Below are 1,148,487 nucleotides of genomic sequence, written 5' to 3' on the forward strand. Positions count from 1 at the left end.
CCAGCAGAGTGTAGGGATTTGTGCTAGGTTCCCAGCACAGCAGCACATAACCCAGAGTGTCGTGGAGTACATATCTGTCAATGTTCAGGGCTATAACAAGCCAGTGCTCCGTGAGCAGCATCAGGCAGGGTACTGGTGTACTGAATCTATTTAGCTTTTCTGGACAGAACGTAGCTTAGCAGTTTTCAAAATGAGGTTCCTTTATTGCAATCATATTTGAATATTGCAGTGACTTGTCAAATCTTATGAATCAAATTGACTAGAAGCCGACCTCTGATGAAATCAAGGTTCATCCACTAGGCACTTCTGAGTAAATATGTTTGCAAAGACGTCAGCCTTAATCATTAATGTTAAGCATCTGTAGTTCCTTGTGACTAGCCTTAATCATTGTCTAGGCTCTGACTAAATCAATACCTTAGTCAATATGCTTTTATTCTTTGGTGTAATGGTTTTAGGAGCAGTTACCAACACTGTCTGCACAAAATACTCCAAATTCATTGGAAGGAAAAGCAAATCTCAATGTCAGGGTTAATATAGGTTGTAAATAATAGTGGCCCCGGCAATGATTCTATGGCACCCCACAAGTCACCGAATGACACTCTGAAATAACCCATTCATCCTGATTCACTGTTCCTATTACCTTCCTATTCATGCAAATACATTATCCCCAATCATGTGCACCTTTAACCCATGCAGTTGCTGTCTCTGGAAATCTAAATATATTATTGCTTTCATTCATCCATCCTATTTATTACATCCTCAAAGGATTCTAGTGAGTTTTTCAAACACCATATTCATAACACCATATTCACATTACTTATATTATGATTTTTTAAATGTCCTGCAATTGGCTTCTCACCATTGGATTGTGGCATATTCAAAGTGCTTGATGTACAGAGAGATCTTGCGGTCCAAGTGATGTTCAGAGTAATTGTGGGGTCCAAGTCCATAGCTCCCTGAAAATGGCAACACAAGTAGATAGAGTAGTAAAGAAGGCATATGCTATGCATGCTTTCATAGATCTGGACATTTCTCCGGAGATTCTGCCTGACCTGTTGAGTTACTCCAGCACATTGTGTCAATTGAGTATAAAATTCAGGAAGTCAAGCTGCAGCTCTATAGAAGTTTGGTTAGGCCTCATTTGGAGTATTGTATGAAATTCTTTTTGCTCCATTACAGAAGAGGTTTACCAGAATGGGTAATGGATTAGGGGCTATTAGTTACAGGGTGTGGTTAGAGACTTGGATTGTTTCGTCTCGTATGCCAGAGGTTGTGGAGAGACCTGATGGAAGTATGTAAAATTTTGTAAGGCATAGAGATAGGATAGACAATCAGAACCTTGTTCCCAAGATTGAAAAATCAAATGACAGAGGTCATAACTTTAAGGTTAGGAGGGCAAAGTTTAAAGGAGATTTGTGGGGCGCATATTTTTACTCAGAGGGTGGTGAATGCCTGGAACAGGCTACTAGGAGTGGTGGGAGAGGCAAATACGATAGTGTCATTCAAGATACTTTTGGATAGGCACACGGATATTGCAGGGAATGGGGGGATATGGATTATGTGCAGGCAGATATGAGTTGGTCTTGGCATCATGTTCGGCACAGACATTGCAGGCCGAAGGGCCTGTTCTTGCACTGTACTGTTCTACTGTACTGTTCTCAGATGACTGTCAACATTTCTTTAATGAACAAATTTTGAAAGTCTATTTATAGTGTTTAGCATTTAGGGAAGATTCAACTTTTTCAGTCAGATTATATAGCAGAAAGAATTAAAATATTTGTTGTAGTTATGTATTGTGTTTTAAGTGATATCCTCTATGTCGAAAGATTCCCATTCTAAAGTTACATAACTGATGGGTAATATGTAAATAATACCATATATTCGTGTCTTGTATGTTGGATGGCTCTGATTTACAGCACCATTAAAGTATTTAGTGGAATCAAAGATTTCATAATGGAAAAAGATTGCAGATTGGTTCTAATGAAAGGTATGTTGTAATGACAGGTATGTTGTAATGACAGGTATCACACTAGCTGTTTATTATTTCCTGCTTTCTGTTTCCCTCTTGAATAGTTGCATTATATTTGCAGTTGTCCAGTGTGCTTTAATTTGCCAATTTGCCTATGATAAAAAAATGCTTGCATTGAAATATTTAAATGATCAATGAGAGAGAGATCAAGATATTTATAACTTTGGAATTCTCACAATACTGTGTTGCTGAATAAGGAAGTTTAAATAGTTTGGACGTTTTGTTACAGTTTTGACATTGAACTCCCTTGAAGGCTACATAACCCTTCATGTTTCACTTGTGGTTTGAAATTCATTAAAAGTAATAGATGGTTAATCAAAATTCAGTGATCTAACTGCCTTACTGGAGGCACTGATTCCCAGTTGAGTCCCAGATTCTTAGTACATAATTAAAATATCAAAGAAGAATCATGGAGAATATTATCCACAATGGAATGAATGTTTATCATCTAAAAATAATGGTATTTTGTCACATGGTATCAGAATTACGTTTTTTTCAGATTTTTTTAATGTAATAATCAGTCCACGAGAATGATTCTAAATATTACAATATGTTTACAGAGTGCGAGGAGATAAAGATCAGTGAATAATTGTATTTCATTGTACAGATTTTGTAATTCTTTAAAAAAAACTAGATATGCTTTGAAATCAAGAAAATATTAATGATTCCAAGATGATGATTGTTATTCACACTGGTTGCAGTGTGATTTATTAGCTGACATTTAAACAATTTATCACTGTTTGGTTTCTGGTTCCACCCATTCCCCAGAGGGAAACAATTTGAAGTATTGCAGTTAATAACTTCTAATTTTAGAGACAGCAGTTGAGGATAAGGTACTGGGGAACATTGTATTGGTTTTAAATTTCACTGTTGTGAATCATTTTATTAGCTGTGTAGGTCATGGAGAAGTGACGTTAAATAGTAACAAATATTGACAACAATTGAGAACAATAAAAATGAATTGTCTAACAAAAGTTTTTGTGCTGGTGATTACACTGTATGATGTTTCAGTTGATTCTTGTAACCCAAGTAGCGATAGTTTTTAAAAAAAAGAATTGTTTCCTTCTCCTTGATTAGTGAAATGTTATTCATTGAATTTATTTTATCTGAACAATCTCATCTATTTTACTTTGTACTAGAAACTGAGAACTTTCTAATACAAGAGGCTGGAACAGCATGTGTTTTTAAACATGCAGAAAAAAGAATGCAAAGATAATTAAAAAGTTAAATTTGATCAGAATGCATTTATATCTAACTTTGACCTCATTTTGTGTAATATAATACCAGTAATACACTTTTTCCCATTATTAATCCAACTTTAACTGTTCAGAGCAGTACAGTGGAGCTGCTGCCTCACAGCGCCAAAGACCCAGGTCCAACCATGACCTCGTATGCTGTCTGTGTGGAGTTTACACGTTTCCCCTATGACTGTGTGGGTTTCATAGAAACATAGAAACATAGAAAATAGGTGCAGGAGTAGGCCATTCGGCCCTTCGAGCCTGCACCGCCATTCAATATGATCATGGCTGATCATCCAACTCAGTATCCCGTACCTGCCTTCTCTCCATACCCCCTGATCCCTTTAGCCACAAGGGCCACATCTAAATCCCTCTTAAATATAGCCAATGAACTGGCCTCAACTACCTTCTGTGGCAGAGAATTCCACAGATTCACCACTCTCTGTGTGAAAAAAAACGTTCTCATCTCGGTCCTAAAAGACTTCCCTCTTATCCTTAAACTGTGACCCCTTCTTCTGGACTTCCCCAACATCGGGAACAATCTTCCTGCATCTAGCCTGTCCAATTCCTTAAGAATTTTGTAAGTTTCTATAAGATCCCCACTCAATCTTCTAAATTCCAGCGAGTACAAGCCGAGTCTATCCAGTCTTTCTTCATATGAAAGTCCTGCCATCCCAGGAATCAATCTGGTGAACCTTCTCTGTACTCCCTCTATGGCAAGAATGTCTTTCCTCAGATTAGGAGACCAAAACTGTATGCAATACTCCAGGCGTGGTCTCACCAATGCCCTGTACAACTGCAGCAGAACCTCCCTGCTCCTGTACTCAAATCCCCTCGGTATGAGTGCCAACATACCATTCGCTTTCTTCACTGCCTGCTGCACCTGCGTGCTTACTTTCAATGACTGGTGTACCACGACACCCAGGTCTCGTTGCATCTCCCCTTCTAATCGGCCACCATTCAGGTAATAGTCTGCTTTCCTGTTCTTGCCACCAAAGTGGATAACCTCACATTTATCCACATTATACTGCATCTGCCATGTATTTGCCCACTCACCTAACCTATCCAAGTCACGTTGCAGCCTCCTAGCATCCTCCTCACAGCTAACACTGCCCCCCAGCTTCGTGTCATCCGCAAACTTGGAGATGTTGCATTCAATTCCCTCGTCCAAATCATTAATATATATTGTAAATAGCTGGGGTCCCAGAACTGAGCCTTGCGGTACCCCACTAGTCACTGCCTGCCATTCTGAAAAGGACCCGTTTATTCCTACACTTTGCTTCCTGTCTGCCAGCCAGTTCTCTATCCACATCAATACTGAACCCACAATACCGTGTGCTTTAAGTTTGCATACTAATCTCTTATGTGGGACCTTGTCGAAAGCCTTCTGGAAGTCCAGATATAACACATCCACTGGTTCTCCCTTATCCACTCTACTAGTTACATCCTTGAAAAATTCTATAAGATTCGTCAGACATGATTTACCTTTCATAAATCCATGCTGACTTTGTCCAATGATTTCACCACTTTCCAAATGTGCTGCTATCCCATCTTGCACTCCTCAAAATCACCAACGACCTTCTCCTCTCCTCTGACGCTGGCAACCTCAACATTCTCATCCTACTCGACCTCAGCGCCGCCTTTGACACCATAAATCACTCCATCCTCCTTACCCGACTTGAAACCACCTTTAACATCACCGGCACAGCCCTATCCTGGATCAAATCATACCTCTCCGACAGGCACCAGTTCATCTCCATTAATAACTGCAAATCCCCCACCGCTCCCCTCCCCCAAGGTGTCCCCCAAGGTTCAGTTCTTGGCCCCCTCCTCTTCATCCTGTACCTGTTCCCCCTTGGTCAATTAATCCGCCGTCATGGTCTCAAGTTCCACTGCTATGCCGATGATATCCAGCTCCTCATCTCCACCAAGTCAATCTCCACCACTACGCACTCTACCCTGACAAACTGCATCACTGAAATAAAATCTTGGCTTCAATTCAATTTTCTCAAACTCAACTGCGACAAATCTGAAATCATCATCATTGGACCAAAAACCCTCACCAAATCCACCCACAACTTCACCCTCAATATTGATGGTTTCCCAGTATCCACCTCCCCTCACATCCGGAATCTTGGAATCATCCTTGATCAAACCCTCTCCTTCGACAAACACATCAAACACATCACCAAGACAGCCTTCTTCCACCTCAAAAACATCGCCCGTCTCCGTCCATCCCTCTCCTCCACAGCTGCTGAAACCCTCATCCACGCCTTCATCACCTCCCGTCTGGACTACTGCAACAGCCTCCTCTATGGTTCACCCTCAAAAATCATCAACAAACTCCAACACATCCAGAACTCCGCTGCCCGTCTACTCACCCACTCCCCGATCCGTGACCATATCACCCCCGTCCTTTACAAGCTCCACTGGCTCCCCATCCCCCAGATAATCCAGTACAAAATCCTCCTCATGACCTACAAAGCCCTCCATAACCTGGCCCCATCCTACCTGACTGACCTCCTCCACAGACACACTCCAACCCGTACCCTCCGCTCTGCTGCTGCTAACCTCCTGTCCCCCCCCATCCGGACCAAACTCAGATCCTGGGGGGACAGGGCTTTCTCCATCGCTGCTCCCACACTCTGGAACTCACTACCCCAAACCGTCAGAGACTCCTCCTCACTCACCACATTCAAAACATCACTGAAGTCTCACCTGTTCAGCACTGCCTTCAATCACTGACCGTTACCTCACCTTCTTTTTCCTTTTCTCTTCGTTTACTTATTTATCTATTTATTTTCTTTTATGTTTTAGTAAACCTTGTAAAGCGTCTTTGAGTGTTTAGAAAAGCGCTATATAAATGTAATGCATTATTATTATTATTATTATTATTATTATTATTATTAATAACTGACTCTAGCATTTTCCCCACTACCGATGTTAGACTAACTGGTCTGTAATTCCCCGTTTTCTCTCTCCCTCCCTTTTTGAAAAGTGGGGTTACATTAGCTACCCTCCAATCCTCAGGAACTACTCCAAAATCTAAAGAGTTTTGAAAAATTATCACTAATGCATCCACTATTTCTGGGGCTACCTCCTGGGATGCAGCCTATCTGGCCCTGGGGATTTATCGGCCTTTAATCCATTCAATTTACCTAACACCACTTCCCGACTAACCTGGATTTCACTCAGTTCCTCCATCTCATTTGACCCCCGGTCCCCTGCTATTTCCGGCAGATTATTTATGTCTTCCTTAGTGAAGACAGAACCAAAGTAGTTATTCAGTTTGTCTGCCATGTCCTTGTTCCCCATGATCAATTCACCTGTTTCTGACTGCAAGGGACCTACATTTGTTTTAACTAATCTTTTTCTCTTCACATATCTATAAAAGCTTTTGCAGTCAGTTTTTATGTTCCCTGCCAGTTTTCTTTCATAATCTATTTTCCCTTTCCTAATTAAGCCCTTTGTCCTCCTCTGCTGGACTCTGAATTTCTCCCAGTCCTCTGGTAGGCTGCTTTTTCTTGCTAATTTGTACGCTTCATCTTTTGTTTTGATACTATCCCTAATCTCCCTTGTTAGCCACGGATGCACTACCTTCCCTGATTTATTCTTTTGCCAAACTGGGATGAACAATTGTTGTAGTTCATCCATGCGGTCTTTAAATGCCTTCCATTGCATATCCACCGTCAACCCTTTAAGAATCAATTGCCAGTCTATCTTGGCCTCTGGGCCCTCCCACATCAGGAAGATATGCGGGTTTGTAAGTTAATTGGTCTCTGTAAACTGTTTCCATGCTATATCTCTAAAATTCTTTAAAACTAAAAACGAAGCTGTTATTAATTGTCGCAAGGCGAGATGCACACGATGGTAACTAGTTGCAACTCGAGAAATTACAATAGCTATACTATGTTAGCATCAGCTTTTCTTTTATAGTAACACTCTCTTCATCAAAATGGTGTGGACTTGCACTTCACACTGGAGCATTGTCACGTAATCTAGACTGACAGTACTGCGGGAATGCAGTACTGAGGGAATGTTGCATTCTCAGGCACACTTTCAGATGAGGCATCCCATCTGCTCTCACTGGATCCCATCAGGTTTCTAAAAGACCCGATGGCAGTTTAAAAATAGGTATAGAGGCGTTGCCTGGTATTTATCCCAAAACCAGGATCATCAGAGTAATTTAATTAATTAATATAGTGCATATCTGGTTTTAACGATACGTTTGTAGCAAGTTCATTCCTCTTTCACTCCTCTTTTTTCCTTGTCTCTCACTTTTTTTGTCTCCTTTACATCTTTTTATCTCCAGTCCTTTGTCCACCCATCTGCCAATTAAAACCCCCTTCACCTATCTACCCTCATCTACCTATCACTCGCCAGGGTTTGTCTCGCCCACACCTTTTTTTCTAGCTTTCTCCCCCCCCCCCTCCTGTCTACAATCAGTCTGAAGAAGGGACCCAACTTCAATCATCGCCTATCCGTGTCCTCCAGAGATGCGGATTAACCCGCTGAATCACTCCACCACTTTGTGTTCTATGCAAAATTCCGCCATTTGAATTCCTTATTTCTTCATTTTTACAATAGTTTATATTCTGGACCTGAACCATGTTCCCAGGATCTATTTTTGTCTCCCGTTACATTTTTCTTTGCTCAAGGATGAGGGATTAAGCAATGCTTCATTTTCCATCTTTAATTAATTCAGCTTGAAGCACACCATTTAAACCTGAGGTGAGAAAAAACCTTTTCACGCAGAGAGTTGTGAATTTGTGGAATTCTCTGCCACAGAGGGCAGTGGAAGCCAAATCACTGGATGGATTTAAGAGAGAGTTAGATAGAGCTCTAGGGGCTAGTGGAATCAAGGGATATGGGGAGAAGGCAGGCACGGGGTATTGATTGGGGACGATCAGCCATGATCACAATGAATGGCAGTGCTGGCTCGAAGGGCCGAATGGCATCCTCCTGCACCTATTTTCTATGTTTCTATGTAACAACAATGACAGCAATCTAACAATTTTTAGCAAGTACAATTCAAAGTTTTCTTTCCTTCATTATGTTGATTTTCGCCCTAATTCTGAAAAATTATTAGTGAATTATTTGTTTAATTAAATTTATCAATGAATCTCACCAGTCCGGTGGTAGCCTTATTTCTTTTCTTTGCAACTGTTCATGTTGTTTCTTTTCATCAGATGGTCTAAGTAAGAATCATGCACCAATTTGGTTTTGCCATCAAACAGATTTTTCTCTCAGCATCGGGTACTATAGGCCCTCTGGAAGTAAACAAGAATCTCATTCAGGTTTTATTTTAGTCTTTAAAACCAGTATTAATATTCCAAAGTTCTTCACTCTTCCAAACTTTCATCTTTATGCTGTCTTTTAAGTAAACATGGTGAGCTTTGAGATATTCATAACCTTAGGATTGGAAAGATTGAATCTAAGTCATATTGCTCCCAAATGACCAGTTCAATTCCTCCTCTTGCCTCAGTCTCAAAGTAAACCGGAATTTCAAGAGCATTGTCCTTTTTGATCCAAAACTGAGATTCTAACCCCAAATATTGTTCACAGCAAAGACTATCTACATCTATCCCTGGAACGTTACCTATCGATCTTCACACACCACGGTACTTTCAGCCACTTGGGCTTCAGAATTTCTTATAAACTACTTTGATTCTCCTTCTTCGCCTTTTCAGGGACTTCATGAAAACCCAACCTTTTGTCCAAGCTTTTGATAAACACTCAAATAATTATTTTAGTGTTTATTTTTGTCTGATTTTGCACCTGTGGAATTCTTTATGGCATATTCTGCATGGAAGCTGATATAGAAATGCAAATTATTCAAGCCACTTGCTGAAATACGATATAATTTGGGTCCCCAGATAAAAGTTTTTATTTGTGTCAGTGGAGAAGGTAAGCTATTTTTTGTGTTGGGAAGTATTTTATTCATTTTTTTTGGCCTCTCTTCATTCCTTGATTTTCATGTGATTCCGTCTCAGCCGCCATCTCCCTAAGAATGCTGACTCTCAGACACTTAGAGGGTGAATGTGCTCAGAGTTGCAATCTGAGCATCTCCAGAGTTCATTTACAGTAAAGCATTTTCGGGTGGAATAGGTCTGCAAAGTGAAAAGGCAACAGACTATTTACTCTCCGAGATGCATTAACATTTTGGCCCTGAAGGCTTTCTGGCTTCTGCCAGAGAAGGTCTGGGCCGCAGATGTGACTTGGTAATATTAATGCACTATAATGTTAATAACCTTGTCCAAGCGTGTATTTTGTGTGCTGTTTTGTAATTGCAGGGCATGAAAAAGGGAGTGATATTGAGACCATGATGCGATTTCTATATATGTTTTCATCTAAAATTCAAAACCCAGGCAATTTTTTCTTGGATTCTACCTCACTTTGCAACTGACAATGCAAGAAGTTGAAACTGATTGTTGTTGACGTTATTTAAATCACTTTAAGATTTTTTGTGCTTTCAGCTACAAAAGTCATTTTTGTTCAATGCATATCATGTTTAGTGTTTTTTGTCACTGCATAGTGCCATTGAAAAAAATGATTCACAAGAAAGCCAAACTAATATTTATGGAATTCATCTGTACTGAGTAACAGCATAAACCTGTTAAAAATAATCTACAGTATTACAAATGTGCTTGAATGTTTCTATATTTGTGTTTGAGTTGGTAAATGTCATTAAATGTCTTTCCAAATTAACCTATTTTGTAGCTGAAGCTATCATGGAATATTTACAGGTTTCTCTCCTTCCCCCTTCCTATTTACCCTCTCTAAGGGTATTTTTTGGAGAAAGGACCAAGCTGCTGTGGCTCTGGGTCCATTATCCAAAGCACTAGTGGGTCAACTTCTCAGATGACTGTCAACATTTCTTTAATGAGCGAATTTTGAAAGTCTATTTAAAGTGTTTAGCATTTAGGGAAGATTCAACTTTTTCAGACAGATTGTACAGCAGAAAGAATGAAAATATTTGTTGTAATTATGTATTGTGTTTTAAGTGATATCCTCTCTGTCAAAAGATTCCCATTCTAAAGTTACACAACTGTATGGTTACATGTAAATAGTACCATATATTCATGTCTTGTATGTTGGATGGCTGATTTACAGCACCATTAAAGTAGTGGATTCAAAGATTTCATAATGGAAAAAGATTGCAGATTGGTAATGGAAGAGGAAGCAGGATGACATATTCATGAAAAGAATGTGGTGTGTTTGGTTTGTTTCTTAAAACGATAGCATCCAATGTAATCTTTCCTTGAGAACCGGACTGCTTTTTGGTATGAGGCATGTTTTTAGGTACATATAAAAACACCGAGAAGCTGTCAGGTCAGGTATTCTATTCCTTTTACCGAGAAATTGGAGAGGGGCTTCAGGTAATAAGTTCCAACTGGAAAGCCTTTTCTTACTTTCTTCTTCAGAATTTACTTTAATTATTACTCCGATAGCATAATTGTAACATTTTCCATTTTATTAGTAGAGGCCCAAACTGGACTAACAGCTGCAAGAATGCAGCATGTTCACTGATTACTGTAGTTATGGTCAATAACTTGCTAAAAATTGGAAAAAAATCAAAGATTAAATAGCATGTTATCACATTTTAAATCAGCAGGGCATGGCAAAAGATTGAAGGAACTAAATATGTTCTTATTGAATTAAGCAGACTAACAGTTGGGCAGAGTTGAAAATGTGTTTTCAGATTTTGCAAGTGAACAAATATAATGGATGAGGAAAAACTATTGCTGTAAAATCACAAGAAAATTAAACAATGTCAAAATAATCACAAAAATTAAATAATTGAAAGCATAATTATTTTACCCAGGTTTGTTAGTGAATCAAATGGATACAGTAGCTACCTAATCACCACATTTAAAAAATATTGTTAAATAAACTGCTCAATCATTAGCTCCCATTAAACCACAGGATCAGCTTAATTTTGTTTTTCAAATTATCCATGACCCACCACTTTAAACAGTTGTATCCCTATAACCCTCCGAGGGTATTCCAGTACTCCAATTCTAGTCATGTGTTCATATCAGTTTCTGGTCACTGCCGTATATGTACCATGTATTCAGCTCCTGAAGTTCTATGCTTTGGAGATCCCTGTCAAAACATCTTAATCTCTCCACCACTTTCACTTTCCCCTGGGAACCTCTTTAAAATGTTCCCATTTTAACTATCCCCCTATGTGTCTCTGTGTCAATTTTGTGAAATAGTATTCCTGTGAAAGTGCTTTAAGATGTTTGTCTATGTCAAAAATACTTTAAAAGTACAAGTTGTTGTTGCTTTGTTTATAACAATGGCTATATTTTATTTTTATTGTGGTCAGATGTTTGAGATCCTTTGTAACAAGAATACCACTCATACTAAAACTTATTCATGTATTTTGATTTTGGATTTCTTTTAAACTGGATTTACAACCTCCTTACTAATTTTGAACTGGAAATGGTGCAGTTGTGGCCAAAATAATCTCCCATTGTTAATTTAGTGGATTCTTGCAAATGTAAATCAATAAAACAGTACATTTCTTCCCATTGTGGCTTTGGGAGATTCTGACCCATGTATGTGGAAAGTTAATTGGGCCATTCCCATCAAAGTTTTATGCTTCCCACACTTTTAGACACAAGGTCAACTGGGAAGAGAATAAATTGAGTTGCCAATTTGCTTGAGAAATTAAATTGTTCTGGATTCATTTTGCTGTTTCACCCTTTGTACTCACTTTCACTCTGTCCGAATCAGAACAAGCTTGAAGAATTTGGAAAAATAAAATAAAAATTGCAGATGCGAGAAATCATTTATAAAATTTGAATATACTAGAAATACTCAGCAGTCAGACATCCATGAAGAATTAAATAGAGTTTATTTTTTAGCTCAGTACCCCTCTGTCCAGCTGATTTTAAGTTTCCAGGGTTCTGCACTGCCAAATCGATGAATTCCTACTTTAAAGCTGAGGCCTCACACACCTAGCTGCAGCTCCTAATTGTGTTTTTGAACTAACGTCCTGTTTTATTTTTCAGTCTTTATTTTCTTTTTATTGTCATGCAGAATTTTTTACGTAATTTATGTACAAATTATATGTTTATGTGTTGTCTGAGTCTAAATGCCTATGACAGTACTGCAAGCAAGGTTTTCATTGTACCTGTATCACACTGTGCATATGACGATAGACTTGACTAAAATTATGACACATTAAACTAGCCAGCTTTACATTTTCTGACTTGATGCGTGATTATTTAATTGCAAAGTTGCTCATGTCCAATGCTGATGGGTTTGCCAAGACTTGTGAGGACCCAGGCTTCGTGTTTTAAGGTGGCAATTAATTACATGCTAATATGTTGTGAAGTAACTAATTCTGAATTACCTAGATATTTAACTTTATAATTTATGTCTTTTTATGTGTACTTGGAAGTGTAGCTGATAATTTAAAGATGCTTTTATAAATTATGTGGGTTGCATAGTCTGTAACTGAACAGAATTTGCATCTGTGATTTCTACCACCACCATCATCACTCACACACATGTTCACACATTTTCCAACACTCAGCAACAGCATTCAGATTCAAAAAAGTAACGCTGGCGGTTATATACTCTTTAATGAAAGAGTTCCCAAATAGCCTGTTCATTGAGTGGGAGTCTTTAACGTGAGTTATGTTGGATTTTATTCATTGTTACTGCCTATGCAATCAACTGGAGAACATGCTGTACACCAAATGAGGGTACAGGGGCAGGGGTGCAGTGCTGCCGGGGCTCACCGGAGTGCCGCTCCGGCACCTCTGTAAAAAAAAGCCAAACAGAGGGGAATTTTAACTACCGGGAAGTTAACAGCGGCCGCTCTGGCACCAGTGACAGCTCCGGCACCTAAACAATTAGCACTGCAACACTGTACTGGGGACAAGTACAGCTATTGATTCAATTCAATGATTCACTTATACTTTAATGTCACATTTACTAGGTACAGTGAAATGCTTTGTTTTGCATACAGCCTGGTAAAATCATACAGCAGACTTCACTTAAGCAGCACACAAGAGTTGCCACGTGTCTGGCGTCGACAAAGTTACAAAAGTTCACTGTACAGTCTTATCTGCTGCCTGCCGCCACACATGACAGCTGCCCCCTCCTCCAACACTCACCCTTTGTTCGTGCCCCCTCCCCGCCGGGTCCTCCCCATTGTTCTCGATGGTTCACCTCGCTCACGATGTCCCACTCACTCTCGACGGCCAACCTCGCTCACGGCGGCGCGGGTCCTGTCGACTCCAGTGGCTCGGTGTCAAGTTCGGAGTCCGTGGTGGGCGGACCTACCGGCGGGTTCTCCATCGTAACTCCACAAGCTGCTGACCACGGTAAGTGATTCCTTGGTCTACGGCAGGCGGATCCTCCATCATCGGTCTACAGGGAGCAGGCCCACCATCGTCGGTATGTGGCGTACGAGTCCCCGGTCCACAGCAGCGAGCCGGGCCTGATTGCTGGGACATACAATGGACATGGTGGGCCAAAGCACGGATTCTGTGCTGTGTAACTTCATCATGCCGTCACTCAATTTTGCTTTTTTTTGTAATGAATGTGTTAATTATGAGATCCTCCAGGAGATATGCTCATAATGTGACAGAATATTACATTCAATTCTAGTAGGGTGCACCCATATCTGAAACCAGCTACAAGTTGCTGAATTGCACTGTTTCTTTGTTAATACCAAAATAAGTAGTGCACAGCACACAAAAAAACCCAAACATAATTTATTAACTCAATAATAATGAAAACAGCAAAAGCTATTTTCTATGTTTGATGTTACTTTCCATGATTACAATTGACTATGCTGCTTTCTCATCTCAAACTTGGTCGTAGCTTGTTTCCAATACATTTTGCTGCTGTTCGCACAACAGGCTTGTATTTAATGTTTTCCTAATGCACTTTCCTGACATCCATATGCACGTCAGATACAATTATGATCCATCTGCATGGAATTTTCGCGACTGAAGGGTAAAAATTTGAAATAATAGAAACGTTTCCCTTCCAAATAGCTCAATAATTAGCTACTATGTAATTGGAGTATATAAACTGTATGGAATGCTATTTGTGAAATTATCTACAATCTAATAACAATTCATATTATTTACATCAATTTATCAACTTTAACATTCTTTATAATGTTAACCAGACAACTGTGAGCCTTTCATTGATTTTCACATGAAGGAACATTCCTGAACATGGCGACAAATATTGAAACTCCTTACTTTTGCAATGAGTTAAGTTATATGTTTTGCTGACCCTTTGGAAGAGGATTTCTAATGTAATTCGCCTTTCAGATCAGCGCCTTCTTCGGTTTTGTACCTGTGCGTAGTCGAGACAGTTTTTTATTATTTCAACCTTTGTCAACTGTTTTCCCCAAGTTGTCAAATTACCCATTCTGACAATCCATATCCAGGGCCAATGGATCTGCCTGCTGTGGCTGCTTGCAGACTGTCGGTCTTCTGGGATGACTATGGCAATAAGGACTCTTGCTCAATTCATCCAACACGTAAACACAAATCATGAACATGCATGATCAGACCTGATATCTGTTTCTCTGCCGTAATACAATATAATTCAGACAAACTGCTCTGAATGTCTCGTGAAATGCATTCGTATAGAAGACGTTTCATTGAAATTGGTGTTATATTTTTAAAGTTGTTCACATTCTACAGTTTAAAAAACTGCGCATGCACAGTGGAAGCCCCGTTGACCTGGTACTTACGTAAGATGGCCACCGCATCCGCACATACGCACATACGCAGAACAAACGCGTCCGTGCCTGAGCAGTTGGGCCCGTTGATCTCAGATAGGAGCAGGGCTCGGCCTGTCTCTTGGGGGAGGGGGAGGGGGATGGGAGAGGAAGGGGAGGGGAGGGGAGGGGGAGGTTGGTGAGGGAGTGGAGGGGGGAGAAGGGAGGGGGGAGTGGGGGAGGAGAGGTTGCTGCACCAATGCAGGATTGGGCCCAATGGGTCCACTTGGTCTAGTAAATTACTAAAACTCTCATATTGTATATATATATGTATATATATATAGATTTTGTACGTGCCCGAAATACAGCCAAAACGGTACACGATAGTGCAACAATTCTAGGCCCACCTTACTCACCATTGTCCTGGGGTGTGCAAATAGCAAGTTTCGTTCAAATTGGTGTTATATTTTTAAAGTTATTGACGATTTAAACTTTAAAAAAATCACTTTTCCACTCTCCTTGGCTGTCAGCCGCTTTCGACATCACAATGGGACCTGCCCGAGTGACGGAAGTGGCGACCAATGAGGGGGGGTGGGTGCCCAAGATGGCCGCCAGGGACGGGGCCCACCCGAGTGACGGGAGTGGCAGCCAAGGAAGGGTTCCGCGAGTGCACAGCTGGGGGAGGGTTGACATTCCTCCCGCGGTGTAGAGCGGACCTTCCTCCCATGGTGCAGCGCAGCGTCAGAGAAAAGGCGAAAGAAAATGGCTGCAGGCAGGCCGCTCTCCTGCTGGCCGCTGCCATAGCTGCCCGGGGCCGGGGTGAGTGGCTCTCTCTCCCCTTTCATCTCCCCTCACCCGCCCCCGGCCTTAGGGGAGACTCCGAGCAGAAGATGATCGTTGTCCCTGTCATCTCATCGTTCCCCTCTGTCTCCTCCAACACCCGCTTCAACCGGCGTCGTCGTTCCCCTCTGTCTCCTCCAGCACACGCTTGAACCAACGGCCTCCGTCTCCTCCAGCTCCTGCTTCAATCGGCGTCACCATTCCCCTCCGTCTCCTCCAGCACCCGCTTCAACCGACAGCGTTGTCGACGACTCCAACAACAATGGCAGCCACTCTCCTTCTTCTCCTCCTCCTCCCACATCTCAACCAGCGCTCACTTCAACTGACGGCGTCGTCGACGAATCCAACAACAATGGCGGCCACTTTCCTTCTCGTCCTCCTCCTGCTCTGCCATCTTGTGCGCGCCTCCCCCCGCCACGCTGTGCGCCGGGAGGTGTAGACCCCGCTCCCATCCGGACCATCACCGGACTACAACCCTACACACACATCTCCAGGGTAATAATAAAAATAATGATATTATTATAATAATAATAATAATAATAATAATAATGATAATAATAATAATAATAATAATAATAATAATAATAATAATAATAATAATAATAATAATAATAATAATAATAATAATAATAATAATTAATATATAAAATGTTATATTGTATATCTATTAATCTACCTAGATACTACTAAAAGTCATCTTGTATATGTTTCCTAAGAGTGGAGGGAGGAGGGGCGGATGGGGGATAGAGTGGGGAGAGTGCCAGAGAGCCCCTAAGAGTGGAGGGGAGGAGGGGGTGGGGGGGTTGAGGGGGGATGGAGCGAGTGAGGGGGGAGGGGGGCAAAGACGGGTTGAGGGGGGATGGAGTGCGTGAGTGCGGGGGAGGGGAAGGGGGAGAAGGGGAAGTGGAGGAGTGGAGGGTGCTACACCAATACAGGAGAGCTTTGGGCCCAACGGGTCCACCCAGTTCTAGTATATTACTAAAACTCTCATCTTGTATATTCGTTTGTTTGCAAATATATTTGGTTCCCGAAATACAGCCAAAACGGTACACGATAGCGCAACAATTTTAGGTTCACCTTATTCACCATTGGCCTGCGGTTTAAATGGTTGTTATATTTTTTAATTTATTCACTTTTTAAACATTAATATATCACTTTTTAAACTTTAATAAATCGCTCCCACTTGACTTGCCCGTCAGCCGCGCCTGCTCAGTAATACCTCCGTGTTCGACGTCACAATGGGAGCCCAGTGGGTCTGCGCCTGTGCAGTTGGGGCCCATTGATCTAATACTTAGGTGTTCATCTTGCGTCACAACGGTAAGATGGCCGCCGAATCAACGTATGCGCAGCTGGGTGGGGGGTTGCCATTTTGAGATCGCCATTTTGAGATCGCCATTTGATTGCCAGTTGCCGTCGTGCCGCCGCTGCCTCAAAGGGGGGTTGAGGGGCGATGGAGTGGGTGAGGGGGGGTGAGGAGAGTAGGGGGGGATAAGGGGGTGGAGTGGGTGAATGGGTGAGGGGGGTGAGGGGAGGAGGAGGGGGATAAGGGGGGGTGGAGTGGGTGAATGGGTGAGAGGGGTGAGGGGAGGGGGGTAAGGGAGGTTGAGGGGGGATTGAGTGGATGAGGGGAAGCACGGGGGGATAAGGGGGTTTGAGGGGGATGGAGTGGGTGAAGAGGATAAGTGAGTTGAGGGGGGATGGAGTGGCTGAGGGGGAGGGGAGGAAGGGGGATGGAGTGGATGGGGAGGAGGAGGGGGAGAAGGGGGGTTGAGGAGGGATGGAGTGGGTGAATGGGTGAGGGGGAGGAGGGGGGGATAAGGGGGGTGGAGTGAGGATGGAGTGGGTGAGGGGAAGGAGGGGGGGATTGAGGGGGATGGAGTGGGTGAAGGGGGATAAGGGGGTTGAGGGGGATGGAGTGGGTGAGGGGAGGTGGGGGGATAAGAGGGTTGGGGGGGAGGGGAGAAGGGGGAAAAGGGGGTTGAGAGGGGATGGAGTGGGTGAGTGGGGGGGAGGGGTAAAGTGGGGAGGGGTGGGTGCTACACCAATGCAGGAGTGGTTTGGACTCAACGGGTCCAAAGCAGCTAGTTATTATTAAAGGTTACATTTCAATCAACTGATTGGACATGAGAGCAATAATCAGTACCACAAAGTATTGACGTGTTTTTTTGACCATACACAACGTACAGCTTTTCATTTACAAAATTGCTGTTTTGGAGAATCTAATAGGCCACAAAATCTGTGGCTGATTGTGCCAAAGAGATAATACCATGGTGACCAGTGGCCCCTTCTACGGCTATTCACAGGCAATCATTTCCCTTCTCTCTTGGTCCTCTTTGCCTCTGGAGATGTTAAGTTCTTCCTTTGTTCTGCTCTTTTTGTTGTAGAAGTAAATGGTTTTGTGGGTTTTGCAAATGTTGCATTTTTGCCTGCCGTGTCTTTGTTCTCGTCGGCCGCCCGGTCCGTCATTGTTCTTGTACAGCTCCACGACTCCTCGCGTGAGCTTCCCTTCTGGATTAGAGGAGATTAAGGAAATTGGTTCTGTAAACTTAAATAAAACAGAAACTGCTGGAATAATCAATAGATCGGACAGTACAGGTGGGGAGAGAAACTGTTTATCCTTGGTCAGAACTGGGGAAAGTGCAGAAGCTAGCATGTTTTAATTTGCAGAGAGGGGACGAGAACAGAGAGAATGTCTGTGTCTGTGCGTGGACTATTAGTTGCCAATACACAGATGATACTGTTGCTGTCTAAAAATGGGATTAAGATTAAGAGAGGTGTTGCAGAGTTAAAGTTTCCCCTGGGCACTATCTGAAATGAAGCGATCAGCCATTCAGAGATGAGAAGCAATTTCTTCAACTGAAGGTGAATCTTTAGAATATTTTGCCCAAGAATGCCATGGAGGGTCAATATGTTTACAAATGGTTGCAGTCTGGATGGAGGTGATTCACGTGAGACAATTCTTAACCGATCACAAACTGTTTTACATATACTGTACTAGAACTGTCATCCTGTGAGGTTATCCACTTTGGTGGTAAGAATAGGAAGGCAGAGTATTATCTGAATGGTGTCAAGTTAGGAAAAGGGGACGTACAACGAGATCTGGGTGTCCTAGTGCATCAGTCACTGAAAGGAAGCATGCAGGTACAGCAGGCAGTGAAGAAAGCCAATGGAATGTTGGCCTTCATAACAAGAGGAGTTGAGTATAGGAGCAAAGAGGTCCTTCTGCAGTTGTACATGGCCCTAGTGAGACCGCATCTGGAGTACTGTGTGCAGTTTTGGTCTCCAAATTTGAGGAAGGATATTCTTGCTATTGAGGGCGTGCAGCGTAGGTTTACTGGGTTAATTCCTGGAATGGCGGGACTGTCATATGTTGAAAGACTGGAGCGACTAGGCTTGTATACACTGGAATTTTGAAGGATGAGAGGAGATCTTATTGAAACGTATAAGATTATTAAGGGGTTGGACACGTTGGAGGCAGGAAACATGTTCCCAATGTTGGGGGAGTCCAGAACAAGGGGCCACAGTTTAAGAATAAGGGGTAGGCCATTTAGAACTGAGATGAGGAAAAACTTTTTCAGTCAGAGAGTTGTGGATCTGTGGAATTCTCTGCCTCAGAAGGCAGTGGAGGCCAATTCTCTGAATGCATTCAAGAGAGAGCTAGATAGAGCTCTTAAGGATAGTGGAGTCAGGGGGTATGGGGAGAAGGCAGGAACGGGGTACTGATTGAGAATGATCAGCCATGATCACTGAATGGCGGTGCTGGCTCGAAGGGCCGAATGGCCTCCTCCTGCACCTATTGTCTATTGTCTATTGAGAGTTAACAAAAAAATCATGATCCCGTGAGACACCGTCACTAGTGAACTTCAGTGATATCCTGCAAGCCTCTTGAAATGCTTGAGTTTGCTTGATAGCAATCTGAGCTTGTGCAATAGTCTGAGCTTCCACTACATATATACTGTAAATAGACTTAATGTGGCATTTGCTATATTGCAATGAAAATTAAGATGTTGCTTTCCAGATACTACTTTCTTGTTGGGCCCACAAGTTTCCATCTTGGTACTGAATTCACTTATCTCCACACAGTCTAACAATGTCCCAAGTATTAAATTCTGCAATGAGCTCATTGGCACTGGAGGGGCCAAAACCACAGAAGATGATGTTATCCTCATACCTAATCCTCTTCCTCCTCCAAATCCTTCCCTCAAACTATTATTGGTACAGATAGCAACATGTTTTAAAATGTACTAAGCCCTGTTGACCTTAAAACACTAATAGCTTCAGATTTCCTTTAAAACATATTTGTCCAGGAATGTTTTGTCCAGAATTAAAATTTACAAATGTTACTAATTGAAGCTTCACTGTTTTTGGTACAGTCATAATTTAAATAATTTGAATTGCTAGTCATCTGCTGAACTTGTTTTTTGTACAATGCTTTATCCAAGTTATGTATTCGTTAAGCTACCTTTACAAGAATATTAAGTTTTATGGTTATGTTTTACAGCTGTCATTGATTTCCATGCCCAACGTCAAGGACATCCTGTTCCTCTGGCAAGTTTTGCCTGTATGAAATCTTTCATAGTAGGTCATGGCTTTTAAATATTCATGTAAGGTTACAGGCCATATGTATTTAATCAAACTTCAATGATTACAGTGTGCATGCTCAAAACTGATGATTCCAGGTTATAATGTATGACGAAACAGGTCATTCTAATTGGATCAGTATGGAAACATTATCAACCAAACTCATTATGATGAGTTGCTTCCTGCATTAAAGGTTCTATTGAACTTATAACATTGGCTCACAGCCTTCAATCAGGTGATATGATAGGATTCAGGGAATATTAGCACTGCTTTCCCTACTGGACCAAATGCAGCAAAGAAGGAGTGGTCCCATCTCCCCTCTTACTTTAGAAGCCAAATGGATCCAATGGCCTAAACAATAACTCTAGTGAAAGGGTAGCTTTTAAGTTTAAATGCACTGTAAATGAAAGCACTTTGGAAAGTTGCCTCCAACCTACTGATGTTTGCATTTAGCTTGAGCGTGTTAAGTTGCATGTGTACAATGTCCCCAAAAAATACATTTTGTCATTTTCAACATGTTAATAGTTTACTAAGAATAAGGCCAACAGGATTTTTTTATGTTCAGTCAGTGCACACATTCCTCAGTTTTCCTCAAACTTGTAAGTGAAGATCAGATAAAGTTGTACAAAGAGTTGAAGAATTCAAAGGCAAGCTTGTCAATAAGTATGGCAATATGACAACTAAAGTTTTGAGTAGCTCTGTAAACCAAAACCCTCTGGTCACTGAATTTATGATCAGATGTTCTCAGAAAACATTAGAGTAATTTTGGTTGGAACAATATTTATATTCTCGGCCATGTGGTCTCTAAACTCTGCAGGTAACTGCTCACAAATTGTACTTTGCAACTCTCATTTGTCAACAACAAATGCTGCCTACCCTGCAATACTCTCAGACTCAGGAAGGGTCAGGACAAGTGGATCAGGCTGCTCCAGTTGCATAGAAAGAAGGAGATAACAGAGTGCTAAAGTTGGTAAGATGGGGATATAAAGAAGTGCCAATATAAACTCTTGCAATATGAGTTGGTGCGAGGATTGATCCACTGGTATAGGCAGTGGGGGCAGATAGTAGGGGCTGGATTGAAGTGAATCAGAATTTAGGTGAATCTGCCGCTCTACTTATGATGGCAAGTCATGCCCATTTAATGTATTTTGTCAGGAAAACAGGACATAATTAGTTAATGCAGTCGGTGGGTTATTATGGTACCCAAGCTTCCAGGGATTTCACTTTGACTGTGGGATCTCATGCCATCTGCCAAGGCATTCAGATTCAGGTCCATATCCAATCCACTGAAGGGCAGCAAATCTTCTCACAAGACTGAATAATTATGCAGGTTTTGTAATGCAATCCTGACATGGTACTCTGAGATATAAAAGTCAGTTTGCTTCAATTTTATCCCAATAGGTAGTTATATATCTCAAAGTTGGAAAAACAATTATAATTTTGGCTGTAGAGCCCTATTTTGTTTTAAAATGACAGATCGGATAAAACGTAGGCAAATTAATATGCTAGCGTGACACCCATCTGAGACTTGGGGTTTACTTGTCAGAGGATACGCTATTAAATCTTGCTACCCTTGGCAAATAATTTACAGTGTATACATAACATGTCAACAGAAATCCAATTACAGCATGTAGCATGCATGTGACTTGTCGTTTTTAACCTGATTACAGCCTGCAGTTTCCATGTTTCTGATGATATCCCATCTGATTTTGATTTCCTTCATCATCACAATTTGTCTCAGAGTAGTGACAAAACAACAGCATATGGGAATTCCAACAACATTGGGTGCCACCAACAAGATAATGCTGCAGCAGTGAGAAGAATTTATGGAGCAGCTGTCAAATGCAGTTTTGTTCTGGTCACAAAGCAGCACTGAACTCTCCGTCACTCTTAAAGCTAATGGTAGCCACAAGTTGGAAAAAAAGTCCATTCCTGCATTACACTATAAAAGTGTACAACTGCAAACAGGACCGGCATACAGAAGACCACTTTGATGAAGGCTATACACTTGGTCTTGCAGAAAATGACTCCCAGGGCAGTGTTGACTTGATTCACAATTTGAACAAGCACGGTATATGAATCTGAAGATGGGTCCCAACAGGAAATGTTGTTTGCACATTCCCTCCGCAGATGCTGTCTGACATGCTGAGATCCCCCCTACACATCTTGCCTGCATGAGCTTTGGTAAATCTGTAGTAGTGGAGTTGAAATAGCCCAGCTATGTGCTTATCTGCCACCAGACCTGGATGTATCCAAGCCACACATGACGAGATACACACCGCACATAAATCTAAACGTAAAATGAAATTTTAAGGGGGTCTGATGTCGCCATGATGGATGATGGTATCACATCTTTTGTATAAGGAGACATCAGGCTACATCAACATCATGTGGGTCATTAAGATTCACTGCTAAATATGGTTTGATTAATAGAGGCTTTATTCTGTTGTTATAAGAAAGGAGAACTGTAACTGATTTCCGGATGTCCCAACTATTTCTATGGTCAATGAAGTATTTTTGACGTGCATTCTCTGTTGCAATGTAGGAAATGCAGCTGCCCATTTTCACACAGCAAACTACCACAAACAGTGATGTGACAGTTAATCAACACTGGTAACGTAAGTTGAGGGATAAACATTGATCATGATAATGAGCATAACTCCTCTGCTCTTGTTTTCACTACGACTGTGGAATCTTTTGCATCTGCCAGGGTTCACAATTCACCATCTCATGTGATTGTAAATGAAGACATGAAAGCCCCAATTGTAGATTTTAACATTGACCAAGGTAAACATGGGCAAATGTGTCAGAAACTGTGTTCCGTTGATAGATTCTTCTTCTTGCCAATGCAAATGAGGTGAAAGTGAAAATTACAGTAATGACAGTTTGCTGAATTGGTCATTCACTTAAGAATTGATAATGATGAACAAATATTAATTGATGAAGATAATATGCAAATGTGCTTAATGTATTACATAAAGTACAAAGAAATATTGAACAAGGAAGGATGACTACCAGACAACAATCAAAGTGAGTGACTTTTTAATTATAATCTTGCTGTGTCTGCTGTCGATTAGTATTTTATATTGCAAAATTTACAACTGGGACAGCAACTTGTTTACATGAACACATTCAAACCGAATCAAGAACAATTTTGGATTGCCAAAATATTAATGACATTTTAATATTTTTAGATTCATTACTTTAATAGTTTCCCCTGTTCTTTTTGTTCCAATGTACATACACTCATCTGTATACAAATTAGCAGTAAGTAATGACCAGCATCAGACAAAACTGGAGAAACGTTATAAGCATATAATTAGGCATCAATATCTTGGCTGTAATGTTCCCCATACATCTTAAGTCATAATTTTTTCCAGAAAAATGCATTTATTATTGTCTAGTTAGTATTTGCATTTTTCCACCAAATATACCCAAAGCATTGAACAGTGTCATAATTTGAGCTAAAATATATTACTGAAATTAGATTCTCTGCGCTTCGTGTAATGCATTGAGAGGTACATTTGCATTTGTCTTGATCAATTAGTATTTGTTGATCATTATCTAGTCCTACTTAGTAGGAAAGAAAACTGCAGATGCTGGTTTAAATCGACAGTAGACACAAAAAGCTGGAGTAACTCAGGGGGTCAGGCAGCATCTCTGGAGAGAAGGATTGGGTGACGTTTCGGGTCGAGACACTTCTTCAGACTGATGTCAGGGGAGGGGGCGGCACAAAGATAGGATGTAGTAGGAGACAGGAAGACTGGTGGGAGAACTGGGAAGGGGAGGGGAAAGAGAGGGTCAGAGGAACTATCTGAAGTTAGAGGTCAATGTTCATGCCGCTGGGGTGTAAACTGCCCAAGCAAAATATGAGATGCTGTTCCTCCAATTTGCGCTGGGCCTCACTATGACAATGGAGGAGGCTCAGGACAGAAAGGTCAGATTGGGAATGGGAGGGGAAGTTGAAGTGCTGAGCCACTAGGAGATCAGGTTGGTTAAGGCGGACTGAGCGGAGGTGTTGAGCGAAATGATCGCCGAGCCTGCGCTTGGTCTCGCCGATGTAGAGAAGTTGACATCTGGAACAGCGGATACAATAGATGAGGTTGGAGGAGGTGCAGATGAACCTCTGCCTCACCTGGAAAGACTGTTTGGGTCCTTGGATGGAGTCGAGATAAAGGGACAGGTGTTGCATCTCCTGCGGTTGCAGGGGATAGTCCCTGGGGAGGGGGTGGTTTTGGTGGGAAGGGATAAGTAGACCAGGGAGTTACGGTAGAAACTCCTGTAAAAACTCCCTATAAAAACTCTACCCCCTACTCCCAATTCCTCCGTCTACGCCGCATCTGCACCCTGGATGAGATGTTTCATACTAGGGCATCAGAGATATCCTCATTCTTTAGGAAACGGGGATCCCCTTTTCCATTATAGATGAGGCTCTCACTAGGGTCTCTTCTATATCCCGCAGCTCCACTCTTGCTCCCCCTCTCCCCATTCGTAACAAGAATAGAGTCCCCCTTGTCCTCACCTTCCACCCCATCAGCCAGCGTATACAACAAATTATCCTCCAACACCTCCAATGGGATCCCACTACTGGCCACATCTTCCCATCCCCTCCCCTTTCTGCTTTCCGCGGAGACCGTTCCCTCCTTAACTCCGAAATGTCACCCATTCCTTCTCTCCAGAGATGCCTGACTCACTGAGTTACTCCAGCTTTTTGTGTCTACCTTCTAGTCCTACTTAGGTGTATTACCAATACAACAAACTGTCATCATTGATTTTCTCGTTTTCACCTTGCAATGACAGCAGAATGAATTGCTGCATATATATACTCTAACCCGTTTGATGTTCCAGAATTTATTGGAAGAATACATATATTCTTGAGAAATGGATTTTCTAATTCATTACTATGACAAAGTATTTAGAGAAGCAGGCCATTTAGTTCCTCCAAGTCTCTACTTACACCGTTTTGTCTGACCTCACTGTATTCTATTCCTTTCTCATTTGCCTCTCTTAATGTCAATACATCAGGGTTTTTATTCAGTTACTGCATGGAGTTAAGCAGCACAGGATCCGGCCCTTCAGCCCAATTTGTCCACAGCAACCTGTGTGGTGTCCTCAGTTTGGCCCATTGCCTGTGTTTGGCCCATATTCCTCTGAAACATTCCTATCTATGTGTTTGTTCAAATGTCTTTTAAACATTGTAATTGTCCTCACATCCTCCCGCAGTTCATTCCAAATACACAGCATCTAAGTGGCTTATTTAATGCCCTGATCTTTGGTCTTTTGCAGATTTCTCCCAAATCCCCCACAAGCTTCATTTTTTACTTTCTTACATTCACGTTCTTTGATTCCGCTATTGCTTACAAGTAGAAAGAGCTTCTTGGCATTCACCATATAAAACTGAGTTATAATTTTGGAGAGTTCTGCTTGGTCACCCCTTTAGATCTCACAAGAGAAAAGAATCCCAGCCTTCCTTCCTTGTAATAGTCTTTCAGTTAAACAACTGTTCTTCTTGTGCTCTCTGAAGTGCCCTTAAATACTTTTCATAGTATGGTCATTCAAATTTTCATAATATACCCATGGTAAAATCCTTCTGGAAAATCCTTCGATTGCATTATTTTATAATTGAACCCCACTTATTTTCATTTATGACATTAAGCTGTGACCTGGTGACCTGTATCCTTAAATCTCTCTGTTACATAACCCCATTCATGTGTTTACTTTGCATGGAATCGGTGACTGCTTTTTTTCCTCATCATCATGTATTATCTAGCATTGATCCACATTGAAATTCAAGTTATAATTAAAATCTAGATTAGTACAGCACAGGAACAGGCCTTTTGGCCCACAATATCTATGCCAAACATATACATAGATACATAAACAATAGGTGCAGGAGTAGGCCATTCGGCTCTTCGAGCCAGAACCTCCATTCAATGTGATCATGGCTGATCATTCACAATCAGTACCCCGTTCCTGCCTTCTCCCCATACCCCTTGTTTCTGCTGGCCCTAAGAGCTCTATCTAACTCTCTTTTGAATGCACCCAGTGAATCGGCCTCCACTGTCTTCTGAGGCAGAGAATTCCACAAATTCACAACTCTCTGTGTGAAAATGTTTTTCCTCATCTCAGTTCTAAATGGCCTACCCTTATTCTTAAACTGTGGCCCCTGGTTCTGGACTCCTCCAACATCGGGAACATGTTTCCTGCATCTAGCGTGTCTAATCCCTTAATAATGATGCTTAATCATGATGCCAAGACTGTAGATCCATGTCTGGTTTCACTGTTGTGCACCCGGTCCATAATCCAGGCCGGGTTTTGTACTGGGTTACACAGGAATCAGGCGGGAGACTGGAGGTAATGGAAGCCAGCATCTGTACTGTAAGGCCCTGCTAATAAAGGACTTATATATATACCTGAGTGCTTCTCAATGAACACACTCACAAACATGGTGTCAGAGGTGGCCGTTATTTAGCTTTTGGGTCACCACAATTTGTTTCTCAAGACTTTTGACGTCTCTAACCATGGCTGATTCTTTTCGGAAGCCTGATCCACTTGTCTTCGACGGCAACATCGGTGAACGTTGGCGCACCTTCGAGGAAGATTACGATGTATTCATTGCTGCTGCACACCACGACAAGAATCTCCACGTACAAGCATCCATTCTCCTCAATCTTGCAGGTTTGGAAGCAATCCGTCGGGCGAAACTCTTTGTTTATGCTGAGGCTGTGCTGGATGCGGTTGATGCAGTCATCACACCTGCCGAGACGATTCACGAACCTGTGTGCCTTAAGAATAAATTTCGGCAGCTGTGTGCTCCGCAGACTAACCTTATCTTGGAACGGCACAAATTCTTTACATGTTCCCAGAAACCGGGTGAGCCGGTTGAAGCCTATATCAACTCTTTGAAATATGCCGCGTCAAGTTGCAGATTTGGTAACCTCTGTGATGAACTCACGAGAGACAGGCTGGTGTGTGGTATCACCAACGACAAATTGAGAAGGGGCCTTCTGCGCGATTGCGATCTTACCCTCGCTAAAGCGATTAGCGCCTGTCGGATTTATGAATTGACGGATGTCGACACAAGGACTTTGAGTGCCGTGCCTCAGCCTGTTTTCCGCGTTGACTCGACGGGACCATTTATCAGAAAGGAACGTCGACCGTTCAAAGTGACACAAGCCCAACCTGGCAGGGCTGGCATCAGCCTCGTTAGTGATTGCACTAATTGTGGTCACTCTCATATAGCCAAACGGGAGAACTGCCCGGCTTTTGGACAGATTTGTCATGGCTGCAAACGGAGAAATCATTTCTTGAAGTGCTGCAGAAGTTCCAAGGCGATTGGGACAACACAAGCTGTACATTTGATACACCCAGAGCCTTCACATGACTTATCAGATTGTGATACTGTAAACTTCAATACACCTTCAGTGGATGGAATTCGCCTCAATGCACACTCTGTCCGGGGCCAGTTAATTAAGCACAAAGATCCCATGGTCACATTAAAGATAAACAATGTACCTGTTGTTGTGAAAGTAGACACAGGTGCGGCGTGCAACGTCATATCTCTTGCCGAGTTTTCAAGGCTTCGTACAGCTGAGGAATTAAAAACATGTGACGCAACCCTCCAGCCATACGGGGGGAACGAAGTGCTTCCTCTTGGAGTGGTGGAGCTACGGTGCCACCTCGCAGCACAATCGTACAATTTACAATTTTACGTTGTTGATGGCACAGTCGTGCCTCTCCTTGGCGTTGAAGCATGTATCAACATGGGACTGATTTCATTCGGCAAGGCCGTGCATCAGCTTGCGCCAGTCCCAGACTCCACACAACAGATCCTCGCGAACTATAAGGATCTTTTCAGCGATGAACTGGGCAAGCTGCCTATCACTTACTCAATGACTATTGACCGGGATGTGAGACCCGTGGTCCGCCCTGCTCATCGCGTCCCAGTTGCCATGCGAGACCGGGCAAGGCAGAGCTTGACAGGATGGAAGCTATAGGAGTGATTACTCCTGTTACGGAGCCCACTGACTGGGTGTCCTCGATGGTGGCCGCGACCAAGAAGGACAAGCGGGAGATACGTATATGCATCAACCCGCAGGATTTAAACACTGCACTCAAGCGACCTCATCACCCGATGCGCACTGTGGAGGAGGTGGCCGCACACATGGGCAAGGCCACAGTGTTCTCCGTTCTCGATGCCAAGACCTCGTTCTGGCAAATTCCCCTGGACCACAAATCATCTCTGCTCACTACTTTCAGCACATCCTTCGGACGCTACAGATTCTTGCGGATGCCGTTCGGGATTAACGCGGCCAGTGAAGTGTTTCAACGCTCTATGGAGCAGCTCTTCGACAGATGCCCATGTGCGATTGTTGTCGATGACATTATCGTGGCGGGTAAGGACGTGCAGGAGCATGATGTTAACTTAACGAAGGTACTCCATCGTGCCAGGGAGATACACTTAAAACTCAACCCCAACAAGTGCAGGTTCCGTGTCAACAAGGTAAAATATGTAGGACATGTTTTCACCAGTGAGGGCCTCAAGGCTGATCCTGAGAAGACAGCAGCCATCAGTGAGATGGCAGTTCCGACTGACGTCACCAGCCTACAGAGGTTCCTGGGCATGGTGAACTATCTTGGCAAGTTTATTCCTCACTTTAGTGAACTCTCCGCTCCACTGCGACAGCTATCTCACAAAGACATTGCATGGACGTGGGATGAGCAACAACAGCGGGCTTTTGACGCTCTCAGACACCTGATGTCGTGTCCTCCCACCCTGGCATATTTCGACGTCAATTGACCAGTTACGCTGACCTGCGACGCATCCCAGTATGGACTCGGTGCTGCGTGCCTGCAGGATGGCCAGCCCATTGCTTATGCCTCAAGGACGGAGACACACTACGCACAAATCGAGAAAGAACTGTTGGCGGTTGTCTTTGCATGTGAAAAGTTCAACGATTACATTTTCGGCAAGGCTGCCATTGTGGAGACCGATCACCAACCACTGATTTCCATACTGAACAAACCACTCCATGCTGCCCCGGCGAGACTGCAGCATATGCTGCTGCGTCTCCAAAAGTACGACATTACACTAACCTACAAACCCGGCAAGGACATGCACCTAGCTGACACCCTGTCCCGTGCGCCCAGGAAGACCTCTAACGAGCATGCTGCCGAGAAGGAGTGTTTTGATGTCATGATGGTCGATCATCTCCCCTCATCTTGTTTGGAATTGTTGGTGGCACACACGGCAGAGGACGACACGTTGCAGTCGCTTGCGTCCATCATTCGACACGGTTGGCCGAGCAAATCGCATATGGTACCATTCTCTGTACAACCGTACTTCCCCGTTAGAGATGAGCTGGTTATCGAGAACGGGGTCATTATGAAAGGCCACAAGGCGGTGATCCCTGCCTCACTACGGCAGCAGTACTTTGACGCAATACATAGGGGCCACCCTGGCGCTGAGGCAACGGTTCAGCGAGCCAAAAGTATGTTTTTCTGGCCTGCTATATCCGACTACGTGCACCAGAGGGTGCAATCATGTGCAATATGTAACAGCTTGGCCCCACATCAGCAAAGGGAACCACTTTTGCTGCACCCGGTTCCTGATTTACCCTGGTCCTCTGTGGCCACTGACATTTGTGAGTGGCGTGGCAATCAATATCTGGTTCTGGTGGATTCCTATTCCGGATGGTTCGAGGTCGATTTGCTCCGCACAGTTTCCTCAGCGGCGATAATTCAAAAACTGGCGAGACATTTCTCGGTCCATGGGTCTCCTCACACCCTCATGTCGGATAATGCCGGTCAATTTACCAGTCAGTGTTTCACGGACTTTGCCATGCGCTGGGATTTTAAACACATCACCAGCAGCCCGGAGTATCCACAGTCAAACGGGCTAGCCGAGAGGGCTGTCCGTAGTGCCAAACAGGTCATGGAGAGATCCAGAAGAGCCGGGTCTGATGTATTCCTGGATCTCCTCAATCTCCGTAACGTTTCACGTGACCCGGTATTGGGTTCGCCGGCCCAACGATTGATGTCCAGACAAACTCGTACCACCCTTCCTGTTGCAAGACACCTGCTGCAGCCCCATGTTCACGAGCCCCAAGTTGTTCAGGCTCAGCTGCAACATAAACGGCAGATCCAGAAGGCGTATTACGACAGGTCTAGCCATCCTCTCCAGCCTCTGTCGGGGGGTCAGACGGTCCGTCTGCAGACCCAGAAGGGTCATGATCGTCTGGGTGTCGTTAGTGGGACCTGCCAGGAGCCGCGGTCCTATCTTGTCCAATCGGAAGGAGGAACCTACCGGCGGAACAGAAAACACCTTCTACCGGTGAATGAGCCGGTGCCAGCTCATCCGCGTTCACATGGCTACACGGAGGTCGCAGATGGCGGGTTACAGACCAATGGAGGCCAGGCGTCGGCAGACCACAAGCTGGTCTTAACACCAACAAAGGAGCCGGTGATGGAATCACCCATGACTTCACTGGTGCAGTCTCCTGTGCAGAAGGCCGTTGCGAGACCAGTGCCGTTTGAACCACCACCCATGGTGCTGACACCTACAATGGGTACGGCGGAGGGCTGGTATTGTACTCGTGCAGGACGGGTCTGTAAGCCCAATCCCAAGTACCAAGACTGTGGCTAGACACTTGCTATGGACTCTGGTTAATTACGGTCGTTACCGTTCCCCTTTTGTTTATCTTACTCGAGTTGTATCCTCCTCTGTTTAGCGTTGCTGTAGTTGTCTTTTCATCCCTTGTATTAGGATGGGGGTAAGTTGTAAGTTGTAGTTGTTTCATATTGTTATCTAGTTTGGGGGGGGCTTATGCTTAAGAAGGGGGATGTAGATCCATGTCTGGTTTTACTGTTGTGCACCCGGTCCATAATCCAGGCCGGGTTTTGTACTGGGTTACACAGGAATCAGGTGGGAGACTGGAGGTAATGGAAGCCAGCATCTGTACTGTAAGGCCCTGCTAATAAAGGACTTATATATATACCTGAGTGCTTCTCAATGAACACACTCACAAACAAAGACTAATTCTTATCTGCCTGCACATAATCCATATTGCTCCACCGGGCCCTGGTGAGACCGCACCTGGAGTACTGTGTGCAGTTTTGGTCTCCAAATTTGAGGAAGGATATTCTTGCTATGGAGGGCGTGCAGCGTAGGTTCACTAGATTAATTCCCGGAATGGCGGGACTGTCGTATGTTGAAAGGCTGGAGCGATTGGGCTTGTATACACTGGAATTTAGAAGGATGAGGGGGGATCTTATTGAAACATATAAGATAATTAGGGGATTGGACACATTAGAGGCAGATAACATGTTCCCAATGTTGGGGGAGTCCAGAACAAGGGGCCACAGTTTGAGAATAAGGGGTAGGCCATTTAGAACGGAGATGAGGAAGAACTTTTTCAGTCAGAGGGTGGTGAAGGTGTGGAATTCTCTGCCTCAGAAGGCAGTGGAGGCCAGTTCGTTGGATGCTTTCAAGAGAGAGCTGGATAGAGCTCTTAAGGATAGCGGAGTGAGGGGGTATGGGGAGAAGGCAGGAACGGGGTACTGATTGATAGTGATCAGCCATGATCGCATTGAATGGCGGTGCTGGCTCGAAGGGCTGAATGGCCTACTCCTGCACCTATTGTCTATTGTCTATTGTCTATTTCCTGCATATTCATGAGCCTATGCAAAGGTCTCTTAAATGCCACTATTGTATCTTTCTCCCTCGCAGTTAAATGGCCACAATGTTCCTCATTCCAGAATGCAAAATTGTATTCTTTACCACTTTTTACCAGAGCATTTTTCCACTTGCAATAAATGTTTTGTTTATTTGGAGTTGAAAAATCAAATGGAAATTAAAACACGCAGGGCTATATTCTGGATTGAACCCCCACGGTCCTCTTAGCTTGTGAATCGCATTCCATGAAAGCCGTGGCTGAAGAATTAATTTTCATCTCAGTCCTGAATAGGCTGAATTCTTGTGTTGAGACTTTAGCCCCTGGTACTAGACATCCCAGCCTGGGGAAAGATCATCACACCATGTTCCATGTGATGCCCCTGAAGAATGTTATATGTTTCTAGAAGATATCCTTCTTATCTTTAGAGAGTGTTTGCCTATTTAAAAATGTCTTCCTCAGCAAATATTGCTTCCTATTCTCAGAAATCATCTTGTAGATCTTTATTGCATTCCCTCCGTTGCAAGTATAGCATTCCTTGGGGAGTGAATGACTCAAAAATGAGCCATTAAGGAATTTCGCTGAGTGACCCAGCGGCAGGTGAGCTCGATGTGGGAAGCTGAGCTGGAACTGTAAATGACAGGATGTGACCATGTTCCTTGGGGATCTGTGTTGGTGTCTCACTGATTCATTATGATTATTAAGGTTTTAGACAACATATAACATGTAAAACTTCGCCAATGACACCAATGCTATGAGGAATACTACTAAAACTCAGATGTTGTGTATAAATATATATATATATATATAAATATATCCATATGTATCTATATATGTATTTCTGTGATTTTGCCAAAACGGTAAACCATAGCGCCACAATTTTTGCGCCACCTTCATCACCACTCTCGCGGCGACTGTTTATAACAAGTTTCATTTGTTATATGTTAGAGGGGGCTCCCCTCTCCTCTCTCCCCTCACTTCTCTCCTCTCTCCTCTCTCCCCTCATCCCTCTCCCCTCTCCCCTCTCCTCTTTCCTCTCTCCCCTCGCTTCTCTCTCCCCTCTTCCCTCTCTCCCTTCGTCGAGGTAAGAGATTGAAAAAAAGTTTCACCCAACTCCCCCCCCCACCCCTCATATAAAACAAACCAAGAAACACTAAAACATACTTTTAACAAATAGTTAAAATAACAAAAACAGAAGAAAGGACAGACAGACTGTTGGCGAGGCAGCCATTGCTGTTGGTGCCACCCGGAAGAAAATTATGGCGCTGAATGTAGAGCTGCAGTCAATAAATAGGAGTCTGATGTGGGTAGCCTTGTTATCAGATGTTCTAGGGATGTGTGTAGGACAGGGAGATGGTGTCTACAGTGAACCTGTTGTGACAGCAGGCGAACTGCTGTGGATCACATTTGTTTGAGAGGCTGGAGTTAATGTGCACTGTGACCAGCCGCCCGAAGCACTTCTTGATGGCGGATGTCAGAGCCACTGGATGGTGGTCAATAACGTACGGCACCAGAGTCCACGAATAGTCCGGCCAGTTGGTCAGTCCATCCAAGCCAGCTGGTTTCTGTGGGTCACTCAGGAAGGCTGATCAGACATCTGCAACAGTGACCATGGGGACAGGCACATCCAAGGCAGTCGGGATGAATGGTATTGTTCCACTGATCATCTGTTCAAAGCAGCCCGTGTCTCTTCTTACCAGAGACCTTGCATTTGAACAATTCCTGTGAATTTGCCCTGTGCTCTGTCTTCAAGTTTCATTTTAAAATTCAACTGATGCTCTGTTTCCTACTTATTCACAAAATGCTGGAGTAACTCAGCAGGTCAGGCAGCATCTCAGGAGAGAAGGAATGGGTGACGTTTCGGGTCGAGATCCTTCTTCAGACTGATGAATGGGTGATGTTTCGGGTCAAGACCCTTCTTCAGACTGACTCTGTTTCCTACTTGATTGATCCAAGATTGATCACCCTTCTTAAAGGTTGGTAGTGTGATGGATATTCTGGAAACAAGGTAAGGTCTAAAAAACAATAATCAATGTGTATGTTGTGGATAAAACCAAAACGTTGGCATCCACTGCATAATATATACTCAAACAATATGAAATGTTCCCTGTGAGTAATTATATGTAAATGTTTATCAATTAAAGTATTACAATCTCTTATTATTTTTCTCTTTATTAGTTATATTTTACAAACAATCAACATCTTGAAACATTTTAATTAATTTGTCATTTATGTAATTAGTTCATACAATTGTTACAGCATCGAAGGAAACCATTCAACCCATGATGAACATGAGAGTCAGAAGCATGATTAGATTGCTTGGCCCTGTGCCAATTCTGTCATTTGAAAAGATCATTGCTAATCTTTTACGGTAGTGGTATTTTTCTGCACTCAACCAAAGTCCTTGAATCTCTCAACATTCAAATGTTTGTCACTCTGTCTCAACAGAACCACTCAGTCCTGTGTTGGTAGAGAATTCCAAATCATATCATATCATATATATACAGCCGGAAACAGGCCTTTTCGGCCCTCCAAGTCCGTGCCGCCCAGCGATCCCCGTACATTAACACTATCTACACCCACTAGGGACAATTTTTTACATTTACCCAGCCAATTAACCTGTTTACTACCCTCTGCATACAATCTGTTTCCATCAACTCATTCCTGAATGGCCAACCCCATATTTCAACCCCATATTTGTGTCGATTCTCTGCAAGAACAATCTAGTCATTCCTATTTCCCATTACATACTCCAAAGTCCTGCAATGTTTTCCCTCAAGTCTCTATTAATTTCCCTACTGGGCATCAAATTCTTGCACAAATACCTTGTGCATGTTTTTCCTCTGTTGCCTTTGTTCTTCCAGTGGTCACTAGATATGTGTCTTTTGGTTCCTGATCTTTCTGCCAGTTCACTTTTTTTCTAGATTCATCATGATATTGGAGACCTCTGTCAAATCACCTCTCAATCATCTCTGCTTTAAGCGGCTTTATTGTCTAGCAAAGAGTTAGTTAAATGTTTAAAATCTAACTTAATATCTAACTTTAACATAAGTAAATCTTAACTAAGGATCATTCTACTAAATCCTTGTTGCACCCTCTCTAAGGCTATAAGATATTTTTCTACTGTTTAGTGATCAGACTTAGATTTAATACAACTGTCACCAAATAAGTATCACACAGAAGGTCAACATAACCTGCCTGGTTTAGTTTAGTTTAGAGATACATCCCATTTTCCTCAATTTGGCCCATCTACACACTAAAATGCTTGTTTGTTCCTGAACCACAGCCAAAACGGTACACGATAGCGCGACAATTTTAGGCCCACCTTACTCACCCTCGACCCTTTGGTGTGAATGGAAGACGTTTAATTGAAATTGGTGTTATATTTTTGAAGTTATTCACATTTTAAAGTTTAAATCTATCTCCGAGGGAGGGGAGGGAGGGAGGGGGGAGGCATGGAGGGTGGGGGGAGGGAGAGAGGGGTGAGAGGAGGGGGGAGAGGGGGGTTGAAGGGGATGGAGTGGGAGGGGGAGGGGAGGGGGAAGGATGGAGGGGGATGAGGGAGTGGGGAGGAGAGGGGAGGGGGGAGTGGGGGAGGAGAGGGTGCTGCACCAATGCAGGGGAGGTTTGGGCCCAACGGGTCCACTTGGTCTCGGAACCCTCTAAATCCTTCCTGTCTTTGTATCGGTCTTTGCCTGCTTTAATTTTCATCTGCCATGGTCTGCCTATTCCTGCAGCCTATCTACATTTTCATACAATTATCAATATCTTCCTTGCTGTTTATCACAGTTCTGAGTTTTCACAGTTCTGTCATTGGCAAATTTTGAAATGGTGTCCTCAGCATTGAAGTCCAATCCAATCACAATTTTACAAAAAACAATGACTGTCTCCAATTCCTTTGGGAATACCACTGCATATTTTCCTGTAATACAAAATGCAACATTTCACTTGTTTCCAGTACCTTTGTCACTCTCATATTTAAAGCTTTTATTTTATTCCATTGGGTTCAGTTTTGCTGACAAAGCCATTATAACCTATTTTATCAAACGTATTTTGAAAGTTCATGTGCACGGTATCAGCTGTTGCCTCATTAAAATTTTCAATCAAGCTGGTTAAGCATAATTTGCCAGTTAGTAAACATGTCTAGCTTTCCTTTACAAATTTATACTTGTCCTTATGACAGTTACTGTTATCCTGATTATTTTTTCTCAGTTTTCCACTACCTAGGTTAAATTGACTTACCTGTAGTTGCTGGATTTATTGTTACATAACCTTTTAAACAAGATGCAACATTTGTAAGCCTTCAGTCCCCAGCACCACCGCAGTATCTATGTTTGCTGGAAAGTTTATGGCTAAATCTCCACAAGTTGAGCACTGATAATCAAAATAAAAAATGAAAATGCTTGAAGTGCTCAGGCGGTTAGATAATGTTTGTGGAGAGAGAAACAATTAATGTTTCAGGTTGATGATCTTCCATGAGAACTGGGAAAAGTTAGAGCTGAAACAAATTTTAAGATGCAAAGAAAATTGGAGCTGGACTAGAGAACAAAAGGGAGGCCTGAGAGGAACAGTTTCTTCCCAGCTGTTATCAAGTAACTGAATCATTCTACCACAACTAGAGAGCAGTCTTGAACTACTATCTAGCTCATTGGTGACCCTCAGTCTATCTATCAGTCTGAAGAAGGGTCTCGACCCGAAACATCACCCATTCCATCTCTCCTGAGATGCTGCCTGACCTGCTGAGTTACTCCAGCATTTTGTGATACCTTCGATTTGTACCAGCAACTGCAGTTATTGTCATACTCAGTCTATCTATGATCAGACTTTCTGGCTTTATCTTACACTAAACGTTATCTCTTTATCATGTATCTGTACACTGTGAACGGCTCGATTGTAATCATGTATTGTCTTTCATCTGATTGCTTAGCGCACAACAAAAGCTTTTCACTGTACCGCGGTACACGTGACAATAAACTGAACTGAACGGAACCAAGGTTAGGGTACAGTACAGGTTAAGTGACAAGTTAGATGAAAGTTGTAATAGCACAAGTCATACGTTTCAGTCAGGAGCATATAGAACTATAGAATAATTATATTAAATGACCACGTGTAGGTAGAGCTAATGCGGAAATGTGAAGTAAAAATGCTGGAAGCGTTGATCTGCTGAAATGGTTGAGTTTGTGTTTGATCCTGGATGGCTGTAACATGCACAGTCAGAAAATGTGATGCTGCTCCTCAAACTCATGTGTCGGAGTATGGCAGGGCACCGACGACTGGTCAGATGTCTCTAATGCATCCCCTTACTCTGATTCATTTTTCCCTCTATTTATATTGTCATGCAGCAAATTCCAGCCTTAGTTCATATTCAAACTAAAAAAGATTTTTCTGCATTTGCAATTCCTACATAAAAATCATTTTAATTTTATATTTATGCCACTTAAAACTGAGAAAGTTTAACTGTGCTAATATATTCTCCATTATATATTTTATTAAAAAACCCTTCCATCCTTATGAAATGCCAGGAAACTTTTCCAATCATTGAGACTGGTGATATTGAAGTGGAACATGTCCCGGGGGCCTGGAAAATCTGATACTGCTCCGGAAAGGTAGGTCTGCACCGAGCATGATTTTTCCAACTGTTTTTGTTCTGACTTCTGTCATTCATTTTTATTGGCAATTTTGATGTATTGTTAGATTTTGGTTTTGCAGTGTTCTGTTCTTCCAACCTAACTCCTATTTGCCAAATATTAAACCATCAAAGGACACCTGTAATTGCTTAAAATTTGGAAATCCTTCAGAATAGGAAGAGTTGAACAACAAAAGGAAGCAAGATAAAGCATACACGAGGATGGGAAATAGCAAAGAGTCAAATTAATTCACACTTTAATTGACGTGAAGTAAAATTAACGGTGGCTTTATAACAGCACTGTTGGAATTTTGCGAATTTAAAAAAATGTGAGTGAATTTGCCACTTAACAGAGCATGTACCAATATGCTACTGTCCATATTTGTAGGTCTTGGCAAACTTGTGAATTAATGATCATGTTAAGCTAATTTTGCAAGTTTCAAATCAGTATGATGTCAATCAGATTTGTTTCAGAAGAGCTAAGGACATAGAGTTCTAACCCATTGCAATGACCCAGGACTATTATTGTATGTCAAAAACAACTCTTTCAATCCTTTTCGCTTCCACCTCTTCAGGCTAGCAATGGGATAATCTGCAGCATCAATCAATTGTTAATCACAAATAGATTAAATATTTGACTGATGCGTAGTGCAATATGATGGATATTTTCATTTCCATAAGCATTAAATAATAACAACTCTTGACATACATGCTCAGTGTCATTACATTAATATATTTGGCAAGGTAGTGGGTGACAGCAATTCTGTCGATTCTGTGTAACAGTAAGTGACTGTTTCATTTAGGTTAAGTTTATGTGCATATCATTAAACCTGTGTTAATGCCAGAAAAATCATTTTTGAATCTTAACTAGTGTGTGTCCTTCTGAAGTTTGGGATGAGCCAAAAATACAACTGTAATGTTGCGTGTATATACAATGAATGAACTGTGAAAGTAGGATGTCTTGAGAGGGAACCCTTTGTGGTGTGCATATTTGGGATATAAATACAGTGTCCCATGTTATTGATTGGCAGCGTTCTCATATTGTGCCACTTTTTTCATAATCATAATCATACTTTATTAGCCAAGTATGTTTTGCAACATACGAGGAATTTGTTTTGTCATACAGTCATACCAATAAAAAGCAGCAGAACACACAAAATACATTCTAACATCAACATCCACCACAGTGACTCCTCCACATTCCTCACTGTGATGGCAGACGAAACAAAAGTTCAAACCTCTTCCCTTCTTTGTTCTCCCGTGGTCGGGGGCCTCACGCCTTCCGTTGATGGAATGATCTTGGCTCCCGTAGCTGGCGGTTGGGCCCTCTGTGTCGGGGCAATCAAGCGCCTGCATCGGGGGGGGGGGTATTCTCAGCTCCCCCGCACCGGGCAATCTCACCCCGGGTCGGGGCTAGTCGAACCTTCTACGACTTTGGAGCTTCCCGATATCGGTCTCTACCCGAGACTGCGAGCTCCTCGATGTTGAAATCTGCAGGTCACGGTTGGAGCGTCAATCCCAGGCAAGGGATCACAGGCTCCGATGGTAAGTCCAGGGCCCCGCGGTGGGGTTCAGTCAGTCTCGAGCAAGGCCTCCAGCTCCATGATGTTAGGCCGCAGAGCGACCGGTGATACGATCCAGAAAACAACCGCATCTCCGGCAAGGTAAGAGATTGAAGAAATGTTTCCCTGACACCCCCCCCCACCCGCCCGCCCACCCCAACATAAAACAAACCAGAGAACATTAACACATACTTTTAAAACACACTAAAAATAACAAAAAAGACGAAAAGACAGACAGACCGTTGGCGAGGCTGCCGTCGCCACCCGGTGGATATATTCTTTTTCCATATTCTTTGACAATTATTCTACACAGCCTTGGCTCTGGTTGCCACTTGGTGTCCTGCTCAGACAAAATGGTCATCCCTCATCACACCCAATGTGCAGCAATCACTTTCCCAGTTACTTAGCTGGGCTACTGTGCTCCATCACCTACCCAGTGCAATTTTCCAACTGTTGTTGGTTATTTGCCAATTTCTGTTGCATATCATATTTGAAATGAATGGAATTATCATTTAACAAATATATTCCCTTTGAAAATGCTATATTTTTTGTCCCACGCAGTACTTTTAAATGTTTACATCTCTTCAAATTTTCTATAATGTTACATTTGTCAGCAATTTTGGTGTGCTTGCAATGGACCCAATTAAAAAGGATATTAACCCAGTGAAATGTTTAATATCTGGCATGGAAAATGTATCTTCTGAACTTCTAGTCAGCCAATCTTTTATCCATGCTCGTATTTTCCCTCTAATACCATGGGCTTCCATCTTGTTTAGCAGCCTTGCATGTGGCACCTTATCAAGGCCTTCTGAAAATGTGAACAATTACGTAGCAGATTCACTTTCCGGTTGTTTTGCTGCACCCAGATACATTTCCTAACAATGTACATGTTTGGAGAACATTTTTCTGTATGATACGTGGAAATTAATCTTATTTCCTTGTCCAGCAAAGCACAAATTATTATTTTTTGCTTGATATTGAAAATAAAAATGGTGCTGGAAATACTCAGCAGGATTGGTAGCATCCGTGGAGAGAAAAACAATCCGTATTTTAGATTGATAAACTATCATCAGGACTTAAACAATGTATAAATTAAACTTAATTTTCATTGACCTTTGAATAGTCACTCATATGGACTTATTTTTCTTCTGCCCACAATATTATATTTGGTAACCCTTCAAGCCATGCTGACAATCTCTAATCAGTCCTTGTGTTTCAAAATGCATGCAGTTTCTGTCTCTCAGCACCTCCTCCAATAATTTACCCATCACTGGTGTTAGACTCATTGGTTTGTAGTTCTCAAGCTTTTCCCTGCAGCCTTTCCTAAAGAGTGGCAGAACATTAACTACCCTCCAGTCTTCCAGGACCTCACTCAGGGTTATTGATTGTGTAAATATATCTGGCACAGTGACCAACAATTTCTTCCCTGCCTTCCCACAATGTCCTGGGATACACTAGGATCATGTCCTGGGGATTTATCTTCTTTAATGAGGTTGACTTTCAGCAGCATCTCTTCAGTAATGTGGACTCTCATCATTACATCGCTATCAATTTTCCTGAGTTCCATTTCTTTCTCAATTAAAAATGCAGATGAGAAATATTCATTTAACACCTTTGCCCATCTCCCATGCCTCCATACATAGACAACCTTGTTGACCTTTAAAGGGCCCTGTTCTCTCCCTAGTATTGCCTTTAAGATAACTGTAGAATCTCTTTGAACTCTCCTTTACCATATCTGCCAAAGCCATTACATGTCCCTTTTTGTCCCGTGTGTCCCCCCCCCCCTCCCTATATCCCGTATACTCATCAAGGGATTTGGTTGAACCCATCTTCCTATACCTGACATATATCTCCTTTTTCTTGACCAGAGCCTCTGTACCTATTGTCATCTATGTTTCTTTACTGCTGCCAGCCTTGCCTTACAGGAACATACTGGCCCTTCACTCTTGCTACCTCATATTTAGACGAGTCCCATTTACCAGAATTCCCTTTTCTTTCAACCAGCCTCCCCCAGTCAACTTATGACAGTTCCTGTCCAAAACAACCAAACTTGATCATGCCCCAATTTAGGACTTCAACATTACGACCAGTCTTATCATTTTCCATAACTATTTAAAAACTAATAGGTCCTGTTTTATGTATACAGTGTATGGGTACTCAGCTTCTGTATAGTTTTCAATCCTTGAAACTGGATCGGATGCTCATGGATGTGGAGAACTCAACATATGGCTGTCATGTGGAAAAATAAACTATGTATAACCTTGTACCATTTCAACAAGATTGTTTTTTTGTCAGCCAAAGGTAGCCTCTATCATCATCCATGCACTGCACAGATGATTGTTGACTGCTTCATCATTGGTGAAGGGATGCGTTCAGATTCAACCTTGGGAAAGAGTTTAATCAACCGTGGCAGTAATGAGTAGGCAGCATCATTAATCAGGAAACACACAAGTAAAAATATGGAAATAATGAAATCACTGATAATTTACTAAGTAGAGATAAATTATGCCACATGTCTCAGAACCTGTTATGTTTTTTGTTCATGTTGCATAGTTTGTGGTTCCAGGTAGATATTGGAAACTAGAAAACAGTCTTTTAAAGTGTCTACCTTAATCCTTGCACCTACGGAGGATGTGCAATTCTTACCTGCGGCAGGCTCACATTTAAGTTGGTGGTCAGTGGCAAGGCCAGCATTTCTTGTCAATACCAAATTGCTCTTGAAAAAGCAGAGGTGAGCTGTCCTCATGATCTGCTGCTTCCCTTCTGGACATGCTATTGTGTGTTGGTTAAGAAGTTCTATTATCCAGATCCAGGAAGATGAAGGTCCAGATCTTCCCATTATAGATAGCAATATATCACCAAGTGAAAATGGAGTGCACCTCAAAGGCAACCCTCTAATGGCGATGCCTCTGAACAATCGCTGCTCTTGTTTTGCTTGTTGGTGGAGGTCATTGTTTAGTTGATGCTATCAAAGCAGTTTTAGCAGGTAACTGCCATGTCTTTTGTAGCTGGTGTACATTGCAGCCAAGGTGCGCTGGTGATGGAAGGGGTGAATGTTTAGGTTGATGTATGGCGAACCAAATGAGTTGAGCTGTTGTTGGAGTGTATTCATCTGGACAAGTGGAAAATATAGTATTGTCTTCCTGATTTTGTACCTCATAGGTAATGAAAAGGTTTTGGGGTGTCAGGAGATGAGTCACTTGCCACTGACTTCCTGCGTTAACCATTTTTAAAATTACTGTCACTCCAGTTAATGATGACCACCGATCAGTTTATGATGTGTGACTCGGTAAAGGCTTTAAATGTCAAGGGTATTAATTATACTCTGTCTTGTTGGAGAGGGGGGATTGCCTGGCACTTTTGTGGTACCTATGTTACCATTTTCCGATCATTCATCCAGCATGATTGCAAACACCTCAAGCTTGCCTATTGTATAAACTCACTGGCCATAACTGCTGCAACTGAGGATGAAGATGTTTTTGGTCCCCTCACCCTTAACTTGTTTAGGTCTCCACCACTATTCATGATTGAAAGCCCCAGGCCTGCAGAGTATTGGTCTAAATCTGATAAAAGGTCATTGTCCTAAAATTGTAACTATTTCTTCTCCACAGATATTGCACAAACTTTTTAGTAGGTTGAATCATCATAATCATAATCATACTTTATTAGCCAAGTATGTTTTGCAACATACGAGGAATTTGATTTGCCATACAGTCATACCAATAAAAGACAACAAGACACATAAAATACATTTTAACATAAACATCCACCACAGTGACTCCTCCACATTCCTCACTGTGATGGAATGCAAAAAAAAAAGTTCACTCTCTTCCCTTCTTTATTCTCCCATGGTCAGGGGCCTCGAGCCTTCCATTGACGGGATGATCTTGGCTCCCATAGCCAGCGGTCGGGCCCTCCGCGTCTGGGGCGATCAAGCTCTCGCAATGGGTGGATATCAGCTCCCCTGCGCTGGGCGATCGGACCCCGGGTCGGGGCTAGTCGAACCGCCTGCGACTTTGGAGCTTCCCGACATCGGCCTTTACCTGAGACTGCGAGCTCCTCGTTGGTGAAATCCACAGGCTGCGGTTGGAGCGTCAATCCCAGGCAAGGGATCGCAGGTTCCGATGGTAAGTCCACGGCCCCGTGATGGGGCTCAAAGTCAGTCTCAAGCAAGGCTGCCAGCTCCATGATGTTAGGCCTCAGAGCGACCAGAGATACGATCCGGAAAACAATCGCATCTCCGGCAAGGTAAGTGATTGAAAAAAAGTTTCCCCCGACCATCACCTCCTACCCTCCACATAAAACAAACTAGAGAACATTAACACAAACTTTTTAAACACACTAAAAATAACAAAGAAGATGAAAAGACAGACAGATCGTTGGCGAGGCTGCCAACGCTGACGGCGCCACCCAGTGGACTATGGTCCATCTTTTTAATGTAATTCTTTCTGCATTTGATCTAGACTTAGCACTGCCTGTGACTTGCTGTTTTCACTGATTAGCATTTATCAATGTAGGTTTGCCTTGCTGATACCTTATTTTAGATGGATTGGAGTAGCTCTAAGCATATCTCTGTGTACTCTTTGATGAGCCAGGTTGTGTCTCTTGGCTTATTGAGAATAATAGAGTGAAAGTTATGCTGGCCCATGAGGTTGCAGTCTGAGATGTAAAATCATTCATGTGCTGCCAAAGTGCCTCACAGTTGTGTTGCTTGGTGGTAATTGATGAACTGATTTTCCAATATTTTTAATGGTTTTTACTTTGGATGATCAAGTCAAGTCAATTTTATTTGTATAGCACATTTAAAAACAACCCACGTTGACCAAAGTGCTGTACATCAGTTCAGGTACTAAGAAACGAACATACAATGGCACACAAACATAACAGCACATACATAAACAGTTCACAGCGCCCCCTCAGAGGGCCTCAAACGCTAGGGAGTAGAAATAGGTTTTGAGCCTGGACTTAAAGGAGTCGATGGAGGGGGCAGTTCTGATGGGGAGAGGGATGCTGTTCCACAGTCTAGGAGCTGCAACCGCAAAAGTGCGGTCACCCCTGAGCTTAAGCCTAGACCGCGGTCAACATCACTCAAGAATATAGACACAAAAAGCTGGAGTAACGCAGCGGGACAGGCAGCATCTCTGGAGAGATGGAATGGGTGACGTTTCGGGTTGAGACTATTTTCAGTCTGAAGAAGGGTCTCGACCTGAAACGTCACCCATTCCTTCTCTTCAGAGATGTTGCTTGTCCCGCTGAGTTACTCCAGCTTTTTGTGTCTACCTTCGGTTTAAACCAGCATCGGCAGTTCCTTCCAACTCATATATTTGTTCTCAGTTTGTCAATGGGTATTCTTGTATGGGACAACATGAAGTGTCTCCAACCAACCAAGATGCTCTGAAGTGTTCTATGTTCTATTTTCAGACTGTTAATGTGGTGGTAATTTTTTTTAAAGTTTCTTCATCTTAGTTTATTTCCATGTTGTAACAACAAATTTGGTTGGTGGTGAAGGAAGTTATTTTTAATATTCTCAAATATAACAAAAATCTTAGGATGTTTATTATAACCAGCCAAGTTCACCAAAAATTATAAGATAAAAGCAATCTGCATAAAACTACAAAGTGCATGGATAAAAAAAATACAGTACTATTGGCCTTATACGGTTAAGAGCAAGTCAAAATATTTTTTCGTTTATTCAGCCATATTTCATAAGACACTTGAGTCATTTATAATACATTTTCCCATGAATCCAGAGCAACTTGTCAAACATCTCCAGCGGCTGCTAAAAATGTGTTGCAAAAGAATTTTAGCATTTACAGGGTAGTGAAATGGTATCAATCACTGCTTTCAAAAGTACTGAATTGTTTCCAAAAGGCTCCCAGGGCACAGCTGGACTGCAAACTGGAATATATTCAGTTTTCTTCATTGATTTATGTAGAGTATTTTAGTATACCGATATATGTTAGTTACATCATGATGGTGTTTAGGCATTGAGGCATGTGATATTTAATTAATTATATACATTTTTCAGAGCAAGAACGTATTAGCCTAGATGCTCTTGAGAAATACAGCATTTCTCTTCATCACTGATTGGGGACAATATTGGAACCACAGACAGGGTATTGCTAATATTTGCCTAACAGCACCCCAAAATTGGAATCCAGCAGAAAAACACCAAAGTCTCATAATTCATCGTCAGTTGAAACAACAGAAAAAATATGCTTACTGAGCATTGCTGGACCATGTATGTTCAGTCACTCTAGTCATATCATTGAAGAGAACAGACCATGAAAGAGAGAATTTTCAGTTAATGTTGAATTTGAAAAAAACTGGTGTAGGTATCTGAATTTAATTGTTTTAAAGTTTTCAACTATTTAAATAAGGTCATAAGTGATAGGAGCAGAATTAGGCCATTCGGCTCATCAAGTCTACACTGATGTGGCTGATCTATCTCTCCATCATAACCCCATTCTCCTGCCTTCTCCCCATAATCCCTGACACTTGTACTAATCGAAAATCTATCTATCTCTGCTTTTAAAATATCCATTGATGGCCTCCACAGTCTTCTGTGCAAAAGGATTTCACAGATTCACCACCCTATACATGCCACAGAAGGAGGTGGAGGCCAAGTTAATGGCCAAGTATATATATATCGAAGTGAAGCCAAGTGTATATAAATATATATACTGTGATTAACTTTTAAATGGTGAAATGCTTTAACTGCTTGTTTGGCCTGGATTTCTGGTTTAATTGTCAATCAAAGCATTCCTGTGGGTGGAGTTAGCCTGAAGGTCCTGCACAAGGCCCCACACAGGGTCCCGCACAAGGTCCCGCACAAGCCCCTGCAAAAGGCCTAATGGTCTCATTCAAGTCTCCCAATGTTGGGGGAAGTCCAGAACAAGGGGCCACAGTTTAAGAATAAGGGGTAGGCCATTTAGAACGGAGATGAGGAAGAACTTTTTCAGTCAGAGAGTGGTGAAGGTGTGGAATTCTCTGCCTCAGAAGGCAGTGGAGGCCAGTTCATTGGATGCTTTCAAGAGAGAGCTGGATAGAGCTCTTAAGGATAGCGGAGTGAGGGGGTATGTGGAACAGGGTAGCAGGAACAGGGTACTGATTGAGAGTGATCAGCCATGATCGCATTGAATGGCGGTGCTGGCTCAAAGGGCTGAATGGCCTACTCCTGCACCTATTGTCTATTGTCTATTGTCTATAAGCCAGTTTTGTTCAAGTGGTTGTTTCTAGATTTATTTTACGTTTTTTAAAAATATTTATTCTTTTACAGGATATGGATATTTGCAGTATTTAATGGCCATCATTAAATTTCCCTGCAACAAAAGTCACACTGCATTTACTTTTCTTTGTCCAATGACGTACCATTTTTCCATGCTATGCTCACTGCTTCTTTCTATTATCGTTGACATCACATTACTGGTGAAGTCGTAACAGCAGCCCAAGTTTTAATTTCTCGGATTGTTGTAAAATTGATATCAAAGACAGAGATCTGCAGTGATAACATTTTAAGACTGTGAATTGAGTGTTTGATGATTTTCTCTTTCTTTACTGTTGCAAGGTATCATTTTGAAAAAAAAGATAGTTTTCAAAAGCTATCATTCATGTGATACTATTGTCCTTAACGGACCATATGAAATGTGCACCCTTCCTCTTTTAGCATTAATAAATTGAATGGCACAATTTGTTTATGTACTATACTATATGTACCGTATGTAGAAACAGACCCAGAGTCTGTTTAGTTAAAGATTGAATAGACTAAGAAACAATGGTGCCTTTCTGAAGAAGACAACTGTGCAGATTTTCAGGATTCAATCTGTAAAACAAAGCTATCTTTTATATATAAGAAACTACACCATAGACCTATAGAATAACATTTGCAAAGGAACTCCAACTTTTGTTTGTTTAGCTAGGATTGACAATTAACTAGATAATTTCTACAATGAATATTTTATATATGCATTTTGGAGATTTTTTGCATTACTTGTAGAACTTAAACAGCGAGTATTAGCTGGAGAAGGAATAAGCGTCTAATTTAAAACGCTCCATAATTAACAATTCAAGGGAAAAACTTAATTTCTGAGGATAAACTAAATCCTCCACAACAGTGGCTTTAATTTGGTCTCCAAGTCACCAAGACTTTGGGTGATGAAAATCTCCTATTTTTTTATATAGTAGTCCTAAAATTATATTTAGTTTCTCATTTATCACAGTAACAATTTTTACAATTAGTTATTGTTTGCCTGTCCTAGTATTTACTGTTGGACAAAACACGTCTGCTGTGAAAACACTGTCCAAGAGCAAATTTATTTAATCGAAAATGACAATATCAATGGCATCAGCAAGAATACATATATTTTCTATCCTAATCTGTTAATGGATTAGAATGGTAATAGATAGACCTTCCTTGACATTATTAATTTTAACTGCAGACAGTGAATCAAAGTAAAGCAATTTATGAAAGTGTGGGCAGCTTAGTTGCACAGCTGGTTGAGCCACTGCCTCTCAGACCTAAGTCAAGAGAGTCAAGTGTTTAGTTATATATACTGACAACGGAATAATGAAATTCTTACTTGCAGCAGCACAACAGGCCTGTAAACACGATACACATAGATGATAAATAATAAACAAAAATTCAATAAATTAATAGCTCCAATACCAGTGCAAAAAAGACCCGAGATCTTAGTGCAGCCAATGACAGTCCATCGTTCCATAGTTGAGGTAGTGTGTAGTATTACAGAGCCTGATGGTTGATGGGGAGAACCTATTCTTGAACTTGGTAGTCACGATTTTCAGACTCCCAGAGCTTCTTCCCAAAGGTAAGAGGGAATCAATCAGGCTTCCCAATCAGGCTGTGATGCAACCAGTTTATATGCTCTCTATCGTATGCCTGCAGAAATTCAAGAGTGTTTTCATTGACATACCAAATTGCCTTAAGTAGATTAAGGCAATGGAAGTAGAGGTGTGAAGGGCTTTCTTTATGATTACATCAGTGTGCTGGGCCCAGGACAGATCTTCAATGAAATGCATACCCAGGAATTTGAACTTGTTGACTCTCTCTACTGCCAACCTGTCATTGAAAACAAGTTTGGGGAGCTTCATCTTTCCTGTTCGAAAGTCAACAATCAGCTCCTTGAACTTAGGTTGTGTTGGACTGAGTTGTATGAATCTATACATAACATATTTGATTGCAGAAATTATTTTAAATTCTCTGTAGGACAAGCAGCATCTGGGAATGAAAATCATTGTTTCAAAGTGATGAACTTTTATCATCCTGCTGACTCCCACAGTTCTCTTGATGGATTTTTGTCCCACCATGCCTCCTGTAAGGACTCTACTTTATTCTCTCAGTTCCCCTCTATTTGGATTGTAAGCTCCGATGATGAGACATTGTATTCAGGTGCATCTGAAATGTCTTCTTTCTCTCTGAAATGTATCTTATCCTCTATCATAGTTAACAAACCCATTGACCACATCTCATTTCTTTCCCACCATCTCTCCTCTGGGACAGAACAAGGATTGTGGTCTGGTCCTCACCTTTTGCTACCTTTCACCTCTTCACTTCTCACATTTCAAACATTCCTTCCAGGTGAAGCCACGGTTCATGGCATGTCTCCCAGTACTGCATTTGATGTTCAGAACATAGTCTCCTCTAGTTTGGGTGATTCCATTCAGTCCACAAGGACAATCCAGAGCTTCCTGCTGGAGGTCAGTTTAATACCTCATCCCACTCCCAGTTTTACCTCTCATTCTGTGGCATCCTCTTGACGGATGGAATCTGTAACACCCAACATCAGACCAGTCATTCTTGTTCAAACCCACTCAAAGGATTATCAGGAGGACCGAGGAGATGCATCAAGTATGTTAGCCGAGCATCCGTGGAAATATATAATACTAGACCAAGTGAACTAGTTGGGCCCAAACCACTCCTGCATTGGTACAGCACCCTCTTCTCCCCCACTCCCCCTCCCTCCCCCCCCCCCCCCCCACACTCCCTCTTCTCCCTCCCTCCCTCCCTCCCTAAAAGATAGATTTAAACTTTAAAATGTGAATAACTTTTAAAATATTACACCGATTTCAATGAAACTTCATCCATTAGCACCAAAGGGACGACGGTGAGTAAGGTGGGCCTAAAATTGTCACACTATCATGTGCCGTTTTGGCTGTAGTTCAGGAACAAACAAGCAAACAAACGAGTTTTAGTATATAGGTTCTCACTGATAAGTGGGAATACATGGCCCAAAATTGCACAAAAAGATGGAGCTTCTGGGATGGTAATCGTAATCGTAATTGTAATTTATTAGCCAAGTATGTTTTGCAACATACGAGGAATTTGATTTGCCATACAGTCATGCCAAAAGAGCACCAAGACACACAACTACATAAATATTTAACATAAACATCCACCACAGCGGCTCCTCCACATTCCCCACTGTGATGGAAGGCAATAAAGTCTTATCTTCTTTCCTCCTATTCTCCTGCGGTCGGAGGAGTTGAACCATCCGCAATCGGGCCAATTGAATCTCTCGCAGCTGGCAATCGAAGCTCCCGCGACGGGGTGAATGAAACACCTGCAATCAGGGCGGTCGAAGCTCCTGCGGCTTGGAGATCCCGAAGTTGGTCTCTAACCAGGGACCGCAAGCTCCACGATGTTAAAGTCTGCAGGCTCCCGCGGTTGGAGCTACGAGGTCGATCCCTGGCAAAGGGATCGCAAGCTCCACGATGTTTTCCGCAGACCCCCGCTGTTGGAGCTCCCACGGTCCCAGCAAAAGGCGCCAGCTCCACAATGTTAGGCCGCAGTGCGGACAGAGATACGACACGGAAAATGTCACATCTCCTTCGAGGAAAGAGATTTAAAATGTTTCCCCCACCCCCCACATAATACAAAACTCAAGATAATACAAAAACATCCAAAATGGCGGCGCTGCCCTAGCAGCTGCGGCTTACCTGCGGTCCATTTGTCTTTGTGTTTTTGTTGTTTTTTTGTCTTAATTGTAGTTGTGATGTCGTGTTTTTGTGTTTGTGTACTATGTGTGTATGTGGGGGGGAGGGGGGGAACTGTAAAATTGTAAATATGTGTCCCTTCCGAACGGAGACCCGACCTTTGTTTTCTGGGTGTTGTCTCCGTTCCTGCTGCGGCCTACCATCGGCCCAACTCCTGGAGCTGGCGGCTTCCAGGGCTCCGGTTCGCTGAGGCCGCGGACCGGACTTACCATCAGCGGAGCCGGCCGTCTTCGGAGGCTGCGGGAGCGGCTGCGACTTGCCTTAGGCTCGGGCTGCGTGGATGACGACATCGGGAGCTCCGGCAGCGGCAGCGGGTTCGCCCGCCCCGGATCGCGGGGCTTGGGTCGCGGACATTTCACCGTCCGGCGCTGGAGAGGACTGGAGGAGACTCACTGTGATGGATGTTTCTTTGATGGATGTTTCTTTTTTTGTGTGTTTTTGGGGTTGTGTAATTTTAATGCCTATTTAATGTTTTTATTGTTGGACTGTGTTTTGGGGGTTTTTGGGGTTGTGTAATTTTAGTGCCTATTTAATGCTTTTATTGTTGGACTGTGGGTGACTGAATTTCGTCCAATATTGGATGACAAATAAAGCTATCTTGAATCTTGAATCTTGAATAAACTAAAACATACATTTTACAACAAACTAAAAGCACAAAGGAAAACGACGAGACAGACCATTGGAGAGGCAGCCATTGTATGGCGCCCCCTGGTGGTAATTGAGCACCTTGAGTGTTTTGTCAAGGACGCCCAGCATGCCACCTACCACATTGCCCACCTGAACTGTTGAGCAGATCTTCTTTCCCCATTAGCCGAGCCTGTCAATTTGCAATCAAAACCCTCTGATGCCTGTAAATGCGGTGATCAGGATAAATCGACTGAGCACGTCATTGCATCCTCTACTTGATACAAATTCATTGGTGATATCTTTGAATCCCCTACTCCAAAATGTTGCTTGATCTTAAATTTATAACTTTTGCTGCAAGCTTATGTAAGAATAATAATAAATGTTTCAGAAGGAATTTGTAAAATATGATCTATAAAATTATTCCCATTTTTCTCCTTAAAATCTGGTCTGATAAATATACTTTTCCTGGCTAAATTTGCCCTCATTTAATTTTTTTCAAAATATTTTTCCAAAACATTCGAACAATAGACAATAGACAATAGACAATAGACAATAGGTGCAGGAGTAGGCCATTCAGCCCTTCGAGCCAGCACCGCCATTCAATGCAATCATGGCTGATCACTCTCAATCAGTACCCCGTTCCTGCCTTCTCCCCATACCCCCTCACTCCGCTATCCTTAAGAGCTCTATCCAGCTCTCTCTTGAAAGCATCCAACGAACTGGCCTCCACTGCCTTCTGAGGCAGAGAATTCCACACCTTCACCACTCTCTGACTGAAAAAGTTCTTCCTCATCTCCGTTCTAAATGGCCTACCCCTTATTCTTAAACTGTGGCCCCTTGTTCTGGACTCCCCCAACATTGGGAACATGTTTCCTGCCTCTAATGTGTCCAATCCCCTAATTATCTTATATGTTTCAATAAGATCCCCCCTCATCCTTCTAAATTCCAGTGTATACAAGCCCAATCGCTCCAGCCTTTCAACATACGACAATCCCGACATTCCGGGAATTAACCTAGTGAACCTACGCTGCACGCCCTCCATAGCAAGAATATCTTTCCTCAAATTTGGAGACCAAAACTGCACACAGTACTCCAGGTGCGGTCATTTCTTATCATTGTATTTTTGATAATCCAACAACAAATACAAGATTTTGCATTTTGCATAGTATGCCAAAGTACATTACAGATAATAAAATAGTTTTTGAGATATAATCAATGTTTTAAGATGTTAATTTTCAAATAACATGGAACAAATGACATGATAATCTGTGTTACTGTTGTTTGAAAGATAATTGGCCAGACAATGCTTGCTTTTATTTGAAGCTAATGAATTCTTTACAAACTCTTGACAAGATAGTCATCTTAAATATTAAATATTGCCAACAATACATCACTGTCTGTGAACGATCAAATGTTGAAGCCATAATTCTTTGACAACTCCCTCAGTCTCTACTCTCGTAACATTGATTCAGTTTCCCTCCATGCTCAGATTCTCAGCTTGAACTAAACTGTTAATATATAAAATTGTTTTTGTTGGCCATTCTTAAAAGTGATTTGCAGGATATATATCCTCAACATCACAAAGATTACTCTCCACCATCATTGATCCTTCAACCTTATAACATTTCTTCAAACCCTCAATGCAAAAGAGATTCTAAATTTAATTTGCACTCTTAACCTGCAGTCTCCTGAAACCTACTGTACACTTTAATTATGTGCCCCCCATTCTGTGCACAACCCCCCCCCCCCTCACTATCCCCCCTCTCATTGCTGAAGAGTCTACAATGTTCAGAGTCCCAAATACTGGGTTTGCAATCCTTAAAACCTTTCCATTTCAATATCTGCCAATGGTCCTGAAGAAAGCTTGTCAAAACCAAACAATTTGAATATTGTTACTGGAGTTCCTCAGTGCTGTGTTCTTAGCCCATTCAATGTCAGCTACTTGATCAATTATCTTCCCTTTCATATAAGGTCAGATGTTGGCTATTCACCGCCAATTCTATGTATTCAATTCCACTCGCAACACCAATGATAATAACATTTAGCAAGTCCACCTGTGCCTTAACCGGGATAAAAAAACAGGATTGGGACATTAAGTTCCAGGAAAAAAAATTGTGCCACGCGTCAAGCAGTTATTGGTTTGAACTGCTGCTTATCAATGACTTGGCAGGGTGTCACCACTGATCTGATATGTAAAGGGACCAGTCATTTCAAACTATTACTCTCAGGCAATGCAGCAATGATGTATGTTGGAACAATGGAATCATTATCCACAGGTGTCACTGTTTGGTTTGGGTTCTGCCAACCCACTCAGCTCCACATCCTTATAGTGCCGATCCAAATATGGACACAACTGAATTTCAGAGATGAGGTGAGAGTGTCCTTGACATCAGAGCAACATGGCATCCTGAATGGCACCAGGAATCCCCAGTACAACTGGTTAATAGAAAGCAGGGGGAAATTGTGGGGTAATTGAAGTTATGCCTTGTACAAAGGGAAATGTTTGTTGTAGTTGGAGCCCAATCTTAGCTCTAGAAAGTCACCGTTGGAGTTATTTAGAACAGTGTCCTACGCATAACCACCTTCAGATGCATCATATGCGGCCTGCCTTTCAACAATAGGCCCAGGTACTCATGATCGTACCGTGCACAACTCATTGATTGGTTGGATAATGAAGGAGCATCAGTCGATGGATACTTACACTGTTCAATAGTGTAAGGGGTCATGGATGAGTGAGCCAAGCTGATCAGATGCATAAGTGTCGTAGCTATACAAATGAGCAAGTTTGTTTATTTTGCTGTCCATCACCCAGTACCTGGTTCCACAAAACCTCCCTATCACCGAAAAGAAATGAGCTGGCTGAGCATGTGATGCAATCTTCGCTCAGTTAAATCATTGATTGGCTAAAAGTTATAACTCTAATCTTCTATCAGTTTGCTGCTGTATTCAATATACTGATTAATTAGTTGGCATGGCATTCATATTTTAATTCCCTCATGCCTGAACTTTTAGCAATTTATGCATAATGAATTGTATTCTTTTCAATTTCTTATTCAAGGTCCTGATTAGCGAGATTCCAGTGTTTATCAGAAATCTTTTTTTTTGGTGTAAATGAGTGATGGTGCATTATTTATAAACTGTGCCCTATCTTTTTTTTGGATTGTGACAGGCAGAACCAATATGATTATTCTTCATTTAACTCCATTGATTTTTAATACTAAATTATAGACCCAGATTTTATGGACATATAGTTTTAAAAAGTTGGAAATAAAACTTTCCAAGAACTGATTGCTGCTGAGCCCCATTAAACAAAGCAATGGGAGACTTAATCACTTAGCAATCTTCTTCTTCCGAACAGTTTATAAAATATGGGGACATTTTGATCAATGTTATTATCATAAAAGATCAAATTTATTCTATTTTGTGTGCAAGATACATCTTATGGATGATTATATACTAGAAATTGATTAACATTTTAAAATATTTTGACAAATATAATTGTTAAAGTGTGTTCAGTGGTAGCCTTGTACCCAATAACTAATTTCCAGTGAAGTGTGTTTTGTGTCTTGTAGTATTTTACCTCAGTTTCCATGTATTTGGTGTGATTTTAGATTTAATTTTGTTCTGGTACAATCTTCTGCTTTTAATACTTGGGTACTGGAGCCAGTTTCCTGAAAAGTGCCAAATCAGGGTTGATTAAAAATACAAAAGCTTCTTCTAGTAATAAGTGAACACACCATACACCCAAATAATCATCAGTGTTAAATGATGAAAATAAAACAAGAAGTTTTGGCTGTAAGCAATTTTCTAATGGTGCCAAGTATTAAACGTTAGGCTAAATTGAACTTAATACTCTGCATGATTACAACTGAATAACAATAACTAGTTGTTTTTGTCACAGCAACTGTACAATTAATGTGGGATTTTAACTAAACAATATCATCTTGTATAAATCCAAAATGCTATATGTGAACTGGAGGTAGCATAAATTCATACGTTTTATGAATTAGGCCATGTGGCCCATCAAATCTACTCCGCCATACAATCATGGCTGATCTATCTTTGCCTCTCAACCCCATTCTTGTGCCTTCTCCTTGTAACCCTTGACACCCGTACTGATCAAGAATCTATCAATCTCCATCATACAAATATTCATTGACGGCCTCCACAGTCTTCTGTGGCAATGAATTCCACAGATTTACCGTCTCTGACTGAAGAGATCCCTACTCATCTCCATTCAAAAGGTACGTCCTTTTATTCTGAGGCTAAGGACTCACCCACTAGCGGAACCATCCTATCCACATTGCAGGCACTCTAGCAAAGTCAAAAAATCTTCTAGATTCTTATAGTTCCTGTCTAAAATTAATAGCATACAAAGATTTATCGACATTGTTTAAAATATTTGTTTCTCTTTTAGTCTGATCGTTGTTGTATCCTAATTCTGTTTAAAATAAATCTCTTACTCATTTGAACTGTAAACATCTGGTAAAAATTAAATTACAATAACTGAAATCTATATGCTCAAAGCCTATTGAAAGTTAATATTTTTGCTGGAGTTTACACAAATATCTTGCACAAGCTACTTACACAACACTTGCACAAGTAACTTAAGCATGTAACATTAAAAACATTTACTATATTGACATTGGCTTTTGTTACAGCGTCTGCTGTTAAGAGGTTTTTTTTAGTTGTTTAAATCTTTACTCATGCTTGGTACCCAATTTTATAACTGAGATTAAGTACCAAAAATATTTATAAGAGAGCAGACTATATGTTGGCTTTACACATCCCTTTCCCTTGAACATCTTTTAGAATACTTCTAATTTCTCAAATGGAAACAGCCTTCTAAATCTCATATCTATACTGAAAATGTTAACGCATTAACTTGGACCTTGGCATCCCAATTACACTAGATCACTGTTGTCTTTATATGCATGTTGTTAAAGGATATCTTTGATGATGTGGCAAAAGTCCTTTCTTTCCAGTTGCTCAGCTTTTGCAATGGGCATTCTTACATTTGTTGCAGTGATTTAGCTTTAACAGTTTAATTGTTATTTGTGTGGCTTAGTCACTTCTTGTGCATCCATAACAAAATGTCTTAGCAAAGTTTAATCACTCAGTGTTTTGATTTCAGTTTGCTATTTTATGGAGTCACTTTTTTTTGTCTACCCTTTATCATGACTTTGAATAATTTAAAATAGTTCTCAACACAAAATCAAAACTTGAAGAAAGGCATACAAACAGACAAATGACCAAAAAATGGGGATTCTGTCTTAGTCATCCGACTCATCCGTAAGCATTGAAACCTACCCGGAGATGTCTAATTTCCCTTGAGATGCTAAAATGCTGAAATGAATGTTGAACGTGGAAATTACCTCTCTTAAGACTATCAAAACTCGTCCAGGATATCACATTGTTCCTACTTACCTACCTCTAACAAGAGATGTAAATAACAAGCACAAATAAATCACTTCTGTTTTGAAGAGAAAGAGTAAATCAGTGCTGACATTTCTTAAATGGAGGCCAGCTATTATATGGAGGCCAGCTATTATATCTAGCATAGGTTCTCCTCTTTTAGAACTTATCAGCATGACCCTTATCTCCTCTAACTTATGCGGTTGAAATCACTTATTCGCGTCTTTATAACTAATTTAATTGTCATTTTGAAAACTTTGGTCAAATCTTTCCTGAGTCATTGCTACTCTCTAGTATTCAGACCCATTTCTTTAATCTGGATAACCAAAATGTTTTAAACTGAGAATTCATCCAGAGTATCTCCTCCTTATTTAGAAAGATATTGCAGAAGGGTTACATTGTGTTATGTGGTGAATAAGGCCTACAAGCGAGAACACAATAGGCAAATAGAGAGAATGTGTTGGAAATCTGTTTCTCCTCTGGCGGCGTTTACTTGTTTCACTTTTCCATGAACCTCTGCAAGAAAGGTGGAAGCATTTTAGTGACATTATTGGAGGATGTGGCTGCCATGATGAAATGTTTGAATATCTTGTGAAGGAAGTTAGGGTAGCAATAACTATGTTTGTAGGAAGTGCACAATCTGTGGGTTTGAGGAGTAGGTGGCAGAGGGGTTGCTTTGCTGTTGATAGCAGGAAATTGAAGGAAAGAGGGGTGAGTAGTGATGTACGGAGAATGGAGCTTTCCTAGGGGAATTTAAAAGCATTTTCTGTAAAGCCTGAATTATCCCACCTGGGTATGATTTTATTTATGTTCTTTAACTTAACCAGTATCGGGAGACTGTAGTAAGTCAATGTGGGTATTAATGACTGTCTGTTTCATCTGCAGAACTGTGGCGGACACGGACCCTCTGCACATGTGGTGTTAGTGGAAGGTTTCATTGAAATCGGTGTTATATTTTAAAAATTATTCACATTTTCAAGTTTAAATCTATCTCCTAGGGAGGGGGGGGGGAAGGAGGGAGGGGGGTGGAGGGAGGGGGAGGGGGAGGAGGGAGTATAAGGGGGGGTTGAGGGGGATGGAGTGGGGGGCAGGCGAAGGGGGACGGGAAGTGGGGAGGGGAGGGAGGGGGAGGGGGAGGGGAGGGGAGGAGGGAGGGGGAGGGGGGGTGGAGGAGGGAGGGGGGGAGGGGAAGGGGAGGAGAAGGGGCGGGGAGGAGGGAGGGAGGGGGAGGGGAGGGGAAGGGGGTGAAAGGAGGGGAGGGGGAAGGGGGGAGAGGGGAGGGAGGAGAGGGAGAGGGGAGGGGGAGGGCGGAGGGAGGGGGTGAGAGTGGAGGGGAAGGGGGGAGGAGAGGGTGCTGCACCTATGCAGGAGAGGTTTGGGCCCAACGAGTCCACTTGGTCTAGTATATAAATAAAACTTACCAATCACCAAGTGGTGCAGCAGCTCAGAGTAATAATGAAAGATACCAGTGGGCTGTGTTTCAGAATTAATTGTATTGTAAATATTAACTACACCTATAATTACAAGTTGTATTCAACAGTCAGAATGTAGGAACATAGTATATTTATTTAATTCTGTAATAAAACCTTAGTTGTTACTTACAGAATGATGGTCATAATTAACAATTAGATCAGAGCAAATGTGAATTATTGTTGTAGCTAAGCTATCAAAACCTATCACCGATAAAGGGGAATAAATTAGGGAATAGAGTAGTTATCTGTTGGAATGCTGAAAGTGTTACCACTGACCAGTCAAACTGGCAATAATTAGATCATATTACTGTACATTAACTCTGTGCATTACACGAATCTTTATATTTTACAAATTTCCCACATTACGATAGCCCTGAGCATGTAACTAGAATTTTTTTAATTAGCTGAAGAATTCTAATTTTACATAATAATCCAGGGCACTATGCCGCTGTGGCAGTTCCTGGTGGTTAGCCACACGTGGTGCGAACCCTCGGCTCGGGGGATGGGGTCACGGAACTTGGAATGGGGAGCAGTAGCAGTTGGTAGTGGAGTTCCAGGAGGAGTTGAACTGGTTGGGGGTTTGGGGAACTGTATGGTGCTTGAGGAATAAAGAAAACTTCGCTTGACACGTGTCCCGCTTCATTGGTGACCCCGACGGTCCGAAATAGGTATTTTGGATCGCAATAATGGACGCCGCCAATGCTTGGCCCACCGTTGCCGCTGACCAGGCCCAACAAAACGCGGTTGCACTTAAGCTGCCGGTCTGATGGACCTCGCAGCCCCAGGTGTGGTTCCAGCGGGCGAAAGCTCAATTCCACATCCGCAGGATTACAGCCAACGACCCCCACTCTCTCTATATTGTTGGCGCGCTCGACCAGGAGATGGCCGGTCGATTGGTGCCTTACCTGCATGAGCTGCCAGCGGCCAACAAATACGAAGGCCTCAAGGCGCTGCTCCTCCGCACTTTCAGGCGCAGCCACCTGGAGCTTGTGGCGCGGATCCTCCACGTGGGGGGGCTCGGCGACCATAAGCCATCGGCCCTCATGAGTGAAATGCTCACGCTCATGGACGGCCACCGGCCCTGCCTGCTTTTTGAGTACGCTCTCCTAGAGCCGTTGCCCGACGACATCCGCCTGCTCCTCTCAGGGGCGAGTTTCGATGACCCCCTGCAGCTAGCGGAATGCGCAGATGAGCTGTGGCTGGCCAGGCGGCAGGGCGGAGGTTCACTCGATCGTGTGTCGACAGCACCTTCGAGGGCACAGCGACCTGGGGCCGTGCCCACCGGGAGCTCAGCTGAGTCCCTTGCTCCAGGAGAAGCTGGTATGAACAAGAACAAGAAGAAGTGGTGCTTCTACCACCAACGCTGGGGTTCCGCGGCCTGCCAATGCCGCTCGCCCTGATCGTCCGGGAAATGCTGGGGCTGGCCGCCAGTAATCATCTCGGCGGTTGGCCAGATACATTGACCTTAGAAGACAGATTTTCAAGAAAACATTGGAAAAATTATAAACATGTTATGTCACCTGGGTTTTCATAGCTCTCTTTGCGCAGTTACAATAAACAAGTGCTAACCCCTTATGGAAATTAACTCCTTCAATCATTTTCAAAATGAATAGTGAATCAAAATATGTTTCAGAATGAGGCAGAGTCTGTCAAATTCCAAGAACCGATAAAAATTTATCCCAATCACGCCAACGTATAAATTAGTTAAGATTTCCAGCTTGGATTCGTAACTACCTGTTACTTTCATTAGGCAGTACAATAGACCAGAATGAGTTGGACATAATCTATTGTTGAAACTTGAAGATAAATCTGGTAGAATTTTCGACCGAGTTCAGACTGAATGGTGAATGCATGTGAATGGTATTTTGCAAACGACCAAGGCTGTATGAAGAGCATTTTAATTAAGAAACTCATTTTGGTTTTAACCCATTGATAAATATAAATATAAATATTATCAAATTAATTAATTATAATATTTCAAATTGCCAACTGGTTTTGCATTTGTATTTCAAATACAAAATGTATATCAATAAAAAAATGTTTAACTTCCAAATTTAATGAAGTGATCTCACTTACTTCATATAAAATGTCTGCACAAATCATCCCATTGAGAGAATATTACACAATTAGGGTTAAGATGACTAAAGTTAAATAAAAACAGAAAGTGCTGGAAATACTCGGCAGGTCAGGCTGTGCCTGTGGGAAGAAAACCAGAGTTACCATCAAAGATCCTTTGTCAGATTACTAATTTTAACTTCTCTTGCCAAAGGTACATAGTGAAAAGCATTAAATGAACTTTCAAACAAAAAGCTTTCTCATTCTAGCTTTGAAAAATTATACTTGGCATTGAAATCTGAGAGTATATTGGAAACTAGTCACAAGATAGAAATATTTTCTTCGTTATGGTATTTGAAAACCCATGATTAAACCGTAATTGAAAATTGTTAATGCTGCATGATATATATTTCAGTTAAATATTTTGCAATGTGCAAACATTTTACACACTATTTCCATTATTGTACCTTTAAAGAGGAACCTGCATTTAATAAACTTCACCGAGACGGGGAACCAATATATTTCAATTAGGTGCAAAGAAAGTCATTAATAACTGCATTTCATTTTAACATTTCGTGTAACTGATATAGAGTTTTGAATATGTGTTCAAGCAATATGGGGTACTTTTGCATTACTCCATTACACAGATATTGGCAGCTTCTATCCTTGATATAGAATCTCCATGTTACTGTAAATTATTTACACAAAGACTTGAAGCACTGCTAGCTGCCAAGCCAGATTGACTTTTTTACTGTAACTCAAGATCTTTTCTTCATTTTCTCTGGAGAGAATTGAAGTTCACTGGAGGTACACAAGGACTCCAACAAACAAGACTAAAAAAAATGAGCAGGATTTCTATTACAGGTTTTGTTTTTTTATATTATTTTGCAGTTAACCCTTTCCTGCCCATATTCACCTATAAAATGTTTGTAAGAATCAGCCTCCATATTATTTGAACTACTTATCTTAAGCAGGAGTTCTGAACTAAGTCACTGAAACGGCGATTTAGTCTTAACTGGACAATTATTTAAGCTCAGAATGGTTTTTATATGGATACAATTATTTAAAATTTAAAGCTCTGTATAACAGACAAAATGAAGAGATTGTATCTTTGGAGGATTTTAGTTAAAAAAATAGCATCTTAGATTTTTGATAACTGGAGATAGGAAGGGTTTGTATTGGAGGATCTTTCTTCAATAATTTGTCACCATCAGCTGTGGAGGACAGGAGTACTACTCAGTCTGGAACCTCCTCTTTATCTATCTCCTCCTTATCATCCTTTAGCTTTTTCCCTTTCCCCAGTGATTATTCATAAGTTGTACTTGGGCCCCTCATAATACCATAAATGTAGCATGCAACAAGTTACTGTTAATCTGTACACCTGCTCAGAACTATTCAGCATGATTTATGGACTGGTCCAACACCACACTTTGCTCTGGGATGACCATGGGTTTCTCAATTTGAACACTGACTGTCAATGTCTTGGTGCTTGTCATCTGTACCAAGGGCCTTGAGGAATCCTGAGACAGAAGGAATACTGATTGAGCCAACCTGATTTGTCTGTGAGATTGTGGATTGACCCAGCTTGAAGGCACCTTCGTTATTGGACGCAATTCTGCTTCAAATCTCCCTTTTATCAAAGACCACTTCAGTACACAATGGGGGCGATCTCCATCCTATTGTAAAACATAGCTGGTTTATGTTGAAGTTAATGTACGGAAGCATGCATTTTTCCAATGAGCATTGCACCTAGGAGGTACAGAGATACAGGTAAATCAATGTGCTTGATGCACAGTTTTCTTTCTAGATTGCTTTTCTGGCAAAGAGTGCAATTAGTATCTTCATGATATTGAAGATGTATTGAAAGCTATTGTGTGCTTTCCCTGATGTGTTACATTGATACAGAAAGCCACTGTAATCAGAACCTTCACATGTAGTGTGTGTCAGGGTGTTTCACCGTGAGGGGCTGGTGCTGATGTTTATCTTTGGAGATCCCACTGTTCTTTCATGCTGAAATATCGGCCTGGACAGCAGTGAGTAGATGCTGGCAGTTCTGTAGGAAACCACTGGCTAACAGCATGCAAGGGTCAGGCTGTTCCTGCTTTCTACAATTGTGCATTGCAGTGCAGATATCAGGTCTGCACTCGAGTTGGATCTGGGACATCTAAGCTCCTGGAGTCTGGTTGGGCTTAGCACAAAGTCTTGGGTCACAGACCCAGTTGTGCTAATTGGTACGATACATTTTTGCAACAAAGTCCATTCGAATAGGATTGCCAATCTTGATTGAAAAGTTACATGGTAATAAAAAATTTTTTTTTAATGTAACAATGGTTTTTGATTAATTTATTTTTCAGTTAAATGTGTCGTTATATAAACATACTTTATTTTATTTATCTTAATTCTTTCAAACTTTTTACATTTGACTATCAGATACATCAGTTCAATGGCCTTTTGGCAGCAACAAGCCATCAACAGGCCATCAGGTTTGTCTGGGATGGGGCCCACAACCTGAGACTTGTGAACTGTTTTGTGGATGATTGGGGCAGCAAGGTGGGGATCTCGATTAAAAACTGCGGGGCAGCAATAGATTATTGCAGCTATGGGGATAGGAGGGGCGAGGGGGGGTTAGTGAGGGAGTCTATGAATGTTAACCCCAGGTAGGGTTGCCAACTGTCTTGCTCCCAAATAAGAGAGAAAAGGTAACGTCACCGCCCCACGTGACCTCATCCCAGCCAGCGGCCACGTGCTCCCGCTCCACCAATAGTGGCCACCCAGGCCAGGAGGCGGGTTGCTATGCAACCTCCATTAGGCGGCGCCCGGGCCTCCGGCCCTACAGTGTCTGGGCCTACAGCGGCCCCCCAAGCCTACAGCATCTGGGCCTACAACGCCTTCCGTGCCTAATACAGGACAAGGGCGGTCCCGAACGGGACAAATCAATATACGGGATGTCTGGCTAATACGGGACAGTTTGCAACCCTAACCCCAGGACACCTCTTCATGTCAACCATTGTTAAGGGTCTCACCATTAACTGTATGCTTTCCCCTTACTTCACCTTACATTTGCCTGGATTAAACACCACCTACCATTTATTTGTCCACATCTATAAACAGTGCTTTGTTTGTGACAGTATATCATAGTGGCACCTCTAAAAATTTAAAAACAAGATTTTCACATTTCTAGGATTTTTACTATAACAACAAGTCTTTTTAAAATTTTAATTAAGCAGTAAGGCTCTTAAACAGCAGAGCTGAGCACCATTTGCCTAATAAATTCTGAAAGACCCACAAACTATGGGCCTTCGTTGGGTCTCTGTCTGCACTCCCTGCACGGCACACTTATCGCTTTCTCTAAGGTATGTGGTAAGGTAACAAAATATAAATTGTTGGCTTAGTATAAATGTATATTGTCCTTAGTGCGTGTAGGATAGTGTTAATGTGCGGGGATCGCCGGTCGGTGCGGACTCGGTAGGCCGATGGGCCTGTTTCAGCGCTGTATCTCTAAACTAAGATCAAAACTAGTAAGTTTGCAGATGACACAAAAATGAATGGAGTTGCAGTCAGTAAAGAAGGCTGACAATGGATAAAGAGGGACATGGATCAGTTATAGACAGAGCTTTTATTTTTGTAGATAAGCTGCCAGTCGCATATTGCTCCTTGCTGTTGGTGCAATGATATGGATCATCACCTTGTAAACTGTTTAATCTATTTAAGGGCCTGATAACCTTATTTAATTAATATTTTTTTCTAAACCTTAGTTTTCCTTTTGTAACATAAAAAAATTGAAAATCAATTTTTTAACTTCTTATAGGTGTTGGTATGCTGTTGGGAGTGCTGGTGCAGGATTCTCAAAAGGTTAATTTGTAGGTTGAGTCAGCGTGTAAGGAAGGCAAATGCAATGACTTCCTGACTCTTATACTCAATGCCTTGACCGTAAAAGGCAAATATGCCATAAGCCTTCATTTGAGGGCAATATTTGATATTGCAGAATATAAAAGCAAGGATGTAAAGCTGAGACTTTATAAGGCACTGGTGAGGCCTCATTTGGAACATTGTGAGCAGTTTTGGGCCCCATATCTGAAGAAGGATGTGCTGGCATTGGAGAGGGTCCAGAGGAGGTTTATGAGAATGATCCCAGGGATGATTGGGATAACGTATGAAGAGTGTTTGCTGGCTCTGGCCACTCGCTGGATCTTAGCAGAATGAGGGGGGATCTCATTGAAATTTACCGAATAATGAAAGGCCTAGATAGAGTGGGCTTGGAAAGGATGTTTCCAGTAATGGGAAAGTGTAAAACCATAGGCCACAGCCTCTGAATAAAAGGATGTACCTTTAGAATGGAGATGAGGAGTGATTTTGTTTAGCCAGAGGGTGGTGAATCTGTGGAATTCATTTGTCACGGTGGAGGCCAAGACATTTTGTATTTTTAGGAAATAGCGGAGATTGACAGGTTCTTGATTAGTAAGGACGTCAAAGATTATGGGGAGATGGCAGGAGAATGGGGTTGAGAGGGACAAATAGATCAACCATGATCGAATGGCAGAATAGACTCGATGAGTCGAATGGCCTAATTCTACACCTATGTTTTATGCTTTAGGGTCTTACAGAGTGGTAAAGAAGGCTTATGGTATATTTGTCTTTATCAGTCAAGACATTGGGTATAAGAGTAGGGAAGTCAAGATGCAGCATTATAAAACTTTGATTTGGCCGCATTTGGAGTATTGTGTGCAGTCACCTCATTACAGAAAGGGTGTGAAGGCTTCAGAGAGGTTGCAAAAGTGGTTCATGGAATGATGGATTCGAGGGTAGAAGCCACAAGGAGAGATTGGAGAGATTTCTCTGGAACGTCAGAGGCTGAAGGGAGACTTGATGAAGTATATAAAATTATGTGATGCATCAACAGGATAAAGCCAGAAACTTTATCCCAAGATGGAAATGGCAAAGAGTTAACGGCGTAGTTTAAGGTCAGAGAAAGAAAGTGCAGGGAAAGTGCTGGATGCCCGGAATGAGCTGCCAGAGAAAGTGGTGCAAGCAGATAAGATAGTGACTTTTAAGAAGCTTTTATATTGTGCATATGCAGGGAATAGAGGAATATAGATCATATGCAGGCAGAGAAGATTAGATTAACGTGGCATTGTGTTTGGTACAAATATTGTGGGCCGAATGGACTGGACTTTGTTCTCTTCAAGTCTAGATTCCTAATTCTTTCTTTAAATTAATAGTACCTTTATAAATTCTTCTACTATTTTATTTATAATCTGCGAATAATTCCTTTCCCAGGGACATATCAATTTACATCTCACACAACTGGTACAATTGTGAGCTGTACATCATTACATAACAAGTAATGAATAAATCGATTGTGAATAAATCGATTTGTACCAGCATCTGCAGTTATTTTCTTATATTACATAACAAGTGTCTGGTCTGCTCACTTCTACCCCACTCATTTTAGGTTTCCTCAAACGATGAGCATCATTTTCTATTTCACATCGACTTATTTCCTTCCTGCCTGTGTAGCACAATGTTGTCTCCTTTTTGACCTCTTCCACATTTTGCTGCCAAATCCTTGGCCAGATGGTAGTACTCACCCCCCTCTGAGACTTTCCATTTCACCAGTGTACGGAATCTTTAGAGTTCCAAGGGAATGTTTCACTTCCAAATTACTATTCAATCTAAACTACTTTAGGCTTTTATTGTTTCCAGTTGTTTTACAATCACATTTTAATTGGAGATAAAGCCATTTTCTGAAGGCTCCTTGACCACTACCCAATTTATTTTGTATTTTTCCATTTTAAAAAGAAGGAGAGACAGCGGCCAGACCTAGTATCAGTAGAATCAGCTGCTTCATAATTCCCTCAATACATTAGCACAAATGTTATATTTCCTTTTATTCATTTTTCTTTACATGGCCCTTTATGTTGGGTTTATATTATCATTTTATATTTCCCCCGGTGTGGGACGAATAAAGGAATATACATATTGCATTTTATTTCACATTCTCAACTACAATTTCAGATTGGTTTATCCTAGTTTATCAATAACCTCATGTCCAATTAATCTTCCCTGCCCCATTTCTGAAAAGATGTTTGAATGCGATATGGTTACATATTGAACAGATGATTTGTGTGTTTGCTCTTGGCAGTATTAAGGTAATATCCAGGGTTTCTACTGCCCTCAGCAGTGAACACGAGTATCTGCTGTGGATTTGAAGAAACCGGTGATCTATCTTCAGTGGGAATATCCTGATGGGTGGGAGTCCTGGATCACCAATTTGAAAAAGGTGAAGGTTATTGCCTTGAAAGCAGTACACTACTCACACCAGAATCTGGTGTGTCGTGATAGTATTGAGTACTAATCAGGGAGAGAGGTCGGATATTCATTTTCTCTGCTTGTGGGATCCAGGGATCCTTCTCTGCTTCTTATTTTACCTTCTCTTTTTCTGGTGACACTTGATTGTTACATTTACAGTTTACTAAACTGGTTTCCTTTATAGCTTTCTGTAGCCTCTCTTGCCTCCCTCCACCTTTGTTTTCCCAGGTAGGTCCTATAAATTTGAAAAGCTATATTAGTATAATTTAATTTATTCCATGTTTTAATCAGTGATCTGAGCAACAACTGAATAATTTTGAGAAACTGAGATGCCGGTTTACAAAAAAAGAGACAAAGTGCTGGAGTAACTCAGCAGTCAGGCAGCATCTCTGGCTGGCATGGCTAGGTAATATTTCGGGTCACGAACCTTCTTCAGACAGTACGATATCTGAAAAAGGGTCCTGATCCAAAATGTCATTAATCCATGCTCTCCAGAGATGCAGCCTGACCCACTGAGTTACCCCAGCATTTTGTGTCTTTTTATAACTGAATAATCTCTTCCTGCATCTGTGGTTCATAATTTTAGTGCATTGTTCAGGCTCGTTGTTTCACCCTTTTATATTGTATATTCTGTCCTTACAGCTTAGCATACTCTTCCTTCATTTGGTATTTGACCTCTTAAAATTTATTGAAATTTGTATTAATGTCATTACGCAGTAGGACTGCAAAAATCTCCTCATTATTATTCCATACTTCTTCCCACTGATTATTCTTTTTGTCCTTCTTGAATAGGCCATCCCAACAGTACATTTTGTTCTGTTGATTAAGCCACGTTGTCCAGACATCACCATTATCCTTCTTTACTTCTTTGTGTTGGTTGCCATCTTGGAATTCGCTTTCATGACGACGTTTGGTCTCCATTTTAATGAATTCTTCATGACAACTTCTGGCTTTTCTTGGTCCCAATGGTGATTGGGGTCCGCATAACTGACAGGGAGGTTTCAAAGCTGCTAACATGTCTGAATATGATCTAGTTCTCAAATCAAGATGTACTTCTATTATTCATGAATAACTTTATTTCACCCTATCATTGCTCGTCTGTACATGGTTTGGTTGGTGAGGTGGAAGAACTTTGAACTATAGTCAGGCTCTCTGATGCCCGTCTTACTGCAGTTCGGTCATGACCATTCCCAATCTTACATTTTGGGACACAACTGCTAAAGTGCAGCTAATGGCTGGCTCGTTACAGAAGCTAGAAGAGATTAAATATTTTGGATAAAGTTACAGACAGGGTCAATCTTTGGTTCCTTAGTTTGGTAAAATCAGTGTGAGACAGCCAAGAATGGGCATGTGTTCTTCTGAAAATGCCTCGCTTAAACTGAATCAAGCCATCTTACACACTGAAATCTACCACATTTCCTTTCACACTGAGTTTGGTGATAACTTTATGCATTAGCTTATTTGGAACAAATCATCCTCACTTCCATCCTGAGTGCCAGTCTCAGCTGATGATAGTGCAAAATACTTAAAGGGCCTGTTCCACTTAGGCGATTTTAAGGTGACTGCCAGCAACTAGGCTGTCGCTGAACGTTCGCCGGGGTGTTGCGGACATGATCGTGAGGAGTCTTCCAAAGATCGTAGTGGATTGTAGTGGATCTCGGTGGGTCGCCGAGAAATCAAATGGTTTGAAATCTCTCGGCGACAGCTGGCTTGTCGCCAGGCATCGTTGCTTATTGCGGGCGCTGTCACATGCTGTCCCCAGGTTTGATAGGTTCTCTTAGATACATTTAGAAGCACATAATATTAAAATAAGTAAAGTCATTTCAAAATACCATAAAATGCTTGTGTTTAACCAATTTATGTACCGTCAGGACATTTGACAGGTAGATTGGAGGCGATAGTTTGACGGTCAGGTAAGCGTGGGAATTTCCGCGGTGTTTCTGGCCTCAGCAATTACATTTAAAGTGGGCTCCAAACCCAGATATTCAACCCAGAAACCAGATATGCATCTCCCTTATATTTTCAAAGAATGCCCACACACTTTTCACTAAACTCCACTGAACCACTTTTTAATTTAAAAAAAAAAATACAGCTATTAGTAAACTGAGAGTAAATCCAGTTTATTATTTGTTGCAGTGAAGCTTGGTTTTTAAGTAACCCATACAAGGTGTTATAGTTCAGAACTCTCATGTACTTACCGACTTGTCAGTGATTTCAGCGGAAAATTAGGATGCCGGAGAAGCATTGACAGCGTGGAAATTTTTGTGATGTTTTTGGCCTCAGCCATTACATTTAAAGTGAGCTCCAAACCCAGATATGCAACCCAGAAACCAGATATACAACTCCCTTACATTTTCAAAGAATGCCCACACACTTTTCACAAAAAATCCACTGAACCACTTAAAAAAAAATTTTTTTTAATACAGCTATTAGTAAACTGGAAGTAAATCCAGTTTATTCCTTGTTACAGTGAAGCTTGGTTTTTAAGTAACCCATACACGATGTTATAGTTTAAAACTCTCAAGTACTTACCGACTTGTCAGTGATTTCAGCGAAAACCAGGACACCGGAGAAGCTTTGACAGTGTGGGAATTTTTGCGATTTCAGAAGACGCTATAATCTCGACCTGACTCGGCATTGTCGTGGTCATTGTCGTCGGGTAAATGAAAAGTTCGGCGATCTTCTACGACCTTGACAGTCGCCGGCAGTCGCCAAATAGATCGCCTAAGTGGGACAGGCCCTTAAACAGCACTTCCTTTACCCACAGCAGGTCGACAGGTAAGTATGCAAATACATTGCACAACTACAAAGCCAGTGTTCTGCTTGAGAGGTGGAATGGTGGAATTTAATGATGGAGTCATAAATTGGTTCCTGCTGCTTGAAAGGCTGGAATACAATTTGCTGGTAACCATGGGTCAGAGACTGAACCCTTCCTTTGGTCCCTCTGTCAACAAGAATAATCGAGGATGCTTGACAGGGGAGTGAAATTATATGTGTAAGAATATGTGTAAGATGCTGGTTTGAACCGAAGATCGACACAAAAAGCTGGAGTAACTCAGCGGGATAGACAGCATCTCTGGAGAGAAGGAATGGGTGACGTTTCAGGTCGAGACCCTTCTTCAGACTGGTTAGGGATAAGGGAAACGAGAGATATAGACAGTGATGTGGAGAAATAAAGTAACAATGAATGAAAGATATGCAAAAAAGTAACGATGATAAAGGAAACAGGCCATTGTTAGCTGTTTGTAGGATGAAAATGAGAAGCAAGTGTGACTTGGGTGGGGAAGGGATAGAAAGAGAGGGAATGCGGGGGCTACCTCGTGAGAGAAATCAATATTCATACCACTGCAATATTCATAAGCTGCACAAGCAAAATATGAGATGCGTTCCTCCAATTTGCATTTAGCCTCACTCTGACAATGGGGGAGATCGAGGACAGAAAGGTCTGTGTAGGAATGGGAAGGAGAATTAAAGTGTCCAGCAACCGGGAGATCAGGTTGGTTCGGGCGGGCTGAGCGAAGGTGTTCCGCGAAAGGATCGCCCAGTCTGCGTTTGGTCTCGCCGATGTATCAGAGTCCACATCTTGAACAACGGATACAGTAGATGAGGTTGGAGGAGGAGCAAGTGAGCCTCTGCTTACCTGAAAAGACTGTTGGGGTCCCTGGACAGAATCGAGGGAGGAGGTATAGTGACCGGTGTTGCATCTTCTGCGGTTGCAGGGGAAGGTACCTGGGGAGGGGGTGGTTTGGGTGGGAAGGGATGTTAACCAGGGAGTTGTGGAGGGAACAGTCTCTGCGGAAGGCGGAAAGGGGTGGAGATGGGGAAAATGTAGCCAGTGGTGGGATCCCATTGGAGGTGGCAAAAATTTTGGAGGATTATGTGTTGTATTTTGGAGGATTATGCGACGGCTGATGGGGTGAAAGGTAAGGACTAGGGGGACTGTCTCTGTTGCGACTTGTGGGAGCTAGGGCGGAGCTGTGGGGTACCGAAGTGACACGAGTGAGTGCCTCATTTATGATGGGAGAAGGGAACCCCATTCCTTACAGAATGAGGACATCTTGGATGTTCTAGTATGGAACACCTCATCTTGGGCGCAGATGCGGCACAGACGGAGGAATTGGGAGTAGGGGATAGCGTCTTTGCAGGAAGCAGGATGGGAAGAAGTGTAGTCGAGATAGCTGTGGGAGTCAGTGGGTTTGTAATAGCCGTCAGTCAATAGTCTATTTCTTGTGATGGGAGGAACCCCCGAGCCTTTTTCTATGGGAAGAAGTCCTCACCACCCAGTAATGACCCCTTCCCTCGTCTCCACCGGTCCCCCTCCTCTTGAACTCCCCAGAACTGCCTTCTACCCTCTCTTGACGTCTTTATTTCTAACTGCTGGCGTGACATCAACCGTCTCAACTTTTCCACTCCCCTTACTTACTCGAACCTCACCCCCTCTGAACGTACAGCCCTCCGCTCACTGCAGCAACCCTGACATTATAATCAAACCCGCCGACAAGGCAGGTGCCGTGCTAGTCTGGCGCACTGACCTCTACTGGACTGAGGCCAGGATACAACTCTCAGCCACCTCCTCCTACTTATCCTTGGACCATGATCCCACAGATGAGCACCAGGCCTTAATCTCAAACACCATTACTGATTTCATCACTTGCGGCTGTCTGCCTTCCACAGCCTCCAACCTTATCATTTACCAGCCCTGCACAGCCCATTTTTACCTTCTCACCAAATCCACAAACAGAACTGCCCTGGCAGACCCATTGTTTCTGCCTGCTCCAGTCCCATGGTAATGATTTCCACATACCTCGACTCCATCCTATCCCTCCTGGTCCAATCTCTCCCAATGTATGTCCAAGTTACCTCACATGCCATTCGTCTCTTTAATGACTTCTGCTTTTTGAGCCCCCACTCCCTCATCTTTACAATGAACGTTCAGTCACTCTACACCTCCATCCCCCACCAGAAAGGCCTTAAAGCCCTCAGTTCCTTCCTCGACCGCAGAACCATCCAATTTCCTTCTACAAACACCCTACTCTGCCTAGCGGAGCTGGTCCTCACCCTCAACAACCTGCTTTGACTCCTCCCACTTCCTCCAAGTCCAAGGTATAGCTATGGGCATCCGCATGGGGCCCAGCTATGCCTGCCTCTTTGTAGGGTACATTGAACAATCCCTGTTCCAGGCGTACAGTGGCCCTATCCCCAAACTCTCTCTCCGTTACATTGATGACTGCATCGGTGCTACCTCTTGCATCCGTGCAGAACTCATGGACTTCAATTGATGGTGAACATCAACTTCACCACCAATTTTCATCCTGCACTCAAATTTACTTGTACCATTCACAAAGTGCTGGAGTAACTCAGCAGGTCGGGCAGCATCTCGGGAGAGAAGGAATGGGTGACGTTTCGGGTCGAGACCCTTCTTCAGACTGCTAATGGTAGTAGCATAATGAATTCTGAAGTATATAGGCACATTCTATCTGCTCAAGTTCAAACAAATGCCTCAAAACTCATTGTCTGGCCATTCATTCTACAGCAAGATGATCCCAAACATACTGCTAAATCAACAAAGGAGTTTTTCAAAGCTAAAAAATGGTCAATTCTCGAGTAGTCGTCAATCACCAAATTGAGCATTCCTTTTATATGCTGAAGAGAAAACTGGAGGGGACTAGCCCCCAAAACAAGCATAAGGGGTGAGGGGAGGAGGGAGGGGGAGAGTGGGGGGAGGAGGGAGGAGGGAAGAGGGGGGAGGGAGGGAGGGGAGGAGGTAGGGGAGGACGGGGGAGGGGGGAGTGGGGGAGGAGAGGGTGCTGCACCAATGCGGGGGAGGTTTGGGCCCAATGGGTCCACTTGGTCTAATATATTTTAATGCTGTCCCATTCTATTTTTGGATAGTTGAAATACCCTGTTATTAATGTTGTCTGCCTTTTCCCAATATTCTTAAAATCATCCCCATTAGTAACAGCCTGTGGAACAGTCCCAGTTGTGAAATCATAAGTAAAGTCTTTGCAAATGTTGAAAACCTGGCTGCAGCATTGTTGAGCCTTTGAGCAAGTATTTTGCTTGGCTTTCAACAACTGCACTTCTTTTATTCTTGATCAGCAGTCCTTTTGAGGCTGCATATTTGCAATTCAACGAGCCTTCCTTCATTATTCATTATTGTAAGGTATTTAAATACCATTCGTGAGCTGGCCTTGTGAAATCCGCAGGGTCTTCTGATGGGGTCCTGTGGATGCTCTCCCTGAAGGACCTTCATCTCCCTGCCTCTGTTTGTTTCACTCCTTTTCAGTCATTTATCAAAACAGTAGTTTCATTCTATTGAGCAAAGGATACAACATAAGGCCTCCTTGTATAGATTCACAGCTCTGTTGCCTATCCATATACGAATGACTCAATACAGCTTCTGCAGCAACTGTTATCATGCTTGACTCTGAGAGAGTTGGAGACTGTAGAAACTTGCACAATGCAATCTTTCACAAGAACTTAATGAGCTAAACCTGATTGTAGCAGGAACTGCTGGTACTGTGTGTAAGAGGTGGAAATGCCAGTGAGTAATTTTCTGCAATACACATGTGGTGCATAAGTGCTACATTGGCTCAAACATGAAAAATTGCTCAGTGTTAACACTCAGTCCATGTGTCCTGTGGCTAACATGATGAGGAATTTTAAGCACTTACAAATCTGGCCTTCCAGCCACTTATAAGATTCAAGTGATTCATTATTAGCTTATTTGAGCATTTAACCATAATTATTGCAGCTGTGCAATGTCTGGTTCAAAGTGGAGTTTAAATGAGAGGAAATTCTGATATGTGCAATAGCCAGTCATTTGCATGAATGTGGAAGATTATCCAAAGTTTCTCTCTACCAGATGAAATATTAACAAAGATTCTATGTTTTATTTCAATTTAGTATGTTAAATCATTGTTAATTACTAAATTACCCTACCTCATAGCAAATTCCTGTGCTTTTGCTCGTTCTTGGCTTACATTTGACATCAGGGTATCTGCAAAGCGAGCTAGCAAAGCTTCATAGTCTACTTGAAGTGAACTGAGCTTTTAAAGGCGTAGGATCTTTGCCTTTGTAACTGCCTCGGCGTTGAATGTGGTGTTTCATGATTTTGGTCGAGACAGTGTTGAAATAGTGGGAGAAGGCAGTTCAGCAACGTATTGGGCATAGCAGCAATAGAGGGTGGTGAATATCTGGAATGAGCTGACACAGGAGGTGATGGAGGCAAGTACAACGATGATGTTTAAAAGATGTTTGGACAGGTACTTGGATAAGAAAGGCATTTAGGAATATGGACTGAATGCAGGCAAATGAAATTAGTATAGGTAGGTATCACAGTCAGCAATGAACAAAAGGTGGGCCAAAATAACCCATTACTGTGCTGGATGATTCCAGGAAGATGTAAAGACTGTGGTGACATTTTCTAACAAACATTTACCATTACAGAGGCAGGTCGTGGATCTCAAACAGTGATTCAGAGTCTTATGTTTAATTGGAAGCCAGTTACCATACCATTCTGATATGAAAATACAGCTATCTGTTAAGAGATCAATACTTCTGATGGTCACTGTGACTGCAGTCATTAACTTTAATAAAACAAAATTATTTAAATAACAATTTAATGGCTTCAGGAAATCAGCCAGTTTGTGCATTTTGAAAACCATGAAATATCTCTCCTCTGTTCCATGCAGAACAATCACAGCTTCTGATCTGATGGAGGTTTTCAAAATCATGAAGAGTCTGAAGAAGCGGCTCACCCTGGAACGTCACCTATTTCTTAGGCAAACCTATAGGTATAGGATAGCCAAGTGTGATTGGCTGGATGGTTTTACAATGACGTGATGTGGATCTGTCAGACTGAATGCACTCCTATGTTGCAGTCGTTCTGTTATGACTGACTTAATTTTCCATTGTGCAAGCCGAAAGAATGGCCATTCATCTTTCCAAAGCAATCTTTCTGGACGTGGCACACTGGATCCAAACCACTCACATTTTCCCTCAAACAGATGGTGCTGGTACTAATATGTAGGAAGGAACTGCATATGCTAGTTTAGAGCAAAGATATACACAAAAAGTTGGAGAACTCAGCGGGACAGGTAGCATCTCTGGAGAGAAGGAATGGGTGACATTTCGATTCGAGTCCCTTCTTCAGATGGTCTGAAGAAGGGTCTTGACCCAAAACGTCACCCATTCCTTCTCCCCAGAGATGCTGCCTGTCCAGCTGAGTTGCTCCAGCGTTTTGTGTTTATAGTATGTGCTGATACTAATTATGAATTTGCTGTCCAAGAACCAGCAGACAAGTCCTCCATGGGAGCAGAGGGCAATGAAGTTAATGCTGATGTAGAGATTAATTTTTGTTGTGTTGTGAGAGTTTGTTCTGCAGCCCAGAGGTTCTTTTGCCTTTCAAGTCAAAAGACTATTGTTCTCTTTGATACATTCCATGCAGTCCTCTCTGCTGTGCCACTGTAAACATCTATTCCTCCAATGAACCCAGGTATTGTTCCAACATTTGTCTCATTATCAGTTCATTTTGTTGTCATTGTTGTTTCCATTTTATTTAATGAATCCCCATTCCTTTGACACTAAGCAAATATCTCTCTAACAATCCTTTCCCACCAATCTCTTCCCACCCTTGTTTGAAATTTGGATTGAGCTTCAGCATCTTCCAGACTTGGTGAATAGCCATTGTTTGTAATATAAAGCCTAACTTGATGAGTATTTCCGCAATTTCTCCTTAATTTTCAGATGGTGTTCAGTGATATGTTTTCTGTTCTCTGTGTTTATCCAATAATACACCTGAAATGTTAGTGACCATATTTTCTGAATCTAATTTTGTAATTCTGAATTTCCTAAATTAGTGGTAAATGGAAATGCGATTAAAGAAACATATCTCATTTTGTCTTAATTAAGAAACTGAGGTGAAAAGCCACAGTGCAGAACATTACCAAGACTGATAATGAAAGGATTATAGCATCATAGATGAAGTAAATTTAAGGGAACATTAAGCCACCCACAACGTAGCTATAACATTCTCTGTCCAAAATTACTAATGAACTCCAGCAGGACTTGTCTGAGAAATTGCTGTATAATGAGAGACTGTTTGATCAGCTCATACTGAATAATTGCCAGTACAATTAAATTATATTTATTCACACTTAGAAAAACATATGAATTTCAATACAGGCATGAAACTGTTTCTAATGGATGGGATGAAATAATTTAATCATCAAGTAATCATACAAGAAAGTAAACCAATGACTATTCAATGAATAATTGCAATTTAATGATGTTTTCATATGAACAGTGATTATTTGAACCATATTGTAATAGTGATTTTTATACAAACCATTTTATTCCAAAATTTGAAAATGCAATATTTGGTATCATCAATGGTAGGAAATATCATAATTATATTAACTCCAAAGTACGTTGAATTAATTTATCATTTCTTCTTGAGCTTCGTCTAAACATTTCTCTTTTTCTTTAAATCTTCAGGATGCATCTTAATCTTCCAACAAGTTAGTGGTTGAATGTGAATACTGGCAATGGATCTACCCCAGAGTTCTCCAATTCCATTCGGATACCCACATTAACTTTATAGACTTAATACTACTAGATGGTGAGAAGAACTTTCCATATAACCTTTAAAAGGTTGCTGTCAGCTACAGCAAGAATCCTCAGAATTTAGGACAGCAAACAACTCTAGATAGACCATGTGATACTGCATACAAGAATCCAATCGAAACAAAATTCAAAGTGATCTTGATTGACTTTTTCTTATGGAAGTAGGCTGCAGGTGTTCAGCCAGATGTTTAAGGTATTTCCAACTATTTGTGAGGGAGACAAATAGTTTTCTAAAAAGTTGACAAGATAAATCCTTCCTGTTCTGAATAGCTTGGTGAGTGGGCATTGGCACATTTGTAAACACTGTCATAGAGCACCCAAGTTAGCCACTTCTGTGGTTAACTCATCTTTAGGTATTTTTAAATGTATGGCCTCCATGCAGAGCAGTATTTTAAAGCAATCCCCTGAATCTATCTGCAAATAACTAAAGAGACAAGCAACCTTTCTACAGGTTTTACGGATATCCATGTAATGGTGATAATTAATGAATATCCCAAATTCTTCTATTTTTATTATCATTGGATCGCAAAATGAGGTATTTTAGTTATTGAAAGAATGTGTTCTATCAGTAATGACAATAAACAATACAATACATTCAAAGTTGTCCTTTTATTGCTAAACACTTTTACTAAACACTTATATTCCCTTCCCATGCCCCTTCTGCCCTCTTCAAGTGTCCATGAAGAAATGTTTATGGACAGCATCCCTTGATCCATTATGCTGCAGGATTAGTATGCATAAAATGCCAACCTGGCTTTTCTCTTTACTGATTTTGACCTTTTTTTTTTTGTTGCTTTATTTCAGATGGGGTTTTTTCCCCAGTAGATTTTACCTGCATTTTAAAAGCTACTTTCAGAAAGCAACATGCATGATCAACCTGCTCATAATTTGATCAGTGTAATAAAAAACAATGTTTGGACGGAGGGTGTATTTCTTCGGTTTTAATTGGTGAAACCTAAAAGGTTTCAGCCTAATAAAATGGATCAGAATTTGGATGGGATTGTGGGAAGTGATTTGGATTGGTCTTCTTAACATCATCTTGCAGGTTTGTGCTTTTGATGGATTTTAAATAGGCCATGGCCCTTTATTAGAAGACTAATTCGTAGTAAATTTTATTTCAATTACTAAACAGCCAGAAATTCTTGTGGAAATTCTGAACTGAATGTCTAGAAGAACATCCAGCATTATTACTTAAATTCTTGTATTTTTTATCTGAATTTCCTCTGTGCTTATTAAAATATGTAACCATGAAACATTGTTGAAATGGACAATGGTTATGACATTTCAAATATCTATCTTTGTCCCTTATGTTGACGGTTATAATATTCATGGCTTTTCTCCAGCAATTCACCCTGAGCGATATTTTTCTGCTATTATTTCATAGTTGTAGTTTTTCAGCTTTCATTAAAATGTAGACTGCTTTAGCACACTTGCCTACTGAAGCAGATAAAGCATTAGCATTTAGTTGAATCAGAAAATCACTAAAGAACATGGTAAAGGATCCGATTTGTTAGCCCCAGTGGGAGAGGGCTTAGCAGCACACTCAAACAGTGGGGAAATGGTCTCCTCGTAATAATTCTGAGACTCAATTACATTTTATTTTTAAGAGTTTATCATCAAGATCTCTTTAACAAAATGTAAACAATTATGGTGCTTTGTTTCAAGCTTAATTTGTTTTATTTTGTGATTATTTCAGTTTGAACAGGAATTACTGACTATATTAATGAATACTGTTTGACTAAATATTATCCATATAAAGGTTGGATTTGAAGCTAGATTATCTCACATTGGACATTTAGGAAACTTCATCTTATTTTACCTGAAACATGCTAAAATGAAGCCATAAAAGCTGGTCTCTCGTGTGTTGATAGACTTTACTTCATTGGGAACCACTGCACTAAATCAGCAGTTTTATGCATTCCTAAAATGCTGAGTTAAGATACATTGTTCAACTGTATCCAATCTGTAGATTCTGCCCAGCAGAAAACTATCTATATTCCAAGCAGTTTCTATTTTGCTTCGATAGTTTCTCTCAGTATAATTGCTTGAAGAGTGGCAAGGGATTTTACATTTATTTTGAAATAAGCCACAAATTATAATACACATAAAAACAACACCTTTACCAAGGCCTCCATTTGGATTACAGGGTGATACATCACTGTGATGTGTTGAGACTCCAGCCAGTAAAATGTTACCTCTTTACCGAGGCCTTGCTCCAGCTAATTTGGAGCTGCTTTGGACAGTGCCGAGGGATTTGTAGTAAATCTTAAAAGTTGCATTGGAAATTCAGCACGCATTGTTAGGGAACACTAGTGGGCTGCTAAATGCACTAAATTGTGGTCCCAAAGCTAAGTTCATAAGTCTCCGTGAACTTACCTATGCATTGTAATCATGTCTTTTCATTAAATGCAACAAATAAACTTCTTAAATGCAGCATTTCTGAGATGCTGGGGACATCTATTGGTGGTGTTTACAATACAACTTTTCAAATTATCTCCACTTCATAGGCCATCTCAGGTAATATTAACATTTTTAATGGACACAAAGGTTCACAAATGGCTCATTAAGTGAAAAGAAAGTCTGCATTTCATCATTCTATGTATAGAGGTCCATTTAAACAAAATTGTGACTAAATTACCATCCATTAGTGCAGCAGCAATAATAGCATCAAATAAATTCATTTCACGGTTGCCAGTTCTAAAATAGTCTGACTGTTTCAGTAATATAAACCCCTTTTTATAACAAGTCACACTTGCCGTTATCCTTCCACAAATTCCTGCTCCATGTACTTCTGTGCGTAATTTATAAATTTATAAATTTAAAAAATAATTTAAATGATCAAACAGTGTTTTTCTGGTCTCAACACGGATATAAAGTGCTACTTACAATGCTTTGAAGACAAGTTGCCTCATATCAAACAGATGATACACACACATACTTCTGAATTTGAAATATACATTGAATCAGAGGGAAAGTTAGATTGTGATGCTATTAATTGAAAGAAAAATCATAAGTATCGAACAAAGGCTGCATTTTATACTTTGGGCTAAATTCTCTTATGACAAGTCCCGTATCCACTAAACACACTTTTACCTAGTAAGCCCTGCCCAGAAAAGTGCTTTTGACAGCCAGTTGAGCTGACCCCAGGTTTACTGTGTCAAGGATGTCAAAGATTGAATCTTTGTGAATGTCTCTGATAAAATAATTCAAAAACTATTAAAAATTAAGCATGAGATTAACATTTATGCAAATAGTTAATAGCTTTAAAAATAAGAAAAACTGAAATGCATAAAACAATTACATTTACATTATTTACTTTTAAGTCTAATTGAATTGACTAACCTTTTTTCTCAAAGAGTCTTTCTTCTGGGAAAAAAATTACAGTAAATAGTCCTGTTCTTGGGCTTGGATGAAACCAGCAAATGAACAGCAGACAGATTTCCCAGTATAATTAATGGACACCAGGCCGGACTCCATGAGACATCCAACGTCAGGGTAGAATCGAGAATCACCAGTGATCCAGTGTGCAAACATTGAGGACTTTTCAGTCTGTGCGGGAAATCCGAACTTTAGCACAGTTACAAGCCCAAACTCTTATTCTGATTAAAATTAAACAGTGGAACAAGTGACGATATATGTTCAATTGAGAAACTGAAATATAGAATGTTCCCAGATAAATACCATATGATGTGGACTTTCAAGTGATTCTAACTAGCATAAGATGAAAAGGTGGATATTAAAGGAACTCTTAAAGCAAGTTGTAGCGCATCCAAAGTTCACTAAGCTCAATGTCTGGGACTTTACTGAAAGGTATTTGACAGTTGAAAATGGCCCACTTACCTGAAACCGAACTTGGTTTGGTCAGGTGAAGTGAGGTGGGGAAGGGTGGGAAGGGTGGATCATGGCTGATCTCTGCCTCCTAATCCACAGGCGGCACGGTAGCGCAGCGGTAGAGTTGCTGCTTTACAGCGAATGCAGCGCCGGAGACTCAGGTTCGATCCTGACTACGGGTGCTGTACTGTAAGGAGTTTGTACGTTCTCCCCATGACCTGCGTGGGTTTTCTCCGAGATCTTCGGTTTCCTCCCACACTCCAAAGACGTACAGGTATGTAGGTTAATTGACTGGGTAAATGTAAAAATTGTCCCTAGTGTGTGTAGGATAGTGTTAATAGTGTTAGTGTGCGGGGATCGCTGGGCGGCACGGACTTGGTGGGCTGAAAAGGCCTGTTTCCGCGCTGTATCTTATAATAATATGAAATCCCATTTTCCTGCCTTCTCCCCATAACTCTTGACACCCGTTCTAGAATTTGTCTATCTCTGCCTTAAAAATATCCTCTGACTTTTCCTCCAGTCCTCTGTGGCAATGAGTTCCGCAGATTAACTACCCTCTGACTAAAGAAGTTCCTCCTCACCTCCTTTCTAAAAGAGTGTTCTTTAATTCTGAGGCACTGACCTCTGGTCCTAGACTCTCCCACCAGTGGAAACATCCTTTCCACATCCACTCTATCTATGCCTTTCATTATTCTTTGGGTTTCAATGAGATCCCCCCTCAACCGTCTAAACTCCAGCGAGTAGAGGCCCAGTGCTGTCAAACGCTCATCATATGCTAACCCACTCATTCCTGGAATCATTCTTGTAAACCTCCTCTGGAGCCAGCCTCTCCATAGCCAGCACATCCTTCCTCAGATATGGGGGCCACATTTGCTCACAGTACTCCAAATGCGGCCTGACTGGTGCCGGAAAGAGCCTCAGCATTACATCTCTGTCTGATGGAGGTAGCGGGTGTTTATAAGCAAAAGGTCACACCTGGCCAGAGGAAACTGCAATCAAAATCAGCACTAAAAGACAATGGACCACCGTCAATTCGTGGGCAGAGGTGAAGCACCTCATTGTGGACTTTGGATTTGGAGTGGATGTAGCATAGTGTTGGTTATGTGGTCAAAAGTATAACTGGAGACATGGTCAAAAGTATAACTAACAATAAATGGGTGTGGTTAATGGGGAGATGGGGGTGTCGTGTGGACTTGGCCACTTATGTCTTTTCAACTCATCTTGAACCACTTCTCATTAAATAAATATTTTGTGCTGTTTTGATATTATAGAAGAGGTGATTAAAATAAATGACCATTCTCAAAAAAAGTCAGTAAAGTGCTCTCTAATAACAATGCTGGGACTATTTCATCAATGCTGTAATCTTGTAAAAAAAAAGTATGTTTGTATAAGCAGAGGTAGATGAGTGAAATTCTATTTTGGACTGTTGGCTGATCAATGGCCTTCTATTGTAGAGGAGGATGGGGGTTTAAGAGTTAATGTGTACAGATTACATGGTGAGCGTGGTGAGCCTGCTTTACTTACTTAGAATTGCTAGCTAAAGTATAACAGGTTGTTTTGTATAACGGCAGAGGTATTGTGACTAAGGAGAAAGGCCCGCTACCAAATAGTACTGCAGAGAACACCAAGTTCTAGACAATAGGAACCGGAGCAGAAATGTGCTGACTGTGTGATCAGCTGGACCAATGACTAATGTATAAATATACTGCCGGTGCACAGAATGATTGAGTGGGACCGTGAGGAGCTGCAAGTATGTGACTCTCCCACTAGCGTAATAAAGTTGTGTCTTTACTATCAGTGTCTGGCAGTGTTTGTTATTTCAGAGCGCGGACAGGCTTTAATACAAGCTACCTGCCTTTCATATTTGGAGAGGAATTTCCATCACCATCTCACGACTTTTTTTTGTATGATGTTGTGTTCCACTGTAACTAAAAGGCACCATAATAACAAGTCATGAATACAGGGTACAGTAGCATTAGCATTTTATTTTCCTTTTTTTGTTGCATAGGAAATGCAGCACTTGCTTCCAGTAATCGTATTGTAATGTGAGAAGGTGGTAGCACTAATGGTTGAATACAAGAGTTAAACTATTCCACACCAGCTCAAAACTTGCAGAGATTTAGTTGAGTAAGAATTGATGCCCACAGTGTTTCTCAACCAATAACATACTTTCACATACACGTTTTTTTTAAAAATGACCACGAGAACAGAATCATTGCCAGTACTAGAGGCACAACATTTTTACTGAATTCATCGAAAGTAAATGTTCAACCGTGCATGAAACTAAACAGCCATTTCTTTAATTCTCGTTTTAAAAATACGTGCTCTGGTGTGAAGGTAGGGGTGGGCACAGGTACCCATTCTCCCATCTGTTAAAGTGCTACCTGCTCCCAAAAATGTGAAGTTCTTTTTAGTCCTTCTCTTGGGGAAGGAGCTTTGACCCGGACATAACAGCACTGCTGCACAGTAATGGGACGGTAAATGCACAGACGTCATTAAAAAAAATTTAACTGAATCGCGTGCGATGCCACTTATAGGTAACTGTCAGGTAAGTTTTATTGGCTACACAGTTTCTAAGTTTGGAACTGTGCCCACCCCCTAGGGTGAAGCGAAATAAACAACAAAAAAAAGTAATACTGAAAATGTTTAAAAAAAGTAAATGTATTACCTCAAAAAAAACTGAAAACACCCCCAAAAAATAGACAGATGGGTTCTCAGTGAAATATCTTTAAAACTATCTGACAAGAACCAAGTCAGGAAAAAAAATGACTAACATAAACTTGAGTAATATTTATACAGCTCAATAAGCATTATGGAATAGCATGCAGTAATATTGTATGGTTATTTTACATTTGCTTAATCATCAGGAGAAGGTTCTGACAGACAGCGAAGGCGACAGTTGTAGAAAATTGTAGTTCAGAAGATTCATATAATACAGATTTCACAGGCACCACTTTTTTTGTAATGTTTCAGGTAATATGCTGGTATTCTTATTTCTTTATTTTATCCAAAGCTGGCATTTATAATAATGACAAAAGGCAAGGATTGACGTAAACTCAATAGATACCAAGGTTAACCATAGAATCTGTGCATAGTTCTCATGCAGAAAACACTGCTATGCATTTTCACTGTAATAAAGCAAGTGAAGTGAGCCCAAGTTGTCACATTTCATTGCCAGCCTGTAATAGCACCATGTAATGGATTTGCATTTAACAGTAAATTTAATTATAAACTTGGTGACACAGTATTCATTACGATTAAGTGCTATGGAATAGCTTCAATGTTACCTGCTACACATCAAAGCAATTTTCAGTACTGTTTGCAGACTTTTTTTGAACTTTTTTTAATTAAAAAGGCTTTCTTAGTTCTGAGCTGTTGGACAGCCGGTTTGCAATTGCAAAGCTGGGTTTTACTGTCAAACGCTAATGCATGCATTACCCTCAAGACAAGACTTTTTATTTTAGTGCATCTGAATCCTGCCAGGTGCCATTAAAGCTCTCCTTATATTATCAAGCCAATCTCAAAGTCATGTTCTTATGGTATTTTGTTCCATGTAGGCCTTCTATCAAAGATATTTCCAGAGACACAATTCAAAGTGTAATATTGTTTGACATTCAAAAAAATCACTACAAGGAAAAATAAACTGTCTCAAGCTGTGTGTCTGGTTTTTTTTGTATATATTTTATCAACACTGCCACTACAATGCTGCAATATGCATGAAGAAAATAGGTGAGAGAACCTGTCATGGAACTTGCATATTACTGTGGGCTGACTGAATTCTGCAAACTATGCTTTCTAGAGGAATTTTCATTCGTGTGTGGTCTTTATCCCTTCTCCCATCCTTTCTGATGAAGAATAGCTGATCTAGAGCTTCAGGCAATTTCTAGTCTGTCTGTACTGTTATTTGACTAAGTTCAACTTTGACTCTGAAGTCAGTCAATCAGAACTACTAACTTATTGGCAGACAAAAACCCATGATTATTGTTTTGCAAAGTAACTAAAAACAGAAACATACATTTCTAACATGATACTGTAGACTCTAAGCTTGCATTTGTTGTACCTCAGCAACATTCTTAGGGTTACATTCTAAAGAGGGTGCAAAGATAATTCAATAATCAAAGGGTTACGTTAACATTACGTATCCAGCCTGATGGTTGGGTGGGGGAGTAAAGAAAACATAATCACATCTCCCTTCTATTAAAAGAATGACATGCTGTCCATACCTCCTAAATGAAACTGAATTCTCATTTTGTTGAGTTCTTGATACTGTGAAAGAGAGTTAGCTTAATAATACTTACGACCCCAGTCTGTTTCATCCATTACCCTTTTACCTACATACTATCTTTTTTCCATATCTTTAAAAAAAACTTTTCCTTTTTTTAAAACTTTAAATTTGTTCAGGTTCCCTTAGCATCTTTCAGACTTGAAACAACAAATACCTTCAAAAATACAGCATGTAATGTCCATTTATAATGGTTTCTCAGTAGCCTATACTTTATAAGTATAGGAATATGCCATACCAATCAAAGAAGAAAAATAAAGTACTTAAGTACATACAAAAAAGGAAACAGGAAAGTTTATAACTCAAATCCAGTTCCCAGAGGAATAGCAATACTACGAATGCTGCCTTATAACCAACAATCAGAAGATCCACTAAGCTAAGTTGACAGATTTTTTTCTCATTTTAACAATGTTACAAAAATTCCTGCATTACAAAATAGGGCAGATTAAATCAGTGTAATTAATACAACTATACAACATACAAATTACAATTCTGCTGAATGGGCAGCTCAACTTTTTTTTTCTTTCCTTGCTTTGCAGCCATGACTAATCACACTCACCAACAAAATAAAATTTAAAAAAATTAACTGCCCGAACTATTGCTTTTTAAAAAAAACTGTTTTAAAAACAGGGTGCATTTTTTAAACTTATTATTTTGTATGTACAACCAATTCTACTCATAAACCTTGGCATTTAACAAGGTCCCTACAAAAAAAGTTTGTCCGTGCTATTCCCTTCACTGTGAAGCACTGCAAGCTGCTCTTTATAGTGCACATATGTCAATGTAATGCCCAGCTACGTGCTAAAGGAAGGCTAAGGATGTGGATTACAAGAAATTACATCAAACAATTACAATCACACAATACGGTATTGTGGAACACTTACTCACCACTTAGTAGACACCTATCAAAATCCAGAAACTTGTTTTAATCATTTTAATATACATAATCAGTAAACAATTTGAAAACTTGGAAGTTTCAAATGTGCATATAAAATGGGCATTTTTTTGTTTTTCTTGAATGCAAATTCCTTGCAGTCTGCTATGCTGAGAAAAATATGGGTCTGGGATTTGAATGAAAGTTTAAGGCTCAAATGTGAACAAACTGTTCTGAAATTTGTTGGAGCAGGGTTCAGCTTAGTGCTTCACAGTTCTACTGCAACTCTAAGGAGAGCCCTTCCTGTCTGTGCATTCAGCGTTTACAATTTACAAGACAAACATCTAACAGACTGCATTAACAGCAGCACCAACTTTGGTCAAATAAAAAAAAATTAAAAGTAAAACTTGCTAAGCATTTCTACATGATAAATCAGGTATTGCATATTTTTTTCATATATCTGGGAAAACAAAGGAAGACGCCAAATAATATTAAAATGTAGCAACATCCAAAAAAATACTGATACACTAGCATCTACAAATTTCAAAAGTACTGACCATAAAGGACAATGAAATCTAATCCTATCTGCGGCAAAAACTGATTTGTTTTCTACATGTCGAAACTTTACAATGGCTGACATCAATGTCGCATTTAAAAAGTGTCTCTGATTGCTACACCAGGAAAAGACCCAAGAGGATTGTTACATTATAGGAACATGTGCAATGATTCCACGTATAATTGCTATCCAGGGCAAGGCACATTGATGCGGATTTTTTTAATATTAAATTCGTGCAAATCAAGAAACTTATTCCATTAGGGAAAAAGTGAGGAGCAAAAGTGTCTTCCCAAGACTTTCTGTTTACTGATTGTATAGGACAGTAGTAGAGGCCCTTTTCTTAGGCCCAACAAGTACAGTTCAAAAGGCAAGTGCCCGGAATAGGGATTATATTTATTGTGTCTTAATGCACTATACATTTCTCCTACATTGTCTATATAAAAATTAGTCACTAACACTAGATCATGCATTTTAAATGTCTGAGTGGCCGGCAAGCCAAGCAGAGAATATATACGGTTGGTATACCATGGGAAAATGGTTTGTTAAATATTTGCAAAGCATGCCTCATAGCATGGTTGAGGGTTTGCTTTGCTGTTTGGTCAAAAATCTATTTCAATGCAGTGTTTCTTTTTATTCTTCCATGTACAAGTTACTTAAATCGATACGGATAGATTCCTAGATACAACATGTGGATCTGAATTTGAATGTTCCAAGGTGGAACAATGAAAAACTCGTCAAGATTTTAATCTGCGTACTGTGTCTTTGAATTTAGAAACAACTTTACTTATAGTACGATGTGGCGATTTTCTATTATGTGCTTAGTTAAAACAATGAGTAGCTATAATTTTGAATGTAGTTTACATGATCTGGTAAAAGCACCATTAGCTTTTTTTTAATTTTTTTTTAAATCTTCCTTCAGTTTACTTGAGGGATGCAAGTTTATTTTAAAAAAAATAAAAAAAGCAAAAAATAGCTCCCCTTTTTTTCTTGCAAGGCTATGATTTTACCCCGATAGTTTAGAGTCCTGGGGTGGGAGGACTTGGAAAACAAAAATAGAATTTTCAACAATCTCTATCATACAAAGATATTTAACTATCCAATGAAATTGCACTTTACTCAATTAATCAAAAAAATTAAACCTTTTTGATTGATTCCTGTCAGTTTCAATCAAAGCAGACCATCCTCCCCAGTTTGCATGGATTTCTCATTTTTAACAATTTATCTTATTGTTGTCGGAGAAAAACAAAAAAACAAAAATGGTGTGAATGCAGCATTTCAACCTTGTTGGTGTGAGATGTTTTAATTTTATATACCTTTCAGGTTGCCTATCGGAGCTATGATAATTAATGTGCGTCGGTATATAGCTTGGTTTGTGTTTAATAAATTTTCTGGAAAAAAAGAAGAGCTGTATTTTATGATATGTTGCAGAGAAAGCTGCCTTAGCTATTTCCATGGTGTTGTAGTATTTTATATCTTGCAGGATTTAGCTATGGAACTTCAAAATACATGTGTTTCATTATCTTTCACTAATATTTTATCTGTTGAGGGTCTCCTGCTAGCTGGAGATTGCCTGAAATAGTTAGACTCTATGTAACTATGTGATAATCACACCGTTGGTAAGTGATAGCGGACTATTTCTATCTGGTATGAGAGACTACCTTGCTATGCCTATCTACATTAAAACACTTCAGAATTTTCTAACAGAGCCTAAGTATTTCAGTACCTCAGTAGCAGACCCTTAAATATCAATAGCACGGTAATGAAAATGACGAGAATGACCAGTTCTTATTAAGTAAATCCATTGCTATGGTCTTCATCATTCAGCTTTTAGGCGTGCTGTTTCATGTCATTTTTTTCTGTTGAAATTCTATTGATCTCCCCTCCCCCCATAGCTTGAAGTGAAGTTGTCTTGCTCCCATGTTACAGAGTTGGGAAGGGGTCAGGTGGTCTGTCTGCTGGGTGGCGGGAAGCTATGGCCTTTATCCCAGGTACCAGGACTGGAAGAGAAGAAACAAAGACACAGAGTTAAACTAAATGGATATCAATCAAATGCAATGCATCAAAGGTAGCTTTTTCTTAATATCACAGTCAATTTCTTCAGCAGCTGAATCAGAGGATGAAATATGAATAGAATATTGATTTTGTTCACAATTACGACTCTCTTTACTCTGCAGAAGCAAAAGCTTTGACATTGTACTTTAGTGTACTTTATCTAAGATCCTAAAAGAAAGACTCTAAGCGGACAAGAATATCCATTACCAGTTGCCCTTTCCAGTTCTTGTAGCAGGTCAGTGCCTAACTGCAAAGATATTGCTGATGGTTCAAACTTCAATTATTAACTTAGCTTTCTCTTTTAGATGCTAACTAAACGGGTACATAGTAGCCGTACTATTTAAGTTTTAAATTCCTTCAAAGCTATTTTCTTTTACAGACTCCCGTTCCAGAAAGAGCTACAATCAAGATTCGGTTTTCAGTGTTTCCATTCATGTTACAGTTTTACAACGTTAACCATATAATGCAAAGAAGAATTTGAAACCATCAAGGCAGCACTGGAATAGGAATAGGCAATTTACACAAATTACTCTGGTAAGACTGCTAAATTTGCTAACGACACAAAGATACTGTAGGTAGGAAGGTCAGTTGTGCAGAGTACCTGAGAAGGCCATGAAAGTTTTAAAGACAGATTATGAGAAGGCACAGGGAAAATGTGAGATCTCCAGTTTGTGAAAACGTAAAGTCTACCATCTAAATGGTGAGGGATTACGGAGCTTAGAGATGCAGAAGGATTTATTTTAAATGTAAATGCTAGATATCCTGAAATAAAAGTAAATGGTAGAAATGCTCAGCTGGTCGGGCATCCGTGGAAAGAGAAATGGAGATAATGTTTCAGGCTGAATAATTACAGGTCAACCTGAAATATTAAATCCATTTCTCTTTCTACAGCTGCAGCCCGACTAACTGAATGTTTCCATTTATTTCAAAGATACAGAGAGAATTGGGTGTCCAGTGCATGATTTGCAATAGGTTATTAAGCAGACGTAACAAACAAGTGTTCATGTGATAGTAGCAAAATTAGGCCATTTGGCCCATCAAATCTACTCCACCATTCAATCATGGTCTGATCTATCTTTACCGCCACCTGTCCCTTCCTTCTTTTGGTGTTTGTTTGTATGTGTTAAATGTATGTTTTAATGTTCTTTAGCTTGTTTTATGTGGGGGGTGGGGGGAGACTTTTTCTAATCTCTTACCTCGATGGAGATACGATTTTTTTCCATATCGTATCTCCGTCCGCAATGCGGCCTAACATCGAGGAGTTTTCGGCCTTTGCTGGAGACCAACTTCGGGAGCTCCACCGCAGGAGCCTGCAGAGTAACCATCATGGATCTCGCGATCCCTTTGCAAGGGATCGACCTTGGAACTCCAACCGTGGGAGCCTGCAGACTTAACATTGTGCAGCTCACGGTCTCTGGTCAGAGACTGACTTTGGGAGCTCCAAGCCGCAGGAGCTTCAAAGTGCCCCGACACGGGAGCTTTGACTGCCCTGACACGGGAGCTTTGATCACCCCGACGTGAAGGCTTTGATTACTGGCTGCGGGAGCTTTGATCACCCCAACTGCAGATGGTTCGACTGCCACGACCGTGGGTGAATAAAAGAGGAAGGGGATTAAACTTTATTGTCTTCCATCAATGAGGAACGTGGGGAATCCGCTGTGGTGGATGTTTATGTTAATTTTTATGTAGTTGTGTGTCTTGTTGCTTTTTTTTTAGTATGGCTGAATGGTAATTCAAATTTCACTGTACCTTAATTCGTACATGTGACAATAAACTGACCTTGAAACCTCTTAATCCCATTCTCCTGCCCCTTCTCCCCATAACCCCGACCCCCGATAATTAGGAAAACCAACAGAATATTATTGTTTATTGCTAGGAAAATAAATATAAAAGCAGTTATAGAGAGCATTAATAGTCTGATACTCCTTAACTGGTCTCCTTAGTTATGGAAATGTACTGTATAAGTAAGTTCATAGAGGGTTCCTAGACTGTAATGGGTGAGTTGGTTTATGCGGGAAGATTGGATGGGCTAGGCTTGCATCTACTGGAGTTTTTAAGAGTAGGACGGGACTTGATTGCAACACATAACATGCAAAGATTCTTGATGATGTGGATGTGAAAAGGAGATTTCATCTTATAAATAGAGGCTACTGTTTAAAAATAAGGTGACACCTATTTACGAAAGAGCAGGCTTGTTTTTTTCTCCCAAAGGGTCATGGTTCATTGGAACACTCCCTCAAAGGTCAGTGGAGGCAGACTCTGAATATTTCTGAGGCTGATGGAACTGGATAATTGATCATCAAGGAGGTGCAAGGTTACTGTAGTAATGTGTTGAGATTGCAATCAGATCAGCCATGATATTATTGAATGGAAGAAAAGGCTTAAAGGACCATACATATATTGATATTGTATGACCGTATATTTGTGCAACTCCATCAATGGATTCCACCATTACGATGCACAAATTCTTCATTTCATCATTTTATACATTCTATCCTGTTTAAGAGGCTAGAGTCAAGTTTAAGAGGCTAGAGTCAAGCACAGTTTTTGAGTGCATATTAAATTATTTTTAATTGTATCCCATTCAGGTTATTAAAGGAACTAATAGTTGAACATAGGTCATTGGAATGGAGTCAGTTTAGTTCCTGAAAGAAATTAAGGTATTTCTTTGCAGTGCATGATATGTTTGTTGCTCATAACATTCTTAGTGTGGATTTTATTTTTGTAGCAAACAGGCATTGACTCTAAAAGGAAATGACCTAGAAGTAACTTTTATAGAATTTTAAAGTATACTACAAAACAACATTTGGCTATATTAGCCTCTGTGTCACTATCATTGTGACACCAGAGCTTATTCTAATCAAGGCGAAGATTTGTAAATAGCAAGAAGAATAATCTGAATTTCAATTAAAGTACATGCATTTTTTAATGGACAAATCATCTGAAATCTAAATTGTATTAAATTCTGGACGAGGTCCTTGAATGTATGTTTTAGATGCCCAGTACTCAGTCTACTGCAGGGAATCAAGATCTGCTGGACCACGTCCAAAATCTGATGGAGAGGCATAAGAGTTTCTACAGTGATATAAAAAGAGGGAAGATAATGTGAATGTTAGTCACATCGACCCTAAGGCAGAGGATTAATAATGGGAAAGAGTGAAATTATAGAGATTCTGAACTTTTATTTTGCATCAATCTCCATGACACAAGACAGTAAAAAAAACTAATAAAAGATAGTCAAGAAACTTTCGGGAGAGAGAACCTTGAAACAATTGCTTTCACTGAAATGAAATGTCCGAGCTAAACTTATGGACCTAAAGAATAACAAGTCCCCCAGAATTGGTCTGCATTCCAGCCTCTTCTAAGAAATCTTTGCAAGGATGGTGTATGTGCTGAATTTCTTAGATTCAGGAGAGGTCCCAGAGTATTGGAAAACCGCAAAAATAGTGCCACTATTCAAGAAAGAAAGGAGATAGAAAGCAGAATACGACAGGGCACTGGGCTAACATTGCATTGGGAAAATTCGAGAACCCACTATTTGTGAGATTAGGGCAGTTTGAAAATTATACAAGTTAACCTGGTTTTATAAATGGAAAATAATGGTTGAGTTCTTTGAGGAGGTAACAGTGTAGATAAAGGGGAACAAGTAGATAAAGGGTATTTGATTTTCAGGAAGTCATTCATTAAAGGCTCATAAAAGGCTACTGCACAGAGGCTACACACAGCAATGGTGTAAGGGTGGTAGCTAACAGAGTCCGGATAAAAGGGGTATTTTCAGATTGGCAATAATAACAATGAGGTGCCACACAGGGTCTAAACTATTTACAAGTTGTATGGATAACAGATAAAAGGGATACAGAAATTTTAGCTGAATGACTTGATAATAAAAAGATTGTTGGGTTAGCAGGATGTGAGGAGGATACGAAGAACCTGCAGAGGGATATAAATATGTTAAGCAAATGAGCAAGAAGTAGGCAGTTGGGATAATGTGGGAAAACCCGAGACTGTCCGCTTTGAAGGGAAGAATGAGAGAGCAATTTTTATTTAAATAGAGCCCAGTATACCAGTGTTTTAATGCCCCAATCAAGCCCCCTACAATTCTAATTCCCCCTCCCAAATTAGGTTGAAGAAGGAACCAGACTGGAAACGGCGCTTATTCCTTCCCTCCACAGATACTCCTTGATCCGCCAGCACTTTGTCTTTTTCTCAAGATTTCAGCACCTACAATTCACTGTGTCTCTGCTCTCGCTTCCCTCCATTTCTCACACATTGACACATGCACTGAGCCTCTCCCTAATGCATCACTGCTCTCCCTTTCGAGCTACTGCATAGCCCACAACCCCAACAAAGTCCAAGCAACTTCCTTCACGGTTTTCTTACTTGGACGGTTATCTTATGTTTATTTCTCCTTGCTACAGCTTTATCAGTAAGCAGACTCAGTTTTTGTACATCCGACCTGTGAACCTCTTCAAAATTAACACCCTTCACCAGATCTCTTCCTTGTCTTCACTTTTCCTGAGGAAAAACCTCCAGCCTTCCCAATCACGCCACCAGAGACTGCATCTCGCTATTACTCCAGGATATACTTACCTGCCAACTGTTAACAACCTTACCTTTAGTCTTTGATTCCAAACTAATACAAACACTGATTTAACCTGCAAAAATGTGTAAAACAAAAGTAATTGACCTGCCTCCCCCCTCAACCCGCCTATTAAAGGCTCCCATTTCTTACCCATCTGCACTAACCCCGGGAATTTACTGGTGGAATGTACCTCTGAAGCATTCTAGTCTTTGCAGCAGTGAAAACCCAATGAAGAGCTTGGTTGGTTACTTCAGAGAACAGTTCAAATTCAACCACTTAGGTGTGGGGCTGGATTCACCCAAAGGCCAAGCTGTATAAGGATGACTGGCTACCTTAAATACAGGCTGTGTTCTACTGTCCAGACTTGGCCGACTTAATATCAGCTTTTCTTTTTAAAAAAAAGCAAAATTCTCCAGCAGGTACTTTGTAGGTCTACGTCTCAACCCCAGTAACATTGCCACTACATCACCATGTGCTGGAAAGGGTTAAGCTTGAAAGTATAAGGTTCTTTATTCAAAACCAGCACGAGTCCACAGACCTTAATGCAACTCAACATCAATTAGCTGATCAATGTGAAGGGAATACTGCTGCTTCAGCACAACCACAGATGGCTGGTATTTAGTATGTATGCTTGGAAAATTGGTATTCAATCCTGCTGTTTAAGCTGCTTTGCTAATTGATATAAAAGTACTGTTGTAGTGCAAAAAAAGATTAGTTCTGGATTGTCCTAATTTCATATTTCATTGTATGAAAAGTAATCTATATATTTTTTTAATAAGTTGATTTACAGCCAATAAACAATGAAGTACTTGCACATTTTATTGTCTCATGGTTAATGTACTTCAAATCTTTGGAGATATGAGTACTTATTTTAGTGCAGCTTTTAAAAAGTGTATATATTTGACACAACATATATTTCCCTAACATAATATGTGGCCAGCCAGACCTTTGAAAATGTGTCTGCAGAAGTGAACTCTCAAAAACTAAAGGAGAAACAAAGAACACAACGTTCGCTGAGGGCTTTCTTTTAAAATTGCATTTACGATTTAAATGGACAAGAACACAAAATAAAGTGTAAACTTTTTATTACTTCCAGTCTCTGACTTAATTAAAAGAGCGGAGATCCTTGCCAAATAATACCGGCTTTTGTCAATAGAGGGTGTAATTGTACACAGCACCTTTCTCCGCTGCACAACGCAAGTCTGCAGTGTTTCTGCCCTCCCTTTTAAATTAAAACAAGGTTTTTTTTCCCACTCCTTGCTATTCACTGCCTGGCAGGCAAGGTTACCCGAGAGCAGTCCTGTAATCCTTCACAGAAATCTACTTTATTGATTACTCTGGTCTATTGTTCCCTTTTTAAGTCCCCCAAGTTCAAGTTCATCCTGGTGTTACATCATGTCTGGTTTCTATTGGTTACCAGACAGACCCAGACGTGACTATCATTATCAAGAAACACTCTGCTCTCCACCCACCAGCCTTCAAGCGGTTCTGACGTAGCAGCACTTCGGTCAACACATTGAAGTATTTATTCTGTCTAATTTATGGCCCATGCTGTAAATGAGAATGCAGTCCAAAGAGCAACACTGTTGTATATTTAATTAATCAGCCCTTTTCAAACATATGGGTAAATTAGACAATGACTCAATTACTGCATTTTTCTCCAAACACACAAGTCCACTGCTAGCCCCCCCCCCCCCTCCCCCCAAAGAATAAGTACTTGCACAGGGAAATAACCTACAAACTCGAGGCTGGTTTGCTCAGATTTTAAACTGTTGATATTTGATGAAATACTTAAGCTGCGTTTGCATTTTTAAAAAATCAAAGTGAAGGTTGATTCATTTAGCAAATCAACTTGTGACTTTTCCTTTCATTAACAACCACGCTACATGCTCAAAGCCACTTTAAAGTTGGTTTTTTAATCAATAAAACTTGCTGACTCTGCTTTCTGCCACGCAGTACAGCTCCTTTGTGCTCGCCTCACTGTTACTTTAGGAAGCGTCTTACAGTATCAATAACAAGATGCCATTTGAAGTACTGCTGAGGTACATGGCACTGTGGAGTAAATTTTAGCAAGCAAATAACAAGAACTTTTCTTTCTAATACAGACGGGCACCACTCTCCACAGTATTACTCGACTTTCCAGTGTTGCTCCCTTCTGCATGGCCCCTCTTTCCTAACACACACTTCCATTTCAATCAATACAATTCAGCATTATGGTTTGAATGTCTTATTGTAATTAACACCCTTTTGTGCTCTTAATTGTGACAACGAGAAGCCCATTCACTAAGAAAGGCTCCTTCCAGAAAAGTGTGCAATAAAAATTAGATTGATCCGTTTTCCTCTCACTTTGGTTAAGAATGTAGAACCCGTTTTTCCGTTGGCATATTGGGCTATTTTAAATAAACACATTGGCATAAAGAGATAAAAAATAGGAACTAGAACAGGCCATCCGGCCCTTCTAAGCTGCTGCGCCATTCATCAAGATCATGACTGATTTCTATCAGCACCATTTTGCAGATCTATTCCCATATCGTTGATTCTTTCCATGTCCAGAAATCTGCCGCCCCCTGTTTTCACTGAACATAATCACTGTATGATAGATAATTCCTTAAGGGTCACCACCCTTCGAGTGAAGAAATTTCTCCTCCACTCAGTCCTTAGCAGCCTACCCCTTATTCTGATACTGTGTTCCCTGGTGTTAGACTTCTTAGCCAGGGGGACATCGTCCCTGAATCGAGCCTGTCAAGAACTTTATAAGTACTGTATGTTTCAATGTGATCTCCTCCCATTCTTCTAAACATGAAATAATACCTTCCCAATTTACTCAATCACTATTCATATGGCAGATCTACCTTCCCTGGAAACAGTCTATGAATCTTTGCTACTCTCTCTGCGTCAAATACATCCTCCCTTAGGTAAAGAGACCAAAACCCATTGCTCCAGGTGCAATTTCACCATGGTCTTATATAACTGCATGGTCAAAAAATTACATGCAAGACGAACTCAGCTAGTCAAGGAATGGCAGGTGACCTTTTGGGTTTGGACCTCCTTCCCCACCCTCCTATGCCTGTAACCAACCATTACTTGTCAGGCTTTGCCCACCTCCATCTCTCTACTCTAGAATCCCCCCCCCCCCCCCCGAAACATCATCTGTCCATTCCATCCACGGATGCCACTTGACCCATCGAGTTCTGCCAGTACTGTTTTTTTGCTCAAAAGTCTCCATAAATTCAATGAGAATTCCTTACTAATGTATTCAAATCCTCTCACAATAAGTAATACTATTTGCATTCTTATTCTACACCTGCTTATTAGCCTTCATTGACTTGTGTACAAGCACATCCAGGTTCCTGTGAACAGTCGTAGACTCCAATCTCCCACCATTTAACAAATACTCCGGTTTTCCATAACGTGCACCAAAGTGAATGACCCCACATTTTCTGCATTATATTCAATCTGCCATGTTCACACTCAGTTTCTCTGTGTGACAGAGGCCCCTTATTTCTCCGTCCATTCTTATAGTCCTGCCTAGTTTAGTGTTGTCAGCAAGCTTGGGAACGTGATATTTCATTCCCTCTGCCAAATATTTGATGCACATTGTGAAAAGCTGAGGCCAAAATACTGATCCCTGCAATAATGTGCTACAGACAGCCAATCTTAGAATAAACAAATTATTCGTGCAGACAAAAGAAATTGCAGATGCTGGAATCTTGATTAGAACTGGAGTAACTCAGCGGTCACGCAGCATCTGTGGAGGGAATGGATAGGCAATGTTTTGGGACAGAACACTTTTTCAGACTGATTGTTGTAAGGAGGAGAGAGCTGGAAAAGAGGTAGGGGTTGAACCAAGCCTGGCAAGTGATAGGTGGATACAGGTGAGTGGGGTTTGATTAGCAGATGGATGGACAAATGCCAGAGAGATGAAAAGGATACAATAGTGTGTCAGATAAGGAGAGAAGAGGGGTGAAATGTAAAGCCAGAGGGAGGGATTTAGGTGGAAGGGGCAGTGGGGAAAGAGGGGTGAAGTTGGGAGGGAAAGTGGGCCGGGATAATGGGAGAAAAATGGGTGCTCATCAGGGTGGGGGTGGGTTGCACAGAAATGAGAGGGAAGAAGGGGGGATGCTTCTTAAAATTGGAGAATTTAATGTTCATTCCACTGGTTTGTAAGCTACCCAAGCAGAATATGAGGTGCTGTTCTTCCAGTTTGCATGTGGCTCCACTCTAGCATTGGAGATGGCCCAGGACAGAAAGATCAGTATGGGAATGGGAAGAGGAGTTGCATGATTAGCAACCAGGAGATGCAGCAGCCCTTGGTGGACTGAGTGCAAGTGTTTGGTGAAACGGTCGCCTAATCTACATTTGGCCTCGGAGGCCACAACGGAGGCACCAAATTCAGCAGGTGAGGTTAGGGGAGGTGCAGATCAGGGGAACTCTATTCTTGTTATGTCAGAGGGGAGAGGAAATGAGAGCACAACTACCAATCACAGAGGAGACACAGGTCAGATAAGGGATCCATCTATGACAGCAAGGGGAAAACTACGTTTACAGAAGAAAGAAAACATTTCATATGTTCCCAAGCGGAAAGCCTCATCTTGGGAGCCATTGCAGAGGAGACAGAGAAAGTGAGAGTAAGGGGGAGTAAGAGGAAGAGTGGAAGGAGATGTAGTTTGAGGATGGGTCTCGACCCAAAACGTCACCTATTCCTTTTCTCCAGAGATGCTGCCTGATCCGCTTTCCTCCAGCTTTTTGTGTCTATCTTTCTTGAACCTTTGCCTCTCTCTGCTCAATCCATCTTTTCTTTACGAAGTGTTCTGATATTACATTCTTCATTATTGATTTTAACACTTTCCCTGCTATGGCCATTAGACTAACATGTCGGTTTGTTCCCTGTATCCTCTCTGCCTCTTTTGTTAAATGTTGGGGCCACATTAGCTACACTCCATTCCACAGGAACAATTCCAGAGTCGATGGACCTTTGGAAGATAACAAGAGTTCACTAGTTCTAAAGCCACCCTTTTCTGGAATGAATATCATCAGATTCTTTGGATTTGTCAGCTTTCAAATTCACCAACTTCTCTAGTACAATTTTTTTACTAATACTCGGTTCCTTCAGTTTCTTGTTTTCATTAGATCCTTGGTTCTGTGATATATACAGCAGATTTTAGGTGATTTCTTTGACAAAATTGTTCAAATCCTTTGCTATTTCCATTCAACAAATTTTCCTGTCTCTGTCTGTATGGGGCCCACATTAACCATTGCTAGTCTTTTCCATTTTTATGTGTATATAAAAGTTTTATATCTCTTTTCCCCTGGGTAGGCAAGGGATCTTTAACATGAAATGTTAACTTTGTTTCCTTTTCTATAGATGCTGCTTGACTTGAAAATTGTGTCTAACAATTTCAGGTTTTATTTATGCAACGGTAATTAGATCAACTATGTGCGCCATTAGTTAATTTGCCTTAGAAACTTAGAAACCTAGAAAATAGGTGCAGGAGGAGGTCATTTGGCCCTTCGAGCCAGCACCGCCATTCATTGTGATCATGGCTGATCATCCACAATCAGTAACCTGTGCTTGCCTTCTACCCATATCCCTTGATTCCACTAGCCCCTAGAGCTCTATCCAACTCACTTTAAAATTCATCCAGTGGATTGGCCTCCACTTCCTCCTGTGGCAGAGAATTCCATAAATTCACAACTCTTTGGGTGAAAAAGTCTTTTCTCACCTCAGTTTTAAATGGCCTCCCCTTTATTCTTAGACTGTGGCCCCTGGTTTTGGACTCCCCCAACATTGGGAACATTTTTCCTGCATCTAGCTTGTCTAGACCTTTCATAATTTATATGTCTCTATAAGATCCCCTCTCATCCTTCTAAACTCCAGTGAATACAAGCCCAGTCTTTCCAATCTTTCCTCGTATGACAGTCCCACCATCCCGGGGATTAACCTCGTGAACCTACGCTGCACTGCCTCAATAGCAAGGATGTCCTTCCTCAAATCAGGAGACCAAAACTGCACACAATACTCCAGATGTGGTCTCACCAGGGCCCTACACAACTGCGGAAGGACCTCTTTACTTCTATACTCAAATCATCTCATTATGAAGGCCAACATGCCATTAGCTTTCTTCACTGCCTGCTGTACCTGCACGCTTACTTTCAGTGACTGGTGTACAAGGACACCCAGGTCTCATTGCACTTCCCCTTTACCTAATCTGACACCATTGAATAATAATCTGCCTCCTTGTTTTTGCCGCCAAAGTGGATAACCTCACATTTATCTACATTATACTGCATCTGCCATGCATCTTCCCACTCACTCAACCTGTCTAAGTCACCCTGCAACCTACTAACGTCCTCGTCACAGTTCACACTGCCACCCAGCTGTGTGTCATCTGCAAACTTGCTAGTGTTACTTCTAATTCCATCATCCAAATCATTAATATATATTGTAAATAGTTGAGGCCCCAACACCGAGCCTTGAGGCACTCCACTCGCCACTGCCTGCCATTCTGAAAAGAAGTAGACACAAAATGCTGGAGTAACTCAGCGGGTCAGGCAGCATCTCAGGAGAGAAGGAATGTGTGATATTTCGGGTCGAGACCCTTCTTCAAACTGATGTCATGGGAGGGGGCAGGACAAAGATAGGATGTAGACGGAGACAGGAAGACTGGTAGGAGAACTGGGAAGGGGGAGGGGATAGAGAGGGGAAGCAGGGACTAACTGAAGTGGGAGAAGTCAATGTTCAAACCGCTAGGGTGTAAACTGCCCAAGCGAAATATGAGGTGCTGTTCCTCCAATTTGCGCTGGGCCTCACTCTGACAATGGAGGAGGCCCAGGACAGAAAGCTCAGATTGGGAACGGGAGGGGGAGTTGAAGTGCTGAGCCACCGGGAGATCAGGTTGGTTGAGACGGACTGAGCGGAGGTGTTCAGTGAAACGATCGCCGAGCCTGCGCTTGTTCTCGCCGATGTAGAGAAGTTGACATCTGGAACAGCGGATACAATAGATGAGGTTGGAGGGCATCCAGGTGAACCGCTGCCTCACCTGGAAAGACTGTTTGGGTCCTTGGATGGAGGGGGGAGGTAAAGGGACAGGTGTTGCATCTCCTGCGATTGTTGGGGAAAGTACCTGTGGAGGGGGCGGTTTGGGTGGGAAGGGACGAGTGGACCAGGGAGTTTCGGAGCGAACGGTCTCTGCGGAAAGCAGAAAGGGGTGGAGATGGGAAGATGTGGCCAGTGATGGGATCCCGTTGGAGGTGGCGGAAATGTTGGAGGATGATTTGTTGTATGCGACGGCTGATAGGGTGGAAGGCGAGGACAAGGGGGACTCTATCCTTGTTATGAATAGGGGGAGGGGGAGCAAGAGCGGAGCTGCGGGATATTGAGGAGACCCTCGTGAGAGTCTCATCTTTACTGGAAGAGGGAAACCCCCATTTCCTAAAGAATGAGGACGTCTCTGATGCCCTAGTATGGAACACCTCATCCTGGGCGCAGATGCGTCGTAGACAGAGGAATTGGGAATAATTCCCCGTTTTCTCTCTCGTTCCTTTCTTGAAAAGTAGGATAACATTAGCTACCCTCCAATCCACAGGAACTGATCCTGAATCTATAGAATATTGGAAAATGATCACCAATGCGTCCATGATTTCCAGAGTCACATCCATGAGTACCCCGGGATTCAGACCATCAGGCCCTGGGGATTTATCTGCCTTCAGTCCCAACAGTCTACCCAATACTATTTCCCGCCTAATGCAAATTTCTTTCAGTTCCTCTGTCTCCCTAGATCCTCCGTCCTCTAGTACACCTGGGAGATTGTTTGTGTCTTCCACAGTAACGACAGAACCGAAGTACCTGTTCAACCCTTGTTGTGAGTAACATGAGCATTCAGAAAGAGCACTCTTAATTTTGACAGTCTAACATTTTTCTGGTTGCTTGACATTGGCTTCTGCTGCGGCTTATTACTGTTCTAATTTACTTTCCATTTTGTTTTTCGTCTTCCTAAATTCTCATTTCAATTCCCAGCCTCCTCCTCAACTTGATGACACTCTCCCTATAGCTTGAGCAGCCCCCCACCCCTCCTCCGTGCAGGGATAGTGTCGCAGTCTGTTGGGGTAAAACCTGCTCAACAGCTAGTCCCACTAGACCAAGAAATGGCTCCAACCCCTCTGAATCCTAAAGCCATACCTCCTGCACTATTTCCAGGTAAAGGTAAAACTACTGCTAAAACCACAATTGATGGAGTGTGAAATGTGATTGGAATTGCCTTCTAAACTTAATTACAAATTAGTCCAAATCACAATTGCCAAAGTAATATGAAACCTAACTTTCTGAGTATAGACTTCCTTTGCACAATTCAGCTGAAATCACAGGAGTAACATGAGAAAATATCTGCTGGCCTGCCTGGGTACAATACCTGATTGATGATGTACAATTCTTTCCAACAACTAGCAAAATATAAACTGATTGTGTTACCTCCTAACAACTAGAGGTTCTCACTTGATGAAATAGCATTCATTATATTAACTAAGCAATGACAGGATCATCACACACTAATTACAGTGTGCGGTGACAGCATGGCCAAAATATTTACCCACTGCAGCATATTTACTATTCAAATAGTGTGATTTTGCATTAAAGATACAACAGCCAGAGACTAATGGGACACATTTATTTATTTTGGCACCTTGTGATATATCTGAAAGTGGAGGTGAGGCCCTTTTAAGGCAGAGAAAAAAATGTGCTTAGCAAAGACTGCTTGCAGCATGACCATATAGTGTTGTGGGTTGATCAATACAAATACAGGATAAAGGGCTGCAGGGGCAGTCCTCAAAATAGTGCAAGAGATGCAAAAAGACTCAAGACCTATGGTGGTAATCTTTTTCTTCTTAAGTTGATTTCCTCTTGAAGGAGTGCAGCAGTCCCCATGGGACACCACTAGGTAACTCTATCTGAGCACGCTGTCATGCTGAGCACAGTCAAGTCTGTGATATATGAGATCAGGCTAAACTGTGCATATGCAGGTCAACGTGGTCTATCCCAAGGTCGGCTCCAATAACACAGTAGGTGGACTAATATCAATGAGTTAAAAGGGGATCTTCCCAAGAAGGATTGAAACCAAAACAGAAAAGCAATACAGCAATTGATCAACAAGAACCCTTCAAAATGGCAAATTAGAGATTGCGAAAATTCAAGGGGGAAAGCAAATGCATTCAAAGCTCAAATTCTCTGGATGGCTAAAGATTTAAGAGATTAAAATAAAAAACAAGGAGAATCGCGGCAAAGAACAAAATGAATACAGATACCAGAAAGATGATCTTACATAAAGAATGGGTAAATACTTAAAAATATGAATATGGAAATACATTAGTAGCTAACATCAAAGAGAAAAAAACAACATAAATATATACAGAAAATGAGACAATAAAAAGGAAAAGTTCTGGAGACAGATTGTATGGTTGTTATACTAAATGAATACTTTGCACCGACCTGGCTTTGTTAGAGAAGAAGGTGATACCAATGTGGCTGTAAAGGACAAGGTTAATCTATAACAATATTGAATGGCTAAAAGTTGATAAGCTGAAGCTACTTGGCAATACTCAAAGATACATGGTCCAAATCATTGAGAAGAAGGAGCATGGGTGTGAGTGGTGACAGAGGACTGGAAGGATGCATATACACTGATGAGCCAAAACATTATGACCCGATGAGCCAAAACATTATGACCACCTGCCTAATATGCGGTTGGTTCTCCGTGTGCAGCCCCATATGCAGCAGGGTGCGATGCACTGTGTATTGTGACCAATTCCTCCCGTGACCACCATTAAAATTTTCTGTGACTTGTGCCACAGTAGAGTTCTGTCGGTTTGGACCAGACGGGATATCCTTCGTTGCCCTCGTGCGTCAATGAGCCTTGGGCGCCCAACACCCTGTCGCCGGATTGTGGTCTGTCCCTCCTCGGACCACTATTGTTAGATACTCACCACTGCTGACCGGGAGCACCCCACAAGCTTTGCCGTTTCAGAGATGTTCTGACCCAAAGTCGCTCATGTCTTTACTCCTGCCCATTTCTCCTGCATCGAACACATCAACTTCAAGAATTGACTCTTCACTTGCTGCCTAATATATCCCACCCCTTGACAGGTGCCATTGTAACAAGATAATCAATGTTATTCACTTCACCTGTCAGTGGTCACGATGTTTTGGCCCATCGGTGTATATATTATATATGAAAATAAAGGGATAAATCCAACAATGGCACAGACATTGTGGTTGGAGGTCCTGATCCTGTACTGTCCTGTTCTATAAAAGTGCAATCAAATAACGTCAGTGAAGGAAACAACAATTCAGAAAATTAATTGGCATGAATTTGAGTATATTGATAAAGTGACAGGAATGAAATGATCCAACTGTACCTGTAATCACCTTGGCACAGTTCTTCCTTTTTATATTAGAAGAATAGGCCGTTTGAGTATGTCCAACTGCATTGCTATAAATAACACATCACATAGACAAAAATGAATAATGAGATTCTAACTGTTACATTAACAGCACAGTGGCACAGCAGTAGAGTTGCTGCCTCACAGCACCAAAGATCTGGGTTTGGTCCTTTTCTGTCTGTGCGAATTTGTATATTCTCCCTGTGAAAGCGTGGGTTTTCCCTGGGTTCTCCAGTTTCCACCCACACGATGTGCCGGTTTATAGGTTAATTGGCTTCTGTAAATTGCCACTAGTGTAGGATACAAAAGTGGGATAACGTAGAACTGGTGTATGGGTGATTAATGGTCAACGTGGACTCAGTGGACTGAAGGGTTGTATCTAAACTAAGCTCATTTGGTCTCACCCTAGCACGGATGTTTCATTTGTCTTCCCCATCCTTGCAACTTCTCTGTTGCCGAAAAACATTTTTTTTCTCTCCTTCCTAGTTATAAACAAATAGATCTCAGACAATAGACAATAGGTGCAGGAGTAGGCCATTCGGCCCTTCGAGCCAGCACCGCCATTCAATGTGATCATGGCTGATCATTCTCAATCAGTACCCCGTTCCTGCTCTCTCCCATACCCCCTGACTCCGCTATCATTAAGAGCTGCGGACCATCCGGCGCGGCCTGCAACCACAACAGCCTGACTGCGGGAGAAGACGGCAGGAGAAGGGAAAGACATTGTGGCCTTCCATATCAGTGAGGAGAGGACTGGAGGAGACCTTCTTTTTTTGTGTGTATTTGGGGTTGTGTAATTTTAATGCCTATTTAGTGCTTTTGTTGTTGGACTGTGGGTGACTGAATTTCGTCCAATTTGGATGACAAATAAAGCTATCTTGAATCTTGAATCTAACTCGTTCTTGAAAGCATCCAGAGAATTGGCCTCCACTGCCTTCTGAGGCAGAGAATGCCACAGATTTACAACTCTCGGAGTTAAAAAGTTTTTCCTCATCTCCGTTCTAAATGGCCTACCCCTTATTCTTAAACTGATTCTGGACTCCCCCAACATTGGGAACATGTTTCCTGCTCCTAGTGTGTCCAATCCCTTAATAATCTTATATGCTTCAATAAGATCCCCTTTCATCCTTCTAAATTCCAGTGTATACAAGCCCAGTTGCTCCAGTCTTTCAACAAACGACAGTCCCGCCATTCCGGGAATTAACCTAGTGAACCTACGCTGCAATCCCTCAATAGCACGAATGTCCTTCCTCAAATTTGGAGACCAAAACTGCACACAGTACTCCAGGTGTGGTCTCACTAGGGCCCTGTACAACTGCAGAAGGACCTCTATGCTTCTATACTCAACTCCTCTTGTCATGAAGGCCAACATGCCATTAGCTTTCTTCACTGCCTGCTGTACCTGAAAAGTTAGCTTTTCTCTTTCCATGGACATTGCTGACCTGGTGTGCGGTTTCAACTTTTTCTGCACACATTCAAAGTGATAATTCAATGCAGTGGTGAGGGGTAATGACCTTCAAATGAGGGAATAAATCGAGACTCTTAAGACCCAATTTAAAGGAAATATACTACATTGATTGTTTTTAAAGTACATCTTTAAAGGACAACATCTGACCTGGTTTAAATTCCTAACATTAGTTGAAAATACTTGGGCAATATCGCACAGGATAAGACTGGAAGAGGAAAAAAAACAAGTTGGCATTAACAAAGTGCGTAGCCATAGCAGGTGACCAAAGAGGACGAAATGTACCACACACAAAGTTGATGAGCTTGTTGTGGATTATACAGATGCAACAGCTACCTGTAAAATTTAGATCGCATGGAATTGAAACAAGGGATTCATAAAATATAAAAATGATTACTTGGCTATTTAAAAAAATAATACAACTAAGTATATGGTGGGTATAAAGTCAACAGTGCAAGACATTTGTGGGACCTATTGAAGAATGGTATGTTGTAATTAGAGTGAGAATATATGTGAATATTATATGATTAATATATAATGGTAAGGGGATGGTTAAAGCATATTTGTGGTTTTGACTAAAAAATGAATGAAAATGGGGCTACTTTTATCTTGGTTCCAAATTGTCTCCATGTAAAACAATTATGTATGCACTTCAGAAAATTGTGCTTTTGGAAGCAATTTGCTAATAGCATCTTACAAATCAGGAATACTCCCTTAACAATCTTAGCTTCCTTTTCAAACTATACAATATTACAACATCGCATTACTGCAAAGGATCTTTCAGGAAACCCATCTTAAAAATCTTCTGGCTGTCCTTCCTCAGTATTCAAGGTGAAACGTGAGTGGAAATTTTGCAGTTTAAGATGCAGATTTAGTTCTTCTAGTGCTATTCAAAAAGCAATGTAATCTCATCCTCACCAAAAGTGCTGACTAAGCATTTAATAATGGCCTGCATGTGTGTGTCATTTCAAAGGTATTCAGCTCATGTAATGCAAAACAGTCATATATTGAATACGATGATAAAACACTGTTTTAATCTTGAATCCCGATCTTGCATTGCTATGATGAGTAAAACAACAGTTTATATTGTTCATCAGTCAATGTTCCAGAGATCTGTGTAATCTCTAATGGGTTTAGAGTGAAACAATCAAAATTGAAAGGACTGAATATTAATGGTTTCCAGAAGTTCTGTCACTCAATTACATTTACGATAGAAATGTCGAAGCACTGAAAATGTAATTGCGAGTGGCTATTGTGGCCGTGTTCTTAGGTCACACTCACAATCAGTTCAAGTCTCAAGAATTGTTCACTTCCCAACATGGTGGGCAGAATGTTTCCAGGAAAACTCGGGCACAGAATATTACCTGAGCAAGAGTGAGGCGGAGGAAACTGAAAGAAAGAATGAGACTGACATCAGGGAAAACGCTGATATTCATAAAAAAATATATAATATCAATAGGTTGAAAAGATAATAATATGACTGATGGAGCCCATTTGGATTTATGAAAGGCAAATCATGTTTGAGTAATCTTGAGAATAAATTTTGTAAAGTAGATGAGGGGAACCAGTGGATGTGACATATAGTGATTTTCAGTAGTCGCTGCAAGTCTAATCAAGATAAGTCTATTTGAGGCCAGATGCAGGTAGTTGTTGAACAAAATTAAAGAATGTTGAATTGATGGTAATATGCTAGTATGGATTGAGAGTTGGTCCACAGAAAGAAAACAATGAGTAGGGAAACCCGCCCTTCCAGGTTGCCGGGCTCTGAGAATTGGGGCACATTTACTAATTCCAGTGCTCTTTGCTAGTAATGAGCACTGGGATTGGTATATGTGCCCCAAATATTTATAATATGCATCAACAAATTGGCTGAGAAAGACAAATCTAACAATTTTGAGCAAAAAGAAAACTAACTGGAGAAATTTATCCGGTTGATCAGCCTCTGAGGAGGAAGGAATTGTTGATGTTTGGAATTGAGACAGCTTGAGGAGCCATAGTGGAGAGGGACAATAAATAGGCAGTATAAAGAGGAGAAGGAGTGGGGTCAGACCACAGTTAGTCGCTGTTAGGTGTAATGAGGAGATGTGAAGGGTACAGACAGGTTTGGGAAGGGAAGGGAGGGATGAAATTGGCAGACAGAGGCAGATTGGTCAGAGGTTATGGGGAGAAGGTAGAAGAATGGGGTTAGGAGAGTAGATCAGCCATGATTGAATGGCGGAGTAGACATGATGGGCCGAATGGCCTAATTCTACTATCACATGACCTTTTAACCTTATGAAGGGAAAAGAATAGAACCAGGTAGGGAAGAAGGGGAAGCTGAAGATGGAGACAATTTCTCGAAGGTGAACACAAGAAACACAGGTGGCAATGTTTTAAGTTTGCTGATAACATGACACTAAATAGGAATATGAGTTGTGATGAGGATGCAGAGGCCTCAGGTGGATTTAGGAAAGCTGGATGAGTGAGTAATAACATGGCAGATGGAGTACAATGTAAAAAAACTGTGAGGTGATCTACTTCAGTACAGATAAATTCAGAAACACGAGCATTTTTAAAATGGTAAAAGACTAGGAAATGTTGATGCTGACAGGAAGCAATTGGGAAGGCAAATGGCATGTTGGCCTTTGTTGCAAGATCATTTGAATACAAAAGCACTGATAGCTTATTTCAAGTATATAGGCCTAGGTGACACCACACAAAGTATTCTGCTTAATTTTGATGCTTTCAAAGTGTTTGTACTTGCGATAGTGACAATGCAGCAAAGGATTGAAATGAGAAAAAAAATCATCAAAATAATGATGAATCTTTAGAAGCGACCTGAAGCGACCTGTGAAAATTCAGTCATTGATTGGTTTCAAATCTGAGGTAGATAAAAATCTGAATATTATAAAAATCAAAGATAGGGACTTAGGGCAAGAAAATAGTGATGAAATAGAAGATCGGCCATGGAAGCACAGGATTGTGCAATAAATACAAGTGACAAGGCCATGCAGCTACCATTCAATGAGTTTATGGCTTATCCAATTTTCTTCACTTTCCTACCCCATCCCATAACTCTCGATTTCTTTACTTAATAAAAATCCATACCTCAGTTTATATAATATTAAAGGATTTAGCCTCTACAGCTCTCTGGAATAAGAAATTCCAAAGACACAAAGTACATTCTCCCCGTGACCCACATGGGTTTTCTCCGGGTGCTTTGGTTTCCTTCCACTTTCAAAGACGTACAGGTTTGTAGGTTAATTAGCTTGGTATAATTGTAAACCCTTGGGTGTGTAGGATAATGTTAGCATGCGGGGATCGCTGGCCGGCGCGGATTCGGTCGGCCGAAGGGCCGAGCTGTGTCTCTAAAGTGAAGAATGAGAAGATTGCCCGTTTCTAGGCTGTATCTCTAAACTAAACAGTCAGAAAAGAAATTCTGCCTTGCATCAGTCTTAAGTGGGCATCTTTTATTCTTGATGTCCTATATTCTAAGGAACCATTCTCTCAGTATTTACCCTGTAAATCTCCCAAGAAATGTTTCAATTAACTCATCTTTCATTCCTCCTCACTACATTAATTTCAGGCAGAATCTGCTCAACCTTTCCTCAGATGGCAATTTCTTCACACCAAGGATCATCCCAGAAATTCTTCTTTGAATTGCCTTGAATGATAATATATCTTTCCTAAGATAAAGGGATCAGAATCCAATACTGTGGACCTGCTCTCACTAGTGCTTCAAACAATTGTAGTAACACTTCCTTACTTTTGTACTCTAATCCCCTTGAAGTAAAATAATTTCATTACCTGCTGCAGCTCTTTGTATTTAATTTACCTAGGCCCCAAAAATGCCTTTATGCTTCAGCATTCACCATTCTTTCTCTATTTTGTCATTCTTCTTTTCAGTGAACAATTTCACGATTCTTCATCATACTCCATTTGCTAATCTTTTACCCAGTCACTTAATCTAACAATAACCATCACCTGCATGTACTTTTATGCATTCACATCCTTCCTCTCAATGGTCAATACATAACGTAGGCAGCTGCTGTCTTGATACTGATTCCGGGGGCAGCTCACTGTGCTCAGGTTGGCCCCTTATCTATGCCCACTGATTTCTGCTAGTTCAGCAATCCTCTATCCATGCCAAGATGTCACTTCTAATACCGCAAGTTCTGATCTTGCACAATAACTTTTTATGTGGCACTTTGCTGAATAGTTATTGAAAAGCCAAATATATTTCACATTCCCTCTATCCAATCTGGCTGATAATTCCTCAAACAACTCATACATAATTTCCCCTCCATGAAGTCATGCTACCTAGGCTTGATAAGACTATGATTATCTCAATATTCTGCTGTTACCTATTTAAAAACTGATTCTAACATGTCTTCATTCATAAGACAACACAGTTATCTGCTTTTTAAACATTTTTCAAACCTTTTAAATAAGGTTAACACATTGGCTGTTTTTATGTATGTCTCAGACATGAAAGGTTTTTGGAAAAATGTAATCATTGTATCCATCATTTCAATAGTAAATTGAGAAGCAGACATGAGGAGCTGAATGGCTTATACCTGGTTTCCATGTTCTGAAGACATTGGTGATATTGGCAGGGTTGAATGGTTTTCCTATTTCGAGTTGTTAATTGGTAGTGGCAATGGGCCTTCGAGAAAAGCTCCAATGCATATGATGTTGGCGCAACCATAATGTCACAAGGCAAGGAAGATGTCAATTAAAATAAATGCTGATTCAGTTCACCTCAAACCCTGGACACCTCTCAATATAAAACATTTTTGAGGGGTGAATTCCTCCACTGATTGCGAATGTCCTTTTTGGTTTGGAGATTTTAGCTCTTCCACTACTTAATTCTTCCAACATGACTATATTCTTCATATTTAGTTGTAGTTGACAAAAATATCATGTTATGGTTCAAGCCAAGTCCAGCCGTAAGACAACTATATCAAAAGCACTTACGGCACCACAAGGATAACATGATTTACTTCTCTACATTATGCTTTCAGAGGGCAGCCTCCCGTGGATGGACCTTCTCCAGTTAGGATAGATGTGGGCCATCCCGGGTCAATTATCCAAACTGAAGGTAAGGATTTGCATCAAAAATTGAACTAGAAATAAAGTTATGAAACAAAGGCGAACATATTCTAATGCTACATTCACTGATAAAATGACTAAATGAAGAGACTGACTGAAGTGTAACATGATTGCAGATTAATTGATAAATTATGAAAGGACTTTAACATAAGAATTACTTAGAAATATATCTGCAACGATGAAATTACAATGGCCCTTCTTCAGACCCGAAACATCACCCATTCCTTCTCTCCTGAGATGCTGCCTGACCTGCTGAGTTACTCCAGCATTTTGAGAAATAAATACCTTTGATTTGTACCAGCATCTGCAGTTATTTTCCTAAATTACAATGGCCAAGCTGAATTGATCTGTTAAATACGTGATTATTTGCAATTCTCGATTGCATTTGAAATCTTGCATTTACCTTGCATTGGACCTTTATTTACATCATGGACTTTACAATATTTTCACTACAGCAAGGCAGTGTTACCAGAGGGACATCTGCAGTTTAATCCAATGTGTGTGCATGTCTCCAAAGGATAAGACGCTACAAGGTTTTGATGTTATTTTCTCCGCATGATCTGAGTATGTTGTTATCTTATATCTTCCTCAGGTTAGATCCCTTGAGCAGGAAGTGCCATACTGACTAATCACTAATCACATCCACTAGAATGAGTTCCAGAATATAAATGTACTGCTGGAGATAAAAGGGGCTTTTCTGTTAAATAATCTGGGGCTTGCTGTAACTTGTTGGATGTGTAGCTGAAGGGCAATGATTCCAGCTCTGAAACAATAACAGAGGGAATAGGAACCAATAACATCTGCTACCTCAGAAGCAGGATTGCCAAAAAATATATTAGCATCGCTCCTAAGAATATTGACAATTCTCCCAGTAATCCTGAGGTGCCTCTGTCAGCATTTATAGGCTACGAATGATGACAAAGAAATATATCAAGGATGTGAGGCCCACTTAGATTGATGGAACTGATGCATTGATGTTCTGGGATTTGTAGCGCTTTCTTTATGGATCTCAGAGGCAGCAAGAATAGTGAGTGGGTTGTTGGTTGGGACGAAGTGGAGGCCCAAAGGCTAGACGTTATGGGACTTATCTTAGTGACGTTCCTGCCCAGACTAGTGAAATGGAGCCATGACTGTCCAGGGAGTGATTAATGTTGATCCCCAAAACAAGTCAATCTTCAAAAAGATAATCAGTCGAAGAACCATTCACACTTCAAGCCACCACTGGAAAACACACAGCCACACACATTCTATCTTAAAAGATAATGTACATATTAGCATGCACACTCTGGTGGTGCTCATTATCTTTTGAGAATATGCTCTTTCATAAAACAATAATATTATACCATGGATGTAAAATGGAGCAAATTTATAACTCTTTCCATCTGGGTGTCAAATCATGTAATCCAAGTGCCCAGTAAAAAATAATTCTGGAGAGAGCATCTAATGTTATATCTAGCCGAGTCTGCAGCTTCTCAGATCATGAATTATCATGCAAATTTCAATTTGTTTAAAGTCACTCTGACCTCTAATTGATCGGAACATTTGCTAAATCGGTTGATAATTAATTCCAAGAAATTGTGTGAGAATCTCAGTTAAAAAAATAATATGCTTGACATCCCTATCATTTAAAGTCAGAGATGCATAATGTTCCATGCGCATTTCTTTTTTGGATGCTTAGTGTTCACAGATTTGCTGAGTTTTTACAGCTCAGAAACAAGCCCCTCAGCCCAATTTACCCATGCTGACCAATATGCCCATTTAAGCTAATCCCATTTGCCTGTATTTGATCCATATCGCTCTAAAACTTTCCCCTCCGTGTGCCTGACCAAACATTTTTTATACATTTTAACTGTAAGTCTCTTCCACTTCCTCTGGTAGCTCTTTCCATGAACCTGCCAATTGTGTAGAAAATCCTGCTCCACGGATCTCCTTTAAATCTGTCCCTTCTCACCTGAAACCAATGCCGTTTAGTTTTAGACTCCTCTATCCTGGAGAAAAGACTGATCAATCATATACCCTTCCTATACCCCTCATAATTTTGGAAACTCGATGTTACCTCTCATCCTCCTTTGATCCAGGTTAAACAGTGCCAGCCTCCAATCTCCCATTACATCTCATGCTCTCCAGTCTGGGCAACATCCTTGTAAATATTTTCTGCTCCCTTTCTAGACAAATCACCTCCTTTCTATAATGTGGCTACCAGAGTTACGCACAACAGTCCAAGTACAGTCCAATCAATTCTTTGTACAACACAACATGGCATCCTAACTCTTGCACTCAATGCCATGGCTGATGAAGGTAAACATGCCATATGTTTTCTTCATCACCCTGTTTACCTGTGTTGCCACTTTGGGCCAAGTGCTTGTACTCCTATTTTCCTCTATTCAACAACACTCCCCAGAGCCCTGCCATTCACAGTGTTTGTCCTGCCCTGGTTTAACTTCCCAAAATGCATCGCCTCACACTTGTTCGAGTTCAAATTGAATACACAGAAATAAAAATCTACTCCAAGCTGAAATCTTAATGTTAGAATAGCAGTACAGTCTGCCCCTTTCACCTGTCATTTTATAGTATAATATATAATTGTTCACAATCTGCAATTGAGTCAATTAAACATTCCAAAGACATAGTTTAAGCACTTTTCCTGTAGTGTTATACATATTTGCGATGTCTGACACATCAAGGTGCGAAGGTGAAAACATCTAATGATGACAATGTAAGTGGTTAAGTGGACATTGATACAAAGTTGGTAAGAAGGAACTGCAGACGCCTGTTTAACCTGAAGATAGGCACAAAATACTGGAGTAACTCAGCAGGACAAGCAGCATCTCTGGAGAGAAAGAATGGGTGATGTTTCGGGTCGAGACCCGTTCTTCAGACCTTCTGAAGAAGGAGTCTCGACCCGAAACGTCACCCAGTCCTTCTCTCTAGAGATGCTGCCTGTCCACTAGTAGAGTGGATAGAGGATGTAACTAGTAGAGTGGATAAGGGAGAACCAGTCGATGTGTTGTATCTGGACTTTCAGAAGGCCTTCGACAAGGTCCCACATAGGAGATTGGTGTACAAACTTAAAGCACACGGTATTGAGGGTTCAGTGTTGAGGTGGATAGAAAATTGGTTGGCGGACAGGAAGCAAAGAGTAGGAATAAACGGGTCCTTTTCGGAATGGCAGGCAGTGACTAGTGGGGTACCGCAAGGCTCAGTGCTGGGACCCCAGTTATTTACAGTGTATATTAATGATTTGGACGAGGGAATTGAATGCAACATCTCTAAGTTTGTGGATGACACGAAGCTGGGTGGCAGTGTTAGCTGCGAGGAGGATGCTAGGAGGCTGCAGAGTGACTTGGATAGATTAGGCGAGTGGGCAAATGCATGGCAGATGCAATATAATGTGGATAAATGTGAGGTTATCCACTTTGGCGGCAAGAACAGGAAAGCAGAGTATTACCTGAATGGTGACCAATTAGGAGAAGGGGAGATGCAACGTGACCTGGGTGTCATGGTGCACCAGTCATTGAAAGCAAGCGTGCAGGTGCAGCAGGCAGTGAAGAAAGCGAATGGTATATTGGCATTCATAGCAAGAGGATTTGAGTTTAGGAGCAGGGAGGTTCTACTGCAGTTGTACAGGGCATTGGTGAGACCGCACCTGGAGTATAGTGTGCAGTTTTGGTCTCCTAATCTGAGGAAAGACGTTCTTGCCTTAGAGGGAGTACAGAGAAGGTTCACCAGATTGATCCCTGGGATGGCGGGACTTTCATATGAAGAAAGACTGGATATACTAGGCTTGTACTCGCTGGAATTTAGAAGACTGAGGGGGGATCTTATAGAAACATATAAAATTCTTAAGGGGTTGGGGAGGCTAGATGCGGGAAGATTGTTCCCGATGTTGGGGGGTCCAGAACCAGGGGTCACAGCTTAAGGATAAGGGGGAAGTCTTTTAGGACCGAGATGAGAAAACATTTCTTCACACAGAGAGTGGTGAGTCTGTGGAATTCTCTGCCACAGAAGATAGTTGAGGCCAGTTCATTGGCTATATTTAAGAGGGAGTTAGATGTGGCCTTGTGGCTAAAGGGATCAGGGGGTATGGAGAGAAGGCAGGTGCGGGTTACTGAGCTGGATGATCAGCCATGATCATATTGAATGGCGGTGCAGGCTCGAAGGGCCGAATGGCCTACTCCTGCACCTATTTTCTATGTTTCTATGTTTCTATGTCCCGCTGAATTATTCCAGCATTTTGTGTCTATTGATACAAAGTATCTTTATTAGATGTTTGGAAAGCCCACAGGTAAGTACAGAGCTCCTAGAATTCATTTGAATGTTTTAAGTAAATATCCTTTATTTGCAAGGAATTACTTTTGCTGCATCCAGCCAAGTCTTCAATATTTTGTACTAATACCCACAGGCATATTTTTGGGCAGTCTGATGTCGAATTAGCACTTTCCAGTGAGATGTGCTATAGAAAGTAATAAAAGTAAGTATTCAGGCCCCTGATGTGGTCCTACCAATCAACTAGATCATGGCTGATCAATATTTCAACTTCTGCCTACCTTGCTCAGTGGTCTAGTACACTTGCAGAGCAAAAATGAACCCCAGGTATGTGAATTTTGGTTGTCCTAGACTTCACAGTTATGCAAATGGATGAAGCATTTATCTGCTATTACTAAAAGTGTAAATGCTTTTTACAAAATCCAGTCAAAATGTGTAACTTGTTGCACTAGGAATAAAAATCTATGTGCACTGCTTGTAATCACACAAAATTATGACTTTTGACAATACTATCTTACCACTGAACTTAGTGTTTGCAGTTGGTGCTTTGTGATGACTGCCTGTGTGCTGGAGCTTTCTTGTACTTATAAATAGAATGTAGGCATTGTTGGCAAGACAAGCATTTTTCACCCATCCTAATATGTATTTTTTATTACCTTATTATTATTTAAAATCTATTTCCCTCGAGTGACTGATCTTTCTGATCACATTGGCCACATCAGTAAAAGAACAAAAGGCTGATGCCCTAATCAATGCACAGTAACAGAGTGACTGTTTAGACATAAACAAAAGCGAAATTTAACAAAAAAGCTGTCAATGTTAGAGAACACAGGCAAACCCCTAAACAGGGAAAATTCAATGCAATAGCTGTCAGTCAAACTGGGGATCTAATTTTTAGGATTTCATTTTTTAATTAAATTTAATAAAGCCTACTAATGAACACCTTTACAGTGACATACAAAATAGGAATAGGAGTAGACCATTCCGCCCTTTGAGCCTGCCGCGTCATGTAATGTGATCATGGCTATTCATCCAGAATGCGGTGAGCAGTTTCAAATACTTGGGAGTCCGCATCGCAGAGGATCTGACGTGGGCAACGCACATTGCCGCACTGGTGGGTAAGGCTAAGCAGCGCCTTTACCACCTTAGACAACTGAGGAAATTCAGAGTGTCGCTGAGGATCCTTCATTGCTTCTACTCTGGGGCTGTAGAGAGCATCCTGTCCGGCAACATTACAGTCTGGTTTGGGAACAGCTCTGCCCAGGACAGGATGGCCCTGCAGAGAGTAGTGCGTTCGGCAGAACGCACCATGGGAACTACACTCGTCCCCCTGCAGGACCTATACATCAGGAGGTGCAGATCCAGAGCAAGCAAGATCATGAGGGACCCCTGCCACCCCAGTAACGGACTGTTCCAGATGCTACGGTCAGGCAAACGCCTCCGCTGTCACACTGTGAAAACGGAGAGGATGAGACGGAGCTTCTTCCCACAGGCCATCAGGACTGTCAACTTTGATAACCCCAGAGACTAAATTTTTGTCGACACTTTTTGTGCTATGTTTAGTAACTTATTAACTTTATTTATATGCTGTAACTGTAATTATTTTTGTGCACAACCCGCAGGCATTGCCACTTTCATTTCACTGCACATCGAGTATGTGTATGTGACAAATAAATTTGACTTGACTTGACTTGACTTGACTTGACTTCTTCCCATATCCCTTTATCTTCATAGCCATTACAACCATATCTAACTCCTTCATTAAATATTTTTGAATTGGCCTTATCCACCATCTCTGGTTGAGGATTTCACAGGTACTTCACTCTTTGGATGGTGAAATCACTTCTCATCTCACTCTCAAATGGCTTATCTCATATCCTTAAGTTGTGAGCCATGCTTCTGGTCTTCCCCACTATTTGGAACAACATTCCTGCATTAGTCTGTTCAGTCTTCTCGGGATGTTAATTTTTTTAAATATAGTAACAGTTGCAGTAATTGCAATTGCACTCCTTGATTCTAATCCCCTCATCAAGAAGGCAAATACACCATTTGCTTTTTTTAATCTTCTGCTGTATCTCCATGCTTACTTTCATCGAGTGGTGCCCCTTTCTCAAAATTTACACTGCTCACATTTGTGTATTTAAATACCTTGAATGTTGCTCAGTTAAATGTCAATTAAAAAACATAGTGTCTTTCAATTGCTGTAGTTGTTTTACAATCAACAGAAACTAATAGGTTAAATCACAGATCACAGAAATTAAAACCTAGACAGGAGACTATTTGGGCCTTTTAAAAATCCATTCTGGAATTCATATAAATACAAGAACAATAATGTTGAATTAAAGCCAGGTAATTCATTCATGCCAAGAAACATCATCATTATCTGAAAAGAAACAGCTGCAATTAGCTTTGGAGAAAATAAAGCATCAGATAGGATAGCATCTGGGTATGTCTAAGAAAATGAAAACATTCCAATATGACACGTTCATAACTTATTTACGATACATAGATTCTTTGTTTAAATCATTCCCCTTCTTTACTCCTTGTACACCCACGACTATGCAGCCTTGTACAAATCTAATTCAATTTTCAAAATCGCAGATGACACCACCATTATGGGCCGGATATCAAATAATGGTGAGACGGAGTGCAGGAAGGAGATTGAGAACCTCGTGTCCTGGTGCCGAGACAGCAACCTTTCTCTCGATGTCAGCAAGACAAAGGAGATAGTGAGATAGTGATCGACTTCAGGAAGCGAACTTCCCCCAGTTTGCATTGACGGCATCGAAGTAGAGATGGTTGAAAACTTCAAATTACTAGGAGTCAATCACCAACAACTTCTCCTGGACCACCCATATTGAAGCAACGACCAAGAAAGCACACCTTAGAAGGCTTTGGAAATTTGGCATGACCCCAACAACTCTACAGCTGTGCCATAGAAAGCATTTTTTTTCCAGATGCACCAAGCTTGGTTTGGGAACAGCTCCATTCAAGGCCGCAAGAAATTGCAGCGAATTGTGGGCACAGCAAAGGGATGGTGATGGAGAGAGCCAACAGCTTCAAGCTCGTGGGTATGCACATTTCTGAAGATCTGTCCTCAACCCAGCCTACTAATGGAATCCCAGCAAATGCTCATCTACACCTCTGCTTCCTGAGAAGATTCAGGAGATTCAGCATGTCACCGAATACGCTTCTGGACTTCTACAGGTGTATGGTATTTTTAATGTTAGTCCATTATTGGTTTTGCATTTTAGGACTTATCAGAATTTGAGCCGATGTTACTGACAGCTACCTTGCAAGAATATTATCATTGGCATTCCATTGACAATGTTTGTTCTCACTTATCTCAATTGTACTCCAATCTCAAAATTGCCTTAAATTAGGTAATAAAAATTTCAGAAAATGAAACGCATGTAGTAATGTTCAAGGGTTTAGCTGCTCAACCAAGTTGCTTTACTTCTTGATCTAACAGAAAGCATTGTCATATTTTCTTTGTGATTGCATTGCTAAGAATGTTAAGATGACTAACGTCTCCCAAGAAAACCACAACAAAAATTAAAGCTAACATTTTTTTGCGACTAAATACCCAGCAGCCAAAGTTTGGGTGTTGGAAAAATTGCACTCGGAACATAGGTTCACCCCAGAGTCCCTCTAGATTTATATCAAAGGACATCCTTTCCCAGATAATCCCATATTCTGGGTGATTTATTAAAGTTTTGCAGGTAAGTTTACAATTGGATCCGTTCGGCAATTTAACTTGGCTCACAGTTGCTTTATGGTGGCAAGCAGTCGGATCCCTACTATTTTGCACAAGACATTTTTCTTCTTTTACAAACACTGTTGATTATTCCAATTGTCCATTGAATAATGAAGTTTAAAGACAACATTACACACAAATCAACCAGACTGTTTTTTCGTTTTTTTGCAACAAACACACAGGGGTGCATTCACCAATTCCCATATTATTGTTTTATTGGCGATTCAAACACAGTCACATGAACCTCTTCTTTCAGAGGCAGGTGCGGGAAGTTGCAGAACTGTTTTGCAGACAAAACATCTCCCATCATGGAACATGCACAGGGACAAAAAAATGAATGAGAAATAAAGGAAAGAAAAAGCTTCTTAGACAGTGTTAACTCTGCCATTTCGCTACCTCAAAGAGTATTTTATGCTTGAGCAATAGCTTCCTCTCATTATGCCGTTCCTTTGCTCATGAAAAAACCCATCAAAGAGCACCGCTAGCCTACCTGATCTACCAGAAGGGTTTTTGAGGATATTGTGGTGTGAATTCTAAAGAACCCAAGTGTCAGCAGCAGACAGGACAGACCCCTGCCGACAGGCCAGTTCAACACAAATATTTCAACAGTCATTACATTTCGGAAATCTCTTGACAAAAGACAGCTCATTTCCTGCTTTTCCCCCGCCTTTCTCTTTTATTTTTTGAAATAAAAGATTACGGTCTCGTTGGAAAATGATTACAACAACTGCATTCACAGCTTTAGGATTACAGGGAAAATGCCCGGTTCCGGTTGGTCACAAAGAGCAGGAAACATGTAACTGTGATTAACAGGCGCAGCAAATCATGAGCTTTAGTTTTTAGAAAATATGGTCAGCATTAGGTGAGCAATTAGATACAGGAAGGGCAGCTAACTCTTGTTAATTGCTTATTTCTTAGTCACAAAAAATAAGCAACATCAGCACCAGCACAGATTGACCACTCAATCATCATGTTCAGGTAAAAATATTGGCCATTGCCTAAATTAAAATATGATATTATCTTGGTTAAACCCAAAGCATTGGCATTTTTAGTTCCTAGTTTAGCCCCCAATTTATTTATTTAATTGCTAGTAGATATTTGTACTGTCTGAACCCAAGGTTTGAAACTTCTGAATGTGGTTATAGACTAAAAAGTAACTTCTTTTGTCCTAGTTCTAACATTGGCCCACAGCGATGCCATGTCTCTGGGGATTAGTCTGAGAGAACCTGATTGCACTTTGGTCCAAAATTCATTCTTATACTAAACACTGTCGCTTCTTTCTTCCTGCATCCCACAAACTCTTTTGCTGAGGCATGCAACTCTGCAACAAGTTCAAGTTCATGCCGTAGGAAGACACTATTGAGCTGCTTGCCAAGAGAACTCATTTGCATGTGATCCCACTGAACCTCTGCTGTGCCACAGCAAAGTTGTTTCCAGGGCCGTTGAAAGGAATTTTCTTGTGTTTTTTTAAAAAGAACTACCAGCACAAAACTAAGTACCATGGCCTCAGGAGGGAGATATTAACTCTGGTTACCACAGGTTGTGTGTCTGTGTTTTCCTTTGTAAGCACTGAATTTAAAGACACTTAGTTCTGGAATTATTACTTTAAACATGCCGTAGTTATCCACTGTGGAAAACATTTAGATATTTAATTCCCACAAGACATTTAAATGGACTTGTGCTGTGACAGTATTTACTCACGACAATTAAACATAATTTGAAAACTAGCAGTATTAACATTTGTGCACACCTCTCACCTTTTGGATCTAACTGTAGTGTTTACATTGTCATCCCAGTTGACAAGGCTGGAGTACAGAGAAATTTGAGGATGCGTTGGACTGACCTTTGGGATTTCTCAAAGTTGCTCTTGTTATCAATACACGATAAGCTTCTTTCCTGTATTAGGCTGGTATGAGGAGACTGCCAATTGAGTGACATGATGGACAATTGCAAGGTCTTCAGCTCTTCAAGAGATATTTTCATGTTCAAAGCAAGGCAGCCTTTTCATGGACGTTTGATTTACAGGGAGAAGTAAACCATTTCTGCCTTTCTAAAATGTTCTAATGTTTTTAAGTAGTTTATTTTAATGAATTGCAGAGAACCTAGCTTTTAGAGTGCTGTAATTTCCACCTACTATTCATGGGGAGAAAGTAAGAAGATAAACTATGCATGAAACTGGTTAAAGACTGCCTGATCCCTGGAAAAAAGACACGTGCTTCATGATTCAGTCCAAAGTGGGTAAAAAAAAGCAATACTATTTGTGGTTCCCAAATTTAAATGAAGGCTTATTCAATTATTATTTCTAATCAGTCCACTTTGGATGATCAGAAAGACCTTCTGTAAAATTAAACTTGGCAGGAAAGCATAATCCTCCATCGCTGCACAAAGTCTGCGAGAGTTATTATTGATTATGAAAGCACCACTGGGAAACCTCTAAAGATAATGCTGTTGCCTGAATCACTACAATTTTAGGGGCATTGGTGAGAGAATATTTTGTTACTATTCATAACATTAGATATTTTATATTGGGAATTTTGGATGTGAACTGCAATATGAAACATTGTGAACTGGAAATTCAATCATAAAGTGCTGCTCTTTCAGCATTATGCAATGAAAATCGATTTTTTTTTCTGCAGTGAAACACAATAATGGCAATTTCTGGGTTTCTCCTGAAATTTGACTGGGCATTTCCTGGACTGAATCACCCATGGGCCTCAGAAATGACTTCAAATGCTAGCATTATTTCTCATTCAACTGTCTTCTGGAGCGCTGAGGGGGAACCTGGACAAAGGTGTCCTCTCAGTGACCATTGTCAGTCATTTCTACAATTACTAGATTTTACTAATACAATGGCAGAATTAGAAACTAGTCTCTTTCTGGCCAGGTATCTCATTAACAACAGAAAATATGACATGAACCACATCTCCATCCATCACGAGTTCCTTATGGGTAGTTTCCAGTCATTCCTAACCTTGAAACCCCTCTAGTCCCCTCACCAATAATTAGTCCTGAAGAAGGGTCTCAACTCGAAACGTCACCCATTCCTTCTCTCCAGAGATGCTGCCTGTCCCACTGAGTTACTCCAGTTATTTGTGTCTCTTTTTGGTTTAAACCAGCATCTGCAGTTCCTTCCTACACACTAGTCCTGACCTCTAGATAACACATTTACATTGGAGAAAACATCACTGGAGTGCATTTACAATAACAGTCAAGCACATCTACTTGGATGCTCTGGAATTTCCAGGCCTGAGTTTTGCAGCACTTTATAGGAGTTGTTGGAATAGCCAAAGAAAGTTGATGCAATTTACTTTGTAGATGGTTCACACTGCAGACACTATGTGCCAATAGGAAGAGGGAATGAAGGGTTTGGATGATGAACAGGGTAGCAATCAAGTGGGCTGCTTTGTCCTGGATTGTGTTACATGTTAGTGGAGAAGGACTCACTAGGCAAGTCAGGAGCATTTGATCATGTTCTTGACTTGTGTCATGTGGATCGTGGAAATACTTTAGGCTACCAGGCGGGGAGTCATTCACTGCACAATACCCAGCTTCTGACTGCTCTCGTAGCCAGAGTATTTAAGTGGCAGGTCCAGTTGAATCTCTAGTCATTGGTGATCCCTCCAGGAGATGTTAATGGCAGGGGACTCAGGAATGGTAATACCATTGAACGTCAAGGGGGAGATGGTTAGATTCTCTCATGTTCTTGCGTGAAATGGTTATTGCTTGCCACTTATGCTACTTGCCACATGTCAGCCAATTATCCAAGTCTTCTTGCGAATTAGTATGGATTGCTTCAATTGTCAGGGAATTGTAAGTGGAATTGACCATTTTACCAATGGCCAATGGAAGTTCCTTGGCCATTCTAAACATGTAGCACAACAGCAGAACACACCCCAGCTCCTCCCATGAATATCAAGACAGGATTGGGATCAAGGAAAACATAGATCATTCATTATTTCTCGGGAGTCACTCCTGATCAAAGACATACATTAATGACAAAGTCTACCACCAGCTCCAGTGTGCCAGCACAGTTTCTAACAGATTATGGAAAAGAGGTTAGGAGTTGGAGTCAACATGGTCAACAAATCAGTTTCAATCCTGTTTTCACAGCCTATCGTAGTAGGCACTCCAACGCACTGAAATGATAGCACCAACAGATGATTGAGTGTTTAAAATCGATGAGCATCTGGGAAAGCTCATTCCCGGAATGGCGGGACTGTCGTATGTTGAAAGGCTGGAGCGATTGGGCTTGTATACACTGGAATTTAGAAGGATGAGGGGGGATCTTATTGAAACATATAAGATAATTAGGGGATTGGACACATTAGAGGCAGATAACATGTTCCCAATGTTGGGGGAGTCCAGAACAAGGGGCCACAGTTTGAGAATAAGGGGTAGGCCATTTAGAACGGAGATGAGGAAGAACTTTTTCAGTCAGAGGGTGGTGAAGGTGTGGAATTCTCTGCCTCAGAAGGCAGTGGAGGCCAGTTCGTTGGATGCTTTCAAGAGAGAGCTGGATAGAGCTCTTAAGGATAGCGGAGTGAGGGGGTATGGGGAGAAGGCAGGAACGGGGTACTGATTGATAGTGATCAGCCATGATCGCATTGAATGGCGGTGCTGGCTCGAAGGGCTGAATGGCCTACTCCTGCACCTATTGTCTATTGTCTATTGTCTATTGTCTATTGTCTAAAGCACTAAGCAGCTTGACTTTTCAATGACAAAAGCCAGTGGAAGCCCGAAAATATAAGCAAAATGTTTAACAACATCCAAAACTCCATTCTTCCACCCACCCCACTAAAGACCACCTGGCCCAAGCTGTACAAGGGCCTACAGGTTACACAATTGACCTCAATCCCCTCAGAACCCATAGACTGTCGTGCAAGCCATTTGTCTTTGATCCCAACAGAACGCCCATGAAGAAAAAGGTAGCCGTCGAGGCAACCAGGTGCAGACCTGAAGCAACACTGTGGGATATCATTTGGCCAAATGCAAAGATTTGAGGGCATCGTAGCAGAAACTGTGAAGGGACTGAGCTTTGTGAAAAGATGAGAACTGGTGGCGCAATTCAACCATGAAAGGAGAGACTGACAGATGATCATTTGGTTATAAACAGATAGCACATAAAGAAATTATTTTAAAATTGTACGAAGCTGTTTGCACTCAATCTGCCATGGTCAGCTCATTATCAAAACTTCAGGGATAGATTTGGATTTGTGTGAAGAATGAACTGATAGCAGGAATAGTAGACTGCAAGCGAGTGAAATTGAACTGGTTGCAAACAATTAAGGGCATTGACTTTTCGAATGACCTTCATGCAGAAAGCCATTGAGAGCATTAAAATGCATTACAAACAATCAGTATTCTCTGTTAAACAGGAAGAAGCAATGAAAGGACAGGAGAAGAACACAGGTATGTGTCAGTGTGTAGGTGGCAGAACCTACAGACAGGATAAATGATGCCATGAAGGTGGCAGATGGGCGGTGATCCACATTTTCAGCCGCTGCTGACAATTTCGACCACAGACTCTAGTAGCTTTATGTCTCTTCATAACTGGGTGGCACAGATGTGCTGCAGTACCAATGCTACCTCCAAGCTCCACTAGCCCAGTTCAATTCTCACCACGGGTGCTATCTATGCGGAGTACATATATTCTCCATGTAACTGCATGGATTTCCCCTCAGTGCTCCAATTTCTTCCATTATCCCAAAGATATACTGGTTGGTGAGTTAATTTGCTCATGGAAATTACCCCTCATGTACGTCGGTGGTGGGGGAGATTCAGGTGGGAATTACTGGACACATTCAAAAGAATAGGTAATGGGAAAATAAATCTGGAATGGAATTGATGGGGTTGCTCTGAGAGACTCAGTGGCTAAATGGCATTCTTCAATATTGTAAAGGAATATGAAAATATAAATATGAAATTAGTTCTCAGAGTTTTGCACTTCTCTTTACCCGGAAGCTAACATGAGTCAAAATGCTTGGCAGGTGGCAATACCAGAGCCTGCTGAAGTGATCAAAGATTCCGCAATGATTTTGTCGAATACGTATGGGAATGAGAGTAACAAATGTCATTAGATTCTAATTTTCCAAATTGCATGATCCACAACAGGCCATTTTAAGATATAAAGCTTAGCTTCATAAACCAATCACCAATAATTTGATGAAATTAAAAATGGTGAAAAAAATTAAACCTGGAATTATTATTTTTTTCAGTGGATTATATACAGAATTAATAATATTGAAAATCATTGAATATTCACCCTGAAATCTCTTGTATTATAATTTAATATGAAATAGAAGCAGCCCATCTAGACTTGCCTGTAGGTCATCAGATGTCATTAGGGATGAATTTCAATTCAAAACACCTGGGAAAGAAAATGTGCCAGTTTTGTTCCAGCCATACTGCTTAGTGCATGTACCATTAATCTATTTTATTGATAAGCTGAATGCTATAATGTCACTTGCACAAAAATGTGATCTGATTGCAGTCTGAAGAAAGCAGCAGAGGGAAAGGAAATGCTGAAAGTTGGTCAATGTCTCCATCACCTACAAGAAATCAAACAGCGCAGTTTTGCAACACCATGCAATTCTGCCGATCTCTGAGCTGGGGTTAATTAATAATGTACAACCACTGAATTACTGAAGTGCTCTTTCCTGTGTAAACAGTTAAGGATGCATAAGTTATAGAAAAAGTAGATGGCACATTTAATTTTTGATGCAGTGCAGTCTTGCCTATTCCTTTCCTTCAACTATTACTTACTATGATGACAAAGTCAATAAATTGATCTTCCTGATGTGCTGTACAGCAAGCTAATCCAATACTGTGTTGTCTGCAGTAAAAAATAATCAGAGAAGATGGATGGGAGAGACACAAGTAATATATGCACATCTCTTATCTCTTCTGGCACCAAGCTACAGAGTCAAATCTTAAAATTATATCAAATTCCTCAACAATGACCATCTAACCAGAGTTGCACAAGAAGAGTGTCCTAATGCAGTGTTACCAATGGATTTAATGGCTAATTCATAGATAATTAATGTTGGATTTGCTTCCAAAATAACAGAAAAAAAAATTGTCCAGTGACGCAGATTTCATTGTCCTCACAATGCAAAACCAATTGCAGCTATATTGATGGTTAGAAATGAACTGTGCGCCGAGAGCTATGGTTATATTTTAATGCTGCACACCTGGCTAAGTTGTGATATAAAGACTGACAATACAAGGACAGCTGTACAGAACGCTGCTGACAACATGGAAGCACACTGAGTCATAGGGTCATAGAGTGAAACAGTGTGGAAGCAGGCCCTTCGGCCCAACTTGCCCACACCGGCTAACAATGTCCCAGCTACACTAGTCCCACCTACCTGCGCTTGGTCCATATCCCTCCAAACCTGTCCTGTCCTATCACGTTGGGATAGTCCCAGCCTCAACTACCTCCTCTGGCAGCTTGTTCCATACACCACCACCCTTTGTGTGAAAAAGCTACTCTTCAGATTCCTATTAAATCTTTTCCCCTTACTTTGAACTTATGTCCTCTGGTCCTAGATTCCCCTAGTCTGGACAAGAGACTCTAAACAAAACGTGCTCTCAGTTCACCTTAAACAATCCTTAGATTCTTGATTATTCATGACAATTAGTTGTATTTTTTCAGCCTACAACCAGATGTAAAATCCTCAGGTATGGAATTTGGAAACCATAGATCCAAACTCATACAGAACTCATTGATTTTATTAAGTTAACCATTAACTTCCACCCTGTACTCAAATTCACTTGGATTATCCCTGACACCTCTCTCCCCTTTCTTGATCTCTCGGTCTCCATCACAGGAGACAGACTACCGACTGGAGTTTTCGACAAACCCACTGACTCTCAATTATCTGGTCTACACCTCCTCCCACCTTGCCTCTTGTAAAGACCTATCCCGTACTCCCAGTATCTCCTTTTCTGCCACATCTGCTCCACAGATGGGGCTTTTCATTCTAGGACATCTGAGATGTCCCTTTTGTAAATATGGTTCCCCTCTGCTGTCACACATGGATCCTTCACCCATGTCTCCTTTGTGACCCATAGTTCTGTTTTCTCTCCACCTTCCCCCAGAAGGAACAACAATAGAAATCTCCTGGTCCTCGCCTTTCATCCCACCGGATCTAACACATCATTTGCCAAATTTCCTCCACCTTCAAAGTGATCCCACCACCATTCATATCTTCCCAACTGAGACCTCCCACAGAGACCGCTTCCTCCTCTACTTCATGGTGCACTCATCGCTTCACATCCAAACCACCTGCAACCAACCCAAGAGATGCAACACCGTCTCTCTATGCCCTTCCTCACATCCATCCAGGGACCCCAGCAATCCTTGTAGATGAGACAGAGGTTCACATGCACCACCTTTAACCTCGTCTACTGCATTCGGTGTTCCCAATGTGGCCTCCTTTACATACTTCCCATAATTTCTCTGAACAGATAACTTAAAAACATCTTATTTAAGCTGTGCTTTTGTTAGCTAAACATCTTGACCATCAGTGCTTAACTAGACTTAGAGTTGGGCAGCAAATTGACCACCCCTCCCCTCTGCAGCTTGGGGCCTGCATTGTGAAGCACAATTATTTGATGAATATCCATTTAACATCCAAAGAAAGCCAAAGCTGCCATTAGACATCACTGAAGCCTTCAAAGATTTGTCTTTACTAGCCATCGAATGAAAAGGTGGATTGTAAGAAAATCTTTATCAATGGGTGGAACTGGGGAAGGAGGGTGAAAGTCAAGAAAAGATACAAGGTTTCACTTCTGCTCTTCCTATCCCACAAGGGGAATAAATTTTTCAAACATGCTTTTCTGAGCCTCCTACAGTTCCGGCTAGCTTGGTCCAAGAGGGCATTTTCAGGAAACATTTCATGTCCAGGCCTGCCAACAACATTGACACTGGAATTACATGTTTCCAGTGGAGCTCAGCAACATTCCACCCACTGAGCTATCGATTGTGTCCAAAGACATTTCACAAAGGTAGTAGAGCGGGAGACGGACACTGCTTTAATTTAACTGTAACTACTCACAGCCAACCATACCCACCTCTTCCACACAGACATGCACACATATACACCCAAAACTTGGATTTTGCCAAATGGACTTTTGTTAAGCAATCCACATTTGGAAAATTTCACCCAACACCAAATAAAATAAACCATTCCACAATGCAGGGCTTCTCCACGACATACACCCACATTGCCAATTAAACAAAATCTAAAACAAAAATAAAACAAAATCAAGCACAACAGCCAAGATAAAAGTTAGACAGTTTGAAAAGGCAGAGTGGGCAATGCTATGCTCTTCCAACTGGTAGGATTGTTGTCAGTTTCTGAATCAGATCTGGTGTGAAATCAGCCTCTGAGGTAGGCCTTGTTTATTAAGTAATTCCAGCACATAAATCAGCATTAATATACTGCATTCTAGAGGTCAGATCTTGGGTCCAATCTGACTTCTGAAATGCAGCATCGGATGGTCATAAAATACCACAAGTGTCTCTGGCATTTACATATAAAGTGGAACTGTTAATAAAATAGCAGGACCAGCTTCTTCCTTGCCCAATTAGTTGCAAACACATGTTACTTGTGCTCAGTTGCCTTAAAGTTTCAGTATCTCTACAATCTGTCAATTCAGGTCTCCTGTCATTGTCAAGGATAGTCACTCACTGGTCTCTTTGCAACTGCCCAGGATTTTCCAATAAATAGTTGACATTATTTGAAATAAACTTAAAAATGAGAAAGTAGATAGAGTTGACTTTTAAATATTTAATAAAAGCATGGAAACACACTTAAGTCAATAAAGGTCAAGATGAGGATTGTTTTTTTTTAAAAAAATGCTGTAACTGGCTAATAAAACCTGCCCTGCAGTGGAGTGCTGCTGGCATTTTACTTATTTATGTGGCAGGTTAACAGCTAAACAGACAGATCAATTCTCTGGTTAAGCTAGAATTTATTACATTTAAAAATTAAAAAAAAGACATGTAATAAACTCTAAACAAAGTTTTAGTGAGGTGATATATTACTCAACACATGTTGAAGGTTTTGATTTAACATAAAACCCCCTGAAAAGAATCCTGCAGCTTTAGGTGTTCTATCCTTCAGCCAACATTATTCTTTCTTTGACCCTTCCATTCCCACTCCAAAAGGTTTAAACGTCGCTTTATATCTACTAACTGACCTGCTGTAACCTGCTGTAATCTAGAATTGAATACAGTTATCAAATACAGAGTTATCAAATACAGAGATAGCAAGAAAATATGCTGTGTCACAGATAAGTCAACAAAACTGTAAATTCAGTGCAATATAGCAATGTATTTTGATTGTACTAGCTATCATTTTGTAATATGTTGTTTGAATTAATTGGACAATTCATTGGTCTAATTCCATAATTTATGATTTATGAGAAAGTATCAAATTATCCCCATCAACAGCACTTATAAACTTGTTCATGGTCAGGTTTTTAATGAAATATACTTCACAGTGAATGGCAGTAAATGGGGAGTATTGTTGAACAGAGACACTTTGGAGTAAAGGACATAGTTTCCAGCAGACAGGAACACAGATGGACAGAGCAGTGAGTATGGTGTATAGTATGCTTGCCTTCATTGGTCAAGGCATTAGGAATTGGAGAGTCATATTCCCATTGTACGAAACATTGGTTGAGCCACACTTGAAATATTGTGTGCAGTTCTAATCACCACACTGTAAGGAAGGATGTGATTAAGCCAGAGAGGATGCCAAAAAGGTTCATAAACTGTGGCCTGGATTAGAGGGCTTAAATTATCAGGATAAATCGTATAGGCTAGGTTTGTTTTCCCTGAAGGGAAGGAAGCTGAGACGTGACATGATTGCAGAATATACAATTATAAGTGACAAAGAAAGAGTAGATTGGAAATGTCATGTTGGGGTTTCCAAAATTGTAGTGCATAGGTAAAGAGTTTAAAGGGAATTTGAGGGGCATTTTCTTTCCCACATAAAGAGTGGTTGGTATCAGGAATGAGCCGCCAGAGAAGATGGTGGAAGCAGGGACAATAACAACATTTAAGCGGCATCTAGACGAGTGCTTGAATGAGCAATGCATCAGGGGAATTAGAATTAGTGCAGGTAGTTGGGGTTAGTGTAGTAGGCATAATGGTTGGCATAGACATGATGAGCTGGTAGGCCCATTTCTATGCTGTACAACTCATTGACTCTAATTTACATCAGGGATAGGGCAGTGCAATTATAAATTAACTTAATTCTGTAAAAAAAAAAGAAATTCGTTTTGACGATTCAGGTTAATTTCATTTTCCTTAAAACTCGATATTTTTTTACATATTCTCATCACCATCTCACATTTCATAGCCAAATAAGTTTACAAGACTAAACTCGAGTCATTTTTATAAGGTTTGAAGTGATCTTGGAAACAGTTAATGGGTTTCATTTCTTACTCTTTCAAGAATGCCAGAGATTTGCATCTTCTCCTCCCACCTGCAGACATCTGAGTTGACAATTGTATCATGCTGGGAGATACAGACTTAATCTGTCTCCTCCCACCACTCTGTTGCGTAGAAGTGAGGGGATCCACAGTTTCAGTGAGCTTCATCCTCACCAAATATACCCTACTATAGGGATTCCTTGATTTATAACATGTTTTCACTATAACACCAATGACCCTTCAGAATAAATGTCCTTTATGTAGAAAGCAATTTTTGCACTAACGAATAGCACATCACTCTCTGCAAAGCAACAAATGGACCCAAGTTTCCATAATGACAACTGCTTACCCTTTTGACTTTCACATTTTCATGTCACAAAGCACTTTTTAGGAAAGCTGCCCTTTTATAAATGAAAGAATCCCTGCACTGATCCAATGCCACTTTAATGATTAAGAAATGCTTGAATATATATTTTATTAAAAGGTTGGAGTGCAGGTAAAAAAAATGAAAACAATCTTTAAAGACAGAAACAATCGAGACTACCAGGATGAACCATCACTTTAAAGATTACAAGAAGGTTCAATTACCCATTTATAATGTAATTTGTAAGCCATAGCACTTCCACTTTCTAGGGCACTCTAGTCTGCAATTGATGGTATTAAAACTTCATGAACTATCTGGTCATCAATCACTGGTTATCTGTAGAATCAGCTCAGGTTGAACACAAGATGAAAGGAGAATCATCTTGACTTTCGAGCATTAGTAAGTAGTTTGATGTTCTCACTCAGTTGCCTCAGACACATGAATTCTTCAGATTAAGAAATTACATTTCAGCACAAACTAAATGCCTCATACTTCACTGTGATTTTCTGCAACACTTGCCTTTTTTTATTGAGCAGCCCCTATTGTGAGAGATTAGACTATCTGAATGGGAAAGAGAAACATTAGTGCTTCCTATGAAAGTAGCGAGATTAGATGCATATGATGATACAAGAAACTACAGATGCTGGAATCTTAAGCAAAACGCAAAGTGCTGAAGGAATACAGTGGGTCAGGCAGCATCTGTGGAAGGAATAGACAGACGATGCTTTGGGTCGGGACCCTTCTTCAATCTTAGATGATGGGTCATATGATGGGTCTCAACCCAAAACATTGTCTGTCCATTCCCTCGTCTCCCCACACATGCTGCCTGACCTGCTCTTTGTGCAGGTTTTGTACTGGATTCATATGCCAACATTTGCTATATTTTGGTATTTTAAGACACTTCCCTGCCCACTGTATTTGAAATAAAAAGTGCTAACTAAACTGATAAGCACCTCTTTAATTAAGATAGAGTTGAATGCAGAGAATTCAGAGGAATTTCGATAGGATGAATAATGGATGAGTAAACAGCAGAAAATAACATGGAAAAATGTAAATAGGAAGAGAGTATAAATTATTGGTACTTGGAAGAACATGAGTATCCTTGTACATAAATTAAAGTTAGCCTACAGGTACAACAGGTAAATAGGAAGATAAACAGAATGTTGCAAGATCATTTGAATATGAGAATAAGACACCTCAGTGAAATTATACAGCGAGTTGGTGAGAATGCACCTGGAATATTGTGGACAGGTCATGCCACCCTACCTAAGGAAGAGTCTACCTGTGATAGATGGTTTAATCAAGGTTCACCAGGTTGATGTGTAAGAAGGAACTGCAGATGCTGGTTTAAACTGAAGATAGACACAAAAAGCTGGAGTAACTCAGGCAGCATCTCTGGAGAGAAAGAATGGGTGATGTTTTGGGTCTGAAGAAGGGTCTCGACCTGAAAAGTCACCCATTCCTTCTCTCCAGAGATGCTGTCTGGCCCGCTGAGTTACTCCAGCTTCTTGTGTCTATCTTCATCAGACTGATTCCTGGCTTGGAAATGTAATTCTTTGAGAAGAGATTACACCACAGACTGTGCCCATACTCTCATGAGTTTAAACAAATTTGAGGTGATCTCATTGAAGCATAAAAAATTCTTACAGGGCTTGAAAGGGTAGTTGCATGGATCATGTTTCTCCTGGCTGAGCTATCTGGAATCAGTGGTTACACTCAAAACTAAGGGTCAGCAATTCAGTAGTGAAACTAGAAGAAAATTCCTCGACCAAAGCGTACTGGATCTTTGGAATTTTCTGCTCAAGAGCACTCGAAGATTGAATATGGTTAGAAATAGATAGATGGAATTTAGCAATTTAAGTGAATCAGGAGACATGGGGTTTAATTAGGAAACTGTGCTGAGGTAAAGGATCAGCCATAAGTTTATTGATTGGTGGAGCAGGCATAAGAATTGACATGCCTTCTCCCGATTCCCCTCCTTAGGTTCATGTGTGTGATGTGATCTGAACATGAATATTCTTAATGTTAAATTATTGATTCTATTCTCAGGCTCATACATTTGAAGCTCCATTATCAGCTTAGAAGTATTTTATAGAAATACAGATTCAAATAACTGACTAAACTAAAACAACTCTTCTAAATTATGCAGATTGAATTCCTGTAGGTCTTGGGACTACTTAGACAGAAATTGTAGCCATCACTTCATATTGTAAACTAGAATCTGCACACCACTTCTGCTGTTTTTCCTTCATTGGGACATGAAAGGTTAAAGAAGAAAGAAATACAAATTCAAAACTAGCCAACTGATGTACTTCCTATGAATTATGAAAGTAAAAACAAACTTGGCAACATTTTACTACTTTATAATTGCTTACAACACTATATTTTTGCTAAGCAACATTAGAGGATTTCATGTCCAGATGGCTTCGCAGCTCGAACATATAGTCAAAGAATCCCAATGTGCCGTACAATTGTAGCAAATGATTGCAGCTCACTGCACTAAGAGACAAGACCACAAAAAGCTACACTGGATACAAAAAGGTTCAAAGCTGCCCACCTGTGGCTGTTGAGGGATATTTACAAAGCTGGGATCCCGTGGTCCAACACTCACGAATCGGTTTGCAGGGGAGGTGCTGGGTGTCGAGTAGGCTGTGAAGGGAAGGGATACATGCGTTCAAGAAGCAGCAGTGGGTCGCACACAAACAACACACATCTTAAGCCTGATTGAAAGACAGCAGGGTCTGTAGAAGCACTCACCCACATTTATGTATGGTGCACCTTTTAACCCCCTGATTAAGAACTTGAAGCTTGAAGAACTTTGGCTTCCATTTGTTTTTAAAAACAGACATAGAAAGGCACAATCTTTTCTTTTTGTAGGGTGAAAATTGCAGCGCTACAATTTTCCATTGCAAAACAGTAAATTAATTTTATTTCTTACAAGATGTATAATTGGGGAAACAAATCTATCAAGGGTCACAGAAAATGCCGCTGGTTAATATCTGTTATTATCGGTGATGCAAGGATCTGAGAAATGATGAAACAATATGAGCGAATGAGTTAAAACAACAAAAACAATAGATTTCAAGTGTAATCATCACTCAAAGTGCACAATAAAGACAACATACCACTACAGAACATAGGCAGACATTTGCTAATGTTACTATTAACAATAATTTATTGCAATAGAGATAAACAACTTGACTAGGACTATAGAAAGTTGAAAACTGCTCGGGCTATATCTTTCATTGCTTCCTGTGAGCTAAATAATGGCAAGAAAGGGCTAAAATTGTGATTTTACAGGAGTTTAACCTTCATTCAATTTATTATTGGATAAAATCCCCTTGATATTTAATGAAGCTCAAATGAAAATTGTTGAAGAACGTATTACAATTGTTTGAGTAAAAATTGATCTAGTTATTATTTATGGCAATATTGTAAATAGTCCAGAATGTTCTACTTGGGTATTTTGTGTGTTATTAGAAATGCACCTGTGAAAAGTGTGAGGAATTATTCCCAATTTCCATCATGTTGCTGCACACAACTGCCAGAAGAATTCTCATCTCAATTGCTGCATGCAGTGAGCTGAGCTGGCTGCAACACCACTTTGCCACCCACCTGCAGCTAAAGGTACACTGGCAAGATGCATCCTATTATTTCTGCTATGCAAGCTCACCTACAAATACGAAGGAGAAACTTCTGGTGCAAGGACATCAGGCTTCAAATTGACAAAAAATATATTTTTAAACCTTAACAGGATGTAAAATATGGAAAGGTAATAATATCTTTTAAAATTTTGATTTATTCCCAAATGCAGTTGACCTTCCGTTTGATCCATGCTAATGAAGAAGCTGAAATGTAGTCAAATAATTTGCAAGAAATATGCAACCACATTTATTGCCTCATTTTCACTGGCAGAGAAACACACCTTTTAAGTATATTTTCAATTATGCTACGAGCAGCATTGCGAGAATTCTTCAGTAAACAATCATGATCATACTCAGCCTCAACTTACTTCAGAACATGTATATACAACCTTATATAGTAAATCTACTGTCATTCACAAGCAAATAGCAACTCCCAATCTGTCAACTCTTCATGCATGCAAGATTTACTTATTTTTATTTTCTATCACTAATAGCACCATCCCAAGAATAAGCCTCAAACAATCTGATCCATGCTTATGCCTTCTAATCTATCATTCTGATGATTGTATTAGCTGAAGAACCGAAAAGCATGCATCTCAGTTAGAAAACACAAGTGACTGAGTGTCAGTGATGCGTGGGGCTACAGGCTTCTTACACACTGTGGGATAATGTTTGTGGGGAGTTTACTGATAAATATCTGAGCAATTTGTACGCTAAATTGTTGACTGAATGACGAGCAGGAGTAAAAGATGCTTGACCCCTTCATGGGTCGTGGTGTGATTCTCAACTTGGACCCAAAATGGGCGTTAGCTTTGCAGTGTGTCACTCACTATACTTGACAATCAGGTAAGCCATTTTCAGGAATTGAGCCTCATTTGAATATTAGAGTTGTAGATTTCAGATGGCAAACCGCTGCTGAGTCCTGCATGGAATTGCCTTTCTACCAAGATCCTATGTTGGCCCTTGGGATGGAGAAATGAATAATAATAGTCTGAAAGTGGACATACTTTATTTTCCGGGTCAGGAAGGAGCACGAATGTGCTTGCTAGTCCTTAAAATGACTCTAAAACTTACCTCTCTCTTAAAGGTCTCCAAGTATCCCTGGGAAAAATTCATTGGGCATGCTCTGGGCATTTATATATCACAGTTATAACTGGGGTCATACATCAGATTGTGCATTTTCAGCAGTGAAGCCAATTACTATTTGGAGTAATGCCTGAAATTTGTATCAGGAGCACAGATGAAAGTCCAAGGTTGGCCACTATGTTTTCCTGTGCTGGTCTCCCATTTAACAAGCCTGATGCAGATGACTCATTCCAAATCATGGACAAAGGTACATTGCTAATTAATTCTCTACCACGGGACTATTTCTGAAAACAGATGCACAGAAAACCCTGAACAGTTTTCACATTTCATGTTTATTGTTTAAGGGAGAAAACACTATTGAGGAAAAGTCACTTAACAACTTAAATAAAAGCACCATTTATCTGGAAGCCAGCAAACAGATAATTGCAGGAGCAAAATCCTTATGCTCACTGGAAAATGATATTAGTAAAGTTATATGTCTTCTGTTCATAATCATGAAAATGATGCAAAATAACTATATAGATAAAGGATGAACTATATAGGTTTCCACATTAACATCTCTACATTTAGATATGTGACCTATTGCTTGGACCACCTTAAAAGGCCAGCACTATCTATGTTCATATAACATATATGGGGTTTGCTGAAGTACACTTACTGGGTGAAGTAGGTGATGCTGCTCCTCCATCTGTAGAAGTGGTAGTTGGTTTTGTGTCTGGCACTGGCAAAGGCACAGGCCTAGCCATAGGTGGAGGAGGTGGGGGTGGCAACATTGGGGTGGGAAGGAATGGATTATGGACTTTGCCTTGGCTGCTTCCATTTGGCTGTGGGACAGAGTAAAAATAATAATGAACAAGTCAAAACCACAGCTACAGAAAAGGATTTGTAAGCAACGATTATAGTTAATGGAGGCAGCATCGATGTGAATGAAATGTGATATTGCAGTAAGCTAAACTACAACATTTCTTTCCCAAAGAAGGCACAGTTTTATGGCATTCATAAAATTAAATAGTGACTTTTGAAAAAATATCAATATCTTCCATACAGCAGAACTGACAATAATGTATCATCTCTGACTGGATAAACTGAGGACACACACTATTTGATAGATTAATATTAATAACAAACTTTACACATTTAGGAACTACAATTGTTATAATATCTCTATTTTCACTAGACATATATGATGTCATATTCTGGACCAAATGCCAATGGGAAAAGCCACAAAGAACATGAATAAGTCTACAGCCAATTCCAACAGTTAAGTTAAGCTTCAAAAAATCATGTACGAAGAAAAGGAAAATTGCATCTTCTGACGATTTGAAACAAACACAGTTGCAATTGTATTCATTTATCCCAATATGCTGAATGGTGAAATTTGGTATCCTCAGTGGCAGGAAAAATCTCCAAACAACCACATAAAACTGAAACAATTACCTTTACATACCTTGTAAAGCAGTATAAAGTAATCTATTAAACGCCTTTTAGTGAGGAACATCACAGTGATTAAGTCATTTTTTATTCATATAAATTGCATATTCCAAAATTGTGAGCAAAAATCTCACATTATCTCTGTTATATTTGAAGGAATGTGCCGTATATACTCAAAGAGAAACGTCTGTGTTTCACACAAAGCAAGAAGACTGTATGAACCCGTGAAGCCTCTTCGGGCTGTTTAAGGTCAAACTCTCATTGATTCCTGCACAGCTTCAACTCTGAGACGACTTTACAGGTGCCCAGGTGTCCATTCTCCCACTCATCAGTGGGAATCATGACATGTTTTCTATCATGTAGTTAGGAGTGTAATCAACTACTATCCATTGAATGAGTGCAGATCCAACACTTAAACTCAACACTATTCAGGACAAAAAAAACAGACTAGATGACCACTTTGCAAAATACCTCCGTTCAATGCACAGGCATGATCCAGAGTTTCCAGTCAACAGTCAGTATAGTTCACTGAACTTTTTCCACTCTGCCCTCTCTGTCAACTCTATAAGTCCAAAGATGCCAACATAAGACTGAGATACAGTATCTCATCTTCCTTCTGGGCACATTGCAGGCCTCGGTACTGACTATCAAATTAAAGAATTCCAAGGAACCATGCTTTTATTTCCTTTCAGGAATACAGAGCTTTATTTGTCATTCGGTACCGAGGTACCGAACGAAATTACATTGCAGTCACACACAAAAAAAAGAACACAAGACACATGACCCCAACACAAACATCCATCACAGTGACTCCAAACACCCCCTCACTGTGATGGAGGCAACAAAACTTCCACTCTCTTCCCCACGCTCACAGATGTAGTTGAACTTTTCATTTTCAATTTGTTCCAGTTTTTTTGTATCTAACGGCCTTTATAAAAAAAAAGTGATTGTTACCTTGACAACTTTAGTTGGAACCTATTACGATCTTTCCAATAGTTTCCCTCAACCCTCCCTGTCTCTGTGAGCATGCGGAACAGCACCTCATATTCCGCTTGGGTAGCTTACAACCCAATGCTATGAACATTGAATTCTTCAATATTAGGTAACCTCCTACCAACCCACTTCCCCTTTTCCCCCACACCCCCTTTTTCTTCCCCCCCTCCCCCTCTCCTCCCTTGTGCCACAGCTAGACTCCCACACATTTCTCCCCTCCTGCTACTTTCCTCCCACTAGCTTCACAATTCACAACTCTTCAATCCTGCCCAATACTTTCTGCTTTTATCTCTGGCCTTTGTTCCAATCATCTGCCTCTCAAACATCCCCCTCGCCTGTGTCCAGCTGCCACTCTTTGTCCCTCCTCTCCCCTATTCTGGCTTTCTTCCCCCCCCCCCCTCCCCCCACCACAATCAGTCTGAATAAAGGTCTCAACCGAAACGTTCCCTATCCCCTATCCATATTCTCCAGAGATGCTGCCTGACCTGCTGAGTTACTCCAAAACTTTGTATCCTTCCAGTATGTCCTGTTCTGCCATCTAGAAAAGCAGACTGTTTGATCGACAAACGACCATAAAACATTCATCATGGGTGTGTTGAGTATGCAGCATATACTATCCACAAGGTGCGCAGCTCAAACTCATTGACAATTCTTCAGTAGCATCTCTTAAACCTGCAAAATTAACTACCCAGAAGAGTAGTGAGAGCATGGAATCACCACTAATATGACACTATCTTGGATTTAGTGTAATCCAAGCACGCTCATATGCTACATGTAATAGGGACCTGAAAATGTGTTGTTATTCTTTATTCATCACCAAGTCAAAATCCCGGAATTTCCCATCTTACACAGGAACCTGTGGCATTGCATGGACCGTGGTTGTTTAAGGCACCCCTCATACCATCTTCTCAAGGACAACGGAGTATGTTCAATAACTATTCTTGTCAATGGTGTTCTTATCCGTGGCTACATCAATAAAGCATGCCCTCCATTAGTGGCAGTCACTGGTGCGAACTATTTATCCTCAAACATGTGGCTCTGATGATAACAGTGACTCAAGCAATCCTCAAACAATGACTCTGCGGGGTTGCTGCAATTGATCATCCAGGGAAGACATGCAGGAAGGGATTGGATATATGAAGTAAGGCACTAAGGAATGTTGACAAATAAGGGATCAAGTGGTTCAAAGTTGATAGCACAAATTAATAGGATGGTGGAAAAGGTGCAGAAGGGCGGCAGAGTGGCACAGCAGCAGAGTTGCTGGCTGCTTTACAGCACCAGAAACCCAGGTTCGATCCTGTCTACGGGTGCTGTTTGTGCGGAGTTTATAGGTTCTCTCTGTTTCCACATGGGTTTTCTCCGGGTGCTCCGGTTTCCTCCCTTGCTCCAAAGACATACAGGTTTGTAGGTTAATTGGCTTCGGTAAAATTGTAAATTGGCCTTATTGCGTAGGAAATGTATTAGTATGGGGTGATCTGTACGGACTCAGTGGGCCGAAGGGCTTGTTTCCGTGCTGTATCTCTAAAGTAAAGTAAAGTAAACTAAAGCATATGACATGCTTGCCCTCATAGGTTTGGACACAGAATATAAAAGTTGGGAAGTTCTGTTGCAACTTTACAAGTCGGTTAGACTGCAGATAGACACAAAATGCTGCAGTAACTCAGCATTTTGTGTCTATCTTTGATTTAAACCAGCATCTGCCGTTCTTTCCAACACACATTGGTTAGACTGCACTTGCAGGACTGTGTGCAGTTCTAGTTGCTGCACTATGGGAAGGGTGTGGTTAGGTTGTGGAATAAAGAAAATTCCATATGATGTTGCCTTGATTATAAGACTTTAGTTATGGGGAGCAATTTGATAAGCTGGAGTTGATTTCTTTATGAGTGGAAGAGCCTGAGGGGTAACTGATAGAGGTATATTGTGAGATGTGCAGAGAAGATATAGTCAGACTAATTTTCCCATATTAAGGCTGTCATAAACAAGAGGGAGTACATTTAAAGGAAGAAATTTAAGGAAATTTGAGTGGAATGTTTTTTGTAAATTGCCTCTGGTGTGTAGAACGCGAAACTGGGAAAACATAGAACTAGTGCATAGGCGATGGTTGGTCAGCACAGACTCGGTGGGCTGAAGGATCTTGTTTCCATGCTGTCTCTATCTCTAAGCTAAAGCTATCTAAAGCTCACAGACAGTGGAGATGATAGTCATATATAATTGCAACATTCAAGAGACACTTAGAGAAGTACTTAAATGGACAAGGCACAGAAGGACACAGGACTAAAGCATACACAAGGTATTAGTATAGATTAGCAAAAAAAGGTCAGCTTGGACATGATAGCTGAAGGGCCTGTCTATATGCTGTGTAATTCTCTGATTCTTTGATAGTGATTTACAATATCTTTCAAAATCAAGGAAAATAATTTCACACAAAAAGACAAACATAGGAATAACACACAATGACAAGCCATAAGAAGAATAACCCAATTCTATTAGGTTAGTTTACATGCAAATAGGTCTTCCAGTCATTAGCTAATCACTGTTCAAAAGCAGTGTCCATCAACCAAATGAAAAACCCACTAAACATATGCAGTGATAACATTGAAATAAAAACAGTAAGTATTCCGCAGTCATATATCTGGCAAAAAGAATATATAAAAGTGCCTGTTTAATGCAGAGATCTCAGAATGAATGTAACAGTGAAACTCAAGCAACTCTCTCCTTTTCTGCGGTGAATGCACATTATTTTATTGATCTTTTTCTACATGCTTTTTATTCAGGTCCTTAACAATGGCATCATTATGTGACATTTTGTCAAAATGGTAATCGGAGGAGAAGGTGATGCAGCCATCCGCCGATAACTGTCATTGTTTGACAAATGTGTGTCAGAAGGGGAAACGTCAAGTAATTTAGGCTTCTCAAATATTTTCTCTATGAGTAACTGGGATTGTATTGATAATGGTAATCCTCCATTTACATGTTCCTGGGGTAATAATTCTGCAAAGGATGTCAAATATTGTTGGCAAACATGAAAAGATACCATCACTAATGCTCTGCAACTTGGGAGAATGAGTCATTGGGAAGATTGCACCTTCTCATGTGAGAAGTTGTAGTTCCTGCTGATAAGACTGTTGGTAGATCTATACAAAGCAGAGCATCCGTTAAACCAGTCAGGGGAGAGGGACACACAAAGTGCTGGAGTAACTCAGTGGGACAGGCAGCATCTTTAGAGAGAAGAAAGGAGTCAGCTTTCCCTCTTCCCTCAGTCTCAGACTCTAAATCTGAAGACGGGTCTTAACCAAAAACATCACCTTTTCTCCAGAGATGCTGCCTCGACCACCTAGTTACTCCAACATTTTGTGTCTATCTTCAGTGTAAACCAGCATCTGCAGTTCCTTTCTACACACCAGTAAAACCTTCTTTGCTGCAATGAAGAGGGATGCTATCCTGTGATGCTATCTGAAGTATAACATACATAGCAGTAGCAACTATGTTACCATAAGTACCCTAAAAATAAGAACTTCTCTCTTGAATGTCAACCTCATTGCGTACTGTTCCTTGTGGGTTACAAGTATTTACATCTTCTGCAGGAAAAGCTGGTGCTGTTGCTTGTATACAATACACAGGTCCTACATTCTTAATCTACTATGTTCTCCTACTCCACATTTGTCATGGGCTAACTGGCAATGGTTACCCCATTGTTATGGGTGATAGTTACATAACACAATTTATCTACCAATGAAATTTCCAATGAAATTCTGGCCTTTCATTTCAATTCATCAATGTAGCTGTAGTAAATTAAACACATTAAACACAATCCTTGTGTTATTCCATATTAAACAAAAGTATATAACTTTTACTTTCTTGAGAAATAAATCTGTAGTGAGCGTCAAAGTCTGCACTTTTGAGCAGAAAACTGTTTGGAGTTTTTTATTGACCCATTTTGCTACTTTTGCCATCTCATTTTGCTACTTTTTCCCTTTTGGATTTCAATTAGTTGAGGAAATACCTTCCACCTTGAGAACGGAGATGAATAAAGCAATACATAATGAAGTGAAAAGAAAGTGGAACACGCAGGAAATACTCGGCAGTTTAGGCAGCAACTGTGGAGAAGGAAACAGAACGAACGGTTCAGTTTGAAGATTTTCATATGGACTGCTTCTTTTCTTTTTTGACTACTGTTAAATCCATGTCACCAGAAATAAGATGACAATAAAATATCAACCTGAAATATATATTAACGTTGCTCTTCCTCCACATGTGCTGCCTGATCTGCTGAATATTTTAAAGGTATCACAAAATGCTGGAGTAACTTGGCAGGTCAGGCAGCATCTCAGGAGAGAAGGAATGGGTGCCGTTTTGGGTCGAGACCCTTCTTCAGACTGAATATTTCAAGCTTTTAAAAATTATTTCGGATTTACAATAGTTTTTGCAGTTTTTCCACTCTTGGCATTGATACTGTTACACTGCAGCCTAAGTCCCAGTCTGCATTATCCATTTCATCCATCAGGTTTATTATTTATGTAAAAGCTGTATTCTAACTAGGTGCTCACCTACCAATACGCTAAGGATATTATATTTCCTAACAACAGGAAAGGAGGCATTTTGCACACAGTCTATACTTACTCTCAGAACAATCCCATCAATTCTATGTACAAAGATTTTTTACCAATGGTAGCAGAATCAAGTATCAGTAGACATTAAGGAGGGAGGGGCAAGTTTGAATAGGAACCCGAGGGGCAACTTTATCACTCATGGTATATGGAATGTGCTGCCAGAAAAGGTAGATGAGGCAGGTATTATAATATTTAATAGACTCTTGGATGTGTACATGGATAGAAAACGTTGAGAGGGAAATAGGCAATAGGTGGGCAAGTGGGACTAGCTTACATGGGGTATCATCTGTATGGATGGGTTGGGCCAAAGGGCCTGTTTCCATGCTGTACGTCTCAATAGCTCTATTACTCCTTTCCTTGTAACCTAATTATTTTCAGTTGCTATAATCCAAACAAATTCTCCTGCCAGCCATTCATACTAGGAATCTAGCAACCAGCATGATTTTGGGATGTGTGAGGAAACTGGAGCACCCAGTAGTAGTTGTACAATCAGGAGAACATACAAATTCCCCACACAGCATTATAGGTCAGTACAGAACCCAAGTCACTCAAGCTGTGAGGCAGAAGCACTATCAAACTGATCATTGACTGTCATTTCCATTGCCTGTAAACATTCTTAATTTATACAAAAATGCTACTTAAATGAATTTTTACTTTCCATAATATTAAATTCTGGGCACCTCACTTGAAGATGATCTCTGGAGTTTGAACAAGAACGTTTCCACGAACAAGGGATTATAGTTAAGTGGATACAATGGAGAAGTAAGGATTATTTTTCTTACAGCAAGGGAGTGTAAGAGTAGGTTTATTTTAATTATGTTTAAAAAAAAACATAAAATATTCAGTTCAAGTAGGTAAAGAAAAAGTGTTTCTGAAGGATTGTAGGACAAAGATTCAAGATGATTGGTAAAATAAGTCTCACCAGAAAGATGAGCTCAACTTGTCTCTGCAAGATGTGGCTGGGATTGGGAATGTACTGCTGACTGATTGGGAGAGGCAGATCCAACTGCGTACTTCAAAACAAAACAGGATAAATGCTTGAAGGAGAAAAATTACAGGAATACAAAAGAACAAAGGCATAGACTAATATAATTGAAACAGAAAAGGCTGGAAATACTTAACGGGCCAGAGAGCAGGAGAAACAATGAATGTTTCAGGTCAATGTCCTATTATCTGATTTCAGCATTCACAATATTTCACTTTTGCAAGGGACTAATTGAATTGCTTTTCAAAAAAGTTGGCGCAGACTCATTGGGGCTGAACGGCCTTCTCGTTTATCTACAGCTTTAAATAAAATGTTTAACAAGACAATAATGACATTGTGAAGAAGAACCCATTGTTGAAGATTCTTGGCATTTAATTCAATCTAGCTTTTTTAACTGAGGTGTTCAAGAGCCTTTGCAACGTTTGAACTGGTGCTGTCTGGGAAATCAATTGAATCTTTGCTTTTGCTTAAAAGGACAAGAAACAAGCCAGAGAAGGCCATGAAGTAGCTCAGGTAACTGGCACACATCTGCTTGTACTTCAACATCAGAATATTCAGGTAGATGGCTGTATACCTGTACAAGAAGGAGGTCCAATTCATCAGAGTAGCAATTATGAGAAGCAACATTACACAGCAGAAAGGAGCTTGCAGCCAGGCACTAACACACTGATAACTGCATCGATTTAGATGCATCAAGATCACTTCAAACAGCCACTGGAAACATTGAAAATATCAGCCAACCAAGAGTGTAACAGATATGTGAAGCAGGTCTTTGCCATGGCTTGTTTGAGCATCAAATTTCATTCTCTTTCTATGGACAATCAACAGCACTTTAACAGAGATCTGCAACTACAGGGTGGCAGGATTCCGGAAAGTGAGCATGATTATTGATTCCAATCACATGACCCAAATATTCTATTATGGTGCACCACTATTTCCGCAAATCACAAAGGATTCCCTCAAAGCATCTGTAACCACTGGCAAAGAAGATGCATATTTTCTCAAGAGTATTCGCAATGTCTTCAATGTAATCAACTGGTGGTCTCTGGAAAATGTCACCTTCAGAACAAGATTTAGTGTAACTCCTGGAGGCTCAAACCAATCTATCGCAGCAGTGGTCTATGACTCTGCTTGGATTTACCATTACACAAACTGAACATAAATATGAGATATAGGGCATGGCCATAGTTATAAAGTACAATACTGACATTCTTAAGCAAAAGACAAACTTCTACAGCAAGTCAGTGGGTTAGGTCGTATCTGTGGAGGGAAATGTACAGATGACATTTCGGGTCACTTTTTCAAAACGTAACAAGCACATTCGGAGGAGCCTGTGACTGTGACTGGTCCTGATGATAGCCTGGTGAAAATGTATTGGATTCTTGTTATCTGCCACGTGGCAACACCAACAAATAAAATAACTAGCCATGCACTTTGTTTCTATTTGAGTGCACAAGTTGCTTGCTACCTAAACTGCTTCTCACGATAACTGTAATTCAAAAGGTCATGTAACAGTTACATTGTAATTGTTCATCTTCTGTTGCAATGAGTAGCCTTGTGTACAAAAAAATCAGAACAATTATTGTTATTTTCATCCACATTACAGGCTTAATTTATCGACATAATTATCATTAAAATGAAGTTCTATAAAATCCAACTTTTATAATCTAACCTATTGAGAACATGCTCATCAGTTGCCACAGATAACAAGTAATTCAATTGCATAGAAGGGATCTTGTGCCCTGGATTAATGTAAACATATAAGAGCAGGAATAACATCAGATGACCAAGATGTGGGATGGACATCCTGCTGCTTTGTTGGACAGTATTAGAATCAAATAAATGCAACTGTCAGGCAGCTTAGCATAATACATTAAAGGAAGGTGTGTTTTTTAACCCTTAACTGCTTTGACTCAGTTAAAGTAATTTAACTTTGGTCACCACTGTTCTATTTGGCTGAGTGGTAGAGTGAGCAATGGAAGAAGTGATGGCCTCATTGCCATTGCTAACTAGCAGTCAGCAGCTCTCCATGCCAGTGATGTTCCTTCCGTTCTTCCTTCCTTTCTTCTGTCCTTTCTTCTGTAATCTCCACAGTATATGGCTGTGCTCTCTGCTCAGTTGCTCTCTCTGAATATTTTATTCACCCTGAAAGTTACTTCACAATCAACAGTTGCTTTATTCACCCCAAAGAAATATGGCTGCAATTGGCCTCACACTCTACAATGTGATCCAAGAAATTCCCACATTTTGCTGGTGCAAAACTACATTCCTATCATCACATTTTGTCCATTTTTGTGCCAAACTGTTCCATCACAAAAATTCTCGTGACGCATACATAATGGAATCTGCCTTTGTAAACGCATTACAATTTCTCCGTTCAGCAATGAGCTCTTTTGTGCAGGCCTAAGATTTGCTATTTCAAATGCAAATGTCTGCTGCCTCTGAAGATCACACTTGGTATTGATTCCTGTGAGCATTGCAGTCACAGAATGGCTACTAATACTACAATGACCTGGAAATTGTGGCTGGATAAGTGCTGGGCATATTGCGATAAAAGCACTGGCTTGGGTTGGGGGATGGAACAAATGGCAAGTCAAAGAAGGCTAAAGTGAGAAATTCAAGTCTCTGACTGTATCTTCTTGGTCAAGGCCAAAGTTTAGGGGCTAATTGTCCTCTCCTGCCCCCCGCTGGACACTTGATCAGCAATGCATGCCTGCATGATCCTGACAGGACTCCGTGTTGGGGGAGCACCCATAGGTATGACTGGAGGGGAAGAAATGCTCATATTCTCATTTCCTTTAGTTATCCACTGATGTATCTTGAAATTGCTCAATACCCCAGGAAATCCTTGATGTTTCCAGGATCCAAAGAAAAATCCCGTGATTCAACCTCTTTGCAAAGTGCAACGTGAGGCTCGGAATGCCGAGTGGGTAAAGCCCCAGAAATTCTGGGTAGTGATGTGGGCACATTTTCTCTTTATTGTGCCTGGGAATTGAATGGTTTATAGCTTAAGTAAATAGATCTCAGTATTTCTGTTGGCCTTTTCATGTCACTTTGGAGTAACCAGGACACTCCATAGAAAGGCTTCTACCCTAATTCATATTAAATCACAGAGAGACACAAAAATCCTGTGATTCAACTGGAGTAACTCAGCGGGACAGGCAGCATCTCTGGAGAGAAGGAATGGGTGACATTTCAGGTCGAGATCCTTCTTCAGACTGGTTAGGGGTAAGGGGAATGAGAGATATAGACGGGTGATGTAGAGAGATAAAGAAGAATGAATGAAAGATATGCAATGACGATAAAGGAAACAGGCCATTGTTAGCTGTTTGTTGGGTGAAAACAAGAAACTAGTGCGACTTGGATGGGGAGAGATAGAGATAGAGGGAATGCTGGGGTTACTTTAAGTTAAAGAAATCAATATTCACTGGGCTGTAAGCTGCCCAAGCGAAATATGAGATGCTGTTCCTCCAATTTGCATTTAGCCTCACTCTTACAATGGAGAAGACCTAGGACAGAAAGATCTGTGTGGGAATGGGAAGGAGAATTAAAGTGTTTAGCAACCAGAAGATCAGGTACGTTCAGGCGGACTGAGCGAAGGCGTTCAGTGAAATGAACGCCCAGTCTACGTTTGGTCTTGCCAATGTATAAGAGTTCACATCTTGAACAACGGATACAGTAGATGAGGTTGGACGAGGTGCAAGTGAACCTCTGCCTAACCTGAAAGGACTGTCAGGGTCCCTGGACAACGTCGAGGGAGGAGGTATAGGGACAGGTGTTGCATCTTCTGCAGTTGCAGGGGAAGGTACCTGGGCGGGGTGGTTTGGGTGAGAAGGGATGAGTTAACCAGGGAGTTGCGGAGAGAACGGTCTCTGTGGAAGGTGGAAAGGAGTGGAGATGGGAAGATATGACTAGTGTTGGGATCCTGTTGGAGGTGGCGAAGATTTTGGAGGATAATGTGTTGTATGTGACGGTTGATGGGGTGAAAGGTAAGGACAAGGGGGACTCTGTCTCTATTGCGACTAGGGGGAGGGGGAGGAAGGGTGAAGCTGCAGGGTAATGAGGAGACATGAGTGAGAGCCTCATCTCTGATGGGAGAGGGGAACCCCCATTCCCTAAAGAATGAGGACATCTCGGATGTCCTGGTATGCAACACCTCATTGGGAGAGGGGAACCCCTGTGCATTAAAGAATTAGAACATCTCGGATGTCCTGGTATGGAATGCCTCATATTACTTAAATCACAACTGGTCTGCAAATCTACATCATGAACACTGTAATGAGGATTTTCTTTGCACATTATTGGGGAGCTCAGGCTAACCCACTGATTTTTACAATATTGAATCTGCACTTGTACTGTTAAATAATTCACGAGTTTTCAGATGATCTAAGCAAATGAATCCTCAAGTATAAATGCTGGTATATTGATTTGATGTCTGGACAACTAGGTATTTTCTAACTCACTGCAGACAATATCCACTACGTGTTGTCCGGAATGTCTGAAAGCATGATTACATAAAATAACGTTTCAATATATAATGTCTTTTGTATGCCTATTATAAATTGGATCTCAAGTTGTCTGTTAGTATCCTGTTAGATGTTTTGTTATGTTAGGTGTTCAAATGGTAAATAAGTGATCGATCATTTGAATGTTATACTTATGTATGAACATATACTATTTTGTACATCCCTCTACAAGTTGCTTCAGCAGTATGGATTGCAGATTTACTGCAAGGAACTAGTATCATTGTCAAAATAAATCTTATTCACTGACCTGAAAAAGTCACAAGATAAAATATCCCAATTGAAATTTGTCCTGAGAGCACTGAATGAGAAACAAAACTGTGACCAGAGACCAGGGGAACTGCCATCTTTTTCTTGGTCTCTAACGTAGAAAAATATACATTATGCAGAGGGAATAGTGAAAATTAATTTAAACTGATTTGGGAAGGTTACCCATAACAGTCACAATGTCCACTTAGTTTTTAAATGGGAAAGACTGAGCAGAAATCTGCTCAGTCCTTCCTATTTGAATATTAAGTAAATCATCAGTCACTCAGTTACAGTGCCAGACCAATGGCACCAGGAAACAGTTCTATTTTTATCCAAATTAGTCCAAACTAGGAGGTGTCCTTATTTGTAGATTCTCTTGGCAGATTGGTTCACAAGGACAAAACTACTAGTTGTACTGATAGATTAGCGCAAATCCTCTGTACGATATTGGGATGGATTATTGCGTCTTCCTGAAAAAGCTTAATCAAAAATGAAAGCAAATTTCAATAGCTTTATCAATAGATACACATCACTCCATTTAACCCTGTCTTTCAATTGATGGCATGGACAACCTCTTTGTTTTGTTTTATTCATCATTTGCGATATTGGTCCTCCACCGATTTTCCCGGCACCCTTGGTGCCAGAGCCTTGCTGGATTATCTGTTCTGCTGAACCAACAGAGTTCATGGCTTCTGAGAGGCCTCCAATGGTAGCAGAATGGTCAGCCTAGGCTGCCCAGGGGCCAAGATATCGACCTGCAAAGTTGGCCTTGGTCAGCTATGGGAATGGATTTGCGGCTCCGGTTGGGCCACATTTTCAGGGGGACGTCAGGCGGGGGGAGGAATTCTATTTTCCATCATTTCATGACATGTACTATCATTTAATATCTTTCACCTTCATGGTGTCTTCATTCCATGTTTGGAAAACCTCAGCAGATTAACTTCAGGTTTCATTGCTCTACCCTCTTACTTAGTAGTTAGTTGACACATGTGAATGTGTAATCCCTTCCCCTTGTAAACATCCTTTATTTTTGAATCATGTTACACGATTACAATCAATCGATTTACTCTTGCTCTTTGCAAGTAAACCCTTGCGCCAAACCGTTTTGAAATTACTTTTGGGACACTTCCACATCCAGGTTGTTCAAAGATTGCTCAACCATTCAACTAGTTTAGTAAGATAAGATGAAGATTAATTCCCTCTATTTCTCGTGGATGATTTCGAGAACAGTTAAAATGTCTGGCTGCAATTACCTATCTTTTCTCAAACTTGTGAAAAATGAAATCTCAAAATTAGCTGCATGACTTTGCTCAGTTTTCTTTTCCAAATTTTTGGCCATTATTTCATTATCTATGACTACCAAAATCCATAATTAAGTATTGGATTATATGCAGATATTAAGGCTGTAAGCAATACTTTCAGTCTGAAACGTAACCCAGCTCATATGAGATAACAACAGTTTTAATTCTAAATGTATGGATTGACAAAGAATACATTTCCCAACGTTTACATCGAATTACTCTCCTCCAATTTTTCATCAATATCAAAGTGATAGCTAAGTAAAAGTGGTTCCATTAGCATTTTCAATCAAACTATTTTTGAGTAAAGTTTCGTGCACAAATCTGATCTACCACATAACCAAAACTGTAAAATAACAGCCATAGTATTCAGAGACCTCCAATATCTTTGGGCCAGCGTGTTTCACAAATATTGCTGCTAAAGTGAAGAATTGGATGCAACTTCATCCCATGTAGATGCGTATAGTTTCATGAGTGTTTTACAAGGCCAAAAAATGAGAGCTGTGATGCAGGAGTAACCTAAACAACAGAAATAAAATGGACAGAGTGGCTTCATTTGATTCCATAAACTCGATGATTCAAGTTCCAGCTATTGACCGATGTAACATGTTCTTGATTCACCTCCCTTCCATCTGACAGAATGGACTTTTTGGCAACCTGTATTTGCTTCATACATTCACCAGACCTTTTGGGTTCAATGGAGGGCAGCCAAAGATCTGGACCATTAATCCAGACATAAGATCAATACCCACAATATCAGTTGGGAAATACAAACTTATCTAACTAAATACACCTAGTTTGTTAAAAAAAACTCATCTCAGCATTGGAAACGAAGAAGCCACTGGATTGTCATACAAAATAAATCTGGTACATAAATGTCCTTGAGGATTTCTTCATTGAAAGACATATGCCATCCTTACAATGATCAGTCCAATTTGTGAATCTATATCCTTTCTTGATTACCTTCACAGTACTGACGGAAATTAGGAATGGACAAACAAATACCAGCGTCACCAACAACATCGACATCCTATAAAGGAACAAAAAACAATCCAGTCCCTCAAATTAACAAATTTCCGAATTTACCATATTCTGAAAGTTTTAGTCGGACTCCAATACTCCCAGTATCTTTACTCTCTACTGGTAGTGAATTTTATCTTCATGTTTGTAAAAGGTCAGCGGATCAACTGATATGTCTCACTACTCCTTTGCTTGAGTTACTAGTTTCCATTCCAGCCACACTGTTCCACCCTTTCATCAATTGTAGAACATGAGGAAGTAGTCCCATTAAGAAATGATGGTAAACAAAGGATGGGAAACAGCAAATCACAGTGGAACAATTACAATATTTGATTGTTAAGAGCGACGTCATTAAAAAACACTCACCTGTTCAACTCCATCATTACTGCCATAAGCTCAAATTGCATTTCCTATCGGCTGTATTTCTAGTTTCAACCCACCACGAGTTGCCAGTTCCACTCTTCTGCCCCTCGCTCGCCATTGTGCTCTACTGGTGCTACTTCCTCCTCACTGCTAGCCGAAGCCTCACTTCATTTTCTTTGTTACAATGGTTCCTAATGACCAAATCACTCATATAACTATAACCCCCCCCCCCAACTGACTGGAAATGTGACCATTCGAAGGCCAAGTGTCACACAGTCCTACTAATCTAAACACTCTCCCATGTCACTGCTCCCTCCTCGTATCTGAATATTCAAGCTTACACAATCCAGCTGAAATCCATTGCTTTAAGTTGCTGCAAATGTTATTGAATCTGACATCTGATATTCCAGCTGGCTGTGCATGTCTGGGCTCAATAAAACAATCTGCGTGGCATAGTAGAACAATGCATTAACCACATCTAGCTTTTACCTCTTTCTGAAGAAGGGATGCACTTAAAAAATAACTGGCAAACAGAATATCTGCGTGGAAGGACAAGCGACCAGTTACAATGCAAATGCTTTATCTCCATGACACACGTGGCATTTTATTCCTTTGAGACCAGAGCTCAATGAAGTGTTAGCATTGCAAAGTTCTGATATATTAACATTGTTTTTTTCTTGAGAGTTTTCTGGCTCAGGGACTGATGTTCGGCTAATGCCACTTCAAACCTACGCCTGAAGGGATTTATCTCCGGTTCTCAGCTACACTGGTGTGAGAAGGTGCCAGCCTTGGAGGGGAGATTTACAGAGCTATTCCCTTTCCACTGTTAAGATACATCAGAATAGCAGCCATACAGCTTGAAAGGGGAATGGCCCCTCATTTGGTCAGTCTCGTGTGGTTTGCCAACACTGGCACAGTGAGAAATGAATTATACAGCTCAAAAATACAATTTCAGGAGATCAGATATGGTATATACCTACTTCAGTATTTCTCACTGGGGTCAGAAATGTCTATTATGCTCTTCAATTTTAAAAGCCACAGGCCGTCTCCGAGTTATGAATACCCGACTGATGAACTGCTGGACATATTATTATATGTAGCTCACATAATATTATTAAATTCAAAACTCTGACATACGTTCATTACTACAAATGGCAGAATTAGTTTCCACTCTCTTTTCACCTTTCATAATTGTTCTTTCCTAACAGCTTTATTTGCTTTTTATGCCATTCATTGCAATATTGTGGAGAAAGGATAACCATATTGGGTGATGTTTGTGTAGTTTCCAACCTACGGACAAAATCGACTTGAGGATGTCCATAAAAATGGAACCCATTCATTACCCTCGGACAGCCTGTACATGGCTATTTGTGATCTCTTTCTTCACCTGCATGATCTGATAGAATGAATGGTTTATTCTTGTCATTGATGAATCACTATGTAACAGTACAAAGTTTGAGACATTCCCACTGCCGCATCTGTATAATCCATGTTATTTTGGAATTTTAAATGCATTATGACAGGCCATTACCAGCGATGCTGAGTGGGAAAAAAACCCACCACTTCGAAGCACGTTAAACAAATACAAATTCACACAAAGTAACAAAATCATTAAACTTCAGTATCCTGGGAAGCCTAAATCTGAGGGGAAGGTTTAAACTTACATCTGCTGGTGTTTCATAGTTGACAGATTTGTAAATTACAGCCTCAATAACCATGATTAAAGGGAACACATGACATTAATGTGCAAGTTTCCAGTGAAATCTAGAAGCGCATCAAGCTAGAATGGTGTAACAAACTGTCTGTCTAGCAACATGAAAAATAAAATGTGGCCTTACATTTAGGAACCCCACCTGTCCTGACTGCTGGCTGGTGTCAGGGCAGACAAGTTGGACAAACTCCTTCAGGCTTTCCTGAGTAGGGTGTGGATGATAACGGATGGCCGTGTGTGAAAAATAAGGACCTGGCTGCTGGATGATGGGCGACGTTGGAAAATGTAGAGTTGAAGCTGTTGCATGAGGACTTGCTGTAAAAAAAAAGAGACATGGTAAACAAAATCAACTTATAATGTTACTGTATTAAAATATTGTTTTCAACATATAAACTATACAGATAAATGTCAATTTTAATTGCTGAATTTTAGACATAATTATAGGTTAAATGTTTTGCAAAAATCTATCATTTTGGAAGTTTCTTTATTCTGCATTAACTTATTTAGAGAATATGGACAGAAACAACTCAGAATGTTTTAACATAGAATACATGTTCTTCAAATGGACAGACACGTGTGCACACAACTATTTGTTATTTTACTGTAAATTTGAAACTAATTATGCTTCAACCTCAGTATAATGCGGGTGTTGGAGATATATTTAACACCTACGTTACAAGCTAACCATATTGTAAGTGAAACTATCATTTATCTAATCTTCATCTTGGGAAATACAATCATTCCCAATGTGTATCCAAAACCACAATATATGTTGAAGTTGCGCTGTAATAATAGTAATCGTTGCTCGGAAGTTTGTTTCTAATTATAATTTTTTCAAAGAATCCTTATTCTGACAATCACCACCTCTTGAAGAAAATTTAAAAAATAAACAGTTAAAGCCCAACGACGAATTCAAGGAATAAAGAGGCTGCAAATGTCACTTCCGAAGTGACATGACCTTCAATTAGTGATATTGAAGATTATTCCACATGACAGATAGGAGACAATATTTCATAACAAAAACGATAAATCCAATCACACCCAATTTCAAAAATGACATTTGATTGGCTAAATAGCATCTGCATTATCTGTTGGGGGGGAGCTGGAAAACACTCATTTTATTTTGCTATTGTTATAATGCCACCAATATAAAAAGAAACACAACAACCCATATGTGGCAACGTAAATTTATAGAAATCCTGAAAGAATATTGAATTACAGTTGTAAGGTTTGACTGAAGGAACTGCTGAGCCCATGTTATGATGATAAGTCATGGACTGAAAATATTAAACTCTGTTTCTCTCCCCACAAATGCCGCCAAGCTTCCAGTATATTTCCAGTATTTTCAGGGCTTTTTTTCCAGATTTTCAACAACCTGTATTTTGTTTGTTGAGCATGTGTTCAGGGATCTAAGGTTTTGTAAAACAATTTCTGAATTTTCAAAGAAAATGAACAAAATATTGGTTTAGGATTGCCAAAGCTTTGCCGGTTAGTGAGAAGCTCCTGCTGAATTGTGCAAGATGTGGGGCAGAGAAAGAAAATACAGATGAGGATTAGTTTGTCATAAACACTAGAATGCAATGAAATTCACATGAATCTGACAGAGTAAACAGCATAATGCAGTAATGATAAACACAATAAATACAATGACGAGTGCAAAACAGCAGAATGGTGCAAGATTGAAGCGTAATCCAAATTCGTGCAAAATTCATTACAGTATAATAGCTGAATAATTAAATGAAGTAGGGATAAGGGTAACGGTATGTGGCAGCATCTCTGGAGAAGGGGTATAATGGAGAAGATTGATTCAGGAGTCTGATAGTAATGGGGAAGAAGTTGTTCTTAAGTCCGGACATCCAGGCTTTCAAGCTCTTGCAGCTTCTCCATAAAGGTAGAAGCTAAAAAAAAGAAATGGCCAGGGAGGCAAGCATCTATGATGATACGTCCAGCCTTTCTGATGCACAACTGGATGGAAGGAGATGTTGAGCTTGTGATAGTCAGGGCTGTGTTGGCCAGTTGTCATACCAGGCTGGGAAGCTTATTTTCTATAGGACATTTATTGAAGCTTAAGAAAGTCTTTGTCAAATGCCAAATCTTCTCAAACGCATAAGAAAGTGAATACACTGATGCGTTTTCTTGATCATCGCATCAATGTGAAGGAACCAGTTATGTTGCTAGTGATATAGTTGTGTAGAAACTCAAAGCTGTCAACCTTCTCGGCAGAAGCTGCATTGATGAGGAGAGGATTGTATTCACCCCCTCGTTTCCTTTGGTCAACAACCAATTTTTTTCATCCTCTTGACATTAAGGGCTAGGTTGTTGCCATTACACTATGATACAAAGTTCTTAATCTCTTTCCTGTACCTTGTCTCAACATTGCTTATCTGGCCAACAACAGTGGTCTCATCAGAGAACGTAAAGATTCCTTGCTCGATGCCTTGTACACTATGCTTCAGGGTGGAGGAAATATTACGACCAATTCTAACCGACCGAGGTCTACCGGTGAACAGGTCTAGCAGCCAGTTGGAGATGGAGGCTGTTACCAATTCATTATTTCAAACCACTTCATTATGGTCGATGATAGAACTACTGGGTGGTGGTCATTGAGAGAGGTCACTTTATTTTTCTGAGGGACTAGACTGATGGAGGTTTCCTTGAAGCAGATGGGGACAGTAGACAGTTGTAGTGTGAAGTTGAAGGTGTCGGTGAAGACTGTGGACAGTTGGTTGGTGCAGGTTTCAGAATCCATCCGGGGACTCCATCTGGGCTGGCTGCTTTCCGAGAGTTTACCCTTGTAAAAGCAGAGCTGACTTCTGCCTTCGGAGTCTGAAGAAGGGTCCCGACCTGAAACGTCACCCATTCCTTCTATCCAGAGATGCTGCCTGTCCCGTTGAGTTACTCTAGCATTTTGTGTCTATGTTCTGCCATCGAGATGTATAACTCATCTCTGAATTCCAGATCAGACTTGTAGCGCAGGAGAATTTATAGAATAAGAAAAACTTTTCTTTAGTATTTTAAAATTCTTCAAGTACATATTGCTGCCCAAAAATACTATATACTAAGAATAATGTTATTGCTTCACGTATCATATAAATGAAAAAATGTTTACCGGTTATACTTATGATAAAATGCAGTAATATGATTCAGCAATCAATGATTCTGAACATCTGAAAACAATTATTTCTAATGGAATAAATTTTGAACACTGCCAAATATTTTAGAAGTTTTACAATTCAACATTTATGATATTAGTTTACACTTAAATATTTTCATGGAGCAAAAGCTGGAGATTAGTTAATGTGCTACAGGGACCCTGAAGGGATTTCAGAACGTTACAATCAGTACTCTTCCAATCACATTGTAAAATATTCCTTTTAATGTTTTTCTTTCCCTCATGGGTTGGTTTGCATCATGTCCTAACCAAGATGTTGTCTACATTTGATGCACTGCATGCTATTCAACGTTATAAGCAGTTTAAACAAGTCTACAAGATCCAGTTGGAAAGAAATTATTTGGTCATTCTCCTACCAAAAATAAGGAGTTGCACGACTGAAGAGACAAGAATTGATTTTATGCACATCACTTGTATTATGCGCTGCCCTCCACTCACTGTTTGTATCCAGGCACACTGCCGTAGCTTTCGCCAGGATTTTACAGCTGCTTGCCCCTTACATATGCCTTCTTTGGTTACATTATAAATTAGCCAAACAAGGCAAAATAAAATCCTTTAGTTACTCTACAAAAACATCTCAGATTGGTGTGAATCGAAGAGGACGCATCTCTCCACTCACTACTCAATTCAAATTTGTTATCAATTGTGGTGCCGTTGTGGTCTGGTGGACTGACCTCTACCTTATAGATGCTCCAACAGCAGCTCATAGGCACCTTCTCATACCTTCCTCTGGACTACGACTCCACTAACAATAACATGCCAAACCTTCTCACCTCCCACCTTGTCTCCTGTAAGGATATCATCTCCTTCTCTGTTTCTCTGTCTCCGCCACATCTGCTTTTCAGTTGAGGCTTACCACTCAAGGATACCTGAAATGTTGTAGTGATGGAGCCCCCACACACATTTCCTACGCTTGCTTTCACACCCTTCTCCCAGACAGAACAGAGATAGAGTTCCACTGTTCCTCAACTTTCACCCCACTAACTTCCACATCCAGCATACTATTCTTTGCCTGTTCCAACAGGATCCCACAACCGGTCCCATCTTCCCTTTTCCCACCCTTTTTACTTTCTGCAAGGACCACTCTCTCTGTGACTCCCTGGTTCCTCCTCACCCACCCCTCCCTGTCTCCTGGTATTTCCCCCAGCAACTGCAGGAGGTGCAAAACTTGTCCCTACACTTACTCTCTCACCTCCATCCAGGGACCAAAACAGCTCTTCCAAGTGAGGCAATAATTCACATACACCTCCCCCAACATTCAATGCTCACGATGTGGCCTTGAAGGGCTAGGCAACCATTTTGCAGATCTCCTGTGCTTTGTCCACATGGACCATCCTGAGCTTCTGTTTGCGCATCGTCTCAGCTCTCCTTCCCACCCCCACACCGACCCGTCTGTCTTGGCCTTCTCCACTCCCTGGCCAGGATGTGCCCCAATACAAACTGGAGAAAAACAGGATTTCATTCTGCACTTGGGTCGGCTACAGCCCAAAGGGATGTACACTGAAGCAAATGAATTGAGTTGCTAGTCTATGCTTTTTACACCTTTTTCTTCCCGTTCAATGAAGCAGAGACTACAAACGGAGGTTAGCATCATTAGTTCACATACTTCCAAACAGCAAAGCCATGAAGAAGAATAAGTTTCCTTGGAAATTACTTCTTGAGACATATCAGGGACTTGGAATTATTCATGCCTATCGATATCATGCAGTGACTCCAGCTTCAATGGTGATGCAGGAAGACTTTACCCCAACACTCTTTCAGACTGTTAGTTACTGCATGAGCTGAGCAGGTTTCAAATTGCTGTTACTCTCTCCCCTAAGGGAAATTATAATAGCCAGCAGCACATGTGGAAATGGGAAATGTGTAGCATCAAGGAAATAATGTCTTCACATTGCAATCCTAAACTGAATTTAAATGTACTGCTGTAAATTATTTATACTGCAGTAATATTTCCCATCTTGTTTCTTGACCAAGCAAGACATAAATCATTTTAAAAGTGCTGTTAGATATGAAAAAAATTATATCAATGCTGCATCCATTTGTTGGTAATGGCTGTACGGTATATTATAGAGCCGGTTAGGTCACACGTTTAAGTAGGAAACACTATTTTTGAATTAAAACTTCTGGGAATCTAGCAATTAAAAAAATCCTGCATACTAATCCAATACCAAAGTATTTAACAGAGTGAGACATAGATGTCTAGAATTTGGAGTAAAGTGTATTCATCCTGGGCAGCACAATCAACCCACTCCTATTTGCAGATTCAATCATGATCCTCCGTCAAATGTGCAGGCACATTCAAGTTGTGTGTTGTGGTGAAGATCCCCAGAATTACCACCACAATTTGCCACATCTGTTGGTACATTCCTGTGCTAATTGATGCCAGAGCTCCAGCATTCTCTACAGAACAACAGCACTGCCGTGTTAGTGGGGATAACTGATGGAGCACTGCAGGGGAAGAGCATCCTCCTTAGAGGACTTCAACATGGACATGGTTATGGCAGAGATCAAGCAACATATTCTCTACACCAGGTGTGCTAGAAGAACTAAGACTCAATATAAATAGGTGCGGTTTTGAGTTGCATACGAGGCAGCATCAGTGCTTGGGATGATTCAGTTTGTCCTCTATGTCCCACTCCTAAACTGGAACAATGGCTTGAAGAATCACATGCTCCTTCAGGATGTCAAAGTAAATGCTCTCATTTTATTCTGCCTTCAGTCTGAATTGGCTTCAACACTCCCCTACCCCTGCCCACCAACATCTTCCTCCATCCTAGACTTCCCCTCACAGATAAATAATGGCAACCATTACTACAGTTGCTCAAACTCCTCACTGCCTTCTCCTTTCTTAGCAGCTGTTTTTGTTCTCTCTCTCTCTCTCTCTCTCTCTCTCTCTCTCTCTCTCTCTCTCTCTCTCTCTCTCTCTCTCTCTCTCTCTCTCTCGTCTTTTCTTGCTCATGCATAGTCTTTTCTTTGACGGGATGGCACACAAACAAAAGCTTTTCACTGCACTTCAGTACATGTGGCAAAAATAAACAAAACCACATACGTACATACACACACACACAAACTGGACAGGACCATAGCACTGAAAATAAGTTCAATTTATGGTGTCCGCAACAAATGTGCGCAGCTAAAGAATGGTAAAATATTCTAATCACTGATGATTTGCAGGCTAGAGGAGAGGGAACCCTTTGTTTGGCATTAGCATGACTTAGGCCATGGATCATGATGCAGCTGATAGTCTGTATAGTAACTTAGATCTGTAGGTATCTCTGTATCTTTACAACACATCCTTCCCTCAAATCAATTAATTATCTCTAAATGTACTGACCACTCTGCCTAACTCCAACACGTCCTCACTCTTGCAATGCTCTGCTTTTTGTTATTATCATTCCCAAGCCTGGGGACCCCTCAACTTTTCCCACTCCCCCTTATCCCAAACAACCCTACCCCAAGAGAACCACTCAAAAGAGGAGAAATAGCTTATGTCTGTCACAGGCAAGCGGCAGCACAGGTACTGGCATCGTAAGGATTGAGTAACCTGGATAAGAGCCTCATGTTTCATCTGGATAGATATTGGACAGTCCTGGTTGCTGTCGGACTAGAGAGATAGTGAAGCACATCAGGTCACCTATCAGGAGTATGCATGGGGAAGCTGATATAAATACATTTGGAAATTCATGCTGCATTGTTTGGCTTGCATGAAAGTAGGAGATGTTAGGAAATATGGGGGAGTCTTGCAGGTCCTTCCAGAATGGAAGTGGTACATACTCTCCACAGGACAATGAGTGATGGAGCAAGTTTCAACTTTCGGGACTGTTGGGCTCAGAACACGCAGAGTCTAAGTGCCTCCTCTTAGTAGTCTGGGGGCAGGCTGCAGTTCTGCAAAAATGAGAACCGAGAGCAAGAACAAAGAACTGCCTTACAGGAATTTATTGTCTGCATTGGAATGGATCTGTTGACATATGCATGATCTGGTTATGGCAATTACAAAGGTCCAGTCCTCGGGCAGCTTCACCGCAATAGAGAACATGACATGGTGTCAGGATAGTCCTCCAGCAGATTAAAGGCAATGTACACATCTGTGTCACACACCTCCTTATTCTGACACTGTATTCACCAGGTTATCTTGTCAAAACTATCCATTGTACACACACGAAAGGTGGCACAGAAAGCGGTAAGATTTATGAACATGTGACAGCAGACAGGCAGCACAATGAGCTTGGAGACTTTCCCAAGAGGAATCACAAAATGGTTTCATTACTCTCAATGTAGAGTTAGCGACATGGAAAGTAATGCTTTTTTTGGTTCATTTTCAACACTTGGAAAACCTGTTTTCCTGCAAAGAGCCAGCAGCTTCTATGAAACAAAGCAATGTGGACCAATTTCACCAGACGATGCTCAAAATGAATGCTGTATGGCTTACTAATGTCACTGTATATATCCTGCAAATCTAATCTCTTGCATGTTATGTTATGCCAGGCATTATGACTGAAAATGCTGGGTCAAATCACCTGAACTATGCAGCATTCAAATGCATAAATTCCATCTAAAAACATTGATTTGTAGTCTCACAGTTCTCGAAACAAAACATTGTGATTAGCAATTTTTAGGTGTTTCTATTAAAAAATATCTCACTGCTGCTGTGGTGTTCTAAAACATAAGGCAGCGCAGCCAAAAATATTGATTTACATTGATTGGTGGTCTTTGCCTGACCCTCATGGAAGTTGAGACATGCTCCATCACTCATGGAGGTTTTGGAGAGGGTGCAGAAGAGGTTTATCAGGATAGAAGCAAATAAAATGACGAGAGGCATAGGCAGGACATTCTTACCCAGGGTGGAAATGTCAAAGTCTAGAGTGCATAACTTTAAGGTGAAAGGGGCAAAATGTAAAGGAGATGTGTGGGGCAAGGTTATTTTTTTACACAGAGTGGTAGTGTCTTGAATGCACTGTCAGTGGTAATAGTAGAGGCAGGTACCATAGTGGCATTGAAGAGGTTTTTAGATGGCCACATGGATATGCATGGAATGGTGGGATATGGATCACTGCATACAGAGGAGATTAGTTTAACCTGACATCATATTCAGCATGAATAATGTGGGCTGAAGGGTATGTTCCTGTGCTGTACTGTTCTACGGTCTATCACACATCTCTCAAGTTTACTCTGGAGACGGTGCCAAGTTCACTGATGGCAGTAGGAGTTATAATTGGGGTGAGAACCCCAAAATGAGAGCAAATAACAACCAGGATTTCCAGCCTAATGTATATACAGTGAACATTAAACAATTCTGGCTCTGACTCTGATGTCCACCTTGTGTGGCCTGCTAATACTCACAACTGGATAAATGGGTCTTTCGATGTTGTATCAGAGAGTGCCCACTGGCTGTTTAACACTACTCCAAATTATCTTCAAAAGGCAAAGGGGATTGGTGGAAGAATCAAAGGCTGGCAGGATAGTTAAATAGCAAAACTGAAGCCTTCCACTCCTATAGCTTGTCACCAAAGATATCACCGAGTGAATGCTCCGCTGCTTCCTAAAGATTCCTGAACTCCTTTTTCCTGGCCCTGAGAACTCTGACAGCTCAATCTACCTTGCACATAAACTTCCTCATTGGTTTGTCTTCATAATTTTGCGACTCCTTTATTTGTGTTTGCTGAAACTTAACAAAAATCAAATCTCATTTCTATTACATAAGAGAAAGTCCACACAGATTAGAATATAATATGTACACGAATTTGGATTCAATTGACTTCAAAATTCAAGGAACTTTTAGTCCTGTGTTAGTTGTTATACCTGCAAATTGCTGAAATGTGGTAATAATGTCAAACTCAATCCCTATAAACCAATGGATCCTTGAGTTTAATTTACTATTCTGACAATTTCAAATTTAAATCCATCCGGTTTCCTCTTCTCCCACACTATTGATATACCCCAAAGTCACAAATAGTATGGTTTGCTTTGTGGTGCACACCTCCTCATCTCCCTCCTCAAAGCTCCTCTTCTGCTCTACATCTAAATAGGACCATCTTCACTTCATCTTCTCTTGTTAGATAGAGCTCTAGGGCTAGTGGGGAGAAGGCAGGCACAGGTTACTAATTGTGGATGATCAGCCATGATCACAATGAATGGCAGTGTTGGCTCGAAGGGCCAAATGGCCTCATCCTGCACCTATTTTCTATGTTTCTATGTTTCATTCCACTCTTCTTATTCTAATCATAGCCATATCATCTCTAACACAGGCTGGTATTTCCACTTTAGATATTAAAAAAGCCTCCCAGGTATCTTTTCTTGGTCATCTCTTCTACCAAATCACCACGCTGCCTCTTTGTAACGTCATCTAAAGACAACAGAATCTACAGCCACACTCACCACTGAACTCTGCCCAACACTTTTATCAAATTAAAGATACAAGCAACTACAGATAAGACACAAAATGCTGGAGTAACTCAGCGGGACAGGCTGCATCTCTGGAGAGAAGGAATGGGTGATGTTTCGGGTCGAGACCCTTCTTCAGACTGATGTCAGGGAAGAAGGAGATACATAGATAAGGATGTGATCGGGTGTGAAAACAGGATAAGGGGAATTGAGATCGAGGAAAATGTAGAATAGATCAATGTTAGCTGGGAGAAGGTAACAAAAAAGCAAACGGAGATAAAGCAAAGCAAAAACAGATGCTGTTTTACAAAAAAGATACAAAGTACTTGAGTAACTCAGCAGGTTACGCAGCATCTCTGGAGAACATAGATAGGTGACATTTCTGGTCGGGATCCTTCTCTAGATCTTCTGACTTACTCCAGTAATTTGTGTCTTTTGGCTTACGATTATCAAGTTGCTTTTCCATCATCCAGCCTTTAATGAGTCACACTGAAGATTAAACCAATTGTTTTTGCACTCACTTTGACTAAATAAATAGTGCTTTTAATGTAGTAAAATATTCCAAGTCATCACAATTTATCTTTCTCTCCATTGTCTCAATTTGTACCACACTATTTATCATTTCACCATTCTGTTTGGCATGATGGTTTTATCCTTATTTCTCTTGCTTCATTCCAGTTTTGTACATTGGAAATTCATGGTGCTGTCTTGATTCTAATCTCAGTTTGCCTCCTTGTTCTGCATTCTGAACTATAGGAAATAATTATTTAATTCTAATCTCTTAAAACCTTTCCATTTTAAGAGGACAATTAAATCACCTCAACCATATGATTAAAGGGAAAACAAACCAGGTCAATGGTAAGTGAATACCTTCTATGTGGACAGAATAATAAATGGTTTCTTTGCAAAGTATGGGAGTGCAGATGGCACCTATGGAACTCCAGCAATAATACAAACATGACAAATACATATTTTTCAATTTAAAATAAAAAAATTAAATGGACAAGCAAAATATCTTCCGTTCTAAATGAAACTATTCCACAGATAAGATTACAACTAATTGATTTCTCTAACTTCAAGTAATCCTTGCATTCCCTCTCTCTCCATCCCTCCCCCACCCGAGTTCTCCAACTAGTTTCTCTGTCCTTCTGATTAATTTTAGTCGTTGTCACCCCCTTCAGCCAACAATGAACCAATCTCCATCTCCTTGAACTTCGTCTGCTTTGATGTGTCATTTTCACACCTTACATTCTCTTTGTACCCTTCCATATCTCCAGTTTCCCTCTCCCTTGACTCAGTCTGAAGAAGGGTTTCAACCCGAAACGTCACCCATTCCTTCCTCCCGCTGAGTTACTCCAGCATTTTATGTGTATATTTGGTGTAAACCAGCATCTGCAGTTCCTTCCTACACAAAGCTGTATCTAGGTTAACATGCCTGAACAAAGCTGATCCTATTATTTGTCTCAGTTCCAAATCTTATGGAAATCATGGAAACAGAAATTTACAATCAAATTTAGACTTGTAAGGGAAATGAACCTGATGTGCTTCTTCTTTCCAGAGAGTAGCTGGCCTGGACCAAGAGGCAAATGGACTACATGATAGCCAAATGATAGTGTGAGTAGATATCTCCAAGTCAACAAAAATCTTCCAGAATATAAACTAATGGAATGCTTCCATACAACACCTGACTATTACAAAAAATAAATAAAGTATTTTTATCATCTAAATTGAGACAAAATTTATACTTTATTTTGCACCAGTTTAGTTTGGAGTTATTAATTACTATACTTTTAACATTCAATGTGTGTCAGATGTTTGGATGTGAAAGGACAAAAATGTGGCCTGAGGTGCCACTTCCCCATCCCTTTAAGGTACTAGTGCCTTTTCAACCCACGAGAGACAAGGCTTTTTACAGCTGCAGCAGGAACACTTTAGAACTTGCCTAGCATAGAATTACTACATTAAAAAACCCATAAAACACACATCCATAAAACACACATCCATCAACACTTTCTTTCATCCATAATCCCGATGTTTGTCCCTTTTACATGGGGGTTAGGGCAAAGCCATACTGCCAATAAACATTGTCGATTTGAAAGGCAAGGCATAACTGGAGGCAATTGTGGAAGATTCAACGACATGATTCAACCATTATCAAGGAACTCAGCTCACTCTCGCCAAAATTTGGAGAAGCACGAATGATATATAGTAGGAAGTAAGGCTTCAAATGAATACTTATCAATCCCAAATCTTTCTTAACTATTTTCCATTTTATTTCATAATTTAACTGGCAACACTAGCAGAAAACCTGATGATGACAGCATAAAAAGAGATCTGCTGAACCCTTCTCCCACCTCCCCCTTTTTGGTGGTCCTATTTCAACAGCAGTTTGGACAGGTCAGATGTCTACCTTCCCACTGATGCCTCATTTCAACACAGAATATTGGGATAGTAGGAGCAGGTTGTGGAAAGGTTAGCAACATGAGTCCAATCTTAGGGTAGAGATGCACCACACCAGTCTCGGCTTGGTGGAGTCCCACCGCAGATGTAGATTTTTGGATTTTATGCGCTTTGGCCGTGAATAGAATACCACAGTTGGGGAATTCCCCTTAAACTGGGATCATGTAGGTCCATTACGCTTCATCTTTGTACCCAGGACCCAGGATTTGGTTTGGTGAAATGTTTTTTTTGGCAGAAAGGGACAAGGCGACCTCCAACCCTTTTCCTGCACATCTCTCAGAAGATGTATTGTAATAGTATATTGCATGACCCTCACCTCTAGAGCTACCTCCCGTCACCCAGTCTCATTTTTGACAAGCACACTGACTGAGAATAGAAACAAAATGCTGGAGTAACTCAGCGGGTCAGGTCAGGCAACATCTCTGGGGAAAAGGAATAGGTGATGTTTTGGGACGACACCCTTATTCAGGGGAGAGGGAAACTAGAGCTATGAAAAGGTACTAAAAACAAATGAATAAAAGGTATGAAAAGAACAAATCAAAGCTGACGCCGATGGCCAAGGAAGGGTGGAACCCACAATGGTCCAAATCATTGGTACTGGCTTCGATTTGTTCTTTTCAAACCTTTTATTCATTTGTTCTTTGTACCTTTTCATACCTCTAGTTTTCCTCACCCCTGACTCTCGATCTGAAGAAGGGTCTCGACTCGAAACGTCACCTATTTCTTTTCTCCAGAGATGCGGCCTGACCCGCTGAGATACTCCAGCATTTTGCGTCTATCTTCGGTGTAAACCAGCATCTGCAGTTCCTTCCTACACTCACTGATGGTGAAACTGCAGGAAGAGCGAGCTTGGCGAGACTGCTTCGATCCACAGTCTTTTTATCTGCAGACCATCCCCTTTGGAAGAAAGATGTCCTGTGTGGATGAGCACAGAGCGAGTTAATGCCAGTGCACATTATCGTTATTTTTCATGGCAATAATATACTTATTCCAAGTTCATTCCTAATAACGTCAATGGTGCCAGAAAATGTTCCAGCGGAACTAGCAAGTCTCAGTACAGTAAGCACTTAGGAATGTGCTCAGTGAATTCAAGACTGCCATCCAGAATCCCAAGGATCCTTCAATTGCTTCTATTCCACCAACTGTATGAAATGATAGCCAATCCTACAACCGATGGCAGAGCTGTGAAAGAGGGGCAACATTCAGGGACTTTTGTCAAACTAGAATTTTCTAGACTAAGAAAATTGCAGATACTTTCAAGTCAAGTTGAAGTGTAATATAACTAGATGCATGGTAAAGTTCCTTTGACTGTGTCTTAACTCACTCCAATTGTAACCTCACAATAATGTGCCTGTGACATCCCATATTAAAATTGAGCATCAATGCTAAATAGCAGGCAACTTGCACTGCTGACTTGTGCCATTGGTGGAAGGTGTTCAAACCTGCATTTCATGTAGGAAACTTCAATCCCTTCATTTCTGGGCTACATGTAAGCATATGTCCAACTTGTTAAACAGTAAAATACATTGTCTCAATTAGTTTAGAAACACTAGTTCAGACATTTTATGTTGGGGAAGAACGTATCTGCCTATCTATCTGTTTACAACATAAGTAAAACCTGTTCCTCGCTTAACTCAGACAATAATTTCTTTTTAAAGGCTTTCTACCTTGAACACACTTTTTGCGTAATTGTAATTAAATATGATTTACAGAGTTCAAGCAAAATGAGAAACAACATTTCAGATTTGTCTTTAGGCAACAGGTAAGAGTTAAAAAGCAGGGCTGAAGTCCCAAAGAAATAACTTAAGCTACACTTTCTTTTCATTGTACCAAATGCATTGTGGCAGCCACATTTGCTGCATCTGTGAGCTGTCTTGCCAGATGGCAGTAGCAGAGAGGACAGAGAATTGCTGATGCAGCACATCAAGTCCCCTCTTTTTCATGTTTAAAGCAGTAAGATGACACTACATAAACAACATAAAAGCTAGAATTTGGGGCTACAGTAATTCACTTAACATTTGGATGATTTATGGGGCTGTCACTGCAGTGTCTTGAAGTCTGTAACTCAAAAGGTTACAGAGTAGATGTTTCATTCAGTCAGTTGTTATTGGCTGTTGGAGTGATGTTTTCATATTACTTGGGGAAAGAGAAAGTGGGCCGAGTTGATGAATGCCAGAAAACCTACTGAACAGAATATGTGTCAGCAACAAAATATCCGCCTTTCCCATTTCAACAATTTTTATACACCTTTATTGCAAGGGGAATGGCATATTAAAGTAGGAAAGTCATGTTATAGCTGCTGTAGTCTTGTCATTTCAGAAGGGATACACATGCACTGCAGTTCGAAGAAGGTTCACCAGGTAAATTCATGGGATGAAAGAGTTGATTGAGAGTTTGAGCAAAATGGGCAACTGGATTCAATAAGATCGCATACGTTAAACATTGGGAGTGCCGCACATGATGAGTACGAGTACGCAATCTTCTTGAAACATAATCCAAACCGAGGGACTGAACACACTGAGAGGAAATTTCCTCTTGTGGGGAATCGAGAGCTGGGGACAATATTTGTGAATATTTGGAGATGAGGAGAAATGTCTTTCCTTAGAGAGCTGTGAATTTTTCGAATACTTTATCCCGGACAACTGTGGAGCCTGAGAAAGACAAATGCCTGGATGACAGAAGAAACAAAGAAAAGGGAAATAGATGGGAAAGTGGAATTGAACTATTTCTTGTGTATTTCTGGTGTAATTAAACTTCAGCCAAACTTTTAAATTTTCACATTTTTAAGCAATTTGAGCTGTAGGGAAAATAAACTACAGGAGAGGGATGTCTACCATAGGAAAGTGTTTTATTTTTACCTTTTGTCAGTTTCATATAAATGTAAACTTTACAAATGTAAATTCTGTATTCATGCTGTGATACATTAAACAAATTGCCCTTTTGATTGAATTTCTGAGAGTTACTGGGCAGGTCATGAAAATAATAGAAGCATTTTGTCCAAGATGTCATTATTCTGTGTTTTGCCGTGGGATTCTCTGGCAGAAATGCCCATTCATAATTATGTGGCCGTGGAATGATATTAGCACATGTAACAGGTTGTTCTATGTTTCTATGTTTCTATGTTATGGAGAAATAATCACAAATGAAAACAGAAATTGCTGAAAGAACTCACCAGGTCAGGCCACAACTGATTTTTATCATCAAGTCACACATCATTTTAAAAACAATCAACACTCAAGCTTAACTATGTCAAATGCCATTGCATGAAAAGATTTTTTTTCAAAAGGTTATCATTAAATTGATACCTCATAATCTTATGGTTACAAAGCTGGATCCACCCGTAGCCTGATCTGTGCAGCTGGAATCAGAGCAACAGTGGTGCTAATTTCAGAACAGGTCAGATAGATGGGATAGGAATACATTGCCCACACAAATTTTCTTCAAATCCAGGGAAATGGAACTTAAGTTTCGTCAAAATGATATGAACTGCAGGTGCTGGTTTACAAAAAAAGACACAAAGTGCTGGAGAAACTCTTAAGAAGAGCCCTGATCCGACACATCGCCTATCCATGTTCACCAGAGATGCTGCCTGACTCGCTGAGTTACTCAGCACTTTGTATCTTTTTTTCATCAATATGAAAACCTGTCTGAAAGGTTAAGTTATGACAGCAGTTTGAAAAGATTCATCCGGTTATGCATTTGAGCACAGAAGATTAATGGGTGATATAATTGAGGTGATTAAAAGGATTACAGGATTTTATTAGGTAGTCAGGCAAAAACCATTTCCTCCGGTGAGGGAATTGAGAGCAAGAGGGCGTAACCTCAAAATTAGAGCTGAACTATTTAGGTTTGTTGGCAGGAAGCATTTCATTACACAAAAGGTTGGTGAAGTTTGGGACTCTTCACCAAAAAAGGTGCAAAGCTGGTTTAATTGAACACTTACTAAACATGACAGATTTTAGTTGCTAAGGGTATGAAGGTTAAATACAAATCTAGGTGTTAGAGATTGAATGGTCATGATTTTATGTTTCACAACAGTTGTTGAATATGATTTTTAACATCCTGATACAACAATTCAACAATCGCCTCTCCTGTGTCAGGAATGGTGATATGGAAGAATCTGAATCCTTTACAGTTCACAGCAGCAGCGTGTAACCTCGTCATTTGAGGATATACTGCAATCAGTGCTCATTTATGAGACTATAATTCAGAAAAAAATTAGTTCAGGAGTTACAGTGTCAGCCCAATGAAAATCAGTTTTTCCATGGACCATATATTGAGAATGATGGTGGTGACAAAGTCTTTATTCAAAGTAATCTCTGAAGGGCAATGCAGATATATTTATTCATTTTGAGGTGAAACAGCAAAAATGAAAAAAATGAAAAGACAAAGGAAATAGTGGCCTGTCTGAGTGAAAGCGTGAAATCTGATTCGTTCTCTTGTGAAATAAACTATCGTGACAATGTTGTACTTAGTAAAAGGTTTGAATACATTTTATTTATTTAATCTGCCTGCATTGCTTTCTGTAAGAAGACAGGCCCCTGTCTCTTCAGCATCTTACAAGACACCAACGCATGTAAGTGCAACTAACAATCACAACCACCCCTCTTCAGAGGTTCGTTGCGGGCTAACAAATTTACCCAGCCTTGTTTATCATTCTCCAAGATTAGTGTAATAAAGTTTTTAATTATGAGTTTTACCTTGTAATTTTAACCTCTCGTTACAGTATAAAATAATTTCCAAAATAATTTCTCAGCAGGAGAACCTCCTGTTAATCTATGATTTTGCTCCTTCAAGAGGAGCAGTTAGAGACAAATATGAAAACATAAATGTATTGAATAGATTGGTCAGGTTAGTAATGACTATCTCGTAGATATATTATCTATCAACTATACACAGAAAGGACCAAGGTATTAAAATTAATTTATAGAATATGAGCAAGGTTCGCATTTATAACCTATCTCTTATTGTCCTTAAATAAAACTGGTGTAAACCACCTTCTTGAACCATCAGTTTGTTTTCCAGTCAAGTGGACTGCTTTGTCTGGGATTTACAGCATCTGTAGCTTTAAAAGCTTTTTGGTTAATTTTCCACAATGTTCTGTTTTCTTTTTCAATATTATTTCTCAAAAGTAAAATAATCTGTTAGATTTATTGGTGAAAATACAGACCACGAAGGGTAAACATCAAGGGATGATGTTACTACCTATTTGCTGAACTGATTAGATAAATTCTGCTTTGAGGAGATTGAGAATTTATGAACAATGGATATTTTTCTTATTGATTAAAAACAGAAATACAATTCAATAATGTATTACATTAGTGATTTTTGCAAAGTGGTCATGGAATTAAGATGGATTTGGGCACAACAGAGATGGAGATATGGTTGGAAGGCAGAAAGAAAATGATAGAAGTGAGAGGAAGTTACTTGGACTGGGATGCTATGATCTTCAGCAGCAGCTACTTTACAGCCGTCTTTAGTTGATAGTAAACATGATTTTAGGAAATGAAAGAACAAACTTGATATTTACCATTTATTGCAAATGAAGGAAAGTAAGAGGAGATGATTTGTCTAAGGTGGTCAGGATAGACAGTTAGGCATCAAATCCAATTCAATGTAGAATATTCCAAATAAATAATTATGCGAGGGGCAATAAGAAAAACAAATCCACATGTCATTTATTAAAGGGGCAGATGAGAAGTGACATTCAAATACTTGCCTGTGAAATACACCATCTATGAAAAAAAAGTTAATATTTGGTTTTGTAATTACAAGTGTAATATGGACGGTATTTATTCACAAAATGCTGGAGTAACTCAGCAGGTCAGGCAGCATCTCATGAGAGAAGGAATGGGTGACGTTTCGGGTCGAGACCCTTCTTCAGACTGATGTCAGGGGGGTGGGACAAAGGAAGGATATAAGTTGAGACAGGAAGATAGAGGGAGAGCTGGGAAGGAGGAGGGGAAGAGAGGGACAGAGGAACTACCTAAAGTTGGAGGTCGATGTTCATACTGGGCTGCAAGCTGCCCAGGCGAAATATGAGGTGCTGTTCCTCCAATTTCCGGTGGGCCTCACTATGGCACTGGAGGAGGCCCATGACAGAAAGGTCAGACTGTGAATGGGAGGGGGAGTTGAAGTGCTCGGCCACCGGGAGATCAGTTTGGTCAATGCGGACCGAGCGCAGGTGTTGAGCAAAGCGATCGCCGAGCCTGCGCTTGGTTTCGCCGATGTAAATAAGTGGACAACCCGCGGTAGACATAGTACATTTCTTCCATTTTTTGCTGGGCTTCTTTGGGCTCCTGATGTATGGACCCAAAATTCACAATGGTGTTTCAATGCTCCTACTCCATTTTAAGCAATCCAGGGGCAAAGATTCCCACGACCTGATGAGGAAGCTACCCCTTTTCAAGGAAATTCTGACAGTTATCCTTGAATTGCTTCCACTGTCCACCTAATGTCAGTTTCAGGATTCTGGTGCTGGGCACACGAATGATGTAGCCTTACAAATTGGAACTGGCTGAATATAGTTAGAATCTCAGCACTGGAGATGTTGATTTGGAGGATCTTACAGACTACTTTTGTGGTATTTCCCCAGTGCATGATGTGCCTGATATGATTAGACATTGTTTCAGAAGGTAAGGATCATTGCTGCCCAGCAGAACATGAGCTTTGTGCTGGGTTTAAGATCTTGAACTCCAAACATTCTTTTTGTCAGATGGCCAAGGGCTGCATTGCTGCACTGAATGGCGAATTTCATCATTGATGTCTGCCTTCATTGAGAATTGGCTCCTGAGATATGGGAAATAGAGCAGATTGCCAGGGATATTTATTATCAAAATGTGATGTCATTCAGTCCGTCAGGTTGGCAGTGGAGATATGTTTTGTGGAAATAAGCTATACGGCCCATCTTTAAATGTTTCAATGACCAAGTTATCAATAATGAGTAGGTCATTTCTGGACATGTAGCCGCCCAATCTTCATCTGTGTAGTGCGGCTTAATGACAGGAGTTGTAGTGACCTTGATTTTAGGGTTTGAGGCAAGGTAGAGTCATGGAGTCATTGAGTGATACAATATGGAAACAGACCCTTTGCCCCAACTTGCCCACAGCAGCCAACATGTCCCAGCTACACTTGTCCCACCTGCCCATCTTTGGTAGGTTGAATTGTTTCTAATGGTTCTTGGAGATTAGTTCCTCTCTAGTGGGAAGCAAGCTTGATGGAGATGTGATATAGCACTGCAACCAGCAAGATAGAGAGAAATGGTGGGGAAAACATACAGCCTTTCATGACATCAATATACACTGTTTCATTATTTATGCACAGTAGGAGAGAGGCTTCAGGGATAGCTTATTAAAAATTACAGAGATGATTTCAGCAAGGATGATGCTTCCCCTCTCTGCACTGTCTAGACCCAGGGCCACAGTCTCAAATATAGGAGGCCGCCATCCAGATTGAGTAATTATTTCAGCCAAAACATAGAAAATATTCAGAATTTTTCATCATGGGTAGCTGTGGAGGTTCAGCCACAAAGTATATTTAAGAACAAGATCGATAGATTTAGGAATATTAAAGAAATCACAGGATAAAGGGATGCCACAACAAAGTGTCGCTCAGGTAAAATATTCACTATGATCCTACTGAATTGTAGAACAGGTGTAAGTACAATGACGTGCGACTGCTTCTTTTTCTCATCTTATTGTTTAACATTGCTGGACACATGACATGCATGTAGTTGGCAATGTTGAATATGCTTTGACTTGCCCAATATCTAGTCAAATGATAAGAAAAGTCACAACATGGTATTACACCACCTAGCAATTGTCTGTTAAATTCAACATTTAAAAGAATGTTAGAAACTCCAATCTTACCAATGATGCTTAATAATCTACTCTTGTTTAAAACCCCCCCATGTATTTGTGAAGTGCTTTGATATGGGTTTCTATGCCATTGGAACCATGAATGCAATTTGGACTTTGGTCTTTTTGCTATGAACCAGTAGGTCAGTGTAATCCCTCTGTTAGGATCAGATGAAAGACTCGGAGGTGAATTTACCCAGATATGTCATCCCATTTCCTTTGAAGTCACTTTGTACGTCCTTTTGCAAGCTATTACAATTTCCTTAATTAAATGAAGTGATTAGCCATTCCCTGACAACTGCAAGGATACTTAGATAACAAGTCTTGCCCAACCAACCAAGAAATGTTCTATAAATAGGTTCAGCACAATTGATATTAGCATATTAAATCTACTTGCTTTTTTTTACGTCAGGATATGCGTACATCTGTTCCTATGTCACAAGTTACTGAAACAATTAACTTCATCTGTACTGTCCTTCGACATTAGGAATGAAGGAATCCAAATCAAATCACTATACCATTTTGATTCACATTGGGTTTAAATTAGGGCGTCACATGTGGGAAACTTGATCTATGCACACCATTTTATTTACCTTTTACAAATAAAACCAGTTGTTTTCTGCATGTTTGATTACTTTTCTGAGTCAATTAACAACGGTTAGAAAATGGATCCAACTTCTTGGATCTGAATTTGGCACATTTCAGTTCTGCAAGCCTGAGGAATGCCTTGCATAAAATACACACCTAATAATGTCATCCAGTGGGCAGCAGCAGTTTATCTATCTACTGAAATATATTGACTGTGAAAGGTGACCTACGATCTGCATATACAACTCATTGTAAAATAAGGAGCAAATTCCACAGCAAGTTGGCAAAGAGAGGTAAATTGAAAGATCCCCACTGGGATACTGCTCTTCCCACAGCTTCTATCAGGCTTATTCATCCGTGTACACTTTTATCCCTCAGCCTTACTGACAGTGATCACAGTATCTCCATAGCAAGTACCTTCAATGCACGATATGACAACCACTGGCCACTGGATGAACCTGTATTCAACAGTGGCTCAGGTCACTCATGGCAAGGAACTGGTTGGGCAGACCATTGCATGAAGAATACCAGATATAGAGAGGCATGGCTGCTTCTCTCCCCTCGTCTCCGTGTCAGCCTTTGTACGCTGTTTTACTGTGGCTGCCAGAGAGAGTGTTCTTTAAGATATAACTCACTTACAGGCAGTCAGTGTTGCAGCGGTATGTATGGCACATGCCCTTCTGAAGACAGCTGCCATTGGGAACTATGAGGATAAGCTATTACCTCATGATTCAGTGTATAAACTAGATTTGCATCAATTTATTAAGTATTATTTTTGGATGCCAACTGGTTGGGCACTAGCACTACAAACAGTCGTCCATTTCACTCACCTGTAATGGATGATTAATATCTGGACATTGGGCTTGTGCTTGATGGAACAAATGACCTATGACTGACCTATAATATTGGACAATTTTATAAAATGTCAAACTATCTACCCCTATCCCACTAACACTATTTTTCATATCGTTTAATGCATTAGAAATGAGGTTTCAATAAACAGACTGAGACTGATGTGATTCCAAGGCTGCTGGTGATATGATACAGTGCTAACCTTCTGCTGCAGTACAGCGTGGGAGGGAAAGAAGTTTGACATTTGTTCTGTTGCTTATTAACTGCACTGATTGAGGTAACACTGAAACATAAACAGAGATGACATCTCCATGTAACGGAGTGGAGTTGTGCCAAAGTAGACATTTGAAGATGAAAATGCCATTTGTCCTCTCATCAGCAAATAGATGGAGCAATTGAGTCATTTCTTTAAAGAAATTCTAAAAACCTGGCTGAATTTGATTTTTTTAAAAAATCAACGCATTAACAGTATTAACATGCCAATAAGTGAGTGCAAAATTAAAAATACCATTGTGACTTTTGAACTGAATATATATATATTGGACTGAGTAACTGAACATATATTAGATTAATCCCAATGCTTTAAGGTCGCCTCTATTAACTGGGCTTTAAAAAGTATAGATCACTCAACTGTAAACTAATTGGACATTGCAACTGACCTCCTGCTCCACTGCTGATGACACCATCAGCACAGCCATGTCATGTTGCAAAAATGGTCCAGATGTATTTGCATCCAGCCCCTTAAAGCCAAATTTGTATGCCATAAGAAACATGTCCTCATTCTTTGAAATGGTCTTGCTGACCCTTTTTTTATAATGCAAAACGTGCATATTAAATCATTCACTTATTTGATTTTATCAGAAGCTGCTCAGCAGCGAGTGGCAGATAGTTGTCATTTCTCCAATCGATCCGCTGGATAATAATAATAATTTGCAGAAGACATAATGCTGGGTGGCAGTGTGAGCTGCAAGGAGGATGCTATGAGGCTGCAGGGTGAGTGGGTAGATGCATGGCGGATGCAGTATAATGTGGATAAATGTGAGGTTATCCACTTTTGTGGCAAGAACAAGAAGGCAGATTATTATCTGAATGGTGTCAGATTAGGAAAAGGGGAGGTGCAACGAGACCTGGGTATCCTTGTACACCAGTCACTGAAGGTAAGCATGCAGGTACAGCAGGCAGTGAAGAAAACAAATGGCATGTTTGCATTCATAGCGAGAGGATTTGAGTATAGGAGCAAGGAGATCTTACTGCAGTTGTACAGGGCCCTGGTGATACCACACCTGGAGTATTGTGTGCAGTTTTGGTCTTCTAACTTGAGCAAGGATATTCTTACTATTGAGGGAGTGCAGCGTAGGTTCATGAGGTTAGTTCCCGGGATGGCGGGACTGACATATGATGAAAGAATGGATTGACTGTGCTTATATTCACTGGAATTTTGAGGATGAGAGGGGATCTTATTGAAACATATAAAATTCTTAAGGGATTGGACAGGCTAGATGCAGGAACAATGTTCCTTGTGTTGGGGGAGTCCAGAACCAGGGGTCACAGTTTAAGAATAAGGGGTAGGTCATTTAAGACTGAGATGAGGAAAAACATTTTCACCCAGAGAGTTGTGACTCTGTGGAATTCTCTGCCACAGAAGGCAGTGGAGGCCAATTCACTGGATGTTTTCAAGAGAGAGTTAGATAGAGCTCTTTGGGCTAACGGAATCAAGGGATATGGGAGGACAGCAGGAACGGGGTACTGATTTTGGATGATCAGCCATGATCATATTGAATGGCGGTGCTGGCTCGAAGGGCCAAATGGCCTACTCCTGCACCTATTCTTTTATGTTTCTATGTTTCTAAGTGAACATAATCTGGTCTGTTCGTCTGCATACTTCGTAGACCACATTACAGAGTGAAAGGAGGAGAGCTAAGGAGTAATGAACATTAGAATCTATCAGATGTATGTGTAGTCAGTCAGTCAATCCAATATTCATTAGGACCACAAGCAAAATAGCGGCATTTTAAATTCTTTGAAATTATTTGATGAGATCTAAATATCTTTAAAAAAGACCTCTAAAAGCTGCTCCAAAATGCCATCAGAGTATTTTAGGAGCAAGTCCTGAAGATCTTTACCCAAAATCTGCTTGAACAAGGAGCGTGGACCACCGCGTTGTGGTCCTCTATGTCTGGGTCTGGCTTGTCTGGGTGGGCAGCAGGGTGTTGATTTCAGATCGCAGCCTAGTTTGTCCCAGATCTGCCCCTGTGTAATGCTTTTAGCAATAATGCTGAGAAAGAGATTAAAGCTGCCTTGTTCCAGCTTCCATCCTGAGTACAAATTTTGGGGAAATATAATAAAATAAGCCAAACTACTCGAGTAATATTCTAAGCCAAGGGGTATAAAATTATGCAGTGTGACAAAAAAATCCAAAAGATGGGCTACACTCGGATTATTCACAAAATAGGGTCCCACTGCATGGTGTTGGAGTAACAGCGAGCCAGGAAGCATCTCTGGTGGACATGGAATAGGTGGCGTATTGGGTCGGGTCCCTTCTACTGCTCTCATAGCTCATACCTTTGCTAATGAATGAGAGTGCGATGACTTCTCATGTAATGCGCAGGGAAGTAACTGCAGATGCTGGTTCAAATCGAAGGGAGACACAAAATGCTGGAGTAACTCAGTGGGTCAGGCAGCATTTCAGGAGAGAAGGAATGGGTGACGTTTTGGGTCGAGACCCTTCTTCAGACTCATGTAATGCCGTAGTCTTATTTTTTTTACAGTAAAAAGTGTGGTGCTCAGCCAAGTCAAACTGCTTGAATTTCATCATCAGGATCATCAAAAGAGTGTGATCATTGACAAAATTGCTACCAAAGTTAAAAGATCAGTATTCCTTCTGCAGTACGATGTTGAAATGATGCAAAGTTATTCCCAGATTTTCATGAAACTATTTAAAATCTGGAAGATTTTATAATTGAAAACAAGTCCACAATTTTAGAGTAATTGTAACCAGTTCCAGTGAAATGTGTAAAATGTTATTGGGATTAAGAGAAACCTGTTCAATATCAGTCTGTGGAAAAATTGAGTTTCCCTTTCTGAAACTCCTACGCACCTTCATCTTGAAACAGTAACTGCTGCTACTTTTTAGTTACCGGGCGTTGAATTTTTGAGCAAGCCTGTTACTATGCAAAAATATATAAAGGCCAGATCGTGCTGGATGTGTCTTGCTGGCTGGACACTTGGATCTTGCCCAACTTTAAGGGATTCCTATCGGGTGCATATTGGCCATGGTGCAGCCCCTTTATACTTGCATTTTCCTGTTGTGAAGAGGCTAACAAACTGACCTTCTGCACCTAAAAGGAGTCCCTTAAATTTGGGCAAGCTCCAAGAGGCCAGTAGGCCTCAGCATACTTGTAAAACCATACACTTTTAAATATTTTGATGGATACTTCATAATCATAATCATACTTTATTAGCCAAGTATGTTTTGCAACATACGAGGAATTTGATTTAAATACAATTCAAAGAGATTTCAATTTTTCTTTTTAGATTAAAAGTGCAGTCAGTGTTCAGGAATGAGTCGGTTAACCTATGATGAGTGTTTCTCGGCACTGGGCCTGTACTCGCTGGAGTTTAGAGGAATGAGGGGGAACCTTATTGAAACATACAGAACAGTAAAAGGCTTGGATAGAGTGGATGTGGAGAGGATGTTTCCACTATTGGGGGAGTCTAGGACAAGAAGTCATAGCCTTAGAATTAAAGGTTGTTCTTTTAGGAAGATGAGGACATTTTTTTTTAGTCAAAGGGTGGTGAATCTGTGGAATTCTTTGCCACAGAAGGCTGTGGAGGCCAAGTCAGTGGATATTTTTAAGACAGAGAGAGATAGATTTGTGATTACTGCGAGTGTCAGAGGTTATGGGGAGAAGGCAGGAGAATGTTAGGAGGGAGAGATAAATCAGCCGTGATTGAATGGCGGGGTAGACTTGATGGGCCAAATGGCCTAATTCTACTCCTATTCCTTATGACCTTATGAAATGCCCAACAAAAATTAAACAAGTTTAAAAGAAATGAACTCGTTGCCTACACTTTCCTTTGCTGCCAACACAATGGTGCCGTTGTGTAAATGGGATTGCTCTATCCACACCCTTCAGCCTTGAAGGGCTGAATGCAATGAGCTACTGGGCTGTGTCTCGATCAGGTCAGTGCTCCACAATGGTGAATCAGGAGGAAAAATGCAGCAGTCTATTCCATATAACTGCTTTACTTTAAAAGAAAATAACTTTCCCACTGCACACACATTGCTCCTGTTAGAATGGTGAACTCAACTCCAATAGTTTTATTCAATATCAATTTAGATCCAGCTGTTTATGTGAATACTGATGTATTGAATGAGAAATAACATTTCCCCCTATCTCTACTAAATAATTTGACTCTATCGAAACAGCCATGGAAACAAATACTTCACTGTAAGAATTTAAAAATATGTTTCTCCAAACGCAGCTGAAAAATCAGGAAATTTGGGGGTTTCATCCCTGGATTGTCCCAAGTTTGTGAAATGCTGCAATGCGATCTGCTTTCAGCCAACTACTCACCAATATTAAAATCTACACTGCTTACCACTCTTTCCCATTCCTTTCTGAACTGAACAAGTACAGATGGAGAGATGGATTCAAAGCTAAATTACCATCGTATAAAATAAGTTTATCCTCTTCCCTAAAACTTTAAATTCTCTCTGATTCTCCCAGGTACAGTAAAACAGAATGAATGACTCGATTAGCACACTGTGCACATTGAGAAATCACAAGTCACCATTTGGTGGTAATTGTGTTCATTATATTTTTATCACAGGTTTTCTAGACTTGGTGAAATGTCAGCACTGGGATATGAGGTATTTTTGTATTTGTGCCACTATCTCCTGCAGAATGGTCAATGCATGGTAAAAGGGCTATTACTTTGCCACATTACTCTGATTAATCTTAACACCTGAAGGGATTCTTTATGGCAGTAATCTGATTTTTCATTTCCTTTTTCCACCTTTACAATGTTCTGTAACAGTACCCCTCTTTAATTAAGCCTTTGGTTATCTGTCCTGCTGTGTCCTTGTGACTCAGTGTCAAACTTTGTATGAAAACACTCTAAGTGTTGTACCACATTAATGGTACTGTATAAATACAAAGTTTTTTTGGTGTTCTTCATTTCTTACAGAACGCAGCTAAACCAATGATAATCTAAGACTTGCACTCAATAAGATCTTAATTGAGATCACCAATTACTTTGAGTAATGCTCCTACAGCCGGCATTCGCTCTAACATTATGTAAGATTAAAGAGCGGTTACTTTAATCCTTTGTGTCAAGCAGAATGCTTTTAAATATAAATATATGTGTAACCAATGTTATTTTTTTTAATTTGTCTCTGTGCTATTAGAGATGTGTTCCAGTAAAGGACATACAGTGCTCTCCATAATGTTTGGGACAAAGACCCATCACTTATTTATTTGCCTCTGTACTCCACAATTTGAGATTTGTAATTGAAAAAACATCACATGTGGTTAAAATGCACATTGTCAGATTTTATTGAAGGCCATTTTTATACATTTGGGTTTCACCATGTAGAAATTACAGCTGTGTTTATACATAGTCCCCCCGTTTCAGGGCACCATAATGTTTGGGACACATGGCTTCACAGGTGTTTGTAATTGCTCAGGTGTGTTTAATTGCCTCCTTAATGCAGGTATAAGAGAGCTCTCAGCACCTAGTCTTTCCTCCAGCCTTTCCATCACCTTTGGGAACTTTTATTGCTGTTTATCAACATGAGGACCAAAGTTGTGCCAATGAAAGTCAAAGAAGCCCTTATGAGACTGAGAAACAAGAATAAAACTGTGAGAGACATCAGCCAAACCTTAGGCTTAACAAAATCAATTGTTTGGAACATAATTTAGAAGAGCACTGGTGAGCCTACTAATCGCAAAGGGACTGGCAGGCCAAGGAAGACCTCCACAACTGATGACAGAATAATTCTCTCAAGAAATAACAAAAAATCCCCAAACACCTGTCCGACAGATCAGAAACACTCTTCAGGAGTCAGGTGTGGATTTATCAATGACCACTGTCTGCAGAAGACTTCATGAACAGAAATACAGAGGCTACACTGCAAGATGCAAACCGCTGGTTAGCCGCAAAAATAGGATGGCCAAGTTACAGTTTGCCAAGAAGAACTTAATAGACCAACCACAGTTCTGGAAAAAGGTCTTGTGGACAGATGAGACGAAGATTAACATAACCGAGTGATGGCAAGAGCAAAGTATGGAAGAGAGAAGGAACTGCCCAAGATCCAAAGCATACCACCTCATCTGTGAAACTCGATGGTGGGGGTGTTATGACCTGGGCATGTATGGCTGCTGAAGGTACTGGCTCACTTATCTTCATTGATGATACAACTGCTGATGGTAGTAGCATAATGAATTCTGAAGTGTATACACACATCCTATCAGCTCAAGTTCAAACAAATGCCTCAAAACACATTGGCCGGCGGTTCATTCTACAACAAGACAATGATCCCAAACAAACTGCTAAAGCAACAAATAAGTTTTTCAAAGCTAAAAAATGGTCAATTCTTGAGTGGCCAAGTCAATCACCCGATCTGAACCCAATTGAGCATGCCTTTTATATGCTGGAGAAAACTGAAGGGGACTAGCCCCCAAAACAAGCATAAGCTAAAGATGGCTGCAATACAGGCCTGGCAGAGCATCACCAGAGAAGACACCCAGCAACTAGTGATGTCCATGAATCGCAGACTTCAAGCAGTCATTGCATGCAAAGGATGTGCAACAAAATACTAAACATGACTACTTTCATTTACATGACATTGCTGTGTCCCAGGCATTATGGTGCCCTGAAATGGGGGGATTATGTATAAACACAGCTGTAATTTCTACACGGTGAAACCAAAATGTATAAAAATGGCCTTTATTAAAATCTGACAATGTGCTCTTTAACCACATGTGATTTTTTCCATTACAAATCTCAAATTGTGGAGCACAGAGGCAAATAATTAAATGATGGGTCTTTGTCCCAAACATTATGGAGGGCACTGTAACTTGACCACAGGGTGCAGAGACGGCAGAAATGCAGTGATCAGTTAGGTTGTTTTGTGGTAAGGGAAAGAAATGTAAGAGTGGACTTACAATTAATAATACTTCTTCGGGTAGGTCAATGGGCCAACATTTTCCTCCCTTGGGACCAGGTCCGTCCCATTTGCATTCAGTGATCCAAAACATAGCAATATCATTGTTTCTGGCAACTAGGAAGCTACTTTGTCAAGACAATTTCTTTCCTGTCAAATGCAGCTTGCCTCATCCCAGTGGCAAAGATTGTCCCATCGCACATCACCACCCAAAGTTGATCGATCCGCATCCTCCGCACCCCCACCCCCTCCCCCCCTGCCCCTCTCCCAGTGTCCCATCACCGTAATCATACCATCAAATGGTATGGTGTCTAGATTTGTAGCTATTCTGTTGCTGGGATTTTTTTGCAATCACGCGTCTGAAAGCAAAATGAAATCAATTTTGTGCTGTACTGTGTCCTGAACCATTGCAAACCTCAGTCAGCTGGAACTCTCAAAACGCTGTAGCAAAAAAAAACCCAAAGCATCAGCCTCCAAAGTCAAGAGCTAATAAAACTGTGTCACCAAAAACATTGGATTTGGATCAACATTGAGTTGGAATGTTGGTATTAAAAACAAGGCCAAGCTAACAAGTAGATTTTTAATTGTAAATCAAAGGAAATATAAATATTTTACAACTCAAGAATGTAGCAGAATCCAGAAAATTGGCAAGGGCTGGTTATAACCTATTCTGTGATTGAAATGCACAGCGAGTACTTAGGACCTGTCATTTATTACGACTGTTACAGAACTAATTGATTAGGAGGGTATGACTAATGATCCAAAGATTTGCTTTCAGGTCCAGATGAATAACTACGTTTATGTACCCTGACATTTAAACATATGCAAAATCTGTCAATACGTTTTCAGGCAGCATATATTGTTTTATAAGTTGTTTATACTAGATTTCTTTCAAATATCACATCCTATATCTGGTTGTACATTAGCCATGAAATAACTTTAGTTCGTTGGCAGAGTGGCTAAACCCTAAATGAATTTGATACTTGATTTAAACATCATTTTGAGACATAAATGTAGTAAATTAATTCACATTATGCACATTGTGAACTGCAGCAAACTAGATTGGAATGTTTTAACTTCAAGATCATTCATAAAAATTTCCAATTACCATAAAAATTATATATGGACACATTAGATTCCTCTTACCTCCAAACATAAATATAAAACTAGTGTTTCCACAGTGTCATATATATAAATTTATGTATATGTTAGTATATACCCACTATTGTTTCTCATATCATAGAAAGCATTATAAAACACTTCAGATTATTATAGTACTTTTGAAGTTTATTAATGGCAGTCCCATGCAGCAATACAACAGCTAACCTAAATGCAAAAGACCCCACAGGTAACAGTGATCAGATCATTGCATTTTGGCTGTCGGGCTTCAGGATAAGAGTTGGTTAAAATACTACAAGGATGCTCCCATTAGTCAACTATTGCAACGGTATGTTTTACTTAAATCCGGAAAAGAACCGGAGCTTTAGGTTAGCATCTCCTCTGAAAGGCATCAAGCAACTAAAGGAATGGAGTTCCCTCTCGTGACTGTAATGATGTGTCATATCATGTGCTCGTGCCCTGGAGTAAGACGAGCCCACAACCTTCTGGCTTAGAGACAAAAATGCTAAGTAATGGTCATATAAGATGCTAATCAACTTCATATTTCTTTTACTTCATTACAAAAAGTAGTAAACAGCTGGATTTTATTCAATCCCTTCTTTAGAATCATTAAAGGAAAGGCAGAAGCCTTCCAGCTCATGTATCAGAAGATAAGACACAAAATGCTGGAGTTACTCAGCGGGTCAGGCAGCATCTCTGAAGAAAAGGAATGGATGACGTTTCAGGTCGAGACCCTTCTTCAGACTGAGAATCTGGGGAGAGGGAAACGAGATATGGAAAGGTACAAAGAATATGTTAGATAGAGCTCTAGGGACCAGTGGAATCAAGGGATATGGGGAGAAGGCAGGCACAGGTTACTGATTGTGGATGATCAGCCATGATCACAATGAATGGCGATGCTGGCTCGAAGGGCCAAATGGTCTCCTCCTGCACCTATTTTCTATGTTTCAATGTAAGATGTGAAAAGCACAGATCATAGCAGATGATGATCAAGGAAATGTACAATGGTTCATTGTTGGATGAGGGGAAGGTGGCAACGAGGCAGACAAACAGTAAAATTAATCAGGGCATCAGCATTGGTTCTCTGCTGCAGAACAATAGAATTTGCAGTTTAAAATCTTATACACTGGTTTTGTAATAGCATGATATTTAAATGAAACTGATAATTTATGAATAGCTTTCAAAACTCCAGGCAGCATTTGAACAATGTCATACACCAATGTTCAATTTTGCGATGTTTTCAATTTCCGCCATCTCACTAAATGGAGGTGCTAAACACAAGTTTGCAAGGAGACATGGCAAATCAGGGAGATTTATCTACTCTTATTAGAGTACGAACAATACAAAGTGACACTTGGGAAGAGACCTCACACATGCAAAAGCCTTCCCCTCTCTTTCCCCTCCTCCATATTGTGGGAAAATCAGAAATGTGCAACAGGGAATTGCGCTGATTAATAAATGAGTAAATCTTTAAATCTGCTGTAGTGAGCATCACTGTTTTAACAGATGTTGAATTTTCAATGGAGAATACCACCTTTCTGTTTACACTCCCAAGGCCCTCCTCCATCCCCAAATTTGCTTTAGCTTAAAGTTTTTTTTGAAGTCAAGGAATGAAGTCTTTGCCAATGATAACTGAACCTTGCATAAATGAGCTTGACCTTGTCCTTCCAGGGGGAAATGGCTTTCTTCCACTTGTGACTCCCTTATTCACTTTTCCAACTATTTTGAAGTTCCTTTTCATCTTTAAACTAATGTAGCAAAGAGAATTGCATAAATATTTTACCCACTTGTCTCTTTATGGCATCCGATAAACGATAAACACAAAGGGGTGCAGTGGTCGAGTTGCTGCCTTACAGCGCCGGAGACCCGGGTTCAATCCCGACTGTAGGTGCTGTTTGTATGTTCTCCCCGTGGCCACGTGTGGTTTCAACCCACACTTCAAAGATGTACAGGTCTGTTGGTTATTTTGCTTGGTATAAATGTAAATTGTCCCTAGTGTGTGTAGGATAGTGTTAATGTGCAGGGATCGCTGTTCAGTGTGCCTATTTCCGCCGCATCTCTAAACTAAAATACCTCTTAATGGAATTGCCAAGAACGAGGTCCGACCATGTGAATAACAGTATTTTAAAAGCATGCATCCTAATACTTCCTTGGCACAGCTACATTCATACATTTATCATAACCAACCATAACAACTATATTGAAAGAATGAATCAGCAGGGCATCATGTGCCTATGGAGATACCTATTGACATCACCACTGGGCCTTGAATGTCATTGCTGGACGATAGTTCATTTGCACTCTTATCTCATCATTCCATTTTAGAGAGGTGTTTCACTCCATTACATTTTAAGGGCAAATACTGGTGTTTACTCAGTACCAATTTTCAAAGCTAAGTACGCTCCATTCAATTGTAAGAACTACAATTCTTTTTCCACATCATTTGAAACCAATTGGCAGGATTGGTTTCTATCCTTCTGCTGACCAAAATAACTATACACAATCATGTATATGAAAATATAAATTGGGTTTGCAGATTATACCTAAATAAAGCAAAAAACATGGGTTATGGTAATATGGCCATATCTCTTACCTCTGAGGAATATTTTCAAGCATTTAAAAAAAAATGAAGTTAATCAGTATTGAATTTTTAAAATTATTTTGTGGTTTTACATTTAAAATTCCAGAGAACAGGATCTAATCGTATTCCAAATTCTGAAAATGGTGGATTTATTCATCTTTAATTGCTAAAGTTGTACATGTACGATAATTGAATGCTCCAAAATGTCAAGACCTCAGTTATATCTAGCAGACAGTCACTTATCCTGAACATTTTTTTAATAATCTCTTAATTTTAGTAACAAGATGAAAGGAAATGTAGATGGAAAATGATCTAGCGGAGACACGTGTCATTCATTATTACAGCAACCAGCACAGCAAATTATAATAGGCACATATAATGAAGTCATTGAAAGAGGTTTTCAAATATTGCTTGGATAAAAATAGTTGATGAAAAAAAAATCACTGAATTGACAGAAAACATGGGAAGCAACCAACTGTTAATAAAAACAATGAATTTTTATTTTATTTAAAAATCTTTAAAAATCATCACTATGAATCTTTTCCCTCTTATTCTATAATCAAACTGGAAAAAAAGATCCACCACCTCACAGTTTTACAGCCCACGATACACACAAGGATTTTATTTCCTAGAGATTTTATTTTCTTGTCTAGTAGTAACTTTAGGCACCAAACTACAAGCTATTCGGCCAAGACCCTAGACTCTTTAGTAGGAGCTACAGGGAAGGGCTCTCAGCGGCCGTGCCTCACCTCTGGGTGCTGTAATCACAGGCCGATGATGATGTGTAAATGCCGTTCGAGGGGAGGTGGTCTGCGAAGGCGTGGGACTGCTGAAACCAGACTTCTCTGACTTCTTTAATGTAGTAGGCGATGGCATTCCTGGCAAGAATGATTGATAAGTGCAATTTTAATAATGCTCGGTCATGAAACGACAGCCTGTGCAATGTGGAGGGGGAGGGAAAGGGGTGCAAAAGCAGCATGAGTAGGGGAAAGAGAGAAGAGGAAGGAAAAGGGAAAGAGATTGCAGACAGAAAGAGTTAGGCAGCGCAAAAAGCATTCTGCATCATTCACGTTCTATGGTGCCTCAGCATGTTTACTTAGCAACTTCAAACAACATTCCTTGTCAGGTTAATAATAGAGAAAAGAGTATGCATGCAAGAAAATGTTTTCAAGGATGAGCTACATTCATAAACCATGCTCCTGTATCTAAACTAAACCTGTAAAATAATTCCATTGGATTTTGAGACTGAAAATGCCAGAAGTGTCACACTTTCACTTGCTTCAAAGGATTCATAGAACATTTACTTCACACCATATTCAAGAAAACTGAACAGCCATTTGGGAAACATCCAAAACACTCTACCGGGGAGGTGGCCTCATAAACCATAATTGGCAGGTTACAATTTGGTAAAAGAAGTCAAGCCAGGAGTGAAACCGTTTTTGTGCCCTGTGGATAATGCAAAATATTAATTAGCCCAGATAAGTATCAGGAAGTACTGTTACTCTGAATTTGCTTGATATTTTTTCTCTTAAAAATGTTTTTGGTTTGTGGGCACTTACTTTTGAGGAAGTGGAGTATTACCCAGATCCAACTGTGCTGGGCATTGTAATCACATACACAGCAATGTTATGGCACACTGTTAAGCTTCCAATATCCTCAAGACAGACATACTCTGCTGGTTTGATAGGTTGCTAAGATGCCAGGGTCCCTGAGTCACACCATTTCTATGGAGTGTTGTTATGCACTACATATCACCAGCCAGACACAATCTGTTGTTGTGATGTGTTACTAGGCTCCAAGTAGCCCCACGTGAGACACTACACTGTTGATGTGACATGTTGCTAGGATCCACATAATATCAAGTCAAACACATTGTACTGCTGCGCCCAAACACAAGAAGCCCAATGATCCCTCATCAGACACTCGCTGAAGCTGTGGCCAAGCTCCAGTTATTTGCTCCTGCATTTTCATTAGACATTATTTAACTGGTTCACTCGGATACCCTTGTGGCACAGAAACACTGATACATCAATAGGTACATATTAAAACTACATTAAACTCATCTTTGCTGTTTTCAATAATAGTCCAGCTTTCATCCTCTCAGATATGTTGCATACAGATATATTGCAGTTCACTTTCAAATCTCTCTTTGCTTCAGTGTAATTGATAAACAATTCAATATTTGTAAAAAAAAAATTTACTTGATTGCACATCTGTAGACTTCTGCTGTGTGACCTTTGAGTTTGTGAGATCACTAAAGAAATATGTTTCCGGATCTGAAAGAAACAAGCAGCACAGAGGAATGGAACAAATTTGTATCTACATATATATATATATATATATAAATCTATTGTTTAAGTAATTCAAATGCTGAAAAATGTACTTTAAATAACATCTTTAAGAGAAGTTTGACACTTTGGCATCTTGTACACTTATTAACTTTTCATCGAATTAAAAGGCAAGTCATGCAACGCGTCCATTGCTGACTGGCCTTTTCGATGTGTTAAGTGTCTGATAGCTTTGGAATCCAATTGTTCACCAATATTCACACAGCAGTGAGAGTAGTGGTAGAGTTAAGGATTTTTTTTGTACAATTGAACTTTACATACCTCAAATTCTATGGCATTAAAAATACTTTAGGCACAGACCAAATGGTCTGAAGGTTCTCTATCAGTCAGAATAATATCACACCACTTCCTGATAGTGTTGATACCAGATCAGTCCCGCAATAAAACATAAAACGTTGGAAGGTATTTACCTGTGATCATACGGAATCATCTGAAGTTTTTAACACTGCAGCAAATTACAATCCTTTGCAGACAGTAAAGTGCAGCTTGGTTGACCTAATTTATGATTCAGTCCTTTATCACTGAAGCTTGCAGAATTCCGTTAAACCCTTAATTATGCAAATAATAAGGAATTCATAATTTTCCAAAGTGTCTTGTTATTAAATAATGAAGACAGACATTTTGCCTCCAAAAATGAGCACTGTTATCTTAACTTCTGGACGCAAAATATTTATGCATAATAAAAATGCAAGTTTTGCAATTTATTACAGGATGTGAACCAGAATTTGAGGGAAAGCTTCGTCCCATAAATAAATATGCAAAAGGGAAATAGCAAGGATCAGAATCAATTTGTGTTGTGATTATCGCTCAATTTCAAGATTATTACATTCAACAGATAATTGACATTAAGGATTAGAAAATTCTGCTGCTATATACTGAGAAAGCCATTTCCCCAAAACAGATAAGCATAAATAGAACGATCAAAGGAAATTATACTCTTCTTCCTCAGGTACTAAGCATTTGTAGCCTTTTGAGATTCTGTTCACTTTATCTTTTATTCTAATAGTTGTTCCATCCAATATTGTCTGCAGATATTTGCCAAAACTCAACAAGTCCTCAGTGAAACAAATAAATTATTTTGAGGCTTTATTAATTAAAGTAAACCTACAGCCCTTTAAATAAATCTTTTTTCTTTGTCAAGAGCTTTGGATAACTGCACAAATATGTATATTAAGGACAACAACTAATTACATTTAACCAATCCATAGACAAATCTATCTATCTATTGGCATATCTGAAATTGCAACAGCTCATAATTTGCTAATAAAGGTTCAAGCGTAATTATTCAAACATCCAGCATATTATAACAACTTGAATTGATATAATGTCTTAGTCATAATCAATCGACCCAAGGCCATTCAAAAGAGCTTTAAATCAAAATTCTGATTTTGAGCTCAGCCATAAATGGAGCTATCAGGAGTGACAATAAAACACTTGGTTAAAGGAGAGAAGGCTTTAAGAAGCACCCAAATTAGGACCAAAGCAGCTGAAATTCAAGCTGCCAGGGGTAAATTTAGGGATGTGCAGAAGTATCACGGAAAACTCAATGGCTTGCTTTTTCCATCATATATATTTAATATCCAAGTTCAATCCTTTGACTTCTCCAATGTCATGCATTAGCAGTAATAAAAAATCATCTAAATCATAGGGAAGAACCGTGTTAATTTATCTCTCTTTAACAAAGAGCTTTCAAGCCAATGAATCGCTGTCTCACTTATGTCACATAACTCAGCATGGCCTGGGGTTTGAATTGTGGTCTGTCAGTCTCAGTTGCACAACTGATAAGAATATTATGCTAAGAAGAAGATAAGTGCTCATTTTTACTTTGGAAATCACAATATTATCATGCATGCTTCCTTTGGTCAACATTCTTACTATAACGACAGTGCGGGAAAAATGAAAGTCACGTAAATTAAACTTGGGAAAGGAGGCAAAAGAAAAACTAACAATTACCTCACAGGTTAACAATATATATTTACTGAGGACATTGGAAGTTTATGTAGAGTAGTAATCCAGTAATACATCTGGATTACTGCCTACATGTTCCCTGCAAATGTTATTGACTTAACTTTTCTGCTAAGTTAGTATCAGTTGATGTTTCTGGCAACCATTTATTTCAGATGCTGGTAAAGAAATGCAAAGGGGCCTAATCTGCCCTACTTCAGTGGACAACAGAACACCCAGCAGTTCAGCATTGCTCCAAGTGAATCAAGAAAAAAAAAGCTCTTGAGTCTATGTTGAAGGAGATAGTTTACTAGACAAAATACCTGGAATCGGCGGGTTGCCTTCTGACATATCTAGTTCTACCTTAAAATGATTGAAAGGTTTTGCTTCTGCCACCATGTGAGGAAGCGAGTTCCAAAGAATCATGGTCCTCTGAGTGAAACAAAAATCATTAAATTTCTGTCTTAAATGGGTGATCCTCTATTTTAATAACTGTAACCTCTAGTTGGAGAATGTCCAAAGGCTTCCTTACATCCACCCTGCTGAGACCATCGGGATCACATATATTTCAATAAAGTTCCCCATTACCCTTGTAAGCTTCAGTTGCTATGTGGCTAGATGACCCAGCTTTCCACATCAGCAAACCTAACCATCCCACATATAATAGTAATCCCTCTCCAAACTACTTTCAATGTATTAACATCTTTCCTTGTCATCCTGCACTGCATTCAAGATGTGGACCAACCAATGCCCAATTGGAACTAAAAAGAGAACCTCTGTACTTTTGTATTTAATTCCTTCACAATCAACAATAAAGTTAGCTTTCCTAATTATTTGCTAAACCTGCATAATAATCTTTTGCAAATCATTGGCGGCACAGAGGCACACCTGGCAGAGCTGCTGCCTGACAGCGTCAGTGACCAGGGTTCGATCCTGACCTTGGGTGCTGTCTGCACATTCACCCTGTGAAAAAATGGTTTTCCTCCGGGTGCTCTGGTTTCCCCCCTCAGCCTCTGTAAATGGCCCCTGATTGTAAGGAATGGGATAACATAGAACTAGTGTGAATGGATGATTGATGGTCAGTATGGACGGTGGGCCAAAGAGCCTGTTTCCATGCTGTATCTCTAAACTAAATTAAACATTCACCAAGATATTCATATGTTGCTGCATTTCCATGCTCTGCAATTTCTCATCATTCAGATACGCTGCTTCTTTTATTACAATTTCATATTCTCCTAATTAATACTCCTTTTTCCAGATATTTACCAACTCTTCTATCTGAATTCCATTGTAGCCTCCTCTTAGTCTCTTCACAACGAATGTCCTAACTATCCATCATCAGAAAATGTAGTGATTATATAGAACGAGTCCGCACCGCCATTCAATATGATCATGGGTGATCATCTAAAATCAGTACCCCGTTCCTGCTTTTCCCCCATATCCCTTGATTCCTTTAGCCCTAAGAGCTAAATCTAACTCTCTCTTGAAATATATTTGATCCCTTTATCCGTCATTTATATAAATAGTAAAAAGATGAAGTTTGATCCCCTTGGCACACCAATTCTTCCATCTTGCCTCCCAAAAAAAGACCCATTTTTCTCTACCTTCTATTTCTTGTTCACAAGGCAAACTTTACTCACAGCCATTCATCTCCTAACCATATATTTTATTCTCCACAATAACTTTTCATGTGGTACCTTATCAAATAACCCCTGGAGATTGAAGATAGTATACCTTCCAATTCATCCACAGCACGTTACTATTTTAAACACTGCAATGAATTGGACAAACACTATTTTCTTTAAACACTACAAAACCATGTTAACATTGTCTAAGTGTAACATTATAACATATTTGATAATAAGTTCTAATATTTTCCCTGAGATAGATATTATACAACATTATCCTGCTTAATGTTTTCTGCTTTTTGTTTCTCTCCATATTTGATTAAAACATTTTCTACTTTCTAATCTCATGGAATCTTCCTCAAATCTATGCAATTATGGAAAATTAAATCAATACATTAATTATCTTACTTGTCACTTATTTTAAGATTGTCGGATGAAGTTTGGAGATTTGTCAACAAAATATACAAGTGCATTTACAAGGACGTTGACAATGAAGTCAAGTCAAAGTCAAAGTCAATTTTATTGTCAATCCTCAGCCAGTTTACACAGACAGAAAATCGAAATACCGTTTCCCACAATCCCGAGGAACAAAGTGCATAAAACTAAGTTAAAATTAAAAAGGCACAGCAAACAACAATCAACATAAAATATAAAATATAGTCACTTCAAATGCGTTAAAAAAAATGTTTTTTAAAAAGTGTCTGGTGCTGGATGTGCGTGTGTGTGGGGTGTTAAAGTCCAGGTCCAATAGGGGCAGGGGAGAGAGGAGGAAGGGAGGGGAGAGAGTTCAGCATCCTGACAGCCTGGTGGAAAAAACTGTTCTTTAGTCGGGTGGTGCTTGACCTCAGGCTGCGAAACCTTCTCCCTGAAGGCAGGAGGGTGAAGAGGCTGTTGGAGGGGTGGGAGGGGTCACCCACAATGCTCAATGCTTTGCGGGTGAGGCGGGTGGTGTAAAGGACCAGGAGTGTTGGGAGTGAGGCGCCAGTGATCCTCTCAGCAGTGTTCACTATGCGCTGCAGGGTCTTGCGGCTGGAGGCTGTGCAGCTGCCGAACCACACAGTGATGCAGCTGCTGAGGATGCTCTCGATGGCGCCTTGGTAAAAAGTGTACATGATGGGTGTGGGGGCTCCCGCTCTCTTCAGTTTGCGGAGGAAGTAGAGGCGCTGCTGGGCTTTCTTGGCGATGGACGTGATGTTGTTGCTCCAGGAGAGATCCTCGGTGATGTTCACCCCCAGGAATTTGGTGCTGCTCACCTGCTCCACAGCAGCACCATTGATGGTCAGTGGGTGGGGGTGTTGGGTGTGCGTTCTCCTGAAGTCGACAACAATCTCCTTTGTTTTCTCCACATTCAGGAAGAGATTGTTGTCTGTGCACCACGCGGCCAGCTGGTCCACCTCCTTCCTGTAGTGGGTCTCGTCGTTGTTGCTGATGAGACCCACCACTGTTGTGTCATCCGCAAACTTGACGAAGTGGTTGGAGCTGTAGGTGGGTGTGCAGTCGTGGGTCAGCAAGGTGAAGAGCAGGGGGCTTAGCACACATCCTTGTGGGGCACCCGTACTCAGCGTGATGGTGTCCGATGTGTTGCTGCCGACCCGTACGGACTGGGGTCTGGCAGTGAGGAAGTCCAGCAGCCAGTTGCAGAGAAGGGGGCTGAGGCCCAGATTTGTTAGTTTACAAACCAGCTGCTGGGGGATGATGGTGTTGAATGCTGAGCTAAAGTCTATGAACAGCATCCTAACATATGAGTTTTTAGTGTCCAAGTGGGTGAGGGCTGGGTGTAGAGCAGAGGAGATGGCATCCTCAGTGGACCGCTTAGCTCGATATGCAAACTGAAACGGGTCCAGGGAGGGGGGGAGGTTGGATCTGATCTGCTTCATGACCAGCCTCTCGAAGCACTTCATGATGGTTGAAGTCAGCGCTACAGGGCGGTAGTCGTTGAAGCAGGATGGAGAAGACTTCTTGGGCACAGGTATGATGGTGGTTTCTTTGAAGCACAAGGGAACAACAGCCTGGCTCAGGGAGATGTTGAAGATGTCTGTGAGGACATCTGTGAGCTCAGCTGCGCAGTCTTTTAGCACACGACCAGGAATGTTGTCAGGTCCAGAAGCTTTCCGGGTGTTAATCCTTAACAGTGTGCTCCTCACACTGCCTGGAGACAGACAAATAGCCTGGTCGTTGGGGGGGGGGAGTTGTTTTCTGCGCAGGTGTGTTGCTCTGTGCTTCAAAGCGTGCGAAGAAGCCGTTGAGGTCGTTCAAGAGAGAGGTGTCACTGTCACAGGTCTGTGGTAAGGGTTTGTAGTCCGTGATAGTCCTAATACCCTTCCACAGGCTCCGTGTGTCTCTGCTGTCACTGAAGTGGGCTGTGATGCGCCGGGTGTAGTGTTGTTTGGCTTTCCTGATGCCACTGGAAAGGTTGGCCCTGGCTGCTCTGAGACCGGCTGGATTGCCCTCTCTGAAGGCAGCGTTGCGGACCCTCAGCAGCCCATGGACCTCCCCTGTCAGCCATGGCTTCTGGTTAGCCCGGATGGTGATGGCTCTGGTGTGGGTCACATCGTCAATGCATTTGGTGATGTAGCCTGTAACTGTCTCTGTGTATTCCTGAATGTTGGTTGTGTTGTTGTATGTTGCTGCCTGCTTGAACATGTCCCAGTCTGTAGTCTCAAAGCAGTTTTGGAGTGCAGCTGTGCTGTCCTCTGACCACACACGTACCTCTTTTGAAACCGGTTTGGTGACTTTCACCCGGGGTCTGTATGCCGGTTTCAGCAGAACGGTGAGGTGATCAGAGAGGCCGATGTGGGGGAGGGGGGAAGCCTTGTATGCTCCTTTGATGGTCGTGTAGACAAGGTCCAAGGTGTTGTTTTCTCGTGTTGGGAAATCAACATGCTGGTATACTTTGGGCATGACAGTTTTTAGGTTAGCATGGTTGAAGTCCCCAGCTACGATGAGAAAGCCATCTGGGTATGCTGTCTGCTGCTCAGAGATGGCCCGGTACAGTTCGCAGAGTGCCTCCTCTCTGTCCTTGTTGTTGGAACTGGGAGGGATGTAAACAGCGACTAACAGGATAGCTGTTAGCTCCCTCGGGAGGTAGAAAGGTCGGCACTTCACAACCATAAACTCCGCCAGCGGTGAACAGTGTTTGTAGACCAACACAGCGTCCCGACTCCAAGCATCACTGATGTAAACAATCACACCGCCGCCGCGAGTCTTCCCCCCGCTAACCGTAGCTCTGTCCGATCGGTAGCATGTTAGCCGGTCGAGCTGAACAGCGGAGTCCGGGATGTTGTCATTAAGCCATGTTTCTGTAAAAACGTAAACACAGCATTCCCTCACCTCACGCTGGGTCGACCGGAGAAGTCTTATAGTGTCCATTTTATTGTCCAGTGAGCGTACATTAGCCATTAGCATGCTCGGAATAGCCGGTCTGTGTGGGCTAGCCGCTAGCCTAGCCCGGATGCCTCCGCGCTTACCCCTCTTCTGCATCCTCTCACACCGCCTGCGGCGTCTCCTTTCCAGCCGGGGGGCAGCATTCGAGGCCGAGGTCGAGGCCAGGCAGAGTATTCTGAGGCCGCTAAGTTCCTCTGCAAGCGTAGCGTCCAGTGTTGATGATGTTGTTTTCTTGTCCAGCAAGAACTCACGACTATACTGTCTACTGCTGACTGTCCAGAGTTGTTGAAGTGACAAACATGACGAACTTGAAAAAACATTAAAAACACTCGAAAAATCGGGAGAGCGTGGGGCCGCTGCGTCTGCACGCGCTGCCATTTTAAGCGAAATCTTCACAATTAGCTAAAAAAGGAGATATTGATAAGATGACCAAATGTTTGGTAAAAGAAAAAGGTTTGAATAATTGCCTTAAAGGGAGAAACAGAGGCAGACACTTTGAAATGTTTTCGTGATGGAATTCTGGGGCTAGAGGTGTGGCAGCTGAGACATGGCCATTAATAATGGGGAATGTAAATTCAGAAAAGAACACGCAACTTGGAGCACGACACACAATGCAGGATGTATATTGGCTGCAGAACTAGTAACAATCATGTGAACGGCAAGAGTATGTTTCAGTAATTTGCAGATAAAGGGAAGAAGCCCATATTTCTGACCACCTTGGAAAGAATATGATGAAATGAAAATTCCATACTAAGGATGTATGGGAGATGAAACGAAGTCAAATATAAATTTGCAGTGCTGTAAGGAATTAGAAATATTTTTTGCAGAGATACAATAGATTATGGAATGATTAGTAAAACTGTCAAAAAGTCTTTTGACAGAGATTGGCTCCTCACCCAGACTGTCCATATAAGAAACAGAACCTGAAAGGTTGACAACATGCACAGAGGGGATGCTATACAAACACTGAAGCGGGTGTTCTTCAGATTATTTAACATCTGCACACTGACACCGATTATCACAGTACTGTTGAATATCAAGCAACAAAAAGGAAAAAAAAGTGCAGCTACTCCGCTGGTTAAACAGCTTGAAACTGCAGTCATGAAAAGCAATGACAACCTCATTGCTAAAGCTGAACAAGATAAAATTGAAAATAATACTGACAGGCCTTTTGTAGAAAAACTAGTGATAGCAAGAGTTTCTGCTTTCTCTGTATCCAGCAAAACTTGTATTTTTGTTTTTTTTAAACAAATAACTTACCTTACCAAAATGTTAAAAGGACAACTTTAAAACTGACCCACCTCAGCAATATGGTTTAACCCACTCAGATGTGATGCAAATTTCTCATTTCATTCTTCGTAAAAATACCAAATGGGCAGAGATGTAAATTTGTGGGACCATCCATCACTTTGCTAGGGCATAAAATTAAAATCCAACTTGAATCCAGCCTTGTCGGCCAGATTTCAAAGCAGGTCCAGGTACTTATAACTCTTTTGATACCTGAACGGGATTCAAACCCAGCATATATTGCTGGGTCCTTGTAGGTTTAGGACAGGTAGCCAGGCACTAATGAAAGTACTGAGCCTTAGTACATTTATTTATAAATAGCTGCCCTGCTCTTATCTGACCTAAACTGAGCCAGGATAAAGGACTTCAATTTTTTTGATACCTGACCCAACACATATAGTCAGGTAGACACAAAAAGCTGGAATAAATGAATGGGTCAGGCAGCATCTGCAGTTCTTTCCTACACATATTGTCAGGTACTACATGGTCTGGATTAGTTTACCGGGATCCAGCTCTGCTGGCATTCCTATTCAAATCTTAATAAGGCAAAGACAAAATATGGCAGTTACTGGAAATCTAAAATGCCCTGTAGGTCTGGCTGTATTCTCCCTATACTGATGTGGAGAGACCTGCCATATATTTGTTCAGTTTGTGGCAGGTGCAACTTGGTGCAGGATATAAGAGCAGATTCCCCAGTCTAAATGCTCAGGAATATCTAAAAAAAGTCTCTTCCACTGGACCCAATGGGACTCAACAAAGGACAGGAGATGTTTGGTGAAACCCTGCTGATAAATCTGGGATTTCCGATTATGCATGGTCATACATTCTACACTCATTTGCACTTACCAGCAATATCTGGGCCAACATCCAAAACGGGTAAACCAAACTCATAGTCAGTGATGGTTGCTCCCATAAAGTACCTGGGTGACTAAGCAATGGAAAGTTCCTAGCTTCAACTCTAACAAAATAAACAAATTTATAAATTTGAAAGCTGCAATTGTTTTGCCTCCAAATTGGCAGTTTCATGAAAATTTACGCTCTGTCACTGCACGTCTTGATCCTTGCAGTAAGAATTATAGCTGGCATTCAGCAATTTTCACACTGGGGATGAGGAACAACGTAAATGGAGAATGCAACAGACATCGAACTCAGTGAATAAGTACAACCAGATGTTATTTTTCCCAAATGAACATTCAACATCTACAATAACTTCATTTCTTTAACATTCACTCTCCAGTTTTAAAGAATTAAAATTGGAAAATGTCAGGAGTTTGTTAAGGTCTGAAGGAAACGTGCTAACTTAATTTCTGCACAATTTACTGATTCGCAGAGCTCAAATTGCTGAACAAATTATGGAACATGATCAACGCTGCTTAGTTCTCTAACCATTTGCTCATATTACATACTCCACAGCCATCACTGCTCAACTTATTGAATAGGAAAACTGAGGAATTCACAACTTATAATGCTTTAAATTTTGTCATTATTTTTATCAGTCATTTTCAAATTCAAAATAGTATTGATAGCAGAAAAGTCATATAGCTGGTGTCCTATTACAACTCTATTGAGGACAAAACTGTAACCGTGCAGAATTAAGCTAGGCTCTGTTGGCTTTTCCTTTGCAATATTATGATCATGACTGGTTCTTTGATTTATAGGGTTCTTGAGTTCCCTGATGCATTGAGTCTTGCTAAACTTCCTGGTTATTTATTTGCATGAAAAAGGGACTTGGAACAGAATAACTGCCAGTTGAAAGTGGTGGGGAGATTTTCAGCAGAAACATAGGTTCAGTAAAGTTAGACCCGAATATTTTACAATTACTTATTTACAGAGAGGAATCATCGTTTTTATAACTGTGGTGATTTTGATTGGAGTAGAATTTTTTTCACATCAAAATATAATTCATTGGCTCGTATTAAAATTAAAAACAAGCACCATCAAACTCACTCCATCATTCAAACCATCAATAACCTTTCTTGGTAACTTACATATTGTAGCAAGTGGTCGGTAACAAAAATTTAGGGAGTCTGTGCTAAAGGTGCAACAAGCCCATTGACAATAATACAATGCATCTAGAATCTCTAAGCAATTTCCAGCACACTACTTGTTTGGATTGTCACTGACGAGGCCTTATCAAATGAAAGCAAAAAACAAACTGGAACGTGGTTTCCTCCCTGCTGCCATAGATGGATCCTGCACGCATGTCTCTTCTGCATCCCCTAGTTCTGCTCTTGCTCCCTCTCCCCCCCAAACAGAACAAGGGTAGAGTTCCCCTGATCCTCACCTTTCACCCCACTAGTCTTGCATCCAACACATCATCCTCCGACACTTCCGTCTCCTCGATGGTGATCCCACCACGAGTCACATCTTCACACTCCCACCCCTTTCCGCCTTCCACAGAGACTGCTCCCTCTCAGAAAATAAATGAAACTTTCTAGTATCAGATTTCACTTCACTGTGTTCTACTGGAGCTTCCACCTTTGGATGGGAACATGGGCCACCATGGTACCGGAGATGGCGGGGCAAAGGCAGGGTGGAAAATAGGATATGTTTGGAGAACAAGAGGTTGTACAGCTGATGTAATTTAGGCATTTGAAATAAGGAAGTGAATGGAAGTAGTGCAATGGAGCACATCTCATCATCTATGTCATTTGTGTAAATCCTCCAAATTCACTGGCAAGATAAGGGGATCACTGTGAATTTTTTTTCCCCAGTCCATCATTTTATTTTAGTTTAGTTTAGTTTAAAGATACAACATGGAAACAGGCCCTTTGGCCCACCGAGTGCATGCCGACCAACAATCACTTCTGCACTCGTTCTATCCTATGCACTAGGAACAATTTACAGAAGCCAATTAAGCTACAAACTTGCTTGTCTTTGGCACGTGGGAGGAAACTGGAGCACTCGGGGAAAACCTACATGGTCACAGGGAGAATGTACAAACTTGGTACATTCAGCACATGGTTAGGATTGAGCCCGGGTCTCTAGTGCTGTAAGGCAGTACCTCTACCGCCGCGATACTGTGCCATGCTTTGAGGCCCTAAACTTAACAAATTCAATAGTCAGGCTATTGAATGACTTTGTATGACTTTTTTTGTTGAACTAATACTAACGCCCTAGGCGTGGGATTTTCTTCATGTCAGAGGTTAGTGATTAAACTTCTCGTATTGAAAACATTTATGGATTTATGCAGTGTGAATGTTATTTGGCACCTACCAGCCTAAAAATAAATGTTGTTTAAATGTATGTTGAATGCAAGTATGGATTATTTCATTTGCTGAGATGCTGTCAATTGACTTGAATGTTGCACAATCATCAGTGAGCAATCCCATTCTGAATTTTATGATGCTTATTAATTGAAAATGCTGAAGCTGAGTGAGTTTAGGTCCTTGAGTTGAAGAAATCTTGTAATGATATCCTGGTACTGGGATGGTTAACCTTCATAATGCACCAATATATCTTCCTTTGTGCAAGCTTTAACTCCATCGATTAGAGGGTCTGTCCTATGACTTATCAAGTTTTACAAAGACTCTTTAACGGTACACCGGGTCAAAATCCACCTTAATATCAAGGATAATCATTCTTACTTCACTCTGGAATGTAGTTCGATCAATGTCGAAAACAGAAAAAATGAATGGAGATCAGTTTTTGACATTCATAAAAGCCCCAATATCGTGGTAGGCTGGAGATAACTGTTGTGAGCCATGATATCTATTGAGATAAATGTTCAGACAATCTTGTTCTTGTCCATAGAATGTATCATAGTTTAAAAAAAACAAAGTTTGCTTGGGTGCTTTAGTTACATGCTGATAACTAGCCAATCAATAATGAACCCCATTAAGCGTTTCAGTGGATGGCAACTAAGTCCTAAGTGTTCTCCATCAGAAGATTAAATGAGTTAACTAGGCAAAGAATGAATTTTGAATGATTGCACAGATAACCTGTATAATCCCAGCCCATACTTCTGCTGAAAGAAGCACGTGACAGGAACATTCATCAAAATAGTCCCATAAACAAAACAAAAAGATTTATCTGAATATCAATTACTGAATAATTTTTATGTAGTGGTAAATTATTTGACAGAATTATTGTCTCCAGGAATCATTTTATTTACAATAATGTTTGGTGCACATGCAGGGGAAAACTCTGATATTTTGCATGGATCTAAAATTAAGTCTTAGCAGTTTTGTGCACATTCATCAGGTCTGCTGCTTATATTTAAAAAGGGGACAATTTTCATTTCAGTGGAAAGCTGCCTAATACCTAGAACAAAAAGTAATATCATTAATACTCCAACCTTCCAGAATGAGCTGAGCTGCAAACCTGAATGATGAACTCCTGCAGTGGTTTTGTCGGCTGAAATCAAATTGCAGCTGTGTCAGCATTTTCTCTCCAGACCTTATTACTGTACAGCAGTGGATTTTTTTTTCCCTCTACTAAGTCTTCTAACTCAACTGACAAATCAACTTGTCCTCAACCTGTCATTCACCCAGCTGAATTCTTAGTGGGGTTTTTTTCCATCGATGATTGGCAGTACTTTGTAAATTAAAATAAATTGTACCATGTATTCTCTGCTGCCCATAATCAGCCTTCATCGGGAACAACACAATACAATTAGTCAAAGAGCTTGATTAGGAAACCAGAATAGACCAGTGTGCTCATCACAATGCTCGCTCAGCAACCCTTGTTTGGTTGTGGTAGGTGATGGCCTATTTGAGATAACTAACTGTCATATTTATGACTGATATGTAACGAGTAACATTAATTTCTAACACAATTGTATGTTGGAGAGTAAGGGCATTTAGATCAGGAGGTCTATGCCCACATATCTATTCCATGTGCTCTTCCTTCCAACCCACTTCATCTAACCACATCAGCGAATTGATTTAGTCCCTCCTGCTTGCACTTATTTAATTTTCTCATGAATATATCTATGTTTTTGAGTCAACCACGTCTGCAAGCAGCAGCTCTTATGATGTGAGCAATTATTGTGGTAGGGATTTCTCTTGGTTTCCACATTAACCCATCTCCTACTCAGGACCTAGTTTTGGAAATATTACCAGTCAAAACATCTATTTTATCAAACTCCTTTTACAATATTACAATATCTACTAGGACTCTCCTCAGCCTTCTGTTGTTGGAGAAAAGAGCTCCTGAATGTTGAGTCCTGTGAGAGAGCTCTGCTCATATGGCATTATCCGTGGAAATCCATTATGAATCTATACCTATTCTGCAATACAGAGAATAGTGCAGTTCTATGTGTGGATTAACCAAGATTCCACAAGAGTTTAAAATAGCTTTTCTGCTGCTCATTTTCACTTCTTTAGAAAATAAATTCAAAGCTTTCAAATAATTTTATTGCTTGCATTGTTATTTTTTGTGATCACTTTATTCCATTAAGACTATTTGTCAGGAAGCACACAGCTTCGTGGCTCACCCTCATCTATATCTTCACGTTAATTTACTAGTTGACACATCCTTTTGGCATTTCTATTATTTTTGGGGGATTTAAATGCAGTTTTCCTTAGTAATGATTTTATCCCTAATTTGATACCAACTGTAAATTTTGAAATTGTACTGATTTTCAAGTCCAAATTGCTAATAAAAATGGTGAACAACACTACTGCCAATCTGCAGATTCAACCTCAACTTTATCCTCTGCTTTGTAGATAGTTTGCTTTTATTCTGATTCTATTCCGCATCCCATCCCTGATTCCACATATTCTAATCTTTGTCAGGAATTTAATTATTATTCTGATAATCCAAATAGATTACAATTATCATGTTATGCTTGTCTACACTTCTGAATACTTTGCCAAAAGACTTTAATTTAATTGGTGAAGCTCGACTATCCCTTTGGAAACTCAAGGGGCCAAGTTAGCTCACCTGATAATCAATTTATTTAAAAATAAAGTGATACTTATTTATAATTAGAAAAAAACCATCTACCTCACAAAGTTGTGCAACGGCTGTGCCTCAGCAATCATGATTTCTACAGAAATGTCTAAGTCACAAAAATAAATAACAAGACAAAAGATACCAACAGTCTAGTTCATATGCATTTCTTGACTACAGATTATTGAGCCATTCACCATTATCCTGACAAGATTCGGTCTTCTAATAGCAAATAGAAAAGGCTGGCTTCTGAAAAAAATTCCTTATATTATAGAGCATGCTAGAACAGCACCAACAGCCTCTACTAGTTGTTCTGTTGGATTCAGTTGTTCAGTGGAATTGATTGTAGACTTTAGGAGAGCTCTCCCTCCCCTCCCCCCATTCACCATTAATAACACCACATTCACATCTGTGGAGTCATTTAAGTTCCTTGGAACTATCATCTCCAGGGACCTTAAATGGGAGGCCACCATCGACTCCACAGTCGAAAAGGCCAACAAAGGATGTATTTCCTGCGGCAGCTGAGAAAACACAATCTGCCACAGGCAATGATGGTCCAGTTTTATACTGCCATCATTGAGTCTGTCCTCACCTTCTCCATCATGGTCTGGTTTGGCTCAGCCACCAAGCATGACATTCGGAGGCTGCAGCGCATCATTCGATCCTCTGAGAAGGTTGTTGGCTGCAACCTTCCCCCCATCGTCGAACTGTACATTGCAAGGGCCAGGAAGCGAGCTGGTAAGATCATCTCTGACCCCTCTCATCCTGGCCACAAACTCTTTGAAACACTTCCCTTTGGAAGGCAACTCCGCACTGTCAAAGCCGCCACAGCCAGACATAACAACAGCTTTTTTTCCACGAGCAGTAGCTCTACTCAACAGCCAAAATCTGTAGCCTCCTTTTGCTCTGGTATTTTATTTTATTCTTCACATGTTTAAATTATAATGTTTTATTTTTAATTGTCTACTATATATCGTGTTGTTATCCTTGCAAGCAAAGCACCAAGGCAAATTCCTTGTATGTAAACATACTTGGCTAATAAAATGTATTCAATTCAATTCAATTCAATTCAATCCAATACAATTGAACAGCTTGGATGGAGTGCAAATTCCTCGGGTACTGAATGATTGGAAATGGAAGCAGGAGGTACATAAGTAAATTCAGAGGTAAAATGCACAGTTAGCATTCTGTGATGAAACAGTGCTTGTTATTAGCAGATAGTTAATTTTACAATTACATTATTTTTTCTATCACCTTGGGTAACGCATCCTGCTCGATTCTAACGCTGTACCTGTGCACCACATCCAAAGAAAGCACCAATTATCTCATCTTGCCTGCATTCCAATTCTATTGACGGGCATTCTCTCGATCTCCTCCAACACCTATTCCTCTTCACTGATCCTCTCTCATCCTTCCAGTCAAACAATTCTTCGTCAACAGACACCCAGATTTCCAACCAGAACAAACACCATGGAATCTGTTCAAACAAAATGGCTGTAAAATACCATAGGAGACTCTCCTCTCGAATATATGGGCAACTTACTTTTCTGGGGTTTAGTTTTGGAAGCTCTGGTGCACTAATTATACTGAATTTGCCAATTTATATAAACTAAACTTTCTGCTCCATCTCCTCAGATCAGTTGACATGCTCACTGAACTAGATGAAATAAACTATTCCATTCACTGATAAAAGAACAGATCCACTGGGCTTTAGAAGGATGAGAGGGGATTGTATAAAAACATATACAATTCTTAACGGATTGGACAGGCTAAATAGAAACATAGAAAATAGGTGCAGGAGTAGGTCATTCGGCCCGCCGAGCCAGCACCGCCATTCAATATGATCATGGCTGATCATTCAAAAATCAGTACCCCCTTCCGGCTTATTCCCCATATCCCTTGAGTTCCTCAGCTCAAAGAGCTAAATCGAACTCTCTCTTGAAAACATCCAGTGAATTGACCTCCACTGCCTTCTGTGACAGATCTGCCACAGATTCACAACTCTCTGGCTGAAAAAAAAAATCCTCATCTCAGTCCTAAATGGCCTACCCCTTATTCTTAAACTGTGTCCCCTAGTTCTGGACTCCCCCAACATGGGGAATACATTTCCCTGCATCTAGCCTGTCCAATCTGTTAAGAATTTTATATGTTTCTAAAAGATCCTCTCTCATCCTTCCAGTCAAACAATTCTTTCATCATATGTCAGTCCCGCCATCCCGGGAATTAACCTGGTGAACCTACGCTGCACTCCCTCAATTACAATAATATCCTTACTCAAATTAGGAGACCAAATTTGCACACAATACTCGAGGTGTTGTCTCACCAGGGCCCTATACAACTGCAGTAGGACCTCCTTGCTACTAAACTCAAATCATAGAAACATAGAAAATAGGTGCAGGAGGAGGCCATTTGGCTCCTCGAGCCAGCACTGCCATTCAATGTGATCATGGATGATCATTCCAGGAGAGAAGGAGTGGGTGATGTTTCGGGTCGAGACCCTTCTTCAGACTGAAGAAGGGTCTCGACCCGAAACGTCGCCCATTCCTTCTCTCCTGAGATGCTGCCTGACCTGCTGAGTTACTCCAGCATTTTGTGAATAAATACCTTCGATTTGTACCAGCATCTGCAGTTATTTTCTTACATGGCTGATCATTCGCAATGCTCTCGCAATGAAGGCCAACTTGGAGATATTGCATTTATTAGCTTTCTTCACTGCCTGCTATATGTGCCTGCATGCTTACTTTCAGTGACTAATGTACAAGCACACCCAGGTCTTGTTGCACCCCCCCTTCTCCTAAACTGACACCATTCAGATAATAATCTGTCTTCTTGTTCTTACCACCTAAGTGGATAACCTCACATTTATCCACATTATATTGCATCTGCCCATTCAGCCAAACTATCTAAGTCATCCAAAAATCAGTACCCCGTCCGGCTTATTCCCCATATCCCTTGAGTTCCTCAGCTCAAAGAACTAAATCGAACTCTCTCTTGAAAACATCCAGTGAACGGCACGGTGGCGCAGCGGTAGAGTTGCTGCCTTACAGCGAATGCAGCGCCGGAGACTCAGGTTCGATCCTGACTACGGGCGCCGTCTGTACGGAGTTTGTGCGTTCTCCCCGTGACCTGCGTGGGATTTCTCCGAGATCTTCGGTTTCCTCCCACACTCCAAAGACGTACAGGTATGTAGGTTAATTGGCTGGGCAAATGTTTTTTAAAAATTGTCCCTAGTGTGTGTAGGATAGTCTAAATCTAAATTTAAATCATCCTGCAGCTTCATAGCATCCTCCTCTCAGCTCACCCGCAAACTTGGAGATGTTGCATTTAATTCCCTCGTCTAAATCATTCATATATATTACAAATAACTGGGGTCCCACCACTGAGCTTTGCGGAGCCCCACTAGTCTCTGCCTGCCATTCTGAAGAGAGCCCGTTAATTCCTACTCTTTGCTTCCTGTCTGCCAACCAGTTCTTTATCCATGACAATACCCCTACACTCAATACCACGTGCTCGCATGTTGCACACAAATCTCTTGTGTGGGACCTTTGCGGGAAAAATGTTCCTCAAGTTGGGGGAGTCCAGAACCAGGGGTCACAGTTTAAGAATAAGGGGTAGGTCATTTAGGATTGAGATGAGGAAAAACTTTTTCACCCAGAAAGTTGTGAATCTGTGGAATTCTTTGCCACAGAAAGCAGTGGAGGCCAATTCACTGGATGTATTCAAGAGAGAGTTAGATATAGCTCTTAGAGCTAACGGAATCAAGGGATATAGGGTGAAAGCAGGAACGGAGTACTAATTTTGGATGATCAACCATGATCATATTGAATGGCGGTGCTGGCTTGAAGGACTGAATGGCCTACTCCTGCACCTATTTTCTATGTTTCTCTGGTTCTAAACTACCCAGATTGCACAGATATAGGTTGAATGCAATAAAAATCGACCACCCCTCAATCTTTTCCATCCATTTCAAATGTGAAAGTATCTGGTCAATATTTTATCACCAGAATGCCACATGTTCAGTCTCCCCTCGGCTGAGCAAGAAAGCTTCTCCTTCCAAAAGATGACATGCCTTTTAAATCAGACACAATTGATAAATCCACAATCAAATGACTTTGACTACAGCACACCTATTCAACAGAATTCATTTTTAGAGAGAAGGGAGCAGGACTTTCAACTCTTCTGCATAATCTGCTATCTATCTATTCATCCTTGTAGAGGGGCAGCAGGGTATCAACATCATGAAGGTTTGCTCTTGCTGATGCCTGCTAACTGACCCAAATATCCACAAGAGACTCCAGTAAGAAACTCCAAATTGTGCTGCAATCCTTTTCACTCTGCCATCCTCAGGATTCCAATTCCTCCAACAGGTCCAATAGGAAATTCCCAGGAGGATCATCACAAAGGTTGGAGGCATATCACCTGTAAGATTGAGCCACAAGGAACTGCAGATGCTGGTTTACTGTAAAAGACACAAAGTGCTGGATTAACGCAGCGAGTCATGCAGCATCTCTGGAGAGCATGGATAGGTGAAGATTCGGGTCAGAACCCATCCCAACCCAAAAGGTCACCTATCCACGTTTTCCAGAGATGCTGCATGACCTGCTGAGTTACTCCAGCACTTTGTTTTTTTTTTCACCTGTAAGATCCCTGGGTAGGAAATATATCACCCTTCATCTTCTCTGAGATGGTATTTTAGAGCCCCCTGCCCATCAGCAAAGGAGAATCATTTTACAATGAGAACTGTTAGATTAAAAAATGCCCAGGGCATTTGGATGGGGAATGAAAGATTTGCATGGAATGCATATATGGACTTTAAAAAGCCAGAAGTCCGGAAATAGCCAGATTAATGTTATTAAGTTTGGAATTGACCAATACTTCTACAATTCTGAGTGTTTACTATTTGCAAATTCCTAAGTGGTTTGTTTGAAATGGAAGCAGAGGAGGGAATCCCATCTCTATCCCAAAGACCACACTCACTTCTGTGGCCAAAACTAGGGCAGGAAATGTAAGAGAAGCCTGAATACATGAACCAATGGCAATAGACATGGAGACCAGCCAAGAAAATCACTTCTCGAAAAATGCATCAAACCCAACTCAAAAGGATACTCTAAAAATGCTGGACCTCACACACTCCACAAATTATGTCCTTATGTACCCGATTACTGTAAGAATAACCACAGCAACCTCTTGTACATATTCTGGTCCCAATCCCACATTCCATCTTTTTTTTTGGTAGCCTGGGTGACCACAAGAACCATGACTGGCTTTGGAATTTAGGGAATTAAGATGATTCAGAATAACCAAAAACAAGCCACTGAGATAGAAAGGATTATCAGTAATACAACGCATCATTTTTAGAAGCAGCTTGTGCTGATGGCTTTTCAGCCATTTTTCCACATCATTGCTAAAAATTACTGAAGCCAATGCCAGCAGATGAACACTTAAGGGGGTTCATATTTTATCATCTGCTATTTTTGCAGATAAAGTATCCTGATTAAAACAGATGATTGCTACATGCAAATATCAAGTGGTCTCCAACTGATAACTACAGCAGCAATTTATCAGTTTTCATTGGTGTCTCTTGATTTTTTTTTCAGTTGCCTGCCATGACCAATCATCCATATATTCTTACTGAATTATTATTGTGCCACTCTCAATTAAGCAGCACGTTGTTCACATGTCCCAGCACTCAAGTATACAGAACCATAAAGATAAAGGATCATTTTGAAAATTGTAAACAATTGTCGAATATTTGGGGGGTGGTCCCAGAGTTTGTTAATTGCACTCTCAGAGAGGCAGGGAGGATGAAAATGTATTGGCCAAATGACATAATTCCTCATACTTCCCAGATCAACGGGCAGCCAAGTGTTACTGAATTTCATTTTGACAGAGTGAGGGAGTCACGTCAACTCTGTTCCCAGCCACAGAGGTCAAAGGAAGGCAGCAATGATTTATTTTGGATTATTCGGTAAATTTGCATATTAATTTCAATCAATTCCTTTCAAAAATATCAAGTGGGTGCAGCCCTGCCAGCGCATTCACATCTTGACCTTTGATATCAGCGTTTCTTCTAACTAAACCACAAAGAAATACGAACCTCCTTTTCTTCTGGTACACAGATATAATTTAACTCTCATAACTATAATCACTGTAGCGTTAAGCATTACCAGCATTCTACTTTCTTCAGAGAGGGAAGGGAGGATTGAAACAAGTATGCATCAACCTTCCTACTGTGAGTGACACCACTATTAGAAGAATCCATGGTAATAGATCTCTTTTAATAATTGATAGCATGTTGTGCTGGGGTTGCATGGACTGGCACAGTTATGATATAATATCCTGTGGTACCAGTTACAAAGTGATGCCTTTGAACAGCCCCTGGAGTAAGGATCAGTTTCTCCAGTTTCTGGCACCGTTTCAACAATATTACTGTAAATATTTATAAAGTAAGCAAGTAAAAGCAGCTAATTCAATGTTTTAGGTGCACCCTGAGAACTAATTTGCTCGGTAAATATTTAAGCATTGAGAAGCAGCATATCGTCCTGCCAATGAGAAACATTGTAAAGTTATAAAATGTCAAAAACCAATTCCAAAAAAAATGGACAGTGTTGTGATTATATGGTTTGGCATTATTTGTGGGGAAAATAATGAGCAATTACATTTCTCTATGTTTAATGTAATAATACTATTTTTTTAAAGTTGTTACACAATGTACACAGAGACTGCACATATCTTAATGTTGACAATGAAGGAGCTAAATAAACGCAAGAATGTGATCTCCTTGGTGGGTGGACTCATAGTTCTAAAGGTGACCCTGTGATCAGTCATAGACTGACAATCACAAACTCGGTCAACCCAAAAGAGCAGCTTTTGAAGAAGCTTGGTGGATGGAGCTGATCCAAAACGGATCCAAAGACTTAGACTTCAGAAGTTCATAAGTGATAGGAGCAGAATTAGGCCATTCAGCCCATCAAGACTACTCCACCATTCAATCATGGATGATCTATCTCCCCTCTTGACCCCATTCTCCTGTCTTCTCCCCATAACCCCCAAGAACCTGAAGGAAGTCAGAGTTCAACCAATCTGAGACCATTTAAAAGAGACCTAAAGCAGAATTTAAAAGTATCATGCAAATTAGCATGACCAGTCTCTGTAATAGAATAGGCCTGCACACATACATTCATCTATTTCTGTCACATCAGCAAACGTGCCTGCAATTTATGGGGTAATCTATCATTTGTAACTTGTAAACATGCACAATCAAAATAGAATAGAAATAAAAATATAAACTTTTGGAAAAAGCAATCAGCATCCTAAAAGAAAGCTGGGCTAATAGTTTGACAACAATCCTTCACTCTAAACTTCATCATGCTTTGTTTTTCAAATTTACTTTTGCAAGTTTGTACAGATTCTCTGCACTTCATATTTCTTTAGATTTCTTTCTCTATTTGTATTTCAGACTACTTGAAGTAGACTATTACATGCGATTCTTAAGTTTATATCCGCACATCATAAAGTGAATCTCCACAATTACCATCTTTCTTCCTGAAGTGATGCCATCCATTACCCTCAGGAGATACTGGGTTGTCTAGCACCAAGCCTCTCATTACTGCTTCCCAAAAGGAAGGATGTTCCCCAGTTTTCAGGTAATTGATTTTGTGGGTACTTCTTTGCTGAACGTTTAAAAAAAAGAAGTCATTCAAGGGATGTGGGCTTTGGAAGTTGGGTTAGCATTTAATTACCCGATCCTAATTGCCCTTGAAAAGGTGGCGGTGAGCTGTCTCTTGAACTGCTGCAGTTCTCGAGGTGGAGAGGTCTACTCACAATGCTTATTCCAGGCATATTCCAGGATTTTGACCCAACAACGGCAAAGGAGCAATGATACTTTCCAAGTCGGGACGGTGTGTGGCTTGGAGGGCTCTGGTGTTACCAGAGATTCTGCTACCCTCAAACTTCCAATGGTTTTAACTTTTTTTAGCATTGGAAAAGAAACCAAAATATAGGCACGAGAGCATAGGAAATTACAGTCTGGAAAGCAGTCATCCCAGAGAGAAAGCTAAAGCTAAGCTTGGCCACAGTTCGTTTGGAAACAATTTAGATTCAGCATCGCCTTGAGCTCCATTCTAAATGCATTGCACAGCCTAACTATTGTTCAGCTGCCTTATTTAGATCCAAGTGAAAAGACATAGTAAGGCTTCTGTGCAATTTGTTGTCTTCAGACCATTAGCTAGGGAGTGAACTATCTAAGCCCTATACGATGAACAAACACTTAAAAATAATCAGTCCTGAATTCAAAACATCCTAGGGCCATGGAATACAGAAGCAGGACCATCGACCCTACTCATCCACACTAATCTAGTCTCATTTGCCTGGATTTAGCCGGCATCCTTCTAAATCTTTCCTAACCATGTACCTGTCCAAATGTAGATGCTGGTTTTAAATAAAAAACACAAGTGCTGGAATAATTCAACAGATCAGGCAGCAGCTTTGGGGGACATGGGGACCTTGTGCTATTGTGGCTCAACACACTTTGGTTTCTGAGGGGCCCTGTTCTCTCCATTACACTTTTTCTCTCAACATACATATAACCTCTTTGGATTCTCCTTAATCTTTTCTGCCGGGACGATATCATGCCCCCTTTCTCACCTTTCCAATTTCCTTCTTCAGAATGCTCCATCTCCCCATTCACATTCAGAAAACTCTTCTTTTTCTCATACCCACAAAAACGCAGGATTAGTTTGGGAAGAATATTGGATAATGAGGCCTATGGATCACCTTTCAAGAAGTCCCTAAATTCAGCATAGAGAAAATGACTGGTTTTATGGACAGCTCTTAAATTTTATTCACATCTGAAATGTCATTGCTTGTTGTTCTATCAAGTTCCATTCTTCATTTTAGTTATTTTGTAGTTCCTGAACTATTTGTTTGGATTTCGATCACTCTTCCTGAATTGGAATCAACTGCACATTTGACAAGTTTGCAACAAGTCTTTAAAGTTTGAAGAGTAATGGATTTTAACATCAATCTCTGGGGCACCCAATTTAGCACTTCTTCCTATTTCAGCATAAGCTTGCCAACAAATGGCAACACTTGAACCAACTTAATTGATAATCTATACTTACCATGTCATGGTATCATGTAAATAGTGTGCAAACCAGATATTTCCAATCAATTGCCAACCATGTGTTCAACATTTTGAAACTTTTTGACACCATCCTGGCCACACACTCATTTCACTCCTGCCATCGGGAAGAAGATACAGGAGCCTGAAAACTCTAACATCCAGGTTCAGGATCAGCTTCTTCCCTGCAGCCATCAGGCTATTAAACACTACAACCTCAAATAAGCTCTGAACTTCAATGGACTATTATTATTATTATTATTATTATTGCAACAATATTGTTTGTTTTTTGAGTACGTTTGTGTATGTATATCTATTTATGTGTGTATATATTTGTTTGTATGTGGATATATATATATACAGTATATTTGTGTACTTGTGGTTATGTGGATATATACACACTCCTTTTTTTCCTCTCATTTATCATATTGTTTACAATGTACTATGTTTACATGTTCTGTTGTGCTGCAGCAATTAAGAATTTCATTGTTCTATCTGGGACACATGACAATAAAACACTCTCTCTTGATTAGAGGTGTTTAAAACAAAAGTCCATTGGCAGCCACAGAGCCTCACAGCTCCTGTGTACATTTTTCAATTTCAGTCACACCAACGGTATGAATTCATACCAGTGTCAGTATCTGTCTCCCTAGTATTTACAAAGAGGGCAGCACATATTTTTTTTAATTTGCCCTTGTAGGTGCAAGGATAAATGACAAAACCACCAACAATAGTATTTTATAAGCAAAGAAGGCTTTTAAGGATGTCTGCAGAAATCCATATTCCCCCCAAAAAGAAAATATAAAATTGAATTATTATTCAACCAGGTTTTACAGTTGCATTGAAATATGAAACAACAAATAATTCATGACTTGGTGGAACATCAATACAAATATGATCTCACTATTTTGTGAAAAAATAAGTTGTTCATGGTATTCCAACATGATTAAAACAGTTGTATGATTTTATACTACATTTTCCAGTTTAATTTGAATTGTTTTTTTCTAAAGCTTCTCAAAACATTTCTAAAATATATAATTCCCTCACTTTTGCAAAGGGTGTCTGCTTTTCTATTGGGAAAGCCTTAGTTTACTGTATACTTATAGCTTGTGCAAATCATATTAAATATAAAACTGCTATAATGTAAATTATTATTTACAGCTTTACTTTTAACAGATTATTATTAACATTGAAAAATGTATTTAGAATTTCTCTCTTTGAAGGTTTATAAAGAGGAGGAAGGTAAGGATTGTTTAGTGAAAGCTTGTTTCATTATGCTTTCTCCAGCATTGGGAATCCACAAGATTTGATGAAAACTGCAACTCAGCTGTAATGTGACCGAGACTGGGGATTGCTATGATTAAGCCCAAGCAGTCAATATGATCGAAGTCGGGGATATGAGATATGGGAAAAAACATAGCCTGTCCGTATCAGCTGCAGAAATCCTTTACCGCAGAACCATTTGCAACATTTCTACAGTGAAATATAATCAAGCCATTTTGGGTCATACTTGGGTCAGTGTTTAAACTGGTCCCTGTTGTGTAGAGGTGGCTAAACCAGTTGGCTATATTCTTCCCTGACATGAAAGACAACATCTGTTATTCCTGCAATCTGAATATAGGTCAGAAGTCTTCAGAATTCATAGCCTTATAAATCACATCTTCACTGCATTCCCTGTGTTGTGTCCAAATATGCACACGCAATTGCAAACATTTTCTTCAAAATGGTGAGACACAGTTGGGGTTTTTAATTTGCAAACTTCCCCAAGACAACATTCAGAAAGCAGGTCTTGAAAAGAATAGAGGCTTTAAGCCCATCATTTTCTATTCACAGGCATGTGTGACCCTGTTGGAAATTTGCATCTTTTGAGAATTTGTGACGAACAATAATTTAGTTGGTGAGGCTTCTTTTGATTTTGTCGGGACTTTATTGCTTATTTTGGCATCCTTTAGTGTGTCTGGACTGTATATCAACTTAGTTGTGCTGCCCGTTGAGAGATACTTGTTGAACTTGTTGTTATTAGCTGGCACTGGTCCAACTCAATGTCAACCTTACTGGCCATCAAGATTGGCCTGTGCCATTTTTGTCCTCAGTAATATATCAAAATCCAATTCCACAGGGAAGACACTTTGAAGCAACAGCAATTGAAAAGGCATTTACAATATCGACTAGAGCCACCCAGAATCTTTTCCATAATTTGGGCCAATGTTTAACATAAGTAGGTTGTTCATTTTAATTTTTAGTTTCTATTCCTCATCTCTTACTACAAAAACATTTTTTTTTGTAGTTCCTTCAGAGACCACACCACAATGGCAAACATACTCTAGCTCCTTCGGCGACCACAGAAGGAAGGCCCTGGCTGACTGAAGACCTCATGTGTCACTCTGTAAGTTGCTTTATGCTGTCCCGCATGTGATCCCTCACAATGAGCAGCACACCATGGGAGGTAGGGGAAAAGAAGAGAATAATAACAATGAAACAAGTAAATGAGAAAATAGGAGAACAAAAGAAATTGAAGTGGAGAAGGAAGGAAACAAAATTAAGAGAGGTGACTGAAAATCAGAAGTGGAGGTCAAGTGGGTCATTGCTGTCTTTTTAGGATTACCACAAAGCTTTAAATAGAAACTTATCAGAGGCTGAGTTTTTTTTAAAGAGATCTACTGAATTAGATGGCATTGTTTAAATTTATGTATATTCAGAATTACCTTTTCCAGAATTAAAGTGAGCACAAAAAAACAAAATATAATTTTGCTCCAGAGAGTCAGTCTTTCACTACAAAGGTATTGGTAACCCCACAGCTGCTCTCCCTCCCAAGCTGTGGGAAAGACCCACTGAAGCATCTTCAGTCAAGATTTCCATGGAGGTGATGGAACTTCAAATGGCTCCCATCTGTTTTTACAATTAGGGAAAGCTTGAGCAAGAGATACGAACTCAGGCGTAACACAATGCTACATATGCTGCATGTGATGTACATAGGTTTTGGCTAATGCTGCTTTAAGAAATTCACCGTAGTATAGGGAATGTTAGCAAAAGGTTAAAAAGCAGGACCTCCAAAGTACTGATCTCCGGATTACTCCCGGTACTACGTGCTGGCGAGGGTAGAAAGGGGAAGATGATAGATGAAAGCATGGCTGAGGAGTCGGTGCAAGGGTCAGGGATTCAGATTTTTGGATCCTTGGGATCTCTTCTGGGGCAGTGGTGACTTGTACAAGTGGGATGGGGTGCACCTGAATGGAAGGGCACTAAAATCCTGCCAGGCAGGTTTACACAGGTGGATATAAGGTAGATTGGCGTGGAGGAGAGGGGTAGGGGCGAGGCAGGTAAAAGGCTGGTAGTCAGTATGGAAGGTGGTGAACGAAAGTTCAGTAAACAGAATAGTTAGGGGTATGGCATGGAGTGAGGAAGGACTGTTGGATTAAAATGCATTTATTTTAATGCGAGAGGCCTGACAGATAAGGCAGATGAACTCAGGGCATGGATAGATAGGGATAAGTAGGATGTTGTAGCCATAACAGAAATCTGGCTAAGAGAGGGACAGGACTGACAGCATAATGTTGCTGCATACAGGTACTGTAGGAGATATAAGGGTGGAGGTAAAAGAGGAGGGGTGTTTGATTAATGAGAATGACAAGACATAGTCCAAGATGAGTGTCCCCTTTTTTCCCTTCCTGATTTCCTTCTTAAGTATACAGACAATATTATGGAAAATCCAAAGAGATTTTATAAGTACAATGGAAACGTGACAACTAGAGAGAGAATAGGGCCTCTCAAAAAACCAAAGCGGTCCTTTCTGTGTGTAGCTGCAGGAGATGGGCAAGGTCCTCAATGAGTTCTTCTTGCTTTTTTTTTACTGGGGGGAAAAAACATGAAGACTGCGGAGCTTGGCTCAGTTAATGGAAATGTCTTGAAGACAGTCTGTAGTACAGTCGAGAAAATGCTGATGGAGGCATATGAAGGTAGATAATTCTCCAGGGCCTGATTAGATATATACATGAATACTGTGGGAAGTAAGAGAAGAAATTGCAGGCACTCTGGCTGAGATACACGAATCATCATTAGACATGGGTGAGGTGCCAGAAGTCTGGAGGGTGAATAATGTTGTGCCTCTATTTAAGAAGGGCTGCAAGCACAAAGCCTGGGAACTATAGACCAAGTGAGCCTAACATCTGTGATATGCAAGTTATTGGAAACTATTCTGATGGACAAGATACATACGCATTAGGGATAGTCAGCATGATTATGTACGTGGGAGACCCTGTCTCACAAATCTGATTGAGTTTTTCGAAGAAGTAGCCAAACAGGTTGATAAGGGCAAAGCCATTGTCTATATGGATTTCAGCAAGGTATTTGATAAGATTACACATGGTAGGCTGCTCTGAAAGATTAGATCCCATGGGATCCAGCGGGAGCAACTAACTGGATAGAGAATTGGTTTCATGGCCTGTGACTATAAGTGTGCCTCAGGGCTCAGTGCTGGGCACATTGAGAGGAAAGGTTTAGAGGTATATCGGCCAAACACAGGCAGCTGGGACTAGTATAGATGGGGCATCTTGGTCGGCATGGGAACGTTGGGCTGAAGGGCCTGTTTCTGTGCCCTGTGACGATGACGTTATAGTGAGAAAGCCTGCAATGATGAAAAATAGAAGTAAAAATGGAAATCGGGCTGAACTGATTGTAAAAGTGATGTTTGAAGACAACTGAAACTCAATGGAAGCAACAATTCGGCAATAATGCGAGGACACTGCTTCATTTGAAATTTATCTGACTTTTATGTAAAAGGAAAATCAGAGTTTAAAGAAAAACTGTTGTTTCACTATTGCTTGTTTCTTTGCTTTTGGCAAAGACCAATTTTACTCGTTACTTTAGGATTTTACATAGTCCCCACTATTAACTAAGAACTCAACTGAACTTGTAACATAATACCATGGCTACAAATACTCAGGGTTGGTATGTAGCGGTAAGCTCACTTCCTGATATCCCAAAGGCTTCCCACCAGCCATAATTTACAAATGAGGAATGTGATGGAATACTCTCCACTTGTTGATCACTCATAAGTTCTAGGAGCAGAATTTCATCCATCAAGTCTACTCTGCCATTCAATCATGGCTAATCTATCTTTCCCTCTCAATCCCATTCTCCTGTCTTTACCCCAACACTTTTATTAATCACAAATCTGTCAATCTCTGCCTTAAAAATATCCATTGACATGGACTCCACAGCCATCTGTGGCCATGAATTCCACAGATTCTGACTAAAGAAACCAACCACTCTGACTAAAGAAATTCCTTCTCGTCTCCTTTCTAAATGTATGTCTTTTTATTCTGAGGCTACAGCCTCTGGTATTAGACTCTCCCACTAGTTGAAACATCCGCTCCACATTCACTTTATCCAGGCCTGCCACTATTCAATAAGTTTCAATGAGGTCCCCCCTCACCCCTCTAAACACCAGCGACTACAGGCCCAGTGCCTTCAAACACCCATCATATGTTAAGCATCTTATGTGTTGCTCCAACAAGATGTAACATTGCAAACTGCACCCTAGTTACTTGTACGAACTACAGCAACAACACCCTCCAAAGCCATGACTTCTCTTGATTAAAACATGGCAAGCAGGTACATGGGCATAACACCCTGACTTGCAAATATAACACTATTCATTTCTTTATTATCACCGAGTCTAAATTCTGGAAATTCCCATCCAAGAGCATTATGGGATATCTTCACCGGAAGGACTGTACTCTTTCATGAAAGTGGATCACCACCTCATTCTCAAGGGCAATTACGGAGGGCAATAAATCTTTCCCATCTCTGAGAAAATGAATTAAAAAATGCAGTGATGAAGAGATAACATATCTGCCTCTTTCAAGAGACGACTGACCTGTCATATCAGTTTTACTTTTAATAGCTTAATGTAATTGCTTGATAACTGTTCTTGTGTGATTGGCTCTGCTGAGTGCTGGATGATGCATATCATCACACTTGTAGACTGCTTAAAGCACACAATCAGCCAGCTAAAACTTCCCAGCCTTTTCTAAAAGCAATATGTGGAGGCCCCATACAACTCTTGTTCAAACATATAAGACTCTTATTCCAACAACACTTATTCAAACACATTGACACACCATTTTTGTTCAGCTTCGAGTTGTTAGAATAAATGTTCATATTTACCTTGTATTAGGGTTTAGAGCAAAAGTAATTCAAATAGGTAATCAAGGAATAAAGGGACAGAACAAATATATAGACTACAAAATGTAACCATAGCTATTTATAGATAACAAGGCTTAATATTTCAGGCTATTAATTAGCATAGCAAAGAGAAATAAAATCACTCACGTAAGTTCAAGGGAAATGAGGGAAGCACAATACAAAATGTAATAAACTGTTATGTGCGGAGGTGCAGCTTCCAAAACAGGATTTTCCTTATTTCTTCAGGGATCATACAGTATGTATTTCTGGGCTACACCATTTTGTTTGACAACTTATAATACAGTATCAACAACTTTCTGGGTTTCAGAGGCCCCCACCCTCAGGTTGCTTGACTAAAATTCATCCAAATGTCGAATTGTCCACAGGCAAATGTTATGGTAAGAGGTGTGCCTTTGATGGGGTGTTTCCGCAGGTCTGTGGCAATCTCAATGGAACAGTTGTGGGAATAACAGATAAATGCCATTTATGCCATTTTCCTGTGGTTTCTATGACCAGATTATGAGAAATGTGTGGGAAAAACCTCTTCAAAAATTCACCCTCTACACGCCTTATTTCTAAACCAAGAATTCAAGTTAAACAGCTTGACTGGAGTCCCATTTAAGAATACTAAATTCTTTCCATAAAATACGCAAATGTAAACATTCTCTGCCTTCTGACCCATGAAAAAGGCTCAGCTTGTTTTAGTTACAGTTTATCATTATTTTCTCAAAGGAACTACAGCTGCAAAATGGTCTTTCCACATGGCTGGTTAACTCTTTAACGACCAAGGCAAATCTGTTCTATTGCACTGAGCTTCATGCACTCCCCTGTTTTCAATTGCCTCTTGTAATGGTTATGCTCATGTAATGCTTGCACACAGAGCCTTTGGGACATTACCCAAATTGTCAAGGTAACTGCAGATGATCATGCGAAATCAGGACTCCTCAGTAACTTCTTCCTTTCTTTGACAAAGATCAATGAGGCTACTGTAGTTCTCCAAATCCCACTCTGGCTGTGGTCAAGAATGTTAGAATAAACCAGATATACATCTGACCTGTGAGCAATCCTTTTTATTTATGGGGAAATGGAAACAGAAAACAGAATCTCTGAAGTTTCAATCTCTAATTTTGTGGTTTAATATCCCCCGCAGCTCTTAACATTGCATGATTATGTTACGGAGGGATTGTAATAATACACTGAAGTATGGGGTTGGCTTGAAAATTGAAATATCATTTGTCTTATTCAGAACTGAGTAATTCCTGGACTTTATGATCATACAAAATTACTGCGTGGAGGACAGACAAGATTAGGAATATAAGTGTTGGTGTGACCTGTCTTGCAGATCCTCCTACAAATAAAACAGGGTAGCTCATTAGGCTCAGAAAGCTAAGGCATGAAATGTGGTAAAGGTATTGAAAGTTCAGGAAGTTTCTGATAACAAGAGGAAAAAATTGGGCAAAACAAAAAGTTACAAATGCTATCTAATAAATCAATTTTAGGGAAACGTTCTTGTCCCTCAACATGAAGCCTTGGGAGTTATCAGGTCATAAGGTCATTATTGATAGGAGCAGAGTTAGGCCATTTGCCCCCTCAATCTCCTCCACCATTCAATCATGGTAGATCTACTGTATCTCTCCCTCCTGACCCCATTCTCCTGCCTTCTCCCCATAACTTTTGACACCCGTACTAAGCAAGAATCTATCTATCCCTGCCTTAAAAATATTAATTGACAGCCTCCACAGCCTTTTGTAGTAAAGAATTCCACAGATAATTTCAGTTGCTGGTTGGAGAAACAAAACAACATTTAATTTTTCTCTGTCAAATTTCATTGGTATGAGATTTATGTATAAATTAGCAAAATAAAATTTAAAAAGTGGGCTATATATATATCTTCATCTTGCTCGATTATTCAGATCATGACTGATCCCATTATCAACCTGAATGCCACCTTCCTGCTCTGCTTCCCAAACCCCTAATTCCCCTATAGTCCAGAAATCTATCCATCTAAGCCTAATTCGCCTTATCTCTTCATTGAGTGCAATTTGACTTTGTCTCTATCACAGATCACAGTGTCACAAAAATGTTAATGTAACTACTGGAACCTTGTTGCCAACAAATGGGAAGAAAGACCTAGTATCATTCAGAAGCTGAGAAAGGCTGGACATCAATGCAATATCAAGGAGCAAGGCTTGATAAATCGTTGCAGAAAGCACATGGAAAATGAAGTAGTCCTTTGTTTCCCTCAGGTATTATTAGTTCAGATTTGGGAAAGCAGATTAGATTTCCCCGACACTGATTTATCTCCGATGCGGAGACCATGTGGGCATCAGTGGGCTTAAGGAATTGCTTACGCAAGTGCGGGTTTTCGTTAGTCACTTATTATGTACGTTGGGAAGTGCCTGTATGTCAAAAGTCAATTAAAGCTACCAATGTTCAATGGTTATACAGAGATGAAACAGTCCAGTACATGAAGAATAAAACCTGCTGAGCCACCAGTCAATATCAACCTAGGATTCAAAAATGGTATGAACACAGCGTACAAAGTCATCTCTTCAACCTTTCCATTCCTAACATGTGCAGAAGACAAAATTGAGAAAGGATGCCCCACAAGGTAAGAGTAGCCTGACATTACCTGAAAAATCTAATGCTGAACAATTATTTTGACTCATATCATGATCTCTGCACATGTACTGTCTCACAAGGAGAGTATCTCTGAGAGAAAAGGTGACATAGTAAGATACATTTGAAAGGGAATGGATCTGAAAGTCTTTACATTAACTGCGGCCTCCAAGAATTTAGTTGTTGCAGGTCACTCCTGCTTTTTAACTATACACGATTCTTCATTATCCGACAAATTCAGTACGCTGAGAAACATTTACAGAAACTACAGCGTCAAGTGTAGATGGAGTTGATGGTGTGGAATTTGGTCTGTGTGATAGACTGGGCTACAACTACAACTCTCTGCAATTTCTTGTGTGTTGGGCAGAGCTGTTCCCACACACAAGCTGTGATGCAACTTGAGAGTATGCTTTCAACGATGCATTTGTAGACGTTTGGGAGAGTCATTGGAGTCACGTCAAAATTGCTCTATCTTCTAAGGAAGTAGATGTGCCTTCTTAGCTGTCACAACAACATGGTTGGTCCGTGACAGATTGTTGGTAATATTAATGCCAAGGAACTTGAAGCTCCCAACCATTTCTACTTCAGCACAGATTGGTGCATGTACTTTCCCATGCTTCCTGAAGTTGAGAACCAGCTCCTTCGCCTTGCTGACACTGAGGGAAAGGTTATTGTCCTGACACCATGTTACTAAGTTGTCTATCTCCTTCTTGTACTCTGTTTCCTCATTGTTCATGATTCAGCCCACCACAGTGGTGTCATCTGCAAACTTGTAGACAGAGTTAGAGTCGAATTTGGCCATACAGTTGTGACTTTGTGGGGAGTACAGTAGAGGACTGAGAATGCATCCTTGTGGGGCACCAGTATTGAAAATTATTATGGAGAAGGTGTTGTCATCTATCTTCACATATTGTGCGATGTGGGTCGGAAAGTTGAGAATCAGTGGTGGGGGGGGGGGGATGATTCTTAGGTCGAGGAGTTTGGAGATAAAATTTGGATGAAATTATGGTGTTGAAGGTGGAGCTAAAGAGTCTGGTCGAAGTCCTTGTTGTCTAGGTGTTCCAGCAATGAGTTTACAGACAGGGAGATGGTGTCTGCTGTAGACCCGTTGCAATGGTAAACAAACTGCAGTGAATCAAGGTTGGCTGGGAGGCTGGAGTTAATGGTTGGAACAGCAGACTATCAAAGCATTTCATGCTGGTAGACGTCAGATCCACTGGATGGTAGTCATTGAGGCGTGCTACCTTACTTTTCTTTGGCATTGGGGTGATAATGGTCACCTTCGATAAGTGGGAGATCACAGAATGGAGGTTAAAGATGTCTGTGAGTACCTATGCCAGCTGATCTGCTCCAGTCCTGAGGAACAGGGACACGAGCCATCTGGCCAGTTGCTTTCTGTTGATTCACTCTCTGGAAGCCCCATCTTACATCTGCCACTGCAACCATTGGTACAGGCGCATTCAAGACTGGTGGAGAGGGTGATGTCCATCCACGGATCTTCTGTTCAAAGCAGATGTAGAATGCATTGAGTTCATCTGAGGGGAGTAGGACCTATTCTTGCCAGAGGTACTGTCCATCTTCGCTTTGTAACCCGTTATAGCATCCAAGCCCTGCCACAATCTACTGGTATTCATGTCATTGCCTCGGTACTCCAGCTTGGTCCTGAATTCTCTCATCATCCTTAATGGCTCTGCGAAGGTCCATTGGTTACCTGCTTCACGTGGGATCATTTGACTTGAATCCTGCAGACTTGGACTTCACCTGGGAGTGGACTTCACAGTCCATCCATGGTTTCTGGTTGAGGAACACACGCATTTGTCTTCTTTGGTGCACAGTCCTCTACACCCTTGCTGATGAAGTCCGTGACAGCAATGGCATATTCATCAAGATTGGCTGCATAGTCCTTGAATATGGACCAGTCCACCAACTAAAAGCAGTCACAAAGGATTTCATCTGTTTGACTGTGTGACCTTCGCCAATGGATCCTCAGCAATAAAAGCACTCAGCAGGCCTCAACATGTTTGAGACATATTTGAGACCTTGTAGAGGGGATCACATTTACAGTAGATGGGATCAATTAAAAAATATATCAGACAAACTTTTGCATGTGTCTTGTCTAGGATGTGATTCTGGGCCAAGATATTCACAATTTTTTCTGTATTAAAATAAGTGCCTTACTGTGATCTTTGTGCCTTCCAGGCTATCCATTGTTCCTCAACAACGAGGTAACTTATGGCACACATTTCCTACAAGCATTGTCTCAAACTGCTTGTTATGTAGGAGGGCTGCACAGCCCTTACCTGTAGATAATATTTGGTTTCACCACTTTCCCAACTGCTCAGGTGCCAAGCCAAGCAGGGAGTTGAAAATCAGAGCTGCTGCTGGGTGACTTTAAGAATATATTTAAAATATTGTCCATCACAAGAGCACAGTGATAGTTACCAGGGATTCTGACGTTGCATGCCAAACAAAAAAGCTTCACCTGACGAGACTGCACATTTGAAAACATTTACAGTTAAACATTCATTGGTTTACCCTTGTCAACAACTAAATGTTACAAACTTGTCCATCTAACTTTAGGAAGAGCTCCTTTCTCCTCCTTGGATGTTGAAACCATGACTGAAAATATTGGACTCATTAATATTTCATTTTACTTGTCCGAACGTTAAATAATAGAATTATGACTTCACTTGACCTGCACAGGTTTCCTTAAGCGAGTTTGTTTCACCCCACGCAGCTGTTCAGTTTGACACTTCCCTGCAGATTTCAACTGGTCTGAACAAGCAAGGACTCTCAGATGACTTGCCACATCTTTACATATGGTTCATTTTCAGATCATCAGTGTTGCTTGATAATCATGGGAGCATTTAGAGTCAATCGTAGAATTCATTGCAAAGTATTCTACACTTTAATAGCGACATTGCTTGCTTCATCTTGCAGTATAAAATGCACAATATTCATCGAAACAATTAGTTTCTCAAATAGTTTAGGGGGAACTACAGAATAGGTTTGAGTGATGTGAAGATTATTGCACTCTCCCATTAACGTACTCAATGAATTCTATTTTTAAAACTTGCTCAACATTGAGAGAACTTTTCATTTTAATTTCCTCTCTGAAAACCCTCAAGGTGGCTGAATATTTCATGTGAAAAATATCAGAGAAGGTGCACTTTGCCCACTTCAGCAAAAGCTTAACCAAGAAGCTGTGCACTCAATGGCAATCACACTAATTATTCCATGCTGATAAGTTGGGTCACTATCAGAGTGTGTGTGTCTATTAAAATCGACCAAGCCCGTCACCAAACGTCACTATTACTCATGTACATCAGATGTTACTTAAATGGAATCTATGTAACTACATTATATATTTATGCCCTCTTACTTAAAAAAATATATATACTACCCCCAAACCTCCCCGATGACTCAGGTTTTAAGCACATTGCCCAGTGTGGCATTGGACTACATAGAACAAGTAGATTCCAAGACTTAGTGTTTAGAAATTATGTTGCCAAAACTAAAGGGTGTGAGCTGTAGGGAGAGGTTGAGTAGGCTGGGTCTCTATTCCTTGGAGCGCAGGAGGATGAGGGGTGGTCTTCTAGAGGAGTATAAAATCATGAGAGGAACAGATCAGATAGATGGACAGTCTCTTGCCCATGGTAGGGGAATCGAGGACCAGAGACATAGGTTTGAGGTGAAGGGGAAAAGATTTAATAGGAATCTGAGGGGTAACTTTTTCACAAAGGGTGGTGGGTATATGGAACATGCTGCCAGAGGAGGTAGTTGAGGTTGAGAATATCCCAATGTTTAAGAAACAGTTAGACGGGTACATGGATAGGACAGGTTTGGAGGGATATATGGACCAAGCGCAGGCAGGTGAGACTAGTGCGGCTGGGACATGTTGTTGGTGTGTGCAAGTTGGGCCAAAGGGTCTGTTTCCACACTGTATCACTCTATGACTCTATGACTGACTTTGTTCGGATCAGATTACATGTTATCTGATGAGATAATGCATTAGGCCTTAATTTGGAGTGGAATTATAAAAACAAATCTGTTATGACCCTGCTTTTGAACAGCATCTGATGACATCTGTTCAGAGATGCATATTTAAAAGCCCATAAAGATACCATTGACCTGGATCTCTGCAGAGTTGTGTAGAAAGGAACTGCAGATGCTGGTTTACACCGAAGATCGACACAAAATGCTGGAGTCGCTCAGCGGGACAGGCAGCATCACTGGATCGAAGGAATGGGTGACGTTTCAGGACGAGACCCTTCTTCAGACTGAGTGTCAGGGGAGAGGGAGACACAGAGATAAGGATGGGCAAGGTGGGAAAACAAGACATCAAAAGAGATGTAGCTCAAGGAAAATGTAGAATAGATAAATGTTAGCTCAGAGAAGGTGACAACAAAGCAAACAGAGATAAAATGTAACTGGGAACAGTCAGACGGGTCAGAGAACTGGGAAGGCAAGGGATGGAGAGAGAGGGAAAGCAAGGGTTACTTGAATATAGTTTTGCAACATGTTGCCAGGGATTGTGCATGAAAACAGCTAGAATGGTCAAAGTAAAGAGATGTACAGTACCTACACAGCTCTTCTCTGCAGACAAGCAAAAGGTAGAAGTTATCTTTTTTTGAAGGCTTGCAGGCAAGTCATGTACCTTTACCCTGCTTACACAATGAATGCTTTTCTATGTCTTATCACACAGAAGAGCTTTTATATTCCCAGATAGAAAGTAAACACTGACATTTAATATCACAGGATAAAGCAAACCGCTACTAGTTGTGCAGCATATTGCCTACTCAGGTGTTGAGAGCAGACTGCTTGTATCACTAAGTGCACTTTACAGGCAGCCGACTCGAGCTAAAGTTACAGTGAAACAAATGTAGTCATCCCTCGTTAGCACTAACTCATCCAGATCAGCCACAGGGTTCTTAATATTGAGTTTTTATCAGATGTCAGGGCACTGTGTGGCTGGCACAGTGCATTTGATCTTCCTTGTGCATTTGTATTTCTGGGTTTGCTAGTAGCAGTCATGTCTTGGAATTGAATACATAATAAAAATATCTTTCAGGCATTTTGAAAAAGCCCCATCCATTTACAGCTATAGAATGTTGAGCCATTGAAATCCTCTATATTACTTAGAAGACACGACTCACCACTTATGTGTAAGAAGGAACTGCAGATGCTAGCTTAAATTGAAGATAGACACAAAAAGCTGGAGTAACTCAGAGGGACAGGCTGCATCTCCGTTACCCAGAGATGCTTCTCTCCAGAGATGCTGCCTGTCCCGTTGAGTTACTCCAGCTTTTTGCGTCTGTACTCACTACTTATGGTCTGACAGAGTCTCTCCAAAATGCATTTGAACCAGTCCTTTCACTAGAGCTTATTAGTTCTTATATAAATTTCAATACTGCGCCATGTAGTGGTAGCCAGTTCCACAACCTCGTCACTTTGAGAATAAAGAATACTCCTCAGGGTTTTTTTAAGAAAATCCATTTGTAACTCTCTTATATTAATGCCCTCTAGTTTTAGAATTAACTTGACCAAGTGGACCCGTTGGGCCCAAACCTCTCCTGCATTGGTGCAGCACCCTCTCCCCCCCCTCTCCCACCTCCCCCCTCCCCTCCCCCCCTAGGAGATAGATTTAAACTTTAAAATGTGAATAACTTTTAAAATATAACACCGATTTCAATGAAACTTCTTCCATTAGCACCAAAGGGACGACGGTGAGTAAGGTGGGCCTAAAATTGTTGTGCTATCGTGTACCGTTTTGGCTGTAGTTCAGGAACAAACAAACAAACAAATGAGTTTTAGTATATAGATGACACAAATCATAATTGCATATTGTCTGCATAAATGCTTTGTGTGATTTTTTATCTAACCATTGTACATGAACGGCCAACGTAAAGAGAAGATGCACAGTGCCTACAGAACTATTTTCCGCAGATGAGGAAAGGGAACTTTGAACTTTAAAGACTTTGAAAGTTAGAAACGAAACATCATGGGGAGCTATGAGTAGAGCCTAAAATAATGAAGTATCCCTTTCTAGAATTGAGAGGTATCATACATCAATATGAAGAGTTATTTGCCATGTCTGCAATGGCTTGGTCTTCGTAGGTATAAGGGTAGTGAATTGATCAATGTGAAGTGAAACTAATAGAAATTCTGGAATTATACATGGTCGATATATTGATGCTGTTGCTTGTGATTCTCTAGTCCTCCACAGAATGAAACAGTATGTGAAATTACTGAAGTAATGAGAACTCATTCGAGCACTCTTCTCCCTATACACAAACCCTTCCAAAAATTAGGCTTTTTTTCAAATAAGATCCAAATTAGATTGTAATAACATGTAAGCCATAACTACTGTTAATCACTGCAAAAATTAAATATTTATTTGGAACATGATAACCTCTTAAAATTAGATTGCATTTAACATCTGGGGCACCATAAATGGGCAAAAGAATGTCAAAGTTATGATGGGGTAATTATCATTTTGTGGGTTGTCAAACCATATCAAAATTTGGTTGCAACTGAGGTCCAAGCATTTGATCACAAAAGATCATTCAAGTGCCTGTGAAGTTGTTCACTGGCCCAATTCAAGGGTGGTGGTGGATTTTGCAGCAGGCATTACTGACACTGTGTGGGTTTATGTGTAAGGAAGGAAGGAGCAGGATTAATCCAACATCTGCGCATTAAGGGGTGGAGGGATGGTGGGAAAGAACTTTTCGGCTACTACAGTCATAGGTGGGGAGGGGCAAGGAGTTGGGGGTGGGGATTGAATGAAGCTTAATAATAATAATAATAATAATAATAATAATAAGCATTTATTTTATATAGCGCCTTATCGGGTGCTCAAAGCGCTTTACAAAAACAATCAACATAAAAACAAACAAACTATCCTAACGGAAAAGCGGCGAATAAACAACGGCAGCGTCCTCTCACGTCAGGGTCCGGCAGTAGACAACAAAAAGCACAGGACACACAGATACAATTTTTACACAAACAGCCATCACAGTGATTGCTCCAGGCATACCCTCACTGTGATGGAAGGCAAAGAAAAGTCTTATCTCCTCCTCATTTCTTCTCTCGTGGTGCCACGAGGTGATCGAGGCTCCCAACTTTTTGAAGCCCCCACCGGGCGATGGAAAGTCCCAGGGCCGAGCCGAGCCGAGCAGGCCGATGAAGGCCCTGAGCCCCCACCGGGCGATGGAGTCCCAGGGCCGAGCCGAGCAGGCCGATGAAAGTCCTGAGCCCCCACCGGGCGATGGAAAGTGCTGCGGCCAGACCACGCAGGGCGATGAAGGGCCTGCGAGCGGGTTGATCGTACCTCGCGCTTCGGGGCGGTCGAAGCTGCTATGGCTGGAGCTCCCAAAAACCGGTCGCCAGCCAGGGACCTGCGAACTCCCGATGTTGCGGTCTGCAGGGCCCACGGCCGAAGCCCCCGAGATGGTAAGTCCAGGCCCTGCGACCGGAGTCTTCAAGGTCGATCCCAGCTGGAGGCCGCCGACTCCACGATGTTAGGCCGTAGCGCGAACGGAGATACGACACGGTAAAGGTCGCATCTCCGTTGAGGAAGAGATTAGAAAAAAGGTTTCCCCCAACCCCCCCACCACCCCCCCACATACACAGAGTTAAAAATAGAACAAAACGTACATTAATCACTTCACTGGGCGAAAGGGAAAAGGAGATCATGGTTGTTGGAGTGGGTCATTTAATGCAAGGAAAGGTCCAAGATATACATATATTTTGTATTTGGTCATCTCCCAACATTATTTAAATAAGTTTAGTTTTAGTTTAGTTTGGAGATACAACATTGAAACATGCTCTTAGCCTCACCATAGATCACCTTTTCACACTAGTTCCATGTTATCCCACGTTTGCATCCACTACCTACACACTGAGGGCAATTTCACAGAGTCCAATTAACCTACAAACCCACACGTCTTTGGGATGTGGGAGGAAACTAGAGCACCTGGAGGAATCTCACGTGGGCACAGCGAGAATGTGCAAACTCCACACAGATGGCAATGGAGTTCAGGAGCGAGGTTGGCATTGCAAGGCCACAGCTCTACCAGCTGTGCCACTGTGAACCTAATAACAACTGCCAAATGGATTGCAAATGCTACTGCAATATTTGGAAAAGGACTTGCGCAGAGATTGATGTATGCCAAACAAGGATTTCAGTACAAGAGTAAAGAGGTCCTTCTGCAGTTGCACAGGACCCTGGTAAGATCACATCTGGAGTATTGTGTACAGTTTTGGTCTCCCAATTTGAGGAAGGACATCTTTGTAATTGAGGCAGTGCAGCGTAGGTTTACGAGATTGATCCCTGGGATGGCGAGACTGTCATATGAGAAAAGAATGAAAAGACTAGGCTTGTATTCACTGGAGTTTAGAAGGATGAGAGGGGATCTTATAGAGACATATAAAATTATAAAAGGACTGGACAAGCTGGATGCAGGAAAAATGTTCCCAATGTTGGGGGAGTCCAGAACCAGGGGCCACAGTCTTAGAATAAAGGGGAGGCCATTTAAAACTGAGGTGAGAAGGAACTTTTTCACCCGGAGTTGTGGGAATTTGTGGAATTCTGCCACATAGGGCAGTGGAGGCCAAATCACTAGATGAATTTAAGAGGGAGTTGGATAGAGCTCTGGGAGCTGGTGGAATCAAGGGATATGGGGAGATATTGGGCACAGGTTACTGATTGTGGATGATCAGCCATGACCACAATGAATGGTGTGCTGGCTCGAAGGGCCGAATGGCCTCCTCCTGCGCCTATTTTCTATGTTTCTATGTGGTTGGTTGAATTTTTGGTGCGACACAAAATGATCTACAAATGGTCATTATTGTGCTTCACACGAATAAATTAGTTTCAATTGCGCTATGCTAAAAAACTAGAGTCTACCTTTATTTTTATTTCTGCAAAATGAGAAAAAGTGATTGATTACATTTGCCTTTTACTTCTTGGTTTTTACCTGTGAAAATTCTTCCGTTTGATTGTTCAGCTTGTTTGCTAAACAGTAGAGCTGCCCGAAAGGTAACAGTGTAATGAAACTTAAGTCAGTAAAGGTGAAATCCAGACCCCAGAGATCACCTGGTCTTTGCATGAAGATTATTTCTATTTTAAAAGCAAGTGCTATCATTGTCCACCGATCATAAAATTCTTCATTATGTCTTCTGTTTCCATTCATATAATGAAGAACAATGTTATCTGTTTTGCTGGTCTGGCACTCCTATCTTTCACTGGATTACACAATCTCAAAAACATGATGTCATGAAAATTTAACAATCTGAGCTGATATTCACAATATTATAAAAACAAGGATAATATTTATATCAAGGCCTGAAATGTTCAGCTTTCTGTTAATTTGTGCAACAACTCCCTGCCTCCTCAATAACAGTCAGCCACATCTCTAGTTTCTGCCACCTTCTTTCAAAGTAATGGAGAGAATGCTAATTCAACAATCTATTTTCCCCACCTTCACCTGGGAAGCACATCCTTTTCTGTTCAACATCTTTCTGAAACAGCCTGGCTATGATCAAAATTTCATTGCCAAAGACTGATTTTCCATCATCACACATCCTCCATACTACAGAACATTAACGTAGCATTGCACTATTGTGCCTTTACAAAGCTTGACAGCTTTTGCAGTTATATTCACTGTTATGAAATCTCGAGGGGAAAAAAAAAACCCCACTCCCTCATCTACCATAAACTATAAATAATACACATTTTTGATTCTGGCCATGACAATCTATTCTTGGTCTTGTAAAAATCAATGGTTATCTATATTTCCTTGCAAGCATAATCAATTCCTGGATCCAAAACTTAAAGGGAAAATGTGACAAAAGACCAACTTCATTATCCATAATATATATTAGCTTTCGAAATTCCAAGTAGAAGCACCAAAACATAATTGTCTTGCACAGGCTGTACTTACATAATCTTAAAAGAAAAACCATAAATCATAAAGAATAATCATTGCAAGTCTGTTTTTTGGCTTGCAGACAGTTGAAAACACTGTCTCAGGTAAAAATGATAATCTGAATTGGATTAAATCACTTACGGTGACTTGCTTAATGGGTAATAATGCAAACTGGAAATCAAATAATTTTCCAAACCAAAAACAGAATTAAAGGTTGACTGTGGATTCTGAATTTGCTTATGATTTAATCAATAGTTCAGAAAGGTAGTTTCAAAGTAAGGGCCAAAAATTATTTATAACTCTTTTAAAAATGCACCTCTTAACATTTCAGTTAACTTCTCATTTTTAGCAATGGCAGCAGTGTATTAAAAAGGAACTGCACTTTGCCATCTCGATAAATTTTATATTACTGTCAAAATGGGTAAAATCAAAAATATCATTTTTCCTTGTCAAAAACAATCAGCTGTAACCAAAGAATCAATTGGACTGCTTACCTGGCTCCACCTCATGCCAACCACTTGACTGACTGCCACTTCCTGGAGATCGTCCTTGGTTGGTATAAAAGGGTTCTTCACCAGGGCTGTCCATTTCATCTTCCATAGATTTGTGGCGCTTTGCAGAACTGTAACAGGGAAACAACATGTCAGAACAGTATAATTAGACTTAACCCACCTTTTTAAAGATAAATTAAGCCCTCAGCATCATATTTAAACTGAGAATGTCAAAGCCTGTCACAACGTCCAAACTCATGTTCAATCTACATTCACTGGACTGCACACTCATATTCATTTTGCATATAGTGTAAGAAAATAATTGCAGATGCTGGTACAAATCAAAGGTATTTATTTCACAAAATGCTGGAGTAACTCAGCAGGTCAGGCAGCATCTCAGGAGAGAAGGAATGGGTGATGTTTCGTATCGAGACCCTTCTTCAGACTGATGTCAGGGGTGCGGGACAAAGGAAGGATATAGGTGGAGACAGGAAGATTGAGGGAGAACTGGGAAGGGGGAGTGGAAGAGAGGGACAGAGGAACTATCTAAAGTTGGAGAAGTCAATGTTCATACCGCTGGGCTGCAAGCTGCCCAAGCGAAATATGAGGTGCTGTTCCTCCAATTTCCGGTGGGCCTCACTATGGCACTGGAGGAGGCCCATGACAGAAAGGTCAGACTGGGTGGGGGAGTTGAAGTGCTCAGCCACTGGGAGATCAGGTTGGTTAAGGCGGACTGAGCGAAGGTGTTGAGCGAAACGATCGCCGAGCCTGTGTTTGGTTCCAGTAGATTAGTCAAGCATGATTTCCTCTTCGTAAATCCATGCTGACTCGGAACGATCCTGTTACAGCTATCCAAGTAGCACTGCTACCTATTTACCTCCACTGCTATCTATTTCACATGATAATAATAATCCAGTAATAGCAATAATTCCTGCATTCACATCCAAGTCATTTATATATAGTACAAACAACAAGAATCCCAGTACTGATCCCTATGGTAGACCATGGTCACAAACATCTAAGCAAAAATGCACCCTCTGCCTATCATCAAGCCAATTTTAGATCGTTGGATAGCTCATCCAAAATCCCACGTATCTCAATCTTTTGGATCAGCCTACTCTGCTGGACCTTGACAAATGCCTAACTAAATTCCACACAGAGAATATATGCCCTGGCTTCATCAAACCTCTTGGATCTCCTCCTCATAAGACAATCAAGTTAGTAAGACAGGATGTTCCCTGCATACAGTCATGCAGACTATCCTCACTAAGCCCCTTCCTCCTTTCCAAATGTAAATAAATCGCATTTTTTTAATCAATTTCTCTGGAAATTTTCCTCCAATTGACATATGCCCTGGGAATTTATGAACCTTTATGCATCCCATTATAGTTAACACTATCTCCTCGTTAATACCGACCTGCTCCAAATTATTCATATATTCTTTCTTGAACTCACTATCTTCTGTGCCTGAAACGTCACCTATTCCTTATCTCCAGAAATGCTGCCCGACCTACTCAGTTACTCCAGCATTTTGTATCTATCTTCACTATCTTCCATATCCTTCTTCATGGTGAATGCAGATGTAAAGTATTAATTTCGGACCCTGTCCACATTGCCTGAATCGACAGGTTAATAACCCGTTTGGTCCTTACGGAAATAAGCACCAAATGGGACCTTCCCTCTTGCTTCTGATAAACTAACGTCCGTTTGCTTTTTATAATTTCTTAGGGTGAACCTTGTGATTTCTTCTCCCTTGAACACAGGATGTCAATCAGAAGGTGATCGATATATTTGGTGATTGACCCATTTAGAACGGAGATGAGGAAGAACTTTTTCAGTTAGAGTGTGATGAAGGTGTGGAATTCTCTGCCTCAGAAGGCAGTGGAGGCCAGTTCGTTGGATGCTTTCAAGAGAGAGCTGGATAGAGCTCTTAAGGATAGCGGAGTGAGGGGGTATGGGGAGAAGGCAGGAACGGGGTACTGATTGAGAGTGATCAGCCATGATTGCATTGAATGGCGGTGCTGGCTCGAAGGGCTGAATGGCCTACTCCTGCACCTATTGTCTATTGTCTATTGATACTTTCCCAGGGGAACATGGTTGGAATGCTTTCATGACAATGCTGATGCAGAATGCACAAAGAGCTGGTTTGTGTGCTAGCAGGCCAGCCTCTCCAAGGACACAGAGGTGGAACAACAGCAAGTGCTACTATCTCCACTCAAGGGACGTAGATTCCAACACAGCTTCAGATACTCCCTGCAATGTTTTCATGTTCTCTCCATGACCACGTGGGTTTTCTTTTTGCATCCCAAAATGTGCTGGTTGATTAATTGGCTACTGCAAATTATAGGTAGGTGAATGGGAAAAAATAATTAAAAGCGAAGTTGATGGGCAGGTTGCAAGAGAGAATGACTTTCAAAACTACAGGAAAATAGGACTATCCCCTGACAGCCAGCATGGATCCAAAAGCTGAATGCCCATTGTTGTGATATTGAGAGCTGAAGGTGACAAGGAACATAGAAGCTTCCATCTCCAAGCTGTTGCAGGACATTATGTGTAGTTCGGACACCATAAGTTATATTCTGAATATCATCACATTTCTTCACAAAGACTCATCAACAAACCATCACATAATGCCTACTGATCCAATTGACAGCTGCTGCAGAGACACGGGGGAAGCCATACAACACCTTTCTGCCCCTATTGATTCTCACTATGATCCAACCTGAAGTTTGTTTTTTCTCACAGGATAGATCTCGAAGCTCTTGAGGGACAGCAAAGTGTTATCGGTGAACAACGTAATGTCTTTTGCGCAGAGCTGACCCTCATGTACACATTGCTCTCCTTCAGGGGATAGCACACATGAACTCATGTCTCTTCTGCGAGACATGCACCCCACACTTAAATACCTCCTCACTCGGAATGCAGTCCTGCGCAGATTGAATAGAGTGCTGATTCTGAGGAGAGGAGTGAAGACATAAGGTGGCAGGCACTGGTGATTCAGCGTCTGTCATCCACAACCACCTCAGGTCTGAAAGTTAAAATAATGGTAGTGTAGCTTAGGTGCCAGCTGATTTTTGATTTGTTATCCACTCCATCCGCGAGATCCCATGGTGTGCATGTTCTTGACACTTGTCTCTCCTTTCAAAAGTTAAGCCAGTAATGTGGTGCTCCTCAGAGAGGTCCAGGAAGGACATAGATTCTCTTGGCGTAGACTCCTCAATAGAGGGCTGCTTTTGCCTTCTCTCTGTCCGTCCATAACAGGCCTGACAGGCCTATTGCAAAGCTTTTAGTAATAAGAGTGTTGTCAGTGATGTCACCACTGAGGAAAAAGTAGATCATCCGCGGCTTAAAGAAAAATAGAAAATGTGCTCTCCTTTAGTTGTGACACTCTCTGGGGTCTCTGGAAGGTATTTGAGCAGCCGAATGCTTTTTCTGCCCAGTTAGATCACCTGATGATCACAAAGTGTCTCTTTAAATAACACGAAAATCAAGACATTGCTCCAAATTCCATTGATACTGTTCCATGAACATCACCTCTAATTCATAATGGCACGATTGGGATTGCATGTTTTGCAATCAGTGATCACCTGATTATGTGCTGGCCTGATGCTGGGGAAAAATGGGACAGGGTAACATTGATTGTAATAGCAGGTGCCTGGCTTTTTTTCACAATTGTTGCTATTTACCGGGACGTGATCACTTGATTAAAATTGATTTTATGTTGTGTAGCACGTATGGGGGAAAAAATAATTGTTCTATGATCCAGATATTTATTTGTAAGAGAAGTACAAAAGGCGCATGACAGAATGTTATTGTGGAAGAAAGCAATGCAGCAGAGATAAGGAGCAATATTATGTACTTCAGGTGAAGATCATTACCTTGGCTTTCCAAAATGTTATGGTCCCAGCAAGTGGGCCTTTTGATCTACCAAGTCACTTTTTTCTCCTGACCATTCTTTTTACATGTTATTATCAGAAATTGTATTTTTGAGGTAATGCTGATAAGTGAGATTTAATCAAACAAGTCAGTTAAACAACAGGTACCTCTGTTGGTGGGTAGTTCAAAAATGCACAGAAAGATCTATCATTCCAATTTCTCATAGAATATTCAGAAAAGTTACCTGTAAATTTGCAGTTGCAACATGGATTGATTCAGGATAATCACAATTATACATTCCTTTGAATTGGCTTTAATATTTGGGCAACTGGACAGAAACGTTTGGGTGTGGCTGCCTGCTTAAGTTCCAGAAAAAGGGGTTTCTTATAATTGTATTTATTGAACTAAAAATAAATAAATTGGGAAATACATATTAACATTTGAACACACCAATGAAACACCTATGCTTCGGAGCAGTAATGTATTGCCTGTCAAACAGTGCAGCCAAAGCGCAGAAGCTAACTTGCTGAACCAGAATATGCATTTAACTTTCATGCAAGACATCTGATAATCTTTAAGAAGCCATCTTGATATTGTCACAAAGGACTATGCAATAACAGAATGATACTGCCTCATATTTCGCTTGGGCAGTTTACACCCCAGCAGTATGAACAGTGACTTCTCCCACTTCAGGTAGTTCCTGCTTCCCCTCTCTATCCCCTCCCCCTTCCCAATTCTCCCACCATTCTTCCTGTCTCCGACTACATCCTATCTTTGTCCCGCCCCCTCCCCTGACATCAGTCCGAAGAAGGGTCTCGACCCGAAACGTCACCCATTCCTTCTCTCCCAAGATGCTGCCTGACCCGCTGAGTTACTCCAGCATTTTGTGTCATACTGCCTGCATATTTAGATTAGTTTATTATTTCGTATCGTTTATTATTGACGTGTGTACTGAGGTACAGTGAAAGACCTTTTGTTGCATGCTATCCAGTCAGTGAAAAGACAATACATGATTACAATCAAGCTTTCCATAGTGTACAGATACAGGATAAAGGGTACAACATTTAGTGCAAGATAAAGGCCAATAAAGTCCAATTAAAGATAGTTTGAAGATCTCCAATGAGGTAGATGGGAGGTCAGGGTCACTCTCTAGTTGCTGAGAAGTTGGTTCAGTTGCCTGATAACAGCTGGGAAGAAACTGTCCCTGAATCTGGACGTATGTGTTTTAAAACATATGTGCCTCTTGCCTGATGGGAGAGTGAAGAAGAGAGGGAGAGTGACTGAGGTGAGACTGGTCCTTGATTATTCTGGTGGCCTTGCAGCAGGAGCGTGAAGTGTAGAACGAGTCAATGGAAGGGAGTTTAGTTTTCGTGATGGTCTTGGCTGCGTCCACAACACTGCAATTTCTTGCGGTCTTGGATGGAGCTGTTCCCAAATCATGCTGTGATGCATCCTAATAAAATGCTTTCTACAGCACATCTGCAGAAGTTGGCGAAGGTTGTTGGGGACATGTCAAACTTCTTAAGTGCTCTAAGGAAGTAGGTGCGTGGTGTGCTTATGGTGTGCCATAATTTCTTTGCATTTAAAAAAAATATTACATGGATTTACAACAAATTTCAAAAAGGATGAAAAACTTTTGAGAATAGGCTCCTAACAAAGATGTTGAACAAAGCTTAAAAATAAGTGTGGTTTGAGATTGTACGTTACCCATGATAGAAGAAGCTCACAAACAGAAAAACAAATTCTTGCAGCTATACTGATCCTGAATATCAACGAGTGTGTTGGTTTCATTAAAGGCAGCAGTTTCTGTATATCTCTCATTTTATTGGCCATTTTTCTCTTTGTTCTGGTCAATGTCATCCCAATTCCCTTTAACTTTACACAATTCTGTGGAAAGGCTAAACCTTAATGAAAATTCTTTGATCTGACCACTGCTGACTGTTCAAGTAATAAACCACATTGTTAAAGCTCCCATTTTGTACTCTTGACTCTAGAAAAGCTGCAACCTCCATTTTTGCAATCTACAAGTGTGACTTCTCAATCCATGTGTAATTTCTCATCTTCATACAATTTAACCTCGTTGACACTGAACAATAAACTGTACTAATCTCACACATCTTTAACACATTAAAAAGAACTGAATATTTATTTTCCCAAATGATCAAATCAGCCAGAGGGTGTGGTTTGGAACTACTCTCGCACAATGTGGATCTGTTTCGGAGCAGCACAAATCAAGGGAGAACTACATCTGCGCTATGTTGCAAGATTTTATATACAACAGGTAAGCATGGAACAATGTAAAACACATTAAGTCGAGGTGCCTTGACGTTTTAATGTGGTTTTCATTCAAAGAGATGTTTACGTAAGTGGTATAGTGCTGAGTGGTTCATTGCCTTCATCCACTCTGTCTTGACCATGTGAAGGTGGTTAACAAAAGGTGGGTATTATTCATATAGGAAGGAAAGGATCTGAGAATGTTCACTGTGTCCAAGGTGTGCCGAGCCTGAATAGAGGCAACATCACAGGTGAAGACCACCCACTTGTTCAGATTTTACTTTACAGATACAGCGTGGAAACTGGCCCTTTGGCACACCGAGTCCACGCTGACCAGCGATCGATTACCCCATACACAAACACTATCCTACACACTGGGGATAATTTACAATTTTTACAAAAGCCAATTAACCTACAAACCTGTACATCATTGGAGTGGATGAGGAAACCAGAGCACCTGGGGAAAACCCATGAGGTCACAGGGAAAATATAAAAACTCAGTATAGACAGCACCCGTAGTCAGGATCAAACCTGGGTTTCTGGCACCGTAACACAGCAAGTGTACCGCTGTGCCACACTGTTTTTGTCAGATCATGTAGTCTAGGAAGCATTCTGCCCATCATACTTTGGCTGGCTCCCTCAATAGCCCCCTGCTTTTTCTACATTGGCATTTGTTTCCTTTAGTGAAATCCTCCAAACAATTCAGGAACTTTCCAAACCAAACTGTTTCAACTATCTTTGACAGATCATTACAAGTCACTGCTTAATAAAATATTTCTGCTCACTTCTACTTGTGTTACTTGGCCAATTTATGTTCTCTCGTTATCAACCATTCTGTCAGAGGATGACAACCAGGCCTCTCCTTAACTTTCTCTGTTCCAGAGCATTGAGATAAGGCCACAGAAGTAAAAATGAAGTGTTTTTCCTCTTGGTTCTAAGCATTTATTTTGATCGGACATAAGATGGCAATGCACAATCCCTTGATGATATGTAGTCCACGATGCAGTGTGCTGAGTCTTAGGTTCCCAAGGGCCCCTAATATGTACTATCCGTCTGTAGTTATATTATACAAACCCCATTCACATGATATCATTTAGCTCTTCATTACACAAGCTTAATAATAATTAATGGGAAATGCCAAATCAAAGCCTGCAGCACAGTTTCTTTAAATTAGTAATCACAAGAGTAATGTTGAGAAAATACAATGAGTGCAAACATGCTGTTTTAGTAGATTTTTTTAAATCGTCGTGATTTTCTAGTGGTTTTCTTTTTTTTAGATTTACAAGATAGACGATCCAGTACTTTTTTGCTTGCTTGCATTAGGGTTTGATACCTAGTAGCAATATAACATTAGAAGGCCATCAGTACGTTACCTATACCCTGGCACATTCATTGGCACATTTTTCTTCCATTTTGATTGTTTTGACTCAGCGGTCACTTAAAGGATTCTAATAATCTAGGAAAGCTACAATCCCCTATAATCTTCAAATCTCCTTGGTGGCTCAAGATAGCTCCAGAAACCTGTTTGTGCCAATTCTAGAGAACAGAAGCAATTATTAAGCCTTCAACTGACCCAATAAAATAATCAATGCACTATTCAGAAACCTTCCAGTCTCACCACTAGTTGACATCAATTTTACTACAATATTAAAATAAATTATTAGTCCTCATATTTCTAATTAAAATTATCCGTTTATCATGTAGCCATTGACTTTTCTTGAAATCTGAAACATTAGTATAATTTGCACTCAAGTTACTACCATCCTCTGTGATACCAAACTACATTCCAGCAACCTTAGAATGATCCCATGCCTAAACCTATTCTTCATCTGCTGTTCCAGAGTTCAAAATCGGTGCATTTCAGCTCTGAGGTATGGAATCCACTTGAGGTTAGAGGTTTGTACTCATGAGCAATTGCTTCAAGTCTGCAACCATCCTTAACCTACTGAGCAAACGGCTGGAGACACTTGGTATCTGCCCCACAGTTCTACAACAGCTGCAGCTAATGCATTCTCTTGATTAGGATTGCTTCATCATAAAGTAAATGAAGGTTACATTACTTGTTTATTTCAATCAGTAAAATTATTTTTATTTAATTTTACCATTTCTATCATTTTTAAATATCTCTATGTTATCTGGTCAATGCTGGTGTTGGAACCTTAATATGCAGCCTCTCAGTTCTGATCGCCACATAGCCGGCTCCACGCAAGGACTGCCACGGATTTAAGACCTCGAGACTAGAAGGAGCCATATAGCCACAGGGAGAGCACGAACAATGGATCAGATCGAGCTCTGCCGAATCTGTTTCATTAATCTGGCACTGTCAGGACTTTGGTTGTAGCTGATTATCAGATTTTCTGGATGTTTGACAAAGATAGTTGTGCTCCACACTTCTTGTGGAACCTATCTGGGACTTTCCATCGCCCGGTGGGGGCTTCAAAAAGTTGGGAGCCTCGATCACCTCGTGGCACCACGGGAGAAGAATGAGGAGGAGATAAGACTTTGCCTTCCATCACAGTGAGGGTATGCCTAGAGCAATCACTGTGATGGCTGTTTGTGTAAAAATTGTATCTGTGTGTCCTGTGCTTTTTTGTTGTCTACTGCCGGACCCTGACGTGAGAGGACGCTGGCGTTGTTTATTCGCCGCTTTTCCGTTAGGATAGTTTGTCTGTTTGTTTTTATGTTGATTGTTTTTGTAAAGCGCTTTGAGCACCCGATAAGGCGCTATATAAAATAAATGCTTATTATTATTATTATTATTATCTCACGTGTTTTAGCCCACACTCTAAGCGTTAACATCTGAAATACTACACACTATCACTGCCCTTCTGTGTAGACTCTCTGTGCCACAGTGCTTGCAAACAACCAGGAATATTAGAGCAAATAATCTGTTGATGCTAAAAAACCAAAACAAAAAAATAAAATGCTGCAAGCACACCAGGCAGCATCTATGGAGACAGAAACAGTCAATGTTTGAGGTCAATGACCCGTGAGAACTGGAAAAGTGAAAAAAAACAAGCATCTTTTGAATTGGAGAGAGGGTGAGGAAAGGACAGGGGAGAGAGAACAGCTTTGTTACAGTGCAAACCAAGAAAACCATTATTTTAAATTCTGGCAGATGAAGACAAAAAATATAAGAAACAAAAGAACAAATTAACATTGAAATATTCAGCAAAGCCCGTGGAGAGAAATGTTTGAATTCAATATTCAGTCCCAAGGCTGCCTCATGCCCAGACAAAATAAATGGATGCTGTTCTTTCAGCTCATGGTGGAAGACAAGGACTGAGAGGGGAGAGCGTGACAGTATATTAAAATGGTAGGTGATAGAAGTCCAGGTGACCATTGTCGGTTAAATAGAGATGTTGCGTAAAACAGTTATCTGATGTGCATTTGATTTTTCAATGCATGGAAGTTCACACTGTAGACACTGAATGAAATGCACTAAATTAGATGAAGTGCAAATACATCACTGCTTCACCAGGATGGACTGTTTGGTCTATGGATGGTGGACAAGTAAGAAGCAAAAGTGCTGGCGTATCATCTCACAAGTAGCATGAGGCCATGCAAAGGGAATGGGAGTGGTTGGCAGAGATGGAAACGTGAGATAGCACTCGTAGAGGAATTGATTCCTTCAGAGCGCTGAAAAGGGAAAGGAAGATGTGCCAGTGGTAGAATTCCATTGAAAATGATGAGATTTCCTGCTAGATGAAAGCTGGTGGGGTGAGAGATGAGGACCAGAATAATTCTATCCTCGATCTGAGAAGGAGGACTGTGGGTGAAAGAGGTGCCGGAAATAGATAAATTCCAGTTAAGATTCATGCCCACACTCTAGAGGGGAAGCCACAGTTAATAGAAATGAAAGACACGTCAATGACACTGGTGTAGATCAGAACAAAAAAGATAGAGGAGGAGAAACTGGAAGACAGAATAGAATCCCTATGCAAAAGTGATCTGGTATGGATGACCTGTCCCACTAATGTTGTGTTTGTGAATGATTTTGTAGATTTTACAGCATGATTTTATATCCACGAGTGAGCATCAGAAAGTATTGAGAGATTATCAAAGAACAAACTTTAACCGTTGCGTTACTTTTCTTTGACGAAGATGAGCCAATGTTTCCAGGCTTGATGATGCATCTTTTTGAATCTCAACAGAAACTTGCTTCTTTCCTCTTCCTGTTACTAAGTCTCCCAACAATCAAACTAACCTGTCAAGTCGCATTGTACTCTGTCTGAACGACGTTCACACTAACCTTTTGCAGCGGCAATGGCTTCTAGTATCCTTGAAGCTTTGGGTCTGCACCCATCCCACAATGAGCTCAAGTTGGGATTGATAACCAGGCCTCTAAACATCACAATCTGAGGCGCTACTGATATTAAAAGTCTTTGATAATCATAGACATATAAAATATTGACATTCATTAATGAATTAATTTATTAACTTATTGAAATTAAATTAATTGAAAATGATCCTATTTTAAAAATTAGATCATAAATTTATTTCAAAACATTGTCAACCGCTATAAATTGAAAAAGACAAAACTGTGACTTGAAGAAAAATAAACACATCATTTACCTTCATTTTCATTTGAAAAGAACAAATGAATCGTACTGCACCAGGTGCATCAGGAATGGCTGGTATATCCCGGAGATGCCATACATGAGAATTTGGCCACTTAGTTCAGCAAGATAGTCAATAGTGAAGCCAAATGTGGATGGACAGGTCAGCCACACCAACACGTGGCTGCCATTGCATTGCGTACAGTGCACAAAGAAGTTATCACAAAATGCTGGAGTAACTCAGCGGGTCAGGCAACATCTCAGGAGAGAAGGAATGGGCGACGTTTCGGGTCGAGACCCTTCTTCAGACTGATGGTCTGTCTATCAGTCTGAAGAAGGGTCTTGACCCGAAACGTCACCCATTCCTTCTCTCCTGAGATGCTGCCTGACCCGCTGAGTTACTCCAGCATTTTGCGATACCTTTGATTTGAACCAGCATCTGCAGTTATTTTCCTGTACATAGAAGTAGTGCTCAGGCCCAGAAAAGCAGGGTGCAATTGATGCCTTCCTCAATCTTTTCTGCATAAAAAAATTCTGACCCAATAACTCATTCTTGGATCCAAATTCCAACATTAACCTATAACCCCATGTGGAACAACCTGTTACAGTCTTGAAATAAATTGTGACTAGTTCCCCAAATAGAAGCAAATTTTACTAAAACTCTAAAGAGTTCTCAATATTTCACAAAAACAAACCTCAGTGCAATTTTAAAAAACAGAGCATAGTGTGTATTAAGGATGCATGAAACGCCAAACAAGGCAAGAGAAAGAATTGTTGAAAAGAAATTCAGAATTAATTTAACGTGTGGAGACAATTTTGAGAAAAGACGTGTGAACTGCATTACATTCTAAATCTTTATTGCAATGTAGATTCATTGCCAGACACTAGTCCGATAATGAGCAGCTTGAGTAAATTGTGAAAAATGTTTATATGCTCTATGACTTAGATGTATATTTTGGAACTATGGAGAAATTTGGGCATCAATAAAGTGGCGACCAATCTAAATTCTGGAGTCACATTCGGTCAAACAGTATTTTTATGTGATATTGTTCATTGACCATCGTGGTCTGTTGCCAGAAACACCGAGGTGCAGCATTCTTTTTCCCTCAGGCTATCAAAAAGGAAAGTCAAATTTCCAACTATCATTTCAGTTGATATTTGTGTAAGATTACCTTGCAACAATCCACCATACCATACCAATTTCAAGCAATCAGAGGCTCTAGCTTCGAGAATGCTTTATTTGCAACTTACAATAATTCCCTTTTAATAATCATAAGCCTAGAAATTATTTAACAATTCTATATAAACTTTTAAATTACCTGCTTGAGGACGTGCTGGGCAGAGACCTCCTCATAGCCCCAGGGCTCATGCTATAATACGAAGATCCCTCCAAATCTGAGAGGGAGAAATTCGGGCCTGATCCAACAGCTATTGGTACTGGAAAATGTAAAGAGAAAGAATGATTAAAATTGAATCAGAATATTAAAATTTACAATAGGTATGCATTAGATTGCCGTCAGCTTATTTCTGGTCATTTATCCTTTTAATGAAAAAATGCATAATGTGCTCTAAATGTGAGGCAATTGTAGGAAATGGCATGACTGATTAGTATAGAATTTGACCTGGGATCATACCTGTCACAATTTAGACAACTTTCAGTGGGAAAGCTAATGCAGTGTATGCAATAAGGCACAAAGAAAAATGGCCACATCTCAGCCCCACTGACTTCTAAGAAAATCAATCAAAGCTGCAATCTCAAATGCCTAATTTTAAGGTCCTATATCATTTGCTTCTTCGAGGTTGAATCCCAAGAACATTTGCTTTTAAAGACATTCAGCATTAAAAAAAAATACAATATTCTCTCTGTTGCTTAACAGAGTTTGGAATTAAAATATGTTAAAAATAACAGCTATATGATGACATTATTATTCAGAACAAACTTCACAATAAGGTTATAAACAAGGATATAGATAAACAATAATTGTGAATAGATTTTAAAATATTAAAAATATATACTCAATATAATTCCGTTTTCCTTTATTACAACATGAATCTGCTTATCTGAGGTGCACTATTAATAACATGACTGAACTGATGCTACTTTTAAACTGATAACAATCAAGAAATGAGACTTTCAAACACCAATTATGTGTGATTAAATTATAATTTTGTTAAGTTTAAAAACTTAGATTCAGAACTGCATTCCAAACAAGTTACCAACAAGATCCTGTTATTCCATCACCCAATTATAACTTTATAACACAAATTGTTTATTTTCAAATGAGAAAAATGTGCAATTTACTGACAGTTTATTAATTTCTAGCTGCACTGTGAACTTCACACAATATATAGTGGTCTATAACCCTTTATTTCCACCACTCTCTCCACTGTGCTCCTCCTGGATTCACATCTATTTCTTCCCTCCCCTCCCCTTCCACCTACATTCCTTCCTCGAGCTTTGCAATTTGCAAATCTTCAATCCTTTTGTTTCACACCTTCTGTCTTTTCACCTGTAGCCTTTTGTCCAACCATGCACTTTTCAAATACCCCCTTAATCTGTATCCCCATATTAGTTGCCAGGCTTTGTCCTGCCCTCTTCTCCACCAGCTCCCCCCACCGCAAAACAATCAGCCTGAAGAAGTCAAGTCAAGTCAAATTTATTTGTCACATACACATACTCGATGTGCAGTGAAATGAAAGTGGCAATGCCTGCGGGTTGTGCACAAAAATAATTACAGTTACAGCATATAAATAAAGTTAATAAGTTACTAAACATAGCACAAAAAGTGTCGACAAAAATTTAGTCTCTGGGGTTATCAAAGTTGACAGTCCTGATGGCCTGTGGGAAGAAGCTCCGTCTCATCCTCTCCGTTTTCACAGCGTGACAGCGGAGGCGTTTGCCTGACCGTAGCATCTGGAACAGTCCGTTACTGGGGTGGCAGGGGTCCCTCATGATCTTGCTTGCTCTGGATCTGCACCTCCTGATGTATAGGTCCTGCAGGGGGACGAGTGTAGTTCCCATGGTGCGTTCTGCCGAACGCACTACTCTCTGCAGGGCCATCCTGTCCTGGGCAGAGCTGTTCCCAAACCAGACTGTAATGTTGCCGGACAGGATGCTCTCTACAGCCCCAGAGTAGAAGCAATGAAGGATCCTCAGCGACACTCTGAATTTCCTCAGTTGTCTAAGGTGGTAAAGGCGCTGCTTAGCCTTACCCACCAGTGCGGCAATGTGCGTTGCCCACGTCAGATCCTCTGCGATGCGGACTCCCAAGTATTTGAAACTGCTCACCCTATCCACAATAGACCCATTTATCTCCAGTGGCGTGTACGTCCTTGGATGTTTAGCCCTTCTGAAGTCCACAATCAGCTCCTTTGTTTTAGTGACATTCAAGAGGAGGCTATTGTCCTGACACCAGAGTGCCAGATCAGCCACCTCCTCCCGGTAGGCCTTCTCATCGTTGTTGGAGATCCGGCCCACCACCACAGTGTCATCAGCAAACTTGATGATGGAGTTTGAGCTGAACCTGGCCCTACAGTCATGTGTGTACAGGGAGTACAGTAGGGGGCTAAGGACGCAGCCCTGGGGGGATCCTATGTTCAGGGTGAGGGAGCTAGATGTGTGTTCCCCCATCCTGACCACTTGGGGCCTAGCAGTGAGACAAAAAAATTTGACACAAAAATTCACCTATCCATGTTCTTCAGAGATGCTGCCTGACCTGTTGAGTTACTCCAGCATATTGTATCTTTCTTTGGAAACCAGCATCAACAGTTCCTTGTTTCTACTGTTTATACATAATGACAATATGTTCTCTTTGCAAATAATTTGTTGTTCATTATAACCAACAGGAAGAATAGAACGGGCTGGCAAATACAATAGCACAAACGTTGGTTGGTGTGCAGATGTTGTGTAATATATGCGCAAATGTGTCAACCTTTCTTGTCAGGGTTCAAAACTCAATTACTAATATACCAATATCAGAAAATGCTATTGAGGCCCAGGCCCCAATAGTTGACAGGAGTGTACAGAGGAATCTGATATATTTATTTTCCTGGAAAGAGGTTGACTTAACTTGTTCCCGGTAATCTACCATAAATGTGGCAAAGAAATTTTGCTTCAGATCAATAAAGGGAAAATTATTATAGAAAGGTTAAGGTACAAAACTGTTAAACCATTTCTCTATTTTTTTAAATAAAAAGCCTGGGATGTAGCTTTATGTTCAATTTTAACATAATTAGGCTTCCTTTGTGCATTTCTAGTTCAAAGTAATGCAAAATGTACAGCTTCCCACCCACCCCATCTCTGTGAAGATTTTTGATCTTCTCAATACACTCGAAAAATGGCAATGGTTTTACATCCAGGGGTTTCATATCTTGTCCTTAAGCTCATCAGTCAACGGAAAATGGGCTAAGCTACAGCATAATTCATTCCAAGACTTTTCCTCTTTTAATTTGTGCAAATTCTCACTTTCCTTTTACGACATATCAAAAATGAAACTATTTAACGTGAGGAATCTTTGGTAAAACTCAAAATTCTGTGCAGAAGCATAAAGATGGTATATAAAGAAACAAGAAAAAGCCTTAAGGGCCTGTCCCACTTAGGTGATTTTTTAGACGACTGCTGCCGACTATCATAGTCGTAGCAGGTCGCCGAAAAACCGGTGACTGGATCCCCCTACGACAATGTCTACGACAAGCTACAACAACATACCACCTAGTCGGCATCAAGCTATGGCAAGCTAACGACAACCGGCGACCCAATCGTCGCGACTTAGAACGGTCCATCTACGACTGCACCTATGACAACCTACGACGACACCTACGACAACCAAACTCAACCTATGTCCACCCGCGACAAGCTGCGACCATGTCAGCCACAACTGAAGACAATTCCATTCATTTTGGCCTCCAAAACAATGGAATTACCCAGTTTCCCTATAAACGGGGGTGTAGGGTAGGGATTCCAATCATTCTGTATCATGACTACCATGGAGCAACATCTGAAGGCATTGCTCTCACAAGAAGAAGAAGCACTGCTGCTTGCAGCGGCCCTCATGCTTAAAGATCAGCAAGACAGAAGGAGAAGAAGAATGGAGAAGAAGCCCAAGAAGAGGTCTGTGTGGTTGAAGCCCTTGTCCCTGAAGAGGCCCAGTTTGGGCCAGTATGGCAACCTGATGACTGAGCTCCAGTAAGAAGATGAGGCATCCTCTCCAGCAGATTCAGATGCTTGCTGACTATGATGGAGCAGGAGCCCAAGAATATGGAGACCATTGTCTATGCAGCATGTGTCATCCACAACCTGATCCGTACCAAAAGTGCAGCAACAGCAGCCATGGTGGAGGGTGACCGAGTGGACAACCTGACAGGCAACATCACACCAGGCTCATGGAGAACTGGAGGACAGGCCGCACCGATAGTGGGACAGAAGATATTGCCAGGAAACACCTCCAACAAGAGAGCCAAGGACCAGAGAGACCATCTCTGCACTTACTACAACTCCGAACTAGGCAGTGTACCATGGCAGAACGACATGATCTGAAGACCAACAACAAACAGCCCACTCCTCAAACAGAGGTCCACCACTCCAGGAAGAGAGCCCACAACAGACCACAAGAAAAGCCCCTTTTCAGGGCCACTCACATCCTCCCAAAAGAGTTTAATTTTCAATCCAGTACAATGCTTGTGCTAGTGTTTGTTTTTTTGATCAAAATATATGAAAAGAGTTTGCTTTTCAATGCAGTGCAATGCTTGTGCTTGTGTTTGTTTTATTGATCAAAACATATGAAATTAAAATATTTGAAAGTGACACCATGAGACACTACTCTGAAATACAATATCTTCATACATCAATGGAATTCACCAAAGTCAACATCGGCGACAACCTACGTCACCTGGCGACAACCTACGACAGCACCTACGTCAGGAGAGGTCAAGCTACGCTCATTGGCATCAAACTCACTCTCACCGAAATTTTTTCAACGTTCTGAAAATCCAGCGGCGACCAGAAAGACGCTACAACTCTTTGGGCGATTGAGGACACTACTCATGACCATACAGGCGACACCCCGGCGACACCCCGGCGACATCCTAGTCGCCTAAAAAATCGCCCAAGTGGGACAGGGGTTTGAGTATTTGGGCAAAAATGCTGAATAGTGCAGGGGTAGTTTTGTGTAACAGTTTCTCAATTAGGCATCAAAGGGTGACCAAACAAAAGAAAACCCTTCCCTGCAGCTGTTCATATAAAATTCTTTGCAAAGCAGGAAAAAGAAAGAAACACAATCTTTAGGAAGTAGACTGCTTCAGGATTGACCTTCTGTGGCTGCCATCATTTTCTCCTCAGGTGTTAAAGCCATAAAGTATTTGATAAATGGCCACTTTTCTACCATAAAATGAATGTATACTAATTAAAATTGACAGGATAGTTTGGTTTACCTATTTAACCTTTTCAGACCTGGATTAAATGTTGCAATTTCCTCTGCACAGGGACTTCAAATTAATGAATACAAGCTCTTTACTGAAATATTACAAGGATTAGTCAGTTTTGTCTTGTTTCACTATACTTTTATGTAGGCTTACAATCATCACAATTTTAGACACTTCTGTGAGTACATTTGAATGGGCAAAGAGATGGGAGATGCAATAGACTATTAAAGAATGTGATTTCAAATATTTCATTTTGAAGTATTTTTAAATGCCGCAAGTTTGAAGGGTGTTGATGTTCAGAGGGGTCTGATGTCCTTGCACATAAATCATTGAAATGTACCAGGCTGGCAGACCAAACAATTAAGCAGAAAAATGAAACATAGGCCATTCCTGTAAGAGGATTTGAGTATATGGCACAGACATCTTGCTCGGATTATAAAGATATGATGAGTGCTTATATAAAATATAATGCACAGGACTGGTTTCTCCATCTAAGGAAAGATATACATGATTGAGGGTGCACAGTCAAGGTCCACGAGATTAGTTTCTGGTACGGCAAGATTATCATAGTTGGTGAGTTGAAGCAAACTTGGCTATACACTCATTAGAGGAATGGGAGATTATTTTGTTGTGCACAAACTGTTACAAGCTATAACTGTATATTTTTCTTTGTAGGGTGTCCAGAACCCGAAACGCAGTCTCAAAATAATTGGTCAGCCATTCGGGAAGGAGATGAGAAGAAATTTCTCTATCCACAAGTTGATGGATCAACAGGGCTGTGAAGTCTCAGTTGCAGAATATATTTGTGGGAGAGATTGATAGATTTCTCAGCATTAAGGGAATAGAGGAGTACTAAGTTAGTGCAGGAAAATGGTTCTGATTCTACTGTTTGGTAGACCAGGCTCAATAGGCCAAATGGTTTTCTCATGCCTCAGTGTTCTCATAAGAGTTAGGACCAGGAGTAAGTTAACAACCTTTCAAATCTGTCTCACCATTTTTTCAACATAATAACCTACCTCTACCACAGCACCATTTCCCATCACTGCTCCTCATAAACATACAGGAGACACAAAAAAACTGCAGATGCTGGAATCTCGAGCAAAATGCAAAGCACTAGAGGAACTCAGCAGCATTTATGGTGGTAATGGACAGAAAACTTCAGCCTGATGTATCTCGAAGGGTATGGACTCAAAATAGCGTTTATCTATTTCCCTCCGCAAATGTTGCCTGACCCACTGAGTACCTCCAGCACTTTGTTTTATGCATAAACAGGACCCTAACAGAACTGAAATTAAGATTCATTAAACCTGCATCCTCATCTCACTTTATTCTTCTGTGCACTTGAACACGATGGAGGTGAATGTGTAATGCTACCATTTAGAAATAAAAATAGTAAATATTGAAAATACTCCGCAGGGGCGGCACAGTGGCACAGCAATAGAGTTGCTGCCTTGTAGAGCCGGAGACCCGGGCTCGACCCTGACTATGGGTGCTGCCCGTATCGAGTTTGTACCTTCTCCCCATGACCGCGTGGGTTTTTCCTGGGTGCTCTGGTTTCCCCTCATCTTCCAAAGGCATACAGGTTTGTAGGTTAATTGACTTCAGTTGTAAATTGTTCCTAGTGTGTAGGATAGTGCTAGTGTACGGGGATCACTAGTTGGCGTGGACTAGATAGTCCGAAGGACCTGTTTCCGTGCTGTATCTCTAAAAACTAAGAAAATTCTCAAATAAAGGTCAGTCTGCTTTTGAGGAAAGAGAGAAAGAGTTCATCTTTCTCGTCAAAGTCCCGGCTGTAAGAATTGGGAACATTATTTTGGATTTCCAGCTTATGCATTTTTTGATTTAGACCTTGTTTACCATAATTTAACAACTAGTTTTGCTTTCCCTGCAATGAATTTGAAACTTAGGAATGCCTTGTATTGTGATCTTTGGGCTTCTCTAAATAAAATAAATCTGTTTGGAGCCAATATGGAAACATTTGGATCTATGACTAGCACAAAGGTGGACACAAAATGCTGGAGTATCTCAGCGGGACAGGCAGCATCTCTGGAGAGAAGGAATGGGTTACGTTTCAGTTCGAGACCCTTCTTCAGACTCTCCAGAGATGCTGCCTGTCCCGCTGAGTTACTCCAGTATTTTGTGTCTCCCTTCGATTTAAACCAGCGTCTGCAGTTCTTTCTTACACATTTTATCCGTTCCACTGCAAAATCTCAAGGTATGAATAGCACATGTTGGTAGATCAATTATGTGAATGCTCTGCTAATTGAATACACGTGCTATACTCCGCAGGGGCGGCACAGTGGCACAGCAATAGAGTTGCTGGTGAGACCGCACCTGGAGTACTGTGTGCAGTTTTGGTCTCCAAATTTGAGGAAGGATATTCTTGCTATGGAGGGCGTGCAGCGTAGGTTCACTAGGTTAATTCCCGGAATGGCGGCACTGTCATATGTTGAAAGGCTGGAGCGATTGGGCTTGAATACACTGGAATTTAGAAGGATGAGGGGGGATCTTATTGAAACATATAAGATAATTAGGGGATTGGACACATTAGAGGCAGGAAACATGTTCCCAATGTTGGGGGAGTCCAGAACCAGGGGCCACAGTTTAAGAATAAGGGGTAGGCCATTTAGAACGGAGATGAGGAAGAACTTTTTCAGTCAGAGAGTGGTGAAGGTGTGGAATTCTCTGCCTCAGAAGGCAGTAGAGGCCAGTTCGTTGGATGCTTTCAAGAGAGAGCTGGATAGAGCTCTTAAGGATAGCGGAGTGAGGGGGTGTGGGGAGAAGGCAGGAACGGGGTACTGATTGAGAGTGATCAGCCATGATCGCATTGAATGGCGGTGCTGGCTCGAAGGGCTGAATGGCCTACTCCTGCGCCTATTGTCTATTGTCTATTGTCTATAACTAAAGACTAAAGAAGTTACTGTTGAGGGATAAATATATCTGACAAATAAATCTAAGATTCCTGATTTGTGCTGAATTAGGTGATCAAATTTGTTGTGTCTCACATCCCTGTGCTAAAGATATTATGGATCACTTTGTTAAGATTATACTCTATATTATTATGCACACATCCTCACATCAGAAGTCATGTCGATGGTAATATTCTTTGTCCCAATTTAGTTTTTTTACAATTGCTAATTGGGTTTAAACATGCAGCATGGTGAATTGAGCAATGCTGACAGTGCATGTGTGCTTACCCAAGAGTGAGAATCAATACTTTGAAAAGAGGGGTGATGAAAATGAATAAAATGATAGACTAGTATGCAATTTTATACATTTTATAATGTTATTACAGAAGGGCTAGCTGCTGCTATATTTATGAGCACCAAATCTCAGATGTGCTGATAAGAGGGAGCATATGTCCGAAAATCTGAACAAGTTTCGCCTCACTGCTTTCTTGATTTATTGTGAAATGCTGTCGTTTATCCATTCTGTTATGCCTGCACTGCAGTACGAGATCAATTTCTGGCCGGAATAAGATTGTGTGCAACTCATTTCTAAAATTACTGGTACCTATTGACCAGACAATTATCTTGAGTTCCATTTACAAACACAATAATCCACCAACTTCATGGAGATTTCTGTGCAAGTCTAATAGGTTATTGATTGAGCATGGTTTCAGTCGAAGGGGGATGCATTGCAAAATCAAAGCTTGATGCAAAGGCACTGAAAAGCACCCATGGTATACACTCAAATAGATAACCTCCTCATTGTTCAATAAAGTCATCCATTAATATAATTGGAAATGAGCTGCTCTCCCTTGATACTGCACACAAGAAATCAAGAGCAAATTAATATTTTAGGCTCAACATGGTTGGGACTGCTGGCAAAGCAGATGACATACAAAGGAGGAGGCAAGGAAAGCACTCAAAAGAAATAGCCAGTAACCCACCTTCGCATGCAGGTGGAAAGTGGTAGGGAGCAAACGCAGCAGGAAAAAGGCAACAAGGTCATCAGAGGAGACTCGAGAGAAGTTAGAAATAGTCTCAGAAGGTGGAAATACAAACAATGTTAGATAATAATCTGAAGGTCAGAATTTTTTTGTGGAGAGGGAAAATGTTCATGCTTCTGGGTGGTGACCCTTCATTTTTTTCTTTTGAACTGCAGTAAGATTATTTCAGAGAGAGGAATCTTCAGTTGAGGTCATAAGGAATAGGAGTAGAATTAGGCCATTCGGCCCATCAAGTCTACTCTGCCATGCAATCATGGCTGGTCTATCTCTCCCTCCTAACCCCATTCTCCTGCCATAACCTCAGACACCTGTACTAATCAAGAATTTATCTATCTCTGCCTTAAAAATATCCACTGACTTGGCCTCCACAGCCTTCTGTGGCTTTGGTTAAAGGGAGGGGGTGATGCAGAAAGTAGATTCAGGAAGCGGCGGTCCTCACTAATCTAAAGAGAGGGAGGAGGAGTACCTTTGTGGGGAGGGGGAAGGTGCATGGACCCCATATTTACAATCTGCAGGGACCGCAAGAATATGAGACAAACGTTTTTCGTGCAGACTATTGGATACACTGGATGGGTGTTGTAGCAGGGTGGGGAAGAGGGGAACAATGACAATTTTAATCATAGTATTCCTACTAGAAACTTCATGTGAGCCCAAAGGGATGACAGCAGTCAGTCCTGTGCCAGGTTTAAGGGACTTACGATGGCAAAAGTTGAAAGCGTGATTAGACGTAGCTGGGATTGGAGGGTGTGAAAGGAACTATAGTTCATAATGTGCTTATGTTTGATCCTGGAAGAAAAGGGTGGAAGAATTGAAGGGCATCGGAGTCAGTGTTGTGAATGGATGGGTTGAAGGGACTGAATACAAGAACATGAAATGGAAGCAAGAGTAAGTAATTCCACCATCAATACCTGCTCTGGCCCAAAATAAGATCAGCTCAACTTTCCTGCAGTATTCCTTGATTCTGTTCACATCCAAAAATCTATTGATGTCAGACTTGAATTATTCAGTGACTGAGCCCTCTTGGGTAGAGAATTACAAAGATTTCTTCTCATTTCAAGTCTATTGCCTAACTCCTTCTTTTGAGATTGTGAACCTCGATTATGGGCATGCAGCCAGAGGTGAGATAACCACAAAACATGGAACAGTGCAGCACTAGAACAGGCAATTCAACCCACAATGTCTACGCTGACTATGGTGCCACTTTAACCACCTCTACCTGCATGTAGGGAATATATCCCTCCATTCCCTACATATCCATGTGCCTATCTAAAAGCCTCCTAAATTCCACTATATTATCTGCTTCCACCACCACCCAAGAAAGATGAACAGGATTGGCTTGTATCTCTCACAGTTTAGAAGAGTAAATGAAGTCTTAATTGAAGCACATATGGTCCTGAGGTTGAGATAAGGGTCCTATTTGGTTGGCTGGTACAGAAAATCAGAGCCTGGGGCATCCAAAGCAAGTTGACAGATTAGTTTGATAATTGGAGGCAGAGTGTGGTGGTTGAGAATTGCTTTTCTGGTTAAAAGTATGTGACCAGTAGTGTACTGGTGAATCTGTGGAATTCTCTGCCACAGAAGGTAGTTGAGGCCAGTTCATTGGCTATATTTAAGAGGGAGTTAGATGTGGCCCTTGTGGCTAAAGGGATCAGGGGGTATGGAGAGAACCATACGGTACGGGATACTGAGTTGGATGATCAGCCATGATCATATTGAATGGCGGTGCAGGCTCGAAGGGCCGAATGGCCTACTCCTGCACCTATTTTCTATGTTTCTATGTACCACAAGCATTGGCCCTGGGACCCCTGACGTTTGTGATATACATTAACAGCTTTGATGTGAATACACAAGTTATGATAAGTATATGAAAATAATATGAAAATCGCTGTTGTAGATAATAATAATAATAATAATGCATTACATTTATATAGCGCTTTTCAAACACTCAAAGACGCTTTACAGGGATTACTAGAACATAGAGAAGAAAATAAATAGATAAATAAGTAAACGAACAGAAAAAGGAGACAGAAGGTGAGGTGACGGTCAGTGGTTGAAGGCAGTGCTGAACAGGTGAGACTTCAGTGATGTTTTGAATGTGGTGAGTGAGGAGGAGTCTCTGATGGTTTGGGGTAGTGAGTTCCAGAGGGTGGGAGCAGCGATGGAGAAAGCCCTGTCCCCCCAGGATCTGAGTTTGGTCCGGATGGGGGGGGGACAGGAGGTTGGCAGCAGCAGAGCGGAGGGTGCAGGTGGGAGTGTGCCTGTGGAGGAGGTCAGTCAGGTAGGATGGGGCCAGGTTATGGAGGGCTTTGTAGGTCATGAGGAGGATTTTGTACTGGATTCCCTGGGGGTTGGGGAGCCAGTGGAGCTTGTAAAGGACGGGGGTGATATGGTCACGGATCGGGGAGTGGGTGAGTAGACGGGCAGCGGAGTTTTGAATGTATTGAAGTTTACTGATGATTTTTGAGGGTGAGCCATAGAGGAGGCTGTTGCAGTAGTCCAGGAAGGACTGCAGATAGCAAGGAAGTCTGTGTAAAAGACACCCCGCACATCTCCTTTAAACATTTCCCCTTTCACCTTAAAACTGTGCAGTCTAGTCTTTGAAATTTACAACCTGGAAAAAGAATCTGACTGTCTACCCGATCTATGTCTCTCAGAACTTTATATAATTCTTTCAGATCTTTCCTCAATATCCGATGCTTAAGAGAAAAATGAATATTTTAGGCTCAACGTGGTCACATCTGCAAACTTGGATATAGTACATTTAATTTCTTGATCCAAAACATTAATATGACGTGATCAGTTGGGGCCTAGTACTAATCCCGATCCTCATCCATGCCAATATAGCCCCGTGTGCTCTAACTTTATTCAATAACCTCTTGCCTCGTATCTTTCCGAAGGCTTTCTAAGTCCAAATATATCATATCCTCCAACCCATCGATTTGGTAAAGTACAACCACAAAATACTTTATCATTTTATAAAACATCGTTTTTCTTTCATAAATTCCCATGCAGGATTTGCCCAATTCAATTATTATTTTGTAAGCTACTACTTCCTTAATAATACCTTCCAGCATTATCCCTGCCACTGTTGTTAGGCTAATTGGTCCACAGTTCTCCATGTTCTCTCTTTCCCTTCTTTAATAGCGGGGTTCCAGATATTATCTATGGTAATGTTTGAAAATCCATGGAACTTTGGAAGATGATAACCAATGCATTGACAATCTCAAACAGCTACCTCTCCAAAATCTTCAGTTGCATGTCATCAATTTCTGGGGATTTTTGTGTTTTAGTCTCACTGACTTCTCCAAGAGCTTTTTTTAAGCTAATCTTGAATTTATTTTCAGTTCTTCATTCACACTTGACCAGTTAATCTCCACTATTTCTGGAAGTTGTTCTCTCTTCCACCAGCAGAGGCACAAAATAGGGTTTAATTTCTTTGCCTTTTCTTTATTGCTTAAAATAATTTCTGTCATTTCTTAATTGTTTTATTGCTTCCCCTCTCTCATTGCGTAAAGGATCAACTTTAATTTTCCTCAAATGTTTTCTTTTTCACGTATATCTAGAAGATTTTAGACTTTTTAATGTTTCATGCTTGGCTACTCCTCTATACAAATTTCCCTGTATGTGTCAAAGTCTGGATCTTTCTTTGCCAACTTCTGAATTTTTTCTAATCCACAGGCGTACTGCTGCTTCAAGCAAATTTATAATCCTTTTCCTTTGATTTAATATGATCTTTAATTTGTCTTGTCAGCCACTGCTGAACCAGTTTTCTTCTGGGCTTTTGTCTCTTCAAGGGATAAATCTGTGTTGCAAACAATGTTTCTTAAATGTTTTTTGTTTGTTTATCATCTTAACTTTAAATATAGCTTTCCATCTACCTTTTAATATCCTTTGTTTAGATTTACTACACTGGCTTCAAAGTGTGTTAAATCATTTTTAATTGTTATTCAATCATATAATGATTATACTTCGCAAAAGGTCCCTTAACAAAGGCATCATTTCTCATTGCATAAAAACCTGTTGGCTGTTTGGTTCTTGGACCCATCGATCTATAAACCATAACATTCTCTTCATGAAGTTGTCTTCAACACTGTTGCTGTCAATTTTGGTTGTTTGGTCTGCATTCCCCTATAATCACTATATCATGCCCCAACGTGAAATAACCTTCCTTGCTATCTACAACAGCAATTTTCATATTATTTTCATATACTTATCATAACTTGTGTATTCACATCAAAGCTGTTAATGTATATCACAAACGTCAGGGGTCCCAGGGCCAATGCTTGTGGTACACTACTGGTCACATACTTTTAACCAAAAAAGCAATTCTCAATTCTCTACACTGCCTCCAATTATCAAACCAATCTGTCAACTTGCTCTGGATGCCCCAGGCTCTGACTTTCTGTACCAGCCAACCAAATAGGACCCTTATCTCGACCTCAGGACCGTATGTGCTTCAATTAAGACTTCATTTACTCTTCTAAACTGTGAAAGATACAAGCCAATCCTGTTCATCTTTCTTCATAAGGCAACCTGTTTATAGCAGGTATTTGTCTGATGAACCCCCTCTGAACTGCTTCCAATGCATTAACATTGTTCCTTGATTATTACTATGCACTCAATTCCAGAAATGTCCTGTTTAAACGAACCACAACTTTCCTACGTTTATCTCAATTCCTCTCAAGATTGAGATTTGAAAGGACAGAAAGGGAGGGGGTGGGGGAAGAGGAAGGCAGATTGCAGTGAAGGACGAGGGCTATGTTAGATGCTGATCTGTTCGAGGTCCCTGTCCAGCACTGCAGAGGGAAGACACAGTTGTCTAGGGAGTGCCCAATGATGATTGGTCCTTGGTCCTTGGCAGTATTGTCCAAGTTTCCCTGCAAAGCTCCAAAGAACCACTACAAAGATAATGATGTCATCCTGCGCAGACTAACACAAAATACCTCAGCGGCACAAGGGCCTGGTCATATTTCCAGAATGCTGAAAACCACATGGAAATGATCATTATCACATTTCATTCTAGAGCACATAGATTTTTAAATGTAAAATACTGAAACAAAATAGCTTTACGTGCTTGAATTCTAAGGCGATAGATTTTCTCCTTTGGATGCACACTGTTCTTAAAATCACACTAGTTTTGAGAAGTGTTTTTGAACCCCCATGTGCTCTATACAATTTTAAAACACTATTATAAAAAATGCTTTAAAATATATTCCTTAGTTTATCTACAAGTGGTATTTGCACAACTTGATATGTAAAAGTGGTAAGTACTTTAAATCACAGCACTTCAGAGAAATCCAATTTCAAATTATTGAATTATAAAACCATTTAATAGTTGTGTTGGAGTACAGTAATCAGTTTCTCCAAAAATTCAAAATGTTACATTCAAAAATGTTTGACAGGGACTTGGCAGTGTTACTTTGCCTAAAAAGATAGAGCTTAACTTTTAGACACAAAATGCTGGAGTACCTCAGCGGGGACAGGCAGCATCTCTGGATAGAAGGAATGGGTAACTTTTCAGATGAAACGTCACCCATTCCTTCTCTCCAGAGATGCTGCCCATCCCGCTGAATTACTCCAGCATTTTGTGTCTATCTTCGGTGTAAACCAGTGTAGGGAGGGGGAGGGGAGGAGGGGGGGGGGGGGGGGGGAGGGGGGGATGGGGGGAGAGGGGAGGGGGAGGGGGGAGGAGAGGGTGCTGCACCAATGCTGGAGAGGTTTGGGCCCAACGGGTCCACTTGGTCTATAGAATACTGTCAGTAGGGACAAGTGCAGGGATAATCAAACACCCATGTACAACAATGCTATTTTACCTCTTGTGTCTCCACCAGATATTTCCCCCAATTCTCCTCCATTCCTGACACCAGGGGCAATTTATAATAGTCATTGACGTTCCTAAACAGCTTGTCCTTGGCATGTGGAAAGAAATCAGAGCTTCCAGAGAAAACCCTTGCAGTCACAAGGAGAATGTGCAAGCTCTACACAGACAGCACGAGAAGTCAGGACTGAGAATGGGCTGTTGGACCTATATGTTAGTGGCATGCATTTGTTGCAGGTTTCCAATACTCAATGCTGATCTGGGTATAGTTTCTGCCTGCTTACGATCAGTTTGAAGAAGGGTCCTGACTCAAAATATCATCTGCCCATTCCCTCCAAAAATGCTGCCTGACTTGCTGAGTATTTTTCCTCAAGATTCCATGATCCCCAGTTTCTTATATCTCTATAGTTTCTGGTTGGTTGCACTAATTTTGTTAAAATCAACAGAAACAGTTCAAAAGTATGCACAATTAAAAGCACATTACTTTCAGCGCTAATCAAATTTTTACTTAATTACTGTCTCTTTTACAAAGTGCACGATCACCTGTCCTAATGATACCATCCTTGGCTCAATGACAATTTTTGACTGATTCCGCATATGAAGCACTCACAAAATGTTACTGTATTAAGGGTGTTTTAGAAATGAAAGTTGTTGAGATATTACTATCTTCAGGATTATTAACAAAGTTTTAATGGGCATCTTACACGTAGAGAGGCTGAGATATGAATTGTCTGGCAACCCTCAAAAGTTCTTCGACATATGGAACCCAGTGCTGCAGCATATTAAGGACAAGTAAAACTATCCCCTCAATGCCACACACTTTTGTACCTTCTTTGAATCCAGCAGTGAAAATACTGAAATATTTGACTTGTGAAAATTACCTTGATTCATGTTTTTGTGCTTTTGTCTTTTTTTGTGACATTGTAGTTATGGTTTTTAATTTTTTTTTTAAATTATTTATTTGTTCGTTTTTGTTTGTTTGTTTTCATGATTATGTAGGGAAGGGGAGGGATGGGGTTTACTGTTGTTGTTATATGCACTGTAATTAATTAAATTAAATTAAAAAAAATTAAAATAAACATTAAAAAAAAACAAAAAACAGTTTTCTTGCAGATTGGGCACTTTTTAAATAATTGTAAGCTACTTCAAAAAGCAGAATTATACAGAATTATAGAAAATGTCAGAGACTCATCAACCGCTGAAAAGATTTCTATGCACCATTGTTTTAAAAGACTAGCCCCATATCCTATAACAACACCCCCTCATTGGAGACTTTCCCCACTACGGAGAACATCTCAACCCGTCTTGCTCCCTCAGGCTCTTGTGTGTCTCTATATGGTCACCCTTAATTCTTCTACACTCCAAAATTTATCTTACACTGCATTTTGTGCAGCATTTTTTGCAGCAAAAACAATTTTATAATAGACATCGTAAGGACTATGTTGCAGTATGCTTGAAATTATCTCCGTGCTTCTCTCACACTGCCACCATATCACTATTTCAATTGCACTTCCAGCAAGATTATGCCTTGAGGAAACTTCTGCCTGTTGGCTTTACATGATAAACTAAAATGTTTATGCTTGAGCCCAGCACTGGTCTAGGTCCAAATAAATGGGCAAGCATCAGCTTGCTAGTCGAGGCAAGATTCATCAATTCAAACCAGAGCAAAACAACAGACCACTATGCCACAATTTCAATTTGCTGCAAAATCTAATAAATATCTATGAATACTCCTAATGACATATGACAAGTGCAATGCCAGCCATAGAAATGAAATACAAGGTCTTTGCATAAATTAACTTATCTTAGGATAGTGAAAGTGCATTAGTTACTCTCATCTGGGCATAAGGAGGTTGTGGAATAGGAAGTGCACTAAAGTATCCTTTCATAAAATCTACAAAATGACACAGCTCCCTGCATTTATATGATGCTTCTAATGAAGAAAAGGTACATGCTTCTGTTAGGTTTATTCAGGATATTTTTGTTGATGTGAAAAAAACCTTGGTAGGGAGGTGGGATTTAGGGAATATATAAAAAAAGAGGTAGGTACTGATTCATGATGAAATTCCAAAGTAGAGGTCTCAGGTATTAAAGATACAAATGCAGCACAGTGGCACAGTGGTAAAGTTGCTGCCTTACAGCGCCAGAGACCCTAGTTTGATCCTGAACATGGGTGCTGTCTGTATGGAGACTTTAGTGCCCCTCATAATGTTTGGGACAAAGACCCATCAATTATTTATTTGCCTCTGTACTCCACAATTTGAGATTTGTAATAGAAATAAATCACATGTGGTTGAAGTGCACATTGTCAGATTTTAATAAAGGCCATTTTTATACATTTTGGTTTCACCATGTAGAAATTACAGCAGTGTTTATGCATAGTCCCCCCATTTCAGGCACCATAATATTTGGGACACAGCAATGTCATGTAAATGAAAGTAGTCATGTTTAGTATGTTGTTGCATATCCTTTGCATGCAATGACTGCTTGAAGTCTGCGATTCATGGACATCACCAGTTGTTGGGTGTCTTCTTTGGTAATGCTCTGCCAGGCCTGTATTGCAGCCATCTTTAGCTTATGCTTGTTTTGGGGGCTAGTCCCCTTCAGTTTTCTCTTCAGCATATAAAGGGCATGCTCAATTGGGTTCAGATGGGTGATTGACTTGGCCACTCAAGATTTTACCATTTTTTTAGCTTTGAAAAAACTCCTTTGTGCTTTAGCAGTATGTTTGGGATCATTGGTTTGCTGTAGAATGAACCGCCGGCCAATGAGTTTTGAGGCATTTGTTTGAACTTGAGCAGATAGGATGTGTCTATACACTTCAGAATTCATTATGCTACTACCATCAGCAGTTGTATCATCAATGAAGAAAAGTGAGCCAGTGCCTTCAGCAGCCATACATGCCCAGGCTATAACACCCCCACCACCGTGTTTCATATATGAGGTCGTATGCTTTGGATCTTGCTTGGGCAGTTCCTTCTCTTCTCCATACTTTGCTCTTGCCATCACTCTGATATAAGTTAATCTTCATCTCATCTGTCCCAAAGATCTTTTTCCAGAACTGTGGTTGCTCTTTTAAGTACTTCTTGCCAAACTGTAACCTGGCCATCCTATTTTTGCAGCTAACCTGTGGTTTGCATCTTGCAGTGTAGCCTCTGTATTTCTGTTCATGAAGTCTTCTGCGGACAGTAGTCATTGACAAATCCACACCTGACTCCTGAAGAGTGTTTCTGGTCTGTGGCACAGGTGTTTGGGGATTTTTCTTTATTATAGAGAGAATTCTTTTGTCATCAGCTGTGGAGATCTTCCTTGGCCTGCCAGTCCCTTTGCAATTAGTAAGCTCACCAATGCTCTCTTTCTTCTTAATGATGTTCCAAACAGTTGATTTTGTTAAGCCTAAGGTTTGGCTGATGTCTCTAACAGTTTTCCATTCTTGTTTCTCAGTCTCATCATGGCTTCTTTGACTTTCATTGGCACAACTTTAGTCCTCGTGTTGATAAACAGCAATAAAAGTTTCCAAAGGTGATGGAAAGACTGGAGGAAAGACTTGGTGCTGAGAGCTCTCATACCTGCATTTAGGAGGCAATTAAACATGCCTGTGCAATTACAAACACCTGTGAAGCCATGTGTCCTAAACATTATGGTGCCCTGAAATTGGGGGGATTATGTATAAACACAGCTGTAATTTCTACATGGTGAAACCAAAATGTATATAAATGGCCTTTGTTAAAATCTGACAATGCGCACTTTAACCACGTGATTTTTTTCTATTACAAATCTCAAATTGTAGAGTACTGAGCCAAATAAATTAATGATGGGTCTTTGTCCCAAACATTATGGAGGGCACAATATCTTCTCTCTGTGACCGTGTGAGTTTTCTCTCATTGCTCAAGTTTCCTCCCACATTCCAAAGACATGCTTAATTCGCTTCTGTAAATTATCGCTGGTGTCGGATAGATTAGTGTGATTGCACTCAGTGGGCCAAAGGGCCCATTTATGCACTGCATCTCTAAATTAAACTAAATTAATATGTGTCCATTTGAATCTGGAAAGAGTCAAACAATGAATAGAATGTGGAGCTTCCCAACGATAGGGACCTGCATAGAAATTTGATATCTCACTTGTCAGAACTGAAATCCAAATAAACAGTTGATGATAATGTCAATGTGGAACAATTGGTTACGCAAAAGGAAATATAATGAGAGAAGTGTTTTGTTGACAAGTACCACGTGCATAAGAATCGTAATCATAGTACGTGAATGAAAAGCTGCTTGGTAATGAAAGGCAATCATCAATTGACCAACATCCTAGAATGCACTGCCACTGAAGGTAAAAAAATTGCTGAATAATCTGTAACCTATATGGGACTCAAGAAATGTGCATGTTAATGTGTAACTTGATCATGGGGTGGATATATTTCAAAAGCTGAGTGAAATAAGGATGCATATTTTAATGTTCTTTCAGTGTCTGCTCCAAAACAAATACATCTGACACACACAAAGATATAAAAGTTTAGAGCAACAAGCAATATACCAATAACATGACAATTGCAAAGTCTGTTGATAGATCACGATGAACAGTACAACTATTAAGTGGCAAGTATTTGGTGTACAAAGTGAAAATGAACACCAAAATCTCAAAGTGGTTGAATCTGTCAGAATAACCAATAACTGAGTTCAATACACAGGAGATATGTGACATTTGTTCAAGGGCTATGTCTTGATGTGAAAACAAATCCCTCCAAGCTGTAACCTTCCACAAATGACAGCGTTTCAAACGTGGTGTTGCATTATTCATCATACCGACAAGTTGCGTAATTTAGTGTGCCAAAAAAAAAGTGCTGAGGTAGCTCAAAGAAAGACTAGATTCACTGGAAATGGCATTTGTGAATTGCAATAACAGCTAATAGCTATATTAATCATGGTAAAAACAAAAAAAAAATTGTGATGGGCCCTCTGTATAAAGAACAGTCCAAAGTCAAGCTGAGGAACAAGATTCTGGAGCTGGCATGGAATCAAGGGAGATTCACCATTAAGACTTTCATCCTGTTACAGAGATTGCATCTGACGATTTACGAATATGAATCATGGAGCTTTAATCATGTGCTAATAAAGTGCATGAGAATTGGAATTTGCTCCGTTGGATTAAACCAGGCTTCTGAGAATATTTCAATTTCACAAACAACTCACTGGTTTCCCACTGAAAGTTTATTTTCTCGTGATTTAACTGAAATATAATGTTATAATGGGGAGGGAGGGGAGGGGAGCAGGGGGGGGGTGGGGGTGACTGAATCTTATTAATTCATCATTAACAAACAGATAGCCAACTTGGACCTGTAGATCTAAGCAACAAGTCGAAAATTGAAAGGCACCAATTAGATAATCATGATCTTATTGAATGCCAGATCTAGTGAAAGGGGTTGAATGGCCAGTTCTGCTGAAATTTCTAACATTTGTTCTGCTATGCCACTAAATTTCTGTTTTCATGCAGGTAACTGCTTGTTCTGACAATATGTTATACTGGAGGTTCTATCTGATATCACAATATTTAAAATTTTAATTTCATGCATCCCTTCTTTTCAATATTTTTCTACTCATTTTAAAACATCTTATTACAATTTGATGCTTCTCGATCTTTACCTAAATAATTTCTGCTTTGTTTAAAATCTGTTCCTGAACACAGAATGCACACAAAATAGATGGAAATCATTTTTGATTAATTGAATCATCTGAACAGGTGAATGTCGAGTGTCTTCTAGAGGTCTGACAGGTGATGGCAAATTTCATGAGAATCAACTGTTGAACACCACAAAGAGAAATCAGCACAGAGGTTCAGGACTCATTGAAAATAAACTCTACAGATTATTGACCGAGTTGACCAACTATGTTATTGCTGATGGAGGTGAAAGATCCAGAATGGCAAGAATTTATGCCTGTTACTTCAGCATCTGGATTGCCATGATCAAAAACAATCAACACATTTTATCTGATAAACAGTGCAATGATCGGTTATGATGAAAATCTATTACAATCTATTACAAGCATCTGCTGACCTCTTAGCCACGTTAAAGTGGTCTCTGTCCAACACAGACATGAACTTCAGCATTCTGTAAAAACTATTATATTCTGTGCAACATTATTTTTTATTTAAATGTTAGCTCTTCATAATAGAAACATAGAAAATAGGTGCAGGAATAGGCCATTCAGCCCTTCGAGCCAGCACCGCCATTCAATATGATCATGGCTGATCGTCCAAAATCAGTACCCAGTTCTTGCTATTTCCTTGATTCCGTTAGCCCTAAGAGCGAAATCTAACTCTCTCTTGAAAATAGAGTGCCAACACATGTTAATTCTTTCTAAAAGAATGGTAAATCAGTAGTTCATTTGGTAGAATATTGGCTCTTAATAATGCAGCTCAAACATATAAATGTCTAAAACGGAATTATCTTTAGAAAATAAAGAAATACTCCAGTGTTTCAAAACCACTTGGGCTATTCTCAAGATAATTCACTGGAATCAAAATCCAGAGTGTAGAGAGACTACAAAATTGACCACTTTTGTGATTCTGAGGAAATGGGAAGTAATTACCCTTTATTCTTTGCTGTGCCATGTGGTGTTACAGGGACAGTGAGTGTTAGATCCTGCCTGCTGCCCATCACCTCCTGTGCTCACTGTTTGCAGGTGTGGAGGGTGGATCGAGCTGGCCCTCTGCTCCCTCGTCAGCAAGGACACTGCCATAACTCAAATGACACACTATTGATGTTCCACAACCTGCACCCCACCTCTGCCATCGTCTCCTGCCCTGACTTTTAGATGTCAGGCAACCCCTGATTAGTGCTTGGTTTTATGTCAACCGTCAGCAATTTTTTAATGCTAAATTGGTGAAACAAATCTACAAATTAAAAATTCAAACAATTAAAAAATGTCAATTAAAAGCATAGTAAGATAATTAAAAATGTAACTTCACTTGCTGAATAACTCAGAGGCTAAGAATCCAATCCTGCAACAGGTCTGATCAGAAATAAAATGGGAGAAGGGACTTCCCCACAAATTATCAGGATCCACACTATACTGGACTTCATATGGATTCAGAGGTACATACACAGGAACAGATGAAAACACATCTATCATTCAGTCTGTCTTGGACTTGCAGACTAAATCCTGGACTTACTTCACTTCACATAGTCGAATGTTGGTGGTTCTGGAGAGGATTTGCCAATAGATGGACAGCAAATTCAAATATTCAAAGAAGAATCAGAAGTGGACCACAGTCACTCTTCCCTCAGCAGTCTTTTCAGACTCTCATGAGTAATAATCTTGAATCAGGTCATTCGCCCGTTCAGTTAAATGAAGAACGACTGCTCGTAAGGGAGATTGGGGCAACAAACAGAAAGTCTCTGGTGGATCCTTTTCTCATACGTTTTCAAATATATATTGGTGTTATGAATGATCTCATATCAAAAATGACCTATTGCATTTTTCCATCTAAACAAAAAAGATTTGCCAGTCCCAAAGATTGTGCTGCTTTTAAAAATCCACTTTATTCAGTTTACCATGTCAACATTGGTTTAATGAAGAGGCCAGTTGATCCCAAAGGTCTAGCAACAAATCTTTCGTGATGTGCGAATTAGTGTTATTGAATATCTGATAGAGAAAAAGTTATTGAGGCTCTAAGTCCGGTTAGATCTAATGTCTGTTATTTTAGTTGTTTTCATTACTGGTTTGACTATTTGCACGCTAGTTTATTCCAATAGCTTTCCTTTTACAAATGGAATACAAAGTCTTGCAGCTTTTGCTTGCAATTAATTCTTTGCAAAAGCTAAGCTCTCTCCCAATAGGATAACTTGTTTTACGTTGTATGTTCAGAAGCAGCACCTAATACACATAATGTTCCTTGCCCTAAGGACCCATCTTTATTTGACAGCCCAGAGAACGTGCAGCAATAAATTATTTTTCTGTGAAACGGGTCACACTGGAGTCTAATCCTATCCTCACCAGATGGCCACACACACACACACTTTTCAGAAGGGGTCATTGGATAGTTCCAGGAATTGTGGTATTTTACCTATCTCTTGTGCAATGTTAAAGGATACATTTAATGAACATGACAAGTAACTGTTGTATTGTAGGACTCGATTATGCTAAGAAAATGCACTACAGCAGGGTAGCTCGTGGTCATTATCTTTTATACTGTTCTTTCTCCATCAAAACCATGTTTTTGGATAACAAACACTGGTGGTCTGTTACCTCCCAGGAAGGGGGAAAGGAAGATTGCCAGAAAAGTTAGTGTCCAATCAACACATTATACAATATTGATAGGATCTGACTAACTCACAAACAGCAGAACTGAGCAATTTGTTGAAAACATTTTTAATTAGGATGAAGCACATCTGCAGACATAGCCTTGAGGCGATGAAAATGGATATCATAGCACAAAAAAGTTAACCGGCCAGCATTCAGAGGACTCAACCAACGATTTAGAAATTAGTTTTTGAATAAAAGCATGGATGCTGGGGAATTTAAATTATATTAAATCTGGAGTACAAAGCTTTAGAATGAAGATGCTGAAACTACTGAATTGTTTTAAAATCACCACCAGTTCATTCATATTGCTCAGGAAAAGAAATCTGCCATGTTTAACCAGTCTGACTTCAATGTAGTTCCAGATCCTCAAATGTGGTTGACTTAACTGTGTCTGAAATGTCTGACCAAGCTTTTCAGTTCAATTGGCAATTCAGGATGGACAAGAAATTCTGACTTTTCCAGCAACACCAATATCCCATAAATGAATAAATTAAAAATCTGCAATCAAGAAATGAGGAGTGACCTATGTTCTATGTTCTCCTGCCCAAGTGCATAGGCATATTTTTCAATGTAAGAACATTACATTACTGTGTGTTACTGCTGTTTCTGTTCATCTGTAGCAAAGAGTACACAGGATGTGACCGATATTTGGCATTTGAAGGTGGAGTTGGGTCAGTGCACAGCAAGGCACAAATGGAAAATGAACAATGGTTCGTAATATGTCGGCTACCATTTCGAACAGAGTGAAAAGTAGATCTTACGACGAATTATTGCTCTTATAAATGCTTGCAGTAGGTCAATTTCCACAAGGAGTCTGAACCTCATACTTTAACTATCTCTTGTCAAGCATCTTATGGTAGAGCTCCATAATGTTCCATAATGCCAATGTCTTCCGTTTCTTAGAGCAGGGGTCTGGGAACAGTTTACATGCTCATCTCAAGGCAACAGTTTGATTATGCCCCCCAAAGAATAGAAAATGAAGAGAAAATTATGTTTCTATTTCTCAAAAAAAAACTATCTGATAGTTGGAGAAGCCCTTTGGTGAAATCCAAATGCAATTGCTTACAACTTATGTCAATGCTGTGGCACCTTCCCACTGCGTCTCCATAAGCAGTGAGCATATTCAGGAGATTTTGGTTATCTCTGTGTGTTTTCAAAAGGTGGTTAGTGACTTGGGCTGAGGAACCAAAAGACTAAAAGGTCACTTTATGTCAATAGAATATGCTGTGGATAAAAACTTAAAATATTATTTACAGAGATGAAGGTGACTGGATATCAATTCTATTAATTCAGGTTAATTGCTAAGTGCAAAGTTAAAATAATTTCAATATAAGAGCTCTGTTCAGATGATGTCAAAAGGAAAAAAAACAATTTCTTAATGATTCTCTTGTGGCAGCTCCCAAGGGTCGGGCCATTCCACTATCGAACCCCTTGGCCCTAGTCCGGGGGCGGCCCCTAGCTACAAGGATAAATGGCAGGGGTTTAGGCGCGATCGTTCTCTTGCAGACCCGACTGGACAAGGGAACGACAGCAAACAAAATTCCTCCGGAAACACCTGGCTCCTCGCCTTCATTTTGGGCCGATCGCCGCGCCACATTGGTGATCCTGACGTTCCATTGGTGTCGTAATGGAGTCAAAAGACAGAGCCGCCGTGCCCTGTCTCTCGACGCGGTCTCCGTTAAGCTAACGACGTTCTGGACCGCCCGGCCTCACGTCTGGTTTCAGCATGCAGAGGCCCAATTTCAGCTGCGGGGCATTATGGCGGACGACACCCGCTACTTCTACCTGGTGGGGGCCCTCGACCAGGACACGGCTGGAGAAGACACTCAGTTCCTCGAAGACCTTAAGGAGCTTCTGCTCCAGATTTACGGGCTCAGCCGGATGGAACGAACTGCCAGGCTCCTTCATATGGAGGGCTGAGCAGATCGGCGACCATCAAGCCTCCTTAATGAGATGGTCGCACTGCTGGATGGGCACACGCCGTGCCTCATGTTTGAATACGTTTACCTGCATCTGGTGCCGGCCGACATCCGCCTGCAGCTCACCGACGCCTCGTTCGCCGCCACCCGGGCTCTCAGCAGGTGCGCTGATGCACTGTGGATGGTGCGCCGGGATGAAGTCAGTGCGCTGGCCGTCACTCCGGCAGCGCCTGATTTCCTCCGGTTGGGCGCAGGAGCTGTGGAGGGAGTGACAGCTGCGCCCCGGAGGCCTGGGCGATCGCCCCCCGCGGCCGTTGCGGGTCCCGCACCTGCAGTCCTGCACCAGCAAGCTCCAGGCGGCACCGGCAGGAGGCACTGGTGCTATTACCACCAGCGCTGGGGTGCTGCAGCCCGACAATGCCGCCAGCTGTGCACGTTCCCGGGAAACGCCGGGGCCGGCTGCCAATAGTCCCCACGGCAGCCGGCCAGATTCACCGCCTCTTCGTCTGGAATCGGCGCTCCGGTGACCGCTTCCTCAGAGCTGAGCGTCCTGCCCCCTTTACTGGCAGACATTCGTTCCGGTAAGCGGGGGCCCGTCCTCACCGTGGTAAATGGCAGCCCCATCCGTACATATGGGGTTCGCACGGTCCCGATCATTTTCGGCGCCTGTCATTTCTCGTGGTGGTTTACCATCGCCAATGTCTCCCAGCTGTTGCTCGGGGCCGACTTCCTCCGGGCTCACTCTCACCTGGTGGACGTCAGGCGGCAGCGCCTGGTCCACGCCGCCACGATAGAACCAATCGCGCTGCGCCTGCATGAACCGATTGCATGCCCCCTGTCGTCCGTGGATTCCTGTTTTGATCGGGTCTTGGCCGAGTTCCCGGAAATCCTGACCCCACAGTTCCGATGTATCATTTTCTGGCGGGTCGGCGTAAGGACGTCGAGTGGACCGACGAGGTGGTGGCGGCATTTGACGGCGCGAAGGAGGCCCTTGCTCGGGCTCTAAGCTGTGGTCGGCCATGACTCACCTGTTGGGCGTGCGGCTGCACCACACCACGGCCTATCACCCGCAGGCAAACGGCCTGGTGGAGAGATTCCACCGGCAACTCAAGGCAGTGCTGAAGGCACGACTCTCCGGCCCGGACTGGATGGACGCACTGCCGTGGGTCTTGCTGGGCATCCAAACGGCCCCTAAGGAGGACTTGGTCTCATCTTCTGCGGAGCTCGTTAATGGGTCGCCGCTCACGGTGTCCGGGGAGCTTGTGCCGTCGGCGCCGGGGCAGCAGGGACCACCCTCGTTCATCCTACAGCGCCTTCGCGAGCGAGTTGGCAGGCTCGCGCCCGTGCCGACGTCCCGCCATGGGACATTCCACCCGCACGTGCCATCGGCCCTCCGGGACTGCCCCTATGTTTTCCTGCACCGGGACGCTCATCGGACGCCGTTCCAGAGGCCGTATGAGGGCCCTTTCCGGGTGCTAGAGCACAGACAGACAACCTTTGTGTTGGATATGGGGGGTCTGCTGAAGGCCATGTCGATTGACCGGTTAAAGCCGGCACATTTGGACATTGACCAGCCGTTGCTGGTTGCCCAGCTTCGGCCGCAAGGTCGCCCTCCTTCGCGGCTCCCTCCACCTGTCCCTCCACCTGTGCCCCCGCCGGCCCCTCTGTCGGCCGACTTCTGTACGCGGTTCGGTCGGGTTGTGAGCCCGCCGGTCCGTTTCGTGCCTCCTGTTCTGGGAGGGGGTCCTGTGGCGGCTCCCAAGGGTCGGGCCATTCCATTATCGAACCGCTCAGCACGGGAATGGACTAGTCCGGGAGCGGCCCCTAGCTACAGGGATAAATGGCAGGGGTTTAGGCGTGATCGTTCTCTTGCAGACCCGACTGGACAAGAGAATGACACCAAATAAAATTCCTCCCGAAACACCTGGCTCCTCGCCTTCATTTCGGGTATATCGTCGCGCCACACTCTGGCATTAAAATAACAAGGATATTCCTGAAGCAATAACATCTTATACTTTGACTACATATTGGGCACTAGCAGCTAACCTCTTGATAAATTTATTCAAGGTATGCTATTTGTGTTACATGTTAGCTGAACATGCTCTGGTGGAGAATATTTAAACTCCACGTAGCTATACTTGACGTAGACACAAAGTGCTGGAGTAACTCAGCACGACAGGCAGCATCTCTGGAGAGAAGGAATGGGTGACATTTTGGGTCGAAACCCTGCTGTACCCGAGGACTGACTAGAAATGTATTTCCGCCATATTTTGGGTAGATAATCTGTAATAGTAACCCAAGCTCACTTGACATTCTAGACTACTGTTGCGCAGAAGAAAGAGTGCAATCTTTTCCAAGTTCTCCTCATCTGCAGCCAACTAGTGTGGTCCCTGTGTGACCTGGTTGACATCCTGCATGCTTGGGCACAAGTGGAGATTCACAGATGCTACTCGAAGCAGCAGGTGCAGCCTCTGATTGCTGGAAATTGACACTTGTCACATCTACCACTGAGTCGTATGAGGTGTAAAGCAAAGATCTGCCATCTCCTGTGGTGAAGAAGGTTTGTTTGGGTTTCTAAAGTCTACGAATTATGCATGAAGACACATCATATCTAGTTCTGTGGAACGTTCATAGGATATTGTGGTTATGTGACTATGGTTTGCAAAAACTGTTCTCAGCGCAATGTTCTTCCTGATATTTCCTTCAACTGTTTAGTTCCATTCACGTTATCTTCTGATCAAGCACATCCAGATATGATCCAGAAATGGCAGCATAATTGTGCCTGTTAAAAAAATATCCCAATTAAGAGAACCCTCAGTCAACTCAACATAGTCTTCAATATGACGTGATGATGATCTTTCTCAGAAGTGTACCTGCATTAGCCATGTCAATACAGCAGCTGCACAAGGTGGGAAGAGATCGAGTAGTTCCGCTGTAAAGTGGTTGATGGTACACAGTAATAAAACCACACTAGGTTGGAACTGGACAGACTAAATGATTCCTTCCTGCTCTTCCTCTTAATTATTTCTTTGACTTTTCTCATCGTGAAAGGCATGACATCAACTTCTGCAGACAGGGCTAATTCATGAATGGAAGACATTTAGAAATCCATCGCCAGGGAATGGCAATGTTCCAATTGTCCCTAGTGGGTGTAGGATAGTGTTAATGTACGGGGATCACTGGGCGGCACGGACTTGGAGGGCCGAAAAGGCCTGTTTCCGGCTGTATATATATGATATGATATGATATGATGAAGACGTGGCACAGAAACAGCTCCTGTGACTTGAAAACTGTATCGCCATCTAAAAATATGGGCACTTGTGTCAGTGCCAAGCCTTCATTCCATGTGTTGCAGTCTCTTCTACCTAAATATGCTGTGTTAACATGCTAGTTAACATGCTGTGAAGACAAAGGTCTTTCTTTTCTAAAGAATGTCAACTCTTTTGAAAGACATCTTTTGCAAAACTCAAGTAAACTATCGTGTTGGAATGGATACAAAGATAAAAAGGCAACGGAATAAGTAACCAGATTTAAAAACTGAAATAAACATTGCAGGCAGAAAGGATTAAAGTAAATTTGAATGTGTAGGAAAGAACTGCAGACGCTGTTTCAAACCGAAGATAGACACTGTAGATTGTGCATGCTAGTTCACCTTCATTATATATATATAGTGAATGTGAACTAGCATGCACAATCTACATCCTTTCTCTCAAGGAAAGAATATATAATAAAATAAAGATACAGTAGTCGCCGTGGATCTTATAATATATATCACCGCTCATGTGCGACTAACATAAGTACAGGTAAACTGATATCGACAAAGGCAGTCCAAACGTAGCTAGTTCACCTTCACTATATATATATAGCGTCACATTCACTATGCATGCTGCACATTCCACACACGATCCAGTCCGGATCTTCAATCCCACTTCTGACACCATGTTGTGTATTCATGCTAATACACAAGAGTTGCAACTCATAGTTTTATTTGTACTCAAGCGGAGGTAACAATAAGTGCTATCGTCTTCACAGTCTGGTCTCGGTCTGCCTGCAAGGCAGCGACCGGCAGCGTACAGACACTAAAAGCTGGAGTAACTCAGCGGGCAGGCAGCATCTCTGGAGAGAAGGAATGGATGACATTTTGGGTCGAGTCCCATTCCTTCTCTCCAGAGATGCTGCCTGTCCCGCTACGTTACTCCAGCTTTTTGTGTTTATCTTAGGTAAATCTGAAGGCATTTTATAAATATGTTAAAGACAAGAGAATAACCATGGAAAGAATAAGGACCATTAGGAACAACACAGGCCAGAGATATGGGTGAGGTCCTAAAGAAATACTTAACATTGGTGTCCACAAAGGAAACGGTCCTTACTGTTGGAGAATTCGGCAAAGCGTAAAGTGAAAGTGAAAGAAGAAGTGGCAGGAGGGAGGGTAAGGATTTAGAGGGGACATGAACAGTCCCAGTTTTGCACCCAGAAGGTGGCAAGTACCTGGAGGTTATTGCCAAAGGGAGTGGTTGGAACATGATTACGAGCAACATTGAAGAAATGTGTGGGTGAGAACTTGAATCACTGAAGGCCAAAAATCCAATGCTGAAAGATGGGATGAATAGGTTCCCACTGGTTGGCTTTTCCATGTTGTAGAGTTCTAGGACTCTATAATGGAATAGCAAGATAATAAAACAGAACAAAGCCGATGTTCATAAATTCACCATAAAAGAATGGAGAAAACAGATTTTTACCAAAGTATAATCCTAGAGGCTGATTACCTGATTTTGAAAGAAAACAGCAAAGGCATCACACCTTTGACATTGTACATCATTAAATGTGGGACAGGCATATGTATCAAACGTTTGGAATTAATACCAGTCAACCCACGGATCAGCGTGAGATTCACGCAGCAAACATGCAATCAGAAATCTGGGAGGTGTATTTAAAATGTGAACTGGATGCCAGGTTGCTGCTGGAGTTTTTCAAACTTGCACTACGTACATCAAAGTGGAAGAAGTCAAAGCAGCTAAAATCTCGTCTATATCACCATAGACAAATGTCCAGCACCTAAACTAGCTGGAGAAATTGAAATAGTTGCCAGCAGCAGTAGTGTATTATGTCTCTTCAAATAGTTCATGTTCATAAGTTATAGAAGCAGAATTAGACCATTTGGCCCATCAAGTCTACTCTGCCATTCAGTCATGGCTGGTCTATCTTTCCCTCTCAACTCTATTCTCCTGCCTTCTCCCCAAAACCCCTCACAAATCAAGAATCCATGTCAAAAAGTCATGGATACCTTTTGACCAAGTCAAAATGTATCCATTGATGGCCTCCACAGCCTTCTGCGGCAAGGAATTCCACAGATTCACCACCCTCTGACTAAAGAAATTCCTCCTCATCTCCTTTCTAGTGGTACATCCTTTTATTCTGAGACTATGGCCTCTGAAAACTCTTCCAACAGTGGAAACATCCTCTCCACATCCACTGGATCCAGGACTTTCACTGTTCAGTAAATTTCAATGAGGTCCCCCCTCATCCTACAAAACTCCAGCGAGTACCGGCCCAATGCCATCAAATGCTCATTGTATGTTAACCCAAGCTATCCGGGGATCATTCCTGTAAACCTCCCCTGGACTCTTTCCAATGCCAGCACATCCTTCCTCAAATATGGGGCCCAAAACTGCTCACAATATTCCAAAAGCGGTCTGACCAGTGCCTCATAAAGCCTCAGCATTACATCCCTGTTTTTATATTCTAGTCCTCTCAAAATAAATGCCAGTATTGCTTTTGCCTTCCTTATTACCAATCATTCCAACAATCGTGTTGAGTTATCTTACTTTATTACACAGAACCTTTTGGAAAAAGTCTGTTTATAAAAGGTTTCACTTACTTTGTGACACTCTCACCAGCTCAGCAACACTGAATACGCCTGATGTGACAAAGCTGTCTTGGAAGCCCAAATGCCCTACAAAACAAGGGAATAAAGAAAAGTAAGCTGCTGTTGAACAAGAAGGTATTGCTTGTTTCACCACAGAGAATAGCCACCTTTCATTTAAAGAACAAAATGTTAAACTTTATTAAAAATGACCCCACTTCAAAGAACCAAATAAAATAAATAATCTAGTTAAATGCATGCTTTAAATGAGAGAGACACAGCTTCAATAGAAAGCCATCCAGCAACTGAAAAAATAATCATAAAGGGGGTTGGTTACAACAGTCTAGTGAGATGAAAGGTAAAAACATATTCACCATAAACACTGGTTCAAAATTACAGTTCCATGTAGGGATTTTTTTAAGCCTTCCGACACCTTTTAAGAATTATTTTAAGAAAATGGTTAATTTAATAATATTTCTGCTAGTTTCCACCAACATGGTGTATACCTGGCCTCTGATCCCTGCATGTTTTGAGATAAGTTGGTTACTTGTTAGCTCTTCAATTCGCTGGGAAACAAATGCAGTTTTATGCCTCGTGGAAAATGACCAATTGCATTGCCGGCAATGGAATTCAATACCAAACACCTCACGTAATGGCCACCCAATGTGATTTCACTCATTTCACACCTCACCCATAAATTCATATCCAGTCAATGGGAGTGAATTATAGTGGAGAGGATTACGAATCTTCTGTTAGTTATCATCAATGCTAATTCATCCTGTTCCAATTCTTCTCTCTTTCAGGCTCTTTAACAAATACAATGCAGCAAGGTCAAACTTACTATCATAGCTCAACATCGCCTGACAATGCACTCGTTTTTAAACAAGAGATTACTTTTGGTTCCGTGGTTGCATTCTTGACTTGGTGTCTGTGGGATGGGGTTCAAATTCAACAGCAGCAAAAATCTCAGATGACTCTTGTGGAGCACTGAGAAAATACGACACTGTGGGCGATGCAATCAAATGGGGTGAAAAGGCAAAGGTTTGTCTATCCTCTCAGGTGGTTAAGAAGATCCTTTGTCATTAATCCAGGGAAAAACAGAGGACGTTTTTCTTCACTGATCACAATGCGGCTGCCATTCTGACTTTCCTGTCATAACTCTTTGTAACAGACTGTTGCCATGAAAGGTAATTTTTGAAATGGAAGTTATTTACTTCAGTGCATAATTGCAATATTATATTAATAATCCTCGTGTATTTCAGTAAGTTCATCTGAGCAGTCATTACTTACAGCATGATCCATTTAATACTTTCCAGTTAATAATAAATCTCATTCCATCAGTTCCAAGCATAAACACTGATACTTCCATTTAAAGGGGTTGGATCTTGGGACTATGTTTGGAGTAAACATAATGAGCAAATAATAGATGTGGCAGAAAAATAATCCCCCAATACGAGGCACAGCTTTCTTCACTGCTGACTTGTGGAATTTCATCCATAAGCACAGACAATGGCATTATTTTCAGTGTGTGCATGTATTTTACACTTGCACACTGAGTGGCAGGATGATTAATGTGTGGAGCTCTCAACTCTGGAATCCCTTCCTTCACCCTTTCCCTCGTGCAGCCCTTTGCAAGATGGTCCCTTTGACTTTTTGTCATCGTGGCTCATATCTTAGCATGAGTTTACATCCATTCCCTTTTCCGTTGATCACATTATGATACATACTTCAATGAGGTCAATAGACAATAGACAATAGGTGCAGGAGTAGGCCATTCGGCCTTTCGAGCCAGCACCGTCATTCAATGTGATCATGGCTGATCATTCTCAGTTCCCTTTCTCCTGTAGTCAATGATATATAAACCTTGTCAGGCCAGTCTAAGGAACCAAATTCAGAAGTAGAATCTGTTGATACAACTATTTTGTGTATTTTACTTTCATAGATCACCAATAAATTTTTAGGCTAATTTTCTTTGCAAGAACCTATCTAAACAACAATATTTTGTGTATCTACTATCGAAAGACCACAAAACCTCGACCAAGATAGTTTATAGGTCATACTACTTTGCCAAATCTAATACTCAGACTTTCTTGGGCTTTGATTCTATTTGTCTGTATTCTTTTACTATCAGTGCCAAAATCTCTGAGATAACATTTCTTTTTTAATGCAATTCATTCAGAATAGCCAGATTTTGTGAAAACATACATACATTGCCAAGGTATAAAAAGTATTATCTAACGCAAGTGAAAAGTTAATCATCGTAGAAGTTAATTGTGTGGCAGATTTAATGAACTTAAAATGATGGTAACAAAATATTAGATTTATCTAAAACATTCAAATTCCAGCAATGTTGAGTGTTTTGTGTGTTTCAATTCTGCTCGTGGCTTGCAAATGAGAGTGTTATAAGGAATCTGACTTTGGTCTGGCAAGAGGCCAACATTTTGCAAAAACATTCAGCAAATGATTTGTAACCGAGTCTAACTTAGCACATTTGAAGTGTCGGATTAATCTTGTAACTAAAACTATGTTGAAACAAATTGATCTGATGCCAGACCATAGTGAGATCTGTATGATGTTGCCTTTGACCTTAACTGTAAAGAATTAGCAAAGTTGTTTCAATATTAATTTGGATTTGGATGAATGGAATGTTGAAGAGCTCCAACTATTGGGTATTTTCATAATCTTTATATAATTGTGAAATACTAACGCCATTTTACCTTATATTTTGCTTAAAGTGTGCAACATACCAACACGACCCATCAATCTTTGGATTCTCAGTGACACCGAGTCTCCAGGAAGAAAGATTAGCATTAAATACTGCCTCACACATGTAGATGATATGTGTGTACTCCTTTAATTGATAGTGACGATGTCCATGTTAACCACTCCCTCACCGGTTAGTATAATTGTAGCTTCCCCACCCCTAGCTCCCTCTCTTGTGATCGTGACAGACCTTGTTTTGTAGAGGAAGGATGGCCCTGCTAAACCTCCGCAACATCCCCCGCGATCATGTCCTGGGATCCCCGGCTCAGCGTCTCATGTCCCGTGTCACGCGGCCCACGGTCCCGGTGTCCCAACAGTCCCTGTCTCCCTCTGCACTTAAACCTGCCTTAGTCCGGGAACGCATTGCCCACAGACAGGGCATTCAGAAGCGCTCCCACGACGAGTCCTGCCGTGTCCTCCGCCCTCTTCTTCCCGGACAGGTCGTCCGCATGAGGTCCATTTCTGGCCGCTCCAGACTGGCAGTGGTCATCGGTTCTGCTGGCTCCCCCCGTTCGTACCTGGTCAACCATGATGGCACGGTGTACCGCCGGTCCCGCCAGCATCTCCAGCTCGTGAACGAGCCCATCCCTCCCCCGGCGGATCCGTATGCCCCTCCCCTGCAACTTTCGCGGCCCAGTGCCTTGCCAGCTCCTCTGGGGGCCACCCCTTCCCCCCCCCCTGGTACTTCTCCTGTCCGTCTTCCGGCTGCAGTCCCGTTTTCCCCGGCTTCCCCGTACTCCTCCACTTCCTCGCAGCCACCACCGCTGCCTTCATCGCCCAGGGGTTCTCCCGTCCGTAGCCCACCCCGTGCCCCGGCGCCGTTCCCGCTTGTTCCCGTCGGGGAAGGAGGTGATGGCGAGGTTCGGACCCGGTCTGGTCGCCTGGTCAGGCCGCCTGTCCGTTACGGCGATTCCGTGTGATTCCGTATTCCTGTGCCTTACTGTCTGCATTTGCCCTAGCGCATGAGACATGGTCGCCCTGTCACTCACTGTTTGTTTTGTAGAGGAAGGATGTAGATGATATGTGTGTACTCCTTTAATTGATAGTGACGATGTCCATGTTAACCACTCCCTCACCGGTTAGTATAATTGTAGCTTCCCCACCCCTAGCTCCCTCTCTTGTGATCGTGACAGACCATGTACAGCCAGGGCAGTGTATGTGTTAATAAAAGCAGTTAAAGTTACATGGTGTCCGAGAACCATCTTTACAACACAGTCCTTTCGGGATGCCCTTTAGAGATTTATAGCTAATGAACTACTTCCAATGTGTAGTCAACATTTGAATAGACAACGTGGCAGTCAATTTGGATACAAAAAGCTACCGGAAACAGCAATGCAATGGGACCAAATCATTTGTTTTTGGTGAAACAGTGTGAGACTGGAACAACCCACTGCTTTCCTGCAAAAATATATTATGATGTATGTTCACATAATGGAGCAGACAATTTTAACATCTCATCTGAACTACACCAGTCTCACAAAGTTGCATTCTATTGTCGGTCCAGAATCTTTGCCCCAAAAAATTCTACCATCTGCTAATTGGCAAATTCTTGCAAAACTGTAATTATTTGACTGAAGTCGCAGTTGTCCATGACTAACTTTCATACACGGTGAGTGGCAGGGGCCGGGGAATGTTGTTGAACAGAAAGATTGAGTGGTACAAGTACATAGTTCCCAGAAAATGGCAAGACGGGTAGATAGGGTGGTGATGAAGGCATATTTGCATACTTGCCTTCAGCAGTCATGGCACGAAGTACAAGAGTTGGGCTGTCATGTTACTGTTTGAAAAGTGTTGGTTGGACTGCACTTGGAGTATTGTGTGCCATTCTGGTTGCCACACTGTAGGAAGGGTAGGATCATGCTTGAGAGGATGCGGAAAAGATTCACAAGGATGTTGCTTGGACTGAAGGGCTTGAGTTATGAGCGATTGGATAGGCTGGGACTGTTTTCCCTGGAGTGAAGGAGGTTGAGGAGAGATCTCATAGAGTTTATAAAATTATGAGAGCCATTGACAGAGTAGCTGGTCACAGTCTTTTTCCTGAGTAGTGGAGTAAAATTAGAGGGAATAGGTTTTAGATGAGAGGAAGGTTTACAAAGGGATCTGATGACCTGGGGAGAGGGGTAACCAACATAAGAGAAGTAATAGCAAAATAAGAAAGTAAGGAAGAAAGTAAGGAAGACGAAGATGAACAAATACTGGATCATACTTTAAGCTGAAGTATTATTTATACAGAAAAATTGCTAAAATGTGTTTGAAGCCCAGGTCTACAGTTTATTTTCTATGTATTTGCGTACTTGCAGTAGATTTGTCAATAGACTTCTGCCTTTGTTAGTGATGTAATGCAATGTAAAGGTTAATTTTTAACCCACTAATTGTAAATTAATGGGCATAACTACAGGCATAAGTGAACCACAGTGAGAAAAGCAAGTCCAATATCATGTCCATAGGAGCTTAACTGAATGAATTGTATTCTGTTTCTATATGGGCAAGGAATGGGTAACTGAACCACTGATTTTACATTATTTTAGCCCTATTTTCACCTTTTTTGTTTTCAATAGTCACATTATTACAGTCTATTAAATCAAAAATAGGAAGCAATTTTCTATCAGTACTCTGATCTGAGCAAGGATTCTGCTACCTTTTATTGCTTGGGCAGTGATAATTGTTCCCTATTCAAAAACAGTTCTGACTCATGTCATTGAAATCCCCGATAATCTCCCAGGGAGAAAGGACAGTCAACCATGGCTGTGGCAGTTTCACTTTCTACACCGAGTGACCAGTCCCTGCCTTGGCATTTCACAACCAGAAAAATACATCCACAAGTTGTTGTTGGTTTTGTATATCCACCAGACTCACTTTCAATAATGCCTGAAATAATAAAGCAATGTATGCAGTTCGGATTTCACTTGCTGGAGTTTAGAGTTGTAGACTTTAGAGTTAATTCTAAATGCTATTCTGGGGTTAATGGTGTATTCTAGGGTTAAGGTTATAGAGGTGATCAGCATTTTAGAGGATCATGTTGCCACTGATGCAGTATACTGATGGTAATGTAGCTCAGTTGTTTCAAACCGTCATGAGGAAAGATTGAAAAGACAAGGCTTGTATTCACTGGAGTTTAGAAGCATGAGAGGGGATCTTATAGAGACATGTAAAATTATATAAGGACTGGACAAGCTAGATGCAGGAAAAATGTTCCCAATGTTGGGGGAGTCCAGAACCAGGGGCCACAGTCTGAGAATAAAGGGGAGGTCATTTAAAACTGAGGTGAGAAGAAACTTTTTCACCCAGAGAGTTGTGAATTTGTGGAATTCTCTACCAGAGAGGACAGTGGAGGCCAAATCACTGGATGAATTTAAGAGAGAGCTGGATAGACCTCTTAAGGATAGCGGAGTCAGGGGGTATGGGGAGAAGGCAGGAACGGGGTACTGATTGAGAATGATCAGCCATGATCACATTGAATGGCGGTGCTGGCTTGAAGGGCCGAATGGCCTCCTCCTGCACCTTTGTCTATTGTCTATTGATCAAATCACCATTGCTGCATCACAATGAACGGGCACACAAAAATTTTGAAATTGCTCTGTATACTCCTTGTAGCACGTTGCTGAATTGATTCATGTGAAATTTCTGTACGCACTAATTTTTCAGTCATTAACTTTTTACGACAGTTAAATGGTGATGTTAGTGTCATTAAAGATAAGGTAGTGAAGCCTGCTTTTGACAACAATGAGTGAAGCAAGATTTCCCTAGCTTCATTAATGGCCTTAAAAGAGATCAAAATGTATTAATTGACCCATTAGATTGCAAGAAGTCTGGTAGTTGTAAACTGTGATCTGAACAAGTTGATGTGTAAAATGAAATCATCAGTAATGTAGTGAATAAAGTTAGATAGATAGTGAAATAGGTCCCTGAAATGGTTCCTGGAGCAAATGGAAAAAGGGTCAGTGGATGAACCAGCAACAAGATAGTGGTTTAAAAGATAATGAATAGCTATGAATACAGTTTGGTAGAGGTGGACATGATAACATTTACAAGCATACTTTTCTCCTCAGCCCCACAATATGTAGGACCACAAAAGGATTAATTCGAATCCTGAATACTCTCCTCCATGGAAAGGTTTTATTTATTTGATCTAAAGGGTGCCAACCTGTGTCAAATCTTTTGAAATGTCCAGGGCAAATAAGTGTTTCTGTGAGTTCAATTAAACTTCCGTGTGTGCAAAATTGCCAATTAAATGGTTGTGTAAAAACCATGTTTAAAATTATCGATTAGATTGAGGAAGACGTGCACTAATAAAAATGGCACAAAGTCAAAATAGGTCTAAGAGACATCAGTGATATATTTCTGATCTGTTATACATATATAACTGTCTAGTTAATGAATATTAGCTTTAAACACATAAGCAAGTAACAGTCTGTTCCTCGTGTATTTTGTAAAGTTAAAAAGTTAAAATAAAGTTACTGTGTAAAGCTAAAATGTCTGGTGGTGGCACATTGGTTAATTTACTGGTCTAGTAGTCCAGGGGTGTGGACAAAGCATCCAGAGACCCAAGTTCAAATCCCACAATGGCAGCTGAAAATTTTAAATTCAGTTAATAATCTGGAATTTGGGAAGAAAGAAACATACAGGTCGTCATCAAAGGGTGTTATGGGGCTTGAGGCAAAAATAAAATGTGGATTGGATTAAGTAATATTAATTTCAGTTATATCCCAGCAAAATAAATTCTAGATTATCTTTTCTCTTGCCTTTTCCTTGTTCTTTGCTGCAAGTGCAAGATTGGAACAAGTGTAAAATGATAATATAAGATCCATTCCATTCCCTAATTTCCTTGAAGCATGTGCTCAAATTAGGTTTGGTTTCTAAAGTTAAGTTTAACCTTGCATCTCCCAATTTCTAGAACAGTAGTGGTCTGAAGAAGGGTCTCATCCCCAAACGTCACCTATCCATGACCTGCTGAGTTACTCCAGCACATTGTATCTATTTGTGTATTAACTAGTAAGAGCAGTTCTTTGTTTCTGGGCTAGAACAGTAGTGCTTGCTTGACACCAATCACCGTACTAAAATAATTATTTTCTCCACCACCAGTGTCTGGTGGCTGCAGTAGCTTCTAAAAGAGGTGCTGCAACTACTTGCCTGGCTGGATACCTGGCACGTAATACTTTCAGTGCTTCTATCTAGTTTGTTCAAAAGGGCCAAGTACTGATTCATCAGTTAAAGGAGGACATTAGTTGATGATTAGTAGAAGAACTTCTTGCCTTTGGTTGTGAATTTATAGAGCTTGCAGTGTTGAGGATTTCAAAAGCGGCTTCTCCTGTTGGTATACCAAGGTGCCGCCATGTCTTCCTGGTCATTCCTGCCAGCAGGGCACGACAGACACAGGGATAGTGATGGAGGAGTTTGGCATGCTATCTGTAAGGTCTGATTCTGCGGGTACCATTATATCAGGCTCAATTTGTCTGGATGACTCTGGATGTTCCCTGGATGTTTGTGAGGAGGAGTTTGCAAGTTCAGATGAGCAGGGAGTGATTTTGTTATGTCCAAATGTTGTGCCTCTGTCAATGGCAGGTGGTCCATCTGGAATTATTCTTCCCTTGATTGAATGCAGTGGCAATGGTTCAACTAAGTGACTTGCTGGGCCTCTTCATACCGCATTTAATGGTCAGCAATATCAGGTAACTATGGTGTTACATTTAGACCAGACCAAGTGAGGGTGGCAGATTTCCACCCTAAGAAGGCATAAATGAACCTGGGTGCCCAAATATATCCTGTTCAGAAAAAGCATGACATATCCAATTTGGCTAATTACCACTTATTCTCAATCACCAGCAAAATGATAGAAACAGTTGGGTTTTGTCAAGGCCACTTAGCTGAAGATGCCATCACAGCCTTGGTCCAAACATGGGCCAAAGATCTTAATTCCATGAAGGTGATGAGACTGACTGCAATAGACATCAAAGGGAAAATACTCCAGTGGTTGAAGTCCTACCTACGCAAAGGAAGATGGCTGCATCATCTCAACGGCAAGATTATTTCATATCAATATCCTAGGCCCAACCATTTTCAAATCTTCATCAGTAATTTCCTTGCATTATTAAGTTGGAATAATTTAACAGATGAATGGGCAATGTTGAATTCCATTTACAACTCCCCAGTAAATGAGGTGGCCCATGATTGCAGACGGTCAGAGAAGGGATGTAAGCTAACAGGTGGCAGGCCATGGGCACCTCTAACAAAGTCCACAGCCACAGACCTTTGAAAGCCAATGGGATTTCCATTACCAAATCCCTCACCACCAATATCCTGACAGTCACCAATGGACAGAAACTTAACTTGACCCATGACATAAATGCCGTGACTGCAAGAGCAGGTCAGGAGCTGGCCATTCTGCAGTGAGTGACTGACTCCGCAGTTCCCCGAGGCCTGTCTAACATCGATCAGATACAAGTTGTGAATGTGGTGGAGTGATAATAGACAATAGACAATAGGTGCAAGAGTAGGCCATTCGGCCCTTCAAACCAGCCCACTAGTTTAACACCCGTCCACTGCTCTAAACATTAATTCTCTCCGTCACCGTTGGACAGTGGCTGTAGAGTGTACAGCACCACACATCCCAAACCTATGACAGATAAAGATAAGAGGTATATGGGAATACCATTACCTGTGGGTTCCCCATGAAGTTGAACACTGAAATTGAATGGCCTACTCCTGCACCTACATTCTCAATTGAAAATGTATCATTGTTCATTGACTGTTGCAAGGTCTAAGCTTTAGAACTCATTTCTAAATAGCATGTGGGGAAAGTAATTTCACCAAAAGCATTGCAGCAGATCAAGAGCACAGTTCACAATCTCCTCAAGGGCATTTAAGGCTTGGAAAAAAATGCTGAGCTTTCCACCATTGCTCAGATCCCTAAAATGAATTTTTAAACATCTCCAGGTCCATCAAAGTAGGGAAGGAAAACTGCTGTGGTAATCTCCTTATTCTGTAACTTATTTCTGATAAAATATCTTCGATCATTCTTCAGCTTTTTTTGTCACTGACGTATCTTCCTTTTCCCATCTTGTATTTTTCCATAAACTGCCTTCTGCCACTATAATGCCGAGAGACATGACATTGAAAACCATGCACTGGTGCAAGATGTTGGGAGAATTATCCACTAGCCAAACATTACATTTACGGCATCTTGAGCATTTCATTGTGCCTGAATAGTCTTTGGCATAAAACACTACTTCCACTAGTACAGAATCTTATTCTTTCAAAATTGGTGTTTTCATTCTCTTAATTTCATTTTTCTTTCCTCATTATTTTGCTTCCCGTACATGATTTTATAAATAATAAAATACCCTAAATTAAGCTTCTTGAATAGAATCTCTTGAAGAGACATATTGTTATACTTGCTCTTACATAATTTCATGGTAATCTCAATTTCATGTTCCTGTCTACCTGTGGTAATTTGCACTCCCTTGCTTATCAGGTGACTGTTTACTTCTGCATTAAAGATATTCAAAGACTGCATCATGAACCTTTGTGGGAGAGATTTGAAGAAAACAAAATCATCTCATCTTCATCTTACTGGGGTAAACTATTATTTTTAAACACTGGTCTCTTCTTCCCGATTCTTCCACAAGATGAAACATAGTCTCCACATTCAGTAAGTCAAACTCCCTCAAGATCCTATATGATTCAATCTAGTTATCTCTCAATCTTCTAAACTCCAGTGGATGTAAGCCCAGACTGCCTAGCATTCCCTGATAATAAAAACCTGTCTGCTCCAGGTATCAGTCTAGTAAGCTTTCTTTCAACTGGTTCCAAAGCATTAAAATTCTTCCGTGGGGAGATAAATATTCCAATGCTGACTCGTCAATAAAACCTATGTAACTGAGGCATACCTTCCCTATTTATCTATTCCCCTTGCAAAAGACAATAGACAATAGGTGCAGGAGGAGCCCATTCGGCCCTTCATGCCAGCACTGCCATTCACTGCGATCACGGCTGATCATCCACAATCAGTACCCCGTTTCTGCCTTCTCCCCATATCCCCTGACTCCGCTTTCTTTAAGAGCTCTATTTAACTCTCTCTTGAAAGCATCCAGAGAATCGGCCTGCACTGCCTTCTGAGGCAGAGAATTCCGCAGATTCACAACTCTCTGGGTGAAAACGCTTTTCCTCATCTCCGTTCCAAATGGCCTACCCCTTATTCTTAAACTGTGGCCCCCTGATTCTGGACTCTCCCAACATTGGGAACATGTTTCCTGCCTCTGGCGCGTCCAATCCCTTAGTAATCTTAAACATTACCATAGCCCCTGCCTCAACTAGCTCCTCCAGCAGTTCGCTCCATACACCCACCACCCTTTGTTTGAAAAAGTTGCCCCTCAGGCTCCTATTAGATCTTTCCTCCCCTCACCATAAACCCATGTCCTCTGGTTCTCCATACCCCGATTCTAAACCTAATATTATATTACTTTCCCAATTACTTTCTGTACTGCATACTATCCTTTTGCAAATTATGCACAAAGACACTGGGATCACAGTGAACATTTCTCTAAGATTAATTGAATCAAAGAAGATGGGGATGTTGCAGGAAAGTAAAGTCAATGGAGGAGATTAGTCACAAGTTACTGAAGTTACTGAATGGAAGAACAGCACCATATAGTCTACTCGTTTTACATGTTCTTTTGCAATTGTTGAAAAAATAAATTTTGATTGGAGTTTTGGCATTTTTAGTATTTTGAGAGCTGTGCAAGAACTGTGCAACTAAATACTGGACCCAAGTCTACTTCAAGTTCTGAAATTATAGAGAAATATTTGACATTTCTTAAATTGACCAATTCTTAAATAAATGCTTTAATGTCATTTTAAATAGAACCATATTTTAAAATGTCAAATATTTCTCTATAATTTCAGAACTTGAAGTATACTTGGGTCCAGTATTTAGTTGCACAGTTCAAAGTAGCATATTTGCAGACCGCGTTGAGTATAATCAATTAGCACCTTCCAATGGAAGGTCTTTGACCTGAATAGTTAACTTTGTTTATTCTCTCTAAGATGCTCCCTGATTGCTGCATTATTTCAGCATTGTTTTTTATATATATCGTGACAGCAATGGCCAGAAAACACAATCCTATTTTCAGGACTTGCAAAAAGGATATAACAAGGTTATTTCCATATTAGGTTATGATAAATAGGAGGATGTGTGAAGACCAGTTATAGACCAGTTAGCCTGACATCGGTGGTGGGGAAGATGCTGGAGTCAATTATAAAAGGTGAAATAGCAGCACATTTGGAGAGTAGTAACAGGATTGTTCCGAGACAGCATGGATTTATGAAGGGGAAATCATGCTTAACTAATCTTCTGGAATTTTTTGAGGATGTAACTAAGAAAATTAACAAGGGAGAGCCAATGGACGTAGTGTACCTGAACTTTCAGAAAGCCTTTGATAAGGTCCCACACGGGAGATTAGTGGGCAAAGTTAGAGCACATGGTATTGGGGGTAGGGTGGTGACATGGATAGAAAATTGGTTGGCAGACAGGAAACAAAGAGTAGGGATTAACGGGTCCCTTTCAGAATGGCAGCCAGTGACTAGTGGGGTACCGCAAGGCTCGGTGCTGGGACCGCAGCTATTTACAATATACATTGATAATTTAGATGAAGTGATTAAAAGTAACATTAGCAAATTTGCAGAAGACACAAAGCTGGGTGGCAGTGTGAACTTTGAGGAGGATGCTATGAGGATGCAGGGTGACTTGGACAGGTTGGGTGAGTGGGCAGATATATAGCAGATGCAGTTTAATGTGGATAAATGTGAGGTTATCCACTTTGGTGGCAAGAACAGAAAGGCAGATTATTAACTGAATGGTGTCAAGTTGGGAAAAGGGGAAGTATAATGAGATCTGGATGTCCTTGTACATCAGTCACTGAAAGTAAGCAAGCAGGTACAGCAGGCAGTGAAGAAAGCTAATGGCATGTTGGCCTTCACAACCAGAGGACTTGAGTATAGGAGCAAAGAGGTCCTTCTGCAGTTGTACAGAGCCCTGGTGAGACCACACCTGGAGTATTGTGTGCAGTTTTGGTCTCTAAATTTGAGGCAAGACATTCTTGCTATTGAGAGAGTGCAGCGTAGGTTCACGAGGTTAATTCCCGGAATGGCAGGACTGTCGTATGTTGAAAGAATGGAATGACTGGGCTTGTATACACTGGAATTTAGAAGGATGAGAGAAGATCTTATTGAAACATATAAGATTATTAAGGGATTGGACACGCTAGAGGCAGGAAACATGTTCCCGATGTTGGGGGAGTGCAGAACCAGAGGCCACTGTTTAAGAATAAGGGGTCAGCCATTTAATACGGAGATGAGGAAAAAAAATTCACCCAGAGAGTTGTGAATCTGTGGAATTCTCTGCCTCAGAAGGCAGTGGAGGTCGATTCTCTGGATGCTTCAAGAGAGAGTTAGATAGAGCTTAAAGATAGCGGAGTCAAGGGATATGGGGAGAAGGCAGGAACGAGGTACTGATTGTGGATGATCAGTCATGATCACAGTGAATGGCGTTGCTGGCTCGAAGGGCTGAATGGTCTACTCCTGCGCCTATTGTCTATTGTCCTGAAATTCTATTGCACAATGTGCTATGGACACAATACAACAGAATTTAATCTGAAAACTGATCTCAAACAGACTGAAAAATGTCTGCATTGCTTGGGTTGAACCTCTATGCTCTCCTCTGTGCAAACATGGGAGATGCCACATCTCTCACTTTATCTCCTCACTTGCTGTCTTCAAGGCCCTAAACAACTGCCACACAAAGTTGTGATTATACCCCTTCCAATGTATTATACAGCACTCACTCCTATTTTGGTGAAACCAGATGCAGATGGGGTGACTGCCTTGGAGATCATCTCCATTTAGTCCTCACGCATGTCTGTAGGCTTTTGGGTGCCCGGAGTTTCCTGGCTCTATCCTACTCCCACTCTGACACTTCGACTTCTGTCTCCTTCACTGTTCTAATGAAGTTCATTGCAAATTTAAGGAACAGCACCTCATATTCTCACCAGTTTAACAATTTCAAAGTGTCAACAATCCAACAATCCTTTATATCTCATATTTCCTGCATTTATAGATTTTTTTTCTTCTGTTGGTATTTTCAGAAAATGATTTGTCTTCTCCTAGTTCTATCGTCTCCACTGCTACATTTTGTTATTCACTAAAACTAATACTACCCTCTTTCATTCTGCATCATCGCACTACCATTTAATATCGCCTGCCTTCCTTTCTATGGCAGACCTTATTTCCTCTCTCCACCCATGTCTCCATTCTCTGCAACCTTAAATCTCTTTATCTCAAACTTCTTTCAGTTCCATGAAAGGTCGTTGACCAGAAACATTAACTGTTTCTCTCTTCCCTGTCTTACTTATTATTTCCATGATTTTCTGTTTTATTTCCGATTACCACCATCTGCACTATTTTACTTTTGATTAACATAATACCAGTCAGCAACCAATTTTGAGACCAATTTTTCATCTAAGGGAGCAACTAATATAAGAACATTTCCATTCGGATAATGTTCAATGGACAAACCAGAGAAACACCAATGATCTTTTGCTACATCTCCTTTGACGAGGTTTGGATGTTTTGCTAATTAAGAGGCTTTGCTTAACTATCAGTTTTTGTTGTTGATATCTAAAGAACTGCTTGAGGCATGAAAATAGGTGAGAAAGCGTCCAACAGGAAGAACACAAGGCCACAATCTACAAAATCCCATATAAAGTGATTTAGAAATCAGCCACTCCACTCCATATGGGCTGTGAATGTGTTCAATAATTGCCAGCCTAGTTTGCTAAAGAGGTTTGGAAAATATTAGACATTCCCATACTGACAATCAAAAGTTCCTTAGTTATATTCCTGAAAAATGGCTCTACTGCAATATGGCACAGTTTGTAACTCTTCTTTTACTTAATTATGATACTTAACTGGAGCAATACAAGGATAATATTAATAGTAGTTTACATAATCTGCGATAGTGTGAAGATATATACTTTGAGTCAAAGCTCAGCCTCATTCGGCAATATCAGATCTCTTGACTCTCAATTTTCCAGTCACTGGAATTTATCATTTGAAAATCCAGAGCGTTTTACACTGATCTACACTCCTGATTCTCCCTTTTGCTTTCATGTTGAGCGAGAATCTCCAGGCTAGGTGTACCAATTTGTTTACATGCATCTTGTACAATCTTGCATATAGTGCAGTTTTACTTGGTATCATGCTTAACTTTTAATCTATACCCAATAGTCAAACCTGAAAATTCATAATGCCGCAAATCCAACTGAATCAATTTGAAATGTACCAATTGGCATAAATGCATGAAAATGACTAAAGGAGAATTTAAAACATCTTTGTAAGAACTCTACAGTTATCCACAACTGCAACAACTACAGAACATCTACCTATTTGCCATTGTAAACGTCCTCAGCTGCTTTTCCTGTGACATTTGTTAAGTAAAGGGTCATGCATGTTCCAATTTATTCTCCCTCACAAGCCATCGGTTTCTTCAGATTGTTTTTAAAAGGAATCTGAGAGCACAGGATTCCCGGATTCAATACATAATGACAACCTCCAGAATATCAGACACCGACGTGCAGAACTTTTTGTATCTGGTCAGATAAAATCCACATTTTGTTATAATGTAAACTTTTCCATTCATAGTTTAAAGGTTTTTACGAGAGGAGCTCAAAATGCTCTGTGAGTGCCGTCAATAAAATCCTGCCTTTTCGGGAATCCAGCCATTTGCTACAATATTTTGGTTATATCAGAATGCCACCACATTATTAAATTGAATAAACTCCACTGAAAATGATCTTAGTGATTGAACGTACGAATGTTTGGACCGTGGCATGTGAATAGCACACAGCTGCCCTGGATCTGTTTGAAATTAATTCGCCGTATAAGGTATTGTGCTTTGGTAACTTTTGCAGCCAGTGATGATTTTGGTAATCATTCCTTGCGTAGATGGTGGCACATTGCCTTTATGGTGCACTGAGGCTTTCTCATGCAGTGCCTCTCACTTGGTCCTTGAGATCTTCATTTCCAGCAATAATTTCCTCATTGAATTCTCACCCTCCATTCTCTCCCCCCGTACGGTCCTTCCTCGTCTCTTAAAATAGCAACCGAGGAATGACCCTGGAGAATCTGATGATTGGACCTAAGAATCTCTGAATTCATAGGGGAGTAGAAAGATACTCCAGTGTTGTGAATTGACGGTCTGCCAGAGCTCAAACTGGGTGAAAATCCTCTAGCCTATTCACACAACAGGCATTCTAGCGATCACTTCCAACCAGAAATTACTTCCCACAGGACTTTCGGCCTTGGAGTAAAATACTCTGGGCAACAAGATATATCTCCTTAAACTCATTATTTATTACCTTGCACCCTGGGTTTGAAATTCATGTACTGTGGAAATTCCAAGGCCAGATAAGCATTTTAATCTCTCCCGGCAGCCTTGTGCAATGCACAGCAGGGAAATCTAACACAACTTTGGTCATCAAAAATCCCATTCCAGCCAAATAAAAAACATTAAGCTCAAATTATGTTCACAAATGACTTGAAACATTATGTGCATAGGAAGATATGATTTTTGACATGATTGACATAAGAAATACATTTATTTGTGCTTTCTGCTATTTTAAGCTCAGCTCAGCTGAGAGATATGGTGTGGAAACAGGCCCTTCGGCCCACCCAGTCCTCGCTGACCAGCGATCACCCCATACACTAACACTATCCTACACACTAGGGACAATTTTCAATCTTTACCGATGCCACATCTTTGGAGTGTGCCAGGAAACCGGAACATCCGGAGAAAACCCACGTGGTCACAGGGAGAATGTACAAACTCTGTACAGACATCAGCCGTGGTCAGGATCGAACCTGGGTCTCCGGCGCTGCAACCAACTCTACTGCTGCACCACTGTGCCGCCCGATTATTATTGCTATTATCAGAAACAAGGCAGGAACCCCATTATGAAAGAAAGTCTTCCATTTTTATACCCTTTTCTTGACTTCAGGGTACCCTAAATTTGGTTTGTATCCACTGCAGCACTTTTGAAGTGTTGTCATTGTTGTAATGTAAGAATGTTATTATGTGCTGAGCAGGTTTCCTGCCACACTTTTATCAAAGTATGTGGACTGGGTGGGAGCAGCTCTGAGGAAATTCTGGCCCGTAAAATGTTACACAAATTATAAAGAAAAGTGATTAAACTTGGTGATCTGGCAATGTTTTGTGTATAAAAGTGCTCAACATTTTCCATTAAATGCCTCTCTGATAAGCCTGAGTCGAGTTCATGGAGAGTTCAGGAGACTCTCATGAAGAAACAGATTGACTTACATATACTGTATAGCTGTAATATATTTGAGGAATAAGTTAATGTATTTCTTCTGTGTTTAAAGAAAGCACCAAGGGGGATAAATTTGATAGCCCTAAGAAGGCTCGAGGATCACAGTGAACAATTAATCTATGCCTGCTGACTGCAACGCTGGCAACACACCAATTTAATGCAACCTAAGTATTAGAATGACTTCAATGTCCAGCCTGTGCTAACTGTGCTCTTGAAAAGCCGAATGCATCCTCAGGGGGCCAATATTGTTTGTTCAGTCCCAATTAAATCTTGTTGAACCACTTGAAGGGAAGTGCACGATGGATGAAGCAGGTGTTGGCAGATGAAGTACAAGAGATTTGTATCTTGGAAAAAGTGAAGAAAAGTGCAGATGGGAAACCATGGACTACAATATGTCCTGATGCAGTGCTGTATGAGATGAAAAGTAAGAGATGTTATTTGTTTGTAATGTTGCAAAGTGGTCAGAAGTCAGGCACCAAGAATGCAGTACCACAGGCAGCTTGACACAAAAGGTCAGCAAGCCCTTGCTTACATCTTCAAATCCACATAAATGTGCCACTCGTCTCAGCCACCTCCCGTTGTACCATGACTTATCCACCGCAAAACCCCAACAATCAGGTCTTGTACTTTACACTTTGTATCACCCATTTAGCAATTCTGCAAACATCACACACACACCTCACAAGTTGCAACACCTTTCAGCCATGAAGATCACACCTGTCTAACACATCTGCTGACACTTTCAAGCACACTTCATTCTCCGTTCCTGTTTAAGATGCTTCATTAAGCCCCCCACCCCCCACCACCACCCTCCCAGAGAAAGATGGTAACTGGACAAGGATGTGTGGGCTGCATTTCCACTGTGTAGGGCAATTTTCTGACATCTGTTCCTTGAATCTATGACAAGTTGTAGAGGTGAACCTATCAAATAAGACGTATACTATTTTCCTCTCCACTCACACTCTCTTCTGAACCTCTTACTTTCTCCATCTCGCCTGCTCCACAATCTTACATTGGGATCTATTTCTTTGGACTGTAACCTGGTCAAGAAGCAGAGGAACAGAAGAAGACTGATGAGCCACATTGTAACACTGATTTCACCCTCACAGCCAGCAGCTTAGATACTGATACTGCTCACAACGTGAACTCCAGATTGTGAGTTGCTGTACATCCATGTCATGCAGCCAAAGCAGGACAAGAATAGTGCATGCTGTATGGTAAAGTTGCTTGTGAATTCTGCTGCAGCAGGCTCCACTTCAATGAGGCAGACAAAAGAAATAGGCTGTGAGATAGACACAAAGTGCTGGAGTAACTCAGCGGGCCAGGCAGCATTTCTGCAGAAAAAGGATGGGTGAGGTTTCGGGTTCAGAAGAAAGAGGCTTTCGGTTACAGACTTTGAACGGCTTGTGCAGGAGGCAGCCCAACAGAACCCTGTGTTCGGCATTGAGGAGCACTGAGATGTCTGGCACTGATTTGGTACATAGTTTTATACAGCGCTTACTGTGCATTGATTCCAACAGGGAATCTGTGGTTAACTCCATTTGTAACACAGGGTTTTGTGGCTGATGTTGCAGATTTATTGCAGCACGGGCATTTGACACCAATGTCTGAGTGCTGCAGTGGGAGTTCAGCATGTTGTCATGCAAAGTCAGCTTCCAATGGCTGTAGAATAGTGTTCAAAAGGGCTCGCTGGCTGTCCCCCTGGATTACTAGGACTGGAGAGCTGTCACCTTAGGGAAATGGCAATGGCTCCATCAAGGACAAGCCGCTGTCCTTCCTCAGAAAGTCAGCCTTTGTCTTCCTACCTTTGTCGTTCTGCTGCTATTCTTGCTGTTGCCTCCAACCCAGCCACCCCAGAATGCTGTACCATGCCACGATGATAACCAAAAGCAAACCAAATAGCTAAACTGTAAACTGTGTTTAAATCCCTTTAAATTATGCCAGTGGAGCTTCTCTGAGCTGCTGAACCTGTGTACAGCTGTTCAAAGATAGGGCATGGATGAGAGGGGGAGAGGAAGAGAGGAAGGGGGAGGGAGAGAGGGAGAGGGAGAGAGAGAGAGAGAGAGGATAGAGGGAAGGGGTGAAGGAGATAAGATGAGAGAGGCATGGAGGGGTGGAGAAAAGGGAAGGAAGAAATGTACGGTGGGATAGAAGGATGGTAGGAGAGAAGCAGGGGCGGGGGAGGGAGAGGGAGAGAGAGAGGGGGAGAGGGAGAGAGGGGGGGAGGGAGAGGGAGAGATGATGAAGAGATGGAGGGAGAAGCAGGGAAGGACGAGGAGAGAAAGGGAGAAATATACACATAAAGGCAGGCTTAGCCAATAACTTGCCAGTAAACAATGCGTTACTATATTAGGTCTGTAGAATATGGATGAAATGTACAATGGATGAAATGTACTGTAGAATATGGATGAAATGTACATGAAATGTACATGATAAAACAATTCTGAAACAAAGACAAATACAAGAAAAGACCCACCCAATCAATGGGGGTGGGGGGGGGGGGGGGGGGTGGGGTGGGGAGGGAGGAACCAAACATATATACCATTCCACCATGCTGAAAGAAATAGAGATTAGACAAGTCATGGCCAATTGATGAAAACTCTGAAAACTTCCATGGCCCATTGAACCATGCCCTCTGTTACTTCTAGCCTAAGGCTCCATTGATATTCAGGGAGCCGGAGAAGGATCAAGATCGAGAGTGGGCAGCTGTCAATCAGGATGGAACAAGAGCTGAATTAACACCATACTGCTTCACGCAAGGTTGTAAATGTATTTAAAATTAATCAAGTGTGATAATAGGTGATTTATTTATCCTGCACAAGTAAATCTTCTGCATGTTACTGATACTTCTGTTAATTTAATTACTTCTTTATTGAAGGGAGTCAAGTCCCACAGGAAAGTATGCAAAGGAGGTTCTGGGAAGCTCAAAAGGCCAACTCTACTGGATTGGACTGTAGTAACTGAACCTTAAAACAACATTTGTGCAAATCAGGATGTCAAAGAATCTTGCAAAGTTGAAACATTAAAAGCAGAAATGTGATTTTACTCCAAATGTTTTACTCTGATCTCCATACAATTAAAATAAAACATATTATGTACAATAGCTATGATTCTCCTCATCTGCTAAACAATTGAAGAATGCTATTCAGTTACAATTTGCTATTATGAAATGAGAAGTAAAGGAGAAAACGCCACTCGGTTATTTCAGTGAATATGCAATCAATTAAACAGATTTTGTTTTATTTTTCACTTAACACTAATATTGAGACACAATGAACTGCAGATGCTGGAATCTTACGTAAAACACAAAGTGCTGAAGAAACTCAATGGGTCAGGCAGCATCTCTAGAGGACATGGATAGGTGATGTTTTGGGTTTGGACTGCCTTCAGACTGGTCAGAGTGGGGGAAATAACTGGAAATGATGTGGGGGTGGGACAATGCCTGGCAAGTGATAGGTGGTACAGGGCGAGTGGAGTTTTGATTGTCATATGGTGCAAAGGCTCGAGATGAAAAGGAGTAAAAAAGGGTGACAAAAGTATGTCAAACATGGAGAGGAGTGAAAGAGGAGCAAAATGTAAAGCTTGAGGAAAAGTTATGGGTGGAAAGGGACTAGAGCAGGGGAATGTAGATGGGGGACAGGATAATGGGAGAAGAGGGTGAATACACTTGTGCTGTAAGCTACCCAAGCAGAATATGAGGTGCTGTTCCTCCAGTTTGTGTGTGGCCTTACTCTGGCAATAGAGGAGGCCCAGGACGGAAAGGTCAGTATGCGAATGGGAAGGTAGCAACCAGGAAATCAAGCAGGCCTTGGTGTTGGTGTTAATGCTTCGAGTGCTAGTGTTGAGCAAAACATCGTCCAAAGGATGCTACATCGGGAGCACCAAATACAGTAGATAGAGGAGATGCAGGTAACCTCTAGATCACCTGGTAGGTCAACAGGTAGTTGCAGGAGAATGTAGCTGGGGAGGGGGCTTATTGGGTGGGAACCAAGGAGTTGCGGAGGGCATGGTCTCTGCAGAGAGCAAAAATGGGTGGGGAAGAGAAAATGTGCCTATTTATGGGAACAGGTTGCAGATGGTGGATATGGTGGAGAATGATGTGTTGGATGCAGAGGCAACATCTATACGGACAGGTGCAACATAATGTGCATGAGTTGTTGAAGGTAAACATGGAGGCGCAGTAGATGATTTAAGATTAAAATTGTATGTTGGTCTTCAGTGAAAAGATTAGGACATAGGAGCTAGGGTGCCTTGCTGCAATAAGCGAGTTCGGTATTACAACTGCGCCTGCCCAGGTCATGAGTCATTCGAGATAACCATTCTCGCCAGCTGAGCTAGTGTGTGTGTACGGACCTGCGTATTCATTTCAATGAGATTTATAAGTAAATGTATCCATCAAATATGTCAGCAGTAGGCCACAGTGTGCTGCAGACTGCACAAATCCACAATTGCATCTATTTAAATTATTCACTCAATACAACACCAGCCTTGAAAACGCCAGAATGCCTGGAACGAACCCGTCAATTATCAAATCCCTGGCATTAGCCTGAGTCACAGCCATTCAAATTCGATATTGATTTACACGAATTACAAGTTGTGTGGTCAACCAATTCGAGACAGTCCTTACATTCCTTTCTAAACAACCTTCCTGGATTGAAGGAAACGCGGAGAATGTGCTGTGCGGGGGGGGGGGGGGGGGGGGGGTAGGTTGGAAAGTTCAGATTGGATTTGAACAGGCTGGTTAAACTTTCGAGGTGGGTTGGTTTAAATAAAGATGCTGTCGCTTTAACCTCTGCGGTTGGTTCCAGCCTGTCAGGGCACACAGATGGGAGCTGGGTTCAGGTGACCGGGTGGTGCTAATGATGAGAATTTGCAGCCATTTGAACTGCAGCCAAACTAGAGGCTTCACTCAGGAGTGGGTCGCAGCTCCGCAGTTGACGGGACCTATTCTCGCTCTCTGTGAAGGAGGCGCCGCCCCCCCCCCAGCGAGTGGGCAAACGCGGAGCCAACCCGTAATATGAGTGGGAGCATTTTCTCAGTCAGACCTTGTCGACAGTTGGGGTGGGGGATCTGGGAGAGAGAGAGCTGGCGATACCGCACAGACGGAACCGTTTAATAACGACCCATTAAAATCTGCCCTTCGGCCACTCAGCAACCTGGGCTGATCTGATAGCGCTAGCGCGCTGCTTGCCCGATCCTATCGCAGAACCTCCACAAACCCTTTGGGCTTCGGGTAACACCTGCACAAAGAGCCTCTGCTATAAGGGCTGGTGAACTGGGCCGGTCAACGTGCACTGGGCGAGATGGCGGGGGGAAACGCACCACAACCACTGCAAACTTGGAACAGCACAGACCCTCCACTCAATCTATCCAATACTAAAGGGCAGGCATTTCGCAGTTAAATGTCTTATATCGGATTGGCGGCTCCTTCACAGGGCCAACCCTGTACTCAGTTTTCCTCGGAGATGAATCTTTGCCTTAACGATACATTCACACCACCTGTAGGTAAAGCATCGGCCCACGTCACAATGATACAGTCGCTGCCTGCCTCAGATTAAATATATTTTTATACATAAATTATGAATAAAGATAAGAAAATGTTTCAAACACAAGTAATATTTTCTTATTCCAGTAGCAAACACACTAAGGATTAAATGAAAATAATAGATTCTTTAACTTTTGAATATCTCATAATTGCAGATTAATGACTGAACTAGAACTGGGACTGTATAAGTAGTGTGTGAACAGCAGAACAAGAAGCGAAGCTATTGAGTTGACAGAATTCTAGATTAATTCCTTGGTAGAATAGTTAACAATTTATACACACTTTATACAGCGCTGCGTTCGCTTTTTTTTGTCCCGAATGACCTTTGACAAATCCCATGATTCCTTGCATTTATTGAGATACCGAACTCGCTTATTGTACAGGCCCTTGGTGAGATGGCACCTTGAATATTATGTAAGAAAGATAACGTAGATTAGGCTTATATTCACTAGTTTAAAAGCATGAGATGGGATTTTATAGAAACGTACAAAATTCTAACAGGATTGGACAATTAGAGGTGTCCAAAATCAGCAGTTACAATCCAAGGATACGAGGAAAACCAATTAAGAATAAGATAGACACAAAATGCTGGAATAACTCAGCAGGTCAGGCAGCATCTCAGGAGGGAAGGAATGGGTTACGTTTCGGGTCGAGACCCTTCTTCAGAAATATATTCAAGAAGTTAGCTATTCTTTGGGTTTGCTGGATCAAAGGATATGCAGAGAAAGCTGGAACAAGGTACTAAGGATCAGTCTCCCCTCCCGTTTCAACTCCTATTTACCATCTGTCCATGCATATACAATGTACCATGTAACTAATTCAAAAGCTGGCTAACAATTTTGAATGAGAATCAAAGATGATAAGAAAAGTTACAAGAAAGGCATTTGGCTCAATCAGTGTGTCCCAGCGCCATGCAAGATCTTTTCAAGTCGATCTGCTGCCTCACCCTCTCCCAAAACCTTGTAATCCCTGCAGGTTCTTCCATTCAAATACTTACCTGGTTCTCTTTTGAATATCGCATTTCAATCCATCTCCATTCCACCGTGGCTGGACATTCCAGATTCTGACTACTTTATGTTCTTTTGCCACTCACGTTCATTCCATTCTTGACCTTTCTTCCCGCCTACTCTGTGTAGACCTTTCTTAATATTAAATACCTCATGAAGCTCCTACTAAACCTTTACTGTTCCAAAGAGAGTAACCTATTCAGGTCTCTTTATGTAAACAAGGACTCTCATCCCTAAAATCATCTAGTACATTTCTATTGCACCCTTAAGCTTTCAAAAAGATGGTGTCCACAACAGATCACAACATTCCAGACGTAGCTGAACCAGTGTTTTATAAACATTTATCACAACTTCCTAATGCCTCAATTTAGAAAGCCTAGGATCCCATTTTTAACCACTTTTCCAAATTGTCCTACCATTGTGCAATTCATGTACCAAATCTCCCTGTGCATTTATTCCTTTTAGGATTGTGCCTTCCGATTTATAATGCCTCTCCAATCCTTCTTTCTGAGACATAACCCACTGACTGAACTTTACCGCTTTAAATTTCATCAGCCGTTTATTTGACTGCATCCTCTTCACAGTTCATTATTTTCCCAAGTTTTATGTTATCTGCAAATTTGGATATCGAACCTTGTACATCAATGTCAAAGTTATAAATACAGGTTAAGGAAAACAATCGTCTTGGTGCAACTCCAGAGTATCACATTTTACACCTCCTTCTACTCACAAACGCAACTGTACTCTGTTTCCTGTCACTTAGCCAGTTTTCTGCCTACATTGCTACAGCCCCTTTTATTCAATAAGCTTCGGTTTTGATGGCAAGCCTGTTCTAGGAACTTTATCGTATACCTTTTCAAAGTCTATTTGCACATCCACTGTACTTCCCTCATCAACCCTACCTACTAGTTCATCAAAATTTTCTATCAAGTTAATTAAACACAACTTGCCTTAAACAACTTGCCTTCAATCCATATTTGTCCAAGGGATTGCTAATTCAAACCTTTAGTTTCTAAAAGTTTCCTATCCACTTGGGTTAACTAGTTTATTGATATTGAGTTTATATGCTCTCTTTTTTGAGCAAGGAATCTGCCATTCACTTTTCTGCTTGTTGCTAGCCTTTTCTCAAACTCTATCTCTGCCCCTCTTATTTGGAGGGATAATCTAACATTCTTTCTAACCTGGCTGTGATTCCCAAGCAATGTCGAACACAATATGTGGCCAGAATTTGCTGGAAAATGGCAATGATTCCAAAAAACTCTTAATATTTAACTACTTAAACTGTAGTAAATCCAGGATTACACATGGACATCCTGAATCTACTGACAGATTCCTAAGGGTGAATCCATGGCTGGACTTCACATTGTGTTCACTTAGATTGCAGCAGTGGAACGTCATCTTATTTGAGATTTTCCAGCATCAGGCCCTGATAACCTCTCATGTCCTCCATCGGAATCCAAGACAAATTGATTCAATGGATTTGTAAGGCTTGGATTAGAAAGCCGCGAACAAGCTAAGTTCCTTTGTAAAAAATACTTTGTTGGGTTAATGGTTTTTAACTATTTGTGTGGTTAGGTAGCTTGAGTCAGATTTTGTTCTATATATTAGTCACTTCTAAATTTCAAAGATTATTTATTTCTATCAGAAGAGTTTTTAAATATCTCTATCTGTTAAAAATCATCATAGATTTTGCAGCTGGCAAAGTAGGGGGCAGGGTTTTGTTGGCTTCAAAGCCTTCAGGGCAGGTTTTGGGGCAGGATTTCACTGCATCACCACAGGCTCCGTCCGGGCAGTGCACACCACTGCATTATCTGATGTCACTGCATAGTGAGTAGGAGCATGAGGAGTTCATGCGCAGCGATCTGGTAAGTGGTCTGAATCAGCAAAATCTGACTGTTGGTAGACCCACATTATTGAAGCCACTCATACCAAAACAGGACAGGTTTTTACTTATGTTACTCGTGGACAATTCATAAGCTCAATTTAAAGAAATGGATTTTGGTATGAAGTGCAGATAAGAAAGAAGAAGCACCAAGTTAACCTTCAGCATCCTGGCTGATAAAGTGGATGTGACACGATAATTATGAGCTTTACGTTTTCCTCACTGTTCCTGTCCTCTTAAAGAACATGATAAGAAACTATTCACCAATCCAGTTCAATAATTCCCTGAGTAAATATTGAACCTAAATTTTGGTCTCATATAAAAGACTTTACATTTGACAAATGCTCTTGGTATCAAATAGAAACCTGCAGACATTGCTGACCTGGTATCATTGGCAGGTTTGTCAGGAGGGCAGAGATGCTAACTTGCTTTATAGGCTCTCACTGTGAATCCATCACAATATAAATACTTAGAATGCCGAGTGGAATTCAAGGTTGAAACCTTCTGAGATGTCTACTATAATTCAGCTGGGGATAAAAAGCCATGCTTGCATAGAAAGTTGCAGGAACAATTCTAGCACAAGAGGGCTATGCTTACCTGTAATGTAATTAGATTGACAAATAAAGACAGTAACAGTACAGCACAGGAAAAGACCTTTCAGCCAACTATGTCTGTGTCAACCATGATGCCAAATTAAACTCATCCCATCTGCCTACCGATGTTGTTATCATATCTTTTACCATCTATCCTGGCAAAATATACCAGGCACCTGTCACTCTCTGTGTAAAATAAAACATGTCTCACAAATCATCTTTAAACTTTCCCTTTCTCACCTTAAACCCATACCTTTCAGTATTTAACATTTCCATTCTGGGGAAATAAATCTGACTATCTATGCCTTTCATTATGTTGTATACTTCTATCAGGTCACCCGTCAGCCTCCAATATTCCTGAAAAAACAATTCAAGTGTGTCCAACTTCTCCTTAGTGCTAATACTCTCAAATTCACAAAACATACTGGTGAACCTCTTCTAAATCCTCTCCAAAGTCTCTACATCCTTCCACCAGAACTCCACGCAGTAGTCCAAATAGAACTTACCAACGTTTTACACAGATACAATATAACTTCCTAATGCTTATGTTTAGTGCCCCAACCAATGAAAACAGGCAGGCGGTATGCCTTCTTTACTACCTTATCTATTTGTGTCGCCACTTTCAGGGAGCTATGGACTTGTATCCCAAGATCCATTTGTGCTTTGGATTGCCTCAAAGTCATTCACCATTTGCAGAAACTGGCATAGGCAACTTTGAAATACCATGTCCATCGCCAACTTGCTTGTTGGAGTACCATTGCAGATGCCTCAACCATTTACAGTCTGAAACATGCATGGTTTTTCATGGCATTACTGGACAATGGAGTCCTCAAGCATTTAATGTAATCTGATGATGTTGACAATACTAAGGTCTTAACTTTCTGAAATTGTCGTCAGTCTCGTTGCAGGCTACAGTTCACACTAATATCCTTGCTATTTCAACAACTTATATGCAAACTAAAGTGACAGTGGAGCGGAGATATTTTGAAGAATTTGCTTCTTCCAGCTTCGGGAATTATTATAATTGTATTAATGAATGAATTGCTGTTAATTCTAGTTTTGCTTTCTTTAGCATTACTCTCAACTGATGTTATTAGTGCCTCCAATTCATTTTCAGCTCCAGTCTTTAATTAATGTAATCAATAACACATGGATTGGTATAATTCCAACTCCAATGGATTGAGTTTTCGAAATATGTTCCATTCTCTTGCATGGTTTATTTTGCAATACAGGAGGGAGAGGACACACCAGGCAAGCATTAAAAGGGAGCTCCAATTCCTCCATTCCAAATAGTGCATTTTTGAGTTGCTATTCAGCCATTTAATGATTTTCACACATGTTACACATGCTCAAGATCCATCAAAGCTCCAATGCTGTGTGAGCCAGCCATACCATTTCACCAAAGGCCGTTTTAAACTTGATAAAATTGTTTTGTTTGGAGTTGTAGGTGTTTTCCAAAAATGGGGAAATCATGCTTGACTAATCTACTGGAATTATTTGAGGATATAACTAGGAAAATTGACAGGGGAGAGCCGGTGGATGTGGTGTACCTCGACTTTCAGAAAGCCTTCGACAAGGTCCCACACAGGAGATTAGTGGGCAAAATTAGAGCATATGGTATTGGGGGTAGGGTACTGACATGGATAGAAAATTGGTTGACAGACAGAAAGCAAAGAGTGAGGATAAATGGGTCCCTTTCAGAATGGCAGGCAGTGACTAGTGGGGTACCACGAGGCTCGGTGCTGGGACCGCAGCTATTTATAATATACATTAATGACTTAGATGAAGGGATTAAAAGTAACATTAGCAAATTTGCAGATGATACAAAGCTGGGTGGTAGTGTGAGCTGTGAGGAAGATGCTATGAGGTTGCAGGGTGACTTGGACAGGTTGTGTGAGTGGGCGGATGCATGGCAGATGCAGTTTAATGTGGATAAGTGTGAGGTTATCCACTTTGGTGGTAAGAATAAGAAGGCAGATTATTATCTGAATGGTGTCAAGTTAGGAAAAGGGGATGTACAACAAGATCTTGGTGTCCTAGTGCATCAGTCACTGAAAGGAAGCATGCAGGTACAGCAGGCAGTGAAGAAAGCCAATGGAATGTTGGCCTTCATAACAAGAGAAGTTGAGTATAGGAGCAAAGAGGTCCTTCTGCAGTGGTACAGGGCCCTAGTGAGACCGCACCTGGAGTACTGTGTGCAGTTTTGGTCTCCAAATTTGAGGAAGGATATTCTTGCTATTGAGGGCGTGCAGCGTAGGTTTACTAGGTTAATTCCCGGATTGGCAGGACTGTCGTATGTTGAAAGACTGGAGTGGCTAGGCTTGTATACACTGGAATTTAGAAGGATGAGAGTAGATCTTATCGAAACATATAAGATTATTAAGGGGTTGGACACGTTAGAGGCAGGAAACATGTTCCCAATATTGAGGGAGTACAGAACCAGGTGCCACAGTTTAAGAATAAGGGGTAGGCCATTTAGAACGGAGATGCGGAAAAACTTTTTCAGTCAGAGAGTTGTAAATCTGTGGAATTCACTGCCTCAGAAGGCAGTGGAGGCCAAGTCTCTGAATGCATTCAAGAGAGAACTAGATAGAGCTCTTAAGGATAGCGGAATCAGGGGGTATGGGGAGAAGGCAGGAATGGGGTACTGATTGAGAATGATCAGCCATGATCACATTGAATGGTGGTGCTGGCTCGAAAGGCCGAATGGCCTACTCCTGCACCTATTGTCTATTGCCTAGTAAACTTGATAAAATTGTTTTGTTTGGAGTTGTAGGTGTAGGTGTTTTCCAAAATTGATTTATAATTTAAATATATGTGGACCGCACTCTTTTTCATTCTATATTTTGCCAACACATTTGCCAGATCTACCTTATCCTTTAACTCTGTACTACTTGACTTGCAACAACATTTTACACAGTATCTTTGAAGCTGATGGGGGTGGAGGGAGTGGGTGGAGGGGAGGGGGGAGGAAGGAGGGGAGGGGAAGAGGGAGGGGGAGGAGGGAGGGAGGGGGATGGGGAAGGGGGGGAGGGGGGAGAGAGGAGGAGAGAGTGCTGCACCAATGCAGGAGAGGTTTGGGCCCAACGGGTCAACTTGGTCTAGTAGTCTTTTATAGCTAATTGTTTCACTTTAATGTTTTATTATTTTGTAAAGTCTGGGAAAATTGATGTTTATTCATATTTTTCTGTCTTGTCTGAGTCTATTCACCTAAGATGCTGCTGCAAGCAAGATTTTACTTGTACCTGTACCTCACTGTACTTGTGCACATGACAATAAACTCAACTGAACTTGCCACTGGGCAACCAGAGCACCCAGTCGTGTCTATTTATAAACAGGGGCAGCAAATGGTGAGTCCCTGTGCTGAGCTCCAGTCATTCATGGTGTTGTGGAGACTGAGCCAAAGTAATCTTGATGTTGGTTACGTGGGATGCAGAGGATCAGAAGTGCTGCTCCAGGTCCAGTCAAAGAAACCCAGACAAACATCATTCACAGCCCCTTCAGTTCCATGAACACTGATTTCCTGATTCAGCTCACCAGTCTAGATATGAAACAGAATGAAGCTTTAAAACTGCTGTGTTGAACGGCTGCTGTTTTTTGCCAAGTGGACATCAAAAAGAAAAAAAATGATTCAAATCTGCAGCAAATATCAATGGTGGTGTGGTGATCCGAGGCAATCCATCTGTCAAGGCAGAAGGAACAGGAAAAGCTCTCTCCTGCTTTGTTTGCATTTCTCAGTGCTCGGTCATTGGTCATACCCTAAGCATTGCAGATTATATTAGAAATCAAAATGAGCTTAAATTACAGGTAACTTGAGTCATGGTACCAGGAAATGCTCAAATAGATCAAAATGCCACAATGTGTAGGAAAGAACTGCAGATGCTGGTTGAAATCAAAGGCAGACACAAAATGCTGGAGTAACTCAGCGGGACAGGCAACATTTCTGGAGAGAAGGAATGGGTGACGGGTGACATTTCGGGTCGAGACTGAAGAAGGGTCTCGACCCGAAACATCACCCATTCCTTCTCTCCAGAGATGCTGCCTGTCCCGCTGATTTACTCCAGCATTTTGTGTCTAAAATGCCACAATACCTGGCATACTCGATGGGCCGAATGGCCTAATTCTGCTTCCATGAACTTTGTGAAAGATTATACCAACCCCTCCTTGTCCCAATAAGAACATTCATCGGCTGCATGTAGAAGTAAATATTTAATAGTAATACCTAACTTAGCAGATCATCAATGTTTTGAATGAATGGCTAAAACATTACGGGATATCGGGTTTGAAATTTCTAGAACAGAGATAAATAAAAACTCTAAGTTAGATTTTGGGAAAACTCTAACATAATTCTTAACCAGCTAGTGAAGCTTGCCTTTTATCTCATCCTTAAGCACATACAGCTGATTGTACAATGGATTAATAAATCAAAAATATCACCATCATCCTTTGGAAAACCCAAATATAACGGTGAAGGGTGAAGGGTTATACAGCCCTGCTAGTCACAGGAGGTGCAAATCAATTCAATAAACTCTGGCTGAGTAAGCCAGCAGGACTGTCTGGGCTCTTCTTAAAAATGTACAAAATAACCCATGGGCAGATCATTTGTTTCCACTGATTATTTGTGAGACTGTGTGCTTTGAAACAACTAGTGGCATTTTCAGCTCAACTATCTAAATCGAGAGAGTTTTCAAGAGAGAGTTAGATTTAGCCCTTTGGGCTAAGCGAATCAAGGGATATGGTTAAAAAGCCAGAACGGGGTACTGATTTTGGATGATCAACCATGATCATATTGAATGGTGATGTTGGCTCGAAGGGCCGAATGGCCTACTCCTGCACCTATTTTCTATGTTTCTATGATATTCTATTTGGTTGGGACGGATAGCTCATGCAGAAGTAATTGATTGCTGCAGACTCAGATGCTGAGTTCTAGTTTATCAACAGTCCTACTCTTCAGAGGTGCACACCAATCAAAAGACATTGGACTCCATCAGCCCATGTCCTCGGGATGATGGCAATTAATGGTCCCACTTAGTCTTCTGTGCAACTGTCCAAATTCCAGTCCTGATACTTCTACCACCACCCAAGATTGCTTTAGTTTAGTTTATTGTCACTTGTACCGAGGTACAATGAAAGGCATTTGGCATGTGCTAACCAGTCAGCGGAAAGACAATACATTATTACAATCAAGCCATTCACAGTGTACAGATACATGATAAGGGAATAACGTTTAGTGCAAGATGAAGCCAGTAAATTCCGATCCAAGATAGTCCGAGGGCCACCAATGAGGTAGATAGTAGTTCAGGACTGCTCTCAATTTGCAGCAGGATAGTTCAGTTGCCTGATAACAGCTGGGAAGAAACTCCCTGAATCTGGAGGTGTGCATTTTCCCCCAGAAATGTGGCTTTGTTGTACAAAAAGTGATTGTCCAGAAGCCAGAGCTATTTTTCCCCCTCATTTTATCCTCAGAATTCTGTGTTCTGCATATGCACATTGTTACATTAACTGGCTAAGAGCACACTCCTACAGGACATCAGAATATATTCTTCAATGATACGTGAACATTCAAACACAAATATCTTGAATGCCCCTTTAATTTTTACTTGACTGTAAAACCCAGACAGCTGCAATATCAGTCACAAAGAAAATAAAATGGAAAATGTAGCATTATGGTTTGCTAGGAGTCAGATGCATTTCATGATATTATTAAAAGAACACAAAAAACAATAAGTTGTCTTGGAAGTCATGAAACATCCAAATTCATAGCAGATGAGGAGGAGACTGCAAGAAGTTTAAAATAAGAAGAGAATTATTTTTTTTTTAAATCTAGCATTGAACAAATATCGCTCAGAACATATTTGAACTCATAGTCAAATATGCAAGTTGGCACATTGGCAAATCTGAAACACTCAGACAAATTTACAAAGGGGATTTGGACATTTAAAAATCCCATTTGTTAATTTCTTTCTCTAATTTTTATGAGAAAGAATCAAACCTGGTTATAAATGTTGTACAGACTACTCCCAGCTGAGAACTGATGCAAACCAGATGTTTTCTTGTCATAATAAATATTCTGTCTGTGTAATGTATCGTGTATAGGCACAATCTTTCGTGTTTCTCTGCCATAAATACTTCAGTGTATTACGATATTTGTCGGGAAATAAATCCCAGCTGAGAACACCTGTCTTATCTGGAAAATTCAATATGTAAAATCTGCAATGCAATGTACTCACACTTACCCATAGTCGCCATCAGTGATGCCACACTAATGAGGACAGAATCAATAAAATGGTTGTTTGAAAAGATAATTTAAACAAACACATTTAATAAGATCCTGGAAACAAACTTGTACTGTGACAAATGCATATCAACCTTGCTCTTGCATTTTATTAGATTTTAATCTTAGCCAAAAAGGTACAAATTGGAGACAAGATTGTTTCCTTGGGGAGCATTAAGAAAACAAATTAGACAGCAAATCAAACTGACCTACGTTAGATAGGGGCACAAACACAGGATTGTCATGGGAAAGGTGAAGGGAGACACTGGGGACTTTTCACCAAGAAGGTCGTCATTACAGGTAGCCGAGATCGAAACTATCACTTCATGTAAAATGGAACAAGGTAAGTGTTTCAAATGGAATAACATGAGGGGATACGAGAAAAATAAAATAAAACATATTTATTGTAAATATATAAAGCCAATCAAATGGGTAAAATATACATATGTTTTGCCCTGTGTTATAATTGTTTATACATCAAAGAAGCACTCAGATGTGGAAGTTGTGGGTAATTATATAATGGTAGCACAATTCAAAATTAATAACAGTGTATCTCACATAAATTAGCTAACAGGGGGAACTTGCGAGCCACTGATCACTGGGTTTCACATTGAATCCACCAAGTGTCCAAAAATATTAACTTTTGCCTTTTGTAGGCAGCTTTAAAAATGCTGCGAGAAGCAACAGGGCATATTCTGAGCATGTCTGCCCAAGAGCTTAACATTGGCCTGAATCTGGTGTTAAATATCATTAAATTGCCAGCTTTACTTAAGTTCATTGTCTACACACATGCAGTCTACTGCTCAACTGCTGCATGTTATGACAAATCAGCCACACTCTTTTTCAAACCTAGCATTCTGCACATTGTAATTCATTTGAAAGATTTATTCACTCACACTCCAATCTTTAGTGCTTTATGTCTATTGACATTTGCTCAGATATCTTAAATGACATACTGCAAGTCACCCTATGCTATTGAGAAGTGCATCAGACCAGAAAAGGCGAAAGGTGCTTTTTCACCAAAGGTTGTATTCTCCTCTTCACGCGAGGGAACATTTATAAGGAGCACACCTTCGCTTAGCTGCTGTGACAACACTATAACTATGATCCATGCATCCAAGGCAAGGCTGTACAACAAGTTACATGTTCACAGTGGGATTCAAGTGAGGCGACAATATGTACTGGAGACACAAGCGACTGCAGACACTGGAATCTTGAGAAAAACACAAAGTACTGGAGGAACAGTGGGCCAGGCAGCATCCATGGAGGGAATGGATAGGCAGCATTTCAATTTAGAACCCTTTGGCAGATTGGTTGTAGTGTGTGTGGGGGGAGGGGGGGGGGGGCGGGGGGGGGGGACGACGACGACGACGACTTCTCTTTTCCAGCTTTCTTCCCTCTATTTCAATCACTCTGAAGATTCCCAGCCCAAAACGTCTTCTGAACATTCCCTCCACAGACGCTGCCTGACACACTGAGTTCCTGCAGCACTACGTGTTTTGAAAAATATAAACTGGTTTCTTTCCCCAGTTCCTCATTTATTAGTATTCTCCCCCAAGTTACACATATACTGGTGGTCTCCCTTAATTCCACTGTTTACTACTATTGACCCTTTCCCAACTCATTCCCATGGTAATGAAGACTTGCAGAGATTGCCATTGTCCTGTTCATTTGTGACTTTAGGGGCTTACTGCTATTGCTTCATGGATAACTACCAGATTTCTAGATAAACCCTGGTTAGCAGAGGCAACACAGTAATAAAATTGAATTATTTGGTGAACCTCACCTCCACATTGGCATTGATGGGGAAGTGATAGCTGGCTACTGAGCTGGTAAGGAATCTGAAGCGTTGCAAATACAAACAAGCTGATATTGCCTTATTTTCTGCTATTCCCCTGTTCAATAATCTAACTGTGCATCTAAATCATACCGCTGACCCTTTAAGAACTGGCTGTCGAGACTGCAATTGTTAGACCAAATACCAATTGTTGCAACAACTTGCCATAGTTTAAACATGTCGCTCTGAAACTAACCCAGTTGCTTGTTAAAACTGAACATCGTGATATTTTTATAGACTTTTACAGATAGCATTTGAATAATGTACAGTTTTGTATTTATGCCATTAAAAAGGAGATAAAGCAATGTTAGGCCGACCACACTCTAAAGTGCAACTCCAATGAAATTGAGTCACTAAATTTGTTTGACCACAATAATCTGCCTCCATGCAGAATAATTGTATACAACCTTTCCAATTCCTAGAAGCTTTCAATCGTTACAACACGGGTCATTCCACATTGAGTCAATATCAGCTCTTTATAGAAAATGCAGACAGTTCCAAAACCACATTCTATCCCTATAGCTGTGTAAAGTGATCTAGGTATTTATCCAATTCTCTTTGAAATTCACAACTAAATATGCAGTTTGTAATTTCCACAACACTGTACAATCACTCAAGCTGGCAATGGCGGTGGTGCTTACCCAGAAGGCCATGTGCCACGGTGAGACAAAACTTGAGGCAGCAATGCTAACCCAGAAGGTTGCGCGCCACAGAAAGTGTCCCAAATGCAGCCAAACGCCACTGAGACAGATAATACTCTCAGTGATGTACACAAAGTACTGGAGTAACTCAGCAGGTCAGGAAGCATTCCTGGAGAACATAGATAGATGTCATTTTGGGTTGAGATCCTTCTTCAGACTCAGTAAGTTATTTCCAGCAGGAGATGGGGATGGTGATTCTGACTTACATAAAATTTGATTTATGTAAAGGCTCATGGAATGTAACCCTTACGTTAGTCGGGGAGTGCCTGTGTGTATATACATATATATATATATGCGCATACATACATACAATATGCATAACTTTGGTGATAATATTGGGGACTAATTTGTATGTTTGTTGGTAATACAAATATTGCTGGTGTATTTGGGAGCGACGGACGTTCTGAAAGGATACAGTGAGACAGATCAGAAAGTTGGGCAGAAAGATGGCAAATGGAATTTAATCCTGACAAGTGTGCAGTAAAGCGTTTTGGTAGGTCAAATACTAACGGCACAAATACAGTAAATTGCAGGAACCCCAGGAGTACTTAAGTACAGAGGGATCTCGGGATGCAAGTTGATTGCTCCCTGAAAACAGCAACATGGGTGGATAGGGTTGTGAAAGCATTTGGCATGTTTGTTCCAAAGGCCAGGGAATGAGCATAAGATTTGGGATAGACACAAAATGCTAGAGTAACTCAGCGGGACAGGCAGCATCTCTGGAGATTAAACCAGCATCTGCAGTTCTTTCCTACACATAAGAATTGGGATGTCAGGTTACAGCTGTACAAAACATTGGTAAGGCTACATCTAGAGTATTGTGTGCAGTTCTGGTTGCTGCACTACAGTGGACGTGGTAGCATTAGGAACAGTGTCGTGTGCAGAATGTTGCCTGGAATGGAAAGCAATTGTTATTAGGATCAAAAGAATTGTCTGGGTTTTTTTCCCCACGAGCATAGGGGATTGATGTTTTAGAGGTTTATTTTGAGGGGTATAGATAGGGTGGGGGAGTCTAAAACCAAAGTACAGAGGTTTAAAGTGAGATGGGGGAGATACTCTATGTAGAAGAGCTCAGAGCAATTTTTCACACAAAGTAGTAGTTATATGGAACAAGCTGCTGGAGGAGGTGATCGAGGCCTATGCAATTACAAATGTTTAATAGGCATTTGAGCAGGTCAGAGAGTCAGAGAATCATACAGCAGAGAAACAAACTCTTTGGCCAACTCATCCATGCCAACCAAGATGTCCGATCTATACCCACTTGCCCGCACCTGGCCCATATCGCTCTAAACCTGTCCTATCCATGTACCCATTTAAGTATCTTTTAAATGCTATGATAGTACCTGTCTTAACTATCTCCTCTAGCAACTCATTACATATGCAAACCATCCTCTGAGAGAAAAAGATGCCCCCAAAAAGTTGCCCCTCAGGTTTGAATTAAATCGTGCCCCTCTAAAACCAATGTCTTCTGGTTCTTGACTCCTCTGCCCTGGGTAAAAGAATCTTTGCATTCACTCTATCTATTCCCCTCATTTTACATACCTCCATAAGATCATCCCTCAGCCTCCTGCCCTTCAAGGAATGATGTCCTAGCCTGTCCAAACTTTCCTTCTAGCCTAGGCCCTGAAGCCCTGGCAACATCCTCGTAAATCTTCTGTGCCCTCTTTCCAACTTGGTGACATTGTTCTATAGCAGCGTGACCAAAACTGAACACAGTACTCCAAATGTGGACTCACCAACTTCTTGTACAAAGGGAACATAATGTCCTAACTTCTATGCTCAGTACCCTGACAGTTGAAGGCCAAATGTACCAAAAGCCTTTTTTACCACCCTGCCCACCTGTGATGCCACTTTCTTGGAAGTATGTACCTGTGCTCCTAGATCTCTCTGCACTACAACAATCTCCAGGACTCCAGTATTCATGCCTTGATTAATTAGTACTGAATTAGGAAAGGCATAGAGGGATACTGGCCTAAGGGAGGCAAATAGGATTAACACATAAATAGGCATCACAATTCCTAATATCTCCTTTGTGACAGCAGGCACAATGTGGTGCCTCACAAGTCTCTCTGGGAGAGTGCACTTTGTGAATGGGCATGTCTGAGCCTTCTGACCTGAGAAGTCCAATAACCCATTACTGTTGCCAGTCATAACAGTCCCTCCTGCAATGGAGTGCTGCTGCTGTTATCATCCTGAGGCACCCAAAGTGTAAATATCTCAGCAGTTAATGCTGAACAGAAAACACGTACTGTCAACCTGAACTCCATCTAATCAAGTTGGAAGGTGTTTGAGCATCCTAGGGTGAATTATGAAGCTCCCCATGAAGATCTCTCAATGGCAGTAGTATTTCTCTGTTCCTGTGCCCATTTTTGCAATTTTACTGTCTTGTCTATATTTTCCTTCCTCGTACTTCCTGTCAAAGTGCATCCCTGGACTCTTTTCTGGATTACATTTCATGCACATTAAGCCTGTTCATTCCACTAGGCTTGAAATCTACCATCATCCGCGATGACTGTCCCACTTGCAAGTTCTGCATCACTTGCAAATTGTGAACGTTTATCCAGCCATTAATATGTAACAAGTAAAATAATGGATGCACCAACAACAGAGAATAATGCTTACCTGAATGTCATATAACTAGCAGCTTTTATTCTGGTATGTATCAAAGACCTTCATGAAACTTCTTGGTTATTTCATATTTTTTTAAGTTTAGTTAAATATGATTTGTTTTCCAAACAAATCCATGTTGTCTCTTGCATTTTCTCCAAGTGATTTAATTTTTCTTTCTTATTATCTTTTTGAAAAGCTTCCTCACCAACAAATTTAAAGTTACAAACACTAGGTTTGAACTGTCCATTTGTTTCTAGAAAATTCAAAATATATTTCCCGTAAAGATCACTGGCTTACCAGTGGAAGAAAATAGAATCTTGTCAAATACAAAATTAGTATAAACTGAAATTACATTTAACAATCAGCAGCAATGATGACAATATAGAATTGTCTCAGTGCATAGAAACAGCTGTGATTAATTCAAACCACGAGATCATCATTTATTTTATCACGCCAATCAACTAGGGGAGTTAAGTATGGTACAGCTGCTAATAAGTCCCTGCACAAAAGCAGAAAATAACTTTTCTTTGATGCTCGAGAAAGCCTCTTGGAGCAAGGACACAATTTTGAACCTCAGATAAATCAATGGCAAATTCCCAAACAGAATATTTCTAACATTCTCATACTCCACCCTGCATCTGCTGAGAATGAGCAACCCATCATGTATTTTCCTGTTATCAAAAGGACTGTACTGTTTAGACTGGAAATACACTAGGGTTACTATCAGTTCTGGACCGTTACTACAAGAGGCTTAATTTGCAAATGACTCCAATGGGGTCAGTTTGCTTCCTGGGAGATGAAATGCCATGCTCGCCTGCTGTGCTCCACCTAGTGGCCCTATCGACTAAACTATCCTTTCTCATATATAGACACAAAAAGCTGGAGTAACTCAGCGGGACAGGCAGCATCTCTGGAGAGAAGGAATGGGCGACATTTCGGGTCAAGAGCCTTCTTCGGTTTAAACCAGCATCTGAAGTTCCTTCCTACATCCTTTCTCACAGTCAGATATGGGGGACATGCATGGCTAAAGATTTTGATTGAAGATCAAACATAAATGATTAATGCACAGTTATGTAATTTCCCTGTATGCTATATTTGCCTAGGTTTTCACCCTTTGAAATGAACTGATTAATAAATATAGAAATAGCACACAGAAATATTGGTCCTTCATATTAAGTGTTCTCATGCAATCTTCAGCAATATAAATTGCTACCCTATTGCCTATTGTACAAACCTTTCAGAGATCATTTACCCATGGCAAAAGTACCTCACTGTTTGAATTAGCAGATTGCTAGATCGTTCATTCTAAGGATTAGCAGCTCAACTTCATAATCAAGTACAAAATGAAAAAAATCTCACCAATTATCTTTAAAGCTACAACCTCGTGATTCGTGTCAAGAGATAATTCAAGTTCTTGATTTATTCTGCCTGAACTCTGTAACCTGGAGATTAGCAAAGCACCCTTTTTAGTATCTTTGCCTCAATGAAGGACAAATTCTGATATGAACAATGAGAAATGCTACCATTAGCAAGTTGACATGCACATAAATGAATGAGAATCTGAATTTAAACATATCTAAGCAATCCACAAACACATAAGATTGGATTAACCTTTTTATACGAAATGGAGGTAAAGGTATAAAACAGTTATCTATAATCTCAGAATTCAACTGACATTTATTATCCATCGTTCGCAAGATATCAGAAGCCTTTAGTCAATTGACAATTTTGTTACCTCTTTACTTGCCATTTTCTCTGCTCAGTTTATGAACAATTAATTTGTCATTTCACAGAAATATATATAACCAACAGCAAAAGGACACACGAAGTTAGTAGGCCTCTAAAAGTAAAATAGTTTCCAAAAACCCCAAGAAAGGGAACATGTAGGCTCAATAATTTATCAAAACACAGTGACAATAATTCCTTTAAAAGGAGGTTGTAAAAAGCACAACATTCCCATTTCTTCCAATTTGCATCTCACAAAATAGATGAAAATGACACCACTTCTCCACTTGGAGATTACATTTCTGTATGACTAAGAATTACTCTCTGCCGGAGGAGGAGCTGGGATAGTAGTTTAACACCGCAAATGGAATATCCAGTCAAAATACTATCCCATTCTATGGACAGAGAATTATGGTTTTGCAAAAAAGAACCATGCATGGAGCCGTTAAGCAAAAACATTAAGGTATTCTGTTAAATTTCTATTATTTGCTTATTTTGGCATTAACCACAATTGGGTTGTGAAGAGGAAGTATATTAGCCTGAACTGAGTTAGGCTGCAGAAAACTGTATCACTGGGAGCTACAAGCTATCAGCCTTTTAACTTCCAGGACACCGGGTACATTATTGCATGCAATTTGAAACGTGAAGCTGAACTGCCCTGAAGATCAGATGCCTGTGCAACTGACCTTCCAATCCACGGTTGAATTCACCACTGAAGGGAGAGACTGGATGCAGTTTGCATCTGGCCCCTCAGCATCAGATTAAAAAAATGAATGCGGTTACCAACCCTGTGGAAGAAGAAAGATGCAGGCAGTTGCTCCAGTTATTTTTGCATCATCTCCTTTCTAAATATTTGTTCGCCTATTTATGTGTTTTTAATTTAAATAGTTTTAATTTAATTTACTTTCTATTTTTAAATTAAAATATTTGAATCGTTTTTGAATGTCTTTAATCATCAGAATAACTTAGAAACTGTTCAAAAGCAGGGCAGCAGTCAGCTGTCAAAGGCTGTCAAGACTGTTGGAGATGGGACTCAGGTTCTGTTGCCTGAGGCTTTGTTGATATTCAGAGGATACGCCACCTTGTAGGAAAGCTTCTGGCTCACAACATCCAGAAAAATTAAGCCCAGGTGGCAGGGATTGCAGGCAGCAAGTCTTGGCAATGGCCTGAATCCAAAATGATCTGTCCTTTAGCTTTGTTTTATTTTCTTTTTAAATTGAGTCGATGCTCCAAATACTTGATACAGACAAAACATTTACTAAATGCTCTCTTTTCCTATGACTGCCTCTGTGCTCGTCTTATGTTTTTGATTTCCTTTGCTATTTCTCCTTGTTCATCTTTAACCATTGCTGACTCCACTTTTTATTGCTCTCCAACACAGCTTCACTGACTCCTCAGCTCGTTTTGTTCCCTGCTTCTGTAAATCTTCTACCACCATGTAACATAAGCAGACAACAATGTTCACAGTTTCATAATTGTGCCCAGTCCACTCTGCTGCATTGATGTTGAAGGGACAATAAGGATAAAAATTAAGTAAGACGAGGAAAGTGAATGAAGAAAATATATGAAGAAAGTGATTTGGTCATTAAGTCAAATTATAACTGGCCTGCATAACTGAAGGCGATGGCTCAATGCATTACTGTAGTTAACATCGATTTATTCACAAAATGCTGGAGTAACTCAGCCGGTCAGGCAGCATCTCGGGAGAGAAGGAATGGGTGACGTTTCGGGTCGAGACCCTTCTTCTCGACCCGAAACGTCACCCATTCCTTCTCTCCCGAGATGCTGCCTGACCTGCTGAGTTACTCCAGCATTTTGTGAATAAATCGATTTGTGCCAGCATCTGCAGTTATTTTCTTATACTGTAGTTAACATAATCTAAAATGATATTCCAACATGGGCTGTTTTCCTTTTATTTCTAAATTTACTGCTCATTACAGCATAACAATCACATCAAGTTAAATATACATATTAACGAGATTTATATACTTAAACATTGCAACTTCATTATTCCATCTATCCATTCATTCAGCTGGACAATCCACAGAAATACTGAGAGTGTAAGATCTGGTCAGAGACTGCATTTGTTGCTGTAAGTTACCTTCCCCCCTGATATGCCAAACTGTGAATATTTACCACCTGCCTGAATGGAGTTCCAACAACACTAAAGGTGCTTAAAACCATCCAGGACAAAGCTGGACCGATGTACCATACCATCCACCATCTCAAACATTCATTCCACCTGCCACCAGTGCACAATGGTAGCACCATGTACAATTTATAAAATGCACTAGTTACTTACCTAGGCTACTCTGACAGCACCTCCAAAATCTACAATCTCTAACACCAAGAATGACATGGGTAGCAGGCGTTTGGGAAGATTATTACCCTTAGTTTCCCCTCTAAGTTACACATCACCCTGGCTGGGAAACATAAGGCTGTCTGTTCATCATTGCTATGTCTATCTCTTGGGACTCCCTCCCCAATAGCATAGTGAGCTTTACACCAATTCCTGAAAGAATCTCATCGCCACCTTCTCAAGAACAAATAACGATGAACAATAAATGTCAGTCTTGCCAGTGACATTCAGATCTAATAAACATAATTGAAAATTCCTCAATCCTTTTACTTTCCCAGTTTTCCACTGTGTCCAACTAAAACATCAATTGGTCTAAACCTAACAGTGGCTTGTAGTAAAATGCAGGCTGTACAAACCACACCACAAACTGCATTTTACAGAGTCTTTCACATTGTGGCAATGATGCAGAGTTTCAACAGTTTTGCAAAATTACAATCTATGAGGTGACTAAATGTTCACTTAGTTAATTATTGAGCGATGAACCAAAATCATAACATAACCACTGCATTAAACACCAAATGTTAAGAGATTTCAGGATAGTTAACACCAAAAAAGTTCACACTTCTGGTGAACCTATTTACTTTTCCTTACTGTTTTTAATCTCAAGTAAATTTAGTAAAGCATGTCAACCATGAATACTACTACAGCTGGAAAATTCATTTGTGATTATGGATGGAAATTATTATTCTGAGATGCTCACTAAAAGAGGCTAATGTGCGCAACTGTTGAACTGTACACCCCTGAGAATCAAACATCCCTCAACCCACCCATTTCCTGTGGGGAACCTTTCAGACTGAACACCAAGAATCTTGATTTCTAAATATAGCTGCCCAAAGCACACATTGCTGTTCAAGCAACATTTATTTTAACTATACTGTGGAGAGGCCTGCCTGAATTATTGTATTGTTATCTGGAAGTGAAACTGCCTGCATAGAACTGTATCATAATCCATCCAAATCCTTCACTCACAGTTATAAAAAGTGTTACAAATAATCAGAATTGAGTGTACAATAAGATGTACACATTTTGGCTTGGAATTTCTTCCATGCTTTAAAATAATCCCCTCCTGCAAACCTGCACTAGTTTTGCACAGGGTTACAATAACTTCACCAGAAGTATATCTTTTCTTTCAGCATTCACTAATCTCTTAACATTTGGTGTTTAATGAAGGGAATAATGTTATAATTTTGGTTCATTGCTCAACAATTAACTAACGAATATTCATCATTCATATTCATCATTCATATTCTGCTCAAACTATACATCATTGCCACAATGTGAAAAATTCTGTAAATGTATTTTGTGTGAGTTTTATATGGCATTAATTTTACTACTAGCTACTGTTAAGCTTCGACCAATTGAGGATATGGAACTAAAAGAAAGTAAAGGGATTGATGAACTTTCTAATTAACTTTATGGAATCTGGATGTCACTGGCAAGACCAACAATTATTGCTCATCCTTATTTGTCCTTGAGATGGTGGTGGAGAGCCTCTTTCATGAATTGAGTTTATTGCCACGTGTACTGAGGTACAGTGAAAATATTTTGTTGCTTGCCTACCAGTCAGCGGCGAGACAACTCATGATTACAATCGAGCCATCCACAGTGGACAGATACATGATAAAGGGAAAAATGTGAATAATGTTTAGTGCAAGATAAATCCAGTTAATTCCAAATCAAAGATAGTCTGAGGGTCTCCAATGAAATAGATAGTAGTTCAGGGCAGCTCTCTACATGCGGTAGGATGGTCCAGTTGCCGTTGAATTGCTGCATTGCACACAATTAAGTACACAATGTGCAATTCATCGCAAGTGAAAGAATTATTAACATTAGAACTTGTCTGACTGCACATGGAAACATGCATTATTCCAAGGCTCGACAAAAGGTGTAAAATCAATCACGATCTGCCACCATGACAAGGGATCTTAAAGTCACAATTACCATAGGGTGGCAGTGAGGCATACTTGAGTAGGAGATGGATGCAAGTCATATGAATCATGAGAGCAAGGAGGGTAAGTATCTGAGGCAACGATCTTTGCAGCCACCTGCCTTGTTTCTGAGAAAATAATTTGCAATGGAATTAATCACCTGAGATTCTAGAGAATGCTTCCCTGGCAGTGATTCCAAGAATGGCTCACTTCAGGGCAAGACTCTCTTTTCATTTGTAGTGTTCAGTCAGTACATTCACAGTGTTTTAAGTTCAATGTATTAGTAGCATTAACATAGCTTGCGTACATAGTCCCACAGACACTCGTGGTCAGCTGGGATGATACAAACATCATGTATTTAAAAGGCTTCCACAGGGACTTTGCCCCCAATGTCTAGCAGCGGCAGCTCTCTAGACTGCAGTCCTGTCTCACAAAGCTTCAGTGTTGGCTACACCGAGCTTCAGTGTGTTCTTCAGCTCATACTCCTACAGCCTGGAATGTGTCCATCAGCTGGATTCCCTTTCTGACATCTTATTCTGCTGGAAGACCATTAGGTTTTGGACAGACTAAAGAGTGTCTTTCATCAAGTTGATGATCTTCCAGTAGCACTTGATGTCTGTCTGCATCGCAAGGAACAGCAAATCCTCTGTCATGCAGGTGCTCATGATGAGTGGCAATAATGCACCCTGCATCCTTCTCCAAATCTTCTTTGCAAATAGAAAATCTGCAAAAGCACGGGTAACTATCTCATCCTTGTCGCAGCCGTCCTGTGGGCAGTGTTTGTTGGGAGTTAGATTCTGACTGTACAGAAAGGATCTGACAGGAAGAGTCCCTCTCACCAACAGACAAGTGACGTCTTGGTGCTTATTGCTGAGTTCTGCCGATAAGGCATTCTGCAAGATACCTAGGTCAGTCTGTTCAGACAACCACCACACAGGATCGTGTCTTTGTCTCAATTCACTTGTGTCAGTGTTTGCAAGACGTTCCATACTAACCGTTGCCTGATGGATGTAGTCAAAGGTGTTTTGCTGAAGAAGCTTTTCCATAAACAATGAGCAGTGCGTCAATGACCTATTGAAAGGGATTTTGCACAGCAACAGCACCAGGCCTATCCTTTGCAAGACCAGCAACATGTAGATCCTCAGCATAGAGCGACACTTGGTGCCCACTTGGTGCCAGACAAAGGTGACCATCAGTATATGAGACTGGTTACACTTTCATCCCGTTATTGGGTGACTTGTTCATTGCAACCCTTTGGATCTATTCAATCTTGCATCCCCAGACACACAAGAAGGTGGCATGGGTAAGGGCATAGGATGCACTATCCCAAGTACAGCAGCACTCGTATTTAATAATCAGGTTCTTAGTAGTTATTAAGAGGGAGTGTTGCTCCCACAATCCCAGTTTTTGTTTAACCTTGCCTCTCCACGGCAGCCTATTTTTGTTACACACCTCAGCCCCTCCAAACCATATCCTGGCACTTTTAAAGAGTCAGACCTGACTGTGAAGGAATGGTAGACCAGCCAGGTCAGTTGCCAAGGACCATGACCTTGCTCTTTGTCGGTTAACTCTGGCTCCTAATGGCAACTTCTCGTGTGCTAGACTAATGTAGAAGTGCTAATTAGCAATCAATTTTCAGCAGAAATTATCAAGTGGTGAACAATAATGTGGTGCTGCAGATTGAATATCTAGATCATTGTATTATAATCAATTGAACCAAAATTAAAAACAAATAAAGCAAATTACATATCAGGAAAAATGAACACTACTTGCAATTTTAGTGTCAGACACAAATCAACAGAAACTGCATATAACCAGGGTCTTTTTTACAGCATTATGGGCCCCCGGGCAAAGCAGTGTACTGGGGCCCCTACCGTTACTCTCCCCCACCCCCCTTTCCCTACCAGCCCCCCCCTGTCGTGCCGGCGAAAAGCACTTACCGAAAAGCACTTAGCGATGGACTTAGGGTGCTACATTGTTTTGTGAAAAGCACTTACAGATCGCTGTGAGAAGCACTTAGGGACCGAAAATGTTGCGAAAAAAGCACTTATTGATCCTACATTTTTAAAGTAGTATTTATTTATTGCAAGTCACTTAACATACACAGATCAGCATGGGGCCCCTATGCTTGTGGGGCCCCGGGCAAGTGCCCATCAGGCCCATGCGTTAAGACGGCCCTGCATATAACTAATTATATTGCAAATCAGTTTCCAGTGCAGACACTGCCCCTTTCATACTGAGCTTGTCAGTGACTGCAGACAGAGAATCAAAAGCTTCACTGAAAAATCTCAACATGAAAAGGGTTAAAGTTTTTAAAGTGGAATGCTGTTATATACTGAAAATAGTCTGCTTTAGTTTAACAGCACCTATTTGCTTGCCTGCCTTTGCATTTGTACCCACTGTGTAAAATACATGTTTACCTAAACAGTGTCATGTTCACTGATGCCTTGTGTTCTGGACACCAATGCTTCATGGAAACAAAGCTGGGCATACTTTCCTCTTCCACGTACCCAAGATCTTTAATCCGCAATGGAAGGAGAAGCAACTCATATATATTTCTATAAATTAGAGTTACAAAATACAGGGTTTTTTTGTTTTTGAAGACTTTGAATATTGTGCCAAATCTAACCCAGGGCTGGCATTGCTGAAACTCTTCACTAAACGTTTACTGTAGTGTTTGGGTTTTTTCACAGACTTCATGTCAAAATTATATAAATAATCTTTACTGTACGAGTCTTTTCTTCGGAGTACCTAATGGCATTTAATTCTAATACCCAATTCCTCTCAAATTATTACATTATGCTTTGAAAACATAAGCTAGTTTTAAAAGGACAGCTATTCTGCAGAATCCAAGAAAAGTGAATCCTGCTGGATGTCAAATTAATACATACCATTTTCTGGCTGGTCCTTGATATCCTCACTTGCCTGGCTAGGACTTTCAGACTGACCTGAATCTGAAAGACAGAAAATAAGCCGACCTATTAGAATGGATCATGGAAACTTCACCACAGAAGAAGACCCTGTGTCACCACTAGTTTCACATCGGGGGTGGGGCATCTAATTAATCCTTTCTCTATCCCCACATTCTTTAAAGTTTTCCTTCTTCATATGCTTATCTTCTTTGTACTAAATGCCGCAACTAACTACATTTATTGGTTATTTGGGGTGATGTGATCTAAATATAATCTGAAGCATTTTTTCTCAGAAAAGGGTTATTCAGAACAATCTCGGGGATATAGAAGTTCAAATCAGAGCAACACAAAATGGCATCAATGAAGATAAACGTTTTTTTCCAAAAGTGCAATAAAAATATGAAAATGTTTATTGCTTTTGCTAATTGTAAACCATATCGATTGTACACCATGTTGAATAATGCACAGCAGTGCATTATGCTGTGTGACCTGTGGCTTGTTTTTCAGTGAGTTCTCAAGCTCAGATGAGCTGTTGACCTGGGGAGGGATAAGATGAGGCCTAGTTTCACACAACCGGTAAGCAATAACTCTATGATAATTTGGCCCAGAATTTCCTTGGTGCCTGCAGAGGCATATTAAAAGGCCAGTGCACCACATGGTGATAACCATTTTGGTCATTGGTTTGCCACTTAGAAACTCAATAGCAAGCCAGGTCCAAATATGAATGTTCCTGTCGTGCTTTTACATGAGTTAATATCTGACTCTCGGGTGCTGTGCCAGTACAGAGAATTCAGGCTGCTGAGAGCTGGTGTGTCAATGCCAAGGAAGATGGGGTGGGGAGGGTCAGAGTGTAGATCATCTGGAGGTGATTGTCTGTCGGAACCTGTAATTACTAATTGGGTTGACATTGGGAGTTGGGCAATTGGTGAGCAGGTGAGGGAATCATGTAGTGTGACTGGGTTGGAAGAAGATGTCTGGTAGGGTGATCAGTGTCAGGTTTGGCCTGATGGGTGGAAGAAAGGAAATGGGTAATCTGGTCAGGTGACTGATTAGTGGTTTCGGAGGCGAAGGCTGACAACAACATTTAAGCTCAGGACATTAGCTGTTGGTCAGTTGCATTGTGGGGGTTGGAATAGGTGATTCAAAGGAGAGCTCCTATTTAAAATTTACTTGAAGGGTACCATGTGGAAACAGATTCCCAACACTAGGCTGGGACCTGCTCCAAAACTTTCCTTTGAGACTCACAGAAACGGCCCTCACAGTTACTTGGCAGACACTTGGAGAAACCTGGAATAAAATTCATAGACTTTGCAAACCACAAAGGCAAGTCTCTGACTTTTACTCACAATTTACTTTTCATTGATGAGACTCGTATTTCTAGGCAATTATGCCATGGCTACTTATAGGGAAAAATTGTACTCTGCGAGCTGTAATTTTATTTCCTGTAAAGGCATACTTAAGGGCCTGTCCCACTTCGGCGATTTTTAAGGTGATTGCCGGCGACTAGGCTGTCGCCGCACGGTTGCCGGTTTGTCGCGGGCATGGTCGTGTGTCGCGGGCATGGTCGTGTGTCGCGGGCATGGTCGTGTGTCGCGGGCATGGTCGTGTGTCGTCTCCAATGAGTCATAGCTGTTCTCGGGTCGTGGCGTAAATTTATCTCTGCTCGAAAACTTTCAGCGACAACTGGCTTGAGGCCAATGATCGTTGCTTGTCGAATCCTGTCGTGGGCGCTGCCGTAGGTTGTCGCCAGGTTGTCGCCAGGTGACTTTGGTCGTCGCCGGTGCTGATCCACCTTTTATAAGAATTTTGTTTGTTTGAATAAAGTAAATTTTGGACATTTTGACCAAAGATTGATGTTTGAAGTTATTGTATTTCAGAGTGGTCTCTCATGGCATCTCTTTCAAATATTTTAATTTCATTTATTTTGACCAATAAAACAAACACAAACACAAGCATTGCACTGCATTGAAAAGCAAAGTCTTTTCATTTATTTTGACATTGCACTGCATTGGGTCTCTTCAGGGACAAGGGCTTCAACCACACAGACCTCTTCTTAGGCTTCTTCTTCCCCATTCTTCTTGTCCTTCTGTCTTGCAGAGTTTTCAGCATGAGGGCCGCTGCAAGCAGCAGGACTTGCATATGATGTAAGAGCAATGCCATCATATGTTGCTTCCTGGCAGTCATGATGATGAATGATCGGAGACCCAAACCCACTTTTGCGCCAAAATTACGTGAAATGGCTACCTCCATTGTCATCAGTTGTGACCTGGCAGGGTTGTAGCTTGTCGAGGGTGGAGGTAGGTTGACTTCGGTTGTTGTAGCTTGTCGTAGTCGCTGTCGTAGGTGGACGTCCCAGGTCGCGACGACTGGGTAGCCGGTTGTCGGCAGCTTGGCATCGCCTAGGTGGTAGGTTGTCGTAGCTTGTAGTAGGCATTGTCGTAGGGGGAGTCGTAGACATTGTCGTAGGGTTCAATTGAATTTTTTTGGCGGTCTGCTACGGCTTTGACAGTCGCCGGCAGTCGCCTTAAAAATCACAGAAGTGGGACAGGCCCTTAAGTTAGAAAAAAATATTAACTTATTTTTCTAACCCAAGTATTGTTCCATTCAGTCAAGGGCTCCAAAATACAATCCTATTGGGTGACAATGAATCTACTCCCATGTCATTAATGGATTTGTATCACTGCTGTAATCGGCCTATTTAAAATATTGCAAATCTCAGGGCTTTGAAAACTGTCAATATCTAAAATACAAGAATATTTGCTGCTTCCTCCCACTAGACTAAGTACACACTGGAAGAAGAGTCCATCCTTTGGGCATCAGTTTTCTCTTTCCGCATGTGGGTCTCAGGGAAAATGGCAATCTATAATCAATAACTACTAATCAATAATGATCAGCCATGATCACATTGAACGGCGGTACTGGCTCGAAGAGCCAAATGGCCTCCTCCTGCACCTATTGTCTATTGTTTAAGCCAATTAATTGCCACGGCTATTTCAACAGCACCTCCAAAACCCATTACTCCTGAACATGACCACAGCAGCAGGCACATGAGGATTTCACCACCTATAGATAGGATCGCATGAGCCACACAACATTCTGACTTGGTGAAACATTGCTGTCCTTCATTATCACAGATCTAAACGCTGGAACTTCCTACCCTCCGGCATTGTGAAACGGTCCAAACGTATATTTTTACCCAACAGTCTGCCTGTCAGAAAACCTCCTCACCTATGTTCATCTATTACCGGCCGTGCCCTGTCCTGCCGCTCCTCTTTTCCAGCTTTCTTTCTCACCCTTCTGAAGAAGGACCCCGACCCAAAACATCACCAGTCCAGAGATGCTGCCTGACCCGCTGAGTTACTCCAGCATTTTGTGTCTGTCATGATTTGCATCATGATGATATCGTAAATGGGAAGTCTCGTCTACACTGATAGCTTTGAAATATTGCCTTCCAAACAAGCAAAATGTTAAGCAATAAGACAACAGGACAGAGAGTCGGGCAACATTTAGATATTGATTATCACTAAATTCCTTGGTCCAAGGACAGCAAGAAGATTATAGAATAAAATTACAGATATACCTTCCAAATTAAAGGGTGAGCCTTGGGTCAGGGGCTCCCAATTTCAAAAGCCAATTCATGATAAAATGTGTGGTTCAGAAGCATTGACCTTGAGTGGTGACATCAGAAGTGTTCCTCACACAAGTCAACAAGGCTGAGAGGAATCCACTTCCATCCCCAATATACTTCAGGTCGTTTCTTACAATCTGAAAAATCCTCTGTGATTACACCAGCTCAAAAGATGATTGCAACATCAACATGAGGAAGAATAACGTCTGCAGATATTTGCAGCGTTTGACTTGTCATTTAACAGTGTCACAGTAGACATTCCAAGCATTTTTTTAAATTTGGACTTCAAGAACTGTTGTGGACAATTAAGCATGGGAAGACACTCACCAATAACACCTTTGTTCACTCCTTGCAAGCCCCAAGGACCACAAAGAGTGAACATCGGTGTTGTCAATCTCCTGTGAGAGGGACAATGAACTCATTCCATCAATTCCTTCACAATGGGTGGTTCAGGTGTACACTTGTAACATTTATTACAGTAAATGCCATGCATCCAAATGCCAGTTGCTTCATGACTATTGCCACACGGAGATAAAACTCATCTCACACTTCTAGGTTTCATCGGGAATGATCCCACATGCCACCACATTCAACATAATCTGAAACTTCATTGTACAAATGAAATCAACAGGAACTCAGCTTGTGTGAACTCTCCTTGTGTGCTTATTAACCTGCAACCAACCAACAACGGAAAAAAAAAAGACAGAGAAAACTAGGTGTGAATCACTTATGGCATCAAAAACTGCATTCTGACTTACCTGAAAGACCTTCCTTCTGTGACCTGTAAAGATTCTGTTGCGTTACAGATTAAAGCTGTAGTGCCCTTGGCAGCAATGTAAGGAGATTTTACAAACTGTGCTAGTTATAAATGGAATAGCTTCGCAATGACTTTTGGCACACAGTGGAAATCATTTCCTTCTATTGTGCCCAGGAAAGAGTGGTGCTGTTTGTAAACAAGAGCATTTCATCATCTATAATGCTGCCTAAGACGTTTTTCCAATCTGAAAATCAGTAAGCTGTGAGTTTGTGCAATTCCGTGTACGCAGGACAGATAGAAACAAGATCAGCACGAATAACAGAGGCACCCGAGGCATTATTTGACAGCTCATGTTTTTATATCTTGTGCTTGCTTATGTTAAGTGCGGAGGTTCTGGATGTAATAGGGTGCTGAGACTAAACAAAGTTCAAAGCTTCATTGTGAGAGTCAGAGGAACGCAACCCTGGTTTCTGCAGGAGAGTTAAAACCAGTCACTGCATCAGATCATCAATAGGAAATTGCTGAATAAGCACTATCAACGCTTAAATTGCAGCTGGAGTATAGTTCTCTCACCAACTCTAAAGGTATAGCTGTGTTGTCAGAGACAAAGCATCAAGGAATCAACAGGTACCTTGCTGAACTGTTTTTCAAGCAGGCTTCAGGAACTAGGCTGTTCATGTTTGTAAATACGACAGAAAATGAATTTCAAAAATAAAATAATTCATTTCCTGAAAATGCTTTGAAGCATCGGGTTTGTGAACTGCAACATCATTTGGAGCGTTATTAATATATTTCTATAAACATCCACAATCTCAGTATACTGCCATTGATTGCCATGTGCTAAGATCTGCATGTGCATATGATACACATATGTTTTAAAATAATAAAATAAATTATTTTTATGAATTATTAGGATTTGAAAATGTAATATTCGTCCTGGAGAGTGGTGTACAACAAACACCCTCGGTAACACATTCAGCCCAGTTTTGGTCTGCCCAATCTTCCTGCACATACAGGATCCACTTCCACTCCATCCAGCTGCTGGATGTACTGACCCAGGAGTAACAACGGTACAGTTCTGATAGGCACAGATCTATAACATTCAGGTACAGTACTGGTGAGCAAAGATATATCACATTACAATATTCTGTTCTGATGGGCAAAGATTTCTTACTTTGCCACACTGGATTTCAGTACCAGTGGGTACAAATCCATCATTGTAAAACACTGTGTGACAGTGCTAGTCAGCAAAGGTCTCTTATTTTATCATAATCAAGTACAGCTGGTAGGTATAGTTCTGTCATTGTTTCACACTGAGCTGCAATACTGGTTGGGAAGGGTCTCATTATAACCCTCAGATATAGTATTAGTGGGCATAACACCAGTGTTGATCAGCATAGATCTGTCACCACATTACATGAGATACAGTACTGGAGGACATGGGATTCTTTGTTTAACTGGACCACAATACACAGTTGGACACTGTTTGTTAGATGTAGGATACTGGTGGAGAGTATGGCTCTCGCACCAGCAAAATTGCAATTTCAAAGTGCTCCTTTAAAACGTTGGTACAGACACAATGGGTTGTAAAACTCTTTAAATGACTCCCTTGTCACAGTCTTCCTCCTAGACTTACTCCTTTTGGAGACCGGCACCTAAACATGAACTTGACAGACCTCCAAATAAAGCCAATCATATGAAACACAGTGGTTACAGAGGGTGAACAGGCAGGAAAGGCATCCGATTTCCTGACTTAAGGAAGTGAGAAATAGCTGCCCTGAGAGGAAGCTGTGAACCGCTAGCTTTAAAACAAAAGTTTAGGTCACCTCCAGGTTACCACAATGTTCCGTTCCCGAGAAACATTCGTATCCCAAACAGTCCCTGTCAGGAATGCTGCCACCCAGCAGTACATCTAATTAGAAACGTCAGCTAAAACCACGAGCACCGTATTGTTAAACCAGGCCACTTAACACAACCATTCAGATGTTGCTGCAAACCGAGTCCCCACTTGGCAGAAGATGCTGCACCACCACCACAGATGCCAAATCCATCCTACTGGTATCTCAAATGCTCACGTACACAAGTTGGGAATTCATAAACTGGGGTGGGCTTGTAATTCACTTTTCTGAATTGCTCAGAAGTTGCCTTTGGAGTTTATTTGTATGTAGAGTTTACTTTGGCTTCAGGGCCTCAGGAGTTCCAAATGACAATTTTCTTCTGACTGGACCATTCCAGTTAAAAATAAAACACCTTTCTTCTCAACAATCACAAAGAGGTGCAAATGCTTGCAAAAATAGCACGGCTAGTGTTGAAAGGCAAAATACTGCAGATGCTAGAAGTCGGAAGTAAGGTAGAAAGCAGGAGATACTCAGCAGTTCAGGCAGCACTTGTAGAGAGAGCACAGTTGACATTTTGGGTTGAAAAGCTTTCACTTCTGATGCAAGTTCAATGGCCTGAAATGTTAACTCTGCATCTTTGCCCACACATGCTGTCTGACCTGCTGTCTGACCTGCTGAACATTATCACCATTTAGGAGGCAGCAGCAAGGAAGGAGTGAGTGAAGCAGTGAGGAGAAATTGAGTGGAGTAACGAGGAGCGAGTGTAATAGCAGGGAGGGAATGGGTGGAGCAGCACCCTCTGTGTGCGGACGACCAATGAGGAGTGAATAGACGAACTAGGGGGGAGGGAACAAAAAGAGAGTGAATGGAGAATGAGGAGAGTAGCATGAGGTGAGTAGTGAGAAGTGCGTGAACAAGCGTGCGAGGTACTGGAGGAATGAATGGGCTACAAGGAGGGACTGAGTGGTGCAGTGAGGGGGAGAGTGAGGGGGAGAGTGAGGAGAGGGTGGCTGAGGAGGAAGAAAGGAGTGTGGCAGTGGGGGGAATGAGGAGCAAGTGTGGGGGATGTGAACGGAACAGTGGGGGAATGATAGGACAAATGAGGGATGAAATTAGTGGAGTAGCAAGGGTGGTGGGCGAGAAGCGCTGTCATATGTATCTTGAAACATAATTCAAAATATCAGTGTTGGGCTGTATGTGGTCAAAATTAAACATTAAAAAAAAAAACATTCAGTGTAGGTTGGATTGTAAATCTGGTCATTCTGCAAAGGAATAGTGCACCAGCGAGGGAGGTAGCCCTAGAAGTGACTTCACTCCAAACTGGGGTTTCTCTCATGCAAGCAACTCTTCAGAGACGGACAAGACTGAACTAGCTGTGCTGACTCCGCCTGGTTGGAGGTTAAATAAACAAAAAGAGTAGCACTCCGACAAACCAGCTTTGTAGAGCACGTCAAATTAAACAGGAAAAATGTTAAGTAATTTCCTGGCTGACATCTGCTCTATATGGAAAGACTCAGCAATCTTGTTAACCCAGTCTAGTTCTGTGTACTCCTCACCTGAATGCCCTTCCTCTTTCTATCATAACATTTTGTATAAATCCACATCTATGCGATTCCTTTCAGTCCAATTGTTTCAATAAGGTTATCTTTCTTCTTCTTTGGCCATCCGTCAAGGTTATGGGTGACATGGTCTCATGCCAGTTGTGTACGCTCTGATTTGACGACTCCAATGTGTATCTGCATACACTGCACAGGTGGGACAGGTGGTGTTAGCTGGGGCGTGCCGACACATTCTGCACTTAGTCTATTCCTTTACTGTGACTTCCACATGGTCTTGCCTGAGTTTTGGGGTGCTCCGCCTGATGCTAATTGGTCGTGGGTTGGATATTCTCGTGAATAGGTGGGGAAGTTACACTTTTCCAAAGACTTTGTGAATGACCTTGAAGCATTTCCTTTGATCGCCTGAAAGTCTTCAGAATTCAGATTAGACTGCTCATTCAGGAGTCTGGTGTCTGGCACGTGGATAATGTGGGATCCCTACTGGAACTAGTTTAGTGTAAGCAAAGGCATGACACTGGCAGAGAGCTCCAACGTTAGTTTGCCTAACCTGGTTTGGAGTACATACAGAGGCAATGTTAGTCGGACCTCTCCAGTATTTTGATGGGTCATCTCTCCAAACCTCAGAGGACAGAGCAGATTACTGCTGCTTGAAAGAACAAATGTATCATGTTTGAGGTCTTGAAAGTCCCAGATTTTTTTCCTGCAATGGCTACCCGGATGCACTGGGGACAATGGTAATTTTTTATATTGATGCCTGTTTTCACTCCCAAGATATAACCTATGTAACCCACTTTCCTAGGGTCTTGTGAATTTTGATTGTCACGAGTTGGTACTGTGCAATTTAGAATTATAGAGTCATAGAGTGTGGAAACAGGCCCTTCGGCCCAACTTGCCCACAGCCACCAACATGTTCCATCGACACTAGTCCCACCTACCCATGTTTGCCCATATCCCTCTAAACCTGTCCTGTCCATGCACCGATCTAAATGTTTCTTAAACGTTGTGATAGTACCTGCCTCAACTACCTCTTCTGGCAGCTCGTTCCATACACCCACCACTCTTTGTGTAAAAAAGTTTCCCTGCAAGTTCCTATAAAATCTTTCCTCTCTCACCTTAAACCTATTTCCTCTGATTCTCAATTCCCCTACTCTGGGCAAAATACTTTGTGTGTTTACCCAATCTATTCCTCTCGTGATTTTGTTCTCCTCTATAAGATCACCCCTCATTCTCCTGTGCTCCAAGAAATAGTGCTAGCCTGATCATACTCTCCCTATAGCTCAGGTCCTCGAGTTCTGGCAACATCAGAGAACTTGATAGTGAATGTCCTGAATGGCCAGTGTAAGGTCCAACCTTGTGTTTGTTTTAGTGATGGAATCACTAAGACTTGGGGTTCAACCTCACAGTATGTACATGTGCAAGTGTTGTTCGTGTGCTGTAGTTCAACAATTGAAGCTGAAGTAATCTTGGTTCTGGGGTGGAGGCACAAAAACTAATAGCTGTTCACTCTGATTAGCAACATTACTCCAATGGAGAATTTGTTGGTCGTGAGGTGCACTGCAAGTTCAATGATAGAGCCTCGCTTCACCTCAGCTTTAGACTCTGCCCAAAAAATCATAAAATGATGAAATATGATCTGGGATGAGATGCATGATCTGATGCACACTTTCTAATAACATTTATACTGTAAACTAGCACCTTGCAAAAACTGAATCATTTGTGGTAAGAAGTTCAACATCTGATCATATCAAAATTTGTAGTTGTAGCTGGGGGAAGCTTAACCATTGAAGGAGTTTGAAACCACTTGCAATTAGCTTTGTGGTTTTAAAAAAGTTGTGGAATGCCCAATGATGGATAAAGTGTGCTTAAATAGCAGCATTGTTAACATGATCCAAATATTTATTTCCAACCATCTGAAATCATATCCAGAACAATATCTTCTTCCTAGATTTTTTTCTCACTGTTTTAGCAGCTAATACACATGCAGTTTGCATTATTAACCCGAAGACTCGGGCTTAAATCTGAATATCTGCTGGCGTGCTTGGTTAACCCATTTTCGTGGTGGTTATGCTAGATTTGACTAGGATATCAAAAGACACAGAAAGTGTTTGGGGATCAATACTTTTAAAGAATGTTTGCCTGCAAGTTGACAGAAATAGATTAATGCAGCTGTCCATAAAAAAAAATGTTAAAACAGGTTTGATTAAAATTGTTCTGGTCTCATAAAAGAAACCCCCACTTTAGCTTGCATGAGATCCAACTCAACACCCAGTTGCATAAAATTTTCCATAAAAAGATTGTTAACATTTAAATTTTATTCCAGTCATACTATGCAAACATATCATTGTGAAAAAAATGCATGAATTGAAATGTTCCACCAGCTATCTTTGTCAGACGTTGTACAACCAGTAAAAGCACACAAGAAACTGCAAGAAACACGATGCAGCATTATTAATGAAATAGAATCTGTTTGCAAAACGAATATTTTGTGACCCTAACTACATCGTTGTTTTTGCATAACACAGAGATGATGCTGTTTGCCAACCTCGAGTACACACAATGCACTGCCGTGATCCTTTTCAAACTTCTGATTTTGTCAGTCAACAAAAACTATTTTCTAGTGCATTTGTCTTTCAGTTTCTCCAGACAAAAGTTATAGCCAGACCACCAGACAAGTGGAAGATATGGGAATCACAATGTTAATCTCGGGAGAAATCCATGGGATATTTAAGGGTTAAAATGTTAGAAATTAAAATTTGAAAACAGATAAATGATAGGCTACAGACTTATTTTGAGAATGCAATTTTGTGCAATAGTGAAAATACTTTCATTCAAATGAGAATCTCATCATTATTCGGCATCAGCCTCTCGTCCCTCGCCTCTCATCGTGTTGCCTCAGCCGTATTTCCAGACAAAAATAAACACTTTAAGACTTTACTTGTTTGTATTCCCCTCAGCAGTGTGCTACGCATCAGCAGCTAAAAACAAAGAAACTTTTAGCTACTCAGACACAGTACAGAAGCGCCTTGAACAATGAACCAGGGGAGAACATTCACAAAGCCTGACAGTCCGTTCAATGCGAACTTCAGGTCCATAATGCATTCCAAGTCCCTGCACTAATTAAATATGCATTTGCACAGCTCGATCGATGCAAGTCATGGATCGGGTGACACACCTGCGCATCTTGGGCCGAAGGCTCCCAGAGAAAACACAACTGCCTCCTTATCTTTTCTCATAGGCTCTCGATTTCTTCACCCAGATAACTAATTTAATTCTCTCACCCTTCAGCGAAACTGGATTAAGAAAGTCAATACTTTCTTTGTACTCTGATGGTGGATATTGTGCTTTTTATTCAGTTTTGACCTTTCGACAAAGACAAGACAATGGCATTGGTTCCTACAGTAAGCTGATGCTGCAGGACTCACAGGGAAGTAAAATACAACAGAAAACAGAAACCTTACAGGCCTCCCCGGATAATGAAGTCTTCTTTGGGGAAGGTTAATAAAAATAAAAGGGGTAAATTGTACAAACCTAAAAGCAATAAAATGAGTGTAAATATATCCAGCTTGAACTCTGATTTGTCAGCAAATATGGTTGGAATGATGTCATCATAAAATGGATACCACAAAACCACGCAGTGAAATGTTAACTATACTCGTATCTGCATTGCCAAATACTCATTTTGTGCAAAATTACCCTGCATTTTTAACGTAAGGGGGCTCGTTCATTTTGTTTTGCTCCTGATTACCTCCCCCCTCCCCCTTCCCCGATACTGTAAAAAGGAAATAGGGTCTCTGCAGAAGACAGACCATAAGAACTTTAAAATATTTAGAGATTTACTTGCTGCCGCAAGGGCAGAAAAGAAACAGAAACCTGGAATTCAGGCACAATGAAATGCACAAGCTAAAGCCTCAAAATACAGTTTGGAATTCTTAAACAAGCAACATAATGAATACAAGGTGGATTTTGGTTGTATAATTGACAGTTTCATCGCGCAATTTAAAATCAATAATATCTTCCTTGGATTAAAGTTTGGTATGTAATATTCAGAAATGTTTCATGTTTAGTTTATATAAAATTCATACGGCCAGGTGACTATGCTGGAAAAATGGGTTTTGTCTTCAATTTTTTTTTGTTACAATCTCTTAGATTTCAGTTCAGGGTACTGTTAGGTGTCAGTGCCCCTGGGCAAGGGCATACCAGCTCTTGAAATCTATCCTGTGACCCCTGTCGAAAATAATTTTAAAAACAAAACTCAGCTGTGATATCTCCCACTGTCAGACAGCTGGCCGATTCTTGCTGGGCCAGTTTGCACATGATGCTTGACCAATTGGTTAACTCAGTGGATTGCAATGAGACTACACTGCAGCAGAGGTTAGGATCTTTGGAGTGATGGGAGTAGAAATGGAAGGAAAATCCTCCAAAGTAAAGGTCTGGGTTGTATTGTCACAACATAGCAATTAGCTTGCATTGCTATTGGCAAATATTTTATCAAAATGGTGGAAGGATGAGCAAATCCAGAAGGGGAAGCAAACAGGCCTGCAAATAAAATCCTTTGTCGGCTGGTCACCTTAAAAATAATCAGCTCGTTCTGGTGTACCCCAAGAAGTAGACGTTGGCAAAACATAGGAGGGCTCAGTCAACTGTGCAGCCGAAAGGTCACTCAGAACTCAGGTAAGGATGACCCGAGTCATTTAATCTCACCACAATCAAAACAGAATTCTGCCTCTACTCATTCAAACAACTGAGAAGTCATCAAAAAAATCAACAAACTTCTCTGCATAAACGTGATCACCTTCATTAGCCTAATGTTTGCTCTAACATGATATTCTTTCTTAGGTGAAATACTTATTTGGACTTATTGTTAAGTCTTAATATACTTTATTTTAATCATGCTGAATGCAACTTTTACAGGAGTGGTTAGCTGCTCATCCTTCTAAATAATATAATATGATGTTTTTTCATTTATAACAATTTCAGTGGAAAAATATTTTTCTTAAAAAAGGGAAACACTATTTTAAAACGTTATTATCCTTACTGCAATAGCTGGGTGGATAAATAGATGGCATAGTATACTTAAATTGCTGACTCCTTATTGGAGACAAAAATATCTCCTAATTGTGTCTTGGTTAATCATTAGAAAATAGTTCAGTCTGGGCCAACTCCTGATGCTAAAATATCAGTCTGTGGACGTCCAGAAATAACTAGTGATGGCTCAAACCAAGTAGTTCGCCTTACACTCACCCTGATGAAGAATGGCCACTTGTGCAATATCAGGGAATGCCACATATTGGTGTAGCTTAATTGGCAATAACACTTCCGTTTAGAAGTGCTTTGCGAATATGAATTTTGCATAGTTCTATTTACCTTAATTAGGATGTGGGCAGCACTTCTGCAAAAGATTAAAAATGCATTACACTTTTACAGGTAATCGTGTAAGCAAAGAAATGTTTTCCTTCGGAATGCACATCTTATCCATAAATACATCAATAATCAAGAATGAAAATTGGTATGATGCTTGGTGGATGAACAGTCAATGTAGGCAGAACGACATTGGATTCGGGTTAGCATTATAGCCATATATATTTCAACATCATTGCCAAGTATGCCATCAATTTTCAAATTATTAACCTTGCCTACAAATTACTGCAGCATATTCAAAAATAAAACAGAAACATTACCATGGACTCAAGTGAAAATCAAAAAAATTAAATGCGTTAATTGCTTACCTTTTCTCTCTGGTAGTTGTAATACTGATGGGCTAAATGTTTTAATTGAGTTTGCAGTTCAATAACTAAGTTGCCGTGTGAACAAACTAATAAAAACAGTGTACAGGAATGCTCACCCTGTGCTTTAAATGGACTTTTAGATGGGCATTACTCTCTGTCAAATAACCTAAAGATGGAATGGTTACGGGACAAACTAGTTAAGTAGTACAAGGTAAAAAGAAATATGGGCATTCATAACTTGTCAGATTTTATTTTGAATAGTTCCTTATGATGATGTACATAAAAAGACACTAGTGACTATGCATAGATTATTCCTTTCTGAACAAATTGCATTTAACACATGTCCCACAGCTTAAAGCCTACAGAACTGCAGATGTGATTATTATTAATTATTATATGAAATAATCCCTGTTGTACATGATTTATTACAACACATTTTTGGCTGGCTGACATGATTATGGGATTTCTCTGTAAATCGCATCAAGACCAAACTTGTGAAATTTTTGCTTCAGAAAGTGATTTAAGAAAATAAATCATTCAAATTTACAGTCAATTGTTTGATTCGTCAACAGATTTCAGTGTCCCTTGCCATTCATCATTTTTTTCCATGTTACAAAGGTTTGGAAATTCACATATCTTGATACAAACTTTTCTCCAAATTTTGGTTTTAGATAGATTATTTTTCCTGAAAAGGCACACCATAGATTCTCCAATTAAGCTACCACATTTTGCTAAATAATGATGACGAGCGAAAAATATCTTCTGCAAAAAATTTACGAATGTTTTGCAATAACCTATCGGTTTCCTGGTCATAAACAATAATCTGAAGGATAATAGAGGCTTCAAGAGCATTGAAAAGAGAAATGATAGGTTAATATTTTCCATTTTAACCCATTTTTGATAAATCTGTGTATTTTCAACTTCTGTCCTTCCTCCTCTGCACGCAAAATTAACGTGCAGAATATGCAGAAGATACACAGAATATGATAAATGATAATGGAGACACCAAGAAGTGGTAGGTAAGAAGAGCTGGAAAACACGTCTGCTCAGAACATTCAGGGAGCAAAACTCCCAGCTGAATCAAAGCAAGTATTGCCTCATGTTGCAGATCTTATTTAAAGGCATGTTTTCTCAACTTGAGATCTGCTGCAGCCGTCAATGCATTTGAGAGCAGGGGAAGAATGTCGATGCCCACGGCAATCAGGATGCCTGTGGCAATGATCTTTATTATGCTTTTAAAGCTGGATCTGAAGCTATTCACTATATTTCACAGCTTTCTCTCCCAGTTAATGAATTGAGCTCATGTAGTTTCCCTGTTCAAAAGAAGCTAATGGCTAGAAGAGGGGTGAAGGACAGTGGTGGGGGAGGTGAGATGGAAGAGGTGCCGGCATGGTGGACTGTACGGTGGTGCAGCAGTAGTGTTGCTGCCCATGACACCAAGGTGGCATTTGACCAAGTAAGGCATCATCCCAGCACCAGAATATCAGTACAAGAGTTCCTCAGGGTAATGTCTTAGGTCCAACCATCTTCAGCTAGTTCATCAATGACTTTCCTTCTATTACGGTTAAATGTAGGGATGTTTGTTGATGATTGCACAACTTTCACAAATCCTCAGCAATCCATGCAGCAAGACCTAACCAACCTCCAGGCATGAGCAGATGTGGAAATAAACATATCCACCACAAAAGTGCTCAGTAAAGACCTTCTCCAATAAGGGTAAGTTTAATCAGCTATTTTGGACATTTCCAACATGGGGTGCCCCCATATCCTAGGATCACCACTGATCAGAAACTTAAGCAGGCGAGCCATAGAAATACAGTGTCTATAAAAGCAGGACATAGGCGATATAGCTGCCGGTGAACAACTCACCTCCTCACAGGCACAAGGGAGATCTGCGATAAATTGCTCTTCACTTGCCTGCTCAAACAACTGTTAAGTTGTGTGATATGACCTCAGAAAGTCCACTTGAATGACACTCCATCTACTATACTAAATATGTGTTCCCTCTGCCACTGGTGCACCATGTTTGCAGAGTATCCCATCTATTTGTGGCATCTAGGCTACTCCAAAACCACCACTCAAACATCCAGCCTTTACCATCCAAAACAGATAAGGGCAGTAGGCACATGGGAACACTACTACCTGCAAGTTTGCCTCCAAGTCATGTTGATTGTGAAGTACACTGTTGGTTTAAAAGTATCACTGGATCGAAATCCTGGCATTTTCCCCTCTATAACATTGTTGGGTACCTTCGCTGGAAGGACTACAATGGTTCAAGAAGTCAGTTTACCACATTTTCTCAAAGTTAATTAGGGATGAACAATTAACCCAGACCTTACCAGCAAAATGAATAAATTAGAGACAATTAATACCAGCAATATCTGTAAGGATGAAATAAGCCAGAGTGGTCTATCAGTCCACTTGGATTTCTCTGACAGAGGGCAAGAATGGCAGAAAACATACTTCATTTTTGTTTAAATTGAGGAATGTTGCATGGTCTTGGAGATATCTGGGGAATGAGAAAACAAAACAGATGAGGTAACTTTCAGGTGGTGAAAGAGACCTGCTAATTATTTCAAAGCAGCATCCTTCAGCTGCATGTAATTTTCTTTGCAGTACATTTGCGGTTGTCTTTCAGCAACGTTCAGCTCTTCAAGTCAACACTAAAATCACTTGCAGTATTAGCTTGACTAATTTACCAGAGACGGTGCTTGAAGAATGCATTTAATGTGCCACAGCCACACAATAGAAACTTTCATCCAGTTTTGGAATAAGAAGGTTGCTTCAAGATGGTATCTTTGTCTAGCAGATGATAATCTTTTGCATTATCCATACAAACGTCTGCAATAATTCACTGTCATTCAAATGGATATGCCAGGGAATAAATAATAAACACATGCCGAGGGGAAAAACCCATTCCACAATGGCCTTTTCCAGTCTCTGGATCCTGTGTAACAAGCACACATTCCATGTTCTCTTCAACTGATTACAGTGGTCATTTATGGACCATGTGGGAAATTAGGGAACATTGAGAGCCTCCCAGTGTCATTAAAAAAATTCATTATGCATGCAGGAACCATCTGTAGGGTGCAAAGGTCTGCACACACAGATGACATGAGATTGCCTCCAAGTCTAGATGTGTAATTCTGTTTAATATAGTTTAATTTTCAAAAGGCCTTTCCTTCCTTGCTTTTGGTAGGCCTAAAATGCATTTAGGTCAGCTTGACAGACAGTACAAATATAAAGAAAATTAAAATTGCCACAATTAACATTGTTTTAGTAAACAGGCACAATCTGCTTAATGGCAGAGTATGAGATCGACGCAACCACGCAAACATTTTTAAAAATTGAAATTAAGTTCTTTAGAAACTGTACATTTCAAATTCACAGCTGTCGCAATGATAGACTTTGCACATTCCTGATCCACTCATGGGTAAATATGAAACGGTGAACATTTGCGGCAGCATGAAGAAAAAATTGAATATTTTTGTTTACTGTCCAACCAGATGACAGCAAGTTCAACTGCCAAGGTGGCTTACTGATTAAAAATAGGCGAGTTTAGTCAGTTCTTTGTCAGCCCGCTGGATGGAGCAGTGCACCTCTGAGAGGTGGGGGCTGGGGGTGTTTGGATTTTATAATGTTCTTTTAATTACAGGTATAAAACAAAACTTATCCTATCTATGTGACTTCACAACAGTGAGTTAAACCTTGCATTATTAAATGTGGAGCATAAGGTACCAGCATAATTTTGCTGCAGGAGCCCAAAGTCATTTATTTAAAATATTATAAAGATCACAAGAACATCAAAGCAATTAAACTAAATGAAAATGGGAACGTTTTCAAGAAAACTGTGTTATTTGGAATGCACTTTGAAATTAATAAAGAATGTTGAAATCTTGGTGATTTTACAGTAAGCCATAAGGTTTTCAGTTGAAACCATTTTAGATTCAATGAAATAATCACTTAAATAGCTTTCTGAAATAGTTACTCATCATGTAATGGGACAGGTATGTGTTCCACAGCTGCTTTTCTCATTTCCAAAAGCACCAAAACCCTTGTGCCTAATTCCTGGAGTTGGGCTATACTGGTCTCAGACAGCATATCGTTGATTTGAAGAAAACACATGCATGAGATTCATCAGAACTATCTCAGATGAATCATAAAAAAGCACAAGAAAGGGAGTGTGACTGTCTAAGTAGAAATACAGGTGAGCGTCCAGAAATCTTCAATATGCAGGTTGCAACAAATTACTTTATGCCATCAGCCAAAAGAGTTGTGTCCAAAGGCAAAGGATTGTGTCCAAAAGTTTAAGGAAAGACAAAATTAAAGAAATACGGTGCATAACGGAATGCCAACTGCATTCATCTGCAGATCTGCTTCTTGCAAATATTCTCCTCTTCACATTTTAGTATGCCATGCCACATTGCTTCCAGTAACCACAAGGAAGGAAAAGGTTATACATGATTCTTCTATGCACCTCTGCCAAAACTAATTTGACTGGCAGCACAAATTCAGCATAATCAAGGTGTGCAGTTTTCTGAAACCATCATGTGTACATTTGCAAGAGGCACAAGGCCAGATCATACTACACTGTGGGTCACAAGTTCACAAGTTACAGGAGTAGAATTAGGTCATTCGGACCATCAAGTCTACTCCGCCATTCAATCATGGCTGATCTCTGCCTACTAGTCCCATTTTCCTGCCATCTCCCGAAAATCCTTGCCAATTGTTCTAATCAAGAATTTGTCTATCTCTGGCTTAAAAATATCCACTGACTTGGCCTCCACAGCACACTGTGGCAATTTGCACAGATTAATTACCCTCTGACTAAAGAAGTTCCTCCTCGCCTCCTTTCTAAAAGAGCGCCCTTTAATTCTATGACCTCTGGTCTCAGACTCTCCCACCAGTGAAAACATCCTTTCCACATCCACTCTATCTATGCCTTTCATTATTCTGTAAGTTTCAATGAGGTCCCCCCTCAATCTTCTGAACTCCAGCGAGTAGATGCCCAGTGCTGTCAAGCGCAAATCATATGCTAACACACCCATTCCTGGAATTATTCTTGTAAACTTGTAAATTATTCTTGTAGACTTTCGAAGAGATCCCCCTCATATCCCCCCACTCACCAACACCATAGTCACATCTGTGGAGTCATTTAAGTTCCTTGGAACCATCATCTCCAGGGACCTTAAATGGGGGGCCACCATCGACTCCACAGTCAAAAAGGCCCAACAGAGGATGTACTTCCTGCGGCAACTGAGGAAACACAATCTGCCACAGGCAATGAAGGACCAATTCTATACTGCTATCATTGAGTCCGTCCTCACCTTCTCCATCATGGTCTTGTTTGGCTCAGCCACCAAGCACGATATTCGGAGGCTGCAACGGATCGTTCGCACAGCTGAGAAAGTTGTTGGCTGCAACCTTCCTCCCATTGATGAACTGTACACTGCAAGGGCCAGGAAATGAGCGGGCAAGATCATCTCTGACCTCTCTCACCCTGGCCACAAACTCTTCAAAGCACTTCCCTCTGGAAGGCGACTCCGGACTGTCAAAGCATAGAAACATAGAAAATAGGTGCAGGAGTAGGCCATTCAGCCCTTCGAGCCTTTTTGGAACAATTTAAAAGGCACGGTAGCGCAGCGGTAGAGTTGCTGCTTTACAGCGAATGCAGCGCCGGAGACTTAGGTTTGATCCTGACTACGGGTGCTGCACTGTAAGGAGTTTGTACGTTCTCCCCGTGACCTGCGTGGGTTTTCTCCGAGATCTTCGGTTTCCTCCCACATTCCAAAGACGTACAGGTATGTAGGTTAATTGGCTGGGTAAATGTAAAAATTGTCCCTAGTGGGTGTAGGATAGTGTTAATGTGCGGGGATCGCTGGGCGGCGCGGACTTGGTGGGCCCGAAAAGGCCTGTTTCCGCGCTGTATATATATGATATGATATGATATGATATGATATGATATGATATACAGAGACGGCTGAGAATACATTTGTCAGCGCAAGCAGTCAAAAGGCCATTGGGGCAGCACTGGAGCAGTGGCTTCGGATCCACCACCCGAGTCCTCGGCACCATTCGCAGGGCGACTTCTGAAGGAACGTCCTGAGTGTGATTAGATCCCCCTACACAGAAAATGGTAACTGTAGCCTTGGAGATTACGTGCAGGTCTAAGCACTAAGCACATACCTTATGTGGCATTTTCCTCTTCTCATATCTTTCCTCAATAACCAAAAGTAAAATGCTGGAGTAACTCAGCGCTTCAGGCAGCATTTCTAGGGAACATAGGTAAGTGACGTTTGGGTTGGGACCCTTCTTTAGATGTTCCCGACCAGAAACGTCACCTATCCGCATTTTCCAGAGATGCCGCCTGACCCGTTGAGGTACTCCAGCACTTTGTGTCTGTTTTTGTAAATCTGAATCTGCATTTGCTTGTTTAACCAAAATTACAATGATTTCCACATTTATTTTAAACCTCTCCTTCTTCCATATGGAAATCTCTTAGTTTGAGGGAAAACAGTTGGCAAGTTCAAGAAAATGGCAAGGGGAGGCACTTGCTCATAACAAAATTGAAGAAACAGCGATTATTTTTCCCCAAAAAAGGAATATTTCAAGCTACTGAACCAAGATACTGAAATTTAGAATTTAAATTATAACATGTATGATCTCCCAAGTACTGAAATGGGGCTGTCGATGATGTTAGTTTAAATGTGGGGCTGCAAACACCCAGATGGTTTTTTTTAGGCTTTGGAGCAGAATTTGAACTTTGTGCACACTAAAATGAACACTTCAGTGCTGGGGAGCGGAATGGCTTCCTATATTGTTAGTTTAGTATCAGTATGCAGTAGTGTCAACAGATGAATTTCCGCGAATTAGTTTCAATAAGGGGCCTCAACTCAAACATCAAGAATTTCACACACTGCCCACCCTTCTGATCTTCTAAAAACATACTGCCTGTCTGATGTGAAATGAGTTATAGCTTTATAGAGTTGTTATGGTGCAATCGCGTCAATATCCAAAGTTATTGCACGTGAGGAGGGGTGGGAGAGGGAGAGGAAAATCATTAACATCTGTCAAAAACCAAACAAGATCTCACTAAATTCCACCAAGCAAATCCGTCCGTGGCTTTGAGAAAAAGGCAAATCGCTCTCCCATTCGGCTCTTACTCACTTCGTATTTCTCAAACCTAGTTATTCTAATAACACAAAATACTACTATTAAAAGTGCAACGTTTTGAGGATTGTCGTATGTCCAACTGTTGAGAGCATCTATGATTTTTGGACTAAAGTTAGATTGGCATTTCTTAAATGTTATAAAGAATCCAACATATTTCTTGAAGGTGATTGTAACAACATTTAATAAACTAGTGGATTTAGAACAGTAAATTTATTCTATTATCTATGGTGTTTGTGGTTACAGACAGGCTTTAGGAAATTTACCAATGAGAGAGTGAGTTCTACCAAACCAATAAAATAACCTCCTGCAATAAATAATGTTTCCACTATTCCAGACGTACTAAAAACTCGCTGAATTGAATCAGTACTTGAGCAATGCCATTGTGCATACTATGCTGTTGGATATCTTCATCACTTTTAATAAAGATTCATTCTTAACCCATCCCTCTTACTCAATAGTTATCAATAGTTATTGTGCTGCAGAAAAGATAAAGCCCAGTACTCAGCTCCAGTAGGACTGCAGAAATGGCCAAGAAAAGTTCCATACACCAACTGATGGGCAGAGCAAGGTAAAGCAGGAGCTGGTAAGGCATGAAGAAATTGATTGGGCAGGTGCAGAAGGGGAAGAGAATATTCTTCTTCATTGAGGAGGGAATAAATGAAAAGGAGGAGAAGGAGATTCCGAGTTTAGAGTGGAGGAAAAGGGGCAACAGCAGTTGATAGATAGATCATTATGGTCATGGTCAATTCATCTTCAGTGAAAATGAAAACACAAACTACACAGCCTTGGGAGTAGTTCCATCCATGTGGCTACTGACTACCTCAGTGGGATAATAAGATGTAGACTTTTGGGTTAGCATACAGGTGACTACTCAGAGCGAAGAGCTGAAAATTTCAAATATAAAGGGTGAGGAGTGGTGAGACTTAAAGTGAAGTGGGAGAGAGATATATTTGTCACAATCTTCACTTGTAAAAAGCAAAAAATGGGAATTAGTAGCAGCATTCTATGGTAGTGGATTTGTATGTGTGCTTTTTAGTTCCATAGTGTTGGCTTTATCCAAGGGAGGAAGTACTGTTTGTAGGTCTGACTCCATCCTCTGTACTCTGCATTTAACTTGCCATTGGTATGTAAGTGCAAGCTTCAGGGAACATTCAGCAGTTGTAGATGGTGCGGATGCTGAGTCAAGTTTCTTATTCTTTTGGCTATGAATTCCCTTCCTAAAAGAAAACAAGTTAAATTAAAGCTCCATTGATCGGAATTGTCATCATGGGCCATCAGAAGGCTTAGTCCCTTTGGGATGATGAGTAGACTCAGGTATTGGAGAGAAAGATGTAACTAAAAATGCTTCTGTTTATATTTAATTTAATTAAATAATGAAAAGTAAATTTGAAATACATTATGACTATGATATTTTTGTGGCTTTAAATTCTGGTCTAATCTCCCCTTCAGTAATTTAAAGCTGAAGAGCTTCTCAACTTTCCTTTCCCTTAAAGAGTAATTACCGTGACCATCAGGGTTTAGACTGTTGCAAAATGACCGTTGAACTAAACAAATGGATCCCTGCAATTATCAAATAGTTAATTCCAAATGCCATTAAAAAAGGATTTTAATTTTCCTTAATATCTACAAGTGATTAATATTATGAACAAGTGCAAACATTATTGCACTGTAACATTCTTAAAGACAGATAACAGTCAAATCTCCCCAAACAGAACCACATGAGAATTTTCTCCGTGAGGCGCATAATCTAGCCAAGTAAAACCGCAGTTCAACAGGTTGAGAGGACAATGCTCTCAAATCAGCAGTTTCACAAAACATTTTTCTGAAGTTAGTAAGTGCATCAAAGGTACTCTGAAATATTTGCTCTTTATTTCAACATTTCTGAAACTAAAACTATTTAAATATTGCAAGAACATGCAGAAAAACTTTGCATTTTCTTAGTGGCTAATGGTGGTTCTCTTGAGTTGATTTTTCAAAGCAAATTATTCTGCAAAATTAGACAGTCAGAAGGCTCCCAAGTGAGGCGCCACCAGCCATCTAATACTGTACTTACTTATGTCAACATCTACGTTCACATATTTCAAGCAACACCAACATATAAACATCTGATTGTAATAATTTACATCTGTATACATCAATGGAAGTCAATGTGCAGAATTAGGAAACGTTATAGAAGAAATCAAATATGCCTCAAGCAGAAAGAATAAACAACTTTAAAGAGGTTTTCTCACATGATTTCACTTTTTTTTTGCTAGCTGGTGCATACATTTGTATAATCAAAAATCACGTTTAAATAAACAACATGGAATATGCACCCGAGTCCTGAATGATGAAAAACTCAGTGTGTATGGTGATGCACTAAGGGTAAAGGAAACTTATATTTTTCTACGTAGTATCATCTGTCAGCTGTAGGTCAAAGTCATGACTGCAGACTGACTGCTCGGAGTCCCGTTGTGCTCCAAGCTGGGGGAGGAGACAAGGGAAGGGGTGAGGCAATGGTAACCTCTAATTAACCCCATGGTCTGTGGGACAAACAATCCTGCCATAAACCACTTTACTCTGCCTTTTCAGCCACAACATGTTGAAAGATTCATTCTTCATTATGACAAGTGCCACTGGTGTCTTTAACACATTGCAACTTAAACACATGTTCTAAAACAGCTGTGAAACTATCATTACTGCACTAAGGTTAACATTAATACAATGCTGCACTGTGCCCCTCCTGACTGCCAGTGGGATATTAGGAAACAAATAACACTATTTCAAGCAATGTCGATTAAAACAACAGATATAAATACTACAGTATATGAACCGAGAAAATAGATGGCACCCATTTTTTAAGTGCAAAGCAATCAATTTCAGCTTCATTTGAAGTGGACTGGGTGAAAGATCATTTCCAGGTGACATTGTGTTGATCAGTAAGTTGGACCAGGTGCTACTGTGCACTTTTCTGTATGTGCGTACCTGACATTTTTCTGGTGTAAGGCACCCGTCAAGTAATATCATTATTTGTGCAACACATATTTCTGCCTGCCCCCAAATAAACTGAAGGGAACGCCCTACACCACAACCTTATGGAACACTGTGCGTGGAACGAGCATCTCATCATGTCACTCTGTTGCTATTCTGTAATTTAAAATGAGATACTGCTGACATCCAGAGACCTGACTGAGCACATCCAGAACCGACTGAAAACTCAGCAAAAACCTTCCAAGTCCACAGAGTGATCATAAGATCATAAGGGATAGGAGCAGAATTAGGCCATTCGGCCCATCAAGTCCACTCCACCATTCAATCATGGCTGATCTATCCCTCCCTCCTAACCCCATTCTCTTTCCTTCTCCCCATAACCTCTGACACCCATACGAATCAAGAATCTATCTATCTCTGTCTTAAATATATCCACTGACTTAGCCTCCACAGCCTTCTGTGGCAAAGAATTCCACAGATTCCTACGACAGACAGTGCTACAACAGACAGTGTTTCTTTTCTTTCAGCATTTAACTGCCAAGAACCTAATTTAGTGAATGCACTAATGGTCACAACACTGCCAGGACTTGTTTGTTGATGACTGGCTTTGCAGGTTGAGGTGGCCACTTCAGGGCAAGGAGCAACGACATGCCATCAGTTAAGAACATACTGCCAGAGAGGCTTTACAGCGCTCACATTCTGTCTGGACCTCTCTAATAAGTAATGTATTTGCAGGCTCAGTTTCTCCAAAACCTCTCTCACTAAGATATGTTACATGCTGCAGGTAGACCTTTCCCCATCATGGATCACAAAAGAGAGAAGAGAGTCACAAGCAATTGCAGATGCTGGAATCTTGAGCAAACTACAAAGTGCTGGAGACACTCAGTGGGTCAGGCAGTAACTCTGGTGGGAATGGACAATCGCTGCAAGAACTTACTCAGGGTGAATGTCATCCAGAAAGTACCTCATCTTAGGAGAGTGCTGGACCTTTTCAGTACCACACAGAGGGAGGAACCCTGAGCGACGAGAGCTACCCCGCATTCCCTGGGGTTACAAACACCAGTGTGCTGCCCAACGGGCGGCACAGTGGCGCAGCGGTAGAGTTGCTGCCTTACAGCGAATACAGCGGCGGAGACTCAGGTTCGATCCTGACTACGGGCGCCGTCTGTACGGAGTTTGTACGTTCTCCCCGTGACCTGCGTGGGTTTTCTCCGAGATCTTCGGTTTCCTCCCACACTCCAAAGACGTACAGGTATGTAGGTTAATTGGCTGGGCAAATGTAAAGATTGTCCCTAGTGGGTGTAGGATAGTGTTAGTGTGCGGGGATCGCTGGGCGGCGCGGACCCGGTTGGCCGAAGGGCCGGTTTCTGCGCTGTATCTCTAAATCTAAAATCTTGAGCACAGATACACCAAATGGCCATGCAAGTCTTCATATCCAAGTGGAATACATCATACTTCTCCTGAAGGTGCAATTATTACAGGTTACAGGTGACCAGCAACGCTTGACCAAAACGACTTTGTCATCTGCTGCATACTGCATAAGTTTTCAAATTAAGACAATGGCCTGCAGTACAAGGAATCCCAACGCCTGAGGACCATGAAGTGGAATAGGAGATGGAGGAAGAGGAAGGCAGTTGAGGGTTGATATTGGTCATCACCCTCAGCCTTGTCTCCCAACTCAGCTGAGTTGAGAGACCACCTGGACAACTAAACTAAATTAAAATTTTAGATTTTGTATAAGAAGCCTATGAAATAAAATTCCTCAATGCAAATCAAGTGGCCATTTCCACATTTCAATTATTCTCACCAAGACAGTACAACCAAGGTGAGTTCGGATAATTTATGCAATCCCTTGAATCCTGACGTGGAGTACCATCAATGGTGAAAATAACATATTAGTGAATGAATCATTTAGTTATTTTGTTGGTTTGGTACAAAAGTTGCATATTTCATGAGGGGCATCTTGCCTAAAGAACTAAACACAAGACTTCGACACAAAATACATTTCCTGTGAAAATCTCCATTGTCCAAATGTAAAACGTGGTGCTTACATCCCCTTGACCTTTTATGCCTGGTGGATCTCTTTCCCACCCCCTACCCACCTCTCCCCAACTGGCATCGCTTCAAGGCATGAGGCTTGGGTGGCCAGAACTTGAATATCCCCTTGAGTGAATTCTCCTGTGGCAATGTCACAGGGAATGTGCCTTTAAGGGCTGATGATTTTCCCTGAACACTGAGCAGAAAAGCCATGCAGGCATGGAGTTGTACAGCACAGAAACAGGCCTTTTGGTGCAACTCTTCCATGCTGACCAAGGAGCCATCCGAAACTAATCCCATTTGCCTGCATTTGGCTACTATAGTTTCAGGAAGTGCAAAACATTGGGCAAGGTCCTGGCAGGAATCATGAAAGTCCTACTTCAGCACTCATTTCTAGATGTAAAGCACAATAATACAGTTTCAAACTTCATTTTTGCACAGCCAGGATTTTTGTACTGCAATGATAAGTGCAATCCCATTGCCGTGCTAAAGTACTGCAAACATTAGTTTACTCATGACACTGACAAACCTCTACACATGAACCACAGAAAGCATACTGTTGGGTTGCACACAGCTTGGCTTGGGAACAGCTCTGCCCAAAATCACAACAAATTGCAGAAGGATGTGGATGTCGTCAACACACAGACCAGATTCTCTATCATTGACTCATCTGCACTTCACGCTGCCTCAGGAAAGCAACCAACATTAGCAAAGACCGTTTACTCTCTGAACCCCTCAGGAAGAAGATACAAAAGCTTGAAATCCAGACTCATTAGAATAGACAACTAGTTATTTTCACAGGTATAACATTATCTTACGTGGACTTCAGATATACCATCATCTTAAGTGGCCTTACTGTACATTCTTGCCAATCTGTATACAAGCACAACTTCCTCAAACTCTTGTAATGTTGACCCAATATACAAAACTTCTGAAAAAGTGACTATTTTAGTGCATAAAAAACGCAGCTCGTCTACCAATGGAATATTTAATTGGTTGACAACAGGAAGCTCAGTGGTGCTTCTCCAGACTGGAAGCAGGGGATCTGCAAAGTAGTCTCCCCAAATCTGTGTGAGGCTTCTCCATTGACGGACATCAGATTGTGAACCTTGAATGCAATACTTTGGAATGATAAAACACCAAATGCACCACTCCTTCACCTGGAAAGACTTTGAGTTCCTTGAAGGGAAGAGTTGAAAGGATAGGTGTTACATCTCCCCATGATTGCTTACGAATGTGCCTTAAGAAGAGGAGGCGTCAATGAAGATGGGAGAGTGGAGCAGGAAGCTAAGAACGGAACAATGTCTTCAAAATACCAAAGGGGAAGGGAAGCGGTATATATTTATCTCGTGATGCTATCTAGTTGGAACTGACAAAAGATGTGAAAGATGAACCATTTAATGCAAAGGCTTGTGGGGTGAAAGGTGAGGGGCAGCAGATCTCTGTTTTTGTCTGAGACCTAAATGACTTTCAGATATATGCTGATATATGCTGAGAAGTGTCAAGTAATGCGTGCGCCACAAAAGTAACCATCTTCACCCAGAGAGAGTCAACTATTTAACCTCCATATTCAATTGTGTTATCATTGTCAAATACTCATCAATATCTTGCTAATCACCTTTGGCCTGGGGCTCAACATTATTAGCCACCTAATTGCCATGGCATGTCAGAGACTAGGAGTCCTGTGACAATTTACTCAGCCCTGACTTCTCCAACATGTACAAGGAACATATCAAGAGCAGGAAGGAATATTCTTCATATTCTTGGATGAAGATAGTACCGATAACTCTAGGAACATCAACACTCTGGTCAAACCAGCCAATCTGCTTGGAAGCCTGCCAATTGCCTAAACATTCATTCACTCCCTCCCACACCAGCACAGCACTACTGCATTGTGTATATCTACAAAATGCACTGCAGCTACTCACCCAGACCACTTCAATATCAATTCCCAAACCTACAAACTCTCCTACCAAGGAGGAAATGGACAGCAGTTGCACGCCAACATCTACAATTGGATTCTCCTGTCCAAGTCACACACCATTGTAACGGAAATATGGTCTCCGTTCTTCTTCATCACTGGATCTAAGTATTGGAATTCTCCCAAAGGCCAGAAGGATTGACAGAATTAAAAAATGCTGGGCTGACTGGTCTTTTATGTTTGTCCTGTTGGTGGACAAGATGAAAAGAAGGATTGTGATGGAGGATTTTACCATTGTCATAAGAATATTTCGAGAAATGCAATAAATAATGTCTTTGCTACTGATGTCCAGATTCTGAAAACATACATATACTAAGAAACTGGACCACATTCTTAATAAAAATATTCACTTTTAGTGCACAAAGTAATTTTTAGTTATATTAAATTAACTACGGCCACGGTGGTGCAGAGGTAGAGTTGCTGCCTACAGCACTTGCAGCGCCGGAGATCCAGGTTCAATCCCGACTACGGGTGCTGTCTGTACAGAGTTTGTATATTCTCCCTGTGACTGCGGGGGTTTTCTCCGAGACCTTTGGTTTCCTTCCACACTCCAAAGACATACAGGTATGTAGGAGGTTAATTGGCTTGGTGTATGCGTAAATTGTCCCTCGTGTGTGTAGAATAGTGTTAATGTGCGGGATCACTGGTCGGAGTAAACTCGGTGGGCCGAAGGGCCTGTTTCTGCGCTGTATCTCTAAACTAAACTAAAACTAAACTAAACTACACCAGCAATGCAAAGAATATCTTTTTTACTGGAAGGAAAACAAAATTATTGTATTCTGAAATGTTACCAATTATGTAGGCTCGGGATAGATTTCAATATTTGTGATCATATAAATGTGTTGGAGCACAAACTTAAATGCAATCTCACCCTGGGAAAAGAAAGTCTGATTTCCGCTCTGATTATCAACAGCGATCAAAGAAGAAGCATGATTACAGTTAAACATTCTCCTTTAAAAGCTGAAAATATTATCTTGTCAAATCTCTTGTTCCAGTGTTGGTGATTTTTATACTTGAGCAAGTCAGTCGTACTGGGAGAAATGCCCAAAGACATTTGGATAGTCTACTCGTTGCAAGGTGTGGAATGTGAAATCGGTCCAATTAGACTTTACTGCTCAACTTTTGAAGAAAACAATATTGGTTTTGAAGTGCGATGATTAAGAGTCAACTGGTGCAATTATCATCAACTACTCCAATGTCCCTTTCACAAGTTATAGTCTGGTGTATATTAAATATACCAGAATCATCTAGTGGTGGAAAATCAATATTAATCCGGAAACCCATATATTCAACCGATGAAACATCACTGTACTGGGCACTTGAAACATGTGGCTAAGCCTAAATCTATTCCAAACCACTTCACACTGTGTTTGTGGGATGGATTCCATTGCTTTATGGCCAGCAAGCCCCGGCCCTGTAGGATGTAATTCCTTCCAGAACATCTCCATGTTTTTGCAGCCAAACCCACAACTCATTCATTCCTTCAAGTAAGTTCATTTTGTGGAAGAGTGGAGGTTAATTTATTTTAAAAGAGGCAAAATATTCAGCATAAATCTCTTGACACATTAATAGCTGCTTACATTTTTGAGCAAAAAAGATTTACAATTTGTTTATTTGTTGTCACTAGACAAGAAGTACAAATCTAGTAAAATATCTCTGCTGCTTTTCACATCTTCAGTGTTAAACTTTGAAGACAGTGAAAGAAAACATTTGGTTTTGCTAAAGTTTCAACTGTTCTCTGTTAAACAATAGAGAACACTTGATCTTCTACGTACTGCTGCTGACACAGCAACATAACTGCCTTAAAGGATCTGTGGGAAATGTCAAATTTATAGCCCTTTGGGTGATTGGTGGAATATTTTTTTTAGGGCAAGCCTATTGTAGAGACTAGGCCTGGAGAACGTTCTTGGCTAAATCCCAGCTAAGCAGAAGGAAGCCGTGTCCCACACATCCCCTGGGATCTAATGAAATATATAGCTTGTGGGGCTCCATTCGATTTAGTTATGTGGAATATTTGAAAAGCCAGTTCTTTCCAGCACAAACATTCGGCCTGCTGTCAAAGTGCTCTACCATGTGAGGAGGAAAGCTTTTCTAACTGCCTCTTACCGGATAGCTCTGAATTGGTTGGTAATAGCAGCCCAGACACGAGTTCCTAAGCAATCTTTGCATGTTGGGGCTGTTTGAAAGCTGGCTTCCTGCTATTGTCAGAGCCCTGGGCAAAAACAGAAACTTGAAACACTGTAGTTTCAGGAAAAGAAACCACGTCCAAATTGAAAGTGCCACCTATTCAGTAACTACTCCTGCAATGCTCAAAATCATCTCAGCCTTACTAACCTCTGGCAAAATGTCTCAATTAAATATAATGTGGTTAAGATTAATGCACATGAATGTATCAGCTCAATTTAACATAATTGAACTCTCTTTTGGAGTACACATATTTAGTTTTAAAGTGGGAACTGGGCTAAAAGCTAGATAAAAACCATTGTAACAAATAGAAAATCTGAGTAAACACAGGATATATTTAGTTAGAGGTCCAGGATAACGATAATCATCAAATGTGCACTGGTCAAGGGCAAGTGGTCTAGCAGCAGCTCAGAAAAATGAAATAGTCGCTTCTAACAATTATTGGAGGGAATAGAGGAAAGAGTGAAGGAGACTGGGCATTCTTTGTTTGTTTTGGTAGTGGCAGGTATAGAATTTTAGGAGGGTCTTACATGGTTTTTTTCTAAAATCATTAAAAGGATGTGACAGCATCACGAGCAAAGCGAGCATTCATTCCCCCTGTTGCATTTGAGAAGTTGCAATGAGCTGCCATCTTGAACTTCAAGTCCTTGAAGTGCAAACATGAAGCGAGTTCTAGGATGTTGAGTCCAATGACATGAAGGTGCAGTGATATCTTTACCAGAAGGGATGATGTGTGACACAGAGGGGCAAATAATAATATTGGTGTTTCCATGTGCCTTCTGGCTTTGTTCATTTTCATAAGTTCATAAGTGATAGAAGCCAAATTAGGCCATTCAAGTCAACTCCACCATTCAATCAAGGCTGATTTATCTTTCCCTCTCCACCCCATTCTCCTGGCTTCTCCCCATAACACCTGACACCCAGTTGGTGGCAGAGTCTACACAATTTGGAAGTACTGCTGCTGGGGAATGAATTTGCTGTGCATTCGTAAGATAATAGATTGTCAATAGATTGTGTGCTCACAATGGGAATGAATATTTAGGGACGTGGATGGAGTGCCTGTCAAGCTATATTCTGGATGGTATGGAGCTTCTTGACAGTTATTGGTGTTGTATCCATCCTGGCAGGTGGTGTATTTCATCACCTTCCTGAATTGTGTCTTGCAAATGGAATTAAGGGTTATCTTATTAAAGGATTTAAGTTTCTTAGGGGAAAATGAACGGTCGATGCCGTGATATTTTCAATAATGGGCAGATCTTGAATGAGGGAACGCGGTTACAAGTTAGGGGCGATCATTTAAAACTGAAGTGTGTCAGAACTTCTTCCACCAGATGAATCTCCTGTATCAAAGGAGGTATATAAAGAGGGAGTAGAAGGGGACAGTGCAGTTCAATGGCAGTTTCTCGGAGCCCTTCGACATCCACAGTGGCGTCAAACAAGGCTGCATCCTCGCTCCCACACTCTTTGGGATTTTCTTCGCTCTGCTCCTGAAACATGCCTTCGGCACCGCAACAGCGGGGATCTACCTGCGTACTAGATCAGACGGCAGGCTCTTCAACCTCACCCGCCTCCGAGCCAAGACAAAAGTACATGAAGCTCTCATCAGAGACATGTTGTTCGCCGATGACGCAGCAGTTGTGTCCCACTCCCAGCAGAAACGACAGTCATTGATGGACCGCTTCTGTCGGGCTTGCAAGGACTTTGGGCTGACCATCACCCTGAAGAAGACGAACGTCCTCGGGCAGGGTACAGAGGCACCGCCTGTCATCACCATCGACGACTACGAACTTGATGCCGTCCATCAGTTCACCTACCTCGGCTCCACCATCACCGACAACCTCTCCTTGGACAGAGATTGACAAGAGGATCGGGAAGGCAGCTACAACTCTCGCTCATCTCACAACTCGAGTGTGGACCAATCCAAAGCTGACAGTGAAGCCAAAGATAGCAGTCTACAACGCCTGTGTCAACAGCACGCTGCTGTACAGCAGTGAGACATGGACTACATATGCCAGACTGGAGAGAAGACTCAACACCTTCCACCTTAGGAGCATCCGCCGTATCCTGGGTATATCCTGGCAAGACAGAGTGTCCAACGCCGAGATTCTGTCTCGCGCTGGCCTTCCGAGTATGTACACTCTACTCAGGCAGCGCAGGCTGTGGTGGCTGGGCCATGTCCACCGCATGGAGGATGGCCGTGTTCCAAAAGACATCCTCTATGGAGAGCTAACATCTGGGAGGAGAACCATCGGCCGCCCCCAGCTACGTTACAAGGATGTCTGCAAGAGAGATTTGAAGGTGCTCAACATCGATGTGGAGTCCTGGGAGAGCCTTGCAGCTGACCATACAAGGTGGAGAGGTACCCTGAACCAACATCTGAAAACGGGGGAAGAGAAACTGATGAACGCAGCGGCAGAAAAGCGAGCACACAGAAAGGAGCGCAGCAACTCCCTCCCTCCTCACCCTCAGATTTCAAACATCTTTTTGAAAATATTCTTCCACATCACTACCACATCTTCCAAGATTTCCCTAAACCTTTGCCCTTTGATTATAGATACATCCACTAGCACCTTTCAGAAAGGGATGTGAAAGAAATGATTAGTTCAGGAGTCTGATATTAGAGGAGAAGAGGCTGTTCTTAGGTCTGGACTTCTGAGCTTTCTAGCTGTGGTATCTCCTCGAAGAAGGTAGAAGACAGAAAAGGGAACAGCCAGGGTGGCAGTCATCTTTGACAATACTTCCAGCCTGGGTGGAGATAGTGACAAACGCTAGAGGTGAAAAGGAGACATGGATTACTGTACAAAATGGAAAAATATATATTCTTGCCACTCAAAAAATAATATTTGTTAATTTACAACTGTGGTGAGAATTTTGAATTCCGGTTTTGAAATCGAGGATTATTTGTTTCCACAGAGCAGTACCTTTTCAGTTAAAAATTGGATTGACTATTAAACAAAGGAAATTTGTAATAGCTTAGTGCTATGGAATTTATTCCAGGCAACAAAGAAGATGTATTTGAAGTTTTTTAGTAGAAACTGGAACTTATTTGTCGAAATTCACCGTTGCATCAAGAAGATACATTTCATTACCATCCAGGGTGCCCACTTCCCGGTAAATATCACGTGAAAGGACACCAAACAATACTAGAAACATGAGAAACGCCAAAATTAACCAGATATGGTACCAATGACCTTTGTACCAGAACAAACCACAATTAGTTCTGCTTTTAATCTTTCCAAAGCAATTTCTCATTTGATAAATGCTTTACAATGAATGTGGGCTGATTGTGGAAGGCCCATTTGTGAGAAATAGCACCGAGCATGAAATAAGCATTCAGCTGGCTAAAGAAAAACCACACTGTTGTGGGAAGGAAAGCCCACAAAGAATGAAAATAGAAAGGGTCCATGCCCTTGGCAGAGTGACATTATAAAAAAAACAAGCAAGCAATGACTCATTCTGGCAGTCTACCTCAAACCATAGTTTCTGGCAGAAAGCCTCAAAGGAGACCCATGGTTATTGCCAAGCCATGAAACATCACAAGTATTATCTGCGAAAGCATCGAGGGCCTTTTTTTAAAGCTGTTTTGTTGACATTTCTGTTGTCGCCAAAAAATATTGTTAAAGGGATACTCCCTCACGAATGGGAATTATATCTGCAGTAATTTAGAACATATTTTGGTTTTTTTAATATTATGATTTAAAGGATGATTTTTTGCTTTATGAGTTGACTATATTGCACCACTTCCTGAATCATCGGGATTAATTGAAAAATCAAGGTTTTACAATTAGTGTTATTTTGATAGCAAGGTTAATATTTTCATTAAAATTGTTAACACTACAGTTTTAATCTGGGAATTTATGCCTTGGTAAATAAATTGGACTTAATGTTCTTTTTAGTAGCAATTTTTGACACATCTGCAATCCTGAATATACCAGGATAAATGTTCAGTTTCTGATATCATATATGGAAGAGTTGTATATTAATGATGATCATATTCTGATCTTGCAGCTGAATGATTTTCATCAGGATGGACAATGAAACCAAACTATGAATAGAAATCATTGTGTGCACAAAATATTTTTTAGAAAGTATTTAAAATTAAATACGAAACATCTGTCGATGCAGATATCTGTGAGGAAACAAGTATTGATTCTAAAGCATAATTTAATGCCTCTCCTTTCCCCCGACATTCTAAAGTAAATTATTTTTAAGCACTAGGGAGCCTCACTGTTTTTACACTACCAGGCGAGTAGTAAAGAGGCTTGACACTGACAACCATGAGTCTGAGGCCAAGTTGTCCTTAAATGATAGTACAGATTGAAACATGCCACTTTTCTGCATCTCCTGATGGTTGGTTTTAAATCAGTTGATTTACTGGTGACCAAGAAGCAGCAATCCCACGGAGATGAAGGGAGACAACGAGAGCTTTATAGGGGCGTTATTTTCTTCTTCGTTTTGCTCTCCCAACGTTTCAGGCTGACAAAACCAGGCCACCTATTCACTACTCTTGCTTCATATCACTATTGAAACAAAGGATAAGCAGAAGAAAGCATTGTGTCAAACTAGAATTGAGTGTGACCAGTAGGGTAAACCATCAATTTTATTTCTTCCATAGAACTGGCAAACAACTAATGCATTGCCGAAAATTAAGAAGGATGGAAATTAGATTAGCTTCTCACAACAGTTCAAACCTGGCAACAGCAAGTGGCAATAACTCTTCACACCTGTTTGACTTTCTTTTTCAAGTTAAAATCAACATTTGTTTTAGAATTTCGGATAACACTGACCTAAATGTTCCTGTAAAATGAGGGCAAATAGTAAAATTTAAAACATATTGAAATAACTTGCAATATATGCTGTGTTTCATAATCTGTTCCAAATTGCTTTAGTACTTTTAGAAACACATACACTGTTGTAATGTAAGGAACAATTTGTACACAGCAAGTTTCACAAACCATATGATGATGCCCAGAAATTTTCTTTCCGTGATACTGGTCAGGGTTTAATGCTGGGCAATATACTGGGAAGATCATGATGGGTTTCCTGTGTACATGCCATGGGAATCTAATACCTACACATTGTGTACGTTCTCTTGAAACACCTGCAGGCTAAATCGAGCATGTTAGAGTTTAAGGAGAAAAGTTGTTCATTCTTCCTTCTCTGCTCCACTGCAGTGGGCTGCATGCTGCAGTGTCTAAACAGTAGAAACCAGTCTGCCAAGTTATCGAATCCTGAAATAATTTGCAGCACATGCAGGAGAAACTGAAGGTGACAGCGTAAGGAAATAGCCAAGAAAAAGTGGATAATTAATTTTCTGCATGCAAGTTTCTTTTTAATTGTCAGGTGAGAAAGTGGGAATGCATCCTTTTTTTAGCATCCTTTCTTGGATCGCAAAAATGCACTTTTGAGCTCCAAAGTGGTATCCATGACGTAGTCACACATGTGGGATAATTCATGCTGGATGTCATATTAGAGAGGATGTTAATTTATGCACAGCGTATGTCTGCCAGAAGTACAGAAGTACTGTGTGCAGAGCAGGCAGATCATGATGTCAATCAGTGTTCAATGCTGTTCTGACACCAGCACCACCATTCTGCTGCTCAATGTTCCAGCTCATGGCCACTGACAAAAACAAACTGAAAATGCAGGTGAGAAAGTACACAGCAGGTCAAGCAGCATCTGTGGAGCAAAACACACTGTTTAGATTTCAGGTTGAAGATGGGCACAAAAAGCTGGAGTAATTCAGCCGAACAGGCAGCATCTCTGGAGAGAAGGAATGGATGGTGTTTCAACTTGAAACATTACCCAATCCTTCTCTCCAGAGATGCTGCCGGTTCTGCTGAGTTACTCCAGCTTTTTGTGTATATCTTCGGTTTAAACCAGTATCTGCAGTTCCTTCCTACACATTGTATTTCAGGCTGATGACCGTTCATCAAACCTGGAACAGTTTGAAACTCCTCGTGTTTACAGTTGCAAAACAGGGGGCGGGATGTGAAACGCAAAGGCGATGTCCACAATTAGTTGGTGCTACCTGAGAGATAGTGGTGAAGATTTGTTAAACAAGACTGATCTGTCTGAAAGAGGTGTAAGTAAAGTGAAATGAAAGAGAACAGAGGGAGAGATGATTGGGATACAAAACACTGCAGTTGTTGGAAATTTGAAATAAAGGGGATGCTAGAATGACCTAGATGGTCAAGCGGCATCTGTAATGAGAAAACAAAACCAGAATTCATGTCACACGTTGATGACAATACATCAGAATTGATCAGCTGTGACACAATATGGGAAAACTGGTTATTAAAACCTGTTGAATTCAATATGTAATTTTGAGGGTTTGGTGTGCCCAGACAGAAATTTGGACGCTGCTCTTTGTGCTTATATTAAACTTTACAGGAATCGTGTGAGAGGCCAACGTCGGGGAATTCAGAATGGGAGTGGAATGGAGAATCAAAATGATAAGCAACTAAAAGCTATGGGTCAGTCGAATACAACAGAGATTAGCAATCGAACACAATACATTAAAGTGAAAGAATCGTTAGTGAATCTCGACCTCACGGCACCAGGCAGCTGATAGATCCCCGCAGCTGCATTGGAAGGTGCCATGAGATGGGAAAGATTCCAGCAAGGATTTATATCTTCAGATTTGTCTATCCTATTCGCAGACTGAAATCTCTGTCTTTGCCATCTTCACTGTTCCTACAAAGCTAAAAATAAGACTGAAGAATGTTATCTCATTTTCTGACGGCCTGTTTCAACCCTCAGGGCTCACAATTGAATTTATCAATTTCAGAAAACCAGCCTTTCCATTTGGAATCAAAACTAAGCAGATTCCAATGAATGATCTTCAACCAGTAAAATTGACTCTCCACCTTTGCTGTGGGATCTGTTGGGTATTTCTAGCATTTTCCTGTGCAGTATTTCAGGTTTCCAGCAATTGCCAACAATTTTTATTCTTCTCTGTCTTCTCGCTTTCTTCATTCCTAGAAATCTCCTCCAATTTACAAGCCTTCACCATTCAACTCAAATATTAACTCCCAACTCTTATGTATTTCAGGTTCCTTGGTCTCTACCTGATCATAAATAGTACAGCCCCTTTGCTCCATTTTCAACTTTTTTTTGCATCTGAAAGAATGATTGATTTCTATTTTTTCCTATTTCTAATGTCAGGACATTGCCCAAAACATTAACTCAGTTTCTCTCTGCTGAAGCTACATGACCTGTTGAGTCTTTTCACAGAGTTCGATTTTTACTTCAGATTTCTGGTAACTTTAACTTTTAACTTTACCTCTAACAAACAAATGTTAACCTGCAGGATGGGTCCCCAGCAGTAGTACTTAAAGGCATCACCAACTACTAACAGATTGTTCCCTGATGTTGCTTGAATTCTACAAGGGTTTCCATGTTTTTGATATGTTTTCAAGTTAAGTGTCTTCTGGGGAAAAATGCACAAGGCATCCTTGAAGACACAATTGACTGCAGATGCTGGAGTCAAGAGCAACAAGCAATCTGCTGGAAACATTCAGCAGGTTGAGGGGCATCTGTGGTGAGCATTCCCCATAGATGCTGCTCGATCCAGAGTTCCTCCTGCAAATTGTTTTGTCGCATGAGAAATACTTGCTTGAAAAAGGATAATTTCACTGAAATCTGTCATTGACATTTGCAGTCATAATGGCAAGTCCCATACTGCCAATGATCCTGGAAAATCGGCGGATCCCTCATTATCTCATACTGTGCCATTCTTCACTGTTTCATATATCAGACTGCATAACTAGTCCAACCACAATGTACCTCCCCTTTATGAGATGCAAACCAGTTTTTAGCAGTAGCATGCAAGCTTCCACTGATGTTAGCTACTTTGTCTTTGCTGATTCAGTCAACTAATCAATAGTGTGGTTAGCATTGGCTAGACAATAAAATATTTCTAATAGGTAGCAGCGCAAAATTGCCATGTTGCTTCATTTGCAACAAACAGACGTAGGTTATCTATACATCATCATCCTGCAATCATTTTCAGACATTGAACCATATCTTATACACCACCATACCTCAGAGCCCTCGGCTACTTGATTTAAAATATGAAAATGAATGTAAAACCGTGCAGCGTAGGTTTACTAGGTTAATTCCCGGAATGGCGGGACTTTCATATGTTGAAAGACTGGAGCGACTAGCCTTGTATACACTGGAATTTAGAAGGATGAGAGGAGATCTTATCGAAACGTATAAGATTATTAAGGGGTTGGACACGTTAGAGGCAGGAAACATGTTCCCAATGTTGGGGGAGTCCAGAACAAGGGGCCACAGTTTAAGAATAAAGGGTAGGCCATTTAGAACTGAGATGAGGAAAAACTTTTTCAGTCAGAGAGTTGTGAATCTGTGGAATTCTCTGCCTCAGAAGGCAGTGGAGGCCAATTCTCTGAATGCATTCAAGAGAGAGCTGGATAGAGCTCTTAAGGATAGCGGAGTCAGGGGGTATGGGGAGAAGGCAGGAACGGGGTACTGATTGAGAATGATCAGCCATGATCACATTGAATGGCGGTGCTGGCTTTAAGGACCGAATTGCCTCCTCCTGCACCTATTGTCTATTGTCTAAAACCAATGTAAACCCAATCTGGGAAAAATAAAGGAAAGTATTTCATGTTTCAACAAATCACAAATCTCCAAGCCAACAGGAAAAGTTAATGTCCTTGATCAAACAGCATCAAGAAATCTTTAAAGTTTGGCAAAACCAAGCATGCAGACAACTGTGACACTGTAACTGAAGTTAGGCATCTCACATTATGACAGCATTTCTTCAGTATTTCATCGACTGGGAAGTAAAAGACTTGAATATGGTCCAAAGTGAGCCAAGAGCCTCATTAGTAATAAATGGTCGAGCTGTTCATTTCTCTTGTGCCATTACAGGCAGCTGGCCCATTTGCAGGAAAATCCCAGGAAGCATGAGGAGAGGTTGAAGTCCCAGGGAGAGAGTGGCAACAGCTGATAACATGTAATATTGTGGAGTTAACAGAATACTCCTGACCTGCAAGGTAATTTTTTTCTTCTCGGACATAAATTTACCATTAAAAAATGTGCCAACTGCTGGTGGTTAGTCAGAAAATGTTTTGGATCCAGAGTGGAGTTTACCCAGCCTTTGCCCCATTCTGTAATCAGAGGTTGATGGGATGGGTAATGGAACTAAACAGGCATTAGATCACTGAGGCTGTCATAAAGTCATAGAGTGATACAGTGTGGAAACAGGCCTTTCGACCCAACTTTCCCACACCGGCCAACATGTCCAGCGACACTAGTCCCACCTGCCCGCGTTTGTTCCATATCCCTCCAAACCTGTCCTATCCATGTTTGGTCATGGACATTAGTTTAAAAAAAAGTGGGTCCAATGTAGCAGCTGATATCTCAGCTGCCCTGTGAACATCCAAAGAACGGGAGCATAAGGCCCAAGGTACATTTTCTTCTTTTTGTAATGTCAAAGTACATATGAGCTATTTAAGTTACCCCATTCCTTCTCTCCAGAGATGCTGCCTGTCCCACTGAGTTACTCCAGCATTTTGTGTCTACCTTCGATTTAAACCAGCATCTGCAGTTCTTTCCTACACATATGAACTAATTAAGTTGTTTTCCAAACTAAATTACTGAGACCGTAAACTACATTCTAAACGAAGGTATTTATTCACAAAATGCTGGAGTAACTCAGCAGGTCAGGTAGCATCTCAGGAGAGAAGGAATTGGCGACGTTTCGGGTCGAGACCCTTCTTCAGAAACGTCACCCATTCCTTCTCTCCTGAGATGCTGCCTGACTTGCTGAGTTACTCCAGCATTTTGTGAATAAATACCTTCAATTTGTACCAGCATCTGCAGTTATTTTCTTAAACTACATTCTTAAAAGTCTATAAGAAAGTACAAATGAATGCCGCTATCAAAAATATCTGATATAGTGAGAGCATTTCAAATCCTATAAATGCATTAGACAGCTTACTACTGATTTAATATTCTTCACTATGTATCTGTGACATAAATATATCTTTCTCTGTTTAATTAGATTTTTTGTTTATTTTTCCTGTCAAAATTTTACCACCAAGAATTAAATGGAACACTTTTGAGGCACTGAATAAATCGAGAGAACTCAGATTTGTTTTGAAATGAGCTGTAAAGATTCACACAAAGGATAGAAGGATAATGTATCTTCCCAGAGACACAATCCCTTTATAAGGCCTCAACCATCAGGATACTGTAAAGCCATGAAAATGTGGCTCCAAATTTTCTCACAACTATCCTGCCCTGCAAGTAAAAATAGGTTGTTGAAAGAAATTAAATTAAAAAAGTTAAAATTAAAAATACTTGTGTATTTTAACACCAGGATGAGAGGAGACAAAGAGGAGACTTGTCCAGTTAAATCCACTCACAGCATCTCAGAAATCTGCACTTCCTTCATCCAGCTTGGAAACAACCAGACATCACATAATTCTTTTCACTTCTGCAGCACAGTAAATCTCCAGTTCACTGTCACTCCCATCTACATGCAATGCTTCATCCTTTTTAGGCTTTGAATGGGATTATAAGTTTTACTTTTCAGTTTTAGAGAAACAGCGTGGAAACGGGCCCTTCAGCCCACCGAGTCTGCACCACCCAGCAATCCCTACACATTAACACTATCCTAAACACACTAGGGACAATTTACACGTATACCAAGCCAATTAACCTACAAACCTGTACATTGTTGGACTGTGGGAGGAAACTGAAGATCTTGGAGAAAACCCAGGTGGTCATGAGGAGACCGTACAAACTCCGTATAGACAGCACCCGTAGTCAGGATCGAACCTGGGTCTCCGGCGCTGCAAGCGCTGTAAAGCAGCAACTCTACCTTTGCACCAGCCCATAAGCTGCAAGTTTTTAAATAACATTCAATTCTCACATTGCAACTGTCATTGCCATTATTTATAATTATTAAATATTCAGGAAACCAAACATTTTGAATGCTGAAAACAAATTGCTCAACTTTTAAAATTCCAGAAAACACAATCTTGGTTTATACAATTTCTTGTAATAACTCTTAGCAGTCAAGATATCATGCTAATAAATATATACATGTCCACTCCCACAAAGGCCAATACACCCTTTCTTCTATGTTGCAGAGGTTGGAACCAGTCACACTATTCCATAGATACCAGGGCTTTGCAATGGTTTATGCATAATTTCACTTCAAGTATTCTCAGACATTGGTTGGGGAAGATACAGTCTGTTTACTTTTCCTGCTCATGGCATTTTAGCAACCGACACTGATGGACCATTGAGTTTCTTTGAACCTCCGTTGATATTAACTTTACTCTAAACAAAGTCCTCTGTTCAGTTTTACGTGGATGAATGGCCACATGTTTCCCCACAAGGGTGTTATTTGCCACAGTTCTGTTCAATCATCCAATCTAGAAATGACTATTTGTAATGTTATGCTTCATTAATATCGCCCATCTTTGTATCATTCTATATTTGTCATTCTACACTGCATTCAAAATTGCTAATAAATAATTGAGACCCCAGTATTTTGCACTAGTCACATTCTGCCATTATTTCGACACTTAAGTTTTCTGCTGCACATCTAATTTCCTGGGTATGTCAACAATTTGCATTTAACGTCCAATTCAGCTAATGGTTTCCTTTAAGATGTCAGAACATTCTGAAAGTCCAAGTCATTGCCCTATCCATTACTTTAACAATGCATTCCAAATATTCAAGCAGGCTTGTCAAGCAGGACCTTTTGCAAAAAGGTCCTTTTGCAGGACCTTCATTTTACATAGCCATCTGGTTCTTTATGATCACCCAAAACCTTGAAATAACTCTATGCTTAATAATCATAATTTATCAACTATAATCGTTAAGCTAACTGCTCCAAAATATGCAGTAGGTTAATTGGCCACTTTAAGTTGGCCCTAATATGTAGATGGGTGATAGAATCTAGTGGGGAGTTTATGGGAATATGAAGAAAATAAAATGGGTCAAATAAGATAGGATTAGTGTAAAAATGGGTGCTTGAAGGTCAACATGAACAGTGGGATAAAGGACCTCTCCATGATTTGCGAGCTTCCTGTGTCATCTTTCTTATTTTGTACAGTGATGTGCATAAGTTGAGATAACTGTGGAAGAGTGATTATCATCAGGGGATCTGCAAAATGCTCACCACTTATCCTTAAAACTCGCAAAAGGAAATTATGTGGCATAAAGAATTTGTTGCTTTGATGTTGTAATTTTCTTCATTATTTTACACGTTAATTTGGTGAAATTTCATCCATAATTCAAGTTCGCCGCATCCAGTTCATTATTGTTCATCCAGTTTAAATACCAACACAAATTAATTATTCAACATTTTACGTCATTATTTTTGCTTGTAATATTAAAATTATTATTTTCCAATGATTCCACATTGCTCTTGACCCCATTTTGATAAATATTTGCGCACCATTAGGTTGCTAACTAAATCTGACTCTTTCCTTTTCAAGTCTAATTCATCCCACCTCTTGGTTCCAGAACATATTGTTGTGGGAAAATATTCTGAGCAAATTCAAGCAAGAATATTCTGGGGGAGGGAAGGAGTGGGGCGTTACAATTATCCAATGAGGTCAAAAGAATAAGAGAGTGGTGACCAATCTCAGCCTCCCAAAAGTCAGCGGGAATGAGAGGAAATGAGAGTAAGTATCACAGAAAGATGATGGTGCAAGACCAAAAGGGTTTTTAGTGAGGACTTAAAATGTTCCCTTTATTGACAAGGATTGCCTTAGTGCCGAGATGGGGCAGAATTTGTTCAATATGTTCAAGGAAGTTAAATGAAACAATATGTAGTGTCCTACTGGAAACAGAGCAGTACTAGCCTTAGTAAATGACACCAAACAAGTGGTGAGAGTGTTGGTGAGGGAACACATCAGAAACAGTGAATATAGTTCTGTAAGGTTCAAGGTAGTTATAGAAAAGGAAAAGGATGGTCCTCAAGTTAAAATCTTGAACGGGGGAAAGGCTCATTCAAATAACACGAGAGGCCTGGTGAAAATAGATTGAGAGCAGATGTTTAATCAAAAATGACAGCTGCCAAGTGGGAGTCTTTTAAAAGAGAGTGAAAAAAGAATTCTGCACCAGCATGTTCCAGGATGGGTGAAACGAAAAGTTGGCAAGATTAGGAAACCTTGGATGATAAAGGCTATTGAAAGTTTAATCAGGAAAAAAATAGAAACATATGTTTCCCGTATAGACAACGGGAATGGAATATAGAGTGTGTAAGAGAGAAGTAAAGAAAGAAATTACGAGGGCAAGTAAGATTAAGGAAAATCCCAAGATATTCTACAAATATATTGGAATAAAAGGTAGCCAGGGAACAAGAGTGGGAACCAAAGGGATATCTATGTGTCGAGCCAGGAAATGTGGACTTATCATCTGCATTCACAAAGGAAAAGGACACGGCAGCAAGGGTTTTGAAGAAAATCTGGAACAGCTGAGAATTAAGGAGGAGGTGTTGGACAGAAGGAAATGCGTAAGAGTTGACAAATCGACAGGAATGGATGAGATTTATCCCAAGTTGCCATAGGAGACATGGGATAGGCCTCACAGAGATGTTTGCCCCTTTGTTTGCCACAAGTAATGTGCCAGAAGACTGCAGGAAAGTTAATATTGTCCTTTTATTTAAGAAAAACAGCAGAGATAAGATAGGTAGCTTCAGGCCAATGTGCCTTGCGTCAATGGTAGGAAAATTATTCAAGAAAATTCTAAGATATAAGATATATGTACAGTTGGAAAGGCAAGGGCAGTTCATGGATATTCAGCGTGACTTTCTGCATGGGGAGATAACGAGAAGATTATGAAGCCAGAGAGGGAGACATTCCCTGTATGCAATTTAGTAAGCATTTGAGTATTCTAGTATAGAAGGTTGATCCAGAATATTAAGGATCATTGGATCCAAGTTTGGCTTGGTGATAGAGGGTAACGGTGGAAGGAAGGAATCTTTTCTGATCTGAAGTCTATGACCAGAGGTTTAGTGCAAGGGATCGGTGCTGAGACCTTTATTGTTTTTGTTATACATCAATGACTTGGGGATGAATGCAGGAGAACAATTCATAAGTCTGTGGATGACATAGAAAGTTGGTGATATCGTAGATAGAAAGGAAGGTTGTTCAATGCTACAGCAAGATATAGATGAAAAATTGTGCTGAACGCTGGCAGATAAAATGTAATCCCAACAAGTGCAAGGTGATGCATTTTGGGAAGTCAAATAGGGATACTGTAAATGCTGGGACACCAAGGCATGTTGATGGACGGAGGGATCTTAGGATTCAAGTCCATGCTTCCCAAAACGTGGCAACACTGTTGGATAGATTAGTGAAGAAGGCAAATGAGTTGTTTGGCTTCACAGCTCAGAACATCGAGTATAAACGTTGGGACATATGTTGCATTTTTACAAAACATTAATTGGACTGAACTTGAAGCATTATGTACATATGTGGTTGCCAAACTGGAGGAAGGATGTGTAGGAAAATAATTGCAGATGCTGGTTCAAATCGAAGGTATCACAAAATGCTGGAGCAACTCAGCGGGTCAGGCAGCATCTCAGGAGAGAAGGAATGGGTGACGTTTCAGGTCAAGACCCTTCTTCAGACTGATGTGGACATATTGAAGAGAGGGCAAAGAACATTCACCAGGATGTTGCCTGGAATGGAGGACCTTAGCTATCGTGTAGGGATTGAATAAGCTGGGTTTGTTTTCCTGGAATTGCTCTTTAATGTTTTATGTAAAGCACTTTGAATTGCCTTGTTGCTGAAATGTGTTATATAAATAAACTTGCCTTGCCTTGCCTTGGAAGGAAGGAAGCCAAGAGATGACCTGATGGGGTTATTTTAAATTATAAGAGACATAGATAGTGTCGATAGTGAGAATCTTTGTTAATGTTAATGTCCCCCATTAAAACTATTCTGCATTTGGTACCTGCTTGTCTAATCTTTGCATTGATATATTCAACTATTTATTAGCTTCTACCAGGGGGGCTGTACACAATCCACAATGTAATCTTCAGTATTCTAATTCTTAATATACCCCAAGAAACTTAATTAAAAAGTGTTTACCACTTTCTAAATCATCTCTCATGTCATTCCACCTTAATTTACTATTACTCCTCCTCTACTATTTTTCTATCTTTCCAGTAGGTGTGATAACCCACTACATTGCACTCCTCTGCAGCGTCTCAATTGCAGTTACTCTATTAACCTTTTAATATCCCAACTCTTGTGCTATCATCCCTAGAAAAACAATATGTCATTTAAACACCACTCTTTCAGGCACATGTTTTCCATCACAATCTTGAAGAGGTAATAATCCAGAAATTAAAATCTTTGAGAATCAGTTATTCAATTCAGCTCCTTCCACCTGCCAAAACATTAAACCTCACCTACACTGTCCAAAATAAAATTCAGCAAGTTAATCCTTACCTCCAATATGATTTGGAATATGTTGGAATACCCCATCACCCGAGCATCGGGTTGGGAAAGTAGTTTATATGACTCTCAATTTTCCCAAATTCAAGTAATTAGGAGATCTGTCATCAGGCCACTGATAACTGAATCCCTATATTTGCTATAATATGTTTCCTCTTTTCTCTCTTCTGCTTCAACTGTTCCATTCTGGCCAGGTTTCCCATTTTTTTGTAGTTCCCACAAGTTGCAGATACATTAAACACATCAGAAAGGATCAATTGCTGCTGATCTTCAGTCTCTAAATCATTTGAATGTTTCCATAGATCGAGTACCAGGTACACCAAACTCATTCTGATATTGCCTCTCTCTATGCTTATGTTCTTAAACCGTACCATCAATCTCTCCATTATCCACTGAAATAAAATAAACTCATGCTTTAAAAGTAGTATGCCTTTGGATGCTGGTTTTGCCATGACTGTAATTTTAATGGTAAGCTCTTGTTCTTCTTTTCAAATCTTTTTATTAAATTTCAAAAAATGATAAGCATAACAGTGATATTGATACATAGGGATCAGGATTACATTAACAACAAATGTAGCCTTAATATAAATCCAGTTTCAAAATACATATAGGGTATAGACCTTTGTTCTTCTAAAACGATTATAGACAGAGTTATCTCAGAGAAATTGAAGAAGCTGACATCTGTGCACAGATATAGAAGAAGACATTACATCATTGGTGATAGATGTCAGGTGTTTATGTGGTAGTTTTGAAGAGCGTGTGCACAAAAATGCACATAGTCTGGCATAAAAACCACTCAAACGTGTTTATGTATCATAGTTAGGTTCCACATTTGAAGGGCCTTAACTATGCAAATTCACAACCTTAGATATGATTATCCTAAGTTAATTAAATCCAAATTTTATGAACAATCGTTTCGTCATTGTAATAGAAGACTTTTACACGTACTAGATTTTATGAACAGATTCATTTCTTTCTAGTGTTGATGAAAATATATGCCTTTAATTTGGGCCAATCTAATATTTTCTTAGAATTTTTCTTTCTACAGTTTCCCTGCTTTTTGTTCCTGTTACTGTACTTCTATGCTTTCATTATTTCTACTACAGCCAATTGGTGTTCAAACTTATGTCCAATGTATCAACTTTATGCCGAGAGCCTACCTTTGCTGTATAGCCATCTACATGCTTTTTTAAAACGCATTTCTCAGTAGTAATTTCAGAACATCTTAGGTCCACAGAATAATTCTCAGACTGCACCGCAGAGATTCTGAAATACAATAAGCAAGCCAAGAAACAGTGTCTCTTTTATTTATTATGACCCTGACTGATCAACTGATAAGATGAATATCCAGCGAGCTAACCTCTAATGAACTGCCCTATTTTTCATTTCTCTTCCAAGCTGTGCTCCATTTGGCAAGGTTCAATACAACACAAGCCATCCTCTGGCAAGCAGCTTCGTGTATACGCATCCAGTATCTTGAAAAGATCAACTCCTTGCCAAATGCCACTATAATCCTAAAAACCCATCTTCACGGCCAACTCCTCAGTCACGGAAATACTGTGTTTGCACTGCACAACCTGAACTTGATCCAGTTTTCATTCAAGATAAAAAAGCTGCTCCCTGCCCTCCCAATTTCTGTTTTACTGACATACAAACGCCTTATTCTATTCTGGGGCAGGTGCCAGACAGACCAGCAGAAGCTCTTCGCTGCACACATCCAAGATCTGAACACAGTGTCCAAGTTCAGGTTGCGTGCTACACAGACGGGGGATCCCCTCTATGCCTTCGCCAATTTACTGTGAAGTTGGACACTATCTCTGGCATTTACACTATGCTAAAATCCTAATCCAGTGTCAATGTGATTTAATTCAATCACATTTCATTCATTTCCTCTGACACAAAAATAGATGTTGGCTCAGATATCGCAGTTTGTCAATTTATTTTTCTGTTAATATTTACCAGTTGCTAATGATGTGCCAACAAACAAAAGAGCTAAAGTCAGAGTCTGTATTTCCACACCGTAGCAGTGAAATAAAACAGACTTTAAATTTAAAGTAAAGTACGGCTGCGCAAAACACTTTGCACTTCAATACATGCTATCCTGACGTAGCTTCATATCAGCCATTTTAGGTAGCAGCAGACGCCATCTTAAGTATTCATGAAGCCTGAATCAAAGTACAAGGCTTTACGTTTCTTTTTGTGTGTTTGGGCTTAAGAATTATGGATTTCAAAGCCAACTTTTACTCAACATCCTAATTTTTAAGTAAAATTAGAAATTTTATTCTTTAATGATTTATGCAGACAAAGACATTTATATGGCAGCCATGTTACAACTGTTTTGCCTCCCTCACTATTGTGCTCTGTACATAAGCCTGCCAAATACAGCAAGTGAATTGTGTATTTACTGCCTGAATTACTGGATGACATTATTGCTGTCTGTGCCAAGGAGCAGCTGCCAAATCCAGCCACATTCTGTTTTAAAAACTGAAGACGAAATCCTGAGAACACAGTTACAGTATTGAACCTGCGCCCGGCTTTGCCCTTGGCAGCCATTTTAGAGCTTGGCAACCATTTTGCGAATTTCTCTGGCACTGCCACAGTTCACGCTATCACACTTTAAGTGAACAGCAGGTAAGAAACCAACTTAGTCCAAATTAAACAAGTGCAGGTAATATAGGTAGGAACTGTTATTTTTTCCTGGCTGTACACAAATTCAAGTTTACTTGATCATGAAAGGCCAACCACGCACTATACCGCTCAAATCACAAGAGTGAACAGAATTCTTATTTCAGTAATCATTCATCGATATTTCCATTATATAATCTGCCAACAAAATAAGCATATAACCAACTCGGCAGCTAAAGGAGAGTTCTAATTCTAGTTGCCAAACAAAATAGTTAATATATTTTTCTTTTCCATGCCTTGCTACTTTTTTTGTTAAAACCTTAAACCATGAAATGCTGAACTAAGTGGACTGTAAACAGACCAAAGCATTGGTTAATATGCAATGGCACCACTACGAATAAATATTTGGTTCCATTCTCAGTAAAGACCACAATGGTAACAAAAATGTATCAAACCAGGAAACAGAAAATCTGTATTTGGCACATCAGCCTTTATGACGAGATAAGATGTCAGAAGAAATTTTATGGTTAACCAGCACATTGCAAAAAAAAGTTTACTGTATTGTTCAGTCACCAATTTTAGCTCTTTTAAGAGTAGAGTAATTCCTCAATCAAATTTCAATTATCAAAAAGGCATTTTGTGTGACCATACAAACATTCAGATCTATGCAGGCCATGTCATAAGATTATACCAGCATGCTGTGCTGTGGAGTAGTACAGGCAAACAGTGAACCTTTGATATATGAAAAGGAGAATTTCTTCAGAAAATCAATATGTATATATTTAGAGCTGTCCTCCTCCCTCTCTCATAAAGTGTTAACATACAAGATGGTTCTGCTGGAAGATGGTACAAACTCAACGCAACAAAAAGTCCTCGACAAAAGAAAATTATTTTCTAGCAAAATAATCAGATCATTCTTTGATATAATAACTTGTGTTACACACACACATTCTGTCATCCTGAAGGTCATATCGCACCAGAAATGCATACATAAAATATTTCAGTTGCAGAGAAACATATTTTTCTAGATCTCACATTTTAGAATAAGACGCAACAGGCAAACCAATTCAAATTTCTACACGTGGAAGTACATATCGTTATCTCCTGAGGGTTCTTCACATCAATTAAATGTATTGGCAGTAATTTCCAATTGCTTAAAGTTAAAAGTACAAAACCATAATATAAGCAACACGGAATGCAAAATACTAAAATTTATTTAAAAACTTACAAAATACATTATCACCATAAAACGTGGTGGCCAGTATTTTGAAACAAAATACATTTATTTCATATGCAATGAATATTATTTGTGAGCTTATATGACAAATAAAACACACTTTTAGTTTATTCAAAGTACAGTGTTTATTCTCTGTCATATTCTGGGTTGTTTTCTGCTGCATTTCATACAATTTTAAGAATATTGCAAATTAAATTTATTGTTATAGTGTATGTATATATATATATATACATATATTCTTTATAAAATTAGGATTTGATGCTCCACGCCAGAACAGAGGAAAGAGTGTTATTAAGAGAAAAGTCCCAGCAGTGAATAAAAATTTATGGCAAAAAGGTTAATCACCTAAAGGGAATCAACTGTACCTAAAATCTGTATCACGTTAGAATATTCAGTCAGGAAACTGATAAATTACTGTATCGATTCTGTTCTGCTTCACTTAACATAATTATAGCACAGTAATGGATAGCATGAGTGATGTGTTTTGCTTTGGATAAGTGCTGGTAGTTAGTGTGGTATTCTGGGATATTAGAATTAAAAATTCTATTCCGATCGAGTGTCAAACTTAATTGTATTTAACCCCTTTACTGACCCATTTTTAGTGAAAATGGTACAAAACTCAAACAGCATCAAGCATCCCATTCAATGTCAGTCACAATATATCGACTCTGATGGTATCCCTCCCACTGCACTCAATTCTTACTCCGAATCAGCCTGGACAAGAGCTGACACTGAAATCACCAGCCTATCACGTGAGGTCCACTCTCTTTCTCCCAGAGGAAGACGAGCAGGATATTCACATCAAGTATTTATGTCAACCTGGATCCTCCTGTTGTGTGCAGCTTTATATAAATTCCTTAGTGAGAGATGGGGGAGTCTAAATGCCATCGCAGTCAAAGTAGCACTGCATCTGTATGCATGCACTGGATAAACAAAACTAGAAAATTGATGCATTGAATACAGATGTATAGTGGGGTATGAACAGAGATGAAGCTGGGCTAAGGAGCAAACTGCATGTCAGATCCTCATCTTGTCCAAAAGAGAAAATAGTTGGAAGGTATTGCCTGTCATGGATATCTTCCACAAAGTACAGATCATAGCTGCATTTCGCAAATTGCAGACAAAGAAGCAATTTGCAAAAATAACGTGTTGAATATTTTGGGCAAATATTTTGAGACTACAAACATTACATCAAAGAAGACATTAATTAATGTCAGACAGCAATGCACGCAAAGTTATAGTTACTAGTGGGGTACCGCAAGGCTCAGTGCTGGGACACCAGTTATTTACAGTGTATATTAATGATTTGGACGAGGGAATTGAATGCAACATCTCTAAGTTTGCGGATGACACGAAGCTGGGTGGCAGTGTTAGCTGCCAGGAGGATGCTAGGAGGCTGCAGAGTGACTTGGATAGATTAGGCGAGTGGACAAATGCATGGCAGATGCAATATAATGTGGATAAATGTGAGGTTATCCAGTTTGGCGGCAAGAACAGGAAAGCAGAGTATTACCTGAATGGTGACCGATTGGGAGAAGGGGAGATGCAACATGACCTGGGTGTCATGGTGCACCAGTCATTGAAAGCAAGCATGCAGGTGCAGCAGGCAGTGAAGAAAGCGAATGGTATATTGGCATTCATAGCAAGAAGATTTGAGTTTAGGAGCAGGGAGGTTCTGCTGCAGTTGTACAGGGCCTTGGTGAGACCGCACCTGGAGTATTGTGTGCAGTTTTGGTCTCCTAACCTGAGGAAAGACGTTCTTGCCTTAGAGGGAGTACAGAGAAGGTTCACCAGATTAATCCCTGGGATGGCGGGACTTGCATATGAGGAAAGACTGGATAGACTGGGCTTGTACTCGCTGGAATTTAGAAGACTGAAGGGGGATCTTATAGAAACATATAAAATTCTTAAGGGGTTGGAGAGGCTAGATGCGGGAAGATTATTCCCGATGTTGGGGGAGTCCAGAACCAGGGGTCACAGCTTAAGGATAAGGGGGAAGTCTTTTAGGACCGAGATGAGAAAACATTTCTTCACACAGAGAGTGGTGAGTCTGTGGAATTCTCTGCCACAGAAGGTAGTTGAGGCCATTTCATTGGCTATATTTAAGAGGGAGTTAGATGTGGCCCTTTTTGCTAAAGGGATCAAGGGGTATGGAGAGAAGGCAGGTACAGGCTACTGAGCTGGATGATCAGCCATGATCATATTGAATGGCGGTGCAGGCTCGAAGGGCCGAATGGCCTACTCCTGCACCTATTTTTCTATGTTTCTATGCATAAAAAGACTGCAACAGGGGAAAAAAACATTGTAAATTCTATCATACACCGATGAGCCAAAACATTATGACCACTGACAGGTGAAGTGAATAACATTGATTATCTTGTTACAATGGCACCTGTCAAGGGGTGGGATATATTAGGCAGCAAGTCAACAGTCAATTCTTGAAGTTGATGCGTTGGATGCAGGAGAAATGGGCAGGAGTAAAGACCTGAGCGACTTTGACAAGGGCCAAATTGTTATGGCCAGATGACTGGGTCAGAGCATCTCTGAAACAGCAAGACTTGTGGGGTTCAGTGGTGAGTACCTACCGATAGTGGTCTGAGGAGGGATAAACCACCAACCGGCAACAGGGTGGGTGCCCAAGGCTCATCGATGCACAAGAGCAACGAAGGCTATCCCTTCTGGTCCAAACCGACAGAAGGTCTACTGTGGCACAAGTCACAATTTTTTTTAATGGTGGTCACAGGAGGAATGTGTCACAATACACAATGCATCACACCCTGCTGCAGGTGGGGCTGCAAGGCCGCAGACCAGTCAGAGTGCCCATGATGACCCCTGTCCACCGTCGAAAGCGCCTACATTGGGCACGCGAGTGTCGGAACTGGACCTTGCAGCAGTGGAAGAAGGTCGCCTGGTCCAATGAGTTCCGTTTTCTTTTAGATCACGTGAATGGCCGTGTACGCGTGCGTCGTTTACCTGGGGAAGTGATGGCACCAGAATGCACTGTGGAATGACGACAAGCCGGTGGAGGGAGTTTGTTGCACTGGGCAATGTTCTGCTGGGAAAACCCTGGGTCCGGCCATTCATGTGGACGTCAATTTGACACATGTCACCTACCTAAACATCGTTGCATACCAGGTACACCCCTTCAAGGCAATAGTATTCCCTGATGGCAGTGGCCTCTTTCAGCAGGATAATGCGCCCTGCCACATTGCACACATTGTTCAGGAATGATTTGAGGAAAATGATGAAGTGTTCACGGTGTTGCCCTGGCCTCCAAATTCACCAGATCTCAATACGATTGAGCATCTGTGGGATGTGCTGGATCGACAAGTCCGATTCACGGCGGCTCCACCTCACAACTTACAGGACTTGAAGGATCTGCTGCTAATGTTTTGGTGGAAGATACCACAAGACACTTTCAGAGGTCTTGTAGAGTCCATGCCTCGGCAGGTCGGCGCTGTTTTGGTGGCACATGGAGGACTAACAGCATATTAGGCAGATGGTCATAATGTTTTGGCTCATCATCAATGTATATTCAGATAGAGATATCTGGGAGAAATTATGTTTTCTGAGATGTATAATTGAGCATCATCTAATGCAGTTTTTCTCCTAAATTCTATTGAATCATCTTTCAACATTGTAGCACAGACTCTCATCAAAGGCTCTGCTTTTTGGCTATATTTATTCCATAAGCCCAGAGTTGAAGTTTCCCTTGCTTCACCAGTAACATACAACAAAAGTAAAATAAAATTGGGTTGGAAAACCTACTCTCGCATCCCACCTCTTAACACCACCAACCTGGTTTTCTTCTTCTATTCCATTACAAGAAAGTAGTTGGTTCTGTATAACATGCAAGTAATGGCAAGGAGATGTGCTCTACCAGCTGTGCCACATGGCCAACCTTCACTTTGACAATAGACAATAGGTGCAGGAGGAGGCCATTCGACCCTTTGAGCCAGCACCGCCATTCAATGTGATCATGGCTGATCATTCACAATCAGTACCCCATTCCTTCCTTCTCCCCATACCCCCTGATTCTGCTATCATTAAGAGCTCTATCTAGCTCTCTCTTGAAAGCATCCAGAATTGGCCTCCACTGCCTTCTGAGGCAGAGATTTCCACAGATTTACAACTCTCTGACTGAAATAGTTTTTCCTCCTCTCCGTTCTAAATGGTCTACCCCATATTCTTAAACCATGGCCCCCTGGTTCTGGACTCCCCCAACATTGGGAACATGTTTCCTGCCTCTAACGCATCCAATCCCTTAATAATCGTATACGTTTCAATACGATCCCCTCTCATCCTTCTAAATTCCAGTGTATACAAGCCTGGCCGCTCCAGTCTTTCAACATATGACAGTCCCGCCATTCCGGGAATTAACTTAGTGAACCTACGCTGCACTCCCTCAATAGCGTCCTTCCTCAAATTTGGAGACCAAAACTGCACACAGGTGCGGTCTCACTAGGGCCCTGTACAACTGCAGGACCTCTTTGCTCCTATACTCAACTCCTCTTGTCAAAAAGGCCAACATGCCATTAGCTTTCTTCACTGCCTGCTGTACCTACCTGCATGCTAACTTTAAGTGACTGATGAACAAGGACACCCAGATCTCTTTGTGCTTCCCCATTTCCTAACTTGACACCATTCAGATAATAATCTGCCCTCCTGTTCTTACCACCAAATTGGATAACCTCACATTTATCCACATTAAACTACATCTGCTATGCATCTGCCCACTCACACAACCTGTCCAAGTCACCCTGCATCCTCATAGCATCCTCCTCACAGTTCACACTGCCACTCAGCTTTGTGTCATCTGCAAATTTGCTAATGTTACTTTTAATCCCTTCATCTGTCATTAATGTATATTGTAAATAGCTGCGATCCCAGCACCGAGCCTTGCGGTACCCCACTAGTCACTGCTTGCCATTCTGAAAGGGACCCATTAATCCCTACTCTTTGTTTCCTGTCTGCCAACCAATTTTCTATCCATGTCAGCACCCTACCCCCAATACCATGTGCTCTAATCTTGCCCACTAATCTCCTATGTGGGACCTTATCAAAGACTTTCTGAAAGTCCAGGTACACTACATCCACTGGCTCTCCCTTGTCCATTTTCCTAGTTACATCCTCAAAAAATTCCAGAAGATTAGTCAAGGGTGATTTCCCCTTCATAAATCCATGTTGACTCTGAACGATCCTGTTACTGCTATCCAAATGTTCCGCAATTTCTTCTTTTATAATTGACTCCAGCATCTTCCCCACCACTAATGTCAGGCTAACTGGTCTATAATTTCCCGTTTTCTCTCTCCCTCCTTTCTTAAAAAGTGGGATAACATTAGCTACCCTCCAATCCACAGGAACTGATCCTGAATCTATAGAACATTGGAAAATGATCACCAATGCGTCCACGATTTCTAGAGCCACTTCATTAAGTACCATGGGATGCAGACCATCTGGCCCTGGGGATTTATCAGCCTTCAGTCCCATCAGTCTACCAACACCATTTCCTGCCTAATGCGAATTTCCTTCAGTTCCTCCGTTACCCTAGGACCTCTGTCCACTAGTACATGTGGGAGATTAGATCTGTCTTCACTAAGGAAGACACAAACAAAGTACCTGTTCAACTCATCTGCCATTTCCTTATTCCCCATAATAAATTCACCTGCTTCTGTCTTCAAGTGACCCACATTTGTCTAAACTAATTTTTTCCTCTTCACATACCTAAAGAAGCTTTTACTATCCTCCTTTATATTCTTGGCTAGCTTACCTTCGTACCTCATCTTTTCTCCCTGTATTGCCTTTTTAGTTATCTTCTGATGCTCTTTAAAAGAGTCCCAATCCTCTGGCTTCCCGCTCTTCTTTGCTATGTTATACTTCTCTTTTATTTTTATACTGTCCTTGACTTCCCTGTCACCTCTTACTCCCCTTAGAATCTTTCTTCCTCTTTGGAATGAACTGATCCTGCACCTTCTGTATTATTCCCAGAAATACCTGCCATTGTTGTTCCACCGTCTTCCCTGCTAGGGTCTCTTTCCAGTCAACTCTGGCCAACTCCTCTCTCATGCCTCCATAGTCCCCCTTGCACAACTGCAATACTGACACTTCCAATTTTCCCTTCTCCCTCCCAAATTCGACAAGCATACCCATCCACACATGCTGCCATTTGTCATACAGTTTGTAAAACAGAATTGAGCACAACCACAAACCGTGCCAAGTTTTGATAGTTTTCACTTGCAAGATAAGCAGCAGACTATGAGCTCTTGATGATCAACAAGTAGTATCCATAAAATGCTGTCATTCTTTCTGATTGAATTAACGACAAGCAGATTACTTTCTCTCTGACTGGTGTTATTACGCAATAGCCAAACAGATTATAAACCAGGTTATTAGTTTACAAGATGTTAGTCAAAAAAACAGAGAAGGCAGAGTTAATTTGGAACCTGTACACAAAAATATTGCTGTTTGTAGTGGAATTGCTTCTCTAGTTTTAAAACATAACTAATCTTTTAACAGCTAATCAATTAGCACGAGGTAACGGGATGCATAAAAATGTTTTAAATTTCCTTTTTTTTTTAAAGGCAAATTTTGGAGAAAAAAAATCTAATCTTGTTCTTTTAAGTCTTAGACACACAAAATGAACACAACTACCAACAGCTTCATGAAACACAAAAATTGTTAGTGAAAAGCATGATATCAGGCTAAACGGCCTCATTGATCAGATGGGAAGATGGGCAGATGGGATTTTTTAATCTTCGTAAGTGTGAGATGATACATTTTAGAAGAACTACTGCAAGGACATACACAATGAATGGCAGGGCATTAGTGTTGAAGAATAGAGGGATCTCGATGTAACAATCCTTGTAGGTGGATAAAGTGGTAAAGATGATATACACTAAACTTGCCATGGCACAGAACAAGAGCAGGTTATGGCACTACTTTATAAAATATAGACCAAGTGGACCCGTTGGGCCCAAACCACTCCTGCATTGGTACAGCACCCTCTCCTCCCCCCCTCCCCCCACTCCCACTCCCCCTCCCCCCCCCGCAGATGCTGGTTTAAATCGAAGGTAGATACAAAATGCTGGAGTAACTCAGCAGGTCAGGCAGCATCTCGGGAGAGAAGGAATGGGTGACGTTTCGAGTCGAGACCCTTCAGCATTTTGTGTCTACCTTAATTAGGCTACATCTGGATATTGTACGCAGTTCTAGTCACCATGCCACAGGAAGGGTAAAATTCACCAGGACATTGCCAGAGATGGAGTGTTGCAGTTCTGAGGAGAGAATAGATCAGCAAGGTTTGCTTTCTTTAGAATGGATGAGGCTGAGATGAAAGACATAAGTAGGATAGACTGCAGGAACTATTTCCCCCATTTCATAGGTATATAAATAAGCGATTTAGAGGACTGAGGAAGAAGTTCTTCACTCAGAGGGTGATTGGTCTGGAACAAACTGCCTGAGGTGGTGGTGGAGGCAGAGTCATGATTTTTAAGTATTTAGACAAACACATGAATTGCCAAGGCAGAGAAGGTTGTGGACCAAGTGTTATTACACGGGTTTAATATGTATGGGTGCTTGATGGTCACCATTTACGTGATGAGCTGAAATGTCTTTATGACTCAGTGACAAAGTGGCTGCCTTCAAGTCATAAAGTTTCTTACAAATGATTATTTGATTAACTCCCTGAAAGAACATCAATTTGTAATTGGGAAATCTTTAATAGAAGGACAGATATGCTCAACAAATAAAGCTAACTATTTCTCTGAACTTTCATTTCCTTCCTCTTCTCAAGGAAAGTAGTTAAGATTTATCCGTTCAGCAATTATCAACTGTCCTCTGATTGGACAACTTTGTGTGAAGTTGCATATTACACTATAAGCATGAGTGGGTTAAAATATTTGTTTAAATTGCTTCCCCATGAGGTCAATATACATCAAACCTCAGACCATCTCTGTTCGATGTTACTGAAGATAATCAAAATTATTGCAACAGAATTTACAAACTTTACATGCATTATCATTAAACTGGAACAACGCCCAAAAGGTTATTGAGTCACTGAAGGAAAGGTTAACCACCCTTCTGTTGTGTTAAATGGTATAGGTCTCTTTAGGACTATGGATTTATGTACATGTCCAATGCATGTCCAAGCACATCATGCCCATTAAGCTGGTCAGAGTACAAGATCAAACATACATATTTTTAATCCTTCCCTCGTGAGGGATAAGCACTTGAGGGGAAATAATTTGGCAGACCTCAGGGAAAAAGTATTTAAAAGGGGACTGATGAGATTGTTCTTTAAAAAACTGGGATGGATTTAATGGGCTGGGTGGCCTCTTTTTCATACAATTCTATGATTCCATCAAATTAAATAAGATTCGAAGCTCGTCAGCAATTGGTGCTTGATCGCAGGTGATATCAACATAACCTAGAACAAAGTGGAATGTCATAGATGAACAAAATGTTTCAGTGATGCTTTGCTCAGCAGTGTTGTAATTTTCTCATCGTAGATGATATTTCATTTAATATTTTTGTGGCTGAACGTTGACCACATTTACACAAAAAGCAATATGTCAGAGCGCCACTGTAGTCTTAATTCACTCCGGGTATATAACTTTCAACATTGTCTGCCACACTGTCCACTGTGAGTAAAAACATTCCACACTGGAGCTAAACTATTATTCCAGTGAAAATTATTACTCACATTTTTCATTTTTATTATTTAAAATAAAAACTGAAAATGCTGGAAAATTTAATCAAGTTAAGCAGATCTACGGCAAGAGCAACAATTAAGACGTCATTGAGCTCAAATATGTCTGAAGAAGGGTCCCACCCTGAAACGTCACCTATCCATATTCTCCAGAGATGCTGCCTAACCTGCCAAGTTTCTCCAGCACAAATTTTAACCTCAAACATAATCTGTTTCTCTATCCACAGATGCCGTCAGTCTACTGAGAATTTCCACCAGTTTATATTTTTTATTTGTCACTTACAATTTTTGATTAGCATTAATTTGATAAGCCCAGCACTGAAAGTGGTCCCATCAGAACAGGCAATAAGCTCTCTTCTGCACCCCATAAGAACAGACTTGCAATGGCAGCCCATGATACTAACCAATACATGTGTAATACATTTTGACAAGTTTGTCATGTCTTGAGGAACTGTTAATATGAAACACAAAACAAATATTTAATTGTAAATAAATACTACATTCCTCTCACTCTAAATATTTTAACCCCTCATGCTTATAGTGTAATATGCACACAAAGTTGAAATGCATTGAATTGGACACAGAAACAGAGGGGCATTCAACCCACAGATTTATACTGCTCTTATGCTCATCAGAAGCCTTCATCCACCTTACTTAATCTCACCCCATATGTATATCTTTTAATCCTTTTCTGTCTCATGTTTAACTAACTTTCTCTGAAATGCATCTATGCTATTGAGCGCCACTACTTCGGGTTAGCAAATTCTACACATTAATCACTTCTAGATAATCAAGTTTCGCCTGAATTCTTATTGGATTTATTAGTGACTAGCGTATATTTCTGTATTTTAATAATGAATGCTTCACTGTTACATTTCTTTTTCTCTGGCACGAAGAATAGCAGACCTATGGCTTACTATACCAGCTATTCTAAATTACTGTTCTATTACAGAAAACGGCATATATTCCTTGCGATAAACTATTGGATTAATTGGCCATTACTTACTTCTAACTGACTAGACACAGCTTGAATAGTTAATCATGGCAAGTCTAGCTTTACATAGAAATGGCAAGTGATCTTGTGTTATTGCAGAACAGAGTGGCCAGCTTAAAACTTAACCAAACTTTACTGAATCTTTACTGAATCTGGGTTTTTTTTTACTGCTGGTAAGAGTGGGAACCCTTTGAGCCAGGAATCTAACAAATGTGTATTTTCAATTTTATATTTTATATATGGAGGTGTGATTTCCCTTGAGCATTGCATCATTAACAACAAAGATTGCTTGAAATTGCAAATAGCTAAAAAATATTCCTTAAAAGCTCCAATTCATAAGCAGGGGTCCTAGATTACAATTCATAACTTCAAAATTCAATCCAGAGACTCAGTGAACGATTATATATGTTGCTCTAACACAACCATTTTTATCACAACCTTTGCAACTCATTAATGTTTAGAAAGCAGTATAATAAATCTGCATTCATGTATTTTATCCAAAACAACAATATTTGCTTCAACCAAGTAATGGTGTTGAGATTGATCAGTACTTGTTAATGTTGATTCCCTTCCCTACTCAAGTTACACAAGCTGTCACTGGGAATCAAATCGAGCCTCTGCCAGCTGCAGTAGAAATCAAACCCCTCTGACACACGATAAAAGCTTGTGCTGAGCCACAAGGTTTCCATTAAAAACAGTCTGCAGCAAGATGAACAACTCAAAACCAGCTATTGATCAGTCCATCGATCTACAATGGGAGAACCAAGATGGGAAAAGTACCAATCGAGATAGGATTTCTTTTTTCTCATCTCTGGCTTAGTGGTTGCCAAGCTCTGGGTCCTGCTAGGCTTAAGCCATCAGACATTTCTGACGGAACCAGCCAGGATGTCTGACTGAGATAATTCAAGCTGAAGGCAGACAATCTGCTGTGTGAACTGATTAGCCATTGACTTGCAACTTGACCTGTCTGATCTGTGACAGGAGCTTCTTAAAAGGAAGGCAGCCTGATAGAACAAATTCTACAAACCGTTAGGCCAATGATAACAGAAAAACGACTTCCAGTTTATACTTTAAATAATCTTTCCCCCCCTTCATTCTCAAATATTGACAGGAGGGAAACATTACAACATATCATCCCAAATGAAATCTGTTTCTAACCCTCGGAACTTTAACCAACTGAATTGTATCTCAATTGTTCTTCAGCTATTTTTTTATTAATTTACAAGGGAAAATTCTGCATATTTTCTATACTTTTCCTCAACATTATTTCTTAACCTAATCTCCTTGCATCGATAGATACACACAAAATGCTGGAGTTACTCAGCAGGACAGGCAGCATCTCCAGAGAGAAGGAATGGGTGATGGTTCGGGTCGAGACCCTTCTTCAGACTTCAGACCCTTACACTTCATTTACTTCTTATACTTCCCTTATCTGGTTGCAAACAGCCAACAAAATATCCTGGGCTCCGGTGACGCGGTTTGACAGGAATTCTGATACATCATGAGGAAGCCACATTCCTAAAGCACCCCCTGCGTGGTGAGACTGTGGGTAAAGCCCCAGCCACGGCCGATGTAAAGATTGGGAGGTTAATTAATTTGATTCTTTTGTTCTCTGAAATGTAAAAAAACATTTAATGTTTTGATTATAGGATTTGAGTATAGGAGTAAAGAGGTCCTTCTGCAGTTGTTTTGGGCCCTGGTGAGACCACATCTGGAGTATTGTGTGCAGTTTTGGTCTCCTAATTTGAGGAAGGACATCCTTGCTATTGAGGCAGTGCAGCTTAGGTTCACGAGGTTAATCCCCAGGATGGTGGGACTGTCATATGAGGAAAGACTGGAAAGACTTGACTTGTATTCACTGGAATTTAGAATGATGAGAGGGGATCTTATAGAAACGTATAAAATTATAAAAGGACTGGACAAGCTAGATGCAGGAAAAACGTTCCCAATTCTGTGGCAGTCCAGAACCAGGGGCCTCCACTGGGAGGAATGGCCTCCTCCACTGGGAGGAGCCAGCGCTGCCCTCGCAGCCTCGGCTTGCCTGCAGTCCGTCTATCTTTTGTGTTTTTTGCTGTTTTTGTATGAATTGTAGTTTTAATATGGTGTAGTGTTTGTATGTTATGTGGGGGGGGGGGTGGGAGGTGGGAGGGAACGGGAACTGTAAAATTCTCTCTCCCGAACGGAGACGCGACCTTTGTATCTGTGTCGTGTCTCCGTTCCCGCTGCGGCCTACCACCGGCCATGCACCTGGGACCACCTGGGGCTCTAGTTCGCAGAGCCCATGGCCCGGACTCACCATCTGCGGCGCTGGCCGCCTTCGGATGCTGCGGGAGCGGCTGCGACTCGTCTGCAGAGGCTCCGGCGCGGGCCGCCTGGACGTCGGAAGCTCGCAGGCCCCTGGGTGGGGGCCGACATCGGGAGCTCCGGCAGCGGCAGCGGTAGTGTCTTCACCCGCCCTGAATCGCGGGGCTTGGGTCGGCCCGCCGCGGACCTTTCACCGTCCGGCGTGGCCTGAAATAGGCCGCGGACCTTTCACCGCCCCACGGGGGCTTCAATGTCGGGAGCCCTGACCGTCCCGACGTGGCAACTCCAACAGCCTGACCGCGGGAGAAGACGGCAGGGAAGAGAAAAATACATTCTGGCCTTCCATCGCATTGAGGAGGGACTGGAGGAGACTCACTGTGATGGATGTTTCTTTTGTTTGGTGTTAGTTTATGATTGTATGTGTTATTGCATTTTTATTGATTATTCTTATTGGTCTTATTGTTGAACTGCGGGTAATGTTTCATTTCACTACACATTTATGTGTATGACAAATAAACGACTATTGACTATTGACAGTCTGAAAATAAAGGGGAGGCCATTTAAAACTTTTTCACCCAGAGAGTTGTGAATTTGTGGAATTCTCTGCCACAGAAGGCAGTGGAGGCCAATTCACTGGATGCATTTAAAAGAGAGTTAGACAGAGCTCTAGGGGCTAGCGGAATCAAGGGATATGGGGAGAAGGCAGGCACAGGTTACTGATTGTGGATGATCAGCCATGATCACAATGAATGGCGTTGCTGGCTCGAAGGGCCAAATGGCCTCTTCCTACACCTATTTTCTATGTTTCTATGAATATTTTAAGTTATTTTACACTTAAAATAAGTTAAAATACATAATTAAATAGAAACACCTAAAACATTAATGATTAAAACATTAGACTAAAGCAAAATAGTCCAATTTAAAGATCTGCTCTTTGCCTCCTAGTCCATGGGTTGATGATCTCCGTTGAAATCAGTGAGTTTGTGCTTCCACACCAGGTCCAGCGTGACAAAGGCCACGAGACGCGATTCCCCAATTTAAATTCAACAAGTCTGAGTTCTCTGTTGTATTCCATGAGGAGTCCAGCAATGGAATGAACTGACAGATTTGCCATTCCGAATTGGTCAGTATGTTTGGCCAAACCTCCTGCCGTTTAATATTCAGGACAGCCAACCCATGTAGTACCGTCACAATTTCATTCAGTCTTCTTTTTTTAAAGATGCGACTAGTGCTCAACACGAGACATGCATTTCTAATGGCAGTTTTGTTTCTCCCACAATCAGTGGGTGTCCCATGAGCATTATTAAATGCAGCTAAAACAGGGAAGGGTGCAGTGGCTATGGTTGTTTAATTACTCAGGTAGCATCTTGGGATTTGTAGTATTGATCCAGAGACATGTGATCATAAGGCAACTGCTGGGAATTTAAATTCAAGTAATTAAATAATCGTGGTATAATATAAACCATGAAACTTCTCGATTGGTTTAAAAACCCGAATATCCACTAACCCTCTTCAGTGAAGGAATTTCACCTTTACTCAGTGTGGCCTTTCAATATGTTTGGCTTTCACTATCCCTGAAATGCTTTACCAAAACATCCAATTCCTTTGAAAGCAACTCCAGCAACTTAACCACAATACCACTGCATGCTAGTTATTGTGCTGGCTTGCAAGCGACCTCCACATCCAATTAATGAAGGAAGAAAGCACTTTATTATCTATTACTGAGATTGTCTGGAATAATATTTGCAATTTCAGACTGATTTCAATTACAAAACGATCTAGCCTTGGTGGGGATTTCTGACTCCTCCATTAAAATGTGTGCAGAGTTTGCCTAAAGTTATGATTAGCACTTCCAGCAGACATGGAGACCTGCCAAAGTTGGAGAACTCATATAGTATCATTTCCAAGTCTGGGCCCAAACTGACTCCAGAATAAAAATGTGTGAGAATTTCTGATTGGCAAATTCCCACATCGATTAATTTTGAAATTTTATGGATTGTAAATTCTGTACAATCTCAAATTGGGTATACAAAGTGCTCAGCAAGCCCTTGGGAATTCCTTGAAAAGTTATTCCTTCTTGCAAGTAATTTAAAAACTGCCACAAGATGACAGATTTTTGGAACGCTCTTCGAAAAAGATCAATTATCAAATTTTCAGTAAAGTGTTAATTTTAATTCTAAGTTTTATAGACTTGAGTTAACAAAGGAATTAAGAGAAATGGAGCAAAGCTAGATATATGGTACGGTACGGTATGGGCGGCACGGTAGCGCAGCGGTAGAGTTGCTGCTTTACAGCGAATGCAGCGCCGGAGACTCAGGTTCGATCCTGACTACGGGTACTGCACTGTAAGGAGTTTGTACGTTCTCCCCGTGACCTGCGTGGGTTTTCTCCGAGATCTTTGGTTTCCTCCCACACTCCAAAGACGTACAGGTATGTAGGTTAATTGGCTGGGTAAATGTAAAAATTGTCCCTAGTGGGTGTAGGATAGTGTTAATGTACGGGGATCACTGGGCGGCACGGACTTGGTGGGCCGAAAAGGCCTGTTTCCGGCTGTATATATATGATATGATATGATATGATATGATATGGTAGAAATCAGCCTTAAAATAAATTAATGGAAAAACAAATTGAAGAGGCCAAATGGTCTACTCTTATTTCTATGTTTCCGTATGAATGTGCTAATTATCTACACGTAGGAAAGTAACTTGGATCAGGGCTTCCTAACGAGAGCTCTTCCCGTACAGAAAAAAATCCAATTTAGGGAACGAGGCTTCTCAAATATCGTCAGCATGTCTCCAGCGTCACATAGGATGTTAACACTAGACTTCCTGTTACGCATCAAGCACCCATGACTCGAGGTCAAAGGCTCAGAATTAAAGGACGTTCTTTTAGGAAGGAGCTGAGGAGAAATTTCTTTAGTCAGAGGGTGGTAAATCTGTGGAATTCTTTGCCACAGAAGGCTGTTGGGGCCAAGTCAGTGGATATTTTTAAGGCAGCGATAGATAGATTCTTGATCAGTACAGGTGTCAGAGGATATGGGGGGAAGGTAGGAGAATGGGGTTAGGAGGAAAGATAGATCATTCATGATTGAATGGCGGAGTAGACTTGATGGGCAGAATGGCCTAATTCTACTCCTATCACTTATGACCTTATGACCATCACTCCATCCCTCGTCCATATTTCAGCCGGTCTGATCATCAGACAGTGCTGCTCCTGTCGGCTGATGGACAGAGATTGAAGCGCAAGATACTGATGAAGCGAGTAATGTGTCAGTGTTCTAAGGAGGTGGAAAGTCTACTTCAAAATTACCGTGAGTCAGTGGATGGAACATGCTCAAGAACCCTTCACTCAGTCTGAATTAGTTTACCACTGTTGTCACCGGTTTCATTGAAAAATGTGACTGCATTCTGACAGACAATTAGCGTCAATCCTAACCAGAAACCTTGAATGAATAAGGATATTCACACTCTGCTAACATGTAGAGGTGAGACTTTCAAGATCGATGACCCCGTACAAGGCCAGGTATGATCTCCAGGATGCCATCAGGGAGCCAATGAGGGAATTCCAGAAAAAGTTAGAGGTTTCATTCAGTCAAGCGGAAACTAGGCAACTAAGGCAGGGCATAAATATAATCATGGGCCATAAACCAAAAACAGGGGTTATCTCTGTGTGTCCCCCCCCCAATCTCCCGCTCGCTCTGCCCCATATATCAGGTGGCAGACATCAGATCAGTTTTCATGAGGGTACAGGAGCTTGAAAGCTCTGATGTCCAGTCTTCAGAACAGCTTCTACTCTGCCGCTAGCAGACCCCTGAACCAATCACCTCTTTCACATCCCTTCCCAGAGATGCTGCCCCATATTCTTACTCTTAACTCTACCTCATTTCATTATTCCATTATTGCACTATAGTCTTTTTTGCACTATTACAATCTTTGCACCATTCTGCTGTTTCGCACTTGTATTTATTATAACCACATATTCTGATTCCATGAGCTTCATGTGAAGAAGGAATTTCATTTTGGTGTATATGACAATGAAGTCATCTACTGTCGACAAGCATTTCTTTTACCCTGATCATTATAACGTCAGAGTTAGTTTAATGTCATAGATTGATTGAATGATGGTCTCTGCCTGGCATCCAACATTTTTCTCTCAGAAATGCCAAGGATGCAAACATCACGGCTCTGCACAATGTTATAATTCCCTAAGACAGGAAAATGACAACTTAACCAAAAACATAACACAACGCAAAATTATGTCTTTGCTCAATGAAGTTAGGGCAGCTTGTGAAACCCCACCACCCATTCATTCTGAAACCTCCAACGCCGCCCATCAAAAAGCTATCCAGAAGAAGCAGGTGCTTGGCCCTTTATGTAAAGAATTCCCCTTTCAGGATTCGGGAATGAATTACCAATGAACTGAAACATCAAGGTTTTAAAGTATAACTGGTGAAAGGGGTACTCCCTTTATGAAAGTGTAGAGTCCGCTCTAGGTCAGTAGATAGGAATTTTAGACAGTATAAACATGCAGTCCTTGCCTTGATTGGGGGACTGCTTAAAAAGCTTTTCAGCAATTTAATACTGAAAAAGGGCAAAGTCCACCTTGTGCACCAGTTGGTCACACAGCCATCTTCCCCTTCCTTCCCACTTCTAACTTAATTCTGAAATGACAAAATTTACTATCCTGCGAGCAAATTAATCTGTAATTTGTTTTTCAGAACAAAAACGTGCAATAAGTTTGAAGGAAATGCCATTGCTGTTAACATAACAGTGTCACAGAATCATAGCAATCAATACATAATTATGATAACATTACCTCCAAACCGCATTAAGATTGTAAATTGTAATGAACAATCAGGTTGTCCTACAAGTAACATAACTAAAACCTACAAAGCAAATACATTTTGAGCTCACTTGAAGCGCAATTCCTTTTTCAAAAGAAAAATGCTTCTGCTCTGAAAGCTTATGGAAGTTAGAAAACAAATAAACTGCCGATGCGTCTATTTATAAGGACTATATTTCATTTTCTTTTCAGTCTGTAAAGAAACAAGATGTTGCAGGGTATTGAAGTCCGAAAGAGTTAACAAGTCAACTGGGATTCAAAGCAGCTGGCATTCAGCCTGTAATCATTTAATGTATTCTTTATCACAGCACATGGTACCGTCTTCTGCCTATCACTCTGTGCCAGTCTCATGGTCCAGGTGATAGCATAGTGACAATGCACCAATATTGAATTCTTCCACAGACAAAGAATGAGCTCACTCAGAGTGAGGCCAGCTTACTGTCTGCTGCTCATGACTACACAGTCTGTCTCCCAACAGACAAAGATGTCGGCAAGGGAGAGTTTGAACATAGTTTCTGGCTCCCTGCATTTCAAAAGAGCTTTAAGCCAGCGGCCCGAGGGGTGAAGCTGGCTAGTCACTGGCATACTTGGCTGTGTATTGAGCCAGGTGGCCTAAGCATACTGGCAAACGACTGGCAGAGAGCCCAATGCAGATGGCTTGCATCACTTTGGTCTTTCCCCACGAAGCCTTTTAGACTGTGAACACAAATTTATTTCAGGTCAGAGAGCAGCTTTCAGCACTAAATCAAAGTTCTAATAGATATCCCATTGTCTTATTCTTTGTTCATGCATAACAGGAAAAAAACTTCAAGCCGTATTCTATATCTTTTTACAACTGGCTCGCAGCATGTAGATCATACACCCTACCTGGCCCCTCTGCTTTTTTTTAAAACTGTGCCGTCAGGTTAAAATAATCTTACCCCCACATCCCCCAAACCCACCTCCCCACCCCCAGTTCTTCCACAGCCAGACTTTTATTAAAAGAGAAAATTCTTTCTCGCCTCCCACTGAATGGATTATAGATTTCATCAGTCTCTGTGTAGTTTCAGGTTTTGTATAAAACTGCAGATGAAAAGTATATTTATAAAAGAAATACCAGACCCCCGGTGTTATTTATACCGTTGCAGGAGGTCTGCAGTAAACTGCAGGAAAGCTTTTCAAATTTTGGATATAAATTTTGTTCGAAGCCTTCTTGTCCTTAATTTATTTCTAAATGTTACCTTACTTCATTTAACACCGTGTGTGCTTCTAGTGTTTAAAACTGCTCTCTGCTCAACATCCATTATTTTCCCGAATGGAGATTTCACGCCTAATGATTCAATGTATTAAAACAAAACTAATGTCTTTGAAAGCCATACAATAAGGACTGGGTGTGTTCTCTTGGTGACAGGGGATGGCTGGGGCAGAGGAGTGGGGGTTGGAGTTTGTTGGTCTTGCCTGTGCTTTATTAACGAGGGAGTCATGATGCTGTACATTAATCAAAAGGTTGGTGGCCAGATATGCTGTAACGGAGTAGGATGTCACATTTTGCATGGATCACTCCTACCAATCATTAATATTCAGATCCAACCCTCTGCATACAGTGAGCGGGACAAGTTTTTGTTAGTTTAAAGTTGGTATCTAGGATGAAGAAATAAAATACTGGCAGCCTTACTTTTCACTTCTTTGGACTATAAATCTTACTAGGCAACCCCCACATCTATTTTGCAAGCCAGACTGCCTGTTCACCTGTACTACGTGGCACATGTTCATAATTTAGTCTCAGAAGTCAGGTATCTGGAGGGATTTTGTCCATTGTCAATTTAAAGCCATCTGGAGTTTTGGAAGTGTTTTTCATTTTAAGACAAGTAAAATAGAAATTAATTGGCAAATTTCCAAAGAAGAATTAAATGTTTGTATCAAAGATTCTGCAGCACCTTTAGACCTCAGTTTCCAGAACAAGGGCTGCACGGTGGTGCAGCGGTAGAGTTGCTGCCTTTTAGGTTCGATCCTAACAATGGGTGCTGTCTGCACAGAGTTTGTACATTCCCCTCACAGTTGCATGGGGTTTCCCCAGGTGCTCTGGCTTCCTCCCACTCTCCAACGACGCAAAGGTTTTGCAGTTAATTGGCTTTGCTAAAATTTGTAAATTGTTCCGAGATGTAGGATAGAGATAGTGTACGGGGATCGCTGGTCAGCACGGTCTCGTGGGCTGAATGGCTTGTTTCCATGTTGTATCTCTAAACTAAACATGAGTAGAATTTTTTTATATGATCATCCAAGATGGAGATTTAATCATTACTTATTATTATTGAGACTGCAGCAAAAATATTTAACTTCCATAGCTAAATATGAACTTAGTCTGTGGTGAATCATATTAATTATGTATACTAATCCATTCAGGTTGAAGAAAATACAAATAATTTTAATTGGCGAAGGTACGCATATAAGAACCTAGTCTACATATCACTAATTCAAATTGCGTTTTGCAGATAGATTGCAGACAGCAACTCTTCATACTCAACCAACTGCAGTGCCGGGCCCTCCATTAGGGTCAAACATGTAATTGGCATCACAATTCTAGCGTGGTAATGATGTTGAGGACACTTAGAAGTAAGTGCCTACAAAATAGACTGCTTGGTGCCATGCTTTTTTATATCTGCTATACCACTAAATTTCTATATTAGATAAAACATGAAGGCAAACATGAGGATTTATGGATGGTTCACAAAGTCCTCAATTTATTGTTCTGGGTTCCTTCGACATGCAGAGTATCTTCCAACAACATAAAACAAATGTTTAGACATCACTGCTGCGCTTCTCATTCATCCGCATGATAGGCTACTCTGGAAGGTTACATCGCATGGGACCCATGGAGAGATATCGATCCGTGGATAGAAATTGGCTTCAGGGAAGAAAGCAGAGGGTGATGGTAGAAAGTTCTTTTCAGACTGGAGCCTGTGACAAATGGTGTACCTCAAGGTTCAGTGCTGGGCCCATTGCTGTTTGTCATCTATATCAATGATTTGGATGAGAATGTACAAAACATGATTGGCAAGTTTGCAAATGATATGAAAGGGGGTGGTATTGTAGATAGTGAAGATAGTTTATTCCTTGGAGCGCCTCGGAAGATGAGGGGTGATCTTGTAGAGGTGTACAAGATTGCGAGAGGAATAGATCAGGTAAATGCACAGTCTTTTGCCCAGAGTAGGAGAATCGAGAACCAGAGGACAGAGATTTAAATGAGGGGGGAAACATTTAATAGGAGCCAAAGGGGTATCTTTATTTTTTACACAAAAGGTGGCGGGTAAATGGAATGAGCTGCGGGAGGAGGTAGTTGAGATAGGTATTATCTTAACGTTGAAGAAACATTTAGATAGGTACATGGATAGAATAGGTTTAGAGGGTTATGGGCCAAGCACGGGCAGATGGGACTGGTGTAGATGGGGAATGTTGGTTGGCATGGGCAAGTTGGGCCGAAGGTTTGCTTCCGTGCTGTATGACTCTATGTTGCAGGAATTGATTAGTCTGCAAGTCATTCCTATGGTATCAAACTTTCACATTGCCTGTGTAGTCGCATCCAAATGAATCTTCTTGGGTGAGCCCCAGGCCAGCTGTTGGAACACAATGCAGGGAGGTCCCCTTTAAGATATTTATTTAATGAATTTCCTCTGGAGACCCATCTATACATGCTTCCATGTTAGTAATCCTAAGGTTGTGATATGTGATCAAAGTCAACCCTCACCAATTATCTGACCATGCTCAAACTCATCAATCACCCAACCAATCCTTCCATTATCACCTGCATCACTTTACCCTCCAACCAGAAGCGGAAGGCTAACCTAACCTGGGCAGCACAGTGGCGCTGCAGTAGAGTTGCTGCCTAACAGCTCCAGAGACCCGGGTTTGATCCTGACCATGGGTGTAGTTTGTACAGAGTTTGTACCTTCTCCTTGTGACCACCCTTTATCTGGGTGCTACGGTTTCCTCCCACACTCCAAAGACATACGTTTGTGGGTTAATTGGCTTTGGAAAAATTGTAAAACTGTCCCTCATATATAGGATAGTGTTAGTGTATGGGATGATTGCTGGTTGGTGTGCACTCAGTGGGCCAAAGGACCTGTTTTCATGCTGTATTTTTTAACTAAACTAAACTAAAATAAAATAAACTAAGCTGTGGGGCATTAAAAATAAATAAAAAATTGTGTATATTTCTCGAGACAGAGATGTTGACAGGCAAAGGGGTGATAGATTAGTGTATTGAGAAGAATAAGATAGAAACAACAGTTTCAGTGAACTAGAAACATAGAAACATAGACAATAGGTGCAGGAGGAGGCCATTCGGCCCTTCGAGCCAGCACCGCCATTCACTGCGATCATGGCTGATCATTCACAATCAGTACCCCGTTCCTGCCTTCTCCCCATATCCCCTGACTCCGCTATCCCCTAGAGCTATTGGGGGGGGGGGGGGGGGGGAGGGGAGAGAGAGAGGGAGAAAGAGAGGGAAGGAGAGGAGCGAGGGGGGGAGAGATTGGGGGGGCTAGGCAGGTGAATGCTGGAATGCGAGTCTGTTGGTGATCGTGACATCGCTTTGGTTTTCAGCAAAGGATGGCCACAGGTAGGGATGAAAGTAGGTGATATTTCAGAGGTTGAAATTGGCAACCTTTTGGAGATGATAAAGTTTAATCCTCAATTTGGGGCTACTAAAAATACATTTAGGTCACGTGATTCAGCCAGACCCTGTGTCCAAGCAAAAAGGATTACAGGAGGAACTCAGTGAGTTCGAAGGACAACGATCGCGTGTGCGAGGACAATGACAGTGAGTTAAAAGCAGGGCAAAACATAATGTTTGTGTCTTTTCCATCACTTACCTAAAGGATATTGGTGTTCATTTACAAATGAACAATAGGCAAGCAATCTAACAAGCAGCAGTGATGAATGGTTTGAAAGCCAAGAGTAAAGTTCAATCCCATTACTGCATATGCCAATGAAACTCCATATGAGAAATTAGGTTAAAGCTCCTTCTGACCTTTCAGGTGGACACATGAGATTCCAAGGCACAAGGCCAAAGAACAGCCAGATTACCCTCCATGTCCTAGCCAATATTTTTCCTTCAAGCAATGTTACAAAAATATAATCTGATCGCTATCGTATTACTGCTCTCAGGAGCTTGCTGCACACAAATTGGCTGTTGTGTTTCCTTCATTACAACAGTGACTCAATTTCAAGAGCACTTCAGGATGACCTGAGGCTGTGAAAATGCTAAGGAAATGGAATTTTTTCTTTCTTTGTTTATATGTGAAAGCTGATCCCATGTCAGCAGATGTGTCAGGAGTTTTCATTTTGAGGGGCAGGCCCACCAACATAGTCAATTGGCCAGAGGGTTTGAATGAGGATGGTTCAGTTGACCATGTCAGAACCTGTAGAAATGAGAAATGATTATGCACTGCAGCCAATGAACATGCACGTACTTATGTTTTGGTGTTGTTTTAACATGCAACCAATAAGTAAGAGATAAATATATGAACTCCATGATGAGCATTCATAAATCATTTTATTACTTTAAATTTATTTGATGTTCTAAAAATCATAACTTCACAATGAACAAAAGTTGGTTTTGTTCCCTATATACAATACTTCACTAAATGTTACCCTATGAGATAGATTATAGTTATTAAAACGCATGGCTTTGAAAATAGCCTAACGCTCATGCAGAGACATTTTCCTCGGCTTAAAGACCGTGGTGAGAAGTAATTCATTTTAGAATGACAGTAAATTGCAAACTGACATGTCACAAATGGGCAGAAACCTGTACAACTTGAGTTCTGACAATAATGCAAGCTTTCTAAACTTAACATACAAACAAACACCCACATTAATTTGCCATTTTTATTTTTTTTAATCTTCAAATAAAATGACTTCCAAATGGGGAAATAATGATGAAGAAAATATTTATTTCTTCTGAAATAAATGAGCTGCAGTTCACATTGCTTGCCTTTCTGAATCTTTTTTCCCCCCAAAATACACAGCACTGTGCAATTGCTCCCTCTGGTACCAAGCTGTGTTGGGGGGTTGGGAAAGGGGGTCAAGCTACAAGCTCATTTTTGGTAACATTCCCAGAACATATGGGAAGATATGGCTCCGCAAAGCTATGTGAAACAGATGTTTAAAGAACTAATGCTAACAGACCAAAAACGTGCAAACAGAATCGAAGGAACTGTACACAATAAATCCAGTCCCAGGGTCTTTCTTCAGTGCCATGAGAGTGCCTTAGAGACATGCAGCATAGTTTGGAAAAATAGCAACATCCGTTCATTTGCCCTGCTGTACTCAGTTGAAATATGCACAATGTCCCATTATTACTGAATCATTATCTGGCTGCAGCTCTGACAGAAGCATCATATGGGCTATGAAAGACTCCTTTCTTTTCATGATTAGCCTTTAAAACATTTCCTCATGTTACAGTCCTTCTCAGCCCAGAATGCATTGCCAAATTACAGTGCTGAAATTAACTGTATGCCGTTGTGATTTTATGATAAATAAAGGGGAATTAAGCTGCCTGATCCAAAATGCATTTAACCCTTCGACGAACGTTTCAAAGAATGTGAACAGAAAGGAGCAGGACACAAAAAAACTTGCAGAAATTAGTGCATTTAGTGAAAATAATTGCAGTATTTTGCTATAAAAATAATCAGCGCATGGGTAACAAAGATGATTAATTCCAAGTCCTGCAATACTGCCAACTATTCCTCTGCACACTCCCGCTGTTCAATGCCAAACTAATTTTAGTTTCCTTTATCAACCTGTAATACAAAGTGACTGAATCTGGCACAGCTGCAGAGAAAATTGTCCAAATCAAACCACAAATTCAAATTTCAATTCTTTAATTGTGCTTTTATATTGGAAGCAATTCCCAAAGAAAAATAACCTTTGATAGGTTGTAAAAGATTGCAGAATTTTACTTCGAGTCATGTGGGGGTTTTTTAAGAATGGTCGATCTAAAGGCTCAAGTGAAATAAAGAACTGAGCTTATGTTAAACAAAGAACCCATGAAAATTCCACTCATCTAGCAGAAGCACTCATTCTTTGCTCACTGCTGCCTTAATAACTGGATCATGCCCCTCCCTATCCCACCCCTCGATAATCTCTTTCTTGCTGATCGTCTTATGAATTTGCCTTCTTCAGAGTCAACTTCTTTCTCACATATTTATGTACTCAAAAATACATTTGAGAAGTCTATTTGTCTAGCTAATTTTTATTCCTTACAATGAATTTAGTTTTAATGCCTTTCAAAAAAGAGGATTAGACATTAAAGTTTTCAAAGCTAAGAAGATCAGTATTACCCAAATCCTTCCCCACACCTTGGCACAGCCATGCGCCGATGACCCAACTACTGCAAGCTAAGTACATGCCTTGATGTACGGAGAGCCATGAACTTGCATAGAAGGGCTCTGGATCAAGCGAAAATGTGGAATGATGTGAATCAGAAACAGTTTAATGGATTCCAAGTTCTGCATGTGCCAGCTAGCTGGTATACGATTCTCTTGGTCAGTTTTACCACAGATCTTTGCAAGTGCACTATCCTTTCCAGTCCGGTATAAAAATCAATGTTATGTTTGGTCAGCAAATCTTGCTAGGCACATTGCTCTGCTGGATTATGCAAAAATCCTCATTTTGGGAAGTAAATCATCACAGCATATTCCACTAGTTCAACTATTTCTAATAATTTAAAGATCATCCCCAACAAAAACCTTCTGAAAAACTTCAATCAGGGGTGGCAACCCTAAATGCAAGCTTCTGGGGAGGGATAATCTGGATTGATGAAGTGAGCTGACATCCTTGTACTTGCTTAAGTATCAAGAAGTAAGTGTGTGTTCCATTTTCTAGTCTCCTAAGATTGCCTTAACTTTATTAACTTTACTGCATAGGATTTTCATAATCTGAAATATACTGTCACATCATATACACCGATGAGCCGAAACATTATGACCACTGACAGGTGAAGTGAATAACATTGATTATCTTGTTACAATGGCACCTGTCAAGAGGTGGGATATATTAGGCAGCAAGTGAACAGTCAGTTCTTGAAGTTGATGTGATGGATGCAGGAGAAATGGGCAGCAGTAAAGACCTCAGCGACTTTGACAAGGGCCAAATTGTTATGGCCAGACGACTGGGTCAGAGCATCTCTGAAACGACAAGGCTTGTGGGGTGCTCCCGGTCAGCAATGGTGAGCACCTACCGATAGTGGTCCGAGGAGGGACAAACCACTAACAGTGTTGGGCGCCCAAAGCTCATCGATGCGCGATAGCAATGAAGGCTATCCTGTCTGGTCCGAACTGACAGAAGGTCTACTGTGGCACAAGTCACAGAAAATTGTAATGGTGGTCACGGGAGGAATGTGTCAATATTAGGGTTGCCAACTGTCTCGTATTAGCCGGGACATCTGTATCTTGGACTAATTTTGTTTGTTCCATAATGGACTGCACTTGTCCCGTATTAGGCCCAGGAGACACTTGTAGGCCCTGACGCTGTAGGCCCCAACTCTGTAGATCCCTACAGGTTATGTCCCAACACTCAATGTTTCTGACATTTCAGCTCCGGACAGTGGAGGCCCGAGCGCTGCCTAACGGAGGTTGCGTAGCAACCCGCCTCCCGCCTGTGTGGCCGCCATTGGTGGAGCGGGAGCATGTGGCCACTGGCTGGGTGAGGTCACGTGGGGCGCAGAGCGGTGACAATACCTTGTCCCGTATTTGCGATTGAGATAGTTGGCAACCCTAGTCACAATACACAGTGCATTGCACCCTGCTGCGTATGGGGCTGCGTAGCCGCAGAGTGCCCATGATAACCCCTGTCCACCGTCAAAAGCGCCTACATTGGGCACGCGAGAGTTGGAACTGGACCTTGGAGCAGTGGAAGAAGGTCGCCTGGTCCGATGTGTCCCGTTTTCTTTTACATCACATGGATGGCCGTGTACGCGTGCACCGTTTACCTGGGAAGTGATGGCACCAGAATGTACTGTGGGAAAACGACAAACCGGTGGAGTGAGTGTGATGCTCTGGGCAATGTTCTGCTGGGAAACCCTGGGTCCGGCCATTCATGTGGACGTCAATTTGACACTTGCCACCTACCTAAACATCGTTGCAGACCAGGTACACCCCTTCATGGCAATGGTATTCCCTGATGGCAGTGGCCTCTTTCAGCAGTATAATGCGCCCTGCCACACTGCACACATTGTTGGACAATGCACTGTCCATGGGTACCCTGGGGGATTTCCGGGACTGTTGGGCACCGGGGGGGATTGGATGCATCCTGGATAAGGATTGCAATATAGTTGTATAATAGTTTCATTTGGTATATTTGTTTGTATGTATTCTGGTGGTGGGTTCTGTTTTGTTTCATTGCATTGTAAATATTGTTTTTAAATAATTGAATTAATTTTTTGATTAAACAGAAAACACTGCACACATTGTTTGGGAATGGTTTGAGAAACATGATGAAGTGTTGACGTTGTTGTCCTGGCCTCGAAATTCTCCAGATCTCAATGTGATTGAGCATCTGTGGGATGTGCTGGATCGATAATTCGTACCCACGGCGGCTCCACCTCGCACCTTACAGGACTTGAAGGATCTGCTGCTGATGTTTTGGTGCCAGACACCACAGGCCACGTTGAGGGGTCATGTCGAGTCGATGCCTCGGAGGGTCGGCGCTGTTTTGGCAAGACACGTTGGACCAACAGCATATTACGCAGATGGTCATAATGTTTAGCCTCATCAGTGTATACTCGCAGCGTTATTTACTTCCATGGATGGTGACATATATTTAAAGTGGATGCATCAATTTAACACACACACACTTCACAGGGTCTATCCTTAAATTATTTTAAATAGCTGAACTAGTGGAATGTGGCAATACCCATCAGTCAGGGGAGTGATCTCAAAAAGTGAAGTGGTTCACTCCATACAAGATTAAAGCATAATATGTGGCCGCACTGAATTCTGTACGGATAGGAATCCTGGGATCACAAAACTGCCTGAATAAAGTAGCTAGAGTGCCCCAATAGTTCACTAGATAAGTTCATCAATAGACGTGATACTAAACAAAATGTTGCTAAACAAACAGGTTGCCAAGTTCAATCCCCAGTCACTGCTAACTTTCTGAACAAAGTTTGTAGTAATCAATCGCAGAATTTCAAGCTGATAGTGGAAAAGTGATAAGCAAAGGCCTCTGCCCTACCTATTCTTTCACAGGATACATTCCTGTTGGCAGGACACATTGAGAAATGGAGAAACAGTACTTAACAATATCCATATGCACTCAGCTAAACAATTTCTTGTAAAAATAGGACACAAAATAAGCGGCCTGCCCTCAGTGAGGGACTTCTCTGGTCTGTAGGGATGGAACTCTGGAAGCCATTCCATCAGTTAGATAAGACTCTGCCAAACTGTACATTAGAAATTGATTCTTTATAAACTAAAATCAAGTTTCCACCACAATATTTTTAATAACTTACTTAGAATCTTATAACTTTGGCTTTTCATTATCTTAGAGTGTTATTTTATCACAAAGCTAAATGTTCTAAAGGTCATGGTTTTGGAAGAGTGGGAATCTGGAAATTTGCGACAGGTGTAATCAGTGCAGAACCCTAAACTCCCAAGAGATAAGGATGTGGTGCTGCTATGTTGTATTTTCATGCTGAAAATGAACAAGGTCACTCAGATTCCAACTGCCCATCAATACAAAGGTCCCACACATTTGTACTGATCCATCAGTTTGCATTCTACATTGCTATTTTGGGGAGTGGAAGGAGAAGCAATACACAAGAACGGTTAAAGTTCTGCCCATGTATGTGACAGTGCCCCCACACAATATAGAGCAACTACATTGGTGCTCTTCCATGTTTAAAGGTTGATAAACTGATCCAACAGCACGTAATTTTATGTCAAGCTGCTGAATACAATATGTATTTTGGCACCATGGTACACAAAGAACTCTATTAAGATCGGCTTCCATGTACCTAGCAAAAATAAAGATCTTGCCCATATTAACTTAGCCTTTAGCCGAATAAACACACAATAATTTTATACACTGGGTGACTTCCAAAGGTCCTCGAGAATGCTACTCAATTAAAAATCTACTTTATTAATAAAATGCCTTGATTTTAAATATAGAACATTGCAAGGATGGTGCAGGAAGTGCCAAAATATCATAACCTTCTGAAGAAGCAACCCGAGTTCAATATTTATCCCCAGATCATCAATATAAAATGCAAAATCTAGTTACCGGTAAACTCCTTTAGTCCATGTTACAAACTGAAGACATCCAACAGCAGCTGGAAGGATAAGGAACCAGCTTGTGTGTATTTATCATGGTATGAATATCCTTGCTACACATTCTGAACCTGCTTTTCCATTAGTTACTTCTATTTATTCTATTCAAGTCGATGTCAACTAAGTCATGGGAGTGTTGCTTCTGTGTGAGAAGCCTGTCGATTTAAATCCAACAACAACACTTTCATACAAAATCCAGGCTGACATTTCACTTGATTATATTGTTAAAAGTGCAGCCTTTTATTCAAAATATTAAATTAACGTTTCTGCCCACTTGAACCAACATTCCAAGTTCTTTGTTAAGTGAAGAAGATGGAGCTCTTCTTGCCAACAAAAATCGTTTTGCCAACAGATGCAAAGTGATAATAGTTTGTCATCTCATTGTCATCTGTGGGACTTCACTGCGGGCAAACCGGTTGTCATGTTTATCCTTGCAACTACATCACAATTCAGGTAGTGAAGCATTTTGGGATTCCTTAAGACAAGAAAGACATATAAATGCCTGCTTTCTTACACCTCAGTCATTATGTGAACCTGGCCTTTCAACAAACCTGCTGCAAACATCCTTGCAAAATCATTTAAAATTAACAAAGGAAAGTCTGCAAGTTATGCCAATTTTCCGAAAAAAGTAACATGATTTAGTACTTGAAAAAGGGATGTAATATTAGCGTTAAACAATGGAACACATACATTGGCCTGCCTGACTATCAAGGATGAAGGTTTCTGATTCTAAACTTGTGAGGTCAATTACAAGACAATTCTGGGCTTAACTTTATTATTGTCACATGAACCAAGGTATAGTGAAAAGCTTTGTTCTGCATGCTAACCAATTAAATCAGATAATACTGTACATAAACATAATCAAGCCAAACTCAAGTACAATAGGTAGAGCAAAGGGAAAGATACAGAGTGCAGAATATAGGTCTCAGCATTGCAGTGCATCAGTTCCAGAAACAGAGTAGAGAAGAATTAGACTGTACCCTAACTTGTGGAAGGACCATTCAGAAGCCTGATAACAGAGGGGAATAGCTATTGAGTCTGGTGGTGCTGGCTTTCAAACTTCTGTATGTTTTGCCTGGTGAGAGTTGAGAGATGGAGAAATGGTTTTCTTCTCTTTATTATCTTAGAATTGGAGCTGGCTGTAATTTCTAAACACAGGCCAGAAATATCTAGGTTCTTTTTTTAAGTTAAAATCACATTGCAGCATATAAACCCAACATTAAAATTAACAAAAGATAAGATCTTCTCAAATTCAGCTAATTATTAATAACAAGCTGTGACATTCACCTGCTTTGTTTGTCCTTTTTGAATTATTGTCAAATTATTCTGCAGGCAAATTATTTAACTACATTCTAACGTAAATTTGAATATACCAGTAGAAAGATTAGTTTGTCAGTTATTTGAGCACACATGCCGGCTTTTCCCCTTGTCAAGAGACAAAGACACTGAGGTCAAAAACATCACCAAGAAATTATTTATTTGATTAGAAGTTTGAAGTCAGAATATGGCAGGTGTGCCTACTTGCAAAGCAGACTTATCTTGAGCATTTTAAAAGTCTAACATAAAACACATGCTTTCTTTAATAATCATACCACTTCCTGTCATATTGGTAGTTCAGATGTCACACTCTGATGTAACTTTAACTCACTGTAACCAATTTCATGGACCTGCAGCTAGAATTGCATCAAAAGATGATATTAAAGAGTCGTTCTCATGCTCTGCTGTCACCAATATCAGTAGAAATCCTTCTTAATGACACATAATTCACTTTAATGACTTTAAAGAAAAAAAGTCAAAAGCTAATAATATAGTTCAAAATCCAGATGATGCCTTGCACTATATCTTAACTGATCAAATCCATTTAAACTGTGAGTAGACACAAAATGCTGGAGTAACAGCGGGTCAGGCAGCATCATGGGAGAGAAGGAATGGGTGACATTACGGGTCAAGACTCTTCTTCAATCTGAAGAAGGGTCTCGACCCAAAAGGTCACCCATTCCTTCTCTCCCGAGATGCTGCCTGACCCGCTGAGTTACTCCACCTTTTGTGTCTACCTTCGATTTAAACCAGCATCTGCAATTTTTTTCCTCCACATTTTAACTGCGAAGTCTATTGCTGGAAATGAGTGTTGCCAATTAACTATATCTAAGAGCCTGCCAAAACTAAGAGATAAATTACCTATAGACCCAATTTGTTGGTTGTGGTCACCACAGTTCTTGTTTCATCGTGCACTAAAAATGGTGGATAAAGCCAAAGAATGCCGGAAATACTCAGCAGGCCATACAGCATCGGTGGAAAGAGGACCAATAACTCTGTTTTCCTTGCTACAGCTGCTGCCTGATCTGCTGAATGTTTTAATCTTTATTTTTAATCTGTATTTCAAATGTGCAGTGATTTGATTTTCAATTATTGGAAATGGGGACAATGAAAAACTTTATTTTCTTAGAAAAACAGAAATTATGATAGAATTCTTCATTCCTTGAAATAAAATTGAAGGCTAGAATTTTAAAGAAACTATCTAATCTTCATCAACTGTTCCAACAACTTTCTAATCTTCTCATAAATATAAATCTCAGACACAGAATTCTAGGTTCAAACCCAAGACATTGACATAATTATAAGTTGTTAGGTGCCTACAACAAGGTCCTCCATGTAACCTCAGCTTTAGGGCTGTGCTTAATTTCTGACATCAACTGCTACTTGTGGTTTTCCACAACCACAGAACTGAACTGACATGAAAGCATTGTGTTACTCCCCATAAAAAAAGAAAAAGTTAGCTGAAGTGCAGTGGTGGCACGCAGCCAGTGAAGAATGCTGCAAAGGGGTGTTCCCAGTTACAGTATCCACAACCAGATATTAGTAACTGTCAATTATATATTTTGCAAAAAACATTTTTTCTAAAACATAACTGAAAGAAAATTGCAGTATGCCAACATCCCATTCATGAATCTGGTCTACCAAAACAAGCCATACAGAAACCATATACAAACAAAAATAATAAGCATGTATCCAAAAGAAAACACTAATAAGCATGTATGTGGATAAGGAGAGGTGTGAGGTAAGTATTGCCGCAGCCAGACTAACAAAGCACATTGTATTCATTTAATGAAGTATGCGAATGCAGTTCAGATTGAGAGTCCTGCAACTTAAGTTTTCAATCGACTGAAAGAAAGCAAGTTCACCAAGGTTAACTTTTGCAGGCTATGAGGACTGCAGTTCATTTATGTTCTTCATTAAACCAGTTATTATTGTTCTAACCCTGGCAATCATATTGCTTCAATGTCATCTTTTGGTTCTTCCAATCCTCTTCGTATCTCCCATGTTTGGATTTGATTATTACTTACAAAAACAACTTTTGACAAGCTTGGTTGTGTTGTATCAATGAGCAGCATTTTTGTCAGATTGTAGCTTTGTGCTCAGACAGCAATGACTCCACAATGTCTCTTACTCTTTCAAAAGCGATTCCACAGATAGGCCCCCCGCTACAAGGTCCGCTTTCTGCTTACACACCTCTCATTTTCCATGAACATATCTGGACTCCCTGCATTTTAAAATACGGTTGATTGTAAAAAGCAATTAACTTGGTTATTTTTTCTCAGTACTGTGAAAATAAATCCTAATACTTTTTCTCTGAAACCCAGATTGCAAAGAATAAAATTACTTGTATTTGAGCAACATTTTTCATCAGCAGAAACTTAATACAATATTACAACATGTCAACAAATGAGCTTCAGAAACAAATGGTTTCATTTGCCACATAACTTGTGATTTTTGAAGGAAATTAGCCCGCAGATTTCTAATTTCAAAATTATCTCAGAGTTTTTAAAGAAACTTCTGTCTATTTTGAAATCCGCGAGATCAATCAACCATTCATCACAAATAAATATTCAGATAAAGATCATTCTATAATTCAAAATATTCCTAGATTGTGAAAGTGAATATTAAAAAGCCACATGCAGCACCAAACTTCCTATAAGTGTTGAGGCATTTCAGCTTTTGAAAGCCAAAGGAGTATTACTGCTGGTTTATGAGATTCTTGAATTTAATTTGCAGGATGCCATTAGATTTATATTAGAAGGATCATAAAGCCTAAAATACCTCTCTCAGGATGAGGTAACTGTTGCACTTAAACTTCCATTGGTGTTGCGATCTTGCATCACTGTCTGTTTTATTTATTTATTAAACCAAAGGTGCAAGCAACTTTCATGAGGAGAATAATTTTCACTTGTCTAATTTTGACATTTTATAAAAGAATTGATGGATAGTATAAACCTTCATGAGTTTCATTTAAGCAACTGTGTTACACTTGCCAAAATAAGTAAAAATAAATCCCTCCTAAAACACCATCTCAATTTTCTAATTTGGCCTGATAGTAGAAAACCTATCCACCATCCAGTCCATGGAAAATTTAAGGTTTGGATTATATATGGGTATGGAGGGATCAAAACAAATAATCTTTTGAAATCTCCTCTGAGGATTTTGTTACTGTGACCAATAGTTTCAAGAATTTTATGAAGTCATTTTTGTAACCCTGTAATTGTAGTAATTTATTTTTTTGTTCAATTAACTTGAGACGTTATGAATGATTTGGACGCAAAATATTTTAAAAACTACTCTGTCTTATCCAACCAACCTGTACACTGGTCGTCTCAATCTGACTAAATCCTCTCGAGATATGAACCTTGGTAAGACCTACATTTTAAGTGTTCTCATTATTCCAAGAAGCATATCCAAATCACATTATTAAAAGATTTGTATTATTATAAAACATTTATGGAACTATGCTTGTTTTATAGATCCATTCGGTAATTTATCTTGTATGGAGTGCATCACCAAATGCATCAAGGTGCAGAAATTCTGGTAGAGCAGTGTGGGAGGATGAGAATGACTGTTTTAATCATTGGAATTCCATGGAAAACTTGCATTTACGCCAAACCCAGCAACTGTTGGACATTTTCAGACCCAATTTCTTTTTTTCCTGAGGTCTTTTACCTGCCGATATGATCAGAATGGTGTTGGAGATGAAGGTGCAACAGAGCCAAGCTTTTGGAGCTGGGGCATCAGTCAGAGGAACCAAACAATGGTGCTTGAGAGAGGGGAGAACCAGAAATAAATTATGGTAGTTAGTGGTGGAAGGTGGGGAGGGGGTAAACATGAGGCAACAGCATGTGCTTGCCAGGGAATTAGGATTGTAAGGAGATCAGGGTGGGACATCTGCCTCTTGCTCTCTGGCCCGCTAAATTACTCCAGCAATTTGTGTCTATCTACTGGCTTTCTGTATTCTGCATACAGTTCAGAAATATCTTTCTGTACAGAATAATAAGGCCATGTCCTTTCCCTTCAACTTCCCCTTCAAATTCTCATACTGACCTTTCTGTCTTGGCCTTCTCCACTGTCAGAGTGAGGCCACACCCAAATTGGAGGAACAGCACCTTATATTTTGCTTGGGTAGCTTACAACCCAGTGGTGTGAATATTGATTTCCCTAATTTCAAGTAACCCTTGCATACCCTCTCACTCCTCCGCCCTTCCCCCACCCTAGTCGTCTTGCTAGTTTCACTGTTTGCATCCCTTCATTATTACCTCTTCCATAGACAACAATGGACCATTGTGGGCTCCATCTTTCTTGTGTCATTGGTGCAGGCTGTGATTTGTTCTGTACCTTTTCATACATTTAGTTTCCCTCTCTCCTGACTCTGAGTCTAAAGAAGAGTCTCGACCCGGTGTCACCTATTCCTTTTCTCCAGAGATGCTGCCTGACCCGCTGAGTAACTCCAGCATTTTGTGTTTATCTACTGGCTTTCTGTATTCAACTACACATTGTGTGTATTTTTGTGCATATGCATGCAGCTAAAGAAAAATCATGATTAAGCTAGACAAACCTTCTAGAAATCTTCAAGCTTCCTGTGTGTTCCTTTGTACACTTGTAAGTTACTTCAATAGAGACTGGGAACCATGGAGGAATGATTATTAGTGTGGTTGTCCTTTGCTTCTGCTTCAAATCTTTCCACATCCTTGCTGCATTCTGCTTCAATACTTCCTCCAGACAAACGCCAAGCTCTTCTCTGACTCTTCTTGAAATATGACTACTTCACTTTCTCCATTTCCACTTGCAGGTGACACTTTAATTATCCACTTCAATTGCTCCCGGATCTTGTCCCAAGAATCCCATTTCCACAACTTCTGGCACTCAAACCTGCATTGTGTCTATCCACAAAGTGCTGGAGTAACTCAGCAGGTCGGGCAGCATCTCGGGAGAGAAGGAATGGGTGACGTTTCGGGTCGAGACCCTTGTTCTATCCCTTCACTTGAAAAGAGTTCAGATATTGGTTGTAGCTGTTTGTGTGTGGTATTGCACTGTAAGAAAATCTGTACGCTTAAAATAAATAGCGAGAAGCTTCAATATACTTCAACATTCAAAAGAAGCTGTGGTTAATATACAAGTGAAATTTAACCACTGGAAATCAAGTAGTTTATTCGAACAAGTGGATAAAGATCAGTGGTAAACAAAATGATTTGATGATGGCCATTGTTATCCTTTATGTTCCTTTAAAAACATACAAAGGCAGCATTCATTGATAGCAGTTACTGCCTACCTCCTGACTAGTTTATGGTGAAAATGTAGATGGCGGGTGACCGAAAATTTAGGAAGTTACAACCCAAGACCTGTCAGAATCCAACAAATCTACCCAACACACTACAGACCATTGTCAAGAAAGGCTCAAAGCTTCCTTGAAGAAGTGCAACATCCCTTCTGACTCCTGATAATCTCTTGCCTGACTGCTCAAAGTGAAGGAGGAACATCCTGGATGATATTGAGAGCCTCAAGGTCATGCATCACGAGTACAGAGAAGACCTGCATAAGCAGAGGAAATAGTGCTCTGCCCTACAAACTGCCCACCAATTTACACCATCAGTCTCATCTGGAGAATTGAAGGGAGGTGTTGCCCTAGAAGGAAAAGGAGATAAAGATGCTGAGAAATAACATCAAGACCATTAGCATGTCCATGATAATGGAAAGAATCAAAGACCAACTTCTGAAGCAAGCACCACTACAGTCCACACCTGTGTAATCTGCAGATAACAGTGACCTGACAAATTACTTATTTTGTCATAAAAAGATCCTGAAAATGTTAGATTTGGAGAATAAGGTGCAAATGAGTTTTTTAAAATGGCAATCATTACTTAATGTTCCAAGAACTAAAATATTACATGGATTGCTATCACTTCAAAGGCATATTTCAAAATGTAGTGTGTTTTGAAACAAATAAAAACAGTTTTAAAATATTTTAACACTTTAATTTAGAAATCTATAGTGGGTTAAAAAAGTGTACTTAAAAATAGTTCTTATTTCTGCCTAGTTTATTTGCCATGGGCATACCTATATTTGGTCAGTTACTTAACCCACCTGGTGACATCCATGTTCCCAAACACCAGAGAAAGGGTGACCAACAATAATTGTTAATGAAAAGGTAAGATCCATACCAGTTTAAGGTTAGCTAGATCTTTGTGACAGTCTATCTTTAAGTTAAACAGAGAGCCATAAAGTCATACAACATGGAAACAGGCCCTTCAGCCCAACTTGCCCATGCCAACCAATATCGACGGCTTGATGGTAATCATGTATAAACTTTCCGCTGACTGATTAACACGCAGCAAGAAAGCTTTTCACTGTATCTTGGCACATGTGACAGAAAACTAAACTCAACTAAAGTAAACTAAACTACCTCCTCTGGCAGCTCGGTTCATATACTCACTACCCTTTATGAGAAAACGTTACCCCCTCAGGTTACTTGGATTGGACAGATTTGGAGGGATCTGCACCAAATGCTGGCAGGTGGGACAAGTGTTGCTGGGACATGTTGGCCGGTGTGGGTGTTGGGCCGAAGGGCTTGTTTCCACACTGTATCATTCTATGACTCTAGGTTCCTTTTAAATCTTTCCCCTCTCACAAACCTATGTTGTTTGATTCTAGACTCACCTACTCAGGGCAAAAAACTGCATTCAGCTTATCTATTCCCCTCAGATTCTTATAAGATCATCCTTCATCCTCCTGCGCTCCAAAGAATAATGTCTTAGCCTGCCCAACCTCTCCCTATAGCTGAGGCCATCATCCTGGCAACATCTTTGTAAATCATCTTTGTTTTAGTTTAGTTTAGATATACAGTGCGGAAACAGGCCCTTCGGCCCACCGCATCCACACCGTCCAGTAATCCCCACACACTAACACTATCCTACACACACTAGGGACAATTTACAATTAAACCAAGCCCAACAACCTACAAACGCACGTATTTGGAGTGTAGGAGGAAACTGGAGATCCCGGAGAAAACCAACAATAGTCACGGGGAGAATGTACAAACTCCATACAGACAGTACCCATAGTCAGAATCAAACCCGATCTCCTGCCCTGTAAGGCAGCAACTCTACCGCTGCGCCACCGTGCCATCCCTGCACTCTTTCCAGCTTAACAACATCCTTCCTATACCAACAGAGCATTGAAACAGAGATAACAAAATCTACCCCACTTAAATGGGGCTCAAACAATACTTTAGCTCGCCAGCTCAGTTTCCAGAAACTGATGTACACAATGTTCACCACAAAAGGATCAGCCCATTGGTGCAGGATATCAAGCAACCTAATCAGTGCTCCTCAATGTGATGTGTAGGAAAGAACTGCAGATGCTGGTTTAAATCGAAGATGGACACAAAATGCTTGAGTACTGTAGCTCAGCAGCGGGACTGAGTTGAGACTCAGTCTGGGCAACGGGTCTCGACCCCAAACGTCACCCATTCCTTCTCTCCAGAGATGCTGCCTGTCCTGCTGAGTTACTCCAGCATTTTGTGTTTATATCTCCTCAATGAGAAGACAGCTCTGCACACATTTCAGGTACGTTTTCAAATGATTTGTGTGAGGTCAGGAAAAGATGAATATTCTTTCCGGAATCTTAAAAATCTGGTCTCACTCCAGCCCTTCTGTACCACTTCCATCCCCTTTTCCTGGAATCACTTCCTTCCTCCCTTTAAACAAAGATCTCTGGCTTATCGGTTGGATTCCCCCTGCACCCGGATCGGCCAGCTGCCCGGCTGGATCCTCGAGTGCTGGCTGCTCGCCAGTCATATGTAAAGTTGACTAGGCTATGAAAATGGCTCGGTCATGATACGGGGCTGGCAGTGTATCCAATGTTGCTGTCGGCCTACCCGATCTGCATGAATATTAGCCCCATCTCCTTTGAGGACAAGGCAAGATGATACAAGTGAGTACAGATGAATATTAACTTTGTATCCTCTCCTAAAAACTTCTGGGTCAAATTGTGTAATAAGTAATAACAGCTGTGGAAGAGGAATAGGGTTCACGCGCACACTTTCGCGAAACATGGGCTCTCCTGGAGGGAACTAGCTACTTAAAAAGTGAAGGTGGACACAAAATGCTGGAGTAACTCTGGTTACTCCAGCATTTTGATTTAAACCAGCATCTGAAGTTTTTTTTCCAACATACTTAAAAAGTGATTTGCTGCCTTTACACACAGAAAAGTTCTTTCAGTGCTCAAAGAGTTAAGAAATTGCTAAAAAAGACTTGAAATAGATACAGCTCTATAAAAAGGGTTACAGTCTTAAAAGCTATATAACAGGAGAGGAAAGAATTACTACACTTTTACAGAAGCGAGACTTAAGCTCCCTAATTGCTTTTTTACATATAGTAGCCCAAGCATTTTATGTATTTCAGTATCCTCATCTTTCTTTCTGTTTCAGCACTTCACTTCTCTCCCGCCCCGAAAAACCTCTTAAAAGGGAACTGCAGATTAGTACTGGCTGGTCTAGACTGCAGCCAACACCACTGCAATCTGAAAAGCTCAGATATGACAATTTGTCTTTAACAAATCCAATATGAGCAGATCGTCACTGCAAAATGCTCACATCTCACTCCCAATCCAGCATCTAACTCGGGATCTATTAAGTCTAGCTAAGCTGCTCAGCAACTGTCAGGCTGCAGCAACAAAAACTATCATTCAGATCAACTTTTGATTACATAATAATTTGTTATTTTGTTAAATTCTGGCACTAATCTCCCTTTGTTTGGTTGGAAGCCAGAAATTAGTTTGCGTCATTCCACTAGTTTTCAACAGTAAAGCTCTCATCTCACCCAGCGAGCACTCTGCACTCTTGGACAGGGGCCAGCAAGGGAAATCCATTTTACATGAAGAATGCGCACAGCACAAGGACTCTTACGAGACAGTTATTTTGCCTTCTTAAAATAACCTGTGGACAACTGCCAATCTAGCTAGACGCATATAACTTGAGAAATTTGGCATCAAAAACACAGCAAAGTATCTGAGGGGAAGAGAGAAGAAAAATATGCTGGGGACTGGGTAACGAATGCAAGTGCGTTCGTGGCATATCACGTGACCTGACAAAGTCCACCCAATTGGTTAGGTTTTCAGCTAAGTACAGCCGCCATGTAAGGAGCTGCAAGCTGTATTCTGTACTGTGGACTTAAAATGGCGGCCTAGTCATTCGGGAAAATGGATAAAATGAGCCGAAAGACCCTTTTTGAACCTTGTTCCAAAAACAAAAAGCACTCAGGGAGGGGAGGAGAAAATATAGCAGACCTGAGTAAAACCAGATTTTCTCAGAACTCAAATTATAACACAGCACAGAGAAATGAGTGCTGACAAGGTTCCAAAATCTGCCTCAGTTGAAAGGAGTAGGTGAAAGACACAGAGCACACTGACCTCATTACAAAAAATTACTGTACTTCAACAAAAAAGCAGCAACAGTGAATTTGAATCACTTTGACTGTCTGCCATTTAAAGCCCAAGAGGCTTGAATGTTGTCGGTTATATGAAACCATCGGCACTCATGAGATTTTAAAAAAAATAAAAGGGCACATCTACCTTGGCTCAAACCCACAAACACCCAACACAGACCTGACCGGTCAAAAAATTTACATCTTTATGTGCAAATATTTTCCTCTAGCCGAGGTTCAAACAGCCAAAAGAACTGCCAGACACAACAGCGAAACAAGGAGCACGAGAAAGTAGCCCAGCCAGGGCAACTGGCAGATAAACGATCTGCATTGATTTGCGAGCCTCCAACAGGCTTTTGCTATTGAATGATTTAGCCACCAGTCACAAGGTGCTCCCACCCTATTATTAGTGGTTAATCTCTCTAACAAGAAGCCTTGTTACAGTTAATAGCTAACCAACAAACTTGTAGTCTATTTTTGCTGCAACGTTTTCTTGGCTTGCAAATGGTTATGTAGTCACAGCCGATGTGGGCAGTCGTTTGAGTATAAACAATTAACCCTTTAGGAATAAATACAATTCAAGATCAACTGAGTTGCTATGAACTCCAGGGGCAGATTCTCAGAATGCGATAGGTACAAGGTGCTGTCTTGACCGTCACACTTTGTTGACACTTGTATCAACAGTGAATGTGACAGGCTTACACTCGGCCGGCCGGCATAGTTAGATGAAAGCCAAGGCAGCAGATTTACATTATTCAAAAGTGTATATCCTGTTCACACAACATCCCTTATACAGGTCACGTTCAGTTCATGGGAGGGTGATCCCAAATCAACAGAGTTTGCTTTGGATTTTCAGGTTGTGTACACAGCATTGTCAATTACAGGTTGGACGGATGTATTGCCTTGTATTTCATGCTGCAAACAGGAAATTTGCCTCTAGCATTTACTCCCGCTAATAAGTGAGTTTGGTATCTCGACGGAGCATGACTTCGAGACCCTTCCTGTACGGTCTCGACCTGAAACGTCAGCCATTCCTTTTCTCCAGAGATGCTGCCTGTCCCGTTGAGTTACTCCAGCATTTTGTGTTTACCGGGTGATATTATAGGGAGGGTTTGATCAGATAAACCGCTCCGCTGGATGCTGACCCAGAGATGTCTAATCGCTGCACGAACAGCAGCTTCAAGTTTACAGTGGTCATCCATTGACATTCCAAACTGCAGCCACCCCCGCTCAAAGCAGCAATTCATTCACTCAAACGTTTGTTTTTCTTTTGCAATGCCGACAATCCGGAAAACCAAGAATAACTCATGGTTTGGGAAGTGCGACATATTGAGGAGCAGCTCCGGTACAAGTTACAATGCAAAAGAAAATCATAACGATCTCGCTTACTCACCGAAGCATCTATATCTATATACTACAACTCTCCAATGTTTGTTTTGTTTGTTCCTGAACTACAACCAAAACGGTACACGATAGTGCGACAATTTTAGGCCCACCTTACCCACTGTCGTCCCTTTGGTGGGGGAGGGGGAGGGAGGAGGGAGGGAAGAGGGGAGGGAGGAAGGGAGGGGGGTGAGGGGAGGGGGGAAGAGGGTGCTGCACCAATGCAGGAGAGGTTTGGGCCCAATGGGTCCACTTGGTCTAGTAAAGCAATAAAACCTACAAATTCATCGTAGTCATACAAATTAACCATAAATACACCTAATTAATATTTTTTAAAGCAGTATTTTCTTACCTCTACGAAGCAAGACTGGAAAATACGGATGAAACGCACATCTGTATACACGCAGCAGATCAGCCGGCGAGAACGTTTTTCCCCTGTGACCTATGACCTCAGTCGAGATACCGAACTCACTTATTGCAAATCTCGACACACTTCCAAACCAAAGCAACTGCAAGGTCATGTGCTGGTAGTCTCCACTCAATGTCGTAACAAATGACTCGGTGTTGGTTATTAGTGACAATTTAATGCTTATCAGCTGCAGACATAAAAACAAATGCAAATTTCTAACTCCCTCGCATACAAGGTTTTACATTGTGGCTGCATAATAAAACGTGAGAACATATCTGATGCACATGGCCTCCAATTGTTCCAAATCTAACGTTGATTTGAATTTTTCTTGCTTTGTTCAAACCACACCAATGGTATGAGGGTCAGATGGTTCCTACTGAGTAAGCTATCAATTCCGGGAGATTTTTGCCAAACAACAGACATAATTTTTTAAGAGAATGGTCCAGACAGTTTATTCATTATGCATTTCAATCGTTCCACTCAATTATAATAGAAATGCTCGTACACTTAAAAACAAGAATATAATTGACATAAATATTTACAATATCCCTCAAACACTATTGCACAACTTCATTTCTCGCAATTGAAGTTAAAATGTTAAAAGAAATTAAGCTAACCTTCCACCTATCGAGTAAACAGATCAAATGTTCTTACGAAAGCCAGAGAGAACATAAAGGAACCATGCAACAAACTCTCATAATTTCCAAGTCTTTATAGCACTACGGATTTCAGCAAACATTTATTTCTGCTCCACATGATCCCCCTCTTACCTTTTATCATCCAACTACCACTTCAGCCGAGGTTTGCTCCATTTTCTCTAGTTGCAAGTTATAGTTTGGGTGTCTAGTTTTAATTGAAAATGTTCCATTAGCTATATTGGAACCCTGTTACGCATGAAAATATGTTTTTATTATTGTTATTTACATGAATAGTCTTTTGACGGTTTATATTTAATACATTTGAACTTCCTGCAAATCTCGCCCTTTTTGACTTAATAATTTGTAAGTATTAAGAAAGTGGCCGAAAATAAATAATAGTGAGGGGGATTAGAAACAGGAATGTTTCTGGAAGTACTTACATTAGAGGTGGTAAGAATGGAGCAGCAACTCAATATGACACGTTGTATTACACAAAGGCATTACAAATTATTGGATTATAAAGAGGCGTAAGAAATCAAGGGCCAAGATAAAACAATTTATCACAACTATTTGCGTCGCCATCCTAAACTCCATCCACTTATTTAATCAACCATGGCAAAGTCCGCCACACCTTCTCCCTGGTCCCTGAACACAATCAACCTTGGAAGAAATATCCATCCTGTTCCTCAGCTATTCAATCTTGAATTTACTTATCCACTGACATGGAACTAATGGAGCGTGCTACCATCATCAGCTAAAGAATACTTGATGTTGTCAGTCTACTGCTATCCTTGCATATTACAAATTTATTTGTAATTAGTAATTAACTACCAACACTGAATGGATTGTTTTTTTCTGGAAACATGTTCTGCATTTTCACTTCTTTTTTTTAAGAAAATCACCTTTTTCAATCTCATGACTTAATTGAAACTTGTAATTTTTAATCTAATCTTTTGACTCTCAATCCAAGGTAAGCAATTGGTTCAGATCTACAATTTATGCTTTGCAATATGAAGAGAATAACATCAACATTACAGCATGGAAAGAGGTCATCCAATTCCTGTGTTTGTACCAGATCAATGCGAGAACAATTCTAATAGACCCACCACCCACCCTTTTTCCATTACCCGATATTTCACTTTTTCACTTTTCAAGTACATATCCAGTTCCCTTTCAAACATCACAATTTAAATTTAACTTCATAACTCTGCCTTGAAGTGCATTTCACATCTTAACTGCCTGTCGTATAAAAGGGTTTTTCACCATGTCACTCCCAGTTCTTATGACTTTCACCTTCATTCTATATATTTTGGTTCTAGATTCTTCTGCCAATAGGATCACTTGTCAATCTTGATTTTAAGTAACTGTCATGGAGACAATGTGCTGGAGTAATTCAGTAGGTCAGGCAGCAAATCTGGAGAAAAAGGATGGGTGACATTTCGGGTTGGAATCCCTCTTCAGACTGAAATTAAAGGGTTAAGTAACTGCCATATTGCATCTGATAGCACATAGAACAATACAGCAAAGGAACAGGCCCTTTGGCCCACAATGTTGGTGTCAATCATGATGCCGTTAAAGTAATATCTTTTGCCTGGTCCAAATTCATCCTTTTCCTGCAAATCCATGTAGCCATCTAAAAGCCTCTTGCATGGCACTATCTCCACCAGCACCCTGGAGGCATGTTCCAGACACTCAACAATCTATTTTTAAAAAACTGCTCTACATATCTCCTTTAAACTTTCCCCCTCTGACTTTAAATCAATGCTCTCTAGTTTTTGATGTTTCTACCCTGGGAAAAAGGTTCTGACTCTCTACCCTAACCGTGTCACTCATAATTTGTTGTACTTCTATCAGGTCTGCCCACAACCTCCGATGCTCCAGAGAAAATAATCCAAGTTTTCAAACTGATCTTTGTAGCTAAAAACCTAAACGCTCTAATCCATGGGAAAAAATGCAGCTTCTACAGCTTATCTACATAACTAATGACCAGAGAACATCATCTTGTACTTGCCTAAGACATTAATACCTTTCCTAAATTACAATGCCCAGGACAGAACACTAGCTCTGGTTGTGACAGAACCAGGCTTTTATAAAGATTAACACTTTGCCCTTGTACACCAGGATCCCAAATATTTTTAACCACTTTTGCAACTTGCCCTGTACTCTTTAAGGCTTATGTCGATATACTGCCAGATCACCCTGTTCCTGTAACTTTTCGAGAACTGCGTGCTCTAGTTTTAATGCCTCTTCTCTTTCTCGCTGCTAAAGCGCAATACTTTGCCTTGTTCTGCTCTAAATTTAATCTGCCACGTGAACACCTTTTCCACCAGCCCGCCTCCTGAAGTTTTGTTACTATCCCCCTCAGCGTTCACTATATTTTAAGTTTCATGTTTCCTGCAAAGTTGGAAGTTGTTCCTCAGTATTGGAAAAAATGTGGTTCTAATACTGATCCCACAGGAACTCCATTGTACTTTTCACTCCAGAATGAAAAAACAACCACTACTAATTTGTCTTTTCTGATAATCAGCCAGTATCTTGTTCATATTTCTACTGCTCCTATTAATTTGTGGACTGGAATCTTGATGATGTCTATTATGCTGCACTTTATCATTGGCCTTTTGAACGACAACCACAACTACTCTCCTCTCTCAGATCCTCTCCATTTACTTCATTGAAATGCTTTAAGTTGGTGGTGTGATTTGCCCAGAACAAATAGCTTTCCCTAATCAAGTCATACGTGACCAAGTGCCTCATGCTTTCCTGATTATTATTCTTTAAAGTTTCCCCCTACCTGCTGCCCAAACTGACTGCTCTGTAGTTGCCAGAGTTATCCTTGTAATTTTTTTTAAATGTGTAACATTTGCAGTTCTACACTCCTCAGGCTTCTTTGCATATATACAAATGCTTGGAAGGTTATGACCAATGCTTCATGATTTCTTCCCTTACTTCCTTTCAGCAACCTAGAGTGTATGATGTTGACAGCAGCTAATCTATCCACTATAGATGCCCTTGCTGCACCCCTCTATCAATTTTCTAGCTACATCTTTCTTTGCCAATATCAGTAGTTTCTTCCTTTGTAAAGACCAGTGGAAAGTACTCATTTAGTACCATCCCTTTGACCACTTATGTCATGAGTGGACTTCCTTCTTGGTCTTTGACCAGTTCCAGCTCTCTTCTTACCATCGATTACTAATTACAAGCATATACAGTTTTTAAGATCCGGGTGGCACCACCAGCAATGGCTGCCTCGCCAACTGTCTGTCTGTCTTTTCTTGTTTTGTTATTTTAAGTATGTGTTAAAAGTATGTTTTAGTGTTCCTTGTTTTATGTGGGGGGTGGGGGGGTAGTTGGGGGAAAACCTTTTTTCAATCTCTTACCTCGACGGAGATGCGATTTTTTCTCGTATCGTATCTCCGTCCTCACTGCGACCTAACATCGAGGAGTTGGTGGTCTTTCCTGGAGACCAGCCCGGCGCTTCATGCCGCGGGCGTGGCGCGGTCTTTAACATCGCGGAGCTGCGATCGTTTGCCGGGGATCGACTATGGAGAGCTCCAACCGCGGGGCCTGTGGACTTTAACATTGCGGTCTCTGGTAAGAAGAGGCCGACTAGGGAACCCCATGCCACGGAGAGTTTCAAACGGCGCGACGCGACGCGAGAGGTTCAATCATCCCTACACGAGGGCTTCGGACTGTTGGCTGCGGCGAATGCAGATGGTTCAACAGCTCCGACCGTGTGTGAAAGAGGAAGATGATTGAACTTTATTACCTTCCATCACAGTGAGGAATGTGGAATCCGCTGCGGTGGATGTTTATGTTAAATTTTATTTTATGTGGCTGTGTGTCCCGTTGCTTTTCACTTAGTATGGCTGTATGGTAACTCAAATTTCACTGTACCTTAGTTGGTACATGTGACAATAAATTGATCTGGAAATCTTGAAGATTCCCTTTTATGTTTTCTGCCAGACTATTTCCTGTAATCATTTTGATACTCATGTAGGCCTCTTTCTCTCTCCATCCCTCTCTCTCACACACACACACACACACACACACACAAATGTGTATTGATGGAGCTCTGGTTTTACTAATCCTACCTTTATCCCTTGTGGGAATATACATAGATTGAACTATCTCCACCTGAAGACTGCTCATTGTTCATGATATCCTCTCCCTCTGGCTTTACAAGATTCTTTATAATCAATACCACCAACACTTTTGCCAGATTCTTCCCTTTCCTATCATTGCTGAACACTTTGATTGAAGAATATTTAGTATCCAAAGCAGCCCTTTTTTCACCAGATTTCTATTTTGCTGCATCATATTTGTATGTGGTTAATTGCGCTTACAGTTCTTCCACTCTTTTAATCCACCTTGTGTGTTCACGTGCATGCACTGCATATGTTTTTTGTCCTTCCTTCTACTCTCTCGTAGTTTGGCCCTATTTAAAAACACTGCTATTGCTTGTCAAGTGTTTCTTCACTCCTAACCCTTTTGTTCTCCTTTAGAAGGCAACATTCTAGTACCTGCCTACCTTCCAACTTAACATTGGGATCATATCAAGCTCAATTTCCTTCACTTGAAACTAAACAAAGGGAATATGTAGGAAAACCTGAAAAATAAAGATTTCAGATTCAGTTGTTCAATGCTATTCAATGCACCTTCTTGGAACATTTTTGCAAATATGTTGAGTTTCCTTACAACTGAATGTCTACCAAGCACTCGTTCCAGGTAACATTTATTGTCCAAAGAGGGTTACGACATTCAACATTGCTAAACTCTTGAGCGCTGCTAATCTGAGAAATCCATTCCCATGTCTCCTTAAACTGATGCCGAACAGAGCCAACAGCACTAGGTTGGTACAGGAGATCATTGTACCCTGCATTAACTGGCATTGACTTTTGTAGATAGTTTTCAGCAACGACAGGATTAGAGAGCACTGTTTGGAGCCTCATGATCCTTAGATAATTTGCAGCATTCTGAAAAACCCTTAAATCTTGCTTTTGTAAAAAAAAAGTATCTATAGTGCCTCTCAAGATCTCCTAAAGTAATTAACTGACAATTAAACACATTTGAGGTGTAGTCACTGGTAATATAGGAAAAAATGTAGTCAATTTCCACACATGAATTCTCACAAATGGAAATGTGTTAATGAGCAGTTTTAATTATGTTAAGTAGAAAATAAACATGTAACATGGGGAAGCTAGGAGCTACCCTACTTTGAACTTAAAGCTTTTGTGTCCTTCAAAAGATGGTTTTTAATCTCCCACTAGACCGTGGGCCCAAACCTCTCTTGCATTGGTGCAGCATCTTCTCCCCCCCTCCCCCTCCCTTCTCCCGTTCCCCCTCCCCCACGCCTCTCCCTCCTCCCCCTCCCTCCTTACCCCCCTCCTTCCCTCTCTACCTCCCTCTGCCCCCAGCTCCCCTCTTTCTCTCCCCATTCCTCCCTTCCCCCCCTCCTCCCTCCTCCCCTCCCTCACCCCAGCTCCCTCCCTCACCCCCCTCCCTCCCCCCTCTCCCCCTTCCTTCTGCCCTCCATTTCATCCCCTTCAACACCCCTTATCCCCCCTCCTCCCCCCTCCCTCTCCCTCCCTAGGAGATAGATTTAAACTTTAAAATGTGAATAACTTTAAAAATATAACACCGATTACAAAGAAACATCTTCCATTAGCACCAAAGGGACGACGGTGAGTAAGGTGGGCCTAAAATTGTCGCGCAATCGTGTACTGGTTTGGCTGTAGTTCAGGAACAAACAAACAAACACACAAGAGTAAAAGCAGACATCTCCAACACTGCAACACTCTCTCGGTCCTGCAAGGAATATGAGCCAAGATAATAAGTTTTTCAAGTTCAATTTGAACGCACAACCTGCTGTCCAATTTACAGATGTTACCAATATCTCACAGCTGATACTAACAAATCTAGGGGAGCAATTGCATTCAAAGGCACAACAGTAAATTATTGGAAAAATCTAATAATATTATTGCAAAATATGTATTGGCTATTTTATCTTTGACATAAGTAGATTTCCACAGAAAATACTTTGAGTTACTTGACTGTTTCAGCAATTCTTGACAAGCATTTAACTATTTTTTTCAAAATTCAATACCTGCACACCAACAATGGGATTCAAGATAGCTTTATTTGTCATCCAATATTGGACAAAATTCAGTCACCCACGGTCCAACAATAAAAGCATTAAATAGGCATTAAAATTACACAACCCCAAAAACACACAAAAAAAGAAACATCCATCAAAGAAACATCCATCACAGTGAGTCTCCTCCAGTCCTCTCCTCTCTGTGATGGAAGGCCACAATGTCTTTCCCTTCTCCTGCCGTCTTCTCCCGCGGTCAGGTTGTTGTGGTTGCAGGCCGCGCCGGACGGTCCACAGCGGGCTGGCCCAAGGCAAGTCCCAGCCGCTCCCGCAGCCTCCGAAGACGGCCGGCTCCGCCGATGATAAGTCCGATCCGGGCGGGCGAACACGCTGCTGCTGTTGCTGCACGTCGGGGCGGTCGTGGCTCCCGACATTGAAGCCCCCGCCCAGCAGAGAAAAATCCCGCGGCATATTTTAGGCCGCGCCGGACGGTGAAATGTCCGCGACCCAAGCCCCGCGGCCCGGGGCGGGCGAACACGCTGCCGCTGCCGGAGCTCCCGATGTCGGCATCCACGCGGCCCGAGCCTAAGTCGCAGCCGCTCCCGCAGCCTCCGAGGACGGCCGGCTCCGGTGATGGCAAGTCCGGTCCGCGGGCTCAGCGTACCAGAGCCCTGGAGGCCGCCAGCTCTAGGAGTTGGGCCGATGGTAGGCCGCAGCAGGAACGGAGACCCGACCCAGAACACAAAGGTCGGGTCTCCGTTCGGAAGGGACACCTATTTACAATTTTACAGTTCCCCCCCTCCCCCCCACATACACACATAGTACACAAACACAAAAACACCACATCACAATTACAATTAAGACAAAAAAACAACAAAAACACAAAGACAAATGGACCGCAGGTAAGCCGCAGCTGCTCTGGCAGCGTCGCCATTTTTCACTGGTCACTTTAGTTGCGACTTCTCAGCCAATGGTTAACCTAATGCACATTAGCGTATTAAGCTCCCATTGTCTACTACCAATATAAGAGGATAGAAGTGTAGAGGCAGATTGTTTTCATGTAAACTGTATGCAAGTGGTAGTTTTATGGCTAGCCTACCTGCAAAATTCAAAGATGGAATGTGAAGATGGACTTTATCAACTTGCGGCAAGAAATGTTCACAAGCAAAAACATCTGATTGCAAAGTCAACAGTTTGAATAGATTGAATATTTCTATATTTCTAAAGTAAGGTGAATTTGCCAAACTTCACATTGTTAAAACAATGCTGTGCCAATACTAGAAGCATGACAGAATATCGATCTACTACTTCAGCAGTTCCTTGAAATTGTTTTGCGTAGGGTTTCTGTTAACTATATTTAATAAACACTAAAACATATTGCACCCGACAGCTGATTGAAATTCCTTTTGAGTGCAGTAGACGTTTTTGTAATTAGGTAAATGTAAGACGCACAAGTAAGATAAATCTAATCTAGCTAATTATTGTTAAGTCAAATGGTTTACTTTTAATGATCAGCAAACTGATGAAGTGTCATGAACATTATTATCAAGCAACACATCCTCACCACCAAAAATGCTGCTCCCCAATTTATGTTTCAGCCTTAATCACAATATTCATCTAGTTTAAATTCCGGAATGACAGTCTTTGCCATTGATTGTTGCATCAAGGCTGAAACTGAAACTGAAATCAATGGACATCAAAGAGTAAACATTTCAGTCATTGAGTCATGCCTTGCACAAAGGCAGATGATTGTTGGAGATTTCCAATCTGGGATGTTGCTGCAGGTGTTGGTCAGGACAATATCCTAGCCCTACCCATCTTCAGCTTCATCTTCAAAGATTTTCCTTCCATAAATTTGAAAATATTCACTAGTGATTGTATAATGAAGAAAATGAAGCCACCTACATCTGTATACAGCAAAAATCTCAACAACATTCAGGCACAGGGTGATAACTCGTCAGTAACATATGCATAAGAAAAGTGCCAGGCAATGACCAAGTCAAATAATAGTGAACAACATCATTAATAAATAATACCACTCAATCTCCAAATATCTATATCCTGAGAATTTCCACTAACCAAAAACTCAAATGAGACAGCCACATAAATACCATGGTCACAAGAGCACATCTGAGGTTGGCTATTCTGTAGTTTATGACTCACATCCTAACACCCCAAAGTCCTTCCACGATCTACAAACCACAAAAAAAAAGAACATGACAGAATATTCTCCCTTGCCTAGATGAATGCAGCTCCAACAACATCAAAATTGTATCTGTGGAGTTTGCAGGGTGGCACAGTGGTGAAGCTGGTAGAGCAGTAATCTCACAGTGCCGGAGACACATGTTCGATCCTGACCTTGGGTGCTGTCTGTGTGGAGTTAGCACAGTCTCCCTGTGACCGCATGGGGTTCTCCAGCTGCTCCGGTTTCCTTCCACATCCCAAAGACTTGCAGATTTGTACGTTTATTGGTCTCTGTAAATTGTCCTTGGTGTATAGAGTGTGGATGCAAAGGTGGATAACATAGAATTAATGTGAACGATGGTCGGCATGGACTTGGTGGACCAAATGGCCTGTTTCCATCCTGCGTCTTTCAATCAATGAATCACTCATCCTCAACAATGCAGCCAAATTGACTGGCCCTCCATCCAACACTCTGAAAAGACTGAGCACAACCACTTGCTGTGGGTGCAGTGTTTAACATTTGCAAAATGCACAGCAGTTATTTGCCCAGATTATTCTGAGACTATCTCCAAATCCCACAACCTCTACCACCATAAAGTAACAGGCATATGGGAAATAATACCAGATGTAGACTTCACTCCAAGTGGCAGTGAGGGAATGCTATTAATACCAGTCCAACTAGCAATTACCGCAGCCTAGAATCCTGTAAGCAATTACATTCAAGGAACTATCTCATTCCTAAATCTACATATGCTTGCTGTTGTGAGTTTCTAACTTTAATTATATTCAAAGATCGCAAGGAAATCACCTCATATTTGAGGCCACCATATACACTGGGAAAATAATTTTAGTTTATCATTCTAGATTTAATACATGAAGACATAGAATTGAACCTTTAGGTGGTAAGCTCGTGATTATATTGATGCATGGAGCATCAACATACAATGAAACACCATCACAATGGCCCTAAAAATATATAATTACTTTTGATGTAAGGATAAATGCAATGTAAAAGGGTTTCAAAACAATGTCAAGATGTCAGTGTGTTTTTAAATTCCAAATGTTCAGAATAATCGGAATAAAACAGTTGTTTTATTGCATTTGTGTAATAGTCTACAGAATTATTATTCTGTCCCCTAATATCAGGCACATTTGGTATCTTTGAACAACAATTACAGCTTATCTAATTTACAGTAGTTTAGGTCTCACTGATCATCGTGGAAACCTTTGTATCTATTCAATAATCTAAATTCTCTCTTTTGTAGTACAATATTTCAGGACCCTACTAACTAGACTGCCCTCATCTCCTGTAGTCTCACATTTAGCACAAATCACAATGAATAAAGCATCCGCAAAAACAACACCAGACAATTTGACATCACTGGAAAATGTCAGGCCAACACGCGGCATTAAAATCACAGGTGAAAAACTAATGCAAAATGTTGCTTCAATTCTGTTGTAAAAAATTATGATGAACTTCTTTTCCTTTAACTTCCAATTGTTCTGCATTTTATCACTCTTCACATAACCAATCCACAAAGTAGCTGACTAAAATAAATGTGTTCAAAGAAACCAGTATTAAAATGATTGTGCTCCAGAGACTGGAAGATAGAGATACAGTGGGGAAAAAAAAGTTTGAAGGTAACACTTTTTAGTAATGCAACCAGAAGATTACCTCTTGCACTCAGGCACTCAAAAATATCCAAGCAACAACATTTCGACAATGGAAATGAGGAAATGATTCAGTGAGAAAAAGAACATAACAAAATAAGACTCGGGAGAGCAAGCTATGCAGTTATACACAGGTAGAAAGATTGTTTCCAGCTTAATAATCATCTGCAGGATTTTGCCATAAACAGATTTGCTAAAAGACAACTGGACATGCACAAAGATGCTGCATTTGCTCTCCCAAGTTACATCACAGACACCTGCAAAAGCAGTGAACACCAACTGGTAATTGAAGATAGACACAAAAAGTTGGAGTAACTCAGCTGAAGTAACTAGTCTGAAGAAGGGTCGCGACCAAAAACGCCACCCATTCCTTCTCTCCAGAGATGCTGCCTGTCTCGTTGAGTTACTTCAACTTTTTGTGTCTATCTTCGGTTTAAACCTTCATCTGCAGTTCCTTCTGACACCAACAGGTAATTGGATTAGCTTAGTGCAAGGGAGCAAAGTGGCAGAAGCATCTGTAAATCTTCCCTGCATCACAAAAGATTCAGGTAAGTGGATGAGACCCAGGTGAGTCGATCTTCATTCATCCACAGTTTCAAAACTAATTGTAGATGAAATTTCCCAGATTTTATAAGTTCTGGTTCTTAATGTGAGAAGAATATTAACAGCACCTTTAATATATTGAACAACTGAAAATAATAATAATACAAAATAATTTTAAAAGTTCCTGAAACTATCTTAATTCAGAATTTGTAGCGATGTTTAGTTGAGTTTAGAGATACGGTGTGGAAACAGGCCTCCGGCCCACCAAGTCTGCGCCGACCAACGGTCACCTGTACACCAGTTCTATGTTAAACCAATTTTGCCTCCTACACCCTAGGGGCAATTTACAGAAGTCAAATCACCTGCAAACCTGTATGATCCTTGGAATGTGGGAGGAAACCAGAACACCCAGAGAAAACCTATGCAGTCACAGGGAGAATGTACAAACTCCGTACAGACAGCACTCGTAGTCAGGGTCAAACCTGGGTCTCTGGCGCTGGAAGGCAGCAACTCTACCACTGCATCACAATAGTTAAAATGCACAGAACCACTCTCAAAATCAAAATATTGTTGATGCTCTATATATATAGAAATAAAAATAAAAAATACCGGGGAGAAAAAAGAACTATTATGTCAGGCAGCACCTGAAGTGAGAGAAATGTAGAAATGCAGGTATGTAGGTTAATTGGCTGGGTAAATGTAAAAAATTGGCCCTAGTGGGTGTAGGATAGTGTTAATGTGCGGGGATCGCTGGGCGGCACGGACTTGGTGGGCCAAAAAGGCCTGTTTCCGGCTGTATATATATGATATGATATGATATGAAATAACATTTCCAGTTGATGATTTTTAGTCAGAAAGGTATACTACCCGAAATATTAACTGTTTTTCCGTCACATATGCTGCCTGAATTGCTGGGCTGTTTTATCATTTTCTGTTTTGATTGAGTACCATTAATAAGTTTACTGTCTGTCGAGAGATAACTTACCTGACAATGTGCAGAAACGTAATTAGTAGGAGATGTTTGTTATTTACACAAAGTTCTAAAAACTTTTTACAACTGCATGCAAATTAATCTGGTTACTTCATACCAAAGGAGTTAATAGAACCTCAAACACAATTCCCAAATAATGTAATCAGCAGTGCCCATTTGTTTATCTTTTGCAAAATCAATGTTTAGGAAAGTGTCACTAAAAATTAAAGAATTCTAAGTGCCATCTATCTATGCACTTAAATAAAATTTGTGCATTCTTAGTTTACACTTTATAATGACTTTACACAACCTCACTTATTTATACAACATTACGTCACATTCAACTGCGCATCCAATCAGTTTAAAGTGCTATCTGATGAAAATTGTGGCAGTCTTAAAATTTACAATTAATTTCTTTAATGGATGGCGTATATTTACAATTGTCAACAGGAAAATACAACAGTAATCAAATTAAATTATCCCAGAAAGTTTATGATTAAAGAAAATGCCTGACTATTTCCCCGAATTTCAAATATATGCCAACACAAAAGCTCAATAACCTATAATCAATTTCATTATTTTAAAATGCAACTGCCCCACAGGTTATTAACATAATTGCCATTTTGTTCTTTTGTTTGTAAAGAAACTGAGGGCCTATAGTTATCATTTCAATGACATGTCCATACTCCTGCATTCCTTGATCTATCACCATCCTCTAAATATTTCTGATGATCCAGATTCCTCCACCAACCAGGCAGAGAATTTCAGAGATTCTATAAAAATAAATAAATATGCGCCTCAAATTTAAATGACTGGCCCCTTATAATTATGTCATCTTATTTGAGATTCCCCTGTCAGTGACACATTTCAATGTTCAATGTCCACTCCTTTGAACCTTACCTATTTGAATGATGTCACCCCACATTCTTCCAAACTCTGAGGAATACAGGCCTAATCTATTTTATCTCTCTTGGTACGAGAATCGTCGTATCTCAGGAATCTCACCAAACTGAATCTCCACCTAACACATCATCTTTCAACATTTCATTCACCGCTAACGTGATCCCACCACCAGTCACATCTTCCCATCCCCGCCCCTTTCTGCCCTCCGCAGAGATCACTCCCTCCGCAAATCCTGGGTTCACTCATCCCATTCAAACCACCCCTTCCCAGTTACTTTCCCCATGCAACCGCAAGAGATGTAACTTCTGTCCCTACACCTCCTCCCTCACTTCCATCCAAGGACCCCAACAGTCCTTCCAAGTGAGACAGAAGTTCACGAGCACATCCTCTAACCTCATCTACTGCATTTGGTTTCCCCAATGTGGCATCCCGTACATCAGCGAGACCAAGTGTAGATATAGTGATTATTTCACCGAATACTTGCGCTTGGTCTGCCATGACCTACTTGATCTCCCATTTGCTAACTATTTTAACTCCCTCTTCCCATTCCCATATGGACTTTTCTATCCTGAGCCGCCTCCATAGGCAGAATGAGGCCTCTTGCAAACTGGAGGAACATCACCTCATATTTCGCTTGGGTAGCTTACAACCCAACTGCATGAACACTGAATTTTCCAAATTGAGGGAACTACAACTAACCCCCCCTTCCTTTATTTCTCCCCTTCTCTCCCCTGTGCCCCACGTGGACTCCATCTATTTTACCCCTCTCCTTCCACATATTTCTTCTTCTAGCTTCATAATTCACAACTCTTGAATACTTTTGCTCTTTCCTCTGATCCTTGATTCTCTTTCTACCAAAACACCCCCTCACCTGTATCCAGCTATTACCTGCTAGGTTTTGTTGTACCCCACCTCCCTCCCAGCTCTCCCATCCTCCCAGAATCACTTTTAAGAAGGATTCCAACCCAAAATGTCACCTATCCATGTTCTCCAAGGATTTGCCTGACCCACTGAGTTACTCCAGCACTCTTTTTGTAAAGCAGAATCTGCAGTTCCTTGTTTCGCCAAAATGTTGTTTGCTACTTGCCTGATTGTCTTTTGTGGTTCGTGCACTAGATCACCTAGATCTCTCTGTACTTCACTTATGATGTCTCACTACATTTAGGTATTAATCTGACCTTTGATTTCTCTAACTGAAGTGCATGATTCTGCACCATTAAACTCATACAGTCCATCAAGTCCTGGTGACTTGTTTGTATTTAGTCTCCTACTAACTATAATAAAACATAACATTGAATGCATCAATGAGCGCACAACCACCAGAATTAGAACAGTTAGAACAGTCCAGACAAAAAAAATCATGCAAGTCTGAATTAATTATGAATTCAACATAATATGGAACATCAGGAATAGTAGCAAAAATCTGATATTTTGGGTTAAAATGTTGACTGATATAAAAGACTTTAGGTCAGACATAGTACTTCATGAAACAGTACCAAAATTACAGAAAAGATCACTTAGAAGAAGAGCTAAACCTCGAAAAGAATCAAAGGCTGACAACCATCTCCGCCGTGCTTGATGGCTCTGAAAATATATGAATGTCTGGTACAGGGCAAAGGTTTTCCTTTTTTCACTTTCTGCAAGTTAGATGCTGTGACGCGAGGATGAAAGTTATCCAGCCTCTCAGAGTGGAGACAAAGATATGTCCAATACAGTTCAGTACCAATTCCAAAAAGCCATATACTCAATGCTATGTAAGATTAATGTGAAATTTATGTTTAGTTTAGTTTGGAGATAGAGTGTGAAAACAGGCCCACCGAGTCCGTGCTGACCAGCGATCCCTGTACACTAGCATTATCAAACACTTGCCAGGGACAATTTACAATTTTTATCAAAGCTAATTAACCTACAAACCTTTCTTTGGAGTGTGGGAGGAAACCGGAGCACCCAGAGAAAACCCATGCAGGTCATTGGGAGAATGTATAAACTCCATACAGACAGCACCCATGATCGCGATCAAACCCGGGTCTCTGGCGCTGTAAGGCAGCAACACAACCGCTGCGCCACCATGCGGCCCCTAAAAATCCTCCGATGTAAGGACGTTTTTATTACATATCCCAATGATTCTGTGACAACTGTCAATTATAATTATGAAGACACAAGAAATTGCAGATGCTGATTTACAAAAAAGGCCTGTAAGCAAGCCAGACATTTGTGGCTGGGGAGGACCCATTAAAAAAAACCCACAGTACTTTTGTCTCAGCAAGACGTTTTAGTTAAAAATTAAAAATTAAGCAACTGGATTGATTTTATCATGGTTTATGACAATGGACAACAATGCAACCATGGTAACCTTGTGCTTTCTCATAAAATTCCTGAAGAATTGTGGGTGATATAGTGGCAGAGCTGCTGCCTCACAGTGCCAGAGACCCGGGTTCAATCCTGGGTGCTGTTTGTTTGGAGTTTGAAACCGTGTGGGTGTATTCCGGGCACTTCAGTTTCCTCCCATATTACAAAGACGTGTAGGTTTGTAGGTTAATTGGCTTCCGTAAATTGTCCCTAGTGTGTGAAGGATGGGATGCCATAGATCTAATACACGGGTGATCAATGACCGACATGGGGTATAAGAAAATAACTGCAGATGCTGGTACAAATCGAAGGTATTTATTCACAAAATGCTGGAGTAACTCAGCAGGTCAGGCAGCATCTCGTGAGAGAAGGAATGGGTGACGTTTCGGGTCGAGACCCTTCTTCAGACTGAACTCGGTGGCCCAAAGGGCCTGTTTCCACACTATCTCTAAACTCATAAGCAAAGATGTGGCTATGCTGTGAGCAGAAAGGAAAAGCCTCAATCACTCTCTTCCCTCCCCATATACTGATCTAAAGATTTGGGGAATACATTTTGACCACTTTGTGGCAAATGCTACTCTTGCTGAGACCAGTCAACACATTACAAGGTGGAAATCAACTGTGATATTGATCTGTATGTTTTAGCTGTTCTGAACCTAGGTCCACCATCTGCAACTGGCTTCTGGATTTCCTGACCACCAGACGGACCTCAGTCAGTTAGATTTGGTCATAACCTTTCCTCCACCCTGACCCTCGGCACTGGAGCTCATGAGGGTTATGTGCTCAGCTTCTTCCACTACTCCCTGTTCACTCACGACTATGTGGACAAGCACACCGATAACTTTAAGTTCACCAATAACATAATTACTCTCAGCCACATCAACATAACAATGAGGCAGAGTACAAGAAAGAGGCAACAAATGTAATATCATTGTATCAGAAGAACAACCTTGCCCTTAACATCCGTAAAACAAAAGAGTTGGTTGTTGACCTAATGAAGCTGGGGGGGGGGGGAAGGTGAAGTGTGAACACAATCCTTTCCTCATCAGAACTGCTGCAGAGATGGCTGACTGTTGCAGGTTACTTGCCATCCATATCACCAGCATCAGTATTTTACCTCCTTAAGCATCTGAGAAGATTCAGCATGACCTCAAGAATTCTCGTGCAGTTCTGCAGATGTGCTGTTAAATGCATTTTCATGGGGTATATCTCAGCCTCCCTCATATGGCATCTATCACTTTCATGGTCATCTGAATCTGCAGAGAGTGGTGAACACGGACCTAGTCCATCACAGACTCGTCACTTCCACCATTGTCGGTCTTCATGGTGCATTGCATCAGGAAGGCTGGAAGTATCCTGTCCTTCTGGCTATTCCCCTTTCCCTCTTCTGCCTTCGCGGAGAAGAAACGGGAGCAAGAAAGCCTGGGCAACAAGGCCAAAGAACAGGTTCTCCCCGTGGCTCTCAGAACAATGAACCATTCACCACTTTTGCATCCCCTTGTGGAGGTGTTGCCATGTCCTCTTATTCTTAACTCTGTTATTCCGTTATGGACCTTTACTTTTTTCATTGTACTAGCTCAGATTGTGCCACAATTCTGCTGTTTTACATTTATCGTATTTATTGTTATACTTCTGAATTTATTGTTCACTCTGAGTTTCATGCAAACTAGGAATTTCATTGCACCCTAGTGTATATGACAATAAACTAAGCTGAATCTGAATCACGAGATGAAATTTGTTTCACTAGAATTTGTCTCACTACAAATTTTGTATGCTGACAGGATTTAAGTAAAGTTTTTGGAGCGGCTGTTTTTTTTTCAGGAATGAAACTAGTTGAATTTTCTGCCACACAATAACCTGAACCCTTCAAAAAAGTTAAAAATCATTAAGTTGGCATCATTAGAAATCCAAATTTAAACTTTTAGATTTTAATCAATTCATAAATTTACCCAACTTTAAACTATCTTAATAGCTTTCAGCTACTTTTCAACATACTAATGCCAAGAAGAGGCATACAAGCAATTTAACTTCATGTCAGTTAACTTGGAAATATTCAAATATAACACAATTTTGTTTCCCACGCTTTTGCCTTGGCACCATGATCCTCTGCAAATCACAAAATACGGGAACAACTCAGCAGTCAGACAGCATCTGGAGTGGGAATAGACAGGTGACGTTTTAGTCTGTACCCTCCCCAGATGCTGCCCGAACCACTGCGTTGCTGTGTTCCTCCAGCACTTCGAGTTTTGCTCAAGGTTCCAGCATCTGCAGACTCTTGTATCTATTATATTGTTTACATTTGGCTGTAATCTTAATCTAACCTGGGGGAAATAATGGCAAATTACACATTGGTATAAAATGTGGATCACTAAATAATAGTGAATTTTGGAAATTAAACAGAAATTGCCCTATTTATTTGCCTTCTTTTCATATAAATTGTCTGCACTAACAAATGTCATGATATTAATCACACCAGTGTGATTAAGCATGCAATAAAGCATTTAATATCATTTGCATGTCTTTCGACTACTCATTTTGCAAGGTCACAGAACAACACCTTACCCATTTTTCATTGTACTTGAAATATAATTAAGAACATATTTGAACTTTTTCTAAAGTGCTACATGCAGTATAAAGATAAATGGTTATACATAAAGAAATGTATTTATAAGTAACGGCAAATGAAAAGTGGGCTGACAAATGATTGAATGGTCTCTCAAATTATACCTTCGCAATGACTTGTTTTTCCCACTGCATACTTTGCTGTTTACTATTTCACACCTCCACTTGTAGAACATTTAGCAAAGAGTCAAGACGCCTCAGCTTTCCTTCAGTACTGCCAATTATATTCCCTTGCTACATTTCACAGTAAATTTCTATCTCAGGGCACTCTAATTCAGTGTGGCGCATTGGTAATGACCTGAACGGTAGCTGTTTCACACATACATATTTAATTACAGCAGCTGAACAAATTACATATTTATGCTTTATAAAGAAGATTGTCATTGTAATTCATTTGCTATGCATGCAGGTACAAGACTCCCATCTGTGACTGCATCTGCGCATCAAGAGGGTTCGATGGGATAACATGCTGTCAGCAAAAGCATTGAAACTTTTACTAAATGGTCATTCCCCAGTATGATGAAAAATCTTGTGATCACAGAATTGATTTGTCTTAATTCAGAATACTATCACAGTTTATTATAGATAAGGTGCTATCTAGCTAGACTATAGCCATGAACAGCATATAACTTAAACTTCATTATTATTTGCTGATAATGTGAAGAATTATTCAATATTAGTCATGTAAATAGTAATCCTTGTGACAATAACCTCATTACACACAATATACATCTAGAACATACATAAAGAGAATAAATTAATAAATGCACATTCATGTTGTAAACAATAAGTCATTTACGGTGTGTAAATTAATCTTGGATTCTCAGATAGTTACTATAAACTGCAAACTTGTCTCTAAAAACTTTGTATGAAATTACTGTGCTTTATTACTTATTTTTGTACTTTAACTTTTATCTTGTCTTCTCTCTCACCACACTGCACCCATTCCTGCATTTCTCCTTTTCTTCTCAAGATGAACACTTATATTGTACAGACTTTGGGGACATTGATTATAGTATCACTCCCAGGTGTCCTGTCTGTGAAATAATTCCCTGATGGCTATTATATTAATCTTTCCTGGCTTTCCATTATCCATTGAAGAAATAATACCAGTGGCTAATGATTATTGTGCATACCTCCACCCAATCATGTCATATATTTCAATGAACAACAACAAAAAATAAGAGCTATGACCAGGGATTTGACTGATGAAGAGTTCGGCTTACACATAGTTTATTTTGCATAGTCAAAGACAATGTCAACTCCGTGACATATCAGCAAGACCTCAGGTCATGATAATTAGCAGGACACTAAAGTCCAGTCAGTTTAAATAGGGACAAATGGTAATTATCACAATAAAGTGAAGCAGGAGTAGGCTATTCAGCCCCTGTGCCCGATCCACTATTCTATAGGATTGTGGCTGATTGTTTACCTCAGCGTCACTTTCTAATGCTAACCCCCATCTTCCTCTATTCCCTCAATATCCAAAATTATACTATTGACTTCTGCCTTGAATATGTTCAGCAACTGACCCTCCACTGTTGGCTTGGATGCAGAATTCCACAGACTGATTACCCTCTCGGTGAGGAAATTAAATGAATAGCAGTTTGTTGAGAAACGAACATTGACCCATCAATAAGGAGCATAATGCAGAAATCAAAATGCAGAGAAAGTTTTCAAATTTACATTACAAAGGTGATTATGTTATCTTCAGCTCATGTGTTTGTTGAAACAAATATATACAGAAGCTATCATTAGTTGTAGTTGTATTTAAATCACAACATAATAGATTTTCCAAGGTGGGATTGCATCATTATCTGAAAATGAATATTTGTTTAAGTGCTATGCACCTTTGATCTACAAGCAAATGTAAACTGTTATGAAAATACTTTCTCTTCTAGAACAAATACCAAATTATACTCCATTAGGCGTTTGCATATTCAGTTTTTATTTTTATCTTGTTATAAAATGTAAACAGAGAACAGTTGAACAGTCTCACATTGAGTTCACTCCACCCTTATGGTTACATTTGCAGATCTGCAAGGGAAGTACCAAGCCAAAAATAAAAAGTTCATTCAACTCTTATTGGATCTACAATTTAACTTTACTGCAAATTTAAGATTTGCTTGGTAAATTGGTTTATACAAAAAAGCCTTTAATCTCACTAAATGCCACCTATGCCAATAGCAAAAATATCCATTATCTTGCATCCCAAAGTTTACACAGTGAAACAAATAAATTAGTTCAGGCTATTGCAGTTGTAAGAATCAATGTAATTAGGCTGTAATTAGAGCTATCAGCAGCTCCCATAATCTGTTAGGCTACTGCTAAAACAGACAGACATGCAATACACGAGCCGATACGTAAATGATCGCAAGAACAGCTGGCCTTGCTTGTAAAGTACTTAAAAGCTATGGTTGTACATGTTTTTATGAGATAACAATCTTAACCGGTTAAATTTGGCTCATCTGATTAGAGTAAACTCATCGGTTTGGTATGGTAGCAGGCATTGAAGCTGCTGTTCCTACAAGAGCCATCAACAAATGACACTTCGGTTGACACTTTTGTTATATTTGTTGTTAATAGTGAGTTTTTCTGATATCAATTTATGTAGTTGTATCTTGCACCATAATTTAGATGTGGCTCAAACTGTTAAGGGTACCACCAAGTTTCTTGCAAATTGCCCTGGTACAATTATGGGTGTGTCCTTGGTCAATGGTACCATTAAAGAAACTTCATCTAAAAGCAACTGAAGTGCATCCTTACTTGAAAGGATTTGAATATATAATTTTCTGATTCATCAACAATCAAGATGCCTACTGAGCAATGGCAAAATAAAGCAATCAGACGTTCGAAAAGGATCTACAGTGGAACAATATGAACTGGAAATTGGTTCACTTTCCCCAAATTCTTCAATATGTGTTCTAAAATTGAATGAAGTCATATTTTTCCAGAAATATAGGATACATTTTGAAGGTATGCAGTCTTTAATTCCAGAGTGCGGTGGAATCAAAAAATGACCTTTCCCCTGCTTCGTCCCGAGCAATCTATCCCTTCCAAATGGATCTGCCAACATTGCACTACCAACAGAAAGACACAATTTTCAGAGAGCTCCTACATCACCAGAGACACATATCCTGTAATGCACACCCCCTGCACCATACACTGGGAATATCTAGCAGCTATCCACTATCATAAGGCAACTGAAAGCTTCATAACCACCATCCTCAACTCATCTCTCATTTCCAGATAATTATTAAGATCTGACTCATTCATCTCAGCTAGAATTTTAACCATCTTCCTTGCTCACGTCAATGCTGCCACATATCGTCTAACCCAGTATATAATAATGCATCAGCTCGGACTGAGCTTGAGATGTGCTCTGTGCAAGGTGTTTAAGCCCTGCCATCAGTAGCTTTTTATGGGCAGAGACAAAATCCCAGAAGAACCACTCTATTAGTCCTTTATTTTCTCCCATCCAATTTTGTTAGACTTTTTCGGAAATTCGCATATAAATTCGTAAATTATATAAAATATAATTTACGAAGGGTCAATACCAGTTCACTCGTTCCACACCTCAACAAAAGGGTAATTATTGTGTACAGGTGCTCCTCAACTTACGATGGGGTTACATTCCGAGAAACCCATCGGAAACCGAAAATATCGTAAGTCGAAATGCATTTAATACACCTGATCACGTGGCCGGAAGCGAGCTGCGGCTCGCTACGGGTCGCTGCTATTTGCACCATCACAAATTCGAAATATCATAAGTCGAAGCATCATTAGTCGGGGAGCCTCTGTACTGTTAAAGTAAAGAAAAACAAGACTAATAATATCTACATTTTCTAATTGGTATTGGTTTAGATGCTGCCAGTAAGGCATTTATTATGAATGAGTTACCACAACTGCTAAAATAATACTGCATTGTACTATTTTGCTCCAAGAGTCAGTTCAGGCTCAGTTAACAGCATTTTCAACTGCTTCAAAAGATTGGGCACCATTTCAGATTTGAAAGCTTAATTTGAATTGCAGTACCATGTAAACGTTGTGATCTACATGATCCAATAATATTGTTGAATACGAACCATTCATAGGAAAGTGGGGCTTTCTCCTAAATTCTTGGTCATCACCATCAAAAACAGATTAATTAAAGATCCACCTCATCAGTATTTGTGAGACACTATTGTACACAAAACAACTGCTGTGATTAATGATATAATAATAGGAAATGCATTTCAAAGCAACTAACTGCAGTGGAAACACATTAAGATATTGCTGGGAAATGCAATAAATACTATCTTTTCCTACCTTGTTGAACTGCTTAGTGTAATGCAATACCCTGGTCAATCAAAACCAGTAATGCCAACCACAGTGTTGAATGCACTGCTGAGCTAATCCGAGAATTACTGTTCAAATTAACCTGAAGCAGAATAATTAGGGATGAAGAAGTAGCATGAGTTGACTAAAGACACAAGAAACTGCAGATGCTGGAATCCTGAGCAAAATACAAAGCACTAGAGTAACTCAGTGGGTCAGACAGCTCTGTGGAGGGATGGAGAGGTTACATTTTGGTTTGGGACTCCTCTTCAGATTAGAATTTGGCTAAAAGCAGTTTCCAAAATACTCCTATTTCAGTTTTGCAGGAGAGCTCCCTGGGAGAAAATCTTGGTCAAATCATCTGTAGAATGTGGCTTACAAATAATGTCAGACTGCTGGAATAGAACAAAGCCCCCAGGTTTTAATGCACATTAATCGAGAACAATTTTCAAGAGTTTTGTGCACCAGCTGAGTGTTATAGATATTGATTGAAGTCAAGCCAACAGCTCTTTTAGGAAAGTTGATCGCTGACTGGAACCACAGGTCAATGTCTTTGCACAGCATGGAATCATACAACATGGAAAAGTCAATTTGGCCCCCTGAGCTCGAGTCCACTTTGACCATCTTAGGGCACATTCAGGATTACAATGCTGAGGCAGATGTGAGAGCAAGCATCCGATTTCAAACACAGCACTGGAAATCAAAGTTGATGACCAGGAGAGAGGCTGAGCATAATAAAAACAGGAAATGTTGGAAATACTCAGCAGGTCAAGCCACATCTATGGGAAGGGAAACATTTCAGGTCAATACTCCTTCATCAGAAGGGTTTAACATACTTAGAAGCCTGGAGAGATTTGGAAGCCAATGAAACCAACAGTAGGAGCAATGCCCAATGGACCTGATCCACTCGTGGATGATACTGAATGAACATGCATTAGTGAACACACAATAATAATAAGAAAAATTATAATATATTCCCTTATTCGTCCCACACCGGGGAAATTTACAGTGTTACAGCAGCAAAGTGGATAGCAAGAGATCATTCATTATAAATAAAAGTAGAGACAAGGATAAATTGTATTCCTTAACTGTTACTGTTGACTCGTCTGCTGGGAGCAATACTGCCAACTATGCATACAAGGAGAGGCTCTTAATCTCAAGTCAGGCAGCATCAGTGGAAAAAGAAAGAGTTACATTTCAGGTCGAAAATCTTTTGTTAGAACTAGATAAGCTAATCTTTTCATCCACAAGCCTTTCCCTAAAAATGTTTGTATAGAGTATTTCTGAGTAATAACACCAGTGCTATTTTAAGCATGCACCTATCACTCAATGTTACTTTTAGTGCAAAGCAGACAAAATTGTTGCAATGGTAACAGCATATATTTTTTAAATGTCCCAACCTCGTCAATTATCTATTGCAAAGATTTTACAGAGCTTTTATTGCAGATAAACAAAAGGTGTTGTGTGGTTAAAAAATAAAATGAAACTGCAACATATTTAAATTATTAATGGAATGTCTGTGGTACTTTTGGTTAAGACATAATTATAGTTGGCGAGTTCAACGTTGGTGTGGGTGTGAGGCTGGTGATGATCACATTCAGCATCTGTCACACCAAAGCCACAGAATTTTGACTTCCAATACAATTAAGTGGCCTCCAGCGTCAAACATTTATAGAGCCACCAATGATGGTCTGGATGGTGTTCTTCCTCAAACAGTAATTCCCCAGTAAACTGCTGTGGAGCAACTCAAAGCAGATTAGTATCATGGACTGCAGTAAGGAAGACAGTAACGGGTTGGAGATTAGATGCCACAACAGCTGACCTCTTGCTCCACCGGTGAGCTCCACAATGTCTAGGGAAGGAACCCAAATATTCTTAAATTGAGGAAGAATATCATTTACATTATGTCAGCAATTAGTATTGATCTCACTATTTGAATGGGGTTGTCGAATAGGATCAAAATGATAAGTGATTTTATTAGGATAGTTTTGTTCATGTTTTAATTATATCAGTTACTTTTTCAAAAACATAATTTTAAAACAATATTTAAATATTTTTTCAACTATTTGAAACATCTCTGATTACCAGAGTAACATAGAAACAGTTTAAAAAAAAACTCTTTTCCAGCACAAAGAATATCGGGCAAATCTGTTCATGGATTGCTCTACTTCCCAGGATGGCTGTGGCAGCACACTCTGGAGTACAATTTGTCCCATGGGCCACGGAAGTGTTAATATGCAGCAACAATTGCACAGGGGACAAATATAGGATGCGGGGCAGGTCGAACATGGTCCAGTCCAATGTAATAAATAGGTACGGTAATGCCCTGTAGAATTCTTCATCAGAATGCAATCTTAAAATCTTAATGAAATTCCCCCCCCCACCCCCCCCGCCACGCCCAATAGTCTTCAAAATTTCCTTTTGGTGATTTTGAGCAAAGTATCATGTTTCAAACAATCAAGCATTTAGTCTTCTTATAGGACAATTAGCTACTGCATGGCAGTAATTATAGTATCTTTGTCTGCTTGTAATGGGCAGCTCGACAATTTCTCCTTTTGGGAAAGCATGGATTCTAACATTAAAACTCAGTTATTAGGCATGAACTTAGGCATATTACAGAACTTTTCAGCAGCAGCGATCATTCATGTGGCGGGTGGAGAACGTAATAGAAATATGATTCATGTATTGAATTTTTTTGGTGAACATTTTCAAATAATTAATTGTAAACACAAACAAAGACTTGATATTACTCATCACCAAAGTGAGATTTAGTGCTTTAAAACTCTTTCAGGAGGTAGTCACCACTGCCCTGAAAGTAATGGAAGGAAAATGCCCTATCCACAGATATTAATTTCTCTTAGGGAATAGAAGGCACTAGAACTAGAGAAAAAAATATAAGGAAAGTTTTCTCTTTGTCGATCATTAATGCAGCCTCTCAATTATACACCAGCCCTTTGGTCTTCAAAGTCACTCAGAACATTTTACTGAAGTCATTTTTGTGTCAAATGTGACAGTACAAAAGATGAAAAGCATTATAGGTCGGGAAAAATATATACAAGGCAGCGATCAATGGATTTAATTATTTACAACGTAGTTTTTGAAAAATGAATAAGATGAAGAAATGCAAGTCGTCAGATTGAACTGTGAGAGATGTCAACAGTGATATGAGACACATGCTAATTACAAATTGCCTGTCTCTTTTTCTTTACGTTTCAACAAAGTCCGTCTAACAGCTGAGAGAACTCAGTTCACTAGTCTGCTGCTCTGGGGACGCTGCAATGCAGGCATTGATCTTTACTAATTCAGAATGTATTGTACTAAGCTTTCTCTCAAAAAGTACAATGAGAGCTTTCAATTTTTAACCTGGTGACGTCTTTCATAGACTAATGCAGACTGCAATTTTTTTCACTCTGCATATTAAGAAATCATATAATGACAGCTCATTCAGCCTGGCTGGAAGCCTTGTGTGATTTATGTTATCTCTTGGCACTTATTTCAATCACCTTGATTTTTAAGTATAAGTGAAAAGAGACTGTCAGTCACCTCTTATGAACAAAATACTTAATAATTCTCCAACATTAGCACTCATGACTGAAACATCTGGTCAAGCAAACCCACGAGTTATTTATTTCCTAAATGTATAACAAAAGCCGTCATTTAAACTGCACCCTCTCTTGGGCTTGGGTCAAACCCTTGTAGGGAACATATACTCATCCACAACTATAGGTTGATCTCAAATAATTATCCCATGATCTTTCTTGCTAAAATGCAACAAATATACTTTAACCTGGTATTTTACTACAAGATTGCCTTATACCCAAATAAGTTTTAGACCTAACAGTACGATTAAAAAAGATTTTTAACATTTTCTACCAAGGGGCCAAAACATATAATTTTAATTGGACAAAACGATATTTTGCTCTCCTCTCTTACACCCTCCTATAAAACATAACTAAATCACAATAAAAACATTGAGTTTTTTTGTTGCAGGCCTCAAAACTCTCTTGAATACTGAGGAAAGGTGAATCCAGAAATAAACCAATAACTGTACTAATCTATGAATGTTGAATAACCAAGCTTGTGACATTAGTTCAACTGCACACTCTACTCAATCCAGAGTACTGCTGTCATCCCACCTGTAATCTAGTCATAAATCATTGCCAAATGTCACAAATGAATTGCAGTTTGATTATTGGTTACTGTAAACCAACCCCCACATTGTCCTCCCCCTGCCCTTTTGATTTTCCCTTCAATTGTTTTTAAGGCAAAATTGCTTAAATGCATAGCTTACTTTCTGTACTCTGAAGTTATGACAAGGCTTCATATAAAGCAGAAAGTTAACACCCCAAGATTTTGAATAATCCTAATAAAACTGAGAGCATGCAAAAAGAGTTGATGTGATATATTCTGCTGCTGGTGGAATGGATTTGTACACATTTGTCTCCTGGCCATTATCAATACAAATATTCAAAGACATCATCAAATGGCATGAACAATTAGCAACAAGTGTTTTAACCACTAACATATGTGATGTTAAGGAAGAAACTAACAATTCTAACAATGTTTTTTCAGTTTGTCCCAAGGTGCTTTACAATGAATACAATAATTTTTAAAGTAATTACTGCTGTAACATAAGAAATATGGCAGCCAATTTGTACGCAGCAAGGTTCCACAAACTGCAGTGAAATAAATTACTAAATTATCTGCTTTTAGATGTGGACCAAAAAGATAAACGTTGGCCAGAATGCCAGGAAACCTCCATTATTCTTTGAATAATGCCAGAACTTGTTCAAGTCACCTGTTTAATATCTTATCAGAGGGATATCGGATAATGCGATCGACATTTGATGTTTTATCATTGAGCCAAGGCTGAGACCCACTGGTGTTGGAAAAGGAAGATATTATGGAGATTAAGAAATTGTAATGGACTTAATGCTCATCATGCTTAATCACTACTAAAGTAGAATCCACAAGGCACAGTGGTACAGCTGCTGCCTTACAGCGCCAGAGACCCGGGTTCGATCCTGACTACAGGTGCTGTCTATACAGAGTTTGTACGTTCTCCCTGTGACCTCGTGGGTTTTCTCTCGGTGCTCCGGTTTCCTCCCACACTCCAAAGGCGTACATTTTTGTAGGTTAATTGGCTTCGATAAAATTGTAAATTGTATTGATGTATTCAAGAGAGAGTTAGATATAGCTCTTTGGGCTAACAGAATCCAGGGTTGTGTGGAGAAAGCAGGAAAGAGGTACAAATTTTGGATGATCAGCCATGGTCATATTGAATGGCGATGCTGGCTCGAAGGGCCGGATGGCCTACTCCTGCACCTATTTTTCATCTTTCTATGTTTGTCCCCAGAGTGCAGGACAGGCCTAGTGTACAGGATGATCACTGGTCAGCATGGAACCGGTGGGCAGAAGGGCCTGGTTCGGCGCTGTATCCCTAAATTCTAAAATCTAATAGTCTAAAGGCAAAACAGAGCCACGTATTGTAAATCCAAAACAATGGAATGCAAACTGGAGAAAGCCACACTCAAACTAACCAGTGACTGTGAAAAATAACAGTGGAATCAGACACAAATTGAGCAGTTCCCTAAAAAAATTGCTTATGTAAGTACGTTTACGTATGTCACCTAGTATATAAGTCAGGGGAGTGCCTGTAAACATGATTTTGCTTTCTACACCAAAGGCTATATTAAATAATTAAACTTGACTAAACTATTACAAGCCTGTGATTTGTGGTAAAGACACATGCAGAGGAAGGTCCAGTTTGCTTGTGGGTATGCTGAGTTGTAGCAATGTTCCAAAGAATTAGTTGGTGCAAAAAACAAAGTTTCTCAAAGTGCTAAGTATTGTAATATCTGGGCTGAATTTCAATTACCACATTGAGTGGTTTGTGGTATCAATAGGAGTGCAGAATGGTCAGCTGGTAGCAGCATATGCTTCGTTAAGTAAGGGAAAATTGGTCGGATTTTCAAAAAAACGAAAGCGGTTTGTTTTTTATTTCAAAGAAACTGTGCCGAGACCACAGTTTGCAGTTGTCTTTCCCTATTGAGGCTTAGGAGTCATAATTCAAACCATACTGAGCTGTAAACTGCCACGTTTCCAAGCTCAGCATTCCTGTCTAATCTCCACACTGCCATATACTGTTCCATATGCAGTGTTCTTCATTTAAGGTCTTCATTTAGGGAAATCATTCCCTATGGGCAATGCTCAGATACAATGCAGAAAGCAGACTTTGTGGCAGCTGAGATGATTAGACCTGACCCTGCTTGAAAATACTCTGTACAGTACTTCCATCTCAAAGAAATTTGATCACTTACTGCACTATATACTGCTCAAGCCTGACTACTTGCAGCCACGCAACCACTTATACTCACGTCGCATGCAAAAGAAAATCCATATTCATTTAGAAATGCTGTGGGTTAATTGTCCATTTCTATATCTCTCTATTCACACTATTAATCCAAGCTCATCAGATTTCTCCAATACACATGGCAAATTGAATATTAACTCTTTAATTGGCATGAGCCCTGAAATCTTCAAGTACAGTAAATTTAGAATCATATTCAAGAAATCCTGTTCTTGTTAATAAAAAGTAAAAAATTAAGTTGTTTTGTTTGACCTTGCAATGTATTTTATTCAATATTATTACTAAGATAAATAATGCTTGAATTTACCATATTAAAGGAGCTACGTGCTTAGCAAATAGTTTTTATCTTTTGATGGCTTATAGTTCTATTTATTAACAGCTTTTTTGACCCTGGTTTGGGAGTCCCAGTTGTATTCTTCTTCTCTATGATGCTCCAAACATGGAACATGAACCTACTCATGGGTTTTGTATTCACTGCAGAGACACAAAGTGCAAATGTTCAAAATTAACTCCTCACGTTTAATACATTCAACAAACAATCTTTACTTGACAGCATACTTATAAACCCAATCCTTCATGGGCTTCAGATACAAGCAATCCTATAAATGTCATATCAGTTACATTTTGGAGTGCAGATGAATAAGGGAGAACTGTATTTCTGATGTTGTCTATATTCAGCAGTAACATTTAATAAACATAAGAAAATAATAAATGGGAGTGCGAGTACCAAGCACAACCAATGCAATCCCGGGCCAGATATCCTGTGACTGTACAACTTGAAGATATACAAATAAACTGTATTAGAGTCGTGCATATGCCATCACTGTTGGATATGCAGTGACCTTTGCTAATCAATTGACAATATGCTGCATGATTCAAAAACACTGCAAGTTCTCAGGGTGCAAAGTCAGAGATTCTTCTTGGCTTCCTCTAAATGATATTGTAAAGCAGTGTTATGGAGTCATGGAGCTCTTGAGCATGGAAATGGGCCCTGCACCCGACTCATCCATGCTGACTACGTTGCAAACTGGGAAAAAAGACTCTGCCTATCCAGCTGCTCCTTCTAACTCAAACCCTCCAGACTCAGTAACATCCTCATAAATCCGTTTTTTCACCATTTCCAGTATAATAACATCCTTTCTATAAAAGTGCATCCATAACAGTAACATTGTGGCTTTACCAATGTCTTGCACAGCAGTAACATGACATTCCAACTCCTGTACTCAATTACCCTGACCCTTGAAGGCAAGTGTGCCAAACGCCTTCTTCACTGCCCTCTGGGACTGTGTTGCCACCTTCATGGATCTATGTACCTACACCCTTAGCTCTCTCTGCTTGGCACTACTCTCCGCAGCCCTACCACTTATTGTGCAACACCTGCCCTGGTTTGCCCCACTAAAATGCAATACCTAACATTTATCTGAATTAAACTCCATCTGCTATTCCTCGGCCTATTGTACCAGTTTATCAAGATCCCACATTAACTGTAACCTCAGCTGTCTACTCTACCACAACCACAAACTTACTAAGCTTGCAGTAAACTTACAGTAAACTTACTTACATTAACATCCAAATCTTTGATATAAATAATGAATAGCAGTGGAGCCAGCACCCCTGGTACACTGCTTGTTACAGGCCTCCGGCCTGAGAAGCAATCCTCTACCACTACCTGCAAACCAATTTTGTATCCAATTGCCTAGTTTGCCTTGGGTCTCACGTAATGCAACTTTCCAGACCAGCCTGCAATGCAGTTCCTTGTCAAAGGCATTGCTAAAGTCCATATAGACAATGTCTACCACACTGCCACCATTAATCAAGGTTACTCCAAGCATGAAAATGGCAAGGGCCACTAACGGAACCAGTCCAATCCGCAGCAACATTTGTGTTGTGGTCTTGCTTCAATGCTCTGTAACAACAGAATTTGCTTGCAGAAGGCCATGTACAAGGAATGTATGCTTCTCAACAGCTACTTCATTCCCAAATATAAATTTCTCCACATTTAAAAACTTTTACTGATCTCAAGTAAGTAACTGAATAACTGCTATGTAGGGAATTAGAACTATGTACCTTATACAATCTGAAGTCACTCTGGGATTGTAATCAGCACCTCTGCGTGTTCAATTGTGCAATGATTCCTGATCACCTTCTTGGCTGTTCTCGAATCACCTACGCCAAATATTTCAACCATGTTTGTGTGGACATGGTACCGATGGTGGGTATTTAATATGTCGTTTGGCAAAACATTATGGCTGCCAAACAAACTTTACTTTAGGAGTCTTTGCTCCTTTCACTATAATCTAGGTGCATCAAACTTATTTTTAATCATGCAAATTGTGTTAACATTTAGTTAACATTAAATCAAGCTAAAACCTCAATGAAGGTTTATCTGCACAGCATGTGGAAGATTTTACAAGTTTGTAAAACTGATGGTGAATGAAAACTAATGATTGCAACGTTCTTTAATCCAATAATTCTCAGGACAAGAAGCCACAGCCCTTCAATTACATTCTGCCATAATTTCTGCACTGTCAACATCAACAAAAGCAAAGGATCAAATTCAACCAAAGCAAATGAATTACTGCAGATAGTTGCCAGGTGGAATAACAAGTGTTGAATATTTTGTACAAATAATTGTCTCTTTTTGCCACTATCCACAGTTCCAAACAGTTCAGTCTGAAGAAGGGTCTCGACCCGAAAAGTCACCCATTCCTTCTCTACAGAGATGCTGCCTGTCCCGCTGAGTTACTCCAGCATTTTGTGTCTACCTTCATTCCAAATAATATCCCAATCATTCTCCACAGATCACAAATCAGGCCTCCTCAATTCAATGTCCAAATCACTGGACGCAAGGACTCCTCACAGCTCCACATGCTTTCTATCATTCTTCATTGTCAAGTCACTCCCGCAGTCATCCCCTGAAGTTGCAAAAATGCTAATCAGTCGACAAAGCTCCATACTTTTCACACCTTCTCCATTGATCTGGGCACCGACCCATCACTCTGCCTCCACACTCCGCCCCCGTCACTATCCGCCCCCGTTAGTCCCTGCCCCGTCACTTTCTTATATAGGTTTTCATTGAAGGATCTTGAGCTTCGCAAACTGCGGCAGCATTTAATTGCCCATCCCTAATTTCATTTGATAAGGTGGTGGTGATCCACTGCAGACCCCGAAGTGTGTATGCGTGTGTGTATACCCACAATGCTGTTTGGGAGAGAGTTTCAGGATAGTGACCCAGCGAAGGTAATGGAACGGCAATATGTTTACGTCGGGAGAGGTGTGGCTTGAAGGGCAACGTCCGGGTGGTGATGTTCTCTTAATTTTGCTCCCCTTGTCCCTCCCGCTGCTAGAGGTCATGGGTTTGTAAGGAATCATGGTGAGTTGCTGCAGTGCATCCTGTAGATGGTACAAACTGCTGCTGCTCAGCGTTGGTGGGGGACTGAGTGAATGGGGTGCCTTTTAAGCGATTCTATAGCCTGTATTTGTCACATCAACAACCCCTTTCACAGAGAAGGACAAATCCTTTAGGCAATTCACTGCCTACATATTCCCCTCCAACTCCCAAATTATCTGATTTGGAAATATAAATCAAGTACTCCCAAAAACATTTTTCACCCGTTGGACTGCAGTGGTTCAAAGTGATTGCTCACGCCCACCTTCCTGAAGGTATTCAGTGATGGGCAATAAATGTTGACCTTACTAGCAATACCTATCTCTCCCAAAATGTACAATATGTAAGGGGGGTGATTGTTACTCTAGAGTATCACTAAAAGAAAGTCCTTCCATGAACCTGTGAATACTGAACCCTATGATTTTCTGGTACTTAAAACAAAAGGACAGTAGATTTTTTGTTTGGTGGTGGTGAATTATAGATTACACCATTCTTCTCTGGAATCAATTGGTGTCAGTGAGAGAAAGAGGAAGACAGTGAGAGAAAGTTTGCAAGCGATTTAAAAAGTTGAAAAACACCCATCAAAAATGGGGAATCAATGAAAATGAAGCTCGGAGATGCGCAAGTGTAAATTTGCATGCTGGTTATGGAAAGACAATATAAAAGTTCAAAAACCAGAATGTTAAGTATAAGATTACGATGGAAAGCTTCTCTGAAGAAGTTAATTGCTTGAGCCATCTGGAGTTGCAAGAACACAAACACGCAAGACAAGATGCCATTCAAGATAAACCACTATTTTCTCTTAATTCCTTCGCTTATCCAAATTACTGTGATTACTCAAACACTACCTTTTGCATGTGATATTACATTAAATTTATCATCAATTTATTCTGAGGTTCTGTCTGGTAAGAGATAGCCACAATGCAATGTTTAATGTTCAAACTTAATTCGATGTACAACATCTCAGTATCTTTCAAAGCTCACAGATATCTATGAAATCTGAATAGTTAGCTCACACCCACATGCAATATTTTTCCTGACATAACAATTTTCATGTACAAAGTTAGACAAAAATCTGTGGCAGCTACTGAGATACAACGAAGGTTTACTTTTCTACCTTAAAACGTGCAGTTGTCCGGGAGGAATCACCTCGTAGATGTTTATTGGGCTCCTTCCACTTCACAGGTTATTCCAAGGATTAAATTATTGTCCTCCTGAAATATCCATACTACTTCCTCACTTTTGCCTCTTGCGTTACAGTTTCTTGGAATTTAAAATGAATTAAAATCTGAGACTGGACCCTGCGAAGTTATACTGAGCAAATGTGATATACAGCATCTGTTGGAAATTGGAAATAAAACAGCAGGGCAGACAGCTTCTGTGGAGAGAGTAGAAAAGTTGATGTTTCAGGTCAATGGTCTTTCATCAAAATAGAACTTAAGTATCTGCAAATGGAAGTGGCAATGCTAAGGTGGCAGCATATTGCACTCTGCTTTCAAAAGTGATTCCACTGACTTCTATGGAGTAAATTTCATAAACAAAGTACAGTGCACCTCCAAGACAATCCAACATGTTTAGCTCCACCACCCAAGGATGAATCTTTGGGCAATAATATTTTGACGGTGCTGTAATATTTGAGCAGCGGTATTTAAATTCACTCTTCATTGCTTTCCAAGATCATTTGCCGGGATTTTATTTACTTGCAAAAGGAAGGAACATAAATAGTATACCATGAAATGTAGTCTCAACATTGCTCCAGCAGCCTAATTCATTTCTTCATGTACGGGTGCATAGATGAAAGTCCAGAAAACTCCAGATAACATTACCTGATGGAATCTGGCTTTGGCAAAGACACAAAAAAATATACTCCACATGTTTCCAGAACACAATGCATAATCTGAAGTGCTCAAAGCTTTGCACTCAATCGAAGAGGGGAAACTGATTGAAACCCTCACCAGTTTTTAAAGATTTTAATCGCTGGAATGATAGGTTTCGCATTGGAATTATCATGGACTACCATATATCGCCTGGTTTACCAACACCATTATTTCACAAAATGGACAACTTGCAATTCTCAGCAAACTAATTCCACTGTAGCTTTTAATACCTTTTTAATTACAAGATTTAGAAATTTGAAATTTTGCTTTTACACAAGCAAATGTCAGATTTATTTTGTCTATCAATATGACATAATTTTAGAGAAACAACTCCTCTGAACTACACTGCATATTAGTGCATGGAGCTATTTAAGACACAGGATATTTTTATCCAATCATCTACGTATGAAAGCATCAACTTTGCATCTCTATTCATCTGCACTTTGCTCAGTGATTGAACAGTGGATAAAGATGTTGTAAATCAGAGTGATAGTCTTTATGTTTTGTATCATTTCTAATGAAATTACTTTTATATTTATTGTCATCTTTATTCATTTGGGAGTCTGCCAATTTTAATGAAGCTATGGGTTCCTATTCCAAGATTCCAATGCATAATCGAGACTGTCACTACCACAGTAACAAGGAACCTTTGCAGTCTCAAATGGCAGTGGCCTTCACATTCATTAATCTGAATCAAATTTCCCTGGAAAGTGTCAGAGATTTAGTAAGACTAGGATTTTTCGTCCTGATTCTCTTTTCTTCTCAAATGTGAAAGGCGAGAAACAATTGGATGCAGGCAAAGGTGTTCAATGGCCTATCGTGCTTATCTGTTGTCACTCAGGTCATTTTCAACAATAAATGTAGAACTTGCTGATGTGAGACTCTCATCAATAAGCAAAATCTTTACCAGTAATGGGAGACCTGTTTTGGCTTAAGTTAAAAGGGACCTACCTGACTATGGGCAGACCATGGAGTTGGGAATCGGCTACAAGTAAAGCTACTTTAATTAAGTAACTTCTCAAAAGTTTTTCCTTGGGGATACTAAATCTGCAGATCCTCAACTACAATTTGATCATCCCCAAACTGAACATCACTCTAATTAGCCACCAAAGAATTCCAAGGCCAGTTCTTGAGTTCTACAGCCTTTAACCCGGAACTGTGTAACAGATTATGCAACGTCATCTAAAAACAAGGACCTCACCAAATGGTGGTGGTTGCCTCATACAACAACCTCACCAACAAGGTTACTTGGTTATTTAGTTAGGCTCAACATTTATCCATAGATTGGCCTATTACATTTTCCAAAAGCGGCTCAGAACTCTTCTAGTTAACGCCATGATTTGTGAAGGCACCTTCTTGCTATGGAATTGTAACATAGGCCCCACTTGAATTGAAGTGCTGGCGTTCTCAACGGGCCAGGCAGCATCTGTGGAAAGAATGAACAGGTCCATTTTAGGTCAGGACCCTTCGTCAGACCTGAAACATCACCTACCCATTCCTCCCACAGATGCTGCCTGAGTTACACCAGCACTTTTTGGTTTATACAAGATTCCAGTATCTGTAGTTTCTTGTTTATCTGTTTATCTCTTGAATCATCTTCTCATAACTTCTTCATGTGTCAACCCAGAAAATTAATATATATTGGCTGAATGAAGGTGAAAAGCACCCACAACTGAGCTCAAATAGACTTTATGTGGTAAGCACATTATACTTAGCTAAACGGATCATCATCGCACACCCTAATGCAGAATTACCGCCTTTGCCAGGCCAGTGAAATGATTACAAACTAAAATACTCTCCAGGCTGAATGAGCTCTTCCTTATCATCAAATCAGCTACTAAATAGATCACTGATACCTTGCAGAACAGTAATAGTGTTAAATTAATGGAGGTTGCTCTTTGTTGCTTGATTAACCAAAGGAAGTCGTTAGATATAATGGGAGCATTTTTAGTTAAGCACACTTAAACATAGGTCTTAAATTATAAGGCAGAATGGAATTTGTTGTGGTTCAGCAACACACAGTTTAATTTTCCTGCAAAGTCAGACAGAGAAAACTTAACTCATCTAACCACATTGACAAAAGAATTTGAGTGAGGAAGCCAAAAAGATGATTGGCAAGGAGCAATTTTGTATCCCACCAGATATTCTGATGTTCAGATACTAATTAGGTGATTTGGACTCGACAAAACTATGCAGACATCAACAGTATAAAGAAACTTGCAACTGTTGTGAAAATCAGTGAATAGCAGTATGAACTTTGCGAGATTCTTCCAACACATTCACTCAAGATTTGCCCATTTCAGGATTTCTGCATAAATCTTGATCTTGCAGATTGAACTCTGCCAGTGGATGCGATATACTATATCATATCATATCATATATATACAGCGCGGAAACAGGCCTTTTCGGCCCACCAAGTCCGCGCCACCCAGCGATCCCCGCACACTAACACTATTAACACTATCCTACACACTAGGGACAATTTTTTTACATTTACCCAGCCAATTTACCTACATACCTGTACGTCTTTGGAGTGTGGGAGGAAACCGAAGATCTCGGAGAAAACCCACGCAGGTCACGGGGAGAACGTACAAACTCCTTACAGTGCAGCACCCACTATGCTTCATATCCGGCTTTGTTGATGACAGATTGCTGGCTGGATGGAATGATGCAGAGGGGCTTCTAGGGGATATGAACAAGCTAAATGAATGAGGAGGGCATGGTAGATATAAAATAATGTAGAAAAATATGCAGTCATAGAAACACAATTTCTTTCATATCATGAAAAGCTGAAAGATGTTTGTCGCATTTCAGTATCCTTGTACACAAATCACTGAAAGTCTGTGCAGGTACAGAAAACAATCAGGAAGGCAAATTGAGTATTGACCTTTACTGCATGAAGAGAGTACATGAGTAAAGACATCTTAATAGTGCAACTGCATCTGATACAATGTACAGGTCAATTTTCCTACCAATGGAAGAATATACTGCAAGGGTATGCCATAAAGGTTCATCAAATTTATTCTTGGGATTGATTGGGAGGATGGGGTTGCTCTTTGAGGAGAGATTAAGCAGACTGGCCCTATTCTCTCTTAAGTATATAAGAATAAGAGGTGACAGCAATGAAGCAAGCATAAGACTTCTAGGATAGACACCAAATGCTGGAGTAACTCAGCGGGACAGGCAGCATCTCTTGAGAGAAGGAATGAGTGACGTTTTGAATCGAGACCCTTCATCAAACTGATGTCAGGGGAGAGGGATACACAGATAAGTAAGTGAGAGGTGTGAAAATAGGACAAGGGAAATGGAGATCAGAGAAAATGTAGAATAGATCATTGTTAGCTGGGAGAAGATAACAACAACAAAGCAAGCAGAGATAAAATGTAGTTTTCATTCTAGGACTTGGCAGGATAGATGTGGGGATAATGTATCCTCTGGATCATATCGGCCATTGAGGTCTGAAGTTGGAAGAAATTTGTTCACCCAGAGAGCAGTAGATCTTTGAGACTGTGCTACCCAAATGGCTGCAAAGGTGCAGTTGCTGAGTTTCTTCTTGATAATGATCAGTAGATTTTTGGATATTACGAGGCATTAATTGGGTTAGTAATGAAAAATGGTCCTGAGGTAAAAGATCAGCCATGATTTTGTTGACCGGTGTGGCAGAAGCTAAGAGGCCAAACAGACCACTGCCCAATCATTCTTATGCTGTTCCATATTTTGATGGTAAAAAATAAATTATCTTGCCAAATCCCAGCATCTGTACTGGTGCAATCAGGAAATAGACAATAGGTGCAGGAGTAGGCCATTCGGCCCTTCGAGCCAGCACCGCCATTCAATGTGATCATGGCTGATCATTCTCAATCAGTACCCCATTCCTGCCTTCTCCCTATACCCTCAGACTCCGCTATCCTTAAGAGCTCTATCTAGCTCTCTCTTGAATGCATTCAGAGAATTGGCCTCCACTGCCTTCTGAGGCAGAGAATTCCACTTTAGATTCACAACTCTCTGACTGAATTTTTTTTTCCTCATCTCCGTTCTAAATAGCCTACCCCTTATACTTAAAATGGACCAGAGCTGACAGACTTTAGTTATTGCACTTCAAAAGATATTTCAGTTGTCTGTGTAAACCAGTATAACCTTACGCTGCATACATGGGGCAAGGAATAATCACTGCAAGGGCCTACAATTCCATTGCTTCAATGCGACAAGATCTCAGTTATATGGGCAAATGTATTTTGGATTGAAGCCAGTGCTGCAGATCGGAATAGGTGAGTCATGCACTACCCAAGCACTGCACCACGATCATAAATAACATAGTAGCTTTGGATAATAAGCAGAAATATTCTGATGAACAATAGATCAGAAATGTTAACCTGTCTTTCCATTTCAGATGTGAATTGGTTTTCTGTGCATTTCCAATATTTATTTACTTTTACACTATGGATGCAATTTTATTTTCCAGTTCTAAAGTTTTCACACTCATTTATAAAATACTCAATTTACTATCACTAAAATATATTGAAAGAGGATTTGCTGCTTTGAGCTCAATGATTTAATCTTTGAAGGATGATAAAGTAAAAGGAAACAATGATTAGAAATTTTGAGATAGTGAAAATATCTCTGAACCAAATCAATTGAAGTTATTTAAGCTGATCGTGTAGTTATAAGTAAAGTGATACTGAACGATCTAAAACAGATTTAACAGGTTTAATACAGGTCAGCAAGTTTCAAGCAGCTTTATCTGAAGAATGATTGCTGTACAAAATGCATTTGGCTGATCCTCATATTATGCTCTACTGAAGGAACATAGGTACTTTACGGGCTCCTGCAAACTCTGGAAGACTTTTGTTTCATAATGGCCAATCTAGATGTTGGCAATCTAAAATTAAAACTGAATATGATTAAAATACACAACATGTCAGGCAGCTTCTACAGGGAGAGAAATAGAATTGACATTGCAGGTCAATAATATTTTAGTGGAACAAGGAAACGTGAGAAATTAAACATATTTGAAGTTGCATAAAGAATAAAGGGACAGAGTGGTGAAAACATTAATCATGGTTGATCAATCGGGGAGATGTATAAATATCGGGACAAAAATGACAGATGGAGAAAAACAAATGTTGGATCGGTGAGATGCTGAACACAGCCTTTGCGAGATATCTGAAACAAAATGGAATGCTTAAGTACTCGGCATGCCAGGTTGCCTCTCTTGCGAGAGAAAAACTAAAGTAATGTTACAGGTTGATGATCAACATCATAACTGGCAAGTTCTGATACAAACTGTAAAGGTTGGTTATCTAAAATCATTGGAGTCAATTTTGAATCCTGAGAACTGTAGGATGTCGAGAAGGAAGATGAAACAACATTCCTTGAATTTCTGTTGGGCTTTGTTGGAACTGTGTGGGAAGCCTAAGACCCAGAGTTCAAAGTGCAAGTGGGATGAAGAAATGAAGCTTACCAACTGAACAAAGCCATTCTGCCAAGCGCTCACACAATTTGTACTTGGTTCATCCAACATGGAAGAGACCACATCGTGAGCATTAAATTGGAAGAATTAAAAGTGAATATCTGGTTCATTTGGAAGAAGTGTTTGGGTCCCTGGATGGCGGGAAGGAAAGAGGTAAAAGGGCAAGGTGAAGTACCTTGTTGATGGACTCCAGTCTATCAATAACAATCCCTTTATTCTCTCTACCCCTCCCTCTTCTCTGTAACCAAAAATGTTTTTTTTACATTTATCCCTGTTCTGGTGAAAAGTCATTGACCTTTAATATTAACTCAGTTAATCTCTCGAAAGATTCAGCTTGACCTGTTGAGTATTTCCAATGCTTTCTGTTCTTGCTATTTCAGTACATCCAGTATCATCTTTACAACTATTGACCTTGGCAAGCCCTCATTTTGGCTTCAAATAACCTGCCATTGAAACTACCAATATTCAAAGGAAAAAAATAGTTTTCATAGTTACAGCACCCACTCCCAGCTGGTCTTCATTAAAAGATGAAAAACAGTCTCCCTGAAAGGGGAATGTTATCGAGTGGTCCTTTTTGCAGAATTACTCTGAAAATGCAAAATACAAAATCATTGGAAGCATCTTTGTGCCAGAGACCACCAACTGATGAGTTACAGTTTTATTGTACAGTTGTTGATCTTATATTAATTTATACAAATATGCTTACATTGTTCATTTGTATCAGTGCAACAGTTCACTTGCTAACATACTATATGCTATCAAATGACCTCAGATGCAAAGTACCGACACAAAAGTCCTTCATTAAATCCAAAATCAACGGAAAATGATCAATTTAAAGTGCAAAGTTTTATCTGGTTCTTGGTATTAAAATGGTTAATGCCCCACATTCAAAATGTTTTAATGTTCAAATCGCAAAATAAAATAGTGTGTGAAAATTTTAAATAAGATCATTCTGAGCAAAATTGATGCCAAAACAAAAAAATCAGTAATGATGCTCTTGAATTAATGAACACTTTTCCAACAGCTAATAAACCACTTAATCAGTATGAATGGCAGAAAGTCTTTGAATCAAGCTATGTAGGCCGCAATACTGTAAAAAAAGGGGTGGAATGGCAACTGAAAATTCCCGTGGCCGATGAACGCTGTCGTATAATGGAAAATTTTCAGAAAGTTTTGTGGGGCAGGCAGTGTCCAAACAAGACAACCAACCACGTGCAAACGTATATCAGAGAATAACTATTTGTGTTCACATTTTGAGTTAATGGAAACAACGTAAATCCTTGTTTTATGTAGGTTCAATTTATGAATTTTTGCAATAGTGCTATTGATTCGCTGGAATACGAGACTGTTTTTTTCTATAATAAATAGCGCACCACTCTCCATGCTTGGGAATACACTGCAGCATTGCATTTCATCCAATCTTTTTTGATTTACAAACTATCATTTAACAAAATGTTTTCCAGAGTTGCATCCTTTGTGTAAATTGATGAATGGCTATTCATATGAACTAATAATGTATTTATTATCCTTTCTTTTCACTTAAAAGCTGATGAATTTGCATGATATTAACCTAAAATAGGGAAGATATTGAAAATTGGATTACCATATGTATTATGTACCTCAGGAAGCATAAATTATATTATATTATATGACTAAGTTTCCTTTGGTCAAAATAAGTTATCTGTTAAACCATAGGTTTACATCCAAAAGCTCAGCAAAACTGATACCAATATAACATACCAATTCAAAAATGTAGGGACCTAATAAAGTACTCAGAAAGTGAGAGAAGGTTATAAGACAATCATTTAGCTTCTGAAAAATATTCAGGCTTTTGCTCGAATGAGACAGAGCTAATGGCTTCAAAAGTAGCCGAAACAAAGAAATTGTGGAGAGAAATTAGCCTTTGATCGCGAGCACTAAATGCTTAAGTATAGGCTATCAACAATGTTTACCTTTGCACATTTGGTTCAATTGATTGTTATAATATTGTCGATGCATGAAGGGGGATAGGGATGCCGGATAAACCAGCTGATGAACTTGTGAATCTTTCCTGCCTACCGTCCACTTTACCTGAAGAAACAGTGCTTTTGCATATTTAGTTAAAAGGGAAGAACACTGGAACACATGACACATTAAGAGCTGTTGTTTGTTTCCATCCACACATTTAAACTAGTTGAAGACTGCAGTCATAACTTTTCTTTATCCCTCAGAACAACACATGAAGTATTCCGGTACTTTCCACTGCCATACTTTAAGAACTATAGAGCCATTCAACTTAACCAAAATGGCTCTTCACCTATGACTCATTGTTTTAGAGAAACATTAAAACATTTCATGAATTATAACTTTAATGGAATCAAGTAAATTGCAATTAGCTCCCTAAATTTAGATCATAATTTATAGCCTGTTAAATTCTACAGCAATGTAAAAGTAGCTCAGTTAATCTTTTGCTCCATTGCATATGTAGAGGGTGGACATAAATATACAGGTAGACATTTATTGCTGTTCCTCACAAAATTAATAATTACATCACCTTTACTCATGCACTTTCGTCAATGCAAGTGATTTAAATAATTTCTATCTCACAGAATGTGTCACAGACTGTAAACTATGTAAATCAAACTAGTATTTTGACATCATGCATAGGATATTTTCATCATTTCAGCTCAGTAATAACAGCGTTAAAGTATAGTCGGTCACATTGCATCATTTGTCATCTACTACTGATTCTAGTTGAACAAGTTAGGATTAAAGATTTCATGTTTTATAGTTCCTCAAATTCTCCAAGATTACTGATAGTGCTTTCTTTCAGGAAAATGAAACTCCGAAACCAGGTTTGCACTGTTGAAAACTGCATTATTCAGCAATTTTGAACAGCAATTTCACAATGAAAGGAAACAATAAGACTGCTTTCCTTATGTGGATATTTTCTCGACGAAAAAATAGTTAGAGATTGGTTGGGAAGTTATCACTCACATGTAAAATATAAAACTAAATCTATGGAAAAGAAGAGTTCCACTGCTTGTCTTTTTCACTGCTGTTTTTTTTCCCACTGCTGGTTTATTATTTAATCACTAGTTCGGCATATAAATGCACTTAGAAAAAACTTTCAGTTTCCCTCACAAGCAAGTAGCCCATCTGCATGAATAATTTATCATTTGTCTCAATGATCTGATCATTCATTAGAGGAAATAAATTATCGTTGAGTCTTCATTCCATGTAGGAAGCCTTTCTTGAGCCATTAAAGAAATGAATAAAATAATTGTTGCACTTTGAGCTGATGTCTGGAACTATGACTGTGTAAAGGGTAATAAAGCAAAACTCCATGTAATGCTCTGCATCTGGAATCAACCTTAAAATAAGTACGAGTTCTGCAATAATTCAACCGCCCTTCAATCTGAGCAAGGCTTTGCAATAAGAACCTACAAAACCATGCGACAATATTTCAGAATGGAAAAGAATTGCCTCCAATTACTTTGATAACAACATCAGTTTCCTACCTGCTCTACCACTATGTTTGGTGGGGATTAAGTTTCTCATCAATTTTCCTTACCCCTCCCTCCACATGTACAAATTTCTAGGGTCTTTCAAAAGACTTATTATACTCAGTTAAAAAAATAACTGGGTCCAAGAAATACAACAATATTTATGAGTTTTGTTTCAATATTAAACTTCATTAACGTGGTTACGTGTGACAATTTGTAAATACATTTAACGATTTTTTAAATGTTTATGATGTTTACAACCAGCTGCAATCTGCGATTCATAAAGGAAGGAAGCTCCTGATTCACCAAAGCAAATTATTCTGACCTATACCACAATTCCAAAGAATCGCTCTTGAAAATGTAGTGTATGCAATAAATTTTGATGTTCATTTAGGCAACCTACTGCTTTTTGAAAAGCAAAAACCCTGCTGATATTGGAAACCTGAAAAAAAATAGACGATGCTGGGGATAGTCGGCTGCTTTTAGCTGTTGCTTGTTCCAGTTTCTGACTGCTTTCACTGGTTGACAGAGACTTCTGTTTAAATATAGGTACCTTGTTTCAAGAGGAGGATTATATCACAGCTCCTTTTGTGTAATGACTCCCGAAGCTTCAACTGATACCGGTACACGTGGGAATCAGCTCCACTCCCAGGTGGGTCTCATTTACTCTTCAGTAGTTTTGTGTTGTATAAACATACTAGTTCCAACTGGGACTCTGCATCAGTGATTAATACAAATTGCTTCAAGTGGCAGACCACCCACACCCACCCAATTTCCCCACCTCCAACCCACACAGTCTGGTTGGAACAACACTTTCTCTTACTTTGTGATTTGGAACAATAAGGTATGAAGGAAAGCATTTGCGCGACTTGGCGCCTCATCTTCTGCAATTGAAACACTCGACTTTGTATGAACCGAACCGGGGTGCAGTGCTGCTCGGAGCTCACCAGAGGTGCAGTGCTGCCATGCAGTGCTGCCGGAGCTCACTCAGGCACTTCTGTAAAAAAATAACCAAAATAAACAGTGGGGAATTTTAACTAGCAGGGAATTTAACAGCGGCCGGTCCGGCACCAGTGACAGCTCCAGCACCTAAAAAATTACCACTGCAACACTGGACCCTACTACCACTGACAAAGAAACTGTGCTCACAACTGATCATGGAAAAAGCTCCCCACAAAGATCCAGCAATTTCCTTGATGACAACTTCTCATCAACTGATACATGCTGCTACCTGGCATCAGTTCAAAAGGATTTGTGGTGTCCAGCAACTCTGATGTCATCAAGCAGCAAATCTTCTCTGAATTCTCAGAGCTAGCATACCATGAAGAAACAAAGTTGTAAATATCTTTGAAACGAATGCAGTGTTACATAAAGATCAGAACACATACATATAGTTAAGGCATTAAAAGAAATACAATAAACATTTTTTTAACCTATTTTTAAAATTTATAATTTTTAATGATCTGCCCTTCAAAATCTGGATTTTTGGAATATTTTACAGGGGGACTAGTTTGTAAATGTGATCAATACTAATAAATGTAAATGATCTCCATTCATTGCAATGGATAATGCTGAAAATATCACAGCATGAGGATATGGGATATATAATAAGATTAATTATGGATCTCCACTTTCCTACGAAAACAGTTCTTAAAAGGTCCTGTCATTTTTTGTGATGGGCACTCTACTGACCCATGCACAAGGCCCAATTAATTTGGGTGAATCCCAAATCCAATCATAGATGGAACATTGCTTAACACACAATGCCAGTGTTAACTCATTACTGTGAAATTACCAGTTGTGACACTCCAGAACTTCAAACACCAGAAATTGCCACATGCCTTAGTTAAACAGTAAGTGTACATGATAACTGTAAATGGTCTAACTCAGAATGTAAAAGTATGGGCAGAGATTGAGACTTTAAATATGTAAAAGAGATGATTCAGTGGAATTCCAGACCAAATGACAAAGGTGACCGAGAAACAGGGGGATAATGAATCAGGAAAACACATTATTCAGTCTACAGTTTAAAATCATACAAGCTGTTCTAATTTTAATACCCATCTGAATTCATTGTGTTAGTAGTTAAATAACAAAGATTAATATAATTTGAGAAGCAATCTGATTTAATTAAAGGGGCTCTGATGACCTGACACACAAATTCTCCCATACATTTTTAAAAGCAATTTTCCAGCAAGAATAAAATACCAATTTTGTCGTATCCATCAATGACCGGACACAGTATATATTCTATCTAGCAAGTATATGTAGAATATGATAAACAGATGTTTCTGACTTAAAGAGAAAACGGTTTACAGACAGTTCTCAGGAATGGAAATCTTATATAACCCAGGGGCAGCCTATAATTAAACTATATGGGTTATTCTGCAGTACCAACAGCAGTTAAAAGTTTTGTTTACAAACTTGAGGATAGGTACCCCCATACCAGACCAACTTACCCCCCCCCCCCATTTTCCCATGTCAAGCACTTATATGCCTCTCCTAGTCTGAGGGTCTCGACCCGAAACATCACCCATTCCTTCTCTCCAGAGATGCTGCCTGTCCCGCTGAGTTGCTCCAGCTTTTTGTGCCTATCTTCGGTTTAAACCAGCATCTGCAGTTCCTTCCTACACATTGCTTCTCCTGGTACTGTTTTTCGGACCATCATTTGGAAATAGAAGTCTCTCTGCTACAATGAACAGTGAGTGCCAATAGACAAGACTATACTCGCCGCTTAAAGACATGCTTAAAGACATGCTTAAAGACATGGAAATGCTATTATTTACTCAGCTGAGAAAGGAAATAATTTTGTGCCATCTTTAAAAAAATTTAGTTGAAATGTAAAGATGCTTTAAGTCTCATCTTGTTGGGGTGATTACAATATTGTAACAGTAATCATTTAATAAGCATCAGTGGATAGACTATTGAAATTGCACAACCTGATGGGAGGATGAGCAAGCATCTATTAAAATAGTTATTTCAATATGATATCCTTGGGTATGCAATTTGAATGGGAAAGGCAGCATCACATAGTCCTTAAGAGAACTAAGCACCACCCTGTTTAATTTACTTGGACTTATAAAAGTACGTACTTCAGTCTTATTAACGGATTCAGCATAAAAAATACACAATGTCAATAATTAAAAGCATTTATGTGCTTTTGAAGTTCTCAATTTAGATTCCACAAAGCTATCGTATTATTTAGGCCTTATCCCAGAGACTTGATTTTTAATGCCATATAGAAACTAAGTGATATTGTGTTAACTTTAGTTCAGTTCTTTATCTCCAACAGGAATGATAGCTAATGTTCATGCACAACCAAAGCACGGATCTTGGAAAAACCTTGCTCAATTTACTTAAACTAACAAAGACACTTACAATTCAATGGGGTTGTCATTGCTTCCTTGTAGATATTTGAATTTGCTTTCACTGCTGGATAATATTTTACAGTTCCTCAAGTAATCCGAACTAGATAAGCAGCTTTCCAAGTTCTGTCCAGGCCTTCTGCACTCAAGCCATCAAAATATATACCATCCTACTTTTTTTTAAAATAGTTTGTCTAAAATATTTCTAAGCATATTACAGCTGTTGAACCCTAGCCAACCAAGAGCCTCCAATGGGAACAGTCATCTTGGACAAATCAACTTACCAGGAAACAGTGTTGAGCTCCATCTTGAGGGATAGATTTGAAAATAACTGTGGGGGACAGAAACAGTCTGCTTCTCATATACCGATTAAGCTTGACATGCATTGAGAATGTTTTTAAACCCGTTACATATGTTATAGGTTGGCCTGTCTTATAAAAGTTGCACTCAACTGGCACCAATATGGCAGTGAGTTGTATAATCTCAATTAAAACACCACTGTTGCCAACCGGAGCCAAAATATAAACAATGTCTAATAAATATATTGAATAAGTAAAATGAAGTGCATAAAGAACTCATCAGTTAAATTAAGGCAATCTAAGATGTACAAATCAGAGAAATTTCCTCACGTTCTTAGAACTGTTGAGCATTGGTCCACGGAAAGCAGTAGTCAAATAGACATCAACCAACAAGTGAATAAGTTTGGGGAATTATTATTTTTAAAGGCAAGCTGACCGTCATTCTGCTGATTCAGCTCAGGCTCAGCTTTTTACTAGCCTTTCCCAAGCATAACATTAGCTTATTAAACAACTATAAAATATTTGTATGTAGAATACACTTCCATTTCACTCGTAGTTTACTGTATAACTTCTTAGAGCGTTTGCTGCTATTAAAGACATGAAACTATGGTCAGCATAGATATCTATTATTTATATAATTGGACAGGAATCATCTAATAAATCTGCAGGAAACCACAACCACAGAGTCAACCATTCATACATTGGCTGCACTAGGAAACAGTCCAACTTTGGGTAATAAAAACATAAATTCTGGTTTTGCTCTTTTATCCAAAGCTTATTTTTGGTGGTTTGGTTGCCATTCCTCCCACTTAACTAATCTGTGCAAATAATTTGTTCAAAATACTCGTTGGCAGTGTTTTTGAATTAAAGGCATCATTTTCATGTTCTTTGCTGATTCCTCAACATCACAACATGAAAATGCATTCTGTAACCTAGCGGAGTCATCTTGAAAGATTAAAAGAGCTCCAATATCCACAGTTTACTCTTCTGTTTGCAACAATGATTCTGATCTTCTTGCTATGAATCATGTCAAACTTTTTTTTTAATTGGCCCGTAGGAATACCGATGGAACATGTTTAGCTTCTAACAGTATACCATGTAGAAGTTCCCCAATTTTATTTTAAAGAGAAGTGATTGTTCACTAATTTGCATAATTTCCTAAACTGCATATTTAAAAAAAATGTTTGCCAGTTATTATTTCATTTTATTGTCAGCTGTAAGTGACAATGCAACATTAATCTGGGAATTCTGTGGACAATATGATCCAACCAACAACTTAGGTTGACACCAAAATGGGTGGTAAAATGGACTGTGAAAAAGGTTGATCTGGATCCTTTTGAAATCGTAGATAACCTTTTTCACAGTCCATTTTACCACCCATTTTGGTGTCATTTGCAAACTTACTAATGTCTTATTAACAGGATTATAATCCAAATCATTAATAACAATAAGGAATAACAATGGACCCAGCACTGATCCCTGCAGTACACTACTGTTCACAATCCTTCATTCTGAAAAAGAACCCTCCACTACCACACTCCATTGGAGTCCTACACTAAGCCAATATTGAATCCACTTAGCTACTGCATCCTAGATCCCATGTGACCAGCCTGCCATGCAAGATCCTGTCAAGGCCTTGCTAAAGTACATGTTTGCCAGTGTCCCCTCATCATTCTCTTTCAATACGCCTTCAAAAATCAATCAAATTCATATGACACGATTTCTCATGCAGAAAAACCATATTGACGATCCCCAATCAGTCCTTGCCTATCACAATATCCTTCTGATTCTTTAATAAAATCTAAATATTCCGGAAGATTTCATTTGCGACCTTAGTCATTTTACAACCATGTCTCTTTAGTAGCTATTAGATCACATGCATTATTTTTAACTGAGCCATGGGGGGTGGGGGTGGGTGTGGGTGGGTGGGTGGGTGTGGGGAACTTTTCTCTTCCTCACGGCGCGGGGTGCGGCTCGGCTGCGGGGCCTAACATCCCCCGGTGCAGCTCGGCCGCTGGACTTTACATCCCGGTGCGGCTGGCCGCTGGACTTACTTCGCCCGGTGCAGCTCGGCTGCGGGGCTTAACACCGCCCGGTGCAACTCGGCTGCGGGACTTAACACCGTCCGGTGCAACTCGGCTGCGGGGCTTAACACCGTCCGGTGCAACTCGGCTGCGGGGCTTAACACCGTCCGGTGCAACTCGGCTGCGGGATTTAACACCGTCCGGTGCAACTCGGCTGCGGGATTTAACACCGTCCGGTGCAACTCGGCTGCGGGATTTAACACCGTCCGGTGCAACTCGGCTGCGGGATTTAACACCGTCCGGTGCAACTCGGCTGCGGGATTTAACACCGTCCGGTGCGGCTCGGCTGCGGGACTTTTCACCGCTGGTGCGGCTCGGCTGCGGGACTTAGCTGCGCAAGGCTTGGTCGCGGGCCTTTCATCGCCCGGTTCGGCCGCGAGACGTTTCAGCGCCCGGTGCGGGGACTGTGCGGGTCGGTCGGGGACGAGCTGTCTGTCCGTGGGCGTGGGGAAGAGAGGGGAAGTTTTGTTGCCTCCATCACAGTGAGGGGGTGTTTGGAGTCACTGTGATGGACGTTTGTGTTGGGGTTATGTGTCTTGTGTTCTTTTTTTTTTTTCTATGACTGCTATGTAGTTTCGTTCGGTACTTCGGTACCGAACGACAAATAAAGCTCTGTTATACTGTTATACTGTTATTAATTATTCTCATTGTGAATTATGTATACATTCAGACAAATAATTGTTGATTTTGTCTATTTATCAATTTTCCCTCCCCTGATTCTAATTGGATAGACATATTTTTCAGTTTTTATCCCTTCCTGAGAGACTCCAGCATTACTCATTAACCTAAATTGCCACCTTATCCTTTCTTCTTAATTAGTTAAGTTTCCCTTTACCAGAACCCTCTTGCCCATTCATCTGCAGACCTAGGTAAAGTTTTGGTAAGATGCAAGTTTTGATTGAAGTATGCCTTAACAAAACAGCTCCCTCTTTCTCCAGAAATGAATTCAACATCTTTGATCCAAAATTCATCTCTTCCAATTTGCATTCAGGAAACATCTAAATTAGTGACCTTTGAAAGGGTTGATGAAGATTACAAGGCTACAGTTTAATTGATAAAAAAATATCTCATTTTTGTGCAGAGTCCACAGATACAGGTCTAAAATCCCAAAGCACTCCTTCTGATTACCTGACTCCTCAATTATCCGTTCCTTTCACAATGGTACCTAGTTCCCATGTTTCTTAGATTGTAATTCCAATGCAGAGACAAGTCCCTAAATCTAATCTTTTTCACATTACTTTTAATTTTATAAGATGTATTTTATAATAACCATATCTTATATAAAAGTTATCTGCCATCGACTTGTAACCCAAATTCGTGCCAATTACCTTATTATGCTTAGTATAAGGTTAAAAACTACCTGTAAATTGTTTAAATGACTTAATTGACATTGGCAAACAAACCACCTGTTATATGCCAGACACCGTTTCATTACTTATAACAATATAAAAGTTGATTTCTGAGAACAGGTGTGGAATATTGGCCTTGTTTCAATAATTCTAAGAGATGGTAGCCTCTGACACTTATTTATCTCATCTTGTATGTATGTATGTATGTATCTATGTATGTTCCCAAAATACAGCCGAAACGGTACACAACAGCGCAACAATTTTAGGGGCACCTTACTCACCAGTCGCCTGGGGTGTGCAGTATCAGGTTTCGTTAAATTTTTGCAGTCTCATGTACCGTTTTGGCTGTATTTTGGGCACATCCCCTATAAAATAAACATTGCTATTTTAATCTAATACATCCACGTTCATCTTGGATCATAACGGGAACCCGACGGGTATCCTGCGAAGGTGCAGTTGGCGGAGGGTTGCCTGCGCAGCAGTGCCGGCAGCACCGATGCCCGTCCCGGCATGCCCTGTGCCTGACCTTCCCCCCGTGGTGCAGCAAGGCGGCAGAGAGAAGGTCAAAGATGGCCGCCGGCAGTGCAAACATGGGGCAGCGCCTTGCGGCCACTCTCCTGCTGCTGGCTGCCACGATGGCCGCACGGGATGTATGGCTCCTTCCCCCCTTTCCTCTCCCTCCTCGCCCGCACCCGGCCCTGGGGCTGTCACAACGAGAACCCAGCGGGTCCACAGGTCGTGTTTCGTTCAAATTGTCGTGCTATCGTGTACTGTTTTGTCTGCTTTGTGCCCAACCAATTGTTCAAGCGCTTTTGATTGCTACATGCGCCTCAATTTAGTTCAACAAAGAAACTGACAAGTTACTAAAGAACCTTTAGTAACAACGGGAACCCACCGGGTCCACGGGCCGTCCAGTATTTCATTAAAATTCATTCCGTTCCCATATTGGTTGATTTAGAAAATTGCCAAAATAATTACTTTGTCAGAAAAAGTTGGATTGAGGTTAACCTGGGCAATCTTCATTGTTTGGGCAGCCTGACAAAATTAGAAGTGTGTTGACATTTCAGTCAGGAATGCCAATTTGAAGCAAGCACAAAGAAGCCAAGTAAGTTACTGGGAATCTACAGTATTTTTCACCTGTATATGTCAAACACTGAAGGTAGATTACTCTGGCAAGAAATAGACTAATACAGCAAAAGGAAACACCAGGATTGTCAAACAAAATGTGGATTCATTCATTATTTAGGAGATTCAGTAAGTTGAAGAATACTCTCTCAAACCTGTGGGAGTGTGGAAGAGAGCATAGTGACTGGTTGCATAACGGCCTGGTTCAGCAACTCGAATGCCCAGGAACACAGATTACAAAATGTGGTGAAAACTGCCTGGTCCATCATGGGTACTGATCTCCCCATCATCGAAGAGATCTATTGGAGGCGCCATCTCAAAAAGACAGACAGCATCATCCAAGGACCCACACCGCCTTGGCCATGTTCTCATTTCTGTCCTGCTATCAGGAAGCAGGTATAGGAGTCCAAAAATTGTAACATGCAGGTTCAAGAAGAGCATCTTCCCAACAACCACCAGGCTATTGAACACTACAAACTCCAACTAAACTCCGAACTGCCTTGGTTGCAAAAATGTAATTGCTCCGTTTGGGTACATATGACAATAAAACACTCTCGATTCTCTTGCCAATACACACGTTGGCAAAGCTGTCAGTTTTTAACTTGAATTCATAAAATGTTCATCATGTGTTTTCTCACATTCCATTGTTCTCATAATCAGCGTTTCTTTAAGTCAGTTCTTTCTGCAATTTTATGTCTCGAGATCAAAGTTTTCAATCCAACCCTTAACCATTTTCTCCAGCAAAACTAATGTGACCATTTACATTGATGATCGATATTTTGCTATAATTTATGGAAAACTAAACAAGCCATTTACTTGTTTAATAGTTTGAAATTCAAAACAAAGACAATATCTTCACTGTCTTCCCAATTATCTCAAAATGTTAATACTTTTTCAATACTTTCAAATTAAACAGTGGATCCTTGGTTAATTAAAAATTTATGCTTGCTTTCTAACGATTCTAAATACTGACAAATTTGGTCAACAACATCTCTATTGTCTTTAGCTGGACCATTTTAAAAGGTAATAAATGCTGGAAACAGTCAGCAAGTTGGGCAGCAACTGGGGATCAGGAAACAATTAATGTTTCAGCTCTAAGAGGATTCATCAGAACTGGAAAGCGAGAAAACCAAGTTAGTTCGAATAGAAAAGTAGGTAGGGGGATGAACATGAACATGAAAAGGAGATATCTGTGAATAGAGTGAGAACGAATCGATTAATGTGGAATGCAGTCAAAGTAGTATTTTGGAGTACTTGTTTCTGTGTAATGTGCAATGTCGTGGGACATGCCCAGTAGGCCAGACTATACTAATAGAAAAATCTAAATTGAGCCAAAATTATGACATGTAGAAATGAGTTCTAATGCAGAAGGAAGGATGAGTAACTTTAAGTTAGAAATTCAATATCAAGTTTTGAAGGCTGCAATGTGTAGAGACAGAAGATTAATGGTTCAATGGTGCTTTATTCTCGCATGTACTTTATTTTTGTGAAATTCCTTTTTTGCATGCAGTTCAGTAAAAATCTTGCTATGCAGTGGAACAAGCAGACTTAAGCACAAGAGTGTAAGAATTGTAGATTGCATTGATGCAATACACAAGAGTTGTCACGTTTCCAGCATCTGTTGTATCCTTCGAGTTCAAAGTTGTTAAAAATGTTAGAGTCTTATCTTGGCCGGAGAGACAGTGCTGTTTACAAAGTGTTGAGCCTTGTTGTTACAGTGCAGGAGGCTTCCAACAGCAAGATCAGATTGGACACGGTATAGTAAATTAAACCGACAGGAAGCCCTGGATCACTCCTATGGACTCATTTCCTTAAAGGGTAAGGTTAACAGGGACTAGATCAGGCCATTAATTTCATAGTAAGCTTAAACATAGGCAATCCTCTAAAAAAGCTACAAGTGGATTCTACCCATTTTACAATTTTATGGGTGCCAGGAAATTTTTACAGTTTGCAATAAACCCAATTAAACAAAAAAGTTTCAAACAAAGGCATTTTATGTATTTTAGGAGGAAACGCTGTGCTGGTGTATCCAGATTTGGATATAAGGATGCAATACAGCCTGGTTTGGGAACGGCTCCATTCAAGACTACAAGAAATTGCAAAGTTGCGGACATTGCCCAGATGGTCATGCAAACCAACCTCCCTTTCATTGACTCCATCTACACTCCACGCTGCCTTGGCAAGGTGACCAGCATCATCAAGGATAATATATTCCTTTATTCGCCCCCACCGGGGAAATTTACAGTGTTACAGCAGCAAAGTGGATAGCAAGAGAGCAAGAGATCATTCATTATAAATAAAAGATACATAAATTGTCATCAGTTTTCTGTGTGTTCTTAGCTGTTATTGTTGACTCGTCTGCTGGGAGCAGTGCTGGTTGTGCAGTCTCACAGCAGCGGGAAGGAAGGACCTCCTATATCTCTCCTTCACGCACGGGGTGAAGGAGCCTGTCACTGAAGGAGCTACTCAGTGCAGTGACAGTGTCCTGCATTGGGTCGGAGTCGTTGTCCAACAGCGATGTTAGTTTTGCTACCGTCCTCCTTTCTCCCACCACCTGCACTGAGTCGAGGGGGCAACCCAGAACAGAGCTGGCCTTCCTGACCAGCTTGTTGAGTCTCTTCCCTTCCACCGCTGAGATGCTGCTGCTCCAGCAGACCACTCCATAGAATATGGCCGATGCAACCACCGTGTTGTAGGTCCTTAGGAGTGCCCCTGCACTCCAAAGGACCTGAGTCTCCTTAGCAGATAAAGTCTGCTCTGGCACTTTCTGTATAGCGCATCGGGGTTTTCAGTCCAGTCCAGTTTATTGTTGAGGTAAACACTCAGGTACTTATAAGAATCCACCCTCTCGATGTCCATTCCCTGGATGTTCACCGGTGTCGGGGGGACCTGGCTGCGCCTGCGGAAATCTACCACCATCTCCCTGGTTTTCCCCGCGTTGATCCGGAGGCGGTTCCGCTGGCACCAGTCCACAAACTCCTTGATCACTTTTCTGTACGCCCTGTCCTCGTTGCCTGTGGTGAGGCCGACGATGGCAGAGTCGTCAGAGAACTTCTGTAGATAGGAGTCTGCGAAGCTGTGCCTGAAGTCCGCAGTGTACAGGGTGAACAAGAATGGCGCTAGCACTGTTCCCTGCGGAACCCCAGTGCTGCAGACCACCCTGTCCGAGACCAGATCCTTTGTCCTCACATACTGTGGTCGTTTGGTGAGATAGTCCAGAATCCAGGATGTGCGGTGGTGATCCACTCCTGTGCGCTCCAGCTTGCCCCCCAGAAGCCCCGGCTGGATGCTGTTGAATGCACTGGAGAAATCAAAGAACTTGATTCTCACAGTGCTATCCGGCCTCTCCAGGTATGAAAGAGCTCTGTTCTGCAGGTAGATGATGGCTTCCTCCACCCTGATGCGAGGTGGGATCAGTCACTCCTTCTTTTCCACTCTTCCATTCGGCAAGAGGTACAGAAATTTGAGAACACATACCATTCGATTCCGGGGCAGTTTCTTCCCAGCTGTTATCAAGGAACTGAATGGTCCTCTCATCAGCTAGAGTGGAGGCCTGACCTCCCACCTACCTCATTGGAGATCTTTGATCTATCTTTAATCAGACTTTCCCTTGCACTAAATGTTGTACCCTTTATCTGTGCACTGTGGATAGCTTGATTGTAATTACTGGGTAACACGCAAACAAAAGCTTTTCACTATACACGTGACAATAATAAACTAAACTAAACTAGATGAAAAATAAACTAAAAATCACTATTTTTAACATGCATCAACAACACTGAGAATATATATATTTTTAATTCCAGCTGTCCTTTGGAGAAAAGCGTTGGCTAAAATGCATAATTGTTAAATAAAGCACATCCTTCCAATCATGAAAAAAACATAAACGTATTGCAGTATTCCCAAGATAATACTGGAGAAAAATGAGGAAAGTAGTATTATCCTGATGCAGCCATAGTTTGTCAGTTAAATAACTGCTGTCAGAATGTAACAATTGTGCAGCAATATTCATGTCTTGAGACTAGGTAGGTACATTTTGCATTTATATTACCAAAGACATTAGAAATGCATTTTTGAAGGAAATATGAAAATGAACACCATCAAAGAGGATAAACTCACATCAATCTCAGATTGTTCCACTCCAACTCGCTATTATGATTAATATTAGCAGAAGTCTCTTTGTAATTGTAAAATAATCATAGCACAAGAAGTTCAATGTTTCTCCTGAATATTTCTGTTCCAGAATTTGGTATCTCACACATGAAACTGAAACTGTTGAATTGTTTCTAAACATAGTTCTGTGTTTATAGCACTTCTTTTTTTGTTTTCTCATGTTTAATAGATAGAGCCTTAAAAACTGGAAACAATCATCATTATCTACTACAAACAGTAATAATAAGGCAAAACAAAATTAATCGCTAGGTATACCATTATATAATGTAGGTATATGTCACTGCAAAATCTTCGGTTTAAAGCAGCATCTACAGTTCCTTCCAACACATTTTGTCTGCTCCACTGCAAAATCTCCTCTATCTTCTGTTTAAACCAGCATCTGCAGTTCCTTCCTACACATTATGTCTACTGGTTTCTATCCCGTTACATTTTCCATGATTAAGCTGGAACATTATTCTCCTCGATATCCCGCAGCTCCGCTCTTGCTCCCCTCCCCTCATTCATAACAAGGACAGAATCCCCCTTGTCCTCGCATCAGCCGTCGCACACAGAACATAATCCTCCAACATTTTCGCCACTTCCAACAGGATTCCACTACTAGCCACATCTTCCCATATCCACCCCTTTCTGCTTTCCGCAGAGACTGTTCCCTCTGCAACTCCCTGGTCAACTCATTCCTTCCCACTCAAACCACCCCTTCCCCAGGTACTTTGCCCTGTAACAACACCTATGCCTTTACCTCCCCCCTCGACTCCGTCCAAGGACCCCAACAGTCTTTTCAGGTGAGGCAGAGGTTCACTTGCATCTCTTCCAACCTCATCTACTGTTCCAGGTGTTGACTCCTGTATATCGGCGAGACCAAGCGCAGGCTCGGCAATCGTTTTGCTGAACACCTCTGCTCAGTCCGCCTAAACCTACCTGATGTCCTGGTTGCTCAGCACATTAACTCCCCCTCCCATTCCCAATCTGACCTTTCTATCCTGGGCCTCCTCCATTGTCAGAATGAGGCGCAGCACCTCATATTTTGCTTGGGTAGCTTACACCCCAGCAGTATGAACATTCACTTCTCTAACTTCAAGTAGCCCTTGCTTTCCGTCTCTCTCCATCCCCTCCCCTTCCCATTCATCACCCATTCCTTCTCTCCAGAGATGCTGCCTGTCCCGCTGCGTTACTCCAGCATTTTGTGTCTACGTTGTTCTAGTAATGTTCTAGTATGTAATTAGTCATGAATTAGAAACATGAGAAAGACATAGAGATTAACAATGGACATAATATTTGTCTAGAGTGATAGCTGGTTGGCTCTCCTTTCTGTGTGTCCTCAGGGCAGAATAAAAACAGCAGGAAATTAGTGGGTTCCATTCTCTTGTAATCTATATACTAAAACTCTCGTTTGTTTGTTCCTGAACTACAGCCAAAACGGTACACGATAGCGTGATAATTTTAGGCCCACCTTACTCACTGTTGTCCCTTTGGTGCTAATGGAAGAAGCTTCATTTAAATCAATTATATTTTTTAAGTTATTCACATTTTAAAGTTTAAATCTATCTCCTAGGGAGGGAGGGGGAGGGAGGAATGGAAGGAGGGGGAGGAGGATAAGGGGGGGATTGAGGGGGATGGAGTGGGGGGCAGGGGAAGGGGAAATGGGGGTAGGGGAAGGGGAGGGGGATTGGAGGGGGAGGGGGGCTGAAGGGTGGGAGGGGAGAGAGGGGGAGAAGGGGTGGAGTGGAGGGGGAGGGGGAAGGGGAGGGGGTGGGGGGGAGGAGAGAGTGCTGCACCAATGCAGGAGAGGTTTGGACCCAACGGGTACACTTGGTCTATATACATTAATATTGTTCAGTGTCATTCATGGGTTTATTAGACAAAGTGCAATTCCAGGTGTATAATCGCTGGAGAAAGATGTATGGTCTCAAAACCATCATCTAGTTGCTTCCCCAGTTTCCTAATAAACCCTCACCTTTCTAAGCTGATGGAGATTCTTCCACCATGCCATCTGATTCTGGCTGATCATCCACATCAATAATTCTTGGCTAAGCAGGTATTTTAGGTTAAAGATTCATTCTTTCATAAGTACCTCAGGCTAATTCACCTCTTTTAGTACTGTGATGCATCCTAAACATGACATACTGTGAGGCATTTGGCAAAATCACAGGATCAAAAATGTAGGTTGGTAAGCAATTAAACACTGTTAATTCCTACTTGTGCATGAGTAGAATCTGGGGGGATACTGCATAAGACGTTTATGGGAACATGTGGGAACATGGGATTAATGTAAATAGATGCTTGACGGTCTTTGTTGACTTCAGGGGATAGAGCCAGTTTATGTGTTGTATAATTCTGTTATTGAATTACATATTTTCTTCTTTGGTCAGATAACCATTTGTGAACTACAGGGAATTAAAGATTTATGGGGATCAAGCAGAAAATGGTTTTGAGACCAACAACCCCAACAACCATGTACTCACTGAATGGAGGAGCATGCTGACTCCTCGGGATTAGCCTTACAGGAACAACCTCATAGGAAATCTGGACAATTAGCATCTTGGTAGGAAGCAGAGGGGATTGGAGGAAGATTGTTTCTCCGACTGGAGGTCTGTGGCTAGTGGTGTGCTTCACGGTTCGGTGCTGAGCCCCTTACTGTTTGTCATGTATATCAATGATTTGGATGAGAGCATACATGGCAAGAATAGCAAATTTGCAGATGATACAAAAGTAGGCGGCTTTGCAGATAGTGAATATAGTTGTGAAAAATTGCAGGAGAATCTTGATCGATTGGCCAGGTGGGCTTAGGAATGGTTGATGGAATTTAATACGGAGAAATGTGAGGTGTTGCATTTTGGGAAGTCTAACATGGGCAGGACCTACAGAGTGAATGGTAGGGCTCTGGGGTATTTAGAGTATTGTGTTCAGTTCTGGGCACCGTGTTATTCTCAAGCTAGCAAGGGTACGGAAAAGATTTACAAGGATGTTGCCACAACTAGAGGGTCTGAGCTAAAGGGAGAAGTTGAGTAGCCTGGGACTATTCCTTGGAGCGCAGAAAGATGAAGGCTGATCAATCAGAGGTGTATAAAATCATGAGAGGAATAGATCGGATGGATGCACTGAGTCCCTTGCCCAGATTAGGTGAATCGAGGACCAGAAGACATAGGATTAAGGTGAAGGGGAAAATATTGGGCCAAAGGGCCTGTTTCCACACTATATCACTCTTTGGCTCATATTCCCTTTCTTACCTGTCAACAAAATTCTACAATTTCAAATGGACTTGGATGGGATAATAATCTCCATTCCATTATTATAGGCTTTGCAGACTTTGTGGCCTAACCTCAACAACACATGTTGTACTCCTTCCCCAGCTTACAATGCCTAAAACATTTGTGCTAAGTGCCAGTTTTGCACATATCTTGCTATAACAACACAATGCAGTTCTAGAATGTCATCACGTAATGTTGCTCCTTCCATTCAGAAGGTCAGGAGAGTTGCCATTATATTTTTATGTATATTTTTGGAGTGTGCATTATGTGGTCTGAGAAAGCTCTCATATACCACTTAGAGGTCGCATTAGCCTTTAAAAGCCTCTGTGTATTTTTTTTTTAAACGGGCCAAACTCAAAATCAGGTTTTCAACAAAACATCTGCATTTTTCCAAATGCAGACTGTTATTTCAAATGCATAAAATGAACAAGCTATAAACAGCTTTCCAACAATTAAACAAATAGCTGGGAAATCATAACAAACTCCCAGCTAAATTTTCTACCATGTTCTTGAAGATTAATCACCTCACCGGAGGAGAAAGGTACTATTCTCCAGACAATCATATCCTGCATTAATTCTGAATAAGTATGTATTTTTATTCCACATAGCCTCCAGAGCCCTATCCTGCCTCTGTCTCCTCCAAACAGGGCACTCCTCTGAGATGTGAGTCCCCACAACTGATATTGCAGCTGACAGAACAGCAATGTTCTTCCAGGCTCTGCACTTCTACCCTTGCTGCCTCCTTCAAGCAATCATTTGAGTGGGGAAATTGCAGGTAATGCCAGATTTTAGTGTTTGGGCAAAATTCTGCATTAGTAGCATGGTGTCTTCTGCACCTGGCAGACCAAGAAAATCTGTTTGTATCTTTTGGATCTCAAGGAGATAAACCTGTCTTCCCGACAATCACTTCTGTTTTAACAGAACCTAAAATGCAAGTGCAATGTGTGCCATAATTAGTTATTAGTTGAATCACTACATTTTATTGAAATTACCTGTGCAAGAATAACATAATCCCTATTGATATTTTTTTACAAGAGTAAGGCAAACAGTTTTTCTGTTGGAATATGAATTCTGGAAAATTTAACCTAAATAATGATTTTCATGTTTTTGGTGGAATTGGAGCCTTTGATTTCCAAGAAAAACTGCAACAATACATCTTGGGGCCCTAAATATAAAAATCTTGTAGTCCCTTGTAAGCTTCTTTTTAACAGCTCCTTTTAGGGTCTTTGACTTTTTAAGACCTTTGACTTATTTATCGTAGATGATTGTAATTCACTAAATTTAGCATTGGAATCTTATGATTCCAATTGTGCACAATTTACAATAACACAATATTTAGAATTCTAAAACTTTTCCAAAGTGTTTAAAATGAATGGCCATAAATGAATTTATTTCCCCAGAAATCATGACCTTAACAAGTTTAGTTGTTTCAATCTGCAAGCTAATGATATATGCTTACTTACTTCACCAAACTTATTTATTCATGAATATTTTGAACAATCGTAAGGGTCACTATGCAACAAACTAATTTGTGGTGTTTTATTTTGGTTGCTTCAACTGAGTATATCTCAGAAGTAAACTTTGCTTTTTGACTGCAAATACAGACTTGCCAGCAGAATTATCTTTAAACTGTTAATTAATCTGCTTAAGCAAGCTGTACAGTAATCAGGTCAGGCTTATTACTTGGACAGACTAACTAAAGTGAACAGTGACTATATCTGATTACAGGACAAATCACTTGTTGTTCAAATCCTTCACATCTATATCTGCGACATATGCTCATCTGAAAGCTACCAATTCCCTTTGCAAGGATTGAGTTTAAAAGCATGGCAAAATGTGTTTAGTTAAAAACTGCCCAAAAGCCAAATAACCATGGGAACATTTAACAGTAATAGAGCTCAAAGTTATAACTGCTTTGTTCAAAGGAGCAGAGCCACTTTCAACTGAAGGTTATCAAGATCCTTTTGGGCTCATTTAAAACAAAATAACTGATGACCACAACCCCTGATATATTTCAGTCTGTCTTTATGTAGCACACACAAGGATACTCAACAGTGGACCGAGTTTTCTTGTATTAGAATAACTGGGCATTTCACAACATTATCATTTTTCTTCACAACCGTTATGTTTTTGTTTAACTTTTACACAAATTGTAGGCTGCCAACAATAACTGTAACTTCATCACCTCACTATGAGAACAAGATGGATTGGCCAAAGAAGTTATTCATGGTGACCATCAATTGAGCTCCATACTTTTTTTGACTTGCATGACTAAAATGAAACTGGACAAGATCAGTTGTATGTTTGATTATAAGGTTGACATTGTATTGCAAAGGACTAAGTCAATTTGTACTGATCAAGATGTAGGATCTTTTGATTAGTTGGATAGGGGGTGGTGCTGAGGAGAGTAATGAAAATGGATTGCCAAGTGACACATTCCCATTTTAGTACATAAAAAAGGTTTTCCAACTAGTCACACAAATTGTAAACTCAATTATATTAGATTAAATGGTAAAATTGAAACTAGAAAAGTCAGAGCAGCCAAATATGTGAAGCTGGGAGGGATTACATCCGTTTTACCTTGGTTTGTGGTGTTGTATTACTTGAGACAAATGCACATACTTACTTTCTACCTCATGCCCTTTATTAGAACCTATTTTTATGACAGAATATTTAATAAGGATAAGAGTAACTTCCTGAAACACTGCTGCCTCTGTTTGAAAAAATGCAGTTATACAGAGGGCAGTGAACCAAGGAAGCATGGATTCAAAGTTAATTTTGGTAAGCATCAAAATTTTAAAATGACAATCATATTAAAGAAATGCAGGGTAGCCTGGCTTTGATGATGCGTTCATAAGTCTATGTTGGTTGCAGGAAGTTTTAAAGTTAAAAGGATGAATAACAACTTTATACTTTGAGTCTGACACCGAGTCTAACACTAAATCCTTTGATAGACTCGAGTAGAAACAACAGAGTTGCTGAATTAATGGTTGGTGGTTTAACAGTTGAATTTAGATTTAATTTTTAACCGTTTTCACTCAGAAAAAGTCATTTTTTTATCCCTAATCCTTTTCTTGGATGAATCTGCTCCCACACAGTCTTGGTCATACCCAAGGACACAATCTATTTTTAATAAATCAAAATGTGATACTATTAGATTGGCACGGTATTCTTTAATCCATTTTAGTTGATAATAAAATAAATGTAATAATTATACCACTAATGTGATGTTTAATGCCAGTTACTCCATAGGTTTCTTGTTGTATATTAGAGCTGCTATTTAACTAATTTTACACATTCTTCCATCCTGGTCTCATTTATTGATCTATTTATATAAGCTCTATACAAAAGCACCCAATCACAGAGTGGATTAAAAATAAAAGCATTCTTGCTTCACAGCAAGAGAATAAAACTTTTTAACTTTGAAAGAAGCAAACCACAAATAATCTATGTTGCTCTATCATAACAAACAGTTGGTGTACTTATGACCTTCCTTGCAAAAAAATATTTACATTGTTCTCTGTCAATTTTACCGAATTAGTAATACCACAAGGAAACTACCCTGAAAGTACATTGATTAAAATCATAACACTGATGGTAATGAAAATAGTTAAATTACAATTATACCACAATGATGCAAAAAAAAAATCTATTTTTAGCTTTTCTTATTTTGTTAGGTTTGGGCACAAACTTCACAATAATGTATCATATTCCCAGGTCTTATAATTGTTGATCAGATGGTAATCTGCAAAGAAACCTTAACAAATATTCTATTTATGTTGCAGGTCCTATCGTGAATCCTATGGCTGACAGAAGCAACACATCTTCAGGCAAAAACATAATGGAGAAGAATTAGATTTAAGGCCTGCTTGTTGTGGTTGGATCCAAAAGAAACAGTGAAAACACAGTTCATGGATGTTGGCTTTTCAGTTGATAAGCCAAGTAACAGACCCAATATACATAAATTGCGACGCATATTCTCCACTCTGGGTGGCTTTGACCACACTTGGTTTGCAAGCAACTGATTCCTGAGCAATTTGCCAAGTCAGTGACATCATTCATAAACAAGACTAGTTCAGTCTTTCTCCACAGCCACTAAATGGTGCAGATGCACGCTAATATCTGGTACAGTGTGAGAGCTGGGTGCAGAGCGACTTCTAACATTAATTGTGTGAAAGAGCAGAACCAGTGCCTTCAAAAGTGACCTAAACAGCCAACTTGAAAGAGTAAAATCTGTCGGGTTTACCATGCGCTGGCATACATTCAATGAGCTGAATGGCCTCCTTCTGTGCCTTAATCATTCTTTGAAATTATATTTGAACTTTTTGAGTCACGACAACTTGATTCTATGATGTAGTGACAAGTTGATGTAAAGAAATTCTTGAAGGAGAAATATATTTAACTCTAAATAAGAAACTTGTAGCCCGTTAAATAATTAACGGAAGTGCAACAAGTTTTCAACCTGGATTCCAGAATCATACAACTGTGACATCAGCTCCTCCACTGTATGTATTACAGATCAGTATCAATTTGTTTCTTTTTCCCCACCTTCCTTTTCCCAAGCTCAGCTTTCATCATTAGGGCTCAACCAGACAAATCTCATGTAACCTACTGTACGATTATCTGTAATAATCATTATTCGTCTTGTTGCCATTGAATTCTGCTGATAGGTGGTCCAAGAAAAAAAAATCCTGTTTGATAATTAAAAGAGAAAGGTTCTCTTATACAACCTGCAAGGCATAGACAAATTTAATAAAGTTAGGCACATCTTTCAATGTGAACAATGGAAAAGCGATGTTGGCATGACCAAAAACTTCAAATGTTCTTTCAAAGAATTGTTGCTACACAGAACAAAGCCATTCAATTAATTAAATCTACACCAGCTCATGGTAGACATTGCAAACTCTACTCTCTCAAGTGCCTCTTTTGAAGGCACTCTTTCACACGTATAATTCCAGATCCTAATAATGCTCAAACGAAGTGTATTATCACATTTTCTCATAGTTTAAGGCAAAATGTTAAATCTGTGTCCCATGGTATTTTATCCACTGAGCAACAGGGACAGGCTGCATCCTCAGAAGAACTTTTACAGACGAATATAAATCAGTCAATAGTTTTTTTTCCCACTGTCTTCAAAGAGCAATGATAAACTTGCTTCCTTCCAAACATTTAAGAGTGCAGTTTGTAGTATTGATGAATGTCTTACATAATGTGCTTCAATTAACAGATATTTAGTTTCAGGTAGCAGCAAACATGACCAAGGCTCCATACTTTAGAATCATCTGCTACAGGAAGTAAATTGGCCATTGCTGGACCATGTCATGTTGGACCAAATAGCCACATTCACAAAAAGAGTGGATGATAATCTAAATTGCAAAAGATAGGGAGGAAGTGACCTGAACAAATTGTTAGAAAAGCACAGGGTCAACCATAAGTTTGCACATTATTTTCTTCCTTCAATTTTGAATAGACCAAATGAGCCTTCATACCAGCTGCAAACTTTCCAAAGATTTAACTCAATATATTGGCAGATTATTCAAAAAGGAGGGTAATACAACGATCACCTGGTTTAGATGCCCATGAGGTCTTTAGTTGCAATCATGAATGCTCTGTCCCCTGCGTCACCTCGAACAGTCTAACTTCACAAAAACTCTCTCAAGAGGATCAGCAAAAGGAAAATGCCATTTGTCTGTTAATTAATTTTTAGGGGTCCATTCACATTAAGCTTAAAACAAATAGGATTAGACATACAAAAGAAAGACAACAACATCACACTACTCCACGTATAATTGAACACATATGCTTGAATAATCCTGATAAATCAGCTTGAGTGACATTATCTTCAAATCATGACAAGCCTTGAGTTTCAGCATTTAATATTATCCCATAGTTTTTCACAGACATGATATAGTCTTTGCAGGCAACATGTCTTCGTGTAAATTACTCTCTTCTTCTTTCAGATTTCCCTCCCCCTCCATCTGATGTTCTTTTAGGACCTTTTGAAGCCCTTTCATCTACTGAGTTTAAGCCATTCCCAGGGTAGCTACTGGGTTGCATATAATTTGTCTAATTAAATTTGAAGAAGGGCTATTTTTACAGGGCACTGTTTCATCATCCCCCCCCCTTGGACTTCATGCTGCGGCCTTTAATGAGGCTTCAAACATCACTTTACCTCAGCTTTGGTTTGGCTAAGATGGGCCAGCCTTGTTAAGACAGTCTTCATTTGTCAGAAAAATTGCTTTATTGGGGACATGGAATGCGTGCACTTTGATTAAAGTTAATCAAGAAAAAGAACCTGGACCCAAACCATGTGCAATTGACCTTCAGTAAAATCTATCATTAGAACCCTCCTGCAGAATCTCATAGTTAAACACAGTCATAAATAATATCAGGTTTCCTTACAGAGAATCACAATTTACTGCATTTATAAGCAGTCACCTTCAGCTGCACCCCTTTCCTGTGGAACTAATGGATACCGTAAAGCTTATTCTTAACATACACCGATGAGCCGAAACATTATGACCTGATGAGCCAAAACATTATGACCACCTGCTTAATATGCTGTTGGTCCTCTGTGTGCAGCCCCATATGCAGCAGGGTGCGATGCACTGTGTATTGTGAAACATTCCTCCCGTGACCACCATTAAAATTTTCTGTGACGTGCCACAGTAGACCTTCTGTCGGTTCGGACCAGATGGAATAGCCTTCGTTACCCTCACGCATCGATGAGCCTTGGGCGCCCAACACCCTGTCACTGGTTTGTGGTTTGTCCCTCCTCGGACCACTGTTGGTAGGTACTCACCACTGCTGACCGGGAACACCCCACAAGCCTTGCTATTTCAGAGATGCTCTGACCCAGTTGTCTGGCCATAACAATTTGGCCCTTGTCAAAGTCACTCAGGTCTTTACTCCTGCCCATTTCTCCTGCATCCAGCACATCAACTTCAAGAACTGACTGTTCACTTGCTGCCTAATACATCCCACCCCTTGACAGGTGCCATTGTCACAAGATAATCAATGTTATTCACGTCACCTGTCAGAGGTCATAATGTTTTGGCTCATCGGTGTATATTGGCTGCCTTTTTAATTTTAGATTCGAAAACAACCTGTTCAAGTCAGGTCCACCAGAAACTATGATTCCATTCCTGCCTTTGAGGGTATTTAAGGCAACCATGTCACCAAGAATGTCTCCTCTATGAACAAAGTTTAAATTTAAAATGCCAATAAGGGGCTTATTCAAATGTTGTTTGTAAGAGTTCAACATTTTTCATCCTCAAGCGTTGCTTCATTTTCCTGAAAGGGCAGGCTCTAATTTTTATAATATGAAAATTAGTTCTATACTCCCGTCCAGCAAAATAGTTTTTCTCAATCCATTCAGTTTCTCTTAATATCTAGATATTTTCAATCAAATCATGTCTAACCCTTCTAACTTTCTACAATTGCATTATAAATCTAGCACTACAGCAAGCCCACATTATAACTGACCATAGGGGGGGGTGGAGGGAATGTTGTTCAATACTGCCGATTGTCCATTATAACCGAGTACCGTGTTATCTTTGTATTTGAAACAAACAATTGCAGTTGCTGATTAATACACAAAAAGGAACAAAGTGCTGGAGTAACTCAGCAGGTCAGGCAACATCTCTGGAGAACATGGACAGGTGATGTTTCAGATAGAGACCCGTCTTCAGATTCTCAGTTGGAACTGGGCCTAGAATCTAGGTGAGTTGATGGCCCCAGTCTGCTGGTGGTCATGGGAGAGGCGTTGATCATCGGAACCACTGGAGCGGAGTGAGCCAGGGGAGGCGCAGGCAGCCATCCGTAGGTCCGTCCGCTACAACCAAAATCCGTTATAAAGAGGACTGTTAAAATGAGGGTTTACTGTATTTCAAATTATTTGTAATATTATTATTTTAAAACACTCTCCCTTCCACTTCCATTAACATGGAACCACCCTCCCTTCGTCTGCCAGCTACCACTTCTACACTCTATTACAGCCATTCTTGGGAGAAGGATAGCATGTGAATTTGAAACACACCATGTGGTTTGAAATAAGAAATAATTGGCAGGAACACCACAAGCAGGTGCAGTTTGCCTCCCGAAGTCCATCTGAATGTAAAATCAACACCATCTATTGCTAAATTATTCAATTTGCATTTCTTCTGTTTTGTACTTTCTGCATTCAACTTTCTCTTCACAATAATGCTGTGAAGGTATTTGGTTTGAAACCGAGATATTTGGATTATAATAAAATACCCAAAAAAGTAACATGACTTTATTCTTTCCAGGATCTGGGCATTGCTGACAAGCAGCATTTAATATCCTTCCTTAGTTGTTATTTGATGGGGATTTAACGCCAACTCAAATGAATGACAATGTATTTCAATGTATATACACCATTAAAATGGCTGCTAATCTTTGAAAGATTTTGCAAAACATATAATATTAAAAATTAATCATGATCAATTTAAAATCTCAAGTGCGTTTCATGGAAATAATAACATCTGATTATTGCAGTTATTTCTAAAAACACATAGTTACTGCCAGATGACAATTAACAACATAAATGTATCAAACAGACTAATGAATTGGATAATGTTCATTGATAAAATTACAGTGAAAGCATAATTCAGATTCCCCTGAAAACTTGCATGCAGCCACAATGCCCATTTTAGATTTAATTACAGCTATATGCCAAACCTTAAACGTTCTTATTTTGGTGTTGATAGCTCAAGACAAATTTTCAATGTTCCTCCAGCAACTTTGAAAATACACAGGGATAGCCTGCTCAGAGCTTTAGGACTAAAACAATTCTGTATTCAACAGGTAACTGACTTTGCAGAATAGTCCATGAGATATTAAATAGCAATAATGGAGTGGTGGTTGCCACGGGTGTCAGGAGTTATGGGGAGAAGGCAGGAGAATGGGGTTAGGAGAGAGAGATAGATTAGCCATGATTGAATGGCGAAGTACACTTGATGGACCGAATGGCCTAATTCTGCTCCTATCACATGACTTGATCGGCTGATATGAAGAGATCTTTAATGTATAACAAAACTTGAGAATATAAGACCACAAAATAATTATTTTTCATCGTCAAATGAGGAATACTGCATCATTTATGTGCAACTGTAAAGCACACTTGTTCATAAAAAGAAACTCAAAAGGGTTGAATTTCCACTGCGGGAGCACTTGCCCAGAAGTGAGTGCACAGAGGGCAAGAAAGGAGCCCTTGTCTTCTCCTCCCCAAGTTACACTTCATTCAAATTTCCTCCATGGATATCTTTACCTGTAAAGGGTACATTGTTGTGTTAAACACTGGTTGTCAAATCAAGAACCAACCCAAGACTAAACTATACATTTTTTAATGTAACTAGACTGCTCCAAAGTATCATATGTTCTCTTCGGGATCACTCTGTGCCCATGCCTCCTAATCCAGAACAATGGGTTCTGGCTTCCCTGGAATCACTGAGCCAAGGTAAAAGGAGGAAACAAATCTGTTATAAAAAAAAACGTATCTTCAATTTTATTTAAATCCAAGCGGCGGAATGCGTGTCTTCAGTTTTGCTTGGAGAAGACCAAAGAAAGTAGCTTGCTTACAGATTTTGTTTTTGATTAGTAAAGATTTTCATTATGAAAAATTACTAAATAATTCAGTGCAGTAGATAGAGCACAGATTTTGATGCACTGTTCAGTGCTAGAATATTTTGCTAATACCAACAGGCCAGAAAATGTTAATTTCTGAAAGGATTAGACAGTGAATTGATTTAAGACATGAATTATGATACCAGTTCTACACCAGAGGTCTGAGTGTAAATCCAGCCTGGGAATGAGGGATGGACATCCACTGTTCCTGACAGCTTTATAGCTATAGTGTTAATGCATTGTTGGCTGCCACAAAACTACTGCAATTTAGAAATATTTGCATTGAGCGTTCTAGAGTGACAAGAGAGAGAAAATTATCAGCCTCCGATAGATAAACCAAACAGTTCACCCTCCCTTTTCTTTAGAGTCAAGGTCAGTAGGTCATTTCTACTCATTAATCCTTCACACCGTAGCTCCATAATTAAAGCAATGTTTGGGAATATCACTGGGCAAACTTACCAAAATCATGTGACAAAAGGCATATTTCATTCTGAATGCGAACAACTGGCAACTGTTATGAATAGCTAATTATTTCCAGTGTGCATCTGGGGTCAAGCAATGATGAAATAAATACTTGCCTACTCTGTTCAACAACAGTTGATTGCACAGTCCTATTTGGAATTACAGTATATTTCTTGAGACTTTGGTCATGCTGCACCGTCTGATTTCCTGGGCTTTTGGATGTTCCTTCTTTTAATACCATAATACACTTTTAATACATTTTCCAGTGAACCTAGTGAGATTGAGAAGTGCAGGAAACATACAATCATTCCGAACACTGGTTCCAGCATACGGTCCATACGTCAGACCCCAATCATGGCTAAAGATGCACACCAGCTCACAGTCCAGCCCCAGTTATCCTCTGGACTGCTGGCGCTGCCTACATACCCCATCTGCACTCTCGTCCCCTGATCTCATTCTGCACGAATAAGGTTCCAAACCATCAAGAGTTCCAAACAACTGGATCCCACATTGTGGGAGTTTAATCGAACACTGTCTGGACTAAAAGATTCAGTTCTGGGACCATTGTTGCTAATTTCAATTGTACTGCAGCTTCCACTGAAATCATAAACATGCTGCTTGAAAACGAGCCCAGATTGTTGGGAGAGGTGAGGCGGTCACGTTGCTGGGATAGAAAATAGCTGGATAAAGGAGGAAGGGTCTGAAGGAGGGAAATGGTGCTCAGGGTGGGGGTGATTTGGAGGGAGCTGCAGATTACAAAAAAATCAGGGTTGTCCATGAGTTAGGATGCAGGCAGGTGAGGGGGAAAAAATTGCACACTTGGAGGTATGGGCCAATTGGATGGTCAGTGAATGACAGGGGTTTGTATTGGAGTTAGTGAGAAACTGGATGCAGGGAGAATATAGCCTCAGGGGGAATGCGTCCTTGGAGGATTGGGAATTCTGATACAAGTAGGACCTAGGAAGACTGCAATATCTGAGGAATCTCAAAACATCGGGACATCAAAGTTTAGAGTTATATACAGCCTGGGCCTTATGAGGTCAGGAGTGAAATCAATTAGTGGGGGTGGGGCTAAAATGCCTGAAGGATCAAAGAAAATATTATTAGCAGTCCTGGAACATGCATTGTTTGGCGTCTGAATTACTCTGTCTTTCTTTCAGTGACTTCAGCAATTTTTTTGGTCAGTAAGATTGTCAAGTTCCCTTAAAAAGTTGTGAATTTTAAAAATGAGTACATTTGTGTTAAACATTTTAGTCCACTTCATAATGACCACTCTGCTGGCTGACAGGATCCTTCAAAGCCCAGCATTCTGCTCTTAATTGTTCATAATTAAATTATCAATACTGCCAGTCTAGGAAAAAATGATACACTCTGCAATTTTAGCATTCCAGGAGAGGGTTAATTCAAAGTAGCTTCCAACATTTCGGGGTTGCCATTGAGGAAGATAGGACTCAAAATTGTAGCTTCCCTGCCACAGCAGAAAATAAATAATACACTTCAGGCATTTGAATAGGACTGAGTGAACAGAGGAGATGAAGGCCAGCTCACAGAAGTATTGGCTATGTCAAGTTTGCTGGGAAGGTTCCAGGACCCTACATCTGCTTGGCAACAACTCAGAAAGAGATAGAGTTACGCCTTCGCTGGTGCAGAGCTTTCCCAGGCTACAATATATGAAAAACAGCTTTCTGTGCATTAGGAAAGAGCTCAGCAGCACTGCATCATACATATTAATCTCCCCACTCTTAAACGGGGCTTACTGTCACATGGTCCACCAAGTTTACAAGCACATTCCACTGCTGCATTATGTACGTGCCCAAACCACATGAACTGTCTCTATTTTATAACATAAACACTTTACCCTCTCAGACTTAAATACTAAAAAACCTTTGCAGAAATTTGCTTAAGAACAAGTTGAAAAAGATCACTAATGCTGACAGTCATAACCTGACCCTGTTCAGCAATGTGAAAATATTGCTATCCCCCATGGCACATTATTACTTCAAAAAAGTTATGAAAAATGCATGAGAGCATAAGCGGTTACTTTACTGGACTAATAATCCAAGGACTTGAACTAATGATTCAGAGAAAGAGTTCAAATGTCACCATAGCAGCTGATGAAATAAATTCAATTAGTTGAATAAACCTAGAATAATAAGTTAGCAACAGCAATATGGGCCATTGGATTGTTACGAACAACACCTCTAAGTCACTTCTATACCCTGGAAAAGAAAACATATTGTTCTCATCTAGTCATAGAGTGAAACAGTGTGGAAACAGGCCCTTCGGCCCAACTTGCCCATACCGGCCATCAATGTCCCAGCTACACTAGTCCCACCTGCCTGCGCTTGGTCCATATCCCCCCCAAACCTGTCCTATCCATGTACCTGTCTAACTGTTTCTTAAACTATGGGATAGTCACAGCCTCAACTATCTCCTCTGTCAGCTTGTTCCATACACCCACCACCCTCTGTGTGAAAAAGTTACCCCTTGGATTCCATTTAAATCTTTTCCTCTTCACTTTGAGCCTATGTCCTCTGATCCTCGATTCCCCTACTCTGGGCAAGAGACTCTGCATCTACCCGATTTATTCCTCTCATGATTCTGTACAGTTAAATGAATATAAAAGGTTTAGAGGTTTAAAGGTTTAGGTTTAAAAGGTTTAAAAGTTTAGGTTTAAAATGTTATGGGCCAAATGCAAGCAAATGGGACTAGTTTAAATCTAGTCTGGCATATATCTAATGAAGTGTAGGAAAGAACTGCAGATGCTGGTTTAAATCAAAGATGGACACAAAATGCTGGTGTAACTCAGCGGGACAGGCAGCATCTCTGGAGAGAAGGAATGGGTGACGTTTCGGGTCTCGACCCGAAAGGTCACCCATTCCTTCTCTCCAGAGATGCTGTGTCCCACAGAATTACTCCAGCATTTTGTGTCCAAACTAATGATATTGTGGCAGGCCCATAAATGCCCACTCAAATAGCTCAACAATGCACGTACCATAACATTATGAAAAACCATAATAAAATAATCAACCTACGCATCGGATTTGAACATGACAGACCCACCAAACCCAATTAACCTCAGTGATTCCTGATCACTCACATCATTGCGAAATTGAGAGAGCTGTCCGATGGACATCTCAAACATTCGGCACCATCCCTGGGTGTGAACTATCCCACATGTAGGACGGATCCAGTTACAAGGATGAGCCTCAAATTTGTCAACATTGACTGCAGACCAGCGGCATGGTGGTGCAGCTGTCTGTTTGCTGCCTTGCTGTGCCAGAGACCCAGTTTCCATCCTGGCCACAGGTACAGTTTGTACGCAGTTTGTACGTTCTCCTCGTGACATGCGCGGTTTTTTTCTTTCTGGGTACAGTTTCCTCCCGCATTGCAAAGATGTATGGGTTTATAGGCTAATTGGCTTGGTAAAATTGTAAATTGTCCTTATTGTGTGTGGGCTAGTGTTAGTGCGCGGGGATCACCGCTCAGTGCAGTCTCGGTGTGCGGAAGGGCCCGTTTCCGCGATGTATCTCTCAACTAAAACTAAACATCGTGAAGGCATCAGATCAAACTCGGGCATGTAAACTCTCTAATGATGACTCGTTTAGGTGATGGATCTGTACTCTTCCATGTTGAAACTGATGTAGAAAAAACACCAAAGACTTCCTTCATGTTTCCTCCACACAAAAGCTACACCAAAAGAGTCTGCCAATTGCTGCAGGCCTCTGCTACCAAAGTGGGTGTGCAGCACAAGGTTAAAAATCATTACAAGCGAAAAGTCAACTTAAACCTGTCCTTGCCAATCTACCTTCCACTGATACATGTCTCTGATAACATTGATACCTTTTGGAGGCAAAGCCCCCATAACAGAAGGAACCCTCAATTGTACTGTGCAGTATTTTCATGTTGAGTGAGGAAGATTCAAATGTTGTAATCTAGGAGCAAGAATTCTTCAAAGGCAAAGTTCTTGGCCAAGTAACCATAAACCGCTTCACCACAAAATCTCTCTCCAATAGAGGCTTGGAAGTACTCATTTTGCTAGTCTTTGCAGTGTTTGGATCTATTGTGATTCCTCAGATAATGAAACATCCATACCCACTTGAAACAAGATCAGAACAATAATCAGAAGTGAGCTGAGAAAAATAAATACACTAATTCAAACAAATGCCAGGTAAAGATAATCATAAAAACACGAGTCCAATCAACACCCTTTAACACTCAACAGTATAACTGCTGTTGAGCCCCTTGCTGTCAACATCCTAGGATCTCATTATAAACCAAATGTTTTACTGGGGTAGCCAAGTGGATAATGTCACCATAAGTGTGAATTGGATGCTGAATATTCTGCTGCAACTGCCTCACCTTCTGTTTCACCAAAGCTTTTCCACCATCAACAAGCTACATGATAAAACATTTTTTTTACTTGCCTGGAAAAGTGGAGGGTTGCAGTTCCCCCCAAAAAAAATCTAGAAATGTGCACCATCAAGACAAAACAGGCATTTGATGGACACGCTTTCCACTACTCTCTGCCCCTGGTGAACTAAGGCTGCAGTATTTGCCAGTCACAGGATGCAATTCAATGAGTTTCTTTAATAGTACCTTCCCTCTGCATTTCTTGCTTGCATTTTTCTTGTTTACCTCCCATGTTTATTGTTTTCAGTATGGAACAGCGTGCGTAACTTTGGTTGTTTGAGCCCGAATTAAGTCGAGTGAAGGATAGAATGGAGTATATTGCAAGCTATCCAGAAAGAGGGCCTGCATAAATGCATCCGGTTCTGAAGAAGCTCGATTACAATAAGCAGTAAGGGCTTATTTATATTTTAGATGAACTACTTCAGTTATGTCAGTGCATGTTATTTTGTCCCTAATGCCACCAGAGCCGAACTGGATGATTTACCACAGAAGTGTTTAGCCTTGCTTAATATCTCATAGCTATCTACAAAATTAATGTTAAACTGATATGGGAACCTTAGCTCAAATTATTAACAACAGTAAAGCTTTATTTTGAGAAAAGGGATCAAATAGAAAAAAAATTACAATATTTTAAATTAATTCCAGTGGGGTATTTGAACTGTTTTAACCACAGTTTAACCACATACAAACAGTAAATTCACTGTAGCCATTGTTTAAATAGCTGGCAGCATGTTGCAATTACATAATTATGCCCATGTTGCACCTCATACATGGCTTAATATTTCCTTTTCACACCAAGATATAACATTTCTCGTTTACTACAAAAAAATGGGGGGGGGGGGGGGGGGGAAGAGGTTGTTCAAACAGTTCAAAACACCCAGACACTTTAAAATAAATGTAGGACTGCATTCACAAACTAACTGAAACATGGACAGTTTCAGGCCCGGATAGTAATAAACCACCAGTTCTCATTGGTTTTCAGCTAACTCAGACTACATTAAGAGCTGCTCCATTACCTGTCTTTGGCACAAGTGAAGTCTGAAACCAGATCCAGCTGGAGTAATCCAAGACCAGGCAGGATTTTAAATGAATATTCCTATTGGTTTATTACTATCATGTGCACCGATACAGGGAAAAACTTTGGGTTGGAGGAACTTTTAATGATAAGCATTGAGATTCTTTGTTTAAAGAAACTATTTATCTCTTTCGTAAACTCATGAAATGACAAGATCCATTTTAACTTAACCATCACTTTATCTTCACATGCAAAATGGTTACTCCTGCAGTCATTTACAACACAAAACCTGCTAATGCAGTTTCTCAACTCTAGATGATACTTTTCAAATAGCAGAAAGTTTTCATTGGAGGATGGAAATGAAAAGGTTGGAAAGTTTCAGCAACAAAGGTTTGAAATTGAAACAAAACTACCTTCATTCCAGTAGTAAATGCCACATAAGAGCTCAATTTATTAAACAGCGACAGAATGCTGTTCACATGAGGCTTTAAATGACACATCTTGATGGTCCGAAAACAGAACTATGGAAGCAGATAAAGGAAGATAATGCAGCCATATGATAATGCAGCCTTAAAATGCGCTCCGTTAAATTACAAATCAACAATTATTAGAGTGGGCCACAAAATTATTTTAAATGGCTTCTTGCTGCTTATTTTGAATTGTTTAGAAGCCAATCAAAATAATGACTCTACTATTCATCTCAGCTAGCCAATGTAAAATGATAATCCACGATAATATGGGTCATTGCAAGATCTCATATACTTTAATCACAACAACTTATATCAGTTAACAACACACTGTGTTGGGTATTGGTACTAACTATATTCATTTCAGAATATTTTCTAATTAACGTGCAAAACTTCAAACTTTTTTTTTCAAGGCAAGCAATCCATTTTTCTAAGTGCTTATAACATAAGTTTTTATCTACTAAGGTGATTATTAAATTGGATGGAGCTTGCATGGGATGAATTTTGCGGTAAATCACTAACACAGAGCCAAGGCAGGCACAAACCGCATTGCTTCATTTGTTTGAATGTAGTCACTGACCTTGAATCAGCATATGATTTATTTAACACTTTATCTCAATGTCTTCAATTAAAATCTCTCACAATTTAATTAGATTTAATGTTAAATTTTTGACAACTATTTCAGTCTCTTTGAATTCTGTTTAAACTTTCTGATCATTAGTGACATTTATTTATAGTTTAAAGGCCTTTGACAGCTGCAAGCGTCAAAAGGCCACTGATGCCGACTAGAGTTGAGGCACTCACAGCCCGTCCTGTTTCGTTGACAAATCCAGGGATAGAAGCTCAGTTCAGTCAACCTCTCATATGTGGATCGCATTAGTGTCGACGAATTGGAACCCAGAGGCGGCAAGTTTGGGCAGGGCCAAATGCAGGACAATCCAGCTCATTATATATAAGAAAAACAAAGGCTTAAATTGTTATTTTAGTAGGGTATATCAACTTTCAAGGTTAATCTTTTTTACATCAATATGTCAATACAGCACAATGGCTTTGTTTCTTCACTACTATTTAAAATGGTTTCCATTAGCATACTCTGCAATATTGTTAAAAATACACATGAACTTTCTGAGTTTTTTTCTATCCCCCAGTCTGGGAAACTGACAATATTCACTATAGTTTCAGAATAGAGTATGATTATCTGTACTAAAAGATTATATTTATAGTACCACAGTGAAATGAGAGAGCATTTTTGGAAAGAATAAAAGTCATACTTTAATGGATTGGGTTTCGGCTGAATTAGTGTTATACTAGTTTGAAACGGGTTTGGTTTAAAATAGTATTAAACAAAACCAAGAACCATGCACCCCATTCTCTTTGTGTATCTATCAGTTTGCAAAAAAACATACTTTTGAGAACCAGCAACAAAGCAATTACGTTATGTGATGTTTCCCAAAAATATTTTATAAACAGGGTAGGCATGCTAGAATATACCATGCTAGAATATACCATGCAAAACACAGGTCAGAAAAACTGTTTTAGAAATATCATGATATCACCAATCCCATTTTAATGGAATATTTTTCAGATGTTTCCCCTAGAAACTGGCCCTTTGCTCAAGAAAACAAAAGTGTTGTCATGACTCTTCTTAGCCATGATAATTGAATTGAGAACATAACGTTGCAAGGGGCAATATAGTAATTTTAATTTTAGGATTCACATATAGAAGGAAGAGGGGTGGGAGGAATTTCCTTTGACTACAAATACAGTCATAAAACTTTTTATTGGGCTTGATTACTCCATTCAAAATCAGACATACTTTATTTTTTAACTATTTCCAATTTTGCACCAAAGTAATACTTCACTTACACAAGGTATCACAAAATGCTGGAGTAACTCAGTGGGTCAGGCAGCATCTCAGGAGAGAAGGAATGGGTGACGTTTCGGGTCCTGAGATGCTGCCTGACCCATTGAGTTACTCCAGCATTTTGTGATACCTTCGATTTATACCAGCATATTTCCTTCACTCACACAAAGTGTCTTTATGAAATTCATCTGCATCCTCACAATAACTGCACTTTTCTTCCACAAAGACTACGCTTTTATAAAATAAAACCTATTGATACTTGGGAGAATTGTTCCTTTCTGGCTCGCTCGAAGCAAGGGGCATGGACTAAAAAAATTAAAGTAAATTCCAGCTTACTTTAACCAAGCATAGTGTATCCATCTGCAGTTGCTTGCATGACAACAGTAATTCCTCGGCAAATTAATTTGATTTATTCATAATCATTAAAATATCTTAGAATTGCAGCATACACTTCTATACATCATTCAAACGAAAGCTTTCCAGCTCTGGCACAGTGTGAACATGTTTATGTGGCCACAACGCTGAATAAGTCATAATTATGTACAATTAATCTGTTAATAATTGATACGCTTTGTGGTAATTAAAGATTTATTAATCATTTTAAAATCATGCTAGATTCCACTTCTGGCAAAGAAGATGAAATCTGTTCATACCCTTTGGGCAGCCCAGTAGCTTTGAGAGTTCAAATCTAGCTTTTTAACCAGATGGCCACAGGTTGGAGTCCCTAGGCCATTGATTTGTACTTATCACAGGACCAGCAGTGACTTAGGTTCATGAGATTGAAAATTCCTCTGGGCCTCCACCTTTTACAAACTGTATAAGGATTACATTAAATATTTATGCTCTTCTAATGGCTCAGCTGGCATCGGCAGTTGAGTAGTACAAGCAGGAAGGTCCTGGGTTCATTACCTGCTTAATGCTGAGTTAGCCTATCTCAGCCACGATAGTTACAGATTGATTTTCTATATATCTGGTGGAGGAATCAGAAATTAGATGCAGTTCCACTCCCAAAAGAAGTGCAACATTGGTGTGAATGGTCAGATTTGCCTACTGTCCATTCAATCTAAAGATGATATGCCAGAGTTTCAAACCTCAGTAGAAGACATCTGTTTGAAGTAAAGAATGGTCACCTGGGCAAGACATTAGAAATCAGATGTACTCATGAGAAGAATCCGTCTAGGAAAGAACTGCAGATGCTGCCTTAAATCGAAGGTAGACACAAAATGCTGGAGTAACTCAGCAGGACAGGCAGCATCTCTGGAAAGAAGGAATGGGTGATGTTTTGGACCCAAAACGTCACCATTCATTCTCTTCAGAGATGCTGCTCTTTGCATTTTGGGTCTACCTTAGAAGAATCCATGTCTTCGGGTTTAGGAAAAAACAAGGTAGCCTGTAATATTGAACTTTGCTAGTTTTATTGATGCTAATGTTAGTGCAAGATCAGTGGTACTCCTGGAGAGATGGGGCAAATGGTTGGTAGACAGAGAATCAATGCACAACTTAACATAAACTGAGATTAAATTTAAAAATCAAAAAATGGATTTAAAAAAATGCAGAAACAAAAATGGGAAATCACTGCACTTATTACATGCATTTGGACAAATTCACAACCAGGTACAAACATTGCAAAGTGTGAATATATTCTCCATCACACATCATGGAATTGATTTTAAAAATAACAAAAAGCTATAATTAGGCAGCCCAAGTAATCTTTTGAGCCCTAATATTCTAAACAGTACCACGTTTATTCCCCTTGGGGCAGAATTTTCTGCCTTTACTGATTTTAGCAAAGAAAGAGCAAGAACAGCATTTCAACTTTCCTTCAAAATCAGCATGGACGGGACTTTTGTGAAATAGATTGTTGCTCAATTATAATGACTATAGGGCCTTGCATTCAAAAACAATTGCAAGGAATTATTTTCTGATTTATCATTTCTTTCTCTATTTCATCACAGTTTTTTGAGCAAATAATAGTGTCATTGCACTTATTCCTTGAATAACTTCAAAGCAAGTAAAATAAACAAACACAAACTATGGCCAATTTAAAAAATTGTAAATAACAAGATTGGGTAAATGTAGTCATCTAAAAATACACATTCTACCTCAAAGATTTAGGGTTTAATGTATCCCAGACTGATAAGAAGAAAGGAAAGATCCACATTTTACAGCACTTTTTATGATCACGGGACTTCTCAGTTTTACAGACAATTAAATATTTTTTTAGCTGTAGTCATCATTACAATGTGTAAAAATAAAAACCATCCACTCTGATTTGTACAAGAATTTTTACATGAAATAAGTCCGAAGCCATTTATAATATACTTCCTCTGGAGTAATATACCCCAGAACTAACAGAGTTTAAAAAGCAGATTAGCTCATTCAAGCCACAATGATCACTAACATGTTAACTGGAAACAAAGTTAAAACATATAGGTGAGGCACCATAGAGGGGCAGAGCTGAGCAAAAAGGAAATCACAAATTGTTCCAGTCCCAATCCACAAAAAAAAAAATAGTACTCAATCACTATGGTATTTTTTTTTCTTTTCTATTAGTTCAGTAGATCCTGCTATTCTTAATGGATTGATAATTTTCCATTTTAATCCATTTCAAGGGATTATCAACCTGCGAGCAAACTTCAGTGCAATCCAAGCTGAAGGAACAGCTCCCTTAAACAGTGTTGCTGGTCAACAGGGTTAGTTCCTGCTACATTACAAGATCAGCAACAGCACTAGGCTTTGCAATGAGATCTCCCTTCCACAATTTTTAATTACATTTCAAAAATCTCAAGGAGCAGGCACCATGATGTCAATGCACACACCTCCATTTATAAATCTGCTAACATGTCTTGGAAGACGCATTAGTAAGTATCAATGGGTTCTTTGAAGACAAACAGCGGTTGGCTAGGTTCCCAGATCCACTGAAAGGGATGAGAGCTTTGGCGTAGTTGCTGGCCAAGACAGGATGAAAAGGGTTAAGAAACAATTCATCAGTCTCGATAATGAAATATAAACATACTATTCGGCACAGCTTGTTTATGAATAACAACTACGTGCAAAACTGGACCCGTTCACTTCCATTTCAAATAGGCCTTGCAGAAACTTAGGCTTACGATTTACAAGCATAGACTGGCTGCGCATTTGCAAAAAAAAACAAAAACGGGCAGAACTGGAACAGTTAATCCCATACTAAGATCAATCAAAGTAATTCTTATAATATATTTCAGTGTCAAAAGATTTTGCTTTTTAAAAAATTCAATGGAATTATTCTGCAATTCTCTCTTCACTGGGAATTATTGTTTTACTGTTAAACAAAATGGAAACATTTAGCCTATTTTAGCACAGTTGTCAAAAAAATTTACAACCTAACAAAAAAAAGCCTCAGTGCTTTTAAAATATCAGATATTGAATCAGATTCAACTGCAAAATTAAATAAATAGAAACAACAAAAATGTACTTTTTCAAACGGTTTCTCTGAAATGCGAGTCCCATAAGCCGCTGCCCATGTTGATGGCAGAACTGCGTATTTATCTGGAAATGTGATTCTCCTTGAGGTTAATTTTTCAGTTTTGCGGGCATGGTTTTCATTTCATATTCAAAACTATAAATCAGGCTTGATTGTGGATATTGACACACAATGTTCTGTTTAAACATTTGAATATGCACACTACCGTGCAGTTCATGCTCTTTATTCCACTACCGAAAACATTGGTGTTGTCAATAAAGGAAATAATGCTGCTTTTCCCAAAACATGACGAACAATGCTTATTTTTAATTTTAAAACACCAAATAAGTCTCCAATTTTTAATGAAGCAGAAGTTTGTAACATCAAATATCACATTGGCAGCCAGACTGTGACAGTACCGCAGGGTCTTCCGACAGCTGAGTGCTATCTGTCCTTCCACGCACACCCTCTTCATCTCTCTTTCTTCCTGGCCCACATTCACGCTATCCAGATGGACCATCAGTTTCAAACCCATGCCAACATCATCAAGAACAGCTTGCACGATGTTTGGGGAAAACAAAGATGATGGATTAAGCATCAGATGTGATGTGGGGGTGGCTGGTGGGGAGGGGGTGGGGATGGTATGGGTGTGCGTGTGACTATGACTTTGAGCTTAACTGCAACTTTGAAACATGGCTTTTGAAGCTTGTTTTACTGGAAAAATAAGTGCTTAAATTGGAGCAGGAAAACTGAAATGGAGGCCCAGTAATTTATTTGATTGGAGCCTTTAGTCCAACCCAATTTCTAATAAAGTTCAGTCAAACCTATTACAATGAATGCAGCTAAAACACTCGCAAAAAAACTACCTCGGAACATGGTAGCATGCCACTAAGGATGCTGCATCGATGAATTAATAAATCAAATTTGCTACATAATCTTGGATTACTAACAGAAACATAACGGGAATTTTTAATTTTATTTTACTATTGCTTTTTCCTTTATTCCCTCTCATTTTAAGTTGTATTGTGTTATACAGCTAACAGGCCTGACAACTCACAGCCGAGGCATGCTTTGACAGTTTATATAACACTCAGAAATCTCTGAATATTTTGCTGCCCATTGCATTCTAAAGGTTTTTCACATCAAGGATCAAATATATTTGTCCAGCATACTTTCTTTCCGTGATAAACAAAGCTGAATATTATGAGTCAAAGTCAACATGAATTCAGTTGTAAACTAAATGACTGAGAACTGGAAGAATGGCCATTTGCTGTAGGGGTTTAATTCTAATCTTATTGCGGGGTGAAAAGATTACAGGAAATTAACAACAGTGAGAAACAGCCTGGAATGTTAACTTTATTCAGAGAATATGAAGAGTTCTGGGTAACACACAAACTTCTTCCTGATATTTTGCAAGCTCTGAATTAAATTTTAGGTATTCAGGAAACAGTCATTGAACAATTGCAATTTGGGGAAATTAAAACGTTCCTGAATTAAAAGGTTTTACCACTTCTTCCCCCAGTTCAGAAAATTGTTGCAATGTTTTATATTGGCCACTGCAGATTAAAAGGCAAAGAAAAATCTTTGCCCGAGAAGTCTATATGCACTGTACACATCAATTGTTTATGCAAGATTTCTGACATTGGCTCAGTGTTAAGATCTAAACATTAGGTTCTTTGAAAATCTATTTTTTACTTTCTCCCCAGTTATAAATGTGCAATAGAAGAACGACTGTAGTCAAAACTGTAACATATATGTTTATTTCTATTTAACTACACTCAAAACACATTTGCTATTTATCTGAATTACAGCATATTCCAGACATTTCATATACGAGGCTGACACACAATAGCAAAGAATCTTATTACAAAATGTGTGTTATGTCTTGAACTCAAAACACACTAATGATGGATGATTTTTATAACAGCATTCCTGATAAAAATCTTAATTTGATGAAATGCAATGTACGAGTCTCACATTTTAAAAAGACATTAGAAAATATTTCCCCACTGCCTTGCATAGCACGTTCATTCCAGGGTTACACTCACACAGCTGGATTATGTCTGAGATCTGCTCTTTCTTCTACTAAAGCCACAGAATACAGTACAGGGAATCTGTATGGAATAAATATGCAATAGTGCGGCCCGTGCTGGAGAGTTTCTTTTAAAGAACTTAACTTCAAATAAAAGACCTGCAATCAGACTGAAAAGTAACTGAACCCAGAACATATTGAAAAGAAAGCAGGAGCAAACAAAATAGTGAGATAATGCAATGCAAACAAATTACCAAAAAGAAATAAGGTGACGCTATACTAGTTGACATTTATTTAATTGAGAATTTCATGTAAAAAAAACCCTCAATATTTTTCCATGAAATAATACCCTGTGTTCGTTCTATGGATTGAAAACCTAAAAACATCATAAATGCCCGCAGCATTATCCAAGATTTTACTTTGGATATAAAGAGCTAACAATGTGGTTCAATGCATTCACACTCAGCTTGAAGCATTGGGTGAACAATTAAACAGCACACATCAATTCAAATAAAGAAACTATTCAGATTTTTTTCGCTACTGCTTTTAAAATAAATGTAAGAAAGTAATTACATCAAGCTGTCTTAGCTCCAAGTCAACAAACAAGGAATCATTGTCAATAAACAAAAAATCAAATACAGTCGGTTGAATAACTTAAGTATTATGTAAAAAACAGTTAACATTATACATCTACATTAATGGAAATTGTGGCCCACAAACCAGCTTTTTCCAGTACATGGCTTGGAGAAATAAATAATCCAAATGTAAGTCACATTTACTCGTAAAATTAATACTTATATTCAGTTTAAATTGTCTTCCAGAACCCATTCAAACACCTGCGTTTCATTAAATGTGTTGTGGAATTATTCAATTTGTTCTTTTGTTCCGAAACTAATATCAGGTCACAAAAGTAAAGGCCACTTTGATGTAAAATATATTTTTTACAATTGGCCATTGTCAATTGTAATGTTTTCTTAACAAAATCAGTCATTGTTAACTACTCAATATTGAAATTAACTAATAATACTTGATATGTATGACTGTCATACATGTATGTATGTATGTAAAGGTTTTAATTGGAGAAACTATTAATGCCCTCTTAAAAAGTACTCAGTTTAACTTTTAAATAAAAGGCTTTAAAAGGCTTTGTAATTTGAGATACATTTCCTCAGCCTATCTTTTAAAATTTCTAGAAAGTATTTTGAATCTTTGATAAATTTGAGCATGGTTTGAACAGCAGATACCTACTGATTAGTTAGAGGGAAAAAAATCAGATTAGTCTTTCTTGGAAAGTGAACAATGCATTCAATGAAAAAGACAACTCATTGCTTCAATGAACCAAATTAATAACATTATTTTGTAGTCACAACTACCTCAGGCATATACTTGAATTATCACAAGTTGCGGTGAAAATTGGAATATCAATTTCCCCTCATGACAAATACGAGTTCTTTTTGATTTCAGCAATTATGGGTGCTCTGGTAAAGCTTGAGAAACAAATAATGTGTAAGCCTGTAATTAGCAAATAATGGTGAATTCTGTGGAAATGACCCATAAACTCAAAGGTTTGGTCAGTCTATGATACCTCTACTTCAAATCAAATGGATTATGTCCAATGTTGTGACACACAAGTAACATAAAAGATTCTGTTGACTAAACCCACATCCCTCAGACCATTTTTAAAAAATCGGTAAGAAAAACAAACATTTTTTGAGCCAAAAATATTACATTTAAAAAAGAAATAAAGTACAATTTACCTGAAATTTTTGAAAACCAACAAAAGAGTTTAGCCTAGTGATTCCAGGATATAATATTGTATGAAAACGAGCAGGCTGAAATAAATGTGTGTAAATGCCTGCGGCTGAAGAACAATAAAATGTTGTTTTATATTTTCTTTACTACATCAGAATTCAAATCCTGAATTAATCTTACTACACCATTACAGAAAGATTTTAAATAGTTAATTCCTCTCCTAAATAAATATGAATGGCTTTGTTGAGAAAACGTAAGACAAACTCTTTCCTCCATGGACGCACACCAAATGTAAAGGGTTAAATAAATAGTTTCAACCCTTGAAATGATCAGGATGCAAAGAGCATCAGGACTTTAGAATTATTTAGATATGAAACTGAAAGTTAGATGGGAGATGGAAGAGGCAAGGGGCAAATTATTTCAAACACCTTGGTAATGATGCAATTTTATCGTTTCCATCATGATTTTCATTTAATCTTCCTATTTGCAAAATGTTTCCTCCATTCATTCAATTTCACAATGATGAATCTCCCAAAGTGATTTTAAATTCACTTTGCACCCTGCAAGGAATACTTTCTTTCTTCCATATTTACAGGAAATATTATTTCAGGTTCAAATGTTTTCATTCTATCTCAATAAATAGAGTCCTGACCAAGGTTATATTCCTTTGTGTTCTGAGCCACAAACACTCATCCCATACCCAACCTACCAATCTACACATACTTCTACCATAAAAATGCTGTTCAAGAACTAAACACAAGTGTACTATCTTAATATGTTTTGTTCACAATTAATTTTGTGCTGCATTTGTGACTGAGATATAATAAATAGCAACAAGAAATACGAAAAAAATGCTGAATATGCATTTTCCCACAAGAGTTTCTCAATAGTTAAAGATTTTTATTTGTATTTAAATAAACACAAAAATAAAAATGTACAAGGAATTTGAAGATGTGCAGCTAAGCCATTAATGAAACATTATTAAAAACATATTTGTTATTAAATCTATCTTAAAAATTCAAAATTAACTTTACATAAACACAATAACTTTGACAGTAAACGACTTTTTTTTTCCTTTGCAAAGTTTAGTACCAATTAAGTATGTTTAAAAGTCTATATGAATACTGAGTAGAAGCCAAAGTTGATATCCACAATGTAGGAAATCTAACTGCTTTATAAGTTAATTGTGCATTTGTTTAACAAAAAAGTAAAAAATATAATTGCTCTTCGTCCTTCGTCAGTATTGATTAAATTAAAATGCAAATTTAGTGATATGCCCAGGACTGCACTATGCATTTTGGCAAACAAAGACAGGGGAACAAGGCTCACTGTTTTTATTTTCATTGCTGAATAACGCCAACTTTTAACAAAAAACTCTTTAGCCGTATTTAGACTGACTTCAGCGTACTTCATTGGATTCCAACATAACAACCATAATTTTGTGAGTTTTATTCAGTGGATTTACACCTGCTGCCAGCGCAGATCAAAAGCTAGACTGAAAATAGTATAGGCCGATGCTACCATCCTGGTGAAAAGACGTAGGGAAACTTGCATGATTTCTCTTGTAATGTCAAATCAAAGACAATATAGAGTTGGGGCAGAAAATCAAAATATTATTTTTGATTTCCAAAGTTGACATGAGAATCTATTGCGTTTCTACAGAGAATACATTATTAATTTTCCAACAATTTTTTTAAAAAAAGTATCTCATTCATTTTCCACTGTATTAAAAAATTGAATCTCACACTATCTCCTCATGTCATGGTGGTATGGCCCTTTATTGGAAACAGTTTAGTTGCAGTTTACTTTGTATCAGAAACTCAGCCATACTGAGTGCATCAAAAACTCTAAAGGATTTTTTTTTTAAATTTTAGTTAAAAATCATAGGTTAGGGAATCCACAAATATGCCAGAGGGCTTGGTAATTTGAATTGCTACATTTAGAATCTGCCTCCATGTTGAATATTTGTAAGATTCGATACTAAAGATGTCAAAAGCATCAGTATAGAAAAATTGCTACAGTTTCCATTAAGGCCTCTGTAAACGTCAATAAAAATATCTGCCTTAGTTTCTGAGTCCTTGCTGTCACCATTTAAGCAATACATTTATGTAATCTAATATAAATTAAAATGATATTCCAAAATATTTCCAAAATAACTGCAGATGCTGGTTCTCTTCTCTCCTCTCCTCTCTTCTCTCCTGAGATGCTGCCTGACCTGCTGAGTTACTCCAGCTTTTTGTGAAATAAATACCTTTGATTTGTACCAGCATCTGCAGTTATTTTCCTACACTTCCAAAATATTTAAACATTTACTGGAACATAATCAACAGTATTTAAAATAATAGTGGTCACAAAAGCCCTCACGGGACAGAATTGCTATAAATGGCACTCTCCTTTATTTGGATACCAAAAAATCTACAAATGCAAGATTCAAAATTAGCTTACCTTAGATACATTTAAAATATTAAATCCAACTCTTTCTTTAAATATTTGAATTTTGTGCTGGTCACTCTACCTTCATGGTTCTAACAATCAATGAAATACAGGCCGTTACTTTTAAATTTGCTAAAAGTCCACCAACCCATTTAAAAGAATACCAGTAGGGATATCCCTACAATTAAAGCAAAATAAATCTCATAATGTTCAGACTATTTAACATCTAGCACTGATTTAAGAAAAACTCTTTAAAACAGAGGGAAAGAATCTATAGCATAACTAAACCAACTTCTGAACCAACTAAAGCCCAAACCACATGACAAAAGCTTTGCATATCAGAATAAATCTTTATTGAAACAGTTTAAGAGTAATTATTTTCCCAGGTTGTGATTTTGCTGGAGACCTTGGAGTCACCACAATATTGTGGAAAACAAATCATCTAAGTTTTCTTCCGACTTTAATTTAGAAAGTACAGCAGCACCTACAAATTCAGAAATATACCAAACATTTTAACTAGCTGACTGTCAGGCTATTTTCAGATCTCATTACTGAGCAGTTTTGCTTTGTTGGTAATATTAGTAATTTATTATACTGTTACAATAATTGATTTTAGTAAAATATTCAAAGCCCAGTGGTTGAAATGAGTTGATGTTATATTTTATTAATCCATGCTGTGCACAACATGTGGACACGCGATAAGCAGTAATATGTTTGACCAATACAGTGTTGTGCGACTATTTAACATTACTGGCTTAGATTTCTTTTACTGAGGCTCTTTTTGTGACACTGAAGGGCACAAAGCAGTTTTGAAAAAGTCATATCATGAGCAGTAGAACAAGAAACACATTAAGAAGGTTAACAGGGATCAGCCATCATCCGATTATTTGTTTGTTTCCTCATCAACTACTCCCAAAGCGATCTCCTCGTTGTGTGTAGATTTATATGCAATATAAAAGATTGCTTCTTAAATTTAAAATGTACATCCATAAACCTTCTTTGTGTCTTGGGCACGAACACTGATATAATCTTGTACAAAGAGGAATCACAGCCATGATCTCCTGCACTATGAAGTCAACCTGACTTCAACGCCTCCTAGCCTGCGAATCCTTTATCCAGTCTTCTACAGCCAATTGTTTACAGTCAAAATGGAATTCTTTCATGTAAGCTTTACAAAATTGAATTATAATTTGATGAAATGTTTCACCTGTACCTTTTAAATTTCACTGCCTGAAGTGTTTTGATCTAACAGTGAAGAATGCTTTCAAGACATGACATCATAATATTAATGAGATTGTGTCTGGAAAGCATAATTAATTATAGGTCATGGGTACCTAATTAGATCTAATGGATTTAGGGTACTTAACTGCCCCTTCGAATGATTTATGTATGCTATATGAAAGTGCTGATACTTTATACAAGGCTATTATCAATAGTACTGCAATATCTTTCTCATGTGTAAAAAACACAGGCTCCATTTTGGGGGAACTATTTTCTTAATGTATCAGTTCATAAACTGAGTGTAAATTAGACAGTTAAAAATTGTTCATCCTACACTTCTGAACCATGGCAACTTGACTTAGGGAAGGGGAAAGGATTGGAGTGGGCACAGGAGAGGTGGAGTTGCTGCTAAACTAAGAGAGAAAGCCATGACATACCATCTCTTTTGTCATTTTGACTTCAGGGAAAATAGAGTATCTAAAAGATCAATTAACAAATATAAGATTATTTGCAATATTCTGAAAGTCATGGCATTGAAAATGAAAAGCAAAATGCAAAGTTCACACAGACTTGGTATGTGCTATGTCGAAGCCAGTCCATCTTTTATTTAAAACTCAACTGTATGACTTCCTGACTACGGGTGCTGCACTGTAAGGAATTTGTACGTTCTCCCCGTGACCTGCGTGGGTTTTCTCCGAGATCTTCGGTTTCCTCCCACACTCCAAAGACGTACAGGTATGTAGGTTAATTGGCTGGGTAAATGTAAAAATTGTCTCTAGTGGGTGTAGGATAGTGTTAATGTACGGGGATCGCTGGGCGGCACGGACTTGGAGGGCCGAAAAGGCCTGTTTCCGGCTGTATATATATGATATGATATGATATGATATGATAAGTAATTCCCATCTGCCATTAAAGTATACAATACAGTTGTACTTTTTTTTGCAGCAGAATAGATTAATCACGATTTACATAGTATCCTCTGGCCAGATTTACAAAAGCATTTTTCTGAGATTTTCATAGCATTTTACTTTCAATTTATAAATGGTAATATAGTATTGATATTTACATTCAAATTATGCTGAACATTGTACCTGGCTGACCATAAGAAGATTTCCTCATCTTATTACTGAGCAGTTTCATTTGGTGGAAATATTTCTACTCTGTTACAATGTTAAGAGAAATGGCTTTAGTAAAACATTTAACGCCTACTGTTAGTTGAAATGCCTTATCTCGTTCCTTCCTCGACTCCACCATTTATTGGCGTGCATCCGTTCACTGACGCTAAAGCATAAACCAATTCATTGGTTATTGACCAACTCAAAATAGGTAAGGTTAAACTGACCAGTTAAAATCTAAAATATTAACAGAATAATTCTTCATTGCACTGCAAAAGAATAAGACCAGTTTTCCGAAAACTTTGTTGGCAATGACATCAAGAGAATGCTGGCATGTGTCCAAACATATATGTACAAATCAGTGAGAGGAGAGGTTGGACAGTAATTGTGCCTTTATTATCAAAGTTATTCCAACTAAAACACAAGCGGCAACTTCCAATGAAAAGAAACAACAAATTAAAGATAATTATGCCTTTCCTTCATTAAAAAACAAAACAAAAATTACAGGCAATAACCCAAGGCTATTATCAAAGTGGAGTGAATAATTAATGTTTACATTTTCTTTTCCCTCAGTTTATATAAGAGGCCTTTTTTTTGCAAATATATATTTAAAAATCTGTGAACCAGTCTTGCTGGTACCTTAGCCATTAACATCCTTCAAATCTTTATTCTCAAGCAACTCTTCAATTTTCCAGAGAAGACTCCAACCTGTTTGCAGGGAGCCTTTTGTTCTGCAGACTTTAAATAAAAGTAATTGAAATTGCCAAGTGTATGGTAATCTCAAATCCAATTTGTACAGACATTTTAATGTTTTAAGTGCCTTAGGTTTGAAGGACAGAATTCCATACCTTAAATTTTCTATTCTAATTTCAATATTATAGGGCAACATTTTTTTTAAACCCTTGTATTTGGACGCTGCGGTAGTTTTTGCAATTCATCATAGAATGTAAGGGGAAAGAAATCATAAATTAACTTTTAAAATTATCCCTTGAAGTGTTGAAATCAATAGAATGGACAATGATCAGCAAGATGTGGTAAGTCTTTCCAATCATGTGGAGACTGGTCACAAGTCGTGAAATATTTGCCTCCTCACACCGGAGACCAATACGCATTAATTATGGAATCAGTGCACCAGTGAAGCCGTTACTTCTCTGACTATCTTTTCTAGTGACAGAAAATACCCCATTGTTTTAATAAAAGATCAATGTATTTTTTAATAAATGTATCCTAGCCAATACTCTTTCCTCCATATAAACATCAAATACAATTCAAAGAATTTATATTTACTGTTTGCGGGACCCAGCTATGCACAAAATGTTAATTGTACTTGCAAACATAACTATCGTTCAAGAAACACAAAATGTTGGAGTCTCTCAGTGGGTCAGGCAGCATCTCTGGAGGATGTGGATGAACAAGGAACCTGGAAGAAAACATCACCCATCCATGTCCTCCAGTGATACCACCTGACCCACTGAGTTACTCCAGCACTTTGTGTTTTTTCGTGTAAATGAGCATCTGCAGTTCCTTTTGGACTCCAAAAGTGGTTGCCTGGTTGTGATGCATCATGAAATAAAACACTACCAGTTAGTAAACTCTCACTTTTTTGCACTGTTCATAATTTTCCAAATCGTTAAGATGAGGTCAAAATTCAAGGTACCTTCCAAGATATTGTTTTGGTTTTTCATTCGCAAGATATGAGAATTACTGGCAATGCCAGACTTTAATATCCATTATTTGTTACCCTAAATGAGGACTCAGTTAAGAGCTGCTGATGTTTTGGGGTCTGAACTGCATTTAGGGCTGAGAGAGAGAGACAGAGATATAGCATGGAAACAGGGCCTTCAGCCCATCAGGTTAATGCAACTATTCAATATTGTGTTATTTTTAATTCTCCACATATTCTCATTCAGCTCCCCCTAGATCCTACCCCTCATCTGCAATTTATAGTGACCAATTAACCAATCAACCTGCACAATTTTGGAATAAGGGAGGAAACCAGAGCAACTGAGGGAAACCCACATGATCACAGGGAGAATGTGCAAGCTTCACACCGAGGACCCGAGCGAGGTCAGCATCGAACCCGGGTCTCTGGCGCTGTGAAGCATTGGTTTTATCCACCATGCCACCAATTGAGTGAGGATGACAAATTTTCTTTCCTGAAGAACATCTGTTAATCAGAGAGGTTTTTACAATGATTCAATCCAGGAGATTCTTAGTTATAGTTACTCAAACTGGTTTTGTCTTGCAATTTGAGATTTATATAACAATCCTTATTTGTATTTACTAGCTACCATGGCAGGATTTGTATATGTCTCTGGATCAATAATTCAGAATCTCAGCTGCTACCTTAAGAATTAGGTCCTGCAGCCCATAATTACCTGTATTAAATTCCATTTCCTACACCTAAAGGACTAGCTCATCTGACCATTTCTCTTTAGCAATACATTTAAGGCTGCTCCCGCTGACAGTGGCAAAAAAATTGTTTGGCTTTACATGCTGACACCATTATCAAACCTCTAATAATGACACTGCAATTGCCCTTCTCAGCATATGTATTGTCTGCCCATCTGAAGCCAGCAGGTTCCTTCAATTGTTCTGCAGTTCAAAACTGAAGAGATCAACAGACTTCCATAAGTGTTTTAACTGCTAGGCTGAGTGAGGAAGCTTTTGTGATTTTCCCCAAGTGAATAAAGTGGAAAGAGAATGGGAGTCCAGAAGAGATCCCAACAGTTCCTTTATGTAAAAGCTTTCCTTAAAATACTTTTTTTCTGGTGTCAGGAAATGCAGGAGTGCTCCTCTAGTTTTTCCAAAGAAAATGTATACCCCGGAATTTATCCCTGGTCGATAGCACTAAAGTAGTTTTGTATTATGCCTTCAAAATTCAGATCTATCGACTTCCATGGAATGTAATTCCATTGAATTCTTAATGCTGAATCAAATTTCTAGCCATAATCTCTCTTCATCCAGATAACTCTCTTTGTGACTGGGAGGCCCATCCAAAACCCCCTACCACTAACTTATTTGGCTGTGGCAGCAATTCCAAGGCCAAGCCAGTAGTTCTCTGCCAACAAGAGAGCTTTACTGCCCACTGTTTCAAGCTCAAACCAACAACAGAAGACATACGGATAAAATATAGATTAAATACTCTGCCCCTATTACTGACACTCAAACCATGTCAGCCTAATTCCTACTCCAGGTTAAACAGAAATCCTGGTTCCCACATGACTATTCTATACATTAAGATGCAGATGTCATTGACAAGTATTTATTGTGCATTTGTAATTGCCCTTGAGAAGACAATAATAGTAAACCAACTTCAGAATCCTTTGCAGCCCTTCTGGTGAAGGTTCCAGCAATATTTTTCCAATTCAAGATGGCTGCAACCTTTAGAGGAAATTGTAGGCAGTGGTGTTACCTCGTGCACTTAATGGAAGATGTTGCAGTTTGGATGTTGCTGTCAAAGTAGTCAAGACATGCATTTTATACATGATTCATACACCGCAACCACTGTACACTAGCAGAAAAGAAAATGAAAGCAGATTAAGTTCCACATTTTTGACACAACTAGTTATTTGGGTGGTATTGGAGCTTAACTCATCTAGACAAATGGAGAGTTCATCATGTGTCTTCTGGATGTTGATGGAGAGACTCACTGATGGTAACAGTAATTCTAGCAAAAATTAAAGGTATTCGGGTTTATTGAATCAGAGAATAACCAAGATAACAATTTGAAATACGCTCTAGAGGTTAAATAATGACCTACTCGGGTTATATTCTCCCAAGTTAGCCATTAGGAATCTAATTTGACATTAGCCATACCTCCCTTACTGTTCATATTGTCTCAGATTTGGGAATTTTTCACAATAATCTTGAAACATCAAGTGTGAGTTCTAAGATATACACTGCCAAACAGGTATACCAACTCTCAAAGTTATCAGGATATATTTACTGTAAACGTTTCTCAAAAAGGCTTTTATTCAATTTTACAAATAATTTTCTTTGATCTCTGTATTGTCCTGTGCAACATTGCACTTCAGACTTAACAGCATCACACATATAATCTGAACTGGTGACGATGTAGTCATCTGATTCCATGTGTTTAACAATTGCTAATGTAGCTGTCAATCTTTCCTCCTTCTTATAAACTGTTTGCACACATGAAGCAAGCCCGTAGATGGCTAAATACGATAGACCCAGGAAAACTTATAGGATTGGGTGGCCTCGAGGACGTTAGAGCCTCCTACAATTGATTTCGATTTCATAAACTATTTTTCCAGTTCCCCATGCAGTACTAACTAGTTTCTAGACCTGACAAACTGTTCCAGGCAACAGTAACAGCATTTCTATAAAGCTTGACTTTTGACCCAGATCCAGCACTGGTAATTGTACAAAATGCAGAAACATTTCTGAGCACACATTTGTTGTGAACACAATCTGCAACAATTAATGCTCGACTTTTGAGAATGGTAATATTCTGGCTTTAACATCAAATGTTTCATTAATTAGATGACTATATATTAATCGTGGCTTGATTTTATGTGGAGAGACAAAAAAGTGACTAGTTTGAAGTGAATTATTGAAGTTTCAAGAGCATTTTAAAGAAATGCGCAAAGGATTTAAATTCCTGAGCAAGACAACGTTGTATAGGGCATCACATATTATGCAAATGAAATGTTAATTTGGGGAACTGTGAATTAAATATGCTTGTGTAAACTGGTCTATTGGTAGTGAGCTGTGGGAATCTGGACAACTGTGTTTTTAAAAAAGGCAGCTGTACTAACTCCCACTGAATGCATGGCAGAGATCGCTTTCATGTCTTTACAATTTGTGTTTATGAGGTGATAACATTTTTACAAATGCCATCATTTTTGCTTTTTTATATTGCAAGTGACAGACCGACATTTTACAACAGGCTTACAGAAAACAAGAATTGAGCGTTCTGTCTGTAATGGACATTAACTGTTGAATAGAGATTCATATGCAAATGAAGAAACTTTCACTCAATGCTGCGTATCAAGACTGACCAGCGATGAATGCAAAGCTAAACGAGGACAAGGAATTTTTTTAAAGACCGATTTTGGGGTTAAGCCAATTTCAAGTATTTGCAAGATTGCTGGATTCTTAATTAACCTGCTCTTTTCATCAAGTTACCCTAAAACAAAGTTATATTTTTTAACCAATGTACCACAAGCATAGAGCCATAGAGCAAAATCTGTCATATTTTCCCATGACTGGAAACCACCTATATTTTTAATATCTCACATGGCGAATATTTTAATTACTTCATTTATGTACTGGGACCTACAAGGAAGTTTGGTAAGCACCGGTTTACAGGAACATTGCCACTCCATTTAAAGAAGACACCACAAGCATATGCATTATTCATATGCTAGATAGAGCTCTTAAGGATAGCAGAGTCAGGGGGTATGGGGAGAAGGCAGGAACGGGGTACTGATTGAGAATGATCAGCCATGATCACATTGAATGGCGGTGCTGGCTCGAAGGGCCGAATGGCCTACTCCTGCACCTATTGTCTATTGTCTATTATCTATTGTCTAAGCCATCAAACATGAGCCAGAAAATGTTCTTGGTATATCATATACAGGAGGGAAAAGGAATTTCCAGCATATAAAACCTACTTAGTCATACTTCCACTGGTTTCATAAACAGAAGTCATTAAATCCAAGCAATCATATCTCAAGATTTTGAAATTCCAGCAGCAGAGGCTGAAATTCATCTTTTTTATCTCATTTGATATGTGCACGAAATCCCAGTGCAGAGAAATGGTGAGGATGATGGGTGCACTATATTTTTTTGGAGCCCACTATATCCATATCACAACAGCTGTGAAACATGCTGAGGGTTTACCTATCTCTCGAGAAATTATTTTGGCTATGCTCAAGTTCAGAATCTACATCGTTAAAGGCATTACTGACAGGCACTGTTCTGGGCTCAGTGAAACACCCTGGTAACATAATTGATCACAGAGTAATCAATACTCACAATGCATTTCCCATCAATCAATTAAAATATGTGTCCCTCCTCAATCTTCACATTCACTCCACCTCTGGTTTCACCACTTACAGCAGATGGGGTCACTGTGAGCTCCCACTATTTCCATCAGGTACTTCTGCGATGTTTTGCTGGTTTTGGTATCTACTTAAATGATGCTCTCAATATTTTTGAAATGTTATCGTGTATCTTAGGCAACAGGCTGAAGAACAATTGGGGACAGAAAGAGCCCACAAAGCACAAGTGACCAGTTAGGCTGTTTTAGCAGGTTTAACTGGAGGCATGGGGAGCACAGCAATGTTAGGCAGGACATTCTTAATAGTCAACATAGTAAGCATTTATGGCGTGATTTATTATTTCATCAAATAAACAGCTCCTCAGACGCTACATTATTTTGTCAGTACCACATTGAAGTTTTAGCCTAGATTGTGTGCTCAGATTATTGAGTGGTGCTCAAACTCGCATCTTATTGAGACAAATAAGTTTTCTCGCCTATCTAAGCTCCAAGTCCCCAAAAGGAATGTAACCCCATGCCCCCCTCCCCTTCTTTATATCTTGGTGTGGAAGTATTAAAATTAATGTATTTTAAATGAATTATTATCTAAATAGAAAAGCCTCAAACTGCAATCCTACCCTCTGCCTTATCTTAGTCGGCTCCTATCCATTTTTTTTGGTTGAAAAGAATGTGGTCAATGCGCGAGATTGACCAGAGGGATTTATTTGGCTTTTTATTTGAAATAAGCTGAAGTTCTTTGTAAATTTAAGCCAAAAGCACTAAATTCTGATGGTTTATATAAACTATCATTCGGTTCTCAGTTATTTAATTAAGAAAATTTAAGCAGTTGTCAAAATAAATGGATTTTTTTTTTGATGCTGAAACTAAAGTTTCATGTCCGAGTAGAAGATGCATTCTTTGACAGATAATATTTAACCTGGAAGCTGAACATTGCCTCTTGGATGACAAAAATAAAACAATTCTATCACGAGCATTCCTCTTTTCTAAGTGATAGAAGTCAAGAAGTTAAATAACTGATCAGTTATAAACCACACCTTGTTTTCAGTACAAAAAGTATAACATTATCCATTTGCAGAACAGAATTTGGCTTCTCCTTCCTTCATTGTGCAACTTATTTAATACATGCTGTTGCTGCACGAGACAGGGATAAACAAGTTATATTCAACAAAGAAAAGAAAACAACAATAGTCAAAAAGCCCACAGAGCTGATTATTTTAACAAGCTATCAATTGCTGGCATCAGTATCCATGAATGACATGGCAATGCTAGGTATCCATAATCCCCAAGCTATAGTTAGTCAGTGATCCTTTGAGCTGTCATCAATCAGTCTCTATCACCCTTCTTTGGGGAGCACCATATTGTTTTCTGCAGTATCAACAGATTTATTATTCCTGTCCTGTCCTTTCAGCTGAAACTGATTGCATTCTCCTTCCAGTGTGGCACATTTCTTCTGCATGGAGCCACACTGCCTCATTTTCCACCCTTGGTCCAATTTGTACTTGGTGTACCTCCTGCAGTGTAACATAGTGCATCTACAACTGGATCAGTCAACCTGACCACACAAGTGGTTAAAATACCCCAAAAGAGAAAGTGTTTCAGTCAATTTCTCTGCATGCCTGCTGTTTTAATAAAACTGCGAAAATAGTGTTAAAAGAGTGAAACGCACAACTGCAAAATACTGCAAACACTCAACAAACCAAGCAGCATCTGTAGAGAAAGGAAGAGATACTGTTTCAGGGCTACGGTCCTTTCTCTGATCTGCTGAGAAGTTCAGCTTTCTGGTCTCTTTAGTGTTTTCCTTAAAGGTAACAAAAGAACAAGAAACAACATTTAAAAACTTCTGATAATGAGATCTAGATTATAATTTTTCATATGAAATTTTTTAGCTATGATAGTCTATGGTTTTACAGAACTCCAATGGTAAAACACTTGAAATGCACAAAATCAGTTTCATTCTGCTTGCCCACACGTCACAGAGGTGTATCAAAATGTATCAACTAATTTTGGAAAGCTGGTTGATATTATTTAATTAACAAAAAGAAACCAGCTAATTATACAGTGTCTACAAAATGAGGAAAACCTGCTAATGAATTAAATTAATGGGTTTATGCTTGTACACACATTATCATGGAAACCTTTTCAGCTTCAAATCCAACAGGTATCAGGAACACTTCAGAACAAGGCAAGCTTTCAAGGCCTGTCATAGTCGTAGAGCCAGAGTCATACAGTGCGCAAACAGGCCCAACTCGTTCATGCCGAGAAAGATGCCTCATCTAAGAGAGTCCTATTTGCATGTGTTTGCCCCAAATCCCTCCAGAGTTTTCCAATCCATGTACCTGCCTCTACTACTTCCTCTACCTACACATTCCTGTATGCACCATCCACAGCGTGAAAAAGAGTGCCTGAAATACATTATGATAAATCGCGAGAATGAATTTGAATATTTTGTGCATCTTCTCCCATCCTGCTTAATGCCCATTTAAAACTTCTTGACATAGAAATCATGGTCTTTGTGTTAATTACATCAGAGTGCAAGTTTTTTGTGAAGACTATTTTTTGCAATTTCCATGTGGATTTGATTTAATATTATTCTATATTATCATTTTTTTAGTTTGAAATTGCCTCCATTAAATTTTGTAATTCCATTGTTCAATGTAAAATCATTATAATGAAACAACTCCTCTGTGTGGTGTGATCATTCAAGTGCTTAGTACCAAACTTTCACAGTTATTTTAATACAATTATTTTAATCGATTAATAATAGAAGAGAAATTGTAACAAATATTTTGAACTTCTGTCATTAACATCAGCCAGTCATTTCCAGAATGTTGTATTTAATGCTCTTTTATATTGGAGTTTCCAGCTTGACTATTGTTGGCAATCTTTTTAGCATTAGTAGCTGACAGCAATGAATGACACTGGCAATACCGCAGACTTTTGTATCCAGGGTGTTTATCCGCCTCACTGCAGTGGAATACGAGAAGAAAGTTTTATATTGGTGGTGTGAAGGGCTACCCAGTTTTTAAACTCACATTCCAGTGCAGGCAATTTCAAAACTCCAGTCTCCAACTTTTATCTTCAGTACACAGTATATAAGAAGCAAAAGGAGCTTGAGTAATTTTCATGATTGGGCCTCATTTGAATCTTTGCAGCAAGCTGCCAGCACCATCTGACAGCTTGTTCGTTGGGGAGGGGGTGGGAAAGGAGCAGAGTTGGAAGTAGACTGTTAAGTAGTTGGTGGACAATAAGGATAGATTGGCACAGAAGAATTGGCAGAAACCGGTTCGGGAGGCAAAGAGAAATATTTATGCTCCTCTTGACTCCTCAAATAAAGTCTGTGGTTGCTTTTCAGAGCTACCTATGGTTCATTTATGTACGACTGACAGGGTTTCTCAAAAGGTCGCTTGCACTGGATCTCTTAAGTGGAACGTGGTCAAACAGACACTGCAGATAAGCTGCGGCTTATTTCAGCCAGACACGATGTTTGTTTGTTTCCTGGCTCACTTGAAAAATAACAGCAAGCAGATGTCAACAGGGCCAGGGCACAAGTAATATTCACATAGCAGGAAACATAAAAGACAGCACAGCTCACCATTGACAACACCATTTTCACCTTTCCACCCAGTCCCTTTTCCATCCTGACACGTGGTTGAGAAAAACCTCACTAAGATGGTGAGGCCAGATGCCACTGAGATACTACTCACAGAAACAGCCACTCTTGCTTATATTTTATGTGTTTACACGCTAGATCATTTCATACTAAAATGTTTCTGTATTATAACTTACAGCGTAAAAACTCAGGACATCAATGCAATAGGCCACATGTATGAAAATGCTGAAACATCCTCACAATGAGAAACCAGAGACCAAACTGAATAAGCAGAGTAAACAAGAGAGCACGAAAAGGCCATAAAACAAACTATGTAAAAGCACTCTACCAGTCCTTCCAGGTGAGAGAGAGGTTCACGTGCACTTTTTTCATCCTCCTCTATTAGTGGGTTAACATAGAACTAGCGTCGGTGTGCTCAGTGGGCCGAAGGGATTGTTTCCATGCTGTATCTCTAAACTAAACCAAATTGCTAGAGTAAAACCAACCCAGCGGTAAGGACATTAGGCATTACATTTCACTCCCTTCTTTCTTTATTTGACATCCTTTTGTCTCCTTTGTCACTATCTCTACGATCTGCCAATTAACTGCCCCCCCCCATCCCCCTGATTTGTATCCATTAGTCACTTCTCACACCCACCACTTTTTCAAGATTCTTCCTCCTACTCTATCAATTTAAAAAGGAGTCCCAGGCCAAAATGTCATCAGCCCATTCCCTCCACAGATGATGCCTGACCAGTTGAGCTCTTCCAGCACTTTGTTTTTTGTTCAAGATTCCAGCATCTGCAGTTTCTCATATCTTCATAAAAATATACTTCAGGTTTTCACTAACTGTCCTGCTTCTTGGTTCCTCTTATTCATCCAAATATTCCTGCTGAATTGTGAGACCCAGCTTTAATTATTAATAATGGTAATGCTTGTTTACTGTAATGTTTGTTAATTGTGAGGGGTTTAAGCAAACAAGCCAAAATCTATATTCTTGCTGTACACTGTTGACAACAAAATTAAAAGAAAACAATTTTCCCATCAACTTGAGGTTGTGGTGTGAATGCTGAATCAATGAACTTTTTCGACTCCATCGGTGCTGGTTCAATAAGTAACTATGCAATTTGGATTTTAAATAGTGAGAAACCGAGGATAAAAAAAATATATTAACTGTTTACAACAGCTCTATGTGACAGATGAACACAGTTAACACCAGGAGTGTTACGATAGCTCAGAGGGGTCGAATTTTTCTTTTATGCATACATCTATACTCATCATCTGTGTTGTAAACTATTTTTCCATCACAAACACAAGTTATCCACAGCAAGCTTCCAGAATTCAGCTTAAGAAACAATTAATAGGGTAGACCTTGATTGTCATACAATTGTTTCAAGCAGGCGATCCTATCTCAGTAATATTCCTTTCTTCTACAGCTTTGAGGGAAATTAAGTTTTAGAACTCTGGCTTCCAGCTCATCCCCATATTTGATCACCTCATGTCTCCTTGTTTGACTTAATATTCATTTTTGATTGTTAACACAAAGTGAAGCATCTTGAGATATTTTTGCAATAGTAGACTAATGGTTTTTATTGCAATCTGCCTTTAAACCAACCAAATTACCCATTGAACGATTGAAAACCATAAATATTTCAATATCATAAACTAAAATTCATCTGATTGATTATAGCACAGAAATAAGCCTTACGTACCAACTAGTCTATGATGCCCACCTATGCTAGTCCCATCTTCCATATTTGACTGTATCTCCATGAATCTTTCCGAAACATATACTACCCAAATGTTTTTTAAACGTTGTTATTGTACTTGCCTCATCTACATCTTCCGGCAGCTTGTTCCATGTACAAACAACCCTCTATTAAATTTTTCACCTCTCACTTTAAACCAATGCCCTCTAGTTCTTAATTCCCCAATCATGGGAAAAAAGACTGTGTGCATACATCCTTTCTATGCCCATCATGATTTTATGCACCTCTATAAGATCACTCGTAGTCTCCTCTGCTCCAAGGAACAAAGTTCCAGCCTGCTCAACCTCTCCCTATAACTCAGTCCCTCGGGTCCTGGCAACATCCTTGTAAATCTTTGCTCCACTTATTCCAGTTGAACAGCAACCTTCCTTTAGCATGGTGACCGAAACTAAACACAATACTCAAAGGGCGGCCTCACGAATGTTGTGTACAACTGCAAAATAACTTCCCAACCTCCATACTCAATGCCCTCACTGATGAACGCCAAAACACCAAAAGCCTTCCTCACTACCTCGTCAGCTTGTGGTATTCCGACCCTTAATTTTTATATTTCATTATGGCAAGTGCAAAAACTGCAAATAAAGCACTCCACTGGATGGCAAAAGGAAATCTGTTCACATATAACATTTAAAAGTATTCTTTATAGATTTTAATTTTCTTTTTTAATATAATGACATCTTCTTGATGTTCAGAGTAAAATAAATGCTGTAAGAAAATAATCCTGTAATAACCACTGAGACTGCTCCAGCATATAGAAGAAAAGGATACATTATCATTCCCAATGTCATGTGTAAGGGAAATCTAACAATAAATCAGTGGAACTGCAGATCTTAATTTGTGGAATGTGCAGTTTGTGGATTTGTGCTGGTGACTATTTGAATTTATCAAATGTAATTAACAGTCCGAACAGGAAAAGGCAACGTGGTTTCATGCAGGGATGATATGGTATCACAATTCTTTACATGTAAATGCAAGATCCTGGGAAATTCAAGCATTCTCCTCATCTTAGTCATAACACTGGCTGATATTGTACAGAGGCATATCCTTCCCCAAGGAACATGGAAGGAAACAATGGCATGGATGGTATGCAAATCCAGCAGGATCATTATATTTGGAATGTATTTTCCTCGTTAAGCTCATCATGAAAGATTCAAGTTTCACGGGTGAAGTGGAAGTTAGTTACATTGTTTCATGCGTTTGCTTTTACTCGCCCAGAAATATGTGTATTGGAATTCTGTTGCAACTTGCAAAAGATCAGAGCATTAGCAGAAATAACCTGAATGAATGCATAAATTATCCTCAAAGTGAACTTAACAGTGAAGACACATCATTGTTGAAGACAGGTAGTATAAGAAAATAACTGCAGATGCTGGTACAAATCGAAGGTATTTATTCACAAAATGCTGGAGTAACTCAGCAGGTCAGGCAGCATCTCAGGAGAGAAGGAATGGGTGACGTTTCGGGTCGAGACCCTTCTTCAGACTGAAGACAGAATAATTCCTTTAATACCAGTGCCTTTTACCTTGTGTTAGATCATTTGAAACCCTTATGAGTTAGCAATGCAGTGATGCTGTGCCTTTACTTAGATTATATGGCCATTCCCCCTTAAGTTATGCTGGCGATATCCACTGCGGCAATAGGTTGAAATTATTTTCAAATACCACGACCCAGTACCTAAGATTACAATTCTGAAGAAGTGTCTCGACCTGAAACGTCACCCATTCCTTCTCTCCAGAGATGCTGCCTGGCCTGCTGAGTTACTCCAGCATTTTGTGTCTACCTTCTATTACAATTTAATAGCTGGTGTACAGGTATTTGGATTTCTTCATAAACATCCTGGAAAATACAGAGGCACATAAAGAACTAAATAATTGTAAAGTTATTGATTCCAATAGCATGACAAGGATGAGGCCATTCAGCCCCTCAAATCTGCTCCACCATTCATCAAGATCATTGTTTATATTTTATTTCATCACCGTTTTCCTGCACTAACCTCATCTTCATTGTTTTTAATATCACAAAAAATCTCAGTCTTGATTCTACTCTTGCAAAGGGGTATTCCAAAGTCTCACTACCCTCTCAATTAGGATGTTTTGTATAATAACAACTTGCGTGACACTTTATTGGAAAACTTCTTAAAGTCCAGATACTCCATATTCATAATTTTGCAGATTACAACCTTAAAAATATATTTATAATTTGGTCAAACACAATTTTTCTTTCATAAGAACATAATAGGATTTGCACAATCCTATTATTGTCAGAGGCCAGGACTACTTCCTTGGGAATCGCCTTGTGTTTTCCTTCTATTGTTATCAGCCTTAGGAAAGGTGACAACCAATATTCACTGTCTCCAAAGCCTCTTCCTTCAAAAAAAATGCTATGCTAGTCATCAGGTTCTTGGGACTTTAAAAAAATCTTTCAATCTCATTAATACTCTTTGTTTCACAAGGAATAGTTTCTTTCAGCTTCGCATTTACATTGAATCTGTTGTCTTCCATCACTTCTGGAAGGTCTTCTGTTTCTTCCAACAGGACAGAAGCTAAATATGTTTGTTTAATTTATCTGCCATTCTTTATTCCAGAGTATGCTTTCTTACATCTCTCTGTAGGGGAGACACATTCACTTCTCATAATCTTCTCCAATTTACACATTTATAGCCTGTATGGTTGGACTTTATGTTTCTCATTTTGCTACTTGCTCTACTTTCTTTTCCTTACTAATTTCATGGTCCTATTTTTGATTACTCTTCCCCCAATGCCCCTTAACTAGCCATGATGAATTAATCCCGTCTGAATGCACAGAGATCAAGAAAGAAGATGTAACCAGTTGATTACATTAACGTTAACATACACACTGCCCTCAATTTCACTTGGACCCTCTCTGACACCTCTCTCCACTTTCTTGATCTTTCTGTCTACATCACAGGAGACAGACTATCGTCTGATGTCTACCACAAACTTCCCACCCTGCCTCTTGCAAAGGATGCAGGCAACCTGAGCAGGCAGCCTCATTGCAGTCATCGAAGTAGCAGAGAAAATGTTGGGGTAGGGTTCTAGTGTACATTTGGAACAAGAACTATTCAACGTAACCAACAAAAAGGTAGGCATAGCTGGGCCCCATGCGAGTGCCCATAGCTACATTTTTTAACTTGGAGAAAGTGAGAGCAGTCAAAGAAGAATTTGGTGTGTGAGAACAAGCTGTGCCAGGTGGAGGAGAATGTCAGTAGAGGGAAATTGTCCAACTCTGTTCTCTGAGCCCCCTCAGCTGTTTCTATTACCTGCCAGCCTTTATCCTGCCCCTCACCTCTTCCAACTTTCTCTGCTTCCACTCCCCCCCACACAACCAGTCTGAAGAATGGTCCCGACCCGAAACGTCGCCTATCCATGTTCTCCACAGATGCTGCCTGAGCCGCTGAGTTACTCCAGCACTTTGTCTTTTTTTAAAAACCTTCCCCGGTTCTATATTACCTACCTCTATAATTGATTGGCTTGCAATATTTATCTCTGAAGTTTTGGAATCATGTATATGTGATTGATAGGACATAGTACATATCAAAAAGTGGATAAATCCAAGGGAACCCTTTGTGCCATTTTTTCCATTGCCACATACCATGCCGATGACTTTACCTCTAATCACCATATCTTCCCCCAGAGTGGAAAGGGTGTACAGATGGGTTCAGCATCCTTATTTTACCAACCCCTGCCTGACGTTTTGAAAATATACCAGTCGAGTTCAAAACACACTGCATTATGAGGAAATGAGGGTCTCTATATACGAGACTGCAGTGCAGCAAACAGAAGCATTGTGAAGTGTTTTTGAATAATTCCCTTTTGGAGAAGCAAGGGACTTGTGTATTGCAAGGGGAAGCTGCAGATAATGCAGGTGTAAAGAGAAAAGTTGTTATTGGAGGCCAGATTCTTATCATGATTATTCTAGTGAGGTTGCTGAAAATTCCTGGCACTGCAGCCATCTCTTGAGATCCAAGTTCAAGTCATTAACCTTCCTCCTGGCCTCTTCCTTCTGGCATTAATGGTGTGCCTGGAGGTTATTCCGCTCTTGTGGAGACAAGACAGGTTCACTTGTTCACTTGAAATAGGTTTTGAATCCAAACTATCTTGTAATAGCAATAATTTTACTATATCACCCAGCTTTCAATATTTGGCAGACCAGGTCGCAACTGTGAAAAAAGAAAGGAGGTCAGTGTTTCAGGTTGATCACCTTTTATCAGAACTGCTTCCTGCTCTAATGAACATCCCATTGCCATAGGCAGGCAGTTTCTCACCATATCTTTGTCAAAATCAATCTTGAGTGGTTCTAATGGGCATTTCCAAGAGTTGCCATTATTTTCTGCTCTCATGTGGAAATGTGGTATTCATTTATATTTATATGGTCTTCATTTATATTTGTACCTTTGAACAGGAATGGGATGGAGAAGGTCGCCACATAGTGAACTCCAATGAGGTGAACAGCATCATAAAATCAACAAACTTTATTCTGAAAAAAACCGCATACAATAACCTGTGGGGAAAAATAGATTTAATAATGATGAGATATTTCATGCAGAGGGCATAAAATGGCTTAAGCATCAGAAATAATTACTAAATTATGCAATATAAAGAGTAAAAGGTATTGGGATTGCCACTATTTTTGTTTTAAAGCCTCGGGCAAGAGTACTGCATGACGATAGCTGTATCAAAATGAATTGGTAGCTGTACAGTGAAGCTTGTATCTGGTCACATGGACATGCACTGAGTCAGCTGCATTGTAGATTCTTCTCATTCCATCAGTCTAATGGATAGCAATTGAATTTAATTAGTAAAGCAGCTCAGAGTAACAGCACGCTGCGCAGAGTGAAATGAGAAGCTATCTACTGAAGACTTGCAAAGAATGTCTTTCATCTGCCATTCTGAATAGTGGTGGAAACCAAATGCTCTCCTCACAATTTTCAACAATAAATTATTACTGTAAAATGTAGAAGGGGGTCCCCCTTCTCACTTTCTCTTTAAAACGTGCAAGGAAAAACATACAAGCCCTCCTGTAGTTTTGTTGCTAACAAGAGACTCAATTTTGCCTGGCTGGTCACAGCAAGCAGGCAAGTTCCAATGATTGATTATTGTGGTATCTCTGTATCTTTGACTTTGAACCATGACCTCTTTGTGTACAAAGAGAGTTGGGACCTACCATTTGCCATCTGGAAAGAGGGACTGTGCACAGGGAACAAAGTCTAGTATTAATCATCCAATTAAGAGCACAAAAAAACAGACTATATAAGTTTAATGACATTTAATAATTTTCCGAATTAATTGCATTCCTATACAGACAACTATCCGCCACTAGCAGGGCTCATTTATACATTTCTTCTCAATCCCTGCAATGAAAAGTAGGCTCAAGTTCGTCTTTGCTCGACTAATCTGCAAGCACTTTAATTAGCCTGAAGAAAAGTGATTGTTCACTTAGAACCAAAAGAAGGACGGACTGAATTCTCACCTATTGTGGGATGTGGAGCATTTTACTAGACAAATTCACCAATTAGTCCAGTCACATACAGCAGTATTCTCTCCGTTTCTAGAGACCCAGCAATGCAAAGCCACCTCTTTGAAAATCCAGTGCAATTATGCTGAGGACTTGAATTTCTAACTAGGTTTTCATTGGTGGGGGTGAGAAAGAGAGGGGGGGGGGGTGTAGACAACTGGGAAAACCCATCTCCAGGGGCATTTTGACTCCCCATTGAGGACATTTTTTTTGCAGATAAAAAGAATGTTGTATTGATCTGATTACACTGCATTACCCACAATAGAACAGCATATTGATGCTGAGAAAACACTTGCATGATACACTACATCTGTTGTGACCTTACCAAGGGTAATTTAGGTAGCACCCCTCTGCTCAATCTACCTTGGATCTTTTCCTTATGTGCCAAAACATCTTGCTGTATAAACAGTGTAGATTTTTAAGTCTTTTAAATTACTTCTTCTAATTGTCATGGTACAGATTTCTGCTCAATAACTCCTTTTTCAAAACATAGAAGCCAACGTCTCGAAAATGAATATCATTTCAACTCAATTTATTACCTGGCTTGCAATATCTAGAAGAGACACTTAACAGCTCTATCCTAATCATTGTGAGACTCAAGAACAAACAGTATAATTTCAGGTCAGGTTCACACAGAATAATCCACAATGTTTTCTTGCACAAAGTGTAATGAACTCCTTTAAATCACAACTACCAGGAAGTATGAACAGAATAATAATTGTTAACGTATTCTACAGCACTGTAAAATAATCATAACAGAAACACCGTATCTTTTGACCACAATATTTGCTCTGTCATTGACTCTTCATTTTTTTTTCCCATTCAACTCGATCTGTTTCATCTGTTTTATTTTTGGGATTTCCCTGATTGTCCCAGTGTTCTTGGGAAGTTACTTCAATTACTGCAGAGATTGGGTGAGGGAAAAACCTTGCTAAGTCTAAACTTATTAATTCTTCCAGGATTTTCTTTTTTTTCTTTATTTCTGAAAGTATTTTCCTTCCTGGGGCAGAATTAATATTATGTTTTCAGATTCTTTCCCGACTGTCTGGTAAACATCAATTGATGTACTGGCAAGTAAAGTAGGCCTACCTTCACCTCACATTAGTCATTAAGACACTGATGCACCATCCGTTCTACTGAACCCTTCAGTTCTGGATCCATAACTCCTTCTGGCACTTGGCTCAACTAACGAATAACTGTGTCTCTGGTCGGCAATACTTAGTTCCAATTTCAAGCCAGAGCAAATGAGTTGGGTGGTTTCAGAACAGCAGGAGGAAAAAATATGCACACATATAAATGCAATTTTGGTTAATTCACAGACTAGAATGGGATACCACTTTGGCTGAAAGGGCTACAGTTGAAGAATCTGAGGGAAAAGAGGAAGCAAGAGCAAGCTTTAGATGTGTAGCCCTATTATTTAAAAAACAATGCAAAGTTTACAAGAAATTCCCTCCAGTCAGTCAGGAATTTAATGTGATTAGAAAGAAGGACATTTTTGGACGGTGTCCTAAACATCTTTCTGTAACTTAGATTCATGCATTTCCTGGAACACCCTCAAATAATACGAGTTACTTTCACCACTGGTGACTAAAGCATTTCTCCAAAAGAAATGCTATGTGCAGAGCAGTGGGAATCTGAACAGATACATACTTGAAATACAAATTGAAGGGTTTTAGAAAACTTAAAAATGTCTACATATGGTTCCTGTTTTAAATCAGGCTCCCAATATTTGATTGTTTTAAATGTATCTGAAGCCTTCTCTTATCATGTATAATGTGCACAGAACACTTAACTTCCTTTGTAAATGTTTAGCTCTTACAAAGGTGCCAGCAAAAAGTATTGGCTGATAAAGTACCAGCAGGTAAATGCATTTTATATATCGATGAAAAGATGGTGATGTGTGCCCTGATAAATGAACAGTTTATCTTTATCCATTTAACTTATTTTTTAAGTACGGTGGATCATAGAGTATTAACAGTACTTTTGAATTCCACTCACATGTAATTTTAGTCCCAAGACCTCCTGGTTCTCTGTTTCACTGTCCATATATTGAATGGTAAAATAATAGAATTAAGCCTCCCCCACATTGGAAATAACTGGTAAAAAAAGTTGCAAATTATTACATGGGTGGTTAGTATTCTATGGTACCTTTAGCTGAAATGGAGAACACATTAAAGATAATTGATTACTATTCCAAATAAATAAATTAGCACCTAAATCTGATTATTAAGAGGTCCGTCTGTAATTTAGTCCAATGAAAGAGGAAATAAGAGATGTGCTTTTCTGCAGGACTGTGTAACAGTACGGGACGTAAACTGTGCTATTACATAATCCACATAAAATAAAGCAAGTGCTGCATTGGAATCATCTCTACTTTTCTCCCTTTCTCTAACACATAAACATATGTAAAAACAATAATGTGAAAATTATTATTATAATCCTTATTAGGAAACTATTATCACGGTCTTTGGATTTTAATGAATAAATATTAACTAATGAATCTCCAGCATTCTTTTATAAAAATAAATCAACACGACTGTTGTCTTTTGCAATATTTGCCTTAATTTGGCCCAATGAGTATTGAAACTCTCCCCGGGGAACAAATTTCTTACGTCCGATCAACGAACCTCGCTCTCTTTTTTGTATTCAGCAGCCATAAGGCACTTTATTTTACCACTTTTTCTACCATCTGTACCAACTTTCCCCACAGACTGCTGCAGCTGTCCAGTGTAATGTGTTCAGTTCCTTTTATTTTCTGTCCAAATAGCTCGTCAACAATTCTGAAATATTTATAACTATTGTGTCCCTTTTGTTCTGGGCAGCTTAAGAAGGGACTGATCCTGTTCTCTTTTTATATTGAAATATCCCCATACATGATATATTACCGCAATATGTTAATAAAGGGGCAACAGAAAATTGTTTTCAAATATCTTGAAAAAAAATATGCAAAAATATAATTAATTATTAAACTCAAAAGCAAAATGGAAATGCACAAGAATGAAACTGCACAACAGAAGGCCACCATATGTCCTATTTGCTTCAAAACATAAAGGCATGAGATATGATGGCATGTCAACAATTTCACTCATCATTGTGAGCTGGAAGTTTTATTCTAAATCCAGCCAACATTTCCTATTTGAAATTATATTTGGCATCTATCCATCAGCTGCTCTTCTAGTATCTGTAAACATATTTTAAAAACAATCAGGTGCTATGCAAATGCTGCCTAGAGAACATGATTTGAAAAGAAGTTGCATCCCCATAGAAATAGAAACCTACAAATATATTGCAAGGTTATCTGCAACCAGAATATGACTACTCACGGAACAAAGACCTTAAAGACCAAGGGTTCACTTTTTTACTAAATAACAGCTCATTTGCCTGGGTTTTCTCATGGTAACATTCTCTCAACTAAAACAAAAAAGGTATTCTGGGTCTGAAGAAGGGTCCAGACCCGAAATGTCATCTATCCATTTTTTCCAGGGATGCTGCCTAACCTGCTGAGTTACTCCAGCATTTTGTGTCTTTCCTTGGTAAACCAACATTTGCAGTTCCTTGTTTCTACAAAGAGGGTATTCTACTGACTTTAGAAAAATCAAATTGTGAGTGGAATTCAATATGCAATTAACATGTGATCAACCTAATCAATATGTTTTGCAATCAATGACAAATGTCTAATGGTTAGGATCTACTCCTGAGGATTAAGCAGGCTTCAACTAATCACTGGTAGAGATCCCAGCTTTTGGATGAAATATTCAACCTGTCCGTTCTTACAGGTGGATCCCAAGGACCCCACGGCTTCATTCAAAAATGATTATTAAGACAAAGCTTTATTGAAGTCCTTGCATACCGTGCAAAGCCATTTTCACCTAGAGTACAGTTTTCCTAAATCAGTTACTGAAAGAACTAATCACATTTATAATAATAAACCGTTCAAAGGCATGAAAGTATTAACAGTACCAACTTAACAGTTCAAAAATTTGAAATGTAATAATTACAAAATCCAGTTTACAGTATTTCCAATACAAATAATACTGTTGTAATTTTGTACTCCAAAATGGAAGGCTCTGAATATTTTGTAAAACGAGGGAGGTTGAGCGGTACTCAGAGAGAAACAGGATTTTGGAGGCTTGGCCTCATTTGAAGAATCTTTTGGAATATTCTCCTTCTCTACTGCACTAATGGGCATCTTAATTTATGTTACAGTGCTACCTGCTCTTTCACATTTCCCTTTCCTATCACACTTGTAAATTCAATACCTGAGAATCTTGAGTTGTCTGTCCGAAAGAACTGTCAAACAAGTATACATTATAGCAAGAATATCATATTCCCATGTATAAATCAACGCCCTCCATTCATTTGCCTTACTTGTCAGATTTTCTTGCATTAAAATAGATGCAATCCAGCCTTGCATTCCTTCCATGTGCCTTATCAAGTGAATGTATGGTCTGACTTCTGGACTGAGTTAGTTTCCTATATTTAGCCATTCCTCGCTCACTACTGTGGTGCTATTCCATGTCCTGTTCTTCTGCCAAAAGAACCAGCAAATTCAACCCCACCCCCGTCCCACAAAGATGCTGTAGCTGTTCTGGTTGGGTGTGATCCATCGGGTTTGTGCAGGTTTCACTTTCTCCAGAAACAGTCCAAGGTGTGGTATCTGGGACTAAAGACAAATACCAGAAGAGGAAGTTTTGAGAGGGAATTAAATGCCAACAACTGTGGACTAACAGCCATGACTTGCCATCGGGTCTGTGTTAGGGAAGTCACACAATGGGTGGAACAGGCTTTTGGGAGGAGCGAGTAGATTCTGGGACTGAAGGGTAGAGTTTGGAATCTCCTTCACAGGCAATCAATTGAAAATGGGAGTTTTGGAGATTACAGATGGGGTTCAATCGTCCATTATTGGTTATGTGTGTATGTGATAGAGGTTGGTGGAGAAAGTGGATGAGGGCAAGAGTGTATGAATTATCAAAGGCAAGTGAGGGACATTTCAGTGCGGTCCCAATTTAGCTCTATGTTTGGAAGATACAATTGTCCTGGGAAAGTGCAGCAATGAGGAAAACTTCACCTATGTTAACCTACAATGCCCAATAAGTAGTTGGGCATTGTAAATGGAATTGTACCATGTACAACAGAAACAGAAATCGCATCAGTTGTGAAGGGGGCATCACAACTGGAAGTCCCCCACTGGATTCGTGAAGTGGTGCATTTCAACTCAGAATTGGTTGCATTTGATTTTCAGATACAGAGTGTTGAAAGAAAAATAAATAATTTAAGTTTTTTGGCCTATATATGGAAATTTGCCTCATGCTAAATAAGCACTGGCCATTTAAATCATGCTGGCCATTTAAATCATGCCCATTTATTGCTCTCCCCTCTCGACATTTGGTTTCATTGAAGTTGATTAAGTCAGAGTTTAAGATCATGCATTTGGTACAGTTAACATCGTAATTATTCAAAATTGAAGCCAAAAATTAATGAATAAATACAAGTACCTATTGGATGCAAATATTCTGTAACTAATGCTATTTTAATATAATATACGAGTATATGGTACTAGCTGTAATGGGGAGCGTAGGTTCTGCAAAGATCATCGGACCAGTGGACGGGGGGAGGAGGGGAGGTTATTTACAGAAAATGGGAGTGGATAGCGAAAAAGTATCAGACTTTATCCAGATATAACTGAGGAGCCAAGATGGTGAGCACAGGTTTGTTGAAAACGTTGAAAATGAATGAAAACATGCAGGTTAGGGTACAAACCGAAGAGATGTGAAAGAGTTTTGAAGCATGTAAGATGGAAAGCTTACTGGAAGTGGAATTGTAATATTTGTGTAATGATAACAAAGGCAGAAGGGACAGAAAAGAGGCAGAATAAGATGTTACTAAAGTAGAAAGTGGTGGTGATAGCAGAGACATGTTGTTAGAACGCGAGATTCAAGTAGAGCATCAAGATTGCAAGCAGGCGGCCTCAAACAACTGCCAAGAAGAGAGACAGATTCAGTGACCTGGCAATAGAAATTGTGCCAGGGACAAAAGGCAATGACTTCAGTTTTCACATTATTTATGTGGTAGACATTTCTGCTCATGTCCTGAATGTTTAAAAAGCAATCTCACAATTCTGAGACTGCGCGGGGGTTGACAGAGTTGGCATTGGGGGAAAGCTGGGTCCAGAAATTGCTACCAACATGTAATTAAGTCAAAAATTATAAACAGTGATTCCAAACTTATTTCATTTGAGAGGTGAAAATTATTTTAAATAAATACATTTTTGTACAATTACAAATTTTACACTTACCAGTGTTCTCCTAAACTATCTTCTCTCTATAGTTCATGGGATGACTTGACGATCATCTATTTACATCTAGCTATTGTTTTTCAACTATTTCAAGTCTTCCTTGTTCTTTTTTTTAGTCTACTTTCCACTCTTTTGCCACACATTTGTTATATATGTTTAATTGTTAATATATTCTGTTGCATCCCAATATATCTTACATAATGAAATATATCTTACAATATATCTTACATACTCATGTCATTTTTTATCACCAGCATTTAGACCTACACATGCTAGCTCCTCTCCATGGTGTCTTAGTGCTTTCATATAAATATTTAAGTTTAAGGGAATCACCTGATGATAACCATGTGTGTCTCTTCAATCATCCGTATCAAGATCAGAAGGAATATTGACTTATTATTTCTTTCAATCCATACCAAGTCAATAAACTAATATGCTTGAAGCATCCAATTCTCTCAAAGTTTTTCCATGCTATCCGTGTTCCCTCTTTCACAATCAAAAACAAATATCTCAGTTCCAGACCTTCAATCCACAATTATTTAACATGGGGTAAGTTTGGGCAAGGGGAAATAGAGAAATTTAACGAGAAAGAACAGTGCAAGTAGCAAATGAATAAACTGATTTTCTCAAGAAATGACAACGCATTCAAACATAAGAATATACCTCCGATTGGAGTCAAAACAGGGAATAAAATTATACAGAAAGCTCTTTAATTGAATTCATGCAGCATTCACATTAAGATAGGTGAATAAGTGTTACAAATGGAAATAAATCTATAAAATCTAATAGCCCATCACAGAAACTTGGTGATTAATTGTACAAGGTTGGGAAGTAAATATCTCGACACTTAACATTTAGAAAAGATAAATAAAAAAGAAAAAGGAGGAGTGGTAGCACTAATATTAAAGAATAAAATAGAAGCAACACAGCAAAAGGATCTTGGCTCAGAGTAAAATTAGTTTAGATGGAGCGAAGAAACAGCAAGGGATAGAAAATATTGGTGGGAGTTGTGTGTAGGTTTCAAAACATAGATGGTTAGTGATAATGGACATAGCATTAATCTAGGCTTTAAAAGTCTATGTGGTAAGGGTTAAAAAATTATCAAGGTGGATTTAACATACAAACCAAATCAGCAGTCATGGTGTGGAGGACATAATCAAATGGCATAAAAGATGGTACTCTTATAGTATTGAGAAATAATATGTTGAGGAACCAATGAAGTGTGTAGGATGGAACTGCAGATGCTGGTTTACACTGTAGACACAAAATGCTGGAGTAACTCAGCGGGACAGGCAACATCTCTGGATAGAATGAATGGGTGACGTTTTGGGTTAAGACCCTTCTTCAGACTGAGAGTCAGGGGAGAGTTACGGAGATAAGGAAGAATAAGAGATCAAAAGAGATGCAGATCAAGGAGAATGTAGTTAGCTAGGTGAAGGTGACAACAAAGCAAACGGAGATACAATGTAATCAAAGGGAAAGTCAGACTGGTCGGAGAACTGGGAAGGAGGGGGAGATGGAGAAAGAGGGAAAGCAAGGGTTACTTGAAGTTAGAGAAGTCAATATTCATACCACTGGGGTGTAAACTGCCCAAGTGAAATATGAGGTGCTGAAAGTGGTCATGTTGGATTTAATATTTTAATGAGAAAGGATTATTGATGATCTGATGGATAAGGAACATCATGGATAAGAATATGGATTAGGGAACATCGATAATGTTTAAAAATGTTATCGAAGACTGAAAGTGATACAGATCAAATTGAAAGCAGTGTCTTGAATCCAATAAAACACATCAGAAAGATAGGAGGCATAATTTGGCTATGATAGATTAGGAAACTATTAAAAGATATGACATTAAAGAAGTAATATCTAACATTTAAACAATTACTGCCTAGTTTGCAGGCAACATATCCCTTTCAATAAAAAATGGACCTTCAGGAAAAGAGGTGCAGCTGTGGCTATCAAGAGAAGTTAAAGGTGGTCATTGATAAAATGAAAATGCTTTTTAAATTGTCAACAGTAAGCAGTATTTTTGAGGATTGAGAAAATTTCGGAATTCAGCAAAGGGCCAGAGCTTTTAGAAGGAAAGGAAATGTGAACTACAAAACTAGCAAGAAACATAAAAAACAAACTGCAAAACTTTCTGAGAATATATGCAAAGAAAAATAGATTGGCTAATGTAGGTCCCTGACAAAAAGGAAATATTGTACTGTGAAATAAGGAGATGGCGGAGAAAAGAAGCAAAGATATGTTATGCCTGTCATACAGTATAGAAAGCAAGCCCTTCGGCCCAGCGGGCCCTTGCCAGGCAAGATGCCCCATCTACACTTGTCCCTCCTCCACAGTCAGACTGAGCCACACACAATTTCATTTCGCTTGGGCAGCTTACAACCGTGGTATGAACATGATTTCTCTAAATTCAAATAACCCTTGCACTTCCTCTCTCCCCCCATCCCCCATCCTAGTCATCCTACTAGTTCTACTGTTTGCATCCTTGTATCCTTTCATTATCACCTTTATGGATGGTTATGGATGGGCCATAATGGGCTCCATCGTTCCTTGGTCATCTGTTGTCAGCCCTGCTTTGTTCTGGCCTGTTCTTACCTCCAGTTCCCTCCCCTATACTTTCAGTCTAAAGAAGGATCCCAACCCAAAACGTTACACATCCTTTTTCTCCAGAGATGTTGCCTGCCACACTGAATTACACCAGCACTTTGTGCCTACCCATTAGCCATTACCCAGCCCACTTGCCCAACTGATCAAGATCTTGCTGTGATTTGTGATAACCATCTTCACTATCTACAATACCACCCACTTTAGTGTCATCTGCAAACTCACTAAACATGCCTTCTACATTCTCATCCAAATCATTGATACAAACCATAAACAGCATCAGGCCAAGCAAGCACCGATCCCTGAGGCACAAAACTAATCACAGGCCACCAGTCTGAAAAACAATCTTCCACCATTGCCCTTTGCTTCCTTCCATTAAGCCAATCCCCTATCCAGTCGGCTAGTTCTTCCTGGATCCCATGCGATCTAACCATCTAGACAGGTCCAATAGGGTTTTGAATTAGCGATCTACAGAGATAAATGGCTATTGACTCTTTGGATCTCTCTTTGCAAGATAATGTGGAGGCATAATCACTGTCATGTTCAAGACAAAGAATGATTGAATTGAAACAGGCCTTTTAGCCCACTAGGTCCACACTAGTTCTATGCTATCCCACCTTCCCATTCACTCCCTGTACACTAGTAGCAATTTCCAGAGACCAATTAACCTACAAACCCACACCTCTTTGGGATGTGGGAAGGGACCTGAGCACACGGAGGAAATCCACATAGTCATAGGGAGAATGTACAAACTTCATACAGACAGCACCCGAGGTCATGATCAATCCCAGGTCTTTAGTGGTATGAGGCAGCTGCACTACCCATTGCTCCACTGTGCCACTATCAATGCATATTGATTTATTTATTAATGGAATCAACTAATTTGAGGTTAGTGCGGGAAAATGGCATTGAGGTAAAAGATCAGACATGGTCTTAATAAATAAAGCAGCAGCCATGACAGGCCTAATTCCCTACTGACACTTATTTGTATTGTATTCTTAAATCAGAAAGTAGCACAAATGGAAGAGGATCAATGCCAAATCAGTCACTTCGTTTCTCCAAAATTATTTTTTTGCTCTCCAAACAACGAAACATTACATGTTTTCAGACATCCTTGGGTAAATTCAGAAACTCAATTCATGGGAAATCTTTAACAATATTGCAGAACATTCTAATGGGAATGTATGAAATTATTTCAGGTAACCTCAATTTCAAGAATAAATCCTAACCGGTTTAAAAGTAGGTGAGAAAGAGTTAATGCAAATAATGGACTCGGGTGTTGCTCATGCAGCCTTTTGCAAATCAGTAAAGCAATCCTTAATTTTGAAGTCTTTTGGATTACATGAAACACAATGTACCAATGCTCTCTTCCCAAATGCCACCAGCTGCGGGCACTGCATTGCATTGTGGGATGCCAAGGCATCTTTTCAGGTCCAAGTCTCCGCGTGTTGTGCATTACCGACCGAGTAGAGGCTCTTTTACACTTCTTCTGTTAATTGTGTTTTACAGTGTATTGATTGTTCTGACTGCAACCATCAAGCTGTACATGTAGAAGTATCTGCCCAACTCTAAATCAAAGAACAAGGCATTTAGCAGCTCCATCTGCCCAAGTGCTGCTTTTTAGGCACGTACAATGCTGAACAAATCAGGACTCGGACTGCATCATGATCCTGTTTTAGTTCACTGCAAGAAGTTAAAAAGCAACTCACAATCAATGTTGCTGCTGTCTAAACAGATGGAGCCGCTAAAAGCCTTAGCTTGATTCTTTGATTTAGACCTAGGTATGGCATTTAATCAGTTTCCTAATGCTTACAATTATGGATATCTCCCTCTGATGAAATTCAGGTCATTTGGGAAAATAAAATTTTATTTGATTTCTATAACGTGTGCTTTTAACATTAAAAGATAAATTAACTTTCAATGCAAGCTTCAAAAATATTTTAATTCTATATTATATATAAAAACACAATTCTTAATTTTTGTTTATGTAGATTTTTAAGCCTTTGGCATGATTGCTTCTTATATTTTGAATTGAACTTCATCAATGGAATGGCAGGTAAAATGTTAGTGTAATTTATTTAATGTAGAATACTCAGTCACATCTTAAACTGATAACATTATTACACAAAGAAAATCAAATCAAGCAAGTGGACAATTTATGCTCAAATTCAGAAACAGCAATAGAAAATGCATAGTCAGTCTGTCTGTGGTAGTGGTAGTCATACTGATGGAGGGATTCGTATTTGAAAATACAGTGCTAATTCAAGTTAAGTTTTCATATTTAAAACCAAATGCATTGTACTTTGCAGTTCCAAATTCATATGCTGCTGGTAGCTTACAAAAACAAAAGACTGACACTTTACCAACATCAAGAGGCATGATGAACAAGTTAAGGAAAACTGAATGACACATTGTAGCTGCAACCTTAATAAGTTGATCACCCATCTCCCCTGTTCATCTCATCTCCCCCACCATTCTGTGTTCGTCATGTCGCTGCCCCTGAGTCCTACACAAGAATCAGAAGGACCAGCACTTCCATTGCCGCTGACACTTCTTGGGATATCAACTGATGTCACATACATGAGCTGATATTTTGCCAAAATGTTAGGGTACAGGGAAGACAGAAAGATAAAAATAATATTTGAAGACACCCTGCAACCAGCCAAGCTCCAATATATACATGTTATCAATTTGCATTCATTAAAATAACTTAAAGAATTTCACAAAACGTGTTCTATATTTATTAATATTTTTATGTGATTGGGGTCGGGGGAGAGGTAGAGGAATCGCTCGAGGAATAAATGATGGGAGAATAGTTACCACGTACTGTATTCCACAATCCAGCTACACATCATTGTTCTTTGATGCAAGATTCTGATCAGAATGTAAGTCAATAAGTTCCCATAGTAATTCAGTCACATTGTTTGTCATACTATACGATAAACTTCAATTAAGTCTCCCTCCCCGTTATCATCTTTTTTCCAACTATTAACAATTACATGCACCCTCACCCCCACAACCTCCGCCCACCACCCCATCCCTGCAATTTCCCCGCCACCTCATCTTATCCAAAGAGGTAATTAGACAAACATAGCAATTTCTGGCTAGTTCTCAGCCTATGCAAAACTACAGATGAACTGCCTGACTACAATTCAAATGCAGCCCTCATCAAGTTCAAATACAATCAAAGTCTGCACAATAAAGGCTGTGCAGTGGCTCGCGTTCTCCTGGCAAAGGCTAAAGACAATGAGCGTCTTGTTAGAAGGCATCTGAATACAAAGAGTCTATTCTCAGATGTTAGCTGAAGCTGCTAAGAAATGGGGGAAAAAATCCCAACCCATTAAGGTTTGACTAGCTTCGGCTTGTATGAATGCCTCCCCCAGAAAAGTGCAAGAGAAATATAACCCTCGATACCGCAGAAGAAATAAAAATGAAGTTTGCCTAGGGAGTAGAAATGTCAATGACTGTTGAATCCAAATCCCACTTCTTTTCTTTCCAAAAAGCACTGCAAATTAAATTAGATGCGGTGGGGTTTAACTTTAAATGCATTTCATTTCAGATCTACTTTTAAAATTTAAATGTGCAATGTTTAGTAAGTATGGAGAAGAACATTTCCCAAAATCACAACCAAAATGTTTTAAATTTCATCCCAGATACACATGACACATTCAAATCTAGGATACAGATATGAATCATTATAGTTCATTATATGTTCTTTAAGTACCTGCAGTATGTGACATGCCCGTTGTGCAATCTTATGACAAAGCATTGAATTCATGGGAAAATAATTGGCTCGTCATCTGCAAATGCTCATTATGACAATGAAGAAGCATTAATAAAACAATATTACTGATTCTATTTGTGATATAAAGATGATTTTCTAAAATAATATATATATTCTAAACATTTAATGTAAATCAACATTATTTACAGGCAAGTTCACTGAAATTCAGAATTTATTTTCCTATTTTGTTGCCTGGAAGAAGCTAGAAGAAAGTGGTTGATATCTGCAAATTAATTATTCCCCATGCCTCAACCATCACAGAGACCATTCTGGCAATAGGTCACATTAAGGATGGATTAAGTATATATTAGAAAATCAAGGAGGTATATACCCAAGCCTAATTACATTTAAGAACACATTTTACAGATAATCAATTCTATCAAATCCAGATATTCTATTATACTCCATGGACAGATATGTGTATTTTGGAATCACCAATAGCATTTCAGTCAATCAGACACTGTGCATATTGAATTGGCCAGTGATTCCCATCGGATAAATAAAAATACATTTGAATGTGACAACATAGCCAATTCTGACTTCCAGCAGAAAAGCACAGCCGAACCCTGCAATGAAGAGGTGATGGCATAAATTGAATATCATGTTTGGTCCTCTTTCTGACATTAATTGAGGTACAGCATGTGAATTGAGTATATACAACTGTTGAATTTTTGTATCCATTATGTATTACATAATCAACAAGAACTGGGATAACTACAGAGCAGCTTCGTGCTCTTAACAACTCACTTTTAATATCTTATATTTACACCTAGGGTACAGACGTTTATCTTGTTGCCAAGATCTATCGCTGCTTGCATATTTCACACACCACCAATGAGGATCTTACAAAAAAATGTTCATTATACTTTACTGCAAATTTATCATTATTCTCAATAATTGCAAAAAGAATTAAATGGTTAATTTCATCAACTAATGAAAAATTATTTAATGCATTTTCCCCTCTCCAAGCATCTTTCTTTCAAAATAGTAAATGTGGAACAATTAGTTTCCATGTAACGAATAAATAACAAAACCCTCTGCTCTTTGCCTCCCCATGCCTCCCCACCACCACCCCATTTCCCTCAATTGATATCTGTTTTCTCTTTACCCTTCCTGACCCAAAGATCATGTTAATGCTTGGATAAGAGCAGTTACCATAGAAACAATCCAAAGCTGTTCTAAAGAGTCGCCTTGTGGGTAGATTTGAAGTCATTCAATCGATGCCAATCAATGGGAACATTCTTTCCAGTGCCAAGTAATTCCAACTGTATTTAAATCAGTACTGTACACATGGGTTTACTTAACCTTTCACTGGCTGATGATTTCTTTCTATACACAGTACAAATCTCTCTGCTGCTCACTAGGGGTTAATGAAGATAACCTATTAAATAGGGGCTTCATTCCCAATGTCTCAAAAAGTAAACTGTCAGCACTTTACTTCTTTGGAACCAACCTGTTGGGATTTCACTAACTGGCTGAAAATGTTGGTATTTCAATATAAATCTAGTTACAATAATGCTAAATAAAAGCTCATCTTTCGGGTTCTTCCCAGATAGTTCGACAAGTCAGATGAAAGCAAGCCTTCAGCTGATCACCAGGTGAGGGATCAATAACACATTTACTAAAGAAATGTCTGAAACGTTGTTCCAGTACAACACCAGTGTGGTGCTTGCAGACATGAACGGTGTAAATATACATGGGAAACAATCATTTTCTTATGTTGAACATTGACTGATTGACATTTTAAGCACCTTTTAATCTGAATCTTAATACAGTGATGTTTCTATACAACCAAATTTATGATGCTTGAATGTAATCGTTTACTTATTTTGGGGGCCTTCTCCAAGTGACGTATTCATTATAAAAATAAAATATTCTTCTGTATTAAAATTACGGAGATATCTGCTACTTCATACTTTAACAAACTTGCCAATGCACATGAACTTTATATCTTGTTGAAATATTCATTTGTTCTAAATATTTATTGTGCATTTGGACAAACTGCTATGATGATGCAAAAATAATGAATAACATCTAAACAGTTACTTGCTATCAATCACTGAGTCATGACATATGCATTTTCTCATCAAGCCAAAAACCAACAACTCCAAAAGTAATGGGTTTTAAGTCAGTTTAGCACCAGCAATCACAATTTTCTGCAATATGAAATTATAATGAATAATAGATACAACAGATCAATCTATTGTGCAAGATAAATCAGAAATCTTTCGGACAATGTTCTCATTATTGGTTTTAGTCAGTGTATGACAATCTTTCTTTTAAATGTGTTGTGAAGTTTAGGTGTTGGCACAGTGGTTATTATCAGGAATATTAGTCTATGTATGTCAAAGGATAAAAGCAGTATTAACGAGAGAGAGAAAAAATATTTTGGGTTTTTTGATCAGATGTCAGAGTTCATTCTCATATTTTGTCATATTTCCCTATGACTTACATGGAAGCAAATTCAGTCTATCGAGCCTATGCCTGATCACCGAGCAATTCCTTTCCCCTGATGTATTCTCCCTACACTACGATTAACCAAGGTCAGTGGTTCTCTCCCAAAATTAGTGCTTGGGCAGATGCTGTGGCTGATACATTTTATTGACTTAGACATGGATGTGCAGGGTAAAATTTCAAAACTTATGATTGGAAGTATGGCAAGCAATGAGGAGAATAATAGTAGATTTCACAAGGACACCAAGGCTAGTCCACATATGTATAAATCTTTGAAAGTGCCAGAACAGGCTTAGAAAGCAGTTAATGAAGCATCTGCTATCCTGGCATTTGTAAACACATGCATAAATTACAAAAACAACACGGTTTTGTTGAACCTTTATAAAAATCCTCATTAGGCCACAACCAGAGTATTGTGCCCAATTCTGGTCACCGCACTTTAGGAAGGTTCTGAAGGCCCTGGAGAGTACAGGCAAGATTTACTGGAATCTTTCCAGGAGAGAGGATTTTCAATTATGAGGACAGACTACAGAATTTAAGGTTGTTTTCTTGCAGGAAAAAAAGGATGCAGACGAAATTTGATAGAAATTTAGAAGATTGAATAGAGAGATTTTTTTCCCCAATAGCAGAGGCCTGATGACTGAATTAAAGTAATCAGCAAAAGTTTCAAGGCATCATGAAGAAAAATATTTTCTTAATTCAATAAATAATTATTTTCTGGAAAATGCATATTCCATGGTGCCTTTCTAAAGTAACTGGTACATTTTTGAATTGTTGGGCCAAATGCCCTCCTTCGTTGGTGATATGATTCTACAATTCATCTCATGCTGAACAGAAAATTAAATATGGAGTTCAATAACAGCAAAATATAAACATTTCTTTCCCGTCGGCATTTGGGAATCAGGGAATGTTCCTGTCTACTGAGGAATTAACAAAGTTTGTGAGAAGAATGTAAATGGTCATCCTGACTAATTGTGTTCTAAGCCATACCATAGCCGTGTTTACAATGATTTCTCACATCCTTCCCTTTTAACCGGCAAATCTAACAGTTCCATTCAACATTGCCCTCAATTTCTTCTGAAGTTATGGGTACTACGTTTACTTCAATTTCTTCTGAAGTTATGGGTACAATGCTTCGTTTTGGAGAATGTAGAAATTTAGGACATATTTCAATAATCTGATATTTAATATATGTAATACATTTCCAACTCGGCCAAATCTCCTACATCTCATAGAAATCTCTCACATATTTTCTTATATGATCTAATGGGAACAAATGTATTAATTTCCCATCTTTCATTAATCTTCTACATGAAAATCCTCGACACCTGACAGTTCTTTGACCTGTGCTCCATGCTTTTATTATTTTTTGTAACATTCTATGTTTTAAATAATGATACAGAGCAGAGCAACCCGGTCGGTGTTAATGAAATAAGGTTCATATGCTACAGGTGAAGGGAACAGAGGGTTCAATCGTCTTTAAAATAATTAAGTTTCCACACTTAGTCACCAACAAAATGAAACCATAAAAGGAGTCCTGGAACAATACTGCATAAATTTAATTGAGAATTTAAATGGACAGAAAAACAGCACATTATCCAGTTATTAAAACTACTAGCACCCAGCCATTATTGGAATGAAAATGCAAATCTAGTAGGCATGCAGGAGGAAATGATTGGTCCTTTCTGAAGGCATTCTCACTTGGGTCGCTATTCTTTGTCAATTTAAACAAGCTTTTACGTCATGGCTCTTTCAACTATAACTGGGAATATACCCACAGCTTTATATATATGATGCCCTTCTTTCTACAGCATATTTAAGATAATACTGTTTTTATATTTTTATTAAGAGAAATGAAGATTTATGCAGAGCAGTTTTTAATAGAGCAATATGTCTATATAATAATCTTCAAATAGTAACTTTAGTGGAGAAAACAGATGTGTCAGTTTGAAATAAACAAATAGACGTTTGTCAATGTATAATCAAGCTAAATGGTAAGAGCATTTATTTCCAATACATATGAACAAATTAAGTTTTAATATTTAGTATTGACGATGTATCTACGCATTATATTAAACATTGCAACTTTTTGAAATAAATCAAATTAGTCCTGATCTATAACTAAGATTCCATTATATACTAAACCAGACAAGGAATTGTGTCAAAATATATCCTTGCAGTATCTGGGAAAACATTAAATGGAATTATTTTCTAATGTTTTGGTCTGTAGTTTTACTACTAGTTTGCAGTGGGTGAAATTTAAAAAAAAAACATAAATCAAAGGAAAGAATAAAAATGTTTCAGTCAAAATTCCTGGTTTATTCTGTGGAACAACCAATTTATTATATTTCATAAGGAATTTCATTTCCATAGAGCCATCGAGAGATACAGCACGAAACTAAGCCCTTCAGCCCATTGTGTCCATGGCAGCCATCATCCATCCACTTACACTAATCCTACATTTGTCTAATTTTATTCTCCCTACATCTCCATTCCTCAATAACTGTGGATAATGGTCTAGTTTTATGGGTTTTTTAATGGTTTACCTTGTTTATGCTAAAGTATGACTCAAAAAATCAAATTAGTGACAAAATAATCCAATCTAGACAAAGATTATTTTCTAAATCGTTAAAAAATATAAGCAAACCCCCCTAACAAACTAATACTGTATGGGAAAACTTTCCTCATTTGTTCACCTATAAGCAACAAACAGCAAACATACCCTTTATGAGGGATTTTCTTTCATGAGAATTGTACAGATGTTCAAAATCTTTCTTGAAGTATTCAAAATGTAAGAGGCACTACTGTTATGGACAATTATAGCAGCCACACCAGACACATCCTGCAGTAACCTGTTCATACATTTTAACAGTGTTAAATTAGAAATAACCCAAATCTTCCAAAACAATCACTCCATGGCCTCAATTTGCACAAATGCGACAAATGTTTTGGAAGAGTATTGTCTTTGGAAACCTATGTTTTGTTAACGATAAAAGCTATTAGCAATTTTCCTGAATTAAATTATCAGTAATCAGTGATGTCAAACTGTTTATACATAACCCCAAAAGTTCAGACATCCATTTCCAAGGAAACATCTTGTAGTACTAGTCATAATTTAATCAAGACAATGTCCCTTAAAACAAAAATTAAGGAAAAATACTAAGATTCTGAAATAAGTGCATATAATGGTTAAGCTGGGTGTGGAATTATAATGACAGTCAACTTCATAACCCTTGGACCTTTTGTGAAAAACAATTTATTAAAAGACCGCAAAAAAATAGCCCACGGTTCTTCCTCAAATATTATGTTCAAGGTTTTTCTTTCAGCTTTCATGTTCTTTAGATAGGTAATGATAGTAGATGTGTAACCAGAGTCCTACTACTGCTTGTTGAGGTCATCAACATGAATTGCTAAAAAAAAGTCAAATTAACATATAATAGTCATTAGTTACTAGCCCTGAGCATTACCAATATTCAAAACTTACTGCTTTTACCCATTGGAGATTTCAAAACATTTGACTACAGCACTGAAATATTTACAGTGAGTTATTTGCTCTCTTGGTCTCCACTGGAATTATGCCATGTGGACATGATAAACATCAGCAAGGGCAGCAACTGTCTTAGCATTTTGAATAAATGGCACTACACATATTCAATATATCTGCATCCTTGGTAAAAAAAGAGGAGTTTGATTTCATATACCATGCGACATACCAATAAATAATTAGGTTATTTGTGGGACACATGCAGCTTTTAAGCTGACATCTTATTTGGAACCAAAAAAAAACATAGAAAATAACACAATAAATTTTATGGTTTGGTTTACTGCCATTTCTGAAAATGTCTGAGTTATTTTAATGGCCTACTCTCAAGCTAACCACTGTGAAACACCAAAACCCACGGAGTAGGCCTCTGTGGTACAAAAGCCTTATTTTAACCACAAGTGACAATAGCCAACTATGAATATGACTTTCATTCTCCCCATATCACTTCAATAATAATATTCTTCAGGTTTTTGCTATGAAATAATAAGCTCCTATTACAACACATAGTAGCAGAACACTAGAAACACCACCATTGTTGAGGGACATAAAAAAATAAACATGACAAAGCATGCAGGCGTTCAATAAAGATCTTGCAGTTAGTAGATTCATTATCTTCATATTTGTGCAAGGCTATTACATAACTTTTTTTTCCTGATATTGAGAATTTACAATTATTTTGAAGTGCTGGTGTTCAGCTAGGCAAAAATGAACCTTCATTTTTTGGGAAAGTCTATTTAATGCCATTACATATCATTTTTGTCCCGACTGTTACTTGTTCAAGAAACATTTAGGTTTTTGAAGGTAATTTTAAAATACTGATTAGTACGGGTGTCAGGGGACATTGGGAGAAGACAGGGATGAGGGGAGAGAGATAGATCAGCCATGTTTGAATGATGGAGTAGACTTGATGGGCCGAATGGCCTAATTCTGCTCCTATTCACTTATGACCTTATGAGTTTAAAATATAATATCCATTATTTTCTAACCTTGATGACTTTTTGTATCCTCAATATCATATATACAAGTAGCTGAAAGCAACAATAGGATTTTTTTTGTCTTGCAGGGATGGGTGGGAAGTGTGTCTAACTGATCTATTTTAATGTAATGACCCATATCAGACATTGGTGAAAGAACGTCCTTGAGCTCCAATGCCTGGGGTTTTGGGAGAATAAGGGTTGTTGAATTAGAACATAGAAATGCATTGCAGTAGCCCACCTTCCATATACTAAAATACACTCCTTCTTCTTGTCGTGGAGAATCACACAATACACCACCAACACTCTAGTTTAATCGATGAATCAGCAAAACCTGAGTCAGAAAGATTCAGAGAACATCACAAATACACAAATAAATGGATATAGCTTGCACTGGTTGTGCTTTCCAGCATCTGTCACAGTAATACCCATCCTTGTTGCCAACAACTCCCCTGGCTATAACCCATACTATTGAGTGATATCCCATTCTTGATATCACTCTTACTACAGGGCCTTCTAACTGCTAAACCATCACCTCAAAAGAACCTCAAAATATTATGGCTTCTTTGCACTATCAAACTAGTGGAATAGGCTTTAAGTAATGGACTCTTTAAAACAGCTGGCTTGACCTAAATATTTTAACATAAAAATGAAAAAAATGCATTGTATTTAATTCATAGCAATGGTGCGCTTTTTCTTCATAACCAAACAGTGAATGATGCAAGATTCTGCCGAATGTTGACAATTACCAAAACACTGGGAGAGTAAAAAAAAAGTCAGTTGGACAAAAGAGTAAAGTTAGGATTCATTTAAATCACTACCGTAAACCTCGTTAAACACTATTTATTGCTGGTTCTCAGTTAGACCACAAGATGGAGCAACTGATAGAAGCAGCCTCCTTTAAAATGGGAAGTTGGGGAGAGGGACTTTGTGGGAGAAGGGAGTTAGCAATGTGGGAGGGGGAAAAAGCAGAAGTCATTTCATGTCAATTAATTATAAGGGACCATTTATGGTGGAAAATCCATTGAAAATGTCATTGCCCACAAAGCTGTGTGCCAACATCTGGAGAAAGAATCGTGGTATAGGTTCACAGCCATCGGGTGTAATTGGATTGAAGGAAAATAGGCCGACAGACAAAGGGAAAGGGGCAGAGAACAGACATTGGGACAGAAGTGAAAATAAATCCCAGTTTAATTAAATATTTCACATGCCACTTACGCAGGCTCTGTGGTTTGAAGAATGAAACTCAAAAATTGATCAAAGATCCCTCCAACTAATTTTGCTGAACAGAGCGAGTTTGTTAAAATGTGATAACTGTGCAGAAATTCCCATTGATCCTTCACATTATTCTGCTCTTTAATTGCAATGCACGTGTTCCACTGAATATTTTTGAATGCCTATTACTGTTGCTTTTTTTTTCATCCAGGATTGTCAACATTTCGCAACACCAAAAGCGTTAAACCATATTGTTCTCACCAGCATTCATGGCATGACTACCCAGAACTTTCATTTGCCAAGAAGGGATAGAGGAAGCTTTAAAAAAAAATGTTGGCTGTGTAGTCGGTCGCACAAAAGAGTAAAATCAGGATGTGCCAATGCATGAACACATCAATGCAACCAACAAATGTAAAAAAAACGCATTGCAATACCACGTTACAATGATTTTCAGGAAAGAATTTATAAAATTGAAAAGTAAACATTCAGCACTTTGTACTAGATTTAAGTTCTTTAAGCAGCAGAGTTAGTCACATATTCTGCTTTTCTTAAATATTCGAATGGGCAACATGGAATGTCATTTGTCAGCTGTAACAGTCAAGCACTGTATCGTAACAGAATATCACCATAGTATGATACAATTCAATATAAAGTTGATTAATTATACATTCATTGTCAGAATAAAGAAAGATATTTAACGAATTGACAAGTCATTATCTATAAAAAGATCCGTCCAAAACAAAATTTTCTAATTTATTTATTTTTTCCGAAAAAGCAAAATTGCCAAATTCTAGAACACTGGATGTAAAGTGTTATTGAACATGAACGATGTCATGGATCCTTTCATGGGGAGAAAAAGTAGTCATCCGCTGCTTGGTGAATGGTGCTAAGACGGTCGGTAAGCAAGAACCCAGTCATATTAGTGTAACTCGCTCATCATCATTTTAACTATGCAGCCTTCCTCGCATTATACCTTGCAACAATTTATCAAAAAGACCTAATGCTTACTCAAACTTAACAGAATTAGATAGAAATAAGCATATGATTAAGAAATATGTTAAACATTAACCGCAATTATTTTTGGAAATATTGTTTTAAAGAACAGTAATAGTGCTAAGAAGGTCGGTAGGGTAAGATCCCTCTTTAAAATATTCCCTCTCATCTTGGAGGAAGGGGTTCAATCTCAGCACAGGATTTTGATCTTGATTCTTTTGAATTAAGAAAATTAAAGGTTTCCATGAAAAAAAGTGCTTGAGATCCATGAAAAGGCAGAAAAAGGAGATAAAAACGTTGATTATTGTACGCAACTCAACAAGAGATTTTATCTCTATAAAAAGAAACAGTATCCATTTTGTATTCTGACAAGGGATACATTTAATATCAGTCAGCCATCACATAGACACACTTTACAGGATTCTCAAGGTTTGTCCTAAAAGTCAATCAAATCCCCATAAAAATATACTTGAAAACATATTTAAAATTTTTTCTTAAATAAGCTTTTATTTTTTTTAATGTATCTTTTTCTTTATTGCCTTTTAATAATAATCGCATTTCCCCAGTAGATGGTCACTGACATATTTGCAAACTGGTTTCTCTTTTTCCTTGTTTGCACTCTTTTGTTCAGCAATTTCTTTAATCTTTCAAGAGGATTTCCAAATAACTGCCCTGTGTGGGTGTACACACATAATCTTCAGATTGGTCAGCCTTGAAGCAGCGAAAGGAGAGTCAGATGAGTAAAGTATCAACATGTCAGATGTAGCACTGCTTGGCACGCTTCATCTCTGGCCAGAATTTCACATTAAGGACTTTATGGAGACAGAATCGTCTGCCCCACTTGTTCGACTAACTCCTTTGTACCCATCACCCCAAACTCCAACATACATAAATGAAAACAAAGAAAATTAAAATAAATAATCTCTGGTGCATCTCTGGACAGAAGGAATGGGTGACGTTTCGGGTTGAGACCCTTCTTCAGACTGATCATATATCTTTATATACATATATATATTTATAAATGTATCCTTGTATCTTTAGAGAGGATTAGGCACGAAGAAATATATATATATATGTATATATTTGTATATGTATATTTATAAATATATATATACATATACAAATATATACATATACATATATATATTTCTTCGTGCCTAATCCTCTCTAAGGATACAAAAGAAATTCAGTTTTCACGTTATAAGATTTCAAGATTCCAAACTATATCCATTTACAAATTGTTTTGGAAATTTATTTTGTATCAAGTAAGATTTGAAAGTGAAGCAAGACTTATGAAAAGGCCAAAAATGATACAAAGAAGACTGCATTGTTGCAGTTGATTAAAAAGAAAACCACGGAAGTTTAAAGAATTATTGCCATGGTTTCAATAGAAAATATTAACATTAACAACTTCCAAAACCAAATTCCAACATTAATTCACTGACTGTGTCTGTAACATGCAGCAGAAGTGGATTAGAGCCTGTCAAAATCTGCACCAATCCATGTGCTGGGGTTTCCTAGCAGCGAAGCCAAAACTCTAACCGAGTGAAATGTTCAGCCCTGTTGTGTACTGCACTGACCACAACAAAGAGTGTGGTTTCTACCACATTCACCCTAAATAGCTGAAAATTATTGTTATTCATCATGCCATGGAAAGAAAGGGAAATGTAAAACTGCTGCCGTTCAAAAGTGGTGTAAATTGCCGTTTAGACATTCAAGGCTTTGTTAAGATAAAACATGTGGCTGCTGATGACTTATATACCAAGGACCTGTAGGGCCTCCCAACAGTTTGCACTTGTGGATTTAAAGATAATTGCATGCTCTTCCTTATCAAAATATTGTTTAGCTATATCAAAGTTTTGGGTGCAACTATTAATGACAAATTTTAAACTAGTACGGTTCGTATATGTAATGTTTAAAAAGTTTATTCTTGCAAATATTTGAGTTTTCCATTCTCATTCTGAATTACTGCAATTCTCTCAACACCACTTATTTCAAAATCTTTCATAGAAATACATTGCCATTAAATAAGCATGATATTTTCTTATAAATAATGCAAAAATATTATTACAATTTTAATTGTGGAATGATTTACAATCACACACAAGGGAAAACATGACATTACAAGATAGGTAAAGGTTCTCCAGTCTAATCTGTCCCAAAAATCAAAAACAATTCAATCATTCTTGCACCTTTTATCTCTTTATATATGCTATGCCTCCTTTCCGTGTGCTCTGCATAAAATAACAATCTAAACTGACGCTAATGTTAAGAATGTATTCTCCAGATCTACCATTAGTGACAACTTCAAGCATAGTTCCTTGAGAAATTCAAATTCTCAGTACATATTTCCACTGTTCAGTACAGATTTTACACTCTGAATTGCTGAGCTTGTTGATTTTAATTGTACTCACATTTCTGCTCACTTCTGAGCCCTCATTCCAATATCTTTAGTCCCGCAGTCCTTCATGGTGATTAATGTTAACATACTCTAGGATTGCTAATTGTGAATGTAGAAAGCTTGCATGGGTCCAGAAATAATTTCAAGTTTTATATCTACCTAGAACAGCTTAGTTTCTCGAATCAGATCTTTTAATTCCGATGGTAATGCATAAACATAAGCTTCTAAATTTCTCCCCTAATGTTTCTTCTTTGCAGATAACAAGGGGCATTAGGAAAGACATTCAGTTTATGTGAAGTAAATCTAGTGATAGAATGGTTACCAAGTAAATAAAAACTTCTGTAAAAAGTTAATTTTGATCCGCAATCTCCTCTTTTCAGCTTGATCCAATTTATGAATCTTGCATTCCACTGCATTATCAAAATATTATCAGATAAATTAGCCATTTGCATAAAAGTTACATTGAAATAAGTCATATGATAAGTAGCGTACATTAGATGTTTGCTTCCAAAAATTCCTTTGGTTACCTAAGGTCAATGTATGCTTTTTATTGGGTGCTTTAATTTCAATTAATAAAAAGGCATAAAATAGATGCTGCAATAAAAAACAAAAAACTTAGGGAAAAATTTAGGTTTAAAAATAAAATCAGCCAGTTTGACGTCTAAATATTAATTCCGCTTAAACTTGACTATGGAGGATTCTGTCAGCTCGGACTCTATTTCAACCTAGATTCCCTCTTCACAAACTGTTTGCATAGGCAGTGGGTCACAACAATACTGACGAGCTGAAGACAGCATTCGCATGAGTGCCCACTAATAAGCAAAGATCACCGTTTATCTAAGAGGTCAAATGCCTGTTGGCTTGGGTCATGACCTAAACAACTTATGTCATGACCCTTACACGTGCCTGGAATGATGCCATTCTGACCTGGGTCAGCTACTAATGGTGCAGGCCATAAATTAGATTGTGCCTTGCACTTTTTCAAAAGAAAGTTTGTTTTCCTCCATTGCAGTATCTTTTCAAGTTTAACTTGATACGTGTACAGGCCACTGGACCGACAAAGAACTTATCTGTTAACTACAAACTAAATTAAAGATAACTACATCACGTAAGACTGTTCAATCCTTTTTTTTTACTGCATTTAATTATCTTGTTGAATTACAATCACTATTGCGTGTTGTAAGAAGATAGCAAACACTACAACAAAACAGATAATTTCTGAGTATTTAAAATTTGAATTATTTTAATTATTGGTATTTATAAAAGCTGTAATCTTTTTCACTGAATGATTACGCTTATTTTTCATCTCTCAACTGAATTGTTAAAAATGCTGATAATTTTAAGTTATAAGGCAAGCAACCCCGTCAAATAGGACAACTCTGAAATCTTTAGTGTATGTTTAAATGTCATGTGTTTCCCCCTAGCAACTATGCAGTGGCCATTATTCCAATCCCACACTTCTTCCACAAAGGAGATGTCGCTTGGAATAGTTTTAGAAAGTTCTCTGACTGGCTTGTAACTAAATTACTATGCTAAACAATTAGTAATTCAGAACAATTGATTGAATACAAGACTCTGGTGCTTTCTCTATTCGGGATCTCCAGAACAATTCTGCACTAAATTAACTGGAATCAAACATTTCCTGAATTCAAGCCATAACAAGTTTTAAGGTAAGTAGTTATACGTACTGATTGCAGTTTCATATGTTAAAAATATTATATATGCTTGTATCTTAAGATATTCCAGCAATTGCTAATATTTAAAACTGCACTTTGTCCATGAAATTAATGATGACAGCAAAATATTTCCAAATGGCAACCTGTTTTTTGCTATCACTAATTCGTTGCCTTGGTTTCTACAGTTTTACATTAATTTCAGAAGGGCTTGTGTACTGCTGAATTGTTAAATTCATTTGGCAGAAAAGGTTTATAAATTTCTTAACAGCTTTGGTGAAAATTTCAGTTATCTGGAGTAAAAATCTGAAAACACTTCTTTTCAAATTTGGTAGAAAATTTCATTTGGTGTTTTTCAAAAACAAAACTAACAGCGATGTAACGACTCTTCCCCAAATCATGGCTTCAGAATCAGACTACAGGAAAGAGCCAAGCATCAGCGAAAAAAAGTGGCCACGTATTCCCATGTTGGCTTTGGCATGATGGACAAAGCATTTTTAGAGTTCATGCTTTCTGCCAGCACTGGCAGCTGCTCAGTCCATTGAAAACCCCTGAACCTTCCTAGCAGGCCAAATGTGGGTCCAATCGGTTTTGTGTGTGCAATCCTCAGTAAGCATCTAATTTTAAAATACATATTGTTAAGGAGCAGTGTGTGTTTGTGTGTGTGTGTGTTTTACTCCGCTTATTTAGTAAGCATAAAAGTAAAGATTTTAGGTTAATACTAACTTGTTTGTTTCTCGTCACTTCATATTTAAGATAAAAAGGTAGTGCAGTGAGTGGATGGAACAGAATATATTTTCCAATACATTTGGACTGCTTTAATGTGATCAACCTTCAGCAGTTATCTCCGTTATTTTCAGAGCCATTGATTACAAAGCTGACATGTTTCTAACCTGTCAAAGCACTCCATTGACAAACAAGGTGCCATGGACCATCCAAAATATTTCCTAAACTCAAAATGTTTCAGAAAATAACTGATTCAAAACTGCAAATGACTTTCACTTTGAAGATTAAAGTTTGAATAAGTGCCTTGCTATTCTGAAGACCAGTGATTTGCAGTGATATGATTAAAACGACTGGAAAAAGTCAAAAGACTTTAGAATTGCACTAGTTTATGGTAAACGTGACAAACATAAGCAACAAAACCTGTATCCAGAAAATATTTCCACAGTAACGTTATATTAACCACTTGAATTACCATATACACATATTATCCTGTTCTCATGGTGCACCTGTAAATAAGAATATCTGAAAAAGAATACATGGGAACTTTATCCAGGAAACTGGTAGAGAACAGCTACATACTGTTATTCTACCATTGTAAGCAGTATGTAGAATCCAAAGTTCGACACTTCACTTGGGCAGCAGACAATTAACAGCACAAGACTCCTTCCTTTTTAGCTGCTGATTACGACTGCTGATTCCAAGATGGAATACCCCTTGTGCCAGCATTCTGGAGCACTGGCTGCCCCAAATTCTGAAACTTTTGGTCATGCTTTTTGCAGTTGCTGATCTTCTGTAGGTTTTGGTTTGCACATATCATATTCACACTAAAATAACAGTAATTTTCTTTTGTAAACTAATTATAATTCTGATGGGAATTTTCACCTTCCATCTTGGGCTATGAAGGGTGGGAGATGGAGGAAAGAAAGAGAATGCTGGTTTGATCATGAAGGGCGTGAGAAACACAGCTGGAGAGTTTAACAGCAGTTTGTAGATCCGGCCTGTAATGAGCATTTATGACCATTACACAAAAGAAACAAAAAATGCTGATCAAAATCACAGATTGCTTAACAAGTTTAGGCTACACTTGCAACAGGATAGGATCTAGATTATCTTCAAGAGCATGCAGAAGAAAGTTAACTTTACAGAAAAGTACACACACAAGGCAACCATTATGTAAGTTTAAATTTAATGTGAGGATACATGCAGAATAACCATTTCTTAAAAACTAAAATCAAACTTTCATTACAAGGAATTCTGATGAAATGTATCCAGAAAATGTACTTACCTGGTGTCTGCACAAAGTACGCCAAGTATAAATCGAGTTCCTTAACAGAAACTCCTATATGATGTGGCTGCACGCACAGCACAGAGTTAGAGCACTGTGAGGCCTTTACGAGTCGTTCACCATCAGTACTTTCGAGTGGAATACCTTTGAATAAAATCACCATAACCAGGTCCAGCCTCCAGACCTTGTCTGCTTGCCGCAGACAGTCAATTCGCCGCATCTTGCCTTTCTGGTCTGGGTTTGAAAGCACACAGCAAGGAGGTTTCTTCCCAGTGACTGTGAGCACAAAATCCTCTCGATACTCAGGTCGGATGTCCTTGCGCAGCTTTGCTAGGAGCCTGGATGCCCATTTCTGCTTCACCTCTTGCTTTTCGCTCAACAGTTCATCCTTCACTGCTCTCTCTTCCTCCTTTGACATGCGTTTCTCATGCTTCTTGAAGTATTTTCGCTTTCGGGCTTGCAAGTTGAACCATGTGTAAGCAAAGGCTCGGACGTGGGGCAGAAGTGCTTCAATGAAGGGATGGAATTCATCCTAAAAAAGTTTTTAAAAAACAGACAAGACAGAATAAGCAAAAATGAAGTTCTGACAAAAGAAGCACTGTCACACTTGAAACATACATTAGAATTTTCTTGTTATAAAGTAAACAAATAAAAAAATTAATTGAGAAATCGAGAGACATTTCACTTAAATGAGAGAATTGATTCAATACCATTGTAAACTCGGACCAGCAGAGTATCTTGTTCAGAGCTGGACTTGGAAAGATTTATGCCATGTACAGTGAGAATTCTTTGTGTGGAACAGTCAGAAAGATGCCGACGGCATAACTGAAAGCACCCATGTAGGTATTGTCCAGAACACTTGCCAATATTCAAGACGTTCCCTGTGTGTGCTTGGTTTGTTTATGAAGAGCTTTCCCAAAACAGTAGAGAAAGATCCCTCGACTAAAGCATGGGTGCTTTCATTAACCTTCGCCAGCTTTAAAAAAAATGCAGATCTCTTCACTCTCCGTCCCCAACCCCTTTGCATGTGGTGTAGCCAGCATGATCCCGCCTATTTGGCAAATTCCACACACTAGAATGCCAATCAACAGCTCGTACGAGGGGGCTTTGTGCAAAGCAAGAGAGGACAAATCTCCCCCCCTCCACAAGATGGTTTCAAACACAGCAAGTCTGTACAGTCAGAAACAAATCTGCATATTCTTCATTGTGAATTCATGCTATTTTCACAAGAACTGTCACATTGAGCTGTGCCCTTGTGAACAAAAATAAAAAATAAAAACATGCTTACACATTATTTGATTCTATATCCAGATGATGCCACACGAGTATTAAATAGTTATTAATAAGTCGTTTATTTGCAATCGTTATTCAATAATAACGTAAAACAAATTTTCACCACCTCCTTACCCAACTAGTAAATACAATAAAAATCTGTAAATCCAGAGGGGAACCCTGTGATCATTATCAACCTTTGAAATCAACATTTCAATCAATAACATAAAAGTGACTGGTAAAAAACAGTTAACTACTCTCGGGGATACAGCATAAACAATAACAAGGTATTGATAAAAAATTATTTATATGTATATTATTTTCATTTAAACTAGTCAAAACCATATATTTTGATAAATAACTATAAATTTTACATCAAACACGTTAATATAAAAACACACAAAAGAAACTGAAAAAAAAATTCTGAGCAAAACTGCCATCTGTCTTATTCTTTTGTTTAAACCAAATGCTGCACAAAGTGTTTTTAAACAATAAAACAAAAGTAGCATCACTTTTACGATGAAGTAGATGCAAAATCTGTTGAAACAGCAGAAAATTTGAAAAATATTCTGTAATCGTGTGCATTTCACATTCCCTTTGCTGAATAAAGTTGGGGATTTTCATTGTATAAACTAGGCCACAGCAGTTCAGGCTGCAAGGGATTTTACTTAATGATATAAATTAATGAAAAAATGTTGCATTGGTGGGAACATTTGGAGGATTTTTAGATTAAACTGAATTTTCATTTACCAACCTTTTTCCAGCCACACGACATCTGGCCTGTAATTCTTCAAGCTTAACTGAATTCCTTTACTAAAATCATCTACACGTAGGTAACAATCTGTCCTGAAAAGGAGATTTTCAAACTGCCAAAACAAATAATGAAGCTCAAATTTATTAAATGACTACCTAAGCAGATATATGCCTCCTCCTATTGTGTCACAAAGATTGGGGAGAGAAAGTCAGAACAAACTATTTCTTCCTACACACAGTTTAACATCAATTGATTTGTTTTAACAAACTCGTTTCATAAAGTGTTAAAAGGGTTAACGTCCCCGTTACTTTTTTCACCTCGGTCTAAACTTTTTGTTCGAAAATCTCTTAACAAACTCTGAGTTCATATGATCAAATCATAAAGTACGGAGAACGAAATCTCTTAAATATTTCCGCCATTTTCCATGAATGGATTCAGAAATCAATTCTGCACCAAAGTGTTTATTGTGAATATGCCACAAATGCCAACTCTGGAACTCATTCCACGATAAAGAACTCAGTCCTGTCGAAAGTGAGTTTGTGGAGTTAATATAGATATGTTAGAGCCGTGAATGAAAACCTAGAGTCAGTATTTGACCTTGGTTGCGTGCATGCATGGAACAAGGGATGCCAGTGTGGTGATACTATGTCACCACATTGATGTCCTTTGCTGTGGCCTTCAGATGCCACTAGTTCAGATCTGTTCTCTGCTGCTTTGTGTTGCAACAGGACTGAGATCTATAACCAATTTACAGTTGAGTGGGGGGTGAGGCGGGAGAGGTAATTTTTTTAAAAATTGGCAATTTAGATAAATAGGGATTATTTCTCAAAAATGTAAAAACTAGTAGATTGACTTAAGAAAAATTACACTGTGAATTATTATATTTAAGCATTCTGAGCAAGGTGCATTATAGTTCTGTAATCCTTTGCACATGTATGGCTACATTTTAATTCAGTCCAAAGCCTATAAAGTTTTATATATTCTTGCATCGACTTTACGTTGGAAATTTTCCAAAGTAGTTTCCTTGCTCTACCACACTGCTAATTCAGAAAAGAAGCTTTAAATTACTTTAACCCATGTCACCGTCAATCCTACATCTTCCACGATGCCCGACATCTTTCATTCTCAATGTGGAATAATGTTTTTTCCTACAAAAAGAATATCAGTTCAAAAAAAACAAAAAATAAATTTTACAATAAAGTGAATTCTGCAGCAGGAAAGAAAAGTCCGCAGGCTGGGAGCTTTAGTCAACATTAGTGGATTTACGCGGCTGCAATTGGTTCATTATCTACAGATTCAACGTCCACTATATCATGAAAAGACTGGGGTCTTAAATATCTGTAGCAGCGCATTACATTTTGCAATTTGAAGTTAGTTCCCATTACAGACACGTAAAACACTGACGTTTTTGTTAAACCAAAAAGATGACATTTTCTCCCAATTAAAGCCTATTTTTCTCTATTCAATTTTTAAACAAAGGTTCCTATTTTGAGCTAATTTCTAAATATTTTACATTTTAGAAGGCCAAACCACTTAAATGACAATCAGTAAAGTTGTGGTTTTGTTGTGGGTCTATTTTGATATAAACCTCAGCACTGCACTTCAGTGCAGCAAGCACGTTCTTCTTTTGGCACTGCCACATCAATTAGTGTATGCAATCTAAAATGATGAAGCAAACAGACTAAGCACCAATGTTCTTTTAAGTGGTTATAAACTTACTTATATTTTAACTCCGATAATTAGAGTTCTTTATTGTTTACAAACAACTGACCGCTGGAAATCTAATTCTCCACTTGCCGCCATTCACTGTTCATGTTTATTACACATCTTTCTTTTCAAGATTAACTTATTTTTTAAACAATCCAATGCAATTTAGATCATTTGTTGCGTTTCTTATTATTTTGCGTACTTTTTAAATTAGCAAAGCAGCAAGCAGAATTCATTTTAGAAAGCACTGTTTAACGTCTTTTTTTTAGAAAAAAAGTGACTGTGATTAAAACCTACACATTAACAGGCATCTATGTTTTTTGGGGGGTTCTGCCTAAAAACAATAGATATTCAATAGACTTAGAACGCAAGGAAAATACTGCAGGTACAAGAAATTATTTTTATTCAAAAGATCAATACTTTTTGTGCGACATTGTAACCATGGTACCAACACACTCTTAACTGTAAAATACTACAATCTCATTTTTTCTACAGTAATTGTCCTTCTGGTATTTTTTTAAACTTATTTTTAAGTAGATTCCTCAAAGAATCTGGTATTAAATGTGTGGCTGGAGATTGTCTGAAGCTCAATGCCTCAGTAACTAAATTACCTACTATTAACAATATAATAGTAGAAAGTTTTCTGAGATGCTGTAACAATGTGAATATCACAAATGAACAACTTCTTGTGTATTTAATGGATACAGGAAAAGGGCAAAATGTTATGTTGCACACAGGTTACCGAAAATTATGTCGAGTTTAAATTAAACTTTTGCATCCATTTTTAAATGTGCCCCGACATTCTAGCAAGTAGCAAAACACGGAATAATTTGACGTGTTCATTGGGAAACGCCAACCTGAGAGATATAAAGACAGTTACTTCAAGATTGTCATATTGACGTTTACTTTATCTTGCTGTTGGTGCAAAATTAAAGTCATAATATGAACCTTTCTCACAGTCTGGTTAGTTGATTTTGAAAGCTTTTGTAAAGATCTTGATGCTTTCCCCCCCCATCCCAACCACACAGGGGAAAGTTCTGAATTTAGAAGATTTATAGAGACATTACAGAAAATGCCCACTGTTGATAGAGCCTTGGAAACTTCTAAATCACGTGTAACTTTTTAAAGAAACGACTGGCTGGTAAAGATACATAAACATGTTATTGATAATACTGGAAATAATGAAATTTTGAAATATATATATAGGTTTGTTTTATAAAATCGGGGATCCTGAATCCACTTTCTACGGTTCATGTTTTAAACAAAAGCTTTGGAATTACCGCGGGTTAAATTTCCTTCGGTGTATGGAAGTACAAAATAAAGCAGATTTCAAAGCAAAACCGCAATCTGGAAACTTGAGTGGAAAGAAACCCGGCCCGCCAGCAGCCAACGAGCGCTTCAACTGGGGAAACCTCGACCTTCCTCAAAACAAGCGGCAGTAAAACTCCGTCAAAGGGGGGAACCTTGAGGGTGTCTGACTGAATGGTCCCAACTTACAGGGAATCATGACATGGGCGGTGGGTTTTGGGGAAGTTGTTGAGACGAATCAAAATAACAGAAGGAACTCGAAAGGGAAGCCGCGTCGCCACGAAACCACAATGCCCGCAAACACCCATCAAATCGCAGTGTTTGCAGAAGTGCTCCAGAAAAGTTAGAGGTAGGTTGCTCAACCTCCCAGAGAAAGCAACTTGGCCTGACGGTACTCCACACCTGATGGGACCTCGGTGTCCCGCCAAGAAACTCTGGCCGTCAAGTCTACCTCGGGCTGGCTGGCTGGGTGAAGCAGCCTCGACAGTGTGTGGGCTCCCCGAGCGCAGTGCTGGCCGGAGCCGGAGCCGCTGCCTTACCCATGCCTCTGCGGCGGAGTGAGCGGCCACTGGCGGGGGTTGTTATCGAAGATATCATTTCAAAAAATCAAACTTCCGCGCACCGCTGTTGTGAGTAAACTCCGTACCTTACAGTCAAAACAAAAGCGTGCTTCCCCATCGCTCGCTTTCCACCCGCCCCCCTCCTTCAAAAAAATAACAGCAGCCATCGCTACACTTCGCTGGCCTGGGAAAGTCTTCAGAAATACACCGCAACCTCTGCAAATGCCGCTCTTGGAAAACGTAATTTGTAAAAAAAAAATACACATATATACTCTCAAATATTACAGTTCAAAAATAATAAATATTAATACGTATCCGCCATTAGCCATGTGCCTCAATGGGGCAGATCGCTGAGCCCACACTCTGATCTGAGAGGCAGCAGGAGGCAGGGGGGAAAAAAAAAAGAGGGAAAAAAGTTTAATAAAAATCCATGCTGGCCTCTAAAGGGATACAAATGTTGCAAAAATGTATCCTACCTGCGTGAGACAGAGCGGAGAGTACATTATTGTGGCGGTGCTGGTGGTGGTGAGAGGAAAAGCCGGCTTTCACATTTCAGTCTCGAGCTGAAGCCAGCTCGCTTCTCCATCCTGAACTTTAACCCCGCCTATAGTTACTATATAGTCCACATCGCAACTCTGCCTCTCTCAGTGTGACAGTCGGACGGATGGGCGGCCGCCCGCCAGCACACACCTTCCCTTCCCTTCCCTTCCCTTCCTTTCCTTTCCCTTCCCTTCCTTTCCCTCGGTCTCACACCTGCTTTGCGGGAAGATATCTTCCCCTGCCCGCTCTCGGGCTGCTTTCTGCAGCAGCGCTCTCGATCTTATGATGAGAGAATTAAACTGGGAAAAGTCAGGCTCGCAGCCTGTCTGTCAGTGAGGGAGCGCTAGCTTTCTCTCAGCCAGACTAGACCCCTCCCGATCGCTCCGCAGCTCCCGGCGCCACGCGAACATCGCTCTCCACCCCCCACCCCCACCCCTCTCCCTCTCTCTCTCTCTCTATCTATATATCTGTCTACGAGGAGATAAAATAAAAACAGACCGATTGGATTCTTGAACAAACCCCGATTCCCTTCCCAGCCCTGAGGCTCTGCGTCAACAGCCGAATGCAGCAGGACAGTGTGGCTGGATGCGGCGGCCAATGTGGCGAGCCGACAATGAACTTGGACTTGAGCTTGTGGCAGGCACACTGAGCGCGTTTCTTTCTCATGGCCCATTCATGAAAAGAAATTCCGCCACAAAATCCCAACACCGTGACATACACATATTAAGAAAGTTCCAAGTCTGCGTGCAACTTTCTTGTAAATAAATTATGGAGCGATTTGTTTGGCAGCGCTAAAGTTAGTTGCGAAATGATTTGGGGGTTTTTCTTCCCCCCCCCCTGCAAAGTCGTTGTTTTTAAATCAGAACCTCTGATTTGTGCAGTCAGGCTTTGGCGCCTTTTTCTAACAACAATAAATCACAATACATAACTAAGAATCATGCGCCTGTTTATTGTTTTTTTCCCCTCGCGTCACGCAGTCGAAAGACACGTCCAGCGCTCCTCCGCCCGGCTGCCGTTCATTGTTTGACATTTTCCTTGCCTGCGCAAATGACCCATATGTAACACCGAGTGATAAACCATTGGCCAGGCAACACGCATGCGCCGTCTCTGCAATGCACTTTGGGCCTCGTAGTCTTTGATCCTGTTCACTGCGCAACTCCACTTGAAGAATATGTAGGAAGGAACTGCAGATGTGGGGTTACAACGAAGACATGCACAAAATGCTGGAGTAACTCAGCGGGCCAGGCAGCATCTCCGGATAGAACGTCACCCATTCCCTCCATCCAGGGATGCTGCCTGTCCCGCTGAGTTACTCTAGCATTTTTGTGTCTGTCCACTTTAAAAATAATGTCCAAGGCTGTGTACCACATCTCCACAATTTCCGTTACCGTAGATTGTGAAAGATATATTGATTTCTGTTAATGAGCCCATATTTCTAAACAAATAGACGTGCTCTGAAGTGTGCAAGTCTCAGTATGCAATTGAGTTGAAGGTGCGTGTGTGCTTAACTGATGAAAAGTGAGTAGGGTAGCTCGCAGCTTGATGAAATTATCACGAGATTAGGTGCAGCTCTGAATTAAAAATTACAAATCGAAACCAGAACTAAAATGCAGCGGAGTGAAAACATATGGGTAGAAGGTTAGGGCTTCATCACAATGCAAAATATTCCAACATGTTGCTACCACAACCCTTGTTATCCATTAAACTTTTCAGTGTGTTAGCAACGTAGCAATAACTGGAAAACGTTGCATGAATTATTTTCCAGTAGCACGTGTTTGTTCAATTATTCTCAAATATAAACGTACGCATCTTTGTAATGGTGGGATTCAAGACGTGCGAACTGGTTAATTTGGATAGTTCTGTTGCAGTTTCTTTTTAATGGCAGGTTAAGCATTTTGGTTAATTTTGTTGATTTTCAAGAAATTTATCTTAAAGTAAATTTATCTTAAAATATTTAAGGTTCTATGTCACAAATGACATTTAGTGCACATAGGTTTCATTCCAACAACACTCAGAAATTCAATACTCGACGTTGGTGAAAAATAGTGTATTCTTAGAATGTTAAGGAGATGATGTAAAGCCTGGTTATGACTGTCAGTAGAATGGAATGTGCATGCTCCACGGCAATGCAGAAAACGCATGGACAAAGCCTTTCATTGTAGTGTCAAGAAGATGATGGGAATGCAAAGAGAAAATCATAACACCCGCCATTTCTGCACTTGGATTGGCTATCAGAGAAAACATATACAAGTCAATTCAAAATACACTGTGATTTAAAGGGAAACCACTCCCGGGACTATTCCCCGCCCATCATCCACATCCTTGAGTTCACTTGCTGCAGAAAGTCACCATGCACGAGGGCAACATAATATTCATGCAAATGATGTATAATTGCAAACGTTATGTACAATTAAAACACAGTGCAAGTTATTTATTTCGTGATTTGTTCTCATCTCATTTAAGGGAATTACAAGAGCGAAAAGCACTTTTGCTAAAATGATTCTTTTATGTAAAAATAAATATTGCATGTGTGTTTTGGGCTTCACGGTGCGAAACCTGGACACGTACTATATTATGTTTAATGAAAATGAAACATGGTCTATAACCTTACACAGCTCGCCCTTAGTAAATTCATTGATCCAGCTTTAGCACTGTGCACATTGAACTACAGTTCCCAACAAACCCTTCCAAAGTATCCTATTGCAAATAAACCAAACTTGATAGCGGAAACTGCAGCTAGAACGCACCGATTGGCGCAGCGCAGCGCGGAGGATGTTAATGCAAATTTCAATTGGTAGAATGACCTGCCTATCATGTCGGTTCAAGTTCACGTCTCGGGTGACCGTTTGAAGAAAAGGGTTTTTGAAACTAAATCACACGTCTCGACATAGCGAGCGCGCAACATTTTTTTTTGCCTGCTCCTGCACCAAGCAGGCGACGGGGGAAAATTGCCAAGCTCAGCGCTTTCTAACAGCCCCAGACTTGGCCCAATAATTGACATTTTCTACATGGACGCAAACTGGAATCGGACGCAAACTGGAATTTAAAAAAAAATAGACATCTGCTATTAAGTATCAGGCTGAAACATTATTAAATATACTTTAAAATATCCCTAAATATTTTGCATTCAAATTTAGAATATCGCTATTAAATTGAAATAAAGTTCATTATGTATCACGTACCATTGCCATGTAAAGAGTACGTGACAAACGTTAAATTGTTCAGACGTTTAGCTTCATTGTTGTCGCCTTTTTGCTGATTATATTTTGGTTTTAATGTATAAACTGGGAACCGTTGCAAACCGGAAGCGAAACCATGCAAAAGCCGCTGCGAAAAAAAAGTCGGCGAATTATGCCCGAGGGTCTTTTTTTTTTGTTTGTTTCCCAAGAAGAAGCCCTTTTGAAAGCGTTCCAAGATCGCTCACAGTTCTCTGGCTCTGTGTCTGTGCTGATGGCGAGAGAGCACTTTTGTGCAGCGCCCTGAGAAGTTGCAATCGATTTGCAGTCCTTCGTGTTTATTTCCGCATCGGTATTTGCATAGAAACCACGCACGGAGCAAACCAATCGGCGTCCAGTATCCCGGGAGACGTAAGTCGCGCGAGCGTCTGGCCTGGGATTCCATTCCCGGGCCGAGTTTCTATTCCATCACCGACCAGATCTGCACGGCGTGAAGCTCCTTTCATTTTATATACTGAAGCCAATTGTAATCTGCTGTGATTTTTTTTTATTTTTTTTGAATAGCAAAATTAGGTAAGGAAACATGATAGATTATTTTTTTCCCCCCCTTTTGTAACTTGTACGTTTCATCTACCCGTTTATTTGCGTGGACAGTTCAACAGATCTCGGCCTATTCCTACTTCACGTTTTATAACAGACATGGTCCATTGACCCGTTATCCATAAGCTTAAAGGAGTATTTCACAAATAAATATGCAATCTGCTTGCCAAGAAAAACAGAGATGTACCGAGGAATATTTACTGGGTTATTACTGACATTTGTAGGGTTTGTAAGTGAGCTTTTATGAAAAATGGGCATTTTTGTCAGAACTGGTGTACTCAAATGGAAACAGTTACTACAGAGGGAGAAATAATGGTGCCTCTTGTTGAAAAAAATGTCGACGCTGATAAGAGAATGAGAGTGTACTGCATTTGAAATTTATAAGGGAACGCAGTTGTATTGTAAGCATGATTATTAAACAATAATTTAACTTTAGAAACACGATGTACTCCATTAAACTATCCAATAAAGATTGTGCTTCACAGAATGCTATTTATTTTACTATTTCTATTAGGAATAAAACCCTCGCATTCCAATGCTGAGTTTATTATCCAAAACAGGTGTCGTGTTATTCACGCATGTATCAATGACAGTATTTTTAGATATTTATGAATATGCCTGATTTATTGAACTATTAATGAGACTATCACCGAAGGACAAAATACTTTGAAGTTATATTTTAAGTTGGATCATCTGCGTAAATCAAATAGGCGCGTTGACTCGGTGATTATTATATCTTCACGTATTGTAATAATGCACTTCCCACACGAACTGAATGATGTTGACAGTTGCGATCGTAACTTAAATCACCTGTTTAGGCCTCTGTCCTGCTTATTTCAACGCACACCATCGCGCAAGTGAAGGTTTTATAAATAGTATTCACAATTGTTACAAATATTCTGGTTTTGCAGCGGCTTAACCGTAAATTGATAAGAACAGGCATCAAAAGGATAATCATATGCAATAGTTCAAACTTAATCGGATATGCACCTATTGATTTTTGGCCGTCAGTTTATTGGAAACGTTTGATTCATTTGGATATGTGTGTACACGTCAAATGCCGTGTTTTCGACCAATATATTGTGTGCATTTACAGCGTGAAATGCGTGGAAATTGAATGCATCTTGCCGTTGAACAATTGAGAGTGTGACGCAAGTAATAAATATGGAAAACTTCGTTCCAAAGGACACCTTTCGATGTCTTGGGATTGAAAGCATTTTAATAATTAATGGACGTTATTTTTTATCATTTATGATTTATTGTAAATTGAAAGATTGAGCATACTTACATTATGAACATACACAATAATCGAACTGATATCGAACTAATATATTTCAATTCAGTTGCACATCTCTTGAGATAGACATCATGTGCAACTTCATTGCACCAATCATATTCCAAACTGTAACAAAGCTCAGCTTGTGCATTGAATTACATGCAGACAGGGACAATGTCTTGGATTTATGATTTGGACATAAATAGACTGTTGCAGCGTTATATTTGACACATAGCTGCACTTCCGAAGCAGTCGATGTTAAATGTCACAGATTTTCCCATAGGTTTTCATTTACATTTCACGAGTTTCACTAATACGAAAGGCATAATTTGCTTGGCGAGTACTAATTAACCCAATCACAACTGCGGTATTCGGGAATATATTTGATCCGTTGTCTTTAGTAAAGTTCCCAAATGCAGACTCTCTGCAGTCTCGACCAACAGCAGTAGCAACCACCCCGAGGAACTTAAAAAAAACACAGTGGATCGACAATCATTACCGTGTTGACAAAGTTCGCAAGCTTTCGCCGCTCCTATTTCAAAAGTGTCATATTGACATTATAATCAGATAACTTTTTTTAAATGTGAATTATCTTTAACACCGAAGTGGTCGCAACGTCTAAGAAAATGATCCGGCTTATTATAAATAAAGCAATGTTAAGTGAAAAAAATAAAGTCTCAACAAAACTAGACGCCGCGACAGCACGTACAGAGCGAGCTGACGTTTACTGAAAGTGATCACAATGCAAAATCTGCTGCATTTTTTGTTAATTACAACATTAATTCATTCTAATACAAAGAATCGGAGTATTTTCCCACTAATTATACGAATACATCTCAATCGCGGAGATGTCCATATTGATTTGGCGCTGGAGATATTGATCTGAAGGCATTCCAGAACAAGGAGTGCGGAAGAGAAAGTCTTTGTATATTATTCCGCCGCTTTTTGCAAAGCCGAACGTTAAGATCCCAAATCTCGTGTTAACACCGTGCAGTACCACAACTAGAGGGCTCTAATAGCAACAACAAAAGGAGATTTTTCTGATTTTGGAAAATGTTGAGAGAGAGTTGAATGCCCACCCCCACTTACAATGGTGCGCTCCACCGAGTTGAGATTTTTTTGCCCTTGACTGTTACAACATTTTGCTTTACTCTCGAAATATCAACTTTACAAGCAATGTTCGGAAGCAACGTGGAGGGGAAAAAAAGAGTAGGTTTAAAATAAAGTTTTTTTTAAAGATGTACTGGGGTTTTTTTCACTCTTTCAATACTTCTGCGAAGTGTGTATTCGATAGATTTCATGCAGAAATGGAGCAGAGTTTAAAGCATATTTACAAATCCCATTCAATCTCCCTCAAATTCTGAAATATATGATCACACTAAGGAGTGATGAAGTCATTTGCAATAATAGTCATTAACTGTCACGGATGAGGGGAATATATGTAAATTCACTAAGGAGAGGACTGTACCATTACTTTGAATGTTAACCAAGAAGTTCAACATTTTCATTCTGGTACGCACATTATAATTCGGCATCTTTGTCTACAAACCACGCGCATTATTAGACCGAATAAAACATATAAGATTTTTTAAAACAATATAAGATTTTCAAGAAAAGAGGAGAAAACTTTTTTTTTCAGGCTTTAAGTTGAGGTCGCAGTTTTAAAAGTTGCGTTCTGTATTCATGGTTCTTCTGATTTTCGATCGTGTACTTTTACGATTTAGAAGTCCGATACTTCGCTTATAATCAAATGTGGCGTTTTACAGGCTCGTGAGAACTTCGGTAGTTTTACTTTTTTTATTCCACGACTGTTACATATTTTTATGTTTTTCGTGAAGTAACGTAGGCATGTTCACCTTTACATTGTCCACTTCGTGTTAACTCTTCGGAAAAGATCAAAAGACGCAGCACAAAAAAAAAGTTTCATCATGGTTATGATGAAACTCAATTATATCCAGTCGCTATTTTCCCGCACGTTCAACATTAACCAAAAAGAATAGAACTCAAAAGAATACTTAGATATATTCCCCTTTGAGCCTTTACAGGTTTGTTTCATGAATTGGCTTGCGCACCTGCAAATAATAAACCTCAGATTTCTGTAAACGTTCCCGCTTAATATTTATTTTACTTAAAAAAAAATTAGACTCAGTTTCTTCCGAATACAATTTTAGGTCCTCTATTTTCCGACTAACTGGAAATTGGTGCTTAAGCAACTTTAATTATTTTAATCTTCAGCCAATTTGCGAGTTTATTTTTGAATACTTGAAAAGTTAACTATTTCTCTGTACGCACGTCTCCAAGAGAGGGTGCAATATATATTTTTAATATTCGCTATCGATCGGTGGTGGAAAACGGACACTACTTTGTTCTGAAATCCTGATCTAAACGTAAATAAAATATATATTGAACCATCCCTGGTAGCATTGTGAGTCTGTAGAATTTATTCTCGATTTGGTTTACGCAAGACTATGTCCATAAATAATAGAACACGATTGCTGTTAATTATATATCAAACACAAGCACTCAATCACCAACCAATTCTTAAACTGCATGCCAAATAATAATATTAAACCCACTAATGACTCACGACCAACCTTAGTATAAGTGATTTAGATATAAACAATTAATTCCGAAAGATAATGTATTTGTCAATTTAAGGCACATGCGAAATTAACTACTGGTTCACAAATCAATATGAACCTTTTCTCATGGTGTCAAATACAAATCAAATGTGATTTACGTTTCAAAGAGAAAATACCCGTGTTCAAATTGAGTCGTCGAGTCAACGGTTTCAACATATGATGGAATGGGAAATATTAAAAGTTATTTGTTCCTTCTTAATACTGATAATCCGTGAACAACTATTTTAGCAACATATGCGAACCTTAAGTAAAGTTAATATTTGCGACCTTTAAACAACCATATATGGTAAATAGCTGTCTGCAAAAAGAAGTTTGAAGTCTCGATATTTAGATCTGCATGAATTAAATGAAAGATTGCATTGGTAACTATATAATTTTGTTATTAATTCTGCTAGGTTTCCTTGTTCAGACATTTATTCGAAAGATTATTATTTAACACTTGCCAATATGGCTATGAATTATGCAGCCTCTGATCAGGTATTGTCGTTCTTCAGCAACAGTTGCAGATTTTCAATCTTCCATAATAAACGGAACTATAAGTAATAAATGATCTTCGATATTATACTCCTTTCATGTGACTTAAAACTAAAAGCATCCATTTAAAACTCTTGGCGGAATTTTGCATCTTGCTGCCTTTATTTTTGTCGGAATTAATTCGAATTTATTATTTTTTAGTTTTCAGTTCTGCCTTACATTTCAGAAAATAATTTTCAAAAGTGGGTAATAAAATAATGTTTGAAAATTAATCGCCAAATTCAAAGATGAGCAGATTAATTTATCTATTCTTTAAATAAGACGAACAGATGACCATAAGAGGGAGGGGTGTAACAATGACAATTAAGGTATTTATTCACCTACAGAATGTGAATCGATTTTAACCACAAGGTGCAAAGTAAAGGAACTAATTTTAATTCTGCAAACTTCAAAACCTAAACAATAAAAAATTACGACAAGTGATTGGCTGTTCCAAAATTGGAATAAACAATTAAATAATGATACACGAATACTTTGAGTCTTGATCTTTGATTCATCATGAAAAGCTCGGAGGTGTGAAAAAATTGGAAGTCCAATATTAAAAAAGTTAAATATGTAAAGGCCTTTAAGGTGTTAACAGTAAAACCCAACAGATCAAATTTCAGAAGTAGACAAAATATTTAAATATGTATTTATTGATTTTTTTCCGTTCATTCAAATACAATTTTTAAATTCATTTTTAGCAGCAGGAGTGAGGATACTTAACCAATTAAGTTTTAGGGGAATGGCCAGATTTAGCCTCTTGGATAAACCTCTGATTTCAATGTATACCCCTGCAAGTAGCACCAGCAAGTTAAATAAGTTGGTGCTCGAAGTTATTGCAACATTCAAATGTGCTTGCTTTCAAAAATACTGGAACTAATATACCGGGTAATCTAAATATCAATATGGCACTGCATTCCCGAGGACTAGTAATAATAATTAGGAACAAACTACGAAAGCAGCAACTACATTATAAATTTCGATATTTATTTTCGTCTTAATTTGTCGCAATATCAAACTACATCCACCGGGACATTACTTACAGTGATGCTAAGATTATACAAACAGCATTTTAAAATTTACACCCGTGGCATTATGCTGTTAATATTCTTCCAATACATGTACGTACTAATTGTGCAGTTTATCAATGCTACTCTAGCTAATTTCCGTTATTTTTCGTAGTGGTTAACCTGTAAAATCAAGAATAAAAAGCGAATTTAGTTATCTGATCGCAAGCTTAGACTAAAACTGGATAAGACACGAAATTGTTTCAATGATCCAATTAATGTCTTTTGTTATTCACTCTAATACTTTTCGCATTTAAATGTCGCTGCTGAGCGCTTGGAGATGAGAAGTTGCCGCACTAGATTACTCCATGATTACCACTTTGCTGCCAACATCGAAAAAGTGATGAGCATGCACCGCTATCTGCCTGTATCATAATCGGAGTTAAAGTAAATACACTGTCGGTGAAATTTGATTTAATTATTTCATTCTATTTCATTTATTGGCTTCGTTTAGTTAATTTTTTTCATGTCGATATTGAAGCAGTATGTTTAGAAATAGTTTAGCTGCTAAGGATGAGAGAAAACACATTCGAACTGAGAAGGGATTAAATGTACCTGGATACAGAATGAGACGACAGGTGAATATTTTAGGCATTTTTCCATAACTATTTTTTCCATTGGAAAATTAATCGTTATATTTAATAAAACACTATGTAAATCCGACATTGCATGATAAAAGGAAAACGATTTGTTAATATGACAGTAGTAGGAATAATTCCACTGACGTCTTGCTGAAATATTCCAATAAAGAACTACCAGGATCGATACAGTTAGACTCCCACTCAAATATCAGGAAATAATAATAGATTCAAACTAGCTACAGATGGGGGAGAAAAAACGATAGCGAATGATCATATCAAATCCTCAACACAAAATATCAAAATAAAAGACTAGAGCGCAGAATAATGCATAGGTAACAGCAAAAAAGTATTCAATTAAAACTGTGAAACACCAACATCCAATATTGTTGAGGAACTTTCAGGCCACGACGTCCAGCAATATATTTTATTTAAAAAAATATTTGTTGCTGAAATATTGCACAATGCAATTTATCAATTATTTTTCATAAAAATCTCGATTATTATAATTAACTGCAGTATATTGTAGATCATATTTAGCGGCCAGTTACTTGGGGAAAATATGGGAGCACCTGAAACAGTGTTCGGAGCAGGTGATCATTGCTCCAAGATAATGTGTAACAGCATTTCCTGCGGCAAATATAAAAATAAAGAACTTCGTCTCGTATTACTAATTATAAATAAGGTTATATGCGCTGGATACCAACCTGCAATACTTTATTTACAATCTGATCGATGTTTATTTGAACACATAATTTTAAAATGTTTAATTTTATACTAATGTTATATTTTATTTACATGATTACAATAGCTTTCGTGGAATAATCTGTAATACGTCTGGTTCAATCTCAGTACAATTATTCTTAACCATACTTAATTAAATTTAAAAAACAGAAAATAAAAATTCTGATACTATTCTGACCGTGGAAAATTTGAACGGTCTCCATTTTACGTTCTCTCCACTACCTTGATATCACAGGTGGGTCGTTTTTGTATGTTGTTTCTCAATACCTATTTTAGAAATATCTGATACAGTATGTTTCTTTGTCGAAAAAAATATTCTATTTTACTGGAATTAAAGTGTTCTCTAGTTTAGAGATGTTTCAGAACACAGGGCATATGATGCTTTTACCAGAATTTATTTTTTGTAAAATACAGTTGGTGCCATTTGTTACGTTGCTATTTTTGATCTGATTTCATCAGTTTTTGAATGCCATTTAAATGCCACTGTCCACAGTTTTGCCCGTAAAAATGTGCACATTAAAATCTAAATGGAAAGTTGTGCACGCTGTCCCGAATATATTCAAATACAAACCTACGTCATGTAATTTAAATTTGCGTAATAACGTCAGTGATGATATTTAATATATGCCCCCCCCCCCCTTTGCACAAATAGGTACACGTCAGCTATTCTCGAAAGTTTATCACATTGAAGATCCTATAACTTCTGATTTTTTTCCATACCTGAAATATTACATAATTTAATTCAGGCTGAATGGTATAATGTTGTTTCTGCAATCAATTTAAAAGCAAATTATTATAAACCAAAAGTAGATACATTTGTTAACACCACAGATGCAGTGAGGTCAAACAACTCTTGCAATACGACAATATGGCTTTTTAATTGTGTTGGGGTAAATTATGTAGCAAATTATCTTGAATAAAAGCATAAACAGGTATTAGGCTGAATTATCCGCATTTATTGCTGCATACAGTCTGCATATGAAAAATTATCCGAATTACCGAATGCATGTACTATTTTTAAAGAAAGAGTATGGGTAAGTTAAATAATAACATTATAAATGCTGGTATATACTAGACATCCAGAAATACCTAAAATTTAGAATTACATCTGGTATATATTTGATATATCCTGTTGATACATAAAACCGCCGACCACCGAGAGTATAGATGGCGGGTTTATTGTTAATCTTTGAAATGTTGATGTATTTTGATATTTTGTAACTTTTAGTTATCATTTTCATGCAATGGTGGAATTGGATAAGCCCTTTACATTTGACTAGAACAAAGAGCTGATTTCATATTTGGGTTACGCATTTTAGTAATTTGTCCAATTGTATTTTTTCTTTGCAAGTTATTGAGAGTAAAGTTGTGCATTTGAAATTGTGGGGACATTGATAAGAGAATTATTTTATGTTGGATAATTTGGTTATATAATAATAGATATTACTTTAACCTTTTTCAGTTGTGATTGCCCAATTTCTGACCTATGGTCAGTATGTACCTACTTACAGGTAGTGATACAAGTGTCCATGAGATTTTGCTCATTTAACTTATGATAGTGCGGTAATAAAAACGGTGAAGTGGTTCGGAATTATTTGTTAATTCGAGAGCCAGAGCGCCCCTAAGCGGCGGAGACAAATCCGCAGAACTGTACATTACAGGAATGATGCGGGACTAAGCCCGGCGTGGGAGGCTGGGGAGAGGAGTGGGCTTTTTTTGCTTGTGAACGTGCGTGTATTGTGTGCATGTGCGTGTTCACATGAACGTGAGAAGAATGTGTGCTGATGTGTGAGATAGTGTTTGTGTGGGTGTACGGGGCGATTGTATGCGCGAAAGAAGGGCATGTTTACGCTTGTGTGTTTGAGAGTGTACAAAAGAGGAAATGTGGTGTGTACGTGTGGGAACCACAGAAAGCTTGGACGTTTGCTTGGGTATGCAATGGGGGAGCGCCCGCGTGAATTTGCGTGGGCCTGTTCGCTGATGCGCGTCCTCATGTGTCGAAGTGGATGCGTGGATTTTTTAGAAAATGTACACGCCCGAATTTGTGAAAAAAATCTATGAAATTGAGAACGTCTGTAAATGGAAGTGGCTGTCAAAGCGTGTATCATTGATTGCCACTTGAGTGGATATATAGTAGGAAAGTGTATATTTGCAGTGTGAAAGTGTGGACATGAATATGAATGAGTGGATGCCACCCTTCATGAATGAATGTGTGTCTGAGTGAATGCGACAATTTGAGTCGGCGACTGATACCGTGATTGTCTCAGGCTGTGGCTGTTCTGAAACCGCTGGCCTCAGCAGTACCTGAGGGCGTTGTACTCTGTGCTCCAAAGCAAAGATCTATTTCACGCGGAAGATGGACACAAAAAGTTGGAATAACTCAGCGGGACAGGCAGCATCTCTGGAGAGAAAGAATGGGTGACGTTTCGGGTCGAGACCCTTCTCTTCGGCTTAAACCAGCATCTGCAGTTCCTTCTTACACATATCTGTCGCGCTATTCTTTTAATGAAAGGAGAGCAGGGACCCGTGTGTCAGTTGCTGGCATCAATCTATATATTAGCTCTAAACTTTTCCAGGTGATCTGTTAAGACGTGACAAGCGGTATATTGATCTGGATAGACACAGAATGCTGGAGTAACTCAGCGAGTCAGGCAGCATCTCTGGAGGAAAGGAATTCCATTCCTCCAGAGTTGCCGCCTGACCCGCTGAGTTACTCCGGCATTTTGTGTCTATCTTCGGTGTAAACCCCTATCTGCAGTTCCTTCTTACACATGTACTGACCTGGATACTGAGTTTTAATACTACTCTGCTACCACGCGTACTTTGACGGGAGAATACGGTGTGACAGTGTGTTTGAATGCCGGTTGACGATATACAACTAGCTATATGCCCGATTTCGTATTTACTCGTGGAACGATGCTTCACTTCTCAGTGTTTCATTTTGTATTATCTGTGGTTCAGCATCAGACCCAGCTCCAAATTCCAGTAAAATGAAGCTTCTCTACAAGAAGTCCGGCCTGGAATATGCTGTCAGGGGTCATGGTGGAGGGAGATACGAGAATGGTGTTTAAGAGGCGTTTGGACGCAGGGAATGAAGAGAGATGGATCATGTGTGTGTAGGCGGAGCAGATTAATTTATCTTGGCATCTTGTTCGACATAAACATCATGGCCGAAGGGCCTGTTCCTGTGCTGCACTGTGACATGTTCTATCGGTGAACTCACAATGAACGCAGTACACATTCAGTACAAACGCAAAGTTCCATGGTAAACATTGTATTCGTTGAAAAAAAAGTTCAACGGGTTGTTTTCTCTCTACAGTTCGGAAATGATATATATATATATATATATATATATATATATATATAGATATATATCTATATCTATATATATATATATAGGTTTATATACACAGTCTTGGCATTGTCTACTTAAATAAAACAGCGAAGTGCGCAGACTTCTTTTGTTGCCAGTGTGACTGAAATATGAGGACTTACTAGTAGTCAGGACAGATACGAGTTTGACACATGTTAACTGTAACTTAAAACATTTCCACGTGTGTGTGTGTGTGTGTGTGTGTGTGTGCGAGAGAGAGAGAGAGAGAGAGAGAGAGAGAGAGAGAGAGAGAGAGAGAGAGAGAGAGAGAGAGGGCGGGGGGGGGGAGAGAACGCATGGGAGGCAGAGAAGGGTAAGTGCTAAATGAAGGGTCAGTTTTTATGAACAAAGTTGGTTTGCCTTACGTGTAGGAAAAAAACTGCAGATGTTGGTTTAAATCGAAGGTAGACACAAAATGCTGGAGCAACTCAGCGGGTCAGGCAGCATCTCGGGAGAGAAGGAATGTGTGACGTTTCCGGTCGACACTCTTCTTCAGACTGATGAAGGGTCTCAACCCGAAACGTCACCCATTCCTTCTCTCCCGAGATGCTCCCTGACCCGCTGAGTTGCTCCAGCATTTTGTGTCTACCTTTGGTTTGCCTTACATTCACTTTATTACATAAGACTTGTTCATTGTAATGCTGATCAATTTAGATGACAATGACGGTAGGGGTCAATTTCCAAACACCAGTGAGGGGGGTGGGGGTGGTGGGGTTAAGATTGGTTTACCACGAGAAACACTGTATTCAGAAGCATTTCACTGGTTGTAAAGCGTGTTCAGGTTGCAGGCCACGAAGGGGGACACATAAATTCACGTTTAATTTAGTTAACGAGATGAACGCCAGTTTCGTTTACTGTTCTTTGGCACTGCTAAGAACAAAGTGCACAAGGAGTTTAGCCCCGGAATAATTAATTTGGCGTGTGGCATCTCTCTCCATAAAAACGACATTGTCCATCTGCATGAAGATAAGTTACTGGCATGGAGAGTCAACTGTTCTTTTGCAGTTTCCTTATATTCCATATTTGTTTGTAGAGTGACCCTTCTGATCCATTACAAATATGCTCCGTTACATTCAGTTACATTACATTACATATCGGCCTATTTCGATGGACCAGTTAGGTTGATTCCGTCATGTTCGTGTCTTCATCAACGACAATGGGCATATGTGGGGACTTCTGGATATTATGGTAAAGTCCCACGATCCAATGAAACTAAAAGATGGCAAAAAGAACCAAGTCTCACAAAACCGAAATATACCTCGTAATAGACATCGGAGGTGTAAGCATGCAGGACGAAATGTGTAGGAAGGAACTGCAGATGCTGGTTTAAACCGAAGATAGGCACAACTGCTGGAGTAACTTAGCGGGACAGGCAGCATCTCCGGAGAGAAGGAATGGGTGATGTTTCGGGTCGAGACCCTTCTTCAGACTAGGCAGGGGAAAGGGAAACGAGAGATATAGACGGTGATGTACAGAGATATAGAACAAATGAATGAAAGATATGCAAACAAGTAACGATGATAAAGGAAACAGCTCACCTCGCAAACAGCTAACAATGGCCTGTTTCCTTGATCATCGTTACTTTTATCATCGTTACTTTTTTGCATGTCTTTCATTAATTTGTTCTCCATCTCTCTACATCACCGTCTCTATCTCTCGTTCCCCATTTCCACTGACTCTAGTCTCTCTAGTTCGGGTTCGACCCGAAACGTCACCCATTCCTCTCCAGTGATGCTGCCTGTCCCGCTGAGTAACTCCAGCTTTTTGTGTCTTATCTTCTATAAGCATGCAGGAACCTCGTGGTCAAAAAGAGAAAGATGACGGCCTATTTTCCGATGTCCCCAACGGAGTAATTGACGAATTTCGCAAACTCCGAGGCGAATTGGCCTACGTCCAGCGATCGTTCTGCGATCAATACGGTTTATTGTTTTAGAAAATGATATGTTTGCATATTGCAGTTGAATTGGCGGAACCCGTTGACACTGGGCTAACAGAATGATGCAGAGCAATCAGGAACATTAAATAAAAAATCGTTGGAACAACGCTTGTGTAAATAAACAGAGAACCCATACCCAAATTTCACATAAATAAGCGCAGATTTTGGCCGAAAATTGAGCTTGAAAAATAAACAGCTTGTGTTTCAAATCGGGAAACTCACATTTAAGTAGTAGATATTGAAATATAATTACCCAGAAGAAACCTATTGCCGAAACAGATTCAGATTATTGTGGCTCCATTGTGTAATATTCTATCTCGACTTCTAATCATGTTTATTTAAAGCGTACCAAATCAAGTGTATATATTTTTTAGTAATTAAATGTATAGATCGTGATCGCTTACCGCGGGAAACAATAAGGGTCGCTGTGTTATCCTTTGTATCTGAGTTTTGGTCTATTCCCCTCCTTCCCCAACACGCTGATCACTCATTCTTTTCAAAACGACATCTACACTTCGGCGATGAAAGGAACGAACACCAGTAATTACACCAGCAGCTCATGCGCCCACTTGTTGTTCATTACAGCATCGAGAGCTTACGATGTGGTTTGAAGGCACCATGTTTAAGCCAGCAAACAGTTCAGGTGCAATTACTCAAAATACAAATTTTAAAAATGTTGTTTTAAGTCTAAGCACGTTTGACGAGGCAGCAATAACAGATGAAAGGCAAATATGTTAACGCTAATATGTTTGCGTTCATGCTCTTAAAATGCAGATTCGAGCGCGGTTCACGTTTATCCTAACATTATTCATAGGCTGCTTGCAGATGATGCTCAGATACAATAATTTTAACTTGCTGTCCTGTGAATTCAACTTTTCTTTTAAATTGTCCCTTCCACAGCATGGAATATTGATCCATGATTGAAAGACCCAAGCTTGGTGCGCCCTATGTTCGCGCATCAGTGAAAATATACGTGAGATTGTTGGATACAAAACTGAAGCTATCATTTTTTGATTATCTGCATCTATCCTTTCATGAACAATCTGAAACTTTTAATAACCCACTTGCCAAAGTTTTGCCAAACATTTGCAATTTCACTCCAACTGAAACGTTCATCATTGATCTGCGGTTAATGGTGTAATGCATATCACACTTAAACTAGGCATTCAGTGTTATTAGAGAGAGAGAAAAAATATAATTGAAAGAGTGATGGCATATTTCAAAGGTACGCTGACGGAACTTTACCTAAGTTGAAGACAGGGCAAGCATGTCGGTAAGGTTGACAGTAAGTGGCGCTCTTTTAACACTACAATGAATTACCTTTGCCAGAATACAAATCATGTGGAAAACAAATAGGCTCATGGGTCATTTGGTTATGGATAAATGCAGGCAGGAGAAAGGAAATACATGACAGATTCGAAAACTGATGTTTTGTTTAAGTTATTCATCACCAACTATTTATTTTAAGTTGGTTTGGGAAAAAATACGTATGGCAAAATGCACAGCTTTCTAGGTCCCATTCAGAATTGCCATCTAGCACTCAAATAGCACCTTTATCAAAATCTATTGAAAGGAAAACATTGTCCCATAGTGGAAACAAATGAAGTTATTTGTATCATAATTTTGTAATATGCGCAGAGGCATATATAGGGCAGGAATTATGCAGTTTTGGTCTTAAGTCTATGGCCAATGTTCTTCCATGCTGAAGGTAGACACAGTGCTGGAAAAACTCAGCGGGTCAGGCAGCAGGTCTGGAGAAAAAGGATGGGTGACATTTCGGGTCAGACTTTTCTTCAGACTGAAAGTAACCGGGAGGCAATTGGAGGTGGGAAAAGGACAGAACAAAGCAGGGTCAGTAACAGATGCCCAAGGAAGGGTAGAGCCCACAATGGCCTATTGTTGGCTGAGGAAAAGGTGATAATGAAGGGATACAAGGATGCAAACAGTGAAACTAGTAGGACGACTAGGGGAGGGCAGTGGGAATGCTGGGTTACTTGAAATGAGAGAAATCAACGTTCATACCGCTGAATTGTAAGCTGCCCAGGCGAAATTTGAGGTGCAGTTCCTCCAATTTGCGCATGGCCTCATTTTGACAGTGACGGAGGCCCAGGACAGTAAGGTCAGTATGGGATTGGGAGAGGAAGTTACATACAATTTTTGGAAACCAGGAGATTGCATTGGCCAAAGCGGACTGAGCCGATATAAAAGATCCCACACCGCGAACAAAGGATACAGTAGATGAGGTTGGAGGAGATGCAAGTGAACTTTGCAAATTTGCAGATGACACAAAGCTGGGTGGCAGTGTGAACTGTGAGGATGATGCTCTGAGGATGCAGGGTGACTTGGACAGGTTGTACGAGTAGGCAGATGCATGGCAGATGCAGTTTAATGTGAATAAATGTGAGGTGGTAAGAACAGGAAAGCAGATTATTATCTGAATGGTGTCAAGTTAGGAACTGGGGAAGTACAAAGAGATCTGGGTGTCCTTGTTCATCAGTCACTTAAAGTAAGCAGGCAGGTACAGCAGGCAGTGAAGAAAGCTAATGGCATGTTGGCCTTTATGACAAGAGGAGTTGAGTATAGGAGCAAAGAGGTCTTTCTGCAGTTGTACAGGGCACTAGTGAGACCGCACCTGGAGTACTGTGTGCAGTATTGGTCTCCAAATTTGAGGAAAGACATTCTTGCCATTGAGGGAGTGCAGCGTAGGTTCACTAGGTTAATTCCCGGAATGGCGGGACTGTCATATGTTGAAAGACTGGAGCGACTAGGCTTGTATACACTGGAATTTAGAAGGATGAGAGGAGATCTTATTGAAACATAAGATTATTAAGGGATTGGACATGCTAGAGGCAGGAAACATGTTCCCAATGTTGGGGGAGTCCAGAAACAAGGGCCACAGTTTAAGAATAAGGGGTAGGCCATTTAGAACGGAGATGAGGAAAAACTTTTTCAGTCAGAGAGTTGTAAATCTGTGGAATTCTCTGCCTCAGAAGGCAGTGGAGGCCAATTCTCTGGATGCTTTCAAGAGAGAGTTAGATAAAGCTCTTAATGATAGCGGAGTCAGGGGGTATGGGGAGAGGGCAGGAATGGGGTATTGATTGTGAATGATCAGCCATGATCACATTGAATGGCAGTACTGGCTCGAAGGGCCGTTTGGCCTACTCCTGCACCTATTGTCTATTGTCTATTATCTATTGAACCTCAGCCCCACCTCAGCCCAGTTCCCTCACCTCTACTTTCAATCTGAAGAAGGTTCTTGACTCGAAACATAACCCATCCTTTTTCTCCAGAGATGCTGCCCGACCCACTGAGTTACTCCAGACCTTTGTGTCTGTCTTCAGTATAAACCAGCATCTGCAATTCCTTTCTACACATTCTTCTACCCTGAGCCTTGAGTGCATGTCCTCTCATTTCCGTCTACTTTCTCCACAAGATTTACCTGTTGCTTTTTCAACTTTCTTCCTGCAAATCTGCTGACCACCTAACTTCTTGGGATCCAGGCTTGACAATATCATAAATGGGTTTTGTTCTCAAGGCCCTTTTAATCTCTCACTTTCTTCAATCATTTAACCCTTCTTTACTTGCATTCTCCCATTACACAACTAGTTCTGCTTGGCTTGTCAAGTTGCTAAATCTTATTCAAAAGACAAAGCGCTGGAGGAACTCAGTGGATTAGGCAGCATCTGAAGAGGCTAAGGCCAAGCAATGTTTCAGATCATATTTGTTTTGCTCAAGACTCCAGCATCTACAGTTTCTTGTGTCTCTACTTAATTTTATCGTTGCCTCAGAAATCAGTATTTACCTTGTTTGCTACTCCACCCTGCAGCTTCCCTGGTGCCATCGTAGACTAGAAACCTTGTTTACTATATTGAACTGTCTCCCCTGCTGATCTTTCTGTACTTTCAACATCATTGACTAAACCATTTGCTCAAACTCTCAACTTTGTCAATTTGATTGGACTGCCTGGTTTGATCCACTCTTCAGCTGTCCATTTAGTTCCATAGAATTTCTCATTACCAGTGCAAGTTTCACATTTTTTCTGCCTTCTTTCTGATCTTAATAATATTATTCTGAAGACATCTATCAACAAATTGAAATATTATCTCTGCTTCTGTAGTCACAGATGCTCTCTGAACTATAGAAAAATTCCAGCAACTCTTCACAGAGACTTCAGGCCACAATATTATCGCCGACCGTCCAGTCTCCATACTTGTTCTGGAGTCTACTCTGCAATGACAATTCAAGTGCTCCTCTAGACATTTCTTAAACGTTGTGGGACAATTTGCACTCCTCAGTCAGTGCTTTGCATATTTCAATCAGTCTCTAGTGTAATAACTAGAACTGTATGCTTCACCCAAGGCCTAACCAATGTTTTATAAATTTGCACCCTAAACTCCCTGCTTTTCTATTATATGCACTGGCTAATAAAGGCAAGGATCACATTTACAGTACATCATTTAAGTTAGTAAGCGTGGGCAAGTATATGTCAAGGCTGGCTGCGTTACACCCTCCCTTCATTAGTTAATCCACATTTTAAACATAAGGCTATTGTTATAGGCGATTTCAAAGTCATACATTTTGTCTTTAATTTTAAATATTATTGTCAATTTTGTAATGTGCGAGCTTGAAATAATATGGAAAGTGGAAATGTAAAGTTGAAGCTAAATTACAGCTTTGTTGTAACCTTGAGGTTGACAGACTAGATGTAGGAAAGATGTTTCCTCTGGCTGACGAGTCCAGGCTCAGGAGCAGTGTTTCGAAATAAGGAAGGGATGGGCAGGGGAGACTATTTAGGACGGAGATGGGGAGAAAATTCTTCACTCAGAAGATGCCGACTCTATGGAATAATTCTTTACTCCAGGGGCTGTGGAGGCTGAGTTGCTATGTTCATTCAAAACATAGATTGATAAGTTTCTGAACATTAAAAGAATCAAAGGTTGAGGATTCTGTTAGAATATGGTGCTCCATTGGAAGATCAGCCATGAACTTAACGAATGGTGACATGGACACAAAGGACTTGATGGCCTACACCTGCTTCTATTTCTTATATTCGTATGTTCTCTGCAGCCAGCAGCTGCTGGTAGTGCACTCTAATAAATCGGAATGTACACAATTAGTGGGAGAGCCTAATTACAGTCCAACCTTTTTGTGATTATTGGAATTATAAATGAGAAAAATATGAAAGATAACTTTATATTAAAATATTTATAGATATTCTGTGTAAGAAGGAACTACAGATGCTGATTTACACCAAAGACAGGCACAAAATGTTGGAGTAACTCAGCAGGTCAGGCAGCATTTCTGGAGGAAAGGAACTGGTGACATTTTGTGTCGAGACCTTTCTTCAGACAGATATTTTGTTGGCCAATCAATATGGTTGAGTTTTTACTTAACTTTGGTGTCTTTTCGCGCCTTTTTCCTTTTACCTGCTTTCTTCTATAATTTATTCATTGTTCTCTCTTCATTTTTTGTTTCTTTCAATAGGATTGGGTAATGAGGGGAAGTTTAAAGATGCACAGCAGAGAAAGATCCAACAACAGCTGTTGGATATTTTTAGATTGGGGGATTATAAGACAAATATAGCTGGCAGTGGCTATGTTCCCATTCTTTTGAGCAACAAATCACCCTTTATCCTCCATGAATCGCTTATTTAATCATCTTCTCATTAGACGTTTTCTTTTCAATTGCACCTCATTCCCATCACTATGACTGTTTCTATCATTTAAATAACCCACTAAGTCATTGGAGTCTCTACTGTCCATCTGTAACTCTCTTTCCCAGGCAGCCAGCCCTGTTGTTGTATATCATTACTCTCCAACTGGAGGTGCAGATATATCAATAGATTATTTTTCCTCCACCAGAAATACTCCTTGTTTCTTTTTATTCTGTTACCTTCACTTTTCTAAGAGGATTTGCTTACTTTCAGAATTCAGAACTTGGATTATTTTCTCTGGAATGTCAGAGGTTGATTGCAGACTTGATAGAAGTATATAAAACTACTAGACCAAGTGGACCTGTTGGGCTCAAACCTCTCCTGCAATGGTGCAGCACCCTCTCCCCCCCCCTCCCCCACCCCAAACCCCCACTCCCCTCCCCCTCTCCCCTCCCCTCTCCTCACCCCCCTCCCCTCTCCACTCACCCCCCCCTCCCCTTCACCCCAACTCCATTCCCCTCAAGCCCCCTTATCCTCCCTCCCCCCCTCCCTCCCTAGGAGATAGATTTAAACTTTAAAATGTGAATAACTAAAAATATAACATCAATTTCAATGAAACTTCTTCCATTAGCACCAAAGGGACGACGGTAATGTGGGCCTAAAATTGTCGCGCTATCGTGTACTGTTTTGGCTGTAGTTCAGGAACAAACAAACAAACAAACAAACGAGAGTTTTAGTATATAGATGAGAGGTGGACATATGGTAAATAGTCAAAATCCTTTTGCCCAGGGTGAAATGTCCAACACAAGAGGGCATATCTATCAGGTGAGGGGGGGGAAGGTTTTCTTGAGCAGAGAGTGGTGGGGGTTTGGAACGCATTGCCAGGGGTGGAGGTGGAGGCAGATATAATAGTCGCATTTAAGAGACTTTTAGATAGGTACATGAAAGTGCAAGGAATAGAGGGATATGGATTACGTACAGGGAGATGAGATTAGTTTAACTTGGAGTCATGTTTGGCGCAAACATTGTGGGCCAAAGGGGCCATTCCTGGGCCGTAGATCTGCATTCTATTTCAACTATTCTTACAAACATGAGTGATACAAGAAGCCGCTTGCCGACTGTGTTTTCTAATTTCACCCTTCTCTCTATCCCATTATCACATATATGTCGGACAACAGAATCTCTGCTATTGAAATGCCCTTAGTCGTCTAACCATGTCTTCCAGGGATGCTGCCAGACCTGCTAAGTTACTCCAGCACTATGTGTTTTACTCACAATTCCAGCATCAGCAGTTCCTAGTGTCTCAGGAGTACAAAGCTTATTGGTCACACTACCAGATCCTGTCTTCCTTTCCAAAGTATATGTGCAACAACATGTCCCAACACGTCTTTCAGGCAAAGAACATTTGAAGTGTCATCATTGTTGCCATTCAGGAATTAAATTCATGCACATATTAATGGCTTCAGCAGTTGCATCATCAAATCCCTGTTCTGCTCATTCACATGTACACAGATCCTTACTAAAAATAATAGTTTAACTTTCCAGCAAAATTCTTGAAATTTATTCTAGGAGGTGTTTTCAAATAATGCTGTAAAACCTTTGAACAGACGCTGTCTCGGAGTTAAGGAAATAATTTTCTTCAGAATGACTGACTGCATGGCACACTGCAGACATCATAGGCACTGCATCTACTCAGACAGCAGAATCCCAGCATAATCAACTGCAATCTCTGGGATTAGCTGAGATTTTCAAGCAGAAATTTTAATGAAGAATTAAAAGTATGCAAAAGAGAATACAGTGGATTAATCATACATTTTGTGAAATAAAAACAAAAGAAACAGGGACAAGTTTAGGCCATACACCTCCTGCAGCCTGCTTCACCAGTCAATACGGTCATGAAGGATGTGATCATGGTTTCAGCTTCACGTTCGTACCTTAGCCCATAATTCTTGACACCTTTTTAGTCCAAAATTTGTCTATCATTACCTTGAAACGAGGCAGAATAGTGGTCACAGCTAAGAGTGATGTGGCCTTTCAGCACCAGAGTCTTGGGTTCAATCCTGACCTCGGGTGCTGTCTGTGTAGAGTTTGCACAATCTCGCTATGACCACTTGTGCAACAAAATATTAACATGACTACTTTCATTTACATGACATTGCTGTGTCCTAAACATTATGGTGCCCTGAAATGGGGGGACTATGTATAAACACTGCTGTAATTTTTACATGGTGAAACCAAAATGTATAAAACTGGCCTTTATTAAAATCTGACAATGTGCACTTTAACCACAGGTGATTTTTTATATTACAAATCTCAAATTGTGGAGTACAGAGGCAAATAAATAAATGATGGGTCTTTGTCCCAAACGTTATGGAGGGCACTGTAGATACAAAAGTGGAATAACATAGAGCTAGTGTGAATGGGTGATCGCTGGCTAGCATGGACAGTGGGCCAAAGGTTTGTTTCCATGCTGTATCAGTCAGTTCAATCAATTAACAACATTTAGTGATTTACACAGGAAATATGGACATGTACAATATTTAGCTTAAATGACATACCAGAGTTAAAGATGAGGGAAAAATAATTGTGTCTAAAATATTTCACTGTACATAGCAGTTCATCTGTACTGCAAAATCACTTCAAAAGTGGCGTGGAAGAAGAGAATATCAAATGGGAGAAGGAAAGATAGTGAGAGACATAGGAAATGTTAAGGAACAGGATAAAAAGGACAAAAAACACTTCAAAAGTAAAAGAAATAGGAAAAGAGCACCTAAACAGATTATAAAGATCCACAGTATAAAGATTCATAGTCTACACAAGCAGTATTAGAATGGATTACAACTTATTCAAGAAATATATCTTCCGGAAGTCTGAGCTTGAAAAGAAAACAATCAAAGTGGTATGTACACAAGAAACTTGGCAATGACCTGGATGGCAAACCACATACTTTTGCATCATTTAGATGGTTATCACCTGTGGTGATATGGTTCTAAGACTTTAGCACCTGCTTTCAATCCACATCCAACTGAAGTGTGTTCAGCAAATCACTGCCTGTTACGACCTGGGAACAAGAGAGCCTTTTACTAATTTCAGCACAAATCCTGATAACATGATACAGGTTGGAAAATCCTACCCAAAGTAAGACTCAATAAAAAACAGGACTGAAACACACACCTGTTGCTCAGCCACGGACAATGCTCGAGTGTAATCTTCGACAATGATCTTAGAAAAGAGTTTTTCTATACTTTCAGGTAATTACAATATCACATTCTGTAACAGATTGTTTCTTGGCCAGAAATAGCAACCTCCAGAACTAATGAATAAACAACAAATGTTAGCTTATCCATTTTTGAAATGCTAGCATCCTTTCCAGTGACATGAAATATAGGCCTTGTCATAAGCACATGAAATAAGATGTGATTAGATTCATTCAATAATACTTCACTTGAATGACATCCAATTTCTCAAAAGTCTTAAATTAAATGGCACAAAGGCATTCTCCATGACTTTGTAGCATATTTGACTTTCTCGATTTGTGGCATCAGATTTGTTGAAATATATTTCTTTTAAACAAACCAAGAACGATTTTGTAATATCTGATGTTTCTGAATTTTAACTTGAAGTTGATGACTGCTCCAGTACATTTCCATAAAGAACTTTATTAATTACAACAGTTTAAAAAAAAATCACCTGCACATGAAAATTACTAAAACTGTTACATGTCTATTTGAAAGAAAAGCAAAAATCCAATTGTTCTTTGCAATGGTTACTGCATGCAAATTTTGCAACAGTTGACAATAAAGAGACTTCTCATCTTTGAGCTTAGTTGCTACAAGTAGCCAAGCAGTTGGTCATGATTCAATTCTACCCCATTTTACAATATGACTTTTCAACTGTACCATTGTAATCTCATAAGAAAAGCCCAAATTTTAAAATAGTCACCATTTGAAAACAGTGTAAACATTTGGGGCTCCAAGAAAAGTATAATTCCTGCCCTGGTTTGTTTTACTAAAATACAAAACTTTGCATTTATCTGAATTAAACTCCATCTGTCATTCCTCAATCCATTGGCTCAATCAATCAAGATCCTATTGTAATCTCTGATACTCTTCTTCACTGTCCCCTATACCACTAATTTTAGTGTTATTTACAAACTTACTAATATGCCACCTACATTCACATCCAAATCGTTAATATAAATAATGATCAACAGTGGGCCCAGCACTGATCCCTGTGGCACTGCTCATTACAGACCTCGTCTGAAAAACAACCCTCTACCATCACCTTCTGCCTCTTATCTTCAAGCCATTTCTGTATCCAATCGGCTAGCTGGATCCCATGTGATCTAATCTTCCAGACCAACCTACCATGCGGCAGACAATAGACAATAGACAATAGACAATAGGTGCAGGAGTAGGCCATTCAGCCCTTCGAGCCAGCACCGCCATTCAATGCGATCATGGCTGATCACTCAATCAGTACCCCGTTCCTGCCTTCTCCCCATACCCCCTCACTCCGCTATCCTCAAGAGCTCTATCCAGCTCTCTCTTGAAAGCATCCAACGAACTGGCCTCCACTGCCTTCTGAGGCAGAGAATTCCACACCTTCACCACCCTCTGACTGAAAAAGTTCTTCCTCATCTCCGTTCTAAATGGCCTACCCCTTATTCTCAAACTGTGGCCCCTTGTTCTGGACTCCCCTAACATTGGGAACATGTTATCTGCCTCTAATGTGTCCAATCCCCTAATTATCTTATATGTTTCAATAAGATCCCCCCTCATCCTTCTAAATTCCAGTGTATACAAGCCCAATCGCTCCAGCCTTTCAACATACGACAGTCCCGCCATTCCGGGAATTAACCTAGTGAACCTACGCTGCACGCCCTCCATAGCAAGAATATCCTTCCTCAAATTTGGAGACCAAAACTGCACACAGTACTCCAGGTGCGGTCTCACCAGGGCCCGGTACAACTGTAGAAGGACCTCTTTGCTCCTATACTCAACTCCTCTTGTTACGAAGGCCAACATTCCATTGGCTTTCTTCACTGCCTGCTGTACCTGCATGCTTCCTTTCATTGACTGATGCACTAGGACACCCAGATCTCGTTGAACTCCCCCTCCTCCTAACTTGACACCATTCAGATAATAATCTGCCTTTCTATTCTTACTTCCAAAGTGAATAACCTCACACTTATCTACATTAAACTGCATCTGCCATGTATCCGCCCACTCACACAACCTGTCCAAGTCACCCTGCAGCCTTATTGCATCTTCCTCACAATTCACACTACCCCCCAACTTAGTATCATCTGCAAATTTGCTAATGGTACTTTTAATCCCTTCGTCTAAGTCATTAATGTATATCGTAAATAGCTGGGGTCCCAGCACCGAACCTTGCGGTACCCCACTGGTCACTGCCTGCCATTCCGAAAGGGACCCATTTATCCCCACTCTTTGCTTTCTGTCTGTCAACCAATTTTCTATCCATGTCAGTACCCTACCCCCAACACCATGTGCCCTAATTTTGCCCACTAATCTCCTATGTGGGACCTTGTCGAAGGCTTTCTGAAAGTCGAGGTACACCACATCCACTGACTCTCCCTTGTCAATTTTCCTAGTTACATCCTCAAAAAATTCCAGTAGATTTGTCAAGCATGATTTCCCCTTCGTAAATCCATGCTGACTCGGAATGATCCCGTTACTGCTATCCAAATGCTCAGCAATTTCGTCTTTTATAATTGACTCCAGCATCTTCCCCACCACTGATGTCAGACTAACTGGTCTATAATTCCCCGTTTTCTCTCTCCCTCCTTTCTTAAAAAGTGGGATAACATTTGCAGTTAGTCAAAGGACTTGCTAAAGTTGATTTAGACCATGTCTACTACACTGCTTTCATCAATCTTCATGGTCACCTCTTCAAAATACTCAATCAAATTGGTGAGATACGATTTCCCACTCACAAAGCCACAATGACTATCCCGAGTGGTCCTTGCCTTTCCAAAAGCATGCAGATCCTGTCAATCAGACTCCCCTCCAATAACGTATTTAGCACTGACATTAGGCTCACTGGTCTGTAGTTCCCAGCTTTTTCCTTGAAACCTTTCTTAAATAAAGGCACAACAATTGTTACTCTCCAGTCTTTTGGCACTTCATCTGTGGCTATTGAGAATACAAATATCTCTGCCAAGGACCATTGCAATTCTTCTCTAATTTCCCATGACATCTAGCAGGCATAAATTATGGCAATTAACTTATCCCTTGCCCCCCACCCCCCTGCCCTTCCCCCCAATCCTGTCTCAATTCCATTTTATGTTAATTTTTTTTAAAGGTTTTAAAAGATTTTTTATCAACACTACATATAAAATTAATAAGGGATTGGACACGCTAGATGCAGGAAATATGTTCCCGATGTTGGGGGATTCCAGAACCAGGGGCCACAGTTTAAGAATAAGGGGTAGGCCATTTAGAACTGAGATAAGGAAAAACATTTACCCAGAGAGTTGTGAATCTGTGGAATTCTCTGCCTCAGAAGACAGTGGAGGCCGATTCAATGGATGCATTCAAAAGAGAGTTAGATAGAGCTCAGGGCTAGCGGAATCAAGGGATATGAGGAGAAGGCAGGAACGGGGTACTGATTGTGGATGATCAGCCATGATCACATTGAATGGCTGTGCTGACTCGAAGGGCCGAATGGCCTGCTCCTGCACCTATTTTCTATTTATCTATGTATCTACTATTCATAGATTGTTGAATAATTAGCAGAGAAAGTAAACCAAAATATGCAAATAGATCTTTGAACAAGCTGGAATATCTCCAGTGATATTTCTGCAAGATGCAGAGGTACAACGTAGAGGGTCACAAAAAATTGGAATTGTCTCCTTATAGTTTACTGAATCCAATTGCAAATCAACATTTCTCATTCTTAGTAACCTGCAATGTTGACCCTCTTTCCCTTTTATTCTTAATTGTTAACTGTATATTTGTGTTGTCATTTGTGAGCGGAGCACCAAGGCACATTCCTTGTATATGCACATACTTGGCCAATAAACTTATTCATTCATTCATTCATTCATTCATTCATTCATTCATTCATTTTCAAAGGTGCTGAATATTTCCAGAATCTTTTATTTTATTTTCAAAATCCCAGCACCTACATTATTTAGTCTTTGGATTTCTCATTTTTAGATGGCCAAGAATGTGTCCTCCAGTCATGAATTTAGTCTAATCTTAGTATCCAGAGCCAAGGGTAAGAAAACATATGCCGTGGGCGACATCCACTGATGAAAATGTATGCATGTGGGATTAATATTGCAGGCAAAATTGGGTCTGGCTGTGATAGATCCAAAACTGAACAATAACCAATAAAGTGCATCATAAGGGAAACATCCCATGTAGCCACAGCCTAAAGGATAACATCCTTGGGAGAGACCAGGTTAGAAGAAAAAATTTGGGGGAGGAATATAAACCTTGAAGCAAATTTATTTGCATTGAGCTGTGTTTTTCTACAATCACAAAACAGCAAAGCTAAAAAGATGTTTGCATTCCAAAGACTAATTCACATTTCTTTAAAATGGTGGTTAGCATCAGGCTAAAGAATATTTTTGCCACACTACACCCCAAGGACTTTGTGTTACCAACAACGCCAGCCTGAAAACAGTACAAAACAATTAAACTTGAGAAGGGTCTCGACCTGAAACGTCACCCATTCCTTCTCCCCAGAGATGCTGCCTGACCCGCTGAGTTACTCCAGCATTTTGTGCCTGTCTCTTATACTACCTATAAAATTATTAAGGGATTGGACACACTAGATGCAGGAAACATGTTCCCAATGTTAAACCAGCATGTGCAGTTCCTCCCTAAACATAAGGCTTTTCCTTTCAAAGGACAATCCACTATGATTTGACTTTATTCATGGAGTTTATTGCAGTTATTTGACACAGCTAAAAAAATGCTTTAATTATTTGCCCATTTGTTCACATTCAGATACATTATTGCTCCATTTAAACAATTGGCCATTATCAATGACATTACACCATAATGTATTGCTCACAATCAAGTATCTTGCTTAACGTTGATCTGATATAATACACGAATGAACAGTATCTGAAAGGAACAGCTGTACTGCCGACGTGCAGGGAATATCATATTGTAACCAAAGTTTAGCATGATTGCTGACTAATCGGAAGTTGAGGTGTGACAGGATAACATATCATTTATCTGAGATAACAGTAGAGACTTGTCAATGGAATGCAAATATGTTCTGTTTTGAAAGGCAGCTTTTTACTGCGAAGACATGGAAAATCTGCCAATTTAATCCCAAAAGCACTAAACTTCCAAAACAGCTTATCTAGTTAAACCTTATCTAAACAGTTAGTTGCCGTCATTTTTTATTCTATTATTCCACCCCAGGACCATTCCACCATTGCCTCCTCCATTGTCAGAGTGAGACTTAATGAAAATTGGAGGAACAGCAACTTATATTTCGCTTGGGCAGCTATAGCCCAGGGGATAGACACAAAAAGCTGGAGCCCCTCAGCAGGCCAGGCAGCAACTCCAGAGAGTAGGAATGGGTGACGTTTTGGTTCGAGACACTTCTTCAGAACACAGGGGTATGAGTATTGATTTCTCTAACTTCAAGTAACCCTTGCATTCCCTCTCTATCCATCCCTCCCCCACCCAAGTCACACCAGCTTTCCGTTCTCACCTCACTACAGCTGAAACTGACCTGTTTCCTTTAGCGTTATTTCTTTGCATATCTTTCATTCATTTGTTCTATATCTCTCTACATCATTGTCTATATCTCTTGTTTCCCTTTCCCATGACTTTTAGTCTGAAGAAGGGTCTCGACCCGAAACGTCACCCATTCCTCTCCAGAGATGCTGCCAGTCCCGCTGAGTTACTCCAGCTTTTTCTGTCTATTTTTAGTAATGCATAGAGGTGTTTATACAATTCCACAGATTTGAGACCAGTATTTTCAATAATGTTGACAATGAAATCTCATTGTCATTTGGGATTCTGCAGCTGTTTATTCAGGAGTAGGAACTGTAGCAGAGTATTAGTTCACTCCATGTTTTACATCTGATCTATAATGACAGGCTGAAAAATAACAGGAAGTGGAAAGTTTATGAAATGAAGTCAGAAATTTAACAGAACTGCAGAACTCAGTTACTTCAATTTCTGCTTGTGGAGACGATCAGAATTGCATACAGTGAAGATAGCCAATCTATTCTGAAATTAATATGCCAAAATTAATAGATCTAAGTGTTAGAACCTCTGATATTAAATTTGAGGGTCAAACAACACAAAAATACGCCCTTTGGCCCATTACATCTGATGTGACCATCGAGAACTCATCTTTCAGCACTTGGCCCGTAGTGTTTTGTGTCTTGGAAATTCAAGGGCTTGCCCGGATACTTTTCAAGTATCACGAGCGTCTCAGCGTCCAGATTCCAAGCACAATCTGAGCGAATTCACTCAGATAGAATCTGGAATTCACTCAGATCCTCGACAATCCTCCTACACTGACCTTAAACCTATTCCCTCTGGTTTTAAACAGCTCTAATTAGGGACAATGTTCTTACCATACACCCATTATGCCCTTAATTTTGTATAGCTCAATTCAGATCCTCCACAGCTCCTTCCAATTCAAGGGAAACAAACCATTCCTGCTGAGTTTATTTCCAGATTTAGAGTCTGCAGATTTTTTGATTTTCATCCATTCCTGTCTCTCATTATAACTGGAATGCTCCATCCCTGGCAATATCTAAGTGAATCTCCTCTGCACACTCTTCATTACAACAATATACTTCCCCGAGTACTGATTAGAATGGTGCACAATAATCCAGTGTGACCAATTCAACATTTTATAAAATTGAACCATGCCATCCCTGCTCTTAATATTCAACACCCTGATTAATGAAAGCAAGTATCCTGTTTTCTTCACTATCTAATTGACCTATGCTGCTACCTTCAGCAAGCCTTAGACTTATGTACAATGGTCCCTCTGTTCCTGAATACTATCCAGGGAACGATTGAACATACTCTCTGGTGGTGGATACAGTATGACATTTTGTAATCCCTAAATTTCAGCTGATCTGCAACAAAATATCACAATCAGAATATATTGCTCACGAAAAGCATTGTTTTGACTGTCTCCTGCAATGTTTTAATCTTTATAATGAATACCTATTCCTAACGATTTAACTACTCAAAGTGTCATCAAATTTGGAAGATTGTTAAATTTTGTATTGCCACCTATAATAACCCTCGTTATACAACCACAAAGTGCAATATGTGCATACAGCATGATTAGAATGAAATGGCATAATCTTCACTGTATCATTCTGTAATTACATCCTCAATTCGGACTGTATAATATTTTGGCTTCATCAGCTTAATAAAATGAGAGTGCTTTTGGATGGATCTGTAAAAAAATTATCAGTCTCATGAAGCCACTTGCCCCGAGCCTGAGCAGAATGATGCCAAATTTCCAGTTGTTTCATCAAAATCATGCCATATTGATATCTATGTTTTTAAGCTGTTTGGACATTCCAAGTCAATACTGTTTAATTTATTTAAGTTCTCCTTTCTAAGGGTTTTGAACTGGATAACATATTGAAGGTGGCCGAGATGTCTGATTGCCTTCGGTGGCAGCTGTTTTGAATTTGTAATTTAAGCAAAGTTACAGTATTTTGGATACAACTCAACCACTAATTATCTTTCCCTAGATTATCGCAGTGGTGGCTGAAAGGAACTGAGCAAGATAAATGGGTGGTAGACACAAAATGCTGGAGTAACTCAGCTGGTCAGGCAGCATCTCATGAGAGAAGGAATGGGTGACGTTTCGGGACCCGAAATGTCACCCATTCCTTCCCTCCTGAGATGCTGCCTGTCCCGCTGAGTTACTCCAGCATTTTGTGTCTACCTTCAATTTGAACCAGCATCTGCAGTTATTTTCCTAAGATAAATGGGTGCCTCACCATTCCTCAAGAATGATGTACTAAAATACTGTGTTAATGCATTATTATTTTCAGTACATTTTCCACTTTTAATTCATGCAACCAACTATCTTAAATCTTTAACTCTGTTCTCCGTCTTTAAGGACTCTCTTTTTTTTTTCATTGACCATACTTCTTTGAGCTTTGCACTTCTCTTCACCGAAGGAGATTTATTCATCAGCTTGAAAATTAGTTTTTTCCTTTAATTATTATTATGTCTGTCTTAATTTCCATTCCCTCTTTAACAGGCTCTATTTTCTTTAGTTTTGCTGTTTTTGGCCCGGACATTGCTCTGCACATTTTTGGCAATAAAACATGGCGAAACAGTGATTATGACAGTCGCAGGCAGAGTTAAAGCTTCAAACGTTAGCTCTCCCTGTATTATGCCATGCTGAAACTGACAGTGTTCCCTCTTGATGTGTTACAAGTTTTCACATGCCTCAGCATGCAGCACAGCAGGTGCAATCTTTGCAGCCAGCTCTTAAAGGGATATGCCATAAGCAGCACTCTTCTGGTTGCAGGAGAGTGTTGCCCCTGAAAGAACAGATGGATGCTCCATTGGAATGACTTGGGACAATCTCCTGTAGAGGTCAGAGGGTCCTTAACAGACTGATGATGAATAGCCCCAGCAAAAAGCATGCTCTTTGTGAAAAATGACTACGGAGAGCCTCCAGGACTACATCCGGACATTGTTGGCTGGATGTCACTAGGGAGGTATGAACAGGAAAGCACATTCTGAATACTTGCACACAATGAGGCACATGGTTAAGCACACTCTGCTTGCTCCTTTGTCCTGAATAGGGAGTTGTGTGAATTCCCTAATCTAGTGAGCCGCAAACAGTGAGATGTGGCAGAGTTCAAGTGTGGCAACCTTGAATGACCCCAATGCTATGAAGTTGACAGTGACCACAATACTGATGTCAGTGAGGAAAAGGCGCAGATGTGGAATCATACTTGATGTTGCAGAGGTAACAATTGCTACGAAGCCACAGTTTGAGTGTTTAAATGGCACAGTTTCAATGTAAGCTTCAGGAGTAGCATCTCATCTTCCAACTAGACACGTTACATCCCTCCGGACCCAAAATGAATTCAACAATTTGAGAAAACTAGCTTTTCCAGTTCAAGTCAGGACTGATGAAAGGCAAACTTTCCACAGTTGCTGCCTGATGTGATGAATATTTTCAGCGTTTTCTGTTTTATTGCAGGGAAAGCTTTGTTAGTAAATGGGAAATGTGTTTTTCAGACAAATGGGATTGAGATCTTGCTGCAGATGAATATTACTTGTTGTGCTATGCTGGTGTTATGTGGGGGAATTCTATACCTGAAAAGAAAAAGTTAATGAGAATGAAATTCCCACCTTAAAAGGAAACAAATTTCTGATACTTGTTAGGGTATCCAGAAATCTGTGCAAAATTGATCCACGATTGTTTTATCTGATATTCAACAGCATCTTTGTTGAAGTTCTGTGAATGAATTTCCAGATCTCTGCCTATCTCGATTATAAATCATGTGGATATCAAATAATTTGATTGTTGTCAAGGTTTCACGCACTACATAGCAGATAATTTACTTGCCAAATGATCTCTGTTATCAATCCTGTTCTATTCCAAATGTTGAATTATTTTTATGCAGAGACCTTCCTGAGATTAGTTTAAATTTAGAGCCTTGTAGTTTAAATCTGTCCTCTTACTTTATTCCCAAAGCCAAGATTAAAGTCATTTTATCTTTTACATGATATTCATCTTATATCTTTCCATAATCACCTCTCCCAAAACTTCCTTTCAAAGCCAAAGAGCCAAACATTCACTTGATGCCCTTCCACCCCAGCCCACAGGCACTGTGTGCCTGAGTTCAGTTTTATTGCACTTCTCTGAATTGCTCTTGGGTTGGAATATCTCCCTTCTGTTTATCTTGAAAGCCTGTTTTTCCAGTTGCTGGTAAACCTTTACTAATTGTGCTACAAACATGGTCTAAAGCATCTCATTCCAAGCATTTTAAAGGAAACCCAAAAGAATGCGAGTGCCAACCCACTTAGATGACTGCAAAAGATCGCAACAAGTCCGCTTCTCTTTAATTTAGGGAATGAAAAATGACAGAAATCCTGCAGTTATATAGTGTGCCTCCAGGACATCTCAAGGTTTTTCACAGCCAATAAATTGCTTCTTGATAGTAACTGCTGCTGTTATATAACAAGTATGGCAACCAGTTTATATATAGCAAGGTTCCAAGAACAGCATTAATGACTAGTTAATCTGTTTACAAAACACAAACTGCTGGAGGAATTCAGCAGGCCAGGCAGCATCTGTGGAGGAAAATGGACAGACAACATTTCAGGTTGAGTCCCTTCTTCAGTCTGAAGAAGGGTCCTGACCTAAAACGTAGTCTGCCTTTTTGCCTCCACAGATGCTGCCTGGCCTGCTGAGCACCTCCAGCAGTTTGTGTTTTGTAAACAGATTCTTGTATCTGTGTCTCCAGTTAATCTGTTTTGTTGTCACTCAAAAGGCACATTATGCCGAAATGTGAAGAAAACTCTCTTGTTCTTTCTTATTCAGTCCAATGGGATGTGCAATATTCGATCAGGTTACAGAAATCTGCAACAGTTTAAAAACCTATTGGAAAGATAATTCCTCTAACAAAGGTGCTCTACCTGACTACTACAGAATCTGATCAAAACAATGCACGGTTTTACCAGAGCCAAAATAGCAAGGATCCTTAGTAACTTAGACTTCAGACTATTTATCCTCCATCATCCTGCATCAAAGAAAATTCACCTACGACAATGAAAATCCAACTTAAATGACTTCAAATCATGTGTGATCATTCAGGCCTGGATTTTTCTGAAATAACTGAATAAATGGCTAACAGACTTACTATTCACCTGCTCATGAGAGCAATTGACCGAAGGTTCAAGGGCACCTGACTTCAGATCAAGATGGGAGAGGAGCTGGAATACTATTCATTAATGGATTACTCAATGAGCAGCTTCAGCGAGTCAAGTGCAGAGAAAAGGAAATGTTGGATTATCATCCAAGAGAGGAAAAGCTGTAGCAGAAGTTGGAGGATAAAGAATAGAAGACTTTTTGCAAAAGTCAAAGAGCAATAAATCTCAGAGCATGCAATGGAGGTAAAGATGACAAAGAAAATAACACCAACTGCTCACTTTCACCACCTATGTGCAGGAACAAGAAAACAGTGGGGAGTGGTGAGTGTGGCGGTCTGGACAAACTAAGGCAGAAATTCTGTGCCAGAAATGTTTTAATAAAGTAAGAGTTTGACCAGTGTAAGTACAGGTGCTTATGAGAATTTATAAAATTTCCAGGTACAGAATTCACCCCCATATCATTCAGGATCACATTTCAAAAGTTAATAAAATCAATGGGCCAAAGGTGGGCAGGCGGGACTAGTGTAAATGGAGCATCTTGGTCGGCAAAGGCAAGTTGGACTGAAGGGTCTGTTTGCATGCTGTTTAACTCTATGACTATGAATGAGTGAAAGAGACCATGATCAGATATGCAACCTACAGCACCTTCCTCGTTCAAGCTCCTTCCCTCCTATTATGTTCCACATTACCATTCTTGCAAACCTCATGGGAGGATGAGAGATTGCAGCTTTGTCTGTGCTTAAAATCATATTTGTAAGAAAGGTTTTACAGATACCCAGGTGACAGGAGGCTTTGATTTACACTGCATCATATATACACCTTTTTATCTTCTTGCGACAGGGAAATCTAGGATTTAATCGAGAAAATGGTAAGCATTAGGCATTTTTTTTGCCCACCCCTTGAACCAAATTGCTTACTTGGCAATTTCAGAAGGTATTCAAATGTCAACCATATCAATAGAAATCTTGAATCAGAGATCAGAACTGGAGCGACAGCTAGGAGCAGCATTGATTGGCTATAGCAGGGGAATCCCAGGTTACAGGTGCTTCAGGAGAGACAGAGTTGGAGGAAAAGAGGAGGGGGGGTTGCGTTATTGGTTAAGGAGGATGTCAAGGCCATAGTCTGAGGGGACATTATGGACGGTTCTTCTAGTAAGGCTATATTGGTGGAGCTGGGGAACAAGGAAGGGATGATTAGCCTGTTGACTGTAACATGAGCTGAAATTCTTCTGGATTAAAAAAAAGACTTTGTAAGGTGGTAATGTTTGACTATCCAGGCCAATTTCATGCATGGTCTCCCATCAGCCTAATTCTGTCAACTAAGAGGCCCAGACATCATACAGTATAAGATATAGCAGGCAGCATCTACAGATGGGGAAACAGAGTTAAAAATGTATTCTGTTTGTTTTTCATTCCAGAGATGCTGCTTGGCCTGCATTTTTCATATTTATTTCAGCGTGTCTGTCTAGGTTTATTTTTCTATTGTGAAGTTTCACAGGATCCTTTTTCTTGGGACTCTGCACCTTCAAAGGATTCAAAGCCATACATAGTACAGTTCAGAACTAACATTGTAATGAGAAAATTCAGCTCATTTGCATGTTCTTTTATAAGGTTCAATTTGACAAATTCAATTTAATAAGGAAATATTATACAGGGAGCTTGGCTCTTTGCCTTGCAGCATTTAATAAGCTAAGAATAGCTGAGGATTCCAGCAGAGTCCCGGGCAGCTGAAGACAAAGAACTAAATTGTTTGCCTGTCTGGGTTTCTTGCCGTAGAAGCCTGCCTACGTGCCACTTTTTAAACATGCCTTAAGTGGAGTAAATGGCAAAGGAAGACAATACAGAGGCAGAGGAGAAAGGCTGAAGGCTTCACTCGCAATGATTTAAAACAAATCTAGATGATATGCTCTTACTTTAGTTGTTGCTATATTTCTTAATAGTAATGACTTGCATGCAGAATTGGCAAAATTCCAAAAGAGTTATGACTACTTCCGACTGGGTCCAGAGCTGTAGGAATCTATACCCTTCTGTATCTTCCTCATACCCAGGTAAGTGATGCTCACCTGTTCTTCTAGCTTTCTTCCCTACAAAACTATTATAGCATCGAGGATATCACTTGCACAAGCAGGCAAGGGTATGTGGCAACAAATGCATGTATGATCTTGCAGTGCACATCCTTCACTTGTGGGAACATTAGGGATATTCTTGAAAGTAGAGGGGAAAGGAATATACAGTAAATCTATCTGCCACCCCTCATGTATGCATGTACAGCTACCCCGAGTGCAATGGGAAAAGAATAGGAAACACCTCACGATGTTGCTCATAAAATATTACCTGGAGATGAATGCAGGATTCATTGTAGAGCAAGGCAGATGTATTCACTTCTGGCAAGGACAGAAAAACTCTGGAAGTATTGTTGGAGATGTGCACATTATCTTTAATATTAATATGGATTCTCTCTTTGCAGGTTACCTGACCTGCTAAATGTTTACAGCACTCTCTGTTTGTATTTCAGCTTGCCAGTATCAGGAATACATTACTTTTTATAGTCAATGCTTTCTTTTTTGCACATTTCCAGACATTTCCCCAGAAATGCCTTTGTCTGGTCATTTTGGATTCAAGATTTGCGAGGCAGAGGAATCGACAAACTTGCAGGAGCCAATATACTGGTGCATAATGCAGAATCTGATATGACTAGTCAAGACAATTAAAGAATTCCTAACAGACCCTGCTGTCATCTTCTCGGAGCTCACCTTGTTATCACATTAATCATCAGTAGCTGTTCTTGGGGTATTTATATTCAAAACATGAGTAACATCTTACTGATCAAAATTCATTTGTTTCTTGAACTCAGTGAGGGATGAGTTCCAATGCAAAAATATAGCAAGGTAATTTCCTGCAGATCCCTTGTCACTTCAAACTGTTTCTAAGCAATCTGATTATTGTGCGAATTTTACCTCTGTTTGTACTTAAAGGGCTTGACTGTTAAGCACACAAATAAATGAAAATGTTACATAATAATTTTTTTTTAGAAAATCCCGCAACTCTGTAAAGTTAGATGAGCCTATCCTATTCATTCTTTCCTATGATGCCAAACTGGTTAAAGTCTCTATCCCTTTTAAAAATGGGATTTCTGAAAACCCGTGATGTTGCCACCTTGGCTGATGTCACTGTCTGTGATTAGTCAGTGGCACAAAACGTTTAGCACAGTCTTACCTCTCATTGCTGCAGGAGGTGATCTCTGGGGGGGGGAGAGATTGTGACTCCAGCTCCTGAATTTCATCTTTCATGAAGTACACTTTTCTAATGTGAAACCCCTCTCTAAGGTGTTCAACAGGATGTATGAGTCCAGTATATTTTTGGGGAAGAATTAATACTTTAATGGGTGTATCTTCCTCAAATATGATTTAAACCCTCTTTCATTTGTTCTATTCTGTTACCCAAGTAATGGCAATGCAATGAATACTCTTTCGGAATCTCATTAGAATCTTTCATTGGAGAGAGTCGGCTCACAGTCAGGCTTCAGCATGGTGGTGGGATGGGGGTTCAGGGGGTGGGTTGGAGGTAGGATTAAACAAAACTGTTTCTCCAAAAACCCTATCCCACTTGCAGACTAAACTCTGGTGTTCATTCAGCAAGGGGCCTGTTCCAATTCACCTGGAATGAGTTTGAACTCTTGGATCTCATTCGCATCATCCTGACTTGTTGCTGATTTAATGATATGAAGGCCTTTCTGCTGTGTAACAGCAGGGCAGGCACTAGGCACTCAGAAATCAACCCAGAGCACTGCAAGGGATGCCAAAATGCTTTACATTTACATTTTTTGTTTGTAATTCACAAGAAAACTCGATAGCAAATGAGAACTGAATAGCTTGTGAAGTGTTCGTTCTTAACTTTTTAACTTGAGACATAAGGAAAATAACACTATGTGATTTTTCACCATGTGATTTCACACTTTAGTTGCAGTCACATAAATCCACCCATTGAAATGGAGTGGAATATGAGTGCAAAGAAGATGAATCGCACATTGCCAACATTATAACCGTCTTTGTGAACCCATTCAGTTACATGTGGGGGGTGCAGAGAGAGAAAGATCTGGCCTAAATTTCCTGCACACTGAAGGCTCAAGAACCCATCATTTCCATTAACTTCAACTCATCTTGGCCAAAGGTTTGATACGGAAAAAAATGCATTGAATTCCTCTTGTGCATTGCAAATCTGACAGAACTGGCCTTCTTTGAAATAATGTTCTACAGGGAATTCAATGGGAAGATCACGGAAAAGGCCAAAGCACGATTGAATCTTAGGGGCACTGTATTGATCTTGCAGTGGATAACCAGCAGAAGTCAGAGCGGCGTTGATCTTATGCTCTAGAAATGGCAAGAAAAAGTGATATATTTCAGTTCCTGATTTTGATTTGGTTTGCTTATAGTTGGAGGTTGTCTCCATCTGCAGGAGGAGATTGCCACAGTAATCCAAGTACACAGCAGCTGAAGTTTCAATTCAGGCAATAAAATGAATTGCAGTTCTGAATTTGTAAGGCAGAATGTACAGGAGCAGCCCTGTAGGACAGGTATGATGCTGGGCTTACCTCCACAACCATATGTTCGCTGGTCTGAGCTAAAGGGCTGGCTGTCGCTCAAATGTGCTTGCAACTTCTCAGCGGCAAGTTCTCAGCCTGACAGCTAGATGGAGCACCATGCTATGCCACCCAGCTCCAGTTGGTGGTTAGCAAACTAATGAATGCAGTAAGCTCACCTTGTGATCCACCAGTGCCCTTGTCCTTGGCTACATATAGAGCATCAACGAGAGCTACGAGGAGCAATCAACACCCAGTATGTCCTTCCTTTATGTAACGTGCAGCTCCCACGGAGAGGGGGGGAACAGAAGAATTCTAAACAAAAACAGAAGTCTGACTGAGGAGTAAGGACCACTATCTCTAATTGTTTTGTTTAAAATATTGCAAAATCAGATTCCAAGTTAAATTTCGGATATGTGTATCAGTCCATAATCTGATATTGGCTAACACAAACAGATCTTTCCCAGGTTACTGCAGGGTTCCATTCCTGAGAACTGTTTGTAACCCAAACTGCCTGCAAATTGGAAATACAACCACACAGAAACATATTGAAATAAAAACATAGCCCTACAAAGGGTGTTTCACTCAACCATTCAGGACCGAGCACCTCCTTGCAGCGGATGCATGCGGCCCCATTCTGCCGGTCTTGCAAACTCTTGCTTTCATTTAGACACAATGCTGGAGTAACAGCGGGTCAGGCAACATTCCTGGAGAAAAGGAATATGTGATGTTTCGGGTCGGAACCCTTCTTCAGACTACTACAGTGTGAGGAAGGATTCTGACCCGAAATGTCACCTATTCCTTTTCTCCTGCGATGCTGCCTGACCCGTTGAGTTACTCCAGCATTTTACATATTTTTTCGGTATAAACCAGCATCTGCAATTACTTCCTACAATTTTGCACGCTTTTATTTACTGGTTGTACAGAAATCTGGCCTTTGTTGCCTGGGGACAATCTGCACCCTATTTTCAAGATTAAGATCTATATTAATGCTGGGAGATTTCTAGATTAGTACAGGTGTCAGAGGTTACGGGGAGAAGGCAGGAGAATGGGGTTAAGCGGGAAGGATAGATCAGCCATGATTGAATGGCAGAGTAGACTTGATGGGCCGAATGGCCTAATTCTACTCCTTATGACCTTCTGAGATGGAATTCAATTTTATTCAGAAATATGATCTGACTATGAATTGCCTTGGAAATTGGTCATTTTGTTGTAAACATGTTTAATTACAGGCTATTTATCTGACAATTCTGCTTTCCTATTTTCCATTGTAGAAGTCACAATTTAGTGACCAAGTTAGACTGCACAAACGTTGTATAACTCAGCTGAAAGTGCTTGGCCCACACCCTGCCAAAATGTTTCCAAAAACAGGTCATACAACGGGGATAAGAGTCTAATTTGCATATTTAAACAGCTTTATTTCAGGTATGTGGCAGATTGCTCAACCCTATACAGAGGGTTAGCAACCTACCATAAACCTATCAGATGGTCTATGAGAGGTCAGTGGGTGACCAGAGAATCTCCCACCTCTGAATTTCAGTGGCCGACACAAGATTCTCCAGCAAGGTACAGGCAGATGTAAGTTGAAATTCCTCCCATGGCATTCAAGCAAAAATGAATGTGCCAGAGATGGAGGAACTCATGGCCCTAAGAATGGAGACATTCTCTTCAGAAGTATATCATGAGTTCACAAGTGGTAGGAGCAGAATTAGGTCATTTGGCCCATCAAGTCTACTCCTCCATTCAATCATGGCTGATCTATCTTCTCCTTTTAACCCCCCATTCTCCTGCCTTCTCTCCACAACCCCCAATACCAGTAGTAATCAAGAATCTATCTATCTCTGCCTTAAAAATATCCATTGACTTGGCCTCCACAGCCTTCTTATAACTTTGCTATATGTAACAAAGTTTCAAGCATCTTGGCACCTGCCTTCTGCCCTTATCTGAAAATATTCTTCTTGAAACACGGCGGAAATGAAAGAAGCCGCAAGGGAATGAAAACTCATTCTGAGAAGCAGTTTCCTTTAAATAAGCCTGTAGACGATCTGCTGGGAAATTGCCCCCCAGATGTGACCGGCTTCCAGTGGGTCATTGAACTGGACTGAGAAAACCACTGGCGTGATAATAATGAGACCTGGGAATTGCAATAACCCAAGGCAGTCTTTGGGGGCAGTGAGCTAGTTTTAAACTGAAATTAAAATCCACCTGCCCTGAAAATCTGATCGAGTTCAATTGGATATTGTTTCCTTTACTGTCAAATGCATCACTACATTCATTTCTGCTCATTCCTGATTAAAATGACAATGTTAAGACTATATAAAATGTAAAATTCAAATACTATATATCTGACATCAGCCAATGAAGATTAAAGGCTTGTCAAGTCAGTGCAATGCTTTTTTTTATAGAAAGGGAAATCTGTAAGAAATATTACAATGCACCCATAGAAAATAGAAACATAAGTGGTGCAAATCTATTTCTTGCAGATATAGAAGGTATGTTTTATTATAATTAATAAATGTTCAGAACAGATGCTACTTATTATTATTTAAGATCATGATCTCCAGAATGAGTAGGGCTGTTAAAAATAAGAATCCAATAAAACAATTCAGTAGCTCAGAACATGAATAAAAATGAAAATACATATAATCAAACATTAAAGAATTTGCAATCATTCATCTCTGGCTATCAACATACCATTGATTACCCATGCAGAAAGAGCCAGAATGATGATGGCAGCTCTTTACATATAGCTTAAATCTATAGTACTAAATCTTGCCTCACTGCAAAAGCCCATTGAAAATTAATTTATGGAACTAAATTAGGTGGCTTTCTGCTGGTCCAGCTTCCAAACCACGGGGCACAATCATCCATAAATTAAAAATTGCAATAATACGATGAAGACTTATACAACATAGCTGATATTGAATTGGCCAAATCTGTGGCAGTCTATAGAGTCGCTGTAAGGCCAACAATCCAGCCACTGCACTTTTTTGGGTGGGAAAAGCACTACATGTTTCAGGCTCCTGTTAATGTCCAAACCTCAATCGTCATGTACGTAACGCCATATTTCTTACTGTAAATAGAAATGGATGGAGTACAAACTATAAACAATCAATTTCATAATTATAGAGCTGCAGACTCCCCACAAAAGCGATGTTTTAAATTTTATGGCATCCAAATGAACAGAGACTTTCCTACAGGCTTCATAAAAATAGCCTGGGCCCCTGTCAACCATAATATCAGAGACTAACTCATCCGCATAACCAAACAATCCTCAACCACCACCACCAACTCTCTGTGTAGGAAAGAACTGCAGATGCTGGTTTAAATCGAAGGTAGACACAAAATGCTGGAGTAACTCAGCAGGTTAGGCAGCGTCTCTGGAGAGAAGGAATGGGTGACTTTTCGGGTCGAGACCCTTCTTCAGACTGATGTCAGGGGAAGGGGCAGGACAAAGATAGAATGTAATCGGAGACAGTAAGACTAGTGAGAGAACTGGGAAGGGGGAGGGGATGGAGAGAGAAAGCAAGGGCTATCTGAAGTTAGAGAAGTCATTTTTCATACCCCTGGGGTGTAAACTACCCAAGTGAAATATTCCTCCAATTTGCGCTGGGCCAGACTCTCCATCTCCTCCCCCTTCCCAGTTCTCCCACTAGTCTTACTGTCTCCGACTACATTCTATCTTTATCCCACCCCCTCCCCTGACATCAATCTGAAGAAGGTCTTGACCCGAAACGTCACCCATTCCATCTCTCCAGATGCATCGTATGGGAGGCGCATTCCCAATCTCGTTATACCCCTGGGTACAATGACAATAAAGATATATTGTATTGTATTGTATTGTATGCTGCCTGACCCGCTGAGGTACTCCAGCATTTTGTGTCTACCACCAACGCTCTAGTCCTTACCTTCATGCCCAGTGGACTGGCTCCAAAACTGTGGAGTCTTCAATCTGGCAAGATGGATTAGGGCGGCTTAACATGAGTAAATTCCTCGCTGCTTCTATTTATACGAGGCGTGGGCCTCAACATTCTCCCGCGGTTCTCCACTTCCAATCAATGATTTCCATTCATTGAATTCAAATGCCATCACGTTTTAATTTAAAAAAAGTTAGTCACAAACTTTAAAAGGAGCTGCAGAGCGCAATCCAAACTTTATTTGATCACCATATCTGGAGTGAGTGAGTAAATTGTGTTGAAGCGCCATGTTTTTATTCAATTCTTCTTTCCTTAAGATTTCATAAATTGAACCAGGACATAGATCGTTTTTAAGAAAGAAAGAAAAATCCAGGTTAAAGGAAAACGTTGACAGTCAGAGATCCACACACCCAGGGAGATTTTAATTTGGTTCATCTGGCAGGGGCCGGGTGTGTGAGAAGTTAAAGATTAGCACTTGAGATCGCATTGTAACCTATACTTCTGAACGGACAGCAAGGACACTCACTGGGAACCAGTAGGAATCTTGTTTAACTGTGCAGATTGAGCTCCAGTGACAAGATTGGGCTTGATTGCTGTTTTAACTAGAACCATATGCTTGTGGTTTTCCTGTCAGGTCAGGCAAACAGAAAGTGGAGTCAGGGTCAGAAGAAGTCCAAAATATAATGTCATCTTACTTTTGTTAACATTCCTTATGCATAACATCAGTAACTGGCTCCCAGCTTTCCTCCTTCTTTGCCCTCCATGATTCAAACCATACACAATAAGAAATATTCTCCAGGAGAAAATGTTTCACCGGTTCTCATTGTAAAATCCGTAAGGATTGAATTTAGCGACTTTTGTTTGATTTGTTCACCATTACCACGGTACTTAGAAATGTCATCTTATGTAGTTAAAAAGTTACAAGCTACTTTGCTACCCATGCTTATCTTCCAAATTTTACTAATGAAGGAATAGTACAGAATCATATTTTGACTGGTCTGCCAACCCAAAATCACATAGTTTATTAACCTGAACAATAAAATATGGAAAATAGGATTATAAATTGTGAAATGTTTGACCTCGTGATTGCTCCAGCAATAGTCAGTGCAATTGTGTTTCACATGATTCATTTATAATTGTTGAAATCTTCATTTTTATTAGTTATCATCTCTCTTCTCTAGACCATCCTGCCAACACAGTAGCAGGAGAGATTCTGATTGTGCTTCTGTTAACATTGCTTGGCAGCCAGGAGTAATTAGCCCTCTTTTCTTACAGCTGCTCAATGGGTATGTAAACTAGCCAGTGTGCTGCTGAACCATACTGAACAGTCTTGAATTCAATCCCCAGTCTTCCAAATTAGCCGAATTAGCTGCCCTCAGCCAGGGCAGCAGAACAGGCAGTGCAAATGGCTTCCATGCTCCTGGGAGTGGAAACAAAACAAGATGAGTAGTGCTTCCATTTTTTACTGCTATCTGGTAATCCCTATTGGACTGTGCACATGTGGACATTGGGTAAGGGTGGATCCAGGCTCAGCTGCGATTTCTGCCTAATGTGATAACATTTGTGTCCAGGCTCATCCATGAATAATGTCCACTTGGGAGATTTTAGATGGTTCTTGGCACCTGTGGATCCGTTCTTCAGCTTAAATCATGCATTCAAGCAAGTAGGTGTGCAAAGAAAAAAATGTCCTTACTCCCTGTGTAGAAGGACAGAGACTGAGGACTTGGCAGACAGAGAATCCCTTATCTTTAACTTTACCAAGCTCTCCGAGCTATATAGAAAGGGTGGCGTGAGATTGAAGCATGGCAATTTCACTTGGTTAAAAGTATTATTATCACCATGTTTCTCAACGGCAGGAAGACCTGTAGCCAATAGCAGATTGCATCAAGCAGCAGAATTAGCACCTGACCACTCTCTAATTAGTAAAGTACCAGTCTGGACTGGGACTTTGCACTGGAACAGTGCAGCATTTACTCTGCAGCACAAGAGCTTCCTAAACCGCAGCTCAAAATCACACAACTGCCAAACATCAATAATTAATGAAGTGTGAAAGAACAAATTTTAAAACCAGCTTGATCTTTGCATGAATACATAACCAACAGCTGAACTGAAGTTATGCTGTGCAAAATAAATGTTGTTACATATCTATTAATAAATATACCTCTCATAGGGTTAAATCATAATGATCAGGTTGCCACTAAAGCATCTGGCTTGTTTTTACAATGACCACCAAGATTCAGTCTGACCTCTAAACTAGCGACGATTGATTCTCAAATTTTCTATAATTTTTAAAGTCTTCAAACATCTGTTGGAATTTTTTTCCCAACATTATCTTACACTTCCAACCTTTCCCATCTGTGCCTGGAAGTGATTTGTGCATCTTATGTATTTTGAAGGGAAAGGCACAGTGTGTTACGCAAAAAAAAATAATATTTGGATCGACCTTTATCAAATTTTAACTAAGTAAAAAAGTAGAATAAATTAAAATTCTATGTTTAACATTGTTATTAAAATCAATAACAAAAGGTATTATGAAGGCATTATCCAACAGTGACTTATTCACTGCAATTTACTTTATCATAAGTGAGTTGCTGAGGATTTGACTTCTTTACCGACATTATGCATAGACCTTTAAGTATCAAACTAATTCCAGTGCTAATAACTCATATTGCCACATTATACCAAATAGTCTGTTTGGACCATTGGATGATAATTAATTTGCAGGGAAAAAAACCTTAAGTCAATATCGCTGACAAGTAAATTGATTCATGTTTGGCAAGTGGCAGAACTATGTTGAAATGATGCAATCTGTTACATCTTATTTTGGAACGAGAAAGCTCAGTTTGTCACATAAACTGAGTACTAATTTGGAAGATTTTTGAAGTCCACAACTGTATGAGACACATGACTGGCTCGAAAAGCAATTGGTAAAGGGCAAACGTTGTCAAACAGCATCTTGTATACTGTAGGTTGAAACACTTCAAACAAAAACTTTTCACCCTGCTTTCAACCCCAAGAGAGCTTGCACTTCCGCAGAGACCGTTCCCTCCGTAACTCCCTGGTCCACTCGTCCCTTCCTACCCAAACCACCCCAATCCTGGGCACTTTCCCCTGCAACCGCACGAGATGCAACACCTGTCCCTTTACCTCCCCCCTCTAACTCCATCCAAGGACCCAAACAGTCTTTCCAGGTGAAACAAAGGTTCACCTGCACCTCCTCCAACCTCATCTATTGCATCCGCTGCTCTAGATGTCAACTTATTTACATCAGCAAAACCAAGCGCAGGCTCGGCGATCGCTTCGCTGAACACCTGCGCTCGGTCCGCATTAACCAAACTGATCTCCCGGTGGCCGAGCACTTCAACTCCCCCTCCCATTCCCAGTCTGACCTTTCTGTCATGGGCCTCCTCCAGTGCCATAGTGAGGCCCACCGGAAATTGGAGGAACAGCACCTCATATTTCGCCTGGGCAGTTTGCAGCCCAGTGGCATGAACATCGACTTCTCCAACTTTAGATAGTTCCTCTGTCCCTCCCTTCCCCTCCTCCTTCCCAGATCTCCCTCTATCTTCCTGTCTCCACCTATATCCTTCCTTTGTCCCACCCCCCTGACATCAGTCTGAAGAAGGGTCTCGACCCGAAACGTCACCATTCCTTCTCTCCCGAGATGCTGCCTGACCTGCTGAGTTACTCCAGCATTTTGTGAATAAATCGATTTGTACCAGCATCTGCAGTTATTTTCTTATACTATAGAGCTTGCACTTTGTTTTGTAGGGTTGTTTACAGAAGATTTCCACAGAATATAGATTGGGATGTTTATGTGTATGAAGAATATAGTTCTAACGATAATTTATATATTTTTTGTCTTTTTGATCTTTATTCATTAGTTTTGGAGTTTATTTTCTATTTGAACACAATAACAAATCATTAATCACTAAGAAATTTTGAACGAAATAAAAGGAAAAGAGCCTGCAAAAAGGCACTTGTCATTCATAGATTCACTGTATATCATTGGACAAAACAATAATAGATGACTATCTGCACTGCTCAACTAATCTGATTAATTTGCTGGCCAAGTACTTCAGCCACTTTGTTGTTGTCAACTTCTCACTGACGAATGTACACTTGGAGATGCATGTTGAGTTTAATTTGTTGTGCAAAGCTAGTGTGAAATATTTTGGTACATTTTGCGACCTAAAAACTGCTATAAGATATTATGGTCAGTCACTGTCCAAGTCATAGTCTTGGCTCCAACACCAATGGGTAAGCAGACAAAGAGCAGGGATGATTTGTTCATGGTCATAAGTTGGAGGAATAGAATTAGACTATTCGGCCCACCAAGTCTACTACACCGTCAATCATGGCTGATCTATCTTTCGCTCTCGACCCCATTATTCTGCCTTCTCCTCATAACCCCTGACACCCTGACACAGAGGTCCTTCTGCAGTTGTACAGGGCCCTAGTGAGACCACACCTGGAGTACTGTGTGCAGTTTTGGTCTCCAAATTTGGGGAAAGATATTCTTGCTATTGAGGGCGTGCAGCGTAGGTTTACTAGGTTAATTCCAGGAATGGCGGGACTGTCGTATGTTGAAAGACTGGAGCGACTTGGCTCGTATACACTGGAATTTAGAAGGATGAGAGGGGATCTTATCGAAACATATGATTATTAAGGGGTTGGACACGTTAGAGGCAGGAAACATGTTCCCAATGTTGGGGGAGTCCAGAACCAGGGGCCACAGTTTAAGAATAAGCGGTAGGACATTTAGAACGGAGATGAGGAAAAACGTTTTCAGTCAGAGAGTTGTAAATCTGTGGAATTCTCTGCCTCATAAGGCAGTGGAGGCCAGTTCTCTGAATGCTTTCAAGAGAGAGCTAGATAGAGCTCTTAAGGATAGCGGAGTCAGGGGGTATGGGGAAAAGGCAGGAACGGGGTACTGATTGAGAATGATCAGCCATGATCACATTGAATGGCGGTGCTGGCTCGAAGGGCCTACTCCTGTCTATTGTCACCCGTACTAATCAATCTCCACCTCAAAAGTATCCATTGATGGCCTCCACAGCCTTCTGTGGCAATGAATTCCACAGATTCACCACCCTATGACTAAAAAAAATTCCTCCTCATCTCCTTTCCAAAGGTACGATTTGTTATTCTGAGGGTATGGCTTCTGGTCCTAGAGTCTCCCACTAGTGGAAACATACTCTCCACATCCACTCTATCCAGGCCCTTCACTATTTGGAAAATTTCATCCTTCTAAACCCTAGCATGTACAATCCCAGTCACCCAAATGTTCATCATATGTTAACCCAATCATTCCTGGGATCATTCTCATCAACCTACTCTGGACCCTCTCCAGCACCAGCACATCCTTCCTCAGATAGGGGCCCAAATCTGTTCACAATACTCCAAATGCAATCTGACCAGTGTCTTATAGAGCCTCAGCAATACATCCCTGTTTATTTTGTATTCTAACCCTCTCGAAATAAATGCTGGCATTGCATTTGACGTCCTTACTAAACATTTGAAGTGACTATCCTTACTAAAGATTTCAAAATAAAAGAGATACAGTGGCCCTGCTGAATTTCATGAGAAAATCTCAGATGAATTTGATAACTGTCAGTTTGTATATTAGCAAGCCATGAAGTAGGAGAAACTTGGGGCAACTGAGCATGACCAAAAAGATTGGTGGTCAGAGTGGAATGGATGCAGACTGTGGGTGGAGTTGGGAGAGAGTGAGGGTGCAGAGGGAGTTTGTGGACTCGAACAGAATGAGGCAATTCTACTTCAGTGGTCAGAGAGGAGTTCATAAGGACATGGTAAATGGAAGCAGGAGTTGATCATATGGCCCTATGTGCCTGCTCCCTCACTTAATAAGATCATGGTTGATCTTTTACCGCAGTGCCATTATTCTGAAACTATCCTGTAATTCTCTTAATATCTGAAAATCTATTGCTTTTGGTCATGAGTATCTTTAAGAAACACTCCTTTTAGGCAGAGAATACCAGTGACTATCTCTGAGTGGAAGAAGATATTTCTTATCTCGATCCTGATTGACCAGCGACTCATTTTGAGGCTGTGAATTCTCGCCATGGGTATCAACGTGCCTGCATCCACTCTCTCAACCCTTAAGCGTGATAAACATTTCAATGAAATCACCTCTTATTCAATGGAACTCAGAACACAGGGCCATTATTTAACATCTTGTCATTCATAAAACCGGTCACCTTAGGATTTAAATTAGGATGCTAGTAAACCTGCTTGAATTAGGCTTGGCACACTGGCTTTGGTGCAACTTGGTAGTACAATTTTAAGCCTACCTTATTCACTGTTTTAGGTAGTGCAACAGTCTCACAGCTCTTGGGTGTCAGTTCAATCCCAGCCTCTACTGCAACATTTGTGGAATTTGCATGTTCTCCCTGTGATTGTATGGATTTTCCCTGGCTTCTCCAGTTTCCCCCACATCCCAAGGATGTGCTGGCTGGTCAGGTTAATTGGCTCCTGTAATTTAATAACCTAGGCGGGTGTGGGAGAATCTGAACATGGAAGCTACAGTTATCAAAATAGAATGAAAAGTTTTGTTATATTGCTGCAAACAAATAGGAATAGGAAGGAATACTTTATTGTTACATGTGACTAGGCACAGTGAAATTCTTTGCTTGCATACCCAATGTATACAAATAAATAGAGGCCATGATTGAAAAGACAAAAATTCTGAAATAAAATCAGCAAACAGTGGGGATACTCTGCAGGTCAGGCAGCATCTGAGGAGAAACAAGTAGAGTCAACGTTTCAGGGCCATAACCCTTCATCAAAACTGGTAAAGCAAGAAGACAAACATTTAAAGTTGCATAAAGGGAAACAGTTGAACAGAACAAAATCTTAATGAAGAATCACTGACCTGAAATGTTACATTTGTTCCTCCATCCACTTACTTGTTCACTATCCCCTTTATTTTCTGTTTTTATTGATGAATAGAGACCACAGTGACATTCAATGCAAGTGTGTTCCTGAAACTAGTTTGTTTTAAGTTTAAAATCTTGGAATTTTTCCTCATGTCTAAAGTGTTGCTTGCAGTGCAGGGTATAGGATGCTCTTGAATAATATTCCAAGAGCATTCAGATCAGTGTGAAGTTAACTTTTCAGTACAGACATTGATTACCTTGTAGTTAGATAAAACCATCTTCATCCTATGTTCTATATTTCAAAGGCAGAGATCCTTTGCTCTTCTGCCAGTGAATTGTCTTGAACTGCAGATGATATTGCATATTCAATATTTCTCAGCATGACACCAAAGAAAAGTGGTGTTTTGTACTTTCAAGTTGAAATCTCACTTTTTACTTCACGCACTCACTTTAAAGCTACCAAACTTCAGAAATATTAAAGGTAGAAATATAATATTTAAAGCAAAGTCAGAGCAAGAAATTAATTTGGTCAATACAAAAGAAAAGTGTTGCTCAGTTGAAAATCAAGTCGGCTTAGAGTTGAACAATTAGGCATGCACTTTTCCTGCTGAGATAATTGACTCCTGACTTGTTAGGGGGAACTTTGTTCACTCTAGTAAAATACCTTGAGGAGTGCAACAAACAAAAATCCATCTGCAGTGAGATTATCAACCTCATTATTCTGTAAAATAACTAGCTCCTATTAATCGTTCCTGCTGTTTCTGTGCTATTTAAAGGGCTAGCACTTAGACCTCATTCCCCATCTTCACAGTCATCTGTAACCTCATATCTATATATTATTATACTACTAAAACTCAGATCTTGTATATATATATATATATATATATATCCGTATGTATCTACATATGTATTTCTGTGATTTTGCCAGAACGGTAAACAATAGTGCCACAATTTTTGTGCCACCTTAATCACCACTCTCGCGGCGACTGTTTATAACAAGTTTTATTTAAATTGGTCTTATATTTTTTAAGGTAGAGACATTTTAAAGTTCAAAAATCTCATTTCTAAACATATTTTTCCAAGGGCTGCTGTGCTCCACATTCGCACAAACAAGATGGACGCCGTTAGCAGAGCCGCCCGCCCGCAATCAGGGGCTCCCCTCTCCTCTCTCTTCTCTCCCTTCGCTTCTCTCCCCTCTCCCCTCTCCTCTCTCCCCTCTCCCCCACAACCACCGTGAGTAATCCCAGCTCAGCTAGGCCACAGCCGCCGCCGCGCTGCCCATCTCCAGTAGTCTGGCGCTCCCTCTTCCTCCCTGCATGCTCGGTAAGTGGCTTTCGCCGCCAACGGCTCCACGGAGGGGAGTGGGTGTGGGGAGCGAGTGGGTGGAGGGGAGAATGGGGGTAGGAAGTGTAAGATTTGAGAAGTTTTCCCTCATTCTGAAAGCAACACCAAACCAAAGAGCTGCAGTTTGGGCATTTTAAACGGGAGACTGGGGCTGATAGCGGAGAAAGGCTGCGGTCAGTTTACCAAGGGATGTCACAATCTGTGGGTCCTAAAATGGCCGCAGGACCTCGTGACCAGCCACAAGAGCAAAAACCTTACAGCCCAGTCTCTAGGTTTCTGCAAAACCACGGCCAGAACAATGGATGGGTATTGGCCATGCAGAAACCTGCGAAACCAGGTCGAAGTCCAGACACTGGGGCGCTGACATCAGCATACTCACAATGCCCCAAGCCGACCTACACAGTTAATCTCGTTAAGGGGGCACAATAGCCCATAGCGAACTACCTGGTAGGTGATGGGAAACCAGTTAAACCCATCACCTCGCAACAAAATACCAATTAACACCGTCTGGCCATCCCCGGTACCCCCGGACATAAGCGCAGATCAAAGGGAAAACTCAATACATATCTTTTAAACAAAGAGATCCCGAGATCTGGCGGGAGATAGGACGGGTCAGAATAGTATAACTGGCCACGACTTTTGGGTTTTAAACTCAAGAAGAAATACTGCAAGAAAACCTGCAAGGAACGCAAGTCAGGAGGAAGAAAAGACAGGCAAGAAGAAGCGAAGTGCAAGAGAGAGGAACCGGCACGCAACTCAAGAAGAAATATTGCAAGAAACAAGTCAAACGGATGCAGGAGGAAGAAAAGACAGGCAAGAAGAAGCGAAGTACAAGAGAGAAGAACCGGCACGCAACTCGAGAAGAAATACTGCAAGAAAACCTGCAAGGAACGCAAGAAACGGAAGGAAGAAACTCAGGGGACAAGCACGACTCTCACGGAAAGCAGCGGAGAAGCAGCACGAACAGCCAATAACCCCAGTAATAGCCCCATGGTGAGCATGTACCCCGATCCTGCATATCCTGGACATAGTTTAGTGTAGAGGGGAGGGTGGTTTGAATAAACGTGGGTGTGTCAAGGAATATGTGTTGGTCAATTTTGCGATGTGTCGTACGTTCCCCATCTTACAGTCGTGTATATGTCTTGTAGAACTGTGCGTTTTAGAATTCATAGTCAAAAGTATTCATGTAATTCGGTATGTGTCTTATAGATATGTCTTATAGAACTGTATGTATTCATGGACAATAGTCCCAAGCGCTCAATAAAAGCCTTTTCCATTTAAACCCTGGTCTTCAAATCTGGTCTGGTTGAATTTTCTGCACTATAAACGCTCCTGCATCTAAGTCCAGTGTCTAGAACCGTAGGGGGTGAGTGTGTCGAACCACTCACGGGGAACCAGTGTGCGCGGCCTGGTCAAGGGATCAGAGCAAGGCACGGGGACCTTAGATCGGGCGAAAGCTCGGCGCAGAAACCCCTTACAGATAATGGCGACCACGAAGGGACACTGGCAGCAGGATGATAGTGTACCAGAAAAAGATTTTAAAACTAGGGATGTAATGGACGAGCGCATTGCGGAATATGTTTTTAGCAAGGTGAATATCACCAAACAATGGATGTGTGGTTTGTTAGAGGACAAGCGCCCACTGGAAGCAGCGATCCGGTGGACGGCCAGTAAAGCCCACAAGAAATCTGTAGAGAAGGCGGTCTGGCTGACCTGCTATAAAAAGCAGGTCCAGCTTTTGGACCTCGTGGTTGTGGCACAGGCAGCCCAGATCAGGGACCTTCAGGAGGAGGTAGAGGAGAAGGCTGCGGGTGGGAACCAATTGATCGAGGCTCTGGACTCTTTAAACAAGGACGCCGGGTCGTGACCAAACGCCACGAAGCCAGGGTAGAGCTGATGGAGTGTCAGATCACTGAGGCTATGCTCAGTGAGGGCAGGCTCCGGGAGCAGTGCGCTTCCCTGAGCCACCAGCTGGAGACCCAGGAAGAGAACCTTAAGGGAGTTAGGGCAGCATATAAGATGGTTTTGGAGGACAGGTCGGAAGGGGCCGACCACGGGGCCTGCCTGCAGGTGATAGAGGGTCTGCGGGGTGCTTTAAATAAAGCAAGCGGGCTGGTCTGTTTGATGAACCCCCCGCGGGCCAGTCACTAGCGGGTGCGAAGGACCCGGTTCCGGTCCCTAGAAAGACCATGGTGGCTTCAGCCCCCAGACTCCGCGATCCCCCTAGCTACGAGGCATCCTGGAAAAGGGGTAGTGTAGGGGAGAGAGAGAGAGAGGAGCTCCCGGTCGAGGACTCGGCACCGGCGCCCATGTGCCCGGTCCTGGAAACCAGACGGGGACCCACCGCGCTGAATGGGGACGCCGGACCCATTCAGAGCGAGATCGTGGTGCCCCACAGCTCCCAGCAGTTAAGAGCTATGATCGGGCATGTTGCAAAATTGTCCGAATCAGGGGACCCTTCATTGCATTTCAGGGAGATAGAGCAAACCGCCGCAATCAACGGTTGCGATGAGGGAGAACGGGCAAAATTGTTGCTGTTCTCCCTGGACAGCTCGATCCTCCAATGCCTCTCAGATGAAAGTAAAAGAGGGACCAGGACCTACGATCTCCTACGGGACGAGGTCCTGGAAGTCTTGGGGATGGGCGATGAGGGTCCATTTGCCCGATTAGGGAAGACCCTCCAGATGGAGGGAGAACCCCCAAGGGTTTTTGCGGCGCGACTGTGGACAGTGTATCAGAGCAGCTGCCCGCACGTCCCCGCGCGGGATGTCCTGGTCGGGAATGGGAGAGCCCAGTGGCTCCGATGTTTGGTATCAAACAGCCTGGCGGCCGTCAGGGAGCAGGCGAAAGCCTGGTTTGATCCCACAAATAATACAGAGGAGGCAGTTTTGGACCATCTCACGGTAGGGTATAGGAACACCCGGAGCACGTCTACCCGACTCGTAAAAGGGAAGGTGCACGTAGCGGAGGCTACTGCACCGGCCCAAAAGGGGTGGCGACAGGAGGGTAACCCTACCGCACAGTCCAAGTGTTTCAGGTGCGGTAAGGTGGGACACTGGCGGAAGGATTGCAGGGCCCACACCAAGGAAGATAGGGTTGGCACCACCCAGCGCACCGATGTCCCAGTTAAGCCCGAGATCATCGAAACGATGATCGAGGTGATGCGGTCCCTCATGGCCGCACAGGGGAAGGTGGCAGTCGCTACCGGCTCCCCGGGTGCGGGGGGGGTGGGGGGCACTGGACATTCCCCAATGACATCAGCCCGCGCAGCCCGCCTACCTGTGTCCTCTCCGCTACGATGCGTGGAAGAGGCCGCTTGTGGAGATGGTAGTGGAGAGGCAAAGGGGCAATTATCTGGTGGACACGGGGGCTTCATGCACCGTGGTCCTCACAGAGGAACACTTTGACTCTCCCCTGTCCACAGGGGTCCCTTTCGCACTGGCGGGGTTCACAGGGAAGGAACAGGCTGGTGCGCGTTCCATCCCGCTGTCCATTCACTTGGGAGCACTCCGCACCACATGGGAGTGTATCCTGATGAAATGGACAGCAGGGGGTGGGAAGGGGATTAGGGGAAAAGAGGGGAAAGGGACTCTGTGCACCATGAAGCCGCCCGAGGGTTACGACCTCGAGCGCATGGTGGCGGAGGTCCCGGCCGAACTGCAAGAGTGTTTGGGGAACAACCTGAACGCGTTTGCGACCCACAAACACGATTGTGGTAGGGTAGGTAGTTATAAGCCTGGAGCACAGGGGTCAAGCACAGGGGCCAGCCCTGTGAGTGGGGACTCACAGCCAAGGATGAGGCAGGTCACGCAGATAGGCAAGGTTGCCTGCGTGAGGGGGGAGGACATTCTCCAGGAATGGAGGGTCTTGCGTTTTGGGTGGGATTCAGATGAGGAAGAGCCTGATCAGCTCGACCAGGGGTTGGATCCCATTACGGAGTAGGAGGAGTCGGAGGGGGACGACAGTAACGTCCTCGACTCAAGCACCAGGAAGGCGGGGGTAGCGGGCGGAGGCTCACCACCTGTAGGTACAGGCAGGGTGAGGCCGGATGCCGCGGGTATACCCAGCACCAAGGGGGCAGAGCTGGATGAGGAGGGGCCAGGGTCAGCAGCTGCGGGGGGTACCCGAGCTGCGGCACGGCAGGAACCGGTCCTCAGCCAGGCTGTCCAGGGGGCAGTGCCTAAGGTGACCCTCCATAGGTCCGGCAGGGAACCCCAACGCAGAAAGTTTTGGCCAGAGGTCAATCACGCCCCGAGGTACGGGAGCCAAGTAAGGAGGAGGGAGCTAACGTTTCAGAGGAGGTTTAGCCCCCGACAGGCAGCGACAGGCTGCGGAGGATCAAAGGTGGGAGACAGTGTGGTGCAGCCGCAGGAGACGACCCGTTGCAGCCCTGACAGGGATTAGCTGAGCCGCCCTGGGAAGGCGGCGCTGTATTATATTTTAGATAGATAAGGATTACGTAATTAGATAAGGATAAGTAATTTAGATAAGTTTTGTGGGGATAGTTGTAAATAAAGTTGATGCGTCCAGGATGTGTGGGTGTGGGGTGCAGGCTGGGGGTCAAGAGACCTGCCCGCAGAGGCGTTAACAAAGCCAAGCGCTCCCCAAGAGGCTGGCTATACCATATTTCTTTATCTGTTTTTTCTGGAGTGGAAGGAGGCACTCGTATGGTGGATCGTTGCCACGGCGATCGGATGTGGGTGGGCCTATCGGGGCCGCACCAAGGACATCATCATTTACGGCTGCTCCGGGGACACGGCTCCCATCGCGACCGATGGGACTGGAAGGAGAGAAGCGGAGGAGACCGCAGTTCACTTCCATGAAGGCCGGTGGCCGGGGTGGCTGGGATCGAACTCTTCAGAGTATTCCAGCGCCTCAGGCTTTGCTTATCGGGACACTTCGTTATTGTGCCCGAGAGTCAAGATCATCGCCCAAAGGGTAAGCGCCACCGTTGTCAAAAGGGTCTGCCTGGTATGCACGGGGAAGGTCCCCACGAGCAGGCGGTGGTGGCTGAGGAAAACAAGCCGGACAATGGCCAACTCCACTGTTGAGTGGAAGAGACTTAACAACAACACTCACAGAACTATTTCTGGGACTAATGAACAGTTGAGTGTGTGTTGGGACAAATGGTGGGAACCGGATGAGGGGATTTATATGTGTATGTGGGGTTCGAGGTATCGCTGCCCCACGGGCAACAGCATATTTTTCCAGAGACAGTGGCAGGATGACGGTAAGGGGATGAGGTGGGATGTTAGCTCGCGGGCTTGTGGGGTCCCCCTTTCCCCGATCCTGGTAAACGTCACTGAACTCATCACACGACCACGCATAACACCTCCCACAGTTCCGCTGGCAGTAGCACAGGAGGGTGAGTGCCCAAAAACCACTAAGGGGCCCGGGAATGGTCTGGTACTGATACCGACTGACCAGGTATTGTACCAGGGGGTGCACTATGCGGTAGCCTCGGTGATCTTAAACCTCACCGAGGTACGGTTGCCGGGGTGGTGCCCCAGGGAAACTGAAAGACTGTACCAGGTGCTACTGACCAACATGTTAAAGGCAGTCGCCGTGTCACAAAGGCACTTTTACACCCTGGAGCAAAAGACAGTAGAGATAGGGTCCGAAACATTGGACATTGTGATTCCACCATGGTGGGACCTGTTCACCAATATCGAGGTCCCGTCTCGGGTTAGGATAGCGTCACACGCATTAGTTGTGGTACAAGCAGGGATAGTATTATATTTATTATGTGTAAAATGTAAAAGAGGGCAGCACCTCAATAACCGAGTATATCAAGGGGAATGGAGAGACCGTTACGTGCGGGTGGGCGAGCAGGACCCAGCCGCAAGCTGCTAGAAGGACGGGCCCCTCCGCACCGAGTGAACTGTGTTTTGCATTGTCCTTTTTCAAAATTATATAAAGAATGATTGTGTTGAAGGAATGTAAAAAAATGTATCGTTTTGCTGTTGTGTTGTTTTCATGTCCTACATTAAAGCTGACACCAGTAGGAGGATGGCGGAGGCATCGGCCTGGGACAAGGTGTAGGTGTATATATCTGACATGAAAATGTACATACTTGTAATATAGTTTTGCCCGGGACACGGGCAGTAAAGGTCAGCCTAAAAGATGGGGACTGTACGTTCGCAATGGAACACTAGTTTAGTTAAAACCTCAGGGGTCTGGATGTGGAGAATCGGGAAAACATTGCTCAACCACATTATTTAATTGATTCGATAAGCTGGGGTTATGCAAATCAACAGGAGGGACTGTAAGATTTGAGAAGTTTTCCCTCATTCTGAAAGCAACACCAAACCAAAGAGCTGCAGTTTGGACATTTTAAATGGGAGACTGGGGCTGATAGCGGAGAAAGGCTGCGGTCAGTTTACCAAGGGATGTCACAATCTGTGGGTCCTAAAATGGCCGCAGGACCTCGTGACCAGCCACAAAAGCAAAAACCTTACAGCCCAGTCTCTAGGTTTCTGCAAAACCACGGCCAGAACAATGGATGGGTATTGGCCATGCAGAAACCTGCTAAACCAGGTCGAAGTCCAGACACTGGGGCGCTGACATCAGCATACTCACAATGCCCCAAGCCGACCTACACAGTTAATCTCGTTAAGGGGGCACAATAGCCCATAGCAAACTACCTGGTAGGTGATGGGAAACCAGTTAAACCCATCACCTCACAACGAAATACCAATTAACACCGTCTGGCCATCCCCGGTACTCTCGGACATAAGCGCAGATCAAAGGGAAAACTCAATACACATCTTTTAAACAAAGAGATCCCGAGATCTGGCGGGAGATAGGACGGGTCAGAATAGTATAACTGGCCACGACTTTTGGGTTTTAAACTCAAGAAGAAATACTGCAAGAAAACCTGCAAGGAACGCAAGCCAGGAGGAAGAAAAGACAGGCAAGAAGAAGCGAAGTGCAAGAGAGAGGAACCGGCACGCAACTCAAGAAGAAATACTGCAAGAAAACCTGCAAGGAACGCAAGAAACGGAAGGAAGAAACTCAGGGGACAAGCACGACCCTCACAGAAAGCAGCGGAGAAGCAGCACGAACAGCCAGTAACCCCAGTAATAGCCCCATGGTGAGCATGTACCCCGACCCTGCATATCCTGGACATAGTTTAGTGTAGAGGGGAGGGTGGTTTGAATAAACGTGGGTGTGTAAAGGAATATGTGTTGGTCAATTTTGCGATGTGTCGTACGTTCCCCATCTTACAGCCGTGTATATGTCTTGTAGAACTGTGCGTTTTAGAATTCATAGTCAAAAGTATTCATGTAATTCGGTATGTGTCTTATAGATATGTCTTATAGAACTGTATAAGTTTTCATGGACAATAGTCCCAAGCGCTCAATAAAAGCCTTTTCCATTTAAACCCTGGTCTTCAAATCTGGTCTGGTTGAATTTTCTGCACTATAAACGCTCCTGCATCTAAGTCCAGTGTCTAGAACCGTAGGGGGTGAGTGGGTCGAACCACTCACGGGGAACCAGTGTGCGCGGCCTGGTCAAGGGATCAGAGCAAGGCACGGGGACCTTAGGTCGGGCGAAAGCTCGGCGCAGAAACCCCTTACAGAGGGGGGTCAGGGTGGGGGGAGGAGAGAGTGGGGGGAGGAGAGAGTGGGGGAGGTGTATCTCCCTTTGCCTGTGTTTTGGAGAATAAAATGAAGCAAACTTTATCACTAAGTCACAAAAGGAGGTAATCAGGAAAGGCAACCAAAAACTTGGTCAAATAGGTTCTTTCTAATGAGTGGAGAAAGGAAATTTGTGGTTTTCGATTATTCTGGATTTTCAGTATCTGTAATTTTTGTTTTACTTTTCAAATTATATCTTCTTTTGAAGAATTTGGGGATAAAATTGAATCTTGTTTCAGTATGGACGAGGTCATAAAACCTGATGCATCAACCTATCTGTCCTTTTCAAAAAAGTTTTTAAAAATTTGCATTGTTAATTTTTGAGTTACATTTTAAATTCTGGATGATTACAGTGTTACAACTCAGGTGAGAAGCCAATCAGTGAAAGATGCCCCAAAGCTGCTAATTACTATAATAGATTGCCTGAGGCTAACTCACAGAGGAGGTTTGTTGGTCACCATATTCATTAGGATTCTCTGATGTAAACAAGTTGCCTGCCGAAACAACTGAGAGACCACTTCCTTAGGAAATAATGGGTCCAATGCTTATTACTAAATGTTACCACTAATGATCATAATTTTTTGGGAGCCTTAATCAGCCAACCAATACCCCACCGAGGAGACAGAGCAGGCAACCATTAAAGGCTATTTACCTGACTGCAGAGCCTGTCTCCTGATCTCGCTCCACAATGAGTTAGCACAATCAATGTCATTCCTTTGCATTTGGACTGGCACAGTGCCATTTTTGGTAGGTGGGGGTTTGGAAGTGGGAATTAAAGGAAAGGATTGGGGGTAACTCATTCCGAGTCCTTATAATTGCTTCATAGTCAAATACAATTCTGCCCTCACGCCGCTACCTTCCAGGAGGGATCATTGTCTAACTATCAGGCAGCAGTATAGTTTTGTGCTTTGAGCCCAGAGGCATTGAGTTCACAGCACATTTATGGATGGAAAACCCCATTTGGACCATCTTGGTTAATTTAGCTTGAAAAATCCTGAAGCTACTTATTTTCATTATCCAATTGCTTTTTAAAAGATTCCAAGGGTTCTGTTCCCACTATTCCTCTGGGAGGTTTATTCCACATGTTGGTCTCTTTGTGGAAAACAGTATTTCCTGCGGACATCAACCCTAAATTATCTTTTTAATGATTTTAGATCTGTGCTCTTTTCCCTCCCTTCAGTATTGCAATGAAAGTAATATTCTGGCTTTACCATTTCCATTCTTTGAATTATTGCGCTTAACCCTTTTTTTTCTTATCACAGCAGTACCAGTGGTACTTCCAGTATTGGCGTATCTGTGTTCTGCTCAGTATCAATTCTTATGTTTCATTCCTTCCTTCAGCTTACTTAATATCCCAAAGCATAGCCTGCAATAGCCCGGGCTTTGCACATTTTTATGGTGCTGCTGGAGGAAGTCAAGTGATCTTTCCACTACGGTGGAAACGTTGAGTGAGAAAAGAGGAGTAGGCAGGGTATTGGGTGTATAGGGGGCACTTTATGATCATTGATAAAAGAAGGCCTCTCGTATATAGGACCTAACAAGTGAGGAGTCCCCAATGATATTGGCAGTAAGATGGGGATTAGTGTAAGTGAATTCCAAAGAAGTCATTTACTGACTCCCCCTCCCCCCCCACTCGCCCCTCCCCCCCCACTCGCCCCTCCCCCCTCACTCGCCCCTCCCCCCCCCACTCGCCCCTCCCCCCCCCCCACCACCAACAAGACATCAAATGCCTTGTACTCCTTACCAGTTAATCAGATGAAGTTAACTGCTTTAATGTGAGCAAAAGCAGATATTAAACTCTGCAGTTTAGTTTTTAGTTTAATTTAGAGATACAGCGTGGAAACAGGCCCTTCGGCCCACCGAGTCCGCACCGAGCAGTGATCCCTGACAATTAACACTATTCTACACACACCAGGGACAATTTTACACATACACCAAGCCAATTAACCTACATGCCTGTATGTCTTTAGAGTGTGGGAGGAAACCGAAGGAACCGGAGAAAACCCACGCAGGTCACGGGGAGAGCGTACAGACTGCACCTGTAGTCGGGATCGAACCCGGGTTTCCGGCGCTGCAAGCACTGTAAGGCAGCAACTCTACCGCTGCGCCACCGTGGCCGCCCATTAAGACCTACATTTATAGAATTGGCCAATAACCTCAAACGCAGAGAAAAAAACATGTCAAAATGCACCACTTGATATCATTGGATTTGTCCTGTGGACTTCACATTCAATACATCATGTGCACAGATGACGTGGGTTTAATTGAAGAATTATAAACCACTTGACACATGACAGATTAAATTCACCATATTGCACAAACATATTGCACTGTACGAGCGGATTTTTAGTCCATAAACTTTGGTTTGAAAATGTATCTAATACATATGGGAAGTCTGGTTAGATCACATAATTGTACTTATGGTCTACCACTTGAACTGCCACTTTGTCAATGAACTTGAGGAAGTGAATCAGGCAGGATCCTTCGATTTTGAATGTATGTTTACTACTGTTGACTAGGTTCTTATTATACAGTGAATTTTCAAATAGATTGATAATAATTTTATTATTTAACGTAACTGGAAATTAAACCATTGGGAATATATGTATTTAAATCCCTTTCATATCCCATCTATCCCATCTATAACTTGTATCTAATTTGTGTTGAATATCAGTAACCAGGGACCAAATATAAAACTGGTTTCTGTGGCCAATGGCACAATTCTGGTCCTCTGAGTCACCAAATCACTGGAGAGGCAGAAGTATAACACTTGTGAAAAATCCTGACCTAATTACCCTTTGGCCTACAAATTCATAGTCCATGATTTTTTTTTGTTGACGTTCAGAATAAAATCATTTTTACATAGTTTAACTATTAACTGTTGACATACTCAAAATTAAAATATGGTAATCTTAATGTGCAATTGGTGGAACATGATGTGCTCACAGACCTTTGGGTACACAGAAATCATTAAATGAATAAAATACATGTTGCATTTTGTTCATGGTCTCATGATCTGCTGATCATGGAGCCATTGATTCATTACAGCTATCAATTCCTGTGTTTACTTTACAGGAGATAAAAACACAAACATACTCAGCAGATCAAACAACATTTTTATTAAGATTGAAACAAAATTAACATTCCCAATCAATGAATTAAAAAAAAGTATTTTATCAGAGTTGAGTTCATTTGAAGGACCGTTGAGTTGAAATGTAAAGTTAATTTCTCTCCTGCCACAGATGCTGCCTAACATGCAGAGCATTTCCAGCTCATTCTGTTTGTATTTCAGATTTGCAGCTTCAGTTTCATTTGTTCTGCAGGAAATCCAAATATGACATGGGCAAAAGTCTAGTCAGTTAAAGTTTCATTTGGATCATTCTGTTAAAAAGAGTGGGATTTGTTTGGATGTGTGAGAATTATTACCTCAAACAGAAGACGGAAGGTATTTGCAATGCTTTGTCCCAATGGTCCCCATCTACATTTCATCACCGAAAGCTGTCAATGTAAGGCAGCAGAATTAAACTAAAGTCAAATCAATTTAAATAATTTAGAGGAAAATCTATTAAAATTCCTTGGCCCAGCTAAAACTTGATATTTAAAAAAATACTAGGCCTATCAACTCACTTTACTCAGTGGTAGAAATAAGTTTAAATTCACAGTGATTTATAATGTGCAGTTCAGATAATTGTAGGTAGTGTGATTTAAGTGAACGATTCCTATCAATATTGAAATTTAAAATATCTTGGGAGTGCATAGCAAAGGGTTAACTGAACTTTCCAGGGAAGTGCAGTCATTTGAAGGGCAGGAGGATTGGATTGCATTAAGTCTGTCATATAATGCTGCATTTATACCGTTATAAAGTGATCTGCCTGATATCCCTGCGACTATGGAAACCGCATAGTTTTATTCCAGGATCGTTTCCACCGCAGTAAGCAGTAACCGTGTGTGCTCTCTTTTATTTTTCTTCAGAAGTTGCAAATAGCAATTGTTTCACTTCTGACCATTACTTACTCAATCTATATTCTAAAACTCACGTTTGTTTGTTTGTTTGTTCCTGAACTACAGCCAAAACGGTACACAATAGTGCGACAATTTTAGGCCCAACTTACTCACCGTCGTCCCTTTGGCGCTAATGGAAGTAGTTTCATTGAAATTGGTGTTATATGGGGGGGGGGGGGGGAGGTGGGAGGACGGGGGAGGGGAGGGGGGGAGGGGAGTGGAGGGGGAGAGGGGGAGGGGGATAGGGGAGGGGAGGGGAGGGGGGAGGGAGGGAAGGGGAGGGGAGGGGAGGGGAGGGGAGGGGAGGGGAGGGGAGGGGAGGGGAGGGGAGGGGAGGGGAGGGGAGGGGAGGGAGGGGAGGGGAGGGAGGGGGGAGGGAGGGGGGAGGGAGGGAGGAGGGAGGGGGGAGGGAGGAGGGAGGGGGAGGGGGGAGGGGGGGGAGGGAGGGAGGGGAGAGGGAGGGGAGGGGGGGAGGAGGGGGGGAGGGGGGGAGGGGGGGAGGGGGAGGAGGGGGGAGGGGGAGGAGGGGGGAGGGGAGGAGGGGGGAGGGGGAGGGGGAGGAGGGGGGGTGGAGGGTGTGCTGCACCAATGTAGGCGAGGTTTAAGCCCAACGGGTCCACTTGGTCTAATGTTTTCTAATCTCCTCATGATGGCAATACCATTCAGCTGGCCTCCATGATTGGAAGTGTACTTTTCAACTTCTCAGCAACTTCCTCACACGCCTTCTCAAAGCACAAATGCCTCCAATATTTGATGAGACTGTGTTTATTCTGCAATCAGAAACCTTGGCTGATTCCACCTTTAATGATATACGCCATCCCCAGCAGCATTAGTGTTATGCTTTGTAGGATTGTGATTGATTTCACAGATAATGTTGGTAGCAAATCAAAATTTCCATGCTGCCACCTGTCTGTTTAACTGAGAAATAATTACTATTGTTGCCACGGATTAATATTAGGGATTATTGCTGCACAATAGTTTTTTTTTACACAGTGTTGAGATAATAAAATACACAAATGAAACGCAAAATATATATAGTTTCTACCTGCCATAAGAAGTGATATTATCAACCCAAAATAAATACATCAATGTATTTATCAGTGCATTTGAGTTGTAAAATTTATAAGCTCTTTTGAAATGCACATAATTTTACTGTAATAACATACAGAAGTTCTCTATAATTTTGAAGAAAAAGAAAAGTGCTAGAGGAGATCAGTGGGGTCAGGCAACATTTGTGAAGGGAAATGGACAGACAACATTTCAGGTCAAGACCCTTCTTCAGATTAATTTGATTGTAACTCATGGACTTGGTGTCGGAACCCTAGACAACTATGCAATAGATCAAGATTGGGGATTAGCATTTTGTTTAATTTTACTAATTTTGCTCAGTTTTTCATTTTTCTTAAACTGGGAGAAAAAGTAGAATTAATTTCAAAATACTCTTTGCATTACAATGTCAATCGATGAGCAACATTCCACTTCTTTTCTGCAACTTATAACATCTTCTGGAAAATATATGTGTACAGATATCTATAGGGTACACAATGTCATTCCTGACTTCGGAATGATACTCATAATACTTTACAACTAATTAATTATTTTTACAGTATAAGCAGCAATAAATTTAATCTCATAAATATCAGACAGAGAATAAGCATGCTTTTTTATCAAACAGTAACACAGTTACTTCCACCTGAGTAGGTAATAGCCAATTTATTGTCTCATCCCAGTAATGGTGCTTTTGGTGATTCAGTGCTCCATCAGCCCTGAACTGAGCATCATCCTGGGATGAAGGCTGTTGAGGCCATGTCAATGGTTATTTTTAAAGCTAGATAGATAGATACTTGATTAGTACAGGAGTCAGGGGTTATGGAGAGAAGGCAGGAGAATGGGGTTAAGCGGGAAAGATGGATCAGCCATGATTGAATGGCGGAGTAGACTTGATGGGCTGAATGGCCTAATTCTGCTCATTAGGGTGGGGAGGGTGGGGAGAGGGGTAGGAGGGGGGAGGGGGAAGGGGAGGGGGGGTGGAGGTAGGGGTGGAGGGAGGGGGGAGGGGAGGAGGAGAGGGGGGTGGAGAGGGTGCTACACCAATGTAGGAGAGGTTTGGGCCCAATGGCTCCACTTGGTTTAGTATATTACTAAAACTCTCATCTTGTTTGTTTGATCCTTCCTTATTTTTGTGCCCCGGCCATATGATAGCACGACAATTTTAGGACCACCTTACTCACCATTGTCCTGGTGTCACCTTAATGCAAGTTTCATTCAAATTGGTCTTATATTTTAAAAGTTAGAGACATTTTAAGACATTTCCAAGTCCCTGGCCGTCAAACGTGTTGGACGTCACAATGCGACCCGCCAGAGTGACGGGAGTGGGGGCCAATGAGGAGGGGGGGAGGGTCTCGGACCGATGGGCTGCTGCTAACTCACCCACTCCATCCCCCCTGAACCCCCCTCCTCCCCTCCCCTCTCCCCCACTCATCCACTCCGTCCCCCTCAACCCCCCTCCTCCCCTCCCCTCCTCACCCATTCATCCATTCCATCCCCACTAACCCCGCCCTTATCCTTCACCACCACCCCCCTCACCCACTCACCCGCTCGCCCCCCCACCCCCGCCTGGAGGACGAGCTGCGGTTTCAACATCAGGCTGCGCATGCACAGTTGGAGCAACCTACGATATTTCGACTTTGCGATGATGCAAACGGCAGTGACACGCAGTGAGCCGCAGCGAGCATCTGGCCACGTGAAGGAGGATGGAGTAGTTGAGTGGGTGAGGGGGGGGGAGGAGGGGGGGTTGAGGGGGGATGGAGTTGGGTGAGTGGGTGAGGGAGGGGGGGTGAGTAGGGGGGATAAAGGGGGTTGAGGGGGGATGGAGTTCGGTGAGTGGGTGAGTGGGGGGGAAGAAGGGGAAGGGGGGATGGGGGAGGGGAGGGTGCTAGACCAATGCAGGAGAGGTTTGGGGGTTGAGGTGGGATGGAGTGGGTGAGTGTGTGAGGGAGGGCGGGTGAGGGGAGGGGGTTTGAGGAGGGATGGAGTGGGTAAGTGCATGAGGGGAGGAGGGGGGTTGAGGGGGGATCGAGTGCGTGAGTGGGGGGGAGGGGAGGAGGGGGAATAAGGGGGGTTGAGGGGGGATGGAGTGGGTGAATGGGGGGGAGGGGGAGGGTGTGAGCTGGGGGAGGGGAGAGTGGGGGAGGAGAGGGTACTGGACCAATGCAGGAGAGGTTTGGAACCAATGAGGGGCTGCTGAACCCACGAGCTTCCGCTAACTTTAATAGATGCACTGCCCCCTCCCCCCCCCCCGCCAGGAGGACCGGCGTGCCCCGTGCTTGACCTTACTCCTGTGGTGCAGCGCGGCGGCAGAGGGTCCAACAAGATGGCTGTTGTCGCCGTTCGCCGTCCTGCGCCGCTGCTCGCCGACGATCACCGCCATGTTGCAGGAGAGGCTTCGGGTCCAGGGCTCACTTTGGCGGCAGGAGGCCGAGGAGAGTGGCTCCCTCTCCCCTTCCCTGTCCCCCCTCGCCCGCCCACGGCTCCAAGGGGCACTCCCCGCCCGGCAACGGGCTTCGTCAGTTGGAGAGGGTTGCAGGGCCCGCAGGATCGTTAGTTGGGGGAGGGTTGCCCCAGGAGAGGCCCGCAGGAGAGATTTGGACCCAATGGGTCCACCTCAGTCTAGTAACTTTCAAAAGCAAACTGGATTAACACTTGGAGAAGAAAAAAATATTGCAGACTTAATGAAAAAAATGTGGCATGGAGGTGTTAGACTAAACTGAATGCTCTTTAACTCATAGTTGTAGCGCAAAGAGTTAAATAGTTGCTTTAAGTATTACAGTGATATAGTAACTGAGCATACCCCTGGATGATGAATAAGTGGCAGACTGAGGGAGCGCTGAGTCTGCAAAAGAAACTTCTCCTGGATGAGACAATAAGTTGCTGTGGCCTACTCAGTACCTACGCTACTGTTTCAAGAAGAGAAAATAACTGAGAACAACATATATTTTCCCTCCTCTGGATGTGTGCAATGTGTGACCTAACTTGTTTGACCAAAAGGAAACAAATACACAGAGAGTTGCACTGGAGCTGACATCTAACAGTTTTCAACCAGCTACATGAGCTGAGAGAGGTCTCCAGAGTTCAACTTGACCTCTTGACCTGCAACCGCTTGTACCAACATTCATCTGATGAAATTAGTTCAATTTAGTTTAGAGATACAGAGCGGAGTCTGCGTCGGCCAACTGAGTCTGCGTCGGCCAACGATCCCAGTACACTAGCACTATCCTACACACGAGGGAAAATTTACATTTTTTACTGAAGCCAATTAATCTACAAACCTGTACATCTTTGGAGTGTGGAAAAACCCACGCGGTCACAGGGAGAACGTAAAACTCCATTCAGACAGCACCAGTGGTTAATATTGAAACCGGGTCTCTGGCACTGTGAGGCAGCAACTGTGTGCAGTTTTGGTCTCCTAACCTGAGGAAAGACGTTCTTGCCTTAGAGGGAGTACAGAGAAGGTTCACCAGATTAATCCCTGGGATGGCGGGACTTGCATATGAGGAAAGATTGGATAGACTGGGCTTGTACTCGCTGGAATTTAGAAGACTGAGGGGGGATCTTATAGAAACATATAAAATTCTTAAGGGGTTGGAGAGGCTAGATGCGGGAAGATTGTTCCCGATGTTGGGGGAGTCCAGAACCAGGGGTCACAGCTTAAGGATAAGGGGGAAGTCTTTTAGGACCGAGATGAGAAAACATTTCTTCACACAGAGAGTGGTGAGTCTGTGGAATTCTCTGCCACAGAAGGTAGTTGAGGCCAGTTCATTGGCTATATTTAAGAGGGAGTTAGATGTGGCCCTTTTTGCTAAAGGGATCTGGGGGTATGGAGAGAAGGCAGGTACAGGCTACTGAGCTGGATGATCAGCCATGATCATATTGAATGGCGGTGCAGGCTCGAAGGGCCGAATGGCCTACTCCTGCACCTATTTTCTATGTTTCTATGTTTCTACTGCAGTGCCACCGTGCCACCCAAAATGAAATACAAAATCGCAGAATGTTTACAACACGGAAGGTGAGCCATTTGACCCATCAAGTCTGCAACAGTTGTATTTAAGAGCAATTCAGTCAATCACACTCCTTCATCCTCTTCCCTTTGCTCTGCATATTTGTTTCCATTAGATACTTATCCAGCTCCACTTCAAACAAGTGTATCTCTGATGATGGCAGCACAACCCTGACACTAACCATGATGAGTAAAACAATGTTTTCACATTTCTTTAGTTTCGTTTATCAACTGCCTTTATTCCAGTTCTTGACTCTTCCACCAATGAACACAGTTTCTCTCTTCTTATTATCGTAGACTCTTATGCCTACTAAAGTCTCTTGGCCCACCTTGTTCATGCTAAATATCAAGCACCAATTGCAATTTGCAGCACATGGCCAATAGCCCACAATGCCTGAGGGAAACATTTCTAACTGTTTTTTGAAATTCAATGGCCATTGTGTTAGGGACTGAAGAGAAAGACTGTAACATGTAACTCAGCGGGACTGGCAGCATCTTTGGATAGAAGGAATGGGTGACGTTTCAGGTTGAGACCCTTCTCCAGACCCAAAATGTCACCCATTCCTTCTCTCCAGAAATGCTGCCTGTCCCGCTGAGTTACTCCAGCATTCTGTTTCTATCTTCGATTTAAACCAGCATCTGCAGTTCCTTCCTACACAAGACTATATCGTGTATGGCTTTGCATTCAGAACATGTTGCTAGTCCAGGCGAAGTCTGGGCACTTGTAACGTTCTTGAACTCAGGACATCCTAAAGCGATTCACAATCAGATAATTTGAAATAAGATGTAATGTAGTGATAGATGTAGATTGTGCAGGACAAATGTATATCCAGAAGCAGAAAAAATCAGAGCAGAGGTCAATGCAACACTGCTGCCAAAACTGCTCTTAACAACAGCTTCATATACTGTGTCGGCAGAGCCAGTAAGCATCTCGTACACATTCCCACCACCCCCACCCAGCCTCCTTAATCTGGGAGTTATGAAAGAGTCATAAAGATAGCAGGGAAAATGTATGCACATTTTTTCACGTTTTTATTTTTATTTGACTTGCTGGCTTTTTTTCACCAAATCAGCAGTTCTTTATTATTATTATCTTGTTCAGCTGAGATACGTTTCTCCTGTCTCTTTTTCTTATTTAACATCCTTCAAATTAAATGACCGTCAAGCCTCAATTGATAAAAAGTTATTGTTTTAAATTTGTGTGCACTTTTCACTGTCGTGGAGCTGTTTGGGAGGCCTCTTTGCAATATAAAACTGTGAACCTTTTACACGTGTGAGGGGAGACAAAAATTTGAGGAATGACCCCTTGGAAACTTTGCAGCCGCCACAGGAGCTCAAAGCATCAACGTTGTATTCTGCTAAATGTGTCAATATCTTGCCAAGAAAGTTTATGCCGGCAACAGGACTTTCACATAATGAAAATCAATGGAAAACCATTTTTTGAAGTATAATTTTATGCTTAAACGTGGCCAGGTCCAGCTTTGTTTCGACAAACTGTCTTCAGAACGATCTTCCCTCTGGAGTCTGGAACTGAACAGACTGTGAAGAGAAAGACCAATGCGATTTGTGCAGCTGGTGAATTAAACTTGTTACTATGTAAGGTGGGATTCATATCAGGAGTGGAGCTGACTTCAAGCTGTGCCCAGACTGGAAAGCCAGAACAGGAAGCACTTTTTTTCTCTCCCATCTTGTCTGTTGTTTTCTGCAGTTCTTTCAATCATCAGTCCTGCTGCATCCCCTGAAACAGGGGCGGCAGGCGGAGGTATCAATTCTCAGGGCTGAACCAGTGGAAAGGGAAACTGGCCAATAGACTGTGCAATAAGCTCCACACAGCTTAAGAGCCTGAAGGCTTCCCTGCCTTCCTTTCTCATCTGTCTGCTATTATGCTAGCATCTCATCTGAACTTTGTGGAGGCCACACTCCCAAGAACCAAGAGTGTTTTATTGCCCTATGTCCCAGATAGAACAATGAAATTCTTATTTGCAGCAGCATTTGTACTTATGTAAACATAGTACACTGTAAACAACACTCCTCAAAGTAATGACATTTTGATTGGGCCTCAAAATAGATAGCCAAAAACTGTTATTTCTGAAATGGAAAGGAAAGGACCAACATTCAAAAAGCATAAATTGGTGTTTCCATCTGGTACTTTTGATGTGGCTCACACCTGGACACACCGCATTTAGTCATTCACAAGACTTTAACAAGCTCCAGCAAGAGCATCTATTTTTAGAGTACGTTAAATTACTTAGGCAGATTGGAGAGTTAATTTCCAGGTGCAACATCTTCCAAGCAGGACCTTTACAAAGCAAATGCTGGAAATGCTGTGTTTCTTTTGCACCAGGAAGTTATGGTTTCAGCCATCCTCACAAAAGTTGCTAATCTCAGCATTCCTTAGTGAAAAAGAGAAACTTTGCAACCAAGAAATAATGGAGGAGAAATTCATCTTTGTTTGCAAATGTGAAGCATAAGAATGTCAGAATATCAGCCATTGAACATTGAACTGAACAATGTACTGAACATTGACATGAAACATACCCACACTATATATACTAAAAAAATAGTCTTGTCCTTTTGCCTTTTCACCTTTGCCTTAATATAACCAATGTCCATTATAAACAATAATAAACTTTGTGTCCAGCTGAGACGTAAAGGAACATTAAAAAAAGAATCATTGAACAAAAACATTTATAACGAGCACATTAGAGCTATTAGGGTAATAAAGCGTGGAATTCTAGAGTAACACAATAAACAATGTTAGAGTAATACAGCCGAGGCCCTTCGGCCCAACTCTTTCATGTGACAAAGATGCCCAAGCTAAGCTAGTCCCATTTGCTGATATTTGTCTCATATCCCCCTAAATCTTTCGTATCCATGTACCTGTCCAAATGTCTTTTAAATGTTGTTACTATACCCAACTGAATTACCTCCTCCATTAGTTCTTCCATAAACCCACCATTTACTGAATGAAATGACTAGCGAGCAACTTGGGACGGCCCTGTGGTGCAGCTAGCAGAGCCATCGTCTCAAGGATCCAGCAACCCTGATCTGCAGTGACGTCTGTGTAGAGTTTGCACATTCACCCTGCGGGTTTCCCCTGGATGCTCCGATGTCCTCCCACTTCCCAAAATTGTGTGGTTGGCAGATTACTTGGGAGATTACCGGCCACTCTAAATAACCCCTTGTGTGTACATGAGAGGTAGAATCTGGAGAAGAGTTGGTGAGGATGAAGGGAGAATAAATTGGATTAGCATACGATTGGTACCAAAATGGGCAGTTGGTGGTTGGAGCAGACTCAGTGGGCCAAGGGATCTGTTTCTGTACTATGTCTCTCTATGACTCTTTGAAAGATCTTCCTTCTCAGTGCAGGGCCAGTGCTGATCTCAATCTCCTGGGACTCTCTGGCTGTGGAAAAAAAAATGTAGCGAAGGACATTGAGAAGGATCCTGACCCAGAGTTCATCTGGAAGACTTGGATGACCTTTAGCTGATCACAGGAAGGTGACACAATCCTGCTGTCATTCATCCTCCCAACATGCTTCAGCAAAGAAAATTGACCACTTTGTAGGTAATGTTACTACAACAGTTTTGCCCCTGCATTAAGTCCACAGCTAATATAGCACACCAATGCCTCTACTTCCTCAAAAGGCTAAGGACGTTTGGCATATTTCCAAGAGACTTCTCCAGATACACCGTGGGAAACATCCCATTTGTGGGATGCAAGACTTCTTGGTTTGGCAATGGCTATTTCCCCAATACTGCAAGAAACTGCAGAGAGTCGTGGGTGTAGATCAGCCCATCACACAAGCTCGCCTCTCCCCCCCCCACCCCTCCCCCCAATCAACTGAGTCGACATTTCATTCTGCCTTGGGAAAACAGCAACATAATCAAGGATCTTTTTCACCCCGGTTATTCCATCTTCTCCCCTCTCCCATCAGAAGATACAGAAGACTGAAAACAAATACCAACAGATTCAGGTATAGCTCATTCTCTGCTGTTATCACACTACTGAATAGACCACCCATAAGTTAGTGTATAGGCCTTATCTTCCAACCTACCTCGTTGCAAACCTTGAATTTTTTTTCTTGTAACTGTAAGGTCATAATGCTGTAATCCTATATGCTGCACTCTGGTATTATTCGCTTTGTACTCCCTGTTGTACTTGGGTATGACCTGACTGTACTCATGTATGGTATGATTTGACTTGATAGTATGCAAAGTTTTTCACTGTATCTCGGTATACATGACAATGATAAACCAATACCAGTAATGATTGTTTTAGTGCTTAGCCCTGTATTTTGCCTATTGTTCTCTTTGTTTTTATAATTTCATTGGTTCCCTGCAACTCAGGTGTATTCTTGACAACACTTCTGCTCACTAACTCCTGTATCCCCAAATTGTTTCCTAAATGGGCCGCAAGATATTGAACACATCTAACCAACAATTCAACAAGATTCCCATGACAGCGTATCATCGCATAAATTAACTTTACCTTTGCATCCTTCATGGTAGGATATTGCACATGTTTTCGTGGTAAGTAGTTAGCATTTTCTTTGTTGTGAGTAAGAATGATGAATAGTGAACATTATAAGTAATAAATAAGAGTTTCCAGTTTATGATTGTTGCAGTCCACTTTAGTACAGACAGTTGAATGACTCTAGGTGTAAAACAACATCCACAGAGTAAGAGGAAACCGACATTGATCATCGATCATCAACACCAGATGTGTGCCATTTCACTGTAGGGACCCATTGTACAAGAGGAAAGCACATTTGCACAGGGAAAACCAAAGGACAAGTCATCCAAAACCACCCCAATGGGTCTCTCAGAAGACCATTACAGAATAGCATTGGCACAGACCTTTCCAAGCTATTGTTTGGCACACTACATAGTACAATGAGTCTGGACCTGAGAATGGGACAGCAAGAACACTGTCAAAAGAAAAGGAAGAAGCCATTTTTGTTTGGCACACTGACAATAGCCACAATAATTGGACTTATTTTTTCTTCCTTTCCCTCACAACGACTTTGCGGATCTGAAAATAGCGTGGGCATGTGCGTGGCATTTTGTTTTGTAAGACGTACATAAATAACTGTGGTATGTTTATCTTGTGAGAGTGCAATGGGTTTACATTTAAAAGCTGTGCACATATATGTTTAGATATGATTTGCCAGTACAAGCATGAGTAATTGCATGTACAAGCAAGTGAAAAGTGTGCATGCATTAGTTAAATTTGCATCAGTTAAATTTGAAGAATGTGTAACTGGTACAAGTCTGGTTGTTTCGTGAATTATGGATGCATCCTTGTATGTTGTGTCTGGTCATATGGTTCTCTTCCACGGATTTAGGCATGAATTTATATGTTTATTTGACACATCAGTAGGATTTGTGGATGTCTGAGCTTGCATTGAGTTGAATGAACTGTGTCTTCTCTTAGCTGCCCTTTAGTTGTACTTTATTCTGAAATAAATTAAAACTGCAGTCCTCCTCTCCCACTGAGAAAAATGCAGTTCAGTTTTCATTCCTGTTTTGATTTACTGCCCTTCCACTGTCAGTTCTCAGATTTATTTTCCAGGATTTGTTCTGACTCTGTATCTCACTGCAGCCCTCATGTGGAGATCGCTCCGAGCGTTTCTCACATTTCTGCATTTCCTTATTCTCTTCCATCTGTTCCACATAAACAGATTTCACACTACAACTGCTGTTCCTGTATTTATTTTTTGTCTCATTGCCATCTGAAAGCAGAACTCTGTGTGCAGAAAGTTTAACCAAATGACTCCATTATCCCTTATCCTTTGGCAAGTAGAAATGGTTGAGTTGGAGGATTAACGTCCCTTACTAAAAGTTCTCTAGGGGCTTGGAATGTCCTGCAGGATCTAATTACATACAACAGCACCGAGGAAAAAAATCCTGTCAAATCCCCAAACTTTTTTTCTGCAGCTCATATAGAAATATTAAACCTGAATATTAGACTTGCAGATTTCTGTAGATTTTTTAAAAAAGTTTCACAAATCTGATGTTTATGTTTTAAAAACTCTCCAAGGAGATTTATTTTGGATATAATGCAAAATCTTGATCAAATTTTACTAAAAACGGATACGTAACATTTCTGACCTCCATTTTATGATTTTGGACTAAGTATACGATCACATGTTTAATATTTTAATTTTATTTGGAAATGAAGTAGATTTAGCTTCTTATTTTAAGCTGCACTGTAATTTCCTCATGAGCCAGAGCAGGGAGATATTTTATAAAGAATAATATACACATTCACAGACAACATTAAAATAAATAGAATTTTAATTTAACAATTTCTCATTCATATGATGTTTTTCATAATCCAAATTTCACTTCTACCCTGAAGGCAGTGATTCATTCTTGGGTACAATTCCAAAAAAGCACTGGCAGCTCTCCATTATTTTGCCCAGGTGACCATTCTTCATTTGTGAGCCTAAACAGTCAATGCTGCCAATCTATTCAGCAGCAGATATCACAGCTGAGCCCAATCCTGTCTTTAGCCAATACTTAAAAGCATTCACTTCCTCGTGGAGGGTCACTAAACTAAACTATGAACAGAGCACAAACTGTGACATTGTGACTGATGCTCAGGATACAAACATTCAGCTTCGCGCAGAATAGGGACTGGTTCCAGGATCTTCCCACTTTTTGTGGTTCTGCACCCAGGCAGCAAAGTAAATTTACTGCTCAGCCATTGGGATATCCATTTTAAAGGGACTACTACATCATCAATGGCTGACCAGAGCTCTGTGCTTTTCACAGCTGGATAAATTTTGTTTGAGGGAAAACGAATGTTTCTCCGAGCAGCTGCTGGAATACTGCAATAAAGAAAAACAGTTTCTTGGAATCAGTAACAAAATGATTTATTTCTTCCCTGGATGGGATGAAATGTGAACTGAACCTTAATAACATGTGTCTCCTCGAAGCTGAGATCTCTGCAAATCCTTGATTGAAAGTTGCCTATCTTGTCCAAAACAACTTAGCATGTCAACATCTCAAAATAGTGGATTCAAAAATAGTAATTAAGAAGGTGGTGTATTAAGATAATAAAAAGGCTGGATGTACTACAGAGAGCAGTAGTTTAAAATTTATAGTCAACCACTGGAAGAAGACACCAGCTCACAGTACTATCAGTAACATTCAAATTGTCTTTAATTGTTTAGATCAGGACGGCCAGGTTCGATTTGCAGATGGAGATGAGTTAACTAGTCCCATTGGGGTGGAGTGAAGATGTGCAAAGCTGAATAAAAACAGCCAGAATTCCCATTTCAAACATTCCATATGTTTTCTTTCCACTCAACACCTGCTAAACCTGTTTTTTAAATTTGAGTTTCAACACTCTCTGGACACAAACTCTTTACATCTATGCTGTCCATTTCAGTAGCCCCTCGCGATGTCTTGCCATGTATTTCTGGTTCACAGTTATTGTGCAGAGGCAAACCGAGGGGTATTCAAATTCACAACATGATCCACCTTTGAGATGACTCGAGATTTCAAGGCTGGATTCCTAAATGAATTTGTTTATCTACTGTTCCTTTAACAAATAACAAACAGATTCAGTGAAGTTATGCCAGAAGTGGTAGATTATGTAAACCTCATTTAATAAGGGATCATTATTTAACTATCGCAATAAGCATTTTTACTTATGCTGAAACCTGATCAAATACATTGGGAGGCATATGTCTGGCACAGAATAACTTCATGGACACTTTCCATCTTACAAATGTGCATTTTTGCATCTGTAAATGTGATAAACACAGGTTGAAGACCAATTTTCTGGCAACTAATCGTCTGCCCCCGTATAATTCGGACAAAATAACGAGAGCTTAGTTGAAATTCCCTGAGTGGCCACAGGAGGCAGTGTGAGTGGTGATAGATCTTTTGGGTCCTGTTGCCTCCGTCACGAGAGAGTTATTTGTTTACATCTAAACATTGAATTGCCTCCTTGGCCTTGTCTAATTCTATCTCTGCTCTCACGCACCACCCGACAACCCCTCCTCCCACCATTCTATTCAATTTTCCTCACCGTCTGGAACTCTGAGCTTCCTGTCAAGCCTTCTCTAATTTATGGCACACCTGTAAAAAGCCGCTTCCCAAATTACTTTTCAACTATGCTCTTAATCTTCTCTCGTAATGCAAAGACAATACAGTAAACTCCCATTTTAATGGACCACTTTATGACGGATTTCAGATATAGTGGACGGACCTGCCGACCCATCCCCGGTTCCCACCATCTCCCCGGCTGTTTATCGCCCTGGCTTCCGACCCCACTCCTGACTCACAAGGTGCACTAGCCCTTCACCCACGGTCCAGTGACGCGGCTGTTGTTGCGGCTCACGTTGCGGCTCCTGACGACAGCGCTTTCTTTGGGCTGCTGCCACCGGCTAAAGCACTTGGTCACCAATGGGCTCTCTCCCTCTCACCTGCTGCTGTTTCTTGCTGTCAGTGGTGGCTTTGTCAACCTCTGCCGCCTGCTTCTTCCATCGCTCTGACCAGTCGGCCTAGTCCTCCCCCCCCCCCCTCCCGCTCCCTTCCTCCCTCCACCACTGCCGCTGCCTCCTCCTTCACTGGAGTTGCCAACAAACTCGGTCTTGGAAACGACAGCAGGTGAAAGGGAAGGGAGCCCCATGGTGACCAAGCATTAGTTGGTGGCGGAGGACTGAAGAAAGCAGTGTCGCCAGGGGCTACAATGTGAGCCACACCAACAACTGTGTCACCAGACCGTGCCATGGGTGAAGAAGGGCTCCCTGATGCACCATGCGAGTTGGGAGTGGGGCTAGAAGCTGGGGCTCTAAACGGCCGGAGGGACGGTGGGAGCCGGGGATAGGTTGGTGGGTCATTCTATTCACATTCAGTTTACATTTTATAGTTGTTTTATTTATGTTTCTGGCACTCCACAGTGCTTCAGAGGCACAGGAAGGGTGTCATTAGCGGGCCAGGGGCGTATTGTCATTTCATTATCCCTTGACCTCTGTTGGTCTGGAAAAATGGATAATCCAGAAAGGCTCTGGAACCAAGGGTGCCAGAAAATCAATGTTCAACCTGTACAAAAATTTCATAGCCATCTGTGGTATTGGTATTGGCTTATTATTGCCACGTGTACCGAAATACAACAATTAAAATTGTTGTGCGTACTAACCATGCAGACCATTACCAGATACAGCCGTGCAAATGAGGAAATAAACAGAGTTCAGAAGTCTTGAATCTAAAGTACCAAAATCTTTTTAAGAGATCAGTCTAAAGAAGGGTCTCGCCCCAAAACGTCACCCATTCCACCACTTCAGAGATGCTGCCTGTCCCACTGAGTTACTCCAGCATTTTGTGTCTAAAATCTTTTAAAATCTGTCTTCCTTATTAGTTGGAAATTTACATTGGGGAAAATTATTTTAAAGTGCTGTTTGAGATAAATATTGTTTACCTCACCCTTCACGAAGGATAAAATAAACCACACCTGATCTCACATTAACAAATTGTGTGGCTGAAGCAGCTTTCCAGGTGAGTCTTCTCCAAGGTATAATTTTGAAGTTATGACATGATAGCATGTTCCTGTACTTTAAGATTTCTTCCTCCAATTTCATTCTCAGTTACATTTTCATTAAGCAAACTGGTGTCTGGGTCTCAGTGTAACCAAGGCTGTTGAAAACAACAATACAGCCTCTGTCTCCATTCATCATTATGGTGAAGAGATTCAAAATAGAACAGAGGCAAATTAAGATGATCTTGAATGAACTAAATTACTTTTTAATTCCTCTTACCTCTTGCCAACATAGCTGGGAGAGAAAAATCCTAATTTTTCCATATTCCTTGGGTGACTGCCAGTTAAGTGTCAATGGATATTCTCAATGTTTTATGCCTGAATCTGTGGTCCCTGGAGACCTCGACTGTCTTTGCATTCTTCTCAAAGTATGTTTCTTTCACTTTCACAAAAGACATAGTTTGAAGTGTTTGGTTGGTAGACATTGAAAGAATGTGTTGAAGTTCTGCCTTGACATCTTCATCAACAGTTTTAACACAAAATAAGAAAGCTGAGAATGTAAGAAAAAAAACCTTTGCCTGGAGTTTGGCAGTCATTTCAGGGCACATTGACTTGGATTTGTTAAATCACCCATCATTTCTTCAGGCTACAACATTACTGAGTCCTTGCTACTGACACTGTGCCATTGCAGAAGTATGGCTGCTGAGAATACAAATAAATTATACTCGGTTCTCAGTTAAAAGACTATCACAGTTGAAAGCATAAAAGGAGCACAAGATTAGTAAAAATATCATTTTTTTCACAGAGATCATACAAGATTAAATCCTAGTCATTTTGTATTTATTACATATGTTTACATTGGTATATTTAAAATACATCATTCTCTTCAATTACTGAAAACATGATTTATTTGGTTCATAATTGGTTCACCATTTTTTACATTTATGATACTTGCCCAAATAAGGTCTGTTTAGGGGTGGGAGGGTTGCATGATGATCTGTAATTAATTCTTAGTACTTTGCTAAAGGGTGAGTTATATTGCAAAATTTCTGTACTCAAACCCGTCACAGCACCTCTATTGAATAAGGATGCTATTGTGTTCAAATATTAATGATCAATATCTCAGTGAGCAAATAACTGGAATCTGGCAAACTACAATTTAAAATAAAACTTAGATATGTTGTTGGTATTGCTTATTGTGTTCTCGAACCATATAAACAGGGGTGGAGTTTTTAACCTCTGTGAGGTTATAAAACTAATGAAATAAGCTGCCTGCAGCCCTTGAAGGTGTCCCAATTTCCTTTCCCCATTAAGACATTAGATTTTCCTTTTTCCATCTGATATAGAAAACTGATTTTTTTGGTGTCATCTTCATTTTTAACAGATAGGGCGGCACGGTAGCGCAGCGGTAGAGTTGCTGCTTTACAGCGAATGCAGCGCCGGAGACTCAGGTTCGATCCTGACTACGGGTGCTGCACTGTAAGGAGTTTGTACGTTCTCCCCGTGACCTGCGTGGGTTTTCTCCGAGATCTTCGGTTTCCTCCCACACTCCAAAGACGTACAGGTATGTAGGTTAATTGGCTGGGTAAATGTAAAAAATTGTCCCTAGTGGGTGTAGGATAGTGTTAATGTACGGGGATCACTGGGCGGCATGGACTTGGAGGGCCGAAAAGGCCTGTTTCCGGCTGTATATATATGATATGATATGATGAATTCTCCATAAAATAATCCAAATGAGTTGACACAGATAATGGATTCCATCCTGAGTTTTACAATACTACTAGACCAAGTGGACCCATTGGGCCCAAACCTCTCCTGCATTGGTGCAGCACCTTCTCCTCCCCCCCTTCCTCCCCCCATCTCCCCCCTCCCCCCTTCTCCCCTCCCTTCTCCCCTTCCCCCTCTCCCCTCTTCCCCCTCCCTCCTCCTCCCCTCCCTGCTTCTCTCCTCCCCCTCCCTCCCCCCTCCTCCCCCTCCCTCCCCCCTCCTCCCCTTCTTCCTCCCCTCCCCATCCCCCTCCCCACCTCCCTCCTCCCCCTCCCCACCTCCCTTCATCCCCTCCCCCTCCCTTCCCTCCTCCTCTCCTCCCCCTCCCTCCTCCCCTCCCCCTCCCCTCCCCCCTCCACCCCCTCCCCTCCCCTCCCCCTCCCCTCCCCCTCCCCTCCCCCTCCCCTCCCCCTCCCCTCCTCCCCTCCCCTCTCCCTCCCCCACTTTCCCTCCCCCTTCCCCTCCCCCCACTTCATCCCCCTCAACCCCCCTTATCCTCCCTCCTCCTCCCCCTCCCTCCCTAGGAGATAGATTGTGAATAAATTAAAAAATATAACACCGATTTCAATTAAACTTCTTCCATTAGCACCAAAGGGATGACGGTGAGTAAAGTGGGCCTAAAATTGTTGCGCTATCGTGTACCATTTTGGCAGTAGCTCAGGAACAAACAAACAAACAAGTGAGAGTTTTAATATATAGATGGTTTAAAAACTTTCATTGGCCGCTCTTACCCTTCAGCCAGCTTTTTACCATGCTGCAACATTTGCTATAATATCCTGGCATCCTTTGAACATGCACATCCAGAACACCTTCAACATTCCCTATTATTAATACAGTGTCATTCCTGTTATTGATGCAGTGTCTTTCTGTTGTCAGTGTTATATTTGCTGGACATGCCTTTCTCCTGGCTGTCCAATTGACATATTTTGCAGAGCACTAATATTGTTAAATGCTGTTCGAAGTTTACTATTTATAAAATACTGGACGGAGTCATTGAGACCCCTTGACCGAATGTGTCCTTTCACCCATTCTTGAACAGAGGCACAACCTTAACAACCCTGCCAGCTTCACACAAAATGTCCACATGTAGGAACTGTTGAAAGCTTAACTTATTTGAGGAACTGTACAGCAGCAGAACGGCCAAAGTAGAAATCACTGATTTTATAATGAAATTTCATAAATTATATTAATGTCATAGATGTGATAAAACTTACACTTTCCAGTCATAACACACAAAATCAGTTGTTATGTGTGAAATATCACACAAATATATGTTCTTTTCTACATTCTAGTGTCACGGAAAACAATTTTGAAAGAACAGGAGTAGCAACATGGTCTCTATCCCCATGAGAACTGTTTATGAAACATAAGTAAATAAGATGACAAAAAACATAAGTATTTTTTTCCCAAATAAAAAAACCCATTGTGGATGCCTCAAGTGATCCTCTCCTACTGCCAGTGATTTATGAGATGATAATCTGTTTGTAAAGTACCATTTGTATTTTACAGACCTTCACTGTGACCTTTCTGGAGATAAACAAAATGATCATGACTTTCAAAGATTAAAAGCATGATGCATTAGAGAAAACCAACTCATTAAACAGAGCTGACAGTGCCCGTATTCAACTAAATTGCAGATGTGTTATACTTTCCCTGAAACACCTTCATCATAAATTATTGCAGGATATCTCAGACAGTGGGCATGCTTTGAAAGATTGTTATACGATCTATGATGTGCTAAATAGGCAGAATATATTTTGATTTACTGGGTTAACTAACTGACTCATATAACATAGAGAAAACTTCAGAGTTTAACTCAAATTATTTCTCCAGTTATGCTATACGACTTTCTTTTCTTGACTCAGTAAAAAAGACACTCGTATTTAATACTGCACCACCATGAATTAATGAAGTTTATTCAATAGTTTCTCCAATATAAATATATATATTTTCTAATATTAAACAAGAGGTATTGTCTTTGAAATAGATTCTGCAAGAATTCAAGGGGTTAATGTACCAATGGTTAGCTTTCCAATTGATGTTTTCCATCGCAACTTCAAAGAATGGCTCTCCGCGTTTCGTCATTTTAGTTTAGTTTAATTTAGAGATACAGCGTGGAAACAGGTCCTTCGTCCCACCGAATCTGGACTGACCAGCGATCCCCACACATTAACAATACCCACACTAGGGACAACTTACACATATACCAAGCCAATTAACCTACAAACCTGTACGTCTTTGGAGTGTGGGAGGAAACCAAAGATCTTGTAGAAAACCCACATAGTCACAGGGAGAACATACAAACTCCGTACAGACATCACCCGTAGTCTGGATCGAACCCTGGTTTCCGGCGCTGCAAGCGCTGTGAGGCAGCAACTCTACTGCTATGCCACCGTGCCGGCCGCCTGTATTTTAAAAAAACTTTTCAAAGGCAGATTCACATATAGGTGATGGACAGATATGCTGCTAGGTTATTGCATCTAATCTCAATCCTGGCCACACACATATTCTTTCCAACCGAAAAATCACTGACTATCCCTTAGAACTAGGATCATCAGTTGTTCAGCACAGACTGACATTGGAATCTAGAGCATCTTGGTGCATGAGCCCAGCATCAGTTCAGGTTATATAAGAAAATGACTGCAGATGCTGGTACAAATATTTATTCACAAAATGCTGGAGTAACTCAGCAGGTCAGGCAGCATCTCGGGAGAGAAGGAATGGGTGACGTTTCGGGTCGAGACCCTTCTTCAGACTGATGTCGGGGGTGGGACAAAGGAATGATATAGGTGGAGACAGGAAGATAGAGGGAGATCTGGGATGGAGGAGGGGAAGGGAGGGACAGAGGAGCTATCTGAAGTTGGAGAAGTCAACGTTCATACCACCGGGCTGCAAACTACCCAGGCGGAATATGAGGTGCTGCTCCTCCAATTTCCGGCGGGCCTCACTATGGCACTGGAGGAGGCCCATGACAGAGAGGTCAGACTGGGAATGGGAGGGGCAGTTAAAGTGCTGGGCCACCGGGAGATCAGTTTTGTTAATGCGGACCGAACGCAGGTGTTCAGCGAAGCGATCGCCGAGCCTGCGCTTGGTTTCGCCGATATAAATAAGTTGACATCTAGAGCAGCGGATGCAATAGATGAGGTTGGAGGAGGTGCAGGTGAACCTCTGTCTCAGTTCAGGTTACCCTAGTACTTGGGAATTCAATCTTTACCCGATGATGTTAAATAGACTTTGAAACCACCCATTTGCTATCTGCGAACTAAAGTTATAAAATTATGGTTTAATTCATGTGTAAGATAATGCAGCCCTTCAAGTGAGTCTTTAAAATTTCAAATCTGCAACTATCCAAATTAATAAATTCATACCTCTAAAACACACCTAAGGGATTCATTCTGCCAGATGTATGTTCACAGCGGTGCTTAGATTGCTAATCATTATTTCTCTCCGTCAAATAGGTGTTCTGGTTGAGATACTGGTTTGCAAACACAAAAATCTTCCAAAATTAACTCTTTAGTTACATATTTCGAGTCCAAAGAATTAAGATTCAAATCGAGACATTTGATTCAATGCCAGAGAAAAAAAATTGTAAAACACAATCAGAAACAATACTTCAGATACATCCAAAATAAACAATCTATAATGTAACCACATGAAGCCAACTCACATCTGTTTCTCATCTTCGTAGGATGACCAGATTCAAGATCTCTCCCCCATCCCCCCACCACTGGCCTACAAATGTTTTACCATTTCTCTGTGCATGTATACACATTCAAATAATGTCCTGGTCTATTAAAGAGGCAGCACTCACCACTTCGATCTCTTACCTTTCCCTTTCTCTGGTAGTAAGCTTTCCTCATCTCTTTCCTTTTTCTTGCCCCAAACTTAGTGTACGATGATAGAGGTCCTTTCACCCTGACGGCATTATTATTGGCATCAGCTTCCAACTGCATCGACACCTTCTTTTATATCTGTGTTTCATGTTTTACATCAATCTGCAATTAATTTTGAGATCCCCCTTGAAGTGTTCTGTAAGATTGCACCAAATTTGTTCAGGTATATCAAACAAGAGAATTCCTAAGGTTTGTTCCACAGTGTGTGAACCTTATATCTAGCAATGGCAGGTGTTTGTGAAATCAAGACTAAGTTTATGGCACAGGCCTGATTATCAGTTAGGAGCAATAGTGAAAAGTATTTTGGGCAGATTCAGGAGGCTGGTGGATGTAGGTCATTGCTTCTCGTCATAACTTTTTAACACCTTAGATGAAGTGAACTGGCCCGCTTCAGTTCAAATTCAGAAATAGCATTTGTGAATCATCATTTCCAAAATGTACCAGCTTGATGAAAACTGGTACATTTTGGGAATGATAATTCAAGAGATGCTCTTCTTGAAATTGAGTTCAAGTGGTAACAGGGGAGAACCAGTTTTATTATTTATTCCCCAGGCAGTAATTTAAAGATTAATTCTGAATTTATTTTTCAACGGTCAATATCTCTCAATACACATTACATCAGATGTGCATCCATAATAAACAATTATGAAAATTTAAGAATAATAATAAGCTTAATGGGCAAGTCTGCTTCATATAAACACTCTACTCTATTCCCCAGTTTCTTTGGCTCTATTGTATTTATTCTGATGATGAAATGTCTACACCAGGGCTTATAGGAAGTTTTTCCCTTTTCCTTGCCTCTGGCTAGCTCTGTACCATAGCTGATAGGATTCACAACTGTGTCTGTTCCTTTCCCACAGTTCTGTTCTCGTCACTACTCCTCTCACCCACAGCAAAGATAAGATCTCCTTTGCCTCATCTCCCACTCCACCAGCTTCCATGTTCAAGGGATCATTCTCTGTTATTTTGCCAGATTCAATGAGATGCTACTCATTTCCACTTTCATCATCCTGAAAGGACCATTCCCTCTGCGACTCTTATTAATGGAGTCCTCTCTCTATTAATACTCAATCCCCTTCTCACAGCACTTTTACATGCAATCACAATGGATCCAACACCTGTCCTTTTACCACTTCCTCTTCCACTATCCAAGGACAGTGGTCTTTGCCCTTTTATCTTTGCAGATTTCACCAAAGGCACAGAGGTAATGCCACCTGCCTGACTGATGTACAGAAATTATATTTCCCCGGTGTGGGACGAATAAAGAAATATATTATTATTATTATTATTATTATATAATTTTTCATTCTCCCTGCTGATCCCCAACCCAACATATTATCCAACTTCCTTTCCCTGGCTAATATCCCTTGAATCTGGTACCTTCTGTTCTCTCTTAGCAAACTCTAGCAGGTCATAATGTGTGTCTTTCTTTAAGAATAAGGACCCGTAACCCCACTGTTAGTGTTGTTTTTGTGCTATACACTCAATGGCGAGAACATCACCAACCACCTATGTCCCGTACTGTTCCCCGCATGCCCCAGCATTTGCAGCTTTGCACCACACTTCCCTCCAAAGTATATGCTCACTCTAGTAGAAAGCCCTTGCAGAGCATAATGGTAGTGTAGATTTTGTAATTAGCATTAATACTGATTCTTATTTCATGAAATGTTGCTTCTGAGCAAAATCCCATGTCAAAACGGTACTGTTGTTGCTTTCCATCACCAGCTCTGTATAAATTGTGAGGACAATCAAATAAGTCATCAAAAAGCTACCCATTGGTCTCCTTACTCTTGCTCTATCCATTTAACCTTTCCTTAGAAACCTGATTTATTGCTCCTACACCTGTGCTTTGCTGAGATGATGCCTTAAATGGTAATGTCATTATGTCAGTGATTCTTCAACTTCACTCCGATTACCAATATTATTACAACTTCTAATCTTTCCTTCCTTGCCTTGCCTAACTTTGCTTGTCCCTGCTGTGGGTCTTGGATTTTTCTATGTCAAAAGGCATTGCATAAATACAAGTTGTAACAGTAAACCCGACCCACCCACCTGCTCACCATCCAGTAAACTCAGTAACCCCACTCTCCATAGATGGAAAGACAGATTGAAGGTGGGATTATAATACTGTAAAGCAGTATGAAGAAGGGTCCCGACCCGAAACATCACCTGCCCTATCCCTCCACGAATGCAAGTTGACCTGCTGAGTTCCTCCAGCACTTTGTTTTTTGCTTACAATATTGTAATGCCTATTTACTTACATGGGATCTATTACATTCATTTGAAAGGTCAGTTGAATTAACTTTTCACCTGAAAGATAATTCCTGAGGTTCTAAATTGGATTGCGAGCCTTAACCTTGAACTCAATTCTTTGGCAAGGATTTATAAGTGTTCTAATTCAGAGGCAAAAGTGTTACCATTGAGCCGTGGGAAAGAGTGAGCCTTATCAGATTCTCAATAACAATATTAAATTCTTGAGCTGCTTATATACATTTACCATCTAATACCTCGCATACCCTGTCCTTGATTTGGAAGCAGGTCCTATTCTACAATTCCTCTCCTTTCCTGGATACACACAAAACTGCAATGCGTCATTTTCTATCGGGGCAGGGGCAACGATGGACCCAATGTCAGCATACCCACATTTAAAAAATATGTAGCATTGATATTTAAATACTTTCCATTATCATTGCTGAGGATAATTAGTGATTGGGATATGAAAGGTAATATTAACCACAGATCACTGTCAAATCATTGTGAAAATCATCGGATAAAGTAAAGAGTCTGTTAAGTTTTTAATAAATAAGGCCTTTTATGTCATCCTTAATTAAAAAGGTCCATTAGGTTGATTAACCAGGTGGAGCTGTGCCAGCTGGGAAAAGTGAAGCTAGACCGACCTCTAAAGCATAACAAATACGGAGCACTGAGTGCAATATGAGATTTGACATTTAGTCAGCAGTTGTATCTTGTATGCATATGGAATGAATTGTACTTGAATAATCAATTTTGTCAGTAGTTATGCATGGTATGAAGAAAACAAGTCATGATATTTCTGGTAAAACCATGAAAAAATGTTGAGCTTCACACAGTACCATGCAGCTTTACATCGGGAAAGTGAAACACTAATAAACACATGGCAGCAATTAGCACTTAAACTCTCATTCACATGAGAAACAACGTGCAGACATTCTGACTTAAATGTATGTTTGTTTTTTTTACATTTTAACCTGACCTGCATGAACATAGTATTGCTCACCCTCATGATGAGCACAACATATGATTTAAAGTTATTGCTGGATGAGCTTACTTTTGCACAATATGCTGTTCAACAGGTATTTCTTCCTTATTAACTGTTTACAAGTGATAGATTATGGCTCTTGGGCTGTGCTGGGTCTATTGCAATGCTTCTGTTCGGGGACTGGCAATCTTCTCCAAAGTGTTGCTATTGTTACCACAATGCTATGCTTTCCTCTCTGTAGGATGGCTCCCTACAGGTTTGTTGCTATTGCAGAGAGCCAAGGGAGGTACTGGGTTTCTTTGTGGCTCCCTCTGACTGCTGCCTCAGCAGTTCTGCACAGGCTGCGTGCTGCACATCTCAACTGATAGGATTTCAGCCTGCAATGGCAGAGTCTCTAAGTGGCAGTAATTAATTGTTTGAATAGTGAGATATTAGGCAGAAAATGAAATGAGGTCCCAAAGAGAGATCTATTGAGAGTTCAGGCATGTGGACACTGGGTGAATATTATCTTTGAACAACTAACGAGCAAAGTTAGTCTCAAGACTTTCCAATTAGATGGTAAAGGTCATGAAAAACGTTGGGATGTCAAGTCATTGGGCAGGCAGCTGAGCTACAATTGTGTTTACATTTATTTTCAAGGACAAATTGCTCCTTTCAACAGCAGGATTACAATCTGCTTAAAGGTGTGAAGATGCCTGAGGCACTCAGGCATGCATGAGTGCATTTACATGCAAAGATATTTGCCTAAAATTTAATTTGATTCCTTAGCTGTTTTAGGACACACTTGAAACAGAATAAAATAGCACAGCTGAATCTGGTAGGTATTGGGTCTGGTAGGTATGGCCAATTGTCTTACCACATTATATCTGGTGTTCTAACCAGCCCAAGGTACTGAGAGAGCAAATTAAAGCGGGGTTACATTAGCTACCCTCCAGTCCACAGGAACTGAGCCAGAGTCTATAGAACATTGGGAAATGATCACCAATGCATTTAGTGATTCTTCAATCTTTAAGGCCATCAGTCTTTGCTGTACCCGGGTATTAGCTTCTAGGAGCAGACCTATCTTCGTTATCGGTCTTTCCAAGATGTTGCTCTTAGTCTTAAGTCGAACTGTGCGCACAAGGCATTGTGCATCTGGTAAGGTTTCCAATATTCTGCCCATTAGCCAAGAGCTTCGTGGGGCAGTGGAATCGGCCACCAGAACAATGTCGTCTGTAGCAAAGCATCTTTTCACCTTTGACTACCGTTGTCATTCTTGGATCAGAGGCAAATATTCTCGTATCCACCGTTTCCAAAAGAGATCTGCCATATATTGGCTTGCAGCCCAACGGTATGAACATTGACTTCTCCAACTTTAGATAGTTCCTCTGTCCCTCTCTTCCCCTCCCCCTTCCCAGTTCTCCTTCTATCTTCCTGTCTCCACCTATATCCTTCCTTTGTCCCGCCCCCCTGACATCCATCTGAAGAAGGGTCTCGATCCAAAACGTCACCCATTCCTTCTCTCCTGAGATGCTGCCTGACCTGCTGAGTTACTCCAGCATTTTGTGAATAAATGCCATATATTGTCGCTGTCTCCATCTGCGTCTGATGTATAAATCTTCCTTTACAAAGAACCCAGGTGGCAGTATTGGCTTGGCTTTCAACTGAAGAAGATGGTTTGGTGTGAGTGCTTCCAGGTCCATTGGATCATCAGAATACTTGATAATGGGTTGATCATTTGACTCCTCTGGGTTTGCAATGGATATTCGATTGACAGCAGCAGCAGGGCAGCCATTTACATCCCTGCTGTCGTTATCTCTTCTCAGGGGACCATAAATGACCCATCCCAGTAGGGTTTTCACAGCATATGGCCCATCCCGTTTTCACAGCATATGGCCCATCCCAAGGTTCCAATACCTTTGAAGCATTTGTCCCGATGAGTAGGTCAATGCCAGAGTCTATTTCAGGAATCTTGATATCCTTCAAGTAAGGCCATTGTGTCAGGTCTTCTTGTCTGGGAATGTTTAGCTGAGAAACAGGCATGGTCTTATGTGTGAACACATCCGATAGTTGACTAAAATCGTCTTTGTCCAGACTAGATATTTCCAAACCTGAGATAAGACGACTGGTCAAGGCTTCACTTGATTCATGGTACGCAGGAGAATCTTGGTCCTTGGTCCTGTAATGTTCAGCCTCTCATCAGGCTTTCTATGCAAAAGATGGATGAGGTTCCATGATCCAAAAAATGCGTATGTTTGCAACACTATGCTCCCCTTGTGGCTCTTTACTTGTACAGGTACAATGAAGATGCAGGTTTCATCACCGGCCCCAATATGCCCACACAACTGAGATGGGAGAACAGCATCGCAATTGGCTTTTCATTCTGTTCTGTATGTTCTGGTATATTTTCTTTGTCCTTTTGTTCAATGTAAAGTATTTCAGGATGATTTTCTTTGCACACATCACAAGCCAAAAGACTTTTGAAGTCTTTGATCATGTGACCTATTTTCAAACACCCAAAACAGATTCCTTTCTCCCTTAAGAAATCTATTCTTTCTTTATGCTCTTTCTTCTTGATCTGCCAACACTGCCCCAATGTGTGGCCACTTTTGTTACAGAACAAACAAGAACCTCATGGCTTAGCAGTAGGTACATCGGCTTTCATTCCCTTTGTGGCCAGATTCTTTTGCACCTGTGCTTCCACAGGTTTTGCAGTTGTAGCAAAGTTGCTTCCTCTTCATTTCCTGATCTTTTCATGGAACAATTCCATGACTTTCAATTGTTCATCTATTCTTCTCAGTTGTTCTTCTTTTATTTTCAACTATCTTCTCTTCTGTTCTTCTTCTTCCTTCAATCTCATGCTGGCTTTTCAGGGCGGCAACCCATTTCATGACAAAAGAGAACTTTGAAGTTCCACATGATAAAGAAAAACCATTTTCCTTTACGGAATCCTTTCTGATGTCACCACCTTGTGGCATAACATCAGATCTAACCACAGACATACTTGTACACTATTCCTTTAAGATGTGTAAAATCTTAGTCATATCTTCACAAGAATTCAAACAAACTGATATCTTGCGATGTTCAAGGTCACCTCTTTGTTCTTAGCATTCCTGGTTTTCAGCAGCCGTGTTTCAATACAACTGAAATGCAGCTTTTCCAATAAAGCTTAATGCAGTACTCACTTTACCCACACGTGGCTTTTGAAGTTTCCAATCTCCGTTAGTCAGATTAGCGCAGGTAGTGACCCCGTCCAGTCTAATTCGGCTTCAAGGTTTTTGAAATAAAACAATCCTTGTTCCGTCCAGTCAATTTACAAGCTCAAGTCTCACTCAGAGATCCAATTGTTACTTTAAATGGCTCTTTAGAGACAGTTCTTACTTTAATTCACTCATAGAGGGTAGTTCTTACTTTTGTTGTAATGGCAACTTCAGTCCTTTTACAATAAAGTCCTTTCCGATTGCCTTACTTCACAGGGAGTGGAGTGATCGATCTTGACACAGAGCCCCAACAGAGAGATCTACAAAACTTTCAGTTTAATTATAGGTTTATTGAACTAGTAATACAAACGGATCTGTATCTCTCCAAACCTTTCTCTCGTCGCAGGTCTGGTAAGAACTATATCGTGCCTTACTCCTTGTGTCTGCCCCTCCCATCTCAGCATCTCCAGATATAATACCTAGTTCCAGCTCCTCCCAGCACGTTATGCCCATATATGTATTCATCTCACGACAACCCCCAAGTGTCCAAAAATAATACAACAAGATACAAAATAATATAATATGCTAAACAGCTAGCACAAACACAAATGGCTGCTATAGTATTTCTGGGAGATTGTTTGTGATAGGACAAGTTTGGAGGTATCTGGACCAAGGGCAGGCAGGTGGGACCAGTGCAGCTGGGACAAGTTGGCTCGTGAGGGCAAGTTGGGCTGAAGGGCCTGTTTCCACACTGTATCACTCCATGACTCCATTGAACAGTGTTGCTACTCTCCCTGACTATTTATTTTAAGTCAATTGGAGATACATAATAGTTGGCTGCAGGCCTAAAGTCGTGATCGATAGGGAGAACTGGGATTGTCCGTGGCATCCACCATTGGCTATTTTTGCACACCAACAACTGCAGTTCCTACGTCTACACTTTCAGATTTGCTGGATTGGTGATCAGCACTATGCATCAAAGTTATGGTTTACAGTGAAGCATTCACAAATAGAAAGGAGAAAGGTACAGAGAGGCCCATGAGATTCCAAGAAGTATGAAAATGTGGACGCCAGATTTTGTTTGAGATATTGGCAAGATGAGGGCGGCACGGTGGCACAGCGGTAGAGTTGATGCCTTACAGCGCCAGAGACCCGGGTTCGATCCTGACTATGGGTGCTATCTGTATGGAGTTTGTATGTCCTCCCCGTAACCATGTGGGTTTCCCCTGGGTGCTCCGGTTTCCTTGCACAAAGACGTACAGGTTTGAAGATTAATTGGCTTCGGTAAAAATTGTAAATTGTTCCTAGTGTATAGGATAATGCTGGTGAATGGGGATTGCTGGTCGGCGCAGACTCGGTGGGCCGAAGGGCCTTTATCTGTGCTGTATGTCTAAACAAAACAAAACTGAATATAGATACATCTCGGATAGAGAATCAAGAATCATTAGAAATTGCTTCAAATTATGTAATGCACACTTATAGAAGCTGAAGATAGTAATAGTGTAGATGCTGAGGACAGATTTCCATATCCATAGGTAGAGAGAATGCATAGAAAGAAAAGCCATCACAAGGCAACAATATTGTAGATGGTGAAAATCGGAAACAAAAATAGACAATTCTGGAAATCATCAGGAGGGTAGACAGCACCAATGGATAAGAAACAGAATTAATACATTGGAGTCAATGACCTTACAATTGACCTGAAAGTTAACTTCATTTTTTTCTCTCTGAGATGCTACGTGACCTGCTATGTGTTTCTGGTATGTACTGTTTCTTACTTAAGGACAGCCAATACCCTGCAACCAAAGAATAAAAGGAGACAACTTTCAATAAATTAAAATTATTACACCAATTAAAGTCCCTCTGTATTTTGTCCTCTACTCGCTTACATCGCTAAATACCCTGGCATGATTAAGATTGGAATTGTAGAATTCACTGCAGCACTTAACTCCTCAAAATTGCAAGCGATTTAGAAATTAATTTGATGCTCATTTTGGTTAACTCATGCTTACCTTCCAGAACAGCAAGCGCCAAAGATGCCAATAAGTAAACATACTTTAATTGTTTTCTACTACCATCATTTCACATTAGAGCTTCTGGTGCACTTCTTCCTCGATTGATATTCTGTTCATTGTTTGGGGCTTTGGAAGATTCCCCAAGAATTAGTAAGTTTGCAGATGACACCAAAGTAGGTGGTAAGGTAGACAGGGAAGATTGTTATCAAAAATTACAGCAGGATCTCGATCATCTGGGCAAGTGGGCTGAAGGATGGATAATGGAGATTAATGCAGATAAATGTGAGGTGTTGTATTTCGGGAAGTCCAATCAGGGCAGATCTACACAGTGAATGATGGGGTCCTAGGGAGTGTTGCAGAGCAGAGTGATTGAGCAGTACTGGTATAAATTTCCTGAAAGTGGCGTCACAGGTAGAAAGGGTGGTCAAGAAAGCCTTTGGTATTTGGGCTTTCATCAGTCAGGGTATTGATTTTTGAAGTTGGGAAATTATGCTACTGTTGTACGAGACATTGGCGAGGCCACATTTCGAAGATTTATGAGGGTTTTGCCAGGATTCGAGGGCCTGAGCAATAGGGAGAAATTAGGCAAGCTAGGACTTTATTGCTTGGAGTGCTGAAAGTTGAGAGCTGATCTAATAGAGGTGTAAAAAATCAGGACAGGAATTGATAGGGTGAGTGCATAGAGTCTTTTACTCAGGATAGGGGAATCAAGAATCACAGGAGATGGGTTTTAGGTGAGGAATGAAAAGATTTAATAGGAACCTGAGGGGCAACTTTTTCCACACAGAGTATGGTGATACATGGAATGAGCTGCCAGAGGAGGTAGTTGAAGTAGGTACAATAACAACATTTAAAAGGCACTTAGACAGGTACATGGATAGGAAAGGTTTAGAGGGATATGGGCCAAATGCAGGCAGATAGGACTAGCTTAGATGGGCCAACTTGGTTAACATGAACGAGTTGTGTTGAAGGACCTGTTTCCATGCTGCATGACTTTATGACACTAATCTCAGAACAAAAATAAGCTTTGCTTCTGGAAATGAATAGTCTGAAAGGGATCAACTTTGGTAGATATTTTCATGCTTTTTAAGGTGATATTAAGTCTTACTCCTTTCAAATATTGGAGATGACAGTAAGGAACTGTAAGGATGGTCTTCCAGTGAACACTGTGAAAGTGCTCCATTCACGTTGAGTCCAAAAGTACTAATTGCAACAGTGTTGGACACCACAAATGCCTTTGATGCCCTGGTGCTCTGGAAATGTCCTGTGATACCGCTTCTCCCACATGATCATGATCATGAGAAGCTCCATGCAGATAAGGATAGTAGAAGACTTAGAAATTTAGCACCCCAGCTAAGGATGTTAGAAACTGACGCCACTGCAAATGCTACATGAGGCTAATACTTCAACATTATTGTTCTCCTGAAGGACTCAAAGAGCTCAAAGGTCCACAGAGCTTGGCAGAATCTTCACTTTCCACTCTTGACTTTCATGTTCATCGTGACAGTGACTAAACTTCAATAACATTTTATGAACTGTAAATCACTTTAGGACGAACTTGGGTTTTTCTTTTCCTTTTTCTTGATTATTATTTAGTGCTCTGCCCGGTGAAAATGCCTTTGACTCACTAATTACCTCTGGGAAGATGCTGGAAAAGATGAGGCAGCCCAATAGAAGGCTGAAATTGTGGATGTGGGAAGGCCCAGGTGGCTGGCCCATCAACGCACGTCATTCTCTTCATCCAGTAAACAGAAACAGTTGTTTAGCTCTGCTGCAAATGACATTTCCTTCGGGAAACTATTCACAAAGTTTAAAAGCACTGCATTACTTCGAGATGGAACATAAAAACAGATTATGTCCCATGATGAGCTTTGCTGAGCTGCTGAGCTGCTGTAAATCATTACTTGTCACTCTGCTTCCAATGTTGATCGCTCCCATACCATCTCCTATCTGACCGGCTTTCTTTTTATGGGGATTCAAGTTTATTCGTAAAAATATATTACATCTTTTTTACATTTTCTTTCCGCAAGATACATAATCATGGACAAACTATTGGTTTGGTGGTAGGAAGCAGAGGTAATAATGGAAGGTTGCTTCAGAGAATTCGCCTTGATATACTGTACTTAAGAGCCCTGCTTTCATAAAAGTTTGGTTAAATCCATCTGGAACCGGGTTTATAAAAAGAAAACAATTTTAATCCAACAGCTGTTTGCAACGTAATTTTAATTTACTGAAGATAGACACAAAATGCTGGAGTAACTCAGCAGGACAGGTCGCATCTCTGGAGAGAAGAAATGGGTGACATTTTGGGTTGAGACCTTTCTTCAGACTGAAAGTCAGGGGAGAGGGAATCTAGAGATATGGAGGGGTAAGGTGTGAAAACGACAGATCAAAGCAGACGTTGATAAGGAAATGTAGAATGGTTCATTGTTAGCTAAGGGAAAGGTGACAAGGAGGCAAACAATCAGTAAAATTAATCAGAAGGACAGTGAAACTAGTCAGAGAACTAGGGTGGGGAAAGGATGGAGAGAGAGGGAATACAAAGGTTACTTGAAGTTAGAGAAATCAATAGTGTGACGACTGGGCTGTAAGCTGCTCAAATAAGCGCTGTGAAATAAGCGCTGTTCCTCCAATTTGTATTGGGCCTCACTCTGACAGTGGAGGAGGCCCAGGACTGAAAGGTCAGTGTGGGAATGGAAGGGGGAGTTAAAGTGTTCAGCAACTGGAAGATCGTGTAGGCCTCAGCGGACTGAGCGGAGGTGTTCAGCGAAAGGATAGCCGAGCTTACGTTTGGTGTCGCAGATATACAGGAGTCCACACATGGGGCAGCGTATACAGTAGATGAGGTTGGGGGAGGTGCAGGCGCACCTCTGCCTAACCTGAAAGGACTGTCAGGGTTCTTGGACGGAGTCGAGGGAGGAGGTAAAGGGACAGATGTTGCAACTCCTGCGGTTGCAGGGGAAAGTACCTTGGGAGGGGGTTGTTTGGGTGGGAAGTAATTTACTGAAAATGGTTAAATATTATGAAAATCCATTTTATGTTTTATGTTCATTGGTATCACAGTGACGCTGCAGTAGCTATTTCCTCTGAAATATATTAAACAACGTACTTTTCACAACCTAGTCTCCAAACATTTTAGTGTTTGGAGACTCATTAAAGGTGTGCCTGAGGGGACAATTAACACAATTCACAGTGCTGATAATTTATCCTGAGGAAATTATTGATTTTTACCTTCATCAAAAAATTGGGGAATTTCGATTTGCACCAAATATTTGCGCTTAAAATTCTGCAATCTCCTGCATCGCTTAAACTGACGTTGGGAGAACTGAGCTGTAAAATCCAGTGCGACTGTGCAGAAATTCCATTTCATTTCTTGCATCGTGCCATTTTCAATCTGAAGTGATACTAACTTAATGTTTGAATGTTTCATTAAATCCATTCACATTGATCAAATGTTCACTGGCCTGAGTCGTTATTTTTGAAATCTGAAATACTTTTAAAATGCATCAGTTCCAAAAAAGGTGTGATATTTAAGGAACAAGTTCAAAATCTGCCAATGGGTCAGAAGTGTGAGCCAGTCTACATAACATATGGTGGCATTGCACATGTCCAGCCATGTGGAATGGTATTTTAAGGAATACAAGTTGTGCCACAGTCTTTTTAAGTTATGCTTATTCATTAGTGGTGATGGATTTGTGGTGAATGTCTGTCGAGATGTGAAAGGATATTGTTATTGCTCCTTCTTGTCTGGATTGAAACACTGGTATTCAACAGCTCACGGATATACTCTTAGACCACATAGACCGTAGCGATTCAAGAAGGCAGCTCACACCCGCCTTCTCAAGTTCAACTAGTGATGAATATTAGATGTTGATCTTGCTGGTGTTACTCTCATAACTGAATGAAAGAATGCTGGGCTACAGTTCCTGACCAGATAGTGTCATCCAGCATGGAGACAGGCACTACCTTCCACTGAGACCATGCTGACCATCACACACCCACTTACACAATTCCAATTTCATTTAATCTTCCCACATTCACATTGTCTCCTCCAAGATTCTACCACTCACATGCACACTAGGAGTGATTTACAGCAGCGGATTAACCTACCAATTTGAGTATCTTTTGGATTTGGAAGTAAAGCGGAGAAGCTGGAGGAAACACATGTGGTCACAGGGAGAACATCCAAGCTTCACACAGACAGCCAAAGGATTGAACTTGAGTTACTGGAGTGGTGAGGCAGCAGCCCTTCTTGCTGCACTACTGTGCTAATCATAATAAAAAAATATACAGTGATTCATGGCGGAAAATAAAGACTCGGAGCTAGAAAGGGGTAGAACTGTTGGTAATGCTGCCGTGACAAAACACATTGAGATTTTATACTCATACATATATCAGTCTCCAAATGCTTTAACCATTTCAACAGAATTAATAGAAATTCCTGTACTGATGAGCATGGAGAAGGAAAATCCTGACCTGACTGTGCGGACTCACTCAGTGTGAATGGCTTGGTCAGGTAGTGGGGACATTGGCAACAATATGAAGAAATATGCAGGAAACTGAACAAGAAAGAGAGATGATTGATCATATTTCGTAAAAAAGGTCAGTTGACTAAAGTCACGGATTATGTAGCGTCTTTTCTTTCGCAGATTCCGATCTGGTACTGTTTGCAAAGATCCTCAAAAGTTAAAAAAATATGAAGCAACCACACCACCTGCTGCAAGAATGAACAATCTACAGCTGCACAACATTCAAAGACAGAACAGATTATCTTGGTGCATGGATTCAAACCAAATCTCCAGAACAAAGTTGGGACTCAAGTCATGAAAGGGATCCAAGCCCTAGTTCAATATCTGGTGTGTCTCTTCTGACTACAGTGTGTAAGTAGACATCATGTTCGTGCCACAGAGCAGGGAAGGATCTAACTGGAATCACACTCCAGGGATGGATTTAAATTAAGCATCTGAGGTTAATCATCAGCAAAACGAGGCTTATTGAACTGTGAAAAAATCTGGAAGAGAGGCCACAAAGGTTACAATGCCTCCATTGTTCTACGAACTCACAGTCTAAAAGCTGTCTGAACAGGTAATGCTAGAAGCGCATCTCAAATTTGCGTATTTCTATAGTTTAACAAGTTCAGACAAGGGAAGTCCTCTCAGGAAATATTTAGAAAGAGCAATCATTCCAGATGCTCAGATTTTCTTTGCCCATTGTTTGGATGATTATCAATTGTATTAATTTGGCATATTTTGTCTGTAACTAAAAACATGATTGAGGCAAATGTGATTCAATGCTTTAAAGTTGTAACAGGATGTGCTTTTAACATTAAAATCTGAAGAAAATATATTGTTTAGAAGTTTCACAGAATGCTCTATTCAAGGGATATTTATTGAAAGAAAGAATTGCTTGCATTAACATAGCATCATCCACATCCCTTTGAGAATCACACAAAATGATTTACAATCAATGGTGCACATTTGTGAAGAACTGCTTTGTAAAGCAAGAAATGCATTAGTTAGTTCTCAGATCTTGCTGCTTTGTCCAGCCTACTGGAATTACCACTGCTTTCCTTCTATGCCTGGACTTATCTGATTCAGGTGTGGGGGCCTGCTTATCTCTCAGAGAGATGTGGACTCCAGCTGTATGCCCAGTGCAGTGGCAAGGCCACTAATGCTGCTGTGAGAAGCTCCTGCCTTAAATTAAGCTGAAAGTTTTGACAGCTGTAAAGTGTGTAGATCAGAAAAGCACGGTGGCGCAGCGGTAGAGTTACTGCCTTACAGAGAATGCAGTGCCAGAGATCCGGGTTCGATCCTGACTATGGGTGCTGCCTGTACGGAGTTTGTACGTTCTCCCTGTGGGTTTTCTCCGAGATCTTCAGTTTCCTCCCACACTCCAAAGAGGTACAGGTAAATGTAAATGGCTTGGTAAATGTAAAAATTGTCCCTAGTGGGTGTAGGATAGTGTTAAAGTGCGGGGATCGCTGGTCGGTGCGGACCCGGTGGGCCGATAGGGCCTGTTTCCGCGCTGTATCTCTAAACTAAACTGAAAACTAAATAAGTGATTGTAGAATTACCCCATTCGGCCCATTTAATCTACTGCGCCATTCAATCATGGCTGATCTACCTCTCCCTCCTAACCCCATTCTCCTGCCTTCTCCCCATAACCTCTGACACCCTTCCCCCCCCACCAGGTTTCCCTTCCCCCACCCTCAAGGTTTACCTTCCCCCCATCCACCAGGTTTACCTTCCCCCCCACCAGGTTTACCTCCCCCCCCCCCACCAGGTTTACCTTCCCCCCATCCACCAGGTTTACCTTCCCCCACTCATCAGGTTTACCTTCCCCAATACCCACCAGGTTTACCTTCCCCACCACCCACCAGGTTTACCTTCCCCACCCCCACCACCCACCAGGTTTACCTCCCCCCCACCAGGCTTACCTCCCCCCCCACCCACCAGGTTTACCTTCCCCCACCCCCTCCACCCACCAGGTTTACCTTCCCCCCCCACCATGTTTACCTTCCCCCACCCACCATTTGTAACTTGAAAAGCTGCAATTTAAAAAAAAAAGTTTTAAAATATCTTTGATATTCAGATTTTTCATAACTATTAAAATTCAAACAAATATTTTAAAATAATTACAATTATTAAATACTTTTATATGTAAATTTTAAAATAATTTAAAAATAAAGTTAAGTTCATAAGTTCTAGGAGCAGGATTAGGCCTTTTGGCCCATCAAGTCTACTCCGCCATTCAATCATGGCTGATCCATCTTTCCCTCTCAACCCCATTCCCCTGCCTTTGCGCCAATAATCCTTTAACTAAAACACTAAAGCAAATAATTAAAAACACTAAAGCACAAAGATAACAAATGTCTCCGAATCCACAGTCCAATAAAAACCCATAACATCAGTGGGATCTCTCAATGTAATGCTGAGGAATATCAACAAAATGCTGAACATGGAATGCGCCATTCAGCATTCCGTATCCATGAACAGGTCCTGGGTTTTCACTTTTGACAGCCCCTATACAGAGTTCCTGGATTTACTGCTATTAAACAGCACTATCCTTCAATATTCTTAGAAATGTCGTGTAAGGGATTAAGATTGAGGTTACTGCTACAGCCTTGCACTATCTCATTAGTTTTGGATGGATGGACTAAAGCACTCAGCATTTCTGAATCCCTGTCTGATTATCAATTCTCCTTTCGATTCCTTCATTTGCCACTCATTGCTAATTCTCAATACAATTAAGCACACAGACACTTAACCACAGAAGTTCTATATCAACTTGAAATGCCGACCCATTTTAAGAGCCGTACAGTGTAATTGATGCATTTGTGTGATTGAAGAGCACATCCATGTAAGGCAGGATACTAAGCTTATCTTAGGTATGGCGTTCTAACTCGTGCTTATGCCCCGGAGGCACAGGTGAATGAGGAGCAGATAAACTGGAATAGCAGAGGGAGCTGGTGACAGTTCAACACGACCAGCTGGCAGCCCTACCCATTGTAGTCCCAAGGTTGGACAAACTGGTGCAATTATGCAGTGATCACAACAAAAAGTTTGATAATGAACAATAGCCTTTGTCTACATCATAGGATTTATTTGCAAAATGAAAACCAAAATTTCGAGGCAGCTGGATCTATCTCGGGCCTATCCTATGCTCAGTATTATGATAAATCAGGCTAGCCATGCTAATGACATTCAAGACCCAAAAGGGATTCTATCTCTGCACATCTGGAGTCAAATCTACTCCTAGAATCTTCATAAGGTCATAGGTCATAAGTGATGGGAGCAGAATTAGGCCATTCGGCCCATCAGGTCTACGCCATTCAATCATGGCTGATCTATCTCTCCTAATCCCATTCTCCCGCCTTCTCCCTAAAACCCCTGACATCCGTACTAATCAAGAATCTACTTATATCTGCCTTAAAAAATATCTGTTGACTTGGCCTCCACAGCTTTCTGTGGCAAAGAATTTCACAGATTCATCACCCTCTGACTAAAGAAATTCCTCCTCATCTTCATAAAGGAAAGTCCTTTAATCCTGAGACAATGCCTTCTAGTCCTAGGCTCTCCCACTAGTGGAAACATCCTCTCCACATCCACTCTATCCAAGTCTTTCCCTTACTATTTTGTACGTTTCAATGAGGTTCTTTTTAAACTCCTTCTAAACTCCAACGAGTACAGGCCCCTTTGCCGTCAAACGCTGATCATAAGTTAACCCACTCATTCCTGGGATCTTTCAGGTTGTGACAGACAAATTGCTCCAGGCTGTTTCTCACTGCCAGTAGAATCAAAATGAATTTATCATCACCTGACAAAAAGTACCTGTAAAAAGAAAAGTTAAAGAAGCTCCTCTACCATAGCACGTTCCTGACGGACGCTGCAAAAGTTTTCATGTAACCTGAAGTAGTGGCCAATGTGACAGAGCTCCATTTGATCATTGGGAAGATACGTAGAGCCATGCAGTCAGGAATCACACTCTGAGTCTACATCAACCATCAAGTATCCATCTGAACTAATTCCGTTCTTTTCTAGTGATTCCCCTGAGATTCTATCACAACCACATGACTCTGCACAATTTACGATGGCCATTTAACTTTCCAACCAGCACACCTTTGGCATGTCAGAGGAATGCCATGTGTTCATGGGAAGAACTTACAAATTCCGTAAGGCAACATCAGTGGCCAGAATGAACTGTATCTCCGGAACTATGAGGCAACTGCTTTATCAGCTGCACCACTGTGCTTCAAATACAAACCTCATTTTCCATGATATATTGGTGCACTTTCTTCACAAGCTGTTATGGAAGGATGGACCTTTAAACATTTGTGGAGACAGCAACTAGCTCACATGTAACACATCTGAGTATGGAGTAGGTACAGTAAATATACACATACTAGACCAAGGCCTCAAATCCCTGTTATATATTATGCACTAATTGAGAAGGAAGCACTAAGTTATTATATTTTAAAGTTAATTGCTTTTGCAAACTTTTCCTGTACATCTCTTCGCTGTCATCACAGATCATACATCTGATGATCTTTGATTCAAAATTAACTATTCCAACCATGGTAGGAAGACAACTTCAGTATTGAGTTGCGATGTTCTTGCAGTTAAAATGCAATACAATATTGCACCTTTTGATCAGAATGCACGGCTTTTGATCAGAATGCCATGGCTTCCGTGCGGAATAGCAACTTGAGATTTTGAGCCTGAGTTTTTTACACCACAGTCTATGGCTGAGGATTTCCCGAAGGTGGTCAAAGAGGTTACCAGAACAAAGCAGAGAGTTATTGCATTAACTTAAACACAAAGTGCTGGAGTAAGTCAGCGTGTCAAGCAGCATCTGTGGAGGGAATGGATAGATGGCATTTTGGGTCAGGACCATTCTTGAAGAAGAGTCATGACCTGAAACGTTGTCTATCCATTTCCTCGACAAATGCTACCTGGCCCACCTAGTTACTTCAGCACTTTGTTCTTTACTTAAGATTGCAACATCTGCAGTTCCTTGTGTCTGCAGATATTGCATTGAGCCACTCTAATCAATGGTCAGATTTTGGACCTTTTTGTAGGCTCTCATTGTGAAGCAGGGATGGAAGAAGCAGAGTATGGGTAGTGAGCCTGACAGTTTACAAGGACATGTTCTTGGCGAGATCGGTACTTAATATTTGGGAATCAAACATGCAAAGGCAGTGACCCAAGGTTAGGGAATTAAGTACTGAAGTTGGGGCATTTTGTTACAGATGTACAAGATAGTGGTAGAGGTTGCATTTGTGTTCAGTTTTGGGAAAGGTGCCATTAAGATGGAACGAGTGCAGGGAGGTTTTACAGGGATGTTGCCAGGACTTGAAGGGCTGAGCTATAGGAAGAGATTGAATTTTATTCCTTGGAGTGCAGGAGGCTGAGGGGTGTCCTTATGGAGGTGTATAAAATTATGAGGGGAATAGTTAGCAAGATAGGGCGAATGCAGAGTCCTTTCCCAGGATAGGGGAATCAAGAACTAGAGGGCACAGGATTAAGATGAGAGGGGATTTAATTGGAACATTGGTTTTACATAGAAGCGGGTGGGTCTATTCATGAAAGGATGTATTTCAACTCTTCTTACAGCAAGACACAGTCATTAATAATTCAGTCTGTTGACGGACTGTTCCTTGTTCAATTTGTCATCCTGAGAATATATCCTTGTCTCGATTGTCACACGTCTCAGCAACTGAAGAATTTGCAAACTTTTCACTTGATTGTCCACGCTGTGATTCTTGAAGTAGTTGATTCTGCACTGGTATCTGGAATAGGTTCATCATGCTACACTGTCTATGAGGGATAGATTGGAAACGTTCCACTGGTAACAAAAATTGCAGATCCCACCAAGCCGCTCTCTGTTTCACCCAATTAACCATTCAATGTTCTAACACATTAACATGCACAATTAAACACTTTAAATGTTATGCAGCTAAAAGAAAAAGAAATTTGCTAACAAACTACTTCCAACAACTCCCTTGAAACTTACAAGTAGTAATTGGTTTTGAAATCACAATGTGAAGCTGTGCAAACAGTGACTTCTCTCTGTTAGAATGATGCATGATAAGGAGCCAATGGATGTAAATGGTATGGAAATTGCTTTAAACAGAAATTGACTGGTTCTTCAATGTGTACATGTATAAAGATATATTTCTTCAAAAAATGTTATGAGACGGGGCTGGACCCCACCTTGCAAGCATGCAACTCCGCAGATAGAAAATCAGCAAATAATAAGAATTACCTCAGTATCAATGCGTATGTCCCTCAAGATCACCAACTATATGGACACTTATGACATGATCTCTTTTTCCATAAGTTTTGGATTACTTCACCAAGCTCCTATTGTTTAAATCTTATGCGTGCTCATTGGTTTGATAACTCAAGTTCTCTCTCAATTGAAATTTCTTTACTTGACCCATCGCCTCTGCTTCCATTACAGCCTCTCGATCTTTCCCTTTAAGTGGTGCTGTATCAAATTCAATCATGTGCACGGACACTGATGGAATAATGATTCTGCCAGAGGAAAACCAGTGGCAGAGTGTTAAGCAAGGAATTAGCTAATCAATGATTCATCGTGAAGCTCGTGTGACCTTGGAAAACTTGCTTCTTCAAGACTTCTTTTAACATTTATAAATTAGTCTAGTGCTCCATTAGTAATAGGATGGTAGAAATTAGTCAACTGATGCTCAATGCCAGAAGTCTGCATACTGTTCAAACAAATGCATGCCAGTTATATTCTTGTAAAACTAATTCAGTTGGTATTTATATATAATCAAAGGTTTACCCCAACTCTTCAAGTGTCTACAACTCTGATTAATCCATTGTGTGTGCATCAATGAACACAAGAACATGATGATTACTCTTTTGTCAAAAAAATGATATGATATGTTGGTATGGGCAATGTGTCCATTTCCATGCCCATGGTGGTGTCTTAGGTGTTCTTGCTTTGCATTGCTGACAAATTGTGCACAAACACAACCTCATCATACAAATTATCACTGTTCAGCCAGTATTTGAAAATTCCTGGCAAGGGCCTTCGTGATAATATTCTGTTGCATTCATCATGCAGCTCACCTGCAATCTTTCTTTGCGTGAGAAGACCTAGAATGCGCACTTGGTATGTCCATTTTAAAAACATTTGGTTGCTTGATAATTCCAACATGCAGTTGCTAAAAAGGCTGTAAATATTTATTTAGACATTCGAGCAATGTTATTGGCTGTTATTGGGAAATACTGGTCTGCCAATCGCAGTGTGAAAACCAATCTTTCACTACTAGTATCGGTCAATTCACGTGGTAATAAAGATAAAGCATCAGCTATTGAATGTTGCTTTGGCCATTGCTGTTAAATTATGTTATGATATGTCTTCATCAGAACTGAGAAAGAGAGAAACAAATCAGTCGAGGTAGCAGAGAGGGTGCAGAGGACAATGTGTGGAAGAAAGGGAATTACTCTGATGGCATGAAATTATGTGACAGTAAGGGCAGAATATACAAAATTAAAGAATAGGAAGGGAGCAAGCTTCTCTTCACAAAACACAAAGTGGTGAAGAAGGTCCCGACCCACAATGTTGTCTATGTACTCCAGAGATGCTGCTTCACCCATTGAGTTATTCCAGCACTTTGTGTTTTATTTTCTTTTTATTCTGCTCTTTATCACATTCAGATGAAGGGTCCCAGACCTGATACATTAACTGTTTCTCTATCCATACCTGGTGCCTTCCCTGCTGAGTGTTTCTAGCATTTTCTGCTTTTATTTCAGATTTGTAGCATCTGCAATTTTTTTAATCTTCTGAGCCTCATTTCGGTCAATTTAAAATATGTTTGCATAGTCTACAAAGTAAGAATTCTGTCTTAAAGGTGCAAAACAGATTTTTTTCTGATTTCTAAACTTCTTTTTTATACTGGGGCCGAAACACCCAGTGACGTTGAGGTACACAACTGAAGATGTGTCTGAATGGTAGCAACATTACCTAGTGGTCATCCCCAAGAACAACACCAGTCAATTGTAGTGCAAACCTTAGGGATTGTAACATCTAGTCCTACTAATCAATTTGTTAGCAATTGTAATGTATCCTACGATAGACCTTGGATATTGTTATGGTTCCAGTAAGTCTAACTTACAATAGTGGTAATATGATACAAGGGCTTTGAACAAGGATGTCATAATTCAATATACATAGTGTTTATGTTTATGTTGAATGTTGAATGAACACACAACCGTATTTCAATACCATCTAAACCACATGACCTATTTACATCCTTACATGCAAATATAAATTGCATTAATCAATCTAATGCCACAAAACCACACCATTTCATGTTGTTTATGGGGCAATGTCTCAGTCTATCCTATGTCCTCCTCTGTACATTCTCAATTGATAAAATATTGACTTCAGTGCAACCAGTTTGAAGTAATGACAGAGGTGAAGAAGAACCTGAGATGATCACTCCATGAGGGAGGCTGGGACGTAGGTTCAAGATCAGTGATGAATTAAATATACTCAGACCTTTGCATCGATTGAGGCAGGAGTCTTGGGGCCAGAAATGATGTTGCACAAATCAACAGAAGATGCAGGAAGATTCATGTAAGCTTTCTGCTGTTCTCTTCTGTTGTCAGGAACCATTGGGCAGAGATCGCCAGTGCAGGATGATGGGAGTATGTCACAACCATGGGCAGAGGGAAATTAAGATACAATTGAATAGCAGAGTTAAAGATGAACCTGGTACCTTGGGGAAAACTGATTCTTCAGCATACCTATACTGGTGAGAAGCTCTGGAAGAGTGGGAAGACACCAAAACTGTTAATGTTAATTGTTTCTCTTTTCAACGAAGCTCTGAAGGTTGAACTCCTCACTGCAGGACTAGTAGGTCTGTTCATACGTGACACACAGGTCAGATCAATAGCAGAGCCCCAGAAAGTGCTTCTGCCCATGCGATATTATTAAAATCAATGTCTAACAACAATGTGTATATTCTAATCACACTTATGTATACAATACATAGAACTTGTTCACCTATTTTACAGTACTGGGTCTTTCATTGTTTGAAAAGAGGTAAGAGTATGGTGTATATCTATTATGATATTAGCTGCTACTCCCTTAAAAGACTGTCACTTTAAGGGAGTTATATCACAATACATGTATGTGGTTTGGTTAAGGTTAGACTGCCACAATGAGTACAATCTATGGCCTGAGCATGTATGTGGCAGCCCTCAGGAAATAATATTGAATTTAACACTTTCAAAGACCCATCATTTCTTCTCATTGTTTTATTTGGTTTCTTTTTATTCTGCTTCTGTCTCTAACTGCCTGAATATAAATAATGATTACCTTGACAACTTTGGTTTACAACACATCACAGGGATGCCTTTGATGTTTCCACCCTACCCTTCTCTGCAATTCCAGTCTTTTTTATTCACTTTTCTAGTTTTGATGGAAGGTATGGATCTGAGACATTGAATCTCTTTCTCTCTCTGCATACACTGAGAAGCGAAGGAAAAAAGTCATCCTTGGTCTATGGTGCTAAACCTCCACTGAGCAGTTGCTAACTGTTGTATTCTGTTTTTGAAATTCAATTCCTCTGATTTTAATAGAGCCAGATTTTTAAAGGAAGGTCCTGTGGGTAGCCATTACTGGCTTGTAGATTCAATGGTACTGATTGAGTGGGGCAGCAAAAGAGGGAATTTGTTGCTACACTGAATCCTATTGAAATGAAAGATTGAAAACAGGTGTTGGTGATGTGCTTATACAACTAGGCTATTTGGAAGTCTAGTTAAATAATAATGGTTCTAATTTCTAGTTAGTTTGATTTAAAGTTGCCTGAAGGTACTAAACAAGACAACAGCAGCAGTGTGGTATAGATGCAATATTCTTGGAGTAGTATCTGTAGGCTTTTTTCACTCTCTTCTACTGAAGGTTTGCAATGTTCTGAACACAGTGACTCATTACAGAATGGCTCATGGGTTGAACTACAGGTGCACAAGTTCTTGGTTGTGACTCCAGATGGCCAAGTGGAGAAGGTCATAGAGTCATAGAGAGCCATAGAGTCTATGTCCACACCCCTGTTTGACCTTAAACGCATGTCCTCTGGTTCTTGATTCTCCTACTCTGGGTAAAAGACTTTTCGCATTTACCCAAAAATAGACACAAAGAGCTGGAGCAACTCGGCAGGACAGGCAGCATATCTGGAGAGAAGGAATGGGTGACGTTTTGGGTCGAGACCCTTCTTCAGGCGTCTCGACCCGAAACATCACCCATTCTTTCTCTCAGTGCCGGATTAACCTAGTCGCAAAAGTAGCATATGCCACATTATCTGGGGCCCAGCACTAAATGCTTTTTCAGACTAAAGATTTTTGTTTAAACTAAAATACTTTATTTCTGAGTATTGTTTTGCACAAGCCAACCTTACCCTTCCCTCCCCACCCTCTCTCCAGCCCCACGACAGTCCCGACTGAGATTAAACGGCCCCTGTAACGCACGGCTCAGGTTGGGCACGGCGATCTGCGGGAGGGTCTTGATCCCACCGGTCGCTCCGCACTCCATCCCGGCTCCGTGACGCTTCCGATCCGGGCTCCGGCTTCTCCTGCGGCCACTCCGCATCTTGCTCCTCGGGGGCCTCCTGACGAAGTCCCAGTCCACGCTGATGGGCTGCCCGGCCAGCTCCGACCCGTTCAAACCCTCCACGGCCACCTGCGCCTCCTTGTAGCCTGGGTCTCGTACTCCACCAGAGCGCCGCCCTTCAGGTTGAGGTGCAGGTTCTTAATCTCACCCTACTCTGCAAACTTGTTGTGGATGTCCTCCTTGGTGGCTTCCTCGTGGACCCTGGTTACAAACAGGATCCACCCCTCCACCGAGCGTTGAGGGCCTGGCTCGTCGCCATCTTGCTCCATGGAGTCGTAGTCTTCTCGCAGCCTGGATCGAGCGCCTTCCTCGGAGCCAAATCCTCGCCCCTTGCTCTTCTTCGCCTTCTCCTTCAGTTTGTGGATACTTTCGTCGCCCTCGTCGTCCATGGCAAAGTCCTTGCCGCCCGCCTCATGGAGGTCCAGCAGAAGATGGGTGACGTTTCGGGTTGAGACCCTTCGGAAGGATCTCGACCCGAAACATCACCCATTCCTTCTCTCCCAAGATGCTGCCTGACCCGCTGAGTTACTCCAGCATTTTGTGTCTACCTCTGGACAGTGTAGGCCTGGGCACTGCCCAACGAAGGTTGCGTAGCAACCCGCCTCCCGGCCCAGGCGGCCGCCATTGGTGGAGCGGGAGCACGTGGCCGCTGGCTGGGTGAGGTCATGTGGGGTGCGGGGCGGTGATGTCACCTTGTCCTGTATTTGGGAGTGAAGAAGTTGGCACCCCTAGCTACAGGGCCGGGTTAACTTAGTAGCAAAAGTAGCATTTGCTATGGGCCCCGCACTAGCTAAATCTGGCCCAGCCTTCTCTCCAGAGATGCTGCCTGTCCCACTGAGTTACTCCAGCTTTTTGTGTCTATCTTCGGTTTAAGCTAGCATCTACAGTTCCTTCTTACACTTTGCATTTCCCCTATTTATTCCTCTCATGATCTTATACACCTCTATAAGAACACCTGTCGTCCTCCTGCGCTCCAAGGAAAATAGTCACAGCCTGCTCAACCTCACCCTATAGTAAATCTGCAATTTCCTCTCTTGCTTTCCAAAGTGTTCTTGGATATATCAGTGTAAAGATATGGGGAAGAGGGCTGGGCAAGAACTGACAACTGATATGTGAATACAGTTGAGGAAGGTTGTTTGGCAGATAGGAGTCAGATGGGGGGAAGAAGAGTGGAGATAGTGACAGAGGGTTGGAGGTGTTGTGAGGAAATTGAAAGGCTGCATATTCTGGAATCTGAAAGGAAAAAAAGGTTAAGAGGCGAACACTAATCTCTTGATGAGTGGTGACTAACATGTGCACACGCCCAAAACGAAAAAAGTCCAATGTCCTCACCATAATTTTCACCTCATTATTATTGTTGTGTCCAACATTAATATCTGTAAGGAGTAGCATTGACCTGAAGTTTCATTAATCCATCCATATCTATAATGAGGTCAAAAGAAGCACAGTAAAGTTTCCTTGGTCACTGGGCTGAATGTGTAGCAGTGTCCCCCATCAGTTACACGTCTCCATATATTCAGTTCCATTGGACTTAATAATGAATATCTCAACTCGTTACAATTAAAAGCCTCTTAGCTATCTGTGAGTTTAAATATGCAATTAAATAGTTATTTGGATGAAAGCCATCCCAATAACAATAACCTCAATGTCATCTGGATTTAATGTAGGAATAGTGTGAGGTCATGCTATTCAGTAATACAATTTAAAGGCAAACACTTACCTAAATGGAGAAAGATTATAGATGAGCTAAGTACAGAGGGATCTCAATGTTCTTATGTGCAAATCACAAAAAACTGGGAGGTACAGCAAGTGGTCAGAAATCAAATGGCACATTGGCCATTTTGCAAAAGGGTTGGAGTTAAGAGTCAGTGAAGAATTGTTGCAATTGGACAGGGTACTGGTAAGACCATAACTGGAGTACTGTACACAATATTGGTCCTTTTATTTAAGAAAGGATGCACTGGCATTGGAAGGAGTGCAAAGCAGATTTGCTGTACTAATTTCTGCAATGAGAGGTTTGTCCTAGGAATTAGATCAACTTCCTTTGGTACATAGAAAAATGAACTTATCAAAGCATATTGGATTCATCCTAGCTATAACAAGTTAGATGTTAAGATATTTATAGTTTGTTTGTAGATGTTTGTAGTATCACCAGTAGTTGGAAAGTAACATCTGTAGTTGGAAAGGTACTAGAAGGTATTCTGAGGGATAGGATATACAAGCATTTAGACAGACAAGGGCTGATTAGGGATAGTCGGCATGCTTTTGTACATGGGGAGTCGTGTCTCACAAATCTGATTGAATTTTTTGAAGACGTGTCTGAAAAGGTCGGTGAGGGCAGAGCTGTAGATGTATATATGGAGTAAAGCATTCAACAAGGTTCTTCATGGTAGGCTACTCTGGAAGGTTAGATCACGTGGGATCCAAGGAGAGATTGCTGAATGGATAGAAAATTGGCTTAATGGAAGGAAGCAAGAGGGTAATGGTGGAAGGTTGCTTCTCGGACTGGAGGACTGTGACTAGTGGTGCCTCAGGGTTCGGTGCTGAACCTGCTACTGTTTGTCATCTATATCAATGATTTGGATGAGAAAATTCACGGCAAGATTAGCAAGTTTGCAGATGATGCAAAAGTGGGTGGTTTCGCAGATAGTGAAGATGGTTGTGAAAAATTGCAGCAGGATCTTGATCAATTGGCCGAGTGGGCTGAGGAATGGTTATGGAATTTAATGCAGAAAAATGTGAGCAGTTGCATTTTGGGAAGTCTAACATGGGCAGGACCTACACAGTGAATGGCAGGGCTCTGGGTAGAGTTGTAGAGCAGAGGGATCTAGGAGTGCAGGTGTATTGCTCCCTGAAGGTGGAGTTGCAGGTAGGTCGGGTGGTCAAAAAGGCTTTTGACACATTGGCTTTCATCAGCCAGAGTATTGAGTAAAGAAGTTGGGAGGTCATGTTGCAGTTGTATAAGACGTTGGTGAGGTCACATTTAGAGTATTGTGTTCAGGTCTGGGCAACGTATTATAGGAAAGATGTTGTCAAGCTGGAAAGGATACAGAGAAGATTTATGAGGATGTTGCCAGGACTAGAGGTTCTGTGACAATATAGGCAGAGATTGAGATAGCTGAATGGATAGAAAATTAGGCTGAGACTCTATTCCTTGGAGCGCAGGAGGATGAGGGGTGATCTTATAGAAGTGTATAAGATCATAAGAGGAACAGATCGGGTAAATACACAGAATCTCTTGCCCAGAGTAGGTGAATCAAGGACCAGAGGACATAGGTTTAAGGTGAAGGGGAAAATATTTAATAGGAATCTGAGGGACAACGTTTTCACATGTGAGAAAGGGTGGTAGATGTATGGAACAAGCTGCCAGAGGAGGTAGTTGTGGCAGGGATTATCCCAACATTTAAGAAGCTGTTAGATAGTTACATGGATAGGACAGGTTTGGAGGGATATGGACCAAATGCTGGCAGGTGGGACTAGTGTAGCTGGGACATGTTGGCCAGTGTGGGTCAAACGGCCTGTTTCCACACTGTATCACTCTATGACTCTATGTTTCACCTGTAGGGGAATCTCAAATGAAGAGACATTGTTATAAGACCAAGGGGTGGTCATTTGAAACAGAGGACAATGAATCCTAGAATTCTCTCCCTCAGAGGATTCTGCAGGTCAGATCATTGAGGATATCTAAAGCAGAAGCAGATACATTTTTGATAGGCAAGATAATTGAGGGCTATGGGAAGTGACACAGAAAGGAAATGAGCCTGGGTCAGATTAGGCATAATCATCTTGAATGATAAGGCAGGCATAAGGGGCCAAGCAGATGGCTCCTGCCCCGATGTTCTTATGTTCCTGTGTCAGGTATTTTCCACTTTGATGGCTGTAATGATGGATTCAGTAGCATGTTGTAGTATTTGGGTTATGTAAGATCGTGTACCTTCTTCAGGATTGTAGCACATTGCTAAATGCTTTCAGTATATATTATAACAATTGTACTTAGTACAGAAAAGACCTGTTTGTCTCTGGGAGGGGGCATAGAGTAGAAATGTGGCCTCTTCCTGTAAGTTCCATTGTTTAATAAAGCGCCTTGGCTTATCTATTGTATATTAGATTGAGACATTGAATTTATTTCTCCACAACTGTCACGCTCTGGCTGTGTCATAGAGTCATTACGCTATACAGTATAGAATGTGTTATGCAGCCAGACACCCTGCTATAGGAAGGATGTTGTTAAACTGGAACGAATATGGAGAAAATTAATATGGATGTTACCAGGACCTGAGCCCTGAGCTGTAGGGAAAGATTGAGAAAACTAGGACTTTATTCCTTCGAGCGCAGGAGGCTGAGTGGTGATGTATGGTGAGGTTTGTAGGGTAATTGGCTTGCTATAAATGTAAATTGTCCCAAGTGTTGTAGGACAGTGTTAGTGTATGGGGATCGCTGGTCGGTGCGGATTTGGCAGTTTCTGCACTGTATCTTTAAACTAAACTAAAGCATATAAAACCATGGGAATAGATAGGGTGAATGCACAGAATATTTTGCCTAGAGTAGGGGAATGAAAAACCAAAGGACATAGGTCTAAGGTGAGAGGGGAAAGATATAACATGAACCTAAGGGGCAACTTCTTAACATAGTGGATGGTGGGTCAAAGGAGCTACCAGAGGAGGTGGTTGAGCCAGGTACAATAAATGCATTTAAAAGACGTTTGGATGGGGACATGGATAGGAAAGGTTTACATGGATATGGGCCATACACGTGCAGGTAAGGCTAGCGTAGATGGGACATCTTGGTCGGCATGGGCAAGTAGGGCCAAAGGGCCTGTTTCCATGCTAAAATGAGGCGATAAATGCCTCATTGGCAGTAATGTGTTTATCCTCCAACAATACACAGGCACAGTCCACCAAGGCCTACCGGATCTCATGGTTGCTAACCATTTAACTCCCCTTCAAATTCCCAAACTGACCTATCTGTTCTGGGCCTCCTACTGCCAGAAAGAGGCCGGACGCTAACTGGTGGAACAGCACATCATATTCCTCTCAAATTACAAGAAGATTGAATTCTCCAAATTAAGGTAACCTGTCACCAATCCCTCTCCCCTTTCTCCCCCAACCTCCCCCCCCAAAAAAAGTTATTTTAAACGAGGTTGAGAGGGAAAGATAGATCAGCCATGAATGAATGGCAGTGTGGACTCGATGGGCTGAATGATCTGCTTCTGCTCGTGACTTTTGGACATGACTTCTGAACTTATAAAACCTAGGGATTTCCTCAGGGATGCTGCCTGACTCGCTGAGTTACTCTAGCACTTTGTGTCCTTTTGTTCACAAAATATAATGATGGAGGTGAGATTGGCAAAAAAGGCAGCTTGTTCCGAATTCACCCTCTATGTGAAAAGGTGAAGCTCTGATATCTCGCAGTATCTCTCAGGAATTGATTTTTGAAAGTTGTCTCAATATTAAGACACTGCAGTGGTAGCAGGAGTCTCATCCTTTTGCACTGGCGCATGGGTGCCACTATCATTGATAGACAATAGACAACAGGTGCATGAGTAGGCCATTCGGCCCTTCGAGCCAGCACCGCCATTCAATGTAATCATGGCTGATCATTCACAATCAGTACCCCGTTCCTGCCCTCTCCCCATATCCCTTGACTCCGCTATCTTTAAGAGCTCTATCTAGCTCTCTCTTGAAAGCATCCAGAGAATTGGCCTCCACTGCCTTCTGAGGCAGAGAATTCCACAGATTTACAACTCTCTGATCTGACTTATGAGGACAATGTGGATCCACAGGCTCCTCCACAAGTGCGGCAGGAGTTCCCTGACAGGGAGGGTCGAGGGGGTTAGTTTATGATACCTGTGCTAGTCAGCCAGATGATCATAAGGTGTTTACAAATTGCACAGAGAGATTCCCTGACTTGCCAGACTAACTCATCTCTGATGGCAAACCTCGCTCTATAAGGCAGGGTTTCTCTTCTGGTTTATTCATCCGGAGCGCTAACATGTTGATGTTGAATTATAGAGCTGTATTTCACAGGGCTTAAGCCATCTTATGACATCACATAGGCAGCCTTGTTATCGGTTAATATTGACATGGATTTTGGTACCAGTTCCACTTGTTTATCGGTCTATGTAATTATTATAACACTGTTTGCAATATGACCCTTTCTGCCAATCTCCTCAATGGTAGATTACTCATACAGTGACAGAAATGGTACCAGATTGCAATGACTCTTTACGTGTTGGTCCCAGAAGAGGATCTACCATCAATCACTCCAGTCGTTTCACTCTTTTAAATCTCTATTCCAACTGTAAATTTATCAGGATTTCCCTGGAATAGCTTCTTCCTTGCTATTATCAGACTACTGAATGGACCTCTCATAAGCTGTGGTTGCAGTCCCATCTCCCGACCTACCTCATTGCAGCGCTTACACTTTTTCTTATCTACACTTTCTCTATAGCTGTAATGCTATAATGCTGTACCGCTATATTCTGCACTCTGGTATTTTTCTCTTTGCACTACATGTGGTACTTTTGTATGATATGATTGAACACTTGCATATTTGTATTTGACTGGATCGCACAAAACAAAATATTTCACTGTATCTCAGTATATGTGACTATGATAAACCAATACCAAAGAAGGGACACCGCCTAGAAGTAAGATGGAGCCACAAGAGTCTGCGGATACTGTAATCTAGAGCACAAAATAAATTGCTGTAGAAACTCAGCGAGTCGGGCAATAACTGTGGCGACAAAGTGATAGTTGATATTTTGAGTTGAAACCCTGCGTCAGTCTTAATGCAGGGTCCTGAAACAGGGTCCTGGCCCAAAATGTTGACTATCCCTTTGCATCCATAGTCATTGTTAACCCACTGAGTATCTCCAGCAGTTTATTTTTACTCAGTAGCCCACTCTGGGGATCATCGGCCCTTGGATACTTAATTAATAATACTTTTGATTAATATCCAAAAACAGTTAAAAGGCTATGTAAATTCATGTGAGGCTTATTTTATTGAGATTTCAAGATCAACTATTAATGTTTGAGTAACATTTCATCTGGAAAATCAAAACAAAGTCAAATCCCTGGTTTAGTTCAGAAAAAAAGGCAATCATTTAGAAAATGCCCAGCAGACCCATCTACTATAATACTTCCCATAAATTTACAGAAAATGGCTTTTACAGATGTTACATGAAAGAAACGAAAAGCATATTTTGAAAGCTAATGCTCAAGAAAAGGGAAACTTTAACATGAACAGCCGGCTATTATAGACCAGCTAATCAGAGAATTGTCCTTTTACCCAATTTTCTAGCTCACAGATTTATTAAGTTTAATGCATTCCATTAAACAGCCTGCTTGTTATTCCTGCTTCATCAGCTATTTTGGCAATATGCTATCATCAGAGCTTTGACACTATTTTTTAAAAACTGACTCTGTAATGTCATCAGCTACTAAACTGAGACGCATTATTGCACATGCAGCAAACATATTTCAGGCTCAGTGATAAGGTGGGTTGAGCCGTGTCACATCAATTATGTGGCGCTCCATTCTTCTCTTTTATTTTCTCAATTTTTCCTCTCGACAGTTAACCTTGTGTCCAACCTTCTGATATTGCAGAATGAAAGTTGCAAATAGAAGCAAACTTTTGATTAATTCATATCTAATCTCTCTCATGGGAACTTACAGTACAAAAGAAAAAAGGCAAAAATCGCAGAATTTTTATCAGACTCTAAATTCATCACGGGCAACATGTGACTGTCATAAATATCTGTGGCTAAACATTGACCTCGGCATATGATTAGAAATACAGGGATTTCATTCTGAAAGCCAATGTTTTTGTTCATCCTTCAAGCAGTTTTCAAAATTACATCAGAAATTCACAGTAAACATGTAGTGTTATTTTTTTGATACAATGCAGAAACAGGCCCTTCAGCCCCTCGGCTTCATGCTGACAATCGATCCCCGTATTATTCTACACACTGGGGGACAATTTACAATCTTTACCAAAGCCAATTAACTTACATACTGTACCTGTACGTCGTTTGGAGTGTGGGACGAAACGGAAGCACCTTGGGAAAACCCATGCGGAGACGGAGATAACATACAAACGCCATACAGACATCAGGATCAAACTCAGTTTTTGGTGCTGTAAGGCAGCAACTCTACCGCTACACCATCATGCCGCCCTAAAATGATTAACTCCTAAACATGTTCTCCATAGATGTTGCCTGACCCACTGAGTTACTCCAGCATTTTGTATCCTTTTGCACAAATTAAGTTGAAACTTTAGAGTTGCCGCGTGGAAGCAGGCTCTTCGGCCCACCAAGTCTGCGGCAACCAGCTATCACCCCATACACTAACATTATCCTACACACTAGGGAAAAATTACACTTTACAGAAGCCAATTAACCTACAAACCTGCACATCTTTGGAGTGTGGGAGGAAACCGGATCACCCGGAGAAAACTCACGTGGTCACAGGGAGAAAGTACAAACTCCACACAGACAGCACCTGTGGTCAGGATCGAATCTGGGCCTCTGGTGCCGTAAGGCAACAACTCTACCACTGTGCCGCTGCATCTTATTTGTGTGAAGTATTAAGTTATTATTTAAGTGTGATCAGAATGAGCTTTTTGCAATCCCAGCAATCTCACATCAGAAAGCTAAATCCCACCCAAACAGTCCCAGTTCAGAGCTGAGTTGTGATTTTTTAAAAGCACTTTGTATGGGTTGAAGGAGTGGAGTGTGGTTGAGCCCATGAAGCTTTTCCATGGTCCAGTACTAACCAACAATTATAGCAGTTAACACTTGGCCTCAAAGTTAGTTTAGACCATTTTGTTGCACTTACCAAGCTTGACACTATAATTCAATATTTCAGATTGTGTTTGGCCTTTCACAGATAATTAACAATTTGTCATACTAATTTGATTACTAGTTAAAAATAAAATGTCATATCAGGTTTTCACGTGTTTCTTGAAATTCTATGTTTTGTGAAAGAGGACTAATCAAGTCCCCAAGGACTAATAAAGGTGGCATGGTGGCATAGTGGTAGAGCTACTGCCTTGTAGCGCCAGAGACCCAGGTTCGATCATGACTAAGGGGGCTGTCTGTATGGAGTTTGTATGTTCTCCCCAAGAACTCCGTGGATTTTTTTTCGAGTTCTTCGGTTTCCTCCCACACCCTAAAGACGCACAGGTTTGTAGGTCAATTGGCCTGGCATAAATGTAAATGTAAAATGTAAATGTGTGTGTTGGATCATGTTTGTGTGCAGGGATTGCTGCTCGGTGCGGACTCGGTGGGCTGAAGGGCCTGTTTCCACACTGTATCTCTAAACTAAACTAATAACTAAAGTAAATTGAATAGTTTTACGATGTTTCAGAGAGAAGGGTCACTTCTTGAAATTTATGTGCCTGAGAGTAGTTATTAAATGTTTTGGCTAACTATGGCATTCATTTAAATTTAATGCATGCAAGTGGACTATATAATTAATTGCAAGAACAATGATTTCTTTTGATCAACTTAGCAAACACTTGCCAGAAGTCAGAAGAATGTAATTTACTTTATTTAGCATCTGAGTGGCTCTAATAATAAACTTTATGTGCCATATTGAACTTTGTAATTTAGCAAGATAAATTAATTGTGTTAGAAAGAAAAATGTGGTGCTGTCGGTTACTTAATTGCCATCCATTCTCATTTACAACCATGCAAGGCAGCTTAAGATTTGACTCTTTCCTCTGTTTTATACTGCGCAATTGCTCTTCATACACTGAAATATGGTACCTTATCAACAATGGCCCTCTGGTTTGCAGTTAAACTGTACTTTGACAATAACTATTTTCAGTGACATTTTCAAGCTGGAATTTTTACTTTGTTCATTGGAAGTTTCAATAGATGAGGAATTGTACTCACTGTGCAGAGTACATAGTGCCTCAGCTTCCCCCACTTGATTTATTATGGGGAAGTATTGATTCGCAGGAGTGGGGAGTTCAGCACAAAGTATTATTGCCATTGTGCGATGCAACATGACAAGTCTGGCTTTTTGAGTCAGGGCCAGGTTTTGCCTCACCTCTGCTTATCCTACCTTTCTATAGTGCTGCACGATTAGCCAGTGAATAGGAAAAAAAACTAAAGCAAGAAAAGGCGAAAGGAAAAGATGAAAGTAATCAAAAGTGATGAACAAAAGAATGTTATTCACAACTTCAGGATGTTCCAAACATTTTATTGCCAGTAAAGTATGTCTGAAATGCAGCCACATTTGTAACCCAGGAAACACCAGCAAATTCCTGTACTGAAAGCATCTGTGATTGGCAATATAAGATTGATCTTATAATCTGTTTTAATCAGTTTTGCTGGTTGAGCAAGCAATAAATATTGATTAGAACATCAATTGAATAAAGGCTTGTGCTTTGTTATGTTCCTCTGAGATTTCTCATTTAAGTAACAGCACCTTTGTCAGATGTGATTGAGTGCTGTATTTTTCGCATTGTGATTTGAATTCTCTTCCACCTACTAATGTTAGAATGCTTCTAAAGTAAATGCAAAAATTACATTGTACATAGTTGGAGAGCTGAAAGTACAATTAGCCATGGAATATTTTAACACCCTGACAACATTGGTGAATTTAGAAGTTTACCAGAATGAGACAATAGACAATAGATAATAGGCCATTCGGTCCTTTGAGCCAGCACCGCCATTCAATGTGATCATGACTGATTATTCACAATCAGTACCCCGTTCCTGCCTTCTCCCCATACCCCCTGACTTCATTATCTTTAAGAGCTCTATCTAGCTCTCTCTTGAAAGCATCCAGAGAATTGGCCTCCACTGCCTTCTGAGGCAGAGAATTCCACAGATTTACAACTCTTTGACTGAAAAGGTTTTTCCTCATCTCCGTTCTAAATGGCCTACCCCTTATTCTTAAACTGTAGCCCTTGGTTCTGGACTCCCCCAACATTGGGAACGTGTTTCCTGCCTCTAATGTGTCCAATCCCTTAATAATCTTATATGTTTCAATAAGATCCCCTCTCGTCCTTCTAAATTCCAGCGTATACAAGCCTAGTCGCTCCAGTCTTTCAACATACGACAGTCCCGCCTTTTCCGGGAATTAACCTAGTGAACCTACGCTACATGCCCTCAATAGCAAGAATATCCTTCCTTAAATTTGGAGACCAAAACTGCACACAGTACTCCAGGTGTGGTCTCACTAGGGCCCTGTACAACTGCAGAAGGACCTCTTTGCTCCTATACTCAACTCCTCTTGTCATAAAGGCCAACATGCCATTAGCTTTCTTCACTGCCTGCTGTACCTGCATGCTAACTTTAAGTGACTGATGAACAAGGAGGGGACCTCATTGAAACGTACCAAATAGTGAAATGCTTGGATAGAGTGGATGTGGAGAGAATGTTTTTACTAGTGGGATAGTCTAGGACTAGAGGTCATAGCCTCAGAATTAAAGGAGGTTCCTGAAGGAGATGAGAAAGAATTTCTTTAGTCAGAGGTGGTGAATCAGTGGAATTCCTTGTCACAAAAGGCTGTGAAGGCGAAGTAAATGGATATTTTAAAAGCAGAGATATATAGATAGATTCTTGATTAGTACAGCTGTCAGGGGTTATGGGAGAAGGCAGGAGAATGGGATTAGGAGGGAGAGGTAGATCAACCATGAATGAATGGCATAGATTTGATGGGCCGAATGGCCCAATTCTGATCCTATTACTTATGACATGAATAGAGAAAGGGAAGAACAAAAGAGATTCGGGAAAAAATAAAAATCAACGGTAGGTGACAACCTTGACTGAATGTTGTCACGGGAAAGATGTCTAAGAGCAGTCGAGTGATGTTAGACTTAAAAAACAACAGAGGTGCCTTGTTGCTATTGGAACTATGGCATTGGCAACCAGCCAGTGGGAAAGATATAGAAAGGAAATTTCAGGGAAATTACAGGGTAGTATAAAAGCTGTACAGCGGTGATAATAGGGGATTTTAATTGTCCTTAGACTGGGAATATAATAACATCAGGAGTAAAGATAGGGAGACATTTTGAAGTAGAATTTCTTGATCAGTATATTTCTGGCCCAATGGGAAAAGAGACAATGAAAGGGGCACAAGGATCGGGCCCTACTCAGGTGTCAAGGGTTATGGGGAGAAGGCAGGAAAATGGGATTAGGAGGCAGAGATCAGCCATGATTGAATGGCAGAGTAGACTCGATTGGCCCAATGGCCTCATTTTACTACAGTAACATGAACTATTACTGATTGATTGAGCTCTAACAATCAGAACCATTTCCTATGTGCAAGGTGTGATTCCAGCCACTGCAATATTTTCCTCGATGCTTATTGACTTCAGTTTTAACAGGGTTTCTTGTGATTTCATCAGTAAAAAGCTACCCAGATCACTCTAATATTATTTTCAGAATTTAGCTCGATGATCAATGTTTGGGCCGGGTCTTTGATGAGATCAATGGCCTAATTGTTGTGGTGAAACCCAGCACCACTTTGCTCCATTGCTAAGAAAGTTATTGGTACATGAATGTTGCTTGACAGCACTTTAACAACAGTTTACATCACTTTGAAGGTTGAGAATAGACTGGTTGGGTGATAATTGGCCAGATTGGATTTGCCCAGCTTTCTGTGATTGGGATACAGCTGGGCAAATGTTCACATTGTTGGGTAGGTGCCTTTATTGTACCTGCACAGGAACAGCTTGGCTATATGCATGACTTGTTCTGGAGTGCGTCTTCATTTCTACACCCATAATCTTTGTTGTATTAACACATTCAGTTGTTTTTTTTAATACTATTATATGCAATGCATTGAATTAGCTGAGTATAGGCTCAATAGGCCAGATGCTATTTTTCCATGCTATAGTCTTTTTGTGATTCTGTGATCCTGAATTTAAGCACAAATTCTCAGACATTAATAACAGGACTTTGCACAGATTTGTGTGCCTCCTTTGCAGAATCCACCGCTTTAAGTCCGTCTTTTCCTGCTGCGATATCTGGAATATTGTCCATCTACATTTTTTTGTAAAAATAAAGAAATGCAGATGCTAGTTTTAAAGGTAGACACAGAGTGCTGGAGCAACTCAATGGGTCAGGCAGCATCTCTGGAGAAGAGGATAAGTAACGTTTTGGGTCGGGACCCTTCTTCGGTCAGGACCCGAAACATCACCTATCCGTTTTCTCAGGAGATGCTGCCTGACCCGCTGAGTTACTCTAGCACTTTGTGTCTATCTTTGCTTTTTTTCTCTCTGCTTTCTTTGCATCAATTGCTTTAGAACTAAATTTGTGTTGACCATGAAGAAATTTTGATTTAGAGACAGGTCATCAGCTTAAAATGTTATTTATTTTCCTTCTCTACAGTTGTTACACACCCTGCTTAGTCTTTGAAAGATTTTCTGTTTTATTTTGAAAACCAGTAAATTTACAAACCGGGGCAGTTTTACTTCAATGGTGGGAAAGTTCTAGAAACAAGAATTAGGAAAGTAATTAGAAGTAATTGGAACAAGCGTGAATTAATCAGAGAAAGTCTGCATGGATTTGTTCACGGCAAATTGTGTTAAACTAATTTGACAACATTTCTTGGTGATGTAGCAGAGGTTGACGAGGGAAATACCTTTGTCATGATATATCTGTTGATAACGTGTCACAGAAATAAAGGGCCGGAATAGCCTGTCCTTCAGACGGGTCAGGGTTCTTCTTCTTCTTAAGCCCTTGGCTCCCCTAGGGACCATAGGCCATTGACAACTATCCTCCACCTCACTTGGTTGTTGGCGGTTCTTTCGAGATCTCCCCAGTTGAGCCCACTCCCAGACATTTTTGCCTGAACACCTCTTCTCCAGCCGTTCCTGGGGCAACCTCTTTTCCTTTTTCCTTGGGGGTTCCATTTCAGGGCTTGCCGGGTGATGTTTGTGGCAGGTTTTCTGAGGGTGTGTCCAATCCAACTCCATTGTCTCTTTCGAATTTGTAAGTCAATGGGATCCTGGCTTGTTCTTTTCCACAGGTCCACATTGCTTACTTTGTCTCTCCTTCAGATGTTTAGTATTCTCCTGAGGCAGGTGTTAACGAATGTTTGCAGCCTGTTTGTTGTGTGTTTTGTTATTTTCCATGTCTCTGATCCAAACAGCATTACCTGCTTCACATTTGAATTAAAGATGCGCATTTTGGTGTTGATTGGGATGTATTTTGAACTCCAGATGTTCCTGAGCATATTCCTAACCAGCACCCTAGCCTTATTGATTATTGACGAGTCAGGGTCTCGACCCGAAACATCACCCATTCCTTCTCTCCAGAGATGCTGCCCGTCCTGCTGAGTTACTCCAGCATTTTGTATCTATCTTCGGTTAAACCAACATCTGCAATTTCTTCCTACAGGTATCATCCCAGAGTCTCATTTACAGCTGCAGAAACGTCAGCTTGTCCCTCTGACAGTAGAATCCCTTATCCCTACCTACAGTCTTCCCACACTCATTCCTCCTATACTGTGCAGCTGACCGCCCCAACCCCCACCCCCTATCCCTGTGATGAATTCCTTTACTGTTGCCTTCTCCTGATAATGTGTCTTCCAACTCCAAATATCCATAGGAACCGAGGATGACCACAATGCACTCTACTTGTCTTCTTCCACTGCGTCTGCACTTCTTGCCTGTGCAACTTTAACTTCAGGTGTGACCACTTCTCTGAATCTGCTAGCCACATACAACTCAACGTCATATGGATACTTCACATTGACTCCATAATCCAGTCCCATTATGTGTTTTTTTCAGTGGCTGCAGCTGGATCCAGTGACACAGGATCACTGGGACTGTCCCTGATTTTCCACATATTGCAGGAAGACCATGCCAGAGGTTCACGTTCTATTGTCCTGACTTATTCATAAAAGATTTCAACGTACATTAAATTAGATTAATGTCTAAGGGCCGCACTTAATCTCCACACTCCCTTGCACAATCATGAATTCTCTGAGTCTCTGTCCCGGCTGTGTTTAAACACTCAGAGACTCTGTTATCGTTCCTTTCAAACTCTCTGGGCCTCTTTCCCTGCAGTTTGTGAACCTCCAGGCCTCTGTTCCTGCTGTTTTTAAACTCCTAGGGCCTTTTTTCCCAGTCTAGACTTTTTGTTCAGCTGTTTTTAAACTCCACTGACCAAATATGGGGTATCAGAAAATAGTAGGAGAGCCTTCTTTTTGAGGTGGAGGATAGAATACCGAAGCATCTCCAGAGGATGGTGCGAGGACCATGGCTTTAAGATATATCAATGATGTGGACTTAGGTGTACAGGTGACAGTTTCCACCTTTGCAGATAAGACAAAGTTTGGAGGCATAGTGATTAATGAATGAAACTGCAAGGAGATATTCTGCAGGAATGGGTAGATTTGTGATGGAGTGAATGATAAGGAGCAACATGGATTTTGAAGTTGTTGAATGCCACGTAAAATAAAACCATCAGGAAAAGCTGTATGCCCTTTCAGCACATTGTGTTTTTTTATGGAGCAAATAAGGGAGGAATACATCATCAGTATTCCAGTTTTATAAAGAGTACATGATAGTCCAAATTTAAAACCCAAGAGAAAATGTGTTTCATTTGCTTTCCGCTTGTCTGGTCTTTCTGAGATACATTTCCGGTGGTAAAAGTTCAGACCAAGCCATGTGTGGCCCACTCAAGTACTTGGAGCTTGCAGAAATCTGGGAGTTTGGCAGAGTTATGAGGGTACATTGTATATACGTGACGATTTAAGATCAGAATGAATTTGAGAGCTTATAGTGGCGTATAATAATGGGCCAGTTCATGCTAACCTTTGCCAATAGTTCTTATTAGAACCACTATCATTCCATTCTTGAAACCAAAGTAAGTTCTGGACATTTCGTGTGAAATGTACAAATCTGGGATATACTGATATATTCTGAGAACTGACACGGTCTTGTTGAAGTTCCTCAGTATTTGATTCAGTGCTTTAGTGGCAATTGTTCAATAACAAGAGGTTACCAACAACAAGACAGCAGGACTCCAGCTAAATATGTATCAAATATTTGGCCGGAAAAAGCCGGAAATCTCCAGGACCGGACAATGTTTCCCCCTCTACCCTCAAGCTCTGTGCCGAACAACTGGCACCGATCTACACAGACATTTTCAACCAGTCCCTGCAAACCTGCACTGTGCCTGCCTGCATCAAGGTCTCCATTATTGTCTCTGTACCCAAAAAGACAAGGATCACTGGTCTTAATGACTACAGGCCCATCGCACTTACCTCTGTAGTCATGAAGACCTTTGAAAGACTTGTGCTGGCCCAGCTGAAAAACATCACAAACCCCCTGCTGGACCGCCTGCAGTTTGCATATAGGGCCAATAGATCAGTGGACGATGCAGTCAATCTAGGCCTGCACTTCATCCACCAGCACCTAGACCACAAGGGGACCTATGCCAGGATTCTGTTTGTGGACTTTAGCTCTGCTTTTAACGCCATTGTGCCAGAACCAATACACTTCAAACTCTCCCAGCTGACTGTGCCTGAACCCCTCTGTCCGTGGATGATCAACTTCCTGATGGACAGGAAGCAGCATGTGAGGCTGGGGAAGCACATCTCAGACCCACAGACCCTCAGCATAGGAGCTCCGCAAGGCTGCGTACTCTCCCCTCTCCTTTACTCTCTCTACATCAACGACTGCACCTCCACAGACTCCTCTGTCAAGCTCCTCAAGTTTGCGGATGACACTACCCTGATTGGACTGATCCAGGATGGGGAGGAATCTGCCTCCAGGTGGGAAGTGACACAGCTGGCGTCCTGGTGCCATCGCAACAACCTGGAGCTCAATGGTCTCAAGACAGTGGAACTAATTGTAGACTTTCGAAGAGATCCCCCTCCCCTCCCCCCACTCACCATCAACAAAACCATAGTCACATCTGTGGAGTCATTTAAGTTCATTGGAACCATCATCTCCAGGGACCTTAAATGGGGGGCCACCATCGACTCCACAGTCAAAAAGGCCCAACAGAGGATGTACTTCCTGCAGCAACTGAAGAAACACAATCTGCCACAGGCAATGATGGCCCAATTCTATACTGCTATCATTGAGTCCGTCCTCACCTTCTCCATCATGGTCTGGTTTGGCTCAGCCACCAAGCACGACATCCGGAGGCTGCAACGGATCGTTTGCACAGCTGAGAAGGTTGTTGGCTGCAACCTTCCCCCCATTGATGAAGTTCACTGCAAGGGCCAGGAAGCGAGCGGGCAAGATCATCTCTGACCCCTCTCACCCTGGCCACAAACTCTTTGTAGCACTTCCCTCTGGAAGGTGACTCCGGACTGTCAAAGCAGCCACAGCCAGACATAAAAACAGCTTTTTTCCACGAGTGATAGTTCTACTCAATAACCAAAGTCTGTAGTCTCTTTTTTGCTCTGGTTTATTTTCACCCACATATTTAGACCGTAATTGTGTATCCTTATTGTTTTGATGTGGTTATGCTTTATTCTTAATTGTTAACTGTATGTTTGTGTTGTCATTTGTGAGTGGAGCACCAAGGCACGTACCTTGTATAGGCATACTTGGCCAATAAACCTATTTATTCATTCATTCATTCATTCATTCATTCATTCATTCAATACATGATAAGATGATTTAATCTACAACAAAACAACAGGCAATATTATCTTTCTCGATTTTAGAATAGGCTCCAATTCTGGATGGGATTATTTTATTTTGTAGTCCATTTATTTTGATGCAAGCTTTCTAAGCCCCCCATCAATGCAACTTGGGTAGAAAATCATCTGAATCAAATTTAGTCAAAGAGCATGACACCAATTTCAGGAAATTTGCTTGGAGATTAGTTTCCATCAGTTATTATTTTAATGATAGAGCATTGCAATTCAGAGCAAAAAACAAACTGCTGGAGGGGCACAACATGTCAGGCACTATTTGTGGAGGGAAATGTACAGATAACATTTTGGATCCAGACCCTTCTTCAAGAATTCAGATTTTTGCCAACGTTGAAATGTAAGTGGAACCATAAATCTAATTCACACAGCACATGCACATGCAACGACATGCAATGCATTAAATGCATTCTGTAACTTAGGTTTGTGCTCCCCAATCCTACAGGCCCTGACCCCAAGTTTCAGTGCAGAACAGTTGAATTTTTCAGCAGATTCCATTACTGATTCCATGAAAACGCACACCTTCAGATTCAGGTACAGTTTATTCCCAGCTGTTATCATCCTACCACATTCAGAGAGCAGTGTTGAACTACGATCGATCTCTTTGTTGACCCTCGGACTATCCTTGTCTGGACTTTGCTGGCTTTACCTTGCAGCATTCCCTTATCATGTATTTACGTTATTCCCTTATCATGTATTTATACACTGTAAATGGCTCGGTTGTAATCATGTATGGTCTTTCCGCCGACTGGATCTCACGCAACTAAAGCTTTTCACTGTATCTCGGAACACACAACAATAAACTAACATAATCTAGGTAATCTGCTGACATTTCTTAGTCATAGTAGATTAGTTAACTACTATGACTAAATGTCATCGGATTACCTACCCGAGTAGGTTACCCAATTATAAATGTCCAATAGATTCCTCCATGGAGCTTTTTAGTAATGTACTGCTGATGTTCATTGAAATACTCTGCATTCTCCAAGAGAGCTGGGATAATCTTATCAATATCAGGGGGATTTGATAATTAATAGCATATTTTTCCTTCCACAAGCTAATTCCAGGCAATTAGCAAAACCTCCATTCGGTCTAACCTGTGGCTATGTTGGAATTTCAAGTAAACAAAGGGCTTGAAAAGTTGCCATTGATATTAAAATACATTAATGAGCATGTTGACCTTGAATGCACAACTTTTAATTATTGCTTATTTGTTGCCACTTAGAACTTAATTTTTTTAAGTAATATTTAGGCTTTGAAATATGTTCAGTGTTCACAGCACACAGCAATGCTCTGCAAAGAGCAATGAAATAAATCTCCTCCTTTGATTGATATATCAGTCCAGACTTCGTGCTTGAGTAATAAAAATAGATATTATTGAAATATCGTTTCACAGAGAATGGCAAATCCCTGGAACGCTCTCCCTGAAGGATGTGGGAGCTGGATCATTGGGTATTTATAGAAAAAGCAGATACACATTGAATGAGCAAGGAATTGAGGATGGTGAGGAAACTGACACAGAAGTGAAGATGAGGCCTGGGGCAGATCAGTATTGATCATATTGAATAGAAGGCTGGCTTAAGGGGTTGAGTGGTTTATTCCTGCTCCCATTGTCTTATGTTATGTTTTTTGTTGAGAATATCTGTTTATGAAACAATGGCCAGTTATGAATTGATGCTATTTTAAGCAGATGACCAAATGCATTTGTAGCAAACGTCTTGCTTGTGACAAAGTGGATGTCCTCAAGTTACTGAGTCGTACTGTACAGAAGAAAGTCCTTTGGCCCACCATGTCCATGCTGATTATCAAGTAAACAATTGGATTAACCCCATTTATCAGTACTTGGTCCATTGTTCCCGATGCTTAAATGCCTCCAACATCCTCTTGCACTCCAGGTTCTGACCACCCTTCAATCCCATCTGAATCTCTTACCCCTTATGCCAAGTCCATGCCCATACCCTCCAGTTTTAGACATCACTGTTAGAGCAAAACTTATCTAAACAATCTGAGACGAATGAAATGAAGCTGAAAATGCTGAAAAAACATTTTCTAATGTCCTTATATTCCTATGTTCCTCTGTTAGACAAACTGACATGCCTTTGGAATGATGCTCAGTACACAATTTGAATCCTTTCTTTTCTCTTTTCCTAGTTTCTTCCCTTAGCTCTTATCCTCTGACATGGGTGAAACTATTACAGACTGCATCAACAATAGTTATTAAACACTTTCTCATGTCTTCATGCAACCTCTGAAACTTCAATGATTAAACATAACATTTGGAAAATTAGCATAAATTAGCTAATGGGGGGGGGGGGGGGGGCACAGACCATCAGGTATGTTTTTATGATTCAGGGCCACACCATTGAAGAAGTTTATTTTATCTTACACCCTTTTCCCAACGACTCCTTAATTTCTTATCAAACCTTGGTCTGCCTCTCTCATCATTGCTCAAATAGTTATGGAGTGCTTCCTTCCAGGTCGATGATAATGTTTTTCTTGTCATTGAGAGACTGCTAGCAAAAGCAAATTTAACATATAATTTCAAAGATTAAATTTGTCTTTCTTTGGGTCTTCAATACTAATTCCAGGTTAAGGGTTGGCTGACAACTTTGTTCCTTGAGCTATCTCCAAGCTATCTTATTTGATGTGGCCCAGGTGACTCACATGCTGCATTGGAAGTTGCTCTGACCAGTTTACAGTTTTCCTGCTATTATCACTATCTGACTGACGATTAAGTGCAATTGTTTGCCGAGATGAAGTAATATATCAGAATTAAAAGGGAATTTATTTCCCACCACCAAGGGGCATCAGGATGGAATGTGAATTGAAACAAGCGCTGTGCATTAATCATTGCTTTCGGTGCGGGTATTTTAAGATTGCTATTTACTTCCTCCACGAAAGATATTTGTGAAACTCAGGAAAAGGTGTCTTGAATATGTGGACATCAGGGTTTTAGCTTACAGATTGTATCCCAGTGAAATTTTAATTGCCAATTGAATGGACGAGGTTACAGTCTGGCCATCAAATTTATGTTTATGGGTCGAGAAAGATTATAAGTAACTGCTATCCTTGTTTTCTCTCATTCTATTTGAAAATCTCTCCTGAAACTCCTTCGCAGCCTGCTTTGGTATTGTCTGATCTTTGTAAGGCCAAGGCAATCAACTGAACCCAGACTTCTGGGCAGCTTGGATGTAACTGAAACCCACTCTTTAAAGGCATTGTAGCTGAAATGTTAGTGGCCAATGTATCTGATGAACTTACTGCCTGGTGGTAAAGATTGTCCTGAGCACCAAACCTAATGTTGTGTGATCATTAACTTTAAATGGCTGACAGTCAAAAAAACTTTCCTGGAGTTAATTACTGCAGGGATTATGCGCATCTTTTATATCTGTCTAGAAATATACTCTCTGTTGGTCATGCGGGAAACACATCAAACATTCATGACAAGCATTAATCTACATCAGATTACTTTATCCAGAAGCCACACCAGTTACCAAGCTGCATAAGAATAGTCTTCAAAAGGTGTCGGAGGTTATGGGGAGCAGGCAGGAAAATGGGGTTAGGAGGGAGATAGATTAGCCATGATTGAATGGCGTAGACTTGATGGGCTGTGGCCTAATTCTACTCCTATTCCTTATGTCCTTAAGTATATTTTAACCATCTGTGCCGTGATTCTACATTTGCTTTGGATTTGTTACTCCATATCTATAAGCAGCTCTGCCACCTGTTGATGAATCTGATGTTTCAGCGTTATCTTTCGCATCCACTGGGATTTGCCACACTGAGGATGGGGCTGCTCTTGGACCCTCCTCCTCTCCCCTTTAACTAACAACCAGCACTCGTGGACCAGATGTGGCAGAGCTTTGAGCTGATCCATTGCATGTGAAATTGCTTAGCTCTATCTATTGTGTGCTGCTTTTGCTGCAGCCTTAATAGGTTGGCACCTGGATTGTAAAACTGGTTGAAGTGCAGAGTGGAAAAAGGGAAGGAGTTTGGACAAGTGTGTGTGAAAGGAGTATATGAGAGAGGGAGTAGTTATTTCAGGGACGGTGAGAATTAGGAAATTACGGCATTGTTTTGGATACAATGTGTAAAGAGGAGGGAGGATTCAAGACTGATTAGGAGAGCTTTGGAATAGTTGAGACAGGAAACAAAGGAGTCAGGAAAAGCACAACAACTATAGGTAAACTAATGCAAGACTGGTAACAGATGATGACACAAGAGACTACAGATGCTGGAATCTTGAGCAAAAAACAAACCACAGGAACTCAGCGAATTAGGCAGATTCCAAGGAGGGAAATGGACAGATGATGTTTTGGGCCAGGATCCTTTTTCAAATGCTGCCTGATGACTATAGTTCCTCCAACAGTTTGCTTTTTGGTAACTGATGATATTTTGGAAAGTATGTAGTTGATCTCACTGGTGGAAAGGAAGTGAATTAGAAGCTCAACTTAGGGCTACCTATCAGCTTAGGCCTCATGCGTGAGTAATCTAGTTCAGCTTGATTCAGCAACTGAGACGGGACCAGCGATGATTCATTGCAGGTCCAAGAATGCTTTTCCCAAAAATAATCGATGGAATTTGTTGCTTCTCCGGCAATTGATATTGGAAAAACTGCAGCTCATGTCGAGTTAGTCAAGGGGCTGAAGGAGATGGTGGTGAGGTCCAACTGGAGGCAACAGTTTATCCTTGGAAGCTGAGAACATGGCTGCAAAGTCAATTATTTAATGCTCTTTCGAGTGTCAGTAGAGATGTCAGCTGGCTTCTAATTTCATTCGCGCTCACTAGCCCATAGGTTCAGCATAGATCTTACGATTCCATGTGTTGGAACATGGTAACAAATTTGGTTATTAACAACAAAGCTGAAAAGCTTCAGAGAGGAGGGAACCACGTACATAATAAACAAGAGTTTGTTGGCGTTTGTAGAGGTAAGCCTAAATCCTATGGTGACAGGCGAGCACGTGCATAACCATCTAACACCTTCCATTACACTGAGATGAAAGGGGGGAGTGAGGTGTTACAACCCAGCTTGCATTCTTCATCTCCCCCACACCCATCCAGCTCCATTAGCATTGTCACAATAGCACCGGGCCATTTAACAAGACGAATACCTGGAATGGTTATGAAATTCAACATTTTTCTGATATCTGATGGAAGGTCTCTCACCAGTCTCTCATACTCTGCCTCAGTCCCTTTCATATTGCCTGGTCTGCTGTGAGGTGAGTTAGTTAGAGATATGGCATGGAGGTTGGTTAGTTAGAGATTTGGCGCACTGAGTTCATGCTGACCATTGATCACCTAGTTCTACATTACCCACTTTTGCATCCGCTCCCTACACATTAGGGGCAATTTACAGAGAACCTACAAACTCACACTTCTGTGGGAAATGGGAGGAAACTGGAGGACCCAGAGGAAACCCACAAGGTCACAGGGAGAACGTGCAAATTCCACACTGAGGTCAGGATCGAACTTGGGTTTCTGGCGCTGTGAGGCAACAGTTCTACCAATTATGCCACTGTGAGTTTACATATTTTCTGTGTTTTAAAAACTATTTTTGCTGCTGCAGTTACCCTGTCAGTGAACACTGAGATGTGATAAGGAGTCACTCTTTCCAAACTTCTCTTTTAGTTTTATAGATATATAAAATGGGATTATTTTAAGTCCTGCAAGTAAAATGAACCTTAAGTAATGAGCAGGTTGAGTGACTCACTGAAAGAGGGTTCAGTGAGGTTTTTTTGCAGGACTAAATTTTTAAAAGTTGGTGTTTGCAACGTTTGAGGAAGATACATTACCTTAAGAAAGCAGCTTAATATTCAGGTGGGCAAGTGTTAATGATGAGACTTCAACTTTACAATATCGAGTCGGACTGCCTAACTTGTCTGTACGATTCATTAAAAATAAGGGAATGGAAATTTGTCCCAGGCCTAATACAACGCTTCAAATGTGCAAAGTGCATCACTCCCTGAGAGTCAAATGGCTCAAAAGGGAAAATATCTTTCTGCTGACAGCAGTAAATTATGCTGATGCTCCAGGACTCAATTGACCAGAGGGAGGCGACAAAGCCAACTCCACTGTGCTGACTCAAATGTACATGTTTGCATGCGATGAAGGACTGACTGTCTTTGTTAAAGCCAAGAGCTTTCTGGTCTTACCTGAACAAAATCGACGTACATCTAATGGAATCAAATTCAAATAGTTAACCTGTCACCTCAGCAAGTCTGCCATAAATGAATTAATCAATTTTGAATATTAAACATTTTGTGACACAGGTGCTGTTAAGATGATTCACCGAAACTATCAGATAATTATGTCGGTTTATGCATCATGCATACTTTTATATTAAAACATCGTTTATGGTGTTTCCATCAGAATGAGTAAATGTTAGCTGAAGCTTTAATTGTAAGTACTTAGACAGTTTGATATGAACACTTGCCAAGTCTTGTATTCAGTTCCAGGTATAATTTATTAAAATTCCATTAGTTTTTCAAAATTATATTCTTCTCAGGGCAGGCAATGCATTTCTGATTTAACATGTAATACACTAAAATTAAATTCAATAATCATCCTCATTTTTGTATACCGTTCAGTATTGGGAACAGCCAGTGGAAATAAGGACAAGCAGAATTAGTTCAGAAATATTTGTACTTCAGCTATTTGTAAATATGCAAAAAGTTGGATAGGTAATGTCATTCAAGTCCTTCCTGGTCATCACATTAAAGACACATATAACATTTTCTGTTTGCTTTTAGCAAGGCAGTCAGAGAAGAGAGAAACACAGGATAATTCAGGAATAATTGACTTGTCTCTCTTAGTACTTTAAGCAAAATAAATAAGACCTCATTGTGGAAAGGTTTGGTTTCTCACAACTGCAAGAATAACCAACCACAGTAATGCCAGCTGCATATATTAAGGACTGGGTGGTCCTCGAAGGAAAAGAAAACAAAAGATCTATTTTCACTGCAAAGTCTGATCTCACCTATAATTTAATTGAGCATCCAGGTCTTTTGGAGAAGCAACATTTCAGATTTGATTCATGGTCAAAAATTAGTTAATTGGCCCTAACCACTAGTAATGGCTGATAATTGGTTTTAATATCCTTGTGTAAGAGAGGTGAAGGTTAATTAGTGGTGTAGTTAGGGCTGGTGGTTCCACACAGAACTGACAGCATTTTTTCAATGAAAGTGGAGATGAATTTCAGGAACTGTGCATTAACATTAGCTCCAGACCTACTGGATGAGCACTATTGGTGATTTCCTGGTTCCACCTCATGTCTGCACTCCCTGTGGAATCCAATTGTGGAGTAGCTGCTTCACAGAGATTCTGTTGCATTTTTACGGGTGAATTTCAAAGGAGGAGGATCTAACTCTGGCTAATAGAAGTAGCTACGGATGGCAATAGGTTCAAAGAGTAGTTATATAAAAGAAAAGTAACAAACCTGACCCTCACCATCAATCACAATCACAATCATAATCATACTTTATTTGCCAAGTATGTTTTGCAACATACGAGGAATTTCATTTGCCATACAGTCATAACAATAAAAAGCAACAGCACACACAAAATACATTTTAACATTAACATCCACCACAATGACTCCTCCACATTCCTCACTGTAATGGAAGGCGAAAAAAAGTTCAATCTCTCCCTTCATTATCCTCCAGCGGTCGGGGGCCTCTAACCTTCATTTGATGAGATGATCTTGACTCCCGTAGCCGGCGGCGGGCCTTCATCGTCGGGGCGATCAAGCTCCTGCATCGGGTGGGGGGGGGGGGGGGGGAATCTCAGCTCCCCTATGCCAGGCGATCTACCCCGGGTCAGGCCTTGTCGAACGTCGTGCGGCTTGCAGATCCCGATCGGTCTCAACCCGAGACTGCGAGCTCCTTGATGTTAAAGTCCACAGGCCGCGGTTGGAGCGTCAATCGAGGCAAGGAATCGCACGCTCAGATGTTAAGTCCACGGGGACTCAAAGACAGACCCAGGCAAGGCCTCCAGCTCCACGATGTTAGGCTGCAGAGCGACCGGTGATACGATCCGGAAAACAATCGCATCTCCGGTAAGGTAAGAGAGTGAAAAAAGTTTCCCCCTCCTCCCCCACCCCCCACATAAAACAAACCAGAGAACATTTACACAAACTTTTAAAACTTAACAAAAAAAACAAAAAGAGTTTGAAAAGGACAGACAGACTGTAGGCGAGGCAGCCATCGTGCGGCGCCCCCTAGTGGTAGCTTGGGAGAAGTTTAAAGTTTAGCAAAAATGGAGCGAGAAATTGATTAACAGAGCAAAAGTACAAAAGTAAACTTGCAAGACAAAGTAAATTTGCAAGGAACATAAAAATGGACGGCAAAAGCTTCAGTGGGTAGAAAAAATGAAAAAGGTTGGTGAATAGTCAGAAATTGGAGATTTGCAGTCAGAAATAGGAGAATTAAAAGGGGGAACAAAGAAATGGCAGAATAATTGAGCAATTGGATTCATTCAGTCTTCGCAGAAGAGATCAGGAATATCTTCCCAAAAAACTAAAGAAAAGGAAAAATGAAATGAATTATTGGCACTGACAGCTGATAAATCCATATGCTGATAAAAACTGGGGCAATTGTGAATTGTGACTTTAAACCTATGTCTTCTGCTTCTTGATTCCCTTATTCTTGATAAAAGACACAGTGCATTCACCCAATCTATTCCCTTCATCTTATACACCTCTATAAGATCACCCCTCAGTCTTCTGTGCTCCAAGGAATAAAGTCCCAGCCTGCATAACCTTTCCCTATAACACAAGTTGTGGCAACATTCTTGTAAATTTTCTCTGCACTCTTTCCAGCTTACCAATGTCTTTCCTGTAGCAGGACGACCAAAACTGAATACAATCCTCCAAATGTGCAATGTCCAGTCTTGTACAATGTCGAGGACAGGGTCCAACACCATTCCCTGAGGCATCCCACTAGTTACAGGCCTCCAGTCTGAAAAACAACCTTCCACCATTCCCCTCTGCTTCCTTCCATGAAGCCAATTCTCTATCCAATTGATTAGCTCTCTGTGTATCCCATGTGATCTAACCTTCCAGAGCAACCTACCATGTGGAACCTTATTAAATGCCTTGCTGAAGTCCAGAAGTCAAAAAACTCAATCAGACATGGTATCCCACGTACAAAACCATGCTGACTATCTCTGATTAGTCCCTTTCTATCCAAACGAATATATATCTTATCCCTCGGAATCCTCTCCAGTAACTTGCCTGCCACAGATGTCTGGCTCATTGGTCTATAGTTCCCAGGTTTTCCTTTGTCTTCTATTATTCAGGCAAGTGTAGTGATGCATTATGGGAAGTAAAACAAGGGCAGGACATATATAGCAAAATGCAGGGCCCTAGGGAGTGCTGTGGATCAGTCAATCAGACCTAGGGGTAGAAATACTTAGTTCCTTGAAATTGACACCATATGTTGACAGAGTGGTGAAGAAAGTATCTGGCACACTTGCATTGAATAAAAGAATTGAGTTGTAATGTTACAGCTGTGAAAGATGTTGGTGAGAATTAGAATATTGTGTGTAGTTCTAGAAATTTAGAACTTTCCATACACATCTGGAAGGATGAGATTAAACTCGAAAGGCTACAGGAAAGATTCAAGAGAATGCTGCCAGGACTGGAAGGGTTGAGTTGTAAGAAAAAAAAATGATAAGCATCAACTGTTCTGGAGCAAATGCTGAGGGCTGGGGCGGGGGGTTGGGGGGGAGGGTGGGGCGGGGACAAAGGGATCTTATAGAGATTTATAAAATCATGAGGGGATTAGATAAAGTACATGGCCACAGTCTTTTTCCCCAGGGTAAGGAAATCTTAAAGTAGAGGGCATAGGTTTAACTTTAGAGGGGAAAGATTTAAAGGGGATAGGCTGAGATCTCATTGAAACAGACAAAGTTTGACAAGGCTCCTCAGAATGGATGGAAAGAAGATGTTTCTGCTCCCTGGGATATCTAGCCTAAAAGGTCACAGCCTCAGGACATGGGGTAAGATGTGTAAGAAGGAACTGCAGATGCTGGTTTAAACCGAAGATAGACACAAAATGCTGGAGTAACTCAGCGGGACAAGCAGCATCTCTGGAGAGAAGGAATGGGTAACGTTTCGGGTCGAGACCCTTCTGAAGAATGTATTAGCTATAAGGATAGGTTGGACAAACTGGGATTGTTTTCTTTGGAGTGTCAGAGTGTCTGAAGAAGGGTATTGACCCGAAACATCACCCATTCCTTCTCTCCAGAGATGCTGCCTTTCCTTCATGGGGTAAGATGTTTGATGAGACAAAATGTCTTCATTTACAGGATGAGTGTTTGGAATTCTCTACCACAAATTGCTAAATGTATTTAACAACATAGATTTCTAGACACAAAATGCATCAAGGAGTATAAATTAACTTTGTGATGAAATACAGTTGATTTTGCATTCATTGGTGCATGGAAAGACCATGCTACCAGATCTTGCACATGCCAATGACATCACTTCCTTCATTTCATAGGGGATTACCATATAATGGTAAAGAAGGACTCGACCCGAAACATCACCCATTCCTTCTCGACAGAGATGCTGCCTGGGTTAGTCCACCTTTTTGTGTCCATCTATAGTAAAGAAGGTGTATGGTGTGCTTGTTTTCATTGGTTGAGGCATTGAGTATTAGAACCAGGAAGTCATTTGCAGCTTTATAATACTTTGGTTAGGCTATATTTGGAGTACTGTGTCTAGTTCTTTTCACCCCTTTATTGGGATAATGTGGAGGCTTTCGAGAGGGTGCAGAAGAGGTTCTCCAGAATGCTATCTGAATTAAAATGTATTAGCTATAAAGAATAGATTGGACAAACTGGGATTGTTTTCTTTGGAGTGTCAGAGCTTCAGGAGAGACCTGATAGAATTAGATAAAATTAGGAGAATCATAGGTATGGTAGACATTCAGAAGCTTTTTGTTAAAGACATATCAAAGACTAGCACTGGACACTGGACATGTTGGCCAGTGTGGGCAAGTTGACTGAAGGGCTGTTTCCAGAAAGTCAGAAGGGGAACGTTTGAAGAAGATGTGCAGGCCAAATTTTTTTTTACATGGAGTGGTGGGTGCCTGGAATGCATTGCTGGATTGGCAATGGAAGCAGATGTAATAGTGGTATTTAAGAAGCTTTAAGATAGGCACATGGATATGCAGGGAATGGAGGGATGTGGATCACATGCAGTCAGAGGAGACTAACTTGGCATCATGTTTGGAACAGACATTGTGTGCTGAAGAGCCTGTTCCTGTGCTGTAGTTCTATATTTCTTGTTTCTTGATTAGAAAGGGCATCAAAGGTTATGGCGAGAAGGGAAGGCAATGGAGTTAGGAGGGAAATATAGATCAGCCGTGATTGAATGGCGGAATAGACTAAATCTGCACCTATGTTTTATGTTCTATGTCACTTCTCAACCAAGATGTTTCATTGGAGTGAGGAGGGAACTCATACCGCCCTCATATTCCAAATAAATGGAGAAAATTCACTAGGGTTTCCATGGCAATCATCTCGCGGAGACCACACACCAGTTTTCATTGGTGAGTCGGTGGTGGAGACAGTGAGCAGATTCAAATTACTGGGTGTTAATACCTTGGATGATCTGTCCCGGACACAGCTCATGGGTGTAATCATGAAGAAGGTGTATCAGCACCTCTACTTTTTTAGAAATTTATAGAGATTTGGTGCTTCACAGAATATTCCAACAAACTTTTACAGACATATTACAGAAAGTGTACTGATTTGTTGCCTCATGACTTGGTATGATGATTCCAATGCACAGGAACTCAAGATGCAGCAGAGAGTGGTGGATTCAGATTGGTCTACAGCCCTCCCTCCATCAAAAGCATCTACATGAGTTGCTGCCTCTTAAAGATGGCACCACCATCTGTGCCATGCCCTCTTTTCACTGCTGTCATGAGGCAGGAGGTACAGAAGACTGAAGTCGTACAATAGCCTGTTCAGAAATAGCAACCTTCCTATAACTATCAAATTATTGAACTGACCTGAACAATCCAACCTCGACAACAGAACATTGTGGACCAGGGCTTGTGCCACCACTTCTTTTTTTTCTAGTTGTGTTTGGCACTGATGCCTTGCATTTTTGTTTGCTGCCAACTTTTTCTTTTTACCGTGTGTAATTTATGTAAGGCCCCATAGCAGAAGCGTCCACGTCACGCGGCTGGAAACTGGAAGTGTCCTGAGCTAATTCTGCTACCACCATCGTCTACTGTACAAGTGAGGCTCCCACTGATTGTCCACGGAAGCTTGTGCCCTTTTCAGGACGGACGATGACAGTGATTTAATATTTGAATGATGGACAGGAAAGAAGAAGATTTATTATGATTTATATTTTTGTGTGTTTGAGTCTCTGTACCTATGATCCTGCTGCAAGCATGATTTTCATTATACCTGTACCTCACCGTACTTGTGCATAAGAAAACAAGTTTGACTTGACTTGATGCTTCTGCTTTTAGCATTTGGTGATGCTGAAACTCTTTCAATTTCTTGGAAAATAGAGGTGCTGGTTTACCTAAAATACATTTGTGTTTTTGACTGTTAATTTGGATAAACATTAATCCAATACATAGTCTAAGTCAGGGACCTTGTGAAAAGCTTTGCTCAGCCAAGGGCACTCACCATTCAGTCAAATGGTGCGTAAATGACTGAATGGTGCAAATTATCCACTGGGAGATTCCACCTTCCATTGACACTCCACAGATCAGCCACCTTCCAAATGGAACCAAAAGCAATTCCAGGCATTTACTCCAGTAACTATGGGTAGTGGGAAGGGTGATCTGACCTAATCAGATCTGCCTTGTTCAATTAAATAGTTCCCTTATGGAAACTTGCATCAAAAAGCTCTTTTCATGTTTAAAAAAAAAAAAGCTATTGTGGATCTGTCAGAGTGTGCATTTGAGCAGAACCTGTCACTTTCTGGTTGAAAGATAACAGTGTAAAATGCAAAATAAGATACAATAACACAATCTTTGCGAAATCCTGGAAAAAACCCTCCTGTTTTGCAATGACAAAACCGTTAAATAAATCTTAATATACTTGTAATTATTCAAAACGCGTTATTATAAAATTGCCAGTGATATCTATTGTCCCTTGATGCTCACTGTGGCTTAGATTGAGAAGATTTGTCTTCTATGATTATAGAGTTCCTCCTATAAATGAGAAAATAATTTCAATTACTTGATTTTGAAAGGAATACCAAAGAGCTTTGGTGCAAGTTTCTAGTCTGTGGAAATGAAAAGAAATCTAAAACCAGGAATGAAACACCCTAACATCTTTCAACCATGACCTCAGTTACGTAATACCGAGGCATGTCTGCGTTGTTATTTGACACCACCTTCATAGGACAGAGTCCTTCTTGTAAAATTTCAATTAAATACTACATCCTGCACTTTTCAAAAGAAAAAAGAAATCATTCACGTCCACAAAGAAAGTCACAGTAGAGCCACAGATGCTTCAGATATTTTCTGTTCTGAGCTTCGACTGTTAATACTCTTAGATTCAGTTACATTCTGATCCCCTTCTTTCATCTGTTGAAAAATGTACTGCTTCGCTATCTGGACTGTGATCTCTATGCACATAATGACCGAGATCCACTCATGGTGAAATGTTGCTTGATGGCTGAATATTATTTTAGTCCCAACAAGTCATATATTTTATTTTATTTTTCATATTTCAGATACAGCGCGGAAACAGGCCTTTTCGGCCCACCAAGTCCGCACCGCCCAGTGATCCCCGCACACTAACACTATCCTACACACACTAGGGACATTTTTTACATTTACCCAGTCAATTAACCTACATACCTGTACGTCTTTGGAGTGTGGGAGGAAACCGAAGATCTCGGAGAAAACCCACGCAGGTCACGGGGAGAACGTACAAACTCCTTACAGTACAGCACCCGCAGTCAGGATCGAACCTGAGTCTCCGGCGCTGCATTCGCTGTAAGGCAGCAACTCTACCGCTGCGCTACCGTGCAGTCAAGTTGAAAAACACAGTATATCAAAATTTCAACTTGTGTTTCTGGGTTGCATGGGCCCAAAATGTTCAAATGCCAGGATCTGTATTTATGGAGCTCCTTTGAACACTTGCAGTGGATTTAAACAGCTGTTGCTTTGAGACAATGGGAATTCTCAAAATCATGAATGTTCAGGTACAGCTACCAGAACGAACATCAGTTCAAGGAATAAATGTTGAAACAGTTGTGAAAATCATGTTAGGGTCTACTGGGGATAAAATAATAATTCTGTGTGCGAATCAATGAAATATAGACAAGGACTATGAGGTCTTGGGACGTAAAATGACATAAAGAACCTTTTAGGCAATAACACCTGGCAATTACAAGTGCTGTGTAAAGTACATGCTGGCAATCACAGTTGAATCAGAGTTAAAGGATAGGATGTAAGAAGGGGTTAGAATTCACTGGCACAGTAATGGAAGGAGCTGTTCTAATGACACAAATTTCACTTTAGAGGCAATGGAAGCACGCTCTACGTTATGCATGACCCATGCTAGTCATTCAAGTGTCCATCACCACCGTTCTCCAGCACACAGGCCATTGCTCTCGATACTATGATATTTCAAGTGCTCGTCTAGATACCTCTTAAAAATTGTTAAAGTACCTGCTTCCACCACCCCCTTGGGCAGTGCAATCCACGTTTCCACCACACTCTGTGCAAACAAGAGTTTCTTCAATTAAGCCAGTGAGGATGCAGAAAAGATTCACAAGGATATTAATGGGACTGGAGTTCCAAGGAGAGGGTGGAGAGTCTGGAGAGGAGGAGCTGAGGGTGTATTTTATGGAGGTATATAAAATTATGAGAGGTATAAATGTAAATGGTCCCATGGTTTGGGAGTCTAAAACTAGAGGTCATAGATTTCAGGGGCTAGATTTAAAAGGGGCATGAGAGGCACCTTTTCCCCACAGAGGGTGAAGGTTACCTAGACTGAGCTGCCAGAAGAGGTTAATTCATTGCCCATTTCTCCTCTCTCACCTTAAGCCTGTATCCTCTGTTTCTAGACTCCTCCTCTCTGATGAAAAGTCTATGACTATTTATCTCATCTATACACTTCGTAATCTTATAAATATCTTTAAGGTTACCCCTAAACCTTCGGCGTTCCAATGTAAACAAACCCAGCCGCTCCTTACAACTGCAGCATTCCATTCCATACAACATCCTGCTGAACCTCTTCTGCACTCCCTCTATTTCGATCGCAGCCTTCCTGTACTGTGGCAACCAGAGAAGTATCCAATTTTGTACAGCAGCAACATGACATCCCAACTCTTAACTCGATGCCTCAGAATGTGAAGGCAAATATACCAAGTACATTCTTTACTACCCTATTCTCCTGTGTCACCACTGTCAGTGAGCAATGGACTTGCACCCGAAGGTCCTTGTCATTTGCTCTAGATGTCCAATATGAACGTGATTTCCAAAAGTGCATGACCTCACACTGATCAGGATTAAGTTCCACCTTCCACCTAACATTTTCAGCTGATCTATGTCCTGCTATATCCTTAATCAGCCTTCAAACAGTGTCCTGGAGCATCAAATAACCAGGGCTGGGCTTTAAACTACACAATGGACAGGGTGGAATGAGAAACAAGTGAGGAAACTAATAGAAAGTTAAAGAGAGCATACAAGGTAGCTGTGTAGTGCAGTGATATGGATAAAGAGAGCGTGTGACAGAAAGGGGGAAACCTTATTGCTGAATCATGACAAAAAGGATGAAAGTGGGGTAAATAATAAAATGAAAGTAAAAACTGAAGAATTTGTCAAGCATTATTATCAAGATAGATGAATATTGAATGAGTGAGGGAACACCCAAACGGGAGGAGCAGCACCTCACATTCTGTTTGGGTAGCTTATAACCCCATGGTATGAACATTGAATTCTCCAATTTTAGCTGAACCCCTTCCCCCATTTTTCCCTCTTCTCTTCCCCGTGCCCCACTCAGATGCACACCCATGCCTCCCACTATCCTACCCCCCTTTCCCTCCCCCCCCCCCCATCCTTTTACATCTATATCCTACATTGCATTCCCCTTGTCTCCTTATCCTGCACCCTCTTGTCTCCTTTCCATCTCTGGCCTTTATCCACCCATCTGCCGATCAAACCCCCCGTCAGCAGTATCCACCTATCACTTGCCAGGCTTTGGCCCGCCCCAATCTTTTTTGTAGCTTTCTCCCCACTACTAGAATCAGTCTAAACAACCCTAACCCAAAACATTGGTGATCCATGCTGCCTGATCTGCTGAGTTACTCCAGCCCTTTTGTGTCTTCTTTGTAAACCAGCATCTGCAGTTCCTTTATATCTAGATGAATTAGTATTTAAAGATGCATGTAAAGATAAATGAATTTAAGAGCCGAAGATGGGAATTTACTATTCCAGGGGCATTTCCTCTTTTGGGAAGGCAGACAGAATGAAAAAGGAAAGGGAAATGGGGTATCTCTGATGATGAATGGGACACTAGAGCAGCTTTGATAAATGACATTGGCTCAGAAATCAGGGAGTAATATCTGTTTGTATGGAGATAAGAAATATTTCAAAGGCAGAAAACACTGGTGGGAGTGTTCTAGGCTCTGGTGGGAGAGCCCAACAGTAGCTCTACTGTTAGCTATGGCATCAATGAAGAAAAAATGGTATGCTGCAGCATAAGCAAATATCATGCACAATGTCATTCTTCATATAGAGTGAGAATATCAAATTGGCGAAGATGATGCTGAAGAATGCTTAAGACTGTTTCTGAAAACAATCCCTTTTGAGTTTATCCAAGGAATGGTTTATTTGGGTCTGCTCCTAAGTAAAAAGACAGGATTAATTCATAATTTATTGTAAAGTATCCTTTGCTGATGAGTGATCATAATGTGATTTCACTTTCAGTTTGAAAGTGACAGACCTAAGCCAAAATACAGAACCTTAAACTTAAGAAAGGTGCATTCTTATGATGAATGAGTTGGTAAAAATAGATTTGGAAGTTAGATTAAAAGGTTTGATAGTAAATAAGTAGTGGCAGACATAAAAAAAAATACTTCACAATTGTTTGCAAAAACACAATATATTAAGAGACTTTACAGGAAAAGTAATCCATCTGTGACTAACTAGAAAAGGTTAAGTATTAGTTGAAATAAAAGGCCTATAAAGTGTAATAGAATTGTGGTTGGCCTCAAGATGGGAAGAATTTTAGAAATATGCAAAGAATGACTTGTAAAGTAAAAATAAAAGAGAAAATAACAAGAAATATAAAAACTGATTGCTAAAGCTTCTACTCTACTTATGTAAAAAAGAGAGGAGATAAAGTAAAAAATCAACATGATATTTCTAATGGGGAAAAAATAAATGGCAGAGATAAATAAAAATCTGTTGAAGACATGAAAAGCATGGTAAAAATTGTAGGTAACAAATAGGCAAAACAGTGTGAGATCTTACACTATTGATATCACTAGATGAAAGATACTAGGCAAACTAATGGAACTAGGGTAGTGAAAAAAACTCTGGACTCATGAGGTGTATATTGGAGTTCTCATGGTGATGCCTGCAGATATCGCAAATGCACTGATTTAGTTAACCACATTTCCTGGTACTTTGGAAGGTCTGAGTGGATTAGAAAAAAACAGTAAATTCAATTGCACAATTCAAGAAACAAGGAAGTCAGAGAATAGCAACAGGAGGCCATTTAGCCTCACATCAGTTGTCAGAAAACCGCAGGAATCAATCATTAAGGAAGCAGCAACAAGTCACTTATAAACTCATAAATCTATTGGAAAGATAACATCATTTTACGAAAGGGAAATAGCATTTATATTTTTAAGGTCACAAATATAGGTCAGAGGTAAAGCCATTAAACTCCATTACAGAAAGTGATATATTTGGATGTCCAAAAAGTATTTAATCAGGTGGCTTTAAAGGTTACTGCGATCAGCTTGGATAGACAATAGACAATAGACAATAGGTGCAGGAGTAGGCCATTTAGCCCTTCGAGCCAGCACCGCCATTCAATGCGATCATGGCTGATCACTCTCAATCAGTACCCCGTTCCTGCCTTCTCCCCATACCCCCTCACTCCGCTATCCTTAAGAGCTCTATACAGCTCTCTCTTGAAAGCATCCAACGAACTGGCCTCCACTGCCTTCTGAGGCAGAGAATTCCACACCTTCACCACCCTCTGACTGAAAAAGTTCTTCCTCATCTCCGTTCTAAATGGCCTACCCCTTATTCTTAAACTGTGGCCCCTTGTTCTGGACTCCCCCAACATTGGGAACGTTATCTGCCTCTAATGTGTCCAATCCCCTAATTATCTTATATGTTTCAATAAGATCCCCCCTCATCCTTCTAAATTCCAGTGTATACAAGCCCAATCGCTCCAGCCTTTCAACATACGACAGTCCCGCCATTCCGGGAATTAACCTAGTGAACCTACGCTGCACGCCCTCCATAGCAAGAATATCCTTCCTCAAATTTGGAGACCAAAACTGCACACAGTACTCCAGGTGCGGTCTCACCAGGGCCCGGTACAACTGTAGAAGGACCTCTTTGCTCCTATACTCAACTCCTCTTGTTACGAAGGCCAACATTCCATTGGCTTTCTTCACTGCCTGCTGTACCTGCATGCTTCCTTTCATTGACTGATGCACTAAGACACCCAGATCTCGTTGAACTCCCCCTCCTCCTAACTTGACACCATTCAGATAATAATCTGCCTTTCTATTCTTACTTCCAAAGTGAATAACCTCACACTTATCTACATTAAACTGCATATGCCATGTATCCGCCCACTCACACAACCTGTCCAAGTCACCCTGCAGCCTTATTGCATCTTCCTCACAATTCACACTACCCCCCAACTTAGTATCATCTGCAAATTTGCTAATGGTACTTTTAATCCCTTCGTCTAAGTCATTAATGTATATCGTAAATAGCTGGGGTCCCAGCACCGAACCTTGTGGTACCCCACTGGTCACTGCCTGCCATTCCGAAAGGGACCCATTTATCCCCACTCTTTGCTTTCTGTCTGTCAACCAATTTTCTATCCATGTCAGTACCCTACCCCCAATACCATGTGCCCTAATTTTGCCCACTAATCTCCTATGTGGGACCTTGTCGAAGGCTTTCTGAAAGTCGAGGTACACCACATCCACTGACTCTCCCTTGTCAATTTTCCTAGTTACATCCTCAAAAAATTCCAGTAGATTTGTCAAGCATGATTTCCCCTTCGTAAATCCATGCTGACTCGGAATGATCCCGTTACTGTTATCCAAATGCTCAGCAATTTCGTCTTTTATAATTGACTCCAGCATCTTCCCCACCACTGATGTCAGACTAACTGGTCTACAATTACCCATTTTCTCTCTCCCTCCTTTCTTAAAAAGTGGGATAACATTTGCTATCCTCCAATCCACAGGAACTGATCCTGAATCTATAGAACATTGAAAAATGATCTCCAATGCTTCCACTATTTCTAGAGCCACCTCCTTAAGTACTCTGGGATGCAGACCATCAGGCCCTGGGGATTTATCAGCCTTCAGTCCCATCAGTCTACCCAAAACCATTTCCTGCCTAATGTGGATTTCCTTCAGTTCCTCCATCCGGCCCCTAGAACATTTGGGAGATTGTGTGTATCTTCCTCAGTGAAGACAGATCCAAAGTAACGGTTTAACTCGTCTGCCATTTCTTTGTTCCCCATAATAAATTCCCCTGCTTCTGTCTTCAAGGGACCCACATTTGCCTTGACTATTTTTTTCCTCTTCACGTACCTAAAAAAACTTTTGCTATCCTCCTTTATATTATTGGCTAGTTTACCCTCGTACCTCATCTTTTCTCCCCGTATTGCCTTTTTAGTTAACTTTTGTTACTCTTTAAAAGAGTCCCAATCCTCTGTCTTCCCACTCTTCTTTGCTATGTTATACTTCCTCTCCTTAATTTTTATGCTGTCCCTGACTTCCCTTGTCAGCCACAGGTGTCTCTTACTCCCCTTAGAGTCTTTCCACCTCTTTGGAATAAATTGATCCTGCAACCTCTGCATTATTCCCAGGAATACCTGCCATTGCTGTTCTACCGTCTTCCCTGCTAGGGCCTCCTTCCAGTCAATTTTGGCCAGCTCCTGCCTCATGCCTCTGTAATCCCCTTTGCTATACTGTAATACCGACACTTCCGATTTTCCCTTCTGCCTTTCCATTTGCAGAGTAAAACTTATCATGTTGTGATCACTGCCTCCTAATGGCTCTTTTACCTCTAGTCCCCTTATCAGATCAGGATCATTACACAACACTAAATCCAGAATTGCCTTCTCCCTGGTAGGCTCCAGATAGAGGCTAGATAGAGACTAGGTTTAACAAACAATATTTGTGGGATGCCAGAAGGATCATTGCTGATGCCTCAGCTATTTACAATCTATAATAGTAACGCAGATGAAGGGCTCAGGTGTAATGTATCCATGTTTGCTCAATAATTAAAGATGGGTGAGAAAATATGTGGTAAAAAAGAAAATAAAGAAATGAACTGTGAGGTTATCCATTGTGATTGGAAACATGGAAAAGTAGAATTTTATTCACTTGCGTGATAGTCTTAAACGTTGGTTTTCAGAGACATTTGGATATGTGTAGATCCATGTCTGGTTTTACTGTTGTGCACCCGGTCCAAAATCCAGGCCGGGTTTTGTACTGGGTTACACAGGAATCAGGCGGGAGACTGGAGGTAATGGAAGCCAGCATCTGTACTATAAGGCCCTGCTAATAAAGGACTTATATATATACCTGAGTGCTTCTCAATGAACACACTCACAAACATGGTGTCAGAGGTGGCCGTTATTTAGCTTTTGGGTCACCACAATTTGTTTCCTCAAGACTTTTGACGTCTCTAACCATGGCTGATTCTTTTCGGAAGCCTGATCCACTTGTCTTCGACGGCAACATCGGTGAATGTTGGTGCACCTTTGAGGAAGATTACGATGTATTCATTGCTGCTGCACACCACGACAAGAATCCCCACGTACAAGCATCCATTCTCCTCAATCTTGCAGGTTTGGAAGCAATCCGTCGGGCGAAACTCTTTGTTTATGCTGAGGCTGTGCTGGATGCGGCTGATGCAGTCATCACACCTGCCGAGACGATTCACGACCCTGTGTGCCTTAAGAATAAATTTCGGCAGCTGTGTGCTCTGCAGACTAACCTTATCTTGGAACGGCACAAATTCTTTACATGTTCCCAGAAACCGGGTGAGCCGGTTGAAGCCTATATCAACTCTTTGAAATATGCCGCGTCAAGTTGCAGATTTGGTAACCTCTGTGATGAACTCACGAGAGACAGGCTGGTGTGTGGTATCACCAACGACAAATTGAGAAGGGGCCTTCTGCGCGATTGCGATCTTACCCTCGCTAAAGCGATTAGCACCTGTCGGATTTATGAATTGACGGATGTCGACACAAGGACTTTGAGTGCCGTGCCTCAGCCTGTTTTCCGCGTTGACTCGACGGGACCATTTATCAGAAAGGGACGTCGACCGTTCAAAGTGACACAAGCCCAACCTGGCAGAGCTGGCATCAGCCTCGTTAGTGATTGCACTAATTGTGGTCACTCTCATATAGCCAGACGGGAGAACTGCCCGGCTTTTGGACAGATTTGTCATGGCTGCAAACGGAGAAATCATTTCTTGAAGTGCTGCAGAAGTTCCAAGACGATTGGGACAACACAAGCTGTACATTTGATACACCCAGAGCCTTCACATGACTTATCAGATTGTGATACTGTAAACTTCAATACACCTTCAGTGGATGGAATTCGCCTCAATGCACACTCTGTCCGGGGCCAGTTAATTAAGCACAAAGATCCCATGGTCACATTAAAGATAAACAATGTGCCTGTTGTTGTGAAAGTAGACACAGGTGCGGCGTGCAACGTCATATCTCTTGCCGAGTTTTCAAAGCTTCGTAGAGCTGAGGAATTAAAAACATGTGACGCAACCCTCCAGCCATACGGGGGGAACGAAGTGCTTCCTCTTGGAGTGGTGGAGCTACGGTGCCACCTTGCAGCACAATCGTACAATTTACAATTTTACGTTGTTGATGGCACAGTCGTGCCTCTCCTTGGCGTTGAAGCATGTATCAACATGGGACTGATTTCATTCGGCAAGGCCGTGCATCAGCTTGCGCCAGTCCCAGACTCCACACAACAGATCCTCACGAACTATAAGGATCTTTTCAGCGATGAACTGGGCAAGCTGCCTATCACTTACTCAATGACTATTGACCGGGATGTGAGACCCGTGGTCCGCCCTGCTCATCGCGTCCCAGTTGCCATGCGAGACCGTGTCAAGGCAGAGCTTGACAGGATGGAAGCTATAGGAGTTATTACTCCTGTTACGGAGCCCACTGACTGGGTGTCCTCGATGGTGGCCGCGACCAAGAAGGACAAGCGGGAGATACGTATATGCATCAACCCGCAGGATTTAAACACTGCACTCAAGCGACCTCATCACCCGATGCGCACTGTGGAGGAGGTGGCGCACACATGGGCAAGGCCACAGTGTTCTCCGTTCTCGATGCCAAGACCTCGTTCTGGCAAATTCCCCTGGACCACAAATCATCTCTGCTCACTACTTTCAGCACATCCTTCGGACGCTACAGATTCCTGCGGATGCCGTTCGGGATTAACGCGGCCAGTGAAGTGTTTCAACGCTCTATGGAGCAGCTCTTCGACAGATGCCCATGTGCGATTGTTGTCGATGACATTATCGTGGCGGGTAAGGACGTGCAGGAGCATGATGTTAACTTAACGAAGGTACTCAATCGTGCCAGGGAGATACACTTAAAACTCAACCCCAACAAGTGCAGGTTCCGTGTCAACAAGGTAAAATATGTAGGACATGTTTTCACCAGTGAGGGCCTCAAGGCTGATCCTGAGAAGACAGCAGCCATCAGTGAGATGGCAGTTCCGACTGACGTCACCAGCCTACAGAGGTTCCTGGGCATGGTGAACTATCTTGGCAAGTTTATTCCTCATTTTAGTGAACTCTCCGCTCCACTGCGACAACTATCTCACAAAGACATTGCATGGACGTGGCATGAGCAACAACAGCGGGCTTTTGACGCTCTCAGACACCTGATGTCGTGTCCTCCCACCCTGGCATATTTCGACGTCAATCGACCAGTTACGCTGACCTGCGACGCATCCCAGTATGGACTCGGTGCTGCGTGCCTGCAGGATGGCCAGCCCATTGCTTATGCCTCAAGGACCATGACGGACGCGGAGACACGCTACGCACAAATCGAGAAAGAACTGTTGGCGGTTGTCTTTGCATGTGAAAAGTTCAACGATTACATTTTCGGCAAGGCTGCCATTGTGGAGACCGATCACCAACCACTGATTTCCATACTGAACAAACCACTCCATGCTGCCCCGGCGAGACTGCAGCATATGCTGCTGCGTCTCCAAAAGTACGACATTACACTAACCTACAAACCCGGCAAGGACATGCACCTAGCTGACACCCTGTCCCGTGCGCCTAGGAAGACCTCTAACGAGCATGCTGCCGCGAAGGATTGTTTTGATGTCATGATGGTCGATCATCTCCCCTCGTCTTGTTTGGAATTGTTGGTGGCACACACGGCAGAGGACGACACGTTGCAGTCGCTTGCGTCCATCATTCGACACGGTTGGCCGAGCAAATCGCATATGGTACCATTCTCTGTACAACCGTACTTCCCCGTTAGAGATGAGCTAGTTATCGAGAACGGGGTCATTATGAAAGGCCACAAGGCGGTGATCCCTGCCTCACTACGGCAGCAGTACTTTGACGCAATACATAGGGGCCACCCTGGCGCTGAGGCAACGGTTCAGCGAGCCAAAAGTATGTTTTTCTGGCCTGCTATATCCGACTACGTGCACCAGAGGGTGCAATCATGTGCAGTATGTAACAGCTTGGCCCCACATCAGCAAAGGGAACCACTTTTGTTGCACCCGGTTCCTGATTTACCCTGGTCCTCTGTGGCTACTGACATTTGTGAGTGGCGTGGCAATCAATATCTGGTTCTGGTGGATTCCTATTCCGGATGGTTCGAGGTCGATTTGCTCCGCACAGTTTCCTCAGCGGCGATAATTCAAAAACTGGCGAGACATTTCTCGGTCCATGGGTCTCCTCACACCCTCATGTCGGATAATGCCGGCCAATTTACCAGTCAGTGTTTCAAGGACTTTGCCATGCGCTGGGATTTTAAACACATCACCAGCAGCCCGGAGTATCCACAGTCAAACGGGCTAGCCGAGAGGGCTGTCCGTAGTGCCAAACAGGTCATGGAGAGATCCAGAAGAGCCGGGTCTGATGTATTCCTGGATCTCCTCAATCTCCGTAACGTTTCACGTGACCCGGTATTGGGTTCGCCGGCCCAACGATTGATGTCCAGACAAACTCGTACCACCCTTCCTGTTGCAAGACACCTGCTGCAGCCCCATGTTCACGAGCCCCAAGTTGTTCAGGCTCAGCTGCAACATAAACGGCAGATCCAGAAGGCGTATTACGACAGGTCTAGCCATCCTCTCCAGCCTCTGTCGGGGGGTCAGACGGTCCGTCTGCAGACCCAGAAGGGTCATGATCGTCTGGGTGTCGTTAGTGGGACCTGCCAGGAGCCGCGGTCCTATCTTGTCCAATCGGAAGGAGGAACCTACCGGCGGAACAGAAAACACCTTCTACCGGTGAATGAGCCGGTGCCAGCTCATCCGCGTTCACATGGCTACACGGAGGTCGCAGATGGCGGGTTACAGACCAATGGAGGCCAGGCGTCGGCAGACCACAAGCTGGTCTTAACACCAACAAAAGAGCCGGTGATGGAATCACCCATGACTTCACTGGTGCAGTCTCCTGTGCAGAAGGCCGTTGCGAGACCAGTGCCGTTTGAACCACCACCCATGGTGCTGACACCTACAATGGGTACGGCGGAGGGCTGGTATTGTACTCGTGCAGGACGGGTCTGTAAGCCCAATCCCAAGTACCAAGACTGTGGCTAGACACTTGCTATGGACTCTGGTCAATTACGGTCGTTACCGTTCCCCTTTTGTTTATCTTACTCGAGTTGTATCCTCCTCTGTTTAGCGTTGCTGTAGTTGTCTTTTCATCCCTTGTATTAGGATGGGGGTAAGTTGTAAGTTGTAGTTGTTTCATTTTGTTATCTAGTTTGGGGGGGCTTATGCTTAAGAAGGGGGATGTAGATCCATGTCTGGTTTTACTGTTGTGCACCCGGTCCATAATCCAGGCCGGGTTTTGTACTGGGTTACACAGGAATCAGGTGGGAGACTGGAGGTAATGGAAGCCAGCATCTGTACTATAAGGCCCTGCTAATAAAGGACTTATAAATATACCTGAGTGCTTCTCAATGAACACACTCACAAACAATATGCTCATACAAGAAGCAGCAAGCAAGCATGCAGACAAAGGGAGTAAGTCAGAAAACAAATGGAATATTTATCCTCATTTAAAAAGCATGTGTAGCTAGGATAGGCAAGTTATGCTACAACTTTGTAGGGCTTTGCTGATGTATTGCATGTTGGTTGGGTTTGCTCTTTTTAGGAGGAATATACTCAACCTTGTGACTGGAAAGCACGCAACACAGATGCATTTTACTGTGGCTTTGTGCGCATGACAATAATAAACTAAACTAAACTAAACCTAGAGACATTTAGCAGAGGTTCAGTAGACTGCAGTAGTAGAAATAAGGTGGCCACAGTGGCGCAGTAGTAGAGTTGCTGCCTTACACCGCTTGCAGGGCCAGAGACCCGGGTTCTACTGGCCCAGATGGAGTCCTCATTCGTGTCCTCAGAACCTGATGGACCAGCTGGCAGGAGTATACATGGTCATCTTTAATCTCTCCCTACTCTATTTTGAGGTTCTGATCTGCTTAAGAATCCCACTACCACCAAGATAGCATGCCTTAATGACTTACCACCCAGTGGCTCTAACATCCACCCAGTGGCTCTAACATCATGAAGTGCTTCAAGAGGCTGGTCATGGCGCACATCAACACCAGGCTCCCAGACAAAGTTGATGCGCTACAAATCAACTATCACGACAACTGGTCCATGGTTATTCCCTGCCCCACTATTCATCTCCAGAACATCTGAACAACACGTACACATTTGTCATACACCTATTCAATAACTACATAGCTCTTTCAACACTATCATCCAACCAAACACATCTCCAAACTCCTAGACCTAGCTCCCTGCTCTGCAACTGCATCCACCCATTGGCCACAGTGAGTAAAGATAAGCAACAAGTCATCCTCCATGATAATTCTCAACACCGATGCCCCCCCAGGGCTGCAATCTTAGCCCTTCACTATAATTTCTATACACACGAATGGCTGGCCAAATTCTACGCTAACTCTATTTGTGACTTTGTAATAATTCCACTGTAATAGGCTGAATTTTGAATAATGACAAGACAGAGTACAGGAAGGAGATAGAGAGATTAGTAACAGGATTCAAAGGCAACAATCTCTCCCTGACAATGTTTGCAAAGCAAAGGAGTCATCAACTTCAAAAATTGGAGTGGAGTACATGCCCATGGCTACATAAATAATGCTGAAGTGGAGATGTTTGAGAGCTTCAACTTCCTGGACTTAAATATCACCAACAATTTGTCCTGGTTCAATCACCTTGCTGTAACAGGCAAGAAAGCAGACCAATGTCTCAAATGACTCTTACGAATTTTAGTGGATGCACCATAGAAAACATTCTATGGAGATGTATCACAGCCTGGTTTGGTAACAGTTCTGGTAACAGTTCTGCCCCACATTGCAAGTAAGTGAAAAAAGTTATGGATGCAGCCCAGTACATCATGTAAACTAATCTTCCCCCATTAATTCTATCCGCACTTTATACTGCCTCAGGAAAGCAGCCAACATAATTAAAGTCCATTCATAGCCTAGTCGTTCCCTCTTCTCCCCTTCCCTATTGGGCAGAAGATACAAATGCTTAAAAACACATACCATCAGACTGAAGAACAGTTTCTTCCCAACTGTTATCAGATGATTGAATGGTCTCCAGTTTAGGATTTCCAATCTCCCAATCTACCTTGTTGTAGCCTTTGCACTTTAAAATTAAATCCGTACTTTCTCTGTAGCGGTCACACCGTATTTTAAAATTCTGTTTCCCTTCTTTTTGCACTACCTGTTGTACTCATGCATGGTTTGATTGTAATCATGTATGGATGGTTCTCCTGCTTCCGTGTATAACATTTTTTTTTACAGCATTTCAGTACGTGTCGCAAAAATAAACTGATACCAATGTCTGTGTGTTTTGGGCACCTACCACTCTCTAGTTAATAAAAAACTTGCCCTGCATATCTCCTTTAATCTTTTCCCCTTTCATCTTAAAGCTATGCTCGCTAGTAATTGACATTTCTTCCCTGGGAAAAAAACCTCTATTTACCACTTTCATAATTTTATTAATTACTTTCAGGTCTTCCTTCAACTTCCGATGCTCCAGAGAAAATCTGCCAAATTAGTCCAACTCCTTGCTAATCCTCTGTAATCCAGGAAATATCCTGGTGAAACTCTTCCGCACTGTCCCTAAAGCTTCCATTTCCTTCCTGTAATGTGGCAAGCTGAACTGCACACAATACTCCAAATGTGGCAACATTTTAGTTTTATGCAGCTGCAACACTACTTCCTTTTACACTCAATGACTGATCGATGAAGGTAAGCATGCCATATGCCTTCTTGACCATCCCATTTACTTGTGTTGCTACTTTCAGGGAGCTATGGACATGACCTCCAAAACCCCTCCGTACATCAAAGCTCCTAATGATCCTATCATTTACTGTATACCTTTGTCTTACATTTGATGTCCCAAAATGCAACAACTCACATTTGTCCAGATTAAGCTTCGTATGCTCATATCACTGCCCAGGTATGTAGGTTAATTGGCTGGGTAAATGTAAAAAAAATAAAAAATTGTCCCTAGTGGGTGTAGGATAGTGTTAATGTACGGGGATCGCTGGGCGGCACGGAATTGGTGGGCCGAAAAGGCCTGTTTCCGGCTGTATATATATGATATGATATGATATGATATATCCTGTTGCATTTTTCATGACCTTCTTCTCTATGAAAGAATATCTTCACAGGAATTCTACACAATGATCAACTAGGCTTCCTCATGTGATTCTGCTGTCTGAAGTTGATACAGAAGTTTCATACAGTAACTACATATCTGAAACTACCTTAGTTTTCCCCAAAGTGAAATCATGGGACATTACAGCTTAAATCAGTGGTTTGTTATCCCACATATACCTGCTCTGTTTACATTTCTCACAGATCCAAGTGAGGTTATTGGGAAATCTGTAAGTTCCCCTAACATAGATGCATATTATTATTTTCCCAGCACTCCTTGGACGTCATGAGCAAAATAAGCACTTCATCTAAATCGCACAATTAAGACTGCAAATGTTCAAAATTTTGCCAGTTAACCATCTGTTAGTTGCTGAGTGGCGATAAAGAATTGTAATATCAGATGCTTTTACTGTTTTAGAATATTCCTGATGAAATTAAAGAAAATAAATTGTTTCCAAACCAGATTGCTTGAAGTGGGAGTAGGATTGTCAAGTGGGAGTAAAAATAGAATGCTTTTTGTTTTCAACAAAATTGTAAATGCCTTTATGTGTTCACAGTGTCCACACAGTTATTGGGTTCTAACTTCTGTTATTTAGTTTGTGGAATGCGTTGACAAAAAGCAGTAGCCAGAAGTGATTGTGAACACTGACTGCTGGCTAAAATTGCTCTTTCCAAATAAAGCTCAACATTTCTCATATAGGGTCCTCTGAATGTCTGACTTATGTACAGCTGGTTCTCCCAGTGACCACGTTCTCCCAGTGACCACGTGGGTTTTCTCTGAGACCTTTGGTTTCCTCCCATACTCCAAAGACGGATAGGTTTATAGGTTAATTGGCTTGATGTAAATGTAAATTGTCCCTAGTGTGTATTCGATACTGTTAATGTGTGGGGATCGTTGGTCGGTGCAAACTCGGTGGGCCGAAGGGCCTGTTTCCGCGCTGTATCTAAACGAAAAAAATTAAACAAGTGCTTGAGAGACTGAGATTGGCTGGCTATTGCGGGTCTGCTGGCATCTTCTGCTGTGTGGGAACACAGTTTGTGGCCGCAATTCCGAACTTGCAAACTGTTTGGGTTAAAAACAGTTCACAGGAACCGGAACAGTTCACAGGAACTGAACCTTGTCATAACTTGTAGACAACCGGTATAATCCTCAGCTTTTGATTTGCAGTCTAGCCATCAAACTAATCATTAGTTCCTGATTCACCCCCATCAGTCTCAGGAGAGACTGGGACCAGTGCATGCACCTGAAATACTCTGCATTTTGAGAAACAGATTTTTTTAAATCCTTCTCTTTTACTGGAAGAAAAATATTCTGTGATGATTAGTTCCTGTTAAGCTGTTTCATAGGCTCATTATTCTGTGCACACTTATATACAATGAAAGAAAATAATTTAGGAAACTAAGTCTTTTTGTTATGTTGGCTTTGATAAAACTGCAATTTCAGGCCAACTGCACTTTCAGTCCAACAAATCCTGAAGTGCTTGAATATATTTAAAATTATAACTGCTATTTCCTAAGATGTGTTACCTCACAGAAAGTCTATTTATATGTACTTTGGGGTCACATTAACTTTAATATGAGTCTGAATTATTCTAGGAAAGACAAGAATCAATTAAAAGAGATTTCACTGTGCTATTCAGTAAATGAACGTGCTATTTTTATCACAACCTATGCTTTGCATAATATGTTTACATTAACAAATTGTACAACTAGCAAGATTTGTGGTTGCTGTCTTCTGATCTTTCAGCAGTTTATATATTGGTATTTATCTATTTTGTGACTCTGTAATAGTGAAGTACAGCCCGATTATTAATGCCCACTTGTGGAGCTCCATTTAAAAATCCTCATGGGGAAAAAGAACAACTATACCTGGTGAAATGGAGCATGATGATAATCCTCACTCATGCCATACAACTAATTCATTTGTGTATCCACCTTTGCCCACAAGAATCATATTGCTTCATCCTCTTTCCATGTTTCACCAAGCTTATAATCTTTTCATGAATTTTTCTAAAAAATGTTTGCTAACATGAGCAAGATATGTTTATCAGACTGTCAGTTGTACAATATGATAAAAATGTATATTATATGCAGAAGCCCTCGGCGGTATTACCATGTGTTTCACATAAATATGAAGCTGTACCAGTCTCCTATCAACATAAACTCCATATTGTAATTGGGTGTGAAATGATTTCAGTGTTGGTGTGAGTCTCACAGCACCATTCTTCACACAGACTACAGCACTACTGCAACAAGTGGAAAACAAAGGTTCACATTTATCACAATATTCACCGAGATCTTTCGAAATAGACCTCCCATTGCCATTAGCTGGATTTAAAATGTGTTCATCTAAAATTTAACCAGTAGGGCTTGGTTTCGTAAAGGGTACAATATTTACCTTTAAAACCTTTTCTCTTCATTCTGTTCAAAAAAATATTTTTTTAAAAACACCGGTGTAACACAGTCATTATCTTTTGTATTCTTCCATATTTTAATTAAGGCAAGGTAAATGAAGAAGTTTAAGTTCTCTCTTTGTTGATCATAAGGAGAATGTCCATCCAGGAAGCATGCATTGCATGATGGCATCCCACATGGAGAAACAGATGGAATAAATTAATTAGTATATGCACGTTTAACTCAAAATGCATTTCATTGTCTGGGCAGCTAAAGGGAACATGTGACTGGGTAATTGAGCATTCCACACAGTATTTGTTTAAAAACCACAAAAACTGCTTTATTGTGTTCATGGGGCTATTAACGACAAAAATTGAAGTTACAACAACATGTTTGTGAAGGATGAATACTTTATTATGTTTTAGCAAAATGCTGTTTGAAGTTGAGACCTCTAGGAAACAATTAGATACCCTCTTCAGTATGAATGTTTCGGTATGTACTTAACCTCAGGCTAGACCATACTACATTTCATGTTCTTGGAGGATAAAAATTATTTTCATTAGGAAAAGGAAGAAACAGATCACCTAACCCATACTGCAGAGTGATCATGGCTAGTTTCTCCAATACCTTGTAATCTTTATTGTTGGTGAAAATTACTGACAGCAATTCGACACATCACAGTTCTATTTGTATTAACACAAACATGAAATGAAAACATTTTGAAAATCATCAGCAGCATTTAAGGGGAAGAAAATTTTAACCTCATCACATTTTACTTACTTTTGATATTTTTTAAATATGAATGCCTGAGCACAATAATACTTTAAATTACATGGAAATTTGATTTTTGTTTAACATTTCTAATAATTGAGTTTACATGGTACAAAATATTTTATACTGTGGTCCTATGTTGTAGTCCAGTAAAATGTAAATCAAGTTGTGAATGAAAGACCTGAGATAAAGTACCCAGTGCATAATTGAAACAGATCCTCCCCAAGTTTCCTTGGGTCTGGTTAGAGTGATAGCTCTTGTCAAAAGACCCTCCCCATGATCCATTGGTAAGAAGCTTATCACCTGCTAAGGTAGATTTACATCAGACCTGACTACATTTGACTTGGCTGGTGCTTTCCAATTATCCATAAACATCAGCCACAAGCAATTGTCACAGCTGTACGATTATTTTGCAAGCATTTTGGTGCAACAGAACTTGAGGTGTCACAGCTGTGGTTGTATGTGAGCAGAGCTGGCTGTTTACAGGTGGTAGATACGTAATTTTACTCTTAGACTGCCTGTGAATCTTTTAGACAGAAATATTGGCAAAAAAAGTCTTTTAACTAGAGACATTTGGAAAATAGAAATAGATTTAAATAATTAAAAAATAAGAATTGCAGAAGCAGATTGAAATATAATTAACAAAAAGACAGAAAGTGTTGGAGTAACTTCAAAACTTTCTGTCTTTTTGTTAATTATATTTCAATTTGTTTCTGCAATTCTTATTTTTTAATTATTTAAATCTATTTCTATTTTCCAAATGTCTCTAGTTAAAAGACTTTTTTTGACAATATTTGTCTAAAAGATTCACAGGCAGTCTAAGAGTAAAATTACGTATCTCCCATCTGTAAACAGCCAGCTCTGCTCACATACAACCACAGCTGTGACACCTCAAGTTCTTAGCTGAAGAAGGGTCCTGACCCAAAACGTCACATGTTTCTGAAGGGTCCTGATCCGATACATCACCCATCCATGTACTTCAGGGATACTGCTTGATCCACTGAGTTACTTCAGCACTTTGAGTCTATTTTTGTAAACCAGCATCTACAGTTCCGTGTTTCTATAATATGTAATAAGTTTGTTTAAAATGTTTAACTCTTGCAAACTAATTAAAAAGCATTAATATATATATATTTTTAAACACCAACCACTTGCCTTTACTTATCTTTTACCAGCTAAGTGAGTGCCATATTTAAAATTTTAAACTGCATCTTGGGTGGCAAAAAGCTGAGAGGACAGATAGGAACTGATTCTAGCCCCGTAGATTAGCACAATTGAACTCTGCTTCTGCTGTGTCCAAAGATAGGAAGGGGTGGGGTGAAGTACAATCCAAAATCAAATGTCTCAGTCTCTGACAAAGACATACTACTTAAGGTCAAAACTGGAGAAATGAAAGAAAATCAAGTCCATATAGCATCTGCAGGTTTCTCCTCTACATTGCTACTCAGTAACACAAGGAAATAGGAACAAAACATTGTTTATAATGACACCTATGTTTCTGAAAATCATACCAAGTTATCAAACAATATATACTCAGCCAAACTATGCCACTACTTTCTCATTGAAACTAACAAACTTACAACTATGGTTACTCATAGTAAATTTTTCCACCAATTAACTATTTAAATACAATGTAGAATTGGATTTAATAATTCATCAGAATGTTTCATGATACCAATAAATCCAATACAATTCCTTGAATCAAATCTTACATTTTGCAGAATAAAACTTCTTTAATGAAGCATCAAAAAAGCATTACATTGATATTGTAACTCCCTAAACTTAACATAGTCCAATATGCCATAGATGCAATTGTACATAATTTTCAGGATATTACCAATTATCACAAACCAAAATAATAACAACTTCACAATAAAAAATGTACTTAATATTTCAATCTTGAAACATTTCTTGTTTCACATACCTTGCAACTCTCACTGGGACTTTCAATGGGTACTGTGGGTCTTTTCTTTACTGGACTGATCCTTGCAAGTTAGGAAGTCATTACCTCTGGCCTTCCTCCCTTGGATGGGTTCCAATATTTACAGCTTAATGTTATGGTTCTGAGATTACTGACCTGACATCAATAAATACAAACCCAAGATAACAGTGTGCATGGTAACTTCAGACTCCTTGAATCCCCTTCTCGTAACAACAGTCCTCACTCAAGGTGTCCAACTCAGTCTGAACCTGGTCCAGGCCAGTGAACAGCTCTGTGTACATCTGAAGCTGAGTAAACAACAGGCCTTTTCCCAAGTGGGGTGACGATCTTCCACCACAACAGAACCGTCTAATTTGACTGAAACAGCCTTCCCTCAACACACTGTGTCCAGCTTCTCACATTCCAGTGATTTTGGAAATGGTACAGCCCTTGTCTAAACACTCCTGTGACTCAGAGCATTTTACCATCCAAGCAAATCGCAGAGTTGACTTCTGAATTGGTTGCTAGTAAAAATTGTGAATGCTGCCATTACTCAGCAAAACAAGATCACTGTCCTCTCCGCACACCATCTGATCTTTACTCCAACTGATCATCCACGGCTGCTCTTCGTTTCTGGCCATCTCACCCTGGTCCTCATTTCTAGTTCTCTTCGTATAGTGCCCCCTGTTTACTGCTTATAAATGGTCATTCAGACCGTTAACACTACAAATCCGTGCAATTTGAAAAACAATCTTGAAATGTTACATGGAGATATCATTCGTTAATATTTAAATCTCACAGCACAAGTACCTCTCCATCAATATCACCTTTCTATGTCTTGCTGTTCAATGTGGTGTCGTATTATTCCATTACAACCCCCAGACCTCACAATGTTAGATCTTCACGCAATGCTTGGAGCACACAGCATTTGCATGCATTGACTGAACCTTTAAGTTTCCTCCTTTGCAAAAAGTCTTGTTTGTTTCACTCATGTGATGACCTGCCATTTCAGACACCACATGCGCTGTCATCATTAAACTGTCATAACAGTTGCCTGTCCATGCCATGATCTCCTCCCCGGGTATAACTTTCTACTCTGACTGGCAAATGCATTGTCACTTTCATTAACATTTTATTTTCAAAATATGTGATGTTTTATCAGGTACAAGGCTGTTTTGATTATTATCGGCGTCTAAGTTATGATTGTTGATGCATCCTTGCTCAACAAAGGGCAAGTTTTCAAAGCTCCAATAAATTGTAACTTGTGTGAGTCATAGTTATAGTCATGGATCTATACAGCATGAAAACCACCCTTTCCATCCTCCTTGCCCATGCAAGGTGCCCTATTGATACAAGTCCCAGCTGCCCATGTTTGGCCTATATCCATCTAAACCTTTCCTATCCTTGTACCTGTCTAAATGTCTTTTAAATATGATTCCTTCTCTCCAGAGATGCTGCCTGTCCTGCTGAGTTACTCCAGCATTTTGTGATACCTTCGAAATGTAGTTATAGTACTTGCCTCAACCACCTCCTCTGGCAGCTTGTTCCATATATCCACCACCCTCTGTGTGAAAGAGTTGCCCCTCAGGTTCCTATTATATCTTTCCCGTCTCACCTTCAATTTATGTCCTTTGTTTCTTGATTCCCCAACTCTGGGTAAAGTACTGCATGTTCACCCTATCTTGGTCCCTCACAATCTTATACACCTCTATAAGATCACCTCTTTGCCTCCTGTGCTTCAAGGAATAAAGTCCTAGCCTGCCCAACTGCTCCCAATAACTCTGGCTCTCATGTCCTGTCAACATCCTTGTAAATCTTCTCTGCACTCTTTCCAGCTTAACAACATCATTTCTGTAGCAGGGTGACCAAAACTGAACCAAAACTCAGTATTCCAAATGTAGCCACACCAACGTCTTGTACAACTGTTACATAACATCCCAAATTCTGTACTCAGTACTGACAATGTACCAATAGCCTTCTTGACCATTTCATCCACCTGTGATGAAAGGAACAATTTTAATGCTTTCCTAGATCCTGCTGCTCTACAACACTCTCCAGTGCCCTGCCATTCGCTGTAAAGTTAGACTTCCCAAGTCCCTTTAGTCTTGGCTTTAGTCAGAGGGTAGTTAATCTGTGGAACTCATTGCCACAAAGGACTGTGGAAGCCAAGTCAGTGGATATTTTTAAGGCAGAGATGGACAAAAGCTTGATTTGAACAGGTGTCAAAGGTTATGGGGAGAAGGCAGGAAAATGGGATTATGAGGCAGCGATCAACCATGATTAAATGGCGGAGTAGACTTGCTGAGCCGAATAGCCTCATTCTACTCCTATAACTTGTGAACTTGTGAAGATGCAACACCTCGCAGTTATCTGTGTTAAACTCCATTAACCATTCCTCACCCCATCTGTCCAACTGATCAAGATCCGTCCACAATGTTTGATAATCTTCTTCGCTATAGATCATGCCACCCATGTTCGTGTGATCTGCAAACTTACAAATTATGCCTTATACATTCTCATCCAAATCCTTGACATAAACCACAAACAGCGATGTGCCGACCTCCAATCTCTGAAGCACACCATTACTCACAGGGTTCCAGACCGAAACACAATCTTCCACCATCACCCTCTGCCTCCCTCCATGAAGATCATTTTCTAACCTAGCTCTCCCTGGGTCCCATGCGATCAAACCTTCCAGAGAGATCTACCATTCAGAACCTTATCGGATGCCTTGCTAAAGTCCATATAGATGAAATCTACGGCTTTGCCCTCATCAGCCTTTTTGGTTACCTCTTTAAAAATCCCAATTGGAATCGTAAGACGCAAGCTCTCATGTACAAAATCATGCTGATTATCCCTAATCAGCCTCTGTCTATCCAAATACACTTATATCTTATCCGTCAGAGTCCTCTCCACCAACATGCCTACCACAGAGGTTAGACTCACTGGTCTATAGTTCTCAAGCTTTTCTTATAGCCATTTTTAAATAGAGGCATAATATTAGCCATCCTCCAGTCTTCTGGCATTTTACCCATGTGCAATGATGCTCTAATTCTCCCAGAAAAAGCTGAGATCATTCAGCCACAACTCCAGCTCCCTAACGCAGTCTGTGAGGAGCTGCACCTGGGCACAATTCCCTCAGCAGTCGCCATCAGGATCACCAACAGTTTCCCTAACTTCTGATATCCTGCCGGAGGAAAATTGCACCATTCTACCTACCATCTCTACTGCACTAACGCCGAGGAAAATAAACACAACAATCACACACAAGGAAGAGTAGATCTTTACCTCCTATCACCCTTGCTCAGCGTTTGCTCGACCTCCACGCTGAGTTCTCTTGAGCCAAAGCCTCATACTTACCCTCAACACAGCATTTAAACTCAGCGCAGCCTCCCTGCCATAATGACCGCTTCCTTGAGGCTGCTCAACTGCACATTGCCTTCTTTTTTATTAGCTGCTCCCATTCAGCATTTGCATGGGACTCCATCAGGATCGTTCTATATCTGATGGCTTGAAGGCAGATAGAGTGCTATCCTTACTAGTGGTACAATCTTGATGGATCTATGCACCATGCGATGTGCATATCTGGTGGAAAGTTTAGCATTGAACTTCTCTGGAGTCAACTGGCTGCTACAACAGCTAGATAAAGGCTTCCTGACTGCCACCCACTTGCAAACTTCCTTTTGACATTCAGATAATTCACAAATTTTCTGATGAAGCAACATGTCGCACCTGCTTGACTTGGCCTCATGGGATATGCCACCATAACCTACACTGTGGGCTTGGTCCTTTTGTGCAAATCATATCACGTGCCAAGAAAAACTGTTCATTCTGCATGGCCCCTTGATTGTCAGATTCATCATTAACAGCTTTGCTTGAATTCCATTATTTGACATCCATGTACCAAATGAACAGCATCTGATCTAACAACATCCAAAAGTTGCACGTTTTAAACAGTGCGGATTCTTCTGGTACCTGGTTGCTTGTACCAAACATGGAACCTAAAAATCATGACAATCTCTCGTGGCCCTAGATTAAATTTCCCATCGAAATTCTTACTAGTGTTTCAGAAGAGAACCTATTGTGGTACATTGTGCAAATAAATTTACTGGGCTAATGTACATCTCTGGTGCGACCAATAGCATTAATATTTCCTTTCTCTTTACGCAATTGGTTGCTTTGTGCTGTTTTTCTGCCCCATCATTGGACCGTGGCGATATCATTTACTTTCAGGAATATTTCTAATAAACATTTCTGCTAAAGAAGCCCTTTCTACAACATTCCAAAAAATGCTCTTTTTTTCCACACCTAGTTACTTCCCTGTGCTACTCCAAAGCCATTGTCACCATGATGGCTGCGGCTTCTTCTCTACCTTGCTATTTAGTAAGGCAAGGGAACGCATTGGAGTTGCCAGCCAGACATCATCCTCTGAAAGCTAAAAACACCAACTAACAACAATGCTGCTGCAACGTGTCCGAAGACATACCATGGAGGATGCATGATTCGCAAAGGTACGTCTGCGTTTTGGAGCTCCATACAACAATTCTACTCTTTCCTTTAGGAGTTTCTAAAGGTTCACGCAAATGACATAATTTTGCAAGATAAACTTTCCTTATCAAAATATCATGGGTAGTGGATGCTGTGAAGTTAATGTAGAAGCGTGGATTACAATAAAGTAACGGCTGAATAAAGATCAAATAAAATAAGCCATGGAATAAAACCAATGCTGAAATGCCAGCAGAAGATCATGATTTTTATCAGACTTACATGAAGGAATAAGCTGCTCTCCTGCCAAGAAATGTAGCAAGATCTCCCCATTCTTGTTTTCTATTTGAGTGTCTTTTCCAAGGAACGCCAGTGATTTGGAGCTAATCTCACATAGTGGTACACGTCGTTTCTACAGTAAGTCATACTGACAATACACTAATTACCTAAAAACCGTTCTTGTTCCTTGCAGAATATGTATTGTACTATGCAATCTCTAGCTGAATGTTACCATTCTGTAAATTGTTACAGATCAGGACAATGTTTTCATCATATATTATTCTTCCCCCAATTATGAGTAGTAAAAGCACAAGGTATAGGCTTACCACTCATTAACTTTGTGACTAGACAAAAATGAACATAATTCTAGCAAAAGGAGACAATGCATTTTAGTTTCATTTTTAAAGACCAACAAAATGAAAAGTGAAATGCCGTCTTAGATCCAGGCTATCTTCTCCCTGGTCAGGAGTCAAATGTTCAACTATTAGATTGCCCCAGAGCTATTTAATTATGAAGGAAATTCAAAGGAAATCGACTAGTGGAGTGTACCGGGTAAGTGGATACTGCCTTCTCCCAATAATCTACAGTGGCTTGTCAGCAGAGCAAGACTCATTTAGAAATAAGCTCAGCGGAACTGGGAAAGCTGTCTTCATCAAGCAGATATGTTGTTTTCAAAATGGTTGATTGCAACAGGATGGAGGCATTTAATGCACTCTTCCGCCTCTGTCTGATCACAACAGAGCTGAGGTCTGCATCTGTATTAACCGTACAAGTACCGAGCTGCCTAGAACGAGGCCTGGTACTTGAAGCTGACAAAGATGACTGGGTACTGTAATATGAAGGATGATATATTTTAATGAAAGAGAAGAATGAATATTTATTCATATTTAGGAACACAATCTGAATATATCTTACACTTACATTGCAAAATGTCAGAGAGATTCATTTATACCCGAGAGCAGTATCATATTCAGAGTTGGGAACAGAATGAAAGAAAAATTGGATGAACCTATCCCAACTAATAGTTTCTGATTAACGGCATTGTTTTCTTTTAAATGTGCATAAAGCATTATTAAATGATTTATTTTACTTTATTTTCACATTAACATCTGCTAGTGTCTCTCCATGTCTTCACCCACAGAATATACAGGAAAATTTCAAACTGTTCCTGCAGCAGATAATTTTCACATCTGTTGCAGGGGGCAGAATTTTACTCCTCCATCACAGAGCTAATGTCATTACTGTTACTTTTGGAAGCCACCCTGAAGAATAGGTCAAAGCTCAGCGCCTTCCAGATGCGTTCAAGTGAACACACTCATTGGGGATTTAGCCATAGAAATTTCATGCCTCATTGAAAAATGGGATGGTTTTTGAACACAGTATTTATAAGCAATGCAATAGCAATGAATTGGAGATGGGGTGGTGAGTATTACCGACAGAAAACAGTCTCGTTTTCAATATACCCAGAAAACAATATTTTCATAAAACAAAAGGAACACACATGACAGAACTTTCAAACAATAAGAACATGCAATTTTTCCACAGAAATGTTTGTGGAGGATATTTACATATAAATTATATTCTTAAATTCTTTATCACCCATTTATACAAGTGTTATCACCAAACTTAATTGACCAGGGAAATACTTAAATCTCTACTCAGACTGTCAAATGCATTGTCACAAATTGTAATTTTTGAAAGTAAATGTGATGTTTTCCAAGCAGGTTCGAAGCTGTTTTGGTTATGAGCAACATCCACGTTATGATGGTAGACACATCAGCTTTCCCCACTCAATAAAGGACACGTGTTTTATCACCCTGTGTGAGAAAAAGTTACCCCTCAGGTTCCTATTAAATCTTTCCCTCTCACCTTAAACCTATGTCCTCTGGTTCTTGATTCCCCTACTCTGGGTAAAAGACCGTGCGTTGACCCTATCTGTTTCCATCATGATCAAATACACCTCCATAAGATCACTCCTCATCCTCCTGCATTCTCTCTATAGCTCAAACCTTCAATCCTAGTAACAACCTCGTAAATTTTCTTTGCACTCTTTTGAGCTTAGCCACATCCTACCCACAGCAGGGTGTCCAAAACTGAGCACAATCCTCCAATGCAGCCTCACCAATGTATTGTGCAACTGTAACATAATATACCATCTTCTATACTCAATATTCTTACTGATTAAGGCTAAAGTACTGAAAGACTTCTTGACCACCCTATCTACCTGTGATGCCACTTTTAAGAACCTATGTACCTGCGCTGCTAGATTCCTTGGCTTTGCAACACTCCCCCATTTGCTGTGAAGATCCTGCCTTGGTTTGACTTTCCAAAATGCAACACCTTGCACTTATTTGCATTAAACTCCCTTAACCACTCCTCAGCTCATTTCCCAAATGATCAAGATCCTGTCGTAATTTTTTATAACTATCTTTGCTTCTGTGATACCACCCCCTTTATTGTATGGTATCCTTGATAGCATAGTTGAATCTCCATTGACACCAACCCTATAACAACACCTACAGTTCTAGTATTTTGGAATCGTCACACTTCAGTTGATCAATACTAAAAATACCTACAGGCACAGTCCCTTTGGAAATACAAGGAGCATATTGGAATGATTTTGGAAATCAATGAGTAAGAAGAGATCTACATTCTATGGGAGCCAGATCGAGAAAGTTTGCAGCTGGTGATCAAGATATGTTGCCATCTATTTTTCATGGGTGTAAACTATTATTTGGATGTATACTTTCCCAACGTGGAACAAAACAGAACTTTTTAATTTTAAAAGTTAAGATTTCAAGCAAAATAATGCAAATATTAAAAAATCTGAAATAAAAGCAGAAAACAGTGGGAATACTCAGTTGGAGTAACATCACCTCCAGAGAGAAAAACAACTAAATTATATTTAATTGGAATTGAAAAAGTTACAGAAAAACACCTTTTATGATGCAGATATAGTTGCAACGGGAGGAAAGAATTAAAGGGAAGTGCTATGCTAGAGCTACCTAAAGGGAAGATAGATCTGCCGCTAAACTTCAAGAGAGCAGCACTTATATGTAGTAATCTTTCCTCAAGGCATGCCTACTTTGAAAAAGTTCTCTTCCTCTCTCCGACCAGCATCGTTACTTTTTTGCAAATCTGTCATTCATTTGTTCTCTCTCTGTCTATATCGCCGCCTAGATCTCTTGTTTCCCTTTCCCCTGACTCTCAGTCTGAAGAAGGGTCTTGACCCAAAACATCACCTGTTCCTTTTCTCCAGAGATGCTGCCTGACCCGCTGAGTTACTCCAGCATGTTGTGTCTATTTATGGTAAATCTTGCTCTTTTCCAACGTTCTTTACTGTCAGACATCAATTCAACAGGATGCCAAGCATTCAGAAGGTGCGATGTTATAAGGCTGGCGGAGATGGCAGGATGGCAGGAAACCAGGAATGGAAGAGAAAAAATATGAAGAATGTTTTGAACATAAGTTAATATAAGAAATAGAAATAGGGTAGAAAAATAAAATATTGTAAATTTCTAGGAAGGAGTTTGCCAAGTTATGGTTTAGCATTCAGATAAAAACTTTTACCTCATGCAACAAGGCATCTCAAATTCAGGAATAGAGTGAGACTAGTTTGCAAATACTTTAGGTTCATGCCAATCTATTTCCTTTCACTGTTGTGGAGATGGCTGTAAAACTGTGCAGTCTGTGCAGGAGAATGATTCACAAACAGTATTTTTGGGATTTCCGTGTTAACTTACATATGCATTGGAATATCAAAGCTGCTGTCAGTTTCACAGGATAATGACAAAGGCACCAAATGCCAATAGCTTCGCCATCATTACTGTGGAAACGCCAAGTAATTGTTTTCATTTTCTGTATTTGGGAAACTAGTTTGCGAACAATGGATGCTGTTATTTTCCAATTTATCAGCAATTAATGAAGTTCAAAATGATTTAACTAGTCAAGAGTACCTTGGCTAAAATTATGATTGGGTGGTGTATTAATGCAAATAATTTTTCTGAGCAATGCCAAATAGGTTGAGTAAAAATAAAGTGAGAGTTTGAATTACAGACTCAGACAATGTATTCATACAGCTCCAGAATTCCCAGAGGAATGTTGCAGACTTCTTAGATTATACTCCATCACACTTTTCTCGAATATCTTGTTACCGTCCAAGATAAAAATGTTGTTAGCCGAAGCTCAAAAAGCTATACTACTAATATACAGCAACAACCTGTAATGAGATGTCAAATCCACAAGAACTTATCGGGGAGAAGGAAGAGAGAGGGAAACCAGGAAAGAGGGAGGAAGAGGCAGCAGGAAAAGAATAGAAAGTAGCTTCAAAATCAATCAAGAGTTGTGCAAAGGTCTAAAGTATCTGCCAGTATCTGTTCATTTACTTGGTGGTGCTCCCCAGACTTCTGTTTTAAATCGGAAGGAACAACATCTACTGCTGAGGACAAAATAATAGCAAATGAGGTATATGATGTCTCCAGCATCCTGTTTCCATTGAACCAACCAGAAAAAAAGAGGAACTTCCCTCAACAAACAAAAGTTTCCACAAAAATGGGACAGCTACAAAAGTGGGTGAAGTTCTGGCATTTTGTTTGAGGCTGGGTTTTTTTAATGTCATTGAGTAGAATGAATGTCTACACTTTTGTGAGATGACTATTCAATATGGAAGTATCATAGTGATACTTAGTGATCATGAGGCTAAATTCCAATACTGACCAGATAGTAACTAGGAGCAGTAAACCTGATTGATGTTGGAACCAATTGAAAAAGTTCTCCCGATGACCTGGATAAGAATGGTTAAATAATAATCAAATCGGATGCATTCCTGGACTTCAGAATTCTGTGCCAAAGTGATCGCACCTTTATTTATCGACTCATTGTTGCCTTTAACAGAGGCAGAGATTGAAATTAAATAAAAACTATGCATTCATATAATGTGCGCCAACGCTTTGAATTATTTCTCCTGCAGGTAAGAAATAGTGTGCTGGACAAGCTCAGCAGACTCCATACCCTAGAACACCAATCTTCCATTTTTTTTTCAGATGACTCATTTTAACCAAATGGTATACTCAAGTGACCCAATAATAATAACAACAGGTTTTCTCATCAGTGCTTATGTATCAGGAGCAGAATTAGCAACCCTTTTGTAATATCACGTAATCACCGCTGCTTTGGGACACCCATTTTTAAAAGAACATCAGTGGTATGGCCAAAGGTATTAACAAAGGTGATAGTAATGTTCTGATCACAAAGCCACTTGTATTTTTCCCCCCAGACAATTAGCATCATAACACAATAGAGAATTATTTATCATCTTAATATAAGCTATTGTCATGAAATGCATATTGTGTACAAGGTTAATAGCTATTAGATATTGAAATAGCACTTTTGATATTTGAGTTAATTATGAATCCATGGTGATTGGTAAAAATTAAAGTATTAAATTAGCAGAGGGTATAATGTTGCCAGTAAGAAGGGCTTGTTTTAATAGGGTTGAGAGAGTTTACGAGAAAGCAATGAATGACCAAAAAATATCAGGGAATAAACCTAAAAAGAAAGAGCTTTGAGAACTATGTAAAATAAAATTTGCTAGCAAAGGTATCAATATTTACCTTTGAGTTAATATTACTGTGGTTTTTCGCAAACAAATCTGGTCAGAATCCAAACAACAAATAGGATTTTTTCTCACCAAGATAATTTAATTAATAACCTGAAATATAGGGTATAAAGGTTCAGTTGTTCTTTTGCTTTGTTTTAAAATCAAGCCTTTATCTACTGATTAAAAAAAACCAAGAACACAAACTTGGAGCCTACTATGTAGTAAGCAGAACTAAGCAGAAAACGGTATGGTGGCGCAGCGGCAGAGTTACTGCCTTACAGCGCCAGAGACCCGGGTTCGATCCTGACCACGGGTGCTGTCTGTAGGGAGTTTGTACGTTCTCCCCGTAACATGTGTGGGTTTTACCCGGGTGTTCCAGTTTCCTCCCACACTCCACAAAAGTACAGGTTTGGAGGTTAATTGGCTTCGGTAAAATCGTAAATTATCCCTAATATATGTAGGATAGTATTAGTGTGCGGGGATCACTTTTTGACGTGGTCTTGGTGGGCCAAAGGGCCTGTTTCCTCGCTGTATATCTAAACTAAACTAACTAAACAAAGAACTTCAACCAGCTTGTCATTGAAACCAAAACTGATCAGGCAAATAGAGTTAATAATGAATAAAATTCTTGTCTGAATGAACTTTGCATTCTCCAAAGTTTACCCCCTGACTTTGAGCACAGAACTAATTACAATTCAGCTATACTTTACATTTCAGACAAGTCAAGCAGGAGGAGTTACAAGGATCAATTTACAGCAAGGAAAGATTGAACAAATCCACTTTGCAATAATTTCTCTTGCCCAGTAAGCTGCTGAGTAGAAACAAAGAAGAAAAGATTAAGAGCAAATTAAAAAAATTAATTTTCAACAATTGCGTTGGCACGAAACAGTGAGAACCTTTGCACTATTTTCCGATATATTAACCTTGACCACCCACCCAATTTACAAGAGGCACTCCTCTTGGAATTAGGTGCGGTGGTATCATGCTGGTTATCCACCTGTTTGAGTCAGATGTCTTGCCCTTGGATCTCATACATCATTGCTCAGGACTGCCGGTCCAATAGTTTGGCATGCCAGAGTGCATAGCAAAGGAGGGTTCCAGATTAATTTAAGATCAGTAAATACCAAATTACTTGGGTTGGAAACGCACTGTGGATACCAGCATGAGAATGTAACCTACTAAGAAGGTGTTGGCAGACTCAAGTAATACTGACTCTCTCTGACCTGGAAGCTGTTCAATTGCATCCAAACACTGGTTAAGTTAGTGCTGTAAGCAACGTTTTGCTCATATTAAAAGAATTAAAATTAAGATTGCCAGAAAACTACATGGTTATGTGTAAAGTTACATTCTAAAATTTGCCTCTTCTGAGGTTCATTTCAGCTGCCTTCAAATGGACTACACACTATGCAGTGACAATCAACGCGGAAGTTCATTCCACTGACCAGTTTAATTTCATATATGTTGGCCGATATGATAAAGCAAATTGTCTCAAGGAACTTCACAGTGACATGAGGAAGTGGAGGGAACTAGAGGAGATGGCCAAAATTACTATTCAAGAGGAAATTTGATGACATGAGGAAGTGGAGGGAACTAGAGGAGATGGCCAAAATTACTATTCAAGAGGAAATTTGGTGACATGAGGAAGTGGAGGGAACTAGAGGAGATGGCCAAAATTACTATTCAAGAGGAAATTTGGTGAAGGAGTTTGTGAGGGAAACTCTAAACTGTAGGTGAAGGATGGAAGAAGGTCCAAATATTAAATATTGAATAAAAATACAATATCTTAGAATTTGAATCTGAAATGAGGAAATATAGCCAAGTATGAAATCAAACCGACTTTTAACTTGACATTCTGTAGAGTGCTTTCCTCCAGTTCTTAACAATGGAGCATTCACTTGTGGAAGAGAAAATAATTAGTTTAATTACAATAATTCACTTGGTTCTCACTGCACTGATCTCCTCACATGCAAGAGGTATGAATGGTCCAGTTATGAGAAAGTATTTTTTTAAAGGCAAAAATGTTAAAAATGAATCTACCAGCAATTGAGAATTGGCTAATACTGAAACACATAGTGCTGGAAGCACACAGCAGGTCGAGCAGCAAGAGTAGGCAGAGAAATGTAATCAGAAATTATTAATTACAAAGTCCAACCAAGTAGCTTATCGGCAACAGTTACATCTTTATTAGCTGCAGAAATGCAATCCCCCCTTCAAATAAAGTGTGAAAAATAAAATAATCTTTAGCTTCACTGGAAAATAAATGTTATCTCTTGCACACATGTACTACCTTTCATGCATTCATGTACGTAATGTAAAATAATGTTGAATATCCCTACGGTTTGCTACATTGTGTTCCACTGCTCTTTAAGCCCAATTACCTCCATCATATCAAAGACTTTCACCTGGAGAGCTTTCAATATGACACTGTTTTTTAAATAACTTCTGCAAGCTTTCTTACTCATCAGGTTTGAGTTTTCATTCCTTTGTCTGTCAACCTTATGATTTGGTCCTGAGATCCAACTTGGTGATAATAAGGAACTCGATTTCAATGTTGAGAAGTGCAGCATTAACACAATGTTTCCTAAAATGAAGCAAAATAAAACTGTAGAAGCTGGAAATCTATAATAGAAACCGAACATGCTGGACACACGCAGCAGGTCAGGCAGCACTAGTGGGCAAAGAAACAGACACCATAACTGATAAATTGTCCCAAAGGTTTATTCTGTTTTTCATCCCTGTGATACTTAAAATGCTTTCTCTTATGAAAACTTGAATCTATGTTCTCATACGAATAACATTTCCTGCCCATTTTTTTCCATTGTTTCCCAGACTCCCGCTGGGAAATGATTTCATGGATGGATGCAGCCCACGAGTACCTCATCAAAGTGCCCAGCCTTGTGCGAGACGGCAGTAAGTCTCAACAGATTGTTTGACAGTGGACGTTATCCAAGTCTTTTCATCTGCTATTCACGTTTGTGTACCTTCCAGTATGGGTCACCAGACAACAATGAAAAATAGCAACTGATTCCTTCTCTTTTTCAGCCCGTGTGGTGGAGCCCCGTTGTATCATCCCAGGTTATAAACTGTCCTTCTGTAATATGTTCTACTTCTGGTGAAGGTTATATCTGAAAATTTTACAATTTCTCTCTCTCCATGGTTGCTGGCAGATCTATTGACCAGAAGACTTCTGTTTTTATTTTATGTCATGCCAAATATTGGCTTGGTTGTGATTGACAGACATCAAACCTGGCACCTTGAAATTAGCCCAAATGTTCATGTTTCATCTTGCAGTGCTTAACTTAATAAACCATTGGAGAACATACTAAGGTCATAAGGTCATAAGTGAAGAGGAGTAGAATTAGGCCATTCGGCCCATCAAGTCTACTCCGCCATTCAATCATGGCTGATCTATCTCTCCGTCCTAACCCCATTCTCCTGCCTTCTCCCCATATCCTCTGACACCTGTACTAATCAAAAATCAATCCATCTATGCCTTAAATATATCCACTGACTGCCTCCACAGCCTTCTGTGGCAAAGAATTCCACAGATTCACCACCCTCTGACTAAATAAATTTCTCCTCATCTCCTTCCTAAAAGAAAGCCCTTTAATTCTGAGGCTATGACGTCTAATCCTAGACTCTCCCACTAGTGCAATGGGTGCAAAGACAGATGAATCACAGGGAGGAGAGGTGGGCAAAGGGAGGAGGGAGGTTATCTGTTACCTAAAATTAGAGAATTTAATTTTTCATATCATTAAGTTGTAAGCTACTTTAGCAGATTGCGAGTTGCTGTTCCTCAAGTTTGCATGTGGCCTCTCTCTGGCAATGGAGGAAGTCCAAGACAGAAAGGACAGTCTGGGAATGGGAAGGAAACAGTATAGATGCTGGAAATCTGAAATAAAAAGAGAAAATATTGGAAGTACTTGGCACATTAGGCAGTATCTAGGGAGAGAAAAACGGTTTTAATGCTTTAGATTAAAGCTGTTAATTGGAACCTTGAACAAAATTGTCTCAAAATCTATATACTAAAACTCGTTTGTTTGTTTGTTTGTTCCTGAACTACAGCCAAAACGGTACATGATAGCGCAACAATTTTAGGCCCACCATACCGTCCCTTTGGTGCTAATGAAATCAGTGTTATATTTTTTAAGTTATTTACATTTTAAAGTTTAAATCTATCGCCTAGGGAGGGAGGGGGAGGGAGGTAGGGGGGTGGTGGGAGGGGGGAGGGAGGGAAGGGGGAGGAGGGAGGATAAGGGGGGGGTTGAGGGGGATGGAGTGGGGAATGAGGGAGGGGAAGGGGGAGGGGGGTGGAGGGAAGGGGATGGGGAGTGGAGGGGAGGAGGGAGGGGGAGGGAGGGGGAGGAGGGAGGGGGAGGGGAGGGAGAGGGGAGGAGGGGGGGAGGAGAGGGGGAGAGGGTGAGGAGAGGGGAGGAAGGGGGGAGAGGGGGAGGGGGTGAGGAGAGGGTGCTGCACCAATGCAGGAGAGGTTTGGGCCCAACGGGTCCACTTGGTCTAGTTTCCATTAAAGCTGCTGACAAAACTTGCAATGACATCAGTCATTCCCACAGGTATGCCAGAACCTAAACAAAATGAAGCACAGTTGTGCTGTGTGTTCCATCAAAGTCTACTTCTTCATTAAAAAGGGTCATATCTGATCCTTTATCTCAAGTTCAATTTCCATCTGATTCCCAAATCATCAATTCTGAGGTTCCAAATATATATCAATGACTGAGCACCCATAGCCACCTGGGGCCGGCCCAGTGCTTGTTTCCACACTGTATGTATTTATGACTGTATGAGCCTATACCAAAGATACATATTTCTCTGAGGGAAAAAAATGCACCTTCATCTTCATCCAAAAGGGATGAATTTTATTCTGATGATATGTCCCCTACCTAGGCTCTCCAACCAAATGAGACAACTTTCTATCATGTACTCTATTAAACCGATTTAGAATCCCATGCATTTCAATTAAGTAACCGTTCATTTCTGTAAAATCCAGTGAGTATGAATCACCACTCCTCATTTGGTAGAAACTAGAACAATGGTTAAGATAAAAGATGCTTGATATTTTAAGGAGAAAGAGTTGGGGTCCTGTCAACGGCTCAGGTACTATGGTATTTTGGAAGATGCTGGATAGATTGCATCCCCTCCATCAAGGCCTGCTCCAATGTTGGGGTTACATCGTGTTCATAAGCACTGTACACACAATAGAATTACATGCATTTCAACCACATGTTGTTTACAGACCAACATTGGTACTCATGTACAGTGGTTCCAAGCATATGCACAATCCATTCTCCAGAGGTGTGCTGTGTGCTCAGATCCTGACTAGCAAGAGAGTTTCTGTCAGAATTCAAAGATCAATAAACAGAAAATATTGAAATACTCAGCAGCACTGTTAACATTTCAGGTCAGAAATGGGAAAAGAGAGAATATATGTGTTAGTTTTAAGTGAAGAGCTGGTGGGAAAGTTTGGAGAGGACACGCAGGTTATCACTGGAGGGAGGTCAGGATTGCCATGTAAAACAAATCTTTCATATTTTCATTTAGCCTCGAAGGGGGTCATTTTGCCCATTGTTTCTATGCCGACTCCCAGAGTAATCCAATCAACGCCACTCCTAATTCCCTGTAACCTTCTCTCCCTCACATGCCCAATGACCACCAAGTCCCATGTCCAATTCTCATCACCATTAGGGGTAATTTACTGTAGCTAATTCACCTAAAACTGTATTTGGGATGTGGGAGGAAACTGGGGCAACTGAGAGACGCACACAGAGTAACGACAAGAACATAAAGAACTCCACACTGACAGCACCACAAGTCAGAAATAAAAATCAAATGATTAACGTTGCAGAAGCATCAATTTTGCATGGTTTCATTGACAGCTTATCCAATCAGCAACCGTGACTTTGCCCAATCAAAGATGTCCCCTTAGTTCTATCCAACCCTCCACTATTCAAAACTAGCTTATTTCATATATTTCCTGGTTCTGATGACGAGCCTGTGACCTGAAACATTAACTCTGCCTCTTTTTCCAGGTGCGCTGCCTGACTGCTGAGTGTTTTCAGCACTCCCTGTTTTTATGTTGATTGAATTTACTAGACTAGGTCATAAAAATATTGTACCTGCACAAGAGAATTACTTCAATCTCTTTCTAGTAAAGGCCAGAAAAATAGGCCAGCTTCTATTGCATCCAGCTCACTGCCCAGAGTCACTGAGTGGGACCCCAACTATGTGGACTCACCTGTATCAGGTGGGGTAGGCCAATCTCACTGGGCACCTGTACCCTATAGTCTGGTGCTAAGGTTTGGCAGGTAAGTTGACCTCAGGAGCTGTATTGCTCCTGGAGCATTTTAACAGACCCATATGGGGGCCAAAGCTGGGTGGAACATTTTCCCTTTTGTCAAAGCCTCTAAGTACATTTAAACTGTTTAAATGTCTCCCACATTCAGAGATATTTAAAAACTATTGAAATTGATCAACATATTTTAAAACAAATGGTAAAAGGTTGATTATTAATTGTTTAATCATTACATTAGCATAACTTTCACAGATCAAGAATATTAAGCAAAACTTAAAACTTTAGTATCATTTTGTATAATATAGTATATGTATTTAGTATAACAGTTTAGTATATGTATATGTATATGTATATGTATATGTATATGTATATGTATATGTATATGTATATGTATATGTATATGTATATGTATATATATATATATACACAACAGGTCTGTTGCTCACCTGTAGAGATTCAAGAGAGTATTCATTGACATACTGAGTCTTCCCAATCTTCTAAGGAACTAGAGGCATTAAGATCATAGGAACATTTATTATATTGCTCTGTAACATTTAAAAAATATATTAAATTATGCATGTGTAGAATTGACATACAATAGTTTGGAAAATCTGCCAATCCAGGATCACAAACTCATGCATGCCTGATTAATAGAGTTTTACAGTAAATTTAATTTGATTGAATATGTAGCACAAAAGGAAATCACTCGGTTCCTTACGTCTGTGCTGATTATTGGAAAGATCAAACTATTTAATCCCATGTGGATTAATCAACAGTATTAATATATGACCCATTCACGGTTTATGTTTCTTTAAAGCAGAGAATTTCAGATTTCCAAACCCTGACGTCGGTCCTCAAATGGTCTTTAAAGAACCCTTATTCTGGGATTAAATTGGGGGTTACTTTTAGATTCGCAGACTAGAGGAAACAGTATCTCAATTTCATACTGCCAGAAGTTTTGCATCTTAATTTTTTAATTTTAAAATTTTTTAAGTGGTAATTTTACATAAATATAGAGTTCAGCTAGCTCCATTTGTGATTCTTGGCTATTGCAATTATGTGGCATCATGTAATCTGAACAGTTTACCAACAAGCCCACCACCTAACTCACACTCTTCCTTGACTTAGACCTGTCATGCAAGTGCTTGAATATATTAGAAAGACTTCATTTCAATGCATTGATGATTACTATTATTTGTAAAGTCAGCAGCAAGCATAGTTTTGTAAATATTAAGCAGTTTGCCACTTTTTATTCTTGTATTTTGTTTGCTTTTTAAAAAAAATCAATGGTACAAACATTGTGAAAGCAAGATAAAATAATCTGTCATATAATATCTCAAACATATATCCATTTCCATGGGAATAGGCAGGAATTTAAAATCCAATATCCCAATATGTTTAATAGGATATTCTTTCATTTACAAAATGAAAATTCTGATCATCCAGCCATGTGAATGCAAACGTTATAAAATATCTTGTAAAACTTCAGATTGAAACATAGAAAAAAGGTGCAGGAGGAGCCCATTTGGCCCTTCGAGCCAGCACCACCATTCATTGTGATCATGGCTGATCATCCACAATCAGTAACCTGTGCCTGCCTTCTCCCCATATCCCTTGATTGCACTAGCCCCAAGAGCTCTATCTAACTCTCTTTTAAGTTCATCCAGTGAATTGGCAGAGAATTCCACAATTTCACAACTCTCTGGGTGAACAAGTTCTCACTTCAGTTTTAAATGGCCTCCCCTTTATTCTTAGACTGTGGTCCCTGGTTCTGGACTCCCCCAACATTGGGAACATTTTTCCTGCATCTGGCTTGTCCAGTCCTTTTATAATTTTATATGTCTCTATAAGATCCCCTCTCATCCTTCTAAACTCCAGTGAATACAAGTCCAGTCTTTCCAATCTTTCCTCATATGACAGTCCCGCCATCCCGGGGATTAACCTCGTGAACCTACGCTGCACTGCCTCAACAGCAAGGATGTCCTTCCTCAAATTAGACCAAAACTGCACACAATACTCCAGATGTGGTCTCACCAGCACTCTATACAACTGCAGAAGGACCTCATAACCAAATCCTTTCGTTATGAAGGCTAATATGCCATTAGCTTTCTTCACTGTCTGCTTACTTTCAGTAACTGGTGTACAAGGACACCTTCAAAGTATTTGTTATTGTAAGATCTGCAGTTCAGCCTCTGGGATTCTGTACTTTGATAAATGAGCATTTACTTAATTAAGTAATTAGGATGTTTGCATTTTAAGCTGCTGCTAAACTAGACGTATTAGTTTAATTTTGATGCCTCCTTTGAATGTTGTTTGAAGCATGGAGCATAATGGTGCTGTCATTGACTACACCTCCTTAATCTTTTGGTGTGGTCATGCTCTTTCTCTACCCCTCTTTCATTTTGTTTCTTTTTCTCTCAGATGTTTTCTCTGTTAATTTCTCCCTGTTTCTCTATTCCTCATTCTACCTTTCTCTCTTTAGTCTAAATTCTCCACTCTGCTCTCTCTGTGGGAATCCTGCTAGAGTACATGATAGATGGAGCTCACACTGTGGCCCCATCAATGATTCCTCTTTTATTAATTCTCAGTGATGTGAGGCTAGGCTAGTAGTTATTACCCCTTGTTCTCTGCCAGAGTGGTTCACTGCTTTAAGAAGAAGTGTGTATTTCTCTTCACTATTGCCTTTTAGTTTTTGCTGTTCACTTGTATCTCATAGCCTTCCTCAATGTCTATAGAATGATAAGCCAACGTTAATCAGTGCCATCAGGGATAGAGAGAAAATTAGAAAAGACACAGATTACAAGACACAAGACCTACACATTTTATTGGGTCATAGAATATGATACGTGCTGTAAATATATTTGAACAAAACCCTGAATGGAGCCTGCTCAACTATTGCAAAATAGTAATCCTGGATATCACAAGATAAAGCAGTTTATGTCACTGAGATACAAGTCTTGTGCTGTATAATAAATTGTTGTCGGCCAGCTCTACTGTGTGTGCCAGGACATAATGGTTTATGGATTGATATGCATAACAGTGTAACTGAGCTGTGCCATTTGTCTCACAAATAATTTATTTGCATAATTCACCATGTTACGGCAATTTTCACACCGTAATTCACATTCTAATGCCGTTGTTTAATTTGACGAATGCATCTCACCCAAGTAAACAATCTACTCCTTCCTGCTGTGTGCTCTGGATTTTAGCACAGTCAGGTTAAGCTTGTAAGTCAAAACCAGCTTTGCAGGATTTAAAATGAACTATCTGGTTTTGTTTGCGAGTTGATTTGGTCTGCAGCCTGGTACTTATGATGTGGTTCATTGGGCCTCTGTGAATGTTTGGTTCCCAGTGTTTGTTTCAATCAAGCAGCTGTGGAGAGCAAAGCCAGAGAGGCATGCCAGCAATACATGCTAATGAGGCAGATGGATGGAGGGAGAGAAAGAAAGAGAGAGAGAGAGAGAGAGAGAGATAGAGAGAGAGAGATAGATAGATAGATAGATAGAGAGAGAGAGAGAGAGAGAGAGAGAGAGAGAGAGAGAGAGAGAGAGAGAGAGAGAGAGAGAGAGAGAGAGAGAGAGAGGGAGACAGGGAATGAGAGAGAGAGACAGAGACAGAGACAGAGAGAGAGGGAATGAGAGAAGAGACAGGCAGACAGAGAATGAAAGAAGAAATAGACAGACAGAGAGAGAGAGAGAGAGAGAGAGAGAGAGAGAGAGAGAGAGAGAGAGAGAGAGAGAGAGAGAGAAAGAGAGATAATGGCAATTAGAGGTGGAGAGAGTGAAAATAGTGAGATCCTGGCAGGCCTTCAGTCTAAGTTTTTGAGGGCCAATTAAAAACACAGCAGGATGGGATTCTCTCATTGTGCCTTTAACCAGCAGTGCATTCTGAAAAGCTGAGTGAGGAGGGGAGGGGGCATAATTTAAAATGCAAAATGTTTTTACAGTGAAATCTTGCTGTACTCTGTTGGCATGCCAGGTGTCTGCTGGCGTACTTGTATGCCAGGGATAGGTGATTGTCGAGTGTTGCTTTGGGGTGGTGCTGGTTGGGAGAAGAAGAGAGTAATATTGTGGTTGCAGACCCGAACATCTGAGAAAGCTATAGTCTGCCAGAGCATGATATGTCAGGAAAAATTAAAAAAATGATGCTCAGTATTAGTTATATCTGCTGTGACCCAATCACCAACATTCATGGAATATTCAGCAACTGATGACTACAGCAGCAATAGAATGATATGAATCATGGTCGATCCCAGCTGACAGGATGGTTGAGAGCGCCAGTAAGCAGGAAGACGATAATGAGTAGCTTGCCAGCTCTCCTGAGGGGAGGGTCAGAAATGATTGCTCTTCTGCATCTAGCTTAGGAACCAAAGCACCTGGTTCTCGGAGGCTCACTCTCCAGAAGAGCAGCGTTTCAAAAAAACAAAGCTCTCTTGTGCATTTGGTGGAGAAAGCTCCTCGTGTGTTTTGGGACAGTGGATCAATTCAATGAGTCTTTCACGATGCAGAGCATGCCTGGCAGATTGGTCGTCAAGATGATGCTGTGGCAACAGGATATTAGGCATGGGTGTTGAGGGCCATGCTGCTTCCATGTATATTGTGGCAGAACACCCTCAGGGATGTGAAACCTCAGGATATTTGTAGTTTCATTAGGTCCATTCATCAGTTCTCTTTTAGATCATGAGTCTGTGCCCAGCACAAGAAGGCAAAATGAGCAATCACCAGGACTATTGCTTCTCAATTATGCAAAGATTTATATTTAATTGCTCTTGGAGATGCACAATACGTGTACATGCACACTGTCTACATGCATGTATGTGCACAACGTGTTTAATGTTCATTGCAAATTGTCCCCCTGCTTGTCAAACCAACCCCTCCATCCTTCCACACCTGCACATGACAATGGCAATTTATTTTTGTGAGGAGGATTAACATATTTGCAATGTTTAGTGCATGTTACACAAATTTAGTATTCTGAAAATGTGCTGCAGTCATTTTAAGGGTGTTGCATAACAAGCAATCCGGATAACAACTATGTGGAAGACAAAATCATGCCGAGAAAAATAAGCTACTGTTCTTCATCATATATATTACTAAAACTCATCTTGTTTGTTTGGCCCTTTGTTTGTGCCGTTTGTTTGTGTCCGTCTGTTTGTTCGTGCCATTTGTTTTTGTCCGTTGGTCCGGAAATACAACCAAAATGGTACATGATAGCATGGCAATTTTAGGCCCAACTTACTCACCATTGTCATGGGGTCTGCAGTGGCAAGTTTCGTTCAAATTGGTCTTATATTATTAAAGTTATCGACATTTTAAAATTAAAAAAGTCACTTTTCCATTTACTCTGGCCGTCAGCCGCGTTCAACGTCAGAATGGGACCCGCTCGAGTGACGGGAGTGGCGGCCAATGTGGGGGGGGGGCAAGGGACCACGATGGCTGCCAGGGCGGGACCCACCAGCGTGACGGGAGTGGAGACCAATGGGGGGGTGGGCAAGGGACCACGATGGCTGCCGGGGCAGGACCCACCAGAGTGACGGGAGTGGAGGCCAATGGGGGGGGGGGGGCATTTTGGCTTTCGAGCTGCCGCTGCTGCTGAGCCGTCGAGCTGAAACTTTAATAAATGCGCTCCCCCCCTCACTTGGTGGACCGCCTGACCTTCCTCCCGTGGTGCAGCACGGCGGCAGAGGTTCAAACAAGATGGCCGTCGCCACCGAGCTGCGTTTTCGACGTCACAATGGGAGAAGGTTGGGGCCCATTGATCCAATAGAGATGCTTCCTGATTTACGATGCTTCGACTTACAATATTTCGACTTACGATATTTTGCGATGGTGCAAACGGCAACGATCCATAGCGAGCCGCAGCTCACTTCTGGCCATGTGATCTAATACATATGCTCCCCGACCTATGATGCTTCAACTTACAATATTTCAACTTTGCGATGGTGCAAACGGTGTTGGGGGAGGGGGGGGAAGGGGTGGGGTGGGGGGAGAGGGGAGGAGAGGGGGATAAAGGGGGTTGAGGGGGGAATGGAGTGGATGAGTGGTTGAGTGGGGGGGGGGGTTGAGGGGGTGAGGGGGAGGGAGAGTTAAGGGGGATTGAGAGGGGATGGAGTGGTTGAGTGGGTGAATGAATGAGTGGGTGATGAGAAGTGAAGGGAGGAGGGGGGTAAAGGGGGGTTGAGGGGGGATAGAGTGGGTGAGTGGGTGAGAGGGGTTGGGGGGTTTGCACGGAGGGTTAGCCCGCAGGAGAGATTTGGACCTAACCGGTCCACGCCCGTCTAGTTGTTATTTAACTTGCTAACCAAATGGAGACTGCATATATGTAGAGGCAAACATAATTTCAGTTCATGTGAATCGAAGAACACTCCTAACATAATAGCACACTAATATTTATCAACACATTAACAAGACATTTCCAATAATGAAGGCTCTGGTATTTGTATTGATGGAAGCTTTAATATTTACACAAATTACTGACTAAAATTTGATAAAATCCCTATGCAGACAGGAAGGACTGCTTTTCTCTGCATACATTTGTAAATAGTGTCGGATGTGAATGTTTATTGTTTGCAACTATTATATTAAGTGGTTTAGGTACTAATTAATACATATGAAATGCCAATAAGACATTTTCTATGGACATATATTAGGAAATTGCATTTCAAAAATAACAATATTCTTGATTGTGAAAATGATGTTAAACTTTAAGAAGTCCAATTTATAATATGTGCAAAAATATTCTATTTTACCAAAAAATAACAAATAATTTAAGCTTCGACTTGCTCATACTTACTAATAATATAACCACTGGTATTAGAACAGATTTCTAGTTTTGTGGATTATGTGCAGAGTCTATCAACTGGTTGTGTAGAAAGGAAGTGCAGATGCTGGTTTAAACCAAAGATAGACACAAAAAGCTGTAGTAACTCAGCGAGACAGGCAGCATCTCCGGAGAGAAAGAATGGGTGACGTTTCGGGTCGAGACCCTTCTTCAGACTGGTTACCTGATTGCAGTGGGAAGCATTGAAATGAGCAGTTCAGCACATATGACTGGAATTCAGTTTAGTTTAGTTTAGTTTAGAAATACGGCTCGGACTCAGGGCCCTTTGGTTCACCGGGTCCGTGCAGACCAGCCATCCCCGCATATTAACACTATCCTACACCCACTAGGGATAATTTTTACTTTTACCAAGCCAATTAACCTATAAACCTGTACGTCTTTGGAGTGTGGGAGGAAACCGAAGATCTCAGAGAAAACCCACACATTTCACAGGGAGAACGTACAAACCCCATACAGAATTCTAAATACAAATGTTTTACTTCATTTGTCTTCATATTTTTCCAAATTTTTCTTTCCAGTAGTTCTATTTTAATGTTTGTTTCAATTGGTCATTATCTTAGTTCTTCTCCATTCATTAAGACTGGAAAATGGTATGGTGGAGAGAAATATCTCATTTTTTTGCCACACAGTTTCAATAAGAGCAAAAGGCTGTTATCCTAACCTCTGGAAGCCTGATTGCTCTCTCTAGGAATTGAGGAATGGATCACCCTTTAAAGTACTCGGCAAAATCCTGACCAGAATACTTTATTTGGACAGGACCACCACTTAGTGACAGATAATGCGTTTAACACAAGGGACACTATAGATTCATATTAGGATTTAAACACCGATATATATTGTGCCTCTGGTTATGATGTATCATCAAATTATAATTTTAACAATATACCAGCTTCCATTATGATAATGTACCACCACGTATTGTAATTATTATGTGTTTTATAATAACAGGTTTACAATGGTGAGACAAATTGTGTAACATTAATATAACATAAAACCATATAATAATGACGATATCAGAGAATATCATAATCATGATAGATGTTGCAATATCTATTACAATTATTATGCACCAGTCATTTCTCCCACTTGTTTGTATATCAGGAGCCTATGACAATTGCAGCCTCTAAGTGAGAGTCAAAAGGCAATGAATTAGTGTTCTTCAGAGCTATAGAGTCAGAGATACAATACAGAAACAAGACCTCTAATGCGATTTATCCATGGCAACTAAGCTGCCTTCCTATCTGATACCCATTTGTCGTGTTTGGTCTATATACCTCTCTGAATTTCATACATTTATATACCTGTCCAAGTGCTACTTAAAGGTTACAATTGCACCAAACTCTGCTCACTCCATATACCCATTACCTTATGTGAAAACCTGCCCCTCTGGTCCACTTTAAATATTTCCCTTCCTTCTTTGGGAAAAGACTGGTTCACCCCTCAGCTTCCTTTGCTCTTGGTAAAACAGCTCCAGCTAATCCCATTCCTTCTCTCCAGAGATGCTACCTGTCCCGTTGTTACTCCAGTTTTTGGTGTCTATCTTTGATTTAAACCAACATCAACCCGCACTGGTGGGTAAGGCAAAGCAACGCCTTTACCACCTTAGACAGCTGAGGAAATTCAGAGTGTCTCTGAGAATCCTTCATTGCTTCTACTCTGGGGCTGTAGAGAGCATCCTGTCCGGCAACATTACAGTCTGGTTTGGGAACAGCTCTGCCCAGGACAGGAAGGCCCTGCAGAGAGTAGTGCATTCAGCAGAACGCACCATGGGAACTACACTCGGCCCCTTGCAAGACCTATACATCAGGAGGTGTAGATCGAGAGCAAGCAAGATTATGAGGGACCCCTGCCACCCCAGCAATGGACTGTTCCAGATGCTACGGTCAGGCAAGTGCCTCCGCTGTCACGCTGTGAAAACGGAGAGGATGAGACGGAGTTTCTTCCCACAGGCCATCAGGACTGTTAACTTTTATAACTCCAGGGACTAAATTTTGTCTTCTCTGTATTAACTTTAATTTATATGCTGTAACTGTAATTCTTTTTTTTTTGCACAATCTGCAGGCATTGCCACTTTCATTTCACTGCACATCGTGTATGTGTATGTGACAAATAAACTTGACTTGACTTGACTTGGCTTGACTTTACTACCTTCCTACCCAGCTAATCCAGTCTCTCCTCATAATTTAGTCCCAGCAGCATCCTTGTGAATCTTTTCTGCACCCACACTAACTTATTGACATCCTTCCTTTAATAAGATGACCAGAACTCAACACAATACTCCAAGTGTGGTCTCATCAACATCTTTTATAGCTGGAACATAACATCCCAGCTCCTGTACTCAATGCCCCATGTGATGAAGGCAAGGTTAACACATACCTTTTTTATCACCCTGTCCACCTGTGTCGCCACCTTCAGGGAGCTATGTACCTGTACCCCCAGGTTTCTCTGCACTACCACACTCCCCAGGCCCTACCATTCTTTGTGAATGTCCTATCCTGGTTTAACTTCACAAAATGCATCACTTAGCACATGTCTGAGTTAAATTCTGTCTGCCATTCCTCAGCCCATTTTCCCAGTTGATCTGGATTATGTTGTAACCTCAGAAAACCTTCTTCACTGTCCCACCACCAATTTTGGTGCCATCCACAAACTTACTAATCACGCAACCTACATTCTCATCCAAACCGTACATATATATGACAGCGATAGGGGACTGAGCAAGAATCCCAAGCACAGGCTTGGATAGAGTGGATGTGGAAAGAATGTTTCCACAAGTGGGAGAGTCTAGGACTGGAGGTCATAGCCTCAGAATTAAAGAACGTTCATTTAGGAAGGAAATGAGGAGGAATTTCTTTGGTCAGAAGGTGGTGAATCTGTGGAATTCTTTGCCACAGAAGGCTGTGGAGGCCAAGTCAGTGGATCTATTTAAGGCAGAGATGGATAGATTCTAGATTAGTATGGGTGTCAGAGGTTATGGGGAGAAGGCAGGAGAATGGGCTAGGAGAGAGAGATAGATCAGCTATGATTGAATGGCGGAGTAGACTTGATGGGTCGAATGGCCTAATTTTACTCCTATCACTTATGATCTTATGACCTTTTGATCTTCTGATCCTTGTGGCACACTGGTCGTCACAGTCTTCCAATCTGAAGAACAACGCCCCATGACCTCCCTCCGATTCCTTCTACCAAGCCCATGTTTTTATATAATTGGCTAGGTCACCATGGATACCATGTGACCTAACCTTCTGGCCCAGCTGACCATGCAGGACCTTGTCAAATGCCTTGCTAACATCTACTGCCCTGCGCTCAATAATCCTTTTGGTCACCTCTTCAAAACACTCAATGAAATTCATGAGACACAGTCTCCCACGCACTAAGGACTCGGATAGAACAGATGCAATTTCAGCCTCATTTAATTCTATCCTTATTTAAAACGAATTCTTATTTTATATGATTTCTAGTCAGCTAGCAAACCTTATGCCATTTGACAAGGATAGAAATAAAGTCGAAGGATAGAATCTCTGCTGGGCAGGAGCTGGGCAAAGCAAATCTGAAAGATCAATGGCTCCACCACTGGTGGGAAGCTGTAATTTGTAAGAGAATCACAGATGTGATTCCATTATAAACATGTTCATGAGAATTTAAAACAAAAAACAGAGAACAAAAGTTGTGTTTTAGGTAGGAATGATATGCAGATATAGGATGTAGGATTTTTAATGAACCGTACAATGCTGGGGTAGAGTTTTACTTTGGGGGCCAGCAGCTGCCAAGTGCATTGACCAGCTGCCTGATGGTGTCAGCAGGGGCTCATCCCATTTAGAGAACCAGGCCTCATTAACATGTATTCATAGGACTGCGTGCAAGCAATGAGCATCACTGTACAGCTTCCCATCACTAGGCTGGTACAATAGCATGGGGCTTGGAGACTGACCAAGCCAGAAAATGTTGATCGGAGGGGGCTTGTGATCCTGCACCAATGACCAATTCCTGTTGGAATATGAAGAAACTATCCTACTCCTCCTGGGCTCCAGGAAAACTAATTAGAGCACATTCAGCTGCATCTTTCATTTTTCATGAGTGTTCTGTCCATGAAAGAAGTTCATTAAACTGGCATTGAAGTCTTACATACATCATAGGATCATGGTCTACACTTACTAATATGGCCGACTGCTGGGTTACCCAACAATGGAGTGAGAAAAGCAATGAAAAAGGATGTCTGCTACAACTACTCATAGCACCGTTCAGTTTTTTTACAGGGCAGAAAAATATGAACCCTCTCTGTCTAAAATGTATGTTTTTGTGTTCTGCAGCATGATTAAATGAGAACCTTTTACTGACCGAAAAGGTTCAATCAGATGGAATCCATAGAGATTTGTCCACGTACAGAGCTGCGGGCAATTTGGGATGACTTTATCCAATTAGTGAACACTCACTCATGAAACCAATAGGCTGCTCAGCATGGGCATGGTCACTACACTTGCGATGTGGGTGACTGGGAATCAGAAGGGTTATTATGGCAAAGTAACAGGAGATTTGCTTTGCATTTGTTGTGCATGTGAGATGAATGTATAAGAATATGAAATCTTAAAAATTACAAAATAAACCAGTGATTGGAACTCAGTAGTCAAGCAGTTAAGCGTTCTGCGTAGCTCCCATTAGCCAATGCCTCGAGCAGACATTGGCATCCCTTGGACTGGTAAATAGAGCATCCAGATTCTGTTACTACTGCATAATTTAGCAATAACATTGTACCCGCGCAACTCAAGAATACTTCTTATGATTAGAGATGGCATTATGTATAACCCATCTTTCTTTGTCACACAACAAAAGGCCCCACACAGAGACATTGGCCGCTGAGTGACACTTGTGGTCTGTACCAGACAGTTCCACAGTGCCAGATGCTTCAGCTGGTAGCTGAAGAAAAAGAGAATTGGTTGCCAAGCTATGCTCTACCAAGGCAACTGTGCCAAGAAAAAGTTTCCTTCATGTTCTCCAACCTCTGACCCATCCTCTTCACCACATGGAGGCCACATTCATAAACTGCAAACAATTGCATCATTCATTCCAACTAATGCAAACTGTCCAGAGTTTAACCATCAAAGGCCTGGATCTACTTTAGTGATTCAGCCTACAAATGGGAACACAGTTAAGCAAAGTCAAGACAAAAAAAAACTTGTTTCTTTGACTAGGTAGCGGGACATATTTGTGAATGCTACTACATGGGAATACATGAAAAACATATGTAGAATTTGCAGTGTATGAGGTGTGACAGTTAAATGAAAGTTCCCATCAATTAGTTTTAATAACTTTATATTAGCAAATAGTATTCCTCGTTTTGTTAATTATGGCCAATCTATTAATAAAATATAATCATTTTATGGTGACAACTCCAGCAATTTGACGCCATATTTTGGTTCTTTCCTGATACCAATTTTATTACCTTTCACCCACATTACATTGTCTCCTAATTCAATGTATACAAGGGTAATAAATGATCCTTTAAAAAAGATTTTGTGATAACCAATACCCTCTTAAACTAAGTATCTGAAAGATCCCAAACATTACTTCCATTTGGATGAATTACATCTTTGTGAGCAATTGCAAGTTACTGGTTATTTTATATTTAACAATAATGGCTTACGGTAATACCCTGGAAAATGTGGACCAATTCTTTAATCTCAGGAACTGCCGTCTGTAAAGGCTGACATCAACAATGAAATCCACTGTTACCTTGAACATGGCTTTTGATCGAATGAAATCATCGTTACTTGGAGATCAAGACATCAGACTGAGCACTAAGCTCATGGTCTACTGGGCAGCAATGATCCCTGTCCTTTACGGTCCTGAGATATGGATTACCTTTGGGAGGCACCTCAAGACACTAGAAAGATATCAGAAAGCTGTTTCTGTAATATCGCCTGAATTAGTTGAAAGAATAAGTGAATCAACATTTGCTCACTCTCGCAGGGAAACATCCCCAGCACTGAGGCTCTAGTTAGACTCATGTGTCTCCATTGGGCAGGTAATATTGTCTGCATGCCTAACATTAGTCTTCCCGAAACAGATTCCATTCCAAGTTCTGTCATAGGAAGAGATTACCAGGCAGGTAGAGGAGAATATTCAAGGGTGAGTACAAAGTCTTGTTGAAGAAATGCAATATTCCCACTAATGCAATATTCCTCCAAGTCTCAGGCCCATTTCCACTCAAAGTAGAAAAAGAGAATTCAGGATGTTGTAGAGAAATTTGGGGGGCATGCATCCAAAACACACAAAAATCCTGTGTAGGTTGTGGAAGGAGTGGATCACCTCACAAACTAATCACCTTCCCTCCAAGTACCTACTGTTCCATTTGTGGTTTCCCACATTGACCTCTCCAGCATTTCATAAAATCTCAAAACTAGAGTGGAATTAATTTGTCCTTGGTCCTAAAGGAAGATTCTACACGGCAAGGATTACTTTTCACAAAAAGCCTCCAGTAATTTTTCTGAGTAGACACAATAACTGCATACTTGTAAAAATGATTCACAAAGTGAATTGGCACACCCCACTAGATACAAGCTTCGTTATTTTACCAATCCCAAGAAAAATGAAATATTATTCATCTTTTGGCGGCAGGGAAACAAGTCAGAGAGACCACAAGATACACTCATCATATGGCATTCCAAAAATAAGCCATGATCCTATGTATTTCAGCACAACTGACCACCAGATTCAGGGCCACTCTGACTGACCAGTGAGAGGCCAGTGGAAAGAACACTGTGATAGCATGTACAATGACAACAGAGCTGGATTTTTGACCATAACAACATTCTGGATTATAGGATATTAGCTATAAGGAGAGGGTGGATAAACTTGAATTGTTTCCTCTGGAATGTCAAACCTGATAGGAGTTTATAAAATAATGAGAGGCCTATCGAGGTTTGACAGTTAAAACCTTTTTCTCAGGGTGGAAATGTCAAATACTAAAGTACATCGTTTTAATGTCATAGGTAAAAAGTTTAAAGAAGATTTGCAGGGCAATTTTCTTTACACAGAGAGTAATAGGTAACTGGAACGTGCTGCCAACATTGGTGGTGGAGGCAGATATCATATCATATCATATATATACAGCCGGAAACAGGCCTTTTCGGCCCTCCAAGTCTGTGCCGCCCAGCGATCCCCGTACATTAACACTATCCTACACCCACTAGGGACAATTTTTACATTTACCCAGCCAATTAACCTACATACCTGTACGTCTTTGGAGTGTGGGAGGAAACCGAAGATCTCGGAGAAAACCCACGCAGGTCACGGGGAGAATGTACAAACTCCTTACAGTGCAGCACCCGTAGTCAGGATCGAACCTGAGTCTCCGGCGCTGCATTCGCTGTAAAGCAGCAACTCTACCGCTGCGCTACCGTGCCGCCTTTCAAAGGCTTTTAAATAGGCATATGAATATGCAGTGAATGGAAGGATATGGATTATGCATAGTCAGAAGGGCTTGGTTTAATTTGGCACATGTTTGGCACTGACATCTTGGGCCAAAGGGCCTGCCTCTCTGCTGTTCTTTCTATGGCCTATTTACATTCCTGAGCCTGTACTCATTTCCTCTCCCTGGCAAAAGCCTAAAACTTAACCAGATTGTTTGCAATCTTGGCTCAATAAATGACCTCATGTTGAGTTTCAAACATCATCTTGTGATATTGTGTATTCTATCTCTTTAGCTGCCCAACTCTGGTTTTCCATCTCATTTGTTGCTGAAATCACCATTCATACATTTGTTATCCCTAGAATTCGTAGAATCGCAGAATCATGCATATGTAATTAATACCAACCATGATGTCTATCTATGCTAACCCCATTTCCCCACATAAGATCCATATCCTTAATTCCATTGGATCTAATATCAATTCTAAAGCAATTTTAGCCCCATTATCCCACATCCCATATCTTGAAATCATCCAAAACTGCTGACGAACACTGACATATGGTCACCAATAAATTGATTTTAAATTTATAGATCAGTCTGAAGCAGGGTCTCAGACTAAGGGGGGAGAGGGGGGAGAGGGGGGAGGGGGGAGAGGGGAGGGGGGGGAGGAGAGGGTGCTGCACCAATGCAGGAGAGGTTTGGGCTCAACGGGTCCATTTGGTCTAGTTGATTTTAAACCTCTTTGGTTTCAAATCCCTCTACGGTCTTGCCGGTTCCTATTCTTATAATATTCTCCAGGATATCCTCCGATTCTGGTTCTATGTTTTCTCAAAACATTTCTGCCTCTCAATTCCTCTTCTCCTTTTAAAATGCTGGTCAAACTTACTTCTTTTACCAAATTTTTAGTCATCTGGCCCATTATCCCCATCTCCTCAGTAAACATTTTGTTATTTGTGTACCCTTCAATTAAATTTTTCTTCTATGCAAAGAGTGCTGTAACAAATGGTTGCTACTTGGAAATTTTGAAAGTTCTTTGAAGCTTAATCATGAACAATAGTTATCATTTTATATCTTCCATTATTGAACCTAAGGCCAACCAACAAATTTCAAAATATCCAACATTAAATTGGAAATTGGTCAGTTTATAAATTTAGTCCACATCTTCGCACTGTTACAAATTGCATGAATAGATTAAGACTCTGTGGAATTCTTTTCACAGCTCTTGATTTAAACTATTGTATAAAAAGTACTTTTTATAAAAAATATTTCTTCTATAAAGCTATATTTCTAAATTACCTACATAATGAAAGAAGGTAGGGGATAAATAATATTTCAGAGATGTTGAAAGAAAATTATATTCAGATGAACAATTTGTTAATGTATCGTAACATAAAAATACAACTTACTTTCAGTGTGGTTTAATTGTGAGCTGGTTACAAACAACTTGCTGAATGACAAAGACAAGAGCAGCTTTTGTATTGAAGGATGGTGGGTGACCTCTGTGACTAACAATCAACTTGAAATGGGTAGAATCCTACAATTTTGCTCCAGCTGTGCATAGAGTCATAGAGTCATCGAGTGATACAGTGTGGAACCAGGCTCTTCGGCCCAACTTGCCCACACCGGCCAACATGTCCCAGCTACACTAGTTCCACCTGCCTGTGCTTGGTCCATATACCTCAAAATCTGTCCTATCCATGTACCTGTCTAACTGTTTCTTAGACGTTGGGATAATCCCAGCCTCAACTACCTCCTCTGGCAGCTTGTTCCATACACCCACCACCCTTTGTGTGAAAAAGTTACCCCCCCTCAGATTCCTATTAAATCTTTGCCCCTTCACCTTGAACTTATATCCTCTGGACATGTTAACTGTGGGAATGCTTTGCACAGATTATTACTGTAGTGCGATCAGTAAATAAAGGAGACATTTCAATATTTATTTGATGTGTTTATGCAAGAGAGAAAAATTAAGTTAAACATCAATAATATTTTTAGGAAATATATCAAAGAGACAATACATGTCAATAAAAATGAGGATCAAGGTAATCAAGCCAGCAATTATTACTGTTAAACCAAAGGAAAAAGAACTGGGATGAAGAATAGCACTGAGATTGGAAGGATTGAAACAGAAATATATATATAATGAGCCTTTTATATTTTAAATGGGATTTTATTTAGCAGGCTACTGTGGAATTTAATTTAGAATCTGACATCGTCTTCTCTTTCTTCCTATATTTTTAACAATAACTTTTCATTAACATGACCTGCAATGAAAGCAAATTTGTCAGGTTAGAATACAAAGGTATTAAGTTTCAATGAACATCTTGCTGCATACCTACACTAGCTGTATGGTGTGTACATTAATTTGGAGTTCTTGCTGCTTCCTTCAGGCAAATATTATGACAGCTCCGCCACTGTGGCAAGACATGGAATTTAACCCAGGTACTTACAATCGTTTAATGGTGCAAAACAACATGCTGAAAAGATCTTCATGGGAGGATGATAATCATTTCAATGCTATTAACAAAAAAAAGGAATTTCCCTCGCTCTATCTCGAAATAAATTTCCAGGAATAAGGCAAAGCCCAATTCCGAAGCATAATTCCCAATGGGATCTTTAAAGATAACAAACTGAATAGAAATATGTCAGAAACTCAAAGAAGGCAGAGACATCGGTGCGAACGCACGCGACTTAAAGTGCTTGTGTGTGGAAGTACATGTCATACCTAAGTTCTTTGAATGCAGCTTATCCTCCTGATCATGCTGGTCGATGCGTGCTCGAATGAATGCAACACACACCTGACGGACAGCTCTGTTCTCTTGCATCTGACTGCTGGCTCACATGTGGATCCGTCTGCCTGGTAGTTTTTTTTTTGCTCCGTAGGAAGCTAATGGAATTTGCAGTTGATTAACCTCAAATCTGGAGTAAGCTCTCGCCTGGCAAAGCAGCTGGCGATGTCATGACAACTTGTATTTCTTAAGTGGATAAGACAGCCACAAGCATTGTGATGGCACCACTCGCAGACAGGGAGGAGGGCAGCTAAAAAATTCCCGGTTTGAGAGGTAGAGAGGAACAAAAGGGAGAAGAGTGTTAATACTATGGTAAAGATAGCAGTGAATGATAATAACAAGGCACGTACAACAGAGGGAGTCGAAGGCAGTTTAACTAACTGCAAAATGAGTAGGAAGGAATAGATGTTTTACTTTGCGTGGACTCCAAAGTTGTGCTTAGCAGGTGAAAGGAGGCGAGGAGGTCTTCCTCATCACTCTCCAGAAGCAGCAGAAGATTGGTGGGGAAGACAGGGGAGATACTTTAAATGGTTTAAATGGAGCGCCCGCCGACGTTTCATTGAAGTCACGCTCCTCAATCAGGAGAATCCTTGAGGACATTCCCGGTAACAGTGTAAAATTAGACGCGAGAGGACGATCCCCCCGACCAAGTTCTCCACTGCACACAAACCTTCAGCTTCAGGCCGAAGGTAGATTTAGCCCAAAGCCGACAGCAGGGAGAGAAAGAAAGGGGAAGCGGGAACGCCACTGGGACACAGAAACACATTGGAAAATCTAGTCCGTGTGTTTAAAAAAAAAAAAGTTTTTAAAAAATGAGTCGAGGCAGATAGGAAAGGAAGGAGGAGAAGCGAGCTGGATTTCAGAAAGATGTCACTACAGACAGGAAGAGATGCCGCAACAAAGTCCAGCTGCTCCGCAGTCTCGCCAGAAACGGGGGTTTAAAATAGAACTTGCGAATGGATTAAGCTGAAAAGAAATATGTTTGCAATCCTTTTCACAGAGTTAGGAAAACCACAAGAGAGGTTAAACCAGTGCTAAAAGCCACACTTACACGCAGGAACTTTCTCCAGCAGAAATAAAGGCAACAACTGCCTGGAGATGAAAATGAACTTAGCCTCTCTAACACACACACACACACGCACACGCACACACGCACACACACACTATAGATCTCTTCATTCACATTTTGTTTTATTTTAAAGCAAAGTACCTCCAAAGATGGTGTAGAGGTTTACTTCAAGGCAGCTTAACATTGAAATAATAGCAATCTGCAGATCCAACCAAGCCACTGTTAAACTTGTCTTTACGTGGGGTGACAATGGTGATCATCGGGGCATTTTTCTTTCTCCGCTCTTCACGTTTCCTACAGCGTTTCCTACAGTGTATTAGCCTGCACTTCTGTGCCCATTGTAACTTCAGACTGTCCGCCACTGCACGCAGGGTGCCGTGCTAACAGTTTGGGTAGCTAAACTTTGTCTTCTTTATTAACCCGCAAAGTAAAAAAAAAAGTTTTGGGCAGGTGGGGGGGAGGGCGGAATTAGAATTGTATTTTAAAAAGAACTAGACTTCTAGGAACTGTCTATCTGTGCCAGTGTCGTAGTAGTTATTAACCTTGTAACTAGACCATCCTACTCGATGTATCAGAACGACTCGCTGCCTACTACGGTTATCAAATTGATACTTAGGCGCTGTGTGCCGCCGAATATTTACAAATACACCTCATACAATAGATTGGATATTCTCCACATATTTAAGGCAAAGGGACGATTGTAACCAGTTTATTGGTGGTAGCCCTCGAATTTTATTAGGAAACTGGTAGTCGGAATATATTCTAACTTAGGTCTGCGCTTTGAGTCTGGAGAGACCAGACCCGCGAGTTCAGGATCAGACAAAGACCCCTCTTTACTGTAGGCTCGGACGTTTTACTTTTAAAGCGTGCAAAGTGCGACCGCTTCAACACCGCTTGATTGATGCTAACGGGGAGGCTTGAAACTTTCATTGTTGCAAGGATAAGCAAAATTAATCCACAAAATGCTTCAAAAGCCGAATGTAATAATATCTCAAAAATGGGGGTGTGAACCCCGTTTCACTTATGCAATAGTTTGACAGGGGAACCAAATAATCCCAAATCAGAATGGACAAATGCCCTGTAATTCTCGTGCAGACTTCCACTTGACATTGCATGGAAAGACTTAAAAGAAAAATGACAAAAAAACTTGAATTACGAGATCAAAGTGCTCCGCTTTCGGATTACGTTTGCAGTATTCCCTGGTCTCATAATGTACATGGCTTGTACCCTTGGGTCAGTGCTTGCCAAGTTTCTATTGGGACAAGCATCGCAGGTAATAAAACGAGTGGAGCTTGCTCAGAAATTAATGAGTACGTTGCAACACCGAGCGGTTTGTTCACACAGAAAGAAAAGCGTACAGGCGAAAATGCTAATCATATTAAATGTCCTCAACGCAAAATAGAAGGGGACACATAAATTATTTGCAGAATATCAGATGGTGTGTGGTGTCCGACAAGGTACCACCGACTACCGAATGTCGACACCAAGTTCAAGTCTTAACTTCCACCGTCCAATTTTATTGGTGAAAAAGTACATGAATACACACAGCAAACGCCATTCAGGAAATTATTTTAAAAAGATGCTTTGCATCCACGTTAAATGACCTGACAATCTAACATTATTTGTGTGAGTGACATGTGCATTGAGCATCGGCGTAGATTCGGCGCTGTTTTATGGGAGAAATCTAAATAAATCATCCGTATCACAAAGTGAAGCACCTATCATATGAGAGAAGAGGATAACGAGGTGATCTGATGAAAATGCATAGCTTTAATAACAAAGAATAAAACCATTTAGTAAATCATATCTTATGCTAGAAGGTGGAAATACACAATTTGGGCCAGCAAGTAAGTTGGTGAATGCTTTTATTAGCAAACAATCAGTATTACCTGAACAGACTCAAATTCAAGCTGGAGGTATTATTGTATTTTTACACACAAAACTAGTATACCACGGTTCCAAATGTTTGTAGTTGCATTTTAATTTGTAACGCACAACACTGGCGACTATTACATACCAATTTTATCTTGTGTAACTGTGTGGAATACCAGTCGACCTTGATACATGTGTGTAGTATTATAAGCAGATAACATCCGTTTTTCTGAGTTACACTTACCTAGACCATTTTGTAACTAATGTGTACCATCCTGATAATTATTTAGAGCAATTCTACAAAGAGTTTGCTACCCAGCGTTGGGTAAGGCCTTTCCTTACAGTATTTCCTTAAGTTGGAATAAGTAATTTTAATTAAAGGTCAACTACACCTATTCCTCTCAATATTATTAAATTAAATTGTTATTAGCCATGCTATTAATAAATTCTGATTGCCCACGAATAAGTTGCGTCCATATTTTACAAGCATAACAATCATATAAATTGATCATATATATTTGCAGGGCGTGTGATAATGTCAACCCTTCTACATCTATCCGCATAAGAAAATGGTTAAGTTTTACATTTTTACAGAGGTAAAATATTCATCTGAATCTGTAGTGGCTCACTTTCCTGGTAGTTATTTCTGTGTCAATTTCAGGTCAAATCCATATGTTCAGAACTATCTAACCAATGATCTTTATTGACGGGAACTGATTTAGAAGGAGGACCATCAGCAAATAGAATGTCAGAATTAATGCAATTAAGGTTCGAGAACCTATTGAGAAGCATACAATTACTGATATTCTAATGGGTTAAAATTTATTACAACTTCTACAACATGTTTTTCAATAAAAATAGGAAAGAGCATTTGAAAAGAGGCAAACAATTAATACAAACCTACTAGTTTCAACAGAGCAAATAACTCACTTAGAGAATGATTTTTAAGAAAACTTTAAAGACTTTAATGAAAATTGTAAACAGAGAGTAACAGTCTTTCTCGCAGATTGAATGACTGGCATTTTAAAATTTGGTGCTTCCCAATTGTCAACAAAAGAAAAAACCCACATTTTTAAACACAGAATGTTAAAAGATTTAAAAAAGGTTTGTAAGAATAACACAGCTGTGCAGATATTTGCTGAGAGTACAGTTCATTTGAACAGTGTGTAGTGCTTATTAAATTTTGTCTCATTTTGCCTATGGCAACGAAAAAAAAATCAATATCAGAAAATGTTCCATGCAAAGAGGTTTGTTTTCACAGCATGTTTAGATTCTTTTCCATGCCATTTAAACTCGGAGAGACAGAAAATAGTCTGCATACCACACCTTATTGAGTCCTTTAAAAAAACAAAATTCATTACAGTATTCATTCCCAGCATTTAACATATGCAGGACATTAAACTAATCATGTAGTAATAAATATAGGCACTGCATAATATTCATTCCGTCCAAAGCTGCAGTCATCCAATAGAAATCAACATAATTATCAGTTTTATACCCCATTGAATTTAATGGCAAAATTAGAAGCAGGTTGTTAAAAGTGTTTCACAAAGTAATACTTCATGCACATCTTCCTTAAAACAGCTGTGCATTAACTTCACATGGTTCGCTCCTCTGTAAAGTTTTAGCACAAAGCAGCGTTGAAATATGATGATAAAAATGGTAAACACATGCAGAGGGAAAAGGAACGCCTCCTCTTCTATTTTGAAATGTTTACGATTCATTAAAAATAAAATTGTCTTGTCGCAGCAGCAGTCAGGGGAGGGAGCAAAACCTCCTACAGAAAATACATTCTGCTATAATTATAGTTATCACATTGTAATTTATCTAACAATGACATAACAGAACTTGCATTATTACCACTCGGCTTGATTATAGCAAGAAGATAGTAGCAGCCATGCTTCTCCTGCCTAACCTGGCAAAACCAAGGATGCAGCAGCAGTCTTAAAGCACAGGTTTGAAAGAACACAAATGGATAGGACTCCAGCCCTGAGAGGGGTCATGAATATCTCGACTCGAAACTCTTCACATTAATTCCCCCCATGAGACACGTTTCCAAAAGTGTATCAAAAACTTTTCCAGGAAATCAACAAAATTTCAGCCTGCCAGCAGAGAAAGCAAAGCAAGACCTGCTGTACAAATCCACTTGCCAGGCTCCATCCTGATATTGATGCAGAACAAGTAAGCTTACAGTCCAGTTGAGAAAGAATAATGCATTCATTGTCCCACCAACAAACTTATTTTCTCCTTTTCTCTTTCTTCCCTCACACCCCTCCCCTCTCCGCTTCGCATTGGCAGAAGTTGTGTGTGCCTCGAGAATAATAATGACCAAAACAAATAATCACTTCTAATGAATCGCAAACTAACGCACAGGCTGAAGCGTACAATTATGTTTTGCATCTCCTTCTCCCCACACAACAGAACTCATTTGTATCTCGTGCTACAATGGACTATTGTGCATCTTCCTGCACTCTGTACATCCTTTTAGATTCAGCAAGTCAAAGGTTGTGTAGCTCGACTGACTGTGAATTATTTGTTAACCTCTCCGCGTTACCCACCGGAGCCATTAAAACGACTCAAATCGCAGGTAAAGTTGCTAACAATCTACATAATGTAAAGGAGCTCAGCAACACATGACTTAACAGACAATAATACATTATCTCACTGTAATGAAAACAAACAGAATACAGTAGTAGATAGAAGTACTTCGGAACACTGATAGAAACAGTTGCAGCGTGATAAAGTTGATCAAAGTTAACTCTGAATGTTGAAAGAAAATATATTATTGTGTTTACAGCTCTTTTAAAGCAATAAAAACAATTTAAGTTTTACAGTCACTGAAAAAAAAACCTTAATCACTAGCATTCTGAAACATGCTGAAACTTGCAAGAGTCGACCTGATCAACAGACACTTTTAAAAGCACAGCTCTAATTTCATACTTTAAAAAAAACACAAAAAATAACACTTTGTCCTGTCAATCACTTTACTTTCTTGCACGATTCCAGGACAGGCAGGTTACTGTGCAGTGGTCATTGTTCAAAAGGCACAGAGGAGAAACTGAAAGTGTGAGATTACAGCTCTGAATAGTGTGAAAATCAAATGTTAATTTGATGAATGCAAGGTCTGGGACATTCAGTCAAAGAGGGAGGGAAAGTAAAAAAAAAACAGCTTTTGCTGCCAACTCACCATCCACCATGTCCTGGCTGAGATGTCATAGCACAGCTGCCATTTGATGGAGCTGTCGGAGGGTTTCCCGGCCATTATGCTGTCAGCAACCTTCATCTGATGCAGCTCACGGGAGATAAGACACCTAATTGAGAAAACATTTGCAATGGCATGTTGGGCAACATTGTAGCCCAATCCATACCATATGGAATCATGGGTAAAGTCTCCTTGACAATGAACCAATCTCACAGACCCAGTGGCAAGGTGAACAGGAACTGAAGAGTCATCTGTTCAGTACTGTCTTCGTTTAAAAAAAAAAAAGAGCCCACTGCACACAACATCAAAGTGAGGCAGCAAAAATAAGGGTTTCAACACTGAGATGATTCAAGCCTGCAAGCTTTTGGTGAACATGGGGAATTAATACGAGAAATACAGGTAGTGGACTATGGACTGAGAATGCCATAGGCTATTAGCTGAAAATTTCTGCATGACAGATGGAACTGCTTAGAGTATCATGCAATGTTTTGTTTTTACAGACTTCGAGGCTGATGCAGTATCTGTTTCTACAAAGCGTGCATAAAGAGCTAACTTTCTTCAACACAAAGAAAAATACGTTGCTTTTCCTCACCTTCTATTCCTCTTTCAGCTTTTTATTGTATCCAGTATTAATGAAAATATAATAATTGTACTGTCTTTAAAATAAAATAAAAATCCACGAGAGAATGGAAATGATCTGTCGTTTACATAGTAGAATTAAGAACAATGAAAAATGCATTAAGCAGTAAGGAATACAGTTTGGAACAAATTAATTCACAACTTTTAAGAACACAAAGCTGAATTGTCATATCGTCTTTACATATTTTTATGTAGTTTAATTCTGATCAACAATTAGAAACATAATTGGCATGTGATAAGCAGCATCCTTGTGTTAAGTCACCCGGAACACTTACAGGCTTATGTTACTTCGAGTTTTATTAAAATCAAACCCTCTTTTCCCCTAATTACAAATTCCTTGCCCTTAGAGAAATTTGAAGTTGTACCAAAAGATGGAATAATTTTAAGACTGCACAGAGACTCGGGAATTGAAAGCAGCATTTGTTCTTGGAGCAGAACTAAATATAAACAAAACACAAAACATCCCACAGTATTTCCCCCTTCTTTACTGGCAAAATATGTTGCAACAAAATTAATATCATCTTGGTGTCTTTGAAACAAGAGAATCAATCATATGCATCCATTTTAAGTTATCCAAAGTCTAATCAATTCCTTATGGTTATAATTGCTGATGTTTTTACTTCTTTTAAGAAACACACTCGGAATCAGAGAACATCATGTTTATTGAGAGAGAGAGAGAAGAGAGAGAGAGAGAGAGAGAGAGAGAGAGAGAGAGAGAGAGAGAGAGAGAGAGAGAGAGAGAGAGAGAGAGAGAGAGAGAGAGAGAGAGAGAGAGAGAGAGAGCGAGAGAGAGAGAGAGAGAGAGAGAGAGAGAGAGAGAGAGAGAGGGTGTGGAATTAAAATGTTTATTGAGGAAATCAGAAAGTTCACTATTTATGAGTACCGCAGCTGATAATTCAATATTTCGGCATGAATTGCACACTTAATTCCTCTGTATTTTTTCAGTTACGGATCAAGTAAAATTTGTAAAAAAAAAATTGCCTCACCTAGGTGGAAAGAAAGAAAGATCGCTCTGAATGTGTATGATTGATTCTAAAATGAAATACTGCCGGGGAAACAGTAGAAAATCTGAATCTTTATTTACAAAGCATAACACTGAAAATAATCCTCATTGCGGTGGTCAATTTCAAAAGTTCTCATAGTGTTAATGCGATTATTGTAAAATCTTTTTTTATGCATCACTATTGGTGCAAAGATCCTAATGATTAAAGTATAAATAATATAAATAATCAACTATAAATAAATATTTCCAACCCATTAATGACAAGCTGCAATGAACTAATTTATCTATTAATTGAAAATGATCACTGCATAGTTTATCCCCAGTATTATGACAAATATCAACGCTGCTATTGCCCTTCATAAAATTCTTTGGTAATTGTGAACAATCCTTCCTTTAAAAGTGTGAATTGAAAATATTCTTATACTTATTTTTCAGTTTTTCTGAAGGAAGATGGAAATGAAATTAAAGTGAAATAGCTGCCTCAATTCAGTCGTACCTTGGTCACAGTAAAAATGGGAATATCTCTGCCCAGAGAACTGTTCTGCAAGTGAGTTTGATCTCTGTCTCTTTAAACATTGCTTGTAATGTTGCAGGTGAAAAGAATGATTTTAACAACTTGTTGGGGAAAAAGAGCTGAAAGAAAGCAAAGGTTAATATAATCTAACTATGCATCAGGTATAGAATGTCAGATCTGTCAAATTTCATCACAGTGTGCTGGTCTGCTAAGAGATTTGATTTTTCACTTCTGTCCTACCATGTTCAAGTCACAAACTGCCAGCAGCAACCAGCAAACAACCATAGGCTTGCAGTAACAGGCCTGAGTGGGAAGCCAGCCGAAAGAACCATCTGCTTCCGATTTCTGACTGAGCCAAGATGTGCAGTGAAGTGTCCTCGCTGGCTCAGCCAGCCACCCCACTAAAGTTATTAGCGTTACAAGTGAAATTGTCTCTCCAAACAGTGGGGGTGCTGTAAGTCACCTCATGGGAAAGCTGAGCAGCATCATTTTCACTTCAGCACAAAGATGCCGTTCTTATAATTTCACTAAAGGCAGAAGCAACAGAGCACCCGCTATATACCGGGTCCTGCGTGTTCGGTTGCAGTCCACAGGAAGTTCAATGGTTTCTCTGTAGCTGGGTTTCATTGCAGAACAAAGATACGCTTCTGTTCATTTCATCCCCCCCCCCCCCCATCCATCTACATCACCCCCCACTCCAGCCCAACCCCCCCCCCCCCAACTCCATAATGTCACATTGTGCTTGGAAAAACATAACTTTTTCTTTATTTGTCTGAAGAAAAATAAGCTTCAGTGGTGAGCACGAAAACCTTAGATAAAATTATAGAATTTATAAAGCTGAGGGCAGCTATCAGATTAAGAATTTAAAAAATGCAAGCCGGTAACCAGGATTACAAGGTTTATTTTGAATTATAATGCTGGAGGTTTAGTAGATCATTTAATAGGAATGTGGTAATATAAAACTATATTTTGTTTGCTCAGTGCACAGGTGGGTTTTCACTGTTTTTCACATTCCAAATTAAAACTCAAGTAAGCTAAGGTGACAATTGGTGTAGATAACCAACTCTCCTGCACCCTACTAAATCATTCACAACAGGATCTAAGGTCTGATCCACATCGCAGTCAACATGGCACTACAATTGTTAAAACTGGCCCATCGGTTTAGAGGAGGAAAGGTTACAATTGCTGATATCCACCTTGTGCCTGCTATGCCTACTATCAGAATTATGTACACACAACCTTGGCTAAAGACAGGTTTGGGTTTCTCTGTGATGCCTTATTTGGTAGAATGGCAATCAATATGCTCCGCTTTCTGGGCTCTTGCATGGAGACTGACCTCTTAGTTTTAGTATTGTTTGGGCTGCTGGTGCCCATGGATTTATAGACCAGGGCAGCATGGTGGTGCAGCAGTAGAGTTGCTGCCTTACAGCGCCAGCAAGCTGGGTTCGATCCTGACTACAGTTGCTTGTCTGTACAGAGTTTACACATTCTCCTCGTGACCTGTGTGGGTTTTCACCGGGAGCTCAGGTATCCTCGGACATTCCAAAGATATACGGGTTTGTAGGTTAATTGGTTTGATGAAATTGTAAATTGTCCCTAGTTTATGTGTAGGATAATGTTAATGTGTGGGGATTGCTGGTCGGTGCGGACTCGGTGGGCTGAAGGACCTGTTTCCGTGCTGTATCTCTAAACTAAACTAAACTAAACTAAACTAAACTAAACTAAACTTAGGTTAATTGACTGGGTAAATGTAAAAAATTGTCCCTAGTGGGTGTAGGATAGTGTTAATGTGCAGGGATCGCTGGGCGGCGCGGACTTGGTGGGCCGAAAAGGCCTGTTTCCGCGCTGTTTCTACATCAATAAGTCAAGTCAATTTTATTTGTATAGCACATTTAAAAACAACCCACGTTGACCAAAGTGCTGTACATCTGATTAGGTTCCAATGGAAAAAAAAAGAAACATACAGTAGCACGCAAACAGTTCCCAGCGCCTCCTCAATGAGCCTCAAACGCTAGGGAGTAGAAATAGGTTTTGAGCCTGGACTTAAAGGAGTCGATGGAGGGGGCAGTTCTGATGGGGAGAGGGATGCTATTCCACAGTCTAGGAGCTGCAACCGCAAAAGCGCGGTCACCCCTGAGCTTAAGCCTAGACCGCGGGATAGTGAGTAGCCCCAAGTCGGCCGACCTGAGGGACCTGGAGTTAGAGAGGGGGTTAGAAGATTTTTGATGTAGGGGGGGGAGTGTCCATTTAGGGCTTTATACGTGAATAGGAGGAGCTTGAAGTTGATTCTGTACCGTACAGAGATATGATATGATAAACTAAACTAAACTAAACTAAACTAAACTAAACTAAACTAAACTAAACTAAACTAAACTAAACTAAACTAAACTAAACAGAGGGTAACTCAGAAGGCAGATTTTTAAAATATAAATCCTGGAACTCCACCCATTGCATTCTCAATACAAAATTAATGACCAATAAATCACATCTTCAACTCAAAAATTGACATGGATTGCTTTGCCTCAATTGAGAATAAGTCGTAACTTTGAAATTTTCAAATATCCAGTGAAGCATGAAAATGGCAGCCAAGATTTCCAAATTCCATTTTACTTGTATTATTGGATTGAGTACATAATATGCAGGTAAAGTACTTCCAGGAAGTAGTTTATTTCAAGCTTGCAAAGAAGCCATTGACAAGTACAAATATTATGGCCAGTTCAGTTCTAAAAAAACGGTTTTATCCTTTGGTGGGAATTTGGTAGGACCAATTAGCCCCTGGGTCATTTCTGCATGGTACTCTCACATTTACACATGAACAAGGCTTTTGTGCGATGCTCTGTGATAAAACCGGACATCTAGAATGCATTTTAATTGGCGTCACAATTAAAAGTTTAGCTCATCAACAATTCTTCAATTTTTCTGCCTATCTTTTCAGAAGACGGAAAGATGCTGTGCAAAATCTCATAGCAAAGAAATGCTCAAGTGACCACTCTTCAGAAGACCTCAGATAAGAATTGTCAGTAGAGTGTTTAGTTGTGATGAAGGCAGCTGACCTAATTTGGATTTCATCCACTAGCCACAATTTGTTTTCCCCTGGAATTGTTAACAGATTACAATTAGTATCAGGAGCTCCTTTTCCCTCCTAAACCCAGAAACTTTGGGACCAATCGAAAAGGTCCCATATCACCATTATCCACAGCAGGACCTGGGTTCAATGCTGCATCGATGTAGCCGCCAAGGATATCTTTCTAGAAATTCAGGCAAAACGCACAAGGAAAATGTAAAGAACCATGACATTGTCCCAGCAATTCAAATGCTTTCAATATAAAACAGGCACACAGTTTATTGAAATGTTCAGTTGCTGTAATTATCTTGTGCAGTGGTAACAATGTCCCATACTGTGCTATAAATTTAAATGGCTATACGAATGTAATAATGTCATTGTGCAGCCTGTATTGTATTTAATTTCCTATATTCATCAATATCTAGACGATGAAACTTTGTTTGAATCTACACTGAGTAGCATCAGGGCATAGACTAAATTCCAGAACATGGAATGACCGAATCAGTGTCAAGAATAAAGATGATTTCTGAAAAGGAAATGCTAGTAATCTCAGAAGTGGGCACCATCTTAGGGAGTGTAGTATATTTTTGACACGATATGAAGGAATCATCTGAAATTATCTGGTGTAATCTCTTACTTGGTCTAAGATGGAGTTTATACCTCACTGATTGTGGTCTTGGTCAGGAAGTTGAGGATCCAGTTGTAGAGTGCTGACTCCAGGCTCCACATGTTGGAGTTGAGCTGGGTTAGGATAATGGAATTGAAAGCAGAGCTGTAGTCTATGAATAGGAAACTATTGTCTTGTAGTTGACTTGTACGTAGCAGTCCTGGCCTTCACTGGGGAATGGACTTCAAGGTTCATCCATGGTTTCCGGTTGGGGAACACTCAGATTGTCTTCTTTGGCACGCATTCTCTACATACTTGCTGATGAACTCTGTCATGGCAGTGACGTACACATTCAGGTTGGTCACAGTTTCCCTGAACGTGGACCAGTCTACTGACTCAAAGCAGTCACATAGGATGTCACCTGTTTCCTCAGACCAGCACTGAACAACTTTCTGTACCGGATATTCCTGCTTCAGTTTGTGTTTGTAGGCAGGGAGTAAAAATGTCCCGAAATCAAGTCAAGTCAAGTCAAGTCAAGTCAAATTTATTTGTCACATACACATACACGATGTGCAGTGAAATGAAAGTGGCAATGCCTGCGGGTTGTGCACAAAAAGAATTACAGTTACAGCATATAAATAAAGTTAATAAGTTACTATTAGTGTCGACAAAAATTTAGTCTCTGGGGTTATAAAAGTTGACAGTTCTGATGGCCTGTGGGAAGAAGCTCCATCTCATCCTCTCCGTTTTCACAGCATGACAGCGGAGGCGTTTGCCTGATCGTAGCATCTGAAACAGTCCGTTACTGGGGTGGCAGGGGTCCCTCATGATCTTGCTTGGTCTGGATCTGCACCTCCTGATGTATAGGTCCTGCAGGGGGATGAGTGTAGTTCCCATGGTGCGTTCTGCCGAACGCACTACTCTCTGCAGGGCCATCCTGTCCTGGGCAGAGCTGTTCCCAAACCAGACTGTAATGTTGCCGGACAGGATGCTCTCTACAGCCCCAGAGTAGAAGCAATGAAGGATCCTCAGAGACACTCTGAATTTCCTCAGTTGTCTAAGGTGGTAAAGGCGCTGCTTAGCCTTACCCACCAGTGCGGCAATGTGCGTTGCCCACTTCAGATCCTCTGTGATGCGGACTCCCAAGAAATGTGGCCGGGAATGGAGCGGTAGGCATTTTTTATGGATGCATGCAGTGGTTGAAGGTGTTCTGGACCTTGGTGGGACAAGAGACATACTAATAGTATTTTAGTAGTACACTCTTGAGGTTGGATCCTCCAGTGACGTGTCCTACATCCACATCAATTACATACATTCTTGCTGACATACTTTCTCTTAGGTGGACACTTTTGGAGAACTCTGCAGGCACATTGCATTTGTTGTGCTTGTAGACTTGAGGACTTCTGTTTCTTTAGTACCCCAACACTTATTCACATTCTCAGGCTCAGCTGCTCTGTTTCACTGCTCTCTGAAGCTTTGCCTTGAAGACTTCATTTCTGGTTCCTTTGTAGAGACATTTTCTTTGGCTTCTAACTTTTCCCAATCACCTTGAAACCAATTCTATGGTTCCTCCCACCCCCATCCTCATCCCCATATACCTCATTATGAAATTATAGAAACCAATTAACCTTCAACCTGCACAATGTGTGAGTAAACCGGAGCACCCACTGAAAACCGACGTGGTCACAGGATAGGACAGGTTTGTCGGGATATGGTTCAAATGCAGGCAGGTGGGAGTAGAGTAGATGGGACATTGACTGGTGGGGGCAAGTTGGGCCTGTTTCCACACTGTAAACTCAGTGACTATGACACAGGGAGTATGGACAAACTCCATACAGACAACACCCATAGCCAGGATCGAACCTGGGTCTCTGGCGATATGAGGCAGCAATTCTACTGCTGCACCACTGTGCCGCCCCTTCTAAAGTCTAAAGTATCTTTAAACGTCCTGTGACCCTTCATTGCTCAACACTTCTTTTCAACCAATGTATCACCAATGCCCTTTTTGCTCTTATTCCAGAATGCAAAATATCTTTCCAATCTAAAGTTTACAATTCTCTTTCCAGTACTGCCTCGATTGATAAATCAGGGCAGATTTTAGATTAGTCTTGCACATGTCCAGTGGCTTGAGAGGTAAGAATTCTTACATCTATTACATTCATGAACATTTATTGAGGGCGGCAACAACATTTTCTGCAGAATATCATGAGTAATCACTGTTCTGTAGTTCTATCCTGGGTTGCTTTGTCATCTGCATGCCTTTGTCAGTGTTCTTCTAATTAGTAATGCAATCAGAATCATCTCCTTGAGTGGGGCCCCTTCTGCTTTGGCCGGAATTGCTGGGATTTCTTTTTAAGTTACTGCTTTGAAGCATTGCCTCACTCCTATGCCAATTCACACTGTTGGAAATCTTGTCTAAAATGCTATGTTGTTCTTTGGATTCAGCTGGTAATTGTTCTAATATTTCCTGAGGCTTAAACACTTTTTAAGCAAATCCCAACTTTCTTCTCTTTGTGTCTTGACAGACCCAGGTTTGGAGGTCTGTGGCAGTCTCCATTCATATGCGTTATGAATAATATCCAGCATATGTTCGTCTGGATCTTCCTTAACTTTGCCAACTTGAATGTGAGTCTCGATGAGTGTTTTGCAAACTTTTTTTGCCTTCGCTATCTCATAGGATAGTAATCCTCCTTACTTACAGAAATTTGCCAGGCCTCACTGTGATGGCAACTTTCCCACCTTTTGAATTCACATGTACTGCTCACATGTTCACATGTTTTATTCCCACTTCAATCATAACCACATCCCAACAACAGCAACACCATTGAATCATCTATGGGTTTGCACACTCCTTCCCGTTGGGAGAAAATGATTCCAGTTTTTCATTAACTCGATCGAAGGGGATAGTTGTTGCTCTGTGCGATGCTCTCAAACTAACATGCAAAATAAGCAGTCAACCTCAATGCTTCCAAACAAATGTTGTTCTTATGCTCCTACATTGCTGCAGTTTCTTACACAGCATTTCCAAATATTCTCCCCTTTTGTTCCTATGGCGCCATTGCTTAAAAATAAGTTTAATTTTATCTAGGTAAGAGGCTAGGAATCCAATGGATTCCTTGGTTTTGCCCATTTGATACGTTTCCTGAGAAATCTATTTTGCATGTGCTGATTTTAATATCTATTTTAAGGAATGCCTTCTGTTTTGCAATGCTTAAAGACTCAAAGAGCCTTACTCTTTTCGAGCCTGGGATTTCATATCACCTGCCTTCATTAACAGAGTAAATTATAGTTGATTCTCCTGAGTTCATCCAGAACTGAGTACTAATTTAACTCACTTAGATCAGTGCAGCAAGTAAAACACAACGGTAGATGTAAAACGCAACAGTAGATTTAACTGCAAGCATCATACTACATTGTTTCAATAGCTTCTCAATAGGTTATAGCAATCCACCAACTATGAGGTTGCACTTGGACCTAAATATCTTGTAGACAAACATGACATACTGTATGTTCTTTATTTCACACATAAAATAGATGGAAAAGCATTTTGCATCAGTTTTGGGATGGGCTTGACTCAAACATATCGGTGCAGCTGTTGATATTGCTAAGATATTTATTGGCTACATTCTTTTTGGCATGAAACCCTTTAAATGTATAAATTAAGGGCCCAAGATATCACTTTGGGAAAGGTGTGGCCAAATAAAAGTATTTTTTTCTCCAAGTCCACCTAACAATAGAGTCATAAGGTGCAGGAATATTAAAGGTGTGACTGGCCCTCAAATTATCTGCTGCAACATTTTCCCACAGCCCAGGACCTACCATTAGGAAGCCAGGCAACAAGAAATTGGTTACTTCAATGGACAACCTGCCAATGGCACCAGTAGCTCACCTCCATGATGCTTGAGTATTGAACTCTATTGGTCCCTGGCCTCTTGATTGATGCAGATAAGCCCCAGATGAAGCTTTACTTAAAAGAGCTGTAACTTCCACTGGGTGGCGCCAGCAAAGGCTGCCTCACCAACAGTCTGTCTGTCCTTTCCTTCTTTGTGTTTAAATAGTATGTGTTAAATGTATGTTTTTAGTGTTCTTTAGCTTGTTTTATGTGGGGTGGGGGTGGAGGTTAGGGGAAACTTTTTCCAATCTCTTACCTCAACAGAGATGCGATTTTTTTCCGTATCATATCTCCGTCCGTACTGCGGCCTGACATCGAGGAGTTGGCGGCCTTTGCTGGAGAGCAACTTTTGCGAGCTCCGCAGGAGTTTCGATCACCCTGATGAGGGAGCTTCGACCATCAGCTGCGGGAGCTTTGATCGGCCGACAGATTGTTCGACTGCCCCGACCACGGGAGAAATAAAGAGGAAGAGGTTTGGACTTTTTTGCCTTCCATCATATCATATCATATCATATATATACAGCCGGAAACAGGCCTTTTCGGCCCACCAAGTCCGTGCCGCCCAGCGATCCCCGTACATTAACACTATCCTACACCCACTAGGGACAATTTTTACATTTACCCAGCCAATTAACCTACAAACCTGTACGTCTTTGGAGTGTGGGAGGAAACCGAAGATCTCGGAGAAAACCCACGCAGGTCACGGGGAGAACGTACAAACTCCTTACAGTGCAGCACCCGTAGTCAGGATCGAACCTGAGTCTCCGGCGCTGCATTCGCTGTAAAGCAGCAACTCTACCGCTGCGCTACCGTGCCGCCCTCACAGTGAGGAATGTGGGGAATCCACTGCAGTGGATGTTTATGTTAACCTTTATGCATTTGTGTGGCTTGTTGCTTATTTTTTCATATGGTTGTATGGTAATTTGCATATCACAGTACCTTAATTGGTACATGTGACAATAAAAGACCTTTGACCTTTGAAACCTTTAAAACTTCCCTCAAAACGTTCCGATAGAACCAGTCTTCAAATTGATATGCATCACCAATTTATCGGAAAACTTATTCAATTATCCCTTAATTTCACTTGATCCACTTCCAGTTTCTTTTTTCTATTCTTCAGATGCTGATTGACATTACCAGGCATCACACAAGACACTAAGGCCTACAGGCACTTGACCCTATAGACCATCAAACAATCCCATCACATACCCTGCTACTTGGGAATGCAGAGAAACAGTGTGTAAATGCTTTTGACAAGATAGCGTTCAATTGTTTTTAGGCATGACTGATTTAAAACAATCTAGTGAGAGTGGAACCTGCCAATGAGGCTTAATGATGTGTAATGAGAATACTCACAAGAAATATTACCAACGTTAAAGAATGTTGCTTACTTCAGCCATACATGGCCCTGGCAGTCATGCCTGGATTAACACGTATAATTGTGATCTCCTTTCCCACAAAGGATATACTCCTAGTAGGAGGAGTGAAGCAAACACCCATCTGGGATGGTGGGATAGATTGAGTTGACTCAGCCTGTATTCTCTTGAGATGAGAAGAATCAGAAGTGACCCTACTGAACTATAAAAAAAATCATAAGAAGGCTCAACAACGATTCAGTGTATATATGTGGATACTTCTTTCCCTGGTGAAGGCGTCTGGAAATAAAAGTTAAAGTCCCAAAACCATAGGCCTCTTCGGACTGTGTTTACTTTACGTTAGAGATACAGTGTGAAAGTAGGCTCTACAGCCCACCAAGTCTGCACCGGCCTGCGATCACACTCTACACTGACATTATCCCTCACACTTGAGATCATTTTACAATTTTACCAAAGCCAATTAACCTACAAACCTATAGGTCTTTGGACTGTGGGGGGAAACTGGAGCACCCAGAAAAAACCCATGCAGTCACAGGGAGAAAGTACAAATTCCGTACAGAGAGCACCCGTAGTCAGGATCAAGCCCAGGTCCCTGACGCTGTAAGGCAGCAACTCTACCGCTGTGCTACTGTGCCGCCCAAAATGAGACTACTCACAAGAAATATTACCATTGTTAAAGAATTATGCTTACTTAAGCTTACATTGATGAAGAGGAATTTCTTCACACAGAGAGTAGTGAACCTTAGTAATTGTCTACTCTTGGAGGTTGTGAAGGTCAGGCATTGATTACTTTCAGAGCTGTGATTGATAGCTATCTGCATATTGCAGCAATCAAAGGAGAAGGGGTTAATGTAGGAAAACACATATTGCTGGAGTAACTCAATGGGTCAGGCAGCATCTCTGGAAAACATGGAAAACTCTGACGTGAAAACATTGCCATATGGACAGAGGAAAACATTCAAGGATGTCCTTAAAACACCGTTGAAGAATTTTGAGACCATGCATTTTGAGCTGTGGGAGGTATGTACCTCCCTAGAAACTAATTAGTCACCCATTCTTTCTGCCACCACCTTTTGCATCTGAGGCAGAAAGTTCAGTCTCAACATTGTCCTCAATAATTACTTCAAGACCCACAAACCCAAGAGAAAGTAAGTTATCCTCGATTCCAAAGGACTTCCTAAGAAGAAGTAGACTCTTTGGATTGAGAAGAGTTATAGGCTAGTGGATCTTAAGAATTCTCACCCCACAAGCCTGTGAAGGCTCTGATTGATTCCCTTCATATATTATGTGCAGCCACTCTGGGTGTACAGAAATGGGGTTTTTTCCGATACGAATTATTCGTCTTTCTTTCTTAACAATGTCTTTCAAAACAACTGGAGTAACTGACAGAACTGTAGGATGCAGTCTATCATCTAAAAAGTTCAGTTGCTCAAGGTGAGGGATACAATAAAAATTGTAACCTTAGTTCAAGCTATTGAAATGGCAATCAGGTTCTGTTCAAGTGGAATGTTTCACTCTCTTTGATTTCCCGCCAAATTTAAAGTAGTCCAGGCTGGACTCCATCCTCACTTGGAAATATATTGCCATTCCTTCACCACTACTGGGCGAATATCCTGGGAATGGGTGCTTGACAGCATTGTGTGTGTACACACACGTCAAGGACTGCAGCAGTTCAAGATGGCAGCGCCACCTTCTCAAGAGCATTTAGGGATGGGAAACTAAATGCTGGCAGCCTCCAAAGCCCACACTCTGGAGAAATAATTTGAAAAACTGGAATTGGAATTGGAGTTTATTCGAAAGACATGCTAAGAAATCACACATTTGGCATTATCATTATTAATCCCTTACAAGATAACAGGAGAAATCTATAAATATGAAAGGAAGTTAGGTGCACATACAATTAATCTGTTTACTTTTAGTTAGGACAAGGTATATAATGGAGAATTATCAACCCCATTAAGTGGGAGCATATTGGAGGACCTGCCTCCACAAGGTTTGCAGGCCAGGGAACGAATAACCAGTTAGTCTGCTTTTAAAGGTGCTGGTTATAGGATAAATATGGTCCAGGATAAAGAGAGTTCCTTGACTTTCTTCAAGGAGACTGTGGCATATTTTACACCCTGCTGAGGAGATGATTGGAATCATAGTTCAATATTTAATTCTAAACATATCACCTTTACCAATGCAGTGCTCTGTAACTATGATTCTAATAGGAAACCTCGTATGATTCATTACCATAAATCATCGTAGCCTCACCACTCCTGACAAACAGATTTATTTAATTGAACTCATAATGCACAAGCAGGTCTGCCACCAAACATCTATCATAAGGGATTTGCACCAAAAAAACAGAACCGGATAAACTGTATTCAAGCCAATGTTTGTGCTCATCTCATTTTTAATGCCATCAAATTGCACTGCTTTCAAATAGAGCATATCATCAGCAGGGGTTCTTTTGAAAGAATTACGTTCATATTTGACATTCCTGTCATTTAATTCTCATTTTTGGTTTATCAGTGATGGGCGATTGTATCATCAAGGGGAATGGTTTGGAGGAATCCCTGTTCCCAGTGGAATGAGGGGACCATATCTGTAAAAAACAGGCAGATTCTGAAGCATTACAGATAAAAAGTTGATGTGGCAGATATTGGAGGACTATGGGGTGGAAGCAAGCAGTGGGATTAGTGTTTGAATTGAATTTGCAAAGAACAGACTGCACAATGTAAAAAGGTGTGCTGCCAGTGCCAATGGTTTTAAGAGTTCTTTGTGATGATAATCAAAATCAAAAATTGCTCCAAAGCCAAGACCCTTGATGATATCAATGCAAGTCTATTGAAATAGTACAATTAATGTACCCACAAATAAATTAATTATTTGGAGTTATTCAGAATTATATTCAGCCTTTTAATTTTTGGAAGCGGGTTGGTCATGATTGAATCTTTCTGTTATTTTAAAATCATACTAATATCGTGCGCGCTTTGAAGACTCTGCAAAAATCGGAGAAGCATTAGGGCATAAACCCGTCTTGTTGCTAACCAATCCCACTTCCTGCCAAAATGTGCTGTGCAAAGGGACCCTTGATTTGTGAGGTATTGAGAGTAGAAGAGGTCAGAAATACTTGTGGCAATTGAGAATTTTGGAGTGGATAAGCAACGGCAGTGTGCAAAGGATTTTTGAAGGAATTTGGTGGTCTTCTCCTCCTTGCCTGGCAAGAAGGAGAAGGCAGCCTGAAGATCACAAAGGAGGAGGAGGGGTTTCTGTTTAGGAGGGTATATCCAAGCAGAATATTCAGGGAGTGCTGAACTTAAGGAATAAGGTCCTCTGGTGGAGCTGGGGCTCTGAGGCAGTTATGGAGATCCGTCATTTGCTGCAACTTCAAAAGCATGGCTGGACTGCTCTGCCTGTTGCAGAACAATTCATGGAGCCTCTCAACTCTCCCATATTACGCCCCATCTAGCTGGGTGTAAGAGACATCAGCCTCTAAGCTCCATTAATCCTGAAAGTTCATGAGAACTTTCTTATGAGAAGGCAAATGTGGGGAGAGCATTGGGGTAATGGGATGAGAGAAGGTGAGTTAGTCAGTTGGAGATCATCATCTTCAATGACACCAATGTAGCAATTGGTCTCAGACTCTGTGTGACAGTAGCTCAAATACTCTTCTGTGGGCTGCTGAGTGAAAGGACTCTTGTTTGTTCTCTGTTTGTCCATGTTGCTGCTGGCAGCAAGTAAATACTACATTCTCCTGCAGGGGAGAGGAAAGGATGTTATTCAGCACATTTCAATGTGTTTTAAAGAATTGTCCACCATAGTTATATAGCTGGGACACTGATACTGCCTTCCTCAGTGTTCCCTTGCACCAAGGTATCTCCTACATGGAGGTCCCATCCAAAAATATTTTTAATGCATATCCATACCTCGAGACCTAACTTCCCCATTCACTTTTAACTTTGTGACCATTCCCAGAACCTTCAAACATTAGTCCGTTTGCTTGAATGTCATCTGAGCTCCATGTTACAAGGACACAATTAGATTTTTAAATTCAAAATATTTTACCATTTTTACAATATTCTGCAATCAAACAGTTACCCAATGCAATGCCAAAATTTATGGCTATGATGAAATATTGCATGTTAAATTGGATAAACATTTTGAGCTAGGAATTTTCATGATGTGTTTATGGGATTAAAATAGGCATGTGGGTCAAACTATCACTGTTTGTGAAAATCGCACAAAGAGTAATAACTTCAAGAGTGAGGTTCGCAAAGCAGCGTCATAAAACTTTCCCTGTGTAATGCCACATGGTGAGTGCTGTTGGCACATTCAGTCCAACATTCCCCATTGAGATTTTTCAGATTTTCACAGCTTAACTTTGTAATAAACTAGAAATTAACTTTGCAGGTAGTGCTTAAAGGGGCATATCATCACACTCGCAATGCTCTTCCAGCTTCAAGGGAGAGTTACCAATGAATTCATGGATACTGCAACAATAAGAGAATGCTTGTGCTCCCACTGGGTCAGTGGGATCGGTCAGGCTGGTGAAGAGCAATGGCCACAGGAGACATGTTCTTTGTGCAGGGGTCGTGGTCCCTGCAATGCTGCAACCCCAGGTTCTCCTGTAAGGATGTTGCCAGGAAGGATTCGGTAAGGACAAGAGTGTAGTTTATGAATGCCTGCATTTGGTGAGACCTGCAATGCCGCAAAATCCAGACCTGCAGTAGGAAACAATGCAGAAGTCCCAAAATGTGGGGAGGCACAATGGCAATAGCTCCTGTGCCTCACAGCTCCAGTGATCTGGGTTCAGACCTCCCTAACGCAACTGTAAACAGCAAACTGCGACATTTTCCAGTGATCTGAAACAGCAGCCTAGAATGATGCTGAGGCTGGGAAGCTGAGAATGATCATGACCTTGACTTCCACCAGTGAAGCACTTCAGACTCACGTATGAACATTTTTTCAGACAGTCCGAGAACACTGACATCCATTTGAATGTTGGCCTGTTACATAAACCCTTCTCAGTGGGTAGGTAAGTACAACTTGGTTATTCTGTGTCTAGAAAGTAGTGATAATTTCACACTGGAGATCCCACAGTTGTCAAATATGCATTTAAGTCATTTGAAAGAGTTTAATGTCAGAAATCACATGCAATTTATTTAATCATGCTTTCAATAATAAACAGGAATATGTCGGTATAATGAATAGTACAACAAGCACATTCTTACATAACAACTATCCAGCATTTGTGTTGCATATAGTGAAAAGGCACAAGAAATGTACGGCAACATCAAGTGAATGAATGAGAACATGATCAGTGAAATGGAAAGCACCACCATAACCTCTTCTGTGACTGATGTTTACTTAGTTCAAATATTCTTTAGCTTATCTTCTTAGTTCCAAAATGATCAAATGATATTTAATGATGCTGAGTGATGTGCTTGGATTTGGGCCATATCTATGGAGGCTTGCCAATTCAAGGTAGCCTTGGGCCTTGCAGTTCCCGTTGGTAATGTGTAATGGGTCACCTTCATGGTATAAATGCTGCATTATAGATCTGCTTGATTAAATAAATCAGTTTTATTTTTTTCATCACTGAAGATAAAAAAGGAGCTTTACAGAAGCGAATTGCTAGAATGAATTTTAAATGATATCAAGAGAGAAGACATTAATGGATCAGCATTTCTTGTTACTGCTGTTACTGAATGTATATGGCAATTTCAATTTGCCTCAGAGGTTTCTGTGCTTTCATTTTCTCTGTCAGAGAAGCTATGGTTGTCTGCTCCCAGACAAAGAGCTAGGGTGAAAGCAGTGGCTATGGGTCTGACCCGTTGCTGAAGTTCCATGTCTCTCTCTCATTTCAGTGGGTTTCTGTTGTTTGGAAAGTGAGTGTGCAAAGTCATTCTGGCTTTTTGTTGGCAGGAGATCAGAGACTGCGCTGAGTCATTGGCTCTTCAAGGGATGCAGTTCATCCTCAACAGGGAATTGTGGGAATTTTTGGGGGCAAAAAGAACCAATGAATTATGTTATATGCAACGAAGGTGCTGCTCAAATATCTGCTCCACTGTGATCAGACTTTTAAGGTCATATAAGGTCATAAGGGATAGGAGTAGAATTAGGCCATTCGACCCATCAAGTCTACTCTGCCATTCAATCATGGCTGATCTATCTCTCCCTCCTAACCCCATTCTCCTGCCTTCTCCCCATAACCTCTGACACCTGTACTGATCAAGAATCTATCTATCTCTGCCTTAAAAATATCCACTGACTTGGCCTCCACAGCCTTCTGTGGCAAAGAATTCCACACATCTTTGCTGCAGGAATTGTGTTTACGCAGAGGTCTATTTGACAGTGGGGAGCATCCACTTATGAGGCACTGCATAGATAGAGGAAACAGATCAGTTGAACACAAGTTGAGAGCTGTCAAATCTAGAAAATTATTGTTGAGGTTCAATTGAGGAACAGGACCTTTGCACCCATCTTGTTATCATCTGAATGCAATTGAAGGAGGGGCCCACAGCCACCTCGTCCACACAAATTCCCAAGTAGACTGCCCAAGGCTTCGCTGGCACCCATGCCTTGTCACCCACAATGTCAGATCAATTATAAGGGGAAAATGAGAAATCCTACATTTGCCCCTTGAGATTCACTCTGCTCAGAAACTTTGCAGTAAAATGTTTTCAGCTAAGTTTTCCGGTATGTTCTGAAAATATTCATCTGAAAATATTCACCCAAGTAATTTTCTAATAATTTCAGATGGATCTTGTGGGATGGCTTAGTTGGTTGTAAGGGAGGTAATTAGTTCCATTGAGCTGCTGTGGTCTTTCACTGTTAACAGAGAGATTTTGCTGTTCCTTATCCTTTCTGAAATTGACTCAAAGGGTCTGTTTGAACAGCCTTTATACTTCAAATACACACTGACTGAATACTTCTGATTCACATTCTACTATTGTGTCCGTGCAGAACCATAACAATTTAGTTTAGATTCAGGTTGTCATAGAGGTGCAGTTATATTACTCTGAGAGGGTTGAGTTATCTATATGTGATGGGCCGGAGGCGGAGATAAATTTATCTTGTTGATGTTTAATGACCCTAATTATAGGATATATATATTTCAAAATTCTATCGCAAATTGCCATCAAATCTAGCTGCGCTTTATATAGATTGCAACCGGCAAAAATAATTCCATAGTCAACCTCCGTGTAGATTCCTGATTGTTTTTGGAGATCATTGGTTTTCCTTCTTTTTGAGGTGGTACATTTGAGACAAGGTTAACAGACATTCCCAGCGAAGCAAACACTGAGGCTCCAAAACTTCAGGTCTCCAGTGGACAGGATACAACATGAGCATTATAACTGCCAAGTATTCTTCAATTAATTTAATAAGGACAAAAGAAATGAAGACATTCTGCTGCTAAGATCTGCTCATACCTTCACCGAGCTCATGGCTGATCTGACTGTTGGCCTCAATTTCATTTTCCCTCCAGATCCCTATAATCCAGGTGGACCTAAACTCTATCTAAACCCTGAATATACAATGAATAAACAATGAATCGGCTTAAAATATTCTCTCAGCATTAGCAGTATCAACTGGAAACTTAGACACAATGTTTTTAATCTGATGAGGTTTCATTTTCTCGTTCTTTCAAGTTCATTGAGTAAGGAAGGCTAGATATGAAGGAGTTCCTTTTGATAGAGTTCAGATTCTAATGAAAATAATGTACAAAGGTCGAAGAATTGATTGCCATGCTACATTTCTACTCTAATGACTGAACCTACCAAAGCAAGCAGTTATCAAATTTCTGTTAGTCAGCTGGACAATGTCACCATTGTCCAGATCCATTCTCTTTCCAAAGGCAATACCCAAGTGTACACCAACAATGAGTTTCCCCAGGAAAATAGTGGTGTATTTAAAGGTCTTTTAGAATGTCTGGAATTGTGGATCCTTTCTCACTGCAACTTTGATGTGGTTGGGTAATTTAGGATAATTCTTATGATAGATGAAACAAGATGCAATCTCACTTTTTGTACTGATTCAATATACATATGGGACACAGGGAATTTTAAAGTTTGGGGACAAATTGTTTTGTGCAGATGCAAGAAATTCAAAGACAGGGAGCCTACTCAGAGTTGCCCTTGTTCCACTTTAATGGCGGGCGGAAGTATAGCAGAATGGTTTCAGGCCAACTTCAAAATAAGTTAAAAGGTGCTTCTTTTAACCTATTCAATAATTTGCCCCAGATCAACAGAAGAATCTTTTGCAAGTAATAGTCACTAAATGGCAGCCCCGTCATTGTTGATGTGACTGTTGCAGTGTCAGCAACCAGGAAACCAACCCCATTAATCTCATCTCAGCAACTTGTCAATTAATAAAATCAATCATCCAGAAGAAACACAATTATGAAAATAACTCAGCAAGTGACAGCAAGCACAGAAAAGGAGGTTCTGCTGAACCAGTCTGTTTTACAATTTCCAAAATGACCAAATTACATAAAACCAAATATATTCTGGAAAATGCAATGATATAAGTTATTGAATTTTCCGACAGGTTTTAGTAATGATGATCATTATGTTTTTGGATGTGTGCATGCCAGTAGAAATTGGAAGGGTAAAGTAACGGGCTGAAACTCAGCAAAACAGTGGCATTCTAATCAGTCGAGAAGCGTTAAGTGGGCTGGCTCAAAAGTCACTGAGAGCCAATGGTGCCAAAAGTCGGTCAGAAAAACAATGAAAATGGCTCCGATTTTCTGTGGGCATTATTTTGAGGGCCTTCATTCAAATGATTCACAAAGGCACCAGGCGATATGAGCAAGCGGGAAGAAATGTGACAGAAGAAACTTAATATTGGTAATATATAGACCCAACCAACTTCTCGGTGGCGATCATTGATCAGGGACCTTTGATACACACCACACAATAGTCCTTTACATAGACTTACAAATCCAGTGCATAAGAAATTTAGGCAATGTATAATAATGGGGAGTTGCTCCAATGCACCACTTAAGATTAACTCTTTCACACATAGAGCTTTACCTGGTGATGTTACATGATTTTTACATGTTGAAGTAAATTACTCACACCCATGATAAAGCAGGCAATGGATTCATCTTTTGGACATATGAAATATGAATCTAACAGTACAGATACAGTGTTCCACTAGTATGCAAAGCCAGAATTGATGTGGATCTAACATGGTAGCTTTGTAGTTAAATTTCTTTGTATACTACTTCCATCATCAGACCCATTCACAAAACTTTGAAATACAACAAAATATTTAATATTCCAAACGTTGTGATACTAAAATGTATGATGTGTTTAGATTATTTAAAAAATGGTGTCTTGAAATGCCTTTGAATACTTGAGGGGGAAATTTGTTATCTAATGAAGGTGGGTGCAGAGTTCATATTATTTTCTGCATCGGTTCACTGAGTTGCAGGTTATCTGTTGTTTGAGATGATGTTTGCATTTAGCCCGTATTACCAGTATTACCATGATCCACATTACCTTCATGCATCAATAGGTGAGGTGCCAAGAATCCACAAGGCATGACAGGAGTCAATTGGAAATAGAATCAGTGCTATAACACTACGAGCAATGGCTCAATATATTTGCTTATTGTTCCCAGTGGTATGTGTAACTATTGAAACTCTTGGGGAATGTTCCAATAGAACTTTGAATCTCTTTTTCTGTCTGCTTCTTTGGTACATCAGACATTCTTTTTAGTTTTAGTTTTAGTTTAGTTGAGTTTAGAGATACAGCGCAGAATCAGGCTCTTCGCCCCACCGAGTCCGCACCGACCAGGATCTCCGCACATTAACATGACCCTAAACAAACTAGGGACAATTTTACATTTATACCAAGCCAATTCACCTACAAACCTGTAGGTCTTTGGAGTGTGGGAGGAAATCGAAGATCTCAGAGAAAACCCACGCAGGTCATGGAGAGAACAGACAAACTCCGTACAGACACGCACTAGAAGTTAGAATCGAACCTGGGTCTCTGGCGCTGTAAGGCAATAGATCTACCACGACGCCACCATGCCACCCCTTCTTCTGTCCACCTGATCTATGAATCTTTCACCAATGTATAGATGCAGGGATGTTTATTTGGGGTAGACTGTTTGTGTCTGGAATCTTGCTTGCCACTTGACGTGACATATTCTGCAAAGGCAGGTCATGTGGAAATAGTTCATCAATGAGGCATGTCTGCTGAACACTTTCCAATTCTTGCAACATAAAGTAAATTGGGTCTGAAAACAGCACGATATAACTCCAGCTTGGTGTTTAGGCTGATTCCTCTTCATTCCCACTCTTTACTTCTCAGTTTCCCGAAATCAGAGCTGGCTTTTACTATCCTGTGGCTGACTTTGTCATCAATGATGGCTATTCTTGATGGAGTGCTGCCAACGTATGTGAACTTATCCTTGACTGAAAATCTCTCACTATTTACGAGAATGTTTGGTTCTGAGGTTAAAATGTTTGGCTTGGGTTGGAGCATAGTTTCTATTTTATTTGTGCTAACTGAGGCCAAAGTTGTCGCAGACACTGGCAAATTTGTCCAAGCTTTCCTACATATCAGCTTCCAACCATGCATTGAGTCACAGTCATCAGCAAAGAGGAATTCCCTTAAGGTGGTTTCTTGTATTTTGGTCTTGGCTAAGAATCTGCTAAAGTTAAAAAAGAACACCATCAGTCCTTTTTAGACTTTTAGACTTTAGAGATATTGCGCAGAAACAGGCCATTCGGCCCATTGAGTCCACGCCGACCAGCAATCACCCCGTACACTAACACCGTCCTACACACTGGGAACAATTTTCAATTTTACTGTAGCCAATTAACATAAAACCTGTACATCTTTGGAGTGTGAGAGGAAACCGGAGCAGCCAGAGAAAAAGCACGCAGTCACAGGGAGAATGTACAAACTCCTTACAGACTCAGGAATGAAGCCGAGTCTCTGGTGCTGTAAAGCAGCAACTACCGCTGTTCCACCATGCCGCTCCTCTATCTAAAATTGCTTCTATTTTTTTTTTAACAGGGTCAGCAAGGAGGGACTTGCAAACTTATTGAATTTGAAATGTATGCGTCTCGTCTCTCCTGTTGGAAATGGGGCCTGCCTACTAAGTTGTTGGTACAAATATATATGCCCCATGTCCATGTTGTTCTAATCTTGCTGCATGCAGGTATAGATAGTTTCAACTGCAGAGAAGTTCCAAACTGAATTGAACATTTTACAATCCTAAGTGAACGTCCTATCTGAGATGATGGAAGGAAGGTCTCTGACAAAGGACCTGAGGATTGTCAGACCAAGGACACTGCTCTGAGAATTCAACGATGCTGGAATGTTTAATTCCAATCCTAGCTAGTTTGTAACTGCATTCCTACACATTATACACATTTATTTTTGTTTATGCCATTAATTCATCTATCATGCTATGAATATTAATAAGTATTTGGCATCAATTTCATTCAATTTTTGTCTCGGTAAATTATTTCTCTGCTCTGACTTTAACTGGAAGTATCTAAAGGGCCTGTCCCAGTTCGGTGATTTTTAAGGCAGTGTCGCCGGTGTGTCGCGGGCATGGTCATGAGTAGTCTCCAAAAAGTCGAAGCGTTTTTCTGGTCGTCGCTGAATTCTGTCAAGGCATGAAAAATTTTGGCGTCTGCTGGCTTGACACCAATGAGCGTAGCTTGTCGTCTCCTGACGTGGGCACTGTCGTAAGTTGACGCCAGGTTGTTGCCAGGTGACTTAGGTTGTCGCCGGTGCTGACGACGGTTATCTACCTTTAATAAGAATTTTGTTTGTTTGAATAAAGTAAATTTTGGACATTTTGACAAAAGATTGATGTTTGAAGTTATTGTATTTCAGATTAGTCTCTCATGGCATCTCTTTCAAATATTTTAATTTCATTTATTTTGACCAATAAAACAAACACAAACACAAGCATTGCACTGCATTGAAAAGCGAACTCTTTTCATTTATTTTGACATTGCACTGCATTGGGTCTCTTCAGGGACAAGGGCTTCAACCACTCAGACCTCTTCTTGGGCTTCTTCTTCCCCATTCTTCTTGTCCTTCTGTCTTGCAGAATTTTAAGCATGAGGGCCGCTGCAAGCAGCAGGGCTTGTTCTTCTTGTAAGAGCAATGCCATCATATGTTGCTCCTTTGGTGCCAAAATTACGTGAAATGGCTACAGTTGTCATCATTTGTGACCGACAGGGTCGTAGCTTGTCGAGGGTGGAGGTAGGTTGACTTCGGTTGTCGTAGCTTGTCGTAGGCGCTGTCGTAGTTGGACGTCCTAAGTCGCGACAACTGGGTGGCCGGTTGTTGGTAGCTTGCCGTCGACTAGGTGGTAGGTTGTCGTAGCTGGTCGTAGACATTGTCAAAGGGGGAGTCCAGTCGCCGGTTTTTCGGCGACCTGCTACGACTATGACAGTCGCCGGCAGTCGTTGGCAGTCGCCTTAGTGATCGCCGAACTGGGACAGGGCCTTTACACTTTTACGCACTGTCCTTGACACATTGGTAATAATTTCCTATTTTACTACATTAAACTATCATTTTGTTCCTTCTCTTTAACATTCTACATTTCTTCTATTTTCATTAAATAAATTTATCTGCAACATGTTTATTTACTTTGTTAGGTCATTGGTCCCAGTCTATTTCAAGTGAAACATATCCCCTACACAAGGAATGATGGAGGCCCGGAACACACTGCAAGGGAAGATGGTACACACAGATATGATCGCAATGTTTAAGAGTCATTTAGATAGATACCTGGAGCACGAAATGAAGAGACAAAGACCCAGGGCAATAACGTAGTTTAGATTGGTTTCATCAAAGCCGCAGACATGGTGGTCCATCGGGTCTTTCCATGTGCTATACTATTCTATGTTCTTGATCTGTCTCCTTATCCTCACTGGTCCACATCAGTGCATTACTGTATTTGGATGACAAAGACTTGGAGTCCCTGCTCTATTCTCTCTGTACCCATGACTATGTAGCTAGACACAGCTCCGATGCCATCTTTAAAATTCACAGATGATACCACTGTTGTTGGATGAATAATGGGTAATGATGAGTCAGAGTACAACAGGGAGATTGATGATCTGACTGAATGGAGCCAGAACAACAATCTTGCTCTCAACGCTAGGAAGACCAAGAAGCTGATTGTTGACTTTAGGAAGGGATTCATGAACCTGTCTTCATCAAGGAGATGTCGGTGGAGAGAGTGAATAGCAGTAACCTCCTGGGCACGCATATCTCTAAAGATCTACCCTGGGCCTGGCACACTGATGCAATTACAAAGGAAGCTCATCAACACCTGTACTTCATTAGAAGATTGAGGAGATTCAGTATGTCGTCAACCTCTACAGTTATGCAGTTGAAAGCCTTTAGAGTGGTTGCATCGAGGCCTGGTTTGGTAACTTGAATGCACAGGAATGTAGGAGAATGCAGAAAGTAGTAGATATTGCCTGCACTAACATAGATATTAACCTTCCCACCTTCGAAGGGATCTACAAGAGGCACAGCCTCAAAAAGGCATCAAATATCATCAAAGACCCACACCACCCTGGCCATGCTCTCACCTCACTTCTCCCAATGGGAAGCAGATACAGGAGCTTGGAAACCGTGACCTTCAAGTTTAAACAAAACTTCCCAGCAACGATGAGGGTCTTGAACACTGCACAACATTAACCACAACCCTACCTCAGCAACCGTGGACTTTGTTTTGGTTGCAGTCCGGACCGGTTTTGGACTATCATGGTCTGGTTACCAAGTATTGATGTTTATTAGAAAGTGAGAAACTTAACTTTGTGCAACTTTACATCACCTTTAAGCTGTGTAAGACTGAATAAAATAAAATCACATAATAAAATTATCGTTGCACATTTCCTGCTGCAATAATCTGTCTGATCTGCACGCTACTGCCAGCTGTTAGATGTGCTTGCAAATCCCTCTACCAGGACTCAAGTTTTAGGGACAATCTATATACTAAAACTCTTGTTTGTTTGTTTGTTTGTTCCTGAACTACAGCCAAAACGGTACATGATAGCGTGATAATTTTAGGCCCAACTTACTCACTGTCGGCCCTTTGGTGCTAATGGAAGAAGTTTCATTGAAATCAGCGTTATATTTTTAAAATTATTCACATTTTAAAATTTAAAATTATCTCCTAGGGAGGGAGGGGGAGGGAGGGAGGATAAGGGGGTTGAGGGGGTGGAGTGGGGGAGAGGGGAAGGGGGTAGGGGAAGGGGAGGGGGAGAGGAGGAGGAGAGGGGAGGGGGAGGGGGAGGGGGAGGGGGAGGGGGAGGGGGAGGGGGAGGGGGAGGGGGAGGGGGAGGGGGAGGGGGAGGGGGAGGGGGAGGGGGAGGGGGAGGGGGAGGGGGAGGGGGAGGGGGAGGGGGAGGGGGAAGGATGGAAGGGGGGTAGGGGGGAGAGGGGAGGGGGGAGGAGAGGGTGCTGCACCAATGCAGGAGAGGTTTGGGCCCAACGGATCCACTTGGAGTCAGTCCCAAAAACTCCTCCTTTACTGTGGTATTATTAATCAGCCACTGCTCTATCTCTATAAGTACTGAATCTGCTCAGTCTTATTAAGGTTCTGGCTGCTAATTTCTCCCACGTTATATTTTCAATAGATAAGCTTTCACAATTGCTTGTGCAATAAATTGCTCATTTCCGAACACTAGATCATATTATTAATGTTCAATCTCATATCTTATGCAATACAACTTTGAATTAAAAAAAACAAATTTTATTGCAAAAACAATGTATAAATATCAGAAGGTCCTCAATTATAACTTGAAGCAGAAATATTGTGTAACAGGTTGTATTTCCCAATAATTATTTTTACACGTCTTTTAAATGTTTTGGTCAAACCAGCATAATCACAATTGCAATTTAAAAAATCTATGAAAGTCAAAATACTACCCTATTCTTTTTGAGCATTTCCAATACAATAACTTGCAAATGCACCATTCTGTAAAGAATGGAAAAGACATGAATCAACATAGCTTCACAGTTGACCACGGTCTGTTGTGCATTAAATTTATTCAACTCAAAAGCCAAACTGTGGAAATGTGATTTCACTGGAGCATTTCCTGCTGAACTTACATTGTGCCTATCTCCATGACCCTGAGATATGGATAGCAATGGGAAGTGGGAACACCAGTGTATGATTATATTAGGGGGAAAAAAAGTAGCTGAGGAATTGAACACATATTTTGTATACATTCTCGGAAAAGAAAACATTACAAACCTTCCCAAAAATAGTGGGCAACTAAATGTCTGGAGTTAGACACAAAATGCTGGAGTAACTCAGCGGGACAGGCAGCATAAGAAAATAACTGCAGATGCTGTTACAAATCGTTTTATTCACAAAATGCTGGAGTAACTCAGCAGGTCAGGCAGCATCTCGGGAGAGAAGGAATGGGTGACGTTTCGAGTCGAGACCCTTCTTCAGACTGATGTCAGGGGGGCGGGACAAAGGAAGGATATAGGTGGAGACAGGAAGATAGAGGGAGATCTGGGAAGGGGGAGGGGAAGGGAGGGACAGAGGGACTATCTAAAGTTGGAGAAGTCGACGTTCATACCACTGGGCTGCAAACTGCCCAGGCGAAATATGAGGTGCTGTTCCTCCAATTTCCGGTGGGCCTCACTATGGCACTGGAGGAGGCCCATGACAGAAAGGTCAGACTGGGAATGGGAGGGGGAGTTGAAGTGCTCGGCCACCGGGACAGGCAGCATCTCTGGTTAGAAGGAATGGGTGACGTTTCTGGTCGAGACCTTTCTTCAGACTGAGGGTCAGGGGAGAGGGAAACATACAACAGATCAAAGGAGATGAAGTTCAAGGAAAATGTGCACCAAATGTAATATATCCAAAGTTGCTATAAAATTGAGAGGCAGTGTGGATGTTTGGAAGGATGCAGGAAAATTTCAGGAGGATGTAGACAATTTAACCAAATGAATGGGAACATGGTAAACTGAAAATGATGTGAGAAAATGTGATTATTTCCATTTTGGTAGAAAAAATGGAAACACAATCTGCTTTTTAAATGGAGAAACACTAAATGATGTTGGAGATTTAATGGAGCCCAATGAAAGTCCAGTGGATTAGTACCTGGGATGTGGGTTTATCATGTGAGCATCGGGGTCACAGTTTCAAAACAGGGGTGGTCTTCAGGACTGAAGACAAATATGTTCACTCAGACAATGATGAATCTTTGGAAATCTCTGCCAAGAGCCTTATTCACTGAGCATATTCAGGACATAGATCACTATGTTTTTGGATATTAAGGGAATCGAGAGATTTGAGCCGGTACTGGAAACTAGTGCTGGAGTGAAGGCAATAAATGTTAAAATGAACTTATTGTTGTGACAAGTCATGGACTACTCTTACTTCTGTTTCTTAGATTCTAGGGATCCTGTATCAAATTGAAAATTCCTACTTAGTTTGCATTTTTACACCACAGTCAGTTGTTGCTAACTTTCTTCAGGTCAAATGGACTGGTAGATCTACCATACAAAAAGGTCATCTCAAAAGTGTGTCATTGTGTTTGGAAGATAGATCGCCTTTATGTATCCACATACTTAAGATATCTCCAGTGGGCAGGAAAGCTGCAATTATTTTATACACATTTTTAAAAAATCCATTACTGAGTCAATTAGTATAATAGTTTTAATGCTTAAACTTACATTTAAAACAAAGACTTTTAAGAATTTTTACACGACCTTTCAAGGCATTGAGCCTGAGTGGCAAAATGGGCAAAGTGCAATGAGTTTGCAACATAAAACTTTTGTTTCCTTCACTGGAAAATATGCAGTATGTTTGCAAACTAAAACCTGCTGGTGATCTTTGTGATTAATAACTGATGAATGTACAGGGTTTATTTTTGAATGTTTAGATTCCTGTCCCAATGCGGCATTAAACATATGGAGTTGAGCTAATGCTTACTCACTTACTAATTGAAACCAGAGCGATTCCACAATTTAGATCTCTTTACATAAATTACTCTTTACATAAATGGCCTGTTTCCGGCTGTATGTATATGATATGATATGATATGATACTATTCTAGTTCTTTGCTTGTGATCAAGAAATAAGGAAGTGGAATTTTGGAGTTGCCTGGCATGAGCTGTCAACAATTGCAAATAATGGGTAATCAGACTCATGTAGCCGAGGGTATAAAATTATTTGGATTTCCACAAATATTTGGCAGGCTCTGTTCAGACGAAAGATTTCAAAGATCATTTGGATTGCCAGAAAGTGAAATTATTTAACCGTGTTCCTTAAACGATGCAATAGTACATCTGTAGGTGCAGACAACGTAGTATCAATCAAATACAACTGATGCAAATGGTATAGCTTGAGCACTTGGTAGTTTTCAGTGCTTCTAAGATAAGGGATGGTTAATAAGCTTGCTGAGGCTAATACCATAATACCTGCACACCACTGTTATCAGTCTGAAGAAGGGTCTCGACCCAAAACGTCACCCATTAATCAGTCTGAAGAAGGGTCTCGACCCGAAATTTCACCCATTCCTTCTCTCCAGAGATGCTGCTTGTCCTGCTGAGCTGCTCCTGCATTTTGTGTCTACCTTCGATTTAAACCAGCATCTGCAGTTCTCTCCTACATGACTGTCATTCCCTTACTGTGGGGAGGCACCAAGTGGAGTTCATGATCATTCCTAATTTGAGAAAACAATTCCAGGAACATTTTTTTTCAGGCTGCTCTTCTGCACCTCCTAGTGGTTAGTTCAATGACAAAGGGTTAAAATCATCCTACCTATCCCCCAAGGAACTAACATGTCTATGTTGGAAAACAGGGGGAGGGGGGATCTGGAGCATATTTATCATGATTCAAATATTATTCAAACAATAAACTGGATGAAGTACAAAAACTGGGACTTGAAAATGGCGCCAAACTGGCAACTCTGTCTCAGTGTACTACTGCTATACACTTGGACTGTATCTGAGATGCTTATCTAAAATGTATCTAAATGCTTATGTATAGTGATACTTATGTATACAAAACTTATGTATAGTGATACTAGTGTATACAAAAATGTATTTCACTGTACCTCTCTGTACAATGTGACAAATAAATACCATAACACACCATGAATTAATAATAGCCATCATGAATTAATCATTTATTACTAATAAGTATTAATTAATTGCTGCAATTGGTCCAAAACGGCGCAGCGAGACTCCTGACGGGTACCCGTAAAAGGGACCACATCACCCCGATTCTGGCCTCTATCCACTGGCTCCCAGTATGGTACAGAATCAATTTCAATCTCCTCCTATTCACATACAAAGCCCTAAACGGGCTTGCCCCGCCCTATATAAAAAATCTACTAACCCACCACTCTATCTCCAGGTCCCTAAGGTCGGCCGATTTGGGGCTACTCACTATCCCGCGGTCTAGGCTTAAGCTCAGGGGTGACCGCGCTTTTGCGGTTGCAGCTCCGAGACTGTGGAACAGCATCCCTCTCCCCATCAGAACTGCCCCCTCCATCGACTTCTTTAAGTCCAGGCTCAAAACCTATTTCTACTCCCTAGCGTTTGAGGCCCTCTGAGGGGGTGCTGTGAACTGTTTATGTATGTGCTGTTATGTTTGTGTGCCATTGTATGTTCGTTTCTTAGTACCTGAACTGATGTTTAGCACTTTGGTCAACGTGGGTTGTTTTTAAATGTGCTATACAAATAAAATTGACTTGACTTGACTTGACTTAAGCATACTAATATGAGGTTTGGGTTTTCAGAGTTCAGGTTTGACCAACCATTGCACAGACACAGATTTTCAGATCCTTACCAAGCTTCTAAATAATAAATATAGTCACTTTATTCACTCAAGTTCAAAGGATAGGGAGTTAAACGACATCAGATTTTAATTGCAAGATGTAAGCACGGAAGTGTAATCTGTCAAATCAAGTTATTGGCCTATCAATCTAGGTAACTGTAAATATTACTGGAAGATTTACATTGAATGATGCACTCCTAATTTTCAAAGGGAAGTTTCCTAATTTTCAAATACTTTTCTGTTAGTTTTGAAACCACAAAATTATCTAAGGTTCCTTTTTTTAGGGTTCCATTCCCATAGTTTTAACCGCTTCATTAAAATAATTTACAATGTGGACATTAAGCAAGAGGTTGTATGTATTTTCTCCTTCATAATAATGAAACATAGCTGTGTGTTATAACAAAATGCTTCCATGGTTATAACATATTCTATATTGGGATAGTCACTTATATACCTTTACCCTTTGTGCCATCAGTACAATTACTGATAAGTGTGCCACATATAATGTGCTCAGACAAAAAACTTTCAACAGACCAACCCCTCCATCCAGCTAAGGTTGTGTAGACTTGACAAGTCATGTAGAAGAGAAAGTGGCCTTAATCACATCTTGTAAAGCTAGAAGTTAATTGCAATTTTCTTAAATTGCTAAAAGGTAAAATATAATGTTCAGATATTAAACCATCAATACCAAACATTTATTAAACGTAATCATGACATTTGTATTACTCCAAATTATTAATCTGAGTGTTTGAGACAACATGAGTCATGGATGGTGATGCTGGGGTGGGTACATCGTCTTTGGAGTGAGATTAAATATTGGATGGAAATGAAAGCTAATGTTATTAATCAAATTTTCTTACCAAAGTGCAAAAGAAATATGCACATGCTTTGATATTATTTTTCTCCATGAGATGGACTGAAGGGTTTTGGAGACATAAAATCAGAAGTCTGTGTTCCTTCAGTGTTGGTAGATGATAGGGGGAGGGTGGGAGTTTTTTGTGGTGGAGGAGTTGAGGTGGGTGATTGCAAATGTAGAGGGTGAAGGGAGGAAGTATGCAGAAAAATCATATGCTGTATCAAATTGCATGAGTCAAATTGTCTTTTTTTTAACTGTTGTGAATCTCCATTGAGCTAATCATAGCACCATGTTAATGGTGGCACAAAGCTGGAATCACACTTTCATAATTTGTCTTTCAATAGTGACCTCAAGGGAAGAATTCCATGGAATACATTGAATACATTTCTTGACAATTGCATTGATTTTTGTATAGTTGAGCTGAACTATATCTGTAAAATCTCACTGAAATATTGGTGCACATACTGAAGAGTTAAAGAAAAACATCATCAGGAATGTACAAGTTCATCAATGCAAGTACGACAGCATTACGGAAAATTAGGTTAATATTAGCATCTGCATAAGTAAAAATAAAACTCTACCTAAATCACAGCATTGTTCCCTACATCTTTGTTATTTTAATGAAAGTAATAAGGACAGTCAGTTCACATCCATGCTAAGTGGTTTCAGCTTTTCATCAGCATAAACTATAATGTGTATTACATGATGACCTACAGCAGCCCATCTAATTCTGCACCATCATGAAAATTGACTGTAATAACACAAAGGAAATGTTTAAAAAGTTTTAAGGGAGGCTGCAAGCAGCTGTTTTTCTTACATTAAAATTAAAGCAGTGTTCAATGGCCAGTGAAGGCAGCCTTGCAGTTCCTTGCGAGCTCTTGTCATGGAGCCTGTGGTGTAAATTAGGTCTGTTGGCTCCATGTTGTTCTCAGCAGGTAATGATCTCAAACTGGTAATGACAATACAATGATGCCCATGGCTTACACAATTATTGTGCTCTACCAGTTCCCAATTACCAGGAACAGTCAATGGAACAAGTGAAATACTGTAAACCACCATTGGATACCATCCAGCTTGTACATTTACTCTGAGTAGGATAACTATTTTTCAAACCTATTTTTGAAAAAGATGCTTTGGTATCACCGGGCAGCTTAGATTCTGAAAGTGGAGTTCACAAATCTTCAAAAACACGCAGTCCTTTTTATTATTTTGATTCCTCAAAATGAAAAGCTGACGCCACTAAACACAGTCAGTACGAGACAATGTGTTCCTTAATTAAAAATCATTGCATGCACTGTTGTACACCACTTGGTATAACATCAAGCAGAAAGTTCCAATGCTTCATCACCCTTGCCAGTGCCCTTTGTGAACTGCCTTCCATGCGTGTCCCACTTGTCATGTTTAAATCATTGTGCTGGTATTTGAACTTTTATCAATAGCAACTTGGTTTCACTGGGTACTGCAGGGAAGCCTGAAGTGTGTGACATGTTTGTAAATATCAGAGGACCAGTTTAAGGTGATCTTGGCTCATCAGTCAACCCCACAGCACTCCATGCAGGACACTTTTTGTGCTGTGTTTTTGAATGTTGTGGCATAATTAATTTGATCAGCACAGCTTGCAATAAAATCTACTTTTTTTTTGCCTTCAGTGCCAAACTGCAAGAGAGCTCCCACATTAACATCAAAGCAGGCTGTAATGTTAACTTCTACAAAGAAACACCATCTGCATTATTTAATGATGCCGTTCATTGGCATATCTTGAAAACGACTGCCTGCAAAACAAAAATTGAGTAGTTTAATTGTTTTTAATCATTCTTCAGAGGAATTTCCCTGACCATTTTAAATACAAGGTTGAAATACTTGGGCAACATATCATGTTATATGTGACTAGTGTAAGAATTTACAGGATTATTTGTTGTGTCAAAATAATGCAAGGAAAATTCTCAACATGTAAAGATTTAAAATTCAATAATCATTTTGTTTATTTGTAAATATAGACAGTAATTTATTAGAATACAACACTAGTTTGCAGCCAACACTTTCTGAGCTCAATGTTATACTACAGCTGTGTAATCAGAGAAAAGAAGTGCAGCTGTATACATCAAACTCTACGCTGAATAAAAGTATTATTTGATAAACTGTATAGCAAACTGTAAATTTCATTTGACCTATCTTGCACCTTCATCACAGTGATTTTACAGCTAAAACTTATTTTGATTCAATTAAAATAATTTCACATCCAAACTTTACCAGTGCAAAACCTGAAACCATTTTAAACTTGCAGCTTATAGTGTGGCTGGTTTTAAGAAGACCCACAATTTAAAAAAATAAGATTGTTAAGAAAATTATGGAACGGTTCTTAGGTTCCACATGTCGGCAAGAATTTGTGTTCTAAATATACCGTGCATCCATCTTCATTAGCTGCGTGCCTAGCGAGGTTATAGGGTTTCCTAAAACAGCACAGTTTGTCATGTTATCTTCATTATTGTGTTCCAGCAGGAGGAATTGTTTACTGTAAGACGAATGGACAACAGTTTTAAGAATGCAGAAACAATTTAATTATGAATGACTTTCATTAACTGAACTAATTATAACATAAACTTTATTTGATGATCATCTCAAGCTAAAATAATGCGGTAATATGTTTACATGCCTGAAAAGATGTAATTGTTTAGACAACCTCATTATTATGCTTAGTTGGAGTGTAGTAAGGGAACTGTGGCTGTAGAACTTTACTATTTGACATATTGGAAATAGATTTAACATTCTGCTTTTGATGCAGTACCATTTCCAATATTCAGTGCCAACAGTCACAAGCTTCTCATATTAAAAATCAGTTCCATCAAAAATATCACATTCAAGGTTAGCTACAAAACAAAACCTTGCTGTAAAAGATAATATAATGATAAGGGTTATAAAAACAAAAGATAACTGCTATTCACAGATTATTGACTAAAGTATGATGTTATATATTATTGATATGGAATAGATCAGTAAAATACTAGGTTTGATCACCAGCCTGTATGTACTGAGTTAAGAGATCTCATCCTAGAAAACATTGTATCAATTTCCCTCCTGTTGATCAATTTCTCTCCTGGGGTATCGTATCGTATTTTTTTATGTAAGACGTGTCAAACTTGAGTGACAGTCCTTCCATCTGATATCACCCATGGAGTTTTTCTTCAGGAGTGGAGAAGAAAACAGGGGGTGACAACGACTGGTGCCTGGTTATAGTTGAGCTTTGGAGAAACATGGTTGGATAAACTAGGGGGAAATATCAGATTGGGAATGTCTGAAAGTTGGACACAGTATATGTGACTGAATAAGGATACCCTTCCAAATGGTGGCTTATTTCTCTGGAGAACTTCATCATTGTTTACTCTGTAAGTAGACCAAGTCTTATGCTCAATACAATCCAATATCTACATCAACTATTACAAAACCACATGCTAACTATAATTTAGGCTCCTTGTAATCTGAACTGGACATTGTTTCTGAAAATGAAATTAAATACTGGAAACCTGATAATAGTGGAAAGATTAAGTAGGTCAGACAGCCTATGTGGAAAGAGAGACAGAAGTAATATTTCAGGTCAAAAACCTTTAAATGGAACCGGGAAATTGGATGCAAATGTTGTTTTGAATTGCAAAAGAGGGTGGTGGAGGGATGGATATGACAAAGGCAATATTTCAAACAGGATGAGGCCAGAATTGCTGAGGAGATACTGCACTTTACAGAACTGTTTGCTTCAGGTTTTGGATTAAGATTAGATTTATTATTGTTACGTGTACTGAGGAACAGTGAAAAGCTTTGATTTGCATGCTATCCAATCAAATTAGATAATACTATATACAGATACAATCAATCCAAACTCAAGTACAGTAGGTAGAGCAAAGGGATTTATAGAGAGTGCAGAATATACTTTCAGCATTGATGCGCAACTGTTCTAGAGACAAGGTCCAATGTCTGCAATGAGGTAGAAGAGAATCAGACAGTACCCGAGCCTAGGGCTGCGAAAAGTCTTTGATTATGTTGGCTGCTTTCCCGAGGCAGCTGGAATGATGGAGTCAATGGTGGGGGGACTGGTCTGCATGATGGACTGGGCGGGGCCTTCCATCGCCCGGTGCGGCTCGGCCGCGGGACTGAACAGCGCCCGGTGCGGCTCGGCCGCGGGGCCTTCCATCGCCCGGTGCGGTGCGGCCGCGGGACATCATTCTGCTTTAGTTAAACATTTTGTTCAAGATGACCGCGCCGTTGTGTTTGGCTGCCTGCCACTGTATGTTTCTTTTTTTTCCTAATCAGATGTGCAGCACTTTGGTCAACGTGGGTTGTTTTTAAATGTGCTATACAAATAAAATTGACTTGACTTGACTTGACAACTTGTTGCATTTTCTTGCAGTCTTGGGCAGAGCTGTTTCCAAACAAAGATGAGATGCAACACAACAGTATGCTTTCCATGGTACATCTACAGATGTTTGTATGAGTCATTGGAGACATGGCACATTTCTCGGTCTCCTGAGGGAGTAGAGGCATTGGTGTGCCTTTTTGGTCCATGACAGATCGTTGGTGATATTTGCGGTCAAAGAACTGGAAGCTCTTCCACGAACTGGAACCATTTCCACTTCGGAACCGTTGATGATGATTGGGGCATATACTTCACCATGCTTCCTGAAGTCTATAATTAGTTCCGTCATCACACTGACATTGAGGGAGAGGTTGGTGTCTTGACACCATATTACTAAGTTCTCCATCTGCTTTCTGTTCTCCATCTCATCATTATTCATGATCCAGTCCACCACTGTGGTGTCACCTGCAAACTTGTAGATGGAGTTGGAGCTGAATTTGGATGCAAAGTCATGTGTGTATAGGGAGTATAGTTGGACACTGAACGCATCTTCACAGGGTCTTCTTGCTATTGAGGGCGTGCAGCGTAGGTTTACTAGGTTAATTCCCGGAATGGTGGGACTGTCATATGTTGAAAGACTGGAGCGACTAGGCTTGTATACACTGGAATTCAGAAGGATGAGAGGAGATCTTATCGAAATGTATAAGATTATTAAGGGGTTGGACACGTTAGAGGCAGGAAACATGTTCCCAATGTTGGGGGAGTCCAGAACAAGGGGCCACAGTTTAAGAATAAGGGGTCGGCCATTTAGAACTGAGATGAGGAAAAACTTTTTCAGTCAGAGAATCTGTGAATCTGTGGAATTCTCTGCCTCAGAAGGCAGTGGAGGCCAATTCTCTGAATGCATTCAAGAGAGAGCTAGATAGAGCTCTTAAGGATAGCGGAGTCAGGGGGTATGGGGAGAAGGCAGGAACGGGGCACAGATTGAGAATGATCAGCCATGATCACATTGAATGGCGGTGCTGGCTCGAAGGGCCGAATAGCCTCCTCCTGCACCTATTGTCTATTGTATATTGTCTATTGTCTATTGGCACCCGTGTTGAGAATTATTGTTGAAGTTGTGTTCTCCCGTATCCTCATTGATTGTGGTCTGTGGGTCAGATAGTCGAGGATCCGTGGCAGAAGGGGATTCTGACTCCGAGGTCCATGAGTCTGGAGATGAGTTTGGATGGAGTTATAGAGTTGAAGGTAGATTTGTAGTCGATAAATAAGGGTCTAATATAGGTGTTCTTGTTTGAGTTTAGGGGCAGCGAGATGGTGTCTGCTGTGACCTGTTGCGACAATAGACAATAGACATTAGACCACAGGTGCAGGAGTAGGCCATTCGGCCCTTCGAGCCAGCACCGACGGTAGGTAAACTACGGTAGATCAATGCTATATGGAGTGAATGTGCGCCATTCATCATTTTTTTCTGAGGTATAAAGACATAGAAAATACCAATGTTAAAAAGTTCTTGGCAAGCCTCAATCATTAATCATTTAAGAAAAATGCAGCACACAGAGATCTCTGCATAAGAATCTATTATTCAATTGCTTTCATCATAATACATTGATGGAAACACTTAGCAGGTCAGGCAGCATCTGTGTTCTTCTTGATCACCCTATCTATATGTGGTGCCACTTTCAAAGAACTATGTACCTGCATTCCTAGATCCCTCTGCTCAACAATACTCCCCAGAACCCAGCCACTCACTGGAAGGTCTTGCCCTGGTTTAACTTATCCATCGGGTGGCGCCACCACAGTGGCTGCCTCGCCAGAGGTCTGTCTGTCCATTCTACAGTTTTATTATTTTAAGTATGTGTTAAAAGTATGTTTTAGTGTTTCTTGGTTTTTTTTAATGTGGGGGGTGGGGGGGGAATTGGGGGAAACTTTTTTTCAATCTCTTACCTCGACGGAGATACGATTTTTCACTGTGTCGTATCTCCGTCCCCTCATCCACATCCCCTAACATCGTAGATTTGGCAGCCTTTCCTGGAGACCGGCCCGGTGCTACAACTCGTGGGCGCAGCGTGGACTTACCATCGGGAGCTGCAATCCTTTGCCGAAGATCGTCTGTGAAGAGCTCCAACCGCAGGGCTTGTGGACTTTAACATCGTGAAGCCCGTGGTCTCTGGTTAGAAGAGGCTGATTCGGGAGCTCCATGCTGCAGAGAGAGTTTGTCAACCTTCCCGACGCGGGGAGTTTCGATCATCCTGACGTGAGGGCTCGGACATCGGACCATCGGCAGCGGATGGTTCAACAGCCCCGACTGCAGGTGAACAAAGAGGAAGATGATTGAACTTTATTACCTTCCATCACAGTGAGGAATGTGGATTCAACTGCGGTGGATGTTTATGTTAAATTTTATTTTATGTGGCTGTGCGTCTTGTTGCTTTTCACTTAGTATGGCTGTATGGTAACTCAAATTTCACTGTACCTTAATTGGTACATGTGACAATAAACTGATCTTGAATCTTGAATCTTGAAATGAAACACCTCACAGTTATCTGCATTAAACTCCCATTTTGATGTCATCAGCAAACTTACTATTCATCAGCAAACTTACTATTCATGCCTTGTACATTCTTATCCTGTTAATTTGATATTGTTGATGTCAACCACAAAAAGCAAAAGGTCCATCACCGATCACTGAGGCACACCACTAGTCACAGACCTCCAGTCTGAAAACAACATTCCACCATCACCCTCTGTTTCTTTCCATGTAGCCAATTTTGTTAATCTGCAAGTGGCTGAAATATTAATCCCATTTCTCTCTCCATAGATGCTGTTGGATCTAGTTTTGAGTATTTCCAGCATTTAACATTTTTATTTCTATGTTTCTATGTTTCTATATTTTCAACATCAGCAACGTTTAGGAAACTGCATGGAAACCGGTCCTTCGGCCAATTGTGTCCTCATCAATCGTTGATAAGCCAGTCACACTAGATCTATGTTATCCTACTTTCGCATCCTCTCTCTACACGCTAAGGACCAATTTACAGAGGCAAATTAACACTTCTTTGGGATGTGGGAGGAAATCGGAACACCCGAAGGAAACCCATGTGGTCCCAGGGAGAACGTGCAAAAGCCACATAGGCAGCACCCGAGGTCAGGATCGAACCTGGGTCTCCGGCGCTGTGAGGCAGCAGCTCTACCAGCTGTGCCACTGTGCTGCCACGGACAATATGTGGAACATCAGCAGCACAAAAGTGTTTGCCTTCTTCCCATTTGCCCCAGCTCTGATTTCACATCTGACAAAACAAGGATTAAACATATGTGACAGTTTCACACTTAATTATCTTCATTGCATTCTTTATAACTTCAGGACACGATGAAAAAAAATAATCTGAGGTTCTTAACTGGATGCCTTTCCCGAGTGGATCGAAGAGTCGTGCCCTAGTTCTGTATTTCTGATACCATTTGATTCTCCAATCCATCATCCTGCAGGAGAAGCAGCCCCGGTTTGGCCTATGAGCAACCCTTTTTGTTCCTCCTATTTTTTCACCTGGAAAGCAACTTCCTATTTCGACAACTGCCTGCAGTGGAACAGCTGTGCTGCTGCAAAATCCCATGATGAATGATTAGCAAAAAAATGATCATGTGGCTTTTTAAAAATTGGCTCATTTATTGCAGTTTAAGCCTCTGGAAAAAAACCCCACAGTTCTCCAAGGCAGCAGGAGGAAAGGCATCAGTACATATTTACTGCTGTCCTGAGGTATTATCCTGCACAATGAAATAAATCAGGAGCCTGTTAGAATTCTTCACCCCAGGGATAAGCCCTTCATGTTGAAAACCTTCATTCGTTACATCTTTTTTATTCATCAAAATGGCAGAAAATCTACTTTCTTTCATCAATCCTGTTAAAAAAAAATCAATATTGCCACATGGGATTTATATTGCGATTATACTGAATTATTTGCATCATGAGTAAATTAATGCAATTGGTTCATCATTCTGAGCACAGTTCTCATATAGTTATGATTGTGATTGAGACATCCATTCAATTTCCCTGAAGATTTCCTCCCTATTTCTCACCATCTTTCTCTCACAAGTATTGACTCCAGCTCGGAAATAGCAGAACGTTGCTGATGCAGCGACAATTAAATCAAGGGAATGCAGGAAATATTCAGTAGATCAGAAGGCAACGATAGGGAGTGAAGCAGAAGCACTACTTCAGGTCAATCTTTTCTCATCAGAGTCATTTTGTTAACTTTAGCTGGTCATGTATTTCCACATTATTGTGGCCCTCCAGAAGCTGAGGCAAAGTAACCGATCTTGATGGCCTAGACTTGGCTCAGTTAGTCAGGTGACACTGAGGTGGTGATTTTTTCACCAACAAAATAACTTATTGTGAATTGTATTTCAAAACTACCAGACAAGAATACAAATGATTTTTTGATCCCATCCATCCATCTTGTTCAATATCTTCCGGTAGACTTTTTCCTGTAGAAGGCCCATCACCATCCCATCTCAACTGATGTCCAAAGATAGACAATATCCAGTAGTGAGATACATACAGTATACCAGTCAGGATCAAGAATGCCTTCTGACTCCTCTCTCACTAGCCTTGCAATGCTTAGGCCGGTTGCAGTGCTTCAGTTCTTACCAAATTAGAGCAACTAACCAGCTTGCACAAGGAAATTAAATGTGAAACCATCTGGCCTCCATGCTATTCATGAAATAGCATAGTGTACGCATGATAAGCTATTGACACTACATCTTGAGAAGGTAATTAACTTCAGAGATGTTTAAAATGCTGCATGACGGCATTAGCCAATGTCTTCAATTCAGAGAAGTTTGGTTAGACCCAACATGATTCAGATGGCCAAACTATAACTCGTCAACACGAATTCATCACGTCACATCTTCCCGTCCCAATCCTTTTCCACCTTCCCTCGTGACCACTCTCTCTGCAACTCAATAGTTTGCTAACCCCTCCACACCCAACCCACCCTCTTCCCATGCATCTTCCCCTGAAACCGCAAGGGATGTAACACCTATCTCTACACATCCTTTCTCTCTTCCATCCAGAGGCTCCAACAGCCCCTCTAGTAGAAACACAGATTCATTTACGTCTCTTCCAATCTTGTCTCTTCCATCTGGTGCTCCCGATGTTGCCTCTTCTACATTGGCCAGACCAACTTTAGGTTTCTTGCGCTTGCACTCTATCTAACAAGGCCTGCTGGTGCTTCCAGTTGCTGGCCATTTTAACTCCTCTTCTCATTCTCATAAAATAAGTTAGGCTGAAGGTTTCTGGCTTGATGTAGTCCAATTAACACACTCCATTGTCTTACATTTGACTGATGTCAACGACAATGAGGCATGGTTATATCATCTCTGTTTACAAAATTGTCCTTTTAATTTCACACTACGTATTACTTCTAATGTACATTTGAGCAGGTTTTCTGTTGACTTGTTCTTGTTTACATTACTGTCGGCTTTATCGACAAAATTTTATGACTCCTGAATAAACCTAACAAACCCTAACCCCCTTGAACTACCCTTCTATCACTGGCCAGGCTTTGGCCCACGTAATACCACTTATTTCCAATATTCTCCTTCCTTCCCCCACAGGAAACATCATCTGTAGACATAAGGAACTGCAGATGCTGCCTTACAAAAAAAGACGCAAAGTGCTGGATTAACTCAGTGAATCAGACCAGCATCTCTGGACTGACTGTGTTTCGGGTTCAGTCCTGTAGCTGCTCTCCACCCCCCCCCCCCCCCCACCCTCCACCCCCATGCCTGTTGGAACGAGGATAGAGTTCCCCTACATTTCATACCATCAGCCACCACATCCAACACATCATTCTCCGACATTTTCCGCCAACTTCAACATGATCTCACCAACAGTCACATCTTCCCATCCCTCTAATTCCATCTACTGCCTTCGGTGCCCCCGATGCGTCCCTCTTTGCATCGACGAGACCAAGCATAAACTTCGCCACCGTTTAACTGAACACGTGCGCTCAATCCACCAAAGCTTGCCGGATCACTCAGTTGCTAACCATCCTCTTCCCATTCCCACACTGACCTTCCTTTCGGGGCATGGATCTTTCTCCAGCAACATATATAGTATGGGTCTGAGAGTCTTGTGAAGTGCCTGTTGATTGCCTGCCATGGTGGAACGTCTATGTGATATGCGAGTTGCGAATACCTGTTCCCCTCGATAACCTGCTCCTGGTTGTCAGCTCAGAGATCACCATTTCATCACAGCTTGAGATCCGCCCCATCACAATGGTGTCATCTGCAAACTTGTAGATAGAGTTAGAGCCGAATTTGGCCACACAATCGTGAGTGTATAGGGCGGATTGTAAGGGAGTGAGAATGCATCATTTCAGGGCACAGCGGCTTCAACATCATTTCTTGGCATTGCTCTTCAAACCTCTGTGCAGTTAATGTGGCTTTTGCATTCACACGTTGAAGGAGCATTTGGATGCAGTACATGGTTTCCAAAAGTGAAGGCATTCATGGCGGTTACTAACTGCGTTATAGTCACTGCGTTACAACTTCCTGCTATGTGTCCTTTGCATCGGGAGGCTGTTTTCTCATATTACTCACTTCCAAAAATGTGAAGGAAGGAACTGCAGATGCTGGTTTAAACTGAAAATAGACACAAAAAGTATCTCAGCGGGACAGGCAGCATTTCTGGAGAGAAGGAATGGGTGACGTTTTGGGTCGAGACTGAAGAAGGGTCTGAAGAAGTGTCTTGACCCGAAACATCAGCCAAAAATGTGAAACCTGTTCACTGCTTGCCACACTTCCCAGCAAGTGAAAGACTGCCAGTCGGATTGTGATTTGATCCTTTCAAGAGCTAACAGCGGCACAAAAAAAAAAGAAATATGGAATTCCTATTCTTAGAACAAGATGGTGTTACAGGAGGAAGCGTTCTGAAACTGGTATTACTGAATTTTGTGATTTGTTTTAACTTGACTTTTAGAAATGGTGGCGAAACAGGAGGATTGCTGACTGTTGCTTAATGTGGGGAAAATGGGACAAAGTCTATGGTGTGTCCTTTTCTTCTCAAGCCAATGCTTCCTGCATTCTGAGTGTTGGACTCCTTAGCCAGATATCACAATTTAAGTGAAATTTAAACAGTTCTGCTCATTTAAGTTTCCTTTATAACTCTATTAAGGTATGTTTATCAATGCACCCCTGATTTCTATTTTTGCAGAAATTTGTTTTGTCACCCAAAGCTGTAGTGTGTCCAAAGCTCTTGTTATAGTGATGAATAATGCAACTGCAGGTGGTATAAACAGCATGCCTGATAGCACAATTGGAACCAAAATCAATGTACTCATTTTTAATGGCATAACTAAGGGAAGGTCTCTTCAATCAGAGCTCAGAAAATGGTTGTTAAAGGTGGTTTGTGCATTATCCTCAGTCTCCAATACATTGTGTCATTGCCAATATTACTTGCCACCCTCTCTGAGTGGTTAAGGTGGATTTCTTGAACTTTGTGATTGTAAAGAATGCAGCCAATTGTGATTTGCATAAGATTCCTTCTGCTCTGCAAACTCCATTTCTTAATATGTAAAGGAATTTGGGGATATTTGGCAGCACTTAAACTCTCTTTGGCTTACAATCAACGACACAACATTTACATTCAGTTGATTCAAACCATCACAAATGAGTCTCATGGGACAGATGCCATTGCCCTGTTGGCCTTTTGCTCAAAGTAAGCATAGAATGCGTTAAGTTCATCAGGGAGCGCTGCACTATCATCAGTGATGCTGCCTGACTTCGCTTTGTAGACCATTATAGTATTCAGCCCTTACCAAAGTTGATGGGTGTCTGACTGATTGCAGGTTGGGAAGCGGTCATAGATTCTTAAAATGTGAAAACAGGCCTTTCGGCCCAACCTGCCCACGCTAGCCAACATGTCCTACACTACCTACACTAGTCTCACCTGCCTGCATTTGGTCCATATCCCACTAAACCTATCCTATCCATGTACTCCTTTCTTAAAATGTTGCGATAGTACCTGCCTCAACTACCTCCTCCGGCAGCTCGTTCCTTACGCCCACCATCCTTTGTGTGAAAAAGTCACCCCTCAAGTTGCTATTAAATCTTTTCCCCCTCACCTTAAACCTATATCCTCTGGTTCTTGATTCTCCTACACTGGGCAAGAGACTCTGTGAGTCCACCTGATCTATTCCTCTCATGATGTTGTAAATCTCTATAAGATCACCCTTCATCCTCCTACGCTCCAAGGAAAAGAGTTGCAGCATGCTTAACCTCTCCATATAGCTGAGGCCCTCAAGTCCTGGCAACATCCTCATAATTCTTCTCTGAATTTCCAACTTGAAGCTTGCCCATAGAGCTTGGAAGAGTATTTACATTGCATTATGTCGCCGGTACATCTTACCAGTCGCTGTACACTAGGTAGCAGGGGATGAACGTTTTGGGTCGCTGATAAGGTCACAATCAAATGGGCTCCCTTGTCTTAAAATTCTTGCGAGTTGTTGAAACTGCTTCATGATGCCCAAGATCCAGGTTCAACACTGATGTTGGGTGCTGATTGTGTGGTGTTTGCAAGTTCTCGCTGTGAATATGTGGGTTTCTTCCTGCTGTTCTGGTGTCTCCTCATATCTCAAAGACATGCAGGTTGGTAGGTAATTGGCCCAAGTAATTTGCGATAACGAGTTGTTCAGACAGTGAAACTCAACAGGATGACAGTGAAACTAGAATGAAGACTAGGGTGGGGGGAGGAATGGAGAGAGAGAAGCAGCATTTATGAAAACTAGACTGGATTAATGAACTACTGCTTAACCTGCTGAGTTAATCCAGCTTTTTGTGTCTATCGTTGGTGTAAAGCTGCATCTGCAGCTCCTTCCTACACAGCGAATTCATCACTGAATATCCCCACTTCTGAACCTACGATGGAAGAAACGTTATTAATGAAGCAGCTGAAGATGGCTGGCCTAGGACACTGCCTGGAGCAGCAAGCACATGTTGGCCTCACAATTACAAGGAAAGTGGTAATTGATTTACATGTTCCTGTGCAAAATCGTACATGTACTATCATCAGTGCTGAGAGACACGATGAACTGCAGTTACTGGAATATTAAACAATACACAAAGTGCTTGAATAATTCTGTGGATCAAGCAGTAGTTAATTCATCCAGTATAGTTTTTATAAATGGTTCTGAGTTACTCCAGCACTTGGTGTCTTTTAGGAATCTGCAGTTCCTAATTTCTCCACTTGATAGGACAATGTTGGGCAACATGTGAGCAATTCGGTACATCGTGAGTTTTGAAAATTAATGCAGCTTCGGTAAATTCCCGGGATGGTGGGACTGATATATGATGAAACAATGGATCGACTGGGCTTATATCCACTGGAATTTAGGATGAGAGGGAATCTTAGAGAAACATAAAATTATTAAGGGATTGAACAGCTAGATACAGGAAAACATTTCCTGATGTTGGGGGGTCCAGAGCCAGGGGTCACAGTATAAGAATAAGGGATAGGCCATTTAGGACTGAGATGAGGATAAGATTCACCCAGAGAGTTGAGAATCTGTGGAATTCTCTGCCACAGAAGGCAGTGGAGGCCAATTCACTGGATGTATTCAAGAGAGAGTTGGATGTGGTTCTTAGGGCTAACGGAATCAAAGGATATGGGGAGAAAGCAGGAACGGGATACTGATTCTAGATAATCAGCCATGATCATATTGAATGGCGGTGCTGGCTCGAAGAGCCGAATGGCCTACTCCTGCATCTATTTTCTATGTTTCTATGATTTTAAAAGAAACTAGACCGTGGACCTGTTGGGCCCAAACCTCTCCTGCAATGGTGGAGCACCCCCCTTCTCCCTTTCCCTCCCTCCCTCCCTGCCTCTCTCCCTCCCTCCCACTCCCCACTCCCCTCCCCTCCCCTCCTTCCCCTCCCCTTCCCCTCACACCCTTTCCCTCCCCCTCCCTCATTCCCCTCCCCCCTTTCCCTCCCCGCACTCCATCCCCCTCAACCCCCCTTATCCTCCCTCCTCCCCCTCCCTCCCTCCACCCTCCCTCCCTCCCTCCCTAGGAGATAGATTTAAACTTTAAAATGGGGATAACTTTTAAAATATAACACCGATTTCAATGAAACTTCTTCCATTAGCACCAAAGGGACGACGGAGTAAGGTGGGCCTAAATTTGTCGCGCTATCGTGTACCGTTTTGGCTGTAGTTCAGGAACAAACAAACAAACAAACGAGAGTTTTAGTATATAGATACTGGTCCTCTGTTGCTGTTAGTTATCCACAGGAAAAACTAATACATTTGTTTATTTTTACAAAGAGCAGACCAGTGACCTGCCTAACATATTAATGAAGTGCAGATTGATTGCTGATGTTCCTGACACAGCTCAGAATTTCCCATTAATTTTAACATCATGGAATTGCTTCAGACTACTGTAGCATATGTCACACATTTAAGAACAATAACATCTCCTCCTGCATGGACAGAACCAGGTAGGTGAGGTTATATTTCACAATGACTAAACTGTATATATTCCCCAGGTTGTATTATCTGGGCACCATGTTATAGGAAATATGTTGTCAAGCTGTAAAGGGTATAGAGACGATTTATGAGAATGTTGCCAGAGCTAGAGGTTCTGAGCTATAGGGAGAGGTTAAGTAGGCTGGGACTCTATCCCTTAGAGCTCAGGAGGTTGAGGGGTGATCTTCATCATATCATATCATATATATACAGCCAGAAACAGGCCTTTTCGGCCCACCAAGTCCGTGCCGCCCAGCGATCCCCGTACATTAACACTCCTACACCCACTAGGGACATTTTTACCCAGCCAATTAACCTACATACCTGTACGTCTTTGGAGTGTGAGAGGAAACCGAAGATCTCGGAGAAAACCCACGCAGGTCACGGGGAGAACGTACAAACTCCTTACAGTGCAGTAGATCGGGTAGATGCATAGAGTCTGTTGCCCAGAGAAGGTGAATCGAGGAACAGAGGGCATAGGTTTACGGTGAAGGGGAAAAGATTTAATAGGAATCTGAGGTGTAACTTTTTCACACAAAGAGTGGTGGTGTATGGAACAAGCTGCCAGAGGATGTAGTTGAGGCTGGGACTGTCCCAACATTTAAGAAACAGTTGGACAGGTACATGGATAGGACAGGTTTGGACAGATATGGAGCAAACATGGGCAGGTGGGACTAGTGTCGCTGGGATATGTTGGCTGGTTTGGACAAGTTGGGCCGGAGGGCCTGTTTCCACACTCTATCACTCTGTGACTCTATCTGAATAAGCTCCATTGTTGATATGCATATTCCCTTTCCGAGCCTTATCAGTAGCCTGCAATGTCGTCTATAGAAAGGAATTTCTTGTCCTGAGTCTCCTGAACATTTATTTTGCAAACTCATCATGTAAAACCTGTGCCCATTTTTCTGACCTGAGCCACGATTTATACGCCAGTTTTCTATGGCATCTATATTCCAATTGGGTCATAGGATAGAAACTTGGCAACATATATTTCCTTTGGCTATGACTTGTGACTTCTGTAAGGAACCTAGCGACAGAGCCAGATCAAAGCTTTCATGAAAGCCCCATCTCCACTCGGGATATTATTGAACAGATCATCAACCATGTTTCCATTTTTGTGGATGAGAAATTTAGAAAATGGAGACTGTATATATACAGCATACAGAAGCTTCCAAACTGTTCATTTCCACTCATGAAATTTGTATCAATAGCTATTGTGGAGAGAGGTACAAAATTACAGACATCTCTACAGTCCTTTCTATAATACTGAGATTGGGCAATTTTCTGGAACATTAACAGAGTTTCACGGGGGCTTATGTGTTTTAAATCTCTCGGTTAGAATTTTGTTTTAGAAAAAAACTGTTTGGATGAATTCTGGTCACATTATTCATAAAAACAAAGCTGGCATTCAACCCTATTTAAAATCTATTAGTAAACCAAACTAGTCACAGCCAAAAGTAAGGATTGCATTTTTATTTAAAAACTGCTTAAGCAGTTATTTAACACAAAGCCTGTTGAGCTGCTACGCTTTTGAATTAATCTCTTCATGATTCATTTCCAAGGTCCTTTCTTTGTTTACATTTTGAATTCCATTCATATTATGCATGTAACATATAAGCAACTGTGAGTTTAAATTTAAACATAAAAAATACAAATAATAAATACAGATAATAAATTATCATGATTCTGAATGGAAATCTAAATGCCAGCAATGTAATCATACTTTCTGTGGGGAAAAAATACTTTAAATCTACTGAGGACTTTTCTAGTAATCTTCTTTGCTTGTTCTTAGCTGCTCCCTTTCACTGCTATCCACTGTGGCTAATGAATTGTTAAAACAATGGAGGTTGGGGTGGAAGGGGGTTCTTTCTAGAGGTATTCCTTTTAATTTTAACCTTTCTTATTCCACAATTTTATTCAAACTTCTATAATTTATATCATCAAATTCTGTTTTGCAACGATTTTTATTCAGAGATACAGCGCGGAAACAGGCCCTTCGGCCCACCGAGTCCACGTCGACCAGCGATTCCCACACCTGAACCCTACCCTATGCACACTAAGGACAATTTACACATACACCAAACAAATTAACCAACATACCTGTACATCTTTGGAGTTTAGGAGGAAACAGAAGATCTCGGAGAAAACCCACATGGTCATGGGGAGAACGTACAAACTCCATACAGACAGCACCCGTAGTCGGGATCGAACCCAAATCTCCGACGCTGCAAGAGCTGTAAGGCAGCTACTCTACCGCTGCCCCACCATGCCTTTTCTTAGATCAAATGATTAACAAGAGGATTATTAGTTACAACACTTATGTATTGTATATATATTTTTATATATTTTACTTCTCAAAACAACATAACTTACTATTTGTATTTATCCACATCTGAACATGCCCTAAGCACAATACAGTATTTCCGACCAAAATGGGGAACAGATAGACAATAGACAATAGACAATAGGTGCAGGAGTAGGCCATTCAGCCCTTCGAGCCAGCACCGCCATTCAATGCGATCATGGCTGATCACTCTCAATCAGTACCCCGTTCCTGCCTTCTCCCCATACCCCCTCACTCCGCTATCCTTAAGAGCTCTATCCAGCTCTCTCTTGAAAGCATCCAACGAACTGGCCTCCACTGCCTTCTGAGGCAGAGAATTCCACACCTTCACCACTCTCTGACTGAAAAAGTTCTTCCTCATCTCCGTTCTAAATGGCCTACCCCTTATTCTTAAACTGTGGCCCCTTGTTCTGGACTCCTCCAACATTGGGAACATGTTTCCTGCCTCTAATGTGTCCAATCCCCTAATTATCTTATATGTTTCAATAAGATCCCCCCTCATCCTTCTAAATTCCAGTGTATACAAGCCTAATTGCTCCAGCCTTTCAACATACGGCAGTCCCGCCATTCCGGGAATCAACCTAGTGAACCTACGCTGCACGCCCTCAATAGCAAGAATATCCTTCCTCAAATTTGGAGACCAAAACTGCACACAGTACTCCAGGTGCGGTCTCACCAGGGCCCGGTACAACTGTAGAAGGACCTCTCTGCTCCTATAATTTGTTCCTATTGAAGATAGGCACAAAATGCTGGGGTAACTCAACGGGACAGGCAGCATTTCTGGAGAGAAGGAATGGGTGACGTTTCGGGTCGAGACCCTTCTTCCTATTATCAGGTTCAGACTATCTCATTGCTGAATCAATGTTTTTTGTTGGCTTTAGTTGCTGAATAATGGGTGCAACATAAGAAATATTTTGTCACTAATAAGTATGGAATATACTAAAACAATTCCTAAACTGTTTCTGGAAGATTGTTATGATAATTGTTAACAAATTAAGAATTATTAAAAATGATTTAAAACGATTCAGGATTATGTCATACCAATTTCAGGCATCAGGAATGAAAAAGGTAAAATGTAATTCATGCTAATGTTTGGTAATTTATTCTGCTGCTGTTGGAAATGCGAATGAACCGTTTCTTGAAACCCCCATTTCTTAATTAGTACAGGTGTCAGAGATTATGGGGATAAGGCAGGGGATTGGGGTTAGGAGGGAGGGATAGATCAGCCATGATTGATTGGCGAAGAAGACTTGATGGGCCGAATAGCCTAATTCTACTCATATTCCTAATGAGGCCAGTGCGACAACAGGGAAACTCTCAACTTCAATTTAAGAAACCATATTCAAGAACCAAATAAGCGACAATATCTTTGTTATTATAAGGGCAAACAAACAAGAAGCTGATGGAAGCTTAGATTTTAACAATGATTCTCGTTAGAATGGACTATGGCCTGGCAGTATATAGCAAGAGGATGGATAGCATCTGACTGCCAAACTGTTCTCACTGGAGGTCATGGCAGTCAGTCAATTGAAAATTTAAGTATACCCAGCATTGGGTGATACATTGGTCAACATGAAATAGATGCTGGTACATAAATGTTTGTGTTGTGGCACCCTTATTCAATTTATATGCACCATATGTGGTGTTCATACTGCTGGAACCAGGCATTGGCTGTCGCAGTCAGTGGACCTGATAAAACCAATGCAGGCCATTCAAAAGATAAACTTTAATGTACTCAGGGTAGAGAGGTTTGGATGAACCCAACAAAAGCTAGCTCTGTACCTATTTCCTGGAATGCCTGGGTTTTATCACCTGCCTGCTCTTCAGGGCTCTTCATCGGCGATGCTGAAATTGTGCCCTTCAGATCGCTGAGTTATTCAAAATGTGCATGCAACTTGCTGACAATATGTGATGTGAAATCACGATGGAACTACGCGGCTTTGAATCACCTCCTATGTCTTTCTTTAGTTGACTATCTCCCGAGTGCCCGAGCCTTCCTTCCTGTTCCCACAGTGAATACTCATTCCGAATGAATACACATCTCATCTCATGCTTGGAATCATGTAACCAGAAAATAGCCCGAGCACATTGTGAGACAAGCATTATTAGAAGTAGACACAAGCTTATCTGAGAATAAGTACATGAAATAACACTGGAAGCTTTATTTTCTGAATCAATCATTATGATGTCATGCAGGATTTTGACAATGATATTTGAATGTGCCATTTATAATCTGTAGTCGCCATACCTCAAGTGACAATTGTGAAAGAGGAAGGGCAAATTAAATAATGATTCTGTTCTCCTGTTCTTTTCATCTGAGTTGATTTTCATGTTAAAGGCAAAAAAAAAGCAAAGGAAATATTTCATTGATACAAATAAACCTAAAGACATAAAGTGTACGAAAGAACTACAGATGCTGGTTTAAATCAAAGATAGACACAAAATGTTGGAGTAACTCAGCGGGACAGGCAGCATCTCTGGAGTGACGTTTTCAGACTGAAGAAGGGTCTCGACCCGAAACATCACCCATTAGGGGCCACAGTTTAAGAATAAGGGGTAGGCCATTTAGAACGGAGATGAGGAAAAACTTTTTCAGTCAGAGAGTTGTAAATCTGTGGAATTCTCTGCGTCAGAAGGCAGTGGAGGCCAATTCTCTGGATGCTTTCAAGAGAGAGCTAGATAGAGCTCTTAAGGATAGCGGAGTCAGGGGAGAAGGCAGGAATGGGGTACTGATTGAGAATGATCAGCCATGATCATGTTGAATGGTGGTGCTGGCTCGAAGGGCTGAATGGCCTACTCCTGCACCTATTGTCTATTGTCTATTGTCTATTCTCTCCAGAGATGCTGCCTGTCCTGCTGAGTTACTCCAGCGTTTTGTGTCTATCTATGACATAGAGTGTGCAATCTATCAGATGACCTGGTCAATTATACAACCAAAGGATTAGAAGAGAACCTGAATAATCATATCATTTTCTATGTTGAAAGGCACCAATCTTAACTACTGTTCAAAGTTTTATTAAAAATAATGTTTTAACTTAAAAAAAAGTTTTCATGCAACAAAGAGAAGGCATCCTTCCGCCTGAGCCCACCCCTACCTGAACCTCCACCAGCAGTCTGCTGAGACCCAGGGCTGAGGTGAGCACCCTGGTGACCTGTTCAGAATGGAGTACATGCTTCAGAGGAACAACTGCCATCTGGGGCCAGAAAACTTGTCACATACGAGATTTCCAGTTGCAATCCTGCTCAACAATTTTATAAAATGAAATTAATCATTGACCTTCGGGTATTTCTGATTATTAAGAATATGCCTCAAGAGTGAATGTACTATGCAACACAATTTAAATAGGTTTAATTCAACAAATGTAAACAAGGGAACAACTGCAGTAAAACAAAACAAAGAGCAAGCTTACTCCTGTTTTGTTTAACAAAGGGCCAGGAAATAAGATTTTTAAGAGACAATGTCAGTCATTCAGACTTGCTGGTTAATCTCTTTCCCATCTGGAAATATTAGCAATCTCTATTGCCTGCACAAGCATTAAACTTGTGGATCATAGCAGTTTTGACTAACTTCCTGAGATCTGTTCCTCTATTAATTGCCATGTGTGACACTGCATGTCATTTCTGTGCATAAGCACCTTGCCCCATATGGTAATTCAGATGCACATGTGACAAGTTTGCAACCTGCCACCATATTGGATTTACTGAGCCAAAAATGTAAACCAAATGTTCATCCTATTTCTTTGATGCCAACTGAAAAGTCCCTGTGCAGAATGGCAGCGAAGACTGGGAATAAGCTGCTATAAATCCTTAAGAGATGATTCTTACAGATAGAGAAGAGCAAATATTGCAACATTTATTTTGCCTCTTTCAAGAAATAACCGACAATATGAATTCTATTGAAGTTTTTATACTGATGTTTATTAATTCAGAGTATTATTTGCATGCCTGACACAAAATGTTCGCTCCCCCAAATGAATGAATTAGTGTTTCAGAGCCATTAATCGGGGATGTTGGACACACGTCTACCTTACCTTCAGCGGCAGTCAGAAATTTAGGTAGTTAGCCAAGACAGGGTCAGTTGTGGCCTTGTGATGTGATGTCTGCAGATTAATAAGATCTCAATAGAAGAGAAGCAGGACCAAGGCAGAGACTTGCCAAACTCAGAGTTCCCACATCCTTGGGTCTCACTGGGCAGACCAGGCAAGCCAGACTGCCAGAAGAGGAAGCAACACCTCCAGTGGTCCTGACGGAAATCATCCAACCCTGGCAAGTGGAGAAAGAAACAGCAGGAAACGGTAGCAAGCGGATTAAAGCTGCAGAGAAATCAAATGGAAGAAGGCAGGCTCAGAAATCTTCACCCTGCCAGAAGAACAGATAGGCTAAGAAGCACATAACTACAAATATCTACAGAAAGGCAATGCTCCCTCAGATAGACTTATCTAGCTGGGCACCTGGCACAAAATCTACATTTTAAAAATTCATTCAAAAGATATGGACAAGAGTCAAGAATGCACAATTGTTGTCTGTGCCAACAATAGAACAATGAGATTCTCACTTGCCGCAGCTTAACAGACCCACAAATACCCGCACACAGATAATATACAATAATCAAAAATACAAAAAAATAAAACCACAACACCATGTAACCACTGTAGTGCAAAAACAGAAGTCCATAGTGCAAACAAAGACATAGTCCATTGAAGTTAATTGATGCTGTGGTTAGTGTTGTTAGTGTTCATGAGCTTGATGGATGCTGGGAAGAAGGTGTTTCTTGAACCTGGTGGTCATGGTCTTCTGGCTCCTGTACCCTTTTCCTGTTGGCAGAAGCAAAATGAAAGCCTGGTCAGGGAATGTGGGTCTTTGATGAATTTGAGTGCCATTTTTTAATGTTTGCAGGTCATCTTAAATTGGTCAGCCTTACCTGCATTATCAGCAGGCCGCTCAAAGTCAGGCACGTCGCTATGGACGGAGGATGACACAGAGCCCCAACCAGGCAAAATGGCAGGCTCCCTTTCCAAAAGGTCATTATTGAAGTAAATGGGTTTAACAACAGTCCAGTCGTTTACAGCAGGGGACGCTGACGATGGCTGCCTAGCCAACGGTCTGTCTGTCTTTTCTTTCTGTTTTGTTATTTTCAGTATGTGTTAAAAGAATATTTCAGTGCTTCTTGATTTGTTTTGTGTGTGGACGGGTGGGGGGCAGGGAGGGGGGGGGGGTTTGGGGGAAACTTTTTTTCAATCTCTAACCTCGAAGGAGATGCGATTTTTTCCGTGTCGTATCTCCGTTCCCCATTGCGGCCTAACATCGTGGAGCGGCGCGGCCTTCCATGGAGACCGACCGACCTGGCGCTTCAACGCAGGCATGGCGTGGACTTACCATCGTGGAGCTGTGATCCCCATGCCGGGGATCGACTGTGGAGAGCTCCAACCACAGCCTTGTGAACTTTAACATCTTGGAGCCCGATTTAAATATCGTGGTCCCTGGTTAGAGACTGAGTCGGGGCTCCAAGCCCTGGTGAGTTTCAACCGTCCCGACGAGGGAGAATCATCACCCCGTCGCGAGGGGCTCGGGTCGGCGGCTGCGGGAGCTTTGATTGTCCTGACGATGGATGGTTCGACAGCCCCGACCGCAGAGAAGAAAGAGGAAGACATTGGAGTTTATTGCCTTCCATCACAGTGAGGAATGTGGGGAGCCACTGCGGTGGATGTTTATGTTACATTTTGTTTTATATGTTTGTGTGTTTTACTGCTTTTCACTTGGTGTGGCCATATGGTAACTCGGATTTCACTGTACCTTATGATACATGTGACAATAAATCCATCTTGAATCTTGAATCATGCATTAACCATTAATTCAAATTTAATTTTCATTAGTTGAAATTAAATTCCACAACTGCTGCAGCCGGATTTTGAATCCATCTCCTGAGATAATTTGTCTCAGTCTCTAGATTACTAACAATCCCATGATGCTACTTTTCACATTTGTCATTGCTATCCTGAGCTTCTTTGCCTCTGGGCCTCTTCAGGCTATCACAGGGAATATCACAAAACATCATTCAGCTAACAGTTCCTGCTTGTGTTAGCAGGTACCTAGTGTCATGTTCACAAGAATACATTCTTTGATAATTTATTTCAGAAACATTAGATAGAGTTCTGAGGTTGACGTGGATTGCAGTCTTCCACTAATTCTTTGATCTGATTGGCTGTACACCTCATAGACGTTTGGGATTACCAGGGTGCACCCATGATCACACTTCAAAATACACTTCATTGTCTTTCCATTAATATGGGACATCATGGGGTTTGAAGGCCATAATGAACATTTTTGTTTTGTTGAGGAAGTAGGCGGCACCGTGGCGCAGCAGTTGAGTCGCTGCCTTACAGCGCTTACAGCGCCAGAGACCTGGGTTCGATCCCGACTACGGGTGCTGCCTGTACGGAGTTTGTACGTTCTCCCATGACCACATGGGTTTTCTCCGATATCTTCGGTTTCCTCCCACACCAAAGACATACAGGTTAAGTGGCTTGGTACAAATATAAAATGTCCTAAGTGTGTGTAGATAATGTTATTGTACAGGGATCGCTGATTGGTGGGCCTCAGGGCCTGTTTCTGAGCTGTATCTCTAAACTAAACTAAAAAACCTAAAAGTGACTATTCTACACCACTGATCATTGAGATGACCTGGTTGAGCCAGTGGCGGGAGCAGCATTTGACCGTGTTTCATTAATCCACCTCTCGTGTAGTATTGGTAGGAATGACAACAGTGTAGCTTTTCCTGAGAAGAAATCCCAACTTCATGGTTAGGGAACCCTCTAGTACGTACTATGATTTTATCACTCTGCAAAATGGATTGGATCCAGAATCGAAAAAATGAAAATGCTGGAGATCTAAAACAGAGCAAACTGAATGCAAAAACACTACAAATCCTCAGCAGGGCAGGCTGCATCTATGAGGAGGGAAACAAGAGCCAGAGACACCCCATTAGAACTGAAAAGAAGACCAAGGAAGTTTGTAAAGCTGCTGGGAGGGTATAGAGAGGATGTCTCTAATATCCCATTTGCCCCACCCCAATACCACCCCCTCCAGATTTAGACTATCAGATAAGTGTAAGGCAATGTCCATTAGCAACAATGGAGGGTCCAGTCAATTCCCTTAAACATTAGGCACCATCACCAAATTTCTTTCGATCAACATTCTGGATGTAACCATTGACCAGAAACTTAATGTGATCTGTAGATTAGATGGACGTTTGATTTGGTGAAAAGAGCCACATTGTCACCATTATAGATAGACACAAAAAACTGTGGTAACTTAACGGGTCAGGCAGCATCTCTGGAGAAAATGGATAGGTGACATTTTGGATCGGGACCGTTGTTCAGACTGATTGTAGGTGGGGTGGGGGAACATCTTAAAATGTTATTCACTGCTGGTAGTGATGAGACTGGGTTTGACTGCAATAGCTTTGTTTGTATCCACAGCATAGTTAACAACTGAATGCTATTTAGATAACTCAGTACACTGAGGTACATGTACAACAGAAATTCCTGGATATTAACCCTTCAAGATGCTTTACAGCCTCCTTTGATCAGCACCCCTAATCTTACCTTCTTCATGACCTTCCCCCAGCAAACAGCCGAAGACCAAACTTTATTATCTCATTCCCATCAAACTCTTCCCACTGAATGCTCACCTTGTGGACTTAGCTAGACACAAAATGCTGGAGTAACTCAGCGGGCCAGGCAGAATTCCTGGATAGAAGGAATGTGACATTTTGAGTCGAGAACCATCGTCAGACTGAAGAAGGGTCTCGACCCAAAACGTCACCCATTCCTTCTCTCCAGAGATGCCGCCTGTCCCACTGAGTGACTCCAGCATTTTGTGTCTATCTTCAGTATAAACCAGCATCTGCAGTTCCTCCCTTCACAGGACTTAGCTGGTGGAACAGATTTCATTGTTTCTCCCTTTCTCCACAACACCCATTGTTTGATGAGCTCCCACTATCCAAGAGTTTATTGTGCATAATCGCACCAATACCATTGACATTATTTCCTCGATGAAACCTTCCCACACTGTCCCTATCCAGTCAGTCTTTTTGTTTATTTTAACTGTTCCCCTGCTTCTTTTTTCTCACTCTCCTAATCTAAACTTTCTTACCCTTTCTCTATTATTGCTCTGCTCTCGGTTTGACATTAAACTCATGGTCTACATTATAATCTTTCACAGTTCCTGTTCTGTCCTTCAGTCAGATTTGTTACGGATATGCTCAATCACTCTGGTTAGTCAAGTCGCAGATGCACGGTTTACCTTACGGCATTGGATCATGTTTCCAGCAAACTAGTGGAAAAATATGTTTTCAGCAGAAGACGGGCACAAAATGCTGGAGTAACTCAGCGGGTCAGGCAGCATCTCTGGAGAAAATTGAAAAGGTGACATTTCGGGTTGAGAGATACAGACGGTACTTAGAAGAAATAAATGGAAGATATGCGAAAAGCAACGATAATCAAGGAAATGTGGGGCACACAAGATGCCATTGTTGACTGGGAGATAGGTGACAACGAGTATTTCAGCACAAGATGGAGGTTCAAGCCCAGCTACTTTTCATGCAGTTTTTATTGTAACTTTCCTTGCCAATAAAGACTGATTAATTCAAAATGCTAATTGTCATTGGCCAATGCAAAGGGTATAATTCTCTATTCCTCTTTGAGTTCTTATTCAATTTTTATTCTTACCTTACATAGTGAAGCCTGGGCCGTTTTTACAGCATTATGGGCCCCCGGGCAAAGCAGTGTACTGGGGCCCCTACCGTTACTCTCCCCCACCCCCCTTTCCCTACCAGCCCCCCCCCCTGTCGTGCCGGCAAAAAGCACTTACCAAAAAGCACTTTGCGATGGACTTAGGGTGCTACATTGTTGCGAAAAGCACTCTCAGATCGCTGTGTGAAGCACTTAGTGACCGAAAATGTTGCGAAAAAAGCACTTATTGAACCTACATTTTTAAAGTAGTATTTATTTATTGCAAGTCACTTAACATACACAGATCAGCATGAGGCCCCTATGCTCGTGGGCCACTGGGCAAGTGCCCATCAGGCCCATGCGTTAAGACGGCCCTGAGTGAAGCACCTTTATTTTGATACATCATCTCGTGAACGGCAGAGGGTTTAATCCATACCGTCAGATATACTTAATTTCTGCTTTTCATGCACACGTACAATTGCAGGAACAAGTACCTTATTCAATGCCACCCAATATGAAATGTACCTAAGCCAACACTTTAGAATTAGTACTCTTCTTTCTTCAAATAAATTTGAAAAGGAGAAAAGTCAAAATTGACATGAAGCTAAATAAAATGTGCCATCAGTGAAGTAAACTGCCCTGTATGTGTATCTTATCACTGATATCCTAGGAATGTAATTACATTATACATACTCAGAACATGAAATACAAAGAGAACTTCTGCCAATGAACTTAATGCACAATTCTTGTATTCTAGTATGCAACAATGACTTACATTTGTGTTGCACCTTCAATATAGTAAAAAATGTTAAGGTACTCAGCAGTTTTATCAGAATGATGCAGTGCTATGGAAATGTTTTGAGGGTTAACTAAAAGCAATCTGACTAACTCAGCGTAACTATTCCAAAAGAAAGAAAAATAACACTGACAATAATAAAATAACAAGACCAAAAACAAACTCTCGATCAATACCAAAGTAAGACTTGCTGACTGATACATTTTGAAGGCTGGAAATATGCTTCCCACCTGCATTGAAGATGAGTGAGCCAATTTGAATCAGGAACTACTGAACATGAACAGGTTATCAACTTGAAAATGGAAGCAGATGACTGACAAAATTAATGTGAATGTTTTTTTTTCCCCAATCCAACTTTGAATTGGCTTAGAAATCCTAAACAAAGGTGGCAGTTTTAAGGTCATATGGTACTTTAATGAAAACAAAGAGCTTATTAAAACAATTATACAATCAGGCTTTTGGTGATTTGAGTTTCAGCAGATGAGTTTTATACACAAGTAGGATGCAGACAGGGCTTTTTACTTTCTTTCCATCTGTTTGACTTATATTTGGAAAGATCACGACTGATGCACTTAAACAGTGCCAAGGAGGGAGTGAAAGACTGAATTGTTCACAACCTTGCATTGGTTGATAGCATTGATTTTGTATGGAAGACAGGGACGGATGAACAGGAGTTAAAAGACAGGGCTGTGATGCCAGACAGGGAAGGATAAGCAGGAGTTAAAAGACAGGGCTGTGATGCCAGTAAAACAAAAATTGGGCACCGGCGCAAAGAAGATCCAAACAATGGTATTTTGCGAAGGTGTCACAGAGAAACACTGTTTTTTTATGCAAAGCAAACAGTAAGGAAATGTGACAGAATTCAATTGGTTGGGCAGTATTTTCAAATAGACAAACAACAACTGTTTAGTGGAGATAAAACCAAAGACTAAAACTAGCATTGGCAGAATTTTGTGATTTGCAACAATATGAAAAGGTAGTAACATAATGCATCCTGCCAAGACCAAAGTCTTGCTTTGTGGTACTGAAATCTGGAGCCAGAGGATTATGAAAGCTACGAGCAAAAGCAAATTAATGAGGAAAGGATGTGAAAAAGGTGGAGAAGAATCATAAATCATTCTAATTGACTTTTATTTCACTCATACATAGGATCTGGACATCACTGGCAAGGCCAGCATTTAGTGCCCACCCTTTATTACTCTGAATGGAGTGATAGTGAGCCTTCAATCATCCACAGTGGTGCAGCAGTAGAGCTTCTGCCTCACAGCACCAGATACCTGGGTTCGTTTCTGGCTATGAGTGCTGTCCGTGCAGAGTTCATACACTATCCTGTGACCATGTGGGTTTTCTCCTGGAGCTCTGGTTTCCTCCTACATTCTCCTGGAGCTCTGGTTTCCTCCTACATTCCAAAGACGTGCAGGCTTGTCGGCTAATTGGCTAGTGTGTCGGCTAATTTCCCCTAGTGTGTAGGATGGAAAGTGAGATAACACAGATCTAGTGTATGGGTCGGCATGGACTTGGTGGGCTGAAGGGCCTGCTTCCACACTGTATCCCTAAACTAAACTAAACTCTGAATGGTGAAGGTATTCCTGTTGCCTTTTGTAAGGTTTGTAGCATTTTGACGCAATTACAAAGAAGACATTACAAAATATTTTCCAGTTGAGATGAGAAATGACTTGGATGGTAACTTACAGATGTGTCTCTGATGCTATTGATCGGAGTGGTATAAATTGTGAGATTGGAAGGTTGGGAGGTACTCTTAGCAAATTGTTGCTCTATATTTATGCATGATGAAAACTGCAGCCAGGGTGTACTTATGTTGAAGAGAGAATAATAATGTCATGAACTGTGGACCATCCCAACAGATTGATTTATCATGGATGGTTTCAATCTTCTTGTAACCTAAACTGCTCTCAATAAAATAAATAAAGGAAAGGTTATGGGAAGTCAAGAAATGGGTACTTTTGTAGCCATATGAGAGTTCTTGTGTAGCTTCAAGAAAAGGTCAATGCCTGATATTCTGGTTATAGGCTACCCAGCCTTAAACTTGTTCTGATGAGAGAGTTAGATAATCAAGAGAGAGATAGATAAAGCTCTTAGGCCTAATGGAATCAAGGGATATGGGGAGAAGGCAGGAACTGATTCAGGATGATCAGCCATGATCATATTGAATGGCAGTGCTTGCTCGAAGGGCCTACTCCTGCACCTATTTTCTCTGTGTGTATGTTTCTTGTGGCCATAGATTTAGTGTACCTTGTCCAAAGGTTTGTACATTTATGGCCAATGGTGACAACCACCACTTCCTCAAACTTTCCAGATAGCGAAAGGGATTTGGCAAAGATAATCCTGTTGAATAAATTGATATGAGCTGCTTAAAATTTTAGTTTTGGAAATGGACAATGATTGGTCCTAACCAAGCCTTAAAGTTGTCAAAGTCGTTCTGCCACTGATCTCGAATTGCTTTATTAATTGAATACTGCTGAGTATCATTGAATCTCCCCCCAATTCTCCTGCCTTTACATGGTTACAAGTAGCCAAATAACCTACCAACTAGTGCATCTTTAGGATATTGAAGGAAATCTGAGTACCCAGAAAAAATCCACACAATCACACAGAGAACATGCAAACTCCACATAGATAGCATGATAGGCCAGGATTAAACTTGGCTCACTGAAGTTGTACGGCTGCAGCATTAATGTTAAACACCATCTCAAAGGAAGGCACAAAATGCTGGAGTAACTCAATGGAACAGGCAGCCTCTCTGGAGAGAAGGAATGGGTGACGTTTCGGGTCGAGTCCCTTCTTCAGCCAATTACGTGTAACATGATCGTTGCTATACTATCACAAGTTTTCTATATCATCTCAAAGGATTTTGGTCGTAGCAAAATAATTTGAGACAGGAATTGAAGTCTTAAATATATGTCTACTGTTTTTTAAAAATTGAATTAAAATTGAAACACAATCACATTAAACTTATACCTTCAAATGTGATAAAACGTTATAAAATCAGTTCCAGAAATTTAAAATCTTAAAGTGGTTTGTTGTAGTGTAATGAGATGAGTAACAGATTTAAATGGTAGAAGAAACATATTAAATTTGCGAGGGAAAAAATGAATCTACTGGGATTAAACAGCAAATCCAGGCAGTGTGCTGTTAATGGAGTCAAATGAATCCATGAGGCAAATGAATCCATGAGGCAAGCATCATTAATTATCTCATTTAGACACTTACTAGTAGCATCTGTTTGTAGATTGCAACAATCAAAGTCAGAAGGAATACAACAAAACATTATTTGAGTTTGTTTCAATCCGTATCTATACTTAATGCACATGGAGCTTCATTCAGCTCAATAAAACAAAAATTGACCCACAAAATTACAAAATGTAACCCCTTTTGTCAATCATTAATGATTGAATTTCGGTAGCAATCCATATAAAATATCCAAATAATCCAACAATGTCATTTGATAGCAGTTAAAAAGTTATTTAATTCAAGAGTATTCATATGTTCAAACATAATATCTATCTATTTATCTATCTATCTATCTATCTATCTATCTATCTATCTATCTATCTATCTATCTATCTATCTATCTATCTATCTATCTATCTATCTATCTATCTATCTATCTATCTATCTATCTATCTATCTATCTATCTATCTATCTATCTATCTATCTATCTATCTATCTATCTATCTATCTATCTATCTATCTATCTATCTATCTATCTATCTATCTATCTATCTATCTATCTATCTATCTATCTATCTCTAAAACTCTGTGTCCGTGTGTATGTGTGTATGTGTGTCCGTGTGTATGTGTGTATGTGTGCAGCATATCTTTTGTCGCTCGCACAGCCAAAACGGTACAGTTTTTGCACCACCATACTCACCATTATCCTGGCCATATATTAAAACCACTCTCATTCAAATTGAAGCTATATATTTAAAGCTAGAGAGGATTTTAAAGTTTAACATTTTCCTTTCTAACCCATTTCCTGAAGGTCTTCAGCGTGTGATGTCACAATGGCACCCTTGCGCCTGTGAGATGACGGTGTTCAGCGTGTGACGTCACAATGCAATACGACCCGCACGTCTTCAACAGATCAGTTCGCTCTCGCCCCCCCCCCCCCGACCCTTAACTGATGCGTCCCCGTCCCCCCCGGACCTTTAACTAATGCGCTCCCTCCCCACCGCCCGGACCTTTAACTAATGCGCTTCCCCCACCCCCCGACCTTTAACTAATGCGCTCCCTTCCCCCCCGGACCTTTAACTAATGCGCTCCCTCCCCACCCCCCCGAATCTTTAACTGATGCGCTTCCCCCCCCCCCCCCGGATGTTTAACTGATGCGCCCACCCCCCCCGGACCTTTAACTAATGCGCTCGCCCCCCCACGGACCTTTAACTAAGGGAAGAGTGGGGGTGGGGAGGAGGGAAGAATGGAGTGCGGGTAGGGAGAGTGGGGGTAGGGGAGGGGAGGGAGGTGGGGAATAGGGGTGGGGAGGGGGAAATGGGGGTGGAGGCAGGGCCGGGGGAATGGGGGTAGGGAAGGGGAAAGTGGGGGTGGGGGCAGGGGATGGAATGGGTCAATGGGGGAGGAAGGGGGGATAAGGGTGATTGAGTGGGGGGTTGAGGGTGCTACAATACAGGAGAGGCTTTGGGTCCAGGCCTCACTCAATCGTACCCTCTCCCCTTCCCTGTCCCCCCTCAACAAGGAATGGGCCCAACGGGTCCACTTGGTCTAGTCTATATACTAAAACTCTCGCTTGTTTGTTTGTTTGTGACCGAACTTCAGTCAAAACTGTACAAGATAGCGTGACATTTTTAGGCCCACCTTATTCACCGTCGTCACTTTAATGGTAAAAATGGTCGTTTTATTGAAATTGGTGTTATATTTTTAAAGTTATTCATATTTTAAAGTTTTAAAAAAACAGCGCATGCGCAGTTGGAGCCAGTCCTCATGTAGGATGGCCACCAGACCAGCGCCTACACTTACGTAAGATGGCCGACGGGTGACTCCGCGTGCGCAGTTGGGGGTAGGGTCATCATTTTCGTTCAGCTCCCACTTCCCACCAGATGCCCGTTTGGTTCCGCGGCCCAAGTGGGAGGAGGGTCACCGCCGCCGCTCCAAACCCCGGGAGTCTCCATCATGGCCGCCGCTCCGCCCCGGAGTCCCTGCCCCGCCCCGCCATCACCGCTGCTGCCGCTCCAAACCATGGGCGTCTCCATCATGGCCACCGCTCCGACCCGGAGCCCCCGCCATCACTGCTGCCGCCGCTCCAAACCACGGGCGTCTCCTTCATGGCCACCGCTCCACTCACCATCTCTGCTGAGCCATCACATCGCCGTCGCTGCTCCTGCTGCCGCTCTAAACCTAGGGCGGCTCCATCATGGCTGCCGCTGCTCCTGCTGCCACTCTAAACCCCAGTCGTCTCCATCGCTGCCGTCGCCGACGAGCCTTCAGCTCCCGCTCAGCAGCATCGCTGCTGCTGCCACTCTCAGCCACGGGCGTCTCCTTCACCGCTCAGTCCCAGAGCCACCGCCAAGCAGTTAAAGGTCAGACTAATTAGACCAAGCGGACCAGCTGTGACCAAACCCCTCCCACATTCACGCAGCGCTTCAACCCCCCCTCCTCTCCCCCTCCTCTTCCCCCTCCTCTTCCCCCTCCTCTTCCCACCCTCCTCTTCCCCCTCCTCTTCCCCACCTCCTCTTCCCCCCTCCTCTTCCCCCTCCTCTTCCCCCCCTCTACCCCCCTCTTCCCCCCCTCTTCCCCCCCTCTTCTTCCCCAATCCTCTTCCCCCTCCTCTTCCCCCCTCCTCTTCCCCCCCCACTCTTCCCCCTCCTCTTCCCCCCCCACTCTTCCCCCCCTCCTCTTCCCCCCCTCCTCTTCCCCCCCTCCTCTTCATCAGCAGTCTGCATGTGTGGAGCAGACCAGCAAACAGCGCAGCACGTCATTTTCGACTGCACTGTCCTCCGTCCCCCTGGTGAAGGGGTAGACCTCACGGCCTTCGACAACAGCACATTGCACTGGCTGTAGCGCCTGGAGGGCGTTACATTATTACTGCTGGCTGAAACGCAAGAAGAAGAAGCACATCTATAGCACCTGTACACTGTACGATCGCCAGTGTGGCGTGGCGCAGCGCCATGGTGCTGCTGCTGCTGCTGCTGCTGCTGCTGCTGCTGCATCCAGTCCCCAGTCCCCAGTCCCCAGTCCCCAGTCCCCAGTCCCCAATGGAAATGCTCGCCGCCCTCAAAACGCTCCGTTCTCCTCACACACATGTGTTCTTCTCTTCATCCATTATTCGCCCGCAGGTAGGCGTCTCTACACTGCCCAAGCCCATGGGGAGGGGAGGGGAGGGGACCCGCCGGCAGCTGCTGCACCCATGGCAACGGCGCTGTAGGCCACAGGCTCCGGGTTAACACCCGAGGAGCTTTCCTCTCATCTCCCTTTCCCATCCCATCCCCTGAGGCCGTCCCGTCTCGCCCCTCCCTCCATCCCCTCCCCTCCCCTACCTGTGGAAGCTGGTGTACTTGTTGTACACGACCGTGCATCCATAGGCCGCGCAACTGGTCGGCATTATCTTTAAAAGTAACAAACCCCCCCCCCCCAAAACCCCCTACACAAAATAAAGCGAAGTTTCCATCACGCATCTGTAACGCCTCTGGTGCCTTTTTCCTCCTCCCATTCGTTTCTCAGTCTCTCTCTCTCTATCTTGCTTTCCTTCCCCCCACCGGACCTCCTTTACTGATGGCGGGTTGGTGAGTAGAGACCTTGCTGTGGGTGGGTGGGGAAAGTGGGACATTCACGTTTAAGTGCATGGCGTGAACAGGGACGTCTTTCCCCTATCCTCTCCTCGGGCAAACGCTATATTCCAGCTCAAGGTAAGGGTGGCGTTTGTTTTACCTTGAATTCAACACAAAAGTGCTGGGGCAACTCAGTGGGAAGTTGGGAAGGAATTCCCTCCAAAGATGCTGCCTAAACCACATAGTTCATCCAGCACTTTTAAGCTCAACTCAAAATTTCCAACATCTGCAGTTCCCTGTGTTTGTCACTCTTTTTGTTTTTCTTTTAACCTTGCCTGTACTTAGGCAGGAGAGTGCGGAGGATGTAAGATAAATTGCATCTTGTTCTCATTGGAGGCCCGAACACTTGTATGTACAGAACAATTAAAAAATAATAATTTGGCATCTCCTGCCTACTCTACAATTCAATGATAGATCAGCCATGATATCTCTTTACAACTCGCCCTCACTAACCCTATATCGTTTCATTTACTCCAAGTTAAATTTTGCAAGTGCTGAATTCTGTTCACGAACTTAAAATGTAGTGGCCAGTTGGAGTCACAAGAGACTGGGTTATGCAATTTAGAGAGAATTCAGCATCTGTGGCACCTCATCAGGACTGATTGGCTAGTTTTTTTGTGCTACATGTGTTCTTTGCAGAAATTATGTATTCGCATTCGTGGGCACCTGTTCATCTATACTTTTGTAGCATTGGGCAGTTTTTCAAAATTATTTCTGTTGGGATTGAGCAATGTTCTGAGATTTGGTTTGTTTAAAAAAGTACTGATGCAAACTGATGAAAATGCTCCCTTGAGACACCACCTGATATTTGCCACACTTTGGGAGGGTTTGGTGGTATTAGATTAAACCTTTATAACAATACTAAAAGTATAAACAATCATAAGTGTAATCTTATAAGAGTGGTATTTAAAAAAAAGCCTTTTCAGTTATTCAAAGTTCAATAGTTCGCAAAAAATATAATTTAAATATATTTTTAAAAATCAAAATTAAACGCAAACCAAATTTTAACTTTTAGTATAAATGTCTGTTCAAATGTTTCTGGTTTTATGTTTTTCCTTTATTTCATTCTACCCCTTCCCTTGTTATCACCTAGCCTTGTGCTTTAACTCTTTCTATATTTCTTAAATTCATTACTTTTAACAAAAATCTTAATTTCACTGACAACTGACAAAACCTCCGTTGTTCTCATTGCAGACAACTGCACATTTCCACTGTCATAAAGAGAAACAAGTGCTTACTGACATCATCCACAGACAGATGAAACGCGTTTAAAAGATACGTCCAATATTCTTTGCTCTCCATGACAGAGCAGATAGCTTCTCTTTGTTAGTTCTTCAGTCAGTTTTAATACTGAATATAGATAATATCTAAAGTTTCAGGAATACAGGCCTAGCCGACACAACTACCCACTATAGTCCCAAATCATCGTTGCTAATTAGCATTTTATGCCATTCCAAGGTCATATTTCCTTCCTGGTTTATTTACTGGCACTGAACAGAATAATCTAGAAGAGAGTGCACGCATTAACTTTAGAGTTGATGTTATGGCAAAAATCCATTTGCCCTTTTTATATATTTTGCCTTTCCACAAAGGGTTCTTCAGTTAGATTCTTGCTCATTCACAGTTCTTGTCTTCTTGGAAAAAAAATCTGTGGTGTTTAATTAGAATCCAAAATGGATGACTCCACATTCAATGCTGAACTCCATTGTCATCGTTTTCATCACTCCCAATTTGTTAATGCCGTTTCTCAATTTTCTGTTTCTATCCACACTATTTACTGCATGAGGGTGTTGATCTGAAAAGTCACCTATCCATATTCTCTTGAGATGCTTGACTCACTGGGTTACTTCAGCATTTAAAAAAAATCTTTCTTTGGTAAATCAGCATTGTAATAACAGTTACTTGTTATTACACTATTTACTGTTAGCAATGCCATTAAAAGGTTTTACTGGTTTGGGAACTATCCAAGTCTGCAAGAAATTGCAGTGAGGTGGGGATATAGCCCAGTCCGTCACGCAAACCAGGCTTTCCGCCTCTGACTCCATGTGCACTTCACGCAACCTCGGAAAAGCAGCCAACGTAATCAGAGACTTGTCTCACCCTGGTCATTCCTTCTTCTCCCTGCTCTTTTTGGGCAGATCCCCATCTGTTATCAGGATTCTGAATAGTCCTTTCATAAGCTAGGGCACTGTCCGATTCACCTCTACTACTTGAGATGTGACCTCTACTACTTGAGACTGCTTCTCCATCACGTAAAAGGGCCAATATCCTTCGATTCATCGAGAACACATGACGGACATATTCTTCCTTCCTTCAAAGACGTCTGCATAGAAAGAGGTTTGTTGCAAACTGACGACCATTGGCAACAGACGATGGAAGATGCTGAACGGACAAGACTCCCCGAAGCAATGAGAGATTTGTTTGTTTTGCTGACGATTGCTGAGATCAACACTTCTCGACAATTATGGGGGGGGGGGGGGTGGAATAGGGGTGGGGAGGGGGAAATTGGGGTGGAGGCAGGGCCAGGGGGAGTGGGGGTAGGGGAGGGGAAAGTGGGAAAGTGGGGGTGGGGGCAGGGATGGGGCAAGTGGGGGTGGGTAGGGGGGATGGAGTGGGAGTGGGGGGAGAAGGAGGGGATATGGGAGATTGAGTGGGGGGGTTGAGGGTGCTACAATACAGGAGAGGCTTTGGGTCCAGGGCTCACTCAATCACACCCTCTCCCCTTCCCTGTCCCCCCTCTATGAGGAATGGGCCCAACGGGTCCACTTGGTCTAGTAAATTATAATTGCCTAGACATTTATCCCAGTGATAACAAGGAACTGTAGATGCTAGTTTGTACCAAAGAAAGACACAAAATGCTGGAGTAACTCTTCAGGTAAAGCAGTATCTCTGGACAACATGGATACGTGACGTTTCAGGTCGGAACCCTTCTGCTGACTGATTGAAAGCGGGTGTGTGGGGAGGGGAGTGGGAAAGGAAACTGGAAAAGAGGAGGGGCAGGGCAGAGAATGGCTGGTAACAGGTAAACACAGGCATGGGTTTTTTTGATAGGCAGGTTGTTGGACAAAGGACAAAGATGAAAAAAGACAGGTGTGAGCCCAAAAAGGATAAAGACCTGTGAATTGTTAAGGTTGGGGATAGAAAAGTTGTAAATTGTGTAGCCATGGAAAAGGATGGTGAAGGAGGAGGCAGGGGGAGAAACTGGTGCAAGGTCAGCCAGGGTTCAGGGGACGAGAGTGGGAGAGGGAAGCAGAGGTGGGGTGGGGTGGGTGTTGGGGGAGAAAGGGGAAAGGGAACAGGGCTGTTTGTGGGTTAGTTACCTGAAAAGGGTTGCCCCCCCCCCTTGTCCTGAATTTACAAATCCACTAGTACTGAAGGACATGTTGTGTTTGGTCATTCATACCTGCTATCCAACCTTTGATTTATTTCTCATACTGTACAGATTGTGACAATCTAAAGACACCCTCTGTTCTCCTTAAGTGTGCTTTTTCTTGTCCCATACCTTGGTCTTATTCAGCTGCCTGGAATAAGACCAAATGTCAGTTGGATGAAGAAGAAAAATGAGGCATTGTGGATTCATCATGAGAACTTCTCACAGGCACCAAGCGGAGCCCAGAGGTTAGGTTAAAGAAGGGGTGTATTTGTTTTGATTCCATGGATAGCAGAGTGTGGGAGCTTGCCTAGAGCATAGGATGTCCCTGCCATCCAATCACTGGAAAGTGAGTTAAATTCTAGTTCCACTGCAATGGCCAGGTACAAAGTTAAGGATGACATAGGTTTTTAGAGGATGAAGCAGATAATGGTAAATCAATCATCAATTCAGTAACTTTGAGACTCTCCGATGACCATCAAAATGTAAATGTTTTTAAGGAGGTTTAACTTTCTTATATCTCAGCATTCATTCTCTGTACCTTTTTCATTTCAGTCATTATTTCTTCTGTTGTACAATGGAAATGCATTCTCATTACGCCCACTCTGGCTCCCCAGTAGTGTACTTATACCTAGTCAGTACTTGAACGTGAGAGAGTTTAAAATTACCAGATACTATAGGACTGATGACAAAAGGGACTGCAGATGATAGAACCTGGAACCAAAACAACAATGTGCAGGAAGAACCCATGCAGACAAAAGGTATAAGTCGATGCTTTGTGTTGAGACCCTGCTTTAGGTTTGAGAGGAATGATTGTCAGAATATAGCAATGCAGTGGGGTAAGTGTGATGGAGGCTGGTAGGTGGTAGGTGAAACCATATGGGGACAGGATTATGAACAGATTGAACCAGGTTGGAAAGAGATGAGAGACAGAGGCTGGTAGGTGATAGGTCGAGACGATAGAGCTGGCGCCTAGCTCAGTGCAGTAGAGGTCAGCCCGCCAGAAGAAGGGTCGCGACCCGAAACGTCACCCATTCCTTCTATCCAGAGGTGCTGCCTGTCCTGCTGAGTTGCTCCAGCATTTTGTGCCTATCTTAGGTGATAGGTGGAACTAGATGAGGAGGGTCGATGGCAGATGGAACCAGGTGGGGAGAGGGAATGGGAAAGATCAACATAATTATTTGCGCAAGAGAGTGCATGTGGGAGGAACACATGCAGGTGTGTGGAATACTCAGGTGTGTGGATTACTCACGTGTGTGGAATACCTGAAATTGTAAAATTCAACGTTCATACCATTGGATTGTAATCTACCACAATGGACAATGAAATGTTACAATTTGCATTTACTCTCTTCTGAGCAATGAAGAAGACTGAGGATAGGCAGATCTGTGTGGAAGTGGGAAGGGGAGTTAAAATAACATGCAATTGAAAAGTTGAGATGGGCGTTGCAGACAGATCTCAGGTGCTCCACAGAACGATTGCCCAGTCTACTGTTGGGTTCTCCAATATAGGTGAAGCAACATCATTGGCATCAAATGCAGCAGATGTACCAGGATGGAAGAGGTGCACACATGGTTCACATGTGCTTCTGCTTCACATGGAAAGGCTCTTTAGGTTCCATGATGGTGGTGAGGGAGGAGGTGAAGGAACAGGTGCTACACCTCCTTTGGTCGCTTGGGAAAGCACAAGAAGGGTATGAGGCGGATTGAGCACACCAGGACTCATCGAGATAGTAAAACGCAGAAAGGGTGGGAGCTGGCCGAAATGGTGGTAGATGTTTTGTAGGATGTAGAGTCTGGTGGATGAAAGATGGGGAGCAAGGGAACACCATTGCTATTCGGTCTGTTGGGGGTGGGGGGGGGGGGGGGGGGGGGGGGGAAGAGGGGCAGGGGCATAGAGCAGACATGTGAAAAATGGAGGTGGTTTGTATGAGGCTTCTATCTAATCACACAGAAGGGAAGACATGTTTTTAGGAAAAGGGAGACATGTAGAAGTCCTTGAGCAAAAGGCCTCGCCCTGACAAAGGTGCAGCAGAGACAGAGAAACTGAGAAAAAAATATGGCAGGAAGTGTAGTTTGAGTAGGCTTGAGAATCAATGAATTTATAGAAGATGTCAGTGGCAAGTCTGTCTCCCGAGATGGAGACCGGGAATTCTATAAAAGGAAGAGGTGCCAGTGATAGTCCAGGTAAATTTGAAGGCAAGGTAGAAGTTGGTGACAAAGATAAATAAATTCTGCACAAGCACATGAAACAAAACCACTGCAATCTTCAATGTAGCAGTGAAAAACTTGGGGATGTGTTGGCATAGGTTTGGAACAAGGACTATTCCACATAACCGCCCTAAAGACTGGTGGAGCTCGGGCCCATGTGGGTGCCTGTGGCTATCCCTATGGTCTGCAGAAAGTGGGAGGGATCGAAAGAGAAGGTGTTGATGGGAAGGAAAGGTTCTACCAAACAAATGAAAATATTGGTGGAGGGGAACTGATCAAGGGCTGGTAATGGAAAATACATTAGTATGAAAACTAAATGATGGCAGGACTGAATATTCATGTAATCATCACGTTCAGCCTCTCTTTAATTTCAGGCTGCAGAATATCTGCTTGGTTGAGCTTATGACTCTACTGGCACATGCAATCTTGCAGTACTTCACAAGTTAGTAGCAGGGTGAAGATTCATGAGAAAATAATTTAATTAGAACAATGATATCTGTTCAAATGCATAGTTTGACTGAGTAGGTGATATTTTTATAGCCTTAATTAATAAAAGCATTTGTCTGTTCATTGGCTTCCATCCTACCTTTCTCAGTCAAAAAGGAAGGAATATTTCTCATGAAAAATGCTTTTACTTCCATCAGATATTGTACTTCAGTCATTCCAGTAAGTAAATCATCGATGCTTCAAAATACCAGCCTTCAGGTTCTCCTCTGTGTGTGAGAGTTTCATTGTATTCATTGTTTTATTTCAAAGCAATATATCACAAACTCCCTTTCGTTGCTGCCCTTCCCTGAATGAATGTAGTTTTTCAGATATATCCCTGTGGGAGTATAGATTTATGGAAGATCGATCCTAACTAAATTGGTTTTTCATTACCTCATGGTTTACAAAGAATCTTTTATTAACTCTTCACATGGTTTCTCGTGTTTCTTACAATTGATAGCTAATGATGTAAGCATAGGTGTACAATTGTACAAAGAGGTAAATCTATGCGACATTTTAGAAGTTAAAATGTTCAATGGTCTAATTTAAATGATTTACTTGACATCCATCATCAAATTCCAATAACCCAGCTGAGGGAGGAAATCGATGTCTGGACTAAAAATGCACTGCTCAGGTTCAAGGCAGTTTAATATTTGAAATGAGGAAAGAAATATTAATCTTAGAAGGGCTAGTATCCCATGGGATCTGCAGAAGTACGTGCAAAGAAACGGCTGAGTGGACAATTTATCGTTAATCTTAAAAGATGTTTCAGATGTACTGAAATTATTGTACAAATTGGTTGTGCCCTTTCTACCTCAAGATCAGTGTTACAGATCTCTCATCCATTCAGACACTTTTTAACCCTCCAACCAAGTTTGTTCCTTCTTTCGAAGTTAACTGCTTCAGTTTTAACTCCCGTGACTATTATAGAGTCATGCAGCATGGAAACAGGCCCTTCGGCCCAACTTGCTCACACTAAGCAACATGCCCTATCTACACAAGTCCCACCTACCTGAATTGGGCCCATATCCCTCTAAACCTATCCTAAATACCTGTATAAATGTTTCTTAAATGTTGTGATGGTACCTGCCTCAACTACCTCCTCTGGCAGCTTGTTCCATATACCTACCACTGTTTGTGTAACAAAACGTTGCTCCTCAGGTTCCTATTAAATTCCCCCCACCCGCCCTCCCCCCACTCACCTTAAGCCAACAGTATGTCCTCTGGTTTTTATTCTACAACTCTGGGTTGTATTCTGTGTATTCTGTAAAACTGTGTATTCACCATATCTATTCCCCTCATGATCTTATGCACCTATATATGATCATCCCTCGACCTCCTGCGAGATATTACAATTTTTATGAAAATGCCCCTGGTATCTCCTCTGTGCCCTGGAAAACACATCGCTATGGATCTTCGAGTAGAGTGCCTGTTTCAGCTGTTGGGCACTGAGGCAATGTAACCTATTTGCTCAAACTGGTTTGGGCATGATCAGGGCTATGATACTGGAAATGTTGACCTGGGAGATGAAGCTGACACTGGCTCAACTGTCTTGCAATGGATTTGGAACAATTTGCAGACACAAAGGTTGTTATGCTTCTCCATTACTTTGAAGTGCCCACTGCTGGCTGTCCCCTTCTTTGGTGTATGTACCAAGGTCAGAATTATTGTTGTGTATTTACCTTGTCTATTCCCCTCGTGATCTTATGCACTTCTATAAGATCACCCCTCATCCTCCTGTCCTTCTACATCCTTTCCCTATAGCTCCTGGCAACATCCTCGGAAATGTCCTCTGCACCCTTTCCAATCTTACAACATCTTTTCTATAATAGGGTGACCAAACCTGAACACAGTACTCTAAATGTGGCCTCACCAATGCCTTGTACCTCACCAACTAAATCATGTGCTACAACAGACGAGTGCCCAATAAATATTATAAAATCATGTTGTGGGACAAAATGGAAAACCTCTTTAGCAAAGCTTTCAGGGACTGACTTCAAATAATGACTGCCAGGGCTTTCTTAAGTTAAAGGATATAATTTAAAGGAGAATTTACCCTGATGCATAACATTAATATACAGTAAAGCTAATGGAATTCCAATGTCTAACATATATTTTATTCCCTCTCCTTTTGACTTCACAAAGCTTACTCTGCATGTCATGAGAGATTGAAGGTTGTTGTGAGCAATTTTGTGCACCATATCTGAGGAAGGACATGCTGGGTCTGGAGACAGTCCAGAGGAGGATTACAAGAATGATCCCAGGAATGAGTAGGTTAACATATGATGAGCATTTGAAGGCACTGGGCCTATATTCGCTGGAGTTTATAACAATGAGGGGGGACCTCATTGATACATACAGAATAGTGAAAGGCTTGGATGGAGTGGATGTGGAGAGGATGTGTCCACTGGTGGGAGAGTCTAGGACTAGAGGTCATAGCCTCAGAATTAAAGGACATTCTTTTAGGAAGAAGATGAGGAGGAATTTCTTTAGTCAGAGGGTGGTGAATCTGTGGAATTATTTGGAGGCAAAGTCAGTGGATATATTTAAAGCAGGGAGAGATAGATTCTTGATTATTACGGGTGTCAGAGGTCATGGGGAGAAGGCAGGAGAATGGGGTTAGGGGGGATAGTTAGATCAGCTGCGATTGAAGGGCGGGGTAGACTTGATGAGCTAAATGGCCTAAGTTTACTCCAATCACTTATGATCTTATGATCTTATGACAGTTGGAAGAAGAGGTGAAGAAAGCAAACAGTATTAGTAGGCGATGAGTGGACATCAACTGGGGATTCCAGTAATCAATTGATAAAGAATACTTCTCACTAACTTTCCCATCCGCTTACCTGAAAGTTGCCAACAATCGTTGCCCTCTTCACTACATTATTGTGCTTTACAGAACAGTTAAACCATTTGTCAAAACTCAATTTCAGCATCATTTGGTCAATATCCATCAACTAACATTAATGAAGAGAGGCACACCACCAAGGTCCAAAATGTGAAGAAGATGGTGAGTTTACTTACAAACAGAAAATAAATTTGACTTCAAATAGCTCAGCGTATGGTGACGTTATTATTAGAAGTTTCCTTCTGTATCTTACTGCCACAGGGTATGCTGCCGGTGCTGACAGAGGTCCAGGGTTGCTCCTGTGAAGCCATGAGTTGATTGCAATGACCAGGTGTTCAAGGGCCTGACTTGGGATAGCTGCACTGCACCTCCTGTCTGAGTAGTGCAACCTTGTAGTTCTCCAGGCAGAATACATGCTATTAGCTGTAGGAATGATAGTGGATCCAATGTGCTGAGAACCTTTAGAGGGCATGGTACCAGTATGCATGAACACTACAATAGAGCTGAACTTCATCACTCGCTCTGCGAGGGCAGAATGCAGAAGATCTCAAACCTTGGTAGCTATACCGTGCGATATAGCGTGTGACACAAGCCCTGGCCTATCCAGGCCATGCAGACCAAGATAGCATTCTGGGCTCATCCTATTGGCCTGCATTTGGCCCATTGGCCTTTGAACTCTTCATAACCATCTATCTGTCCAAATGTCCTTTGAAAGTTATAAATGTTTCTGCTTTTATAGTTTCCTATAGCAGCTCATTCCAGATACAGACAATGCGTTGTGTGAATAAGTTGCCCCTGAGGTCATCTTACATCTTTGCCTCTCTCTTTAAGCCTATATCCCGTAGTTTTAGAATCCTCTACCTTGGGAAAAAGACTGTGAATATACACTTTATCCATGCCGCTCACAATTTTGTACACTTCAATAAGTTCACCTCTCAGCCTCATATGCTCCAACGAAAGAAGTTCAAGCCTATCAATCTCACTCTATAATTCAAACCCAGAAATCCAAGTAACATCCTGGTGAATGTCTTCTGCACATTTCCAGTTTAATTACATTTTCCCGACAGTTGGGGGACCAGAACTGGACACGATCCCAAGTGTGGTCTCACCAACAAATTGCACAGCTGTATCATGAAGTTCCAACTTTTCTACTCATTACCCTTTCCAGTTAAAAACGTGGCAAATGCCTTCTTTGCCATCCTGTTGATCTGAAACACCACTTTTAGGGAACCATACGCCTGTGCTTCTAGATCTCTCTGTTCCTCCACACACTCCAGAGCTCTACCAGTTAGTGTAAGTCCTGCTGTTGTTTGACATACGAAAGTGCACCATCACACACTTGTCAGAGGTAAATCCCATTTCCCATTCCTTAACCCACCTTCCCAACCAATCTAGATCCTGTTTCCTCAAAGTTTTGAGTTCAATCACAGACTTATGTCATGAGCTTTCACAAAAGTTACCACATCAGCACTCGTGATGCTCCAAGATAAATCACAGGGTCTTTTTGCTGTGGCAAATACCAACGCATTGCTCTCTGTCCTTTCAACCACAGTGATAGAATTCCTTGAGAGCACTTCCAATATTTCATATATACGAGATAAACAGTTTGCTTCAGATTGCTCAGGCAACAAATCCACTCCTCTTGCCTATTAACTAAACCTTCAGGTGAGATGTCTTTTGGATTCCATCCAAATGGCCTGGTGCAATTAAAATATGGGAGCCGTGGGGAGCTCAGAAGCATTTATGTTCATACAGCCTGTTACCCCCAAGTTCTCCTCAAAAATCCTCTCCATCTCAACCCCAGTCAACCACTTTCCACCATGGAGATTATGGAGTCAGCTGATTTATGGTGCTGGCTGAATGCAGCCTCTATGTGTGAAAAGCAGAGGGGGGTGTGCTGTGGAAATCACAGATACCACTTCTTTAAATTTCCTAGAGCACTGAAGCTAGTAGGATTAGGAGGAGGAATTGCAGGTAACTGGTGAACACATGGTAAGACTATTAGGCGACATGGTGGCACAGTGGTAGAGTTGCTGCCTTGCAGCGCCAGAGACTAGGTTTTGATCCTGACTATGGGTGCTGTCGGTATGGAGATTGCATGTTCTCTCTGTGACCGCATAGGTTTTCTTCAGCTGCTCCGGTTTCCTCACACATTCGAAAGACGTGCAGTTTTGTAGGTTAATTGGCTTCTCTAAATTGTTCCTGATGTGAAGGATAAAACTAGTCAGTGATTGTTGGTCAGTGCAGACATGGTGGGCCGAAGGGTCACATACAGTTTCCATCCTGTATCTCTAAACTAAACTAAACTAAACTAAACTAAACTAAACTAAACTAAACTAAACTAAACTAAACTAAACTAAACTAAACTAAACTAAACTAAACTAAACTAAACTAAACTAAACTAAACTAAACTAAACTAAACTAAACTAAAGCAACAGGTTTGTTTGTGAGCTTGGTGTATCTTGCATAATATTGTGGCACTTTTGAAGTGTTCAGACAAGTCAGTGATGCAAAAGGGGAAAGAAACTGAGGAAGGGAACAGGAACATTTCAATGTCACCTCTGTTTCAACTGGGGAAATAATGAATGTCAAAACGTCCTAAGATAAAGAGATAAAGTGGTGAACCTATTCTCCTGGTATCATAGTGTTTCACTCAGACTGACGAGATATATCTGCAAAGCATCAGGAAAAACAAGGTTCAAAAACTGGTCCGAAACTGGTAATGGCTCATGAAGGCACAAACTATGAAGTGATTAAACTCACTAATCTCAGTTGTTGGTAACAGTAGTGCCTCAGTTGGTTCACTCAATGTTAATACTGATGGATTAAAAGCACAACTTGCGATCATTTACCCGAACTTAAGATATCTGCAGGATGGGCTGCATGGCAGCACCACCATTAGAGCTAATGCCCCACAAGCCCTGAGGCCAGGATCATTCATGACCTCAGGCGCTGTCTGAGGGAAGTTTGCCCCAAAGACATGCTGATCGCTAAAATTGGCTACAGTAAATTAACCCTTTGTACACACATTGGTGAAAGAAAAATTCAAAGGAGAGTTAATATAGTTAATGGGAATGTTTGAGAGACTACAGTAGAAGTTACATGGAGGTGGGGATTATTGGTAGATGGAAATAGGAAGAAGTGTAATGGGACCAATGGGAGTGCCCCCTTGTGAGATGGCAAACATTTATGGGCTGAATGGCCTTTTCTTATGACATGGGTCTGAGTGTACCCATAGATAATATTTAAATGGCACACATATAGAACATCATAACCACCAGTAAAAATAAATAACCTGGACAATCTCTTCAATGATTTCTGACTTAATTTTTCATCAAATTTCCAAGGAAAGTCGTATCACTGCTGCGCCACATCCATTATTTAATGATTGATTGCTATTTTGATTTTTAAAAGTTACTGCACAACTGGCCAGATGAGTAAAGCCAATTGTACATAGATCAGGGAAAGAAACAAGTGCCATAACGTGGAACAGTTTTCTGTCCCTGGATTCCAAAAAAAAATGAGTACTGGGATTGTAGAAATTTGTATTGAGAGACAAATCAAGAATCATTTGAGTTCTCTCAGCATCACATTGTCAGGCACATAGAAGGTGACTTTAATTTTGGCTTGAGGCATTCTGAAAGCTGTAAACCTGCATTTGGTTGTGTGTTCCAGTTAGAGAATTAACTCATTACACAATTTAGTGAGCTCGGCACATTGCAATTCCGACAGCATTATCGGAAATCTGCAGCGGTGTCCACAGAACGGACCTCAACCTTAATCCCTTGAGGTGATTATCTGTTTTACTATTTACATTATTTCAGTCAGTGAATAATTAACAACAGTTTTACCATCATCTGATTATTACCAGTCCAGGCTCCATTAAAATTCCGCTCTGATAGCAATTCTTTTGATTTTTTACTAGGAATTTGTTTTAAATAGTTTTGACCATTTTACGTTAAAAAAAATAAGAGTTTTTGAAATATTTAAAAAAAAATTCTGCATTGCGACAACATTAAAATATCTCATAGTGATTTACCAGTTTGAGAGCCAGGCTGTATTTTTTATGGCCAGGGCCTTTCCTGTCTCCCACATGAAGGGATTTATGCTGAGGGTGCCCTGTCGTGAGCTGAGGTACAAAATATTGGGACAGGAAAATTGCCCTTGAGAAAATTGCTATAGGAAAGTGAAATTACTTTTTTATTGCTCAATAATAATTGTGGGTTGCTCACTACTGAATGCAAATTGTGAACTTCTTACAGCTCAGTATCTGGTCATATATCCAAAGCCTATGTGTCACAGGAGCCTCCTTCCGTCCAATCTCATTTTACTCCGTAAGCAATTCCTATTTTTCTTTCTTTCTCAGGTATTTACTTAATATCTTTTTCAGGATCCATATAATTCCCTTCCCTGTTCTTATGATGTCCAGATTTCAATTTTTCATATTGTGGCATCAGGGATGATGTTGGGTTTGGCTGTGACCACACCAACACTCGCAGTAGGGCAAACTCAGGAATATATTTTATTTGCAGTGGTAAGAAACTCTAAACCCGCATGGGGCGCTATCCCTCAGGTTTATCCTGGTGGCTCAGCTTTGGGCTTGAAGAGACGGCACTGGTGGTCTCTGGGTTAATCTGGCGGCTCAGTCTTTGCCTCTGTGTGTGGGTGCAGTCCCTCATTGTCCATGGGCAGAAGGAGGCACTGACATTTCAGGCTTTCCCCAGCCACTCAGTCTTAGCCTCAGTGGAGGTACTGCCTGTCTAGGGCTTCTTCCCGATACCTCAGTCTTAACCAAACTGTAGCATTGGTGATCTTGGGTTTGTCCCAGTGGCTCAGACGACCTCAAACCTGCAATAGGGGAACACAGTTAGCAGGGAGACACCCCACTTTCTCAAGCTTCCTGTATCTCTTCTTTTTTTTCTCTCCCTCTCCCTCTCCCTCTCCCTCTCCCTCTCCCTCTCCCTCTCCCTCTCCCTCTCCCTCTCCCTCTCCCTCTCCCTCTCCCTCTCCCTCTCCCTCTCCCTCTCCCTCTCCCTCTCCCTCTCCCTCTCCCTCTCCCTCTCCCTCTCCCTCTCCCTCTCCCTCTCCCTCTCCCTCTCCCTCTCCCTCTCCCTCTCCCTCTCCCTCTCCCTCTCCCTCTCCCTCTCCCTCTCCCTCTCCCTCTCTCCCTCTCCCTCTCCCTCTCCCCCTCTCCCCCTCTCCCCCTCTCCCCCTCTCCCCCTCTCCCCCTCTCCCCCTCTCCCCCTCTCCCCCTCTCCCCCTCTCCTCCTCTCCCCCTCTCCCCCTCTCCCCCTCTCCCCCTCTCTCCCTCTCTCCCTCACTGGCTATAATGCAGAGGTTTTATAGGATGTAGGCTGAAACGTTTCGTGGCCAACCAATATCAGGTCATTGGACCCAGCTATCACCGATAATGCTGGGGATTGGCCTCCCCTGGCCTGTTGGCCAGTGATAGAGATCAGACCATTGTCCAAGGGAGGGGGTACTATCACAATAAGTACCAGTCGAGCTTGTTATAATTTTCAAGTTCTAATGGGGGTGTGGGTAGCATCCATTTTTAATAGGCTTAGAACATGTAACAAATGCTCTGTGAGGGGAACTATTGCAGACTACCAGCAAATGGTTCAGCATTCTGTCACCATAGACGAAGCCAGACATAGGAAAGACTGTAGACATTATTCTCATTTGCTGAGATTCAAAGTCTCCAGAATAACATAATTTCGAACTTCTAGTCCTGGCTCTTTTCTCTTTTACCTACATTTTAAAAAACACTCTCGCCACCCCCTCCATTCTCACTTTCCACAAGAGGAAAGAGTTTTTGGGCTCCTTTGTAATTGGGACTGAGGCTATCCATTCAGCTCATCCATTTGTCTCATTCTTATTACTGCTTTGTGTCCTAAAAGCTTTTGGTCACCAACTGGATTTACATTATGCAGCATTTAAAAACTCCCCAGTCTTGATTAACATAACCTGACAGGTAAAAGGCTTAGGCTGGTGAACAGTCTTTTGGTTCCTGAATTTGATTCAGATTTTTTGTATTTCTACCACTGATTTTAGTTCAAAGCACTGGGTGGTCTGCTTCTCATTGAAAGGGACAGTAATTCGTACTGATTTAAGATTTAAAGAATGAGTTTAATTTAATTTGACAAGCATAATTTTATTGTAAACATTTTAGACTATCAAAAATGCTAAAATTAATTTTAAAACGATTTGCATGCAGGGTATTTACTACTAACTGGCATTTTCTCTTTATTATTTATGGTTCACATACAGATAGTTGACATTGAATGGGCTTTATAAAAAGGTCAACTGGTGCATGAATATCGTCAGTTATTAGTGACTCACGGAATAGGAGTTTAAAATTGAACTGTAATATTCAATGTGGCAAATGAATATATTATAGCTAGTAGAAATTAATTGAAGGATAAACTAGAATTGGAAGCACATGACGATAACTGTATGGAGTTAGCCTGTCTTGTTGTGCCATATTTTAATGATATGAGTGAGGAAATAAAACATAATCAGAAACTATTTTTCCCATTGTAATCAGAAAATAACTCTGAAACATCTATTAAAACTATGCAGTTGCGATTGTTTCTATGTTTAAGAGATTTACTTTATCAATTGATTAGTACCAAGTATTTTGTGTCCATAACATTGTTTGTAAAATCCAATTAAGAACTGATGCCATGACCACAATTTTACTCAAGTTTACTAGAAAAACAATAGTCAGATTTTATTGCACAGCTTGATTTGGAATTTGTTGATGATGTATACATTGCATTTTGTAAGATAAATGAATGAGTGACAATGTTGCATTATTTAATATTTCTGTACATTTATGATTAATTGTAAAAATACCCAAAGAACTGTTTTAATGTAGTGAATGTGGTTACTAAATCATATTATCATAATTATATATTTTATTATTATTTGATTGTGATTATGAATATAGAGTGGGTGCTTAGATTCCACAAGCATCTGCAAATCAATATACATCCCAGTTGATATAAACTGTGCATGCAACTCACTAATAAAACCTATTCTACTTGAAATGACAGCCATATGGGGAAAGTAGAGGGTGCATGAAGCCCCAAGGTGTCTTTAGCCAGTGCACGTGAAAGGTAGAGTCTGTCCTGTTCTATCAGCCAGCAGCAATGGAACGTTTGTTCCCTCAAGGTAGGGCCTGTTGCCAGTAGCAGGTGTTGAGCTATCCTCTGGGATAGAGGCAGCAGGAATGGGCACTGATGTGTGGCTGAGACAAGATGCTGCAAATATGCTCTCATGTGGAATGTGACAGCAGCTGCGACAGTGCTGGAAGTCACCATTCTGTCGCCACAAAACCAGATGCTTACTCCTTCAGAAAGGAAATTTAACTATTTCTGTGAGTAAGTGTACATTTTAATAAATAAAACACAATCTATTAGTACAATATTTACAGCTTGAAAAAAAGATGTATTTTTTAGATATAATTTCCTTTCCTTCCCAACTTGAAGTCACACACAAGGTCTTTTGTTGGTGTAAGTGAAAATTCTCACATTATAAAGTGACGTTTTTAAATAACACAAAGACCAAGGGTTGAATCATTGGAAAATAAATAAATTAATTGAAGGAGGCAATTTAAGAATGATTATGCAGTGTGATGCCATTTAGAAAGAGCGGCAATGATTACCTTTCAGTGCAGACAGATCATCACCATTTAACAACTGTTTTATCTCTTCTTTTTTAATTTTAAGTAGTCTTGCATTAAATTTTCAACCAATAGAATGAGCTGGGAGTTTACATGGGAATAATTGGCTCCAATCACAGGGCTGCTTGTACTTGTGCATTAGCAGGTAAAAGGTGAGTCCCCTTCAAAATAAATTAGAGTGGTGTGCTGGAAGCTGAAAATCCAAAGCAGAAGAACTCCCTCCAGTAATTCACTAGCCGATAACTGACTGAGCCCATTTACACATATGGTGGGCAGGTAAGCATGCCAACCTCACCTGGGATCTTAATATGCAGAAGAACACATGTGAAACATGTTGTGATATTGCCACAAAATTTAGATAGCAAACCAATAAACATTTTATGAGTTATAATTTGAAAATAATTTCAGCATCATTTATTAATAAACAATAGCTTGTAAATTACCTACTTAAAGTGTTTTTCTCTCCTATGTCCTGGATTATATTATTCTTTATTATATTAAGGGTATGTCAAAAAGGGACCACTTTGTCTCTGTAGTGTTTGCAGGTGGAGATTCTTAGTGTTTCAGTCATTCTATAATTGTCCCAATAATTGAAAAATAACTATCCATTATTATTCATTATCATCTAGTTTGTTTATTGGTTATATGACATAGGACATGAAGAACTGAACCATAACAATTCTATTCCTAAAAAAGTAATTGTGCCATTTAAATTTATTTTAAGGCAGAGAGGATTATATATATATATATATAGATTGGAATTCAATGTCAACCATTTTATATGCAACATAATATCTTATGTTGCATATATATCTTATGTTGCATATATAAAATGGTTGACATTGAATTCCAATCTATTGAATTCAACCAAGCATGTTTGATGAATTCAACTGGGGAAATAATTAACTAGTTAAACATATCTGCAGGATCTGAACTTCAGAATTCTCCCACTGTGCTGCACTGTAGACAAGGTGATATTTAGGTAAAGAGATGTTATGAGCCAGAAAAGAGAATGTTGCAAAAGAGCATGAGAGATTATTAAAATGGCAGGAACATGATATAAAGAAAACACTTGTACCTCCTATTCTAGCTACAATGATGTTTAGTGGCAGAAACCATTAATGTTGCCATTGCTATTATTTCTTTTAATTTAGCAAACTTGCAATTTTTAAATTTGGGAACCCTTGTAATTGTTGTTTTGTTTACTTTAATTCAACCTACCAATAATCAGAAATGTTTAATAAATGTCAGACTGCAATGTATTTTTGTTATATTTCAAATCATTGGATAAACAAAATTCAGAATTAAAGAAAAATAATTATAAGACCATTTTGAGTAATGCAAATGGATTGGAGCGGTGCCAAAATTGTCAATAACCATATGGCTTGGGGACTACACCAGAACTTGCCATATGGGGGTGGGTTGGGATGAAAAGCAGCAGGCCTTTTAAGCATAAATAAAATAATTATGAAAAAAACTTCCTAAATTATTCAGGTAGGAATCAATTTAACCAAGTCTAAATATCAATTTATTCATATAATTATACTGTTGGACTTTAATTTTCTGTAAGCAAATACATAAATTAATTGATTTGGGATCGTCCTAGTAAGTATGCTAACTGTTTCTAGATATTATTTATAATTAAACAAATATAATTTCAGGCTAGAATGAATCACAGTGGTGATTACATGAAGAAACAATAACACAGCCCCCCCCCCCTTATTAAAATAGAAGAATGTACTAATATATATTTGGTTTGGCTTGTACTTTAAGTTTGTACCTATAAGTACACGTTTGACATGGTTAATTTATTGATTCGATAAGATTAAAGTTCAGAGTAGTGAACATTTTCACAACTCCCATGCTTGGATAATGGCAGAGGGCCAGAGGAGTATATCATCAACAATAAATTGCATTTATATTACATTACTGCCACTGGCAATAGCAGCGACTAAGAGAGTAGTGTTGTAATATAAGGCTCAGCTAAAAAGGTGTTTCCTCCCCAAATGCTGCTGGGAGCACAATGCTGCAGGTGACTAATGTGGCTGCTCATCTGTACTGAAAAACATGAGAACTCATCTGTCCCTCACCAGCAACAAATCTTGTCAGTCCAGCAGCAAAAAACCCTACTAACCCCTCAATTGCAAGAACTCCAATGAAACCCAACTGTGAGAGCCTCAATGGCCTTAAAGCAACTCCAAAGACCTACAACAGTGAGACACCATTTACTGCAATAGTGAAAAGCCCACTAAGTCACAAAAATGAATACCCCTTTGAATCAAACAATGAGAACCCCACTAACCCAACCATTAAGAATGCTGCTGAATATGACACTGACAATCCCACTTGAACCCCAACACTAAGAACCCCGTTGAATATAACACTGATAATCCCACTGATTCCCACATTGACCCCAACACTAAATACCTTATCGAGTCCTTGGAAAAGTTGTAGAAGAGAATATAGGGTTGCAGGCAAATAGTTCCATGAAGGTGGCAACATTAGTGGACAGGATGGAGAAGAAAACATTTGGCATGCTTACTTTTATTGGTCAGGCTATTGAGTACAATAGTTGCAATGTCATGTTATTGTTGTACAAAATATTGCTACATTTGGAGAAATTATAGAGGTACATCAAATCTTGAGGGACATAGATTAATTCTGACAAGTGTGAGTGTTGTGCTTTGGTATATCAAACCAGGACAGGAATTACATAATGAATGGTAGAACCCTGGAGAGTGTTGCAGAAAGAGAGATTTAGAGTACAGGTGCATAATTCCCTAAAAGTGGTAAGCCCAGTGGACAGTGTGGTGAAGAAGGCTTTTGATACGTTGCTGTCATTGGGAAGGGTAATAAGTACAAAGGTTAGGAGATTATGATGCTGCTGTACAAGTCATTGGTGAGACCAATTTTCTAGTACTGTGTGCAGTCTGGTCACCCACCTATAGGAAGGATGTAATTAGGTTGGAAAGGATGCATAAGATTTATCAATATGTTACCTGGGTTTGTGGGCTTGGGTTACGGGGAGAGGTTGGATAGGCTGGGACTTTTCTTTTTGGAGCCTGGAGGTTGAGGAGTGACCTTAATGAGATGTCCATGATTATGAGGGGCATGAAACTAGAAGTCACAGGCAATAGATGAGAGGAGAGAAATTTAAGAGCGACCTCAGGGCAACTTTATCACTCGGACGGTATTGACCCCAAACCTAAAAACCTCTCAGATTCCAACCCTGAGAACCTCACTGACCCCAATCATGAGAACTTCACTGACTGTAAAAATTAGAATTTCACTGACCCAAATATGGGCGGCATGGTAGCGCAGTGGTAGAGTTGCTGCTTTACAGCGAATGCAGCGCCGGAGACTCAGGTTCGATCCTGACTACGGGTGCTGCACTGTAAGGAGTTTGTACGTTCTCCCCGTGACCTGCGTGGGTTTTCTCCGAGATCTTCGGTTTCCTCCCACACTCCAAAGACGTACAGGTATGTAGGTTAATTGGCTGGGTAAATGTAAAAATTGTCCCTAGTGGGTGTAGGATAATGTTAATGTACGGGGATCGCTGGGCGGCACGGACTTGGTGGGCCGAAAAGGCCTGTTTCCGGCTGTATATATATGATATGATATGATATGATATGATAATAGTGAGAACACATTTAACCCAATAATGAAATCCCTCTGACCCCAACCAAATAAACACCACTGGTTCCATCAGAAATCCCCAATGACCTGAATATTGAAAAACCCAATGACCCCAACACTGAGAATCCCACTGAGCCCAACACTGAAAGCCTCATGGGCTCCAACAGTGAGAATCCTACTGAGCCCAAAGGTGGGAACCCCATTGACCTCAACAGTGAGATCCCACTAACACTAACACTTAGAACCACACTAGCAACACTAGTGGGAACCTCATTAACCCCATTATTGAGGACCACACTGACCTCAATATTGAAAACCTCACAGCCCTTGACAATACTTTGGTTAGGTCACATTTGGAGTTTTGTGCGCCATTTTGGTCACAAGAGGTTTACCAGAATGTTGAGTGGATTAGAGGGTATTAGGTCTAAGGAGAGAAACATAGAAAAATAGGTGCAGGAGTAGGTCATTCGGCCCTTTGAGCCAGCACCGCCATTCAATATGATCATGGCTGATCATTTAAAATCAGTACCTAGTTCATGCTTTTTCCCCATATCTCTTGATTCCTTTAGCCCTAAGAGCTAAACCTAACTCTCTCTTTGGACAAACTTGGATTGTTTTCTCTGGAATTCCAGAGGTTGAAGGGAGTATAGAAAATTATAGAAGTATAGAAAATTATGATAGGTATAGATAAGGTAGACAGTCAGAACCTTTTTCCCAGAGTGGAATTGTCAAAGACTAGAGGTCATAGCTTTAAGGTCATAGGGGGAAATTTTAAAGAAGTTTTTTACACAGAGGATGGTGGATGCCTGTTAGATGCTGCTGATGGTGGAGGCAGATACCAATGTAATATTTTAGAGGCTTTTGGATAGGCACATCAGTAAGCAGGGGATGGGGCAATTTGGGTCATGTGCAGGCAGATGAAATTAATTTATCTTGGCATCATGTTTGACACAGACATTGTGGCCCAAAGGGCCTATTCCTGTCTTGCACTGTTCTATGTTAACAACAATCCCACTGACCCCAAAGGTCAAAACACGATTGCCCACCACACTGAAAGCCCCACTAATCCCTACAGTAAGAACCCGGCTGACCCCAACACTGAGAATCTCACTAACAGTGAGAACCCATAGACCTCAACACTAATGACTCCATTGATTGCCATGTTACGAACACCACTGACCACAACACTGAGAACTACACTGACCCCCATACTGAGAACACCACTGAACTCAACAGTGATACCGCTCAACAGTGATACCCAGCAATGAGATGCCCACTGACCCCAACTCTTTTGTCCTGGTGATCCTGGGAGTGGGAACCTCATTGATCCCACCACTGATGGAAAAAAAAGCACAAAATGCTGAGCTAACTCAACGGGTCAGGCAGCATATGTGGAGGACATGCATTGGTGAAATTTCGGCTGGGTCCCATGTTCAGGCCGATTGTAGTCGGAGGAAGAAAGCTAAAAAAGAGTTGGGGTATGACAAAGCCTGGCAAGTGATAAGTGGACATGGGTGAGCAAAGTATTTATAGGCTGATGGGTGGACAAAGGCTACAGATAAATAGAAGACAAAAGTGTGTAAAAAGGGCGGCACGGTAGCGCAGCGGTAGAGTTGCTGCTTTACAGCGAATGCAGCGCCGGAGACACAGGTTCGATCCTGACTACGGGTGCTGCACTGTAAGGAGTTTGTACGTTCTCCCCGTGACCTGCGTGGGTTTTCTCCGAGATCTTCGGTTTCCTCCCACACTCCAAAGACGTACAGGTATGTAGGTTAATTGGCTGGGTAAATGTAAAAATTGTCCCTAGTGTGTGTAGGATAGTGTTAATGTACGGGGATCACTGGGCGGCACGGACTTGGAGGGCCGAAAAGGCCTGTTTCCGGCTGTAGATATATGATATGATATGATGATATGATAAGAGGAGTGAAATATGAAACCAGAGGAAGGGATATAGGTGGAAGGGGCCAGGGGAGACAAAAGGGGGACAGGATAGTGGGAGAAAAGGTTGTGCATCTGGGTGGGGCACAGGGAAAGAGGAGGGGGGAGGGGAGTTGTTATCTAAAATTGGAGAATTCAATATACATACCAGTGGGCTGTAAGCTACCCAAGCAGACTATAAAGTACTCTTCCTTTCATTTGGCACGTGGCTTCTATCTGGCAATGGAGGACTATTTTAACCATCATTCACTCCCATGCTGACCTATCCATCCTGTGCCTCTTCCATTGTAGATTGTGGCCACACGCAAACTAGAGGAACAGCACTTCATGTTCCACTTGGGTAGATTACAGCCCAACAGTGTGAATATTGAATTCTCCAATATTAGGTAACACACCCCCTTTCAACCCCTCTCTTCTCTGTGCACTCATTTATCCGACTATCACCCCCCCCCCCCCCCCCCAATTCCCTTTTCCCCCATCTCCTTCTCTGGCTTCACATTTCACTCCTCTTCTCTCCATATCTTCCACCCTTTGTCTCCTTTTCATATGTAAAATCTGTCCACCCACCTGCCTATAAAATCCCCTTCACTTGTATCCACCTATCACTTGGTCTTTTCTAGCCTTCTCCCTGTACCACTCAGCCCGAAAATGGGTTCCCACCCAAAATGTCACCTATCCATGTCCTCCAAGGATGCTGCCTGACACCTCGGAGTTACTCCAACATTTTGTGTGTTCTTTTTATGTAACCAGCATCTGCAGTTCCATGTGACCACAATTAAGAACTCATTTAACCCCAGCAGAAAGAATCTTGCTATCATCAAAAACCAAGGTGCCATTCTTCTTTGATGTTTAGTATTCACTGCCTGACCCATACTGACCAACTACATCTGAAGTCCATTATCAGAAAACAGAAGTATACACATCAAAACAGGGGCGGCATTGTGGCTCAATGGTAGAGTTACTGCCTCTCAGCACTTTGGGCGCTGGAGACCCGGATTCGATCCCGACTACAGGTGCTGCCTGGACGGAGTTTTTACATTCTCCCTGTGGCCACATGGGTTTTCTCCGAGATCTTTGATTTCCTCCCACACTCCAAAGACATACAGGTTTGCAGGTAAATTGGCTTAGTATAAGTGAAAATTGTCCCTAGGGTGTGTAGGTAAGATAGTGTTAATGTGCGGAGATCGCTGGTCGATGTGGACTCTGTGGGCCGAAGGGCCTGTTTCCATGCTGTGTCTCTAAACTAAACTAAATTAAACAGAGTGTAAGCAGAGCTGTTGCAGACACACCGAGGTAATTCAGCTCGAAACCAACGAGTTGCTTAATAAATGTGGGAAAACACATTTTTTAAGGACATGCTGATCCTAAATTCATGACTGCTAAGATAGCAAGGCTGTCAGTGATCACTGGTATCACTGTGTATAACCAGCAGTAATAAACATCTACAGGGATAGGTTGAGAAATGACCAAATACAGCAACAATTGCAAGCAAAATTAGCAGATATCCCTGTCACAGCATAAGACAGCCAGAGATTGGTGTCAGAGATAACTCAACTCCCTCACAGACTATCGCTTTCCTCTTACACTAAAGACCAATGTAACATCTAAGCCTTGTTTAACTTCGAATAATGGAGATTTTAAACAACACAATTATTATCCTTAACTAGAAAATCAATAGACAATAGGTGCAGGAGTAGGCTATTCGGCCTTCGGAGCCAGCGCCACCATTCAATGTGATCATGGCTGATCATTCTCAATCAGTACCCCAAGCTTTTATTTACGATTGTTGCACTTCTGGGTTCCTTCCATTATAATCACAATTGCATTTCTTTTATTTACACAGATCAATTCTCCGATAGATAATTGAACTCCTCGATGTGGAAAGAATCAGAAAAATATTTCCACTTGTTAGAGAGAATTATTACATGGGAATGTTAAAATATGAAAATCAATCAACATGCAATTGCATTGAAACAGGTAAGGTCAAAATCAACAGGTCACAGTAGACTAAGGATGGATACATAATGACTAATTCAATGTTAAAGAGTACTGGTGTCTTAAAAAAACAACTTGTTTTTATATATCATAAATACATAGACAATAGGTGCAGGAGTAAGCCATTTGACCCTTCGAGCCAGCACCACCATTCAATGTTATCATTGTTGATCAATGTATGGCATATCAGTGTAAATATAATAAAATGCCCAAGGAACATCATGGCCACAACGCCAATTAAAGTTTGTAATATATGTTTAGGTAATAAATATATTGATCAACATACATCATACATTTTTAAGTAGAGCAAGCCAATGGTATGCATGTATTTCTTTATATAAGGCATCTATTATAGTGATGTGCAAACATTAGCCCCCAAAATTGGCTGTTGTTCTGGTGGATTCTTGCCATATATTCAATAGGAAAAAATAACAGCTGCTAGATTTTCTGTAAGAGTTTTTGCCAACTAAACCACCACTAAGCCCATTCAAGGCCAATTATACAATGGAAATCGGACTTGAGCACTCAGAATGTTGTGGTTCCTGCAACCCTTGGACCCAGTGAATAGTTGCCAGTTTATCTTTTGTCTGAGGTTTTAAAGAAGTCGTTTTTTTTCTGAATGCGGTAGCTTCACCAACCTCGGACTAATCAATAAGTTTAATTTCTAGAAGATAGACATGAAAAGCTGGATTAACTCAGCGGGACAGGCAGCATCTCTGAAGGAGGGTTTCGACCCGAAACGTCACCCATTCCTTCTCTCTCTCTCTCGAGATGCAGCCTGACCCGCTGAGTAACTCCAGCTTTTCGTGTCCATCTTCAGTTTAAACCAGCATCTGCAGTTCCTTCCTACACATTTTGTCTAATTTCTAGCCTCTTCAATGGGGAGGGGATTGCAGCAGGATGCCCAGGAACATTCTGTGGCCAACATTTCCATTAAAACTGTGACACTGCAAATAAAATGTGGCTGATCAACATCAGGAATTTTGGGCATGTGAACGCATGTATTTCTGGATCCACATTTCTCCAAGATGATCCGAAAGCTTGAAGTATAAAATTGCCACAATTCTATTTGACATTTATCATAATAGAATCAGAATCAGAATTATCTTTATTGTCATCCAAAAAAAACAAGTCTTTTGGATGAGATTTCGTCACCCACAACAATAAGAGCAATAAAATAAGCAATTACACACCCAACCACAAACCAACACAAAACAAAAAAAAGAAACATCCATCACAGTGAGTCTCCTCCAGTCACCTCCTCACTGTGATGGAAGGCCAGAATGTCTTTTCTCTTCCCCTGCTGTCTTCTCCCGCGGTCAGGCTGTTGAGGTTGCCACGTTCCAGGCCGTGCCGGATGGTGAAAGGTAATACCAGACTTTGCTCTATATGCAATTTAATTAGAAACCATTAACCTGGTTAAATTAATTGGATTGTGGTTCTCAATTTCACACCAGGCAGGACAAAGTGTGTTAGTGTCTGACTGGTCACCTCCTTGAGGTTAACAACATATCCATGTTGTTAGATGCTAACTTCATGAATGATCTGAAATTTGTTTGGATGTAACACAAAACTTTGCAAGCCACAATTATAAATCAAACTGCACATACAAGTCTTCTGCACATGTCAGCCTATTCAGCCCGATATCGTGCCTGAACCTAACCTTCCATTTTAACCATAACTCCTCAGTGACGTCAGTACATGGCACCACCATAGCTCACCTAGAATCTATAATGTGGTTACTGACACCATATTAGTAAACTATTGTTAACTCAGTTGGCCTTGGAACTGTTAAGGCAACTGCATAACCTAATGCCCATCAAATGCCCTGGTACTAGTCCTGTATGTTTTATTGTATGATCAGCTTTTCTGAAACTCTAGACTGCATCGAAGTTCTTTGCTAAGTTTCTTTGTGCAAGATAGGCATATATACGTTTCATGGTCTAAATTTCTGCATATAATACTGAAACGAAAAATATGCCTTTTAGATGCCCATGATTTTTTTTTATCAACACAAGACTAAGTATTTTTTCATATTGATGTCTGTTTCCCACTTGGTGTATATCCTTGATATGGTAATTAACTGGCATCAACTTGGTTAGAATGAGCCCAGCTTGGCTGGAACCACATTAACGAATGCATATGTCAGCACACTTCATTACACATTTTAAATTTTCAAGGAACCTGTACGACAAACACTTCCAAGTGAATGTGGGATTAAACAAATTTGATTTTCTACTGCTGTTATAGCTGGAAGCTAGGTAACTGTGTGTGGTCTTCCCGGTGCTTTCTTCTTTCTTATGTTTAACAATAAACCATTCAGTTAGTTATGATCAGGGGATTACAATTGTACTGAGCTGTTATTTATCTTCCCTTTCAGCTAAGCTTCCAAACTGTGGGATATTTGGCTTTGATTTAATTCAGATTTGGCTTTTATTTAAATTGACACAGTAGGGTCATAATACATACTGGTATTATCATTCCTTTCAAACTCAGCTATGCATGCACTTCCATTCTTTCCTTATGTGGGTCTGCACTGGCTGCTATAGATTCGAATTTTTGACTTTTTAGTAGAGTTAAGTTTTGATTTCTGCTCAACCGATTTTGCACTGTTTAGACAATAGACAATAGATGCAGGAGTAGGCCATTCGGCCCTTCAAGCCAGCACCGCCATTCAATGTGATCATGGCTGATCATTCACAATCAGTACCCCGTTCCTGCCTTCTCCCCATACCCCATGACTCCGCAATCTTTAAGAGCTCTATCTAGCTCTCTCTTGAAAGCATCCAGAGAATTGGCCTCCACTGCCTTCTGAGGCAGAGAATTCCACAGATTTACAACTCTCTGACTGAAAAAGTTTTCCCTCATCTCTGTTCTAAATTCATTCCCCAAAACACTTTTGAGATAAAGTAAAAATGTATTTTACATTTAAATTTTGAAAATAACAAATGTTTCGGTGCAGCAGCATATTAAAAACAAATAACTTGCCCCTAAAGCCTTGATATTCCCATGTAATCTTTGTCAAACTGGGCCACGTGTGTGCCCGATTTCCAACAGGGTTTACGATGAGTATTATGATCTTGTGATCAATATTCATTGTCCAGGCTGAAAAGACATTTTGCTAATCTCAGTATTATCATATCATATCATATATATACAGCCGGAAACAGGCCTTTTCGGCCCACCAAGTCCGTGCCGCCCAGCGATCCCCGTACATTAACACTATCCTACACCCACTAGGGACAATTTTTACATTTACCCAGCCAATTAACCTACATACCTGTACGTCTTTGGAGTGTGGGAGGAAACCGAAGATCTCGGAGAAAACCCACGCAGGTCATGGGGAGAACGTACAAACTCCTTACAGTGCAGCACCCGTAGTCAGGATCGAACCTGAGTCTCCGGCGCTGCATTCGCTGTAAAGCAGCAACTCTACCGCTGCGCTACCGTGAAGAAGAATCAGAATAACTTTTATTGTCATCCAAAAAAACATGTATTTTGGACGAAATTTCATTACCCACAGTCCAACAATAAGAGCAATAAAAATGAGCAATTACGCACACAATCACAGACCAACACAAAACAAAAAAAAACAAAAAAACATCCATCACAGTGAGTCTCCTCCAGTCACCTTCTCACTGTGATGGAAGGCCAGAATGACTTTTCTCTTCCCTTGCCGTCTTCTCCCACGGTCAGGCTGTTGAAGTTGCCACGTTCCAGGTCGCGCCGGACGGTGAAAGGTCCGCAGTGGGCCGACCCAAGCCCCGTGATTCGGGGCGGGCGAAGACGCTGCCGCTGCACGTCGGGGCGGTCGTGGCTCCCGACATTGAAGCCCCCGCTGGGCAGAAAAAAAATCACGCGGCCTATTTCAGGCCGCGACGGACGGTGAAAGGTCCGCAGTGGGCCGACCCAAGCCCCGCGATTCGGGGCGGGCGAAGACGCTGCCGCTGCCGGAGCTCCCAATGTCGGCCCCCACCCAGGGGCCTGCGAGCTTCCGATATCCACGGGGACCGCGGCCGAAGCCTCCAGAGCCTCCGAAGGCGAGTCGCAGCCGCACTCGCAGCTCCACCACAGCCTCCGAAGGCAGCCAGATGGTGAGTCCGGTCTGCGGGCTCTGCGAACCAGAGCCCAGGTGGTCCCACCTGGAGGCCGCCAGCTCCAGATGTTTGGCCGATGGTAGGCCGCAGCGGGAATGGAGACACATCCAGAAAAAAAAAGGTCGGGTCTCGGTTCGGAAGAGACAATTTTACAGTTCCCCCACCACACATAGTACACAACCACAAACACTACATCACATCTAAACATTACAATTAAGACAAAAAACAACAAAAAACATATAAGACAAACAGACTGCAGGTGAGCCGCAGCTGCTGCGCAGCGCCGCCATTTTGCAAACCCCAAAGCTTTTAGTATAACAGCTGAAGCTGACCCCAGTTCAATAGGTTTATTGTGGATTAATATGTGCAGTATAAATAAACTCTAAACATTTAGGTATCCAGTCATCTTTCAAGGAATGTTGTGCTGGTTAAAAAAAAATATATATTGAATTAATTCAGTCTTGTCATCCACTTGGGTTGGTCAATGCAACCATCACATATAGATGCTGTGATTAGTGGAAAAAACTGTTTTATAATGAGAAGAAAACAGGATGTTTTAGGAGTGGGAGAAAAAGGCACTAAATTAACTCCTTAGCCCCTGTCATCGATGGATGATTTGTGTATCTGCAACTCCTTGATATGTTTTTCTAATGTAAGAATTGTACTTGTGTTTTGGAAATTCTTTGTAAATTCTATTCTATGTAATTTATAACTTTAAACGGGCTCATTGCTGATTCTCATCTATATCAATGATTTAGTTGAGTATGTACAAAGTATGATTTACTAAGTTTGCAGATGACACAAAAATAGGTGGTAGTGTAGATGGTGAAGATGAATAGCAAGAATTACAGCTGGATCTTGATCAGCTGGGTAGGTGGACTGAGGATGAGTTATTACATTCTGTGATGTCAAACCAGGGCATGACCCTCACATTGAACAGTAGAGTGCTGGGAGTGTTGTAGAGCAGACTGATACATGAGTACGAGTACATAGTTCTCTGAAAGTGATGTCGCAGATAGGGTGATGACAAATGCTTTTGGTATGCTTGCTATCGTCAGTCAGGAAATTCAGCATAGAATTTGGGACCTTATTTTACAGATGTTCAAGACATCAGTGAGACTGTACTTGGAGTATTGTGTTCAGTTTTAGTAACCCTCGTATTGGAAACATGCCATTAAACTGGAAAGAGTGCACAGAAAATCTACAATGTTGGTGCCTAGACTTGAGGGCCTGAGCTACAGGGAAAGGCTAGGCATTCCTTAGAAGTTGTTCTTTGGTGTGTAGGAGGCTGGAGAATTATCTTGTAAATGTTTATAAAATCATGACATGAATACATAGGGTGAATATACAGTCTTTTTCCCAGGGTAGGGGAATAGAGGGCATAGGTTTAAACTGAGAGGCGAAAGATGTAACAGGAACCCACGGAAAGGGATATATGGGCCAAAGGTGGGTAAAAAAAGTGCTGGCTTAGATGGGGCATCTTGGTCAGCATGGAAGAGTTGGATAGAAGGGCCTGTTTCCGTGCTGTATGATTATGAGAGGGAAGAGAAATGAGGGCCATGGTAATGGAATGGATGAGAAAGGACATGAAGATGGTTGACAGGAGTAGAAGCATTGACTCAAGAGGGATGAATGCAAGGGTTGCTTGAAGTTCAAGTAACCCTTGCATTCCCTATCCTTCCCTCGCTCCAGTCATCCGACTAATTTCACTGTTGTCCTGCTTAGTTTCACTGTTTGTATCCACTCGTATCACCTTCTCCATAGCCAAACAATGGACCATTGTGGGCTCCATCTTTCCTTGATCATCATTGCTGGCTTTGATTTGCCCTTTTGCATACCTTACAATCATTTGTTCTTTGTATCTTTTCATATCTCTAGTTTCCCTCTCTCCTGACTGTCTGAGGAAGGGTCTCCTATTCCTTCTCTCCAGAGTTGCTGCCTGACCCACTGAATAACTCCAGCATTTTGTGTGTATCTTCTTTGTAAACCAACATCGGGAATTCCTTTCTATGCAATATTTAAATAGTTTGGTTGAAACAGAAATACTCATAACAATCCTTCTGAGATAGTTATTGCAATACACCAAACTAATTTTCCATGATGAGTGTTAAATGTAACAATTGAACTAACTAGTTAATTTGTAACTAAAATGGTTGATTTTAATAAATCAATCAAAGTCCCCGGACTCAATTTTAACAGAAACGGAATCACTAGATATGGTTATTATATAGCCGGACTGAATCAGAATGCCATAATTTCAAAAATAGGACACAACCTAAAAACAAGGGCCTTGTGCATTTCATTTTCACCTGAGAATTGCTAAAATGTGTCTCGAGAAATGGATTGTACAGGACGTGGTGCCAGCTGCCTCCTGGCTCTGACTCTTCATCTTTCCACAACATTTGACTACACTTGCCATAACAGGAGGGTGATATGTAAATTTGAGAGCTGAGTGGCTACTTGCTTACTATGACATAGTCGGATATATATCTTGGCTCATCTGGTCTGATTCTGTGCAATTGATTTGTTTTGAGCAGTAACTGCCAATTCTTGCTGATTCATCAATTTACAGGGAATGTGGATTATCTTCTCTGATTGATTATCCTTCAAAACATCTGAGAATTTCAAAGAACATTTGCTCTATGGCTATGTGAGGTTCATATAAATCCAACTGCTAAAATTAAAGCATACTGCCATTATTATAATAAAAACAATAACAACTTTTAATAATGTGAAAAAAATGCCAGTGCATTCTGCAGAATCCCCATGCAACACTATTTCATGGCTACTTTTAAAGTACTACTGCAACTAAATCATTTATGGTGCAAGTTGGCTCCTAGCAGTGCATATTCACAAGTTGCATTCCCCCGTTGCTATTGTTCCCGTGTATTCTCATTTCCTTATATGTTCATCAACTCCCCATTGATTTTCTTGCCACTTCCTACACCAAGGGATAATTTGCGGTAGCTAATTAATGCAGTGGGGGGGGGGGGGGGGGGGAAACCAGGGTGCATTGAGGAAACCAACATTGTATTAGAGAGTCGGAGACACTGAAGAAGGATCTCGACCCGAAACGTCACCCATTCCTTCTCTCCATAGTTGCTACCTGTCTGGCTGAATTACTCCAGCATTTTGTGTCTACCTATAGTATTAGAGAGAACATGTGAACTCGGCTCGGATAGTATTTAAAGTAGGATCACACGCTGCACTAACTGGTCCACCACTGTGTCAAACATAGGATGGCCTGGTTGATCAGCAGGCACTATGATTGTATTGGCCTAACTTTTTCTTCTAACACATTGATTTCATTCCATTGTTTCCAGGAGTCAATTTGTTTTAGCGGAGGGGTTTGTGATTATCGATGTAGTAGTGGAAAGGTTAGTGATAAAACTAATGACACAGATATTGGTATGTGCCACTGTGGATTCCTCCATTTTGTATAATGAAGTTGATTGGTATAAAAATAAATCTCAGGTGGGCTTACGAACACTTTAGATCTTCTGATCTTCTGTTTCCTAAGTATATGTATATATATATATATATATATCTTCTCTGTGGATTGTCACCTTGCGTGGTGGAGAAGCTTGTGTGGTCCTGAGATCCTGAGAGCGTTGACGTCTGGAGCTATGCTCCTGGAAAGGTCACCCATGGTGGTAAGGTCAAGGAGGAGGTCCCTGACAAAGAGCAATCCAACCAAGACCTCAACGGTGAAACAGGCGGAGGATGACGGCTAACTTTAGTGGAGCGTCACAATGGCTGGGAAGGCTGAAGTGGGCAGGTGCTATAGATGGGAAGGTAGACGCTCCCGCCCCCACGAGTCATGGGCAGACGAGGCTCATCAGCCTGGGAAGGCAGTCGACCTAGGAGAGGGAAAACTCTGATCTAAAACCCCCACTGCCTTGTGGCCATATCCAGTCATGGAAAAGGCTCCAGGAGTAAACCAAGAAAAATCCAGAGTTGGAGCCCCTAAGGCAGTTTGTCGTTGTCTACAACCTCGTTCTGGCAGCTCCTGTGATGGCGTTGGTGCCAAACTGTAATGGCTCTGCTGTTCCTGTGGATCGATCAGCGACGTGGAGAGGGGGGAACATGCTGCATGGGCAACAGCCAGTCCTTCATATGACATCACCCAGGCTTGCATCTGACCACACATTAACGCTGCTCTAGCCGAGGTTTGGAGCAAGCAGCCAATAACCAGGATGCATCACCCATGGTCAGCCATGACCGAGGGGGAGCCTTAGAAATAAATATATATATATTTATATATATATCCATTTTGCGCACACACACACACACACACACACACACACACACACACACACACACACACACACACACACACCTACCTTGCTTCAAAGGAAGAATATTTTTCATAAGACTTCAACCATCAAATGAACCTGACCGCCATTCACACACACACACACACACACACACACACACACACACACACACACACACACACACACACACACACACACACACACACACACCTACCTTGCTTCAAAGGAAGAATATTTTTCATAAGACTTCAACCATCAAATGAACCTGACCGCCATTCCATTTCTAGAGATGAACAACCTCTTCTAGTGCTTTCAAATTCTGTGCAATTGATTCCCTTTGAATGGTATTGAATTGAATGAATTTTATTAGCGAAGCATGTATACATACAAGGAATTTGCCTTGGTGCTTTGCTTGCAAGTAACAACACGATACACAGTAAACAGTTAAGAATAAAACGTTACAATTTTAAACATGTGAAGAATGAAATAAAATACCAGAGCAAAAGGAGGCTACAGACTTTGGCTGTTGAGTAGAGCTACTGCTCGTGGGGAAAAAAGCTGTTTTTATGTTTGGCTGTGGCGACTTTGACAGTCCGGAGTCGTCTTCCAGAGGGAAGTGCTTCAAATAGTCTGTGGCGAGGGTGAGAGGGGTCAGAGATGATCTAACCCGCTCACTTCCTGGCCCTTGCAGTGTACAGCTCATCGATTGGGGGGGAAAGGTTGCAGCCAACAACATTCTTGGCTGATCGAACAGTGCGCTGCAGCCTCCGGATGTCATGCTTGGTGGCTGAGCCAAACCAAGCCACCTGTCAAGTATCTGTCAATACTTGCTGATCCATCAACTTGCAGGGAATGTGGATTCTCTTTCCTGATTTGATTATCCTTCAAACATCTGAGAATTTCAAAGAACATGTGCTCTGTGGCTCTGACTAGAAATTGATATAAATTCAATTACTAAAATTAAAGCATTTGCCATTCTTATAATAAAAACAATTGCTTTTAATTAGGTGAAAACAGCTCCAGTGCATTCTGCAGAATCCCCATGCAACATTATTCATGGTTAATTTTCAACTACTACTACAACTAAATCATTTATGGTCTCAAATATACTCTCCAACTCATGAGTACATATTCATTTCAAGGAGAGCCAGGCCTTGTTCTGGGTGATGAACAAAGTTCAAGAGGGTAGTTAGTTGAAACATCTGCTGGTCTATCATTTCCTGGATGATTTCATCAAGCAATAATGGAAATGTTTCAACTTATGATGTACATCTCCAAAAATAAATTGTCAGCTTTATTAGCTATTCATTAATTGCAGTCCACTTGGCTTCCAAAATCATACCAGATGTACATGAGTTCATAGAAGCCTTGGTAAAACAAAATGGAAACGATTCCTAAATGTTTCAATATGTGCGCACTGGGCTGATCTAACTGGAAATTGAATTCCTCATTGTACCGTCCCTGGACATGATCTAACATGTCTAATTTCTGCACTTAAAGTTCGTAACCTCAGCCTAAAGTTCAGAAATTACAAGCCTCGGAGGAAGCTTAAGAAGGAAAAGGAAGTCTTGTATTTATGTAATACCTTTAACAATCTCAGGATGTCCGAAAATCAATAAAGTACTGAAGCTGTGCGCTTGCTGTGGTAATATTATTTGACAGCAATTAAATTGTGCACCTTATGGGCTAACAAATAGTAGCGTGGTTATGGCTAAATGGTTTATTTTAGTCAGCACTGAATGAGCAATACATATTGGCCAGAATATAAGAGAATTCCCTACACTTTTTCAAAATGGTTTCATGGGATCTTTTGCGCACAATTTAATGCCTCGATCAAAAGATTAATATGAAATAGGCATCCTGCTTATTTGATTAATATTTGGATCATGCGTTGATTTAGGAAGTTAAACGCATGGATTAAAATAGTAAGACTCAAGTATTTAATTTAACAGAGTAGATGCACATACTATCTTTTGTAAAATGAATGTGAGAAACCCCTTAAACTGATTTATTTATTATCAACACTGGATTATTCCTTATATCAAAGATCCATCAAATAATGTACAACATGGAACAATGATCTTAACTTTGAGTGCGGTCAGGAGTGAGTAGAAAATGATAAAAATAAGCATGTTACCGAAATTCAAGAATCATACCTGGATCTACAATGCATCTTGATCCGACTATTACCTCTATTGTCCAACTGTTTCTTGTGAATCTTTTTAGTTTGTTATTGCTTTTTAAATTGCTGTGGAAGGTGATCCTCTGAATGTTCTTACTTATTCAAAGGTTTATATAATTTTCTTTGCTTCTACGCTTTGCTTTGCAACTTTATTGGCCTGGAAATTTCTTCTCGTAACTATTTAAATATTGTCGCTGTATAGTTGGTAGTGGAGGGGGCTGGGAACAGACATGTCAGAATGGGAAGGGGAAGGGGAATGAGGGCAAAGGGACCAATTTCAGCTGACCATGGCGGACAAAGCACAAATTTTCAACAAACCGGTCACCTAGTCTATGCTTAGTTTCACCGACATAGAGGCACTTTTTCTTCATGATAAAATCTATGTGCTGGACCCATGATAGGGATAACTCTCCACTGCTGACCTACCAATTAAAACTGGTGCATGGTCTCTCGGCTTCCCATTTTGGTCATTAGTTCCTTGATTTTGTTGTCATTGAGCGAGAGGTGTTGTGGCAACACTGAACCAAGTGTTCTATCACTCTCCTGTATGCTGACTCATCGCCACCTATAATTTGGCCAACAACAGTGGTGTCATATAGATGGCATTGAAGCGGCGCTTATCACACAGTCATGGGTATAGAGAGTTAGCTGAGGGGCTAATTGCCCTCCCTGAGGTGCACCTGCATTTATATTCGGTGAGGAGTTGATATTGCTACCGATCCAACTGATTGATGTCTGCCAGTGTGCAAGTCAAGGCTCCAGTTGCAAAGGAAAGTACAGAGGCCCAGGGCTTGGAGCTCTGCGATGATATTGGAAGGGAGGATAGTTTTGAATGATGAACTCTACTCGATGAACTACAGTCTGAAGTCTGTTTTCCTGCTATCCAGATAGTCCAGAGCGGAACGGAGAGCCAGTGAGATAGCATCTACTGTTGACCTGCAGTGGCGATAGGAAAATGAAGTAGATCCAGTTCGTTTCTGATGCAGGAGTGTATGCACATCATAACCAATATCCCAAAGCACTTCATTACTCTGAACGCAAGTGCTATGGATGGTCATCATTTATAACTCTGCCGAGAAAGCAGAGACATGAGAATCTTGAAAACTGAATGTACTGCCAACTTAATTCTGATTTGTCCCTTTTAATGTTTTCAGAGGTAGGAATTTAGCAGTGAGGAAAAATTACAAAATATACAAAATATTATGTCCACTAGTCTATTGACATTAGATTCCAGAAAAAAAATAATAGCGTCTTAGAAGATCAACAACCGAGCTATTCAGTTTTAGATTTACGCAGTATATTTTTCAAGTGAGTCGTGCCTTTCCATTATATGTAATTAATATATCTTGGTATTCATTACACAGTACTTAACAGCTATGACACATCTAAAGTAAGCCTTGGGCACCCAAGTTGGTTTGGTATTTTTGCCATAAAAACAAATGGACAATAACTGTAGTCTGGACTGCTATTTTTCATGTTGCAGATGTGACCTTGCAAATCTCTTCTTCATTTGGGTATCCCAGTCAAATTATATGCTGACCTTATACTTGTTTATAAAGTCTCAGATTATGAAAAAGATGAATGACAGGTAGTGGGCAAATTTGCATGAAGAACTGTTTAAGTATTCAGATCGCAGTTGTGCTGCAAGGCATTATTTGTCCGTAAGAGCCTTAACAACTACTGACCCTTTCAAAACCAACATTATTTGTCAAATTAGATTAGGATCAAGTTGCCTTACTGACAGCTCTGATCATTCCCTGGATTTTCAAGCAACTATTAAATAATTTTTTGTGACATAGCCTTCCTTATGAATGCAAGGCCCTTCTTCTTAAGTTCTTCAGTGATTACAAATATGTTACTTTGCTCCAAGGTAAAAGAACAGTGCAGGGCAGTTAAATATGCAAATTTGACATTTCATAACTCATTAGCATATTCACATGTCAACATTTCTCCACATTACAGTGAACGGCTGTATCTTTTCATGATTCTCACCTGCTGCTCCTAACACAGCCAATTTTGTATCGGATGGCTATTTGTGGAGAAGGGCATTTCGGTTCATACAACAGAAGAGATACTGTATGCCCTATTGTTTAAATTGAGGGCTCTAAGATCAGAAACATAGAAACATAGCAAATAGGTGCAGAGTAGGCAATATGGCTCTTCGAGCCAGCACCGCCATTCAATATAATCATGGCTGATCATCCAAAATCAGTACCCCGTTCCTGCTTTCTCCACATATCCCTTGATTCCGTTAGCTCTCAGTGCTAAATCTAACTCTCCAGTGAATTGGCCTCCACTGCCTTCTGTGGCAGAGCATTCCACAGATTCACAACTCTCTGGGTGAAAATGTTTTTCCACATCTCATTCCTAAATGGCCTACCCCTTATTCTTAAACTGTGAACCCTGGTTCTCGACTCCCCCAACATCGGGAACATTTTTCCTGCATCTAGCCTGCCCAATCCTAATTTGAGGAAGGACATTATTGCTATTGAGGGAGTGCAGCTTAGGTTCACCAGGTTAATTCCCGAGATGGCTGGACTGACGTATGATGAAAGAATGGGTCCACTGAGCTTGTATTCGTTGTAATTTAGGATGAGAGGGGATCTTAGAGAAACATACAAAATTGGACAGGGTAGATGCAGGAACAATGTTCCCGATGTTGGGGGAGTCCAGAAACAGGGGTTACAGATTAAGAATAAGGGGTAGGCCATTTAGGACTGAGATGAGGAGTTCAAGAGAGAGTTAGATTTAGTTCTTGGGGCTAAGGGAATCAAGGGATATGGGGAAAAAGCCGGAATGGGGTACTGATTTTGGATGATCATATGGAATGGCGATGCTGGCTCGAAGGGCCGAATGGCCTACTCCTGCACCTATTTTCTATATTTCTATGTTTCTAATCTCTTAAGAATTTTATATGTTTCCATAAGATTCTTCTAAATTCCAGTGAATATAACCCCAGTTGATCCATTCTTTCATCATATGTCAGTCCCGCCATCCGGGGAATTAACCTGGTGAACCTATGCTGCTTTCCCTCAATAGCAAGAAACGTCCTTCCTTAAATTAGGAGACTAAAACTGCACACAATACACCATGTGTGGTCTCACCAGGGCCCCGTACAACTGCAGTAGGACCTCCTTGCTTCTATACTCAAATCCTCTTGCTTCGAGGGCCAACATACCATTTGGTTTCTTCAAGCAAGAGCAGGAGCTGACCAATTGAGCCCATTGAGCCTGGTCCAATATTCAATAAGATCAGAACAAAACTTGTACATATATTTTGCCATCCGTCTTTGCATTATCTGTCCCAGCAGCTACAGCAATTTGTGAGAGAGATTTTCAGGTTTCTACATTCTTTTGTTAATAAAAAAGCGGCCCTGATTTCATTCTAAGTTGCCTATAGGGTCAGCCTTGATCTTGTGCTAAAGTCCTGAAACTGGACTTAAACCCACGGCCTGCTGGCTTAGGGATGGAAGTGTTTTCAGCTGAATCAATACTGTAATCTGGATAAGAATGAGAAAAAAAGTTAAACCAAAAATAAAACCAAATTAGAGATTCAGACTTTGCAAGCTACAGGGGGATTGGCAGGATGAGAAACGAGTCACACAGTTGAAAAGTAAGACCAAGGAATTAGATCACACCTATGTCCTTATGTGAATGCAACTCATTTTGTTTGCATCGTAAGCAGAGGGAAGCACGGTAAATCTATCTGGTCTCATTTGTAGATTACTGGTGAGCTATGGGTGCTAATCACAATTTAAGGGTATGCACACTGATTCCATTGGAGGGAGGGGGTGGTAATTAACATCAATTGATTGGAATATTGACTGAAGTTCAGGAAGATCTGGTCATGTTCAGTTCACGTATGATTGTGACCTGTTCTAGTCCACACTATAAGCTCTAGTTCCACATGCTTACATTGGAAATGTTTTAACTTTTAATGACTGTTTGGGTTGTTTTACAGCAGAGAAGCTGGTTGTAACATATGGGACGTACTGAACTAATTTGTCAGTTACAGGCTAAATTCTGAAAACATATGATCCAAGAATTATATGTTCCTTAGACTGGTATTTTTTTTAAAGTGCCAGAAAGCAATTGTTTTGGAATTTCCTTCTCAGTAGCACGGATAATGCTCAACATTGCAATGCAAGCAGGTCAAGCTACTTGACTACACGAGAACAGACCGTTCAGCCTGCAGTATCTATCTGACATGATTCCAATCGAAACTAATCCTATCTGTTTGCACATGGTCTATATCCTTCTGTTCCCTGCCTACTGTTGTGCCTGCCCAAATGTTTTTGAAGTGTCACTATTGAATGAGTGTGGAACAATGGCCACCGAAATTTCAGCAACTAATCCCTGTTAACCAGTGTTAACATATTTTTAACCTCGAACAAAATGCATCAATTTATTTTCAGGTCTGTCATCATTTCTAGATGCTAAGTATGGAGGTCTTAAATGATTCAGTGGTGCCTGTTCCTTGGGTTTGGGTTTGGGTTTACAATGGCTTTATCCCAAAAGGGGGTACTGGAAAACCTTCATGATGTGAAGTTTGCGGGATTCTATTCTCTGAAGGGGTTAAAGTGTGCATTTCATGTTCACCATTAAGAGTGAAGAACAGCAAGATCATGGTGTCAGTTATTTGGCCGTTTTGTCCACCTACATCCACCTCAATGGCTGCTGATTTGATGACAGTGTTGATGTTTTCGAAGCTTTGCAAGCCTAATTATTGTTTTCTCCTAGTAAAGTACTGAAGTACAAAATAATTTCATGACAACTCCTTTATCGAATTTTTGAACTGCAGAAAAAAATCGTCTTTTGTTCATAGTCTTTTGTTCATTGTCATCAAATGTTTTCCCTTTTTGATCTGGATAATGTATCGTCTATTTATTCTTTAATGTATTGACCTCTGCATAAGCACAGTTTGATCAATGCAGAGTGCATTTTTGCACTCAATCTAACGGTGGTCCCTCATATTTGGGACCAAGCTTTACTATTGACTTATTATACCTTTGGAGGAATTACTGCTGGCTCAAGTCAAGTCCTTAATTAACAATCACATTTCCCAGTAGGGCCCTTGTGATAGAGTATTGGACAATAGTTCTGGATCATTGATTCATAGGCGTAAGGTCACATCTCACCATGGCAGCTAGGGAAAATTAATTTCATCAAGTAATGAAATGAAAATATGGAATCATAAAAAAGGCTACTCCAAGTAATAGTAGCCATGAAACTGCTGAATTGTTGTAATATACCTATATATCTGTTTCGCTATGTTCTTGAGGGAAGGAAATCTGCCAAAGATGACTCCAGTCTCAACAGTGCGGTTGTTGGTAACTGCCTTCTCAGTGGGGGGGCAACTAGATTTGGACAAAAGTAATGGTCCACATCCCAGGAATGAATGAAACACACAAACAATAAAATCTGCACCAGTTGACTTCAGTTAACTTCTCAGACTGTGAATCAAAGCTGTGTTTTTCTGATCTCTGTCATCAGGCTCTTTGAACACTACACAACACTGACCTCAGCAACTATGATCGTCTTTGGACTATGCCTTTTGTTTTTGCACTATTGTAGACACCTAGTATTACAGTTATTAAATTATAGTTTTTTTTATTATTGTACATTATCTGTGTTTACAGGCATTGTACTATTGTCAGTACATATGACTGTTGACTCTTGACTGTTAAATCAACACTTTATCACGGCTACAAATTGAGTTTTTCGAACTACACAAAGCAGTCACCCAGCACTGTAGAATCCTGTGCCTTTAAATGTAGGACTCTTATGAATAAGCTATTTGAATGTATTCCCCGGGCAATGATTATTTGACTGAGCAGGTATAGTGTTGATTGTAATCATAATTGATTATGTTGTTATAAATAGTCATTACTGATAATGTATGCTAAAATCTGCATACCCTTCTGTGGTGGGAAGACGCTGATTAAAGAAATGTTGCGAGGGATAAGCTGATTTCTCTAGATGTTTGGTTTTGTTTTATTTTGGTGTAATTTGCTTGATTGTTACATGCAGTATTCATGAGCTGGATGATGTTTATAGCAAATAAAAAATTGATTCAGACAGATGAATCCTCTCTAATTATTCAACAAATGAAACATGAGCAAGAGAATCCCACTGAATCCCATCAACCTGAGGCGCTGACTGCAATGTCAAGCCATTTTCTGATTTCAAGTGGAAAACAAACTAATTATGTGGAAATATGATAATTTAATGTGCTTTAGGACTGGTTCCTCATCTCATTAGTGTTGATCTTTATTATCTACTCCCCTTGTTATTTCTTCCAGGAAGAAATGCCCTTTCTAAGCACATAAACAAATTTGACCAGTCTGCCATGTTTTACTTCATAAAGTTAATTTAAATAATTGGAAGTTACTGCTCACTGATGTAATGTTTCTTTAAACTAGAAAGTTATTATTTGATGCATGGTTTCAATGCTGTTCTTCAGTTTCTAAATACAAGTAATAATGAGCAAAGCATATTTCTGGCTATTGGATTTTGCATTTGTACTTCTTAGTCAATCAGTCTGGAGATTTGTGGGTCAGATACATTAATGATACTTATATTTTACTCGTATGATTATCCTAATATCACAAACATTGGTTAGGCTGATGTAGAAACAAAAAATACTGGAGATACTACACAGGTCAGGCCCCATCTGTAGGAAGAGTTACAGTCAATGTTTTAGGTCAGAAACTCTTTGCTGCAACTGAAAAGGAGACAAAAGATGCTTGAAAGGATGCAGGGTGGGTCACAGATGGGGATATACCCAAGGGGGTAAACCGGGGTGACCATAGGGATAAACTATAATCTCGGTTTACCCCCTTGGATATATCCCCCTCCCTGACCCACCTTTGCCATTGAGTGAATGGCAGCAGATAGAGGGTGAGAACATGGACAAAAGAATGTGGGAACCAGACCATATTGTGGCAGAAGGGATGAATAAGTTTGGTATCATGTTCAGCACAGACATTGTTGGCTGAAGGGCCTGTTCTTGTGCTGTACTGTTCTATTTTCTATTTTCTATATAGGTTTCATTTATAGGTTTCTTTTATGCAAAGCTTAGCCACAATCTAACTGCACGGTTTAATTTAGAGTTATAGCATGGAAACAGACTCATCAGCCCACCGTGTCCATGGCGACCATTCACCACCTATACACACTAGTTCTATGTCATTACACTTTCATTTCTACTCCCTCCGATACTAGGGCAATTTACAAAAGCCAATTGACCTACAAACCCGCATGTCTTTGGGATGTGGGAGGGAACTGGGTCACCCGGAGGAAACTCATGTGCGGGGTAAGGTTTTTATGCAAAGATTGGTGGGTGTCTCGAACGTGATGGTGGTGGAAGCTTGATACTGCACACCGCAGGCGAGTAAGGTGCCCCTAAAATTGTTGCGCTATCGTGGACCGTTTTGGCTGTATTTTGGGAACATACATACATACGTACATACACACACACACGCACATATATATAAATATATATATACAAGATGAAAGTTTTAGTAATATAATATATATATATATATATATAGATTCCTTTCTCTTACTTTATCTTCCCAGATATGTGGGTCTTCAACCTGAACTATCAATTCTCCTTCTCTTTCCACAGATGCTGCTTAATGTGCTAAGTGCTTCTAGCACTTTCAGTTTTATTTATTTCTGCAAGGATCCTGGTCATGTTGAGGTGCTACCTGTTACCAGGCAAAGGTCCCATCTTCCTCAGAACTGGGCCCATTGCACCAGAGTCAAACCCTCTCTATTGCACCATTTCTCCATCCAGGCATTCATATAGTCATGCAAGTTAGTGGATCATATTCAAGAAGCCATCTGCAAAGTATACAGAGCAGAATCTCAGATATCTTTGTGGGTGACTGGTTAACTTTCAATCAATGACTGAAGGAACTTACATATTGTGTCCTTGCTGTCTCACTGGAGTTAGAATCAAATTCCCAGTGCCCTTGTGGCAATTCCTTCTGCTGTTTCTTATGTTCGATTGTTCCTGTACTTTGTGATATGTCTAATTCATGAGGCTTATCTCCTATGAACCACTAGTTTCTAACAATGAAATATCATGAGTCTTGTATGCTGCCGTGATTCTTTGTAGTCCAACAGCCATCACTGTCCCTTGGTTATCTGACTGAACTAGAACAAGGATGATGGATAAAGCATGAAAGATTTAAGCCCCCTATCAGCCCATCCAAAATTCATATATAAGAAACACTGCCTGACACCTCGCATTTAGAGCAGGAACCCTCTGTACATCATACAGGTATATGGATGGGGGATGTTGATGAGCTAGGCAGTTTACATTTGGAGAATAATGTCCCATTAGTGTAATTAATAGTCCCCGCAACTACGGAGAATCCAGCAATTATTAAAAATGTTATGGCCTCTCTATCATCTGTGTGGGAGATCTGTCAAGTTGAATTAATTGAGCTCTGCAGACCAAGGTCGGCATTGATAACTTGTGTTATAGAAGAATGCACAGCAAATTGGCTGTTCTGTCATTGCTCCCTGTAGCTTCCTGGAATGGCCCTGCAGTGTTGAGAGCTCTGGTTATTTTCTCTCTCTATCATGGTTGTGTGCTCTTTGATTGTTGGTCTATCTGTAGCGATGAGCGTTGCCCCTCCAAACCTTCACGCTGAGCCAGAAATCTCAAAAAAAAATGTATTGGAATGTGTGTTTTTGTCCATGAAAACCTGCTGAATAGATGGGATGATTTAACTTTCTTTTGAAATGACTGGCTAATCTGTTTTTTCCTGCTTCTCCTTCCTGAAGTTTGGACATTCAGTGGGTAGTACATTCTGCTGCCCTGAGATATGAGCTCAGTAATTCTCTTTAAATAAGAGGCTTTGCAAAGGATTACGTAGAATGCAACAGAAGGCTTTTGAAGCAGAACAGAAAAATAATCTTCTCAAAGGAGTAGAATTTTCTATCGCAAGTACCATCGGCACCACAATATAGATAACGTCTCTACAAAAATCGCAGTTTGGCAAAGTGAATTTAACCAAACATTAAAATGTAAGGTGTCGCCGTGGCAGACTAATCCTGTTTCAAAAATTGAGTGGCTCCTTGGGGATTGATGGGAATGTAAAAACAATGGTTTGTTTTACCACGGATGAATCGTCTTATTCTCCCTAATTTTTACACATTTCTCACGGAGCGTAAATGGGATTTATTCAGAGTACTTCTCCATTAGAAACTAACAAAGATTCTAATCCATCTTCACCGCAAGATACAGTGCAGTTGTGATTTAGACTCTTCCACAAGTCTGAAATTCCAATCACTACCTTGCTTCAAAATTGAAATAAATACGTGCTGCTAAGCAGAATACGTATTCCCTTTAACCAAGCACTTTCAGAGAGATTCAGATATATACCAGCACACATATTGATTTAATTTGAAGGCATGGGTGATTTATTAATCCCATATGCTTTCCTTTGTTTGAAAATATTTTACATGGATTGTAGCTATTTTCTCAGGGTCACACTGTAAGAAAAGTGATGTAAATGATACCCAATCTATGTTCATCATTTTAATTAAAGGATATAATATTAAAGTTTTTTTTAAATTGAAGGGTCTGGGGATTTTTTCTCCCCATGTATCCTTAGTTCTGTTCTAAAACATTTCTACATGTATTGTAATATTTCCTCAGGAAGTAACTGCAGACTAATGTCTACTAATTACTTTACTTATGGTACACCTGAGGCAATATGTATTTCCAGATGGAGCTCAACATTTACACCACACAAATGCCATTGAAAAGCTGCAGAAGATATGGCAGCAAAAAATTTACTGCAAATAATCTCCTTTTTAAAGTTGGGCCTACACCCTTGCATGTAAAACGTCGACTGAAGGGCCAGTTCATACATCATTCCTGGGGTGAAACATTGGCTGAAGGTTGCAGCGAGCAGTTAGGTGACAGTGTGTGTTGCTGACATTGAACAAAGTTGTCCACAAATATCAAGTGATGTTTGCGTGCATTGATTTCACCTTTCCAGATGTTAATGTAATTCTGGCATCAACAGTAGGAGTTCTCTGTTATGCACTTGCTGTAGAATGATCAAGTATTCCGAGCAGCCAATCACATTGAAAAAGGATCTCAGACAAGTCTGGGAGTAATATCATTAACTGTTTTGAAATACAATTTTAGAGATAGCAAATTATGAGGCCATATACATACAAAGTAGATGCTAAATGTCATAAAGCAATTATGTATTTTTAAAAGCTATGGAGTTTTTCTCATGGAATAGAGAAATGTGACGTTCCACAAATGTAAATTATTTTTTCGAAGGTATAAAATGTTGATCAGCTCTGAACTATGCTGAGCACATGGTAAAAACTCATTTACAATTCATTTAACAACGCTTGATCTTTTCAAATATTTTTATACGAAGACTATTGTTTCGTTGAGAATAGTACCAGCTCCATCTCTGCTGACAGTCATAACATCATTACAACAACAAAATATAGAACTTTAATGGGTGATTTCTCAAGTCATCAGCACCTCTGGCAATCCCATTGATGCACAGAACTAGATGGTCATTTGATGTCAAGTATGAGATGGCATTGGAATGGCAGTTCAGAAAATGTTGTCAATTTAAATACAAATACCTCATAGAGTGCATGGAACAAAAGCAAAATAATATGAAATTTGCACCAATTATATCATAAACTGTTTAAAAAATGAAAATCCACTGATGGTTATTAATGTGTCTTTTCTTGCAGCAACTTTGTAGATGTATTTGGCCTTGCAAACTCATCCATGTATAATCTATATTAATGACCCACATAGAGGAACCATGTGTACTGCAGTCAGAATTGCCGATGTTAAAAAATAGGTGGGTTAGCAGGTTGTGAGGAGGACACAATGCTACAGTGAGCTCAATAAATCAGATAGAAAGTGTGTTCCATGAATAATGACATACACAATCTCACTTAGGAAACAAAAAATTGGCTGAATATCTTCCCTGCAGATATGATACATACAGATGACCCCCTGCATTACGATGGGGGGTTGTTACATTCTTAGAAAATGGGCTGTGTCATGACTTTCTGTTATCTGTGAGACAAGAAAGGTGAGTTGGAAAAAATATATTTATTTCCTTTTTTCACGTAAACTCTACGAGAAAATTTCCATATCTCAAATGTTTGGGTAGTGATTTGTGAATGCTGTAAGGGTGAATTTACGTAACCCTAATGGCCATAACACATGGTTGCCTGTATTTGCCTTGACCTGCTCTGAAACACTTTCAATATACAATATTGATACCAAGGAGACTATTTAGTTGCAACGGTCAGAGAGGAATTATCCTATTTGAATCGTAGTAAAGAATAATTTGCAAGACTGTTATGGGTGACACAGTGGCGCAGCAGTAGAGGTGCTGCCTTACAGCACTTGCAGTGCCGGAGACCCGGGTTCAATCCCGACTATGGGTGCTGTCTGTGAGGAGTTTGTACGTTTTCCCCGTGACCTGCGTGGGTTTTCTCCGAGATCTTCAGTTTCCTCCCACACTCCAATTTTATTTTATTTTTATTTTTTTTATTTTTATTTTTTTTTATTTTTTTTAATTTTATTTTATTTTATTTTATTTTTTTTTGTCTCCAAAGACGTTCAGGTATGTAGGTAAATTGGCTTGGTAAATGTAAAAATTGTCTCTAGTGTGTGTAGGATAGTGTTTATATGTGGGGATCGCTGGTCAATTTTTATCTGTGGACTCTTTAAAAGATTTGAAGGGCCTGTTTCCGTGCTGTATCTCTAAACTAAACTGTTCATGTGGTAAATGCATCTGATTGAAATATGCCATTTGCTCATTAGGCAGGGCAAATACCACATTATCAATGTTGATGTTGTTATTTGATTCTCCCTGGCTAGAACTTGTAACATTCTGTAAAAACAGAGAACTGCAGATTCTGGTTAATACACAAAAGGACACAAAGTGCTGGAGCAACTCAGTAGGTCAGGCAGACTCATGGACAGGTGATGTTTCGGGTTGAGAAGGGTCTCAACCCAACCCAAATCCAGAGATGCTGCCTGACCCGCTGACTTACTCCAGCACTTTGTGTCCACTTGTAACATTCTACAATTTGTCCCCCATTGTTAACTGCAGAGGTTCTTTGACTTGACACAAAGAGAGCTGATGATATTTTATTCTCCCTTGCTAAAGAGTAGTAGATGGAGCAAGAGCATCATTCTGGTGGAATTGCACCTATCACAATGAATAGCTATTGAATATCTGCATTTTATTTAGTGGGGGCTACTTGTTAGAGATCTACTACAACCTGGAGGGATTTAACTAGGACGGCACAGTGGAGCAGTGGCAGGGTTGCTGCCTTACAGCGCTTGCAGCGCCAGAGACCCAGGTTCGATCCCGACCACGGGTGCTTTCTGTACAGAGTTTGTATGTTCTCCCCGTGACTGCGTGGGTTTTCTCCGAGATATTCGGTATCCTCCACTCTAAAGACGTACTGGTTTGTATGTTAATTGGCTTGGTATAGTGCAAATTGTACCTAGTGTGTGTTTGGATAGTGTTAATTTGCGGGGATTGCAGGTTGGCACAGACCCGGTGGGCCGAAGGGCCTGTTTCCATGCTTTATCTCTAAACTAAACAAAATTATACTAAAATCTCTTGGTCTGCAGCTAATCATACAGGTCTGTGCCTGGTAACTAGGCAGTTATTGTGATTCCTTCAGTATGCTGCAGTTCATTTTTCCATTTACATTTGCTTCACCATAGAAAACTAAGTGTGATCACAAGGCAGCAAGGGCTGTCAGCTGACAATGGGGCTCCTCGCTTTGGTGCACAACCCTCACACCAGAACAACATGCAGACATTCAATATTTTGTTGCCACACAAAATCTGATAAGCAACCACTAATGTGCTGAAACAGCAATTACACTGCCTGGGTTGCTGTGCCGGCTACTGGAGTACTCAGCATTGCATGTTACAAAAGTTGTCCATGTCTGCTACATATTCACAACCCTGTCAACCCAAGGATTCAGCCCATGCCAGCATCTTTACAGTGAACAACTGAAAGCACCAGCCACGATGGTGTACCTGGCCACGTTCTTAAACCTGTGTAGACAACCTGGCTGGGATTTTTGTGGAAGACTTCAACCTCTCTTATTATTAAGGTCCGAGATTCCCACCTGCTTTAAAAGGGCATCAACAATACCAGTTCCCAAGAGGAGTAAAGTGACATGCCTGATGATGGCCAACCCGTGGCACTAACATCCATGGTGATAAAGTGCTTTGACAGATTGGTTATAATGCCAAAGTATGGGTCTGGATCCACTACCGTCACTATAGATCAATAGGGGATGCGGTCTTGCTGGCTCACTCTGCACTGAACCACTTGGACAATAAGAACATTCACATCAGCCTTTATTATCACCTACAACTAAGTGTTCAACACCATCATCCCCTCCAAACTGATCACCATACTCAGAGAACTGGGTCTCTGCTCATCCAATGTAATTGATCCTTGACTTCCTCATTGACAGACCACAATCAGTATGACTTAGCAACAACACTTCCTCTTTGATAACCATCAACACAGGAACACCTCAATGCTGTGTGTTCAGTCCCTGCTTTAGTCTCTCTGTACCCACGAGTGGGTAGCCAGACACAGCTTCAACACCATCTTACATTTAATGGACATACAACCATTATTGGACAAATAATGGGTAATGATGAATCAGAGTACTGGTCCTACTGGGAGATTGAAAATGGAATGGTTGCAGAACAATAATCTTTTTGTCAACGTTAGCAAGACCAAGGCGCTGATTATTGACTTCATGAAGGAAAAGATAGGGATCCAGGATCCTGTCTTCATCAACTGTACAGCGGTAGAGAGAGTCAACAGATTCAAGTTCCTGGGCATGCATAGCTCTGAAGATCTATCCTGTGGCCAGCAGGACAATCCGAAAGACAACCCCCTCAACAGCATTTGATCTCTTAACATGGTGGAGCTTGGAATAAAGAGAACCTTTCAGGAGTCTGGCCAACTAGGAATTCTTAGGGAGTCAAAGCTGAGTTGTTGAAATTGGAGAAGATGCTAATGTTGGTTGGCTTATCTTGTCAGTAGATCTCTGGAGGATTTTGTAGACAAATGTTGGTAACTATCCGGCACCTTGAGGTACTTGCTATAGGTAGTACTATCCGGCACCTTGAGGTACTTGCTATAGGTAGTACTATCCGGCACCTTGAGGTACTTGCTATAGGTAGTACTATCCAGAGGTCAGATAAAAGTGATCGTACGAGGGGTTGGAAGACACCTTAAGCTGTTCTTGATATAAAGGCCTGATTTCAGTCTACATCCCCTTGGACAGGCTGATAGGCATCATTATACGAATAGAAAGGTGATATTGGCGGATAATTTAAGAGAGAGGCAGTGAATTCTAACTGCTTTGAATAATATGATTCGCCAGAGTAGTGCTTCAGCAATTCAATTAATCTCCTGACAATGCCAGCATTCACAGTCCATTCCGAACCACCCTGAATCATCCACATTGGTGGTACTGCAGTCATACATAGGCCAGAGTTGGTCAAGATGGCAAATTTCCTTTATAGTTCAGTAGTACCTGGGTATTGTTGTTGATGCTAACTTTCTTTAAATTCCAGATTTAATTAAGTTACTTGAAGTCAGATTTGACTTGAACTCATATCTCATATCTCAATGGCCCAAACTACAGACTGTTAGTCTATTAATCTAACCATTGTGCCTCGTGTCGATTGCACAACATTAGACAAGAGTATAGTAGTGAAGTTGAGTTTTTGCCTCTAATTTTCTTTCACCTGTTTCTAATTTTAGATATCTAGGTGAAATAATGTGGCTATTAGTAATCCCTAGCGTGTATTGTGGAATCCTAATAAAAGTTATGAGTTTAGTACAATTTGATTGACGAAAACTGCCTTTGACTGAAAAGATGTACATCAAAACTTGGTCATATTGCATCAGATTAACTTAAAGATCAGTAAATCCTGGGAACATTGTGACAGACTGAATAACCATCAACTAACCTCAGCCAAACTGCACCAGATGTTTGCAAAACATGACTGAGGGCAGATAATGTGATGCTGGATCAATTACAATGTCAAGTGTCTCCGTTTTCCACAATATATTGCTGACAGCCCATCATTTAGCACAGTATACACTGTTTGTACTTTATTTTCAACATCTTTCTCACACTATTGTTGCTGCAATCCTAAGTTAAATCCAGCAATTTTATGGTGACATGGTAAAGGCATGCTTCAGGAAATTCCAAGCTTTAGCTTCAATATTTCAACTATGCAAAAACAATCCAACTTTTGAACTTTATGCAGAAGGATCCCTGTTGTCGGAATTCTTCACTGGCCATTATAGTTGTCATGGGAGCAAAGGATTTTCAGTTGTTAAGTCAAGTGACCACCACTACATACTTCGATTTGGCTGCAGGAATGTGGTTAGATTATTCACAAAGATGTAACAAGATTATTATCTCAATTGAATTAGGTTAGGTAAGGGGGAGGTGCAGCGAGACCTGGGTGTCCTTGTACACCAGTCACTGAAAGTTGGCGTGCAGGTACAGCAGGCAGTGAAGAAAGCTAATGGAATGTTAGCCTTCATAACAAGATGATTTCAATTTCGGAGCAAAGAGGTTCTTCTGCAGTTGTATAGGGCCCTGGTAAGACCACATCTGGAGTATTGTGCACAGTTTTGGTCTCCTAATTTGAGGAAGGACATCCTTGTAATTAAAGCAGTGCAGCATAGGTTCACGAGATTGATTCCTGGGATGGCGGGACTTACATATGAGGAAAGATTGAAAAGACTAGGCTTGTATTCACTGGAGTTTAGAAGGATGAGAGAGGATCTTATAGAAATTTATTAAATTATAAAAGGACTGGACAAGCTAGATGCAGGAAAAATGTTCCCAATGTTGGGCGAGTCCAGAACCAGGGGCCACAGTCTTAGAATAAAGGGGAGGCCATTTAAAACTGAGGTGAGAAAAAAAAAAATTACCCAGAGAGTTGTGAATTTGTGGAATTCTCTGCCACAGAGGGCAGTGGAAGCCAAATCACTGGATGGATTTAAGAAAGAGTTAGATAGAGCTCTAGGGGCTAGTGGAATCAAGGGATATGGGGAGAAGGCAGGCATGGGGTATTGATTGGTGATGATCAGCCATGAGCACAATGAATGGCGGTGCTGTCTCGGGGCCGAATGGCCTCCTCCTGCACCTATTTTCTATGTTCCTATGTTTCTAATATATTTTGAAAATTCTCACACCACTAGCAATGGTGCAGTGGCTATTGCAATTCCATGCATGGCAAACAGAGTCGTGGTGTCACAGAGTTCTGCAGCACAGAAACAGGCTTAACAATGCAGACTTGGGTAACTTCCTTAGCTATTCACATTTTCGTCCATTTGGCCCATATCCCTCTGAATATTTTCTATCCATGAACCTGTCCAAATGCCTTTTAAACTTTGTAATTGTACAAACCTTTACCACTTCCTCTGGCAGCTCATTCCATATATCCACCACCCTCACTGTGAAAAACTTGCCTCTAGGTTCTCCTTTTTCTCTTTCCACTCCACTTTAAAACATGTTTTAGGCTTTTAGACACCACCATCCTGAGAAAAAGACTATGACCATCAATCTTATCAATGCCCTTCATAATTTTACAAACCTCTATAAAGTCACTCTGGCATCCTTCACTCCAGGGAAGAAGTCTCAGCCTATCTAGTGTCATCATTACTCGAGCCCTCTGGGTCCAGCTGCATCCTTATGATTTTTTTCTGCATTCCTTGGTGGGTAGGAGGATGAGGGGAAATCTATTGAGGTGTATAACATCATGAGGGGAATACATTGACGTGCATTTCTAGGCATGATATACCTCAGGATCTTTGATCTTTGCCCAGCATCAGATGTGCATCCAGTTATGTGATGTGGTGCATAGTAGCCATTTCACCATGTACTGATGTTAAAGGTGTAACCCATGACTTATGTCTGTTACTCTCAGTAAAACCATGAGAAAATCCTGCAAAATATTGGCACAGCAACAGAACAGAAAGGCTCCCAACGGTTCCACTGAAGTATTGCTCTCTGCATCTACCAGAAACTGTTTTTATTGCTGAGTATATTTTGACCAGTGTTGCTGGGTGTTCCGCTCCTTACCACAGCCTCTGTACCTTGTTCACGACAGAAACACAAGTTGTGATCTCTGTGGGCAGGATGAACTGAGGCCTTGCATTGGCATGGGACCACTTGTGGCTTGGATTTCCATTTGGGCTTTGATACTGGGTGTAGAGAGGTAGTCAGGCATAATGAAGGCAATTATTTCCCTCACTTCCATTTTGCTCCACATTAGTGACAGCCTTTTCTGCATCTGCTGTGTGGTTACCATGGAAAGAGGTTCCCACACTTCATCACAACAATGGCACAGCATCTGCAGGCAGCTGCCAGGAGAAATCACGCAGATAAAGTTTTAGCTTGTGATTCTGGATGCAGCCCACCAGAATTATTATTTTTAAATTTAAAAAAGTATGTACGCTGCAAAATTCGATAATTAATGCAGAAATAGACAGGAACAGTCAGCTGGTCAGGCAGCCTCTATCAGTACGACAGAGTCAGTTCAAAGACGCTCCATCAGAACTGGAGAATTGAGAAGAGCAGCATGTCTAAGTTACAGAAATAGGAGGGAAGAGAGAACAGAGAGAATATCTATGAATATGGTGGAGACTTTGCTGGTCCAGGAGGCACAGGCAACTGCTTAGTAGATGAATGGGGCCAGTTGGAGAGAGCATAAAAAAGAATGAAATATGTTGAAACAAGTTATAGGAATAGAATCAGGCCATTTGGCCCATCGAGTCTATTCTGCCATTCAATCATGGCTGATCTCTGCCTCTCAATCCCATTTTCCTGCCTTCTCCCTATAACCCTTGACACCTAATCAAGAATTTGTCTATCTCTGCCTAAAAATATTACCTGACTTGGGCTCCACAGCCCTCTGTGGCAATGAGTTCCTCAGATTAACTACCCTCTGACAAATGAAGTTCCTCCGCACTTCCTTTCTAAAAGAGCACCCTTTAATTCTGAGGCTCTAAACCTCTGGTCATAAGTTTCAATGAGGTCCCCTTTCAACCTTCTAAACTCTAGCGAGTAGAGGCCCAGTGCTGTCAAGAGAAACACTGAGAGGCCGAATACAGCAGTTGCTGGAAATCTGAAACAAAGGGAAATGCTGAAAATATGCCACCCATCTGGCAGCATCTAACGCGAGAAAAATGTAAGTTAAGATGGGTCAGAAATGGGCAATTCTGGCACAAGCAGAAAAAAAAAGTCAATATTGAGTCCTGGGGGCTGCAGCATGACTGAGTGGAAAACAAGGAGTTGATCCTTGAGCTTACATTAGGCTTCATTGGCCTAAATGGAGGGGTCAGACTGGGAGTGCGATGGAGAATCAAAGTGACAGGTGACCAGAAACTTAGGGTCATCTCATGTGGAATGAACAGAGATGTTCAGCAACGTGTTCATCCAATCAACCCTTTTTCTGTGATGTAGAGGAGATAACATTATGAACATTTGTCCAGCAGCCTAGCTTGCAAATCGTGCTTCTACTGTGCCAAGATGATGAAAAACAAGCAATGCATCACCTGTGATTAGGTAGCAAAGTGCTGTGAGAAGGGGAGCAGTACACTTTTCAAAACATCTCCCTTGGCCGATGTTCCTTTCTCCTCAAATAACCTGCTCCAGTTAACTTGAGCGAGACCTTCTCTCATACCCTCAAAGTTGGCCTTACCCCAGTTGAGCATTTTAACACGTGGACCTTCTCCATCGCCATAGATAGCTATCTTAAACCTAATGTGTAGATTGTAAAACTGTGATAACAGAAATCGTGTGAACGGATGATTCCTGGTTGGTGTAGGTATTTCCATGCTGTATCTCTAAACTAAACTAGAACTAATCTGCCACTATTTTGCCCACTCCCCCAATCTGTCAGTCCTTCGACAGACTACCTGTTTCCTCTACACTACCTACCCCTCTACCTATCTTCGTATCCTCCGCAATGTCAAGTCAAGTCAAGTCAAATTTATTTGTCACATACACATACTGTGCAGTGAAATGAAAGTGGCAATGCCTGCGGGTTGTGCACAAAAAAGAATTACAGTTACAGCATATAAATAAAGTTAATAAGTTACTATTAGTGTCGACAAAAATTTAGTCTCTGGGGTTATAAAAGTTGACAGTCCTGATGGCCTGTGGGAAGAAGCTCCGTCTCATCCTCTCCGTTTTCGCAGCGTGACAGCGGAGGCGTTTGCCTGATCGTAGCATCTGGAACAGTCCGTTACTGGGGTGGCAGGGGTCCCTCATGATCTTGCTTGCTCTGGATCTGCACCTCCTGATGTATAGGTCCTGCAGGGGGATGAGTGTAGTTCCCATGGTGCGTTCTGCCGAACGCACTACTCTCTGCAGGGCCATCCTGTCCTGGGCAGAGCTGTTCCCAAACCAGACTGTAATGTTGCCGGACAGGATGCTCTCTACAGCCCCAGAGTAGAAGCAATGAAGGATCCTCAGAGACACTCTGAATTTCCTCAATTGTCTAAGGTGGTAAAGGCGCTGCTTAGCCTTACCCACCAGTGCGGCAATGTGCGTTGCCCACGTCAGATCCTCTGTGATGCGGACTCCCAAGTATTTAAACTCCCAAGTATTTAAAACTGCTCACCCTGTCCACCCTCTCCTTTTCGGCAGAGATACTGTCTGACCCATTGAGTTAATCCAGCTCTTTTTGTGTCTATCTTTGGTTTAATCCAGCATCTGCAGTTCCTTCCTACACTTAAAATATAGATTATGAAATATAGATAATGATACGAATTATTATCACGTGCCAATAAACTAAACTAAACTAATACCCAAGTCAAGTCTGCTAACTGTATTCAGCTCTTTTGAAATAATTTTTGTAAAGTAAACATGTACATTTATTTTCCCTGGTTGCTTCATATTAAAATAACCATTTTAAAGCAATTTTTGATTAGAAAAATTATCTAAGATATTTAATAAAAACGGGTCATGATTTTTTACAAAGAGAAGTAATTTGATTCAAGGAATAGAAAGAAAAGCAGCAAATGGTACATGAGATAAAACAAAAAATGATTGAAATTAAAGTAAGTCAGCATTCAATAGGTTATGTCAAAATAGGAAACTATTTTCCTCGGTCAACTGGTCACTCCTCAGCTTTGTGTTTAAAGTGCCTTTGATGCTATTTACCTGCTTTGTACAATCTCAACAAAATATAGGAGATAGACACAAAAAGCTGGAGTAACTCAGCGGGTCAGGCAGCATCTCTGGAGATAAGGAATAGATGACGTTTAGGGTCGAGACCCTTCTTCAGACTGTCTGTAGAAGGGTCTCGACCCGAAACGTCACCTATTCCTTTTCGGCAGAGATACTGTCTGACCCATTGAGTTAATCCAGCTCTTTTTGTGTCTATCTTCGGTTTAATCCAGCATCTGCAGTTCCCCTCCTCTTGGACCCCCCCGTGTGGCCAACTACCCTCACTAGAACTTTTTATCTCAAACTGCCGGCGTGACATCAGCCGCCTCAAATTCTCCACTCCCCTGACTAACTCCAACCTCTCCCCTCCTGAACGTGCAGCCCTCCACTCACTCCGCAACAACCCGGACTTAATCATTAAACCCGCTGACAAGGGAGGGGCTGTGGTAGTCTGGCGTGCTGACCTCTACCGGACCGAGGCCAGACGACAACTATCAGACACCTCTTCCTACCTATCCCTGGACCATGACCCCACCGATAAACACCAGACCTTTATCAGCAGCACCATCACTGACCACATCATCTCCGACGATCTACCCCCCAGTGCCTCTAATCTCATAGTTCCCCAGCCCTGCACGGCCCGATTCTACCTCCTACCCAAAATCCACAAAAACACACCTATCCCGGCAGACCCATTGTCTCTGCCTGCTCATGCTCCACCGAACTTATCTCTACCTACCTTGACTCCATCCTATCCCCCCTGGTTAAATCCCTCCCCACCTACGTCCAAGACACCTCACACGCTCTCCATCTCCTGGATAACTTCCGGTTCCCAGGCCCCCACTCCCTCATCTTCACCATGGATGTCCAGTCACTCTACACTTCCATCCCCCACAAGGATGGTCTCGAAGCCCTCCGTTTCTTCCTCGACCGTAGAACCAGCCAATCCCCATCGACCAACACTCTCCTCCGCCTAGCAGAGCTGGTTCTTACCCTCAACAACTTCTCCTTTGACTCCTCCCACTTCCTCCAAACCGGAGGCATAGCTATGGGCACTCGCATGGGCCCTAGCTACGCCTGCCTCTTTGTCGGGTACGTCGAACAATCCCTGTTCCAGACGTACACTGGCCCCATCCCCGAACTCTACCTCCGCTACATCGACGACTGCATTGGTGCTACCTCTTGCACCCATGCAGAACTCACTGACTTCATACACTTCACATCCAATTTCCATCCTGCCCTTAAATATACCTGGACTATCTCTGACATCTCCCTCCCGTTTCTGGACCTCACCATCTCCATCACAGGAGACAGACTAGTGACGGACATTTACTACAAACCCACCGACTCGCACAGCTATCTGGACTACACTTCTTCCCACCCGGTCCCCTGCAAAAAGTCTATCCCCTACTCCCAATTCCTCCGTCTACGCCGCATCTGCGCCCGGGATGAGGTGTTTCACACTAGGGCTTCCGAGATGTCCTCGTTCTTCAGGAAACGGGGCTTCCCCTCCTCCATTATAGATGAGGTTCTCACTAGGGTCTCTTCTACATCCCGCAGCTCCGCTGTTGCTCCCCCTCCCCCCACTCGCAACAAGGACAGGATCCCCCTCGTTCTCACCTTCCACCCCACCAGCCAGCGGATCCAACATATCATCCACCAACATTTCCGTCACCTACAACGGGACCCCACCACTGGCCATATCTTCCCATCCCCTCCCCTCTCTGCGTTCCGCAGAGACCGTTCCCTCCGTAACTCCCTGGTCCACTCGTCCCTTCCTACCCAAAACACCCCAACCCCGGGCACTTTCCCCTGCAACCGCACGAGATGCAACACCTGTCCCTTTACCTCCCCCCTCAACTCCATCAAAGGACCCAAACAGTCTTTCCAGGTGAGACAGAGGTTCACTTGCACCTCCTCCAATCTCATCTATTGCATCCGCTGCTCTAGATGTCAACTTATTTATATCGGCGAAACCAAGCGCAGGCTCGGCGATCGCTTCGCTGAACACCTGCGCTCGGTCCGCATTAACAAAACTGATCTCCCGGTGGCCCAGCACGTTAACTCCCCCTCCCATTCCCAGTCTGACCTCTCTGTCATGGGCCTCCTCCAGTGCCATAGTGAGGCCCGCCGGAAATTGGAGGAGCAGTACCTCATATTTCGCCTGGGCAGTTTGCAGCCCAGTGGTATGAACGTTGACTTCTCCAACTTCAGATAGCTCCTCTGTCCCTCCCTTCCCCTCCTCCTTCCCAGATCTCCCACTATCTTCCTGTCTCCACCTATATCCTTCCTTTGTCCCGCCCCCCTGACATCAGTCTGAAGAAGGGTCTCGACCCGAAACGTCACCCATTCCTTCTCTCCCGAGATGCTGCCTGACCTGCTGAGTTACTCCAGCATTTTGTGAATAAATCTGCAGTTCCTTCCTACACTTAAAATATAGATTATTTTATCAGAATCCATTTGCAGTTCTGCCCTGAAAATCTTAAAAGCTTCTACCAATTAACTCAGACCAATTCTTTTGGAACTGTTCTTATAAATCATTGAAAGTTGTGTGTGAAACTCATTAAGGCATTAAGTGGTTGAGGATAAAATTGGATAAAGTCATTTAGAGGAAAGCTAGATAAGTACATGAGGGAGACAGGAAAAGAAGGACATCCTTATTGATAGCATGAAATTAAATAGTCTGTGAGGAAGCTCAAATGAAGCACAAATACTGACCCGTGTTAGAGTCTGCAGGGTCGCTGTGTTGCATGATTTAACAGGATAAGGTGAAATTATTTTGCATCTCAGTTTTTCTTTCCCCTTTTCCTGCCAATGTTCTAGGCTCAGTCCTCATTCTCTAACAAGTGGCAACTACATTTTAACACCTCACGGTGATGATTCTTCATCATCAGCCCAGGCACCCTGTACTTGTAGTGGCTGGAGGGACTTGGACAATGTCACAGCTGGGCAAATTCCATCGCCAGTTAGTGCCCGAATTCAAACTTCCAGCAACTTAAAATATAGATTCTTTTATCGGAATCCATTTGCAGATCTGCCCTGAAAATCTTAAAAACTTCTACCAATTAACTCAGACCAAGTCTTTTGGAACTTTTCTTGGGCATCATAATCTGAAATAGAATTCAACGTTTAAAATTTTTTTTTTAGTAGGGCAGAGGTCAACTGGAGCGATCCCATGACCACACAGGAAGGAAACGTCTAAATCAGTGACTCTTTACCAAACTGACCCCTCTCAATTTAAACCAAGTGGGACCACTGATATGCTTTTATGAGACCCTCCAGTGAGAGGAGCTGTCGAGGACTTTGACCGCTCACATTGGCAATTATGTTTAATTCAGTTTTGAAAATGATGGGTGATGATGACACAGGAAATTCTGCATCTTGATGGCTGGTCTGCCAGTCAGCTCAGGGTCACCATGGCCTGCGTTGGTCAGCCAGTATCTTGTAAATTTCATGCATTGATTTAACAAAATAAAGCCAGCTGTGACTATTACTTAACATTGTACGGGGGTAGCACGGTGGCACAGCGGTAGAGTTGCTGCCTTACAGCGCATACAGTGTCGGACACTCGGGTTTGATCCCGACTACAGGTGCTGTCTGTATGGAGTTTGTACATTCTCCCCATGGGTTTTCTCGGAGATCTTCGGTTTCCTCCCACACTGCAAAGACGTACAGGTTTGTAGGTAAATTGGCTTAGTATAATTGTAAATTGTCCCTGGTGTAGTGTTAGTGTGCGGGGATCGCTGGTCGGGTCGATGGGTCGAAGGGCATGTTTCTGCACTGTATCTCTAAACTAAACTAAACTAAATTGCAGTCGTATTTTCGATCAGCAAAAGCTGGGGCAGCCATAGAGACAATTTCTGAACTTTTGACTCATTGTTAATTAGTGGTTGCCCTCATTTTGCACTTGGTATGCCACTGATGTTTACTCCTCCTCCTGTGTGTATCAGCCTCATTTAAATGGTGTACTTGAAAATGAATGAATAATTGCCTGAAATCCCAGGGTTTATGAATGTGCATGGAGTGCCCTCAGCTCCTCCAGTTGCAACAGATGTTATAAAGGCCAGCCACGCTCTCATAGTTCACAGAGTGAATAAATGAAGTTGGATGGGTCTGTACATTGCTGTTGCGGTCGAATATGAAACATACGAGGACCGGCTTGGGTGGTTCTTCCTTCCTCAAATTGTTGGAACGGGAAGAAAAGGATCAGAAAAGTGAGGTGCCAGGAAGATCCCATTGCACCAGTGGTGACTGCTTGCAAATGCCAGTCCCCCAGCAACCTCCACTGCTGCAGGCACAGGCCTGGCAATGCTAGTGGAAAATTGCCTTCACAGGTTCAGGTTCAAATGCAGCCAGGAAACAATTACAGGGTTGTGCCATCTGCTGCAAACTGATCTGCAAACAGCCCCCGTGGCAAAGTAGTCAAGGTCTTTCGCTGGCCTCAGCGTTCATGCCTCCAACTCTTTTGAGAGAGCTTCTGCCATATTGGTCAATTTATGGTAAAAATAGTTTAAAATGAAGAGGGTTCTTCTGGAACTGATGTAGGCATCCCAACGTGCTGAAGTGCCAAGCTGGGTAGAGTGGGGAGGAAATTGGCCGAGTCCACGCCAGACTTAGATTTGGGTTGGGCTGGTATTGTATCTGGGCTGAGATTGTATGCGCCAAGTGTGGGTTTGGTGTTTTTATGAAGCTATAAATGCAAATATGATGGAAGATTGATTATATATATCCAGAAAGAATAATGAGGGACCCGGAAATATGTATCTGCTGACCATTGTAATGGGAGGTTATGGGGAAGGGGGGGGGGGGGGGGGGGGGAGGACCAGCTTCTATTCCACTACTTATCTACAAACAGTAGGAGAATAATTGTAAATTACACCATAAGCCTTGCACTTTACCATGGTTTTGTTGACCATGCCAAATTTTGACTTTAAACATACATCAAGGTGACTTTCATTTTTTAAACACAAGATTTTGATTAAGCTATTAATATTCCTTAAACTAATTTAAAAAGCATTCCAGACAATGATGTCACTTGGCTCAATAGTGTTTCATATAATTTATTTATCTGACCACATGAGGGCACCAAATATAGCACTTCAGAGAGGGCTGTTCTGGGACTGCCCATTCTTTTCAAAACAAAATTCTAGCTTCCAGCATTTTTAAAATTCACTGAATTTAGTTGTCTTCCAAAATTTGTATTTCTGACATTTTGGATCTTCATCAATCTTCTGATAAGGACCCTGTGTTAAAAATGTTAAAGTTGCAATATAATATTAAATATCTTCCTCGTTGTCCATTGGGATTCATTAAATACCTCTTCTCTAGCCAGAGAAATGGCAGGGAGATAATTTTGTCTGGTTTTCAGCTCAGAAACAATTTTCAGTCATTGACATATGATGAAAGAATGGATCGACTGGGCTTATATTCACTGGAATTTAGGATGAGAGGGGATCTTAGAAACATATAAAATTCTTAAGGGATTGGACCGTCTAGATGCAAGAAAAATGTTCCCGATCTTGGGGGCAGTCCAGAACCAGGGGTCACATTTTAAGAGTAAGGGGTAGGCCATTTAGGACTGAGATGAGGAAAGCCTTTTTCATCCAGAAAGTTGTGAATCTGTGGAATTCTCTGCCACAGAAGGCAGTGGAGGCCAATTCGTTGGATGTTTTCAAAAGAGAGTTAGATATAGTTAGGGCTAACGGAATCAAGGGATATGGGGAGAAAGCAGGAATGGGGTACTGATTTTGGATGATTAGCCATGATCATATTGAATGGCGGTGCTGGCTTGAAAGGCCGAATGGCCTACTCTTGCACCTATTTTCTATGTTTCTATGATACCTAGAGCTGTTTCTGCTACTGAGAGCATCATCCAACAGCACTGCTGCCTCAACTTCAGAATAAGTAGTCAAGTGTGAGACGCATGAGAATACAGAAGGTGGAAACTTGAGCAAAAGCAAGCACTGGAGGTACTTAGCAGGTTAGGCTGCATCTGTGAATAGAAAGGGACAGTTGATACTTTGGGTTTGGGTTTGATTTATTTTGATAAACAAGATTGAGGAAAGTGTTACTCATATTTTAATAATGCAAAGAGGACCGGATAAAATAAATTGAAGAAGCCTATTTAACTAGGACTTTGATGATGCTACAAAGTGACACATGTTTAAAATTAATGTCAAGTAAAATTGGGGAGTAGGTGAAATTGTTTTTCCAAGAAGGATGTGTTGGTATATATTTTCAAAAAGAACTGTTTAGATCTGTGGAAAATTGCTTAATCGTGCTTGTTTATTTTACATTAAACCTGTGACAAGTCAGCATCATGCCTGTTAACTTTTGTCTGCTAATCTTTTGGTTTAGAATCACACCAATTTTCAATTTTATCCATGGCAACTTCCTGGGTCTCTCAAAAGAAACTTTCAAGCAGTGTAGCAACACAAACTTTGTATGTGAGCCTCATGCCAGTAATATTTGATGGTGCATAAGGCTCAATGTTCTATTTGCAAGAAAACAGGGTTTGTCTGACTAAAGGCACACAGCGGTCTTTCCTCCACTGTACAACTAGCAAGGGAAGTCAAGTGGGTTATAGACTGCATGCTACAGATGGGGTGGGGGGGTGGGGGGGGGGGGGAATAGGGCAGTAAGGTTGGGAAGAGCCATAGTCGGGTTGGGTGACCTGGATCCTGGGATTGGCAATATGAGGCTGTGTATTTAGAGTCACTGTTAGCTGCTGGGGATGTGTCAAGTATATGATTAGACAAGTCCAATAGTGGGGGCCTGAAGGAAGCTTGTAGTGAGAGAAGAAGGAGTTGGTAGTGAGGGGTAAGTAAAATATCTTACAGAAAGTTGAACTGTAGAGGATCCTGTGCACTGGACTCCAGAAGCATAGAAAAAAAGACTCAAAGCGCTAGAGTAATTCAGCGGGTCAAGCAGCATCTCTGGAGGACATGCCTCTCCCCCACTAAGTTACTCTTGCACTTTTTGTCTTTTTTTATAAACCAGTATCTGCAGTTCCATGTATCCAGAAGCATAGCTTTGGTCAGACACGTTCTTTTTAAGTTGAACTGATACAGGCCTCACTTGTTGTATGAAGGCCAACACTTGCACGATCCGCTGCTGTCATTGCATAAGCTTGCAGGAGCCGTACACAATATGCTGACTAAGTGATCCATGCACTTAGGTAAATGTGATTATCCTTTAGATTAAATTTGACTATGTAGCACACAAAAGTTGCTCTGTGAGAAAAGTTCCGTAGCTCTGCTTATTAAACTCTTCATTTGTTTAGAGAAATTGTTGGATCAGCAGTGTAATTCCAGCAATATCTTTTTTTCAGTTTCTTATTTGTAGCATTTGAAATTTATCCTGTTTTAAGTATATACTTATCTGCTTGGTAACATTAACCTGAGTTTGTTAACATGAGCACTAGATATTGGACACTCCAGTATAATTTACCATTGACCGTCTATATGAGTCTCTCTGGCTTGTTTACCTATTTACCTATGTGTTATAGTGTGAGACCACTTGCACTATTGCCACATGGTCAATGTTGCATGTGACTACTCCAATCCTCTCCACCAAACTCATGTCAGGAGTGTGAGAGAAGAAGCATCTCCAAAATGAGTGCTAATTAAGCTGGTTCACAGCATGATTCCAATAACAAACTCTGAATTCCTCCATATGATAAGGCAACATCTGTGCATCAGTGCAAGACAGTCTCCAAGAAGGAGTGGTCCAATCAGCTGCAACAAACTTCACTGGTACCATCACCTCTCTTTTACATTATGTATACACAATAGAAGGAACCACAACAAGATCAGAGAGATTTGGGACAGGTGATTAATCTGATTGTGCTGCTATTGCCTGCCTGTTGTGAATTATCTTTTTTTAATTTCATCTCATGAATGGAGGCAATTACACATGTACATTTCCACTTATCCCTTGTGGTTTACTCTCAGCCATTGTGTCAGCATGTCTAATGATTAGAAACTCTGAACAGTAAGAAAAACAGCAGGAATGTTGTTCTCCATAAATTTTAGTTATGTTCAATTACGTAACTCAAAAGATGGTCAATGTTGAGGAAAGAAAACAACCACTGTTTTCTTGGATGCACCTATTTCCAATACCTTATACCTTATAGCTTTGCAGAAATGTTTTGCGAATTATGGTTATGATATATTCTCTGCTAAAGACATAAAAACACCACACACACACACAGGGGTCCGCACAGTAATGCACATTAGTGTTAAGTAAATGTTGCTACTAATTAAAATGTCATGCTGCCTCTGCCTGCTTTGTGAATACCAAGGGATGACAGCACACTGATGAGCAACTAGTAAGGCGCAACACAACAGTGGACAAGCAGATAGGATACACATCATTAAAGTTAACATATGGCAAATGCCCTAATGCAGACTCTCAGGGGAGGAAGGCATCAATCAGTTGCTGCTGTGATTCTTACTGGGATTCACTAGGCTGCTATTATTGTCCTTCCTTGGTGTACTTCAACACTGGAATGTACTGTTCACTGATGAGTAACATGTTGATGTCCCATGCACTTGCAGTGTTGGCATTATACCTCCTTTCCAGCCCTTTATATATGTTGCAGTCATCAGACCAATCCATATGCCAGGAACACTAGTTTAGTGTATCAAGGAAGGTCTATTCATGAATTTTGGTGTACTTGAACAGGTTGTATAGAAACATAGAAAATAGGTGCAGGAGGAGGCCATTCGGCCCTTCGAGCCAACACCACCATTCATTGTGATCATGGCTGATCATCCACAATCAATAACCCGTGCCTGCCTTCTCCCCATATCCCTTGATTCCACTAGCCCCTGGAGCTCTATCTAACTCTCTCTTAAATCCATCCAGTGATTTGGCCTCCACTGCTCTCTGAGGCAGAGAATTCCACAAATTCACAACTCTCTGGGTGAAAAAGTTCCTTCTCACCTCAGTTTTAAATGGCTTCCCCTCTATTCTAGGACGGTGGCCCCTGGTTCTGGACTCGCCCAACATTGGGAACATTTTTCCTGCATCTAGCTTGTCCAGTCCTTTTATAATTTTATATGTCTCTCTAAGATCCCCTCTCATCCTTCTAAACTCCAGTGAATACAAGCCTAAGTATGGGTCATTATGAGCCATGATTGAAATGCATGGGCCCTGTTTCCTAGCATTCGAACACTGCAAGTCACTGCTGAAAAGGGACATCAGGGCCCATTTTGCCACTGAAATCTCATCTTCCGTGTAAAACTTCACATATCACTTCCTTCTGCCAAACTGTCAAATAACAGGAATTTCCGCCCATCCACGATGCATCCAATAACAACAGAAAAGATCATGGTGGCAGCATGCCAGCACAGTCATGCCAGACTCTGTATTTGAATAATTTCTGTGTCCAGCTAGCACTAACTGCACTGTGATTTGCTGCACAGATCAGCAGCTGGTTCAATTTTGTAACTTGCTAGCACCATTTAAAGCTAGCCTGCGCTGCTTAAATGGTGCTGCCATCTCGTATAGGAACATTTCTGTGTGATTACCATTGATGTTGGCAGTGCCACAAGAAGATGCAGCAGTTAAGTTACTGGATTAGTGTGGAGTAGTGCAAAGTGTGGAGCCATGCATTTTGGTAGTAGGAATAAAGGCGTTGACTATTTTCTAAATGGGTGAGAATCCAGAAATCGGAGGTGCAAAGGGACTTGGGAGTGTTGGTGCGGGATTCCCAAACCGTTCATCTGCAAGTCGAATCCGTAGTAAAGAAAGTAACTCAATGCTAGCATTTATTTCAAGAGGGCTTGTATACAAAACCAGGGATGTAATGTTGAGGCTCGAAAAGGCACTGGTAAGGCTGCATTTACAGATATACAGCTATACAGAGCTTTATTTGGAATATTGTGAGCAATTTTGGGCACCATATCTGAGGAAGGATGTGCTGGCTCTGGAGAGAGTCCAGAGGAGGTTTACAAGAATGATCCCAGGAATGAGTAGGTGAACCTGAGCATTTGTCGGCCCTGGGCCTGTACTCGCTGGAGTTTAGAAGAATGAAGGGGAACCTCATTGAAACATACTAAATAGTGAAAGGCTTGGATAGAGTGAATGTGGAGAGCATGTTTCCACTGGTGGGAGAGTCTAGGACTAGAAGTCATAGCCTCAGAATTAAAGGACATTCTTTTAGAAAGGAGATGAGGAGAAATTTCTTTAGTCAGAGGGTGGTGAATCTGTGGAGGTCTTTGCCACAGAGGGATGTGGAGGCCAAATCAGTGGATATTTTTTAAGGAAGAGATAGATAGATTCTTGATTAGTACAGGTGTCAGAGGTTATGGAGAGAAAGCAGGAGAATGGGGTTAGGAGGGAGAGATAGATCAGCCATGATTGAATGGCGGAGTAGACTTGATGGACTGAATGGCCTAATTCTACTCCTATTCCTTATATATTCAAGGCTGAAATAGGCAGAGGAAAATGACATTAAACTCAGAAGATACTCCCTAGAATGTGAAACCATGTTTTGACCTGGTATAACCTACTGCAATGAGCATGTGGCACTATTAAATCCTAATATGGTTAACCCACTAACAAATCAGTGGCCACAGTTTTATCTTGGAATAAAACTGCACTCATTATTCACGAAAATGAAATGTTATCAACTAAAGCTAAACTGTAAGAACAGACTGAATTAATTAGTAATTTAATACTAAACATCACTAAATCATTAAATTTGTAGACCAGTTGGTATGAAAGTAATACAATTAATAAAGCAATGGAATAATAAAAGGCAGCTGAATAATAAAGTAGAAAGCAAATTTATTGTAGTGAATTAATAACATGACAATGCTAACTAACCAATCAATAACTTATTGAAGCAATCAAGAATCATTGAGTTCAAAGTCACCAACCAAAACTACATCCATAACTTGTTTTTTAGCAAGCAAAGAATACTACAAAATACACACTTAGTAAAATATAGAACTAATCATGCACAAACTAACAATAAATCAATAAATTCACAAAGCGTGAAGAGCATTAGTTGGTAAACTATTACACCCTGGGCAGAAATCAATAAATTAATAGTTTAGACTTTAGAGATACAGATTGAAAACTGGCCCTTCACCCACCGTGTTCGCGCTGACCAACAATCACACTGTACATTAGGATTATCCTACACACTAGGGAATATTTACAGTTTTACTGAAGCCAATTAACCTACAACCTCTACGTCTTTGGAGTGTGTGAGGAAACTGGAGCACCCTGAGAAACCCCACGCGGTCACAGGGAGAACGTACAAACTCTGTACAGCCAGCAACTGTAGTCAGGATCGAACACAAGTCTCTGAACTGTAAGGCAGCAATTCTACCGCTGCACCACTATGCCTCCCTTCACATTTATGAAGAAGAATGTGCTCAGGAAGTGATAAATTAATGAAGCATTGGGCATATCAACAAGTCTGTGGAGCAGAATCTTGCAAAATGTATTAATGGGTGCTCATAGAGCATAAGTAATAATTCTATGAAAATCCACTGAAAGACTTTTTAAATTTATTTGCAAGGTTGAGGATGTCACAGATAAAGCCAACATTTATTTACAATCAATAATTGCCCCTTAAACTTAGTGGCCCACTTGATCATTTCAAAGGGCTGGTGAAGTCTAAAATGTTGATGGGTCTTAAATAACATCCAGGTCAGGCTGAATAAGGCATGAGGAAACCAGAAGACTTTTTCAATGATCTGGCAGGTTCGTACTTGCGTTTATTGATATTAGCTTTTGATTTTAGATTTGATTATTTGAATTTGAATTTCCCAGTTGCCATAATGGGATTTGAATTCACACCTGCGGGTCAATAGACAAGACATTTAGATTCTTGCCCAACAATTTAACCATCCCCATCACCAATGCCTCTCAAGAACAATATTTGGAAATTGTGAGCTGAGCAAGCCTTACCTGAGGTGATCCAGCTTTACAAACTTATTGTTTTGGGGGGAAGCAGTCACTTGGAACAGGGTTGAAAGCGGAGCAAAGCACGTTAAGTGATTGGATGATAGTTGGTCGTGCAGAGGTACAGGGGCAATGTTGGGAAGCTGGGCAGAGTAAGTACTCAATCCAGAATTTTATTCCACTTACAGAATGTTAGCGTGGGAGACTGCATTTTACGATGTTTTTTGATGAATCTTGGTGGATGTACTATGTAAATTTCAATCTAATATTTCTTCAAGAAATGGTAGTTCTACAGTGCATTGGAATATCAATCTGTAATGAAGCCGAATTACAGTCTTCTGATTCAAGGATGAGTTCTGCATTGCAGGATATTCTCCCAGTTCAAGAACCATGGCCACGTATTTGATAAGTTTAAATTACAACACTTGTTAACACAAGCAGTCATGTGCTTGGAATTATTCATCTAGACTGGAAGTTCAATCTATATATTATAAAATATTGCTGGTACGAACAGATTCTAAATTGGATGTTCTGTTTTATTCTGGATAAATAAGCCAAATCCCATAAGCCATATTTGATCATTTGTAAATTAATGTACATTGATGTCAGTTTTTAAATAAAAACATTTTCAAGATGGATTCAGAGGAGTGAATAATTAATCGTTATGCCTATGTTGGCTGTTGGTCTCAAGGCAACATTATACACACTGTTGCATTCTTAATATTACATTGTGACACCTTAATTAAAATGGACCGATTGTTCGGGTGGTTTATTTTAACAGAACCAGATGCCGTCTCCTTAATGTCAAAATACATTCAGCATCTGAAGCTTACCAGTGTAGACATATTTTCAAATAAGATTATGGTCACCTCAGATAAAAGCATGCAAACTTTGTGAAGCTGATTCATTAATGAATTAACTATTTGAACATGTAGCAACAAGATTAAAGACAGAATCATTGTTCTTTAGGGAGAGAAAGCATCAGATAATTCAATTTTATCATGTCAGATATTTTGTCTATGGCTGAGTTGGTAAATGAGCTGTGTTTTGAGCTGAGCCACACAGACCAGAAAAATCCAAGATCTTAATCTCTAATCTGAGCTAAGTTTCAGATCTCAGCGTCCAATTATGATAAATGCATTATGGTTTAATTCAGCGCCATGCACCTGGGGTTGGTAAAATCAGCTGATCATTGCCATCACAAATATCATGGTGGGAATCTGTCAAAATAAATACCCTGTATTCCCTGAGATAAACTACTGTTGCTGTTAAATATCCATCTGGTGTTTTAATATTCTTGAGGCAGGAAATTCCCTCTCCCTGATTTGGCCTATATGAGACTTTAGATTCCAGATTGACATCAGATTGGAAGGCGTGTCAATGGGGGAAGAGCTGTAAAGATAGTATCACATTGATGTAGAAACATAGAAAATAGGTGCAGGAGGAGGCCATTTGGCCCATCGAGCCAGCACCGCCATTCATTGTGATCATGGCTGATCATCCACAATCAGTAACCTGTGCCTGCCTTCTCCCCATATCCCTTGATTCCACTAGCCCCTAGAGCTCTATCTAACTCTCTTTTAAACTCATCCAGTGAATTGGCCTCCACTGCCTTCTGTGGCAGAGAATTCCACAAATTCACAACTCTCTGGGTGAAAAAGTTTCTTCTCACCTCAGTTTTAAATGGCCTCCCCTTTATTCTTAGACAGTGCCCCCTGGTTCTGGACTCCCCCAACATTGGGAACATTTTTCCTGCATCTAACTTTTCCAGTCCTTTTATAATTTTATGCGTCTCTATAAGATCCCCTCTCATCCTTCTAAACTCCAGTGAATACAAGCCAATCTTTCCTCATATGGCAGACCCGCCATCCCGGGGATTAACCTCGTGAACCTAGGCTGCACTGCCTCAATAGCAAGGAGGTCCTTCCTCAAATTAGGAGACCAAAACTGCACACAATACTCCAGATGTGGTCTCACCGGGGCCCTATACAATGGCAGAAGGACCTCCTTGCTCCTATATTCAAATCCTCTCGTTATGAAGGCCAACATGCCATTAGCTTTCTTCATTGCCTGCTGTACCTGCATTCTTACTTTCAGTGACGTGTACAAGGACACTAAGGTCTCTATACATGCTCCCCTTTGGCCAAATCATTCAAAGGCACGGCATTTCTTTCCACTGCTATGCCGATGACACTCAGCTTTACCTCCCCCTGAAACCCAACAACCAGTCAAATTTAAACAGCCTCTTACACTGCCTTGAGGACATAAAATGTTGGATGGCACAGAACTTCCTCCAATTAAATGAGAGCAAGTCTGAGGTCATCCTATTCGGCCCCCCGACTCCATCAAATTGATAACAGGCAGTCTTGGAAGTCTATCCTGCCTAGTCAAACCGCATGTCAAAAACCTCGGCATGATATTTGACTCTGCATTAAAATTTGATAAGCAAGTCAACGCTGTGGTAAAAGCCAGCTTCTTCCAACTTCGAACCATAGCTAAAATCAAACCTTTCCTCCAATTCGACGACACAGAAAAAACCATTCACGCTTTCATTTCCTCCCGCCTAGACTACTGCAACTCCCTATACACTGGGATCAGCCAATCTTCCCTGTTCCGCCTGCAACTGGTCCAAAACGCCGCAGCGAGACTCCTGACGGGTACCCGTAAAAGGGACCACATCACCCCGATTCTGGCCTCTCTCCACTGGCTCCCTGTACGGTACAGAATCAACTTCAAGCTCCTCCTATTCACGTATAAAGCCCTAAATGGACACTCCCCCCCCACATCAAAAATCTTCTAACCCCCTCTCTAACTCCAGGTCCCTCAGGTCGGCCGACTTGGGGCTACTCACTATCCCACGGTCTAGGCTTAAGCTCAGGGGTGACCGCGCTTTTGCGGTTGCAGCTCCTAGACTGTGGAACAGCATCCCTCTCCCCATCAGAACTGCCCCCTCCATCGACTCCTTTAAGTCCAGGCTCAAAACCTATTTCTACTCCCTAGCGTTTGAGGCTCATTGAGGAGGCGCTGTGAACTGTTTGCGTGCTACTGTATGTTTCTTTTTTTTTTCCCATTGGAACCTAATCAGATGTACAGCACTTTGGTCAACGTGGGTTGTTTTTAAATGTGCTATACAAATAAAATTGACTTGACTTGACTTGACTTGTTGCACTTCCCCTTTACCTAATCTGACACCATTGAGATAATAATCTGCCTCCTTGTTTTTGCCACCAAAGTAGATAACCTCACATTTATCTGCACTATCTTGCATCTGCCATGCATCTGCCCACTCACTCAACCTGTCGAAGTCATGGTCAGGATGTACTCATGGTCAACCAAAGTATGATGGAGGTATTCTTTGTTGACGACAATGCATGCTAAAATTGTCCTTTCATGATGTTCTTGGTTTTGTTTACTTGACAGAAACATAGGTGTATAGAATTTACATAACTGAGTGGAGCCATTAGGGCACTGAGTTGCTAAGTTTGCTGATCAGAGATATGTGGGATGATAAATAGTGGAGGATATAAGGAGACTACAGACATTGATAAGTTAAACGAATGAACACTCATCTAGCAAATGGTGTCCATGCAGGATAGTAAAACGAAGCATATTATCTAAATGGTGTGAATTTCACAGTAATCTAGATGTATGATTAGCAAAAGGTGAGTGTTGAGGTAGGGCAGTTAATTAGAAAAATTACCGGGATGTTATTGGTTTTTATGAGGGGAATTTATTGCTTGCAAATGAGCAGTTGAGATGGAAGATTTAAAAAGCAGCTGTTAGTGTGAAGCGGTCAGTTTCACTTGCGAGTGAGCTGAGAGAAGTAACAGTGCGGGAGATTTAAAAAGCAGCGTTATTGTCCGGGAGTGACTGCTTCTGGTGGTGTATAAAAGAAAGACAGGCACCAGCGGAGCAGCGGTCTTGAGAGAGGCTTTATTATGTTCCAAGTTCTGTGATTGAAGGTAGGTTTTGAGGCTTTGCTCAAGAGGCTTTAGCAAAGAGGCTGAGCAGATACAGAAGGTTAGATGAGGCAAGGTCTTTTGTTTGCAACTCTTCTTTAATCTCAGTGCACTGGTAATACCAACCACAGGTTAGGGCACTGGTAATACCAACCACAGCAACCATGCCACAGCAACCATGATCCACTATGGGTCAGGCAGCATCTTGAGAGAGACGGGATGGGTGACGTTTCGGGTCGAGACCCTTCTTCAGACTGAAGAAGGTTCTCGACCTGAAATGTCACCCATTCCTTCTCTCCCGAAATGCTGCCTGACCCGCTGAGTTACTCCAGCATTTTGTGTCTATCTTCGATTTAAACCAGCATCTGCAGTTTTTTTCCTATGATCCACTATGGGGTTTGTTTCGGTTGCACTACAGGATTCAGTTTTGCATTACTATGATCTAGTTACCTAGTATTACTGATTATTAATTTTATTGTATTTTTGATTATTGTATATTCTAAGCTTTGTATTAATGGGCCTGTAAAGCAGTAGATAGTAAGAATATCGTTCCTTTGCTGGTACATATGAAAATTAAACACTCTTGACATGCTCTTCCTGCAGGATGTGGGAAGTGAGGTAAACATCCAGAGCCCCGAGGACGACACCTGTGAGAAGTGCATCCAGTTGTAGCTCCTGACTGTCCAAGGAAGGAACTGAAGCTGCGGCTGGAGAACCTCAGGATCGTGTGCGTTTAGGTAAGAGTTACAGTGAGGTGGTTACACTTAAGGTGCAGTCAGAAAGTAGATTGGTGACCACCAGGAAGGGTAAAGGTAGTAAATGGAGAGTGCAAGAATCCCCTATGGGCCATTCCCTTTGAAAACATGTATGACCTGTTGAAATTGTAGAAGATTACATTTAGGTAACTTCTACAAACACCTCCACCCCTCCCCCTCTCCCCCTCTCCCCCTCCCAATGCTGTGTGCTTGGTTTCACAGACATGCCTCACCCCAACTCTTCCAGACTCGGCCCTTTAGCCAGAGGTTTTCTCCATTTATCGCATGGACTGAATTCCATCGTTGGGGAAAAGGAGAGGTGGTGGCATCTGTCTCATGGCAGACCCTTGAAGAGAACATGCTCGGGATGAATTCCCAATCTTTTAATCTATCCCATCGTGGCCTTTCCACTTTCCCTGCAGCTGTGACACTATACTCTAACCAGTGCCTCACCATTACATCCCTGCTTTTAGATTCCAGTCCTCTCAAAATAAATGCAAACATTGCATTTGCCTTCCAGACCACCGATTCAGCCTGCAAATTACCCTTTTGGGAATCCTGCACCAGCACTCCCTTTGCGCCTAAGATTTCTGAATCCTCTCTCTCCCCATTTAGAAAATAGGCTGCCTTTATTTCTTCTACCAAAGTGCATCGGGGCACACTTTGCTACGCTGTATTTCATCTGCCACTTCTTTGCCCACTCTCCCAACCCATCTAAATCCTTCTGCAGACTTCCTGCTTACTCTACATTACCTGCCCTTCCACCTATCTTCGTATTGAACAATCATGTCCACAAAGCCATCAATTCCATCATCCATGACCCCTCCGGAACACCATTCATCACGGCTAGCCAACCCGAAAAGATCTCCTTTATTCTTATTCTTTGCCTTCTGCCATTCACCCAACCTTCTGTCCATGCTAGTATCTTCCCTCTTATACCATGTTTGTGTGTTCACATGTATGGTGACTGGTAAAAGAACTAAAGAACGACATGCAACTAATGGTTAGGATCTGGAATGCACATCCGGGGGCAGATTCAGTTGTGGCTTTCCAAAGAGAGCTGGATAGGTGCTCAAAAAGAGAAATGAAAGGCTGTAGTGAGAAGGCAGAGGAATATAACTTGCTGGATTTCTCCTGCTGGAACCAACTTGGACACAATTAGCTGAAGGATCTATCATGCGGTAACCATTTCAATGTCATCTCAGTCACACTCATCTTACCTCTGAAATTCAGCTCTATGGTTGAAGTTTGTAATGGAGCCAAGGGATACTTTAAAGCCCAAATTGAAGTTGTTATTGGTCAAAAAAATACCAATTGGTAGATTACTGTGATGACATCTGCACTATACCTTAACTGGTACATGTGACAATAAACTGACCTTGACCTTGATCACTTTATATTGATTAACGTGAAAAAGTGGTGAAGTAGTAATTAGCTCGATTGGATTTATTCTGCATTTTGCAAACAACATTTTATACTTAGATAGCTTTCCATGCTGCAGATGTAAAGGAACAGTTTCGTTGGAGAAGCAGTCACTTTCTTTTATAAATTGGGTGGTAGTTTATTTACAGATAAACAAGCTTATAAATCTCCTCTACATCAACATGACAGTATTTGAATTAAGGTCTTGAAGAAAGCTGAAATGAATATTTAAAAGCTCAGATTTTTACCACAAATGAAACCTAGTTGATGCATGTGTAATATTTGCTCCATAGAATGCCACTGTCATTTTTGAAAATTAATAAGAATTATAACTAATCATTTGATTGTCCATACTATCAAAATCCAAGTTATTGTGGTCCAGTGCATGTTTTACTGAGTTCTTATAATACTGATTGGTTCCATGACCAAAATTGCCACAACCAACTTAACATCGGGGAATAGTGTAAGAATGTAAATCTCCTGGTGTTTTCTCCTCAATAAAATCATGACTGAGATTTGAAAATAACATTTAAACTTGTCCCAGCACAGAATGAAACATGTTTTAATTAGTTATATAAAGCTAGTTACTTTCAACTATTTGCTCTTCCATTTTCGAGAAGTATATCCTGTCAAGAAGAATGGAAAAAAACCACTTTATTTTCTTCTGAGGTTAAACCTCTCTCTCATTTCTGTACCAAAATTATCACTTAATAAAAAAGAGTGATGCATAACACATGGAGAAAACAACATTAAATATGTACACTAACAGTCATCCAATTAAATATTTGCAACGGAACAAAGTGCTTCTTATAGCAGACAAGTTTCACAGCAATGTAAATTAAACTGCATTAATATGGCACTACACTGAAGTTGCCAGATTTTGTTTCTCTTCACATATATGTATGTGTGGTAGTGTCTAAACCAACTGTGGTAATTTCTTAATGAATTTGTTTCCAGGAAGATTGAAAATAACCATTAGACCTCTAAAATAATGGTAATAATAGAACACAATACGTGACAACAGGCAATTGTGTGTTTTGGCTGAGTAATACAGTGAAATCTCATGGATACTATGTATTATTACCTTAAATGAAACAAATGTACTGATGTGAAATTTTATTTTAAAACTACGAATCAATTTCACAGATGTGTCATGTTTTATTTACGACGATTAAGGATAATCGATGTTCGATTATCTTTTTCAAATTTACTTTTAATCTGCATCTTTGTATTTCATGTCAGTTTTTAATCCCATCGTTTGGTCACACTCACTCACATCAACTCATTTGTTTGCTTCACCCAGTTAAAAGAAAATATGGCTTCCCTTTTGCTGACAGCTTAATGACAAAAGCAGATGCCTCGACCAGCTGACGGCAAAGCCTTTTTCTCGCATTCAGTCTCTCTGAAAGGAAGTCGGTGTTGACTGCCATAAATTACATTGACAAGGCAATTCTGCCAGAAATGTCTTGTTACCACTATCTGATTAAAGTTCTCATTTACATACAGGGGGGTTATTTAGCATTGGTAAAACTATTAATATTACTCTGCAGTACAAAGATGATTTTGGAAAAATTGATAATGACAGCAACAACATTGTGTTCAATGATCTAAATAATGCTCATGTGTCCTCATTCATGACTGTGGGTGATGAAAGCAAAGAATGACATTTCATATGGCTTACAGTGCTCTCATGATAAAAGGTCAAAGTGGTGCAGCAGACCTCTTAGAAATATATTAAACTTTTCCAACAAATTTATACTGGAAAGTGGAGAGTGGGACTGCCTTCTGAGGCATCCTTAATTGTTGCACAAATCAGTGCAATTTATATTCTGTTAAATTTAACTATCAGTCATTACTGCAATTTGTGCATTGACTTTAGGATATACGGTTGTCAGTTAAAGTAAATAAGGATATTTTCTTGATGACTATTTGACTTCACGTTGAACCATCCCTTCACTGAAATTTCCTCCAAACCTCAAGAAGGTGGTAACTTCAGAAAAAATACCATTTGATACATTCTTGCCTCTTAAACAAGATAGAAAAGTGCTATTTATATCAAACACGTGATTTGTTATATTTTTTCATTATATTATTTGGTTAAACATTTATCAAATTTCTATTTCTGTTTCTAATTTGAAATGAGGAACTCTATTCCACCACTCTGCTTACTTTGAGAGGTGGGATGAAACCGGAGCACCCAGAGGAAGCCAACACCTCCACAGGGAGAACATGCAAATTCCACCTATACTTCACCTAAGGTTAGGATTTAGACTTTAGACTTTAGAGATACAGGCCCTTCAACACACCGAGTCTGGCCAACCAGTGATCACGCTGTATACTATTCTACACACTAGGGAAAATTTAGATTTGTTTTACCGAAGCCTATTCACCTACAAACCTGTAGGTCCTTGGCATGTGGGAAAAAATCGGAGCACCTGGAGAAAATCCACGCGGTCAAAGGAAGAATGTACAAACTCCGTACAGACAGCACCCAGAGTCAGGATCGGACCCATGTAAGGCAGCAGCTCTACTGCTACACCACTGTGCAGCCCTAGGATGCTCCCAGGTTTCTGGTGCCATGAGGCTGCACTGTGCACTATGTATTTGAACGCAATATTGTTCATTTGCAGATGAATGCAAATGTATGTCAGTTTGAAAAAAATTACATTCTTATTGTGTTCAATGATGAGGTTTTTTTAAAGACCAGTGCTGCTACTTAGTCTGACCAGGCAATAAAATACATTTGTCCTAACTAGGGAGAGCAAGTGGAATAAGCTTAATTGCTAAGAGGATTTGCCAAAAGGTAGAGTATTTGCTTTCTCTTTATCCTGTCTTATAGCTGTGTTAGTTGCTCACATGTAGAGATAATTTTGCCATGGAAATTGTTCTTGCTTGTTGGAGATACGTCTGATAAACAAGAGGAATTCAGAGAAAAAAGAAGGGATTGTATGACTGGAGACTGAATGGAAGTAATGTCACAGAAAGATTTAACACAAGGGTGAGGGTTTTAGAATGTGTCAATAGTTTACTGACGACAGGTGTGGACCTTTTTATACAGAGTGATAAATGAGCAGCATGGTACAAGTAGGATATTGGCAGAAGAGTTTAGTTTAGTTTAGAGATACAGCATGGAAACAGGCCCTCTGGCCCACAGAATCCACACTAACCAACAATCACCCATACACTAATTCTACCCTACATGCCAAGGACAATTCAGGGAGGCCAATTAAGCTACAGACCTGCATGTCCGGAATGTGGGAGGAAATCAGAGCATCTGGAGAAAGCTTATGTGGTCACAGGAGAATGTACAAACTCTGTACAGACAGCACCAGTAGTCATAAGCGAACCCTAGATAGAGCTCTTAAGGATAATGGAGTCAGGGGGTATGGGGAGAAGGCAAGAACGGGGTACTGATTGAGAATGATCAGCCCTGATCACATTGAATGGCGGTGCTGGATCAAAGGGCCGAATGGCCTCCTCCTGCACCTATTGTCTATTGTCTATTGTCTCTGGAGCTGTAAGGCAACAACTCTTTCGCATCGCAATTGTGGTTTGATTGAATCATGTTTCTGGAGCATGGAAGAAGAAAGGTTGACTGGGATAATATTTGAGTCTTCGAGTCTGGATAGCTATATTGAAGACAGAAAGAATTGCAGATGCTGGTTTACAAAAAAATTACATTACATGCTGGAGTAACTCAGCTGGGCAGGAGTATCTCTGAAGAACATGGATAGGCGACGATTCATGTCAGGGCCCTTCAGGCTGATTGTAGTAGAGGGAAGAAAGCTGGAAGAGAGGTGAGTATGGGGCAAAGCCTGGCAAGTGATGGGTGAATACATGTGGGGGGGGGGGTTGATTGGGAGATGGTTGGTCAAAGGCCAGGGATGAAAACACAAAAGGCAGTGAGATAAGGAGTGAGGAGCATGAAATGTGAGAAAGGAATATAAATAGAAGAGGTTGGGGGGGGGGGGGGGGGGTGAAGGTGAGGTGCAGTGAAGAGAGGTGGGGAAAAGAAAGGGGGTGTTATTTGTAGGTACATTTGTCGGTACATGATCTAAAATTGGAAAATTCAATGTTCATACTGTTGGGTTATAAACTACCCAGGCAGAACATGAGGTGTTATTCCTCCAGTTTGCATGTGGCCTCGCTCTGTCAATGGAGGAGGCCCTGGAAGAAAGGTCAGTATAGGCTTTGGAAGGGGAGTTAAAATGCTTAGCAACCAGGAGATCCAATAGGCCTTGGCGGACCGAGCACATGATCGGCCAAATGGTTGCCTAGTCTACGCATGGTCACGCTGATATACAGGAGGCCACATCTGGAGTATTAAATACAGTAGATAAGGTTAGAGGAAGTGCACATGAACCTCTGCCTCACCTGGACAGGATGCTGTGGGCCTGAGTTTGATGTGAGGGAGGAGATATAGGGACAAGTGCTACATCTCCTATGGTTGCAGGGGAAGGTACCTGGGGCCAGAGTGGTTTGGGTGGAAATGGATGAGTGAGCCAAGCAGTCGTGAAGGGAGCAGACTCTGTTGAAAGTGGAAAAGGATGGGGATGGGAAGATGTGACTGGTGGTGAGATCACATTGAAGGTGGCAGAAATGTTGGAGTATGTTCCTTTGGATGTGGAGGCTGGTGGGGTAAAAGGTAAGGACCAGGGAAAGCATGAATGATGGCTTCAGCTGCAGATTATTTAAGACAAGGGAAGAGGGAGGCAATGTTACGGTGGTAGAGTTGATGAGGGTTTTGTGATTGCATTGTTAGTGAGTCAGTGGTTCACTATCAAACAGGGCCTGGAGATTGAAAGTAGTCTCGCTCAGGCAACAGAATTGGCTGCAGGAGAAATAGTACTTTAGGCAGAGGTATGGAGGGTGTGCTGGAGGCTTAAGCATAATGGTGGTCAAGCAAACAACACAGCAAGTGAAGTGGTCGGCCATCGTTTCATTAACAAACATCAATCTAAAGTCCATGTCTTTTGATAATGTTGCTGTGACTATTTGAATAATTGTTACATGCTACTTATTTCCAGAAGTGGAAGATAAACGTTCTTGGTAATGCTTCTAATGCAATGAAAATATCTGGAGTTTATTTTTATTGCTTGCTAAGGAATGAATCATAAATACAATTAAAGCATTTTGCTGTTTGGTGGAAATGCAATACTGATCTTAATTGAAGACATCTGGACCTTGCATGTTAGCTGATTTAATGAGAAAGTGTATTGCAAATTTGCAAAGGTCAGATCCCAGCTGCTAATCCAGAAGGAAAACATGCCCTGGATCTGACTCTTGTTTATTGTGAAAGCTCTTTGAAGAGCCAAGTTGACATGTGGATCTTCAGTATTGAAAAGAGCAGGACAAATAATCAGATAAACCTCTACATCAGTTTAGTTTATTGTCACATGTACGGAGGTACAGTGAAAAGCTTTTTGTTGCCTGCTAACCAGTCAGCAGTAAGACGATACATGATTACAATCAACCCATTTACAGTGTATAGATACATGATAAGGGAATAACGTTTAGTGCAAGGTAAAGCCAGCAAAGTCCAGTCAAGGATAGTCTGAGGGACATTGGAAGTAGATAGTAGTTCAGCACTGCTATCTGGTTGTGGTAGGATGATTCAGTTGCCTGATATTAGCTGGAAAGAAACTGTCCCTGAATCTGGAGGTGTGCGTTTTCACACTTCTGTACCTTTTGCCTGATGGGAGAGCTGAGAAGAGGGAGTGGCCTGGGTGCGACTCATCCTTGATTATGCTCCTGGCCTTGCCAAGGCAGCTTGAGGTATAAATGGAGTCAATAGAAGCGAGGTTGGTTTGTGTGATGACTTGGGCTGCGTCCATGAATGAACCAGCACAACTGTGACAAGCAAAAGCAAAAGCTAAGTGGGGGTAAAGAATACAAGAAGATAAAATAGGAGACATGGTGACAAATTTCAGAACCTCTGCTATCCTGGTCCTGTGGACAGTTAGACAAAGATCATCGCACTTCACTGACTGATTCTTTTTCGGTGAGAATACCACTGCTGCCATTTTTGCTTGGGTCTCGCACTACTCTCCCAGGCATCTGCCTGTTTCCAGAGGTGAAGATCTTACTCTGGTTACATTTTGAAGTTATAGTTAACAGAATATGTACCATACAGGCCCATAAATTAGTATCAGGTCCACTTCATGGTCCTTTTAGAGAAGACTGTAGATTCTTCTTGCTTGTTGCACCAGGATCCTCTGAGGCGTTCCTGGTCTAAGAGCACTGGGATGATCCAATTTTAAGGAAGCCTGGCCCTTTAAACCACAGAACTACGCATTGAAGACATCAGCAAGGTGGATTCACACTGATCTTTGTTAATTTCCAGGGTCTGAAGCTTGATTTGCAACCAAGAAGGAAAATGGAAGATTTTGTAGAACCAAATCTGTGTGAGATTTAATGAAAAAGAACAAAAGAAAACAAGGCAGTGAACTAAGAATCAGTATTAGCAAAATAGAGCAGGATGAGAAAAGTTGCCATATTAAAGAAAATTTGCTTCTTTAACGGGCAAAGGTTCAAAGGTTGGAAATGCATAAATATGGTCAGAAAATGGTGCAGGGGGAATTTTCGGAAGATAGAAAGATTGACTCTTCAAGCAAGCTCCATATTTGCTGCAAGAGAGTTTCTGCAAGATACCTTGAACTTCTGCATGTATTAGTTTGGGTGGCTTTGCAGCCTGCTGAACTATGAGCCTTTAAACAGTGAGGAGGAAACACACTATGGCCTATATTGAGATATGCCTGCAACTCCAACAATGAGCCTGCCAATATTTTGGGGGCTCTTCGTGTTACATGTCAACGGTTGATCACTGGTACTTGCTAGGCTAGCGGACAATATTGTATATTGTAACAAGTAGGGTTGAAGGTCTATGTGCCAGGTTTTATCCACATCCAGCAAGAAAGGAATGTGTGAAAGTGATTAAAAATAATGATTTCTTTGGAGTCCTAGCCAAGGTCAAGCTTGGACGGCAGTCTGGCCTCAATCTATTACTGCCCAGCCTGTGTTCTTGCCCTTAACATGGAGTCTATGCAAACCACTTGCTATTCTGTCCAGCTATTTCCCAATGTTTTTAATATAATTTTACTGAGATTTGGGATACTTTATTGTTTCTGTAAAAACCCGAGCCGGAAGTGATGAAAAATAGGCATTATAAAACTGCGTTACTGATTCTGCATTCATTTGATTTAATGCCCTTTTCAAAGTCTTGTCTACAAATATTGCTTCTCCAGATGTGTTTCAATCATAACATTTCCTTTTCCCCAACAGTTAATTGGTGTGAATGTTTTGCTCCCTCACTTGGATGACCCCGAAATAAAACAGGTTGTTTGATTCCTCCAATTGGACATCACACAGCAGACAGAAGCACTGCTTCAGAATGACAAGATGTTGGCAAGGCAGAATTAAAACAGTGACTAAAAATGTTGTCTAGATTCAATTTCACACAAGCAGGAAGATATTTTTATATTGGCCCGCTCCAGGGACGTGAACCAACCGGGCTAGATCTCCTTGGCCAGTGCAGCGTCGCACTGTTCAAACAGCATTAAGTCTGACACACACATGCACTATCAAACACAGAAGTCCCAGATCTACAAGCAGAATGCACATGTCCAGTACAAAATCCTTGTTGTGATTCTCCTGCACTGCACGAGTGGATTGCTTCTCTGCTCCTGCACCATTCATTCACCTCAGTGATTTCAATGAGGATTCTAGAGCTGCCATTAGTGGGTAACGGGAAAAATAGGTTACTTTATTTATGCTACATCACTAAAAGCTTTTTAAAATTATTGATCTGCTTTTCAGTGTTTTTAGTTAACTTGTTTTATTTTTTGAAGGAAAGATGTAATTATTAATAATTATTCAGTTCTGTAAAATGTTACTGTGGTATTGCTGATCTGGTTAATGTTTCCAGTTGGGTCCAGTCATCAAGGCTGGGTTTATTCAGGCATAGAGAGATGGGACAACAGTTTCAGGCAGTGGGATGCACATACCAACAAAATTTGGCCCATAAATGCTGTTGATTCTTCAGAGAATTCTTCATCTTTCTCAGGTGGCTGCAAGGCATTTCACAGCACTATTTAACCACAGGGGAAGTTTCACGTTCCTGGCCAACATACCTCAAGTAATACCATTAAATAAAACTGTTTATTTATTGTGTTGTTGTTTGTACAAATTAGTTGCCACATTTTCCTATATTACAACAGTTGTTGATTTGTATCTTCACACTCTTCCCTTAGAGAATAGTGTAAAGTAGTGGAACATTTTGCAGACTGATTAACAGTTTGACAGGCTACAACACGAACATGATTTCATGTTATAACTACCTTCATGCAAGTCAATAAAGTAGTTGGTCCTACATAGCTACTATATCCCATAACATGGAAATGAGGTTGGTGTAAGGTTGAAGATAACATCTGGCTGACAGTTGGCAACATAAGACCTGAACCATCATTCATTAATATCATGTCATATGGTCATAAGTGATAGGAGCAGAATTAGGTCATTCGGCCCATCATGTTTACTCTGCCATTCAATCACAGCTAATCTATCTCTTCCTCCACACCCCATTCGCCTGCCTTCTCCCCATAACCCCTGACACCCATACTAATCAAGAATCTATCTCTCTCTGCCTTAAAAATATCCATTGGCTTCCACAGCCTTCTGTGGCAAAGAATTACACAGATTCACCACCCTCTGACTAAAGAAATTCCTCCTCATCTCCTTCTTAAACGAACGTCCTATAATTCTGAGGCTATGACCTCTAGTCCTAGACTCGCCCAGTAGTATCCTGGCTAAACTCATGCTTAAAAGTCTACTTTGTTGCTTAATTTCCATATTCTTACACTCTCTAATAATCTACTGGTCTCAGTGCTGAACAAACTCACCATCCTCATGCCTCTGCAGCAGAGAAGTTTGAGTAATCTCTTAGCATCCACAACCCTCGATGTGAGGATATTTCTTGTCAGCTCAGTCCAAAGTGGCTGACTCCATATGACAAGATTATTCTCTTCGCTGTGTGTTCCACAGAAAACAAACTGGGGATTCATCCTGTCTTTCCCTCTCCAAGTCACATATACCTCAACGAGATCACCTAGCTTTCCTCTCGCCTCATTGAACGAGAGTGACTTACACTCCTTCTATACATAGTTTTGCCACTTCACCTTTCTGCCCTTTATAAGTCTTGTGAACTCTGAATCCAGGGCAAGTATATCCTTCCTTGAAATGAACTGCACACTACTCTACTAAATAGAGTTCCCTAAAGCCATATACAATCTCAGCAAAACGTTTTTACTTTTTATGCCAACTCATTGTCCATCCGAACTGCATATTGAACTTGCATGCCTGATTCCTGGGGCTGTAATACAATCTGACAGAAACACAATGGGGCAAATGTCTTTCCTCTGTCAGGGTTTCCCAGCTTTTACACTATTGAGAAATATTCCAATTTTCTCTTCTGATCAAAATGCAAAATCTCACATTTTTCTGTATTTCTCACATCAACCCAAAATTCAAAGACCAGCTCTGCATGTTTTGAGTTTTTATTCAATCACATCATCGCCTGACAGAAAAGTGGAAACACACGTACAAACTGAAGGCGATTGCATTAATAACTAAATGGCTCAAAAGCACTTGGTACACTTGAGACCTAAAGAATGCCACATAAATGCAAACACCAGATCCATTCTTTCTAATTGAGCATCTATAACGAAACATGTCTTAATCGCTGTGAAAATATTAAAATGTAGGATTATAAATTCAATGCCTTGTACTGTATAGAATAATCTCAACCCAGCCACTGAGTGTTTTGTGTTGGGTAGCCATATCATGCTCAATCGTTGGCATAGACTCCATGGCCGAAGAGCTTGTTTCCGCGCTGCATGGCTCCATGACGTTTGTCTCTGTTGAAAAGACATACAATTACATTAAGACTTAGGCTGAGCAGAGCATTCACTCCAGTTACAATATCTCACCTATGAAAAGCCTGGGCACTTTTGCTTCCTATGGTTACACATAAAGAATGGATATTTTTACAAGGTAATTTAGAAAAACTGCAGATGATGGAAATTTAAAATATAGATAGAGAATGCTGGAAATGCTCATCATATCAAGCTGACAGAAGAAAATCAGAGTTAACTCAGAAATGTCAGGTGACAATTAACTCTTCCCCTTCTCACAGATGCAGCCTGGCCCAGGAAGGATGTCCAGTGGTTTCTCTTTATATTATCACTCTGGCAAAGTGGCTGATGTCTGTCTATGCCCATGTACCCTTCTACAGATTGGATCTATTTTTGAAGAGTTACAGAGAAGGATGATTATATCATTGTGCAAAGTAAAAAAAAATGCTGTTCATATTTAAATTACTATTCAAAATTATTGTCATGTCATAGAGAGATATGCATGGGAAGAGGCCCTTCGGTCCATCAAATATACACTGACTGACAATAACCCATTTATACTGTATTAACCACACATTATTCCCTTTTTTAATCTCCCTAAATACTCATCAATGCGGCACGGTGGCGTAGCGGTAGAGTTGCTGCATAACAGCGCCAGAGACCCAGGTTCAACCCTGACTACAGGTGCTTGTCTGTACGGAGTTTGTACGTTCTCCCTGTGACCTGCGTGGGTTTTCCCCGGGTGTTCCGGTTTCCTCCCGCACTCCAAAGACCTACAGGTTTGTAGGTTAATTGGCTTGGTAAAATTGCAAATTATTCCTAGTGTGTGTAGAATAGTGTTAATGTGCAAGGATTGTTGGCCGCCATGGACTCAGTGGACAGAAGGGCCTGTTTCTGTTCTGTATCTTTAAATTAAACTAAAATACTAAAATAAACTCTCCCCAGGTTCTTACTCTCACCTCTATACCAGGAGTGGCCAAACCGTGGCTCGCGAGCTACATGCGGTTCTTTGACCTTTAATATGCGGCTCGTGGACGCAAGAGACAAGCGTCGGTAGTCAGGATCGAACCCGGGTCTCTGGCGCTGTAAGACAGCGACTCCGCCACTGCGCCTCCCTCGCCTGCTGTAACACACAGTTATTGGGTTTCAAAGTCCGGCCGGTTTGTTTACCAGACAGGTAGACAGCGCCACGGGGGGCTCGGGTTTCCACGGGGGCTATTTTAAGCATGCGGTCACACACACACAATGTGCTGGAACTCACTTAGTAACAGTCTAGATCAGCCTTGGATACAGTGACGGAGAACTCAGGAAGTCCTCAGGTTTGCTTGGGACTTCATCTGTCTTTCCATTTGTCTTTCCGTCTCCCGGTCCAGCTCCCCACCTCGGCAGAGAGACGCAAAAATGCCGGGGAGTAAGTAACACAGCGGGACAGGCAGCATCTCTGGAGAGAAGGGCAGCATCTCTGAAAAAAGGAATAGGCATACATGCATTTCTTAATATTTATATAAAATTTTTGTAACAAAATGTGTATGTAACAATAAAAACGTATGTGTAAATTTTGTTCATGTCTTGCGGCTCTCAAACATCTGAACTTTATCGTATGTGGCTCTTACATTAAGCAACTTTGGCCACCCCTGCTTTATACCAAGGGGAATTTGCAGTAGCCAATTAATCTATCAACTTGCACGTTTTTGGGATGTAGGAGGAAACGGGGCCACCTGGAGGAAACTCGTGGAAAACTCCAGTCAGGATTGAACCTGGGCCTCAGCTGCAAGGCAACATCCCTACCAGGTACGCCACTGTGCCACTGTGCCCCCCCCCCCCCCCCCCCCACCGGATGCACCACTGAATCAGCACAGTTCAGATTCACCATCCATATCTTTTGACTTTGGAATGTTAACTTCCAAACTGAAACAATTTGGACTGTTTTATTTGTTTAATTGGCACACATTTTTAAAAATTATTTTACAGATTCATATTTGAAATTCTTGCCCACAGCTGCTTCTCCACATTATTGCTAAAATCTTCTTTCTGTTCCAGGGGTGATGAAATGGCTTTTGCAGTTTGCATTTTTCAACTCACTTGCTCATTAAACCCTTCACCTGGATTTGGCCTGGAGCAAGGATTACTGTTAAATTTCTTGAGTGATTTGCTGCTGCTAAGTTCTGCTGATGGATGGAATCTGTTGTGCTGCTGGCTAGGGTTACTGTGGCTAGTTATGTATGGCCAGCAATTTCTCCCAAACATTAGTAGAAATGAGACCTGAAAAAAACTGATCATTAATATCTTTTCTTCAAAAGTGTTCCCACAATGGGTGAAAGTTGCACTGAAGGACTTGAACAGCTATATACAAACATCAAGATTATTTTTTACTCTTTTTTATTTGTGATATTATCTTTGTCATGATCAATCGTGTTTTTTAAAATAATTATTTTGTTATTTGCCTTTTAAAAATATTGACAAAAGACAGAAAAGTGATTTTAATGATAGACATTTTGCAAAAGCAGTTTCCACAAACCCCCATCATTACTCTTGATCAACATTTGTTCCTCCTTTTGATCTATTATATATCAATAACTAAGGTCTGATATAACTTTTATTATATTCACCGCGGAGATCAGAAATGATTTGTTTCTAAACCATTAGGGTGTTATATTATCTGTTACACTGTGCACATAATGACATTTTAATGGAACAGAACAGCTGAAAATGTGAGAAAAATTCTACTCGATGCCTTATTTGCCTGTGGGGAGGGGGCGAGACGGGGTGGGCGGGGGAGGGGGGCAGTGGGGAGGTGGGGACTGGTAGTGGTGCCTGCCTTCCTGCCTTCTGTTTATTTAACCTATTACCTTTATGGTTAATGGTTCAGAAGGGAATGGGCCTGTCATTATTTAATGACCATGGAACCTGTAATCCAGGCCACAGATTCATTACTGCACTAACTTCTTGTTGTCCAGAATGCGTATCTAATAGCAACCAATGCCTTTTGCCATCTTCTCACATGAAATCCCTTTGGGGAATTGAGAATTTCTATCCCACAGAACCAGCAACATTTGTGCGTGGAAATACTGGGGAAAGTTACACACAAAATGTCCTCATTTGTAACACTTTTTTTTCCTGTCTCCCCCCCACCCCCCAGCCCTAAAACTTAGGAACTGGGATCTGTATTGTTCCTCTTTTTAAAATAACATTTCGTTATGTCAGAAGTAATAAGATAAAAGATGTTCTTAAGAAGGCCTACCAGAACAATATTTTCTACTGCAGTTTGGAACAAGATTGAGAAACCAAAAGGAGGTACACTGCAGGTATGTTTTCAATGTTCCCCTCGGCAATGATTTGCTTTGTTCTGTGCTTATTCCAAAAAAAAAATCTAATTCTTTAAAAGCTTGCGTAGAGTTCAGTGAATTCATAAAACATGTGGCAAATAGATGTGTGAAATGATTCAACAATTCTCATTTGTTGCAGTAAAAGACGATAAAATAATTCAGCACTAGTTCTGTAACAATCACATTGTAGATTTTGATGTCATTGTATATGTGTGTTTAAGATTAATTTTTCTCTCTTTAATCAACTAATGATGCAAAATGATTGAACATTCTACTTTGTGCAAGTAGAATAGAAATCTTTAGTGGAATGTTTCTGCAGATTTTATTGTACATAACATCAGTTCTAAATTAATCTTTTGGACATTTGCTTGAATTCAGCACATGGATTTGCTCAAGTATATATTTTTTTTGCCTGCTCACATTTACAAAGAACTATATTTGCTCTCAATCATTTCAGAACATTATGACATGGTCAAAACAAAAGTCAGTTTAGATATACAAGTGTTTGCTCAGATACTTTGCAGTATATGAAATGTGTTTTCTTTTAGAGTGAGGAATGCATTGAAATGACGGATCACAACTTTTAACACATATTGATAGGCACAAAATGCTGGAGTAACTCAGCGGGTCAGGCAGCATGTCTGGAGAGAAGGGATGGGTGACGTTTCGGGTCGAGACCCTTCTTCAGACTTTTCACAAATCTTGTCAGGTCAGCTTCACTCACATTAGCTGGGGGCATCATCCAGTGAACAACACAAAGTGATTGATAAAGGAGACATGGGAGACTGCAGATGTTGCAATCTCAAGCAAAATAACAAACTGCTGGAGAAAGTCAGTGAGTCGAGCAGCATCTGTGGAGGGAAAGGAATTTATGATATTTTAGGTGGAGATGCTGCATGCTGATAGTCCCATAGTACTGTATGGTCACATTAAATCTAGATACAGTGAAATTCTGTGTTTTTGCATACAATCCAGTATGTTAAACGATTATAGTGTACAAATAGATTTCTGCTGAGGCAGTACACAAAGAGTCGCCATCTTTCCGGTACAATACAATACAATACAATATATCTTTATTGTCATTGTACCCAGGGGTACAACGAGATTGGGAATGCGCCTCCCATACGATGCAATAATTTAAGTAATTAACAGCAACCCAACGAAACGAAACAATTGTAACAGTTTTTAGACAGGGTAAAGTGCAAGTTGATCTATGCGTTGTGGCCATCCGGCTCAGCAGGACCGGTTCATAGCAGCTATGGCCCTGGGGATGAAGCTGTTCCTGAGTCTGGAGGTGCGGGCGTAGAAGGCCTTGTATCGTCTGCCCGATGGAAGGAGTTCGAACAGACTGTTGCAGGGGTGTGAAGAGTCTTTGTGGATGTTGGTGGCTTTTCTGAGGCATCGTGTGTTGTAGGTACCATCATGTACCTTTCATGTATCGGGTTTATAAAAATATAGAGTCTTATAGAAACATAGAAAATAGGTGCAGGAGTAGGCCATTCGGCCCTTCGAGCCTGCACCGCCATTCAATATGATCATGGCTGATCATTCAGCTCAGTAGCCTGTACCTGCCTTCTCTCCATACCCCCTGATCCCTTTAGCAAAAAGGGCCACATCTAACTCCCTCTTAAATATAGCCAATGAACTGGCCTCAACTACCTTCTGTGGCAGAGAATTCCACAGACTCACCACTCTCTGTGTGAAGAAATGTTTTCTCATCTCGGTCCTAAAAGTCTTCCCCCTTTATCCTTAAGCTGTGACCCCTGGTTCTGGACTCCCCCAACATCGGGAACAATTTTCCCGCATCTAGCCTCTCCAACCCCTTAAGAATTTTATATGTTTCTATAAGATCCCCCCTCAGTCTTCTAAATTCCAGCGAGTACAAGCCCAGTCTATCTAGTCTTTCCTCATATGTAAGTCCCGCCATCCCAGGGATCAATCTGGTGAACCTTCTCTGTACTCCCTCTAAGGCAAGAACGTCTTTCCTCTGGTTAGGAGACCAAAACTGCACACAATACTCCAGGTGCGGTCTCACCCAGGCCCTGTACAACTGCAGCAGAACCTCCCTGCTCCTAAACTCAAATCCTCTTGCTATGAATGCCAACATACCATTCGCTTTCTTCACTGCCTGCTGCACCTGCATGCTTGCTTTCAATGACTGGTGCACCATGACACCCAGGACACGTTGCATCTCCCCTTCTCCCAATCGGTCACCATTCAGGTAATACTCTGCTTTCCTGTTCTTGCCGCCAAAGTGGATAACCTCACATTTATCCACATTATATTGCATCTGCCATGCATTTGCCCACTCGCCTAATCTATCCAAGTCACTCTGCAGCCTCCTAGCATCCTCCTGGCAACTAACACTGCCACCCAGCTTCGTGTCATCCGCAAACTTAGAGATGTTGCATTCAATTCCCTCGTCCAAATCATTAATATACACTGTAAATAACTGGGGTCCCAGCACTGAGCCTTGCGGTACCCCACTAGTCACTGCCTGCCATTCCGAAAAGGACCCGTTTATTCCTACTCTTTGCTTCCTGTCCGCCAACCAATTTTCTATCCACCTCAACACTGAACCCTCAATACCGTGTGCTTTAAGTTTGTACACCAATCTCCTATGTGGGACCTTGTCGAAGGCCTTCTGAAAGTCCAGATATAACACATCGACTGGTTCTCCCTTATCCACTCTACTAGTTACATCCTCGAAAAATTCTATAAGATTCGTCAGACATGATTTGCCTTTGGTAAATCCATGCTGACTTTGTCCGATGATTTCTCCTCTTTCCAAATGTAATGCTATCACATCTTTAATAACTGCCTCTAGCATTTTCCCCACTACCGATGTTAGGCTAACTGGTCTATAATTCCCCGTTTTCTCTCTCCCTCCCTTTTTAAAAAGTGGGATTACATTAGCTACCCTCCAGTCCTCAGGAACTACTCCAGAATCTAAAGAGTTTTGAAAAATTATCACTAATGCATCCACTATTTCTGAGGCTACTTCCTTAAGCACTCTGGGATGCAGCCTATCTGGCCCTGGGGATTTATCTGCCTTTAATCCATTTAATTTACCTAACACCACTTCCCGACTAACCTGGATTTCCCTCAGTTCCTCCATCTCTTTAGACCCCCGGTCCCCCGCTATTTCCGGCAGACGGTTTATGTCTTCCTTAGTGAAGACAGAACCAAAGTATTTGTTCAATTGGTCTGCCATCTCCTTGTTCCCTATGATCAATTCATCTTTTTCCGACTGCAAGGGACCTACATTTGCCTTAACTAATCTTTTTCTCTTGACATATTTATAAAAGCTTTTGCAGTCTGTTTTTATGTTCCTTGCCAGTTTTCCCTCATAATCTATTTTCCCTTTCCTAATTAAGCCCTTTGTCCTCCTCTGCTGGACTCTGAATTTCTCCCAGTCCTCTGGTATGCTACTTTTTCTGGCTAATCTGTATGCTTCATCTTTTGTTTTAATACTATCCTTGATTTCCCTTGTTAGCCACGGATGCACTACCTTTCCTGGTTTGTTCTTTTGCCAAACTGGGATGAACACTTGTTGTAGTTCATCCATGCGACCTTTAAATGCCTTCCATTGCATGTCCACCGTCAACCCTTTCAGCATCAATCGCCAGTCTATCTTGGACAATTCACGCCTCATACCCTCAAAGTTACCTTTCTTTAAGTTCAGAACACTTGTTTCTGTATCGACTTTGTCACTCTCCATCCTAATGAAGAACTCTACCATATTATGATCACTCTTGCCCAAGGGGCCTCGCACAACAAGACTGCTAACTAACCCTTCCTCATTACTCAATACCCAGTCTAGAATGGCCTGTTCTCTCGTTGGTTCCTCGACATGTTGGTTTAGAAAACCATCTCTCAAACATTCCAAGAAATCCTCTTCCTCAGCACCCCTGATTGGCCTTAAAGACCCATTGCCCTGGTGGCAGCACTGGTTCTGTAATGTAATGGTTGGTCTGGTCTGATGATGATGCTGATGCATGGCCTCAACTTGAAACATCGACAGTTCCCCTCCCTTCACCTGTCCATTCTCTCCCCAGATGTTGCCTGACCTGCTGAGTTTCTCTTGTTTTGCTCTAGTCCCATTAACCTACATTTTGCCCCTGTCCCTCTAAATCTTTTCTATCCACGTGCCTGCCCAAACGTGTTATAAAAGTTGTAATTATACCCGTCTCCATCACTTCCACTGGCTAACTTTGAGTTTAAAAAGTTGCCTCTCAGATCCCCTTTAAATCTCTTTCCTCTCACATTAAATCTATGCCCTCTAGTTTCAGATTTCCCTACCCTGGGGAAAAAGACTGCAGCCACCCACCTTAACTATATAGGTAAAAAGGACACTAGGATAGAACTAGTGTATGAGTGATCGTTGGTCAGTGCGGACTCAGTGGGCTGAAGGGCCTGTTTCCATGCTGTATCTCTAAAAACTGAAACTAAAAACTTAAACACAAAATGCTGGAGCAACTCAGCTGATCAGGCAGCATCTCTGGGAACATGGATAGATGAAGTTTCAGGTCAGGACCCTTCTTTAGACATTGTAGAGGAGGGAAGTAGATTGTATGCAATCAGTCTGAAGAAGAAAGAAGAGTCCTGACCCGAAACTTCACCTATCCATGTTCTCCAGAGATGTTGCCTGACTTCCTCAGCACTTTGTATCGTTTTTAAAATAAACCAGCATCTGCAGTTCCTAGTGTCTGCATTCAACTATATAGCTGTTGGATCTTTTACATCCATCTGAGCAGAAAATGGGAGGCTGACTTGAATGTCTCACGTAATAGTGCAGAATAAAGCAATGGTATCAGCATGCATTGTGTGATTGTAGAATTTCCAGCAGGCATGCATTGTTTTCCCCTGTGGTGAAGCGGAATGGAACATGAGCACATCTGGTGAGAATGGGAGTTTCTTTGTTTTTGCTGGGAGACTCGAGAACAAATTCTTAATTGCTGAAAAGTCTCACATTAAAGCTATAACATTTGCCCTTTTACAAGCGGTTCACTTTTTACCATGAAAAACCAAATGCTATGAAAAACAATTGATTATGGTTCTATAATTTTAGAAACAATACGAAGATTGCTACCCAAGCGTTTTTGTCTCAGTAGAAAAGCTGACTTGTATTTCAGTTTAATTATACATGAGATTTATATGTATCAGGGATCTTCAATTATTGGGTTACTCCATTTAACCAAAGCAGGAACTCTTCCTATAATAACACAAGCAGAAAACGTGGAAATTGCTTAACAATTCGGGTCGTATCTGTGGAGTCTGAATCAGTTAATTTTCTAGATTGATGAATTTTCCTAGAACTGGAAACATTTAGTGATTCTGAACGTTTTAGGCACACATAGAGGAATTGAAAGAGGGGAGGAGAGGAAAGATTGAAAGCGAAGACCTGGGACGATATTAAAGAAAGAAGTTAAATAATGAAAGGATAATGATTGTACGTAAAAGAGAGCGGTGAATGGACAAGCAAAGAAGCAAAATACGGGTCAAGACGGGTGCCCAAACAGACTTCTGTTCTAGGCCTCCTCTCTTCCCAGCAAAATAAGATTTCCCTTGTTCTCATCTTCCGTCCGATCAACCTTCTCACCCAATGCAATCATCCATGATAAGATCTGCCACCTTCAAGGAGAGCCCCCACTGGACACATCTTCTCCCCTCCCTTTTGGAATTCTCAAGAGATCTTTCCCTTTGTGACTCTCTGGTCGACTCTTCCATCTCCATGAGCAGCCGTCCATCTCCTTTCTCATAGCACTTCCCCAGACAGATGTAGGAAATGTAACCCTACCCTTTCATCACTTCCCACTATCCAGTCCCAAATACTCCTTCCAGGTGAAGTAGTAGTTCACCATTGCTTCTTCAAACTTGCCATCCATTTTACTTGATGTTCACAATATGGCCTCATTTACACTGGAGAACTAAACACAGATTTGGGTAACAAGTTTGTAGAATATCTCCATTCCGTCTGCAAGGTATCGTATAACCTTCAGAGTGCAACTATGAATTCAGTAATTTCATGTAACCGGCCTTTCCAGTTTGTTTCAGAACTGGAACATTGGACATGTTATATGGTGTGGCACCTGCAGCATCTGAAGGGTTAGGGCAGGTTTGGGTTTTCGGGTTGATAAGCGTTCATGACGGGGACCATTGACCTAAGCATCAGCTCCGCCTCTACCTCCTTGGATGTTCCCTACTCTGCTGATAATTCGGGCATTTTCTATTTTTGTTTTCAGATTTTAAACATCTGCAAAGTTTTGGTTTTCAAAGTTTGGTCTATTTTTTTTCCCTCTCTCTGCAGAAACTGCTTAGAATGTTGATTATTCCCAGCTTTTCTTGTTTTTATTCCAGACTTACAGAAACTACAGAACATTTGTATTATTATACAGCTGAAAGATTTGCGTGGTAAATGAAGTATCAATAGCAACAACTGTTAAAGAAAAAGGGTTTAATTGTTGGAATTAGCAATTGGTACATATGGAGTTGAGCTCAGAAAGTTGCAATATAAATGTCTGAAGATGAGGTGCTGTTTCTTGAGTTTCAACTGAGATTCAATGGAAATGCACAGAAGGTAATGCAATGGGAGGTCAGAATGGGAACAGAGTGGAGAATTAAAATGCTGGCAACAGGATGCCCAGATATGCCTTGTGGATTGCATGGAAGGGTTTTACAAAGTGACCTCCCAGTGAGAATTGGATCTCCCAAAAGTAGGATCTCCATTACGGGAAACAAATATAGTACAGTGCAATGAACAATGTAGAGGGAATGGTGGAGTAAAAGGCCAGGGTTTGCACTTCATAAAAGGACCATGGAAGAACACAGTTGCTGGAAGTTGTTGCAGAGTGGACCAGGGCTTTCCAAAATGAATGGGCCCTTTGAAATACTGAAAAGGTGAGGTAAGTAGGGAAAGGGATGTTTTTTTGTTGTGGATATGTCACACTAGAGATGGCAGGATTGATGAAGGGTGGTCTCGAAGCAGGTTGAATGTCTGAGAAATGATTTTGTAGATCCCTAAATAATCTCAATTCTGAACTATATTCAATGTTCCCATATGGCACACCTGTAGTACCTGTGGCTTTCTTTTAGTTCTCTTAGACTCCTTAATAATCTCCATTAAGGTACTCTTGGATCTGAAGCTTTATCCTGATTCTGTTTGGTAGCTCCCCTCCAAACTGTTAATCCAAATATTGCCCACCCACCCCTTTGGGTTGCTGCCTTACTTATGCGAACCTTTCCATTTTTAGAAATCTTCAATTGCTAATTTTAACCTTTGAGCTATCACACACACTCCTGTAACATTTCCTCCTCCATCCTCCTCCACCATATCTGTCCTTCCATTTGGCCCCACTCCTCTCTAAATGGCTGGTGTGTGAGTGTGGAGAGGCAAGGCATTTCCTTACACTTTGCTTGCTACCCTTTATCATTCACTTCATTGCAGGCTTTTTTTCTGGCTTTCAAAGTTTAACTTACTCTTTTGTACTTGTAATATTTATCACCTTGTCTTTCGTTCTCCCTCTATTAATTGGTGAAATTGCCTCAGAATTGACTTTTACCATCTGCAATTGCCATATTCAGTACAATTTAGCGTATAGAATCTAACCCTGGGGATTATAGTAACACATATATGTACACATGAAAATTATTGGATCAGATGCTATCCTATTAACCCTTTGAGCATCTTTTGCCATTCAGTGATATTAAGGATAATCAAAGGTATCACTAAATGCTGGAGTAACTCAGCAGGTCAGGCAGCATCTAGTAGAGAGGGAATGGTGACATTTCGGGTCGAGACCCTTCTTCCGATAATCAACGTTTTTAAAATATATGGATAGATAACTATATCTGGATCGACAAAATTTTAATTGCATTTTTGTGGAAACTGACAGACTAGATTTTTATTGTACCATAAAATGCTGCGATTAAATAACAGTTATATGTGTAAAACATTAGCTCTAGCAAATCCTCAAGCAAAGAAAATACTTTTCAGAGTGCCATCTACTGGAGTAGCAAGTTCTGCAGGTATCTGTGAAGGTGTGCATTTTGGAGTGGCTCCCACTTTCTGCATGGGCTGCGGCATTTCCCTGCACGGATGCCAGCAAGTCTGGGATTTCAGCACAGGGGGCATTAAGATGGACGTCCCAAACTTCCTGACAGCTGCTCATGGCCATTTGCTATCTTGTACTCACGATGGACTTGGAACACCATTTCCTAACACTGGGGGAGTGTGGGGAGATGTTCAACAACATCAACAAAGGGAAACGGCTGGAAAAGGTTTGGGTGTTATTATTTTTAGATTGTTTTAATTGTTTCAGTTTATTCAAATATTTTTTATGTTTTAGATAATTTTTATTCTTTTATAATCTGAGAAACAGATCGGATAATGAAAGGCCTAGATAGAGTAGACGTGGGAAGGATATTTCCAGTTATGGGAGAGTCTGGAACCTGAGAGCACAGCACAGTGTATATAGAAGGACGTATCTTTATAATAGAGATGAGGAATTTATTTACTGGTAATTTATTGGTGATTCTGTGGAATTTGTTGCCACTGACGGCTGTGGAGGCCAAGTCATAGGGTATTTTTAAAGGACAGAGAGAGAGACAGACAGACAGTTGATTATTAAGAGTGTCAAAGGTTACGGGAGAAGACAGGAGAATGGGGTTGTAGGGGAAAAATAGACCAGCCATGATTGAATGGTGGAGTAGACTCAATGGGCTGAATGGCCTAATTCTGCTCCTGTGTCTTATGGTTTAGTTTAGAAATACAGTGTGGAACGATGTATAGGTTTGTAGGTTAATTGGCTTCTGTAAATTGTAAATTGTCCCTAGTGTGCAGGATAGTGCTAATGTATGGGGCGATCGCTGGTCAGTGCAGACTCGGTGGGCCGAAGGGCCTGTTTACCTGCTGTATCTCTTGTTTAAAGAAACAGGATCTTTGGCCTACACAATCCGCACTGACCAATGATCACCCATACACTAGTTCTAACCTACACACTGAAGACAATTTACAGAAGCAAATTAACCTAGAAACCTGTATGTCTTTGGAATGTGGGAGGTAACTGGAACACCCGGAGAAAACCCATGCGGTCACAGGGAGAATGTACAAACATTATATAGACAACCCTAGCTAGGAGCGAACCTAGGTCTCTGGTGCGGTAAAGCAGCACATCTACCGCTGTGCCACTGTGCCACCTTAGCTGCCTAATATGTTGACAATTTGAATATTTTAATAGTTTTTGAACTTTGCCACACATCAAAACATTCATGTTTTTTCATGAACTTTAAAGCCGGCCGGGCTAGGGGCCTCAGTTTAAACAGCGTTTTGTGGCCTGAACTTGTTCTGCTTCCACTATAACCTCCACAGGCCAACGTATACCTCAGCACCTGATTATTTGTGAGTCACAAATGGATAGTCCAATCCTCAGTATCTTGCCACTGAGGATTGGACTGGCTTCGTTCACAAAGTCTACAAACCTTTGAATACTTTTCTGGGCTGTTCAGCCCTCAATAGTCATGTTGACCATAAATGACTTTTGGTTTAATTCCACCTCCAATTTTGTGCTCCATGGACTAGCTGGCTATGGGTCTTCAAGTGCACACACAGGACATTATTAAATACAATTAGACCAAGTGGACCTGTTGGGCCCAAACCTCTCCTGCATTGGTGAAGCACCCTCTCCTTCCACCTCTCCCCCTCCCCTCCCTCTTCCCCCTCCCCCTCCCCTTCCTCCTCCCCCTCCCCCCCTTTTCCCTCCCCTGCCCCTCCCCCCCTCTCCCCATCCCTCTCCCCTCCCCCCTCTCCCCTCCCCCCTTCCCCCCTCTCCCCTCCCCCTTCCCCCCTCCCTTTCCCCCTCCCTCCTCCCTCTCCCTCCCCCCTCCCTTCTCCCCATCTCTCCTCCCCTCCCCAAAGGGACTATGGTGAGCAAGGCGGGCCTAAAATTGTCACGCTATCGTGTACCGTTTTGGCTGTAGTTCAGGAGCAAACAAACAAACAAACGAGAGTTTTAGTTTCTGGATGCGTTCCTCTATCTCTTCCACTCTTTTGCACCACGAGTTCCAGACCCTCATCACTTGTGGCACAAGATAATTTTCTCGCAATTTCTGTCAGAACCTTCCATCGAATAACTTAAATCCATGCTCCTTGGTTACTGACCAACTCAGAAAAATAGTCTTTCTGTTTATCTTTTCTCAGGTTCTTATAATTTAATATCACTTAAATCTTCACATAGTCTCCTGTTTTCAATGAAAATAACCTGGCCTAAGTAGTCTCTTCATGTTACTCTTATTTTGCAGCTTGGCTAACATTTAAAAAAATCTCTAACATGTTTACATTTTTCTGTAGAATGGTGAGAATTATACATGCTGCCCACGCTGTGACCTAAATAATGTTTCTGACATGAATGTCTTGCTCTCCTCCCCCCACTCACCATCAAACTAAATATTTCAACCTTATAATTACGTTACCAAACTTCACTGTTTCTCACATGGAAGGCTGCCCATGAATTGGAAATGTTAATTTTTCTCAATAATTGATGCGTAAAGTGCTGGTTAGATGTTTAATTTACTGGACTAGTAATCCATAGATTTGCACTCACAATCCAGAGTCTTGTAGTTAGTTAGGGTTGGAATTCAGTTAATAGTTATAAAATAAATTAATCATTGCTAATGATAACCACAAAAGTTATTAGATTGTTGTATTAAACCCCAACTGGTTTAATTACATCCTTAAGGGGTAGAAATTTGCCATCCTTATCTGGTGTGGCCCATTTGTGACTACAGAGGCATGGTTATCTCTTGAATACTTGTTATAGAGTCATAGAGTTATAGAGTGATACAGCGTGGAAACAGGCCCTTTGGCCCAACTTGCCCACACCGGCCAACATGTCCCAGCTACACTAGTCCCACTTGCCTGCGATTGGTCCATATCCCTCCAAACTTGGCCTATCCATGTACTTGTCTAACTGTTTCTTAAATGTTGGGATAGTCCCAGCCTTAACTACCTCCTCTGGCAGCTTGTACCATACACCCACCACCCTTTGTGTGAAAAAGTTACCCCTCAGATTCCTATTAAATCTTCTCGCTTTCACCTTGAACCTATGTCCTCTAGTCCTCAATTCCCCTACTCTGGGCAAGAGATTCTGTGCTTCATTAAAGTGTTCCAAATGGTTGCTCAGTTAAGAGTGCTTTGGAGTGTGAATGATAAATACTCTCTTTGCCATGGTGTCCAGATCCTGATAGGTCCTGAAACATCTTTATTAAAAGGCATGCAATCTATACTTTGGTTACACTCACAAGTTGATCAGAATTTAGACTTGATCTGAATCTGCTGTCACACCTTTTTTCCCTTAGCACGCTTTCATCTCTTCAAGCATCCTCTGCAATTTAAGATCTAGGTCTCCGGTCAAATTTATCATCCTGCTTAATTTCCTTTTGAGTCCATAAACTTCTGAAATCACAAGTCTGACGACAATAAATTTTGTTAAAGGGATGAGAGCAAAAATGTTTTTTTAAATTCAGCAAAAGGTTTAGAGTCAAAGCTCAACCATTAAATGTCATATGGTGAGATGAGGACTGCAGTGATCTAGATGGCAATTAATAAAGCAGAAACAAATGTGCAGCCATCACTGAACATTGACAGTGTTCAGATGTGCAATGGGTACTATCAAACAATTTTATTTGTTCCAGTCAATATATTTTCAAGAGATTACATTGCCATAGCCTATCAACATACTGGATCACATATGCTTACTCAATACATATGCTGCTTTGGGAAGGAATTCCAAGAAAAATGAGAGGCAGGGTCACCTCCCCTTCCTACATGAAACAGGCTGACAGAGAGGGGAAAATACGTCATATTTCAATTTATGGTAGACAACAGATTATAATCTAAACAGAATATAATTTCCATAATTGACCTCCAGAGCTACATCTCAGCAAATAAAATAAAATACACATTGTTATCCTGCAGTGGAAATCACTCCTCAAATCTTTGATGAGTCAGACTTCTTTAAAGATGGACTTTGATCAAACTGCTAGCTTTCTTTGTTCTTTAGTCAGGAGTTTGCCTTTTACCCCCTGATAGGCACATGAACGGCCAACCTCAGCTCTCACTTGAACCGAACTGACAGCTAGACATCTGCCAGCAGCTAGCATAAACCAGACTTTGAAGATGACCTTTGGAGGTTCACCTGACCTGGCACAGGTAACCAGCTATCAAGGATGATCAGCTGATAGACATATAGATAGAGAATGTCTAACCAGTAATCAGATATATTCACTTTACAGCTGAGCAAGTTGTAACTGTTGTGATGCTCCCAGCTCTCCAGATGTTTATGCACTGGGAACCAAGCAGTAATTGAAATATTATTGTCAAGGAGACAAAAGTGCCTAACAGCCCACCTGACAGTCATTGTCAGGCAGCAGGGGTAATTAGTTAAATGGTCTTGTTAAGACGAGCTCCTTAATTGAAGCTGATGATTTCTTAGTATCTGATTAAGGCCATTACACGTCTGGAAACTAATTATTCTTAATCCTTTTAAGTAGCAAAATGATAGCAACAGTGTGCAATTCAATGGCAGTTAAAAAGGCTTGAAAAATGAATAGTTAATGGGGTGTGTTTGTGAGAGTGAGGGTTTTCATCAATTTATTGCTGTGCGATGACATTGTGCAATGATGATTCATCTTTCCACCCTTGATTATCCGTGTACCCATACATGCCAACATAGCAAAATCAATGACAAACTGCTTCATCCAAGCTGCTGCAGGGATGAATCTGACAGGTGTTTAGTATTCTCACGTGCATTTGCAGCTACCAATCAAAGATGAATTTATCCCTTATCATGCCTTGACTGCAAAGCTTCCAGTAGACAGTGGAACAGAAGGATTTCTAATGAGCAAATGCCTAGATCAGCAACATTTGCGAGAAGATATGAAATCACAATCACAGTCTAGTGTGCAAATAAGCAATGTTTCCAGTGTTTGTGACTTGACAGGGCCCTGTTTGTGAGGTCTCAGGTTACAATCGGTAAAAAATTGCTAAAAGCGTCCCTAGTGCGTAGGATAGTGCAAGTGTATGGGGTAATCTCTAGTCAGCTTAGACTAGGTGGGCCAAAGGGCCTGTATCCACACTGTATCTCTATACTAAACTAAACTAAAGACTTGTCGGGCACTTCTTCAGACCTTTGGGTTGGTAAATTTCTTCAGAATTCTGAAGAAGGGTACTATCCCAAAGGTCTGAAAAAGTGTCCCAAACTGAAACATTGCCCATCCATTCTTTCCACAGATACAGCCTGACCCACTGAGTTCCTCCAACACTTTGTGATTTGCGAAAGAATCCAGCATCTCTAGTTTTTGAGTTTCCAGATTATTATTTAATTTGGCTGATTCCAAAGTATATGATCCTGGCTGATTCTAAAGTCTATGATCAAAGTACATAGATAATACCAATTTAATTCAATTTGTGCTATTAATTCACCTATTGTTTTATGAATGTTACGTGGTTTTAAATAAAGAGTCTTCAATTGTCTTTTCCTTGCTCTTTCCTAGATGACACAGATTCAATAATATTTTTCACTACTCTTTGCTATCCCCATGTCCTTTCTTTTTAAATGCCTACAAGTAACCTGTTTGACTGGTTTCTCAATCTGTTGATCTGGAAAAATACCATCTGTTATACCCTCTGTGAGTTTATCCTCTAATTTATCACTGCTAATCAAAAAGCAGAAACAAACTGATGATGACAAGTTATCACGATGAAACATAAACCTTTTTTTCTCCACATATGAAACATGGTCTGCTCAGCATTTCCACTATTATCTGATTTTATAGCCCATAATTTGGTTTTCCATGAATATGTTGGTTCATTTCCTCATAATTATTGTATTCTCTTTGTTCCATGTGTTTCTAATTTTCTGACTATTTGATGCTATCTTATGCATTCTTAAGTGGCGCTATTTCAATTTTGACCAATATTTCTACTCCTTGCTTTTCCAGGTTAAGATCCTTCCTCTTTACTGCTTTGTCACATTCTTTAATATCATGCCTACCTCTTCTGTACCATTTTACTGATCTCTTCTAAAAGTTGGGGGTCCTGGAATAATAAATTCCAAATCAGGTCTTTTGTAACCATGGTTTTGCAATTGCTATTAGATCATATCCATTTAATTGTTTTTCACCGCTCTACTATCCCCATGTCCTTTCTCTTTAACTGCCAACATTTCACATTACAACAATACTCATCCCAACTATTTTGCTTAAAGCCTCATCTACAGCCCTGGTCATTTGATTCTGCTGTGATGTTGGATCTAGTCTGATTCAAGTGAATCCTGTACCAGTAGAGAAACTTCCTCGTGCTCATTCAGCAGAATCTTCTCCTTGTCTGAGCTATATTGTTGGCCTCTGCATTGATCACAATAACTAATTCCCTTTCCTTTTCATTTCAAGTGCCACTTCTTTCCAAGGAGATATTCCTAATTCTGACCCAGAATATATCCTTCAGGATATATATATCCTTCAGGACAACATATCCTTCAGGACGTGCTCACGGATGCAGAGAATAGTCCTATCCTAGAACACTACAGCACAGAAACAGGCCCTTCGGCCCACATTGTATGTGCCCACCATGCTACCAAATGAAACTAATCTCATTTGCCTCTATGTGGTCTGTATCCCAATACTTCTATTTGATAGTGATTGTTATTTTAAGAAAGTCTTCAGGAGTGTAAGATTTATATGGCCAATAAATTTAATTTATTTTATAGAAAAAGCATTAAAAATTCAATGAAAACATACAGTCCTTTAATAGATCATTTAAAAAAATTGTCATCCATTAATTCCATTCCTCTGCTGATAAAAATGATCAACTTGTTTCGCCAGGATCAGCATCTCCTTACCTCATTAAAGTAAATGAAATTCATGCATGATTCAGTAAAATGTTATAAAGACAGTGAATACTGGAAATTCTAATTGGGCAGTACAGTGACGCAGGTAGAAGACTTTGGCCTCACATCTCCAGCAACCGAAGTTTGATCCTGAGCTCCAGCACAGTCTGCATGCACTTTGCAGCGTGTGATACCAGCAGCATCTCCATCTTGGTATCATGTTAATTCTCATTCTCTGCATACCCATGTGTATGTCTAAAAGCCTCTTAAATGCCACTATCATATCGTCCTCCATCGCTATCATTGGCAGCGTGTTCCAGGCACCCACCACCCTCTGTCTGTCTTTTCTATACGTTGTGTACCCCGGGAACTGAATATTCAGGGGTACACAACGAATAGAAAAGACAGACAGGTGGGCAGAGGGGGTGGGGTTGCTTTGCTGGTAAGGAATGATATTCATTCCCTTGCAAGGGGTGACATAGAATCAGGAGATGTTGAATCAGTATGGATAGAAATGAGAAATTGTAAGGGTAAAAATACCCTAATGGGAGTTATCTATAGGCCCCCAAACAGTAGCCTCGACATAGGGTGCAAGTTGAATCAGGAGATAAAATTGGCGTGTCACAAATGTAATGCTACGGTGGTTATGGGAGATTTCAACATGCAGGTAGACTGGGAAAATCAGATTGGAAATGGACCCCAGGAAAGAGAGTTTGTAGAGTGCCTTCGAGATGGATTCTTAGAACAGCTTGTACTGGAGCCTACCAGGGAGAAGGCAATTCTGGATTTAGTGTTGTGTAATGATCCTGATCTGATAAGGGGACTAGAGGTAAAAGAGCCATTAGGAGGCAGTGATCACAACATGATAAGTTTTACTCTGCAAATGGAAAGGCAGAAGGGAAAATCGGACGTGTCAGTATTACAGTATAGCAAAGGGGATTACAGAGGCATGAGGCAGGAGCTGGCCAAAATTGACTGGAAGAAGGCCCTAGCAGGGAAGACGGTAGAACAGCAATGGCAGGTATTCCTGGGAATAATGCAGAGGTTGCAGGATCAATTTATCCCAAAGAGGCGGAAAGACTCTAAGGGGAGTAAGAGACACCTGTGGCTGACAAGGGAAGTCAAGGACAGCATAAAAATTAAGGAGAGGAAGTATAACATAGCAAAGAGAAGTGGGAAGACAGAGGATTGGGACTCTTTTAAAGAGCAACAAAAGTTAACTAAAAAGGTAACACGGGGAGAAAAGATGAGGTACGAGGGTAAACTAGCCAATAATATAAAGGAGGATAGCAAAAGTTTTTTTAGGTACGTGAAGAGGAAAAAAATAGTCAAGGCAAATGTGGTTCCCTTGAAGACAGAAGCAGGGGAATTTATTATGGGGAACAAAGAAATGGCAGACGAGTTAAACCGTTACTTTGGATCTGTCTTTACTGAGGAAGATACACACAATCTCCCAAATGTTCTAGGGGCCGGAGAACCTAGGGTGATGGAGGAACTGAAGGAAATCCACATTAGGCAGGAAATGGTTTTGGGTAGACTGATGGGACTGAAGGCTGATAAATCCCCAGGGCCTGATGGTCTGCATCCCAGGGTACTTAAGGAGGTGGCTCTAGAAATAGTGGAAGCATTGGAGATCATTTTTCAATGTTCTATAGATTCAGGATCAGTTCCTGTGGATTGGAGGATAGCAAATGTTATCCCACTTTTTAAGAAAGGAGGGAGAGAGAAAACGGGTAATTATAGACCAGTTAGTTTGACATCAGTGGTGGGGAATGTGCTGGAGTCAATTATAAAAGATGAAATTGCTGAGCATTTGGATAGCAGTAACAGGATCATTCCGAGTCAGCATGGATTTACAAAGGGGAAATCATGCTTGACAAATCTACTGGAATTTTTTGAGGATGTAACTAGGAAAATTGACAGGGGAGAGTCAGTGGATGTGGTGTACCTCGACTTTCAGAAAGCCTTCGACAAGGTCCCACATAGGAGATTAGTGGGCAAAATTAGAGCACATGGTATTGGGGGTAGGGTACTGACATGGATAGAAAATTGGTTGACAGACAGAAAGCAAAGAGTGGGGATAAATGGGTCCCTTTCGGAATGGCAGGCAGTGACCAGTGGGGTACCGCAAGGTTCGGTGCTGGGACCCCAGCTATTTACGATATACATTAATGACTTAGATGAAGGGATTAAAAGTACCATTAGCAAATTTGCAGATGATACTAAGCTGGGGGGTAGTGTGAATTGTGTGGAAGATGCAATAAGGCTGCAGGGTGACTTGGACAGGTTGTGTGAGTGGGCGGATACATGGCAGATGCAGTTTAATGTAGATAAGTGTGAGGTTATTCACTTTGGAAGTAAGAATAGAAAGGCAGATTATTATCTGAATGGTGTCAAGTTAGGAAGAGGGGATGTTCAACGAGATCTGGGTGTCCTAGTGCATCAGTCACTGAAAGGAAGCATGCAGGTACAGCAGGCAGTGAAGAAAGCCAATGGAATGTTGGCCTTCATAACAAGAAGAGTTGAGTATAGGAGCAAAGAGGTCCTTCTACAGTTGTACCGGGCCTTGGCGAGACCGCACCTGGAGTACTGTGTGCAGTTTTGGTCTCCAAATTTGAGGAAGTATATTCTTGCTATTGAGGGCGTGCAGCGTAGGTTCACTAGGTTAATTCCCGGAATGGCGGGACTGTCGTATGTTGAAAGGCTGGAGCAATTAGGCTTGTATACACTGGAATTTAGAAGGATGAGGGGGGATCTTATTGAAACATATAAGATAATTAGGGAATTGGACACATTAGAGGCTGGAAACATGTTCCCAATGTTGGGGGAGTCCAGAACAAGGGGCCACAGTTTAAGAATAAGGGGTAGGCCCTTTAGAACGGAGATGAGGAAGAACTTTTTCAGTCAGAGAGTGGTGAAGGTGTGGAATTCTCTGCCTCAGAAGGCAGTGGAGGCCAGTTCGTTGGATGCTTTCAAGAGAGAGCTGGATAGAGCTCTTAAGGATAGCGGAGTGAGGGGGTATGGGGAGAAGGCAGGAACGGGGTACTGATTGAGAGTGATCAGCCATGATCGCATTGAATGGCCGTGCTGGCTCGAAGGGCTGAATGGCCTACTCCTGCACCTATTGTCTATTGTCTATTGTCTGTGTAAAAAGAAAATGCCACGCACATCTTTAAACTTTGCCCTGCTCATCTTAAAGCTCTTTGATATTTCCACCCTGGGAGGAAAGGTACTGACTGTCTGCAATATCTCGGTTCTCATAATTCTATCTATGTATATCAGGTCTCCCCTCAACCTCTGGCATTCCACAGAAAACAATCCAAGTTTGCCCAAACTCTCCTTATAGCTAATATTTCTCTAATCCAGATAGCATTCTGACAAACCTCTGTTACACCCTCTCCAAAGCATCACATCCTTCCTATAATGGGGGTGACCAAGAACTGCACACAATATTCCAAATGTGATCTAACCAAAGTTCAATAAAGCTGTATTAAGACTTCCTTGCTGTGATACTCAATGGCCTGACCTATGAAGGCAAACATATCATACACCTTCTTTACCACTCTATCTACTTGTGTTGCCACTTTAAAGGAGCTGTGGACTTGGATCCCAAATCCCACTGGACATTAGTGCAGTTTAGAGTCTTGTAATTAATTGTATACTTTCTCATTACATTCAAAATACCAAAGTGGAACACTTGCTTGGATTAGATAATGAGCATAACCTGGTGAAGGACAAAACAATAACTAAATGGCCTTCCAAATCCCTGAGAAATCCTCTTGCTCTCAATTCTGCAAGAATTCAGTATTTTTTATTTCAGGGAAAGGACAAAGAAGCTGCAGAATTTAACAACATAACTGCTCATAAACTAAATTAAGGAAAAGGCATTTTGCTTTCTGAAAATAAGCAGCTGAAGATGACATTTGAGGAATGATTACCTTTTCAAAAGTTAGCTTCTTTTTGAAATCAACACCAATCAATTTAAGGGAGATTTGCTCCAGTGAAATTGAACTGATCTAATCAAGTTTATATTGTCTGTTAAATTAAAAGCAGCTACTCCCTGTCCTTCAACCTTATTATCATAATTTTATATCAACAAGCAGCTGTTTTATGTTAGATTCTGAGAAATGTTTCTCCTGGTAACATGTTCACCTTAAGAAGCAAAGCTAATTGCACTGGATATCCCTTGTAAACGGGTATGGAGATTTTGGTGTATGATTAATCTTCATCTGTCCTTTGAAGAGTAGCCAGCACATTAAATTTGACAGTGTCTTAGGCTCAATTATCTTTAGCTTCTTCAATGACCTTCCTTCCATCATGTCAGAAGTGATTTTTCTTTTGCATTGCATAATGCCATTCACAACTGCGCAGAAAATTAAGCAACCTAAATTTACATTAACCGAGATTGAGGTGGGGATTGATAGGTGGCACATCACATTTGTGCCACTATGGTTCCAGGTAATAAGTGAGAATTTTACTCTTGATGTTCAATGAAACTATACTTGATGAGGTCCTCACTGTAGAGATAATTGAGTCAGCATTAAGCAGAAACTCAGCTGGACCACCTGCATCAATACTGGTGTTACAAGAGCAAGTCAAAGCTGTGAATGCTGCTGCAGATGACTCGGTTCAGGATACTCCAAGCCCTTTCCACTATATACAAGGCATGACTTGGGAAGTTAATGGCACACTCTCTACTCCCTGGATCATCACAGCTTTAACAATATTTAAGAGACTCAGCACCATCGAGTACAAAGCAGCCCATTTGATTTAAACCCCATACGCTCCCTAAATATTCATTCCCTGCACTTCAAGCACACATCTGCACAGTGTGCCAACTACAACATGCCAGTGCTCACCGAGGTTAATCCTATAGCACTTCCCAAACTTGCGACCTCAACTGTCTAAAAGGCGAAGGAGAGCAGGCACATGGGAACACCACCACCTTGGAGTTCAACCCCACCCCCTCCCCCAGTGTTGCACACAGTCTTGCCTTCAAAACCTGTTGCCATTACTTTATAGATCTTATGTAAAATATATTTACAAACTTAACATGGATTCAACGTGATACACGTATGATGAGTTCATACACTAATTAGTGCAGTTTATCACAGTGTAATGCTCTGTCAACAATTGAGTTTCTGCTGTGTAGAACAACTAAACTTATTTTGAGAAACGTGCTGAAGATTCCTACAGTTCTCAGTGTTCAGCTAAACTGCGAATCTGTGAAGAAATACTGCTGAAGCAAACAGTAGTGCCAGTGGGAACAAAACTGTGTTGTTCCATGCTTTCGTTGGATCCCTGCTTTTTAATATTGGAAAAGGCCTTGAAGCTAAATCTACATACAAAAGAAATCAACCATCTTGGCATCCTTTATAATTAATTTGGGATTTAGAAAGCTAACTATACTGGGTGAAGTACAAATGTAATGAAAGAACGTCCAAAGTACTCTGCCTAAGGAAATTCAGCCATCTGGTATGTGTGCTTATTTAACATTTAAATAATGTAGCAGGATAAAACAGTCTCAACTGTGTGCCAATAAATGGGGCAAATTGCATTTATCATTTGTATCTAAAACAGTATAGAATGTAATCGCTTTAAATACCCAAAATGTTCCCTATTTTATCAATACAATAATGTAAAATGGATAAGCAGTGGGTTTTTTCTCCAGATTGCAATCATTTTATGATTGTATAAATAAACTCTCAAATACAGAGATATTTCTACAGTTTAAAAGCCAATAATTGTTAAAGTCACGTTAAACCATCAATATGCAGTTCCATTATCATTATTATCAGTTGTGTTCTTCAAAAACGAATAATATTTTTGCTACATGAAAAATGCATTTTATGTGAATTTGGAGTCCTAATGAATGTGGACCTACAGCTCAGAAATGTCTTAATTTGTTACTAATTGGTACTAAATTTGTGATTTTGCACAGTTGGGTTAATCTTCACTTTGCAGTTGTGCAAGTTGCCAGCAGCCTTTTTTATATTTATCCCAAATGTTATTCCCATCGACACCCACAGCTTGTAGCTGCAGACTCACTATCATGCAAAATCAAGATCAAACTCAGAATGGCCTCAAGCTCATTGGTGTGGGAAATGGAAATGCAGTCTGACAGTATAGATGGTATTTTGTAAGTTTGTGGGTTGGAGACAAATTGGGAGAAAAAGTGAGAATAAAAACGATAAAGACAAGCAGTTATGAGACGAGTAGCATTTAGATTCATAGCTTTTCAAATTGGTCCAAGAGACTGAGCTGGCATGTGCACTGGGCAGAGCTTCCTAGCAGTGACAACTTCCTCAAACCCATCCTCCCTTATTTCACGTACCTCGATCTTCAGGTGACTGTAGAATTGGTTTCATAATTGAGTCAGAACTAGGGGGTCACGGTTCTAAGAATAAGGGGTAGGCCATTTAGGACTGAGATGAGGAAACACTTTTTCACCCAGAGAGTTGTGAATCTGTGGAATTCTCTGCCACAGAAGGCAGTGGACGCCAATTCACTGGATGTTTTCAAGAGAGAGTTAGATATAGCTCTTAAGGCTAACAGAATCAATGGATATGGGGAGAAATCAGGATTGGGGTACTGATTTTGGATGATCAGCCATGATCATATTGAATGGCGGTGCTGGTTCAGGGCCAAATGGCCTTCTCCTGCACCTATTTTTCTATGTATCCATGTTTCTATGTTTTGTTTCCCTTGAGGAATGGTGGAGATTCCAATTCAGGAAAGTCTTGCTTATGTGGTTACTAAATCTCCTGCTAATTTTTATCAAATCAGTCCTGCAAATAAAAGAAACCCTGAAGTTTCAGGAAATCTGAAAAGAACCAGAAAACATAACATGCAGATCAGACGGCATGTATGGAAAGGGAAACAGTTTGTACTTCAGTTCAGCTTCTTGGTTGAGAAGCGGATTGTGGAATTAGGGCTGATACAGGAACTGTAGATGCTGGTTTACACAAAAAAAACACAAAGTGCTGGAGTAACTCAGAGGGTCAGGCAGGATCTCTGAAGGACATGGATAGACAACGTTCCAGGTCAGAACTCTTCTTCAGACTGATTGTAGTAGGGAGGAGAACGCTGGAAGAGAGGTGGGGGCAGGACAAAGCCTGGCAAGTGATAGGAGAGAGGAGTATAAGAAGATAACTGCAGATGCTGGTACACATCGAAGGTTTTTATTCACAAAATGCTGGAGTAACTCAGCAGGTCAGGCAGCATCTCGGGAGAGAAGGAATGGGTCGAAGAAGGGTCTCGACCCGAAACGTCACCCATTCCTTCTCTCCCGAGATGCTGCCTGACCTGCTGAGTTACTCCAGCATTTTGTGAATAGGAGAGAGGAGGATAGATATCGGTCAACCGTCTGTGATGGAGATGGTGTGAAGAAGGGTCTCGACCCAAAACGTCACCCATTCCTTCTCTCCAGAGACGCTGCCTGTCCCGTTGAGTTACTCCAGCATTTTGTGTCTACCTGCCAAGTGATCGTTGAATACATGTGAGGGAGTTCGATTGGTAGATTTTTTTCAAAATGTTACTTGCTAACAAACCTCACCTGGCTTAGCTATACTGCTCAAATCAAACTACTTCACAGCAAAGAATCATGATGAAGTTGTTTCAGTCTTCTAAAATGTTTCTAAAAAATCTTGTAAAAGTCCTAAAAAATCTTCTAAAAATCTTGAGCAAATCTATTTTGCTTTAGAAAATCAATATTTAAAACTAGCACTTCAAAGTTTTCTTGAGGCAAATGTTGAAAGTTTGAAATATTGGTGAACTGTCTAATTATTTACTTCTCTGGCAGGTGCAAATTTAAATGAAAGTTGGGATGAAAAACAATAGATTTGTGCATTCAAACATATGGATTACTCCAGCTAGTTACCTCAGTCCAACTTGATCTTCTGCACAAAGCAGGAAAACTTAACAACTCTTGGATTTAATTCTTTTCACTCCCGCACCACTTACAAACACCACTCCTATCTGATATTTATTACTTTGAAAGATGATTTGTTCAAAGAAAACATATTTTGGAATAAAGAGGTGTCTAAGTCTGTTGGCACTGGTAACTTTCGTCACTGAACAAACAAAAGCAGATGGACTTGTTCGGCTGAATGGAGGGATTATAGTCGGCAAGGGACAATATTCATTTGTGACAGATAATGATCTGCAATTCAACATACCTAAGGCTAAAGATTCCTGCAAGGTGGAAGTTGTATTGAATGAGCCACTAACTCAACGTGTTGGCAAGTTAACTCCTCAGGTAAGTGGGCTACATTTCAGTTAAAAATCACACTACTTAAAACAAAGACGAAAGTAACGTATTTTTGCTCTGAATGCACTCTCAAGTACAAACACATTGTCTGTGTTTTGTCAAATTGTCATTCTTGCACTGACGTACTGTGCATTGATGCACAGTAACAGCAGTTTGTACTATCTGCATGATGCACTGCTGCAATTCACCAAGACTCCTTAGAGAGCTCATTCCAACTATCTAGAAGGACAAGGACAGTAAGAGCATGGGAACACCATAACCTGCACATTGCCCTTCAAGCCACACACCTTCCTGAAAGATATTGCTGTTCCTTCATTGTCACAAGGTCACATTGCTCCTCAACAACATTGCAGGTATACCCACACCTCAAGGACTGCAGTGGTACAAGTAGCAGCTCATCACCACCTTCTCAAATGCAATTAAATGCTGACTCTGCCTAAGAAGCCCACATCTTCATTGAGAGATATAGCATGGAAACAGGCTCTTCGACTCACCAAGCCAACAACAATCATTGATCACCAATTCTCCCTAGTTCTATGCTATCCCACTACCACATTTCCTTTATTCATTCATGTGATGTTTGATGGACGGTGTGGGGTGGGAGGACCAGTTGCTCCTCCCGTGCAGTAGGTGGCGCTGCACAGGACAAAGGGAGATGTTTTGTACATAGTTATCTTGGCTGTACACAGTGTGGAGTGTGGAGTCAGATCGTGGGGTTGCAGCCATTTTAGTTGTCTTGCTGCCAGCATTGAGTTACTGTAATAAAGACTTCTGTTGTACCTTGAAGACTCAAGTTTTATACAGACATAGAACAAGAACACGAAAGTAGTGTCAGGAGTGGGAGACTTTGGATTGTGTCCAAAGATCCAGATAAGAGAACACAAAAATTCGAGTTCTCTAATGATTGTTCCAACTGGATCTAAATATAAAACGTTCAATTTAGAAAGGTTGAAAGTACATCATCAGGAACCCATGATATTAGTTAGGATACCAATTTACTTGAATTCAATTCTAACTTTATTCTTAACACTTAACTGAAGTTGTACACAACACAGAATGTGCATTTTTGTGCATGTCTGCTATAAAGTCTCAAGGATATCATAGGATATAGAAGGTAGAAATATAACATGTATGTACTTAGAGTCAGCCTTCAATGAGAAAATTATGAAAATGTCACAGTAAAATAAATGGTAATAGAGAAATTATGTCTGGTATATATGGATATGGAAAAGTGCAGCACATGGGTAAAAGAGAACTGCTAATATGAGGTGCCAGTTTAGATTGGTGGCTCAATTATGACCGAGGCCCAGAGGGTGGGGTTTGGTCTTACAGACTGAGGGGGTTGGGGGCGGTGGGTGGGGGGGGGAGAGCTTTGTAGAATAAATGCTGGTGGGTGATTGGGAACTTGCTGCCATTTTTCCAACGCGAGTGAGGACTGGAATGTTCCAGCATTAGTCTGGAGGAGAGAAGGAAAAAGTTGGAAAATTTCCTGCATTTGAGTTGTTGGGAACTGGGTGGGGAATGGCGGAGGGAGGAAAGACATCTCAATGGCAATAATTAGGGTACGGTAGTGAGTGGAAATAGATTATAAACTGTGGAATTAGAGCGATTGTAAGGGGAAAAGGAAAACAATTTAGGGGTTAGAGACCTTACTGGGGGGATATTCAGAGAGTAGATTTAATATTGTTGATGTTGGGGAAGGATCTTTTGACATAAGACCATGTTGTTTGGGAGTGACCAACAATGACACTTAATTAGGCAGGACATAGAAGGATGCATCTTTAATATGAGCAAATAGGGTTAGTGTAGATGGGCAAAAGTGTTGGCATGGACATGTGGGCCAAAGAACTTGTGTGCAACTTTATGACTCACATTGTCCCAACTTCCATAACAATGCTCCAAATGGAGTGTGGCACACACATCCCCATGTCAATAAAATACCTTTGTGGTAAGGGTGACTCATGATAGAACATGACCAATTGAAATTTCCAAATGATGCTAAACCACCTGTCGGTGGTTATTATCATGATTTATTGATATTGCAAAGTATAATCCTGAATAAAACACTTAAGCAATTGAATTTCCAGGCAGAAGGAGGAAAGTTGATGAATATCTGCTTTATGTAGTGTCACTGTCTCCTTAACATCAGCTTGAATAGAGCATTCATCATAGGGCACTGGTGCAGCAGTTGATCTCCGGTGGAGTTTGTACATTCCCACTGTGGCTGCATGGGTTTCAGTTTTCAGTTTCCTCCTACATCCCAAAGATGTGCCTGTTGATTAATTAGCTACTGTAAATTATTCCTTAGTGTAGTTGAGTAGGAAGAGAGGAAATGGGACACTTGGCATTCCTCTGCTGGGATCCAGCATGGGCTGAATTGCCTCCTTCTGTGCAGTAATAATTAATTATTATCCATTGTAGTTTATCATACCTAAAGAACAATTTGATCGATTTGAAGTGGGATTGGTTAATACTATGGTGTCAAATATCACTTTTCCCTGTTCCGTCTTCACCAAGCTTTTTATAATAATCCACTTTGCAAGAACTGTATGTGAAATCCTACCCCCTCTATCCTTTGAGGTAGATTGGTTCTGTTGAGTTTGACCACTATCTCAGGTTAATTGCTCCATTTCAGGCCAAAGAGATAAATCTTTTTGGCAGAAGTGGAAGTACTTAAATGGAACAGATTATGGACATAAATAATTTCAGATTATTAAAGAAGCATGATGAGAAGTTAAGAAAGCAATAGTGAGGGTGAAATACAAAATTTAAAGTAATACTAGACCAAGTGGACCTGTTAGGCCCAAATCTCTCCTGCATTGGTGCAGCACCCTCTCCTTTCCCCCCTCCCCCTCCTCCCACCTCACCCCTTCTCCCCCCTCCCTCATCCCCTCCCCCTCCACTCCCCCCTCCTCCCCCCTCCTCCCCTCCCCTCTCCCCTTCACTCCCCGCCCCCCTCCACCCCCCTTCCCCCCCCCTCCACCCCCTCCCCTCCCCTTCCCCTCCCCCCTTTCCCTCCCCTTTCCCTCCCCCTTCCCTCCCCCTTCCCCTCCCCTTCCCCTCCCCCCACTCCATCCCCCTCAACCCCACTTATTCTCCCTCCCCCCTCCCTCCACCCTCTCCCTCCGTAGGAGATAGATTTAAACTTTAAAATGTGAATAACTTTAAAAATATAACACATATTTCAATGAAACTTCTTCCATTAGAACCAAAGGGATGACAGTGAGAAAGGTGGGCCTAAAATTGTCATGCTATCGTGTACCATTTTGGCTGTAGTTCAGGAACAAATAAACAAACAAACGAATGTTTTAGTATGTGGATGTTTATTATTTTTAATGTTAAGCATTGTTTTTGATGAACAATAAAACCAAAAAAATACTAATGACTATTTTTGAGCAGGTGTTTGACTGTAATATTCTCCCCTACGAAGTGAAGTACACTCATAATGGCTGCCCTCTACTCAAAGAAGATAACGTGATGCTAAGAGTTTATAGGTAATCTAAATAATAATTGTATATGATCTATAGTATAAAATGTTCATTCGATTAATTAACATTAATAAAGATGTGTTTACACTTCCATGATTGAATTGTGATCAGACAGCAGTAGGAAGTTTGAAATCATGCAAGGTGTGTGAGTGTACATTAACCACATTATACTTTGTAGCTCCAACTTTAAAACAAAACTGTACTTTCTCACTAGATATCTTGCAATTAGGATATCCTAGGACTGTTTACATTCTTAATTGAACTGAAATCTTAACCTTGTTCCAACCATTTCACTATTCTGCTTTCTGGTCATTCAGGTTCTTAAACACCACCCCACCTTTGATTCAATTATAAATGGCAACATAACAATTAGAATAATTGACAGGATTGTGTGCTACATATATATTCTTCCCACATTTCATACTTCTGTAACATGAAATTTGATAAATGGAAAGTAGCATTTGCTTTGCACAAAATGTGTTGAGCCAATTCTACTTGTATAATCAGTTTTATTGCAGATTTGAATTTCAGTCCCAAGATGGTCGTTGATGTGTTTACGTGTTCACTCTATAACGCAGCATCTAGATGGGTGGAATGACCATCTGTGATAGAAATTTTAATTGTAGAGGCATTGCTAGTTGAAATCCTGCTGTATTTCTTTTCAACGTAAGCTTCTCCGCTTAATATTTGTTCCAAAGAATACAGAGCCATTTGTACTTTATTTATCTGTATTTTCTTTACTACATTCCAACATGTGACTGGTTCTTGCTTTTATGGCAATACCAAGTTTTTTTGTAAACGTCTTCTTAACAGCTGTTCAAATAATGTAAAAAAATATAGTACCCCTGAACTTTGAAATGGATGAGCTGCTTTCGTGAAAGAAGAGAGAGATGTGATATTTGGACATATACCCCCTCCCACCCTTGAAGTCATGTGTTGACAGCTGGTAAACACTATATTTGAAAAGAAATGCTTCAATGTCTATGTGCCATGAAGAAAATTTTCATTAAATTGCCTGTTCCTGACTCCAAATAATTTCCCCATCGATAATTGTACCATATAATTTGTTGAACATTGTTTCCTTCCAAGGCACACGTGCTCAATCTGTCATTTGCAATTTCTACCTTGTTTACAGAGGTAAAAAAAAGACACTTCATTTCTTTCCTTATAGAAAATGGTTATTAGCCACATTGATTATGTGTTTGTGTCAGATACCAGGGGGCACCACCTGAAGGCTGCCTCACCAACGGTCTGTCTTTGTCGTTTTCCTTCTTTGTGTTTTCAGTTTGTTGTAAAATGTATGTTTTAGATTATCTTTAGTTTTGTGTTTGTGGGGGGGGGGGGTTGGTGGGGGAAACTTTTTTTATCTCTTTCCTCCACGGAGATGCGACTTTCCCCGTGTCGTATCTCTGTCTGCACTGTGGCCTAACATCGTGGAGCTGGCGGCTCCTTGTTTGAGACTTCTAGTGCTCCAAAACCGTGGAGCCTGCGGACTTTAACATCTTGTAGCAGGCTGTCCCTTTGCCAGGGGTCGGCCTTTGGTGCTCCAACCTGCGGGAGCTGCGGACTTTAACACCGTGAAGCTCCTGGTCCTTGGTTAGGGACCGATTTTGGAAACACCAAACTGCAGGAGTTTCGACCATCCCAATGCGGGATCTCGATCGCCGGCCGTCCCCGAAGTGGGAGCTCGATGACCGTCTGTGGATGGTTCGACTCCCCCGACCGCGGGAGGAAAAGAGGAAAGAAGATAAGACTTTATTGCCTTCCATCACAGTGAGGAATGTGGAGGAACCATTGTGGTGGATGTTTATGTCAAATTCTTATGTAGTTGTGTGTCTTGTTGCTTTTTTGGTATGACTGTATTGCAAACCAAATTCTTCGTATGTTGCAAAACATACTTGGCTAATAAATTACGAATATGATTACGATTATGATCATGATAAGCTTCTCAAAATTTGAGGCAGCCTTTAACAGCTCCGAAGTTGCCAACAATGAACCCCTTCTATATGTTATTGTAGTTGTTATATTACTAAACTACTCATTCAGAGGACCAGGCTGAATCGGGATGCAAGTTCAAATTCAATTATGCAGTTGGGAAAATTAACTAAATGCATTTGGAATTAAAGCTGGACATATAAATCATTCTGGTTCCTTTTGGAACGTAAATCTGTTGACCTTGATCTGATGATTTGTCTTTCTCTAACTTCCAGATATACAACAATGTAGTGACCTCTTAGCTTTGAAATGGCTTAGTAAACCACTCACATGAGTGTTGGAATGGAGAACAAGTGCTTGAAGTGTAAAAGTAAAATTACACCGTTTGAAAGCTAGGTTGTGAAAGATCACAATCTCTGCATAACAATTCTTCCTGCATATGCATATTGTTATAGATTAGGATTGCGTTTAAATGCTGGCAATCTAGCATTGCTGCTTTGTGTTGTCCTTTGGACATGGCACTCTGTGAATTAGAAGGCAGTCTGAGTAGGTGCCCGGATATTTAACTTGCTTCTTCTCTTTTAATTTCCAGATTCACTGAATCCCAAACTTTTATGGAAACATTTCTCTTGAATGTGCAAATTGCAGAACCTAAATCCAGTCTCATCAGATTTGGATTAGTTGGGCTTCAGGTGCAACAATTTTATGGGATATCAAATCCCATTGACAAAAGTGTGGTGTCTTTCCATTACAACGTAAGCAGTGTGAATGCAATCTGTACAGTAACAATCTTATCAACTGAGGCTCTCCTTCCAGCCCAAGGACAGTTGGTTGTTGATAATCCTAGGCCCCCTGGATCTGCACATCAACAGAATTCGACAAAAGGTACTTTAATTTTAAAAATATTTGTAGAACAGAAAAAAACTGATGCAGATGTCAACTAAATACTTGGGAAAAACCTTTAAAAAGTCTAATGTTAAATAGATATTAATGTGGTAATATCCAGCTGTTAACCAAATGTATCGTATTATTCACAATAATTGCTATTTATATGATTGAGCGTTTAAATATTATTGACGATTCTCATTCTTCAGCAAGTCAATCTGGAGCTTCGTGCCCTACCAACAAGGTGTGTCCCACTGGTTTTAAGGAAGTGCGATTCTTAAAGACAAGCTGTGAAGATTTCTTAGCAATGGGACTGAAGTATCAACATCTCAGCCCACCCTCTCCTGAGGTTGACTATGTTCCAATCAGAGTTGATATCAGAGATGAATGGAGCAGATTCCCACTCAAGGTACTCATTTTGTTGAAAGATTTCAAGTTAAGAAGGAGCATGTATGTTTAAAGAGAAAATTTAAGTGGTGGTTTATTATTAAGAATGCACCGATAAAGAATGTTAGTCTGTAATCCACTGCATGCTCTCCACCATATGCACAGGCTACAGTCATATGGTGTCAATTTCCAACTATTTACCTTACGTGGAAATTCCCTGATTTCCAGCGGAAATCTAGCAAAACTTCACCCTCAATTGATTTACTTAACCATCCGCATTTCCTAACTCTGCAGCCCTTGTTTAATGTGCTCCATTAAACAGTTATTTTCTTCCTACTTCCTTGCCAGCAGTGAAAAATAACCGTATGCAGGAGGTTCATTGTGGTGAATGAAGATAACTGTTTGCAATGACGTTAAAAGGTAGAGGGCAATTAAAGAATTTAAGACAAAAATATGAATGTTCTTGAAAAGTCTTATAAAGTATCACAATATATTAATCTTTGCAATGACGAAAGGAGAATATTTAAAGGGAAAAGAAGCCTAATGTATGGAATCAAATCTGTAGCCAAGTATTGGAGCATCCAAAGACTCAACTTCTGTAAAGATGTTTGTGAGAATTGGTCCTATGATGCACATTGAAAAGATGTGGGTCAAAGTTTCTACTTATGGTTGATTGGCACTCTCACTGAATGAGGCAACACTATATTGCAAGGCAACTTTATATCATGGCAGCAGATGGTATAGAAGATGGGGTGGCATGGTGGTGCAGTGGTAGAGTTACAACGCAAAAGACCCGGGTTCAATCCTGGCCACGGGTGCTGTCTATACGGAGTTTGTACATTCTCCCCGTGACCTGCATGGGTTTTCTCCGGGCGCTCCGGTTTCCTCTCACACACCAAAGACGTACAGGTTTGTAGGCTAACTGGCCTTGCTAAAAAAAATTGTAAATTATCCCTAGTGTGCAGGATGGTGGTAGTGTGCGGGGATTGCTGGTCGGCACAGACTTGGTGGGTCGAAGGGCCTGTTTCTGCATAATATCTCTAAACTAAACTAAACTAAAGTAAAGGTTTGTGATAATTCTTTTATTGCACCTCATGTTTCATGAGAAGATATTTTGCCGAGCTGTTGTGAAAAACATCAATGTGCAAACTTAGTTTATGATACATGAGAATGTTAGCGAATGTTAGCGAATGTTAGTGAATTGTTCATGCTGTAAATTATATGATGTACTGTATTTGCAGTTTTCCTGCAGGAACATCCAACATGATTGTTCAAAGTTTTAACATGAGTTCATGTTGACATTGGGTCTGTATTATGAGGAATAGGATGCACCTCTGTATGTTATAACACTTAATAAAATGAGGTTTGGTCTACTTTTTCTGTAAATGTGAGTAAGAGACTTCAAGAGATATGAGCACAGAATGCTTATTTTGTATTCTTCCATTAATCCAAAAACATATTACAGATGCTGGAAGTCTGAAATATTACAGGAACTATTCGGCGAGTCAGACAACCTCTAGTCTACTCAGCCATTCAATTATTGCTGATCTATCTCTCCCTCCTAATACCATTCTCCTGCCTTCTCCTCAGAACCTCTGATACCCAAATTAGTCAAGAATCTATCCATCTCTGCATTAAAAAAATATCCATTGATGTCCTCCACAGCCTTCAATGGCAAAAAAATCCACTGATTCACCACCTTCTGACTAAAGAAATTCCTCCTCTTCTGCTTCCTAAAGGAATGTCCCTTAATTCTGAGACTATGACCTCTGGTCCTAGATTTTCCCGCTAGTGGAAACATCCTCTCCACATCCACTCTATCCAAGCCTTTTACTATTCGGTAAGTTTCAATGAGGTCCCCCGTCATTCTTCTAAACTCCAGCGAGTACAGGCCCAATGCCCATTCCCGGGATCATTCTTGTAAACCACCTCTGGATGTTCTCCACCGCCAGCACATTCTTCCTCAGATATGGTGCTCAAAATTGCTTACAATACTCCAAATGCGGCCTGACCAGGGCCTTATAGAGCCTCAGCATTACATCCCTGTTTTTGTATTCTAGCCCTCTTGAAATAAATGCTATTGTTGAATTTGCCTTCCTTGCTACCGATTCAAATTAACTTTTTGAGAATTCTGCACCAGCACTCCCAAGTCCCTTTGCACCTACGATTTCAGGATTCTCTCCCCATTTATTTTCATATTTTTCATATTTCAGATACAGTGCGGAAACAGGCCTTTTCGGCCCACCAAGTCCGCACCGCCCAGCGATCCCCGCACATTAACACTATCCTACACACACTAGGGACAATTTTTTTTACATTTACCCAGTCAATTAACCTACATACCTGTACGTCTTTGGAGTGTGGGAGGAAACCGAAGATCTCGGAGAAAACCCATGCAGGTCACGGGGAGAACGTACAAACTCCTTACAGACTGCGCCCGTAGTCAGGATCGAACCTGAGTATCCGGCGCTGCATTGGCTGTAAGGCAGCAATTCTACCGCTGCACCACCGTGCCGCCCTTAGAAAATAGCCTACGCCTTTATTCCTAATACCAAAATACTCCACACTTTGTTACATTATATTCCATCTGCCACTTCTTTGCCCACTCTCCTAACCTGTCCAAGTCCTTCTGCCAAGTCCCTGCTTTCTCTTCACTCTCTGCCCATCCACCTAATAGGTTTCCACGACTCTGCTTTGCTCCCTTCTTGTACAGTGGGGCTAACATTGGCAATTTTCTGCATACAATACTCCAAATGCAGCCGAAACAAAATCCCATAGAGCTGCATTAATGTCTTAGATAAAAGGATGGAACCCGAAATTAGAACTCTTTATAGTTAATAATAGTTTTGGAGAGACAACAAATGGCATGAAATGATTTTTACCAATAATTACGTGTCCAAATGACAGCAAAAATAAAATCACAATAATTAATATAATTGAAATGTTGTATATTACTTCACTGAATCCTTCCATAAAAAAGTTATTCTCAACAATTAAATCCACAGCAATGCTCCTTTGGGAAATGTATTTTGTAATGTATTAGAATGTGAATATTTGATTGAACCATCCTCAGATCAATTTTTAAATTATGTTCTGTTTATTTTCTCTGTGATATCTTCCAGTATCCCCATGCAACTCATAATGCAACATTATGCACCAGGTTTATGGGAATTTAACTCTACATATATTTTACCATCCATGGCCTGGATATATGCAGTTGCTTAAAGTACTCTGAATGCCACTGATGCTGATATACCAAAGAGTTATGGACTAAGCCACTGGTATAAGTTGGCTTTAATCCTAAATTATATTGATAGAGTGTCACTGTGATCATAGAGAGATTGTGGAGAAGACATTCCTTTTGAAATTAATTATTTGGTGCTTTGGTTTCATTGATTTTTAGAAGAACCTTGAAATTGATGTATTTAAAAAAAAATAACCTAAGCAGTGAGTAAACAGTATATTCTTTGAACAGGTAGAACATGCTTGGCTTCAAGTTACCTTAGAAGGTGCAATACAAAATCAGCAACCAAAAGCAGCCTTCATGCCAATGTACATCCTGGAGGTTGATCAATTCATCTTGACGCCAATGAGCATTGCCACAATCGATGCGGAGGATGATGAGACCCCAAAGGACAGGCTGATTTTCAACATCACTGAGCCTCCTGATGAAGGCTACTTAACTCATTTGGATGACCATACCAAACCTATCAATTCATTCAGCTGGCAGGATCTGTATGAAATGAAGATTGCGTACCAACCATCAAACATCAGCCACCCTGAAAGAAGGAATTATGAGGTATTTTGAATTAGTTTGTCCTTTGAATTTCAAAAAGTTCTATCTAAGTATGGAATTATCTACCTTCTTCATTTTTAACTTTGAATATCCTATCTTGCTTTCCTGACCCGACCTGAACCGTCACCGTTCATGTCCCCAAAGATGCTGCCTGACTTGTGTAGGAAGGAACTGCAGATGCTGGTTTAAACCAAAGATAGACACAAAATCAAGTCTGAAGAAGGGTCTCGACCTGAAACATCACCCATTCCTTCTCTCCAGAGATGTGCCTTCCCCACTGAGTTACTCCAGCATTTTGTGTCTATGCTGCCTGACTGGCGGAGTTACTACAGCACTATATGTCTTATTTTGTAAACCAACATCTGCAATTCATTGTGTCTTCATAATTTAAGAGGTTAGAAATCCAATATATACATAATGAAAATATTCCCTACTCTCTCATGCTTTGTTAAGGTCTCAAAACTGCACAATTTTTAATTCCCTCAATTTTCTTCCTTCCCAACCTCCAGGAGACACAAGGGACAACAGATGCTGGAATCTGAAGTAAAAAAACAACCTGAAGGAGCAATTCAGTGGGTCGAGCTGCAGTTGTGAGGGAAAAGGAATTGCCGGTGTTTAGGGTTGAGAACTTGCATTAGGACCCAATGTCATTCCTGATACAAGGACTTGATTGCAAACATTGCAATTCCTTTTCCCCCAAAGATACAACTTGACCCACTATTTTTCTCTAGTATTGCCTTTCGCTCTATTAAATAAGTTATTTCTTAGTGGATATTGATCAATATACGATATGATACGAAATGATACAATAGAACTTTATTTGTCCAAGGAGGAAAATTCGTCTGCCAACAGTCATAAAACACAAGAAGATACATGAAACATGAAATTAAAGTGATGAGTTAAAAGTCCAGGAAATTATTATTTACTTATTATCTATGTTATAATATAAAAGATCTAATGCATTTTCACCCATGTTATACTGGGCAGATTTCTCAATTTATAAAAAACCATCATGTTTCTTTGACTAACATGATAAGAAAGGAACACTTAACATTTATCATATCAGTATTGAGAGTTCATATGAGGCTTGGGAATCCAACCCAGGTTGCTGGAAAGAAAATAGCTTTCCAGAAAGAAAACAGGAAATCTTGGAAGTGTTCAGCAGGTCAAGCAATATCTTTGGAGAGAATTCTGTATCTCTCTCCGCCTTTGCTGCCAGAAATGCTGACTTTTTCCAGCATTTTATTTAATCTTTCCAGAATATACTGTTTTTTGCTTTTGGACATAGCTTTCTGACTGAAATAGATTTCCCAAATGGAAAGAGTTTAGCTATTCTCCACTATAATGTGTATATTATCTGAGAACTGGCACTATTGTAAAAACCCGAGAGAGGTTCTTTCACAAAGATTTTCTTTATTTTGGGGGAATGCAGAATAAAATTGAGACATCATTTTCAATTAATGTGTTCGGTCTGGCTACTTTAACCAACTTTTTAGATGCCAACACAGTACACATGTCAAGTTTGCAGATGACACAACCCTGATTGTCTGATCCAGGATGGGGAGGAATCTGCCTACAGACAGGAAGTGACACAGCTGGCGTCCTGGTGGCTTTGCAACAACCTGGAGCTCAATGCTCTTAAGACAGTGGAATTGATAGTAGACTTTAGGAGAGCTCCCCCTCCCCCCCCCCCCTCCCCCCCACCCCACCACCACTCACCATCAACAACACCACAACCACATCTGTGGAGTCATTTAAAGTTCCTTGGAACCATCATCTCCGGGGACCTTAAATGGGAGTCCACCATCGACTCCACAGTCAAAAAGGCCCAACAGAGGATGTACTTCCTGCAGCTGCTGAGGAAACACAATCTGCCACTGGCAATGATGGTCCAGTTTTATACTGCCGTCATAAAGTAGGTCCTCACCCTCTCCATCATGGTCTGGTTTGGCTCAGCCACCAAGCATGACATCCGGAGGCTGCAGCACATCGTTTGATCAGCCGAGAAGGTTGTTGGCTGCAACGTTCCTCCCATTGATGAACTGTACACTGCAAGGGCCATGAAGTGAGCGGGTAAGATAATCTCTGAGCCCTCTTACCCTGGCCACAAACTCTTTGAAGCACTTCCCTCTGGAAGGCAACTCCGGACTGTCAAAGCTGCCATAGCCAGACATAAAAACTGTTTTTTTCCACGAGCAGTAGCTCTACTCAACAACAAAAAGTCTGTAGCCTCCTTTTGCTCTGGTATTTTATTTCATTCTTCACATGTTTAAACTATAACATTTTATTCTTAATATTTTAATGTTTTGTGTTTTATTCTTAATTGTTTACTGTATGTCGTGTTGTTACTTGCGAGCAAAGCACCAAGGCTTGTATGTATACATACTTGGCTAATAAAATTTATTCAATTCAATTTAATTCAAAATTTCCGCTCTTTCAATTTTTGTCAGGAATAAAATGTATTGTAAATAAATGAAAAGTTTTGAAAGGTCTTTTGGTTTCATGCATGCCGCCATTCATGGTCTCTTTTTTTTGTATTATCTTAGGTTGAGTTTGAGGCAATAGACACATTTTTCGTGGCCAGTGCTTCCATCATTGTTCACTTTTCGATCAGATCAGCACATACTGATGCACCAAGAGTTTCTTTGAATACGGGTACGTGCTCTGAGATTGTGATTGTTTTTTTAAAAAAATGTTTATATTTTAATTTTCATGAGAACATAAGCTAATTTGCTTAATTTTCCCACTTCCATTTAGATGTAATTGCAATCACTGGTGATCATGTGATTGTGTCATAGAATGAATGTGTGTAATTCTTCAGCAGTATGCCCTATCCAACATATCCTCCATTCTCAACTGACGAAAGATCAATGTAGTTCTGCAGTCCAGTCTGAATTATTTACAGAATTTTCTCATTTTTACTGAGATTTCCAGCATTTGAACCTTTATTTGCTTTTTGCCTAAAGACCAGAAGGCATTAGGCTTGATTTCCTGTTTGATTAATTCAGCCGGTTTCATCCGTTGCATTATATAGTTGGGTTCAGTAGTTGGGTTTAGCGTTCCAGCTCTTTTTCATTCTCCACTGATGTACGGAGTATGAACATGAATTAAGCTCGTACTCAAGCACATGTGAAACAAGCATGAATGGGGCAAAACTCAACGGGCTTGCTACCATCACATGGTATCCAGTAGGAGCCACACATTCGGAGAGGTGGGAAAAACAATGGGAATGGGTGTGGGTTGGGGTGAGGGTGGGTGACAGATATGGAATCAGGTTCTGCTGACCATTTATGAAAAATCAAACTTTAAATGAAAGTAGAGAAATTTAACCAAACATTGTGCAAACTGTATAAATTGTTTACAACTAGCCTCAATTTCTCATTAACATATTTAACCTAATGAAGATTTATATTTGAGAATTACCAACTTGATTTCCAGATAGCTATAAACAATCTTGATTTCTAATCATTCATTTTCTAGTTAGGTCTGTTCTCATTGAAATAAATGCATTGAAAATCCAGTTACCTCTGTGCTGAAGATAGACACAAAGTGCTGGAGTAACTCAATGAGTCAAACAACATCTCTGGAGAAAAAGGACGGGTGACATTTTGAGTTTGGACCTTTCTTCAGACTGAAAATTAGGGGAGGGGGGTGAAGAGCTGGAAGCAAAAGAAAAGACCAAGATCATTCAGGGCCGGCCACAAATGACCTCAGGCCAGGGAAGCCCAGTGTTGGCTAGGGAAGGTGTGATCCCAAGAGGAAAACCATGTGGAGAACTGTGGAACTGGTGAAATAACTAGGGTGGGGGTGGGGGGGCAGGGGAGTAAGTGGACGTTACTTAAAATTAGAGCATTTACTGTTCATATCTCTGGGTTGTGAGCTCCACTGTGTAATTCCACCTCAAGCCTGACTGCAAGTCAAGTTGATACTGTCATATTTTCAACTTGGGACTCATATTGTTTCCTTCATTTATTCGATTACAAGGTTTCTCTTTCTCAGCTTCTCCTGTCTTCTTCCTAAATGGCTATCAAGAGCATTGTTTATTTTTCACTCTCAACCAGAGCTATGGTTGCAACGCATGGCCAGTACTTATCGTCTATTGCCAGCTGCCCTGAAAAAGGATTGATGTAACTGGGTGCCTTACTGATCCATTCCGGGTACCAGTAAGAGTACATCCATCTGCATATATTGGCCAGACGAAAGAAGAACAGCAGGTTGCCTTGCATAAAGAACATTTGTGAACCATTTGGATACTTTAGAACAATTTAACAGCTTTGTGCTTATTTTTCATAATGTCATCTTGGTATTTCCAGATTTATCTTAAATTGAATAAAAATGATGAAAGAGCCCTATCTGGATTTCTATTCCCGTTACATGAGACATCTATAACTACTTACAGCTTGATATTTGAAAACCTCCTGTTTAATGGTTTGCTTATTCAGGTATTTCTAATCTGTGCAGGTCTGAATTTGTTGGAAGGCCAGTCTCGACCAATTACTTGGGATAATTTCCAGATAGTGGACAATGACAATATGAATGCAATACGTTTAATAGTAGTGGAAGGTTTGCAGCATGGAAGGCTCACAGTTAAAGGTAAAAAGCAAAGGTTTTAGCAATCATCTCTCTTCATGTTAGGTACAATTAACATAAATATATTTTTGGAAAGTATTCTGAGTTCTTTATTATTCTGAGTTAATGCACATGATTAGGGCATTAACATTTTTAATCATCTTCATTATCATAAAATAGCTTTAAAAACAACAAAATTAAAATAAATGTGTTACCTGTTGCATGAAGTCAGCTGCTTGTATATATTGAACTCTGTTGTGCTACAGGGCTGCAAGGTAAACAGTGGCAGCGAGTTTTAGAATCAGATATAATAACAGAGATTTTATGAATCTCTAGTCTACTGACAAATATGATGATCAGCATCATGAAACTAAAGTAAAAGCTGCTTGTCTCACTCAGCTCTGATCTGCTGGGCAGCTGAGCCCCTGAAAAGAGGGGAAAGATGTATTTGGTATACTATTATTATTTGACAATGTGACTGAAACTTTTTTTAAAAATCCATAATTAACATAACCAGACCAGTTAGATAAATATGGTGACTACAAGAACAGATCACGGTCTGGATATTTTGCAGAGAATGATTCACCTCCTGATACTCCACATACTTTTCTACCATCCACACGGCAAGTCAGCATTGTGATGAGTTATTCTTCACCAGGCTGGACAAGGGCAATTCCAACAGTGCTTCCCAACACCCAGGATAAAGCAATTCCCAGGATTAGCTCTTCATTCATCTCCCCAAACATTCATTCCTTCCACCACTGGCACACATTGGCTGCGATGTATACTATCTACCAAATGGAGTAAAATTACTTACCTAGGTTACCTGAAGAACATCACCCAGACTTGCTATCTCTACCACCTAGAAGGATAAGGGCATCAGGTGCATGGGAACACCACCATGTGTAGATTTCCCTCCAAGTCACATGTTCTGCCTTGGAAATAAATCTCTGGCCCTTCAGTGTTGCTGGATCGAAATCTTGGAACTCCATTCCCAACAGATTGCAGGACCATCTTCACTATGAAGATTGTCATGGCTCATAAATGTGGCTCATCACCACCTGTTGCAGAACAATTCAAATGGGTAATGAATGCTGCCTTGCCAGTGATGGCCAGATCTCAAAAAACGTGAGATCTCAAAAAATGTTTGGCCCATACGTGAATATTTTCAACCAGAAATAATATCTGAAATTTGAACTTACATTAAAGGATTCTTTCCCAATAATTTAGAAGTTTCAATTTCGAACAGTAATTTTTTTCTAAATGTCTTATTGTAGCATTTACTGGTAAATTATGTCATGTTGGCATAAAATGGATGATAAGTGATGGCATGAAATTTTAATGCAATCTTCACCAGATTACTCTCACGTTTCATAGACGATTTCTGTTTTTGACTTGTACTGTCATCAGGTGCCAATGGATTCATGTGTAGTATAAAAGACATTATGGATGGAGTTGTGCATTATCACCATGACGACAGTGATACAACCAAAGATTATATTGTATTTCGAATCTTTGATGGTAAACATGCAACAAGACACAAATTTCCCGTTAATATTTTGCCCAAAGATGACAGTCCTCCCTTCTTAATTAACAACATTGCTATTGAATTAGCAGAAGGAGAGTCAAAATTAATAGAGGACCATATGTTACTGTCTTCTGATTTGGATTCTAGTGATGACTACATTTTGTACAAGATTATAATTCTACCACGCGCTGGAGAGATTGTGACAAAAATGGCACCAGATCTACCAGGTAAGTGCTACTGAAACCAAAAGGCATAAAAATTAATGTACTTCATAAATATCAAATGAGAATCCCAAAGAACCTTTGTACATGTCTTTTACATGTGTTTTCTTCATATTGCTTTGTAAGAACCACATTAACTCAACATAAAATCTCCCAGCAAATTTTTCCAAATATCTTTGTTATCCAATAAGCGGAACTGTCTCCTCTGTTACAACAATCCTGAGTCATTATGTAGATTCTTCAGTTATAGATCATAGAACAGTATAACACTGCAACAAGCCTTTTGGCCCACGGTGTTCATGCCGAAAATGATGCTACGTTAAACTAATCTCCATGATCCATATCTTCAATTCTCTGCATATTCCTGTGCCAATCTAAAAGCTTCATAAATGTCACTATTATATCTGCCTCCACCACCACTGCTGGCACTGCACTGCAACCACTGTGTAAAAAAAAAATTGCCCTGCACATCCTTAAACTTTACCCCTCTCACCTTATATCTTCTAGTATTTGACATTTCCACCCTGAGAAAAAGGATCTGAATGTATCTCATTTTTGTATATACTTCTATCAGGTCTCCCCTCAACCCCTGACACTCCAGAGAAAACGATACAACTTTGGTAAACCGCTCCATATAGCTAATACCCCCTAAGTATTCTGGTAAATCTCTTCTGCACCTTCTCTATAGCCTCCACATGCTTCCTATAATGGGGTGAGCAGAACTGCATATAATACTCAAATAGTCATCTAACAAAGTCCTACAATGCTGCAACATAAGTTCCTGACATACCCAATGCCTTGACTGATGAAGGCAAGCATACCATATGCTTCTTTATCACTCTATCTACTTGTGTTGCCACTTTCAGGGAGCTATGAACTTCAACCTCAAGATCCCTCTGCACATCACTGCTGTTAAGAGTTTTGCCAGTAACTGAATGCTTTGCCCTTACATTTGAATTCCCATAGTATAACACCTCACACTTGCTCGGATTAAAATCCCATCTGCCATTTCATTGTCCATTTCTGAAGCTGATCTAAATCCCATAGTATGCTTTGACAGCCCATCTCACTGTCTGTAACTCCAGCAATTGTCTGTAAATTTACTCACCAACTCATCAGAAGTCCTGCAGAACTTCACTGGTTGCAGTCTGACAGCCAGAATGACACCCTTCCACCACAACTCTCTTGTCGCCTATGAAAAAGGCACTTCTGAAATACAAACGCCCAAATCACCATGTATCCCATGAATATTATTCTTCTGGATTAGCCTTTTATGTAGGATCTTATCAAATGCCTCACTAAAATCCATGCAGACAACATCCACTGCCCTACCATCATCAATCACCTTTGTCATCTTCTCTAAAAATGTAATCAAGTTTGTAAAACATGACCTGCCATGGACAACATTGACTGTCGCTAATTGGCCTATTCTCTTCAAATGCGAGTAAATTCTATTGTGACGAATTCTCTACAATAGCTTCCTTCCCATTGATGTGAGGATCACTGGCATGTGAATTCCTAAATTATCTTTACCTCCCTTCTTAAACAAAGGTACAGCATTGACTACTGTCCAGTCCTCTTAGGGCTAAAGGAATCAAGGGATATGGGGAAAAAGCAGGAAAGGGGCACTGATTTTAGATCATCAGCCACGATCATATTGAATGACGGTGCTGGCTCAAAGGGCCGAACGGCCTTCTCCTGCACCTATTTTTATATGTTTCTATGTTTCTAAGCCACTGCTATGGCAAGGGGATGTACAAAGATCTTTGTCAAGACCCCTGCAGTCTCCTCTCTTGTCTCCCTCAATAACCTAAAATAGATTACATCAGGCCCTGAGGATTATCCAAGCTAATGGTCTTCAAGAGCCCCAAAACCATCTCCTTCTACATCTCAAACTGCCCTTGCGTACATTGATCTCACTGTCCTCCATCCTCTTTCTTGATGAACATCCATCTACAAATGCAGGTTGTTTTTTAAAATCTTTCTTCCTTCACTCTGAAAATTAATTATCCAGAATATGATAAATAATATATTTTATTTTCACCTACTACATCAGGAAGAAAGTTGCTTAATTGACACTGATTTTTCAATCCACTAAACAACCATTCTTCATTGAGAATGTAACTAATTTAATGTTGGCCATTTGGTTTTTTAAAGTAATAATTCCAATTATTATTCAGGTTAGATTTCATGATTTTATGATCTCATGTTTCCTCAGTGCTTATCAAAAGGTCAAAACAAGAGATCAACAGGCCTTTGGTTTACAAACAAAAGTTTGCAAATATATTCTTATTTATAAAATGTGATAACTACCCTTATGTGCTCACTCCTGGTGTAGTAGGGTCCTACAACATGTGAATTAGTAAGAGACAATATCCAAAAGAGGTGTGATTTTATTTTTTAAATCCCACAGATCCTTGGGCTAAAGGAATGAAATAATAATTTTTATATCTTAATTAATTTTTCCTGGCAAATAACTCTTGTGACTAACTTCATCTGGATATGTTATCTGCCCAGAAAAAGATTAAGAGTTGTATAGAATAAAAGGTACTGGAATATTGAAGACACTAATCTGCATTTCTCCATGTTCATCTTTGTACCTGTTACATTTAAAGAGGAAGGAATCTGCTTCTTACTGTGTTATTCTTCTTTATCTCTACAGGTTATCCTGTAAATAGCTTTCTGCAGCGAGATCTCTTCCATGGTCTGATTTACTATCATCATTTTGGAAGTGAGGTCTTTGAAGATTCATTTGAGTTTATTCTGTCTGATAGTCATGATCCACCCAACCTTTCTGACCCCCAGGTAGGAATAATTACAGATCAAATGAGGTGTCTCTTCATAATGTTACAGAGAATAAAATATCTGAAAGTAATAGTAAATATAATAGCAGTGGCTGTTGGAACCAAATATTTTACTGAGTGTCAGATAACCCACAAAAAACACTAATTTTAAACAGCAAAAACATTTTGTATTGTTTGCAGCAAAGTTAGTGCAAAGCATCAATGTTCGATTATGTTATAAGTTTAACATAAATGTAGTATTTTTATTTTATGTTGAATCAGAAGACCAAACATTCCTTTTCTATATTGATCAATTTGGTGATTTCTGATCCAGGGAATATCATGATTAAATGTCCATCTTAAACAGTAAGAGGATTCAAAACAATCATAGTTCCTGGTTAACAACGTCTTCGGTCAGTTATGGTCTAACAGTTAGGAGCATAGGACATGTTCTGTGTCTCGATACTGGAGGCAAATGGTTTAGAATTGCCTTCCATGGTTCAGTAATATAATGGAAAGCCTCCTCTGCTACTTCTAACACATTTAAATATGCTTGCTATTTTTGTGTCTTTGGATATTTTCTCTGGTTCAGTAACCCAAATCAATGCCATGTTGAGTTATATCACTCCGTTCTCTTGAACCGCATTGACGTTGGTAGGCATAATTGCACCTTAGACTTGCAAAAAGAAAAGCTAGTTTATTACACAGTAAATAGGTAAGTGAACAAAATTAATAACACATTGGTAGATTCATAAGATATATAGACACAAGGAACTGATGATGTGGTTTACCAAAACAGACACAAAGTGCTGGGGTAACTCGGCGGCTCAGGAGCATCTGTGGAGAACATGGATAGGTGGCATTTTGTATCAGGATCCTTCTTCAGACATCAAGTTAACTATCCTCTGTAACAAGCAGGGGTTGGCTTTTGCTCATCATATTGTAAGCTAGACCAGACTCAAACGAGATGATTTTCAATGTGGACCTTTGTTGGCTTTTTGTAATCCTCACCTGATTGTTGTCCCACTGAGATTACTGGAATGAAAACGAGGCTCCTCTGGGTGAGCAGTCCTCCTCCAAAAAGCTGCAAATGCTGCAAATCTGAATTAAGAACTTAAGATGCTAGAAATGCCCAGTGATTCAGGTCTTAGATGTGAAGAGAGAAAAACATAGAGCTAATCTTTCAAGCTAATGATCATTTGTTGGTAGTCCTCTGTAAGTCGGCCATTGAGGTAACAAAACTGAAAGTAACTTCTACTGTTCTTGCCACATCCTTGCCACATCCTTGCCACACAGCCAGTCACGAATAATGTAGTCTAAGATAACAATATTTAGTCCATGGCCAGGTTAACTAGGCCCAGAGCTAACTAATTGTCATTTTGTAAACTGCTTGAGCCATCTGCAATCTGTTTATTTGATGGTCAGAAGCCTTCCATCAGCCATGTAAGAGCTACAGTGTAAATTTCAAAGGAGGATGAAGGTGCATGTAAGAATATCCCTTAGGAAGGCACAACGTTGTGTTGGAATGTGCATTTTAATTTTTGTGCAGTTGGACAGGACATGATCTTCATGAAAGGTGGGATGTACATATTTTTTTGTGCTGTTGGACAGAGGATGATCTTCAAGAAATGACAGGAGTTAGGGACTGTTTATTGAATAAGAAAATATGGTTGAGTTTACTGGTATGGCTTGGGTTTTGTGTAGAAAGAGACGATCTATAATGGAATTCCCCATTTTTCTCCTCATCCTTTTAGAGTTCCTCATCTAGGCAGAGTGCGTTATTCAGTAACACAGTGCAATCTGTGTTACCACGTGTATCTCATACGTAGCAATGAGCTGCAAACGGTGAGATGCAGTAGGCGCTTGTAAGAGGCCAGAAGCAGTAACATTCATAACTGCATCCACCTTGATAGCCACAGGCTCCAGTAACCATCCATGTCTTTGCTTTGAAGTTCAGCCGTGGCAGCATCACTTAATAGGGAAGGTGATATTAAGATGTCTCTTTACTGTAGTTAGGAGGAAGCAAAGTGATTTCAGGATTTCAAGAGCAGTGGTCCTGTCAATAAATTAACATTAGACCTTAGGTGAAATTATGATCCTTTTCTGTGTATTGCTAAAGTATATCAGGTCTCTCTAACCAAATATTTTCACCACAATTACACCTTACACATTTCCCTTTGGAACCCATTTTTAATCTTTATTGCACAATTTAAAAGTATGGACAGTACAAAACTCAATTTAGCTCCTTGCCATCATCATTACACTATATATCTTTTTGGTACTTTGAAGTATTGTACTAGTTTAGTAAAAAAAATAAAATCCTGGAAACACTTAGCAGATCAGGCAACATCTGAGGGAAGAGAAAAAGAGTTAAAGTTTCAGTTCTAAGACCTCAGAACTGAGAATGAATTATTGTACTCAAGCACTGGCTTAATGCATTTTAGATTAATAGAATCCAAAAAACAGAATAATTATTCTGCTGAAATACAAGTTTGTATTCTAATGTGCCATCTAATTAGCTAATGTTGAAGAAATACAGTCAGAGCAGAGGAGCCTGAACACTGATTTAGTGAAGAAACTCCTTAACGTTGTACTATTTTTTGGCTTCCTACTCTTTTCTTGAGCACTTGATGTTCTTGCCTCCCTTAGACTTACTTTGTGTCTGCCCTTGCATAATTAGTTTGGCAGCATAAGTACCACATTGATTGTGAAATGTTCCTACGACCTTCACCTCCATCAACTCTATCACATTGTCATTAAAAAGAAAGGTCTTTGCGTTAACGGTTGCACCAAAAGCATTCTCATTACAAATATTACCAGTTATTGTTCTAGAGTTCTGATACACGATTCCCGTTCACAACAAACTACATTCATGTGCCTGTATGGTGTCATGGTTTCCACAAGCAATGATAGTAAATGATGATTTACTATCATCATTTTGGAAGTGAGGTCTTTGAAGATTCATCTGAGTTTATTCTGTCTGATAATCATGATCCACCCAACCTTTCTGATCCCCAGGTAGGAATAATTACAGATCAAATGAGGCGTCTCTTCATAATGTTACAGAGCATAAAATATCTGAAAGTAATAGTAAATATAATAGCAGTGGCTGTTGGAACCAAATATTTGACTGAATGTCAGATAACCCACAAAAACATGCTCTGGCTTACCGCACCATTTGAAGCCAGAGCATGTCACCAGGTTTACTGAGAGCCAGTATTCCTTCAAACTGGGTAGAGCTAATTAAAGACTGCTCCTAACGTGGAAGTGCTACATGGCTGCATCTAGAGGTGGAAGTCATTTCCAAAGTCCTACCAAATTGCTCTGACTGAACATTAGTAGCACCTAGATTTTTGCCACACCATAGAAAACCTTGGTAGATAAGTGTACAGGGAGAGAGAGGTCTTGTACCATCAGGGTGCAAGGAAGACCTCCAGGCACAGAGTAAAACAACAGTGGAAGAAGACAGCTGGCAAAGTCAAGACCAGGAGCATGACCCGAGGACATGGATGGAATGCTGCAAGAAGTTAATTCACCTCACATGCTTGGTCAAGGTCAGTGAACAAACCACATCTTCCAACTGCTTCACTAGCTTTATTTATCCACCAACGTTATCCATCCATCAGGATTCAGGATTAATACTCACTTGTTCTACTGTGTCCTTGAATGTATACGCCTTAAACATACATTTCGTAGCCTGCACAGAAAACCATCTATTCCAGATATGACAGGCACATCACTAACTTGCTTTCCCCTCTTTTGTAAGAGGGGCTTTAAATGTGTGCACATGAATCACAAGGCAAATCAGTAGCTGGCACACAAACAACAGGTGCTGCAGAGCCAAATATCTCTTGATTACGTTGGGGGTATTTTTTGTTGTCACTTAGCCACAAAGCAATATTAATCATTCATTGCCATCTTTCTTATCTTCCAGGTGGCAGTGATTCATGTAACTGCAGTGAAGGACCAGTTGCCAAAAGAGGTTGATGGTGCAACCCGATACTTAGTAGTGAAAGAAACAGAAATCAGACACATCACCAAGAGTCACCTTCACTTCACAGACACTGAGTACCCTGAGAATGAATTGATGTTTACAATAACTAAACCTTGTTTCTCTCCAACTAAGCAGAGGTACACTGTTCCTTTTTATTTTATATTTAATTTATTCCATACAATGTTTTCTGTTTTTTAAATGACATTATGGTTGCATTTAGCAGTGGTAAAGGGAAACTTTCATCTACATTCTATTCTCCTGATTTTAATGGGGCTGAATCTATGTTTTGGGTGTAATGAAAAGGCTTGGCTCAAAATTTTCCCTAAATTGCAACTTTTTTGAAATTTACATTGCCCTTGCTAACATTCAAGATTCCTCTCAATAATCTGTTTTTAAATATATACTTTGTTATGTTTAAGAAGGAATCTGCAGATGCTGGTTTAAACCAAGGATAGACACAAAAAAGCTGGAGTAACTCAGCGGGACAGGCAGCATCTCTGGAGAGAAGGAATGGGTGACATTTCAGGTCGAGACCCTTCTTCAGACCGGTTAGGGATAAGAGAAACAAGAGATATAGAAGGTGATGTGGAGAGATAAAGAACAACGAATGAAATATGTGCAAAAAGATGTGGTAACATGGTAAAGATTGATGAATCCAGTTGAAAACAAGCATTTTAAGTCATCCTATCAATTGCAGTCGATGAGTAACTTGATTTTAAATAACTTTTCTGAAACATAACAACTTATTTTATAGTTAGATTAGAACCTACACTTAAGTTCCTTCACTAATTAAAAAATATATACATCAATTGAAAATGTAGATTTGCTTACTTCTGCTAAGTTCATAGATGATACCAAGTTGGGATAGATGATACCAAGTTGGGATAGAAACAGAGCACAATAAGACAATGCGTTGAAATTTAATGATGATAACATTTTCTTGAAAAGCTTGAGCACACAGATAGAAAATAGTCCTTGTAAAATTTGAGTTTAGTATCTGATTTATATTTGAGAATGTCAAGATAGTTAATTGCAAAATTAGGTTGTATGATTGAAAAATAGGTGTATGCCACAATATATATATATATATATATATATATATATATATATATATATGTGTGTGTGTGTATGTGTGTGTGTATTTCTATAGATGAGACACTAAACTCATATTTTACAAGGACCTTATTCTATCTTTGTGCTCAACGATATTAAGCTTTTTAAGAAATTATAATCATCGATTAAAATCCTTAAATTTGTATTGATTTAGACATAGACATTGAAACATAGAAAATAGATGCAGAGGTAGGTCATTCGGCCCTTCGAGCCAGCACCGCCATTCAAAATGATCATGGCTGATCATCCAAAATCAGTACCCCGTTCTTTCTTTTTCCCCATTTCCCTTGATTCCCTTAGCCCAAAGAGCTAAATCTAACTCTATGTATATCTACAGATTTAAGGATATGTGCATTTATAATGTTGAGAAAATTCATTTTATTCAGTTTTTGTCTTCATTTTCCATTCCAGAATACCTGATGCTGGCAAAATTGTTTTCACAGACAGTACAAAAAATATGAAGAAGGATCCTTCTCTCCCCTTGCTGAAATCCTTTACACAGGTACCTTAAATTGTTTGAGAATGGTACATTTAAAATTAATATGACACTTGCAAAGCGGCATTAAAAATGTGATAACATTCTCAAAAGGATTGAGCAAATATTAAATATTGTACGTACTTTAATACATTCTGTGTTTGAAATCAAGGGTTGCCCAGTACTGTTAGAATTATACTGCTAATTGAAATTAATGCAAAATTAAGACGGAATAAGTTTGATCCAACTAACCATCATTGTCATTATAAACCTGCTTTGATTTAACTGTATTATGCTGTTGGTGACACCATTTGTTCTATTTTATTGGAAAAACAGCTCTGATGTCTTCCATGGACTGCAGCATAATAATTATGTAGGGAATAATATGGGTTCTTCTCTGATCATTTGGTAGACTAAAAGAGTGAAATGGTTAGTTACTGATAAAATGAATAATATTCCACTCAATTCCATTCAATCCTTTTTCTTCAAAAAGTGTTCAATATATATTTTTTAATTTTGAACTGATTTAAGAAAACTATAGAACTAAGAGGGGTGTGACCTTCAAATAAATCCAAGCACAATTGCTGGAAATTCACAGCAGGTCAAGAAGCATCTGTGAGAAGAAACACAATTAACTTTTCAGGTCAATGATTTTTAGAAGCTCTTTTAAAGAACTGACAGGGGCAAGATGCACCAAAGGGGCTATTTCTATGGTGTAAGATTACATGATACTTCCAGAAGACCCACAGTATCTGCAATACTGTTATGTTTGTTACAAGAAGATATCTTCGTAGCTTTGATTTCAATTTAGCAACTAGATGATAAATTATGGTAACACACTAACATGTTTGTGCAGATGAACCTGACCTTCCTGTTATCAGAACTGGAGAAATGCAGGGATTTTAGTTGATTCATTGCATGAAATTTATGAAGCAAATTAAGAGCTTTTGGTTGAATGATCACTTTTATCAGTACTGGTTACTACTGATCTCTTCTATAACACTCCAGTTATTACTGAGTTTCCTTTGAGCTGGGTTTTCAAAGAAATAGGGCTGACCAGATGGCTTTGAATCTGGATAATTTAAAGAAATATGTTTGATTTCTCAAGACCGATGATGTGCAGCTAATTCAAAGTGATCACTACCTTAATGAATTTGAGGTCCAAAGATCACACCAGCTTATGGCTCATAAAGTAGACATTGACATGAAATTATATGTTTCACTGGGATTCCAGGCTCATTTGACAGAATTTCACAATTCATTGGTATGTAACACTGATGCAGTAAATATCTCAATAACACTTTACTTAGGCATGCAGCAAATATTTGGACTTTAGCACTGAACAGTGCAAAACATACAGCAATATTAAATTTTCCCAAAGATTCAATGGACTATTCTTTTTCAAGTTCCAAAAGGTTAAACTCTAGAGTCACAAAAAATAAGCGATTCAGTCAATATATAAATATAATGCAGTCATTCGTCCAGTGCAAAGTGTTCTACAAGCTGCTATGAACCTTAGATTCTATAAGCACCTCATAGAGTCATAGATTCATACAGTGTAGAAACGGGCCCTTCGGCCACACCGATCAACATGAAACATCTACACTAATCCCACCTGCCTATGTTTGGACCACATCCCTCTAAACCTGTCCTATCCATGTACCTGTCCAAATGTTTCTTAAATGTTGCAATACTACTTGCCGCAACTCCAGCGGCACATCCCATACACCCACTACCCTCTGTGTGAAAAAGGTGCCCCTCAGATTCCCATTAAATCTTTCCCCCCTCACCTTAAACCCATGACCACTGGTTCTCAATTCCCTGACTCTGGAGAAGAGACTCTGTGCGTCTACCCGATCTATTCCACTCATGATTTTGTATACCTCTATAAGTTCCTCCCTCATCCTCCTGCACGTATTACAGTAAAACTGCGGCCCACCCCACCCCACCCCACCCCACCTTCTCATACACATCTTTCTTTCCACTTCCCCCACCCCATCACATAGATCCTTTGCCCACCTCCATCTGCTCATAACCCATCCCCCACATACCACGTGTTCTCCATTTTTGTTTACCCTTCATCTCTGTTCTGATCTACCTATCATCCCTCTCCATGGTTCCACATTTCACTCCTCACCTTTCTTTTTTTAAATCAAATTTCACCATTTGCACCCTACTGTCCTCTGCTTATCAGCTCCAGCCTTGGTTACTTGGTCCATTTCCCTCCATAGATGCTGGTTCATCTGCTGAGTTCCTCTAGCAGTTTGTTTTTTGAGTCCAGAATCTTTGCTAATCAGGCAACACGAGAAACTGATTTTCAGAGTTTCACTATACTCAAGATCTTATCCATGTAGATTCGATGCATGGTTCATTATTTGACAGATAATGTAATAGGATAAAATGATTTTAATTAAGAATTGGCTTGATGTCATCTGTTTAATTCTTTTGCACTGGATTAGATGGGATAAACAATGAAGTAACTACAGACTAATATTTTAGTTCATTATATTACAATGGAAAAAAGCATCTATAAGGCATACTTTTTCTATTCATTTACAAATTATACACATAAATCTGAAATTTCCAAATGTATTCTGGATAATTAATTTTCAGAGTGAAGGAAGAAAGATTTTTAAAAACAACCTGCATTTGTAGATGGATATTCACATAATATGGCATGATATAACAATGCTATATAAAAACTATTTTTTATTATACTCTACCGAGTAAGAAAGTTAAAATTTGAACATTGTACATAGTCTACTTGCTCTTATTTCATTATTTAAATGCTTCAAAGTATTGGTTTGATTGTTAAATCCTAAACCAAAGCATGGCTATTGTTCCTCTGCTGAATTCTGCTGGTGAACACCATCTCACCAACATGGGGCAGTTAAACCAATGACTGCGGCAATCCTAAAATATATTTCTATTTCTGGGCATGCTGAAATATTATTTAAATATTAACAAGTAAAATCATTCAATGAAGTGGGAGGTTACTGCTCACATTTGAATGAAGCCTCAAACATGGAAATTTTAGAGCCAGTGTAAAAGAAAATCCAACAATCAAAGCACAACATGCTTGTCAATGTGAAACCTAGGATTAACATTCTCATGAAGCCTATTGCAATTATCAGGTATCTTGCTGCAACCATTGCACTGAATGGAGTCATATTACAGTTATGTAATAAAGGGTAAAAGTGAGTTGTGTGGTCCATAATATTATAGTTTAAGTAAATATTGGCAAGATTAATGACAGCGTGTTGCATATTATAGGAGAGTGTTGGGAGAACTGGTTCAGGGGAAGGTGGAGGTTGAATAATGTTAGTTGAGATAGTTTGGGTAAGTATTAAGGCAATGTTCATTTAACTGAAATGTAGAAGAATGTTTTCTAGCAGAGGGTGCTGAATCTCTGGAATCCTCCAGAGGGCTGTGGAAGCAATCTTTCAAGGTACTTAAAAAGGAGGCAGATACATTTTTGAAAGAACTTAGTGTTCTGTGGAACTCACTGAAGAGAGGTTGAAGCATGTGGCAGTGCAAGCTTGAGGGGCCAGGTGACCTACTCCTGCTCCCGTTTTCTTGTGTTTTTTATCTTGTGATTGTTGGATGAGGTGCTACTACCTGGAATACAGCAGAGAATTTCCACACTCATCAATTGAGTTCCAAGACTGTCACAGTTGAAACGTTTTGGAAGCAATGGTGCCTGTACCTTCTGCTTGGCATTGGCAGTGCTAATGAATCCTACGGCTTTGCGAAAAGGTACGATCTTTTACCAGAGGTGATGGCTGTCAGCATTTTCTCAATAGTCAAAGGCAATGTACAATATTATAGTAGCTGTTTGCCTTGAAGGGACAAAGTGGCCTGCTTGGTATATGCTAATCCATCAACCCTAAAATATAACATGCATTCCATCTCACATAACGATTAAAAAATGTGTAGGTATATTTAGTATGGCACTAAAGGTGAGGTCTCACCATGTTTCAATATTCCTTGAATGTGAAGCAGGCAGTGAAGAAAGCTAATGGCATGTTGGTCTTCATAACGAGAGGATTTGAGTACAGGAGCAAAGAAGTCCTTCTGCAGTTGTATAGGACCGTGATGAGACCACATCTAGAGTATTGTGTGCAGTTTTGGTCTCCTAATATGAGGAAGGACGTCCTTGCTATTGAGGCAGTGCAGCGTAGGTTCACGAGGTTAATCCCTGGGATGGAGGGACTGTCATATGGGGAAAGATTGGAAAGACTAGGCTTGTATTCACTGGAGTTTAGAAGGATGAGAGGGGATCTTATAGAGATGTATAAAATTATAAAAGGACTGGACAAGCTAGATGCAGGAAAAATGTTCCCGATGTTGGGGGAGTCCAGAGCCAGGGGACACAGTCTAAGAATAAAGGGGAGTATTTAAAACTGAGGTGAGAAGAAACTTTTTCACCCAGAGAGTTGTGAATTTGTGGAATTCTCTGCCACAGAAGGCAGTGGAGGCCAATTCACTGGATGAATTTAAAAGAGAGTTAGATAGAGCTCTAGGGGCTAGTGGAATCAAGGGAGATGGGAGAAGGCAGGCACAGGTTACTGATTGTGGATGATCAACTATGGTCACAATGAATGGCGGTGCTGGCTCGAAGGGCCAAATGGCCTCCTCCTGCACCTATTTTCTATGTTTCTATGTTTCTATGTTCTTTCAAAACAGTATTCCAGCCTTAACTTGCACAGGCTCTCTTATAAATATATTACTTTCCTGGTGAAAATAAGTTACTCCTAGATAAGTAATTCAGCTCCAAAGTGGACAACCAAGTAGTGCAACTGTAGAGCTCCATCCAATGGTGATGTCCAATTGTGATGTCCTGTGTGTGCCCACAACCACTCTTTGCACCCACTTCAGTGGCGGCACAAGTACCATTCCATGCCGAAAAAGGCAACACTCTGAACACTGTTTTCAGGGGTTGGACAATGTAAGCTGTGACATGTGGACCCTGAACCTAGCCTTACTGCTGAGCCTACTGTAAACAATGGCTGCTTTCTCTTTTTACCATCTGGCAGGTACTGGACATGCATTGAATTATACAGTCTTAAACAGAATATATATAGTGTACCTAAAAGGAAAATATATTGGAAATGGTATTGTCACATGTCACAGTGAAAAACATTCTTTTGCGTGCTATCCTGGTAAATCAATCCATACACGAGGACAACAAATAGTGCAAAAAGCGAAGGAAAACAGAATGTAGTGTTACAGCTGCAGGGAAAATGCGGATATAAAAGTGCAAGGGCCGCAATATAGAAAATTGGATGACCGAACATACATCCTTAGCATATGGGACGTTCGTTCACGAGTCTGATAACAGCAGGGAAGAAGCTGTTCTTGAATCTGATGGCTTGTGCTTTCATATCTTTGTACTAACATGGCATAAAGATAATGTAAGAAAATAACTGCAGATGCTGGTACAAATCGAAGGTTTTTATTCACAAAATGCTGGAGTCACTCAGCAGGTCGGGCAGCATCTCAGGAGAGAGGGAAAGGGTGACGTTTCGGGTCGAGACCCTTCTTCAGACTGCATCCCTCCACATGTTAATGGAAATGAATATTCTGATCTTCTTTGTCTTTATATTACGTCTTGTGTGATTGATTCTTTCAGATGTGAAGGTGACTTCCACTTGCATAATTGATTATATCGAACGATTTTAGGAAGTGAGAGCACTGGTTCTTGTGTCAACTAAGATTCCTCAGTTTATTCTTTGACATTGACACTATCCCTTGCAGATGCAGTGATGCTGGGGGAGTTTTGAGTGCCCATAGAGGGGTGAAGCATGATGCATTGTGTGATGCATTGCAAATCATTGGATGTATTGATCGTGGATTATATTGGGATGTTGGACCACTGCAGCTGATATTATTTCCATCACTGAATATAATATTGCACTGTAATTTTGTAAGAAGCAGTAATGTTCAAGTGATTTGCCTTGGACAAGAACAGTATGCATAACTTTTTTTCCTGTGTGCATAATTATCTCTATTTTGCGTGAGTGTGCTTTTACAATGTGTGAAGCCAAAGTTGGCAACAAGTTTCCTGAAGCCATTACTATTGAAAAGTGATCCAATTTAGGTCTTTACTGGTTGTAGAACATCAAATGGGACGAAGAAATTATCAAGCTCAATAGAAGCTTTTGCAGATGTACAACTGACAAATTCTGCAATAGAGAATTTACTATTGTCATCAACAACAAATAAACAATTGATCACCAGAGCTGAGAACAACAAAGCAAAAACACTAATGTTTATCCATAGCCCATTGGGTAATACCAGCATTTGTATCATTTATTGCATTTACTGTATTCATTGTGGTTGCTTAACATGGTATTTAAGTGTTAACTTTGTGTTTCTGGAAACCATATGTACTCCATCAATAATTGGAGTCATTTTCACTATTCCTTGATGGTCATCATGAGCAACATCTCTAAAATATTCCATTTGTGACTGTTGGTTGACAATGAAATCATCCCATAGCATTGGATCTGAAGTAGATACAATCATATATTCATCAAAAACTTTGTGCAAATCTTCAGTGTATGTGAGGAAGGGCATGGTTACTGCGGTATGTTTTGGTTCTTTTGATTAATTGGACTGGGTCAAGTCAAGTCAAGTCAAGTCAATTTATTTGTATAGCACATTTAAAAACAACCCACGTTGACCAAAGTGCTGTACATCTGATTAGGTACTAAGGAAAAAATGAAACATACAGTAGCACGCAAACATAACAGCACATACAAAACAGTTCACAGCGCCTCCTCAATGAGCCTCAAACGCTAGGGAGTAGAAATAGGTTTTGAGCCTGGACTTAAAGGAGTCGATGGAGGGGGCAGTTCTGATGGGGAGATGGATGCTGTTCCACAGTCTAGGAGCTGCAACCGCAAAAGCGCGGTCACCCCTGAGCTTAAGCCTAGACCGCGGAATAGTGAGTAGCCCCAAGTCGGCCGACCTGAGGGACCTGGAGTTAGAGAGGTGGGTTAGAAGATTTTTGATGTAGGGGGGGGGGGGGGGGGGGAATGTCCATTTAGGGCTTTATATGTGAATAGGAGGAGCTTGAAGTTGATTCTGTACCGTACAGGGAGCCAGTGGAGAGAGGCCAGAATCGGCGTGATGTGGTCCCTTTTACGGGTACCCGTCAGGAGTCTCGCTGCGGCGTTTTGGACTAGTTGCAGGCGGGACAGGGAAGATTGGCTGATCCCAGTGTGTAGGGAGTTGCAGTAGTCTAGGCGGGAGGAAATGAAAGCGTGAATGATTTTTTCAGTGTCGTCGAATTGGAGGAAAGGGTGACATGTTGCATCAATGGAGCTTTGATTTTGCTGAGTGATTTCCTCCTGGATGGTGTGTTCATGCTGACATACTGTTCTGTGACCTCTTCGCAACTAGTAGGGTCAGTAGTAGAGGTCACAGACGCAGTGCCTACATATGAAGAATTGACAATGTATTGAAATGCAGAAGATCACCATTACCAAAGGTTATATAGAACATTGCCTTTACACTCCTAGGTGTCTTTTGTAATGAAAATGTTCTCTGAACTGGCAATGTGTGGTGCAACAATAAGAAAATACTCTGGCACTTCTTCACAGAATGGGACATCGAATAAAGATTTGTTTACTGAACACATTGACGGATTGCTGTATCAACTAATTAATTTGCAAGTTGCAAATATTTGCTTCACCCCTTAATGGATTGTAATATATTCCAGATATGCATTCAGGATCTTCATAGTTATTGTTGATATCTGTACCGGCTTCAACACTTGCAATGTGTAATAAAAAAAGGAAAATGTTTGCAAGTGAGACTGCATCAGTGGGAAGAAAATCAGAGTTAATGGTTTAAGGTTGAAGACCTTTGTCAGACTGGAACTTGCTACATGCAGTTCAGATGCGCTGGGTTTGCTGAATTACAAACTCCTGCAAAGCAGTTGATATTTTTTCCAAGTATCTTGTACAGTTTTCCCTCAGAGAACATTCAGTTTTGTGGAGTTTGCTCCGAAAACAATAATGGAGCTATTTTGAATTCTGCTTCTCTCAGTGAAACTCGCAACTGTTCTCTGTCGACAGTTTCGATTGAAAGGTTTTTCCCTCTGCATCAAAAGGCAATGACTTTGCTAACTCAAGCAGTTTAAGAAGTTTGATAACCTTTGAAAAGGCTTCCACCGAACTTTTATTACTGTGCACTCTTCAATGATCTCTCTCTCTCTCTTCAGATCAGAAACTTTACATTTTAAGGCAATTTGTGAGAGTCGTACAATATTTTCAATTGTATCGATAGTTTCTTGTCATGTGCAAAGGAGCATCATTCTCTTGTATTATGCTCAAAGGAACATAATTCGCAACTGTTATATAAGAAAAAACAGGGATGTAGATTTACCTGCCATTAGTAGTAATTTATAAAGTGTTATAATATCCTGTAATTCTTCACCACACTGGGGTGTTCAAAATCAGCATTAGGTGCAGGTGCCAGAGGCTTTGGCGAGAAGGCAGGAGAATAGAGTTAGGAGGGAGAGATAGATCACCCATGATTGAATGGCAGAGTAGACTTGACGGGCCGAATGGCCTAATTCTACTCCTATCACTTATGATCACTTATGAAAATCCTGCCGATGCCTCTTCAACCTGGCAAAGCCACCACTCCCAGCAGAACAGAACTGGGAATAACTCAGAATGTATGTTGAATGGCATGAAGTTAGGCAAATAAAGTAGTGGTCTTTAGGTCAAGGTAGCTTGGTTCTGTGTATATTTCAACAAGGAGGCTAAGGAGGGTAACCAATGTCAGAGCTTATAGGAGAAAAGGAAACAAAGGAAGACAATAGACAATAGACAATAGACAATAGACAATAGACAATGGGTGCAGGAGGAGGCCATTCAGCCCTTCGAGCCAGCACCGCCATTCAATGCGATCATGGCTGATCACTCTCAATCAGTACCCCGTTCCTGCCTTCTCCCCATACCCCCTCACTCCGTTATCCTTGTAGAGCTCTATCCAGCTCTCTCTTGAAAGCATCCAACGAACTGGCCTCCACTGCCTTCTGAGGCAGAGAATTCCACACCTTCACCACCCTCTGACTGAAAAAGTTCTTCCTCATCTCCGTTCTAAATGGCCTTAAAAAGCAAAAAGCAAAAGTATGCTTGGTAATATTGGGAGAATTGAGCTGAATATTAAAAAAATAACACAGATACTGTAAGATCACTGAACAAGGAAATAAGATCGATAGATTGGTCCATTCTGTAAATACAGAATCCAGAGGTCTTTTGTCAGAGGTGCAATTTGACTAGTTAAATGTCAGAATGAAGAGGTGAGGCTGTCTACCAAGACTGTTTTAGTGTTTATCAAGGAAGAGGATTTGCCAAAGCTATGTGTTAGATGGTCACAAATGTTACACCTTTTTTTTTCCAAAAAAGGGAGAAGGATAAACCTTGCAATCAATGAAGCCGATCGTTAATGTCAAAACAGAAAATGCTGGAAATACTCAGCAGATCAGGCAATTTTGTGTGGTGAGAGAAATAGAATCTCCCTTCCAGGCCAATAATTCATCATCAAAACCCAGATTTTCAGTTTCTGCAGTTTTATTTACTGAAGTTTTATTTATTTAATGTTGGTAAGTAGGAAACATTTAGAAAGAAAAATGAAGGATAAAATTAATATCCATTTGGTGAAATATGGATTAATGACCCCATTAACTGGAGAGCTTTGATGATGTATCAAAGAATGGATGAGATGGTGCAGTTGATGGCACGTTAAGATGTGAGCTGTGATTTGTGGCTGCCATCTGCAATGATCCAGAGCTAAAAAGATTTAGGGCCATGTGTGATCTTCATCTCCACAGGCAGCAGATGACAGGTATCAGCCATGCTTGCTTTGAAACTGTTGATTGCCAGGTGTGAGGTTAACTGTATCTTAGAAAACAGCTATGAATCTATCTTTCCAAGCAACAACCTAAGTGGCAGCCAAAGTATCTATCTGGAAGCCAAATCTGCTGGCCACAGACTTCCTTCCTTCCTTCCCCTCCTCACCTCCCTCCCCTCCCCCCAACCTCACCATCATCCTCCTCTGGCCTGAATACCTGGTCACAGGCCTCAACTTGATCCTGATAATGCTGGGCCAATTATCACAAACACACATTTTTTCACATTTAGAACCTGTAAGTTGTGGACAGTTGGGGGGGGGGAGTGAGTGATTACGAAGAACGAAGAATGGCATATGAAAGCTGCAAAATGTAGAACTGTAGGGGTGTAGAGCTGTGCCAACATTATAGATGGATGATCTATATAATGGACAAAAACGAAACAAGTGACTGAGGGCAAACAAGGCAGAAAAGACAGATGGATATCGCATTGGAGGGAGGAGTAGAGTTGCTACATGGTAGGACTTCCTTAAAGAGAGGTGGCCGTGAATTGACGTTCAAGTGAAAATCAAAAATATTGTGGATGCTGGAAGTCTGAAATGAAAACAGAAAATGCTGGAAGCACTCAGCAGATTAGGCAGCATCTGTGACAGAGAAACAGAGTTGCTGCTTTCTTATTCATATTTATCTGTTTAACAGTCCTCATTCATCTGTCAAATAGGATATTTCAGCAACCTTTAAGGATGTTACCTTTGTCCAATCTATCCGTTCCACATCTTTTCTGGAATTTAAAATGGACTTGTTTTCTTTTCTCCCCAGTTCTAACAAATGGTCTATGACGAAATCTTAACCTTGTTTCTCTTTCCACAGATGCTGCCTGACATGCTGAATATTTGCGGCAGTTTCTATTTTTAAATCAGATTTCCAGCATTTGTAGTTTTTTGATTTTCAAATCCAGGTAGCTCATAGGTAGCAGATGAGTGTGTGTCAGATCTGAAGTCAGAACTGGAGTTGGGAACACAAGGATTTGGGACATGGGTGCTAAAATAATGAGGGAAATGACTATGGGATGTTAAAAAAAAAAACGGTGTTGGGGGTGAAGGGTCTGTTTGGACATGCATTTCAGCTCGATCCCAGTGATATATAGTTGAGGACTCCAGCAACAGTGTCCCAAACAGTATTGGCAGCAATTTGTGGGGTAATAAAGGACGGTGGGTGGGAACAAATACCAAGCAAAATATTTAGAAGATCACTGCCTTGGATGCTCTGGCTATGGATAAGAGAAACAAAGTCACCTTTAACTAATACAGAATCACATCCAACCCCTCCAGTTAAGGTCAGTTTTGTTATAAATGACCCGTGCAGTTTATGCACATTTACTTATGAACTTACATTACATGCCATATGACATCAGTCTGCATGCCCAAGAGCCCTTGTGCATCATCAGTACGGGCGATTAGTACGGGTGTTAGTGGTTATAGGGAAAAGGCAGGAGAATGGGGTTAGGAGAGAGAGATAGATCAGCCAGGATTGAATGGCGGAGTAGACTTGATTAGCCAAATAGCCTAATCCTGCTCCTGTCACATGATCTATGATCTTATGATCAGCAGGCTTCTGTCCTGCAGGACAGTGGCTTACAGCTTGGTAGTCAATGCCTTGTTGGCATGTTTCAGGAACTCCACTCTAGCATGGCAGACTCTGCTGCATTGCTGCAGATGAAGGCAGGACTGAGAAGGTGCACCTTTTACTGGCTTCCTCTTGATCTTCATTCAGCCAGTTGAACCTTCAGTTTCGCCTCATACCTTGCAGAACAGTCAGCCTCCAGAGGTCTTCATCAGCTCCTATCAACTGGCCGTCTATATCAACAGCTGGTAGCTTCATTATCTCACATAGATTTAGTTGAAGCAGATGTACGGAGATCCAACAAGTTGCGACGCAGTGGCCAGCTCACCCTGAAAATAATGTACATGGGATTATAGATAACATCCATCCAATAAACGTGGCCAAACTAATACCAATGTCATTGATTAAGTATCGAAGGCATGCTGACAATATTAGCATACTCTAATACCCCTTAGGTTGGGGATGTCCTATCAGCAGATGCATAATTTGTATTGGTTGCAGTAGAGATGGAGAATATTAAGCCTTTTTTCATGTCTTTTGTAAGAACTAAACACTGTAGAGGAATGTACAAAGGATGAAGGAATGTGTTCCCTGCCAGTTTGCTGTTGGTCTACACTCTCGCTCAGCTCGGAGAGAGTAGTTGCAGCTTTTGCTATGTGTATGTTGATTTCAGCATCAAGTGACAGATTCCTGGGGATTGTGGAGCCTCAATATGTGAAGCTGACAACAACCTCCAGCAACACATTATCACCACTACGTCATGGTAGTGCAGCAGCATCCTGGGTCGTTATGTTAGTCTTCATGACGTTGTTGGTCAGTCTGAACACATTACATAGGTGGGAGAGTCCAACCACGTGCCTGTGGTTCCCAGTGTGGGATGTTAGTATGGCATCTTCAACATGGGGCTGTTTCACTGTTGCCCTGGCTCTCACAATCATAATCATACTTTATTAGCCAAGTATGTTTTGCAACATATACGAGGAATTTGATTTGCCATACAGTCATACCAATAAAAAGCAACAAGACACACAAAATATATTTTAACATAAACATCCACCACAGTGACTCCTCCACATTCCTCACTGTGATGGAAGGTGAAAAAAAAAGTTCAACCTCTTCCCTTCTTTGTTCTCCCGCGGTTGGGGGCCTCGAGCTTTCCGTTGACGGGACGATCTTGGCTCCTGTAGCCGGCGGTCGGGGCCTCCGCGTCAGGGCGATCAAGCTCCCACATCGGGGGGATCTCAGCTCCACCACTTCGTCCAGCACTTTGTGTTTTGTTCAACATCCTGATGAATCTTTCCTGCACTCTCTTTCTATTGCTACCACACCCTTCCTGTTGTGCGGTGACCGGTACTCTACACAATCCAAATGTGGTCTAATAAACGTTTGATACAGCAACAACATGATGTCCTGACTCTTACGCTAAGTAGCTCATACTAAATGCTTGTTTCACTACCCAATCTACGTGTCAACACTTTCAGTGAGTTGTGAACATGCAGCCTAAGGTCCCTCTGCACAACAGCACTGCTAAGGATTCCTTTTCTCCAGAGATGCTTCCTGACCTGCTGAGCTATTCCAGCATTTTGTGTCCATTTTCTGTGTAAACCAGCATCTGCAGTTCCTTCTTACACAACACTGCTAAGGTCCCTACCATTTACTTCACATGCCCTACCAAAATTTGACGTCCTAAAGTGCATTATCAAGACTTGCCAGGATTAAATTCCATCTGCCATCACTCCACCCAACCTTTCAGCTGATCTGTGTTCTGCTGTATCCTTGGACACCTTTCTTCACCACCTATGACTCCAGCATTTTTTGTTTTGTCTGCAGACTTACTAATCTAGTTTTACATCCAAGTCATTTATATATATATATATAATATAACTAACAAGAAAGGTCCCAACAATGATCCATGTGGTACACCATTTGTTAGAGTCTTTCAGGGAGACAAATACCGATCAACTACTACTCTCTGCTTCCTATCACCAAGCTAATTTTGATCCAGTTTGCCCACATGCCTTAAATTTCTGGTGGTCAAATAATCTTTGTTTTGGTTCATTTATATTTCCTGTGTTTTGATGACTGAGGCAAGTGGGCGATGCATTAAGGTCAGGCCCCATTTCTTTCAAATTCCAAGCTATGTAAAAATGTTCTGTCTTGAGGATTTTGCTTTGAGCAGTTTAATCATAGAATTGATTTGTTTTTGTGTGGGGTGCAGACACACATGATGTTAAACAAGACTCTATGGCTTGAAAACCAAATGGAAAGAGCACATATCTAGAGTTCTGTCACTGAGGCAGTGAACACTTCATAACAAAACCTAGACCTTGATCGCATATATTTTCTTCTGCACACTTCCCTGCCAGATGTTTAATTATTTTCTTTTGAATTGTCTGTTCTCAGCAAGTCTTATCCCTTGTCAAGAGGTTGTGGAGTGTTATGTTGGAGCACACAGGCATCAAATTGCCAAACTAGTAAACTGGAGGTCAGGGCAAACAATCCAAAGACATCAGGGCAAACAATCCCACCTCATGTGGTTGAATCTTAAATTGCCTCTGACACGGCCTAGCAAACCAATCAGTTGTAAGCAGCCCACCACTACCTTCTCAAGGGCAATTTGGGATTGGCAGCAAATGCAGCAAAGGCAAATCCTGAGAAATGTTTCTTTTATGGAATGTGATAGACTGTTAACATGTCCAACACAGTTGTCACATGGGATGTTGCCAGCTGGCTGCAGATCATCATGGCCCTGACTTTTCGGAAGAGCTGACATCTTCCAAGTTTTTATTTGTTTGCCTGAAACAATGGATTTGCTCACCTGCTCAAGATTCTGAGTTTCAAGCACCAATTCAAGCAGGTGGACTGGGCCAGCACCTTACCAGTCAAGGTGGGCACTAGTTGATTAGTGAAACCCAGTTGCTCCTCACATTGTCAGAAACTGCCCATTGAATCCATCCTGAATACCAATCAAATCGGGCCTTTCCATTAGAACTGGTGCTTCTGCTGTTGTATGAATGCTGTACAATGAGACTGCTGTTTCCACTGCAGAAGACAAGCCAGAATTTATGGAGTCCTTGGGTTAATCAAATATCAGGGTTTCCCTTATTCACATTTGGCTTGAAGGAATACAGAGTATCATGTTTGTCAGAAACATAAGAGACTGCAGATGCTGGAATCTTGAGCAAAAAAACCCAAAGTGCGGGAGGAACTCAGCAGACCAGGTAGCATCTGTGGAGAGAAATGAACAGATGACATTTTGGATCTGGTCCTGAAACGTTGTCTGCCCTTTTCCCTCCACAGATGCTGTCTGACCTACTGAGTTCCTCCAGCACATTGGTTTTTTTACTATGTCTGATGAAAAAGTCTGGTTGCAGGAGAATTCAGAAAGATTAGATGTCAATCCACCTGTGGACTCGCTGCAGATATTTTTTGTCAGTGTTTACTTGACCAACCATGCTATCTCCTAAGAAACATTCAAGGTTTATTTATGTGCAAGATATGCTTGGGAGACTGTACAAATGGTTGTTGGAGTTTAGATCAGGTTACTTTTTGTTGTGCTTTAAAATCTTGTGCTAAGCAAATTAATTTCTGGCCAAATGACTTTCTGCACTTCAGGCAAATGGGCAAAATGACCACCACTGTGATGGTTTACAAAAATAAAGGGATTAATCATCTGAACCTTTCATATGGGATATGGTCCTGAACATACTTCCCTTGTATATGTATCATCTGTCAGTAGCATGCTGAACAATAAATATAGTATGTAGTGAATAGAAAATTACTGACATGGTAATAATTGCCTTTCTCATGTGGTTTTCAGTGTTTGATTCAACTTATTCACTTTATATTCCAGCATGCTGTGAACCACATGAAAGTAGCATACATGCCTCCTCATGGGGATATTGGGCCTCATCCTCTGTTGGTTCAGTTCATGTTTTCTGTTAATGATCAGCATGGAGGTTCCTTGACTGGGCTTGTCTTCAACATAACTGTAATGCCTGTGGACAACCTGCCACCTGAGGTATTGAAGTGTTCTGCCACTCTACTGGTTACTAATGTGGATTGGGGCTTAAAGAAGCATATTCTTTTTTATTTAAAACATGCTTTTCCTATTTGTTCTCCATCATCTGCACAATCGTTTACACCCAGGTCCTAAAGGCCATTTTGAGATCCAACATTCCAGATTATATGCACCAGAATGATCACATTTATATTAACATAAGCCCTAAATATATATTTCAAACACATACATAGCTTTAAAAAAAACAAAAAACACAATCAATTGAACACTTTGATCTTTAATTATCCTTCATTCATATGTGGGTTGATCAATTTGGGTGTAAAGAAAAACAAATTAAGTAAACCTTTGGTTAGGTTATTTGTAAACTCTGCATTCTATTTTCAAATGAACAGGTGGAGCAGAACAGATGAGACAAAAAATGCTCTGGACTGTCAATGGGTTTCCCACCGTCACAAAGGTTGGGGATGTCCCACTGAGAACCTCTGCTGTGCAGCTCAACAGAGGATCTGGGATCAGGTTGAGGTCTTGTGTTTTACAGGACGAATGGTCCTGGCACCTTCAGAGTACGTGCAATTATGCAAAAAGAGTAGTAGATATGAGAAGTCCTGTAGCCTGTGCCTATAGTAGCAGCTTATGGTAGGATGGACATTACATTTCCCTCATTTGATCACGATAATTTATATTTATTGCTCGAAGCCTCATGCTGGCTGCAATATCATTTTTGCATCCACCCAGAGTTGATCTTTAAACACAATATCCAATCCAATCTCAACACCGTTTAAGCTTTCCTTCATTGCAACAACCAATCTCAAGCCTGACTATTATATTGCTTCTCATTTTAATTTCTCTAAATCTTTCCCCAAGGTTTGCCATAGATCCACCTTAAATTGACTCTCAGAATTTGAATCATCATATCCTGTTCTCTAGGTAGTCAATGCTGGATCGTAGCTACCCTCCCTCTCTTCATTCCCCTGGTGAAAAACACTCATTTAAAAAAAAATCCAAATTCATTCATCACTTTTCTCAATGTTTTCAAAGCCTACAGACCAGAACACTTGCCTAACCTTTCCTGCTCTGCTTTGCTTCTCTCCTATCCTTCAAACAATATGTGAAATACCACAAGCGTGTCATTGTGTCTGTTCAGCAGCTAACTATTAATGTAGAAGAAGAATAATGTCTTTCGGATGTATATATTCATGTTTGCTTCAGCTTTTTTCTCCTTCTGTTTTCCCCTTTTGCATCTGTCCATTGAGCTGCGTTGATCTTTTCTGTATTTGGACTTGTGTCCTTGCATTTTCCAAAGCACATGGAACATTTGTTGGTTATTGTGTTAGATTTTCACCAATGAAATAAAATCAGAAGAAGGTTCAGGCTGCCTGATCACTGGGGACAATTTGATGGTGACGGACAAGGATACGGTTGATGAGGATCTCCGAATCCAACTACAAGGAAAACCACAGCATGGACAGATTGAGTTGCAGGGAACCGTCATGCTGGAGGGTGACATGTTTTCACTGGATGACCTTAAATCATTTCAAGTCAGGTGAACAATTTATTTATTACTTGCTCATAAAATTAAATACAGTTCCATTAACTGCTTCCAGAATAGCTTCTCGTTTTCACCCAATGAACAGCAACCCTGGCATTCCCTCTCTCTCTATCCCTCCCTCACCCAAGTCGAACTAGCTTCTCGTTTTCACCCAACAAACAATGGCCTTTTTCCTTTACGATTGTTACTAGAATTTTCCAATGCAAATGTAAAGTTCTATGGGTGCTGGAAACCTGCATCAGAAAAATCTGGAAGTACTTGGAATCCAAGTAGCATCCCTGAGGAATGAAACCTAATCCTTCCGGCAGGCTTCAATGTGTTAACAGAATTAATTTGGGTCTGAGTTAACCAACTCTTCAAATTCTAAACTTACATCTATGTTTTTAAAGGCCCTCTATGGTCCCCTTCTTCCTTTAAGATATAACACAGACCTTTGACCAAGCCTTTGATTAAATGCACTAATATCTTCTAATGTGGCTCAGGATAAAATTTAGTTTGGACAGTCTCCTGTAAAGCACCATGGTATATTTGTTACTTTTATAAAGTACAGGAAAAAATATGAGAAAGGTTAAATTAGGGTTAGGCTAGTGTACAGTCCCGATTATCCAACCTACCTCATTGTGAACATTGAACTTTTTCTCTGGAACTGTTGTGCTACAATGCTGAGAACTATATTCTGCACTCTGTATCTTTCTTGTTACGCTATATCTTTCTATTTGCTCTATCTTTTTGCAATTGAGTTTGGCTTGATTGTATTCATGTGCAATATTATCTGATTTAATTGGATAGCATGCAAACAAAAGCTTTTCACTGTACCTTGGTACTCGTGACAATAATAAACCTAAATCAAAATTAAATAAAACATAGAGTTCATGTGGGATATTCTATGGGCTGTGGAGGGTGAGAAGGGTAGAGATTGCTGAAGGACTTGCCAATGTCTTCAATCATTAGGAAGCTGACATAGGACTGAAAATTATTAAATTTGACACTTGTTCAAAAGGGGCATAAGGATATTTTGGGAATGTTCAACCCCGTCAGTTTAATTTCAGTACTATGAAGGCTTTTAGAATCAGTAATCGAAGAAAGTGTTCATAATCACATTGAAAAGTTGTTGAAGGGGAAGCGGCATTTCATTGTTGAGACAAATTGTGTAGAGTAACCTAATTAAATAATTTGAATTGATTGAGAACGTTGATGTAGGTAATGCAGCAGCTGTGATGTACAAAGAATTTCCAAAGATGCAAAGTCTCTCACAAAAGGCTGGTGTGCAAAATAGCAGTCCAAGAACGCAAAGGGACAGTGCTGGCATGAATAGGGGGTTGGCTTAAAGGAAGGAAACAGAGCTGAAATAATGGAGAACGATAAGAGCGTGCTGATCCCCAAGGATCAGATATGCCTGATCTATGAGTATTTCAACTGTTTTCTGTTTTTATTTTCTGCTTTGTGGTCATTCAGATTTGGAATGTTATAATGTATCTATTCAAAACTTTAGAGCCTAAAATTTGAATGATTGGGTGAGAGGTCGACCACTATGTTTTTAAAAATAATAATTAACAAGTTAGATTAAGTTAATTAACAAGTATGCAGAATAAAATGTCCAAACTTGTGCAAGGCTGTAGAAATGCAGTAAATAGCAATAGTAGGCGATGAAGAAATATAAATATGTTGGCTGAAAGGACAGAGAAATGACAAATGAGATTATATACAGAGAAGTATGAAGTGACACATGCTGTACCATGTTTTGTGGTCCTCATTTCTCAGAATTTTAAATTGCACAATTTGATATTTGCATTTGGATTTCTAGCTATTTACTCCAGGCTTCTGGATTATTTGTAGTAATTTAACTGTTAGCATTTTTTCAATGGCTGACCTGTTAATGTGGAGGCAAATTGTTTCCCATTTACCAAATACATGACCACTGAAGAGGATCACAGTTCTGTGATCATGGCCATGTTTAAGTACTGCATCATGTACATCTTCTGAAGATGATGTGAAAGATTGGAAAGTACTTTCTAAACAACTTTTGCACAAAATAATAAAAATATTAATGTGTATCTTTTTAGAAATTTTAAGGTATCGATGTAACTTAAAGCTATCCCTTGATGTGAAAGAAACATTTAAACTACTGTATAGTACTTCCTTTGTGTTGGTTTGAGTTATGGCATTATATCTACTCTGTTCACAGGTACAAACACGATGATTCAGAGACACTGAATGATTTAGTCATATTTACAGCCACAGATGGATTTAACACTGCAGATGGGGTGCTGCGAGTGAAGGTAAGGGGAAAGGAAAGTGTTATTATAAATTGTGACATATGACAGGAATCCATGAAATCAGTTACACAACACTGAACTGCCGTTTGATTCCGACAAACATATTGTCAGATACATAGTTTAATATTTTGTTCCAACCTGACACTACAGTGCTCAAAATATTTTAGTGAAAGATTTAGCAGTATGTGTTTTAATTACAAGAGATATTTACAACACAGGAATTGACTCTCTGAGCCAATGGGTTCATGTAGCATTTTTGTTTCATGTTAATTTTTTATCAGACTATTTAATCAAAATTATCATAAACCATTCAATTTTTTCCCCCTCGTCTGTTCCATCTGAGATGTATTTATGTTGCTCACTTCAGCTACTTCCAGTGGAAGTGAGTTTCATCTTCTAGCCACACTGTGTATGTAGTGATGATTGGCTTGTATTTACGACCCTCATTTTTAGTCTTGCCCACAAGTGCAGTTGATATCAAATTACAGGAAGATTTTTACTCACTGAAAGCAGGGAAACACATTTCCTGAGGATCCTTAAAGTGTTTCAGAGGGGAGTTATTAACATTTATCCCCAAAAATTATTAAATATGAAGCTGACATTTTTATTAAAGATAGACTGACGTGGACCCGTTGGGTCCAAATCTCTCCTGCGGGCCACTCCAGCGGGCCAGCCAACCCTCCCACAACTGGCGATCCTGCAGGCCCAGCAAACCGTGAACCATTGCCGGACAGGGAGTGTCCCCCGGGGCCTTGGGTGGGTGAAGGGGGACAGGGAAAACCAACTGACCTCGGCTCTGTGCCTCCAGCACTGCAGGCAGAGGGAGCTGTGGACCCAAAGCCTCTCCTGCTGCGAACGGCGGGGATTGGCGGGATTTGGCGGCGATGGCTATCTTGTTGGACCCTCTGCTGCCGCCTCTGCCGCCGCGCTGTACCATGGGAAGAAGGTCAGGCGTGGGGCACGCCTGGACGGGCACCGGTCCTCTCGCTGGTCGGGGGAGCACATTTATTGAAGTTTAGTAGATAAATTGTTTTTTAAAAGTAACAAAAGTACAAAAGTGGATTTATTCAGACAGCGGGGGACCGGGGAGTAGGATGGGCCTAAAATTGCCGCGCTATCATGTACCATTTTTTTCTGGATGAAAATGGCACAAAGAAACATACGGGACAAACATACGGGACAAACATACATACGGTGGAACAAACATGCAGGAAGAGGGGAACAAACAAGATGAGAGTTTTAGTAGTATATCGATGTCGTTTTTGACTCAGCCAAAATCAGGAATTAAATGTGGTGGTGTATTGCTTTACTTAAGAAGGATACTTGGGGATGGGAGTTACTGAAGTATATTTCAGATTGCAGTGTTGAATCCATGACTGTCCCTAGATTCTAGGAGTGTGTTTATGTCCTTATGCTTGAGCATGTGCAAGTTCCACTTGACCTGACTTCACTGACAGTATTTCTTGTCCAGGTGTCCTTATGAATTTGAAGTTGACGCGGATTTATGCTTGGTAGGCAGAAATTATGATAATGGAATAGATCGGGTAGAAGCACAGGGTCTCTTGCCCAGAGTAGGGGAATCGAGAACCAGAGGATATAGATTTAAGATGAAGGGCAAAAGATTTACTAGGAATTTGAGGGGTAACATTTTCACACAAAGGGTGGTGGGTGTATAGAATGAGCTGCCAGAGGAGGTAGTTGAGACAAAGTCTTTTGCAATATTTAAGAAACAATTGGACAGGTACATGGAAAGGACAGGTTTGGAGGGATATGGGCCAAACGCAGGCAGGTTGGACTGGTGTAGGTGGGACATGTTAGTCGGTGTGGGCAAGGTGGGTTGAAGGGTCTGTTTCCACACTGTATGACACTATGACTATGCTGCATGGATTTTAAGTAGCTCACATTGGATCGAGATGTTTCATCCAGTAATGTAAAGCATTGAAGGAAATTACCAATTAATTGAATGAACAAGAGCTGCTCCAGACTTGGATCCTGGAACACTCACATCTTATAGATAAGATGAAGGTCCCCAACATACATGTGTTCTGATGAAAGCTCAAAAAACTGAGACATGGGCCCAATGATTCTCCCCATGAATGATACCTGAGTAACATTTCCTGTTTTGTTTTAAATTATGAGACATACACTTTGGTCTCCAGCACAGCTCCCAGGACAAATGAGTGCATATACACAATGTGCAAAACGAGAGAGCGTTATGTTCTGTCAAAATCTACCTTCCTTTTTGAGCACTGTGGTGAGTTTATTGTGCGTGCGTTTTTGCTGAGTATATCTGTGGGGTGGAGGGGGAAGAGAGTTAGAGTTGTAAACAATGCAAAATTCTGTCCTCAGTGTTTGATAAACCTGAATTCATCCTCCCCCCCCCCCCCCCCCCAAGATCATACCAATCAATGACAAACCTCCAGAGCTTCAGCCACATTTAAAATCTGGACTGGAATGTCTCGAGGGAGAAAGGGTCCTGATTACCTTGGAGTACCTCTATGCTTCCGATGCTGACAGTGATGATATGAAGCTGATGTACATGATTGCTCGTTCACCATCATATGGAGTGGTACAAAGGAACAACATCATTGTTGACAAATTCTCACAACTGGATATCATCGAAGGGTCAATTTCCTATTTGCATACTGGTAAGAACCTTTTACTTTGGAACTTTTGATCCTTAACTAGGAGGATGCTGGAAACTATTATTCTGCTTGGTTTACAGATTTACTAGCTAAATAGTGATTGACTTTTTCTTTGAAAATTTTCATAATTTTCTACTAACAAAAGCCAGGAACTGAATTAAGTTACATCTCTGAAAAGTATTCAAAATGCTGCAGTATTCAAAAGTATTCAAATTGGCACCAGATGCCAATCAATAAAAAAATCTTTTATAATAGTCTCTGGACTACCTGGACAACCCTTCTTAAAATATTAATATTACATGACATGTGCAGTAAGACAGGCTGCATTTGCAGAGAGAGAAACAGTTTATGTTTAATCTTCAGAACCAAGAAAGGTTGTAATATAAAACATATTAATATACAGAGAAAACAAAGAGAGCAAAAGACAAAAGGGGAGATCGCTGATAACAAGCAACAAAGAAGATATTCAGAGGAAAATGGGATAATATTGCAAGACAACTGTGGATGTTGATGTAGCAAGTAAAGGAACAAATGGAAAGATGTAATCAAGATCAGCATAATCTGAAATGAAAACAAAAAATGTTGGAAACATTGAGGAAACATAGAAACATATAAAATTCTTCAAGGATTGGACAGGCTAGATGCAGAAAAAATGTTCCCGATGTTGGGGGAGTCCAAAACCAGGGGTCACAGTTTAAGAATAAGGGGTAGGCCATTTAGAACTGAGATGAGGAAAAAGAAATTCATCCAGAGAGTTGGGGAAGTCTCTGCCACAGAAGGCAGTGGAGGCCAATTCACGTGATGTTTACAAGAGGGAGTTAGGTTTAGCTCTTAGGGCAAAAAGAATCAAGGGATATGGGGAGAAACCAGGAATGGGGTACTGATTTTAGATGATCAGCCATGATCATATTAAATGGAGGTGCTGGCTCGAAGGGCCGAATGGCCTACTCCTGCACCTATTTTTCTATGTTTCTATGTTTCTATAGGTCAGGTACTATCTGGTGAAAAGGAATTGGAGATAATATTTCAGGCCAATGATAGTTCAACAGAACCTGCAGGTTCTCTTTTCTCATGAAAAAATCATTGACCTGAAACATTAACTCTGTTTCTGTCTCTACAGATATGCCTGATCTGTGAGTATTTAAACCATTTTCTGTTTTACTTCTCTGCTTTAGGGCAATTCAGATTTGGAATATTATAATTACTTATAATATTATAAAGTCTGAAGAAGGGTGTCCACCCGAAACATCACCTGTTCCCTCTCTCCAGAGAAGCTGCCTATCCTGCTGAGTTACTCCAACATTTTGTGTCTAACTTGGAATGTTATAATGTGCCTATTCAAAAAGTTAGTACCTGGAATTTGACTAATTTGGTGAGAGGAGGGCCAATAGCTATTTCACTGGAGATCATGCTAATCCTAAAAATCAATAGTGCAAGAGCCGAAAACATCGTGCTGTGCTGAATAGTCATTACACAAGGAAAGATCTTTCTTTTGCATGCTCTGCTTCCAAAAACTACTGAGAAAACCAGGAACTCTGGGGGGCTGGTCATTGGAAGCCAGAGGTTTGCTGGAGGGGTTCTGTCAGAGATGCGGATTGTTAGGTGAGAAAGATTTGGATCAGGAGTTTCAATAGACAATAGACAATAGACAATAGGTGCAGGAGTAGGCCATTCGGCCCTTCGAGCCAGCACCGCCATTCAATGTGATCATGGCTGTTTCATGGTGGGATTAAATGAGGATCGGTAACTGGGGATTGAAAGGAAGTTTGGGCCAGGAAGTTGGCTCCCCATGTCTGTGCATGATATTACTCCCTCAGAAATTATTTACATTGGGTTCAATACTTCCATCTGAATACTCAGTTATATATGTTTAATCTATAGGTTTTCTTCTGCTCTGAGCAGTTCATAACTGCAAGGATATTTTATTTAACATTATATACTGTATACAATCCAGGTGTCCTCAAATCTAATGGATTATATCATCATATCATATCATATCATATCATATATATACAGCGCGGAAACAGGCCTTTTATCTCGTCCTATGACAATGTGTCCTCTGCTCTTTTTTGAACATTCAGTGTCTCCTGACCCATATTCTTCCCAGCAATGGTTCGGTCCTGTATCCACTCTTGGGACCACAGTGATATCATTAGCTGTAAGGAACACCACCACTGTACAGGGCAAACGACTGAGAATTCGATTTAACATGCTTGCCAACCATTTCACCAAGGCCATCACCTGCCATCACTGCAGCTGTACCGAGAGAACCCTGTTTTAGTTATTTCACACTTGAGTATTACCCTGCCACTTGTTTCAACGACAACACACAATCTCAACGACTATGTTGTGTCTGTAGGCTCTTTTTGGGGTTTTTTTTCACTCAGGTAAGTAATAAATTCATGCCACATGATATATGCAGTTCTTAAATGTGCACACACATTTATCTAAACGATTAATATTTGGCATTGAAAAATTAAATTAAGCAAGTGCATTCCTCCTTTTGCAATTTAACTTCCTTCAGTCTGTCCTTTGAATCTTCTGATAATAATTGCATTTTTGGTGTTTTCTCATGTCATGCTTCTTCCATTTTACTTTTTGTTTGCATGAATGTCTAAATTTTATTTTTCTAAAATGTTAACATGCTCCTAAAGCACCTTATTTTGTTTGGAAAGATATTACTCTGGAATTTTGTCCACTCCTCAGAGTGCTGCAAGTCAAGAAATTATCACAGAGAAACACTTAGTAAAGTTACTAAATGAAGAAACTGAGTTCATCTTCCATGCAGGGGTTTTGCACAGATTGGTTCTCTGCCCTGAAGATGGCAAAGCATCCCAGATGCATTTTCCTCAAGATGACTTCAGGTTTCTACTACTCTTGACTGAAATTTTCATTTTGCCTCGCTCATATTTGCCTGCAGCAACATGCAAATCATCAAAATCTACGAGGCTGCCTTTTAAAACACAAGAGCAGCTTTTTAAATGTCCTACGACATCACATAATTTTTCCCTACAACTGTGCAGGTCTATTTCCTGTTGTGTGTTCTGAATAATGGAACAAATCGAGCTGTATTCAGCCCTGCCACCTCGTCTCACTGCCTGTGGCACCTGCCTACTTGTGTAAATGTGGGCAAGATGTAGAAGACTCAATGAATTCAACTTGGCCAGACTTGAAGTATGTCCAGTCTGTGAATGGTGAAATGGTTAATCATGACCAACATAATGCAGCATAATATGTTGACGAGAGGGTGATGCAAAACTTACTCAAAAGTAGCTGGGTGCACCTGGGATGTTAGATTTGATGAAAATATTGATCCACCATGATATCAATCAAGCATTAATCACCTTTACTTCATTCTAGGTGGTGAAATAGGATACAGACCTTGCATGGATATTGTAACAATAATTGTATCTGATGCAGAAGGTGGCAGAGTGGATGGTTGCTGTTATGATGGACCTCTCCCACCACCAGTGCCACTTCATGGCTCTCTTCCTATCTATGATCTTAACATCACTCTAATGCCAGTCAACAATCAACCTCCTACAATTAAAGTTGGTTAGTCAACAATATTGTATATCTGTTAAATATCTGATGATCTTAGATTTTTTTGGTGTTGTTAAAAAAATGGGCAATGTGTTAGAGAAATAGAAAACTAACACTGTGGTCATCATTGTGTCATTTAATTTTAAATGATTCCAAGGAATATATTTCTGCAATCTGATCGCAAATAATATTCTGTGTATGACCCTTTTGTGCAAAGTATTTTCTGAGGTGATCGTTAAATTCACCTTTTAAAATCTACCCCCCACCTTACTTCATTAGTTGGTTTAAAATAAACACAATAACACAACGACACAATTAACACGATGCACCATGAACTATTATTAAACTACATTTACCAACCCATATTGTAAATCAAAATATATATATATATATTTGATAGAATTCCTTACAGTAACTGTTTTGTTAACATGCATCTAGCTTCTTCTGCTCTGATGGATTAACATTAGCGTTGTCTTTTTCAGACTAAAGATTTGGTTAAGTGGTATAGTTAAATTTGCAACTTCTTGCTTCCTATGGGATTGAAATCATTCTCAGATGAATTGCATTTAATGCAATTACCTCCAGGTTTTGTACAATGCAATAACTATAAAGTATGAACTATAAAGGGCGGCACAGTGGCACAGTGGTAGAGATGTTGCCTTACAGCGCTTGCAGCGCCAGAGACCCAGGTTCAATCCTGACCACGGGTGCTCTCTGTATGGAGTTTGAACGTTCTCCCTGTGACCGCGTGGGTTTTCTCCGAAATCTTCGGTTTCCTCCCACAAAGGCTTACAGGTATGCAGCTTAATGGACAGTGTATGTGTAAATTGTCCCTAGTGTGTGTAGGATACGTGGATCGTTGGTCGGCGCGGACTCGGTGGGTCGACGGGCCTGTTGCCGCACTGTATCTCTAAACTAAGCTAAACTATACAATATGATTCTTGCAATAATGCATGATGCAAGGAACTTTGATTTTAAGCAAATCTGTGCCCAGTGACTGAATTCTTAATGCTGGTACTAGTCCTAAATGGTTGTAAATGCTTCTTTCTTAATACTGCGCTTGACAAAATCAAATATTTACCAAGAATATGCTGTGCTAGGGGATATTATGATGAATTGTTAAAATGTAATAGGTTAAACGAATAAATTATTATTCCGCTATGGGTTTAACATAAAATTCTACTTGTATCCATCTTGGGTAGTGGCATATAGAGTAGCAGCACTTCTGAAATGTGATTTAGTCATATCATTAAGGAGAATGTAAGAACTGGTATGAACAAGGGACGTTGAAACTGCATTCATGCAGAAAGCTGATCAAGGTCACTGATGACAGAGCAATCATCTGCTAGACTGTGAAGTCACCGGAAATATGAATACGTGTGAGTAATTTTCAAGTCCACTATGTTCAGAGTGAAGAATCTGGAAGTATTATATCCACCAAGCACAGATGCTGAACCCCATATGGAAGCTGTAGGCAATCACCCACATGCAGTTTTTGATTTAGGTAAATAGATATGAATATAAAGTTAAAGAAATGGGGTTTCACAACAATTCATAAAGCTACAGTGTTGTGTGGATTTAATTAAACTTTATTAAGCAGTTTCAGGAATATCAGCTAAATATTATCCTTTGAGAAAGGATAATATTTAGCTGATATTCCTGAAACTGCTTAAGTATAATGCTAATGAAATGCTTAATATGCTAATGAAAGAATACATTTGTAATACACTGCAAATAGTTGCCCTTGCATTGGAGCATCTACATTTTTTAAATTGTTATCCCTCCAAATTGTCTCCTATTCCTAAATGATGAGCTAATGTATTATGATTGCCAGCTAGAAAACACATCTGATCTTTGTCTTTGCACTTATAGCCAAATCTCTGGAATTCTGCACGTGTTGCTCTCTATCTGTCCACCTTGCTACCTCTCTATTCTTTGAAGACTCCCTTTAAAATCTATCTTTTTGGCCAAACGTTTGATAATCTTTCATAATATCTCCTTGCAGAGCACATTAAATTTTGTTTCTTAATGTCCCTATTACTAATACCTTATTGAAAGTCTTCTGAAAATCCACATGCAGTACTCTCACGGATACGCTGATTTATTTTGCAAAATTCGTGAATCAAACATGATTCCCTTTCATTAGTAAATGCTGACTCTGTGAATCTTATTATTCTCTCCGAAAAAATCTGTTATTATTCCTTCATCATAGATTCCAGAATGTCTCTACTACTTGCATTAGATTAACAAGTTGGCATTTTCCTGTTTGTCCTTTTCCTATGTAAATTGTGGGCTCCTCCAACCCATAGGAACTACTACAGAATTAATATATATCTTAGGAAAATGGTAACCAGAGTGTTCACTTTCTTTATGACAACCTCCTTCAAAAGTCTGGTTTTGATTATCAGATCCTTGGAATTTATTGGCTTTTAGTATCTCAATATTCTCCAATACTTTTCCTTATGAATATTTTATTCAATTCCTCACTCTTGTTGGACCCTTTGTTCTCTGGTATCTTTTGTTGCCATGAAGCCAGATGTTATGGCCTCACTTCCCTTTATGGCAAGGTTATCAATTAGCTTTTCTCCATTGCATAGTGAGATCTAAAATATATATTTTCCAGTTTGTTCCTCAATATATTGATCTGGAAATCATTTTGTATACATTCCATTAATTCTTTTTTCACCTTATTGCAGAATAATTGATTCATCCAGTTTATATAGGTCCTTCCCAGTTTGCAAATGCCTGTTATATATACAGTCCACACATACAAACAAGCATTGAGGTGGTCAGCAGAATGGATTTGTCGGCTGCTGCAAGGCTGCAGGTTTCTTCTGCTGTGTGGGTTATGAAGAGTTCACATGAACAGAACCTTGCCGAGGCCTGGGGATGACCTGCATATACTTAAACAATTTTCCCAATATTCAATTTGCTAGCCTATAAATAATTCCTCCCAATGTTTCCTGACATTGCTGTTTCTTAACTTGGTGCAAAATAAACCTAGCTCCATTTCAACATCTGCCAAGTCAAAATTGTTTCTTTCATTTTTGCCTGCCCTTGCTAACGTGGAATATTATGCAGCAGATTTAATCACCCAGCAATAATTTTCCATAATGGCAGTTGGATCATCGAGCAAGTTCAAGAGACAATGAAAAATCCAATATATACATTTGGCCATTCTTTTTCCTGAAATGTTCATTTTGGTTAGGAATGAACATTCCTGAAATGTTCATTTCGGTCCAGTATCAGTTGGACCGACCGGCCTGCTTCCATGTTATGACTCAGTTGCAGTGTTGCAGTGCTTATCAGAGTTGCAGTGCTAATTTTGTTGTACAACACTTTATAACCTCTTCTTTTATAGGAGATATTTTTGCAGTGGATGAAGCATCGCAAACCAGTTTGCTATTGGATTTCCTTTCTGCCACAGATGAGGACACCATCTCAGATGAACTAATCTTTGAACTGGAAAGCTTGCCCCAGTATGGATATCTGGAGAACATATTGCCATCACCAGGATATGAGAAGAGTAATGCTGGAATAAACATAGGTAAAATATAACAGTTTAATCTCAAGTGCAACAAGCAATCATTTAAATATATCTGCCTAATAACCAACACAACCGCAAATATGTAATGATCAAAAGACCATTCCCGGCCTATGGACACATGTACATATGAACAAGTTCCCATAATAATAAAAAATAAAATTCAATGTTGATACAGACATTCACTCTTACAAACGATGGAGCTAGTTTCCCCTATCTCTACACTTTTAGTAATTGTTCTTCCTTATCAATCTTATGTACTTTTGATGGAATTCATTACAATACGTGGAGGTTTGATTATCATATTGAGTGATTGTTGTGTATTTTCAAACTTATGGACAAAATCAACTTAAAAAACTGTAAAGCAGAACAATTCTTAACCCAGGGATGGACTGTATTAAGAACAAACGTAAAAAAGTCAAATAAATTATTTTAAACTAATATTGAAGTTTGATAAAAGATATTCTCTTTTGAGCTGAAATATAAATAAGGACAATCAACATGGCTTTGCATATGGAAGGTCGTGTCTTACTAACCTGATTGAGTATTTTGAGGAGGTGACAAAGATGAGGGTAGGGCAGTGGATGGTGCCCACATGTATTTTAGTAAGGCATTTGATAAAATCCTGCATGGTAGGCTGAACCAGAAGATTAAGATGCATGGGATTAACAGTGAATTGATCATGTGGAATTCAGGCTGAAGGTGTGTGAGCAGTGGAGTTCCACTGGGATATGTGCCGGGACCTCTGCTGTTTGTGATATATATAAATGAATTGGACGTAAATGTGGACAGGTCGGCTAGTAAGTTTGAAGATGACACCAAGATTTCTGAGCTCGAGGACAATGAGGAAGGCTATCAAGGTATACTTCAGTATATAGATCAGCTACAGAAATGGGCAGAGAAATGGCAGATGAAGTTTAATTCGAGCAAGTGTGAGGTATTGCACTTTGCGAGGTCAGGAAGTCAAATGTAAGGGGTAAATATACAATTAAGGGCATGATCCTTAACAACGTTGATGTGCAGAGGGATCTTGGGGGTGCAAGTCCATAAGTCCCTGAAACTGGCAATACAAGTAGAGTGGTTAAGAAGGCATATGATATTCTTGCTTTTATTGGTCAGGGCATTAACCTATACAAGTCAGGAAGTCATGATGCAGCTTTATAGGACTTTGGTTAGGCCCCATTTAGAGTATTGCTTGCAGTTTAGGTTGCTCCATTACAGGAAGGATGTGGAGCCTTTGCAAAGGGTGCAGAGACGGTTTGCCAGAATGTTTCCTGGATTTGAAGGTCCATGGTAACCTGATTGCGTTTTTTGAGGAGGTGACGAAGGTGATCGATGAGCCCAATTATAGACTGAATCATACTATCCTGCTGGAGGCAAAATGTGTAGGAAGGAACTGTAGATGCTGGTTTAAATCAAAGATAGACACAAAATGCTGGAGTAACTCATCGGGACAGGCAGCATCCCTGGAGAGAAGGAATGGGTGGCGTTTTGGGTCGAGACCCTTCTTCAGACTGGAGTCAGGTTAAAGATGGGCAAAGAAACCTCTTAATTGTGAAAAGCAAACAGCTACAGATCTGACTCTTGATTATCTGCAACTATAGACTTAACTGATGAATCAATACTGGTTCAAAGTAAGAATTGGAACGGTTCATAATTTAAAGTTTTATACAATACAATTTTTAATAATGTAGTTTTTATTGACTAGAGTCAATATTTTAAGATTTTAAGAAAAAATGATTTCAGTTTAAGTTCAGAGCTGAAGGAATTCTGATTATTATATTCCTTGAGTTCTTTTATTAATGTAAATGTGCAAATTGATGAATGATGAGCAATCTGGGGTAAATTCTACCACCCTCTAAAAATTGAAAACAAACATCGTGATGACCAATCAATGTTTGCCTATTGTTGGCAGTGCAAGGCAGTGTGATAGTTCTTCAGAAGGCCACCATCATAAATATTCAGCTTTTGTTTGGAGCTTATTGCTTATAACCCACTAGTTCTTTGCTTTGTAAACCATGCTGATCATGGTGTCCATCCATAAACTTCTAATAGCATGGACATTGCAGTACAACTACTCATGGTGTCCATCCATAAACTTCTAATAGCATGGACATTGCAGTACAATTACTCATTACACGTGTGCACGGAGTAATGGTATTTAATGATCAACTTTGGATTTTAACTTTACTGACCAGTGTATAAAGAATCATGTGTTTTGCTAAGGAATTTCTGTCCGAAATCAGGTGCTATATACTTAAAAACATGTTCTGTCCCAAGACCTTTGATTCATTGTTCATTCTATCTTGAATCAGTCCGGACTAGAGTTCAGTATCTTTAGTATTTTGGCTGCAAGACTCACGTATTGTGCTAAATATAGAGTTGAGAAACTTTGGAAAATTATAGCCTGTTTCCCAGGATCCCAACTGGAGGAATGTGACATGAATGTGAATTATTTAGAGGGATCTGCTTAGGTTTTTATGCAATTTGAAACCATGGATCTTTAATCTAACCTGTTTCTTTAATAGCTTCCTTCAGTCTGCAGCACCTCAGGGCAGGTTACATCAACTATGTCCAGTGCAGACATAACCAGATGGAGCCTACCGCTGACCACTTTATGGTATCTGTTAGTGACGCTGTACATAAATCCATGGCTGTGCCATTTTATGTTATCATCAACCCCATCAACGATGAAACTCCAGATTTGCATCTGGGAAACATCACAGTGAGTATGGACATAGAAAAGAAAAGAAAAAACCATTCATGCTTATTCATGATCTGTGCCAGTTAGTTCAGACTTTATTTTGTATTTTATCCCGCATAACAATTTTCGTTATTTGTAACAGCTCACTGACCATTTGGTTGCCATTAATCTGAAAACCAGGCCACATTTAGTTGTTTGAATTTATGGGGAATAAAATTCAAATTAGTGTCACCCCGAGTACATTGGGCAGTGTGTGTCATGTGTCATTGGATTGCAAATACCCAATAAGTACATTCTCACTGTGCTTATGACGAGAAGATGGCGGACTATATTTTCCCCTTATACCTGCATATTTAGGTAAATTATCACTTTTAATTCTTTTCTCATTTTTACATAAACAAGTAAAAGTGGAAATGTAAGATAATGCTAAATGATGAGATTAATAGAGTTATCTCAGGTGGTGATTAAATATGCCAAACTTGGATTTGGTTAAAAGCAGCCTGAAGCGTCTGTAATTTTTTGAAATTGTTCAGGATACACAGTTATTATTGGTATCCTTGTTAGTATTTATCCCACAACCTAAGACAATAAAATAAGTTATCTGGTTATTAACATACTGCTACATGTGACAGCTTGCTGCATTCAAATTAGGCTTTTAATCTACTTTAAAGCAGTGCCTAAACATTAAAGGCAGTTCATTGTATGTACATCATACGGTTGCAATGAGCACAATATTAAAATAATCTTTCATAAATATGGAAGATGTTTTTGTACAGATGCCGAGTAAAATGAGGAATTGGTTCAGCTATGATGTTTCCTAGATTCTTCTTTCAGCTGATTGCTTACACTAAATGAGTGAAATTCAAAGCGAATCTCAGACACCTTCTCCTACCGACCCCTAGACCATGACCCCACAGACAAACACCAGGCTACCATCTCCCAAACCATCTCATATCTCATTTATTTTGACAATCTTTCCTCCACAGCCTCTGGCCTTATAGTTTCCTGACACTATATTGCCCATTTCCTTTTGTTCTCAAAATCCACAAAGAGAACTGGCTGGCCCATTGTTTCTATCTTCTCCTGCCCCACCGAGCTCATGTCCAAATATTTTGATCTATCTTGTTCCCTCTTGACCAGTCCCTTTCCACCTATAATCTCTTCACCAATTCAATAACTTCCAATGTCTTGACCCCAACTGCCTCATCATTACCATGGATCATTCCTTTACCACCTCCATTCCCCTTGAAGAAGACCTCAGTGCCCTCTGTTTCTTCATTGAACAGAAGCCCACTCAGTTCCCCTCAATTAACACTCCCCTCCACCTGGCGGACCTTATACTCACCCTTAACAACACTTCTTTTGACTCCTCACACGTTTGTCAAGTCAAAGGTATAGCTATAGGCTCCAGATATGCCTGTCTTTTTGTTGGCAATGTTGAACACACTTAGTTTTAAATGCACCCTGCACCATTTCCCATCTCTTTCTCTGGTACATCAACAACTGCATTGGGACTGCCTGCAGAACTCTTTGATTTAATCAACTCCACCAGTAATTTCCATCCTGCCCTCACTCTGACATTTCTTTATTCAATTTTTTTGGCCTAGTATTTTGTTTGGCATAGTACCTGTTGTCAGCAAGACTTTTAGCTTCAAAATAATTTCCTAAATTAGGCATGCCATAACCTCCATGTTACTGTTGTAACTTGTGAATAGTCCATATATATTTCTTCCAGAGGCATTAGTTGATGAGTACTTTTGAAGAACCTAAATGCGATGGAAATGCAGAGCAATTAACTTCCACCATGCATTTGTGCTCCCTCAAAATTGTGCATTCCCCCCACCATAATGACAATGTAAATTCCTCCACCCACATTACTACAACTCTCTGGAGAACCACAAAACTGTAGATGCTGGAATCTAAAGTAATGCACAAAGTGCTGGAGCAACACTGCTAACCTACTGAATTACTTCAGGACTTTGTATTATACCACAACCCAATGTCCACCATCGCCCATATTTCTGGCCACAAATTTGCAAGCCCTGCCGAAAAGCTTATAATGCATGCTGAAGAAACGAACTATCCGTGTTATCAGTAGATACAAGATACAAGATATGAATTAATCTGTCTTTTTTAATGTAGATATTAGAGGGCGATTTATGTGAGATTGGCCCTGGAGTGCTGAATGCTGCAGATACGGATGTTCCTCGTGATACACTGATCTTCTCTGTGGTTAGCCCCCCGTCCCATGGAGTGCTTCTGAATGGCATTTATGGCACTGATATTGCTGCATACAGACGGATGAATGCTGAAGTACTACATCACAGTTTGCCAGTACACAACTTTAGTATGGATGAACTCAAACAAGGTCTGTATACAGTGTGCTGCAGATGTCCTCTGCTGGACACCCAGTATTACTGCATGACTCTTTACAGAAAGAGTAATATGTAATAATAATAATAATAATAATAATAATAATAATAATAATAATAGCAGCAATCATAAGAAATTATTTAGAAATGTGTTTATTCATATCTTATTCTTGAGCCTAGATGGTTATTTATCTCTAAGAGTTGAAGATCATTGTCAGATACGGGGTAGAAGATGAGTTATTTTGTTTGCTTATTTGTTAATATAAGAATCATATATATTACTGGATTAAGGTTAAAAATGGCTGTCTGAGGTGTTCTGGTCAAACATTACATATTTTGTGAACCATCAGATATTCTGGATTTCCTTTGGGGCGAACTGATGCCAGGAGATTATTCATTCTTATTAAAACATTGGGAGCTTCAGTTAATTTTTCAACAGAACAGTTAAGAGAGGCAGCAGGAAGTAAACAGAATTAACCAGGTGTCTGCTCTCAAATATTAGCTGTGCCACATTATTGTCCAGTGCTACTTCAATCATGAAAGCTTGAGATGTATAGTCTGCGACATTTAATGCACATACCGGGTGATCTCAGCTGTGTGAGTAAAGGCAGATGATTATATTTTAGGAAGCACAGAAAATCCACATAGAAAACAGTTGGTTTCATTATTGATCCAATTATGTTTATTTCATCAATAAGAATATATTGTTTTTTTGTTTTTTTCTGGTTTGAACTTGCACAAAATGCTAACCGTATTAAAGCAAATTTTTATTGATGGGTTTGATATTTTATGATGACAGTATCTATTTTTGTATTAACTTACTATCTTAATTTGAATTGTAGAGATAAGCAACAATGTGTTTGATATTGGATTGTGAGTCTAAAGGAACTAATTTGAAATGTAGGTAAAAGTAGAAACAAAATAAACTTAATTTATGGAAATAGTAGTTGCATTAAAAAAGACCAAGAATGATGTGCATCCATGTGTAGAATAGGATTTGAGTGTCAAAGAGATGGGCACTGGGAGTAAGAGAAACTGGATCTGCCTTTTATTTTCATGCTTCATAAAAACGGACAAGGATTTGCTTTGTATCTTCCAATATTTGGACAGTAGTCCCAATCCTAAAATCTCAGATGCCTTCACTCAAATTGTCATTCATCATGTTGAAACCAAAAGAATGGATTTTAGCCTGTTGTGCACCAGAGAAGACTTGCAGTGTGGCCAATCCTATTCTCAGCTGGCACCACATGGATGAATTTTCCAGAAAGATCATGACTTTTCCCTGTCTCAAGCCAGGAAAAAGTGTCCATTTATAACTTTCCCTCTCATTGCCCTACTGAGAATAGCAGTTCAATTAGAATATGTTCCCAGGGATCACATGTTGCATGTTCTGGTTTTTAAGCCTCAATTTCACACTGACTATTTTTATTAATGTACCACCGCCAGGAATACCAAGCTGCTAACCATTCAAACTAAAACTTTAGAAGGTATTTATTCACAAAATGCTGGAGTAACTCAGCAGGTCAGGCAGCATCTTGGGAGAGAAGGAATGGGTGACGTTTCGGGTTGAGACCCTTCTTCAGTCTGAATAAATACCTTCGATTTGTACCAGCATCTACAGTTATTTTCTTAAACTAAAACTTTAGAGCATTTTCCTAGAGTCTTGATAGCTGTCAACCCTGCCATGTTGCCCAAATAAGTATTTTATTGGGGAAGCATACGTTCATTTTCATTTTGTGCATTTTCCCATGACTAGGGCTCTGATAATTAATTTTTACATAGCATTTCATAATTCATGGTATCAAGTTTCCAAGTGCTTCCAGATACATTTTCTGTTTCAACACATTGCAACATTGAAAGAAGTTTAGTAAAAAACTAGACCAAGTGGACCCTTTGGGCCCAAACCTCTCCTGCATTGGTGCAGCATCCTCTCCTCCCCCCCCCCTCCCCCCCTCCCCCCTCTCCCCTCCCCCCTCCCTCCCTCACCCCTCCCTCCCTCACCCCTCCCTCCCTCCTCCCTCCCTCCTCCCTCCCCCTCCCCGTCCACTCCCCCTCCCCTCACCCTCCCCCCTTCCCCTCCCTCCCCCACTCCATCCCCCTCAACCCCCCTTATCCTTCCATCTCCTCCCTCCCTCCCTTATCTTCTTTCAAGAATTGTTATACTTTCTGACTTATTAAATTTAATTCAGGGAATAGAACCACGATATGGTTTCAGACCACCAGTGCTTAGATAATTGAATCAATGATTAACTTTTGAAACTTCACTATGATGCACTAGTATCATTTTATTTTAACATTTTGGATTGCTAATATTATTTTTTCTCCCAGGCAATTCAATATGATACACCATAGGATCTAACATGTAAAGTTCCACAGGAATGATTTTCCTGAATCTCCTGACGAGAGTGTACATTGGCATACGAGTAATTTGGTCCTGGCAATGTGAGACTTAGTTGTACTGTTGAGGAAATGCAATAAAACAAAACTTACCTTTTGAATTTTCTCACTTAGACTCTGGTCAAGTCTCTAAACTGTTTTCAGCATCAATAGCTATGTAATACGTCTAAAATCAGAAACTAAATTTAGTCAGCAAAACCAGTGTGTTTCCATTCAAAAGTACATTCATCATGGCAGCTTAGTTTCTCAGTTCTTCACGGTTACACCACTCAAGGCATGTTAACTGGGTTTGACTTCTAAATTAAACAGAATTAAACGGAAAGGACCTCCAGATAAGTTGGCTGTGGGTATAACTGTAGCAGGCGAAATGTTAATACAAACAAGCGTATGTATGTATGTTGGGTGTTGTGAATAATGAATGATGTTACAATAGATAAGAAAGAGGCTGAAACATGGCCTATAAGCAGTTTGTTGCTTTTCTAAAGTAAACACTCCATCATGGGCTCTATGCTAGAGTGATTGCACTTTGCCAGATCCCCTGGGGTTGGTCACAACTGCACTTTCATGGAAAACGTGAGATGTATTTACCACTGTGAACTTGCACAGTGGTGGGAATGCCAACACTTAAAGATAACTGGCTTCAAGATGAAAGGTTTGCTAAAACAGTCAATAGGGGCCAAGATGAACAACCACAGAAATGCTGTAGATATAAAATGGTTTTTTTAAAGGTTTACTTTTTAAAAGGTAAGTTTTTAATTTAAAAAAAAGGAAAAATCGCTGAATGGAGGAGGTAATTGAGAAAAACTATATATTAAAGCTAAAATGGACTCTGCTGCAGGAAACGAAGTGAGCTGGACTCCCATAGTGAATACTGAATAGTGCAATAGTGGTTTCTGATCTGGATTTAATGGAGCTGTTCTTATTGGCACTACACAGCATCTGTCCCAAATAAAGAAGCATAGCTTGAAAAATACTGGAAATCTAAAATAAAAGCAGAAAAGGCTGGTCAGACTACATCTGTGGGAAGAAAAACAGAAGTAACATTTCATATTGAAGACTTTTCATCAGAACTGGGAAGACACATAACTGGAAAGGCTTCCTTCAGTTCTGAAAATGTGCCTTTGACTTGAAACATTAACTCTGTTTGCCTTCTGACAGATGTGGCCTGACCTACTGAGCATTTCAATCATTTTCTGTTACTACATGTGAAATGCAGCTTTACTGACATAGGCAGTGATGTGCAAAGTGACTACGTTTATGAATGGACATGAATGAACTTTGTGGATCCCAAAAAGTTCAGCTCAGACAATACCTGTCCACAGTTTACACGAAGACTGTAATGTCTACATGTAAACTTCCATAACTCCAATTGGTTACTTCAGAGGCAATCATTTTCATTGATATTTATCTTAATCATTCAAGATAACTCATCTTTATTGATACAAGACATTTTGACAAAGTTTGTGAAAACAATCTTAGACTTTTTTAACATCCACATTAGGGAATTGCCATTAGGGAAGGTGAGAGATGAAAATGGCTGTTGTGGAAAGAAAGCAGTAACTGTAAACATGCACCATTTACTGAGTTAATTTTCTTGGAAGAACCTACATCTGAGGAGTATTTTTATACGATTACACTCATTGTCAGAATCTGCACTTCATGCTTTGCCAAACTTCCAAGGCCACACTTTACTAATATCGTTGAATGTTTTCTACTGTAAATGTTTCAATTGATATCACTCTCAACTAACTCCTTCAAAAATTGCCTCACGGATAATATCAAATAAAATCATAGTGTGGCACCTCCGTGATTAATACCCAAATAGTCTTCCGACTTTGTAAATCAAACTTAACTTGAGACATTATTTCATGATATTTCTATTAAACAATATCCCGGTGCTTAATAAAGTGCTTTGTGGTGTACATGTTCTACATGTTTATGGCGTCACGTGCACTCCTTGGCTCAATGGAACTTTATTTTGCAGGGATGAAGCTCGTGTACATGCATGACGACACTGAAACCCTGACGGATTGTTTCACCATCCAGTTGTCAGATGGCAAGCACATGGTCCATGGGATAGTATATATCCATGTTGTAGCAATCAATGATGAGAGGCCAGTTATTATAAAGTAAGCATCAATCCTCTGGTGAGAGATCCACAACATGAATTCCTCAAGTAGTTTCTTCCACAGCACTGAGTAAGCTTATGCTTGAGGGTGGTCCGAAGTGATTGGTAGGCCAGTTTTTGAAGTTTAATTTAGTTTTTCTTTCCTGTTGTTTGGAAGACTCGGATTCTTTGTGCTTTGGAGCTTATCTTTGGAACCATTGCATAATGCTCTTAGGATAGGATACATGTTTCTCACGTATCTGTAAATTTAGCATCAATTCATGAAGAGGTTTAAAAATTTGCAATGGCTGTCATTGGCAAATTTGTGAAAATGTTGAAATATTTGAAACTAAGGGCATTATGGAATATAATGGGTTGGGAAACAGACTATGCACACCTCACATTTTTGTATATATTTTAATGATATTAAAGGACAATGTTGTCTGTGCTCTCTGAAACAGGTTTAGCTGCTGCTGCGTAACATTACTTATTTTATCCGTTTGTGCTCAGGTTGCTGGTTTCAGTTATTCTTTTGGTTCAGCAGTGATGTGAACTTTGCAGTGTGAGACTCAGCAGTACAGCCAAGGATGCTCCAAGTTCCTGTGCTGAGTTGGCTGACTTCAGCTGGGGTAGGTGGTGTCGCTGATACAGTTGGCTCCAACACCCTGAGCTCGGGAGAGGAAAATCTGCTAAGCTTTCCATTTTGTGATTGCTTTCCAGTAAAATCAGATCACAAATTATGGAGCGGTTCTTGGTAACCAGTATAGCCTGGTTATGATATGCACAGAATTCAATAGCCGGAACTCAAGTTTCCAGATATTAACGTTTTGATGTCTACCATCCAAGGATTTGATAAATACAAGCAATATTTGGTTTGTTAAATCCTTTGCTTAGATTGTGAGGAAGGCCTTAATGTAGTTGAATGTGGTCACAACAGCAAAATATTTATCTTGCAGGATTGCTAGATGGCATATTTATGACGATGTGCAGGTATCTTCAGAGGTTAAAACCATATAAGAGAATCAATAATGGACAGGTGATTGTGTATTCCTCTGCTAATGCATTCCTTCCTAAATTACTGAAGCAATGGATGGAGTTACATTGATGGTTGTGTGTTTGTTTGGGTTTCTCTCCTCTTCAGGAACACTGGATTGGAAGTTGAAATGGGAGAAAACAAGGTGATATCCAGTGTGGCTTTAGAAGCTGAGGACAAAGACACACCACGATTCGAGCTTAACTATATCATTAACAGTGTGCCTACATTTGGACAGCTGCAGTTAAAGGTAAAATCTGAGACCATATTTCAAGATATTCCCATATGCTACACATGGAAGGAGTTCAGAGAAGAACTAATTCCTGGCTTTAAATCACTGCACCATACAGGAACTGTGATTATTCTCTTCAGAAAAGCAAGGCTCATTAATCATTCATGGACAATTATTTTTAAATTGTGGTGGGACCTGAGGGAAAGATTTCCACTGCTTCTTTTGTGCAGCGATTTCTTGCAGTTGATGAAGGTTCCCTGTGGTCAGTAGTTTCAAAGAAATTAAATAAATGTTTAGGAGGAAAGGCATATCAGCATGTAGAAAACACACACCAGAGGCAGTTTGCATGAAACCACGCAACTTCCTTTATAATACTGCTGCCACAAACAGCTTTGTTGTCCTTAACCCCTCCTTCTTTTAATATTTTCACTCAACTGAATTGGGAATGTGGTGTAAAAGGAACAGGCTTAATAGTTCTGGCTGTGCTGCTGCTACTACAGCAAAAGGATTATACCTAGTCTTCATAATGTCCTCACCATGCCTTTGTCTCAGATCCAAGGACAGGATTATTATTCGGTGTTGTGCTACTCTGTCAGAAGCAGCACTACTAGGGCACATGTCCAGCTAACTAGCTTGAGAGTTCAATGAACTGTGCATCCTGACTCGGGTTTCTTAGTTTGTGTGACCCCAAGCAGTTCCCAATTTGTCCATACCTTGTCTTTAGGTTGAATCTGCATAATTGTCACCATTCGTTTTAGTAAAGCAAATTAAGGTATTGGCTCACTTCACTTAAACTAAGCCTATTTGTGAAAACACAGATTGAAGTGCCACTGAATGGGAGAGCCACACCAGTTTTGTTCTGGGCTTCAGAAGAATGATACCCTGACACAGACACCATTACTTTGTCTGTGTGAGAATCAATAATTCCAGAGTGTAGTGCATGAACCATACGGTAGGCTCAGGTAGCAAGCAGTACAACATTGAAAATCATAAAACTACAGATGCTGGAAATCTGAAATGAAAACAGAAAAATATGGAAACACTCAGCAGTCCAAAACCATCTGTGAAAAGAGAAACAGATAACATTTGAGGTAAGGAACTCTTCATCAGAATAAAAGGTTTTGATTTGAAACATTGTCTTTGTTTCTCTTTCCGCTGGTATTGTCTGAACTGCTGCTTGTGTCCAGAATAATCTGCTCTTCCCGCAGTGCAACTTTGTGTGATCTCCCTTTGTGGTGGGAGTTCAAAGCATCAAATCCCAATAAGGCAGGCGTTCTGACAGTGAGGGCTGGAAGCCCTCCCTGTATTGTCCACCCCAAGGAAGAAAAGAGAAACTTTCATTGAAAAGAACAACGTCAGGGTTAGCTTTGTGTAATCTTGTCAATATTTTAAATGCGCCAACTTTGTCAAGTAAAGCAGGAGTAGGCAGCATGTCAGTATATTGCCAGTTCCTACAAAGAAGTCCCAAGCACTTACTTAGTGTCACACAGCGAAGGTTGCATCAGTCATATGTAGTGGTACCGTCAAAACGTACCGAGCAGCCCTCTTGAATGTGTGTGTCATAAAGATAGAACTTGGGTCTACAATTTTCAGAGTGTGCCATATACCAACGGAGTTTAACATTTGGGTTTTAGATTATATCTTATTGTATGACACATGTAAATATTACACCAGATGATTAAATTTCTAGTCCTCTGCCTTTTATCTGTGTTAACTCAGTGTTAACAAGCTTGGCTCAGCTGCTGTGTCCATCTGAGTCAGCAGATTTTGTGCTCAAACTCCTCTACAGGAGGAGTGCATTGTCACAACTCTGTGGTGCTGATGGAGGACTGCATTGTTTGAAATTCAAGTGTAGCCAGATAGGCTTTAAAAAAGTGTGTGCCAAAAAAAAATCTTGATCAAAGGGTGCTGAGAGACACAAAGGTTGAGGTTTTGATTATTAAAGAGGAACCAATGGCATTAGGAGGGTAGATTTGAAAGAGGTAAATATTGTTCCATATTCAAACATAGATATGTTTGCTCTGTGGGAATATCTTCAAGGCACAGAATACAACATTTCAAGAAAACAAATCATTTGCAATTTCGCAAGGATAAATAGGAATGGACATTAATGTTGGCCTTGCCAGTGATGCATACACCTTCTGAATGAATTAAAATATATAATCTCAGTGCCTTGTTTCCATTGAATGCCAATTGCAAGTATCGGTAATGAAAGAGGGTTAGTTAACTTTAATGCAAACAGATGTAGAACGGCATGCGTTGTCAACAAAAACACACGACTTGCACATTCAATGAATTGTACTGAAAAAGCTGAGTATGAACATGAAAGAGGTTTAAGCCTTACCTCCTTGTAGACTTCACACACATGTCCAACAAATACTGAGAAAATAGATATTTAAGTAAGGCATGCAGGAGATTGATTGTACACAGCAGGTCAGATCTCATCTGTGGGAAAAGATGTTAACTTTACATGTTGGAGATCCTAAGTGTTTTTGTTTTAGATTTCCAACATCTGCAGGTCTTTTGATTTTCACTAACTTGAGAGATTGATCATATGCTCTGGGAAGACTATACACTCAATACTGTGTCTGGTTTTAGTTGTTGAGAAAGTAGTGAAATACCTAAACATTGGATGAAATGGGAAAAGGATCATGAGGCTGATCCCCAATAGTTAGGCTCTGGGACAGGATAAGATTCAAGATACTTAGCCTGTTTTGGCATTGAAAAGAGCTGAGTGAGCAGTAATTTTAGGATTATAATCTTTGAAGAAGAACATAGTCTGGGAAATAACTGAGGATCAAAAGTTTAAACTATTAATATGAATCATATTAGATTATTTTTCAAATGAAGAGCATTCAGTGTGGAGATGGATTTGCAAATGGTGGTAAAAGCAAAATGTATTGAATCTTTAAGAGACAATTAGATTGCATAATGGAGGACATAATGGTCTCAATGAATGACAATGGGTTTATGCCTTCCTTATCAGTGACTATCTTAGAAATTACTTTCTTAAAGGTGAGACATGAAACAGGTCCTGTCTACTTGCTGAAGTGAATCTGAAAACATACTATCAAGATTATCAAGATTACTGAAAACAGACTGCTTACTTATTTTACTGCTACAAAGATCTAACTTCCTAAAAATTAGTATGTTGGTGTAAAGACATAGGCTCACTGTACATCCACTGTAATCAATACTTAAAAATGCACAAAAACAATTTTCATTTCACCTCTGTTGCATTCAGGTGCTATCTAAATGCTCTATTGTTGTATTTCGTAGGATGGGAACAACGCAAAAGAGGAATTGGCCACAGCCTGCAATTATTTCTTAAGGGTTTGACAGTTCCATATGGAGCTGCTGGCGTTTATTTAGGGACCTTGGCACTCTCACACACAAGCATACGTGAATGTGAAAGTTCTGACTTTTGTCTTCAAATTCTGCTCCGACTTGTACGGAGTTTGGACGGTCTCCCCGTGACCGCCGCTTTGTTTCTCCATGATCTTCGGTTTCCTGCCGCACTCCAAAGACTTCTAGGTTAAGCTAGTAGGTTAAGTGGCTTGGGATTGTATACTTTAAGTGTAAAATTGTCTCTAGTGTGCGTAGGCTTGTGTTAATGTGCGGGGATCCTTGGTCGGTGTGGACTCGGTGGGCCGAAGGACCTGTTTCCGCGCCGTATCTCTAAACTCAACTAAACTAAACAATTATCCAAGCTGCATGAAACAATTGGGTATTAACCAGGTTTATTTATTCTCTAAACAGACAATGTTTGAATGGATTAGACTATACCCAGGCATGAATTTTAGTCAAGAAGATATCGACATGAATCGACTCTGGTATCTCCACACCACCATTGTGGGGTCAACGGGCCGCGACAGCTTTCGTTTCCACGTTACAGACGGGGACAATGCCTTACCTTCACAGAATTTTGAAATATCGCTCAAAAACATGAAGAAAGGTGAGAAAGTTAAAAATTCTTAAGGGGTTGGAGAGGCTAGATGCGGGAAGATTGTTCCCGATGTTGGGGAAGTCCAGAACCAGGGGTCACAGCTTAAGGATAAGGGGGAAGTCTTTTAGGACCGAGATGAGAAAACATTTCTTCACACAGAGAGTGGTGAGTCTGTGGAATTCTCTACCACAGAAGGTAGTTGAGGCCAGTTCATTGGCTATATTTAAGAGGGAGTTAGATGTGGCCCTTGTGGCTAAAGGGATCAGGGGGAATGGAGAGAAGGCAGGTACAGGTTACTGAGCTGGATGATCAGCCATGATCAAATTGAATGGCGGTGCAGGCTTGAAGGGCTGAATGGCCTACTCCTGCACCTATTTTCTATGTTTCTATGGACAGCCTTTTAAACTGCTATGTCTCAAAATGTTAATTGATAAAGTTTGTCTTAGAATTATTGGAAACAAAATTATGTTTGAAAACTGAGAATTTGGCCAAGGACACTTGCATTTGCAGAAATAGAAAAATAGACTTTTCCTGTACTCAGCCTTGACTGTTAATGATTCCACTAAATAGGAGCAGAGAGCAGTACAGCACAGGAACAGGCCAACATGATGCCAACACTATTTTCTGCCAATACATAATCCATATCCCTCGCTTCCCTGCATATGCCACTGCATAATCCCATACATTTTATTCCTCTAGATCACTCTACCATGAGGGAGTTTAACACATGCCTTTCTAAAATCCATGCAAACAAGATGCACTACCCTACCCTAATTAATCCACTTTGTTCCTTCCTCAAAATACTCGATCTAGGTAAGGCATCACCTGCTGCGTACAAAGCCAAGCTGACTGTCCCTAATCAATTTTGGGTCTCGACCCGAAACGTCACCAATTCCTTCTCTCCAGAGATGCTGCCTGACCTGCTGAGTTACTCCAGCATTTTGTGATACCTTCGATTTGTATCGGCATCTGCAGTTATTTTCCTATGTCCCTAATCAATGGATTCCTTTCAAAATGGGAGAAATTACTATCCCGAAGAATCCTCTCCAATAGTTTCCCAACCAGTGACAGGGGGCTCACCAGCCGATAATTCCCTGAATTCTCTCCCCTTATTAAACAAAGGAACAACATTATCTAATCTCCAGTTCTTGGAGTAAACTAATTTTATGTAATTTGGATGTATGCTCTGATTTTATTTACAACTGCATATGACTTAAGTCATGTCTGAACTATTAGTGTAGCATCTCTATAAGCGATTAGAAAGTTATTGTTGTTTCTGATCAATGTCTAACAGCGTTTGTGTGCCTAACATGTCAGCTTGTCTCAGTTAGATGAATTCATGTTTCTGAGTCAGAAGGTTAATGACTCAAGGTCTACTCCAGAGACCAGGGCACAACAATCTAGGCCAACTCTTCTTTATAATACCAAAGGGATGCTCTGCTGTTAGAGATGCTACCTTTCAGATGCAATATTAAACCTTGATACCACCTGTTAGACAATAGACAATAGACAATAGGTGCAGGAGTAGGCCATTCAGCCCTTCGAGCCAGCACCACCATTCAATGCGATCATGGCTGATCACTCTCAATCAGTACCCCGTTCCTGCCTTCTCCCCATACCCGCTCACTCCGCTATCCTTAAGAGCTCTATCCAGCTCTCTCTTGAAAGCATCCAACGAACTGGCCTCCACTGCCTTCTGAGGCAGAGAATTCCACACCTTCACCACTCCCTGACTGAAAAAGTTCTTCCTCATCTCCGTTCTAAATGGCCTACCACTTATTCTTAAACTGTGGCCCCTTGTTCTGGACTCCCCCAATATTGGGAACATGTTTCCTGCCTCTAATGTGTCCAATCCCCTAATTATCTTATATGTTTCAATAAGATCCCCCCTCATCCTTCTAAATTCCAGTGTATACAAGCCTAATTGCTCCAGCCTTTCAACATACGACAGTCCCGCCATTCCGGGAATTAACTTAGTGAACCCACGCTGCATGCCCTCAATAGCAAGAATATCCTTCCTCAAATTTGGAGACCAAAACTGCACACAGTACTCCAGGTGCGGTCTCACCAGGGCCCGGTACAACTGTAGAAGGACCTCTTTGCTCCTATACTCAACTCCTCTTGTTATGAAGGCCAACATTCCATTGGCTTTCTTCACTGCCTGCTGTACCTGCATGCTTCCTTTCAGTGACTGATGCACTAGGACACCCAGATCTCGTTGAACATCCCCTCTTCCTAACTTGACACCATTCAGATAATAATCTGCCTTTCTATTCTTACTTCCAAAGTGAATAACCTCACACTTATCTACATTAAACTGCATCTGCCATGTATCCGCCCACTCACACAACCTGTCCAAGTCACCCTGCAGCCTTATTGCATCTTCCTCACAATTCGCACTACCCCCCAGCTTAGTATCATCTGCAAATTTGCTAATAACTGTTCTCCCAGTTATATGAGATGTTCGCATTGGGGACTACTTTGAAAATGATCGTATATTTCCATTGTCCTGGCCATTATGTATTGCTCAATCGACACAATTAAAATCAGATTGTGCATTATCGCATTGCTGTTTGGGGGAGCTTGCTATTTAAAAACTAGTGCTGTGTTTCTTATTTTACAACAGTGGTTACATAATTTACTGGAGTTTAAAGAGCTTTGGAAAATTCCGAACATAAAAATGAAATAGGAGTAGGCTATTTGGCCCCTTGTGTTTGCTCTCTAACTTTACGGCTTAATATCCACCTCAATGCCACCTTCCTACCCTAACCCATATCCCTATGTTCAGTAATATCCAAAGAATCTGCTGACCTTCTTGAATATATTTCAGTGGCAGCCCTATTACACAACCCTATTAGGCACTGAATTCCAAAGATTCATCATCTTCCAGTGACGTACTTTTCTCCTCACAATCCTAAGTGGTTAGTCCCTTATTTTGAGAATACATTCCTCAGCCTAAAGAAACATCATCCCTGCATCTACCGGAAGGGAGGAGGCCCTTTACAGTGGTGTCATCTCCACATTTGTAGATGGAATTAGAGCAGAATCTGACTGCACAGATGTGAGTGTATAGGGAGTACAGTAAGGGGCTGAGAATGGATCATTGCAGGGCACTGGTGGTGACCATTATTGAAGAGGATGTTTTGTTGCCTATCCTGACTGATTGTGGTCTATGGGTCAGGATCTCCAGGATCCAGCGGCAGACGGGGGTGCTGACCCCTAGGTCCAGTAGTCTGGGGATGAGTTTGATTGGGGTCATGGTATTGAAGGTAGAACTATAATCAATAAATAAATCTGGTGTAGGTGTCCTTATATCTCTAGCCAGAGATGAGTGTAGGGTCATGGAGATAGTGTCTACTGTGGACCTGTTGCAAAGGTAGGTAAACAGCAATAGATCAAGACTGGCTGTGAGGCTGAAGTCATTGTGTGCCATGACCAGCCTCTCAAAATGCTTCATGAAGGTCGATATGATAGTCATTAAGGCACGCCACCATGGTACTGGGTTGATAATGGTCTTCTTAAAGCAGGTGGGGACCAAAGAATAGAGTGCTGAGAAGTGAAAGATATCTGTAAGTACTCTTGCCAGTTGATCCCTGCAGATCCTGTCTCAGCCAGGGACTCCATCCAATCCATGTGCTTTCCACAGGTTCACTCTCAAGAAGGCTGATCTGACATCTGCTACAGTGCTCTGCTCGAATGTGGAATAGTAACTATATTTTAAAGATTCAAAGACGAGGAGAGGTTTCCTGGAATAAAACAAATGTTTGAAGCTCTTTGCAGCTCATGCACATCTTTGGAATGAATTAATGTTTTAGTTCAATGAATTCTATTGAGATCAGATGATGCCACAGGTGATTCCTATGTGGGACCATGAGGAGGCAGAGGTAATAAAGTCTGAAAAAGTTATCCTTCACTGACACCAGCAGTAAATTTCCCCTGCCACAGGATGACCCCCGCGGCCTTATACCAGACAATGCAATTGTATGAATGGCTGATGCTGATAATGAGCCAGTGAAACCATTTCACTCTAGATATTGGCTTGTGGACATTTCAGCACCAGCAGTCAGGATGGTGCAACAAAATAGTTACAGTTAGTTCTGTACCAGTAGATCTTGACATCCCTCCTGTGCCTTCTTCCATCTTGCAACTTTTTCAACTTTCCCTATTAAACAACACACCTGCAATGCTTTAAATCCCTTACCAATAGCCTTCACTTGATGCCTGAAATGGCAAGCTAGCTTACACTTGGATGCCTTTTATTGCTTCTTTTGAGCATTTACATTTAACGGTTCCTTGTCTGCATCCCACTCTGTTCTTGTTTGTCTACTTATAAATGCTTCAATTGCAAGTTGCTCTGTGTTAACAGATGACATTTGAACATTTTGTGCCTATATAAACATTGCCCTGTCTTCTACACCCACCTCACAGCACCACTCCGCAATGCTCCTCCCAGACTCCACCAGAACCACCACAAACCACCTGAGGATGTCTGACTGCTGTTGCTTAGACATGGCTCTCTGTATCTCCATCTTCACCCTGCATTTTATCAGGTCCTTGGTATCTTTGTTTTGAGTCCATAGTTTTTACACAGTGCGTGCTTTAGTTAATCAATTTTGATGAAAACTTGTTGTCATGTAAGAAATATATCACTAGGTAGATTTAAATCCCCGATGGTTATGCTTCCTCCTTTAACTGTTGCAGTGTATATAAACATCTAGTTTTTATGATAGTGTCTATTTTCATGCCAGTGCTTAGCTGGCAGTAATTAACCTTTTGATTTGAAGTTGACTAATATTACTGTTAGTGGTGTACTTAACATAAAGAATTAGAAAAGTTGAAAAACATTTACAGCACGGAAGCATGTTATTCTGTCCAGTTGGTCTATGTAGATATTTATGCTGCTTTCAAGTCTCTCACTTAATTTTGTCATTCTTTTCCTCTCTTCCCTGTGTAGGAAGGAACTACAGATGCTGGTTTAATCCAAAGATAGACACAAAATGCTGGAGTAACAGTGGTTGCAGCATCTCTGGAGAGAAGGAATGGGTGACATTTCGGCTCGAGACCTTTCTTCAGTGTGGTCTGAAGAAGTGTCTTGACCAGAAACGTCACCTATTCCATCTTTCCAGAGATCCTGCCTGTCCCGCTGTTACTCCAGCATTTTGTGGCTATCCTTTCTTCCCTGTGTTTGTTAAACTTCTATTGAAATGCACCCACTCTGCACATGGTAGCCAATTTACATTGTAACATCTCAGAAATATGGTCCTCTAGAATTCCTTGTTAAATTTATTACTTTGAATCTTATGATCCCAAGTTTTGGACTGACAAATATAGAAACATGTTGGTCTAGAAATTATCTTGTGCCAGAGGAAGTACATTAATTGGTATCTTTACACTCAACCTGCCCCTCACTTCCCAAGTCTGATCCCTCACTCCTCCCGCCATCAATCTTGACCATTTCACACTCTTGAATCCTCCATGATCCTGAACTCCCAGGCTGTCTTAAGTAACTGAGAGCCGAAAGAGATAAGGTAAACACATGCTCACACTCCCTGCTACTTAGAAATGATAGAGAGTGTGGGATGATGCTAAACTAAAATGGAAGAGGAAGTTTAGTCATGAACATATTGGGATGAATCTTGTTGGCTACCGCCAGCAGTTGCATTTGAAATCTCTGACATTTAGAAGTATGAGTAGCAAAATCAAACAAACGCATCCTCTATCAATCTCAAAAATACAATACTTCTGATGGATTTTGAAGGTCATATCTGCCAGTTTGCTCTGCTGCCAGACTGAACAGCAGTGCACAGTTCAGATGAGATTCTCCAACATTACTTTGGGGACTTGTCCCTTGGGTACTGGCACAGGAAGGAGGCACCCACAGATTTCAAATGGGATTGCAGATCATAGGGAAAAAAAGTCAAAGTGGAAAAGTGGAAAACAAGTTACAATTCTTAATTTTATTGAGAATTTTAATTCTTAATCAGTTGTAGGTTTTTTGGTAACTTTTTTAATTAAAAAAATCAATAATCTTTTGTTTTTCCAGAATATTTACCGATTTTATTATTTGAGCTATCTTTTAACTAGCTTTGAGATTTTACAGATAGCAAATCTCTGACTCATGTTTTACGAGAAATCAGAAATCATTGGGCCGTTTCAAAAACAGGACCTGCCCACTGTGTTGCTGAAGACCAGATCACTTGCCTCTGACATGCAGGTGGTTAGTGAGATTGTCTCTTTGTATCTGAACCGAGTAAGTGTGGATGTGGCCATGCTTGCAAAATCTGGCCAAATGTTATCTATTGTTTGTGCTCTGCAGTATTAACCACTGTTTTCCATCTGCTCCCACTACCTTTAAAGAATATGTATGAAGGGCTTCTCTTGAAATCCTCCACCAAAGCTTACGCAGCAATGTATGAAAACCTTGGAGCCTTCTATCTAGTGTGTGATACAACATTACGGTCTAAACATGTGGGTGAAAATAAGTAATGCAATAAGAAATTGAGTAGCGCAAGCTGATTTTAAGTCGTCTGAGATAGTGTTAAATGGAGCTAGACACAGGATATTGCCCTCTTGTTTAGGTGTCCAACTAATGACTGGCTGCACATTGCTATCATGCAAATTAGCATGCAGCACAAATTTGGCTCGCAGCCTGCTTCGGAAGCAATGGACCCCTCACCTACTTTGGAAAGTAATTGAATTCAGCCCCTGCAGTATCCAAGCACTTTCAACATTGCTCATCATTCCTGTTGAAATTAAATAATTCATAAACATAAGTTTTACAGCTCCTGGCAAAATATTTAATGAAAAATGATAAAACGTCCATTTGTGTTACACCTTAAATGAAAACTGCAATCTTACTACCGAAGTATATTAATTGACACAGATCGTACATTGAGTTTCATTGATTTTAATTAACACCAAAATATGCTATCATTGTTAATCACCAGATAAACCACATTGGTTTATTATTTTATGAAGACATCTTGTCAAGTGCTTCTGACAGGTACAGTATTCTCTGTAGAAGTCAGCTGAAGTGGAATTAAACTACTTATCACCTAGTGCTGTCATCTCAACTGTAACCAAATGAAGTATTTTCTTCCTAGCATTTGAATAAAAAAAACAAAATTACTGATGAGATTGATAATGAAACTCCAATGCCACTATAAGGACTGGAGCCAACATCTGAAACCACCATTGTGTGGATCATGCATAAATTACCATTACTGGCATAAACAGGCCATTAATCATATATTAACTGAGAAGAGAACTTCACTTAATAATGTATTGAATATAACAAGCACATAAGCTAAAAGTAATCAGAAGTGCTACCACTTATCCTTTAAAATTCAGCAATGGCAAAAGGACAATAAATGTAAGTCTTTGCCAGAACTCATCAGAGGTCACACCCTTCAGGTTGAACCACTCTTTGTTCTTAGCTCATTTTTTGACTTTTCCATCCAGTTTATATATTATTTGTTTTTCCCTCTACCACAATCTATTCTTACCGGTTAAATCTGTGTTAATCAGAAGCAGAATGATATCGTCATTGAAAAATCCAATTATTTAGCAAATGTGATAAAACAATCATAGTCGATGTAAAACCTGAGTATTAAGAATAACACGGGGAATAGAATGTCCTGACTCTAAATTTGCTTTGAACATCTGCAATATTTTTGTTGCACTGTATGACATGACTTGGAACCTAATGGTAACATTATTTCAAGTCTAATTCATTGAAAAGCACTGTAGGAGCCCTCAATGGCACATCAGAAATAAAAGAGTTTAGCCCAACTGTGTGGCATATTGAATTTTTTTCATACATTGCAAATTGGCTGTGCTCTGTAGAGCACCAGCTGGAAGCAGTGTACAGAACCCATGTGTTCACCTTTAATGTACTGCAGCCTAAAGTAAGAGAACCCTCTAAATGTGATGTCATTTCAAGCTGCTTGACACAATACCCTCTATGATCTTCCACTTTCCACTGGCCGTGTTGTATACCTTCAAAATTTATGAGGTGAATATAATCATTTAATATATCTTTTCATATTGTAAGTTGAGTATCTTCATGATTGATGGCCGCAAGTTTAGAAAATCTGGTAAATCTGTCTGAAATGGTGTCAGTCAACTTGGAGAACTGGGTTCAGCTTCTGTGGAGCAGCAGTGCTGCCAGCAAGTGATTGCTATGAGAGAAATGGAAGCAGCCGTCTCTCTGGAGGCTGATCCTGGCACCGTTTTCTGACGAACATTCACAGTCACAACTGGTGAGAATGAGGAGTGCCATCTGCAAACTGTAAATCCTGAACATTTACTCAATCTGCTGCATCATGCTGACAACAGAGAGTTCATAAAATCAAAGCCACCTCACAAATGAAAGAGGAGACTTGCATTTTACCAATTAAATTAAACTAATTCATCACTAACACAGCTGAGGCTTTGTTCACGGGTAACAATATATGAATTTTGCTCTCTCTATTCTCCCCTCTCCTCTCCTCTCCTCTCCTCTCAATTTCTATAGGTGATATTGTCGTCCTCACCAAACTTGTAACTTTAACAGAGGGTGACAGGGTCACCTTGACGACAGATGTTCTCATGGCAACAGATGGCACTGGCAAACCCAAAGAGCTGTTGTATGCCATCTCTGAGCCACCTGCACATGGTCAGATCGAGTACATCAATTATCCTGGATTGGCCATTTCCAGTTTCAGCCAGTTGGAGGTTGCAGCCCAGAAGGTCTGCTACAACCATGACAACAGTCGCGATGCCAGCTCGGATGAATTCAGGTGAGGGGGGCCGATTCTGCTATACTCTGGCTATCATAACAGGAGCAGTGTAAAGCCAAGCACAATACACTGATCATGACTGAGGATTTAAAAAACATTTTCAGGCAGTGTATGTTTAGTAACAGTAGCAAATCTCAAATCTTTCATTGTATCATGGGTGGTATAGAATGAAAATGTGCATAAGTATAATCCTTGAATTCGTTTCCAAAATCATTGTGTTTGATTTTGTTATCATTGCGTAGTCCTGCAGAAAATCACATTTGCCCTTCCAAAAGCATCTCTAATCCTCTTTGAAATATCACAAACAATATTTAATAATCCTATAGATAAATCGAACTGAATACTTTTGTCAGAGGTGATTGATCACTCAGAGTTCAAAGGGCGTATAGTGTATACATTTATATCTATGTATAATCCTATTGAAGTATTTAATTGCTTTCAATAGGGGAATATTTGTGTTAATCATATCGGGTTCATTAACAGTGATTATGGAAATCTAAAATGTGGATTATTATGCAATATATCCAAATGCTGTTACTCAATTTCTACTTTATTGTGGGAAAATAAGTTGTTTTATTAGAATATAGAGGCCCATGTAGGACCCAAGGTTTTGACTTTGATGAAATGGATGTTTTTCATGAATGTTTATCACTTTTTATCGCTGGTACCTTCTGGCATAATCTAGTGCCAAAGCCCAGCTCCCTATCAGCTTTGCGATAATTCATTCTCCGCATTTGGAAGTGATCCGGTTCCAGGTGATTTATTAAATTACTTTTTATTGTGCGACTCCTAACTTGTCCATCTGTTCAGTAGCTCTAACTCGCAATCTGTCTGTACTTTACAGAAAGACAAACTGTCAAGGCCTGTTCATGCACCAACACTTGACAATTCTCTTTCAGATTAGATTAATACCAATTGTGACAGATTCTAAAGCTTGAAAAGAGATGCAAAAAAAAAAATCTTATTAGCGCTTGTTGGAGCACTGATCAATTTTGACAGAAACAGGCTGGGTGCAAGAGATAGAGAATAATTCATTTTTTATTAAAAAAACATAGATACAATGGGTGCACACACTATGCTTTTTGAAATTTCAAAGGAACCTGCATCAAAATGTCTAAAAGATTACAGGAAAATCCTGTTATCGACAATTAGGGTGTGCTTGGGCATCGGTCGTACAGAAAGATGGGTATTTCTATTTGTGAGTAGGCAGAACAATGTCTAGAAAAGCACCCGCAGATGATGGATGCAGATGATTAACAAAATGACTACCCTTGGCACAGACATTTGAATTTAAAGTGAAAACCTTTTCATCAGGATTGATTGGGATAATTACACTAAAAAATGAGAACTGGTAACAGATGTCGTTATCTTATGGTAGAATTACATCCTTTCTCATTCAAACTCTTCTTTCCCACAGATTTTTTGTCAGCAATGGAATGACTGTTAAAAACAGCTCCATGAAGTTTAACATTGAGCGCACTGACCGTATCCCGCCCACTCTTGTTAATAATAAAGGACTCCAGTTACCAGATGGAGCCATGATGGTCATCTCTGCAGATAACCTTCAACTTACAGATCCAGACACACTCCTGATAAATTTAACTTACATTATTATACAGCCTCCTCAGTATGGCAATCTATATTTAAGGGGTAACATTCTTTCCCAGGACCGCTTCACTCAGCTGAATGTGAACAATTTGGACATTTCCTACAAGCACAATGTTGGGCCCCATGAGTTTGACAACTTTACATTCATAGCTTCTGATGGAACCAATCATGGGTTTTTAGTCAATGGCCAGATGAGAGAGACGTCAGTTATATTCAGCATACAGGTACGTAGCTATCATTTGGACACAGCTTCTGACTCTAATAAAACAAACTGATCAGTTGTGTAGTCAGGCCATTTATTCTTTTTTCTCTTTAGGTCATGTTTTATATTTTATTACAATAAATTGCAAACTCAATTGACAGTGGATAAATTAAATTAGTTTTGAAGAAATTGAACTCTTGTGCATAATATGAGTTCAAATCAATTGAGTTATAACAGTTTAACCAAAATTCAATCTTATTTCATTAATTTACTTAGCTCTTTATTTAATACTTGAAAATAGTCCTAGTTTTTAAATCTCATTAAAAAATCTTCCTTGTGTTTAATAATTTTTATTTATTGCCATTTAGAAGAGATGTCATTAATGCTTTTACAGGAAACAATGTCTCCATTCTCGCAATTTTCTATCTTCTCTCTAGCAGCACTGTATTGATTAAAGCTCAAAATATGACTATTCTATTTTAAACGCGATTTAGTTTAAAAATCTCTTCAGACCAAAGAATGCAATTTCTAGCCAAAATATTTTCACCAAACCATAAATGAAGAAACTTAACAAATTAAGAATTTTAATGTAAATTTAGAAAAATATTATTTTTTGACAAAGTCTAATAACAAAAACAGTTGACAAAAGAAGCAAAGGGGAATTGAAAACAACTTGTTTTTAAGCAATGAGTCGTTATGATCTGAAATGTATGCCATGAAAGGTTTTTGGAATCCAATTTAGTACCACTTTTAAAATTGAATTCAATGTCTGTCTGAAAGGAAAACATTTATAAGGGTACAGCCAGGAAGTAGGGAAGTGGAAATTAATTGGATACCCCATTCACAAAGCCAACACAGATACATTGGGCTGAATGGCTTCCTTCTGCTTTTAATATTTGAATGATTTAAAGGCCAGATATTAATAACCAAAAAACATGTTCCTTTAAAGGTGCCAGTGAGACATCTATCACCATTCTTTAGTACGTCCTTTGCAACTGCAATGACAAATGTTCTATCACACATGCTCACACATATGAACAAAAATAAACACAGGATCTGTACATTAATGAGTATAGCAGTTGTACAAATGAATTTTAGAAACATTATTTTGGTCCAAATTTATCTCTCAATGCAGACATTAATTCTTATTGAAAAACATGTCAAAAATCATCGATCATTTTTCAGATCTACAATTTAGTAATCTGATTTATTCATTTTGAACTAGACCTAATTAAGCAGTTTAATTGTCATGAAATGGAACATTACTTTTCTCGATTATTTTCTTTTTCCAATGAATTACAGTGCTTAGAGACCTTTCATTCAGTTCTGAAAATGAAAACCATTATAGGACTTTTTAAAAAGGAACCTAGGAGGAATTGAGGAGAATTTGATTAAAGAAATCGCAAGGATTAGTCGCAAAATATACTAAAAGCTGTTCAGAGTTTGCATGTCTATTCAGAGTTAAAATGTTTGGTGTTGCCACACTAATCAAGAAATTGAAGTTCTAGTAAATCTATTTAATGCTGTAACTAGTACTTTTCTAAAGAGGGAGTGAATTTATTTTATTTGTTTACACTTTTTAACTTTTTTAGGTTTGTGAATTAGCCTAATTAAGGACATCACCCATTGGGATCACTAATATACTCCAATAAAGGCTTTAATGTAAATTAATAGGAAGTACCCCGAAAACCATGAATCACACACAAATAATTACTGCTTTAGCATTCCATTAAATTAACTCATTGTGCACTGCCGAAGAAAGACAGTCAGCTGAATGTGTCTGGATTGGTTCTGTGTATGGGCTATCTCTATGTCCCACTTCCATACCTTCTTATCTATATCCCTTAAAATATATTTTTTTCATAGCTATATTCAATTCAATTTTGAAAATAATGGCAAAATCCTTTCATTCCATGTATTTCAGATCATAATGACTCTTGCTTGAAAACAAATTGTTCTCAATTCTTCTTTGGCATGTGTCTATTATTGGGCTTTGTCAACAAATATTTTGTTTTCAAAAATGACATCAAATTCTTTATTTGTTCCACCTTTATAGATTCCACCTTTTTTGGCTAGACATTATAAACCTTATTTAAAGTATGCAATGGCCCTTTCATTGGTAAATGCAATACAAAATATATATTTTAAAATCTCTAATTCAATAATTGCCACAGTAGAGGCCATTTTTAGCCTTTTGACACTGTGTTAGTCCCCCTGACAATTGGGCGGGGAGAGGGGAAGGAGGGGTCAAAAAGGAATTGTTTGTATGGGTACAGTGGGCTCTTTGATTGCGCATCTTTTCTCACTGTCTCCATGTGTCAAGGGGTTAGAGCCAAATTGACATAATATTTCATGATACAGGTCATTTATGGAAGTTTGAAACACTTCTTTTAAACCAGTGAGGGGGATCTCCCAACATAGCAAGGCCTATTCCTAGTTCACATCTCGGTTCTGTTATGTACGAGGCTGACATGGAAGTCGAGGATTTCATCTGATTGGCACCAGAGCCATACCTAGCAGACTGTTGAAACTCACCAAGATATTGTATATTTCAATAATGTATACTGAGAAACTGAAGTGAATGGCTAAGGTACAACAGTGCAATGTTCCGAAGAGTAAGAGATAAAAGAAAATGAAGAAATGGTGATTAAATTATGTCTCCCTTGGTGTTAAAAGTGTGTAGACACAATGATAATGTAGAGTGGATATGTCACAATTCCACCGGCAGAATAGTGAGTGTGAATTAAATCCCATCATTATAATATAAAATTTGAAACTGGATACAATGCTACCATCAAGAGTATTGTAATGACATAAAACTCAACTGGTACATCAAATGATCCTTAAAGAACTATAGCTTTTCACATATTGTACATAAACGCCAGTTTGTGGTCAATTCTTAACTGAACTCTGAAACCATTTAATAAGTCATCTTGCCAAACACAAAGTGCTGGGAGAAGGCTGAGCAGCATCTGAGGAGGGAATGAACAGATAACATTTTTGGTCTTCAGATGCTGCCTGACCCACTGAGTTCCTCCAGCACTTTGTGTTTTGTTCAAGATTCCAGAATCTGCAGTTCCTTGCGTATCTAATACATAGCTGCATCTAACACCAGTTGCAGTAGTTCAAGAAGCAGAGCCACAATCACTGCCACGTTCTGCGAACTGAAGATGGGACATAATTGTTAGCCAGAAGTTCCAAGCTATCCCTTGTAAGGGACAGAACATCCAACTTTCCCATAAAGGCAATGCCTACTCTTCAGGATGAATAAAGGGTGATTGCAGGTGAAATATGAGATTGAAGGACATGACAGTTTGGAGGTGCCCAGGAAAATTAGTTTCATTGCAGACATGAACATGATGTTGATCCAGATAGATGAGGGAAAATGAAAGATGACTTAACGGAATGTAGAAAAACATGAGAGCAAATTTAGAACAGCAAGGGGATAGTAATTTTATCAATCGTAATAAAGGTTGAGGGTACAACCAAGCTGGAGGATTGCAGCTCAATAGTAAGAGGGTGCAATAAATTACTAGCGGTTTAACTGAGTTCATTTCAGGGACCATTTTCATGTCTTATTTTGTCTTTTTTTCCATTGGAATTTGAATCTAACTTCAAGAATATACCTATTAACAAAGCAATATATACTTAAATGTAGTTATTTATATAAACAGAAATTTTTAATAGGTGAATATATGGGTGTTTTGTAAATTAAAATAATTTGGCCATCAAACACAACTAAAAAGGAACACTATGCAAAATATGAAAGTTAGTAATCTAAAATTGTTTCTTAAATAATCACACTTTTGAATCAAAGTAAAAATATTTTATTTTCCATTTTTAGTTCTTTTAGTTCATCATCATTATTCACCAATAATATTTGCTACCATGCTATTAAATTTATTATTTATGTGAGATCACAGACACATTTAATACAAATGGTAAATGCTAGAATTATGTAAATATTTGTATGTCACAGACCTGCAGAATGACTACAATAATAAAATACATATTTATCTCATTTAACACCAATTTCTCATGTGATAAACCTAAAAGTAAGTGACTGGAAGAAACGTTGGTTTCCTATACAAAGGGAGTGTGTTTAGTACCTACTTGGGTTAATTAAGCAGGTGCTGATGCAGACTGAATTGAAAAAACATGTTTGGCAAAATTCCAAAAGTGAATGTTCCCGTATAAATTAACTCTGTGAATCCCAAGAGCCCTAATCTAAAGGTTGCAATACAACTTTAAATGTGAATGTAGTTTAACTCAACAAAGTGTGCCTTTCAGTAGTGACATCAATCTGATGTACCAGTAATCGGCATCCTAGAAGCAGCGTATTAGCATTGCTAAAAGTCCCTGTACTGCCCCTTATTCCACTTATCTCTCCCAGTAATGAAGGCATTGACCTGTGCTTGATCACTAATTAAAATAAAGTGCCAGGTTGAACTCCCTGATGTGCATTATATCAGAGTCAATGTGGTGTGAAGCACAGGGTAGTAATCTAAAAAAAAATCAATGGATGCATTTATATGGTAATAGAACATAGAGTTACATAGCATGGTCCTTCAGCCCAACTCATGCCGACCAAGGTGCCTACCTGTGCTGGCCCCATTTGCCTGCACTAGGCCGAAATTCCTCTAAACTGTTCCTGTCCATGTACCTGCCAAATCTTTTAAATGTTGTAATTGCCCATCTGTACTACATCCTCTGGAAGCTCATTCCACACAGTTACCTCCTTCTGTGTGGAAAGGCTTGCCAATCCATTCACCTTTAAATCTTTTCTCTCTCATCTTAAACTTATGTCATCTAGTTTCAGTTTGAGGAAAAAGGCTGTGGTTATTCACCTTATCTATGCCCTTAATATTTTTATATATCTCTATCTCTAATACCTCGTGTTGTAAGTGATTTGATTTTCAAGTCAAGTTGAGATTATTATCATTTGCACAAGTATGGTGAGGTACAGGTACAATGGAAAATCTTGTTTGCAGCTGCATCATGGGCACATAAACTCAGACAACACACAAAAACAAAGTACATATGTGTGTATAAAAAAATGCAGATAACATTTTTAAAAGAAAATTACAAACACCATATGAATTGCAGGTGGAATATGTTGACAAGACTCCTCCCTTCATCTTGATTAAGCAAAGCCCAACGACAATCGATAAGCTAAGAGATGGACGATTTGGTATCTATATCACTGCACGCCACTTAAAAGTTTCAGACACGGGCAGCAAAGATGAAGAGTTGATCTACACAGTTCTCCGCACACCGTATTATGGATATCTGGAAAACATAAACACAGGTACAGGCATTCAAAGAACATTCAAAGAATGAAAAACGTGGAATAATCTTTAAAATTATGCAATGATTATGACAGTATTATTTACAGCTACCAATGTTATTATAATGTCATATTCCCCATTCAGCTGCCGATTTGATGATTTTATTTTCAAACAAGTCATTGTCTCATGATGTGAAAGATGGAAAGTATTAATATTATGGCAGTTTATTCTGTATTTCAATATAGAGGCCAGATAAACTCAATCATGTTGGCGTAGCCCAATACCAGATTTTTGCCCAATGCTCCAAAAATGTCTGATGGATGAAAGAAGTGGCTTCTCTTTTCTCCACCACTCATCTCAGATGGTTCCAAAGAGAAGAGCTGAAATGCTAACACAGTATTAAGGCTCCAAGGTTCTTTTTACTTCCTAGATATTTCCGTTGTTTTGTTTTCTCTCCCCATTAAAAAGCACTTGCTTATTTTATAAGGTTACGGCAAATGCCAATAATGCCTTGGGGATTATGGGGCTATGATTTATTCGGTATGATTTGCATCGTTCTCCATATTGAAATTAGACTTTCTCCATTTTAAGGAAGATTACAGCACGCCAAAAATATTGGGCGACTGGGCTTGTATACACTGGAATTTAGAAGGATGAGAGGGTATCTTATTGAAACATATAAGATTATTAAGGGATTGGACACACTAGAGGCAGGAAACATGTTCCCGATGTTGGGGGAGTCCAGAACGCAGTTTAAGAATAAGGGGTAGGCCATTCACTCAGAAAGTTGTAAATCTGTGGAATTCTCTGCCTCAGAAGGCAGTGGAGGCCAATTCTCTGGATGCTTTCAAGAGAGAGTTAGATAGAACTCTTAATGATAGCGGAGTCAGGGGGTATGGGGAGAGGGCAGGAACGGGGTACTGATTGTGAATGATCAGCTGGCTCGAAGGGCCGAATGGCCTACTCCTGCACCTATTGTCTATTGTCTACAGTCTATTGGTGTCAGACTGTTTTCGGCACACAATAGGCCGGCAAAGATCCAACAGTCCTCCTGCATCACTTGCACCAACTCTGCAGAATGGAAAATATAGATTCCTTATTTTGCAACTAATTTTTTAATAAATTGTGCTCATGCCTCTTTTCCCAGTAACATTGAAGAGCTCATTTTATTTTAGGAGAATACATTCGAGGCACATTCACCCAGAGAGATGTGGACAGGCGTGCAGTTCGCTATATAATCAATCCCTCGATAGATCTGACATCTGACAGCTTTGAGTTCAAAATATCTGATGCCGCCCGAAATTCGAATGTCCCAGAAATGTAAGTGCATAATATGCTTAATCATCCAAAGAAATCACATTCCCTAGAGCAGGTACAGGCTTTTGATTTTTCAACAAAACAAAATATTGTTTATAAAAATAGCAGAGCAGAATTTGATTTGTGAATGTGATTTCTTTACCTTTTCACAAGTAACAATTAACATTGCATAATTTAAAGTTCTGAAACATCAGAATATAAGCAAGCATGCCCTTTCAATAGTCGAGATGATCCATAGTATCTTCAACCTGTATAGATTGTGTTTGTGCTTACTGCTGAAGGCATTTACCTGCGAGAGTTGAAATTCCGATGAAGCAGCAAGTTGAAAAGACTGGCCAATTCTTAAAGGGATACATACAGATGTTCAGCATTGACATTTGCGCAGAGAAATGGTGTGAATTATTTGAAACAGACGGCTGAAGGGAATTAAAGATGCCAATGAGGATTGAATCTGACACAAAGAATAACACCCAGGCACTGCAGTAACGAAAGGTTTTCACCTTGAGAGCAGAAGCACCCTCTTCGGAAGTAATTTGTTGGAAGATATACGGAGGTCATCGGTCTAGATTCACTTTAGACTTTCAAGATACAGTGCAGAAATAGGCCCTTCAGCCCACCGAGTCCGCGCCAACCAATGATCACCCCATATACTCACACTGTCCTACACACTAGGGACAATTTACAATTTTAACAAAGCCAATTAACCTACAAACCTGCACATTTTTGGAGTTAGAGAGGAAACCGGAGCACCCGGAGAAAACCCATGCAGTCACAGGGAGTGTACAAATTCCGTACAGACAGCACCCGTAGTCAGGAACAAACCCGGATCTCTGGCGCTGTAAGGCTGCAACTCTACCGCTGTGCCACCGTGCCACCCACAGGACAAGTTTTGGCATTTTATCCTGCGCATTATTCCAAACTAATTGCTTCATGTATCATTAATGGAATGGCGACAACAGTAACTTTCACAACAACTAATGGCAACTGCCTTTGGAATCATGTTGCTCATTTGAGAATCCTTTAGCCTTTCTCACAAAAGAGAAGCATGATTATTATTCATGCATGACACAACACCTGGCATCAAAGAACCTTCCAACATATGGCTCACGTAAAACACAACGTAGTAAAGTATTACTTTCATGTCATCTATCAAACAGGCTGAATGCTTAAGAATGCTTAAAGATGATTAGAAGAGGGTAACCTCCCACATTCCTAAGATGTTTTGTCACTGCTCTTCAGCCATAACCTCTTGGTATGATCCGGATCCAAGCTAAGCATTCCAGGTTTTAATGTCACTGTTCTATACCGAACAAGACTTTTACTCAATAAGTTGGTTCTTTCCTAGCCTTCTTTATTAAAGAAGGAATTGCAGCCTTGAATTTGCTGGTGGTGCTTAACCTGACACCAGCAGCATGAAACAATAATTTAGTGAGTCCTCATTAGTCCTTATGTGCTGTGAACCCTTCAAAATGACTGCATAGTGAGAATCAATGCCTGACTTCCATGGTGCTCCAGATGTGTGTCACACTGATTAAGCTTGACTTTGCTGGCAGGAAATATCATTAGCTGGTGAGTGCACCGTATTCCAAAGTTAATGCATTGTATTTACAGTATTATTCACAGCTTCGCTTTAGTGCACAAAGATTGCCTAATTCGTGGAGGGTAGGCAGAAAATTGTAGTACAACTGAAAATTTATGAGATGTGGCAACAACTCCAAAACTATAAAAGGTAGTTAGCTTCGTTGACAGTCGGGTACAAGGAAGGGGTCCCAAACAAAGAAAATCTAAGAGACAACCTGAAGTTCAAATACAAAATAGCTCTAACAAGCAGGTGAAGGAGTAGTATTTGCCTTGATTACTAATACATGATGAAGGATACAAGGAGGATTTACCGATTCATGGCAGATAATAAGGCAGCACTGTGGTATGGAATGAGAATGAAAGGCAGTGGAGGAGCAGTGTTTGACAATGAGTAGTTGGCTGAAAAAGCAACATGAAAGGGTATTGCCGGACTTTCTGGCAAGGCGTGTCTCCAGGGTTATTGGAGGTTTTACTCTTTCAAAGTCTGCGATTCACATCTGCAAAGCAAATCACCTTACATGTGCACACTTTCCATTTCTCCAATATAAGCACCTTCTGGTGTGCTGGATCTTGTTTCAGTGCAGCTAATTATCTATATGCAGATACCATAATCATCAAGTCAAGTATTACAGATGAAGTTGTCTATTAGATGTGGTAAATGCTGGATCCATTTCTGTTGCAGCTGAGTCCTTTAAAGTGGGTGTTATGATTCATGGGATGGTTACAAATAGGGCTACGCCACCTGGCATTCAATGGGATCCTCCACGTTAGACTGAGCTGCGTCTGGAATGAGCATGATCCATTTAATGGATGGATGACAGTGACCTTCATGGCCATTATCAAAGGTGTATGTTTATTGTACAAAGCCATATCTCTGTAGGGTGGACATTCACAGTCGGAAGAAGAGTCTCGAACCGAAACGTCACCCATTCCTTCTCTCTGTTTCTGTTTCTGTTTTCCACTGCACAACCGTCAACAACTGGGCTATCTCATGCAGGTACTGCCTGTCCCACTGAGGTGCTGCCTGTCCCGCTGAGGGACAGCATTTCGTGTCTATCTTCATTCACAGCATTTGAAATGGCAACATTCACAGAAAGGTTATGCACAGCAAATGAACCAAGTGATTGTATAAAGCTGAGAAATTATCAATCAAATGTTACATATAAGAACAAAGTGCTTTTAATAACTTTCACTTATGGCATCGGGATGGTGTCGGCAAGGCCAGTTTTTTTTTGCCCTTGAGAAGGTGATAGTGAGCCAGCTTCCTGAACTGTGTGGCAGCCCTTGTGGTGATGGGTGCTCCCAAGATCATGTTGGTGGGAGAGATCTAGTCCCAGTGGCAAATAAGGGATGGCAATATATTTCATAGCTATGGTGACATGTGCCTTGGAGAGGTACCTGCCAGTGGTGGTTGTTGGAGCTGGCAGATTTGGAGGTGCTGTGAGGGCAGCATAAGGAAAATAACTACAGTATATTTTGTAGATGGCCACACTGCAAGTGTGATGTACCTACAGCAGGAAACTAGACTTCTCGACCTGCACTTGTGTTATTCAAGAGGCCAGTCTAGTTGAGTTTCTAGCCGTTGGTAATCCCAAGGATGTTGATGGTGGGGTTCTCGGCCATTAATGCTATTCAATATTACAGTAGATTGTTAGAGTGCTCATGTGGGCTCATAATCTGTGTTATTATGGAATGGGTATAAGAAAGGTTGTCCTACCAGTTATGCAATAGAACTCTCCACTCCTCGTAGAGTAAGCAGCGGTGGTCTAAGGCTGCACTTTGGAGGCGCAAATGTTATTTGTTACTTAGCCTATGACTGAAGGATCTCTAATTTTGGTGCATGCCGATACGCTGAGTAATTGCAATGAGCTGGAACATGGTGCAAAAATTACCAAAAGTTTCCATTTCTGACGATTGAGTGAAGGTCATTGATCAAACAGTTTAAGGTGATAGGACCTCGACAAATCCCCTGGAGTATTAATGCAGTCAGCACTTTAACTTATGGTGATAGGACCTCGACAAATGCCCCAGAGTATTAATGCAGTCAGTCGTTTAACTTGGGATTTCCTCAAGATATATATGTTTGCTTTAATCCCCTGGGGCAAACAATTAATTTCTAGCCATTTAATCATATCTTTCTTCAAAAACATTTTTTTTCTGCAGAATGGAGCTGAAATGGTCTCAGATTACGATGGCCTCAAGCTGCTATAGAGTTTGTGAAGACATAGGAACTCTCTCCATTCAGGTGACCAGGAAAGGATACAGTGCTGATCCCTCTTATGTCAGCATAAAGGTACGGAGATTCCAATTGTCATTGGGTCATAAGGGATGGGAGTAGAATTAGGCCATTCGGCCCATCAAGTTTACTCCGCCATTCAATCATGGCTGATCTATCTCTCCCTCCTAACCCCATTCTCCTGTTTTCTCCCCATAACCTCTGGCACTCGTACTAATCAAGAATATATCTATCTCTGCCTTAAAAATATCCACTGACTTGGCCTCCACAGCATTCTGTGGCAAAAAACCCCACAGATTCACCACCCTCTGACTAAATAAATTTCTCCTCATCTCCTTCCTAAAAGAAATACTTTGATTCTGAGACTATGACCTCTAGTCCTAGACTCTCCCACAGTATATTTTTCATATACTTTACGAAATACCTTTGTCAGTTGGTTTCTTCAGCTTCTCTGGAGAGGCCACAGAACATCCATGAAGGAACGATCGAAGATCACCAGGGAGTTTCAACCATTGAATGTCATTCCCGCATCCTACCCCTTACCATTTAGAAAATTTTGAGTCTCCTTGAAGCAATATTCCATATTTATTCAGCATATTCCTGCGATTTTTTTAGTAGGTATTTTTAGACTGTATGTGTACGAGAAGCGATAATATTCTTGACAGGAAGATGTAAAGCAGCACCGTGAGCTTGTCAATCTGGCCAAAAACCATATGTACATGTAACCAACATAATATAGAACGAACAGCACAAACGTATTCCCAAATCACAATCTGATTCTAAATAATTTTTGAATTTAGAAATAAAGTAACATCACATCGGTGCAGTTCAAGGCAAGAAAAAAATTATTTGTCCAAATTACACAACATATTTGTCCATTTAAAAGCATTTATCGCACTTCAAAAGAAATGAATTGTTCAGATGGCATATTGGAAACAGCTGTTACGTGATAATCTGCTTTATAAATGTAAGTTACAATAGACTGCAAATGCTAGAATCTGGAGTACAGCCTCTGCCCCTATCGCTATCCTTTTCTCCCCCAGTTGGCTTTATCTCCTCATCAAACCCTCCTCACCTGAATACATCTATCACTTGCCAACTTCTGCCTCAACCATCCCCCTCCCAACTTTAGCGAGAAAAGCATGGAAACTGGCCCATCAGCCCACCGAGTTGAAGAGGAAGGAGATGTAGAGGAATTTCTTTGGTCAGAGGCTGGTGAATCTGTGGAATTCATTGCCACAGACAGCTGTTTAGGCTGTCAATGGATATTTTTTAGGCAGAGATTGACAGATCCTTGATTAGTAGGCGTTATGAGAGTAGGCGTTAGATCCTTGTCAGGCGTTATGAGAGAAGGCATGAGGATGGAGTTGAGAGGGAAAGATAGATCAGCTATGATTGAATGGTGGAGTAGACTAGATGGGCCAAATGGCCTCGTTCTGCTCTTAGAACTTATGGAATGAACCAACAGGATTGTTTTTCATTTGCATGTGGCCTCAGCCATAGGACTTTCTTCAGACTTTCCAATTAACATAATTTGCCCCAAAAATCATTTCCATCCCTCAATGTACAGAGGAAGATGATTAAGTGAAACTGTGATTATTGAGATTTCCAATATAATCATTCTGGGACCCCTCTGACAGTTTATATTAACATGCACTGAAACAGTTAGCAAGTTTGTAATTTTATTTGCAACGGATTTTGCACCGTTTTTCCTTGTGCTTAAGTCTGCACCTCAGACTTCCTGTAATTAATTGTGAGCTCCACAGACTTGCCCTATAAACTCAGTCATGTAGCCCCTTGCCATTCTCAATAGCTTTGTCACTTTTGATGACTGATGTTTCACCATCCCATCTTTGTTGCCAATATGTGTGCTCGGTGAGCTAAGTCCACTGCAGACCAAGCTGATCAAACACACGAGACAAGCGGAACTTAAACGAAGTGTCTGAAATTTATTCAATAAATCTTCACAACTGAGGCTGGAACTTCCTGAATATGTTAGTTACTGTGACAGAGCGAGCATTTTATCATGATGCAATCCTGAAAGGGTGCCAGACCTAAAGCAACAATTACTGTTCCGAACCCAACTTTTCATTTACTACATTTCTTTTCTCTTTCTAACTGAAGCTTCCATTCCCTACCAAACTCTGGATGCAGTTAGCTTTATTGTCTCTATTTATACTCCATTGCATGTAAAAAAAATGTGTTTCATGAAGCTGAGTTCTCCACAGTACGATTACTCCATGACATTGTGCGATCACTCTCTGCCTTGAAGATTAATTCAATATTTACCCACTGCAGGTTCAGGAGTTAACAGCAACAATGGGCAGAGACTTCACTCATAGCTCAGCCAGCTTAATTCAGTTTGATCCTGGTAAGTGTCTGCTAATAAGACTAAACATTGATGAAATATGATTTATCTATTACATACCAAGGATATCAAATATAAAATATTTGTAGGCAATATGAATTGTAGAATTGCACGTAAGTTTATAAAATGTCCTTGAAGGTTTATTATCAGAAATAATTAAGCAACATTGGGCTGGACTGGAATTCTGCCCGTGGTCCCTTAATGCCTGTATTTTTGGGGCTTGATGGGAAGAGTCTACTTTGCCAAGCCTCGATGATTAGTCAGGCAGTGAGGTCCCTTTAGTGACCCAGCATTAAGCTGCAGAGTGTAATGGCTCAGACTCCAGAAAGCACTGACAAGCTGTGATTTTTAGTTCAGCAATACAGCGCGAAAACAGGCCCTTCGGCTCACCGAGTCCACACCGACCAGTGATTCCTGCAAATTAACATTACCCTACGCACACTAGGGACAATTTTACACTTATACCAAGCTAATTAACCTACAAACCTGTGCGTCTTTTGAATGTGGGAGGAATCCAGAGCACCTGCAAAAAACCCACACGGTCATAAAGAGAACGTGCAAACTCCGTACAGACAGCACCCGAAGTCGGGATCAAACCCGGTCTCTGGCACTGCAAGCACTGTCAGGCAACAACTCTACCGCTGTGCCACCGAGCCACTGATAGTGTGCAAACCTGGGCCAAAACTGCATTCGGTCACAGCTGTTACTAAATTGAACACATTTTAAATATTCATGACATTAAGAGACATTGAGAAACTTTTAGTATATTTTCTCCATTCCTTCAATTTGAATATTTTTGTTATTTATAAAAGCAAGCAGCTATAATTTTTAACAAAAACCCGAAAAACTCTTGAATCCCCTTTAAATCAGTGGGGTTTAGATCCTAACCCTCCTGACGTGCTGAGTATTTCCAGCAATTTCTTTTTGTGATTTCAGTTTCCAGCTTTTAGATCAAGTAAGGTTAGGTCACACTCAAGAATACCAGGGCCCGAGGAAGTAGTGGGGAACACAGGGACCTTGGCATTCAAGTCCAAAGATCCAAAGGATGTAGAATATAAGAACAGATCATTTATAATAAAACCTTGTAAAATGTTGTGAGACCATATCTGCAATATTCTGTGCAGTGTTGGTCATCTCTGTATAGTAATGACTTAATTGTACAGGAGAGAAGATTCACCGGGATCATAGACAAGAAAGCTAGAGTAACTCAACAGGTCAGACAGCATATCTGAAGAAATGGAATAGGCGACATTTCGGGTCAAGACCCTTCTTAACTGGGATCTTGTCTGGAATGCAGTGTCTGGGTAATGAGAGACTGGACAGAATGGATTTGTTTTCCTTGGACCAGAGAAGACTGAGGGGTGACCTGGTAGAAGAGTACAAAATTATGAGGGGCAAAGGTAGGAAAGACAGTAGAAAACTTCTCCCCACAGCTGAAATGTCTGTGACTAGAGGGCACAGGTTTAAGGTAAGGAGTAAAAGTTACAGAAGGGATATGAGGAAGAATTGTTTTCACCCAAATGGTGATTGGGTTTTAGAATCCACTGTAGAGAGTGGTGAAGGGCAGAGACTCTTGCAATGTTTGAAAAGTAAATGGTTTGAATTGCCAAGCCATAGAAGCCTATGGATCCAATTCTGAGATTAGTATAGATGAATGGTGATAGTAGGGAGGGCTGAAATACCTACAATGCTGCATGACTATTATTATCACTCACACCGTCTTCTAACTCCATCATTGAAAATTATATGAGCACAGGAAAATAACAGGCGTGAAATAGTCCAATATTCTATTCATTCACCTCAAGTAGATTGAATGATTGAATGAATGAATGAATGAATACGTTTATTGGCCAAGTATGTATACATATAAGGAATGTGCCTTGGTGCTCCGCTCGCAAGTAAAAACACGAACATACAGAAAACAATTAAGAATAAAGCATAAAACATGAAAACATTAAGAATACAACAGTTTAAACATGTGGGTGAAATAAACCAGAGCAAAAAGACACTACAGACTTTTGGTTATTGAGTAGAGTTACTACTCATGGAAAAAAAAAGCTGTTTTGATGTCTGGCTGTAGGGGCATTGACAGTCCAGAATTGCCCTCCAGAGGGAAGTGCTTCAAAGAGTTTGTGGCCAGGGTGAGAGGGGAGAGAGATGATCTTGCCCGCTTGCTTCGTGGCCTTTGCAGTGTACAGTTTGTCAATGGGGTCAAGGTTGCAGCCAGCAACCTTCTCAGCTGATCGAACGATTCGTTGCAACCTGTGGATATCGTGCTTGGTGGCTGAGCCAAACCAGACCATGATGGAGAAGGTGAGGACAGACTCTACGATGGCAGTATAGAATTGGACCATCATTGCCTGTGGCAGATTGTGTTTCCTCAGCTGCTGCAGGAAGTACATCCTCTGTTGGGCCTTTTTGACTGTGGAGTCGATGGTGGCCCCCCATTTATGGTCCCTGGAGATGATGGTTCCAAGGAACTTAAATGACTCCACAGATGTGACTGTGGTGTTGTTGATCGTGAGTGGTGGAAGGGGAGGGGGAGCTCTCCTAAAGTCTACAATCAGTTCCACTGTCTGAAGAGCATTGAGCTCCAGGTTGTTGCGATGGCACCAGGATGCCAGCTGTGTCACTTCCCATCTGTCGGCAAATTCCTCCCCATCCTGGATAAGTCCAATCAGGATAGTGTCATCCACAAACTTGAGAAGCTTGACAGAGGAGTCTGTGGAGGTGCAGCCGTTGGTGTAGAGAGAGTAAAGGAGAGGGGAGAGTACGCAGCCTTGCGGTGCTCCTATGTTGAGGGTCTGTGGGTCCGAGATGTGCTTTCCCAGCCTCACATGCTGCTTCCTGTCCATCAGGATGCCATATCACATCCAGACAGAGACTAGTAATTGGCAACTCATTCCTTCTTGCTCCGTGTTCAACAATGTAATCTTGTATAAAATATTTCTGCGGCAGATTTCAGCAGTGCTTTTAAAGACTGCGTTATTTGGTTGCTCTGGGCTTAAGAATACTGACTATTGCAGGCAGAGCATGTGATCAGGCACGACCCAATTTTAAAAGTCTTCAATGGGAAGCAGGACAAGGAATTGTTTCAGATGCATGGGTTGCATATGTTGAGCACCTGTATCAAACCATGCTGCTGAGGATCAAAAGCATGCACAGCACAAACCATTTTGGGGCCGCAACCATCTATATTTATCATCAAAGATAGACACAAAATGCTGGACTCAACGGGTCAGGCAGCATCTCTGGAGTAAAGAAATTGGTGATGTTTCAGGTCGAGACCCTTCTTCAGACCGAGAGTCAGGGGAGAGGGAAACTAGAGGTATGAAAAGGTATAGAGCAAATCACAGCTGACTCCAGAAAAGTGGAGCCCACAATGGTCCATTGTTGGCTGTGGAAGAGGTGTTAATGAAGGGATACAAAGGAAACTAGCAAGATGATTAGGGTGGGGGAGTCAAAACTGTGTGCCATAATTCTGAGCCAAATGAATCTGATTGAAAGTAGTTTGGAACTCTTCTTGAAATATAAAAATAAACAAATTATGTTCTTGATAATTCATGATAGTTTATGATAATTTCAATCGATTTCCCATGTTCTTTGTAACTTTACCAGTGCTCTGAATGCTTTCCTTATTCCACAGAGCTTGCAACAGATTTCTGCTGTAGGCTGCTTGCATTCACTCGCTCATTCTGGATCTTTAACAGAGGAGCAAAAGCCAACCTTTTTGGGAGTGTTAATTAGACCAAAGAGCTGGCCAATCTAAGCTGATACCCTGACAAACTTCATCTTGGCTTTTTGTGACAGTTTTGGTGAAGCCTTTTCACTGAACATTTATATGGAGATGAAACCTGACTTATTATTTCATGAAGAAACTATCTTCATGAAAGGATTGCTTCCTCTATTTTATTCCAGCAACCCTTCAGATCCTATCTCCAAACGGATTCTTTTTTGCGAAACCTCTTGTCCACCAGTTAAGGCAAATACTGTAAACCACCCAAAACACAAGGTGGAAGAGAAGGCTTTAAATTTTGTAAACAGCTGTGCACCAACAATGTAACGGTTTTCACTGTATGTAGGCATGCATAAGGTGAAGCTAGAAGGTGCACAGATAACACAACACCCCCCCCACCTCACTCCCTCTGACTCCTTCAATTATTTCTCAGCATGTAAAGGAAAAAAGCTATGAGGTCATAACGAATAGGAGTAGAATTAGGCCATTCGGCCTATCAAGTCTACTCCACCATTGAATCGTGGCTGATCTATCTGTCCCTCCCAACCCCATCCTCCTGCTTTCTCCCCATAATCTCCGACACCTGTACTAATCAAGAATCTATCTCTCTCTGCCTTTAAAAAAATCCACTGACTTGGTCCCCACGTCCTTTTGTGGCAAAGAATTCCATAGATTCACCACCCTTTGACTAAAGAGTGCACGATTTTAGAATTTAGAAGATTGAGGGGGGATCTTATAGAAACTTACAAAATTCTTAAGGGGTTGGACAGGCTAGATGCAGGAAGATTGTTCCTGATGTTGGGGAAGGTCAGAACAAGGGGTCACAGTTTAAGGATAAGGGAGAAGTCTTTTAGGACCGAGATGAGAACGTTTTTTTTCACACAGAGAGTGGTGAATCTGTGGATTTCTCTGCCACAGAAGATAGTTGAGGCCAGTTCATTGACTATATTTAAGAGGGAGTTAGATGTGGCCCTTGTGGTTAAAGGGATCAGGGGGTATGGAGAGAAGGCAGGTACGGGATACTGAGTTGGATGATCAGCCATGATCATATTGAATGGCGGTGCAGGCTCGAAGGGCCGAATGGCCTACTCCTGCACCTATTTTCTATGTTTCTATGTTTCTATCATAAGCGATCAAATTTAAATTTCTATTCCAGTTTTTAAGGTGTGAGATTAGTTTGTAAATTCATGCATGATTAAATTTTACCTTTAAATGCAGGTATTTCCATGAAGGCGTGGAATATTTTTATTAAAGATGATGGACTTGAGGAGAATCAGGAAAAATTGCAAGTGATGCTAATGAACCCAACAAATGCCATCATTGGACAGAAAGATACCTCTTCGGTGGAAATTATAGATTTGCGTGAAGGTATGAGTGATAAATAGAGCTATAGATCGTACAGCACAGTAATGAATCCTTCGGCCCATCATTTGCATGCTGACTTGTTAGCCACCCTAGACACCAATTTCATTGGCCCACATTAGAAACGTATTCTTCCATGCCTTGTCAATTTAAGTGTCTATCTAAATGCTTAAATTAAGTAGTTGGTTCTGATTCCACCACCTCATCTGACTGCTCATCTGGCTAATTCCAAATATCAAACATTTTGTGCGTTTAAAAAAATGCTCCTCGGATCCCCTCAAAAACTCTTCCCTCGCAACTTAAACCTATGCCCTATTATTTTTGATAGCTCTACTATGGGAAGATTTTAACTATGCCACCTATCTATGCTTCACATAATCTTACATACTTCTTTCAGATCACTCATCAGCCTCCTTTGCTCCCCCAAAAACAGACCTAATCTATTTAATCTCTTCCAATGCTAAAGTCCTCAAATCCAGACAACATCCTGGTGATCTCATGTGTACTCTATCCAGTGCATTCACCTCTTAAGGTTATTTTCAAAAGAACTTCCAATGAACTAGTTGCAATGTTAAGTGATATAAATTTAGTATAGACACATGATAATTTAGCTTTGCAGACTGATGTTAACGTGCTAACTACATATAGAGGCACATATTACAATGTAAAATCAAAATGAGGTGGGGTTTACCTTATAGGGTTTAGAATTGTAATTGTACGGTTTATAATTTAAATTTATTTTTGCTCTTAATATTTCAAATTAAAGTACGTATGAATTTATAACCCGAAGACTTCCAGATTTTGAGTAAAACACAACGTGCTGGAGGAACTCAGTAGGTCAGGAAACATCTGTTGATGGAATGGACAGACTGAAAAGGGTCCTGACCCAAAACGTGGCCTGTCCAGTACCTCCTCAAATGCTGCCTGAACCACTGAGTTCCTTTAACACTTTGTATTTTGCTCAAAATTACTAATTCCTTTTCCTCGTTGGATTTGTTGAGGGCCTTTTTCATTTTGCATGATGCAATGAAAATTATGTTTTCCTAATTGCCCAAATCAAAGTGCTGGTGAGTGCCATCTTGAACCACTGTAATTCTTCCAGTGAAGAAGCAGTACTGTGATAGGATAAAGTTCCAAGATTTAGACCCAGAAACAATGAAAGAATGTTTATCTATTTCCAAATCAGGATGATGGGTGTCCTGGAAGGTAAATTGTAGGTGGTCCTAATCCCATACTACACCTCATTTGTCATTGGTTTTAGCGGTTGGTGGTTTGGGAGTGATGTTGCTATAGTCTGGGCTGATCGTGGTACATTTGTGAATGGCAAGCATCACAATTTCAGTATGCTAGTGATGAAGGGAACCAATGTTAAGGAGCTGGGTGGGGTATCAATCGTGTAGGTTGCTTTGTTGTCGAATGCTGGTGGAGATGTCTCATTTGTACAAATAGGGAGTATTCCATCACACTCCTGCCTTACATCTTGTGGATAAACAAAATGCCATGGAGAGTCAGGAGGTGAGTCAATCAGTGCAAAATGCCCAGACACTCACTAAATCTTGCAGCCACAGTATTTATTTGGCTGGTTCAGTCAAGCTCAATGTGAGTCCCCTTTCCCTTCCCTGAAATGTTGATGGTGGGAGAACTCGGAGATGGAAATTCCACTAATTATCCATGGAAGGTGGCTCTAACATCATTCTTGATGGAGATAATGAAAGTCTGCGGTTTTCTGGCAAAATGTTACCTGCCACTTGCAACCCATGCCTAAACATTGCCAAGGTTTTGTTTCATGCAGTCGTGAGTTGCTTCGTTTGTTGAGGAGTTGTGAATGGCATGGCTTTATAGATTTGATGATCACATTTTTCAGTTGTCTTTCTGCAGGAAACTGTAATGCAATTGATTTGAGAGGTGGCAAAACTACTTTTGACAATGAAATGGACGGCGTAGTTGGCAAAGTGCCAAAGCCATCTCCCGAGCCACCCACCAATGAAAGAATCATATTTAACCTGGAAGAAAGGTCATTTACCCAGCCTGAACCATACTGGGGGCACAATAATTCCCCTCCTAGAGGTGATGTCCCTCAGACCAACCATTTCTTGGACCATCGTGAAACAATCCCAGATGATATTTCTCCAGCGGTTCCTCATACACAAATTCAGGCGATTGGAAGCAGCAGAATGGTATGTTCAGACTGACAATTCCATGTTAACACTACAAGAGTTGCCATTGATTGTTTCTTTTGATTTGAAATAAAAATGAGATAATCTCTGAACTATCTTAAAAATAGGACTTCAAACTTTCAAACTGTGTTTAATCCAAGAGTTACTTTTATTTAAATCATTTGGTAATTCTGATTTGAAACTGATTAATTTAACAAGACTTTTTACAGATTTCCTTCTCACAATTACAAAAGGAAAACCAAGAGACTGAGGATACTAAGTAATATTTTCTTAACATATATGTTCTTTTACAATATTTTTTTAATAAATAATGACAGAAAATAGTAATGATACTCAAGAGTATCCTCTATTATTATTATTACTAGTATTAGATAGTTCCTCTGTCCCTCCCTTCCCCTCCTCCTTCCCAGATCTCCCTCTATCTTCCTGTCTCCACCTATATCCCCTGACATCAGTCTGAAGAAGGGTCTCAACCCGAAACGTCACCCATTCCTTCTCTCCCGAGATGCTGCCTGACCTGCTGAGTTACTCCAGCATTTTGTGAATAAATCGATTTGTACCAGCATCTGCAGTTATTTTCTTATATTATGATACTCAGGAGGTCAGGTAGAACCCATGGAGAGAAACAGCCTTAAATGTCCAGGCTGTAGAGCCAAAACATCATCTGTCCATTCTCTTCACAGATTCTGCCTGACTCACTGAGTTCCTCCAGCACTTTGTGTTTTACTCAAAATTCCAGCACTGCGGTTTCTTGTATCTTTAACTTCTCTGATGAGTGATCTTCTTTTAAAAGGTTTGATGAAAGGTAATTTTTGCAGAATGTTAATTCCATTTCACCTACATTGATTCTGCTTGACCCACTGAGAATCCCCGGCATTTTATATTTTTACTTCAGAGTTCCAGCTAGTGTATTGCTTTTTAATTAATGCATTCTTAAAACAAATTAACTTTTTTTTAAATCACATCAGTACTGAGATCAGAGAAAAAAAGACGAGAAATTAGTAAATTGAAGAAAATAATCAGTGTTCTCTGCTATTTTACAGTACCATGGGATGGTGCCAAAAAGCATTGAAGAGGATTTTTCTACCTCCTCACGACATAGTGCATGGCAGTGGCCTTTGCTTCCTGCTCAGAGACATGACTTGCTCCAAAAAGACGTCCCATTTGTAGCCGAAAATACACATTCATTCAGCAACATGAATCAGGTAGATGTTTTCCTTCAGTACAACAGTGGAGTATGAGGTTATCCATTGATTCAAATGGATTTCTCAATTTAATCCTCATTATTGTTTCTATTAGTGGACGTGTTGAGGCATTTGCCAGATATAGAGATTCTTCTGGGCCATTCCCATGTAAGTCCCTGTACCGTGACTTAGGAACTCTGGCTTCCAAATTTGCATGTAAAAAAAAAAGTTTCATTTTATAATGTGGTGACGTTTGTAATGTAGGAAATATTCCAGCCCCCACTGTGCATAAAAACTTGCCCCTCACATCTCCATTACATTTTCCCACTCTCATAGCTTGCCCTCTAGTGTTGGACATTTCCACTCTGATAGAAAGGTTCTGACTGTTTAACCTATCTAAGCTTTTCATAATTTTATATAGTCATAGAGTGATATAATGTGGAAACAGGCCCTTCGGCCCAACTTGCCCACACCAGCTAACAATTTCCCAGCTACATTAGTCCCACGTGACTGCGCTTGGTCCATATCCCTCCAAACCTGTCCTATCCATGTACCTGTATAACTGCTTCTTAAACAATGGGATTGTCCCAGCCTCAACTCCCTATTCTGGCAGGTTGTTCCATACACCCACCACCCTTTGTGTGAAAAAGTTACCTCTCGGATTCCTATTAAATCTTTTCCTCTTCACCTTGAACCTATGTCCTTTGGTCCTTGATTCCCCCACTCTGGGCAAGAGACTCTGTGCATCTACCCGATCTACTCCTCTCATGATTTTGTACACCTCTATAAAATCACCGCTCATGCTCCTGCGCTCCATGGAGTAGAGACCCAGCCTACTCAAACTCTCCCTATAGCTCGCACCCTCTCGTCCTGGCAACATCCTTGTAAATCTTTCCCGAACCCTTTCAAGCTTGACAATATCTTTCCAATAATATGGTGCCCTGAACTGAACACAATATTCTAAATGCGGTCTCACCAACGTCTTATACAACTGCAACATGACCTCCCAACTTCTATACTCAATATTCTGACTGATGAAGGCCAAAGTGCCAAAAGCCTTTTTGACCACTTTATCCACCTACAACTCGACCTTCAAGAAACCCATGCACCTGTACTCTTAGATCCCTCTGCTGTACAACACTACCCATAGGCCTACCATTTACTGTGTAGGTCCTGCCCTTGTTCGACATCCCAAAATGTAAATTCCTCTGCCCACCTGGCCAATCCATCCAGGTCCTGCTGCAATCTTTCACAACCATCTTCCCTATCTGCAAAACCACTCACTTTTGTATCATCAGCAAACTTGCTCATCTCACCCTGTATGTTCTCATCCAAATCATTGATGTAGATGACAAACAGTAACGGGCCCAGCACTGAAATCTGAGGCACACCACTAGTCACAGGCCTCCAGTCTGAGAAGCAACGTTCCACCGTCACCCTCTGCTTCCTTCCATGGAGCCAATTTGCTACCCATTCAGCTATCTCTCCTTGGATCCCATGCGATCTAACCTTCCAGAGCAGCCTTCCATGCGGAACCTTGATAAAAAAGCCTTACTAAAATCCATGTACACAACATCTACAGCTCTGCCCTCATCGACCTTTTAGGTCACGTCTTCAAAAAAATCAATCAGATTTGTGAGATACGACCTTCCACGTACTAAACCATGCTGACTGTCCCTAATCAGCCCTTGCCCATCCAAATGCCTGTATAACCTATCTCTCAGAATACTCTCTAGTAACTTTCCAGCTACAGATGTTAAGCTCACCGGCCTATAGTTCCCAGCATTTTCCCTGCAGCCCTTCTTGAAAAGTGGCAAGACATTTGCCACCTCCAGTCATCCAGCACCTTTCCTGTATTTGAGGACAACTCGTAAATTTCAACCAGGACTCCCACAATTTTCTCTCTAGTTTCCCGCAATGTCCTCGGATATATCTGATCAGGCCCTGGAGATTTGTCTACCTTCAAACACGACAGTACCTTCTGTACTTCTTCAATGGTAACACTGACTGCTCTCAAGACACTTCCATTGACAGCCCCAAGTTCCTCCATCCTACTGTCGTTCTCCTCAGTAAATACAGAGAAATAGTCATTAACGACCTGCCCATCTCCTGTGGCTCCACACAGAGCTGATCGCTTTGATTCCTGAGAGGTCTCACTCTCTCTTTAGTTACCCTTTTCCCCCTTATGCATTTATAAAATACATATACTTCTATCGGATCTCTCCTCAGCCTCCAATGCTCCAGAGAAAATAATCGGATTATACAACCTCTCCTTGTAACTGAAACCTTTTCCTTGAAACCTTCTAATCCAAGCAGCATCCTGGTAAACTTCCCTCACCAAAGCCTTCAGATTTCTCCTACAATGTGGCAATCAGAACTGCACGCAATACTCCAAATGCAGCCTAACCAAAGCCCTAGAGAGATGTATGATGGCTTCCTGACTCTTATATTCTACGCATCTAGTCATGAAGGCAAGCAAATCATATGCTTTCTTTTATACCCTATCTACTTATGCTGCCACCTTCATAGTGAGCTATGAACTTGGACTCCAATATCTCGCTGCACATTAATAATATATTCCTTTATTCGTCCCACACCGGGGAAATTTACAATTTAAAATTAATGCTGTTAAGGGCCTTGCTATTAACTATAGTCTCGCTTTACATTCAACCCAAAGTGCAACACCTCACATTTGCTTGGGTTAAATTCCATCTGCCATTTCTCTGCCCATTTCTGCAGCTGATCTATATCCCACCATAATCGTCTGACAGCATTCCTCACTGTCCGCAACTCCTCCAATTTTGGTGTCGTTAGCAAACTTACTCACCAACCCATCTACATTTATATCTAGGTCATTTATATATATCACAAACAGCAGCGGTCCCAGCACAGATTCCTATCGAACTCCACTGGCCCCAGGCCTCCATCCAGAATATCTACCTTCCACCACACTCTGTCTTCTATCAACAAACCAGTACTGAATCCGTACAACCACCTCATCGTGCATCCCGTACATCATAATCTTCTGGATCAGCCTACCATAAGGGACCTTATCAAAAGCTTTACTGAAATCCATGTATCCACCATCCTACCTTCTAATTTGTCTCCTCAAAAATCTCAATCAAGTTAGTAACACATGTCCTGCCGCGTAGCAAGCCATGTGGGCTATCCTTAATTACCCATTTTCTTCCAAATGGGAGTAAATCCAATCCCAAAGAATTCTCTCCAATAGTTTCCCTACCACTGGCATGAGGCTCACCAGCCTACCGTTTTTTCTGGATTCTCTCTACTTCCTTTCTTAAAGTAAGGAACATCATTGGCCACTCTCCAGTCCTCTAGGACCTCGTCTGTGGGTAAAGACAAAACAAAGGTCCCCATCAAGGCCCCGCAATCTCCTCTCTTGCCTCCCTCAATGACCTGGGATAGATCCCATCAAGCCCTGTGGTCTTATCCACCTTAATGCTCTTCAACAGCCTCTGCACCACCTCTTTCTGGATCTCAAACTGCCCGACCATATTTGTATTCTCCGCACTGATCTCGCTGTCTTCCAAGTCCGTCTCCAAGGTGAACTTTGATGCAAAGTACTCGTTTAGTACCTCACCTACACCCTCCAACTCCAAGCACAGATTTCCTCCTTTATCCCAAAGCAGTCCTAACTCTTCTCCCTGGCAACCCTCTTATTATTATCGCACAAATAAAAAGCCTTGGTATTTTCCCTAATCTGACTTGCCAATAACATTTCATGGGTCCTTTCAGCCCTTCGAATTGCCCACTTGAGTTCTTTCCTACTCGCTTTATGTTCCTCATAAGTTCTATCTGATAGCACCCTCTTAAACCTGACATATGCTTCCTTTTTCTTCCTGACCATATTTACAATCTCCTTGGTCGTCCACAGTTCCCTTACCTTGGCGTCTTTATACCACTCCATTCCTGGAACATGCTAATTTGGCACTTTGATAACTGGCCTTTAAACAACTCCCACATGGCACCAGAATATCTACCTTACCCAATAGAATAGACTTACCCAATAGAAAATGCTCCCAATCTACCCACCTTAGCTCCTGCCTACCTTGCCCCAATTAAGTACCTTCCTCCAACATCCAAATCTGTCCCTATTTAAAATAAACTTAAAACTGATGGAGTTGTGATCACTGTCTCTGTCTCTACCATATAATTTCTTGTCGGGCATGGAAAGTGAAGGAAAAATTCAACCTGACTACATCCGAAAGTATATTCTGTGATGACAATAATCAAAAAGTTTGGCTTCTGATTTTTTAATTATTCCGTTTGCAAAGTCACCATCAGTGTGCCACATGATTGTCACCATGAAAGTCACCATCAGTGTGACACAAAATGTTGGAGTATCTCAGTGGATCAGTGGAAATCCTGGGATTACAAGGATTTTGTGTGTTAGTTGATCTCATCTGGAAGTGCAAGAGAGAAGCAATAATTGGTCACAGTTGGTTAAAATGATGGCTTTGCTATGGAGGAAGAAAGGTGCTGGGATTTTGTTTTTTAAAATTTGATAGAAACTGCAAAGGAGAAATATTTTCCAACATTTGTCCTACTTTTCTCATGAAGCCTCAAACAACAATGTAATGCCAATGATCAGTCTGAAGAAGGGTATCAATCCGTAACGTCACCCATTCCTTCTCTCCAGAGATGCTGCCTGTCCCGCTGAGTTACTCCAACATTTTGTGTCCACCTTCATTTTTTCTGCAGTTCCTTCCTATGCATAATGACAATGGTGCTACCAGCCCTCTATAACTGAATAGTGATGTTCTTCTTGCATGTGTATGGAGATTCAGTGTTGGTTAACACAGCCACAGAGTGCATTACAAGTGGATCTAATTATATTCACATCTGATGGCCAAGTAGTCTCACTGTCTCATAAGGACCACTGGATAGGAATTTGACCAATTATCTTCCTTCTTTTGCTTAGGGACCCTGTGAATAATTGCTGTACTTTATTCTTGTGCTTTAGTTGAAATACACTAACTCAGAACAGAAGACAGGTTTGAACCTTGGCATAGCTTATTTGTTTCCTGAACTGTGTCCTGGGGAAGCTGAGTGCCAACAGTTTTTTTAACGTATAAATTTGTAATTTTGGTCTAAATCTAAATCCAGGAGAGGTTTTTGGTAATTTGTATCCTCAAATTATAACATTTTCGGAACAAATGCTATGTTACGGAGCAATTATAATTTTATGCATTGACAGGGCAATGAACAAATGGAATGTCCTTCAGGCTGGACCCTTCGCAAGAAACACTGTTATCTTCTGAATCCTGGGAGAAATGAAACCTGGGAAGGAGCTGAAATGGCCTGTAGGCAAAAGTGAGTAACTTGCATCAATTACCAAATAAACTTCCATTTCAAAATCACCAAGGCAGTAAGCTATAGGAAAGCCCGGCACAGTTTTATGGAGAATAATGGGCAATGCATTTTAACATGCCTATAGCAGTAATTGTTACACCATAAGGGTTTCAGCTCCAAACCTCCATAACCAGGGAATCATGTTTCTTTTGCTATAAAGTAGATTTAGTTACTAGACATTGTTTATTAATTATATGATAAGCTTCTAATAGTATTTCAAATCATTAGTTTTTACAGAGAGAATTATTTTCATTCAAAATAAAGTTAATTTTCTTGATGAACACAGGCCTTAAATATTAGCTAACCTCAATGATAGTTACAGAGGTTCCTGCAGAGCAATGGAGGTATTATTGCCAACTAAAGACTGGCTACAGGAATGTCATGGTTCAGGTAGATTTCTAAAAGTAATATGGGTTTAAGTAATTTCAAGTGTATTTCATTAAAAATGCAGCTAACTCTCCCAAAGGTTATTATTTTTAAAATAAAACTCCAAGTCTATTTTAAAAAATCTGTGACTGCAGAGCTATTCAGCGAAATGATCATCGAGCCTGCGCTTGGTCTCACCGATATACAGGAGTTGACACCTGGAACAGTGGATATAGTAGATGAGGTTGGAGGAGGTGCAAGTGAACCTCTGTCTCACCTGTTGGGGTCCTTGGATGGAGTCGAGGGGGGAGGTAAAGGGACGGGTGTTGCATCTCCTGCATTTGCAGGGGAAAGTACCTGGGGAGGGGGTGGTTTGGGTGGGAAGGGACGAGTGGACCAGGGAGTTGCAGAGAGAACAGAAAGGGGTGGAGATGGAAAGATCAGTAGTGGGATCCCGTTGGAGGTGGCAAAAATGTTCGAGCATATAATCCTCCAACAATGCCCGCCCACTTTCCTGACATCAGTGAAGAAGGGTCTCGATCCGAAACGTCACCCATTCCTTCTCTCCAGAGATGCTGCCTGTCCTGCTGAGTTACTGCAGCATTTTGTGTCTACCTTCAATTCAAACCAGCATCTGCAGTTCTTTCCTTCTCACTATTTTGATATCCCAAAGAGGAATGCATTATGATAGATGTTCTGATCAGTCTTGATTTCAGCAAAATCAAAGAATTTAGCAATTATTTTGATTAAATATTTTAAATGTAGATAGGATATGCTAAACGGAGCAAAAAGACAGCTGTAATAACAAAGAGCAACAAATGAATCCATGTGGAATAAGAGGGAACATTATATGAAATTGATTCTTTTTGGGTGGATGTAGTACTATGTGGCAGTCCATGCACAGTAGAAGCACTTTCTCCTGAGAGACACTACTGTAGGTCACCACTTTAAGTGATAGGAACATAAAAGTTAAGGAGATGAAGAGTTCAACCGCTGCCTTTTGGCTAAGATTTGAACCAAAGCCCTGTGTGCTCCCTCAGATGCATCATAATATTTGAAGTTGAAGGGTTTCTTCCTTGACTACTGCCAATGATTTTTCTTTACCTCATATAACATTATTAAAACAGATCATCTTGTCGTGGTCATATTTTCTTATGATGGAAGGTGGCAGATAGAAATTGTTGCTGCAGCACCTGTGAAAATACTTAAAAAGTAATTATCTATAAATCACAATTGCATGTGCTGACATCATTGAACGATGTAACTTAAAACTTTTCCATTGTTGCTGCGTAAATTAATATAGTATTCAGAACCAGCCACAATGCAGCATAATCAAAATAGCTAAAATAGGAATTAAGTCCAAAAACTGCAGCCAGGAGTCCTTTTTCTCTTTTCCGGTATTTTTAATAGTGTTTTGCGTCTTATTATAGCTAACTAGTTTGTTTGTTCTTCTGCTCCGGTTCTAAAATTAATTACAATGTGTTCAACTGTTATTTTCCACAAAAAGTTAGACTTAAGTGTTTTACAGTGTGCTTCTCTGTACTTAGGTTTCATGCTAACTTGGTCAGTGTCCACTCCAGGAGGGAACAAAAATGGCTTTGGAACTTTGCCAGGAAGCAGCCATTCTGGATTGGTATGTATATGTAAAGAATTTCACATGTAGAGGTCTAATAACCAACAAGGCTTTTCTCCAAAGAGAATAACAGCAATACCTTGAATATACAACATCTGAAAATTGTCAGTGGATTGTTTTTTGATTTTGGCTTAAGATGATGTTAGCCCAGCTATCAAAATACAAAACACGTCCAGTTAAAACCACAAATTGAACATTAATTTCAATTGCGTAACATACTTGAAAAAAACACCTCTGATTCGATCTTTACTGACATTGACCACATGCCTATGTATCAGTCACTGGCCATACAATTTTGTGCTCATCTCCCACCATTCAATTCTGTTCACATAGATATAACTGTGTGTTGGGCAATGAGTACAACTGATGATTGATATTTTTGTATAGAATTAGCACAGTGAACCAAAAGTGAATTTTTGCTCTATATAGTTTCCTTAATATGTAATAGTGTAAATTTATTTTCCACTTTAAGTATGATATCATAATTTCTCTGATAAAATTAAGTTAAATCATGCATGACTCTACAAAGTTCACAATCTCCTTTACCAGCATAGCTATGTTACGGCCCTAAAATGTTATTGGAATGCTTGAACAAAATTGGGGTTAAGTCGTCAACTGGAAAAGATTTCGATTTGACCCATCTTGACCCAGACTCGCTATGCCCTCCTACTCTACGACCACATCTTGACCCAGACTCGCTATATAAACCCACTGACTCGCACAGCTATCTGGACTACACTTCTTCCCACCCGGTCCCCTGCAAAAAGTCTATCCCCTACTCCCAATTCCTCCGTCTACGCCGCATCTGCGCCCGGGATGAGGTGTTTCACACTAGGGCTTCCGAGATGTCCTCGTTCTTCAGAAAACAGGGCTTCCCCTCCTCCATTATAGATGAGGCTCTCACTAGGGTCTCTTCTACATCCCGCAGCTCCGCTCTTACTCCCCCTCCCCCCACTCGCAACAAGGACAGAATCCCCCTCGTTCTCACCTTCCACCCCACCAGCCAGCGGATCCAACATATCATCCACCAACATTTCCGTCACCTACAACGGGACCCCACCACTGGCCATATCTTCCCATCCCCTCCCCTCTCTGCGTTCCGCAGAGACCGTTCCCTCCGTAACTCCCTGGTCCACTCGTCCCTTCCTACCCAAACCACCCAAACCCCGGGCACTTTCCCCTGCAACCGCACGAGATGCAACACCTGTCCCTTTACCTCCCCCCTCAACTCCATCCAAGGACCCAAACAGTCTTTCCAGGTGAGACAAAGGTTCACCTACACCTCCTCCAACCTCATCTATTGCATCCGCTGCTCTAGATGTCAACTTATTTACATCGGCGAAACCAAGCGCAGGCTCGGCGATCGCTTCGCTGAACACCTGCGCTCGGTCCGCATTAACAAAACTGATCTCCCGGTGGCCGAGCACTTTAACTCCCCCTCCCATTCCCAGTCCGACCTTTCTGTCATGGGCCTCCTCCAGTGCCATAGTGAGGCCCACCGGAAATTGGAGGAACAGCACCTCATATTTCGCCTGGGCAGTTTGCAGCCCGGTGGTATGAACGTCGACTTCTCCAACTTTAGATAGCTCCTCTGTCCCTCCCTTCCCCTCCTCCTTCCCAGATCTCCCTCTATCTTCCTGTCTCCACCTATATCCTTCTTTTGTCCCGCCCCCCTGACATCAGTCTGAGGAAGGGTCTCGACCCGAAACGTCACCCATTCCTTCTCTCCCGAGATGCTGCCCGACCTGCTGAGTTACTCCAGCATTTTGTGAATAAAGATTTAGATTTGGCTGTTTTGTCAAGTTTTGTTGAATAGAATGAAACATCCCTTCACCCAATTGAATGCAGTCATAAAGTGGCATGTTTATCAATGGACAGCAATACTTTCCTAATTCCTATCATTTTTAGTCAGTAATTGGCACTTGGTTACAACAGATGCTTAAGATGAAAGAATAGAAGAGGCTAGGTCACCTAAAACTTTTTGTTGGTAAGATTTTTAAACCCTCATCGTTGTTGATGCGGAAAACTGATTTGCACATCAAAGCTACAGGCTTGTTCCAATGGGATAATCCATTTTACATTGATGGTTTTTGAGGAACATTCTTATCCATAATTATAAAATGGAATAAAGTAGATTGATGACCAAGGCACAACAATGTGTGTATCAAAATGCTAACACCTGTAACACAACCAGACCTATAAGCGTGTTTACATTTAACTTATTGACAATGAAAGAATAACATGGTAAGATTGTATGTTGGTGTGTTATATTTAGAATATAATGTGAATGACATCAAAATAGACTGTATCGTTTTCCTTTAAAAAAAAAAAAAATTGTTGCAGGTTTAACAGATGAGACTGGTTCTGGAAAATGGACATGGACAAATGGAAGGCCAACATCTTTTACAAACTGGATGAAAAGAAATGTTTCACCAGATAAAAATTTGCAAACAAACTGTGCTCTTGTCCAGGGCAAAGGCAAATGGGTGAGCAGGAAGTGCAATGAGAAACAAGAAAGCTATTTATGCTGCATTTCTCTGTCAATACTTTAAGTTACCCATCTCAAAACAGGTCATGTTTTTGTGAATATCTCACCAAACCCCTGTAAAAAAACCAATATTCAGTATCAGTATTTTCATATACAATTGGAAGTTGATACATTTGTGCCTATTTAAAAAATAATAATTTTAAGACAAACATGGCAGAAACAAGAGACTCCATTATTTCTGTCTCTGAACAGTTCATGCCACAATGATTAAAAGTTGTATTTTTGATGTATTTGCTTTCATAGAGTCATAGAGTCCTACAGCACAGAAAGAGGCCCTTCGGCCATCGTGTCCGCGCCGCCCGTTACCAAACACAGTCTAATTTTCCCGCATTTGGACCGTAGCCCTGAATGTTGTAGCATTTCAAGTGCCCATCCAAATGCCTCTTAAACGTTGTGAGTGTTCCCGCCTCCACAACCACCCCAGGCAGTGAGTTCCAGACTCCAACCACCCTCTGGGTGAAAAAGTTCTTTCTCACATCCCCCCGAAACCTCCCTCCCCTTACCCTGTATCTATGTCCCCTCATTGTTGAACCTTCCACCAGTGGAAGAAGTTCCCCGCCATCTACCTTATCTATGCCCCTCATGATCTTGTACACCTCGATCATGTCCCCTCTCAGCCTTCTCTGCTCCAGGGAAAACAACCCCAGTATGCTCAGTCTCTCCTCATAGCCGAGGCCCTTCATCCTTGGCAGCATCCTGGAGAATCTCCTCTGCACCCTCTCCAAAGCTATCACATCCTTTCTATAATGTGGTGACCAGAACTGTACACAATACTCCAGCTGTGGCCTCACCAGTGTTCTGTACAATTCCATCATTACCCCCCTACTTTTATATTCGATGCCCCTTCTATTACTAATTGTAAAACCAGATAAGAGCCACGGAACATGATGCACTATGGTGGAATAACCCTAAAATATTTAAAGAATAAACCTAACATTTAACTTTCAAGAGCAGGTAGAATATAAGATGGCAAACAATGGTAAAATAATTAATTGACTTGTGGCATGCCTAGTATCCCATTTAATCAATGGTGTTCTTTCAACTGTGTCTGGTGGTACAACCTTCCTGCATCATTCAATATTCACAATTCATCTTAGACTCAGTATTAGCCTTATCATAATGTGAATCAATCTTCTCAGTTTATCCATTTGCTATTTTTAGTAAAATCAAAACACATACTTTAGAAATCCGAGTACACCCAAATGGAAACACTCTAAATCCATGCAGTCCTGTGCCAATGAAAGTTTAAGTCATTGCCCCTGTTGCAAACTTAAATTAAGTACAACTGACCAAGTGTACTATTTTTGATATCTTTAATCTGATGAGCTGGTGATTCAGGATGGCTGAAACACAGAGGCTGAGGATGCGAGCTCTTCAATGATATATGGTCAGAACGGGCAGGGAAAGATATCAAAATATCTGCACAGTGATTGATGTGTTGGGGGGGGGGGAAAGATGATAGTTGGCAGTGGCGAGAGAGCTTACTGGGCCTGATTGTTGACAGAGTACTGGCAGAGTGATACATGGTTGATGAGGGGTAGGGTAGAAGCTGCTTTGACAGGATACCGGCACATTGGATAGTTGGACAAAATTGTTACTTTGTCAGAACAATGGATGGTTTGGGTAGGAAACTGCCTCCACCCCATTAAAAAATTTTAGAAACCGTAGTTTTGGATAGAAGGTTGAAGAGGGAAGGTGTGTGTTAGAGAGTAATAGGTTAGCAGTCGACTTGCCTGCCAGTCATGCCATTCCACTACTGGGAAATCAAGGTTTTCCTGAGGAATCCAGTATTTAACAATCCCAGGTCAGGCCGTCTCCCGCAGTGCTCCATGAAAAGGTTTGCATCCTGCCCTCTCTCAGTGAGGAATTCACATCAGATCACAAGGTATACCCAGAAATGCTTGTGTCTTTCCAGGGCTGGCATGAAACAATTGAGATTGGCACACTTCACTCCAGTAAAAGGAGACCATTTATAATTACACAGCATTGAAGGAAACAGTGATTGATTGAAACAAATCTTATCCATTGGTGCAATATTGAAAGCAGTCATCAGATATTCATCACCAGCATCCTTTCCATTTGGCTTGCATTAATATTTTACTCTGCCACTAACCTGCAACTAAAAACAACAAAGTTTTGGTAAAATCCTCGTCATGAAGTTTTAGTCATCGAGCTACACAGCAATGAAACAGGCCACTTGACCAATTATCCAGGCTGACCAATTGCCTAACTGAGCAAGACCCACTTGCCTGCACCTGGTACATTTTACTGCAATCCTTTCCTCTTCATGTACCTGCCCAAGTATCTTTGAAATGTCATGATTGTACCCATCTCTTCCACTTCCTCTGACAGCTAATTCAGTGTACGCCCCATACTCTGTGAAAGCATTGCGCATCAGCCCTTTTAAATCTTTCTCTCTCAGCTTAAATATATGCCCTCCAGTTTTACACTTCACTTCTCTGGGGAAAGGATTGTCGCTATTCATCTTATCTATGCCCTGTGGATATAAGGAACTGCAGTTGCAGGTTTACAAAAAAGGGTAAAAATTGCTGGAGTAACACAGCGGGTCAAGCAGCATCTCTGGAGAACCCTTCTGACTGATTGTAAGGAGGGGAGAGGGGGAAGGGACAGTGAAGAAAGCTGGATGAGAGGAAGGGCAGGACAGAAGCTAGAAGGTAACAGGTTGACACAGGCGAGGGGGAAAGAAGTTGTTAGACACATTGTGGAAAAAAGTCAGATATGAAAAGACAGAAGATGTGAGGCAAAAGGGTTTAAGAGTAGTGAATTGTGAAACTAGAGGAAGGAACGTAGGTAGAAAGGGAGGGGGGAGGGGGGAGGGGACAAATATGTGCAAGTCCAAATGGGGATGAGTGGAGGGCGGCGGAGTGTACAGTAGAAGAAGGGAGAGGGGAAGGGTTTTGTAGTTGCATAAAATCAGAGAATTCAATGCTTATACCGTTGGGTTATAGCTACCCATGCAGAATATGAGGTGTTGTTCCTCCAGTTTGCATCTGGCCTCATTCTGTTAATGGTGGGAGCCCAGGACAGAAAGATCAGTATAGGAATGGGAAGAGTAATTTATTTACAACATTCATTTATTCAGCAACTTTCAAACACATGCTCATATCTTAGCCCATCCTTACCCCAAAGTGCAGCACAGCATGTAAGATTTTTTTCAACCTACAGTTAAGCTGTAAATTGCTTATTTAGGCCCAATATTGATTTAAATTCAAAAATTTGAAGTAAAAAAACTGAAATGAGTGCAATATTTAATTTTCCAAAACGCCTATTCATTTACTTCAAATTTTTGAATTTAAATCAATATTGGGCCTAAATAAGCAATTTACAGTTTAACTGTAGGTTGAAAAAAATCTTACATGCTGTGCTGCTTTGAAGCTGTAGCCAAATCAGATTACCATACTTGGTACCATACCATAGATAGATATGTCTGTGTGTGTTGACAAATCTAAACCAAAATGCAGATTCTGGAAATCTGAAATAAAAGCTGAAAGTCTCAGGTCACACTGTATGTAAAGAAAAACAGTCAGCATTGATTCAGTTTGAAGACTCTTCATCTTTAAAATTTCTATGATCTGAAACAATAACTCTTTCTCTTTCAAATGATGCTGTCAGACCTGCTGAGGTTTTCCAGTATTTTCTGATTTAAATTTTTTTTTTGTGTATGCTATTCAATGCTTTGTATGGAACAGAATAATACTGCCGTGTTTGTTTTAAACCAGTCATATATAAATCTATGCAATTTACAAATGTTTTATAAGCCCTTGGTATCTTTTAGGCTCAACAACATTGTCAGAGGCATTGTCAGATCGTAAACTACGTGATATCTGCTTATTCTACTCCACAGTGCAATTAAAGTTCTATCAATTAGATGAATAGATGCTGTTGCAGCCTGTTGTGTGATGTTTCTAGACAGTGTATTAAATTAGATTTCAACCATATTTGAGAAAACATTACTTTTAATGCCATAAATTTGAAATGTTTGCAAAACTTATACTGTACTAAAAGAGATTAAACAATGAAAATGCATCAAATTACTTTCGTTGGACTAGACCCTTCTAAATTTCAAGACTCATGTACTGTAAATCTATTGCTTTGTAAGATTTGAGAAGTTTTCCCTCATTCTGAAATCAACACAAAACCAAAGAGCTGCAGTTTGGACATTTTAAACGGGAGACTGGGGCTGATAGCGGAGAAAGGCTGCAGTCAGTTTACCAAAGGATGTCACAATCTGTGGGTCCTAAAATGGCTGCAGGACCTCGTGACCAGCCACAAAAAAGGTAAAAACCTTACATCCCAGTCTCTAGGTTTTCTGCAAAGCCATGGCCAGAACAAAGGATGGGTATTGGCCATGCAGAAACCTACGAAACCAGGTCGGAGTCCAGACACTGGGGCGCTGACATCAGCATACTCACAATGCCCCAAGCCGACCTAAACAGTTCATCTCAGTGAGGGGGCACAATAGCCCATAGAAAACTACCTGGTAGGTGATGGGAAACCAGTTAACACCCATCACCTCACAATGAAATCCCAATTTACACCTTCTGGCCATCCCCGGTATCCCCGAACATAAGCGCAGATCAGAAGAAAACCTCATACATATCTTTTTGAACAAAGAGATTCCAAGATCTGGCGGGAGATAGGACGGGTCAGAAACAGTATAACTGGCCACTACTTTTGGGTTTTAAACTCAAGAAGAAATACTGGAAGAAGAAGTTAAGTCAACTCGAGAAGAAAACCTGCAGGAAACGCAAGCAGGCAAGAAAACGAATGCAGGAGGAAGAAAAGACAGGCAAGAAAAACGGATGCAAGAGAGAGGAACAGGCACGCAACTCGAGGAGAAATACTGCCAAACGAACAGCCAGTAACCCCAGTAATAGCCCCATGGTGAGCATGCATTCCAAATCCTACATATCCTGGACATAGTTTAGTGTAGAGGGGAGGGTGGTTGTGAATAAACGTTGGGTGTGTACTAAAATATGTGTTGGTCAAGGTTGCGATGCGTCGTGCGTTCCCCATCTTACAGTCGTGTATGTGTCTTGCAGAACTGTGTTTAAGAATTCATAAGTAAAAGGTATTCGTGTATATGTCTTATAGAACTGTGTTTTATGATTCATAGTTATAAGTATTCGTGTGATTCGGTATGTGTTTCATAGACATGTATTATAGAACTGTATAAGTATTCATGGACAATAGTCCTAAGTGCTGAATAAAAGCCTTTTTCATTTAAACCCTGGTTTTAAAATCTGGTCTGGTTGAATTTTTCTGCACTATAAGAGCTCCTGCACCTAAGTCCAGTGTCTAGAACCGTAAGGGGTGAGTGGGTCGAACCACTCACGGGGAACCAGTGTGCACGGCCTGGTCAAGGGATCAGAGCAAGGCACGGGGACCTTAGGTCGGGCGAAAGCTCGACGCAGAAACCCCTTACAGCTTTGAGGATGTGTTTTCCTACCTTTGTCACTAATAGATATGTTGAATGTTTCTGGTTTCCTCCCTTTCTAATTTCTCATCCCACACCCAATCTGACCTCACTGTCTGTGGCCACCCGCACTGTTAAAATGAGACCCAATGCAAACGTGAGAAACAACACCTCATCTTTCTTCCGTACTCAATCGTGAATTCTCCAACTTTAAATAACTCGCCTTTATTCCTGTCTTTAATAGAACTGGGTAATCCTGTGTCATCATTTGGCTCAGTTTTTCTCTTTCTATTTCAACCTACCTAGCATGTCCCAAATCTTGCTATTAACAACACGTAACGCAGACATAGAAACATAAAATCATAGACAATAGGTGCAAGAGTAGACCATTCAGCTCTTCGAGCCAGCACCACCATTCAATATGATCATGGTTGGTCATCCAGAATCAGTACCCTGTTCCTGCTTTCTCCCCATATCCCTTGATTCCGTTAGGCCTAAGAGCTATATCTAACTCTCTCTTGAATGCTTCGAGTGAATTGGCCTCCACTGCCTTCTGCGGCAGATAATTCCACAGATTCACAAATCTCTGAGTGAAAAAGACAGAGGTTAATGTTCTTCTGCAATCAACTTTAAGTCATTTGGTCACACCCTACCACAGATATTCTCCTTGTTCCCCCCACCTTCTCTGATATTAAAAACATACTGGTTTTCTCACTTTCCTATTTCTCCTTTCACTGGCACTATATGACCTAATGTGTTTTCATCTTTTTTTAAAAATTATTAACTATTTACATTGGACAAAATAAGATGAAACAAGGTGTGCGCCTTCTGAAATTCTCCATGAACTGGACTTGACAAAATAAAAGTAGCCACTTGGGAAACAACTATCATAATATTAAACTTTTCATACTTCCCAAGCTCACACTATTAGGATGGATTGTCTGATGACAAGCCAGTAGTTCCACTGAGAACAGCTGACCAGCTGCAAAGTTCACATCAGATACAGTGGGGCACAGACGTGCAGGGCATGCTGATGGTCAGAGACCAATGCACCTCACACCTCTCACCCTGCTCCTGGGCTTCCTAATGTTGGAAAGTAAGGCCTTGCCTTCAAATCACCATGTGGACTTTCTGAGGGCTTTTCAAGCGCTTCTAAAGATCCTCAATCATCAAAGACACTTAGAAATAATTGGAAAATATGTACATTTAAAAACAAATCAAAACCAAATTTACCTAAAATCCACATTCAACGTAAAGTCTTAACTTATTTTACATATTCATGAGAACAAAGTTTTCAATATTTACAATCTTGGGAACATTTGGTAACCCCTTTCAAATAAACAGGGCTATGCTCAGTATTCTAGCTTTAGCCGGCAGGGAACAGAAGGGCCAAATACACAATATTCCGGATGCCTCAGCTCACTGAGTTATGAACCTCTGCCTCCACACCCCTCACATCCTGGACCAGCTGCAACAAGGAGGGTTGGAGCCACTCAGCTGCAGATGGCATTGAGCAAGAGGAGAACAGAAAGCTCAAGCCAAGTCCATCATTTTCCTCATCCACCTCTGTAGACAATAGGTGCAGGAGTAGGCCATTTGGCCCTTCGAGCCAGCACCGCCACTTTGTAAAAATTTAGTAAAGTGAAAGCTAGAGCACAAATTGTTAAAGCACATCAATCACGGATTAAATATGTGCACTTCCAGCTCAAACCTAAACTTTTCTTAGTAGTTTTTCCACAAATTTGCTCCTTTTAAAAACAATATGTGGGACAAATATTAAATCATAAAAATTGTACATGAACTAATACATAGCAAGATTAATTTATGAAAGGCATTAGACTTAAAGAGACTGGACAAGAGCCCAAACAAGCCTAAACAATATTGCTAACATAACCCAACACCAGCCCAGATTACCTTAGTAATCTAAGGTGCTGGATTCAAATCATACAATAACAGGCTAACACCTGAGAATGGCAATGGAATTACCAAGTCATTGGAAAATCTACTTTGTTGTGTCATTCAGGAAAACCTTTGCCTCACTCTGTCTGAATTAAATCTCATGCTGTGTATTTTATCCTATGTTGTTCATGATATCTTGCAATTGACTACAGCAAAGAGGAATAACACCTTAACCATGCATACAACCGCAAGTATTTCAGAGCAGGAGATAATTCCCAGCGATTGTCTGTCTGCATCTCAGTGCATCAACCATCAGGACAGTAGAGACTCTTGACAATTTTTTCATTCACGAGAGTGTCTAATTGTCATGTGTCCAAAAAATGGAACAATGAAATTCTTACTTGCAGCACTCAGATAACACTATAAACAAAAAAAATCAAATTATCAAAAAGAAATTGACAATTTATACCAATTGTATTCTGTTGATGAAGAAATTGAGGATCCAGTTACAAAGGAATGTACAAAGACCCAATTATTTGAATTGGAAGGGATGATGGTGTTGAACGCCGAGCTGTAGTTGATGAACAACAGCCTGCCTGCCGTTTGTGTTTTTATTGTCCAGTGCAAGATCCTGGGTTATTTTAATCAAGACCAAAACACAAATCTGCTCATTCACCTCAAACTCCCAGTTGAAATTTATCTTACAATCCTCTATTGATTGCTTTAATATACAGAAAAGAAAGTATAATTGTTTTTAAAAATCGATCACTTGCAGTTCTGTAGCAAAACAAAACAAGGAAAACAACCCAGCTCTCTCACTGCAAAAATGACCAATCAATAGTTGTACTATTCAAGTCCAGTACTCACTGTAAGTTCTGATCAATGTTTGGCTTCACTGGCTGCCGAGATGATGTTTACCACTTTTTTAAACGCCTTGCGGTCTATGAGGAGACCATTGTACATGGCTGCACTACAGAACATATAAGGTGCACAAAACAGTACAGCACGGAAAAAGGCCCTCCGACACACAATGTCCGTGCTGAACATGATACTAATCTCTGCCTGCTCGTAATCCATATCTCTCCATTCCCTGTACATACATGCGCCTATGCAAAAGCTACCATTGTATCTGTCTCACCCACCACCCCCGGCAACATGCTCCGAACACTCACCACCTTCTGTGTAAAATATTTGCCCCACACATCACCTTTAAACTCTCACCCCTCTTTACTCCTTTCTGCTTAAAGCTATGTCCATTGGTCTTTGACATTTCCACTCCAGGAAAAAGATTCTGACTGTCTAACCTATTTATGTCTCTTATAACTTTATCTACTATCAGGTCTTCCCTTAGCCTCCGAAGCTCCAGAGAAAACAATCCAAGTTTGTCCAACCTCTCCTTATATCGAATACCGTCTAGTCCAGTCAGTTTGCTGGTAAACCTCTTCCGCAAAGCTACCACATCCCTTCTGCAATGGGGTGACCAGAACTGCACACAATACTCCAAATGTGGCCTAAACAAAGCTGCACAATGACTTCCTAACTCAATGCCCCAACCAATAAAGTCAAGCATACCATATATCTTCTTTACCACTCTAACCACATGTGTTACCACTGTCAGGGAGCTGCAGACTAGGACATAAAGGTCTCTCTATACATTGAATCTGTTAAGGATCTTGCAATTAGCCTTATACTTTTCCCTTACAGTCGACCCCCCAAAGTGTAACACCTCATACTTGCTTGGATGAATCTCCATCTGTGGTTTCTCCGCCCATTTCTGCAAATAATCTATATCCCAATGTATCAATTGCCAACCTTCATTACTGTCAACAACTCTTCCAATCTTGCTATTGTCTGAAAACTCACTAACCAACTCATCTACATGTAAATCCGTCATTTATATATATCACAATAAGAAGCCCCAGCCCAGGTCCCCGTGGAACTCCATTGGTCACAGATCTCCAGCTATAAAAACACTCTTCCACCACAACTCTCTGTCTTCTATGCATTAGTCAGTTGTGACTCCAAGCAACAAAATCACCATCGATCCCATGCATCTTAATCTTCTGGATCAGACTATCATTAGGGACTTGATCAAATAACTCACTAAAATGCATGCAAACAGATCCACTGCCCCAACCTCATCAATCACCTTCCTCACCTTCTCAAAAACCAGTTGTTTGTAAGATATGACCTGCATGGACAAAGCCATGCTGACTATCCTTCATGAATCCATTCTCTTGTAAATGAGAGTAAATCTTATCCTCAAGAATCTCATCTCGAATACCCTTAAAATTATGTCCTCTTTCTTTAAGAATTCAATTTCCTGCATGCATACTTTGAATTAATGTCTGATAAAACGATACTATCATCCAGAAATAATTGTGCATCGATTTGTTAGAGCGACACAGCACAGTAAAGTCCCTTCAGTCCACTGTGTCTGTGTCAACCATCCCGTACCCATTCATACTTTTCCCATATTTTTTACCATCAACCCCATCCTAGATTCTCAACTCACCTAAACTAACACATCTTTGGAATGTTGGAGAAAACCAGAGAACATGCAAACTCCACGCAAGGAGCACCATGGAAGAGAGTGAGCTCGTGCCGCTGGAGTCGATGCAGTAGTTCTACCAGCTGCAGCACTGCCATCCCGTTATTCCTAAAACAAAATAGGCGCACACTTTTAATTGTTCAATTATTACCCTTTCTTTCTGTAGACATTCAGCATATAACTTCAAACAACTGCACCACTGTTCATAGCGGTTCTGGTTGATAGACCGTGATTAAAATATTATCCCCTTTGTAATGCAGTTCAGCATTTTTTTTAATTAGCTGTAACACCTGGAAACTCCAGGCTACCAGTGTTAGCAATCAATCTGTATGGATTCCAACGTCTTTTGGAATGTTTCCATTAAATGTGTTTCCAGTTTTTCCTTTTTTGGTAAATCACACAATTTTATAACTAAAGGAAGGGGAAGAAAAGGTATTTGCCACATTACCCTGTTAAGGATTCATAGATCCTTCTGAATACATGGACTCTCGATCACATCATTTGTTATTGCCGCTATTTTGTTTTCATCTGAAAAGACTGACGTCTTTGAACTTTCTGCAGCTGAAGGTAATTTATTAAAATGATAAATTACATTGGTTCCAACACCAATCTGTAGCAGACCGCATTACAACCAGATGGATTCCCTTTAACACCAACTTGTTCACTGGTTCCTTTTAACTGAGCATTCTTTCATTTGCCTCCCGTTAATCTATCTATCCTCATCAGTTTCATTCTTCATCCTATCCACAGGCATTGTGATTGTGTCACAATTCATGTGAGAATTATAGAGAGATTTTAATTACATCTGTACAGTGAGCTGCACGTTCCAAGTGCCTGATTCTTAATGACTACCTTGCACTCCATGAAATGTGGGGAGGAGCTCCTTAATTTACGTGGCGATATCATTTGAACCCATGCATTGCAGAGTTTCCATTAGTAGTCATAAAAAAACATGGAAAAGGTTGCCGAGGCCTTACAGACACAAACTTTGCCACTTTCTGTTCAGGTTTTTCTGTATTTCAGATTTACATTTGTAGTTCTGCAGTACTGCCAAGAACCCAGCTCAATGGAAAGATTTATCTATGTTACAATTTACTTCTTGTTTGATTTCAATCTTTTGTGAAATCTCCCCCATATTAAATAGGTCTTTTCATGTTTCAGATCCCACTTACCACTTGCCATGCTATTTTTAAATGTCCATTCCTTACTGCCAAGGCCGCAGGATTTAACTGAAAGTTAATAAAAGATCTCATGTCTTTGACCAAAAGTATAACTGCAATGTAGCTATCTCTTGTAAATCACCCATTCTCAGAGATGCAGTTTTGAAGAATGGAAATTTCTCTGAACAAGTCTGAATCAATTGAGCATAAGGTAAAGAGGCAGACCTGCTCAGAACGGAACTATGGGATGCAGTTTGTAGAAACAAGGAACTGCAGATGCTTGTTTACAAAAGAAAACACAAAATGCTGGAGTAACTCAGCGGGCCAGGCAGCATCCCTGGAGAATATGGATCGATGATATTTCAGGTCGCGACCCTTGGGTTGCTACCTGACCTGATGAGTTGCTCTAGCATTTTGCTGACCTTAAGGAACACAGTTAAAATTTATAGCCATTTCTATAATCAGCCTGAGAATTTATCATTGGTTACTGCAAAGAAAATAACATATAGATCCCATTTTAATGGAGCCTTCCAACCATTTAAACAAGGTGAGCCCTCTGGGTGAAAATGGAAGCTTTTACAGTAATATATAAACCAGCTAAACACAGAGAAAATAAAGGTACACAAGCAAATGCATTGGCTCAATAGACAATAGACAATAGGTGCAGGAGGAGGCCATTCGGCCCTTCGAGCCAGCACCGCCATTCAATGTGATCATGGCTGATCATTCTCAATCAGTACCCTGTTCGTGAGAATGAAGGTTTGAATTCTGATTCATGTGTCATGGTGAGTAAGATGATCAATCAATGAGGGCACATGAAGAGTGGCGGAAAAGAATCAAGAAAAACTAAAGCAACCATTGGAAGTTGCAGTTAACTGTAGGTCATATTACAAAGTGAGGCATGGGACCATTTGTGATCTGAATGTATGGTAGAACTGGCTAGAGGTACACCCTGACACGTTTCATTTACTATTCTGATTCTCTGAGCACAACATTGACAAAATAACTGCTTTCTGATCAAACAGCAAAGGATCACAGTGGCACTTTCTCCATCCGAAAATGCCAATGCTTTGATATTCCAATTCAAATGTTGTCAAAAAATACTGTGCCCGAAAACAATATTTCTCTTGTTCTTACCAATGAAATTCAAAACCTGAAGAGAGACAAACAAGGATATGTAACAAAGGACAGCAGAATGACATTTCCAATAATTTTCTTCTAAGTGGACTATATTTTTCATATTTAATCGTGATGAAAATTAAGCCAATGCAGCTGTGAGTAAATATGGCAGATCAATTCTACTTTCCAATAAGTTACGAGCTTTAACTGGATAATTTGTTACAGCTGGTGACCTTTGTGACCCGCATTGCAAAGAACAGAAGCATTTTGGATTGCCTTGATGTACTAAGATGGAAACCAGCGATAAAAGATTCAATCCTGGTATCAAGTAATTAATGATGTCTACCGTGAAATGTGGCCAACAGCTGTGAAAGAGATGGGGGGAAGGGGGGTGGGGGGGATAGGCTAGCAATTACAAACAATAGCAAATCACTGAAACGTATCATTTAAAAAAAAATGGATTTCTGATAAACTTGCGCCTGATTCTGACGTTTTAAAGACAAATGCTGTTAATTACACATGTAACAGGAATATTGTCCTGTGCTAATGGAGAGTAACATTGGCGCTGGTGGTTCAAGCAGCCTGCCAGTGACACAGGTGTCCTGAGGCTGTGTTCAGAATACCGGAATGTATGAAGTTTGCAGATTATTGGGTTTGTGGCACCTGCAGTACATTGGCCTCATTGTCCAGCCACCTGCAAAGTAAGGCTCTGAAATACAGCAAGCAGTGCTGGCCAATCTGGGCAGGAATCAACCCTCTAGGGGGAATATATTGGCAGATTCACTGGAGGGCTTGGATGTGTCATCCTAGTGTATACATTTGACTTTCCTAGCAGCATTAAACACCAGCTATTGAATTCAATACAAACAGGCAGCATCTCCAGAGAGAAGGAATGGGTGACGTTTCGTGTCAAGACCCTTCTTCAGACCATTGTACACTACTGCTCTGTCCACATAATCCTCTAATTTAGTACCAGGTAACTTCAAACTTCAGAGTAATGTTAGCATTTGGTGCCATTTCACTTTATTTTGCTTTTTTTGGTGTGTAATATTATATCACATTTAACATTTATGAGAGATCTGTATAGAATGAGAAAGAAAACCCTAGGAAAGGGTTAAAAACCAGGGCCCATGGAATTAAAGTAATAGGTAGGACAATTAGAAGGGAGTTGAGGAAATGACATGCTGTGGCCTAGGATCCATTGCCTGGAAGCATGATTGAAATCTGCTTTACATTTAAAATGGGGATGAGCACTCAATCTGCTGTAACATACAGGGACAGGGACTGGGAGCTTGGAAGTGGCACTTTTTCAGCCAGCATGGGTGTGACGGGCCTAATGTCCTCCACCCAAGGTGTAAACATCAATGACTATTTGACTCAATGATACCAATTCCTGCAGTGAACATAAAATTGGAGTCACTGAATCGCAGGGTTGACAAAAAGGATTCTTTCCGGTCCTGGAGGAAGTTGTGCACAGTGCATGTCTGCATTTCGGGATTTATTATTATAATTATAATTTCACAAAAATAAGATGATTTCTCCGATTTTGAGAAGCCCTCAAGTTGAGCTTTCCAAAGAGTTAGGCAATATTTACCAAACTTCCCTGATACAGAAAGGTTTGAAAACCACTATTGCAGAGGAGCAAGGAGGAGTGATTTAGCAGCTTCCAAAGCATCTATCACTGCTCCCTCATGTTGTCGATGGCACTGACCCTGGTCCACAACAAGATCACCATGGATAATCAAAGCATTCCTGCTCTCTCTGCTCTCCATTGTCATGTATTTGATGCAGGAGTGAGCCGTACTATTGAAGTCCAGCTGATAAGGCTTTCTGTGGAAAACGCCGCACGGTGGCGCAGCGGTAGAGTTGCTGCCTTACAGCAAATGCAGCGCCGGAGACTCAGGTTCGATCCTGACTACGGGCGCCGTCTGTACGGAGGTTTTAAATGTGATGTCGTTATTTGCCTGGATCGGTGACTGTCATAGTCGTAGCAGGTCGCCGGAAAACCAGTGACTGGACCCCCCCTACGACAATGTCTATGACAAGCTACAACAACCTACCACCTAGCCGACGTCAAGCTACGGCAAGCTACCAAAAACCAGCGACTCAATCGTCTCAAGTAGAACGTCCACCTACGACCGCACCTACGACAACCTACCACCACAGAGGCGACAAGCTACGACAACCGAAGTCAACCTACGACCACCCGTGACAAGCTACGACCCTGAAGACTGAAAACAACTGAAGACAATTCACGTTTCACCCACTTTCCCTATAAAAGGGGGTGTACCATAGGGTTTCCAATCATTCTGCATCATGACTATTTGAAAGTGATGCCATGAGAAACTACTCTGAAATACATTAACTTCATACATCAATTTTCTGTCAAAATGTCAAGAATTTCCTTTTTTGATATGCAACCAAAATTTTTTAAAAGGTTGATAAGAACATACAACAGTGCATACAAAAATATTATAATAAATTTCAATAAATTTCAATAAACTTCAAACTTCAAAATTCAAGCTTTAAACAGAATACAAGTGTAAAAACATACAAAACCTAACATCATTTATGGACACATTACACTGTTGGATGATCAGATCAAGTCCACACTTGGAATTCGCTGAAGTCAGCACCGGCGCCAACCTATGTCACCTGGCGACAGCCTGGCAACAACCTACGACAGCGCCCACGTCAGGAGACGTCAAGCTACGCTCATTGGCGTCAAACCAACAGTCTCCGAAAAATTTCATGCTTTCACAAAATCCAGCGATGACCAGAAAAACGCCACGACTCTTTGGCGACTACTCACGACCGTGCCCGCGACACCCCGGCGACCCTGCGGCGACAGCCTAGTCGCCTGCAGTCGCTTAAAACAATCGACCAACTGGGACAGAACCTTAGGACATCTGATGTCCTCTGACTTTATAAATATTATCCTTGCATTTGAAAACACATGCGATACCACACAGTTATTGTGCAACTTGTGAATCAGTTTATATCTTCCTTAAACTTTAGTGAATGGGCTCAACTGACACCATTCAATTCTAACCAAATTCTTAGACACACTGTTTTTTTAAATTTTAGATTCAGCGTGGAAACAGGCCCTTCAGCCAAACAAGTCTGTGCCGACCTGCAATCACCCTTACACTAGTTCTATCCAACACACTAGGGGCAATTTACATAGGTCAATTACCTACGAACCTGCACGTCTTTGGAGTGTGGGAGGAAACCGGAGCAGCTGTAGAAAACCCACAAGGTCATAGGGAGAACATACAAACTCTGTACGTACAGCACCTGTAGTCAGGATCAATCCCAGGCCTCTGACGCTGTAAGGCAGCAACTCTACTGCTGCACCAATGACAGCTCTTCTCACCTTGCATTCTCTCACTTTTAAATCTTCACCCTAAAATTAAGGGCACACCTTCATGAGTCAAGCACTTTGTTTCATGGCTCATATATTCCATGGTAATTGGGTCAGGACATTGAATGCTACATTTCAAAACTTGATTTGATCCTGGGAAAAGCGCTTTCAGCAGAATCCAGATTGATTCACCATTCAAGCAGCAATACATTGAATCCCCACAAGAGGGCAGACCGAAGCAATATTGTGATGAATTGAAGATTTTCATTAGTAGGAACATGTAAATTGAAAACAGTCTAAAGTCACTGTAAACTCTGTTATCAATCAGTCATTTCACTTCAAGTGAATAGGATTTAAAACGGCACAACTGCTCACTTGCTTACTTTTCCTGAGGAATGACCAGGTCAGAAACATCCATGAACATCCTAAGCCCCCCTACTCCCCAGTCCCTTGTCCTCTCCTCTTTCACCTATTCTTTCCCCTTCACCATCAACCACTGCTCCTGGTGCAGTTCCTTCTAGAGTACATCCTGATTTCAGTCCTGAAGGCTTTGTGTTTGCTTTCTCCTCCCTTTTTACCCAAATGAGACAAAATTAATTGCTCTTGAAAGAACACTGAATTGGCAAATAGCAGGCAAAACTATTTTCTAAACAGTAAACCTGTTTAAACTCTTAACAATTGAATTATTTAATTAAAAAGTGCAAAGGTTGGTGCAGGGAGTGTGCCGGATGTATACATAATTTCCTGAAACTCTGATTAAGTGCCATTTACTAGTCTGTTCAGCATGATCAAAACCAATAAGATTAGAGAGGAATAAAAAGAATAGATGATTTTTAAGCGGATGCAGGTTTATAATCAACAAAAGATTAGTAGTCAATACTTATCAAGAATTTCCTCAATACTCTAAGCCACTAGTCATGTGGAAACATTCATCCATTTTTTAAATAAAAATTGAATTTTCAAATTGGCATCTGACTTCTACTTGCAATAAGTCTCACTTGAATGCTTAAAGAGATATGTGGCATGAGCATTTGGTCTTTCAATAACTTTTTTTTCTATCAAATAGAAAGATTGTTAATAATTAAAAAATTGTTAGCACCTTACAAAACTAACATTAAGAAGCAAATCTGTAAATTTAGGCCATAAGATTTCTTCCACGTTGTTATCAATAGAATTTTATTTTTCTCACAGTTAATTCTGCGGCAAATGTTTCTTCTTGGGCTGATATGAAAAGTTGTTGTCTAACGACTAACTTCAGCAACATATCAAGAGATTATATTCCTGTGTCAAGATTTCCTCACCACGTTTGAAATAACATGAAATAAACTATGGTTATGTAATTACAGTGCATGAACCTAACTAATGTCACAACTGGCTGATCTGTGGTAAAGATGGGAATCTAAATTCAGTTTAACCAATTTCTAATGTAGCAATCAGTATCCCAGGCAGGACAGGCATCTGCCCTACCAGACCACTGACAAACTCAAAAGGATTAAGGATTAAACTGACTAGACTGTTACTGAATTTAGATTCACTTGAATGCCAGTGTGCCTACTCAAATGTGTCAGACCATATAGAATGCCAGGGAGCTTGGATTTATTAAACACTCTAGACTGCTAGACAGATGGGTGCATATGCATCAAATCGCCAGCAATAGTAGATGGATGAATAAACATTTAGTCAAGGAATTCAGATGGACAAAAAACAAAATAAATTAAGACACCACCAACCGATATTCTTGATGCTTGTTGGGCACAGAACATAATGGGCAGATACAACTTGGCAACGTACAAGCAAGATAACATTGCATCAGCCAAAAAAACAGGATTATTTAAATGTACATCACAGTCAGCCAAGTACAGATATTCACATCATAATCCAATCGATCTTAAACCCAGAGTCAAAGACCTAAACAGCATGAAACAGACGATTTGGCTCAACTCACTGGGCGAGGGTGTTTGATGTTGTGAGACCCGAAACACCCCATGACCCTAGGTCACATCACTGAGGATGCATCCCAGCGCATCCAGACGATGTATCTTTCACATTGAAGTCTGGCTCAGCCAGTGGCACCTAGGAATAGACTGGGTGACAACCAAGAATAGTTTGGTGACTACTGGAGAGACAGTTGACGGCACGGAAAGACGACACCCGGGACAGGATGGGTTGCCACCCCAGTCTGTGTCTTTCATGAGAAAGAAACCCAATAAGCTACGGAAAGGCCTTATGCCATCAGGCAAGAATGAAATGCTCGGAGTAGGAGAAAGAGGAGCAGCTCACAGGCCTTGAACCTGGTGAGACGCAGGAGGAGCCCAGCCAGGACTCACCCCACAGAGCCCAGTCCCTCCACGCACCAGAGTCTCCCAACCCCAGCAGAGTCGTTATTAAGAGGGCTGATCCGTGGGCGGTTGCTGCTGGGACGCAAGTCGGGGCCTGATCAACCCCGGCTGGGTCGCCTGGGCGAGGGTGTCTGATGTTGTGAGACCTGAAACACCCCATGACCCCAGGTCACATCACTGAGGATGCGTCCCAGCGCATCCAGACGATGTATCTTTCACATCACAAACTGACCAAGTAGCTTAAATTAGTTATTTTCACTAGCCTACACCTGGCCCATTTCTTCCCCAGACCTTTCCTATTCATGTACTTGTCTGTGTCCCATAATGTCTCCAGCCTAAATGACTTCCTTTGGTAGTTCATTCCATATGTGCATCACCCTCTTTGTGAAAAGGTTGCCCCTCAGGTCCCTTTTCAGGTCCCTCTAGTTTTTGATTCCCTTTCTCTTGGAAAAAGATAGTGTGCATTCACTTTATCTATGTGCCAAATGATTTTACATGCCTCTTAAGGTCATCCCTCAGCCTTCTGTAGGGAAGAAAGACGCAGCCTATCCAGCCTCTCATAGCGCAAACTCTTCAGTCCCAGTAACATCTTCGTAAATCTATTTTTCTACTATTTCCAGTTTAATTACATCCTTCCAGGGCACCCAGAACGTACACAGTACTCCAAATGTGGCCTTTCCAACATCTTGTGCAGCGGAAACATGACATCCTAATTTCTAAATACCCTGACTGATAACGGGCAAGTGTGTCAAATGCCTTCTTCACCCTGTCCACCTGTGTTGCTATGTTCATGGAACTGTGTACCTGTACTGCAAGGTCTCTCTGTTCTATACCTCTCTCCATGGCCCATCAAATGCTGTGTTAGTCTCGCCCTGGTTTGTCCTACCAAAATAATTTGTACCTTAATACAGAATTTTATCAAATTTCAAAACCTGGTTTGACAAAATGTTCAATAATGAGTAATATTGTCTGATTAGTATCTTCAACACACCCCCACTGTTCCCACTTTCTCAACTACTGAAAATTAATTTGCATTTGTACGCGGCAGGTCACGTCTTAATAACTTGTTTGAGTTTTTTGAGGAGGTGGCGAAGGGTATTGATGATGGTAGGGCGCTGGATAATGTATAAATACATTTTAGTGAGGCTTTTGGTAAGGCCCGTCATGGTCGGTAGGCTGATCCAAAACGTCAAGATGCACTGGATTCATGGTGACTTGGTCGTATGGATTCAGAACCAACTTATTCATAGAAGACAGAGAGTTGTGGTGGAAGGAAGATATTCTAACTGGTCTGTGACAGTGGAGTTCCTGAGGTATCTGTGCAGAACCTCTGCTGCTTGTAGATATATAAATAACTTCAACATAAATGCAGATGGTTGGTGAGCAAATTTGCATATGATACCAGAATTGGAGGGGTTGCAGGCAGTGAGGAGGTGCAGACAGTGAGGAGGTGCAGACAGTGAGGAGGTGCAGACAGTGAGGAGGTGCAGACAGTGAGGAGGTGCAGACAGTGAGGAGGTGCAGACAGTGAGGAGGTGCAGACAGTGAGGAGGTGCAGACAGTGAGGAGTTGCAGCCAGTGAGGAGGTGCAGACAGTGAGGAGTTGCAGGCAGCGAATTGCAGGCAGCGAGTTGCAGACAGTGGGGAGTTGCAGGCAGTGAGGAGGTGCAGGCAGTAAGGAGGTGCAGGCAGTAAGGAGGTGCAGGCTTTGAGGCTTTGGAGAGGTTTGCAGAGGAGCATTTATATAGACAATAGACAATAGGTGCAGGACTAGGCCATTCGGCCCTTCGCGCCAGTACCACCATTCACTGTGATCATGGCTGATCATTCACAATCAGTATCCCATTCCTGCCTTCTCCCCATATCCCTTGACTCCGCTATCATTGAGCTCTATCTAACTCTCTCTTGAAAGCAATCAGAGAATTGGCCTCCACTGCCTTCTGAAGCAGATAATTCCACAGCTTCACAACTCTCTGGGTCAAAACGTTTTTCCTCATCTCTGTTCTAAATGGCCTACCCCTTATTCTTAAACTGTGGCCCCTGGTTCTGAACTCCCCCAACATCGGGAACATGTTTCCTGCCTCTAGCGTGTCCAATCCCTTAATAATCTTATATGTTTCAATAAGATCCCCTCTCATCTTTCTAAATTCCAGTGTATACAAGCCCAGTCGCTCCATTCTTTCAACCTATGACATTCCCACCATCCCGGGAAATAACCTTGTGAACCTACGCTGCACTCCCTCAATAGCAAGAATGTCCTTCCTCAAATTTGGAGACCAAAACTGCACACAATATTCCAGGTGTGGTCTCACTGGGGCCCTGTACAGCTGCAGAAGGACCTCTTTGCTCCTATATTCAACTCCTCTTGTTATGAAGGCCAAACATGCGATTAGCGTTCTTCACTGCCTGCTGTACCTGCATGCTTACTTTCAGTGACTGATGAACAAGGACACCCAGATCTCATTGAACTTCCCCTTTTCCTAACTTGACATAATTCAGATAATAATCTGCCTTCCTGTTCTTGCCACCAAAGGATAACCTCACATTTATCCACAATAAGCTGCATCTGCCAGGCATCTCCCACTCACACAACCTGTCCAAGTCACCGTGCATCCTCATAGCATCCTCCTCACAGTTCACACTGCCACCCAGCTTTAAGTCATCTGCAAATTTGCTAATGTTACTTTTAATCCCTTCATCGATGTCATTAATGTATATTAATGTAAATAGCTGCGGTCCCAGCACCGAGCCTTGCGGTACCCCACTAGTCACTGCCTGCCATTCTGAAAGGGACCTGTTAATCCCTACTCTTTGTTTCCTATCTGCCAACCAATTTTCTATCCATGTCTGTACCCTACCCCCAATACCATGTGCTCTAATATTGCTCACTAAACTCCTATGTAGAACATAGAAACATAGGAACATGGAAAATAGATACAGGAGGAGGCCATTTGGCCCTTCGAGCCAGCACCACCATTCATTGTGATTATGGCTGATCATCCACAATCAGTAATCCTGTGCCTTCACCCCATATCCCCTGATTCCATTAGCCCCTAGAGCTCTATCCAACTCTCTTTTAAATTCATCCAGTGAATTGGCATCCACTGCCTTCTGTGGCAGAGAATTCCACAAATTCACAACTCTCTGGGTGAAAAAGTTTCTTCTCGTCTCAGTTTTAAATGGCCTCCCCTTTATTCTTAGACTGTGTCGCCTGGTTCTGGACTCCCCCAACATTGGGAACATTTTTCCTGCATCTAGCTTGTCTAGTCATTTTTATGATTTTATACGTCTCTGTAAGATCCCCACACATCCTTCTAAACTCCAGTGAATACAAGCCTAGTCTTTCCAATCTTTCCTCATATGACAGTCTCTCCATCCCAGGGATTAACCTCGTGAACCTACGCTGCATTGTCTCAATAGCAAGGACGTCCTTCTTCAAATTACGAGATCAAAACTGCACACAATACTCCAGATGTGGTCTCACCAGGGCCCTATACAACTGTAGAAGGACTTCTGTGCTCAAATCCTTTCGTTATGAAGGCCAACATGCCATTAGCTTTCTTCACTGTCTGCTGTACCTGCACGCTTACTTTCAATGACTGGTGTACAAGGACACCAAGGTCTCGTTGCACTTCCCCTTTACCTAATCTGACACTATTGAGATAATAATCTGCCTCCTTATTTTTGCCACCAAAGGTGATAACCTCACATTTATCAGCATTATACTCCATCTTCCATGCATCTGCCCACTCACTCAACCTGTCCTTGTCATCCTGCAACCTTATCAAAGGCTTTCTGAAAGTCCAGGTGCACTACTTCCACTGGGTCTCCCTTGTCCATTTTCCTAGTTACATCCTCAAAAAATTCCAGAAGATTAGTCAAGCATGATTTCCCCTTCGTAAATCCATGCTGACTCGAACCGATCCAGTTACTGCCATCCAAATGTGCTGTTATTTCATCTTTTATAATTGATAATTATAATCCAGCATCTTCCCCACCACCGATGTCAGGCTAACTGGTCTATAATTTCCTGTTTTCCCACGGCCTACACGCCACCGGCTCCTGCCCACGGACCAGCTCTCCTCTCTCCGTCGTTCCCCGCCGCTCACAGACGAACAGTGCAGAACGCATGGGCCACAGGTAAGCGGCTTTCGCCACCAACGGGTCGACGGATCGGTGGGCTTGCTTCGCCTATGGCCCGACCGCCACCGGCTCCCACACACGGGCCCAGGGGGCACTACCCGCCCTCAAACGGGTGCACGGATCGTAGGATTGATGGGCCCATGCCCCGGGGATGGCCGACGGATCCCCAAGAGGAGGGAGGGAGTGAAGGGGGAGGATAAGGTGGGTTGAGGGGGATGGAGTGGGGGGAGGGGAAAGGGAGGGAGAGGAGGGGGGAAGAGGGGAGAGAGGGGGGAGAAGGGGAGAGGGGGGGAGGGGGAGGAGGAGGGGGAGGGGGAGGGGAGGGGGGAGGATGAGGGTGCTACACCAATGCAGGAGAGGTTTGGGCCCAACGGCTCCACTTGGTCTAGTATATATATTATTATCATCATATATCATATCATATATATACAGCCGGAAACAGGCCTTTTCGGCCCACCAAGTCCATGCCGCCCAGCGATCCCCGCACATTAACACTATCCTACACCCACTAGGGACAATTTTTACATTTACCCAGCCAATTTACCTACATACCTGTACGTCTTTGGAGTGTGGGAGGAAACCGAAGATCTCGGAGAAAACCCACGCAGGTCACGGGGAGAACGTACAAACTCCTTACAGTGCAGCACCCGTAGTCAGGATCGAACCTGAGTCTCCGGCGCTGCATTCGCTGTAAAGCAGCAACTCTACCGCTGCGCTACCGAGCTAAAAGTGAATATCAGACAGATTTAGACTTTACTTTAGCCTTTAGAGACACAACATGGAAACAGGCCCTTTGGCCCACCGAGTCCGTGCCGACCAGCGATCACCCCTTACACTAGTGTAAGAAAATAACTGCAGATGCTGGTACAAATCAAAGGTATTTATTTCACAAAATGCTGGTCAGGCAGCATCTCAGGAGAGAAGGAATGGGTGACGTTTCGGGTCGAGACCCTTCTTCAGACTGATGTCAGCGGGGCGGGACAAAGGAAGGATATAGGTGGAGACAGGAAGCTAGAGGGAGAACTGGGAAGGGGGAGGGGAAGAGAGGGACAGAGGAACTATCTAAAGTTGGAGAAGTCAATGTTCATACCGCTGGGCTGCAAGCTGCCCAAGCGAAATATGAGGTGCTGTTCCTCCAATTTCCGGTGGGCCCCTACTCTGGTACTATTCTCCACACTGGGGACAATTTTACCAAAGCCAATTAACCTACAACCTGTACGTCTTTGGAGTATGGGAGGAAACTGGGACACCCATAGAAAACCCGTGGTCACAGGGAGAATGTATAAACTCCATACAGACAGCCCCGTAGTCAGGATGTCTCTGGTGCTGTGCCGCCCATGATAATCAGTATGCATTAATATAGTTACGATGTTAATAATTATAGGTATCATCTCTGGAGGGAAATGGACACTCAACATTTTGAGTCGGGACCCTTCTTCAGCCTGGCTGATTGTGGATTCAATTTTCCTCCACAGATGTTGCCTGAGCAGCTGAGGTCCTCTTGCGGTTTGTTTTTTTGCTTAAGGGTCCACCACTTGCATTCTTTGTGTCTCCAATAATCATAGGTACTACATCTTGTCATGGGCATCTGTGTGTAAGCCGACTTATGCCTTCAGATGGTGTTAGCAATGAACAGCAGTTGGACGGGAAGGCGAACGGAGAGAGCAATAGATGGTCAGGCGGTTCTGAACAAAACAATGTAAAGTTAGGTTTGATTGGTGGGAGTGGCACCAAGTAACAACTGTCCCAGAAATATTTATCTTCAGCGAGTTGATGACAGAGGATGTGTTGAGTGCTTGCGTGCCTTGTAATGTCCACAAAATGGCAGAATAACATCAATTTTTTAGAAAATTATTTAAAAGGGAGATATTCCAGAGACATTGATTTAGAAGAAAAGAGGACACCGAGCTGCAATGAAAGGGGCAGAAGGCTGTCCTGGGAGCCACAGTGCTGGGTCAGCCCATGGATACTAGTGCTCTCTTGCTTCAGCGTGGAAGTGCACATATCTTATATGGTCGGGGGCCATGAGTCACCAACAATACGCCATCAAAGCTAATCTTCACACCCTCAGGAACAACAAATTTGAACTTCTGAATGAATGAAGTGAAGAAAAGGAACAATTCCATTCTAGCCATTGGTTCTCCCATGCAGTTGCGTTTCCCTGCAAGTAAATAGACATGTGAATAAGATGTTGATTATGGCCCAGTAAAATAATCCCGTCCGCTGGTGATAAGGATAAATATACAAGCAAGTCGTCACTATCTCCTCTTTCTTGATCCAATGATATTTATTTAATCACAACATGATTTTAGGGTTCAGATATGATTTTCATGTTCAAACTACCCTGAATAATATTCAGATAACAACGACTTCCCAAATAGGGAAGAGCTCCAAATCCATCAAACTATAGCGCCTTTTGCTGGCTGAATCTGCCTTTGAATCAGTTGGATTGGCATATCCACTTAGAATGGATTTTTTGGGGTTAAAAGGGAATGGAGCCTAGAAATATCTGCTTAGTTTCAAGTCAAGTTAATTTCATTGACACATGCATAACTACAGTGAGGTTCAGGTACAATTAATATCTTGCTTGCAGCAATACTACAGGCACAAAGATTCAGATAAAAAATAAAACATAAATCATACATAAATTACATATAAATTATAAAGATAGTGAAAAGAAAAATATGTGCACAGACTTTAGTACAAAATACAACCGGTAAACAAGTCAGTGGCAGTGATAGTGGTGGACTCTAATGATTTGTTGCTGAGGTGGGAAGATGTTGTGCAGATTGGTTCAAGATCCTGATGGTTATGGGAAAGTAGCTTTTCCTGAGCCTGGTGCTATTGGACTTCAGGCTTCAGTACTCACCGCCCTATGGTAGCAGTGAGAAGAGGCATGACCCACTTGATGATGGATGCCGGCTTCTTGAGGCAGCACCTCATATAGAGATGATGCCTTCAATGATGGGGAGGACTGTTCTTGTGATGGAACAGGCTGAGGCATCCACTCTCCACAGCCACTTGAAACAATGGTTTCCATGGTGTCCCTATTAAAAATATGAATGGATCTATGCCTACAATTTGTGTACAATATGTACAGCAGTCAATTTGCCTAAAACTGTTTGACACACTCACCTATTTTAATTAATATCCATTATAAAATGGAGTTGTCAAGCAAATTCATTAAAAATCCATTCTCTAATGTCTCCATCATTTTAATTGTATTTTCATTTCACAAAGCAGTGAATATTATGAAAATAAATGCTAAAGGGGCAGGTACAACTAAGACAGATAAGCGTAAGCAAATGCTTCATATGCTACAGCAGCTCATGGGGCCAGAGTAGACTGGGAGGAGTTTTGTTGTCTGAACAGGGTAGCAGGTACCGTCTGAGATAGTGTGATGGTTACATGTTCTGGAGCTGCACCTAGTAATTGAAGACCAAAGATTATTCATGTTGAACATTTCCTGAAAGAATGACATAAATTGAACAGGGATCATGATGACACAGGAAAACAAATTTGTAAATGATCTTTGGAAAATACAGAAGGTGAGTTAAATAATCTTTGTTCAATTCTACGCCATTGTCCCTTAAAGAGTAGGAACTTTTGTTTGCTCTATTCTTTTGAAAGGTTCCCCAAGAATTAGTTTTACCTAAAGTATTGAAAAGCCTACAGGTACATGTAAAAGCTTAACCCCCCAGGTAAGAAATGGTCCTGGCACACTTTCCCAGCAACTAGAAACTAAAACGACAGGGAATAAATAACAAGCAAGTTGTTTTCTTACTTTCACTCACTCACACAATAGTATAACTGTGCAACATAAATGAAAGTATTTACCTCCAGAGAAAGGTACAAATGCTTCCTTTTTCACAAATTTCCCAGTTTTGTCCAGGAAGTGTTCAGGATTGAACTCATCAGGTGTCTCCCATTCTGATTTGTCCATCAACACCGAGTGGAGATTCGTAATTACTTTTGTGCCCTAACAAGCAAATCAAGAGATACAAATCAAATTAATTGGGAAGTATCAATCTTCCATATCTAAGCTTGAGAGAGAGGGAAGGCTGAAAAAAAAATAGGGCTTCAACTACACACTTGGAGAGGTCAAATGTGAGAAGGAAAAAGATACAATTAATGGCAAGTCCCTCAACAGTATTGACATACAGAGGGATCTTGGGTCCAGGTTCATAGCTCCCTGACAGTGACAACACAAGTAGATACAATGGTAAAGAAGGCATACGGTATGCTTGTCATCATACGTCAGTGCACTGAGTCAGTAAGTCATATTGCAGCTTTCTAGGACATGGTTCAAGGGTATTATGTGCACTTCTGGTTGCTCCAAGGATGGGAAGGTTTTCTTTGGAGATGAGTGCATGAGGTTTATCAGAATGCAGCCTGGTTTAAAGGGTATTAACTATGAGTAGAGGTTGGACAAACTTGGATTGTTTTATCTGGAGCATTAGAGGCTGAGGGGAGATCTGATAGAAGTGTGTAAAATTATAAGAAGCTTAGGTGGGGTAAACAGGCAGAACCTTTATCCCAGGGTTGCAATGTCAAAGACCAGGAGCACAGCGTTAGAGTGAGAGGGGCAAGATTTAAAGGAGATGTGCAGAACAATTTTATTTCCCAGAGAGTGGTTGGTGCCTAGAACTTGTTGCCTTGGTTGGTGTTGGAGCTATATACAATGGTGGCATTTCAGAGGTTTTTGAATAGGAGCATGGATATGCATGGAATGGAGGGATAGGGATCACGTGCAGTCAGAAGTGAATTGTTTAACTTGGTATTAAGTTTGGCATTGACATTGTAGGGCCTGTTTCTGTGCTGTTTCATGTTTTATGCTCATTAAAAAACAATACACAACTGAACACAGGGGACCAAGGAGTCATCTTAACATGGTACTTGGGTTTCATCATTACGCCCACAATTAGGTGAATTGTGTAAGCCAATGACTCTCACTTGTTGCATGTCTGACTTGCTCAGGATGCTGACCAGTGAGCACCCATCTATACTATCCCCATCTCTCAGCACTTGACCCATAACCTTCTAAGCCTAGGTGCTTCACATGCTCACCCAGTTACGTCTTAAATGCAGTCAACCACTCTACCTTCATCATTCTCTCCAGCTATGTATCCGAGGTACTGACTACTTCCCGTGAGAGAAAGAACCCTGCAGATGCCCTCTAAATTATTTACCCCCTATCAAATATTTCTGAACTCTAGTTTAATCTACCACTGATATGGGGAAGAGTTTCCTGCAGTCGACCTTCATAACAAGGTCCATTGATCATGGCCCTTCTTAACCTCCCCTGCTCCAGGGAAAACAGACCTAACCTCTCCAATCTCTCTTCATGACTGGAAAGCATCTTGGTGAATCTCTTAAACACCATCTCCAGTGCCATCACAAACTTCCTATGGTGTGGTCACCAAAACCACATGATGTGTTCCACCCGAGGTCTGACCAATGATTTCTAAAGTCGGTGCATAACCTCCCTGCTAATATGAGGGAACGATGCTGTAGCTGTCAGGATAAGTGTGGATGTTACTAACTAGTTGTTTTATGCAGGGAAACGAAGCATTTCTGCTTGCTCTACGGTAAGTTGAAGTGAAACCTACCAGCATGTTTCTTCTGCTGGATAGGTTGCTGGAGAGCTGGATGAGGTTGTCATACCTTGGACTATGCAAGCTCTGACTGTTAGACAATTTTACAGAGATGTAACAATGTTTAGAAGGAGGCCATAGTCATTGATTGCAGCTGCAACTCTCACTCAACAACACGTAACTGCCCTGTGCCCTTCTCCATCTGAGTTTGTCACTGTGCACCTATTTTATAATCTTAAAGAAATGCAGTGATTTGTTTTTCTCATCATGGTATCAAGGAAAGGCAAGCATTATAGACTGTTAGAATGGGCAAGGAGAGGGCTTCAAGCTGGTAAAAGACAGTTCTGTGACAAATAGTAGGAAGTGAATGATTAAACCTTGGAATGGAAGCAGAAACAATAAAATTATTAAATAAATATTAAGACAGGATCAATGGGAGATAGTGGAGGTTTGTTTAAATTGTTTTGAAAATCTCAGAAATTCAAAATAATTTCTGGCAAAAAACATCAATACCTACACCACACACCCCTCATGGGCAACTTTATCAAGATCCTTTCATCTTATTTCTATTGTATTCTGCATTAGTTCAATCGAATTTCAAGCCTAGAATCTCTCTTCAAATTACCTTCGGAATAAAGTACTTTCCCACAGTTGTGTCTCGAGTAGTTTCTCTGGTGAGAGTGAATGGGACTATGTCCCCTTTTCTCTGTATTTCATGAATAACTGCGTTGGTATAAGGAAGATTATTCCGATCATCCATCTTAGGTTCTTGTTGGTCAATTACACTCTCAATCTCATCATGAACCTTTTCTGCAAAGAAAAAGGCACAGTTAATCATCACCATGTTACCCTTCACTGCAACAATATTTCACTTTTACACAAATTGCTATGTCCCAGCCATTGCTCCAGTGGATGTGGAAAAAACAAAACAATATGTATAAAAGGAGATCAGAAAATGCTGGCAACACTCAGCCTTTTGGGTAGCATCAATGGAAAGAGAAACTGTTAACATTTCAAGTTTGAGATCTGACAGTCATCGGGCCATAGTCACACAGCACAGAAGCAGGCCCTTTGGCCCACTATGTTCACATTGAACATCAAGTCCTATCTATACTAATTCCATTCACTAGCCTTTGGTCAATAATCTACTCAGCCTTGGCAATTCTAATGTTCATCCAAATGCGTCTTGGATATTGTGATAGTATTTGCCTGTATTACCTTCTTGGACAATGCACTCCAGATAATAACTACCCTCAGATCCCCACTAAACCTCTTAAACTCATGTTCTGTCTTCCTTATCTGCACTTCTAAGAATTTCTCTGAGACCCCCCTCGGCCTTCTCTGTTCCAAGACATCTCTTCCTCTTCAGGGCAATCTGGAAATGCACAAAAATCACACAATATTCCAGCTGTGAGAACGATACACAATATTCCAGCCATCTGAACCTGAAACTTTAACTTTTTCTTTATTCACGGATGCTGCCTGACCTGCTGAGTGTTGCCAGTATTTTCTGAGTTTCTTTTTCTCCACATTTCCAGCATCTCATGTTTTTTTATTGTAAAAGGCAAAAAATGTTCTGTGGTTAAAGACAACTACAGATAATTTCCAATACCGAGCATAAACACAAGATGCCAAGTCTCATCTGAAACCCATATCCTGTCAGCAAGGACACGGTGGACAGAATGGCCTGCTTCTATGCCCCATGATCATACCAATCGTTCACGAATAACGATTAGGGTTTAAATAACCTCACAAATTCTAAAGGCTCTGACACTAGCATGACAAAACAAATGTAAACATTAATGTAAACATTATATCATATCATATATATACAGCCGGAAACAGGCCTTTTCCGCCCTCCAAGTCCGTGCCGCCCAGTGATCCCCGTACATTAACACTATCCTACACCCACTAGGGACAATTTTTACATTTTACCCAGCCAATTAACCTACATACCTGCACGTCTTTGGAGTGTGGGAGGAAACCGAAGATCTCGGAGAAAACCCACGCAGGTCACGGGGAGAACGTACAAACTCCTTACAGTGCAGCACCCGTAGTCAGGATCGAACCTGAGTCTCCGGCGCTGCATTCGCTGTAAAGCAGCAACTCTACCGCTGCGCTACCGTGCCGCCCTTATACATTCATCAGTTTAGCAGATTGTTATAGCACAGAGGGAATATAATACTTCTGATGATTTTCCTATTGAAACTTTTGCTCACAATATAAACTCTAGCTCAAAAACACCAAAAATAGTTGGCTATCAAGATTAATTTTCAACGTTTCATCCCTAGTTTCTAGCCCATATTTCACAATAGTTAAAAGACATGGGAAATCCAAATGCAGCTAGAGTGGGCTCATCCAAAGCTACAAGGCTTTTAGAAATTGTGTTACAGGATGTTGGGAAATAAATACTTAGCACATACAATTCCTCTCTCAATCTAAATGGAAATATAAACCTGTCATTCCTGCTCCCCGAACCAGTAATGGATTGCCCAAATGATGGACAAAGATGTTTTCTTCTCATCTAGATTATCTTACTTTTGCAATCTGTGATTCAGAAAATTGTAATTTAAAGTACACACCAAGTACAGAGCACATAGTTCTGGCAAACACATCAGTAAGATACTGAAGCTGTGTCGGAAGGACTGCTTGTAAAATGAGCCTTCAACTCCAGGCCCTACTTGTCTATCCAAATGTTGGAGATCCAGTGATGCTAATCTAAGTATAGTTGGGCAGGTGTCCTTTCTAAGTTTTGTTTGCTGAACCAGCATCATTGATATTTGGTCCAGAACTGGCAAACTAACTGGGATTGAGATTTGCTGTTTTCTTTATTCAACCATAGTTATTCAACTATGTGCTATGATGTAAACATCAATCCAAACTAATGGCTGCTTCTTGACTCTTGCTCTCCCACTTGAAGGGCTGAGGAATATAAGGAACATTTATCTACAAACTCTATTGGGTGATGTATTATTTCTGTGAACTATAGAATTTCATAGAACGTTACACGATGCAATTAATTAAGCCCACAAATGGTTTCCAATATAAGACCTAATTTGTCAATGCCAAAGGGGACCAGCTGGAGCAGATTCCACCCCATGGAGTCAAACTCTGGGACCCACCTCTAGGTTGGTGCCTTTAAGGTAAAAACTTTCCTGTCCCCCAACTCTACCTCCACCAAATCATAACCCAAATACCATCATACCTCAACATTGACCTGCCCTGCCTGCTAATGATCTCCAAAACTTCTTCAGCAGCCAATCACACCCCTCTCTTCCCCACTGCCCCTAATCCTGTACCTTTTGCCATCCCTACCTTCCCCCCACCCTCATTTCACCTACACGCATACACATCTCCCTTGTCTGTCTAATCCAGGATATTTCAATTTTCCTTGCCTGACATCTCAAATCTTACTCCTTGAAGTGTGCTGACCCGAAACATCACCTATCCATGTTACTCCTGTCATGCTGCCTGACCCGAGTTACTCCAGCACCTTTTGTCTTACTTTGTCTTATTTTTCGTACCCTTACCCTTATCTCCCCATCTGTCCCTCCCTCTCTCTCTCTTGACCCATTATCTATATGTTTTGGTCATTTAAAAATGATAGCGAGAGGAGAAATATTCTTGCATTAACCTTGTCATACCTATTATGTTGCATACAATGCCTTGGACCATGTGCACAACAGAAAGCCGTCACATAAAACATGCAGAGCCACTGTCCTGCATCTTACATTCACCAAACCTTTCCCAATTGGTTTGATTTGCCAAAGTATATTTCTAAGATAATTCTAAGCACCAACGCACTATACTTAGTTCATATGGTTTTCTGCTACGAATCACCGAAAATCCTGTTCAATGGAAGTTATTACACTGATCACCAATTTAGAATTAGGCAAGAAGACCACAGCTCCACCATCCAAGTACAACAGGCAAGATCCCAGAACTCCTCAAATTTCTTCTGAGTTACTAACCTTGAATGTCTGGATACCCTGCCATGTAAAGCAGTGCCCAGCGCAATGTGGTTGCTGTTGTCTCAGATCCAGCAAAGAAAAGATCCAATGATGAATACAGAAGATTTTGGTCATGGAAGCTAGAGTTGGGAGTTGCCTTAAAGAAAAATAAATATATTAAAGTGATAACAGATTTACATAATACATAATGAGTTACAGCTTTATTAAAGGTCCATGATTTTGTTTTCTTGTATATGAAACAACATCACCCACTGAGAGGGCAACACAAGGGGCATGCTGGTGTGGTGGGTGGGATGGAGGGTACCCAGCCATCACATACCTTTGGGAAGGCATTAGATGATCCTAGTTTTGTCTTTAGAAAACTTTTTTTACAAGGTAGCTACCAGGAGAGTCAGTTGGCCAAGGACGAAATTGAACTCTAAAATACAGTACAGACCATTTTTATAGGATTCGATATCTAGAGTTAGTGTGAATAAATCAATATGCAAGGTGAATTCTTGCTATTGAGGGCATGCAGCGTAGGTTTATTAGGTTAATTCCCGGAATGGCGGGACTGTCATATGTTGAAAGACTGGAGCGACTAGGCTTGTATACACTGGAATTTAGAAGGATGAGAAGAGATCTTATCGAAACTTATAAGATTATTAAGGGGTTGGACACGTTAGAGGCAGGAAACATGTTCCCAATGTTGGAGGAGTCCAGAACCAGGGGCCACAGTTTAAGAATAAGGGGTAGGCCATTTCGAATGGAGATGAGGAAAAACATTTTTACTCAGAGTTGTAAATCTGTGGAATTCTCTGCTGCAGAAGGCAGTGGAGGCCAATTCTCGGGATGCTTTCAAGAGAGAGTTAGATAAAGCTCAATGATAGCGGAGTCAGGGGGTATGGGGAGAGGGCAGGAATGGGGTTCTGATTGTGAATGATCAGCCATGATCACATTGAATGGCGGTGCTGGCTCGAAGGGTCGAATGGCCTACTCCTGCACTTATTGTCAATTGTCTATTGTCTAAAAACAAAAGCTTTTCACTGAACCTCGGTACATGTGACAATAATAAACTAAACTAAACTGTATGCCAGCTATCCAAGGGATCAAACTGAAGGGTCTGAAGCTCTCTTCAGCACGCCTGTGCTCCTCTGCTGATAGCAACAGCATGTCCACCAGTGGAATGGGGAATTGACAAACCGACACTGGAACTCCATAAGGGCAGCACAGTGGCATAGCGGTAGAGCTATTGCCTTACAGCACCAGAGATCCGGGTTCGATCCAGACTACGGGTGCTTGTCTGTACATTCTCTCAGTGACCTGCGCAGGTTTCTCAGAGATCTTCGGTTTCCTCTCACACTTCACAGGTTTGTAGGTTAATTGGCTTGGTTATAAATGTAAAATTGTCCCTGGTGTGTTTTGGGTAGTGTTAATGTGTGGGGAATCGCTGGTCAGTGCGGACTCGGTGGGCTGAAGGGCCTGTTTCCATGCTGTATCTCTCAACTAACCTACAGCTTGCCTTGTGAGACTGCTGCTGCTGAGCACAGGCAGAAGTCCAAGATAAGCCGAGCCAAGAACCACAAACTCCAGCAAAACGAAACCCATGCATGTCAATTTAAGTTTACTTAAGGCCTCACCTTTTCAATTTGTGACAAGAAGCAGTCGATGAAATCCCGTGGTTCTGCTGGGTTCCAGCTCTTTCGGTGCTGCCGGATTTTCTCCTGTACATAGTCCTCCAACTTTTTCCAAGTAACAAATAAACGATTATGTGGGCCTGGAAGATGTTTCACCACATTTGGTAATATATTGTAGATCTGCAGGAAGGAAAGTATGAAAAGGATTGAAACAATCTTATTTCACATGATGCTCCAAATGTGAACTAGTCAAAGTTTTATAAAACTGCAACATGGCCTTCTGATTCTTGCACTCATTGTCCTGACCAATGAAGACTAGCATATCATACACCTCTCTTTACCGCTCTAATTGTGTTGCTACTTTCAGGGAGCTGTGGACTTAAAACTCCAAGATCCCTCTGTGCATTAATATCATTAAGGATTCTGCCATTAGGTGTATACTTACCTCCTACATTTGAACTCCCAAAGTGCAACACCTCACAATTGCCAAGATTAAATCTGTAAATATTTTACAGCCTGCTATATCATTTGACTGTTTCCTCCACTACAACTCCACCAATTATTTTGTGTCTACAACCCATCTACATTTTTGTCCAAATCGTTTAAATATATCAGAAACCACAGTTCCCAGAATTGATCCCTGTGGAACACCACTTGTCACAGCTCTCCTGCCAGATTAACAACTTTGCACCATAACCCTCTTTCTTCTGTGGATGAGCCAGTTCTGAAATCAAACGACCAAGGCACCACATAGTGCATGTATCTTCATCTTCTGGATCATGAGGGAACTGGTAAAATGGTTTACTAAAATCCATATGGACAACATCCACTGATTAATCATTAATCACCTTTGTCACCTCTTCAAAAATCTTTGTAAAGTTTGTAAAGTCTGCCCCACGCAAAGCCATTTTAAATTCCAAGGAATTCCACACATGTTTGTGTATTCTCACCCCATGTTTTACACTTTGGAATTCAGTTGTCGTTATCATAAATACATATTGCGTTCTCTTCATTACCAATATAGCCATTCTGTCATTGGATGCTTGGAACTGACATTACCATAGGACTTGAATTGAATTTCTTTATTTGTCATTCAAAAACAGGTTTGAACGAAATTTAGTTACCATGCAGTCACAAGCAACAAAAACACCCAACTACATAATTCAACACAAACATCCATTTGTGGATGAGCGATTTTGACAAGGGCCAAATTATTATGGCCAGACGACTGGGTCAGAGCATCTCTGAAACGGCAAGGCTTGTGGGGTGCTCCCAGTCAGCAGTAGTGAGTACCTACCGACAATGGTCTGAGGAGGGACAAACCACAAACCTGAAACTGGGTGTTGGGCGCCCAAGGCTCATCGATGCGCGAGGGCACCGAAGGCTATCCCATCGGGTCCAAACCGACAGAAGGTCTACTGTGGCACAAGTCATAGAAAGTTTTAATGGTGGTCACGGGAGGGAATGTGTCACAATACATAGTGCATCACACCCTGCTGGTAATGGGGCTGCAAGGCCGCAGACCGGTCAGAGTGCCCATGATGACCCCTGTCCACCGTCGAAAGCACCTACATTGGGCACGCAAGCATCGGAACTGGACCTTGGAGCAGTGGAAGAAGGTTGCCTGGTCCGATGAGTCCTTTAGATCACGTGGATGGCCGTGTACGTGTGCGCCGTTTACCTGGGGAAGTGATGGCACCAGAATGCACTGTGGAAAGACGACAAGCCAGTGGAGGGAGTGTGATGCTCTGGGCAATGTTCTGCTAGGAAAACCCTGGGTCCGGCGATTCATGTGGGCGTCAATTTGACACGTGCCACCTACCTAAACATCATTGCATACCAGGTACACCCCTTCATGGTAATGGTATTCCCTGATGGCAGTGGCCTCTTTCAGCAGGATAATGCGCCCTCCCACACTGCACACATTGTTCGGGAATGGTTTGAGGAACATGATGAAGTGTTCACAGTGCTGCCCTGGTCTCCAAATTGAGCATCTGTGGGATGTGCTGGATCGACAAGTCCGATCCATGGCGGCTCCACTTCACAACTCACAGGACTTGAAGGATCTGCTGCTAATATTTTGGTGCCAGATACCGCAGAGGTCTTGTAGAGTCCATGCCTTGGCGGGTGGGTGCTGTTTTGGCGGCACACGGAGGACCAACAGCATATTAGGCAGGTGGTCATAATGTTTTTGCTCATTAGTGCATGTTCTCCAGTCCCTGGATTGTTAGTCCAAGATTCTAGATAATTGGTACAGGTAACCTAACTGATGTACCTTCAGATAATTTACTAAATAGGCTAATAGTACAGTAATACTCCTTTTTGCATTCCTAGAAAATGGAGCGCTAAATGATAAAGCACTGTATGGGGTGATAATAACACAGCATGAATGGAGATGTGATCCTAATACGTTATTTTTAACTCAATTATTTCAAAATATCCCTTTGAATACTGACACAAAGAGGGCTTGAAAGAAATGGAACAGGGGGGGGGGGGGTTTGGTCTGTCGCAAATGACATTGTTTTATGAGACTTGTAAAGTGTTAAGTGCTTCTAAAATGCTGCTTGAGTAACAAGTGAGCCTGGTGAGCAAGATTTCATAAACATAGCACAAAAAGTAAGGAAATTTGTGTTTGGTAGATTATTTCTTTGTTATAACAATGCTTCTTGGCAATAAATCTTATACCGTTGGAAAGCCTGTTTATTTCCCTTTTAAATGGTGCCACATTTGTAAGGAACATGCATTTGTGGGATGAGCAGCAGAGCTGAGTATATGGGTTGCGCCCATGAAAAATTTGCCAAATCTTCTCTGCCAATGCCAAACAGCTTATTCTGCAGGTAGAAATCAGCACACTTAACAGAGCAAATTTCTGTCCTTTTCTTCAAGGTACTCTGCAATTTATTGCTCATCCCCAATTATTTGGGTCAAGCTTGCAGTGACCACCCTTCTTCAATGCCTTCATAGTATATAAAGGCACTTCCATAGTGTTAAAGGTTTCCAAACTTGTGATACGGACATGCTGAAAGAATGATAATAATACTTCCAAGAATACTTCCAGGGTGGTGCATGACTTAGAGGAGAACTTGCAACTGATGGTTTTTCCGTGTGTTACAGAACCTTCTTTCCAAGTGGTCGAGGTGGTACTAGCTTGGGAGGTACCGCAAGGCAGCTCTGGTGACTTCACTGCATTGAACTGTGTAGATGGTGGACACTGAAGCCATACTGCATTGGTGGATAGAAACAATGTTTAACCTTACGTATGGGTGCAAGTCGAACGTGATGATTTGTCCTAGATGATGTCAAGTTTCTTGAGTTTTGGTCCATAACACACTTGAAGACAAATGAAGTGTAGTCCATCACATTCTGACTTTCACTCCTATTTTCTAGCACAGTTAAGTTTCTATTCAATGTTGACCCCAGAAGTTGACATTAAGATATCTGGTGAAGACATCCCATTGAGTGTCATGAGATGGTTATACTTATGTTAACTGCCTGCATTTGCTGTAATTTAAATTGTTCCACTATCCCACTTTTACATTTACAAAGAGCATATATTATTCACAAATGTAACCATACCTGAATCCACATGCTCCCCGTCATCTCTCCGATTTTGTCAAGTAAAAGATGGATTTCTTGTAAAGAACTGTCATCATATTCATAACGTTCTCCAAAAGCAATTGAACAGATTATATTTGTGATTGATATATTCATCTTAACGTCAGGGTTAAATGGTTGCCCTGAAAGCAAAACACAAAGAAAGTTAAAAGCCAAGCCGAGCAGCCTATCCGTTGTATTGTATGTGCAAATGTATATCTACATTTTTAATCATGGGCCAGTGAAACCATATTGTGTTCAAGGATAAATATAACTAAACTTGAATAGCTTGGATGAATATCACATCGCATTAACTTATTCAGGAGGCCTTCAAAAACTGTAAGAACCAGATTTGGTTCTGCATGTTCCTAAAACAGACAAGTTTGAGGATATTGGTTGATTTAAAAAAAAATTATATCTTGCAGAAAGTGTCGAATTATCATTAACATAATCTGCGTGGATACGTGATTTGCAGCCAGTGTCGAATTCCGACCCTACTCAGAGAAGTCGGTTACTTTGGTGTAAATCTCTAGATTTCTGTTTCCATGATGCAGTTCAGGACAGAATATACTGCCAATAAATCTTTGCTTCTGAGATTACTGACCTTCAGAATGTCACACAAATGGAAGATGATCCCTTTGATTAAGTTTTCCCCTGACAATTTCTTTCCACAAGAAATTGGATTCTTTGAGATTGTCAATGGTTCAGACATCATTTAAACAGCCACTAGATGGCAGCAACGTCCACTCAGTGAGCATAAAACCACACACTTTCAGATTATTGTAAAAATTCAACTTTCCAATTGCTTAACACAATTCATGTTACTATCGTGATCTGTTGTGGTTTTTCCTGAATAATACGAGCAAGATCACTTCACTTGTTCTTCTCTATTTGCACGTCATATTCCTGTTCAATAAGGAGAACACTGATGTGTCTCTCAGGCCCCCATATCCCCCCCACCCCCCCAATTCATTAAACCTTCTCCTTCAACATCTCGATGGTAGACAGAGTCAAAAAATGTAAGTTCCCGGGCGTGCAGATCTCCGAAGATAAGACAAGGACCCAGCATATTGATGCAATTATAAAGAAAGCCCATTAACGCCTCTACTTCCTTTGGAGATTGAGTGATTTAGTATCTCGATGAATACTCTCTTGAACCTCCTCAGGTGCACGATAGAGAGCCTATTGACTGGTTGCATCGTGGCCTGGTTTGGAAAGTCCAGTGCCCAGGAATGAAGATGACAAAATGCGGTGAACACTGCCCAGTCCATCACGGATACTAACCTCCCCACCATCAAAGGGCACTATCCCCAAAAAGGCAGCCAGCTTCATCAAAGACCCACACCACCTTGACCCCGCTCTCATTTCACTCCTGCCATCAGGAAAAAGGTATAGGAGTCTGAAAACTAACGTCCAGGTTCAGGAACAGCTTTTTTCCAAAACAACCATTAGGCTATTGAAAACGAGGAACAATGACTAAATTCCAAAGTACAAACAATTCGGGATGCACTAGAGACATTGGGTTTTGTTTTGATTTGGTTTTTGCACCATATTATGTTATTAATTGAACTCTTTTTTTTGTTTATTATATTATTTATTGCGTACTGTGGTTATAAACCTAAGGTATCACAAAATGCTGGAGTAACTCAGCAGGTCAGGCAGCATCTAGGAGAGAGGGAATGGGTGACGTTTCAGGTTGAGACCCTTCTTCAGACTGATGTCAGGGGGGCGGGACAAAGAGAGGATATAGGTGAAGACAGTGGGAGAACTGGGAAGGGGGGGGGAGAGAGAGACAGAGGAACTGTCTAAAGTTGGAGAAGTCAATGTTCATACCGTTGGGCTGCAAGCTCCCCAAGCGAAATATGAGGTGCTGTTCCTCCAATTTCCAGTGGGCCTCACTATGGCACTGGAGGAGGCCCATGACAGAAAGGTTAGACTGGGAGTGGGAGGGGGAGATGAAGATTCAGCCACCAGTTATAAACCTGATGCTCTGCTGTGACAAGTAAGAATTTCATTTTTACCATTTTGGGACATATGACAATAAAACAAACTTGACTCTTGCTCAACACTCTGAAGGTTGGTAGTTTGTTTCAACCATGCTCCAGACTCATGCCTTCTGTGTCATTTACGCTTGTAATTGCCTCCATGTGATTTCTCTCACAGAATGATGTTAAGGTGGAACTTGCATTCATACAGAATTTTCACATTTTCACAGTCAGTGAGGTGCTTGTAGGTGAGGACACTTGAGTTCTGGAGTACAATAAGTAACAATTACACAGTACAGCACAAGACCTGGCCCTTCGGCCGACAGTGTCCGTGCTGAATATAATGCCGTTCAACTCCTCAGCCTGCGCATGATCAATATCCCTCCATTCCCTGCATATCCATGTGCCTATCCAAATGCCTCTGAAATGAAAGTAGCATACATTAGTGGCATTGCCATGTGCCTATTCAAATGCCTCTGAAATGCCACTACCAGGGGTGATGGTGTCTTCACCACCACCCCTGGTAGCACATTTCCGGCACCCAGCACACTGTTTAAAGAAAATACTTGTACACACATCTCCTTCACACTTTGCCCCTCTCACTTTAAAGTTATGCCCTCTGGTCTTTGACATTTCCACCTGGGGAAAAGGTTCTGGCAGTTTTCCCTAACTCTGTGTGTCATTATATTATATACTTCCATCAGGTCTCACCTCAACCTCCGAAGTTCCAGAGAAAACAATCCAAGTTTGTCCAATCTCTCCTTGTAGCTAATAGCCCCCAATCCAGGCAGCATTGAACAATTTATATACAAGATTAAAATAGAAGTCGAAATATAATAAATGAATCTATTCTTTATTTTTAAAATTTGTCATATTATTTTTGGGAGCCAATTTTGCTTAGTACATCATTCGAAACTCACTTATTACCTCAGTTTTGAATTACAATGTTTAGCTGACAACATGCATCCTCCAGAGCTGCAGTCAAATTTGTTACATGGTTATTCATCATTCCCAAAGTCCAGCCCAAAGACAGTACACCTGAAACAAAAAGTAAAATAAACTTACCCTTCTCTTTCTTGAATTCATCATGGAGACATTTACACTCCTCCAGAATTTTTGCTTCTAAAGATTTTTGCCCAAACCCAAAACTTCTTAATGTTGTTAGTGCAAACTTGCGTTGTTCTCTCCATGCTTCTCCATTGGATAACTGTATACCTGTGTTGGAGAAATACAGGTGGCATTTGTAATCACACTTTCTGGATCACTTCACAGTACTCTCCAATTACAAAGCATAGTCTTCTGTGATTCATCATCATCTACCTTAAAATTAATATTTACAAGTGGTCTCAATAGGCTTGAATTGAGACAAGAGAATTCTTTGTAAGAAAATTAAAGTGAACTGTGAACTTTCCCAGCAAACTAACAGTAACTTCTATTTTATTACAAATAACCCAGCAGAGTGCCGGTTTGTTTAGTTTAATGTCGCATACACCGAGGTACATTGAAAAGCCTTTTGTTGCATGCTAACCAGTCAGCAGAAAGACAATACATGTTCAGAATCAATCCATTTACAGTGTATAGGTACATGATAAGGGAATAACTTTCAGTGCGAGGTAAAGCCAGCGAAGTCCAATCAAGGATAGTCCAAGGGCCATCAAAGAGGTCAATAGTAGTTCAGCACTGCTCTCTGGTTGTGGTAGGATGATTCAGTGGGGATCTGTTCTGAGTTAGCTGATGTCAAGTAATTTGTCATCTCAAACCATATTCCGGCACTCTGCTCGGTTATTTATGATAAAACAGAAATTTGTGGCATGTCGAAAACATTTTCATAATGAATTCAAGAAAGGGAAGGGTAAGTGTATTCTACTTTTTTGTTTCAGAAATAATGTCTTTGGGCTGGATTTTCTGTAATGGTGGATAATTGTGTGTCTGAGTTCACAGCAACTGGGAAACAACAAAATAAAACGTTTTTAGCACCAATGGAACAAATTTGGGCATTATAGAAACATAGAAAATAGGTGCAGGAGTAGGCCATTTGGCCCTTCGAACCTGCACCGCCATTCAATATGATCATGGCTGATCATCCAGCTCAGTAGCCTGTACCTGCCTTCTCTCCATACCCCCTGATCCCTTTAGCAAAAAGGGCCACATCTAACTCCCTCTTAAATATAGCCAATGAACTGGCCTCAACTACCTTCTGTGGCAGATAATTCCACAAACTCACCACTCTCTGTGTGAAGAAATGTTTTCTCATCTCGGTCCTAAAAGACTTCCCCCTTATCCTTAAGCTGTGACCCCTGGTTCTGGACTCCCCCAACATCGGGAACAATCTTCCCGCATCTAGCCTCTCCAACCCCTTAAGAATTTTATATGTTTCTATAAGATCCCCCCTCAGTCTTCTAAATTCCAGCGAGTCCATTAGTCAGTGTCTTTAGGTAGGATACAAAAAATTATGACAGTAATGTTTTAAACAACACTAAAACTATATATATATAAATGTAATGTAATAGGTACATTAATTCCAAATGATTTAACCCCTCCATGGAATTAACATAAATATATGTGTGTGTGTGTGTGTGTGTGTGTGTGTGTGTGTGTGTGTGTGTGTGTGTGTGTGTGTGTGTGTGTGTGTGTGTGTATATATACATGCAATGCAATAGAGAGAGCTGGATAGAGCTCTTAAGGATAGCGGAGTGAGGGGGTATGGGGAGAAGACAGGAACGGGGTACTGATTGAGAGTGATCAGCTATGATCGCATTGAATGGCGGTGCTGGCTCGAAGGGCTGAATGGCCTACTCCTGCACCTATTGTCTATTGTCTATTGTCTAATATTAAGGGCAAAATAGTTTTCGTAGCTCACTAAATTTCTTGAATAATATAAGCAGTAACCATCAATTCAAAAATTAAAAACTACATATGATATGCGTTTATTTCTCCAACATGCAAACACATGGAGATCATACGTAATATGTATATATAAGTGTGTATATATATATATGAATTGATGGTTACTGCTTATATTATTCAAGAAATTTAGTGAGCTATGAAAACTATTTTGCCCTTAATATTGCATTGCATGGTTATTGGTGTACAGATGCCCAACACATTTACACAACACAGCTCAGCAACCCAGCTTCAATCCTATCCTCCATTACTCTCTGTGTTGAGTTTGCACACTCTGCCCATGTATGCACGGATTTCCTCCTCGTATTCTGGTGAGTGGTAGAATCTGTGGGCATGTGATGCAAATATGAGGGAAAATAAGCTATTCGCTTAAATGAGTGCTTGACGGTCAGGTGGGCCAAATGGGACATTTCCTTGCAATATGATTCTGACACTCTGATGGTATAATATCCTTTTTTATGTTAATTCCATGGAGGGGTTATGTAAGAAAATAACTGCAGATGCTGGTACAAATCGAGGGTATTTATTCACAAAATGCTGGAGTAACTCAGCAGGTCAGACAGCTGAGGAAGGGTCTCGACCCGAAACATCGCCCATTCCTTCTATCCTGAGATGCTGCCTGACCTGTAACGCCTCCTGTATACGTGTATTAGTTGTGATTGGTTTTTAATAACTACTGTTGCCAGTCTTTGTTGAACTCTGTATAAATATATGATAAGTTGTAAGACAAGTTTGCTTGCTCTATCAGGTCTGTGAAGCTCTAGGAGGAGTCTGACCAGATACTTTAGAGTCAAGTCCCACGCCGGGTGACATATCTGTTGTATTCAGCCAGTGTTTGCCTCAATTATTATTGAAACCAGACTGGTAAAAGAACCGGAATTAACAAATACAGCACATTAATTTCCATCTAATATGGAATTGTTCCATTGCAGTAAAAAACAGAATATGTGGGAAACATCGAGCACTGTGGAAAGAGAAATGAGATTAACATTTCAGCTCGAAGACCTAACAAGCAGAACAAGGAAGTATTAGTTGAATGTGTTGAGTTGCAGAGATGGTTGAGAGAACAAAGGGTTAAATCAAAGAGATTGTGCTTCATTCGTTATCTCAGTTTCCACCTTATCAAGAGCATTCCTTTTGTTATCTCCACCCCTCCCACATGTATCTCCAAACATGTTCAACTTCCAACATTTCTTGGTTCTGATTAAAGGTCTTCAGCAAGAATCATTGACTTTTATTACTTTTTCCACAAGTGCTGCCTCAACTGCTGCATGTTTATTGCATTCTTTTTTTAATTTCAGATTTCTAGCATGAGTGTTTGATTAACTTGAGTAATTCTCCTTTTGTGCGAATAGCAATACAATACACAAGGTGAAAATGAATAGCATTTTCAATTGAAGGCTTTGTTATGTGGTTTTGATTTAACACACAGGCATTCTTTTCACTTCCTTACATCACCAAGGAAACCATATGCTTTGAGTGCTCTTTCACAATTGGAAGTTTTTTTTTTGTTGACATCTAGACAAATGGGCTTTAGGAATCAATCTGCAAAGAGTTGCAGATTATTTCCTCTCTCCTTTGAGGCCATCTTGATATTTAGCCACTGTATTTCATTTTGGGAATTTTAATAAAGTGCTCATTGAATCTTGTAGTTCAACATCAAAAGCTGCAAAACGACTCATGCCAAAAACAGATCAAGGCAGCTGAACATTATTTTAAACACTGTACTGCACTTGGAAAGATTAACACTTATTCTTCCTTTCTTGAATGACTTCACTTTCATCGTAACAAACCTGAGCACTGAGTTCTCTCTGTGTATAAAGGTCATAATTCCACTTAGTTGTGAAGAACCAGCCTACAGTGCAAATCACCCATCATGGCTGGCATGCTTTCATAAAAAAGAAATTCCTAACATTTGTTGATGCTGAACCAGAAAGTAAATTAAGCAATGAACCAACTCACTTACCGTGGCTCTTGGTAAGATCTTCAAAAATTGGAAAAGCTGCTGGTCCGGCAAAGACATCGGTTTGATGAACTATTGCCTTTTTGAATGCATCAAAACCATTTATGACAACAAGATAGGAGCTTCCAATTCTCAGGCTAAAAATGTCTCCATACTTCTCTGCAAACTGCAAAAGATACAATCTATCAATATTTGCATTGTCTTAGCCATGATACGAGGAATTAAGACTTTCATACTTACAACTTCTGTGTCACTGAGTGATTCAGTTCACTGGTCACAATATGCACAGAAGTCACTTTTTGTGTTTCTGACTCTGTTCCGATTCCACGTTAGCTTGGGCTTCTGAAAACTCACTGCAAATTCACACTCAAGTTGCGAAGTCAAAATTGCATTCTAGTCTCAAAGGTATCTTCAGAATACAACAAGCCAAATTGGTTTTGAAGTATTTTCTTTCTACCTATTCAGATGAGCAGATTGTTTGAACAAACAATTGTGGCAATTGCAAGGTAGATACATAACCTGGACAATTATAACTACCCACCCAACATTGGACATGTGGGTACACGTTAACCATGGTAGATTGCATGCATTCAGACATATTTATTTGTTCATTGTGTTTTACATTGTGTTTTACATATGTGCTTAAAATGAGAACTGTGGGGGACAAAATAAATGTGCATGTCCCTATGTGAGGATTTATAAACTGCTAGGGTAATTAGAGAATAAAAGGGACCTGTGTCTAAAGGTCATGCCATATTTCCAGATTCATTTTGTCCCTCACAATGCTCTCATTAAGAAAAATATTTTTATTTGGCCATGTAAGGTTATCAACAATGTCCAAAAACACATATTGTGTCAACACCACAATATTACATCCTCAAATGTAAGGATTGATCCCGAAATTTAATGGCTCACTGGTTAAGCTCAAACAATGAGAAAAACTCAGATTTCTAGATTAGAGAATGCCTTGTAGATTTACAAGGAAATGTAGATACTGAAATCTTGAACAAAAGCACAAAGTGCTGGAGTGTCCCAATGAGATAGGCAGCAACCGGGGTGGGGATGGACAAGTGACGTTTTGGGTTGGGATCCTTCAGTCCAAGGTCCTGACTCTAAACATTGCCTGTCCATTCTCTTCATAGATGCCACCTGACTTCCTCAGTTCCTGCAGTACTTTGCGTTTTGCTATAAAATGCCATACTTGTTATTGGTTATAATGAATTATCCAAGAATCTAATAAATTCTACTCTTCTGAATTACGTTTTTCACAAAATCAAACAGTATATTCTTTACAAGCGTTGATAGACCCATAACATGTCATCATGTGCATAACAATTTACTTATTTATTTTCGAACAGCAACACAGCGCATTTTACCTTGCACAACTGGATATGAGGCTCCTTTAGGTCCAGCTGCAACAGATTGCCGACAAATGGCAGACGAAAGGGACCCGGTGGAAAGTTCTTGGGAACACGAGTACGGAGAGCATCAAACACCAACAAGAAAACAAACAAAAATACCACAAGAGTCCACATCTCCCTGGACAACAGATTAAAAAAGGAAAAACCCCGTACTTCCATTTTAGACTAACACTATTGTACGTTCCCTCCAGCAGATAGGAAAAGCTCTATCAAAAAACAGCCACCCAATCTTCCTCGATCACTAAACATTAAATTATCCTATATCACACAGAAAGCAACAGAGACTCAGAGCAATACAACACCCTTGTAAATTCTAAAAGCCTGCAACAACTGTGAAAAGACCCAGGCCTGTGATTGCTTCCAGAGCTGTTTCTACAGATAATTACACTCTGATAAACTGCCAGAATTTAAACCAATGGCAAACTTGTTTTTCTTCGAGATTACCCAATCGGCAAACCTGTTTTGACTTGGCAGAAACTAATACCAAGAATTATGGAGTGCGGCTGGAACTCTGCCAGGTTACAAGGTTTACTGTATTATAAAAAATACCAGTCCCTGAAATCATAGTCTAATATACACATGAATTAATTGGATATTTTTGGTGTCAGTTATGGTTTTTAAAAGTGCCTATTTAAAATTGTAATTTAATGCAATTTCATGTTTAATTTTAAATAGGTGCAGGAGGAGGCCATTTGACCCTTCGACCCAGCACCACAATTCATTGCGATCATGGCTGATCATCCACAATGAGTAACCTGTGCCTGGCTTCTCCCCATAATCCCTTGATTCCGCTAGCTCCTAGAGCTCTATCTAACTCTCTTTTAAATTCATCTAATAAATTGGCCCCACTGCCTTCTGTGGCAGAGAATTCCACAAATTCACAACTCTCTGGGTGAAAAGGTTTTTTCTCATCGCAGTTTTAAATGGCCTCCCCTTTATTCTTAGACTGTGGCCCCTGGTTCTGGACTCCCCCAACATTGGGAACATTTTGCCTGCATCTAGCTTCTCCAGTCCTTTTATAATTTTACATGTTTCTATAAGATCCCCTCTCATGCTTCTAAAAAAAATTATATGTTCCACTCGAATGGAAAATACTTTTGTTTAAAATTTCAAAATTGACCACGATGTTGATTTGTTTTTATATTTATGGTTTCCTGCAGAGTTAAGTGGTGATCCTGTGATGTCAATAATCAGGAATGTCCCAGAGCAGCTACAGTAAACATGAATAATCCAGTCCAAAATTTGAGTACAAACCTCTCCACAGGTTATTCACTTTGGAAGTAAGAATGGAAAGGCAGATTATTATTTGAATGGTGTCAAGTTAGGAAGAGGGGATGTTCAACGAGATCTGGGTGTCCTAGTGCATCAGTCACTGAAAGGGAGCATGCAGGTACAGCAGGCAGTGAAGAAAGCCAATGGAATGTTGGCCTTCATAACAAGAGGATTGAGTATAGGAGCAAAGAGGTCCTTCTACAGTTGTACCGGGCCCTGGTGAGACCGCACCTGGAGTACTGTGTGCAGTTTTGGTCTCCAAATTTGAGGAAGGATATTCTTGCTATTGAGGGCGTGCAGCGTAGGTTCGCTAGGTTAATCCCCGGAATGGCGGGACTGTCGTATGTTGAAAGGCTGGAGCAATTAGGCTTGTATACACTGGAACTTAGAAGGATGAGGGGGGATCTTATTGAAACATATAAGATAATTAGGGGATTGGACACACTAGAGGCAGGAAACATGTTCCCAATGTTGGGGGAGTCCAGAACAAGGGGCCACAGTTTAAGAATAAGGGGTAGGCCATTTAGAACGGAGATGAGGAAGAACTTTTTCAGTCAGAGAGTGGTGAAGGTGTGGAATTCTCTGCCTCAGAAGGCAGTGGAGGCCAGTTCGTTGGATGCTTTCAAGAGCTGGATAGAGCTCTTAAGGATAGCGGAGTGAGGGGGTATGGGGAGAAGGCAGGAACGGGGTACTGATTGAGAGTGATCAGCCATGATCGCATTGAATGGCGGTGCTGGCTCGAAGGGCTGAATGGCCTACTCCTGCACCTATTGTCTATTGTCTATTGTCAACCAGACATACCAGTTTCCAAATGTGCACTTCTTCACATTTGAGGATGAGGGCCAGTATATCTGCGTATCTGTACTTATTCTTGAGAAGGTGCAAATGAGCTGCTTTTTAAATGACTGCAGTCCTTCCAGTAAATATACTCCCCAGTGCAGTGGGGGAGGGAGATGGGGGATATTGACCAAGCAATAATGCAAGACCAGTTATAGATTTCTAAATCACAATAGTGTATGATTCGGAGTGGAACCTACTTAATGGATCAAATGGATTCCGGCTTAATGGATCAAGAATCAAGAAAGAGTCAAGTGTGTTTAATTGTCATATACATAGGGACAGGAAAAATGAAATTCTTACTTGCCACAGCTTTACAGGCCCTTTAAACAAAACAAATAAATATATAATAAATTATCAGCTATACTAGGTAAACCAGACCATAATAATGAAAGCCTGAGTAAACTGCACAACCTTGTAATACAAACTCGAGTAGGGTTGTTGCTGGGGTTGTGCAGAGTGGTTCAAGAGCCTGATAGTTGATGGGAAGAAGCTGATCTTGAACCTGAAGGGTAGCAGCATAATGAGTGTGATAATAATGGCTGCCTTCTTGAGATAGTACTTCCTGTAGATCCCTTTGATGGTCAATGCCTGTGATCAATCAGTCAATATCCACCACTTTCTGCAGCCTCCTTCAATTTTAGACATTTGAATTAACAAACTGGTATTTTTTAAATTGCCCAGATGTGAAACAGCAGATGGTACACACAGCCAGTGCTTACAGTGATGGTACACACAGCCAGTGAGCATAGTGTGATGGTACACACAGCCAGCGTGTGCAGTGTGATGGTACACACAGCCAGTGTATACAGTGTGATGGTACACAGCCAGTGTGCAGTGTGAAGGTACACAGAGCTAGTGTATGCCGGTGTGATGGTACACAGAGCCAGTGTGTGCCAGTGTAACAGTACACACAGCCAGTGTGTACAGATGTGACAGTACACACTGCCAGTGTTTACAGTGTGATGGTACACACAGCCAGTGTGTACAGTGTGACAGTGCATACAGCCAGTGTGTGCTGGTGTTACGGTACACAGAGCCAGTGCGTGCCGGTGTGAAGGTACACACAGCCAGTGTGTACAGAGTAGCAGTACACACAGCCAGTGTGTAGTGCGATAACACGCACAATCAGTGTGTAGTGTGATAACACGCACAGCCAGTGTGTAAAGTGTGATAACACGCACAGGCAGTGCATGCAGTGTGATGGTACACGGAGTCAGTGAGTACAGTGTGACAGTACACACAGCCAGTGTGTACAGTGTGCTAGTACACACAGCCATCTTGGTTAACAACATTGTTGATTTGGAACCACCAAAAGCATTGACAATCCTCTTCCAACAGCAACCCCATGCAGGGATTGACTTAATCATCATGTGAGATGTGATAGATTTAAAAAGGGACACACATTGTTTGCAACAATGAACTTGCAACAGATTGTCACAAATTATATATACTTTTCTAGATCAGCAATCAACATTATTGGATGACAAATTCTTTAAAGTTATCATATGCGACCCACTAGAGGAGTTGTTTGAAGTAGATACTGCAGCAACATTAAAGAGGCATTTAGACAGGCATATGAACAGGCAGGAGTGGGTAATAACTATGTTCAGGAAAACCTGATTAGTTTAGTTTAGTTTATTGTCACGTGTACCAAAGTACAATGAAAAGCTTTTGCTGCGTGCTAACCAGCCAGCGGAAAGACAAAACATGATTACAATCAAGCTGTCCATAGTTTACAGATACATGATGAAGGGAATTACGTGATTAACAATTAGTGCAAGGTAAAGTCTGATTAAAGATTAAAGATTAATTTTTCATCATGTGCCGAAAGGTCCTGTTCCTGCACTGTACTGCTCTACGTCTGATTCAGGCTCAGAAAATGAATTCTGATGTCAGAATCCGTGTGCAGATATAATTCTGCATGAACAAAATCAAGACTTGCAGAGTGTTGCTCAAATCAAATATGTACATAAATATCTATTTTCTAAGTACATGGAATCACATTATCATCCATTCAAACCTGTATTTATCCCTAGTGTTCCACTAAGTATTGCAAAAAGACTTCTCATAGCATTTCAATAACAAGACTGCAAATACGTCATTTTGGTTCAGACATAGTTTGAAACAAAAGTTATTTCATAATCCATTAAAATATCTGTCTTGCCATATTTTTCTCCCAAATTCATTATTATGTTCCACCCGTAAAACACACTCCAAAGGCTATCACCAGTGATAAAATGAGAATAAAGAATAAACATCAAAGATAGACACAAAATGCTGGAGTATTTCCATGGGACAAGCAGCAACTCCGAAAAGAATGAATGGGTGCCGTTTCGAGTCAACAACTACGACTGAAGAAGGATCTCGACCTGAAACGTCACCCATTCCTTCTATCCAGAGATGCTGCCTGACCCATTGAGTCAATTTTGTGTCTAACAACTATGTCAGTCTGGCTCAGAAAAAGCCAAAGAATCAGTTTTTTCAATCCAAAGTTATACACTGTTAACAAACAAAAAGGGCTTGTTTCGCGGACATATTTCATAATGTTTAAATAATATCTCTACTATACCTGGGATCTATGCAATACAACTACATTGGTTAATACCCCAAATGCTCCAAAGAAATTACAAAAACTATTCCGGTTATATTGGTAAAAACATGAACCCAAATAGTGTGGAATACTTTAATTGCAGTTTACTCAGGTTAATGGAATAATAATCAACTTTAATAAAAACTCAATATAAAAATTTAAATGCAGCACATGTAAAATTACAGTTTTAAGCAGAGAAATATTGATTTCATAATATGAAGTAATAAAACCTCTGGACATATAAATGTTCTATTGTAGACAAAAAATAGTTTAGGATTTATAATTAAGTATCATTCATGTACAGTTGTCTCCCTTAATAAATTAAATATCTCAAATCTTTTATTTACATGTGAAGATTTGTTATAAAGAACAGATGTATTTTGAATTTACAAATGGCATTCCAACATTTAAATTAACCTGTGTGCTTGTGGTGTGTATATTCCCAACCTAGAAAGCCATGACAAATCTTCTTAATAATCAGTTAACATTACTACAAGGAATACATAATTTAGCTTCAAGACACATCTACTTTAGCATTTTAAAATAGGATACATACAATTTGAAATATGTTTAAAACTTAAAACAACAAAACCCCAAAAAGCTGCTTTTTTTTTAAACCTTTTGCCCTTAACATTCTGTTTTTATACACAAAATATATCAGAAAAGCAGCTCTTTAAAATTTAAAGGTGAAATTTCCATTTGGACATACTGTGTATATAAAGAAAGGAAATCTCTTGGAAGTAGGAAAAAATATTATAAGGGTTATTCAACACTAATCTAATTTTCCATGGAGTGCCAGAGGCTAAGGGGTGACCTTAGAGATGTCTATAAAATGTTAAGGAGCAGAGATAAGGTGAATAGCCACTGCCCCACATCAGAGAACTCTAAACTTCGAGGACTTTAGGCGAGAAGGGTAAGATTTAAAAATGACTTGAGGGGCAACTTCTTCCCCACAGAGAGTGGAACAAGCTGCCAGAGGAAGTGGTCTAGGCAGATACAATTATGACTTTTAAAGGACACTTGGACAGGTGCATGGATAGGAAAGGATTGGGGATATGGGCCAGTCACAGACAGAGACACTAGCTGTGCAGCAAATTGGTCGGCATGGACGAGTTTTGCCAGGCAGCTTGTTTCCCTGCTGTATAGCTGTACAAATCATAATTGTGCCTTTTACTTTTCAGCTGCTTTAATATACAGGTTTTTTTAAAACAGACCTCTGTACAAATGTATTCGGTTGTTCTATTTGGTGGATGTTGTAGGCACGGCAACGGCGAGTGATTTCTGTGAACTGTTGACCTGTCGTTGCTGTGCTAGGAAGGAGCGATTTGTATTTGGGCCAAAGCTTCCAAGTCGAGCTTCGATGGCCACCTTCTGAAAAGCCAAACTCTGAAAATAGTGCACAATTATTTATTTTACATTGAGAAATGGAAAGTAAAATACAAGATACAAGTGCTGGCTCGAAGGGCCGAATGGCCTCCTCCTGCACCTATTGTCTATTGTCTATTTCAAGGGGCACAAGAGACTGCTGATGGGGCAAGAAAACAAACCTTTTTGTTTGTTTGAAAACAATCCTTTTACTTGTCTTATTCCACATTTTGCCTACCTGCCCATCCCCCAATTCCACCCCAGCCCCTCACCTAGTTGGCTCCATCCATCCATCATCCTTCAACTCTCCTCAGTCCACATATTTCCTGCAGCTCCTGTCTCACCTCTCTCCCTTTAGTACCAGCTATATTTCATCTCCAATTGCAGCCCTGATGCAGGGTTTTGATCTGAAATGTTGATAATACCTTCCTCCACCTCCCCCACTTTCCCTCCACCTGCCCCCTCCCAGATGCTGAGTTTATCTAGAAATTTTCAAAGGGGAATTGCCAGAGTAGATGCCCAAAACTTGCTTCCACTTGTTAGAATCCCAAGTTCTAAATTCCAGAATTTACACTAGCCGGGCATGGACCTGTTGGGTCCAAACCTCTCCTGTGGGCGCGGCAAAACCCCCATTGGGTGCAAACCTCTCCTGTGGGCCCGGCAACCCTCCCCTAACTGACGATCCGTGGACCTGTTGCCAGCCGGGGAGTGTCCCCCGGGGCCGTGGGCAGGCGAGGGGGGAGAGGAGAGGGGAGAGGGGGCCACTCACCCTGGCCCAGGGCAGCCAGAGCAAGCCTTGGACCTGTTGGGTGGAAACCTCTCCTGCCCTCAGGACAATATGGATTGAATGTCGAATGTTGAAACTTGTTCTATTAAATTGTAATGTAATGATTTTTCCAAAGCATTTGGGACTCAATTCTTTAAATGTGTCCGAGGAAGTTGATATATTATTAAAAAGATAACGAGATCCTTGGCTTTATAAATACAAGCATGAACCAAGGAATATTAAAGGAGGTAACATGGTCAAACTTTATAACATAGGTTAGGTCCACATCACATGAGATTTATCACTGAATGAGAAACTTCAGAAATCCAGAGAGATTAAAATTCTTCTCCTAGATTAAAGGTAGGGAACAGTTCAAAGGTATAAGATGATTTTTTAAAAGGAATAAAAATAAATTGTTCCTATCAGAAGATAGATTAGAGAGACCATTTTGCAAAGGTCACAGAAAAATGACAGTTCGCTGAAAGATCAAAAGGAAAACCAAGACAAACGATTAAATGCAATTTGTTAAATCAGAAATGAATTGTTTAAGTAAGGATAGAAGGAATTCCATTCATAACTTTTAAGAGAGAGTTTGATTTAAACCCAAAAAAGAAATCACAAGAGGTATTTGGAAATAGTAGGAACTTAACAGCTTCTCAGAAAAGTTGCCACATAGTATGTTGTCTTTAGTTAATAATTTACCTTGTTATACCATGCTGTTACCAACAGATTCTCTTCATACTCACGAAGTTTTGCTTGCTCGGAATCACGCTAACATAAACACAGAAAGAGGAAAAAAAAACCCTGAATGTCAGTTATTAAAGACAGTATATTTTTGAGGTATAAATAATGCATTTCTGAATTGGAGCCTTGCAGCTAAAAGGGTATATTGGTTCCTTTACATGTGTTTTAAATACACTTTTATAGAATTTATTATAATTCATTGCATTTACCATGCTATTAAATGGTAGAATCTGGTTCAACAAGAGGAAATGTCTCAAATTGTGGCACAATTAAAATAATTCAGATGGGCATTCCCACTGATGGGAATATTACACCAAAAGTCCTGTTGCATTTCATTGCTACACTGAAACATAAAAACTGGCATAAAACTGGAGAAAATTCTGAGTGTTAATGAATGAGTGTGCTATTGTCATCTGCAATGTTGTCTTACTCTCAGTGCCTCTTGCCACTGCTGCTCCCATCATCCAGTAGTGTTTAACACACATTTTGATGCAATTCATTTAAACTCCCAGGATGGTACAGACCACATACACAGGAGCAAGTTCTGACAAAGAACACAAGGTCTGCTTCAATGTAAGTGAAAGTCTGGCCCAGTCTGACTCCTTAAACAAGTTTGCATTCCAAGAGAATTAGACTCCAGTCATAAGATTAGTTATCAGGGCCAGAAAGATTTGTCCACAGTAATTATTGGGGAGTATTTGGTTTATAACTAAGGTATGATTATTTTAACAAGGCATTATATTTTGTGCACTCTGCAATATGCCGAGAATGAAAATTCACATTAAATATTCATTTCTAATTGATTCCATGGTAACAGTGAGAACATCACTCATTGTGATGAAGCTTACTGTGCCGAGTGACAGAGAGTGATGCCACAGCTATCCCTCCGGCAGCATGCCATGGAACTGGGAGTCCTGTCTCGAAGAGGGAAGCCACCGATCCCGGCGGAATATTGGCCGGGCGAGGAGAGGGACAACGGTTCGCTGGCCGATCCAAATCGAGGTAACAACTGGAGGCCCTGCAGCATTGGGGCTCAACTGGATTGGGTGCCGCTCCAGGAGGCCAAGCAGGTGGATCGGACGCAGCCTGCAGCGGCACGGAGCGGGTGGAGGATGCCTAAAGCTTTGCTTTATCAAGCCAACCCTACAATGCTGCTAGGACAACGGGCCTTTATATCCAGCAGCACTTAAAGCAACTTGGACTTTGAAAATGGTGCCAAAACTTAGCAAGTCTTATATATGATCTCAGTGGACTATTTCTTTACACATTGTACTTAATCTGGGATTGTGTGTATGTATAGTAAACATTTACTGAATGGTATGCAAAAAATAAATTCACTGCGCCTCAGTACTTGTGATTATAAAGAACCATTGAAGCAGGATAAAATAGACTAGAATTGGATTTCCATGTTCAGCCATTTGTGTGTACTCCAGAATTTACACTACAATTTCCCCCATTGTTACTAGCTTACCCATTATTCTTATAAAAAAATCTTAAACATTGAGGAAAATATTATCATCGGCACAAAATGTAACGTACCTCCAGCATTTGTAATTTTTTGTCTCTCTCAATGATTTGAGTTTTGAGTGCCTGGATTTCTGCATTAGCTGGGTTCTGTTTTGGGTCCAGAGCTTTAATAACCTATATGTGTGATATAAACAGATTTAATAGTTACTCATTAAACTGATTCAATAATACTTCCAAAAAAAAACCATATCATCGCTTTACTAGTGTGTGGCAGAGTGGAAAGCATTATTATTGAGTTCTCTCAATTTGCATTCTCTGGGGATAACTTATGCAAGGGGCATGGCCTCACAGAAACTCTTGGTAAGTTAAATAAATAAGTGATTGGACCAACCACATTGAAGCCACCGCCAACAATGCACATTAGTGCCTCTAGTTCCTCAGCAATTTGGGATGTCTGCAATGATTCTTACCAATTTCTATATATGCACCATAGAAACCTTCCTATCAGGATGCATCATGGCTCAGTTTGGCAACTGCTCTGCTCAAGATCTCAAGAAATTGCAGAGTTGTGGACACAGCCTAGACCATAATGCAAACCATCCTCCTCTTCCCCATTGTTTCTATCTACACTTAACGCTGCATTGACAAAGCAGCCAATATAATTAAGGGCCATTCACGGGTCATTCATTCTGCTTCCCTCTCCAATCTGGTAAATGATGCAAAAGCTTGAAAGCACATTCCACCAGTTTCAGGAACATTTTCTTCCCTACAGCTATCAGACTCTTGAATGGGCCCCTCATTTGCTAAGGAGGTGTTCCTGATCTCCCAAACTACCTTGTTGCGGCCCTAGAAATGTTTTTAAGTCACACTTTCCCTGTAGTTGTAACATTATATTCTGCACTCAATTTTCTGTCTCTTTTCGCACTACCTGTATGGTTTAATTGTATAGTATGATTCACCTGGATAGCTCACAAAGCACAGCTTTTCACTATATCTCAGTTTACATGACAAAATCATGTTTAATGTTAACTTCTATTGCTGAAGTTGTGGACACTAAATCCGTCAGCTAAATACCTCTATTGGAAAGATATATATATATATATATATATATATTTTAATTTTTTTAATTTTATTTTAAATATTATATATATATATATATATATATATATATATATATATATATTTCAATGCTAAATGCTTAAGTTACATGATGCTTGAGTTGTGCTTTCTGTGGTTTTATTAGAACTCTTTGATGAACCATAAATGATGGGCCATTCGGTCAGAAATATTTTAATTGTAATCAACAAAAAAAAGATTCTTGTACAAAATTTCAGGAGGTGAACTCTCTCAGCAGTATACAACAAACATGAGAGGAAAAAGTGGAGAAATTGGTATGTTCAAACTGGAAAAAGTAACACAGGAACCAAAAGTACTTTCAACGCTTATAAAATCTATTGCGTCCTCTGAAAACCAGTGAAATAGATTACACAAGTCATTTCTGTGTACCATTTTAGATGCATTAATGCCATTCATTCAGGTATTTTAAAATAAATTGAAAATCAACTTAGAATAATGCTCAGGCTAATGTGAAAGAGCACATAGGAAGCACCAGTTATAAAAAAATGCAGAATAAATGTTGGATCAGAAATCTCAATAACTTCCAACATGCACTCACATTACGAGCTTTCTCAAGGTACATCTTGTATCTTTCTTCCATTGCCCGCATATCTTCATCTTTTTTAGTCAGGCCACGTTGTAACTCTTCAATATTTTGAGCTAGAGTAATAAGATTTGCAATTTGGAAATACTTAAATTCTAATTGCATTTACAGTAAGTATAAGTAATATAAATCTGATATTTTGTTACATCAAGATGTCAATAAGAAATCATTTTTTTCATGTATTCTTTATTCACAACAAATAAGATTATCATACATTAGGAGATTGAACTGATGTTTCAATTGAAAAATTGTTTTCAAATGAAGTGCTTTCAATTTTATTGAATCATACATTTACTAACATAGGATTTGGATGGCTTATAAAGACCAAGTATGGATCATACGATATTAGAGCACAAAGCTATATATAGGTATAGGAAAATATTTTAGTGCATATTAATTTTAACTATATTTACTTTAACAAGTTTTAGCAAAAATGTGACTGTAAAGCAGGGAAGAGCTTGATTTGAGGTAGCACCTTTCAACACTTCATTGTATCCCGATCATGAATGTTTCCATTTGTCTTATACCTTCATCAGGAGTAATTTACTAATCTCCCGTTTGCCACCAATTTATTTTAAGTATCTCTTTCTTTACTACTTCTTTTTCGAGGTATGCTTTTGTTCTATTATGTACCTTCTATCCCACATCTGTTCCTTTTTACGAATCATTCATTCGCAACAATTCACAATCCTGACAAGAGATCATAGACTTGAAATATGATGCTTTCCTTCCTTATTGCACAAATTGCACCACCTTACTTTGTTTCAATTTCCAGTATTTTGCCAACATTACGATAAAGTTACTTGGAAGATTATGCCGTCTAAGAAATTATTTTTTATACTTACATCCCTGCTGTATGTCGTGCTGTAGGTCTTCAATAAACTCATTCTTTTTCTGCAGCTCATCTTGAACTTCATGAAGTTTCTCTCTAATAATAAAATATGTTACAAATTATATATTTAACATTAAAAATTCTTCTTTGGATCTTATCTATCTTATTTACTCCACACCTTTACGTTTTAGTTTTAATTTGCCCTCTGATTTCTACCATGCACGTCAATTTCACCTTTTTTAGTGAGATCAGACACAAACTGTGAAACACTATCAAAATCATTAATCTTACCTGTAGATTTAAGCTACAACCGATCAAATCAAAATAAGTCGAATAGTTACTTTAATTTTCTAAGAATGTTTATTTTTGGTGGACTTGGAGACATTTTTATAAGAGAGAATTCTAACTGTAATGAATCAAATGTGATGAAATGTTAAACAACCTTTTCTAGAAAATTTACTGAAAATGATGACAAGGTCAATCAGTGCTTTGTTCCTGCCCCATAAATGTCCTGACCTCTGAAACAAGCATAACATTTCTCACTTTTTCATGTGAGCATTCCACTTTAAGAAACATGTTGTTCATAATTGGTACTGGAATATTATGAATGCAAAAGGTTATCTGTCAAGTGACAATGGCCAGATATAGTTCATAGATGCCCATGAATTAGAGAGGGCTATTGGAATGATCAGTTCATTCAAGAGTGAAACATGCAATAAACTAGGAAAGTAATCACATGGCCTCATGAGCCTACTCAGTCATTCAATCAAATTATTACTGATCCTTGACCAAGTTAATTTTCCTTCCTGATCCACAAATACCTTTTGTCCTTTAAATATCTGAGCATCTATTGATCCTTTACTCTACTATGGAATCAGCAGACCCCTGGGATAGAGAATGTCAAAGATTTACTGTCCTCTGCATGTTAACATTTCTCCTAATCTCCTAAATAACCAGTGCCTAATCCTGAGATTATACTTCTCAGTTTCTAACAAAGATACTAGAGGAACAAGATGGACCACTCCATTGAAATCACCTTTACTGAAGTGTAGTACGCAAAGGAACGTAAAGTCTGCCATTTTAGTAGGCAAAACCCGCCGTCCGTTATGCCTCTCGCAGTGTAATCAGTGTTTTGGGGGAACAGTACGTGTGAAGATACCATTAAAATGCAGAATATATCTCATCTATCAATTCACAGATTTTTGTTATTTTTCTTTTTAAATGTTTCTGCAAGTTTTGCCTACTAAAATGGCACCATAACATACTACAGTTTTTAGGGTCGAGTGGTCTATCTTGTTCCTCTAGTATCTTTGGTTTCTAAGGAGAATTAATTTAGGTGAGAACATTTTTACTTTCTTAATATAATCTCACTGAGGAAAAGTGAGAATGTATAACAGAGAATTCATTTAAAATAAAGTGTTTCACTCAATACTTTAATTTATTTTAAAAAATCATGTGAAAGATAAACCAAACACAATTCTCATCAGTAATGTCTCATATATTTAAACTAATTGTAACTCTTCCTTTTCTTTTGGCATCTGAAACAAACCCATTATATTAGGTTTTGAAAAAGATTCAGTTTTATTATAAAAGCCAATAAATTTGGTGAAATTATGGTTAATTTGATAGACAAGATAAATTCTATCCAGCTAGGTAATTATCAACTAATTTTAAATTCAAAGAGTTGAAAGGATATTTATGCTTAGCAATTAAACATATCCAAACACATGGCGAGACCCATTTAATACCACACAAAACAGAAGCTACTGCAATACAATTGAGATCAGGTTGGTTTTGAGCTCACTGTGACCATGGAGATCATATAGAAATTACTACCTTGCGGAACTCAAATTCTGTAGTTGTGCTTTTCATTTGACGGTCCATACATGTACATGACAAGGTACGAGAAAAAAAATCAAAATTAAACTTAAACTACAGACTTATAATTAATTCCACATGCTTTCAGACCTAGTAATAATTTGGGAACATTAAAAAGACAAAAAACCTGTTTACTTACAGATGTGCATCCAATTTCTTCAGTTCACTGGACTGCAAAGCAAGACAAAGCAAAAGTTTCATATGGTAATGTCCACTTGTTCAGCATGTTATCATAAGTGGTTACAAATGGAAATGCAGAAATTGTCATCACTAATGTAAATAGTGAGAATGTACCAGCGACAGCTTTATTACAATTGCAACTGTCTGGTTTTCCAATGCTCCTTTCTCAAAATCAGTTAATCAAAGATACTTCTAAGAAAACTCACAAGCGGTTGAAATACATAATCAAGATTACATTCTTGCAAGCTGAATAATAACTAAAAAAGAATTACATTGTACAGAATCAGCTGTAAGTTAAAAAAAACCCCAACCTTCAATAATAGACAATAGACAATAGGTGCAGGAATAGGCCATTCGGCCCTTCGAATGTGATCATGTGACATTCAATGTGATCATGGCTGATCATTCTCAATCAGTACCCCGTTCCTGCCTTCTCCCGATACCCCCTGACTCCGCTATCCTTAAGAGCTCTATCTAGCTCTCTCTTGAATGCATTCAGAGAATTGGCCTCCACTGCCTTCTGAGGCAGAGAATTCCACAGATTCACAACTCTCTGACTGAAAACGGTTTTCCTCATCTCCGTTCTAAATGGTCTACCCCTTATTCTTCAAACTGTGGCCCCTGATTCTGGACTCCCCCAACATTGGGAACATGTTTCCTGCCTCTAACATGTCCAACCGCTTAATAATCTTATACGTTTCGATAAGATCCCCTCTCATCCTTCTAAATTCCAGGGTATACAAGCCTAGTCGCTCCAGTCTTTCAACATATGACAGTCCCGCCATTCTGGGAATTAACCTAGTAACCTAGTAACCTAGTACGCTGCACGCCCTCAATAGCAAGAATATCCTTCCTCAAATTTGGAGACCAAAACTGCACACAGTACTTCAGGTGTGGTCTCACTAGGTCCCTGTACAACTGCAGAAGGACCTCTTTGCTCCTATTCTCAATTCCTCTTGTTATGAAGGCCAACATTCCATTGACTTTCTTCACTGCCTGCTGTACCTGCATGCTTCCTTTCAGTGACTGATGCACTAGGACACCCAGATCTCGTTGTACGTCCCCTGTTCCTAACTTGACACCATTCAGATAATAATCTGCCTTCCTATTCTTACCACCAAAGTGGATAACCTCACACTTATCCACATTAAACGGCATCTGCCATGCATCCGCCCACTCACACAACCTGTCCTAGTCACCCTGCAACCTCATAGCATCTTCCTCACAGTTCACACTACCACCCAGCTTTGTATCATCTGCAAATTTGCTAATGGTACTTTTAATCCCTTCCTTACATTTTGAAATCTTTAACTTTATTTTCGGAACCTCCTGATTATATACCTAGTTTTATGCACTTGCAGTCAGCCCCGTTTATTGCATGTTATGGCCTGATTCATTGTAATTATTTTTGCTACCGCAATACTATTGCGGCCACTTTTAATTCTATCTAATTTTGGGGTCCTTTACGTGTTGTATAATAAAATAAATAAAGTTCTAATTCCTTCATCATGCATCAATTACTAGTTGGTGATGCACATTTTTGTTCAATCAAGGGGAGAAGGTCACACTTAAAAACCATAAGCTGATCATCATAACTTTGGTGGTGGGAAAGGTTTCAGAGACAATGATGGAAATAATAACAGGCACTTGGAGAATTTCAAATTGTTTCTGGAGAACCAACACAGATTTGCTGTAGGCAAACAATACGTGACAAACCTGGCTGAGGATTTATTTTATATAATGGAGAACATCGGAAAATAGGTGCAGGAGTAGGCCATTTGGCCCGTCGAGCCAGCACCGCCATTCAATATGATCATGGCTGATCATCCAAAATTGCTGAATAGTGAATTTACACATGCGCAGTAGCCCCTCAGTTTCTGACATGTAACATCTGACATATACAAGGGTCCCTAGGACATAATCCTTACACAAGACAGGGAATGTCAGCTTAATAATACAACCTTAATATACTTCCACTCACTCACTTCTTCTGCCTTTGTGCCTTGTTCCTGTAAGAAGCTCTGGAGATCTTCTACTTGATGTTGCAGTTCTTGCACACGTTGATTTTCAAGTCTGTTCATATTTTTAAAATAAATGGAAAACTGCTTGTTTAAACCAATTATTAGTTAACACCTCCCTGTTGTTTGGGTTCTTCAAATGAAGTTATAACTTTTCATTTCATATTCCCTGCATACATTCTTACATTTATTTTGGCACCATGATTTTCAGATGTTCACCATGACTTTTTCCCAGCATAGCCTCTTCTGAAAACATCTGGTTTCCTACACTGTTCCCAATGTAAGATTGAGGAACAGTATCTCATCCTCTGTCTGGGCATTTAGCAGCTTTCAGGACACTGTACCAGAACTGGACAGTTTTGCTATAAAGTTATCCACCTGTAACATTAACTCTGTTTTCCCTTTCCATACACACTGCCTGGTGTGTTGGACATTTCCAGCAATCCATTTTGATGTCAGGTTCACTAGCAGCTCTGATCCTCAAATTTCACAGCTGCAAGATGTCTCTATTTGCTTTCTCTTTTTCAAACGGCCCTCAGGAATTTCTTAACTATGCAGCTTCACTATTATCAACATTGAATGCACACTCTGGTTTCACCAGATCAAACCACTTCCCTTTATCCTCTCCATTCTTCTCCCAGCATAACAGTTAAGGATCTCAGACCCGAATTATCAATTGTGTTTCACTCTCCACAGATGGTGCCTGAGCAACAGGTCAGGCAGCATCTCTGGAGAATATGGATAGGTGGTGATTCAGGTCGAGACCCTTCTTCAGTCTGAAGAAGGATCTTGACTTGAAACATCACCTTTCCATGTTTGCCAGAGACGCAGAGTTACTCCAGCAGTTTGTGCCCCTTTTAGCAGTTAAAGAGCAGCTCAAGTCATATTCAAAAAGCAGCCCAACCTATTTTCCGTCTCCAGTTCATTCTTTGTCCGATTTGCTTCGTCCAACAACTTCTGCAATATTGACATCCGCTCATTCTCCGATCCCTCCTGCTGCAGTTGTAACATCTTGTTCTCGTGCTGTAGTCGAATGAACTTCTCCCTAGGGGCCCCAGAGTAGACTTGGTTATTGTTGCTCAGCCACGTGTCCCCAGCACCACTTGCACTGATTGGACTTTTCTTCAATTTATGAATTTACACTATAACACCATTAACTCTTTTAGGGTATGTGTGTTCAACTTGATCAGTTGTTTTCCACGTTAAGGAAAGCATTATACTCTGTGCACATGAATGCACTCAACCGACATTCCCACAATTCATTTTAAATATGTCTAATTATCTGAAACATATTAAAACAGTTCAAAGGCCTTTGACACCAGCAAGTTGTGGTAAAGCCATCAGGACATTCCAGGGGTGGGGAAATCAGGTCTGTCATTGTGGTTCAGATGAGGCCGACGGTAGCTCTGCCAAATCTCCAGGTCAATCAATCCTCGAGAACCACACAAAGTGAGTGTATTTGCAGGAAAGGCTGTGGCTGAGCCAGAATGAGCACCCTTCAGCCCATTAAATGCAAGAGTATGTTAATTATTTTTGGCTGAGAAGTGGATTTTACAGAACATTTATTGCCCAATTAGCTTTTAAGCATTGAATGTCATCAAGCTTGACAAGTGCAACACAAATGACTACAGGAACCTGATAAAGAACGTTAGATATTTTCACATTTATTAATTCTGTTGACTTTTTTTTGGCATAGTCCTTGAAATACTCTTATTTAATACACAGGAGCCATAAATTACCCTTGTAGATTTCCCAATAAATTGTCCCTAGTGTGTGTAGGATAGTGTTAATAGTGCTAGTGTGCGGGGATCGCTGGGCGGCGCGGACTTGGTGGGCCGAAAAGGCCTGTTTCCGCGCTGTATATATATGATATATGATATGATATGATATGATATTGTTCCTGATCACCTGCAGGAATTACAGCAAGAGGTTAATGGAACATCCGGAGAAACACAATTGAGAGAACCCATGAGAATTCAGGATAAATGGAATAGAATTGATATTGCCTGGTTGACCTGATTTTAAACCGAAATGCACATTCAAAAAAGTGATATCAAAATTTCACCATGAACATTACAAGATTTCTGAACGAAATAGAAATGCAAGAGCTTTACCTATATTCCACAGGAAGAATTTCAGCTGCAAGATGATCTTGTGAATCCAGAGAGAATTTACCTAGAGATTAGATTCTTAAGGTTATTCATCATTTACTGTGAGCAATTAAGTCATCCTTATATAATAATTCCATTTACATATCTTTGATGTTAAGCTCCATTTCACATCTAATTACCAAGATAAAAGCAATTAGCAAAAAAGCTATGTGCAAACTCTGCATAATGACAACTTCATATTGAACTAATCACAGATTTATTGTTAATGGAGTTGGGATTAAGCAACAGTTAAATGCATTAAAAAATCTAATTTTTAAATAGCAAATTCCATTCAATCAGATAAAATTAATACTGCCATGACAACTCAATGCAAATCAGAAAATTAAGATGTACAGGCATTTTAAGTAACATACGCAATCCTAGTGGTTGAAAAACATCAAATACTGCACGATGAAAGGAACTGATAGCCACCTGATTGCAATAAGTGATCTTGCTGTAGCTGTGTGCATTTAAGTTCCTCATTGGTTTCTCTAAGAGCATCGCGTTCTATAATCAATCTCTGAAAGTTCAAGACACAGTTCAATAAATAACAGTCAAGTGTATTCAATGAAAGACATTTTGAGGTGATTCACAATGAGTGAATTACTAAGCAATGATATTGAAAGGTGTTTTAATAAGTACCATCCCAAAACAATTGTAATTTGAACAACACAGCAGAAATTATTCCATGTGCACACCCGCACTTCATTATTTATTTACTGTGGACACAAGGAACATGTCAGGCAACATCTCAGAAGGACATCGAAAGGCAATATTTTGGGTTGGCCAAAATGTAGTCTATCCATGCCCACCAGAGATGTTGCCTGATCTGCTGAATTCCTCCAGGACTTTGTGTTTTACTTATTATTTATTTACTATTGCCCTCAGACAATGGTGGGACTTTTTGATGGCGAGTGCTTTTCTTGAATATATGGACATAATTACAGAAACTATCACTGCTGGGCCTAGTGGCATGTCAGTGTGATACAAACTTTGCTACACAGACTTATTAAATCTAATTTTACAACTTGCAGTGTTGGCAGCTGAACATAGCCTCTGAACTATTGGACCTATAACCTAACTACTTGACGACACCCGTGTAGAATTGTGACAGCTTGCACCCAAACGTTTTCAGCTGTTCCCAATGTCAGTTTTTTTTAAAAATCATCAGGGACTAATTAATTCTACATTAAAGGAACATAGAAACAAACTAGTTAAGCTGCTATTCTCATACTACCTCAATTACTCTTAGAGGGGGATTTGGGAAATAGAGTTAGCAATTCCCTTGAAGCTAGAACACAAATTTTATAAGAAGAAAGTTTGCATGGCTGAAAGCAACGTGACAACAAAGAAACAGCAAGAAAACTAAAGTACTGAATAAAATACAACCAAATGACTATGCATCAATTACCACAATGGTGTTTTCAATATTTAGGTTAAGCAACTTTATACAATATTAAAATGCCGTAATCTAGGCTAAAATATATATAAAATATCAGCCAAAACATTATGACCACTGACAGGTGAAGTGAACAACATTGATTATCTTGTTACAATGGCACCTGTCAAGGGGTAGGATATATTAGGCAGCATGTGAACAGTCAGTTCTTGAAGTTGATGTGTTGGATGCAGGAGAAATGGACCTGAGCGACTTTGACAAGGGCCAAATTGTTATGGCCAGACGACAGGGTCAGAGCATCTCTGAAACGGCAAGGCTTGTGGGGTGTTCCCAGTCAGCAGTGGTGAGTACCTACCGACAGTGGTCTGAGGAGGGACAAACCACAAACCGGCGACAGGGTGTTGGGCGCCCAAGGCTCATCGATGCGCGAGGGCAACAAAGGCTATCCCGTCTGGTCCGAACCGACTTAAGGTCTACTGTGGCACAAGTCACAGAAAATTTAATGGTGGTCACAGGAGGAATGTGTCACAATACACAGTGCATCACACCCTGCTGCATATGGGGCTGCAAATGGAGGACCAACAGCATATTAGGCAGGTGGTCTTAATGTTTTGGCTCATTAGGTCATAATGTTTTGGCTAACATTTAGTAGAAATTAGTTAAGTCACATTTGAGTAAATAAGCTAATAATTTATCACCACCAAAAAATATGGGGGTCAGAGGTGACAGATTCTTAAGGAAACAAAGAGCAAATACCTTGTAGTGAACCAATTCCTCAAACGTTTCAATAGACAATAGACAATCGACAATAGGTGCAGGAGTAGGCCATTCAGCCCTTCGAGCCAGCACCGCCATTCAATGCGATCATGGCTGATCACTCTCAATCAGTACCCCGTTCCTGCCTTCTCCCCATACCCCCTCCCTCCGCTATCCTTAAGAGCTCTATCTAACAAAATGGCGGCACTGCCCTAGCAGCTGCGGCTCACATGCGGTCCATTTGTTTTTGTGTTTTTGTTGTTTTTTTTGGTCTTAATTGTAGTTGTGATGTGGTGTTTTTGTGTTTGTGTACTATGTGTGTATGTGGGGGGGAGGGGGAAACTGTAACATTGTAAATATGTGTCCCTTCCGAACGGAGACCCGACCTTTGTTTTCTGGGCCGTGTCTCCGTTCCTGCTGCGGCCTACCATCGGCCCAACTCCTGGAGCTGGCGGCCTCCAGGGCTCTGGTTCGCAGAGCCCGCGGATCGGACTAACCATCAGCGGAGCCGGCCGTCTTCGGAGGCTGCGGGAGCGGCTGCGACTCGCCTTAGGCTCGGGCCGCGTGGATGCCGACATCGGGAGCTCCGGCAGCGGCAGCGGGTTCGCCCGCCCCGAATCGCGGGGCTTGGGTCGCGGACATTTCACCGTCCGGCGCGGCCTAAGATAGGCCGCGGGATATTTCTCTGCTGGGCGGGGGCTTCAATGTCGGGAGCCACGACCGCCCCGACGTGCAGCAACAGCGGCAGCAGCATGTTCGCCCGCCCCGGATCGGACTTATCATCGGCGGAGCCGGCCGTCTTCGGAGGCTGCGGGAGCGGCTGCGACGCGACGCGCCTTAGGCTTGGCCCGCTGTGGACCGTCCGGTGCGGCCTGCAACCACAACAACCTGACTGCGGGCGAGGACAGCGGGAGAAGGGAAAGACATTGTGGCCTTCCATCACAGTGAGGAGAGGACTGGAGGAGACTCACTGTGATGGATGTTTCTTTGATGGATGTTTCTTTTTTTGTGTGTTTTTGGGGTTGGGTGGTTTGAGTGCCTGTTTGATGCTTTTATTGTTGGACTGTGTTTTTGGGGGTTTTTTGGGGTTGTGTAATTTGAATGCCTGTTTAGCGCTTTTATTGTTGGACTGTGTTTTTGGGGGTTTTGGGGTTGTGTGATTTGAATGCCTATTTAATGCTTTTATTGTTGGACTGTGTTTTTGGGGGTTTTTGGGGTTGGGTAATTTGGGTGCCTGTTTAGTGCTTTTATTGTTGGACTGTGTTTTGGGGGTTTTTTTGGGGGTGTAATTTTGATGCTTATTTAATGCTTTTGTTGTTGGACTGTGGGTGATTGAATTAACATTTTGTTCAAGATGGCCGCGCCGTTGTGTTTGGCTGCCTGCCACTGTATGTTTCTTTTTTTTCCTAGTCAGATGTGCAGCACTTTGGTCAACGTGGGTTGTTTTTAAATGTGCTATACAAATAAATTGACTTGACTTGACTTGACTATCCAGCTCTCTCTTGAAAGCATCCAACAAACTGGCCTCCACTGCCTTCTGAGGCAGAGAATTCCACACCTTCACCACTCTCTGACTGAAAAAGTTCTTCCTCATCTCCGTTCTAAATGGCCTACCCCTTATTCTGAAACTGTGGCCCCTTGTTCTGGACTCCCCCAACATTGGGAACATGTTTCCTGCCTCTAATGTGTCCAATCCCCTAATTATCTTATATGTTTCAATAAGATCCCCCCTCATCCTTCTAAATTCCAGTGTATACAAGCCTAATTGCTCCACATACGACAGTCCAACATACGACAGTCCCGCCATTCCGGGAATTAACCTAGTGAACCTACGCTGCACGCCCTCAATAGCAAGAATATCCTTCCTCAAATTTGGAGACCAAAACTGCACACAGTACTCCAGGTGCGGTCTCACCAGGGCCCGGTACAACTGTAGAAGGACCTCTTTGCTCCTATACTCAACTCCTCTTGTTATGAAGGCCAACATTCCATTGGCTTTCTTCACTGCCTGCTGTACCTGTATGCTTCCTTTCAGTGACTGATGCACTAGGACACCCAGATCTCGTTGAACATCCCCTCTTCCTAACTTGACACCATTCAGATAATAATCTGCCTTTCTATTCTTACTTCCAAAGTGAATAACCTCACACTTATCTACATTAAACTGCATCTGCCATGTATCCGCCCACTCACACAACCTGTCCAAGTCACCCTGCAGCCTTATTGCATCTTCCTCACAATTCACACTACCCCCCAGCTTAGTATCATCTGCAAATTTGCTAATGGTACTTTTAATCCCTTCATCTAAGTCATTAATGTATATCGTAAATAGCTGGGGCCCCAGCACCGAACCTTGCGGTACCCCACTGGTCACTGCCTGCCATTCCGAAAGGGACCCATTTATCCCCACTCTTTGCTTTCTGTCTGTCAACCAATTTTCTATCCATGTCAGTACCCTACCCCCAATACCATGTGCTCTAATTTTGCCCACTAATCTCCTATGTGGGACCTTGTCGAAGGCTTTCTGAAAGTTGAGGTACACCACATCCACTGACTCTCCCCTGTCAATTTTCCTAGTTATATCCTCAAAAAATTCCAGTAGATTTGTCAAGCATGATTTCCCCTTCGTAAATCCATGCTGACTCGGAATGATCCTGTTACTGCTATCCAAATGCTCAGCAATTTCGTCTTTTATAATTGACTCCAGCATCTTCCCCAAACAAACAACAGTCCGATTCAAACAGTTTTAAAAAGAACAAGGATGTTCCTTTTTATCTGAATATTAAGGACACTTACCTCTTTTTCCTTTAGCAATGTTTCCTGCTTTTCCTCTATCTGTTTCAGCTCAAAAGCCAATTTGTCTGCTCTTCGCGTTTCCCCAGATAATGAGCTGTGAAGCTCCTGAACCTTGAATAACAAAAAGCTTCCAGTGTTATAAAAAATCATCAAATCAGTTGAGTAGGAAAAAAAACTCCCCCGGATGGCCATCTACCTTCATTAGTCCTTTTCATTTCCAACTTCCGGCGGGACATCAATCGCCTTTAAATTTTCCACTCCCCTGACTTACTCTAACCTCTCCCCCATGAACATACAGTCCCTCCGCTCACTCTGCAGGAACCCCGACTGGATAATCAAACCCGCCGACAAGGGAGGTGCCATAGTAGTCTGGCACGCTGACCTCTACCGGACTGAGGCCAGGCGACAACTCTCAGACACCTCCTCCTACCTATCCTTGGACCATGACCCCATAGAAGAGCACCAGGCCTTAATCTCAAACACCATTACTGATTTCATCACTTCCAGCTCTCTGCCCTCTAAAGCCTCCAATCTTATCGTTCCCCAGCCCCGCACGGCCTGATTTTATCTTCTCCCCAAAATCCACAAACAAAATTGTCCTGACAGACCCATTGTTTCTGCCTGTTCATGTCAAACCAAATTAATTTCCACCGACCTCGACTCCATCCTCTCCCTCCTGGTCCAATCCCTCCCTACCTATGTCCAAGATATCTCACATGCTCTCCTTCTCAATAACTTCCGTTTTCCAGGCCCCCACTCCCTCATTTTTACTATGGATGTTCAGACACTCTGCACCTCCATCACCTACCAGAAGGGTCTTAAAGCCCTCCGTTTCTTCCTCCACTGCAGAACCAGCCAATTTCCATCTACCAATACTCTTCTCTGCCTAGCGCAACTGGTCCTTACCCTCAACAACTTCTCCTTCGACTCCTCCCACTTCCTCAAAATCTGAGGCATAGCTATGGGCACTCGCATGGGCCCTAGCTATGCCTGCCTCTTTGTAGGGTATGTTGAACAATCCCAGTTCCAGGCATACACTGGCCCCATCCCCGAACTCTACCTTTGTTACATTCATGACTGCATTGGTGCCAACTCCTGCACCCATGCAGAACTTACTGACTTTATCAACTTCACCACTAATTTCCATCCTGCTCTCAAATTTACTTGGACCATCTCCGACATCTCCCTACCATTTCTAGATTTTACCGTCTCCATCACAGGAGACAGATTATTGACTGACATCTACAACAAACCTACTGACTCCCATAGCTATCTTGATTACACTTCTTCCCATCCTGTTTCCTGTAAATACTCTATTCCCTACTCCCAATTCCTACCTTATATAGACCGGTGTGTGCCTTTCCAAATCATATCCAATCAATTAAATTTACCACTGGTGGACTCCAACCAAGTTGTAAAAACATCTCAAGGATAATCAATGGAAACATGATGAACCTAAGCTCAATTTTGAGTGTCATAGCAAAGGGTCTGAATACTTATGTAAATGTGATATTTCAATAATTTATTTTTAATTACTTTGCAAAAATTTCTAAACACTTGTTTTTGCCTTTTTATTATTTTATGTAGATTGATGATAAAAAAAAAAGAATTTAATCCATTTTAAAATAAGGCTGTAACATAACAAAATGTGGAAAAAGTGAAGAGGTCAGAATACTTGCTGATGTTTGGTAAAAGTGTTTTTTGCAGAGAAAGGCAAGTGCCTGGCACGTTGCCAGGGGTGCTGGCAGAGGTAGATATGATAGTGGCACGTTAGAGACTTTTAGATAGGACCCATGGATATGCAGGGAATAGAGGAAGATGGATTACATGCAGGCAGATAAGAGTTGGTCTTGGCATCATGTTTGGCATTGAAACTGTGGGCCGAAGGGTCCATTCCTGCGATCTACTGTTCAATGATCTATGTTCTAATACCACATTTTGGAACAATGCCAACAAACTAAATTGTTAAAAAACATATATTATTCTGCAGTCCAATTCTCAAGCTAACTTTTCTCAGCCCGAACTCAGAGATGCTGATAACAAAACTGCTTATCCACTGGAGGTCACTTTCTCAAACAGACCATGAATCAACTGAGGGATCTTGTGGACCTTATGACCAACTATTGCATTAGACAATGTCTTATCTACGGACTCTTTAGGAGCAGCTTAGATTTAAGTTATGACAAATTATATTTTACTGCATTCCTGAAACTGCCAGACAAAGACATATCAGGATTGGTGCTTGAAGCTTACTTGTCTCTTGTACGTCTCCAGCTGAGCACGGACTGCATTCACTTTCCGAAGTTCCTCCTCGAGGCTGACCACATTCTGCATGTATATCATGTTTTTGTCCTCCAATAATTTCATCTGCCGCCTCAAGTCATTCATATCATCCAGTTTATTTTTGTATGTCTCCACTGAGGCCTCTAATTTGATCACCTTATCTGAGTAATTCCTGTAAAAGGACAGATCGCAGAATCAGAGAAATGATTCAGTACACGAGGCCGCCATTCAGACTGTCAAATGCGCAACTCCATGCAAAGAACTCCTGTCAGACACATTCTGCTGCAGATTTGTGCTCAAGTGCCTACCAACTTCCCTTGAGGAAGTCCTGGTTGACTGCGTCTACACCAACCTTGTTTTCCAAATTATAACCCTGTTCTACATAATAATAAAAGCATTCCCTCACATCCCACTCTGTTTCACCCATCACTTTAAATCCAAGACTCTAGTCCTTGAAAAACTGGCTAATGAATGCACCTCTCTGTTTAGTCTGTAATCAGGAAAGTTTAGCATGAAAAAGTACAGAAAATATTGTTTTCAGTATGGCTTCGAACAAATTTCCTGAAAAGCTAAGCAACTCGAGTACTGTGTGCAGTTTTGGTCTCCAAATTTGAGGAAGGACATTCTTGCTATTGAGGGAGTGCAGCGTAGGTTTATGAGGTTAATTCCCGGAATGGCGGGACTGTCGTATGTTGGACTGTCGTATGTGGAGCAATTAGGCTTGTATACACTGGAATTTAGAAGGATGAGGGGGGATCTTATTGAAACATATAAGATAATTAGGGGATTGGACACATTAGAGGCAGGAAACATGTTCCCAATGTTGGGGGAGTCCAGAACCAGGGGCCACAGTTTAAGAATAAGGGGTAGGCCATTTAGAACAGAGATGAGGAAAAACTTTTTCACTCAGAGTTGTAAATCTGTGGAATTCTCTGCCTCAGAAGGCTGTGGGGGCCAATTCTCTGAATGCTTTCAAGAGAGAGTTAGTCCTCAACAACTTCTCCTTTGACTCCTCCCACTTCCTCCAAACCAGAGGCGTAGCTATGGGCACTCGCATGGGCCCTAGCTACGCCTGCCTCTTTGTCGGGTACGTCGAACAATCCCTGTTCCAGACGTACACTGGCCCCATCCCCGAACTCTACCTCTGCTACATCGACGACTGCATTGGTGCTACCTCTTGCACCCATGCAGAACTCACTGACTTCATACACTTCACCTCCAATTTCCATCCTGCCCTTAAATATACCTGGACTATCTCTGACATCTCCCTCCCGTTTCTGGACCTCACCATCTCCATCACAGGAGACAGACTAGTGACGGACATTTACTACAAGCCCACCGATTTGCACAGCTATCTGGACTACACTTCTTCCCACCCGGTCCCTTGCAAAAAGTCTATCCCCTACTCCCAATTCCTCCGTCTACGCCGCATCTGCGCCCGGGATGAGGTGTTTCAGACTAGGGCTTTCGAGATGTCCTCGTTCTTCAGAAAACGGGGCTTCCCCTCCTCCATTATAGATGAGGCTCTCACTAGGGTCTCTTCTACATCCCGCAGCTCCGCTCTTGCTCCCCCTCCCCCCACTCACAACAAGGACAGGATCCCCCTCGTTCTCACCTTCCACCCCACCAGCCAGCAGATCCAACATATCATCCACCAACATTTCCGTCACCTACAACGGGACCCCACCACTGGCCATATCTTCCCATCCCCTCCCCTCTCTGCGTTCCGCAGAGACCGTTCCCTCCGTAACTCCCTGGTCCACTCGTCCCTTCCTACCCAAACCACCCTAACCCCGGGCACTTTCCCTTGCAACCGCACGAGATGCAACACCTGTCCCTTTACCTCCCCCCTCAACTCCATCAAAGGATCCAAACAGTCTTTCCAGGTGAGACAGCGGTTCACCTGCACCTCCTCCAACCTCATCTATTGCATCCGCTGCTCTAGATGTCAACTTATTTATATCGGCGAAACCAAGCGCAGGCTCGGCGATCGCTTCGCTGAACACCTGCGCTCGGTCCGCATTAACGCAACTGATCTCCCGGTGGCCCAGCACTTGAACTCCCCCTCCCATTCCCAGTCTGACCTCTCTGTCATGGACCTCCTCCAGTGCCATAGTGAGGCCCGCCGGAAATTGGAGGAGCAGCACCTCATATTTCGCCTGGGCAGTTTGCAGCCCGGTGGTATGAACGTCGACTTCTCCAACTTCAGATAGCTCCTCTGTCCCTCCCTTCCCCTCCTCCTTCCCAGATCTCCCTCTATCTTCCTGTCTCCACCTATATCCTTCCTTTGTCCCACCCCCGACATCAGTCTGAAGAAGGGTCTTGACCCGAAACGTCACCCATTCCTTCTCTCCCGAGATGCTGCCTGACCTGCTGAGTTACTCCAGCATTTTGTGAATAAATCGAGAGTTAGATAGAGCTCTTAATGATAGCGGGGTCCGGGGGTATGGGGAGAGGGCAGGAATGGTGTACTGTGAATGATCAGCCATGATCACATTGAATGGCGGTGCTGGCTCGAAGGGCCGAATGGCCTACTCCTGCACCTATTGTCTATTGAAAGCAGGTGATAAGCAATTACAGGCATGGAACTAGGTAACATTACCACAATAAATGGGAAACACATTTTAAATGCAAAATCATTTCCTTAATGGTTTTTCCAAATTCTCAGCACCACTGAAAGATATTGTACAGATGTGAAAATCCAGTTATACAACACACATTAACTGTAAAATGGATAGACCACGCATCAAGATGTGCACAGTTCCTTTGTGGACAGAGCAGGGTCCAAACACATTGGTGGCAAGGTATACATTGCAGTGATAGGGCATACACCATGCAAATCCCATAACGGGATTTGGAAGGGAGTGGGAAGTTGACAATGAGCCCCACCCACTGAAATGCTGAAATGCTGAAAGCTTAGTCATAATGCAGCTCACCCACTATCTTCACTGTGAATGTTTCACAATCAAAAGCATTCAAAACCTAAGCTATTATAAACATATTCAGGTCGTCCACCAGTCAATTGTGGCTGATCTATCTTTCCCTCTCAACCCCCTTTTACTGCCTTCTCCCCATAACTCCTGATACCCTCACTAATCATTGTAGGAAGGAACTGATACCCTCACTAATGCTGGTTGCTGGTTTAAACCGAAGATAGATTGCTGGAGTAACTCAGCGGGACAGGCAGCATCTTTGGATAGAAAGAATGGGTGACATTTCAGGTCGAGACTGCATTTTCCAGCATTTTGTGTCTACCCTCACTAATCAATTTTTTAAGTATTACAAATACCTAAAAGTTCAACCAAAACTAAATAAATCAAAACAATTGAAACTTTTAGAAAAATTGAAACATTTAAAAATTATAAATTAACGAAAACCTATGTTGGTTCCTCACAGCTGTTCCACTACAAAACAATTACCGATGCTGCTCTGGAACCAGGTCTTCTTGCAGTTAATTGATTGAGGGATTTGCACTGTGAACACTATCTCACATTTCGTTGCTGGATTTCATGAATATCCAACATTGGAGCACAGTCAGGGAATTGTAAAGAACAGCACCGGAATCTGGAACCTGCTGATGCTTGCGCGAGGAAGTTCCAGCAGTTCTGTGCAGAGGTGCCTATATTTCACTCCACAATTGGAGCTCATCGTGGTAGAGGGCCTTAGCAGACGTGCAAATAGCATAATCTTGTAAATGCATTCTGAAAGGTCTCCATTAACTGTGGCAAAGTATAAAGAGACAATTTACCTTATTTTGAATGAGGAAAACGGTGAATTTGCAGAATGTCATGAGTAATTTCACGGTCAGTGCTAATGCTGTTGATTAGTTTTATTGATGTGGAGAGGTTGTTAGCTTTTGCTAGGGATCTAAAACTAGGGGAGAATGACTTAGGAAAATGGGCTGCATAATTAGGATAAAGAGGAGGAACTTATTTTTGTGAATCTTTAAAATTCTCTACTCCTGTGAGCTGTGAAGGCAGAGCCATAAACAATATTCATAAATGTAACAAACGGAGCTTTGATTTTTTGGGTAAGTCAAGGATAACAGGGAACAGGCAAAAAAGTGTGGCTGAAGCCAAAATCAGATTAGCTATGATGTGACTGAATGACAGAACGAGTTTAACTGGCTACTGCTGCTCCAATATTTTGTTTCGAATGCAAAAAATGTAGTAGAGTAAATTTCCATTATCTTAGATATTTTTTTTTACCTCAGAACATCAATTTCATCTTTTAGAGCAAGATTTTCCTCTACCAAACTGTTAAGTTCATCATTTCTATGTTGTACTTCAATCAGTTGTTGCTCTAGTTCCTCACAATGAATGCGATAGTCATCCTTTGCTGCTTCAAGCCTAGAGAGAGTAAAACAAAATCAGGGTCTATCAAATACAAAGACACAAATCATTCCCAGGTAACAAACAGGCCTTCAACTATGTCTGGAATATGAAGTTCATCCAAGCGACTGGTAAGGAGAGCTCGGATGTACTCAATGTCCAACCTTTTAAATGAAGGAGGACTGGTATATGACTGGAAGCCTTATTCACGGCATGGAATCGCTATCCTGGTGTGTAACGGCAAGTGGAGATCCTACCAGCGCACAGATTAAAAACCTTTCAAAGAGGCTTTGATTGCTGGCAAACTATTAAAGACTGTTGGGATGTCCTGGGATAGGCAGCTCAGAATACGGGTTGTCCTCGAGTTATGACAGGGATCTGTTTCTCTAACCCAAACAGTTAGTAGGTCAGAAATGCACATAAGGAACTGAGTTTCCACAAATCCATCCTGCTGGTTTCTCAAATGCCTGTTTGAATGTACAGGCTGTACATAAGTTGGGCTTTTGTAAGTTGCGGAGGACCTGTACACTGATTTAAGGCAAGTTGTCACTTGATATCCACAGAGCTTTGTCGCGCATTTGTTGGATCAGCTCAATCAACCATCCATATCCGGAAAAGGGCAAGTGCAGACTGGAGGAGATTGAGACACTAATCGGCAGGCTGGGCCCAATAGTATCTAGTCCATCCATCTAATAAATATTTACAATACTGTCGGGTTATGACTTTTCTACATATAATGACACAGCAAGTACAATTTAAATCACCAAATTTTCATAAAATCAAATGACACAGATTAAATCTTAGTTTCAGGTATAATCCGACAATGCTACGAGGAAAATTACGTATTCAATTAGCACTTCCATTCTGCCACATCTCCATCACTTGGTAAGTTCACAACCAGGGGGATGTCATCAGGGCAAATACTGATAGCTTTCAACGGGGAATGAGAGTGAAGGTTAGAGAGAAAAAAAAACTTCTCAACTTCTACCTTCACTGATCAGTGTAATGTGATTTACAGTGTGTACAATTCTTGCTTAAATCATAAAGTAACACTTGCATACACAAGGTATGTCCACAAAAAAACTATCAAAAACAATATAGCATAAACAATACACTTGCTGTCTTTGGTTCCAATCTGCCATCTTCTTCGATATCCAAAAATGTCAAATTGAAAGAAAATATCCCGTGGAAAAAAGAGAGTAATTGAGTAAATAGTAGGAAAGTGTACAGTGAGTCACAAAGATTCCAAAAGCAGGCAAAAAATGTATTCAAGGTAATCAATAAAGCAGCAGAAGCAATAATATTTTTATGGTTAATTAATAAAAGCATTTGCTAGCACAGAAATAAACATTAGTTTAAGAAATGAACAGCAAACATAAAATATATGCCAAATAAAGGTCGGCTAAAAAAAAATAGTGTAAACTAGTTTTAACATTTTTTGACTTAGTAAAACCGTCAATGCTGAAGATCAAGGTCATTAAAGACATATGTTTGCACTCACAAAATCTACTGCGCACTGCTTTTTAGCATAAAGTACATGCGGCAGAATAAGCAATAAAAAGATAAACATGCAGAGATGGCTGTGTGTGAAACGATACTGCAAGGCAAAGAGAATCTGGAAGGTGAAAAAAAAGTAAGAAGGCAGAGAGATAAAGGAGAGAGTTGAAAGATGGAGAGATAGAATGATACAGTATGTCCAACGAATGCACAGGACATTGGAAAATATTCTGCTGGAAATTCTCTGCATTTTGAATAGCAACTGCAGGGGTGAGATGAAAATGTGATGCTTACATCAATGATGAGAGACTATTGGCTTGACTCACTACTGCTGTTTCTCACACTACATTTCCTGCTTGATCTGTTAACTATTTTCAACCTTTTCTGTTTTATATTTATCATTCCTTTAAGTCATATTCTTTCTATCTTTTAGAACAAAGATTTACTTATAATTGAAGGTAGACACAAAATCCTGGAGTAACTCAGCGGGACAGGCAGCATCTCTGGAGAGAAGGAATGGGTGACATTTCAGGTCGAGACCCTTCTTCAGTGATGTCAGGGGAGTGTGCGGGACAGAGATAGAATGAAGTCAGAGACAGTAAGACTGGTGCTTATAATTTATGAATTTCACAAGATGTTAATGATAGATTGCTAGGATCTTTTTTTTGTTTTGTGTGTAGAAGCAGGTACAAGTTCCACACTTTAGTTTAGTGTGGAGATACAGCGGGGAAACAGGCCATTCGGCACACCACGTCCACGCTGACCATCGATCACCCATTCACACTAGATGTGTGTTATCCCACTTTCTTAACCATTCCTTACACACCAGGGGAAATTTTATAGATGTCAATTGACCTACAAATCTACTCATTGGGATGTGGGAGGAAACCTACATGATCATAGGGAGAACTTGCAAACTCCACACAATTAGTAACCGTGGTCAGAATTGAACCCCAGGTCTCTAGTGCTGTGAAGCAGCAGCTCTACCAATTGCGCCTCTGCCACCATGCATAGGTGATGAAGCTCCATCCAAAATGAAGTAAACACCAGGTGGCGCCACCAGCAGTGGCTGCCTCGCCAACAGTCTGTCTGTCCTTTCTTCTTTTTGTTATTTTTAGTATGTGTTAAAAAGTATGTTTTAGTGCTCCTTGGTTTGTTTTATGTGGGGGGTGGGATGGGGAGGTTAGGGGAAACCTTTTATCAATCTCTTACCTCAACGGAGATGCGATTTTTTTCCATACCGTATCTCCGTCCGTACTGCGGCCAAACATCTTGGAGTTGGCGGCCTTTCCTGAAAACCGACGGGCGATCCAAGCCGCAGGAGTCTGCGGGACTTTAACATCACAGAGCTTGCGATCCCTTTGCCGGGGATCGAAGCTCCAACCGCGGAGTCTGTGGACTTTAACATCGTGAAGCCCGCGGACTCTAGTAAGAAGAGGCCAACGCGGGAGCTCCATGCCGCAGAGAGAGTTTCAACCGCCCTGACGCGGGAGTTTCGATCACCCCGACGGAGGCTTCGATTGTCTGCTGCGGGGATTTTGATCGCCTCGACTGCGGATGGTTTGACTGCCCCGACCGCGGGAGAACAAAGAGGAAGTAGATTGAACTTTATTGCCTCCCATCACAGTAAGGAATGTGGAACCCACTGTGGTGGATGTTTATGTTAACTTTTATGTGGTTGTGTGGCTTGTTGCTTTTCACTTAGTGTGGCTGTATGGTAACTCAAATTTCACGGTACCTTAATTGGAACATGTGACAATAAACTGACCTTGAAACCTAATACAATATGCAAGAATTCCTGAGACAATAATGCATAAAAGGTCAAATAAGCTGAAAATGAAGGCAAGAATTTTAAAAGGCAATCAGAGGGAGTTGGAAGCTCAACTGAAGATTTTAAAATAGGGTGCTGTAAGTAGAGAATGGTCCCAGAATGGTAAGGGAGAGTTTTTAGAATATGTTTAAAACATAGGAAAAGTTTCAGGGTGAGGGTGTTTATTAAGGAGGAAATGTATGTGGCATTGATTCATTGTGAAAAAAAATTTAATTCAATGGTGCAATTAATGCAGAGAAAGATGTGCATTGATTGTATTTTCTGTATATAATTTTGTAAATTAATATGTTTGTGAAATAAACAAAGGTGGAACTGAAACAAGGCACAATGTGATGAGGCGATGCCCCAAACTTGCTGTTACCAAAGAACAAGATCAGCAATGTGTGTGATGTGCTAAAGTTGGCAAGGCCATCAGACAAAGCAACTGTGGGTACAGTCATCTGCACTATTGGAGGTAAATGAAGCCCCATCTGGTGGTAGAAATATGGAGTGCAGTGGTGATGCCCAGAAGGAATATGCATCATACATTTAAAAAATACTAGACCGTAGACCCGTTGGGCTCAAACCTCTCATGCATTGGTGCAGCACCCTCTCCTCCCCCTCCCCCCTCCCCCCCTCCCTCCACTCCCCCTCCCTCCACCCCCCTCCCTCCCTCCCTCGCCCCTCTCCCCCTCCTCTCCCCCCCTCCCTTCGCCCCTCCATTTCCCCCTTCCCCTCCTCCCACTCCATCCCCCCTCAAACCCCCTCCCTCCACCACCCCCTCCCTCTACCTCTACCCCTTTCCCTCCCCTCCCCTCACCCCCCCCCCCCCCGGATATAGATTTAAACTTTAAAATTTGAATAACTTAAAAAATATAACACAAATATCAATGAAACTTCTTCCATTAGCACCTAAGGGACGACGGTGAGTAAGGTGGGCCTAAAATTGTCATGCTATCGTGTACCATTTTGGCTGTAGTTCAGGAACAAACAAACAAGAGTTTTAGTATATAGATATATTTTCAGGATCAAGTCCAGCATTCATTACCCATTGTGAACTGTCTGCTCCTGTGCCTAACCTGTTGGAGGTTCGAAGATTGAGACTAGTTTGGATAAAAAATTGTAGTATATTTTATTTGCCAGTGTTGCAGAGAATGAATGTTTAGGGTAGTTGACATGGTGTCGTTCATCAGGACTGCTTTGTCCTGGGTGGTGTTGAGCTTCTTGATAGTGTTTGATATTGTACTCATTCAAGCAATTGGGGACTATTCCATCATACTACTTACTTACTTCAGCCTTGTGGATGGTTGAAATGCTTTATGGTGTCAGGAGGTCAGTCACTTGCCACAAAATATCCAGTGTCTGATCTGCCATTGCAACAGTGAGTGTTTAGATAGCTAGCCCAGTAGTGTCATTGGTCAATGGTAACCCCAAACATATTAATGGTGGGGGATTTAGAGATGGCAATCCCATTGAATGTCAAAGATAAACTCTCTCTTGTTGGAGATGTTCATTGCCTGGTGCCTGTTGTGGCCAGAATATTACTTGCCAGACACTGCATCAAAGTTGTTTAGGTCTTGTTCTATTGCAAACATTAAAATGGTTCATATGGTAGGAGTTGAAAATAAAGTTGAACATTATGCAATCATCAGTGAACACCCCCACTTCTGTCTACATGATGGAAAGAATGTCATTGGTGAAGCAATTGAAAATGGTGTGGTTTAAGCCACTGCTCTGAGGAGCCCCGGGTGGTATCCTAGGATTAGGATGATTGACTCTGACAACTGTCGTCTTCCTCCTTCGTGAAAGGTATAACTCCAATACTGACGCCCACATGTCACATTTATTACACGAATTAAATGAACAGAAATGAATCACATACCTGTAGTTTTCCTGTTGTATTTGATCTAACTGAAGCTGGATGTTGAAGTACTTCTTGCTCGCAAAGTTCTGTGGATCATCAACAGGATCCATCTGTTGCATTCTTTCTGTTAGAAGATCATTCTCACTCAACAAACTGTTTCTTTCATCTTGTAGAGCAGAAACCTAAATGTGGTATATATTATGACATGTTATCAATTTAATCACTGTACCTAATTCCACTTACATGAATGAATAGTTTCTCACATAATTGGATCTCCTGGATAATTGGGATTGCCTGAAGTGTCAGAGAGGCATTTCCTTGGATTTTGTTCAATCAACTCCGCCTCATTGCCTCAAAAATCACATCCATGATCAAGTCAGCCAAAATGTTTAAATTGCAGGGAATATTTACAGTGTGCACCCCGAGCTATTGTTACAAATGCACTATTGTGACAATAAAGAGCCAGGACCAAATCTATTTGACTAGTGCTACAAAGCTATACTTCCATGGGAAATTATTATTATTAGTATTATTAATAAAACATTTCTGAAGAAGCAAAATGACACCTTGTGGTTTTGCCAAATGCAATGAATCAAACAATTTCATTCAAATAAAGTTACATAGATGCAGTTGTTCGCTCTCTTCCCTCTGCAAGGGCAATATTCTCTTCAAAAAGGATATAACACAGAATAGTACTGCACAGGGATGGCCCCTCTGGGCTACAATGTTGGATGCAAATTACTGATCTCATCTGCCTGTACATGATGTATAACTCTCTATGCCTTGCACTATCTAAAAGGCTTTTAAACGCCACTAACGTATCTGCCTCAATCACCCACCCCTGGCAATGTGTCCAGGCCCCCACCACTCTGTGTAAAAAACCTGTCCTGCACATCTCCATTAAACTTTCCCCCGTCTCACCTTACAGCCACACCTTCTAGTGTTGGATATTTCCAGGGAAAATGGTTCTGATTGTCTACCCCATCTATGTATCTCATAATTTAAGATATCTATCAAGTCTCTCCTCAACCTCGGATGTTCCAGAGAAAACAATCCAAGATTATCCAACCTCTCCTTGTAGCTGAGATCCTCTAATCCATGCAGCGTTCTGATAAACCTCCTCTGCACCCTCTCAAAAGCCTCCACATCCTTCTTGTAGTGGAGTGATCAGAACTGTGCACAATATGCTAAATGCAGCCTAAGCAAAGTCTTATAGAGCTGCATCATGACTTTCTGACTATTATACTCAATGCCTCTGGCAATAAAGGCAAGCATACTGTACACCTTCTTTACCTATCTACTTGTGGTGCCACTTTTAGTGAACTACTAGAGCAAGTGGACTCAAAATAAAAAGGAACTACAGATGCTGGTTTATACCAAAGATTAACAAAATCTGGAGTGAGTGACTCAGCAGGTCAGGTAGAGACAATGGATAGGTGATATTTCGGACCGAGACCCTTCACCTCTGAAGAAATGTCACCTATCCATTTTATTCAGAGATGCTGCCTGACCCATTGAGTTACTCCAGCATTGTCTATCAGTGAGATGTGAACATGGACTCCAAGATCCCTCTGCTTATCAATGCTGTTAAGTGTATTGCCATTAACTGTATACTTGACCCTTACATTCAACCATCCAGAGAGCCACATCCAAAGAGCCACACCTCACACTTGCTCGGATTAAACTTCATCTGTCCATTTCTGCAGATGATCTATATCCCGCTGTTTCTTCTGTATCTTCTGACAGCCTTTCTCACTGTCTGCTATCCTCCAATTCTGATATAATTACTGCACAGGAATGGGCCAGTTTTTTATATATAATATATATATAATTAATATAATTTAAATCTTCAATGATGTACACGAGCTAAAAGATAACATACACTATTTATAGCTTGAATGTAGAAAAGTGACATTAACACTCAGTGTATTATATTGTTATATTTAAAATGTGTTTGTATAACCATAAATTCTGTTTTCCATTTTAGTAAACAGGTCTTCTTTAGAGCATAGTTTAAAAATAATTTGCCCCTTTTCATTGTGTTTCATTTCATGACATTTTGCTGCGCAGAAGGAAGCCATTCCAGCTGTACATCACATGATGTGCATCACACCGCTTCAAATCAGCTTCCCAGCATTTCCTTCTATTCCTATCTCCCTCTTGTGTTTATTTCACTTCCCTTTGGATGCATCCAAACTAATTAATAGTGATTATACTAGGTAAGGAACTTCAATTAATTAATTAATGACTATCATGTCTGATGGAAAATACATACAAGGTTTGGCTCCCTTCCATATCCATTTATATTGCTGTACAATGGTGCAGTAGTAATCTTGGCAAGACAACTTTCGAGAAAACAATGGGAGGAGTAATGAATGAATCAGTGCAAACGATCTAAAGAAACCAGGAGGTTATTTCAGAGGTCAATATTTGTTTCTGAATCTTCAATATTTCAAGTATAACCTTTTAAATTATGGCAAGTCATAATGGACAACAAACTTGGAATCAGAGAGGGATTACCAACAAGATCAGCTATTATAACATAACATAAGCAACACAAGTAGCAATATGCCAATTGCCCACAACCCCATTCTGCCATTTAATAAGATCATGACTAATCTTTTACCTCAGAATCATTTTCCTGCACAAATTCTACAATTCCCACTTCCCTTCAAGACCAAAAATGCATTGATCTCTGTCTTGAATATATATTCACAAAATGCTGGAGTAACTCAGCAGGTCAGGCAGCATCTCTGGAGAGAAGGAATGGGCGACGTTTCGGGTCGAGACATTTCTTCAGACTGAATACCTTCGATTTGTACCAGCATCTGCAGTTATTTTCTTATATTCTGTCTTGAATATAATCATCCCAGAGTTTCATCTTATATAGAACATTTTAGAACTTAATCACTTATCTGTCTTATCTGTCCAAACTGTGTCTTGGTGCCAGCCGATATTAGACGATTGACGTTTATCAATCTCTTTATATGTTTCCTATTCCTCTTACCATTGACTAAGATAAAACAATTACTCCTTTACGAAATTAAAATTGGTGGCCTTTGCAGGCTACAATGTACATTTCTTAAGTCATTCTTGATCATAATCTTGTTTTTCAGGCAATCGTTCTTTAAAAATCATAAATAATATTATTTTTGCATTAAGCCATTTCATTCATCAGATTTTACCTTGCTTGAACAGTCTCAAAATGACATAATCATGAAACGAAAAGAAAAATCAGATTGAAATGGTAACCTTCAAGATTGCATTATTCACTACAATTAATAAAGAACAGGAATAGCATGGAAAAAGTTTTCATTTCAACCAAATTACATTTGGTGCGTGTTCTACATTTGAACCTGCAAAGCATGATGTCGTTACCCTGATTGATGCAGCAATCTATATTGCACATTTATTCTCATCCCTCAATTGTGATGAAAATCTGAATTTATAAACAATAAGTTCTATGGTAAAAACAAAGATAGAATATTCCTTTAAGAAACAGTTTAACCAGTTTTTGAAACCTTTTCGTCTAACAGCACTGAGTGAAGATTTCACATCGCATCTCCCTTTCCCTGAAATAGACTATAAGAAATATGCTTAAAATTATCTTTTAACATCAGTATGCAGCAAGGCACTGGAATTGCATTAGAACAAGTTGCATTGATATATATCCCTAATTCTCTTCCCTTCCATCCAAGGTGAAAGGAGCACCAAATCTTTGTTTAGCTTGCTACTAACCACTTGAATGTCAAGTCAATGTTATACTTGTGTTATCATGTAGGATTACCTATTTTGATAAGCATTTAACATTTAATGTGTATAAATAGATTTATTCATAATTTTGATAAGCATTTAACCAGCAACTAGACTGGCGTGGACCCGTTGGGTCCAAATCTCCCCTGCAGGCCTCTCCTGGGGCAACCCTCCCCCAACTGACGATCCTGCGGGCCCGGCAACCTTCTCCAACCGACGAAGCCCGTTGCCGGGCGGGGTGTGTCCCCTGGGGCTATGGGTGGGTGAGTGGGGACAGGGAAGGGGAGAGGGTGCCACTCACCTCGGCCCCGTGCCGTCAGCGCTGCAGCCAGAGCGAGCCATGGACCCAAAGCCTCTCCTGCAGCACGGCGGCGATCTTCGGCGATGACGGCCATCTTGTTGGACCCTCTGCCGCCGCGCTGCATGATGGGAGGAAGGTCAGGCGCGGGGCAGGCCGGTCCTCCCAGCGGGGGGGGGGGGGGGGCGGGGGGAGGAGAGCATCTATTTAAGTTAGCAGCAGCTCGTGGACTCAGCAGCCCCCTGCCGCTCGTTGATTCCAAACATCTCCCGCATTGGTCCAGCACCCTCTCCTCCCCCACTCCCCCTCCCCCCCACTCCCCCATACTCGATCCCCCTTAACCCCCCTTATCCCCCCTCCGCCCCCACTCACGCACTCGATCCCCACTCACCCACTCCATCCCTCCTCAAACCCCCTTCCCTCACCCCCCTCCCTCACCCACTCCATCCCCCCTCAACCCCCCAAACCTCCCCTGCATTGGTCTGGCACCCTCCCCTCCCCCACTTCCCCCTTCCCCTCCTCCCCCCCACTCCATCCCCCTCAATCCCCCTTATTCCCCACTCCTCCCCTCCCCCCCCCCCACTCACCCACACCATCCCCCCTGAATTCGCCTCCTACCCTCCCTCCCCCCCATTCACCCACTCCATCCCCCCTCAACCCCCCTCTCCTCAACCCTCCCTCACCCACTCAACCATCTCCATCCCCCCTCAACCCCCCCTAATCTACCCCCTCCCCTCCCCCACTCAACCACTGCGTCCCCCCTCGCTTTGCCTGAAGTGAGCTGTGGCTCGCTATGTGTCGCTGCCGTTTGCACCATCGCAAAGTTGAAATATCGTGGGTCGCCGCGGACTAACGTCGAAAACAAAGCTCGTTCTCCCGGCCGGGGGGGGGGGGAGGGGGGTGGTGGTGGGAGCGGGTGAGTGGGTGATGGAGGGGGGGTGCGGGATAAGGGGGGCTGAGGGGGGTTGGAGTGGGTGAGTCAGTGACGGGGGATGGGAGGAAGGGGTTGAGTGGGGATGGAGTAGGTGAGTGGGGGGGGGGGATTGGAGGAGGGGATTTCAAGGTGGGCGGAGTGGGCGAGTTAGTGGGAAGAGCAGCGGCAGCGCTCCCCCCACGTGGGACCCGGACCGATCAGGCGTTGAGCGGGATGGATGTACTTTTTTTAAAAAAGAATGAAATTAATCTTTCTTTAAAATAAAGCATATCTTCTTTAAATTAACCGCTTTGTCTTCTTCTTTAAGTTAACTGGTTTTTTTAAATGAGAAAAATCTACTCCCCCCAATTGTAAACTCGGCGACCCTTTTGCCGAACATTTGCGCTCCACCAAGGACTGCGAGATCACCTGGTTGCTCCATTTGAATTCCCCTTCCCATCCTGACTTTTCTGTCCTGGGCCTCCTCCATCGCAAGAGTGAGGCCAGAGGTAAACTGGAGGAACAACACCTCATATTCCACTTAGGCAGCTTACAACCAAATGGTATGAACAGTGAATTATCCAATTTTAGGTAACCAACCTATAAACAACCCTGCCCTCTTTTTTTGGATCATTTCTTCCTCCTTCCTACCCCGTGCCCCACTTGAACTTTCTCCCATTTCACCCCTTCCCCTTGCAATTATAATCTTTCCTCTGGCTTCACAATTCACAACTCTTCCATTCTTTTATCACACCTTCTGTCTTTTCATCTCTGGCCTTTGTCCAACCATCTGCTTATCAACCCCCCCTCTCCCCCCCTCCTACCACAACCACTCACCAGGCTTTCTCCTGTCCCATCTCTCTTCGAGCTTTCTCCCCTGACTCCACAATCCATTTGAAGACAGGTCCTAACCCAAAACATCCCCTCTCCATGTTCTCCAGAGATTCTGTACTTTGAGTATCTCTGGCACTTTGTGTCTTCACCTGAAGGGAACCATTGTTTCATACAAGCACAGAGCAAATCAAGAATCATTTACCCAAAAGAATCCAGACTGCAACCATTTCTCATTCTATTTAATATATATTTTTTGTGAATGCACAAGGCAGGTGTACACTTAATATGTTCCAAACTTATTTCTTTCACATCTTTACTCCTACATAATCTGAGATTACTGCTGAAGATGTTGATGTCTCACATTATAAATACATTGGGCCATTTGCTACAGGCAAGGACCATTCTCCAACTGTAGATTACACAGTGGGTTTCTGCACACTGACCTGTATATCCAATTCCTGGCACCTCTGTGTTAGTTCCTCCTTCTGGACCAAGGCCTCGTTGAGGTTTTCCAGAGCTTTTTGCAGCTGTAAACATAAACTTCAAATAAATCCTGCATTTTGTACAAACAGTCCACTGGATTAGGCCATTCACAGATGGTAGATATAGCATATTTAAATGTTTAATATTTTGCAACTCTAGGAAAGAAGGTGGCAGAGCAGCACAGAGGTAGAGCTGCTGCCTTCCAGCACCAGAGACCTGGGTTTGAACCCGACTATGGGTACTGCCTGTACGGAGTTGTACGTTCTCCCTGTGACTGCATGGGTTTTCTCCCGGCGTCCGGTTTCCTCCCACACTAAAAAGACAGGTTTGCAGGTTAATTGGCTTTGGCAAAATTGTAAATTGTCCCTAGTGTGTGGGATGGTGTTCCCCCTAATCAATTTAAGCCAGCCAGTCATTTGATACCACTTCTCCTTATCAAATTAAGCACACTTTGTTTAATGCCTTGCTTGCTTCCCATCCAAATTCTACCTTCATGGCTGTCGCATGATTGTCAACAGTGACAATGTGCTCAACTTTCTTCAAATAAGGAATGGCATCTCCTCACCAGCTACACACCTGGCTTCTCTTTAACTTCCACAGCTGTTAACCTTGGCAAAAGCTCAACACTGACAATGTATTTATGACTCTTATATATTTGAGAATAGAACTGATTACAGTGAATAAACATCTAATTTTATTTAATCTAAAATAAATACTACTTTATGGGTTTAAAAGAATAGCTGAAATCTAGATTTGTTAGAATCAAGTTTGTTAAAAATATATTTTATTCCAGATGTGGATTCAAACGTAAACAAAGTAAAATGTGACCATATATTAGTTACCCGTTCATTCAAATCTCCAGATGCTTCAGCAAATGGTCCTGCCAATTCTTTACTCATGAGCTGCAATGAAAAGTTAAACAATCAATATACTGCCTTTGTGTAAGAAGGACCTGCAGATGCTGGTTTAAACCGAAGATAGACACAAAAAGCGGGAGTAACTCAGCGGGACAGGCAGCAAATCTGGAGGGGAATGGGTGACATTTCGGGTCAAGACCCTTCTTCAGACTGTTCGTTTTGACCCCTTCCAATCTACTTCCATTAACATCAGCAAAATACATTGATGCAGCAGGTGTGGTGGTCAAGACCTTCTCCTAGTGGTTGGATGGGTTCTCTCCCAGTTTCCTCACACATCTCCAGAACATGCTGATTAGTTAGTTAAGTGGTTACTGTAAATGACTGTAAATTATCCCTAGTGGGTAGCAAGATACTCAGAATCAAGTTAATGGGCAAGTAAGACAGAATGTGATACAGAGAATTAAATGAGGATTGCAAGTGATGGGATTGCATCTCAAGAGGCATTGCCTCAAGAATGTGGTATTAAGGATCCCTACAATCCAGGTCATGTCTGCTTTTCACTATTACCATCAGGTAGGAGGCATAGAAGCCTCAAGTCCCATGCCACAAGGTTCGGGAACAGTTAATTTTCAAAAACTATCAGATTCTTGAACCAACCTGCAAAGCCAACCAAACAAGAACTGCAGAAGTATAAACAAGGAACTGCAGAAGTATAAACAAGGAACTGCAGATGATGGTTAATACAAAAAAGGACAAAAAGAAGGATCTCGATCCAAAACATCACTTATCCATGTTCTCCAGAAATGCTGCCTGACCTGCTGATTTACTCCAGCACTTTGTGACCTGTAAGGAACTGCAAATGATGGTTTACAATAAAAGACACAAAGTGCTGGAGTAACTCAAGGGGTCAGGCAGCATCACTGGAGAACATGGATAGGTGACTTTTGGGGTCGGGACCCTTCTCCAGACATTAGATAAGATGGGATGAAACATTAGTTTAATGAAGGGTCCCAAACAGAAACTTCTCCGATCCATGTTCTGCAGAGATGCTATCTGACCCCCGGAGTTATTTCAGCACTTTGCAAAATCCGAATCCTACCGTGTCACTTTGATCCACCTAGCACTACCATGGACTGTTTTTTCCCAATTGTGTTTTGCACTAATGTCTTGCATTTTTAGCACGGTCTTCTTTCTTATCGAAATTGTATATGTGATTAATGGATGCATTGTGTGTAATTTGTTTTTGTATATTTGTCTGAGTCCATGTACCTGTGATGCTGCCACAAGTAAGATTTTCATTGTACGTGTACCTCACCTACTTGTGCACGTGTCAATTAACTCTATTTGCCACGACTTGTTCTGAAAGCTGACAGAGACTTGATGGCTGGATTGACCTTCTTTTATACCATACAATAATAAATTATTATTCTGTTAGCAATAGCAGACATAATGTATTAGGAAGAACTGCAGATACTGGTTTAAATCGAAGGTAGACACAAAATGCTCGAGTAACTCAGCAGGACTTGCAGCATCTCAAGAGAGAAGAAATGGGTAATGTTTCGGGTCAAGACTGATGACAGGGGAGACTGATGTCAGGGGAGTGGGCGGTACAGAGATAAAATGTAACGCTCGTCAGAGAACTTCTTCAAAGTAGACATACCTCGAGGAGATTTCGCAGTGGAACGGACAAAATGTGTAGGGAAGAACTGCAGATTCTGGTTTAAATCGAAGGCAGGCACAAATTGCTGGAGTAACTCAGCGGGACAGGCAGCATCAGATATAGTGTATACCAAATAGGAAAGTATTATCCCTATACAGAAAGTGCTTGGTGTCACCAGGGGCATCTACAAGCACTGGGGAATTTGGCATGACTGGCAGAAAAGGCAGCAAGAATTTCAGAAGAAACTTTCTTCAAGAAACAGTGCAGTGTTTCCATTAAGGAAGCTTGCAGATGCAGGAATTCTGCTGGGGAGCCATGACCTCTCCTCCTCTCATTCTACTTGGGGAGACCCCCAATTAGACACAGCTCATTTGGAGCATGCTCATTAATCACAATACTGGTCAATATTAGGTCATCCAATTAAGCAGCTGGAATACCAATATAAACATTCAAATATCTGGTTTTAGAGCCTGCACCTGTTGCTGTTAAAGATGGCAAACTTTATTTATTTTATTTTTATGACATGCTTTATGAGTGATTTTGTTATTGTCAGGACAACCCAATTCACAAACTTAACAAATGTAATTTGCTTCCCATGATACTAATGACACTAATGTTTATAGCTATTCTTGAACCTTTAAATCTTTCAAGAAACATGCTCACAATGATTACAAAATCTGTAATCAATCCTATCAATAGCACTTATTTCCAGGTTCACCTTTTTGCCTTTTAAGGGTGCAACATTCAAGACAATTGAAAATGGTTTTTTTTAACACTAATGAAAGTTCTTTCATTATATCCAGTCTTTGTTGATACAGTATTTTCAGCTTTTTAGTGATAATTATTTCTATATTATATTTAACAATAGCTCACTTCTGCACAGTACATTGCATGCAGCATATTTATTTCCCTGGTTAGTCTTTCTCAAATGTGGCATTACTGACAAAGATAGCATTTATTGTCCAGCACCATCTGCATTGTTGAATCAACAAGAATAAATCATGTTATTTTGGGGATGGAGGCACATTTAGATCCAACAGGGCAAGGACAAGTTTCCAAATTAGGTTTTGTTATTCTATCCTGGTCTTTCTTAGTTGTGAAAGGCTACTGCATTCAACAAAGTACCTCCTGTACTAAAGTTGGAATGCATTTAAATCTGTGTTTCCTTACTTCTTGAATAGCGGTCATTACATTATGCTGCACAGACTCTTCCAACGTCATGATATTCTGGATGTGTTCTGTAATTAAAAGTAAAATATTTTGAGCTCTCAAAATCAAAAAGTATTCAATCTTAATAGCCATCAATCATAGAGTCATGGAGTCATACAGCACATAAACAGGCCTCTCAAACCAACTCATCCATGCTGACTAAGATGCTCCATCTAAGCTAGTCGCATTTGCCTCAGTTTAGCCCATATCCCTCTAAACCTTTCCTGTTAAATCTTGTCTCTCTCACCCTAAACATATCTCCTCTTATTTTTGTTCCCCGATGCTGGTTAAAAGACTCTGCACATTCACTACATTTATTTGCCTCATTATTTTATACACCTCTATAAGATCATCTCTCAGCCTTCTGCACTCCAAGAAATAAAGTCCCAGCCTGCCCAGCCTCTCCCGATAACTTAGCCCCTCAAGTCCTGGCAACATTCTCGTAAATCTTCTCTGCACTCTTTCCAGCTTAATGGCATCCTTCCTACAGCAGGGAAACCAAAATTGAATACAGTACTCCAAATGTGACCTCACCAATGTCTTGTACAACTGTGACAAAACATCCCAACTTCTATGCTCAATACCCTGACTGATGAAGGCCAATGTACTAAAAGCCTTCTTAACTGCACTTTCAGGTAACTATGTACCTATACTCCAAGATCCTCTGCTCTATGACACTCCCCGGGCACTACCATTCACTGTGAAGGTCTTGCCCTTGTTTGACTTCACAAAATCCAACACCTCACACTTATCTGCATTAAACTCCATTGACCAATGCTCAGGCCACTTGTCCAACTGATCAAGATCCAGCTGTCATTTTTAATAACCATCTTCACCATGTACTATACCATCCACTTTAGTGCAATCTGCTAATCATGCCTTCTTCATTCTCATCCAAATTGTTCATATAAACCACAAACAGCAATGGGCCCAGCACTGAACCATGAGGCAGACCCCGTCACAGGCCTCCAGCCCGAAAAACCCCTTCCACCACCCTCTGCTACTTTCCATGAAGCCAATTATAGATCTAGTTTGCTACCTCTCCCTGGATCCCATGTGATCTAACCTTCCAGAGCAGTCTACCATGCGGAACCTTATTACAGGCCTTGCTGAAGTCCATATAGACAACACCTACGGCCTTGTCCTCGTCAACCTTTTTCAACCTCAAATCAAATTTGTAAGACACGATCTTCCATGTACAAAACTACACTATCCTTAATCAGCCCCGATCTGTCCAAACACAAATATAACGTATCCCTCAGAATCCTCTCTAGTAGCTTACCCACCACAGATGTTCGGCTCACTGGTCTATAAATTCCAAGCTTTTCCTTGCAGCCCTTCTTAAATCAAGGCACAACATTAGCCACCCTTCTGTCATCAGGCACTTCATCCATGTCTAATCATGAATCATATATCTCAGCTCAAGGTCCCATAATTTCATCTTTAGTTTCCCACTACATCCTCAGATATATATCTGATCACTTGTGGAATTCTTTTTATCAGTTCCATTTGTATTATATATGTAAAAATATGACTACTTTTTTTTTGAGATGATCAAGATAACTGATCAAGGTAGGACAGTGAATGTTGTCCAGATAGACGTTAAAGCATTTAACAAGATCTCTCATGTTAGGTTGGTCCAGAGGATTCGGTCTCACAGAATCTATGGTGAGTTGATAAATTGGATACAAAATGTTATATGATTTGCATGAAATTCAGGAGATCTGATTAGTCAGTGCGCAAAAGACATGAACATTGATGGAGTTAGTGGATATGAGGCAGGCGATGAATGGATACAGCAGGATGTAGATTCGTTGGAAATCTGGGCAGAGAAATGGTACCTAGAAGTTAATCTGTCAAATGTGTAGTAATATCTTTTGGGAGGTGAAATGCAAGAAGAAAGTCCTGTGTGAATGGCAGGATCCTTAGGAGCATAGATGTTCAGAGGGACTTTGGGGTGCAAGTCCATAGCTCCCTGAAATTGGCAACATAAGTCAATAAGCTAGTGAAGAAGGCAAAAGCATCATCCCCTCATTGGTCAGAACATTGAGTATAAACGTTGGGAAGTCACGTTCTCACTTTTTTAAAAACGCTATTTTGGCTCTATTTTGGAGTATTTTGTGCAATTCTGGTTACTACATTTCAAAAAGGATGTGTAGGGTCTGAAGAGGTTGCAGAAGAGATTCACCAGGATGCTGCCGGGATCGGAATGTATTTTGTGCCAATAAACGCTCCTCATGGTTAACCTACTCATTCCTGGGATCCTTCTTGTAAACCTCCTCTGAACCCTCTCCAGAGCCAGCACATCTTTCCTCAGATACGATGCCCAAAATTGCTCACAATATTCCAAATGTGGCCTTACCAGTGCCTTATAGAGCCTCAACTGTGTTGTACTGTTCTATGTTCTACATTCTGCATGGGATAATAAATCAATAAGTTAGTAATTGATCTTTATATATGATGCAGCTTCAACTCAACGTTTGCATTAAAACAGTAGTTATCAGTTAGGTTGGCAGCAACAGTGATATATTTGGAATTAATTCCCTAGGATAGGAAGGAGCACCAATGACTACTGTGGGAATTGAGCACAACTGTGGGAATGTTGTGTAAAAATTGTCACTTCATGTATGATGATTCCACCGTAGAGTAGCCTGAACCCTCTATCTGGGTTTTCAGCAAAAGGTACAGGCAGTGGTCGGGTTAGCCAATTTTCCAACAATTCTTATCCCAGCATCAATCAATTTCTTCAGGGGTCAGGCAGGGTACAAATATGAAACTCTTTCTAATTCGGCACCAGAAAAGTACAATGGACTGATTGTAATGTTCTCCCAGTGTAAAATTATATATTATTGATTGTTAGGTATCTATACATACCCTCCTTCCTCTCACAGTTTACTGCACATCCCAAAATCAGTTGGAGCAATCTACCGAGTTCCAATACATCTGCATGGTCTACAACTAGACTCAAATCTGGGTGAAGAGATTCTGCAATTTGTTGGCCGAGAACCTGTAAATGGTTTTCAATTATTAACAGTGGAGCTGGAAAACATGCCATTACTTATATAATAAAATAAATCATTCTTAAATGTCTATTAGCCATTTAATCACATCAACTATTTAAAAATGTGTAGGAAGGAACTGCAGATGCTGGTTTACACCAAAGATGGACACAAAATGCTGGAGTAACTCAGCCGGTCAGGCAGCATCTCTGGAGAAAAAGAATAGGTGACGTTTTGGGTCGAGATCTTTCTTCAAACTGGAATGTCTGAAGAAGAGTCTCGACCTGAAATGTCACTTATTCTTTTTCTCTAGAGATGCTGCCTGACCCGCTGAGTAACTCCAGCATTTTGTGTCTAATATTTTAAAAGATGATTTGGAATTACACAACCAAATCCAGAATTAAGCCATCCAGATCATTAAAAAACAGTTTTAAATTGCAACTCTATGCTAAATTAGTTGTTCAACTATCGAGGCAATAGAATATTAAACAATGGCTTCATTAAGCTACGATAATGAAGACACAGTGACAAACAGTAACTAACTGGAATCCATGTTCGGATTCACACAGACTAGCTCTGATGTACTCTGATGTACTGAAGACACAGAAATGCCCTCAGAAGCCATGTACTTAGCAAAGCAATGTTGAAAATAATGGTTAAAAATAAAGTAGATTTGGCTTGCAGATTAAAACAAAATTCAGGTCTTAAGCCTGACTTAAAAAATATATAATCTCTTCCATGTGTGACTTTTCAAATTCTCACCCATTCAAATCGTAACCCAAACAAGAGAATAAAAGCCTGATAAAGCTTCTTTAAACTGGTAAACCCTGAAATCTTCAATATGAATAAACACATCTTTGATAATTGGAACTGTTATTCATGTAGGATTGAGAGTTAAGGGATAGTATTCGGAGACAAGATAATTGAAGAAATATTATCATCAACCTATTGAAGAGACAGAACAGAAGAGAGGAAAAGGTCAACAAGGCACAGAGTGCTGGAGGGATTTAGGGAATGATAACCAAAGGCAAATTTGATTGTGCATGCGGACAAGGGAGCTGAGGTCTTTCCCACCTTTGCAAGGTTGGACTGCATACATTGATCCCATGCCTAGCACTAATGCTAGGATGAACAAATCTCACAAACACTTCCAGAAGTTGCTGAATACTCAGTCAAACCTCTGCAGGTGTATGGTGGAGAGTATGCTGACTGGCTGCATCACAGCCTGGTTCAGTAACTCAATCACTCAGGAATGATGGAGGCTGCAGAAACCCATGGATATTACCTGGTCCATCATGGAGTATCAACGTCCCCACCATTGAAGGGATCTATAGGAGATGTTATCACAAGAAGGCAGCTAATACCCACATCACTCTGACCACACTCTCATCTCAAGGTGGTGCAGAAGCTTGAGAATTGTTATCTCCAGGTTCAAGAACAGCTTATTTTCATCAACTATCGGGCTCTTGAACCTACACCACCATACTGATTGCCAAACTACTATCGCATTTGCCCAAAGGTTGCGTTACGTACTTTGGCTTGCGTTGTCATAGAGTCATAGAGTAATACAGTGTGGAAACAGGCCCTTTGGCCCAACTTGCCCATGCCGGCTAACATGTCCCAGCTACACTCGTCCCACCTGCCCGCGTTTGTTCATATCCTTCCAAACCTGTCCTATCCATGTACCTGTCTGACTGTTTCTTAAATCTTGGGAGAGGGGTGGGGAAGGTCAGGAACCAGGTAAAAAGGCAAATTGAGAAATATGGAATTAAAAATGTGGATAAGAATTTTAAGTGAGAGCAGGATTGAGATTTAGGTGGAGGTGCAGAATGTAACAAAGAAATAGGTAGTCTAAACAAAATGGAAAGTGGTTGGCTTTATCCACACACACACTGTAACTTAAAACCTTACCTCATGATAATAACTGAGAACCATCTGGAGAATCTTCTTTAGATTATTCAACTGCGGAGAAGAACATACCCATATAAAATGTATAAAACTTTAAAGTCTGCTGGCTTGAGAAACATTACAGTTGTAAGTCAGAGCAGATAAAACATTCAATCTTAAGTGCAGAAACGTGGAACCAGTGCAGGTCTGCACTTCATTCCTTCTTGATCAAGTCTTACACTACTGGTGAAATTGTAATTGGATTAATAAGTAGAGTAAACCTTTGTTATAACAGACCATGGGGTGGGGGGGGGGGGGGAGATTGGTGTCTGTTATTGCCGATCGTCCACTATAACCAAGTAAAGGATTAGTATTATTGTATAAATAGTAGGAACAAAGAACTGCAGATGCTGATTAATATATGAAAGGACCAAAGTGCTGGAGTAACTCAGCAGGTCAGGCAGCATCTCTGGAGAATATGGTGACCTTTCGGGTCGAGACCCATCTTCGGAGTCTCAGTCTCGAACTGGGGCTGGAATCCAGGGGAGTTGATGGCCCTGGTCTGCTGGCAGCAGGCAAAGCCTGGAACTAGCCAAGGAAGCTGTGTGAGTCGGCAATGGTGGCACTAGGTCCAGCCTGGAAGCGGCTGGGGAGGGCGGCAGGCCGGGGCTGCAACAGCTCAGCCTGGCGGTGAAGGTCGGTAGGTCTGGCCTGGAGGTGGCTGAGATGGTGTTGCAGTCCTGGCTGGGGTGGTGCTGTACGTCGGCAGCAGCTTCGGTGGTCCTAGCTCAGAGAGACCAGGGAGCAGCTGTAACTTCCAGCACTGCCACGGATCTCAACTTTGTGGTGCTGCGGTCCAGTGGCGGGTCTCGTCCCCAAATGTCACCTATCTATGCTCTCCAGAGATGCTGCCTGATCTGTTCAGTTACTCCAGCATTCTGTGTCCTTCATCATTGCCCAAGTGTAAATGGAAGCCATTGCTTGTCAATGTCAAATCCTTGTCAATGTCAACTAGTAGCCTGTATTCTTAAAGAGGTAGTGGTGTCTGATTACAGTGGGGGGACCTCAGTCCGCTATAACAGCAATCCTTTATAAAGAGGTCCCAAATAACAAGGGTTTACTGTATGCCATTTTGCAACCTATTAAAAGCTACCATGTATTTGTAATTTAAACCATTCACTATTCTACATTTTCCATTAATCTCAAGAAATAAAGATTACTGTGCCTTTCAACAACAGATTAATACTATGGAATTAATCCTAAAGTTTACATATTTCTAGAAAATTAAGTTCATCATTTTCACCTCAGAGCTGCTGAAAAAGATGCAAGATCCTATATTTTAAAAGGCTTTGCTAAAATAATGTGGGTAGCATATTTTATCTGTAAAAAACAAAAAAATTATAACAATGCCAATGAGGCTTTAAACTTTGGAAATATGAAGATTATAGCTTTCAGTACTGACCTTTAATCTAGAATTCTCACCCACGTCACTTTTAATGCGACTCAACCATGATTCATTAAACCAAGACGGGTCTCTGTAAGGATTGCAGAAAAAAATTGTTACAAAACTAAAGAAGCACAGTCATTCATTTGTAAATACAAACGAGTAGAAATTTCCCATTTTGTTGCTTTAGTTCTTTTCTCCCTGTTTTCTGACACTTCCACAAGAGACCAGTAAACAGCTACTGCACTTAAATATCCTTATTTTACTGTATGGCTCATATCTTTATGCCAGAGGTCGGTAAAAATTCATTCAGGAATCCAGAACTGGGTATTCTTGAGGAGCTCATGAGCAGCAGTAATATTTTAAACCATCACAATCAGAAATATAGGTGTGGCCTAACAGATTCTTCCATTGAGAGCCAAGACAAAATGATAAGGCTCATATTAAAATTGCCATTTGATGTGGGCACATCATATTGTTCCTCTTGCCAACATCCAAACCCCCCCCCAATCAACCAACCCCATCCCATCCTATTCCCTTGCCCTTGGAGTAACCTCAGGCATTTGGCCTTCTCCCTCCCTCCCTCCCTCTCTCCCTCCCTCCCTCCCACAACTGATAAATTGTCACTGGACTTGACCCTGACAGCTGTAGTTTCCCCCGTTCTGTATCAATATGGCCTCACTAAATAAATGCAGAAAGGACTGTTGCTTCATTTTATCAAGATTCAGGTGGAGCTCACAACATAAAAAAAATATTTACAAATTAAAATACTTACATTTGGTTAAGAACCTGTGCCATGGTAGTTCCACTGGTCAAATTCCAAACATTTTCACAGGCTGAGGGAACATTGAACATCTGTAGCTGTGAAGGAAACAATGAAACTAAAATCTGACAATATATTATGGACATGTCTCAGACATGGTGGTCTGCAGCATAGGGGTTCCACAGGGAACAGTGCTCACTCCTTTCCTGTTCACCCTGTACACTGCAGATTTCAGGCACAGCTCAGCAAACTGCTATCTACAGAAGTTCTCTGACGACTCTGCCATCGTCGGCCTCATCACAGGCGACGATGACGGGGTGTACAGAGAACTGATCAAGGAGTTTGTGGACTGGTGCCAGCGGAACTGCCTCCGGATCAACGCGGAGAAAAACAGGGAGATGGTGGTGGATTTCCGCAGGCGCAGCCATGTCTTCCCGACACCGGTTAACATCCAGGGAATGGACATTGGGAGGGTGGGCTCTTATAAGTACCTGGGTGTTTACTCAACAATAAACTTGACTGGACTGAAAATATCAATGCACTGTACAGAAAGGGCCAGAACAGACTGTACCTGCTGAGGAGACTCAGGTCCTTTGGAGTGCAGGGGGCACTCCTGAGGCCCTTCTACAACACTGTGGTGGCATCAGCCATTTTCTATGGAGTAGTCTGCTGGAGCAGCAGCATCTCAGCAGCAGAGGGGAAGAGACTTGACAAGCTGATCAGGAAGGCCAGCTCTGTCCTGGGTTGCCCCCTCGACTCAGTGCAGGCGGTGGGAGAGAGGAGGATGATGGCAAAGATAACATCGCTGCTGGACAATGACTCCCACCCCATGCAGGACACTGTCACTGCACTGAGTAACTCCTTCAGTGACAGACTCCTTCACCCCAAGTGTGTGAAAGAGAGATATCGGAGGTCCTTCCTTCCCGCTGCTGTGAGACTGCACAACCAGCGCTACTCCCAGCAGACCAGTCAACAGACTAGTCAACAGTAACAGTAAAGGAGTAACACAGTAAATGATGACAATTTATCCTTATCTTTATTTTTATTTATAATGAATGCCTCTTGCTATCCACTTTGCTGCTGTAACACTGCAAATTTCCCCGGTGTGGGACAAATAAAGGAATATATTATTATATTATATTACGTCAATCAGACAAACAACTTAGACACTATTATTATGCATGGATATGCAACCCAGTTGGCCATTGTAAATTAATAGGCAATTTATTGTAGTATTTATTACTGTGTCTGAAAGTTACAACAAATGCATATAACAAATATAGCAATAGCCTTTGTTTTGCATTTCATGGTGGTTTCTTTTCATGATTTTCTTTTATAACACGATTTTCTACCATATGATTATTCTGCCAAGAGTGAATCATGCTGGCTGCTAAGTAGCATTTCTTTCAATTATGAGTATAGAATAGAATAAATCGAACAAACAATAAATACCCACATAGGTGTTAACTGAGCTCCAAGATTATATTACTACATTTACTACAGGAATCACCTAGGCTTTGTTTCTTTCAAAGTTATCTGATCTCTTCAATTGTGTTGAGTGTTAATTAGTATTCCCAAATATTTGTTGTTCCAAAACATCAAGCACAGGTTGGAGTTGACCATATTCAACATGATTTACTTCACAGAAACAGCAGCCTTATTGGTGAATACACAATGAACATCAACAATCTATACATAGAAACATAGAAAATAGGTGCAGCACTGCCATTCATTGTGATCATGGCTGATCCACAATCAGTAACCTGTGCCTGCAATTGGCAATCTGTCCCCATATCCCTTGATTCCACTTGCCCCTAGAGCTCTATCTAACTCTCTTTTAAATTCATCCAGTGAATTGGCCTCCGCTGCCTTCTGTGGCAGAGAATTCCACAACTCTCTGGGTGAAAAGGTTTTTCACCTGGTTCTGGACTCCCCCAACAATGGGAACATTAAGACTACATTGATCATGTAGTCTTTCCGCTGACTGGATAGCCATTAACATAAAGCTTTTCACATTGCCGTACACATGACAATAATGAACTAAATTAAACTAAACGAGACTCCTCCTGGCCCATTGAGTTCCTCCAGCACTTTGTTTTTGCTCAAGATTTTGGCATCTGCTTAGTTTAGATTAGTTTAGCTTAGAGATACAGAGGGGAAACATACTATGTTGCAAAACATACTTGGCTAATAAAGTATGATTATGATTATGATACAGGCCCTTCATCCCACCGAGTCCGCGTCGATCAGCGATCCTAAAGACACTCGGGACAATTTACAATTTTACTGAAACCACCCAACCAAGAAACCTGCAGAGTTTGTGCATTCTCCCCGTGGCCTGCGTGAGTTTTCTTCGGTTTCCTCCCACACTCCAAAGACGTGCAGGTTTCTAGGTTGAGTGGTTTTGGTAAAATTGTACAGAATCTTGATGAGTATTCATCTATGCTCTATATATGGCGGGTTAATGTGGAAATATATCATGCAAGTCACAGGCCTGATCTGGTCTGGCTGAATTCAGCCGATGCTGGTATAGGCTGCCTCAGGACATTGGCGCTTGCCCTCGCTCCCTTCCTGTTCACCGTCTACACCTTGGACTTCAGATATAACTCCGCTTCCTGCCACCTGCAGAGGTTTTCAGATGACTCTGCAATTGTGGGTTGCATTAGTGAGGGGAGGGAAGCTGAATACAGAGGTGTAGTCAACGACTTTGTTGAGTGGTGTGGGCTGAATCACCTGCAGCTCAACACCGACAAGACTAAGGAGTTGGTGGTGGTCTTTAGGAGGAGAGGAACACCCCTGTCCCCTGTCTCCAACAATGGTGTGGATGTGCAGTTTACCAGGGAGTACAAATACTTTGGAGTGTACCTGGACAGTAACTGGACTAGTCCAGGAATGCTGAGGCCCTGTACAAGAAGGGACAGAGATGGCTGTATTTTTTGAGAAGGCTCCGCTCCTTCAACATCTGCAGCAAGATGCAGGGCAAATTATTATTGATGAACAGCCCTGCTGCTCCTTTTATTGAATAGATGGATCAGTGTAATCATCTAAATTGTATTACCTGAATGGTGAACGATTAGGAGAAGGGGAGATGCAACATGACCTGGGTGTCATGATGCACCAGTCATCGAAAGTAAGCGTGCAGATGCAGCAGGCAGTGAAGAAAGCGAATGGTATGTTGGCATTCATAGCAAGAGGATTTGAGTTTAGGAGCAGGGAGGTTCTACTGCAGTTATACAGGGCCTTGGTGAGACCGCACCTGGAGTATTGTGTGCAGTTTTGGGCTCCTAATCTGAGGAAAGATGTTCTTGCCTTAGAGGGAGTACAGAGAAGGTTACTAGATTGATCCCTGGGATGGCGGGACTTTCATATGAAGAAAGACTGGATAGACTAGGTTTGTACTCGCTGGAATTTAGAAGACTGAGGGGGGATCTTATAGAAACATTTAAAATTCTTAAGGGGTTGGAGAGGCTAGATGCGGGAAGATTGTTCCCGATGTTGGGGGAGTCCAGAACCAGGGGTCACAGCTTAAGGATAAGGGGGAAGTCTTTTAGGACCGAGATGAGAAAACATTTCTTCACACAGAGAGTGGTGAGTCTGTGGAATTCTCTGCCGCAGAAGGTAGTTGAGGCCAGTTCATTGGCTATATTTAAGAGGAAGTTAGATTTGGCCCTTTTTGCTAAAGGGATCAGGGGGTATGGAGAGAAGGCAGGTACAGGTTACTGAGCTGCATGATCAGCCATGATCATATTGAATGGCGGTGCAGGCTCGAAGGGCCGAATGGCCTACTCCTGTACCTATTTTCTATGTTTCTATGTTTCTATTGCTTAAAAAAATAAAAAATACTGGAAGGTCAGAAGTTCCTTCTGTGAAAAATGAAACTTAACATGCCAGCTCCAAGACACTTCTTCAGAACCCTTAAATAAAAATCAATTTCAGACCAGAAGCATAAACTGTTTTTCTCTAATGCTGTCTGACCTGTAGACAGTTCCAGTTATATTTCAGATTTCCAACATCTGCAGTTTCTTTGACTTTCATCTAAATTGCTTTGTTATTTTGTTGCTGTGCATTACATACTATTATTTCACTAAATAAGTTTTTATTCCCTTTCCTTCAAAATATCCTCATCTTCAACCAACATTATTAGTTGCTTGCCAACATACTTAGCATATGCTGATGAAATGAATACACTTTGCATAACAGGTTATGGATGCACAGACCCCGTGACAGAAGCAAAATGTATGACGTTTTTTGGATTTCTCAAAAGCTTATAGAGTCATTAGAGGTCATACAGCAGGGAAACAGGCACTAGGGCTCAACTTGCCCATGCCAGTCAAGATGCCCCGCGAGTCCCACAACCCTTTGCTTGGCTTATACTCCTAAACCTTTCCTATCCATGCTTCTGTCCAAATGTCATTTAAATGTTATTCTAGTACCTGTCCCAACTACCTCCTCTGGCAGCTTATTCCATATACCCACCACCCTCTGTGTGAAAAAGTTGCCCGTCAGGTTCCTATTAAATCTGTGCCCTCTTACCTTAAACCTATGTCCTTTAGTTCTTGATTCCCCGACTCTGGGTAAAAGGTGCATATGTTTTGTGCTTTTCTTTATACAGATCCATTAGCATTATAGAAGTCAAACTATCCTTTAAAAACCCACATACACATAGAGATAAATGCTAAATACACATAATAAACGACCATGATAGGAGTGTCATTCTATCAACATAATTCATTATGGTAAGGTAGAGATTCTATACATGTGGTATTAAGTTACAGATCCGAAAACAGGATCCATGTTGGTGTGGTGTGACCGAGCAGACTATTTGATTAATGTAATAAGATCTATACACAGACTGTTTTAAACAACAAAACTAAGCCAGCAAAAGAAAACTATCAATGATGTCTCAATTTCCTGGGAGCAGATTATTGTTGTTGCTAATTTACATCTCTAAATTTTCCAATGTATGGTTCTACCTAGTGTAACATTGCATATTAATGCTGCTAAATATTCCCCATGCCAAATTGACAGTCACAGTTCAATTCTTGTCCCTGCAGTGCTAGTTCATGCATTTTTCAGCAGCTCACAATGACAATATAGCCACATAAGTGTAACACACTTGCTTTCAATCTCTAATGTGGAATGATGACAGGCTTGCATTTCTAGAGTACCTTTCACACATCGAGTTGTCTAAAAGTGCGTATTTTGCTGAAAACATAAAATTCCTTTGTTTACTATAACATTTGTAGATCTCTACATTGAGCTTATCCAAGGATCTGAACAATGAAAGAACCTGCAGGATGAACTGCAGAGAAAGATACAGAGACATTTTAAACAAATTAGGCTCATAGATAATTAATACTCACTTTTTTATTTAGATTAAAATTAGGTTAATCAGTTAAATGAACTTTATCCACAAGCATTGCTCCCCTTTGTACCTGCAGCAGGTATTTTGTTTTTGTTATTCTTTGATCTACGTTTGAGATAGTTTTTGCCTTGATTCGATGTCTCAACTGAAATATGACCCTTCAATAACGCAACACCTCCTTGTTATACCACTGAAGTATCGGCCTAGATTTCTCTACTCACATTTCTGGTATGGTAATTTAATTCAGAAATTTCAGACTCTGAGGTAAGCATTTCACCAACTGAGCCACAGCTGATACTGAGAATTAAGCAGTGGCGATTATTCCTCATAAAGTGTGTATAGGAAAAGTTTAGATGGATATGGGTCAAACACAGGCACATGGAACTTGCTTCGGTGGGTTGTCGGTTACCATGGACCAATTGCACCAAGGGTCCTGTTTTCCTGATAGACAATAGACAATAAACAATAGGTGCAGGAGTAGGCCATTCGGTCCTTCGAGCCAGCACCGCCATTCAATGTGATCATGGCTGATCATTCCCAATCAGTACCCCGTTCCTGCTTTCTCCCCATACCCCCTGACTCCGCTATCCTTAAGAGCTCTATCTAGCTCTCTCTTGAATGTATTCAGAGAATTGGCCTCCACTGCCCTCTGAGGCAGAGAATTCCACAGATTCACAACTCTCTGACTAAAAAAGTTTTTCCTCATCTCTGTATGACTCTATAACTTTAATACTTCAGTGAATGTGTAAACTACGGTAAATGTATTTTAATGTTGACAATTGTAAGATTATCCATTTTACACATAAACGAGTTTAAACAAAATACTCTCTGAATGGAGCACTGAAGATATCCAAAGTAACTCAGTGGTTCTCGTACTAAGATGATTCAAATGTCATGGAAAATACTAAAGGCCTGGAATACAAACGAGGCAAGGTTGTATTAATGTTATACAAATCCCTGGTATGATCCCACCTGGCAAAGTGTGTGCAATGTTAGAGATTACATTTTAGAAAATACATATTAGCCTCAGAGGGAGTTCTGGATAGATTGGTCAGAATGTTACCTTGACTACAGGGATTAAATTAGGAGGATTGAATTCTCTGGAATATAATAGTTAAGAGAGTGATTTAGTTGAATTATTCATTATTTAAGGGAAACAATGGAGGGAGACTATTTCCATTGTCTGAAGAGTTTAACACAAGGGATGTCAACATTAAAACAGACTTTTCTGGAGTGGATTTAGGAAACACATCCACATGTAAATCTTGAAAGACAGTTGCACTACCTTCTGAAAAAACAACTAGTGCTAAATTAATTGTTAATCTTTAACATGAGACTGAAAACATCTTTGGTTAACAAATTGGAGAAAAGGCAGATTTGTGCACAAATATTCATAGTATTCTCAATGAATAGCAACAACAAGTTTAAGGAGCTAATGCATCCTTACTACTATATGGATGATGGATCCCTTAGATTGACTCAGTTCTATTTTTTTGATAGACTGCTAACATAACTTTTATTGCCCTAATTATCTATATGGAAGATCCATCGAAATCATGATAAAATCTTAGCCTCATGAATTATCTAAGAAGAAGGCCTCTTGATTTTGTGCATGTGAGATATATGTGCAAACTCATCATCATCATCATCATATATGTACAGCCGGAAACAGGCCTTTTCGGCCCTCCAAGTCCGTGCCGCCCAGTGATCCCCGTACATTAACACTATCCTACACCCACTAGGGACAATTTTTACATTTACCCAGCCAATTAACCTACATACCTGTACGTCTTTGGAGTGTGGGAGGAAACCGAAGATCTCGGAGAAAACCCATGCAGGTCACGGGGAGAACGTACAAACTCCTTACTCTGGTCTATATTGCCTTAAAATAGGATCTTGTTGTTCAAAGGTTTCGTAACTTATTTTTTGTACATTAGTATTGATGTCGCTGGACATAATTAAGAGGGCTAGAGTATTGATCAAAAGATGCAAGTTTTAATCCCACAATGTAGGCTAGAAAATGTAACTACAGATAATTTAATAAACGGGGAATTAAATAGCTAGTGACTTGGTAACTGCCACAATGTCTTTACATGTCAGCATGTAAATGTCTTTAAAAGTCTGAAGAAGGGTCTCGACCCGAAAAACGTCACACATTCCTTCTCTCCTGAGATGCTGCCTGACCTGCTGAGTTACTCCAGCATTTTGTGAATAAATACCTTACATGTCAGCATAATTGATGCAGGCTGTAATGGGTAAATTACCCCACCTTCTAATGTCAATGACCAGCTCCTTTGCTTTGCTGACATTTAAATGTTGTTATCTTGACCTACTAAGCTCTCTATCTCTTCCCGCAGCCCTGTCATTATTTGAGATCCGCCCATTACAGTGGTGTCATTTGCAAACTTGTTAAATTAAGTTAGAGCAGAATTTGGCTGCACAGTTGTGATGGGGCGTATAGTAAGGGTCTGAACATGCAGCCTTGCGGAATACTAATGTTGAACATTATAATTGCTGTCCATGGGTTAGGGTGGTGGTGGGGGTGGGGGGAATTACTAAGTCCTAGGTCCGAGTTTGGACATGAGTTTTGTTGCAATTGTAGTGTTCAAGACAAAGCTATAATTATAGAATCTGACGTAGGTGTCCTTGATATCCAGATGTTCCAGGGACCACTGTAGGGCCAAGAAGATGGCATACGCTGTCGACCTGTTATGAAAGTAGGCAAATTGCCTGGATGGAGGCTGTCTTGCAGGCTAGAGTTGATATACGCCTTGACCAGCCTCTCAAAACATTGCATGATGCTGGGTGTCTGAACTGAAAATATAAATATGAATTTTGGAACCTTTAGTTTCTGTAGCAGAAGGTACGGCCACTTTGTGATTAAAATGAGACTCAAGGAAGAAGTCTTAACAAGGAAAGAAAGGACGAGTAGGATATTTCAATGTTTGCTGGGCTGGAGGAGGTGACAGAGATGCAGAACAATTTGAAAGTTACACTGCTTCAGGATATCTGGCACAGCAATGAAGAACAGGCTGAACAGATTGGGTGTAACACCACAGAAAGGTGTCAGAAACCATGCATTCAGATATCTTTTAAAAAATCGCATCATGTGAATAACAAGCTCAAACATGATCAAACGTTTCCACTGTTCTGACAATTTTCATCATGAAGGTTCCAGTTATTTTGATTAAAAACATGACATGTCCCACTTTTCATACAATCCAACAAACATATTAACAGTGCCTGGCTTGGATTGAAATCCACATCATGATCCTAGAAACTAGGATCATGGCAGAAACCAGGATCAACTAGAAACTAGGATCATGGCAGAAACTGGCAGAAACTAATCTAATTGTTGATTAAGAGGCATCTAGCAACAGATAGTTTCTAGTTTCTTTCCTAGAATTATAGAACTTTACAGACAGAAAGAGGTCAAGTTGCCCATTGGATCAATGCTGGCCAAAATTAATCTCCCTTGCCACCTCTTGGCCCATAGTCTTATACCTCTAAGTATCCATCCAAGTATTTATATTTCAAATACTGAGAGTTTCTGTCTCCACCATCTCTTCAGGCAGTGATTTTGAGATAACGACCGCTCATTGAGTGAACGCCTCACAGAGAAATGTGAGGTGTTACATTTTGGGAAGTCTAACATGGGCAGGACCTACACAGTGAATTGTAGGGCTCTGGGGAATGTTGCAGAGCAGAGGAATCTAGGAGTAAGGTTCCTTGAAGATGGAGTCGCAGAGTCCCAAAGTGTCCTATGTTGGCTTATATCCATTGTGCTTAAAGTCATTGTGCTTAGAGATGGCATGAGATCCAAACCTGGTGTTATGTTATTCTTAATATAGGTAATGTCCTTGGTTAATTTGTTGTGGGTGACAAATTGAATTAAAGAGATTTGAATTATTGTGGAATTTGGGGTTCTAATGGACAGCGTTGAAAAGTTCAGCGTAACATTGCTCTCATTTGCGCTCTTCAATGAATAAATCTGTACTCCTGGGATGCTCATTACATGTTATAATATACATACACATACAGATAAAACATACTGAAGGATAACTGAAATTCCGTTAATAAAAATAAATCTGCCAGATTAACATGCGGTACACAGAAGATAAAAATGAGAAATCAGAGTTAATGCTGTGCGGGTGTCATCATCTGCATGTCATCATGCCAAGGATGGTCATTTAAAGAAGTGACACCACAATCAGTTGCCAATATGCTGTCAGGGAGAGTAGAGGAGGCAGCTTCAAAACAGAACTGGATAAGAGGCTGGGTGGTTACAAACTGTTTGTCAATGTATTCTGGAATTATCTGACTGCGCACGCAGATCATGAAGGTCTACCCCAGGTGCATTTAATTTTTCTGGAAGTAATTCGTGTTTCTGTCTGGGACATCCTACAAGGGGACTAGAGAAAAAGAAAGCAGAAATGGATCTGTTAAGAGGGCCAGTTCCCCGTAGGGACAACTACATTGTCTCTTACATTGGCTGACAATATAGGTTATATCCCTATGGTTTTGCCCCTGACTCACCAGGTGATGCTTCTTCCCCCCAGTTCCCATGCTTCCTTTCCACCCACCAATGCCTGGTTCCCACTTTCCCTTTCAAATTACCAGATTCACTGGAAAAATCACGATAACGCTTTGCAACATTTTAGAAAAGTGAATTAGAAGTCTGCTGATGCATTAATATAAAACAACATTCATTTTCCATCGGAACCCTGCCAATCGGTCACCAACATCTCGAGCATGTTGAATCCTTGCAGTTTTACTGTATTTAGAACAATTTAGAATTGGGTTTTTTTCCCAATCAACACAAGTGCAAAGATTTCATTTAAATTGAATACGATGGATTACATCAGTGATATTGGCAATGGATAAATAAGTTCCTGTTTATGAGTGTAGGCCGACAGGTTGATTTTTCCCCATTAAAACACCTTAAGCGGAATGGTTATTACACTTTATCATATGACGTTGACAAATACCCCATAAACTTAGTGACAGCGCCACGTTAATTGCGTATTTCAGCAAGAAAAAAACGCGAAGGCAATCGCCCGTACTCGGGGCGCAATGGCTGTTCGTAAGGCTGGGATCACACCTGTACGGGAGGACACCACAGGTGAGTTCAAGGGAGTGCAGGACCTGCAAAATGAGAGCGGCTGATTATAGTTCGTGGGAACTCACTTACCCAAATTATCAAACTATCGCACTGGTCGGATTTATTTACTTCCATTTGGTTTAAGTCACTTGCGAAGAGATTTCAGATCATTAAAGGCGACAACTTATTTTAACTTTCCCCTGCCCTCTTCCGTCCTTGCGTACCTGAGCCAGCAAGGAAATCATGACACAGAACGCCACTTGAATGGCTACTCCAAGCAAGTACAACTGGATATTAGGATTGGCTTTCCTCGTGTGGATTGACACTTCCAGTATCCATTCAAGAGACACGTCGTAACAGTAGTCCCAATCCCTCCCTCTTCATCCTCAATGAGGCATCGAGTCATGACAGGTAGATTGTAGCAACATTTGTGTGGTTGGTTTCTCGCGAACGCAAGTACCTGGGCAAGGTGCAAAGGGATTAATAGATACATGAATCCAAGAGGTGCAGGATTCTCATGTTCAATTTGAAAAGCATTTGTAATAATTACCTTAATTTATTCCAAGGGAACGTTTGAAAGAAAAACATTTGACAAGGATATTCTCGTAATATATTCAGATTGTTCTTTCATTTAATACCTGGCCTTGTCATTTCACAACTGATTTGCCACATGTACCGGGATGTATAATAGCGCGACAGGACATTATTATCTCAGGCACAACTGATACATCAATATCTTAAATTAATTAATTAATTTGCAGAGCCGATTGTGCTCCTATATTTGAATTGGTTAATGAGGTTGTCAATCTTTGACGCAAATGAGGGAGTGACTGGGCACGGCCATAGGGTTCAGTCACACATGGTTCCAACTTCCCGTGAGAGCAGTGGACGCCCTAATCGGAACGCAGAGTTACACTTCAAATAGTCACATTTCAAGTCTTTGAAAATTATGGGCTGCTGGTGGTAAATTCCCCAAACATCTATCTAAATAGTTTTGGAGAAAAGTTGTTCTGGCTATCTAATTGCTCTGGGGCGTGTTGGAGAGCAGATGGAATTCGGAGTGCAACTACATATCCGTGAGAGTGGCATCACAAGTACAGAGGGTGGTCAAGAAGACTTTTGTCACATTGGCCCTCATCAGTCAGGGGACCGAGCATAGAAGTTGGGATGTTACGTTACAGTCAAACGAGACATTGGTGAGGCCACATTTGGAGTATTGTGTTCAGTTTTGGTCACTCTGTTATAGGAAAGAAGTTAAGCTGGAAAGGATGCAGAGAAGATTTCCAAAAATGTTGCCAGGACTCGAGGGTCAAAGCTATAAGGAGAGGTGCAGCAGGCAAGGACTTTATTCCTTGGAGTGCAGGAGGATGAGGAGTGATCTTGCAGCGGTGTATAAGATCGTGAGAGGTATAAATACCTGAGAATCTATGGTAGGTGTACGGAATTAGCTGCCAGAGGAAATAGTTGAGGCAGGTACTATCATAATGCTTAAAAAACATTTGGATAGGTACATGGATAGGATAGGTCTAGAAGGTTATGGGCCAGGCAGGTGGGATTAGTGTTTATATGATCATATTGGTCAGTGTGGGCAGGTTGGGCTGAAGGGCCTGGTTCCACACTATAATTTGGAGAATAAACATAATTGTTAAACAGAATGTTTCCTGTGCACCATAATTTAAAAATAGTAAAATAAGACCAACATTACGAAGTCAAGAGTGTTTATTTGTCATGTCCTGAAACAGAACAATGAATTTACATAACAGGCTGTAAACATAGTACTCTGTAAATAACATAAGAAACAAAGAAAATGTAAATAAATAAAAAGCCCAAATATTAGTGCAAAACAAAATAAATGCCCCAAATCACCTGTGCAACCAAGACAGCATCCTCCCCTCCAAGACCAACTCCATGTTAACTGTATGTTGGTGTTGTCATTTGTGAGCAGAGCACCAAGGCACATTCCTTGTATATGCACATACTTGGCCAATAAACATTCATCATCATCATCATCATCATGAATCCAACTAGACTCCCAGGACGGAGCCAGTCTTCCTGATGAGCTTGTTTACCCACCACCTTCTGTGTGGAAAAGGTTGTTCCTCAGGTTCCTACTAAATTTAATAATATGCCTTTATTGTCATTGTACACAAGGTACAACGAAATTAGAAGTGCTACAGCTGATAACAGTGCGACAGTGCATATCTTTCAAAGACAATTGCACAGACACACGAACCAACACAACAAATACCAGTATCAATAAAAAAAACAATTTAAAAACCTAATAAATAATGAATAAGTTTTACACCTAAAATTCTAAAAAAAAAATCTTTTTTAAAATGTGCGACGAAAATGAGAGTAGTCAAGTCATGTGCTTCCGTTCACTGTTCTTATGGCCCAGGGAAAGAAACTGTTTTTGAGTCGATTTGTCCTGGCCCTTAGGCACCTGTAGCGCCTCCCAGAGGGCAGGAGAGCAAACAATTCGTGTCCTGGATGGGTGCTGTCCTTGATTATGTTTCTGGCCCTGTTCAGACAGCACTAGCTGGAGATGTCCTTCAGAGAAGGTAGTGGACAGCCGATAATTTTCTCTGCTGTCCTGATGACCTTCTGGAGGGCCTTTTGGTCTGCAGCCGAGCAGCCAGCATACCACACAGTAGTGCAGTATGCCAGTACGCTCTCGATGGTGGAGCAGTAGAAGGTCACCAGCAGATTCTCCTTCAGTCTGTTTTTCCGGAGTAATCTTAAGAAGTGCAGTCTCTGCTGTGACTTTTTCACTACCGCTTTGGTATTTGCAGTCCAGGAGAGGTCCTGGGAGATGGTGGTCCCCAGGAACTTGAAGGTGGAGACCCTCTCCACTTCCTCCCCATTTATATGAAGTGGGGTGGGAGCCACTCTTTGTTTCCTGAAGTCCAGCACCATTTCTTTTGTCTTGCTTGTGTTTAGTGCTAGATTATTTGCCTTGCACCATCCGGACAGAGCACAGACCTCGTCTCTGTACGCAGACTCATCCCCTCCAGTGATCAGACCGACCACAGTTGTGTCGTCTGCAAATTTGATGATTGAATTGGAGGGGTGAATAGAAGTGCAGTCGTGTGTATACAGAGCATAGAGGAGGGGGCTCAGCACACAGCCCTGCGGGGAGCCAATGCTAAGCGTAATGGTGGAGGAGCTGTGGGGGCCGATCTTAACAGATTGTGGGCGGTTTGTGAGGAAGTCTCTTATCCAGGCGCAGATGTGTGGGGGAAAACCCAGGTTATTATGCAGCTTGTCCACTAGTATGCCTGGGATGATCGTATTGAATGCCGAGGTGTAGTCTATGTAAAGCATTCTTACATAGGTCCCCGGGCGCTCCAGGTGGCTCAGTGCAGTGTAGAGGGCTGTATTGATGGCATCTTCTGTAGACCTGTTTGCTCGATAGGCAAACTGATGAGGGTCAAAGCTGGGAGGAAGGATGGTGTTGATGTGTTGTGCCACAAGCTTCTCAAAACATTTCATCTCTCACCTTAAACTTATGTCCTTGGTTCTTAGTTCCCCAACTCCGGGTGAAATTACGCAGTGCATTTACTCTATACCTCCTCATGATTTTACACATCTCAACAAGATCACCCCTCAGCCTCCTACGCTCCAAGGAATAAAGTCCTAGCCAGGCCACCCTCTGCTAAAACTCAAGACCTCAAGTCCTGGCAACATTCTCATAAATCTTCTCTGCTCTTTTTCCAGTTTAACAAACAGCTTCCTACAACAGGGTGACCAAAATTGAACAGAATACTCCAGATGGGGCCTCACCAACACCTTGTGCATCTGTAACCTAACATCCCAACTTTTAAACTCATTACCCTGACTGATGAAGACCAATATACTGAATGCCTTCTTGACCAACCCATCGCGCTGTGACGCCACTTTCAGGGAACAATATACCTGCACCCCTAGATCCCTCTGCTCCACAACACTCTCCAGGACTATGCCATTTACTATGAAGGTCCTGCTTTCACAACTTCTCAAAATGGAAAATCTTGCACTTATTTGCATTAATCTCTATTAACCATTCGTCAGCCCACTTGCCGAACTAATCAGGATCATGTTGAAATTGCGTAGGCCATGGCCTATGCGATCTCCCAGATGCCTGGCCAACGCAATCTCCCAATTGATCTTCCCAACACCCCTTCCCATACTGACCTTTCTGGCCTGGGCCTCCTCCACTGTCAGAGTGAGGCTACATGCAAAGTGGAGGAACAGCACCTCATATTTCGCTTGATTTCTCTAATTTCAAGTAACCGTTGCATTCCATGTCTCTCCGTCACCCCTGTCCCCCCTACCCCGGCCTCCCACCCTAGTCGTCTTGCTAGTTTTATTGTTTATATTCCATCATTATCACCTCTTCCTCAGCCAACAATGGATCATTGTGGGCTCCACCGTTCTTGAGTCATCAGTGCCATCTCTGATTTGTTCTGTATCTTTTCATACCTTTAGTTTCTCTCGTCCCTGACTCTCAGTGTGAAGAAGGGTCTGAACCCGAAACATCACCTATTCTTTTTCTCCAGAGATGCTGCCTGACCCGCTGAGTTACTCTGCATTTTGTGTCTATCTTCGGTAAATCAGCATCTGCAGTTCCTTCCTATTGCAGGACTTGTTGAAGCCATTACAAAACCGTGCCCAACCATTCAAGAGAGAGCTAGATAGAGCTCTTAAGGATAGCGGTGTCACGGGGTATGGGGAGAAGGCAGGAACAGGGTACTGATTGAGAATGATCAGCCATGATCACATTGAATGGCGGTGCTGGTTCGAAGGGCCGAATGGCCTCCTCCTGCACCTATTGTCTATTGTCTATAATTCAAAGCCCTTCAAGAGTGTTTTACTGCTCTCTCTCTCCCGACCACTGCCTTTCTGATGCCCAATACTGCTCTGTGCGCCATCCGCCAACCACTGTCATGAACGGACACCTCGGTCCATTATAACCGAAATCCATTATAAAGAGGCCTGTAATAACGAGGGTCGACTGTGGTTGTAATACTGAATTTATGAATATCTTGCTTCAAAGTTGTTACAATACAAACCAAATCAGTGAAATTACACATAATTTAGAATACAAAACTTTGGCAATGGTATTATTCAATTGCATCAATTACTGTACCCACACTTCAACCACAACATGCAGTAAGATACAAATCTATTTACTTATAAAAATGTAACTTATGAAAACATGCACCATTACAAAAGTTATTAACATTCCAGTTGAGATCAAAGATGGATAATCAATGAGAGACTAGAGTTGATATAATCTAATTATTTGCTGCATCTTGCTTTTATTACACTAAATGATTTTTTAAAATAAACATATGCTTGTTTTTAAAACATGGCCATAATAAGGAATGGAAAAAAGGCAGCATATATGCCACACATGATAACGTTTTCAGAATTTCATTAGATTTGGTTTTAAACAAATGTAGTATAGGTTGCAGCAGTTTACCATTATAGCTGACCTAAACCTACCTGCTTTAACTCTTTTCAAGGCCAATATTTTCACTTTCTATAACACAAAAACAAATTATAATTATACACAATATATACCTTAATTAGTAATGAGAAATCTATTGGTTAACTATATTATCACAAGATCTGAAGACTCCTTTTATATTAATAATAATATAATATATTCCTTTATTTGTCCCACACTGGGGAAATTTACAGTGTTACAGCAGCAAAGTGGATAGCAAGAGCAAGAGATCATTCATTATAAATAAAAGATACATAAATTGTCATCAGTTTTCTGTGTGATCTTAGCTGTTATTGTTGACTCGACTGCTGGGAGCAGTGCTGGTTGTGCAGTCTCACAGCAGCGGGAAGGAAGGACCTCCTATATCTCTCCTTCACGCACTTGGGGTGTAGTCTGTCACTGAAGGAGCTACTCAGTGCAGTGACAGTGTCCTGCATGGGGTGGGAGTCGTTGTCCAGCAGCGATGTTAGTTTTGCCATCATCCTCCTCTCTCCCACCACCTGCACTGAGTCAAGGGGGCAACCCAGGACAGAGCTGGCCTTCCTGACCAGCTTGTCGAGTCTCTTCCCTTCCACCGCTGAGATGCTGCTGCTCCAGCAGACCACTCCATAGAAAATGGCCGATGCCACCACCATGTTGTAGAAGGTCCTTAGGAGTGCCCGCAGCACTCCAAAGGAGCCGAGTCTCCTTAGCAGATAAAGTCTGCTCTGGCCCTTTCTGTATAGCGCATCGGTGTTTTCTGTCCAGTCCAGTTTATTGTTGAATAATATAAGAAAATAACTGCAGATGCTGGTACAAATCGAAGGTATTTATTCACAAAATGCTGGGGTAACTCAGCAGGTCAGGCAGCATCTCGGGAGAGAAGGAATGGGTGACGTTTTGGGTCGAGACCCTTCTTCAGACTGAACCTTCTTCAGATAAGTACCCAGGTACTTATAAGAATCCACCCTCTCGATGTCCATTCCCTGGATGTTCACCGGTGTCGGGGGGACCTGGCTGCGCCTGCGGAAATCTACCACCATCTCCCTGGTTTTCCCCGCATTGATCCAAAGGCAGTTCCGCTGGCACCAGGATCAGGATTATGTTGGTTATCCTGATTGTTTTAATTAATCATGTATACTTTATACATGGCTTTATACATGGTTATCCTGATTGTTTTAATTAATCATGTATACTTTATACATGGCTAAAATGTCTACCTCTCACAGAACAAAAATATATTTGTTGTAATCTATAGGATATATATGTGTCCCAATTTCAAATAACAAGCTGTGGTATTATAGTATTATACATTTGTGTCTGGCTTTCTGAAACTTTTAATTACCAGCCGAGAGATGGAAAAACATCAATAAGAATAATTCCAATTCTTGCCCACTATAATTTCTTTCACTTTCTCTACTGCATCTGGGTCTGTTTCGACTATGTTGGTGTTGACTATGATTTAACACTAGAGGTCTCAGGGATCATTTTGGTAAAGGAAGTGGTGTATTATCTTTTTATACCACTAGATGTCACCAACCTGCAAATACTCCACTGAAAGGCCAAGCAAGAAACGAGTTATTCATCATTTACGCATGTATGGTGAGGTACTGATACAATGAAAACAAAACATAAATTATCCAAGACAGGGAAAAGAAACAAAATGCAAAAACACAAATAAGACAATAGTACAAACACAATTAGAAAACAAGTCCATGGCAATGCAGGATGTGGTCAGTAGTGTTCCACTGCGGAGGTTGTGTAGGTCGGTTCAAGAACCTGATGGTTGTAGGAAAGTCGTTGTTCCTGAATCTGGCGGTGTGGGACTTCAGATGTCTAAACCTCTGATCCGATAGTAGCCGCGAGAAGAGGGCACGGCACGGATGGTGGCAATCTGCCTTACCAAATTTTAACATAATTAAGACATCGGATGTACCGACTTTGGAAAAAAAATTGTTACATCCGCAGAAGAAGATACTTTGCAGCTGAACCCCTGTAGTACAGAACCACCACTGATTTTCCGGCACCATTGGTTCCAGAGCCTTGCCATATTATCCGTTTTGCTGGACCAACAGAGGTCACGTAATAATACAATACACCTCTGACCCACTAATTATACCCCTCCCGTGTCTCAAAAGCACAATGAATTGCAAGAAACAAACAAAACAAATTTTAAATGTAAATTAATTTTAAAGCAAAACTTGCATTTCTTGCCTGGGTGTCAGTTGATGAGTTGCCCTTGGAAGCCTCGATGAGGGTCGGGTCGGCGGCCGCTCACGGGGCCGAGACACTACTTTTTCGGCAGGACTACGAGACCGATACCGATGACCCAAGATTTGTTGAATCTGCTGAAAATGTGGTAGGGTGAGTGCTCCCGCCGCCCAATGCAGTCTTCTGAGAATCCGATTCCGCCTAGGCCTCCGGGGGGCCAAGATAACGGCCCGCAAATGCAGCTGGGGATGTTAGCTATGGGAACGGATCCGCTGGCTCCAGCCGGGGCTGGAGTTCCAGACACACAACCTAGGGGATAAAATCAGCTGCGGAAGTCCCATTGAGGATGATAGACTGCCTCACCTGGCCTAGAGGGGGACTTCCAGGGGGAGATTTCAAGTGTGCTCGCCGCAATTTTGTCCAGATTAAAGGAGGCGCCGGACCACCAGTTGTTGGAAAATTGGTGGTTGACCTGTATAATTAACCCTTTGTGGCAACATGTCTTCCCAAAGGACTGCGCCAATCCCCACCACTGGCAGACAGGCCAGAAGAAGCCAAGGATCAGCACTCTGGACTGAGGCCGCAGGGAAAGTAACAGCCATGTCAATTAAGCTGGAATTGGATCAACTCAGCTGCACCTCGTCAGCCCCACTCCTTATAAATCCTTGGGAGTTCCAGTCAGTGGAAGAGAGAAAACGGGACAGGGAGAAAGGGAGTGAAAGTGGACGACCCCCTATTAATTGTACATCTTTTCACAAGCTCGCAAGAAGCCTGAGACTACCAGCACCTCCTCTTGAGACCAGAGTGAGCTGCTGGGACAAATCCAAGATACCAGTGGCTCCTCACTGACGACAAGGGACTGTGCTCCCAAGCGGACCTACACCTTCACGTTACTATTGCCCGTCATTTGAAATAAACCATATTATGTGAGTTCACTCTACTACGAGGGTCAGTGTAATCATTGGTAACCCGGTGTCATCCTTGAAGCCACACTTTCCATTGGTCATTCATTAAAATTATCAACTTAAAATTCACTCTCTCACGTAATAGTTTCTATCACATTTCTGAATTATAACGCACAGATGGAAAATGAATAATTATAATCTGCCTATACATTTCACTATTTACTACATTATATTTTCATTGTATAGATTCACAAAAATATTAATTGCAACTAAACAATAATATCAAGACTTGATCCTTTTCAGGAATTCTCTTAATTTGATTAACAATTAACAGTAGCAAACTTGAATGAGCTTATAGTAGAGATTTTCAATTGTTTTCTTTCAACTGAGTTTCAATTTTTTTCCATGTTAATTTGCACTTCTGTGAATAGAAATTAAATTTGCAATCTCAAGTAGAATTTGCTATTGGCAGAAAAGCTTCAGATAGCCTTCTGAAAACACTTAATATAAATCAGTTAAAAAAATTGCTAAACTAAACTTTTAAAAAACTTGTGTTAACAATTTAACAGCAAATACTTCATTTGATTCAAGTAACCATTTCTTATTTTACACTATTTTCTTGGTGTACATTTTATTTTGAAGTACAGTAGCCACTCACTACAAGTAAACACAATATTTTCTAATTGTCTAACAAAACTCACCCCAATTTCTCCCATAGCATTCCAACATTTACATAGATGTCACATTAACAATATGAAAGAGAGGGGCTTCTGTATAAATTACTTATAAAAGTGCATTTCTGCAAATATCCTTGACAAAGCTAGTTACATGTGAATTTAATAGGATAAACAGGCAGAAAACAAAAGTGATTTCCACTACTTTGATTTTAAAATATACAAATTCCTGTAGTCGTCTGCCTGTATCAGGATGCAGATTTTCGATGTGATTCTTGCAGAAGTAGCTTTATCAAGTTCAAAACCACCTTGACGTTCTGAGGACCAAATCCATGTGTGATTAAATTATATGGATGATCCTGCCACATAAAATTGTCCACGATTGAGTCAAGATCTTCAATCACCTTTCTGAAGAAAATTTAAAAGAAAATTAGTAAACTTGCAAGTAAGCTTTACTGGTTTATTTTTATCACCCCTTTTTATGTACATCCATAGACAAAAATTACAATATAAATACTATTTCTGGAAGCAGAATTTATAAGAAAATATTATTGTTTTAAAGTTCTAACTAAAAGTAATTTAGCCCATATTATTGAAAATAACAAATACAAAAGTACAGATCCAAATAATAAAGACAAGCATCATTTTTTGGGGGAAAAATTAGTAAAATAGCAGTCAAAATATAGCCAACTGAATGTACACCAATGATACTCAAAAACACTTTTTGTGTTAACTCAAAATGCTTTGATTTAAACCAACATCTGCAGTTCCTTCCTACACTCAAAACACTTGTTTATTATTCATCATCTACCATGGGAAATCCAATGTGTTAGTTTTATTAAATGGACAAGGAAACAGAAATGACTAAGGAACAAACAAACATAAATCTTAACACTGTTTCACCAAATCAGAGAATACAAAAATCTTAATGAGTAGTTGTTACTCATCAAAGTGAAGCCTGTCAGTGCAAGATTGATTGAAAGATACTGCATAGAAACAGACTCTAAGGCCCATTGAGTCCAATTAATACCACTCTGGCACACACTAGCTCAGTTACCCCATTTTCCTGCAGACTGGGAGAAATTTACAAAGACCAATTTATCTACAGTTTTGAGCGAATTAACTGAATCAAGCAAACATTCGAATATAACAAGTCAATACACATGTTGCAGAGCTACCTTTTATTCATTGTCTTTGCACCATTATGTATTTAGTGCATCATAGGTCCATTATGGATCTTTTAAAAGTTTTTGACCTGATTTAGCATGGAATTGACCAGATTCTGACAGTTTCCGAGGATTTATTTCTAATCTTAGCAAATTTCAGTCTTGGCAATTAACCATTGCGACAGTGGTGCACAACACAAGCGTCTCCTAGCACCAACTAGTGCAACTCTTTAAGCATCAAGTAAGAGTGGAAGAGGTCAAAGAAAGCATTCTCTACTACTTCTACTATAAATGAATTGACTACAGTATCTCTCCCTATATATATATATATATATATATATATATACATAATACTAAAACTCAGGAGAGGGGGAGGGGGGAATAGGGGTGGGGAGGGGGAAATGGGGATAGAGGCAGGGCTGGGGGCAGGGGAGGGACAAGTGGGGGTGGGGTAGGGGGATGGAGTGGGTCGGTGGGGGGAGGAGGGGGGATAAGGGGGATTGAGTGGGGGGTTTGAGGGTGCCGCACCAATACAGGAGAGGCTTTGTGCCCAGGGCTCACTCAGTGACACCCTCTCCCCTTCCCTGTCCCCCCTCTACAAGGAATGGGCCCAAAGAGTCCACTTGGTCTAGTATGTGATAAAACTTACCTCCTAATGGGAGGGATGGCGGCGCTGCCCTAGCAGCTGCGGCTTACCTGCAGTCCATTTGTCTTTGTGTTTTTGTTGTTTTAATTGTAGTTGTGATGTCGAGTTTTTGTGTTTGTGTACTATGTGTGTATGTGGGGGGGAGGGGGGGAACTGTAAAATTGTAATATGTGTCCCTTCCGAACGGAGACCTGACCTTTGTTTTCGGGGCCGTGTCTCCGTTCCTGCTGCGGCCTACCATCGGCCCAACTCCTGGAGCTGTCGGCCTCCAGGGCTCTGGTTCGCAGAGCCCGCGGACCGGACTTACCATCAGCGGAGCCGGCCGTCCTCGGAGGCTGCGGGAGCGGCTGCGACTCGCCTTAGGCTCGGGCCGCGTGGATGTCGACATCGGGAGCTCCGGCAGCGGCAGCGTGTTCGCCCGCCCCGGATCGCGGGGCTTGGGTCGGCCCGCCGCGGATATTTCACCGTCCGGCGGGGCCTGAAATAGGCCACGGAATTTTCTCTGCTCGGCGGGGGCTTCAATGTCGGGAGCCACGACCGCCCCGACTTGCAGCGGGGCTTGGGTCGGCCCGTTGCGGACATTTCACCGTCCGGCGCAGCCTGGAACATGGCAACGACAACAGCCTGACCGCAGGAGAAGACGGCAGGGGAAGAGAAAAGACATTCTGGCCTTCCATCACAGTGAGGAGGGGACTGGAGGAGACTCACTGTGATGGATGTTTCTTTTGGGGGGTTTTGTGTTGGTTGGGGTTGTGTAATTTGCTTATTTTATTGCTCTTATTGTTGGACTGTGGGTGACGAAATTTCGTCCAAAAAACTTGTTTTTTGGATGACAAATAAAGATATCTTGAATCTTGAATCTTGAATCTAAGGGAATATAAAAGTCAGCTAAGGTTGAGGTTCATTCTCGGGTCCTCATGACAGAACCAACATTTACCTCATATTAGCTAATTAACCAGTAGTACAC

The 1,148,487-nt window shown here is 40.7% G+C and overlaps 4 protein-coding genes across 18 annotated transcripts; 1 reads left to right on the top strand and 3 right to left on the bottom strand.

The window, feature by feature from the left end:
• Window positions 1–81,571: 81,571 nt before the first annotated feature.
• Window positions 81,572–744,866, bottom strand: nfia (nuclear factor I/A). 14 transcript variants are annotated; one of them, XM_078407288.1, is made up of 14 exons: window positions 546,387–546,843; window positions 542,336–542,427; window positions 540,310–540,841; window positions 317,160–317,222; window positions 270,682–270,756; window positions 239,711–239,828; window positions 227,686–227,813; window positions 185,052–185,126; window positions 183,600–183,728; window positions 150,801–150,988; window positions 134,149–134,314; window positions 131,318–131,409; window positions 102,349–102,422; window positions 81,572–87,304 (listed from the first exon to the last, which is right to left on the bottom strand). In XM_078407288.1, the coding sequence occupies exons 2-13, from the start codon at window positions 542,354–542,356 to the stop codon at window positions 102,384–102,386; spliced, it is 1,626 nt and encodes a 541-aa protein (XP_078263414.1). In that variant the 5' UTR covers window positions 542,357–542,427; window positions 546,387–546,843; the 3' UTR covers window positions 81,572–87,304; window positions 102,349–102,383. The 14 variants fall into 14 exon arrangements, with proteins under 14 accessions (XP_078263414.1, XP_078263409.1, XP_078263415.1 ...); XM_078407283.1 differs by lacking the exons at window positions 542,336–542,427; window positions 546,387–546,843 and adding an exon at window positions 744,738–744,866; XM_078407289.1 differs by lacking the exons at window positions 542,336–542,427; window positions 546,387–546,843 and adding an exon at window positions 549,633–549,999.
• Window positions 744,867–918,201: 173,335 nt separating this feature from the next.
• Window positions 918,202–1,032,066, top strand: frem1b (Fras1 related extracellular matrix 1b). Its single transcript, XM_078407974.1, has 34 exons — window positions 918,202–918,459; window positions 921,871–921,965; window positions 924,487–924,779; window positions 924,989–925,188; window positions 928,642–928,965; window positions 931,509–931,617; window positions 933,424–933,555; window positions 934,942–935,286; window positions 937,943–938,085; window positions 941,998–942,194; window positions 943,582–943,672; window positions 958,990–959,157; window positions 960,492–960,700; window positions 962,892–962,985; window positions 965,378–965,630; window positions 968,988–969,182; window positions 972,532–972,717; window positions 975,243–975,439; window positions 977,561–977,786; window positions 982,172–982,316; window positions 983,436–983,577; window positions 987,319–987,514; window positions 996,021–996,285; window positions 997,703–998,117; window positions 1,003,202–1,003,403; window positions 1,004,559–1,004,703; window positions 1,008,445–1,008,574; window positions 1,010,816–1,010,888; window positions 1,015,840–1,015,989; window positions 1,017,862–1,018,160; window positions 1,019,204–1,019,365; window positions 1,024,563–1,024,678; window positions 1,026,631–1,026,716; window positions 1,029,060–1,032,066. The coding sequence occupies exons 1-34, from the start codon at window positions 918,202–918,204 to the stop codon at window positions 1,029,266–1,029,268; spliced, it is 6,450 nt and encodes a 2,149-aa protein (XP_078264100.1). The 3' UTR covers window positions 1,029,269–1,032,066.
• A 20,075-nt stretch (window positions 1,032,067–1,052,141) lies between these two features.
• On the bottom strand, window positions 1,052,142–1,074,699 carry LOC144597758 (cytochrome P450 2J2-like). Its single transcript, XM_078407295.1, has 9 exons — window positions 1,074,280–1,074,699; window positions 1,072,907–1,073,069; window positions 1,069,102–1,069,251; window positions 1,066,034–1,066,194; window positions 1,062,461–1,062,637; window positions 1,060,842–1,060,977; window positions 1,057,496–1,057,680; window positions 1,055,114–1,055,255; window positions 1,052,142–1,053,437 (listed from the first exon to the last, which is right to left on the bottom strand). Exons 1-9 carry the CDS (start codon window positions 1,074,481–1,074,483, stop codon window positions 1,053,262–1,053,264), a joined length of 1,494 nt encoding a protein of 497 aa, XP_078263421.1. The 5' UTR covers window positions 1,074,484–1,074,699; the 3' UTR covers window positions 1,052,142–1,053,261.
• A 4,623-nt stretch (window positions 1,074,700–1,079,322) lies between these two features.
• Window positions 1,079,323–1,136,643, bottom strand: hook1 (hook microtubule-tethering protein 1). Of its 2 annotated transcripts, XM_078407976.1 has the most exons (22): window positions 1,136,539–1,136,643; window positions 1,125,995–1,126,080; window positions 1,125,238–1,125,310; window positions 1,123,800–1,123,850; window positions 1,121,764–1,121,896; window positions 1,118,851–1,118,918; window positions 1,116,006–1,116,065; window positions 1,115,124–1,115,207; window positions 1,108,901–1,109,064; window positions 1,103,589–1,103,729; window positions 1,099,351–1,099,552; window positions 1,097,098–1,097,208; window positions 1,092,579–1,092,666; window positions 1,092,111–1,092,171; window positions 1,090,901–1,091,041; window positions 1,089,964–1,090,051; window positions 1,087,938–1,087,969; window positions 1,085,934–1,086,016; window positions 1,085,044–1,085,144; window positions 1,083,441–1,083,542; window positions 1,081,860–1,081,928; window positions 1,079,323–1,080,412 (listed from the first exon to the last, which is right to left on the bottom strand). In XM_078407976.1, exons 1-22 carry the CDS (start codon window positions 1,136,581–1,136,583, stop codon window positions 1,080,266–1,080,268), a joined length of 2,130 nt encoding a protein of 709 aa, XP_078264102.1. In that variant the 5' UTR covers window positions 1,136,584–1,136,643; the 3' UTR covers window positions 1,079,323–1,080,265. The 2 variants fall into 2 exon arrangements, with proteins under 2 accessions (XP_078264102.1, XP_078264101.1); XM_078407975.1 differs by lacking the exon at window positions 1,136,539–1,136,643 and having other exon boundaries at window positions 1,125,995–1,126,128.
• Window positions 1,136,644–1,148,487: the final 11,844 nt, after the last annotated feature.

The sequence above is a fragment of the Rhinoraja longicauda genome, chromosome 11 (assembly GCF_053455715.1).
Source record: "Rhinoraja longicauda isolate Sanriku21f chromosome 11, sRhiLon1.1, whole genome shotgun sequence".
Lineage (NCBI taxonomy): Eukaryota > Metazoa > Chordata > Chondrichthyes > Rajiformes > Arhynchobatidae > Rhinoraja > Rhinoraja longicauda.

Bases quoted from the DNA above. Each gene is read 5' to 3' on its own strand.
- frem1b (XM_078407974.1), top strand. From the start codon at position 918,202: ATGATTTGTTCAAAGAAAACATATTTTGGAATAAAGAGGTGTCTAAGT. The intron at 998,118-1,003,201 runs GTACGTAGCTAT...TATGAATTGCAG, and splicing joins CAGTTATATTCAGCATACAG to GTGGAATATGTTGACAAGAC. The intron at 1,004,704-1,008,444 runs GTAAGTGCATAA...TTTTTTCTGCAG, and splicing joins AATTCGAATGTCCCAGAAAT to AATGGAGCTGAAATGGTCTC.
- nfia (XM_078407283.1), bottom strand. From the start codon at position 744,833: ATGAAGGTTGCTGACAGCATAATGGCCGGGAAACCCTCCGACAGCTCC. The intron at 270,757-317,159 runs GTATGTATTAAT...CTTGTTTTGTAG, and splicing joins CAAGGACCAGCCAGAAAATG to GGCATTTGGGCTTCCAAGAC. The intron at 150,989-183,599 runs GTGAGGCACGGC...TTTTTTTTACAG, and splicing joins TGTGATTACAGCACCCAGAG to CAAGTCCTCATGCAACAGCT.
- LOC144597758 (XM_078407295.1), bottom strand. From the start codon at position 1,074,483: ATGGAAGTACGGGGTTTTTCCTTTTTTAATCTGTTGTCCAGGGAGATG. The intron at 1,062,638-1,066,033 runs GTATGGTTACAT...TCCTTCCTGCAG, and splicing joins CGGGGAGCATGTGGATTCAG to ATCTACAATATATTACCAAA. The intron at 1,060,978-1,062,460 runs GTGAGGCCTTAA...TTTTTCTTTAAG, and splicing joins TCTTGTCACAAATTGAAAAG to GCAACTCCCAACTCTAGCTT.
- hook1 (XM_078407975.1), bottom strand. From the start codon at position 1,126,128: ATGTCCATAATATATTGTCAGATTTTAGTTTCATTGTTTCCTTCACAG. The intron at 1,086,017-1,087,937 runs GTAAGTAAACAG...TTTTATTATTAG, and splicing joins AAGAAATTGGATGCACATCT to AGAGAAACTTCATGAAGTTC. The intron at 1,081,929-1,083,440 runs GTACGTTACATT...TGTTTATGTTAG, and splicing joins AAAAATTACAAATGCTGGAG to CGTGATTCCGAGCAAGCAAA.